The sequence below is a fragment of the Bos javanicus genome, chromosome 14 (genome assembly GCF_032452875.1).
Source record: "Bos javanicus breed banteng chromosome 14, ARS-OSU_banteng_1.0, whole genome shotgun sequence".
In the NCBI taxonomy this organism is placed as follows: Eukaryota; Metazoa; Chordata; class Mammalia; order Artiodactyla; family Bovidae; genus Bos; species Bos javanicus.
In genome coordinates this window covers 35,608,743-36,746,192 of record NC_083881.1, presented here as the reverse complement: position 1 = coordinate 36,746,192, position 1,137,450 = coordinate 35,608,743, and the positions used below count along the sequence as shown (strand labels likewise).

General features: G+C 40.7%; 6 protein-coding genes, 3 long non-coding RNA genes, 1 other non-coding gene and 1 pseudogene across 14 annotated transcripts in view; 4 read left to right on the top strand and 7 right to left on the bottom strand.

The window, feature by feature from the left end:
* Nucleotides 1-1,888: 1,888 nt before the first annotated feature.
* Nucleotides 1,889-2,438, bottom strand: LOC133260531 (cytochrome c). Its single transcript, XM_061438983.1, has one exon. The coding sequence runs from the start codon at nt 2,370-2,372 to the stop codon at nt 2,055-2,057; it is 318 nt and encodes a 105-aa protein (XP_061294967.1). The 5' UTR covers nt 2,373-2,438; the 3' UTR covers nt 1,889-2,054.
* A 101,733-nt stretch (nt 2,439-104,171) lies between these two features.
* Nucleotides 104,172-141,940, top strand: SBSPON (somatomedin B and thrombospondin type 1 domain containing). Of its 4 annotated transcripts, XR_009740848.1 has the most exons (6): nt 104,182-104,865; nt 116,984-117,178; nt 128,945-129,035; nt 130,678-130,854; nt 135,192-135,965; nt 141,705-141,940. XR_009740848.1 is itself a non-coding variant. In XM_061438980.1 (5 exons), exons 1-4 carry the CDS (start codon nt 104,328-104,330, stop codon nt 130,849-130,851), a joined length of 1,032 nt encoding a protein of 343 aa, XP_061294964.1. In that variant the 5' UTR covers nt 104,172-104,327; the 3' UTR covers nt 130,852-130,854; nt 135,192-135,366. The 4 variants fall into 4 exon arrangements, 3 of the variants coding, with proteins under 3 accessions (XP_061294964.1, XP_061294966.1, XP_061294963.1); XM_061438980.1 differs by lacking the exon at nt 141,705-141,940 and having other exon boundaries at nt 104,172-104,865; nt 116,984-117,212; nt 135,192-135,366; XM_061438979.1 differs by having other exon boundaries at nt 135,192-141,940.
* Nucleotides 141,941-145,987: 4,047 nt separating this feature from the next.
* TERF1 (telomeric repeat binding factor 1) lies at nt 145,988-189,512 on the bottom strand. 2 transcript variants are annotated; one of them, XM_061438977.1, is made up of 10 exons: nt 189,146-189,512; nt 181,979-182,074; nt 175,259-175,380; nt 170,776-170,862; nt 167,243-167,392; nt 166,250-166,362; nt 163,132-163,191; nt 161,587-161,678; nt 155,608-155,714; nt 145,988-147,560 (listed from the first exon to the last, which is right to left on the bottom strand). In XM_061438977.1, exons 1-10 carry the CDS (start codon nt 189,450-189,452, stop codon nt 147,384-147,386), a joined length of 1,311 nt encoding a protein of 436 aa, XP_061294961.1. In that variant the 5' UTR covers nt 189,453-189,512; the 3' UTR covers nt 145,988-147,383. The 2 variants fall into 2 exon arrangements, with proteins under 2 accessions (XP_061294961.1, XP_061294962.1); XM_061438978.1 differs by lacking the exon at nt 163,132-163,191.
* Nucleotides 189,513-197,249: 7,737 nt separating this feature from the next.
* On the bottom strand, nt 197,250-197,357 carry LOC133260854 (U6 spliceosomal RNA). The gene has a single exon (XR_009740995.1). It is a non-coding gene; the product is annotated as a U6 spliceosomal RNA (small nuclear RNA).
* A 26,247-nt stretch (nt 197,358-223,604) lies between these two features.
* Nucleotides 223,605-697,851, bottom strand: KCNB2 (potassium voltage-gated channel subfamily B member 2). The gene is made up of 3 exons (XM_061438976.1): nt 697,569-697,851; nt 666,618-667,288; nt 223,605-238,102 (listed from the first exon to the last, which is right to left on the bottom strand). The coding sequence occupies exons 2-3, from the start codon at nt 667,194-667,196 to the stop codon at nt 235,946-235,948; spliced, it is 2,736 nt and encodes a 911-aa protein (XP_061294960.1). The 5' UTR covers nt 667,197-667,288; nt 697,569-697,851; the 3' UTR covers nt 223,605-235,945.
* On the top strand, nt 695,688-748,079 carry LOC133260177 (WAS/WASL-interacting protein family member 3-like). The gene is made up of 7 exons (XM_061438369.1): nt 695,688-695,727; nt 697,125-697,256; nt 697,847-698,312; nt 699,012-699,084; nt 703,799-703,903; nt 744,855-745,096; nt 745,433-748,079. The coding sequence occupies exons 1-6, from the start codon at nt 695,688-695,690 to the stop codon at nt 744,855-744,857; spliced, it is 819 nt and encodes a 272-aa protein (XP_061294353.1). The 3' UTR covers nt 744,858-745,096; nt 745,433-748,079.
* Nucleotides 748,080-785,425: 37,346 nt separating this feature from the next.
* On the top strand, nt 785,426-787,193 carry LOC133260526 (uncharacterized). The gene is made up of 2 exons (XR_009740847.1): nt 785,426-786,279; nt 787,033-787,193. It is a non-coding gene; the product is annotated as an uncharacterized LOC133260526 (long non-coding RNA).
* A 136,894-nt stretch (nt 787,194-924,087) lies between these two features.
* On the top strand, nt 924,088-979,606 carry TRPA1 (transient receptor potential cation channel subfamily A member 1). Its single transcript, XM_061438975.1, has 27 exons — nt 924,088-924,515; nt 929,915-930,074; nt 932,751-932,926; nt 943,675-943,782; nt 947,517-947,625; nt 947,814-947,959; nt 948,417-948,553; nt 951,250-951,298; nt 954,035-954,134; nt 954,776-954,876; nt 956,408-956,577; nt 956,664-956,828; nt 959,246-959,360; nt 960,613-960,779; nt 963,565-963,658; nt 965,570-965,629; nt 966,156-966,254; nt 967,949-968,019; nt 968,600-968,762; nt 969,899-969,988; nt 971,743-971,912; nt 972,467-972,596; nt 973,246-973,428; nt 975,315-975,383; nt 975,722-975,835; nt 977,808-977,908; nt 978,740-979,606. Exons 1-27 carry the CDS (start codon nt 924,408-924,410, stop codon nt 978,942-978,944), a joined length of 3,360 nt encoding a protein of 1,119 aa, XP_061294959.1. The 5' UTR covers nt 924,088-924,407; the 3' UTR covers nt 978,945-979,606.
* Nucleotides 939,945-941,636, bottom strand: LOC133260524 (ADP-ribosylation factor 4-like; annotated as a pseudogene).
* A 92,204-nt stretch (nt 979,607-1,071,810) lies between the features above and the next one.
* On the bottom strand, nt 1,071,811-1,077,888 carry LOC133260523 (uncharacterized). The gene is made up of 2 exons (XR_009740845.1): nt 1,076,330-1,077,888; nt 1,071,811-1,073,066 (listed from the first exon to the last, which is right to left on the bottom strand). It is a non-coding gene; the product is annotated as an uncharacterized LOC133260523 (long non-coding RNA).
* Nucleotides 1,077,889-1,130,477: 52,589 nt separating this feature from the next.
* The window catches only part of LOC133260522 (uncharacterized), a 15,916-nt gene continuing 8,943 nt past the window's right edge, over nt 1,130,478-1,137,450 (bottom strand). Inside the window, exon 4 of the long non-coding RNA XR_009740844.1 lies at nt 1,130,478-1,130,734. This is a non-coding gene — a long non-coding RNA (uncharacterized LOC133260522). The remainder of the gene's footprint in view (nt 1,130,735-1,137,450) is intronic.

Sequence of the window (1,137,450 nt, the reverse complement as noted above, 5' to 3'; positions counted from 1 at the left end):
TGGCAAGATGACCATTTTCCCCACTCAGTTACATGTATAAAATTGCAGTCCATGTAATGGCCATTTAAAAACCTTTCAGGATGTCTTCTTTTAAAGAAACTGAACAGTCATTTGCATTTAATAAAACTGTAATAATTTTTAAGGAGTCTATTAAAAGGATAATTCCCTTGTACATTTAAAACATAATAGTGTATAAAGTTTGGTTCCCCTGCATTCTCTCAGAACACACTGATAATTTAAAAACACTGACAACTAAAGTTTGCCTTTTATCAAGCAAGAGTTCAAGGTGTGCAGCCTGAAAGCTCAAGTGCCCTCGTGTGCTTTGCTTCTGCACTGGGTCAGCTCTGCCTCATGCTCCCAGCTAAAAATACCTCACTCCTGGCCAACCCTAGAATGGCTGGGGATGTTAACTACTTAGAGGCAAAGATTTTTTTTTCCTATGATTTTGCATTTTTCATTATTACTCACATATATATGTATATGTGTGTATATATATATATATATATATAAAGATGATAACAGCCAACACTTTTGAGCGCCTGCTCTGGGCCAGGGCCCTGCATTAAGTACAGTATATGCTTTATCTCACTCGATATTTACAAGTCACTTTTTTCAAAAAAATACATTTTATTAAAGTATGGTTGACTGACAGTGTTGTGCTAATTTCTATTTTTCAGCAAAGTGACTCAGTTATACATATATATGTTAGTTGCTCAGTCATGTCGAACTCTATGTGACCACATGGACTGTAGCCTGCCAGGCTCCTCTGTCCATGGGATTCTCCAGGCAAGAATACTGAAGTGGGTAGTCATTCCCTTTTCCAGGGGATCTTCCCCACCCAGGGATTGAACCTGGGTCTCCTGTTCTGCAGGTAGATACTTTACCAGCTAAGCCACCAGGGAAGCCCCATGCGTATATACATATATAGATTCTTTTTCATATTATTTTCTATCATGGTTTATTATAGGATATTGAATATAGTTCCCTGTGCTAAACAGTAAACCTTTTTTTTAATCCATTCTGTATATAATGGTCTGCATCTACTAATCCAAATCTCCCAGTACTTCCCTTCCCTTTGACAACCGCAGGTCTGTTCTCTATGCCTGTGAATCTGTTTCTCTTTCACACATAAGTTCATTTGTGTCAGGTTTTATTTTTATTTATTTTTTTTTTCTGTGACTTTGTTTTTTAATTCTGAAGCCTTATATCAGACAGTTTACAAATTTGAGCTAATGATATAGCCCCTCTAATCCTGCTGAGTTGGCAAAAGCATGATTACCAACCACCATATACAAGTAGTTCTACAGTTGCATTTCTGAATTCCTGTTTAAGACAACCTTGAATTATAACTTAGTTTGACTTTGTGAAGAATTAACAAGAAAAGTTTGTTAACATATCTTGTCACAGGGAATTTAAAAAGCATCTGATCTTAAAGATCATCTACAGAATGTGAGGTGCTAAATAAATACACTTTATTTGATACTATACATAAACCACACTAAAATGCCTTTCATTAAAAGGCTAAATTTTAGATAGAGAATTTTAATTAAATTGGCATAGTTTATAAAACCAAAAAGATAAAGTGGACTTTGTCAGTGTATTTTCAATCCTTGCCTTAACAGGCTAATGAACACAACTTGAAACACATGTGACTCCTCCTCTGTTTATGAGACAGTGAAGGCACCTTCTCAGTATTTAAATATATTAATATAACCAGTTATAGAAATCTAAATATAAAACCAATCTCTTATAGGTTTTGAGGAGCAATGCACCATCTCCCTAAAAAGTTTAATATTCCTTATTCAAGTTCAATCATCTCTTTAGAATGGGAAAAATGATAGTACTTGTTGAACCGGAATTACTATCAAAATTAAAAAAGCTGACCATATTCGTTTAACCACAAACCAATCTTATTTAAATCAGGACTGTCCAAAAGAATTATTCCATCAGCCGTTCATGATCTGAATTCTAGTATATGAGTCAATTTAAATATGGTACACATAAAAAGTCATGAGACACTTCTGATTCATAATAAATAAGGCAGTGGCCAACTATTACTCATTGGTAGCTTTTTTGAGATAAGCTATCAAGTCTTCCCTCTCTCCCTTCTTCTTAATGCCAGCAAAGATCATCTTTGTTCCAGGGATGTACTTCTTGGGATTCTCCAAGTACTCCATCAGCGTCTCCTCTCCCCAGGTGATACCTTTGTTCTTATTGGCATCTGTGTAAGAGAATCCAGGAGCCTGACCTGTCTTTCGTCCAAACAGACCATGGAGGTTTGGCCCAGTCTTGTGCTTGCCTCCCTTTTCCACAGTATGGCACTGGGCACACTTCTGAACAAAAATCTTCTTGCCCTTCTCAACATCACCCATTTTTAAATCGTTCTTTCTCTGTGCGCGACCGAGAAGTTCCCGCTCACAAGCCGAACGTCCCGCTTTCTGTGTGTCAGGTTTTAGATCCTACATAAAAGTGATATGTAATACTTGTCTTTATCTGACGCACTTCAGTTAGTAGGACAATCTCTAGGTCCATCCATGTTGCTGTAAATGGCATTATTTCCTTTTTTTGTATGACCGGTATTCCATTGCATATATGTACGTGTGTGTGCATATATAAAGAAAGGCAATGCCAAAGAATGCTCAAACTACTGCACAATTGCACTCATCTCACACGCTAGTAAATTAATGCTCAAAATTCCAAGCCAGGTTTCAATAGTACGTGAACCGTGAAATTCCAGATGTTCAAGCTGGGTTTAGAAAAGGCTGAGGAAGCAGAGATCAAATTGCCAACATCTGCTGGATCATTGAAAAAGCAAGAGCGTTCCAGAAAAACATCTATTTCTGCTTTATATGCCAAAGCCTTTGACTGTGTGGACCACAACAAACTCTGGAAAATTCTGAAAGAGATGGGAATACCAGACCACCTGATCTGCCTCCTGAGAAATCTGTATGCAGGTCAGGAAGCAACAGTTAGAACTGGACATGGAACAACAGACTGGTTCCCAATAGGAAAAGGAGTACGTCAAGGCTGTATATTGTCACCCTGCTTATTTAACTTATATGTAGAGTACATCATGAGAAATGCTGGGCTGGAAGAAGCACAGCTGGAATCAAGATTGCTGGGAGAAATATCAATAACCTCAGATATGCTGCTGACACAAACCTTATGGCAGAAAGCGAAGAACTAAAGAATCTCTTGATGAAAGTGAAAGAGGAGAGTGAAAAAGTTGGCTTAAAGCTCAACATTCAGAAAACGAAGATCATGGCATCCAGTCCCATCACTTCATGGCAAATAGATGGGGAAAGAGTGGAAACAGTGGCTGACTATTTTTTTGGGTTCCAAAATCACTGCAGATGGTGACTGTAGCTGTGAAATTAAAAGACACTCCTCAGAAGAAAAGTTATGACCAACCTAGACAGCGTATTAAAAAGCAGAGACATTACTTTGCCAACAAAGGTCCATCTGTTAAAGCTACGATTTTTCCAGTAGTCACGTATGGATGTGAAAGCTGGACCATAAAGAAAGCTGAGTGCCGAAGAATTGATGCTTTTGAACTGTGGTGTCGGAGAAGACTTTTGAGAGTCCCTTGAACAGCAAGGAGATCCAACCAGTCCATCCTAAAGGAAATCAGTCCCGAAGACTCATTGGAAGGACTGATGTTGAAGCTGAAACTCCAATACTTTGGCCACCTGATGCGAAGAACTGACTCATTGGGAACGACTGATGCTGGGAAAGATTGAAGGCTGGGGGAGAAGGGGATGGCAGAGGATGAGATGGTTGGATGGCATCACCAACTCAGTGGACATGAGTTTGAGTAAACTCTGGGAGTTGGCGATGGACAGGGAGGCGTGGTGTGCTACAGTCCATAGCGTCGCAAAGAGTCAGACATGACTGAGCGACTGAACTGAACTGAAGTGAACTGATTTATATATACATATACACCACATCCTCTTTATCCATTCATCTGTCAATGGGCATTTAGATTACTTCCATTATCTGGCGTGAATAATGCTGCTCTGAACATTGAAGTGCATGTATCTTTTTGAATTAGTTTTGTCTAGATACATATGCCCAGAAGTGGGATAGCTGGATTGTATGGCAACTCTATTTTTAGTTTTTTGAGGCACCTCCATACTGTTCTCCACCGTGGCTACCCCAATTTACATTCTCACCAACAGTGTTGTCTCCAACAGGTGAGTTGACTCTCCAACAGGTGAGTCTCCACACTCTTTCCAGTATTTATTATTTAGATTTTTAAAATCACTCTTGTTAGGTACTTTTATCAGCTTCATTTTAAGGATGAGGAAATGGATATTTGACTACTGTTTACAAGGTTACACTGCTGTTAGATCTTGAAGCTGGGATTTGCATCCAAAAGGATCTGCCTCTAAACTAAGCCAATATACCAGGCTCTCTCTTAGCCAATGTGGCTACACTCCAGGCTCTCTCTGATCATGCGCTGAGTATTCTGCTGGATTCTGCCTATAGCAAATCTGTTTTTGCAAAACTTTAGCGATTCAATCAAATCACATACTTAGCCACTTTGTAGCAATTTACAATAAAATTAAGAATTTTTTTTTCCTCCTGAATCCCTTTTTGCAAATCAACTTTAGTGTGTGGGAGGGATCCCCTCGGGAGGACACAGCTCTTAAGACTCCAGCCTGCAGAGTCTTGTGGAACAAAATTCTGCCTCTTTCAGCAGCTTGGGGCCAGTGTTGGCATTAGCATGGTGTTTTTAATGGCAAAGGTTGAGGCATCATTCTCCAAGGCTGCCACCTGCTCGCATGTCTCAGTGGGTGTTATCTGTCTTGTTCTGAGGGACTTTTAGAGAAGAAGATTCTTGGACAGCTTCCTCAGAAGTTATTCCAGAACTTTAGACTCTTAAGAGTCCTTTGGACTGCAAAGATATCAAACTGATCAATCCTAAAGGAAATCGACCTTGAATATTCACTACAAGGACTGATGCTGAAACTGGAGCTCCAGTAGTTTGGCCACCTGATGTGAAGAGTTGACTTATTGGAAAAGTTCCTGATGTTGGGAAAGATTGAGGGCAAGAGGAGAAAGGGGAAACAGAAGATGAGATGGTTAGATAGCCTTACCGACTCAATGAACATGAATTTGAGCAAACTCCAGGAGATAGTGGAGAACAGAGGAGCGTAGCGTGTTGCAGTCTATGGGGTGGCAAAAAGTCAGGCTAGACTTAGCTACTAAACAAAGCAAAGTGAACAAGAATTATCAAAGTCAAGACAAATAGAAAAACATAAGATAGAACGACAAGAAGAACATCCAGACTATCACACCAGAGAGGACTTGTGATGATATCCCTGATATCTACAGAGAAGAGAAAAATGAGAATTGTCACTTGGTATTTCTCTTGTTGCCCCCGCAGTAGGGGGCACCCCGTGGTTTAGTTGCAATACAATTGAGCTCCTTTGAGCTCTTGGGAGATTGAGAGGAGGCGAATGCATTGCACAGAAAGTATCTAGGCCGGAAGTGAATGATCCCAGTGTCGGGGATAAGAGCAGCCCTCTACTGCCCTGGAGAGAGAATACTGCCCACAACGGAGGTGGGGACCTGGGCCCACTGGACTGAGAAATTCAGCAGCCGCTCCAGCAGCATCACAATTCTCCTTCCCACCAAGGAGCATGGGAAGCTAGAGATCTGCAGGACACACTGAAGAGCAAGACGGCCTTCTGCTCAGCACATAGGAGACTAATCAAGAGCAATCAGAGCCCAAGAAAGCTGTAGTGACCACCGCAGCCTAAGGGTGGAGGGAGGCCCAGCTGGACCATGCTCCTCCCTTCTCCATGCAGATGTTGGTGAGGGAGGCTACCAGATGGGCAGGAGCAAATTAAATTTTAAAATTTCTCTAAATAGTTTCTTTTCCTTGTTATCCAAGTAAAACACAATGATTGCAAAGGAAAGAGTGAAGGAGGGAAGAAAAGGCAGGAAGAAAGAAGGAAGGAACGTAAGGAGTGGGGGGAAGGAAGGAAGACAGGAAGGCAGAAAAAAAAAGAAGGAAAGAAAAAAGGGGGTTGCCCCTGGGGGAAGCTGGATTGAAGGACATATGAGCCATATTGGCACCATTTTTTACAACTCCTGAATCTATAATCATTTCCAAATAAAAATGAAGAAGGAAATCCCATAATTCTACCCCACAGAAATCACCACCATTACTACTGCAGCATACGTCTTTGGTTACCTGTGCCTGTAAAATTTGTTATAATGAAACAAAGCATGATAAACTGAATGAGAGCTACTTACAGAGTAGGAGTTAAGTCACTTAGCAAATGTTTTGACTCTTTATAAAGTTTCCACTTTTCCTCCATGTAAAATGACATCTAGCTCTGAATTGAGAGGACCCCACCTGACATTAAAGACTGTTGCTTCAAATGGACAAAACCTCCATAAGCAGCCCGCTTAGGCAATTCTGCCTTAAAATGTGAATTTCTCTCTGGGTATCCTATCCTTCTCAGTTTCCCCCAGAAAATATTGCTTTGAGGCTGGGAAAACTTCCCATTTAGGGAGGAAACAGTACTTATACAAAAGCACCTAGTATAGCCAGTGAAGAATGACATAGCAAGAATAACAGGATTATAGAAAGAGATTTAAAAGAAACCCATCTCCTTAAAACAGAAGATAAAAAAGAAGATGTGGTGAGGGGTGTGTGGAATAGGCCTAAAAGAAGCCGAGATTATGTGCCACCTTAACATCTGAAACCAGAGGGCCTTGACTGGCCTCACCACAAGTTCCTCCCCATTCTGCTCCATGAATAAAGTGCCTTAGCCAAGCCATCCTCCAGGGAACCAGCCACAGTGCCTGCTTATCCCAGGGTACTGGGCTTCCATTCCCTGGGCGCCCATAGAATTATTCAAACAAGTCAATCACATCCTCCCTTGGGAACCAGGCAGGCACCCCATCCTCTTGATTCTACAAAACCTGCCTCCACAGCCCCTGCTAATTCATTCTATTCCCAAGTGTGACTCACGGAGGGGTTCTGTGTGACGGAGTCCTCTTCCCCTGGGCTGTGAGTATAGGTGACTAATTAGGCCCTGCCCATCTCCTCTGTCCAGTGTTGCTATAGAGTGTTTGGCTCTCCCCCAAACCCTACGGCGGACCGGATCCTTCACCAACGGGTCAAAGAACCAGGGATCAAATCAGGGTGGGGTCTCCATCAGCTGTGGGAGTCTGACCCATCCAAAGAGTTTCATGGCCTTGGGCAACATGCTCCGTTTATCTGTGTGTGTCCCAATCATAAACCAGAAGCTGTTGGAGATTGTTGCATCACTTCTGTTTGCTTGATTTACTAACATTTCCTCCCTTTGTAGAGGAAATATCAACAAATCCAGGGTTTGCCTTTCAGGGGCGGCTCGGCCAGGGTGGGGAGAGCCTCTGCGGCAGCCTGCTGGCTGTGTGGGAGGCGGGGGTGGGAACCTCTAAGGGACAGCAGAGTAGCTAGCTGGGCTGCAGAGCTGGAAGTGACACATGAATACATCAGGGCCACAGGAGGAAGGCCGCTCATTATCCCTGAGTGTTCCTACTTTCTCATTAGTGAGGTTTTTCCACATTAAATGTGTAAAAGGGCATGATCACAGGCGTGCTTTGGAGTTCTAGGCATAGCTGAGTAATTCAGAACAGGCGTTTTCTATCCGAAGGGGCAAATAAAAGGAAAGGCTAGGAAAACAAGCTGCTGGGATTATCTTTCCTTCAAGAACCAAAGGAATGAGAGTAAATAACTTCACTAAAGAAGAAAATGTCCTCAGCTATGTTTGGGGATCATTAGTCTCATCCATCCTTTCAAAGACCTTCGTGTGTTTTTTTTTGTGGGGGCGGAGTGTCTCCCTTTGATCGTTTACAATAACCCTACAAAGTGTGCGTGCCCAGTCGCTCAGTCGTGTCCGACTCTTTGTGACCCCATGGACTGTATCGTCTGCCAGGCTCCTCTGTCCATGGAGTTTTCTAGGCAAGAATACTGGAGTGGGTTGCCATTTCCTTCTCCAGGGGATCTTCCCGACCCAGGGATCAAGCTTGTATCTCCTGCGTCTCCTGTACTGGCAGGCAGATTCTTCACCGCAGTGCCACCTGGGAAGACAAAAACATTTTCCTGACTGGGAACTGAACCCAGGCCATGGTGGTGAGAGCACCGAATTCTAACCATTGGACTACAAGGTGGAGCAGCAACTTAATATTTGTTGAGGACAGTAGGAAGCAGCACAGACATAGTTCCTCTCAGATACCAGATAAGTTAACAGTATAAGCATAAGTAGAACTCCAGTTCCCTGCCACCATCCTACTACAAGGAATGCATGTGGTGCAGATTCCTTTGTAGACAGTGCCAATCACCACTGCGTCAGCGCCAGCAGGAAGAGATGTCATTGGGAAACGAGGAAGGCTGGTCCTCAGGCAGGGTCTCACGGACTGGTAGTGCCTTGGGGTCCCATGGGCCAAGAGATTCAGATGTGCAGTTTCAAAAACTGTTCAGGCCAAGGAGCGTACCTCCTGCTCACCGAACTTACAAAGACTGACACATCAACCAGATTTCCAACTGGTTAGTTCACGAGCTGATCCACGGCTGCCAAGTGATGTGGAAGTGTTTGTCATTTGTCCAGTTTTAAGATGCATTTCCCTCCTCGTGCTTTAACATTTCGGACACAGGTTTCATTCTACAAGCGCTGTCAGCCGACAGCAGCTCCAACATAGTTGCTGTTGCCTGCAAGGAGATGAATTTGGTTATTATTTCTTGTAATGTGCCTGGAAAACTGCAGCCATTCATACTTCAGCCAGCAAACCAGTGAGGACCTCTTAGGAGAAGGAATATGAGTCACGATTCTTTTGTTATTATTGTCATTTTGGGTTTTTCCCCTTTCTTTTTAAAATTTATTTTTTATTTTATTTTTTTGAGTCATTCTACTGACATCTATCTGGTAAGATCTAGAAAGCACTGGAACCAAAACCCTCCAAATTGGTGTTGACAGCTTGAGAAAATTGGAAGAAAATCTGAGTGGATTTCTTAGTAGAACACATTTTTTTTCTTTCTCATAACATTTTATTTTGAAATTTTTTAAACTTATGAAAAAGTTTTAAAAATTATTTGGTGAATACACAGATACTTTTCCCCCAGATTTTCTCATTGATATAATTTAGAGACATTTGCCTTGCCTCTCTATCTGTTTTGGGGGGTGTTTAATTGCTTGCTGGATCATTTTGAAAGCATGTATCTTTTAGGAACAAGGACATTCCTCTAGATAACCATATACTATTACCATATTCAAGAAATTTAACACTGATATCTTAATATTATCCGATATACAGCCCATGTTCACATTTCCAGTGGAACAAATAGGTTTATCAGTTTTATTCTCTTTTAAGAAATGCTATGTCACCTACATTGTTGAAAGGTAGAGGATGACTGTGTAGGAAATACCAGAGACATCAAAGACTTTGAATCTAAAAAGGATTCAGAGAATTAGACAGCAAATACAAAGAAGTCTTAGGAGGACATTTTGGCCATGTTATTTCCCTTCCATTTTTCTTCTCATGGATGCATAAGACTTGATGTATAGTAAAATCTGTGTCTTAGTAAGTCAGAAATCCTCTAAGTGATTACACACTGAAGTAATATGAAAGTGTCACATTCTAGTGTAATTGGCAGAATTGTTTTTTCTTTGTGGTAAAGCCCTGATGCTGAGAAAGATTGAAGGCAGGAGGAGAAGGGGATGACAGAGAATGAGATGGTGGGATGTCATCACTGACTCAATGGACATGAGTTTGAGCAAGCTCGGGGAGATAGTGAAGGACAGGGAAGCCTGGCGTGCTGCAGTCCATGGGGTCGCAGAGTCGGACTTGACTGAGAGACTAAGCAACAACAACAAAAAGAGGATGTAGCAGACAGCCTCTCAACTGTCTCCCCCCAACTCCACCACCCCTGGCCATAAAGACATGAGTACCTAGCCTGGGCTGAGCCAATGGGAGAATTCTAGGTTCTTGCATCCTGACCCAACTGGGGTTATTCAAAATCCTCCTCCAAAAATCAGTCATGTTCTCAAGGTGATGGAAGAGAGAAGCTCTGCAAATAGAAGCTCTTTCAAAGGGGTTTGTTATTTTTGAATTATGTATCTGGAGAGGCCAGTATGATTTGACTTTGCCGAGAGAGAGAGGGTGCTATTTCTTCAAAATAAAGGCAAGGATGGAGAGACAGAAGGAAACGGGTAGAGATGAGAAACAGGAAAAGAGAAGTCTGGTGGTGCTGGATCCTCTGTTCCTGAAGGGCCTCTGTCCCTGGTTTCTATAGAAACTCTTCCTTTGATATTATGAGGTAGATCCCACCCCTCTTTAAAAATCTGGCTTTAGTTGGTTTCTGCCACTTGCATCCAAAAGCCTCTTGACTAATGCAGCCATGGTATCCACTCTCCGAGCTAAACAACGGTCTCCGTGCACTGTCAGGGACACTCAGCAGTGCCTTTTGTTTGCTTACAACTCTGTAGTTTCCCTCTAACAGTTTTTGCCCACAAAGTATATTTATTTTTAAACAACTGAAAAGACAAACAGAAACTTTGCTCCTAGCCGGTATTCTTTTTATTTCACCACTGCTGAAATTTACACTGGTGCCTTCATTTACACACACAGAGGCCACATACACGTACTCACACAGCACACAGATACAACATGTTACTAGGTCTAGATCACAGGTTTCAAGCTCAAATAATTAACAGGGGTGAAGCGTGTAATGTCAAATGAATGAGGAGAGGCAGATGGACAGTCTGGTAATACAAGGGGCGGTGGAAAGGCAGCAGCAAACTGAAAGGAGGGTGCCCTGTCTAAAGGCAGCTAAATTCAAAAGAGAACAGCAGCAGCAGCAGCACGCAGGTCAGAGTAACCAAGCCTGTGATTCGGGCTGCAGGCCGCCTTCTTGCAACTCCCATCCTACACTGTGATTACTTACCTCCCTCTCTTAGAGGACATTTGGTCATAAAGAACAGAGTTTCACTCAAGATAGCTCGTATAAGTGGCCATTGCTTAGAAGAGTAGAGCAGATAACTGATTGGACACAAGATCCAAATTATTACCCAGCCTCATGGGAACAGGAGTGGGCACTGTCTTGTGCCAGGGTTTTTCTCTGTTTCTGATTACTGTCTGCATAGGGTCTTCAAAGCCTCGAGGGAGAGTTGACTGGCTGCTGGTCAACGGACCAGACATCCATCCCTTGTCTGATAGGCGTATGTTGGAAAGGAGGTCATGTACAATCTTGGGCACCTAAGCTCTGTCTTCAGCAGAGGCTCCGGATGGGGGTTAAGCTGGGGCTGGGCTGGGGCAGGCGGTTAAACCTCATACAGTGGCTTTGTCGCTTCAAGCATCAACTCCAAAATAAGTTCAGATTCAGGGCATTTGCTAACTTTGCATATTTTCTTAAAACTTTTTTCCAATCTGATAGAACATGTGGGACTCTTTAAAAAAATTTTTTGGGGCCATGCCTTGTAGCATGTGGAATCTTATTTCCCCAACCAGGGATCGAATCTATGCCTCCTGGATTGGAAGTACAGAATCTTAACCCCTGGACCACCAGGGAAGTCCCCATGTGGGACTTTTAATAGGGAGTATGCATGTATACGTACCGTCTGTTAGTCATCAGTGAACACTCTTCTGGACTTACGCTGGGTCAGCTCTTACAGCCTCTTTTCTCTGTCCCCTTGGTGATCATACATCTCTCTTCTGCTTATCCCCACAATAGTCCTGCCTCATATTCTGCACAGATTAGTATAAAATGTCTAGTTTCTTCTACCTTAGGACAAACCTGAATATCATCTCTTAATTAATCTTTTCAAAGAGCCACTGCAATTATATCAGTCTTCTCCTGGGCATGTACTATGGTTCCCTACTGGTTTTTGGTCCTAGAAAAGTGAATTAACATTTCTGGATCTTGTACTTTATTATAAAATGGTACAATAATAGCAGTCTAGTAGAGCTATGGTCAGGACTACAGACAATGCCCATATGCCCGGGGCGGTGCTTGGCAGAGTACAGGTGTTCAATCAACGTTCGTTCATACTTCACATTTTGGTTCCCTTTCCTGAGTCCACATCATTTCCACAAAGACCTCAAGCTCCTTTAGAACATTCTCTTGCTTTCTTCCCCTTTATTACCTACAGCCTCGGAGCCTCTAGATGGAACAATCTGGCCCCTGGTACACACTCAATGAGGCTCAGGCAATGAAGCTAAAAAGTGAAAAATGAAAGTGTTAGTCACTCAGTTGTGTCCAACTTTTGCAACCCCAAGGACTGTGGCCTACCAGGCTCTTCCAAAATGTGGCGAGACCAGTTATTAGAAGTGGAAGGGAGTGGGGCCCTGTGGCCAGGAAGCAGGTCACTGTCGTGTTTGGTCCAACCCAATGCCAGGGGCGGGGTGGGGGGCGAGGGAGAAGCCTATCGTTTCTGAGCCTGCAGGTTGACTCCTAGGCTCTAGTAACATGCCCTCTGGTTTCCTGACCCTGCTCAAGGTCACACACACGTGTGACACCTTCCGTAGACTCATCACCCCAGGATGAGGACTTTGGACTCTTGTACCTCAACCCGGGTTTGATCCTTGCGTTGAGAAGATCCCCTGGAGAAGGAATGGCCACCCACTCCAGTTTTCTTGCCTGGATAATTCCATGGACAGAAAGAGTGGGACATGACTGAGCTACTGACATACGCACTTCTCCTCCCAAGACAGGACGAGGAAACTGCATGGTGGAAGATGAAAGAGCAGTCAGTGTAAACTGCCGACAAGTCTGAGTTTGCATCGACAAATTGCCACTGTGGCCCCCTGGATACCTGGTGTATTCAATGTCCTTCCTGGGTTACTCACTTGACTTCAAGGGCACTGTTGTAGGGACACCATGGAAATAAGGACAAAGGAACCTCTGCCACAGGGCCCAGGCTTCTGGACACCACAAAGAGCTGGGGCTCACCCAGGATGGATGTGGTTTGGGAATGGAAAGGTCTGGGTTACTCTGGTGCCCTGCTAGTGGTATGAGTACCCCTTACCATGCCCAGATTGTTCTGTCTTCGTCTTTTCAAATAGTTTTTTCAACTTCTGCTCCTTCCTTCACTGTTCAAGCCTTTTTTATGTCTCCTGTTTCAACTCCTCAGATAAGAGGATTTGAGTAATTTACAAGGTCATTTTCATTCCTGAAGGCAGTTTTGCCCCAAACCACATCACAGGTGGCCCCTAGGTCCTGAAAGGGTTACCCCAGATCTAGTGCCCACCTGATCCAATAAGCTGTGGCCAGGGTGGAGGGGTCCCAGGCAGCACGAAGGCACCCATGGGGACCACAGAGAGGGAGTGGGTTTGTGACTCAGGACTCCCTATTTCTACCCTCATCCCACAAAAGACGTCAAGAAATAGTCAATACTTACGGAAAGTTGACTTCCCTGGTGGCTCAGATGGTAAAAGCGTCTGCCTACAAAGAGGGAGACCCAGGTTTGATCCCTGGGTTGGGAAGATCCCCTGGAGAAGGAAATGGCAACACGCTCCAGTAGTCTTACCTGGAAAATCCCATGGACGGAGGATTTTACTGCTTCCCCCTTTCAATTCAAGCTCCACAGTACTGCTAAAATGCTCTTTGTATATGCAGATTAAACCCCATCAAGAAAAAAAAAACCTTGCATTGGTTTTCTATTACCTTCAAGCTGAAATCTTAACTCCTTGACATGGCATTCAAGAGCCTTATGATCTACTTACAACCTTTCTCACTGGTCACATCTTGAGACCACTTGCATTCTCCACTCCCCACAGTACACACCTACACACACACACGCCATGCATATAAACATCTTCTACGCTGCTGCTGCTGCTGCTAAGTCGCTTCAGTCATGTCCGACTCTGTGCGACCCCATAGACAGAAGCCTACCAGGCTCCCCCATCCCTGCGATTTTCCAGGCAAGAACACTGGAGTGGGTTGCCATTGCCTTCTCTATGTCCAAATTTTGCAGGCCCCTGAATATATGGTATCCTTCCATGTCTGGAGGCCTTTCTAGAATCCTTTGCCTTCTGTCTCTCTGGTTTAACTCCTATTCACACTTTGGGATTCAAGTTTCTCTCTCTTTTATAAAATAATTTTCTTTATTTATCTATTTATTTGGCTGCCTTGGGTCTTAGCTGCAGCACAAGGAATCTTGGTTTTATTATTGGGGGCCTTTTGTTGCAGTGCAGGGACTCCCTAGATGTGGCCTGTGGGCTCTGGAGCATGCAGGCTCAGTAGCTGGAGCACATGGGGTTAGCTGCCTTGTGACATGTGGGAGCTTAATTCCCCGATGAGGAATCAAACCCGCGTCCCCTGCATTGCAAGGTGGATTCTTAACCATTGGACCATCAGGCAAGTCCCAGGGTTTAAGTCTCTTAACAAAATTTTCCCCTATGGTTCAGAGTTGACTGGGACGCCTTCTGTCGTGGACCCATAGCCTATGACCTCACCTGGAAAAACTCACCATACTTCTTTGTAACCATTGATGTACTTGTTATATTCTCTACTGAATTACAGATTCACGGGGGTCAGGAGCTATATTTTATTCACCATGATATCTTCCCATTTTGTGGGAGATCAAAGTTTTTTTGAATGAATGAATTGCCTCCAAAATAGGTTCCTGTCGCAAAAGCAATGACATGAAATTGAGAACAAAATCTTTGGAGTCTTGAGTCCCATCTCTTCCAGTCTCTAGCTGAGGGGCCTTGACCTCTGCGGGTCCTGCATTGCTTGTTGGGTAGAGTGAAGGGTTAGGGGTTGGGGGTGTGGCCTGAAGTCCTAGTCTCTGGGCTCTAGATTTCCAAGGACCTGTGTCCATGTAGGGCCAACCACAGAGCCTAAACAGACCTTCCTGGCTCAGGGCAGCTAGTCACCAGAGATAGGACAAGACGTTACTCCTTCCTCTCAGTATGAACGACATCGCCCAGTACTGTTTCTCTTTGGCATTTTTATGAAATAGTGCCTTGACTCAGTTTGTTTTCTGTAGTTGGCCTTTAAAAAGGACAAGCTTTGAACTTGGCAACTAGCAAAAAGGGAAAGAAATGGGACTCTGTCTACCCATCTATACTTTATCATTGTACCATGACTCTCACTACTGATTCCCTTTTCTTTTAAACTTTTCTTTTGAAATATTTTTAGATTTTTTTCCACTTGATTTGGAATTTTTCTGGGCCCAGTAGTGTCCCAAGGGCTTTCTTCTTTTTCATGATCGTATAAAATTTCTGAAGGACCATGAAATAAATGGATCGCCCAAAGCGCATGTGCTCTAGACAAGGAGCAGTTAAAGCCACCCGTTGCCACGTCTGTTACCCAGAAAATGTTGAACTGAAGCCCAAGCAAGTGATTTCAGTTAGTTGTTGACTTCAAACCCATTGTCTTTCAAGTTTAATATTGGTCCGCCCGGTCACAGTGGCCAACAGCATTGAAGAGAAAATGAAGACGAGGTGGATTACTGGCCTCCAGTGCCCCTTAAAGGCAAACGTTGCCTTTGATTTGTGTTTTTATGTGGCTATTCTCTGCCATTACGGTGTTCAATACCCCTTGCCCTGCTTGCCAGAGCTGAGTTATTGGTGGGGGAGTGTTCACTCCCCTTCTGAGGATAAGCTTTTAATCACCTACAAAGAGCAGTTGGCTGCCTCTAAAAACACTTCAATAAAGTGGGATTCAGCCGTCGGCCGGCTCAGCCCTTGTCGGCCCCAGGCTGCCTTGTGCCAAGATGCATCGAAGCCAGAAACGAAGGTCAAAAAGTTACTAAGGGTTGGCACGTTTTGCTGGCTGGCTTGTTTGGTAGATCCTTATTAAAACATAGGTGAAGGTTGGCCGGCTTCTTTATCGCTTTTATAAATACTGTCCTGTCCATTTTCATTCCTTTCTTCTCTGCCCACTTCTGCCGAGATGGTTGTGACGGGGGATGGACGAGCTGAATGCATCGGTACAGCTGTCAGCTTAGAACAGGGATTCCGGGCGTCCCACACGATTAGTGCTGATGGTGCACATCAAGGGGGTGGTGTTATGAGATCACCTGATGGTGCACATCAAGGGGGTGGTGGTATGAGATCACCTGGAAGCTGGCCAGATGGACCAGAACAGTTCTGCCTAAACCCTTCCCTGGAATCCCGCGCTTCTGCAGGGTTCCGAACAGCGGCTAAACTCTGCGTCCACTAGATGGCGCAGTGATACTGGGCTCGCGCATCCGGGCGAGTCTCTGGGTCTCCTACCGTAGTGTTCCGGGCTTGATCTCAAAGTTGGAGATCAGTTATGGCAGGGAGCTGGGGACAAACTTCCTGAAGTTCTATATCTTGGATCTATTTTTTCATATACCCATTGTGAAAACTGTGTGGATTTCGTAAAACTCTGGACAATAATTGATGATGAAAGTGTAAGTCACTCAGTCCTGTCCAACTCTTTGCACTCCCATGGACTATACAGTCTATGGAATTCTCTAGACCAGAATACTGGAGTGGGTAGCCGTTCCCTTCTCCAGGGGATCTTCCCAACCCAGGGATCAAACCCAGATCTCCCACATTGCAGGCGGATTCTTTACCAGCTGACCCACTGGGGTAGCCTCTTCCTTCTCCAGCAGATCTTCCCTACCAGGAATCCAGCTGGGGTCTCCTGCATTGTAGGCAAATTCTTTACCATCTGAGCTACCAGGGAAGCTCTAATTAATGATGAGGAATCATAATACCTAAAACCCTTGATTGTGTAGGAGAAATGCCATATAAACGGGATTTAGCCATCTCTGATACTTAGAAAATGCATTCTAATAGTTTTGGGGGAAATATGTGGCTTAACTAACTCTTGTGTTATCCCAGGTAGTAAGTGCTTTATTGGCATTCATTCTGTTAATCTTTATAATAATTTATGTGTGTGCGCGCGTGTGTGTGTGTGTGCTCCGTAATTTTGGACTCTTTGTGACCCCATGGACTGTAGCCTGCCAGGTTCCTCTGTCCAAGGAATTTTCCAGACAAGAATACTGGAGCTGGTCGCCATCTCCTACTCCAAGAAATCTTCCTGACCTGGGGATCAAATGCAAATCCCTTTGTGTCTCCTGCCTTGGTAGGTGGATTCTTTACCACTGCACCACCGGGAAGCCTATAATAACTTTATGAGGGAAGTGCTATTAACATACTCATTTTACAGACAGGAACATTGAGGCACAGAGAGGTTATGTTACTTGTGTAAAGTCACAGAGCTAATAAGTGATGAAGCTGAGACCCAAACCTTGAGAGTTTCAGCTCCAAAGTTCATGCTCTAAGAGACTAGACTTCACAAAAGAGAATTCTAGGGAGCTCCGCCAAATAAGCTTTTATGCTCTCTCATGAAGGAAAAAGCTTAGGTTCTAAGCACCTTCCTCCCTATATCTTCTCTTTAACATTACTGCCCTCAGACATCAATGCTATGCGTCAGTGTATCTGTATTTTCATGTTCTGATTCTACAGCCAATGTTATTTATTGTCCTTACACAAATTGTGCTGCAATAGCATAATTTTTTGGCTTTCTATTTGGAACGTTGCTTTAAAAAAATTTTACTGATTTTCATTCTGACTTTCAGTTTCAGACAGGAAAATTAACATGCAAAGTCATTTCTCCACAAAAGGATGCTTAGGGAATTTACTCCTTTATTCATGCCTCCATTTATTCTGTGATGTTGACAGAACATGTGCAGTGTGCTTGGCCTGAGTTTAGAGCAATAACTCAGGCAAGTTTGCCGCCTCCACAGCACTCAGAGTTTGATATGGGGAACATTAACAGAGCTTCGAACAGTTAAGGGTGGGGGGCTGCCTAAGTCTTTGGGGCAGTGGGTCAGCCTTCACAGAGGACAGGACACTTGTGTGGAGGCATAAAGGAATAGCAGGAATCCTCTAGGTAAAAACACAGCATCCCTAGGGAGAAAGAACATGTCCCCAATGCTTAGACACTGGAAGAGATGAGCCTGATAAATTCCCAGAGTCTGGTCACCAAAGCTCCCCATGAATCAGTCAAAGATGGAACTTTATTCTCTAGCCAATGGAAAGCCACAGTGAGCTCTCCAGGAAGGAAATGATACCATTAGATTTGTGTTTTGGGCAGAAGACTCTGGTCTGAAGGATGGACTACAGGTTAGAAAGACAGCAGCCACAGGACTTGATAATGAAATGAATGCAGGGGCTAAGGGAGAGGAAAGCATTCAACAAGAGGATAAGTGGGTGGGACTCCCATGGTGGTCCAGTGGTTAAGAATCCACCTGCCAATGCGGGGGACACATGTTTGATCCTTGGTCTGGGAAGATTCCATATGCCACGGGGTAACTAAGCCTGTGAGCCACAACTATTGAAGCCCGTGTGCTTCCCTCACCCTGCAATGAAGACCCAGCACAGCCTAAAGAAATAAATGAAAAAAAAATTAAAAAAAAAAAAAGAGGACAGTGGGTGAATGGGGTGCCATTAATCAATATGGAAACTGAAGGGCAAGAAGCACATGCTCAAGAGGATACCTAAGTTTCATTTCAAATGTATTGCAGTTGAAGTGGACCGTGAAGTGTCTCTAAGGATCTGCACCCTGTGGGGAAAGTCAGGGATGGAATGGTAGAATTTGGAATTATCTGCACTTTGGTGGGGGTTTCCCAGGTGGCACTCGTGGTAAAGAACCCGCCTGCCAATGCAGGTTAGACCTAAGAGACACGGGTTTGATCCTTGGGTTGGGAAGATCCCCCGGAGGAGGGTATGGCAACCCACTGCAGTGCTCTTGCCTAGAGAATCCCATGGACAGAGGAGCCTGGTGGACTGCAGTCCATAGGGTCACAAAGAGTCGGACACGACTGAAGCAACTTAGCACGTAGCACGCACAGTGGTGGAGGCTGAAACCGGGGGTGGGGGGTAGGAACTGTGGGGGGATGGATGTCCATTACAGCGTCTGATAAAAAGTATGAACCATTTCATTCAGTTTCCCAGTGTTTAAGTATTTAATATCTCATAGATCTCTCTGTATTTTTTTTTTTCCACCTCTCATCACAACGGCTCCAGGAGGTAATGAGAGAATGGAGCAGAGTACGATGTCTCCAGGATTTCTTTGGGCTTGCCTTTCTTTCCACACAAAGCCTGTGCACATTGCACATTCCAAGATATATCAAAATCTGGTGCGGAGGGAGAAGACACTGAGCTTTCAATCACATCATTTACAGACAACACTCCACCTCCAGCCCCTGAGTGAGACTCCAGCTTTTTGAGAAACTGGAAAGAACATGCTTCATTGGCAGGTGAAGAAAGGGAGGGAGCTGGAGCCGGCTTCAGGCTTGTTTTATTTTAAAACTGCATAAATGTTTAAAATGTTATGTGTAAACTTGCTTTCAGGCCACTTTTCGCGGTAAGCAGCCTTGACAGTTAACCGTTAGGCTTCTCTGGGATGCCGGAAACGTGTTCTTTTGGAGAGCACAGCAGAAAGTTGCTTGCTAGTTGCACGAGGGGCAAGGCTGGTGGGTTTGCCATCTGCTCTCATCTTTGGAAAATGGAGGAATTGAAGGCAGCCGAAGAATTGATGCTTCTGAACTGTGCTGTTGGAGAAGACTCTTGAGAGTCCCTTGGACTGCAAGGAGATCCAACCAGTCCATTCTGAAGGAGATCAGCCCTGGGATTTCTTTGGAAGGAATGATGCTAAAGCTGAAACTCCAGTACTTTGGCCACCTCATGAGAAGAGCTGACTCATTGGAAAAGACTCTGATGCTGGGAGGGATTGGGGGCAGGAGGAGAAGGGGACAACAGAGGATGAAAGAGCTGGATGGCATCACTGACTCGATGGGCCTGAGTCTCAGTGAACTCCTGGAGTTGGTGATGGACAGGGAGGCCTGGCATGCTGCGATTCATGGGGTCGCAAAGAGTCAGACACGACTGAGTGACTGATCTGATCTGATCTGATCTGTGCTAGCTTGTGGGAGAAATTAAACAGGAGATACTTTATTCCCCCAGCCTCAGAGGTTTTGTCATGGTTGTTGTTGTTTAGTAGCTAAGTTGTGCCTGACTCTTTGCAACCCCATGGACTGCAGCCTGCCAAGGCTCCTCTGTCTATGGAATTTCCTAGACAAGAATACTGGAGTGGGTTGCCATTTCCTTCTCCAGGGGATCTTCCCATCCCAGGGACTGAACCCATGTCCCATGCATTGGCAGTCAGATTCTTCTCCACTGAGCCACCAGGGAAGCCCAAATCCAGTGACTTACAAACATTGACTTCTCCATCATATACTACAGAATGGACACAGCTCTGTGCTAAGCTGTGGACTCACTATGGGTTGACTTCTAGAATCTTCCTGTTTTGGGACCCGGGTTGCAGGAGCAACTCCCAACTGCAACATGCTGTCTTGTGGCAGAGATAAGAAACACGAGAGCCAAGCCATGCACTCTCCCTCCAGTCCACTCCTCGGAAATGGTGTGCATCGGGCCCCACTTGAATTTTATTGGACAAAGCAAGTCACATGGCCAAACCCAAAGGGTTGGGTCATAAGAAAAGAAGAGGTGAATGCTTGTGCAAAGTAATGATAGCTGCCAGAGGTAATCATTCTTTCACCAAATATTTACTGAGTGCCACCATTGTGCTGGAAATTGATCTGTGGAAATAGATCTGCTCCCTGCCCTCATGGAGATTACAATCTCACTTGGGACACAAATGATGAGACCAGAAATTACAATAAAGGTAGAGCCCAGTCCCAGATTTCAGACCCCTCACAAGGGAGTGGAGGCTGCAGAGAACACAGGGTGACAGCCAGAGGATGAATTACTCCAGAGTGTCATCTCTAATAAGGCCTAAACCATATTTCTCCCTGGATGGGGTAGGGAGAGGTTGAGAGATTCTGTTCTTGAAAATTCAATTCAGGTCTGAGACCTCATAAGGCCTTCTTTGCTGAGATAGTGTCAGGTAACCTGTCAGGTTACCTGCCTTGACATCCTTTGTCCCACCTGCCACCTGTAAACCCAGCCCCACCTCCCTTCCCAATCTGGCCAGGTCCTGAGTCAGAAAGCACTTAAATAGATCCAGCTTTGTATTTGGGTGCTGAGGATCAAGTTGTTGTTCAGTCGCTCAGTTGTGTCTGACTCTTTGCGACCCCGTGGACTGCAGCATGCCAGGCTTCCCTGTCCTTCACAATCTCCGGGAGTTTGTTCATACTCATTTCCTTTGACTCGGTGATGCCATCCAGTCATCTCATCCTCTGTCGCCCCCTTCTCCTGCCCTCAGTCTTTCCCAGTATCAGGCTCTTTGCATCAGGTTGCCAAAGGATTGGAGCTTCAGCTCCAGCATCAGTCCTTCCAATGAATATTCAGGGTTGATTTCCTTTGGGATTGACTGGTTTGATTGCCATGTTCCTAAGCTTTTTCTATAACCTTCCAGATTCATCCATACCATCATGCCCATACTTCTCTGACCCAACAACCCAAGACTCCAGCCCAGTGATTCCCTTCATACCTGTTGGGTCCTGAGTCCCAGGGTTCATAAACACCATCATTCCCTCAACACCTTCACAGAGGCTGTCTCTCTGAAGACTCTTTCCTGTGGGTGCCACTTCTGCAGGACTGGGAGACTGGGAAATGTTCTCCTTACTCCCCAGTGTGGCTTCCTGTACTCTGGTGTGGCACCTTATGCTCCTTTGAAATGAGAGATTCTTGATTGTACACATGTATATGGCCCCACCAGGGTCTAGGGAAGACCCTAGCAGAGACTGACTGCTACTTTTCTTCATATTCACTGCTTAGTGTGACCAAAATGTTGTGCAAGGGACTTCATTGGTGGTCCAGTTTAAGAATCCACCTGTCAACGCAGGGGACACGGGTTTGATCCCTGGTCCAGGAAGATTCCACATGCCACGGAACAACTAAGTCTATGCACCACAGCCACTGAGTCCCTGTGCTCCAGAGCCTGGAACCACATCAAGAGACGCCACCAAGATGAGAAGTCCGTGCACTGTGACTAGAGAGTAGCTCCTGCGCACCGTGGCTAGAGAAAGCCCATGCGCAGCAATGAAAACCCAGCACAGCCAAAAATAAAAATAAATTAATACATTTAAAAATACTATGCAAGTATCAAGAAGTGGGTTCGTGCACACAGGTGAAGACCCAGCGAGGGGATAGTTTTGAAATCTGGTAGTTCATGTGTTTCCATCAATGACTGGTTCAAATTTACCTTTCATATGAGTTCTTGGCATCAAGAACAATAAGCCTGAGTGTTGGGAATCCAAGGTCACAGGTGAATATAAATATATTCTAGAGAAATTACACAGGTCTAGTTAAGCTGAAATTAAGCCCGCCAAGTGGGGAAGTAGCTCAAGCACCCTTCTGCAAAGCTTTACTAAGATTTATTTGGAAAGTTATGGTCTCTCCTGAAATGAATCCACAGATTGCCTTGCTCTGATTACAAGAAGAACATTGAGGTCTTTATGAACAGTCATCGTTGGATTCCTGCCCTCCTTAAGGAGATTAATTAGGTAAATTTCATTACGGTAACACCAACTTTCTTGGAAAGAAACCATCCAACTTTAGAATGACTCTGAGTTTATATCTGGAAACTAAGCAATGTTAATGTTTACAGTTGAGAATGTGAAACATTAGGTTTTAATAGATGTTGATGTCATTCTTGGCATCCTGCGATGATATAAACTACTCTGCGAAGAGGTAACACATTGTTAAATGTAACCAAAATGCAAAGAAAGAAGTTGAAATGTACACACACAAGGTTCAATTCTGCCTCCCACTTTCCCACCCTGCAGCTGCCATCTGAGCTGAACCAGAAATTGGCAGTTGGCACGCTCCATCTATCACAGATGTGTAGATAGAGAGATGAAGGAATCTCTCCCATTCGGTTTAGTGATTTGCTACTCTGGTATTTTTAAACAGGGCCAAAATGGCCAAGGAAAGAGAAATCAGTTTTAGTCCTGGTTCTGCCACTTACTTGTTGCATGACCTAGGACTGTGGTCCCTGTCCCTTGGCAGTTTCCCCATGCCCAAAGTGAGAAGTCTAGAATCCCTGGCCTCCAATGACCAGCATAGTACTCTGTTTCAAAGATCAACCTTCTGCCACTTGTGTAGGTTGCTGTATACCAATTTTTGACCACCCCCCTTAAACCCTAAGGGAATCTGTGAACTTAGGGGCTGACCTTAAACCCTGAAGTGGGCCCTTGTGTCCTTGAACTTGCCTCATGACAGCCAGGGGTTGGGACATTTCTGAGATGGCCTCAGACACAGACTGTATACAAACTTACTCGACCTCCCACCTCCCTCTGCCCTAAGTACAGTTTCCAAGGGGTGCGTGCCAAGTCACTTCAGTCATGTCCAACTCTGTGACCCTATGGGCTGCAGCCTGCCAGGCTCCTCTGTCTGTGGGATTCTCCAGGAAAGAATACTGGAGTGAGTTGCCACTTCCTCCTCTGGGGGATCTTCCTGACCCAGGGATCGAACCTGCATCTCTTACATCTCCTACATTGGCAGGCAGGTTCTTTACCACTAGCACTGGCAAGGCAAGCAGGGTGAGCTTCTTACACGTAATTGCTAAAGGAAGTTCAAATGTGCTCAGAAAATGAAATTTTGGGACACAGCACAGAATTTCTTCCTTAGAACTGGAGAGAGGGTCGTCTCTATGATTTTTGTTAGTGTCCTTAAAATCATTCCACATAACAGCCTCCCATAAGTAGGCTACTTTGGTAGGAGTTTGCAGGAGTGGCGGCTGCATGGCACAGGAGCGGCCAGAGGATATACCCCACGTCCAAGGTCAGGAGCAGCGGCTACACTTTCCTGGAGCAGTCGTGAAGAGATACCCCACGTCCAAGGTAAGAGAAACCCAAGTAAGATGGTAGGCGCTGAGAGAGGGCATCAGAGGGCAGACAGACTGAAATCACAATCACAGAAAACTAGCCAATCTGATCACATGGACCACGGCTTTGTCTAACTTAATGAAACTAAGCCATGCCGTGTGGGGCCACCCAAGACGGAGGGGTCATGGTGGAGAGTTCGGACAGAATGTGGTCCACTGGAGAAGGGAATGGCAAACCACTTCAATACTCTTGCCTTGAGAACCCCATGAATAGTGTGAAAATGCAAAAAGATAGGACACTGAAGGATGAACTCCCCAAGTCCAAGGTGCCCAATATGCTACTGGAGGTCAGTGGAGAAATAACCCCAGAAAGAATGAAGGGATGGAGCCAAAGCAAATAGAATACCCAGTTGTGGATGTGACTGGTGATAGAAGCAAGGTCCAATGCTGTAAAGAGGAATATTGCATAGGATGCTGGAATGTTAGGTCCCTGAATTAAGGCAAATTGGAAGTGGTCAAACAGGAGATGGCAAGAGTGAATGTCGACATTCTAGGAATCAGAGAACTAAAATGGACTGGAATGGGTGAATTTAACTCAGATGACCATTATATCTACTACTATGAGCAGGAATCCCTTAGAAGAAATAGAGTAGCCATCATGGTCAACAAGAGAGTCCAAAATGCAGTACTTGGATGCAGTTTCAAAAATGACAAAATGATCTCTGTTCATTTCCAAGACAAACCATTCAATATCACAGTAATCCAAGTCTATGCCCCGACCAGTAATGCTGAAGAAGCTGAAGTTGAATGGTTCTATGTAGACCTACAAGACCTTTTAGAACTAACACCCCAAAAAAGATGTCCTTTTCATTATAGGGGACTGAAATGCAAAAGTAGGAAGTCAAGAAACACCTGGAGTAACAGGCAGGTTTGGCCTTAGAGTACAGAATGAAGCAAGGCAAAGGCTAACAGAGTTTTGCCAAGAGAACGCACTTGTCTTGGAAAACACCCTCTTCTAACAACATAAGAGAAGACTCTACACATGGACATCACCAGATGGCCAAGACCAAAATCAGATTGATTATATTCTTTGCAGCCAAAGATGGAGAAGCTCTATGCAGTCAGCAAAATAAGACCGGGAGCTGACTGTGGCTCAGATCATGAACTCCTTATTGCCAAATCTAGACTTAAATTGAAGAAAGTGGGGAAAACCACTAGACCATTCAGGTATGACCTAAATCAAATTCCTTATGAGTATACAGTGAAAGTGAGAAATAGATTTAAGGGACTAGATCTGATAGACAGAGTGCCTGATGAACTATGGAATGAGGTTTGTGACATTGTACAGAAGACAGGAATCAAGACCATCCTCAAGAAAAAGAAATGCAAAAAAGTGAAATGGCTGTCTGAGGAGGCCTTACAAATAGCTGTGAAAAGAAGAGAAGCAAAAAGCAAAGGAGAAAAGGAAAGATATACCCATTTGAATGCAGAGTTCCAAAGAATAGCAAGGAGAGATAAGACAGCCTTCCTCAGTGATCAATGCAAAGAAATAGAGGAAAACAATAGAATGGGAAAGACTAGAGATCTCTGCAAGAAAATTAGAGATACCAAGGGAACATTTCATGCAAAGATGGGCTCAATAAAGGACAGAAATGGTATGGACCTAACAGAAGCAGAAGATATTAAGAGGTGGCAAGAATACACAGAAGAACTGTACAAAAAAGAGCTTCACAACCCAGATAATCACAGTGGTGTGATCACTCACCTAAAGCCAGACATCCTGGAATGTGAAGTCAAGTGGGCCTTAGGAAGCATCACTACGAACAAAACTAGTAAAGGGGATAGAACTCCAGTTGAGCTCAAGTTCAAATCCTAAAAGATGATGCTGTGAAAGTGCTGCACTCAATATGTCAGCAAATTGGGAAAACTCAGCAGTGGCCACAGGACTGGAAAAGGTTAGTTTTCATTCCAATCCCAAAGAAAGGCAATGCCAAAGAATGCTCAAACTACTGCACAATTGCACTTATCTCACACGCTAGTAAAGAAAAGCTCAAAATTCTCCAAGCCAGGCTTCAGCAATACATGAACCATGAACTTCCAGATGTTCAAGCTGGTTTTAAAAAAGGCAGAGGAACCAGAGATCAAATTGCCAACATCCGCTGGATCATCGAAAAAGCAAGAAAGTTCCAGAAAAACATCTGCTTTATTGACTATGCCAAAGCCTTTGACTGTGTGGATCACAATAAACTGTGGAAAATTCTAAAAGAGATGGGAATACCAGACCACCTGACCTGCCTCTTGAGAAATCTGTATGTAGGTCAGGAAACACAGTTAGAACTGGACATGGAACAACAGATTGGTTCCCAATAGGAAAAGGAGTACGTCAAGGCTGTATATTGTCACCCTGCTTATTTAACTTCTATGCAGAGTACATCATGAGAAACACTGGGCTGGAAGAAGAACAAGCTGGAATCAAGATTGCCGGGAGAAATATCAATCACCTCAGATATGCAGATGACACCACCCTTATGGCAGAATGTGAAGAAGAACTAAAAAGCCTCTTGATGAAAGTGAAAGTGGAGACTGAAAAAGTTGCCTAAAGCTCAACATTCAGAAAACAGAAGATCATGGCATCTGGTCCCATCACTTCATGGGAAATAGATGGGGAAACAGTGGAAACAGTGTCAGACTTTATTCTTGGGGGCTCCAAAATCACTGCAGATGGTGATTGCAGCCATGAAATTAAAAAACGCTTACTCCTTGGAAGAAAAGTTATGACCAACCTAGACAGCATATTCAAAAGCAGAGACATTACTTTGCCAACAAAGGTGTGTCTCGTCAAGGTTATGGTTTTTCCAGCGGTCATGTATGAATGTGAGAGTTGGACTATAAAAAAAGCTGAGTGCCGAAGAATTGATGCTTTTGAACTGTGGTGTTGGAGAAGACTCTTGAGAGTCCCTTGGACTGCAAGGAGATCCAACCAGTCCATCTTAAAGGAGATCAGTCCTGGGTGTTCATTGGAAGATCTGTTGTTGAAGCTGAAACTCCAATACTTAGGCCACCTGATGTGAAGAGCTAACTCATTTGAAAAGACCCTGATGTTGGGAAAGATTGAGGGCAGGAGGAGAAGGGGACGACAGAGGATGAGATGGTTGGATGGCATCACCGACTCAATGGACATGGGTTTGGGTGGACTCTGGAAGTTGGTGATGGACGGGGAGGCCTGGCGTGCTTGGTTTATGGGCTTGCAAAGAGTCAGACACGACTGAGTGACTGAACTGAACTGAACTGTCAGTTTCTAGCTTGACTTGATTTTCCCTCAATTTGATTGTCTAGGGGAGCACTAGGGCCTGGTCAACCTTTTTGTAATGACCTGGTACTAAACTTGACCCCCTCATTCCCCAAGTTATAGGATGTATTTCTGAGGTCCTTCCTACATTATCTCTTATCTGTAATGCTGTGCACAACCAAAGCCCCCAAAACAGATTTGCTGAGGCCTGGAGAGTCCAAAGGGACCCACATACCAGGAGAGGGTCAGTCCTCCCAAGAAAGAAGGAATGTTGAGAATTTTTGCACTGACTGCACACACCCTCAAGATACCGTATTCTGTTCTGGATTCCACGAATTTAGAGCGATAGGAAAAAACAACACAAAAGTTCAGAGGTGAGCCGTGTGGTGATGAATAGATTGGAAAGTGTTACTTTATGTGTGAAGATGGCAAAAGTGGGTGCGTTCACTTTGGGGAGAGATAGTGGAGGAGGAGGATTGGGGGTCACCTTCAAGCACATAAGGATTATTTTATAAAGACCAGAGGACATTTGCTGTTCACAGAGGAAGAAACAGGAGAGGAAGACACGCGTTCAGGCCTGGGTGGATTCAGCTGAGGGGAGGAAGGCTAGTCTTAGTGGTCAAGACTGAGATGAGACCAAGAAGGCTGTCACATGCCCTCGTCTGGGAGCCTCTTGCTCATTAAGCTGAATTCTCTGACAGCAGCAGAGGGACTAGATGAGACATACACTCACCCCAGTAACTCTGCTTTTTCACCAAAGGACAACTAAAACCCGCCTACAGGCTTTCCAGGTGGCGCAGCGGTAAAGAATCCGCCTGCCAATGCAGGAGACACAAGAGATGAGGGTTCGAGCTCCGGGTCTGGAAGATCCCCTGGAGAAGGAAATGGCAACCCACACCAGGATTCTTGCCTGGAAAATCCCACAAACAGAGGAGCCTGGAGGGCTACCGTCCATGGGGTCGCAGAGAGTCGAATACCACTGAGCGAAGAGGCACGAGTGAGCACAGACTTACAGAAAACAGTACTGTGTGAAAGCAAGAGCATGAGAAGAAAAAGAAATGTTTTAACTGTCAGCTCCAGGAATTTTGAGTATGAGAGCTGGGGATAGGGCGGGGGTCTCAGAACCTGTAAACACCCAGTTTTGCTTCCCTCAGGTAGTTCTGAAACCACTGATAAGAGTGAGCTGATTGTTATCTCAAGCTTCCAGGATTTTAGGATCCTATCACTGCTTTGGAAAGAGAATGTTTGTCTATAAACTCTAAAGGAACGACTTCTTCTGTTCCATAGGATGCTTGGAAAATGAGAACAGACAAGACTTTTCAAGGTCAAAGGTCTGAGCCAACAGTGAGAGTTGATTTGGCTGTGAGTTGCCTGATTTGTGGGCTTCCCAGGTGACTCAGATGGTAAAGATTTTGCCTGCAATGCAGGAGACCTGAGTTCGAGCCCTGGGTCAGGAAGATCCCCTGGAGAAGGGAATGGCAACCCATTCCAGCATGGAGAGAGAAGCCTGGTAGGCTACAGACAGAGGAGCCTGGTGGGCTACAGTCTGTGGGGTCACAAAGAATTGGGCGCAACTGAGCGACTAACACTTTCACTTGCCTGACTTGCAGTATGGCTAACTAGTTTCTGTGTCTGCATGTAATAATAGCTGATGCCACTCTGAGTTGTGTTTCTTGGCACTCTTGTGTCCTTAGTCACACAGCGATGGGTGGTGGGGTGGGCAATGGCTGGAGGACTCCTTCATCTGTGTTCCTGACCCCCATCATCGCTAAGGACTGTGTCACTGCAGACCAGCCACCCAACTTTGAGACTTCCGTTTTCCCTTCCTGTAAGATGAAGCCATTACAATAGACCTAGAGTAGACCAAAACTAGAAACATGCGTGGGCCCTAAATGTCAGGCAATTTGTGATTAAATGTCCTATCGTTACCCTCCAAATGCTACTTGAACTCGTATTCATATTTATTGACATTACATTAAAATGAATACAAATATTTCTTTATATTAACTCACTTCTACTTATATAAATCTATTTAAAAGGTAACTGTGTATCTTACCATACAAGGACAGCTACCCCACTTGCCATAAATAGAAAGTAAATACAATGAAAACAAAACTAAGGTATTAAATTCTAGCTGGTAATGGCTGCTTGTCAAAGACTGAGCCCGAGGCTTGCCCTTATTAAAAAGGGAGATTAGAAAGTGTTAGAAAAATCTTAAAGATATATGAGTCCCAAACTAATACTTTCTCTTTAACAGAATCATGAGGGTTGAAAGAAACTTGACTTGGGTAAGAAAACTTTCTATTTTGATATAATTTCAAACTTTCCCCCAAAGGTGTAAGAATAGTATAAAAAACTCCAGTACAGTTTTTATCCGCATTTACCAATTTTGAACATTGACCACATTTGCTTTATCATTTACACTTCTCTATATACATTTATAATGTTTTTTTTTTTCTGAATCACTGAATAGGTGCATGTACATACCCTTTGTACTTCAGTATGTATTTCCTAAGAATAAGGATATTCTCTGTTATAACCACAGGGAAATAATCATATGCAGAAAATCTAATATGGCTGCAACATTTTGTCAATTGATCCAATAATAACATTTATAGCATTTTTTCCCCCAGTATAATAGGCACTAGTTCAGATCACATTGTGCATTTAGTGGTCATTTCTCTTCAACCTTCTTTAATCTGAAACAGTTCCTCAGCCTTTTCTTTGCATTTCATTCTTGAAGAATGCAAGCTAGTCACTTAATAGATTGATCCTCAGTTGTCTGATGGTTCCTCTCATAAGATATGGAAAAGATGGGCATACTTTTTTTTTGTTGGAGTGTAGTTGATTTGCAATGTTGTATTAGTTCCTACATACAGCAAAGTGAATCAGCCACACATATACATATATCCTCTCCTTTTTGGATTTTCTCTCCATTTAGGTCATCACAGAGCACTGAGTAGAGTTCCCTGTGCTCTAGTCAGTTCTCATAGTGATCTGTTTTATACGTAGAAGGGAATGGCAATCCACTCCAGTATTCTTGCCTGGAGAATCCCATGGACAGAGGAGCCTGGCGGGCTATAGTCCATGGAATCGCAGAGTCGGACATGACTGAGTGACTTACACACACACAGTGTATATATGCCAATCCCAATCGCCCAATCCATCCCTCCCCCGAAGATGGGCATAATTCTGATTCTGAGCTATTTAATGCCATGTCCATGTTCTTATGATATAGTGTCTTTTATCCCAGCAAGAACCACCCACACCGACAGTGAGACTGAAAGAGATCATGTCCACTGTTCCTTTTCGGACCTTTTCGTTTATATTTCTGAAGAAAGCCAGATGCTGGTTTTAAGCAAGTCACATTATCTATAATGAATCACATCATCTGCAGTATTTCATGTTGTTTCTGGTGCTACCAGATGTTGAATAGACAGCCAAGAATCGAAAGAGAAGTTCTTCATCCCTTTCTCTGTCTCTGACAAGGGTTGGTAATGCCTTTTATTTGAGAGCCAGGCATGACTGGGGGAGAGAGAGTAAAGAGAGGGCAGGATGCATGAATTATATGCAGAGTGGATGATGGCAGCAGTAATTCCTGCTCAGTGTGAGCTCCATTGTGAACCAAAATGGGAAATAAATAATGGGAGAGAAATGGCCCCTGGTGAGGAGCTATTTGGATCAGAATATAAGTCTTCACAAGCACTTATGGAAGCAGGCAACAGGTGGTAGCCAAGGAGTATGATTCAAGTCTGCTGCCTCCTCTGCTATATGAATTACCTAATATGTAGAATCAGAAAACCAACTCAAACTAGCATCAGTTCAGTTCAGTTCAGTTCAGTCGCTCAGTCGTGTCTGACTCTTTGCGACCCCATGAATCGCAGCACGCCAGGCCTCCCTGTCCATCACCAACTCCTGGAGTTCACTCAGACTCACGTCCATTGAGTCAGTGATACCATCCAGCCATCTCATCCTCTGTCATCCCCTTCTCCTCCTGCCCCCAATCCCTCCCAGCATCAGAGTCTTTTCTAATGAGTCAACTCTTCGCATGAGGTGGCCAAAGTACTGGAGTTTATAAAAATAATTTATCAGCTCACTGATTAGGCTTCAGGAATGGCTAGATCCAGGAGCTCAAATGATATCATAGGGAGTGTCTGTCAGTTCTGCTTTTTTCTATATTAGTTTCCTCCTCCATATGGATAGAAAACTGCCCCCAACTAACTTGCATATGAGTCCTCCAAAGTGGACTCTACCCTTTGCTGTCCACCTGAAACTATCACAACATTGTTAATCAGCCATACTTCAATACAAAGTAAAAAGCTAATAAAACAAAACAAAGTGGACTCTTAATGACCTGGATTGAGTCAAAAGCCCATTGTTGAGCCCATTATTGTATTTAAGAAAATGGGATATTCTAACTGGCCCAGGTTGTCCCATATACCTTACATTCACCAAGGAATCAAGGCATATGATTGAGAATGCTACTAAGTGTCAAAGAGGCAGTTCACCCAAGGAAAGGATGTTATTCAAGGAAAAAAAAAAAGAATGGATGTTCACTACAAAGTTGGGATGTACTACAGAGGATGAGTTAGTGAGCTCTCCCATGTTGTATGATGAAGAGTTGGTACAGTGTATTAGCTAAGAACCAGGCTTTGGGTCTGAACCCTTACTAAGTGCTATGGCCATAGGCAAGTTCTCTCTGAAGCCTGGTTTCTTCATCTGTAAAATGGAGAAAATACTTTACCAGATGATCAGAGTTCTTAGTTGCAAACAAGTATTCCTTGACTTAGTTCAAGCAGATAGAGATTTATTAAGAGACAGTAGATGAGCACATATATACAATGGAATATTAGCCGAAAAAGGAACAAAATTGTGCCATTAACACATGTCTAGAGTCTGTCATACAGAGAGAAGTAAATCAGAAAGAGAAAAACAAATACCGTATGTTAATGCATGTATGTGGAGTCTAGAAAAATGGTACAGACAAACTTATTCACAAAGCAGAAACAGAGACACAAGCATAGAGAACAAATATATGGACACCACGGTGAGAAAGAAGGGATAGGATGAGTTGGGAGATTGGGATTATCAATTTTAAAATAAGCTTTGTGAGTAATAATATAAAAAGATAGTAGATGGCTCATAGGATGTCAGAGGATCTAGAGAAATGGGCTCTGGGAGTACATTTCTGGGAATGTCTCCCAGAATGATTCTCTCTCGTGGACTTGATCGAGGCATTTCTGCTTCCATCCCACCATTCGAGGTGCAGTGGTGTGGAGGTTCTGTCTACCCCAGAAACATCATGCCTCCACTGGCAACTTTGCTGGCCAAGCAGAAGCCTCTTTGCCACACCGGTTTCTCTGCTCAGTTCACTCCTGAACCCAACTCTCTCAGGGGTGTGTCTGATCCCTGAAACTGTGTTGACATACAGGGTGGCTCTATGGTACGTGACCGGGGTGGGTCCATGCACAGGGCTTCTTTCTCAGCAGGGGCTCATGCTTGATTTAATGGTCTGCTGCTGCTGCTGTCTTGAGATTCTGAGTGATCTTATCTTTGAACTTGGCTTTGTGTGCGAAGTCTGATGGAGCGGTACAACAGTTGGGTGTGCAGAGAAGTGCTGGGCAGCAGTATATCAACATGTGGGCTCAGGTGTGAGGGACATGTGTGCCCTGAGAGGTTGGCTTGGATGCCCAGTGCCCTGGCCCAGTCTAGGGCACCGTGAAGTTCTCAGGTGGCAGGCGGGCAGGGCTTGGGTCCGAATCGGAGGTGGTGAATGCACCAGTGACAGCGAAACAAGGAGCAACTGTGGTGGTGGTGGCCACTGCCCAGGAGAAGGAAAGGGTTCCACGTGGGGCCAGGCAGGGGCTGGGTGCAAAGCAAGGTGGTGTGTGTCTTCTTGCAGCATCTGTACAGATAATAACACAGTGAATTGAATTGAATCTAGATTCTCCAGCCTTAAAACCAGGATGGGAACTGCTAGCACTTAGTAAGTTGTTACGAAATAAAAGCCACTGGACTTCCCTGGTGGGCCAGTGGTTGAGAATTCACCTGCCAACGCAAGAGACATGGGTTCAATCCCTGGTCCGAGAAGATCTCATATGCCACTGGGCAACTAGGTGCATGTGCCCCAACTACCGAGCCCCCGTGCCCCCGAGCCTGTGCTCCCCAATAGGAGAAGCCACTGCAATGAGAAGCCCTGTGCACCACAACAAGCCCTGCGCAGCAACAAGGACCCAGCACAACCAAGAATAACTAATGAAACAAATAAAAATTAAAAAAATATAAAAGCCACGCACATGTCAACATATACATGTAGACATTGCAATAAAGCATATTAGGAAACAATCGGAATTCTTCAAAGAATTTAGAATCTCTGATTTTTAAAAATGCTGCAGCATCACAAAGTCAATGGCGACAGGGTTAGAGAGGAAAATAAAAATTTTTAAGATTGTCATGTTTGATGGAAAAGAACATTCATTTCATGTAAAAGAACATTCTTTTCAGGCTCCTCCTCACAGAGGAGCCTGGCGGGCTATAGTCCATAGGGTTGCAAAGAGTTGGACATGACTGAGTGAGCATGCATGCATGCATTGAGGATGAACCAGTTATTAACAAGGAAGATAATTTTTATGATTCACTTTTCTTTGTATATGAAGACACTGTGAGGGAATGTATAAACAGGTGTGTTTTGAATTATGCACAAATCCTGGGACCGCTTTTGGCTTCCTGTATGATCTCAACAAGTGATAGGAATTGTCAAAGGAAACATCAATATGTCATTGTATAAATTTGCATTTAAAATTAAATTCAGACTTACACAAAACTGGTTTGTAAGAGGAGTTAAATCTTTTTTATAAAATTTATTTTGTAAGAACCAGGTCTAGATGTACTAAAATTGGGATTCCAAATAATTTATCAAAAAATATATCCCAGTGTTGTCAGAAACTATAAACTACTCTTGCTCTGTGCTCAGTCATGTCTGACTCAGTGACATTTTGGACTGTAGCCTACCAGGCTCCTCTCTCCATGGGATTTTTCAGGCAAGAATACTGGAGTGGGTTGCCATTTTCTACTCCAGGGGCTCATCCCAACCCAGGGATTGAACCTGTGTCTTCTGTCTTGGCAGGCAAATTCTTTACCACTGAGTAAACAAAATTATTCTTAGCAACTCTAATAACAGTGGCATCAGAAAAGTCCTCAAAATTAAAAATTATGAAAAGCTACTTGTAATCTTAGCATTTGCTAAGAGCAGCTGACTTCATTTTGATTATATTGATTGAAAGCATGTTAAAAACATAAAATTTGAGAAGCTAATAAGTGAATTTTTAGAAAAACAAGTTAGAAAAGTCTTAAGATCAGTCAAGATACTACATTAATAAAGTATTTTCCTTGTAATATTTAAAATTAAGGCACATTTTTGCAATTTATAAATTTATATTCTTATTAATATATCACTATTTACCCCACGGTATGTTTTATGAGTAATAAAATATTTTTAAAGAAAACAGATTATATTTTGGTGCTTTTAACTTTACCTTTTACTCCTACTTTTTAATAAAGGACCCCACATTTTCAAATCTTACCAGGCCCCACAGGCTATGTAGTTGGCTCTGGTTATATGCCTATAACTTAGCTGTGAGTGAAGTTGGCAAGTAGAGTTTGGGGAGGTGGTTCCTATAAATATGTTGAGAAGGGCTTCCCAGGTGGCACAGTGGTAAGGAATCTGCCTGCCAATGCAGAAGACCTGGGTTCGATCCCTGGGTCAGGAAGATCCCCTGGAGGAGGAAGTGGCAACCCGCTCCAGTGTTCTAGAGAACTACTGAAGTATTCTGGGAAATCCCATGGACAGAGGAGCCTGGCGGGCTATAGTCCATAGTGTTGTAAAGAGCTGGACATGACTGAGTGAGCATGCATGCGATGCATTGAGGAAGACTTCATAAAGCAAGAAACCATCTAGTCAGAAATGACACATTATCAGCAATCCCATCTTATTTATTTTCTCTCTTGGTTTGGGTGGCCCCAGAAAAGCCTAAAAGAGGATTAGATCACAGCATTAATCCTGCCATTCAAAGCAGGCTCAGCAAATCCCAAAGGCCAGGGTGGCGCATTAAACTGAAACTGGCTGTCTTCTAGCTGTGTAAGGAGTGGTTTCCCTAACTACGCATGGCCCCCTGGCTCCAACTCAGTTTTCTCCATGCCTCTGGGCACCTGCATGCCTCCCAGAAGCTATTTTTGTTCACTGATGCTTTCCTAATGCTGCTTAATGCACAGAATGGATGAACAGAAAATATTTACCTTTCTCAAAGGTAACTTCTTGATCTAAAAGGGTTAGTCATTTAGTCTGGCGCCATTTGTATGTTCATCGAATGACTAAGTAATCCTAGAATTCTCCACAAATACCCTGAGGAAGAGGAACAAGTTGTTCTAGATTGAGGACTGAACTTGAACCTGTAAATCAGAAAGCTCCTCTCTGAGACTTGGCCAAGATACACTCGCTGTCAGTGTGTGGGTCTGGCTTTTCTACGCCCCAAAGGACACCATGAATACATACATGTGTGGATGGCCAGTTTCCTAAGATTAACCTCCTTGTGTCTCATTCCTGCCCACAGATGGAGCACCAAGCTCCCTGGGAAAGCCTGGTGGCTACAAAAGGAAGACTGACTGGTCTTGCCCCCATGGAAGGAGGCCACTGCGGCCCCATTTGTTAGTGTTTTAGAGATGGCTGAGACCAGTTGCTCCAGTTTAGAGAGGAGAATCCTCGTTGGTTGGAGGTAAGAGTTGGGGGTCACCTGAGTCCGGGGCTCATCTACACCTTCCCCCACACTGCTTTCCCCCTGTCAACACCAAGAAAATAGCAGTCCAAGGGTAAGTATCAGTGGGCTTAGAGCATCCGTTCATCCTGCTCTGTGGTGACTTCTTAGCCTGAAGCTTTCACAGCAGGGAATGTAAAGAAGGAAAGCTCAAGACCTGAATATAGCTACTTAGATTTACAACAGGATTGTTTTGGGGAGGTGGAACTGGGGTAGCTGTCAGAAACTTGCTTCAGGCTAAGATTGGGAAAGGAAGAAAGTGAATATGTATGCTATCTTTACATACGAAGGGGGAAAGCCATCTGACTTTGGCATCCCAAGAAATCTGTGTAGGTGTATGTGTTAATGTGTGAGTGTGTGCATATGTGTAGTGTACATACAGTTTGAGTGGCAGTTGTGGGATCACACTACTGGAAGAAGCCCCAACGCCACCACTTACTAGTTGAGCCCTCTGAGCAAATCAAGTCCTGCCGTCTTTCTAGGCTTCAGATTCCTTAGTTGTAAAGTGGGAGAATTCTAGAAGCTCTGTCATGGGGACATTGTGAAGATTAAATGAGATTATCTGTGCAAAGCACTTGGAGCCATGCCTGGCTGTTGGTAAGTGCCCCATGGAGGTGTGCTGTTATTTCATCAGACAGAAGCTGTGACCCATCCTTCTCCAGCTGTTGGTTTTCCGGGATGCCTGCCCACCAGCTATGATGCCTCGCTGTGCACAGAGCTAACACCCTCCCCTCTGGATTGCATGCCAGCACTTTTGCACTTGAAAAGGACCAGCCCACCTAATAGGTTTCTTCCTTCATGGGGCGATACCTGGTTCCCCCACCCCCACCTCAAATGTGCCCCTGAAAAGGGTTGACAGGGTCAGATGTCCACCAACCACAGCTTCTCCTCTCACCCCTAAATGAAAAATATAGTCTCCTTCCCTCAATAAAGACTCTTAAAATTTTTTTTTATTTTATTGCAGTATAGTTGATAAATGCCTTCCCAGGTGGCTCAGGGGTAAAGAATTCGCCAAATGCAGAAGAGACTCATGTTCGATCCTTTAGTCAGGAAGACCTCCTGGAAGAGGAAATGGCAACTCACTCCAGTATTTTTGCCTGGAAAATTCCATGGACAAAGGAGCCTGGCAGGCTGTAGTCCATGGGGGTGCAGAGAGTTGGACGCAACTGAATGTGCATGCACGCACGTAGTTGGTAAATAAGGACTTGTGTCTGAATTTTCCTATGAAATAAATGACTTCTTAGGGCTTATTCCTTATAGTAGATTTTTTAAAATAAAAAGTGCCTTTTGTACAACTAGAACAAGATCACTTCATTGAATAGAAGGTTTTTTATCTATCCATAGTGTACAGCAAGCAATCTTGTCCCTTGATTCTTCTTTTTAATCACTTTATCAGCCTCCTGAATTTCCTGGCCTTTGTGCTCTGGAATTGTAGCTACTGAAATGTGTTGACGAATCCAGGCTGCAATGAACTGACTGGGCACCCAGAGTCCAACCCTTCTGAGGCTCCAGGTGGAGGGGGAACAGCAGAGGGCCAGAAGACCTGGGGGTCTATGGCTTCAGGGAAGATTCTAGCCTAAGGCAAGAGTTGACCTAATCACTAAAACAGGAAACCCTGAAGGGGCAAAAGCCCACATTGAAAGATAGGAGAGAACTATACATGTATAAGGGCTTCCCTGGTGGTGCTAGTGGTAAAGAACTGGCCTGCCAATGCAGGAGATGTATGAGACACAAGTTCAGGCCCTTCCCTGGGTCAGGAAGAGCCCTTGGAGGAGGGCATAGCAACCCATTCCAGTATTCTTGCCTGGAGCATCCCATAGACAGAGGAGCCTGGCGGGCTATATGGTCCATAGGGCTGCAGAGTAAAGCGACTTAGCATGTTTATATATATATATGCTGCTGCTGCTGCTGCTGAGTCGCTGCTTCAGTCGTGTCAGACTGTGTGACCCCATAGACGGCAGCCCACCAGGCTCCCTGTCCCTGGGATTCTCCAGGCAAGAACACTGGAGTGGGTTGCCATTTCCTTCTCCAATGCATGAAAGTGAAAAGTGAAGTGAAGTCGCTCAGTCGTGTCCGACCCTCAGCGATCCCATGGACTGCAGCCTCTAGGCTCCTCTGTCCATGGGATTTTCTAGGCAAGAGTACTGGAGTGGGGTGCCATTGCCTTCTCTGAAATAATTGTTATTGAGGTTTTTTTTTTTTTAATGATAAAACACATGCCATATTGAAAATACAAATAGTACCAAGGTAGTCATGGTAAACATCTTGCTGAGAGCCCTCCTCTATTCGCTATGTCTGTGTTGGCCTGTTTACCCTACAAAATTTGAATCACGAGTCTATATCCTGTCTTTTTTTTTTTTTTTTAAATAGCATTTATTGTAAGCACTTAAAAATGTCATTATAAAATATATGGAAAGCTGTTTAGGGGCTGTCCACTAGTCTGTTTTTGTTGGAAATTTAGGTTGTTTCCTATTTTCTGTCATTATAAATAGCTCTGCAAGGAAAGTTTTTGTACATAAATCTATGTCTGCCTCTCTGATTATTTCCTTAGGGAAGATTCCTGGAAGGGGAATTACTCAGAACTCTGGCCTCATAAATAAGAGAATTATGAAAAAGGGAAGGGGAAAATTCAATAAATTAAATGAATTGGGTTGCTTGACTCATTCTAACTGAGAAAATAAGAAACACCTGACCTCCTCTGGGGCTGAACTCATGGTCGCAGACATTACTCAGGGAAGTCGTGAGGCGTGGCAGAAAGAGGACCAATTAGGAGCCAACTCTGGGCCCACTTTGCTTCTCTTCACAGCCAGGAGCTCTGCAGCAGCCTCTGACGTGTTCTGCTTCCAGTTTTTCGTGTCAAGTGGGGACAGAATAACTGCCCTGCCTACTCTCCAAGAGGTCGTGAAGGGTCGCTGATGGAATCTATGTGAAGGGTTCCGCTAGGTGGGGGCGTGCTGCTTCTTCTGTGAAGTTGGTTTCAACTTTCCAAGGCTAGGCAGTAAAGAATCTCCCTCCAACCCAGGAGATGTGGGTTTGATCCCTGGGTCGGGAAGACCCCTCGGAGAAGGAAATGGCTACCCACTCCAGTATTCTTGCCTGGAGAATTCTGTGGACAGAAGAGCCTGGCGGGCTATAGTCTATGGGGTTGCAGAGTTGGAAACACCTGGGTAACCAACACTTTCTATTTCACTTTTACTTTCCAAGGATAAGTCAGTAACCTTTAACGCTTTCTCCAGGCTCTTTACTATTAATAGCATATGTAATGTTGAATTACAGTGATATGTTTGTACTTCTGTTCCTCCAGCTGAGTCTGAGTCTTACTCAGATTTTCCCCCCACTGGTGCTCAGCAGAGTGTGAGGCATGCAGGAGGTGCCCAATTTATGTTGACTAAAAGAAATTGTAAAGTGCTAAATGAATGCTATATCATCCATCAGCATTTATTAAACACCAATGATCTGTCTGAACTCAAGGTTCTCATGTGACAGTGTGGGTGTGCATGCGTGTTCGCTCCATCATGTCCAACTCTTTGCAACCCTATAGACTGTAGCCCACAAGGCTCCTCTGTCCATGGAATTTTCCAGGCAAGAATACTGAAGTGGGTAGCCATTTCCTTCTCCAGGGGATCTTCCTGACCCAGGAATCGAACAAGTGTCTCTTGTGTCTCCTGCATTGACAGGTGGGTTCTTTACCAGCTGAGCCACCAGGGAAGTCCCCACATGATGGTAAAACAAACATTTTAAAATTTCACGTACATTCACTAAGTGCCCAATTGTTGATGCAGCTGTGAAGTGCTGCAGGAGCCATAGCTGAGGTGGTGCTGCTCAGGAAGGCATTCTTGGACCAGACCTGGGTTTCTGAGACATATTGGTCTTAGGTGAGGGGAGAATAAAAAGATGTTATCCCAGAAAGTGGGACTGTGTGAGCGAAGGTGGTCCAGTGCAGTGTCCTAAAATGGAGTCTGGTGTACAGTAGGGGACCTTCCCAGGTGTTGCTAGTGGTAAAGAACCCGCCTGCCAATGCAGGAGACATAAGAAATGTGGATTCCATCCCTGTGTCGGGAAGATCCCCTGGAAGAGGGCATGGCAACCCAGTGTTCTTGCCTGAAGGATCCCATGGACAGAGTAGGCTGTGGGCTACAGTTCATGGAGTTGCAGAGTCAGACACAACTGAGCATGCACACACTCATGGAGCAGGGACCCCAGGAACACTTACTGAGTAAGTGAGTAAAGAAGACAGCTCAGCATTTTGAGAACAAGATGGCCAAATGTGCTTTTCAAAGGGACCATCTATATCATCAGTGCAAAATTAAGATGTCACCAGCAAATATTCCTGGAATGTCTAATCATCTCACCTGTTTCCCAGTACAGGTACGAGTGCTGTTTAGTTAGTTTTCCTCCATGCTGTGTGTAAAGTCACCTTGGATCTTCAGCAGATCAGTGAGAAGGGATAGCTGCTCTGTCAGATCAGCTTCCATGAGGAAGTGACCTGCAACCCTGAAGGGCCCTTCTGCTTAGCCCACTGTTCCCTCAGAGAGATTTTAAAAAGTCACTCTGTCCATTCTGTTCTGACTGATATGGTCCAAATCCTCGATGTAGAAGTCATATTGCTGGCCAAAGACCAAGAATCAGGGGTTGTAAGGCATTATCACAAAATCATCAGTAAATAGCCCAGTAATCACATCAGATCATATATTTTGCCTTTCAGCCTCTTATTTTAGGTAAGATATTCAAACTATCTGGAAAAACTGGGTCAAAGAGTGACATTTTTGAGTTAAAATTAGATTCAGCTGGAAAGCAGACAACCCCTCCCCACCCCCAAAAGAAGTTAAACAAGATAGTAGTCTGGCTTTCTCATATATAAGGTCGTCCAGGGTTTGTGGGTTGATCACATTGTCACCAGACAATACAAATTCTTTTCTACAATATCTTCTTCCTTCCCTTGGCTATGGCCTACTTCTTTATGTCCAGGATGCCTGTGCAATTTCAGCCATCTCAGCCACTTTCCAAACAGTGAAATGGAAGAAGGGAAGGGAGCAGGTGCAGTTTCTTCGTATTATAGAACCTCAGAGAAATTCCACAGCACACTCCTGCTTATGTCTCAGTCAGTTCAGTTCAGTTCAGTCACTCAGTTGTGTCTGACTCTTTGCGACCCCAAGGACTGCAGCATGCTAGGCCTCCCTGTCCATCACCAACTCCCAGAGTTCACTCAAACTCATGTCCATTGAATTGGTGACGCCATCCAACCATCTCATCCTCTGTTGTCCCCTTCTCCTCTTGCCTTCAATCTTTCCCAGCATTAGGGGCTTTTCCAGTGAGTCAACTCTTCGCATGAGGTGGCCAAAGTACTGGAGTTTCAGCTTTGGCATCAGTCCTTCCAATGAATATTCAGGACTGATTTCCTTTAAGATGGACTGGTTGGATCTCCTTGCTATCCAAGGGACTCTCAAGAGTCTTCTCCAACACCACAGTTCAAAAGCATCAATTCTTTGGCACTCAGCTTTCTTTATAGTCCAACTCTCACATCCATACATGACTAATGGAAAAACCATAGCTTTGACTAGACGGACCTTTGTTAGTAATGACTCTGCTTTTTAATATGTTGTCTAGGTTGGTCATAACTTTTCTTCCAAGGAGTAAGTGTCTTTTAATTTCACGGCTGCAGTCACCATCTGCAGTGATTTTGGAGCCCCCAAAAATAAAGTCTGACACTGTTTCCACTGTTTCCCCATCTATTTGCCATGAAGTGATGGGACCAGATGCCACGATCTTAGTTTTCTGAATGTTAAGTTTTAAGCCAACTTTTTCACTCTCCACTTTCACTTTCATCAAGAAGCTTTTTAGTTTCTCTTCACTTTCTGCCATAAGGGTGGTGTCATCTGCATATCTGAGGTTATTGATATTTCTCCTGGCAATCTTGATTCCAGCTTGTGCTTCTTCCAATCCAGCGTTTCTCATGATGTACTCTGCATGTAAGTTAAATAAGCAGGGTGACAATATACAGCCTTGACGTACTCCTTTTCCTATTTGGAACCAGTCTGTTGTTCCATGTCCAGTTCTAACTGTTGCTTCCTGACCTGCATACAGATTTCTCAAGGTCAGGTGGTCTGGTATTCCCATCTCTTTCAGAATTTTCCACAGTTTATTGTGATCCACACAGTCAAAGGCTTTGGCATAGTCAATAAAGCAGAAATAGATGTTTTTTTGGAACTCTCTTGCTTTTTCCATGATCCAACGGATGTTGGCAATTTGATCTCTGGTTCCTCTGACTTTTCTAAAACCAGCTTGAACATCTGGAAGTTCACGATTCATGTATTGCTGAAGCCTTGCCTGGAGAAATATCAATGACCTCAGATACGCAGATGACACCACCCTTATGGCAGAAAGTGAAGAGGAACTAAAAAGCCGCTTGATGAAAGTAAAAGAGGAGAGTGAAAAATGCTGGCTTAGACCTCAACATTCAGAAAACTAAGATCATGGCATCTGGTCCCATCACTTCATAGGAAATAGATGGGGAAACAGTGGAAACAGTGTCAGACTTTATTTTGGGGGCTCCAAAATCATTGCAGATGGTGACTGCAGCCATGAAATTAAAAGATGCTTACTCCTTGGAAGGAAAGTTATGACCAACCTAGATAGCATATTCAAAAGCAGAGACATTGCTTTACCAACAAAGGTCTGTCTAGTCAAGGCTATGGTTTTTCCAGTGGTCATGCATGGATGTGAGAGTTGGACTATGAAGAAAGCTGAGCGCCGAAGAATTGACGCTTTTGAACTGTGATGTTGGAGAAGACTCTTGAGAGTCCCTTGGACTGCAAGGAGATCCAAACATTCCATCCTAAAGGAGATCAATCCTGGGTGTTCATTGGAAGGACTGATGCTGAAGCTGGAACTCCAATACTTTGGCCACCTCATGCAAAGAGTTGACTCATTGGAAAAGACCCTGATGCTGGCAGGGATTGTGGGCAGGAGGAGCAGGGGATGACAGGATGAGATGGCTGGATGGCATCACCGACTCAATGGACATGAGTTTGGGTAAACTCCGGGAGTTGGTGATGGACAGGGAGGCCTGGCATGCTGCAGTTCATGGGATCACAAAGAGTAGGACACGACTGAGCGACTGAACTGAAATGAGAAGTTTATGGCCCTAGTGTCTTGTGCATTAGCCTGCATATGTAAAAAATATATAAAATACATTTATGTTTATTTAGTTAGGGTGCTAATATTTGAATAGGTACCTTTTGTTTAGAAAATTTAACAATTATTTATAATTGTCATAGTTATATTTTTCAGATTCAATGATTTTAGCCTTATTTGTTGTGAAATATAGCACACACATAGGAAAAATGTATAAAGTATAATGTAATTTATTTTTTGAGTTTTTTTTAAAATGTGGATCATTTTTAAAGTCTTCATTGAATTTATTTCAATATTGCTTCTGTTTTATGTTTTGGTTTTTTGGCCACGAGGCACGTGGGATCTTAATTCCCCAACGAGGGATGGAACCCACATCTCCCGCATTGGAAAGTGAAGTTTTAACCACTGGACCACCAGGGAAGTCCAACTTATTTTTTAAATAAAGTTTTTGAGTGCTTCTACATCATTATTTTGGAGAAGGCAATGGCAACCCACTCCAGTACTCTTGCCTGGAAAATCCCATGGGCAGAGGAGCCTGGTGGGCTGCAGTCCATGGGGTTGCTAAGAGTCGGACACAGCTGAGCGACTTCACTTTCACTTTTCACTTTCATGCATTGGAGAAGGAAATGGCAACCCACTCCACTTGACTTTCTCAATATTTCTGTGAGGACAGAAAGGGAGCCATCTGTATTGTTACCCACGTTTGTTAAGATAGAAGCTAGGACAGATCATTTTCCCAAGTTCAAAGCCAGTGGTGGGTGGAGGACTTGAGCCCATGTTCTGTCCCCAGAGCCCATGATGGTCTGATTCACATTTTGCATTTATCTGATTTAGCATTTATCCAATGCTGCCTCTGTCAGAGGCTGTAGAGATCCTGTGAAATTTGGCAGAGACAGAAAGAGGTTGAGTATAAAGTTCTGAAAAATGATTGGTAAGTAAAAATGAACTGAAAGGAGTGGTAGCTGCTGTAGGTGTTTAAACATAAGCGATCCGGAGAGCTTGGAGTAAATGCGGCATGAATTACCCTTCGGGATAAACAGTGTCTAGTGGAAGGGACGTGAGAAACCACTCTCATAGATTTAAGATTTTACTATAAATGAAATAAAGAGGGGGGAAAAAAGGACACATCCTTGGCAACCGTTCCTCCTTGCCACTATTTTTGGTTCCCCGTCCGAAGAAAGTTCTCAAGATTTCCTTGTAAGGACAAAAGAAAAAAAATCACGGTGTGACCCCCCTGACCTGAGCAGAAACAACCATGAGTGAATATTCTCTTCTCCAGCAGTTGGAAAGAATTGGTTGCAGACTGGAAAATCTTCCCACCCACCCACAAAGGGCATAAACTGACAAAATCGCTTCAACAATCTCGAAACGTGGTCTCTTGGAATCATCATGCTCTCCATTTCAGATATGGAAAGCCCCCCAGGGTTTGCAGAAAGGGAGCACCCTAAGACGGAGGCTGCCTTTTCTTCCTTAAGTAGACATCGGATCTGAGCCCTTAGGAGAGATGTTTGATTATATGTATTTCTCATAAATGCTTTCATTTGTGGAATGTCTTCTAGTTGGTGGAAAGAAACGATAAGGAGAATGTCTTGCTCCCATGTACTTGGAGCTGGGTTCTATTGTGTGAACAAGTTGCTGAGCAATAGAAATAAAGAGTAATTCTTCTCCCACAAAGGAATGTTCAGTGAACCCAGCTTATTTATTTATTAAACACACACTTAAATAATGTTTATCAGAGTGCCAGCTGAGCACTGGACAAATACTAACTCATTTCATGCTCCTAACAACCCTTCGAGGGAGCTTTTGTTTTACTGGTGAGGAAACTGAGGCACACAAAGCTTAATCAACTGGTCCAAGGTCATAGAACTTGTCAGTGGGCACAGGGCTATGCCCTGGAACCCATGAATGCTCCCATCTTTCTGTTTATTGAAGTCCAAGAAAAACATCTATTTGAAGATAGAAGAACTTGGGAGCAAAATTTATTGTAAGATGTTTATCAAATCCAGTGCCCTGTATTGTGGTTGTTTGGTTGCTTGGTCATGTCCGACAGCAGCTCCATGGATTGCAGCAAGCCAGGCTTCCCTGTCCTTCACATCTCCTGGAACTTGTTCAAACTCATGTCCATTGAGTCGGTGATGCCATCCAACCATCTCGTCCTCTATTGTCCCCTTCTCCTCTTGCCTTCAATCTTTTCCAGCATCAGGATCTTTTCCAATGAGTTGGCTCTTCATATCAGGTGGCCAAAGTATTGGAGCTTCAGCTTTAGCATCAGTCCTTCCAGTGAATATTCGGGATTGATTTCAGTTAGGATGGACTGGTTTGATCTCCTTGCTGTCCAAGAGACTCTCAAGAGTCTTTTCCAACATCACAGTTCAAAAGCATCAATTCTTTGGCGCTCATCTTTCTTTGTAATCCAACTCTCACATCCATATATGAGTACTGGAAAAACCATAGCTTTAATTATACGGATCTTTGTTGGCAAAGTAATGTCCCTGGTTTTTCTTATGCTGTCTAGGTTTGTCATAGCTTTTCTGCCAAGGAGCAAGCATCTTTTAATTTTATGGCTGCAGTCACCATCTGAAGTGATTTCGGAGCCCAGGAAAATAAAGACTGTCACTGTTTCCATTGTTTCCCTATTTGCATGAGGAAACAATTTTTTTTTTTTTTTACCATTGAGCCATGAAGGGAAGCCCCAGAAGTTCTCTGAACCCCTTCAATTAAAGTTTTTATGGAGGCTTCATCACTAAAAAGGTTTTCACCAATAACAGGAGGTTTTCACTGAAAAGAAAACTCCATTTCTCTCTCTCTTGCTACTGCTTCCATTGCCCAACATGGGTTTTTTCCCCACATTGATCATAAGGCAAGTGTGGGGGAAGCACAGATCTTCTGTGACCTCTCTAGGTGCCCCATTCTCCAAGTCATCATCAACTCAAAAGTTCTCTTTGTTTTGTCCTTTAGTCATTAAATCCTATTCGACTCTTTGTGACCCATGGACTGTAGCCTGCCAGGCTCCTCTGTCCATGGGATTTCCCAGGCAAGAATCATGGAGTGGGTTGCCATTTCCTTCTCCAGGGGTTCTTCCCTACCCAAGGACTGAATCCTCATCTCATGTATTGGCAGGCAGATTTTTTTTTTTTTTTACCACTGAGCCATCAGGGAAGCCCCAGAAGTACTCTGAACCCCTTCAGTTAAGGTTTTTATGGAGGCTTCATTACATAGGTGTGATTGATTAAATCATTGGCCATTGGTGATTAACTCAGGTTCCAGCAGCTTCCACCCCCGCCCCCCCACTCTTTCTGGAGATGGGGTCAGGAGAGGAGGGGCATGCTGAAAATTCCAGCCCTCTAAGGAAACCAGCCTTCTACCTATCTCCTCTATCCTTAGGGGCTGTCCAAAAGTCAGGTCATTAATATAAACACTGGTGTGGTGGTAAGGGACTTATGAATATCAAAAGGTGCTCCTTCCACCATATTGCTCTGGATCTGTTTTGGGAGCCAGGGATGAAGAACAAAATATAGTCTTCTTATTTGATCACAATATTACCATGGCAGAGTATTCAATTCGGAGAAGGCAATGGCACCCCACTCCAGTACTCTTGCCTGGAAAATCCCATGGGCGGAGGAGCCTGGTGGGCTGCAGTCCATGGGGTCGCTAAGAGTCGGACACGACTGAACGACTTCACTTCACTTTTCACTTTCATGCATTGGAGAAGGAAATGGCAACCCACTCCAGTGTTCTTGCCTGGAGAATCCCAGGGATGGGGGAGCCTGGTGGGCTGCCATCTATGGGGTCACACAGAGTCGGACACGACTGAAGTGACTTAGCAGTAGAGTATTCAATTAGTGGTTTTGGGAAGGAAGGAAGAGAGGGAAAGAAAGTAGAGAGGAGGGAGGGCAGGCAGGTGGCAGCATCTTTAGACACCAGGAAGAGAGCACTGGTTTGAGCATTATCTCAAAAAAAGAAAAGATGATGCTACTGAAGGGAAGTCGCTCAGTCGTGTCCAACTCTTAGCGACCCCATAGACTACAGCCTACCAGGCTTCTCTATCCATGGGATTTTCCAGGCAAGAGTACTGGAGTGGGGTGCCATTGCCTTCTCCACTGAAGATGAAGCTATATCTAATCCTCTTTCCTCATCTCTTTCATGAGGATTATCACAGCTAACTTGCATTTGTTTGTCTGATATAAAGAAAGAAAGTGAAGTCACTCAGTCATGTCCGACTCTTTGCGACCCCATGGGCTGTAGCCTACCAGGTTTCTGCGTCCATGGGATTTTCCAGGCAAGAGTACTGGAGTGGGTTGCCATTTCCTTCTCCAGGAGATCTTCCTGACCCAGAGATTGAACCTGGGTCTCCTGCATTGTAGGCAGATGCTTAACCATTTGAGCCACCAGGGAAGTCCTTGTTTGATATAAATATATATCAAATCAGATAATACCTGTGGTGTAAGTACTTTATAAAAAAGCAGACTGATATGTACATGAAGCTTTGTTGAAATTATTATGACCAGACCAGCTCACTTGTTTTTGTTTTCAATTTTTCCTTATGCCACCCTTCATTTGACTTTGGGTTAAAAAAGAAGACTCAAGAAAAAAAAAATCCTCATATTCTCCAGAAGTCATTAAAACTAGCTACTAATCTTTTTCCCTTTGGCTGAACATTCCAAATATGACACCACTTCCCCAAATGCAAAACATTCATTATTTTAATGATACTTTTATACAGGAAACACTTTCTGAATGGCATTCATCCAAAATCTTAAAGTACACTAATCTTCAAGGCTTGAAAGTGTTTTACTGGCTTGCAAACTCTTAAACTTTCTGTTTATCATGAAAATAAGGATGACACATGTATGATTATCTGCTATCTCCAATGGAAGAGTGTTATCCACATGAAGCTTTAGTTCTCACTTAATCACAGACACATCCCCTTTGAGGTGTCACCTGTCTCTACCTGGGAGGGTTTCAACTACAGACTTTAGGGGCACATCTGAGGAAGTCTAGGACCAGAGGAGGGACTGTCTGGATCTCTGAAAGAATATAAGCTTTCTATGGAGTCTAGGCTCAAAGTCAAATGTAACTTTTGAGCTTATCTCTTTTCGTGTGTTTCACCCACATTTCTCTCTGTCCTCTCAGTGTGGATAATTGAGATTTAGCCACATTTTAAATTCCTCCTTCCCTGTTCATTCCAACCAGAATTCCACCCCTACAATTTCAGTGAAACGGCTCTTAGTTGTCCAAGTCACTAGACATATTTTAGAACCTGGGCAAACAATCAGGCCTTGACTTTGAAGATGTTGTTGACCCTGGATTAGAGACATGGGTAAACAAGCAGTGGAAGACACAGTAAGGGCTTTGGCAGGTGTTTGGGAACAGAGTGGACATCAACTGACCCGTCTGCGGTGGTTGAGATGGGTGGGCAAGTTCTCTCGACATTTTCCATTCTTTTGGTTTCTAGAATAATGCCCCTTGGTTTCTGTCTCTCTGATTACTGTGTCAGTCTCTTTACAGTTCTGCTTCCTCTATTCATCCCCTACATGTTGGTATTACTCAGGTGTCCAGACCAAGTCTCCTGTTCTTGTTTCTTGGGCTTTCTTAGGACAATCTTATCCATAGTTCTGGCTTCTGCCCCAATAAGTTGGTGACATCCACATTTCTGTTTTCCATTGTGTATCTCTCTTTTTGGCTCCAGATTTACTTGACTGTGTGTTCACCTGGGTCTCCCACAGGCATCTCAAACCCAACACATCCCAATCTGAACCCATCATCACAAACCTTCTTCTCTCCTCTGTTGCCTATTTCAGTGAATGGCACCACCATCCACCGCTCCCAGTTACAAACCCAGGAGTCATCCTTGACTCACACAATCACCAGGTCCCATTGGTCCTGCCTCCTTACTGCCAGGTGAGCTGTGCTACATGCCTATCACACTGTCCACAGAATCAGAGTCCTGCTCCATACAGCCTTCTGGGACTGGCACTCAGGTGTCTCCTTCACCTGTTTCCCCGATAACTGGGCCTCACCTGGTGACACTTCTTGGTGAGAAGCATTTCCATTTTGAATGGTAATGTGATTAGATAGGCAATGGCGGCCTGCTCTTGTGGGAGGGGAGTGGCTCCTATTCTCTGGCGCTGTAATCTTTCTCTGATATCTGTTCTTAAATGCCCCGTTATTAGCAGCCAAGTCATAAAATGGAAAAATAAATCTTAATCTCTTCCTTAAGAGGAACGAGGAAAGTATTATTGAAATGGAAAACATGATAGACGAATAGCTTCAGATTGTTTCCGATGTTTGGGAAATTCTGACCAGGGCAGAGTAGAGGATATTTGTATCATTTTTTTACATTTAAAAAAGTTTAAAAATAAACAACGACTGTAAGATTTTGAAAGAAATTTCTTTGCAGAGACCAGAAAGACTGGGCCTCCTGTAGTGTTATTTAGAAACTTGAATCCATGAAGCCAGTGTGTGGTTGAAAACAGGGAAACTATGTTTGCAAAGATATGACTTCTCATCGTGTTTGGATCTGAGTTAGTTATAGGACTTTTTCATTGTTATGCATTGCAAAACTGGCATAGAGAAAAACTAGACCTGGGGGTTGAATAATTTTCTGTAGTGAACAAATAATTCCACACAATTTATATAATGATGAATCAGATGAACAGTTAATTTACCATTTACGTGAGCAAATTCTGGGCCCTAAAACAAACGTATTCTATAGATTAAATAAACAATTCCCTGTTTTACATGCTTTGAAATTTAAGTTTACATTCCAGAAATATTGTATTTAATGTTTAGGACCATCCTAGGTGGAAAAACCCTTGAAGAACTTATGAATATTTTAGGAAACTTGTTTCTTCTTAGGAAACATAGTAGTGGTCCTAGCTCATACCATTCAAATGTAAAATAAACATAAATAAGAAACTCCTTGTTTCTTCTGAGGAAACATAGCAATGTGTCATGGTGCTTGTCATTTTTCCTCTGTCTGATTTCTTTGTTCTTTAAACTGCTGAGATTACAGGAATGAACAGTTGTTCAGACCACCTGTCTATTAATGACTAGTACTTGACACAATAGGATTTTGCCCGCAAGACATCCAGTTGATGCTAACCTATAATTTCTTCCCATTTTAGACAAGACAGAATCAAAGTGTTTATGTCTCTATTTTATCATCACTGTATTTAATCAGTTGTTGTATTTGAAAGTTATATCTTTTCCCACTACAAAAATGATCCTTCCTCCCTTTGTTTCTTCCTTTTTTCTTCCATTTCTCCCTCCTGCCCTCCCTTCATTCCTTCTTTCTGTCTTCAACAACTATTATCTGAGCCCCTAATCTGTCATACAATGGATGTTGGAGATGAAAGAATAGTTCAGACATAGATTCTCACAGAGGAGGCTAGTGTAGTGGAGAAAGCAGATGTGCAGAAAAAGTCATAAAAGAAGTAAGTGCAGTGATCAAGACACATACAAGGAACACAGACAAAAGCCAAAATAAAGGGTAGTTGTGACTGCTCTGGTGGTCTGGTGGTCAAGAATCTGCCTTCCAGTGTAGGGTCTGAGGGTTCAGTCTCTGATCAGGGAACTAAGATCCCACATGTCGTGGGGGCAACTAACCCCCCGCACCACAACAAAGAGCCCACATGTCACAACAAAGACCAGACACAGTCAAATAAAGTAATTAATTAATTGATTGATTAATTAAAAAATAAAGGAAAGTTGAGGATCCATCAGGAACTGCCTCCCAGCAATGAGAACCTGAGCAGGTAAAGGAGGTTTGTGTGTAGGAGAGAAAAGTGCTCCAGGCTTTCTGGTTAGCGAGCCTGGGACAAGCAAAGAACAGAAATCTGAAGTCATAGAGTAAGGTCAGAGAAGAAAACCAGGTCATCATATCTAGAGTGTGAATTGTGAGGCAGGAAAGAAACAAACAAAGTTAGAAAATTGTTCAGGTGCCAGATTGTGGAGACATATTAAAGAGCTTGGATTTGATTCAATCAGAGTAGGATAGACTTGTGGGATCTGAAGACTGAAGACAGAAAACAATGAAGAGATGATCACATTGGTTCAGGAAAGGTAAAAAAATGTGAGGTCCCAAACTAGGGTGGTGAGGAGGGAAAAGAGCCCAGAAATATTTAGAAAGTAAAATTGGCAAATGTAAATGATTGTTGGACACTAGGGAGAGGAAGTCCACGGGTGGAATCTAACTGCTAGGTTTCTAGTTTGTGTGCTACCAGCTAAGGCAGGGGGCGGGCGGAGGCAGATACGCTGGTTTAGAAGAAAGCATAGTGAGCTGTATTTTGGAAATGTTGAGCTCGAAATGTCAGTGGGGTATGAGGTAGATGTGTCCAAAGGTGGTTGGGTATATAAGCCTGGAGCTTGAGAGAAAGATCTGAAGATTTAGACTTTTGAGTGATTGGCGTGTATGTAGTATTTAACATCCAAAAATATAATAAAATCATCAGTGACTGCTCTGGGAAAGTATGGAGGATAAGAGAAGCAGTTGGATAAGGGAGAGACCTTAGAAACAGCAACATCTGAAGAATTGCTAGAGCAAAAGAATGGCCACAAAGAGGACAGGAAGTAATGGTCAGAGGAGCATGAAAACAACTGAAGGAGACATCATCATAGACAGTACCGGAGGGAAATGTCTCAAGGAGAATGAGAACAAGACTCTACAATGGAGGGATTTCCCTGGTGGTCCAGTGGTTAAGAATCCACCTTGCAAGTCAGGGGACTCCGGTTTGATCCCTGGCTAGGGAACTAAAATCCCACATACCTCAGAGCAACAAAGCCAGTGCCTAAACTAGAGAGCCCATGGGACACAAAAAAAGATCCGGCAACTAAGACCTGAGGCAGCCAAAGAAATAAATATTTTTTAAAATGTAAATGGACTAAATTAAAAAAAAACTATACAATAGAGGAGAGGCCCATAAGGTTTTGACAGTTGGAACTTCATTGGAGAAAGAGGGAGAGAGTTCAAGAAGGGGATGAGGAGAGAGGTGGGAGAGAGGTTTAAGAGGGAAGAGACATATGTACACCTATGGCTGATTCACGTTGATGTATGGCAGAAACCATCACAACATTGTAAAGTAACTATCCTCCAATTAAAAATAAAATAAAAAACTGTAAAGAAATTAAAAAAGAAGAGTAGGGGAAGCAGAAGTCACACTAATATGCCTTGCGGGGGGAAACAGGAGCTGACACTTAGAATCATATTCACTGATTGTAGAAAGTTTGGATGAGAAAGAGAAGAGAGAGAGATGTGATAGTAATCAGAGGGGAGTTGAGAGAGATATTTGAAGAACTGGAGCTGACACTTAGAATCATATTCACTGATTGTAGAAAGTTTGGATGAGAAAGAGAAGAGAGAGAGATGTGATAGTAATCAGAGGGGAGTTGAGAGAGATATTTGAAGAACTGGAGCTGACACTTAGAATCATATTCACTGATTGTAGAAAGTTTGGATGAGAAAGAGAAGAGAGAGAGATGTGATAGTAATCAGAGGGGAGTTGAGAGAGATGTTTGAAGAACTGGTGTGGTGGAAATGAAATTTTGAGAGAGCTGCTTTGTAGAGAGAGTAGAATGTTGCAACTTAAGATTTCTGCTATGAAAACAGTTCTAGGTGATAGTAAGATTCATGGTGTGGCCCTAGGAATATATCGATCATTAAAGTTAAAGACATCATTAAAGTGAAAAAGTATAGGACTGTCTAAGCAAGGACATTGTATCTGTAATGTACATACAAGTGTCCCAGGTTCGTGAGAGAATCTGAATGTAATAGGAATCTGTGAACCAGACTCCGAAGACTTTAATGATGGTAATTGCATATCTTAATCAGGTGATGTGTTTCTAGGGACTGCTGCGAGTTCTTTGTATATATTTAAACCCTGTGGGACTGGTGTTGGGGAGAGGAAAGGCTTCTCTGAGCAATTCGCACTTGAGCTGTGTCCTCAATAAAGACCAGAAATCAGTCACAGGACCATCCCAGGGAATAGTAGAGGGAGCAGCAAGTTTAAGAACTTTAAGGTGAAAATCATCTTGATATGTGTAAGAGACACAAATGAAACCAGTGGATGAATGAGATAAGACTGGAAAGGTAGGAAGGGGCCAAGTCAAGTCGCCCTCCTGGGTTATGACAAGGCAGGGTTGGATATTATTCTGGTGACAGAGGAAATCCATGGAGCATTGTGAGCAAGGGAATGACTGCTGCTGCTGCTACTGCTGCTAAGTTGCTTCAGTCGTGTCCGACTCTGTGCGACCCCATAGACAGAAGCCCACCGGGCTCCCCCGTCCCTGGGATTCTCCAGGCAAGAACACTGGAGTGGGTTGCCATTTCCTTCTCCAATGTATGAAAGTGAAAAGTGAAAGTGAAGTTGCTCAGTCGTGTCCGACTCCTAGCAACCCCATGGACTGCAGCCTACCAGGCTCCTTGGTCCATGGGATTTTCCAGGCAAGAGTACTGGAGTGGGGTGCCATCGCCTTCTCCGGAATGACTGCTAGGAGTCATTTATCAATGGATTCCTCGAGCTCCTGTCTGTTCGAGGTCTTCTGAGCCAAGGCATTTACAGCCATTGTTTGTATAAGGAGATCTTCCAGGATAGCAAAGCTTAGAGATTTTCCTTCTTTTCTCTGGAGACATCCCAGAGTAATAAAGATAATGCTCTTTCCTTTTGCTTCCTGGAGGAGTTTGGCTTACATTCCAAGATAATGAGTAATCTCTCTCTTTAAGAGGAGGATGGGCAGGTTACTAACAGCCCCATATAAAATCAGGTTTTCCTGACTTCAGAGTTCCTCTCTTCTGATACACCCTGCTGCATGTGCAGGTATTGTCTGCCTTGTCATGTTGAAGAACCAAAGCAAGATATAGCTCTGGCTACTGCTCCTGCTGTGAGTAAGAAATGATCTTTTTCTCTGAATCAGAGATACAGTGATCTCATGTCTTCTGTTGGTATAAGTTGATAAACCTGTGATGTGGTAGGCTAACTTGTTAGCTCTCAAGTGGGGCAAAATCTCAGACCCTCCACAGTGTCTGATTTATCAAGGACCTAATCCAATTTGCATTGGGAAAGGATTTTATAATATCAAAAGGAGACGGAGAGTTAGAGAGCTGAGATGCTTTGCCTGAGATAAGGTAGACCAAGGTTTTCAATGGGACTTCGAACAAGAGAAAGTTTTGTAGGTGCTTTTTTAGTGCTTTTCAGAAGAAACCATCTTGGCTACTCTGAGTTTCTCTTCTGAACCCCCAGGTATGTCATCATATAGTTCCTGTTCACAGATTATTCATACCAATCTTCTGAAAGAGGGCTATGTTCTCAAAAGGTGATTCAAGTAGACTCAAAGAAATAGAAAGAAAACGTAGGGTTACCAAAGGGAAAAAGGAGGAGAGGATAAATTAGGTATTTGGGACTAATATATGTTCTGTGCTCAGTCGCTCAGTTCTGTCCAGCTCTTTGTGACCCCATGGACTGTAGGCTTCCAGGCTTCTTTCCAAGGGATTTTGCAGGCAAGGATACTAGAGTGGGTTGCCATTTTCTTTCCCAGGGGGTCTTCCCAACCTAGTCTCTTGCGTCTCCTGCATGGGCAGGCAAATTCTTTACCACGTAGCACCACCTGGAAAGCAACATATACACACTACTATGTATAAAATAGATTAAGAGCAACCACTGCATGGGAAATAGATGGGGAAACAGTGGCAACAGTGTCAGACTTTATTTTGGGGGGCTCCAAAATCACTGCAGATGGTGACTGCAGCCATGAAATTAAAAGACGCTTACTCCTTGGAAGGAAAGTTATGACCAACCTAGATAGCATATTCAAAAGCAGAGACATTACTTTGCCAACAAAGGTCTGTCTAGTCAAGGCTATGGTTTTTCCAGTGGTCATGTATGGATGTGAGAGTTGGACTGTGAAGAAGGCTGAGCGCCAAAGAATTGATGCTTTTGAACTGTGGTGTTGGAGAAGACTCTTGAGAGTCCCTTGGACTGCAAGGAGATCCAACCAGTCCATTGTGAAGGAGATCAGCCCTGGGATTTCTTTGGAAGGAATGATGCTAAAGCTGAAACTCCAGTACTTTGGCCACCTCATGTGAAGAGTTGACTCATTGGAAAAGACTCTGATGCTGGGAGGGATTGGGGGCAGGAGGAGAAAGGGACGACAGAGGATGAGATGGCTGGTTGACATCACTGACTCGATGGGCGTGAGTCTGGATGAACTCTGGGAGCTGGTGATGGACAGGAAGGCCTGGCGTGCTGCGATTCATGGGGTCGCAAAGAGTCGGACACGACTGATCGACTGAACTGAACTGACAGGGAACTATATTCAATATCTTTAATAACCCATAATGGGAAAAATCTGACAAAGAACACACACACATATATATATATATATATGCACATATATATGTGTATATTTAACTGCATCACTTTTCCGTACATGTGAAATGAACACAGAATTATAAATTCTATTTTAAAAATTCATATTAAAAAAGAAAAAAAAAACTTTACTGGGTTTCCCTGGTGGCTCAGTGGTAAAGAATCTACCTGTCAATGCAGGAGACATGGGTTTGATCCTTGATCCGGGAAGATCCCACATGCTGGGGAGCAACTGAGCCTCTGTGTCACAACTATTGAGACTGTGCTCTGGAGCCTAGGAGTCGCAACTACTGAAGCTCATGAGCCTAGAGCCTGTGATCTGCAACAGGAGAAACCACAGCAATGAGAAGCCCTCGCACTGCAACTAAAATGAATGTGCTTACTCGTTGAGTCATGTCTGACTCTTTGCGACCCCATGGACTGTAGCCCTCCAGGCTCCTCTGTCCCTGGAGATTCTCCAGGCAAGAATACTGGAGCGGTTGCCATGCCTTCCTCCAGGGGATCTTCCAACCCAGGGATCAAACCAAGGTCTCCTGTATTGCAGACAGATTCTTTACCAGCTGAGCCACAAGGGAAGCCCAAGAATACTGGAGTGGGTAGCCTATCCCTTCTCCAGTGGATCTTCCCAACCCAGGAATCAAACTGGGGTCTCCTGCATTGTAGGTGGATTTTCTTTTTTTTACCAGCTGAGCTACCCAGGAAGTCCCGGCACTTCATCGTTGGACTGAACAATGAAGACCCAGCACAGCCAAAAATAAATAAATAAATTTATTAAAAAAAAACAACAACAAACAAAACTTTGCTGATTAAAGGTTTAAAAAAAACAAAAAGGAATTTGAAAAACAGCCCAATGGAAGGCACACACAGAAAGTCAGGAAGTTCCGCCATGGACTTTATGGAAAACAAGGTGAATAGACTAGTTCTAGGATTCTTTTTGAAAACAAGAGGATGCCTGATGGATTTCTGTTTGAACTGAGTTTACTGAGAAAAGGAGTTCCTGTAAAACCGTCCTCACATTGTGTGAAACCAGCATCTGAAGATGCAGCGAAACCTTGCTGCTCTTCTCTCTGTCCGGGACCGGATGCCTCCAGCCCACTCATGGCAGAACTGCCTCCCTCCGGATGCAAGGCTCAGCTGGTGTGGGAGACTGTGTTCGTTTCATGTCACCTGGAAAGAGAGCAGTCAGACAAAGGAGACTCTCTGGAGACCTCTTTTTCTGTCTTTGTTTTGACTATGCATGTTGAACACAAAGCAAGTGACACCTTTGACAAAACTTAATATTTCCAGGTCCTACTGAACATCTGCTCTTGAGTAAAGAGCACTATTTGGATCCAAAACCAAACCAAAACCAAACAACAATCCGAATTAAGGAAGGGAATCTTGTACCTTCTTTTGCAGGGTCCTTTCCCCTCTTATTGATCTCTAAATTCTCCTGTAGTCTCAGGGTTTACAGTTGGTATTTCTATCATGGATTCACATCTTCAAAGGAATTTATTACTTTCAAATTTGTTCTGCATTATGCTGCCCCTCACTGCATTGGTGTGCCCTGTTTCAGAAATGGGGAAACTCCTAAGAACTGATCCTTTGGATAAATTACAGTATTCTCTGGGTGGCCATCAAGGCAACGGATCTCAACCTTTTTTATTGAACATCTTACCAGTTATTGGGTGAAACAACCTTTTTTTTTAAATTTTTAAATTAATTTATTTATTTTAATTGGAGGCTAATTACTTTACAATATTGTAGTGGTTTTTGCCATACATTGACATGAATCAGCCATAGATGTACATGTGTTCTCCATCCTGAACCCCTCCTCCCACCACCCTCCCCATCCCATCCCTCAGGGTCATCCCAAGGCATCAGCCCTGAGCACCCTGTCTCACCTGGACTGGTGATCTGTTTCACATATGGTAAAATACATGTTTCAAGGCTATTCTCTCAAATCATTCCACCCTTGCCTTCTCCCACAGAGTCCACAAGACTGTTCTTTACATCTGTGTCTCTTTTGCTGTCTCACATATAGGGTCATAATTGCCATCTTTCTAAATTCTACATACATGCGTTAGTATACTGTATTGGTGTTTTTTTTTTTTTTCTGACTTACCTCACTTTGTATAATAGGTTCCAGTTTCATCCACCTCATTAGAACTGATTCAAATGCATTCTTTTTAATAGCTGAGTAATATTCCATTGTGTATATATACCACAGCTTTCTTATCTATTCATCTGCCGATGGACATCTAGGTTGCTTCCATGTCCTGGCTGTTGTAATCTGGGCTTTCCTGGTGGCTCAGTGGTAAAGAATCTGCCTGCCATTACAGGAGACACTGGTTCGATCCCTAGGTCATGTAGATCCCCTGGAAAAGGAAATGGCAACCCACTCTAGTGTTCTTACCTGGAGAATCCCATGGGCAGAGGAGGCTGGTGGGCTACAGTCCAGAGGTTGAAAAGAGTCGGACATGACTTAGCAACTAAATAACAAAACAAATATCTATAAGCCACTGCATCTGTGGGAATTTGTTGTAGCAGTGTTAGAAAACAAATATGCTTTATATGCATCAGAACACCTGACAGGCTGATTAAACTCCAGATTGTTGGAGCTCGTTGCCCAAAGCTTCTGACTCAGTAGGTCCTGATTGATTGAGGCCTGAGAATTTCAATTTCTAATAAGTTTATAATAAGCAGATGCTGATACTGGTGGACACTTTGACAATGTCTGCTTTATCTCACTGAAGCCCTAAACTGCAGCAGGTTATTCAGCTTTGAAAATGTTCCATTTTATTTATTCATACCCTTTAGTTTGAGGAATTCAAGAGTGAAAAGAGGACTTGAATGACTGGGGATCATGAAGCAGTGTTCACACTAAGCATGCACACAAGTTTGTAAAAGTCAGTTTCACTCCCTGTGGCATGAGTCTCAGGATAAGTCTGTATCAGAGAGATCAGTAGTGGCCTGTGCAAGAATGAAACTAGATAACTCAACTAGAAAAAAACCCAACAACCCAACTGAACAATGGGCAGAAGACCTAAATGTCTTCTTTAAAGAAAATATACAAAAAAAAAAAAAAGAAAATATACAGATGATCAGTAGGCACAAGAAAAGATGCTGCTGCTCCTGCTGCTAAGTTGCTTCAGTCGTGTCCGACTCTGTGCGACCCCATAGACGGCAGCCCACCAGGCTTCCCCGTCCCTGGGATTCTCCAGGCAAGAACACTGGAGTGGGTTGCCATTTCCTTCTCCAATGCATGAAAGTGAAAAGTGAAAGGGAAGTCGCTCAGTTGTGTCTGACTCCTAGCGACCCCATGGACTGCAGCCTACCAGGCTCCTCCGTCCATGGAATTTTCTAGGCAAAAGTACTGGAGTGGGGTGCAGAAAAGATGCTAAGCATCTCTAATTATCAGAGAAAGGCAAATCAAAACTACAATGAGGTACTGCCTCACACTGATCAGAATGGCCATCATGAAAATGTCTACAAATAACAAATCCTGGAGAAGGTGTGGAGAAAGGGGAACCTTCCTACACTGTTGGTGGGAATGTAAGTTGGTGCAGTACCTATGAAGAACAGTATGGAGGTTCTTCAGGAAACTAAAAATAGAATTACCATATGACCCAGCAATCCCACTCCTGGGCATATATCTAGACAAAACTACAATTTAAAAAGACACATGCACCCTTATGTTCATAGCAGCACAATTCACAATAGCCAAGACACGAAAACAACCTATGTGTCCACTGACAGGTGAATAGATACAGATGTGGCACATATATGCAATAGAATACTACTCAGTGGCAAGAAACAAAATAATGCCATTTGAAGCAACATGGAAGCAACTAGAGATTATCATACTAACTGAAGTAAGTTAGAAAGAGAAAGACAAATACCGTATGATATCACTTAAATGTGGAATCTAAAATACGGCACAAATGCATCTACCTATGAAACAGAAACAGACTCACAGATACATAGACAACAGACTCGTGGTCGCCAAGCGGGAGGGAGGGTGGGGTAGGGATGGACTGGGAGTCTGAGGTCAGTGGATGCAACTGTTATGTATAGACTGGATAAAAACAAAGTCCTACTGTGTAGCAATATCCTGGGATAAATTATAATAGAAAAGAATTTTTAAAAGAATGTATGTATGTATATAATGGAGTCACTTTGCTATACTGCAGAAATTAGCACCTGTAAAGATGGGCTCGATAAAGAACAGAAATGTTATGGACCTAACAGAAGCAGAAGATATTGAGAAGAGGTGGCAAGAATACACAGAAGAACTATACAAAAAAGAACTTCACGACCCAGATAATCATGATGGTGTGATCACTCACCCAGAGCCAGACATCCTGGAATGTGAAGTCAAGTGGGCCTTAGAAAGCATCACTATGAACAAAGCTAGTGGAGGTGATGGAATCCCAGTTGAGCTATTTCAAATCCTGAAAGATGATGCTGTGAACGTGCTGCACTCAATATGTCAGCAAATTGGGAAAACTCAGCAGTGGCCACAGGACTGGAAAAGGTCAGTTTTCATTCCAATCCCAAAGAAAGGCAATGCCAAAGAATGCTCAAACTACTGCACAATTGCACTCACCTCACACGCTAGTAAAGTAATGCTCAAAATTCTCCAAGCCAGGCTTCAGCAATATGTGAACCGTGAACTTCCAGATGTTCAAGCTGGTTTTAGAAAAGGCAGAGGAACCAGAGATCAAATTGCCAACATCCGCTGGATCATAGAAAAAGCAAGAAAGTTCTAGAAAAACATCTATTTCTGCTTTATTGACTATGCCAAAGCCTTTGACTGTGTGGATCACAATAAACTGTGGAAAATTGTGAAAGAGACGGGAATACCAGACCACCTAACCTGCCTCTTGAGAAATCTGTATGCAGGTCAGGAAGCAACAGTTAGAACTGGACATGGAACAACAGACTGGTTCCAAATACGAAAAGGAGTACGTCAAGGCTGCATATTGTCACCCTGCTCATTTAACTTGTATGCAGAGTACACCATGAGAAACACCGGGCTGAAAGAAGCACAAGCTGGAATCAAGCTTGCCGGGAGAAATATCAATAACCTCAGATATGCAGATGACACCACCCTTATGGCAGAAAGTGAAGAGGAACTAAAGAGCCTCTTGATGAAAGTGAAAGTGGAGAGTGAAAAAGTGGGATTAAAGCTCAACATTCAGAAAACGAAGATCATGGCATCTGGCCCCATCACTTCATGGCAAATAGATGGGGAAAGAGTGGAAACAGTGTCAGACTTTATATTTTTGGGCTCCAAAATCACTGCAGATGGTGACTGCAGCCATGAAATTAAAAGACGCTTACTCCTTGGAAGGAAAGTTATGACCAACCTAAATAGCATATTCAAAAGCAGAGACATTACTTTGCCAACAAAGGTCCACCTAGTCAAGGCTATGGTCTTTCTAGTGGTCATGCATGGATGTGAGAGTTGGACTGTGAAGAAGGCTGAGCACCGAAGAATTGATGCTTTTGAACTGTGGTGTTGGAGAAGACTCTTGTGAGTCCTTTGGACTGCAAGGAGGTCCAATCAGTCCATTCTGAAGGAGATCAGTCCTAGATGTTCTTTGGAAGGACTGATGCTAAAGCTGAAACTCCAGTACTTTGACCACCTCATGTGAAGAGTTGACTCATTGGAAAAGACTCTGATGCTGGGAGGGATTGGGGGCAGGAGGAGAAAGGGACGACAGAGGATGAGATGGCTGGATGGCATCACTGACTCGATGGACATGAGTTTGAGTAGACTCCGGGAGTTGATGATGGACAGGGAGGCCTGGTGTGCTGTGATTCATAGGGTCACAAAGAGTTGGACACGACTGAGCAGCTGAACTGAACTGAACTGAAATCAACTATACTTCAATAAAAATTAAATTTAAAAAAGAACATAATTAAGGGTAACCACATTGGGCTGCGTCATATTCTTTGTGGTACGGAGCTGGATTCCACAACCTAATCACTCAGCATGGCCTTAATCCCCAGCATGGATGGAGCCCAGAGAGTCCAGAATGACAACATTGATCTTGATTTTCACCTGAGCTCAGGTCTCACTGTTTTCTCAGGTTTCACTACATGTCTGCTATTGCACAAATTCTTCAGCTTTTTTCATTCTCAGTGGACCTTTTAAAGCTCAAAAATATTAATAGTTCTATATGGTGAATGGAGTCTCCAAACCAAAGCCAGGTTGGTTGACAAGGGTGACTGAAGAGGCTTCTTATGGTCACTGGGCATCCTTACCTCACATTGAGAGCAGGAGCTTGGCAAGAATGGACAACTGTACTCTGAGTTATTTTTCAAAAGCATATTCACATCTTTTATCTCATCCTGTCACAAACATTTGGAGAAGGAAATGGCAACCCACTCCAGTGTTCTTGCCTGGAGAATCCCAGGGACGGGCGAGCCTGGTGGGCTGCCGTCTCTGGGGTTGCACAGAGTCGGACACGACTGAAGCGACTTAGCAGCAGCAGCAGCAGTCACAAACATTAATGACAAAAGTCAGTAAGGGAATACAGGCTTCCTGATCTTTAGCCCCATGTTCTGTACTGCTTATGCTGCTGTGACATTTTATCTCTGCCTCTAGATCAATGTCCAAAATGCTGTTGTATCTATAGTAAAGACAGAGCTAGAGAGAAAGAGAGAGAGAGGCAAAGAAAGAGAGAGAGAAAAGGATACACACTACACACACAGAAAGAAAGAGGGAGACAGAGACAGAGAGAAGGAAAGAAAGAGAAATAGAGACCGAGAGAGGGAGAGACAAATAGAAAAAGAAGGGGGAAGAGGAAGGGAGAAAACAAAAGGAGTAAAAGAGGAGAAGAAAACAGAAAAGAGAAAGAAAGTAGAAAAGAAATAGATAGTGAAACTCCTCAACAATTTAGAAACATAACTCTGTGTCTGTGAATGGGATTACAGGCATCCTTCAGCATCCATGGGGGACTGGATTCAGGACATTGCTCACTTCCACCCACACCCCGTACCCCCTAACCTCCCACCCCTGCTGTCTGTCCCTGCAAATACCCAAATCTATGGATGCTCCAGCCTCTGATAAACATACACACAAAAGCCTGGTACAGCTGGCCCTGCAAGCTCACCTCCTCCGCTCCCTGGTTGGCAGGATCTGAGACAGCATGTTGGCAGCTTACCTGTGGTGTCTGCAGGCTGTACTGAGTCAGGCTGGAGGAAGGATGAGGCTAGGAAATGACCCGGACACACTGACCATCCCTGGGTTCTCAGGAGTCCCATAAAGTCCCCGAGATCACTCTCAGATAAGGTCAGAGGGAAGCAGGAGAGAACAAAAGTTGGGAAAACAACCCTCCCCAATCTTTTTCAATGTTGTCTTAACTATTATAAGATTAAGGTCAAGAAATCTTTCCACAGGGAGTGTGGATCAATGTAACACTACTTGAATGGTGGAATGACATTTTTCAGAGCGTAAAATAAGACCAATTCTGAAGGCTTGCTGTAACAGGTCAGTTTGGCCAGGCTTGGGGACTGGGAGGAGCGAAGGTGGGGAGGATGGCGAAGTGGGAATTACTATCTCATGCTACAGGTTGCCCTGATTTGTTTTGACTCAGCATTTAGAACCATCTCACTTTTTGTTTGACCCTTGTCTATACCACTCCTGTTCTCTGTGCCCACAAACTTGCCTCTTGAGGTCCCTAGGCCCCTGGCACAGCAGCTGGTGCATTGCAGGTTCTCAGTAGGTGAGGGGTTGTGTAGAAGGCAAAGAGATTCTGCTCCTAGGAAGGGCTAATGCCAAGGGTGCTTGCCCCTCATTTGGTGGAATGTGGGAGTCATGGGTAAAACGGATAGATAGACGACATGACTTTGGGTGCCTCAAAACTCTGGACTTCTGTATTTCTTGTGTACTTAGAAAACTTCAACAATACCAGTATCTGCACTGGAGAAACATTTATTAAATATATATACTGGGGCTTCACTGGTGGCCCAGTGGTTGGGATTCCACCTTCCAATGCAGGGGATGAAGCTTTGATTCCTGGTCAGGGAACTGGGGTCCCTTATGCCATGGGGCACCTAAGCCTGTGCTCTGCAACTACCTAGCCTCTGTGCTCTAGAGTCCCTGCTCTCAGCAAGAGAAGCCTGAGTGCCACACAAAGACCCAGGGCAACCAAAATTTTAAAAATAAATTAAAAAAAACAAATAGAAATAATAAAACCTTTTAAAAAAGATTTATAGTAAATTTCTTTGTTAGAGGCTTATAAATAGCATTATTATTTGTCTTGAACATAAGGTTCCAATTTTCTATTTTCCTCTTTACTTAGTTAGATATCATAAATCCTAATGACTCTTACTACTGTCATATCTCACTTTGCAACATTGAAAGGGCACATTTTTAGAGTTCCGAAAGAAAGTTAGATTCCTCAAATGGAATGTATACAGCAAAACATCAATTGCCTCTACCCAAGGCTTCCCTGGTGGCTCAGATGGTAAAGAAAGTGAAAGTGAAAATCACTCAGTCGTCTGTCCGACTCTGAGGACTGTAGTCCATGGAATTCTCTAGGCCAGAATACTGGAGTGGGTAACCTTTCCCTTCTCCAGGGGATCTTCCCAATCCAGGGATTGAACTCAGATCTCCCACATTGCAGGCAGATTCTTTACCAGCTGAGCCACAAGGGAAAACCAAGAATACTGGAGTGGGTAGCCTATCCCTTCTCCAGCGGATCTTCCCGACCAAGGAATGGAACCAGGGTCTCCTGCATTGCAGGTGGATTCTCTCGGTTGGTAAAGAATGCGCCTGCAATGCAGGAGACCTGGTTCCATCCCTGGGCTGGGAAGATCCTCTGGAGAAGGGAATGGCAACCCACTTTAGTCTTCTTGCTTGGAGAATCCCCATGGACAGAGGAGCCTGGCGAGCTACAGTCTGTAGGGTCACAAAGAGTCAGACATGACTGAGCCACTAACACTTTCACTTTCAAGATGTATATTATAAAGTATCAAAAGTTGTTTTTTCCAAACTTTCCACAATATCATCTATCAATTCATAAGCTCTGGGAGAGCATATAAAGCTTAAATGCTTCCTGCGGTGATAGTGTTTGGTTGTAAGCAAAGGAAGGAAAAATAGCTGGAAGTTCTACAGAGAAAAGAGAGATGAAAAGGGGAAAATAATACCACTGTGAAATAAAAAGAAAATGAAAATATTTGACTTTGATCAACTATCAATGCTTTGTGGAAAACAAAAATCCAAAAACCCAGTGTTACCAATTTTGCAAGATTTGCCAGCTTCTGTGTTCTTCTTTTTTTTTTTTTGGCTGTGCTAGGTCTTCATAGTTTCGAGAGCTTTTCATAGCTTGGAGAGCTTTTCTCTGGTTGCGGGGGGTGGGGCTACTCTCTAGTCGCGGTGCACGGGCTTCTCCTCGCCACGGCTTCTCTTGCTGTGGAGCACAGGCTCTAGGGTATGAGGGCGTCAGTAGTTGCGGCTCCTGGGCTCTAGGGCACAGGCTTAATAGTATGGCACATGGGCTTAGTTGCTCCCCAGCGTGTGGGATCTTCCTGGATCAGGGTTTGAACGTGTGTCTCCTGCATTAGCAGGCAGATTCTTTACCACTGAGCCACCAGGGAAGCCCCAGCTTCTCTGTTCTTGAGGAAGAGAGTGAGGGACTTGCTAAGAAGAATATAGCATACTTGCAGAAACTGATTTCACACTAAAGCAAAAGCCACCCAGACTTGTGCAGGAATTTCTATATCTATCACATTTCCTGGAGGCTGGGACCTGTTCAGAAATATTTACATGTGTTTCAGAAAAGAGCTTTAAAGAAATAACATTTCAAGTAAGAAGTTACATAAACTCAAGCTTCAGCTAATTTTTCAAAACCTACTTTCAGCCATACTATTCAGCCATACTAAGGATGATGGCAAAATAACAACACTTATCTTCTTGGGCTTCAAAACCACTGCAGACAGTGATTGCAGCCATGAAATTAAGACGCTCCTTGGAAGAAAAGCTGTGACAAACCTAGACAGTGCATTAAAAAGCAGAGACATCACTTTGCTGACAAAGGTCCATATAGTGGACCATAGGTCCAGTAGGTCCAATAGTCAAAGCTACTGCTTTCCCAATAGTCACGTACGGATCTGAGAGTTGGACCATAAAGAGGGATGAATGCCAAAGAACTGATGTTTTAGAACCGTGGTGCTGGAGAAGAGTCTTGAGAGTCCCTTAGATAGCAAAGAGATCAAACCAGTCAATCCTAAAGGAGATCAATCCTGAATATTCATTGGAAGGACTGATGCTGAAGATGAAGCTCCAAAACTTTAGCCACCTGATGAGAAGAGCCAACTTATTGGAAAAGACCCTGATGCTGGGAAAGATTGAGGGCAGGAGAAGGAGGCAACAGAGGATGAGATGGTTGGATAGCATTATTGACTAAATGGACATGAATTTGAGCAAAGTCTGGGAGATAGTGAAGGACAGGAAAGCCTGGTGTGCTGCAGTCCATGGGGTCACAGAGTCGGACATGACTGAGCAACTGAGCAGGCACTCACGCTAAATAATTTAGGGATAAAATAGCCTTTAAAATACTTCAACTGGTTTTTCTGTGGGCATAATATTGATAACTTCCCTTCACAGTTGCTTCAGTTCAAACTCAGTTTTCCTAACAGTATGTTTGAATGCTGATGGCAGTTTTCTAGTGGAGAGGAGAAAACTGATGATTTGGGGTCGGGGGAGGGATAATTTCTGGAGAAATGTCCCTGAGGGACAAGAAGGTGTGTGACTAATCCAGGGCTATCGACTCAGGGGGACCCTTGGACCCAGGTCAGTCTACAAAGTGTTTGTTGACAAGATAAGTGCAGAAGTTGAAAGTATACATTCTGAAATAGCAATTTGACAGAGTAATTTGATGCCCACTGACTCTAGTAATTTTTAAATGAGGCTTATAAAAAAGATGGGTTTTCTGTTGCTTATAACTGATGTAATATTTCTTACTTTGCCATCACCGTTTCTGGGCTTCTTAACCCAAGTCTTAGATGAGTTATATCTAAGACAACCATTGTTGAACGAGGGAATTGCCCACAAATATACACATGAATATATTCATGCATGTATCATACATGTGTCACACACATCTGAAGATAGCTCTCATCAGATGCCTGTAGTGGTCTATGACCCACGAAAGGCTGAAGCAGCCTTGCCCCGGATTGCCTTGGACGAATCCTCTATACTCTCCTTTGACTTGCCTGTGTGGATACTTTCTTTCCCAGATTTCCAAGTCTTAAACTTAAATGCCAGTTCCCAGTCCTACATATTTGTGTGGCCCCATCACTGATAGTCATTTAAGCATAATGTCTTGGTTGTTCCCTCCTCACTCTGCCAAAAAGGAGCTTTGAGGCTGAATATTACAAGGAAACCAAGTTTCCCCCATGATGGCCAAGCTCCCTCCCACCCACGGTGGGGGAGGGGGCACTGGGAGAGCCCTTCTAAATCCTCAGGCTCTCACCCATCTTGGTCCTTGGGACACAATTCTTTTTGGCTTGGCTGCTCACCACACGATTCACTGTTTAAACAAATTCCAGAAAGCACATCAATTATTACTAATGAATTCCAAATCAAATCATCCAGAACTACAAAGGGCCGCCAGATGTTTAGGGCAAGGAGTAAAGAGCGGGTGGGAGGCGTGGGGAGAGAGAGAATTCTTTCCCACCGCTCTATTAACTTGGATCTGAAAGCTATAATTTATCAGGCACCTGACATACAGAAGGATCACACACATTTTAAAATATTTCTTGGAGATTGTCCAAACATTAATTTTATTGTGGAATATTGCTTTGTATTGACGCTATGTCTAGCAAAAACTTTTCAGACCTCTTTTTGCATTTAGGTCTGATTTTATCCTTATAGTGTCTGAGTGAAGAAGCAATGGTATGACAAGTTCTTGTTTTTCCAGATGACCAAATTACAGCAAAGGTTTTGGGGGGTTTGTTTTATAGTAGGATTTTGTTTAGAGACCAGATGTTCTGAGAATAAGACACTGCCATTTCCAAACAACCAGTGAGCTAATTGACATGAAAACTTTGCAAAGTATAAAGTTGCTAGGACTCACATGAAAGGCTCCCAACAGGTTTCAAGGTGTGTATCTGAATGAGATATAACCAGAAATAGGAGTCAGCTCTGCAGTGGTGAGTCTCAGGTTCAAAGTCGGAAAGTGGGATGGCCATGGGCAGTTGAATGTCCCTGAGGTTGGGGCCCCTGACAGGGGAAGAGGGACCAGAGGCTCTTTAAACACTAGGATGCCATCAGCAAAGACATGGGAAGGCTTTTCCCTGGTGTACCTAGGGTCAGCTGGCCAGCAGTAAAGCGCTCCTGAGCTGATTCCTCTCTGAGCAGTTTAATTTCCTCCAGAAGCTTCTTCCATCATCAGGCTGATGTCAAGATTTTCAGTGGCATCTTTGGGTCTAAAACAAAACCCTTCAAATGGCTATAATCAGTCTCCTGCAAAATATGGATGACTTTTGAGGTGGTTAATGGACTTCAGAGTGAGAAAGAGGGAATCATGGTGTGTGAGACCAAGAAGGGAGGTTTTTCCAGGTGAAGGACCTGGTACGCAGAGAGGATCAGAGATTCACCAAGGACCTACACTTTCTTTCTGGATGTTGAAGGTGATTGTCGGTTTATGAATTGCTTTCTTCTGCTTTAGTTTCATTTTTATGCTCATTCAAAATACTTTTACCTCCAGTGGGTTTTGTGGGCTTCCCTGGCAGCTCATATGGTAAAGAATCTACCTGCAGTGCAGCAGACCTGGGTTTGATCCCTGGGTCGGGAAGATCCCCTGGAGAAGGGAATGGCTACCCACTCCAGTATACTTGCCTGGAGTATCCCATGGACAGAGAAGCCTGGCAGGGCTATAGTCCATAGGGTTGCAAAGAGTCGGACAGAACTGAACAACTGACAATTTCACTTTTAGTGGGTATTACGTATTTAAAACTTGTGGTCTCAAATCTTGGAATGAATAAGAATTAAGTTTTGGTTTTTGCCTTTTCTGCTACGTATTAGTTCAAATAACCAAATTTTCTTTAAAGGTAGATTTCTTTCTTCCTCATCTTCCCCTTCCTCCTGCTCCTCCTCCTCCTCTTCTCTTTACAATAACACATGTTAACTCTCTCAAGAAGTGTTCATAGTTATAGCCTCGTGGAGAGAAAAGTCATAGTGGCTGCGCTTTGGTTTCTGCTGAAAGAACTGCTGAATAAGGCTGGGTTTTTGTTTGCAAGTGCATTTCATGCCGCATTCCATCTCGACAATACATTTGATTTATCAACTCTAAAAATAAGACACGCTTTAGAGAAAAGATGTGGGCTTGGTCAGGGTGAAAGTAACAAGATAAACAATCTCTTGCAATTACTAACATTCCAAAATCATTTTCCACGGTGACCATCAAGCCAAGAGCTACCAAAACCATTTTCTTTCATTTGCACTGTACATATCAATGCAAAACAAAAAAGAAAAGAAAAACCCTACTTATTGAGTCAAGGATGTATTTGTTTGTTTTTTAATTCCAAGATCAACTTTCTAATCATCCATTTCTTTTAGAAACAATGGAATGATCATATAGTTAGAACAACACCTTGCTTCTTTCTCTTCCTTCTCTCCTCTTCTTGACTAGGTTTTATTTTTATTTGTTAATTTTTAAAAGTTTTTGGCTACACTGTGTGACTTGCAGAATCTTAGTTCCCCAGCCAAGGATCGAACATAGGCCCTCCATACTGAAAGTGCAAAGTCCTAACCACTGGACCACCAGGGAATTCCCTTGACTGGATTTTAAATTAATTTTTACTTTAAAATAATACATAAACATGTTCATTAAAAATTTTAAGTTTTTAAGACAAGGATCATATGATATTTCTTATTTGCGGAATCTAAAAAAACACACAAATGAACTTATTTACAAAACTGAAATAGACCCACAGACATAGAAAATAAACTCATGGTTGCTAAAGGGGAAAAGGCAATTAAAATAAATTAGGAGGTTGATATTAACATATACACACTACTGTCTATAAAATAGATAACCAACAAGGGCCTACCATATAGCACAGGGGATAATACTCAGTACCTTATAATAATCTATAATGGAAGAGAGTATAAAATATATATATATATTTATATGTATATGTATAACTGAATCACTTTGCTGTGTACCTGAAACTAATTCTACATTGTAAATTAACTATATTTCAATAAAAATTGTAAAATAAATGTTTACTTAAAGCTGAAAAAATGTAAAAAAATTTTTACAGTGCTTAACATGTAGATTATTATTTTGAATTTTAAAAATAGAAGCATATCAAAGGGCAGAGAAAATTGTCTCTCCATCAAGTTCTTTTCTGACAAATATCACGACTCTCTTCATCTGTTGGTGCAAGTCACCAAGTACCATGCCTGAAGTAACCGAAACCTGATGTTTTGGCAGAGTGATGGCTTTGAAGAACTGTGCCAACCCTTTTGAGAAACAGAAGTGCTGAGTGGAAGCCCCCACCAGACCTTCTGAATCATCAAAACCTTGTGTTGAGGCTGACTTTCCAACAGAGTAGTCATTCAACAAACACTTACTGGGTGTCAACCCATGTGCCAGGAGTTGAATTTCAAAGGCGAGGGAGATGTGGTCCCTGTCTTACAGGATTCTGCAGTCTCGGGCTCTTCCTCTGTGAAAGTGAACTGCGAGTTCCTAACCAGCTAGGCTGCTGCTGGAATTAAATGAGAGATGTGTCAAGATTGGCAACCAGCACATGATACTCAAAATGGGTAGCTATTTTTTGTGGTCATTATTCAGTCACTCTCTGGCCTCCAGATGACAGCCCAACACCCTGACATCTGGGGCTCAGAGTGGATTCCTGAGTTCAGTGTGTATATACATGTGTGTGAGTGTGTGTGCGTGCATGCATGTGGAGCATTGGGAAGAAAAAGACACGTCAGTCTCTTCCAGAGATTCTCTGTCTTGGCCCTGTTGGCATTTTAGACTGGATGAACCTTTGCTGGGGCGTCCTAAGCATTGGAGGGTGTTTAGCAGCATCCCCATCCTCTACCGATTAGACTCCAATGCCCCCCACCCATCAATAGTTCCCATCAGAACTATTCCCAGACATAGCCAAGTGTCCTCTGGGAGGGGCAGAACCCACCCTGAAGTTGAGAACCACTGCTCTACCCAGTGGTCTTTAACCCCTCTTGTTGCCAATCAAATACATCACAGAGAAGGGGATGATAATTAACCTGTGTCGATTACTGTTGCATTGAAGCTTTCCAACATGTGCTGACTCAAACAGAGACCTGCTTCAAAGGACAGACCTTGTCAAGGTTCTGAAGGCTTTCACTCACACTCTTAGCAGCACAATGCTCTTGACTTTTTGAGTCCAAAATGCTGCTCCGGAATATCTCACTCTCCAGGCTTCCTGACCGGGCACACCTCTCTTTTCCTGCTCACAAGTCCGCTTTTTTCTCTGCATTTGTGCACGTGACATTGTGACTCTCTCGTCAAGCTCCCTTTCTCATTTTTCCTAAGCAGACACACTCTTGACCTCTCCCTGGTTCCTCAGGATGTCTCTGTTCTCACCCCCACCACGGCTGGAAGAGCCTCCCACATCCTTCCTGCCTGATCACCCCTGTCTCTTCCTTACAGATCCTTTTCCAGACCATACTCCGCAGGGACGGCTTTCCTAACTCTCTGTCTAGCAATATCTCTTCCCTCCAGCAACTTTCCCATGGATCATATCTATCCACCTGTTGATGAAACAGGCTCTGAAAAGAGCATCATTTGACATGCCTAATGGAATAACAGGTGATTAAAAGACGAGGAAACTTTCACTTCTCTCTGCCCTTTTTCCTGAGTTGTATTTGCTTGGGTAGTTGTGAATTTCACAGTTGTCTCTAACACGTATCTTGGTCAAACATCCACTTGTTCTAGGCCCACTGATACTTCAAAAATGAAAGTCTATATGCTAGGTGGCTGGCTGTTTACAAAGTCCAGTTAATATCAGGCGTGAACCACAGACTCAAACTCCAGAGCAATTTGCTCTCAATCTGTTCCTTGCCAGTTTTACTCTCTGCTTTGCTCCAAAGTTGAGAGTTGTTTTCCCAACTCCTTTCTATTTCCTGGCATTTAGTTCTCCAGTTTGTGACAGTTTCTTATAGACTTCAATTCTTGCTAAAAAGTTACAAGCAATTTTAATGAGAGGAAAAAACTTAAAAGAAAGGGATAGGGAGGAAGTAAAGGCATGGAAGTGGGTGGGGGAAAGACAGCTTTGGGATGAAAAAGGTGTATCTCATGCTGATGACTCACTCATATTAAAACGTATTAAAGTTTTTAGGTTTATTAATACATTTCATTGAGCCAATAATATCCTCAAAGGCTACTTAGCATACTTTTGGGAAGAAGTTTGTGCACATCCTGTGCTTAATGAATCTAGTTACAAAAAACTTTTCTCTGTGTAATTGGATTGACTTTTTGACATTTTCTTCTGTGTTAAGTATAGAACAGATTGATGAGCTTTCTTTTTTTTTTTTTTTTAAATCCCTGGTGAGCAAATTTGGTGCCCTGGTTTTCTTTAGGTTACACCTGATGACTTTTTATTTTTTTCTCAATTTATTTATTGTTACTTGAAGGATAATTATTGTGTTGATTTCTGCCATACGTCAACATGGATCAGTCATAGGTATACATGTCCCCTCTTCCTTGAGCCTCCCTCCCACCCCATCCCACCCCTCTATGTTATCACAGAGTCCCGGTTTGAGCTCCCCAAGTCAAACAGCAAATTCGCACTGACTGTCTGTTTTACAAATGGTGGTGTGTATGTTTCCATGCTGCTCTCTCCGTCCACCCCGCCCTCTCCGTCCTGGCCCGTGCCCTGGGCCCACAAGTCTGTTGCTATGTGTTTGTCTCTACTGCTGCCCTGTAAACAGATTCATTAGTACCATCTTTCTACTGATGACCTTTGAAATATTTGTTCATCTATTTGGCTGTGCTGGGTCTTAGTGTGGCATGTGGGATCTATTAATAGTTCACTGACTAGAGATGGTACCTGGGCCACCAGCATTGGGAGCACAGAGACTTAGCCCCTGACCACCAGGGAAGTCCCTACACCCAGTGACTTTTTTACGAGGCATTCAGCAGGTTCACCTATTTTCCCGATGACAGTGGCATGAACAGTCATAGTTCTTTCCATGGAGTAGCTGGTTTTAGTCCTCCTAAAGCTGCACCCCTATTCTTCTTCTCTATCGCTAATCCCATTCATTACCGAAAATTCTCCGTTTTTCACTAAAATTTGTCCATTTTACCTGCAGGGGTGCTTATTTTTGCCCACACCTATTTTTGTAGATAAAATTTAAAGGCTCTCACATGCTGGCTACTGTCTTGAGAAAGTTTAGCTCTGTACAAAGTAGTTCATCTTCCTGTCCTCATAACCTTCAAAAATTCTGGAGTAAAAACCAACCTAGAAACCACCTTTTAGAAACAGGGCAAAAATTTGAGCTGAGGATTGACTCAGTCTAACATTGTCCCTCTCCTGATGCCTGTCATCTGAATTGGGTTTAAATCCCAGCTTCACCACTTTCTAGCTAGAGGATCTGAAGCAAAGTCACTTAATGCCTTTTAAACCTTGGTTTTCTCCTCTATGAAATGTATTGCATTGAATTTTTATGATGATTAGATGAGTTAATAAAGGTTGTTGTTGTTTAGTTGCTATGTTGTGTCTGACTCTGCAACCCCATGGACTATAGCCTGCCAGGCTCCTCTGTCCATGGAATTTCCCAGGCAAGAATACTAGAGTGGGTTGCCATTTCCTCCTGCAGGGGATCTTCCTGATGCAGGGACTGAAAACTCGTGTCTCTTGCATTGGCAGATGGATTCTTTACCACTCAGCCACCAAGGAAGCCTGTTAATAAAGGTAAAAGCACTTAAAACAGTGTCTAGCACATAGGAAACACACAGGGGGCTTCCCTGGTGGCTCAGATGGTTAAGAATATGCCTGAAATGCAGGAGACCTGGGTTCAGTCCCTGGGTTGGGAAGATCCCCTGGAGAAGGAAATGGCAACCCATTCCAGTATTCTTGCCTGGGAAATCCCATGGACAGAGGAGCTTCAGATCAGATCAGATCAGTCGCTCAGGTCGTGTCCAACTCTTTGCGACCCCATGAATCACAGCACTTGGTGGGCTATAATTCATGGGGTCGCAAAGAGTCGGACCATTTGAGCAACTAACACACACACACACATAGCACATAGTCAGTACTCAATAAATGTGAGCTTGGTTCTTCTATGGGATTGGGATCAGAGGATGGCATCTCTTAGGATAGGGTCAAGGTGAGAGATAGAGTCAACATGCTGACCCTCACTGCTCTCCCCAAATTAGAAAATACCAACCGGGAATAGTTTTGTGAAGCAATAAACATCACTATTTTCTCTTTTTTTTTGGCCACACCATGTGGCATGTGGGATCTTAGTTCCCTGACCAGGAATTGAACTTGCACCCTCTGCACTGGAAACCCAGAATCTTAACCACTGGATTGCCAGGGAAATCCCCAACACCACTTTTAAAAAGTGAATTACAAACAGTACCATTAAAATATGGGCAAACAACTTGAAGGCATTTTCTCAAAGAAGGTATACAATCAACCCTTGAAAAACATGGGTTTGAAAACATGCATCTACTTATAGATGGATTTTTTCAAAAAAATATATGCCTATTATAGTACTACATGACCTGAGGTTGGTTGAATCTGCATATGCAAAATCTCAGGGTCAATGGTACAAATGGCCAATCTACACACACAAAGACATTCAGAATTATTAGTCATCAGGGAAAGGCAAGTCACAACCACAGTGAGACATCACTTCACATTCACAAGGATGGCTAGGACCAAACCAAAACAAAGAAGCAAACGAAAACCAACACTGACAAAAAGGGAAATAGCAAGTATCAGTGAGGCTGTGAAGGAATTGAGACATGATGGGACTGTAAAATGGTGCAGCTCCTGTGAAAGACGTTTTGGCAATTCCTCAACAAATTAGTGAAGGCAATGGCACCCCACTCCAGTACTCTTGCCTGGAGAATCCCATGGATGGAGGAGCCTGGTAGGCTGCAGTCCATGGGGTCGCTAAGAGTCAGACATGGCTGAAACAACTTAGCAGCAACAAGTTAGTGTAAAATTACCATGTGATTCTATAATTCCACTCCCAAGGTATAAACCCTATTGAAAATAGGCATTCAAACAAATACATATGTACGTGTGTGTTCACAGCAGTGTTACTCACAATGGCCCAAACAGCCTAAATGTCCATCAACAGATGAATAGGCAAACAAAATACAGTATCCCCATACAATGGAATATTATTCAATCATTAAAAAAGAATGAACTATGCATACATACTTTTATACAACCTGGATGAACCATGAAAATACTATGATACAGAAAAGAAACTAGACCCCTAAAAGTCTCACATAGTATGATTCCATTTATATGAAATATTCAGAATAGGTAAATCCATTGAGACAGAACGCAGGTTGGTAGTGGCCAGGAGCTAGAGGTAGGAAGATTTAGGAGTAACTGCTTAATAGGTACAGGGTTTCCTTTTGGGATTATGAAAATGTTTTGGAACTAGATAGAAGTGATGGTCTCACAATATCTTGACTGTACTAAATACCACTACAGTCTAGCTTTTATTATCCCCATTACAACCTCAAATATTCTGGTGGTAACTAAGTGTTGTTCTTTCTCTTCATCATCTGTCCAGCTGTATAAAACCGAATTGCACTGAGTCTTGTGTTGAGTTAGCCAACAATTCAGTTGGCTGAATTGTTTGTGTTAAAGTGGTTGATTTTATGTTATGTGATTTTCACCTAAATTTTAAAAAACTGGAGTGAGTTACTCACTTGCCAGTGAGGGTGATTTTTATAGGGGACTTAATACTTCATTGAGATGGAAGACGTATTTTCTAATGTATTTTAGTCAACATTAGAAAAGTTTGCAGAAATATTTTCTTTAAAAAGCGAAAATCCAAAACAAAACCGGTAGTAAACTGTGGACTCTAAGTGGCTTCGCTATTCTCTCTGCCATGGCACAGCAGTGTGTGCCTCCCTTGCTGTGAGAGCGGTCCTAGCACTGAAATCTTCCAACGTGTTCTTATGGTACACATTGTAATACACACATTGAGTGCTCTAATCCAGAAGGGAAACTAACTAGTGGGGAGAATTTGGTTGTGCATTTGTGAGGATAGGGCTTTCCACTCATTTCCCACTCATTTCATGATGCCCTACTGGAATAGAACTGATTTCAGAACAACCATTAGCATCAGTAGATGAAAGGATGAAGAAGACATGGCACCTGTATACAATGGACCATTAATTAGCCATGAAAAGAAACCAAGTTGTGTCACCTGAAGAGATGTGGATGGACCGAAAGTCTGTCAAACAGAATGCAGTAAGTCAGAAAGAGAAAAACAAATATCGTATATTAACGTGTATATATGGAATCTATAAAAATGGTACAGGTGAACCTATTTGCAGGTCAGGAGTAGAGATGCAGATGCAGAGAACGGATATGTGGGTGTGAGGAGGGAAGGGGGTGGGTTGGGAGACTGGGATTAACATATATACGCACTATCATGCAGAAAATAGCTAGTGGGAACCTGCCATATAGCACAGGGAGCTCAGCTTGGGGCTTCGTGATGACCTAAGTGGGTGGGATGGGGATGGAGTGGGAGGGAGGTCCAAGAGGGAGGGGATATATGTTTATATATAGCTGATTTACTTTGTTGTACAGGAGAAACTAACACAACATTGTAAGCCAACTATATCCCAATTAAAAAAAAAAACACAAAACAATTGTTAGCTAATCCAAATGCCCCCTTTGACTGCCAACATAGAACCTATGAAAGTTCAGTAAGATCTGTGGTTTTAACCACCTAAAGCCTCCCAGTGTCCACAGGCCACACCGTATTTTCCACTATGTCCCACCTCCAATTCATGTGTTGCTTCAGCTTAGCTGTCCTTGTTCACATTGAGACTTGCACTTTCCTATCTCCTATCCTGATGTTCAAGCTGGTTTTAGATAAGGCAGAGGAACCAGAGATCAAATTGCCAACATCCGCTGGATCATGGAAAAAGCAAGAGAATTCCAGAAAAACATCTATTTCTGCTTTATTGACTATGCCAAAGCCTTTGACTGTGTGGATCACAATAAACTGTGGAAAATTCTGAAAGAGATGGGAATACCAGACCACCTGATCTGCCTCTTGAGAAATTTGTATGCAGGTCAGGAAGCGACAGTTAGAACTGGACATGGAACAACAGACTGATTCCAAATAGGAAAAGGAGTACGTCAAGGCTGTATATTGTCACCCTGTTTATTTAAATTATATGCAGAGTACATCATGAGAAACACTGGGCTGGAAGAAGCACAAGCTGGAATCAAGCTTGCCGGGAGAAATATCAATAACCTCAGATATGCAGATGACACCACCCTTATGGCAGAAAGTGAAGAGGAACTCAAAAGCCTCTTGATGAAAGTGAAAGTGGAGAGTGAAAAAGTTGGCTTAAAGCTCAACATTCAGAAAACGAAGATCATGGCATCTGGTCCCATCACTTCATGGGAAATAGATGGGGAAACAGTGGAAACAGTGTCAGACTTTATTTTTCTGGGCTCCAAAATCACTGCAGATGGTGACTGCAGCCATGAAATTAAAAGACGCTTACTCCTTGGAAGGAAAGTTATGACCAACCTAGATAGCATATTCAAAAGCAGAGACGTTACTTTGCCAACAAAGGTTTGTCTAGTCAAGGCTATGGTTTTTCCTGTGGTCATGTATGGATGTGAGAGTTGGACTGTGAAGAAGGCTGAGCGCCAAAGAATTGATGCTTTTGAATTGTGGTGTTGGAGAAGACTCTTGAGAGTCCCTTGGACTGCAAGGAGATCCAACCAGTCCATTGTGAAGGAGATCAGCCCTGGGATTTCTTTGGAAGGAATGATGCTAAAGCTGAAACTCCAGTACTTTGGCCACCTCCTGCAAAGAGCTGACTCATTGGAAAAGACTCTGATGCTGGGAGGGATTGGGGGCAGGAGGAGAAGGGGACGACAGAGGATGAGATGGTTGGATGGCATCACTGACTCGATGAACATGAGTCTGAGTGAACCCTGGGAGTTGGTGATGGACAGGGAGGCCTGGCGTGCTGCAATCCATGGGGTCGCAAAGAGTCAGACACAACTGAGCGACTGATCTGATCTGATCTTTGGTTATTGTCCAGATTTTATGACTGCACTAAAGCCCAAATACTCCAGTGGTGACTAAATGTTCTTTTCTTTATTATTTGTCCAGCTCAATGGAACCAAATTACACTGAGTCTGGCTTTGATGCTAGTTGACTGGATCCTTTCCAGGTGATAATTATTGAAGAATTTGTCTTACTATTCGATATTAATTACTCTGTGTGGGCTTCAGTGGAAAAAATAGTCCAGAGATGGAATGTGACATTGGAAACAGGCCCAAATCCTGAATATTCTTCCCACCAGACCAGGGTGTGCTGAGCTTTTTAACCCTGGGAGGAATGATGGAACGCTCACGGGTGCCTTTAGAAGACTTAAGAACCTAAAGAAAAAAATGGGAAGAGCAAACGAAGAAGGACCAAAGACAGTGGATGGGTGTGGAGGGCACAGGAAGGCAGTGACTCTTGGAACATCACATGAGCAATAAATGGTCACTTTACACGTATTTGCTGTTAGGAGGCATAATGGTTAACTGAACTTGGGGATCAGAACATTACGGGTTATAACTGAAGCCCTACTAGATACTTGCCTAAAGGCAGGTTATCTAACCCCTTAGATCCCTAGTTTTCTCATATGTAGGATGAGGATAAAATTGACAATAGTGTATTTAAAAAACTTTTTTGGCTGCACCCCATAGTATGTGGGCTCTTAGTTCCCCAACCACGGATTGAAGTCATACCCCTCGAATTGAAAGGTGGAGCCTTAACCACTGAACTGCTGGGGAAGTCCCTAGCATATCTTTATTATGACGAATCTTTCAGCGAATGTATGGAGGATCTCACCACACGGTAGGTAATCAATAACTGATGCTGTTTGTGCAGCCATTTACCTTTTTTCTCCCGCTGACCTTGCTGAGGTACTTAAGATGACCTCTTTAATTTTGAGCTATTAATACTGAGCTAAGCAAGTATTCTTTTTCGCATATTATTTATTTTTGGTTGCTCTGTGTCTTTGTTGTTACCCACTGGCTTTCTCTAGTTGCGGTGGGTGGGGGCTGCTCTTCATTACAGGCCATGGGCTTATTGCAGTGGCTTCTCTTGTGAAGCGTGGGCTCCAGGCCCCCTAACTTCAGAAGCTGCAGTACCAAGGCTCAGTAGCTGAGGTTCCTGGGCTCTAGAACGCAGGCTCAGCAGTTGCGGCACATGGGCTTCGTTGTTCTGCAGCATGTGAAATCTTCCTGGAAGAGGGATGGAACCCGTGTCCCCTGCATTGGCAGCTGGATTCTTATCCACTGGACCACCAGGGGAATCCTGTGCAAGTATTCTTAAAACAAATGTTTGTTTTTGTTGTGCTGATTCTTTTTTGGTTTTGGACTAAACTCAGTCTGAGTTCTAAGATGCTTGTCTGGAAAAGAGGGAAGGGATGAAACTGAACCGGAGAGTCACTGTGGAGCCAAGAGGCCACACAGGAGACTGGACAGCAGACAGGTGTCCCAGAAGGTGCCATGGAGGAGAAGCAAGAGGTAACAGGATGGAGAAGTGGGAGGAATGTTGGAGCCTGAAAGATCCCCTGGCAGTGGTCTTCGGGCTGGAACCTGGTAATAGAAAAAGTCATTTTTTCCTCCGTGTGTTTCTTCCCTGTGTGTCTTCTTTCTTGCTCACACAGGGCATTTCATTTCTGACACTTTGGTCACCAAATGTGTGGAGGGTTTTCTCCACAACAAGAAGGCCACCAGGTGAGTGTCTCACAATTTAATCAATTCTGACACTGTCTGCCCAGAGATGGCATCAGATTCCACAGGGTGAGGGTTCAGTCCTACAAGATTATCTGTCCCATCCCCCACCACACACACACACACACACTTCAGATGCCAGTTGAAAGCCAAAGTTGTCATCTGGGCTTCTGACACCCAGCTGTAGATTGGAGGTTCTAACAATCCCCTCCTTGGGTTTGATTACTTTGCTAGAGCAGCTCACAGAATCCAGAAAAAGAGTTTACTTGACTCTTACCAGTTTATTATCAAAGAATATGATAAAGGATATAGGTGAACACACAGATGGAGGAGGTACATGTGGCAAGCTAGGAGGGAAGTGTGTGTGCAGCATCTGTGTTCTGTCTGGGTACCACTCTCCCAGCTCTAAAACCTGTTCACCAACCCAGAAACTTCCTTGAACCTGTGCTTTGGGGATTTTATGGAGGCGTCATCACAGAGGCATGATCAATCGTCAGCTTTATCTGCAGCCCTTCTCCTTTCTCAAGAGAAGGGGGAGCGGAGCGGCACTCCTCCCACCCAGGAAACGACAAGAGTTTCAGGGGCTCTGTGCCAGGAACTGGGGGCAGAGACAAATGTACATTTTTCCATTATTTCATAAACACATTACCCTGGAATATACAAAGTCTTTCCAAGAGGCTCACAGATATCTCTTTAAAAAATATTTATTTTGGCTGTGTGGGGTCTTAGTTGTGGCATGTGAGTTCTTTTAGTTGGCACTCAAACCCTTAGTTGCAGCATGTGTGACCCAGTTCCCTGACCAGGGATAAAACCCGGGACCCTTGCATTGGGAGTACGGAGTCTTAGCCCTTAGACCATTAGGGAAGTCCCGCAAATAGCTAAAGCTATCAAATTCAGTCGTCAACTTCTTCATATGTCTTTGCCTAGCAAGGGACCTGTAGGCCAGAAGATGCTCAGGCTACCTCCACATTTATAACTGTCCTTCATCCATCCAAAGTAAAGATATCATCCATCTCTAACCTAGCAACACTGTGCTGTCCTGAGTCTGACAACCTCTAGAATACCTAACAAAGGACCTTTTGATGTATCGTATTGGCAATCATGGACTTCCCAGGTGGATCAGTGGTCAAGAATTCATTTGCCAATGCAGGAGACACAGGTTCGATCCCTGGGTCAGGAATTTCCGCTGGAGAAAGAAATGGCAACCCACTCCAGTGTTCTTGCCTGGGAAATCCCATGGACAGAGGAACCTGGCAGGCTACAGTCCATGGGGTTGCAAAAGAGTCAAACATGACCTAGCGACTAAAGAACAATGATTGGCAATGATGTGCAGAAAGTGAGTGATTCTAACAATCAAGGGACACACATTTTTCCAACTCAGATGGTTTCCAAATACTTACTTTCAATAAAATTGAAAGATGACCTTTTTCAGTTGTAAGCTGATTACAGAAGACTCTAAAGGAGTTCAAAGAGTTGAGGGACTTTGCTATAACAAAGTATCTTTCATTTTCATATACTTATTTATATGAACATTTTCCCAGTTCTCACATAAAAACAAGAATAAAATGTATACCAAGCCCATCTCATTATAGCAATATGGCTACATGAATGAATTTTTAAAACCCCCAGCTAAGTCATTATTAAGTGATATATTTAGGCTGCCTTAATTTATAGGCAACCCACTCTGGTTCTCCTTAGCTCTTTCACACAGCTCAGTTGAGTTAATTAAAGGAAGAGTTCTGCTTTTTCAGTGGAAAGATGTTATGTAAGTGGTCTCTTGAACAGTCAGAACTCAGTTAATTACAAACACAAAATAGTTCAACTTTCTTACCTAATTGTTGCCTTTAAAAATACTCTGTCAAATCCCCTACCCTCACAGATTTTGGGTCATCTTGAGTTTTTAAAAAGTTGGATCAGGTTCAGTCCAAAATGAAGCCTCATATCCAAATTGGCTTTGTTCTGTGCTACTCCACGAAAGTTTCTCTTTCCCATTGAATAATTCACTAAGAAACATACACTTCACAGCTTCTTCCAACCTCAGATGAGGCCATGGGTACGCTGATGCACTGGTTTTCAAAATGTTTGTTTATGCACCACCCTCCACCAAAGGATGTTTTAAACTTGAGGTAAACCCTCATGAGGGTTTATCTGTAAACCCTCATGTGTGTGTGTGTGTTAGTCACTCAGTCTTGTTCGACTCTTTGTGACCCTATGGACTGTAGCCCACCAGGCTCCTCTGTCCATGAAATTCTCCAGGCAGAGATACTGGAGTGGGTTGCATTTCTTTCTCCATTAAGCCCTCATGGTTCAAGATAATTTGACTTCTAAAATTTTTTCTCAGTGATATAATTTGTTGTAACTGATACAATTTCTATTGTAGTATAAATATTGGTACTCAAACATACACTATTGTATTACTCTCTTATATATATTCATTGAACTATGAATACCATAGTTATTTTATAACCACTGTCATTCATTAGTAAAACATGGAAAAACCCTTCTCTCATTGTGGGAAAGTTTGCAATGTTCCTTTGCTTCCGTGAACTTGTATTTCCATTCCACTTCTCCCATAGAATTTTATCTTATTATCTTGTTATGCTTGAAAGTTTAGGAACCACCCTATCACAATGTTTTATAATAAAAATATGTGTATAAACTTAAATGTCTAGGTCTCTTATGTCTCTAAGACTGTAAGTGTTTAACTTTTATTCGACAGTGAGTTTTCAAATATTATAAGGATTGATCAAAATGACATACACATGTTAAAATATTTAAATAAATAATGTTGTTAAACATAAAACATACAATTTTATTGGAAATATATTTTGTTTTTTCTCCTACTCCCCTAGCCCTATATTGCCCCACCCCCATCATCGATGACCACTGGTGTTTTCTTCACATCTGGAGTCTGCTTTTTTTTGTTATATTCACTAATTTGCTGTAATTTTTTAGATTTCACATATAAGTGATATCATACAGTATTTGTCTTTGTCTGACTGGTTTTACTCAGCATAATGCCCTCCAAATCCCTCCATGGTGTTGTAAATGGCAAAATTCCATTCTTTTATATATTCCCAGGGGGCACTAGTGGTAAAGAACCCGCCTACCAATGCAGGAGACATGAGACTCAGGTTTGATCCATGGGTCAGGAGGAGGGCATGGCAACCCACTCCTGCATCCTCCACTCATGGCATCAAACTCAGGTTTGATCCTCCCCTGGAGGAGGGCATGGCAACCCACTCCAGTATTCTTGCCTGGAGAATCCCATGGACAGAGGAGCCTGGCAGGCTACATTCCATGGGGTCACAAAAAGTTGGACATGACTGAAGCAAATCCATTCGTCTGATGAACACTTAGGTTGGTTTCCTATCTTGGCTATTATAAATAATACTGCTATGAACATTAGGGTTCATGTATCTTTTTGAATTAGTGTTTTTTTTTTTCTTTTAGATTCCTGGGAGTGCAACAGCTGGGTCTTATAGAGGTTCTAATTTAGTTTTTTGAGAGCCCTCTGTAAGATTTTCCACGGTGGCTGCATCAATTTACATTCCTACCAATAGTGTACAGGGGTTCCCTTTTCTCCACGTCTTCACCAATATTTATTAGCTGTATTCTTTTTGATAAGTCATTCTGACAGGTGTGAGGTGATTTCTCATTGTGGTTTTTGATTTACATTTCCTTGATGTGACGTTGAGCATCTTTTCATGTGCCTGTTGGCCATCTGCATTTCCTCTTTCGAAAAAAACATGAAACACACAATTTTATTGGAAATATGTTTTAGAGAGCTTCCAGCTTCTTTCCCAGCACCATCCTGACCATGATGATCTGCAGACAGTGAAGCAAATTTCAGGAAAAGAGCTTCTTTCTCTCTAAGAACAGAGCTGAGTAGTGGTGGGCATGAAAAATTGTGCCCAGTCATGTTCCAGGAGCTACCTTCTTCCGTGGGTCACTGAACTTCTTTTAATTTCTGTTTCCCATCTTTGTAAACTGAAGGTAATACAATACATGCCCTGTTTCCTGCTCAGGATTGTAGAAAGTTTCACCCAAGATAATGTAGAAATGCCTTGTATGCAAACAAAACACAATTGCTAATGACTGTTATTAGTAAAGGAAAGAAATGCCCTTCTCTGAAATGTTGGCCTCTGAGGCCTGGAATTTAAATTGCAGTTTTGATCACTATAATGCTCACTTAAGCTTGACCTGTTTGAAGCTTATCAGTATACAAGATATTAAAATAAATTAATTTTTCTAAAGAAAATGACAAGAGACCTTTAGAGATCTTTGAAATAATCTTTAAAATTAAAAGGATTCCTGTAAGCAGAAGAAAAAAAAAAAGGATCAGGAAGCCTGGTGAGCTGCAGTCCACGGAGTCACAAAGAGCTGGTCACAATGTAGCAACTGAACAACAACAAAAAGCCAAAATGACTCAGGGTTCATGCTAGCGAGAAGCTGGCTCTGGGTTAGCCCCCAGCTAGGCCCTGGGATCCAGAAAAGCCAGCCACCCACTCCTCAATCAGGAATGAACTGTGAGTCACAGACTCAACACCCTGTGTGCACACAGCCCCGCAGCTTCTGGTTTTAAGGACCTTTCATCCGAGGCTCTTGGATGTGAGAGAAAGAGAGGGACCTCTAAAGAGTAAACAGACAAGGAAATAAGCAAGTGAGGGGGAAAAAAGGAAAAGAAAAATACAGACAAGCAGCATGTTTGAAGTCTCCCATCTTGATTCCATCAGTGAAATCCCCCAGAGAACCTACAAAGTGAGCGGGCGGGCTGGGAGAGGAGGTGGAGGTGAGGTGGGGCCGGCACTCTGCTGACAGATCCCCCATCTCAGCTCCGCTTTGAAGTTGACCTGAACGATCCTTTCATCGGGTTCTCAATATCGCCATGGCTATAATTTAAACTTGAAACAGGAACAAAGTGTTTGTACTATTGAGTAAATCCTCTGCTCCAAGAGCAGCTTCTCCGGTGCACATGGCTTCTCTCTGCTCTTCTTGGGGGTGCATTTTGCCTCCACGCTTCCCACACACATCTCGAGGAAGCTTCACTCTGTAGAGCAAGTGGACACATACGTCACGATTGAGCGTGGCTTACAAACAGTGAATGATTAATAATAAATTTCTGAAGTTTTTCTTCCTCCTCCCTCCTTTCTTTCTTCCTTCCTTTTTTTTCTTGCCTCTCTTCCTTTTTTTCTTAGAAGAACATTGTTTTCAGTCTTTTGTTTTCTTTCCATACTAGCACAATTCTATTACAAATGTAATGCTCATTACAAAATATTAGGAAAAATACAAACAAGCAAACATAAAAAGATCAAAACAAAACCATAGACTACCTCATGCTAAAGTAATCTCAATTAACATTCTGGTGAAAATTCTTCCAGGCCATCCATCTCCCTGTGTCTCTGTGTGTGTGTCTGTCTGTATGTGTGTGTGCTAAGTTGCTTCAGTCGTGTCTGACTCTTTTTGACCCCACGGACTGTAGACCGCCAGGCTCCTCTGTCTGTGGGATTTTCCAGGCAAGAATATTGGAGTGGGTTGCCATGCCCTCCTCCAGGGGATCTTCCTGACTCAGGGATTGAACCCATGTCTTTTACATCTCCTACATTGACAGGGGGATTCACTACTAACTCCAGCTGGGAAGCCCTTGTATGTGTGTATTCACCTACTGATGATTACTTGACTAGAAATGAAGTTTCTTGGGGCTGATAACTTTTCTTCCCCTCATTTTGAGCCTTTAAAATATTTTTATTTATTTATTTTGCTGCCCTGGGTCTTAGTTGTTGCAGGATTTTTATTTGTGGTGTTCAGGATTGTGGCCTGTGGGACCTTTAGCTAACTCTTGGACCCCATAATACAACATGATTTTCAGATTAAAGGATCTGAATAGATGTGGAAGTCAGAGCTTCCTGAACAGGTTTTGTCTGATCTCATCTATGTGGTATGATTTAAAAGTGTGAAGTAAGGGAGCCCCCAGTGAGGCCATCATGAATAGCCTCCTCCCTAGCCCTCTCTGGTCCCTACACTTTCCAAGAGCCTGTCATTTTTGTGCTACAGGAATCCTGGGAAGATTCTCAAAGAGAAATATGCCTGCTTACAGATAGTACACCAAACTCTTATCAGGCTTTTAGTAACCATCAGTTTCTGGGAGGAGAGGAAGGCTTTGATCAAGGTCTGGGTTGGGGTGGAAGAAGTGAGGAAGAAAAGAGAGTTAAGGGAGGGGAAGGTTAGGGAAGAGGCTGAGTCTAGAGGCCTCCTCCAGTGTGATGGATGTTCCAACAGGAAGGAAACACACAAACATGTGCATGCATGCACACACATGCACACACACGGGACATTGGAAGGAAGGATTAGTATAAAGATCCAATATTATTAGAACTATGGGGAAATAGCTCAGTTGGTAAAGAATCCGTGTGCAATGCAGGAGACCCTGGTTCGATTTCTGGGTCAGGAAGATCTTCTGGAGAAGAGATAGGTTACTCATTCCAGTATTCTTGGGCTTCCCTTATTGCTCATCTGGTAAAGAATCTGCCTGCAATGTAGGAGACCTGGGTTCGATCCCTGGGTTGGGGAGATCCCCTGGAGAAGGGAAAGGCTACCCACTTCAATATTCTGGCCTGGAGAATTCCATGGACTGTATAGTCCATGGGGTCACAAAGAGTCGGACACGACTGAGTGACTTTCACTTTCACTTTCATGGGGAAATGAAATGAAATATAGTAGGTCTTGAGCAGATGGAAATTCAAGAACAGAGGTCCCTGTGTTTCTTCTGCCTCTCTTGTTCCTCTACCCCTCAAGCAATGTCTTCTAATCACTCACTTGGCATTTGGCCCCAGACGGCCTCAGGTCCTAACATCATGACCACCCTAGTCTGGTACCCACTACCACTGACAGCTATTTCTGTGTCTCTCGATTCACATTCCACAGGGTGGTGGCTCTGAAATCTGACCGCTGAAATCATTTGAGGCTTTGTAAACATAGATTCCTGGAGGTCTGTGCCAGGCACTCACTCAGCCTCTCTGAGGAGAGAATAGGAGACTCACCGCTCTGACTGTCAGAACTGCTGATGGTTGCCCTGGGGTCAAGTGTCCATCCAAGGACACTGAACTGCGGCCAGGGTAGGTGGGCTTCAGGATGAATGTGGGGCCATTTCAGGGTTGAGATCAAGGAAAACAATAACACTTCTTTGTGACTCTGCGCCTTCCGATCCATCCTCTACTTGCCACTGGGAGTTTGTTTTTTTTTAATTTATCCATCAGGTCATGCTCACAATCCTTCAGTGGATTTTCTATCTTTTTAAGATAAGGATCAAAATCCTTAATATGGCTCACATAGACAGAGAGGTGAGGGTGGAACAGAAACAAAAACACACAGGAAATGCTAACTGCAAAACTGCATATCTTGTGACCTAGATTCTGGCTTGGATTCTGCATAATCTTGTCAGTCCTATAACTTCTCTGGCCTTAGTTTTCTCACTGTAAGAGGGTGTGGTTGGATAAGATACTCTAACTTTCAACTTCAACATTTTGATAGTTTTTGAGTCTGCACCACTGTTTGGGGGATAAGAAACCATTCTAGGGTTGGAGATAGGATTTGGTTGAGAGAGTAACATGGGTTGTGAATACTTTCACATCATATTAACTGGGGAAAAGTAACAGTGAGAAGTCAGTGGTAATGGAATACTCTGTTTACTAGATACTGACCAAGTCAAAGACACAAACAAAACAAGCATATTCTTTCTGGCTTTGAGGACACTGTCAAATGACGAAGGTGAGCAATTGGGATTCTGAGACTGTTTTTGCAAAAGACTCACTCTAAAGCCTGCTTACAAGTGTGTCCAGGTTTTAGCTCCGACAGTACATGGTAAATGCTGAAACAATTTAGTTCCAAACAAACTGAAGAATTGCTACAGGAGGAAATGATGTGAAACTAACTACCAAGAGAAAATTAAAAGTCTCTAAGGATGACTGGTCACATTGCCACTCGTAATAGTCATCTGTAGAGTAGATGAAATAGTATGTCAACAATTCATTGGTTGAATGATTATAATGACTCTTGTAAGCTGATGAAGAGTCTTGAGTTGCAATTTTTTAAGCAACTTCAGAAGTACTTCATTCATTTCCACTGGTCAATATCCATATCCCTGAGGTCAAAGATGGCATCCATCACTTTAACATACTTGGGCCTTCAATAAATTCCAACAAATCCATAGCAGTAGATGGAGGCCAGTGGTTGGATGGAAGATGCTCAAAGACTCTTTCATCTGATATCCCACTTCCCAATCTTACATCTGCTTTTGAGATTGCCCCCAGTGGTTCCCCAGTTTTGAGTAATGCCCTTTTCTTCTGGAGGCCAGCCTTTCTCTCTCATCATTCAACCTGCTGTGAAGTTTTACCTTCATCATGAATGCTGAACTTGAGACTTCCCTGGTAGTCCAGCGGCTAAGACACTGCACTCCCAGTGTAGGGGGCCTGGGTTCAATTTCTGGTCAGAGAACTGGATCTCGCATACTACAGCGACTAAGAGTTCCCATGCTGCAACTAAAATCCCGTGTGCTGCAACCAAGACCTGGAACATCCAAATAAATAAATATTCTTTTAAAAAAAAGAATGAGGTCCTTTACTAGATAGGTTGGAGATGATGCCTTCTGATTCTTAACGTTTAATTGGTGGCGCTAGTGGTGAAGACCTTTCCTGCCAGTGCAGGGGATGTAAGAGATGCAGGTTCAATCCCTAGATTGGGAAGATTCCCCTGGAAGAGAGCATGGCAACCCACTCCAATGTTCTTGCCTGGAGAACCCCATGGACAGAGGAGCCGGGTGGGCTACAGTCCATGGGGTTGCAAAAAGTTGAACAGGACTGAAGGGACTGAGCACGCGTGCACATGCCATCTTCTGTGCTGCCACAGCATCTTATAAACACTATGACTACAAGGCTTAGAGTATGTTATGCCCATCTGCTCCTCTCGATCTCATGTTTCTTTAGAGCAGACATCATGACCACCTGTGTTTGTATTTCCCACACCTGCCACAGTGCACGCTTCGTGCTAAGTCACTTCAGTCGTCTCCGACTCTCGGCGACCCTGTCAGGCTGCTCTGTCCACAGGGTTTTCCAAGCAAACATACTGGAGTGGGTTGCCATTTCCTCCTCCAGGGTATCTTCCCAACCCAGGGATCAAACCCACATCTCTTACATCTCCTGCACTGGCAGACAGGTTCTTTTCCACTCCTGTGGTAGGAAACCCTACCACAGTGGCCAGCGCACAAATACTTAGAGAAGGAGAACTGTATCAACAATGGAGCCAGTAGGGGGCGGTGGAGAGGAGGAGTTACCATCTCAAACGGACTTTTATACCAACTTATTTTATAACAGTTAAAATGCTACACGCTGACGATGAAAATAGAGCAGAATACAATATCGTCCAAACACAAGTGATTCAAACAGAAACACTCTGTTTTGGAAATATTTATTTTGAATGTTGGTGCTCGGAAAAGAGAACAAACTGGTTTAAATAAATGAGAGTGAGGAAGTTAGGAGGTTCTGGACAGAGATCCTGAGTGTTCTAGGGAGTCGCTCAGACCTCCCCCCAGGTCAGGCTTCTTTTCCCTAGACATGCCCATTCTTTTTAATATAAACATATCTTACATTTTAATGCTTAATGCATTTTATTTTATTTATTTGTTTTTGTTTATTTATTTTAGGCCTCACCCCGAGCCATGTTCTCCAACCTGGGATCTAGCCTGTACCCCCTGCACTAGGAATGCAGGGTCTTAACCTCTGGACTTGCCCAATCTTATGTGTTTCCATTGTATAAGGTAATTTTCAGATTGACAAGGCAGGTAGAAGGAAGAACAGGAGAAAATGAGAGTTTAAAAAAATGCCTGAAGGAATCTGAGCAAGTTGGAAGGAAAGAGGAGTGAAGCTGCTATGGGTTGAATTATGTCCCTACCTCTACCCCCAAGTTCATGCACTGAAGTCCTAGTCCCCAGAACCTCAGCACGTGCCCTTATTTGGAAATAAGGTCATTGCAGATATAATTAGTTAAGTCGAAGTCATGAGGGGGGGCCCCGAGCCAATATGACTGGTGTCCTTATAAAAAGCAGAAATTTGGACACAGAGACCCACCAACAAGAAAAACATCACGTGACTATGGAGACGACCATCCACAAGCCAAGGACAGAGGCCTGGCACAGATCTTTCCCTCACAGACTCAGAAGGAACCAACCCACTGACACCTTGATTTCTGGCTTCTGGCCCCCAGAACTGTGAGAGATGATAGATGATAAATTTCTGTTGTTCAAGCCACCCAGTTTGTGGTATTTTGTTACGGGAAACCCTAGAAAATTAATCTAGAGATGAAAGAGAATGTATGTATACACATAAAAGAATGATTTCTTGGGAGGGAATGAACAGAATGGTGAACTGTGAAATACAGAGGCAGAGAAGGACCACTGCGGAAAGTCAGGTCTGATGAAGAAAAGGAAACATTTCCTGGAGCTAGCCAGCAGATGGTGCTGTTGATCGGAACAGCTCGCAGGGGTGGGAAGAGAAATCCTGTCTTTACTATCTGTTGGACTTTTGCAAGTGGAGTAGCCCAGACCCGTAATTGCTGGACATGCAGACTGCTGCCAAGCTGTGTCCAGCATCTTCTGTGATTCTTGGAAGGCTGTGAGCAAAGAATTGTGGGAAATATTTCTGACGGCTGTAATTTAGACGGGCTGCACAGAGTGGTATGTATGCATGGAATTTAAACTTTTGCTGCATCTGACAAAAATGCAAACTCCTAGAGGCTTTGAGACAGTGGCTGTGCTATTCTCTTTGCACAGAATCTAACACAAAATTAGAAGATGGTTGTTCGTGGTGGTAATGCTTTTATCCTTTTGAGTTTACTAAAAAGATCATTTTTCCTTAAAAAATTACATTTTTAAGTCAATAGTATTTACATCTACTTAAATCTCTGAGGCATGCTCTCCAGTTTACTTCTTAGAATATTAACAGCTAACACTTTAATATAAAATTTATATATATGAGGACTTCCCTGGTGGCTCAGTGGTTAAGATTCTGGGCTTCCAGTGCAAAGGGTATGGGTTCCATCCCTAGTCAGGGAGCTAAGATCCCACATGCTGTGTGGCATAACCAAAAATGATAATAAATAGATAAAAGTTATTTATATGAAGAATCCCACAGTGACCAAGTAATAACAATAAGTGCTTACCAAGCTCTTTCACCCAAGAGCTCTGTTATCAAGGTAGATCTTATGGTTCCTGAGACTCATGGAGTTTAAGTACATGTAGGGAGTAGCAAAACAAAAGACCCAGTTCTTCCAACTCCGAATTCAATATTCTGTTGATCTTTAATTAAATATTTAAGAATTTTAGGAACTGCTGGAAATACAAATCAAAACCACAATGGGATATGACACTTGTCAGAATGGTTGTTATCAAGAGGAAAGAAGTGTGGGTGAGCATGAGGAGGAATGATGCCCTTGTCCACTGTTGGTGGGGATGTAAATTGGTGTAGCCACTATGGAAAGCAGTATGGAGGTTTCTTAAAACTAGAACAGCCATATAGTCCAGCAATTCTACTTCTGGGTATTTATCCAGAGGAAATGGAAAGATTAGGAAACATATCTGTAGCTCCATGTTCATTGCAGCTTTATTTACAATACCCAAGACAGGGAGTCTTCCTAGGTGTCCGTCGATGGATGAATGAATAAAGAATCGTGCAGTCATGCTAAGTCACTTGAGTTGTGTCTGACTTTTTGTGATCCTATGGACCAGGGCCTGCCAGGCTCCTCTGTCAGTGGGTTTCTCCAGGCAAGAATACTGGAGTGGATTGCCATACCCTCCTCCAGGGGATCTTCCCGACCCAGAAATCGAACCTGTGTCTCTTATGTCTCCTGCATTGGCAGGTGGGTTCTTTACCACTAGGGCCACCTGGGAAGCCCGGATAAAGAATATGTAGTATATATTATATACACAGTGGAATACTACTCAGACATGAAAAAGAGGAAATGCCTGCCATTTGCAACAGCTTGGGTGGACCCTGAGGGCATTATGCTAAGTGAAATAAATCAGACAGAGAAAGGCAAATACTATATAATCTCACTTATACGTAGCTTCCATGATGGATCAGACGGTAAAGGATTCGCCTGCCATGCAGAAGACCTGGGCTCAATCCCTGGGTCTTAAAGATCCCCTGGAGAAGGAACTGGCTACCCACTCCAGTATTCTTTCATGGCAAATTCCATGGGCTGAAGAGCCTGGTGGGCAGTTCATGGTGTCACAAACAGTCGGACAGGACTGAATGACGAAGCACTCACAGACTTCCCTATAGTCCAGCGGTTAAGAATCCGTCTTCCAATGTGGGAGACACAGGTTCTATCCCTGGATGGGAACTAAAATCCCACAAGCCTCAGGGCAACTAAGCCCATGCGCTCTGGATCCTTTATGCTACAACTAAGACCTGATGCAGCCAAATAGATAATTCTTTTTTTTTTAAAGAAACTGAGCTCATCACTACAGATGATGGTTGCCAAAGGTGGAGGGTGGGAGGTGGGCAAAATGAGTAAAGGTAGGCAAAAGGTATAAATTTCCAGATATAAAATAAATAAGCCATGTAAATAAGGCATAGAATGTACTGAATTGTGACTATAATTAGTAATACCATATGTACATTTGAAACTTGCTAAGGGAGTAAATCTTAAAAGATCTCATCACAGGAAAAAAATTATAACTAAAAAAAAAAAGAGAGAGAATTTAAAGAACTGATAATTGAAAATAATACCATAGGGTTCAATGTCTTCAGTTACCTCATAGTCTAAGTATGCACCCTCCGTCAAGATATTTATCATAAAGAACCTATGAAATTGTAATAGAAACCCTGTGTTGATTATATAATTAGTTCTCTGAGTAGAAAAAAATGTAGACTCTTGAAATTGCACAAAACATGTTTGAACGTCTCAAGTTTGGGCAAGTTCTTTAACACCAACAATCTTCAGTTTCTTTAACTGTCAAAAATAAGTAGTAATACTTTCTTCATAAGAGTCAATAAACTAAAATACAATTAAGTATGTAATATGGTGTGGAGACAGGGATCAAGACCAGCCCCATGGAAAAGAAATGCAAAAAAGCAAAATAGCTGTCTGGGGAGGCCTTACAAATAGCTGTGAAAAGAAGAGAAGCGAAAAGCAAAGGAGAAAAGGAAAGATATAAACATCTGAATGCGGAGTTCCAAAGAATAGCAAGAAGAGATAAGAAAGCCTTCCTCAGTGATCAATGCAAAGAAATAGGGGAAAACAACAGAATGGGAAAGACTAGAGATCTCTTCAAGAAAATTAGAGATACCAAGGGAACATTTCATGCAAAGATGGGCTCAATAAAGGACAGAAATGGTATGGACCTAACAGAAGCAGAAGATATTAAGAAGACGTGGCAAGAATACACAGAAGAACTGTACAAAAAAGATCTTCATGACCCAGATAATCACGATGGTGTGATCACTGACCTAGAGCCAGACATCCTGGAATGGGAAGTTAAGTGGGCCTTAGAAAGCGTCACTACGAACAAAGCTAGTGGAGGTGATGGAATTCCAGTTGAGCTATTTCAAATCCTGAAAGATGATGCTGTGAAAGTGCTACACTCAATATGCCAGCAAATTTGGAAAACTCAGCAGTGGCCACAGGACTAGAAAAGGTCGGTTTTCATTCCAATCCCAAAGAAAGGCAATGCCAAAGAATGCTTAACCTACTGCACAATTGCACTCATCTCACACGCTAGTAAAGTAATGCTCAAAATTCTCCAAGCCAGGCTTCAGCAATACGTGAACCGTGAACTTCCTGATGTTCAAGCTGGTTTTAGATAAGGCAGAGGAACCAGAGATCAAACTGCCAACATCCGCTGGATCATGGAAAGAGCAAGAGAGTTCCAGAAAAACATCTATTTCTGCTTTATTGACTATGCCAAAGCCTTTGACTGTGTGAATCACAAGAAACTGTGGAAAATTCTGAAAGAGATGGGAATACCAGACCACCTGACCTGCCTCTTGAGAAATCTGTATGCAGGTCAGGAAGCAACAGTTAGAACTGGACATGGAACAACAGACTGGTTCCAAGGGAAAAGGAGTATGTCAAGGCTGTATATTGTCACCCTGCTTATTTAACTTGTATGCAGAGTACCTCATGAGAAATGCTGGGCTGGAAGAAGCACAAGCTGGAATCAAGCTTGCTGGGAGAAATATCAATAACCTCAGATATGCAGATGACACCACCCTTATGGCAGAAAGTGAAGAGGAACTCAAAAGCCTCTTGATGAAAGTGAAAGTGGAGAGTGAAAAAGTTGGCTTAAAGCTCAACATTCAGAAAACGAAGATCATGGCATCTGGTCCCATCACTTCATGGGAAATAGATGGGGAAACAGTGGCAACAGTGTCAGACTTTATTTTGGGGGCTCCAAAATCACTGCAGATGGTGACTGCAGCCATGAAATTAACAGACGCTTACTCCTTGGAAGGAAAGTTATGACCAACCTAGATAGCATATTCAAAAGCAGAGACATTACTTTGCCAACAAAGGTGTGTCTAGTCAAGGCTATGGTTTTTCCTGTGGTCATGTATGGATGTGAGAGTTGGACTGTGAAGAAGGCTGAGCGCCAAAGAATTGGTGCTTCTGAACTGTGGTGTTGGAGAAGACTCTTGAGAGTCCCTTGGACTGCAAGGAGATCCAACCAGTCCATTGTGAAGGAGATCAGCCCTGGGATTTCTTTGGAAGGAATGATGCTAAAGCTGAAACTCCAGTACTTGGGCCACCTCATGCGAAGAGTTGACTCATTGGAAAAGACTCTGATGCTGGGAGGGATTGGGGGCAGGAGGAGAAGGGGACGACAGAGGATGAGACGGCTGGATGGCATCACTTTCTCGATGGACATGAGATTGAGTGAACTCCGGGAGCTGGTGATGGACAGGGAGGCCTGGCGTGCTGTGATTCATGGGGTCGCAAAGAGTCAGACACGACTGAGCGACTGAACTCATGGTGTGGTGGGCTTCCCAGGTGGCGCTAGTGGTAAAGAACCTGCCTGCCAATGCAGGAGCCATATGAGAAGTGGGTTTGATCCCTGGGTCTGGAAGACTCCCTGGAGGAGGAAATGGCAACCCACTTCAGTATTCTGGCCCGAAGAATCCCATGGACAGAGGAGCCTAGCGGGCTACAGTCCATAGGGTCTCAAAGAGTGGGAAATGACTGAAGTGACTTAGCACACATGCACACGTAGTTGGTAGAACCAAGTAGGCCTTAGTAAATGGTAGTTCCTTTATTCTCTGTAAAGAAGTGAGTATCTGGAGGACTAGCGTACAAAGAACATGTTTTCTCTGTAGCAAATTTCTAGGATCAAGGTCAAAGTCATAATACGCAGCATGGACTGCCTCACACCCACACAGGCCTCCAGACATGCCAGTGAGCACACTGGTTTCCCACTTGTCTCAGAACAAGTGGAGTAGGAACATTCCTCTCCCTTGAATGGAGCACATTTCTCTCTGGCTTATCGGACAGGAACTTCTGGGGACTTTGTGCTTTTGCTGACTTAGTGGGAGTTGCACACATAGAAAGAAAAAACAATCCACTATAAAAATCCCCACTGTGGCTCAGAGAAGGTAATTTTACCGTAAAAGGAGTAAATTACTTGACTTCTTTAATGTTATCCAGATGATTTTCTCCTTTTCATTTTTTTAAGCTTTGCTTATAATTCCACACTATTTCCTCGCAGCTCGGGCCCAACTTGGGCACAAGCCAGAGCTTCAACCCTTGCCCTAAACAAGCAGTGCCGAGCAGAAGTGTTCTGGCTGTGCCTTTTAGATTTCAGAATCCCATTTTACATGAACCTGTTTCATGTGGAGGAATGCTATGTAGTTCCCAAAGTGTTTAAGGTATAGTAATTCATAAACTGTAGAGCTGGAGGTACTGAGGGAGTCAGACAGACATTTTCTGTAAATACTCAGCTAGTACACATTTCCGGGCTTCCCAGGTGGTGCTAGCGGTAAAGAACCCGCCTGCCAATGCAAGAGACAGGAAGGATCTGGGTTCAATCCCTGGGTGGGGAAGATCCCCTAGAGAAGGAAACAGCTACCCACTCCAGTATTCTTGTCTGGAGAATCCCACGTACAGAGAAGCCTGGAGGGCTACGGTCCGTAGGGCCTCAAAGAGTCTGACACAACTGAAGCGACTTAGTGGACACGCCATAAATATTTCAGGCTTTGCAAGTAGTACAGTTTCTATCGTCTGCAACTGCTCTGCCCTTGAAAGTGAAAAAAGCTATAAACAATGGGTGTGGTCATGTTCCAGTAAAATTTTTAGGGACACTGAAGAGTGAGATTCATTTGCTTTTCACATGATACCAAAAAATCTCTACAAACATTTTTCCTTCAGTTCACAAGCTGTACAAAAATTGACATAATTTGTCTAGCCCTGAACTAGACGATTATAGTTCACAGAATCAGTGTTGGATCCATGGAAGATTTTAGAGTTTCTAAAAACCCTTCATTTGATAGCTGAGATTCTGGAACACAGAGAAATAGTTTCCTCAAAGTCATATGTTAGAGATTTATGGGCCAAAATTCCTATTATGGGCCATAATTCCCATCTCCTGATTCCTAAATCAGATTTTTTTTTTTTTTTTTTGACTGTACCTTGTGGCATGTGGGATCTTAGTTGCCCAGCCAGGGATCAAACCCGTGTTGCTTGCGTTGGAAAGCAGAGTCTTAACCTTTGGACCTCTGGAGAAGACCCTAAATCAGATTTTTTAAAGTATTTTAAAAATCTTATTTCATTTTTTAATATTTGACTGCACTGTGAGGCATGCAGGATCTTAGTTCCTTGACCAAGGATCGAACCCATGCCCCCTGCAGCGGAAGCTTGGAGTCTTAACCACTGGACCACCAGGGAAGTCCCTAGATTAGATTTTTCAAAACCATGTCATTCTACAATAATCTTCATGACTCATACACACTCATGCAAGCATCTGCAATGAATCCATAATTAGTCTGTGGACATAAAAGTCTGTCTCCAAATAAGCCCTTCTGATTTCAACTTGGAGAGTCCTGGACTCTGCAAAAGGACTTCTTTAACTGTGTTACTTGCAGCCTAGTATTAGGGGTAAGGAAAGCATACGAGACCTCTCTGTCATGACTTATATCTCTACTTAAGTTGAATATTAGTATTTTTGAGCTAAAAGGGTCAGTGGAGATTTTCTTGGCTCACACCTTCAAATTATTTAATAGAAATCAAGGACCAGATAGCCTAAATGAACTACCCAAGGTCATTCAGTGACAAGATTTAGAAGCCAGGTCTTTGGATTCCCAGTAAGGAGCTGTTGCAATTGTACCTTATAGTCTGACAGCTTGTGAATATGAAATTGTTTATGAAAAGCAATTTTATTGCTTATAATTAAAGCATGTCTTGTGTTAATGTTCAGAGAACATGTATAATAATCATTGATCACCAAACTATTCTTATATATCAGGAACTAAACTAGACATTATATAATCCTTTCCTTCTTTATCTCTTTATTTCATTTGGCAGATCAGGAAGCTGAGACTTAAAGTGTTTACAACTGTCTATTCCATATTATGTAGCCAGTAAGTGACAGAACGACAGTTCAAATTCACTTTTCTTTTAAAACCTGAACTCTTCACTTTCCAGGTCACCTCTTGTGTGCTCTTGTTTTAAGCCACAATTTCTTGTTTTAAGAAATTGCAACAAACTGGTATAAATTATAAGGGGGATTTATTGGGGCATGGAATTACAAGATGAAAATGTGACTTCAAATGTCATTAAGTCAGAGCCCTATAAGCCCTGGCTTTGTCTTCCCTGGCTTGTTGACTAAGATCTCAGGTGGCTTCACATAGGTCACATCTGTCCTCAGGCATATCCAGTGAGGTGAAACTAAATCATCTATGGGCCAAACAAGCATCCTGATCCTGAGGCTCTGATTGCACAATCCCACACCTGGATCATAGGTTGAGGATGGAATTAACCTTAGAACTCATCACTAGCACTCCAGGTGAGGTTAAGCCACCCAAAATGAATTGCTGTCACATAAGAGAGGGAAGAGGTACTCCCTCTGGAAGGGGAAATCTGGGGGCTGTTAAAAAAGAAGTGAAGAATGAATATTTTATAGGCAACCAGTGAATTTACCACCTTCATAGCCACTGTACATTTATTTAGTCGATGAATACACAAAAGATCAAAGATACAAAATTGGCAAAAGATAAAAAATTGGTCAAAGATACAAAATTGGCATCATAAACCTTGACAATGGTAACATTCACTGATTTCTATAAGGTGGTAGGGGAGGAACTGCTCAACGTCCATGAAGCACACCAATCTTTAGCAAGCATCTTTGGATTCTTGCCTGCACTTTAGGCATTATTGAACAAATAGGTATCAGCCGATTAAGTCATACCTCCCAGGTATGTGAGGTTTTTCTGGGGACTAAGTCTGCACTTTGCAGAGAGACAGAAAGGAAATAGTAGTGACCCAATTCAATCTCCCCTTGCTTGCCCAGCTCCCCTGTCAGTCATCTCAGACACTCCCATCACCTCTTTTTAGAATAGCCCTCATCACAACATGCTGTGATGAACTGTTATAAGTCTACTCTTTCCATGAGACCTCAGTCTCCTTAGGGAAGGACCAGTTTTACCTATCTTTGTCCATCAGCCCGGAGTAACATCTCACCCACAGGAAGGGAATGACTGCACAGATAGAATGACTGCAGTGCTAGCCACGAAGGAAGGCTCGACTCGAGCCCTGGAGTGCTGGGGAGGTCACTTAGCTCCTCTGAGCCTGCTGCGCTGCGTGTGCGCTCAGTGGTGTCTAACTCTTTGGAACCCCATGGACTGTAGGCCTCTGGTCCATGGAATTTCCAGGCAAGAACACTGTAGTGGGCTGCCATTTCCTACTCCCAGGTATCTTCCCGACCCAGGGGTCAATCCCGTGTCTCCTGTGTCTCCTGCCTTGGCAGGCAGATTCTTTTCTACTGCTCCACCTGGGAAGCCTCCCCTCTGAGTCTCCTCTCCAACACAATGAGAAAATTGCCAATACCTGCCCCATGGGGTTTCCTGCAAAGTACATTATAAAACGTAAAGTGTGATGAAAGTGCTGTTTCTTAAGATTTTTCATTAATTCTCAGATGCATGTTTTCACGTTTACCAACTCAGAAACTGAGATCCATTCTTGCTGTGTACTGAATGCATATGTTTCCCCTGTATTCATACTTTGAAATCTATGGATTTCCCTGGTGGTCCAGTGGCTAAGACTCTGTGCTCCCAGGGCATGAGGCCTGGGTTCCATCCTTGGTCAGGGAACATAACCGAAAGTTCACATGCTGCAACTAAAAATCCTGCATACCACAGAAAAAATTGAAGACCCAAGTGCCACAGCTAAGACTTGGGGGTAGTCAAATAAATAAACAAGTAAAAATTAAAGTATTTTTTAAAAAAGAAAAGAAATCTAATGCCCAAAGCAATGGTATTAGGAAGCAGGGCCTTTGGGAAGTTATAGGTCCTTGGGAGGGAGATAAGTGCCCTCATGAAAGAGACCCCAGAGATCCTAGTCCTTTGCCATGTGAGGTTACAGCTAGAAGGCACTAGCTATGAACTAAAAAGCAGGCTCTCACCATACACTGATCTTGGGCCCACAGACAGGTGAGGGATAAATTTTTGTGGTTTATAAGCCACCTGAAAAGAAAGTGAATGTGAAAATCACTCAGTCGTGTCCGACTCTTTGCAACCCCATGGACTATAGAGTTCATGGAATTCTCCAGGTCAGAATACTGGAGTGTGTAGCCTTTCCCTTCTTCAGGGGATCTTCCCAACCCAGGGATTGAACCCAGGTATCCCAGATTGCAGGTGGATTTTTTTTACCAGCTGAGCCACAAGGGAAGCCCAAGAATACTGGAGTGGGTAGCCTATCCTTTCTCCAGGGGATCTTGCCGACTCAGGAATCAAACCAGGGTCTCCTGCATTGCAGGTGATTCTTTACGAAGTAAACTATCAAGGGCCACAACAGTTGATGGTAAGCCACCTAGCTGATGGTATTTTGTATGGCAGCTTGAATATACTGAGACAATACTGCAATCCACGAATAAGTATGCACAATATTTTAATCAACAGTGTTTTGTCTTATATATTATATCTTAGTAGTATAACATAAAATAATGGTGAATCTTACAATTAACTATGTCTGACTGTCAATAAATTATGGGTTTTCCTGGTGACCCAGATGGTAAGGAATCTGCCTGCAGTGCAGGAGACCAGGTTTGATCCCTGGGTCAGGAAGTTCCAGTATTCTTACCTGGGAAGTCCCATGCGCAGAGGAGCCTGGTGAGCTACGGTCCATGGGGTCACAAAAGTCAGAGACAACTGAGCAGCTAACACTTTTACTTTCAGATATCCATGCACTATGTTGCCTCTGACAATGCCCCCAAACCTGCCTAAGAACCAACTATTCTATTTCATGTGGAATCTAAAAAAAAAACCAAACAAACAAAGGACTTCCCTGGTGACAGTGAGTAGGAATCCTCCCACCAATACAGGGGATGTGGGTTTGATCCCTGGTCCAGGAGGATTCAACGTGCTGCAGAGCAGCTAAGCTCCTGAGTCATGATTACTGAGCCTGAGCTCTAGAGCCCAAGAGCCGCAATGACTGAAGCCCTTGGGCCTAGAGCCTGTGCTCCCCAGCAAGAGAAGCTTCTGCAATGAGCCCACACATCAGAAGGAAGAGTAGCCCCCACTCACTACAACTAGAGAAAGCCCACACACAGCAACGAAGACCATTATGACCAAACATAAATAATTTTAAAGAGAAAATAAATAAACATAACTAAATAGAAACAGACATAGATTACAGAGAACAAACAGATGATTGCTAGAGGCAAGAGGGCTTTGGGGAGGATAATGAAATGGTGAGGGAAATTAAGAAGTGCAAGCTTTCAGTTATAAAATAAATGAGTCATGGATGTGAAATGTACCATGTGGAGAATACAGTCAATAATTGTGTGATAGCATTGTAGGGTGACAGATGACAACTAGACTTATGATGGTGATGATTTTGAGATGTATAGAAATGCTGAACCATTGTGTTGAATACCAGGAGCTAACATAGTGTTTCAGTCAATTATAAGTCAAAAAAATATATAAAAAACAGATGAAACTATTTGCAAAGCAGAAATAGAGACACAGATTCAGAGAACAAACATATGGACACCAAGAGGGGAAAGTGGGGTTGGGATAAACTGGGAGATTGGGATTGACATCTATACACTGCTTTGTATAAAATGGGCTTCCCTGGTGGCTCAGACGATGAAGAATCACTTGGAGTGCGGGAGACCTGGAATAGGTAACTAACGAGAGCCTACTGTACAGTCCAGGGGAAAACAAATTCATAAAAAAAGAGATCAGACTTGTGGCTACTGGAGGCAGGGGATGAGGTGGGGTGGGAAATTGACAGGCAAAAGCTACAAACTTCCAGTTATAAGACAAATAAGTACTCAGGATGTAATGTACAGTATGATAAAGGTAATTAACACTGCTCTCCATTACATATTAAAGAGAGTAAACACCTTGAGTCCTCATCACAAGGAAAATTTTTTGTTCTATTTTGTACATGTTGCATCTATATGAGATGATGGATGTTCATGAAACCTGTTATGATACATGTGATGATGTATGTGGTCAAATCGTTATATTGTACACCTTAAACTTATCCACTGCTCTATCTCAATTGTTGTTTAGTCGTTAAGTTGTATTTGACTCCTTTTTGACCCCACGGACTGTAGCCCACCAGACTCATCTGTCCATGGGATTTCTCAAGCAAGAATACTGGAGTGGGTTGCCATTTCTTCCTCCAGAGGATCTTCCTGACTCAGGGATTAAACCCCTATCTCCTGCATTGTCAGGCAGATTCTTTACCACTGCACTACCAGGAAAGCCCTGTATGTCAACTATATCTCAGTAAAACTGGAAGGAAGAAAAAAAGAATCAATTCTTCTGTTTATCAACCTCAAGAGATTGCCTCCACAGCCCTCAGAGCATCCTGGACGCCTTTTATGACTCCCTGCCCATCCATCTGACATATATCCAAACCTTTCTGGAAATTATTCGTATGTTCATTTCCACACATTTAGTGCAGCACTCAGTCTTACTTGTCCCTCTGTTCCGTTACCCTCTCACCATCACCACTACCAAGCTTTAAGTAATGGGAAGAACTCTGCAATATTTTGGAAATATTTAGTTTTGTCACTAATTAGCTAGATGTCTAATCTCTGTCATCTGTGGTACAGGGGTACCAACATTTCCCTCACAGTTGTGCAAGGTTGGATGAGATCGTATATGTGGACGTCCTTTAAAATGACTGCCTTCTGAAATCCAGTGAACAGAAAGGCCTCCCTCCCCCTCTGTAATTTTACCAGTCTTGGGCAACGTCCAAAAACAACACTTTAGAAGAAAGTGTCTTTTAAGGTGAGTTTCGTGAATTCCTATACTCGCCGCACATTCACTGGGGTGATTTCTGTTCTCCTAAGATCTACAGGACATGGAAAACAAAGTGGTTGATTGTTGCAATCGACTGTACCCAGTTTCCAGTAAGAATGTGAACTCCACAGCTTTAAATGTCAGTGTCCCCTCGACTCTGCCTTCCGGCAAGAACTGCTTCCCTTGCAGGGGCCGGCTGGAGAATCTTATCTTGATGGTTTCAAGGGAGTACAAGATATAACTTGAAACTGTGAGTTTTCTTTCAAAGTCACCTACCACAGACAAGCTCCTTTTTATGTTTGGTAATAGGAAGTAATCATTTCCATCCAGCTCTATGGACAGAGGAGCCTGGTGGGCTGCTGTCCTTGGGGCCACAAAGAGTTGGCTGAATGCACACACACACAGTACTCAACTGACCAGTGGTTGGTTGAATCTGTGGATGCAGAATCCGTGGATACTGGGGTGGGGCGACTGTACTGTGCCATTGTACTGAAGACACTCGAACACCTGTGGATTTTGATATCTGCGGGAGAAAAGAGGGGGCGGTGTCAGTCATGGAACCAATTCCCTCACCACCGGCAGAAAGAGGGATGGCTATATTTGCAGTATCTTCTTTTTAACTTTGTGCTTCCCCCTACTTTGTGTGTTAGTTTCTCAGTCGTGTCCGACTCTTTGCGATCCCACTAACTGTAGCCCCCCAGGCTTCTCTGTCTATGGAATTCTCCAGACAAGAATACTAGAGTCGATTGCCATTCTCCTTCTCCAGAGGATCTTCCTGACCCAGGTATGGAACCCTGGTCTCCTGCATCGCAGGCAGATTCTTTACTGTGTGAAGAAGTCCTTCCCCCTACTTTGCACACAATTAAAACAGGAGTTTGTCTCTTACTTGGTTTTAGACTTTAAATGACGAAGTGGGAGCGGGGTGGGCATTAGGACACGATCTAATTGATATCTAATGACCACTTTGTTCTCAATTTACTCACATCACCTCATTTCTATAGACAACACACAGCAATCTTAAAAGTTAGTATTCTTTATTTGAGATGAGAACACTGGAGGCGAACTGTCCAAGATTATAGAGTCAGAACTGGACCCAATCTTTCTGAACAGACTCCCAACTTCCTGTTTTTGATTTTAGATTTTGGGTTTTGTCTGGTTATAAGGAAAAAGGGATGATAAAAAGTATTTGAGGAAGCATTGGGCATTGTATTTTTAATTCTCTTAAACCGGAGGTCATCTTCTTTTACTTTCTGTATCTGAAAATGAACTTGTCAGTGGAGCATTTATGTTTTCCTGGAACAAGTCCAGATTCTTAAGACATTACAGAACAAGTCTCTAGCTAAAGGCATTCCATAAAGCAGACAGCCTTAGGGAAGACGTGGGAGATAAATTACATGAATGAGTTAGTATGAAGATGCTAATAAAACGTACACACACAGGTAAAAGCAAAGGGTATAATTTGCTGACAAAGTTATTTAATATCAACTACCAAGAACTAAAAATATTAAAAAGTAAATCTTTTTAAATTAAATTGCAAAAAGAGAGACTTACCTAAAGAGGAAAATAAGATTATTTCCAAGCCTGAGATTTATTAGTGTAAATAATCACAAAGAAATGATTTCTTTTTTATTTTAGAGTGTGTTTTCTTTGGACAGTGGGGGAAAATTGCTTTGTACCCTTGTCAAACTTCATCTGTGATTTCAGTTTATAAGATACAATTCTTATAAAAGATTCAATCTTTTTCATGTCACAGCTTTTTTGCTTAATTTTTTATGTGTGATTATTGTATTGTTTATTTTCATAGCCAAGTGTTTTTTTTTCCTTTTGCTACTTTTCTAGTCTCTGAAGAGTAACAGGAATTCTTTGAGAAGTCTTCATATGAGAAAGGAAAAAAAAAATTCTGAGGTTAATTAGATTTCTCAGATACAACTATATGGTCTCAGTTTCTTACAAAAAACCATGAATAGTTTAAATGTTTAAAAACATAAAAGAAAATGAAACTTCCAGAACTATTTGGTTAACAAAAGGAATACAGAAAATATATTTGGAGAAAAAGGTGGAAGAAAATGTCTATACGAAGTTAGGATGGCGCTTGATTAAAGCGGAAATTAATTCTACAGTACCATCAAGCAGAATTTCTTTGGGGAAATCTGCTTTAACAGAAAGCCAGGCACCGTTGGTAGTCTATGTATCATTAATTGATTCTTCGGTGAAACAAAGTGGCATTTTCCTGGGGCAGGAAAAACCCATTAGAAAATGCTGCAGAAAGAAAGGACGTTTCTTCAGTCTTATCTCTCGATTCAGTGGCCTGGGGAGGTTGCGGAGGGGAACTGGGTGTCCTGGGAAAAGTACATCGTGGCTTTCTGGGCTAAGTCTGGGCGAGCCGTGCGACTGAGCCCGGTTCGTGCCCATCGAGTGCGATACGGCTCCTGGCTTCGGAGTCAAGCTGCCGACTGGCTAACCTGTCCCCAGAAGTCAGGAAGCAGAGTTTGGAGCCAGGAGATGTGGCCGCCCTGGCGGGGCGGCTGGCGGGCCCGGTCGCTCCCTGAGATCCCAGAGCACCTGCTTTTCCGCTGCCTCCCGGCCTTCCCCGCGGGCCGGGCCATGGGCGCCGTGGGCAGGGGCCCGGGGTTCCGAGCGTCGATCGCGGGCGCCGGGGGCGCAGGCGCCCTCCCCGCCGGTCCCCGCCCGGCTCCCGACGGGCGCGCCGCCAGGGCCGGGGTGGGGCGAGGGCCGGCGCGGGGCAGGGCCGGGCCGGGCTGCTCCGGGGCTGGCGCTCTCCGAGGAACCCCGGCACTTGCCCCGAAGGTGTGCAGAGTGCGCGCCATGAGGACGCTGTGGATGGCGCTGTGCGTGCTGGCGCGGCTGTGGCCCGGGGCCCTGGCCGGCTGCGCGGACGCCGGGCGCTGCTGCCCCGGCCGGGACCCCGCCTGCTTCGCCAGCGGCTGGAGGCAGGACCGGGTCTACGGGACGTGCTTCTGCGACCAAGCCTGCCGCCTCACCGGGGACTGCTGCTTCGACTATGCCAGGGCGTGCCCAGGTGGGTGGCAGGCTCGAGGGTGGGCAGCTGGCAGTTCGCCCACAGCAGAGGGACGCAGGTTCCACACTGGGGACCGCAATGCCGGAGCCAGGCTTTCCTGGGCTCATCTATTCCACCCTAGACGCCTCCTCACCCCAACCCGCCCCCCACCCGCCACCTGCCCCATTCAGGTCCACCCAACTCTATGCTAGGGTCCTCCAGCCCCTTGCATCCAGGTCCACCCAGCTCTCTTTGTCCTAGGGTTCTCAGCCCCCTCTCTCTAGGTGCTCCCCAGACTCTCCATCCTAGGGTCCCCCTGCCCCCTCCATCCAGGGATCTCCAGTCTTCTGGACATACAGTTCCAAAGCACCCCTTCCCACCACGGCCTGGCCATAGGGACTAGAGCCCGTGTTCTGGAAGGGCACAGGCCATCTCTGTCTAGTGAAGCCCTCCACTTGGGAGCTCCAGGCCTGGTCCGGCCACCTTCTGCCTGGAGACATGGCGCTGACAGGTGCCAGGGGAACGCCCCAGGCCAGTTTCCACAGGAGTGCTTTCTTTTAACCCTTAGCTTTCAATCAAGAGGGGGTGAAAGGAGGAACGTGGCGCCAAGGCCTGGCTCTGGGAGAGTGCTTTCTTCTGGAGAAGGAGTTCCTGGAGTGCCACAGTTGTCCTCACCTGCACTCTGGCCCGTTGCACAGCCTCTTCCTCCTATGAGGTGTTCCATATATTCTTTAAATTCAGTTGTATCCATATAACATGACTAAGGGTTTTATCTCAGGGTTCCTAGTATGTTTCATTCTTGCTGGTTTTCCTTTAGGTTCAGTCTTTTTAATCTTTAAACCTCACACAGTATGGGCTCCTGGTATAGATGTGATAAATGCCAACTTAATTAAAAGGTAAAGGAAGACGTGGTGAGAGTAGTCCTGAAGAACAAGGCATACTTGAGAAGAAGCCAGGTCTGGAAAGAAAAGTAGCCCTGCTCCCTGATAATCACAACACCCCCAAAGCCACACATGCATTAGGGCTTGACCTCAAGGATCCTGGTGTGGTGGGAGCCTCAGCATGTTCCTGGAAAAGGAACCTGCAGGGCTATTATTCCCCAGGTACCTGGATGCCTGGTAGAGAGTAGCACCCTTTCTGCCTCTTTTTAGTCAGGGAGAGGCCACGGGCCCATGGCAGGATGGTCAACCAGGCCCGCTGCTGAAAGAACACAGTTGAAAAAACATGAAGTTTTTTTTTTTTTAAATCTTGATTGAAAGCTAATGATACATCTGAGAATATTGATTTTTTTTTTTTTTTTTTTTTGATAAGCTGCTTTCCTGCTTCTGCACCAAAGCCAGGGCACTTTACTACCCAAGTAAGGTGAAGAGTCAATTACTTAGGAAATGCAGTAGCCTCTGGCCAGGTGCCCCTGCTCCTCACAGCATCCCTCCCAAACTCCTGTTTGTCTCGGTTCCCTGGATCACTTGAGCGAAGCCTGCCCACTATGGCAGTCTCTCTCTCCAAATCTTTTTTCTCTCTTGAGCATTCTACCTACATTTTAAAGGGAAATACAGAATTCCTGCAGTTCAGTCTGTGGTAAACACAGTGATACAAAAACCATGAAGACACAGTTTCTGCCCTCCTGAGTCCAGCAGGGAAACACACATACAAAACCGTCTGCCACATGCTCAGTGGCAAAACAGTGGATCTGGGAGGCCAGAGAGGAAAAGCTCAGGAGACCGGAGGAATTCAAGGACGGCTCCTCAGAGGAAGTAATGGGCAAGCCTAGTCACAGAGAATAAGCGAGAAGCCTCTAGAAGGAGGATGGGGGTTCTAGGAGGAAAGCATCCATGGCTGTTCAGTGTTACCTGTGGGCAGCAGCCTTTTGTGCCAGTGCTAGGCCAGGCCCTGACAGTCACCTGATGAACAGGACAGACAGTGAACACAGCTAGATAGGTGAGTGTCAGGAGGAGAACTGGCCTTTTCATGAGCCCTAACAATGCTGTGAGGAATTCCAGAATCCTCCAAGTCTCTATTTGGTCAAAAATAAATCCCTCCTTTTTAGTCCAGGAAGCAGAAATACTAAAACAAAGGCCTGTCATTTCAAAGTGAGGATTTTTGGGGAAGGTGATAGCAGAAGAGAGAAGACTTTACCATCTCCCAGAGAACTCAGAAAAAAATCCTGGGCTCTTTGTGCTTAGGGAGGGCTGGGGCGGCGGACGAAGAAACCCAAACCAGAAAAGGGAATGGGGCCTGATAGGATTTTTAAAGGAGTATTTTCAGGAACCTTAAATGCCCTTCCCAAGGGAGTTAGCAGAGGCTCTCCCAGGCCTAGGCAGAAACAGGCTTGGGATGGAAAAGGCTCCTCCGTGATAGATTCTCTGCATCTGGAGTTTTGGGGACAAGGCAGCAAGAAAATAGAGACAACCAGGGACTTCCCTGGTGGTCCAGTGGCTAAGACTCCTCCTTCCCAGTGCTGGGGACCTGGGTTCCATTCCTAGTTTGGGAACTAGATCTCGGAGAATCCTGCAAATACAACCTGGCACGGCCAAATAAATAAATTAATTAAACTGTTTTTTAAAAGAAGAAAGAAAATAGAGACAGTTGGAAGGCAGCCACTCTGTGAGCCTGAGCCTTCTCAGGCCTCCACGCTGAGGGAGAGTGAGGGGCAAGACGGAGCTGAGCTGCTTGGCTTCCTTGGCCCTGGACCAGCATCACAACCATGCTGTGTGTTTGGGGAGAAGGTGAGGTGGGCTGGTATTGGTGTTTCCCAGCTGTAGGAGCTGGGGCTTTCAGAGGGCTTTCCCATCACAAAGTTAACACTAGTGGGGAACAGAATGAGTCAGAACCCATGACTACCTGCTTTCAAGCTGCCATCAGCCCCATCTGTCTGTGCCAACTCATAGCTGTGATTTACTCCTGGATAAATCAAGGTGCAGCAGCTCAAAGCTCCCAGTGACTCGGTGTACAAAGAACCGCTCTGCCTCTGAGAATCTTGTTTGCTTCTTACCTAAGGATGCATTACCTGCCAATGCTGCTGGAAGCAGTTTTGTCTGAAATGACATTACATGTGAATGAAAAAGGTAACTGTGTCAATGGAACTTACCTCTAGCCCTTCTGATTTTTTCATCTTGATAAATGCATTATTGTTATTATTTTTTTGATGTGGCTAAGAGATGAAGTACTGGAAATTTTTTTCTAAATAGAAAGTTATTTTTTTACTCAGTAAAAATAAGTGACTAAACTTTCAGGATTTCCCTGGCAGCACAGAGGTTAAGCCTCTATGCTACCAATCCAGGAGGTGCAGGTTTGATCCCTGGGCAGGGGACTAAGATCCCACATGCCCCACAGCACAGCCAAGAAAACACACACACAGACACACAGACACACAGACACACACACAAACCCAGAATGACTAAGCTTTCCAACAAAAAACAAGTTCTGAAACTAATCATCTCAGAAAATCTCATTAGGGTGATGGCATGGGTTTCAACACCCATAATGTATGTTCATAACTACCCCACACCCCCAAATGATAGAAAATTCACCATTGGCTGAGCCTGAGCAGATATGGGAAAAGGCCAAGGAGGAGCCAGATCCAAGTTACCCTGCCCTGAAAGAACTTCCTGGAAGATTTGCTTATCAGGCTCCTAACGCCCAGGCTCCAGCTCATCAGCTGTGTTCACAGAATCTGCCTTCTAAGACCATAGAAGCAGTAAGTTGCACTAGATCTTGGATGAGCAACTTAGGGAAGAGTAATCATAAACTCAAGTGAAGCAGGACAAAGAAACGAGTAGCCTATATGGGCCAGTCTCTTCTGCCAGATTGATGGGGAATCTCGGAAACCAACTAGGGCTTCCCGGGTGGTGCTAGTGGTAAAGAACCTGCCTGCCAGTGTAAGGAGATGTAAGAGACCAGGTTCTATCCCTGGGTCTGAAAGATCCCCTGGAGGAGGAAATGGCAACCCACTCCAGTATTCTTGCCTGGAGAATCCCATGGACAGAGGAACCTAGCGGGCTACAGTCTGTGGGGTCACAGAGAGTCAGATACAACTAAAATGTCTTAGCACACAGCACTAGGAAATCAAGTGGCCAAAATCTGCTGACATCTTAACTGGAGGGAGCAGGGGCACCATGCTGGAAAATACAGGCTCCCAAACTCACCCCCCAAAAAGGACGGCACAGTCCACGATGATTTAAAAAGTCAAGACTTCACTGGAGCCGTCATGGCCTGAGAGACAGTGTGTGGCTTCCCCTGCCTTTGTCCCTGCGGAAATAACGAGCAGGGACTGGCGCCAGAATTTGACATGATTTGGCTGCAGCCCTGGGTGTGCAGTCCAGGAGGGGAAAGTCATCCATGCTTACCCAGCACTTACTCTGTGCCAGGCCCTCCTCTCTAAGCAGCCTCACAGCTCTCAATTTACTTAGGTCTCACAACCCACCAAGGCATTCTCCATTTTGACCTCATTCTACGAATGAGCTAAACAAGCGCAGAAAGGTCAAGCAGTTTGTCCAAAGTCACACAGCTAAAAAGTGATGAAGTGACATTTGAACTCAGGGGCTCTGGATCCAGAGCCCACAGGTTTAAACATTAGGTTTTCACTGCCTCAGGGAAATGAGGCTTTATGGGAAGCTGTGGACTTTGCAGAGCAGGCACCATATAAATACTGGTAGAGTGAGTCTTTTTTTTCTCCATCAATTGTGTGCCTCTCGAGGGCAAGAAAATGTGCCCTGCTCCTCTTTGAAATCCCCTAAGAGTTATTGCGGAGCTTCCCAGGTGGCACTAGAGGTAAAGAACTTGCCTGCCAACGCAGGATACATAAGAGACAGCGGGTTCAATCCCTGGTTCGGGAAGATCCCCTAGAGTAGAGCATGGCAACCCACTCCAGTATTCTTGCCTGGAGAATCCCATAGACAGAGGGGTTTGGCAGGTTATACTCCTAAGGTCACAGAGTCAGACATGACTGAAGCAACTGAGCATGCACACACTCAAGAGCTTTTGCAATGTTGCTAACAAACGATTGTCCAAAAAAAATGGGACCGACCACTCAGTGCCTCTGAGGCATATCCACATGTCCTTTTAAAAAATGATAGTTTCCTTATATGTTTGTTGCAGAAAATGCACAAAAGGAGAACAGAACTCACCTTAGAAACTTATTACCTAGAAAAGTATCGTTATATTTTTTATTTTTATCCCCTTCCTCCCCACCCCAGGTTTGCACGGGGTGCAAAAAAACAACCCTGTTTTTCAAAGGTGACAGTTCATTTCACTGTCCTGCTAGCATTTCATAAACTTGTCCAGTTAATATCTCAAAAGAAAAAACAAAACAAAACCAACCTATCAGGGACCAATAACGTGGTTTCTGCAAGAGGAAACAAATACTTGATCATTTTATTTATGCTTTTGAGGGGCTCCGTAGGCACTTGGGCAATTTTTATGGTCTTGTTTGACTTTCAGAGAAGTTGTGACAAGTTTCCTGGGAAAGGGGCACATATGCAGAAGGAGAGAGAAAAAGGCAGATGACGCAAATTTAAAATTGTGTCACCCAGGGGCTTCCCTGGCAGTCAGTAGTTAAGACTTCATCTTCCAATGCAGGGGGTGTGGGTTCGGTCCCTGGTCAGGGAGCTAAGATTCCCACATGCTTTGCAGCCAAAAAACTGAAACATAAAACGGAAGTACTATTGTAACAAATTCAATAAAGACTTTAAAAGTGGTCCACATAAAAGAAAAAGATCTTTAAAAAAATAAATAAAATTGTGTCACCCTGAGGAATGTGTGTGTGTGTGTAAGGGACTGTTTTATTTTTCCTTCATAGACTTTTTTTTTTTCTTTCAGTTTTTGGCTGTGCTGTACAGCTTGTGGGATTTTAGTTCTCCATCCAGGGATCAAACCCAGATCCTCGGCAGTGAGGGTATGGAGTCCTAACCACAACCACCAGGGAATTCCCTTCCATAGACTGTCGAGAAACAGAAGCCAAGCATCAATGCTGCTGCTGTGCATAAAGTGCAAAAAGAATATTTCCTTAGAAATGGTTAGGGCTAAGAACTGATTGGAACTTTAAAAAGTGAGGGAGAAAGTGCTTGATCGTGGGTGGCCTTCACCTTTTAGGTGGCAAAGAGCCAGGCAGGCAGGGCCAGATTACAGAGAGGAAAGTTTGAGTGTCTGATTAACCAAGGAGAGACTATAGGAAGATAACCAGGCCTTACATTAAGAAGAAATAATCCAGATTGTATTCATGAAATGAAGGAGCTTGCCCTTCAGCTCAGTTTGCTGCTGCTGCTGCTGCTGCTGCTGTGTGTGTGTGTGTGTGTGTGCGCGCGTGTGTGTGTATTTGGCATCATCAAGGAAAAGCATTAGAAAAAAAATTTTTTAGATTACCCTTTGATACCTACAGGACTTCCCTGGTGGCTCAGATGGTAAAGAATCTGTCTGCAGAGCAGCAGACCTGGGTTCAATCCTTGGGTGGGGAAGATCCCTGCAGAAGGGAATGGCAACCCAATCCAGTATTCTTGCCTAGAGAATCCTATGGACAGAGGAGCCTGGCAGGCTACAGTCCATGGGGTCGCAAAGAGTCGGACACAGCTGAGCGACTAACACTTGATACCTACAATTGAAAATAGTGTGTGTAATTCTGGTTTCCACCTCTATCTGGACTGGGAATGGGCCTGGGGAAAGTTGAGTGGGAAATCTGGGAGGGAAAGTGTCTATAGAAAGATGGGTCCAAAAGCTGCGGGGCAGGGGTCTACTGGAACAGTAAGTCCATGAGTGGCTCAGACGAGATACACACAGGGGTTTTCCCACCGTATTCTGAAATTCTTGAGTGAGGGAAATCAGGCTCAAATAAAAGGAAATACCACCTCACCCCACAGATATTAATGCTGAAAAAGCTTGTCACTTTCAAGATGTGGTAATGCCAGGAGATATAAATGGATTAAGAAGGACTTGATGGACTGTGGTTGCTGGGAGAAACTGGACTCTACGTAACCTTAAGGAGCAGAGAAGCAGTGCTCCTTCCAGGGGCACTCTTTGGGGCCACCATTGCCAGGAGATCCCAGGCAACTCTGGCCCAGGTTAGGAATTTCTTCTGTGTTTGGCTCTGCGAGTTTCTGACTTTGTTCTTCCTCCGGCTTTCCTTCACACCCTGGAGCCTCTGTCAGTCCTTTGGCTTCTTATTGGGTTGGGCAAAAAGTTCATTACAGAAAAACCCAAATGAACTTTTAACCCAACCCAATACTTATGATGTGAGCAGGCCAGAGTCTGTTTCAATGTAGAATTTAATTTAGAAAGGAGGAGGACCTGGTCTAATGCCATTTCATTCATCCATCTGACAATTTATGGAGCACCTGCCATCTGCCAAGTGCTAGGGATGAAATACAAAATGAACAATAAACAAAATAAATACATATGTATTCTGAATTATGGGCTTCCCTGGTGGCTCAGAAGGTAGAGTCTACCTATAATGCAGGAGACCCAGGTTCAATCCCTGGGTCAGGAAGATCCCCTAGAGAAGAGAATGGCAACCCACTCCAGTATTCTTGCCTGGAAAAGTCCCATGGACTGAGGAGCCTGGCAAGCTACAGTCTATGGGGTTGCAAAGAGTCAGACACAACTGAGCGACTTCATTTGGTTGGTATTCTGAATTATGGAGATGCTAGAAGGCAGGAAACACTGAGGTCTGAGAGGAAATAATTTTGTGGGGTGTGTGTATGTGTGTGTGTGATAAGCCGGTCAGGGAAGGTCTCCCTGGAAAGGAAATAGTTCAGCTGGGACCTCAAAGATGAGCCGAACCCAGCCATGCCCAGTGTGGGAGGAACATTCCAGCAGAGGGAACACACAGCCAAAGGTCCTGAAAAAGCATGAGTGGGTGTGGCAGGGGCAAAGGGGCCACCGTGGGCAGAGCTTGGAAAGAGGTGTTGGGGAGTGGGGGCTGGCTCCCAGTGGGAGTGGCAGGCAGGCACAGGCAGGTCACCCAGGACTTGGTGGGCCACTTAGGGAGTTTGAATTCTATTCCAAATTCAATGGCAAAACCTTGGAAGGAGTTTTAAAAGCCATTAAGAGAGAGAGAGAGAGAGTAGTGGTACATCTTTTGAAGTAATTTTACTTGGATCCCACTTGTGTTCAGTCACTCAGTGACTGAACTCTTTGCGATCCCATGGACTGTAGCCCGCCTGGTTCTTTTGTCCATGGGATTTTCCAGGCAAGAATACTGGAGTCAGTTCCCATTTCCTTCTCCAGGGAATCTTTCTGATCCAGGGATCAAACCCTCATCTCTTGAGTTTCCTGCATTGGCAGGCAGATTCTTTACCGCTGAGCCACCCAGGAAGCCCAATTTTACTTTGATATGACTGGGTATTCCCCTTAGAACATGGGGAAATATCCCCTACTCTTGTGTGAAGATTCATTACTGAACTGTTTAACTTACTTTTTTGCTCTTGGCTGTTCTCCCTGTGGCTATGGTGGGGACGTCTGATAACCAGAAGGCTCCAGAGGGAGGGACATGAGCTGGCATGTATGGGGAAAGGCTTGACGGTTCCTTCCATTCCGGATCTGTCCACTTGCCACTCCCCAGTGACCCCAGAGCCAGAGGCATTCACTGCACCCAAAGTAGAAGCTTAGACATCCCCTTCCTACCTCTGTTCTCTTCCATGTCTGATTCTGTCTCCGTTTCCCATTCCCTTATACGTCCTGGGATCACCTCCCAAGTAAATTGCTCTCAGTCAGATCCATGTCTGAGGGTCCACTTCTGGGGAAACTCACCTGAATGTTATGTGGAGTTGAAACAAAGGAGAAGAAAAAGGCTTGCAGTGCTTCTAGGCACCCATTCAATCTAGGCTGCTTTCCTCTAAAAAGGGTAGGTGGTTCCATTAAATTCAAACAAAGACCTGGGGAAGCTGCAGTGAGCTTGGAATCAGGAGCTCTTTCTGCTGGCTAGGTGAGAGTCTGCCGGCCCCCAGTGACAGCCAGTGAAATGTGAAGGATAAGAAAATCATGTGAAGAAAGACTGTTTTGTTATGCTGTATACAGATGTGAGTTAGGTGAGCTTTAGTGGGAAGGTAACAAGACTACTAATGGAAGAGTTCAAAAGGAAATCTGTGTCAAGTAGCTGAGATATATGACTTGTGGTAATAAATCTGTCAGAAGTTTCTGTTCTCCCAACCTCCGTGACCAAAGATTGCTTATGATCTGTGACAAATTGCAATCCAAAGAATCAAAAGTTCACAAGTTAATCAAGATGAGAATCTTTTGTGCAGAACAGGAATAAATACTTCAGACTCATCTTCCAACTCAAAATATTTTGTGGAACACCTGTCTACTGGTGAAACTCTACATGAACTTTTTTCACTTTGTTTGACAATGAAGACCCCAAGATGTTCTTGTTCGGGGCCCAGAACTTTCTGATTCTCCTTATGAGGCTGTTAAAATCATAGATTGGGTTTCTCAGGTAGCGCTAGTGGTAAAGAACGCTGCCTGCCAATGCAAGAGACTTAAGAAACGTGGGTCCAATGCCTGGGTTGGGAACATGCCCTGGAAGAGGGCATGGCAACCCACTCCAGTATTCCTGCCTGGAGAATCCCATGGACAGAGGAGCCTGGCGGTAGGGTCACAAAGAGTTGGACATGACGGAAGCCACTTAGCACATACATACAAAGTCATAGATTAGGAAGAAAGGGCATAGCATTTTGCCAAGGACAAATATTAACCAATAGGAACAACAATTGATTCAATCATTCTGTGATTTGAGGACTTTACCTATGATTCCCAAATAAATAAAGATTTATGAGACAAGACATAAGTGTTGAAGAAATACTGGGAGACTAAATTCATCCTCCCATGTCAACTGTTACCCTATGGATAATGTATTGTTGTCGTTATTCAGTCGCACAATAGTGTCCTACTCTGCGACCCCATGGACTGCACCACCCCAGGCTTCCCTGTCTTTCGCCATCTCCCAGACCTTTGCTCAAACTCATGTCCATTGAGTCGGTGATGGATAGGGTATAACCAAGGCCATATAACTAAGTTTTGGGTTAAAGCCATGGCAAAATTGAATTTTATACTGCCTTCAAATGTTTAATTTTTGAAACAAGTGTATATTTTTAAAGTGTATTATTAAGTGTAGTTCAAGCATAGGACTAACTAAACTCAGGGATGAAGAGATTTGGGGGAAGAAAAAGAGTTATTAAAGGAATTAAGGACAGGAGGTGTCCTTCTCAACCAGCTCCTAACCTGAAATCTCCTTAAATGCCTTCTGGTTCTATGGGCCAATTGAATCACAGGGCTGTGAAAATAAAAAGGGAAGGTTAACAAGAGATAATGAGCAGGAAGTGACCTGTTATTGATTTTCCAAAGGATGTGCGCATGGCAGATATTAGAAATGAACTCTGGTGTGGCTCATTCTTGCTTCCTTAGATTGTTGACATGTGATACCTATAGGATTTTTGTCTGTTTTGTTTTTAGGTTCACAGGATTTTATTTTATTTATTTGCCACATTGCAAGGCATGTATGATCTTAGTTCCCTGACCAAGGATCAAATCCGGAGCCCCTGCAGTGGAAGCACAGAGTCTTAACCACTGGACCACCAGGGAAGTCCTACCTATAAGTTTTTAGATGATTAATAAAAGCAGTTTTACAGCAGTTTGACACTCTTTAGTTACTGACCGAAGTTTATGATGTATGTTACCCTTTTCATGTCATGGGTAGTGCTACCGAATGATGTAGCTTCCAGACACCACGAACCCTAAACTAGAGTGTGCCGAAAGGCAAAATGCGTTTTCAAGTACAAATTGTCAGAAGTCCCATCAGATTTCAAAGAAGTTTGGGTGTTTTCTTGGTGAAGACTTTGAAAACTTGAATGTATGAGGGTGATTGGAAAAAGTGGGTCATGTTTTTGTGGGAAAGGAATTTTGGCATCCAGTTCAGGGTACATCTTCTGTTTCTTTGTTTTTCTCTTTTCTTATATCCAATTTCAGGTCTTCAAGTAATTCAACTTGAAAACTCAGTACAGTCCTTTTAAAAGACTTATTAGGATTTTAAATGAAAAAGTTAAATATGCAACCACATTGATTTTTACAGTCATGGGCAGAGAACCAAATTCATCCCCTGACTCTGCCCCCAAGCCTGACCATGGGTATTCTTACCCTCTGTGGGCCCTGGTTGCTGATCTCTAAATGTCACCTCGTATAGTGTATGAGTCCCTGAGCCATGGAAGGTGAGAATAGAGCACCAGGAGAACCCTACTGGATAGGGGTCATTGGTGTGGCCCTATGCCATGTCTTAAGGAGGCACATTTCCTGATAAGAATTGACCTGGGTAAGTGATGGGATGGTGGGAGAAGTGATTGGTGGGAGAAACACCTGTTTTGTTTTTTTTTTTTTCCTGGCTTCACTGGGTCTTTGTTGCCGCACATTGGCTTTTTCTAGTCTCAGGGAGCAGGGGCTATCTCTGGTGCGGGGTCTCCTCGTTCTGATGGCTTCTGTTGTTACTGAGCAGGGTTCTAGGGCCACTAGGCTTCAGTAGTTGCCAGCTTGGGCTTAGCTGCTCTGCAGTCTGTGGAATTTTCCCAGACCAGGGATGGAACCTGTGACCCCTCCATTGACAGATTCTTAACCACCAGCCCACCAGGGAAGTCCCACCTTTTCTTTTTTAGAATTTATTTCCTTTATGTTTTCTACAATGAATGTGTATTACTGCTATTGTTTAGTCGCTACGTTGTGTCCCACTCTTTGCGACCCCGTGGGCTGCCGCGCACCAGACTTCCCTGTCCTCCAACAATGAGTGTGTATTACTGTTGCCCTAAAAATATTCTGGACAGAGGAGGATAAAGTTACAATCAAAGGAAAACAAGGGCAAAGAGCTGATCTAACACTGGACTGTAAGAGGAAGTACCCTGAAGGCATCAGTCTCTTACTCGGGTGGGTCCTGGCTCAGACCCACCTTCATGATCCGGGAACATCCGCCCGTCTCTAAGGGATACCCATTTATCAGTTCACCATCAGGGCGGGTAGCGTCAGTGTCAACCTTGTGCGTTCCTCCTGATCCACCGCCGGTCCCGGCACGATGTATGCACAGCCTGAACTTGACTGTGTGTCTTGGCGGGAACGGCCTGGCAGGCGCTGGCTGTGCTCAGGTGTGCGTCCCCATCGTGCTGTTTTTCAGCTCGCCCGTGCATCGTTGGGGAGTGGAGCCCCTGGAGCGGTTGTGCCAACCAGTGTCGGCCCACGGCGCGCGTGCGGAGGCGCGCGGTGCAGCAGGAGCCTCAGAACGGCGGCGAGCCCTGCCCGGCCCTGGAGGAGAGAGCCGGCTGCCTGGAGTACGCGACGCCGCAGGGCGAGGACTGCGGGCATGCCTTCGGTACCGCGCTTTCCTTAATTGCTGTCCCTGGGTGGTGAGCATCCAATGCAGGCACTGCAGGGAGCGGGGTGGGCCAGGCTGCGCAGAGGAGATAGGAAGCTCAGGAAGTGTTAGATAATGCCTTTATCCATCAGTTGCACTAAAGCCCTCCCCAACACCCGAGCCAGCCCTTCCCATTTATAGCTTGTAGGTGGGCCCCTCCCGCGCTGCAGGCGCCAGCTGTAAGGGACCGTACACTGTGGTGTTCAGCAAACTCTATCAAGCTGACCACAAAGGACTTAAGGTAGGATGAGGCTATTTCACACAGGATAAGATGCGTCCAGTAAGGATAACTGGATTTCACCTTTCACCGCCATCCCTGTTTAATCAGGGACACTCGCATACCTGTGAAAATAATAGAAAAATTAGAAATTCCTGTTGTTGGTGTTTAGTTGCTCAGTCGCGTCTGACTCTTTGTGACCACATGGACTGTAGCCCCTCAGACTCCCCTGTCCATGGGATCCTCCAGGCAAGAATACTGCAGTAGGTTGTCATGCTCTCCTCCAGGGGATCTTCCCGAGCCAGGGATGGAACCTGTATCTCCTGCATTGCCCTCGAATTCTTTACCACTGAGCCACCTGGGAAGCTCAACAAATTCCTAAAGCATGATAAAATGATTCTCTTAAAAAACCTGTTTCTCCTCCCAGACCAACTGGGTTGGGGCTGATGTGATGAGATTTTTGATTTGGGAAGATTGTTTTGCTTGTGGGCTGGCCCAGGAGACCCAGAGTCAGCTCCTTCATGAGTTGGGAGCCATGGGAAACTCACAAAGAAATTAACAAAAAGGCCAAAACCGGTGTGTTGATAGGGGTTGAATCTGATAGAGCAAAACACTGACTTCTCAGGGTAGCAGAGATCATGTTTTTTTCATAGGAACCTGGAAAATTCCACGTCAGCGTGATCCTCCGAGTTGTTTTGCTCCTTTGTTCTTTCCACACACAAGTGTTTCTTCAGAGTCTCCTGGATGTCAGGCACTGGGCTGGGTGCCAATCACAGTGGGGAGAAAAGTTGCTGTGAAACCTGCTGTCAGGTAGATCACAGTCTAGCGGGAGGGGAAGATGCTAAGCAGATCATCCTAGGAAACTAGTCCCAGAGAATTACCACTGCAATGATAATTCAGTGGTAAATCCAACGGGGTATGGAACAAGGGCTTGCCTATTGGCTCAGTGGGTAAAGAATCTGCCTGTAATTCAGGAGACACAGGACATGCGGGTTCGATCCCTGGATCGGTAAGATATCCTGGAGGAGGAAAATGGCAACCCACTCCAGTATTCTTGCCTGGAGAATCCCGTGGACAGAGGAGCCTGGCAGGCTATAGTCCATGGCGTCACAAAGATTTGGATGCGACTGAGTGACTAAGCACTGCAAGCATAGGATATCATGTATGGAACAAGGGAGAGGTGTAGTGACTTGTGAGTGTGTATTGCAAATACAGTCTGAGCCAACAAGGAGGTCCCATGTGTGTTATAAATAGATTCCTTGGTGGAGGAGGGGATCCACAGAGGCTAGGAGGGGAGGGACTTCCCTGAGGATATGATGAGGCTAAAAAATGCAGAACCATCCAGGTAGAGGGAACAGCATGGTGAGCCAGACACTCAGGTTGGGGGGTGGGGGTTGAGGATCTGGGGACCAGTTTAGGAAAAACTCATGACCCCAAGAGGCAGTAGTAACACACAATGACCTTACAGGCTGTGTGAGAGAGGATGTTCAAAGGTTGCACTATGGCGATCACCATCCAGAGGGGGAACAGAAGAGTCTGCCAGGAGCTCGTGCATCCAGTTGATATCAACTAAGTAGCATGGTTTGGAGTCCCTGGGTGAAAGGGCTTCATAGGGCAGGTGTCATGGTGGCTTGGGGTCTTGCAACCATAAAGATTTACCTAATCAATGGCCAGCAGACGTTGGGTATATTTCACAGGATATGTAAAATTAGGATCTAAATGGCTAAAAGTCTGCTTGTTTGGCTATTTTAAAAACAATCGAATGCACAAAAATTTTAGTTTAGTGCCAGTAGGGTTTTGTCTCATTTTGTTTATTTTTGGCTGTGCTCAGGCTTCTCTAGTTGCAGAGAGTGGGGGCTACGCTTGTTGTGGAGCGCGGGCCCTAGGGTGCAGGCTCAGTGCTTGTGGCACATAGGCTTAGTTGCTCTGTGGCATGTGGGATCTTCCCGGACTGGGGATCAAACCCATGTTCCCTGCACTGGCAGCTGGATCCATTAGAAAAAACAATGGCACCACTTAGTTACAGGGATAGGCTGCTAGAATGTATTCCTGCAGCACAGGCTGACCCTTCAGTGTGGCACCAGGGTGCTCAGCCCCCTTCCCAGTTCTGGGTCTCTTCATAGCAGGATGATAATGCATAACCTTCCATCCTTTTGTATTGTCCTCAGTTTCCTTCATCAGGGTCTTATAGTTCTCAGAGTACAAGTCTTTCACTTCCTTGATTCAATTTATTCTTAGGCATTATGTCCTTTTTGAGGCAATTGTAAATTACATTGTTATGTTAATTCCTCTTTCTCATAGTTTGTTACTAGCCACAGTGTATTTTTGAGTATTGAATTTTTGGGTTGTACTGGGTCTCCGTTGCTCTGTGGGCTTTTTTTCTAGTTATCTCAAGCAGGGGCTGCTCTAGTTGTGATTTGTGAGCTTCTCGTTGTGGTAGCTTCTCTTGTTGCCAAGCATGGGCTCTAGGGCTCGTGGGCTTCAGGAGTTGCATCATGTGGGCTCAGTAGTTCTGGCTCGCAGGCTCTGGAGCACAGGCTCAACAGTTGTGGCACACAGGCTTAGTTGCCCCACACCATGTAGGATGTTCTCAGATCAGGGGAACCTGTGTCTTCTGCATTGGCAGGCAGGTTCTCTACCACTGAGCTACCAGGGAAGTTCCTGTGTATTGATTTTGTATCTTAAAACTTTATTGAATTCATTAGTTCAAACAGTTTTTTTTTTTTTTTTTTGGTGGAGTCTTCAAGGTTCTCTATGTATTAATAGTATCATGTCATTTGCAAATAGTATCAGTGTTATTACTTCCTTTTCGACTTGAATTTATTTTAAAAAATTTTTTCTTGACTCATTGCTGGGACTATGACTTCTAATACTTTGTTGAATAAAAGTGGCAAGAGTGGGCATCCTTGTCTTACTCTTCTCTTAGAAGAAAAGTTTTCAGCTTTTCACTGTTGAGTGTGTTAGCTGTGGGCTTGTCATAAAGAAAGAAAAGAAAAGTGGCTCAGTTGTGTCTGACTCTTTGCGACCCCGTGGACTGTAACCTACAAGGCTCCTCCGTCCATGGGATTCTCCAGGCAGGAATACTGGAGTGGGTTGCCATTTCCTTCTCCAGGGGATCTTCCCGACCCAAGGATTGAACCCTGGTCTCCCGCATTGCAGGCAGACACTTTAACCTCTGAACCACCAGGGAAGCCCTTATGGCCTTTATATGTTGAGGTACATTCCTACTGTATCCAATTTGTTGATATCAACATCATAAATGGATTTTGAATTTTGTCAAATGTTTTTGCACATCTATTGAGATGATCATATGATTTTTATCCTTCATTTTGTGAATGTCTCACATTGGTTGATTTGCAGAATCAATGAAACCATCCTTGCACCCCTGGAATAAATCCCGCTTGATCATGGTATATGATTTTTTACTGTATAATTACATTCAGTTTGTTAGTGTTTTGCTGATGCTTTTTGTGTCTGTGCTCATCAAGGATATCGGCCTGTAATTTTCTTTTTTTGTAGTGTACTTGTCAGGTTTTGGTATCAGGGTAATGCAGGCTTCATAAAATTTGTTTGTAAAATTTTCCTCCTCTTTGATTTTTAGGAAACGTTTGAGAAGGATATTAAATATTTTTTTTTATGTTTTGTGGAATTTTCCAGTAAAGCCATCTAGGCCTGGGCTTTTGTTTTTTGGGAGTTTTGTGTTTTCATTATTGTTTCAATTTCCCTATTAGAAGTCAGCCTATTCAGATTTTCTGTTTCTTCATAATTCAGTCTTGTATGAATTTATTTGTCTAATTTGTTGATGTATAGTTATCTGTAATAGTGTCTTATGATCCTTTATATTTCTGTGGTATTAGTTGTAACTTCTCCTTTTTCATTTCTAATTTAACCTGTTGGAATCGCCTCTTTCTTTCTTGGTGAGTCTAGCTAAAGTTTGTCTATTTGGTCTGTCTTTTCAGAAAACCAGCCCTTCATCTCATGGGTATATTCTACTAATTTTTAAGTCTGTGTTTATTTTCACTCTGATCTTTATTATTTCAGGAAGCAGTGAAATAATATTTTAATCCTCTTGGAACAAGGACTTGATAAACTGTGAAACAGCCTACCAAAATGCAGAAAACACTAAAATTAAGTGAGTCACAGGAAAACACCTTTTAGAGAAAAACACGAGTGGTGTTGTATTATTGTTGTTCAGTCGCTGAGTTGTGTCTGACTCTTTTCGATCCCATGAACTGCAGCACGCTAAGGCTTCCCTGTCCTTCACAGCATCCCAGAGCTTGCTTAAACTCAAGTCCATCGGGTTGGAGATGTCATCCACCATCTCATCCTCTGTCACCTCCTTCTCCTGCCCTCAGTCTTTCCTAGCATCAGGGTCTCTTTCAGTGAGTTGATTCTTTGCATCAGGTGGTCAAAATACTGAAGCTTCAGATTGGTCCTTCCAATGAACATTCTGGGTTGATTTCCTTTAGGATTGTGTTAGCTTTTGTCAATACCTCAGAAAGCTGGAGGCAGTACATTACCACAAACTTAGTGACTTAAACAACACAAATGTATCATCGCACAGTTCTGTAGTCAGAAGTCAGACACAGGTCTTACTGAACTTAAACCAAGGTTGTCAACAGGGCTGAATTCCTCTCTGATTGCTCTGACAGAGAATCAGTTTCTTTGCATTTTCCATCGTATCAGAGGCTTCCTTTTCTCATGGTCCCCTTCCTCCACCTTCCCAGCCAGATCATAGCATCTTTCTGTGCCTGTCTTCAGTCATAACATCCTCCTCTAACTCTTCGAAGGACCATTGTGCTTACATTCAAGCCATCTGGATAATCCAGAATAATCACCCTATTTTAAGTTCAATCGAGTAACATCTTTAATTTCTCTTTGCCATGTAACATAACATATTCACAGCTTCTGGGGATTTGGACATGGACATCTTTTTTTTTCTAATTTTATTTTATTTTTAAACTTTACATAATTGTATTAGTTTTGCCAAATATCAAAATGAATCCGCCACAGGTATACATGTGTTCCCCATCCCGAACCCTCCTCCCTCCTCCCTCCCCATACCATCCCTCTGGGCCATCCCAGTGCACCAGCCCCAAGCATCCAGCATCGTGCATCGAACCTGGACTGGCAACTCGTTTCCTACATGATATTTTACATGTTTCATTGCCATTCTCCCAAATCTTCCCACCCTCTCCCTCTCCCACAGAGTCCATAAGACTGTTCTATACATCAGTGTCTCTTTTGCTGTCTCATACACTGGGTTATTGTTACCATCTTTCTAAATTCCATATATATGCGTTAGTATACTGTATTTATGTTTTTCCTTCTGGCTTACTTCACTCTGTATAATAGGCTCCAGTTTCATCCACCTCATTAGAACTGATTCAAATGTATTCTTTTTAATGGCTGATTAATACTCCATTGTGTATATGTACCACAGCTTTCTTATCCATTCATCTGCTGATGGACATCTAGGTTGCTTCCATGGACATGGACATCTTGAGGGAGGCATTATTTTGCCTGTGATGGACAGGGAGGCCTGGGGTGCTACGGTTCATGGGGTCGCAAAGAGTCAGACACGACTGAGCGACTGAACTGAACTGAAGTGAACTGAACTGATGGATATAGAACAATGTCATCTCTCTGGGTTTACACATGAGGACATTGGAGCTCAGTGAGGTAACAGCATGACAGGTGATCTCATTGCCCTAAATCTTGTGAGTTCCGTCCCTTAATAGTGTTTTGCTTTTAAGCATTATCATTAGTTGTTATGATTATAATTATATTGAAAATTAATATTGATAATGTAAATCAATGAATTTACAATATCAATATGAATGTTCAATTGATATTAATATATTATTATAATATGAATGTTAATAATATAGAAATGTTAATACTATATAAATGTTAATAATATTGATATATTATTATTATATTGGGTTGGCCAAAAAGTTCATTCAGGTTTTCCCATGATATCCAACAGAAAAACCTAAACAAACTTTTTGGCCAATCCAATATTTTAAAATCACAATTACAGAGTCTGATAACTAAGTAGAAATATAAAGGCCATGCAAGGCCAGTGAATAAAATACAATTATGAAGACACTCTAATTAATGATCAAGTAGCCATTGGTGGCTCAGCAACAAAGAATCTGCCTGCCAAGGCAGGAGACAGAAGTTCGATCTCTGGGTTGGGAGGATTCCCTGGAGAAGGAAATGGCAACCCACTCCAGTATTCTTGCTTGGGAAATCCCATGGGCAGAAGAGTCTGGTGGGCTGCAGTCCATGGGGTTGCAAAAGCAGTGAACACAACTTAGTGACTAAACTCACACACAGCCTTTGCCCTCTTCCAGTTTCATTTAATGTGTATCATGAGTATATTTTTTATCATAAAAGCAAATCCAGAAGCATATATTATGTGTTTGTTGCCCATACTGACTATTGTTCATATGGGTTTTCCTTCTGCAAGATCACTGTGCACTATTATGAACCGTATGATTCTAGGCTGGCGTTATTTGTCAAATTTTCATTCCATTCTCTTCAACACCATATCTACAGACTAGTGGTTCTAAGTCTGCTTTTGTGACACCCCGTTGTGTCAGAGGGCTTTATGAAATTCTCAAAGCAAATGTAATTTACTTTCACATTCAAAGTAAGTACATGTGGGGCCACTCTTTTAGAAGTGGAAGTTGCCCTAAAAGCGAACAATGGTAGGTTGATGGGATGCCAGAAAAGTTGGCAAATAGTCTGTTAACAAAGAATCTATTACATTGAATATTGTTGCCAGGAAGGGGAGAGGCAGGAGAATGGGCATTTATTGAAAGCTTTTGTCCTGAGGCACCAGCTATGTGCTGCCACACAGAAGCAGAAGGGAGACTGGAGGCAAAAATAATTTCTAAATTACCTACTGCTCTTAGTGAAAAATTAAATTTGTGGGGAATGTTAAAAAATGGAGCTAGCTCAGAGTCCTCTGGTTCTTGGCTTGTTTACTTTAGATTCGTGCCAAAGGGAAGGACACCTCCTTAGTAGAATGTGCCATCCAACCAAGCTTGGGCTGGAGGGGCCAGGACACAGAGGAGACAAGGTCCAGGGTTCCTGCTCAATTCTATGATTGGTCTTAACCACAGAGACTCAACACTGAGTTTGAATTGTTCAATTGTTCAGTTGCTAAGTCATGTCCCACTCTTTGCAACCCCATGGACTGCTATACACCAGACTCCTCTGTCCTCCACTATCTCCTGGAGTTTGCTGAAATTTGTGTCCAGTAAGTCAGTGATGCTATCTGACTGTCTTATGCTCTTCTGCCTCCTTCTCCTCCTGCCCTCAATCTTTCCCAGCATCAGGGTCTTTTCTAATGAGTCAGTTCTTCGCATCAGGTGGCCAAAGTATTAGAGCTTCAGCTTCAGCATCAGTCCTTGCAATGAATATTCAGGACTGATTTCCTTTAGGATGGACTGGTTTGATCTCTCTGCAGTCCAAGGGACTCTCAAGAGCCTTCTCCAGCACCGCAGTTCAAAAACATCAATTCTTTGGCGCTCGGCCTTCTTTATGGTCCAACTCTCACATCCGTACATGACTACTGGAAAAATCATAGCTTTGACTATATGGACCTTTGTCTACAAAGTGATGTCTCTGCTTTTGGATAGTAGGTCTTAAAAAATAGACTTGATTGTCTGTACTGGGGTGCCTGCTTGGTCATTTACTATTTATTTTCCCTTAACTTCCATGAGCCTGTTTTCTGATGAGAAAACCTCTGTCTAGACAGAGCTTTGGTGAAGATCGGTGATGTAGACTAGGAAAGCACTTTGCAAATATACAAGGTGCCCTCGTGCCCCAGGCCGTCCCCCACCCCTGAGCCACACCTCCTGCCCATCCCCCAGCCTGAGGGGGCTCCGAGTGTCAGGGCTAACCTTTCCCCCCTTTCCTTTCTCCGCTCTCACTTCACAAAGGGACAAAAAGGGAAAACGGAACCAAATTTAAGCAATTTATCAGTAATACGCTGCCGTATTGAAACATTAATATTAATAAACTAGTGAAACTTTGTCAGCTGTGTTGTAATAGAGTCAGACTGCCACACTTTTGAGCTTTGAACATGTTTCTTATGCTCTCTGGACCACAGTTTCCTCATCTGTGAAAGGGAAATAATTGGTCCTATCTCAAAGAATGGTTGTGAAAATTAAATGATTAAAGAGATGGGAATACCAGACCACCTGACCTGCCTCTTGAGAAATCTGTATGCAGGTCAGGAAGCAACAGAACTGGACATGGAACAACAAGACTGGTTCCAAATCGGGAAAGGAGTACGTCAAGGCTGTATATTATTACCCTGCTTATTTAACTTATATGCAGAGTACATCATGAGAAACACTGGGCTGGATGAAACACAAGCTGGAATCAAGATTGCCAGGACAAATATCAATAGCCTCAGATATGCGGATGACACCACCCTTATGGTAGAAAGCGAAGAAGAACTAAAGAGCTCCTTGATAAAAGTGAAAGAGGATAGAGAAAAAGTTGGCTTAAAACTTAACATTCAGAAAACGAAGATGATGGCATCTGGTCCCATCACTTCATGGCAAATAGATGGGGAAACAATGGAAACAGTGAGAGACTTTATTTGGGGGGGCTCCAAAATCACTGCAGATGGTGACCGCAGCCATGAAATTAAAAGACTCTTGCTCCTTGGAAGAAAAGTTATGACCAACCTAGACAGCATGTTAAAAAGCAGAGACATTACTTTGCCAAAAAAAGTCCATCTAGTCAAAGCTATGGTTTTTCCAGTAGTCATGTACGGATGTGAGAGTTTGACTATAAAGAAAGCTGATCACCAAAGAACTGATGCTTTTGAACTGTGGTGTTGGAGAAGAGAGTCTTGAGAGTCCCTTGGACTGCAAGGAGATCCAACGAATCCGTCCTAAAGGAAATCAGTCCTGAATATTCATTGGAAGGACTGATGCTGAAGCTGAAGCTCCAATACTTTGGCCACCTGATGTGAAGAACTGACTTATTGGAAAAGACCCTGATGCTGGGAAAGATTGAAGGTGAGAGGAGAAGGGAATGACAGAGGATGAGATGGTTGGATGGCATCACTGACTCAGTGGACATGAGTTTGAGTTGACTCTAGGAGTTGGTGATGGATGGGTGATGGACAGCCTGGCGAGCTGCAGTCCGTGGGTTTGCAAAGAGTTGGACACGACTGAGCGACTGAACTGAACTGAACTGAATGCATGAAAAACACTTACTCAGAAGTGCATCACTGGTAGCTGTTAGTTTTATTATCTCAGAACTTTTTCTTCGGATTTCATATGAGAAACTGTAGTCCTACACTTACCCTCTACTTCCTAACCAAGCGTTTTTTCCCTTGAGCTATATATTAAGTGCATTGCCTTTGAACTTTTGTAATAATATGCGCAATACAAACTAGGAGCTCAGGTAAATGTTTTGAACTAAAGAAACATATTCTGAAAATGTTATAGTTTGACTGGTAGGATGCTATAAGGATTTAGCAGTAAGTGTATTCTTTACTTAGTGAATAAGTCCATATGTGTGTCAAAAGAACAGAAATGAAAACAGTCCATAAGAAAATGAAAACCCTTTCGATGTTTGTTTCTGATAATTAGGTCTAAGAGAAACAGAAGGATCCTGACGTACATGCATTCACTTCTCCTTTTTGATTCTGTCCGTGAATGTTGGAAGTTCCAAAGCTACGGTCACATTTAGAAAGAATGACATGTTCTCTTCGGAAAACAAACATGCTATCACAGCAAGAAAGAGCCACTCAGCTGGGTGTCTAGAGCTTACACAAGATGTGGGTAGTGTTCAGACAAGAGATTAGATGCCCAGACACATGGGACACGAATGTGCCTACAACTCTTAGGACCAAGTGGCTATGCCTGTCTTATGTTTCCATGTAATAGAAAAATGACGTCTCATTCAGAAAATCTAAAGAATTCAGGCTGCCACCTCGTGGCTGGAAGGAACTTAGCAAGATGAACATATAGGCTTGAAGCATCTGTTTTGCTGCTGGTTCCCCCATGCCCTTGTGCTCTTGTTGATGACTTGGGCATCTCACAAGCCAATCTCAGTTGGTATCTCTTCTTCCCAGAATGGTCCAATTTCTGAAATAAGAGGTCAGAAGGATAGTAGAGCTTTCTCAGCTGCAAGATTCAGTATAGGAACAGAAGACCTCAGGGAAATAGGACCTGTGAAACTCATGGCAGTTTCATGACTTCATTTATTCATTCATTCATCGACCCATTCATTCCTTGAACACATATTTGTTGAGCATGTGAATATGTGAGGGCTACCATGATGTTCAAGGCAAAACCCTGTCTTCCTTGAATTGACAGCAGGATGGAATCAAGAGATCGTCCCCAGGGGCTACACAGAGCAACAGATGCCCCCACCCCAGACTTAGAGATGAAATAGGAGGAAGGCAAAATAGGAGGGAAGAGGTGGAAGGAAAGGGTTTCTGGCTGTTTTTTTTTTTTTTCCTCTGACCCAGAGTATCAGAAGTGAGGGTGTTGGGGCGGACGGTGAGGAGGAGAGACCCTTCGAGACCTTCCTTCCCTGAAGTTGGAGTGGGGACAGCACCGTGCTGGCCAGCACCTGATGGTCACACCCTGGGCTGTGTTGTTGGTGGCGAAGCTTCCAGGCTGTGGTTATCAGAAAACCTGGGAGCATTCACTCTTCCTTCCTTTGCTGTTCCTGTTTTTCCCATTCTCATTTAGAAAGGTTGCCTTTTTCTTTTTTTCTCCTTCTACTCCACTTTCTCTCTTGTCTTCTTCCTCTCGCCTTTGTTCCTTTTCTCTCTCTTGCCTTATTCTTTCTACTTTTCACTTTTCTTCTCTGTTTCTCTTCTTTTCATAAAAAAACAAATCTCCCTTTCTCTATTACCTTACTTTTTCCCTTGGTTCCCCCTACCCCACCCATCTTTTTATTATTCCCTCTGCTTGCTGCCCCCACGCCTCCCCTCACCCCCTGGCCCCTACCCGCCACTTTCCTTTGTACATGGTGAGATCACTGCAGACAAGCGTGCCCCTCCCTGCCCAACTGTGCTGCATGAGGCTTTATGGAATTTGGTTCTGGGGTCTCTGGCTTCACCTCCTTCACTCCTTGGTGGTGTCCCATAGATTTAGGGGTAGAGGGATTTATTTATTTTTTTAACACCCCAAACATTTTGTATTGGGGTATAGCCTGTAAACAATGTTATAGTTTCAGGTGGACAATAAAGGGACTCAGCCATACATATACACGAATCCATTCTCCCCCAAACTCCCTGTCCCATCCAGGTTGGCACACAACATTGAGCAGAGTTCCCTGTGCTCTATGGTAGGTCCTTGTTGGTTATCCATTTTCTATATAGCCATGTGTCCATGACCTTCCCTAAGTCCTTAACTGTCTAGGACTGAAGGGCTTTGGATGGGTTTGAAACCAAGTTTGGGAACAGTTGCTCTGGAGACTTCAAGCTGCACGTGTTCAAGGTCATTCTCCTTTTCCAGTCCCTGCCTTTATAACTACCTCTGCGTTCAACAAGGAGCGAACAAGACAGGCGGCCTCCCCACACTGGACCACAAGCACAGAGGACGCTGGGTAATTTGGTATTATTTGTTTTTCTCATGTTTTTTCCAGTCGGATGGTCAAGTCAGCTCACGAAGGTAACTTGTTGGGATGGAATTTCTTCTGGTATTGTTCATGTACTTCGAACAAATAAAATGTGACTCTTTATCCCAGAGCTGGGAAATACTTGCCCCTTCCCTGTTTTATTTTGGTGGAAGGGGCTAGAAATATTTTGTCTCTGATCCCTAAGAAGAAACATGCTGTATAGAAATGAGATGGTATATTTTGCCATTCACACTAAGGATGCTCAGCTTATAGTCTTTATGGAACCGTGGACTCCAGCACCACCTCTGTTTGTGAATTTGAACATGGCCCCCATCTGAGGTCTGAGCCTTTCTGTCAAGACCTAATGGCTCAGAAGGAACCTCCGTGCTCATTAGAAGCCCACTCTTCTGCTGTTAGAATAGGGACACCAGACGGCTGCATGTTCAAATCCCCACACCACCTCTTACTGCGCCTCAATTTTTCCTTCTTATAAAATGAGAATATTGATTCCTACCGCGTGGGGTTGCTGTGAGAATTTAATGAGCAAATATCCTTGAAAAAATGTCAGGGTTAAGCTGTCTGAAGCCGACTGAAGCTGCATCATAGATTTCCTACGTTAGTACCTTAAGGTACCAAATAAACTTTACCTACCATCGTTAAAGATCTTCTTTGAAACAGTCTCTCTAAACACTTCCCATCTAACTTATTACAATTCGTAATTATATGGATTAAAACACAAGAGCCCATTTTAATGTAGTTAGAACCTAAAATGCCGTGCTGTTTTGTTTCCCTGAAGAATTGTAAAATTGTGTTGCTTTTAAGTACAAAACTCTGAAATATTCATCCATGTCTGAATGCACCCCTGGGGCCTTCAGGGTCTAGTCACATAATATAATGCTAGATTTTCCACAGCTCAGTGTAAGGTGACTCTAGTCTGTTACAGAAAACTGTGTCTCAGCTTCCCGTGTCCTTTCATCTGTGATGTCCAGTATAACTCTGATGCTTGACTCTGAGTCAGAACTCACCTCATTGCCCCAGATTATGTAGGTGAGCCGGGAGAGCGGGTATAGGGAAGGTCCCGGGAATGGTGGTGAGGTGCTGGCCTGGACATCCGGGACCAGCCTTCCTGGGGCTCACATGTTCTCAGACTCAAGCAAGTTCTTGTTCGATTTCTGTAATTCATTAAAATCTCCGCAAAGTTATCAAGGGCAGTTTTCCTACTGAAATGTGTTTTGAGACATAATTTCACGGTCAAACTAGATAGGACACGAGATAAAATTTGTGCAGTATGGTGTTGACCAAATAATTCAACCATGGATTGAAAAACAGCAAAAAGGTTCAGTTGTCAGATGTCAAGAGTTCAGCGAGTGAGAAGCTTGACCAGGCCTTCTGTGACCCGTGACAAGGCAACACCCTACCTTCCCCGGGCTGTCAGGCATCCTCAGGGGGTTCCAGCCTTCCTAAGACTTTCTACAACATCAGGGCACTTCTTGTTGTTGTTCTTGTTGACCAAAAAGTTCATTTGGATATTTTCATAAAGTGGTATGGGAACATGCGAATGAACTTTTAGGCCCATCCAATCATTACAATTACAGCAAGTGAAATTGCTCTTTTTTTGTTGTTGTTCTAGATACTGTATGGAGTTCAAGACAGAGTCACTGACTCACCACTGTGCCCTGGAAAATCGCCCCCTGACCCGATGGATGCAATATCTCCGAGAGGGCTACACAGTGTGTGTGGACTGTCAGCCTCCAGCTATGAACTCTGTGAGCCTTCGTTGTTCTGGCGATGGCTTGGACTCTGACGGGTAAGGCAGAGAAACTGGTTGGAGGATTTCTCTTGGCCCTCATTTGGGGAGACATGTCCTTTTCATGTCATGCACAGCAGACCAGTATTCGATTTGGGGAGTCACAACAGTGGGGAGAAACTTCCATTTGGCCGTTCCAGAGTCCAGGACCCAGTTCACACTCTAGGACTTAGAGGTTCTGTACCAGAGAGGTGTGGGTGAATTTGGATATTAGGGCTCAGACCAAGGTCTCAAGGGACCGTCAGAGACCTGCCTCCAAAGCAGCCATAGACGCTATGCAAACAGATGAGCTTACCTTTGTTCTAGTAATACTGTATTAATGGACACTAAAACTTCAATTTTATAGAATTTGTATGTATCATGAAATAATCTATGAATTGCTTTCAGTTCTTTAAAAACATAAAAATCATTATTTTTATTTCTATTTTTTAAAAGTCGAGGTAGAGTTGATTTACAATATTATATTAGGTTCAGGTGTGAAAGTGAAGTGAGGTAAAAGTCGGTCAGTCGTGTCCAACTCTTTGCAACCCCATGGATTTATACAGTCCATGGAATTCTCCAGGTCAGAATAGTAGGGTAGCCTTTTCCTTCTCCAGGGGATCTTCCCAACCCAGGGGTTGAACCCAGGTCTCCCTAATTGCAGGCAGATTCTTTACCAGCTGAGCCACAGGTTCAGGTGTACAACATAGCAATTGAAAAATTTTATAGCTTATACTCCATTTATGGTTATTATAAAATATTGGCTGTGTTCTCTGTGCTGTATTCTTGTGGCTTGTTTATTGTATACAGAGTAGTTTGTGCCTCTTAACCCCCAACCCTAGCTGTCCCTTGCCCTTCCGCCTCCCCACTGGTAACCACTAGTTTGTTCTCTGTATCTGTGAGTCTGTTTCTTTGTTATTTTCACTAGTGTGTTTTGATTTGCAGAATCCACATACAAATGATAATACACAGTATTTGGCTTTCACTATCTGACTTATTTCACCAAGCATAATCCCCTGCCGATCCACCCATGTTGCTGCAACTGGCAGGATTTCATTTCCTTTATGTCTGAGTATACCACATATTCTTTATTCATTCAACCATTGGTAAACACTTCTATGCTTTCATGTCTTGGCTATTGTAAGTAATGCCGCTATGAACACTGGGGTGCCTGTATGTTTTTGAATCACTCTTTTCATTTTCTTTGGATATATGTATATATACAGGAGTAGAATTTCTGGATCACGTGTAGTAATCATTCTTAACCTGTAGACTACACAAGGGGTGGGTGGGCTGGATTCGGCCCATGGGTCGCAGTTTGCTGAACCCTGTCCAGATGATTCATACCCACAGCAAAATTTCAGAACCACTGCTCAGTGAGGCAGTCACAGTCATGACTAAGATAGTATTGGTGGGCCTAGTTTTGCAGGATCATAAACTCTTTTGATGTTCTAAGCACTCCATTTTAATATGGGGTGGGGTGGGATTTCCTCACACAACATGAAGCAATTCATGGGACACCAGGTTGGCATCCAACAATTTAACTTAATTCTGACACTTAATTCTAACTTAATATCAGTCCTACCAGACTGCTCCCTCCTGCCACCCCCTTCAAATACCAGTTTCCAGCTCAGGCTGTGTTACCTGTTAACCTGTGCTTCTGACTGACTGGCTATACATCAGAGATTCCGTGATCTCTTCCTCAGGTCTGATTAATTTGCTAGAGGGGCTCACAGAACTCAGAGACACATTGACTGACTAGATGACCGTGCATGTGTGTGTGCTACGTCACTTCAGTTGTGTCTGACTCTCTGAAACCCTGTGGACGGTAACTGACCGGGCTCTTCTGTCCATGGGATGCTCCAGGCAAGAATATTGCTGAAGTGGGTTGCCATGCCCTCCTCCAGGGGGTCTTCCCGACCCAGGGTTCAAACTCGTGTCTCTTATGTCCCCTGCATTGGCACGCCAGTTCTCTATCACTAGTGCCGCCTGATTAGATGACCAGTTTATTGTAAAAGGATATAATTCAGTAACAGCCCAATGCAAGACAGGGAAGAAGTATGGGGAGGGGTGTCATTCTCCCCACCTCTCCATGTGTTCACTTACTTAGACACCCTCTAAACCCTGTCCTTTTGGCTTTCCTGAATGGCTCACTATGGAGGGTCATTGATTGAGTCATTGGCTACTGACTGATTCAACTTCCAGCCCTTCTCCCATCCCTGGACCTTGGGGTTGGGGGTGTGGAGCCATGAATTCCAACCTGCTAACCACCTGGTTAATTCTCTTGGCAACCAACTCCCAACTTCAGGTGCTTCCAAAAATCTGCCTACTCACATAAAAAGATGCCTTTATCACTCTCAACATGTAAGAAATTCCAATGGCTTTGGGGACTGTCAGTTAGAAACTGGACAAAAACCAAATACACATGAGAAATATAGTTTAGTCGCCTGGATGGCCAAATATGTTTCTTGTAAATTATAATATTGCATAAATCTACAGAAATCTAGATTGTCCAAAAGAATTGACCCTTGAAAACATCTTACCTTTCTAAAAACCCATTCTAGTCCTGTACTTATCTACCAGTTAAATCCAGTAACATTATTCATAACTAAGAGACAGGTAGAATTGGTGATGTATGGTTTATGGCTTTTAAAAATGTCAGATGGAATTGGTAAAAATATAGATTAGAAAGAAAAATGTGGACCTTTCCAGTTAATCATTATTCCCAGGGCATATTTTAGTATTTAATAACTTGAACTTATGTTTATTAGTCTCTTGTGTCCAACAGCCTCTATATCGAGTATGCACACTAAGAGTGAAGTGGGTAAAGAATTCACATGAAACAGAAACTTAATATGTAGACTTAATATTTTCCTGACTACCTCATCCATATTTTGACTTTAAAATGAATATTATAATTTAATATGTACCCATAAAGCACCTTCAACCCTGGCTGAAGTTCCAGTGACTTAAAAAATAATAATTTCAATAATAAGGGCTTTTTTCTTTTCTCTGCTCACATTTTTCATTATGGGATCAAAGAGTTGGAAAGGATTACAAGGAATCATTTGGTTCAGTCCCCTCTAATTTAAATGTACACAAAACAGTACCCAGCAATCCCACTACTGGGCATATACCCAGAGAAAACCATAGTTCAGAAAAACACATCACTCCAACATTCATCGCAGCACTATGTAAATAGGCAGGACATGGAGACAACCCAAATGACCATCAACAGAGGAAAGGACAGAGATGCGTTACATGCATACAGTGGAATATTACTCAGCCAGAAAAAGGAAGGAAATTTGGTCATTTGTAGAGATGTGGGTGGACCTAGGGACTGACTGTCATACAGAGTGAAGTCAGAAAGAGAAAAACAAATATCATGTATTAATGCCTATATGTCGGATTTAGAAAAATGGCATAGATGATCTTATTTGTAAAACAGAAATAGAGACACAGACATAGGGAACAAACATCTGGATGCCAGTGTGGGAAACCGTGGGAGATGGGATGAATTGGGGAGATATACACTATTGATACTATGTATAAAATAGGTAACTAATGAGAACCTATTGCATAGTTCAGGGAAACCTACCCAGTGCTCAATGGTGACCTAAATGGGAAGGAAATCCAAAAAAGAGCCAATATATGCATACGTGGAGAAGGCAATGGCACCCCACTCCAGTACTCTTGCCTGGAAAATCCCATGGACGGAGGAGCCTGGTGGGCTGCAGTCCATGGGGTCGCTAAGAGTCAGACACGACTGAGCGACTTCACTTGCACTTTTCACTTCCATGCATTGGAGAAGGAAATGGCAACCCAGTCCAGTGTTCTTGCCTGGAGAATCCCAGGGACGGGGGAGCCTGGTGGGCTGTCATCTCTGGGGTCGCACAGAGTCGGACATGACTGAAGCGACTTAGCAGCAGCAGCAGCAGCAGCTGATTCACTTTGCTGTACAGTAGAAACTAACACAACTCTGTAAAGCAACTATACTCCAGTAAAAATATACTAAAAAACCGTACACAAAACAGAAAGTCATTTTCCTTTATGCAACACTTCATATACTCAGAGCAACTGAGAGTCACGAATGCAGTGACCTCAAACTACAGTTCTCAATGTGCAGGGTAGGGAGAGGTCCTCAAATAAGGATTAAATGGTAACTTGTTTTGACAGAACCCCAAGAAAAGAAACAGTTGTGTTGTGATGATGTTTGTTTTTTAATTTCAATTTGTAATGCACTTAAATACTTCAAGTGTTAACCTTTTTTTTAAAAAAAAAACTTAATTTATAATTCTGTAAATTAGAATCATCTTTGGTTTGCTTTAGTAACTCACATTTTCAAAATATCATTTCAGAAATCAGACCCTCCATTGGCAAGCAATTGGCAATCCTCGATGTCAAGGAACTTGGAAAAAAGTTCGGCGGGTAGAACAGTGTTCTTGTCCAGCTGTTCACAGTTTCATTTTTATATAGATCTTGATATAAATATTTTAAAATGTGTTTGTAAACATGCTAAATACTACCAAGTCATATTCGATGCTGCATAATCCTTTGAAAACTCTTTGGCCTAAAGTTCCTAAATGTATGTCTTTTCCACATTCTGAAGCAGAGAAAGGAAATTCAGGGGGCCAGTTCTTAAGAAACACAGTGCCTTTATTTTTATTTTTTACTATGTTGAGGACCCAGTCTAAAGTCTCCTGTAGTTTTCTGACCTTGGCCTGTCACTTGGAGTCTCCTCATTGAACAGGTAGTCCTCTGGACACAGAGTAAGTCTGTTTGCACTAAAATGACTACATTTTATTGGTCCACTTACTGGTAAGTTGTCATTTAAGGGTACTCATGCTTTGAATCTTGGGTTCTTTCTTTCTGTTCTGTAATCTCTTAAAAACTTCTTGCCTTAAAAAATGTCTACAGATATATGTACACTCACGTGTGCATTTCCCATATATTATTCCACAAATTCTGCAATAATAATTTCAAGCAAATTTGTCACAAGTAATTTCCCACAGGACAAATTGTTTGAGATTTAGTAAGCAAAACCAACAGCTCTACTAAATATACCTTTTTTTTTTTAATAGAAGAAATTTTCTTCTGTTAACTGAAAAGCGTCAATCAAATGTTCATTCTAGGTCAGTACAATTCCTTTAAATGTTTTAATTTCCATGAAGTGAAATTTTGGCAACGATAAGTGAAACAATTGCTTTAATTATGAACATTCTACCATCATTAGCATTGAAAATTATTTCCAAGGCATAAAGCCTGAAATTGACTACAATAATTTTGGAGTCCAACTTCAAGTTTAATTGAGGTAAACTTATTACTTTTTTTCCCCCCTATAGCACAGGTTTTCTTTTGTCTGGAGTAGAAGGTAGAGGCATAGATTATGGAAGGCATAGATTTATTACAGATGATATGATCCCCATCCCCACCCCAACTCTACAAACACAGAAGTATTAGTTTCCTTATTGTATGATTGGAAAATCAATGAACCAGAGACAAAAGGCCTTGTTGAAGAATCTGGACTGACAGAGCCAAATCTTAGCTTCTCATTCAGAATTTAGCTTCGATGAAGAGTCTAATGTTGCCAAAGACTGTTCTGTAAAAGCAAAGCCCTTTTTATTTCTGAAGCAAATTTTAAACTCAGAATATTTTCTTCAGAGAACTGAATCTGGAGATTTAAACTACAGGTAAACCTCAGAGATAGTTGAGTTTGGTTCTAGACCATCGCAATGAAGTGAGCCACAAAATAGTTTTGGTTTCCCGGTGCATAAAAAAGTACATTTACACCATATGTTTGCAGTCTATTGTGTGCAATAGCATTATGTCTAAAAAAAAGTACATAGCTTAATTAAAAAATACTTTATTGCCCAAAACTACTAACCATCATGTGAGTCTTTAGTGAGTAGTAATAGCAAAGATCACTGATCACAGGTCACCTGGACAAATATAATAATAATGGTGAAAAAGTTTGAAATATGCTAATAATCACCAAAATGTAACACAGACACACAAAGTGAGCAAATGATATTGGAAAAATGGCACCAAGAGATTTACTCAATCTAGGGTTGCCACAAACCTTCAGTTTGTAAAAAAAAAAAAAAAAGGTAATATCTGCAAAGCACTATAAAATGAGGTGTGCCTGTATATGAAATTCCTTTGATTTCATATGTATAAAATATGATTTACTAAAATACCTATTTCTTGGCACTTATCATGTAATGAATGATATAATGACAATAGCAAGTTTAATAGGGATGGAAAAGTTCCCAATATTTAATGCTGAGAGTAGCAATATTTCTGAGAATGTATTTGTTTAAATGTCAGGACAGTTTTGGGGTAAACTAAATTCTTCATAAATTAACAATAAAAATTTGAGTCTCATCAGAGTTAGAAACTTCAACTATCAGCTCAGTATTAACATTTCAAGACCATTTCTAACATTTGTAAAACAAAACTTTTTAAGGCATACCTGGGCAATTTTCAATGTTACTTAAAATTTTATACCAGTAAATAAACTTTCTGTTCACATTTTGAAAAACTCTTGACTTGTTTGGCTAGAAAATACCCAAGTTTTCTGGACAAGTCAGAGAATAAACAAAAAATTTCACAAAAGCCAAAAGAAAACATTTTAGAATTGATAGGCATATGTATGATGACTAACAGCAATAAAGCTATGATGTATTTATGGTTCCAATATGCTATAACATTCAGGATATTTGAGTTGTATAAAATCAATTTTTCAAATTACATATTTAGCTGTCACTACATGACCATTAATTACTTTCATATTGAAGCATATTTTTGTTATTTCTATTCTTATGAAGAATTTCAAGGGCTGGAAGACATAACTACTAAATAGTGATCTTGAAAAGCTTGTTATTACTTCTAGCGAAGCCCACGGAAACAGTACAAAACTGAAACAAACTGCAACATGTGGTCTAAATGATGAATGAAGAACCCCTAATTTTTTATTTTCAGAGATAAAGATCAAGGAATTTAAGACTTCTTTGGTATTCCTTTTTAATGAGTACGTTAGAGTTGGAGTCCTTTCCAATGACACTCTACAATGATTTACAGGCTCTAGCACTACTTAATTGGAGAAGGCAATGGCACCCCACTCTAGTACTCTTGCCTGGAAAATCCCATGGATGGAGGAGCCTGGTGGGCTGCAGTCCATGGGGTCGCTAGAAGTCGAAAGCGACTGAGCGACTTCACTTTCACTTTTCACTTTCCTGCATTGGAGAAGGAAATGGCAACCCAGTCCAGTGTTCTTGCCTGGAGAATCCCAGGGACGCGGGAGCCTGGTGGGCTGCCGTCTATGGGGTCGCACAGAGTCGGACACAACTGAAGCAACTTAGCAGCAGTAGTAGCAGCAGCAGCACTACTTAATAGGCTGCTTTTCAAAAGTGCATGAGAAAAGTAATTTGAACAAAAGTAGATATACCCACTCAGGAAAGCAGGGGAAAGGAATTAAAGATGGTGATCATTTAGTAGAGAAAAGCTGGGGGAGGGGAAATGAGAAGAGAAAAGAAAAGAGTAGAAAAAGGAGCAAGGTGAACTATAATCTCATTGTTCTTTTTGTAGGGTCTTTCTCGGAATTTAAAAAAGTTCTTTCTTTATTTTTGTGTGTGCTGGCTTTGTTTCTGTGCCAGCTTTCTCTGGTTGCAGGGCGCGGGTTTCTCACTGCAGTGGCTTCTCTTGTGGAGCACAGGCTCTGGCGTGGGCGGGCTCTGTAGTTGTGGCGCACGGACTTAGTTGCCCTGCAGCCTGTGGGATCTTAGTTCCCAGACCAGGGATCAAACTCATGTCCCCTGAATTGGCAGGCCTATTCTTAACCACTGGACTACCAGGGAGTTCCCTTTCTTGGGATGTTTTTATCTGAGAATGTTGAAATTATGCATACATAGCAATAGCAATAACTTAAATTGTTTAGTTCTACTCTGGCATAAAAATTGTAATTACCATTTCTTCTAGGAATACACCAAAATGATGTAATATAAAACTAGTTCTGCCCTCTAAGACTATTCTGGTGAAGGTTTGTACAAATAAGTGTAAGATGGTTTAGAAAACCTGAATATTCTGATGAATATGTGGAAAGGGAAGTGAAACTTCTGGGTCAAGGTGACAGATGGATAAACATGTTTATCTTCTTCCTCAACTCCCATTGAGATTATAGGATTCATGGAAAAGTCTGTAACAGAGAGTCTATAACACAGATGAGAAGGCAGGGATGGAATCAGCTCATAGATTTTGAAGAAACTTTTTGAAGATTGAAAGGACATAGGATTCTATGGATGGATAAACCAGAATAGAGGGACCATACCTCAGATGGTAAAGCGTCTGTCTACAATGTGAGACCTGGGTTCGATCCCTGGGTTGGGAAGATTCCCTGGAGAAGGAAATGGCAACCCACTCCAGTACTCTTGCCTTGAAAATCCCATGGATGGAGGAGCTTGGGGCAGGCTACTATCCATGGGGTCGAAAAGAATTGGGCACGACTGAGTGACTTCACTTTCACTTTCACCCTTTAAAACATGTAGAAAAGAAGATGGAGGTAGAGCCATTCTTCTTGGGGTGTGGCAGTCCTACCAAGTACAAACAAAATGGATTTTAAAACTCCCCACCCCTAGAGACAAACTTGTGGAATTTAAAATCAAGGATAAAGAAAAGACTATAAAATCTTTCAAAGAAAGAAAAGCAAATTACCTACAAAGGAACAAGAATTCCCATGAGAAACAGCAGTCTTCTCATCAGCATCAGTGGATACTTGAAGTCTAATAGAATAAAGCCCCCAAGTTCTGAAGGACAATAATTTTGAAACTAGAATTTCCGTATCATTCAAGGCACTGATTAAAGTGTGATGGCAAAGATTCAGCCTTTCAAAGGTGTAGAGATTCAGAAGCCTTATGAAATGGTCCTCAACAGGGTGTTTTTTTCTTTCTGACTTTTTATTTTGTATTGGAGTACAGCTGATTAGCAAACAATGCTGTGGTAGTTTCAGGTGAACAGTGAAGGGACTCAGCCATGCATGTAATGTATCCATTCTCCCCCAAACTCCCCTCCCGTTCAGGCTGCCACATATCATTAAGCAGACTTCCCTGTGCGCTACAGTAGGTCCTTGTTAGTTATCCATTTTAAATATAGCAGTGTGTACATGTCGATCCCAAACACTAGGATACTCTTCTCAATTAAACATGGCGGGTTGACAATATATTTACCTCCTTTACCTCCAGATTCCCAATAAAATTACAGTTAAAGGATTTTTTTTTTTTTTTAAAGACAAAGAGTATACTGATAAGGAGATTGAGAGGGAAGAAGCTGAAAAGAGGTGGCTGTAAAGTTTCAGGACCAGTGAAGCAGAAGAAAGGAGAGTCAGATGCCTAGAAGAGGGAATTTCAGAAAGCAAGGTCCTCTCCAGTGTCCCTGGAATGTAGTCTTAGCCTCTAGACCACCAGGGAAGTCCTGGGGGACCCATTTTACAATGCCATTTCCCTTGCCACCCTCGCCCAGACTGAAATGGAGTATAATTAAACAGGGACGCCGAAAGACTGTCTTCTTAGAGGAAGACTGATCTGGAAACAAATCTCAAACTCTCCCCTTCTCCCCAAGGAATTGTGGGAACACTGCTTTAGGTCTAAGAGGTTGTCACCAGTCAGCTGTCCTGTGGATCTGCAGCCCAAATTCTCATCACCAGGCTGGGCTTTAGAAATCTCACACTGCTAATTCAGTTTCAAAGTGGTTCTAACCGACCAAAAAAAAAAAAAAAGAGAGAGAGAGAATTAAGAGAAGTTCCCAGATTTGGAATTAACTGCCTATCAGAACAAAGTCCAGCATAATTCAGAGGAAGAAAACAAAATCTAGACCTCAAAGTCATCGGTCAGCAAACTACAACCTGCAGGCGAAATCTCCTATAGTTTCTGTAAATGTAATTTACTTGGAACACAGTCAGGCCCATTTATTTGCATGTTTATGTCTATGGACCATTTCAAGCAGAGTTGACAGAAACCCAGTGGCCCACAGGCCTAAAATATTTCATCTGGCCCTTTACAGAAAGCTTGCTTACCCTGGCTTAGATCATTGACATTTAATGTAATTACTCGTGTGGCTGCATTCAGGAGCACCATTTGTTTTTTTGTTAGTCCTTGTGGTTTTGTTGGTTTCTGCTTCTTGTTCCCCCTTCTCCCTGCTTTTGCTTTCTTAGGGATTATTTAAATAATTTTTACTATTTCAATTTATATATTAGTTATATATGTGTATTTTTAAAATGGTTGCTCTAGGGGTTACAATATCATACCTAATATTTTATAATAAAGGTAGCAGTTAATATTATTCCTCTTTAAACATTTATTCAGCTACATTGGGTCTTAGTTGTGGCATGTGAACTCTTAGCTTTAGCATTTGGGACCTGACAAGGGATTAAACCTGGGCCTTCTGCATTGGAAGGGCAGTCTTAGCCACTGCACAACCAGGAAGTCCCTAGTATTATTCATAATATTACATTTCATGTAAATTGGAAAAGCCTTGCGGGCATAAACTGGAAACTCAGAGAATGAATCTAAAAATTGACAATGGGCAGACCTTACATGACAACACTGAGCCATAACCTCTGTGGCAATCAGTTTAGAAAGGGAAAGGGAAAGGGAAGTCGCTCAGTTGTGTCCAACTCTTAGCGACCCCATGGACTGCAGCCTACCAGGCACCTCCGTCCATGGAATTTTCCAGGCAAGAGTACTGGAGTGGGGTGCCATTGCCTTCTCCAATCAGTTTAGAAAGAGGAACTGAATTCCCAAAACTATCTACCCAGAATGGGCAGGACTCAGTTGATGACTATCAACATCCCATTTTTTTGTCCCTACTTTCAACTTAAGAGCAGAGAAGGCCAAGTATGATCCCCAAAACAATCATATAAGATGCCTGTTGCTAGCTGGCCAGTCTCCAGCTTCCTCATGCCAACAAGCTCCAATCAGAGCATGCCTGAAGCCTTAGTTTTTTACTACAAAGCTTTCTCACTATAAACATCTGCCTGCATCTCTGCCAAACACAAGTCATGGTGGCTGGCTTCCTTAATATAGCAAGCTCTGAATAAACAGCCTATTTGTTTTCATTTTTGAGTGGTTTTATTTATTTCCACAACTCAAATATTTGTGATATAAGGAGGAAGCACAAGCTGGAATCAAGATTGCCGGGAGAAATATCAATAACCTCAGATATGCAGATGACACCACCCTTATGGCAGAAGGTGAAGAGGAACTAAAAAGCCTCTTGATGAAAGTGAAAGAAGAGGGTGAAAAAGTTGGCTTAAAACTCAACATTCAGAAAATGAAGATCATGGCATCTGGTCCCATCACTTCATGGCAAACTGATGAGGAAACAGTGGAAACAGTGGCTGACTTTATTTTTGGGGCTCCAAAATCACTGCAGATGGTGATTGCAGCCATGAAAAGACGCTTACTTCTTGGAAGGAAAGTTATGACCAACCTAGACAGCATATTAAAAAGCAGAGACATTACTTTGTCAACAAAGGTCTGTCTAGTCAAGGCTATGGTTTTCCCAGTGGTCATGTATGGATGTGAGAGTTGGACTGTGAAGAAAGCTGAGCGCCAAAGAATTGATGCTTTTGAACTGTGGTGTTGGAGAAGACTCTTGAGAGTCCCTTGGACTGCAGGGAGATCCAACCAGTCCATCCTAAAGGAGATCAGTCCTGGTTGTTCATTGGTAGGACTGATGGTGAAGCTGAAACTCCAGTATTTTGGCCACCTGATGCGAAGAGCTGACTCATTTGAAAAGACCCCGATGATGAGAAAGATTGAGGGCAGGAGGAGAAGGGGACGACAGAGGATGAGGTGGTTGGATGGCATCACTGACTCAATGGACATGGGTTTGGGTGGACTCCGGGAGATGGTGATGGACAGGGAGGCCTGGCGTGCTGCAGTTCATGGGGTCACAAAGTCAGACACAACTGAGTGACTGAACTGAACTTAATTATATAACCTTACTTTGTAGAAATGCAAATGAACAAGTATGGCTATATACAACATGAATATGTTGAGTAGGGGTTAAAAAAGACAAAGAATACAGAGTAGTTCATTTCCTTAAATCAAAAAGAAAAACAGGACTTCCCTGGTGATCCAGCAGTTAAGAATCTACCTGGCTATGCAGGGGACATGGGGTCAATCCCTGGTCTGGGAAGATCCCACATGCATGGGGGAACTAAGCCCATGTATAAGCCCATGTGCCTAAGCCCATGCTCCACAACAAAAGAAGCCACCACAATGAGAAGCTTGTGCTCTGCAACTAGAGGGTAGCCCTGCTCACACTCACAGCAACTAGAGAAAGCCCGCAGGCAGCAAGGGAAGACCCAGAGAAATAAAAAATAAACAAAATTAATTAATCAATTAAAGAAAAAAACCAGATACTCTGCCAGCCTTTGCAGCTTGGCTCTGAGTTGGGTAACTCATTCAACACTGAACCAGGCCACCTATAACTAAGTCTGCCTTAGCCTCCATCTCTGGCACTTATGAAGCCTAAAGATCACACAGCATAGAGGCCTAGGGTACTCGCAGGTCTTTCCTGAGACTGTGTCTAGTCCTGGGCACAGGGGCTTGGTCTTCTGGATTCCCTGGTTTTCTCAAGACTTTCAAAGCCTTTACCTACCACATACCTTAAATTTCATGCAGCCATATTAAAAGATGCTTGTTCCTTGGAAGAAAAGCTATGACCAACCTAGACAGCATATTAAAAAGCAGAGACATTACTTTCCCAACAAAGGTCGGTCTAGTCAAAGCTATGGTTTTTCCAGTAGTCATGTATGGATGTGAGAGTTGGACTCTATAAAGAAAGCTGAGCGCCGAAGAATTGATGGCTTTTGAACTGTGGTGTTGGAGAGACTCTTGAGTCCCTTGGACTGCAAGGAGATCCAACCAGTCCATCCTAAAGGAAATCAGTCCTGAATATTCATTGGAAGGACTGATGCTGAAATTGAAGCTCCAATACTTTGGTCACCTGATGGAAAGAGCTGATTCATTGGAAAAGACCCTGATGCTGGGAAAGATTGAAGGCAGAAGAAGGGTATGGCAGAGGATGAGATGATTGGATGACATCACCAACTCGATGGACGAGTTTGAGCAAGCTCCAGGAGTTGGTGATGGACAGGTGCCAGGGTCCAGCCCCGGTGGGGTCAGGGGTTTCAAAGGGGAGATGGCTTCGGCGATCAGGAAACAACAGCTTATTTAAATGTTAATTAAAGATATAAAGAGTGGTTAAATAAGGATAGCTCAGTGAGGAAATTCAGTGGAGACAAGAGGCTGAAATAAGGATAGCTCAGTGAGGAAATTCAGTGGAAAAAAGAGGCTGAATAATTCAGCCAGAAGGTGAGAGAAAGAACGACATGGGGGGACCAAGCTTCGGTGAACAAGGCCTGCACTTTATTTTCCAAAGTAGTTTTTATACCTTAAGTTATGCATAGAGGATAATGGGGGAAGGGGTAGAGTCATGCAGTAAGCCAGGCTTTCTTCCTGCAAACTTATCATATGCAAAAGTTTAGGTGATTTGCATCATCTTCTGGCCCTGAGGCCTGTTAACATTTTAAGACCCTTCAGAAAACTTATTTTTCTCTAAAGGTGATTAGTCAGGCACCACCCTCCAAAAGCATTAGATAAAGTTGCATTCCTACAGGGCAAAGGTGGGCTCTAACAAGAAAAAGAATTAACTCAAGGGTCCAAGGTTACAAACATTAAAGCTACCACTTACACCAATTATATTAATCAATACACTGCCAGGGACACAGCAGGTAAGGGATATGGAGACGTAGCAGCAAACCTTGGCCCAACAAGTGAAAAACCCTTCACCAATACAATTTCTAATCAATCTTTTAACTGCTCAAAGGAATCTGTATTTAGACAGTTTAGAACATCTCATGCCTCTCACAGTTGGGAGGCTCTGAGCAATCACATGTGGCCGGAAAAACCTATTCAGGCAGAGGCTAGAGGAATCCCAAAGGAGTTTGTAGGTTGAAACACTGTCACACCCAGGAATTATTAACTGGAGCTGTAAGTTAACTTTTTTTTTTTTTTCAGAGAGAGGTAGTGGGGGACAGCCCCCCGTAAAGTCAGAGGTGTAGGTGAGAGCACAAAGCAGAAAGTAGGCAGACTCTGGTTTTGGGGGTGGATGCTCGAGAATTTCCAGGGGGACTCCTGAGGCTTGATCCCGCCTTTGCGTATGCCGAGCCTCCTTCCTCATGACCTTTGCCACGGGCGGAGCTCCTGCCCCCCGCAGACAGGGAAGCCTGGCACGTTGCAGTTCACAGGGTCGCAGTTGGACACTACTGAGCAACTGAACTGACTTTCCTCTCCAGGCTCTTCAATCTGTCTGCTCTCTCTGACCCCAGGCAGATGTAGGCACCACTTTTAAAGCCCATGAGTTCATAAGGGGCAAAACAAAGGCAAATCTCTGAACCCTCAGGGAACTGCCAGACATGGAAACACCCCACCACAATTCTGAGCACAAGGTCTGTGTTGGCCTCTCCCCCATCATCAAACTACACCCCGACAACACATATCACTGGTCCCCTCAAGCAGGCTAAGGAAAACCACCAGAATGCTCTACAATTTAGCAGCCTCTTTTTTCCATTAAGCACCCCCCATTTATTAGATTCGTTTCAAAAAGTTGATTCTAATATTTTTTTTTTGCCAGCTTAATATTTGCTTCAGAAAAAGGAAGGCTCTCTGGAACTCCCCACTTTGTCACTCTCTATGTAACCTTTTTAATGATTGTTTTAGAAATGAAGGGCAGATTAGTGGTTGCCAAGGGTTGGAGGAATGATGTAGGAGAGATGACTGCCAACAGAAGGGATCCTCATGGTGTTGGAGTATCTTGCCTGTTGTAGATACATGCACCCACACAAGTGATAAGTAGTTTGGAATTACATACACCGTACACATGTGGTACAAGACTGGGAAAATCCGGGTAAAACTGAAGATTTATATCAATAATCTGATGGTGACTTACTGTGGTTTAACTGACACTGGGGGAAGCTGGAGCAGGTGTACAAGGACCTATTATTTCTTACAACTGTATGTGAGTCTAGATGTCTGAATAAATTTCAGTTTAAAAATTCAAAATATTCAGATAAAAATGAGGAAGCATTTAGGAATACAATAACCCAATTTATTTCACTTTTCTATGGGTCCACAAGTTATATAATAAAAATCTATGCTTACGTAAATCTATAACAGTTCTTTAATTAAAAATAAAATTCTAAGTAAGAAAGCACCACATTATAGCATAATTCATAGTGATTTTTTTTAGTGGCACATGAAATAACCGAGCATCTTACAGCTCCTGGCAGTTTAGATTTGATGATTTAGGGTGTCTGGAAAGAGGCTGACAAACTGGTCTATTTTGGCTCATAAATAAAAGCCATCAGCTTTGGCACTGATCATCAAAATGTCTGCAGTAAACACGATGACGGTAACCAGTACTGTAGCAGGACAGATAGAACCAGGAAACATTATCCACGTTTTAATTTATTATACATATAAGACAACAAACTCAGGAACAATGAGAAAGTAATGTATAAAACTTTAATAAGAAAAACAAATGACAAAATACTTACTTAATTTTGGTACAAATACTTAAGCATTTTCACATACTTGTTAATAAAACATACATAACTCAAAATGCTAAATAATTCTAGTTTTTGACAAATTCTCTAAAGACCATGTTGGTAAAAACTCAAAAGTTGTCCAATAAGGTGTGCAGGATCTTGTTTATCTACTATTTATCATAGACATTAAAATTATTATGTTTAAAGCCAATTTAAACATTTACAGAATGCCATTTAGGCCCGATATTTATCTAATTAAATGAAAATATCGGAGAAACTTATATTTATGGCACCAGGTTATAAAGAAGCTTTATTTAAACTATCTCTGTCAAAGTTTTAACACCAGAACCAAAGTCAAATGTACCTAAATGAAACATAAGCTATTCTTGGTAGTAGCATAAACTTTGTCCTATGGGTATTACATTTTCAAGTTTTTTCCTTTATATGAAACTACTTAAAAGGAAAATTTAAGTATATCTCATAGATTACTTTGTACATTTATCATTCTATAAGCTAATGTGTTAGCAATTAACGGATTAAGGTCATAAATCATTACGCCTTATGTCAAAGGCCTCTTATTCACTGATTTAGAAACTTCACTCTTATATGTGTCACAGAGTTGAAGTCAGCCCACACATATACAGCAGGTTAACAGCAATATATTTTTCCTCTAATCAGGCTTTCACTTTTTTATTGGAATAGGGTTTGGAGGTAGGAGGATTGAAAGCACTAGGGTTCAAAAAAATTTACTTTTTTTATCAAAGGAAAAAGATTCTTAAAGAATACAATGATGGTAATGCTCTTACAGCACAAATTCTCATATTGAGTAACTGTGCCACAGAAAAAATGTTGTAATGCTTTAAACAGAATTTTGACCAACTTTCAAACAACATGCAGTGATTAGAGTGTTAAACTGTCATCTCATCAAGCTCTGCAAACACTCTCAGTCTTCACTGTCCGAACAGATCAGTTTTAGCTTCTTCATAGTCCTCCATCTGTCTTTCAACATGACGCTTGTCCGGTTGTTGAATTCATAATGTGATAGTATTTTAGACCAATTTCCCTCTCCATATTTCCTCACACCAGATCTCAGATTCTTGTCTTCTTCCCAAAGCCATGCCTTTTGATGAAAAGTAGGACAGTTAATCACAGAACCAGTTCTTGACAAACAGCATTAGTTTCAGGTGGACAACATAATGATGCAGTATCATACATATTGTGAAATGATCATCACAGTAAGTCTAGCTAACCTCTGTCAAAAGTGGATAAAAAGTAGAACAGTTATTCACAGAAACAATTCTTTAACATATCTAAATACAAATTTTTAAAAAACCAATATGTTACAATTTCTTAATGGTGGAAGAGATTCCGTGAACATATCTTAGATTTCTGTAAGAACTTGTGGTGATATTATCAAGGGTCCTGACTACATTATGCATGACACACTATGGCTCTTCACAATAAACTGTGGAAAATTCTGAAAGAGATGGGAATACCAGACCACCTGATCTGCCTCTTGAGAAATTTGTATGCAGGTCAGGAAGCGACAGTTAGAACTGGACATGGAACAACAGACTGATTCCAAATAGGAAAAGGAGTACGTCAAGGCTGTATATTGTCACCCTGCTTATTTAATTTATGTGCAGAGTACATCATGAAAAATGCTGGGCTGGAAGAAGCACAAGCTGGAATTAAGATTGCCAGGAGAAGTATCAATAACCTCAGATATGCAGATGACACCACCCTTATGGCAGAAAGTGAAGAGGAACTCAAAAGCCTCTTGATGAAAGTGAAAAAGTGAAAAAGTTGGCTTAAAGCTCAACATTCAGAAAACGAAGATCATGGCATCCGGTCCCATCACTTCATGGGAAATAGATGGGGAAACAGTAGAAACAGTGTCAGACTTTATTTTTGGGGCTCCAAAATCACTGCAGATGGTGACTGCAGCCATGAAATTAAAAGACACTTACTCCTTGGAAGGAAAGTTATGACCAACCTAGACAGCATATTCAAAAGCAGAGACATTACTTTGCCAACAAAGGTTCGTCTAGTCAAGGCTATGGTTTTTCCTGTGGTCATGTATGGATGTGAGAGTTGGAGTGTGAAGAAGGCTGAGCGCCGAAGAATTGATGCTTTTGAACTGTGGTGTTGGAGAAGACTCTTGAGAGTCTCTTGGACTGAAAGGAGATTGAACCAGTCCATTCTAAAGGAGATCAGCCCTGGGATTTCTTTGGAAGGAATGATGCTAAAGCTGAAACTCCAGTACTTTGGCCACCTCATGAGAAGAGTTGACTCATTGGAAAAGACTCTGATGCTGGGAGGGATTGGGGGCAAGAGGAGAAGGGGACGACAGAGGATGAGATGGCTGGATGGCATCACTGACTCGATGGACATGAGTCTGAGTGAACTCCGGGAGTTGGTGATGGACAGGGAGGCCTGGCGTGCTGTGATGCATGGGGTCGCAAAGAGTCGGACATGACTGAGCGACTGATCTGATCTGATCTGATCTGACTATGGCTCTGCTGCCCCAAATCAGACAGCTATAAGGTTTGAGAACTAAATACAAACCCAATTTGTCTGACTTAAGCCCATAATGTCTCTTAAAATTCTATAGCTGTTAATAAAATTAAATAATTTTATTTAATAAAATTAAATAATTTTATTAAATAAAATTAAATAATTTAAATAAAATAAAAATTTATTAAAGTTAATTAAAATAAAATTTAATAAAATAAAATAATTTAATAAAATAAAATAAAATTCTACAGCTGTTAACAGGTTAGAGATGTGTCCCTCACCCTCTTCCTCTCTCTCATGTGTGCTCAGTCATGTCCAACTTTTTGCGACCCCATGGACTGCAGCCGGCCAGGCTCCTCTGCCCATGGAATTCTCCAGGCAAGAATACTGGAGTATTTCTTCTTCCAGTATTCTTTCTTCCTCCAGGGGATCTTTCCAACCCAGGGACTGAACCCGAGTCTCCCGTGTCTACAGTACCGGCAGGTGAGTTCTTTACCGCTAGTGCCCACCTGGGAAGCCTTAGAGATGTGTAGAATTCATATAATACCAAATAGAACTTATGAATATTTAATTCTTCCCTAATGAACTCAGTGAAAACCCTGTTCTATGTTGGGCAAGGTAGACACACACATAAAACTAAAATCTTCTCACTTTCTCCAACAGACTTCTGAGAACTCAACTAACACAAACTAATTAAAGATACATTATTTTGTTTTTGGAGAAAATGATTAAAAAATTTTAAAAATCAAATTCTGTATTATACATAGAAAAAATTACTGATACCTGGCATTTGCTAGAGGTGACCAACTAACTATTCCTTCTGCTGACATGCTGAGAAGCAATACGTAGGGTCATCTGAATGATTATTTACTGTTTCTGAACTACGAATGCTTTCCCCAGCTGACTCACATTTGGTTTAAAAATTCATCCATCATCAGTCATGAAAGGGCAAATACTGAATGATTTCACTTACGTGAGATATCTACAGTAGTCAGATTCCCAGAAACAGAAAGTAGAATGACGGTTGCTGGGAACAGGGGGAAGGGAAATAGGGGCTGTCTAATAAGTACCGTGTTTCAATTTCGCAAGATGAAAAAGCTCTGGAGGCTGCTGTACGACAGTGTGAACGCATTTAATGCCAGTGAATCATACACTTAAAAAACAATTAAGGTGACATATTTTATGCTATGTTTTACTACAAATACATTTTTAAAATCAATAACGGTCTTGAGTAGACAATTCTCCAAAAAAGATATATAAATAGCCAATAAGCACTTGAAAGCATGCTCGATGTCACTTAATCATTAAGGAAAAGCAAATCCAAAACCCTAGAAGATATAGCCTCAAACCCATTAGGAGGTACACCATGAAACAAACAACCGAACACAGAAAATAACACGTGCTGGTGAGGATGTGGAGAAACTGGGACTCTTATGTGCTGTTGGTGGGAATGAAAACTTGTGTGACTGCAAGGGAAAACAGTGTGGTGGTTCCTCAAAAATTAAAAGCATCATGTGACCCAACAACTCTACCTGTGAGTAGAATTCTATATTCTTTTGTATACAGCCAAAAGAACTGAATGCAGAGACTTGAAATTTGCACACTCCTGTTGACAGCCGTATTACACATAACAGACAAAAAGTGGTATATAAATACAATATCATCAGCCTTAAAAAAGGAAGATTCTGACACATACTACAAGGGAAATGATCTTGTCCTCAAAGTAAATGAGGACATTATGCTAAGTGCAGGAAGTCAAATACAAAAGAAAAAATACTGTAGATTTCCACTTATATGAGGTACCTACAAGAGTCAAATTGAGAGAAAGTAGAAAGTTGGTTGCCAGATGCTTGTGGGGGCGGGGTGAATGAGACATTACTGTTTAATGGTTACAGAGTTTCAGTTTTGTAAGATAAAAAGAGCTCTGTGGATGAATGGTGGTAATGGTAGCACAGGAGGTGTTTAATGACACTGAACTATACACTTTAACATGGCTAAGATGGCAATTGAATATTCATTGGAATATTGGACTGATGCCAAAGCTTCAAAACTTTGGCCACTTGATGCGAGGAGCTGACTCATTTGGAAAAGACCTTGATGCTGGGAAAGACTGAAGGCAAGAGGAGAAGGGGACGACAGAGGATGAGATGGTTGGATGGCATCACTGACTCAATGGACATGGTTTGCGCAAACTCCGGGAGATAGTGAAGGCCAGGAAGACTGGTGTGCTGCAGTGCACGGGGTCACAAAGAGCTGGACATGACTTAATGACTGAACAATAACAAGATGACAATTTAAAAAAAGAGGAAAAAAAAAAAAAAAGAATCCAGCTCAACTGTCTGACACACCAAAAAGAAACTCAAGGTGCTTGTAGACAAACATGAGGTCAAAATTATCTTGTGTACAACTCAGTGCCATAAAACTGGCAGTGATTATCATGCCAGACTTCCTACAGAAGTCTGAGCTGTCGCCTATCAGCAATGGTGCTGCCTACAAGTGTAAGACTACTCACCCTCTAGACAAAGACCAACATCTGTCCTGTGACCTGTCCTGTCAAGCCAGCCCACTTCCCTCACCAGTCACCACTCCTAAAAGCCTCACCACACTGCTCATTACTAACTGACACAAAACCAAAGGAGATATAAATTCCGCACGTGTGCAGTAAGGCGTTTAAAGGGGAGAGGAACGTACTTATTGATTAATCTCTGGGTTCACGTAAATCTTCTGAGAATGTGATGAAGGCTATGGATCCATTTTGCAGACAAGTGAAGATACATAAAATTTTACATGATATTTCAGGAGCCATTTAGAATCCCCTTAAGAAAACCTATCAATTCTATGGTCCTTCAAGTTAAAAATTTTTGTTGTATAAGAAGCTGCCACACATTTATTCTGTTTTAAAAAGTAGCTTTTGATTTATGCAAATCTCATATAGATAGCTGGAGAAGGCAATGGCAACCCACTCCAGTACTCTTGCCTGGAGAATCCCAAGGACAGAGGAGCCTAGTGGGCTGCCGTCTATGGGGTAGCACAGAATCGGACACGACTGAAACGACTTAGCAGCAGCAGCAGCAGCATATACATAGCACTGTTTCCTTGTTTTAATCTCAGTAATATTTAATACAGAGCACAGATGATATCTGATAAAATACAAAAGCCTGTTTCTCTGAAGAAATAACGTTCTCTGCTTGAATACTAGGTTCCTGAGTGCAACCAAAGTTTAAATGGTATTTCCAGTAGATCATATACAGCAAGGGTTAGGCAGGCTACTGACCCCTGTACAGCACCGGAGCTAAACAATGGTTTTTACATTTTAAAAAGTTGTTTTCAATAAAAAGAAGAATACGTGACAGAAACTGTATATGGCTCACTGCTTTATACAAAGTTTGTCAACCTCTGATCTAGAAGTTATAATTTTGTCAGTAAAAGTTAATTGAAAACCACAATGTTTAACATTAAACATTTAATTTTTTTTTCTTCTATTGAAAACGAGCAACTATAACTTGATATATTATTGTTACTTCATGATTATGGCTTATATTGTTTGATCTGAATGCTTTTTTATACAGTCCTTGCTTAATTTCATCTATGATTTAAAGAGGAAAAAGTCTTAAAAAACACCATATGGAATATATCAGTAATCATATAGCAAACAGAAACTATACTCTTCCATCCCTGGTTGGGGAACTAGGATCATGCAAGCCACACAGCGTAGCCAAAAACAAAAACAGAAGTTTAGAAAACTTAAAGAGGTCAACCTCTATTGTTCATAGATGGAACTGAATAAGTGACACAATGGACTTATCAGTGTTAAGATTAGAAAGAAAATATAAGGATAGCACAATTTTATAAGTCTACTTTTTTGCTTAAAACTCTTTCATTTCTTTATTTTGTACAGGTGACCTATTATACTAGATTCTCTTCATAATGACACCTGGTTAACTTAGAGTTTAAGATAATGTATTTCAGGACAAAAGCAACAACTGTGCCCTTGGTACTATTCTCTTTTTGTCTTTTGCTTTTCTTGAGAAAAATAAAATTAAATCCAGCCATGCCCATAACTCAAGATATAGACAACATGGGACAAATTAAAATGCACCAATCTTTTCTTTCCTTAAGGCTAAAAAGTTATACAAAAGTTATATTTTTAAATTGCGTATCATTTTTAATGCCTTTTAGGAAAAAAACCCAATGCTTTAAAAATGGTATCATTTATTTACACCAACAGAGTCCTTGGATCTAGTGCTATGTCAGCAAATGGCACAGGCATTTTGCACTTTCTTATCTGTTGAAATGTATACATTCTAGCCTAGTTTGGTCTATTTTTAAAGCCTGATTTGGTGTAAATAATCAAGTCAAAAATGGAAACTTTGAAATATGTAATGAACAACTATCTTCCACTGGTCCATGTAAATAATTTCAAAAGCATCTATTTTATCTGATAAATAACAAGTCTATACTTTGGAGAAGGGATTGTTTCTTACAAGGCCACTAGGCAAGCTATAGGCTTGCTCTACCATATTCTCCAGTGATGACCTGATGACTCAAAGGTCTGCTCCTACCTACCCCCTTTATTTCTCTCAGATGAGAGAAAGCCAGAGCTAAAGTGGTGACCTCTCTCCCCCATGACACAAAACCTTCAGATTGGCTTTGTTCAGGAATATGGAGATCTCAGACCATAATGCTGAGGAAGCTGCCAGAGGCTCAACTTTTCTAGAAACTGAGAACCAGAGTAGTCCCCAAACAGAAAGAAAGCTTGTGTGTGTCTCTGAGAATAGAACCTACCAGTTTTCTGCCCGTTTCCTTTCTGCCTCAGAGGAAAGATATGGGAGGCAAAAATAATCATATAAAATACTAATTTTAAAAAAGCAGCTGGATTTAGAGACTTGATTTCTAGTCTTCATTATAAAGCACATATTCTTGTGGGTTCACAACTGAGTATTATGTATTGGCACCATCCAACGCAGGACATTTTTTCCTAAGGGCCAACTGGATTTTTCCCCCTAAACAAAGCTTTTATACTGAGCAGATGCTGTGTCACGATTGTGGTGGTGCAGTTTTGATATCCTCTAAAGTTTATGGGTTCATAAAACAGGAAAGAGTAAACCATCAGTCTGAAAGCACAGTCCATTCCTCCCACCGTCTGCAGTAACGTGTGGATGTTACTTTAAACAGTGTGCCCTTGTGCTGCTCAAGTCCAGCTGGTCTACCACCCCAGGGTCCATATTTAAACATCAACTGATTGAGAGAAGGGGCTTTGGAAGAGCTTTATGAACTGAAATATCCTTCCAGTTCATCATTCAGATTCCTCAACAGGAGTTGGGAATAACATTCTTTTCATCTTTCCTATCTTTTTTCTCTTACTGTGAAAAATAATAGTCGACCTCAAGACACAGACTGAACGCACTGCCTGCTGAGACAGGACTGTGGGTTTGTTTCCTGGTCATACCTGCATGTTGGTGCTCAATGTAGCGTAGACATGTTTTAAAATAAAACAGATGATGTATATTAAACAGTGATATCATTTATAATTTAAAAATACTGTATAATAATTCCCATTACATACCATCCATGGGGAAAAAGTCTTTATTGTTGAAAGCCATTTACTTTTCTTCTGAATAAATTTACAAAGGAAGGCCTCTTTTTAAATTGTGATAAGGCAGGCAAATATGTCTTTGTTTGTTTAACATACAAATACAGGAGAAAGAAACTGTCCAAGACTACTGCAGTCAAAATTTTTAAAGAATCCAAATCTCAATACAAAATAAAATAAAATCGGTCACTCATCTAACAAGTTATCCCACCAAAATGCCAACAGTAGAAAGCTAAAAATAAAACCAGACACAGAATTTTGGGCATAATAGTGATAGACAATATCACCTGTATTTAATTGTGCAGTTGATATCCCACATGTTGTTTCAAATATAAAAAAAAGAGAAACTGTTTTCTTGATGTATATCTCTAAGTAACACCTATAATTCCATTTAGAACTGTTACCAGAAGAACCAAAGGGAAAGATAAATATATAAGGTAGAGACTTTTGGATTTTAGACCAACCTGGAGAGTCCAGGACTTGATCCTACCCCAGCATATCAACAATGAACCATTTGCAAATAGCTTATCAAAAAAGAAAATCATCTTAAATAATTTACTCATCTTACTGTAAACAACTAGAAAACCAGATAAAATACAGTAAACAATGATTTCAGCAACTAGAGATAGCACAGGACTATAATCACTGTGAGAAAAAACAAATGAGTGAACCCTAAAACTGACTCAGCTTTCTGAATAGAAAAATTCTATATCAAATGGTATCTCCTTTTTTAAAGCACACAAAAATCTTAAACTGAACCTATGTTAGAAAGATATGAAAATAAGTTTATCATGTGGATTTAAGTTTTACCCTACATCTGATGAACAGACTGTAGGATGGATAATTCTAAATAAATGTCATTAATACCCAAGATTATCTTTAAAACGTGAGTGAACTCTGAACAGGCATTTTGATCAACTTATCTAAGGTGGCAAAGAGGAAACATTTTATCCTCAAGATTTTTTTAGAGTTGAACAGAAATAATGTGAAATAATCACAATTACTCCTTATGACTTTAATATACATTAAGCATTATTAAATTAAAATAAACAAGTACCTGTTTTTTCCTAGACCGATGCTTTTCAGGAGTTACAGGCTGACTTTTTAAAATACGTGTTCTCTTCCTTTCAGTGGCTCGTCTACTGTTCTTTTTCTTTCTTCCACCTAAAAGCAGAAACACTGTCATCAAAAACTGTCCCACATTAAAAGAATTATATTTTTAAAGGTTATCATGAAATTCCTATTTATTTTATAGCTATTTAAAAAAACCTGTTTAATCTTTTTCCTTTGAATCTGGAAGCAGTATGGTATAAATGCAAAAATCAGCCTTTGAAAATCAGGGGGCATGTGTTTCCTTTCCAACAAGGGCTTGGCAGAATCGCTCCTGCAGAGGGTGGCAAGAAGGGGCACTCTGCCATCAATGAGATGGTGATCAGAGATGACACCATCAACATCCACAAATATCAATGGAGTAGGTTTCAAGAAGCACCTGTGGGGGCTTCCCTGGTAGTCCAGTGGTTGAGAATTTATGTGCCAATGCAGGAGACACAGTGTTCAATTCTTGCTCCGGGAGGACCCCATATGCTGTGGGCAGCTAAGCCCAGGTGCCCAGAGCCCAGGCTCTGCAATCAGAGAAGCCACAGCAGTGAGAAGCCCACACACCATAACGAGAGTTGCCCTGAAGCCTGCACACAGTAGCAAAGATGCAGTGCAGCCAAAAAGAAAGAAAGAAGTCCCTCTGGCACTCAAAGAGATCTGGAAATACGCCACGAAGGAGATGAGAACTCCGTATGCATGCACTGACCGTGGGCTCAACAAAGCTGCCTGGGCCAAAAAAATAAGGAATGTCTCATACTGCATCTAGCTGTGTGCGGTTGTCTCAGAAAATGTAATGAGGATTCATCAAAGAAGACTTATATATTCTTTATCTATTTAACTACCACCACTTTAAAAAAATCTAGATAATGTGAATGAGGACTAACTGCTGATTGTCAAAGTTACAGAGCTTCAAAAAAAAAAAAAAAAGAATGAAAAAAAAATCAGAGGGGATGTGCTTTGCATCTTGACTCTTTCATGCCTTTGAACAAGCCATTTCACCTCCCAATGCCTGTCTTTTCATCATCTGCAAAAAAAAGGAATATTTACCTTATAGGATCATTGTAGTTTCTTAAAATAATGTTTAAGGAATATCTGACACAGTATAAGAAATAAATCTTTCTCTCTTATTTACAGTTTAGTAAGATAAATGTATATGCAACTGAAAAGAAATAGAATGGTCATTATTGAAAGAAAATTGTATATATATAGTTGATCCTTGAATGATGCGGTTTTCAACTACATAGGTTCACTTATACAGATTTTAAAAAATAAATATAGTATCTGTTTTCATTTTACAAATCTTTTTAAATGTGCAGAAAAGTTTATGTTCGATTATATATGACAATATGTGGAATCAAAAGAACTAGGGTTTGAGTTCTGATTTTATGCCACCTGTTTCAGCTGCCTACCCTCAGATAAGTCACTTATCAATCCCTTTGTTTCTGAGGCAGAGAGAGCAGTATGTGTTGACTGCAAAGAGTTGGAGCCCCTCATCCCTACTGTACTGTACAGAAACCTAAAAGAATCTACACATAGAATTTAAAAAGGGTTTAGCAAGATGGTTCCATACAAGATCAATAAACAAAACTCAACAGTATTTCTGTACATTAGCCAACAGTTAAAATATTTAAATAATCAAAAGATAATATTTACAATAGTAATGAAATATAAAACATGCTTAGGGATAAATCTAGCAAAAGTAGTCAACATCTACATGCAGTAAATTATAAAGTTTTACTATATTTGTAAGTGTGTATACACACAAATACATGCTGTAAGAAAAATATACATAAGACAATCTAAATAGAGAAATGCTTTTGTGCATAGGAAGACAATATAAATGTGTCAGCTCTCTCCAAAATTATCTATCACAATGTAATTTCAAATAAAATTTCAATAGGGTTCTTTGTAGAACTTAACAAGATTATTCTAAAATTATGTCTTAGGAGAGGTAATTAATCATAAGCTCTGAGCATTCCTGTAGTTCTTGCTAAGACTTTACTAAACAGTTTCTGCAGTTAGTCAGGTACCTAAATAGGTCACCAGAACCACAGGCTGACCACCATGTAACTACTCTCTCCTGGAGAAGGGAACTGGATTATTTGCTACAATGTTTTGCTTGTTGCTTACTCAAAAAGTACCCTTGGGCCCAAGTTCCTCTTTGCAGTACAACCTACAGCCTGTGCAGCATCTACCTGGGTGCATTACGCTGTCTTTGGGACCTGGCGAGGGAAACCAGCACAACTGTGCTGTTGCCATACACAATCTGCTGTACTGTAGCAAACTGTCCTGTTCCGACCCATTAAGTCTCGTTGTACACTTTCTGGCACCTATGGAGTGGTAGCAGCTTCACTGCTTGCAATCTTTTATGAAGTTTCCTCCCGCCCCCGACAATATGGAAGACCAAAACAGCAGCAATACTTAAGATGTTCCTAAAGAATAAGAGGATGATGAAGGAAATTACTCTGTCACATACTGAGTTATTTCTAAACTACAGTAATACAGATGATATGGTATCACTGCAGCAGGAGACCATATGTGTTGTAAGGCTAATGGAAACCACGCCAGTTATGAACAGAGATTTTCATATTGTGAATTGTTCAAACAGGTGCTAGAGGACTAAAAAGGCAAAAATAAATTAACAGATTAACAATGAAGAGAAATTCATAATCATAGCTGGAGACTTCAATACTTCTTTCTCTCAGTAATTAGTAGAACAAGAAGACAAAAAATAAGCATGCATATAGAACATCTGAAAAGCACTATGAATCAATTTGACCTAATCGACATTTATAACACTGTATACTCAACGACAGCAGAATTCACATTCTTAAGTGTATATATATCAACAGTCACCAAGGTAAGACCATATTCTAGGCCATAAAGCTAGTTTTAAAAAAGAAAAAGAAATCCTACAAATTATACCCTCAGGCTGGAACAGAATTAACTGTAAATCATTAATAGAAAAATACCTAGAATATCTTTAAATATTTGAAAATTTAACAAACAGCTTCTTAATAGTCCAGATGATCAAAGAGAAAAGTCTCAAGGGAAATAAAAAATACATTTTGATGAAAATAAAAATATAACATATAGGGATGAAACTAAGGCAGTAAGTAATAAAAGGAGAATTTATAGCATTAAATGCACAGTTTAGAAAAACTGGGCACCTATGAAGAAAAAGCCGCTCATATACAAAGGGAGGCGAGTCAGGTTGATATCAAGACTGTCCACAGCAACACTCATCAAGTTAGAAAATAGAGAAACAAAATCTGTAAAGTTGTGAGGAAAAGTATTTCCAAAGAATACTATAGTCAAATCTTTTTTTTTTTTTTTGCTAATATCACCCATTACAGCTAAAATCAATCAGTAGTCTAAAGTTTATATTTACTGTTATAGAGGCAATCTGACCCAAGCTATCAAAGCATTTTTTATTATTTATTCTTTATTTTGAAGGAATCATAGTTTACTGATATATTTCTTATGAGATAGCATTTATGTGAACTTCATTGAATCCTTCAGTTTCACCTCTTAAAAATTAAATGTAAATATACTTTTAAGTACATATATAACCTCATCACTTTTAACTAAATTTTTATTTGCTTCGATTCTATCTGACCCTTGAGGCAGTTTATCTATCTCAGCATTTAAGGACATGGGCTCTAAAAAGTCAGAAATGTTATTGTGGCTCTGGTTCTGTTCATGATCTATAATATATGACCAAGGGCTTTCTACACTTAACCTCTTTTTGTCTTGGCTTTCTCACCTGTAAAACGGGGGTGATTAAAAAACAAATGCACTGATTCAGATTGTTTTGAGGATTAAGTGAGTTTATGAGTAAAAAGCTTCTAATTCAAATATTAATCATTTCACCGAATACTGGTGAAAATTTTTTGCATAGAACTTAAGTGATGCAAGAGATGCAGCAGATGTGGGTTTGATCCATGGGTCAGGAAGATCCCCCAGAGGAGGAAATGGCAATCCACTCCAGTATTCTTCCCTGAAAACCTTCATGGATAGTGGGGTCATGAAGGGTTGGACATGACTGGGACTAAGCATGTGCATGCACGCACACACACACATGTATATATTATATATTACTAACAGCTAACAAAAAGTTAAGAAATGTACTAAAACTCACAGGAGCGCCTGTTTAATATCCACAGTCACTGCCAAACCACTCTACAAAGAGATTACAGTCTTCATCAGTCTAATTACTGATCAACTACAGTGTAGAAAGGTGTATGCTTCCATTTCTCTGAACTTTGTATTATGAAATTAAAAGTCCAGGAAAAACCCTCCAATTATTTTAGTTTAGAATTAGGACTCCAGTGCTCACTTTGGCACCAAATACACTAAAATTAAAGTTTTGATTCCTAGTCATTTGGCAGCACATACAGTAAAATTAAAATTTTGATTCCTAGTCATTCCTAGGAACTTCACCAACATGAAGCAAGTATTTCTTTGCCCTATCATTGGCCATCTGCTATGAATAAATTTATTCAATTAATATTTACTGCTTATATTATAGCACAGGGAGCTCTACTCAGTACTCTGCAATGGCCTATATAGGAAAACAATCTAATACAGAGTGTATACATGTATCTGTAAAACAGATTCAACTTGCTGTACACCTGAAACTAACACAACATTGTAAATCAATTATGCATCAATAAAAATTTTTTTAAAGTTTTACCACAGGTCTACCATATACCTGGCATCAAGGTGGTACATCTATAATTTTTATATTGATCATTAAGTATTCAGATTTGAGGCAAAAAGATTTTAAAATCTTTGCATTAGAACACAATAGGTTCAATAAACATTTTTTGAATGAATGCATATCAAGGAGGAATTTACAATCAAATTGTAATTGAAAATAATTATGGACTGCTTTTAAGATTTTTTTGGTTACAGTTGTTTTTTTAATCTAGCAATGTTTTTTATAAGGATAATAAACTCTAAATGCAATGAGGAGAGTAGTTAGATTCTATATATAGCCATCCTCATAATAGTCATGGATTCTGGTATTTGAAAATTCACCTACCTGTTGAAAGCTGTAAATCAAAAATCAAAACTTGCAGTGCTTTTGTGGACATGCACAGAGTGGCAAAATACTGAGTCATGTTCCCAGCTGAGGTTACATGAGGTGAAGCTCTGTCTTCCTATTTCAGTTCCCACACTAGAAATAATTCTTTTTACAGTCTATTTAGTGCTGTATTTTTGGGCTTTCAGGAGGTAATTTTGCTGTTTAAAATGGTTCCCAAGTGTATTGTGGAAATGCTATCTAGGGTTCCTAAGTGCAAGAAGGCTATGTATGATGTTCCTTATAGAAAAAAGTATGTGTGTTAGATAAACATCATTTAGGCATGAGTGACAGGGCTGTTGGCCGTGGATTCAGTGTTAATGAATCAATGGTGGTGGTGGTTTAGTTGTTAAGTCGTGTCTGACTCTTGCGACCCTGACTCTTGCAGGCTAATGGACTGTAGCCTGCCAGGCTCCTCTGCCCATGGGATTCTCCAGGCAAGAATACTGGAGTGGGTTGTCATTTCCTTCCCCAGTAATGAGTCAGTAATATATAATAAACAAGGTGTCTTTCAACAAAAACACATAGAACAAAGTTATATTTTGAACAGTTGACCAAAACGTTGTCACCAGAGACTCAAAAGAACCTAACGCTGTACTCCTCTATAAGTGTTTAGTATTCACTAAGTGTTCAGGATGACTTTACAGAATATTACCATAAATAACAAGCACCAACTCTAACTTTCTAAATTAAGCACCACCTCTAATTAACTCTATGAACCCAAGGGATTTAATCCCTTTGTGTTTTCCTTTTCTGAAGTATGTCTGCGTGTTGAGGTGTTAGGTCAAGGGTTGGACTGCTCTCAAGGAAGTATCAATTATCCACTCCTAAACCTGTAATAAGTGTACTTACTTTGAGGAGTTTCCACTCTTTCCTCTTTCTTATTAAAATCTTGTTGTTGGTTTCCATGTTTCAACTTAGATAAGAAGAGATTTCTGTGAGACCTAAATCAAACACAAAAGCTCGTGATTTGTTCTGCAAAGACTAGAAAGGCTATGGGAAAAGGTAGAGGATTTGTCTCCATCTCTATCTAGGACCTGCTTCTACTTTGGCCTGTTTCCTTTGGTGTTCCCCTTGCTCAGTACCCCATCTTAACCTTTGGTCTCTTTAAGCTTTTTGTTGTCAAGACTTTCTGCTCTCCCATCATTTATTTTCTCCACTTCATTTATTCAGAAATCAAGATCCTTCTGGCCTTTCAATTGGAGAAATTTCAAAATTCTTTTACACATGATGGTAGATATCATGATTATAGATTCTGAAAAAGGGCTTTTTGGAAAGGTAAGATGGTTTGGAAATATAGGAAGGGGCAGAAATTTTGGACAATTCTGCAAAGTTTGTATTATTATAATTTATAAAGGGGCAAACTAAAATAAGAGGGGGAAAAAGTTCACTTAAGCTTAGGCAGCTCTTTTATTATCACCTAAAATTTACATCTTTACCCCTGTAAATGCTAATGCAACCACAAATGTGTTCCCTCCCTTCTCAAACTTTCTGTGTGCTCTGGAATGCCAGTCTCAACTTCTATGCCTTGTCTAAAGTTTAGCTCTCCCCTGGGTACACCATTTCTCTGTTTGTGGCCTTGAGTAGAGATTAGCTTCATCTTCCACATTCCATGAATCAGAGGGTTTCGCAGGTGGGTCTCTATACTTCCTGTTTCCTAATGTCACTTTCAGGATCCTGTTTCCATAGAAACCTCAGCCTTTGAGGATTCATGCCATTGAGGCATATTGCCATTTACTGTTTTCCATAATCATTTGTTATCCTTCCAAAGCACTTCCCATCATTCACAGATCTTTTTCTAACTGCTGCCATTACCATGAATTATTTCCATGTTTACATGAATAAACCAAATAACATCCTTGCCCCTTAATTCCTCATCTCCAGTGACCTCCTCCACACCAAATCAGCCACCCGCTTCCAAGGTTCCACTTAGCATCCCAACTGCTCTATACTTGGCAATCACTCATGTAGACTTTCTGCTCTGAGTATGCTACACTGTCTGTTAACAAAATTTCTAGCAGATTAAAGAGTTTTTAAAATAATTTCTTAAAATCAGGATTTGGGACATTATCAGAAATGTAACCTCCATCCCTTTCCTGCCCTAGCATCATGCCCTTGTTTCTGACAGATTCAAGTTTACTAGTTATCTGCTTTAAATTCAAGGACTCCCTGCTTGTGTGCTCCTTGCAGAAACAATGTGAAACAACCCAGGATCTGAAGAGGCAGGTCTCCACAGTTTGCCATTTCAAGGGTCTTAATATCTGTTGAGGTCTTAATACCTTTGTGACATTCTTCAAATCATAGCGTTTGCATGCAGCTATTATAATCTACATAAGTTTGCATGAATTGCTTCAAAGATTTGAAAAGCAGAGAAGAAAAACGTCAAATTTACTTCACCTCAATAAGGATACTGTACCCCATGAGGATTCAGTTACCGCAGACTGTCTGTCACTAACACTTTAAAAGAAGAAAACATTTGTAAGAATGCAAACATAAGAAATTGTTCATAAGGATAGTACTTTCCACACAGTCAAGTCAAATTTCAATTTATAAAAAGCATCTCTGGAAAGAAACTCTGGTAAAATTAGGACCTTTACGTAGTCCACTACAACATGGCTTGTTTTTGCCCAGATGTGCTTTTCAGAGACACCAAATCAATGTCTTTCCCAAACGTAAGTTCAGCAGAGGTGATGCTATAACTGAACATTCACAATGTCACTCTTTCAGAAACCCTCTCAAGGGTCTTTATTACTATGAATTTCTTATCCTACCTAACAGTCTCCAACTGAACTTTTTATAAAATTCTTCTCCTTTGCTATAGTTAAAATTAGCTCCAACAAACACAGCAGGATCATTTACAGCTTCATGCCTTCATCTGGAACTGTTCCTCTCTACTGAAAGGAAATCATTTCCTCTCCCACCCACCAGTAAACCATCCTCTGAGCCCAGCTCCATGCTCACACTTTCTAGAAGCAGATCATCAACTCCTTCAGCATTTAAGTCTATCAGTGAACTTTAACAACAAATTATGTAATGTCTACTACTGTTTTTGTTTCAAGTTTATAATTCTTATTGCCTCAAACAGTTTATAAGCTTTGCCAGAAGAAAATATTTTTTTCATCTAGTACCGACAGCATAAGCATTTCATCTTTCCTAGCATCTGTCTGACTTCAAAATCACACTTTTGATCCTACCCTTGTTTTACTTGCATCTTATTGATTCTTGCTTTGAAACTGGTGAATTTGATTCCCAGGATGGTTTTAATATTTGCTTGATTCCTAATCTTTACTCTGTATCTAGTTTTTGGTTTTTCTCCTGGTGTCCAGTACCCTACAAGATTTAACGTATGTCTGGTAATGAACTAGGCATCAAGGATTCAAAGCTATTTAAGAACTTTCAAAGAATTCTCCATCTAGAGAGAAATCTACAGGTAAACAGGTATGTTACTATCCAAGATAAGCCCTCCTAAAGAGGTATAACTTGGTGCTATGGAATACAGGAAGTAACAACTGCTCAGAGCTCAGCTAGATTTCTTAAAGGTGATCTTTCAGCTAGACTTTGAAGGGCAAACAAAAGCAAACAAAAGAGGATAGAAAAGATGGAAATTTAAAACTGAAGCAAGAGTCAAGGCATGAAAGAGCTTGTAATATTTGAAAACCAGGGAGAAGTTGTGTTGTTACAAAGTGTCATGTATGTGGGCAGGGAGGGGTTAATGCTTAGGGATAAGGTGTATATGGAAACAAACAAACAAACAAAACCCAGAAAGGGTCTATGTAAGGCTTTGTAACCCATGCCATAAAATCTAACCCATTTATAAGGAAACAGAAAGCTAAGAGAGGTTATTAAGCTGGGAAGTGAGTTAAATGGATTTATTTTAATGGAAAGCTAACTCTGGAAGTCATGTCAAGGATGGATTTTTGTGGCACAAAGCTAAGTAATAATCTAGGCTATGAACAATAAGAATGGATTAGAGAAGCATTTCTAAGATGGAATTTATAACACTTGGAGAGATAACTGAATGTGTGAGGGGAAGGAGGAGAGTCAGGGTACAGACAGACAAGAACTGTTTTACAGTGACTGAACTGCGTACCAGAAGGGCATCTGAAATAAGTGGTAGCACTATATTAAGACAGTATATAGGAAACATTCATTATCTGCAAGAATCATGGTAAGTTCTAATTTTATTTTACTTTAAAGCAGTACTATAGAGGGCAAGAAGTCCGGGCCACAGAATTTACTGGGTCTTAGTATTACTAAACTTTGATTTCCTAAACAAAATGAAATAACCAAGCCAATAAAAGTGAAATCCCTACTTCTCAAAATGGGTCTTAGAAAAAAGTCAATGAGAAACAAGACTTCAATGGAGCAGTGAGGAGTAGATCACGTTTTGACAGGCAGGGACAAGAAGAACTGTAAGACTGACGTCAGTCCTGAGGTGTGACCAATGTCACATCCAGCCAGTTCAGACTCCAACTCCCACCTCTAAATCAGTAGTTAAGATGGGGCTTACAGCACTTAAGCCATGGTCCTGAGAAGAGAGTGATACTACATCCACTGCCAAATACATCCATACAGAAACCACAACGATTTGACTATTTGGCCTTGGTTTAAGGGTGGATGAAGAGAAGGAATGGACCACAGGTTCAATATAAAAGATCTTTATAATGGTAGATTTTATTGTCTTCAATAGAGTTAGTTTCTAAAGCCAAAGCAAAAGATAAAAGTCAATTCTGCAAAAATTACCCTTGAAAATCCCTAAAGAAGAAATAATTTTAGAAACTGAATTCTTTGCTCTCAATATGTAGGAATGACACAGCCTGCTTCCTTCCAACACTGGAGCAAATCAGTGTCTGCACTTGTTCACCAGATGAAGAGTTAGCCTGCCCTTAGACAAAATGAAGGGCTTCCCTGGCAGCTCAGTGGTAAAGAATCTGCTTGCCAATGCAGAAGACGCAGGAGAGGCGGGTTCGACCCCTGAGATGGGAAGATCCCCTGGAGGAGGGCATGGCAACCCACTCCAGTATTCTTGCCTGGGAATCCCATGGACAGAGGAGCCTGGTGGGCTACAGTATACAGGGTGGCAAAGAGTTGGACACCACTGAAGCGACTGAGCACGCATCATGCACAGAGAAGATGAACAATATTTTAACATATCAGAATAACCCTCAGTGCCACAGTCACATGAGGGCATGCAGGATTTGAGAACTAAGGGACACAGATGATTCAGGCTTCCAGCCTCAATATTGTTCTGGAGCTCATGTTCATCATTCCCAGTAAATGATATCACACTATCTACACAGTACTGTTTTCTCTCTACTCTTGCTTAGCATTTGCAACAGAATTTGCATAAGCCATGATGTAACTCTACAGTACTTCCAAATATACAAATGTTAGTCATCAGTAAGGCAATACACCTACTGCTTAAAAATTATTTTTGTTAACAACAGCTCACTACCATCACTTTTACATAGATATTACATTCATAAGACAAAAATGTACTAATGAATTTACAAACCTTTTTCCTGTATCCAAATTAGTTTCAGTTGCCAATTCAACATCTTTACCATTAGGTTTATCTTCAGAATATGTTGTTCTTGCTCTTTTAGTTTCCACTACTTTTGCTGCTGCCTTAAAAAAATGGGGATGTGGGAGAGGAAGGAATGCAATAAGCCATTAAAAACAAGTAGCATTAAATCAAGCCTTCTAGTTATTTGATAGTCATAACAAAAGTTATCTCTTCACAGACCAATAAAGGGCAGTGTATTGTTTCCCCAAGTACCTGCGACATGACAGTCAGCCACCTGCTTGGTTTATAAGCATTATGGAGAAGGGCTTTCCTTGTAAATGTACTTGATACACACAACGTGCTAAAGAATATTTTTTTCCCCCTTTGAGTGTGCTGGGTCTTAGTTGAGGCATGTGGGATCTTTAGTTGTGGCCTGTGGGATCTAGTTCCCTGACCAGGGATTGAACCCTGGTCCCCCTACTTTGGGAGCGCAGAGCCTTGGCCACTGGATCACCAGGGAAGTCCCTATAGACAATTTTAAGATAAAACGTTACTTAAACATATATATATATATATATATATAAAACATATTAAAACTGTCTGGGGCTAGGACAGGATAAAATGTGATTAAAAAGAAAATTTCTGTAGTAGCCCTTCTTCAGTCCAACTTGACTTTTCCCAAAAATATGCTAAAATTTTCTTTTAAATTTAATTAAATTAAAACTATTTCTTTTTTACTTATTTCTCATTTCATTTTGCTAAGTTTCCCCTCAACTTTTTATTGTGAAAAATTTCCTCAAGCCTTACTTTGAAAAGTTGAAAATACTACATAGATCAGAAATAAACTTTCTTTTAGATGCACTAACTGTAACATTTCACCACACTATTCTATAAAATCACTAAGTAAAATTCTGATTAGTTTTTAAGGATTTCTATTTCAAGTATTCTCCTTTATTTTAACAATGTAAGTCTATGTTTAGAGCTTCTCTGAAATACGCATACCTTCATTAGAAACGTTGATGATTTTTCATTCAGGACACAATTCACATAACTCTTAATTTTCTCCATCATGTGGTTGTAGCTGAAGTGTTGAAAAAAGGAATGAAATGTATCTTTCTGAGAGATTATCGTAAGCAATTTCCTTTTAAAAGGCTAAAGAAAACAGAAGAAACATAAATCACAAATAAGATACTAGAAATTCTGTCATATTGTTTAACTGAAAAAAGTCACTAAGCCAAAACCCAAGATTTTACAAAATCTCCCATTTTAAATGCCCACCTATATATTTTTGACAAAAAAATTCTTATTTTACACATATATAAATATAAACCTAAATATCTATGATCAAGTTTAAGAAATAAAACATTATCTATTTAACTGAAGTCTTATTATCATAATCTGATGGCACTCCTTGTCCTTCCTGGCCTTCTTTTCAAGGTAAGCAGTATCCTGAATTTAGAACTTAGCATATCCATGCATTCCTTTACACTTGTACTACATATCTACGCACCCATAAACAATGTATAGTATTGTTTAGCACGGTTTTAACTTTATACAAATGGTGTTATACTATGTGTATTCTTCTGAAACTTTCTTTATTCTGCTCAACTCTGTTTATGATATTTATCCACACTGACTTGACACAGAATTACTAGTTACTTTCACTATTAAACCCTGGAGAAGGAAATGGCAACCCACTCCAGTACTCTTGCCTGGAGAATCCCATGGATGGAGGAGCCTGGTAGGCTGCAGTCCATGGGGTTGCACAGAGTTGGACATGACTGGGCGACTTCACTTTCACTTTTTTCACTGTTAAATAGTAGTCCATTGATCAAAAATATCATCTATTCATCTTTCCTTCCAGCCTGTGTAAGTATTTAGGCTATTTTCTATAATCCACAATTCGATTAAACATTTTTATACATGTCTTCTTGTGAACAGTACAATTTTTTCTTAGTTCTTTCAATGCTGATTGCATAATTAAGCTATAAAGCTTAAAAAAAAATTACTTCTCAAGCTCTATCTCAGAGCAATTTTCACAGTTGGGCCTGAATTTTTTTTTGGTTTTTATTTTTTAAGTAAAGCTTCATGACTTTAAAAGCATATAGTGAAAGTAAGAACAGTTACTCTAGGGTATTTATCTAGAAGTGGAATTGCTAGAATGCATGCTTATTGATTTTGCTAAAATACTCACTGAAGCTGAAGTACCAATTTATAGTCCTGAGAGGAAGGTATAGCAGTACTATAATTTCTCCACATTTTGAGCCAACTGTTGGTGTTCTAAGACATTTTAATCATTGCCACTCTGAGGTGTAGAAAATATTATTTCAAAATATTACTTGGTGCGTGCGTGGTGCGTGTTTTAAGTTGCTACAGCTGTATCTGACTGTTTGCAACTCTGTGGACTGTAGCCCACCAGGCTCCTCTGTCCATGGGATTCTCCAGGCAAGAACATTGTAGTGGGTTGCCATGCCCTGCTCCAGCGGATTTTCCCGACCCAGGGACAGAACTGTGTCTCCTGCGGCTCCTGCATTTCAGGTGTATTCTTTACTGCTAAGCCACTAGGCAGCCCATATTACTTGGTACTGCTCTGATAACAAGTATTAGTGAGGTCAGCATTTTCTCTTTATGTTTACTGGCCATAAAATTTCCTCTTCTGTGAAGTACAAGCAGAGTGGATAGTCACCTCACAGTGCTAAGTTTTTAGTCACCTAAACCTAGGTTTTTAGTCACCTAAACTGACTTAGGTGAGTTTTTAGTCACCTCACAGTGCTAAGGCAAAAAAATTAGGGCAAGGAACCCAATTAACATCAGGTTTTCAGCTGAAATCTCTGGAGGAGTACATCCTAGGAACAAGGGCAAATTAGAGATAGAATGAGCCTTACTAAAAGCTCTGTTTCTCGATGAATTAAAGTGATTCCCCTCTCCCCCATACCAGTATGTGAAAAGGTACTCAGCTTCATTAATCATCAAAGAAACAGAAATTAAAACCCAATAAGGTAGCACTATCTCACTGCCAGAATGACTAAATACTTGCCAGAGTGACTACAATGAAAACCACAGACATTGTCTGTGAAGCAACTGGAACTCTTTCACACTGCTGAAAGAACTGATATTGCTACTTTGGAAGACTGTTTCACCGTATCTACTAAAACTGAATATGTGCATATATTTATAACCTAACAAATCTATTCCTAGGTATTATCCAATAGAAACACATATAGTTGTTGTACAAAAGACATGTAAAGGAATCTAACAGCCAAAACCTGGAAATAACTCAAATGTCCATCAACAATACAATGGATAAACTGTAGTATATTTCTACAATGGAGCAATGAGAATAAACAAACAATTGTTATAAGCAATGCTGTGGATCTTTCTGACAAACAGAAACCTGCTATATGATTATATTATATAAAGTTGAGAAATAAGTAAAGCTAATCTTGGATGTTACATGTTAGGAGAGTGGTTACCCTTGAGAAGGTGGGAAGGACAGTGACTAGAGTGTGCTGGTGATGTTCTATTTCTTGATCTAAGAGGTCATCACACAAAGTGTGCTCCTTTTGTGAAAATACATCTACTTATGCTATAAGTATTCTACTAAAGGTATGCCACTGTTCAATTAAAAGTTTACTAAAAACTGTATAAAACTATGCTTACTTCTTTGATAAACTTAATTGACTCCCACACCACTTTGTTTTTAATACTTAAAAATTAACTTCTATTGACCTTGATATTACACATACACAGAAAGACTAGTGATCACCTAAGAAACCATTAGAAAAACAGGCAAGTTATAATGCATTCTTCCACACCTGTGCTGCTCAATATGGCAGCCACTAGTCATGCAGTCCTTGAAATGTGTGAGCCCTGAATTTAGACTTAAGTGTAAAAGTCTAATTACACCTCTAAAAAGTCTAAAAACACCTCAGATTTCAAAGACTTCGTACAGCTGTTGCTCAGTATTGGTAGGGAATTGGCCCCAGAACTCCCCTCTGATACCAAAATCTAAGGATGCTCAAGTCTTCTATATAAAATGGTGCAGTATTTGCATATATCCTACACACATCCTTCGGTAAACTTTAAAAATATCTAGATAACCTATAACACCTAACCCAATGTAAATGCTAGGTAAATAGTTACCAGAGTGTGGCAAACTCAAGTTTTTCTTTTTGAAACATTTTGGAATTTTCCCCCCAAATATTTTCCATCTGCAGTTGGTTGAATCCCTAGATATGGAAACCAGGATACAGAGGGCTGACTGTCCAAAAAAGGGAGTGCAAAATATCTCACCAATGCGTTTTCACATGGATTGCTAAAAAAAATTAGCTTTACTTGTTTCTTCTTACTTTTTTAATGTGGCCACTAGAAAATTTAAAAATCACATCCATCACTGGCATTACTTTTCTATTGAACTAGACTTTTCTTTTAAACTATACTGTTTAAAAGAGAAAGCATTTCTTTTCCCTCCCAATGTTTTTTCAATTTTTCTTATTCCAAATAAACAGCTCTAAAATCCTAATGTAAATAATTACCGTGTAAGAATTTGGGTCACCAAATACTCTTTCAAAGACTTCTTCTGCTTCCTTAAAATTGCCATTTTCCATGCAAACGGCTATAGCCTAAAAATCAGAATACAGACAAATCAGACAAATACATATCTTGGATTGCTTTTTAAAATATCTAATTGCTGTTTAATATTAAAATAACTCAGGTAAGGTTTAAACTACTTCATCTAAAATATTCTTACACAGATTAACAATTCTGATTTGATAAATGATATATAATAGCTTTTCAAAGATGAAATAACTGTGGTCCAAAAAGACATGAAAATTTTTGACTAGCCTCTTCTATTTAATTAATAAATTCAGAGCTACATTATATATATTGAGGACTCACCAAAATAATAATTTTAAACAAAAGGGAAATAAGACAGGAGGCAGATGGATGGTATTTGAGATGATTAGGAGAGAGATATATATATAGGTATATAAAATTTGCCATTTAGGAGCCTAGGAAAATCACTAATAGAAATGCAGGAAGCCAGATGCTTTTGAGTAAGCATTTTATAAACAGGCCTTTTTTATTTCCCCCAATTGATTAAAAAAAAGAAAACAAAACTATTTCGTATTCAGGTAAAGTCAGCAAAAACAAGACCAAGAGCTGACTGTGGCTCAGATCATGAACTCATTATTGCAAAATTCAGACTTAAATTGAAGAAGGTAGGGAAAACCACTAGACCATTCAGGTATAGACCATTCAGGTATGACCTAAATCAAATCCCTTATGATTATACAGTGAAAGTGACAAATAGATTTAAGTGGATTATATCTGATAAATGGAGTGCCTGAAGAACTATGAACAGAGGTTCATGCAACTGTAGAGGAGGCAGTGATCAAAACCATCCCCAAGAAAAAGAAATGCAAAAAGGCAAAATGGTTGTCTGAGGAGGCCTTACAAATAGCTGAGAAAAGAGAAGCAAAGGCAAAGAAGAAAAGGAAAGATATACCCATTTGAACACAGGGTTCCAAAGAACAGCAAAGAGAGATAAGAAAGCCTTCCTACGTGATCAATGCAAAGAAATAGAGGAAAACAACAAAATGGGAAAGACTAGAGATCTCTTCAAGAAAATCAGAGATACCAAGGGAACATTTCATGCAAAGATGGGCTCAATAAAGGACAGAAACAGTACGGACCTAACAGAAGCAGAAGATATTAAGAAGATGTAGAAAGGAAACTCAGAAGGACTATACGAAAAAGATCTTCATGGCCCAGATAACCATGATGGTGTGACCACTTACCTAGAGCCAGACATCCTGGAATGTGAAGTCAAGTGGGCCTTAGGAAGCATCACTACAAACAAAGGCAGTGGAGGTGATGGAATTCCAGCTGAGCTATTTCAAATCCTAAAAGATGATGCTGTGAAAGTGCTGCACTCCATATGGCAGTCAATTTGGAAAACTCAGCAGTGGCCAAAAGACTGGAAAAGGTCAGTTTTCATTCCAATCTCAAAGAAAGGCAATGCCAAAGAATGCTCAAACTATCACACAATTTGCATTCATCTCACACACTAGCAAAATAACGCTCAAAATTTTCCAACTTAGGCTTCAACAGTACATGAACCGTGAACTTCCAGATATTCAAGCTGGATTCAGAAAAGGCAGAGGAACCAGAGATCAAATTGCCAATATTGGCTAGATCATAGAAAAAGCAATAGAATTCCAGAAAAATGTCTACTCCTGTTATATTGACTACTTCTGAGAAAGCCTTTGACTGTGTGGATCACAACAAACTGGAAAATTATTCAAGAGATGGGAATACCAGACCACCTGACCTGCCTCCTGAGAAATCTGTATGCAGGTCAAGAAGCAACAGTTAGATCTGGACATGGAACAAAGGACTGGTTCCAAATTGGGAAAGGGGTATGACAAGGGTATATATTGTCACCCTGCTTATTTAACTTATATGCAGAGTACATCATGAGAAATGTTGGGTTGGATGAAGCACAAGCTGGAATCAAGGTTGCTGGGAAAAATATCAATACCTCAGATGCAGACAACACCACCCTTATGGCAGAAAGCAAAGAGGAACTAAAGAGCCTCTTTAGTTGAAAGTGATGAAAGTGAAAGAGGAAAGTGAAAAAGCTGGCTTAAAACTCAACATTCAAAAAACTAAAACCATGGCATCTGGTCCCATCACTTCAAGGCAAACAGATGGGGAAACAACGGAAACAGCAACAGACTTTATTTTCTTGGGCTCCAAAATCACTGTAGATGGTGATTGCAGCCATGAAATTAAAAGATGCTTGCTCCTTGGAAGAAAAGCTATGACCAACCTAGACAGAATATTAAAAAGCAGAGATGTTACTTTGCCAACAAAGATCTGTCTAGTCAAAGCTATTGTTTTTCCAGTCATTATGTATAGATGTGAGAGGTGGACCATCAAGGAAGCTGAGGCCGAAGAACTGATGCTTTTGAACTGTGGTGTTGGAGAAGACTCTTGAGAGTCCCTTGGCCACAAGATCAAACCAGTACATCCTAAAGGAAATCAATCCTGAATATTCATTGGAAGGACTGATGCTCAAGCTGAAGCTCCAGTACTTTGGCCATCTGATGTGAAGAACTCATCTGAAAACACCCTGATGCTCGGAACGATTGAAGGAAGGAGGAGAAGGGGACAAAAGAGGATGAGATGGTTGGATGGCATCACCGACTCGATGGACATGAGTTTAAGCAAGCTCCGGGAGTTGGTGATGGACAGGGAAGTCTGGCATGCTGCAGTTCATGGGGTCGCAGTCGGACACGACTGGAGCAACAGAACTGAACTGATAGCCGATTAACAAACAATGTTGTGATAGTTTCAGGTGAACAGAAAAGGGACTCAGCTAGACTTACATGTATTCATTCTTCCCCAACACCCCTCCCATCCAGGCTGCCACATAACATTGAGCAGAGTTCCATCTGTTATACAGCAGCACCTTGGTGGTTATCCATTTTAAATATAGCAGTGTATAAACCGGCCTTTTTGATACCATATGTGGTTATAGGACCACCACTACCATCTGGATAGGCTTGTAAATTTGGGCAAACCTCTTGGGTCTTGGTTTCTTAAAATGGGGAAAATTATAGTATCTATTTCATAGGGTAGTTGTGAAAATTAAAGAGTTACATATGAAAGTACTTATAAAGACAGCTGAGTGCCTAAGAATTGATGCTTTTTAATTGTGGTGTTGGAGACTCTTGAGAGTCTCTTAGACTGCAAGGAGATCAAACCAGTCTATCCAAAAGGAAATCAGCCTTGAATATTCATTGGAAGGACTGACGCTAAAGCTGAAACTCCAATACTTTGGCCACCTGATGCAAAGAACTAACTCATGTGAAAAGACCCTGACACTGGGAAAGACTGATGGCAGGAGGAGAAGGTGACTGCAGGAGGGGAAAGGGACGACATAGGATGAGATGGTTGGATGGCATCACTGACTCGGACATGAGTTTGAGCACGCTCCGGGAGCTGGTGACGGACAGGGAAGCCTGTGGGCTGCAGTCCATGGGGTCAAAAAAAGCGACTGAAGTGACTGACTGATCAAAGTACTTAGAACAATATCTTCAAATAGTAAGCAATATATTATTACATTGTTGCTATGTATTTCATGGTAACCTGCTCAACTTTATACTAGTATATTTAACAAAGGCTGCTTCCCCTAGACCTCCCAAAGTTTGGGATAATGATAGATCCCTTTGGCCTGAGTTGAAATTCTTAAAAGCAGCAGTCATGTTTTTGCCCATTTTCTTCAGGCTTAATTCTACTTGACAGTCACCACACGATCAATGATTAATTCTTGAGAACGTGGGACACCACCTGGATTTTAGTTTAACTGTGAAAATCTTGAGAACGTGCTTTGCCTGTAAGCAAAACATATTTTCCCTTCTGTCTTTGGATGACTTTCTTTAGTTTCTCACTCTTCAAAAGGCCACTTGTAAAATTCTCTGTATCTATATAGTTAACATTTTACATTCTCTCTTTTTAATTTTACATTCTCTTAATCACAAAAATCCATTTCATTTTCTATCATTTGATAACCTTGAGTGGGAGAGCACAAACCACTGTTTTTTAGGTTTAGTGATCTTTAAATAGATCTGATGGACTGTAGCCTGCCAGCCTCCTCTGACCATGGAATTTTCCAGGTAAGAACACTGGAATGGGATACCATTTCCTACTCCAGGGGATCTTTCCAACCCAGGGATCAAACCCATGTCTCTTGCATCTCCTGCACTGGCAGGTGGATTCTTTACCACTCACGTCACCTGGAAAGCCCCTGTTTTCCAAAGTGGGGGCAATATGCACTTAGGTAACAAACATTAACTCCAGTTCTTAGAGCTCATGTCAAATTTCTAAAGAGAATAATTATATTGAATTTTACTAAAGGTTCATTGTCCAACAGTAGCTCTTAGTTTCTTTAAATGTCATGCTTTTATTTTCTAGGAAAATAATAATTATAAACATAAAGAATACTCATACCTGAATTTTAATTAAATTCTCTATTTCTTCATGAAGCTTGTCATGCTCCTTTTCAATTGAAGCCCAAATCATCAGGGCTGATTCCAAGGGTGTAATTCGTTCATCACTTTCAAACTGTGCATCTTTTAAACCAAAATAAAAACAAGTACCTTAGAAAACTATGAAGAACTTAACTTTGTTAATTTTTTATAAATTACTTTCTTTAAATATTGACTGATTGTATTCTATTTGCCAGGCACTGCTCTTATATATGCTTGTTTAGGAAAGATTTTTCAAATTAATTTCCTCATTACAATCAACTTAAAATAGAAAATGCCAGACAAGTTCATAAAACATTTGAAGCTTTTCTCTGCTAAAATATTTAAGGACTAGTTCTTGGTGGTTCAGTAGTTGGGAATCTGCCTTCCAATGCAGGGGACTCAGGTTTGACCCCTGGTTTAGCACCTGGGATCCCGTGTGTTGTGGGGCAGCTAAGCCCACACACCACAAGTATTGGGCCCGCACTGAAACTAGAGAAAGCCCACACACCGCAACAAGAGAAGCCTGTGCACCACAACAAAGACCCAGAGCAGCCAGTATGTATACATATGCATCGATTTTAAGAGCTGAAAAAAACATAAGGTACCTTTACATAAGGTATCACAGTAACAGAATTCTTAAATGGTTTATAAGTCTAACTGCAGTGTAACAAACCTCAAATAGAAATCTGATCTTAGCATATACTAATTGAAATCCTTATTATATATTTTGTGGATATTTGAAACAGGCATTCAGGTTATCTCTCTACCAACATTCTTCCAGTTATCAAGGCTTAAAAATCTAAGGAGTCATTGTTTTACTCCTGTTTCTCATCACCGTATCTGTTGCAATATATTATACAGTGGTTTTAAAAACTTCAGAGTTTATTCCAGACTCTATCATTTATCATCTTTGGGGTGCTGAAAAGCTATTTCACCTCTCTAAGTCTCAGTTTTCTCACCTATAAAATGCCACAATTGTAAATACTATGTGAATATTTAATGAGATAATATTTGTACTGCTGTTAAACTTTCTTAAAACAGAATTTTGATCAGGTTATCCTCATGAAACACTCACTGTGGCTGATAACTTAACAAATTACACACAAACTTCTCATTTCGAAATTCTGAACCTTCACCACGTGTGCACTAATCTATTCACTCAGTATATATTACGGCTCATTTCAATACTCATCTTTCCTAAGAAGTCTTTCTTGATTGACATTATCCAACCCTTCTTGCTAATCTACCTTCCTTCTTATAAATGTGACATACAGAAAAACTGTATGTATGTTAGATCTTAACTTAAAAGACTTTACAGTGTAGAAAAACAAGTATTGTATATTAACACATATATATACAATCTACAACAACGGTACTGAAGGGCAGGAACAGAGACTCAGATATAGAGATATGGACACAGCAGGGGAAGGAGAGGGTGGGACAAACTGAGAGCAGCACTGAAATATACACAGTGCCATGTATAAAACAGATAAGATAATGGGAAGTTGCTATATAGTGCAGAGAGCTCAGTCTGGTGCTTTGTGACAACCTAGAGGGGTGGGATAGGGTGGGAGGTGGGAGGGGAGGTCCAAGAGGGAGGAGACTATGGCTGATTCACGTTGTTGCGTGGCAAAAACCAACACAACATTGTAAAGCAATTAGGCCTCAATTAGAAATCAATAAATCAAAAAGAAAAATGATAAAAAAACTTTACAGTGTAGACTTTCACTTTCAGGTAGGATGCATGAAAGTGAATGCACCAGGGCAACACTCTCACCATCACCAGAAAAAAAAAATGGGGACAAACTGCAAAATCATGTTGTTGAAGACAGGAGACAGCTGTGCAAGCTCTGAGAACTAGGTGGAATACATCCTAGAAAGAGATTCCTTCTCAGGTGAGCAGATGATTCACAGCTCTTTTCCTCCCTGGGCTACTTTGCTGAAAAGGCTGAAGATCCAGTGTGCTCCAGGCAGGGAGGCTTTACTGGGGTAAGAGAAAGAAGAGCTTCTGGTGGTTTCCTTGGGGCTAGCACGGTGGACTGGAAAAGTAGAAGAACTGAAAACACATGGCTAGCATTTCCCCACAAAGCTTTTGCTGAGTTCTGGGGCAGTGCAGGAAGCTGGGGTGGAAAAGTACGGAAAACTTTCAGTTGCACAGATCTTAAGATAAAGTCCCATGAGAGGGTGGAGCCTGCCATAAACAAAAGTTTCCCCTTTAAGACATTTGCCATATTTTAAAACCAGGTGGAGCAGGTGACTATAAAGTTAATAAGGCAGCCACTGCTGCTGCTGCTGCTGCTAAGCCACTTCAGTCATGCCCGACTCTGGGAGATCCCATAGACGGCAGCCCACCAGGCTCCCCCGTCCCTGGGATTCTCCAGGCAAGAACACTGGAGTGGGTTGCCATTTCCTTCTCCAATGCATGAAAGTGAAGAGTGAAAGTGAAGTCACTCAATTGTGTCCGACTCTTAGCGACCCCATGGACTGCAGCCTACCAGACTCCTCCATCCATGGGATTTTCCAGGCAAGAGTACTGGAGTAGGGTGCCATCGCCTTCTCCGAAGGCAGCCATTAGCTATATGTAATTACTGGACAGTTAAAGCATTGTTAATCCAAATTGAGATGTACTTTGACTATGAAATACAAACCAGACTTCAAAGACGTACTGCAAAAAAATTAAATAAAATAAAGGTGGTAAAATATCTCGTTTTATATCAATCATACGTTGACGTATATTTTAGAAATACTGGGTTAAATAAGACATTGTTAAAATTCTACTTATTTCTACTTTACTTAATATAGCTATTAGAAAAGTTTTGATTATATATGAGGCATACTTTGGGCTTCCCAGGTGGCACTAGTGGTAAAAGAACCAACCTGCCAATGCAGGAGATGTAAGAGACTCCGGTTTGACCCCAAGGTGGGAAAGAACCCTTGGAGAAGGGCATGGCAACCCACTCTAGTATTCTTGCCTGGATAATCCCATGGACAGAGGAACCTGGCGGGCTACAGTTCATAGGGTTGCAAAGAGTCAGACATGACTGAGTCGACTTAACTTGCATGCACATGGCCTACTTTATATTTCTATTAGGCAGTGCTGCTATACAACAACCACTAAAAAAATAAGCAAAAGGGTTATATATAGCTGAAAATCCAATATAAATTAAAATGAAATTTTAAATGCTGCCTGACTTATTTGAAATATACTGATTCTTGTTCACTAACCCCGGCCTATTATATCTAAGACGTGCTCTGGGGAACTTCAAGATTAAACCATGGAGTCACACACAAAATAGGAAATTTTTTGACCCTTTTTTGATATCTTAAAGACATTAGTCGTTTAGACTATGGTAACTGTGTGGTGACTCTTACTACTGCCACACATTACTAGCAACTATCATATTTGTAACCTCTTGTTGAGCTTGATTTCAGCACTTATTCAATAAGGGAATATGATTTAAACTATAATATCTCTTTCTCTTGTCCTCATAGTTTATTTTAGATTATAATGGCCAAGCCTGGCTCAGTTTATCAGTAATGGCTAATATTTACAGCACAGTCATTCTGACGCTACACAAGCCAGAACTGGATTAGTGAGAGTCCTGAAAGTGGTACTAACAGGCTGGGATCTCCTGTAACACAACATGTTCATAAGTAAACAGCTTCATGTAATACTGTCTACCACTACAGACTGTTGGGAAAGCCTTTTGTAAATTGCAAACCCCAATATAAATATGCAATTATCTGCATCAGAAGGTCCTTTAAATGACCATGCTGTAAATATTAGCCATTAGTGATAAATCGAACCAGGCTTGGTCATTACAGTCCAAAATAATCTATGAAGACAAAGGAAAGAGATATTATAGCTTAAATCATATTACCTTATTAAAATGCTGAAGTCAAAATCAAATGCTCAGTCGTGTCCAACTCTTTGCAACTCCATGGGCTGTAGCCTACCAGGCTCCTCTGTCCATGGGATTTTCCAGGCAATAGTCCTGGACTGGATTGCTGTTTCCTTCTCCAGGGGATCTTCCCAACCCAGGGATCGAACCTAGGTTTCCCGCATTGTAGACAGACGATTTACCATCTGAGCCACCAGGGAAGTCCAAAATCAAATAAGAGGCTTCAAATATGCTTGTTGCCAATAACGACAGTAGTAAGAGACACTAAAAAGTTACCATAGTCTAACTGAGTGATTATGCACTCAACTCCTTATTACAAAATTCAGACTTAAATTGAAGGTAGGGAAAACCACTAGACCATTCAGGTATGACCTAAATCAAATCCCTTACGATTATACAGTGGAAGTGACAAATAGATTCAAGTGAATTCTATCTGATAAATGGAGTGCCTGAAGAACAGAGGTTCATGCAACTGTAGAGGAGGCAGTGATCAAAACCATCCCCAAGAAAAAGAAATGCAAAAAGGCAAAATGGTTGTCTGAGGAGGCCTTACAAATAGTTGAGAAAAGAAGAGAAGCGAAAGGCAAAGAAGAAAAGGAAAGATATACCCATTTGAACGCAGGATTCCAAAGAATAGCAAAGAGAGATAAGAAAGCCTTCCTACATGATCAATGCAAAGAAATGGAGGAAAACAACAGAATGGGAAAGACTAGAGATCTCTTCAAGAAAAATTAGAGATACCAAGGGAACATTTCATGCAAAGATGGGCACAATTAAAGATAGAAACAGTACAGACCTAACAGAAGCAGAAGATATTAAGAAGAGGTGACAAGAATACACAGAAGAACTATACAAAGAAGATCTTCATGACCCAGATAACTACAATGGTGTGATCACTCACCTAGAGCCAGACATCCTGGAATGTGAAGTCAAGTGGGCCTTAGGAAGCATCACTACAAACAAAGGCAGTGGAGGTGATGGAATTCCAGCTGAGCTATTTCAAATCCTAAAAGATGATGCTGTGAAAGTGCTGCACTCCATATGGCAGTGAATTTGGAAAACTCAGCAGTGGCCAAAGGACTGGAAAAGGTCAGTTTTCATTCCAATCCCAAAGAAAGGCAATGCCAAAGAATGCTCAAACTATCGCACAACTGTACTCATCTCACTCGCTAGCAAAGTGATGCTCAAAATTCTCCAAGCTAGGCTTCAACAGTACATGAACCATGAACTTCCAGATGTTCAAGCTGGATTTAGAATAGGCAAAGGAACCAGAGATCAAATTGCCAACACCAGCTGGATCATCAAAAAAGCAAGAGAGCTCAGAAAAACATCTACTTCTGCTTTATGGACTACACCAAAGCCTTTGACTGTGTGATACAACTATGGAAAATTTTGCAAGAGATGGGAATACCAGACAGCCTGACCTGCCTCCTGAAAAACTGTATGCAGGTCAAGAAGCAACAGTTAGAACTGGACATGGAACAACAGATTGGTTCCAAATAGGAAAAGGAGTACGTCAAGGCTGTATATTGTCACTCTGCTTATTTAACTTATATGCAGAGTACATCATGAGAAAGGCTGGGCTGGATGAAGCACGAGCTGGAATCAAGATTTCTGGGAGAAATATCAATAACCTCAGATATGCAGATGACAACACTCTTATGGCAGAGAGCAAAGAACTAAAGAGCCTCTTGTCCGTCTAGTCAAAGCTATGGTTTTTCCAGTAGTCATGTATGGACGTGAGTTGGACTACAAAGAAAGCTGAGCACCAAAGAATTGATGCTTTTGAACTGTGGTGTTGGAGAAGACTCTTGAGAGTCCCTCGGACACAAGGAGATTAAACCAGTCCATCCTAAAGGAAATCAACCCTGAATATTCATTAGAAGGACTGATGCTGAAGCTGAAAAACTCCAATACTTTGGCTACCTGATTGGGAAGAACTGACTCACTGGAAAAGGCCCTGATGTTGAAAGACTGAAGGAAAAGGAGGAGAAGGGGAAGACAAAGGATGAGATGGTTGGATGGCATCACCAACTCAATGGACATGAGTTTGAGCAAGCTCCGGGAGTTGGCAATGGACAGGGAAGCCTGGTCTGCTGCTGTCCATGGGGTTGCAAAGAGTCAGACATGACTGAGTGATTGAACTGAAATGAACTGAATGTTATCTTTAAAACAGAGTATATGGAGCATGGTTTCCTACCAGCAGCATCAGAATCATCTGGGAACTTATTGGAAATGTAATTCATCCTACCAAATCAGAAATTCATAATGGGGAAGGAGCTACATCATTCTGTTTCTTAACAAGTTCGCTAATTATTCTGAAGTAAGCAAAAATTTGAGAATTGTTGCTCCAAAAAGATAGGGATATTTCCTTTACTAGCTTTAAATATGCTTGTATATAGATGTACAGGCCAAATACAAGTGGGAAAACTCTCAAAAAAAACCCGATAGCTCCCATCTCTTTCTGGAGAAGGCAATGGAAACCCACTGCCAGTACTCTTGCCTGGAAAATCCCATGGATGGAGGAGCCTGGTAGGCCTGCAGTCTATGGGGTCGCTAAGAGTCGACTAGGCGACTTCACTTTCACACATTGGAGAAGGCAATGGCAACCCACTCCAGTGTTCCTGCCTGGAGAATCCCAGGGACAGAGAAGCCTGGTGGGCTGCCGTCTATGGGGTCGCACAGAGTCGGACACAACGGAAGCAACTTAGCAGCAGCAGCAGCATCTCTTTCTTCTCATCATCACACCTTCAGACATAGACTGAAATATGTTCCATATAAGATAAAAACATACTTACCAAGGGTTTTTCCAGCTTCAATTCTTGTCAAAAATTGACATACGTATATAGTTCTCAGTTGATAAGCTGTTAGACTGGACAGTCCATGAATAATAGCTGAAAGTGAATAAAGTAAATTTTATTAAAACATTAAAACAAAACTCCAAACTTGGCCCTGCAGTACCTCTGTGTGGTTTGCTGAGCAATAAATTAACAAACGTCACCCAAAGATTATCATAAATTTAGAACTGTATGCTTTATTCCCAATTTTTAAGAAATCAGAACAAAAGTGAGTAACAATGAACACTTTACCTTCAAAATAAAACTGATGTTTCATACACAGAATAATAAATCTTTAAAACTACGTACTTTCACAGGTACCACTCTGTACTAATGAAAAGGGAGATTTAGATCCAAACTGTAAAATATGCAAATCATTAGATGGAAACTTATTTTCTACCTTAAGATGCCTAACGTAATAGGAAATATATTACTCTCAAGGTTTCAGTTGAATGAGAGTCTCTTTAGTTTACAAAACTTTATTCTAAAACATGTATTTATATTAACCTCCCCAATATGTGAACACCCACCCAGTGTTATGCTAGGTAATGAGTACCTACAATGATGAGTAAACCATAATCCTGGTTTTCAGTGAGTTTACTATGTACAATGAAAGACAAAGATTAAATTAACTAGTCCTGCAGCTGCTAAGCAGATGAAACAAATATTTATTTTCATTGATTTCCTCAATTTTAATATGCCATAGCCTTACGCTATACTGGAGATTATCTGTACCAAATATAGTCATAAAACAACAGGATTCAAAAAGAGAACAAAACTTATATAAAATTTAAACACAACTTATTCAATATTTACAGAATATCTACTGTTGGCCAATGGTAGGGACTCATGACTGAACGATAGACAGCCCCCTAGGAAGGTTTTAGTCTGAAAAGACACAAATTAAACAAAAATGTAGGCAGGTGACTAATTAAAATTTTAATGTCATAAAGGGTAAGTATGGTATAGGAGCAAAACAGAAGAAAAGCCCAATCTATTCTAGAGAAGAATTGCTCTTTGTATCTATTAGGCATAAAACAAAACAGTGAAAATCTACTCAAGTTGAAGCCAGCTATCTGTTTTTTCCATACCTGTAATCAAATACTACTGACAGAAAGACACCAGAGGATCTAATGGCCAACAACAATAACAACTATATTTAAGCAATTACTAAAATACCAGGCACCTACTTTAAGCCCTGAGCAGTGGTTTTCAACTGGGGGTGTTGTGACTCTGTCCCCTAAGGGACACTTTGCAATGTCCAGAGACATTTCTGATTGTCACATTGAGACATTCTGATTGAGTGGGAGGGGGCTGCTACTGCACCTACCGGTTGAGGTCGGGGATCCTACAACGCACCAGTGACCTCCACCCTGTCCCCTCTTCACCCTCAAGCACACACAGAATAAAGAATTATGTGGTACAAAATGTCAACATGCTGAGCTGGAGAAACCTTGCTTTACAAATACCAGTTCATCTGCTTCTCTGAACAGCTCTATGAGGTAGACACCATTATCACTACCATTTTACAGATGTGGAAACTGGTGGTATCAAGTCCCTGCTTCAAGGCTTGTGATGTTAAATAAGCAGAGCCAGGAATCAAACTCAGACAATTTACAAGGATTCCCTGGTGGTCCAGTGGTTAGGACTCTGTGCTTCCACTGCAAGGGGCACAAATTCCACCCCTGGTCAGGGAATCAGGGAACTAAGATCCCACAAGCTGTGCAGCCAAAAACACAGACATACACACTCACAAAAACAAACAAAAAACCACAGACAACTAACGATGGAGCCCAAGCTCTTAATCACAATCCTACACTGCCTCCCCCGATGGAGACAAGTTAGGAGTATCAGTCTGGAAAAGGCATTATCTGACACAAGTGAGGTGGGAGAACAATTCTGAATTTGAATGAAAAAGCTAAGAATTTCTAGTAAGCATCTAGAGTTGCATATGTTTACATTCTTGAAAAGTGTAGTAAATGTAATTCTATAAGAGATAAAATGGAGCCTGTCAGTCAAAAATGGCATACAGAGACAATGTTAACTTCACAGTTTGTGTATCTGTCATTGATTCAGCGATGCAACTTGGAAAAGAGTTTACTCTTTCTGGATTTTGGTGCCTTTGAGAGTTGGACTGTGAAGAAAGCTGAGCACCGAAGAATTGATGCTTTTGAACTGTGGTGTTGGAGAAGACTCTTGAAGAGTCCCTTGGACTGCAAGGAGATCCAGCCAGTCCATTCTGAAGGAGATCAGCCCTGGGATTTCTTTGGAAGCAATGATGCTAAAGCTGAAACTCCAGTACTTTGGCCACCTCAGGCAAAGAGTTGACTCATTGGAAAAGACTCTGATGCTGGGCGGGATTGGGGGCAGGAGGAGAAGGGGACGACAGAGGATGAGATGGCTGGATGGCATCACTGACTGGATGGACGTGAGTCTGAGTGAACTCCAGGAGTTGGTGATGGACAGGGAGGCCTGGCGTGCTGCGATTCATGGGGTTGCAAAGAGTCGGACACGACTTAACGACTGAACTGAACTGAACCTTAAAATAATGGAGGTGACCTAGATTATTCCTTGGGTCTTGGGCGAGAACCTTAAAAGGTCTTTGTTTTTTGTTTAAATGACTTCTTTTTTTTTAGAATGGTTTTAAATTTACAAAATGTTGGGAAGATAATAGAGTGGTGCATGCAAGGTTGCTTCAGTCGTGTGCAACTCTTTGTGCCCCATGGATTGTAGCCCACCAGGCTCCTCTGTCCATGAGCTTCTCCAGACAAGAATACTGGAGTGGGTTGCCATGTCCTCCTCCAGGGGATCTTCCCGCCCAGGGATCAAACCCGTGTCTCTTACATCTCCTGCACTGGCAGATGGGTTCTTTACCACTAGTGCCACCTGGGAAGCCCCAAGATAGTAGAGAGGTCCCATATAATACTCTCCATCCAGTTTACCCTGTCATTAGCATCTTACATTAGCATTGTTACATTAATTAACCAATATCGATACATTATTATCTAAAGTCCACCTTTACTCAGATTTCTTTAGTTTTTACTTAATATCCGTTTTCTGCTGCAGGTTCCCATCCAGGGTTCAGTTCAGTTCAGTCACTGAGTTGTGTCCAGCTCTTTGCGACCACATGGACTACAGCACGCCAGGCCTCCCTGTCTGTTACCAACTCCCGGAGTTTACTCAAACTCATGCCCACTGAGTCGGTGATGCCATCCAACCATCTTATCATCTGTCGTTCCCTTCTCCTCCCACCTTCAATCTTTCCCAGAATCAGGGTTTTTTCAAATGAGTCAATTCTTCACATCAGGTGGTCAAAGTATTGGAGTTTCAGCTTCAGCATCAGTCATTCCAATGAATATTCAGGACTGATTTCCTTTAGGATGGACTGGTTGGATCTCCTTGTGTCCAAGAGACTCTCAAGAGTCTTCTCCAACATCACAGTTCAAAAGCATCAATTCTTCGGTACTCAGCTTTTGTCACAGTCCAACTCTCACATCCATACATAACTACTCATACCATAGCTTTGACTAGACGGACCTTTGTTGGCAAAGTAATGTCTCTGCTTTTTAATATGTTGTCTAGGCTGGTCATAGCTTTTCTTCCAAGGAGCAAGCATCATTTAACTTCATGGCTGCAGTCACCATCTGCAACGATTTTGGAGCCCCCCAAAATAAAGCCTCTCACTGTTTTCATTGTTTCCCCATCTATTTGCCATGAAGTGATGGGACCAGATGCCATGATCTTAGTTTTCTGAATGTTGAGTTTTGAGCCAACTTTTTTACTCTCCTCTTTCACTTTCATTAAGAGGCTCTTTAGTTCTTCTTTGCTTTGTGCCATAAGGGTGGTGTCATCTGCATATCTTTATTGATATTTCTCCTGGCAATCTTGACTCCAGCTTGTGCTTCATCCAGTCCAGCATTTCTCATGGTGTACTCTGCATATAAGTTAAATAAGCAGGGTGACAATATACCTCCTTGATGTATTCCTTTCCTGATTTGGAACCAGTCTGTTGTTCCATGTCTGGTTCTAACTGTTGCTTCTTGACCTGCATACAGATTTCTTAGGAGGCAGGTCAGGTGGTCTGGTATTCCCATCTCTTTTAGAATTTTCCACAGTTTGTTGAGATCCACACAGTCAAAGAGTACCACGTTACATTTAGTCATCATGTCACTTTGGGCATCTCCTGGTTATAACAGTTTCTCAGTCTTTCCTTGGTTTTGACGACCTTGGGGGTTTTGAGGTATTTTGTAAACTGCATCTCTCTATTAGGATTTGTCTGATATTTTTCTCATGACTAGACTAGGGTTATGGGGTTTGGAGAGGAAGATTACAGTGGCAGAGTACCACTTTCATCACATTATATCAAGTGTACATGCTACCAACTATCACTGTTGATGCTGACCTTGAGTACCTGGGTGAGGCAGTATTTGTCAGTTTTCTCTACTCTCTTCCCCTTTCTATACTGTGCTCTATATAGCCCACATTTTAGGAGTGCGGACTTACACTCCACCTCCTTGAGAACAGAGTAGAAACATGAATTACCTGGAATTCTTCTGCATTGGACATCTGTCTCTTCTCCCACTTTATTTATCCCAGCATTTATTTACATCAGTGTGGACTTTATGGATGTTTTAAAATAATTTGGGTTATAATCCAAAACTCCAGTTGACCCTTTAACAATGAGGGGGTTAGAGACACTGACGCTCCAAGCAGTTGAAAATTCCAGTGTCGATCCTCTGAATGCATGGTTTAACCAACCAGATTGTGTAGTAGTGCAGTATTTACTACTGAGAAAAAAAAACTGGCTTGTAAGCAGACAGGTGCAGTTCAAATCTGTGTTGTTTAAGGGTCAACCGTATTTTCATTTTCTTGCTTATGTCTGCCAGGGCTATTGGGAACTCTTGCAGTTGGCTCCTGTGCCCCTTTGTGCTGCCATAACTGTGGAGCTTTGTTTCTTTGGGGGTTTTGTTTTGCTTTTAGTACTGCCCTACTTTTGTCACAAGATGCTCCAGGTTCAAGTTGTATATTTCCTGTCCCTGTCCTGGAATCAGGCCATTTCTATGGAAAATGGTATTGGAAACCAATACCTGAATGCACTGGAAGGACTGATGTTGAAGCTGAAGCTCCAAAACTTTGGCCAACTGATGAGAAGAACTGAATCACTGGAAAAGACTGATGCTGGGAAAGATTGAAGGCAGGAGAAGGGGATGAAAGAGGATGAGATGGTTGGATAGCATCCTGACTCAATGGACATGAGTGAACAAACTCCAGAAGACAGTGAAGGACAGAGGAGCCTGGTGTGCTGCAAAGAGTCGGACACCACTGAGCAACTGAACTGAACTGAACCCTGTCTCTAGTGTTATCTGTGATATAGGGGAAAGGTTGTTGGACTGGAAGATAAGGCAGGTGTCTGGACCAACCCTCTTAACCTATCAATGCTTTAGGTTGTTTAGATCACTTCTCCATAAACTGAGATTTTACTCACCTCACTCATGGGATAACTGTGAAGCTAAAATGTGTCAACATGGTTTTCTGAAATATTTAATTTTCTATTAAATTCTATCTTGGGGTTGTGGTCTGCTGCAATAAGCTGAGAGCCAACTCCAATAAATATTAATACCAGAGTATCTTTCAGTTATCATTCAAAAAGCCAGCTAGCCTTCTGTAGGCATCAATATCTTTGCCCATCATTCACAGGCTTTCTTGCATAGGTGGTAGACTTCATTGTCAGTTACTTTCATTGTGAAGCCTATACTGAGCAGCAGGCTCAATGAGGGCTTCCCTTGTGGCTCAGCTGGTAAAGTATCCGCCGGCAATGCGGGAGACCTAGGTTCGATCCCTGGGTTGGGAAGATCCCCTGGAAAAGGGAAAGGCTACCCACTCCAGTATTCTGGCCTGGAGAATTTCATGAACTGTATAGACAATGGGGTCGCAAAGAGTCAGACACGACAGAGCGACTTGCACACACACAGGGTCAATGAGGTTTAAACAGCTCATAGAGTAATACAAAACAAGGTCTCAGTGACTTGCTAAAAGAAAAAAAAAACTTTTACAGGAGTACCTCAGAAAAAAGCAAGAAATGCAAGCACCCGGGAGAAATATCAATAACCTCAGATATGCAGATGACACCACCCTTATGGCAGAAAGTGAAGAGGAACTCAAAAGCCTCTTGATGAAAGTGAAAGAGGAGAGTAAAAAAGTTGGCATAAAGCTCAACATTCAGAAAATGAAGATCATGGCATCTGGTCCCATCACTTCATGGGAAATAGATGGGGAAACAGTGGAAACAGTGTCCGACTTTATTTTGGGGGGCTCCAAAATCACTGCAGATGGTGACTGCAGCCATGAAATTAAAAGACGCTTACTCCTTGAAGGAAAGTTATGACCAACCTAGACAGCATATTGAAAAGCAGAGATATTACTTTGTCAACAAAGATCCCTTTAGTCAAGGTTATGGTTTTTCCAGTGGTCGTGTATGGATGTGAGAGTTGGACTGTGAAGAAAGCTGAGCGCCGAAGAATTGATGCTTTTGAACTGTGGTGTTGGAGAAGACTCTTGAGAGTCCCTTGGACTACAAGGAGATCCAACCAGTCCATTCTGAAGGAGATCAGCCCTGGGATTTCTTTGGAAGCAATGATGCTAAAGCTGAAACTCCAGTACTTTGGCCACCTCAGGCGAAGAGTTGACTCATTGGAAAAGACTCTGATGCTGGGAGGGATTGGGGGCAGGAGAAAGGGACGACAGAGGATGAGATGGCTGGATGGCATCACTGACTCGATGGACATGAGTTTGAGTGAACTCCGGAGTTGTTGATGGACAGGGAGGCCTGGCATGCTGCCATTCATGGGGTCGCAAAGAGTCGGACACGACTGAGGGACTGAACTGAACTGAATCCTTTTATCAACTCAACGGGTTATTCTCATTTTACCAACTAGTAAAATTTATGAATCTGAGAAAAACTGAGGAGCCCATGAGAGGCGGAGGCGGGATTCAAACCAACGATTGACTTCGCGCCCGGGGCCCTCAGCAAGCAGCCAGATCCCCGACCCCTGAGGTACAGCGCTGCAAACCAGGCCTCAGTCGCCCACCGCGGTTCCCGCTCCCGGCCCGGGCGCGCCCAGCACTCACCCTCGGCGCTGTCGCGAGTGCGATGGAAGTCGTCGGAGCGGCCGTCACGGAAAGCCCGGCAAAGCGAAACGCAGAGGAAATCGAGCATCCAGCCGGCAGCTACCGCCTCTGCCTCAGCCATCAGGCCCGCTTCCTCCTCCTCCTCAGGGACCCCCGGCTGTACCTGGCAGTCGAGCAGTTCTTGGCATTCAAACTGCTCCTGATCATCTGTCACCGTGTCCGCCACCCGCTCCCCCGGGGAACCTGCATCCTCCCCGTCCGCACGCCCTCGCGGGCTCTGAGCCGCAGAGGCGGTATCCTCCGCCATGTTAAACAGCTCGCGCAGCTTCTGGCCTTTCCGGCGCAGAGCGACTACTGGCTCGCGCCGCACGGGGCGAGCCCACGGCGGGAGGCCTCTTCCGCCTGAGAGAAAACACCAATCACACACCGCCGGGATGGGCGAGCGGCTCGAGCCTGGCTTCGGATTGGCCGAGACCTGCTCCAGCCTCTGCATGTTGAATTCACCCGCCACCCTGCAGCGCCGCTTTGTTGGTAAAGTAGACGAGTTCAGGCTAGACCCGGAGAGGACTGGAGGTGGTTTTGTTCAGTGGCTCAGTCGTGTCCGACTCTTTGCGACCCCATGGATTGCAGCACCCCCGGCTTCCCTGTCCTTTACCATCTCTCGGAGCTTGCTCAAACTCCTGTCTGTTGAGTCAGCGATGCCACCCAACTGTCTCGTCCTCTGTTGTCAGTCTGCCTTTAGTCTTTCCCAGCATCGGGGTCTTTTCCATTTTAACTAACCGTATTGTTCTAGAGGATGTTGCATTTTAGCACAAGAATAGAATAGTTCCCCAACCTCCAGGTGGGGGAGGTGTTTTAACTAGAAAAAACATTTTTAACTTTTCCAGTTAAAATGGAAAAACATTTTACCCGTTTGTGCTTCAAAAGAGATAGATAATTAAAATGTCACTATTTTTCGAGCATAAGACTTAAAATCCTAGTGTACTCTTAACAGTTACTATGCAATCAGGAAGCAAAACTCTTTCAACAGACAGATTCGTGCTTTTCCAATCTTAAGGAGCGCCAGAATCAGTCCCGAGGCTTGTTGGGCATCACACCTATAATTTTTGTCCTGTAGGTTTGGATTGGGATCCTTGAATCTGCAAGTCCTTTGTTCGCAGGTGAGTGATACTAAGGCTGCCAGTTTGGGGACCAAATTTTGAAATTATTGCTCTAGAAAGAGTAGGTTATTATGGAAAAGAATTTCAGTCAGGACCTGAAATAGATGATAAAAATTCAGCTTGTACAACAGAAAAGTGAAAGTGTTAGTAGCCTCTGACTCTTTGCAACCCTGTGGACTGTAGCCTCCCAGACTCCTCTGTCTATGGGATTCTCCAGGAAAGAATACTGGAGTGGGTTGCCATTCCCTTCTCTAGGGTATCTTCCCAACCCCAGGATCCAACCCAGGTCTCCCACATTGCAGGCAGATTCTTTACTGTCTGAGCCACCAGGGAAGCCCCGTGGCTTCCTGTATTCACAACAATAAGTGAATACTTATTTTGAATTTTCAAACTTACCTTGGAGCACAAGAGGGGACTGAGGGGAGAGGAGCCTGGTTATGTTCTATTTTTCTATGTAGGTGACAGTTGCATCAGTGGTCACTTTATGAACATTCATGGAACATGATATATGCACTTTTCAGTATGTGAGTTATAATCGAATAAAAAGCTTCCTTTAAAACCCTGTTTATAACATATCCAGTGTTGTCAAACCCTTTATATTTTAATTTTTCACATTTATTATTGCCTTAAGACTGAAATGTTGAGTCATCAAAGGACTATATTGCAGCCCTTAAGAATGCCTAAGTTGGGGACTTTCCTGGTGATGCAGTGGCTAAGACTCTGTGCTGCTAATGCAGGGGACCTGGTTGGAACCCTGGCACAATGATCATTGAAGATCCTGCCCACTGCAGCTAAGACCTGGCACGTTTGTGTGTGTTAAGTCACTTCAATTGTGTCCAACTTTTTGTGACCCTATGGACCATAGCCTCCTAAGTTCTTCTGTCCATGGGATTCTCCAGGCAAGAATACTGGAGTGGGTTGTCATTTCCTTCTCTGGGGGATCTTCCTGATCCAGGAATTGAACCCATGTCTCTTATGTCTCCTGCATTGGCAGGCTGGTTCTTTATCACTGGCACACCTAGACCTGGCACAGCTAAATAAATAAATATGTTTAAAAAAAAAAAAGAATACCTAGGTTGGGATTCCCTTACCATATATACCTATTAGCTGTGTGACCTTGGATTAACTATGCCTCGGTTTTCTCTCTGTTTACTGGTATACTAGTAATACCATCATTGCAGCCTCCTTGGAAAGATTAAAGGAATTGATAAATGTAAAGACGTTAAAAGGAAACCAGGTACTAGGTAAGGGCTCAGTAACATTAGCTGGAAAAGCAGGACATTTGTGCTACTCAGAAAAAGAGTAGTGAGTCAGAAGGAATTGTTCCTTCAGACTCCAGTAGTCCCATGAAAAGTAAGTCCTATTTATAAACAATATAGAGGACTAGGCCTAAGGAAATAAAAGATGAGGTATAAAGAAAATGACCCTAGATGAGGGTCAGATTTCCACTCCACTTTGAGGCAGTGGACACAATGTAACATTACTGGTAAAGAAGCTTCTTACTCATAAAGAGTTCTTCCCTTTGCAGAATTTGTAAATTAGTAAGGACTGAAGGAATGTGCAGCCATGAAATTAAAAGACGCTTACTTCTTGGAAGGAAAGTCATGACCAACCTAGATAGCATATTCAAAAGCAGAGACATTACTTTGCCAACAAAGGTTCGTCTAGTCAAGGCTATGGTTTTTCCTGTGGTCATGTATGGATGTGAGAGTTGGACTGTGAAGAAGGCTGAGTGCCGAAGAATTGATTCTTTTGAACTGTGGTGTTGGAGAAGACTCTTGAGAGTCCCTTGGACTGCAAGGAGATCCAACCAGTCCATTCTGAAGGAGATCAGCCCTGGGATTTCTTTGGAAGCAATGATGCTAAAGCTGAAACTCCAGTACTTTGGCCACCTCATGTGAAGAGTTGACTCATTGGAAAAGACTCTGATGCTGGGAGGGATTGGGGGCAGGAGGAGAAGGGGACGACAGAGGATGAGATGGCTGGATGGCATCACTGACTCGATGGACGTTGAGTCTGAGAGAACTCCGGGAGTTGGTGATGGACAGGGAGGCCTGGCGTGCTGCGATTCAAGAGTCGGACACGACTGAGCGAGTGATCTGATCTGATCTGATCTGAAGGAATGTGTGGAACTAAAATGAAGCAGATTTCAGGATTGGAAACATGTTAGACAATTCTAATCCTAGGCTCCCCTAATGGTTCAGATGGTAAAGAATCTGCCTGCAATTCGGAAGACCTGGATTGGATCCCTGGGTTGGGAAGATACCCTGGAGAAGGGAATGGCAACCCACTCCAGTATTCTTGCCTGGAGAATTCCATGGACAGAGGAGCCTGGCAGGCTACAGTTCATGGGGTCACAAAGAGTCGAACATGACTGAGTGACTAACACAATCCTTTAGAGCTTTGAAAATATTTATTAGATCTTGGTGGCCCCTTGAGATTTTTTAGACTGGTATTTCATGTATTATAAGATTAGTATATGACTGTCAGACAATAGGCATCAATGTTGTACTGTCGCACCCTGTAAGGGCATGCAGTTTGTTAAATGCTGAAGTCCAGGCTGACTCTCTGTGATCACATAATTTTGTTGCTTTATTTAAAAAAAAAAAAAAAAAAGTCTTCTGGTGTATGTATTTAACGAGTTGCCAGTTAGCCAGTATTTTTAATAAAATACATCTGCCCAAAGTGAAAGCGATAAGAACATTGTATAGGAGTATAAGGATATGTCTACAAACAGCTGGGGACCCAGAGGAAGAATGCTGTTTCTATTTCCTCCTGGAAATGAGCCAACTCTGTATGATGCAAGGTATCCCGGTGATGTTTTCTACCCCTGAATAAAAAATAAGGGGAAATCTCTTGACAGCACAGCACTAAGAAATACAGTCTATGGACAGTCTCTACTTATTAAAGCCTCTGCTAAATTTTTTCAACGTTCTTTTTAAAAAACAATTTTTTTTTGGTCTTGCTTCACGGCATGTGGAATTTTAGTTTCCTGACCAGGATAGAACCCACACCCCCTGCATTGGAAGCAAGGACTCTTAACCAATGGACTGCTGGGGAAGTCCCAAGTCTCTAATTATTTAAGTGAATGAGCCTGATATGAAATTTTCAATTTTCTAGGAGCTTCATTTAAAAAAGAAAAAGCTGAAATTCATTTTAATATCATAGTTTATTTAACCCAAAATATCAGGGCTTCCCTGGTGACTCAGTGGTAAAGAACCTGCCTGCCAATGCAAGAGACTCAGGTTGGATCCCTGGGTTGAGAAGATCCCCTGGAGAAGGAAATGACAACTCACTCCAGTATTCTTGCCTGGCAATTCACATGGAAAGAGGGAGCCTGGAGGGTTATAGTTCATGGGGTCACAAAAGAGTCAGATACAACTTAGTGACTGAACAACAAAAATATCAACAACCCAAAATATCATTTCAACCTGTAATCAATATAAAAATGATTGAGATATTTTACATTGTTTAAATGTCTTTGGAATACAGCATCTATTTTACATTTATAAACATCTGTTTGGAGTTGTCATGTTTCACGTGCTCAAATAGCCAAATATGGCTAGTGGCTATAACTGTAGGACAATTCAATACAGTACAGGTAGAAATTCAGGCTCTGGAGTCAGAGATTTTTATTTGAATTCTTTCTCCACAACTTTCTAAAGCACAATTAGGGAAATTTCTGGTTTTTAAAAAAGTATCAGTTTTTTACCCCCATGGACTTCTCAGAGCTACATACTAATCTATACACTAATATGGATTATGAATTTCTAAGAAAAACATAGCATAAAATATATGCTCTAATTTATCATTACACTCTTTTTTTCACATGACAACCTATATAATTATTGTACCAATAAATACAGTTTAATGCTGTAAACTACTATACCAATATATACAGATACCAGCTATTAAGATGATTCCATGATCTCTAAGGGGAATTCCCTGGTGGCTCAATGGTAAAGAACTCTCCTGCAATGCAGATGCCACTGCAGATGTGGGTTCTATACCTGGGTCAGGAAGATCCCCCTGAGGAGGGCATGGCAACCCACTCCAGTATCCTTGCCTGGAGAATCCCATGGAGAGAGGAGCCTGGTGGGCTACAGTCCATAGGATCGGAAAGAGTTAGATGCATGTGCATGTGGACTTGATCTCTAAGGGTTACAGTAAACTCAGTATCACTTGATCCAGTGGATCATACCCTCTTCCTGGATACATTTTCTTTATTTCACTTATAGGATCCATCCTTTTTAAATTTTCCTCACATCTCACTAGTCACTTCTCTTCAGTTTTTAAACTTCTGGATACTCACAATGATTTTCCAGTTGATCTTCTCTCCTCCCATTGTTTAAAATTGTCAACGGGAATTCCCTGGTGGTCCAGTAGTTAGCACTTTGCACTCTCAGAGCGGAGGGCCTGGGTTCAATCCCTAGTTGGGGAACTAAAATTCCACAAGCTGCACGTGGCAGAGCCAAAAAAACTAAAAAATGAAATAAAATAAAATTGTCAAGATCCTGTTGAGGGACTTCCATGGTTTTCCAGGGGTTAAGAATTTGCCTGCCAATGCAGGGAACACGGGTTCGGGAAGAGCCCACATGCCTCAGAGTGGGCTAAGTGCCTCAGAGCCCTAAGCCTGCTGCTGCTGCTGCTGCTAAGTCATTTCAGTCGTGTCCAACTCTGTGCGACCCCATAGATGGCAGCCCACCAGGCTCCCCGTCCCTGGGATTCTCCAGGCAAGAACACTGGAATGGGTTGCCATTTCCTTCTCCAATGCATGAAAGTGAAAAGTGAAAGTGAAGTCGCTCAGTCGTGTCTGACTCTTCGTGACCCCATGGACTGCAGCCCACCAGGTTCCTCCGTCCATGGGATTTTCCAGGCAAGAGTACTGCAGTGGGGTGCTGTTGCCTTCTCCAGCTAAGCCTAATGTGCCACAACTACTGAGCCCATGTGCAGCAATGCTATCCTGAAGCCCACGCAGCTAGAGCTTGTGCTCTGCAACAAGAGAATCCACACAGTGCAAGCAGAGAGCGCCCCGCTTTCAGAAACTAGAGAAAGTGAGAGAGTAACAGGCAGGAAGGCCAAAGGTCCCCAAGCGGCAGGAGAAAATAAACTGCAAGTGGCAGATGTTTTTCCCCTACTCTACACAAAATTAAAAGAGCCTTCTTTTGATTCTATGTTGATGACACCTGGTTCTGCCTTGAGCTAACCAATGCATTTTTCTTACGTTAATGAAACTGTGTATTTGCTTTGGAATTTGCCTTTCTTCAAAATGGTTCTGCCTAAGATTAATTTTTTCTTTTCTTAAACCTTGGGCTGATAATGGCTCAACAAACCAGTATTCCTCTCAATTGTTTTATGGCCAGGGGGATGACACACCTCATGCCATCCTGTCTCAAAAGTGTATATTGTGGGAGAGGGGCCCTGTGAGATGGCTAAACTCCCTCTAGCCTTGAGCTGTCTCTCTTATCTGATTAATAGCTTTCTAACAAACATAATGGGTTTCCCTGTGGCCCCAGTGGTAAAGAATCTGCCTGCAATGCAGGAGAACAGGGTTTGATCCCTGGGTTGGGAAGATCCCCTGGAAAAGGAAATTGCAACCCATTCCAGTATTCTTGCCTAGAGAATTCGATGGGCAGGGGAGCTTGGTGGGCTACAGTCTGTGGGGTTGCAGAGAGTCGGACAGGACTGAGTGACTAACCCAAGCAACAGACATAAAACACCTTGCTAAAAACTAGCAAAGGGGCACTCTTTCTGTTCCCTTCTGATGTCTATGTCAGAAGCTTTCCCTATCTCTATTACACTTTAAAACAACTTTGCTACACAAAAAGCTCCAAGTACCCCGGATCAAAATTCTTTCCGCTGAAGGTCACGAATCCTGGCTTAACACATGACTGGAAGCAGCAACCTTTCAAAAGGCTGCACAGCAGTGAAGACTGCTGCTCTTCCTCGTGGTGCACAGGCCCTAGGATGCCAGGGCTTCGGTAGTTGCAACCCTCGGGCTCAACAGCGTGGACTCAGTAGCTGTGCTTTGGGGCACTTAAGTGGCAGGCGGATTCTTAACCACTGGACCACCAGGGAAGTCCCATAAAATCTTTTTAAAAAGAAAAAATTCAGAGTATAACGGACCTTCTGTGTGTGCTAAGTTGCTTCAGTCATGTCTGACTCTTTGCGACCTCATGGGCTATAGCCACCAGGGTCCTCTGTCCATGGGATTCTCCAGGCAATAATACTGGAGTGGGCAGCCATGCCTTCCTCCAGGGGACCTTCCTGATCCCTAAGGGATCCCCTAAGGCTCCTGCATTGCAGGCAGATTCTTTACCGCTTAGCCACCGGGTGAGCCCACAACTGGACCTTAGTACTAAATAAAGATTTGACCAGCATTGCCTTTCCAAATTAACCAATTATTTGACTAAGCAGACTGAATTGACTACTTTTTGTCAGCCCTGGTGATACCTATACTCTTTCCATAGAGGTCACTATGTAACAAATTCTTTGATTAAAAAAATATATATATATAGTATAATTCCTCCCTTGCAAAGATTTTCAATTAAAAAAAAAAAACAACTGAAATTCTTACTAGCTCCCTTGTAATCCAAGTAGGCAGAGGAGCCAAGCATGAGATGGGATGAGGGCCAGAGATCCAAGAAGCTGGTGTGAAAGCTACTGCACAAATACAAGTAACATTCATGCATGTGGCTTAGTGTGTTTGCTCTTTTGGTTTCAGGAATTTCTTCCGATTTCAAAAATCTAAGATTCCACTCCTTGCTCCCCACAGAGCGCTGATGTGATACCTGCTCGGACTAAACCCATATGAATCAGGAAGCTTACAGTAGGGCACCACTCAGTTGGAGGATGGTGTCTTCTTCTGAGTCTGTCTTTCATGGCCTTTCTTTTGAGTAGGAGAGCCTGGACTTCTTTCTGTGACAGCTTTTTTAATTTTTTTTTTTAATATGGAACACTTCACAAATTTGCATGTCATCCTTGTGCAGGGGCCATGCTAATCTCTGTATTGTTCCAATTTTAGGATATGTGCTGCCAAATGAATTGAGCATGACAGCTATATTTTTTTAAAAAGCAATAGTATGGGAATTTCCTGGTAACCCAGGGCTTAGGGCTCTGTGCTTTCACTGCCGAGGCCCGGGTTCAATCTTTAGTCAGGGAACTGCTGCTAAGTCGCTTCAGTCGTGTCTGACTCTGTGCGACCCCATAGATGGCAGCCCACCAGTCTCCCCCATCCCTGGGATTCTCCAGGCAAGAACACTGGAGTGGGTTGCCATTTCCTTCTCCAATGCATGAAAGTGAAAAGTGAAAGTGAAGTCGCTCAGTCGTGTCTGACTCCTAGCGACCCCATGGACTGCAGCCCACCAGGCCCCTCTGTCCGTGGGATTTTCCAGGCAAGAGTACTGGAGTGGGTTGCCATTGCCTTCTTCGAGTCAGGGAACTAAAATCCTGCAAACCACACAGCAAAAAAGTAAATAAGTAAAATAAGCAAAAGCAAACACTTTCAGGCCTCTGGAAGCCCAAACCCAGAACAGCACAGCATCCGTTCTTCCATGCTTAGTTGGTCAAATGGAGCCATAAAGCCATTGCAGATTCAGTGGTGGACAAGTAGGCTTCACTTCTTGATTGGAGGAGGAATATGCCTGCATCAGGATGAGATGAACTGTTGAAGGCTAGCCTTGTGAACAGGGCTTCCCAGGTGATGCTAGTGGTAAAGAACCTGGCTGCTGATGTAGGAAACGTAAGAGATGAGGGTTCAATCCCTGGGTTGGGAAGATCCCCTGGAGGCAGGCATGTCAATCCACTCTGGTATTCTTGCCTGGAGAATTCCATGGACAGAGGAGCCTGGTGGGCTAAGGTCCTAGGGTAGAAAAGGGTCAGACATGACTGGAGCAAATTAGCACACACCCACACATTCTTGTGAACCACATACCAGAGTGTCTGACTGAATGTGGAAAAATCAGACACTGGAGTCAAAGGGTTAGTCTAGGGTGGTTACCCAAGCAGAGCTGTATCTAACAGCCAAAATGACTCAACATGAGAGAGGGCACCTAATACGTGTTATTGTTCAGTCATTCAGTCATCACCATGGACTGCAACACACCAGGCTTCCCTGTTCTTCACCATCGTCCTGAGTTTGCTCAAACTCATGTCCATTGAGTTGCTGATGCCATCCAACCATCTCATCCTCTGTCATCCCCTTCTTCTCCCGCCTTCAATCTTTCCCAGCATCAGGATCTTTTCTAATGAGCCAACTCTTCAAATCAGGTGGCCAAAGTATTGGAGCTCAGCTTCAACGTCGGTCCTTCCAATGAATATTCAGGGTTGATTTCCTTAAGGATTGTCCTGTTTGATCTCCTTGCAGTCCAAAGGACTTAAGAGTCTTCTCCAGCACCACAATTCAAAAGCATCAATTCCTCGGCTCTTAGCCTTCTTTATAGTCCAGCTCTCACATCCATACATGACTATTGAAAAACCCATAACTTTGACTATTCATTTGTTCTAGCTACATTTCAAATCCTTAGAAGCCACCTGTGGCTGTGCTGTGCCGTGCTCAGTTGCTTCAGTCATGTCTGGCTGTTTGCAACCCCATGGACTGTAGCCCACCAGGCTCTTCTGTCCACAGGATTCTCCAGGCAAGAATACTGGAGTGGGTTGCTGTGCCAGAATACAAATGTTTCTGTCAAGTAGAAAATCAAGTAGAAGGAGACAACATAAGAACAACAGTTGAGAGTAGGTAGACTGTTCTGCATATGGCATTTTCCTGTTAGCTGGCTGTGAGATGGTCAAATAGGAACTTCTACAACCTCTGTAGCTGGGAGGAATGTTTAGCTTTTACACAACAAGCACCGTGGAGGCCCATGTGTCTTCCCCAAAGGTCTTTCATCCTGACCAGACTAATGGAGAATCAATCCTCCCACTAAAAGGATGAGATCATAAAATACCCCTTTCATTACCACAACCTGGGCAGAACCCAGAAGCAGATGGCCAGACAATATGGAAGCTCTAATTAGGGAGAGAAAACTGCAGGACCTCCAAAATAGAAGGAGACATCTTCCCTTGGTAGTAACTAAGCAGTTGTAGGCATTTTGCAGAGCATTTTGGAAGAAAATAAAGGCTTATTTTTGTCTGAGTGTGCTATACAAGGTCCTGGTGAAATTCTACTGCTCCAAGTGCTTTTTTTTTAAAACCATACATTCTACAGGGAAGTATTTTTGGTTTTGATTTTTAAAGGCTTTGAAGAACTTCTGCTATTCCTAACCCTGGAAGGACTGAAAGTGAAAAACATTTCGATTTTATGCACTTAATGTTCTGTGGTCCATGCAGACTCTCTTGACAACCTCTAGTAGTATTATGACAGTAGCAAAGGTAATAATAATAAGCAGCTGGTATTTAAGAGAGACATTTAGCTTTTGTAAATGGATGTTCACATTTATTATTTATTTTTATCTTAGTTTGTCTCCTTGGTGGAGCTGGGTTTCCCATAGCTCATGCAACTCTAGATATGCTATAAGTATCAGAAACTGAAACAGGAAGTTCCCTAATGGTCCAGTGGTTAAGACTTGTGCTTTCACTGACAAGGGCCAGGGTTCAATCCCTGATTGGGGAACTCAGATCCTGCAAGCCATGGTTAGCCAAAAACAACAAAAAAAGAGAAACTGTGCAAAAGGAAATGATGGCATCTTTGTGTGTATTTCCTTTTAATTATTTGGGCATTTTATTATTCTCTTCTCCAGTTTGAAAGTTCACTATTTTTAGTGAAAAGCAAAAAACATCACATTTGGAAGGCAAAATTTAATTAGAACCTAAAAATGCCAGTTTTGTTCTTCTATTGAGAGTCATTATTTCAGTAGTTCCTGTATGTGTTCCCATTAACACACAAAATGAAAAGTTGTGTGTTATGGGTTTAATTAGGCTTACTATTTAAACTGTGTGTTCAGAGATTATTAAGGTTTATTTAAAGCTAATGAGTACAGTGGTCTTTAATAGTTGACTCAGGGAAGGAGAGAAAGGGTTGAGGGAGCACATTCCTAACTCCCCCACTTTGGAGAGCTGCTGTGGAGCGCGGCTATAAAGACCCCCTACCCCTGAACTGGGACTGCCCTAGTGGTCTGGTGGTTAGGACGCCTTACTCCCAAGGCAGGGGGCATGGGTTCAGTCCCTGGCTGGGGAAGATCCCGTATGCCCAGTGGCCTGGCCAAAAAAAAAAAAAAAAACACAAATCCCCACCGGTTCCCAGATTGCAGATCAGGACTGTGTGGGGCCTAAAGCTGTTACTCCTTCAGGGACTCAGAAGGGGTCTTGTAATGAGATGCTCTGAAGCTAATGCTGTACAGTTTTTTTTAAAAAACTATGTTAAGTAGTTTTTATGTTAAGTTTTTATGTTTTAATGTTAAGTAGTTTTTAAGTATGTTAAGTAGTTTTGAAGTATGGAGAAGACAATGGCAACCCACTCCAGTACTCTTGCCTTGAAAATCCCATGGACGGAGGAGTCTGGTAGGCTGCAGTCCATGGGGTCGCTCGGGCATGACTGAGCGACTTCACTTTCACTTTTCACTTTCATGCATTGGAGAAGGAAATGGCAACCCACTCCAGTATTCTTGCCTGGAGAATCCCAGGGACAGAGGAGCCTAGTGGTGTGCTGTCTATGGGGTCTCGCAGAGTCGGACACGACTGAAGCGTCTTAGCAGTAGCAGCAGTAAGTATGTTTAGTCTATTCCCAAACATGGTACAAATATGGATTTCTTTATTTTCTATTGGAAAAACACCAGTTGACCAGTTAATCTGCAGCCTTAACTAATCTCCTAGGTGATAGCACTAAAGATTTTTCTTCAAAAAAATAAGGAAACATTTGAGAGGTATCAACCCACAAAAATGTTACAAAAGAAAATAATACTGTTAAGGTTGTGATAAAAGTGATATCAAGTGACTCAGTTTTGTTTTTGTATCCGACAACAACCGTTGTATCCAACTCTTTTGCGACTCCCTGGACTTTAGATCGCCAGGCTCCTCTGTCCATGGGATTTCCAGGCAAGAATACTGGAGTGGGTGCCATTTCCTTCTCCACTCTGTACAGTTTCATAAGTAGTGGGTCCTGCTGGGGCTGGAAGAGTGATGAGGGCTGGGCTCCACTGAGCAAGACAGGTGAGTGGGAAGAAAGACTGCTGATGATAGATGGGAGCCAGTCTTCCAGAAAGATTGCTTTCCAAAACAAAAATGAATACTCTGCTTTTATTTTTCCAATTTTTAGTCACAGCAATTCGAAAATAGCAACAATTATAGGGCACATTTCATGCCTGGACAGAAAACTTGAACAAAGTGAAAAATGGTCTCTGGGTCTTTCTGATACTTGAATATTTTCTGCCTATTATTTTGCTCTTTTTAAAAAATAAACCTAAATTGTAGTGAAATAGTATCAACTGAAATTTGACTCTGTTTTGGGCATTTTTTTTTGTCACAAGTTTAAAAGGAAAGAAATTACAAATTTGAGATGAGGTAGAGTAAAAAATTACACAGCAGCACTCAATCTGGTTGTCTTTTCCCTGCCTGAACCCAGCAGGGAAATTTCAGAAGCCTCAACACAGCTAAAGACTTTGGAGAAGAGAGTAGGTTGCTGTTCAGGAAAGCAGTGACTCCTCATGCCGCTGTGTTGAGCGGGTTACAAGACAGCAGCTGAAGACAATGGTGTAAATGGCAAGAAGAAAACATTTGTTAGCTCTCATTTATTCTCTGACTCTTAGCCTGAATGTCTCATCCTCTAGAGACCTTCCCAGGAACTGCTGAGTGCTTATCCTCTAATCTCCCGTGCTCAAATTTTTCTTAGGCTACTCAATGACTTGCTCATTTAACCTTTAAGTCCAAAAGGATAAGGAGTATGCTTTAAGGCTTCCCACCAACCCTGCTTTGCTTTTTAACACCCTCCCCCCCCACCCTCAGTTGCTAACTGGTTTATGATAGACTTTTAAAAATTATATGGAGGCATTATCATTTACATAAAATAAGATGCACTCATTTTAAGGCACTTCTATGGATTTTTGATAAAGGTGTATGCCTATGCAACCAATAATTGCCTTTTTCTTTCAACACTTTAAATGTTTCACTTCATTTTCTTCTTGCACATGTGATTTGTGATGTAATTTTTATCTGTGATTTTTATCCTTGTTCCTCTAGAGGTAAGGTGCTTTTTATTCTGAGAGATGTTGCTTGCTTAGTTATGGCCAACACTTTTACTAATATAACAGTATCAGACACTTCATGTATGAATTCTGTAATGCTCACACAGCCCTGTGAGGCTGGGTCTTTTATTACATTTACAGAAAAGGCAACAGAGAGGTTAAGCAATTTGCCCAAAGTCACACAGGTGTAATGGTCAGAGGCAGGTCTTGGACTAGACACTCTGAATCCAGTGTCTACCCTCTAAATCAATACACTCCAGTATCTGTGGCTTAGAGATAGGCTCCGAGGAACAAAGCCAGATAAAAGAAAGACTTTTCTAGCGTTTATAGAGCGATAATAACAAGCAAATTTTCTGTGGAGTCGTTGCTATTGTTCTCAGAAATCACAGATGTGTAAAAGAGAATTTAGAGATCACCCAGGCCAACGCTTTCATTTTTACAAAGGAACTGAGACCCAGAAAAACCAAATGCTAGAGTCAAATGTGGCAAGAACAAGTTGTTTTTTTTTTTTTTTAAATACTCTGAAGTCGCAGATAAAATGAGTTTTAATTTAAAGATACAAAGTTAAATAAAAGAAGAAATTTCTTAATAGAGCAGTTAAGCACTGGAGCAAAGAAAATTATGGACGCTCTTCAATTTCCCTAATGACTGAAGAGGTGTTTGCCTAAAACAGAGGCGATAAACCTGGGACAGGTAGCCATCTGTTGTTTTCTCTGTCCAGTTTCCATTCACTCTTCCCTTAGCAATGACATCCTGGTTTTCCTCAGGGAAACACTGCCCTCCCACCCTCTCTGTCCACGTCCATACTTGGGTGGGGATGATCTTTCCCAACCTGGCCAACCAAGGCTGGGCCAGTCAGCTTTGCATTCCCTTGGGTGCAGTGATTGTTCAGCATTGGACAGAGCATACAGGCAAGGAGATTCATGTCTGGGAATATTAGGGAGGCATACGTTCTCATTCAAGTTTCTGAGAGAACACTTTTGTTGGGAAGAAACTGCTTGAGAATGGAGCCAACATAGAGAAAGCAGAGGTGACAAAGGGTATCATTTGAGCCGCTGGATCCAGCCCTGCCTAAGACAGAAATCCCTGCATTTTTGGATTCTTGAGTCCATATGATTGTAGTCATCGGGAACGTTCATCTGGTGCTTCTTAAGTGTCAGGCAATGCTATAAGCGCTGTAGGTGAATTATCTCATTTAGTTCTCACAACAGCCCTATTAAACTGTTATTATTTCCATTCTATAGAGGTGACAGCTGTGGTATGGAAGGGTTAAATCAGTTGCGTAAGGTACAAAGATAATAAATGGTGAACAGGAATTTGAATTCAGGCCATCCAACTCTTAGACTCAAATTTTTAATCATCTACATTTTCATCAGAGTCTAAAAAACAGCTCTGGAGACTCCCATGGTGGTCTAGTGGTTATGAGTCTGTGCTTCCACTGCAGGGCCTGTTGATTTGATCCCTGGTCAGGGAACTAAGATCCTGCATGTAGCTCAATGTGGCCAAAAATAAATAAAATTAAGTAAAATAAAATAAAAAAAACCCAGCTCTGATTCAAAAAAAGACTAAAACCCACTACCATACCCTTTTAATGTACAGGAAATAAATTGTTCCAGATCTCTTCTATGATGATAGCTGCAATTCTATATTGCATTGCTTTCATAGTTTGCAAAAAAAAAACACAAAAAAACAACAACATGAGAGCTGACTTCATTTTTAAATCTTTGCATCCTGGTTCATCAGAACAAAGAGAGTGGTTCAAACTTGCTAAAGCAATCTTTTCCTTCACAAATGTAAATCAGCCTGATTTTTCTATTGATGATTAAGCCACTAATAATACTTTGGGTTTTAGACTTGCTTGGCCCATTTAAAATTCTTGTATCCTCTGAGTCCCCTCGCTGTTCACTTGAAACTATCACAACATTGTTAACTGGCTGTGCTGTGCTTAGTCGCTCAGTCGTGTCCCATAGACATGACTCCATGTTTGGCTCACCAGGCTCCTCTGTCAGTGGGGATTCTGCAGGCAAGAATACTGGAGTGGGTTGCCACGACCTCCTCCAGGGAATCTTCCCAACCCAGGGATCAAACCCAGGTCTCCCGCATTGCAGGTGGATTCTTTACCATCTAAGCCACCAAGGAAGTCTACGAATACTAGACTGGGTAACCTATCCCTTCTCCAGGGGATCTTCCCGACCCAGGAAACTGGGGTCTCCTGCATTGCAAGCAAATTCTTTACCAGCTGAGCTACCAGGAAAGCCCTGTTAATGGGGTATACCCCAATATAAAATAAAAAGTTTAAAGTTTGGAAAAAATAAAAAAAAATATTGCAGCCTCATTGTTAATCAACTATACTCCAGAGTAAAAGAAAAGTTTTTTTTTTTTTAAATTGCAGCCTGAAAGGCAGTGTAGACCATTTCTCAGAACTAAAGGAATTCCCTCTAGTGCAAATCCCTTATTTCCTGGGTCGCTGCTTCCATCTTTATTGGTCTTTCTCAGGGTGGCTCATTCATAAAACAGTTACATTTATGAAGTCTCCGAAATGGGCTTCTGTTCTCACAAAGAGGAAATGGTTCTTTGGAGAATAATGGCTGATTACCTGTTCAGCGAGAGCAAAGTTTTCCATTTGCACAAAGAAGAATTTTTAGCCTGTTTTAATGAAATTTCTTTCAGTGCTTCAATGTCTAGGAATTTCCCAGGGTAATTTCAAGTAAACGTAAGAGAAAATTCAAGGGCCTGGAAAATGTTTGAGAAGTGGTTTTGGAGGCACATTTGGAAGCAGAATGTTCTCAGTTCAGAGTCAGCACTGCAGGGCATAGAATCCATTGCCTTACCTTCCCCTGCTCCTCAGTCCTTTTTACCTTATAAATATTTCCCGTTAAACTCTGACCCTGACACAGAGATAAGAGCAAGGTGGGCTGTGATCAGGGTTAAAGAAAAGGAAGGAAGATGAGCCCAGATGCAGCACCCCTATCTCCATGTCGTGCATATCTCTGTTTAGATTATCTGTTACTCTCTTGTATCCAGCTGCAGCCTTTGCCATGTTGACTTAAAAAAAATTTTTGCACCGTGTGAGAATTGAGAGTTAAGTTTTATTTGGGGGCAAAATGAGAACCGCAACCTGGGAAACAGCCCTTCGGGTAGCTCTGAGAGCTACCTATTCCAGAAAGGCAGAGGGGAAGGTCAGCATATATGTGATTTTGGTGCAGGGGAAATACATGCAACCAGGCACCTATTTTTCCAGATGATTTTTCTAGTCTCATGAAGTTTTCTGCTAGTCACAAGAAACAGTTGTCACCATGAAGGATTTTCATGCTTTTCTAGATATGCAGAGATACAAGAATTGGACTCATAAAATCAGCCCCTGAAAATATCTATCAGAAAACCTGTCCTGTCAGTTCCCCCGCCCCTGCCCCCTGGGACAGAGTACCTCATTTCTGCTCTCTACCCTGAACTCCTTCAGGGGGTGTTGAAAGTCAGCATCTGCAGCAGCACATGATTTAATCCTTATAGATGGCAAGGGCCCATGGCAAGTGCCAATTTGTAGACACCCACTTTACTGAAACTTTTTCAACTTTTTTTTTTAAAGTTTCAAGTGAAAAAAATTCAAATTGCGCAAAAAATTTACAGCAAAAAGTACTACATCTCCTCCCTCATCCAGCTCTCAATGCTCCAGACTCTTTCCCAGAGGCAACTCTGGTTACCATTTCCCTTTTTAGTTAGGAACTTGTTTTTGAAGTGGTGATCTAGGGACTTCCCTGGTGGTCCAGTGGTTAAGAATCCACCTTCCTGTGCAGGGGATGCAGTTTCAATTGCTGGTCAGGGGACTAAGATGCCACATGCCTCAGGGCAGCTAAGCCCACGTGCATCTCTACTAGAGAGCCCACAGGCTGCGAGTAAGATCTGACACAGTAAAAAATAAAATAAATACTTTTTTTTTTTTTAAAAGAAGTACTGCTGCTACTGCTAAGTCGCTTCAACCGTGTCCGACTCTGTGCGACCCCATAGACGGCAGCCCACCAGGCTCCTCTGTTCCTGGGATTCTCCAGGCAAGAACACTGGAGTGGGTTGCCATTTCCTTCTCCAATGCATGAAAGTGAAAAGTGAAAGTGAAGTCGTTCAGTTGTGCCTGACTCTTAGCGGCCCCATGGACTGCAGCCTACCAGGCTCCTCCGTCCATGGGGTTTTCCAGGCAAGAGTACTGGAGTGGGGTGCCATTGCCTTCTCTGAAATAAGTACTAACTACCTTAAATTTACTTACTTACTTTTTTTTTTTTAAACAGCTTTATGCAATTTATTCTCTGTACTGGGATTAGTGTAACCACCTGGATATTCATGGTGCAGGGGAGGAAAGACTTTCTCTCTACCCTCCTAGATTTGATAGCTGGATCTATGAAACAAACTGACAATGGGCAAATTGATGGGAGAAAATGTCTACAAATTTATTTTTATTTTTTTAGGCTGAGCCCTGTGGCATGTGAGGTCTTCGTTCCCCAACCAGAGACTGGATCCATGCCTCCTGCATTGGGAACACGGAGTCTTAACCACCGGACTACCAGGTAAGTCCCTACAAATTTATTAATTTTTAGTATTACATGCACAGGGACATCACATGAAAAATGAAAAAGTGAATATCCAAAAAAAAAAAAAAAATCCAGGAGATTTGAGAGCTTATATAACATTTTAACTGGGGAAGATGAGAGATGTTGGCCTTTTAGTGGAGAATAAGTGAGTTTTAGTGATGATGAATGAATGAGTGCCAAGAAAGATAGATGGGAGGTATAACAGTTTATGACAAAGTTTGTCTGGGTGTGGTATCAATTTCTAGTCTCCTCCCCATGAGAAGAGTCCAGTCTCCCCCGGTTGGTGAAAGAGGGGATGGGAGGATGGGGAAAAATTGTTGGTAGGGGTCATATGACAATTGAGTTCCTTTTGGAGGATCTGTCTTTAGGCAGATAGGAGAGTTCAGAGAAAGCCTTTCCCTACATTTGCTATTCTTTAACTACTTTCAGCTCAAAATAAGTCAATACATCAGTGTATTTGGGGTGGCAAGTCCTAAATTCCTTCAAAGGACATTTAGGTCTCTTCAGTGTTGCTCTTCTAAACTAGGCTACAGTGGGATTTCCCTAGTGAGCCAGTGGTTAAGACTCTGTGCTTCCACTGCAGGGGGTGCTGGTTCAATCACTGATTGGGGAATTAAGATCTCACGTGCTGTGCTGTGTTGCCAAAATTAAAAAAATTAAAAAAAAAACCCTAAAATAAACTAGGCTGCAGTGAACTTCATACACATATATTTTTGCTCATATGGGAACATTTCTTTAAGATCAATTCCTAAAGTATGCATCCCTAGGCAAATCAAATTTTCATCTTTTAATAGATATTGCTAAGTTTTCCTTCAAATAATTAAAAAAGTTGTTTATTTTTGGCTGCACTAGGTCTTCCTTGCTGTGCTCGAGCTTTCTCTAGTTGCAGTAAGTGGGGGCTACTCTTCTTTACTGTGCGTGGGCCTCTCATAGCGGTGGCTTCTCTTGTGGTGGAGCATAGGCTCTGGGTTCATCAGCTTTAGTAGCCGTGACTCATGGGCTTAGTTGCCTTGCAGCATGTGGGATCTTAATTCCTGGACCAGGGATTGAACCCAGGTCCCCTGCATTGGCAGGCAGATTCCTAACTACTAGACCATCAGGGATGTCCCTCCTCCATATAATTTATATGAATTGATACTCCTACAGTGTATAAGAATGTCATTTTTTTATGTTCTAAATATGAGGAGATACAAGAATTAGGCTTATAAGATTTGCTCCTGAAATTATCTATTTGAAGACTTGTTTTGCCAGTTTTTCCCAGAGCACAGAGTGCCTTATTTTTGCTCTCCATCCTGAACACCTTTTTGGAGAGGTGCTGAAGGTCAGCAGCTGCAACAGCACATGATTTAATCCTGGTAGAGGTAGATGGCATGTGTGAAGCTTACTGAAATGAATTAGAAATACCCCAGAATAATAGGATAGTTAATTCTTAATTAACCAGCAACTAACCCTAACCCTAAGTTCAGTTCAGTTGCTCAGTCGTGTCTGATTTTTTTCGATCCCATGGACTGCAGCACACCAGACTTCCCTGTCCATTACTAGCTCCCAGAGCTTGCTCAGACTCCTGACCGTTGAGTCGGTGATGCCATCCAACCATCTTATCATCTGTTGTCCCCTTCTCCTTCTGCCTTTAATCTTTCCCAGCATCAGGATTAGTTTCTAAGGAGTCAGTTCTAAGGAGTCATGTAATCTTTTTGAGTAGTTATTTGGTATGTCAATCATAAAGGAGATCAATGCTGAATATTCTTTGGAAAGACTGATGCTGAAGCTGAGACTCCAATACTTTGGCCACCTTATGTGAAGAGCAGACTCATTGGAAAAAACCTTGATGCTGGGAAAGATTGAAGACAGGAGGAGAAGGGGATGGCAGAGGATGAGATGGTTGGATGGCATCACCGACTTGATGGACATAAGTTTGAGCAAGTTCCAGGAGATGGTATAGGACAGAGAAGCCTGGCTTGCTGCAGTCCATGGGGTCCCTAAGAGTCAGACACGACTGAGTGACTGGACGACAACAACAACAACAGTTTGTGTGTGTGTGTGTGTGCTCAGTCATGTCTGACTATGAGATCCCATGAACTGTAGCCCACCAGGCTCCTCTGTCCATGGAATTCTCCAGGCAAGAATACTGGATTGGGTCACCATTCCCTTCTCCAGGGGATCTTCCAAATAAGACAACAGGCCCAAAACAGAGCTGCTTATACTACACCCCACATCACCAAGCTGAAATTTGATTACAGTTTCGACTCCTCCAGAAATGGAATCTTAAACCATGTCCATTAGAAATCACCTGATCAGCACTAGTTAGGTCATCTGCCTTATAGATGTCCCCTGTTGTCCCCAAAATGAAAATAACTTGCAATCACCAACCCATTTTTTGAACTTAATGTAACTGCCTTGTTCCCATTCCCTTCTGCGTATGAAAGTTTTTAATTTTGGACAGCTCCTCTGAGCTCCTTACTATCTGCTAGACTGGATGCTGTCTGATTCAAAGGGATCTTTGCTCAAATAAACTCTTAGAGTTTTCAAGATGCTTTTTAAACTTTTAACAAGAGGAACATTATTTAAACTTTACCAAAGAAAGCAATTCTAACAGACTCATTCTGTGTCATCATTCTGAAAGGGACGAGTAAAGGTCACTCTAAAACATGCCACTTTGTTGTGTGAATTATTTTTAGCTGAAGGCAGCAAACTCAGGAAACACTTTTACTTCTCCCTTAACTACGTAAAAGAATATAGATGGGGACCTGGCCCAGACATTATTATTATTATTATTGTGGCCTCGCAGCTGGTGGGATCTTAGTTCCTGGACCTGGGATCAAACCCAGGCCCCTGGCACTGAGAGCACCAGGTCCTAACCACTGGACCATCGGGGAATTTCTTATTACTGGAAAATGACTCTTTATTAGAAATTCTTATCTGCATGGCAAGGGAGACATCTAATTACCAAACATCTATTTTTCTTATTGGCCTGTGAATTACCTTCCTCACACTTGAAACCCTGGCTCCCACCCCACTCCTTAGTTCAGGATAATATGCAAGCTTCAACTCCCTGACTGTCTTTGAGGTCTCCTATTTTTTATGGGGCTCCCAAGTGTACAAAGTTCCATTTTTTTCTTATATTAATCTATCTTATGTCAGTTAAATTACTAGACCAGCCAAAGAAGGGTGGAAGGAAAATTTTTTTCCACCCTAGTAGTTCTGACTCTTACTTCTTATTGGTTGTTAGTCTAGGTAAGTTGTTCCCCGCCACTTCCCTGGTGGCTCAGTGGTAAAGAATCTGCCTGCAATGCAGAAGATATGAATTTGATCCCTGAGTCAGGAAGATCCAGGGATGAGATGGAACTGGCAACCCACCCCAGTATTCTTGCCTGGGAAATCCCATGGACAGAGGAGCCTGGTGGGCTACGGTTCATGGGGTCGCAAAGAGTTGGACACAACTTAGTGGCTAAACAACAAGAAGTTGTTCTCAACTGTCTGGCAACATTTTTTTTTCCATTAAAAAAAAGCAAATTGGCTTTATTCATTGACTCAAGAAGGAGGCAGCATCCCATTTAGCAAGCAGAATGGCATTCAGAGGCATTGCACAAGATGATGGTAGGTATTTATAGGTAGAAAACTGCATGGGTCACAAAGGTTGTTAGCAAAAGAAAAGAAAGGATTGCTTCAGGATAGGTCATCTTCTTTTGTGGGGTGGGGCAGGGGGCAGAGAATGGCAGGAGTTTTATTATTTCCTGACTAGAATCAGGAAATGCCAGTGGTTTAAAATTCCACTCCTGGGAGAGGTGGAAACTGCAGTTAGATTGGGTATTAAGTCTAGGTGGGGCTTACCACAAATGACTCCATTGTGAATTTGTGTATTTCTTTTTAACAATTCACCCCCTTTTTTTTTTTTCTTTTGCAATTCTTTTTTTATTTGGAAACAAAATATTTATGTTTTCCTTGTGTCCTCAAATCTACTTAGTCAAAAATCTGCCTCCACTATATCCTTCCAAGTGTCTACTCACTGACCACATGTCTACTTTGGGTAGGGACAATGACAACAATAGCTAACATTTACATAGCATTTGCCAGGTGCTATTCTTTTTTTTTTTACATACACATGGAAATTTATTTTAATTATGTAAAACATTATATAGTAGCAGACTCATTCACTTAAATATAAACTTTTTTGATTTCACAGTCATAAGTCAAGTCAACAATTCACCCCTTTTGATCAAACTCTCAACCTGAGAGATGTGATAAAAATGTAGGCCTTGGTGTCACCCTCAGCCACCACTTGGTAGGCTCCGTAGTCCTCTCAGCTTCTTTGGTCTTTGATGTGGTGTCCATTGGTTGTGGCTTTTTGCTTAACCCTTGTGATGGTCACAGGTTATGGTTCCAGTTCACAGTCTCTAAGTCTCTAAGTCATTCTCTTTGTTCCCTTTTTGAGCTTCCTGTAGCAGGGTGATCGTTTGTCTGGTGGTTAGGGGCTTTGAAGAAGCATTTAAAGCTTTTGAGAGAATAACACATCAGGGGGATTTATTATCATAACTATAAGCAGGATAATTCCCAAGGTTTGAAGTATACTTCAGAGTCACACTCTCGAAGTCTCAAACCAATCAAACAAGTCAAAGAAAGACCTTGTTGAGAGAGCCACTTTCTTCTTCTTTTTTGCCTCACAGCTTGCAGGATCTTAATTCCCCCACAAGAGACTGAACCTGTGCCCTCTGCATTGGAAGCATGAAGTCTTAACCACTGGACCACCAGGGTAGTCCTCCTGGCAACATTGTAAATTATTTCCATTGGGGAGTGCTACTGGTATCTAGTATTTGAGGGTGAGGATGCTATTAAACATCCTGTAATCACAGGATACCCCGCGACAACAAAGAATAGCTCCACTAAGATGAGAGTTGAGAATGCAAACGGATGATAAACACCTGTTTAGATAGAGAAAAATAGGCTTGAATGGCTCCCAAACCAGAACTGAAGTGAAAGATGCTTTTTTTTTCTTTTTTAAATATATTTCTTTTTTATTTATTTTATTTATTTATTTGTCTGCACTGGGTCTTAGCTGTGGCATGTGGGATCTAGTTTCCTGACCAGGGATCAAACCTGGGCCCCCTGCATTGGAGTGCGGAGTCTCAGCCACTGGACCACCAGGGAGTCCTAAAGATGTTTATTTCTGAGTTCAATACATTCTGCTTTGCTTCTTTTCTTCTCTAAATTTTGGGCAGAAATGCTCCCTTCATTTTAAGACTCTAATTTGTTCAAAATTAACCTAGGGTATTAGCCAACTGTGGGATCCAGGTCTGCTGACATGCATACCTTTACTTCTCTCTTTTAAAAACAACCAGAAAATAATTATTATATTTTGGCTGCACAGTGTGGCTTGTGGAATCTTAGTGCCCCGACCAGGAATTGAACCCTGCACCCTGAGCAGTGAAAGTGCAGAGTCCTCTTCCCTGGATGGCCAAGGAATTCCCAAGAACCAGATTTTTATTGCTCCTTCACTTAAATCTTACTCTTCTTCCCTGCCTTATGATCCAGAGCAGTTAATAACTTTAAAGGATGTCTGCATCCACTCTATTTAATCTAGTGGGTGGAATAATTTTGAGGGGGAAACAATAGCTAATTTCCATTTTCATATTGCATCACAAAATGACGCACCTCCCGGTGTCTGTTACAATGATCCTGACCAAGTCATATCTACCTTGTCTGTTAAAATGATCCTGACCAAGTCATATCTACCTTCAACACTAACGCCTCAAAAGTAAAATTGCTGTTTTGTACATAACCTCATGCCTCATAAAAAAGATACTGTTATATCTATTTCAAGATTTTCTTCAATTTTCAGTTCTTACATGAGGAAAGAGTTGTTTGGTGACACCTGCCTAAGTTTTATTCTAGCTGTCCATTCTATATAATTTTCAATATTATGTTTTGACTTTTATTAATCATTTTTCCCATGTGTGTATGTGTATGTGTGGCATCATTAGACATGCTTAAACTATGCTAATTGGGCACTTTGGGCTTAGTCGCTCAGTCGTGTCTGACTCTTTGTGACCCTGTGGACCGTAGCCCACCAGGCTCCTCTGTCCATGGGGATTCTCCAGGCAAGAATACTGGAGTGGGTTGCCGTGCCCTCCTTCAGGGGATCTTCCCAACCCAGGGATCAAACCCAGGTCTACCGCAGTGTAGGTGGATTCCTCACCGTCTGAAGCACCAGGGAAGCCCGTTTTAGCTTAGTAACACTAAAACGTTTTGCTTATGAGCTTGTTGATGGCAGGGGCTGTGAATCTCAGAGGCTGTTTTATCACGAAGTTCCTGAAGCTAAAACCTTAGGGTGCCTCATAGTTATAGTTATTTCTTCTGAGCCTCATGTTCACCTCCAGGGACTTGGGGAGGAAGAAGCCCTAGCCACACACAGAAGTCATGACCTGCTGCTTTTGACTGGAAACTTTGGAAGCAAGAATACTATTTGAATAATTTAGATAAGAAATGAGGGTCTGAATAGGACCCAAAAAGACTCAAAGGAATGAAAACAATACATGGTAATTTAGAATTGCTTTTCATATGCATTGTGTGCTATTGTTTCCACTTGGCTTTGTATTACATGAAAGGAAAAAAGTTCACACTAGCTTAAATTGTAAAAGGAACTTACTGGGTCAAAAGAATTGATGCTTTGGAACTTTGGTGTTAGAGAAGACTCTTGAGAGTCCCTTGGACTGCAAGGAGATCAAACCAGTCGCTCCTAAAGGAAACCAGTCCCCAATATTCATTGGAATAACTGATGCTGAAGCCGAAGCGCCAATATGTTGGTCACCTGATTCGAAGGGCCAACTCATTAGAAAAGACCCTGATGCTGGGAAAGACTGAAGGCAGGAGGAGAAGGGGATGACAAAGGACAAGATGGTTGGATGGCATCACTAACTCAATGGACATGAGTTTGAACAAGCTCCAGGAGGTGGTGAAGGACAGGGAAACCTGGTGTGCTGCCACCCATGGGATCACAGAGTCGGGCACGACTGAGCGACTGAACACCAAAGTTGGTTCAGAATGTGAAAACTCCAGGGCCAGTAATAACATCAAGTGTGGCCTATTTCATAACTCAGGCCATGTGATGACCACAGCCCACAATCTCTTCATCCCTCTATTCTGCCATCAGTGGGGCCTTCATCCCTCATCACTTCCCTGAACGCTAACCACTCTAGACTCCTCTGCATCACTAAATTAGAGCTGCCTCAGTTTCAGGCTTCTTGCATAACTTTGTGTTTCTCTTTAGGAAAAATCATAGGAAAAAAAATTACATACAAAGAAGCCTACGTTTTAGGTTGCAAAAGGAAATCACAACAAACTACAAATGTTAAAAGCTGACAAATATCAGATTATTACAGAATCAGCATCATACTTTATTATTAGTTGACTGGCTGATATATATGTCTAGAATATCTTCTTTCTACATGTTAGGCTACATAATCTTTGAACAGAACTCCCCAGGTGGTGCAGTGGTAAAGAATCTGCCTGCCACTGCAGGAGACCCAAGAGACCTGGGTTCAATCCCTGGGGTGGGAAGATCCTCTGGAGTAGGAAATGGCAACCCACTCTAGTATTCTTGTCTGGAAAATTCCATGGACAGAGGAGCCTGGCGGGCTACAGTCCATGGGGTTGCAAAGAGTTGGACATGACTGAGCACACAATCTTTGAACATCTCTTCAAATGATGATTTTGTAATATTTTCTGTAGAGAATATAGAAGTTAATTCAATCTTTCACCTATTAGAGTTGATTTTTAAATTTTATTATTACTTCCAGCTTATAAAAAATTTTCCCCCTACTGTTTCACAACTTGTTTTTGGAACTATCCCTTTTGCAAATTCCTCCATAGTTTCTTGCTTAGGTGAAGTATGAATATTTGCTGTTTCCAGAACACACCAAACACTTTTGTATCATTAATCACAGTGTTCCTCAAACTGAGTGTATTATTCTCCTTTCTTGGCTTTTTCAGAAGCTTGTTAGCATGTAAGTTGCTTCCTTTTTGAAGCCTTCTGAGATTTCCTTACCTAATTTCTATGTCTCCTGCCGTGTCACTGCACTCTGCCTCCACTTCTCTCTCAGTATTTACTTTACTTTGTCTTTTTTTCTGTTGTTGTTGTTGTTTTAAATTTTTTGGCTGTGTAGTGAGGCATTTGGGATCTTAGTTCCCTGACAAGGGATTGAATCTGCACCCCCGCAGTGAAAGTGCAGAGTCTTAACCATGGTAATGCCAAGGAAGTTGCTCCTTCTTTTACAGATGACAATTTACAGGATATCTCATAAAAGGGTATAGGCTCTTTTGGGGCAGATGCTGTGTCAGTTTCTTCTATGCTTTCCCCACAAAACCTGGCATAGTCCAAGGATCCCAGCTTGGCATGACTCATTTAGTGAGTCCTTATAGGTATTTTCTAAAAAGAGGTGCCTAGCTACCACCCACTTTGACAGTCTTAGGTTCTGAACCATTAATCTTGACTTCCTTAAGATTACTGGTGCTCTCATCTTTATAGGATATCAACTTTTCCTTCCCCCCTTTTCCATTCTTATCTTGCTCTTTGGATGAAGGCACTTTTCATTCAATAAATGTTTATTGAGCCCCTTCCAGGTATTGGAACTGATGCCGAATACATACCTGGCCTCTGTGTACAGGTATCTAACCAAATCTCAGAGACAGATTTTTGGGTGTAGTAGAAAAAAAATGGCTTTATTGGTTTGCCAGGCAAAGGGGGACAGCGGCCTCCTACCCCTCAAAACTGTGTGTCCCAACCTGGGAGGATTTGGTGAAGTGTTTTATGGCAGTTGTTCCAGGGCAGGGTTGCTGATAAAAATTAGAGTGTGTGCAGGGCCTGCACGCTTTTAATCTGGTCCCAGGTGGTCTCCTCTGGAATGAAGATTGCTGTGATTAAGGCTCAGTCATGTCCAACTCTTTGTGACCCCCATGGACTATAGCCTGTGGGCTCCTCTGTCTGTGGGATTCTCCAGGCAAGACTATTGCAGTGGGCTGCCATGCTCTCCTTCAGTGGATCTTCCCAACCCATCTCTGTGGTGTCTCCTGCAGTGGAGACAGATTCTTTACCACTAGCACCACCTGGGAAGCCCAAAGAATGCTAATATCTTCCATTTGTTGGGGCTTTAGCTCTGTTAAGAGCTCAAAGATATTGTTATGTATATCCCTTGAGGGAGAACCAGGGCTTACCTGGTGGCTCAGATGGTAAAGAATCTGCCTGCAAGGAAAAAGACTCTGGTTTGATCCCTGGGTCGGGAAGATCCCCTGGGGAAGGGCATGGCAACCCACTCCAGTATTCTCACCTGGATAATTCCATGGACAGAAGAGCCTTGTGGGCTACAGTCCACAGAGTCGCAAAGAGTTGGACATGACTGAGTGACTAACCCTTTCCTTTCCTGTATCCCTGATTAGTAACTGTTCAAATCTGCCCTTTGGATGTTAGGGAAGGTTATGGGGACTGGAGTCTATTCTCTACAAGAAATGGGAGGCACTGAGAAGCTTCTGTGCCCAGGAACCGCATAATGTCCTGCTTGGTTTCACAACTAGAGATGAGCAAGCAGTTTAATCTTTGCCTGCATGAAGTGCTTATTCTGGTTGGGGTCGGGTGGTAGGAGTGGGAAAAACAAACAACAAACAAGTGAACAAATAAATACATGAGAACATTTCAGAGTGTGATAAGTTCTAAGGAAAATAAGCCAGGAAGATGTGATACAGAACAATGTGGTTAGTGGTCAAGAGCTAAGTAGTGGGGAAGGCTTGACATCAATAGGTACTTATCTTCTCTACTAAGGTCACTAGAGTTATCTGGGGTGATGCCCTTCCTGACTCCCCAGATCCCATGTCCCATTCTTGGCACTGCCCCTGATGATGTGAACAACAGACATGGGGCCAAGAAAGGCTTGTACTCTTGAAGTGGAAGCATCCATTTAATGTAGTCAGTGCTCTGCTGGGAGCTGGGCAAGGTCTCTGAGGAGCCGCAGTGCTTAGGACTCATGATATGCTAGACTTTCTCTTCTGGGTGATTTTTTCCAAATGCCATGCAAAAGGAAAAGGAAAGAAACAAAGACTGAAAATTCTGTCAGTGAAAAGATGGGAGACTCCATATCTTTTTTTCCTTCTATAGCTCTTGATTTGATAATGATCTTAATAATTTGTAAATTGCTATTCCAGCTTCTTAGTTCTCCTGTGCCCATTTTTTTTTCTTCTGTTTCAGCTGGCATGTGCTTTCTCTTTCTCTAAGTTAATCAATGGAATATGGAATTCTAATTTATTTGGGAAGAGGTATGTCAGTCTTACTCTGAGTGATGGTGGAGATGGGGACAAAGAGCCTAATAGGTGGGACTTTGCCTTATAGTCAAGGATTTAAGAACAGATAAGTCCAGGTGGTTCTATGTAACAGCACATAAACACTGGGAATGACATTATCTAAAGATGAGAAATAAGAATGGGATTTTCCTACTTAAAGCTCTAGCTTCTTTGGGAAATGGCTTTATAGTAAGCATTACAAGGACATTTCTTGCTGAAATCAGGTGCAACATAAATGGTATTTTCCTGAATTATAATTAGGAATAATTTTGAATTCCTATAATGGAAAAATGTTGTCTAATATTATTCATAGTTTTTCTTTTTTTAAAAAGAACACTGGAATTTCAAAATCAACTGGTTTCTGCAAGTAATAAATGTTCATGAAATTACACTCATCCTAAAATAAGGCATTTTGCCACAAACTAATTGATCCGTACACATTACAGTGAGTCATCTGTGTGAGTTTCCAGGACTTTACCTTTGCAACCATGTGTAGCTCTTGCATTGAGGTATTTTTGACAGTCATTCTCCAAACAAGATTTGTGCTTCAGCACAAGTAGATGTGTGATTAATAGAAGTTTAAAAATATGTTTTTGCAAATTGCTTGCCGCCCCTCCCCCCTTTGCCAATTTGTCACCTGTGCTAAGTGGATACGGAGACAATTTAATGAATACAATTTACCACAGACTTGAGCAAAAAAATAAATTTGATTCTGGAGCACCACAAATTACAGAATCTCGGAAATGAAAAGAACACTGAAAGGTCATCTGGTTTGTCCTTCTTCATTCAGACAGGTTTGCACTTCTCATTATAGCCTCGCAAGAATCTATCCTAATTCCAAAGACATCCTGGGAAGCCGATTTCACCAGCTCTCTCGTTATCGCTAATGTGAAGCATCCATCACTTGTAGAAAATTCGTCTGAAGGACATCTAATTTCCTCACATTGGAGTTTATTCACATTTCCTTTAAATGAGTCTTCAGTGATGACCACATAAAATTTCTGTTAACCAACTGCTCTAGGGAAACGAAATTGCGGAGGTAGTGCTTATAAAGCTCTCAGAACAGGGTGTGGCATGTAATAAGCTCTCTTGACACGTTGCTACCTGCTAGGTCATTTCAGTCGTTGTCAGATTCTTTGCAACCCTGTGGACTGTAGCCCACCAGACTCCTCGGTCCATGGGATTCTCCAGGCAAGAATTCTTGAGTGGGTTGCCATGCCCTCCTCCAGGGTATTTACCCAACCCAGGGATAGAACCCATGTCTCTTACGTCTCCTGCATTGGGAAGCAGGTTCTTTACCACCAGCAGCACCTGGGAAGCCCTCCGGACACATTAGTTGCCAGGATAACAATTATCATGATCATCACTAGAGAAGGAGAGGTCAGAGTCCCTGTCTGGTATAAAGGAACATGAAGTCGTTTTGGGATTATCTGTTTTGCCTGCCTGGTAGTAGTTGACTTAGCTATTGTATCCTGGCTCACTAGAAAGGAGTGTGTAATTAATTGTTGACATAGGAGCGGGCAGGGGGCTGGAAGGAATGGCTACACTTGTGCCAGCTGTTTGCCACTCCCTGATGATGTCTACAAGTTCTTTGGGGGCAGGGAGCCCATCTTATTAGTCTTGAGTTCTTGGTACTTAGCATAATGCCTAGCACAGAAAGACACAGTATGTAATAAACACTTACACATTAACTATGATAAAGATCACTCAACAGAATTTTTATGCTATCATGTGAGTATGATTGGGCTTTCCAGGTAGCCCTAGTGGTAAAGAATCCATCTGCCAATGCAGGAGACATAAGAGACTAGGGTTCAATCCTTGGATCAGGAAGATTCCCTGGAGAAGGAAATGGCACCCCACGCCAGGATTCTTGCCTATAGATTCCCATGGACAGAGGAGTCAGGCAGGCTGTATATAGTCCATTGAGTCGCAAACAGCCGGACACAACTGAAGCAACTGAGCACAAGTGAGTATTATTCCTGTATTCCAGTATGGTGTTATAACTAAAAAAATTGTTTTTCTTGTATGTACTGCTGTTTCTCAGGTCAGACCTATTTCTGTTTTTGTTGTTTTGTTTGTGTTACTTTGGCAGCACTGCCAGGTATCTTAGTTCCCCAGCCAGGGATCAAACCTGTGTCCCTTGCAATGCAAGCCCAGGGTCTTAAGCCCTTAAGCCCAGGGAAGTCCGGAGGCCTCTTTCTTTCTTTTTATTTTAATTTTTTACTAAAGCATAGTTGATTTACAATGTGCTAGTTTCAGATAGGTGTATAGCAAAGTGCTTCAGTTATACATATATGTAGATCTATTCTTTTTGTGTGTGTCCATTCTTTTCCAGATTCTTTCCTCATATTTTTTAGCCCTCTTTTATCCTCCACCCCCCCACTTTTTTTTTTTTTTTTACTTTGGCCAGAGTGGGCATGGTGACTGTGCTCTGAAGGTTATCTGTGAGTTACAGAGACCAGAATTAAACCTTGTGTCTTGATACATCCTTGAGCCTTGTGATGAATTCTGTGTCAAGCTCTGTGCCCATGCTTCCTGGTGGCAGGCTGGTTTCATTTGTATGTGAAGCATGATGAAGTTCAAAGTCAGGGAAGGTTTTACAGGGTTTCAGCCAATGGAATCAGAGGCTTTCACACAAAATTTTGCCCTGATTATGGTTGTTGCCCACTTTGCAAATAGAGCTCTAAAGTTCTTGCCATGGAGCTTCATCATCTTATAAAACCATCAGAGGAGCCATACAGGTTGAGAAATGAAAATACTGGCGCTCAGTTTTGGCTCTGGCACCCTCTCTGCTATTCGGCACCAGCCTGATTCACATTGTTAACCCATCTGTTTTCATGAGGTTCAATATGGGAAGGATGGAGAAGGAAGGAAAATCTTTTTTCATTTGCTCAGAGGAGATGCCAGACTACTATGTCTCTTCCCATCTCCATCATTTTTGTGGCCCAGATCGTGCACTGTAGGGTTCATTTTTCTAAGGCTGAGGGTGGAGGCTAAATGGGATCCACTGGAGCAGAGAGAAGGGACCAGACCAAAATGGTGAGAGTTTAGGCTTCAACCAGGTCAACAAGGGGGAGGAAATGAAGGTTGCATCTGTACCATTTCTTGTGAGAGAGATGGAATTCTAGGGATGGGTGACTCTACCCTTGCTTCTCTCTTAGTCTGTGTTTCCTGAACTTTCTGAGAAGTGCGTGTGTGCTAAGTCATTTCCATTGTGTGTGACTCTATGCAAACCTAGTCCTCCAGGCTCCTCTGTCCATGGGATTCTCCAGGCAAGGATGCCAGAATGGGTTGTCATGTCCTCCAGTAGAATTTGGAAATGGAGTGTGGTGGACAAGATTGAGAAGCTCACATGGGAGAGGATTTGTATTTCCTTCCTTGGCTATATGGCCCTTACCCAGTGCCCACCCTCTGGGTGACCAGAGAAGCCAAAGGACATTTTAACTGGAAGGGCCACTCCTGCATGATACAGTTAAGCCTGGAAAGAGTGTGGGTACAGTAGACTTTGGTGGTCGTTCCTTCCTGATCCACAGTTTGGACCTTGAACTTCAACCCAGAGGGAAGGGCTCTTGCAGATTGATTGGTGAACATCTTGCTCCTGGTTGAATTCTCAGAATCCAGCACTGAGTTTCTCTACATCGCCTGCCCCAACCTCTTATGCCCAGAAAAATGCACCTTTTATGTACTTCCTCTGTTAACCCTGGAGGAGGGCATGGCAACCCTCTCCAGTATTCTTGCCTGGAGAATCTCCATGGACAGAGGAGCCTGGTGGGCTACAGTCCATGGGTTGCAAAAAGTTAGACATGACTGAAGCTACTTAGCTCAAACACCTCTTTTAAATGAAATGACGACCAGGAGGGGGCCCTCTTGCTTTAGGAAGATGGTGGTGATATTTGAGCTACGAGGAACACAGGGAGGAAAGTTTCATGGAGTCCAAGGCCAGTCGGTTCTCCTTGTCACTCTTCACCCCTCTATCTTCAGGACAGGGGTTGGGTGTAGAGACCAGGCACTCGGCAGCTATAGCTGTATTGGGTCACAAATACGATGGCAACATTTTATTTAATATTAATAGCCATCTCTTACTAATTTAACTCAAGAAAGTGTCCTTGACTTTAAGAGAAGGGAAATGCTGTTGTAGAGAGTTCAATCTCTCACGAAGTATCATCCTCAAAACTTTTAGACTATTAAGGAAAGGTCTTTCAGGTAAAGACTGTAATGCATGTCCCCAGGGGTCTATTAACAAAATGAGGAAATTTTCTTTGATGGAAAGGCAGCATAGCAAAGCAAGAGGTTTTTTTTGTTGTCATGGTTTGTTTAGCCGCTAAGTCCTGTCTGACTCTTTTGTGACCCCATGGACTATGGTCCTCCAGACTCCTCTGTTTATGCGATTTCCCCAGGGAAGAATGTTGGAGTGGGTTGCCATTTACTTCTCCAGGAGATCTTCCTGATCCAGGGATCGAACTCTTGTCTCCTGCATTGGCAGGCAGATACTTTTCTGTTGGGCCACCAGATTAATGCATGTCCCCATGCTCTATTAGCAAACAAAACGAGGAAATTTTCTTTGATGGAAAGGCAGCATAGCAAAACAAGAGCTGACATTGACCTTGTTAGGTAGTTAGAATAGGAAAAAGGAGTCCAAAATGGTGGTGGCTAAAAGACAAAGGGAAAAGCCCACAAAAATAGAACAAAGGAAGGTCTGAGGACCGGAGTGAGGACCTCAGGCAAAATAAACAGCACTCCTGGCTAGTCCAATTTACATAGGGCAGGCCCAGGGGGAGGAGAAAAAAACATAAAACGAGGAGCCAAAATTGGGCTGGGGACCTCTCTTCTCGTGTCTTTTGGGTCTGCATGCCCTCATGCCTTAAGGATATATTTTCCTTTACTTTCTAAATAAAACTGAGCTGTAACACGGAGCTGTAAACCCTGGTCCATCAGAGGGCTGTAACGCTGGTCTGTCTGTTGCTTCACATTTTTGTTGCAACAAGACAGAACTGAGGAAATTACACACTCCCCTGACAACCTCAATGGTCAGACATCCAAATTCTGTAGCCGAGTTGCCTGGGTTCATGTCCTGGCTTTACTAGCTGTGTGACCTTCGGCAAGCTACTTAACTTCTCTGTGCCTCAGTTTCCTCTTATGTAAAATGAGGATGTTAATAGAACTAGTATTGTGAGATTTAAATAAATATATATACAGGACTGGACACATGGTAAGTGCTGTAAGTGAGGGACAGGGAGGCCTGCCATGCTTCAGTCCATGGGATCACAGAGTTAGACACGACTTAGCAACTGAAAAACAACAAGTGCTATATGAGAGTTTATTAAATAAATAAACCTCTCTCCTTACTATCTGTTCACCTCTTACGTTGGAGAGTCTGACTCTACTGGTAGTCTAATCATTTCTCTCCCTGGCCAGGAAAGATGGGCTTCCTTGGTAGCTCAGCTGGTAAAGAATCCACCTGCAATGTGGGAGACCTGGGTTCAATCCCTGGGTTGGGAAGATCCCCTGAAGGAGGGCATAGGCAACCCACTCCAGTATTCTTGCCTGGAGAATCCTTATGGACAGAAGAGCCTGGTGGGCTATAGTCCATGGGGTTGCAAAGAGTCAGACATGACTGAAGTGACTAAGCACAGCACAGCAGCCAGAAGGACTGGCTGTACAATCTGTGGGGCCTAAAACAAAATGAATATACTGGGTTCCTTACTGAAAAATTATTCAGAACTTCAAGATGGTGGCAGCAGGGCATTAAATTGAGTGCCAGGCTCTTCTGAATATCCATACTTCCGTGTGACTGCTTGAGTCACACACCCACAGAGCTGATTCTGGGGTCAGAAATCAAGGCTTGACTTACCCAACAAGGACTGACCAGATTGGCTTTAGGAATGGCAGTGGGATACTGTCTCAAAATTCTGTGATGGTCTTACCCTAGTATTTTGCAAGGTCGTGTGCATTGAATTTTTTTTTTTTAATATAAAGCAAGTGATGCATTTGTAGGCTGTCTAAAAGGATTCATTTGAGAAGAATACTTTAAATGGTAATGGATCCAACTTTTACTTTTTTGCCAGGCTTTGCAGTTTTATCCCTCACTTCCTCCAAAGAGCTCCCTGCCTCAACAGTCAGTAATGAGGTGTTGAGAAACCATGGATTGTTGGGTGGCAGGCGTGGATGCCATGCTCAATGTGAAGTGGCTTCATGCAGAGAACTGAAATGACACAGATGATTCATTTACACATTTATTTTCTATCTTGCTTATTCTACCAGACTGGAATGGAGAACAATGCCAGCAATTTTATAGACATTTTGACATAAGGTAAACAAGTATTTTGACGTTGAACAATTGTACAGACTACTACATGCATATAAGGATGCCGATTGGTGCAGAAATATTGAGTTGATTAGCAAAACTACTGATACAAAAATCACATTTTCTTTTTATGGAGTTAAAGTGCAGAAGATATGGGAACATTGATACAAACACCATTAAATGGGAGAGAAAGGCATTGTATTAATGGTGCAGGATGGACAGCTGCACAAACACAAGTATGCGAAACCGTTTCCTCTTTACAAAACTGAAATAAAAACATCTTGTTTGCAAATAGGATGAAATAAAGCATGTTGAGGCAGATGAATGAGACTAGACAAAACTTACCACTTATGCATACATAAGCTCTGGCTTCTGTTGAGAGTTTGTATTAAAAACATTTCAACATAGTATGAGATGAAATGCTAACCCTATTATGTGTGTAAACCAGACAGGATAACCCAACTGAGAAATCTTCAAAAATAAAATACTTGATTGTGCTTCTTTTCCCCTGCAGCGTTCAGAGCATTCATAGATAGTATGAAAACCCTCTAAAACATTAAAGTTAATAAAAGATAGTGATGCTTCATGTGACAGTCCCTATAAATCTAATACCATATGTAGCTTGGAAATATGAAATTGTATTACTTAATGTATATGGTAATTTTAAGAACTATTATTTAACTTTGAATTTCTGACACTATATTCCTTAGGTTTTAAAAATTGTTATGAGTGTTTTTTAATCTGGGAGATGTTAGGAACTCAATAGACATTATTAAAATCTCTACAGCTTGAGACAAATAGAATCAGGTTGTTTATCAACCTATTTTACAGGGAAATCACCCACAATCATTCCCAGGAAGGCTTTTTATGTGCATTAATTACTGATACTTTTATAGCTTCACTGTAAGTTTTCATAAAATTACTTTGTGAATATTCACAGAATTGTCCTGAGTTTAACCAGAAGATAATTCTAACATTAAACATTGAATTAATGAGTTTGGGGAGTTAGACACATTGTTTTTAATAGTTTATAACTCTAGTTAACCAAAAATGCATAATATATGACTCTGGTTAACCCAAAACCCAGTAAATTCAGGCTCTACCTCCTGATCCTAAAAGCACTCATGTCCACATGCACACAGACCAACATGACTGCCTTCGCAAAAGCCAATCAACTTTTCAAAAAATGTACACTATAAACTTCAGTTTCCTCCATTTAACTCACTTGGAGATTTGCCTTTCTCTTTTAGTTTTTCTTTTTTTCTTTCCTCCTCTCTCTCCCTCCCTTTCCTTACCTCCCCTTCCTCCTTCCTACCCCCCACATCCCTCCCAAAATGTTAGCCTTTGAAAGTCTATATATGTTTATTTTATATATATCTGACTTTAGCTTTTGAAGACTAAAAAGAAAATAACATATACTTGACACTGGACATCACCAGATGGTGTCATTTCTGAGGAATGTCTACTTTGACTAGTGAGAAGAGCTAATGTCAAACAGGTAAGCCTTCACCACACTATTCTTTCATTTTACACATAATAGTGGTGAAAGAAACCATTTAAGGCAGGTCTACATTGGCAATGGGAAATAAATTAAGCAGTTAACTGGAAATATCAGCAGCTAATGCTCTTTAGTTCATTAACAGACAACACTTTTAAAACTGAATTACTCGACATATTTAGACTATGTAGATATGATGTAGAGATTTGTATTACAAGCCTGAAAAGACACTTAAAAAATACAACTTCAGTGTTTTGTAGTAGAGAATGCACGGATCAAAATGATTCAAACAGTGAGCTGTTCCACTAAAGGTGTTATTGCACTGCCTCAGACCTTTTTTTGGCTAGATATTGAGTAAGCTGTTTATAGTTACTTTTGTACCGTGGTCTATGTATGTGATGCCATAACGTAGTGTATTGACATGGTAAGATGAGACAGTCATACTGGCAGCTTTAAAAAGCAGTAGACATAAACAGTCAACACTGAGTTTTTACATAAGCTACATAGAGGCAGGTAATAAATACATTTAGTGAGCTGGTTGGGCAGCATAATGCTTTATCTGAATATTATTCAATAAGCTAGGAACTTGATTTTTTTAGAAAACAGGTAGGAATACAGTATTTGTTAAGCTATAACTAAATAGTAATAAAAGCTAAGCTGTCATGCAGTTATGCTTTAGAACATGGGTTTTTTTTTTTAAAGCATCATAATATGTTGATTGAAACCCCGAACTAAGTAATGTGTTACACTAAAGCTTTTGTAAAATTACTAGGCAAAGAAACAAAAACAAAACAAAAAAACCCAAATAAACAAAATTTGCTAAAATCAAAGTATTATTTTCCATTTACCAATGACACATACTGGATACTCGGAAAGCGAAATTTTACATATCTTGGAAATTCTTTTGCAGAGTCAATAGAAGATTGATCCAAAGTAAGTCTGTCTTTAATGCAATGTTCAAGTTAGTTGCACTCCCCTGGTTGCACAGTGACTGCCCTGATTTGGCTAGAGCAGTTACATTTAGTCAGTGTAAGGACTAGGTGTGCAGCGTTATTTGTAGTCCTTGGTCATCATCACTTACAGGAAATAGGGGCTCAAGTTAAATTTTTGTAACTTGAAATTATAAATAAATTGAAAGAGAAAACAAGCCTCCTTCTCTGTTACCTTTCTTGGTCAATAAGGTTTCAATATAAAAGAATAAATAAATGATGACAGTCTATACTTCTTTTATTTTAAAACCAAAATTTAATTAAGAATATTTGAATTCCGAAGGCTTTTGCTTTCATTTTGGTTTAATCTGGTAAATAGCCAATTATGGTAAAGCTGGAATAAAATTCAGTTATGAATTACTTTATGAAATACATCCTTAGGTTTGCAAGTGTTTAAAGCATAAAAATGGAGTGATACATTGATATTCATATAATGACTAATCATGTTTAATTCTGTGGTAATAAGGATGATGTAAAAGGCTTCAAATATATAGTATCTCTAAAGTCTTAGTAATTGTAGGAAGCTGATATATCTCTAGAAAAAATTGACATTTGTCTACTGAATATTAAAAATCTAAGGCTGCTAGGTAAAAAAATTTGCATTACGTAAGTTTTCATAGCATGTTATTTGTCCAAAAAATGTCAATCTCTCTTTAAAGCCACATGAAATGGTTTCATATATAATATATGTATACATATATATATATATATAATATATAGCAAATAAAATGCTGTCTATTTTATGGTAACAGTGAGTAAATACTTACATTTACACTCATACACACATGTAAAATTTTGACTGTTTAGGAAGACACCGAAGAATTTTAGAAGACTAATTAACACACAAATGTGAGTTGAATGCTTTCTTTTGAAACACTCAAATAAAATTCCTCCTATTTGTCTTCAGGTATTGTGCTTGGTGCTTTACTATATACTACCTCATTTAATTTATAATAGTCTTTAAAAAAACATTTATAGTAAGATGAGAAATACTAATTTCAAATGACCACCTAAAGATATTTTTATATAAAAAACTTAAATTCTAATCCAAATATGACTTATTTTTCATTGGATGTACAGTAAAGCACTATTTTTCAGTATGGCCTTCTGTCCATATCTAATATCCCCTGTTAAATTTTTTTTTTAAGTTGCCATTATGATTTTGGCTCAAGAACCATATTGAAACTACCATACCAATATCAATTTTCCCTGATGAAAATGTTTGTTAGCACTGAAAATAATGAAAAGGATAATACTGGTATTTCCTTTTTGTATACTTCCCTGAAAACACACACTAATTGGTTACACACAAAATTTTAGTGGAAGTTTGCATTTAGGATGGTATCTTGTGATAAGTTAGTGAATGGGGCACCATTTCTCTCATCAACCTAGAGGTTCAAGAAATTAATAGAGGCTTTAACAATTATTGTTCTTTTGTTAATAGTAGGAGAAAACATTGTGTCATTGCTTTGTTGATCAAATCATATTATGACATGGTGTAGAGAGTTCTTTTGTCCTCAGGCTTCTCTAAGATTAGTGACCTTGACTTTGGGCTCCAAGTTGCTACTGCCCCTGGTTCATTTGGTCCTGCCCTTGACTTGACCCTGAAGACCCGTGTAACCAGGCAGATCCGAGGGAAGGATTGCTAGTGATAACTGCAGAGAAGAGAGGAATGAAGAATCTGGATGATCTGATATGAGATTTGATCAAAAACATGTGTTTCAGAATCAGGAAGATGAAACTTGAAAGGAAGGTGGAAGGGAGTGAGAAGATCAAGTCACTGCCACAGATGGTTTCCACTCTACATCCAGGGCACAGAACTAATATTAGTAAATTGCCCAATAACCTTCCCCTTTCAGCTCTTCCTCCCACTTCCCTCACTCCTTCAAACAAAACAAAGCAAGCAAGCGGAACCATAAGCAACAATATGAAACAGAAAAGCTTTTGGATTGAAAGCAAGGTGTTAAGAGCAGACATAGTCATTATGCAGTTAAATGAAAGGTTTTATTAAAAATGCTTCAGTGTGCTAATGGTACCTTATATTTACTTAATATACCTTTTTACACATTCAGTGTTGAATTTTTAATGTTTAATATGCTGCTTTAAAACTGTATAAGTTTAAATTTGGCTATTGGACAAACCCGGTGTTTTATAAATTGCAGGGTTTTTTTTTCTTTCTTTGGCTTTGAAACAAATAGGAAGATTTTGTAAATTTTTTAGTGAGATTTTCATAATATATACACATTTGTTACTTCTGGTGATAATATTTTTGTTGGATAAGTAATTTGGGTACTATTAGAACATATTACCTTCTGTGTATCTGTTTGCTTTCCAAAACTCCTCCCCATTTCAAGGAAACATTATGTGACTATAATCTGGAGATTAAAACCACAGCCTAATCCATATGCTGCAAATAAGAATATTAGGAGCATCTTGGTTTAAAGAAAATGGCAGAAATCTGGCTGTAATTCAATTTCTGGCCAGTACCCACAGATACGGCTTGGAAGTTTAGAAGCACTTGTGTTTTTGCCAGGGTAATTCAGGGGTACTTCAGGTTCTACCTTTAAGTAGAATGGAGACTGTGGATTTGTCTTTACAGATTTGTGATTCTTAAAAAAGGCTCCACTTTGAGTGCTCTTCTGTCTTTTCACTAATGGCAGAAAGGTCAATGTAGCATTTACTAATGTGTATTCAGAGTGCAGACTAGGACACTTCTAAACATTTAGTTAAACTTGTGACTCGTTTTAAATTTGGAAACAGCAGGTAGAACCACTTTGAAAGTGCTGTGCAGAGGGTGGCAACTATTTTCTCAGATATTTTAGAATAAGAAAAAGAAAACAGAGAAATGATCGCTGGAAAAAAAAATAACTTGGTTGTGATTTTGACTCTACGCACAGGTAATGGAAGGTGGAAAATGGTCCAGAACTTTCTTTCAAGTCCTCCTTACCCCATCCTTTCTTGGCAAATGAATTCCACTTTCTTTCAAACTGACCACTAGAGGGCACTCAACACAGACTGAAAAAGCAGGACAAGCCGGCTCCTGACATCCTTTGGGAAATCTGTGTATTTACTGTCTGTTACCAGTATTCTGTGTCTATTTCCCTGAGTCTTAATTTTGAAAGTCTATATTGCTTGGTATTCAATCTAAAGTCTTTTTAGGTTGAAATGGAGCAAAAATAACACAAAGAAAACCTATTCAGCTATATCACTTGCCAGCTTGCCCACGATGGAAGGGAGATAAGCTACATTGCTAGATTGGCATTAAGCTTTCCTTACCAGCAGGTGGTGATGGGTTCTCCCACAGCATACAGGCTAGGATTTAAACAAAATCAAACAGAACAGTTAAGGGGTATAAAAACAATGATTTTTCAACATTGTTTTTTTTGCCAGAATCTTATATCTTTTGGCTGAAGTGGGTAATATCTACACTAAAATACATTATCACTAACTTTCAGACAGCTACTATAGTTTTAAGCATGGATGTTTAGAAAGCTTATGTGGTGGTCATTCAGATTCTAGACTAAGGAATGAAAATAAATAACAAATCTGAGAAAAAATAAAAGTGGATTACAGAAATTCTCAGACAACAAACTCAAACATATTGCCATACTATTTCCAGCTCAAGCTATGGAATTAGATTTCACTTGGGAACATAGTCTCTTTAAATATGAAATCTCTGCTAGAGTGTGAAACTGAGGGAATGAGCTGTGCATAAATTAACTTCTGGTATAAGGTAGACAGTAAATGTTTGTTTAATGAAGTATTTTACCCCAGAAATACGGAAATATCTGTTAGATAATAAGAACTAATTTCTTCAGGAGAGAGATTAAAGCTGGAATTATCTCAATCGCAAATTTCATGTTAATAAGCAGTTTCAATTACATACAAGAATTACATACACACACACACATACATGTACCAAATATAAATTTCTTGGCTTAAAAACACATTTAGTTTACCTACCTATTTCTCAGTCCTTCTTCTTTTTGGAGGGTATTTGTATCTTTTGCTGGCCTTGGATTATCTCACTACTAAAGACAATTCCCCACCTTCCTTTCTTTGTATGTATATTTATAGTTTAAAACTCTTTTAGACTTAATAAGGAAGAGATTATGCATTAATGGCAATGGTAAACAGGTTTATGAAATTAAGTCAGGCTATTTTAAAAAGTCAAGTAGAAGCAATGGTAATTGACATCACTAAAGAATAGCATTATATTACAATAAGTGCTAACTTTGATAATATAGAATGTTCACCAAGATTTTGGAATTGAGACCTTTCCCCTTTCTTATTAGGGATGGGCCTTCGAGTGTTTCCAATTTTTACTTAGATTTTGTAGTCTCTTCTTTCTTTTTTAGTTCTGTTTTGGTGAGGGCAGTTGAAGTGGGAAAACACCCAATAGATTTTCAAATTCACATGGACCTAAGTGAATAAATCCCTTGAGTCAAGCTACACCATTTTTGATTACTGAATTTTAAACACTTTCCATTTAGAAATTCAGAGGACTAAATACAGAATATTGATAGACTGCTAAAATGTTGCCTATAGTCAAGGGGAAGTAAGAAAAAAACATTAAGATGCTTAGTTTTTAACCAAATAACCATCAACAAACTGTTAAAATATAAAATTTGCTACAGACTTTTTCACTGGTATTAAATTTTGCTCTACTTATTAGTGATAGACTATTATTAGCTACTTTGACAAGTAATATATCTAAGAATTATTTTTCAGTTTACAGGTAATAGGGAAAGACAACTCATAGCTTTACTCGATCAGATTAACAATTTGTTACCTCAAATGTAAATTTAAACTGTCATTCAGAAATAATTATGCATCAGACTTCCATTCATACGATCCATTTATTTCTTAGGAAAACAGTTCTTTGGAAAAAAACATTTCACTTGGTCTTGTCACATACTTCCCTGGTTTGATAACTGAATGATTTTTCCATATTTAGAAGAGATACTTTCCAGTAACCCAAAGGATCCTCAGCCTGGTTTTATTATTAATGTTATGTACTTTTTGACCACGCCACATGGTATGAAGGATCTTAGTTCCCTGACATGGCATTGAACCCATGCCTGTTGCAGTGGAAGTGCAAGAAGCTTGGAATCCTAAGCACTGGGTGCCAGGGAAGTCCCCTCAGTCTGGTTTTAAATGAGTAGTAAGTCCATGAGGCTGGGGGCTGTACCCAGCACCAAGCACCAAGCACAATGCCTTCTATAGAATATAGGAGTGCTCACCTCATGTTTACTGAATGAATGAATAGTGAAATGCCAATCAAATTCTATTAGACAATACTTTTGAACTTAGATTCAGTCATTCTAAAGTTCTTTATTTTTTTCTAGAAAATCAGTGACTTCCTTCAGTCTTTGCCTAATGTGTATATCATGAGTAATAAATCCTTCTCTTTAATACAGAGATGTGTCTCTTATGACCAGAATTCCAAAAGGGCAAATGTATGTGCTAAAGACAATCAATGTCATTTATCTCAAGTCATTGGCATTTGGCATGATCCTCTGCTGCTTTAAACAAGTTGTGTGACAATAAATACACCTCTGTTTTTATTTTCATTATTTTGAATATTAATAGAGAAAAAACACTCCTTAACTCAACAGACTTTCCTGTAGTTCACTGGAACACTGGACGTGAAACCACAGGATGTGAATGAGGTCTCGTTCTACTCTTCATCAAGTTCAAGTGTGAATCTGAAGAAGATTCATAACTTCCCTGGTCTTCTATTGATAAATAACACCTGATTCAGAAGGCTGTTCTGAGGATTGCTGCTAAGTCACTTCAGTTGTGTCCGACTCTGTGCGACCCCATAGACGGCAGCCCACCAGGCTCCCCTGTCCCTGGGACTCTCCAGGCAAGAACACTGGAGTGGGTTGCCATTTCCTTCTCCAATGCATGAAAGTGAAAAGTGAAAGTGAAGTCACTCAGTCGTGTCCGTCTCTTAGCGACCCCAGGGACTGCAGCCTACCAGGCTCCTCTGCCCGTGGGATTTTCCAGGCAAGAGTACTGGAGTGGAGGATTAAACATGACCAAAAACTCTAAAATATTCTACATACTTTTTTCTTTACAAATTTCAAGAGAAAATAGTTGAGTTGTTGACTTTCCTCATGTCTACACGACTAAGACGCTTTTGACAAGAAATTAATGGGAACAGACACTTGGCACATCCTCATCTTGTTACCAAATCCAGCTCATATCAGGATAGTGCTAGATCTAAATGCCTGCTTCAGAGCTGTTGGCTGTGCCCCAGTGAAGAAATTTCTAGTGGAAATGTTTAGAAACTAATTAAATGAACTCTAGGGAGTCTGGGTGTCACTCTTGCATTTGTGATCCAGCCCAAGATGTATATCCATGTACCCATTTCTATCCTCTTATGATCGATCTCAAGCTTTGAGTTAAAACAATCTTGTGGCAATTTACACCCATTAGGATAGTCAGCAGAACTGAATTAACCATACCTGGGACTGTGTTATTTTGAGTTCTTTCAAATAGCCTTTCCTCATTGATGTTTGTCCCTGGTCACTGAGCTAGGTGATAATGAATGGGCTCTCCCAGCAGCGGAAACCTCCAGGGTCCCTCAGGGAGTCAGTCTGTGTCCCTGCCACTTAAACAGTGCTTCTCAAACTGGGGGTGTATTTTCCAGGGAATACAAAAAGAGGTATATAAAGTTAAATGAGTATCCATTTCAGTAGTTGGTGAGTACTGTAAGAAAAAATATCAATTCTTTTATATTGAAACATATGCTATGAAGTAAAATGCAGCATTTTCATGACTTTTTAACATAAAACATAAGACTTTGCAAGATCTCTGTGCTTGGCAAATACGTTCATCCTCTACATTAGAGGCAGTTAGTTCACTGAAAAGGTTTAGGACGCAGTGCACAAGAGCATTCTAGGAACCCCTGGTGCTTTCTTTCGAAACAACAAAGTAAAAAAAAAAATTTTTTTTTTTTTGAGGAATGTTTTATTTTATTTTTTTCCTAGCTGAAGACGTTTGGCTCAGAGGGACTAAGAAGAATCGAAGGTTAAATTTACCACAGGAGGTTTTTCAAAATTCTTTAAAACTTAAAAAAATATATTAACAGAAAAAAGTTTTTAGGGAGAAATCTTTTGGGGGAAATGTCTAGAATTCCTTATCTAGGAAAGATTTTTAATATTAAGCATTCTGGAGCAGGATTCTCAGGTAGAAGGCCTAATGGACACAAGACAGGTTGGCATTAGTAAACTATCAGATAAATTTTAAAAAATGAAATTCATCAATACAGAAACATCAGAAAATAACTGCTTCATGAGACTATGTAAAGAAAATAATTTTCATGACTTATTTGCTATTCATCTAACAGCAGATATATCTGTTTACTTGAAAAACTATATATAGAAAATTCAGACACTCTAGTTTTACAAAAACTGAGCAATATGTAGTTTTAGACACTGAAATAAGTATGACTAATGTAAATATCAATGATTAATGACTATACACTCTTAAAAGTTGTGTTTTGAAACAAACATAAAAACCATTAGGAAATTCTAGTAAGAACAATGAAAAAAATGCTTAAAATTATTTTTAGCAGTACATGGATTTCAACTAAGATCCAACCTGGTTTTCTTATCTAAAGATATAATGACCAGATTTTGTTAATAAAGACATGTTATTCCTTAAAGCCTTAAGTTCGATTCTAAATTTTTGGGTTGTCTTTTTCTGATTTTTTTTTTTCTTTAAAATATAGAGTAAAATTTGGAATGTTTTTCCTTAAACAAAAAATTGTGCTTTAAATGTGGCCCAGAATTTTCCTGTTTCCCTGAACTATACACCCACACCCACCCAAACATCCATACACACATACAAAATATATAATTCGGAGGCAAAACTTGGACATTCCTGAGAGCTCAAGGGATCACATTAATTTGAACTCTTAAGGTAACTTAGAAATAATTTGTCTTAGTTTTTATTGGAGTAAAACTGAGGCTAAGAGAGGTTTTCAAGATTCACCCAGGATTGCCCCGCAGGTAGTTACATTTCTGGAGCTAGAGCTTTGATTTCCTGTAAGGCAAAGTGGATCCAAATGAGCTGGCTTCTAGCACAGTCTGAACCAACAAGACAGCCACCAGCAAATATCCTGTATTTGTGTTGATACGACACTCAGGCATGTCCAGCTCTTTGCGAGCCCACGGATGGTAGCCGGCTAGGCTACTCTGTCCACGGAATTTTCCAGGCAAAAAAACTGGAGTGAATTGCCATTTCCACATCCAGGGGATCTTCCTGACCCAGGGATCGACCCGCGTCTCTTGCGTCTCAGGCACTGGCAGGCGAATTCTTTACCACTAGCGCCATCTGAACTGAACTGAGCGCCGACTACCGTAACACCTGTGCATTTCGCGGCTCTCAGTAAAAATGGTGGAAATATTGCTTTCAATCCTCCACCACTTGGGGGCGCTAGAAACGTGAGGGTGTGTTTATAGGTGTTGCAATTACAGGATGGTGCCGCTGGAGTTTGCAGCTCTCCTCACCTGGCAGTGTTCCCTCCTCACACTGGGAAATACTGAAAGACCCATTATCAGGGCAGCGTTCTTTCCATGTACCTCATTTCCAGACCCACCTCTATGTGGTCGGGGTGGGTGGGGTGGCAGTCTGACTTAAATAGCTCTGCTTTTAGTGTGCTAAAAGTCACTTTTTAGAATTCCCTTTTTGGCATATGTACATTCTATCTTTAGGTTTTTAGATAGAAAAGGTTATGTTGGATACAAGTGGAAAGTAGTCATCTTTAGGTGGCCAATATATAGTTTTTTGTTTTTGTTTTTTTAAAGAACTGATTTACAGAAGTGAAGTGCAATTAAAAAAAAATTTAGTTGTGTAATATCACCTTTTAAGTATGTTCAGATTTTTAAAAAAATGCATTTCTGTACAGGCTGTGACATGATACATACTTTCCCCCACAATATTAGGGATATGTAATTGACCGGCAAAATTTCAAGCCTCAATTTCAAGTTTTTGGATATCTGGTCATTATATCTTGCCTATTTTCATGATTTATAAATAAAACCACAAATGCCACAACTAAGCAGAAGCAAAAAAGAAAAATGCACCCTGTGAGTCATATCATCAGTCAATAAAAATACTGTATTCCTTTAAACAAATGTACTTATAAGAGCTTTATAACCCAAAGCAAGATATGTGAGATGGTTTAAGAAGAGGTTGCAGTTTTGCAACAAGAAGTCTGTACAGCTCCTCCAGGCAGTAGCAGTGAAGGAAGTGCCTGTGTCTCAGAAACTTGTTTCCGTCTGTTCTTGACACTTGTGCATCCTAAGCCCCATTATTTACAAAGTTATGCATTTTGCAAGCTCAAAGCACCTTTGCGCCTCGCAATTATGAACGCATGCAATGACATTTCATCCTTTCATGTGCAAATTCTAAAATTCATCATAACAGAAAAGCTCACAGTCGAAACTCTGCGATTTGAAATGAAAGGATCAAAAATGTCAGACATGGCAGAATACGGTTCCTAATAGAGCTCTCTTTATTTGTTCACTGTTCTTCATTTTTGTTTGTTACAAAAATGGAGTCTTGATTCTTTATTTAAACAGTACTGAAACTAAACTGTTCATGCCATGCAAAAATAACATTTTATGCACTTTTTTGGGGAGGGAGGGGCTTCCCACGTTTTAGTTCACAGGCCTTATTAACCGCATTTTTAAGAAACAAGTTTTTTTGTTTTTTGTTTTTGTTTGTTTTAGTGTTATTATTGCTTTTGTAACTAGTCACATGCTGGTTTCACGTGTGGGGCAGTAACCTGTGTCTCCCGGGTTGGAATGAATTTCTGGGGCAAACAAATGGTTTTCCATCTTGCACCCTTCTTGACTGTTGTCCTTTTTCACTTCTGCTACACCATGGTAAATGTCTTGTCTACAGTTGTGACTTGTGTCCTGGGCAGAGGAAGAGCCCACACAGGCCTCTTCTCTTAAAGGGTCTCTTCCATCACTAGGCTTATCTGTCAAGCAGTTTGGGCTGGAGTCTGCCTGCTTGTCCGGCCTCCTGGTCCCCTGGAGCTCTAAGAAGTCATCATCTTCCCCCGTGTCGATTTCCGTGAAGCTCCTCCTCTCTCTGGCGGAGAAAGTAAAGAGTTTCTGCTTGGGAAACCGAGGCGTCAGCCCTTTGGAGGGTCCTTGACAATGAACCTCAGCACCCAGCAAGGGTCTATCTCCCTGGGAGGGGGTTTCTTCTAAGAGAATGGTGCTGATTAGCTGGGGTGCGGTGAGTGGAAAGTCCGCCGCGGTGACCGGCAGCGGCCTGGCTGTGCTGGGCGGGGTTGGCGGGGCCCCGCCTCTGCTGTCCTTGAAGTTGACCTTGAGCGATCTGGACTTGAGCGGGTTGCTGCCTTTCAGCGAGCTCTTGGGGCTCTCGGAGGCACAGTCCGTCGGCAGAGGGCCGTGGGGCCCACCTTGGGGCCCGCCAGCGGCGTCGAGGTTCACAGTTATGTCGATCGGAGCATATTCTGGGGTGGCCTCCCTGACCGTGGGCCCCTTCTCCCTGATTAGGGCTAAGAAGGGGGGAGCCCTGGCTCTTTGGTGCTCTTCTAACCCGGCCAGGTCGGGTGGGAACTTCATCTGCAGGTGGGACGCAGAGGGCGGCGGCAGGGGCGACCTCTCAGTCTCCGTGAAGTCGGTGGCGCAGCTGGTGAAGCTGTCGATACTGGATGTGCTCTTCATGTCCACGACGCCCTCGGTCTGTGCCACCGCCAGCTGCTCCTGCGGGCAGACCACCTCCTCCATCTCTATCTCTTCCTCGTAGGTGGACGGCCTCTCGGCCTGCTCCTGGCCATCGGGGTTCGGGTGAGAGTGAGGCTGCGTCTTGGTGATTTCATTGTACAGCATCTCCAGCTTCTGGGCGCTCAGATGCTGCGGGCTGGAGGAAGAAGTGTTGTTAAGCTGTTCATGGGAGTCTTTCTGGCTGACCTCCTGGTACTTATTCTCGTAAGACTTGTTGGAGCTGGTTTCCGACAGAGCCTTCCTGGCCCACTTCCACCGGCTTGGAGAGAGGTGATTGTCATCCGTGGAGCCCTTGGTGTTGGCCGACTCTCCCGTCTTCTCCACGGCCACGTCTATCAGCTCCATACTTCGAGCAAAGGCGTCCTTTAAGTTCATAGACACGATGCTTCCGTTCCTCTTGGCACGCTCCAGAGCCTCTCTCCTCTTAATGGCTTTCTCCTGGCGTTTCTGCTCTTTGTAAAACTCAGAAAAATTGTTCACAATGATTGGGATGGGAAGGGCGATCACCAGAACCCCTGCGATACAGCAGAGACCTCCCACAATCTTCCCTAATAACGTTTTTGGGTAGATATCTCCATAACCGACAGTCGTCATGGTGATGGTGGCCCACCAAAAGGAAGCCGGGATACTGGTGAACTTGGTGGCATCCTCGTCCTTCTCGGCAAAAAATACCAGGCTGGAGAATATCATTATCCCCATGGCCAGAAACAAGATCAGCAAGCCCAGTTCATTGTAACTCCGCCTGAGGGTGAAGCCCAGGGACTGCAGGCCCGTGGAGTGCCGGGCGAGTTTCAGGATCCGGAGGATCCGCATGATCCGGAAGATCTGGACCACGCGGCGAACATTCTGGAACTGCAGCACACTCTTGTTGGACTCCGTGAGGAAGATGGTGACATAATAGGGCAAGATGGCCAGCAAGTCGATAACGTTCAGTGGGCCTTTGAAGAACTTCCATTTGTTGGGTGAGGACAGGAACCGTAAAAGGTACTCCATGGTAAACCAGGCGATACACACGGCCTCCACGTGAGCCAACTGGGGGTTGTCATTGGGCTGTCCGAATTCATCCATCTCCTGCAGCTCCGGCAGCGTGTTGAGAGACAGTGCGATGGTGGAGAGGACGATGAACAAGATGGACACGATAGCCAAGATCTGGAAAAGAAAAGAAAGGCAAGTCAGTAGGGCCTCTTAGTTGCTTAGGCACAGCCAGGAGACTTAGGGGTTCACTGTTTTTTAAATGATATGCCTTGTTCAAAGGTATTCCAAGAAGGTAACTTTACAAACACATTCACTTCTTATGAGTTCATTTCACTTAAAAGCCTAATATGGATAAAATAGGCAACTAATGGGAACCTACTGTGTAGCACAGGGAGCTCTATTCAGTGCTCTGTGGTGACCTAAATGGGAAAAAAAAATCCAAAAAAGAGGTGATATACATATATATACACACACACACACACACACATAAATAGCTGATTCACTTTGCTGTACAGCAGAAACTAACCTAACACTGTAAAACAACAATACTCTAATTAAAATTATATATATATATATATATAATAGATATATATATATATAATAAACCTAATGTAACATACCTTTAAATGCTATGGTCTAATCCATTTGAAAAAAATCCACCCCCCTACCTTGCCCATTGTTCCTAGACCCCTCTGAAAGAGTTTTCGGGGAACAATCATCTCCCCTCTCTTGTGTGTGTGCATATGTGCTCAGATGTGTCCTACTCTTTGTAACCCCATGGACTGTAGCCTACCAGGCTCCTCTGGAGCAGTTTGCCATACCCTCCCCCAGGGGATCTTCCCAACCCAGGGATGGAACCTATGTCTTTTGCATCTCCTGCACTGGCAGGTGGATTCTTTACCACCTGAGCCACCAGGGAAGTCCTCCCCTCTCAGCTATTTGTAATTTTTCTCTCTGAACCACCCAGTGTATGTTTCTTTATGTAAATTGCCATACCTGCTATAGAAGCGAGAAAAAAGTCATGACTGCCAGAAGTTTTATTCTAAAGAGCCAGACACAACTGAGCGAATAACACTTTCACACTTTCCAGTGGTTAAGACTCTACCTCCACCTGCAGTGGGTGCAGGTCAATCCCTGGTTGGGGAGTTAAGATCCTACATGCCTCGAGGTGTGACCAAAAAAAAAGAAAAGGAAAAAGGGATAAGTGACTGGTCACTGATCAGTCAGTGATCACAGACCTATATGTAGAGAGATAACAAGGCCTTGGTACAGCGATGCTTCCATGGAACAAATGTGATCTGTCCGGCAAGCACTGAAGACAGAATCAAGTCAAGGAGCCTCCATCCTGGTCCATGTGGCCTTCTGGCCAGACTCATGAAGGAGAAGAAGATTATGACCTAACTTCATTCAGTTGAGAAAGGTTTCATAAAGAAGAAACTGATGATTGTCCAAGGTGATCTCGGTTCAGGGCAGAGGAATAGCAGAGTGATGTCAGCCATGGAAGGAAAGAGGAAGCACTCAATAAGAAGTAAGAAGAGGGACTTCCCCAGCAATCCAGTGGTGACTCAGACAATAAAGAATCTGCCTGAAATACAGGATACCCAGGTTCAGTCCCTGGGTTGGGAAGATACTCTGGGAAAGGGAATGGCTACCCACTCCAGTATTCTTGCCTGGAGATCCCATGGACAGAGAAGTCTGGCCAGCTACAGTCCACAGGGTCGCAGAGTTAGATGTGACTGAGCATACATGCATACAATATTAATGTATTAAGAAAATATACAAAACTATTATTTAACGTTTGAAGGATTAGTAAATTTTATGCTTAAAAATAAAGATGAGAGAGAGGGCCTCCCTGGTGGTCCAGTGTCTAAGACTCTGAGCTCTCAATGCAGGGGACCTGGGTTCAATCTCTAGTCAGGGAACTAGACATCACATCCTGCAACTAAGAGTTCACATGCTGCAAGTCAAGATCGCACCACAACTAACAGATAATGCATGCCTGGAAAATGATGGAAGATCCCGCCTACTAAGACCCAGTGCAAGAAAACAAAGCAAAAGGCTACAGTCTATGAGGTCGCAAAGAGTCAGATACAGCTGAGTGAATAACACTTTCACATTCTGCAGTGGTTAAGACTCCACCTTCCATTGGGTGCAGGTTCAACCCCTGGTTAGGGAGTTAAGATCCTACATGCCTTTCGGTGTGGGGAGAAAAAAAAAAGGAAAAAGAGGATCAGTGACTGAATTTTGGTCAGTCATTCTGACCTCTGAGCTTGATTTTATTGTTTACTATGTGACTTTGGGCAAATGACAGCCTCTCTGTGTCTCAGTTTACAAATCTGTCTAATGAAGACGGCACTTACAGTTATCTCATGGCTTTGTGAAGATCGTGGCACACATACGTCGCTAAGTAAATAAATGTAGCTCTGAGAAAAATACCCTGACACTGTTTAATTTAGACATTCAGTGTTCAGTAAACAATGATTAAGTATCTTGAGGTGACACAGCTCAGTAAACATGAGTCTGTGGAAAAAATGAACTATAACTGACATTAGAATTTGTGAACTTCTCTCCTCTTTATCTTTCCAAGTTTCTCTACTTTTGGCTCCTTATTCTGGCTCTTTTCTTTGCTTGTGCCTCATTTATACCTTTCATTGTTTTTTCTTCCTGTTTTTTTCCAACTCCCACCTTTCCTCTTATATCATTATAAAGGAAAACCATAGTGTTTCCAGAATGCACTATAGATATTAAGTTAAGATTTACGGTTTCTTAACTTAGAGAACAGCACTTAATTACTAGTGTTTTATATGTTTTTTCTTAAACAAAACTACTTTTTACCTGAATATACTTCAGGAGTTCCTTTAAACATGAGAATCAATGAATGGCATTGGTATAAAGGCTTGCTTCATCTACGCTGAGAAACTTTGAAGGCTAAAGTTAGAAACACCCTCAAGAAGGTTTAAATAAACCCATGGATAATGGATTCAGGCTTCCCAGGTGGCTCAGTGACAAAGAATTTGCTTGCCAATGCAGGAGAAGTAAGAGCTGTGGGTTCGATCTCTGGGTTAGGAGGATCCCCTGGAGGAGGAAATGGCAACCTTCTTGCCTGGGAAATCCCATGGACAGAGGACCCTGGTGGACTATAGTCCATGGGGTTGCGAAGAGTTGAAAAAGATGGAGCCACTGACCACACATGGGCACAGTGGATACTGAGGGTTTATTAAGGACAAGTCAGGAATGCTCACCCTGAAGCTCTACCCTCAGAGGCTAGTGGAAAGGGGATATTTACAATATTCCATTACATAAATATTCTTGGGAAGCATTGGTCAGATTGCATCTACTTTTATGTTCTTACCATAAGGAACTAGGTCCTTTTCTATTTCTAGAAGGTCATACTGTTGCTAATATACCTTTGAGCATTTTAAAATACTGAGATTGCTACCATCATTCTTGCACTGTAACCCACAGTCCAGATTTTTGATTTCTTCTTATCTGCTTACCTGCCCATTTCGATGCATTTTATTTAGGTTTATCACCTCCAAGAGCAAGAAAAAATAGAAATACAAATGAAACCATTTTCCTGTCTTTCAACCTTTTAGACAAAGAACAAAGCAGGTCAACATGAACCTTCAATTTTTCTTGACTCCACAATCCAAGCTAGATCATAGGTCAGTTTACTTTGCTATCTGACTTGGGAAATAATGGACATTGTATAATTCTAATACAGTCTAATGGTCTAGTTGATGGCAACTGAATGAATATAGCTACTTTTCTGCTGCTGCTAAGTCGCTTCAGTCGTGTCCGACTCTGTGCGACCCCACAGACAGCAGCCCACCAGGCTCCCCCATCCCTGGGATTCTCCAGACAAGAACACTGGAGTGGGTTGCCATTTCCTTCTCCAATGCATGAAAGTGAAAAGTGAAAGTGAAGTTGCTCAGTCATGTCTGGCTTTTCGCAACCCCATGGACTACAGCCTACCAGGCTCCTCCGTCCATGGGATTTTCCAGGCAAGAGTACTGGAGTGGGGTGCCATCGCCTTCTCCGGTAGCTACTTTTAGCACCTGAGAATTTAGCATGTACACAACATAATTTGGAGTACATTCTTTTTTAATATTTATTTATTTGGCTGCACTGGGTTTTGACTGCACTGGGTTTTGACTGCCTGTGGGCTCTTTAGTTGTGGCATATAGGATATAGTTTCCTGACCAGGGATTGAACCCAGGCCCCCTGCTTTGGTAGCATTGAGTCTTAGTTGCTGGACCACCAGGGAAGTGCCATGGAGTACATTCTTGAAGAAAAGGGATTACTAAAGGAAAAAAAATTCTGATACTCAAGCCCTTAACAATTCCACATTCATGTTAAAGAAACCATAAGGTATTGAAGTGCATGATTTTTCTGTCTCTTGTTCAAATTTAATCTGTCAAAGCCCATTTGCTTTCAATGTAAAAGAATGGCTTATTTTAAATATCTCGTGAAACTTGGAGTTCTCCCAGAAAGACAGCATCTTAGACAAATTATTCAGTATGTACCAAAGATGATGTGTGATGCAACAAGCCAAATGCAAGGTTATTGTCTTAGGATAGAGGTGTTTTTTTTTTTTTTTGAACACAATAAATAGAACAAACATGCAATTTTGCTCTAAGCTACAGGATACATGTCTAAACATGGATATTTACTTTAGTACAGCAAACCCTAATGACATTTAGGTATTGCTTCATTTATCATAACCGTGCACAAGTTAGGTTTTTAACCATGTTACCTCTAATAACCAGTCTCTAGAGCTGGCTATTTTGGCCCCAGCAAGTAGACTTATGTTTGTACATGGTAAAGGAAGCGGAAATTCCAAACAATTACCTATGTGATATCAGTCAACTCCCTTGGAATTTGGAGTACGTAATTTCCAAGTTTCCTTTCACCTCTAACATTTGGCAATTTTTTCTAAACTAAAATATTTTACTAATTCCATTCACATCTGCAAACCAAAGCAAAGGATAGTTACAGTTGATTCCATCATTTTGGTTGAACTGCCAAAATATAATTTTGTTGCTTATAAAATAAAAAAAATTCAAATGAGAAGGCTTTTTAAACCATCCCACTGTGTAGGTTCCAAGCATTTAGTTCCCGGGAATAGACATGCTTTCCAGAAAACACTTTTCTTCCCTTTTGCATTGCCTGAATAATGATTTAATTCTTCCTTAGACACAGATATTCAGAGGATCACATGGAGTTAAGAACAGGGCTCCCAGCACTGGTGTTACTGAGTCCCCAAAGTTGGTTGCATTGATTTCTGTTTGTGTAAGGTAGTGCGAGATTTGCCTCTATTTACCAACTAGTTTTTTTTTTTTTTTTAATAACTTTATTGGAGTGTACTCAGATGGTAAAAAAAATCTGCCTACAATGCAGGAAACCTGGTTGGATCCCTGGGTCAGGAAGATCCCCTGGAGAAGAGAATGACTACCTACTCCAGTATCTATCACAATATTGTTAACTGGCTATGTGCTGTACTGTGCTCAGTCACTCAGTTGTGTCTCTTTTGTGACCCCATGGACTGTAGCCCACCAGGCTCCTCTGCCCATGGAGTTTTCCAAGTAAGAATACTGGAGTGGATTGCCATTTCCTCCTCCAGGGGAACTTCCCAACCCAGGGATTGAGCCCGTGTCTCCTGAGTCTCTTGCATTGCAGGCAGATTCTTTACCACTGAGTCACCTAGGAAGCCTAATTAACTTTGATAGTTAATTTACAATGTTGTGTTAGCTTCAGGCATGCAGTAAAGTGAATCAGTTTTATATATATATATATATATATGTATTCACTCGTTTTTAGATTCTTTTCCAGTATAGGTCATTACAGAGTATTGGGCATAGTTCCTTGTACTATACAGTAGGTTCTTATTAGTTATATATTTTATATATAATAGTGTGTATATATCAATCTCAATTTATCCCCTCCCCCACTTTTCCCCTTGTTAACTGTAAGGTGTTTTTTTTTTTTTTTTACCAACTTGTTGATTTCATATCCTTTGAAGTTAGCAGATGTTTCCTGGTGGAAAGAATATAGGACAAGGAATTAAATCACACACATGGCTCTACTTCTACTGGCCATGCAGACAAGCCAGTTTCTTCTCCAGACTCAGCACCCTCAATCTGCAAAATGAGGTCCTTCCTATTTGCCCCTCGCCTGCCTCAGAGGGTGGTTAAGGACCAGACTAGATCACGCACAGGAAGCAGCTATAAAATGTAAAGTACTATACTAAAGAAATGCTGGAGATGTGTCTAGAAGAAGCTGTTGGTCAGCATTGGGAGGGAATGATGAACATAGCTGTTTGCCCCCTACTTAAATAGAATTTCAGACATAGTTCGTATTTGAAACACTTACAAGCACATTCTTTTACCTAACCAGTGGTTTGCATGTCAAATCCAGATGCCTGGGTTTTCCTGAGAACTGAATGATCTAGTCTGCCAATACTTAAGTGCTGGAATGAGGTTGGGTGAGTGGGTGCATGAAACGGGTAAAGTTGGTCAAAGGGTATGAACTTCTAATCATAAATTAATAGATAATCAACAAGGATCTGCTGTAAAGCACAAGGAACTCTACTGAACATTCTGTAATAACCTATATGGGAAAAGAATCTGAAAAAGAATGGATATACACAAGTGTATTACTGAATCTGTTGCACACCTTAAACTAACACAACATTGCAAATCAACTACGACTCCAATATAAAATAAAAATTAACTAAAAAAATAAAATAAATTAAGTCCTGGGGATATACAGCATGGTGACTATAGTTAGTAATACTGTGCCGAATATTTGAAAGTTTTGAAGACAGTAAATCTTAAAAGTCGCATCACAGGAAAAATGAGATGATGATGTTATATGAGATGATGGATGTTAGCTCAGCTCTTTGTAGTCATCATTTCACAATACAGGCATATATCAATTCATTATGTTGTACAACTAAAACTAATATACTATTGTATGTCAATTATATCTCAGTTAAAAAAAAGAGATGGACTGAGGTTGCTTGGGGTGAAAACTTGACTTGTTTTGAGTCTTAAAATACACAGACTATTTTCAAGCTCCAGCAAGTGATAATCTGCTTTGTAGTCACCAACTTGCAATACTTCCTTCAAATGCATGGGAACTGGGGTACCTTGCCCTGAGGTCAGTGCAGGTACTTTCTCTCTTTCATCTCCCCCAAACTCTCCTTCCTTCTTTGACAAATGTGTGAGGAGAGGTGAAAGTGAATGAGTTGTAGCTCTTCTGCTTTATCTTCTTAGTGGAAACAGACGAACAAACACAACAACAACAGAAACCTTATCAGCAGTAGAAAACAGCATGGGAAAATGTGATGATAAGAATTTTCAGGAGAGGACTTCTCTGGTGGTCCCAGTGGTTAGGACTCCATGCTTTTAATGCAGGACAGGGGCAGGTTCGAACCCTGGCTGGGGAAGCAGGATTTCACATGCTACAGAGCATGGCCAAAAAATTAAAAAAAAAAAAAAAGAATTTTCAGGAGAACATCAACTTAAGTTGTCAGGAAGAAGGTCTGTGATGAGCATTATTAGAAACATGAAACATTTTCTATTTTCAGAAAAAGGGCAAAGCACAGTGACATTTCTGAGCCTATAAGCCAAAGACCAAACCATTTGTTGAGGGAAGAAGTGAGAAGTAGGTAAAAATATCATGACTTTCATCTACCTATCTTCTATTTTGAGCTGTTCTCAGAAGCAAACCAGAAAAAAAAAAAAATCCTGTGATTTGCACCGAAGGAAGAGCCATCCAGGACTATTGCTGTTCTAACATTTCATATTCTTTGAAACTGTGGTGCTCTCCTCGAAGGCTGGGGGCCCTTGGTTGATGCTCAGCTTTTTCTTCTCCCAAATATCCCCTTTCCTTCCTGGGACAACAGAGATTCTGTGCTTAGGTGCTCTCTGGTAATGAATCCTCTGTGGGCTAGCACCACATGACTCATGCAAAGGATGAACATCCCCGAAAGGCTCAGTTGATTTTGAATTATTTTGGACTCATGGATAACGTGAAGCCAGGAATTCAATCCTTTCCCATTTATGGACTGTTGAATGAGGGGTTTGAAGAGAGTCATCCACATAGAAGTTGATGTCAGCCAGAAGCCTGTGCGATGCTTTTCATCTGGGGTGGGTGGTCAGTGAGAAGCAATTCAGTTCTGCATAGTATCAAAATTTTTTTAAATTCTCTAATATAAAACCAATTTTTTTTTTGAGGAAGAGTTTTTGGGCATCTTATGATGAAAGACACTGTTTTAACATTTTCTTGGTATCTCCTGAAATATGCCACATTTCCCTACCCATGATATATTTCCTATTTTAAAAGATTAGGTTTTAGGAAGCAATTCATTAGGTAGAAGGCTGGTGGAAGGAACTTTAATCTTATTCACAGTAACTCTGAAAGAAAGGAGCAACAGTGAGATGGAGACACCTTTAATCTTACACCCACTCCAGTGAGTAGACAACCTCTTTGTAGGTAATTTGTTCTTACAAAGCCTTCAGGGGCCAGGAAGTAAACATGAAGATGAGCCAGGCTGAGCTCCCTGTGTTATACAGCAACTTCCCGTTAGCTATCTATTTTACATGTGGTAATGTGTATATTTCAGGGCTACTCTCTCAGTTCGTTCCACCCTCACCTGCCTTCGCTGTGTCTACAAGTCTGTTCTCTATGTTGGACAGAGTTTTGATCTGTTAACACCCATAAAGCCTTACAACCTTCTTAAACAATCATTTGACAGTTTCACAGAAGATAGTTTTGCTTCTCAAACGGGGTTTTTGGATTACAGAATGGAATAACTACCTATTTTCTTTCTATAGAATTGCTTGCAGTGCCTAACACAGAGCAAATACTTTGAAAATCTATTTTAAATTAATGAATAACCAAAAAAAGAAGAGAGAAGTCCATAGAACTGGAGGAAAGGAGACTATATCTTGAAGAAGCCAAATGTTTTCTCATCACCAAAGAGGAATAAGATAGGTTCTTAGTCATTTTCTCTTGCTTCCACATGGTCCAAAGTCAGCCTAAAAGCTTTAACCAACAATAGAATTTTTTAACACCAGAAATCCATATTACCAATAGCTCATTTTGTGATAACAGACCAACTGTACAACTTCAGCAACATAATCTTTTCCTAGGTAAGCTCTGTAATTTTATTAATCCTTTCTTTTTCATTATGCTGAGCAGATTACTTTTTTTTTACCTTATTCTTTGAGAAGCCTGATTTTGACTATATATTAGCTTTGGGCTTCACCTTCATAGAAGGGTACGTTTTCTTAAAGAAAAGTGTTGTGTTCATTCTATGTCACATTTTTTTTTTCCTGAGAATTTCTTGGAACCTCAGTTAATCCAAACAGTGAATAAAGTGATAGTTCCATGTATAGATATGGGTGGATTCAGGTTTATGGGATAAATGTGAAGCCACTGAGAAGAATTAATAATGTAGGTTATATATTAAAAAGTACATACATACAACTATACTTCAATAAAAGAATATCAAAGAATAAGAAAAAAATATACATATATATCACTGTCCCAGGTAACTCAAAATCAGAGAAAAGTCGCAAAAACTTCATAAAAGTGTAAACTTAACAAATATTGCAGATTCCATTTAATACTTATTTACAAGTATATTTTGTTAAAATACTGCATCTATATAAATATCTTACGTGTGTGAAGACCTGAAACAAGACAATGAAAAGAAGTTTCCTTCCCTTTTCTCCTTCTTACCAGTTTTCTAGTTCTTTGGAAAGACAATTCATGAAAACCGAGGGAAGGAAAAAACAGATTTTAAACACCTAGGATGTTTTGAACACTAGAGTATTTACAGTTCCATCCAGATATAATAACATTCTTCCCTTTCCTGTTGGAAAAGTGTTTTCCTTGGTTCTCAGAACAAGTCTAATCAAAACTCTTCTTTTTGTGAAAGATGGGTAGAAGTTTCCATACAGAAAGGGGGTTATAGGGCACAACGGGCTGAGAGGACAGGGTAGGTGAAGCCTTAAAGCCCAGAATTAATTAATTTTGTATGAGTGGGGCATCCATAGGGGTCCATGGTGATTTCAGGGCTGCTGCATATAAGAGTGAAGGCCATGCACAGAGGGCACCAATAGAGAGAGAAGAATGTGAAAGACAGGGGCTTCCCTGGCGGTCCAGGGGCTCAGACTCTGTGCTCCCCGTGCAGGGGGCCAGCTTCCATCCCTGGTCAGGGAACTAGATGCCACATGCCACAAATGAGGCCTGGCACAGCCAAATGAATAAATTAATATTTAAAAAAGTAAAAACGAATGTGAACGATGTCTCTGTCATTTGTTCAGGAAACAACCTTCACAAGCTGGCAGCCCTGGTCCCAGGGCCCCAGGGAGGCTGTGAGATTGGATGCAGGTGGGACACTTCTGGGAAGTCAGGCAGTGGGCAAATTCTGAAGGGTGCTAGATGTGCCAGTGGAGAGTTTGGTGGGTTTCCTTTTGAAGACCAGTTTTCCTCAAAATGTGGTCCCTGAACCAGCACATCAACATTATGTGGTAACTTGTGAGGAACACCGATCCTCAGGCCTCACTCCACACTTGTGCTGTGCTGTGCTTAGTCACTCAGTCGTGTCCAAATTTGTGCGACCCCGTGGACTGTAGCCCACCAGCCTCTTCTTGTCCATGGGGATTATCCAGACAAGAATACTGGAGTGGGTTGCCATGCCCTCCTCCAGGGGATCTTCCCAACTCATGGATCCGAACCTAGGTCTCCCAAATTGCAGGCGGATTCTTTACTGTCTGAGGCACTAGGGAAGCCCCTGCTGAATCAGAAGCTCTGGAGAGAGGCCCAGCATCTGTTTTCACAAGCCCTCTGGGTGACTCTGATGCTCCTAAAGCACGAGGCCACTGCTGTAAGGAGGAAAAGCCATAGACACTAAGCAAGGGAAGGAATGCTCAGCTTGCGTTTAGGAAGAGCATAAACTAGGATGTGTGGGACAGATTGGTGTAGTGTTGCAAATGAAGATAACTGAAGTTTCTGTTGCAAGGGTGGCAGTATTTACAGTTGACCCTCCACATCCATGGGTCCTGCATCCCCGTATAGGGAAGGCCGGTAGTACTACATCATTTTATGTAAGGGACTGGAGTATCCATGGTTTCTGGAATCCAGGGGTGTCCTGGAACCAATGCCCTGCAGATGGTGAGGGACCACTGTATAAATAAAATCACAGCCTTACTTGCTGTGGAGTTGGAGACTCTAGGACTCTGCCATGTTATGACTAAGTTTATCAAGAAGACTGAGTAGCCTTGACAAATCTCCATTATTTTATCTTATAAGGTAAAAACTCTGAGTGATCCATGACTTAATCATCCTAAGTCTTTGAAAATGATATATCCTCATCTCAAAAAATTATAGGGACTTTCCTGGTGGTCCAGTGGCTAAGACTTTGAGTTCCCAATGCAGGGGTTCTAGGTTTAATCCCTGGTCAGGGAACTAGATCCTGAGTGCTGCAACAAAGACCTGGCACAGACAAATAAATAAATAAAAATAAATATTAAACAAATTCTAGTAGTTGCAGTGGTAAAGAATCCATCTGCTAACGCAGGTGACACAAGAGACGTGGGTTGGGAAGATGATCTGGAGCAGGAAATGGCTACGCACTCCAATATTCTTGCCTGGAAAATTCCATGGTCAGAGGACCCTGGTGGGCTACCATCCATGATCCTGCAAAGAGTCAGACATGACTGAGCATGCACATAACGAATAAGAACTTCAAGTTTCAAAATAGAAACAGGTAAATTTCTCCCTGAGAGTGAGACCACAGTTTCTTGCTACCTGAAAATATTATGAAACACACACTCTATTGTTTGCCAGAACTATTTTCTTTTGTAAAATTTTACCCTAAGTATACATTCTGAAATCACACAGGGCAAAGACTAGTTTAAGAATCCATTTATGCTAGCTGGTCCATGAAAGCATGCTCATTTGTTGAATTACTTCTCACCCACTCCAACTTCCAATTTCTGCAAGGAAGTCTCCTACACTTCCAGAATTAAAGTGCCATTAAAAACTGGCTGTGTTCCTCTGACACCTAGTCGGCCTCATCAGCTCATCAATCACCATTAACAGGGAATGGCAAGGATTTATTTCCACCATTATCCGTATATATAAAGACTGTGTCCCAGCAGCTTCAAAGAAAGAAAACAACGAAAGAAGTAATGCAATCATTATTTTTCCTTTTAATGAAGCTCCGCAGTACACCTCTTCTAAAAAGTACTTTTGGGGTCAACATCATTAAGACTACATTATGGATTGCCAGAAAATAGGGAAATGCTGAAATGAAGCTGCCTGCCAAGGTAAAGTTGAGATGGGAGATAAACCCAGCTGTGCCTGCAGAAACATGCATGGTTCACCTTCTACCTGCTGCTGTGGGCAGGCTTTGCTGTCCCAGGGCCACTGGGCTTCAGCAGTTCATGGAGGCTTCTGTTACATGGATGACAGGTGTTCATGTCAAGAAGCCAAGCATCACAAACAAGGGCCTTTAATGGACCTTGTTTGACTTCTTTTGACAGCAACCATGATTTGATTGGGCTCGAGCTCTTCTGGACTTCTTAGGGAATAAGGAGATGTTTATTGGGCAAAGAGGTCCTGCTGTTTATAGCTGTCTGAGGTGAACACTTTCTACAATCACAAAGACTTACTCTGATCTGCACTGAGTTGTTCCTGGGTTCTATCAGGAAGGCTACTTAAGACTTTGTCAATCAAAATGTGGTCCTGGAACTAGCGACATCACCTGGAGATTATTGGAAATGCAGAATCTCAGGCTCCATCCCGATGGCTCACTGAATCCGAATCTATTTTCACAAGATTTCCAAGTGATTCAATGCACATTGAAATTTGAGAAGCTCTGATCTCAGACACAAATACATACAATACTTATTTTAATTAAAATACATATATATGTTTAGTTTATTAAAAAAATCGGCTTAGGAGGCTCTTCTGTAGATTTTTAACCAGTGGATCTCAGTTTTGGAAACAGGGGTGAGTTGTTTGACCTTGCAAAGATTTTCAACCCTGTTCAGAGGTTCTAGGGTGGGTGGATGTAGTTAGCTAGAAAAAGCCTTAAGGATGATGCAGAAGTGGCCTCTAATCCTGCCTAGACATCCTCTTTCAGTCTTCAGTTGGCAGTCATTACTTTATCTCTTTATTTTAAAATCATTTCTTTATTATGCTCTTGACTGCTCTGGATCTTCAGTGCTAAGTGCGGGCTTTTTCTACTTCCAGCAAGTTGGGGCTACTCTTTGTTGCAGAGGATGGGCTTCTCATTGCTGTGGCTTCTCTTGTTGCAGAGCATGGGCTCTTAAGTGTGCAGGCTTTGTAGTTGTGGCTCACTGGCTTAGTTGCTTTGAGGCATATGGGACCATGGATTGAACGAGTGTTCCCTGAATTGACAGGCGGATTCTTAACTATGGGACCACCAGAGAAGTTCCAGTCGTTATTTTAAATACTTTCATGTGCTTGGCAGTAGAAAGAACACTGGATGAGAAGTCAGATGACCTGACCTTTCTCCTAGGCCTGCATTATTAAATTAACTGCATGACCTGAGTCAAGACATGGAAGCTCAGTTTCATTAGGTATCAGTTCAGTTCAGTTGCTCAGTCCTGTCCAACTCTTTTCGACCCCATGGACTGCAGCACGCCAGGCCTCCCAGTTCCTCACCAATTCCCGGAGTTTACTCAAACTCATGTCCATCACGCATGTCAGTGATGCCATCTAACCATCTCATCCTCTGTCGTCCCACCTTCAATCTTTCCCAGCGTCAGGGTCTTTTTAAATGAGTCAGCTTTTTGCATCAGGTGGCCAAAGTATTGGAGTTTCAGCTTCCAATGAACACTCAGGACTGATCTCCTTTAGGATGGACTGGTTGGATCTCCTTGCAGTTCTTTATGTATAGACTGGGATTAATCATGACAAGTTCATTAACATGACTAGGGTATAGTGATGATGAAATGACATAATTCATGGCAGTATTTTGGCAGTTCTATAGAAATGCCAATATTTGTATGATCCAAGTACCTTTAAAAACATGGATTCTAGGGTTTGGGGCAGAATTATAAATGAGTACATAGTGTTAGTGGAGAAGGCAATGGCACCCTACTCCAGTACTCTTGCCTGGAAAATCCCATGGATGGAGGAGCCTGGAAGGCTGCAGTCCAGGGGGTCTCGAAGAGTCAGACATGACTGAGAAACTTCACTTTCATGCATTGGAGAAGGAAATGGCAACTCACTCCAGTGTTCTTGCCTGGAGAATCCCAGGGATGGGGAGCCTGGTGGGCTGCCATCTGTGGGGTCGCACAGAGTCGGACACGACTGAAGCGACTTAGCAGCAGCACATAGTGTTAGAGGCGGAAGAACTGTATTCTTACCATTTCTTGTTTGAAGTTAGCACTTTATTCTTTCCTATGAAATTGCCATTTAGTTTGAGTATGTGGATGTTGCTGACTGGTAGGTATGGTTTAGTCCTTTGAGAAAGTCAGCCTACTGAATTGAATAGTATGCCCCCAAATTCATGTGGGCTTCCCTGGTGGCTCAGTGGTAAAGAATCCACCTGCCAATACAGGAGATAAACGTTCAATCCCTGGGTTGGGAAGATCCCCTGGAGAAGGAAGTGGCAACCCACTTTAGTATTCTTGCCTGGGAAATCCCATGGACAGAGGAGCCTGGCAGGATGCAGTCCACGGGGTCGCAAAAGAGTCGGACACGACTGAGCGACTAAACAGTACCAACAAATTCATGTACACCCAGAACCTCAGAAAATATTTGGGAATAGTCTTTGCAAATGTGATTAGTTAAGATGAGGTCGTATTTGACTAGTGCTAAGTGCTAAGTCACTTCAATCGTGTCCAACTCTGTGCAACCCCATAGACGGCAGCCCACCAGGCTCCCCCATCCCTGGGATTCTCCAGGCAAGAACACTGGAGTGGGCTGCCATTTCCTTCTCCAATGCAGGAAAGTGAGAAGTGAAAGTGAAGTTGCTCAGTGGTGTCTGACTCAGCGACCCCATGGACTGCAGCCTACCAGGCTCCTCCATCCATGGGATTTTCCAGGCAAGAGTACTGGAGTGGGTTGCCATTGCCTTCTCCGCATATTTGACTAGGGTGGATCCTAAATCCAACAACTGTCCTTATAAGAAATCCAGAGAGACACATGCATGGAGGGAAGATGGCCAGGTAACAGTGGAGGCAGAGATTGGAGTTTTGCAGCTGTGAGGCAACGCATTTCAAGGACTGAGGGCAAACATCAAAAGCTAGGGAGAAGCGAGGGAGGATTTCTCTTTAAGAGTTTTTAGACACTTTGATTTCAGCCTTCTAGCCTCCAGAACTGTGAGACAATAAATGTCTATGTTTTAGGTCACCCAGTTTGTGGGGTTTTGTTACAGAAGCCTTGGGAAATTAATACAATTCAGTTGTATTGTTCAATTAAAGGGTCCAGTATTTAATGAGAGGCAGTGCTCAGAACACTCAAGAAGCCATTACATGTATTCCCTTAAATAGTGAATTTCATGTTATTTGCAAAGGAGAGGGAAGTCATAGGGGTTTGGAACCCTAGTCAACAGGAAGAACAGTTCCTAATTGAGAAAAACTAAGTTGTATTTACTGTTGGAAATAAATAGCTATGATTTGTTAAGTAGGTAATTAACACCTGCATTCTAAATAGCAGCCCAGTACAAGTTAGAACATGTGGGTCTGGAAGCTGCAAAATTCACTCAAACCGGCGAGATGTAGGAAAAAGATAAATAAGGATATTCTACAGAATACCATATTAGAATGGTCAAGTTAGCAACAAATTAAAAAACCCAGTTGATGTTAGGAAATTTTAGGTGGATGGTAACTAGCACTGTGCTGGTGATCACTTTTTGGCATATAAAAACACCAAATTATAATGCTGTACAGCTCAAACATTAAAATAAAGAATGATGAGGATTATTTAATCACTAGTCACATTGCCCTTAGCACTAATTTATACTTTTCTTTTATGTGATATAGTATGTACATTATATATTATATACATATTACATCTGTACATACATTAGGAGAAGGGGTGACAGAGGATGAGATGGTTGGATGGCATCACCGACTCAGTGGACATGAATTTGAGCAAATCACTTCAATACCTGGGGAGACAGTGAAGGACAGGGAAGCCTGGCGTGCTGTAGTCCGTGAGGTCACAGAGAGTCAAATACGACTTAGGGACTGAACACCAAAATGTATTACATATGCCCCTGATCCAATGCTTTATGTCTCAAATTCTAGTAAAATATAAAAGTTTTTTTTGGGTGTTTTTGTACAAGTTATGTATACTAATACACTTTCCTTCTGTGATCATTAGCACCAACACTCCCCAAATTATGATAATATAGAGAAAAAGTAGCCTTAAAAAAAAACAAACTCTTCAGTTCTGTAGTTAAAATTCAGTGCATAAAAAAGACAGCATTGGTTGTTAGTTTTTGGAGAAATTTGCTATAAAGGAAATAAGAGAAATGGATCTGTAGCTATAAATGAAGGTGGAGCAACAACAAAAAGCCTGATAAATACTTTTAAAAAATGTATTGGAGTATAGTTGATTTATAGTGTTGTGTTAGTTTCTGATATACAGCGCAGTGTATCAGTTAGACATATATATACCCACTCTTTTGTAGATTCTTTTCCCATATAGGGCATTACAGAGTATCAAGTAAGTTCCCTAGGTAAAAAGTCCCATTTTAAATACTTCCTCTAGTGGTGGTTTGGAGAAGGCAATGGCACCCCACTCCAGTACTCTTGCCTGGAGAATCCCTTGGGCAGAGGAGCCTGGTAGGCTGCAGTCCGTGGGGTCACTAAGAGTCGGACACAACTGAGTGACTTCACTTTCACTTTTCACTTTCTTGCATTGGAGAAGGAAATGGCAACCCACTCCAGTGTTCTTGCCTGGAGAATCCCAGGGATGGGGGAGCCTGGTGGGCTGCCGTCTATGGGGTCACACAGAGTCGGACACGACTGAAGCGACTTAGCAGCAGCAGAAGCAGCTAGTGGTGGTTTATAAGTTAAGTGTGGTGGGAAGTTTTCATGCTATACCATGTATAGCATGTACCCCTGTCTCTGTTATTCAAGCCTCTAGTAAGCATGTCCTACCAGACCAGGGTGGCAGCTAACTCTGAACAGCTCCCTAGAATGGCGTTTTTCAAACTGTGAGTCCCAGCCCTTTTATGGGTCAGAAGTTCTGAGAGTCAGAATCTGCATTAAGAAAAGTATAATAGTTGGGAATTCTCAGGTTGTCTAATGGTTAAGACTCCACACTTCCACTGCTGGGGGAATGGGTTCAATCCCTGGTCAGAGAACTAAGAACCCAAAGGGCCACCAAAAATAAAGAAAATATCAGGAAGGGTAAATAATGTTTTGTAAAGTGTTGATTTGTATGTGTGCATGTGTATGTGTGTGCACTGGGTCAGAATTCCTACCCTCGAGCGACCATAACAATTGCATGCACCTGCATGCATGCTCAGTCGTGTCTGACTCTTTGCGACCCCATGGACTGTAACTCACAGGCTCCTCCGTCCATGAGGTTTTTCAGGCAAGAATACTGGAGTGGGTTGCCATTTCCTCCTCCAGGGGATCTTCCCAACCCAGCGACCGAATCGTTGTCTCTTGTGTCTCCTGGGTTGGCAGGTGGATTCTTTACCACTGGCGCCACCTGGGAAGTTAATAACAATAGTAATAGTTATTATTAAATCATATTTGTTATTTTATTCTGATGATCCATATAAAGGTAACATTATCCTCATATTTCCTAAGCTGAGCTTTGGATAATTTCTGTCAATGAGAGAGAAGGCAGGTCACCTTCCATGTTCCCCCCACCCCAAATACAGATCTTTTAATTCTTCTACATGACTTTGACAACTTAGATATTTGTGTATAGCTTCTGTGTTATTTTTGTATTGATCCTTTCTTAGTCCTGACATTTAGATTTCTGACCTTTTATTTATTACTGTTACTCTTTGGGGTTTGAATGGATTCAAGTGATTTATTTCATAATATTTCCTAGAATGTAAGTTGGGGTGATCAATTTTTATTGATCACTAGCAAATCTATTTAGCAAATCTTTGTTATAAGATTTATATGGTTATAAATCTTTGTTATAAGGAATTGCCATAGATTGAATTATGCCTGGGCATTACTGCCAGTTTAGGACATTTTTATTAATCTCTTAATTAAACAATTCAAGATTTAACAGAAGTTAATATTATTGATAGACCATTGATTCATATTGGTTTCTACATACTATGTGGGTTTTTCAATTATGTGATCTGACTCAAAACAAAAGACCCAATTTTTGATTAGGTAAGTGTTTATTTGACACATTTACACATTTAAATAAACTAAATGTTTATTTAGTTATATATGACTTAAATAGTTAATTTTAAACAATTGATTCCATCAATTTAAACTACAACCTTAGCTTATAGGTCACATTTTGGACTCAAATCAGCTATGAGGCATCTACTCTCCAGGTAATAGACCTGAAAAGGTCATGATTAGAGCTTAAATATATATAGCACCTAGTAGGTAATTATTTAATGGTGGCCAAATTGCATGTGTTCCAAAGATAGTTTTTAACAGATGAAGATTTAAGTTTATAGTGATTCCTGGTTAGCAAGGCAAAATTCAATCAATAAAGTATTTAGTCTATGTATAAAAATACACTGATTTTATCATGAAAAATGCCCAGATAAGTTTCATATATAGCCTAAACATTCTCATGATTGAATTTCTTCCTTTTAGGTAGAAGTTTATCAGTTTTTTACCTACACATGGACACTGTCACAGCCTCTGGCCATGCCTTTTTTCTTGTAGCCTGTAAAATATGCACCAGATGCAAAGTGGGGTGGAAAGACAAGTGTGAAAGCTAACACATCCCATTCTTTCTTTTTTAAAAAACTTTTTGGTTTGTATTGGGGTAAAGCTGATTAGGTGGCTCAGTGATAGAGAACCCACCTGCCAATGAAAGAGATATAGGAGATGTAGGTTCAATCCCTGGGTCAGGAAGATCTCCTGGAGGAGGAAATGGCAACCTACTCCAGTATGATTGCCTGGGAAATTCCATGGACAGAGGAGCCTGGTGGGCTACAGTCCATGGGGTCGCAAAAAGACACAACTGAGTGACTGAGCACAGCACAGCACATAGCCAGTTCACAATATTGTGATAGCTTCAGGTGAACAGTGAAGGGACTCAGTCATACATATACAGGTATCCATTCTCCCCCAAAACTCCTCCCCCAATCCAGGCTGCCACATAGCACTGAGCAGAGTTTCATGTGCTCTCTAGTAGGTCCTTGTTGGTTATCTGTTTTAAAGGTAGCCGTGTGTACGTGACAATCCCAAACTCCCTAAATTATCCCTCCCCTCATTCTTCCCCCTGACAACCATAAGCTTCTTCTCTAAGTCTGTGAGTCTGTTTCTGTGTTGTAAGTTCATTTGTATCATTTCTTTGTAGATTCCACATATAAGAGATGTCATACAATATTTTTCCTCTGTTCTTACTAATGATAGGAAGGAATATCTCTTCAGAAATCTATGTGTGTTGAATTAGGGCCCAATTTAAAGGCTACATCTTTTTAATAAAAGTCTTTCTTGATCTCCATTGTGATAATCACTTCCTGCTTTGGTTTTCAAAATGGGATTCCTGAAAGAAGATGACTTAGTGGACAGGGCTATGGGAACCCCATCCCCAGGACAATTGGGTGGAGCTGTCCTCCCCTGTAGTGCTGAAGATGCATAAGTATGTGAAGACGTGAGCATTTTTGATAGAAGTACTTGAATTCTATGGTGGAACATATACACACATACAGATGCATGCATTTATATACACAAGCAGGTGTATTTCTCCTTTGGAGATGATGATAAATATTGTTAGCTGTGTTTGAGGATATGTGTGACCAAAAGCCCTTTCCACACTATTTCAGTTCAGTTCAGTCACTCCGTCGTGTCCGACTCTTCGCGACCCCATGAATCGCAGCAAGCCAGGCCTCCCTGTCCATCACCAACTCCCAGAGTTCACCCAAACTCATGTCCATCGAGTCAGTGATGCCATCCAGCCATCTCATCCTCTGTCATCCCCTTCTCCTCCTGCCCCCAATCCCTCCCAGCATCAGAGTCTTTTCCAGTGAGTCAACTCTTCGCATGAGGTGGCCAAAGTACTGGAGTTTCAGCCTCAGCATCAGTCCTTCCAATGAACACTTAGGACTGGTCTCCTTTAGGATGGACTGGTTGGATCTCTTTGCAGTCCAAGGGACTTGCAAGAGTCTTCTCCAGCACCACAGTTCAAAAGCATCAGTTCTTCGGTGCTCAGCTTTCTTCACAGTCCAACTCTCACATGCATACATAACCACTGGAAAAACCATAGCCTTGGCTAGATGGACCTTTGTTGGCAAAGTAATATCTCTGCTTTTCAATATGCTATCTAGGTTGGTCATAACTTTCCTTCCAAGGAGTGTCTTTTAATTTCATGGCTGCAATCACCATTTGCAGTGACTTTGGAGCCCCCAAAAATAAAGTTTGACACTGTTTCCACTGTTTCCCCATCTATTTCCCATGAAGTGATGGGACCAGATGCCATGATCCACACTATTAACTTACAAATAAAAGGCTATGTCATTTGTGGCCACAGTTGTTGTTTGTAGAGTTGGTTATGGAGGACAGCTTTGTCTTTTAGGCTTCTAGGCCTCCTAATTGTTAGGCCAATTTTGTATATGCCAAGAAAGCAATACTGGACCTCTCAAAACAGGCAGAGAGCATGACTAAACATATTATACTAAAGTAGCACATCAAGCTGCAAACTAATGTTAGTCGCTCAGTTGTGTCTGACTCTTTGCAACCCCATGGACTGTAGCCCACCAGGTTCCTCTGTCCATGGGCTTTTTCAGGCAAGAATACTGGAATGGGTAGCCATTCCCTTCTCCAGGGGATCTTCCCAATCCAGGGTTCGAACATGGGTCTACCTGAATTGTAGGTAGATTCTTTACCATCTGAGCCACCATAGGTTCTAATGAGCCCAGGTTATCATCAACCATCTATTACATTAAATGGCCTCTAGGAGGCTGAATGGAGAAGGAAATGGCAATCCACTCTGGTATTCTTGCCTGGAGAATCTCAGGGACAGAGGAGCCTGGTGGGCTGCCGTCTATGGGGTCACACAGAGTCGGACACGACTGAAGCGACTTAGCAGCAGCAGCAGCAGCAGCAGGAGGCTGAAAGTTTTGGGCAGCAGGAGACATGGAATCATCAGTTTTCTCACCATATCAGAGTACTTTTTATGGCTTTGGATCATTTAGATAAACATGATAAAATATACAAAATTCATTTTGCCATATTATTTACACATTGGTTTAGAATTCCCTAAAAAGCATTTTCTAGGATTTGGTCCAGGTCTGAGTAGTCAACCCAAACAAGGCCCACTGAATATGTGTGTAATTCTCATCAAATTTTTATTTGTGTGTATGCTTAGTTGCTCACTCATGCCCAACTCTTTGTGGCCCCATGAATTACAGCCTGCCAGTCTCCTCTGCCCATGGAATTTTCCAGGCAAGAATACTGGAATGGGTTGCCATTTCCTCCTCCAGGGTATCTTCCCAAGCCAGGAGTCAAGCCCATATCTCTTGCGTCTCCTGTATTGGCAGGCTGATTCTTTACCACTAGCACCATCTGAATATTTATGCAAATTTAAATCCTACAAATGCCACCTGTGGCCCTTAGAGTTTCTAAGTCTTATTCCCTAAGACATTAAACTGAAGGAAACAAATTCTAAGCTTTCTATATAAATGAGTCAACATAGTGATAATAATAAGAAAAACCCTATGGTGTCATTCCCACAGCCCCATCCTCTCATGGCATAAATAGTAGGTGTTTGCTTCTGCAAGTCTAAGCAGACAAGAGAACAAAGCACAGGCAGATGATGACCTAGCACTGCTGCAACCGACACAACTTTTAATGCTGCTTGGTCTATTTGCTTTAAAGTTTTCATCCTAATGATACGGTTGGGAGATTGTCAGGTACCACACATTTGGCAGACACACAAAGAGCACCAAAATTCACAATCAGAATAGGCTGAAAAGAACTAATTTGCTCTCTGCAAAATCACAACTGCTGCCAAGTCGCTTCAGTCGTGTCCGACTCTGTGCAACCCCATAGACGGCAGCCCACCAGGCTCCCCCATCCCTGGGATTCTCCAGGCAAGAACACTGGAGTGGGTTGCCATTTCCTTCTCCAATGCAGGAAAGTGAAAAGTGAAAGTGAAGTCGCTCAGTCGTGTCTGACTCTTCGAGACCCCATGGACTGCAGCCTACCAGGCTCTTCCATCCATGGGATTTTCCAGGCAAGAGTGCTGGAGTGGGTTGCCATTGCCTTCTCCGCTAACACTATGTACTCATTTACAATTCTGCCCCAAACTCTAGAATCCATGTTTTTAAAGATATTTGGATCATACAAATATTGGCATTTCTATAGAACTTTATAACTGCCAAAATACTGTGATGCATTATGTCATTCATCATCACTATACCCTAGTCATGTTAATGAACTTGTCATGATTAATCCCAGTCTATACATAATGAACTGCAAGGAGATCCAACCAGTCCATTCTGAAGGAGATCAGCCCTGGGATTTCTTTGGAAGGAATGATGCTAAAGCTGAAACTCTAGTACTTTGGCCACCTCATGTGAAGAGTTAACTCATTGGAAAAGACTCTGATGCTGGGAGGGATTGAGGGCAGGAGGAGAAGGAAACGACAGAGGATGAGATGGCTGGATGGCATCACCGACTCAATGCATGTGAGTTTGAGTGAACTCGGGGAGTTGGTGATGGACAGGGAGGCCTGGTGTGCTGCAATTCACAGGGTCGCGAAGAGTTGGATACGACTGAGTGACTGAACTGAACTGATAAGCCTGATATAACTGGAGGAAAACGTTTCGGTACAATGAACCATCATTCTTTTAAAAATTTGCTGCTTATGCAATACAGTATGTTCATGCTGGCTATTTATGCTGTTTATTGTAGTGTGTATGTTAATCCCATGCCTCTGCCCCATTTCCTCTTTGGTAACCATAGGTTTGTTTTTGATATCTGTAAGTCTGTTTCATTTTTAAAAAATTAGATTCCAGATATGAATGATATCATATGATATTTGTCTTTCTCTGACTTACTTCACTTAGTATGATAATCTCTAGGTTCATCCATGTTTTTGTAAATGACATTATTTGTTCATTTTTATGACTAAGTAATATTCCATTGTATATATGTACCACATCTTCTTTATCCATTCTTCTGATGGACATTTAAGTTGCTTCCATGTCTTGGCTATTGTAAATAGTGCTGCAATGAACATCAGGGTGCAATATGTATTTTCTGATTATGGTTTTCTACAGATATATGCCCAGGAGTGGGATTGCCAGATCATATGGCAGTTCTATTTTTAGTTTTTAAGAACTTTTAAGAACTATTTTTAGTTTTTAGAACCATACTGTTCTCCACAGTGGCTGTACCAATTTACATTCCCACCAACAGTGTCGGAGGGTTCCCTTTTCTCCACACCCTCTCTAGCATTTACTGTTTGTAGATATTTTTGATGATGGCCATTCTGACCAGTATGAGGTGATACCTACTTCAGTATTCTGTGATAACCTATGTGAGAAGAGAATCTGAAAAATAACAAATATATGTATATGTATAACTGAATCACTTGCTGTACACTTGAAACTAATACAAGATTGTAAAGCAACTATAATCCAATAAAATTTTAAAACATAAAAATTAAAAAATGACTGCTTAAATAAATGGTATATAATATCATTTTTCTTTCCTCATCTCAACCCCATTGGCAGAATAAAAATTCTGCTTGAACTAAAATGAAAACATTTGGCTTTATTCATTTGGCACAACATTGCCAATTCAGGACATTTTAAATAGAGTTGATTTATGGACTAGGGCTCAGGCTTTTAACTTTGGAATTTAGTCTTTATTTTCAATAAAATGACCATATGCTCATTTAAGGACAGTATGAATAAATTCCTTCTCATTTATATTATCTGTTTTTTGGCTTTCTTTTTTATGTGAACATTATAATAAAAGTGATATCTCATATATTAATGACTGCCGTTAGCCAACTGATTATAGTATTCTCTTTCATTTCACTGAAAGTATATTTGGTGCTAAATTCAACTTCTTTTTTTTTTTTTTAATGGAAGAGGAAGAATGGCTTTATTTCTTTGCCAGGCAAAGAGGGAAAAGTTGGCTAGCACTTCAAGAGTTGTGCCCCCTAAATTCAATCTTTTGATTCTTGGTTTCTCTTAGCCATAGACGGGTGTATCTCATTTTGATTTATTCACTGTCTAAACAGTTATATCATTTTTCAAGTTTAGTACTCACTGAAAAGTCTCACAAGGAAATGTTTTTTCTCTTAATAATTTACTGCTCTTTATGTCTAGAAACTTCCTTTATAACTAACAATTTTTATATTAAACTAACTTACAAAAGCACTTGAAAGTAAAGATGATTACAAATCAACCCTTAATATTAAACAAATTAATATAATTTCTTATACTATTATTAAACAAATTAGTATTAACTTAATATTAAACAAATTAGTATAGGGTTTCAGGGGCTTCACATAAATCTTGTGGATTTTCTCCATGGATTTCCTGATTCTAAAATAGTCGAATGAGACATGAGACCAGTTTCCAACCTCCTAGGTGATATTTCTACCTACATACCCATTGGTCCCTCTAGCCTTGGAGACAGTTGGAAAAGGAAATTCAAGATGTCACCCTCTGCCCCAAATTAAAGTTTTCCCCCCAGGATGTCTATGTCTAGATCTATGTTTACGTATAACCCTTCTCCCTAAAGCGCCACATCCAAGTGCCTAAATTCTCTTTTTTTCAGATTTATTGAATTTAATGAAAACTATTTCTCAGAACAAACATCATTTCTTAAATCTAATTTTATGTTTGTTTCTGTATCCCTTGTCTCTTGAATTGGGAATGTATGCATACTTTCTGTGCATGAACTATTCACATTTGAAAACAATAGTTACATGATCTGCTATTACTGATAACTGCACATATCAAATATTAATCAGGTAAATCATGTTAGGAAGGCATCTTTTTATTTTTAAATTATTATTATTATTTACAACAATTTCAGAATTGGAGCATAACTGCTTTACAATGTTGTGTTAGTTTCTGCCACACAGCAACATGAATCAGTCATAACTATATGTATATATAGCCCCTCCTTCTGGAGCCTCCCTCTCACTGCCTCCCCGTTCCTCTAGGTCATCACAGAGTACCAGGTTGGGCTCCCTGTGTTATACAGAAACTTCCCATAAGCTGTCTATTGTACAGATGGTAGTATATATATATCAATGCTACATTCTCAGTTCATCCCACCCTGTCTTTCTCCTGCTGTGTGCACAAGTCCATTCTCTACACCTATGTCTCCATTCCTTCCCTGCAAATAGGCTCATCAGTACCATTTTTCTAGATTCTCTATATATGCATTAATATATTTGTTTTCCAAGTCCCTAAAATCTCTTTGTGTGTTGGTGCTAAGCCACTTCAGACATGTCCGATTCTTTGTAACCCTATGGACTATAGCCCACCAGGCTCCTCTGTCCATGGGATTCTCCAGGCAAGAATGCTACAGTGGGTTGCCATTTCCTTCTCCAGGGTATCTTTCTGACCTAGGAAATGAGCCCATGTCTTTTATGTCTCCTGCACTGGCAGACAGGTTCTTTACCACTGGCACCACCTGGGAAGCTAAAATCTACTCATTAATCGTTTAAGATATTTTTTCCCCAATCCATCTCTTCCCCCACATCCTCTGTTAATTCAGCTCCCCAACTTTTCATTTCTAAACAACTGCATGAACCTTCTAATTGTTCCAATTACCTCCTGTCTTGCCCATTTACTTTCCAGGGATGAGACGGATGTGGGAGAAGAGGGAATTCAAGGGGTGGAGGATGTCTTTGTTGCCCTTGTCTGTCTCACTCTTCCAGTGGCTTCCAGCTACTATCGCAGAGATTCACAATTTGTCTCGTCTCTTCCTCGGGATTAAAACTCTTCAAGGGTCAGGACAGATCTGATAAGAGACTTGTTTTCTTCAGAACTCCAAACACAATGCTCACACTTGGTACTTAAATAAAACTTAACTGGTAGTATTCATGAATTTATTTTAATATTCAGTGAATTGGGAGATGGGAAGGACGTACATGCACTATTGACACTCTGCATAGAATAGATAACTAGTGAGAACCTACTGTATAGCACAGAGATTCTACTTAGTGCTCTGTGGTAACCTAAAGGGGAAGGGAATCCAAAAAAGAGGTGATATATATGTATATATATACATCAGCTATATATAGCTGATTCACTTTGCTGTACAGTAGAAACTAACACGACATTGTAAAGCAACTATACTCCAATAAAAATTTTAAAAATTCAGTGGTATATCTCAGTATTCAGTTATATTCTCAATGCCAATCTACAGATCTCTCATGAAACTGTTTTACATTCTTTCATCCCACCCCATAGATGAAGCTATCTTGTTTGGATCACTGGATGCCTTAATGACTTTTGTATTATTCGACTGCACTCTTTGGAAGACACATTCTCTTACTTTGACTGCACATCGAAACTAAAACCAAAGAAACTATTGCATCCCAACAACCCAATTGAGGACAATTTCTTCTAGAGTCATCAAGACTTTTCAATTATACATGGTATGGCTAGGAAGTTTAGAAAGTCTAATCGGAATCCAAAGTGTTTTAACGAAGGAAACCAAAGCCAAGAGGTGAATTTGCCATCTCCCTACAAAGTTTTCTCCTCTCCTAAGTGTCATTTTCCATCATCGATTTCCTCATCTCTCCTTTCCTAACTCTTTCTCCCAGAAGAAACTTAGAAAAGTACAATTTTCAATGTACAATTCCAGCCTCAGCCAGCCGACATGGTATAGGAGAGAATTTAAACTATTACATATTCATGACGTTTTTGATGGGAAGAGTGTCATCTCTGGGGACTCAAAGTAACGTCTGAGTATCCCAGAAGAGACAAGAATGTCTGATCTGATTACACCAGGTCTGACTCCTGGGAGCTGCAAGCTGGAAGGGAAGCACCTGTCTAGGGCCAGGCTGAGGCATCTAGAGTGCTGAGCGTCTTTTTTTTTTTTTTTTTAATTTATCTTTTTATTGAAGAATAATTGCTTTACAGAATTTTGTTGTTTTCTGTCAAACCTCAACATGAATCAGCCATAGGTATACATATAACGCCTCCCTTTTGAACCTCCGACCCCATCCCACCCTTCTATTGTACATGATACAAACTGTTTGAGTTTCCTGAGCTATACAGCAAATTCCCATTGGCTATCTATTTTACATATGGTAATGTAAGTTTCCATGTTACTCTTTCCATACATCTCACCCTCTCTTCCCCTCTCCCCATGTCCATGAGTTTATTCTCTATGTCTGTTTCTCCATTGCTACCCTGTAAATAAATTCTTCAGTACCATTTTTCTAGATCCCATATATATGCATTAGAATATGATGTTAATCTTTCTCTTTATGACTCACTTCACTCTATATAATAGAGCATCTTGGTTCCTGAATGCTTTGTGGGAGAATCCTCTCTCTTACCTCTCTTTGGGATGCCAGTGTTCATTCAAGGTCTTAAAAAAAATTATTTATTAAATGTATATGTTCAGTTGTTCTGTTGTGTCCGACTCTTTGTGAGCCTGTAGACTGTACCTTGCCAGTCTTCTCTGCCCATGTGATTTTTTCAGGCAAGAATTCTGGAGTGGGTTGCCATTTTCTTCTCCAGGGGATCTTCCTGACTCAGGAATCGAACCTGGGTCTCCTGCATTGGAGGTAGATTATCAACTGAGCTACTCTGCATATGTATCTAGGCTTCCCCGATGGCTCAAGTGGTAAAGAATTTGCCTGCAATGCAATGGCGACCCACTCCAGTACTCTTGCCTGGAGAATCCCATGGATGGAGGAGCCTGGTAGGCTGCAGTCCGTGGGGTCACTGAGTCGGACATGACTGAGCGACTTCACTTTCACTTTTCACTTTCATGCACTGGAGAAGGAAATGGCAACCCACTCCAGTGTTCTTGCCTGGAGAATCCCATGGATGGGGGAGCCTGGTGGGCTGCCGTCTATGGGGTTGCGCAGAGTCGGACACGACTGAAGTGACTTAGCAGCAGCAGCAGGAGACGCTGGAAACTCAGGTTTGATCCCTGGGTGGGGATGATCCTTAGGAAAAGGAAATGGCAACTGACTCCAGTTTTCTTGCCTGGAGAATCCCATGGACAGAGGAGCCTGGCGGGCTACAGTCCATGGGGTTCCAAAGAGTCAGACACGACTGAGCACACATGCACAGACATACATGTATATCTATTCTGTTTCAAATTCTTTTCCTATTTAAGTTATCACAGAATGCTGAGCAGAGTTCCCCTTCCTAGTAGGCTAGTTGGTGATCTATTTTAATATAGCAGTGTGTGCATGTCAATCCCAAATTCCTCAGTTGAGATCTTCTGACTTGAAATGTTAGTGTGAAAGCCCAGAGGGGCCATGCACCCAGGCTGGCGTTTGTACCCAAACAGAACTAATTGATGCAAGATCTTAAGATGTAGCTTGGTATTCCTGGAAGACAGAATGGATATCCTGTGCTTGAGTTGTTATATAAATAGATGGAGACTTCTGTTTTTTTTTTTTACCTTAAAAATGTAATATCTGAAGGGGAGATTCTGTATCTTACTATTACACTGTCCATATCCAATGTATTTCAAATAATGGTGAGAATCTCTGTCATTCTTTAAATAACGGATAAAAATCTATGCAGTGAGGCTCATTCTCACCAGTAGGTGTCTCTATTCCATCATGTTCTCCCCCACACTTGCCCAGGTTTCTCCTGGAAATGCAGACGTTACATAAAAGACACCTATCTATGCTTTAGAAATCGTACACTTTAAAGAGAAGATAAAAAGTGACTTCTCTTTTTACTTATACTCACTTTAACTCTGAATTTGGCCTTGTTTGGCAGCTCTGGTTGCCGATAAAGTTGGAGGGAGTTTTAGAGATGAACCTTTCTTCACTCCTTGGTACTTAAATTAGCTTTGTAGCTAGGCTTTATCTCACTTGAATCAGTGATGCATTTCTGAGAAAAATAGCAATAACTTAAGTTTTTAGGTATGTGAGACTGCTCAAAAGGTCAGATTCTTTCTCTTAAACATTTATTCCCTTGCTTATAAAATAAAACCCTGGGTTTAGTGTCCTTATCTCAGACGTTAATTATTTTTTTCTGGGGAGATTGAGGGCAGGAGAAGGGGGAGACAGATGATGAGATGGTTGGATGGCATCACTGACTCAATGGACATGAGTCTGAGCAAATTCCAGGAGACAGTGAAGGACAGGGAAGCCTGGAGTGCTGCAGTCCATAGGGTTGCTAAGAGTTGGAAACAACTTAGCGACTGAACAACAACAATTTTTTAAAAATATTTATTTATTGGCTGTGATAGGTCTTTGTTGCTGTACATGGGCTTTTTCTAGTTGCAGTGAGCAGGGGTTACTCTCTTGCAGTGTGTAGGCTTCTCATTTCGGTGGCTTCTTTGTTGCAGAGCACAGGCTCTAGGGCATGTAGGCTTTAGTAGTTGGGGCATGTGGGCTTAATTGCTTCGTGGCATGTGGGATCTTCCCAGACCAGGGATCAAACTGGCGTCCCCTGCATTGCAAGGTGGATTCTTAACCACTGAGCCACCAGGGAAATCCTCAGGTGTTTATTACTGAGAGATGGGCAACAAGACACTTAAATATGTAACTTCTGGCTCCAGGCTATCTGGGTCCAATTCCTACCCGTGCTTATTACTGGGCTGATCTTCCTTGAGCTATTCATTCATTTTGTACCTCAGTTTCCTCACACATAAAAAGGGGACAATGATAACACTAGCACTACATGATTAAGTTGCTATAGAGGATAAGCATCATGTCTAAAGTTGTTAGAACACTATGTGGCACGTGATAGGTTGTATCGGATATATACATGTTTTTAAAACACAGGATATGAAAAGTAAAAAATAAAAATACATTTATATGAAAAATAAAAGCTAGTTCTCGCTTTCAAGTGAGTTAATAAGTAAGGTTACTGTAGGGCATATGCCTGCCTTCTTTGTGACTTCTCAAAGCCTATGGATGTTGGAGTAATTAAACTGTAAATATTGTGGAGGTTTTCCCTGAACTTAGTTGTTTTGACTACCTCACGTATTTTCATACAAGTTAAGAGCCACAAGCCATCGTCCATGCACTACAACCCACGATGATCTTGTCCCCGAGAAGCTGGGTTTAATGCCTTGAGTTGTTATAAACACAGCTTGAAAAGTAGGGAAAGGGAACTAAACTAAGGGACTAAATCAATGGGAAAATGACCCACCCTGAAGATGCACAACAATTTTCATGAACTAGCACAGCAGCCATCCTGATGCTTCAGGCAAACATTGATGGGGACATAAATTAGATGGAGTTGTTGTTTTTCAATTGCTCAGTCAAGTCTGAATCTTTGCAGCCCCATGGACTACAGCACGCCAGGCTTCCCTGTCCTTCACCGTCTCCCGGAGTTTGCTCAAACTCATGTCCATTGAGTTGGTGATGCCATCCAACCATCTCATCCTCTGTTGCCCTCTTCTCCTCCTGCTCTCAATCTTTCCCAGCATCAGGGTCTTTCCCAGTGAGTGGGCTCTTCACATCAGGTGGCCAAATTATTGTAGCTTAGCTTCAATGTCAGTCCTCCCAATGAATATTCGGGGTTAATTTCCTTTAGGATTGACTGGTTTGGTCTCCTTGCTGTCCAAGGGACTCTCAAGAGTCTTCTTCAGCACCATGTTTAAAAGTGAAAACTCAGCATTTATATGCATCAGCTCATACCAGTGTCTCAAACGTATTTGAAAGGGGGCACAATGATCATCCTTAGTTTACAGAAGGGAAGAAGGAAAGGCCAAATGCTGAAGAGCCAAGCACAGAGCTAAAAACCTGACATATGTTAATTCACATCATCCTCCTTCCTACACTGCCAGCTGATTCCGTGGTCCTCGTTATACAGAGTGGGAAATGGAGGCACAGGGTGATTAAGTGAATTGCCCATAGCTAGTATGTGGCAGAGGCAGGACTTGAATCTAGGCAGCCTGGCTCTACAGACTGTCCTGGTAGAGAAGGCATTAGTGCACTGGTGTTCAAACTTGACATTGTACAGTGGGAATCACTTGTTGCAAGTCAGCCCTATTGGGATGATGCTGAAAACTAGGGATGGTGGGGACTGACTGGAAAACCCTGGCGAAGAAGCAATGCTGGCTAATGAGAAGGAATCTGACTCTGGTTTGATCACTGATGCTTGTCTAAAAACAAATCATTTGGTGCCTCCATCCCCTTGATTGTTAAGTGCTATTTCTTGGTGAAAGACTGAATGGTGTTTGCCTGTGTGAGTGTGTGTGTGCGCGTATGTGTGTGCTTGTGTGTGCCTCTCTGTGTGTGTGCATGTGTTTGGAGGGATTAAAGCTTGTTTGGTTTGAGGCTAAAGGCCCCATACAGTGTTCACACAAGGATAAGTACATTCTGAGTGCCACTCAGAAATCTGTATGTTCTCTCTGTCAGCGTTGCTAGGAAAACAAGGCTGGTCTCGAATCCATAAAGGTCATGGAGAAGACCCTGAAATGAAGTGTAGAGACGTAGGCTCTTGTCAGAGCTCCTGCTCAACAAAGACCTTATCTTGGGAAAGGTCTCAATGGGAAGATGAATTCTCCACGTGACTATGCGGGCAATGCAGAGAATTGCTACAGAGGCTATAGAGAGTTTAATTCCTTTTCAAAAAAGCCTTGAGAACAGAATAAACACATTATGCTTGGCTGGTGTATTCAAGAGGCCTGCTCTATAGGAAAAGACTTTTAGAATGATTCTTTCCCCTTTCCTTTGCCAGTGCCTGTCAACGCACGATAAAAAACTAGAATGAGGGGGTCCACATACCAGCCCTGAAGGTCTTTTTTGTTACACTGAAGCAGATCATTGACGCAAAATCAAGTTTCTATAGTCAGAAAACATTTTTAACTTTCTCCTGTGCCCTTCCCTTGGACTGTTTTTTTTTTTTTTTTGCGGGGGGGAGGGAGTCCAAAAAAGTGTTTTCATAGTAAATGGTAATCCCTATCTACCAACTCCTCTCAGTCTGCTATAATCTTGCTTTGTCCCTGCCCCGATCCCTGGGTCAGGAGGAGGACATAGAAACCCTCTCCAGTATTCTTGCCTGGAGAATCCCATGGACAGAGGAACCTGGCGGGCCATAGTCCACCAGGTCACAAAGAGTTGGACATGACTGAAGCCACTGAGCGTGCACACACACATTCTTTCTGGAGCTCTTGTCTCAGGGGTCACTGATCCTACTTGTCCCAGAATTCAACATCACTTTACAGCCCTTACATTTCTCGACCCATTGATAGGACTTTACTGACACTCTTCTGGAAACTTCTTTCCTTGGCTTCCATGATGTTTTGGCACTCCCTTCATTTTCTTTTTATGCCTCCCCTCCTACCCCTGGCTACTTCCCAGTCTCCACTGTGTATGCCCTTTATGTATTCCTTCCATACTGATGTTCTGTTAGACATTCCTCTTTTTCTTCATCTTTTTTTCCCAGTGGTTCCCGATCCCACCTACACACTGGTGGTGCTCAAGTCTACATTTCCAGGTGGATGTCCTACTCCACTACCACTGCCAGGAGGGATTCATTGTGGGTAAGTGCTACCACCCACCACTAAAGATTGATCGAGGCTAAGCATTATCTCATTTATTTCTCCCAACATCCTTTGAGGTAGGTAATATCATTATCCTAGTTAATGATGAAGAAATAGGTTTAGTAGTGTCATGTCCAGGCTCACACAGCTCATAAGGGACTTGAACTGAGGTCTCCTCTGACTCAAAAGCCCAGGTTGCTATGAACTGTGCCAACACAGGAACGATGATCAACCACAGCAATCACAAAGACCACGGAAAATTTCTGCTGAGTCCCAGATCTGTTGACCCAACTGACAACTGAGCACTGCCCCTGGCTTTTTACCCAACACACCTCAAACCAAATTCACCATTTCTCCTCTGTCAACTAAATATTCTTCTTGTGCTTGCTCTGTACAGTGAAAAGCCCCACTGTCCCACAGTGATGCCAGCATCCAAGACACCGCCTCTATTCTCCCCTTGTCACCCGAAGCTTGACAAATTGACCTCTTAAATATCTCTCATACCTGTTCATCACTCCCCATCCATCCCTTCTGCTGCTCCCAGAGCACGGGCCCCCATCATCTGGCCCAGATGAATGCCTCCGCTTTGGGACTGTCTTTTCTCCCTATGCCCTGTTCCTACTGAGTGTGTGGGCCTCCCTGGAATCAATCAACTTTCCAAAATGCGAAGCCCATCTCCCATCACCCTCCCCATAGAGCTCAATTCCTGATGTGGATTACGAGGCCCTGTGTGATCTTGCCCTCTCTCAGTTCTACAGACCGTCCATCACTTCCCACTCCTTTGTCTCCTCAATCACGTGCTTCCCCCTCCCATGCTCTAGAGTCCCTCTTGCTTCCTCTCCCATGTTCGTTCTTGCTTCTGAGTCTGGGCACCTGCCAGTCCCTTCACCTGGTATGTTCTCCTCCTCCACCGATGAACTCTTGACTTCAGTTGGCTCCCAGATTAGACCACACGCCCTCTGGGACCCCATGTTCCTTAAGACCAGGATGGCTGCTGCTCCATGTGCCCACAACCCTCTGTGCCTTTCCTATCAGTATACTCACTGCCCTGAGCTGCACACACTCATTGGCTGTTTTGTGCATCAGTCCCGAAGCTGTGCACTTTCAGTGGCCACATCCACACCCATCTTCCTAATCCTTCTACCCCCATTTCTGATACATGGCCTGTGCTTTATAAATCTCAGTTGACTGACTGCATGACACAACCCAGAGTTTCAACCTTCTTGAGACTGCCTGGGAAATGGCCAGGAAGAAGCATAGCAAACTGGCATCCTGCTGATACAGTCATGTGTGTTAGCCCAAATTTGGATCAGTCCGTGGCTCAAGGCTATTTCTGCTGCACGGGTCCCCTGAATCAGATGATTTTTACCAGCCAGGCCCTCCTCTCCCTATAGAAGGGGCCCATCCTCTGGTGGGTATTCCTACAAAGGTTATTAATCTCTTAAGAAAGCAGAGGGCTGTCTGGATTCTGTGACTCAGTCCCTCCACTCTGTTGTTCTGCAGCTGTTGCCTTTGTATAAACTTCATCCTGGAATGTGAAGTCAAGTGGGCCTTAGAAAGCATCACTATGAACAAAGCTAGTGGAGGTGATGGAATTACAGTGGAGCTATTTCAAATCCTGAAAGATGATGCTGTGAAAGTGCTGTACTCAATATGCCAGCAAATTTGGAATACTCAGCAGTGGCCACAGGACTGGAAAAGGTCAGTTTTCATTCCAATCCCAAAGAAAGGCAATGCCAAAGAATGCTCAAACTACCACACAATTGCACTCACCTCACACGCTAGTAAAGTAATGCTCAAAATTCTCCAAGCCAGGCTTCAGCAATACTTGAACCGCGAACTTCAAGATGTTCAAGCTAGTTTTAGAAAAGGCAGAGGAACCAGAGATCAAATTGCCAACATCTGCTGGATCATCAAAAAAGCAAGAGAGTTCCAGAAAAACATCTATTTCTGCTTTATTGACTATGCCAAAGCCTTTGACTGTGTGGATCACAATAAGCTATGGACAATTCTGAAAGAGATGGGAATACCAGACCACCTGACCTGCCTCTTGAGAAACCTGTATGCAGGTCAGGAGACAACAGTTAGAACTGGACATGGAACAACAGACTGGTTCCAAATAGGAAAAGGAGTACGTCAAGGCTGTATATTGTCACCCTGTTTATTTAAATTCTATGCAGAGTACATCATGAGAAACGCTGGGCTGGAAGAAGCACAAGCTGGAATCAAGATTGCCGGGAGAAATATCAATAACCTCAGATATGCAGATGACACCACCCTTATGGCAGAAATTGAAGAGGAACTCAAAAGCCTCTTGATGCAAGTGAAAGTGGAGAGTGAAAAAGTTGGCTTAAAGCTCAACATTCAGAAAACTAAGATCATGGCATCTGGTCCCATCACTTCATGGAAAATAGATGGGGAAACAGTGGAAACAGTGTCAGACTTTATTTTTCTGGGCTCCAAAATCACTGCAGATGGTGACTGCAGCCATGAAATTAAAAGACGCTTACTCCTTGAAAGGAAAGTTATGACCAACCTAGATAGCATATTGAAAAGCAGAGACATTACTTTGCCAACAAAGGTCCGTCTAGTCAAGGCTATGGTCTTTCCTGTGGTCATGTATGGATGTGAGACTTGGACTGTGAAGAAAGCTGAGCACCGAAGAATTGATGCTTTTGAACTTGGACTACAAGGAGATCCAACCAGTCCATTCTGAAGGAGATCAGCCCTGGGTGTTCTTTGGAGGGAATGATGCTAAAGCTGAAACTCCAGTACTTTGGCCACCTCATGCGAAGAGTTGACTCATTGGAAAAGACTGATGCTGGGAGGGATGGGGGCAGGAGGAAAAGGGGACGACAGAGGATGAGATGGCTGGATGGCATCACTGACTTGATGGACGTGAGTTTGAGTGAACTCCGGGAGTTGGTGATGGACAGGGAGGCCTGACGTGCTGCGATTCATGGGGTTGTAAATAGTCGGACACAACTGAGCGACTGAACTGAACTGAAACCTCATTATCCATGACCTGGACACCTCCCTGCTCTTCCTGCTCTGAACCACCCCCCTTTCCCAGGCTGCCTTCCGTCCTGCCACCTTGGGAGACTCCTGAAACACTAACCTGGTCGTTGTTGTTTTGATATTTTGTTGGCTTCTCACTGGCTACAAGATAATGTTGAAACACCTTAGCAAAGCTGTTTATAATTAAAAACATTTTTTTTGACTGTGCTGCACAGCGTGTGGGATCTTAGTTCCCCAGCCAGCTTAAACCCCCCCCCCCCGCCCCCCAACATTGGAAGCATGGAGTCTTAACCACTGGACCGCCAGGGTAGTACCAAAAGCTGTTTATAATTTTGCCCCAAACCCTACTTTTCCACATTGAGCAATGCTTAATTCCCCATAGTACGCTATGAGCTCTTGGAGGAAAGAAAGTATGCTTCATTCATTAATCCATCTATGCATCATCTACCAAGCAGTTCACTAATTGATGGAATGTTGCCATGTGCTAGGCTCTGGATAAACTAATGAGCAAAATCAGGCATGGTTCCTGTTCTCCATTTGGGGAGACAAACATTATTAAAATAACCAATGGATCAGCTTCGGTTCAGTTCAGTCGCTCAGTAGTGTCTAACTCTTTGTGACCCCATGAACCGCAGCATGCTGGGCCTCCCTGTCTATCACCAACCCCAAGAGTCCACCCAAACCCATGTCCATTGAGTTGGTGATGCCATCCAACCATCTCACCCTCTGTCGTCCCCTTCTCCTGTTGCCCTCAATCTTTCCCAGCATCAGGGTCTTTTCAACTGAGTCAGCTCTTCCCATCAGGTGGCCAAAGTATTGGAGTTTCAGCTTCAACATCAGTCCTTCCAATGAACACCCAGGACTGATCTCCTTTAGGATGGACTGCTTGGATCTGCTTGCAGTCCAAGGGACTCTCAAGAGTCTTCTCCAACACCACAGTTCAAAAGCATCAATTCTTCGGCACTCAGCTTTCTTTATAGTCCAACTCTCACATCCATACATGACCACTGGAAAAACCATAGCCTTGACTAGACGGACCTTTGTTGGCAAAGTAATGTCTCTGCTTTTTAATATGCTGTCTAGGTTGGTCATAACTTTCCTTCCAAGGAGTAAGCATCTTTTAATTTCAGGGCTGCAGTCACCATCTGCAGTGATTTTGGAGCCCCAAAAATAAAGTCTGACACTGTTTCCCCATCTATTTCCCATGAAGTGATGGGACCAGATGCCATGAACTTCATTTTCTGAATGTTGAGCTTTAAGCCAACTTTTTCACTCTTCTCTTTCACTTTCATCAAGAGGCTCTTTAGTTCCTCTGCACTTTCTGCCATAAGGGTGGTGTCATCTGCATATCTGAAGTTATTAATATTTCTTCCGGCAATCTTGATTCCAGCTTGTGTTTCCTCCAGCCCAGCGTTTGTCATGATGTACTCGAGGCTGAGGTTCTCTACAACAAAGACTGACCTAGACTGTGAGTGAAGGCTACTACCCTGAAGAAGTGATGGAACACATAAAGGATAAGAAGGAGTTAGGTAGGAGTAGAATGAAAGGTTTATATTCTTTCACTGTTCAAAGCTCTCCTTCAGTGCATGGCAGAGGAGAGATGCTCAAGAAATATTTGTTACATGAATTAGGAATGGTGGGAAAAAACATTCACAGAAAAGTCAGTTTAGACCAGGAAGTGTCAGCAGAAGAGATGAAAACAGTCTCATTTCAAGGGGAGAATGACAGTTTCTGTAGACAGCTGTACAAGTACTAGCGTCTCAGGAGGCTGGGGAAAAAATGATTCTCTACCTCTATTCAAATAGCAAGGAAAAAATGAATTGGAAGTTAAATGTTAGAAGTGATTAATTCCAGAGGTAAACCTTTATCACATCACATTCAGTGGATACTTAGGCTAAATTTTTAAAAAAGTCTTTATTGAATTTGCTATAACATTGCCTTTGTTGTTTATATTCCTTTTTTTTTTTTATTGCTGTGAGGCATGTGAGATCTTAGCTCCCCAATCAGGGATCAAACTCGCATCCTCTGCGTTGGAAGGTGAGGTCTTAACCACTGGACCACCAGGGAAGTCCCCCAAAGCTAATTTTTAAATTTGTCCATTGGGTTCACAGTCAGTAGGGAGTTCTACCCTGGGCTACTCCTGAATCTAAATGACTAAATATACTGACATCTAGACAGAGGGGGCTCCTTGGTGGCTCAGATGGTAAAAATCAAACCTGGGTTTGATCCCTGGGTCGGGAAGATCCCAGGAGAAGGGAATGGCTACCCACTCCAGTATTCTTTTATTTTCCCCAAACTTATTTATTTTTATTTGAAGGAAAATTGCTTAAAATATTGTGTTGGCCTCTGCCATACATCAACATGAGTCAGCCATAGCTATACTTGCCTGGAGAATTCTGTTTACAGAGGCTACAGTCCTTGGGGTCGCAAAAGTTGGACACGACTGAGTGACTAACACACAGGCAGAGGGGCACAGATGCTTTCAGGACCTACCTCTGGCATAGTCTGACTCTGAAACTTTTAAATACAGCTTTGATTTCTTATTTGCAAATATTTTTTTTTTTGCCTGTGTTCAGAGGTATCAAAATGAGTCCCTGTATTCCTCTAGGTCAAATTCTGCTTTTAAGTTTGCATGAAGCCTCTAGGCAGAGACTTCAAGCAGGGTCTGCTCTGTTGAGCGTACTTGGATTGACTTTATCTGCTGAATCCATCTTCCACTTTGCATAAAGCACAATTTTCTCTTAAAAAACAGAATTTTCACTGGTTTATGAGTACTCTAGCTTGGATGTATTTATTGAAGATACTTCATGATTGGTTAATTCTTTGTAAATAAAAGTAGCAAGGAACACATACTTATCAGTGTGTGCCTATTTCTACTTGCAAGCAAACAAACATTGATTTGCCTCTCTGCTATTAATGGAAGCGTTCTTATGGTGGTACTGATTGTACCACATCTCAGGTTATAATATCAGGAGACACATCTTTGTAATCACAGACACCCACAGTCATAATTGCCCGATGTTTCCTTCAAGGACAGGTAATCTGAGGTCACAACTGGTAGTTCTGATGGCAAAAGTGTGATATTTATAATGGAAAACTTAACATTAATTAGAAAGCAATCAAATGACAAGGCAGTCTTTGCTGTCGGGAAAGATATATTTTAAAAAGTCAAAACGTTGTGAGTCACTCTCTTACAATGCAATTCTCTATTTTGGCTCCACCTCGTTAATTTGCAAACCAACTTCTACTCTAAGAGAGGAAATGATTTTCTGTAAAAATCCCCAAAGCGGCTTTCTTTCACTATGTCGTTTGAGTTCTACCGGGTATCTTTTAAAACTCTTTCGAAACTCCTGAATATTTTAGTTGTAAAGAAACTGAGACAAATACTTCTTCTAAATTATCAATTATCATGTTTAATTTTATCTAATCTTAGGATTAGTGGAGATGATCCAAATCTTTTCCTGGAAATGTTTTAGATACTAGCTAGAGCCGTAAGAGCTATAGGGGAATAAAAAGCAAAGAATTCATTGGCTTTTTAAAATAGGAATCTTAGGTTAAAAACTATAAAAGCCTTAAGAAATGAAGGCATCAGAAAATGAATATTCTCTAGTGGAGAAGAAAGAGCAAAAGGCATAATGCCAGGTTCTCACTTTGCTTTGTATTTTTTCCTCCCCTAAAGCTTCTTTAAATAGAGTGAACAGTTTTACTTATATGCAGAAACGAAGCTGAAGATATTCATATGAAGGTACAAATGGCAGCACCAGGGCTGCTTGACAACTTCACAAAAGCATCAAGGGAAAGAAGAGAGAAAATTGAATAGTGGCTTGCTTCTGCTGATGGAGAAAAAGGTCTCGTTAAGGATGAATTCTGGGGATTTGATCCTGAACTGTCCCTACTCTGGGCAGTGGTCCTGAGGGATTCTACACCCTGGATTTGCATCTCAAATAACTTCTGTGAATTCCTGGTGGCCTGGTGGGTGAGCACAGCTTTCTTCATGAGTTCTGGACTGAGTTGAATAATCAATCTTTCCAAAGTTCTTGGTGGCTTCTGGGTTCAAGTGAGATTGCTGCAACAGACTTCAGGCATCTGACTAAAGACCCCTCTGTGAGAAGCAAGCCTGCCTCATACCCAAAGCAGTTGAAATGCTCTATTTTCTGATGACCAATCAGTGGCATTACAACACCTGTGCTTTCAGGAAATCAGAAGCAAAGACTCACAGCAGAGGTCTGTGGTCACCTGCTGTGAGCGGTCCCACTGCTCTGCAGAGGTGTCATCTGTCTTCTTTTGCTAAGAGGATTCTTTCTTATAAAAATTTCCCACATCATTAAAATTCACTTAACTTTCTAATCTGCTTATAGTTTTGTGTTGTGTTTTCAGTTCTGTCTGACTCTTTGCGACCCCATGGACTGTAGCCCACCAGACTCCTCTGTCCATGGAATTCTCCAGACAAGAATACTGGAGTAGGTTGCCATTCCCTTCTCCAGATCTTCCTGACCCAGGGATTGAATTCAGGGCTTCAGCATTGCAAGCTGATTCTTTACTGTCTGAGTCAGCAAGGAAGCTTATTATTTTAGCATATAAATGTTTCCTTAATGTCCTGAGTTTTGTCTCTATATTTTGAAATTATACATCCAATATATATTTTTCAGTCACATCTGAATGGCTAAAGTGAAGTGGAGTACTGCAAGATTCTGTTCATTGGGAACCTTCTAGGTGGTCAGCCTGGACGGAGAGAAAGGAGAAGAGAGATCCCTCCATAAGGCTTGAAGAGTGCATTTCATCAGTCTGCAATGAGTTTAAAAAATATTCCACTATCTCCCTTTCAGAAGCCAAGCTTAACTTGGAAAAGTTTTTGAGAAACTTCTAAAGACATGGGTTCTTAGACCATTTAAATAAAGCATTTGATGGAGCAGGAGTCAGGAACTCATTGAAAGTGAGGTTGATACTTGGCAGGTGGTTTTATGGTTAAAAAACAATCCTGTGTGACTCTCCAGATCTTGTGGAAGAGTTCAGTTATAGTTGCCGCCTACCCATCTATCCACCCATCCATCTGTCCAAGGTTTATCTCTATACACGGTACAGGGAATACAAAAGTGAATAGTACAGGTTCCTGTCCTCTAGATGTTCTATTCTGGTGAGAGGAGAAGGAAGAAAAGGAGGAGAGAAGAAAGTATAGGGTAAGAGATGAAGGAGGCATTTGCACAAAGGATTATCATACAGTGCAATACATTTTCAAGTATAAGTTCATATAAAGTACTATGGGAGCACCAATAAAGGCTTTTTTTCCTAAACACCAAAGCTACTTACAGGCACCCAGCTAAGCTAATTTAATTTGTATTACATATACACTATTGATAGAATGTATAAAATAGATAACTAATGAGAACATAGCACAGGGAACCCTACTTAATGCACTGTGGCAACCTAAATGGGAAAGAAGACCAAAAGGGAGGGGAAATATGCACATATACAGCTGATTCACTTTGTTGTACAGGAGAAACTAATGTAACATTGTAAAGAAACTATACTCCAATAAAAATTAACTTAAAAGAAGACCATCAAAAAAATTGTATCTTAGTTCCTTTCTCTTGTCTAATTGTTAAAGAACTTTGAAATGTCCAAGATCAAAAAATGCGGAGAGATTAATATTATACAGAATGTGGACAAGTCACTTTAGTTAACTGAATTGCAGAGACTAAAATTCTCTGTGTATTCTTAAAAATAAGCATTGTAGTTGTTCATCTTAGTAATGCTATACTTACCTGTAAGCACATCAATATTGAATAAAAATAATTGGCAATAAAGCTAACTTCTGTATACAAAAGCAAATAATTTAGATAAAAACACAAAGAGCTGAAAATGGAAAAAATATTGTATAAAGATAAGAAATGAAAAATGGGAATATTTCAATTATTCTCTACTTCTCAACACCTTTAAAAAATAACCCAGGGATCTATTTTTTATTTATACTACTCATATAGGATTTAGCCTGCTTTGGACTATGGTTATTTGCTTATATTTACCCATGGTTTTATCTCCACTATTAGGTAATTATCTCAAGGGCAAAGATCTGTGTCTTCTTCATCCAAGTGCTGCATAAAGTAAGTTTTTGTTGTATTTTATGTGTATATATAAATATAAAGAAATATATATTTCATTCTTCAACCCAAAATAGGTAGAAATGGAAACATATGTTATTTAATATGTTAGGATCTTGATCCTGATCGAGATTGCAGGATCTGTCTTCTTAGATGTCAAGCTTCCATGGGGAAAATCATCTTTTCAGAGATAACCTTTGATTTAGGGTCATGGAATACTTGAGCGGTGTTTCTAGCATTTTGAAGCTCATTCTGTGGCAAGAAACTGGCATCATTTCCCTTAAATAGTTTCAAAATGTCAATTCAAGCATTTCAATATTTGCCTTCAAAACAATTTGAAACCAAAATAATTTCAGACTAGATATATGAATAAAACTAGAATTTTTACTTCCTGGCTTCCTTCAACTTCCAAAATCACAGACATCTGAATTTTAGAGTGAGAAATGAATGAAGAGATTACCCAATGAAGAAAACAGAGCCTTGCCAAAGGTCACGGATCACTAGCAATGACACTGCACCTTGCAAAACTCTGATTTCCCGATGTCTCCTTTGTACATCTTTCTACTATATATTTCTTCACATATGGAGAAAAATAGAACGCAGGAAAGAAATATCCTATTTCCCTTACTAGTCAGTTATCAGTGAAAAAAAACACAAAACAAATCAGTAATAGTATCCCAAATACTGATGGTATCAATAGATATCACGAATAGCCCTAAATTGTATTATTTCCTAAAAGCAGATATGTCTGTTCTACAACAGCTGGGTTTTTCATTCATTTAACAATTAGCTTATGACCTCTTAGGAAATAGGCTCTATCAGAGTGAAATAATAGTAGACATCTCTTTCAGTAAGCAAATAATTTGGTCAGCTCCAAATCTATCCCAGGGGACTCCAATGTCCCTTCTGATAACTTTGCCTCTAAGCTTCTCAATCTTTTTAAACTTCATTTCCCTTCCAATTCAGTTGTCAACTCCCATGGCCCAAAAAGGACCTTGCTCTCATCTAGCACTGCTCTGTATCTGAAATCTCACACTCTAAAATTATACATTCTGATAGCTTCTTGTCCAGCTAGAGTTTTCTTTTTTATTCTTTATATGTTTTCATTTTTTAAGCATTGCTTTTATGTATGTGTGTGTTTTTATTTAGCTTATTTATTTGGCCACACCACACAGCATGCGGGATCTTAGTTCCCCAGCCAGGGACAGAAACTGTGTCACCTACAGAGGAGTCCTAACCCCTGCATCACCAGGGAAGTCCCTAGCTTCTTCTCTTCCCACAACACCTGTCTTTGACTCTTCATCCATGGACTTATGTCCTTCATTAGACCCTTCTTAGCTTCATTTCCTTCATCCAGCTTAGAATCCATTCTTTTGACAATACCTTCAATGCCCTGTCTATTCCACTCCAACCCCGACACAGAGTAAGTCAACCACTTGCACGTCTAAAGTCCTGTACTTGGTCCATGAAACATTGCTGAGGAAATCTGCTCTACTATTCGCTGACTGATGCTAGGAGAAACTCAAAGACCAGAGTTTAGGCTGAGCCTTCAAAACTGTTGATTAGTTCTGCCCTACCTTGTTGCTCAGCTTCAGTATTCAGACACTTCCCTTCTCTTCTCCAGACACCAATTCCACACTGAACCTCTGTCTCGATTTGCTGATGACTCTGTTTTCAGTTACAATTTCAATAGAAAACAGAAATACTAGACTGGAAGTATCTCAAATTACTACCCTGCTTCTCCAACATAACATCATCTGCACTCGATTTTCACTGCTGATGGGAATGCAAAATGGGAGAACCTCTATAAAATGGAATACAGCAGCATCCAGCTTTGAATCAGCAAATCTACTTCAAGGAATCTATTTGAAAGATAAAATGGCAAAAACACAAAGTGACTTATGCACAAAGCTATTAATTTTAACACTGTTTGTAATAACAAAAGACTGGAAAGAGCCCAAATGTTCTTTAGTAGTTTAAACCAAGGAATATATACAATGGAGCACTGTGCAGCTGTAAAAAAGAAATGGGAACTATGATGGAGTGATCTACAGTGTCCATTCAGTAAAAAAAAAGTGTAGATGAGAGTTACCATATGCTATTTTTTGTTTAAAAAGGTGGTGAGGAATTGATACATGAATGGATAAAGAAGATATGGTATTATACATATACACAAATGGAATATTAGCCATAAAAAGAATGAAATAATGCCATTTACAACAGCATGGATGTAACTAGAGAGGATCATACTGAAGTAAGTCAGAAAGAGAAATACAAATACCACATGATTTTGTATGTGGAATCTAAAATATGACGCAAATGAACCGATCTGTGAAACAAAAACACAATCATGGACATAGAGAACAGATTGGTAGTTGCCAAAGGGAAGGGGGGTTGAAGAAGAGATGAAGTGGGAGTTTGGGGTTAGCAGATGTAAGCTTTTATATATAGAATGAATAAACAACAAGGTGCTACTGACAGAGAACTATATTTGATATCTTATGATAAATCATAATGAAAAAGAATGTATAAAAGTGGTGAGGATGGGACTCTACGAACATATTTGCTTATATTTTCAGAAAGGACAATGTGTGGCTGTCTGACTCTTATGTATTGACTACTGCCCAGATGTCCCCAGGGCAGAGATCAGTCTCTGTTTTTGAAACGCTGCTACTGTTTCTTGCCAACCACTGCTACAATGCACTGAGATGGTCATTCATCTTGGATAGTCTGCTGCATCCTCCTCTCTGCATCACCAGAGTCATCCTCCGTAGCAGGCATCTGTGCCTCTCCCACCAGATTCCAGGTCTCTATTCTCACTTGGCAGGCTCTCTGGATTCCCACAACCCTCTCTGACCTACTGCTTCCAGACTTGTTTTTTAGTCGCTAAATCGTGTCTGAATCTTTGAGACTCCCATGGACTGCAGCCTGCCAGTCTCCTCTGTCCATGGGATTTTCCAGGCAAGAATTCTGGAGTGGGTTGCCATTTCCTTCTCCAGGGGACCTTTCCAGCCCAGGGCTTGAACCTGCATCTCCTGCAATGACAGGTAGATTCTTAATTGCTGAGCCACCAGGGAAGCCCGCTTCCAGACTAGAGTGATGCAAAGGAGCAAAACAATGAAATAAATAAATGATGGTTTCAAAACCAATGTAGAGGCATTCAGGACTATGTTAAAGTTACCACTTAAAAATGAAATCTGGGACTTCTTTGGTGGTCCAGTGGTTAGGACTATGCTTCCACTGCAGTGGGCATAGGTTTGATGTCTGGTCAGGGAACTAAGATTTTGCCCACCTGCTGTATGGCCATAAAATTAAAAACCAAAAAAAAAAAAAAAAAAACCAAAAGAATCTATGCTTTGTTGTTTCTGTATTTAAGCACAAAAGTCCTTAGCTAAAGCAATTGCCCTTTAGTTAGGCAAATCACTTTCCTGGAGCAAAAAAGATAAAGTAAGCTGACAGGCTCTTGCTTGGAGAGGTCTGTAAATTAAAGAGAGTCTAGAATAAACGTATCAGAAGTCAAGCTCATTGCTATATAAGAGGAAAAAAACCCTTAGAATTCTATTGCCTTTGCATAGTTTTGGGTCTATAGTTAATATTCAGGAGATAATCATTAAATATTGGTAGAATTTAAATAGTTCTTGTAAAGTTGCTTGAAATGTAATGTTTATGAGCCCATGAAGCAAAAACCTTTGATAATAAATGTCTAGGAAGCTTGGCAAAATTGGAAAGGAATGTGAAAGAGCGAGGGAAACTTCTGGCTTGGTTTGATAAGAGTCCTGGCTTCATTTCAACACATTTGGTGAGTAGAGTTTAAGCTAATGTTGCTTTGGCCTCTGTAATGCAGTCCAGAAAATAACTATTTATTCTAGACAAAACAAGTGGTCAGCTTTTCAATGTCAATGGTATTTTTTGCCTATAGTTGTAATCAGTCAGACACCTCAGTAATTACAAAGAATCTTCCTCAATTCCTTCCAGAGATGTTCGTCAGTCCTTGTTAGACATGCAAATCCTCTTGAATTCCTTAGAGAAATAAATCCCCATTTAAGAAGACAGAATTTGAAGTATGAAACGGGAGACAGATAAGACAGTTCCCAGAGTCCAAAGGCTGCTTTTAAAAAAGCCAAGTGATCCTTAAAAATCTAGAGCTATCAGAGGTGACTGCTTTTGAAGTGCACTGGCTTTCTAATTGCCCAAGGCACCTCAATCTTTCATCTGGAGTCTGGTACAGTCTCCTCCAAGACACATGGAGTCCTTCCATGTATGAGAATAGGGTGCACCCAAGAAGTCAAAATGATAAATAAAGAACGCAGTCTCAGGCTGAGAATTTCTTTTACTAATGGGATTTTATATAGAGTTCCCATATTTTGGCTTCATTTGAAACAGCCATTTTTCCTCCCCAAATGATAATGCTTTCAGCGGGTGGAGATCAGGACAACCCAAATGAGAGGGAGTACTAGAGACAGGAGCTTTTGAATTAATGAATTTGGGACAAGTAGACAATCAATGTGAGTAATTAGGATCAAGCCCCCAGCTTTGGTTGTGCATGCATGGCTTGCAGTGCCAGTCAAGGAGCTAATTTTAAATGATTAGCCACCACTGTCTTTTAAATAGGTTCTTGAATAAAGCACTTAATCTTGATCTATGATTACACATGCAAAACAAGGCAAGGGGATTCGAATATTCTGTGAATGATTCAAGCAGAAGATGATTTGTACTTCAAAGATCTTGATGGGGTGAATGATGTTTTTTTTTAATATTGGATGTTCAGATAATTTCTGAGATTGTCTACTAACTTGTTAAACTAGATAAGTTAGCATATGGAGTTCTTAATTATCCAGTTTTATTATTATTACATCAAACAGTCACATGAACTAGGTAATTTTCTCTCTTCACTTGATTTTGCATTGTTTTATTAGCTTTCCATTATCTATGGAATGAAGTTTAACAAAAGTTTTGAAGGCGAATTGTATTCTAGGTATAAGAAATGGTATAAAATTAATAAGGTATGGTCTCTGTCACAGCAGAGAGCCACAGATAGGAAAAATCAAGGCAATTTCCTATATTGTAACGACTTAATGAAAACGTTCAGCCTGGAATTGTCTGGAATTTAGATAATGCACTGCTGCTGCTGCTGCTAAGTCGCTTCAGTCGTGTCCGACTCTGTGCGACCCCATAGACGGCAGCCCACCAGGCTCCCCCGTCCCTGGGATTCTCCAGGCAAGAACACTGGACTGGGTTGCCATTTCCTTCTCCAATGCAAGAAAGTGAAAAGTGAAAGTGAAGTCGCTCAGTCGTGTCGACTCTTATCAACCTCACGGACTGCAGCCTACCAGGCTCCTCCGTCCATGGGATTCTCCAGGCAAGAGTACTGGAGTGGGGTGCCATCGCCTTCTCCAAGATAATGCACTAACCCTACTTAAATTTGTGCATTCACAGGCACAACCATAGTCTGTATTTCCCATAAGAGGGTCCAGAATAGCAATAAAAAATGATTTAAAATGCCAATTAGGGATAAATAGATATTAACAATTAAAGGGAAAAGAAATTTTTGGTCTTGAGTTCTTTATCAGGCTGACAATCTGAGTTTCTCTAAGTGACTCATGTATTGACTTTTTCTTTTTAGAGAGAGATTAGGTCTAGAAGAACCCTCAATTAAGATACTGTGTCAAAAATCAGTCATTTTGAAAATGTATTGCAAGAAAGAGAATTTCTGACTCTTTAATACAGTGCTTGCTTTTGAAATATTCTCTGGATCATTGACATTAGCATATTTGATCTCATAATTTAGGGCTCAGCAGTCTGATACTTTGTGGCTGACAACATCAGATATATCAGGATGATTTTTGTATATTTACAGACACACATACCCGCACAAATGTAGAAGTGCAGAAGTCTCATACACAAGGATGGAGAGCCATACATAATTATGAATCTGAAAAGGCTACTTAGCTCACTGTCTGGGCTATAATTACAGTGCTTCATTGACTTAATTTATGGAATATCATTTAGTGTCAGCTTTGTGAAAGATAATGTACTTGAAGGTGGGGTGGACACAGAAGTGAAAGATATTCATTGTATCTGTCCTGAGGGAGGAGAAAATTTAGTGACAGCTGCTGAACCTGCAGCAATTCCCATAGGAAGAACTTGGGTGATGGCATTGTTCACAAACAGGCTTATGTAATAGACAATCAGAGACGGTGTCGACTTTCTGGAAGATGGACTGGCTGAAACTTGTCATCAGAGTCAAGCTTATTAAATATCAATATCCACTTAAGAGGGTTTCCTGAGCTAACAGTCTCTTAGTCTGGAACATTCAGCAAAACAAGCTCTGCCAGAGTCTAGATGATGCTTCATCATAACTCCTCTCAGAGACCCAAGGAAGTTTACAGAAACTTAACTTGGAAACTTGAAAAAAAAAGTTGAAGGATATTATGACCTGCTCATTTGATGAGCTGTAAATGACAACTTAAATGGTTATGAAATAGAAACTTAAGATTAGGAACAAAATCTATCCCCTAATCAGCAACTGTATGAATTAGCCCAAATATTTTAAAATGTATCCAGAAATCATTCAAAAACACTCTGTACCCTGTTCTAATACGGGCAGGCTGCTGGTCATGGGTGTTGGCCCAAACAACATTAAAAGCTTTGTTTTGTCTTACCTTCTGTGAAAGGTTTTCTGTCATAGGTTTTCAAGACAAAGATTCACTTCCTCTATGCAACACTTAGTCTGTGACTCTTATTTGTCTCTTTCATCTTCACCCCTTGTGCTTCTTAACTTACTCTACAACATGAAGCTTTATTCCACTGTGTTCATTCTCTACTGCAGCTTTAACAATTCATTATGTGCTATGCTCAGTCACTCAGTTGCAAGGACTGTAGCCTGCCAGGCTCCTCTGTCCATGGAATCTCCTAGGCAAGCATACTGGAGCAGTTGCCATTTCCTACTCCATGGGATCTTCCTGACCCAGGGAATGAACACATGTCTTTGTGTCTCCTGCACTGGCAGGTGAGTTCTTTAACACTGTATCACCTGGGAAGCCCCACAATTTACTACCAACTTAAAAGACACACATTGATATCTGACAGTTCTGTCATTCAAAAGTTAGACACAGGTGTGACTGGATTTAAATCAAAGTGATGGGTATTGACAGGGGGTGGTCCTTTTTAGGAGGGACACTAAGGGGAAATCTATTTCCTTGTTCTATGCAGCTTCTCAAGGCCACTGGTCCTCCTTGGGGACCAATGGCTCCCTTTTCCATCCTCAAAACTAGCAACATTGCGTTTCCCTACATCTTTCTTCTATTATCACATCTTTCTATGACTTTCTTTTGACTTCTTCTACTTTTAAGGACCCTGTGATTACATGGGCCTACTTGGATAATCCAGGATAATCTCCCTATTTTAAGATCAGCTGATTAGCAACGTTAATTCCATTTGCAACACAACAACACAAGAGAAGACTCTACACATGGACATCACCAGATGGCAAACACTGAAATCATATTGATCATATTCTTTGCAGCCAAAGATGAAGAAGCTCTATACAGTCAGCAAAAACAAGATCGGGAACTGACTGTGGCTCAGATCATGAACTCCTTATTGCCAAATTCAGACTTAAATTGAAGAAAGTAGGGAAAACCACTAGACATTCAAGTATGACCTATATCAAATCTCTTATGATTATACAGTGGAAGTGAGAAATAGATTTAAGGGACTAGATCTGATAGACAGAGTGCCTGACAAACTATGGATGGAGGTTCGTGACATTGTACAGGAGACAGGGATCAAGACCATCCCCAAGAAAAAGAAATGCCAAAAAGCAAAATGGCTGTCTGGGAAGGACTTACAAATAGCTGTGAGAAGAAGAGAAGTGAAAAGCAAAGGAGAAAAGGAAAGATATAACCATTTGAATGCAGGGTTCCAAAGAATAGCAAGGAGAGATAAGAAAGCCTTCCTCAGTGATCAGTGCAAAGAAATAGGGGAAAACAATAGAATGGGAAAGACTAGAGATCTCTTCAAGAAAATCAGAGATACAAAGGGAACACTTCATGCAAAGATGCGCTCACTAAAGGGAACAGAAATGGTATGGAACTAACAGAAACAGACGATATTAAGAAGAGGTGGCAAGAATACACAGAACTGTACAAAAAAGATCTTCATGACACAGATAATCACAATGGTGTGATCACTCATCTAGAGCCAGACATCCTGGAAAGTGAAGTCAAGTGAGCCTTAGGAAGCATCACTATGAACAAAGCTAGTGGAAGTGATGAAATTCCAGCTGAGCTATTTCAAATCCTAAAAGATGATGCTGTGAAAGTGCTGCACTCAATATGCCAGCAAATTGGGAAAACTCAGCAGTGGCCACAGGACTGGAAAATATCAGTTTTCATTCCAATCCCAAAGAAAGGCAATGCGAAAGAATGCTCAAACTACCACACAATTGTGCTCATTTCACATGCTAGTAAAGTAATGCTCAAAATTCTCCAAGCCAGGCTTCAGCAATACGTGAACCGTGAACTTCCAGATGTTTGAGCTGGATTTAGAAAAGGTAGAGGAACCAGAGATCAAACTGCCAACATCCGCTGGATCATTGAAAAAGCAAGAGAGTTCCAGAAAAACATCTACTTCTGCTTTATTGACTATGCCAAAGCATTTGACTGTGTGGATCGAGATAAACTGTGGAAAATTCTGAAAGAGATGGGAATACCTGACCACCTGACCTGCGTCTTGAGAAATCTGTATGCAGGTCAGATTAGAACTGGACATGGAACAACAGACTGGTTCCAAATTGGGAAAGGAGTACATCAAGGCTGTATATTGTCACCCTGCTTATTTAACTTACATGCAGAGTACATCATGAGAAATGCTAGATTGGATGAAGCACAAGCTGGAATCAATATTACCAGGACAAATATCAATAACCTCAAATATGCAGATGACACCACCCTTATGGGAGAAAGTGAAGAACTAAAGAGCCTCTTAATGAAAATGAAAGAGAAGAGTGAAAAAGTTGGCTTAAAGCTCACCATTCAGAAAACTAAGATCATGGTATCCGGTCCCATCATTTCATGGCAAATAGATGGGGAAACAGTGGAAACAGTGTCAGACTTTATTTTTTGGGGCTCCAAAATCACTGCAGATGGTGACTGCAGCCATGAAATTAAAAGATGCTTACTCCTTGGAAGGAAAGTTATGACCAACCTAGACAGCATGTTAAAAAGCAGAGACATTACTTTGCTAACAAAGGTCCGTCTAGTCAAGGCTATGGTTTTTCCAGTGGTCATGTATGGATGTGAGAGTTGGACTATAAAGAAAGCTGAGTGCCGAAGAACAGATGCTTTTGAACTGTGGTGTTGGAAAAGACTCTTGAGAGTCCTTCAGACTGCAAGGAGATCCAGCCAGTCCATCCTAAATGAGATCAGTCCTGAGTATTCATTGGAAGGACTGATGTTGAAGCTGAAACTCCAATACTTTGGCCACCTGATGGGAAGAGCTGACTCATTTGAAAAGACCCTGATGCTGGGAAAGATTGAAGGTGGGAGGAGAAGAGGATGACAGAGGATGAGATAGTTGTATGGTATCACTGACTCAACGGACATGAGTTTGAGTAAACTCCAGGAGTTGATGATGGAAAGGGAGGCCTGGTGTGCTGTGGCGTATGGGGTCACAAAGAGTTGGACATGACTGAGTGACTGAACTGAACTGAACTGACAACATGTTGACGTATTTGGGGGATTAGGATACAGATGTCTTTGGCGGGCCTTTAGTATGCCTATCACATTATAGAAGGCTAGCCTAGAGGGCCACAGCCATAGGGTTGCAATGAGTTGGACATAACTTAGTCACTAAACAGCAACAACAATGGCTGTAATTCCTTGTGCTATAAAATATACCATTGTTACTTATCTATTTTGTACATAGGAGTTTGTATCTCTTAACCCCATAAACGTCTCTTGCCCCTCCCCATTCCCTCTTCCCTCTGGTAACCACTACAAACTATTTGTAAGTTTCTATAACAATAGACACCTGGATCCAAAAAAAAAAAAGAAAGCGGCTAGACTTTTTGGTATTGGGTAGCGACTGAGCGACTTCGCTTTCAATTTTCACTTTCATGCATTGGAGAAGGAAATGACAACCCACTCCAGTGTTCTTGCCTGGAGAATCCCAGGGACAGGGGAGCCTGGTGGGCTGCCGTCTATGGGTTCGCACAGAGTCAGACACGACTGAAGCGACTTAGCAGCAGCAGCAGCCAAAACCTAGGGCTTCCCAGTTGGCTCAGTGAGTAAAGAATCCTCCTCCAATGCAGGAAACACAGGAGACATGGATTCGATTCCTGGGTCAGGAAGATCCCCTGGAGGAGGGCATGGCAACCCACTCCAGTATTCTTGCCTGGAGAATCCCATAGACAGAGGGACCTGGTGGGCTATAGTCCATAGTGTCGTAAAGAGTCGGATGCGACTGACGTGACTGAGCACACATGCATGCACGCAGACATAACCTAAACCTTTTTTCCTATGTTATCTGCTAGGTGACCAGAAAAAAAGGTGAGATGATAATATGACACTTGCTTTAATATTACTTGTTTCAATTAATTTTGGTAAGCAGTATACATAAGGATTGAATAAGGTGGTACATATATAAAAAACACTTCGCGCAGCTCAATTAGTCTTATTATTTTGTGAAAGGTATTATGATTAAATTTTAGTTCTGAATTGTGTTTACTAATATTGTGGGCTTTATATGTTAAAATAGGTAGAAGTCCTAGAAGTGCAGGTTGTTTTTCAGTCCTTAAGTCATGTTCTCATGGACCATAGCACATCAGGCTCTTCTGTCCTCAACTATCTCCCAGGTCAGTTCAGTTCAGTTCAGTTGCTCAGTTGTGTCCGACTCTTTGTGACCCCATGCACTGCAGCACACCAGGCCTCCCATTCCATCACCAACTCCTGGAGTTTACTCAAACTCACGTTCATAGAGTCGGTGATGCCATCCAACCATCTCATCCTCTGTCTTCCCCTTCTTCTTCCTCCCTCAATCTTTCCCAGCATCAGGGTCTTTTCAAATGAGTCAGTTCTTTGCATCAGGTGGCCAAAGTATTGGAGTTTCAGCTTCAGCATCAGTCCTTCCAACAAATATTCAGAAGTGATCTCCTTTAGGATGGACTGTTGGATCTCCTTGCAGTCCAAGGGACTCTCAAGAGTCTTCTCTAACACCACAGTTCAAAAGCATCAGTTCTTTGGCGCTCAGCTTTCTTTATAGTCCAACTCTCATATCCACATATTACTACTGGAAAAACCAAAGCTTTGACTAGATGTATCTTTGTTGGCAAAGTAATGTCTCTGCTTTTTAATATGTTCTAGGTTGGTCATAGCTTTTCTTCCAAGGAGCAAGCATCTTTTAATTTCATGGCAGAAGTCTCCATTTGCAGTGATTTTGGAGCCCCAAAAAATAAAGTCTGACACTGTTTCTATCGTTTCCCCATCTATTTGCCACGAAGTGATGGGATCAGATACCACAATCTTAGTTAGCTGAATGGTGAGCTTTAAGCCAACTTTTTCACTCTCCTCTTTCATTTTCATCAAGAGGCTCTTTAGTTCTTCACTTTCTGCCATAAGGGTGGTGTCCTCTGCATATCTGAGGTTACTGATATTTCTCCCAGCAATCTTGATTCCAGCTTGTGCTTCTTCCAGCCCAGCATTTCTCATGATGTACTCTGCATATAAGTTAAATAAGCAGGGTCACAATATGCAGCTTTGATGTACTCCTTTTCCTATTTGGAACCAGTCTGGTGTTCCATGTCCAGTTCTAACTGTTGCTTCTTGACCTGCATACAGATTTCTCAAGAGGCAGGTCAGGTGGTCTGGTATTCCCATCTCTTGAAGAATTTTCCACAGTTTATCATGATCCACACAGTCAAAGGCTTTGGCATAGTCAATAAAGCAGAAATAGATGATTTTCTGGAACAATCTTGCTTTTTTGATGATCCAATGGATATTGGCAATTTGATCTCTGGTTCTTCTCCCTTTTCTAAATCCAGCTTGAACATCTGGAAGTTCACGGTTCACGTATTGCTGAAGCCTGTCTTGGAGAATTATGAGCATTACTTTGCTAGTGTGTGAGATGAGTGCAATTGTGCAGTAGTTTGAGCATTCTGTCTCCCAGAGTTCACTCAAAACCATGTCCATTGAACTGGTGACCCTATCTAACTATCTCATCCTCTGCTAACTCCTCCTTTTGCCTTCAATCTTTTCCAGAATCAGGATCTTTTCCAGTGAATTGGCTTTCACATCAAGTGGCCAAGAATTGGATTTTAGTTTCAGTGCCAGTCCTTGCAATGAATATTCAGGGTTGATTTCCTTTAGAATTGACTAGTTGGATCTCCATACTGTCCAAGGGACTCTCAAGAGTCTTCTCCAGCACCACAGTTATTAATTCACAGGATTAATTCTTTGATGCTTAGCCTTCTTTATGGTCCAACTCTCATATCCATACATGACTAATGGAAAAACCATAGCTTTGATTATACAGACCTTTGTTGGCAAAGTGATATCTCTGCTTTTTGACTTGCTGTCTAGGTTGGTCATAGCTTTCCTTCCAAGGAGCCAGTGTCATTTAATTTCATGGCTTCAGTCACTGTCTGCAGTGATTTTGGAGCCCAGGAAAATAAAATTTGTCACTACTTCCACTTTTTTCCCCTTGTATTTGCCATGAAGTGATGGGACCAGTTGCCATGATCTTAGTTTTTTTAACGTTGAGTTTCAAGTCAGCTTTCTTTCTCTCTCTCTCTTTTTTTTTCAGAAAAAGTGAAAAAGAAGTGCAGGTAAAGTGTCTAAAATTAGGAAATGCACAAAATCACACAATAATGCACTCAAAAGAGTTGAAAAGAACAAATCAAAGATATATTTTCTGCCCCATGCTGGAATGGAAAATAAATTTAGCATAATAGGATTTGGGACATGAAATGTGTTTATCATGCCCAGATACAGAACTGATGAGTGTGAATTTTTTTTAATAAGCAGAATAAATGTCAGGACAGATAAATCTGTCACAAAAGCAAACAGAATCTCTTCATAAATAGAAAATCACACGGAGACACGGCCATCCTGTTTTTTGTCAACTTGCATAAACCTCCTTTCTTTCGTCTGTCCTCGGATCGAAATCGCCCACATCCATCATCCTGAGGTCAAACCAGATTTTCTGGTTGTGCAGGAGTCCAAGACAAAACTTATTAATGATTCCCGGGGGTTGATCAGCTGGCAGTGCAAAGCTCATAGTTCCAGAAGTGAAACGTTATCATGGCCGTTTCCTTAAGCATATTGGTGCCTTTAAAGATTATTTTGCATACTTGTTTGAACAGAAGTTTAATTTAATTTACAACCTAATGGCTTTGTGTCCAGAACTATCAGACGGTAGACAAATCTTCACAGGCAACAACTTTCACAGAGGATTTGGAAAAAAATTAAATAAGATGAGAATGAGATATAGAATTAGAATACAAGGGGGCACAGGAGAGGGAAAAGGGGAGAGGCTGTGGAGTCTTGTGGTGGTGGTTTAGTCGCTCAGTCATATCCAACAAAATGCAATCCCATGGGCTGCAGCCCACCAGGCTCCTCCATCCATGGGATTGCCCAGGCAAGAATACTGGAGTTGGTTGCCCTTTCCTTCTCCAGGGGCTTTTCCCGACACAGGGATTGAACCCGAGTCTCCTGCATTGACAGACGAGTCTTTACTTAGTGAGCCACCAGGGAAGCCTGAGGAGTCTTGTACTCTCGTTCAAATTCTGTCTCAGTCACTTTTCAGTGACATAAACCTTAGACAAGCTATGCGACCTTTTGGAACCTCAGTTTCCTCATGTAATAAACCAGGAACGATCTGCCAACTTTTCAGGCTATTGGGTGTTCAGTGAGGTTATTTATGTGAATCACATGATGTGTTCTGGGTACCTAGTATGTGGTCCCAGATTACCTGAGAAGATTCAATTTCCTGTGGGGAATGGGGGAAGAAAGAAAGGAAAGGATCAAGTAGGCTTAGATATTTGTGGCAAGGCCTTTTAATTTGCTGAAGAGGTGATTTTAACTTTTTACGTTATATTATGGCATAGCCAATTAACAGTGTTGTGATAGTTTCAGGTGGACAGCAAAGGGACTCGGCTATACATATACATGTATCCATTCTTCCCTAAACTCTGCTCCCATCCAGGCTACCATGTAACATTGAACCGAGTTCCATGTGCTATAAGTAAGTCCTTGTTGGTTATCCATTTTAAACATAGCAGTGTGTACATGTCCATCCCAAACTCCGTAACTATCCTGTCCCCAGCAGCTGTAAGTTTTTTCTCTAAGTCTGTGAGTGTGTTTCTACTTTATAAGTAAATTCATTTGTATCATTTAAGATTCCATATATAAGGGATGTCATACAATATTTCTCCTTCTCTGTGACGAAGTTCTTTTTGACTTTCCATGGGTGGTGGTGACCCTGCTGGAAGCTTCTCGCTCCTGCTGTCACTCTTGTTGATATGGGGCCCTGTCCCATGGTCATCGCTCCAAGAAGCCCCTTCCATACACACTTGGACATTGTTCTCTCTTCTTTCCAACTAGGGAAGAGCAGAGACTGTCCAGCATCCCAGGAATCATGTGGTGAGAGCCCCATAGTGGGAAAATATTGATTCTGAATACTCTCCAGTGGGAGAGTTTAGGATGCACAGTCTAAACAGAACTTAGGGGACAACTGCAGATTTCCTCTCTTACAGGTATTTTCAAGGGAAACTCACAGTGGAGTGGAACAAAGCTGAGGGTGGGGAAATGATGGCTTTGGCTTTATCCCCATTTCCAGCCCACCTCTTCTTTCAAGCTTTCTGGCCTCTTAGACCAGACACCACACCTTCACATCCAGGTCCCAGGCTCCCTAGTTCTTCCCTTTCCACTTGGAGCCAATTAAAACTCCCACAGGATCAGCCACCCATTATAAGGATGGCATTTGACTAAATTATTCACACTAAGGAATAATGGTTGATAGTGAATGTGATGTTAATTCCTGAGTGGATCTGATTTTTTAAAAGGAAAACATCCCTAAGTACTTTTGGCTTGCACATCCCTTCAGATGAGGCTGAAATGTCACCTCCTCTGTCTGGACCATGACCAGCTTTAGTTAAATCTCAGAAAATGTTCCACAATGCAAAGATTTATGAACCATGAATGAATGGTTAGTGAAATCATGCATTCAACTAGTCATTTATTCATCAAAGTGCTTGTCTGCACTTTAGGCATTGTATGGAAGTGCTAAAGTGGATCTGTAAAACCCCAGTTTACCTGAAATTTTAGCCTTGTTTTCTTTTTATAAACTATTTTTATTATTTATTTAGCTGCACTGGGTCTTAGTTGCTGCACACAGGATCTTTCATTGTGGCATGAGGGCTTAGCTGCCCTTCAATGTGTGGGATCTTAGTTCCCTGACCAGGGATTGAACCTGTGTCCCCTGCATTGGAAGACAGACTCTTAACCACTGGACTACCAGGGAGGTCCCAGCTTTGTTTTTCTTGATGCACATCTTAAAAAATTTTTTTTTCTTTTTTTGGTTGTGCCACATGGTAAAAAAATTTTTGGTTGTGCCACATGGCATGTGGGATCTTAGTTCTCTGACCAGGAGTTGAACCTGCAACCCCTGCATTGGAAGCACAGAGTCTTAACTACTAGACTGTCAGGGAAGTCCCTCCTGATGCACATCTTGCAAAGGAGATGGGTCATCTACAATCTAAGCTGGGTACCTGACATTTCTGAGAATTTTCCCCTATGAACTCTGTCCATGAATAATTCTATTAGCATATCCTTTTGCTATTAATTTTCCTCATTTTCAACTCTTACTACATGAGCATGTATGACAATTTTAAAGACAGCAATGGAACTTTATTTAGGATCTTGACAGTGCCCCTGTTCCCATCCTGCACATGTACAACTACCCTGCAGTTGCTGTTCCTTAAATCTGCTTCTGACATTGCTGCATCATGACGAATCTGCCCACAATCTTCACGGCCCAAGAAAACAAAACTTATTTTACATTAAAAATACACAAGCAGCATGATTTTATAACCAGTAAGATATTTGCATCAGTGCTGGAAACTGGAGTTCCATTTCATCTATGTAAGATACTCTAGCCTGACATGATCAGAATTAAGGTAGGTGATAATACTGGCCATTCCTCCTGTGCAGCCATGTATCATATGGCTTCAGTCTTCCTTACACAACTGTTTTGGCCCTGAGGACAATGGGGTTTCAGCCAAGAGTCTCATGGTGGGAAAGCTATGCTTGGGAATCCTGAGAATTCTTCAGTGTAATCCAATCTTAAAATGCATGTAATGAGTCGCTGCTGTTGAAAGTTAATTTTCTGCCAACAGACTGCAATCTACACTAAAGAGACTAAACTTAAATACACAGAAACAGGGCTACCTCCAGCATTGGTGTCGATAATTATTTATGAGCAAAGCAGTGGAAGCAGTGAAATGTAATGGAAAGAACATGGACTTTGAAGCCAGAGGCTGTTCCTTCCATTCTTACTATCTGATATTGGCCCTGTGTAACTTCTCTAGGCCTCAGTGATATCATCTGGAAAATGGGGGTAGTGGTGAGGATTAAATAAAATAATGTGTATCAAATTATTCAAATTTCATGCACATCCATATTTCCTGCCCATGTCTGGGGCTGTGATTCCTGTGATGTCTAGTGGGAACAGGTGTGGTAGGTGCTTATCAGGGTGTGATAGAACAGGGGAGGATACCCAAGGTTCATAGGTATGAGGAGCATTAGATTGGTGGCCTGAGACTTACTGGTTCTGAGTTCTGTCTCTTTGCTGCCACACTCTATACATTCCTCTATGAAAGCACAATCATGTTTGTTATGATTGCCAGTGTTTTTGCTTCCTCAATAGACTTGAAGCTCCTTCATTGTCTTGCTTTTTCATCTCTGTAGTCCCAGTGTCTGGCACTGTTGGGGAGAATGATTGAAATAACTTAGGTTTTTGTATTTGGGTAGATTAGCCATCTGTGGTTATTTGCTGAGGATGTTCTAGAACAGTAGAAGCTGAATCTGACCCTTTGAGAGATGCTTAGAGAACTTGTTCTCCAACCCTGTCCTTTCCTCCCCTTTCCAAGCCTAATGAACAATGAAGATGAAAAATAATAGGATTTGTTTGGGTGTTGAGTTTTGCATTTATCACTTCATTTTATTTATTGTTCATATGTTTTTATTTATTTCTTTTTGATTATGGAGATGTCTGTTTTCCTCTCTTTTCCTTGAGAGAGGCTATGGTGAGAATGCACATTTAAATTGCTTTTTTATTTTTCGGTGTCCTGTGATACTATATAGCCTGGCGGGCTACAGTCCATGGGGTCACAAGAGTCGGGCACGACTTAGTGACTAAACTACCACATGATACTATGTTTTTAGACATGGCGAGTGTGTCTTTTTACTTGGATAATGAGAATCTCTCCATTTAGGGATGCTGGGAGTCATCACATAGAAGAGCTGTGAAGGATTTTCAAACGTGAAATATGATACAGTACTGGTGCTATGGCACTAATCTTCTCCCTCCCCCCTGATGAGCACGTGGTGCTTCCTGTCAGATGCTGGGGAAGTCCTACAGAGCGAATACTCCTTATTGTGCTGTGCAGCTCTCAGAAGTAATCCAGAGCATTTCCCTCAGGTTACAGATCCTGAGTAGATTTTCCAAGTCCCAGAGTTAGTGTTATACAAACTGCAATTTGTGAATCCCAAATTTCATAAGAGCAGTAGCAGCAGCAGATGGAGAAAATACATTTCTAATTCATTTAAAACCTGCTCCAAGAAATGAGTTCTCCCTGTACTCTTCACACTGTTATTTTTCTATATGTCTCTTCTATGCCTTCTAAATAAAATAATTATGAAGGAGACTAGCTTATGCTTCCCTCTGCTGAGAGGCAGCAGCAGTTTATGTTCTGTGGTCTTACTGGGGAAACATAATAGGAGTCTCTATTACTGAGGAACAAGGAGTTTAATTTTGTTGTTTTGCAAATCTGAGGCACAAGGGATAGCAAGTAGCTAGGTATAATTTACCACCATATTTCTTACTTTAAAATGTATAGCTGTGTCAAAAGTAATAGTCAGTTTGGGTCAAAGGCTTAAGGAATGACTTCAGCCTTGGTCCTCCATTAATTTTACATATAAAGCAAAGTTTTAGAAGCTTCTTAAAAAATCCCACCTTGTATAATCATGACTGTGATTATAGGTAAGTTAAAAAATTGACTGACTGGAAATCATTCAAGAAATCTTTATTAGGACAAGAAGTAAAAGTGTTAGTTACTCAATCACGTCAAAATCTTTGTGACCCATGGACTGTAGCCCACAAGGCTCCTCTGTGGCTGGAATTCTCCAGGTAAAAATACTGGAGTGGGTTGCTGTGGCCTCCTCCAGGGGATCTTCCTGACCCAGGGATGGAACCCAGGTCTCCTGCACTGCAGGCAGATTCTTTACCATCTGAGCCACCATCGTTAGGAGATGGTCATGTACAAAACACCTGATTAAAGTGTAAAGGCTCTTTTCCAAAATAGCTTAAAACCTGGGAAATGAGATAGACTTTATTTGTTGGGTGAATCTTCCAAAGAGAGCCCTTCAGGGTGAGGAAGACTTGTGACGAGCTGGTTCTCTCCCTCCAGTCTATATCTGCTTCCTTCTGTGGAGAGAAGAAGTCCAAGGCCCTGGCCGAGGTCTGGGTTTCAGAGTTGGACTTCATTGAGTGAGAGGAGTTGGGGCCAGGATTGGGTTGGGTACTGTCTGTGGGCAGAAGTAAAATAAGATCCAAGAGGCACGACTGGTTAAGTTAGAGAATAAAGCATTTAGGAAAGTAGAGCTTGAGATATCTCTGGAGTGACACTTTACTCTGGAAAGACACCTTGAGCTCTGCCTATGTGCAGGGGGCGTGGTACATCCACTCATCCAGTTCAGACAGAGTTTCTTGATCGGAAGCCCTCCTCCTGTTCTTGGCTAGACATTGGGTCCATCTTTTGATATGCTCAACAAGGGTAACTGTTTGAAACTGGACTATCCAAGAAAGTCAGGAATTAGGTCAGACCTGCGCAAAAAGACTAAATTTATTGTCATTTGGTAACATTTTCTCTACTAAACTTATAATGTCATTTGATAAGTTTTTCTCTACTAAACTTAGATGTCATTTGGTAAAATTCTATGTGTTTTTAACAATATTTTCCACCTCTTAGTTCTTAGAGGACTGTTCACTAAGTAGTCAAGATCTATCATGAGCCTGACCAACTTTCAGATATACAAAACTGTGTAAGATGTAATAGTAGGTTGTATTGTTTCAGGCAAGCAGGTCATTCTGGGGTGGAACGGGGTATTTGCTAATGCTGTGGCGTCCTTCTAAGGTCCACAGTCAGGTTCTCAGCTCCCTCACTTGGTGGCTCAGAAAACAGTTATAGATAGGAGATTCTCATGAGGCTGGCTTAGGGCATCCTTCATAATCCCCTTTCACTAATACAGATCAACCAGAAGGTGTCCTTTGTCCTGGAGAGCTTGCCTGTGGAAGCAAAACGCTTTTGGCATGGGATAGATTCTCCTCCTAAGCAGATCTAGCTGGTGGAACATGTGCCATTCCTGGAAAATGAGTGTCCAGCGTCTGTTTTGTGTGACCTTGGTTAAGCCATGAGATTATTCTTTTGTCTCTCTTCAGTGCCACTGGATAGCTATTGATTAATATTTACTGAATGTTCACAATGTGCCGGCTGCCACTGTGATGAAAGCTGATTATCTGTTGAAATTGCTGCTATTTTGTTTGGCTGACAGAGTTTGGGCTATTCGAAACTTTCTGAGGCAGTTGGGAAGGTCATTGCCAGGGGAAGTGCTAAGGGCAATTACCTCACAGCAGTGGGGCAGCTCTGGGCTTTGTGGGGATAAGCCAAATGAGCTCAGAGTGCAGGAAGCCCTGCTCCGTTCCAGAAGGAACCTGCTTTGGGAAAAGGATCACTTTCTGAGCAAAGAAAAATAGCTAATGAGGATTTATGCTTCCCAGAGAGATGCATGCTTTATGTCCAACTCCTTGGGGGAGACACACGGTCTAGGAAAGAAAGAGGAGATTTTTTGAGGTAGAACTTTTGGCTGAGAGCCAGAAGGTTGTCACAGGAATGCTGTGCCTGGTTCCCACCCACTTTCTGTTTTATTTACTCTTCTTTGTGGTATCTGAGAAAGAGACAGATAGACTAAAAACAGCCTTTAGGATAATAGAAAAGTGATGAGATTTCTGAGGTGCAACAAGTCCCCAGATTCTACAAAGTGATAATGCACACTGGGGAGAGGGGTGGGGTTTAGGAGGGCAGGGCACAAAGATTAGGAGCAAGGGAGACGCTCGCAGGGCTTCCTAGGTGGTGCAATGGTAGAGAATCTAACTGCCAATGCAGGAAATACGGGTTTGATCCCTTGATTGGGAAGAGCCCCTTCCTGATCAAGAAAATAGCATGGCAACCCACTCCAGTATTCTTGCCTGGAAAATCCCATGAACAGAGGAGCCTGATGGGACACAGTCCAAAGAGTCACAAAGAGTCAGACACAACTGAAGAGACTGAGGATGTGCACACGAAAAAGCTCACAGGCTGCCTTTGTAGATAAGCACAAAAACATACAAATAAATACCTTAAAAGGAATATGTTTTTCTTTTAAAAAGCTTAAACAATATTTTAAGATACATGAAATTTAGCAATTAAAATGATTTCTGATATAGGGAAAGAGAATTTATGAGATATGAAGGTAGGGAAGCATAAAAAGTTTTTTTTTTTTAATTCTTCTAAAACAGCCCTAGGTTTGGGAGATGGGTTTTGATGGTACTCCAAGTTGCAACATTGATGTCTTTAGTCAGAATTAGAAAAATACCACGGAAAATAGATTAAAATGCCAGGAGACAATCTTTCTGGCAGCACAGTCTACCTAAAATCATGCATATTTAGAAATAACCCTACTTACCATCTCAGAATTCAATTAAAATTTCAAAATTATAGCAGAAGAAATTACTATTCAGAGTTGAGCTTTGTGATAATATGTGTAAATGAAAAAGTAAAGAAAAAAAAACAGGAGAAAGAGAATATGGAAGAGATGGGAATGGAGGAACAGAAATTGTAATAGAAAAGTATTTAAATTATAATGAGGATGTAACTACTGACACAGTATAAATAAAAAAATAAAGTAGTATGATGTACATTTTAATGCCAGTAATATTGAATACTAAGATAAAATGGATAATTTCCTATAAAACAATGAAATGCCAAAATGACTCAAGGAGAAGTTGAGAGTCTGAATACACCAACCACCATTTAAAAACTTAAATCAGTAAACAGAAGCTTAACTTTGCCCAAAACACACAAAGCCAGAATGGTTTTACATGTGATGCTTAACAAATCTTTAAGGAACAAATAATCTGTTTATTACAGAAACCATTTTAAAGAATCAGAAAAGACAAAGCTACCCAACTCATTTGGCTAACAAATAAAAGTGAAAAGAAAATACAGGGAAATTATAGACTAATCCCACTAATGAATATGAATGTAAAATTCTTAAAATATTAGCAAATTAGTTCAGTGGTATGACTAAGGAGAATTTAGTCAAGGAATGCAAGCATATAAAGACTTAAACATAAGACACAACATCATAAAACTCCTAGGAGAGACTATAGGCAAAACATTCTCTGACATAAATCATAAAAATGTTTCCCCAGTCAGTCTCCCAAGGCAATAGAAATAAAAACAAAAATAAACTAATGAGACATAAACAGACTTACAAGCTTTTGCACGGTAAAGAAAACCATAAACAAAAGGAAAAGACAACTTATGGACTGGGGGAAAGTATTTGCAAATGATGCAACCAATAAGAACTTAACTTCCAAAACAACAAAAAAGCAGATTTCCCAGTTGGAAAATAGGCAGAAGACATAAATAGACATTTCTCCAAAGAAGACATTATGTGTGTCAGTTGCTCAGTTGTGTCACTGGTGTGGGTTGCCATTCCCTTCTCCGGGGGATCTTCATGACCCAAGGATCATGCCTGGGTTTCCTGCATTGCAGGTAGACTCTTTACTGTCTGAGCCACCAGGGAAGTGAGGTCAAAGAGGAGATATAGATGGCCAATAAAGACATACAGATGGCACAGGAGAAGATGATCAACATCATTAATTTTATTAGAAAAGTGAAAATCAAAACTACAATGAGGTACCACTTCACACTGGTCAGAATGGCCATCATTAAAAAGTCTACAAATAACAATGCTAGAAAAGGTGTGGAGAAAAGGGAACCTTCCTACCCTATTAGTGCAAACATAAGTTGGCACAGCCGCTACGGAGAACAGTATGGAGGTGCCTCAGAAAACTAAAACTAAAGTTGCCATATGATCCAAGAATCCCACTCCTCGGTATATATCTGGACAAAACTATAATTCAGAAAGATACATGCACCCCAGTGTTCATAGCTACACTATTCACTATAGCCAAGACCTGAAAGAACCTAAAAGTCCTTTGACAGATGAATGGATAAAGAAGAGGTGTCATATATATATAGATACACACACACACACACACACACACACACACAGGAATACTACTCAGCCATAAAAAGAACAAAATAATGCTATTTGCAAGAACGTGTATGCAACTAGAGATGATCACACCAAGTGAAGTAAGTCAGAAGGAGAAAGACAAATACCATATGATATCACTTATATGTGGAATCTACAATAAGACACAAAGGACCTCCCTGGCAGTTCAATAGTTAAGACTTCATGATCCCTGGTTGGGGAGCTAAGATCCCACATGCCTCATGGCCAAAAAACTAAAACATAAAACAGAAGCAATACTGTAACTAATTCAATATAGAACAAAATATGACACAAATCAACCTGTCTGTTAAACAAAAATAAACTCACAGACAGAGCAGACTTGTGGTTGCCAAGGAGGAGGGTGAGAAGGATGGGTAGACTGGGAGTTTGGAGTTAGTAGATTCAAACTATTACACATAGAATGGATAAAGAATAAAGTCCTACTGTATAGCACAGGGAACTATTCAGTCTCTTGGGATAAATCATAATGGAAAATAATATAAAAAGAATGTACAAATATGTGTGGCTGAGTCATTTTGTTGTGCAGTGGAAATTATCATAGCATTGTAAACCAACTATATCTCAATAAAATTAAAAAAGGGACCATGGAACTGAGGGCCTCAAAGCTTTAAAAAAGGAATGCAAACATAGTTAATATCTAATTAGTTAATATTTAATATCTATTCATGAAATATTAATGAAATATAATAAACATTATATGTCATGAAACATGATCATATGAGTAGACACTGCAAAAAATTTGATAGCATTTGATACTCATTTAGGATTAAGGATTATTACTAAACTACAAATAAAGAGAAACTTTAAAAATATCTCTTTAAAACAACATTCTAAGTTAATCTATAGCAATGCAATGACAGTCAAAATCCTAGTAGAGATTCTCATGATATACTGCAAGTTGATCTTAAAATTCTCACAGAAGAGCAAAAGATTAAGAAGAGTTATGGGATGAAATATACAGCATAAGGGATATGGCCAATGATATTGTAACAACTTTTATGAGAACAGATGGCTATTAGACTTATTATGGTGATCATTTTACAATGTATTTAAATGCTGAATCACTCCACTGTACACCTGAAACTAACATAATGTTGTATGTCCACGATTATTTCCATAAAAGAAAAAGAAGAACTAAGGTAAGTTTGAAGTACAAAAAATAGTTGGAGTTGCCATTGTTATGAAGCCTTCCTTGGTAACTAAGGCATGTGATGGTAATATGGGGTAGATTGAAAAGTACCAGTGAAACAGCATAGAGAGCCCAGAAACAGCCCCAAATATACATAAAAATACTAATGAGAACATACCGTATAGCACAAGAAACTCTACTTAATACACTGTGGCAACCTGAGTGGGGAGAAGTCCAAAAGGGAGGGGATGGCTGATTCATTTTGTTGTACAGTAGAAACTAATACAACATTGTAAAGCAACTATGCTCCAATAAAAATTAATTAAAATACGTATATGATAGAGATGATATTTCAATCTGTGGAAAAAATAAAATCTTTAATAAAAGTGGAAAATTAATAGATTCCTGTTTCCTAATAAACACAAATTCCAGAGGGATCAAGGATTTAAATGTAAGGAGAAAAAACTTTAAAACTTTTAGAAAGGAACACAAGAAAATGTTACTCTCAGTGTAGGGAAATATTTCCTAAATAAGACAACGGAAGCATAAGCCATAAAGAAAAATATGAATAAACTGAACTACCTTAAAATCCAAAACCTCTGACAACTTTAAGATTCTTAATCATGGGAGACAACTCTAGACTCTTATCAACCCAGAGAAGAAGTTGAGAGGAATCTACATAACAAATTTTACTAAAATAATACTTCCCTTCCATTATTTTCCTTCACACTCTTACTTTTCCACAGTTTCTTCTCCCTAAAAACCTAAACCACTTTTCCTTTGTCTGGTCACTTCTCTACAAATTCACTGTTCTTTATTAAGACATTACAAAGACTCAAATTTCTAACCACCCCTCTCTAAATTTTTCCTTCATGCATGTGGGCTGCATGTGTTAATAAAGTTTTTTTTCTTATTAATTCCAAACAAAGGACTTCCTATTATGAAAAAAAAACAAACAAACACCACCACCAAGAGAATAGAGGCATAGAACCTTCAAAAATTTGTTACTGGAATTAGAAAGCAGGTCTACTAGCCAATACAAAGAAGGCAACCTGATAGGGAAAAAGTATAGAATCAGTGAAAAGGCAATTCACAGTATGGGAAATTCCCATGGTTCCTAAATACATTAGAAGATGCTCGACTGCTGTAGTAATCTGAAAAAAAAAAAAAAATGTACACACTCACAAGATGTCATTTCATCCTCAGATTGGCCCAAAGTAAGTCTTGATGATGCCACGTAGGGGAAAGAAAGAGGAAAGGAAGTCCTCTTACATGACTGCTTAAGAGCTAGACAACACAGGCATTTAGGAGAAGGATTTGGCGAGACTATAAAGGTGAGGAAGTGCTGCCTTGTGACTCACAATTGTATGTGCGGGAAGACAGCTACAGGAACACTCACTGCAGCACTGTTGGTAATGACAGTGAGTTGGGAACAATTCATAAGTCCATCAAGAAGAGATTAAAATCAATCCTGCCATATCTTCCAGTGGAACCCTACACAGCACTTAAAAAGGAACCTGTATGCAATGGTTAAATCTAAACAGGGTTACTTTAAATAACAGAGAGAAAGATAATCTAGGCATCTGGTAACCTCTGGGAGGTAGGAGAGGAGAGTGACCACAGTGGGACGCCTGTACTACTTTATTCCTTAGGAAAAAACAATCTGGAGGTGGCTAGCTTTGTGTAGGTTTCAAATGTTTTAAGTCAGAAAGAGAAAAACAATAATAGTATACTAAATCGTATATATGCAACCTGAAAAATGTCACTGATGAGCCTATTTGCAGGGAAGGAATGGAGACACAGACTTGTGTCTTAGAGAATGGACAGAGAAGGGGGATGAATTGAGAAGCACTGACATGCATACACTGTGCTGTCCTCAGTCACTAGACTCTGTCTGACACTTTGCGACCCCATGGGCCGCTAGGTCCCTCTGTCCGCTGGGATTTTCCTGGCAAGAATACAGGAGTGGGTTGCCATTTGCTCCTCCAGGGGATCTTCCCAGTCTAGCCATCAAACCCGAGTCTCTGGTGTCTCCTGCATTGGCAAGCAGATTCTTGACCACTGAGCCACCTGGGAAGCCCAGACATATATACACTACCATGTGTAAAACAGATAGCTACTGGGAAGCTGGATATATGACACAGGGAACTCAGCTTGGTGGTCTCAGATGATGACCTAGAGGGGTGGGATTGGAGGGGGAAGAAGGATCAAGAAGGAGCGGATATACATATAGTTATAAGTGATTCTTGATGTTGTACAGCAGAGATCAACACAACATTGTAAAGCAATTACCCTCCAATTAAAAAAAAATTCTGGGAAGTGGGTAGGTTATGCTGTTCTTTGTTCTTTTTTATAGATCTGAAATAATAATAAAAACAAAAGCAAAGGAACAATAACCAACAAGTTGCTTTTATACAATTAAAGGGCAAGGGCAGAATTTCTTGGGAGGTCCAGTGATTAAGACTCTGCGCTTCCACTGTCAGGGTCTTGGCTGGATCCCCGGTCAGGGAACTAAGATTCCACATGCCATATGACCTAAATAAATGAATGAATAACTAAATAAGTGGAAGGGAGAGCAAGGGGCAGTGAGTAAACTGAGAGGCTTATAGCATCCTTTTCGTACTGTTCATGGGGTTCTCATTTGAATGCAGAGTTCCAAAGAATAGCAAGGAGAGATAAGAAAGCCTTACTCAGTGATCAATGCAAAGAAATAGAGGAAAACAATGGAATGGCAAAGACGAGAGATCTCTTCAAGAAAATTAGTGATACCAAGGGAACATTTCATGCAAAGATGAGCACAATAAAGGACAGAAGTGGTATGGAACTAACAGAAGCAGAAGATATTAAGAAGAGATGCAAGAATACACAGAATTATACAAAAAAGATCTTCATGACCCAGATACCCATGATGGTGTGATCACTCACCTAGAGCCAGACATCCTGGAATATGAAGTCAAGTGGCCTTAGGAAGCATCACTATGAACAAAGCTAGTGGAGGTGATGGAATTCTAGTTGAACTATTTAAAATCCTAAAAGATGGTGCTGTTAGAGTGTTGCACTCTATATGCCAGCAAATTTGGAAAACTCAGCAATGGCCACAGGACTGGAAAAGGTCAGTTTTCATTCCAATCCCAAAGAAAGGCAATGCCAAAGAATGTTCATACTACCACACAATTGCACTCATCTCACACGCTAGCAAAGTAATGCTCAAAATTCTCCAAGCCAGGCTTCAACAGTATGTGAATCGTGAACTTCCAGATGTTCAAGCTGGATTTAGAAGCTAGAGATCAAATTGCCAACATCTGTTGGATCATTGAAAAAGCAAGAGAGTTCCAGAAAAACAACTACTTCTGCTTTATTGACTATGCCAAAGCCTTTGAATTACAACAAACTGTGGAAAATTCTTCAAGAGATGGGAATACCAGACCACCTGACCTGCCTCCTGAGAAATCTTTCTGCAGGTCAAGAAGCAACAGTTAGAACTGGACACGGGACAACAGACTGGTTCCAAATAGGAAAAGGAGTACATCAAGTTTGTATATTGTCGCTCTGCTTATTTAACTTATATTTCACATCATATGAAATGGTGGGCTGGATGACCACAAGCTGGAATCAAGATTGCTGGGAGAAATATCAATAACCTCAGACATGCAGATGACACCACCCTTATGGCAGAAAGTGAAGAACTAAAGAGCCTCTTGATTAAAGTGAAAGAGGAGAGTGAAAAAGTTGGCTTATAACTCAACATTCAGAAAACTAAGATCATGGTATCTGGTCCCATCACTTCATGGCAAATAGATGGGGAAATAATGGAAACAGTGACAGACTTTTTATTTTTGGGACTCCAGAATCACTGCAGATGGTGACTACAGCCTTGAAACTAAAAAGCTCTTGCTCCTTGGAAGAAAAGCTATAACCAAACTAGACAGCATGTTAAAAAGCAGAGACATTACTTTGCCAACAAAGGTCTGTCTAGTCAAAGCTATGGTTTTCCCAATAGTCATGTATGGATGTGAGAGTTGGACTATAAAGAAAGCTGAGCGCCAAAGAATTGATGCTTTTGAACTGTGGTGTTAGAGAAGACTCTTGAGAGTCCCTTGGACTGCAAAGAGATCAAACCAGTCAATCCCAAAGGAAATCAGTCCTGAGTATTCACTGGAAGGACTGATGCTGAAGCTGAAACTCCAGAACTTTGGCCACCTGATGCGAAAAACTGACTCATTTGAAAACACCCTGATGCTGGGAAAGATTGAAGGCAGGAGGAGAAGGGGACGACAGAGGATGAGATGCTTGGATGGCATCACCGACTTGAGGGACATTAGTTTGAGCAACCTTCAGGAGTTGATGATGGACAGGGAATCCTGGCATGCTGCAGTCCACGGGGGTCGCAAAGTCAGACACAACAGAGTGACTAAACTGAAGAGCATCCTTGCAGCCAGATCAGTGAGGATATAAAGTGTCTGCATCCAGATGGTACTCAGCAGGATATTCCCAAGGGAGGCTGGAGCCCGGGAGATGCCCAAAGGAAGACTGACAGCAAGAGGAATCTGCCTGTTAAACTGCCATTAGATCCTTGCTGGTGGCTGGCACCCCATTTAATTGCTATGTATTGTCACCATGCGGTGGTTTAATTTTCTTCTCAGTGCATTCCTTTTTTTTTTTTTTTCAAAACCTGATGTTCTGAGATAAGGAAACACTGGTGATTTGATCATGTATTGATGTGAGAGTTGGACTATAAAGAAAGCCGAGAGCTGAAGAATTGATGCTTTTGAACTGTGGTGCTGGAGAAGACTCTTGAGAGTCTCTTGGAGTGCAGGGAGATCAAACCAGTCAATCCTAAAGGAAATCAGTGTTGAATATTCATTGGAAGGACTGATACAGAAGCTGAAACTCCAATACTTTGGTTCCAAATCAAACATGTTCTCAGCCATGTTCTCAGGCTCTCACATACCAGCCCTGATAGGGAACCCAGTTTCACATCAGGCTGTAAAAAGCGGTTGGAGATGGGAATGCCTTCCAGGCCCAGGTGAGTCATAACCAGGAGTGAATCAGGAGAGAGGCCTGGGGAAGAGGAAGACCGTGGGGAGTAGGGGGGATGGTGGGGAGCAGAGACAGTGTCTAAAGGCTGTGGTTACAAATTTAGCTGACTGCTGACACAGGAAATGAGGGTGTCTTCAGATTCGCCAATTCAAAGGAAGCCAGAAATACGGATTTTTAAAAAGTGACATTTCCTGATTTTTAAATATTCCAAGATCAAACCAGTCAATCCTAAAGGAAATCTAGGACAGGGAAGCCTGGCGTGCTGCAGTCGATGGGGTTGCAAAGAGTCAGACATAACTGAACAATGAAATGTTCCAAGTAATTCACACATTTCTTAAAATACTGTGTAGGACAAGACAACAACAACAAAACATAAACAAGCTGCTCCCTGGGGCTCTCTGCCAGCAGACCATCTTGTTTGGAATCCAGAGAATGCACTGGGTCCTGCTCATTACTGCCCCCTGTGGCAGAGGACCCCTGAGTGCAGGACAGTGATGAACACATGCACACAAGCATCCACGCACACTTGGTCCTTGAGAAGTGATACAGTTAAGATGGGCCGAGTCAGCTTTGGGTAATCCAAACAGGACCATGAAATGAGTTGGGATGGTTACCTAGAGATGACCCAAGTTCTCCCTTGGCAGTAAGTCCCTCCTCATCCCCTCACTCACTTTCATTCCATGGGGGACCCCTGAAGGCATGTGAACTTTTATAACAGCTTATTGAAAACGGAGAACCCGAGGGCCAGAGAGATAAAGGTGACAGGTACATGGGCGAAATCATCGCCTGCTGTGGAGGAAGCTGACGAGGGCGCTGTTGGGCACACGTGTGGCTCAGGTTCTAAAGGACACCCGAGTGCCTTACTACATTTTTTTTGTTTTCTTTTAAGAAGAGAATACTGCTGCAGCATTAGAAGAAGAAATTCAGAATTGTTATGGAACTGCTCTCATTTGCAGCTATAAAAAGGAATGTACATTTCCCCAGCCTACTGAAATGATAACTCTGGGTTTTATTTTTGGAAAAAGTACTTTTCATCTTGTAAAAAATTAATGGCCTTTGAGTGACAGGGAAGCTCCAAGTGGTTTTCATTGGCTCTTCTTCGGATGCAGCAGAAGGTGGAGGTAAAGACCAGTGCCTCCCCTCGCTCGGAGGGTGGACTGGGGTCAGAGAAAATGTTCCACTCCATCTTCTGGGTGCTTGTGCTTAACAAACACGGGTTTTTTTCTCAGAACCTCTCTGAGCTGGGGGCAGAGCAGAGGTAACCGGAGTTCTGCATAATACTGCTAATGTTAACAATTAATTTCAATTTTTTGTTTTTGGCTGAGGCACATGGCGTGTGGGATCTTAGTTCCCATAGCAGGGATCAAACCCAGCCCCCTGCATTGGAAACTCGGAATCTTAACCACTGGACCACTTTTCCTTCTGAGATTTGAAACAAGCAGAGATTTCTTTCCATTTGAAGCTAATATAAAATAATCACACATCTGATCATGAACAGAAGACTCAGAATGGGGCTTCTTGGATTTGACTGTGCATGGAAATCATTTGGGGATCTTGCTAAAAGTACAGATTCTGATTCTGTGTGCATGGGTGGGTGGGTCTGAGATGCTGCAGAACTATGAAGCCTCCAGGTGATGCTGATGTTCCTGGTCCATTGGGTGAACTTTGAGGAGCAAGAGTCAGAGCTAAGAGAGGGTGGATGGGAGGCAGAAGACGCAGCATCCTTTTTGTTTTTTGTTTTCTTTCCCCCTCGGAGGATGGGCCTCTCTTATCCTTGCCTGGGAAGATAATCTGTCATCTGAGCCTTGTGGCAGGAGGTCCCTAGCTGGGTTGTGGTTGATGATACAGCAAGGGCCCAGGAGGAGCCGCGTGTTCCTCTGCGGAAAACTGCAGTGCCATCTACATTGTTTTCTGAAGGGGCAGCTAGGGAGGAGGTGAGCCTAAGATCAGAGGTTCTCCCTAGAAAGAAGCTCCATGGGCTCACGAAAGCACCAGCTGTGTGTTTGCTGGGAGGTTGTTATGGGTTGGGTAAGTGAGAGACAGGAGGAAAATTCTGCTCATCTGTTCCAAAATTTTGCCTCATTGCAGACTGAGTGGAGTGGAATGAGGCCCACGGTGCCAGGCCTTTTGGCCCAAGGCCCTGGCACACAGACGGTGTCCCTGTCAGGCCTGCCCCCTCCTATATCTGATTCGGAGGTGATGAGGGTCTTTGGGCCCCAAACAACCGCGACAGATGCTGTTTGGTTCTAGAAGCTGAATAAGAGCCTCATCCACGATGTAAACATTTCACCTGCTCGGCTGGTCTTGTTGTGGCTCTGTTGTTTAGTTGGTTAGTTGTGACCAACTCTTTTCAACCCTATGTGCTATAGTCCACCAGGCTCTTCCGTCCGTGGGATTTCCCAGGTAAGAGTACTGGAGTGGGCTGTTGTTGCTGTTCAGTCGCTCAGTCGTGTCTGATTCTTTGCAACCCCATGGACTGCAGCATGCCAGGCTTCCCCATCCTTCACCATCTCCTAGAGTGGGTAGCCATTCCCTTCTCCAGGGGATCTCCCTGACCCAGGGATCAAACCTGGGTCTCCTGCATTGCAGGTGGATTCTTTACCATCTGAGCCACGAGGGAAGCCCTGTCATGGCTCTACCTCTGAACAACTTTCTTCCTCCAGGTCTAGGCATCCACCTTGCCATGTTTGAGCTGACAGTCTATGTACTTATTTACTTTTGGCTCTGCTGGATCGTCACTGCCGCACGCGGCCTTACCCTAGTTGCAGTGTGCGGGCTTCTCACTGGTGGCCTCTCCTGTGAAACACAGATTCTAGGATGCTCGGGCTTCAGTAGTTGTGGCACATGGGCTTAGTTGCTCTGAGGCTAGAGGCATCTTCCTGGACCAGGAATTGAACCCATGTCCCCTGCATTTGCAGGTGGGTTCTTATCCACTGCAGCACCAGGGAAATCCTGAGATGATAAACTTTTGATGGGTCGGGGCTGGGGTGCACTCCCAAGGCTGGCCTTGCCTGCAATTCAGGCATGGTGGGAGGGGAGAAGCTTTAGATACAGACTTGGGTGGAACCCGTACTTGCCAATAGTCTATCAGGATGTCCCAGTGGGGGAGTTTCACTCAGGGCCACCTCAGACAGGCTGAACTTCTGTTCATCAGTGGTTGGAACAGAATGGAGCCTTGTGCTTCATTTGAAGATATCTTCAACAACTGTGCAATGTCTCCAGCTAGTCTTGCTCACTTTGGGCCAAGTCACATTACCTAAATGTAATGGGGTAATTGGGGCCGTGCTGAAGACTTTTTTTTTTTAAATGAGAATTATGCAAATTACACAAACTAAGGGGGAAAAAAATTAAAGACAATGTTTAACAGACAAAAGAGCAAATAACCTGAATTCATTTGTAAATTGAAGATATGACTGAACACGTGCAGGCCAGTCCACACTTGCCCACTGATGCTTCTTCTGGAAATAAGGAAAAGGCTATATGCACTAGTTCTAGCTCATGGAATACCAAATTGGTCAAAACTGCAGGCAACATATTATCTATCAGAAAACAGGAGTTTCAGGAGACTTTCTTGGTGGTACAGGCTTCCCTGGTGGCTCAGATGGTAAAGAATCTGCCTGCAATGAAGGAGACCCAGGTTCAATTCCTGGGTTGGGAAGATCCCCTGGAGAAGGAAATGGCAACCTGCTCCAGGGTGGCGGTCCCTTGTATTTGTGTCTCTTGGTCACAAATAAATGAAGCAGCCCCAATCTGCACGGCATATGGCTCGCCCACCTATGGAGGGAGAGGAAATGTCTACACTGGAGTGCTGGCCATTCTGGATCATTTTCAAGTGAGGATTTTAATGAATGAGGGTTTCGAAGATAAAGGTTGTTACTGAGACCCCTCGAGTGGCATGGTAGGATGTGGAAGTAACTGGAGGGCTCTAGGAAGAGGATAAAACTTGATCTGTGTTAAGCCAAGTATGGGTATTAGCCAGTTCAGGACACACAGCTGAGCTTATGTGATCCACTCAGCCAAAGAACTCTTACTGAGCTCCTACCATGTATCTGGGGAGGTGCTGGGAATTCGAAAAGGACATGCAGACACAGTCTATATGTGGAGACATGACCCTTTAAAAAGATGCAGAAGAGAGCTGGCCCACGTGTAGAAAAGTAAAAGCTGTGGTCAGTGCTAAGCTAACCCTTTTGCATATTTTTGAAGATTCTATGCCAAGACATCCTTTGCTCCTTGATAGTTGAATTGCTTTATGCGAATAAGATAAGGTTAGATCCAAGTTGAAGACCACATTTTGACTCTACATTATATTTTTCATGGCAAGATAAAAGTTTCTGCTTTGAAAAGCTGTTCTGTTCCATGTAGAATGTCTTGCTATGATTAACTATTATATACCACTCAGGACAATTTACAAGTGACAGTCATTTTCAGGGCAGAAATAAGAGTCAGAAACCTCCACAAATTATAAGTGAAATCGAAAGACTTGCATTCAGTTTTTTTTTTCCCCCAAATGAAAGCTGATTAACATCCAAATACCAATCAAGGGACTCTCCCGCCACACACTCGATAACCACACCACATTAGCACTGATGGAGGAAAGGATAAAACTGTAAATGATGTACATCAAAGAAAGCCAGTGAAAGAGATCTACCTTTGAAAGGCTGATGGGGGGGGGGCAGTGTTTGAAATGGGGGCTTTCTGACAGAGCTATTTGCTGGAGAAAGATGGTCAGTGTCCTTTCTGCTGAGAACGTCAGTCAATTATCATCACAGCTGCACGGCAGAGATGCCAATTTATTCTCAGATGCTGTCAAAGGAGCAATTTTCACAAAATGCACCAACTACTAATTCTCCAAAGACTCTCTCCTGTAACAGGCAAGTGGTCACAGCTTCAAAGATTCAACAGGCTGTGTGATACTGACAAGCCGACGTGAGCATTCTTTACACTTGAGCACGTTGTTTTTGAACACTGAAGGGCCATTCTCCAAAGCTGGGAGAAGAGCATGCAGGACTGGTTCCATCACTGAGAAACTCCAATATTTGGTCCTGATTCTTCTCCAAGGTCCAGTGGACCTGTATGATGATTCAGTCAATCCAAGAATCATGAGAGGAATTCTCAAGTCTGATTTGATTAAGATACCATATAAATTTCAACTATTCTATTGTATCTCCCTGGTTGGGCTTCTTGGTGGCTAAGTGGTAGAGAATCTGCCTGCCAATGTAGGAGACAGGGTTTGATCCCTGGGTTGCGAAAATCCTCTAGGGAAGAAAATGGCAACTCACTCCAGTATGCTTGCCTGGGAAGTCCCATGGACAGAGGAGACTGGTGGGCTACAGTCCAGGGGGTGGTAAAGAGTCAGACAAGATTTAGTGATTGAACAACAACATTGTATCTCTCATGATACAAAAGTATCATTTTCTCAACATCTGCTAGCTGTATGGTTAACAATAGATATTTAAAATAAAATAATTGGGAAACATTCATTAATTTACTCATTCAAGTAATATTTATTGAAAGCCCTTAATTTGAGAGTCTTACACAAAGAGCAAAAGAAGAACTTTGTGGGGGAAGAATGGAATTAAGAGTATTTCAGCATGAATAGAGATTAAGATTGGCTATAAGAGCAAGTGATTGGCTAAGTTCAATTCAGTTTTTAAGCATTTGCTGACTGTCTATTGTATACAAACACTGGGATAGAAAATGTGGAAGATATAAAAATACAAGGAATGTGTACATACCAGAAGCCTTCAATCTAAGACACTTACATATTGGTGAAAGTTATATTTCAGGACTATTAGTTACAATCTCCTCATATAAAGTATTTGTTATTTTGTCTTGAGCTGCCTTTGCAATGCTTTTCACCATTAAGTACACCGGTGGAGAAGTCAGTGGAATGTTGAAAGCGTTGTGAGGCATTCATTCAAGAAACAGCTACCAAATAGTTTTTGCGTGCCAGGCACTGGCCACTTCCCTCTACATAATTTTCAGCTTCTTCGGTAATAACAATAATTACTGTATGTAATGCTGTTAACTATGATAAACATGCTTCTACATCCATTATCTTATTTGTTCTTTCAGCAATCTGGTGAGGTTGGCTGGGAGGATATGATTACAGATGATGAAACTAAGACTCAGAAAGGTTAAGTGTTTGGCTCAAGGTCGCACAGCCAATGCATTAAAAAACAAAACAAAACCAGAACTAGAAGCTACCTCTTTGGACTCCATGGACGTGTTTTCCTATATCCCACTTGCTGATATAGTATCACACACTATTAATAGCTACATTTACTTAGCGGTTTAAAACAGGTGGTAGGCAAAGTATGTTGTATATGTCTCCTTTAAATTCTCATAATTGCAGTTTATGAGGAAGCTGAGACTCAGGAAAATTAATTTTCAGAAAATCATGCAGCTTAGGGGTGGAAGAAATGACACAAGCTATCACCTTACACTTTCCCATTCTGTCTTACCTTGTTTTCTTTAGAGAAAAGATAGTATGAATAAAGGCCAAATTCAAGATCCTGATGCTGGGAAAGATGGAGGGCAGGAGGAGAAGGGGACGACAGAGGATGAGATGGTTGGATGGTATCATCAATGCAATGGATATGAGTTTGAGCAAACTCTGGGAGATAGTGATGGACAGGGAAGCCTGGCGTGCTGCAGTCCATGGGGTAGCAAGGAGTTGGACATGACTTCCTGACTGAACAACACGTTCTCCTGCACTCGGTTGCCTTGTCCTCCAGGCACAGTGCCCACTGTGCCCAGGACTATGACATTTCTCAGTTCAGTTCAGCCACTCAGTCGTGTCCAACTCTTTGCGACCCCATGAACTGCAGCTAGAGACCCATTAAATGTTTTTTTTTTTTTTTTGGCCATACCACGTGGCTGCAGGATCTTAGTTCCCTGACTAGGGACTGAACCCAGTTACACAGCAGTGACAGCTCCAAGTCCTAACCACTGGACCACCAGGGAACGTCCAATGTTTTCATTTTAAATTCACTGAAAGTCATGGACTTCCCTGGTGGTCCAGTGGTAAAGAATATGCCAACCAATGCAGGGGACACAGGTTTGATCCCTTGTCCGGGAAGATTTCACATGCCTTGGAGCAACTAAGCCCGTGTGCCACAACTACTGAGCCCATGTGCCTAGAGCCCTGTGCTCTGCAACAAGAGAAGCCACTGCAGTGAGAAGCCTGCGCACCTTAAGAGAGTAGCCACCAATCGATGAAACTGGAGAAAGCCTGTGCACAGCAATAAAGACCCAGTCAAAAATGAATAAATTTATTAAAAAATACATAAATCCAGTTAAAACCAGAAGAACAAATGAATATCACAACTAATTTATAATCCTTGCCTGAATTATATTCTAATGCAGCCATAAAATATAATTTAAAACATGTTTTTAACAGAGGAAGTGGTCCCCAAAAGCAAATGTGCCCAGGGCCCATGAAAGTCAAAATATAGCCCTGGCACATCCCTGGTGGTCCAGTGGTTAAGGCTCCATACTCCAGTGCTGGGGGCCTGGGTTTGATCCGTGGTCAGGGAACTAGATAGATCCCACATGCTGTAACTAAAGATCCTGAGTGCCATAACTAAGACTTGGTGAGGAGTGAAAGTGTTAGTTGTTCAGTCGTGTCTGACTCTTTGCAACCCCATGGACTGTAGCCCACCAGGCTCCTCTGTCGGTGGAATTCTCCAGGCAAGAATACTGGAGTGGGTTACCATTCTCTCTTTCAGAGGATCTTCCTGACCCAGGGATGGAATCTGGGTCTCCTGTATTGCATGCAGATTCTTTACCAACTGAGCCACCAGGGAAGACCAATAAGTCTCTTAATAACAGAGTCCTTATTAGAACTGGGAAACCTGAATATGTAATAATTAAACTGAAAAATGAGAATAAAACCAAAACCAACCTCCATTGGCTTGTAGATTACTATTTCATTGATTAATGATGTGGACATCTGCCATGTTCATTTAAAAGGACTGGACAGAATCTTGCCTGTGAATCCTGATGTCACCCTTATGATGTAAAAGATGGAAAGAAGGTACCAGCCAAGTAATGTTGGACTATACCTAGAGCTAGGGCCCACTGCTCCTCTGCACCAATCTAGAAATTAACAGTGGTGATATCACCTTCACCTGACAAAACACAAAAAGAGGCTCTGAAAAGGGAATGCTGTCACCCGATGGATGGTGTGTTCAAGGCACACCGTACCTATTGAGGGCTGATATCTTACTTTTAATGTCAGTGGATTTATTGAATTCACCTTACTGAAACCCCAACAAGAAAAACAAAAAAAAGTGTCCCACCTCAGTAGTTAGATTCATGAGAAATGTGGCCTTTTTGGCAGCATGTGGGATCTTAGTTTGCCAGTCACATAGCAAACCCATGTTCCTGGCACTGGAAGCATGGAGTCCTAACCACTGGACCACCAGGGAAGTCCCTAAATATCTCTTTTTAGATAACAGACTCACTTGACTAATTTAAGTTTAAATAAGAGTCATTATTTATTATCAGGAAGAAATTCTGTGGCCTTATGGCAGAAAGTGAAGAACTAAAGAGCCTCTTGATGAAAATGAAAGAGGAGAGTGAAAAAGTTGGCTTAAAGCTCAACATTCAGAAAATGAAGATCATGGCATCTGGTCCCATCACTTCATGGCAAATAGATGGGGAAACTGTCAACTTTATTTTTCTGGGCTCCAAAATCACTGCAGATGGTGATTGCAGCCATGAAATTAAAAGACGCTTGCTCCTTGGAAGGAAAGTTATGATCAACCTAGACAGCATATTAAAAAGCAGAGATATTACTTTGCCAACAAAGGTCCGTCTAGTCAAGGCTACGGTTTTTCCAGTAGTCATGTATGGATGTGAGAGTTGGACTATAAAGAAAGCTGAGCACAGAAGAATTGATGCTTTAGAACTGGGTGTTGGAGAAGACTCTTGAGAGTCCCTTGGACTGCAAGGAGATCCAACCAGTCCATCCTAAAGGAGATCAGTCCTGGGTGTTCACTGGAAGGACTGATGTTTAAGCTGAAACTCCAATATTTTGGCCATCTGATGCGAAGACCTAACTCATTTGAAAAGACCCTGATGTTGGGAAAGGAGGATAAGGGCACGACAGAGGATGAGATGGTTAGATGGCATCACCGACTCAATGGACATGAGTTTGGGTAAACTCCGGGAGTTGGTGATGGACAGGGAGGCCTGGCGTGCTGCGGTTCATGGGGTCGCAAAGAGTCAGACACGATTGAGTGACTGAACTGAACTGAACAGCTTTAAGACCTGCTCACCAAGTACTTACCACCCAGAACAAAGCTAAGAACAGTTTTCTATAAACTGAGTAAACATTCATATCTGGAGCTACCTGGCATCTCATATGAAGCCATATGCTGCACAACATGGTATTCAGTGGTAGATTCATCAGGTGTTATTGTGTAGATAGAATGACATCTAAAAAATAGAGGATAATGAAGAAGCTTATAAACTGGTGAACAATTGATTGAAAGATCTCCAAGTCATGGACTAACGCATTCATTCTTCTACTCATTCATTCATTCATCACTATTTAGTAAGCTCTTACTCTATGCTAGTCAGGGTGCCAGACATAGTCTGGGATGTATAAATTCCTTGGAATTCAGAGCTGAAAAACAGAGTATTCATCCACAAGGAATACATCTTTTGTGAGAGTGTGCAATGCAGGTATAGGGAGGAGGTGATAAGAGCACAGAAAAATGCACCAAGCATACAGTGTGGGGTTAAGAAGAGGACACCTGACCTGGATCAATTTCAAAGCCTGCAATTGATTTAATTGGGAACCCCACCCTTAAAAAATAATACTTTCCCACCTGCTTTAAACCATTAAAAAATAATAGAGATGAGAATTTTGCTTCTCTTTTAAATAATAATTCATAGAGTGGAAGGTGTCAGTAGAGGCAGTCATGGTTGCTAGTAGGAAACATACTTTCCTCTCTGAATGTCCCTGCAAATGGATCCTGAGAGGTTCAAGAATGTTATCTGGATAAAAGTATATTCCAAATAACTTATTCTGTGTGAAATGTGCTCAAACAGAGCAACTGTAATGATCAGAATATTCTGAGTCTTCCTTTCAAGCTTTTAACTCTCCAAGGCAAGTAACTCTGATCTGGAAAATGTGATAACTTCAGGATCCTGTGTATGGCTATACAGCACTTGATATGCCATAGTGTTCAGTAGAAACTGAAACTGGGTAATTGAAATTGAAGTAGAAATATGTCTGTGCAAATACACTTAAAGGTGAACTTCCCATCTTTGAAGCTTGGCTCTTTTGAGTTTTTTTACAGGAGAGTCTACTGAACGTGGAGCTCTTCAGTGCTTGGATTGGATGATAATTTTGTTTGCCAGTAGAATGCTCTTGGTCATTAATGGATGTGGTAATGATGGCTTGTCAAGTCACGCACGAGAAGAGAGATGTGAATGTATTCTAGGAGCCACGTGGTACAAGTTTCACAATGAGAATTTTTTTTTTTAAGTCATAATGCTCAACACACTCAGATTTAATTTGTTGGCCTTTTCCATTACTGACCACTCTTGGCAGTCCTCATTTTCACCATCTGAATGTAAATGTCAATTCTGTAAATCTGGTTCTGGTCGAAACTGATCATTAATTGAACCAATGTTTATTGAGTGACACAATGGGACAGGTCTTGTGCCAGGAGCTAAAGATCTGATGATAAACAAAACATCATGACCCCTGCCTTCATGGATATGACAGTATAGGGTGAGGGGAAGATGATAACATACAAACTTACAAACAAACAAGTTGAGCACTATTAGGAAATGGGGACAAAGTAAAGTTAGAGAAGACGGGAGGGGGAAGAAGGCTACAAAGGGTGATTAGGGGGACTTCCCTGGTGGTCGAGTGGTTAAGGATCTGCCTTCCAATGCAGGGGACACTGGTTCCTTCCCTGGTGGGAGAACTAAGATTGCACGTGCCCTGGGGCAACTAGGCCCACAGGCGGCAACTACTAAGCCATTGTGCTGCAGCAAGAGAAGCCCCTGTGCCACAACTAGAGAAAAGCTGCACGCCCCGTGAAGAGCCCTCACACCACAGTGAAGGCCCTGTGCAGCCATCAGGTACTGCTCGATAAGGAGGTCACCTCAGAGGAGACCCGAGGATAAGTCAGAGCTGAAGAGCAAGAAGACAAGTATTCCACACAGAAGCGTAAAAGGAGTCTAGTGTGTTGTTAACTATGATGTCAACAGCTTTTAAGAAGGAAAGCCTTTTATAACTTGGGGAATTTTTTATAAATAATTTAAATAATATAAGCAACTTAAAGAGGGGAGAAGACTAACATTTTCTAAGCAATTTTTACACATCAAGGACTATTCTAAGGGATTTAATAATGATAATTATCACAATCATCAAGATCATTATGATTACTTATTATTATATGAAATAATAGTTATTAATTTAGTGAGTGAAAAGCAGGAGACATGGGTTCAATCCCTGTGTTGGGAAGATCCCCTGGTGAAGGGCATGGCAACCCATTCCAGTATTCTTGCCTGGAAAATCCCATGGACAGAGGAGCCTGGTGGGCTACAGTCCATGGGGTTGCAAAGAGCCACGCGTGACTAAGCGACTACACACAGCACAGTACACAGCACATGCCCTGCGCTATCGGTACTTGATGCTTTCCAATTGTGCTACTGAAGAAGACTCTTGAGAGTTCTTTGGACTGCAAGGAAATTAAATCAGTCAATCCTAAAAGAAATCAACCCTGACTATTCATTGGAAGGACTGATGCTGAAGCTGAAACTCCAATACTTTGGCCACCTGATGTGAAGAGTTGACTAATTGGAAAAGACCCTGATGCTGGGAAAGATTGAAGGTAAAAGGAGAAGGGGGCAGCCGAGGATGAGATGGTTAGATAGTATCACCAACTTAATGGACATGAATTTGAGCAAACTCTGGGAGATAGTGAAGGACAGGGAAACCTGGCATACTGCAGTCTATGGGGCTGCAAAGAGTCGGACACGACTTAGTGACTGAACAACAACAGGTACTCGGTATATATTTTCTCACAAAATCTATGCAATAAAATATGCCCTTGACATTCAAAGGAGAATTCCAGTCTTTCTGAAAGAGGCTTGAGAAGAATCACACACACACTCACACACACACACAAAATGTTAGTTTCTCAGTTGTGTCTGACTCTTTGTGACACCCCATGGACTGTAGCTCACCAGGTTCCTCTGTCCATGGAATTCTCCAGGTAAGACTACTGGAATGAGTTGCCATTTCCTACTCCAGGGGATGTTCCTGACCCAGGAATCGAATCCAGGTCTCTTGTGTCTCCTGCTTTGGCAGGCAGAATCTTTACCACTGTGCCACCTGGGAAGCTATATGTATACATATATGCCCTCCCTCTTGAGCCTCCCCCCTGCCACATCCCACCCCTCTAGGTCATCACAGGGCACTGGGCTGCGCTCCCTGTGCTATTTAGTAGCTTCCCACTAACTATCTATTTTACACATAGCAGTGTGTATATGTCAATCGTACTCTCCCAGTTCATCCTACTCCCTCCCCCGCCATGCCCACATGTACCTTCTCCATGACTGCACCCCTATTCCCGCCCTGCAAATAGGTTCATGTGAACCGTATTTCTAAATTCCACATATACGTATTAATATATACTATTTTTCTCTTTCTGACTTCACTTTGTATAAAAGACTCTAGGTCCATCTGCATCACTACAAATGACCCAATTTCATTTGTTATTATGATTGAGTAATATTGCATTGTATATATGTACCATCTCTTCTTTATACATTCTTCTGGTAATGGACAAATATTTAGGTTGCTTCCATGTCATGGCTATTGTAAATAGTGCTGCAATGAACATTGGGATGCATGTAACTTTTCAAATTAGAGTTTTCATCCCTTCCAGATATATGCCCAGGAGTGGGATTACTGGGTCATATGGTAGTTCTATTTTTAGTTTTTTAGGGAAACTCCATACTGTTCTCTATAGCGGCTGTATCAATTTACATTCCCACCAACAGTGTGAGAAGGTTCCCTTTTCTTCCCACCCTTTCCAGAATTTATTGTTTGTAGATTTTTTGATGATGACCATTCTGCCCAGTGCCTCCCACATTTCTGAGTGGAGGTGACATAAGCTGAGATGGTTTTATGGCTCTAACTCTGCCAAAAGCAAGATGAAATGAGTGGTCCTCAGAGGTGAGCCAAGGGCGGGCTCTAATAATTCTGGGAAGAGACTCTGAAGGCCTTTGCCAGGAAAGTGGCCAGGGTAGAGCAGTGAAGGCAAGAGTGGCCACGTAGGAGAGCTCAGCCAGGCTGCAGGTTTGGGGAGAGGATGAGTTCAGTATTAGAGATTTTGATTTGAAGTGTCAGCAGGACACACACGTTTCTTAAGTATTCAATGCTGGTTCTGATTCCTTCTCACACCTATTTCATTAAACCGAACAGAATCCCCTCAGAGAGACTTAATTAAAGAAGGCTGCTCTAAGAGAACCTGGCCAGCGGCAATTCCTATTCCTTCACAAATGCTCTTAAAGAAACATCAGATGGTTAATCAAGCTGGGCAATGAGAGAAGTGCTGGGAAAGGCTCCACATCACATGCTATATCAAGAATCCTATCACAGTTATATTCTGCGGTTGGGTTAATTTCCATATCTGTATTGGCAAATTACATGTCAGGACACATCTGCATTCACTGAAAGCAACAGAAACCTTCTCTACCTCTACCCTGGGATCATTAGCTCAGAGCTCACGCTCCTCTGACAAGTGCACACTGTAGGTAATAAACACTCTGGTTGACCATAATGGAAGTGGCATAAATTATTTATACCTCTTCAACTCGAGAAGGTGTCCACTGAAAGAACTCACATAGAGCTTTCGCTTTTTTTTTTTTCCCTGTATTTTCTTTAATGAACCAGGAGAGAGAGAAATTTTTTCAGAATACATAGCCCACTTTAAAGACATAAAAGATGGATTTTATAACAAAATACCAGCTTCATTAGCACATGTTTCTCTTGATAAGCAGCATGAGAGGGCTGACACTGGTCCTCTGGGAGGACAGCAGTAGACACTGGCCTCCTCAACTTGATGAAGAGAACCAATCCATTTAGTGACTTCTGTATTATTTAGACTCTGATTCTACAATCTTAACCAACACCCTACATTTCTGCACAGGAGCTACACTTGATTGGAATCGGGATCAGGGATCAGTTGGGGCAACTGGGAGGCATGCTGTAATCGGGTTTTAGAAAACGGTGATTTTTCCTTACTCGGCCATCTGGTTGAGTGTGCAAAAAGTGGATATGTGCTTTTGAAGTATAGTTCATAAAATGCCAACACTTAGAGTATATATTTTTAAATTTTATTGAAGTATATTTGATTTACAATATTGTGTTTAATTTCTGCCGTACTGTGAAGGGACTCAGTTATACACATATATACTCTTTTACATTATAGTTTATTATAAGACATTGAATATAGTTCCCTGTGTTATACAGTAGGATCTTGTTTATCCACTCCGTCTGCTAATCCCAGAGGCTTAGCATCCCAACTCTCAGAACATGGACTGCTGTTGATGATATGATGGTGAGTACCCAGGTGGGATGACAGCTTAAAGGATGCTATGCTAATAGGGAAGCTGATACAAAAGCCTAATTTTTTTTGGATGTATTAACTGATTTGAGTTTTTGCATAATACTCTGATATGAATTATGAAATCCATTAAAATATACAAAAACCTAATAAAAATTCTACTACTTCAGAATTTATTATCATTTTGACAGGACCAAGCTGGGTTGGCTTATTTTTGCTTGGTAAAACACTTTCTTAATAGTGTAAAATGAATAGTGCAAACCAGATTGCAGAGGGAATGTTTAAAATACTTAAAGGACAAATTGTTTTCAGCACTGACAAGCCCTGTAGGAGTGCTGTTTACATAGAAACAAATGACATGCTGCTCATAAACCATTAGAATTTGTTAATTAAATCAGATCTTCCCTACCAGGCAACACTGAATTGGCCTAATTTGAGTTATTATATGTTTTTTTTTTTCCCCAAGTTAATTTTTATTCGCACTTCCTAACATTCTACTGTAATTAAAAAGAAAACTATTTGGAAGAATTCAAAAAAACACTATCTTTGTGACTCTGGGTGGGTGTCTTAATTGCTCTGAAACTTTGTTCTCTCTTAGGTCAAGTGAGGCTTACATACTAACCTTCATAGGTTATTGGGAAGGGAAGATACTACAGTTATAAGTAAAGCTACTAAAACTACCAGGCCTCTCTGGTGGCTCAGTGGTAAAGAATTCGCCTGCCAGTGCAGGAAATACAGGTTCGATCCTTGGGTTGGGAAGATTCCCTGGAGAAGAAAACAACAACCCACTCCAGTATTCTTGCCTGGGAAATCCCATTGACAGAGGAGCCTGGTGGGCTACAGTCCATGGAGTCACAAAAGAATTGTACAGGACTTAGCGATTCAACAGCAACAACAATTAGAACCGCCATGGCCACTACAAGCACATAATGAGAGACCATTTGTGTCTCCATCTAGATAGTCTTTGTGTTTCAGAGGTGAAATTCCACTCAACTGAATATAACACAGTCTCATAAACTGGAGAGAAAGTAAGCAGGGATCATGATCTGCCACAAAAAAGAGTGAAATTCTGCCATTTGCATGAGCATGGATGGACTTGGACGGTATTATGCATAGTGGAATAAGTCAGACCAAGTAAGACAAACACTGTCTGATATCACCTAAGTGTGGAGTCTAAAAAATGAAACAAACTAGTGAATATAAAAAGAAAGAAACTCACAGAACAAACTAGTGGTTACCAGTGGGGAGTGAGGGGAGAAGATTTAGAGGTACAAATTATTATGCATAAAACAAATAAACTACATGGATATGTCTGAGGAGTGTAATCTTCTCGGTTCTGTCTCCTCTCAACAAAAATTTGAAGTGACGGACATTAAAGCCCTCGGCATGTCACAGCTCTCAGACAGACCGTGTTACACCTCTAGGCTCTCGGACAGACCATGTTATAGCTCTCGGGTCTCGGACAGATCAGTGTTACAGCTCAGTTTTATTTTCTCAGTTTTATTTAGAAAATAAAAGGAAAATACATCCTTGAGGCATGCCAGGAGTGCTGTTTGTTCTACCTGAGGTCCTCACTCCAGTCCTCGGACCTTCCTTTGTTCCATTTTCGTGGGCTTTTCCCTTCCTTGTCTTTTGCTAAGTCACTTCAGTCGTGTCTGACTCTTCGTGACCCCATGGACTGCAGCCCACCAGGCTCCTCTGTCCATGGGATTTTCCAGGCAAGAGTACTGGAGTTGGGTGCCATTGCCTTCTCCGTCCTTGTCTTTTAGCCACTGCCATTCTGGACTCCTTTTTCCTATTCTAACTACCTAACAGATATATTATACATGGGGAATATAGCCAACATTTTATAATAACCTTGGAGTTGTTATAAGTGGAGTATAACCCTTAGAATTGTGAATCAATATTCTGTACACCTGAAACTTATATAATGTTGTAAATCAACTAAACTGCAATAAACAGAATGGTGATTTAATTATAACAATATTAAAAATAACAACTTTCATTTACCGAGTACTAGCTTTTTGGGAATCCTCATTTTATTGATGAGAAAACTGTGGAAACTCCTGTCTTTACAACTAACTGCTAAATCTAGTGGCCTAGACTTAGAAAAGGAAAAGATTCTCAGTAAAAACAGCATCTTAAAAATCACCAACTCTCTTGATGAAAGTATTCTGGAATATTTCATGCTTTAAACATTTAACAGAAATTAAAATCTTTAGAGGTATTAAGTTTTGTGTAAATATATTAATAAAGAAATGGACTATACACTTAAAGGCCACTTTTAACTAATGGCCACAGCTGGCAAAAATACAGGCAAGTTTATGACTTTCATATTAACATCTCTGTTTACACTTGAAAACTAATGATTTGTTTAATTAAATAAATTCAATTTGGCTTGTCTCTGAACTTGAAGAAGCTGAAAATGGTGGCCATTTCACAAAGTTTTTCAAATTTCTAGTGTTTCTCAATGAAATAAAAACCAAACCAAACATTTTAACTTGGTAACAACTCTGAGAAGGACAGTCTCTGGCCACAGAAGATATAAACAATATTCTTTACAGAGCATTCATGGCACATTGGGACTTTCTCAATGGTTCAGTGGGTAAAGAATCTACCTGCTTATGCAGGAAACACAGGAGACATGGGTTTGATTCCTGGATCAGGAAGATCACCTGGAGGAGGAAAAATGGCAACCTGCTCCAATATCCTTGCCTGAGAAACCCCATGGACAGTGGGGTCGCAAAGAGTTGGACACGACTCAGCGACTAACACACACCACACACATACACATACACGTGTATATGTGTAGCAGATTCATTTTGCTGTACAGCAGAAACTAACACAAGACTGTAAATCAACTATACTCCAGTAAAAATTAATTAAAAAATGAACTAACATGCATTTAATTGGAAAAAACTTAAAACCCAAGTTTTAAAGTATATAACAGACACTAATTACTGGATTAAAGCAGGGAAGGCATTTCTGGAAAGAAGGATAGCATAAGCAAAAAGCTTAGAGAAAACAGCCATCATTAAATCAGGAAAACAAAACCAGTCTGGAGCCCTCTTGAGCTTTTTGGCACATCTATTTCATAAAGCTGATAGTACAGACAGTAAGCCATTTTCCTGATTTGGTAGAGAAGGGAACTGCTAAGCAACCGTATCCTTCCTGTCCTTCCAGAAGGAGAGTATTGGCATGGACACCAGATGACCCCAGAATCTACAAAGAATTCTATTTGCAGATTTTTGTCTGGACTCTGCTTACACAATTCTAGCCTGGGTGCCATGGATCACATGGCTCCAGGGACCATGCTATCTGGCAGTAGAATTATGCTTGATGTTTGTGCAAGAAAGCAGAGCTTGCATCTGCTCAGGGGACACAATCCAGGCTCAGATATTTGCACAAACAGGCAATTTAGTCCCTAAATTTTGGCATTGGAGTAGGTTTTTTTTTTTTCCTTCCAAAGTTGAACATGGATCCCAGACTCTGTATTTCTCTTTCTATGTAATTAATTATTTCTCTAACCAGAGAATAACTAATTACTTAGTCTAACCAGACTAATCTAGAACAGGCTATAACCGGCTGGCTTTGCATGCCCAGTGGGCTTGTCTCTAGGTTTGTTTCTTTGTTTCTGTGGGGGGATCTTAGTTCCCCAACCATGGAGTGGACCCTGGCCCTCAGCAGTAGAACCTTGGAGTCCTAACTATTGGCCCAGCAGGGAAGTCCCTAGGTTTGGTTTTGAAGGAGGTGACATTTGTTTCTGGTCCTCATTCTTCCTTTTGTGTCTCTCTTATACTTACTGGTTGACCTGGGCTGCCAGGCACTTTTCCTGCTGTGTCCTCCATTTCCTAACCCTCCTCCTCCTCATCTTGCTCTGCAAGGACACCCTGTCTTCTAGACCCTGGGCACCAACAATAGTGCGACCCTCATTTCCATCAGCCTACCTGCAAAGTCTCCCTAAATGAACATAAAACTAGATTCAAAACAGTGTTCTTTCTGTATAAGCTTCAAGAAGCATTACTGAGGGTCCCATCCCCCAACCAAACTTCCACTCTTTTTTTTTTTCCCCAAATTTCCACTCTTAAAACCATTATAGGGAGAAGTTCTGCAGCTTCCAATGACCAATAAAGTATCATCAAAAAGGAGATGCCTCAGTAGATTTCTGGGCTTCCCTGGTGGCTCAGATGGTAAAGAATCTGCCTGTAATGTGGGACATCTGGTTTGGATCCCTTGGTTGGGAAGATCCCCTGAAGGGAATGGCAACCTGCTCCAGCATTCTTGCCTGGAGAATCCCATGGATAGAGGAGCCTGGTGGGTGACAGTCCATGGTATCACAGAGTCGGACACGACTGAGTGATTAACACTTTTACTTTCACTAGATCCTTAGAATAAGGAACTGAATCAGTTAATTCATGTCAATAATCACATAGTAAACACTCCCTGAGCAGCTCTGGAGGAAGTGTGGTCCAGGAATTAAGAAGGCAGGCTTTGAAACCAGTCTGTTTGGGTTTAAACGTCATCTCTGAGACTAACCAGTGGTGTGATCTTGAGCAAGCTAATAGCCACCTGTGGACCCACAGGCTGAATGTAGGATAAAGGAGTTAATAGGTGTAACATACTCACACATAGTAAATGCTCAATAAGTGCTTGTTAAAATAATATCTTAATTCAAATTACAGATGGAGCAAATAAGGTAAATTTCCCATATTTTGACAGGAGATCTCTGTGGTATGTGGCCTTTTGGTACCCTGAAGATTACTGCATTCAGTGGCTGCATCCTTCCCAGCGTCTGCTTAAGGGAACTTAAATTTTTTTTTTAATTTTACTTTTCACTGAATTATAATTGACTTAAAATGTTATGTTAGTTTCTGGTGCAGCAAACTGAATCAGTTGTACGTGTGTATATATATATGTGTGTATATATATATATATATACATACACACACACATATATATTCTTTATACATGTTCTTCTTCAAATTCTTTCCCATTATTGTTTATTACAGGATACTGAATGTAGTTCCCTGTGCTATACAGTAAGACCTTGCTTATCCATTCTGTATATAATAGTTTGCATCTACTAATCCCAAACTTCCAATCCTCTGTCCCGCACCTCCCCTCCCCTTGGCAACCACAGGTCTGTTTTCTATGTCTGTGAGTCTGTTTCTGTTTCATAGATAAGTTCATCTGTGTCATATTCTAGATTCTACCTATAAATGATATCACGTAATACTTGTCTTTGCCTGGCTTACTTCACTTAGTAGGATAATCTCTAGGTCCATCCATGTTGCCACAAATGGCATTACTTCCTTCTTTTTTAATGGTTGAGTACTATTCCATTGTATATATGTACCACATCCTCTTTAGCATTCTTCTGTTGATGGACATTGCTTCCATGTCTTGGCTATTGTGAATAGTGCTTCAGTGAACACTAGGGTGCACGTATCTTTTCAAAGTAGAGTTTTTCCAAATATATGCCCAGAACTGGGATTGCTGGATCATATGGTAGCTCTATTTTTAGTTTTTTCAGGAAACTCCATACTGTTTTCCATAGCGGCTGCACCAATTTACATTCCCACCAACAGTGTAGGAGGAAGTGAACTTATTTTTTTTAACCGTTTAACCCAGTACACACACACCCACACGTTGATTTCATGACCCCTTTTTCAGTTGTGTGCCTGAGTGCTAAGTCGCCTCTGTCGTGTCTGACTCTTTGCAACCCTGCAGACTGTAGCCTGCCAGGCTCCTCTGTCCATGGGGATTTTCCAGGCAAGAATAATGGAATGGGTCACCATGCCCTCCTCCAGGGGATCTTCCCGACCCAGGGACTGAACCTGCATCTCTTGTCTTGTGCATTGGCAGGTGGATTCTTTACCACTAGTGCCACCTGGGAAGCCCAGCTGGGACCTGCAATTTGAAAACAGCAGCTGAGAGGGCAGCTCTGTACAGGTGAATGCATTCAGTCCAGTCAATTTCCTCAAGCCTGAGTCATACAGATAATGGCTTCTCCCAGGACAATTGATAAGCCAGTTCCGTAACAATCTTTTCCTAATATACATTTAAAGTCATTCACAGAAAGAGAAGGGACCTTAGAGAGTCTGGTGTTACAGAAAATGTATGGAATGGGGTAGGGGGAAGACCTGACATGTGTGCTCTGTTCTACTTTCTTCAGTATCATGCTGCTGTGGCTAAGTCGCGTCAGTCATGTCCGACTCTGTGCAACCCCATAGACGGCAGCCCACCAGGCTTCCCCGTCTCTGGGATTCTCCAGGCAAGAACACTGGAGTGGGGTGCCATTTCCTTCTCCAATGCATGAAAGTGAAAAGTGAAAGCGAAGTTGCTCAGTCGTGTCCGACTCTTCGAGACCCCATGGACTGTAGCCTACCAGGCTCCTCCGTCCATGGGATTTTCCAGGCAAGAGTACTGGAGTGGGGTGCCATTGCCTTCTCCCCAGCATCATGAATGGATATGAATTAGTCCCTTAATGTCAAAGTCTGCATTTTCCCATTTGTGAAATGAGGTGCTTAGGTTCTTTCCAGTTTCTAACACTTAACTTCACAAACTTTAGGGATCAAAATTCAAATTTAATGAAACTATATAAGTAAAGTGTTTTGGTTTTCTTTTTTTAAAATTTCCAAGCTCTGACTTGGAACACTTTCTCATCAATTATTTAAGCTTTTTGGATTTGGGCACAAGTGAATTAATTATTTTGCTGGTGTGAACTTGGTCATTTGCCAGGTAAATGGGAAACCTTTCCTTCCAGGGTCATATTATTTCATCCTTCAAGAAGACACATCATGCTTTTGAAAAAGATACTTATCTCTTCTTGTGAATTAAGAAGAGGGCAAGGGACTTTGCCTTTTAATTTCCTTAATACCTTAGGGGTAGGTATTTTAAGCAACGTCTTTTAAAATATATTTCTTCAGACACCAGCAAAGGTGCTTGCTCCAGGTAAATGGAATGACAATGTTATGGAGGCAAGTATGAGCATTACAGTCCAAAGAGTCAGTTCTTTATTTAAAGGACTCTGGCCATTATTTGTCATTTAGGTGGTATTACTTTTAAAACCCAGCAGAGATATATGTAGAATCTTAAAAAAAAAGGGGTACAGATGAACTTATTTACAAAACAGAAAAATGTTCAGAGATGTAGAAAACAAACTTATGGTTACTGGGACTAAAAAGGGTATGGATAAACTGGGAGATTGGGATTGATATATACACATTACTATGTGTAAAACAGATAACTAATAAAGACCTACTATATAGCACAGGGAACTCTACTCGATACTCTATAATGGCTTATATGGAAAAAAATCTAAAATAGAGTGGATATATGTATATGTAGAACTGGACATGGAACAACAGACTGGTTCCAAATAGGAAAAGGAGTACGTCAAAGCTGTATATTGTGACCCTGCTTATTTAACTTATATGCAGAGTACATCATGAGAAACGCTGGGCTGGAAGAAGCACAAGCTAGAATCAAGATTGCCAGGAGAAATATCAATAACCTCAGATATGCAGATGACACCACCCTTATGGCAGAAAGTGAAGAGGAACTAAAAAGCCTCTTGATGAGAGTGAAATAGGAGAGTGAAAAAGTTGGCTTAAAGCTCAACATTCAGAAAACGAAGATCACGGCATCTGGTCCCATCACTTCATGGCAAATAGATGGGGAAACAGTGGAAACAGTGTCAGACTTTATTTTTGGGGGGCTCCAAAATCACTGCAGATGGTGATTGCAGCCATGAAATTAAAAGACACTTACTCCTTGGAAGGAAAGTTATGACCAACCTAGACAACATATTGAAAGGCAGAGACATTACTTTGCCAACAAAGGTCCGTCTAGTCAAGGCTATGGTTTTTCCAGTGGTCATGTATGGATGTGAGAGTTGGACTGTGAAGAAAGCTGAGCAATGAAGAATTAATGCTTTTGAACTGTGGTGTTGGAGAAGACTCTTGAGAGTCCCTTGGACTGCAAGGAGATCCAACCAGTCCATTCTAAAGGAGATCAGCCCTGGGTGTTCTTTGGAAGGAATGATGCTAAAGCTGAAACTCCAGTACTTTGGCCACCTCATGCGAAGAGTTGACTCATTGGAAAAGACTCTGATGCTGGGAGGGATTGGGGGCAGGAGGAGAAGGGGACGACACAGGATGAGATGGCTGGATGGCATCATTGACTCGATGGACATGGGTTTGAGTGAATTCCAGGAGGTGGTGATGAACAGGGAGGCCTGGCATGCTGCGATTCATGGGGTCCAAAGAGTGGGACACGACTGAGTGACTGAACTGAATTGAACTGAACTAGTAACTGATTTGCTTTGTTGCACACCTGAAACTAACACAACAGTGTAAATCAAATATACTCCAATAAAAATGAAAACACCCTAAAAACAAATCAACCCCCTAAAAAAGCTCAGAAGAGAAATAGATTAAAAAAGAGAATCAATATAAATGGCTGATAAGCCCATGAAAAGATGTTCAACCTCATTAGCCATCAGGGAAATGCAAATCAAAACCATGAGAAACCACTTCACCTAACCAAGATGGCTAGTATCAAGAAGACAGACAATAAGAAGTATTGGTGAGGACATGGAGACATTGGATTCTTCAAACACTGGGAATGGAAATGTAAAATGGTGCAGCCTTACTGGAAAAGAGCCTGACAGTTCCTGGAAAGGGTAAACATGGAGTTATCATATGACCCAGCAATTCCTCTTCTAGGTATTTACTTAATAAAAATTAAAATATATGTACACAAAAGGTCATTACAGCATTATTCTCAATAAACAAAAGGTAAAGAAAATGAAAGTCACTCATTCGTGTCCAACTCTTTGCGACCCATGGAATTCTCCAGGCCAGAATACTAGAGTGGGTAGCCTATCCCTTCTCCAGCGGATCTTCCAGACCAAGTAATTGAAATGGGGTGTCCTGCATAGCAGGCAGATTCTTTATCAACTGAGCTATCAGGGAAACTCAAAGCCAAAATGTAGAAATAACCCAAATGTCCATTAGTTGATGAATACATAAATAAAATGTGATAGATCTATACAATGGAATATTATTTGTTAATAATAAGAACTAAAGTACTGATACATGCTACATTATGACTGAATTCTGAAACCATTATGCTATGTGAAAGAAGCCAGGTACAAAAGGCTGTATACTGTATGATTCCATTTGTATGAAATGTCCAGAATTGGCAAATCTATAGAGACAGAAAGTAGATTAGCGGTTGTGTAGGGCTGTCAAGGGAGATGGAGAAATTGGAGGGTGATGGCTAAGCGATATAGAGTTTCTCTTACAGGTAATGAAAATGCTCTAAAATTGATTGTGATGATGAATGCACAACTCTTTGACTATACTGACAAACACCGAATTGTACCTTTTAAATGGGTGAACCGTATGGAATGTGAATTATATCTCAATAAAGGTATTATTTGAAAAAGTCATCAAGGACTTCGTTGATGGCCAAATGGTAAGGTCTCTGTGTTCTCAATTCAGGGGGCAACGGTTTGATCTTCGGAAGGGGAACTAGAATCCCACATCTCATGTGGCGCAGTGAAAAAAAAAAGTCACCAAAACATTGAACACTTACAAGAAAAGAGTGCTTCCTGGTGTCCCCCACTAGCACTTTCCATTTTGCTTGCTATCCCTTGATGAGTCTTGAATCTTAACTTCTTTTGATGCTTCTTCCTCTACAAGATGGCAATAACCATAACAAACCACTCTACCATCTTTCTTCCTTATAGGGAACTAGGGAGACCAAACTCTTTTGTGTCCTGGATTCACACTGAGATTCTTTTTTTTTCCTTAGGAGACTCATGCTTTAAAAATTGGAGGTATTATCATGAAAACCAAAGATTTTAGGGTCCATCTAAGAGGACATTTTGCAGGAATAATCATTCAGCATTTGTGTAATCCTATATCTGTGATGGGGAAAAACAAGATTAAAGGCTCCATTCTTGAAGCCAAGAGTAATTTACATGAGATAAAGGGTGCAGAAAACAGAGAACATTATTGCCCTTGGAGAACTTGCCTTTATTCAGGGAAAGTGACCAGGGAGAGGAGGAGCTTACAGAAGTGTAAGACAATATGCGCTCACAGGAGGAGCAGAAACCACAATAAAAGCCAGATTCCCAGGAGGTGCCCTAGAAGTCACTTTGCAAGGCCACTGGTAATCTTAGTAGGTCCCAGTGAGGACGCCTTAGAGAAATACTGTGACAACTATCTTGAAACCTCATATACTGCCCACCTTGTTTCCAGATCTTTTCCAGATAAGCTTCATTGTACAAAAGGGCTGTGAGGACAGTGTTAAGCTCTGGAGAAAAGCAAGTTTGTGCGGCCAGTTTAGCTCTGCAAAGTGAGAATATTCCCACTCATGTCTGTACCCTCACACTTTAAAAATGCAGGTATGGAAAATTATTTAATGACCTCAGTAAAAAAAAAAAAAAAAAAGGCTCATTGCATATCATAAAGTTACTCTCTGATCCAAGCATTCTTTTTTTTTTCCTGGAAAAAGAACTCTTCTTGTTATAAAATTAGTGTAGTGCTTTTCTTAATGGACTTGATTATGGTCTTCTTTTAAGATGTATCTTAAAATTATAATATACATCTCATAAAATATTATTGGGATGGTGCAATTTAATTTGCTGACTCTTTTAAACATATTTTAAGACATATTCTTATTTTTAAAAATGGGAAATAGGTGATTTAGAAATGTAAGAATCAACATGTGGATTTGTGTCACCATTCTTTCTGCCAGTTCAAAGCATTATTTGTATGTTATCTTATGATTTGTTATGCATGTAGAAAGGTAATGGAACTAGTAAAACCTTCAGTTTTAACACTGAGGCCAAGCAAAAGGTTTAACAACTTTTCCAATACAACTTTAAATGTCAGAGACTGAACTCCATTTTAACTCTAAAGGTTACTCTTTAAAGATAGGCTAAGATTACCTTTTCTGATGGGCCGGGTGGAAAGACAGATCTGAGTTTGTAGCTTGACAGATCTGAGTTTACATCCTTTGTATACCGCTTATTAACATATAACCTTGGGCAAGTTACAAAACCACTCTGAGTTTCAGTTTCTTTATTGCAAAATACCCTGTTGGGAGAATTAAATAAGATAATATACTCACAGGGCCTGAAAAATCCTGTTTTTCAGTGAATGTATCTGCCTTCCAAAGTTACTGCACTTTAATAATTGGGTTAAACCCAGTCTTGTTTTTCCACTGTGATTAATGAAATCCCATAATTAAAAAAAAAAATTCTTCATTCTTCTTTTCTCTTTCATCTATTTACTGCCTGTCCTCTTGCTCTGTGTTTTCTGTTTCACCCACCCACCTCCATCTCCAGGCAGACATCTGACCACGCCTTCCCCAGTTTCAATCATGTTAACTGATTGCCACCAACCATCTCTGCTGCTGCTGCTGCTCCTAAGTCGCTTCAGTCATGTCCGACTCTGTGCGACCCCATGGATGGCAGCCCACCAGGCTCCCCCGTCCCAGGGACTCTCCAGGCAAGAACACTGGAGTGGGTTGCCATTTCCTTCTCCAATGCATGAAAGTGAAAAGTGAAAGTGAAGTCGCTCAGTCGTGTCCGACTCTTAGCGACCCCATTGACTGCAGCCTACCAGACCCCTCCATCCATGGGATTTTCCAGGCAAGAGTACTGGAGTGGGGTGCCATTGCCTTCTCCGAAACCATCTCTAGCATCTGTCATTTTAACATTTTTGTCTCTTTGTGAGCTCAGCTCTGGCCTCCTCTTCCAGTTGCACTAACCACCAACCTACCCTTTATATTCTACCCTCCACTTGTAACAAACTTCTTCCAGTTCCTAGAAAGACTGGAAGCTTCCAGAAGCCAAGACCACCACGTGTGAGTCACTCGGTCGTGTCTGACTCTTTGGGATCCCATGGACGGTAGCCTGCCAGGCTACTCTGTCCATGGTATTCTTCAGGCAAGAATACTGGAGTGGGTAGCCATTCCCTTTTCCAGGGAATCTTCCCAACCTATGGAGCACCATATGATCTCTTAAATTTGAGTCTTCTGCAAACTCTTGCCTTTCCCTGGACTATTCTGCCCCTTTCTACTCAACTGCCCAGCTCCCACTCATCCTGCAGTTCTCATCTTAATAACCTCTCTTCTGTATGAGTTCTCTGACTCCCTGGATCAGGTTCCATCCTGTAACTAAAAGCTTTCTAACATTTCACTGTGTATATCACAGACTGGTTAAGCGTCTGACTTCCCCCAAAGGCTGTATGCTCCTCCAGGGCAGGTATTGTAGAGTCCCAGGGCCCAGCACAAGATCTGCACATAATAAGTGCTCAATAAATATTTACTGAACAAATGAGTAAAAGAATGAATGAAAAAAGGTTCTATTTCTCAATAAACACATGTCAGTCCTTGAACTAGAAGCAAAGGATAAGTAGGCATGTTAAAGAAAATCAATGTCTTTCTATTCATGTTGTTTACTTCTGTGTTTCCGTGTATATCTCTGGTTGGGGAAGGGAAGCAGGCTCCTCCGTTGAATCTCAGTCACTCTGTGATAGTAACAAATTGATCAAGCGAGATAAGCTGTAAAGCTGATTCTGGGAACAAGGGAAGAAATGGTATTACTAGCAAAATGTTCCAGTTGTTGGCTTCTCCCCGAAATAGGAATATTCCCTTTCAGAATTTAAAAAAATCATTGCATTGTACATTGCTCTGTAACCGCATCCAGCTGTCTCATGTCTCCTGCAGTTTCAGAACCAAAAAAAGTGATTTATGAAGCATAGAGGAAATCCTGATTTTTTTCCCAGAGATAATAATCCTTAAGCTATCACCAGATATTATGTAGAAACTGATGGAAAATTTTGTCCCATCAGCACAGAAAGTCAAATCAGATAATTCAAACCTCTGAATTCTCAGACAGTTAACTCCTTCAAGCTTTTTTCAGTGAGATCTATGTCAGCTCTGTTAACTTGTTCTCAGGGGTTTTTGGTTGTTGTTACTGGCCTTACCTGGATGTTTTCTAGACCTACACTGCCCAATGTAATGGCCACTAGCATCGTGTGGCTACTGAGGACTTCAAATGTGATGAGTCCAAATTGAGATATGCTGTGAATTTTAAGTACACACTAGATTTCAGACACTTAGCAAAAAGAATAGAAAATATTAATAATTTTTATATTGTTTACACATTGGAAGTGAGAATATATTGAATATATTGGGCTAAAGAAAATATACTGTTAATGTTAATTTCATTGGTTTATTTTTTTACTTTTTTCATGATGTGGCTTCTAGAAACTTGAAAATGTGGCTTGTGTTATTATGTTTCCATTTGACAGTGTGGGTCTAGATTCCTGGACAGTTGATGCAATGGTCTGGAGAGCGAACTGACTCACTGTCTGCTTAATGTTAGTTGCTCAGTCACTTAGTTGTGTCCAGTGACTAGTTATGCTTGTCCCTAGAGATACAAAGACAGAATGGATCATGGATTTGCTTTTGTGGAACTTCACATCTAACCTAGGAGGGAGTTATGGATATCTAACTGTATAATTTTAAACATCATGGAAAATTCAACAAAGAATATGGAAGGATGATATTGGGACACAGAATAGTGGCAGATAACTGGTGTGGGATGGGCAATGAAAGGCTAAGAAAGGCTTCCTTGGGGAGGGGTTGTCTGACCTGAGTGTTGATGAAGAGGAAGGGCCAGAAGATGGAAACATCATGGACTGTGCCAACTCCGAAGACAACTTTGGTGAAACCAAAAGCAGTCTGGAGTTGTAGCAACGTAATGATGCAGGCAGAAATGAATCATGGAGGTGGAGAGACAGTCCAGTCCTGAAGAGCTCTGTATGCAAAACCAAACTACAATGTCGGGCATTATTATCTAGGTCTTTCTACTCTGCCATCTTCTCTCTTGTCTGCCATATTATGAAGGAGAATATATTTTAGTCTTAACAAATGTAGCTGTATGATGAAGTTCTAACTGCTTTTAGTTGCCTTGGTGTTGCATTAGAGCAATTCAAGATGGACTAAGGGTGACCTCTGAAAGGCACTAGAGGCACCTGTGAAAGGCATTGCTCTAGAGGGATGAGTTCAATGGAGCTGAGAGGTACCGGTGAGTCCCTACTGGGAAGGCCTCCTGCACCTAAAGGGCACAGCCCCTTGCATGCAGAGGACACAAAATACATTTTCATTGGTTTAAGATGACTCCTAGTTGAATGACTTTCTTCCCTTTTTAAATTCTGCTCTGGGTTTTGAAGGGTTATTGCTCTTAGACTTAATGCTCGCCATCATCTCAGGCCCTCGAGCCTTACCTGAGGACCTTGTTCCGTCCTGCCACAGTGGCTTTGCACATGCTCATCTTGTGAAGCACTTCTTTTCTCTACTTTCCTATGTTTCCTCCAGTATCAGCTTAATGATTCCCTCTTTGGGAAGCTTCCTCCAGGCTTTTCACAGTGCCAGTCACAATTACAGAGACTCATCCTCTGGTTCAGTTGGTCTCACTGTCTACACTGCAGAGGTGAAGAAGGTGGGATTTTTTTTCTTTTTTGGCTGCACCACACGGCATGTGGATGTTAGTTCCCTGACCAGGGATTGAACCCATCCTTCTGCAGTAGAAGCTCAGTCTTAACCACTGGACCACCAGGTAAGTCCCAGGTGGGCATTCCTTATGTTTCTGAACACCAGGTTTTTAAAACACTGCTTGGCATCTGGATAAACATGAAGCTAAGGAATGAATTCTAAATCTTTAAGGCACTGCAAAAATCTGAAAAAGTGCTGGTCTGAGGTGAGCCTTCATAAAGCAGCACAGTCCTTAGGCTAAAAATGAACATCAAAAGTTAAATTTTAAATAGCTTTTTTGTAACATTTAAAAAATATAATGGATGTCTGAATATTATCTGAGTTGCATTTGCTTACTGTGCATGGAGGAATTTTATTTTTCCTTTTTAGGAAAAATGCATAATATTCCAAAGGTGGTTTGATTCAGCTATAGTAATGACATATTATCTTTCCTGATTAAGGCTGACAGTTCAGGAAGCAATTAGATGCTGTGACTAGCTAAATAAATAATAAATATCCCATAAGTAAGTAAAAAATCTTTTAAGAATTGCAGCAAAATAGCCCTAAATGTTTCTAAGTTAACTGGGAGGAAATATTTTAGACTTACGGATGAGTTGTCAATTTGTTTTTTGCTTACACTAATCAGAGAATGATATCCCATAGTAGGGAGGGTGAGATAACAAAGCAGAATATAGCAGAAGTACCCATCTAGTTGCATGGAAAAACACCACTTAAAAATTTAAAATAAATAGAACTTGAAAACAACTGGGAAATTTTCCATTCAAGTCAGGCTTATGAGAAGGTGCAGAAAAGGGTTTTTCACCTTTGATGCACTCAAAAGGGGTGTATATAGCACAACTTGGGAGAGTGCGAAGTGTCAATCCCAGAGAATTAAAAAAATCAGCTTATTATCATTAGTTTTAATAATAACATTGCATAGAGCAATAGCTAACATTTTTTTATTTGTTTAACAAATTAATTATTTGTTTAATTCTTTCAAAGATACAAAGCACTTTCATAAAATGTGATCTTATCATTGAATTTGAAGAGCTGCTTCACTGGAAAAGACCATGATGCTGGGAAAGATTGAAGGCAAAAGGAGGAGGGGCAGCAGAGGATAAAATGGTTAAGTATCACTGACTCAAAGAACATGAATCTGAGCAAACACTGGGAAAGAGTATAGGACAGGAAAGCCTGGCATGCTGCAGTCCATGGAGTTACAGAGTCAGGCACAGCTTAGCCACTGAAAAACAACATGACTAAATTCTCACATTCCTATTAGTCAGCTATTACTTCCATTTTACAGATAAGGAAAATGAGGCTCAGAGGTTAGGTGGAATCTTAGGGCAGGTTCCCTAGAGGTGAGCCTGAGAGAGGGGTTCTTGTTCAGTAATGTTCTGGAAGTGCACTTGCAGGAGAAGGGTTTTGAGGAAAGCAGGACAGAGCAAGGGAAAAAAGTTATGTGAGCACATGGTCCTAGCAGGTGACAGCTTCAGCCTGACCCACAGGGAGCTCTGGAGTCTGTTGCATCCTAGAATTGGTCCCACCTTTAGGAAGGGAGGTGACCTTTTCTACCCCCATGCAAGCTGCCCTGAGTGAAGAAAGGGCAGGATCGTAACTCCCTGGGCAAGTCAGCTCCTCTTGGACTTTTGTGAACAGGGAGCAGCTCTGCTCTGCTAGCAGCCAGCACTCAGAGCAGTTGAGCATGGATGTACCGACTCAGTAAAGGGGATCTGGTTGAGGAATAAACAGTGTCTATTATAAGCAGGTTGCCGAAGATAACTCAGATAATAAGTATCAACTCTGCTTTGTTGGATCCAAACCTGCTGATTCCAAATTTAGTGTTCGTTTCAGTAGAATTGAATAGAAAACAATGATTTCACATTACTGGAAAAAAAAAATAGAGGCTTATTGCTATATGCAGAAGTGGATTTATTAACCATATATTAGTGAAAACACTCTCCAAACAGTCAAATAGCCAGTGTTTTTGATGTTATTGGCTACATGTGTTAATGAGAAAGCATTAAAATCATAGATTCATTTTCTGAATTTTATGTATGTGAAATCCTGAAGTAAATAATCCATATTCATCTAAAAACTGACCTGATACAAGTCTTGACTGTATAAATCACAAATGGCCAAACTTCTAAAACCACAAGTGACTAAATAGTTTGTTAATACTTTCTCCCTGTTGTTGGGCATTCATTTATAGAATACTTTTGCATAGAGAAATAAGATTGAAAAATTAACCATCAAATTCTGTTGGCGCTTCTCCACTATCTGCGCTGGGAATGATTATACTGAATCTATTCAGTTGTAGACTTTCCACTGTAGAATATGGCTATTGATTGCTTTTGCATCCCACATAAATATTTAATAATATGCTCTGCTATAAATCTAAGATTAATGTAATAGAGCTATAGGGTCTGCAATATTTCAACTGTGGTTTGTATCATAGCAGCATGAGAGTAAGCAAAGCAATAAATACAATGGAACATGTAATACTGCTGACAAATAACATAAATCTCTTTTTTGATCAGTAGAAAAGTCGTAGAAATGGTCACGAAAAGCATGATGTGACAATGAAAAGAAGATATATCATCTTCCTTTGTTCTAAAAGTCATGTCTGGGAAGAAAATCTCCTTCAAAGGTATTTTAAAAACTGTTTAAGTTATATCTGTAAGAACTGGCAGCCTTTTTAATGAGTGCACATTAGTTAATAGTATTTTTAAGCATCATTAAGGGAATCTCAACCAAAACTTAAGATATGGCTCTTTCATTTAATTTTTAAGGAGCAGAAAGTTTTTTTGAGAGTAAGATTTTAAGATCCATGGTAAGCATTAAGCTTTGGTGACAGAATTAATACCTTTTCTCATGATTTTCCTGACAAGATTTCAATAATGAAGAAATTCTCTGAGAGTAAAAATCATTGGAATAAATTTCATATTAACTTACATTATCTAAAGCAACACTGTCCAAATGAAATATACTGTGAGCCACTGGCATAATCTTAAATTTTCTAGTAGGCACATTAAAAAGATGAAAAAGAAACAGGTGAAATCAATTTCAATAATATATTTTTTTAACCCAATACTTCTAAAATGGGCTTCCCAGGTGGCGCTAGTGGTAAAGAACCCGCCTGACAATGCAGGAGACACAAGAGACACAGGTTCAATCCCTGGGTTGGGAAGATCTCCTGGAGGAGGAAATGCCAACCCATTCCAGGATTCTTGCCTGGAGAATCCCCATGGACAGAGGAGCCTGGTGGGCTACAGTCCATAGGGTCACAAAGAGTGAGACATGACTGAAGTGACTTAGCATACTTCTAAAACAGGAGTCTCTATAGTTGACTTTTGGAGACATTCTACCTTCTTCCATAGAAAGGATCAGTATGTTTGTGTGTTTTATAAGCTTTGCTGCATTAACTTTAGGGTCTAGTAAGAAAATCAAGTTTGGTGATCATCAGCTCTTTTTATGGGATGTACTTTAAAGTCTGTGTCTGAGAGCCATGAGTTTGGTATTGCCATGACCATGGGAGTTATTCATTGTAGACATATATTGGAGGATAATGAGAGGAGTTGTATGGCATACAGAATAGAATTAGACATTGCCACAAAAACTGGATTGCCAATCAAAGGACAATCACAAAGACAGTACAAGATCAAATGACTGTAAAAGAAGGAATCTTTAAGATTGATACTCATACAGAAGTCCTATGTTATAATTACACAAATACATACACACATACACACACATGTATACACAAAATGGGAAGTGATTTGAATAATTAGCCTTTCTCAATTTATGCCATGTATTAATTTTCTGCATCTCATTCATACAGGGTTATCAAACTATTCCATTAAAATTTCTTCTCTGGCACTCATACATTAACTGGAGTTTGAGATTTACAGGAATTGTGTGAAGAGTACTGTACATCATAAAAGTCTCCATCAAATAATTTCTTTTTATAAAGCAGAATCTGAGTTTTGTATCAGAAATTACTCAACTGGCTCCTCTGGGTACAGAGGATTTTGTGATTTATTAAATCAAAATGTCCAAAACAGTCTTAATATGTACAGTCTTTAGATTACGCAAAATTAGATCAATACACAACCATATCTGATAATTTGCTAGCATCATATTTAACATTCACTTAATGAACATTTGTCTGGTGTCACAAGGGCTTCCCTGGTGGCTCAGATGGTAAAGAATCTGTCTGCAATACAGGAGACCTGGGTTCGATCCCTGGGTTGGGAAGATCCCCTGGAGAAGGGAATGGCTACCCACTCCAGTATTCTTGCTTGGAGAATTCCATGGACAGAGAAGCCTGATGGGCTACAGTCCATGGGGTCACAAAGAGTTGGACGTAACTGAGCGACTGACACTTCACTAGGTGTCACAACAGTACCGCTGGGGTATGGAGTCAGACTAGGATGGTCCTTGTCCTCAGATCATAGGATTCTGTTTGATGAAGTGCTAGATGCTGTAGACTACTAGACGTCACTGAACCTCGGACAGCAGGGCTTTACTTCTGCACACAGCATCGTTGGACACCAACCTGCAGATTCCAAGCCTCAGTCTTTTCCTTTAAAAGCACATATATTTTAAAAATTGAAGTACAGTTGGTTTACACTGTTTCAGGTATAAATCAAAGTGATTCAGCTATATATACATATATATAAAATCTATTGTTTTTCAGATACTTTTCCATTATAGGTTATTACAAGATATTGACTATAGTTCCCCATGCTATACAGTAAGTGCTTCTGTTTATGTATTATATACATAGCAGTGTATATCTTTTAATTCCAAACTTCTAATTTATCTCTGCCCACCTTTTCTCCTTTGGTAACCATAAGTGTGTTTTCTATGTCTGTGTTTTGTAAATAAGTACATTTGTATCTTTTATTTTTAAGATTTCACATATAAATAATATATTTTTGTTTTTCTCTGTTTGAATTACTTCATTTAGTATAATCCCTAGGTCCATCCATGTTGGTGCAAATGGCATTATTTCATTCTTTTTTAGGGCTGAGTAATATTTCATTGTAGATATGTACCACATCTTCTTTATCTATTCATCTATTGATGGAAATTTAGGTTGCTTCCATGTCTTGGCTATTGTAAATAGTGCTGCTCTGAACATTGGGTGCATGTAACTTTTCAAATTAGAGTTTTTGTTTCTTGCAGATATATTCCCGGGAGTGGGGTTGCTGGATTGTATGATAACTCAATTTTTAGTGTTTGAGGAAACTCCACACTGTTTTCCATAGCAGCTGCACCAATTTACATTCCCACCAATAGTGTAGGAGGGTTCCCTTTCCTCCACATTCTCTCCAGCATTTATTTTTTGTAGTGAAGTCTCAATTTTTTTTTTTTTTTAAGATTGCCTCCCAGGCCTCATGTTGCATGATGGTGGTAATAGAAAAACAAAGATGTCTTGTGCTATTGAAGAACTATTGACAAATGGATACCAGGAGAGCTTCTGTTTTTAAAAAGCGATTTTGGCTAGCTCTTCTCCAAAGCAATAAAGAGATTTAAGTTTCTCACTCTAAATGTCTATAAATTTTTAATAACAAGAGGATTTTAAAAAGTAAGCACAGCGCTGGTTTATATGATCTATTTTAAATGATGATTGACAGGCAGAGAGCTCATATTCGAGAAAAATGGATTTTATAGTCATATAATATTTGTGCTTAGAATTATAAAGAAGGTTAAGAGAAATATCCCAAAGAAACTGAAAAGAATTGTGATTTACATAGTATAAAATAAAGAATTACAAGGCTGGTGAGGGAAAACCCTCTTTTTTTGAGGCTAAGAAAAAGAATAGTTAACAATTAGCTGGGCCTTAAATAATGTGTGTGCATATGTGTGTTTTATGGGTATATATTAAATAAAGTCAAAGATGATGAAAACACTGAAAGATAAAAAATAATATTAGACACAAAAGTAAAAAAAAGTATAATGCCTTTAAAGTATTAGGCTTTTAATTTCAAATTTTTTAGATATTTTTAATGAAAACATTTTCAACTCCTTGAGATTAGAAATGGGGTTCTTTTTCAATACTTTAGCTCCAGGATTTATTTTTAACTTAAAAAAATTTTTTAATTGTTTTTTGCCTCACCATGCAGCTTGTGGGATCTTAGTTCCCAGATCAGGGACTGAACCTGGGCCCATGGCATTAAGAGTGTGGAGTACTAGCCACTGAAGCCCAGGGGAATTCCCCAGTGGCCCCAGTGTTTAATACAGTGGCCAACTCAGTAAGTTTTCAATAAATAATTGTTAAATGAATAAGTAGATGGATCAACTAACAAATTATTTGAATAATAAACTTTAAGAGAAAGTAAATGAAAATGGCATTATTTAGAGTGATTTTGTGTCTTGCTTTGTTTTAGGTACTTTACATAGTAAGTCACAGATCGGTCCTTTAAGGCAGTGCTACTTACAGTGTGGCTCATGGACCATGCCCAGATGCAAATTGCTTTAATCTGTGACAAGATAATTTCAATATTGAAGTTGAAGGTAGGCACTGAGAATTTTTAAATAGCAATTTCCCACTGTCCAAACAGCTAAGAGCATGATCTTTATCCTAATTTATCATTTATTTATTTTTAACAAAAGTATTGGTCCATAACAAACTAGAAACTACAAAGAAAGGAAAGAAGAAAATAAATCAGAAACTGGTCCTTCAGCAGGGAGTTTGAAAAGCCCTGCTTTGAAGTATGTGCTATAGTCTCCGCTTGACCGATAAGGAAACTGAGGTTGGTAAGTCAGGTAGCCAGTAAGAGCTGAGATTGTTGGGATCAAGGGCTCCAATCTCCTTCCTATCTGGAAAACAGACAAATCTCCTATGTAGGGCTTGATTTTATGACCTATTTTTATTGATAAAATGAAGATAGAAAGCATCTGGTTATTTTTCTATATTTCAAATGTAAATTGAGCCTTGCTTGTGTAAATAACAGTCTCCCCAGCAGCAGCAATGTTTAGGATTCATGCCAGAAACAATGTAACACAGCGAGAAACACACACATGAAATCAATGGAAAGGGAGACAGGGTAAGCAACATGGCAGGGCTGGCTTGTGATATATAATGAGTATTGGGTCTTTCCTGGCAGTTAAGACTCCACCTTCCAAAGTGCACGATGCGGGTTTGATCCCTGCTTGGGGAACTAAGTTCCCACATACCATGGGGTGTGGCCAAAAATTAAAAAAAAAAAAAAAAGTGAATCAGTGTTAAGGGAGAGGGAATCTAATTTACTTCCCACAGGGACCTCTGTTCTGCCCTAGCTCTTCTGCTTCAGCAAATATCAAGGAGGGTCAGTCTATTTATAGTGAGTTGGGGAACTGAGCCCACTAGCTAGGCTTCTTGGGGAAAACATTCATCTACTGAGTCCCTCAATCAGCCATTTGCCTAGACTATCCAAGGTTCTTGTGGCAAACATGTTTGCTGTTTGTCCCTTATTTGGATGATCACTTTTATTTTGCGTTTCCTTCAGTTTGAGCATAGTGAAATTCTAGGGACTTCTGAGGAAACCAGAGACTCCTAGGTTGGTAGCATCAGGTAAGTCTTTCAATTGAAATTAAAATTTCATAGTTTACATATTTAAAATATCTCCTACCCTTGACTGGGTTGTATAAATGCAAAAGGAAATACAAAATCTTGGTGGGAGAATACTGAATTTATGAACATGTTAATATATATCTAGGAAACAAAACCGCTAAAAAGGCAATTAAAGACTGGAAACTGTAAAGCAACTTGTTTGCAGAAGCACCGCACAGGCTTAGCGATGAGACTGAAAGATGCCTGCAAGGTTGGCATCCTGGGAGGTCCCATGTTCAAGCACAGGCCGAAAGGCCGCTTGGGGGCGATGTTGTAAAGGGTGAGTTGCTGCTCTGAGAAAGACACAAACAGGTCAGGAGTCTCTTGATGGTGAGAATAGGGCAGGTATAGGGTGGTCTTGCGATTGATCACCGAGAGGCCATTTAGCAGTAAAGATGTCTCTGGTTTCAAAAGTACCACGTATGAACAATTCTAAATACATCAATTGGATAAATCTGGGTTAACACTCCTTTCCATAGAATTAGAAGCCACCATGTTCCTACTTTGAACTGTAGTGCCCAGGCTGGATATTTTACTGAGGTCCACCATGAATATGAAGCATGGGAGAGAATGGTTGATAATGTTTTGGGCAGTGAAAGTAGAATAAAGTGATTAACAATAACAGAGTAGCTTTCAGATTCCTTGGCATAAGGGTAGCCATGTGTGAAATGGACACCCTAATTTGTAAAATTTCTAAAAAACAATGAAAATTCCCAGAAGAAAGAGTTAACTTAGGTTGACATTACTACTTGCAACAAGCATTTATCTGCTGCTGGGCCACAATAACAGGTGTGCCATCCCTTTTGCAAAATATCGCCATCTTTGAATTTTTTCCCCAAAGAAAGCAGCTTTTCCACAATCTTAGTTATTTCATTTATGATAAGGGAAAATGGGCTTGTTTTTTAAAAAATTAATTTTTGTCTGAGTATAGTTGTTTCACAGTCTTGTGTTATGGGCTTGTTTTATTTTTTTTTAAGATTTTTTTTTTTTGATAGAAAACAACAAAATTCTATAAAGCAATTATCCTTCCATAAAAAATAAATTAAAACAAACACTTATTTTAAATTGGAGGATAATTGCTTTACAATATTGTGCTGCTTTCTGTCATACATCAACATGAATCAGTCATAGGTATACATATAGCCCCTCACTCTGAAACCTCCCTCCCACTTCCTACCCCATTCCAACCCTCTGGGTTGTCACAGAGCACTGGGTTTGAGCTCCCTGTGTTATACAGCAAATTCTCACAGCTGTTTTACATGTGGCAATGTATATGTTTCCAGCTACTCTCTCCATTCATCCACCCTCTTCTTCTTCCACTGTGTTACGTATATACAATGGAATATTACTCAGCCGTAAAAACAATGCATGTGAATCAGTTCTAATGAGGTGGATGAACCTAGAACCTATTATACAGAGTGAAGTAAGTCAGAAAGAGAAAAACAAATATTGTATATAATGCATATATATGGAATCTAGAAAGATGGTACTTTTGAACTTATTTGCAGGGCAGCAATGGAGATGCAGACATATTAAAAAAATTTTTTTGATGTGGACTATTTTTAATATCTTTATTGAATTTATTATGATATTGTTCCTGTGTTTTGGTTTTTTGGCTCTGAGGCATGTCCTTAGCTCCCTGAGCAGGTATTGAACTCACACCCCCTGCATTGGAAGGTGAAGTCTTAATCACTGGACCACTAGGAAAGTCCCTGGGTTTGTTTTAAAATAGATTTATTTGCAAACTGTAGCCAGTTTAATAAAAGCAAAAATTATAGCTGCGATGTGACAATTCTCAGTAGTTTCTCCATGTGAATTTTTTTGAATACGAGTTTCTGTTACTTCTTTTACAGGTACTTGGCAAATTCAAGAGAAGACAAACAATGGCATGAGAATGGAAGTGAAATCGATCTGGTGTTGACATTTTAACTCAAAATCTAGAGAATTCTTTGAGCAAAATATCATCGTTGAAAATTTTGCTGCCATACTCCAAAATGAATGAAGGATAGGATGTTACATATGAATTGTTATGAAGACCCAAAGAAGAAGCCAGCCAGCTTGAGACTGACATATACTAGAAAAGCCTAGCAGGGATCCTTGTATACTTGCAGCTGTTTATATTTGCGGTTTATACAGTGCCTTTGGGGATATAGTGACTATTGGTAGGGTTGTTGAAGGGATAACTGAGTGTGGGAATGAAGAAGTATTTTCTAAAAATGAATTTGCAAAGGTCAGGCAGGGGGTAGTGCTTGATCTGATTTATCAAGTTTGACTGTCTACACTAACTTCATTATCAGCTACTTTTGAAATTTCAGCTTGAGTTGATGCATGACATGTATTAATACTTCCTAGTTGTGATCTGTACTTTCTAGGTTGCATATACCTCCAAGGTCTTCGGAAGTCACACATCTGGGAACTCTTTGCATGGAAAACATTAGAATAAGTACAGGTGCTTATTTTGAAGAGCTCTGAGTACATGCGAAGAACTGACTCATTGGTAAAGATCCTGATGCTGGGAAAGATTGAGGGCAGGAGGAAAAGGGGGAAACAGAGGATGAGATGGTTAGACAGCAACACTGACTCAACAGACATGAGTTTGAGCAAACTCCGGGAGATAGTGGAGGACAGAGGAGCTGCTGTGCTGCAGTCCATGGGGTCGCAAAGAGCCGGACATGACTTAGCAACTGAACAAACATAAGAAAAAAGCACAGTCAAGTCTAGTTCCCATAAACTCTCAGTGCCAACTGTCAGAGAAAGAGGCTATTAGTTTATAGGTTATCCTGCCAGAGTTGTAATAAAGAAAACATGATTCTCAGAACTCTTTGTCATGGGCACCATCCATCTTTCTTTCAGCATCTTAGTTTATGCCTAGAATTTTACCATTTTTTTCCTATTGCTTCCTCCTTCCCGACAAGGCAAAGTGACCATAACCTATGAAACCATACCTGGTTTTAGTTTAACCAGATGGTGAGGTATACTACTTCTTCCTATAATAAAATACCTTTTTTCTAAATTAAAACATCTGAAAACCCCATTGTACTTGGCATTAATGTCATGTCTCAGCAGTGCCCTTGTTATCTGAAATATTTTGAACAAAGTGGGTTTGACTAGTGTTTGCCTGATTAGCTTCTGCCCCGCATGCGTGCTTCACTCACTTAATCTTTCCCCCTAGTAAGGCAGGACCTCGGAGCTACTCTTGAAAGGTACAATTGTTCTTGGAACATGAGGAATGAGCCTCACTAGAGGAACAGTCACTTGAGAACTCAAGGACTAGCACGGTCCCCTTTGTCCTGCCAATTTTCCATTCAGCACTGGCACAATTTGGAAAGATCAATCGCCCTATTTTCAGGGCTCGATGCAGAGTGACAGAAACAAGAAGGTGATGCTATATATATTTCTAGCATGACTCCCTAAATTATATGCAAAGATGATGATTAATTTTTTCCACAATAGTCATAGTAATTATTTCCCTGGAAGGTCCCTGGGGGTACCTCACCTCATTTCCTTTATAGAAAGGCCCGACTAGTTGGCTGCATCCTTCATATCCACCAGTATTCTGGGTATGCAGCTCACTCCACACTTCCTGGCCAAACAGTGGACTGAAGAAGCCTCAGGAAAGTCACAGCTCATTGGAAGGCTGCACCAGGACTGTCTTGGAATGTGTATTTGAGGACTCCCAGCAAGGAATTTTGGTCTGGTTCTGTTCAACATCAAAGATCTATTAAGTTGTGAGTGCCTCTTATGCATGCATGCATGATAAGTCGCTTCAGTCATGATCTGACTCTTTGTGACCCTATGGACAGTAGCTCTTCAGGCTCCTCTGTCCTTGGGATTTTTCAGGCAAGAATACTGGAGTGGGTTGTCGTGCCCTTCTCCAGGGATCTTCCCAACCTAGGGATCGAACCCATGTCTCTTCTGTCTCCTGCATTGCAGATGGGTTCTTTACCACTAGCGCCACCTGGGAAGTTCCCCTCAGTTAGGCCCAATAATGAGCCCTTTAGAACAGGGTCTCCCAGGAGGTCAAATCAAGGCAGGCCTGATCCAAATACATGTCCTACCTACTTCATCACAAGTTGTTTTCCCTTACAAATTGCTTTTCTCTTCCACTAGTAATGTTTCTCCAAACATTTCTCTAATCAAAATTCGACAGTCATCTCACAGTATGTAATCTATAGGGTCAGATGTCTCTTCTTCCCATATTTCTTTTTTTATAATTCAATTTATTTTCCATATTTCCTTATCATTCTCATGAGTTATTTTTACCACTTAGAGACCTGATAGAAGGTGGAACTCAAGGATGTTAAGAGATCAATGCAAACTTTAACATTTAACACATGTGGTTCCTGTACAGGTTAAAAGATTCTAACATAGCCTGATAAATAAATAGATAATTAGAAACAATTAGTTTATATGGAAAATTGAATGACTCACAAAGCCACAAATGTGTCTTTCTCAGTTAAATATCACTTAAAAAACTCGTATGCACCCCAATGTTCATAGCAGCATTGTTTACAATTGCCAAAATATGGAAATAATCAAAGTGTCCATCAGGAGATGAATGGATAAAGAAAGAAAATGTGACATATATATGTATACTTTTGTATCTTCTCTGTTTCACGTCCCCTTTTTCCAAATCCAAACTACCCTGGTTAGATCTTCATATTTGACTTCATTTCTTCCCCCAAAAGAAAAGTGCATTCTGATCTAATTTTCTTCAGCTTTCCACTTCTATTCTTCAATCTTTTATATCATATCATACTTACTCTTTTTTTGATCTCTCCTATTCTAGTTAGAAACAGTCTCTTCTCCTTTCCTAAACCAACAATTCCTTCCATGCTCTTGATTCTTGTTTTCCCAGATCCTTCTAAAACTTTACCATTATTTATTTATCTTTGGGCTTCCCTGATGGCTCAGCTGGTAAGAATCCACCTGCAATGTGGGAGACCTGGGTTTGATCCCTGGGTGGGACGATACTCTGGAGAAGGGAATGGTTACCTACTCCAGTATTCTGGCCTGGAGAATTCCATGAACTGCATAGTCCATGGGGTTGGAAAGAGTCGGACACTACTGAGTGACGTTCACTTTCATTTATCTTTAGGATAATCGATATTTCTCCTTCCACTAACTTCTCCTTTACCTACTTCTGGGAAACAATTCTCCAAGGGTCTCTGGAGTTTCTCCACGTCTGTGAGCAGACGCATGACTCCCTTTGTTCTGGACCATTTCCCCCAAAGATTTCTGGATAGCAAATAGCCTTGGGAGATAGAGACAATATGTCCCTTCAAAGCAAAGGGTAAGTTTGCTTACCATTCATTATGAAAGATTTTGGATCCTTAGAACTAGGGTTCATCTCCTGTAATACAATCCAGGTGTTACCTAGTCTTCTCATGCCACCCGGAAAGAAATGGGCCTAGGGGAACAAGTACAAGAAAATGCTGATGCTCTGGCCACTGCTACTGCTGTGAGTGATAAAGTTCTTTGACTCCTGGCGAGTATGCTGCTCATGTTGTAAGAGTGTAAGGGCAACATCATACAACAGTGACTCAGAACCTGAGGATCTGGTTTGTCATGTGCCTCAGTCAGCACGGCTACTAAGAGGCTATGGAACATCCCCCATATGATGTATTATTAAAGCAGAAGAAGACTAACATCTATTTAAAATTGATGCTTATTTTATGGCATTGATATATAAGGAGAGCAAAACAGAAACTGCTTGAATTCAAACCCAAATGGTTCAAGATTTGAGCTAAAACTTGAGCAAGTTGGGGATTTTAACTGAAGTTGCAGAATATCTCGATCTCCACTCCTTTCCAAATGAATATTAAACTCTCAGGCCCTGAGTTTCATTATTCAAATTTTTGTTGCTTTCTTTCACCCAGTGTCACAAAGATGTTACAGATGTTGCCTGGGTGAGGTTAATATGGCATCTGAAGCGTGAGCTCAGAGACCAGGTGCTGATTCTTAGCTGTGGTGTGACCCATGGGAGGACACAGGCATGTATGCCTACCTGCCAATGGGGCGATGTCTGCTCGAGTCATAGGACTCACAAGTATTCTCAAGGCAGGAATACTGGAGTGAGTTGCTATTTCCTTCTCCAGGGGATCTTCCTGACCCAGGGATTGAACCCATACCTCTTGCATCTCCTGCATGGGCAGGTGGATTCTTTACTACTAGCTCCCAAGCAGATATTAAACTGTAAGTCACTATGTACCCAGATTTAGGAGAATAAATGAAACATGGAAGAAATTACTTCTGGAATGAGAGGAATGGATAGTAATGACAATTTAAATAGTTCTTACACGGGCAAGAGGTTGGTTGGCCCGTTCTATTTAGTAGATAATGTCCCGTGCTCAGTTGTTCAGTCGTGTCTGACTCTTTGCAACCCTTATGGATTACAGCCCACCAGAGTCCTCTGTCCATGGGATTTCCCAGGAAAGAATACTGGAGTGGGGTGCCATTGCCTTCTCCAGGGGTCTTCCCAACCCAGGGCTCGAACCTTCATCTCCTGCATTGGCAGGCAGATTCTTTACCACTAAGCCACCTGGGAAGCCCTAGATAATGTCCCCAGGACCCTTTTTTTCCATTGTGAATTTTCAGTAGGATGGGTTTTGAATAGCCCTGTGTAATTCTCTTTGGATACATGCATCTTGATGAGCAGCTGTGGGAGAGCATCTTTCCACACATGGGGACAAATTATGTTTTTGGTTACCTTCTGAGCAGGAAAACAAGGATTTCTGTCTTTTTATCCCTCCCTTTCTTTTTGGAAAATATCTATGAAGACAATTTTCAGCTGTAAGAATTTCTACTGTTATAGCAGCATGAGGAGGAGTACGTCACAGGAAGCCAAGAAGACTCTGCTGAAGTGGGTTGTGTTCCACTAAAAGCATAAGACATAGTGAAGCGAAGAGGTATGATCCTGAAAAACACTGGATAGTTTCAGTTGAAAAATAGTAACAATTTTTGATGACCAATTATGGAATAACTAGTTTTTGTTGCTGTTGCTTTTGGCAACACTTTTCCCACTCCCCATCTCTCCTCCTCTTCCTACTACCATTTACCCCTATAAAGAATAAGAATTCCTGACACAATTTCTCACTTTCTGTCACTCAGAATTCACATAAGAATGTACACCTACATCAAAGATTACAAAAGGCCAGGCACATATAAAGAATCATGTGGATGTTTTAATTTCAAACAGATACATTATTATTATTATCATTTAAATCATTTAGCTGCGCTGTGGGGCATGTGGGATCTTAGTTTCCTGATCATGGATAGAACTTGCATCTTCTGTATTGGAAGTGTGGAATCTTAACCACTGGACCACCAGAAAAATCACCAAAGCCTGGAAAAAAGTTACAGAGCTAAAGAGAACAATATATTTACAGCTAATATTGGACCTGTGCACGGTGGAAGAAATGTGCAATTAACAAGCACTGAACCTGTGTTGTAGTTCTGACCCATCCTTGAGTACTCATGTGACCTGAGGCAAGTTGCCTTACTTCTGTAATGCTTACATTCCCCATCTGTGAAGTGGTAAAAATGGTATCTTCCTTATAGAGTTGTGGTGAGAATTTAGGAGAAGACATTTTTAAAAAAAATAAATTTCTTCAAAGAATTGTTCCAGTGTTAATCCCCTCATTATTATTCACTTTGTTTCTCCTTTCCACAGGGGCTGTCTTAGCACTGCAGCAAAGAACACAACCCTGGCAATATGAGTAGGTTTCTATTCATTATGAAGATTTCAATGGGATCCACTCTATGCACCAATTAATAATAAAGTCATTTCTGTAGTCTAGGCTGATTTTCCAAAATAATGTGGAGAACTGAGTAGTTTACTGAATTTGGTTAAATATTAACATATCTGGTGAGCATCTCTCTGTGCATAAATAATGTAAGACTGTCTTCAGTAACAATAATTCAGGCCTCCAACATCTTTAAAAGTTGGTGGAATACTTCTGGGAAGTATTATCCAACATAAATGTCTGATTCAACTGTTCACTTTTCAACAGATATAAGTTAGTCTTTGGGGGTAGATATTCAGAATTTTCCTGGGTAGAGCCATGATCAAGCAAAGGAAATTACAATGAATCATGAGAGACCTGGAGGGGCCTTGGAGTTAGTGTCAAAAAGAGAAGAGTAACTCTTGAGAGTCCCTTGGACTGCAAGGAGATCCAACCAGTCCATTCTAAAGGAAATCAGCCCTGGGATTTCTTTGAAGGGAATGATGCTGAAGCTGAAACTCCAGTACTTTGGCCACCTCATGCGAAGAGTTGACTCATTGGAAAAGACTCTGATGCTGGGAGGGATTGGGGGCAGGAGGAGAAGGGGACGACAGAGAACGAGATGGCTGGATGGCATCACCAACTTGATGGACGTGAGTTTGAGTGAACTCTGGGAGTTGGTGATGGACAGGGAGGCCTAGCATGCTGCAATTCATGGGGTCGCAAAGAATCAGACACGACTGAGCGACTGAACTGAACTGAACATTAACCTGGAGATAATGACCGTGTGCAGGTATAGCCCTCATGCATTTATGTTTAATAATATTATGGTGATCTGAATAAGGCAAAAATAACAGCAGCCACAAAATCAAAAGATGCTTGCTCCTTGGAAGGAAAGCTATGACAGAGCTAGACAGCATATCAAAAAGCAGAGACATCACTTTGCCAACAAAGGTCCGTATAGTGAAACTATGGTTTTTTCAATAGTCATGTACGGATGTGAGAGTTGGATCATAAAGAAGGCTGAGAGCCAAAGAATTCATGCTTTCTAATTATGGTGCTGGAAAAGACTCTTGAAAGTCCCTTGGACAGCAAGGAGATCAAACCAGTCAATCCCAAAGGAAATCAACCCTGAATATTCACTGGAAGGACTGTTGCTGAAGTGAAAGCTCTAATACTTTGACCACCTGATGCAAAGAGTCTACTCCTTGGAAAAGACCCTGATACTGAGAAAGACTGAGGGCAAGAGGAGAAAGGGGTGATAGAAGATGTGATGGTTGGATGGCATCATCAACTCAACGGACATGTTTTTGAGCAAGCTCCAGGAGATGTTGAAGGACAGGGAAGCCTGGCGTGCTGCAATTCATGGGGGTCAAAAATTGGTGGACATGACTTAGCAGCTGAACAACAACAACAAATACAAGGAGTTATTTTCAAACTATCTAAAATGTTAAGCTTTCTCTCAGTGCTACAAAAGCAGAGCCACCGACACTATTGCTAGTTCAGGTTTTCCTTTGGGACTTTTGCTTAACTACTACTAGGGCTTTCTAGGTTTAAAGTATTAAAGAACGGGTGAATATAGCATCCTCATCCTTAGAGGATTTGGAAAATGAATTATCTCAGCTTGGCTTGGAAACTATAGAATAGAATATATTTTTAGCATAATAAACCTTTTCAATCCTTCCAAAAAAAAAAAAAAAATAGATCCATAGAAAGAGCAAACAGATGGAAGCCCATGTGCTGTTCTGTAACATGTCCAGGGTTTTAAGATTGGATAAACACTGAAACCCTGCAGGCGCAAATCTGTCCTTTCTCAAATGAAATCCTATGAGATGAGGAGAGCTGCTCTAATCAACTACACACATTAGAAAAAAATCCAGGAACTCCTTCCAACTTCTCTGCTCGGGCCGTAAGATAAATAGCCTTGGAGCGTGGACCTTAATCCATTTCTCACTGTTGAAAAATATGCATATGTACTTCTAGGATACTTATTATTGCAACAATCCAAGCACTCAGGTTATTAGATCAAATAGAAAACTGCACTGAAATATTGTAAAAACTAGGTTATTTCCCATATGTTCACATTGTGTAATTTAACAAGACACTATAATAGTTTAAGGCCAGGAATACAATTTGATTACATTTTTTCAACCGTCAGTATTTGAGTTGAGTCCACATGAGAAAATTGCTTAGAAATGAACTTGTGTTTTTTGACCTTGTTCTCCCCTCACATATTTCATATTACTCCTTGTGTCAACCTTTTTCTTTTTCTATGTGGCTGTAATTAAGAAGATATTGTGTTGAAGAAAGAATAATATTTGAATGCCACAGACATAATGGGAACTTTCCTAGGGAAGAAATGAGGCTTTTCTGAGACTTGTACCTACAACTTTTGGTACCAAAACCTATTTATAAATATCAAGGAGGCATTCACAAAGGTTTGCTGAATGACTAAGTGAATGAATAAAAAGTTGGCAGTTAAGATCTCTTTACAACTCTCGGGAGCTGGTGTAGCAATTAAGAGAGGCATTTTTCTCATTTGGTAGCATTGAAACATACACATAACCATATGTAAAATAGATAACCAGCGGGAATTTGCTGTATGACTCAGGGATCTCAAACTGGGGCTCATGACAACCTAGAGGAGGGGATGGGATGAGAGGCGGGAGAGAGGTTCAAAAGGGAGGGGACCTATGTCTACCTACGGCTGATTTCATGCTAATGTAGGGCAGAAACCAACACAACATTGTGAAGCAATTATCCTCCAATTAAAAATAAATTAAAAAGAGAGGGGTTTTTCTCATTTGTCCTTAATTTACTCACTTCTTTTAAAGTCATGCTTATGGAAATGTTTGACTGGAATTTTTCATCAAGGCAGGTTTAAACAAGGTTTATGATGTATTTTTTAAAAATATATTTATTTATTTGGCTGCACCAGGTCTTAGTTGTGGCACATGAAATCTTTTAGTTGTGGCATGTAGTATCATTTTTTTTTTCAGTTGTGGAATGTGGGTCTAGTTCCCTGATGAGGGATCTAACTTGGGCCCCTTACATTGGGAGCATAGAGTCTTAGCCACTGGAGCACCAGGGAAGTCCCCTATCATGTATTTTAAAGGATAAATTTGGTTTCCTGGATTAAAAAAATCCGACAATGATCAATACTTGTTTAAATGCTTTAGAATTGTTAGTTACTATTGGGATAATAATTTATTCACTTAATCACCACATACATTCATTTGCCAGATGCAGGGGTTTCAAGGATGAACGTGTCACATCCTTTCCATTGAGCAGCTCAGAGACAGTGGGAGAATGGAGGGAGGGACACATATGTGGACAACTGCACAGGGTAGAGTTCCGAGGTGGGAGAAACCCAGGGTGCTGTGAAACAATGCCACTCAGCCTGGGTTAGGTATGAGAAGCAGGCAGGCTTCCACAGACTTGAAGGGTACAATTACTACACATGCAGGCCAGGAGTGGGCAGTTGAGAGGGCACAGAGGAGTTACATAGTACAACATGACTGGCCTGGAGGACTTAGGTCTGGAAAAGAGGACCAGGGCTGAGACAGAGGGTGGGAAGAGGGAGGAGATGAGGCCAGACAGGTAAGCAGAGGTTAGAGCCAGAGATGATCTTCAGGGTGAGCTTCAAATCAACTGTAACTCTGCCACATCTGAGAGGTTCACTTTCATTAGTAAGGAAGAAATAATAACTGAGTGATGATTGCACATAGCCTGAGAAGGTAGACATTCCAAGTATAACCTAGTTGAAAGTGCCTTGAATTCACTAGGAAAAAGAAGAAAGACCTGGGATTATGAATGTTATTAGGTCAGCTCACACACTGATTATTTAATGGATTCCTGCTGCTGCTGCAGCTGCTAAGTCACTTCAGTCGTGTCTGACTCTGTGTGACCCCATAGACGGCAGCCCACCAGGCTCCCCCATCCCTGGGATTCTCCAGGCAAGAATACTGGAGTGGGTTGCCACTTCCTTCTCCAATGCATGAAAGTGAAAAGTGAGAATGAAATCACTCAGTCATGTCCAACTCTTAGCGACCCCATGGACTGCAGCCCACCAGGCTCCTCTGTCCATGGGATTTTCCAGGCAAGAGTACTGGAATGAGGTGCCTAAGTCACTTCAATTGTGTCTGACTCTGTGTGACCCGATGGACTGTAGCCTGCCAGGCTCCTTTGTCCATAACATTCTCCAGGCAAGAAAACTGGAGTGGGTTGCCATTTCCTCCTTCAGGGGATATTCCTGACCCAGGGATCGAACCTGTGTCTCTTAAGTCTACTGCATTGGCAAGTGGATTGTTTACCCCTAGCGCCACCTGGGAAGCCATTTAGTGGATTAACTGTGGAAGGAAGTCTCAGTGTGAAGCTGACTTCCCAAGATACATCCAAGTTACTTCTCCCCTTCTCCTTTTCCTCCTGAGCAAAAGATGCAAGCTAAATTTACTAATTTCGCCTTCACCTGCCATAATAAGGTCAATCTTCCCCTGCTAAGTCAGATGCTATACTTAAAAATCAAACTTATTCTTGAATTTTCTAATGTTACAGATATGCCAGCCAGTTTTTTTTTCATAACAGTGGCAACTCCTCAGTGATGATAATAGCAAAGATATGTTCAATGCTGTTTGATTCTTTCTCTGCAACATTCAGATATAAAACAAACACAGCAGAGAAGGAAAAAGCAAAAGTAACAGAAAGATTCTATGTAGCTATTACTGTTGCATAGATTTAGCTACCGTAAATGGCATAGAAATGGTGTAAAGGGAATAGGCAGCGACATATGTGGAAATTTTAGCTGAGAGCACTTTGGGTTTTAATTTAGTGTTCAAAACTATTGAGTAGTTAGATAAAAAAATTGATTCCTTTCAAAACATGGGCTTTTTACCCTGCAATGTCATTTCTCAGTAGGGAAAAGACTTGAGTCATTTACTTCACTCCCCCACCCCCCTTCAGTCTTCTATTTCCTTTAAAAAGAAAAATCTCTAAAGATAGAGAGATTTACCATCCTTGGTAACCTAGATACACATTCTCAGGATATATATAAATTCATCTCTCATGCTACAATTTAAACTTATTTTCTTTTATTCTTTCCTCAGTGAAGTAAGGGAACATCTGTCTGCAACCCTTGTCATATGTTTGAAAACTATTCTTATCACCCCTCAGTCTTCTCTTCTCCAAGTGAAATACTCCTCAAGCCTTATCTTATTGTTCATAGATGTCAAAATTTTTTACTCTGTTTTTGCTTTTGTTAGAGTGGGAAACTCCAACATGTAGACCTTCTGCTGTAGTTGGATTTAAGCTCCATGGAATCCAACTGGGAAAGAGTCAATAATTTGCAGTTGAAACTTCTGCTATTCCTACTGTGCATTTGTTAGAATTAGACTCTTACTGACTCAGTGTTGATTGGAGTACCAGTGTGATAAATACTCGATACAAAGTAAATATAAGAAAAATCTGCATATGATATTTGGATTAGAATATTAGAATCTGGATTCTAAAGAAAATACACAAAGCTAGAACTCACAGCAAATCAGAACCTTGAAAAGAGAGTTAGATACCTCACAGCCACATATACAAAAATTAACTTGAAGTGGATCAAGACATAAAAGTAAGAGCTAAAACTATAAAACCAATAGGAGAAAACAGAGGAGGAGCTTTGTGACACTGAATTCAGCAACGGATTCTTGGCTTGGATATGACACCAAAAACTTTGGCGGCAGAAAAAAAAAATAAGCTGTATTACTTCAAAATTAAAAACTTCTGTGAAACAAAGGGCATTGTTAACAGAATGAAAAGACAGTATATGGGGGAGAAAATATTTTCAAAAATAATACATCTGATAAGGCATTGATATCCTGAATGTATAAAGAACTCCTATAATTCAACAACAAGAAAAATCCAATTAAAATGGGCAGAGGATTTGAATGAACACTTCTACAAACAATATGTAAAAATGGTCAATGCACATGAAAACATCACTAGTCATTAAGGAAATGTGAATCAAAACCACATATGAGATACCACTTTACACTCATGATGGTGGCTACCACAAAAAAAAAAAAAAGCAGAAAATAGGTATTGGGAAGGATCTGAAGAAATTGAAATGCTATCCATTACTGACAGGAATGTGAAATGATATAACCACTGTGGAAAATGGCATGGTGATTTATGAAAAAATTAAAAACAGAATTACCATATAATCCAGCAATTATCCTTCTGAGTATAGACCCCAAGAAAGTGAAGGCAGGGACTTATACAGATATTTGTATGTTCATGTTCATAGAAGCACTATTCGCAATAACCAAGAAGTAGGAGCAACCCAAATGTCCACTGATGGATGAATGGATAAAGAAAAAGTGGCACACAGATACAATGGAATATTATTCAGCCATAAAAGAGGAAGTTTTGACACTTGCTACAATATGCAGAGTACATTATGAGAAACGCTGGGTTGGAAGAAACACAAGCTGGAATCAAGATTGCTGGGAGAAATATCAATAACCTCAGATATGCAGATGACACCACCCTTACGGCAGAAAGTGAAGAGGAACTAAAAAGCCTCTTGATGAGAGTGAAAGAGGAGAGTGAAAAAGTTGGCTTAAAGCTCAACATTCAGAAAACTAAGATCATGGCATCTGGTCCCATCACTTCATGGGAAATAGATGGGGAAACAGTGGAAACAGTGTCAGACTTTATTTTTCTGGGCTCCAAAATCACTGCAGATGGTGGTTGCAGCCATGAAATTAAAAGATGCTTACTCCTTGGAAGGAAAGTTATCACCAACCTAGACAGCATATTGAAAAGCAGAGACATTACTTTGCCAACAAAAGTCCATCTAGTCAAGGCTATGGTTTTTCCAGTGGTCATGTATGGATGTGAGACTTGGACTGTGAAGAAGGCTGAGTGCCGAAGAATTGATGCTTTTGAACTGTGGTGTTGGAGAAGACTCTTGAGAGTCCCTTGGACTGCAAGGAGATCCAACCAGTCCATTCTAAAGGAGATCAGTCCTGGCTGTTCTTTGGAAGGAATCATGCTAAAGCTGAAACTCCAGTACTTTGGCCACCTCATGAGAAGAGCTGACTCATTGGAAAAGTCTCTGATGCTGGGAGGGATTGGGGGCAGGAGGAGAAGGGGACGACGGAGGATGAGATGGCTGGATGGCATCACCGACTCGATGGACATGAGTCTGAGTGAACTCCGGGAGTTGGTGATGGACAGGGAGGCCTGGCGTGCTGCGATTCATGGGGTCGCAAAGAGTCAGACACAACTGAGCAACTGAACTGAATTGAACTGAACAATATGGATAAAAGTTGAAGGCATTTTGCCAAGTGAAATAAGTCAGTCACAAAAGGCCAACAATTGTATGGTTCCACTTATATGAGGTTCCTAGAGTAACCAAATTCAGAGATACAGGAAGCAGATGGTGGCTGCCAGGAGTTGTGGGGAGGCAGGAATGAGGAGTTAGGGTCTAGTGCATAAAGAGTTTGAGTTGGAGAAGATGAAAAGTTCTGGAGACACATGGTGGCGATGTGTCTGCACAGCATTGTGAATATACCCAGCACCACAGACCTGCACATCTAACGACAGTTAAAATGGTAAATTGCATGTTATGTATATCTCACTGAGGGAGCTTCCCGGGTGGCTCAGTGGTAAAGAATCCGCCTGCAATGCAGGAGATACATGTTCAACCCCTGGATTAGGAAGATCCCCTGGAGGAGGGCATGGCAACCCACTCCAGTATTCTTGCCTGGGAAATTCCACGGACAGAGGAGCCTGGCAGGTTACAGAACATGGGTCATAAATAGTCTGATACAACTGAAGCAACCAAGCATGCATCACACATATCTTATCAGGACAACAACAACAAAAAATCAGAGTGTAGAAGGGAGAGAGAGAGAGAACTTTGAGGAGGCTCTCTAGACCCCAGTCTTTCCTGGTACCCACCCACCTTCCCCCAGCCAGGGGGCTGCCAGCTTTTGCACTGAAGGTCTAGTGGGGGGCAGACACTGTGGGACATAGCTACAACTAAGACACCATGAACCAGCACATCTGGAGACAGACTCACTGCTTTGGTCTCAGGACTGTAGAACTGCTGCTTTGCGATGACTGCGTGCGTGCCAAGTTGCTTCAGTCGTTTGAGATAAGTACTTGCAGAGTTTGGGGGACAAGGGACATAAGTGTCTATGGTCCAAGCAGGAGAGAGGGTTGCTGGATTTTCTTAGATTCCACCCACCAGGACTGTCTTGGGGGTAACAGGACCCCAGCAGTGATGGTCTGCATGTACAACACAGGGTGACGGTCGGGGGTCTAGGAAGTGACTATTGGGCCACTTTGGGAGGTCAGGGAGTAGGGCAGGAGAATCCAGTGGGGTGCTCCAGAGCGTCATGGACACACAATGTGAGAGAGTCACAGAATTCAAAGGGACAGCAGGAGATTAGAAAGAGCATTGCCTTTTCCGCTGACAATTCAGTTTTATTTTATTTACATTTGAGAGCATAATAGCTTTACAGTATTGTCTTAGTTTCTGCTGTACAACACAGTGAATCAGCTATATGTTTACATATATCCCCTCCCCCCACGCCAGTGGTGCTAGTGGTAAAGAATCCACCTGCCAATGCAAGAGACGGAAGAGATGTGAGCTCGATCCCTGGGTCAGCAAGATCCCCTAGAATAGGAAATGGCAACCTGCTCCAGCATTCTTGCTGGAAAATTCCATGGACAGAGGAGTCTGGTGGGCTACCGTCCATGGGGTCACAGAGAGTTGGACACAACTGAGGGACTGAGCACAGACATCTCCCTCTTGGATGTCCCACTTTCCCCCTCCACCCCTCTGGGTCGTCACAGAGAATTGAGCTGAGCTCCCTATGCTATACAGCCGCTTTCCACCAACTATCTGTTTTACACATGGTAGTGTATGTATGTATGTGAACCGTGAACTTCCAGGTGTTCAAGCTGGATTTGGAAAAGGCAAAGGAACCAGAGATCAAATTGCCAACATCCGTTGGATCATTGAAAAAAGTAAGAGAATTTCAGAGCCACATCTACTTCTGCTTTATTGACTATGCCAAAGCCTTTGACTGTGTGGACCACAACAAACTGTGGAAAATTCTGAAAGAGATGGGAACACCAGACCACCTGACCTGCCTCCTGAGAAATCTGTATGCAGGTCAAGAAGCAACAGTTGGAACTGGACATGGAACAACAGACTGGTTCCAAATCGGGAAAGGAGTACATCAAGGCTGTATATTGTCACCCTGCTTATTTAACTTATATGCAGAGTACATCATGAGAAATGCTGGACTGGATGAAGTATAAGCTGGAATCAAGATTACCAGGACAAACATCAATAACGTCAGATATGCAGATGACACCATCTGCAGGGAGCAAAGAACTAAAGAGCCTCTTGATGAAAATGAAAGAGGAGAGTGAAAAAGTTGGCTTAAAGCTCAACATTCAGAAAACTAAGATCATGGCATCTGGTCCCATCGCTTCATGGCAAATAGATGGGGAAACAATGGAAACAGTGACAGACTATTTTTTTGGGCTCCAAAATCACTGCAGATGGTGATTGCAGCCATGAAATTAAAAGACGCTTACTCCTTGGAAGAAAAATTATGACCAAACTAGACAGCGTATTAAAAAGCAGAGACATTACTTTGCCAACAAAGGTCTGTCTAGTCAAGGCTTTGTTTTTTCCAGTAATCATGTATGGATGTGAGAGTTGGACTATAAAGAAAGCTGAACACTGAAGAACAGATGCTTTTGAACTGTGGTGTTGGAGAAGACCCTGAGAGTCCCTTGGACAGCAAGGAGATCTAACCAGCATATCCTAAAGGAAATCAGTCCTGAATATTCATTGGAAGGACTGATGCTGAAGCTGAAACTCCAATACTTTGGCCACCTGATGTGAAGAACTGATTCATTTGAAAAGACCCTGATGCTGGGAAAGATTGAAGGCAGAAGGAGATGGGGAAGACAGAGGATGAGATGCTTGGATGGCATCACCAACTTGATGGACATGAATTTGAGTAAGCTCCTGGAGTTGGTGATGGACAGGAAAGCCTGGTGTACTGCAGTCCATGGGGTCACAAAGAGTTGGACTTGACTGAGCGACTGAACTGAACTGAGCATATATATGTTAATCCTAATCTGCCAATTCATCCCATCCTCCCCTTCCCCCACTGAGTCTACAAGTCCATTATTCATGTCTATGTCTCTGTTTATAGCTGTCTTTTGATCGTCTACCACCACCAGCTACAAGAGGGGGCTCCATCGAGTCTTTGAAGGACTGGTGCAGGCTTCTTGGAAAACCCCTAGAAGTGAAGAGTGAGGCCACTGGTCCCCAGGGCGACGTCTGGGTTGAGGTCTGGTCTTATGTGTGTGTTCCCTGTGTCACCTGTGATCATGGACTTAGTTTCTTTGAACCTCAATTTCTTCATTTCTAAAATGGAACTAATTATATTATTTACCACCTTGATGGTTTTTAGAATTAAGTGAGACAATGAAAGTAAGTGCTGAATTTGTTGTTTAGTCGCTAAATCGTATCCGACTCCCCAACCCCATGGACTGCAGCATGCCAGGTTTCCCTGTCCTTCATCATCTCCTGGAAGTTGCTCAAACTCACGTCCATTGAATTAGGATGCCATCTAAATAGCTTATCCCTCTGTTACCCTCTTCTCCTCCTGCCTTCAATCTTTCTCAGCATCAGGATATTTTTCCAATGAGTTGACTCTTCATACCAGGTAGCAAAGTACTGGAGCTTCAGCTTTAGCATCAGTCCTTCCAATGAATATTCAGGGTTGATATCCTTTGGGATTGACTGGTTTTATCTCCTTGCTGTCCAAGAGACTCTCAAGAGTTGTCTGAATAAATGTGAGCTATAAGGACTATCATGAGCATAAAAAATTACAGGTGTGGGCCTCTAGAGACTTTAGTTTCCAACAAAGAGTATTAAGACTCTTTTATCTGAAAACCTGGAAAGTGGCATTCGACAAGGAGCTTGGAAGCAAAGTATGATAAGCATCTAAGCCCCAAGTCCACTGAACTCAGATCAGCCTTGACTAGGGCAGGGGACGTCCTTTGTTGGGCCTGTGTGGGGGATGGGGGCTGTGCAGAGATTTCAGGAGCCATGGAGAACCTGCTTCTCTTTGGCTGGATTTGCTTCATAAAGCCTTTTCCATGGCAACAGGGAAACACTTGCAAAGAACTGCAGCTGACACTGTGAAAAATATCTCCTCTCTCAAGGTACTCGAAATTGCACAGCATGACTCACGATGGCTTTCTCTTTTGGGCTATCTGCTGGATCATAAATGTTGAGCAAACAGAGGGTATAAAAGTGGTTCCTAAGTTACAGAGATGCCTTATGAGGGAGACAACATGTTCACAAAAGTGGAGAAGGATTTGCAAAATGACTGGTTTAGGATATGAGGGAGTGCTTAAGTGAACAAACATCCCCCACCTGCTTTTTAAAACTTTTATCTTACATTTGGGGTACAGTTGACTTAGTTTAGGTGTGCACTCCAGAATTCTTACCTGGAGAATCCTATGGAGAGAGGAGCCTGGCAGGCTACGGCCCCCAGGGCGGCAAAGAGTTGGACACAACCGAAACAGCTTAGCACCACACTGAAGTATACAGCCTGTAGCGCAGAATTCGAAAACACTGCCTCGAACTTATTCTCTGTTCTTTCACATCTGTGTCTTGTCTTTGCAACTAGACTGTCACATCGTTCAATACATAGACACCAAGCAGCACTTGGCACATATGTGGTACTGGCCTTCTCCACCAAAGAACTTACCAGAAGAGAAGAAACATAAGACAAGTTAAGGACAATGCACAATGAACCAGCAAACAATACAGACTATGACAAGCGTCATAAAGGAAAAGGTATCCGTTTGTTAATGAGAAAGGGCAGCAGCTACAGGAGCACACGGCTATTCCCTGAAGAAAGGCCCTTTACAATGACCTGGAAGTCACCAGAGAGTTTCAAGAAGGATGGTGACAAGATCAGATTGGCAAGTGGATTGGCATGGAGCAAAAATGATATCAAGATACTGGTGGGCAGGCAGGTGCAGTAGCTGAGGATGAGATGTCAGTAGGGGAACAGGGGATGAAGACGCGGGAAAGATGGTGTGTGTGAGATACATTCAGGTGCTGAAAACTACCTTAGGCACTGAACTCGGTAATTGATTTAGGTTGGGGGAGGGGCTAAGGAAGAAGCAAGAGGAAAGGATGGCCTGTGCTTTCCTTTCTCTTTATTGATTTTTCTTCCTTTCTCTTTTGTTGTAAAGAAACATCAGTGACTGCTTACAGAGGCAAGTTTAATGGGACTACATTTTATTAATCATAGTCTAGTTTTTCCAATTCCATACATGCTCAGGATGCGTGTCTGTGTGTGTTTTAACCAACTAATCAGTTAGTGGAGTGTAGAAACTTCCTTGGGGTGAGATTGCCAACTTCAAATTCTTCAATAAATTTTGATATTTCACTTTTGTGTAAAATGTTAACAGTTGTATTGCATAGTTATTGATATCTCTATAGTACAAACAGGTTCAGAGCAGTTAAGTGTCATCCAAGGTCATCTAGCTACAAGGCGTCGGAGCCAGAACTTGAACTTAGGTCTTTATACCTGAATTTGTTGTCTCTTCATCCCCCTTCCAGTGGGTACAGGTCTTTTTCAGTCATGTGCTAGAATACAGAGTAGTAACCAGACTAATCATTAGTCATATTGATAATAACTGAAGAAGTGAAGTGAAGTCGCTCAATCGTGTCCGACTCTTTGCGACCCGGTGGATTGTAGTCTACCAGGCTCCTCCCTCCATGGGATTCTCCAGGCAAGAGTACTGGAGTGGATTGCCATTCCCTTCTCCAGGGGATCTTCCCGACCCAGGGATCGAACCCGTGTCTCCTGCATTCCAGGCAGACGCTTTAACCTCTGAGCCACCAGGGAAGCCCCTTGATAATAACTACTGCACCTTTATTTAAGACTATTAAAGAATAGATCAGGGGATTTTACAAGTAAACTCAACAATCCTTACAACATCCCTCATGAGTACATGGGGCCACGATGATAGTTCTTGGTACTGGATGAGAATGTGAGTGGGAGGGTTCAATGTATATTCATAGTTAAAGGCAAGTCATAACAGGACAAAGTCACTAACTTCTTTGTTTTGTCTATTTGAGAATATTGTTTTTTGAGAAATGAAATTTGAGGAAGAAAATATAATCCAAATTCAATAGAATTTTAATTTAAATCTCTAAGAAAAGGATGCTTGAACATCCTAAAAAATACTATAATAAAATCTTAGTAGATGACAGTTCTTTTCAAGGAGATTAGAAAAAAAAATATATTTGACTTGTATGAAAAGGATGAATAAGAATGGAAACATGCCCTGGACTTTGTAGCAGGAGCGTCTCAAAGGAAGCAGATAATGTTGAGAAGAAACTAGCAAAACCAATGAACTTTAGGAAAATGGGATGGTTCTGTCTGAATAAGTCAGAATGAGTAAAATGGAAAGTTATTATAAACCGATCTGATAGAGGGACTCAAAAACGGGGGTAATAAATTTAGAGAGGACAAGCTGAACAGTTTAGAAAACTTCAAGAGGTAAAGAAAATAATTAATTTGAGGGGAAAGAATTAGAAGTAGAAATAATCAGAAATTCACTATGATGCTATCTTACAAAGGAAGAGAACTGAAAAGTTCAGACTACCACAGAGCAAAATAAGTCACAGCTTAGATAACAGGCAAGCATTTCTAGATGCAGTTCTGCAAAAGAGAGACAGACAAAGGCAACGTAACCACTTGCAAATCATGCCTTATTTTGAGTCTGAAATTGAAAATCCTGCCTTGAATATGTTTGAGGAGCCCACCTTGGAAATCCCACATATTTAGAGAAGTTCACTGTGCGAATTAATTGGAATGGAGTTCATGGAATAAATATACTATTTAGGGAAATGGAAAAGTTGACTTGTGAAGCTGTTTATTCAAAAGATATTTATTTATCACAAAATTACTTGTATTAAAACAGAAAGGAGAGGAGCTGTGAATAAAAGGATTATAAAGATTTAATTAATGAAATGTGAGGAATGAGAGAACATTACAGAACAAATACAGTGTCTCTTGGTACATGATAGGTGTACCAAGGAGTGTACGAGGAGGGAAAGAAGAGGAAGAATTTATGTTAGGCTACTAAAGGGAAATGTATAGCCTGAAGCCCAGCACCAGATTAAGAAAGCAAAGCGTTTCTAAAATATCATCATAAGGTATATTCACTCAGTATCAATTAACTGAAAAACTTACATCGTAATTACCTAAACGATTTCCCCGCCCACCTGGCCCAGCACTATGTTAGCTCATATTACTGTGTCCTAAAAATAGCGATGTGTGAAGGAGGTATGAGTCTGCACTTCCCAGGTGAGCCCAGGAAGTTAAAGTGAGGTTTTCAAAGTCAAAGAGCAAGTCAGGAGTGGAACTAGCATTGCATTCGTTTTATTTGCTGCCCAACTGTATAATTATTCCAAATCAAATTCACTCCTAAGGAACAAAGAATATTGGACTTGATATGAGTCCTAATGCATTTTAGGAGGAGCAAGAGTTTGACTGTCAGAAAAAAAATCTTGACATTACTGAAGAAGTTATATAATATTTTTGTTCCATTCTGTGGTGGTAGGCCATGATATTAAATTTCTTTTTATTTTTGTTAGAGAATAATACATTCACATTGCTTACAAAGAGAATGGCTGAAAGAATTTTTCCCATTTTGAGTTAGAATGATGGCACATTTTTAAAAAACTTTCTATTTTATATGGGAGTATAGCCAATTAACAATGTTGTGATGGTTTCAGGTGGACAGCAAAGAGACTTGGCCATACATGTACATGTATCCATTCTCCCCCAACACGCTTCCCATCCAGGCTGCCACATAACATTGAGCAGAGTTCCCTGTGCTATACAGTAGGACCTTGCCAGTTATACATTTTAAATATAGCAATGTGTAAATGTTGGTGTCAAACTCCCTAACTACTCCTTCCCTCCATTCTTCACCCCGGCAACCATGTTCATTCTCTAAATCTGCAAGTGTGTTTCTATTTTATAGATAATTCATTTGTATTATTTTTTTTCTAGATTCCAAAGATGTCATATTATATTTCTCCTTCTCTGTCTGACCTATTTCACTTAGTATGATAATCTCTAGATCCACCCATGTTTCTCCAAATGGCATTATTTCATTCCTTTTAACGGCTAAGTAATTTTCCATTGTATATACATACCGTATCTTGTTTATCAGAGTGGCAGCACATTTTAAGAATGAAACTCAAAGGCTATGAATCTGGCATTAAATTATGGGCCATTAACTCTATTGGGTAAAGCTATATATCATATCCATCCTTCTATACATTTCTTCATTTGTAAAATGACAATACTGTTAATCAATCCCTCCTCTTCAACTCAAATTTAGCCTGTTTGATGACAGAGGAGGCATTATGAAGATGTTTATGAAACATTTCATTGGCATAAAATTTAATATATGAATTATTTTTTACTTAATTAGATTTAAAAACAGAGAATGTGCATAAAAACATGTGCAGCAGTACTGCAATGAGAAAATGGACAGATTTCTATAAGGAGAGAACTGCAAGTCATTATAATCATCTTCATGTTTTTAATTTGTCACTGAGGAATCCCCAGTTAAACTGATTGGTGCTGTTTCTAACAATAAATACAGCAGGAAGGTCGACAAGTTGGGGAGAAGGTTTGGTAAGTCACCCATTAGGCCTAAGAGAAACAGTTCTTTGGGCTTTTGTTGGGAAAGTCACTGAAAGAAATGTTCATACCATAGATGTTGACTGACTATTGAAGTCCAATCAGAAAAGGTGAAAAGCAAAGGACATACAAATATGACCATCAGAGAAGTTAAGAAATGATGACATTTCACTTTTTGTAAGAGCAGAAACTCTTCACACCAAAATCTAAGAGATTATTGACTCAACAGTTGGATTATTCTGTTTCCTCCAAAAGCATTATAGAAAAATCAATGACTATTTGGGATGTTCTGGAAGGCAATGGCACCCCACTCTATACTCTTGCCTGGAAAATCCCATGGACAGAGGAGCCTGGTAGGCTGCAGTCTATGGGGTCACTAAGAGTCAGACATGACTGAAAGACTTCACTTTCATTTTTCACTTTCATGCATTGGAGAAGGAAATGGCAACCCACTCCAGTGTTCTTGCCTGGAGAATCCCAGGGATGGGGGAGCCTGGTGGGCTGCCATCTATGGGGTCACACAGAGTCGGACACGACTGAAGTGACTTAGCAGCAGCAGCAGCAGCCATGTCATTTAAAGATGTCAGTTACTGTAGACATTGCTTGTTCTTCAGTTTCTCCAGACTAAGCCTTGAATGAATGCACCTGCTGAGTGAGGTGGAGCGCTGGGGAAAAAGAGGACAAGGCTATTTTAAGTACCACTTGTCAGAGCCCTAACCAAAGTTTTGCCCAATGAATCACAAGTTGCTCCTTCAGAAATATAAAACCACTGAGAACTTGTCATAAGCAGAAATTCTTTTGTTCATTCAAAACCCTTTTCAAGGCTTCTCCATGGACAGTGCTTCTCCTTCCCTTTGGACGATTATTTTTCTATAGGTTGCATCCTCTTTTAGGATCCAACACACTAGAATGTATGACAGTTGGGTTTAAGAATTCTCCAACTCTGTACACCAGTCAGAATGGCCATCATAGAAAACTCTACAAACAAATGCTGGAGAGGGTGTGCAGAAAAGGGAACCTTCTTACGCATTTGGTGGGAATGTAAACTGGGACAGCCACTATGGAGAACAACATGGAGGTTCCTTAAAAAAACAAAAATAGAGATACCATATGACTCAGCAATCCCACTCCTGGGCATATACTCAGAGAAAACCATAATTCAAAAAGACATGCTCCCCAATGTTCATAGCAGCACTATTTACAATAGCCAGGACATGGAAGCAACCTAAATGTCCACTGACATAGAAATGGATGAAGAAGATATGGTACATATATACCAGTGGTCCCCGACCATTTTGGCAGCAGGGGATGATTTCATGGAAGACAATTTTTCCATAGATTAAGGGTAAAGGGGGTGGCTTGGGGATGATTCATGAACATTGTATCTATTGTGCACTTTATTTCTAATCTAATGCCATGATTGATCTGACAGGAGGTACCAGTCCATGACCCAGAGGCTGGGGACTCCTGATATATAAAAGGAGTTTATTTTTTTTTTTTTTACTCAGCCATAAAAAGAATGGAATAATGCCACATGAAGCAACAAGGATGGAACTACAGACTGCTAAACTGAGTGAAGTAAGTCAGACAGAAAGACAAATATCATATGATATCACTTATGTGTGGAATCTAAAAAAATGGTATAAATGAGCTTATTCACAAAACAGAGTCACAGATGTAGAAAGCAAACTTACAGTTGCCAAGGGGGAAGAGAGGGATAGATTGGGACTGAGATATAAACACTACTATATATAAAATAGATAACTAATAAGGACCCACTGTATAGAACACGGAGCTCTACTCAATACTCCGTAATGATCTATATGGGAAAAGAATCTAAAAGAGAATGGATATATGTATATGTGTAATTGATTCATTCTGCTGTATGGTAGAAACTAACACAACATTGGAAATCAACTGTACTCCAACAAAATATTTTTAAAAAGAATTCTCCAACTCTAGATATTTGCAGAATTCATTGACCTCTTTGCTGCAGCCATGAAAGGAGGTGGGGGGGGTGGGGGGTGGGCAGGTGGTAGAAAAGCCCTTCTCAGACATACAAAGACCTGGACTTTCTCTATGCGAAATCAATAGTCCCAGAGGGCCACTATTGATCTGGTTTGTTTTCCATAGGGAAAGGAGCCAGCAATGTATTTAATTTCACTTCTCCTTTAGCAGAGGTTTCAAAATTAAAGATGCTTCTAGAATCTGTAATGGAAGAATTCCATTAATAAGGAGCAAGAGTTGTGGGTTTAGGGTGAACTTGGTAGGGTATTCCTTAAGGAAAAGACATTATTCACAAGTTCGGAGCATGAAACTATCAAAATGTTCAACACATCTATACAATCTGATTAAACCATTTCAGAGGCATATTTCCATTTAATTCGTCTGCTGCCAGGCTACTTGAGAAAAATGCTGTATTTTGTGCATATTTTGGACGAACTGCTTCAAAACCTTGACAATATGTTTAGTTTGCATAAATCAGGCAAAACATATTTTGTTTTGTTCAGCATGCTCTGAACTTTCACAGTTATTTCATTATCTGTTCAGATGGTCCCCCAGCCTTGCTTCAACTGAAAGGGAAATTGTAAATGTTGTTAAAATAAAACCCGGCTGATGCATTGGCAGCTGTGCAATTTGCAAAGACCCGGGTTCAGGGATCTAGCTTAAATCTAAGAAGCTTATCTTCACTAACTTCTCACGGTGATGAGCATTACTATTCATCACATTTTGCAGAAGTCTGTCCAATCTTTCCTCTTTAAGGAATCTATTTTCATTTTAGAAGAATCCATCTTATCCCATCTTCCCTTCTGGGTCTCAAGTATTGCTGATCCTAAGTTTTTTCCTCTGTATAAAATATCCTACAATTTGTCTTTATGGTGATATACTTTCAAGTCACTTAATTGTGACAACTTTTTCTTTTCTGTTTTCTCTTATTATTATCTTTTACCATTAATTAAAGAAAACTGTATTCAAGGATTTTTTTTTCTTTTATATCATGTCAATTTCTCTGTATCTTTGTTTAGTTCTTTTTTTTTTAAATTTTATTTTATTTTTAAACTTTACATAATTGTATTAGTTTTGCCAAATATCAAAATGAATCCGCCACAGGTATACACGTGCTCCCCATCCTGAACCTCCTCCCTCCTCCCTCCCCACACCATCCCTCTGGGTCGTCCCAGTGCACCAGCCCCAAGCATCCAGTATCATGCATCGAACCTGGACTGGCATCTCGTTTCATACATGATATTTTACATGTTTCAATGCCATTCTCCCAAATCTTCCCACCCTCTCCCTCTCCCACAGAGTCCATAAGACAGTTCTATACATCAGTGTCTCTTTTGCTGTCTCGTACACAGGGTTATTGTTACCATCTTTCTAAATTCCATATATATGTGTTAGTATACTGTATTGGTGTTTTTCCTTTTGGCTCACTTCACTCTGTATGATAGGCTCCAGTTTCATCTACCTCATTAGAACTGATTCAAATGTATTCTTTTTAATGGCTGAGTAATACTCCATTGTGTATATGTACCACAGCTTTCTTATCCATTCATCTGCTGATGGACATCTGGGTTGCTTCCATGTCCTGGCTATTATAAACAGTGCTGCGATGAACATGGGGGTACACGTGTCTCTTTCAATTCTGGTTTCCTCGGTGTGTATGCCCAGCAGTGGGATTGCTGGATCATAAGGCAGTTCTATTTCCAGTTTTTTAAGGAATCTCCACACTGTTCTCCATAGTGGCTGTACTAGTTTGCATTCCCACCAACAGTGTAAGAGGGTTCCCTTTTCTCCACACCCTCTCCAGCATGTATTGCTTGTAGACTTTTGGATCGCAGCCATTCTGACTGGTGTGAAATGGTACCTCATAGTGGTTTTGATTTGCATTTCTCTGATAATGAGTGATGTTGAGCATCTTTTCATGTGTTTGTTAGCCATCTGTATGTCTTCTTTGGAGAAATGTCTATTTAGTTCTTTGGCCCATTTTTTGATTGGGTCATTTATTTTTCTGGAATTGAGCTGTAGGAGTTGCTTGTATATTTTTGAGATTAGTTGTTTGTCAGTTGCTTCATTTGCTATTATTTTCTCCCATTCTGAAGGCTGTCTTTTCACCTTGCTAATAGTTTCCTTTGATGTGCAGAAGCTTTTAAGGTTAATTAGGTCCCATTTGTTTATTTTTGCTTTTATTTCCAATATTCTGGGAGGTGGGTCATAGAGGATCCTGCTGTGATGTATGTCAGAGAGTGTTTTGCCTATGTTCTCCTCTAGGAGTTTTATAGTTTCTGGTCTTACGTTTAGATCTTTAATCCATTTTGAGTTTATTTTTGTGTATGGTGTTAGAAAGTGTTCTAGTTTCATTCTTTTACAAGTGGTTAACCAGATTTCCCAGCACCCCTTGTTAAAGAGATTGTCTTTAATCCATTGTATATTCTTGCCTCCTTTGTCAAAGATAAGGTGTCCATATGTGCGTGGATTTATCTCTGGGCTTTCTATTTTGTTCCATTGATCTATATTTCTGTCTTTGTGCCAGTACCATACTGTCTTGATAACTGTGGCTTTGTAGTAGAGCCTGAAGTCAGGTAGGTTGATTTCTCCAGTTCCATTCTTCTTTCTCAAGATCACTTTGGCTATTCAAGGTTTTTTGTATTTCCATACAAATTGTGAAATTATTTGTTCTAGCTCTGTGAAGAATACTGTTGGTAGCTTGATAGGGATTGCATTGAATCTATAAATTGCTTTGGGTAGTAGTTCTGACAAACTTTTAATATTAAGCTTTCAAATCCAGGGTCTGCTCTTGGGGTTTGCTCTCAGAGTTTTAGGAAATCCTTCATGCCTTTTCCTGACCTTGCCCAAGGACAGAGTTGGCTTCATTCTCTCTCCTGTTCTGTGGAATCCTTCAGGCAAAATTTTCCGTTTGGACAAGAAATCTGGAATACTGGAACTAGACCTTAACATGTTCCCTTTTATTTTAAAACATAAGATATGAAAGATAAGATTTGGGGATTAGTCAGTAAAAAACAAAGTGTTAACTTAGAGTGGGTCCCTGTTCGTTTGCTTGTTCATTCAGAGTGTTCAACCAATATTTATTGAGTAGCTCAGGTGCTGTGATAAGTGATGGGGAACAGCGGTCAAAGGTCCCTGCTTTCTCCGAGTAAACGGTCTAGGAGGCATAAAAACAAACAAAAGACTGGTAAGTGCTACTAAAGGAGAAAGTGCATGTTATATTATAGTTAACACTTTATCTTTAAGAATGAATAGGATGGAATAAAACCTAATTTTCCTATCCTTTTAGCTCTTATGTCTGAATACATTCTGGGGCTAGTTTGCACTAAAAAATTAAAATATTCATTAGAAACCTTTTCAGATCATTCCAACTCCTCTGCTTCTCTCTCTCATTTCCATTTTCTTCCCTCCCCATATAAAAAGGAGGATGTGTACAGTATTTGCTTTAATGGCTAGCGTTGCTTGTCACTCTTACCTGGGGAAATTTTGTGAAAGGGCAGGGATCATGCTGGAACAGACATGCTACAGTTTAAACTGTACATTTTTTGCAACTCCCCCTGTCATGATCTTTAACTTACCAGGAATTCTCCAGTCTCTATAAATACAGTGTTTCCTTTTTCTGCTCTGCTTAAGTCCTCTTTATCTATTATTGACTTTTTGATTGACTTCTTTAATTTTTCAGTAATTACTCCAGTTCAACCCACTGTTTTCTCTGTAATTCACAAACTATTCTTTGGCTCATTACCTTGCATTATGTATGTGGAACAATTATTATTCCACACCCTTAGAGATGTCATTTATTAGAACTATGATTATATTATGTCGATTTCTCTGTATCTTTCTTTAGTTCTGAAAAACTTTTAATATTAAGCTTTCAAGTCTGGGGTCTGCTCTCAGGGTTTTCGGAAATCCTTCATGCCCTTTTTGTTGAATAAAGCTGCAACATTACAACTGGAAAACATTTTTAAGTTTAAAAAGTGCATTATGACTTTGTTAGAACTTTGCCCAGTATTGATTGGAATCAAAATTGACCTCACTAGGTTGATTTTATCCTCTGAATGAATGAAATCTTTGACTACTTAAAAACTTTCTCTTCCTTTTATTTATTTTTTTAAAAAGAGAGTCTTATCATCCAAATTAGCCAAAGCTTTACTAAGCACTGTAACTTTCCTGTGTGGTTTGCACAGAATGTCTAAAATGATAATATTAGGAATTAGCAAGTATTGATGAAGATATTGGGCCTCCCTGGTGGCTCAGACTAGAGCAAATGGAACTCTGTCTGCTGCTGGGGGAAGTGTAAATGAGCATATCCACTTTGGAAAACCTGTTGGCAGTACCTGTAAAGGTGAACATCTGCCTATTCTATGGCTTAGTAATCCCACTCCTAGGTATATATCCAATAGGAGGATAATGAAAAATCATGGACAAGAATGCTTACAGCAGAATGAGAATTTATAATAGCTCCAAACTGAAAACTACCCATGTAAGAAGAGATAAATAAATTGTATTGTATTCATACAATGTAATACTATACTACCATGAGAACTGAATGAACATATGTCAACATGACTGAAATTCACAAACATAATATTGAACAAAATAAACCAAATACAAAAAAGAGCATATACTATACAATTTTATTTACATGACCGTAAAAACTGGTCAGTCAGGAGAGTATTCATTGGAGGATGGTTGAAGGGCCGATGGTTACATGAGTGTGTTTAATTCATGAAAATTAACCAAGTGTTCATTCTCTCTGTGTGTGTTTTTCTGTATAATCCTATTACATTTACAAGGAGAGTGAAAGAATGGGAAATAGGGAGCATAAGGTGAGAGAAAATGAAAGAATGGAAGAGAGAGAGGCAGACAAACACTGGTGAAGAAACAAGATAATTTTTTTTTTAAAAAGAGACCTTCCCTGGTTGTCCAGTGGTTAAGAAGCTGCCTGCCAAAGCAGGGTACATGGGTTCGATCACTGGTCTGGGAAGGTTCCACATGCCATGAGGCAGCTAAGCCTGTGTGCCACAGCTTCTGAAGCCCCATCGCCTAGAGCCTGTGCTCTGCAACAAGAGAAGCCACTGTATTGAGAAGCCCAAGCACTCCAATGAAGAGTAGCCCTGGCTTGCCGCAACTAGACAAAGTCCATGTAGAGCAAGAAGATCCAGTGTAGTAAAAAACAAACAAATAAAAAAAATAAATAAATGAAAAATAAAAACAAAAAGCCAAATACCTTATAAAAAAAAATAAACAAGATGCTTCAAATGTGTTTGGGACACTGGGATGAGCTGATGCATATAAATGCTCAATGTGCTAGAGAAGACTCTTGACAGTCCCTTGGATTGCAAGGAGATCAAAACAGTCAATCCCAAAGGAAATCAACCCTGAATATTCATTAGAAGGACTGACACTGAAGCTGAAGCTCCAGTACTTTGGCCACCTAAGGCGAAGAGCTGACTCAGTGGGAAAGACCCTGATGCTAGGAAAGAGTGAAGGCAGGAGGAGAAGGGGGCAAGAGAGATGTGATGGTTGGATGGCATCACCAACTCAACGGACATAAGTTTGAGCAAACTCCAGGAGATGGTGAAGGACAGGGAAGCCTGGTGTGCTGCCAGCCCATGGGGTTGCAAAGAGTCAGACATGACTGAGTGAATGAACGACAACAATCTATTCACTGCCTTATGGGTAGAAACCCAGGCAAATAAGTAAATTTGACAGTGTTTACTGTTGACAGCCCTTTCTTTCCCTTTTGGGATCACCTCATTATTCTCACTCTCATGGAGATAGGGATCTTATAATCTTCACTGTTTCTTTCTCTGTAATAAATTACCATCTGGAACAGATGTGCATCAATTGTTTCTTTCCAAGTGTAAACAAAAAAGATGTTTCATCTCTCCCAAGAGCAGGCACGTTTTAAGACTTCATGTGAATCATTTATACGTACACATGTATCCACTCATTTTTATATTCTTTTTCCAAATAGGCCATTACAGAGTACTGAGTAGAGTTCCCTGTGCGATACAGGAGGTTCTTATTACTTATCTATTATATATACAGTAGTGTGTACATGTCAGTCTCAATCTTCCAAATTATCCCTCCCCCCTTACACCCCTGGTAACCATGTTTATTTCTACATTTGTAACTCTATAACTGACTCACTTTGCTGTATATCTGAATACAACACTGTAAATCAACTGTATTCCAATAAAAATAAAATCATAAGCATTGGCTGAGCATAGTTCATTGTTTCCTTTAAGAAAACGTTCTTTTACGATTCCATATATATGTATTAATATATGATATTTGTTTTTCTCTGACTTACTTCACTCTATAATAGGCTCTAGGTTCTAGAAAGATAATACTGATGAAGCTATTTGCAGGGCAGCAAAAGAGACACAGACATAAAGAGCAGACTTGTGGACACAGTGGGGGAAGAAGAGGATGGGATGAATTGAGAGAGGAGCATTGAAACATATATATTATCATATGTAAAACAGATAGTCAGTGAGAATTTGCTGTATTATGCACTGAGATCAAATCTGATCTCTGTGACAACCTAGAGGGGTGGGATGGGGTAGGAGATGGGAGGGAGGTTCAAGAGGGAAAAGACATGTATACCTATGACTGATTCATGTTGATGTATGGCAGAAACCAACAAAATATTGTAAAGCAATTATCCTTCAATTAAAAATAAGTAAAAAAGAAACCATTCTTTATGCTTTTACGATAGAAACCTATAACTCCATTTTGTACTGATTATTTTCATGCTTATCATGTCCATTAAACCATGAATTCCTTGAAGGCCAGGATGATCACTCATTCACCTCTTTATCATTCACTACCAGTAGCGAAGCAATCCATCAAGCCCGCTGGGAATTTTACCATATCATTAAAGATCATCTAGTTCCCATGCAATATATACTTCTCCAAAACATAGAAAAATAAAGAACGCTTCCAAATTCTTTACATGATGTCTGTAAAACCAGCAGACTCAAATATGGCAAGCACTGCACAAAAAAGAAAAGTAGAGCTTAATAGAACTTATGCCTAGAAATATAAAAATCCTCTACCAAATTGGAGCAATTAGAATATGGTAGTGGTTACAGGGTCGGACACGACTGAAGTGACTTAGCAGCAGCAGCAGTGGTTTAGTCGCTAAGTTGTGTCTGACTATTGTGGCTCCATGGACTGTAGCCTGCCAGGCTCCTCTATCCCTGGGATTCTCTAGGCAAGAATACTGGAGTGGGTTGCCATTTCTTTCTACATGGGATCTTCCCAACCCAGGAATTGAACCCGGGTCTCCTGCTTTGCAGGCAGATTCTGGCAATACATTAATATAGTAAAATGTCATGACTCAGTAGAGGTTAGTCAGGAAATACAGAAAGATTGGTATTAGGAAATGTATTAATACCATTTATCATATTTACAGACTTAAGGAAAACATGATTATTTCCATAAGTCCAGAAAAGGTAATTCTCTAAATTCAGAAACTATTTTTTCATTAAAAAATTAAAGTAAGAATTGATAGCTACTTTTTTGACATAAAAATGTATCTCTATATCTTTATCCAGCCATCCATTTATCCATCATCCATATCAGCCAAAAACTGGTATCAAAATTAATGGAAAAACATAAACAGCATCCCTGCTAACATTACAGATTAGACAAATACCCACTATTACTACTGTTATTTAACAAAATTAGACAAGGAAAAGAAATTAGAAATAAAAACTTGAAAGAAGGAGATAAATCTAATACTACATTTATGTAAGAGTCTTTATCTAGAAAACCCAAGAGACTCAACAGAAAAAACATTACACACAATGAGAGAATTCAGTAAGCAGTAACATCAATGAATAGAAATCAACAGTCTTTGTATTTAAATACAAGTTAGAAGATACAATGAAAGAAAAGATCCCATTTAGAATAATACTCCCAAAGACAATACTTAATGAGAAATGTGGGAAGTTATATGAAATTTAAGACATTTCTGAAGGACACAAAATAAAAGTTAATAGATGTAAAAACATCTCATACACTTGGGATCAGCATACATGGCAACAGAAAGCTGTCATTCCTCCTAATTGAATTTATGAAATTAACATAATCCTAATAAAAAATATCAATCAGTTTAAAGAAATGAAACTAGCTGATTCTAAAACGTATATGGAAAAGAAAATAACCAAGGAGATCCATGAACATTTTAAGAAAGAAGAGAGAGAAAATGGGACTAACCCTACCAGATGTTAAAACAACCTATGATGCCTTCATAATTGAATCAGTGTGATATAAGCACCTGAATAGATAGACCAATGGAAGATTAAAAAAATCAATCCCATCACTTATAGGTCTTTATATATGACAAATGTCTCATTATTAGGATAAAGGGTCATCCATATGGAAACAAAGATCTGGATCCACTTGTCACAGGATGAATTCTAGATGGACCAAGAATTTAAAAGACAAAATATCTTTATAAACTTGGAGGGGAAAGTCAATTTAAATTCGGACTCAAAATCGGGAAGGTTAAAAAAAAACACAAAAAAGAAAACAGATGGATGTTTCTTCCTTACCTGGCATTGTATGTACTTGTTTCAGATAAGTGAAGGTTATTTCCTTAAGTAAGATGTTAGTTGAAAAAGAAATGGTTGAAAAGATAGGATAATAGAGGACATAAATATAATTTGGACAGATCTCTTTTCATGAGATGATGATTGTTCATCATTTCTCTTTGCTTTTGACAATTACAACAGCTATACAACAAACTGGACCATAATTTACATACCACAGGTTATGTAGCTGATTCTCTGCCTTTATGACTGATTCCATCACATTTTAAATACTTAAGAATATCTACCCAGAGACATGTCAGCTTTAGATGGGGATGTTTAAAGAGGGCACCCATGCTTTCTCTCTTCCAAGCAGGAAAACTGCTTGATATGAGGTTCCAAAACTCTGAAAGATAATACCTCTTTTTTTATAGATGTCTTTCTAATAAATGCAAAAACATGTGAATTACTGCATTAGAGGATACTCTTCAAAAACTTGGGAATAGATGATGTATTAATCAGTTTGTTCCCCTCTAATAGCTACATTATAAAATGAACACACAACTGGTCCTATTCAGGGATATTCAGGCATGTCACCTTAAAGACTGCGTGTGCTTAGTCGCTCAGTCATGTCTGACTCTTGCGACCCCATAGACTGTAGCCTGCCAAGCTCCTCTGTCCATGGGATTCTCCAGGCAAGAATACTGGAGTAGGTTGCCATTTCCTTCTCCAGGGGATCTTCCTGACTCGGGAATCAAATCTGGGTCTCCTGCATTGCAGACAGACTCTACCAACTGAGCTTTGAGGGAAGGCCTCTGCACCACTATCTTAAAGACAAGTGGTGCAAAGTGCAAAGATGAGACTAGACCACAGCTGGTGGAAGGTACTTATTTAACTAAACACAGAAGGAACTGACATGTCCATCAGAGAGAAGTTGGTCAACAGTGGACATATAGACAAAGAAGGGCAGAAAGATAAGGTCTTCACCATAGAGGAGTCTGCAGGATTCCTTTCCCTCTGATGGTGACCATGCATCCTGGCCAGAGACAGTTCAGGTTTATGGCTCTTGCTGCTCTTGCTCAGTCATGTCCAACTCTTGACAACCCCATTGACTGTAACATGCCAGGTTTCCCTATTCTTCACTATCTCCTGGGGTTTGTTCAAACCTGTGGCTCTTGTTTTGGTGAATTATTCACAGCACCTCCTTTCATTCTCAGAATAAAATGGATGATAAGTTACAAGGGCATCCTATCCCTAAGCCTTCATCCTTCTCAGTCTCACCTGTTTCCTCACCTCTGTTTCCTTGGTACTGAACCTTCTCTGATAAGTCTCTTCAGACTGTGATGATCTGCTTTGATCTCTGATTGGCATCTTCACAAGATATTCCTTCTCCCCACAAAGCATCTCAGGTGTAAATAAGGTGCCCATATTCACCTCAATTTCAGTTCAGTCGCTCAGTCATGTCCGACTCTTTGCAACCCCATGGACTATAGCACACCAGGCTTCCCTGTCCATCTCCAACTACTGGAGCTTACTCAAACTCATGTCCATCGAGTCAATGATGCCATCCAACCATCTCATCTTCTGTTGTTCCCTTCTCCTCCTGCCTTCAATCTTTCCCAGTATCAGGGTCTTTCCCAATGAATCAGTTCTTCACATCAGGTGGCAAAGTATTGGAATTTCAGCTTCAGCATCAGCCCTTCCAATGAATATTCAGGACTGATTTCCTTTACGATGGACTGGTTGGATCTCCTTGCAGTCCAAGGGACTCTCAAGAATCTTCTCCAACACCACAGTTCAAAAGCATCAATCAGTTCTTCGGTACTCAGCATTCTTTATAGTCTGAATCTCACATCCATACATGACTACTGGAAAAACCAAAGCTTTGACTAGATGGACCTTTGTTGGCAAAGTAATATCTCTGCTTTTTAATATGCTGTCTAGGTTGGTCATAGCTTTTCTTCCAAGGAGCAAGTGTCTTTTAATTTCATGGCTGCAGTCACCATCTGCAGTAATTTTGGAGCCCAAGAAAATAAAGTCTCTCATTGTTTCCATTGTTTCCTCATCTATTTGCCATGAAGTGATGGGACCAGATGTCATGATCTTAGTTTTCTGAATGTTGAGTTATAGGCCAACTTTTCCCACTCTCCTCTTTCATTTTCATCAAGAGGCTCTTTAGTTCTTCTTCACTTTCTGCCATAAGAGTGGTGACATCTGCATATCTGAGGTTACTGATATTTCTTCCTGTAATCTTGATTCCAGCTTGTGCTTCATCCAGCCCAGCATTTCACATGATATACTCTGCATATAAGTTAAATAAGCAGGGTGACAATATACAGCCTTGATGTACTCCTTTCCAGGTTTGGAACCAGTTCATTGTTGCATGTCCGGTTCTAACTGTTGCTTCTTGACCTGCATACAGATTCTCAGGAGGCAGGTCAGGTGGTCTGGTATTCCCATCTCGTGAAGAATTGTCCACAGTGTGTTGTGATCCACACAGTCAAAGGCTTTTGCATAGTCAAAAAAGCAGAAGTAGGTTTTTTTCTGGAACTCTCTTCCTTTTTCCATGATTCAACAGATGTTGGCAATTTGATCTCTAGTTCATCTGCCTTTTCTAAATCCAGCTTGAACATCTGGAAGTTCATGGTTCACGTATTGTTGAAGCCTGGCTTGGAGAATTTTGAGCATTACTTTGCTATCATGTGAGATGAGTGCAGTTGTGTGGTAGTTTGAACATTCTTTGGCATTGCCTTACCTAGAAGCTAGGCTCTCCGGGAGCTTGACTCTATAGGTAAAAACCATCCAAGTAGGAGTCAGGGTGAGAACGATATTAAGCCAAGGGAATTTTAGTGTTTTTGTCCCATTGACAACAATTAAAATAGTGATATAACTGTAGTCATAGTAATGGATGCCAAGATATGCTTGACAGCAAAAGATATAATGGGCTTCCCTGATGGCTCAGATGGTAAAGAATCCGTCTACAATGCAGGAGACCAGGGTTCAATCCCTGAGTTGGGAAGATCCCGTGAAGAAGGGCATGGCTACCAACTCCAGTATTCTTGCCTGGAGGATTCCGTGGACAGAGGAGCCTGGCAGGCTGACCCCAGCCTGGCAGCATGGGGTCACAAAGAGTTGGACACGACTGAGAGACTAACAAAAAGTATAAAGAAAAATAATAAAAAACAGAGGCCAATATCTTTGGAAAAGTAATTAGCCAATTCTTTCTTTCCTGTTTGCTCCTTTTTGTGAGCAAAAAAACAGACCAGAGCTACCATATGATCCTGCAACCCCACTCCTAGGCATATATGTGGAGAAAATCACAACTCAAAAATATACATGCACCTGAATATTCATTGCGGTATTATTTACAATAGCCGAGACATGGAAGCAGCCTAAATACCCACCAACAGATGAATGTACAAAGATGATGTGGAGCATATACGGAGTATAACCCAGCCATAAAAAATGGAGTGTAACACACAGTGGAGTATAGCTCAGTCATAGAGAAGGAACAACAGTGCCATTTGAAGCAACAGGGATAGACGTAGAGAATATCATCCTAAGTGGACTAAGCCAGACAGACAAATACATGACATCGTTTATATGTTGAGTCTAAACAAATAAAAATGATATAAATGAACTCACATCCAGAACAGAAATAGACCCACAGATGTATGGTTACCAAAGGGACATAGCAGGGAGGGATAAATTAAAACTTTGGGATTAACATATACCCACTGCTCTCATAGGGCTTCCCGGGTAGCTCAGATGGTAAAGAATCTGCCTGCAGTGCAGAAGACCCGGTTTTCATCCTTGGGTCAGGAAGATCTCCTGGAGAAGGGAATGGCTACCCACTTCAGTATTCTTGCTTGGAGAATCCCACGGACAGAACAGCCTGGCGGGGTATAGTCCATGGAGTCACAAAGAGTTGAACACGATGGAATGACTAACACTTTCACACTTTCACTACTATAGATAACCAATAAGGACCTACTATATAGCACAAAGAACTGTATTCAATATTTTGTTATAATCTATAAGGAAAAATAATCTGAAAAAGGATATACATGTGTGTGTGTATGTGTGTGTGTGTGTATATATATATATATAAAGAATCTAAAAAAGAATATATGTATGTGTGTGTATATATATATATTTAAAGAATCTGAAAAAGAATATACATGTGTATATATATACATAAAAAAGAACATGTATATATATGTATAACAATCATTTGCTGTCCACCTGAAACTAACACAACATTGTAAATCACTTTGAATTTAAAAATGTTTATTATTGTAGGCCACAAATGCATTATGATTATTTATTATGAAGCATTACTGTGGCAATAGATAACTGAAAAAAAGTCATTCCTATATAGTGGTATTTCTTTTAAAAGAAAGATTACACTGTAAGAATGGCATCTGTTTCTAAATTTTTTTTTGTTGCTCTTATTTTTTAAAATTTTTATTTATTTATTTACTTTACAATATTGTATTGGTTTGCTATACATTGACATGAATCCGCCGTGGGTGTACATGTGTTCCCCACCCTGAACCCCGCCCCTACCTCCCTCCCCTAAGGTGGAAGGTGTGATGTCAGCCATCAGTTGGCCCCAAATATACTGGAGAATCTGGAGTATTTGCAGTCTTTTGGAAGAGGTGTCCTTGTATACTGATTATCCTTGTCAGAGAAGTGACAGAGGACATAGTTGGGGGCAATATTCATACTATGAAATCATTTTGAAAAAAGTATTTCTCTAATAAAATTGAAAGGAGAAGTCTTTCTCTGTCTCAGAGACCAATGTCCCAGAGCTCATCAACCTTCCTTGCTTTGAATTCTCCAGAGTCATGGTAGCTTGCTGCATGGAGCTGCCAGGGAGAGGAGCTCCAAGTTCAATGCTCTCTTTTTGTTCATTTCAATTTTAACTTCATTATAATCTGTAAAGGTCACATATACCTTTGGGTGAAAATAAGATTTATAGGGGGAAGGACAATTAAATTTTATATATTAGAGGAGAAATTGGTTTAGGGATATTGCTTAACATGTTTGCCCTAGACTTATGGTTGCCGGAGGGTGGGGGGAGGGATGAATTAGGAGCTTGGGGTTAGCAGATGCAAACTACTATATACAGAGATGGGTATAGTGTATAGCATGGGCTTCCCAGGTGGCGCAGGGGTAAAGAATTCGCCTACCAGTGCAGGAGATGCAAGAGACCTGGATTCAATCCCTGGGTCAGGAAGATCCCCTGGAGGAAGAAATGGCAACCCAGTCCAGTATTCTTGCCTGGAAAATCCCATGGGCAGAGAAGCCTGGTGGGCTACAGTCCACTGGGGTCACAAAGAGTCAGACACAACTGAGTGTGTGCACACACACACTCACTGTATGGCACAGGGAACTATATTCAGCATCCTTTAATAAGCCTTAATGAAACAGAAAAAAAAAGTTTGTCTTGGGAAACAGAAAGAGTATTTGATGTTTGGACTTTATCTCCACATGGACCAGAGTGGACCATCCCCAACCATCATGCAGAGAGGAGCATTTCAATGAAAATACTAGCTCATAATTTACGAGATGTAAAGGCTGCTTTTTTGATTGCTTGAAATGACTAATGTGTCACAGAAGTCTTGAACACAAAAACTACTTCATGCAGTATTTGTTCAAGAAATATCCACTGAGCGCTCTGCTTTAGCCAGATGCTGTGCTAGAATAGCAATCTTTCATGATCCTGTCCTCAAGCATTGTATAGTCTAATGTGGAAGATAGGCATTAATAGAGTAATGAACCAAATAGATATAAAATTATAATTGTGTGAACAGTGAAAGAGTCCCCACCTTTGAGACGTTCTGAGTAGCACCCTCTGCAAGGTTAGTATTTCAAGGCCACCGGACTTGGTGCTATGAGTGTATAAAATGAGATGTGATGCAAATTTAGGTTGCAGAAAATTCCCTCAGGTCAAAACTCTGGGCCTGGAGGATAAGTAGGCATAATGGAGGTGAAGTGCTGTCTTGAGGGTGGGGTGGGGCAATACATCAAGTACATGGTATCTCTGTTTATTCTCCCATTAAATGATCTAATCCTCAATGGTATTAAACCATTTCTCCCAAACACACTAAAAGTGTGTTGTGATTAACATTTTCTAACTGCAAGCATCCTCCAGAACATTTTTCCAGTTCACAAACAAAGCATATGAATTCTGGATCATGTTCAATGCTAGTGTGCGGACTAGATTACAATGACTCTTCTTAGAAATGAAGACTCTACTTAACAGTTTTCATTCAAACACTGAACTGCTTATTACACACCAGGTATGATACCAGGTGTCTCCCTCCAGACATTCTCCCATATATTTTATTTATTTTTAATTGAAATACAGTTGATTTACAAAGTTTCAGGTGTACAGAAAAATGATTCAGTTACATGTATATATATATAAAATTGGGTTGGCCAAAAAGTTAGTTCAAGTTTTCTATAAGACCTTATAGAATTCTTTTTTCAGATTCTTTTCCATTACAGGTTATACACGACATTGAATACAGTTTCTTGTGCTATACAGTAAATTCTTCTTGTCTATTTATTTCATACATAATAAATAGTGTGTATCTGTTAAACCCAAATTCCCAGTTTATTCCTCCACCACCCCTTTCCCTTTTGGGAGCCATAAGTCTGTTTTCTATGTCTATGAGTCTATTTCTATTTTCTAAAATAGTTCATTGGTATCATTTTTTTAGATTCCACATATAAATGATATTATATGATATTTGTCTTAGTCCATTTACTTTGTGTGATAATCTCTAGCTCTATCCATGTTGCTGCTGCTGCTGCTGCTGCTAAGTCACTTCAGTCGTGTCCTCCTCCACTGCATGAAAGTGAAAAGTGAAAGTGAAGTTTCACAGTCGTGTCTGACTCTTAGCGACCCCACGGACTGCAGCCCACCAGGCTCCTCCATCCATGGGATTTTCCAGGCAAGAGTACTGGAGTGGGGTGCCATTGCCTTCTCCGCCATGTTGCTGCAGATGGCATTATTTCATTCTTTTTATGGCTAAGTAATATTCCATTATATATATAGGTGGCGCTAGTGGTAAAGAACCCACCTGCCAATTCAGGAGACATAAGACATGTGGGTTCAACCCTTGGATTGGGAAGATCCCCTGGAGTAGGAAATGGCAACCCACTCCAGTATTCTTGCCTGGAGAATCCCATGGACAGAAGAGCCTGGAAGGCTACAGTCCATGGAGTTCCAAAGAGTCAGACAAGGCTGAAGTGATTTAGCATACATATCTATCTATCTATATATCCCCTAAATGGATCACAGCCTTGTTGTGGTGAAGGAGCTTGCATAACTCAATGAAACTATGAGCCATATTGTGCAGGGCCACCCAAGATATACCACATCCTCTTTACACATTCATCTGTTGATGGACATTTAGGTTGCTTCCCTGTCTTGCCTAATGTGAATAGTGCTGCTATGAACACTGGGGTGCATGTATGGTTTTGAATTAGAATTTTCATCTTTTCTGGAACAATGCTCAGGAGTGGGATTGCTGGATCAGGTGATAGTTCTATTTTTGGTTTTTTGAGTTCTATACTGTATGGAAAACACTTTCATACTGTTTTCCATAGTGGCTGCATCAATTTACATTCCCACCAACAGTGTAGGAGCATACCAGTTGTTGTTTAAATTTATGATACTGCTGCTGCTGCTAAGTCGCTTCAGTCGTGTCCGACTCTGTGCGACCCCATAGACGGCAGCCCACCAGACTCCCCCGTCCCTGGGATTCTCCAGGCAAGAACACTGGAGTGGGGTGCCATTTCCTTCTCCATATGATACTACTGTATATGAAGTAGATAACTAATAAGGACCTACTGTATAGTACAGGGAACTTTATTCAATATTCTGTAATGATCTGTATGGGAAAAGAATCTAAAAAAGAGTGCATAACTGATTCACTTGGCTATACAGCAAAGCCTAACACAACATTGTAAGTCAATCATACTCCAATAAAAATTAATTAAAAAGAACACCTAAAAGAAAGATTCAAATATAAACAGAGAAAATAAATTAATAAAACTATGACATGAAACATCATTTGGCAGTTCAAACATCTGTTGTCATCTGAAGATTTTTATTTAGGAGCATTCATTCAGTTCAGTTCATTTCAGTTGCTCAGTCGTGTCCGACTCTTTGCGACCCCATGAACCATAGCACGCCAGGCCTCCCTGTCCATCACCAACTCCCAGAGTTCACTCAAACTCATGTCCATCAAGTCGGTGATGCCATCCAGCCATCTCATCCTCTGTCGTCCTCTTAGGAACATTATGAAATGTCAAAAATATTATGAAATAATTACTACATAGATTTAGATGCTTCTGATCAATGTACGTATTCTGACATATGTCAGTGACATGCAGGGAACTGCAGACAGAATTCATTCAATTTCATGGTTTTGGAGCTCATATTAGAAGACTATGTTTGAGAGCAGAAGTGATCCCCGGTGTGTAAGAGGTAGTGAGGTCAAATTGAAGGCTGTATGTAACCAGATTCAGAAACACTGCCACCCGAAGTCTCTTGGCTTGTGTGTAACTGGCACTGAAACTCTTGAAAAGGTTACTGCTGTTTAGTCACTAAGTTTTGTCTGACTCTTTGGGACCCCATGGACTGTAGCCTGCCAAGCTGCTCTGTCCATTGGGTTTCCCAGGCACGTGGGTGGCCATTTCCTTCTCCAGGGGGTATTCCTGCCCCAGGGATCGAACCCGTGTCTATTGCTTGGCAGGTTGATTCTGTACCACTGAGCCACCCGGGAGGCCCACTGACAAGGTGAGCACCAGGAATTGCCCAGGTTGGATGTTTTAGTGATTTTTCAGTTCTTTTAATAGCATTTCTGCTTTACTAACTGGGTTTGCCTTTCTGTTTCCTTCGCTCTGGTTTCATATTTCTCCCGAAGTCCCTTACTAACTCAATAGAGGATTTAGAAAAAAACTCACTTTCTTTGGGTTTATTTTTTCCTTGGTTTTTTCTTTCATTTACTTTTTTCCTGAAGAACTATGTGACCCAAACTGAGACATACATTCATTCTCATCTCACATTAATATGGTACAGAAGTGGCTGCCTTTCCCCTGCCTGGATGCAGTCGAGATGTGGTGTTTTTTGATTTGTGCTGCTAAGCAGTTTCCCGGGACCCAGTGGGCAAGTCAAACACCAATATCTGTGTGAGCCACAAAAGGCAGACCTCACCTTCGTGATGCTGTGAGTAGAATCCCAAGGAAGGTTAGTCTGATGTGTGCAAAGGAAGATGGAAGGAGGAAGAACAGAGTTGCTCTCAGAACCAAGCAGAATGTCTAGAAGTGGAAAGGTGCCTGGAGACGCTGTGCATAATGTCTCGATTAGTAAGAGGCATAATAGTAACTCACATCTGCCAGGTATGTCAAGTTTACAAGGGCCTACTCACTGAGGAGTATATTCTGTGATTCTCACAACAACCTTGGATTCCAGGAAACAGCTCACTTGCATTGGCTGGCACATTGTATATGGATCATATACTTCATCTCAAAAGCTCTTTGGGGACCAGGCATGTTTTGAGATATAGGACAGAACAACACTGTCTGTGTGCTGTAAAACCATAGCTTCCCAAAACAGCTATAAATCTTCTACTGATTGTTGCTACTGCTGCTAAGTCGCTTCAGTTGTGTTCGACTCTGTGCAACCCCATAGACGGCAGCCCACCAGGCTCTCCCATCCCTGGGATTCTCCAGGAAAGAACACTGGAGTGGGTTGCCATTTCCTTCTACTGATTGTTAGTGGGTGCATATTTAGGCCTGGTGGTTGTGTTAAAAATCTCAATTATTCTTCTTCTTAGGGAGATCTTTGATGGTGGACTGCACTCTCAGAAACGTCTCTTCCTTTTTCCTTTGTGGCAGACTCTTCATTCTGGTTGTGATGAAAATGTATGGGGTGGTGGGGGAGGGGAGAAGACAGGAAACCACGTGATCACTCTCTCTAGACCTTTGAGTCTACTTCTGCTCTTTGTTCTGTGCTTCCTCAGTTATTTCCTTCAGGGTACTTCTAACAATCCGGGATTACTTTGCTAATTTCTTTGTTGTCTGTCTCCCTCATTACAATATGCACTTCATAAGTGTAGAGACCTATGCACACCACGTCCGAGGCGAGTGCCTGATACAGGTCTGTACTCGGCTTTCAAGAAATGCCAGCTGAATGAATGATTGAAATCATCCTACATTTCTCTATTAAGGGTTTCCTTCTGCTATATCTTCGATTAAAACACTTGTCACTTTTCATTAGTTGGGGGCCTGAAATGGAGTAAAACCACAGAGTTCACATAGTCGAACTCCACCATTTAACAAATGAAGAAATTGAACTGCACAAGTTGTGGTTCTTTCCCAAGGTCAGAGCCAGGACTAGAGCCAGGTCATGTTTCCTCATCCATCTCAGTGCCCTTCCCACCTCACCCTGGCTGCTCATAGAGAAACAGGGCTTCCACAGAGAAGGACCATGTTTATAAAAGGTTCCAACGATCAGTCCTCTTTGCACAAAGTTTACCCCTGCAGGGCTCCTCACAAGCACTGAAGAGAAAAGTGAAAGTGAAAGTCGCTCAGTCGTGTCCAACTTTTTGCAACCCCATGGACTATATAGTTCATGGAATTCTCTAGGCCAGAATACTGGAGTGGGAAGCCTTTCCCTTCTCCAGGGGATCTTCCCAACACAGGGATGGAACCCAGGTCTCCCGCATTGCAGGTGGATTCTTTACCAGCTGAAAGCCACAAGGGAAGCCCAAGAATACTGGAGTGGGTAGTCTATCCTTTCTCCAGCAGATCTTCCTGTGAACAGGGGTCTCCTGTATTGCAGACAGATTCTTCACCAACTGAGCTGACTGAAAAAGAAGCATGCTATAAACTGGTTTGTAAATTCCAAGACATGATGATGTGGGTAGGGTCCCATGCCTTGAAAGCAAGTACCAACATTTTGATTGGTTACATTATCTAAAGAACCAGACTGAAAATGGATTTGAGGTTGAGAGAAGCATGAATCATCCTGGTAAAACTATGGATTAAAAGGCTAATTTAGAACATCACTGAGTCAACAGATTGGGCTAACCATACACACACACACACACACACACGTGCTCAGTTGTATCTGACTCTTTGGAACCCTTTGGACTCTAGCCTGCTAGGCTCCTCTGTCCATGAGCTTCTCTAGGCAAGAATACTAGAGTAGGCTGCTATTTCCTTCTCCAGGGGAATCTTCCCAACCTAGAGATCAAATTGGCATCTCCTATGTCTCCTGCATTGCAGGCCAATTCTTTACCTGCTGAGCCACTGGGGAAGCTATATATGTGTGTATATATACACACATATATATAGACACACATACACATATATATGCATGCATGTATATATATATATATATATATATATATATATATATATGTATGGAGAAGGCAATGGCACCCCACTCCAGTACTCTTGCCTGGAAAATCCCATGGATGGAGGAGCCTGGTAGGCTGCAGTCCATGGGGTCGCTAAGAGTCGGGCACGACTGAGCAACTTCACTTTCACCTTTTGCTTTCATGCGTTGGAGAAGGAAATGGCAACCCACTCCACTGTTCTTGCCTGGAGAATCCCAGGGACAGGGGAGCCTGGTGGCCTGCCGTCTATGGGGTCGCACAGAGTCGGACACGACTGAAGTCACTTAGCATATAGCATATATATATATGTATATATCTGACTCTTTCCCAAGATCTTTATTTGCAGCAGGAATAGCTCAACAACACAGCTGTATGCAGGAACACAGATTCGCACTTTAAGATAATGTTCTTAAATTCCATCTTGTCATTTCCTTAGGGGCCCCACACCCCAACATGTCACCTTTGGAAAGCAAGGACAACAATAATCTCTTTCTCATGGTTGTCTGATTTCACAGATGCTAGCTCTGTGACTAGAAACATGGCCAAAGGGGGAATGTTTACCTCTGCAGAGGGAGGACAGAGATCTGGAGAGGACATCTCCTTCTTAATATATGTGATCTGCTGAACTTTATTTTTCCACTTTGCTATTGTAAATCGTCTGGCTTGTGATCCTAACAATTACAATACGTAACAATGACTGAGCAGCTACAATGTGGGAAGCACTGATATGAGTGCTTCATAGATACTACCCCACGTGAACCCCACAATTATCTTTGTGGTGTGAGGGTCCACCTTCGCCTGTGAAGAAGCTTAACTTGCAAGTGGTAGAACTGGGATATGAACTTGGGCAGTTTGGCACCAGTGCCCACCAACCAAGTCACTGTCATGTCTCCTCTTTAATGATTTGAAGCGATATTCTCATTGTAACATTTACGCTAAGGACTAAAGACCACTACTCTGTGAAACCTTGGGATCCAGTACTTTCTTTTTTCTTTCTGTTTTTTTGGGGAGGAGGAAGCCAGTACTTTCTTTTCAACACTTCCCCTTGATCAGATCCTTAGTTGTCCCTCCCAAGCCACAGCTCCAGCTCTGAGAAGCAAGGACACTGTTTTGCATCTTGGTATCACCAGTTGTCAGCACAGAAGCTGACAAGCACAGATAACAGATGTTCACATAGTCTTTGTTCACTGGGTGAAAGAATTTTCCTAATCGATTGCCTTTCATTTTGTTAATAATACAGAAAAACCTTACAAGTCATCTTCAAATGTTATGGCTTAATTAGTAGTTAATTTAGCTAAACCTCTGGAGAGGGGGGTGCTGTGGACAGCAAGGAAGTAGAAAGGAGCCATATTATTGATTAAAACCTTTGATGTGAGTACAATAAGATACTAATACCAATCTTCATCTGCAGAAGAATCAATTTTATTTTATTTTTGCTGTCCCCAGGCACTTACATCTTCCCCACTGTGATCCTATTTTTCAAGTGACCATTGACAATTTCTATATCGTGGTGATACTTTTTAACTCAAAACTGTCTCAATTTCCTCTTTGTTTACTATGGAGAACAGTATGGAGGTTCCTTAAAAAACTAAAAATAAAACCCCATTTGACACAGAAATCCCACTATCGGGCATATACCCTGAGAAAACCATAATTCAAAAAACACATGTACCCCAATGTTCAGAGCAGCACTATTTACAATAGCCAGGACATGAAGCAACCCAGCTGTCCATCAACAGATGAATGGATAAAGAAGATGTGGCATACAATACATATACAATGGAATATTACTCAGCCATAAAAGGGAATGAAACTGTCATTTGTAGTGATGAGGATGAACCTAGAGTCTGTAATACAGAGTGAAGTAAGTCAGAACGAGACAAACAAGCATCATATATTAATACATATATAGGGAATCTAGAAAAATGGTATGGATGAGCCTATTTTGTAGGGCAGGAATAGAGACGCAGACATAGTGAATGGACTTGTGGACACGGGGAAGGGGAGGGTGGAACAGGTTGAAAGAGCAGCTTTGACATATATATATACTTGTATGTGTAAAACAGACAGCTGATGGGACATTACTCTACCGCATAGGGAGCTCTGCTTGGTGCTCTATGATGACCTACAGGGATGCAATGGGGAGGTGGGAGGGAGGTTCTAGAGGGAGGGGATATATGTACACAAATGGCTGATTTACGTTGTTGTACAGCAGAAATTAACACAACGTGGTAAAGCAACTACACTCCAATTAGAAAAAAAAAGCTTAGACTTTTTAAAAAGTATCAATTTTCCAGGTTCTGTATTCCATCACAGTAGTGAGTAAAGAGGATAATATGCAGTTGCATGCAGGCTTTACAAAGAAAAACAATAAAGGAAAGGAAGAAAGCAGGTATATTGGTTCTTGTTGGCTGTTGTGCTGAACCACTGGGCAAGGCCCCTAAAACATTTCTCTTGCCTCCCTACAATCTCTCTCCACTTCAATATACAGCATGCCTGCATGCTAAGTCATTTCAGTTGTGTCCAACTCTTTGTGGCCCTATGGACTGTAGTCCGCCAGGCTCCTCTGTCCATGGGATCTCCACTCCCATACTGGAGTGGGTTGCCATGCCCTCCTCTAGGGGATCTTCCAGACTCAGGTTGTGTCTCTTACATCTCCTGCATTGGAAGGTGGGTTCTTTACCACCTGAAAATGAAAGTGAAAGTCACTCAGTTGTGTCTGACTCTGTGACCATGTGAACTATACAGTCCATAGAAATTCTCCAGGCCAGAATACTGGAGTGGGTAGCCTTTCCCTTCTTCAGGGGATCTTCCCAACCCAGGGATCAAAGCCAGGTCTCTGCATTGCAGGCAGATTCTTTACCAACCGAGCTGTTTACCACTTGGGAAGCCCCAAGTATTTGTGCTGCTGTTCTGCTATCAGAAACATGATCACAACAGTATTTCTCTATCTTAAGTCCTTTGATAGCTCCCCAAGGCTTGGGAATGAGTGTAACTTCATATATGGCCCCACTCCCTAGTCATCACAACTAGACTCAACTTCCTTTCCAGACCCTACCCACCCTACTATGTCCTCTCATATCCCCTCACCCTTGTCATACTGAATCACTGTTTTATTGTTGTTGTTATTTTTTTTGAGAGGGGGAACAAGCCACTCTCACATGCCTTTGCATAGAGTTATCTCTTGAAAATGTCTTCCTGTTGACACACACATCCTTCTCCTCCCTGAATGGAAAGGTAAAGCTACTGCTCAAGGTCAGGCCCACTCATCACCTCCTCCATGCTTTTTCTGCTCCGCCAACCCCATCATCACAGCAGCCTGGTTGGAGAGCAGCTTGTAACTCCTCATTTATGCTTCCTGCTTCTCTCTGCCTTTGCCAGACATGCTCACTATGTCCCAGTACTGGGCTGTCATTCACATTTCTCTCAGAGTTGTGTCCACCTGACCTTACATCAAAACTATCTCGGAAACACTCAATACCGGTGTCACTGTCCACAGGCACCAACATTTTCTCCTTGTCCTCCAGACCTGTGAAGTCACAGGATTACAGAGAGGAGGCAGTATTATTATGTCCCATCTGTAGAGCATGATGGGCTTCCTAGGTGGGTGCTAGTGGTAAAGAATCTGCCTGCCAATGCAGGAGATGCAAGAATGTAGGTTCGATCCTTGGGTTGTGAAGATCCCCTGGAGGAGGGCATGGCAACTCATTCCAGTATTCTTGCCTGGAGAACCCCATGGACAGAGGAGCCTGGTAGGCTACACTCCGTGGGGTCCTAAAGAGTCAGACACGACTGAGCAACAATAACAACAACAGCTGTCAGCAGGCCATGACCACATTTTCCCAGTGGATATCAATTTTCAGTGGAAGATATTTCAGACGTTCTACTGCATTCATCAAAAGAGCAAAGGAAACCATTTTTCTGATGTGAAAAAGAGAAGGAAGCTGCTTACATGTCTACTAATTAGGTCATCGTTACTTACCCTGAGCCTGAACGCTAACCAGAAGTGAAAACCATAATGGATGGCAGAGATTGTTAGTCTCCATTAGGGGTGTCAAACATGGCATTTGACAACAGCACTGGCAATAATGTGGGTCCCTAAGAGGATGACCGAATTCATTAACACATTGATGTCAGACTTCAGAGTAGCTTTTAGCTGCAGAGTTTCAATCTTTGTCATCCCCAGGCAGATATAAACAAACAAGTGATCGAAGGGAGAAGGGCTACAGAGACCGTTGTTATACACATAAATGACCCAACCAACTTTCTCTAAGTTGATTACAAAAGAAAATGAACATCTGTTCTTAATACATTGCAGTATGTATTTAATTAAAACCAACATGATCTCAGCAGAGCAGAAGGAAGATCACTGATACTTTGGAGTGTATGTCAACCCAGACACAACACTTACAGAGACAAGGATTTTTCTCTGCACATGTGACTTTGCAGACCAGAGGTGATGCTCTGTGTTATTCTAAGAGCAGGGACTCTATGAGTGTAACCATTGCTATCAATAATTAATGCCACACATCTATGCATTTAGGGATTATTTGTCATCTCAAAGTCTTTGCAAATTGCCTTATTTGCCCCTCTAGGATGGAAAACACTGCATCAATTACTGAAAAATATTCAGCTCTGTGGTAGAGCATCACAGCTGTCTGATACCAAATAACAGCACAACACAACGATTGAAGAGAAATGTAGTCAAATTCTGGAACCAATTAAAACTATGGGGATAAATGAGGTAGGAGGAATGTAATTAGCCAAATTGAGATCCAGGCAGGCTAACAGGACTAATAATAGCCTCATCTTTTACAGAGATTTAATAAGGAAATAAGTTGCTTAATTTTTCCTTCAAATGTTAAGTTTTTCCCTCCGTAGAGTCTGGAGGAAGTGGCTTAAATGACTCTGCATTTGTTTTAGCAAATGTGTTAGATGGGAAATGAGGCCATTTTGCTGCTTTTTTGTTCAGTCTCATAGCCGTCAATGGCTCCATCTGGAAAACTTCCACTCCTGCTCCAAGGCTGATTACAAGCCACTTTTTCTTAGATACATTCTCTGATGTGCCTAGATACATAATCTTCTTGGAGGCTTTACTGCCTTTATCCTACACCTACAGGTGCCCTCATTATATTATGTAATGAGCCCTGGTGGCTCAGGCAGTAAAGAATCCGCCTGCAATGTGGAAGACCCAGGTTCGATCCCTGGGTCAGGAAGATCCCTTGAATAAGGGAGTGGCAACCAATTCCAGTATTCTTGCCTGGAAAATTCCATGGACAGAGGAGCCTGGCAGGCTATAGTCCAGGTGTTTGCAAAGAATTGGACACAACTGAGCAACTTTCACTACTGAGGTGGTGGGAAATCTGTCTTCCTCACTTAGACCTAAGAGCAGGTGCCATGTTATTTATTTTTAGATATCCAGTGCCTCAATCCATGCTTAATAAATATATTTTGAAATCACGAAATGCTCCAGAAAAAAATTAGGGGTGCTGAAAAATATTTAGAAACAAAATGATCTACACAAATAATGGTATCCCTTTGCTTCCATGCAAACATGAAGAACAGACTTAGGTTCACTGTGAGGAAGGGAGAGGGTGGGATGACTTGAGAGAGTAGTATTGAAACATATACATTACCATATATAAAATACATAGCTGGTGGGAATTTGCTGTATGATGCTGAGAACCCAAAGCAGGTGTTCTATAACAACCTAGAGGTGTGGGATAGGGAGGAAGTTTAAGAAGAAAGGGGGCATATGTACACCTATGGCTGATTCATGTTGATGTATGGCAGAAACCATCACAATATTGTAAAGTAATTATCTGCCAATTAAAAATAAAATAAAAATTTTAAAAAGATTGTAGACATTACATTATATGTATTTTACCACAATACATATAAAATTTATATTAAAAAAAAACATATCCGAGGGGGAAATGGGGAGAGGGATAAATTGGGAGATTGGGATTGACATATACACACAGTGTTGTTGTATTAGTAGCTCAGTCGTGTCCGACTCTTTGTGACCCCATGGACTGTAGCCCACCAGGCTCCCCTGTCCATGGAATTCTCCAGGCAAGAATACTGGAGTGGGTTGCCATGCCTTCCTCCAGGGGAATCTTCCCAACTCACAGATGGAACCTAGGTCTCCTGCATTGCAGGCAGATTCCTTACCATCTGAGCCACCAGGGAAACCCCATATACACACTGCTATATATAAAATAGATGACTAACAAGGACCTCCTATATAGCACAGGGACTCTACTCAATGCCCTGTAATGACCTATCTGGGAAAAGAAACTAAAAAAGAGTGGATATATGTATATCCATTCACTTTGTTATACAGCAGAAAGTAACACAGCATTGTAAAGCAATTACATACTCCAAAAATTTTTTTTAAAAGTAAGGTGTTGTATTATTCAACCTTTAAAATTTAGGTCTAAAACCTAAACTATAGTTGGTACAACATCCATCTTCCCAAGGGAGCTCACCAAAATCGGGTTCAGGGGAGATCAGTGAATATATTCTATTCTTTTTACAGACAGATAAAAGGGACACTGCTGTCAATAAAGATACCTTAGGTTTTTAGGATAACCATCTAAAAAGGGGGGTCTGAGATGACCCAGTGTGCTACATAACACATCTATTTCAGTCCAGTAACGGCATCGTTGAAACACAGGGCTCTAGAAGGACTTGGTAATGGTCCCATCCTCTCTAGGTCTAAGAGGGATTTATCAATAGCTTGCATTGTTTCCCCTAAGAGGAAATGTAAGATTTAAGTCAGGATTTTCCCCTTTCATCTTTTGAGCCACTGGTGAATCGTCTCACACAGGAAACAGAAAGAATGTAATGTGAGGAAAACAATATGAAGAGCTTCTTGTACCAACCTCAGATGGAATAAAAGTTTCCTTCTTTCAGGAAGACTCTGAACCTGCAGGGAAGTTTGAACTCTTGGATGGCATCCTTATTATTGGAAGCCAAACACCAGAATATTAGGAGCCATTTTTATCATCAGTAAAAGCAACATCACTCTGTGAAGTGTCACTTCAGAAGGAGAGTCGAAAATTCTGTTATGATAATAAACACAACGGCAGCCAATGGCATCCTTGGAGGGCGGGTTAGGGGACAAAAGTATCTATGAAAAGGGAGTAGAGGTTGTGTCACTGGCAAAACTTACTCACTGACTCCCAACACACAAATTTGGCTTCCTGGGTGGCGCCAGTGGTAAAGAATGCGCCTGCCAATGCAGGAGACGTAGAGACATGGAATTGATCCTGGGGTTGGGACCATCCCCTGGAGAAGGAAATGGCAACTCAGTTCAGCATCCTTGCCTGGGAAATCCCATAGACAGAGGAGCCTGGTGAGCTACAGTCCATGGGGTTGCAGGAGTTGGACATGACATAGAGACTAAACCACCAACAGAAGGTAATGGACCGTCTATGGAGTTCTAAGATAAAATCATATTTTCTCAAATATGGAGACTTAGGGAGCTAGAGACACTGACTCAAGTGGGCTACTGGCCTCACCGGGGATTCTTTACAAACATTCATAGGAATAAACAAGCTATCTCAGGAATATTTAATTCAAATTTATTTAATAATCAAAAATTATGGACATGTAGTGTCCCGTAATTAAAGACAATGCCATAAACACTCATGAATTATAGCTGAGTAAAATGAAGAAGTGTAGCAAGTTGTATTTTCCACTGAATACATTTTTTTTGAAGGAGGAATACTGTTATATTCTAATGACATGATGCTTCTTCCAACCTGGGTTTCTAAGGGCTTTTTTCCCTACTGTCTTCTTCAACCTATGAAGATATTATGAAAAGCAAAACAATGAACATTTATGCACATACACACATACACCTCAAAGTATTTCATGGACACTTGGGTAAAAGCCCGATTCTCCATCTAAACATAGATAGTTCTGATCATTTCAGTCCCATGCTCAAAAACTCTCCAAATCTAAGGCTTACAGATGAAACTCAAACTTACTAACTTGATTTTCACACTGGGCCAGCCCCAACCAGCCAGCCAGATGGCTCTTATTCTCCCTTTGCACCAATGCACGAGGCAAACCCTTAGCCCTTTTTGTATGCCACAGTGAGGTCTTCTGGTTTCTGGAAGTGCTAAAGAAATTTATTTTATCAATATTTTGAAAGCAAACATATGAAAGGCTAAGGAAATTTATTTCATCAGTGTTTTGAAAGTAAATAATTTTTATTTAAATATTACTATGTTTTGTGAAGTTCTGAAGACCAAACATGTATTGGAGAATACTAATAATGTGGTTAGGGGCAGTGTGTTTTGGTTGAAAAGAGTCAAGTCCTTTCCAAATATTTATCTATTGTTTAGTTTTTTAGACTGGAGGTCAGAAGGAAAGTATTATTATTTTGCTGTATAGTTAAGACATTTAGCTATATCAAATACCTTGATTTGCTCAAGGTGTCAGCACTAGACTTATATTGAGGAAAAAGTTATTCTCCAGTACATTTCATCTGACTTTCTGAATTATGCAAAACAAGTGTGGTGATATGACCAAAGGTCATCCACAAGAGTTGAGAAGATGGTAATGGGCCATTCTCTCACTGTCTTCACACAAGGTATGTGTAGCTGGAGTGTCTGCAGTTTTGAACTAAGGCCTTTAATTAAGAAAGCTGTGCCATGAGATTCCCATTTTGACACAATAATTGAACCCAGCTGAGGTGGTGCATGTTGAAGAGATGGTCTTAGAGAAGAACCACTCAGGAGACTTCAAGAAGAGAGATAGTAAGAGATTCTCTTTACTTATATGTCACTTCCTTGACGCACCAGATAGTCATGTGGGAATATGCTCATCCTGAGCCTCATCCCCTAAAAGTCCATTCCTTATAGGAATCTGGCCAACCATCTGTATCAATCCACTAGAAATCTACCACGCTGAACTGCATGGCGTAGCATCCTTGTTACTCAGCTCAGTTCAGTTCAGTTGCTCAGTCATGTCCGACTCTTTGTGACCCCATGAATCGCAGCAAGCCAGGCCTCCCTGTCCATCACCATCTCCCGGAGTTCACTCAAACTCACATCCATCGACTCAGTGATGCCATCCAGCCATCTCATCCTCTGTAGGGCAGGTCATATTGTACCAGTGGGGCTGGATGAAGTTGGGAACTAGAAATGGAAAAGAAACCAGTAGGTTTGTGTGTGTGTGTGTGTGTGTGGTGGGCTGGAAGGTGGAGATGGGCCTGGCATGAGGGGGAGTGGGCTTCCATTATCCCACCAAAAAGAAATTCACCATTTATTAACATCTTTGACTATCACAATTCCCAATTGGCAGAGTTAGGTTTTATCCTCAGCTACTTTTAGGTTGGAAAAGACCCTGATGCTAGGAAAAACTAAAGGTAAAAGGAGAAGAGGCAGCAGAGGATGAGATAGTTATTTAGCACTACTGACTCAACAGACACAAGTCTGAGCAAACTCTGGGAGATAGTGAAGGACAGAAGAGCCTGGTGTGCTGCAGTCCATGGGGTCACAAAGACACAACTTAGCGACTGAACATCAACAAAGTTTTAGGTTTCCAGGAGTAGAATGACAGAATAATTAAAGGAAAAGACCACATTTACAAGCACTTATTGAACAAGTCTATAAGGAAGGCATTGCTCTCAGTGCTACGGTATATGTGATAAAAAAAAAAATACGTGAAGAATCTGTCTTGAGGAAAAGCTTCAGTTCCAGTGGGTGTGTCAGAGCATTCATACTTAGGTCCCTGAAGAACTGCATGTTGGTTTCAGGTTACTATTGAAAGACAGAGTTTTGGGGTGACATACTATCTTTGTAAGCTGGTCTTAAGCCCCAGTGAAGGAACTTCCCATGGGTATCACACATTGGGGTTAAGCCTGCAGAATTCCAGACCTAGGGCTATTTTCTTCAAACCTATAAAATTGCAAAAGATATAGGTTGTCTCTCAGGATCAGGGACAGACAGAATTGTTGTAGGTTTTCCAAACTTGATTCATCATATAGCATTCTGATAAAAAATAATTTGAAAGAAAGGACTCATTGTATGCATGTTAAGAAGGGAAAAGATGGGCAAAGAAGGGCAAAGAATATTGCAGATGACAATTGGTGCCAGGAAGGCGTTCAGAAAATGGTTTGAGATAGATACAAAACTTTAAAAGTCTTGACCATAAGAAACAATTAAGAAAACAAGCAAAAGACAACAAAAGCCCTCTTTTAGCTCTTTGTCCACCTCTTTCTCCCCGACTTTCCAAAAGACTATCATGGGGTACATCCCAGTAGCATTACAGACAAGCCCTTGGGAGTTGTCATGGACTAGCCACGGCTGCCAAAATCATCATCTAGTTCAGGCCACATTATTGTGGGCGATGTGGGTAATTGGTTTCACAGAGCCATGCTTTGTCAGCAAAGGATTACCCCAGATGAATGAGAACACGTTCTAAACCTGGCAGGTGTTGGAGGTAAAATCCCACAAGCCTCATCTCACAGTATTAAGCTACTCCTCTTTGTAGCACATTTTCTTGGTGATAGAAATTAAAAATATAAGTAGAATAAATTGATCAAATTAGAGAAGTTAAAAGTTGAACTTCTTAGTCTAGGCAAGCACCACTGCACAGGCTTCCTCTGAGCACACAGAGCCTGGAGGGATCTAACTCCACCACAAATGGGATCACTTTTTGTTTTTGAATTGCACTCATAGCTTTGCTGTGGCTGCTAAGTTGCTTCAGTTGTGTCCAACTCTTTGTAACCCCATGGACTGTAGGCCTCTAGGCTCCTCTGTGCATGGAGTTCTCCAGGCAAGAATACTGGAGTGGGTTGCCATCCCTTCCTCTAGGGGATCTTCCCGACCCAGGGATTGAACCTGCATCTCTTATGTCTCCTGCATTGGCAGACAGCTTCTTTACCATTAGCGCCACCTGAGAAGCCAACACTCACGGCTTTAGGGGTAATTTATTGTCAGTGTTTTGTTAGTAAAGCATGGAACTAGAAGTTCCAGTTTCTGAGATGATAAAATAGAAATATTCATATCACTGTATAGGTACTTTTTCAGAAGTCTTAGTGGAGACTGCATTGATAGATCCTTCAAACATCTTTTTTTTTTTTTTAATTAATTAATTTAGTTGGCTGCTCGAGGCTTCCCTGAGTAGTGCAGTGGCAGAAGAATTCGCCTGCCAATGCAGAAGACACATTGGTTGGGAAGACACTCTGGGTTGGGAAGATCCCCTTGGAGAAGGAAATGGCAACCCACTCCAGTATTCTTGCCTGGGAAATCCCATGGACAGAAGAGCCTGGTGGGCTACAGTCCATGGGGTCGCAAAGAGTCAGACACGACTGAGCAACAGAGCACAGATCTTAGTTGCAGCATGTGGGATCTTATAACTGAAGCATGTGGGATCTAGCTCCCTGACTTGGGATCGAACCCTGGGGCCCCCTGTATTGGGAGGAGGAGTCTTAGCTACTGGACCACTGGGGAAGTTCCCAAACATCTTTTAAGACGCTCTGAATAATACTTTCAAATTCAGGTAAATAAGGATTTTCCTTTAGAGATGACAAATGTCATTGCTGGCATCACCTGAATTATGAAAGGAGGAGCATAAAGGATCTGAAGTTATTGTCTTATCTCATACCTCATATATCATATCATGTCATCTTTACTAACCTACAGAGGTCATGGTGTGCACAATTTGTAGCTTATAGAGACTTTCACATATCTGATCCCAATTGACCACTGCTGCTGCTAAGTTGCTTCAGTCGTGTCCGACTCTGTGCGACCCCATAGACGGCAGCCCACCAGGCTCCCCCGTCCCTGGGATTCTCCAGGCAAGAGTACTGGAGTGGGGTGCCATTTCTGGATTCATGTAAAAACAGCTGCAAGAATATCCAGCAAACTTTCTGTTCAGTTGCTGCTGCTGCTGCTAAGTCGCTTCAGTCTTGTTCGACTCTGTGCGACCCCATAGATGGCAGCCCACCAGGCTCGTCAGTCCCTGGGATTCTCCAGGCAAGAATACTGGAGTGGGTTGCCATTTCCTTCTCCAATGCATGCATGCATGCTAAGTCGCTTCAGTCATGTCCAACTCTATGTGACCGTATGGACAGCAGCCCACCAGGCTCCTCTGTCCACAGGATTCTCCAGGCAAGAATACTGGAGTGGGTTGCCATTTCCTTCTCCATTCTGCTCATTAATTTTCAGATAAATAATAACTTTTCTGGAAACTTGCCAAGTGCAACTGGAATTCCCTATGTGAGTCATAGGCACACAGAAGCATACTTTCCAGTTGGTGGTAAGTGATAAGTAGCGATAAGAATTTGGTGACAGACTAAAGTTCTCATTTAATTACTTTAGCCACAGTAAGATCTAAAATATCCTTGTTTGGCTTATTTATTCTGTGCAACAGATTAAAAACTATTTTCCTGATATTCATTTCCAGAAGAGTTTGATAGAATATCTTGATTTTGTAATTTTTAGTAAGTTGAGGGCAGGAGGAGAAGGGGACGACAGAGGATGAAATGGTTAGATGGCATCACCGACTCAATGGACATGAGTTTGGGTGAACTCCAGGAGTTGGTGATGGACAGAGAGGCCTGGTGTGCTGCGGTTCATGGGGTTGCAAAAAGTCGGACACAACTGAATGAGGGAACTGAACTGAACTGAGAGTAAATCTGATTAGACTGAATAGGTACATAAATCCCAACCTAATTATGCCCTGCAAGTTTACAAATTCTCACACTGAACCAGTGAGAAGCTGAAAATCATCATTACTTCAAAATTTGACACGAATCAGTATTTTGAAACTGTCCTAAAGTCCCAGGAATAGTGATGAAATAACACATTTGTTTTCTATTCTTTTGGAAAGTTACCAAATTTCTAGCTGTACAATTAACATCAGCCAGCTGTTTGCTTCAGTAAACAGGAGAAAATGTACTTAGCTCTCTATCCATTTAAATCAAAGATCATCTTTTTCATTTTGCTCTTCTGTATTTGTGATGAAAACCCAGGAACATGTAAGACATGTTAGATATTGGTTGTAAAGAGCAAACCTGAATCTGTAATAGTTCAAACACAGATGATCCCAATGGCTACAAACAGGTGGTCACCCCATGACAAACAAACCTGAACAAATATTTCCCTCGGTAAATATTTCCTGGTGATATAAAAGATCATGGGTCATAAATGTGATGCTCAATGTAAGGCATGCCAGATGGAGCCTTCAAAGGGCGACTCTTATGATCTATTTATGACTGCAAGAAGGGAGCTTTACTTCTGTGGTCTACTTTTTCCTGGGTGTTCAATGCTATAGTGCAAGTTGAACAACAGCTTCTGAGGGCTACTTATACATCTTTCCGTCATTGTGAACAAAAGACTCACCTTTTTACATACACTTTAAAATTACAGGAGCTAATTTGGTTACTGATGCATCATTCTAAGCATCTGTGAGCGAGACTCTTGCTCACTTGATGTAAGAAGAGGGACAGAAATATGCTGCTCCTAGCAATGCAGACACATAGAGAACAGACTTATGGACACGGTGGTGGAGGGGAGGAAGGAGAGGGTGGGATGGATGGAGAGAGTAACATGGAAACATACATTATCATATGTAAGATAGAGAGCCAATGGGTATTTATGGTATGACTCAGGGAACAGGGGCTCTGGGCTCTGTAACAACCTAGAGGGGTGGGATGGGGAGGGAGGTGGGAGGACGGATCAAGAGGGAGGGGATATATGTGTACGTACGATTGATTTATGCTGATGTTTGGCAGAAGCCAACACAATTCTGTAAAGGAACTATCCTTCAATTAAAAAAAATAAGTAAATTAAAAAAAGGAAAATGCTGTTTCTTTATCATGAACATGAATAATGGTAGCCTGAACGTTTTTTGACTCTGTTTAGCATGTGCTTAGAGTCATCTTCAGGGATTCTGCACTATGTTAATTTTTTACAGTTGACCTTAATATGGAACACTCTAGGACATTTGAGGGATGAAATTCTAGTTCTAATTTTTTGGTTTATTTTTGGAAATGAAGATCTCTGATGACTAAAGTCAAGGTAACCATAATCTGTGTCTGATTTTTTGTAGTCATTAAAACAGCTGGCCCTTTTTAATTTTGAACAAATTAAAGTTGCTTTTAAATATCTTACAGGACTTCCCTGGTGGTCCAGTGGTTAAGAATTGCCTTCCAGTGAAGGAGATGTGGGTTCGATCCCTGGGCAGGGAAGTAAGATCCCACATGCCCTGGGCCAATGAAGACCCAGGGCAGACAACACACACACACATACACACACACACAAGAAAACAAACAATATAAAACTTAATGTTCCACTCACATTATACAATCTTCAGTAGATATCTCAAACTAGCAATAGAAAACAATCAGATAATTTATTTGATAGTTCTTTTTATGAATTTGTATGTCTATTTCCAAAGTAGGTCGTTTGATTAAATTTCTAGCTTCCCCTATAACTACTGTTTCTTACATATCAACTCTCTTAGGTACCACTGAATTTTTAAAGAAAAAGGGAAGTCGAAAGTCTGCAAAATTTACTGAGTCACTGTCTACTTTGGAATGTATTCACTTAGTACTTTAGAAAGAAATGTGGATCCATATGCTTTTTTCTGTGTTGTTATCAGAATTCTAAATCTTAGTTATATTGTAACGATGTTGCATTTTGCACACCACACATACACATCCCTTTAAAATCTTCACCTATATATTTTCAGTCTAGATCTATTTTTCAAAAAGATCCAGTCCACTTACTCACTTACTCAGATCCAGTGAGGCTGATTCCATACCCTTTGCCTATACCACATCAAGCCTGACCATTTCTCCCTAGCTGGTCCAGAATAGGACAAACCACCACCATCTCTAGTCTGAAATGCTGCAATTGCCTCTTAAATGATTTCCCTCCTTTTGATCTTGTTGCATCTACCCCAATCCGTTTTCCTGAGTGATGCCACCTCCTTGCTTAAGCCTATTCAGGTAGTTACTTCTCATTACATGTAAAATAAAATTCCATACCTGGCTGTTAAAGCCTTGCTTGAAAGTGAAAGTGTTGGTCACTCAGTCATGTCTGACTCTTTGTGACACCATGGACTGTAGCCCGCCAGGCTCCTCTGTCCATGGGATTCTCCAGGCAAGAATACTGGAGTGGGTTCCATTCCCTTCTCCAGGGGATCTTCCCGACCCAGGAAAGGAACCCGGGTCTTGCGCACTGCAGGCAAATTCTTTACAGTCTGAGCAGCCCCCAGGGAAGCCAAAAGCCTTGCTTAGTAGGTCTCATTCTTTTCTGCACATGAGAAACATGTGGAGAAAACTCATGCTGAAACCCCTGAGATTTTTACTCCATGGATCTGGGGTGGGCCTAGGCTTGTTGTTGTCTGTTTTGTTTGTCTGCCCCAGAATGAGGAGTCAGGGTTGAAAATATTTCCTATATGACTGGTCATCTGCCCATCTCTATGCCCATGTGTCCTCTGGTTCTTGCTTTCTTTCTTGATATTTTAGCTCCAGTGGCCTCAGCCATACTAAGACCATTTCTGCCTGGAGACTCACTCTCTCCCCAGATTTGCATAAGCCTGGCTCCTCTTGTCATTCAGTTCTTAGCTCCACTGTCACCTCCTCAGAGATGGCTCCTCTAACCACTAACTCCCAGGTAACCACTTGCTGGATTCTAGCACACTCTGTTTTTCTGTCATAGCCCTAGTTGCTTCTAGTCTGATTGTTCCTTCACTTCTGCTGATCCCTTAAGATTGTAAGTTTGACAAAAAATACTTAAAATATGATAGATTGCCAACAAATAGTTGATAAGTGAACAAATCAATGTGGTGTCAGTAAGTATGAGAACATATGAAAGAATATTTGAAACTTTTCTGGAAAATCTGGGGCATTTTTGTTGATTTGCTGAATTTTTAACTTTAAAACTGCATCGGCAGTTTCTGGTTGGAAGCATCATTCTTTGGTTTGAGGAGCGGAGAAAAAAGAGGTTCTTTTGTTTCCTCAGTGTTCTAACTGCTTAAATTTTATGGTATTTAATCAGCCAGGATCAAAAACACCCTGGGACCTATAGTTTTATTGATAAGGGTTATTGACCCATCACCAGGCTGTTTTCCATCATCTGGCTGATGATATACAGAAGATCAAGGCAGGTCATTTAACTGAGGATTCTTGTCTGTCTTGTAAACAAATGATTTAGTTCTGAGTCTATCATGGGGTGATCACATGGTGGAACTCAGGGATTTTTAACTGTGGCTGCACATTAGAACCTTCTGGGGAATTAAAAATGTGTACATATTCTTGGATTCTACAAGAGGATAATTAAAATAGAAGTTCTGATTATAAGGCACTGGCATTTTTAAGTTTGTTTTTTTTTTTTTCCTGAGGCTTCCTCAAGTGATTCACTATGCAGGCAGGTTTAATAGACAATGACAGTCAACAAAATTTGGCCTGGGGCAACAATGAAAGCTTATTAAATATGCTAATACAGGTAGAACATATCTCCAACAAGAGAAATTCTTTGCCGACAACCGGGATGTTAACTTTTTACCTTGAGACACATTGATTTTTCACTTCATTGTCTTACTTTACAAAGTCACGAATGCTATTAGTGGGCATTTTTTTTTTTTTTGAGGAAAAATATTTTTAAAGGGCTGATTAAGCTGGAGAAATGCAGAACATGCAATGTCTTGAGAGGGACAGAGGGGTTTTGTTAGCTCAACTATCTGGCAGCAAGAAGGCGGCCTGGGGCAATGCAGAGACTAGGCTTCAGGCAAAAGTTGAGTTTGACACTGCAGTTTACCAGCTCTGTGACCCTGGATTAGTTACTGGGCTTTTCTTAGCCTCATTAATTTTTGCTGCAAAAAACAAACAATAACACTTCCTCATTGGATTGTTACAGTAAACATGGGTAAATATGGATAGTGTATTAAAGGGCCAGGCATGCCTGGTGATTTTTTTCTTTCTCTCTCTGAATTGCAGGTATGCCCACTGATTGTTGTTTAGTTGCTAAGTCCTGTGTGACCCTTTTGCAACCCCAAGGACTATAGCCTGCCAGGCTCCTCTGTCAATGGGATTTCCCAGGCAAGAATATTGAAGTGTGTTGCCATGTCCTTCTCCAAGGAATCTTCCCAACCCAGGGATCCAACCCACATTTCCTGCACTGCAGGTGGATTCTTTACCACTGAGCTGTACCCACAGACAAAAGAAGCATTTAAATGTGGACTGTTACTGATTGATTTTTGCCAGGACAAATTTCACTTTTAGGCCTAAAAGGTGTTATCTCATCTTACCCTAGGTCTTTTCTCATCCTCACTTTGCAGGTGAGTGTGGATCACCCTGGTGCCTCCTACATAGGTAAACAAGCCAGGAAACTTAGAAGTGAAAGACCCATGAATGTGTGCTCTCAAATGATTATCAGTCAGCATTTCATGAAGAAGAGAGGTGTCTGTTCAGTGTGACTGGCTAAACGGGGCCCTGTCAACCCACTGAGGCTGGCTTTCTCATCCTGCCCATGGTCTTCCTCGAAGGAGTGAGTGAAGCCTGGATGGAGGCGCTTTTCACAGCTCATCAGCATCCCACAGGGGGTCAATGTGAAGATGAATGCGCTGTGTGCAAATGTTCACCCCTGTTTCTTTGAACTCTCCTGTCTGAAGCTTAGAAAAAGGGGTCTCTGTTACCGAACCAAACTTGGGTCCGCTTACCCATGCACAGCAAAGCCAATCTACTGACACCAGGTTGTGGTGAAGGAAAGGGTAGCATCTACTCCTCGTCAAGCAAGGAGTTCAAGGCAGCTCGTGCTCAAAACTCCCGAACTCCTTGCTGAGTTTCACAAAGCATTTTTATTTATTTATTATTTTAAATTGAGATACAGTGGATTTACAATGTTCTCATAATTACTGAAGCAAACCATTTTTTTAATGATTAAAAAAAGATTTTTTTTTTGAGGGGGGAGCTGCATGGCATGCAGGATCTTAGCTCCCCAACCAGGGATTAAGCCCATACTCCCTACATTGGAAGTGCAAAGTCTGAACCACTAGGCCACCAGGGAGGTCCCTGCAGCAAAGCATTGTTAAAGACAAGGTGAGGGAGGGGAGTCTCAGGGTGTGTGATAAGATCATGCACAATTCTGACTGATTGATGATGAAGTAAGAAGGTGGTGTCCTAGAGGTTAACATTATCAATCTTTACGCTCCAGTGGGTCTGCTGCTGCTGCTGCTGCTAAGTCTTGGGGTCATCAAATAGTTGATGTCTTCCATTTGGTGGGGGTTTTAGCATCGCTAAAACAACTCAGGAAATGTGTATCAGATGCTGTTATTTAGGTACTTCAGAGAGGGATTACTCTTGCCTGGAAAATCCCATGGACGGAGGGGCCTGGTGGGCTGCAGTCCATGGGGTCTCGAAGAGTCGGACACGACTGAGCTTTTGACTTCACTTTCACTTTTCACTTTCATGCATTGGAGAAGGAAATGGCAACCCACTCCAGTGTTCTTGCCTGGAGAATCCCAGGGACGGGGGAGCCTAGTGGGTTGCCGTCTATGGGGTCGCACAGAGTTAGACACAACTGAAGCGATTTAGCAGCAGCAGCAGCAGCAGAGAGGGATTAAAGCCCAGGATATAAGGGAGGGGGTCTGTCCTAGGAAGCTCTGTAGGATCCTGCTCAGTTACATAATCGTCTCTAACATCTTGCCTCATATTAGCTATCCTGAACATTTCAGTCAAATCTTGGTGATTTCTCCCTCTCAATGTCCCAAACATGCAAACCTTCGGGAGGAATCATTTGGTTACTCTTCTTCTACCTGGTCATTGTGTATTCATGGAAATGCTCAAGTAGGATGTGTTCTTGTTCAGATCATTAACAGACTAATAAGACATTTGCATTGACATTGATAGAAAAAGCATAATAAAAGCAGACTGAACCTGATACTCTTTAGGAGAGATATTTTTATAAATGCTTTTATATTAGCTGGACATAAAGTAAGCATAGGAAAATCTTATATATGAATTTTAAGTGCAAACAGATTTTGTGTATCACTAGCAAATGAAGCAAAACTTAAAAAGGAATGTCTGTATGGTGTTTTTCAAAGGCCTTTAAAGTTAAGATTCTGTTTGATCCTTAACAGTTAGGATATTATTAAAAACATTAAATGTAATGGGGAAGACCCAGCAGAGCTCCCTTGATTCTGCCTCCCTGATGGCTACTGTCACAGAACCATCCTTCCCCCAGCACCCAGGTTCTTGAAAACATACTTGTTGCCTGAGGTTTTCATTCCTTCACTTCCATGACCCACTTCAATTTGGCATTTGTCCTCACATTCTATTGAAGCCACTGCAGCAGTGTCACCAGTGACCTCCTAATCATCAATTTCAATGGATATTTAAGAGATCCTCCTTACTTAACCTCTGTGGCACTGAATCCCATTACCCCCTCGAATTCTCTTGGCTTCCAGAATGCGCCTCTCTCCTGGTTCTCCAGCCTTCTTGACCTCCCCAGGGTCTTCATCTACTCTGTGTTCCTCTGAGAGCTGATCTGGGTGGATTATCTTTCCTTGAGTTGGTCCCCTGGGGCCTTCATTTTCTGCCTTGAATTGAACTGTCACCTACGGATGTGATGGTAGCTCTACATGCCCTCTTTCCAGCCCTGATGTCTTCCTTGGAGCTCCTGAATCCATTTCTGTTTGTCTACAGGTGACACTCACTTAGCTGTCCCATCAGCAACTCAAAGAAAATCATTCTAAAGGGAACCCCACCATTCCCCCTGAACCCAAGCCTCCTCCTGTTTTCCCTCCCTTGCTTCAGAGCACAGAACTGCACTCCATTCTCTGAGCTAGAAACCTGTGAGTCAGTGTTTTCACTTGACTTCTATCTGATTAGCTACAAACTACTGTCAAGACTGGGCTTCCCAAGTGGTTCAGAGGTAAAGAATCTGCTTGTCAATACAAGAGATGCCAGAGACATGGGTTCTATCCCTGGGAAGGGAAGATCCCCTGGAGGAGGAAATGGCAACCTACTCAACTACTCTTCCTAGGAGAATCCCAGGGACAGAGGAGCCTGGCAGGCTATAGTCCATGGGGTCATAAAGAGTCAGGCATGACTGAGCGACTGAGCACGCACACACACTGACAAGACTGTTTCTTGAATCTACTTGCAGTAGTAGGCTGGTCTTCATTTCTCTAAATGCTGCAACTCTCTGATACACTATCCTCCATAGCCCAGCTATCTTGATCTATCAAAATACAAAGCATATCTCATTTTGTATTACCTTCTGCTCAAGAATCTTCAGGGTCCTTTGGGATAAAGCATGACTTCTGTAGGTCTTTGAGCATTGGTTCTCACACTGATCTCACAAAGGGCCATGCCCTGATACATGTCTGACTCTCCATGCCTAAAGAAGCTGTATTTCTTTATGTCTCTCAGCCTTGCTACATTCTTGCTTCCTCCTCCTCCAATTGGACAATTTCGTTTATTCTAAAAGATCCAGCTCAGGAATAATCTCTTCTATTAAGTATTTCCCTGGCTCAGAGGGACTTAGATCCTCTTTTGCGCTCCAGAGCAAAGAGGTAGCATGGACTGTGCTTATGAAAATGCCCCTTAGGACTTCCCTGGTGACCCAGTGGTTAAGAATCCACCTGCCAATGCAAGGAACATGGGTTTGATCCCTGGGCTTGGTCTGGGAAGATTCTGCATGTTGCAGGGCAACTAAGCTCATCTACCACAACTACTGAGCCTGAGCCTGCTCTGCAACGAGAAGCCACCACAGTGAGAAGCCTGCACACTGCAACTGGAGAGCAGCCTCTGCTCACTGCAGCTAGAGAAAGCCCAGAGCAGCCAAATAAATAAATAGTTTTTAAAAAAGAAAATTAAATGCCCTCTGAAATTAGACACAAGTGAGTTCTTCTATGAGCTCAAATACTTCACAACTCTGAGCCATTGGACCAGACACCTAATCTCTCTAAACCTATAAAATGTTGCCAGTAAGTCCTTAACTCAGTATTTTTATAAATATCAGATGAGATGATGAATATAAAACAGTTGGCATGGAAACTGGAATATCATAGTAAGCACCCAATAAATGATATTTATTATTACATTTTCTTTCTTTCTTTTTTTTTTTAGGGATCTCTTGGGGGAAGTTTATTAAAAAGCAAAAATCATTCAACAAATAATACTGGGACAGCTAAAGATATATTTATTATTACATTTTCACAGCAGTTAATCTTACAAAAAACAACTGTGTACTGTTTCTGATTTATTATATTACTTACTTACCTGTTTGCCTTTTCCAAAGGTCTCCGAGCTACTGTAACGTTATGCTCTAAGAACTATATGCTCTGATCTCTTAGTGTTTGTCAACAGAAGGTAATCAATGATTTTTTTCCCTTCCAGTTTTATTGAGGTATAATTGATAAACAGCACTGTATAAATTTAAGGTATACAGCCTAATAATTTGACTTACAGATATCATGAAATGATGACCACACTAAGTTTAGTGAACATCCACCATCTCATATGGATAAAAAATTAAAGAAACAGAGAAACTTTTTCCCTGTGATGAGGACACTTAGGATTTCCTCTCTTAACTTTCATATATGGTATGACATTCTGCAATGTTAATTGTATTTATCAGGTTGTACATTACCTTCCTAGTTCTTACTTATCTTACAAGATAATTTTGTACTTTCTGACTGCCTTTTTAGTGAATGAATAGAAGAACAAATGAATGTAAAATTAAGGAGAACAAGTCTGATTTTGCTTGATATTTATTATATCAAGAAAGCTCAGACTAGCTATTGAGCAACATTATATTAGCCTTTGATAGATCCTCTGAAGCAAGTAGATGAGGAGGTCATTTGTAATTTGACCTTATATGTGGATCTAGAGAAAAAAGAAATTAGCACTTGGAAGTTTCATACAGTGGATCAGTTGACTTAGGTATGGAACTAAGATTTTCTCCCGAATCTACATCACTATGAACTGAATCATTTTCTCTTTTTGGGTTCAACCTACATGTTGCATCCCAAAGCTACTTCTAAGTTCCAATCATTATAACTAGAGTACAAATACACCTGATATTATCAACTGAATTGTGTGCCCTCAATTTATATGTTAAATCCCTAAGCCCCCAATGTGATATTATTTGGAAAGAGCATAATTAAGGTTAAATCAGGTCATAAGGCTGGGGCCCTAATCCCATAAGATTGATGTCCTCATAAGAAAGGGAAGAACACCAGAGCTCTCTCTGTCTCTTTGCACATACAGAGAAAATGCCGGGTGAGGACACAGTTAGGCACCACCTGTAAGCTGAGGAGAGGTCTCAACAGAAGCCAGCCCTGCTGACACCTTGTTATTGGGCTTCCAGCCTCCAGAACCATGAGGAAATAAATGTCCATTGTTTAGGTCACCCAGTGTGTGGTATTTTGTCATGGCAGCCTGAGCTGCCATGACAAAGTTACAAGTTTGCTATAATAATAAAGACATAAACTGATATTGTTTTTTAAGGGTTAAATGTACTACCATACATGAACCCTATGCCAAGTTCTTAATATGCATTATTTATTAAATTCTTTTGACAAATTTAAGAAGTGGATACTAGTTCATTATCATCATTTTACAAATGAGGGAATGGAAGATCAGAATAGTTAAGCAACTTGCCCAAAGATGCAGACAAGAGGCCTCAGTTCTGGAATTCAGGATGCCTGTCTTCAGAGTCTAGGTGTTCAACTACCACATTATACAAGGAAAACAAATTATCTGACATGAGCAAGAACAGTAGTTAGTGGTTAATAAAAAAATTAAAGTAAGAAAATTAGTAAGAAAAAGAATATTGATATGAAACTTAAAATGCTGCTTTAATGTAAAATGCATAAATGCATATGCATAATGTCTGTGTGTGCTCTAGAGAGGTTGGATGGGGAGGAAGGTGGGAGGGGGCTTCAAGAGGGAAGGGCCATATGTATACCTACTGCCAATTCATGTTGATGTATGGCAAAAACCATCACAATATTGTAAAGTAATTATTCTCTAATTCAAAAAAATATTAAAAAATGCACATTCATTTGCCAATATTTTACTGGGCGGGGAGGAAGAGACGACAAGGTGATGATCATTTCTTTGATATGGACTCTTAGTATTCTGCGCTATCTTTCTTCCATAGACCATACTCTGAAGTGCATCGTTAACAATCTCATTTTCATCCTTTCCAAGTGGAGTGAAAGACCCATGCTAAGCAATTGATATGCCGATCTCTCTCAATTTTTATATTCCTCCTCTTTCCAATCTTTTAAAGCTGCCATTGTGCTCTGCTCAGTCACTCAGTCGTGTCCGACTCTTTGCGATCCCACAGAGTGTAGCTGGCCAGGCTCCTCTGTCCATGGGATTTTGCAGGCGAGAATACTTGCACGGGTTGCCATCTCCTCCTCCAGGGGATCTTCACAGGGATTGAACCTGTGTCTTCTGCAACTTCTGCACTAGCAGGCGGATTCCTTACCAATGAGCCCCTGGAGAATACCATCCACACCTCATTCAAAAATACTCACTTTAGTGTTCATAAAAGTAACAACCCATTTTCACTGTACTTGTATTTTACAGGTTTATATACTGTTGAACTGAGTCCCATAAACACAGTAATTTCAAATGGCATAAACAGGTTGGGAAGCAAATACAACAGACTCTTAGTAATGGAACCAGGGGTTTTGAGGGTGGAGGAGGTGAGTAGGTATCTTCTTAGCCCTGAGTGGTCAGTATCTCTGGGACCAGTCAGTCTATGTTAGAAGAGAACTGAAAGCTTGATTAATCTGGCTATATGGTTAAAGGGAGTAGATTAAGAGGGCTTCTGCTGGAGTGATATACATTCCCCCACACCTCTGACATGTTTGAAAAATGGTATCATATTTATTTAAGCTTCATAAGATAGATTTTGGGCTTCCCTGTTGGTTCAGACAGTAAAGAATCTGCCTGCAATGCAGGAGACCTGGGTTCGATCCCTGTGTTGGGAAGATCCCCTGGAGAAGGGAATGGCAATCCACTCCAGTATTCTTGCCTGGAGAATTCCATGGATAGAGCTACAGCCCATGGCGTTGCAAAGAGTTGGACACGACCAAGTGTCTAACTCCCCTCCCCATGCTAGATTTTAATCTCAGTGTTTTTTTGGAGTGCCTTTCTGTTCTTGGGCAAAGCACCTATCATTTCATGGTTTACTTCTCGGATCAGCGAAAGTAAGAGTCATTTTTTATTTTATTTTTGGCTGCGCTGCATCTTCGTTGCTGCACGTGGGCTTTCTCTAGTTGTGGCCAGAGGGCTTCTCTTACTGTGGAGAACGAGCTCCAGAGCATGGGCTCAGTAGTTGTAGGGCACAGACTTAGTTGTTCTGAGGCACATGGGATCTTTCTGGACCAGGGATTGAACCCATGTCCCCTGCACTGGCAGGAGATTTTACACTGGGCCAACAGGGAAATCCAAGACTCATTTTCTAACTAAAATTAGAGGCAAAAACAATGAGTCCTTCATCAGTTTGTTTATAGTCAGCAAATAATTAGTGTGGAACGTGCTAGCATTCAGCTAGAAAGTATAAGCTTTAATCAATGATGTCCTATCACCTTCACTTGTGAATTTATATAAAACATGATATTCCTGAGCCTTTGGAGATGTGCTCACGGTGAAGAAAAATGGGAAAAGTGATGCCTGTTCTTCTTTAAGAGCCTTTTTTCAAATGATTGAATGTTATTCTCTCCTATTTTTATTCCATTTCCTTAAAGATGGTTTTTATTTTAGGATAGACATCATTAGTTTTAGATGCTCAGAATGAAGCAAATCTAGGCCTTCAGAAGATATCCTTAAGTTATTCTGGCCCTGAGGAAGCCCATCTGAATTGTCTGATTACATTAAACAGTCAGCCCAATGAATCCAACAGAGGAAGAGTGGAGAACGATGCACTCGGTGATAATTCACAGCTTCTGAACTGAGCTATGGCTGAGTTTACCCACGGAAAATCTGCCGTTCCAGAAAACCTCATGTGGCAGGCAGTCTAGTCTCACACACAGAGCTTTAGGACTGTTGTTTGAAGACTGATTACACAGGCAAGTGGGGAGAGGGTATTTTCTTCAGGAGTAAGGTGTTAGGGACGTTCTTAAATGAGGGTATTCTTTTTCAGAGGGTATTCTTTTTCAGAGGGTCCCAGTCACTGAACAACTTTCCAGAAGCTATGTATTGTATATTAGCCATTCTAAAATTGTATCTAATCATAGATTTGTTATGCAATGCCTTAGGGATTACAAGCACTCATGAGCAAAATGATTTTTTAAACTCTAAATAATTATTAGTAATGAAATGTATAAGTAATTATTAGTAATGAAATAGATATCTATGTGCATATATATGAATGGCTTCCATCTGTATAGCAAACAATTTGTACTGGTAAGTGTCACACTCTGTGTATCATCAGAGATGACTGTATATATTTTAAAAGATATGGCTATGTCAAATCAGACTGTAATAATTGTTTTTGTGTTTATAATCGTTTAACATGAAAATCACTCATATAACTTTTGATTTTGTAAGTAGATAAACATGAGCATACTAATTGCAAAGATCTGAATAACGCCTCCTGGCTTTTTTTGTTTGTTTTCAGGGTTTTTTTCCTCCTTCACATTTAATTATGAACAACTCTAATTCTGCAGAAAACTAGTGACCTTTTTGTGTCTGCAAGCCCCATTTTCATATAGAAATACTTATGAATTTAAAAATGGCATTGCCCTTTTCAATATGCTGGTTGTGGGGAAAGGTTTCATTAGATTTAAACCTCATTTTGTGTCTCCTCTGGCACTTAATGACATGGCTGACACACAGTAGGTGCTCAATAGTTATATCTTCCACATTAAGTTCCATGAGCTGTTGAAATCATTATCAGAGGAAAACAGGTTATGGAGACAAAGTTTCTTTACCTGAGGAGACAATATACCAGAAATTTTGGATATGGACCAGCAAACAAATGATTGATTATTCACGGCAGGTGTCTACAATCACACAAAACAGAATGTTAGGAAAATACCTGATGAAATGCTACTGTCCTTCCTTAGGGCATAAAACTTCTTTCAATAAAACATGGTGAAACCCGAGCCAATGTTTTTTTCTGGTTTTATCTGAATTGTTAACTGGATTAATGGTATTTTCTTCCCTGAAGATGGAGAAAAAGGGGCACCGGATATTTTATTATTTCCTTAGTGCCTTTCATCACCCCCAGGATGGACTTGACAGTCCTAGGCAACAGCAAAAAATGACTAACACAAATTTAGGCAGTTCTCAATTATTCAGAAGCTCATTATCCAGTATGTGGGCTGTTTATAATTCTTTTTTTTCCGCCTCCCTTTCTCCCACGTATTTTTGTTAGGAAGCGAAATGTAAGGAAATTAAATGCTTATCAATATAGTTCCTCACTGGTTAGCCGCTTTGATAAAATATTCAGGGTAATTAATTTCTACAATAAGGTTTGGAGATTATGGATTTAAATTATCCCTAGAAATCCTCAGGTTATTTTTAAAATTGTTGCAGCAAGTCACATTTCCCTTATGTTGAAAGCAGTTTAAATGGAGTGACATTGGATTGTAGAGGTTTTTTGTTTTTTGTTTTTTGTTTTTAAACTCTGAAGGCCTAACTAAATAATTGTAAGTAATAAAATATGGACTAAAATACTGATGGTTTCCATCCATAGAACTCACAATGTATTTTGATGACACAGTCAAACATAGTCAGATGTTTAAGATTCTTATCTCCTTCAGCAGACCTGAACTGAGCATGTGCTTAGTGGCATGCTCTGGGCTAGAAACTTAAGATGAATTAAACAGTCCCTTCCCTGCAGTAGATCTTGGTCTTCTGAAACTCTCTGGCATCCGAATCAATAATTATAAACTAATGTGGTGACTACAGTGGTGGAGACTACAGGGACCATATGGAATGCTTAGCATTGGTTGCATAACCCAGCCTAAGGAGGTAGGGTTGGCTTTCAAAATGGCAGGCAGCTGGACTTATTTTAAAGGATGTTAGAACTCATGGGAGGGCTTCCCAGGTGGCACTAGTGGTAAAGAACTCACCTGCCAAGGCAAGAGACATAAGAGACGTGGGTTTGATCCCTGGGTCAGGAAGATCCTCTGGAGGAGGACATGGCAACTCACTCCAGTATTCTTGCCTGGAGAATTCCATGGACAGAAAAGTCTAGTGGGCTATAGTCCATGGGGTCACAAAGAGTTGGACACAATTGACACAACTTAGCACCCAGTATGCATAGAACTCACTGGAAGGAATGATGCTGAAGATGAAGCTCCAATACTTTGGCCACCTGATGGGACGAGCTGACTCACTGGGAAAGATCCTGATGCTGGGAAAGACTGAGGGAAGGAGGAGAATGCAGCAACAGAGGATGAGATGGATGACATCACCGACTCAACAGACATGAGTCTGAGGAAACTCTGGGAGATAGTGGAGGACAGAGGAGACTGGTGTGCTGCAGATCATGGGGTTGCAAAGAGTTGAACACAACTTTGCAACTGAACAACAATAAGAGGGAAAGGACAGCATTTAGCAAGGCCATGGAATCAGAAATACTGTGGTATATTCATAGAAACATGAATTTGTTTCTACTCATGGTGTGACTGGAAGCAAGTTTTATAACAATCTTGGACCATAACTTCTCATTTGGCCAAACTGCTATGTGTATGACATACAGCAGTGAACAAGAGGTAGGTCTTTGCTCTTAGGAGCTCACATCTATAACTTCTGATACTGTGAAGAAAACAAACAAGATGAATGGGACAGAGGGCTAGGGGATGTGGCATGGGCAGGCATCTTTAGATAGTGGAACAGCAAGAGCCTCTTTGAGGAGGTGACATTGAACCATGATGATCAAGGATTTCCTTGGACAACTTTGGAAAGAGAATTCCCAGCAGAGAGACCATCCGTCACAGAGGTTTTGAGGTAGGAGTAAACCTGAACAAGCCAGGACCTGAGAGATGAGCGATTTGTCTGAAGAACAGTAAGAAGAGGAGAGATGAGTTTGGAGAGTGAGCCCAAGGTCAGTCTTGCAGCCTAGGGTAAGAGGCTGGATTTCTTAGGAAATCACTGTTAGGAGGGCAGGAGTTTACGGCCTAAAATGGTCACAGTGGTTGCTGTGTGGGACATAAATGATGGGGGAGGGGTGGAAAGCAGAAGTTAAGATTTCTTGTAAGAGACTAGAAATGAGGTAACTTGATTATTTTGTAATATGGGAGCAAATGGATCTCTTTAAAATGTTTGTAAAGTGCTTAGAACTGTCACAGGAAAGAGTTCGGTAAGACATGACATCAGACGTATCTATATTGTAGATACACACATCAGATGGTGTTGCAGAAGGTAAATGTTAAGGCTTCTTACGACTCTAATTAGCTCTGAATCCATGACCATTCTTATGCACAGTAAAAACATTCTCTTTCTTGTGCTGTAATGAAAACAACTGCTTAAAAGATTCTTAAACTTAAAGTAAGGTCAAATGTAAAGCAGAAAAATTAATGAAAGACCCAGAGGGAAAAAAACTTAAATGAACACCCCAATACTCTCTTCAAAATCTTTTGCCATGGTCAACAGAAAATTGTCAATATAAAATTGAACTTCAACTTGAATTTCACTCCCAGCCAGCAAGATGAATATTGAGAAAATTACTTGAGTGAAGTGGGTCTTACTCAGGAGTTATCCAGAAAAAGTGGATGAGAAGAGCCACTTAGGATGGGTGACTAAAAAGGATGGCCATAATAGCATGGGGTCATATTAATAACAAAGCACTTCTGGCCTGGGGTCTTTGCAGAGTTTGCGTGTGTACTCAGTCGCTCAGTTGTGTCCAACTCTTTGCAACCCCATGGACTGTAGAGGTTTAGATAACCAAAATGAAACAACAAGGCAATTCCTTGTACACTGTCTCATCTTTAATCAATTCTGAGTAATTAAATTGATAGCCCTGGAATTCTTAGTAACATGAGGAGTTGACACACGGAACTGACATACATAATCAAGAACTTCTTCACATCTTATACCAATGTGCTGTTTAGAAAGGGTAGACTTTTCTAATGTGATTTAAACACAATGATAATCAATAAGAAACTTTAGTCTGAAAAGAGAATTAAAAAAAAGTTGAAGTCTAGTTAATTTACAATGTCATGATAGTTTGAAGTGTATAGCAAAGTGATTCAGCTATACATATATATGTATATATTCTTTTTAGATTCTTTCCATTATAGGTTATTATAAAATACTGACTATAATTTCTTGTGCTATACAGTAGGTCCTTGCTTTTTAATCTGTTTTATATATAGTAGTGTGTATATGTTATTCCCCAACTCCTAATTTATCTCCTCCCCATCCCGCCTGCTATCCCTGTTGGCCACCATAAGTTTGTTTTCTATGTCTGTGAGTCTATTTCTGTTTCACAATTAAGTTCACTTGTATCAATTTTTTAGATTCCACATATGTGCTATCATATGATATTTGTCTTTCTCTGTCTGACTTACTTCACTTAGTATGATAGTCTCTAGGTCCATCCATGTTGTGTAAATAGCATTATTTTATTCCTTTTTATGGCTGAGTAATATTCCATCACACACACACACACACACACACACACACACACACACTCCCTCTCGTCTGTTTTATCCATTCACCTGTTGATGGACATTTAGGTTGCTTCAATGTCTTCAATGTCCTATTGTAAACAGTGCTTCTATGAACATTGGGGTGCATATATCTTTTCAAATTAGAGTGTTCTTCAGATATATGCCTAGGAATGAGATTATAGGATCACATGGTAACTCCATTTTTACTTTTTAAGGAATGCCCACACTGTTCTCCACAGTGATGGTACCACTTTATATTCTTACCAACAGTGTAGGAGGGCTTCCTTTTCTTCACACCCTCTCCAGTATTTATTATCTGTAGATTTTTAAATAATGGCCATTCTGACTGGTGTCAGGTGGGACCTCGTTGTAGTTTTGACTGGAAAGAATTTCTTAATGTCTTGAAACAATTAAATCAGACACTGAAACAGGTTTAAAACCTGGTCCCAAGTTTGGGAAGCTCTTTGGTCTTGAATGCTTCATATCTACACATCTCTTTCTACTTGAGAATGCTAACATTTTTCAGTAGCTAAGTGATGTCTGTTGTCATTTTATAAAAGAAATAGGTGAAAATAATGCAAAGTGAGATGGGAAACATACTTTAACCCTATAATGAAATGATGTCAGCATCAGGATCTTACAGATATATTGATCTTTATTTGTCAGTTACCTCCTATTCTCAGTTCTCTCTGAGCACAGAGACGGTTGGATGTTGTAGAATAAAGTCACAGTGTCTGGGCTGAGAGGTGAACACAGGGTATTTGGCTTCTGGCTCTGAATTTCAACCACTAGATTCCACTTACAGCTTTGGACACTATTAAATAACATTCCAGATGGAGGGACTCTGATTTATAGTGACACAGCAGCTTTATCTATAGTAACTGCTCAGAATAAATGGGTGGGTCCCTTCTCGCTCTCAAGTATCATGCATAGTAATTGGAGGAAGGGCACTAGATAAATCTCAATAATATTCTCAGACTAAACTCATAATCCTGAAAAGTAGTGGAGGATATTGAAATACTGGGTCCCTGGGAAGCGGCAGTCCATTTTTATACAGCTCTCATATATTCAATTTTGTGCTGAGCCGAGAAGGAACTATTTGGTTTGACTCACCCTCTATATCATTCAGTCAGTGCTGTTTTACATGTTCTGATCTGGCACCTTTTCTTCATTTATCTGTCATTTTATATTCTGAAATCGTCATGCTGCTTTTAAAAAGAAGAGCTCTACAGCCAGATGGTAAAATTTTTCTAAGATCCATAAAATTCATTGAGGACTGTCAAATCAAATCTATGGACTGAATTCTGGGAAAGAGTAAATGAAAATGAATGGGATCACAATTGGAGCACCACGTCAAGTGTATTTTGAAACCTTCTTTTTCTTGTCCCTGTTGGGGACAAGAGCTCAGGCACCAGGCACTTTGCAGCTGGAGAGACTCTGAAATAAAGATGTCAGCTTTCACCACCTATTCACCCCAAGAAATGGTAACATTCTATGTTCAAGCTGTCCTGTGTGCAGATCTGTGCATGGCTGGAATTTTAGCCTTTGTTCCTGTAGTCAGCATTGAAAAGCAAAAGTGTTAGTCACTCAGTTGCGTCTAATTCTTTGCAACCCCATGGTCTGCAGCCTGCCGGGCTCCTCTGTCCATGGGATTCTGCAAGCAAGAATTCTGGGCTGGGTAGACATTTCCTTCTCCGTGGAGTCTTCCCAACCCAGGGATCGAACACAGGTCTCCTGGATTGCAGGCAGCAGACATTACTTTGCCAACAAAGGTTCGTCTAGTCAAGGCTATGGTTTTTCCTGTGGTCATGTATGGATTTGAGAGTTGGACTGTGAAGAAGGCTGAGCCCCAAAGAATTGATGCTTTTGAACTGTGGTGTTGGAGAAGACTCTTGAGAGTCCCTTGGACTGCAAGGAGATCCAATCAGTCCATTCTGAAGGAGATCAGCCCTGGGATTTCTTTGGAAGGAATGATGCTAAAGCTGAAACTCCAGTACTTTGGCCACCTGATGTGAAGAGTTGACTCATTGGAAAAGACTCTGATGCTGGGAGGGATTAGGGGCAGGAGGAGAAGGGGACGACAGAGGATGAGATGGCTGGATGGCATCACCGACTCAATGGACATGAGTTTGGGTGAACTCTGGGAGTTGGTGATGGACAGGGAGGCCTGGCGTGCTGTGATTCATGGGGTCGCAAAGAGTCGGACACGACTGAGTGACTGATCTGATCTGATCTGATCTTTACTGTCTGAGCCACCAGACAGTAGGAACAACAGTAGGAAGCCTGTTGTCAGCACTAGGGGGCGTTGAAAACATTATCTTTCAAATAGAGATCACTGCTTTCCTTTAGGGGCTTCCCAGGTGGCGCTAGTGGTAAAGAACCCCACTTGCCAATGCAGGAGACGTAAGAGACATGGGTTCGCTCTCCGGGCTGGGCAGATCCCCTGGAGGAGGGCATGGCAATCCACTCCAGTATTCTTGCCTGGAAAATCCCATGGACAGAGTAGCCTGGTGGGCTACAGTCCATAGTGTTGCACAGAGCTGGACATGGCTGAAGCAACTCAGCACACATGCCTTCCTTTAACAGAGGACTGTGGAATAGAGGAGTGATGCTACTGCACTATCCTTTGCTTTGCAGGCTGAGAATAAAGCCCACCTTTCTCTTCTCGAGCCTCCTGTGTGCCAAAGCCTTTACTGGCTTCCACTTGGAAAGCAATAAGCCAGGCTGTGACAGAGCCACAAGCCAAGTGAGTGTTGGAGATTTTCCAGCAGTTTGTGTACTTGCTGACTGGGGCAGAGGGAAACACCATGAAGCTCAGTGATCCAACTACTTATAATTGGCTGTTGGGTACTACCTGGCTCCTTACCATCACCTGCTCTGCAGGTAGCACTGGCAGCTATGCTTAAAAGGGAAGATGTCAGCCAAACTCTACGCTTGGCTTTCTGAGTGACCCAGTAGGAAATAAGGCTACAAAGTTGGGTTGGGATTCTAAAAGCTTACTTTGTTATTTTGAACTATACTGAATCCAAATGATTTCTAGAGAAAGGAGAGGCTGAATCTAGCCACCACTGAATTTCCCCCAAACCAAAGGGATGTGCATGCTCACCCTCCTTCAAGAGTGGTGAAGTAACATAGTTGAACCTAAAAGACTGGTAGGAAGCCAGAGGCCAAATAGAAATTAGTTTCTTTTCATAAATCTTCATTTTCCAGGACTGTAAAAACAATAATACCTCTGTGTGAAAACTCATTTTTGCTTTCATAGTTAGAGAACTAAGCCATATAACTGTTGGCTAGAAAGGAGACAGTAATAATTATAAATATCACACAGTGAGCGATGGTACGGTTATCATACGGCCCACCCACAACAGCTATTAACTCTCCCAGATGCTATTTTAGACAATACATTTTTAGTCTAATGTTAGTTTATAAGTACAAAGCATGGAAACAGTAGCACTTCTGATATTCTGTGCTAAAGAAAAGAAAATGGGTGGGGGGAAAGCCCCACTTTATTTAAGATGTCTGAAATAAAGGGATTTTTAACGTAGGAGAAGACTTAAAATGAACATTATTGGCGTTATCTTCGGAAGAAGTAGCAAATTACAGGCTCAATAACAAATCAATGGATATATAAACTCCAAAAAGACTGTACCAGCCAACTGTTTGGAAGGGCTGCATGTATATTTTTTTTGTCTTAAAATCAAGCAAAAGGTCATATATCAATATCTCAGGATATTGAATATAGTTGCTTGTGCTACATAGTAGGACCTTGTTGTTTATCCATTCAATATGTAATAGCTTACAGACTAGCTCCTCTTTTTTCTACTGTGACTACTGAACCTGAATATGAAGAAAAAAGCAGGTATTTTAAGCACGCATGCTTGCATACATGCTGTGTGTGTGCACACACACATATACAACATTTTAAAAAGTATTTCTAATACAACCATATGGTGTATTCATTTACCACTTTTTAAAAATCTGGGATTCTAGAAAGTCTTCAACAAAAACATGGTGGCAAGAATTAACTGGGATTATATATATATATATATATATTTTTTTTTAATAGAAGCAGTGTTTATTAGAAGCAGAATACGTGTGGAAGAAGCACATGGGCAAACTTGGAGTGAGTTGGGCGCTACAATGGGGCGGCTTAGGTTGCTTAGATGGGAACAGTTTTCTGCGTTATCTCTGGCCAATCATCTTGAAGTGTCTATGGCAATGTTTTTTATAAGACCAATTTTATATACTGAGGATCAGGGCGCACTAAACGTGAATTACTTTTCTAAGAAGAAACATTGACTGCATGGGCCACCGACTTCCTGCCCCAGGGGGCTGCCCTACATGACTTAGCCTGCTGAGTCACCACAGCTCAAACCTCTCATAATCTCCATCATTTCCAATTCCAAAGAGGGTCAAGAGATAATCATCCCCCGCCACACGCCCCCTCAATCTAAGAGCTTCAGCCTCTCATTTGCCAAGGGCCACATTAAACGGGTTCAGAAAATGACTTAGTAGCACTTTGCAAATATGCAAGGCTCAAATGACAACAAATAGGATATTATGCAGCAGTCTGTTGAGCTTAATGTTTATGTAGCACTAACTATTTTGCCCCTAGGCACTTGATTCATTGGTACAACAGTGTACTACAAACAGAGGGAGAGAGGAGATGCTACTTGAATTAACTAATAATGCTCTGATGTGATAAAGATTTCATTAAATGTAGGAATTTGTCTTCTTTTTAAGATGATTTCTACATTTCCTATGAATTTTCTGGGGTCATTTAAAGCATACACAGATTTAGATCAAATGTAACCAAGCAGGTATCCTTTCTCAGGATAGAAAGAAAGTGAAAGTGAAGTTGCTCAGTTGTGTCCGACTGTTTGTGACCCCATGGACTGTAGCCTACCAGGTTCCTTTGTCCATGGGATTTCCCAGGCAAGAATACTGGAGTGGCTTGTCATTTCCTTCTCCAGGAGATGTTCCCAACCCAGGGATTGAACCCAGGTCCCCCACATTGTAGGCAGACGCTTTACCGTCTGAGCCACCAGGGAAGTCCTCTCAGGACAGAGACCTCCCCAATATCCTCTGCTTTCACTCCTCTCTAAAGTCACAGATGCTAAAACCACCACCAAATGGAAGAAATTAGCTACTTGATGACCACGAGCATGGAACCCCCAGACCTACTGGCATCTAAGCTATTCAGTTGCTAAGTCGTGTCCGATTTTTTGTGACGCCATGGACTGTAGCACAACAGTCTCTTCTGTTCCTGGGGTTTCCCCATTGGAGTGGGTTGCCATTTCCTCTTCCAGGGGATCTTCCTGGGCCAGGGATCAAACTTGCATCTTTTGCATTGGCAGGTGGATTCTTTACCACTAAGCTACCAGGGAAGTCCTAACCCCTGTTACCTCACCATCAACCAATCAGAAAACTGTGCACGAGCTGACCATATGCCCTGTGACCTCCTCCCTCATCTGGACTTTAAAAATACTTTGCTGAGGGACTTCTCTGGTGTTCTAGTGGCTAAGACTCCACGCTCTCAATTGGGTTTGATCCCTAGTCAGGAAACTAGATTGTACATACGGCAACTCAGAATTTGCATGATGCAACTGAAGACTGAAAATCCTGAGTGCTGCAACAAAGACCTGGCAAAGTCAAATAAATAAATAAATACTTTTCAAAAATGAAAAAAAAAATGCTTTGTTGAAATCCGTCACGGAGTTAGAGTCTTTTGAGCACTAGCGTCCCTAGACTCCTTGCTGGGTACCCTGCAATAAATGTGGCAGTTTTCCTTCACTACCACCCTGTGTCAATAGCTTGGTTAGTTACTGCTCGAGGGTGAGCACACCCAAGTTTTGCTTGGTAACACAAACAACAAATCATAGAGTCATAGAATGTTAAAGCTGGAAGAAACCCCAGAAGCCATTCAACTCCCTCTCATTATCCAGCTGAAGATGTAAAGCTCAGGTCCAAGGTCGCTCAGGGGGCTGGGAAGATGGCAGAGGGCCCTCCCACCCTAATGAGCTTTCCTCTGCAGTCTTTAACCACGGCCACAATCTGGATGTGATTTACAGAGCTGGATTACTGCATGTTGATTTCTGAACTGTAGGTCACCATCGTCACCCCAGGACCCATCCTCGGCCACAATAGAGTCATCTCCCTCAGGCTCAGCCCCCAAGTCCTCACCCTGCAGATATCTGGACAGGATCCCATTAGCAGCAATCAGAGAAACACAAATAAGGTGCTGTGAACTAGGAATCTTACATTGAAAGAGCCAAAAACATTCACCAGTGGAGTTGATAACATCCTCTTGAGATTCCAATGCCCACACAAGCCAAACATATGTAAATAAGGACTGGAGGATGAAAAAAGGGCCAAAACATAGGAAATAATTAAATGGTTTTTAAAAGAAGGGCACAGCCTGGGATTCTGTAGTGTAAAATGAGGGTACCTAGCTGTTCTCACCTACAGGTCATTTTTGAAAAGCTCATTCATACACTTGCCCTCCCTGCTAGCCCCCCACACCGATTTGTTAATAAAAGGCTGGGGGGAGGAAGGAGGGAAGGGGGCAAGTGGTTTTTAGCTTTTGCTCCAAGGCTGAGGGGCGTTGCCATTGGATTGTTTACTGTGAGTCACATAGTAGAGTCACGCATCTGTGTTTTTTAAATATCTATTTACTTAAAGGGAGAATAAAGAACATGCGTTTAAAAATACATGCATATGTCTCGTGACTGAAGTGAGAGCCACAGTTCCTGTTAGGTCAAACTGTTCCTATTCTGAAGGAATCCCTCGAGCCTTCTCAGTATGGGAGGCTCTAACAGAGGTCAAAAACTGGCAGCCTGGGGCCACAATCTGGCTTTATTCTTTATGCACAGTACTTTTAAACATTGGAATTTGAGTGCCTTTTGACACTGCCTACATTCCCCATTCTCTTCGGGGGCCCACCACCACCTCCGTTTGCTGACTGGGGCCAGTCTCTGGAGGACAGTTTCAGGGAGGAAAGGGAGGCTGTGAGAGGCCCAGTCCAGGCAGGGAAGAGCTGACCATCTTCCGGGTCCCTGCTCTGCCCCACGGGGACAGAAGTCAAGGAAGGCAAGTGAAGAGCCCCCTACGACCTGGAGCTTGTAATCTTGGGCTCAAGACAGGAAGTGAGGTGTGATCCCTACCTTGGTGTCAGCATTAGCGATGAGCTGGCATCTCTGGTTTCTTGACATCTCACCCATGTGGTGCTCTCAGCTGCTTAAATGATTCTGTGTGGCCAACTGTTAATGGGCTGCTGCTCTCTTTTCAGTGCAAACCAGGTTTGGGTTGCTGTCTGCCTCTAGAGCCCCTCAGAGAGGGGATTTCCTGAGTTACAGTCATGAAGAATTTCAACGGGTCTGTATATAGGAGGCACTGGAGTGAATTAATAGTAGACTTGTTATTAATATCTCACATTATTATATTTGTAGTTTGGTTTTGCCCTCACTGCCAAGTATAACTCCAGGGAAATATAAATTTAGACTAGGGCATGAGAATGTTCTTATGTATATGTTTAATGCTATGCTATGCTATGCTAAGTCACTTCAGTCGTGTCCGACTCTGTGTGACCCCATAGACGGCAGCCATCAGGCTCCCCCATCCCTGGGATTCTCCAGGCAAGAACACTGGAGTGTGTTGCCATTTCCTTCTCCAATGCATAGCCTTTTTATTGTGATATAATTGATGTATATCATATTAGTTTCAGATGCACAATAGAATGAGTCTATATTTGTATATATTGTGAAATGATGGCCATAATAAGTCTAGTTAACACCTATCAACATACATAGTTACAATATTTTTTTCTTGTGATGAGAACTTTTTAAGATTTACCCTCTTAGCAACTCTCAAATATGCAATACAGTATTATTAGTTTTAGTCACAATGCTGTCTGTATACATTAATGATTTATATATATATATAACTATAATGATAGAAGATGAAATGATTGTGAAAAAAAGAGCTAAAAGTAAGACTGCAGAAATAGTTCATAAATAACTCCTTTGGTTTACCTACAAGAAAAATGGTCAGAATGGTACAATCATGATGAGTGCAGTCTTTGTAGTCAGACTGCCTGGGCTAAAATGCTGACCCACTGTACCTGTGACTAATCTCAGGCAAGTTATTTTTCATGCCTCAGTTTCCTTACCTATCAAATGGGGATAGTAACAGTAACAATCTCATATGGTTATAAAGGATTTCATGAGAAATGCTGTAAAAGCCCTTTGCATGATAGTGTACAATAAGCCCTTGGTAATTTTAAAATTATTGCTATTATTGCTAATGCTAATATTTAGTATAAGTAAAGACTTGCATACTTAGCAATGGCTGGATATATTTTTGATAGTCATGTGTATATGCATGCTAAGTCACTTTAGTCTTTTTTGACTCTTTGTGACCCCACGGACCATAGTCTGCCAGGCTCCTCTGTTCATGGGATTCTCCAGGCAAGAATAACAGAGTGGGTCGCCATTCCCTTCTCCATGGGATTTTCTTCCAACCCAGGAAGATCTCTTACGTTTTCTGCATTTCACTTTGACTTGATAGTCATGATAGGATGTTAACGTCCTAGAGGCCAAGGACGTCGCTATACATCCAACAGTGCACAGAACAGCTCCCACGACAAAGGATCAACAGTGGTCCAAAAGGTCATAGTGCCAAGGCTGAGAACCCCTGACTTAACTCACCTATAGGTGCAACCTGCCCTAGATTTGGGCAGGTTGCTAAGTATGCAAGTCATTACTTATACTAATGCTGGTTCAGTCAGGGTGCTCTAGCCAGTACCTTAGTGACATAAATCTTGCAACTTAATGTGCTCAGTCCTTGAACTCTAGGGCCTGGCCCTTGCCTCTCTTTCTTATCCCATGTCCTTGAGTTCCTCTGATTTCCTGACTGATGTTCTGCCTGGAGTCTTCACTTTTGTCTGAGTCCTTCAGGGACTGAAATCCTGATTCTGTATTCTAGTCCTCTGGGTTCAATTTTGTAGCTTGTCATAGGGTCTTCCTGATGCCAACTACTTATCTGTTTCATTTTCTGCTCCTGGGCCTTCCTGAAGACTGTAACGATTGGATAAACATGCTCACCTCTCAGATTTCAGGGCCTGGACTTTCTCTTTATTATATTCTATCAAATGGTTCGCTCTGTAGGCTCTTAAAACCATAGTTCTGACTTTTGCCAGCAAAGTGATGTCTCTGCTTTTTAATAAACTACCTAGGTTTTCATAGCTTTCCTTCCAAGGGGCAAGCATCTTTTCATTTCATGGCTACGGTCACTGTCCACTCTTGAAACACCCAGACTTTTGAACATAGCTAGACTTCGCTCACACCAAATCTTCCAACCACACTCTCCTTGCCTTTGCACTAATCCTGCCCCTAACTCTAACCCCTAGGTCTTTCTGGTCTCTGTCCTTGCCTGGCCTGTCCTAGCAGCCCCTCACTGAGACCTGACCATCAGAGAACATAAATTCCCCATCTCACACTCATCCTTCAACAATACAAAAACATTAGGCTGACCTCCCCATAATTCATACTTATCAGATAGTAGTTTACATTTAGATAATCCAGGGAAAAATCAGCTCCTTTAAAAGTCACTTAATAAAATACAATCTTGAAGGTTGATGGGGTGAAAAGCAGGACTCTAGAGCTCAACAACAACAATAAAAAAATATAAAGAGAGGAAATCACTTTCATGTGCAGGCAGGTAAATTAAATATTTAAGAACATACCACAGCAAAACTGGATGTTTTTCAAATGAACAGTTCTGTGAAAAGAGGCTTAGGTAACTACTGGTGTTAACTGCTGGAAAGGTTAATTACATATCCTCTTCCCCCTTTTTATCATCATAACTCTTTAGTGATGCATGCTTTCCTTAATTATACAGCCTTGTCCATTTCCTGTGTAGTAATTGCAGTCTCAGATGACTTTTCTGGAGAAACCACCAGACTTCAGCTGAAGCCGGTTCTGGTTATGTCCCAGCCAGTAACTGGGAGCCTTTTCCTTCAACAAGGCACAAATGGGCTTAAACACATGTAGCTGAGTTCCCGTCACAAAGGAATGTTTTTAAAATATCATTTGGATGGGTTTAAAAAGAGTACAATTTCTTCAGAAGTTAATGCATATTGTTTAAAGAGAACACGCGTCACTGTGTGGTTTGGCCAAGGACTGAGTTCAGAAGCTTTTACGCACGCTGAATACACATGATCCTTTTCAGTGGACTGCCTCTGTATTGATTCCTGAAGTGAAACAAGAAATCTCTCTAGCCCTTGTAATGATAACAGAGATCACTGATTGAGCTCTTAATTTGTATGGGCCAGCATAGCCTTTTCCACGGATTATCCCATGTAATCCCCACAATGGCTTTATGAGGTAGGTGCTATTATTATCCAGATTTTACAGATCAAAGATCTAAGGCTTCAGAAAGTAACTTGCCCAATATCATACAACTGGTGAGTGACAGCAGACACGGGGTTTACATTCAGTCAAATGACTCGGCTCCAGTATGCAACTGCTTTGCTATTTCCCTTCCCATTGATTTGAAGATTTTATTTATTTCTCATGACATTTAGTAACATTTTCTTGCTCTGTTTAATAAGTAACAGCACTTAGACTTCCCTCCTTTAACAGCAAAGTTAACACAATCACAAACATATATATATATATATATATGTATACACATACAAAGGTCCGGCTAGTCAAGGCTATGGTTTTTCCTGTGGTCATGTATGGATGTGAGAGTTGGACTGTGAAGAAGGCTGAGCACTGAAGAATTGATGCTTTTGAACTGTGGTGTTGGAGAAGACTCTTGAGAGTCCCTTGGACTGCAAGGAGATCCAACCAGTCCATTCTGAAGGAGATCAGCCCTGGGATTTCTTTGGAAGGAATGATGCTAAAGCTGAAACTCCAGTACTTTGGCCACCTCATGCGAAGAGTTGACTCACTGGAAAAGACTGTGATGCTGGGAGGGATTGGGGGCAGGAGGAGAAGGGGAGGACAGAGGATGAGATGGCTGGATGGCATCACTGACTCAATGGATGTGAGTCTGAGTGAACTCCGGGAGTTGGTGATGGACAGGGAGGCCTGGCGTGCTGCAATTCATGGGGCTGCAAAGAGTCGGACACGACTGAGCGACTGAACTGAACTGAACTGACACACATACATCTATATCAGTTCAGTTCAGTTCAGTCGCTCAGTGAGATGGGAATACCAGACCACCTGACCTGCCTCTTGAGAAACCTGTATGCAGGTCAGGAAGCAACAGTTAGAACTGGACATGGAACAACAGACTGGTTCCAAATAGGAAAAGGAGTACATCCAATATTTTTTTGACTCTGTGTATAAGTGATATAATATGATATTTGTCTTTCTCTGTCTGGCTTACTTCACTTAGTATAATCTCTAGGTCCATCCATGTTGCTGAAATGACGATTTTCTTTTGTTGTGGCTGAGTAATATTCTGATATATATATATATATATATACACACACACCATATCTTCTTTATCCATTCATCTGTCAATAGATATTTATGTTGCTTTCACGTCTTGGCTATTATAAATAGTTGCTGCTATGAACATTGGGTTGCACTTATCTTTTCAAATTAAGAATTTTCATCTTTTCTAGATACATGCCCAAAAGTGGAACTGCTGGATCATATGGTAATTCTACTTTTACTTTTAGGGAACCTCCACACTGTTCTCCATAGTGACTGCACCAATATATATTCTCATTCTCAATAGTACATGAGGGTTCCCTTTTCTTCACGTTCTCATTAACACTTAAATCAACTGGATCACAATCTTGGTAATCAGAAACCAGAAATCTGTGCTCTTAATGCTATTTGAGTGATTCTAACTGGGATCCGAGGCTGAGAGTCACTGCTATGGGGCAGTTTCTTGGTATGTCCCAGGAAGCTTGTCCATCATGCTGGGCCTCTTATTCAAAAGTCTGGGACAGGTCCCACTCATCATTCACAAGCATGCCAAGATATTCCAATGTATGTGGTCCTTAGACCATATTTCAAGAAGCAGCTTTAAGAATGAAGGAGGAAAACATCTGCCTCAACTTATACCATAAATTGGAACTTTAAAATGCTTCTTACAAGGTGAGGTTCCATATCAGCAATGATCAGCTTCACCTTGGAATGTGTTAGATTTTTAAATTTGGGGGTCCCACCCCAGGTCTAAAGGAAATCAACCCTGGATATTCACTGGAAGAACTGATGCTGAAGCTCCAATATTTTGGCCACTTGATGCAAAGAACTGACTCATTGGAAAAGACCCTGCTGCTAGGAAAGAATGAATGCTAAAGGAGAAAGGGATGACAGAGGATGAAATGGTTGGATGGCATCACTGACTCAATGGACATGAGTCTAAGCAAACTCTTGGAGATTGTGAAGGACAGGGAAGCCTGGTGTGCTGCAGTCCACGGGGTCACAAAGACTCAGACATGACTGAGCGACTGAACAGCAACAACAACTGCTGATCTAGAGAATTACCAACTCTGAAAATGCGGCCCAGCAATCTATGTCAACAAACCCGCCAAGGTGATATACTCTCAAGATTGAGAGCCACTAAGATAAAGTGCAGCCTTAATCACACATGCATTTAAAATATACTAATTAGTATGATTGATTATATAATAATCAGCTTGTCTGTGCTCATCTCAACTCTACAGATAGATACTCAAGGTTATCTTGAAATGAACTATTTTCCATTAAGCTATTCTGACCCTCAGAAAGACTAATGACATACACGCACAGCTGGAACAACGATATCTTTGAGGCAGAAGGAGGTTAAAGTTGAACAAGATTTGGATATGACTATTCTCACCTTGGGCTTCCCAGGTGGTACAAGTGGTAAAGAACCCGCCTGTCAATGCAGGAGAAGTAAGAGACTCGAGTTCGATCCCTGGGCTGGGCAGATCCCCTGGAGGAGGGCATGGCAAGCCATTCCAGTATTCTTGCCTAGAGAATTCCATAGTCAGAGGAGCCTAGTGGGTTACAGTCCATAGGGTCTGAAAGAGTTGGACACGACTGAAGTAACTTAGCATGCACTCATCCTCACACTGGTTAGAAAGGAAATACCTTCTTTAACTATATATGAGCATAAAACAGATTGACTGAAATCAACAGAGAACTTGCCATTATAGCTGATTAATAAAGTGTGTCAGAGAGTACAAAGGTGATGAAACTCATGGCAAATTTATCAGCACAGCACACAAATGGAAATCAGATAATTCCATCTGAAGGCTTCACAAGCTCAGGTACTTTTCCCCGCAATTATCACACAATGGAACACAACTGTCAACCAACGATCCCTGGTAACAGTCCCTCTGACAGCAGAGGTTGCGCAGCCTGTCAGGGACAATAACCAGTGGAGGTTTGAGCCACCATTTCCCACAGTGTAAACAACACTGGCTGGTGACTAGACATATACTTCCCCTCAATTTACAGAGTTATGTGAGTCTCTTTCTGCTTTATAGATTCTTGGATATTCCCTAATTGGGAACTGTTGGGTTTATAAACTTTGCCAGCTAAATTGTGCTAAAGGAAAAATGTCTTCCCCTTTGGGGTATTTGCCATAGTTAGTTCAGATTCTGTGTTAGGGGAGGGGCCGCCACCCTGGCATTCCCCGATAGGGAATTTTTCATAGCATATCTTCAGTTCAGTTCCGTTCAGTCGCTCAATCGTGTCCGACTCTTTGTGACCCCATGAATCGCATCACGCCAGGCCTCCCTGTTCATCACCAACTCCCACCACAAACTCACGTCCATCGAGTCAGTGATGCCATCCAACCATCTCATCCTCTGTCGTCCCCTTTTCCTCCTGCCCCCAATCCCTCCCAGCATCAGAGTCTTTTCCAATGAGTCAACTCTTCGCATGAGGTGGCCAAAGTACTGGAGTTTCAGCTTTAGCATCATTCTTAGAGAGGGACTTTCCCAGAATAGATACTAACTCTATTTTATTATTCTGTCCAGCAGGAAAGCACCAAAAGCAAACTAAGTGGTTAGTGTTCACTTTCCCCTTGATAAGTTTCCAAAAGTACTTTCCTAATATATGCTACGGGCTTCCCAGGTGACTCCATGGGAATGAATCTGTCTGTCAATGTAGGAGACTCAGGATACTCAAGTTTGAGCCCTGGGTGGGGAAGATCCCTTGGGTTGGGAGGAGGGAATGGCAGCCCAATCCAGTATTCTTGCCTGGAAAAATCCTATGGACAGAGGAGCCTGGAAGGCTACAGCCCATGAGGTTGTAAAGAGTCGGACACAACTGAGCAACTGAGCATGTGAGCATAATATATGCTACATAAAGAGCAAACAGAACTGAGTAGAAGTACTCTGTGATTCCTACTGTGTATTTTCTCAACCTGGAAGAAACATAGGCAATTTACAACTATACACAATGGTCCAAACCAGTAGGTGTCCTGCCTCCATCATCAACAGTCCAACAGATAATTCAGAACTCAGGGACAGCACTACTGAGAACTGGAGGCAAAGTGGACAGGATCGCCTCTTTCCCAGCACTGTCTTCCCACACCCCACACTGCTTTGTTGAAATAGATCATTTCTGAGGTTGGTACAGGCTGTTAGCAGTAGAGATATTAGAATATGATTTCCTTCTTTTGAAACAACATTTTATTCTAAAATCAATGCCATGACTTTCATAGCTAATGGATTTTGTTGGTATGCATTCATCTGCTGCAGAGAAAAATCATTGCTTAAATCAGCTGGCCCCAAGTAGGATTGACTAAAGCAAGGAAGATGGTATTCTTGTCAAAGCTACCTCATACTCCAATTGACATATTGTATTCTAGTGCTGACAGCTAAAGGCTAGAGTTCTGATTAATCCATTTTCCTCTCATTATAAACACAATCTCTTCCCTGAAGGTTCCGGTGATCACTCTACCAAGTGTGGAACCTTGGCAGAGCAATGCTTATCCTTTGGTGGCCACTGTGTATACAAGAGAGAAAGAGCTAGTTTTGTTTTCCAAATCTCCTTGGGTATTGTTGAAAGAAGCTCATTTGTAAATGCATATGTTTTAACAAGCTCAAGGCTGTATTTTGTCTCTCTTGTCTGTGGAAAAAGGCAATGGTGGAGGGGAAACAGGTATGCAGTTCATCCAAAGCATGACAGATACTTGCTGGGGAATCGTTTCCAAGTCTTACACTGGGGCAGCACCCAACACACGGCCTGCAGGACTGGGCACAGAGGAGGGGTGGGGCTGGGCCGTGGGAGTCAGAAATTATAGATTGACCCTGCTCCTGATTATCTCAGGCTGAACTATCAAGATCACTTGGAAGCTTGTTCTCCAGGCTGCTATGGTTTAAAGTCATGACTATTTTTAAGATGCTAAGGAAGTGGCAACCCATTCCAGTATGGTTGCCTGGGAAATCCCATGGATAGAGGAGCCTGGTGGGCTACAGTCCATAGAGTTGCAGAGTCAGACAAGACTTAGCAACTAAACAACAACAACAAGGTTTCACAACGGTTGAAAGCATCCCAAGTTACCCAGTGGCCAGTTTGATATTCAGCCACTAAATACAGCTGGGAAGAAGGGAAGGGGTGATGATAGTGCCCACTAAGAATTGGCTTCAAGTGTGTAACACAAGGACTAGAGTTAACAATACTGTAATGTATATTTGAAAGTTGCCAAGAGAATAGATGTTAAAGATTCTCATTACAAGAAAAAAATAGTTTAACAAGATACAGTGATGATGTTGACTAGTCTTATTGTGGTAATCACTTCACTATTTAGATATAGAGCAAATCATTATGTTGTATATCTTAAGCTTATACAATGCTTGTTAGTCACTCAGTTGTATCTGACTTTACCTGACCCCATGGACTGTAGCCCTTCCAGGGTCCTCTGTCCATGGAATTCCCCAGGTAAGAATACTGGAATGGGTTGCCATTCCCTTCTCCAGGGGATCTTCCTGACATGTGAATTATACTTCAATAAAACTGGGAAAAAATCTCTTCCTGTTTATGGGGGAAAAAAAACAAAAACAAAACAACTGGCTGAGTACAACAGGGAGGTGATGAGTTCTACATTTATTTCTCAAACCTGATAAAGATATATAATCGAATTCATAATCTGAGAGTAGAAAGAATTTGGGAAATCACTAATCTCCCCAATTCAGGACTTAGGTACCACTGTGATATGCACTCTAGTTGAGGCCAACTCTGCACAGCTCAAAGTAAAGCATTGCCAACACCAAGTGAATCTGGGGAGGAAAATATGAGACTGTATTCTATACGATCTGTTTTCCTGAGGTCTGTGAGCTCAAGACCTGCTGTACATTGTGAGTTACTGACCTGACTTATCCTAATATCATAGTTTTCAAACTTCAGCATGCAGCAGAATCAGCTGGAAAGCTTGGTAAAACACAGGTTTCTGGGTTTCTGATCCTGATCATGAGTTTTTGATACAATAGGTCTGGGATGGGGCCTGAGATCTTGGGCAAAGGAATGTCTCACTTGTTCTAACTGAAGAATGTGGGTTTCAGTACAAGTCTCCATCTTCTAAGTTGTTTGAATTTTTACTCATGAAAAGGAAAGAGAGAAATATCTTTTCACAAACTCTTTTGAGTCAGTTGCTTTCATACCTCATTCAGTGCTCACAACAACCTGACAGACATCACTGTCCCCTTCTTAGTTAGGAGGATAGAGGCAGAGAGGGGTCAGTGCATTTGCTTAAGTCCTGGAAGGTCTTGAGTGCTTAGGCTCAAATTCTTGGTTGGTTGGTTTGGCTCCAAACCTGGAGACCTTCCATGGCTTCCAGACCTCTCCTTACACCAGCTTGTTTTTATCTTTGTAAAGGGGATCTTATAAACCCCCAGGGAAGAAAAAAAAGCAAGACTAGGCAAGGCATGCATCTTAGTTGACTATGTGGACTACTGATTCATTAGCTTTAGGCAGAGGCTATCTAAATTGCTGACGCTCCACCCCAGCCATGCTGAATTTCTTTGTTTCTGCCTGCCACATGGGTAACCTTATCTGATTTCTGATGACTCTGACCCGGACCTTGACTCTGATCTGGTCTTGTTCAGATATCTATCCAGTCATCACCCCTGGTCTTTGAACAACCAACTTATCTTGAAAAGACTGCTTATGAATCTTCTCTGAAATACCATTGCCTGATGTGCTACCTGCCTATGATGTTGCCACTTAGAATTGGGGCAAAGTCCCTTCACATTTTCCCTATCTTAAGGAACACTGAATTGCTCACTTCTTTTTTCTTTTTAAACTGCACTGGGTCTTAGTTCATCACGTGGGATCTTTCATCGCCACGTGTGAATTCTTAGTTGTGTTATGTGAGATCTAATTTCCTGACCAGGGATTGAACCTGGGTTCTCTGCACTGGGAGCATGGAGTCGGGAGCATGGAGTCTTAGCCACTGGACCACCAGAGAAGTCCCTTGCTCACTTTATTTTAAAAAGTATTTATTTATTTATACATCATATTTGACTGTGCTGGGTTTTCATTGCTGCTTGGTCTTTTTCTCTAGTTGCAGTGAGCAGGGGCTACTCTCTAGTCGCAGAGCACAGGTTTTTCATTGTGGTGGCTTCTCTCATTGCTGATCACAGGCTCTAGGGCGTGAGGGCTTCAGTAGTCGTGGCTCCGGGGCTCGAGAGTACAGGCTCAACAGTTGTGGGGAATGGACTTTGTTGCTCTGCAGCCTGTGGGATCTTTCTGGACCAGAGATCGAACCTGTGTTTACTGCATTGGCAGGCGGGTTCTTTACCATGGAGCCACCAGGGAAGCCCCCTTGCTCACTTTTAATAAGCAATGTGAATCCTAGCTTTCCAGATCAGCTGTGTTGTAGTTTGGCTAATTTCATTCCACACAAAGACAGAAATGCATGTTCTGTCCAAAGCCCTGAACACCGTGGTTGCATAATTTTAGGCGGCTGTGGTAGGAGAGAGAAGGCAGCAGAGTTAGATCAGAGAACCCAATTTAAATTCTCAAGACCCTCTATTAATATTTATTGAGTGTCTGCAGGAGGCATGCTCCTTTGCAGGATGCTTCCCAGATTATCCAGGTTTTTTTCCCCATAAATTCTCATTAATACATGTAGGTCTTAATTTCCAATAAAAATATAGGGAGGTGGTATTCTTTACTCCTCAGGGTGAGTTTCATTTCCATATTTTATAATGCAATATAACATCGTAAAATACAATAAACGAGCCAAGAATGAAAAGTTTTCTATTAAAATTAAGAAGATTCATATCCTTCCTTCTATCCTGCCAACTCTTTTACTCACCAAAATAAACGAAACTTTTTTTTTTAAGACGAGAGGGAAAGCAACTTTCTACTTTGCTCCTCACTCTCTCCCTCTCCTGGACACAACATAACACTTTTCATTTGTTCAGACTAAGTTCATTAAACAAAGGGGCGAGAGCCCTAAAAGTTCTTCTCGGAAGATATTGCTGTGACTTTATCCTCATTTTCCAGCTGCCCTTTAATTATCTGGCAGAGCTAGGGCCTGTAATAAGATAAACCAGATAAATAGCATTTGGCATATTTTAAATAAATGTCAACCCAGGTTAGTTTGGGAAATTCTGCTTTCTCCTCCATGCATGGAATGCCCATGGGAAATAACCAATGTTCTTCCTTCAAAAAATATGGAACTGTGGGCCCTGAGTTTCCAATGACTGCCAACTCAATCACTATTTAATCACTGTGAAAAGATTATACCTTTGGAACTCCAGCTGTGACTCTGTCTACCTGATAACCTGCTGCAACCATGAGAAGAGAAAGTAAAACATCCTCCTTTTGAGAGAAAGATGGAAACTGAGAGGCCTGGGTAGTGAAAACAGAGCAAGATGATCTTCTTGAGTGGAAAGAACCAGGAAACTTTACTCTTAGAAAGTAGGAAAGTGCCATCTAAAAGCAGGCTGGCATTAATTTTCATAATGATGAGTCATTCATTAGCTCTGTGATTATATAGCTGTATTTAGATCTCTGTTTAGAAACACTGCTTTCGAACTTGGTTGGCTCATTCTTTTTCCAGACTCCTTGACTGCCTGGGCTTTGAACTGCTGCCACACCTGCTCAGCACAACTGACTTCACAGTGTTGTCTGTTTGCTCCTATACCTGGGCTGCCAAGCACAAATGGAGACAATAGCCCAAGCACGAGAGCTGACACTGCTACAAATGTCTAGCCTCTGTGTCGACTGGACCACTATTATTATTTTTTTTTTTTTAGATTTTTTTGACCATTTTTAAAGTCTTTATTGAATTTGTTACAATATTGCTTCTGTTTCATGTTTTGGCCTCAAGGCATGTGGGATCTTAGCTCCTCAACCAGGAATCAAACCCTCACCTCCTGCATTGGAAGTCTTAACCACTGGACCACCAGAGAGGTCACTGGTCTCCTCTTTTATTTCTCCTTCATCTGTTTCCTATTCTATCCTCCTCTGTGGACATTCCAAAAGTTTACTATTCTCCTCTAGCCTCCTTACCAAACTCCTGCTCCCTTTTGCTCAGTAGATACCGCAAGTCCTGCTTTGTTCGGAGCATGGGGAAGGAGTGCTTCTGCTGTGGGCAGTCTCCCAACTTTGTGACTGATCCAGATGATGGCTGAGAAAGCCTCGGCTCCCAGGACTTTCCTTGCTGTATCTTTGATTTTTCCCTCTGTACCATGTACATCCCACAGGACAGCTGACCTTGGCTTGACTTCACTGGTAACCTTTGAACATGAAGACTGCTCTCAGTTTTCTTGACTTTGAAGCTTTACCCTTCTTGGGTAAAGCCACTCACACTCACTCTGTGGCTCCTTCTGTTCCCTGTAGGCTCATTTGTCCTCTGAAGCATTAACTCCCACTGCACCAACCCTGCCTCCTACAAGGAAAAGGTCAAAGGAAAATGTTTTTATTCCATACCCTTCCTTCCTTAGAGAAATTGTCCTTGTTTCTCTAGGCTCACAAAAAAATTAAACAAAACAAAGGTGTCCCATTGGCTTGAAGTTCTACCATCTCTAGGTACCATTCCGTCTCTACCAGCCAGGATCCTCGATTATGCATTTCCTTCTTGGAGTTTCAATCTCTTCCTTGGTACTGATTCCTTCCTTGTAGCTTATAAACATGGGCTTCCCAGGTGGAGCTAGCAGTAAAGACTTTACCTGTCAATGTAGGAGACAAGAGACTCGGGTTGGATCCCTGGGTTAGGAAGATCCTCTGGAGAAGGGGATGGCAACCCACTCTAGTATTCTTGCCTGGAGAATCCCATGGAAAGAGGAGCCTGATAGGATACAATCTGTGGAGTCGCAAAGAGTCGGATACGACTGAGCATGCATACACGCAGCTCACACACACACACACACACACGGTTCTTTCCAGGCATTCTTCTCCAGCCACCACTGAGCAGCTTTCTCCCCATTCACAGGCAGTTTTTCAGAAGAGCATCTATACTTGTGGCCTTACTTCTATCTTCAACCTCACTGCGGTTAGGCTCCCACTGCCAACTGCTCTGCTAAAACAGTCTGACCTAAGTCATACTTGATCTCCATGTGGCCAAAGTCAATAAACACGAGACGTGATCTGGCATTATCATCTGACCTGCTCGTTAATTCTCTTCCTGGAAGTGTCTGCTCCTTTGTGTTTTGTGACACTTTCTCCTTCCACCCTTGCGATTCCTCAGTCTGCTTTGCTGGCCCCTTCTCCTCTGCCCCACCTGTGCTTGCCAGAGCCCTGCTCTCCCCATGCCACCTGCTCTCTCAAGACAATCTCCTTGACCCTCAAGACTTAAGGTATCATTTCATGCCAATGATTCCCAAACGTTATCTCTAGTCCACCTCTCTCCTGAGCATCTGACACTGCCACCTGGATAGTTCTAAAAGCACCTGACATTTAACACATCCAAAACCAAAATCAGATTTTTGCCTCTTCTTCCCTTCTTCATACTGATTTTTTAAAACTTTATTTTTATTTAGTTTTAAATTTTATTTTTAATTGGAGGATATCTGCTTGACAATACAGTGTAGGTTTCTGCTGTACATCAATGTGAATCAGCTATAAGTATACATGTATCCCCTCTCTCTTGAGCCTCCTTCCACTACCTCCATCCCTCTAGGTTGTCACAGAGTGCCGAGTTGAGGTTCCTGTGTTATATGGCAGCTTCTCACTAGCTAGCTATTTTACCTAGAACCTGGACCTTATCTAGGTTCCTTCCTATTTTAACTCCCTATCAATTTCCCCAGGCTCCATTGATTTCACCTTTCACGACTGCTTGAGACTGCCTCACCTCTCGGTCCCTGACTGCTCGGATCCTCTCTTACCTGACCTACTGCAGTATCCTTTAACTTAGCTACAGAAGGGTCAGAGGTCATTGCTAGAATGTCACAGCTTCCTGTACTTTGCTTCCCATTAAATCAGTGGGTTTCAACTTTGGCCAAATATTGGAATCAAACATTTCAAATCAAAGGAAACTTTGAAAAATACTGATGCTGGGATCTTATCCCCAAGCTTCTACTGTAATTAGTTTGGGGAAAGTATAGGTATTGAAATTTTAAAAACTCCCCAAGTGATTCAAATCTTGTTGAACTTTGAAGTCTAGGTTGTGAGCTATGGCTGTTGACCACTGTTCACGTAACTGTGGACCGTCTGTGCATATCGGCTCTGTGATATAAACCCCCAGCTTATATGCATGTAGAATACTGGTGTAGGATGTCACACAGGCAATACTCAGGGTGGAGGGTAACTGGGGGTGGGACAGAATGGTCCAGAAAGGGAGAAGGCCACAACAGCAGGAAGTGAGGGGGAGCCATTGACCTTGCCAACTGACTGGCCTGTGCAGGGTCAAAGATACTTACTTCCTACAAGGCTGCTACCTGCTTCAGCGCCTGACCCTGACTGCACAGCCCAGGGAACACCTCTGGCCCACAGTGGGCTGGGCCTTTTCTTAGCACAAAAGCTTTACTCTGCCCACTTCTGGGCAGGGTCCACTGTGAGAAGATCCAGAATTTTCTGGCAATCCGGACTTCTGGACAGGTTTCCTCAGCTGGTCTCTGCAGGATGGAGATGCCGCCCATTCCATACTCCTCCCCAACTCTCATACTGCAGACATGGAGATGTTGTGGTAAGTAAAGCACTAGGCTTGGTAGATGAACCATTTGCCTTTTAACTGAGAAGGCAGCAACAGTGGGAAGTGAGGGGGAGAATGGAAACTTTCTCATGGCTCAAGAAAGCCAGAACATTTGCTTTATAAAACAAGCATCCATCTCCCATACAAAATGACAACAAAGACCTCTAACTCACATAACCAGGTATTTTAGATTGAACCATGCTCCCTAAAAAAGTATCTGTTGAGATCCTAACACCCGCTGTCTTAGAATGTTACCTTGTTTGGAAATAGGGTCTTTAAGGTGGTCACCAAGTTGAAACAAGGTCATTAGAGAGGGTAGTAATCCAGTGTGACTGGTGTCCTTACAAAAAAGAGGAACCTTGGACACTGAGTCAGACCCACACAAAGGGAAAGGTCTCTGAAGACATACACAGAGAAGGCCATGTGAGGATGGAGAATTGCAGTGACGCCTCTATAGGCCAAGGAATGCCAAAGATTGCCAGCAAACCATCAGAAGCGAGAAGCAGCAAGGGAGGATTCTTCTACAGCTTTCAGAGGGAGCATGGTCCTGCTGATACCTTAGTTTTGATCTGCTAGCTTCCAAAACTGTGAAAAAAATACACTTCTGTTGTTTTAGGTCACAAGAGTACATGAATGCTAAGTTGCTTCAGTCATGTCCAACTCTTTGCAACCCTCTCTGGACTGTAGTCAACCAGGCTCCTCTGTCCATGGGATTCTCCAGACAAGAATACTGAGTGGGTTGCCATGTCCTTCTGCAGGGGATCTTCCGCATCCAGGGATCGAACCTGCATCTCCTGTGACTCCTTCATTGCAGGCAGATTCTTTACTACAGAGCCAGCGGGGAAGCCCCTTTAGGTCACATAGTTTATGGTATTTTGTTTCGGCTGCCCTAGGAAACTAATAGAGCAGGTAATCACTCCAGCATCAGAGAAGCAGGTTCTCTGAGATAAATTCTAGCCCAGGAACCTTCTGGATCAGGGTGTACTGCTTGGTGATCTGAACCTCTCCTGCTTCTTTCCTCCACTGGCTATTCTCTGCAGACTCAGTTCCCTTCCTACCGCTACATGTGGTCTCTTCAGAACTTTTGGGGTCAAAATCTGTAGAAGCAGGTCCAAAGGCTTACTCACTCTCCTTGCAGACAAGGCTGTTGTTGTTATTCAGTAGCTAAGTCCTGTCTGACTCTGTGACTCCATGGACTGCAGCATGCCATGTCTCCCTGTCGTTCACTATCTCCCAGAGATTGCTCAAACTCACATCCATTGAGTCAGTGATGCCATTCAATCCTCTCGTCCTCTGTCGCCCCTTTCTCGTCCTGCCTTCCATCTTTTCCAGCATCAGGGTCTTTCCTAATAAGAGACAGGGCTACTGCTTTATAAATGATTCTTGCTACCATCTAATGCTTGGCAAAATGGCACTAGCTCTCACATATATGATTACTTTTAATTGTCACATTAACTCCATACCATAGGTAAGTTTTCTCCACTTTAGGATCCAGAAGCTGAGGTTCAGAAGCATTAACTTTGCCAAGGTATACAGCTACTCAGGGCAGGCCTTGGAGTCAAGCCCAATCCCAGCTGGCCTCCAAGAGCTGGCCAGCTTCTCCCCAGCCAGCTCCCTCCCCAGCATGGTGACTTTTCAGGCTCTTGATGGCACAGACCTCGCTTCAGAAAATAGCAGCAAGGACTCTGTGGGCATCTCCCTGCTAAGTAATCAGTGACAATGGCCTTTTAAATACAGGCTTTGTGTTCAATCTGGGGACTTCTTACAGCTGTTCTACTTGATGAATGAGACATGATCCCTCTCTGGGTTATAAACCACTTAACAGAGGGTTTAATCAATGACCAACGAACCTCTCTTAACTGTAGTTATGATGGTAGGCCTGAGGACCCAAGCTCTCTCCGGTCTGTGTGTGTGTGCTCAGTCACTCAGTTGTGTTCGACTCTTTGAGACGCAATGGACTGTAGCCCACTAGGCTCCTATGTCCGTGGGATTTCCCATGCAATACTGGAGAGGCTTGTCATTTCCTACTCCATGGGATCTTCCTGACCTAGGGATCAAACCCATGTCTCTTGCCTCTCCTGCATTGGCTGGCAGGTTCCTTACCTCTGTGCCACCTGGAAAGCCTTCTCTCCAGTCCACCTCTTTTTAAATTGAGTATTTTCATTTGCTGTTGCATTTTAAGATTTCTCTGTGTATTCTGAATACGAGTCCTTTGCCAGGTTTGATGATCTGCAGATATTTTCTCCCAGGAGAAAGTGTCTCCTGTCCTCCATGGGACTATAATCTCACAGGAGGAGACAGAAATGCCACCCTGACACCAGCACTGGCGCTGGGGACCCTAGCCTGGTCAACCTGGGGTTACTGTTCCTTCTTTTGCTTCATTGAGACCCTGTGACTATGTGCCTTCTAAGCCATAATAACAAAAACTCCCAAGAGATAACCACAGTTCACCAAGAAAATACCCAAATACACATTTTATTTCTTTATTATTTTTAATATAAAATAGATAACCAAAACAGACATTTAAGATGTTAATTCTTTGTCCAGACCAGTCTGTAATTAGTCTAGATATTAATATTTGCTTGGATAGTTCAAACAATATGGATAAGCTTATATGCAAAGTTGTTTTCTCAAAGAACAGTGACAATAGTCATCTGTTCATTCCTCTATTTTTAAAAATTGATTTTTTTGACCACCCTGTATGACATGTGGGATCCCAGTTACACAAGCACTGATTGAACCCCTGCCCCCTGCAGTGGAAGCTCGGGGTCCCAACCGCTGGACCAGCAGGGCAGTTGCTCTTTGCTTATTTTACACAACACCTGCCTTTGAATCCACAGGCAGTCATACATTTTCCACACCAACACTGAACTGAGGAAACCATTATACAACCATGTGCAGGTGAGACTGGATTCAAAATTCAGGGCAGACACCTGTAAAAAAACCTCAGGGAGTCTTTTTCATAGAGGCTCAGCTCAATGGATTAAAAAACTTCAAAAAAGTAGTAAACCACCAATAAATGGCTATATTTTTAGAGACTCATTATCTGAGTAATTACCTCATGTAAACCATGCTAGTATAAAGTCAGATACTTTTTAGCTTATATTTGAATGCTGAGAAATATTCTTTAAGGCTCTGACCACAAAAGAAGACTCCTCCATGACGTAACTGACATCCATTGAGAGGTCTCAGCCTCTTCTGCAAGAAAGATGTCCTTGCTTGACCACAATAAGACTTTGCCCTTTGCTTCTTCTAGAGCAAAATGGGGGCTCAGGCTTTCCTGCAGCACCACTCTCTATAAAAGCCCATTCTTTCATAGTGATGGGTTGGTTCTCTAGAGTGTTTCTCTTTGTTTTAAATTCAGAACAGGAAAATGAGATTTGTTTTGTGGCCCAGTTTGATGAGTTTTCACACGTGTATGTAGTCGGTCCTCTGTATCCTCAAGTTCTGCCTCTGTGGATTCAACCTGCTCTGGGTCAAAAATATTTGGGGAAAAAAATTCCAGAAAGCTCCAAAAGGTGAAACTTAAATTTGCTTCATGTTGGCAATGATTTACATAATGTTTTCATTGTATTTACAAATATTTACATGGAATTTACATTGTATTAGGTATTATAAGTAATCTAGAGATGATTTAAAGTAAATGGGAGGGTGAGTGAAGGTTATGTACAATTACCACACTTATTTAAGGGACTTGAGCATCTTCAGATTTGGGTATCTGAGAGGGTCCTAGAACCAGTCCCCCATGGATACCAAGGCATGACTGTATTCATGTAACTACCACTATAATCCAGATACAGAACACCTCCACCATCCCTCAATACTACATTTTGTAGACACACCATCCCCTAATCTGGTAAAACTGATCTGATCTCCATCACTGTGGTTCTGTATTTTACTGAATGTCATATAAATAGACTTATGCAGTAACATAACTTCCAAATAGCTTTCCAGGCAGGCAAAACCATTTCTAACTTCTACCAGCAGTTTATGAGCGTTCTAGTTGTTCTGCCTCTTCGTCAGCATTTGGTATTGTCAGGATTGTTCATTTCAGCCATTCTAGCAGGTGTCCAGTAGTATCTAATTATGGTTTTAATGTGTATTTTCCCTAATGAACAAACTTATGAGGCATCTATTCACGTGCTTATCTGCTATTCATATTCCCTCTTTGGTGAAATGTCTACTCAATTTTTTTTGGCCTTTTCTGTTGCTTTTTAATGTAACAAACAAAAAAAAACAACTTTACTTTTTAGAACATTTAGATGAACAGAAAAATTACAGTGACAGTAGAGTTCCCAAACATCTTAAACTCAATTTCTCTTATTATTCACGTCTTCTACTAGTGTGGGACATTTGCTACAATAAATGAAGCAATGTTGATACATTATTATCAACTAGAGTCCAGTTTATTCAGGTTTCCTTAATTTCTATCTAATGTCCTTTTCCTGTTCCAGGATCACATTTGTCATCATACCTTTAGCTTCCTCTTGGCTGTGACAATTTCTCAGACTTTCCTTGCTTTTGATGACCTTGATAATTCTAAAGAGCGCTGCTCAGGCGTTTTGGAGAACACCTCTCCATCGGGGATTGTTGCATGCTTTTCTTATAATTAGGCTGAGGCTATGGTTTTGTGGGAGGAAGAGCACAGAAGAAAAATGCTCTTCTCACTGCATGGTATCAAGGGTGCCTATTAGCGACCTGACTTATCACGTTGATGTTGACCTAGATCACCTGGTGGGGTATGTTTGTCAGGTTTCTCTACTGCACAACGGCTCCTTTCCCCTCTTTTCTATACTGCAAGCTTTGAGAGGAAGTCACCGTGTGTAGCCCATACCTAGGCAGTAGGCTTGAAATTCTTGACAAGATTCCTAATCTTTTAGTTGATTCATTGATAACACGGTAAGGAAATGTTAGCATTTATGTATAGGGATGTTGGGGAGATTATTAATAAATAAGATAATGTATATTATAGAGTGCTTAGCACAGGGTGGTTCATTTTCTCCCCCGGAAGATAAATGAGCTGTATGACTGGGGTGAGCCTAGCTTCCAGGGGAAGTGGGTGATGGGTTCAGGGGTCTTTATTATTTACTTATATTATGCTTTTATAAGTACATATAAAAGTATGTATGTCAAGTACATATGCCTTTTTGAGTGTGTCAAACATACATATTAGAAAAATCTTTTAAGCTATATTATGGTTTTGCCAACAAAGGTCTGTCTAGTCAAGGCTATGGTTTTTCCAGTAGTCATGTATGAATGTGAGAGTTGGACTACAAAGAAAGCTGAGCACCGAAGAATTGATGTTTTTGAACTATGGTGTTGGAGAAGACTCCTGAGAGTCCCTTGGACTGCAAGGAGACCCAACCAGTCCATCCTAAAGGAAATCAGTCCTGAATATTCATTGGAAGGACTGAAGTTGCAGCTGAAACTCCAATATTTTGGCCACCTGATGTGAAGAACCAACTCATTGAAAAAGACCCTGATGCTGGGAAAGATTGAAGGCGGGAGGAGAAGGGGATAAGATGGTTGGATGGCATTACCGACTCAATGGACATGAGTTTGAGTAAACTCCAGGAACTGGCAATGAACAGGGAGGCCTGGCGTGCTGCAGTCCATCGGGTAGCAAAGAGTTGGACACACCTGAGCGACTGAACTGAACTGACTGATATTATGGTTTGGGGGTCTAAAATGTTACCTTCCTGTCTGAATAGTTCTAGGCAACAAAAAACGGGTTGGATTCTAAGTATTTATACTTAAAAACAGTTGCTGACTCATTTCCTGGGCTGGGGGATGATACTATATATAGAGAGAGAGCCCATAAAAATACAGTGACCTATTTCTTACTATAAAACACACTTATTCACCAACTAAAAATAACTCATACCACAACATTCCAGAGAAAATCACAGATTAGACTAGAATCTATGAGTGGATCTGGAAAGCGTCCTGGATTATTGTAGGTGCAAGAGTACTAAGTATTAATATAACATATGTATCAGAATGGGCTTCCCTGGTAGCTCAGCTGGTAAAGAATCTGCCTGGAATGCAGGAGACCACGGTTCAATTCCTGGGTCAGTAAGATCGCCCGGAGATGGGATAGGCTACCCACTCCAGTATTCTTGGGCCTCCCTGGTGACTCAGACAGTAAAGAATCCTCCTGCAATGCGGGAGACCTGGCTTCGATCCCTGGGTTGGGAAGATCCCCTGGAGGAGGGCATGGCAACCCACTCCAGTATTCTTGCTTGGAGAGTCCCCATGAACAGAGAAGCCTGGCAGGCTACAGTCCACGTGGTCACAAAGAGTCGGACATGACTGAGTGACTAAGCACAGCACACGCTGCACAGCATGTATCAGAATAAGCCATTATAATAAAACATTGTGTTTTATGTTTTTTTCTCCCAATTTGTAAAATAAACCAAAGTTAAATTTGGTATGCTGTATTATCTGGTAGGATTGGAAAAAATATATATTTATTTATTTCTTGTTTACTTATTTATTTCAGTCTATTCACTCTCCCCCCAAGATGAGTCTCCTCAAAGGTCTGCAGGTCTTTGAAACAAAAAACAGCTTGAAGTTCACCATGCCATAATAAAATATTATAATCCTAATCAATAATAGTCTGGTCTTCTAGTGGATATGGTACACAATTATCCAGCACAAAGAATGATTGTAAGCATCTGTTGAAGCTTCTTTGATAGAATAATGCTGAGGTATATAGAATCAACTTAGTGGCCACACTTACTTCAGAATCTTTCTTAATTCAAAAAACCCCACCATTTAACATTTTATAAGACTTGATGAGACTTAAACACCCGAGGAAATAAATGTCTAGAATGTTAAAAAAAATACGGCCATACACATTCATTTTAAATTGAGAAAATTGATGTGCACTTCTAATCAGTATTGTAGTTCTCATGTTCTTGTTTACTCCTTCCTTGCCTTTTTTTGATCTTACTATCTGTGAGTCCCACCCTGTCCTCAACTTTTCATTGTAATTTCACACTTGACCGAAGAACAGGGGATCTGAACAAAGCTGCTGATATGTAAATAACAGCTTTGAAGATGGAAGTACCAAATTGTTCCTAAACAGAAGAAAAACTGCAGTTGCTTTGGTTGAATGTCTCAGTATATAATTTCAACTGTTTTCTAAAATAAAGAGTATATCATCTAGGTTTGTGCTTAGTACTGAGCATGAGAACATTCTAGTAGGCTGACAATCATTCTGATTATTTCCTTTGCTTTTAGGAATAATCTTTATATTCTTCCAAAATTGTGTGGATTTTTTTGTTTTAATTGTGGTTCTTAAGTCTTTGGATTTGCAAATTCTAAGGACTTATGAATCAGAACCTAAGTAATCTCTAATCCAGGAAATAAATTTGATTCTTTTACAAAACAGGAAGGCAGATATGTAAATAATCAACTAATGCTCTTTAGAGAATCAATCCATTTACACTGCAGAATTTAAGATGACTAATTCCATGTCTTTGGTCAATAATATTGGTTGCCACTTTCTATTATGGGACACTGAGTGTACTCAAAAGGTCTCAGAGTTTTGCTATCAAAAAATAGTTCAAGGCAGAGCAATATTAGCAAACGTTGTGGGCTGGTTAGACATGCAGAGCTTCAGGCCCCTCCCTACTTAATCAGAATCTGCATTTTAACAAGATTTTCCAGGTGACCAGAATTGCCAAATTTAGCAAATAAAAAGACCAAATGCTCAGGTAAACTAGAGTTTCAGGTAAACAATGATTTTTTTTTTTTTTTAGGACAAGTATGTCTCAAATATTATAAGGGGTCATACTTATGTAAAAAAATTATTTATTGTTTATCTGAAATTAAAATTTAAGTTGATATCCTGTATTTTATCCAGCAATCCAATAGGTGACTTGTATAAATGTTAACTGACCTGAACTGATAAATGTTAAAGCTTGAGAAATAGAGTAAGATCAGTTTTTTCCTCCCTAAAGATATTTAAATATTTGGGTTAGTTCTAGGACTTTATATAATTACATGACTTATATCAAAGCTAAACAAAAGAATTTTAAAAATGATCTTGATGGTAAAGGGCCTATGACTAAGAGACCTCTTCCTAACCCTATGTAATAACCACATTTTCTACTTTCTGTATTTGATGTGTTGACATTAAGGCTTTGCTGACCCTGGAAGAGTGCCCCTCCCAGGGATAGCACATTCTTAGAGATAGCAAACAAATCTCAGAGGAGTGTACCTTTCATATGCAAACTAACCAATCCAGAGAGTATTCCCCGACACCTCCATTTCTCAGATTTACACTCTGGGTCACTATTCTGCTCTAATCCTCCCAGGGCCAGATGCTGAACAACCACGGACAGCCCCCACACCCAAGTACCTGCTGAAAAGAATCAAACTATCCAGTCTAAGCCTGTTAACCCGGCCTCATTCAGTCCTTCCAGTGGAATTGACAATACAGATTCTTGCCTTTATTTCCTCCACTCCCTTTGACACCTAACTGACTGGTGCTTCCCCATGTGGCCCTGCGTGGTATGCATGCCTCCTGTTTCTTGGGATCTGTAAGTATAAAAAGCTTCTTCCTTCATGACAATCACGTTCATGTCTATGTGTCCTATCACACCTGATTTAAACAAACTCCAGGTCCCCATCCAGAACACCCCACTAGGGACTTCCCTGGTGGTTCAGTGGTTAAGACTCTGCCTTGCAATGCAGAGGATGCAGGTTTGAGCCCTAGTTGGGGAACTAGGATCCCACATGTCATGGAGCAACTGCCCAAGCACCGCAGCTACTGAACCTGTACCCTCTGAAGCCTGTGTGCCACACACAGAGTTTACGTGACACAGCGAAAGATCCTGCATGACACAACTAAGACCCACTGACGCAGCAAAACAACAACAGCAACCAAAACCACCACCAACAAAACACCCCACTAACCCTTTAAGATGATGTCACATTTCCCCGGAATTGTGATCAAATAAACCTTTACTTGGAATGGCCTGGAATGATGTGGAGGGGTATTACACTGAAGTACCAAGATAATAACATTTAGGTAGGAGAAAATTCAGTTTTCTGGACAGTTAGTCTACACAATGCTTGGAAACATTTGGGTGATTCAATTCTGTGACTTTCCATCTAGAACTCAGCTGTCATGTGGCCATCATTTTCCACAGAGTTCTTCAGGTCAGGGCAGGCCAAGCAATCAGAGAAAGATATATTGCAGTGACTTTAGAGAGTGGTGTAGTCATTTAGAAGCTACACCTCACAGCTGTCACCCAAGTTGGGAAATGGGCGAGGGAGTTTCTTTGCACTGCTCAAGGTCATCTGGAACACTGGTACATAAGGGCACACATCTCCCAATCCATTATGCAATAAGACATGAACTTCTTTCCATCATCTTTCCATTGAGTCACCCAGGTTTTGTTGTCATTGTTGTTGTTGTTGTTTTTTTTTTTGGTGCTTTTTGCTAGTACACAAAGCAAATTTCAAAAAGTTGACTTTAGACTCCAATTCTAAATGTTAAGGACACAGAGGTTCTATTTATGACCACTTTCAACTGGACAAAAGGATAATCTAGGGTTGCCTTTATCTCATTGTTTTTCATAATATTTATGTCATTTGCACAGTGTAACATTTGCTAGGCATAAGCAAATATCCAACTTGCACTCAGAAGAGGACAGAATAGAATCATGGTCCTTGTCAGCTAGGAAGGAAGCACATAGAAATTCTGTGTGGGAAAAAAAAGTGTGAAGCCGAGAGATGGGCAACGTGAATCTATAATATCTTTATAATGACGCCTTAAATTCCATGGCTCTAGTCCGCTAAAATTTCAAGCAATGGGTACTGTTTCTTCCTTACTCAAGCAACTGTACTGAATTGTACTCAGGACTGGTATAGAGAATGGGAAACTGATTGCAAATCTAACTTGAGGAGTTCTACTGTATAATAAAAAATTTGAGTGGACCTTGTGTCTAGTTCTTGGGAGGGAGCCTCTAAGCCCCTAGAATTTCCAGTGTGATTGGAATGTCTTCCCGGTTGTCATGGTGGGCCCCTCAGGCCATACCTGAGAGTTTGTGCTAATGAGGTGACTCAGGACAGGTCACAGCAGAAGGACCATCTCTAAGGACCATCCTGCGAGGGTAGAAGCTTTGAGCCACATGATATTGATTCATCCCTGGAGAGGACTCGGGGCTGGAAATTAACTGCAACCTCCCAGCCAGTAATTCAATCAATCATAGCTACTTCCAAAACTCCAAATAACTTTGAACACTGAAGCTTGGGTGAGCTTCCCGGATTGGTAATTCTCTACATATTGTCACACATCAATATGCTAACTGGCTAATGCATCCCTGAGGATAACAGAAGTTTCATGGTTGGAATCCTGCCAGACTTCGGCCCTATGTGTCTCTTCTAATTTGTATCCTTCTGTTATCGTAAAACTATTATCATAAGAACAGTGCTTCCAGTGAGTTCTGTGGGTCTTTTTGGTGAATTTTTGAAGGGGTAGTGTGAAAGCTTGAATTTGTAGCCAGTTGATCAGAATCAAGGATGACCCTGGGGACCCCCAAACTTGTGGCTGGTGTCAGTCTGTGGAGGACTGTACCCTTAACCTCTGGGCATCTAGGAATATAGATGCCTTCAAATATTCATATTCATCTTCTCCTTCATTTCTTCTCTTCTAATTAACACTACACATATGTTTAGGACAGACAACTCCTTACTCTTGTTGTTCAGTTGCTAAGTCATGTCTGACTCTTTTCAACCACATGGACTGCAGCATGCCAGGCTCCTAAGTCCTCCACTATCCCCATGAGCTTGCTCAAATTCATGTCCATTGAGTTGGTGATGCTACCTAACCAACTCATCCTCTGCTGCCCCCTTCTCCTTTTGTCTTCAATCTTTCCCAGCATCAGAGTCTTTTCCAATGAGGTGGCTCTTTGCATGAAGTGGCTAAAGCATTGGAGCTTCAGCTTTAGCATCAGTCCTTCCAATGAATATTCAGGGTTGACTGTCTTTAGGATTGACTGGCTTGATCTCCGTGCAGACCAAGGGATCCTCAAGAGTCTTCTCCAGTCTTACCCTTATTGTATATTTATTTTATTAATGCAATTTCATGCATGCTCACTTCACTCTGATTTTGCCAAAGATTAGCTTAGTTTCTTTGCCTGGGTAGGCTGGGTTCTTGGCACAAGATCTCTCTAGATGGGGGAGGAGAATGGATCACAGTATGTATATTTAATCTAGAAGGTGAAAGACAAGCTGTGATAGTAAAGTGCTGCCTTCTTTTCACCTGTGTTCCATCTCCTCACACACAGTCAAACAGGACCATGCAGCTGGGTCATGTTGGCAGGAGCTGCAGCAGAGCAGGGACAAATAAATAGGATCAAGTGGATCAGCCTACGGGGCTACTGCAAATAGAATAAAATCCAACCACCTCTCAAGGCCAAGGGGAACTTAGGCTCTGGCTCACCTCCACGACTTCCTATCATTGTGCATTAGGCTCCTTTCCTTCCCCTCAACCACTCTGAGTTTGCTTTTGCTTCAGGCCCCTGGCACTCATTTTCTCTCTACAGTGCTCTTTCCCTGCAACTCATATGGTGGCTCCTCCTCAGCATGTACATTTCAGCTCCAAGGTCACTTCCTCCCTGGTCATACTTGATAAAGCACTACCCACCCCCTCCCTAGCCCCACACTGGAGCTCCTCCCCAGCCCATTATTTGGTTAACTGTTTCTGTAGCATTTATTGCTACAGATGCTGAGGAGGTATTGATGTGGTTACAATCTTGTTTCCTGTTTCTATGCCTCCCACATACACCACCATAACATAAATGACAGGGACTTTGCTTTGTGTTGTTTACACCAGATCCTTGGCTCACAGAAGAGTAAGCAGCAGCTATCAGCGAACAGAGCATTCACCAGGTGCTTTCACTGTGGGGGGTGGAGTGAGACCTACAGGACAGGTCCAAGATTCATTTCCTCCCTTGAGGAACTGTGGAAACTGAGTCACATGTATAAATGAAATGGAGAGCTCCAATCATTTCTGTGGTTGCTTCTGTTCTCTAAATGTTGTTCAGGGTTGTACCCTTGGCCTTATCTGTCTTCCTGCTTCACAAATCTAGCCTTTCGCAGACTTCAAATAGTATCCCTATGCAGCTGATTCCTAAACAGTTCCCAACAATCTTAGCAAAATATCATAGGCCTTTCCCCGCCTCCCTCCCTCCCTCTTTCTCTTCCTTTTGTTTATTTATTTTTTAAAAATTAACATTGTCTCCCAGGAAGTATAAATTAGAGGCCAAAAAAAGAATATAAAAACTGATAAGGAAATTGAACAAAAACATGTACTGGAGAATAAGAAGGAAAATAAGATTCAGAGCTTCAAAATTTACTAAACTTATAAAATGAAATATAAGGCCATATTAACTCATGGAAAAAAACATAGTAAAATTATTTTTTTTATATTATTCTTAGCACACAGCTTTATCAAGACTTAACAGAAGTGATTGATATGTTTTAAAGTATAGCTGGATTTGTATAATAATAAGTAAAACTTTGAGGAATATGATAGCATGTATACAAAATATCATAATTGAGCTGTAGTATTAAAGGCAGAATAAATATCAACGGTTAGTTGCCTGTCTCAGAGGAAAAAAGTAGAGAAAGCAAAGAACTTAAAAATGAATTAAAATTTATCCAATTTAGAATCAAATAAAAATGCCATAGGCCCGGCACCAAGGAATATTCTTGGATTGGAATTTGTTCAATACCCTAAATTTAACCAGCTGCAATTCCTCTTTAAGTGCCATCCAATACAACTTTTTGAAATAGAGGGTGAGCATTTAAAGAGAAATTGGTATGAAACAAAATCTCCCTGGAATATCTATTCTTTAAGACAAACAGATGCAGTCTTTTTCATTATGCTCAATGTATGTTATAGAAGGCACAGGTCCTAGTTAGGAATGACATAAAAATGCACAATCATTGTTTCATCCTAGACCATAACTGCCTAGCTGCTTTCTTGATAGCTCAGCTGGTAAAGAATCCATCTGCAATGTGGGAGACCTGGGTTCAATCCCTGGGTTGGGAAGATCCCCTGGAGAAGGGAAAGGCTGCCTACTCCATTATTCCGACTTAGAGAATTCCATGGACTGTATAGTCCATGGGATTGCAAAGAGTTGGACACGACTGAGCGACTTTCGGAGAAGGCAATGGCACCCCACTCCAGTACTCTTGCCTGGAAAATCCCATGGATGGAGGAGCCTGGTAGGCTGCAGTCCATGGGGTCACTAAGAGTCAGACATTACTGAGCGATTTCACTTTCACTTTTCACTTTCATGCATTGGAGAAGGAAGTGGAAACCCACTCCAGTGTTCTTGCCTGGAGAATCCCAGGGATGGGGGAGCCTGGTGGGCTGCCGTCTCTGGGGTCGCACAGAGTTGGACACGACTGAAGTGACTTAGCAGAGTGACTTTCACTTCATAACTGCCTAGAATATTGCCACATTTATAACTCGTGGTGGACAGGCAACTTCATTTTTAAAAAAATTTATTTATTTTTAATTGGAGGATAATTGCTTTACAATATTGTGTTGCTTTCTGCCATACATTCATGTGAATCAGCCATAGGTACACATATGTCCCCTCCTTCTTGGACCTCCCTCCCACCTCCCACCCGGTCTCAACACTCTACCTTGGACAGGTAACTTTAGTATCATCCAGATGCCCCTTGCTGGGAAGGGGGGTGGTGAGCCAGTCAGAGAGGCGAAAGGCCAGCTTACCTTTGCCCCTGGCTCTGGAATGTGGTAGGGAAGGGTAGAATGTGCCAGAGGGCCTGGCGTGCTGCAGTCCATGGGGTCGCAAAGAGTCAGACATGACTGGGTGACTGAACAACAACAACAACAAGGGTAGGAAGTGTCATCCATGACAAATAAAAACCCCCAGGCTGCACCAACCATGGGTACAAAGTCTTTATTCCTTATGGTGTTAGGAATACTAAACAGAGATAATCTCTAACCTAGCCAAAACATTTCTCAAGTGTGAGAGTAAAACACATTTTCATAAAAAGACTGTGAGAAAGATCATTACAGACTTGTACTTGAAAGAATTACTAAAGAATATATATCAAAAAAAGAAAACTGGAAGAAGAAATGGAATTCAAGGATCACCAGTGACAAACCATTATGTATAAAGTAAATAAGCAGCAAAAATACATTATACAGCACAGAGAAATTTAGCCATCATTTTGTAAAACTATTTTATTTTTTTATTAAAAAGTTATTTTATTTTATATACGAATATAGTTGATAAACAATGTTGTGTTAGTTTCAGGTACACAGCAAAGTGTAACTTTAAATAGAATACAATCTGTATAAATATTGAATCACTATGTTGTACACCTGAAACTAAAAGAATATTGCAAATCAATTATAATTATACTTCGATAAAAAAGATCAATTGTGAACAAATGTTTTTTTTAAACTGTGGCACAATCTGTAGAAGCCTTAATTGAAGCCACAATCACAATGCAAGAAGGTAAAAACAGGGTAGCAAAAATAAGCACAGTTTTAAATAATAGCATAGACAAGAAAGTCACTGATTCTGTCAATGGAGTTAAGAAAGAGGTGACTTTTGAAATGAGGATCAAAGGATAAGCAGGGATCATCCTTTGATGATGAACAGGCAAGAGGAAGAAGGAACTTTTCAAAGGCAAAGTTCCTAAGTCATGATGGCACGTGGCCATTGTTCTAAAATATGCAGAGTAGCCCATGAACCAGGTGCTCCCTAGGAAGCTGCAGAAAAAAGGCTGGAAAATCTGGTCTTGTTCCTCTCAAACCGATGTCATCAGAGGCAGCTTGTGCAAAATGCAAGATTACAACTCTTAGGAAGACAGAGAAGACATATGAAGTTTAAACATCATATTAGAAATAATAACACCAAATTTCATCATTAGGGAGCTTTATTTCCAAGATTATTTTAAATAGTCATTTTATTATTTTCAAAAGATCTCTGTTCTTTTTTTTTCCTCTAGATCCCTTGGGGGTTTATTATCCCTGGGACTCTATTTAAGAGGATGGAAAATTTCTCATTTATTGAGGTGATTTTTTTTTTCCATTTTCATAATCAAAAGGAAATTGCGAGTTTTTCGGCTCACAGTTGGAAAATGGACCTGAAAAGTGAACATGCCTTGGGAAGAGAAAAATACATCAATTCAAACCAGTAAGAGATGGAAGACATCAATCAAAATATCTAGAATAAAGTTATAATATGGAGGATGTGATAACCCATTGAGTAATTAAGAATTCATTTTCTTCTTATTGCAAATGCTACCTGTTGAGATTCAAAACCATTTAGTCACATAAATTCCAAAATGCTTTACTTTTTGATTGGTTCTAGCTTGTGAACTGTGGTGTTGGAGAAGACTCTTGAGAGTCCCTTGGACTGCAAGGAGATCCAACCAGTCCATTCTGAAGGAGATCAGCCCTGGGATTTCTTTGGAAGGAATGATGCTAAAGCTGAAACTCCAGTACTTTGGCCACCTCATGCGAAGAGTTGACTCATTGGAAAAGACCCTGATGCTGGGAGGGATTGGGGGCAGGAGGAGAAGGGGAGGACAGAGGATGAGATGGCTGGATGGCATCACTGACTTGATGGACGTGAGTCTGAGTGAACTCCGGGAGTTGGTGATGGACAGGGAGGCCTGGCGTGCTGTGATTCATGGGGTCGCAAAGAGTCGGACACGACTGAGGGACTGAACTGAACTGAACTGATTGATCTATACAGGATCATCTGAGGATTAAATTAGGTGTTTAGGATTTAAAGATACCCCGAAAGATTTTCTTTAGCCGTAATTCTGATTGAAGCACTCAGAGGAGAATGCATGCAAGGCTGTCCAAGTATATTGTAAAGAAAGTCAAGTTTGTGCTTCTCCATCTGAGCCTTGGACCATCCTTCACGGTCCTCTCATATCTTCCTCCTGAGAACTTGCTCTTTGAGAAAGATTTTATGAACATTATTCATATTAGGTCAGAATAATTACTAAGGCTTAACGGGGTGTCTTTCCCTGCCATATTTACTTTGTATTAGGGGACACTGGTCTCAATTTCTTAATGAAGAATCTGAGGCATTAGCTAGTGTGTTGAAAGGTGAATCTTGATCCGGGACATTCCAACAGCCCTAGCATTCAACACATAGGTCCTTGCGTGTAGCTCCTAGCTATAAATCTGGTTCTGAGCCTGTTTCAGAAAATGACATCCTATCAAATTGTGCCATGTACAATACTATGTGCCAAATGGATATCCAACAAGAAAATAATGAGTGATTGATTGATTGATCTTCCTTTTATCTTTAGAACAAAATCCAAATTCCATACCAGTTTAAGGGAACCCATTTAATTTGGTCCATGATTATTTCTCCAGCCTAATTTTCTGGTACTTTATTATCTGAACCCAAAGCTGCAGTCCTAGTCAATCATAGGCAATTTTCCAGGTTTATCATCTTTATTTTTTTTTTGCACCTTCAGGCCACTTTCTCTGCTTGAAATGCATTTCCTACTGTCTTTTGCTTAATTCCTACGGGAAGGGAGGAGGGAGGAGGGTTCAGGATGGGGAACACGTGTATACCTGTGGTGGATTCATGTTGATATATGGCAAAACCAATACAATATTGTAAAGTTAAAAAATAAAATAAAATAAATTACAAAAAAAAGTCTCCTCCTCTGGGAAGTCTTCCCTCATCCTAAAAGATTTTTGCGCCCCTCCGTTTCGTTTCCCTTGTATCTCTGTCTTTAACCATATAATAGCAATTTCTCATTGTACTGAAATCTCTTATATATTGGCTTAGTTGCTTCTCTGGTGGCTCAGACGGTAAAGCGTCTGTCTGCAATACAGGATACCCGGGTTCGATCCCTGGGTTGTGAAGATCCCCTGGAGAAGGAAATGGCAGCCCACTCCAGTATTCTTGCCTGGAAAATCCCACGGACGGCGGAGCCTGGTAGGGGTCACAAAGAGTTGGACACGACTGAGCGACTTCACTTCACTTCTTATTATTTTACTTTTTAAAGTAAGGATGAGGATCTGAATTTTATTAACATTTGTGTCTCTACTGCTTAATGTGAAACCTAGGCATACAATAGGAGTTCACTAAATATTTGTTGAATTCCCTTGTGAGGGTGGAGGCAGATGGCAGGTGGATTTTCTTCAAAAGGATAGAAAGATGTGACTCCAAGAAAAGAAATTATAGATCCCAATAGAGTGGAGTAATTATGGGACAATGCCTGTGACACCATTCAAGAGATAGGTGAAATAAACCTATCAACTAAATCTTCCATTATGTCCTAAAGCTAGGACCTATTGCTTCATATTTGAAGTAAACAGAAAAGTGGATCTTTTAACCCTAATAAGTGGCATAGTTGGAATATGTAAATAATTTCTAAACTATTAAAATGGGAGATGATTATCCATAAAGAATACTTCAAAGTTGAAGTGAAGTCGCTCAGTCATGTCCAGCTGTTTGTGACCCCATTCTCCAGGCCAGAATACTAGAGTGGGTAGACTTTCCCTTCTCAAGGGGATCTTCCCAACCCAAGGATTGAACCCAGGACTCCCACTCTGCAGGTGGATTCTTTACCAGCTGAGCCACAAGGGAAGCCCAAGAATACTGAAGTGGGTAGCCTATCCCTTCTCCAGGGGATCATCCCCATCCAGGAATCGAACCAGGGGCTCCTGCATTGCAGGCGGATTCTTTACCAACTGAGCTATCAGGGAAGCCCAAGTTATACTCCTTCTAAATGTGATGTCTGGATGAAAAGCACTGCCTACATCATCACGTTCTTTGGCGCCTCTGTTGAAAAAACACTCTCAGGCTAGAAAAGTGATGTAAATTTACATGATAAAACTATTTTTAATTTAATTCTTAGTTCTGCTTGCTGTTCTTTTGCCAGGAAGTCTCAGACTTGACTCCCTTTGCCCTGTTACTGAGTTGCAAAATGATGCCAAAGCAACCAATTAATTTATATCTCCATATGTTGGTTGTGTTCTGATCACAGTAGGGCACTGAAGGGTGAGCTGGTAATGGTTCCGTTTTTTCCCAGAGACTGGGGGAGGGCAGGCAGGGTTTCTCGTGAGTCAATGGCCCGGGGCTGGCTCTGAAATGGAGAAGTGAACCCTGGGGAGAGCTGAGGAGGAGGAAACAGACTTGGGGCTGGCAGGTGCTATCTTAGAAGACAGCTTAGACAGCTGACCTTATTTAAGCATCAGGAAGCAATCTACAAGTCATTTCCAGTAGAATGAGCAATCAACTGAGGATCTGACTATCAACTCCCAGAAGGACTTCCTGCCTAGAGTCATAGTTCAGGGCGAGCTGCACAGGTCGGTACACACTTTTCATAAATAACAGAAAGAGAGACATTTGTAGTTTGGACACCATAGGTAATTATTTCCTCTACAATGAGGACTCTTAACCTTGTTTTGAGGGGTCATAAAGCTTCTGAGAAGTTGATGTATATCAAAGATTACATTCTGGGGAAAGCACATGATTCCCCACACATACAGAGCATTGGATACCCGGTGACCCCTTGTCAGAGAGCCCCTCAACCTGAGAACTCTTTTAAGGAAACTATAAGACTGTATTTGTTAAAAGTTTGTCAATTTGAGTAAAGGGAAATATTCTTGGCATAAAGTCTGAAAATTCTTGATTCCAAACATGTGGTACAAGTCTAAAGTGAGTAAAGGGCTGCCGTGTTGAAAATCAGCAAAGTCCCTCCCCTCACTCAGAGTTTTTAGTTGCATCTGCAGAGATGCTTCTATAATAAATTACAGCAGAAACGTCATCAAAAGTGAGGATTCTGAAAAACAAATGCTCTGAGACTTAATGCCTTCTAAAAGTCTGAGATTTATATATTCTTCTGAGGAAGGGAATCCAGACTATTGTCTATTCTCGAACACACAGCAGGACAGTTCTCCACACCTGTCATTCCATACTCACCTCCATTTCTGTGTGTAACTGCCAGGTTCAGTTCAGTTCAGTTCAGTCACTCAGTCGTGTCTGACTCTTTTCGACCCCATGAATTGCAGCACGCCAGGCCTCCCTGTCCATCACCAACTCCCGGAGTGCACTCCAACTCACGTCCATCCAGTTGGTGATGCCATCCAGCCATCTCATCCTCTGTCGTCCCCTTTTCCTCCTGCCCCCAATCCCTCCCAGCATCAGAGTCTTTTCCAATGAGTCAACTCTTCCCAACTGCCAGGTAGTACTAATTAATTTAGTAATCCTCTCAGCAATCCTATTGCTGAGAACCTGATTTACTCATAACTAAGGTCATGATGCCTTTCATGCTGTCAGGAAGTTGGTAATTATAGTAGTGGAAATGAAATATTGACTCAGGCTATCTCCTGGAAGACATCACAGAAAGGATCTACATTCTCTTTAAATATGCTATTGAGAACATTTGTCATTAGCTAATTTGCATTAATGAACACTGGCTAAGTAGGCATGTTTACAAGCTGTGAAGGTGTAACCTCATCTCACAATAACTCTGAATTGAAGCCAAGATTTTAAGCAGAATAGGCAATTGATTTTGCCCATAAGGAGCACTCATTACTTAATATAGTTGGCAGATTCCATATGTTATCAATTACAATTAATAGTCCTTATTTGGAATGCAAGCACATTGTTGTTTAGCTCAGAAGTTATTTGCAAACTCAACTACAACCCAAACTTATGTAAGGAATCAGCTGCAGGTATCACTTTGGGTAGCTGCCAAGTTGTGTCTGACTCTTTGTGACCCCATAGACTGTAGGCTGCCAGGTTCCTCTGTCCTCGGAATTTCCCAGGCAGGAATACTGGAGTGGGTTGCCATTTCCTACTCCAGGGGATTTTCCTGACCCAGGGATTGAACCCACATCTCCTGCACTGGCAGGTACATTCTTTTACTGCTGAGACACCAGGGAAGCCACAGGTATTATTAGATTTTTGCATAAAAGTCTTGTTTTTGTTCAGTTACTAAGTCGTGTCCGGCTCTTTGCAACCCCATGGACTGCAGCACTCCAGGCTTCCCTGTCCCTAACTATCTCCCAGAGTTTGCCCAAGTTCATGTCCACTGAATTGGTGATGCTATCAAACCATCTCATCCTCTGCCACCCTCTTCAAAGCTGCCTTTCCCAGCTTCAGAGTCTTTTCCAATGAGTTGGAAATTCACATCAGGTGGCTAAATTCTATGATGCTTAAATATCTGAAGAAAAATATTTGTTACTTATTATAAAGTATATTTTAAATAACCATTTTTTATGTTTAGTCACACAAACACAAACAACCACAATGAAAAAAACAAAGAATAATAATGACTGCATTTCAAATATTACACAGTTCTGAAATTGGGTTAGTATGTATTACACACATGTAAATATAAGAATAGAGATGGGTTTTTATAATATATCATATGGAGTTAGGGTCTATTGCAGTAGAGTTCTCCCAAAGAAATCTCTGACAATCAGAGTATGTTAATTCGACTCATTTGTGTGTGTGTTTTATTTTAAAATCATTCCTCTATTTTTTGAGATATGATTGACATGCATCACTATTTAAGTTTCAAATGTGCTTCATAATGGTTTAACTAAAATATATTGTGAAATGATTACCACAATAACTTTTGTTAACATCCATCAACTCATATAGATACAATAAAAAGAAAAGGACAAAAAAATTTTTTTCTCCTTGAAATGAGAACTCTTAGGATCTATTCTCTTAACAACTTTCCTACATATCATATGTAGTATTAACTATGGTTATCATATTGTATGTTACATCCCTAGTACTTTTTAATCTTGTAACTGCCAGTTCATACCTTTTGACCACCTTCCTCCAGTTCCCCTTCCCTGTATCATCACCTCCGTCAAATACAAATCTTATCTCTTTTTCCTTGGGTTTTGCTTTTTTTTTCCAGATTCCAAATATAAGGGAGATCATACAGTATCTGTCTTTTTCTGTACGACTTATTTTATTCAGAATAATGTCTTCAAGGTCCATTCACGTTGCCACAAATGGCAGGATTTTCTCATTATTTTTATGCTGAAATATATATCTTTATCTATATATATGTATATGGAACAACATTTTATCCATCCATTTGTTGATGGACATTTAGGATGTTTCTGTGTCTTGGTGATTGTAAAAATGCTGCTATTAACATGGGAATGCAAATCTCTTTTCAAGTTAGTGTTTTTGTTTCCTTTCGATATATTCCCAGAATTGGAATTTCTGGACCATACATTAGTTCTACTTTTAATGTTTTGAAAATCCTCCACACTGTTTTCCATAGTGGCTGTACCAATACATCAGCATTTGCTATCTTTTATCTTCTTGATGATGGCTTGAGGTGACATCTCATTGTGGTTTTGATTTGCATTTTCCTATAATGAGTTACATGAGCATTTTTTTATGTATCTGTTGGTCATGCATATATCTTCTTTGAAAAATGTCTCCTCAGGTCCTTTGCCCATTTATTATTTGGATTAATTGTATGTTTGTTTTGCTACTGAGTTGTATGCATTCTTTACATATTTTGAGTATTAAACCCTTATCAGATGTATGGTTCACAAAATTTTTTTCCCATTCTGTAAGCTACCTTTTCACTTTGCTGATTATTTTGCTGTGTAGAAGCTTCTTTGAGGAATCTCAGTTGTTTATTTTTAATTTTCTTGTTTATGCTTTAAGTGTTAACCCCCCAAAATCATTGCCAAGACACATGTCAAGGAGCTTTCATCCTATGTTTTCTTCCAGGATCTTCATGGTTTCTGGTCTTACATTTAAGTCTTTAATCCATTTCAAGTTAATTTTTGTGAAAAAAGAAGTACCATTTCATTTTTTTTTTACATGTGGATATCTAATTTTCCCCACCATTTATTGAAGAGACTGCCTTTTCTCTATTTAGTATTACTGGCTCACTTGTCAAATATTGATTGCCCATATCTGCTAAGGTTTATTTCTGGGATCTTGATTCTGTTCCATTGATCTATTTGTCTATTGTTATAATTTGACTATCATATTTACCTCCATTTCAAATTTCAGTCATAAACTCTAAGTTAACTTAGAATATATTTTCCCTATAGTTTTTTGATTAGACACTTTAGAAGAGGGGATCAAAAGAGTGGACTTAAAGGTAGAGGATGGTAGGAAATGCTTCTGAAAACCAAACTCCCTTTTGTTTTTTCCAAGTAGTCATTTTGTCAGAAAAAATTGTAAGGAGATCCATGGTTCAGTAAAGAATGAACGCTCACATTTGTCACGACTCCTTAATAAAAAATTAGTCATTTTATGTTTCAACATAATGAAATTTATCTTGTTGAATTTTGTCAATGAGAACTCTTGGGACGGAGCCAAGGTAGCAGACAAATCTTCAGGGGTCCATCATAAATATGGAATAATATAATACTCGTTTACAACCTTATTGCAGGACATTTTGAGGCCAGATGTATGTCAGGATTCAGAAATTTTTTTCTTAACAATGGAAAGGCAAAAGGGTGCATATACTGAATACCGCATAACACTGCCAGCAGGAAATCCAAATCAGTAGAATTTCTGCAGAGAAATGTTTCAGTATTCACACTAAATTGTGTAATTATGCAGTAAGGAAAGGCTGTCAATTCAGGCCAAATATAATTGTCAAGGGAGTTTATGTGTAAACCTTGGGAAATCGTTCAGTCTTTAGTGTTTTGGAGATTTTGGAATTGCAGATTAAGGACTGTGGTCCTGTGTGGACATCGGGAAATTATGTCTCTAGCATCTATATTCTGTAAGCAGGAGCAATAATCAAACAACTTGTCTATATACTTGCAGTCTGATTACCTGGGAAGCTCTAATTTCTGTGAAATTTGAACTTTAGTCATTCCTGTTCAGTTTTTGTAATCTATTTTGATGGCATCCATTAAGAACAATCTCACTGGCATCTGGGCAAACAAGGAGATTAGGGATTGGCAATCTAGTTTGTTAAATGACTAGCATTCACATCATGCATATCCTATGCATATTCCTGGGCAAACAGTGAGATTACTGGTCCCAGAAGACAGTCCAGGGTTGCTCTTTTCCTTAGTAAACTAAAGAAATGAAATATATTAGTCCAGTGTTCATCAGCCCCTGGAGCCATCATTAAGAATATAAAGATTAGCCTCCTTGAAGGAGAAATGGGCCTCAATCTCTGAGTTTTTTCCCAAGTACCTGGATGACTCTGATACACAATAAAGTCTGAGAATCACTGATGTTGACATTGGATCATAGAAAAAGCAAGAGAATTTCAGAAAAACATCTACTTCTTCTTTTTTGACTACACCAAAGCCTTTGACTGTATGGATCACAACATTGTGGAAAATTCTTCAAGAGATGAGAATACCAGACCACCTGACCTACCTCCTGAGAAATCTGTATGCAGGTCAAGAAGTAACAGTTAGAACTGGACATGGAACAATGGACTGGTTCTAAATTGGGAAAAGAATAGGTCGAGACTGTACATTGTCACCCTGCTTATTTAACTTATATGCAGAGTACATCATGTGAAATGCCAGGCTCGATGAAGCACAAGTTGGAATCAAGATTGCTGGAAGAAATATCAATAACCTCAGATATGCAGATGACACCGTCCTTATAGCAGAAAGTGAAAAGGAAATAAAGAGCCTTTTGATGAAAGTGAAAGAGGAGAGTGAAAAGCTGGCTTAAAACTCAACATTCAAAGAAAGAAGATCATGGTATCCCATCCCTCCACTTCAGGGAAAATAGATGGAGAAACAGTGGAAACAGTGACTTCTTGGGCTCCCAAATCACTGCAGGTGATGACTGCAGCCATGAAATTAAAAAATGCTTGCTCCTTAGAAGAAAAGCCATGACCAACCTAGATGCATATTAAAAAGCAGAGACGTTACTTTGCCAACAAAGGTCCATGTAGTCAAAGCTATGGTTTTTCCAGTAGTCATGTATGGATGTGAGAGTTGGACCATAAAGAAGGCTGAGGACCAAAGAATTGATGCTTTTGAACTATGGTGTTAGAGAAGATTCTTGAGAGTCCCTTGGACTGCAAGGAGATCAGGCCAGTTAATCCTAAAGGAAATCAGTCTTGAATATTCTTTGGAAGGACTGATGTTGAAGCTGAAACTCCAATACTTTGGCCACGTGACATGAAAAACAGACTCATTAGAAAACACCCTGATGGTGGGAGAGATTGAAGACAGAAGGAGAAGGGGACAACGAAGGATGAGATGGTTGGATGGCATCACCGACTGGATGGACATGAGTTTGAGCAAGCTCTGGGAGTTGATGATGGACAGGGAAGCCCGGTGTGCTGCAGTCTATGTTGTCACAAAGAGTCGGACATGACTGAGTGACTGAACTGAACTGATGTCAACAGTATCTTGTTACCTTACAGTCTCACCTTTCTAATGTATTGGAGACCTTCACCCAGGCTGAGAATCAAGGCTTATGTTGAGATTCTTAAGGGAAATGGGAAACTATTGTCCCTTTCTGTAAGATACACAATGACCTTCATGAGTAAAATAATCAGTCTTACCGGGAAATGATATGATTCCAATGGCTTATAATCAAATTACATGTGAGAGCCCCAATATTATCTATAACAAAGCAAAAGAAATAATCAAAAAGTCACTTCCTGGTGACCAATTCTTATTTGTACAAATTCAAATTATTGTGATAGAAAATGGAATCGCACCCCTGGATGCTGTTTAAAATTGTAAAGATTGCCTGGATTGGGGAGTCTGCGATTTAAATAGCCAGGGCGGTAGAAAGTGACTATAATTTGACTATGAATCATGGTGATGTTCACAGGAAGACTGTGACAAAAAGACAAAAGGGCCTTGCTGTCCATAATAAACCACTGAATTGCCTTCAGATAAACGCATCTTGTCTTTTGAGTGGAAGCCACCTATCAAATTTCCCCCGCAGCCTGCTTTGATCATAGTAATGAAAATGCACTTTGTACAGCACGAGCTGCCTAATTCATTAGCACAAGCCTGCAGTGGACCACCTGCCTGGCTCCAGGGGAGAGAATAAGGGCGAAAATAAAAAGTTCGTATTTTTCTAAAATGGCTGACCTTTATCTGAAACCATTGAAAATCTTCCTCTACTGTGAGATGCTGTATGCACCAGTCAGCCAGATAGCCCCCTAGAGCACACCCCAGCACACTGGCACTGATTTTCTCTTTAAAGAGGTCATCATCTCAGTCTGGATGCTTGGTCCTGAAGCCTCAGAGGAGAGGGCAATGAGTCTCATTCAGCTCTCTTCTTCCAGGGACACATGGGGACATATGCATTGCCATTGTGCTATGGATTCCATGGTTCAACAGTCATCATCACATCCAGGCTCTTAAAAATAACTTTCCAGTATGGCCAACAGGTAGGGAATGTTCAAACAATTCTTCAAAAAGGTACTTTCAAAGCACCAAATGATGCAGATGTCCTACTTTTGCATCAGACAGTCTAACTTCATATAAAAGCTCTTTGAAAGCAGGGACTCTAGTTGAACCAGTGGGATAACAATGGGAAAATGTTTTGAAATGGTCAAAATCAAGGTTTCATCATAAGAACAGAGAGCATAGGCCGCGTTGATGTACTGATGTGAGCTCATTTTCTCACTGAAGCTGCCCTGCACAGAGGGTGTCTGTGCTGCCAATCTAAAGCCCTTTTGAAACGGTAATGCTGTGTTTGCTGTCTTGATGGATAAAATACCTTTATGCTGAATCTCTGCTTGGGTTGATGGTGAGATTATTTCTACATCTTAAAGGGGTAGCTAATTCCTAACCTAAATGTTGTCTATTCCAGATTGCACATAATAAATACTCCCGTAAGCAATCTTCCAGATCAGTTCAGCAGCCTGGGAAAAGATGGAGGAAGGGTTGCCTTTAAGAAAAACCAGAAACTATAAAAAGAGCTGGATCAAAAAAAAAAAAAAGTAGACTCTCAATAGCACACCCACTGAGGTTGGGCTGACAAAAATAGCCACTTGCACAGATATAGTTCCCTTCAATGTCAGGCTTCCCTCTCCAACCACCCTGACTCCCTCCCTCCTCCAGCTCCTTAAAGGATTTCTATGGTGCATTCAGGGCTCCTAGCAAGCACCTTAGAGTCATCAGCACCAAATGCAGGGCTGTATCGGAAGTTATAGCTGAGGTTGCTGGCTCAGAACATTCCTCCTTCTTCTCTTCCTCCTCTCCTCTGGTTCCTCATCCTTCCCTCTCCCTTCTCCTCCTCTTTCTCCTTCTCTTCCTCACTGTTCCAACAGCTGCCTTCCTGGGAAGGCACGACTTTTTCAAATATAATTTTTATTTGTTTATTTGGCTGTGCTGGGTCTTCATCGCTGTGCAGGCTTTTCTCTAGTTGTGGTGAGCAGAGGCTACTCTCGAGTTACCCTGTGCAGGCTTCTCACTGAAGTGGCTTCTCTTGTTGCGGAGTTCAGGCTCTAAGGTGTGTGTGCTCAGTAGTGGTAGTGTCTGGGCTTAGTTGCTCTGTGGCATGTGGGATCTTCCCGGACCACGGATCGAACCTGTATCTCCTGCACTTGCAGGTAGGTTCTTCACCACTGAGCCGCCAGGGAAGTCAAGAGATGACTTTTTAGTGCTAACATTTAGAATATGTGTGCAAGGTGCCAAGCACTGAACCAAATACTTTGATACACAACTTCTTGAGTCCTTCCACAGCCCATGAGGAAATCGCAGCTCAGGTAAATAACTGGTTCAAGGACACACACTTAATTAGAGGTCGAGCAGATTCTGATAGTGAGACATAGAGCCCTGTTTTCGGCCATTATGCTGTGCTGCCTGTTTGGTCAAGAACGGAAAACTCATGACACATCCAGGTTAGTGCCCTCTTGGGGGGAGGCGGGGGCGGGATTGCCAATTAGTCCTACAGCTTGCTCTCCACCTCAAACCAAAACCAAAATTCTTGAGTCTAGCTGACTTGTGTTTAAAAAAGATAATGTAGGTGAAGATTAAAGAAATAAACAAATGCAGTTTTGCTAAAACTTGGAATACACCATTAGGTACATGTCTTACAGGTGATGAATGGAGTTTTAGCTCTTGGTATAACATCTGTCCATGCTAAATGACCATGACCCTAATATTTGCCAAGCCTCCCTTCTTTCTTGTCTTCCTTTTCTCTCATCACTTTCTCTCTGTTTTCCCCTCCCTATTTTCTCCCCTACAGATTCATTTATTTATTCATGCATTTATCTGTTCTATTATCAATTCAGTGCTTTCAACATACCAGGTTCAGAACTGGGGGCTGGAGATACAAAGATACAATGATGGTCCTCAAAGTACTTAGCTGGGGAGACAGAGAAGTCACCATAACAGTGCAGGCTGGTACCTCTTGTGACGCGACATCACATCAAGAACTGTCCAAGTTCCTAGGATGGGTAGTCAGCCCAGCCATAGGCAGTACAAAATGCTCTTTCATGGCTTATTTTTAAAAGCATGCCTATGTTTAATATTAATCTCAGGTATAGCTGAGAAAACAGGCAACAGAAGAAAGTCATTCTTATATAAACTATTCCTTTCCTCAAGTCCACAGAATCCCCACCAGTAGCTTCAATATCACACTCATTGTAAATATGGGCCTGGTGAGAGGTTCTAAGTACTATGTTAGCCAATCAGTCCTTGTGGTCAAAAATTTTTTGAAAAAAAATCTGTCTCTCTAGTAGGCATCTCAGTTCTACTAGTCATACTTCCTTGTAATGTCTAAACATCCAAAGGATAGAAAGTGAACAGCACAATGTTGCCAAGTACTTCTTAGAAGCCTGTAGTCTGTCTCCCAGCAGTGCAATCAGGACAGAGTGAAGACTGGCTGTATGACCACAGCTTGGGACACAAAGCAAGCTCTGCCTCACTTTCCCTTGGGAACTCTGGAGTCTGAGCTGATAGACCAAGAAACTACAGTGTTCATGCTAGCCAAAAACCTGACCCTGACACATAGTAAACTGACCTAGAAGAGACAACTATGGGATCATTTAAAGAAGCAGCTCCCAACAGAATAAAAGAAAACATCTTCCATGGGAAATGAACAAAACACCCTGTACCATATAGAACCAGCTTCATGAGCGTGGCTCCAGTGACTCCCAATCAATGTATCCTCTTGGCATCTGAAAGAGAAGAATCAGCAGGGAACTGAAATCCAACTGTGTGAAAATGTCTTCCTTTCTGCAAAGATAATTAGCAAAATTCACAGGCACTATCAGATGCCATGTGACTTCAGCAGAGGCTGTCTTTGGATAACCGGCTCCTAGTAACCAAATTGGCCCCAGACTGACAGGATTGTCATGGCAGGGATCCAGCTTACTGGGCATGATATCAACTCTGATTTTAGAATCAGAGTTTCTAAAATCAATGATCTGTTCAAACACAGAACACTTTCTATGAGAAGTTCTGTTGATCTTCTATTAAATATCTATCGATTTGTGATGTGTTTTTCTCCTTCGCTCCTTTCTCACAGCTGTCCTGAGAGAAGGAGACCTTATCTCCCCACATTGCCAGAGAGACAAGAGAGGCTGAGGAAGGTTAAATGATGTGTTCACACCAAAAATTGAGCACTGCCCTGCATTTGTGAGGAAACACCGACTGCCTCACATTCTTGAGCAAGTGGCCTTGCTCTAATCAGTTCCTAAACTGGTACCTTTTATAGGAAGTGTCTCTCTTCTTGTTTGTGAAATATTTTTACAAACACAGTAATACTTGGTTAATGGGCAAACTCTCTTGGCAGATCCCTCCATGTTTAACTTACAATGATGACTGATGTTCAAAATGAGGATTATAAGATTCTGTAATGCCTTTTGAATCATTAAAAAAGAAAATTAAATTCTGCCAAATAAGGATTTTTGTCTGCAGTGTATTTTATTGTATGCTACTCTTAAGTGAACAATTTATCATTGACATATATATAGGCTTTCTAGGTGGCACAGTTGATAAAGGATCTGCCTATCAATGCAAGAGATGCAAGATGTGGGTTTGATCCCTAGGTTGGAAAGATCCCCTGGAGTAGCAAATGGCAACCCACTCCAGTATCCTTGCTTGGAAAATTCCATGGACAGAGGAGCCTAGCGGGCTACAGTCCATGGGGTCACAAAGAGTTGAACACAACTGAGCATGCGCATGCACACACACACACACACACACACACATGTGCGTATAGGATGACTTTTTTTTTTTTTTGCAAAGGAGACATCTCATTTTCTTAAAATAAAGGACAATACATATATAATGTAAGATGCTTTCCTCTGACATTCTCTTTCTTTCCTGCTTATCCATCCTTCCAGCCAATTTATTCTTACAGGTCTAGTCTTTTTAGTGTGGGTTCCTCACCACTGTACCAGAATTATCAAAAAAAATCTACATCTCACTTCAGTGAGAAAAAAATCCACGTCTCACATCTGCTTTCTAGTGGTGATTAGAATGGCACAGGACAGAAGGGGTTGGGGATGGGGGAGGTTTCCAGTCAGTGAAGGTGGCTGAGGAAACTTGGCTTCCTGGTCAGGAAAGTTACCTCTGGCATCACTGTTTTTATAAAAGAGAACATCCTCTCTTGGTAGGAAATTTCCAAATCATTTATAGTCCAAAGCAATTTGTTTTGGTGAGAGTTAGCTGCAAAATTTCTTGATAGTAAACTTTCAAGAAATTGGCTAAGTTGTCTGGTCTTCAGAAGTTTCAACCTTGAGTTTGATTATATCTTTAATTCTAATGTTTTTTTAAAAAGATATGCTACATTTTTTCTCTTATGCATATTGTGTTTTACATATATGATTTAACTTTGTCATTTTCTCTTTTGAGATTCAGTGTTGAAAGTAAAAATATCAGATATAGAGCTCATTGCTTTTTCCCTTCAAGTTTCACTGTTTCATGGGAAGGGAAAATCTGAAAAAGGGACATTGATTGTGAAGAAATCAGACAAATGAATTAGTCTGTGAGTTATTGCCTTATTATACACTCAGTAAGACTTTGCTGGATTAAAAAAAGGGCAACCACAAGAGGTAAAATTTAATCAATCATTAAGATAAGCATTATACACTGTGTTCTTTCTTAATATACTTTTAGTATTCAATTGACATTTCCCTTGAAATTAATACAAATTAATCTAGATTTCATCAAAGGCTATTTTAGACATCCAATTTTGGTGTTTTGAAATAAGTTTGGAACTGTAATCACTGCTTAAAAATAAGGACAGTTGGAAGGAGAAATGTGTCAAAAGCAAACCCATGAGCGTGCTTTGGGGTCTAGCCAGCTCTGAAGAAGCTCAACTCCTCCCTTACTGTCCAGGAGAATCTGAAAATTCTGCTACTAATGTATAGCCCTGGGCCTCTGGCTGGAGCAGACAGAATTGGGGGCCTCTCTTATGTGGGGATGATGTCTAGGGGCATCAAAAAGGAATCCTAGATTAAATAATGTCAGTAAAAACAACAGTAACTCCAGAACTAGCAACATTTCTCTCCACTTGGTTACTAAAGATTGCAATGACCATATTAAAAGTTTATTCTTGGCCCCTCATGAAAATCCAAATATTCGTAGGAGCAGCTGAATATTAACAGCTATTTTTGAAGGTCATGAACATTTTTCTTCCTGAGAAACTTTCCAAAAAGGGAGGAGGTGTTTGAGAATATCCTGATATCAAGTAAAACTTCATAGGACTATCCTTCACTGCAAATGCATCTTTCTCAGTGGAAAGAAACACAAAGAGTACCCATGGCTGAACAGGAAAAGGCCTCCTTGTTAGTTTTCATTTGAGTCAGTTTGTTAACCTTCAGGTTCTTTGTCTAGAATCCTGGAGCTGACGCCCCAAGTAACATTTTCAAATTGCAAACAGAAAATAGACTACTGGAATGATATTCACCTAAAATTCTTTGAGGAATAACATCAAGTATAAACAGACAGTTTGCTCTTCTTTCTGCCATGCTGCCCTCTCTTTCTTGCAAACTACTCATGATACTTCGAGGTTCTGCTTGCTGCTGCTGCTGCTAAGTTGCTTCAGTCATATCTGACTCTGTGTGACCCCATAGACAGCAGCCCACCAGGCTCCTCTGTCCCTGGGAGTCTCCAGGCAAGAATACTGGAGTGGGTTGCCATTTTCTTCTCCAAGGCTCTACTTAATGAATGTTACTTTTTTTCCTATAAATTCTCATGTACTATTTCCCCTGCCCTTTGAAGTGAAGTGAAAGTTGCTCAGTTGTGTCCAACTCTTTGCGACCCCATGAACTATACAGTCCATGGAATTCTCCAGGCCAGAATACCAAAGTGTGTAGCCTTTCCCTTCTCCAGGGGATCTTCCCAACACAGGGATTGAACCTGGGTCTCCTGCATTGCAGGCAGATTCTTTACCAACTGAGCTATCTATCAGGAAGTCCTCCCCTTTACCTCACAGCAAAACAAACAAACATTAATTAGGGTGTTAACTAAAGAAATGGCAATCCATTCCAGTACTCTTGCCTGGAAAATCCCGTGAATGGAGGAGCCTGGTAGGCTATAGTCCATAAGCGCCTTCTCTAAGGTATAATTACTTTTTTAATAGTGCTCTTTTATATCTCCAGGACAGCATGCATCACATTATACATCATATCATAGGTATTTTTCTACCTCTGGTGGTCCCACTGGACTCTGGAGACCTCCAGGGCTATCGCCCACTTTGTATTCTCAAGTACAGTGCTTGAAATACAATGCGTATAGGTGTTCATTGAGGGTTTGTTCAATAAAGTGTTTGTCGTTCTCTAAGCTACTCCTGAATGATTGTTCACTCATCTAGCTCTTAAAACACAGCACATTATTAATATAGCAGGGAATTAGATAAAGAAAACAAGACCAGAAAATATTGGCAGTACTAATAGGAATAGGGGGCAATGCAATTTATGACATTTCTTTCTTTCACTTTATATTTTACCACACTGTGAGGTATACGGGATCTTAGTTCCCTGACCAGAGATGGAACCCATGCCTCCTGCATTGGGAGTGAAGAGTCTTAACTACTGAACCACTAGAAGTCCCTATGATATTTCTTGATCAGGCTTTCCATGAAGAATAACTGAGTATCACACTGCCAGGCTAAATGAAAGCATTCTAGATTGTATAGATTTTTGACCTGGATATTTAGTCAACCATCCATCCATCCCAATTTAAAAAGTGAGCAGAAATGTCAGGAGAACAGAGTCAGACTGAGTTAGACTGAGAATAAGGTACAACAAAGACACTTCCAGAAGCTCTGGAATTGAAGAGAAGGGTTAACCTCCATTCTCTTGCATGATTTCTCAGCTACAATGTGGTCAGGTAAAGGGACATTTATAGCTGTCCCAAGAAAGAGACTGTGTTCTGTCTCCTGCAGTTCTGAACTGGTTTTCATGCTTACCAAAATAGTTTAGTTTTCCTTGAATTTGGGGGTAAATAATCTTGGTATTCAAATAAAGTTTAGAAATGGAAAGATGGTATTGCTAAGATTATTATTATGTACACTTGATAAGATTGTTATAAAATAGCTACATAAAGAATTATATTGATTCCTTCTTATATAATAGTTCCAGCCCCTCTTCAAAGTTCTGTTGTATGTTTTTCAATAGTGGCCTATGACCTCATGCTTCTTCTTCCTTGTAACGTAGTCTGTTATGGATTTGTGAGCCACCAGGCTTTTCACACTAAGTCTTTGTAATCCAGTCATTTCTCCAAGCTTACGGTCACCCTGAATAGCTTCTGACAATGTATGAGGGCAAGGATAAGTGTTCCATAGAAGGCTGCAACCTCAACCTAGGTAACGAGATATAGCTGTGCCAATACTTCCAGTAAGATGCCAGGATATAAGGACCTCAACCATGCGAAGGGCTGGAGGTCACCCAACAAATCAAGAGACTGGTAGCTTTTAAATGTAAGCTATAAAAATGCTTCCCTTTTATGAGTGCAGCACAGTTATACGGATGTACTATTGTAATGAGCTATATGGCAAAAAGAAGACACAGAAGGGGAGCAAAAGTCTTGGTTAATGAGCTGACTGTCCCAGCCAAAGGGAGATAAGGCACATACTCCTGTTTCTGAGTTTGCAGTGTAACTGCCAAAATATTTAATAGCCAGACAAAATTTCAAATTGTGCACAGATGGAGGAAATGGGTGAGTGCACTAGGGATTTAAAATTGGTCTAAAAGGAGGTGTAGAGAAGTCAAGCCATACCTTTGAAATAACTCATTTTCTGTTTCAAACATTCCTCTTCATTTTGTTTCATTTTCTAAAGGTCTCTTTAGCTCATTAAAACATCTTTCTCCTTCTACTTGTTAAAGATTTCCTGGTTCTTTTTAGCTTACTAGTTTTTTTTCATCCAATGAGCAAAAATATCAGAAAAATTGGCAAGTGAAATAGTGATGAGATAAAAAGTAGGAAGAGAGGAAACAGAGCATTTCCTCTGGGCGGGGTTCCTGATGCTACTGGAGCTTTGGACTTTGTCTCTTGGTACAGTAAGAGGCTGTTGGATACAGTTGGGTGCTCTCAGCCTTCATGGGGAAAGACTCCCAGGTCTGAGAAACTGTCTCTTGGACTGCCTCTTCATTTTCAGTGTCCTTCCCCAGGTGGGTGTGAGTTCACTAACGAACAACCTCAAAAGCAAAACAGCAACAAAAAAATCTGCTAAACTTGTGTTTCTAACTTCAAAAGTAAAATATATTCAAAACCCAGAACTTATAAAATATGGAAAAGCTCAAAGAAAAACTGATGAAAAGTAATCTTGTAATTCAATCATTCAGAGATAACTATTTATTCATATTTTGGTGCCTGACTTGTATTTTTCAAAAATTGATACATATTGTTTATGTAGGTGACTGTATTGGTTTTAAAAATACAGTGCTATATGTAATACTGTTTTTAGCCTGCTTTTTTTCACTTAAATGCAATGGAAATATTCCCATACATGTCTTTTACAGACTGACTATGATGCCACAATAATCGACATATGGATTTAGCATCTTTTATTTAACCAATGTTCTACTCTTGGATATTGTTTTAGTCTGTGGGGGGCAGTCATAACAAAATACAGCAGAGACTGTGTGGCCTCAACAACAGAAATTGATTTATTTATTTTCTCACAGTTCTTGGAGCTGAAAGTTTGAGATCAGGGTGCCAGTATGGCAGATTTCTGATGAGAACTCTCATTCTGAATTGTTGATGGGCATCTTCTCATTGCATCCTCTTGGCAGGAAGGGACAGACAGAAAACATGGTCTCTGGTGTCTTCTTAAAAGGTCACTAATCCTTTCATGAGGGCCCTACCCTCTTGACTTCATCGAAATCTAACTATCTCCCAGAGGTCCCACCTCCAAATACCATTGCCTTTGGAATTAGGACTTCAACATACGAACCTGGGGGAGGCACAATTCAATCTATTGCTGGTGTTTAACCTGTTTTCAGTTTGTCTACTATAATCATGTTGGATAAACATCCTTAGATACATCTCTCTATGAAGAGAAAAATCTCTTTCTTTGGCATAAATTCATAGAATAACTGGATGAAAGGGTATGGGCTGTGAGGTTTTTTTCTCTGATTAATTTATGATAACCAAATTATATCCTCAGTTCATTCAAATTGAATGAACTCAGTTTACAAACAATTATTGGGTTGGCCAGAAAGTGATGTTATGGAAAAACCTGAATTAACTTTTTGGCCAATCCAATACTGACTGTGAGTTACTGTAAGTACCAAAAACATTAGATAACTCTTTCTCCCAATGAGTTGATAATCTGGACCCAAGGACGATGAATGGAGGCGGGTCAGGTAAACTAATAAGGAGAGTTGAAACACTCTTATTTTCCTTCTCCTCTACAGAGCCAGTTCATCTCAGCAGGATGCAGAGCTTATTAATTTGTTATACATACTGTCAATCTGCCTCTACAAAGTCTATGATGTCCTATCGGCAGAAAAGAGAGTCCACTTCCCTAAGTGTCTGTTCAGTTTTGAAGATTTATTGGACTGATTTAACTTTCAATTGCTCCCTTTGTGCTTCTTCTCTAAAACTGTTAGTAATCAATTTTCTGGCTCAGTGCCTATAACTCTTCCAAATGACAACAGACATAACTTTCTTTAGATAGAGAAAGATGACAAAATATATGCATTCACCACAAATACCCTGTTCTGAGGCACCAGAAAGAAGTAAAATTTTAAAATATTTACTATCTCTTGCCTATAGTTTAATTTTGGAATAATCCCATGAGAGGAAAAACCACTAATGCTACCAAAAGTTTAATTTTCTTATCTAAAATATATGATATGGTTTGTTTTAATGGAGAAGGGGAAGGGTTGATCTTCTAAAGATGTTAGGTGAAACTGAATCTTAAACAATTTTGTGGAAGTGATTTTGACATCTCCAGTGTTATGAAAAGAATAAAAGTAACATTTGTTTGGTGTTAATGCTCTCAACTCTAAACCATTTCTCTAAATAATACATATTTTTATTTATTTATAAATACATTTATAAATAAATTTATTTATTTATAAATAAATAATAAACATTTTCTTTCAGAATGATAACCCGTGACTTCTTAATAAAGAGAAGAGAAAGTAATATATTTATTCTGTATTAGGTATCATGCCAGATTCTTTCAATTATGTTATCTCAGGAAATTGCTTTTATTTCTTACAACTGCCTTATATGGTAGGGTTATCAACTTTAGCAAAAAAAAAAAATTGGAAGCCTAATTAATTGGAATTTTAGATACACAACAAATAAAAATTTTAGTATATCTCATGTGATATTTGGGATTAACTTCTGCTAAAAATTGTTACTCTTCTGAAATTCAAATTTAACTTGGCATCTTCTGTTTTATTTGGCAGTCATAGATAGGTACAGTGATTCACATTTTACTTTCCATACTGTGAAAATGAAATGACAGGGAAAGAAACCAAATAAAGTCACCACTGTTTGTCTCAAAAGATCTGGACTCTCACAAATTAAGGCATTAGTTCTTCAACCTTTAGTTTCAAAATCTTATGGTATATTTGGCTTGCTTTTTTTATCTCCACTTTAAGTTTGTCCAAAATGATACATTCACTGTTTTTCATTTCTAAGCCAAGGCACACATTAAATGGAGAAATAGCTATACAAATGGCATTGAAATATTAATTCGCTTAAAGATCGATTTTTCTGGCCATAACCACTCACTCATATTTAATTTACAGAACTGCGGGTACACAATAAAAATACAAAGCGGACAGTGACACATGATATCCTCAAGTAAGATTATGAAACACTGTCATCATACTATGACAAGAAAGCAGAGCAAATAGAAGGGCAAGAGGCTAACTGGGAAGAGAAAAGGTGAAGCTCTAACTCTTAAGGGAAGAGTTAAATAAAGGAATGAAGAAAGAAATATTAATTCCCAGGCACAAGATGCAAACATCACCAGCAGGTAGACGATGAGGATTTACTTTAATCTGCCCAAGTGAATGGATCCAATGAGTGATCATGGGATTAAACTTGCACATGGGGGACTGTCTGACAAGACCCAGCCAAGCCTTTTAGCCTCTTTATATAACTGCCAGGGAGAGAAAACTGGTTTGGAATATTCCATGACCAAATGTCCTTGGATGGGCTTGAGCCATCCTACCATTCCTTGGTTCTCAAGAATGCTTGTTCAACTGACTCTGGATTGGAAGACATGATCATGACCCTGAGCCTTTTGCATTTTGAGCCACTGGATTATGAGAAAGAGGAAGAAATTGCATCTAGTATCTGAGGCTTAGTTCATGCTGGGGGCCTAACAGTTTAGGCAGAGGAGGGCCTGACACTTGAAAGCAGAGTCAGAGGCCAAAGGGAAGGTAGAGCCCATGGGTTTGCCAGGCATTGGATTCTAGGGCTTTGTGGAAGCTGTGCTGTGGGCCATGGCTTCCTGATGATCCGAGCATGAACATGGCTTGAACAGGAAACAACTGCCAATTCAATGATCCCCACATGCTGCAACTTTGACAAGTACTACAGAAAAGAGACATGCTGAAAAATGAGTAGTTAGCCAAGCGAAAAGGGTAGGAAGAGGGACTTCCTTGTTGGCCCAGTGGTGAAGACTTTGGCCTCCTACTTCAGGGTGCACAGGTTGGATCCTTGGTCAGGGAGCTAGATCCCACATTCTGCAACTAAAAGTCCTGCATGCTGGCTGAGTGCTGCTACTAAGACCTGGCACAGCCAAATAAATAAATAAATAAAAGGTAGGAAAAGAATTCTGAGCAGAAGGCACAGTCCCAGAAAGGCTTGACCTAGGAGGGCACCACACATTCCAGGGCTGGAAGCGGGGCCCCTAGCTGATGCAGAGGGCACAGCAGGAGAGGAAGGCAGACAGCTGGTCTTGCAGGCCCTGCGGGGATTTGCCTTAGCTGTAGGGGCAATGAGAAGCTCGTCAGGTATTTAGAAAAGAGGGCACACAGGATCAGATTGACAATTTGGAAGCTCACTCTGCCTGCAAGGTGGCAAGAAGACTGGAAGAAGGGGCCCATGAATGCAGGAGGTAAGGCTGCTAGGGTGGCAGGCTGTGAGGGTAGCTTGAATTTCAGGTGATGGTGGGGAAGTGCTTTCAGATTTGGGGAGCAGTGAGGAGGCAAATCAACAGACCTGATGATAGATTCCTCAGTGATCAATGCAAAGAAATAGAGGAAAACAACAGAATGGGAAAGACTAGAGATCTCTTCAAGAAAATTAGAGATACCAAGGGAACATTTCATGCAAAGATGGGCTCGATAAAGGACAGAAAAGATATGGACCTAACAGAAGCAGAAGATATCAAGAAGAGGTGGCAAGAATACACAGAAGAACTGTACAAAAAAGATCTTCATGTCCCAGATAATCATGATGGTGTGATCACTGACCTAGAGCCAGACATCCTGGAATGTGAAGTCAAGTGGGCCTTAGAAAACATCACTACGAACAAAGCTAGTGGAGGTGATGGAATTCCAGTTGAGCTATTTCAAATCCTGAAAGATGATGCTGTGAAAGTGCTGCACTCAATATGCCAGCAAATTTGGAAAACTCAGCAGTGGCCACAGGACTGGAAAAGGTCAGTTTTCACTCCGATCCCAAAGAAAGGCAATGTCAAAGAATGCTCAAACTACTGCACAATTGCACTCATCTCACACGCTAGTAAAGTAATGCTCAAAATTCTCCAAGCCAGGCTTCAGCAACACGTGAACTGTGAACTTCCTGATGTTCAAGCTGGTTTTAGAAAAGGCAGAGGAACCAGAGATCAAATTGCCAACATCCGCTGGATCATGGAAAAAGCAAGAGAGTTCCAGAAAAACATCTATTTCTGCTTTACTGACTATGCCAAAGCCTTTGACTGTGTGGATCACAATAAACTGTGGAAAATTCTGAAAGAGATGGGAATATCAGACCACCTGACCTGCCTCTTGAGAAATTTGTATGCAGGTCAGGAAGCAACAGTTAGAACTGAACATGGAACAACAGACTGGTTCCAAATAGGAAAAGGAGTACGTCAAGGCTGTATATTGTCACCCTGCTTATTTAACTTACATGCAGAGTACATCATGAGAAATGCTGGACTGGAAGAAACACAAGCTGGAATCAAGATTGCCGGGAGAAATATCAGTAACCTCAGATATGCAGGTGATACCATCCTTATGGCAGAAAGTGAAGAGGAACTAAAAAGCCTCTTGATGAAAGTGAAAGAGGAGAGTGGAAAAGTTGGCTTAAAGCTCAGCATTCAGAAAACAAAGATTATGGCATCGGTCCCATCACTTCATGGGAAATAGATGGGGAAACAGTGGAAACAGTGTCAGGCTTTATTTTTCTGGGCTCCAAAATCACTGCAGATGGTGACTGTAACCATGAAATTAAAAGACGCTTACTCCTTGGAAGGAAAGTTATGACCAACCTAGATAACATATTCAAAAGCAGAGACATTACTTTGCCAACAAAGGTTCGTCTAGTCAAGGCTATGGTTTTTCCTGTGGTCATGTATGAATGTGAGAGTTGGACTGTGAAGAAGGCTGAGTGCCGAAGAATTGATGCTTTTGAACTGTGGTGTTGGAGAAGACTCTTGAGAGTCCCTTGGACTGCAAGGAGATCCAACCAGTCCATTCTGAAGGAGATCAGCCCTGGGATTTCTTTGGAAGGAATGATGCTAAAGCTGAAACTCCAGTACTTTGGCCACCTCATGCGAAGAGTTGACTCATTGGAAAAGACCCTGATGCTGGGAGGGATTGGGAGCAGGAGGAGAAGGGGAGGACAGAGGATGAGATGGCTGGATGGCATCACTGACTCGATGGATGTGAGTCTGAGTGAACTCCGGGAGTTGGTGATGGAGAGGGAGGCCTGGTGTGCTGCGATTCATGGGGTTGCAAAGAGTCGGACACGACTGAGTGACTAAACTGAACTGAACTGATGATAGATTCCAGAGATTCAGTAAGGAAGCCAAGGAGGGTCCTGGAATATCCTTCTTGCTTCACTGTGAAGACCAGGATGTTGGTCACTAAGAGGCAAAGTCCAGAAATAGAGCAGGAAAAGGGATGAGAGTGCATTGGTTTCAGAAAGACTGCATTTGGGCAGTCCAGAAGGTTCTCTCTAGTAGGAGGATGTCTATATGGATTTGGAGCTCAGAGAAGGACCACAGAAATCATTGGTTCAAGTATCTATGGCCTGAGGTGCCTCAGAGGGTGCATGCATACTTGTTGCACAGGGTGGGAGCCAGCAGGGCAGAAGGCTTTAGGCCGAGGACCCATTCAGCCTCGATTCTACACATGTGGGCTCAGTGTCTCCACCTGTTAGATAAGAATGATGACGCAGGGTGGAGCTTGGGTTCCCATTCCATGACTTCATACATACAAAGTCTACTTCATAAACTGTAGAGTCCTACACCAATACTGAATGGCTTTTGCTAACCATTGAGCCAGTGTTGCCCTCCTGTTCCTTTGCTTCTGATAGTCTTCCTATCTGCTATCTTATTCTTACCTTCTTTCCGGTAGTAGGGACATAATAATATTGAGGGCCTATTAACTGACAGATCTCATGTTAGATAGTGGGAATATGGCTGGAAGAAAAGATGCTTACCCTCCTGACACTTCTATTTTCAAGGAGAAAAAACCACATCAAACTCATTCTCACAATATAACTCATTGCAAGAGTTCATCAGCAAAGACAGCAACCCCCAGATAATGTAGTGTAACCTAGGCTTGAGAGAGATCTATGAAGAAATGCTAAAACAAGGCACAGAAATAGCAGCATACACACAAGAGGCAGCCTGAACCAGGAATGGGATAAAAAATGTAAAGCTGACAGTCCTCCTCTTTTGGGAATTTCAGTCTGTCTCTAATGCAGGCATAGCCTCACTTGGAGATAATGACCAAGTCCAAATCTAAGCTGCGCTGTTTATTTGAGACTAACTTCACCTCTGTCTTTTCCTTTTGCAAAAGGCCCCACTCACCTAGTTGTACCATCTCTAGATGTCAGGAATTAATATAAATAGAAGAAAAATTCTTCAGCAAATTTATAATATAAATACTTGGAAAGTTATGAGACATTTATAACATAAAGTATTTAGATTACCTGATGATATATACATAGTATCTAGGGTAGACCATATACTACTGAGATTGAGTATCTAGAAACCAAGGCGATGCTCCTGTTGAATGTCTGAATCCAACCTCAGATCAAGCATATGCCATCATTGTACTGGGCCCTGGGGATATCAAGACACATAGTCCCATGATTGAGTAGGGGAGGGAGGCAGTGCAAATAAGTATAGTGCAGTGTGATGAAGTCTACAGGAGAGATAAGAGGGTAATGAGAACACAGTGGGGGAAACCATTAAATATGACCATGAGAGATTCTATGTAAAGGTAGAAGAGTTTTGGAAGGAGATTAACTTGGCCATGATGTGTTTTTGGAAGGAATATTTGAAGATGTGTTTAAAGAAGTCAGGAAAAACTTTAGTGGAAATGTTCTGATACAAATTAAGAGAAACAATTATTAGATGAAGAATTATAGCAAGATGGCAAGGGTTAAGAATCCAGAGAAGTTTTCTCCACAACAGATGAGAGAAAAGGAAGAAGGAGAAAAATCAACCACACATGACAACCACCTCCTGCCCTCTGACCCCTCCAAGCTCAGTCTTGGCAGCAAAGGTGTCTCCTTCCTAACACCAAGGGCTTCCCCGGTGGCTCAGATGGTAAAGAAGCTGCCTGAAATGCAGGAGACCCATGTTCAATCCGTGGGTCTGGAAGATCTCCTGGAGAAGGGAATGGCAACCCACTCCAGTATTCTTGAATGGAGCATTCCATGGACAGAGGAGCCCGGTGGGCTATAGTCCATGGGGTCACAAAGAGTCAGACACGACTGAGTGACTAACACTTTCACTTTACCAGCACCAAGATATTGGTGTACCTTGAAAGAGCAGAAATGATTTGTATCTGGAGGTTCAAGAACTAAAACATCATCTCAGAAGAAAAAGGTAACATAAAACATACTTAAAAACAGAATATGTGGTTTAGGGTCCAGTTTCTCAAGGTCAGAACATTCAAGAAGATGAAATGGATGAGGAGCCCAACCTTAGTCACTCATGAGTTTGGACTCCCATCTTTCTTTAATTCCATTCTTTATCTTGAATGCTTCAGAGCCTCTGAATGTTGTCTTCAGAATGCAGAATGGAAGAATGGCCTTCTTTTCCACTATTTCCTTTAACTAATTTTTCCCTGTTATATTTTCTCATAAATTCAATTTTCCTAGGGTTTTCCTTTTGTCTTTTTTGGCTCATTACTTTTCAGTTAGAATTTGTTTTCTTTAGCCTCCTTTGTCTTCCTTCCTCCCTTCATTCCTTCCTTCCTTCCTTCCTTACTAAAATACTACAATTGCCAGCTGTCACCACCCACTCATGACATCCTCCTGGTATAATGTGACTGAGCAGAAGCAAGTGAGAAATGTGTTTAACTCTCAGGCCCCAAAGCCTCTTTCTACATTTCAACTACAATGAAATCTGTGGGAGGGCGTTTGTAATGACTTAGGTAGATAGAAAATTAAGGGATAATGCAGAATTTTTTTCCAAAGAAAATATATTTTGATAGGAAAACCCCAGCCACTCTATGAGCCAAACCTGTAAGTGTTTAATTGCTAAATAATTGTATTTAGTAAAAAAAAAATACAACAGCATATTTTCAGCAGAAGAGATCTGAGATGAGAGGAATGTTACCATCCTCTATATTTTAAAAGATTCATAAATTAGATGGTATTATGGTTGGCGTCACCAAGACAGTTTTGTTCCAGGGGACAGGAGAGCAAGGGCCATGCCTTCCTAGTGCTTCTACTGTTTCCACAAGGATGTCAGGAATTATTGGGAGTTGTGTTCTTCTTTATGGAAATGGGGTCACAAAGAGTTGGATATGACTGAGTGACTAACACTTTCACTTTACCAGCACCAAGATATTGGTGTACCTTGAAAGAGCAGAAATGACTTGTATCTGGAGGTTCAAGAACTAAAACATCATCTCAGAAGAAAAAGGTAACATAAAACATACTTAAAAACAGAATATGTGGTTTAGGGTCCAGTTTCTCAAGGTCAGAACATTCAAGAAGATGAAATGGATGAGGAGCCCAACCTTAGTCACTCATGAGTTTGGACTCCCATCTTTCTTTAATTCCATTCTATATCTTGAATGCTTCAGAGCCTCTGAATGTTGTCTGACTGACACCACCAGGTTTGCAGCAGGTAAAATCAAAAGAAGTCCAAAACAGTGATTATGGAGAATATTTCATTCCTTTCTTAATAATAGACATTATTCCAGGTGAAAGATACATCAGTCAAGAAACTAGACACAAATGTCTATCATACACTTTGGGTCTCATATTAGTATTATTGTCATAATCCTCCTAACATTTGAAGGCTTCAAGTCAACTGAAAGGCAGAAAAAAAAAAAAAAATGACTTCAACTTAAGACCTCATCAATTTACTCCCATCTCTGAATTTTTCTTTTTTTTTTATTTGTAAAAAAGAAAAAAAAACCCGCCATAATAATAATCACCTTATAGATTTGTTATCATAACAAATAATTTTCTGACCAAGTAGTTATGGAACTTTCAAACATTAAAGCACATAAACCATAGTGCAAGTAAAGCTTTGACCACCATCTGTGGCATATGAGAAGCATTCAATAAGTGAGAGCTATTGTTACATTATTGTTACAGAAGAAAACCACATTGTCCAACCCAAGGTCAGTGCAGGTCAAAGGACCAAATCCACGGAGGTGTTTGGCCTTCTGAGTTAAGCTGCCGCAATAAACGTTTTCCAAACAAAATGTATATTGCAGGAAAAAAGAGGGTAAGAACCCTGCCATTGCACTAGTAGGATTCAGGGAGTAAAAGACTACTACTCATTTTACTAGCAGGACTGTGAACATCACAGCTGATGTGGCACTTGGCATGTCTTTAAAAATCTGCTCTTCTCTTTTTCTCCTTCTTCCCCTTCCCCACCTTCCCCTTCTCCTTCTAGGTTGAACTTGCTTACGTGAGTCTACAGAATGAAACACAGATTATGAATTATTTACTTTCCCTTTTATGAATAGTAACCATCACTAAAGCAAATTAAAAGCATCACTGGGCACATATTTAGAATAATATGCGTAATACATAAATCAACACTCTTATTAGGACAGAAGTCAAGTTAATTAAATGAGCCCCTCATGCATCCAATGTTTGACCCTCACATATGCTCTTTCTTCCTCAGGACCACAGCAGGTCACCCTTTGTAGCCTGGCTAGCATCTAGTTGTCATTCAGGTTACATCATAAACACAATCTTCTCTAAAGGCCTCTTATGACTGCGAATAATTGAAGACGCTTCCCTCATATATGCACCTGTGCACCCTTTACCAGAGATCTCATGAAATGTTCCTGAAGTTGCTGGTTTATGTATCCGACTCTTCAGTACGAACGTATAGACCTTAAGTGGAGGCTGTGTGCCTGGACCTCACTAAGAGCCTGACACATGTAGGCCGTTTGGCAGTCATTAATGCTGTTCAAAAATATTCTCGGCTCTCTGCCTCCAGGGCTCATGGTAGGATGGCACCTCCTGGCTCACTGTGTGGTTGTGCTGGGCTGTGCAATATGCTCTGGCCAGTGAGTCGTGAATGGAAGTGACAGGTATCACTTCTGGGTCAGACCAGTCCACTGCCAGGGCGAGAGCCTATCCAGCACTCTTTCCCTCTGCCGTGGGGACCAGCAATGCCCAGACAGTGGCTGCTCCCCCCGTCTGGGTCTTGGAGGGAGGGAGATGGCTGACTGTGATGACCGTGTAGTGAGAGCAAAAAGCACATCCTTGTCCTTGTGGACTCCTGAGATTTTGGCATTGTTGTTATTAGAATAACTTAGCCCATCCTGATACATGAATTCCATGATACTGATGAATAAGAAGGAAAAGGGAACCCTCTAACACTGTTGTGGGAATGTAAATTGATTCAGCCACTATGGAGAACAGCATGAAGGTTCCTTAGAAAACTAAAAATAGAACTATCATATGACCCAGCAATCTTATTACTGGGCATACACCCAGAGAAAACAACCATAATACAAAAAGAGGCACGCACCCCCGATGCCCACTGCAACACTGTTTCCGATAGCCAGGATATTGAAGCAATCTAAATGTCCATCAGCAGAGGAATGCATAGAGGAGATGTGTGTGTGTATACATATATAATGGAATATTAGCTGTAAGAAGGAACAAAATTGAGTCATTTGTAGAGATGTGGATGGACTTAGAGACTGTCATACAAAGTAAAGTAAATCAGAAAGAGAAAAACAAATATTGTATATATGCGGAATCTAGAAAAATGGTATAGATGATCTTGAAAAGCAGAAGGAGAGACACAGACCTAAACAGCAAATGTATGGACACCAAGGGGGAAGGAGGATGTGCAGAAGGCACTGGGAGATTAGGATTGACATATGTGACATATGTACATTATTGATGCTATGTATAAACAGATAACTAATGAGCACCTACTGTATAGCTTGGGGTGACATAAATGGGAAGGAAATCCAAAAAAGAGTGGAGATATATATATATATATCTGGTTCACTTTGCTGTACAGTAGAAATTAATACAACATTGTAAAACAATTCTATATATAGTTGTCTAGTCAAGGCTATGGTTTTTCCCGTGGTCATGTATGGATGTGAGAGTTGGACTGTGAAGAAGGCTGAGAGCCGAAGAATTGATGTTTTTGAACTGTGGTGTTGGAGAAGACTCTTGAGAATCCCTTGGACTGCAAGGAGATCCAACCAGTCCATCCTGAAGGAGATCAGCCCTGGGATTTCTTTGGAAGGAATGATGCTAAAGCTGAAACTCCAGTACTTTGGCCACCTCATGCGAAGAGTTGATTCATTGGAAAAGACCCTGATGCTGGGAGGGATTGGGGGCAGGAGGAGAAGGGGAGGACAGAGGATGAGATGGCTGGATGGCATCACTGACTCGATGGACGTGAGTCTGAGTGAACTCCGGGATTTGGTGATGGACAGGGAGACCTGGCGTGCTGCGATTCATGGGGTCGCAAGGAGTTGGACACGACTGAGTGACTGATCTGATATATATATATATATATATATATATATATATATATATATATATAGAATAACACAGTGCCCATTTGCTTAAATAGACTTCAAAGGTCTTTGAATACATGACCTCTCTTTCAGGGAAGCCCATATATTTTTTTTTCTCGTTTTTTTTGGCTGTGCTGTGTGCGACTTGCAGGATCTCAGTTCCCCAAGCAGGGATGGAACCTGTGCGCCCTGCAGTGGAAGTGCAGAGTCCTAACCAATGAGAAGCCCATACTTTAAATTTAGTGTCTTCCTAAAATCTCTAGAGATGACCAGGAATACATCTGGATGTTTAACAATGCCTTGATTAGGAAATTCTTCCCTGCATCTAACCAGGGAGGTAACATATGGTGTGTTTTTGATAATACCGAAGGGTCCTCTGTGACTTCATGATGCTCTTGGCTCTCATTATCTGTGTCTTTAGAGAAATCATTTATCATTTCCAAATACTGGCTTCTTACTTGGGAGTCATTATGAAACCCAAAAGAGATAAATATATGAAACAAAGTAGACTTGCAAAGTATTAGCCATGTCTCATGGCATGTGATTTGAAGAGAATGAGAAGGCATAGGTGCCCCTAAATTGCCAACATTATCTTTGCACTGGTATCTAAGAGCCCTTTATGAAATTTAAGTAATTTTGGGATGGATTAAAATTAATTAATCACTGCCCTAAGATATCTGCCAGCTAAAGTGGTCCTGAGAACACTGGGACACAGGATGAAGGTGTCTGGAGGGTATGGATGTGTTTCAACAGACTCTCCGGACAGGTAAAGGCAGACTGAAGGCCAGCAACACTTAGGGGAGTAAGGACTTTCCAGGTATCATTGGTGGTAAAGAATCCTGCCAAAGGAGGAGAAGCAAGAGCCAGGTGTTCAACCCACTCCAGGACTCTTGCCTGGAAACTCCATGGCTGGAGAAGCCTGGTGGGCTACTGTTCATGGGGTCGCAAAGAGTCAGACATGACTGAGCACACACACACACATGCACATACACACACACAACACTTAGGAGTTGGGTAACTGACAGGGCAAGACATGGCGAAGTCAAAAATTCCATTTCATGGCTTCATCCAGGGTCAGGATAGCTGTTTCCTGTGGCTGAGAAATCACTGGGCTGTAAGAGGATCTCTGAGACCATTATGGGTAAAAAGTAACTTACTGAGCAGTTCCGCTGTCATCAAAAAAAGCCATACTTGACAAGACGGCTGAGAGACTGAAAGACTCTGATTCTTTATGTAAGTCGGTTAACCATTTCCGAACAATTGAAAAACTAGGGGATCTTCTTTTGACCTTTTTTTTTTGTTTGTTTTTTAACAGTTGAAGGGATAGAGACAGGCTAGGAAAATTTTTCTTTTTCACTTCATTCTCTCTCTCTCTCTGTTTTGTTTTGCTTTCAGTAGGGAAAAAAAATAGTATTCCTATTTCTGCTCTTGTAGACATTTAACCAGAGAGGTTAAACTCAAACCACTGGCTGCTTGCTGAAAATATGAGCAGTAAAGAGGCAGTAGATAAAGTCAGTACATGGAGATGGCAATGTTATCAAAAGGTAAACGATACGTCACTTTTTTCAGCACCTGCGATTTTTTATTAGCTGTTCCCTAACAACCTGGCAGGGTATATATATCCAAGTTACACGTCAGGCTACTGATGTCCGTGAGGTAGAAAGGCGATCCTGAAAGAGAGTTTGAGTTCTAAAATCTCTTATGTCACTGAGACTGCTGATAAAAATAGGGTAGGGATAAGAATAACCATATGCCAGATTCTCATTCTTTAAGTCAGACTTTCGGAAACACTTTGCTTCCATTTTTATGAAACACAGAGGCAGGAAGACATTACTGTGAAGTCCAAAGGTTGGAACCAGGAAAACCATTTGAGCCTATGTTTCTGATATAAATCTGCACTTGCTTCCCTGCAAATGAGAGGGAGGAAAGGGCAGACTCAGGAAGATCCTGAAATCAAAGCCTGAAGAAGTAATCACTCTTCCCACCCTTAAAGGGTAAAATGTCTGAATAATTAATACTGGTGGCAGAAAGCTTGCAGAGAGATTTGAGGTTTGTTCCAACCCTTGAAGTGAGAAGCATTAACTCTGTTAATGCACCAGGAGATGGCATTCCCCAAAATCAATGGCAACTTCCAGTTGATACTCGACTATTGATTCTTTATTGTACCAGGATAAGTCATTTTGGATGACCTCAGCAAATCATAACTGTAGACTTGCCTCTACTAACAATTAGCTGTTTCTTCTACAGCCACACTGTTGAAATAATGCACTTTCCAAAGAAAGATGAACTAAGCAGAATAGATAACCCAAATTCTACTTTTCATAAGAAGCCAAATTTCTTCCTACCATCAATGCTGGGAATCATTCATTTGCCCACCAGCCAAGGCCTACTCTCCAACTTTTCCCTGTTTACTCTGGGCCTTGGAAGGCTGACTTAAATGGACCACAGCAGTAGGCTCCCAAGCCCTCCTGCTTTCTTTGTAGACTGGCCACCTTTTGGGAGATGCCACACTGCCAGAAGAATAGCTGCAGTGAGCCGTGGAGTCACAGTGGTCTTGCTGCACCCCTCACTCAGGGACCCAGCTCCCATTGGACTCTCTCTCTATAGTCCTCTCTGTATCTGGGTTCTGGTTTCCTCAACTCTTCAGACTTTGGGGTGAGAACAGAGCCCAGTTATTCCCACTTCCTGGAGCTCCCCTCACCCTGTTTCACCTGAGTCTCTTTCCTACACTCTCCTCCAATCACCCTAATTTGAGTGTGCTGTTTGGTCTGTCTTTCTTGCTGGCTGAGAGCCTGACTGATAGTTTTATTTGAAAGTGAAAAAGTGTATTTTACAGGACATATCTTGATGATCTGGAAAACAGGAGAAAATTAACCCTGAACAGGAAAAACATTCAACTTTATTTGTGTCCTATCTTTCTTAGTAGAAGATGTGCCACTTTTAGTTTCTGAGCTCTGAATAACCTCTCTTTGGGGCGTGGGATTTTTGTGTGTGACGACTAATGTGCCTGGTGCAACTGGGCTCACAAGCGTGGGGTCAGGTTTTCTGATACTCTCTAGCTTGTACGGCCAACCCATCATGCCTTCTCTTGTTTTGTGAAGTGGAGCTAAAAAAAGCCCCCAAACCATGCAACCAAAACAAATGATAAGCAATGCTTGAAGATCAATGACCAGATAGCTAAAGGAAAAAAGAAGTATAGGGACAATTAGGAGGCTCTTTCAGAATATAAGGGCATCTACCAACCATTCTTGATCCCTCCTGGACTCCCAAGAAGAATTTAAATTGCAGCATGAGGAAGCTAAATTAGAGATTTTTAAAGAAGAGTCATTTTCTGTCTATAAAGGTTATTGTCTTTTAAAACATATAAGTGGGACAGTAAGGAAAGCTGTGAAATTACTTTCTTGGAATGTCTTTGAGAATTAGGTTCTTACCTCTCTGGGAGGGTTCTGTTCTGATTCTCTTGGAAGGCAAGGTTTGAGATTAAATGATCTATCAAGGTCCTATCTTAGCCCACAGACTACTAGTCAGAAAGCACCAAAGTTTATAAGACAATGACAGAAAGGGGTGCCAAGTTGGAATTAAACAAAGAAGCCCTAGAGTTGATCATGAAAAGCAGGTGGCACCTGTGGGAATGTGACTGAAAAGAGAACCAGACTGATGATGAGCAGCACACAGCCTAGACAAACACAGAATCATGAATAGAGATGGGAGCTGCAGGCAACACAATGGCAAAGCAAGACCACTTCTTGAAAAAATTTTGAGAATTATATGATTATGAATAACGAGACCCATTGTTATTTTAACAAACTTGGAGTCTAGTCATTATTCTCCTTCGAAAGGGGAGGGTTATGTAATGTAAAACCTAGACGCATATTTTTCATCATGCATGAGATGATGAAAATCCAGGTCATGTTTATTTTTCTAACTTGTTGAGTGATTATCACAGCATTCTGTATGGATAGAAACAACATGATCCAGGGGATGGTAGAAAAGTGAAAACAGAAACAAAAATAAAAACACTATGAATCCCTGTGCCTACTTGAAGATAAACCTGTCTCCATGAAACTAACTGGTAACTGACATCTCTGAGGAATTAAGTGGTAATCCTGATGCCTGATGAATTCACAGTCACCTTAAAGGAAGGGCATTATAGTCAATTTGAGTAACTTGTGGACTATACTTTTTTTGTTGTTTTTTACTTCTAAAAAAAATTGCGGTGAGTGGTTTAAACCAATACTTTGAGCCAAAAGCCTTGCACTTCCATCTACAGATCCATAACCATGTATCAATATTGCGCTAGCAGATCAGTGCCCACGTTATTTTTGATTGTGGAAACTCAGGACTTTAGCTGGCCAGAGAGAAGGACCAGAGTCCTCAGAAGATGCTTAGGCTCATTCTGATCAGACACAAGCTCATGGCGCAGCTCAGGCTGGCTGCCGATGAAAGGTCTCATCTATTCTCTTTCAGATGCTCCAGAAACATGAACAACACTGTATGTGACCTTTTCTCTAAACAGACTTTCTCAGACTGACCCCTTCTCTTCTTGTCTTTCCATTCCCAAGAGGCTCAGCATCCAAGAGCCAGTACCATGCCCTCTCAGTTTCCCGGCCAGCCCAGCTCTCTCAGTTTCCTACAGTTGATCTGCCCATATGTCTTTCAGTTTTGCTTTGGCCACAGAAGGTCCTCCTCTGGGAGTTTCTGTCTAACATCTGTCCCTACCCTAGCCACGCCTACCTACAGCTCTTCCCAACTGGGCTCTGGAGCTCTCGGGGTTGACTTTCTGGCTCAATTGTCTAGCCAAATCCCCAAAGCATATTTCAGTCAGAAACTGGATCCCAGTCTTCTCCCTCTGAGTTTTCATCTGAGCCTCTTGGCACTCTCATTTCTCTCACTGAGGATGCCTAGATACCATTATCTGCTCGCAAAAGTTCTGGAAGCAAACGTCTCACTTCCATGCTCCATATACCATACAAAGCAACTCCACTGTCTCTTAAGACCCCTCCTCTACATCTGTCTAGACCTTGTATTATTTACTGACATCCCTCCGTGCTCTGGCTTACCTGGCTTGATTGCTTCCCTCCACCCTCAAACTCAGTTTTAGTGGGTTCTTACTGACTACTGAGCCACCTACCACCACCATACTCACTGTTATGGCAGAGAAGAGAAATTACCCATCATGTTCATCTTTAAAGAAACCAAAATGACTTACAAGTAAGATTTGCTCCTTCACAGATACAGTGTCTCAGAGGTTCTTAGTCTTGGCTTCCCCTCTATCCATCAGTAAGACCTAGCTTAAATTCCTTCTAACACTGCATTTTACTCTATGTTTATATTCTATCAGAAAAACTAGATTGGACCAATTGTGGGAATTCTTTAATGGAGCTGGTCAGTGGGGGAAGGGTCTACCTATAGAATCTAGTGAGGAAGATCACGTTGTCTTCAGTTCAGTCCAGTTCAGTCGCTCAGTCATGTCCAACTCTTTGCGACCCCATGAATCGCAGCATGCCAGGCCTCCCTGTCCATCACCAACTCCCGGAGTTCATCCAGACCCATGTCCATTGAGTCAGTGATGCCATCCAGCCATCTCATCCTCTGTCGTCCCCTTCTCCTCCTGCCCCCAATCCCTCCCAGCATCAGAGTCTTTTCCAATGAGTCAACTCTTCGCATGAGGTGGCCAAAGTACTGGAGTTTCAGCTTCAGCATCATTCCCTCCAAAGAAATCCCAGGGCTGATCTCCTTCAGAATGGACTGGTTGGATCTCCTTGCAGTCCAAGGGACTCTCAAGAGTCTTCTCCAACACCACAGTTCAAAAGCATCAATTCTTTGGTGCTCAGCCTTCTTCACAGTCCAACTCTCACATCCATACATGACCACAGGAAAAACCATAGCCTTGACTAGATGGACCTTTGTTGGCAAAGTAATGTCTCTGCTTTTCAATATGCTATCTAGGTTGGTCATAACTTTCCTTCCAAGGAGTAAGTGTCTTTTAATTCCATGGCCGCAGTCACCATCTGCAGTGATTTTGGATCCCCCCAAAATAAAGTCTGACACTGTTTCCACTGTTTCCCCATCTATTTCCCATGAAGTGATGGGACCAGATGCCATGATCTTCGTTTTCTGAATGTTGAGCTTTAAGCCAACTTTTCCACTCTCCTCTTTCACTTTCATCAAGAGGCTTTTTAGTTCCTCTTCACTTTCTGCCATCTTAGACAACATTATAAGGCTGTGTGCAACAGGGAGGACCATCTAAAGAAACCGGTTCCAAGGATAATAAATCTAGTAGAACTATTTTACTGGCAAATAGCTCCAGCTTCAGTCCCATAGATGATTAAGTAAAGGAGAGATTGAGGAATTGAAAAAATATCTTAAAGGGATTCACTGGTATAGAAAGAAAGAGTCCTGCATTGATTTAAATTGCACTTGGACTTGTTACATCTCACAGCTTCACAGCTGGAGTCACCATTAGATTCCTCATCTTTAGAGAGATCACTCAAAGGAGCAACTGTTGATTGATTTTTCTTCAAGCCTACTCCATATTTTTGAGTGCTGGGTTAGAGAATCCTTCTAAAGACTGAAGTCATCTCAGAGATGCACTGCTTATCCTATCCATACTAAGTTCACGACTGTTTCGCTGTTTTACACACACACACACACACCCCCACACACAGACACACACCAGCTTTCTCTGATACTCCCACTCTGAGAGAGAGCTGTAATTTCTTTTGGATTAAAGATTCTTAGCAAATACTTTAGGGAAAATAATAGCACCTATTATTAGTTGCTTGAACTTGGGTAATTTACTTGCCTTTCTGACCTTGACTTTCCTCATCTATAAAATGGGGACATTCACAGAGCTCATTAAATGAGATAGTATTTTGCTAAAGTAGTCTACAGACAATGAAGAATGAGTCAAATGTGAGTAGTCATTTCCACTCCACTTTGGTGGTGCCCTACAACCTTTATATAAAAGGTTATTTGCTCAATAAATGTCATCGACTAAATGACTGATAAAGTAATTTGGACCTGAACTCTCTCAATTAACTCCAGTAACAGAGGTCTGTTTTCCATGGTCATTGACATTATCTAAGAATAGATTTTTTGAGCTGGCTAGTTTACATGTGGGATATGTCCTCTCTGGCAGCTGTGCATTGAGAATTCAAACCCAGATGTGTCTTTGGCCTCGTTCTGGAAATTTACCTACTATGTTTAAATTTTTAAGCACAGAATCAAAGGTAGTTGCTTCTTAGAGTGACATGAATAGGATGATGTTTGGAAGCGGTATCTACTCTCCATGAATAACAAGCTGTTCAATCCAGTGTTTCCTCCCTGAGAACAAACCATTTGCATGGGTGGGAGTTTGATGATGTCATACTTCTTGTTCCACAACTACCCACATAAACCATTTAACTACCTATTACAGTCTTTTTTTTTTTTTTTTTTTACTATTCTTTGTAGTGACTGGTGGAGTGTGGCCCAGCTTTCCCCCTACCCTTACCTCAGGACTGAAGCCCTCCTCATCTCAGAGGCTGGGAGTATTGGCAGCCAGTACAGGTTTCCCAGTTGGCTCAGTGGTAAAGAATCTGCCTGCAATGCAGGAGACCTGGGTTCGATCCCTGAAATGGAAAGATCCCCTGAAGTAGGAAATGGCACCTCACTCCAGTATTTTTACCTGGAAAATCCCATGGACAGGGAAGCCTGGTGGGCTACAGCCCATGAGGCTGCAAGAGTCAGACATGACCTAGCGACTAAACACCAACAAAACTCTCAGCTGAGATCCTTTCTAGGGATTGTTTAAGGTGGAAGAGAGTCATTTTGCCCAAGGTCACATCTCTTTCCAGAGGACAGCCTATCCCCAAGGAAGGATCACAGTAGAAAGGCCCACTCCTCTCATCCCAACTGTTGACAACCGTCAGAGTGATCTGCAGGATCAGCAGAGGCCATGGTGGTGACATCATAGTTCTACTTCTTCCTCTGCCCAGTCGTGCTCTCCATGATCCCCAAGGATCACTTTGTAATAAATCAGTGCTTGCAAATCAGCATCTCAGAGATGCTTCTCTGGAGCTGGACCTTCATACCCTCCCGTCTTCCAGGAGGGAGTGCTTCTAGTATTCTTACCCAAGACGATGGCCAAGCTCACTCCTTCCAATAGCACAGTAACCAAGGTTAGAACCTGTGGCATAAAATGTGCCTCTAGGACAAGAAAAGGCCTTTAATTCCCACACCCTTCTCTCACTGGTCTTACAATGAAGCATTTATTGATATTTGAGAAGAAAATGGCAACCCACTCCAGTATTCTTGCCTGGAGACTTTCATGGAGAGAGGAGCCTAGCGGGCTACAGTCCATGGGGTCACAAAGAGTCTGAGTGACCAATACTTTTATTGATATTTACATATGAGCTCTCAGTTGCTGCCTCAACAAGATGAGAAGCAAACCCAGAAGCTTTCTGGGTAGAACTGGGCCAGGAAAGTGGTTCCCTAATGCTCCTCAATGGCCCAGAGGTGAGGCCAGGCACCTGGGAGGAAAGACAGTCCAAAGGCGGGCAGCATGGCTCTGAGGAAGCATCACTGGAAACCTACAGCCCTGCTGGGCCCCTCACGCCATCCCCTAAACCTGGTGACCCGAATCCCTCCCAGGCCCTTTCCAAACCTCTTCTAAGGCATAAAACCAGCTCTGCCTCATCACCCTCATCCAGGGCTGTGTCCACCAGGCTGAAGGGGGTCCCATAAGAGAGCTCAACATTTAACAGCCCAGCTCACTATTTTTCTAGCAGATTCTTGGCAGAAGCAGGCTTTTAAATTAAACAAATGTCATGGTTCAGTTTCTTCACATCATTTCTTTCCCTCTAAGAGTGGTAGCCTGAGATAGCAAGGGCCTGAGAAGGTCAGCCCTCCCCTCCTCTCTGATGTTCAGGGAGCCTGTTTCTGAACGGCCACCAGAAAACAGGCATGCCCTATTTTCCAGACTCTGGGGGGAGAAAACACAGAATGAAAGAAAATCAGACTTCTGCCTGAGACAAATCTGCAACCAGGGCACATATAGACCGTGTTCCTAATTTTAGGACAGCAAGAATAAGAACAGGTATAGACTCTGCACGGCTGGCACAATGTGCTTGGTGTTATTTGAGGATGCACATTTCTGTCTGTGTTCAGGAATTCCTATCTGTCTTGGTCCCAGAGGGGAGTTCTCTGGAAGGGACAGGCTGAGAGTGGGGAAGAAGTCAAGTTCCTTGGAAATGACAGCAGTCCTGAGTGAGTTCTTCCACCCTCAAACAGGCGTGTTCAGGAAATTTGAATCCAGGAAAATCAACTGATGTTTGGGTTATGTGTGCCCACTAATGAGATCATGTTTTGATACAGCACAGGGGCGGGTTTCTGACCCCATTGCCAATAACAAAGGATGAAAGTTTGTCTAATGTTTTGCATTTTGCTAAGTATTTTGTACTCAGGATGATCGTTGTAGGAAGAAGTTAGAAAAAGGAGGAGGAAGTTGTGAAAAACCTACATAAAGGGATGTGCTGCGTGCTAAGTCGCTTCAGTCATGTCCAACTCTTTGTGACTCCATGGACTGTGGCCCACCAGGTTCCTCTGTCCATGGGATCCTCCAGGCAAGAATACTGGAGTGGGTTGCCATTTCCTTCACCAGGGCATCTTCCTGACCCAGGGATCCAGCCTACGTCTCCTGTGTCTCCTGCATTGCAGGTGGATTTTTACCACTAAGACACCAGGGATGGGTGTAATAGCAAGTGTCACAGCTCACGTTACATCTATACACAATCAACATGCTGTAGGATGCAGGGCAGTGAGGATGCTGGGGGCTGCTGTAACAAATACATAATTTGGTTACTAAATGATATCCATTGCTGTGAGCTTGTGTTTACTTTTATATTGCCAAGTTAATCTCTTATATAATGAATGTAAGGAAAATGGTTATAATATTTTTAATGTGCAAATAACAATGCTTATTCCACAATGAAGTTTATTTTTAATCTGAAATGTGTTAGAGTGGTGGTTCTCAGATCTTAACATGCATCAGAATCACCTGGAGAGCTTATACGAAAAAATATCACTGAGCTCCAATTCCCTAATTTCAAATTCAGTAGTTCAGGTCTGGGCCTGAGCATCTGCAACTTGAACAATTGCCAAGTGATGCTACTGCTGCTGGTCCAAGATCACACTTTGAAAACTATATAGTTTTAGAGAAGTTTATTTAAAGAACCTGTGGCACATACTTTCTTGTTTTTATTCAAATGCTGCTGCTGCTGCTAAGTCACTTCAGTCGTGTCCGACTCTGTGCGACCCCATAGACGGCAGCCCACCAGGCTCCCCCGTCCCTGGGATTCTCCAGGCAAGAACAGTGGAGTGGGTTGCCATTTCCTTCTCCAACGCATGAAAGTGAAAAGTGAAAGTGAAGTCTCTCTCTCGTGTCTGACCCTCCGTGACCCCATGGACTGCAGCCTTCCAGGCTCCTCTGTCCATGGGATTTTCCAGGCAAGAGTACTGGAGTGGGGTGCCATTGCCTTCTCTGATTCAAATGCTACTTCATGTTAAAAAAGTATGACTTTTTATGTTTTTATAGACTGAAGGTTTGAGTGCCCTTCAAATTCATATATTGAAAGCTAATGCCCAAAGTGACATTATTTGGAGCTGAGGCCTTCTGGAATTGATTAAGTCATGAGGGTGAAGTCTTCATGAACGGGATTAGTGCCCTTATAATAGAAACCCCAGAGAGCTCCTTCACCCCTCCTGCCATGTGAGATACAGTGAGAAGATGGGTATCTATGGGCCAGGTTTCAGGCACCCACAGATACTAACTCTTGATCTTGGGCTTTCCAGCCCCCAGAGTTGTAAGAAATAAATTTCTGTTGTTTATAAACTACTGACTTTATGATATTCTGTTAAGCAATCCAAGTGGATAAAGAGATATGTCACCAATTGCTCCTCAAATTATCTGTTTTGAGAGCTTGAATTTTCTGACTTTGGATTGGCATTAAGAGGGCCCTATTTCTAAGGGTTGATGACTTCCTGGGTAAAATTTTTGCTGAATAGTATGTAGAAGGTATTTAGCTGAAGAATCAGGTACTGAAAAGATGTAGAAAAATATCTAAGGTAAACATAAAAATAAATGATGATGATAGCTGACATCAGCTGAACACTATGATGTGAGCCTTTCCCAAGCCCTGTACAAGTATTACATCACTTAATATGCCCTGAAATTATAGGAAGTGGGTCCATCCCATTTTTTAAAACTAGAAAGCAGAGGACACATTTCACATACCATGAAAAGTGAAGTGTTTGGTTATTTATTTGATGTATGTATTTTGAGTATAGACTTTGAAACACCCCCCAAAATGCCAAAGGAGAACATAATAAACTTCAATAAGGTTGCCACCTTATGACGTTTACCTTGATTAAACAGTAATTTGCTCAGATCAAGAATTTTCAGTATTTTGTATGAATGACTGGGATTATTTAAAGTAGCATTCAAAGTTTACTGGGAAGATAACCCCATTATAGATGGACACAGAAAAGACTTAAAAACATGGTATATTTCTCCATCTATTAGTGTCCTCTTTGATTTCTTTCACCAGTGTTTTATAGTTTTCTATATATAGGTCTTTAGTTTCTTTAGGTAGATAAATTCCTAAGTATTTTATTCTTTCCGTTGCAATGGTGAATGGAATTGTTTCCTTAATTTCTCTTTCTGTTTTCTCATTATTAGTGTATAGGAATGCAAACTAGTACAGCCACTATGGAGAACAGTGTGGAGATTCCTTAAAAAACTGGAAATAGAACTGCCTTATGATCCAGCAACCCCACTGCTGGGCATACACACTGAGGAAACCAGGAGGGAAAGAGACACGTGTATCCCAATGTTCATCGCAGCACTGTTTATAATAGCCAGGACATGGAAGCAACCTAGATGTCCATCAGCAGATGAGTGGATAAGAAAGCTGTGGTACATATACACAATGGAGTATTACTCAGCCATTAAAAAGAATACATTTGAATCAGTTCTAATGAGGTGGATTAAACTGGAGCCTATTATACAGAGTGAAGTAAGCCAGAAGGAAAAACATAAATACAGTATACTAACGCATATATATGGGATTTAGAAAGAGGGTAACAATAACCCGGTGTACGAGACAGCAAAAGAGACACTGATGTATAGAACAGTCTTATGGACTCTGTGGGAGAGGGAGAGGGTGGGGAGATTTGGGAGAATGGCATTGAAACATGTATAATATCATGTATGAAACGAGTCGCCAGTCCAGGTTCGATGCACAATACTGGATGCTTGGGGCTGGTGCACTGGGACGACCCAGAGGGAGGGTATGGGGAGGGAGGAGGGAGGAGGGTTCGGGATGGGGAACACATGTATACCTGTGGCGGATTCATTTTGATATTTGGCAAAACTAATACAAATATGTAAAGTTTAAAAATAAAAATAAAAAAAGACTTAAAAAAACTTTCATTACACAAGGCCGCTGGTTTCACATGCTTTTCTCAGAGGGACTAATATACAGGAAAAATAAAACCTTTTCATCAGGAAAAATAAAACCTTTTCATCTAGAAAAGGTACTTGATGAAAAGAAAGGATTTTATCAAAATAACAAACTTATAGCATGTCTGTGGCTCATGAAGGTCCCTAAAGTTTAGCAGGGTGACTCAAACAGAAAATTGCTTCTCAAACAGGAAAACAGAATCTAAGACCAGATGGTTGTGCTTTTTTAGTTCCCAGTTTCCTCCTGGTGCTCTCTCTGTCCACAGCTCCTTCTGATATGTTCTTCCCATCCAAGTCCTCCTATCTCTACTTGAGGGTTCACGTCAGATACTTATTGTCCAAGTCAAGGAGCCTTAACCTGCAGCCTAGCACGTCCCCATCCCCAAATACACATACACACATATATACTTCACACACATACACACCTCACACACATACACACCTCACACATATCGCATACACACCTCACACACATACCCCCACACACATATCACATACACACCTCACACACACACACCACACACATACATACCTCACACACATATCACATACACACCTCACACACACACACCACACACATACATACCTCACACACATAGTCGCACACCACACACACATCACACACAAATACACACCCCCACACATACACACCCCACTCACAAACGCACGCCACACACACATCACATACATATACACACACACCACAGATACACACCTCACACACATACACACTCACACACACACACCACACACATATATACACCTCACACACATACACATACCACATATACATACACACCTCATGTACATCCACATGGCATACACACATATCACACACATAACACACATATATACACACCACATATACATACCACATATATACACATATACCACATACACACATACCACACATCACACAAATACACACATACATCCAGTGCTTCCATAAACTCTTTGAAATGATATGCTTAATGAGAGGTTTACTTTTCTTGAAAAAGATCCAAAACTCTTCTCAGGCTTCAAGAGATTCATGTTTTCTTTAATTCCCCAAACTGAAATCAAGTCTCCCCTCTGAATTATCCCATCACTTTAGACAACTCTCACATCACTTAGCATATGAGTTCAGGTGATTCCTGCTTTCTTTCTCTGCTAGATTATAAACCTCTTCAGGACAGGATACATATCTGATTCACCCCTGGGTTCTTGCCAAAGCACTTAGCACAGAGAAAGCCCTTAATAAATATTTACTGAAGGCAGGAAAGAATAAAGGAAGGAAAGCAGGGAGGGAACCTTCAAACACTATCGGATTTATTCCCGGTCCCCTGACAAGGTTACACCAAACCACCTCTGACAGATGACTCTGCAAGTGGCAGCTACTGAATCACTTTAGAAAAATCACTTTTTCAGTGTGGCTCACTGGCTACAGCCTAGGATCACGATTCAGTGACTCTCTTTTGCTCACTAATTTGATGTTTCATCTTATATAGCTAATACTTAATTTGCAAGAAGTCTTGGAGAAGACAAAACAGACAGAAAGTATTAACCAATTAGGACAAAGAAATTTGTTGGAATGGTGTGACTGTCTGTGTTACACAATGACCAAAGCTCTGGCAGGAATTCATTCAGGGATTATGGATATACTCGTGCGTCAAAAATCAGTTCTAGGAAATATATCAGATGAGCTAAATTACTCAAGAAAAGAAAAATTATACCAGAAAAAAAAGTGTTTGGTAATGCTCTTGTTGATTACTTTGCCTTTGTTGCCTAGGGGAGCTTTTTCCTCTGAACATAAACTCTTTGCATGGTTGACTTAAAGGAGACATTCAGTACTGGTTAAGAGGCTTCTTTTTTTTTATTTTAAATGCTTATTGGTTCGATGATTTGATTAACTTTTAAAATCTGTCATCTCTGGAAACACTTACCATGGCCTCATAATCACGTGCAGATGGGAAAATTCATCACTCTTTAAGGAAATACCATGCTCACTTGAATACTTGGTTCCTACTTTTTGAAGCACATATTTTATTGTATTGAAGTAAACTATTTCAGAGCTTCCCTGGTGGCTCAGGCAGTAAAGAATCTGCCTGCAATACAGGAGACTGGTTCGATCCCTGGGTCAAGAAGATGCCCTGGAAAAGGGAATGGCAACCCACCCCAGGATTCTTGCCTGGAGAATCCCAATGGACAGAAGAGCCAGGTGGGATACAGTCCATGGGGTCACAAAGAGTCAGACACGACTGAGTGACTAAGCACAACACAACACAAACTATTTTAGGGCTCACTGGTGGCTCAGACAGTACAGAATCTGCCTGCAATGCAAGAGACCTGGGTTTGATCCCTGGGTTGGGAAGATCCCCTGGAGAAGGGAATGGCAATCCACTCCAGTATTCTTGCCTGGAGAATCCCGTGGACAGTAGAGCCAGGTGCACTACAGTCTCGGGGGTTGCAAACAGTCGGACACTACTGAGTGTCTAACACTTTCACTTTTCAAACTAGTTCTAGAGGGTGAACTTTCCAGGTCAAAGAAACGTCATTAAATATTCTACTTTCATTGAAATCTGAATTTTTATTTCATTTCCTTCTCAGAAATGGAGGAAAGAAACAGTGGAGGCAGTAGAAGAGAAGTTGAAAGTTCTTTACAGCTAACAAACAACTTGCTTATGTTAAGTGCTTAATTTATGCCTAGAGATATGTTATTTCCTTAATAGTGATTGCATCATTTATTCCTCAAAAATTCTCTTTAAACAGGGGATATTACTAACCCATTTTATGGATGAGGAGATATGGGTTCATAAGGTTAACTGTTCAACTTTATATAGTTAAGTTGATGATTTAACTGGGTCAAAAATTCAGGTGTCACTGTTTTCAGGGGCAAAATATCACTTAAGAGCTTGAAACATAGTCAATAAGGTGAAAAAATGAAATGTTTATTTTGTTAAAAATGCTCATATTTTAACTTTTTAATGAGAAAAGTTGGAAACACAGATGCTATAAAGCTGTTCATTAAAAGTAGAGGCCATTACTACTTCTTGCTTGATCCAGAAAATGTAGGTAACATATTAAACTCAGTATTTTGTTTTATATTCAGTATTTATAAAGAAATACAAAAAACAATAATTAAAAAACAAACCAAACAAAAAAGAAATACATTTACCAATGGTTCATACCCATGAATTAGTATATAATTTTTCATATTTTGTTATAACTGACAAGATTTGAAATGACTTTATTTTTTAATGTCTGTGTAGAAGTCACCACCTTCTAGAACATTTTGATCTAATTTTTCCATACACATTAAAAAATGCTGTTATTTAAAAACTGCTGTTACATGATAGATTTATTTTTGGTCTTTAAAATGATTGCTTAAGGCAGCTTTCTCTTTAAAATGCAGGAATACATAAATGGAACAAATCCATACAATATATAATAAATCCTGATGATTTCTGAATGCTGCAGACGGCTTACAGTAGAGAAACAAAGGGAAACACACATCTTTATGAGTACACAGATGAGTGAACATGTTGCACATGCAAACTCGCTGATTTGACTCTAAAACTCAGGCTTCTTCCCAGCCACCTTATGCAAAGTAAAGGGCTTTGCATGCCTGCAAGAGGCTATTTTAAGACCTGACCTTTGTAGAACAAACAAAAATTAAATTAGCCCTCAAGTAGTTCCATATCCTTTAATAGTTCATAATGTAGTTATGCTACAATTATCCCTCTGTCTCTCCTAAGGATAATAGATGACACAAAAATGCACACATTTAATACTACATTTCTATTTTCTTTCCCTGTGTATCTATTATTTCATCCTCAGAATAAACATTTCATATTATGTATGGAATAATGGTCAATTTGAATGCAAGTTTGCCTGCTGTTCAACACAAGGGAAGCAGAATATTGAATTGTAAACCACAAGAGCACATCTGGGGGAAAATCCAGACCTAGGAGTTTGCTGATTTCTAGGTGAGCAGACTTGATGTTTTCTGTACGTAGGGGTGACAGAGACCAGGGGCGCTCTTGCTCTCTCCCCGCCACCCCCATCCTTTGTTTCTCTCTGCTTCTCCTTTCTCTCCTTTCTCTCCTTTCTGAGGACATCCAATCCAGATGGAAACCCTGCGACCATCGGTAGAAGTAAGCTTCCTCCATAAAGGTGACACTGGCTCAATTTTCTGTCATTCAGAGAATATTTCTGGAATATCATGAAACGCCTCTATACTTCTGAGCCTGGGCCCATTCCGAGGCAGGATGAGCGACATTTTTTGGTACAGGGAGCTGTTGCCTTTTTTAGAATGCAGAGCTGGCCCTCTCTCTGGCTGTGGGGTGGATGTGAAAGTTGACAGAGTAGGATTTGTGCTCCTCGTGTGACCTGGCCTCTCAGCAAGTCCCAGAGAACCTCGTCTAAGGGCACGGGAAGGACAAGGCTTGCCATAAGCAGGTGTGCTCTGAGACACGGCTACAGATGTGACTGATGGTAGTGCTTCTATGAAAGAACATCCGAGCACCCAAGGCGTGCGCTCCACTCTGAGCAGAGGACAGATAAGAAGAGTGCTGTGGGAGGCGCATCTTCCTGAGCCCCTGTCCACCGTCCCCCTGTAAATACAGATACACACACACACACACACAGACACCCCATCCACAGGCCTGGCTGATGATCAGCCAGTCACCAATGGAAGGAGGCAGAGAAAGAGGGACTCCACTGCTCTGCATTTGTTCAAATTAGAAAAGGCAGCTAATTATGGTGACCAAAAGACGGTTGTCAGGGAAAATGATATCATAATATTATGATAATCACAGTATTCTAGTTTTTCATTATCAGCAGCAAGTTGCATAATTTCACCATTAGCAAAGAGCCTTCAAACAAAATTCATGAGACACACATTACCAGCAAGCACTACCATTTGACTTAAGATTGATCAAAGAACTAGGCTTATCCTTACAATAACTTTAAAAAATTATTTATCTTTGATTGTGACACACAGACTTCTCTCTAGTTGTGGCATGTGGGCTCTGTAGTAGCAACAAGGGCTTAGTTGCCCTGGGGCATGTGGGATCTTAGTTCCCCAACCAGGGACTGAACTCGTGTCCCTCGAATTGGAAGATGAGTTCTTAACTATTGAACCACCAGGGAAGTCCCAAAGACTTAGGCTTGTTCTTAGTCCACTACTATTGAATAAAAACAATATAAAATGAGGAAAGACATCAGTATATTTTAAAATCCAAAGAATAATACCATATTTAGTACCAATAACTCCCAAATTAGGAAAAAAACAAGTATTATGAAACATAGTTTCAGAAATAAAACAGAAAGCTATTTTACATAATATGTGAGATTATGTAGATGGGATGGGATGAACAGGGAGCATTTTGATGGGTAAAGCCTAGAATTCAAGTCCCACATGTATCTTTATCCCAAAACACAATCCTTGGATGTTGGCACGATGTCATATGAAGACATTAGAACCCACTGGAGATGAAGACCTTTACCACTAAATCTTCCCAATAATGGCAAACCATATTGTTAGGTGGGAAAAATGCGGGGACCTGTCCATCTATCCCACAAGCCAGGTGCTGCTAGATTGGGATAATGTTTCTTAAACTACTCATGGTAAAGAATCTGCTTCCCCCAACCCAGTCCTTCACAGATTGATACTTCTGTCAAATACAATAGAAATCAATGAACAGAAAAGTGAATTTTAAAAACCAAAGATGTACAAAATACACACCCTCAATTTTATCATTAGATTCAGCAGGCATGTATAAACTGTTATAAAATGTTTACTTGCCATTTCTGCATTATCTCATCACAGACCACTGACAAAAAACTCACTTTACATAGCACCAAAATAGGAAGTTAGAGATCTTTGACCTCTGTATGTGGAAATATTAAAGGACAAGAAGGAAAAAGACAGTGATAGGAATAAAGTAGAACCAAGCATGGAAATACTAATGAGAAGATGATAACATCATGACATAATGTGTTGCCATGAAAGTTCCCTGAAGATTGGCTTTGAAGAATCAAGAAACTTCTAGGCTGTCTGTGAGAATCACTGGGCTTAAGAACTTTGAGGTTATCAAATGAAACCTCAGTGGGAAATAATATGAAAAAGAATATATAGAACTGGATCACTTTGCTGTACAGCAGAAATTAACACAACATTGTAAATCAACTGTGCGTGTGCCAAGTTGCTTCAGTCATGTCTGACTCTTTGTGACCCAGTGGACTGCCAGGCTCCTCTGACCATGGAATTCTCCAGGCAAGAATACTAGAATGGGCTGCCACGCCCTCCTCCAGGGATCTTCCCAACCCAGGGATCGAACCTGCATTGGCAGGTGGGTTCTTTACCACTAGCACCACGTGGGAAGCCCATAGTTTAATCAAAATAAAATAAAAAATGATTCCTGAGCTGCTGTATTTGCATTACAATGTAATTGCATTGCAATTAACCTGTGACATCTGTAGAAGTTGAATATTAATACAGCAAACAGATTAGCTCCTTAGGCAGGAGGAAAAACTACCAGTTACGTTCACTGGAACAGTTATAAGGCTTACTAACTGCTGAGATTCCAGCAGGTTGTCACCTGGAAGTTTCCCATTGTGCAGTAAAATGGCATTAGTTCAAGTAGGTAAGACTCTTCTTTTTAACTGCAACTTCAGCATTGGCTGTTACGAGAGGATTTAAGTCAACTGGTTACTTGTCCAAAGTGATAAAAGGTATTCTCAGAGCTAGGAGACTTCATTTTTATTCTGTGAGAAAGTTTGGTGCTCGGAGAAACACAGAGAAGTCTGCTGCCAGAGCTTGCTTTAGAGTCTTATAGGGAGCGACAGGCGCTGGGGAAGACAAAGCCTATTTTAAAAAAAATGTCAAGTTATATAAACACTTGATTCAAAAGGGAAACAGATTAAATGTCCCATAGCCTAGGGCAGTTGAACCAGCCCATCATATGAAAATGGGCACCAAGCCGACCTGATACTCGGTTCCATCGCCATAGCAGGTTCAGGGTCTGCCCTGGATGCTTCTAACAGGATACACACTCAGCTACCCTCAAGACTCCTTCTATGCATCCAGCTGTCCTTATTTTCAGGAGGATGGAACTGGAAGCCTTGGCAAATGTGAGAATTACCATTCCTCTCTGATTTTAAAATAGGAGGGAATCTGTGGGATCCTTCTTGGACCTTCTGCATTGAAAGACTCACCAGATACTTCTGGCTGCTTCATGGATTCTGAAGCAAATAATCAAAGTATTGTTTTATAGTTTGAATATAAGGTAGTATAGCTATGCTTCTGATGACACAATGAAATAAAGTGGTCACATACAATTTTTGTGGCAAAGTCCTACTTAAAGCTGATATTGGGTGCTTCTAAAGATGAAGGTCCTGGCCAACTAGGACTTGGTTGTTGTTTTTAAGAAGGTTCAAGTCTAGTGGGGATGATAGACAAACCAAGAATTAGAGAAAGTGCAAAGGGCTAGAATAGATGCAGGCATGTGTGGGGACCCTGTAAAAGGCAGAAAGATTTTTGTGGGAAATGAGAGTGCTTAGTTTTGGCTTTATTTCATTAAAGGAGGGATCTTCAGCTGGTCTATAGCCACTGAGATGATAGTTGATTTAACTGATGACAGTTGGTAACGACAGCGATTTGCTTCTTGGGAGAGGAGAAAACAATAATTATCAAATCATTTGGTTCCTAGCATTTGACAAATCCACTTCCAATGGATTCAAGATGAAAATCATGTCCATTTCCACATAGCAACCGTTCATAGGAACAAGACACTTGCAATAAAACTCTTCTCATGTTTCAAAGCTCAATGAATGTAGAAAATATGACAGGTTGACTTCAGGGAAGTCTCTCTTACAGTATCAAACTCTGACTGTATAGCTTTAAACTGTTAAGAATTTGAACATTTTTTCATGTCTAGAGCAAGTTTTAATGTAGATTTTTTAGGGGAATGAATAATTTCAGGAAAAAAGGTTTCAGTGTCACAAATAAAAGAAACTGGGAACCAGTCTGCTTCCCAAATATTAAATATATATATAACATAGGTAGGGATGCAAAGCATAGACCAGACTCACAATCAGAAGAATTTTTCTTGAATTCCAAAGCTCATGGGGTTTCCCTGGTAGATCAAATGGTAAACAATCTGCCTGCAATGTGGGAGACCCAGGTTCGATCCCTAGCTTGGGAAGATCCCCTGGAGAAGGAAATGGCAACCCACTCCAGTATTCTTGGCAGGAGAATTCCAAGGAAAGAGGAGCCTGGCGGGGCCCAGTCCATGGGGTCACAAATAGTCAGACATGACTGTGAGACTAATACACACACACACAAAGTTCATGTTATTTCCACAAAGAAACACAACCCAAATGTCCACCAATCAGTGAAATGATAAATCAAATGTCATATATTCATATTATGGAATGCTGTTTGGTAATAAAAAGGATTTAAGTACTTTGTCTACACAACAGGTTGTTGTTCAGTCGTTCAGTTACATCCAACTCTTTGTGACACCGTGAACTGCAGCATGCCAGGCTTCCCTGTCTTCACCATCTCCCGGAGCTTGCCCAAACTCATGTCCACTGAGTTGGTGATGCCATCCAATCATTTCATCTTCTGTCGTCCCCTTCTCCTACCTTCAATCTTTCCTAGCATCAGGGTCTTTTCTAATGAGTCAGTTCTTTGCATCAGGTGGCCAAAGTATTGGAGTTTCAGCTTCAGCATCAGTTCTTCCAATGAATGTTCAGGACTGATTTCCTTCAGGATCGACTGGTTTGATCTCCTTGCATTCCAAGGAACTCTCAAGAGTCTTCTCCAGCACCACAGTTCAGAAGCATCAATTCTTCGGCGCTCAGCTTTCTTTATTGTCCAACTCTCACATCCACACGTGACTACTGGAAAAACCATAACTTTGACTAGACAGACTTTTGTTGGCAAAGTAATGTCTCTGCTTTTTAATATGCTGTTTAATTTGGTCACAGCTTTTCTTCCAAGGAACAAGTGTCTTTCAGTTTCATGGCTGCAGTCACCATCTGCAGTGATTTTGGAGCCCAAGAAAATAAAGTCTGTCACTGTTTCCACCATTTCCCCATCTATTTGCCACAAAGTGATGGGACCAGATGCCATGATCTTCGTTTTTTGAATGTTGAGTTTTAAGCCAGCAATTGTGTGGTAGTTTGAGCATTCTTTGGCACTGCCTTTCTTTGGGATTGGAATGAAAACTGACCTTTTCCAGTCCTGTGGCCACTGCTGAGTTTTCCAAATTTGCTGCCACACTGAGTGCAGCATTTTCACAGCATTGTCTTATAGGATTTGAAATAGCTCAGCTGGAATTCCATTACCTCCACTAGCTTTGTTCACAGTGATGCTTCCTAAGGCCCACTTGACTTCGCATTCCAGAATATCTGGCTCTAGGTGAGTGATCACACCATCGTGGTTATCTGGGTCATTAAGGTCTTTTTTGTGTAGTTCTTCCATGTATTCTTGCCACCTCTTCTTAGTATCTTCTGCTTCTGTTAGGTTTATATGGTTTCTGTCCTTTATTGTGCCCGTCTTTGCATGAAATTAGTATCTCTAATTTTCTTGAAGAGATCTCTAGTCTTTCCCATTCTACTGCTTTCCTCTATTTCTTTGCATTGTTCATGTAGGAAGGATTTCTTATCTCTCCTTGCTATTCTTTGGAACTCTGCATTCAGATGGGTATATCTATCCTTTTCTCCTTTGGCTTTCACTTCCTCTTCTTCCCACAGCTATTTGTATGGCCTCCTCAGACAATCATTTTGCCTTTTTGCATTTCTTTTTCCTGGGGATGGCTTTGATCACTGCCTCTAGTACAATGTCACAAACCTCCGTCCATAGTTCTTCAGACACTCTATCAGATCTAATCCCTTGAATCTATTTGTTGTTTTCACTGTATAATTATAAGGGATTTGATTTAGGTCATATCTGAATAAAATCCCTTATGATACACAACAGGGTGGGGGCTCAAAAACCTTATGCTAAGCAAAAGAACTGCAACACAAAAAATCATATAAGTATTGACTGTATTTATGAAAATGTCCCCAAAAGGCAAATCTATAGAGACAGAAAGAAGATCCATGTTTGCCTATAACTGGGTGTGGGAATGCCAATGGACACAAGCTTTCTTTTGGGGGAAATGGAAATGTTCCTAAATTAGGGCACAGTAAATAGCATTCAACTCTGCAAACACACTAGAAATCATTGTCAGGTACACTTACAATAGGTGAATTTACGGTAGCAACTTTTACCTCAGTAACACAGCTGTCACTCAATACATATTTATTGATGAGCAGTTACATGAATGAAACAACTTTTAAACTATCTCTGTATATTTATCTGTCTATTGATCTATTTACCTAACTATATTAATTGAATATATCTATATCCACCTATACACTTATCTTGACTCAGTTTTCAGATTATTTATAAACATCAGATCAGATCAGATCAGTCGCTCAGTCGTGTCCGACTCTTTGCGACCCCATGAATCACAGCACGCCAGGCCTCCCTGTCCATCACCAACTCCCGGAGTTCACTCAGACTCACATCCATCGAGTCAGTGATGCCATCCAGCCATCTCATCCTGTAGTCCCCTTCTCCTCCTGCCCCCAATCCCGCCCAGCATCAGAGTCTTTTCCAATGAGTCAACTCTTCGCATGAGGTGGCCAAAGAACTGGAGTTTCAGCTTTAGCATCATTCCTTCCAAAGAAATCCCAGGGCTGATCTCCTTCAGAATGGACTGGCTGGATCTCCTTGCAGTCCAAGAGACTCTCAAGAGTCTTCCTCAATACCACAGTTCTAAAGCATCAACTCTTTGGTGCTCAGCCTTCTTCACAGTCCAACTCTCACATCCATACATGACCACAGGAAAAACCATAGCCTTGACTAGATGGAACTTTGTTGGCAAAGTAATGTCTCTGCTTTTGAATATGCTATCTAGGTTGGTCATAATTTTCCTTCCAAGGAGTAAGCGTCTTTTAATTTCATGGCTGCAGTCACCATCTACAGTGATTTTGGAGCACAGAAAAATAAAGTCTGACACTGTTTCCCCATCTATTTCCCATGAAGTGATGGGACCAGATGCCATGATCTTCGTTTTCTGAATGTTGAGCTTTAAGCCAACTTTTTCACTCTCCACTTTCACTTTCATCAAGAGGCTTTTTAGTTCCTCTTCACTTTCTGCCATAAGGGTGGTGTCATCTGCATATCTGAGGTTATTGATATTTCTCCCGGCAATCTTGATTCCAGCTTGTGCTTCTTCCAGTCCAGCGTATCTCATGATGTACTCTGCATATAAGTTAAATAAATGGGGTGACAATATACAGCCTTGATGTACTCCTTTTCCTATTTGGAACCAGTCTGTTATTCCATGTCCAGTTCTAACTGTTGCTTCCTGACCTGCATACACATTTCTTAAGAGGTAGATCAGGTGGTCTGGTATTCCCATCTCTTTCAGAATTTTCCACAGTTTATTGTGATCCACACATTCAAAGGCTTTGGCATAGTCAGTAAAGCAAAAATAGATGTTTTTCTGGAACTCTCTTGCTTTTTCGATGATCCAGCGGATGTTGGCAATTTGATCTCTGGTTCCTCTGCCTTTTCTAAAACCAGCTTGAACATCAGGAAGTTCACGGTTCACATATTGCTGAAGCCTGGCTTGGAGAATTTTGAGCATTACTTTACTAGCGTGTGAGATGAGTACAATTATGTGGTAGTTTGAGCATTCTTTGGCACTGCCTTTCTTTGGGATCGGAATGAAAACTGACCTTTTCCAGTCCTGTGGCCACTGCTGAGTTTTCCACATTTGCTGGCATATTGAGTGCAGCACTTTCACAGCATCATCTTTCATGATTTGGAATAGCTCAACTGGAATTCCATCACCTCCACTAGCTTTGTTCGTAGTGATGCTTTCTAAGGCCCACTTGACTTCACATTCCAGGATGTCTGGCTCTAGGTCAGTGACCACACCATCGTGATTATCTGGGTCATGGAGATCTTTTTTGTACAGTTCTTCTGTGTATTCTTGCCATCTCTTCTTAATATCTTCTGCTTCTGTTAGGTCCATACCATTTCTGTCCTTTATCAAGCCCATCTTTGCACGAAATGTTCCTTTGGTATCTCTGATTTTCTTGAAGAGATCTCTAGTCTTTTCCATTCTGTTGTTTTCCTCTATTGCTTTGCATTGATAGCTAAAGAAGGCTTTCTTATCCCTTCTTACTATTCTTTGGAACTCTGCATTCAGATGCTTATATCTTTCCTTTTCTCCTTTGCTTTTTGCTTCTCTTCTTTTCACAGCTATTTGTAAGGCCTCCCCAGACAGCCATTTTGCTTTTTTGCATTTCTTTTCCATGGGGATGGTCTTGATCCCTGTCTCCTGTACAATGTCACGAACCTCATTCCATAGTTCATCAGGCACTCTATCTATCAGATCTAGGCCCTTAAATCTATTTCTCACTTCCACTGTATAATCATAAGGGATTTGATTTAGGTCATACCTGAATGGTCTAGTGGTTTTCCCTACTTTCTTCAATTTAAGTCTGAATTTGGCAACATAATATAGCTCAAATTAAAGAATAAGTACATTACATTCCCACACTTCTTTTTTCATATGGCAATTATAATCTAAAGTAGTTAATTTATTTATTCAATATTTATTTAGATAGCCTAGCACTTTGCCAGGCACTGAAATGCTGAGTACAATGAGCCCTGGTCTCTGCCCTCAAGAAGCATATGGTATGGTGGGAGATAAGTAATGAACAACTAGAGTAAAATATGATGAATACTATGACAAAAGCATTTGGGCACTGAGGGAATGATGATGAATTCTCAACCAAGTCAATCCAAGAAGGAATTAATTACATAGTAATTAGCTGCTTGATAGCTCAAGAAGGACAGCCATTCCAGCAGAAGGAACCTCATGCAGGTAAGAAATAGCATCATGAACTTGGGGAAGTGTGTAGGTTCTGTGGGCTAAGGTGATGAGGGCACCCCTGGTACCAACAGGAAATAAGGCCAGAATGATGGACCAACATCAGTTCAAAAATGACCTACTGTGACCAGCTAAAGATCTTGGAAAGGGTCTTTGATTCTTTTAATCTGAAAGTTATAGAGCCCATGAGGAATTTCAAGCTGGTGGATGAAAATCAGATGAACATTTTAGAAAGATCATTACCATCTCATTGTGGAGGACAGATAGCATAAACCTTATGGAGGTGTTGTACATGCAGTGGTGTTCTCAGCTATCTTCTGGGGCTTTGTCTCCCAGGGTTCCAGACTTTGATTACAGTACCCAGGACTTCAGTGGCCGTATTTCCTCTCATGGACTCTAGTCTGCCCTGCCCTCTGTGGTCAAGACTTCTCCAGCTGCCCTGCACAAGAACCTCCTCTTTTCCCTTGACATCAACAAATCCAGCTCCCAACAACAGCTGCCCATCAGACACCTGGGGCAGATCAACTCTGAGTCCCTGGGCCTTGGTATGGGGTGGTATCATGCATCTTATCTTAAAACCTGGAAGGGTGGGATGGGATGGGAGGGAGGTTCAAGAGGGAGGGGACTTTGTATACCCAAGGCTGATTCATGTGGATGTGTGGCAGAAACCAACACAATATTGTAAAGCAATTGTCCTCCAATTAAAAATAAATATATAATAATAAAAGACATTCTACTAAAAGAACAAGGGCCATGTCTCCCTTTCCAAGACCATTACATCTTTCCAGAATGTGATACTGTAGAACCATCACTGCTTAAGGTCAAAGTGTAATTACTGAAACAAAATTTTAGTTGAAAAAAACCAACTAACTCTTTAACTCTCTGGAATGATATAGCTTGTGACCTTAGCTTTAATGGCATAATACTTCAAGATGATGGTTTATTTTTGTATTTTTACTGCTGCAATCTAATGGTCAATGAGTTCCATTGCTGGTGCCCCTACCCCACAGAGACACACACATGCCCTCCCACAAAGCAGCACACTGGCTGCAAATGACAAAGAATAAATCTCCTTGGACAGTGTTCTCATCATTCATTGCAGGAGAGAGATGACAAGTCAAGCTTGAAAACAGGGTAAGTATAATATACACACAAAATTAACTTATGTGAGGAAAATTTTCTGTTACTGTCACACAGGCTAAGATTTCCACTGGTTGATGGCAATAAAGCTGCAAGAAAAAAACACTAATATTGCTCTCCCTACATGCTCAAAAGATATGAGAATACCATAAAAACACTTACAATGATTGATCAGTTTTTAAAAATTATTTTGTGTTCAAGAACAGATTTTTTTAATTTATTTTTTTATTGAAGGATAATTGCTTTACAGAATCTTGTTTTCTGTCAAACCTCAACATGAATTAGCCATAAGGAAACAGTGTCAGACTTTATTTTTTGGGGCTCCAAAATCACTGAAGATGGTGACTGCAGCCAAGAAATTAAAAGACACTTACTTCTTCGAAGAAAAGTTATGACCAACCTAGATAGCATGCTGAAAAGCAGAGACTTTACTTTGCCAACAAAGGTCTGTCTAGTCAAGGCTATGGTTTTTCCAGTGGTCACGTATGGATGTGAGAGTTGGACTGTGAAGAAGGCTGAGCTCCAAAGAATTGATGCTTTTGAACTGTGGTGTTGGAGAAGACTCTTGAGAGTCCCTTGGACTGCAAGGAGATCCAACCAGTCCATCCTGAAGGAGATCAGCCCTGGGATTTCTTTGGAAGGAATGATGCTAAAACTGAAACTCCAGTACTTTGGCCACCTCATGTGAAGAGTCGACTCATTGGAAAAGACTCTGATGCTGGGAGGGATAGGGGGCAGGAGGAGAAGGGGACAACAGAGGATGAGATGGCTGGATGGCATCACTGACTCGATGGACGTGAGTCTCAGTGAACTCTGGGAGTTGGTGATGGACAGGGAGGCCTGGCGTGCTACGATTCAGGGTCGCAAAGAGTCGGAACGACTGAGCGACTGAACTGAACTGAACTGATATATACATTTCCTCCCTTTTGAACCCCCCTCCCATATCCTGCCCCATCCCACCCTTCTAGGTTGATACAGAGCCCCTGTTTGAGTTTCCTGAGCCATATAGCAAATTCCTGTTGGCTACCTATTTTATATATGGTAATGTAAGTTTCCATGTTACTCTTTCCATACATCTCACCCTCTCCCCTCCCCTTCCCATGTCCATAAGTCTATTCTCTATGTCTGCTTCTCCATTGCTGCCCTGTAAATAAATTCTTCAGTACCATTTTTCTAGATTCTGTATATATGTGATTTATCTTTCTCTTTCTGACTCACTTCACTGTGTATAATAGGTTCTAGGTTCTCATCAGAACTGACTCAAATATGTTCCTTTTTATGGATGAGTAATATTCCATTGTGTATATGTACCACAACTTCTTCAACCATTTATCTGTCGATGGACATCCAGGTTGCTTCCATGTTCTAGCTATTGTAAATAGTGCTGCAACAAACAACGGGATACATGTGTCTTTTTCAGTTTTGGTTTCCTCAGGGTATATGCCTAGGAGTGGGATTGCTGGGTTATATGGTGGTTTTATTCCTAGTTTTCTAAGGAATCTCATACCATCTTCCATAGTGGCTGTATCAATTTACATTCCCACCAACAGTGCAAGAGTGTTCTCTTTTTTCCACATCCTCTCCAGCATTTATTGTTTGTAGACTTTTTGATGACGGCCATTCTGACCGGTGTGAGGCGATATCACATTGTAGTTTTGATTTGCATTTCTCTAATAATGAGCAATGTTGAGCATATTTTCATGTGTTTGTTAGCCATCTGTATGTCTTCTTTGAAGAAATGTCTGTTTAGGTCTTTTTCCGACTTTTTGATCGGGTCGTTTGTTTTTGTGGCATTGAGTTGTATGAACTGCTTGTATATTTTGGAAATTAACCCTTTGTCAGTTGTTTCATTTGCTATTATTTTCTCCCATCCTGAGGGTTGTCTTTTCACCTTGCTTATAGTTTCCTTTATAGTGCAAAAGCTTTTAAGTTTAATCAGGTCCCACTTGTTTACTTTCTTATTTCCATTACTCTAGGAGGTGGGCCATAGAGGATCTTGCTTTGATTTATGTCAGAGAGTGTTATGCCTATGTTTTCCTCTAAGGGTTTTATAGTTTCTGGTCTTACATTTAGGTCTTTAATCCATTTTGAGTTTATCTTTGTGTGTGGTGTTAGGAAGTGTTCTAATTTCGTTCTTTTATATGTAGCTATCCAGTTTTCCCAGCACCATTTACTGAAGAGGCTGTCTTTGCCCCATTGTATATTCTTGCCTCCTTTGTCAAAAATAAGGTAACAAAAGGTGTATGGATTTACTTCTGGGATTTCTATCTTGTTCCATTGGTCTATATTTCTGTTTTTGTGCCAGTACCATACTGTCTTGATGGCTGTAGCTTTGTAGTATAATCTGAAGTCAGGAAGGTTGATTCCTCCAACTCCATTCTTCTTTCTCAAGACTGCTCTGGCTATTTGGGGTCTTTTGTGTTTCCATATAAATTGTGAAATTTTCTGTTCTAGTTCTGTGAAAAATGCCACTGGTAATTTGATAGGGATTGCATTAATCTGTAGATTGCATTTGGTAGTAGAGTCATTTTCACAATATTGATTCTTCCTACCCAGGAACATGGAATATCTCTCCATCTGTTTATGTCATCTTTGACTTCTTTCATCAATGTCTTATAATTTTCTGTGTACACTTTTTTGTCTCCTTAGGTAAGTTTACCCCTAGATATTTAATTCTTTTTGTTGCAATGGTGAATGGTATTGATTCTTTAATTTCTCTTTCTGATTTTTCATTGTTAGTATATAGAAAAGCAAGTGATTTCTGTGTATTGATTTTGTATCCTGCAACTTTGCTAAATTCACTGATTAGCTCTAGTAATTTTCTGATACTATCTTTGGGGTTTTCTATGTACAGTATCATATCATCTTTAAACAGTGACAGCTTTACTTCTTCTTTTCTGATCTGGATTCCTTTTATTTGTTTTTCTTCTCTGATTGCTGTAGCTAGGACTTCCAGAACTATGTTGAATAATAGTGGTGAAAGTGAAGACACCCTTGTCTTGTTCCTGCTCTTAGGGGAAATGCTTTCAGTTTTTCACCATTGAGAATAATGTTTGCTGTAGGCTTATCATATATGGCCTTTACTACATTGAGATCGGTTCCTTCTATGCACATTTTTTGAAGAGTTTTAATCATAAATGGGTGCTGAATTTTGTCAAAGGCTTTTTCTGCATCTATTGAGATTATCATATGGTTTTTATCTTTCAATTTGTTAAAATGGTGTATCACATTGATTTGTATATATTGAAGAATCCTTGTAATCCTGGAATAAACCCAACTTGATCATGGTGTATGAGCTTTTTGATGTGTTGCTGAATTCTTTTTGCTAAAATTTTGTTGATGATCTTTGCATCTATGAACAGATATTTCAATACATCACCATCAAAAACTATTAACATCAAAGAGAGACTTAGATTCTTTCATTTCAAAGTTAGGGAGACATCATCAGCTTCTTGTCAATGAGAGGGGATGCTCTTTATTATTCTCAGTAGCATCCCTAAGTGACTTCACACCAAGCATCCCAGGTAATTGAAGCTAGGAAGTGAGCATTCATGTGGATCAGACTCCCCAGGGAATTCTACAGGAATCTCCTAAACATCTCATCCTCATTATTCTATGTCACTGAACTTGGAAAAAGACCACAATTGTTCTGGAGAGCAAAGCAATTTTATGCTGGCTATTTAGGACACACACTTAATTTTAAGTATTGATCTAGGTAAACACGGTATAGGTTTAATCTCTGAGTTCTGTGCTTCAGGGTTCTGTCTTTAAAGAAAATCACTCTGGATATGTAATTCTACTACCATGGGGTGAACAATCATTTCAAGCCTTAGAAAATTACTTACCACACAGTGACGAGAAACAATTTCTTAGAGGTCATGACAGAACACTCAGTGATGTACTGTGTTTGGAGGTGAAGTTTGTTTTCAGATCGCTGACCATGCTAGAAAGATAACTTACTGACTGCTTTTTTAAATACCAGCTTACTGCCCTGTAGCTTTGCTTCTCCTTCTCTTTCAAGTTTCTGAGGCAGAAATCTCCAAAAGAGAAAGATCATACTCTGTCCACTTTGAGAAGCCCAGAGAGAGCTTGTCAAGACTAGTGTAAAGATGTTTGTGGAAGGGGCTACACTATGACAGACCCACACTACAAACTCCATCTAAGTCTTAGATCTTAAAAAGATAGATCATTTTTCTGACAAAGTAGTAAGTTGAGATCTTGACAAGGCAATAAATTGAAAAAATATGTGTTTTGAATTGTTCAGTCACTCAGTCGTGTCTGACTCTCTGTGATCCCATGGACTTCAGCACACCAGGTTTCCCTGTCCTTCATTGTCTCCGGAGTTTGCTCAAACTCATGTCCATTGAGTTAGTGATGCCATCCAATCATCTCATCCTCTGTCATCCCATTCTTCTCCTGCCCTCAATCTTTCCCAGCATCAGGGTCTTTTCCCATGAGTCGGCTCTTCACATCAGGTGGCCAAAGGATAGGAGCTTCTGCTTCAGCATCAGTCTTTCCAAGGAATATTCAGGGTTGATTTCCTTTAGGATGGACTGGTTTGATCTCTTTGCTGTCCCTGGGACTCTCAAGAGTCTTCTCCAGCACCATAATTGTGTTTTGAATAGGAAAAATATAATCTCATAGCGTTTCAAACCAAAAGGATTGACGTGAGGAGAACTCTCCCTCTTGTGTGCTGCTCTTCTGGCATCTTCAACTTTCTGTTTCCACAAATGAATCCAGGTGGCATACTCTCCAGCATTTGAACCTTCTCATATTGATATTCCCTCTGCTATCTCTTGCTGACCCTGTCTCAAGCCCTCTGCCTCTCACCTGCAGGACTCAGCTTGAACATCCTTTCTCCTGGGTTACCTTCCTCCACTCCTATATGTAGCTATATGCCCTCATGGCTCCTGGTACTTTGAATGTCAGAACTCTCACCATTCCTCATTTTTTAACACCAGGTGTCTGTCTTTCCCTATCAACCACAAGCTGGTCAATACAACATGTTGGTCAATACAACATGGTACCTCCATTTTCCATGGACAAGACATAGCAGATAGCAGGAGCTCAAATAAATATTTATTAATAAATTCATTTAAAACTTCCCCAGCTTTTATGGACAGGCACTTTGCATATACTGCTTTTAGAACTTAGAGTTTAAAAGAGAGAGACTGTCAGAAACACGGTGAGGAAAAACACAAAACAAACCACTGTAAAAACATGGGATGCTGGTTATGAGTGAGGTTTCCCCAACCTCAAGCCATTCTTCCCTGAGGTCTATACGTACCAACATGCTCTGTCACAGTCAGTGCTAAATCAGAAGTTTTTTTTTCTTATATCTAAGAATGGCATATTATGCATCGACTACAGCATGTTTCAGAACAGCAATAGAGACCTGTCATACAATGTTTCTTGCTTTTCTTGACCTTAGAGAATTTATCATTTTTTCATAGCCTGGAAATCTCCTAAATGTGTGTCGACATAAGTTATTTAAAGATGAAGGATTAAGAGTGTAAAAGAGTAAAGACTATGTTTATTCACAGCGCGGAAGCACAATAAAGGTGACATTTATATTATATTGGGTGCACCTCATAAAGTCGGGCTTCCCTAGTGGTTCAGATGGTATAGAATCGGCCTGCAGTATGGGAGTCCTAGGTTCGATCCCTGGGTTGGAAAGATCCCCTGGAGAAGGAAATGGCAACCCACTCCAGTATGCTTACCTGGAAAATGGCATGGACAGAAAAGCATGGTGGGCTACAGTCCATGGGGTTGCAGAGTCAGACATGACTGAACGACTAACACCACCACATAAAGTAAACTTGCATACATTTATGTGAATATCTCTGTATAGAAGTGCATGCCTCATACATATACTCAGTGACTTTCCAGATCAAACACTGAATAAACCTGTGTTGGTCCAGTTCTTAACAAATTCCAAGCTTTCTAGTGTGGGTTGATATTGGCTGTTGGTCACTGATCAAATATTCTTTTCAAATCTCACATGCTCAAGAGCTCCCCATGGTACCAGGATGTACTGTACTAGGAATGTGCTTTTTTTAGAGAAAAGGGATTATTTGAATCTCTACAGATTTATCAAACCTACTTGCAGTTTGAGGGTAGGGAGGTGTCAGGCAGGGACAGATGACATTCCTTCTTTTCTCTCACTCTCTCTTCTTCCTTCTGCCTCTTAAATACGAATTCCAAGGATTCTAACCTGCCTCTCTTTTCCTTTTCCACTCTGCCTGGGCCATCTTCTCTTCACCAAGGGCTTCATTACCACCTATACATACACTGAGTGAGTGAAAATCACTCAGTCATGTTTGACTCTTTTTGACCCCATGGACTGTAGCCCACCAGGCTCCTCTGTCCATAGGATTATCCAGGAAAGAATACTGGAGTGGATTCCCATTTCCTCCTCCTCCAGAGGATCTTCCTGACCCAGGGATTGAACCCATGTCTTCTGTGACTCCTGCCTTGGCTTGGAGATTCTTTACCATTTAGCCACCTGGGCTAAATCTCCAGCCAAGACCTCAGCTAGGTCTCTGAATCCTTTTACCCCACTGCCTCTGGGCTAGCACCATTGGGAAGTCCCAGGGAAATATCAAGTTAACACATCAAAAATGCAGCACCTTATTTTTTATTTCCTTTCTTAGTTGGTTCAAGCCAGAAACCCGAAAGCCTCTCAGAATTCTAATCCTCCTTTATGTCTCATGGTCAGCTAGTCAGCACATCCTTTATATTTTGAATCTAGAATTCTGTCTCCTTCTAACTCCACCAATGCTGCTCATAGGCAATGTTGCCATTCCTCTTCACTGATGACTTCGCTCTTCTCTCATCCAATCTGTCCACGGTCTCCACAGCCAAGGAATTATTCTAAAATAATTTTTTATGCTAATATCTTTCAATCTCTATCCATTGTTGACAAGATAAAGTACAGCCTCAAAAATACATAATAGAAAGCCCTTTATGATCCAACCTGTCCAACCCCATCTTCTGCTGCTTTCTAATATGTGAGTTCCTTCCTTCTTTCAAACCTTCCCTGCTCTGTACTCCCCCAGCCCCCTGTCCATACCTCCAATAATGTGGCCTTAAATTAAATGAGAAATGGCTCTCACGTGGCCCCTTCCACAGCAGGCATCTGCTCTCTTTGGCTGTGCAGAGTCTGTTCTCTCTTCTTTAGGCAGCAAAACTCTGGAGTTACTTGGGATCCACTGGAGGGCCTGTCTATCAAGGTGCTCCACCTTCCCTTCCCAAGGAGTAGACTCCTGACCTAAACCAGACCAATCAGAAGTTCTTCCCAGAATTTCCACTTATCCATTTCCAAATGGATAAGAAGTAGAGGCAATTCTCTTTGGTAGCAGTATCTTGGTGGGACAGTCCATTCTCTGCTCTAGATCCTGGGAGTTATCCTTGTCCCAGGCATTCCTAACATTTAGTTCTTATTTTGATCCTTTTTTTTTTTTTTTAGGGTGGGGTGTTTGCCCCACTCTCTCCCCAAACACACACACACACAAACCCAAACTGAAAAAGCTCTTGAAAATGGAGCTTTTTTTTCTTTCTATACTGGCATGGCACAGTGCCTAGAAATGAACAAACATATATGTAATTAATTAATGAATGTGTGCATACACAAATAATGAAAACCCTTGAGAGGGAGCTGGAAGAAAAACATGTCAAAGGTACTGACATTGTTTCATGGTGATAGCAGGGTACTTGAGCTATTGTGTCTCTTTACCTCCCTAATATTCACTTCATATTTCCTGACTACGGAGAAAAGAATAAGCGCTTTTGCATTGTTGTTAAGTTCAAATTCAAGTCCATTGAGTCGGTGATGCTATCTAACCATCTCATCCTCTGTCACTCCCTTCTCCTTTTGCCTTCAATCTTTCCCAGCACCAGGGTCTCTTCTAATGAGTAGGCTCTTCCCATCAGGTGGCCAAAGTATTGGAACTTCAGCTTCAGTGCCAGTCCTTCCAATGAAAATTCAAGGCTGATTTCCTTAAGGATTGACTGGTTTGATCCCCCTGCAGTCTAAGGAACTCTTAAGAGTCTTCTCTCTGGCATTATGTCAGGATAAATGCTGCTCTTGTGAGCATCCAACATATTATTTCACCAGCACTAGACCACATGATTCTTTTGATTCTCTTTCTACGTAACATGATACAAATACACAAACAAATATGGAAAAAGAATAACGTCTAATATTTAGATGTAACCTTATCTCAATGATGGTATTTATCAAATTTGCCCAAGTGACAATTAGAATTAAGCTCAAGTGCCAACGACTACTTGGATCACTGTGTTGAGAAAGATCCTGAGACTGAGTCAGATGACACAGTTTCTAGTTTCTGGGATTTACTAGAATCGACTTTAGAATTTACTGTGTGGACAGGATGAAATTAATACTGTAATTGGCATATTCTTTATAATTCTAGTCAGCAGTATTCCTAAATTCTAGAGGGCATGGTACAATAATTATATATATTATTATATAATATATTATACATGCTATTATATAAAATTTAGAACAATATAATATATTCTGTTGCCTTGATCTACAACCACCTAGTAACCAGTAAATCAGGTTGAATTTTTCAGGAGAATGCTAGCTGAGGCAGCCATACTCCAGAGGACATTTATCATGTCTGAACCCAATATTATATATTTAAGAAGCTAAGCCTTAGTTATTCACTAGAAGGGATTATGCTTCATATAAAAAATCATATCAGACAGGTTAATATTAACATGTTATCTGAGGAAAACGAAACATACAGGTCTAAAAAATAGGAAAATTGAAACCTTCTCATTACTGCTTATAAAGTCAAATGTCTTGGTTATCTGAGCAGAACTAAAGGTTGTAAATTCTTAACCCCCAGATGCAGATAGTTTTCAAAAGAGCGCTAATTGAAAGATCAGGTACCTGAAGTCATTACACTCTCATCTTGGTTTTCTCTTCAGTTAATAGGTTATCCTTTCACGTGGAGCAAGTAGACTACTTTCTACTCGGCTGAGCCCATCTGACGCTTTGGGAAAACATGCAACTGCAAACACACTCAATTGAGGCAGGCAGTAAATGCCATCTGGAAAAACCTCCCTTCTCAGCGAGCTGCTTATCTGACTTGCCAACGTGTGGGCTGGTATGTCCCTTTTAACAGGCTCAGAATGAATGAATGGCAGCAGGATAAGTGAGGATGAAAAATGAGCTGAAGGTGGACTTCACCTACAGTGACTGAATTCAGGTAGCCAGGACCTGCAGAATTGCAGAATCACTGGATACTCTCAGAAAGCAGAGATTGTAAACAGGAGACCATCTTGACCTCTAACAACCATAGCAGAAGCAGATCTAAGACCTGCCATCTGGACTGAAGAGCCAGGGGTGCAAGCATTCAACAAAGAGGCAGAGCAACAGGAGACCCAAGAACAGCAATTCTCCCCACTGTGCAAAGGAGACCATTGCACTGGACTTTTGCATCATAAACTTCCTATGCTTTAACCAGAAAGTCAAAGCTCCCAGAAACCTTAGCCTAACTGATCCATATCTACATATATTCAGTCTGAACCCAAGAATTCAGGGGCTATTTCCTTACAAGTAAAATGCAAAATAACAACAATAAAAGCCACTGGAAAGGGGATCCTCCTGTACTGTCAGTGGGAATGTAAATTGGTGTAGCTATTATGGAAAAATGATATGGTGATTACTTTAAAAAGTAAAAATAGAGTTATGATTAAGCAACCCCTCTTCTGGGCATATATCCAGAAAAGACAAAATCTCTAATCTGAAGTGACACATGTATCCCAATGCTCACAGCTACACCTTAGAATTGTATGCATGTGGTATACACATGCACACATACAATGGAATATTGCTGCTGCTGCTGCTGCTAAGTCACTTCAGTCGTGTCCGACTCTGTACGACCCTAGAGACGGCAGCCCACCAGGCTCCCCGTCCCTGGGATTCTCCAGGCAAGAACACAGGAATGGGTTGCCATTTCCTTCTCCAATGCACGAACGTGAAAAGTGAAAGTGAAGTCGCTCAGTCGTGTCCAACTCCTAGAGACCCCATGGACTGGAGCCTACCAGGCTCCTCTGTTCATGGGATTTGCCAGGCAAGAGTATTGGAGTGGGGCGCCATTGCCTTCTCCAAATAGAATATTACTCAGCCATAAAAAGAATGAAATCTATGCCATGTGCGGCAACATGGATGGACCTAGAAGTTATCATACTGAATTTAGTAAGTCAGATAAAGAAAGACAAATAACATATGATATCACTTATGTGGAATCTAAAAACACGATACAAATGAACTTGTTTACAAACAGAAATAGACTCACAGACATAGAAAGCAAACTTATGGAGACTCCCCTGGTGGTTTAATGGTTAAGACTCCAGGCTCCCAATCAGGGGGCAGAGGTTTGATCCCTGGTTCAGGAAACTGAGGTCCCACAAGGTAAGTGGTGTGGCCGAAAAAAGCCTCTTCTAATAATTCTCGTGGAAAGTGACTTTCAGGCTCAACATCTCCCCTATATCATCTCACTCTCCCCAGACAAAACTTATTTCATTTCCTGATTTCCCATTTCCTTCATTTCTATCCTCTAACCATTTCCAGGGTGGACTTATTTTTTACATTACGCTTAATATAAAACCAGTTATCAATTCTTCTTCACCTTTGCCAAGTCAGATCCTCTATTTCTTTTAGCTTCCAGTCTGGAGGCTGTTCCAGGAGGACAGAGGTGGGGTACAAGAGCAGAAATTGGTGCTTAGTATATTTAATCTTCACAATCTGCCTTTAAAAAATTATTTTATTGACATATAGTTGATTTACAATGCTGTGTTCATTTCTGCTGTACAAAAGTGATTCAGTTAAACATATGTGTGTGTGTGTTAGTCGCTCTGTGGTGTCTGACTCTTCACAGTTCCATGGAGTATAGCCCACCTGGCTCCTCTGTTCATGGGATTCTCCAGGCAAGAATACTGGAATGGGTTGACCTTTTCTTCTCTAGGCGATCTTCCTGACCCAGGGATCAAACTCAGATCTTCTGTACTGCAGGCAGATTCTTTACCATGTGAGCCACCAGGGAAGCTTTATATATGTATATTCTTTTTCATAGTATTTTCCATTATGGTTTATCACAGGATATTTAACACAGTTCCCTGTGCTATACAGTAGAACCTTATTGTCCACAAACCGCCTTTTGAGGCAGGCTCTATAATATGGAGGGAGTGAGGCTCTGAGAAGTTTTAGATTGTGTAGCAAGCCTCATCCAGGACACAGAACGTAAGCCACAGTTCAAACCCAGGTAGTGGGCTCCAGTCTCAGACTACACAATTCTGCCTCTAGCACTCCTGAGAGCCGAGGATGCCACCGCTAAACACTGCATTTATCTCATTAGCCATCAGTAAGGACCTTGTGAGCTCAGTCACATCCTCGCTTTACATAGGAGGTTTCACAGCCAGGAAGCAAGCTCAAAATCCACACTCTTTTCTACCCTGTAATGCCTCCTGCCTTACACCTGGACGGTGCGAGAACCTCAGCCCTGCTTCACCGGATGTTCTACTCCACAGTGTCCCAGGAAGGACCACCAAATTCAGGTTCATGTCACTTCCTGGATCAAAAGCTTCCAACTCCCCCTCCCTCTGCCCTGCTGCTTGATGGCTTTTATGTAACAAATTCCAATTTCATGGTTCTGGCATTCAAGGCTAGGTGAGAAAATAAGAGTGGCCCTGCTTCATTGTCTGACCCCTCTTTTTCTGATGTCACCTCCCCTGGCTCCCTCACCCTGAGGTTTTCCACCTCTTAACTTGATTGTCTTTACTCATGCTGTGGCCCTTTGTCTTAAGCTCTTCTAAGGCTTCATTCCTTAGACTATAGATGAGGGTAAGCCCCTAAATGTCTCAGAGCTGAAACTGTGTTATAGTGCTCTGAAAATTCCAGTAATGCAAATCTTACTAAGCATTTGATACTATTAAACTAAGTTTCATGCTAAGAAAGGGGTGACACCTTAGTGAAACTTGGGTATCATTTGAGCTTTCAGGATGTGAGTTGCATTATCGATCCTGGCATACTAGAACAGGATGAATAAAACAGGATCCATTACACAGTGATGCATCATTCCATTAGAGATGAGGATTGGATCAGACAGGAAGTTATCACCTGCCAACAACTGCCATATGATCAGAGAGCAGGCTTCCTAGGCAGTGGGGTTGGCTCAACAGCTGCCAATGTCATGTCTCACAGGGATGGTCAATTCTGCTGTTCACCAGAAATGGTGTAGTAAGTCCCAGATCAGGGATTTAAACTGATGCCAGGTCCCAGGGGCTACTCAAAGCCATAGGATTAAACTTGGTTCATCTTTGATTTAGTTTTGAAGATTCAGAGAAAAGTGTAATAATTGAACTGAAAGTATCTCCTAATATTTTATGTCAAAATATAAAAACTCCATCGACTTATTATAGAATAGTTCAGAAAATTACATAAATTTTAAAAATTACTTCTTTGGTTTATACAGCCAGACTCTTGGGAGTGTATGTTGCCATCCTTGGATATTAGAAGTATTTCACTGGAAAAGCTTGAGAAATATTGCTGCCATGTGCTAAGTATTATGGACCAAGACCAGTGAAATCTAGTTATCATGTGATGAAAGGCTCTTGCCAGACCAAAGAGCATGTCCTATTAATACATATGAAAAGAAAAATGTTTAGAATTGCTTTTATGTGAGTCCATGCACAAATAAGAACACTGTCCATGCTATTCTATAAAGCTGGATGTTGCTTTTACTGCCTTAACTTATTTAACTGAGGTTTCACAATGTACCTTGAATCTTCTATTAATAAAACATGATTTAGTTATCATATTTTGGAAGATGTGCCATCTAAATCCCTTTAAAACAAATCTGCCATGGAACAAGATTATAGCAGAATCAATTTGGGTCAGGATTATAGCTTAAGATTAAAAATCTAAAGCCAAAAAATCAACTGTACACTTAGCCTTTCAAAACCATTTACCATGTGATGAGCACTCATCTAGATATCAAGAAAACATAAAGAGAGAGAGCTTTTTCAGAGAGAATCACCATCAAAATCCACACAGGGACACATGGCAGGATCCTACGTGGATACGTCAGAGCACTGAGTGAAATACAGAAATACCAGGCTGTACTTGGCAATGTAACCTTACCAGGTAAATCCTTGACCATTCAATAATTCATTCAACATACACTTGCATGTCAGGATCTCTTAAATGGTCCATGATACAAAATAAAGTCCCTGACTCCAAGAAGCTTTGAGTGTTCTTTTATAGAACAGTCTTATGAACTCTGTGGGAGAGGGAGAGGGTGGGAAGATTTGGGAGAATGGCATTGAAACATGTAAAATATCATGTATGAAACGAGATGCCAGTCCAGGTTCGATGCACGATACTGGATGCTTGGGGCTGGTGCACTGGGACGACCCAGAGGGATGGTATGGGGAGGAAGGAGGGAGGAGGGTTCAGGATGGGGAACACATGTATACCTGTGGTGGATTCATTTTGATATTTGGCAAAACTAATACAATTATGTAAACTTTAAAAATAAAATAAATAAAAATAAAGTAAGATGGATAGACGGTGAAGGGTCAGGGTTTGGTCAGGGAAGTCTCTCCAGTTTGATGACACTTTTGCACTTGAAGGGAATGAGGAAGAATGTCATGTGACCAACAAGCGGAGGCATCAAAGGCAGAGGAAACTGTAAAGCCTTCAAGCAGGATCATGCACGGCAAGCTTGGGGGAAAAAATCAAAACACGACCCAAAGCAAGGCTGTGGTGGCTGGAATAGAATAAGTAAAGAGCAAATCACATGGAACCCAAGGGTCACGATAGGCACTTTGCATGGGACTGAGATGGAGCCCACTGGAGATGGTGACTTGATCTAGGCTTTGTGTTGAAAGGATTATCTAGGCAGCTGTGTGGAGGGTAGATTGTTGTTGTTGTTTAGTCACTCAGTTGTATCTGATTCTTTTGTGACCCCAAAGACTGTAGCCTTCCAGGCTCCTCTGTCTATGGAATTTCCCAGGCAAGAACACAGGAGTGGTTGTCATTTCCTACTCCAGAGGATCTTTCCAATCTAGGGATTAAACCCATGTCTCCTACATTGGCAGGTGGGTTCTTTACCACTGAGCCACTAGGGAAGCTGGAGGGTAGATTACAGGGCAATTATTAACACTGTATATCTTTAACTAGAATACTCCTGCAGTATTTATTTATATTTATTATCTCATGGTTCCAAAGACTGGAAGTCCAGGATTAAGATGGTGGCAGGACCACACACCTTCTGCTTGCTAGGGGAGGATCTGTTCCAGGCCTCTTTTCTAGCTTTTGCTAGTCCCTTGGCTAGTGGCAGCTCAAGTCCAGTCTTCACAGTACATTCTGCTTGTGTGTCTGGGTCCAAATTTTCCCTTTTTTTTTTACCAGGACACCAGCCACATTAGATGAGGGGCCCATCCTTATCCAGCATGACCTCACTTTAACCAATTACATCTGCAATGACTGATTCTATTTCCAAATGTGGGTACTAGGGTTAGGATCTCACTGTGTGAATTTTGGAAGGCTACAGGGCAACTCATAACAGGAGCCAATGCAAAGTGGAAAGACTGGTGTTTATAAGAGGAAGGAACGTGTGCGGATTCAGAAACAGAGACCAGGTGTGGATTCAGATACAGATGGAGGGTTAGAGGTGGCACCAGTCTGTGAAAATTCTCTTCTGATTGCTTCTATTGATATTTTCACAGTGAAATACATGGCAATGTCAACATTTGAAGATTCATCCCAGTTTTCCCAACAAACCTAAACCTCTGCTGAATACTCCCCAATCCAACTATAAGTGAGTTCTACTACATTTAAATGTGAATTCCATTATCAAAAAAAAAAAAAAAAAAGAGAGAGAGAGAGAATGGTGGTCCAAAGGTTAAGAATCCATCTTGCAATGTAGGAGACATGAGTTCAGTCCTTGGTCAGGGAACTAAAATTCCACATGCCATGGAGCAGCTAAGCCCATGGGCTGTAACTACTGAGCCTGAGTGCCAGAACTAGAGAGTCTGTGCCCAGCGACAAATGATCCCACGTGACACAACCAAGATTTCTCATGCCTCAACTAAGACCCGACACAGCCAAATAAATAAATATTAAAAGCAAAACAAAAGGTACACAATGTATACAATTCAACAAAGCTTTAACTGGAATTATAATTTAAGGAATTACGATTTAGTGTGACATGAAAAGGTTTTGAATGTTACCTCTAATAGTGGGTTAATGGATGTCTAAACATCAGATAATGGCAGGAGGTAATAGCAAGAATATAGGAAGCAGACAAAATATATCAGAAACAGATATCCTCCTCAAGTCATGAAAATAAACTGAAGTCTTCACAGGATGCTATGGGAGAGAAAAAATATTAACATGGATTTCAGTAATCCCAGAACAGAGGCATGACAATTTTACTATCCATAGCAGTTGAGGTGGATGCTCATTGCTCATTGGCCTCAATACTTTTATGACTTACATGAACTATTTTCAAGTTCTTTATGCTTAGCAATTACTGCACTTGAATTTGCACTGAAGACTCTGGCCAAAGAAATACTGTCATTTTTTCACAAGTTTCACCTTTAAATATTCTTGTCCCATGAATATGTGATAACTGGGCTGGGGAGGTGGAGGTAATAGATGATGTGAACAAAAACAGTGTAAGCAGTCTGCATGTTTGCTGTGTTATTGAAAACATCTCTGCTCTAAATGAATGTTTCCAATGTTACACTTTTCCAAGGTTTAATTCTTATCCAGTGCACTCACATAATTGCTACTAGCATTTGTGTGTGTGTCTTGAGTGTGTAACGAGGAACAATGGATTTCTTATACCAGTTAGAATGATCTCATTCCATAAATAAAAATAAGACTGCAGATGGCCTTATTTCTGCAATGAGTTCCCATTAATGTCAGTGAAAATGGTGGGAGTGGACCAACGGTAATATACGGCCAGCAATCACCTAGACTCCAGACACAGGAAAATGGAAACATCCATTATGTTGTCAGCCTGTTCATACCCAGGGGAATGGCACTGAATTTTTTTCTTATTGCATATTTTGTTCAATTTCCCTCAATATTGCTTTGAAACAAATTGAGCAAAGATTGTGCTCATTGCTTCCATCAGAAAACTCATAAACATAAAAGCTTTGATTAAAAAAAAAATTCTTGGCAAAGACACTTAAATACTTTTTATTAAGTTTTCCCCCAACGTACCTACATATACTACCTTGCTTAGTGTTAAAAGCAATCTTTTTTTTTTTTCTGTTAAATTTCATATTGTTCTCTTCCAAAATGCGCTGATTGGTATTTCAGTTCCCATTAGTCATTTCTGCATTTAGTTGTATGTAAGCAAAGGGAAAGACTAAAAGAACAAATAGAAATCAATTCCTCCAGCAAAGAGAAACCATAGCAGTTACTTTTGGGTTGTTTTAAGGAGCATATTTGATTTCCCAGACCCATATAATATTATCTTTTTTCCTTCCATAGAAGAGAAAAATCCTTATTTTTATTTGATGTGACCATATCCAATGTTCTATAATAGCAACAAAGGTACTTTTCTAAGTAGCCTTTGCACTACCAGCACAGTTTCATAGCTACATCCTTATAATTTCAACCTACAAAAATCCTTCTTTATGAGTCAGAAGTTAAGTTGTTTTAATTACCATTCAACACATGAATTAAATACTTAATATATACCAAATGCTAGGGCTACAAAGACAAATGGCATGTCTCCTATCACCAATAATTAAGTTAAAAACTTCACACTGATTTAATCAATAAAAAGAATTACAGGGGACTTCACTGGTGGTCCAGCGGTTAAGAATTCTCCTTTCAATGCAGGAGCGGCAGGTTCCATCCCTGCTCAGGAAACTAAGATCCCACATGTCTCATGGCCAAAAAACCAAAACAGAAAATAGAAGCAAAATTGGAACAAATTCAATAAAAAGACTTCAAAAACAGTCCACATCCAAAAAAAAAAAAAAAACCTTAAAAAAATAAAGAGAATTACAATCTTTACCATGATGGTATTTGGAAAGCTTCTTTTCATTTATACTGAACTTTTCTTTGATAAGTTAATGGGACTGATGAATGAAAAGTACTATATTTGTAAAGTATTATTGTACACTACCTTCTCAAGAGTGTAAAGTTACAAATGGGAACTAACTAGATTCAGAATACCATTATACTCTGTCAAAACCCAAGTAGACTTCGACATGTCCTTGACCTTTGATAGAACCTGTAACTTGAAATGTTGTTGACACAAGTGGTGTTTAGAAAACCAAATGAAAGAAAATCAGAAGGCTGAGTAGAAAAGAATGACACTTTTGATTTCTCTAATTCTTTTAAACAACCTATTGAGGTAGATTTTATCATCACCATTTATGGAAAAGAAAATTAAGGCTAAGAAAAGGTTAATTAACTTGCCCCACAGCCATAAGAGATGTGCTTGGAATCCGGACTCAAGCATCTGACTTTATAGCCTATGACCTTATCATTATGCTATCACATCTCTTTCTAGAGATGGGTAATCAAGTGGCTAAGGGAAAATGTCTGCAGGATGACCAGGGAATGAATTGCTGCACTAAGGCTAATGTTTTTTTTTTCTCTTTCATGTTTTCACTGTGGTAGAACATATCCAACATATAATTTCCTATTTTCACCATTTTAGGTGTTCAGTTCAGTGGGATTTAGTCCATTCACTTCGTTTTGCAATCACTGTCACCATCCATTACCAGAGCTTTTTCATCATCCTAAACTGAAACTCTGGACCCATTAAATAACTCCACATTCTCCCCTCTCTCAAGCCCCTGGTAACCACAGATCTATTTTTTGTTTATTTGAACTTGACTATTCTAAGTACCTCATTTAAGTGGAACTACCAGACCATTCTGAAGGAGATCAGCCCTGGGATTTCTTTGGAAGGAATGATGCTAAAGCTGAAACTCCAGTACTTTGGCCACCTCTTGCGAAGAGTTGACTCATTGGAAAAGACTCTGATGCTGGGAGGGATTGGGGGCAGGAGGAGAAGGGGATGACAGAGGATGAAATGGCTGGATGGCATCACTGACTCAATGGACGTGAGTCTGGGTGAACTCCGGGAGTTGGTGATGGACAGGGAGGCCTGGCGTGCTGCGATTCATGGGGTCGCAAAGAGTTGGACACAACTGAGCGACTGAACTGAACTGAACTGATCCAATATTTGTCCTTTTGTGTCTGTTTTTCTTTACTCTGCATAATGTTTCCAAAGTTTACCCATGTTGTAGCACACATCAGAATTAACTTTTTAGAGTTGGATAATACTCTATTATATGTATATACTACCTGTTACCTATTCATTTGTCAATGGATATGAATAATGCTACTATGAATTATGCTGCTATGAACAGTGGCATACACATACATGTTTGAGTCCCTGTTTTCAGTTCTTTTGCGTACATACTCAGAGGTTGAATGGCTGGGTCGAATGGTAGGGTTCTATGTTCAACTTTCTGAGGAAGGGCTATACTGTTTTCCACAAAGTTTGCACCTTTGTGCTTTCTATATTCCCACCAATAGCATTCATGTCTCCACATCCTTGTCAACACTTGTTACTTTCTATATTGCTTTCATTTTTAAATGAATTACTTTATTACAGACAGGACCTGAAAATAACAGAAAGTCAAAGGAAAAGTTGTTCACAATCCCATCCTGAAATCAAATCACTGAAAAATATGCATGATATCCACCACATATAAAATTCTATCCATGATGTTACTAGGAAAATCAAACATGTACACGGACAGAGCCTGGAAGATGACACTATTCAAAGAGGGTCTCAGGCTCAGGCCCAACCAACCTAATCTCCACCAAGTTTCAGTGACTTTTAAAGGTGATTCAGCTTAGATATTATAGAAGAAAGAGACCCAAAGCGCAAACCCCACCTAGTCTCCTTCTCCCTGGTGCCAGTCTACCCTGTGAAACATTTGCAGGTCTCTGTGGCAGGCAGATGTTCTGTTAAAACTGTGACATGGCCCCTTGAGGCTGACAGAAGGGAATGAATCCAGCCTATGCATTTGCCTCTGAACAAATGGTGATTCATCTGTGGTTGTTTGTACACATGTATGCTTCCACATTTCAATGATTTCTTCCTTCCTAGCCAACCTGCTAAATGCAACAATTAAACCAGCTTTGCATGCATTATTGCCAGGCTGGAGTCTAATCATGTCAAATGTAGGCTGCCAGCTTCTCCTGCTAAAAGCAAGAGGCACTGGGAAAAATGGAAATTGAACAATAGTCTGGTATACTCTCCACTCAGTCTTGGATGACCTTCAGCAGGAAAGCAGACAATGGAATCAAAAGAACATGTTTTCCTGTTAACACAGAGCAACACCAAACCCACAAGACATTACTGATTCATGCCCTGGGCCAGTCCCTGTCAACCATGGTATTTTTTTTTCTTTTTTGATAATGCTACTAACTTCTAAATTGCAATGTATTGACCACAATGTAATTATCAATATATTGATAATATACTAATTTTTAAACAGTAATGTATATATGATACAAGTTATAAGAATGTGAAGAAGTTTTTTATGGAAAAGATTTTAATGTATTGGTTGCTGCTGCTGCTGCTAAGTTGCTTCAGTTGTGTCTGACTCTGTGCGACCCCATAGACGGCAGCCCACCAGGCTCCCCCGTCCCTGGGATTCTCCAGGCAAGAACACTGGAGTGGGTTGCCATTTCCTTCTCCAATGCATGAAAGTGAAAAGTAAAGTGAAGTCTCTCAGTCGTGTCTGACTCTTCGCGACCCCATGGACTGCAGCCCATCAGGCTCCTCTGTCCATGGGACTTTCCAGGCAAGAGTACTGGAGCGGGGTGCCATTGCTTTCTCCATAGATGTATTGGTAATGTATTGGTAGATAATGCTAAAACATAGGTAGAAACCTTAAATCACAAACCAAAGACATGTTGGGCTTAAAACAGCAAAGCATGATCTTATTTGCAAAACAGAAATAGACTCAGATGTAGAGAAGAAATATATGGATACCAAAGGAGAAAGGGGGCATAGGAGGAATTGGGAGATTGGGATTGACATTATATACACTATTGATACTATGTATAAAATAGATAACAACTGAGAATATTCTGTATAGCACAGGGAACTCTACTGAATGCACTATGGTGACCTGAATGGGAAGGAAGTTCAAACGGAAGGGAACCTACATGGATGGCTGACTCATTTTGCTGTACAGTAGAAACTAACACAACACTGTAAAGCAACTATATGGCAGAGCCCAGCACAATATTGTAAAGCAATTATCCTCCAATAAAACTCTTTTTTAATTAATTAAAAAACAAACAAAAAAAACCCCAACAAAGCCCTCAATGAAAAATTGACTGCAGTATCCTGAATATGCTGGGGATGCATGCTCAAGTTCAAGTGCTGGACTGTACACTAAGTGCATATTTAGCCCATTAGCTACATAAGAAACTGCCAAATGGCTTTCCAAAGTGGCAGAAACGTACAAGGGACCTGGTTTTCCACTCCCTCACTAGGATCTGGTGTTTTTACCTTTAGCCATTCCAGATAGGCATATAGTGATATCTCTTTGTGGGTTTAATTTGCATTTGCCTAATGGCTGTTGATGTTGAATCTCATTTCATGTGCCTTTTCCTTTCATGTGCTTATAACTTTAGGGGAAATATCTGTCCATGTCTTTGGCCATTTTCTAATTTTTGTGTTTGTCATTTTACTGTTGAGTTTTGAAAATTCATTTTATACTAGAGATACTATTTCTTTGTAGATATATGGTTTGCAAATACATTCTCCTTGTCTGTAGCTTATCTTCTCATCTTTTAAACAAGGTCTTGGGGACTTTCCTGGTGGTCCAGTGGCTAAGACTTGCCTTCCAACGCAGGGGGTGTGGGTTTGATCCCTGACTGGGGAGCTATCCAACATGCCTCACAGCCAAGAAACAAAAACAACAACAACAAAAAGAAGCAATATTGTAACAAACTCAACAAAGACTTTAAAAATAGCTCACATCAAAAAAAAAATATTTTTCAAAAATATCAAGTTCTTTTGCAAAGCAAAATATTTACTTTTGTGTGGCTCAATTTATCAGCGTTTCCCTTTGGGTATCTTGCTTGGTGCCAGGTTTAACTCTTTACCTAGTACTAAACCCTGAAAAATTTCTCCTATTTTTCTATAAAAGTTTAAGAATTTTACATTAAGTTTGTGATCCATCTTGAACTAATTTTAAGGTATGAGGTTTAAGACAAAAAGGTGCATTTTTGTTTTTTTTATATATGGATGTCCAATTGCTAAAACATCATTTGTTGAAAAGGCTGTCCTTCCTTCAGTGAAATGATTTTGCACCTGTTTAAAAAAATCAGTTGAACATACTTGGGTCATTCTATTTGTGGTTTCTCTTATTCTGTTCCTCTGACCTATATCTCTCTCCTTCCACCAATGCCACACTGTATTGATTACTGTGATTATATAATAAGAATGTGAAGAATTTTTAAAGGTCATGGGATCCCCACTTTAAGCAGGAGACTTGCACTTAACACTGAGATTTACACTCCTAAAGTGCAGTGCAGTGAACCAGGAACTTGACGGCTTTGGAGACCTCAGAAATTATCGTCATTAAATAAAACAGAGCAAAAGACAACATAAGCTGATCTTTCACTAGGACATAAAATGAAACTATCTTGGGACTTTCCTGGTGGTCTGGTGGTTAAGAATCTGTGCTTCCAATGCAGGGGGTGTGGGTTCAAGACCTGGTTGAGAAACTAAGATTCCACATCCCACATGCCATGTGGTATGACCAAAAAAAAAAAAAAAAAAGTCCACTTGCTCTGTATCTTAAATGACAACTAAAAGAATAAATAAATAAATAAAACTATCTTATTTGATCAAAAATGCCCAAAACCTTATGGTACCCCTGGAATTGTCTCCCAAAGAACAATGTGTTATTGTCAAATTTTATTAAACCAGCCATAATTCAGGATGTGTTTGTGTGTTGATAATTGCTGGTGTGGAGAAAAGTGTATGTTAATTTTCTGCAACTGTACTGGAAATGGCTATGTTAATAAGTTTGAGGAAAAAGAGTTAGTTGGGTATTGTCTCTTTTATGGCTCTAAATAGAGAGATTCCATTATTTTTCTAAATCATTTAACTCAATTAAAAACAATAATACTGTAGCAAAATACTTTCCAGAATACCTTTGAATTTTCAACGATCTAGCTGCCCTTAGACATGTAAGCAAATAGGAAATCACCAGTGAGCCACTTGTCACTTTCTTGCCAAGGTACATATAAGAGTGAGGACCACCCTTGCTTTCACTGTAACAATTACTTATTGCAATTTGTAACAGTTATTTATTTAACTTCCTGAGCTTGCTAAAACTCATGTCCATTGAGTCAGTGATGCCATCCAACCATCTCATCCTCTGTCATCCCCTTCTCCTCCTACCTTCTATCTTTTCCAGCATCAGGGTCTTTTCCAATGAGTCAGCTCTTTGCATCAGGAGGCCAAAGTATTGGAGCTTCAGATTCAGCGTCAGCCCTTCCAGTGAATATACAGGACTGATTTCTTTTAGGATTGACAGTCCAAGGTCCTTGTAGTCCAAGGGACTCTCAAGAGTTCTCCAACACCACAGTTCAAAATCATCCTTCGGCTCTCAGCTTTCTTTATGGTCCAACTCTAACATCCATACATGTCTACTGGGAAAAACACAGCTTTGACCATAGGGACCTTTGTGGGGAAAGTAATGTTTCTCTTTTTCAAATGCTGTCTAGGTGCTAGTCTCTACTGTACAGCACAGTTAATCAGCTATACATATACATGTATCACTTCTCTTTTGATTTCCTTGCCATTCAGATCATCAGAGTACATTAAGTAGAGTTCCCTGTTCTATATTGCACAGGTGTATTCTTGTGATCATGGCAACAAGGAGAGGAAACAGAGACAGGAAGGAGTGTTTTCAAGCTTCTGCCTGTGACACAGCTGTTAACATGACATTGGTCAAGGCAAGTCCACATGGCTAAATTCAGAATCAAGAGGTAGTGAAATGTACTCTACAAGTTCAAAGGTAGGAACTGCAAGATCATATTGACAAAGAATCTGTATACAGAAAGGAGTGAAAGATGGAGACATGAATGTTAATAGTCCAGTACACTCACCTCCAATATTTAGGCTGTGATGGGATTTTTCTTATTACAGTTTCTGGCAAGGACCCCTTTTTAGTATGACCCCATTACAAGTCTCATAACAAGTATCTTGCCAGCCTATAACAACTCCAGAATAATAATAACTCAGTCCAGTGCCTAACACAGAGTAACTGTTCAATAAATTCTGGATGACTGAGTTAATCAAGAATGAAAGACTCTGCACGTTGCCATGTTAAATATATTGTAACAGGATTAATTAGCATAGGAAGAGTGTTCTGTGACTTTCTACATTTTTCTCTGTTGAGGTGACTGCATATAATGTATATAACAAATATTAAATCTGCATCTTTTTTGGGCAAAACTCAATGGTAAGAACTTGTGGAAGGTGAGTAATACCATTCTAGTGAAAAATCAATAGGCAAGATGAAAAATCAATCTCTCCACCCTGCCTAGAATTCTGCAGGGTGCATAAAATATCTTTCAAATAAGAATGATCCGTAAGATCGGCTTCCCTTATGGCTCAAACAGTAAAGAATCTGACTGCAATACAGGAGACCCGGGTTTGACCCCCAGGTCAGGAAGATCCCCTGGAGAAGGGAATGGCAACCCACTGCAGTATTCTTGCCTGGGAAATCCCACGGACAGAGGAGCCTGGGGTCACAAAGAGTCAGACACGACTGAAGGACTCACACTTTCACTTTCATAAGATTTCATTCAGCTCTGAAATTCCACAATTTCATTATTTTAGGTACAAAATAATGGAAGGCTGAATATAAGTACCAACACTAACAGATGAATTTAAAAGAAAGAGAGGTCACACACACTTGTGGTTAGAGAACAACGTTTTCAAGGGAAGGTATCATTTAAGTACTGCAAGACTTTAAAAACCAATGGCGGCCATGAAGGAGCAGAGTTAGGTGAGGGTGGGCATACTTAGGGCCAGGGAGTGATTCAATTTGTTTGGGACAAGGGTGAACATGGACAGATTGATAGGAGACAAACCCAGAAAGACAGGTTAGATCTATACTGCTTATGACCTTGAAGAGCAAGTTGAAGATTTTGTATTTATTTCTGTAGGTCTAATCTTTCTAGAGCATTTCTCCATGCTTTAAAAAGACCAGTCTGGATACAACTGCCTTATGTAGGGAGACAGGGTGGGTAGATAAGTCCGTGAGTTATTGAAATTGTCTAGGTGAGAAACAGTGATGATCTAAATTAGGAAAATGAGAGTGAAGAGGCTCTGAAAGAGAGAGAACTGTAAGAGAAGAAAAACCCAGTGTCCTGCCCATTAAATCTCTCTTATTTTTTTTAAATTAGGAAACCAGTCAAATTATATGCCAAATTTGTATATTCTACAGTAAATGTTAGTCCTCAAAATTTCCCCCAAATTTTCTATTGAAATCAGTTTATTCCACATTCTAGCTTTACCAACAACAGAGATCCTTGTCATAGTAATTAACCTTGACTGCATCACTACAGTAATGAGAAGCTCAAATTGACTTATCACTAAGAGCAGTGCCCAATCATTAGAAGTACTTCACCGGTCATTCATCTTTCAGCAGGCTGAACTGACCACCTGGCTGGCTGAGGGTAATCTAATCTTTTGATGACTAATGAAGTCTTCTAGACCATCAGCAAAGGGAGATGGAATCTAGGCTTTCAGTGCTGTTAGCAATTCACAGATTGTCATGCTCAGTCTTCTTATCTTATGAATGAGGAAGCCAGGGCTCAGTGAGCTGTGCTCAAGTGATCTGGCTAACCAGCAGTGACACTGAGCCCAGCTCTCTTCACCATGCTTTGAGCATCATGATGTTCTTTGTATGGTACTGTTAGCATGCAGGCTTCCCTCATAGCTCAGTCAGTGAAGAATCTTCCTGTAATGTGGGAGACCCAGGTTCGATCCCTGGGTCAGGAAGATCCCCTGGAGAAGGAAACGGCAACCCACTCCAGTATTCTTGCCTGAAGAATCCCATGGACAGAGAAGCCTGCCAGGCTACCTTCCATGGGGTTCGAAGAGTCGGACACGACTTAGTGACTAAACCACCACCACACCACCATTAGCATGCAGGCACATTTACGTCTGTTCACCTGACCAAGTCAATATTCTCAACCCTATGACCTTCAACTAGACTATAAAACATTAGAGACAGAGAGCTGCAGGTAGTATAGTAAAGCTGGTATGGGGTAGATTAGGTCAGGTTGCAAATATTGGCTGGTTCCTAATTCTCCAAGACTCTGAATGACAAGCCATGGGATCTGCCATCCTTTGAAACAGAAAATATGAAATCATGAAATAGCGGAAGGTTTATTTTTTTTTACAGCTCTGTGTTTCATTTTAAAGTACTACATTATCTTAAATTCTTGTTCAAAATTTGAATGAAGTACATGTCACATGATTTTTTTTTTACTATGAAAGAAAACATTTTCTGAAAACTGCCATAGACTTTTTTCAAGACTTCAAAACTGAGAGAAGTTTCTGTTTTTTCTAGTGACATTTCTAAAATTATACACATCACTGTGAATCAGAGTCTTTGGGATATATTTATCTCTTTCCTCTCTGTCAGATCTCCTTGAACTGAGAAAGTTATCTTTTTATTCAGTTATTTCTGTAACCATTATTAAATATTTTAGTTAAATTCAAAACAAAATGTTATATGTACTCTAAAATCTTACTAAGCTATGACATATTAATTCTACTGAACTCTCTGAAGAGCACTGATTCAAATAAAATGTAAATGTCATACATATGCAATTCACAAAGCAAAGGGAGGTATGATCTAAGAGCTCTAATGGACCTTGAGCTACGTTGTGGTTCCAGGAAGAAGTTACAAGGAATAAACTGCTTTCCTTCAAGGCTTGCCCTTCTACCTCACTCACAAAGTGAGTGCTTCACAAACACACACATGAAGAGCCTGCAAAAAAGTGGGAACTGCCTCACCAGCCAGGTCAGCCTGGTCAACCTGACAGGTTACTCATATGGCAGCCAGAATATCCTTCTATCTGACTCACAGATTAGATAATGAAAAGTGAAAGTGAAGTCGCCCAGTCGTGTCCGACTCTGCGACCCCATGGACTGTAACCTACCAGGCTCCTCAGTCCATGGAATTTTCCAGGCAAGAGTACTGGAGTGGGTTGCCATTTCCTTCTCCAGACAATGAAAACATTCGTCAAAATTACAAATAAAAACCAAGGATTCAAATGCATACATAAAAATAATAGCTCCCATCATTAAAAAAAATGTCTTCGGGGTAATAATCAGATCTCAGACAATGTACTGGGCAACACACACAGTCAGCATCCTTAGGGATCTTCTAATCTAGCTGAGGAGACAGACTATAAGCAAGTAAATAATCACACACAAACATAATCATCATTTGAGAGAAGTACTACAAAAGATTTAATGATGGTTCTATGATACAAAGTAATGAACGACTGGACCTGCTCAAGTATGGTGGTCAGGAAAGACCTCTCGGAGAGGTGACATTTAAAATAAGACCTAAAAGATGAGGAGGAAGTACCAAATGCAAAAGCCTAAGGAGCAAAAGGGCTTGTCCTATTCTAGAAATACAATATGATTAATGTCTAATAAGGGATTGACTCAGGAAGCCTGGATTGTTCAAACTCTTCAAAGTCCAAAGAAAAGTCTGGTCTTAGATCCGTTCTTGGCATATAACCTCTATGCCCTTGGGATGACCTGCCTGATAAGAGTGTCATTGTTTAGCTGGGGCTGTGGCCCCCAGATAGTTTGTGTAATTGATGGTGGGGTCCTTAGGCCATGTGGTATCAGTTTTGCCTCCAGAGAGACTAGAGGCTGAGTAACTAAGGTCTGTCACACAGGTGTTCCATGCTTATGCAACTGACCCTGGCTGCCCCAGTAAAAACCCTGGACACCAAAGCTAACTTGAGTTTCCTGGTTGGCAATATTTCACGTTGTCACATAAATATATCACTGCTAGGAGAATTAAGTGCTGTTTGATGCCACAAAGAGAGAACAACTGGAAATTCATGACTAGGTTTCCTAGAACCTGGTAGGCTGTACAGTCCATGGAGTCACATAGAGCTGGACATGACTGAGCCTAGCTAAAGGTTTGCCAATTTTGTTTATCTTTTCAAAGAGCTAGTTATTATTGTCATTGATATTTTTCTAATTTAGTCTCAATTTCATTTTTTTCTGCTCTAATCTTTGTTATTCCTTCTTTTTATAGATATTATGGGTTCGATTACAGACCACTATAATAAAGTGAATCACATGAATATTTGGTTTCCCAGTACATATAAAAGTTATGTTTACACTATTCTGTAGTGTCTTAAGTATAGATTATGTCTTAAAAAATGCATATACCTTAGTTAAAAAAATTTATTGCTAAAAAAGCTAACCAGCATCTGACAATGCAGGACGGCCACAAGCCATCAACTTGTAAAAAATGCAGTATCTGCAAAGCGCAACAAAGTCAAGTGCAACGAAATGAGGTGTGCCTATACTAATGGAGAAGCTTTTTTTATTTTTCTGGCTCCTTGAGGTGAAGTTAGGTTATTCACTTGAGACTTTTCTTGTTTCTTGAGATAGACTTTTATTACTACAAACATCCCTCTTGGAACTGCTTTTGCTACATCCCATAAATTTTGGTATGTTACATTCCCAATTTCATTTGTTTCAAGGTATTTTTTTGTTTGTTTGTTTTCCTTCTGATTTCTGCTTTTATCCACTGGTTGCTCAGATACTCCCATATTTTAGAGGAGCAAATCAAGACTTATTTGAACATTCAGATAACTTGCCATACATACCTCAGTTTCTCCCTCTCTCTATTTCTGTTTCTCTCAGACACACACACACACACACACACACACACACACACACACCGTTAAGTAGAAGAACAAGAATTCAAATATCTGGTTCCAAAATATAGTTCTCTGTTCTACTTCAATGTCATAGAAAGAAAGGAAACTAAAACTATAAAATAACAAAATAAACAACAAAGCAGGCAACGATTGAAGAAACGAAGATCAGAAAAAAATACACACAGAGCAGTTGTCAATGACATAAAAGTCTTTCCACTTCTTATTTGAAAGTCACAAAAAAACCCCATAATATTGTACACTGAATAAAATATGACACAATAAGATATTGCTCCCCTGACATTTCATTCAGAATTCAATCCTAGCTATTTTTTTTGAATCTATAAAATCAAGGTACTAGTATGAAAACTGCACTTGATAAAGAACTCAAATGGAGAAGGAAATGGCAGCCCACTCCAGAGAATTCCACGGACAGAGGATCCTGGAGGACTGTGGTCCATGGGGTCACAAAGAGCCAGACACAGCGGAACGACTAACATGCACTATGAACTCAAAAGTGCTGTACAGAGTGTTATCCATATTAGCCACGACTATTTTATTAAAGTTTGTATCTGTATAATAGCTTTTCTTTGTATTAAGTGTATTATTATTGTTACTTTTGTCATAGAGAAAAGAAAGTTGAAGATGTCCATGGGCAATTTAGAAAAAATAATCTTGAAAAAGAACATATCTTTCTGATTTTACTTAAAAAAAATAGAGATAGCAGTCATGGTAGTGAAGTAGTGGCAAAATATGACTGGAAAAGGATGAGGATGTTAAATTCTCTTCACGTGGACACAGTGAGCCATTTCCCTTCTCTCCAAGTGCACACAACCACTCTCCTTATTCACCGTGGTAACCAGTTTATTTTCACAGTATGGCATCTGGTTAGGAGGGGAAATTTTGACTGTGTTTAATGATTAGCTTGACAGTCTGTTTTGACTGGGGCTATAGGTTCTTTTTTAGTTGAATAAAACATAATCATCTGGATGGAACTAAATCTTTGCCTAGGACAAACTCAGTCCATAAAACCAAGAATGATTTAAGAATGAATTTACCTATGTTAGTTTCCATGATGGTAAATCTGATTGACTTCAATGGATACCTGTTGTGTATTTACTCTGTGCCAGGGCATCTAAAGTTCTGAGGATATAATAGTGAATAAGAGATTTCCCTTCAAATAAACTGATGATCTGCTACTACAATATTATCTGTGACACGGATTTTAAACAATTCCTATTCTGGAATTCCATAGATATATTTTCATAAATATGGTTCATACATTTACTTTAACTTTTTAAATGGTGACATGAAGGACAAGCAACAGGTATTTTACAGGCTTTCTCTGTTCTTCCAACCTTTTCTCCCTGAAAGTACCCATCTCAGTTCATGACAATTTCATCCTCCCTGTTGCTCCAGCTAAAAGCCTGGCGACATCCTTGTCTTCTGTCAGCCAAGCCCCACACCAGCATCTATCCGCATCTCTCCATCTCCCAGCAACTACTCTAGTTCCTCTTGTTTGGTTGTTCACAGCTGCCATATCAGGAATCTCCCTGATCCTTCCTATCTCCCTTGATCCAATCCTCAGCACAGCAACTCAAGCACAGCAACTTAAGTACATCTCAACTCAAGCACAAAGGTGGATCTGATCATGGCAATGTATCTCTTTGTCAATACCCTCTGGTGGCATCCCAGCTCATGTGCAGTGAATGTCAACCCTACAAGGTTCTTTCAAACTTGTTCTCCTGTATTCTCTCCACCCACCCACCCCCTGGCTTCCTCTTCGACCCTTTTCCTCTGTTCTTAGCACTTCTGCCTCCCTGACCCCTTTGATGCCTGCTGAACACTAAAGTCACTTCCTCGGGCTTTTGCCTTTGCCATTTCCCCTGCCCATGTTCACTAGCTTGCATCGACAGTCTTGCCTGATCACCCCACTTAAACTTGGCAATACCCCAACAAATTCACAACTGCTTCCCTGCATTATTTTTTCCATAGCAGTTATTGTTTTCTAACATACTATACTTTTCATATTCATTTTGCCTATTTCTCTCCACCAAAAAGCAGTACCAGGTGGACAGGAATTTTTGTTTTGCTTAGTGTTGTATTTTCAGGACCTAAAAGTGACTGCCATGTAGTAGGCACTCAATAAAGACTTGTTACGTGAATGAGTATTATAACGAGAGATGTTTCTATGTTTCAAGTCAGAAAGCATAGTCTAGGCTTTCAAATAACAGATCCTCCAGAGTGCTGTCTGTGCCATAAAAGATGATGGGATGCAAGCGGCATTTTATGTTGCCCCTTGGCAACAAGGTCATTAATCAAAGCAGAAATGATGGAGAGGGATAGAGCTATGAGTGGAAGAAGTGACAGGTGTTTGTAGATGCTGTCTCTGATATCCTTATGGCACTGCATCCTCAAACACAGAAACAATGAAGCCTGACTGACCTCCAATCCACCTCTAGCACAAAATGTGGGCAAGCTCCGCCTCAGACGAGACCACTTTACCTCTACCTGATCCCTGGCCTGGCCCTGCAGAGTCCCTAGAGGAAGCTTGCAGAGTAAGAGTCAGGAGGCAAAGCTGAAACAGGGTGGAATAAGAAGCTGAGAGAGCCAGCAAGCCTCATCCTTATCTCCTGGGAACTTACAGCTCTGAAAGCCCAGGTGAGTCACACGATGCCTGCAGTGAAAATGAATTCCCCTTTTAACAGTAACCTAAATCACAAAACCAGATCTTATCCCAAAGCTTAAATAACCCAACTTTCGCATTCAAAGAGAATTTCATTGAAAACAGGGCCCCATCGGAAGCACCATGGACAAGGCGTGTTTATTTATGCAAAGAAAATCATAAGGAAGCAATGACGTTGCATGCACAAATCGACAAACCGCAGCTGCTTTCCAGAAATAATCCTTTAAGACATTTAAGATCTTTGTTTATAAAATAAACAATAAAAGTATAGAAATATGAAAGCTATTATTTTATTGGTATGAAAGTCATTCTTTCTAACTGATCTACCTTCCATCTTTCTCTACTACAATCCTTTGTAAATGAATAACCATCTTAACTGCATTCACCTCTTATCATGTTTTGTTGTTGTTCAGTTGCTAAGTCATGCCTGACTCTACAACCCCATGGACTGTAGCACACCAGGACACCCTGTCCTTCACTATCTCCCAGAGTTTGCTCAAATTCACGTCCATAGCATTGGTAATGCTATCTAACCATCTTATCCTCTGCCACCCCTTCTACTTTTGCCTTCAATCTTTCCCAGCATCAGTGTCTTTTTCAATAAGTTGGCTCTTTGCATCAGGTGGCCAAAGTATAGGAGCTTCAGCTTCAGCATCAGTCCTTCCAATGAATATTTACCCTCTCAATACCTCCAGTGATTTTTTGTTATTTAAAACACTGGTTAAAATTTTATGTTTAAGCAATAGAATTCTTTCTTAAAAGTAAGTGCTGAGACTTCCCTGGTGGTCCAGAGGTTAAGACTTTGCCTTCCAGTGCAGGTGGAGAAGGCAGTGGCAAGCCACTCCAGTACTCTTGCCTGGAAAATCCCATGGACAGAGGAGCCTGGTAGGCTGCAGTTCATGGGGTCGCTACCAGTTGGACACGACTGAGAGACTTCACTTTCATGCACTGGAGAAGGAAATGGCAACCCACTCCAGTGTTCTTGCCTGGAGAATCCCAGGAACAGGGGAGCCTGGTGGGCTGCCGTCTATGGAGTCGCACAGAGTCGGACTCGACTGAAGTGACTTAGCAGCACGGGGTGTAGATTAGATCTCTGGTCAGGGAGCTAAGATTTCACATGCCTCATGGCAAAACAAAAAACAAAAAACCCACAAATAAACAAACATAAAACAGAAGCAGTGCTTAATAAATTCAATAAATACTTTAAAAATGGTCCACATAAAAAATTCTTAATAAAAAGATTTTTTAAGTTTTTAAAAAAAGAAACAACTAAGGACAAAACCTAAAATCGCACTCCTGTTTCTCAGTTTCCCACAGGAGAAGGCTGCAAGCTGTTTCTTAAACTGACTCAATTTCCCCTTTCAGCAGAAAATTTGCAACCCTCAGACTCCAATTTTTGATGACGTAAAAGGCTAATAAACACCTAGAAGTGGTTCAAGATTGATAAACTAATTTTATAAGACCAAATAGAAGCTTTAAAATAATTTTTATGATCTGAAAACACACTTTAAGAGAACAAAACTTCTCAAAATTTTCATGCCTAATTCTTAACATTCTAATGAGTAACTTCCATTGTCTGAAATTAGTTGCCCCAAAAAAGATACAACTAGATGTTTTAAAGTGAGTACGACTTGCTCTTGATGGTTAAATAGAATGCCTATCTAAAAGTTTTAGTGTCATGCTAAAATACAATGTAGATAAAAGCAAAAGTGCTCTTCTTTAATAAGGTGTGGTGGAAAAAGCTGAGAAACCAGCTGACTCATTCTTATAGCCACCCTTCATCCCCCAAGCCAACATCACACACACACATTTGCAAGCATTATGGCTCAGTGGAGCTGTTTGCAGAACCTTGGCCTGAAAAATTAAGTACTGTAGCTTTTTTTTTTTTTCATTCAGCTACCCAAGACCTTCCACAAAGGATGACCCCAAATTACCTTCCCATTATTCTCTATATCCAATATCTATCCCATGTTAAGCCAAAGCCGCCTACTTGGTGTTACTTGGAATGTTTTCTTGCTTTCATCATGCCATGCACGTCTCATATCATTAAAACTTAGATCAGAACCAAATACCTTCTAGCTTTGCGCCTCAGGCAGGTTATAAAGGCCTCTAAAGCCTTTGTGAATCTACCTGCATCTGAAGGAACTGAAAACAGAAGTGCCCGTCTTGTAATGTTATGAGCTAACCCTTCAGAAGCAGTCAGCAGCCCGCCTGGATGGCAGAAGACGGCGGTAAACGTTGACTATGATCCCGTGCTGGGGGTCAGCCCTTCACAGGGGAAGGCGCTCAGGTGGCGTGGAACTCCTGCCACTGCAGGGAGAGCTCTAGGATCATCAAAGACAATCTCTCTGAGTATCAGTGCCCTGAAGAATAATACCACACCAGACATTTCACCTGAGGCAGAAAAACACTGAAAATCGTAATTTCCTTACTCACAGTTGGGTTCATATTCTTAAACCGTGTGGACTTAAGAAAATCCCACTTATTTTTTCCTTGGTTTCTTAAAAGTATTTATTTATTTGGCTGCACTGGGTCTTAGTTGCGGCACACGGGGTCTTCCTTGCATCAGCGGGATCCTTCACTGTGGTGCACAACACATGTGGCTGCCCCTTGACATGTGGGATCTTTGTTCCCTGATCCAGGACAGAACTCACACCCTCTGCATTGCAAAGTGGATTCTTAAGCACTGGACAACCAAGGAAGTCCCTTTCCTTAGTTTTTAAGGGTGCAATCCAAGAGAAAAGAAGAAACCCTCCAGGAGCCCCCCTGCACCCTCCCTGTGCTGTGCAAAGCAGGCCTGACACAGATGAAGGAGGGCCTGCAAGCACCTTTCTGTTACTCCCATGGGCAGGCTGAAGACTTCAGAGACACAGAATAAAATGTCTATTCAGGAAAATCAGAAGCACTGGCCAGGTTGCTGGCCTGCAAATCCTCCCCAGCAAAGCTGCTCAAAATGACACAGAAAGGGCCCTAGTGTGTTACTGACCCCCTTGCATGCATGCGTGCATGCTAAGTCACTTCGGTCATGTCCAACTCTTTGTGACCCTATGAACTGTGGCCCATCAGGCTCCTCTGTCCATGGGATCCTCCAGGCAAGAATACTGGAGTGGGTTGCCATGCCTTCCTCCAGAGGATCTTCCTGATCCAGGGATCAAACCTGGGTCTCATGTCTCCAGCAGTGGCTGGCAGGTTCTTTACCACTAGCACCACCTGGAAGCCCTTGATACCCTTAGTTCTTGGGTAATCAGGTAGGTCTGGGGGATCTGGAGCCCTGGGCCATCCACCTCCTCCGGCAGCCTCCGTTCATGTTCCCCAGTATTCTGCGAAATGATCATCTCCATATTCTGTGAAGTGAGGATGCTGAGAGCTGTCTATCTTCTTTGCCTCCTTTGCTGAGGTGTGTGCTGGTTACTCTCCCCGGGGTTGGTTCTTGCAGGAATGTTTTTCAGTGTTAACTGCAGTCTGCTGTAGCCATGAGGGTCCTGGAGAATGAGGCAAGTCAGCAGTAGCCTTGGGGTCCTTGGAGGATCCACAGATGGTCTCGATGCTCTGAGTTGGCCCTGGAGATGCAGATCTGGGCAGAAGCAGTGCTGCCTGGGCCCTCAGACCAGGCCCTAAGTTCCACCCATTGCCATGGAATGACTGTATTAGACGGTCATGGTAGGTCTACTCTATGCAAAACAAAGAACTGGTTACTGGAGTCTCTGCCCTTCAGGAAGAAGGACATCAAATGCTTCTTAAATAATATTTATTTATTGGGTTTCCCTGGTGGCTCAGGAGTAAAGAATCCACCTGCCAATGCAGGAGACAGGAGTTCAGTCCCTGGTCTGGGAAGATCCCACATGCCTCAGAGCAGCTAAGCCTGTGTGCCACAACTATTGAGCCTGTGCTCTAGAGCCTGGAAGCCTCAACTACTGAACCTGGGTACTGCAACTACTGAAGCCCGTGTTCCTAGAGCACGTGCTCCACAGCGAGAAAAGCCACCATGATGAGACGTCCATGTGCCACAACTACAGAGTAGCTCCTGCTTTCTAAAACTAGAGAACAAACCCGTGCAGCAATGAAGACCTGGCACAGCCAAAAACAAATAAAGTTAAAAAAATTATTTGGCTGCATTGGATCTCAGTTGCAGCACTCAGGATCTTTTAGTTTTGGCATGAAGTATCTAGATCCTTGATTAGGGATTGAATCTGGGTCCCTTGCATTTGGGAGCACAGAGTCTTAGCCACTGGACCACCAGGAAAGTCTCAGACATCAAATTCTTGAGCAAGTGAGCCTCAGTGGAAAAAAAAAAGTGAAAGTATTAGTCGCTCAGTCATGTCCAACTCTTTTTGACCCCATGGACTGTAAGGAGAAGAGCTAAAAAAGTCCAGCTCTTTACTTGGGTTTACAATAGAGCCTTTTAGAAAAGGTCTTCAAGAAGAGGAATTTAAATATTTAGAAAAGCCAAACTGATGCCTGAGATGACTAGAATGATCCAATCTTTAGAAGGTGTATCAACACACATCCAATTTCAAGTAGCTGCCACTAAAACAGCCTTCAAAAGACATCAGAAAAATGAAGAACTTCATAGATCGCTAACAGATGCTTTGGATGAAAATTCTACCGCTTAAGGAAGCACAAGCTGCTTTCATAAGAGACTGAGAGATGAAAAAGAAGCACGAACAAACTTGTTCAACAGAACAAAATAGTAGAAAACTCTAAACTGCCCACAGGACAAATTAAAATGGCCAGAAACATCAAATGAAACCTCCAGATGACCTTTGGCTAAAGAGGAGAGACTGGAGTGCTCTTGATGAAGCAACACAAATAGTGGAAACTTGGAATTGGATATAATGAAAACATCCAGAAATGGAGACCTTGTAGAACAGGGATCAAAAGTGGTTTTGAAGGGTGTTCTCTGGTGGTCTAGTAGTTAAGAATCTGCCTGCCAATGCAGGGTTCGATCCCTGGTCCAGGAAGATCCTGCATGCCATTGAGCTACTGAGCCCATGCAGCACAACTACTGAGCCCAAGTGCTGCAACTCCTGAAGCCCGCATGCCCTACCTAGAGCCTGTGCACCACAAGAGAAGTGACCACAATGAGAAGCCCGTGTGCCACAATGAAGGGTAGCCCTCACTCTCCACATCTAGAGAAAGCCCGCTTGAAGCAATGAAGACCCAGTGTAGTCAAAATATATAAATAGATAAGTTTAAAAAATGGAAAAAAACAATTATTTGATTTTAAGAAAAGTAGTTTTGAGGAAACCAGTTGTATGGCTGGGTCAAATACATATTGATAAAAGAAAAAAGAAAGTAAATGTGCCTCTAATTAACTGAAGAAAATAAAATAATCAATGAACTTAAAGATCATATCAGAAGTCTCCAAATAGAGAAAGATTTCCTGCAGTTAGAAAAAACAAAAGGAAATGCAGAAAGTCCAGTAGAAACATTAGATCTTTTCTGAGCTGCATTTTTAAAAAATGGAATGAGTTTTCAGCAAATATTGAATTTAAAATTAACTTAACTCTTAAAAATAGAGGTGAATCTTTCCAAAGTTGATACAAGATGATCTGTGCATGTAAAGAGCTGGACATCTATAAAATACAAGCCAAAATTCTTTTAGCAAAGTTCGCATGAATCAGTAACTCTTATCAAATCCAGTTTATTTCTCATGAAAGAAAGTTATGGTGATAGTTTGAGAGTCCTGTTGGTTGAGAGAAAGTTCAATTAGCTTAAGAAGAGGAAAGGCATACATTAGACAATTTAATGTCTAAGAATAAAGATTGCCAGGAGAAATATCAATAACCTCAGATACACAGATGATGCCACCCTTATGGCAGAAAGCAAAGAAGAATTAAAGAGTCTTTTGATGCAAGTGAAAGAGGAGAGTGAAAAAGTTGGCTTAAAATTCAACATTCAGAAAACTAAGATCACAGCATCCAGTCCCACCGCTTCATGGCAAATAGATGGGGAAACGGTGGAAACAGTGACAGACTTTATTTTCTTGGGCTCCAAAATCACTGCAGATGGTGACTGCAGCCATGAAATTAGAAGACGCTTGCTCCTTGGAAGAAAAGTTATGACCAACCTAGACAGTATATTAAAAAGCAGAGACATTACTTTGCCGACAAAGGTCCGTCTAGTCAAAGCTATGGTTTTTCCAGTAGTCATGTACGGATGTGAGAGTTGGATGATAAAGAAAGCTGAGCACCAAAGAATTGATACTTTTGAACTGTGGTATTGGAGAAGACTCTTGAAAATCCCCTGGACTGCAAGGAGTTCAAATCAGTCAATCCTAAAGGAAATCAGTCCTGAATATTCATTGGAAGGATTGATGCTAAAGCTGAAACTCCAATACTTTGGTCACCTGATGCAAAGAACTGACTTATTGGAAAAGACCCTGATGCTGGGAGAGATTGAAGGCAGAAGGAGAAGAGGACAACAGAGGATGAGATCGTTGGATGGTATCACTGCTCGACGGACATGAGTTTGAGCAAGCTCCAGGAGTTGGTGATAGACAGGGAAGCCTGGCATGCTACAGTCCATGGGTTGCAAAGAGTCAGACATGACTGAGCGACTGAACTGAACTGAACTGAGACAATTTAAACATTTTGAAAGTATACTTCTGTCCTTGATGTTGGAAATGGGGCATTTGGCAGAAGCTTGCAAAGATCAACAAGGAATCCTCTGAATGACCAGATCACCAAGAAACAAAGGGCATCTAACAATGATACCAGGCACAGGAATTTAGGTCCAGCATTCTGGGTGGACCGGATGCCCCAACAGAACCAGCACTCCACGGGGAGAAGCCCTCCATGAGGTCATTTCTATCCTGATGCAGCAAGTCCTCAGTGAGACCGGAACTTCTCCTTTGGCTCCTTGTGCTGGCACTTGGTACCTTCTTTTGAGTCAACCTTCCAACCTAAATGGGAGCCATGGACTGGAGCACTGTTTCTCCATTTTGTGGCCCCATCAGTGGTCAGATGTTCCCCAGCATTCCCAGGAGGTAGTTGCTCAGAAAGGAATCCCCTTTTCTTCCTCTGTTCTTAGAAGTGAGGGCAAATTTCCCTAGGGATCGTCTGGGAATTTTCTCTCCAGAAAGGGACTTCCCTGGCCTGAAACATCCTCTATGGACATTAAGAAAAGTCACTGCACCAAGCTCTGGGTTTGGTCTTCCCTTCACACATCCTGAAAGCAGAAGAGAGCCACCTTCTGAGTGGATCCCATCATAATAACATTCTTTCTGAAGGTCCAGAACCTCGGCAAGATACTTTTTCCCCTAGAAACTAAAATAATTTAATGTTTTTGCTATTGTTTGTAGTGCCATTAAATGATTATGGCTCAAATGGAAGATTGATAAGATTTTAATTCTTAGAATAAAGTTGCATCACTGTAGATTATTGAAATGTGACTCTTGTAGGTTAACTACAGCTATGTAATTCCATCAATAAGTAGTATAATTACAGCATTTTTATTGCTGTTAATAAGTCCATTAAAACCATCCAAAAAACAAGACTTTATTTATTTCTCTTAATATAATTTTGAACTTTTTTCTCTTTTGGTTTTATTGCTATTATGTAATGATTATACAATAGTTCAAAAGGAAACTTGACAGGATGCCCATTCTTAGGAGAATGTCTTACAGATATACATTAGATAAATAATGTGAATAATAAAATAATAATAAATGTGAATCTTATTAATACACTTTTTTATCTTATTTGATTTTTAGAGTTTAATATTTTCATTAAAACTACTTAATAAACCTCTCCTGCTGACACAGAGACTGTTTTTCTTCTAAAGTAATTTTGAACTTCCCCTCATTTAGTTATACCACTGTAGTAATTATACAATTGCTCAGTACAAGTGAGACAGAATTCTTAGAATATTTTATAAATGTAGTTTAAAAGTGAAGTTCATGAGTAAATGCTTCATTTCTTTTTCTTTTAAATAATTTAAAAATAAAATTTCCAGTTGTTGCTGGTTAACAAGTTCTCTATAATATGAACTGTAGTAAGAGCTTTATATAAACAATCTTGCAAATAGAGGCATTTGAAACTCTATTCTGTATAACTGGGGCTGAATTTACTCAAATGACTACATTTAACTAAAAAGTTTTTGTTTAAAAAATCCCACTGCTGGGCATACACACTGAGGAAACCAGAATTGAAAGAGACACGTGTACCCCAATGTTCATTGCAGCATTGTTTATAATAGCCAGGACATGGAAGCAACCTAGATGTCCATCAGCAGATGAATGGATAAGAAAGCTATGGTACATATACACAATGGAGTATTACTCAGCCATTAAAAAGAATATATTTGAATCAGTTCTAATGAGGTGGATGAAACTGGAGCCTATTATACAGAGTGAAGTAAGCCAGAAACAAAAACACCAATACAGTATACTAACACATATATATGGAATTTAGAAAGATGGTAACAATAACCCTGTATATAAGACAGCAAAAGAGACACTGATGTATAGAACAATCTTTTGGACTCTGTGGGAGAGGCAGAGGGGGGGATGATTTGGGAGAATGGCATTGAAACATGTATAATATCATATATGAAACGAGTCGTCAGTCCAGGTTCGATGCACGATACTGGATGCTTGGGGCTGGTGCACTGGGACGACCCAGAGGGATGGTATGGGGAGGGAGGAGGGAGGAGGGTTCAGGATGGGGAACACATGTATACCTGTGGAGGATTCATTTTGATATATGGCAAAACCAATACAATATTGTAAAGTTAAAAAATAAAATAAAATGGTAATGCATTGTTGAAAAAAAAAAGTCTTATTCATCTTTATATATTCATAGGAAGGACTGATGCCGAAGCTGAAGCTCCAACACTTTGGCCATCTGATGCAAAGAGCAGACTCATTGGAAAAGACTGTGATGCTGGGAAAGATTGATGGCAGGAGGAGAAGGGGGTGACAGAGGATGAAATGGTTGGATGGCATCACTGACTCAATGGATATGAGTTTGAGCAAATGCCAGGAGATAGTGAAGGAAAGGAAGCCAGGCATGCTGCAGCCCATGGTGCTGCAGAGTCACCACTTAGTGACTGAACAACAACAAAATTCATCTTTAACATCTTATCTTTAGTGGTTTCCTTTCTGGGAATTTATTTTGGATCCTTTTCTGTAATTTCTTCCTGTAAACCCTCATAGTACTTTGCACTTCTTTAATTGTATACTATCTTGCTAAATGTTTGTCTAATTGATCACTAGCCCTATAGATTATAATTTAATTGGGTGTAGGGAGGGAATATGTTTCAATTTATGTATTAGAGAAGGAAATGGCAACCCACTCCAGTATTCTTGCCTGGAGAATCCCGTGGACAGAGGAGGTTGGCAGGCTATAGTCCATGGGGTCACAGAATCAGACATGACTAAGTGACTAACACACACACACACACATGTATTTTATACTGGTCCTTTGAACACAGGAGTATCAGAAGTGGTAAATAAGTGATTTATTAATTGGAATTAAAGTCACTTTAAGAAAATATGATAACATACAGAATAGTTTTCTAACACAATAAAATAGAGCTGATGCCAGTTATCACAGAGAGGATGGGGGTTCTATCCCACATGTGTGCTTACAGAAATGGACCATCAACTTTTCTGTCTCAGGAAGTATGACTCCTCCCCTAGAACATCCTCTGAATTTGAAGGTGAGCTGCTGGTCCTAAGTCGAACGCAGAGAGAAAGTAACCAGGTAATCAAGAAAATCTATGGGCTCTACTGGAAAAAGCTTCCACAGTACCTATGCTCCTTCTTGCCCAGGGGAGAATTATTTACAAACACAAAGGACTGTCTGCTTCTACTCCTTAATATGAAACTTCCTGCTAATACAATGTGAAGGCTTTAAGCCATAATGTTTAGAAAAAGTCCAAATTGTGAAGCTCTAAGGTTCTCATTAGAATGGTAACTTGACAATATTGCACATTTATCATATAATAAAACAACGTCAGAAAGTTTATCCAGATATCGAAAGACAATATATGTGTACAATTTGGATGAGTTAACATCATAATGAAAGCCTTCACTTTTGCACTTCTTGGCTTTTGTGTGTCATTATTATTATTTATGATTTGAATGCTGACAGCCAATTCAGCATTGCATAAGCCATAGAGTAAGCACGACTTCCACCTTGGGGCTTATTGAATGAATAGCACAGGCAAAATATCTCATATTTAAACTCTCCAGAGGTAGCTGACTCTCAAAGGCACAAGGAGCTTTGTCATTAAGACACTAGTCCCTTTTCTTTATCCTTCTTGACCATTTAGCTTAATTTGTGCCCCTCTTTGTTTGGAGAAGATCATTGAAACAATGAAAGAAGATGTTAATTTTCCTAAAAAAAGAGTTGGTTGGTTTGGTGTTTCAGTGTTGCACATTTGAAAGCAAATGGGTGAATAAATGAAAAAAAAAAAAAAGATCATGACTATGAGAATTAAATTAAAGCTCATTTCCCTCTGTACTTTGGCACATGCAGGAACTTATGTTTAAATGTCCCTTCCTCCCTGACCTTCAGCTCAAATCTCTACCACTGAGAAGTCTTCCTTGATCTCTTATAAGTCACACCTATTGAAATTGTTTATCTCCCACCTGACTGTGTATTCCCTGAGTGTGGGGAGAGTGTCTTATTGGCCAGGTGTCACCAGCATCTAGCACTGAGTGCTTGGCAACTATGTATAAACAAAAACAAGAAAGGGCTGAGTCCTTTCTACACAGCCAATAAAGATGTGGTACATATATACAGTAGAATATTACTCAACCACTAAAAGGAACAAAATAGGGTCATTTGTAGACATGAGGATACAACTAGAATCTGTCATACAGAATGAAGTAAGTCAGAAGGAGAAAAACAAATATTGCATATTGATGTATATACGTGGAATCTAGAAAAATGGTACAGATGAACTTATTTCCAAGTTGGAATAGCAATGCAGACATAGAGAGCAGATCTGTGGACACAGGGGGGCGGGGGAAGGGGGGACAAATTGGGAGATTGGGAGTAATACATATAAATGACCGTGTGTAAAATAGATAGCTAGGGAGAAGCTTGCATAGCACAGAAAGCCCAGTCCAAGGCACTATGATGACCTAGGGGATGGGATGGTGAGGGTGGTGGGAGGAAGGTCCAAGAAGGAGGGTATATATAAATATATATATATATATATATATATATATATATATATATATATATGCATATAGCTTATTCACTTCATTATACAGCAGAAACTAACACAGCATTGTAAGACAATTACATTCCAATTAAAAAACAAAGTGATATGACTAGTGAAATTTCTACCCTTCTATTCAAACTCTTAATCAGGATTATGAATACTTTCTATCCCCTTAAGTAATCTTACAAATCATTTACACACTAGCCTAATGACCAAAGAGCTTCCCTGATGGTTCAGTGGTAAAGAATCCACCTGCCAGTGCAGGAAATGTGAGTTCTATTCCTGGTCATGAAGATTCCCTGGAGGAGAAAATAGCAACCCACTCCAGTATTTTTCATTGAGAAATCCCAAGGACAGCAGAGCCTGTCAGGCTACAGCTCACGGGGTTGCAAAAGAGTCGGACAAGACTTAGAAGCTAAGTAACAATAACTATTGACTAAATGTATCAGGGTCAAACCATGCACTGTTTGATTGACCTTCCTTCCAATAAACCAATTGGTTTATTATTTGGAGACCTGGATTTGATCCCTGGGTTGGGAAGATCCCTTGGAGAAGGGAATGGCAACCCACTTAAGTATTCTTGCCTGGAGAGTCCCATGGACATAGGAGCCTGGTGGGCTACATACAGTTCACAGGGTTGCAAAGAGTTGGACATGACTGAGCAACTAACACATACATATTATTAGTTTAGAGGTACTCTGCTTACTTCAGGAATTTGTAATTTCGGAGAAGGCAATGGCAACCATTCCAGTATTCTTGCCTGGAGAATCCCAGGGACCGGGGAGCCTGGTGGGCTGCTGTCTATGGGGTCACACAGAGTCGGACACGACTGAAGCGACTTGGCAGCAGCAGCAGCAGGACATAGCTGTGTCTCTTCTTCACTCACTAATCCTGTCACACACCTTGAGTCTTTTCTAATTCAGTACTCAAGACTTTGCTTGATAGTAGTTTCTTCACTGTGTCCTTTGTTTTTCTCCTGAAACTCCTATTACATAGACTTTGAATTTCTCACCTTCTCCTCCCTATCTTTTCTGTCATAGTTTTCCCTGATTTATCTTTCTGTTCCATGTTCAGGGATAATTTCTCAAGTTAGTATTATTACTCACTAATTGTTCTTTTTCATATCCATTCTGATGTTTACTGCCTTTTTATTGACTTTTTAAAATTTATTTTTAATTGGAGGAAAATTGCTTTACAATGCTGTGTTAATTTCTGCCGTACAACAACATAAATCAGCCATAATTATACATATATCACCTCCCTCTTGAGCATCCCTCCTCTCCCCCATTGAGCATCCCTTCCCTCCCCCTATCCCTCCCCTCCCTCCATTTCACCACTCATCACAGAGTGCCAGGCTGGGCTCTCTGTGTTTTATAGCAACTTCTCACCAGCTATCTATTTTGCCCATGGTAGTGTATATATGTCTATGAACATTTCTTTATTAAAGCAAATGGCTGAAGAAACTGAAAATGAAGTTAATGATACAAAGACTCCAATTATTAACCATTTAATGTACACATGTACCTAATACCTTATCTTCCACCCCGTGGATGATCATTTGAGAGTCCATGAAAATATTTTAAGTCACTTCAGTGTTTAAATGGCACTTATTTTTATTTTGTATTGGGTTGTTGTTGTTCTTTAGTCGCTAAGTCATGTCTGACTCTTTGTGACCCCATGGACTGCAGCATGCCAGGCTTTCCTGCTCTTTACTGATTCCTGGAGTTTGCTCAAATTCATGTCCACTGAGTTGGTGATGCCATCTAACTGTCTCATCCTCTGCTGCCCTCTTCTCCTTTCAATTCAGTTCAGTTCAGTCACTTAGTCATGTCCAACTCTTTGTGACCCCATGAATCATAGCACGCCAGGCTTCCCTGTCCATCACCAACTCCTGGAGTTCATTTAAACTCATGTCCATCGAGTCAGTGATGCCATCCAACCATCTCATCCTCTGTCATCCCCTTCTCCTCCTGCCCCCAATCCCTCCCAGCATCAGGGTCTTTTCCAATGAGTCAGCTCTTCCCATCAGGTGGCCAAAGTACTGGAGTTTCAGCTTTAGCATCAGTCCTTCCAAAGAACACCCAGGACTGATCTCCTTTAGAATGGACTGGTTGGATGTCCTTGCAGTTCAAGGGACTCTCAAGAGTCTTCTTCAATACCACAGTTCAAAGGCATCAATTCTTTGGTGCTCAGCTTTCTTCACAGTCCAACTGTCACATCCATACATGACCATTGGAAAAACCATAGCCTTGACTAGACGGACCTTTGTTGGCAAAGTAATGTCTCTGCTTTTTAATATGTTAAGTATTGATTACTTATCTCAATTTGTGTCTTGTACTCTTCCAGAAGTTGTGGTTGGGTATCAGAAATATATAGTATTATTTATGCTATGAGGTAGTTGATAACCTTCAAATTTTACACCAAAATGTAAGATAACACTTATGATTTGGGCAGCCTAAGATATGCTTCATGATGGGTGAACATCCACAGAGACTGTTGGAAGTATTAAACAGCCCCAGGGAAGTATATGAATCTGTTGTCTTTTGGGAATGATGACATTTACCCTGGAACAGAACCAGAGAGAAATAATCTGGACTGAACGTTAGAGCCCAGTTAGAATTCTCGGTTTGACTCACTGTCTGGGTGACTTCATTTTATCTACCTATGAAATAGAGAGCATAATGCTGACCTAGTTGGGTAATTATGAAAATTAAACAAGATGGCACACCCTTCAAAGTAACCTGTGGTCTAAGAAGTACATTCTGTAATCTTGATAGTATTCCCCTTCCTCTTTTAACCACCCAAATTAGCTTTTATGAATGATTCTAAGTTAGAAACAGAAACAAAAGAACCCAGATATCTTCTTCTTTGGACTGTCAACATTAAGTCCAAATTAAACTTCTCTGCTTGGAAAGAACTCTTTAAAAGATAAATCAACAAATATACAGTATAAGCTGGACATATATGCCAGGTACATGTGGCTTTTTTTAGAGGGCCAGATAGTACAGATTTTAGGTTTTGTGGACCATACAGTCTCTGTAATGACTATTCATCTTTGCTGTTAGGTCATGAAAATGGTCATAGACAACATGGAAACATATAACTTTGATTGTGCTTCAATAAGACTTTATTAAAAAAAAAAAAAAAACAGATGACAGGCCAGATGTGGCTGGTAGAACAGTTTGTTGACTCCTGTCTTAAGTAATACTGAAATGGAGAAGACAAAGTCTGTGACTTATTGGAACTTATATTCTGGTCGGGACAATAATGAATCAACAGATAAAAACACCATAAAATGGCAGATGGTATTAAAGGGTCACAAAGCATACGAAAAGCAGAACAAGAGAATCAATAGTAATGGTGGAGGAGGGAAAGGCTATTTACATAGGGTAGTCAGAGAAACTCTCTGAAAAATGATTAAGAAGAAATGGGTAAAGTGAAGGAGCAATGCCACGTCTACATGTTGAAAAGAGATTCAAGGAAAAAATTGCAGATTCAAAAGCTGTGACATAGTATAACAGTTTGAATAGTGGCTCTCCAAAAGGTGGCTCAGTTGATAAAGAATCCATCTGCCAGTGCAGGAGACCTGGGTTCAATCTCTGGGTCAGGAAGAACTCTTGGAGAAGGAAATGGCAACCTACTCTAGTATTCTTGCCTGGGAAATTCCACGGACAGAGGAACCTGGCAGGTACAGTCCGTGGGGTCGCAAAGAATTGGACAACTGAGTAACGAAACCACCAAAATATATGTCCACCAATAACCTTGCAACATGACCTTACTTGGAATAAGGGTCTTTGCAGGTGAAAGTAACTAAGGAATCTTGAGATTGTCCTGGGTTAAGGTGGACCATAAATCCAATGACAAATCCTTAAAGAGAAGAAAAGGGGAAATAGTCACAGAGAGAAAAGGGGAAAAGGCTATGAGAAACAATCTACTCCAGTAGAGACTGGAGTTATGCAACTACATTCCAAGGGATGCCAGCATTCACCAGCAGTGAGGAGAGATGTAGGGAACAGATTTCCCCTTTACTGGGGAAGGAAGAAATCAAGAAAGCACAACTCTGCTACATCTTGATTTCTCTGCATAACTGTGAGAGGACACATTTCTCTTATTTTAAGCCCCTTCACAGTAATTTGTTAACGTGGCCCCAGGAAACTAATACAGATGGAAACACTCTTGATATGTTCCAGGAATAGCAAAACCAGTGTGGCTAGAGCCAAGAGGGCAGAGACAAAAGAGGTAATCAGGGTAGATATTCCCAGCTGGTCCTAGGGTTAAGAACCTGCTTGCCAATGTAGGAGACATGAGATTCAGGTTCCATCTCTGGGCCAGGGAGATCCCCCAGAGGAGGGCATGGCAACTCACTCCAGTATTCTTGCCTGAAGAATCGCACGGACAGAGGAGCCTGGTGGGCTACAGTTCAGTTCAGTTCAGTTGCTCAGTCGTGTCCAACTCTTTGCGACCCCATGGACTGCAGCATGCCAGGCTTCCCTGTCCATCACCAACTCCAGGAGCTTACTCAAATCCATGTCCATCGAGTCGGTGATGCCATCCAACCATCTCACCCTCTGTCGTCCCCTTCTCCTTCTGCCTTCAATCTTTCCCAGTATCAAGGTCTTTTCAAATGAGTCAGTTCTTTGCTTCAGGTGGCCAAAGTATTGGAGTTTCAGCTTCAGCATCAGTCCTTCCAACGAATACTCAAGACTGATTTCCTTTAGGATGGACTGGTTGGATCTCCTTGCAGTCCAAGGGACTCTCAAGAGTCTTCTCCAACACCACAGTTCAAAAACATCAATTCTTCAGTGCTCAGCTTTCTTTATAGTCCAACTCTCACATCCATACACGACTACTGGAAAAACCACAGCTTTGACTAGACAGACCTTTGTCGGCAAAGTAGACTCTGCTTTTTAATATGCTGTCTAGGTTGGTCATAACTTTTCTTCAAAGGAGCAAGCAGCTTTTAATTTCATAGCTGCGATCACCATCTGCAGTGATTTTGGAGTTCCCCAAAATAGTCTGTCACTGTTTCCATTGTTTTCCCATCTATTTGCCATGAAGTGATGGGACCAGATGCCATGATCTTAGTTTTCTGAATGTTGAGTTTTAAGCCAACTTTTTCACTCTCCTCTTTCACTTGCATCAAGAGGCTCTTTAGTTCTTCACTTTCTACCATAAGGGTGGTGTCATCAGCATATCTGAAGTTATTGATATTTCTCCTGGCATTCTTGATTCCAGCTTGTAATTCATCCAGTCCAGCATTTTGCATGATGTACTCTGCATATAAGTTAAATAAGCACGGTGACAACATACAGCATTGACCTACTCCTTTTCTGGTTTGGAACCAGTCTGTTGTTTCATGTCCAGATCTGTTTCTTCCTGACCTGCATACAGATTTCTCAGGAGGCAGATCAGATGATCTGGTATTCCTATCTCTTGAAGAATTTTCCACAGTTTGTTGTGATGCACACAGTCAAAGGCTTTGGCATAGTCAATAAAGCAGAAATAGATGTTTTCCTGGAAGTCTCTTGCTTTATTGATGATCCAACAGATGTTGGCAATTTGATCTTTGGTTCCTCTGCCTTTTATAAATCTAGCTTGAACATCTGGAAGTTCACAGTTCACATACTGTTGAAGTCTGGCTTGGAGAATTTTGAGCATGATATTGCTAGCATGTGAGATGAGTGCAATTGTGCAGTATTTTGAACATTCTGTGGCATTGCCTTTCTTTGGGATTGGAATGAAAACTGACCTTTTCCAGTCCTGTGGCCACTGCTGAGTTTTCCAAATTTGCTGGCATATTGAGTGCAGCACTTTAATAGCATCACCTCCAGTTCATAGGGTTGCAAAGACTCGGACATGACTGAAGCAACTTAGCATGCAAGCACATTGAAAATATTTAATGACTGACCTGACAAGGGCATCCACCAATCAGAACAGACTCCAGTTAATAAGTTCTGCCAGTACCAAGTGACATTTTCAGGCTGAGAAGACTGGAGAAAAGATTTGCAGTCTGTGCAAGGAAGTCTAAAGTTTATTTTGAAAGTGTGTGTGTGTATGTGCTCAGCCATATTTCTTTGTGACCCCATGGACTAGCCTGCCAGGCTCCTCTGTTCATGGGATTCTCCAGGCAAGAATACTGGAGTGGGTTGCCATTCTTACTTCAAGGGGTCTTCCTGGTCCAGAGATCGAACCCATGTCTCTTGCATCTCTTGCCTTAAATTGGAAGATTCTGAGCAGGGGAGGGACATGATTTGAAGTCTGACTTTAAAAGGATCATTCTAGACACTCTGTGAGGGACTTGACTGGTGGCTCAGTGGTAAAGAATCCACCTTACAATGCAGGGATTCAATCCTCATTCAGGAAACTAAGATCCCACATGCCACAGGGAGGCTAAGCCTGTGTGCCACAACTAGAGAAGCCTGTGCATGGCATTGAAGAGCCCATGCACCACGAGGAAGGCCCAGAAAAGCCCCTAGAACAGCCCCCAAAACATGCTCTGAAAAAATGACTGAAGCAGAAGGGCCAGAGATGAAGGGGGACAGACAGCTCTTGCAGGAGCCTGGTCATCAGGGGGTAACTGCCTGACTCAGGGCTACCACACAAGATTCTGCAGGCTTTGCACAGTACAGCCCATGGGTGCCATTCACAGTGTGAGCATCATAAACTTCTATGTGTACTATAGTAGCTTTTCAGCAGATAGGGGAAGATGTTTCTTGTTTGGAGAAAAAAAGGTACAGAATAGCAATTTTCCAAAAGATGGTTGTGTCTTGAGAAAGGGATGCCTTTCAAAAATTTGCACGAAGGCTACTGATACTTGGTCCCTGGGGTAGTGGTGAGAAGGTACTGAGGGCATGCATAGTCACTCGGTCGTGTCTAACTCTTTGCGACTCTTTTAGTCCACCAGGCTCCTCTGTCCATGGGATTCTTCAGGCAAGAATACTGGAATGTCGTGCCATTTTCCTTCTCCAGGGGATATTTTCAAGCCAGGGATTGAACCCCCGTGTCTTCTGTGTCTCCTGCTCTGCAGGTGGATTCTTTACTCCATGAGCCATTGGAGAAGCCCAAGAAGGTACTGAAAGAAGGTTAAAAGGTCGATTATGGAGGCAGAACTGGTGCAATTACTACCATTCAGAGTGAGAGACAGGAGAGTCAAGAATGTTTTATTACTTTTTTGATTTGAGTCACTGTGTGACATCATTTACTAAGATGGGGCAAATGGAATAATACCCATCTGGTGTGTCTGTGTGGAGTAGTGATGGATTCAAAGGTTACTTCTTTCCTATTGCCTTTGAGATACCTGCTAAACATCCAAATAGAGAGTCTGAGTAGAAAGTTGCCTATACTAAATAGGGGTTACTTTCTAATCAACTCTTTTCTAGCATTAATGTATCTTAAAATAATGTAATGAGTTGTCATTACATTTCCCTCTGTGTAAAGTTGATTGGATGGATCAGATGTGAATCCAACACCTAAATTAAAAATAAAAGTAATGTTCAAAAGGTGCTTGGAATTGAGTGTGATTATCTAGTAAAATTTATAGTGGATGAACCACATCTGGGCCTAGAGCCAAGTCACTGCTGTGCCTTTTATCACTGGTTTGTGTGGCTCAGGGCTGCCTTCATTGACTTCGGGCCTTAGAAAGTCTCTGTGGACATTAAAGTCAAGTAATCTCTAACAGTAGGCATTTAATGAGTTGTTTTAGCATTGGATGGTAAGTTCTTCAAATTCATAATTCCACTTCACACTGCCTTTTTAATCCAACACCATCTTCACTGAAATGCAACATTTGAAAGAATCTCCTAGAGAAAATTGCTTATTATTCCTTTGACCAAAGAGTCTCTCTGAAAAATTATTTACTTTGGAAATAATGACTTTAATCAACTGTAGGTCAAGTTGGATGTTAATAGAAAGAGGAACTTTTAAAAACAATTATTTTTGTAAAGCTTGTAGAAAATGCAACATGCTGCGTAATTGTATCATGGGTAAAATCCGAACCTGTTTCTACTGGAAGAAAAGCATTAGGTTCCTGCTTTGTCTTTTCCTCATCCCCTAGATTCTCCTCAGCGAAGTTTTCTCAATGAATGCAGAGCCCAGGAAAAGGCATTTTTCCAACACTTCCCACAGGCTTGTGACACGGTAATTCTAGGGTTTGGAAAATTAATGTCAGTTTTGACACCGATGCTATCTTGAAGTTCCCAAATGTATCAGTCTATTAAATAGGCTTTGGCTGCCATAGAGTAAATATAAAAGTGTCTCTGGGGAGATTGAGTCATTTTTACTGGTGGAGGGGGGTGGATCTCTACATCTATATCTTTATTTTTATGTTTTCATCAAAGCTTAGAGACACTGACAGATGAATTCTTTAGAAAGTATGATAAATGCTGGCTTTCCCCTTAAAAATAAGCAAGAAAATATACCCTATAAATCCTGAAACCTCTCTTTTTCAAGCAGACTGTCACAGATACGCCCACTCATCAGTGCGTTGACTAAGTTGGTGACAAGATCTTGGGATGCAGGATGTCCAGGTGGCATGAAGGGACTGGGTCTCTGTGCAGATTGTCAACATGAGTTTGAGCAAATTCTGTAATCTCTCTGAACCTCAGTTTCCTCATCAGCAAAATGGAGACTGTTGTAAAGATTAAATGAGAAAATGCACTTGAAATGCATTAACTCAAAGATAGAACTCTTTCCTGTCTCTTTTTGTTCTAAGTCAGAGAAAGTGAGCAGGAGTAGAACTCTTAATATTAGAAAAAGGCAGCCACTAAGTGGGAGCTGGAGGATAGAGCTGAGGCATCCAGCAGATTGAAGTCTCAGGTTTGGATTTGTAAAAAGTGTCGAAGGTGGCCCTGAAACCTGGAATTATCAGTTGAATGGACTTCTGAAAATAAAAGCAAGTATACAAAAGTGATTTATAGGCAGAGGAAATAAAACAGCTACAAGATATCAACTATCTCCTGCCCCATGAAAAATACATTTTATTTAAGGAATTAAATGCTATGTGACTATTTTGGGCTTCCCAGGTGGCACTAGTGGTAAAGAATCCACCTGCCAATGCAGGAGATGTAGGAGATGTGGGTTCGATCCCTGGGTTGGGAAGACCCCCTGGAGGAGGAAATGGCAACCCAGTCCAGCATTTTCGTTTAAAGATTTCTAGGTGTAGTTTTTCCTTTCCATGGATCTTTACTTTTTTATGATCCACCGCAACATGAAGTGGGTTAGAACACTCACCACTCTTATCTAGTCCTGCTTCCAGGCTCACTGCCTTCTCATTGCCAACTGACCAAGAACAGACTCACCACCATGGGAAGAACCACCTGTTTAGTGAGATGCAGGTGTCATTCCTTTGGTTGCAATGGAATGATCTGGCCCTGCTGGAGTCATTCCAGGTGGCTCTCTGAATCACTTGATTTGATATCATATTTGGAACAGTTCAGAATCCCCACAAGGAGGAAAAGATCACTGTGCTGAGTGGTCTGCTGAGATTCTAATGGGATCCAGTCCATGGCAGAGGCCTTGGAAGATTTTCCCAGCAGGCTGCTGCATGTCTTGTTTGACTCCACATCTCCATCACTAAACCTATTCCCACATATTTTGAGTATACTGAAGTCTACTCTTATTAATGATTAATGAGAAACACTACTTTTAAATGGCCCATACCTCATCTTCCAATTTCCCTCCTGCAAAGTGAAGTATATCAAATTCTGTAAGTGAACAGAGGTGGTATTCCCACATCCTTTGCAGAAATGTTTAGAATGAGACAAACAACAGACTGTCAGTGATAAATCACTTAAAAATAGAAATCCATACCCATAAATCCAGCACAGTATAGTACTGGAAACTGTTAATGAGAAGATGACAAAATAAGCACAATTTATCCCATTCTGTAAAATACAGAGGAATAATATAAAGCATATTCTTAGGCTATCAGATATGATGAAAATCTGTTCTTTTAAAAGTAGACCCCCCCAAAAAAAAGCTTTCACAGAACAACACAGCAGATATAGTTTTGTATTACACACATTTCTGTAAAGACAAGAAAAGTATACAGTACAAAATAATCCAAATTTAAAACACCTTGTACAATGTAAAGTCTCAAATCAAATCAAATTAGTAGCAAAAGTATTTCTTATGAAGTGAATGCCTATTATATAATATTTTCTGTTGGTTCTTAGATATTACTACTTGCTCTGATAAATAATGCAGTCTTCTATCTGCTTATAAAAGCTCTTTAGACAGGTGTCACTTCTGAATCAGCAATTTCTCATTCCTTTTCTGATATGCATTATTCCACATAGATTTCTCAAGATAGACTAAAAAAATCTTATGTCCTACTTAACGAGGAGAATTCTGGCTTGTGAACTAAAAGTAGATGGAAACTGAATATATTAAGGAACACCCATTCATTAACATTTTACTCCAACTATAATCTTCTATTATCTGAAAAAAATATATATATATATAACACGCACAGTGCAGCAGGAATCTATTGAAATTTCTAATGCATCTGATACAAAAGTATTATTGTGCAGTTTAAAAACTAAATCTTTTTACTTTAATCTTAAAGTAAACCACTGATACCTTCTGAAAACAAGCAACTGTCAGCAAGGTGTTTATCAAAGGACAGTTCAAATTTCACTATTGATTCTCATAGGTTATGTGACACTGAAGAACTAAAGCAAGGCTTAAAATCAATCTTTCTGTTGCTCTCTCTGAATCAGATACCGTATTCTTTTCTATGGAGACATAATATCTTTGGTACAGAGACCTAGCATTGTGAGAACTGAGAACTACAAAACCCCCTGGGCAGAAAGTACTGTGAGCTACAGAAACCCTTGGGCACGGACACTCCATTCAAACTCCTGCACTAAGACACTTGACCAAGCTTGAGTAGGGCTTCTCCCAGTCCAAGGTGGCATCCCTGGATGACTCAGACCCCTCGTGACTCCCTGCCTTGAAAAGCTCAAGGTTATCAAAAGGATTTACTGTTTCTTCTAGCAACAACCTGAGACTAAGCCCCTGACCTCCTTTTCTCAGAGTGCTTATTAAAAAGGACTTATAATTGTGAATCTTTCCTCTGTTTCTTTGAGATGCAGATGTACCTTCTACAACTCAAGAGCATCTTTCTTTCCATAACCTGGAGTCCTTTGAAATGTAATCCTTAGTATCGTGCATCGAACAATTATGTAAAGTTTAAAAATAAAATAAAAAATAAAAATAAAAAAAATTAAAAAAAGAAATGTAATCCTTAGGAAGTTTGGGAGAAGTAGGAGAATAGAATCTTTTCTTTTTTAAAAAATATTTATTTATTTGGCTGCACCGGATCTTAATCGCAGCATGTGGGATCTTTAGCTGTAGCATGTGGAATCAAGTTCCCTGACCAGGGATTGAATGTGGGTCCCCTGCATTGGGAGTGCAGAGTCTTAGCCACTGGACCATCAGAGAAGTCCCTGGGAGGACAGAATCCTAACTCTGACTCTCCTGGAGCTTTTCCCTTCATTGTCCCTTTAAAATGCCCACTTATCTCTGTGCATTTCCCAATTCTGAATGGAGTCGGCAGTTAGTGAATAAAATCTGTTTTCATCATTGTAACTCATGTCCAGCTTTGTCTGACAGCACCAAGTCCTTGCTTTTTCACTGAAATATATAATTTCATCGAAATGTCATTGAAGATATTTTTGGGTAAGGATCTAAAGAACTGTAAAGAATGTGTGTGCTTTTTTAAAGCAAAGTGAAGACTAGTGTGTTTGTTGATATTGAGTTGATTTTTAAATGTCTCTTAATTTCCTTGGTACTGAAAAAGTCATAACAAACTCGATGAGGGCGATTTTTTAAAAAGAGGGAAAGTAGAGTTACCAATGACCCAAACAGTTAAGAATCCAAATAGGAGGAATTCATCCAGAAATGGCAACACAGCCAGTAAAAGGAAGGCAGTTTCCTCATGTTCTTCTCCATCAGTAGACAGTGCTGGGCTGGGAGGCAGAGTTGGCGTTTGTAACAGAGTTTGCTTTGCCACTATAGGATTTTATTTTAAGACATGGGAGATTCTCTTCATGCTGCCAGTCCCTCATGTATCCTGCCAACCCCCTTGCTGCAAAAAAGCACGAGGCGAGTGTGTTTACAGCGATGCAGGGCAGGTCGGGGAATTCTGGGATCCATTTTTAGTTCTTCCTTGTATTTACTGAGTGATCTTAAGGTTACTCAACCTCCTTTTGTTTTGGAACTTCAGCCAAGAAAACAGAATCATTATATCTTTTCTTAGAAGATTTCAAATGCTTTCTTATAAAAATGTATTATTATTTTGTGTCTCTGTGATCTTTCTCAGAATCGAAGAGTCTCTATCAGGAATTGTTGAGAGCTGTGATAAATGGAAGAAGATGCCATTTTCCCAACTCTTGGACTAATTTTAAAAAGTTAGGAAAGGTATATTCCCCAAACCGTACATTATTAAATGGGTGTTTGGGCTTCCCTATTGGCTCTGGTTAGTAAAGAATCTGCTTGCAATGCAGGAGATCCAGGTTCAATCCCCGGGTTAGGAAGATCCCCTGGAGAAGGGAATGGCTACCCACTCCAGTATTCTTGCCTGGAGAATTCCATGGACAGAGGAGCCTGGCAGTCCATGAGGTCTCAAAGAGTTGGACACAACTGAGCAAATAATACTTTCACTTCCACTCCTTCCACCTTAACTGCCTAAAAGAATTTAGATGAACAGCCTGTTTCCAGAATAGGGCTACCATGGAGATATCTACAAAGAATATGTGCTAGGTGTAGTGGGAAACACTTTACCCCCACCATAGGATCTAGAGATCAGAGTCCTCTTTGTGTCCCATTGTCTCTGCTTGGTCCAGCAAACGTTTGTTTACCAAAAATTTGCTTTTCTATCTCAACTCTCTCCCTCCCCTGTGAACTCCCAAACCCCTATCCCCAACATGCTCCTTTGTCTTTAGTTGAAGACGGTATTTAAGGTTAGAGCTTCATTTATTCTGGGGAGTTACTCAATTTCCTGGGTTTCTCCCAGGTATACATGATATTAAACTTCTATTTGATTTTCTTCTGTTAATCTGTCTCATAGCAATTCAATTCTTGGACTGTCTTGAGTAGAAGACAATTTTTTCCTCCCCAACAGTAACCATCATTCTACTTTTTGTTTTTATGTATTTGCCTACTCAAGGTACCCCATCTGAGTGGAATGAGTCATATGATACTCACCCTTGTGTTGTGTGGCTTATTTCTCACTTAGCACAATGTCCTCAAGGTCCATCTATGTTGTAGCATGTGTCAAAATTTCTTCCTTTTAAGACTGAATACAAAATTTTTTTTAAGGCAGAAGTTTAAGTTTATTAATCACAGGTTTTATTATAACTACTCTCAAGTGTGAAAAATAAAGGGTGACTAACGAAAATTTAGACATCACCTCTTGTTGGCACTTTCACTGGATGTGCCAAAGGGTGGGAGTCTTGCCTGAATCTGAATCACCTGATTAGATGGAGTTCACTGGAGAAGGAGTAACAGATATAAGAAGATAAGAGCACCACCTGGAGAAGTCAAAAATTGCTTTTTGACCTAATTTTGGGGAAGTATAACCTCTATTTATACTTTGGAACAGACTGGTTCCAAATGGGGAAAGCAGTACGTCAAGGTTGTATATTGTCACCCTGCTTATTTAACTTATATGCAGAATATATCATGCAAAATGCCAGGTTGGATGAAGCCCAAGCTGGAATCAAGATTGCCGGGAGAAATATCAATAACCTCAGATATGCAGATTACACCACCCTTATGGCAGAAAGCAAAGAAGAACTAAAGAGCCTCTTGATGAAAGTGAAAGAGGAAAGTGAAAAGCTGGCTTAAAACTCAACATTCAGAAAACTAAGATCATGGCATCCAGTTTTCAGTTTCTTGAAAGAATTCAGTTCTGAGGGATTATCACTGTATTTCCCCATAAGAAGTAAGAATTTGAGGAAAAATATTTATCTCTTAACTAGATTTCTTGCAATATATGAATTATAAAATGTGAACTTCCAGATGTTCAAGCTGGTTTTAGAAAAGGCAGAGGAACCAGAGATCAAATTGTCAACATCTGCTGGATCATCGAAAAAGCAAGAGAGTTCCAGAAAAAAACATCTATTTCTGCTTTATTGACTATGCCAAAGCCTTTGACTGTGTGGATCACAATAAACTGTGGAAAATTCTGAAAGAGATGGGAATACCAGACCACCTGAACTGCCTCTTGAGAAACCTATATGCAGGTCAGGAAGCAACAGTTAGAACTGGACATGGAACAACAGACTGCTTCCAAATACGAAAAGGAGTACGTCAAGGTTGTATATTGTCACCCTACTTGTTTAACTTATATGCAGAGTACATCATGAGAAACACTGGGCTGGAAGAAGCACAAGCTTGAATCAAGATTGCCAGGAGAAATAACAATAACCTCAGATATGCAGATGACACCACCCTTATGGCAGAAAGTGAAGAGGAACTAAAAAGCCTCTTGATGAAAGTGAAGGAGGAGAGTGAAAAAGTTGGCTTAAAGCTCAACATTCAGAAAACGAAGATCATGGCATCTGGTCCCATCACTTCATGGCAAATAGATGGGGAAACAGTGGAAACAGTGTCAGACTTTATTTTTTTGGGCTCCAAAATCACTGCAGATGGTGATCACAGCCATGAAATTTCCTTGGAAGGAAAGTTATGACCAACCTAGATAGCATATTGAAAAGCAAAGACATTACGTTGCCAACAAAGGTCCGTCTAGTCAAGGCTATCAGAGAAGGCAATGGCATTCCACTCCAGTACTCTTGCCTGGAAAATCCCATGGACGGAGGAGCCTGGTAGGCTGCAGTCCATGGGGTCTCGAAGAGTTGGATACAACTTCACTTTCACTTTCATGCACTGGAGAAGGAAATGGCAACCCACTCCAGTGTTCTTGCCTGGAGAATCCCAGGGATGGTGGAGCCTGATGGGCTGCCATCTATGGGGTTGCACAGAGTTGGACACGACTGAAGTGACTTAGCAGCAGCAGCAGTCAAGGCTATGGTTTTTCCAGTAGTCATGTATGGATGTGAGAGTCGGACAGTGAAGAAAGCTGAGTGCCAAAGAATTGATGCTTTTGAACTGTGGTGTTGGAGAAGACTCTTGAGAGTCCTTTGGACTGCAAGAAGATCCAACCAGTCCATTCTGAAGGAGATCAGTCCTGGGTGTTCATTGGAAGGAATGATGCTAAAGCTGAAACTCCAGTACTTTGGCCACCTCTTGCAAAGAGTTGACTTATTGGAAAAGACGCTGATGCTGGGAGGGATTGGGGGCAGGAGGAGAAGGGGACAATAGAAGATGAGATGGCTGGATGGCATCACTGACTCAATGGACATGGGTTTGAGTGGACTCCGGGTGTTGGTGATGGACAGGGAGGCCTGGGGTGCTGCGATTCATGGGGTCACAAAGAGTCGGGAGCGACTGAACTGAACTGAAGCACTAAATATCAACCAAAAATTAAAACACATTCAAATAGCAATATTAATGTATATATATTATAATTATGTATATGTGTATTATTATGTATATATATTATTATATCTTCCTGACCCAGGGATTGATGTTGGGTCTCCTGCATTGCAGGTAGATTCTTTAAATAGCAATATTAATGTATATATATTATAATTATGTATATGTGTATTATTATGTATATATATTATTATATCTTCCTGACCCAGGGATTGATGTTGGGTCTCCTGCATTGCAGGTAGATTCTTTACCAGCTGAACTACCAGGGAAGCCTTTGTAATAAATTAAACATATATATTTGAGTATACAGTGCTTTTTGAATATTCTGATATATCTGTATCAGATTATGATAAATTTATAGATACCTAGAAAAATATATATCTAGAAAATTGATTCAGACCTCAGAAACACTCCCTAACTCAACCTGGTAGATCTTTTATCTCTTTTAAAATGAAGGTGAAAAATTCTGCTGTTAACTTTAATTAAAAACCTAAAAAAGAGAAAAAGATAACAATAATTGACATTCCATTGGCTGGTGGCCTAATGTACCAATTTGTAGTCTGTGAGACAGGATATATATTGAATACCAATGACAAGTTGGAAAGACCCATCGATGCTCTCTGTCATCTACTAATCAAGATGATTGTTGATGGATCAGTATCTAAAATTGATAAAGGCAGGAAACTGATATATCCATTTGCAGATTTATCTTCAAGTAGGTGTGGTTCAATTCATGAGTGCTTAAAGCTGGCGAGTGGAAGCATCAGAACACAGTCTGCTTCCTTTTAGAGATCACCAGGCAGTTTAGCTGCCAGAATGTAGAGCAGTCCTGAGTCCCATCTGAAGCTCCAGCTGAGCAGGCCACCCATAAGTTACCCTAAAATAGGAGCCCAGAAGTTTTGATATCACTAAGAGCCAAGCCAAGTGAATCAAAGTGAACTATATATAATACTTTCTCTGGGGATGCCTTCAGCAGTAGAGGAAGACGGCAGCTTTGTTACTAGGCTTTGCTAAGATAGAACCAATGTTGTGAGATATATATATATATAAAACCATGCATGTGATAGCAGAAAATGCACTACTGCTGTCTTGCAGTTGCTTCTATGAAGAGTCCAGGAGCTCCTTCAAATGGGACATATTTCAACCACAGGACATATAATCTATGAGAAGGCTTCTGTAAAGTGGCACGGGGCAGAGATCTGGAATATACACTCAGTATGTGCGTGCATGCTCAGTTGCTCAGTCATGTCAGACTCTTTGTGACCCTGTGGACTGTACCCTGCCAGGCTCCTCGGTCCATGGGATTCTCCAGGGAAGAATACTGGAGTGGGATGCCATGTGCTCCTCCAGGGGATCTTCCCCACCCAGGGATCAAACCCAGGTCTCCTGTATTACAGGTGGATTCTTTACTGCTGAGTCACTGGGGAAGTCCCATGTATTCAGCATATGAAATGTCAAGTGTTAGGGGATGAATTTCTGCCTCCGTGAGATGTGGTTCTTGTGTAGGAGACAAGCTCTAGGATTCTACATTATTGCACACTAGACTCAATCAGTACAGGTGTGGTACTGATTAGGCTCCGGGAATCTCAACATGATGCTGTAACTCAATTATATTGCATAGAGACCACAAATATAATTTTTCCAATTTCTAATAAGATGAGTCTGTAGGAAATCCTGGCACCATCAGCTTTTCTTTTTCAATGTATTTTTATTTATTTATTATTATTTTAAAAATTATTTATTTTGGCTGCACTGGTATTCGCTGCAGTACAGACTCAGTTGTTGCAGCACATGGGTTTGGTTGTGGCTTCTGGGATCTTAGTTCCCTGACCAGGGATTGAACCCTGACCCCCTGCATTGGGAGCACAGAGTCTTGGCCACTTGACCACCAGGGAAGTCCCACCATCTGCTTTTCTCCACTGCAATCTGGGGCATTCCTGTCTCAGTCCCTTTGGCTTGCCTAATAGGGGCACCAACAGGACTACTCCTGAGGTTGGGGTCAGCAGACCTGGATTTGAGTCTTGACTTTCACTTCTTTTGGTCAAGCCATTTAACTCCTCAAGTTATCAGTTTCTTTATTTGTAAAGCAAGACCTGATGAGATAATGTAAATAGACAGTTTAGGGAAAGGGTACCTGGCATGTAGAAAATTCTCAACAAATCTTGATTGAATTGTGAGCCAATACAGCTAGAGACCCAAACAAATGCTTGACACAAATTTAAATAGCATTTAATAGATGGCAATTACTATCTACTTTATATCCCAAGTACTGTGAGTAAGATTCTACTCAAAGGCCACATTTATGTTCTATAGACAAATGTATGCAGTTTCTAATATGACAGCTCCAATTTGGCAAAGCTTGTTCTAATGCTGTAGGAGCAATGATATCATTACGTTTGGGGTTTGGTGTGTGGCATCACCATATAACATTGCAAGATGAATAAATGTTTCATCCTTTGTTTCTTTCCCTTTTGTTGAAAAGACTTCAACCTGTACCATCAAGACTGGCCAAACTGTGACTAAATGGTGTAGGACAGAAATCAGCTAAGTAACCAGCTAATATTATCAAGCAGTATAATTCACAGCAAAGCAAAATAAAACCAAACAAAAAAAAAAAAAACAGAACAAAGCAAAGAGATATTTGTTATGCTTAGAGCAAAGAGAAAATTTTCCATCAGGTATAGTTTCCTTTGCTCATCCAGAAGTCCACTCGTCTTCAAAAAATCAGTACCCTATAGGAAGTGTCTAGCATCTTTACACTTTCACGTTAGGGGTTCATGGCATTAAAGAGTATTTTCCAGAAGAGAAAAACCTAGCAGTGATCAAACGTGACACAAATTCAGAAGGAAAAGATGAGTAAGCCTCAAAAACATGCACTGTATTCTTATCAAAAGGTAGACCAACACATCTTAGAGTGAATGGTCATGTTCAATTCCAGACAGTATTCATTTGAAGAGAAGGGGATGTGGGATTTTAAAAAACCAGGCTCTAATATGGTTGGTATGGTTACAGTACACATGGATATTTAAAGTTCTGGTATGAATTATTATTTTCAGGGCATGGAAACATTTGGTTCATGTACAGTGCAAAATCCACTTTCAAAGAACATGACATTTTACACACAAATTTAGATGGCTGATCAATATGTTATCATTATTTATTCACTGCACACACATTGCAACGAATGAAGGGCCATTCTTTCCCCAGATGTTCAACCAGTATAAACTACTGAACCTATAATGGTTAATTCCTTTGAGTAGTCCCAATTCAGCCAATTTCAAAATGCTGGGAACATGAGGGAAAAGTTTGTATTTAAACTTCTTTTCTGCATGTTTTTGCAGGGTTATTGTTTTCTCTGACTATGGTTGGTCTACTTACACGTTTTCTCGATAGGCCTCTGCTCAGAGCAAAAAGTTTTTCCATCAGATGTAGTTTCCTTTGCTCACACAGAAGTCCAGTCGTCTTCAAAACTTAGTTCCATATAGGAAGTGTCTAGTGTCTTTATACTTTCCCATTAGGGATTCATGGCATTACAGGGTGTTTTCCAGAAGAGTAAAACCTAGCAGTGATCAAAAGTGATACAAATTCAGAAGGAAAAGATGACTAAGCCTCAAAAACGTGCACTGTATTCTCATCAAAAGGCAGACCAACACATCTTAGCAGAGTGAATGGCCATGCTCCACACTGCAGAGGGAGGGATCTTCCTCCCCATGGAAGATGTGAGTCACACAAGCAGGTGGAGAGAAAAAAACCTCAGGATAAATACTAAATGGTATCAGTCTAGATTAGGGAGATTCAGGGATTGATATCACTCCAGTACTCTTGCCTGGAAAATCCCATGGATGGAGGAGCCTGGTAGGCTGCAGTCCATGAGGTCGCTGAATCGGACACGACTGAGCGACTTCACTTTCGCTTTTCCCTTTCATGCATTGGAGAAGGAAATGGCAACCCACTCCAGTGTTCTTGCCTGGAGAATCCCAGGGACAGGGGAGCCTGGTGGGCTGCCGTCTATGGGGTTGCACAGAATTGGACACAACTGCAGTGACTTAGCAGCAGCAGCAGCAGCAGCAGCAGCAGCAGCAGGGGTTGATATCCAGTAGTCACATATGAATGTGAGAGCTGGACCATAAAGAAGACTGAGTGCCAAAAAATTGATGCTTTCAAACTGTGGTGTTGGAGAAGACTTTAGAGTCCCTTGGACAGCAAGAAGATCAACCAGTCAATCCTAAAGGAAATCAACCCTAAATACTCATTGGAAGGACTGATGCTGAAGCTGAAGCTCCAATACTTTGGCCACCTCATGGGAACAGCTGACTCACTGGGAAAAAAACCCTGATGCTGGGAAAGACTGAGGGCAGGAGGAGAAGGGGATGACGGAGGATGAAATGGTTAGATGGCATCACTGATTCAATGGATATGAACCAGGAAATAGTGAGGGACAGAGAGGCCTGGTGGGCTGTAGTCCAAGGGGTCTACTTACAGGACTTGGCGACTGAACAAACAAACAAACACAGGGTCTAAAGTGTGCCATATTGTTACTTTTATCCTTGGATGACAAGGAAGTTGCTTGTTTCACACCTTAAATTATGTTCCAGGGGTTTCTAGCCCATCACATTCCTCCCCAATCAAACAGAAGATGCTCCATAAAGATTCTGTCCTTCCTATCCTTACTTCCGTTCTTCCCTTCTTTACCTCCAAAACTGAAGGTTCAAGATGTTCTGTTTACTGGCTCTGAGTGGAAAGGGTACCAGTACGGTACAGGAAACACAATGAAAACATGATCTTGAACCAGAAGACAGAACAGCCTCTTCAAAGCTGGCATATAGGGAAAGGAAAATAAAGTTCTGATAGGTTAGCTGAAATTTCGTTTCCTTTTCTTGGCAGGCTCAAAAGCCGTCTATCGGAAAGACAAAATAGCTATTTCTTGACAAGGCTGAAAGCTTTAAAATGTGCCTTTTTTTTTCTTCTGGTTTTAAGTTCTCTACATTCAGGCTTATTTCACATCTTATATTTTTTCAACAAAGTACTCCAAAATATGTCTCAACTCTATTGGCAAAAGTACTACACAAACTTATGCAAAAAAAAAAAAAAAATGTTCTCTGTGCAGAAAGGCTGTGAAGATTGCAGGATCAGCAGCAGGCTCTTATACTTTTACTTCGCTATTTTGATATATGATTTCACAAGACAAGTGCTGTCAAGTTCTCAAAACTGGTTAAGAAAATCCCTCTGCTACTGAGATAGGCTTTCAGGTGATGACAGATATTGTTGCGAGTCCCTCCCCGATACCCACTGAGCAGGTAAAAGATGCAGTGGACCTCAAAGCCCAGGTGTTAGGAACCAGGTCATACAAGCTATTGTAGGTTTCTTTCTCATGTGTATCAATGCCATTTCCCTTTACTAGACCAGAAGTTCTCTGAGTCACTGCTCACCCCACTGTTTCCTTTTCAGTGATGGGCTGTACCATCCAGAATAGTGTTGTCTACTAGAGATAGAAAGAGTCTTATATGTAATTTTAAGTGTTCTAATAGTCACACGTTTTAAAAACTTTTTACTTTGTGCTGAGGTATAACCTATTAACAATGCTGTGAAAGTTTCAGGTGAACCGTGAAGGGACTCAGTCATGTACATACATGGATCCATCCTCTCACAGACTTCCTTCCCATCCAGGCTTCCACATGACACTGAGCAGAGTTCCGTGTGCTGCACTGTGGGTCCTTTTTGGTTTTCCACTTTAAATACACCAGTGTGTACATGTCTGTCCCAAACTCCCTAATTCTCTCTTCCCTCCACCCCACCCCCACCAATCATAATTTGTTCTCTAAATCTGTGAATCTCTCTCTGTTTTGTCAGTTTACTTATATCATTTTTTTTAGATTCCACATACTTTTAAAGGTATAAAGAAATAAGTGGCATTAGTTATAATAATACATTTCATTTAACAATATATCCAAAATATCATCAGTTCAATATATAATTTAATATAAATTAATGAAATTACATTTTCCTTGTTTTACATACATTTTCTAAAATCTGGCTTTTACAATTATAGTGCATCTTCCTTCAGACTAGTCACGTTTCAGGCGTTCCATAGCCACATATATCCAGAGGTTATGATACTGCACAGTACAGAGCACTTTTCCTCTTTACTTACATAACTAAATCCTACTCAATTAAACTTCAATGATCATTCAAATCCTAGGTCTTAATGCAGTCCTGTGTTCACAGTATATGATGAATAAGTAGTTGACAATTCAGTGAGTAAGTATTTCTGTCTCATGGATGCATATGTCATAGCTTCATATGAAATATTTGGCGTTATATTTAGTACTTAGCACCAGTTCAGCTCTTCACTTGTTCCAGGCACTGCATTAAGTGTTTTTACAAGACATTATTTTATTAACCTTCATGACTAGCTTGTGAGGCCTGATTGTGCTCATTTTACAGATGAGGAAACTGAGTCATAGTTACATAGCTTGCCCAGAGTCCTCCTGTTAGTGAGAAGCACTGTCAAGACTCAAGATCAGGCAGCCTGATCACCAAATTCCAGTGCACACTCGCCATCACACTCTCTTGGTATACAGATGGCTCATCAGATCAGATCAGATCAGTCGCTCAGTCGTGTCCGACTCTTTGCGACCCCATGAATTGCAGCACGCCAGGCCTCCCTGTCCATCACCAACTCCCGGAATTCACTCAGACTCATGTCCATCGAGTCAGTGATGCCATCCAGCCATCTCATCCTCTGTCGTCCCCTTCTCCTCCTGCCCCCAATCCCTCCCAGCATCAGAGTCTTTTCCAATGAGTCAACTCTTTGCATGAGGTGGCCAAAGTACTGGAGTTTCAGCTTTAGCATCATTCCTTCCAAAGAAATCCCAGGGCTGATCTCCTTCAGAATGGACTGGTTGGATCTCCTTGCAGTCCAAGGGACTCTCAAGAGTCTTCTCCAACACCACAGTTCAAAAGCATCAATTCTTCGGCGCTCAGCCTTCTTCACAGTCCAACTCTCACATCCATACATGACCATAGGAAAAACCATAGCCTTGACTAGACGAACCTTTGTTGGCAAAGTAATGTCTCTGTTTAATACTCAATTTCACTGGTTTCTAATTTTACATGGTATACAAACAGAGGTTAAAATGACTTGATGCGGGTTTCCCTGGTGGCTCAATGATATAGACTCTGCTTGCCAATGCAGGAGACACAGGTTCAATCCCTGACCTAGGAAGATCCCTAGTTGCTGCAGAACAACTAAGCCAGTGCACCACAACTATTAAGCCTGTGCTCTAGAGCCCAGGAGCCACAATTACTGAGCCCACACACTGCAGCTATGAAGCCTGGACGCCCAAGAGCTCATGCTCTGCAACGAGAGAATCCACCATCAATGAGAGGCCCATGCACTGCAACTAAAGAGTAGCCCCCACTCTCTTTAACTAGAGAAAAGCCTGTGCAGCAGTGAAGGCCCAGCCCAGTCAAAAATATATAAATAAAATAAAATAAAATAAGTACTGGGAGCATTTGGGCTTCCCAGGTGGCACTAGTAGTAAAGAACTCACCTGCCAACGCAGAAGACTTAAGAGACATGGGTTTGATCCCTGTGTCAGGAAGATCTCCTGAAGAAGGAACTGGCAACCCACTCCAGTATTCTTGCCTGGAGAATCCCAATGGATACAGAAGCCTCGTGGGCTATAGTCCATGGGGTCACAAAGGACTTCAGTTGTGTCAGACACAACTGAAGCAACTTAGCACCAGCATTGGAAACATTAGCAATGAGAATAACTAAGCAAGGAGTCAAGACATAGCCTAGGACATCTAGAAAGTCCATTTCTTTTCCTGACATAAACGGATATAATCCATATCTCTTGAGTAGACAGTTAAGAATTAAATATGTGGGCTTGTTTGGACCTACCTAGGTAGTAAACAGAAAAATAAGTAAATTGGAAGATGTTTTAGAAATGGGGCTTTAAGGGATGTGAAGATGGAAGAATCAATATAGTGAAAATGAGTATACTACCCAAAGCAATTTATAGATTCAATGCAATCCCTATCAAGCTACCAACGGTATTCTTCACAGAGCTAGAACAAATAATTTCACAATTTGTATGGAAATACAAAAAACCTCGAATAGCCAAAGCTATCTTGAGAAAGAAGAATGGAACTGGAGGAATCAACCTACCTGACTTCAGGCTCTACTACAAAGCCACAGTCATCAAGACAGTATGGTACTGGCACAAAGACAGAAATACAGATCAATGGAACAAAACAGAAAGCCCAGAGATAAATCCACGCACATATGGACACCTTATCTTTGACAAAGAAGGCAAGAATATACAATGGATTAAAGACAATCTCTTTAACAAGTGGTGCTGGGAAAACTGGTCAACCACTTGTAAAAGAATTAAACTAGAACACTTTCTAACACCTTACACCAAAATAAACTCAAAATGGATTAAAGGTCTCAATGTAAGACCAGAAACTATAAAACTCCTAGAGGAGAACATAGGCAAAACACTCTCCGACATACATCACAGCAGGATCCTCTATGACCCACCTCCCAGAATATTGGAAATAAAAGCAAAAATAAACAAATGGGACCTAATTAAACTTAAAAGCTTCTGCACAACAAAGGAAACTATTAGCAAGGTGAAAAGACAGCCTACAGAATGGGAGAAAATAATAGCAAATGAAGCAACTGACAAACAACTAATCTCAAAAATATACAAGCAACTCCTACAGCTCAACTCCAGAAAAATAAATAACCCAATCAAAAAATGGGCCAAAGAACTAAACAGACATTTCTCCAAAGAAGACATACAGATGGCTAACAAACACATGAAAAGATGCTCAACATCACTCATTATCAGAGAAATGCAAATCAAAACCACTATGAGGTACCATTTCACGCCAGTCAGAATGGCTGCGATCCAAAAGTCTACAAGCAATAAATGCTGGAGAGGGTGTGGAGAAAAGGGAACCCTCTTACACTGTTGGTGGGAATGCAAACTAGTACAGCCACTATGGAGAACAGTGTGGAGATTCCTTAAAAAACTGGAAATAGAACTGCGTTATGATCCAGCAATCCCACTGCTGGGCCTACACACTGAGGAAACCAGAAGGGAAAGAGACACGTGTACCCCAATGTTCATCGCAGCACTGTTTTAATAGCCAGGACATGGAAGCAACCTAGATGTCCATCAGCAGATGAATGGATAAGAAAGCTGTGGTACATATACACAATGGAGTATTACTCAGCCATTAAAAAGAATACATTTGAATCAGTTCTAATGAGGTGGATGAAACTGGAGCCTATTATACAGAGTGAAGTAAGCCAGAAAGAAAAACACCAATACAGTATACTAACGCATATATGTGGAATTTAGAAAGATGGTAACAATAACCCTGTATACAAGACAGCAAAAGAGACACTGATGTATAGAACAGTCTTATGGACTCTGTGGGAGAGGGAGAGGGTGGGAAGATATGGGAAAATGACATTGAAACATGTATAATATCATGTATGAAATGAGTCGCCAGTCCAGGTTCGATGCACAATACTGGATGCTTGGGGCTGGTGCACTGGGATGACCCAAAGGGATGGTATGGGGAGGGAGGAGGGGGGAGGGTTCAGGATGGGGAACATATGTATACATGTGGCGGATTCATTTCAATATTTGACAAAACCAATACAATATTGTAAAGTTTAAAAATAAAATAAAATTAAAAAAAGAGAAAGAAATGCATCTTCCAGTAGGGAGCAATTAAGTCTATTATTACCAGCAGAACCATTACAATCAAAATAATCATCCCCAAATTAAACCATATGATGGGATGTTGATGTCTCAAATTTTAGTTAAATAAGAAAATTTTGTTAGATTGTAAAGGGAGAATTCAGGCAGTCTCATGAATGGCATGATTACTTACACAAGGTAGCTATTGTCTGATATCCTACACTTTTGCTTTCGTTTTAAAAATTCTTGTAATTCCCATTGTCTCTTTAATCTCCTCCCACACCCTTTACCCCATCCTGCCTCCCATCCACACTGCCTCTTCCGATAGGGGAACATCTATAAACAATCACTATGTAAGTTTCCAAGATTATAGCTGGGGAGGGCACCTAAAACCATCTTCTTTTGCTTTTATACCTTTTCTCTTTTTTTTAATTTAAATATTTTAATTGGAGGCTAATTACAATAATGTATTGGTTCTGCCACACATCTTTTCTGAAGACTGGTCTTGCCCTATTTGTAATATAAAACTGAATTAATTGATTCATTTGTAACAACATCATTTAAAAGACCTTGGATTTAGAAGATAAAGTTTTTCAGCAAAATCATAAAGACCATTGGTCTGTATTGAAGTCAATGATGACATAACATCAATGGTATACACACTGTAATTAGATTCCTTGTCCCTAACACATTTTTATCATGAGTTATTTTATGGGCTTTCTTCTATTTTTCAACTAGCATCTTATTTTATAGAGCTTAAAAATAGAACTTTTAATGAAGTTTTAATTAATGGCCCTCAGGATTAATGTTTTCAGTCCACTGAGTTGAGTACTATTACAGATATCCACTGAAAGTAACACTTTCTGAAAGGCCAGGATATGATTTTTTAAAGGACTTCACTGTGATAAGACAGGATTCGGGCTCTTCATTTCCATAATACATTCTGACACCAGGTCACTGACAATCAAAGTACAACTTAGCAAAACGGAGGACTGGCCCATGGGTAAGACTTTGCTGTTCATTTTCTCATTCTTCCCTGACTCGTTTGTTCCACAGCACATCTTTAGCTCTTCCTATGTGTCTGGCGCTGGAGACAGACTTGTTCCCACTATTGGAGAAGTCACTTTGTTGCAGGAGACAGGTATACAAAGAATAGTCAGTATCATGTGCGTGCGTGCTTAGTCGCTTCAATCCTGTCCGACTCTTAACTCCACGGGCTGCATCTCACCATTCTCCTCTATCCTCTATCTATGGGATTTTCCCAGCAAAAACACTGGAGTGGGTTGCCAAGCCCTCCTCCAGGGGATCTTCCCGACCCAGGGATAGAACCCGTATCTCCTACATCTCCTGCATTGCAGGCAGATTTTTTACCTCTGAGCCACCAGGGAAGCCCAGCCAGTATCATACTGGCAAGCAAATCCTAGAATTGAGGTTAATGATTGCCATTCATTGGACAAAGCACACATTTGTCTATTCCTCCACTCTAGCCTAACAGGCGCCCCTTTATCATGGATCAGGATTATCGCCATGCCGTTCTGCTGCTATAGTTCTAGACACACACAATGATACATTTGATCACCTGCTCTTGAAAAACTAATATAAAACAAAAACCATGACATACCCATGCACATTCAGGTCTGTCTTCTCTGTCATCAGCTCTCCTTCACTTGATATTGTGGCATCTGTCTACCCTTTTAGGGTTCCATTCTGCATTTCTATGTTTAGTCTAATTCTCTGTTACAGGAAAACTCTGAGTGGTTCTGAACCCTGAGTGGTTCTGAACCCTGGCTGTACTCTAGATTAACTTGGGGAACTTAAAAGTAGATTCATGCCAGGACCTCCCCCCGTGAAATTATGCTTCAAGTGGCCCATGCTGTGGTCCCAGCACTGACTTGCATTTTCTTTTCTTTCAGCTTTATTGAGATATAATTGACATACAGTTCTGTGTAAGTTTAAGATGTACAGTATAATGACTCGACTCACACTGTGAAATGATTATCATAGTAAATTTAGTTTCTGTTGTTCCCTTGGTGATTCTAGAAAACAGCCAGGACTCTCAAACTCTACTCAGTATGAAGCCTGATGAGCCAAACTTGGATGAAATCACAGACTTTCCTTCCTATCTCTGCATAACCTTGTATAGGCAAGAATTAGTGAGCAGAGTATCTGGGGGAGAGGCAGAGGGGAAGCCAAAGGAAAGAGGCTCTGTTTGTTCAATAATAACATAAGGCAACCCTCACAGAGGGAGGGGGAGAGATCTCAAACCAAAGAAAGAAAACATTAACTACTAAGAAGTTTTAAAATACATGACTATATGAGAGCCGGAAATGTTTTTCTGCCTGAAGGTTGAGGTGCCGGTCATCAGTAACCAATGGTGGACGTCTCATCAATAGATGTGGGGCCTGTTTCTTACATTTCTGGGCTTCCACTGTGAGTAGTAGAACCAACTGATGAACAATCACTTCTTGGTCAGATTCTGGAGTTGTGCAGCTCAAATTTCTTCTAAACAAAGATCAAGCTGGGGGAGGTCATGTTCCTCATCCCCAAAGACAGAGGACCCCAAAATTCTGGCTTCCTTTGTATCATGATGAATTTATTAATCATTAAATTATCTAGATTTTAAAGACCAGTTCCTATTTTCAGCTTTTGCTGTCACTGGAGGTAGAAAGAAGTTGCAGGAACTTCCCTGGCGGTCCAATGGTTAGGACTTGGCGTTTCCACTGCAGGGCGCCCAGGTTCAATCCCTGGTTGGGGAACTAAGATCCCAAAAGCCATGAGATGTGCCTCCCCCCCCCAAAAAAAAAAAGACGGAAAGAAAGAAAGGAGCTGTCTAGGTGATCATTTTGCACACAGGGCATGCCTAGAGCCAATAATGAGAATTCAAACATGATACAATGACCTACATAAGTTGGGTGATGAATTTAATACCATCTAGGACTGATGTTGAAGCTGAAACTCCAATACTTTGGCCACCTGATGCAGAGAGCTGACTCATTTGAAAAGACCCTGATGCTGGGAAAGATTGAGGGCAGGAGAAGAAGAGGACGACAGAGGATGAGATGGTTGGATGGCATCACCGACTCAATGGACATGGGTTTGGGTAAGCTCCAGGAGTTGGTGATGGACAGGGAGGCCTGGCGTGCTGCGGTTCATGGGGTCGCAAGGAGTCAGACAGGACTGAGCGACAGAACTGAACTGAACTGAAGGTTGACCTTGAAAGTACTTCCGTGGGGCATTTATCCTCTAAAGCCATGAATGGTGTTTTGATTTAGAGTTTTTCCATCTGAGGGTGGAAAATGATGTCATGTAGTAGGAAAAGTTCCAGGGTTTTTCAGAATAACCATGTGTCCAGCCTGGTCATCCAACCTCTCCAATAAAATTCCTTAAGCCATAAGATAGAAAAAATCGCATCAAAAGGCTTCTAAATTTCTTCCAGCTCTAAAAGGCTAGGAATTGATTGAAATTGGATTTTGAAGGAGTTTGGGGGAACTTCTGGCCTCTGTGTGTGTGTGTGTGTGTGTGTTCATTTAAGAGATAGAAATTAGACAATACTTCGGAGAGGGCAATGGCACCCTACTCCAGTACTCTTGCCTGGAAAATCCCATAGACAGAGGAGCCTGGTAGGCTGCAGTCCATGGGGTTGCGAAGAGTCGGACCCGACTGGGCGACTTCACTTTCACTTTCATGCATTGGAGAAGGAAATGGCAACCCACTCCAGTGTTCTTGCCTGGAGAATCCCAGGGACAGCAGAGCCTGGTGGGCTGCCGTCTATGGGGTTACACAGAGTTGGACATGACTGAAGCGACTTAGCATAGCATAGCATAAGATTTTAAGGCTGACTTGAAAATACTTGTGTTTGCCTTACACAAGCAAACTGCAGCATTAGAAATAGTCATTAAAAGAACTGAGCTTCTACAAGAGGATTTTCTGGGACTGGGAAGGAGATTGTGACATGGTTATTTTGGAGAGACGCCAACTTGTGAAGCTTGTGGCCAGGGCCCTTGGTGGAAATAGCTTCTAGGGATTAAATAGCAAAAGGCATAATTTCACAGAAGTTTATTAATATTTTGTAAGTTTCCATATACCTACAGGAGAAAAGTTTTGGGTATTTAGTTTTACTATAATGTGAAAGATAAAAACAGAAGGGAAAAAAAGACAAGATGATGAAAGAATAGGCTCTGACACATTTCAAATCTATAGGATATTAAACGATCCCTCATAGAATCTCGAATTGCTGCCACAGAAAAAGAGTGATAATTCCAACAATAACAAATGAGTTTAGGATTAATCTGTGCTAATTGCTTTCCACTCTTTTCTCCCTCAGTCTTCAGAACTACACAAGGTTGGCATTATTATTATTATCATCCCATTTTACAGATGAGAACACAAGCGCCCAAGTCTCAAGTCTGATTAGAAACAAGGAAACAGCTACTCATGACCCTTTAATCCTTTACCTTATTCCTCATTCTGTAGCTTGTTCACTTCTTTTTTAAATATCACCCCTCAATTATCTTCAAATCTGGTCTCTAGTTGGCTCTGCAACACTGAATCTATTTTGGCTCCTCACTGTTCTCATATGAGGTTGATGACAAGTATTTGGTGACTTGGAGGCTTAACAATCTTTTAGTTAAATGTTTATCAGTGCAATTCAACAATTAAATGGAATTTATAGGTAAAGGAGATGAGAGAAGAGGGACTTGGCAAGGTCTTCCAAAGTCTAGACATTTAAAAAGTGTGTGTGTGGTTAGTCATGTCTGATTCTTTGTGACCCCATGGACTATAGCCTGCCAGGCTCCTCTGTCCATGGAATTTTCCAAGCAAGAACACTGGAGTGGGTTACCATTCCCTGCTCCAGGGGATCTTCCTGACCCAGGGATTGAACCCATGTCTTTTGTATCTCCTGCATTGGCAGGTGGAGTCTTTATCACTGCACCACCTTGGAAGCCATATATGTATATAACTGAATCATTTTGTTGCACACCAGAAACTAACACAACACTGTAAATCAACTAAATTTCAATAAAGCAAAGGAAGAGAAAGGGAGGGAGAGACACAGAGAAAGGAGAGAATGACTGGAAGCTCAGCCATGGGCACTGGGGCACGTGTTTGCACATAAGTATCACTAACCACACCACACAAACCTCCTGCTTCTAGAGCCTTCTCTACTTCTTCCAGTCTCCCAGCCTTCATACATGCTCATGATCAGCTAACAGGGATCATCTGGTAGAAAAGAGTGACGTGACTGCATCCCTCTGGATGGATTGACAGCTCTAATTTCCCTACAAAATAGATATCTTCAGAAGGAGGAGGAAAAGCTTGCTGTTTACAAAAGCAATGAGCTAAGCTGTGAAATCCCTTAGTACAACTTGCCAAGGAAAACCAGATTAACTCTCTCCATGCATGTGTGCTAAGTGGCTTTAGTGGTGTCTGACTGTTGCGACCCCGTGGACTGTAGCTTGCTAGGCTCCTCTGTCCATGGGATTTTCCAGGCAAGAATATTGGAGTGGGTTGCCATGCCCTCCTCCAGGGGATCTTCCCAACCCAGGGATAGAACCTGTGTCTCCTGCATTGACAGGTGGATTCTTTACCACTAATGCCACCTGGGAAGTCCAACTCTCTCCATACAAGCCACTAAAAAATATAGAGTTTATTTACAGGAGGGCTATTCTTTGCAGTCTGGTTTAACCCAGTAATGTTATCAAACACTGGGTAACCCCAGGCCATACTGTATAGTAGACCATTGCATCCTCGCCTACCTTTGGTTACTGTTAGCAGAGACTGAGTCAAAGGCTTAGCATATCCATCACCTAGTAATGACAGTAGGAACACTGTAGCTCCAGAATTACTATCAATCATGTGAATCACCCCAAGAAGCATAACTTCTTCATATAAACCATGTGCTTGCTCAGCAAATGCACCTTCCAGGCAAGAGCATCAACCCTATTTCCCCTTCCAACTCAACGTTGCCCATGAGACCTCCCTGTAAGGGAAGTGATTTGGGAATTAGATGAGCTTGAGCAAGCTCTGGGAGTTGGTGATGGACAGGGAAGCCTGGCGTACTGCAGTCCATGGGGTTGCAAAGAGTCGGACATGACTAAGTGACTGAACCGAACTGAATTATGTCAAGCCTGAAAGACAGCAATTCAGCCTTAAGGCACGTCAGAGCTTATCAGTGGCAGAAATGGGTCAGTACCTGATTTTTCTGGATCCTTGGTCATTCTTCTTCTCTGACTGCTTTCCCTACTTTGAACAAAAATGAAGACCTGATCTTTCCTAAGATCATTTCAACTGTCATGACAAAGACTGCTCTGAGAGATCAAATCAGGACTTGACTTATAGAAGGGAGAACACTGCTGTAGTAAAGGGCACGATTTTTGTGTCACAGAAAACTTGGTTATAGCCTTTGCCTCTGCCTCTTGGTAACTATGGGACCTCAGGCAAGAGGAGTCCAGGCAACCTCTCTGGGGTGCAGATTTCCAACACACAGGGATCGGAACTTTCCCTACCATACTGTTGCTTGGCTGCAGTGAAGACGGATGAAGTAAAGTATACAAAGCATTCAGTAAATACTGCTGTCATGATTACAACCTGATTGAATCAAGTGAAAATGGATTAGACCACACTAGAGGAAAACTGCATCCCTGGACTTCTCTGGTGGCCCAGTGGATAAGAATCCACCTGCCAATGCACAGAACACAGGTTTGATCCCTGGCCCAAGAAGATCTATGTGCCACAACTACTGAGTCTGGGCTCTGGAGCTTGAGCGCTGCAACTACTGAAGTCCATATGCCTAGAGCCTGTGCTCTGCAATAAGAGAAGCCACAGCAATGAGAAGCCCAAGCACAGCAACTAGAGAGTAGCTCCTGCTTGCCGCCACTAAAGCCCAAATGCAGCAAACAAAGAACTAGCCTAGCCAAAAATAAATAACTAAATTAAATCTATTAAAGAAAAACCATATCCACTTATTATAGATACTTGTCTGCAAATAGGTTACTAATTTAGATTTTAAAAAGTTTGCTTACTCTCAGTTCACGTAATACCTTTTAGTAATCCTTATTTGCCATAATGAGTGAGACTTCAACCACCTCTTTTTGAGAGACAATCCCAGGATCTTCATAAATTATCCTTTTACCTTAACCCATCAGAGATAGGTACTATGTTCCCTGTTTTACAGAGAATACTGTGTGATAGGCCTGAATTTGTGCCAAGAGTCAGGATTCGAACCCATGTCTTCTGATCTCACTGCTGTTGTCTCAGGTTCTCTGAGTATCAGAAAACTTACAATAGGAGCTAAGCTTTGCTGAGCACATGTCTGTGCAGAGCACTGTCTTAATTAGATCTCCTCACAAAACACAATTATCTCTGATGGATTTCTACTGTTTCCATTTTATAGATGACAAAACTGAGGCAATAAGGAAATTAAGGATGTGTCTTCCAATAAACAGGGCTTTCTCAAACCCGTGTTTACCAGTCAATGATAAAGAATCTGCCTGCAATGTAGGAGATGCAGGTTCAATCCCTAGGCGGGGAAGATCCCCTGAAGAAGGGCACAGCAACCCACTCCAGTGTTCTTGTCTAGAGAATCCCTTGGACAGAGGAGCCTGGCAGGCTTCTACAGTCCATAGGGTCACAAAGAATCTCACACAACTGAAGCAACTCAGTATACACACACACATTCCCCATCAGCACAAATCATTAAAACACATTGCCTCATTCCTTAATTGTACCTAAATACTTTGAACAAATTATCTTCCTTATGCTAATCCCAAAGTGACACAACTAGTAGGCAGAAAGGGATTAGAAACCAGACTGTGTCTCTCTCAGATAACAGAGGCTATAGAGAACACACCGATTATACGATACTTTTGGTCAGAAGGGAGGCGGCTAGGAGTTGTTCTACTCTGAATGCTTTGTCCACACAAACTCATCTTTTCCCTTTGATAATTCATACCCCAAATTAAGTTTTAGCCCCTTTCTGTTGAGTTAAATATGGTAGTGTGTGTATGTGTGTAGATGCCTTTGCAGTGGACCTCCATCCTATAAAAGTAGCAAGAGGCAGACCTGATAATACTAGAGGTGAAGATATAAATCCAAAGACCAGGAGCATTTCCCACTGTCACCCAGTGAGAGAAAGGTGCTCTTCATTCAATTCTGGGCTCCATATTCCCAAGGATCACATGGACTCCCTCTGGGGCTTTTTCTGTCAATCAGGCAAACTCAGCTGAGTGACAGGCTGAAAAGTCACTGGGAACATAATTCTGTCCTTTTGATGATAACCACACCTAATCCTGATGACTCAGAAAATTACCTAAGTTGAATTATATTGCTTTAGAAGCACTCTCCGGAGAAGGCAATGGCACCCCACTCCAGTACTCTTGCCTGGAAAATCCTATGGATGGAGGAGCCTTGTAGGCTGCAGTCCATGAGGTCCCTAAGAGTCGGACACAACTGAGTGACTTCACTTTCACTTTTCATGCATTGGAGGAGGAAATGGCAACCCACTCCAGTGTTTCTGCCTGGAGAATCCCAGGGACGGGGGAGCCTGGTGGGCTGCCCTCTATGGGGTCGCACAGAGTCAGACACGACTGAAGCAACTTAGCAGCAGCAGCAGCAGAAGCACTCTCAAATCTTTCGATCATGAGAAGTGACAGATACATGCCTCTCGGCTGTTGCCTCTGCCTACTTTTAATCAGGATTTGCAGCTTACTGCCAAAGAGGAGAGGAAGCCTATTTGAGTGCACCTGTGGCAACAGACATGGACATGTGGTCACCACCCCAGGAATGCCCAGCCTCACACCAAGCCTCAGGCATCACAAATCATTCTGAAAGGATTAGGCTTCATCTGTAGGCTCGAATGTGAAGCTTGTGTCACCCATCCAGACCCGACCAGTGGGCATGGACACAAAAGCCATGATTTCAGATTCACACTGCCCACACCAGTTCCCAAATACAACAAAAGCTAGCATGTTTCTGGGCTTCCCTTTGAACTCCAGGTGGCTTTAAAGAGATGTAGAGAAGGGAGAGAAGGAAGAGAATATTATAGTCCAGCCCCAAACGTCTCCCTATTAACACAAATCATCAAAATGCGTCATCTCATTCTCCAATTGTACCTAAATGTTTTGAAAAAATGATCTTCTTTATGCTAATCCTGTCATCAGGACCCTATTTGGATCCAAATTTGAACTTGATGTGTTTTCTCATGAACTTATTATTCTCTTTAATTAGATTTGAGTTGATGAGAACTAATGGCTTTCTTCAAAGTTGTTCTTCCCTTGCTGAGGGAAGACAGCACAATTAAAATTATACTGAATCCCAATGCCAAGAAAGAAAAGTATAATATAATTGAGTTATTTGACTTTCCCTATAATGAAAACATGTGTTGTTGTTGTTCAGTCACTAAGACGTGTCCAGCTCTTTGTGACGCCATGGACTACAGCATGTCAGGCTCCTCTTTCTCCACTATCTCCTGGACTTTGCTCAAATTTAGGTCCACTGAATCAGTGATGCTATCAACCATCTCATCCTCTGTCATTCCCTTCTCCTTTTGCCTTCAATCTTCCCCAGCATCAGAGTCTTTGCCAATGAGTCAGATCTTCATATCAGGTGGTCAAAGTCTTGGAGCTTTAGCAACAGTCCTTCCAATGAATCTTCAGGGTTGATTTCTTTTAGCATTGACTGGTTTGATCTCCTTGCAGTCCAATACAAATATATTTAATCTAAAAATCACAATTAGTTAGCATAAGAGCTTTCTGTTTAGAAATAAATCCATCCCTTTTCTTCATAGTCTGAACTCCTACCACAAAGTGTGGCCTATGGACTTGCAGGGGTTAGGTAGCACTTGGGAGGTTGTTAGACATGTGGAGTCTCAGGTCACAGTGGAGGTGATGTTTAACAAAGTACTGCCATAGTGGGAGAGAGCCTGGGGTAGGGAATAATGAACACACCTTTGATCTCTAGCGGCTAATTTTGTCAACGGAATATTAAGCATGCCCATTAGCTGCGTTGATTCAGTTTTCTAATTAAATGCTTACTAATTAACTGCATGATTCTTCTCATAGTAACAGATTAGGCCAAATCACGATGTTATCATTGATGAATGAAAACATTCTCTCACAGCACAAGGTTGGCACCATCATACTTAATATCTGCCTCAGTGGTAGGGCTGTGTCATTCAGCGGTGGCCACCAGGGACTGTAAGTATATAGTTCATAGAATTAGCATCCTGAAGCAAGGGTCAGCAAAGTTCTCTGTAAATGGCACATGGCAATTATTGTAGGCTTTGTGGACTAAATGGTCTCTTTTCCAACTCCTTAGCTCTGCCGATGGAGTGCAAAGGCAGCCATAGACAATTTGCAAATGAATGTGTGCAGCTATGCTCCAATAAAACTTTACTGGCACTGAAAACTTGACTTTTATTTTCACATGTCATGAGATATTCTTTTTCTTTTGATTTTTTCAACACTTAAAAAATGTGAAGACCATTCTAGGCTTGGAGGCTATACAGAAATAGGCTGTGGGTTGGCTGACCTTATCCTGAAATTAAGGCTGTTCTCGCACAAAGGAGTTTAACTGACACAAGGCTGAGCACTGAGATGGATCAACAACTCCTTCAGGCCATTATGAATAATATGGAAGGCAACTCAGTAGGAATATCTTTTTTTTTCAAAAGGAATGAAATCTTTATTTCTCAGAACTCTAGTTTGACAAAAAACGTTTGTTCATGTATTGATATTAATGTCTGACAATTTAACAATTTTAATTACAATGCTGCAGTGGGCTGAATTATGTCCCTGCCACCCCCACCACAGATTGTTAGAGTCTTAACCCCCAGCATCTCAGACTGTGACCTTATTTGGAAACAGGGTCTTTACAGATGTAATCAAGTTAAGATGAGGTCACTGGGGTGGGTCCAAATTCACTATGAGCAGCATCCTTATCCAAAAGGGAAGTTGAACACAGACATGCGCACAGGAAGAATGCCATGTGAAGACGAAGGCAGAAAGGGAGGTGACATGGCAGAAGCCAAGGAACACCAAAGAAGGCCAGAAAACCATTAGCAACCAGGAGAGAGACATGGGACAGATTCTTCCCCACAACCCCAGAAGGAATCAGCCCCACTGACATCTTGAGCTAGAACTTCTAGCCTCCAGGACTGTGACCCAATAACTGTTCTACTCTTTAAGGTCGTGGTCCCTAACCTTTATGGCATCAGGGGCCAGTTTCATGGAAGACAGTTTTTCCATGGACTGGGGAATGGAGGATGATTTCTGGATGATTCAACTGCATTGCATTTTTTGTGTATTTTATTTCAATTATTATTATATCAGCTCCACTGCAGATCATCAGTCATTAGATCCCAGAGGGTGGGGACCCCTGGATTAAGGCACTCAGTTTGTAACACTTTGTTAAGGCATCCCAAGGAAACTGACACTAATGTCCTTATTCCTCTTAGACTTGGGACATAAAGGAGAGTCTCTAAGTATCCTCTGTCCCTTCATTTGCCAAAATAACTGCAGGTTGGTAGAAAGAATGATGCTAACAAATCTGATTACCAGTTTGCTCTGTGAGGAAGAACATTAATCTAAAGTCTGGCTTTTTTATTCATTATGTTAAAAAAATAAACATCAGTGAGGTCAAGTCAGTAGCTGGAAATGCGCATGCTACCTACACAGGTCTGCCAATAGAGTGGTAGCTTGATCAACTGCACTAAATGTAAAAATGAAATGTAAATTGTGCCAAAGGTATAAAAATGAAGAGTTCTAGATTTGGAGTGGACTGGAAGTAAAAAAGAACAAAAATTCTGTGGCTGATTAACTTCCTGACCTGTCACATCTCTCCATCTGTCTGTATTAATAATTATGTGAATCTTATTAAGTACTGTGGACAAGAAAAGAAGTCATTTGAAGATTAAACTCCTGTAACCATTACAACTAGCAGTGGTGATAAACACTGAACAAACGTTTGTGAAAAACGTTTGAAAAATCATGAAATCATCCCCAGAGGTACGGGGTGTGGGCATGTCTGTGGGGTCCTACCCAGCTCCTTTCAGCTGGGTAAGGTTTTCCTTACTCATCTAGTATTTATCATGGCTGAAACCATGCAGAAAAAAATAAAAAATACTCACACTGTTCCCTAATGTATCAACTGTGTTTTCAAAACAAGTGTATAGCAGAACTGACTAGACCTCGCTTTTTGACTCTATACAGAGTCTATACAGTTGACTCTTTCTACTGTTTCCATTATACAACATTCTATGAGGGTGGAAAAATATGATGAGATGTACAGAAAAATCCAAATTCAGACACTCTATAAAGTGTTTTTCATATGTTAGTTGTTATGCCCCACCCCCACTTGTCTTTGTTCCTTAGTGACCTCCTGCTCTACATCTCTATTGGGATCCTTTTAATTTTGTATTCTCTTCTGCATAAAACTCTGCTTTCATGAAAGAGTGAGCTAAACTGATTCTTACTAAAGTATACATGACTGATAAGGTTAAAGGACTAGGAACAATTTCACGGAGATCAAAGCTTCACAGTAAAGGAATTTAGAACGTACTTCTGGATATTCAGTTCAGTTCAGTCGCTCAGTCGTGTCCAAGTCTTTGTGACCCCATGAATCGCAGCACACCAGGCCTCCCTGTCCATCACCAACTCCCAGAGTTCACTCAGACTCACATCCATCGAGTCAGTGATGCCATCCAGCCATCTCATCCTCTGTCGTCCCCTTCTCCTCCTGCTCCCAATCCCTCCCAGCATCAGAGTCTTTTCCAATGAGTCAACTCTTTGCATGAGGTGGCCAAAGTACTGGAGTTTCAGCTTTAGCATCATTCCTTCCAAAGAAATCCTAGGGCTGATTTCCTTCAGAATGTACTGGTTGGATCTCCTTGCAGTCCAAGGGACTCTCAAGAGTCTCAAGGATGAGCTGTTGGAGGTAAAGTGGTCTTTCATACTTCACTGGTAGCACACAATGGTCATCTACTCAAAACAACAGGCCTCAGTGTCCACATTCATCCTGGCTGTGTGAGGAGTGCTGGGTCATCAGATGCACGTCTGTATCTCGGCTCCTCCTCAACTGGGTTGTTTGAAAGAGGAGTCCAATGTCCACCCCATCAACCCCAGACATCCTTCATAAAGTTGTACAAGGAACAATTGGAAGAATATGGTTTCTGGCCTCATGCTTATCATGTCAACCATAGGCAGCATATATGATGGCTGAGGGCTCCAGCTCTGAGATCAGACTGCCTGGATGAAAATCTGGACCCCACCACATCCTCTTTATTGTTATTTGGGTATGTCCCTGGGGCTCTCTGAGGTTCAGTTTCTTCATTCATACAATGGAGATAAGGAATACTAGACAATACAATGAAATAAATATCAAAATGCTAAGCACAGGGTCTCGACAGAGCCAGGGCTCAACTCTTGCTGTTCAGTTGCTAAGCTGTGTCCGACTCTTTGAGACTCCATGGACCACAGAGTGTCAGGCTTCCCTGTCCTTCACTATCTCCTGGAGCTAGTTCAGATTCATGTCCATTAATTCAGTGATGCTGTCTCATCTTCTTTTGTCCTCTTCTTCTGCCCTCAATCTTTCCCAGCATCAAGGTCTTCTCCAGTGAATTGGCTCTCTGCATCAAGTGGCCAAAGTATTGGAATTTCAGCTTCAGCATCAGTCCTTCCAATGAATATTCAGGGTTGATTTCCTTTAGGATTGACTGGCTTGATCTCCTTGGTGTCCAGTGAACTCTCAAGAGTCTTATCCAGCACCACAATTTAAAAGCATCAATTCTTTGGCCCTCAGCCTTCTTTGTGGTCCAACTCCCACATCCTTACATGACTACTGGAAAAATTATAACTTTGACTATATGGACCTTTAGCAGCAAAGTGATGCCTCTGCTTTTTAATAGGCTGACTAGGTTTGTCTTAGCTTTTATTCCAAGGAGCAAACTCCACATGTGTTAATAATAACCAGGAATTCAGTGTGATCTAGCTCTGTGCGTACCCTCTGGACACACAATACAAATATTAGCCATTTAGCTGCATGCAACACAATATACATGTAAGCTGCCCAAGTATATTCTGAATGTGATGGGTATATCTTATTTTAAAAGACACTTATATTTATTCCATAGAATGTGGCCTTAGTTTTGTGGTTTGCTGAATAAAGCACAGGCTCCTATTTCCCAAGAGACTAGCAGTACAAAACTGCTGGATGGATGACCCATGGTGGGATATGACCCGTGAGCTGGGCAGAATCAGGCTGCCCATAAAATCAGGTTACTTGTGTAGAGGTTCAAGCTGAGACCTTGTCCCCCCTTAGCTCTCCAGCCCAGACAGCAGAACTAATGTGCCTGCCAGATGAATAAATGTGACTTCAATGTTCCGAAGGTGCAGAATGATTCTAGGTGTTCCTTTAGACAGTAGTCTTTCTATAGAAATAGAATCTCCAGGCTAATTTTCAAATTGCTTTTTTATTCTGGTGACTTTAGGCAGTTCGGTCTTTAAGCTTTGAAGTACCTTGCTTTTGAAATGGCTCTGTATGCTGTGTGACCAAATTACCAGGCACTGCAGAGCTCTGATCCTGAAGCTGGAGTCTGCAGACAACTCCTTCTCTCTCCACAGCTGACCAAGCTGTCCTCATGGTCTTTCCTTAAATAGGATCATCTGGTAATTCAATGCTCGCATTTGTTCAGAATAAAATTTTTTTTTTCTCTCCTTTGGACCAAAAACAAAATCTTCAGATGTAAACTATCTGCCACATTAAAAATAAAGATTTTAAGCAAATTTGGGTTTTCTTTCTTATTTAGCTGAAGCTATTGAACTTTTGACTTTGAAATTATAATTCACATGAACTAAAGCTTCTAACATTCTAGAATGATTCAAATGCAAGCTCCCTGGGGCAAAGATTGTTTTGTCCATTCCTCCATTCCCAACACCTCAAATAGAATCCAGGATCCTGTAGGTGCTTGTGTTAGCTTTCTATGTGTGTGCGTGTGTTCTCAGTTGTGTCCAACTCTTTGCAATCCATGGACTGGAGCCCGCCAGGCTCCTCTGTTCATGGGATTATCCAGCAAGAATATTGGAGTAGGTTGCCATAACTTTCTCCAGGGAATCTTCCCGACCCAGGGATCGAAACTGTGCCTCTTGCGTGTCCTGCACTGGCAGATGATTCTTTACCACGGCACCACCTGGGAAGCCCCTAGCTTTCTGGTAACAAATTACCATGAACTTACTTAGTGACTCCAAACAGCAAACACTTATTATCTCCCAGGTTCTGTGGCTCAGCAGTCCAGATATAGCTTGACCAGACCCTTGGTTAGGGTCTCAAAAGGCTACAATAAAGATGTCAATCAGTGCCGAGGTCTCAACTAAGACTCAACTGGAAAAGGCTCTGGTTTTGTTGGCAGAATGAAAATTCTGCGATACTGGAAGCTGCAGTTTCTTACCAGCCATTGGTGGAAGCTTCCTTGGGTCTAGGAGCTGCCATGAGCCCCTTGCCATGTGGGCTCCCAACATAGGCAGTCCAGGTCTTCAAAGGCAGCAGGGAGAGAGAGAGAGAGAGACTCCAGCAAGATGGATGCTGCGATGTTAACAAAACCATCTTGTACATCTTTCATCCCATTGTATTGGTTTGAAGCAAGTTGCAGCCCCATCCACACTCCAGGGGACAGCATGACAGAGGATGTGAATGAACACCAGGAGGTGGGAGTCATGGGGAAACCCTAAGAGTCTGTGCATCCCAACTCTTAATATGCTGATCCAATGAATGAATGCCGAGCCAGCATCTCTAGTGAGCATCTAGCTAGTGTGATCAAATAAGCTTACACTTTGAATCCTTTATTTTGTAACCAGTAGATACGCAATTCATTCTTTAGTTAAAACACATCTTGAGCAACAATAATCTGTTAAAAATCCATCTCAGGCTTATAAAAAGAAAGTTTGGGGCAAGGTTGTAAATGTATCACAGAATCATAAGTTATGTTTTTTAGTTAAGAAAGTGTCTCCACAAGCACAAAGGGATAAAATGCTGTAGCCATCGAGGAAAAGGCCCCAAATGAGTGCTTCCTCTTTCAGGCTGTTCTCCCACATCTTCTGAGCACATGGATAACTGGAGAAGTTTTGCCTGAGAACTATCCAGCTCCATATGCTTTGAAGGAGAGGCTAGTACAGAAAGCAAAGCAGGCAATGGGCAGAATAAAGATACTGGGGAAATCAGTGTGTGCCTGCTAAGTCACTCAGTAGTGTCTAACTCTCTGCTACCCCATGGACTGTGCCCGCCAGGCTCCTCTGTCCATGGGGATTCTCCAGGCAAGAATACTAGAGTGGGTTGGCACACCCTCCTCCAGGGGATCTTCCCAACCCAGGGATCGAACCCGCATCTCTTGTCTCTGTATCGGCAGGCGGGTTCTTTCCCACTAGTGCCACCTGGTAAGGAGTATGCCTTTGTAATACAGTTCATGTTGAAATATTTTACTAACATGAATAGCATAGAAACTGGATAGATTTATATATGCTAAAGTGGAGAAAAGAGAAAAAAGGAGGAGGCATGGTTTTCAGTTCTATATCTATTAAGTGATTTATAGGATAAGCTGCTGACCAGCTTAACCACTCTACCTAATGAACACAGGCTTGTGAACTGATGATAAAAGCCCTGAAGCATCTGGCCATCTGTGAAAGGAAGGGGTGACCATGAGGGCACCAAGGGAACAGTGGCCAGATTGGACACGTTATGCAAATGGCAGCGTGCCTCTGGGGCCAGCTCTCGTGGGCGTGACCCTTCACACCTGAGACTCTGAGTTCCTGACTTCTCGTCTATCAAACAGGGAGAGAGAAAGACCTACCTCCAGGGGTTGTTGTGAGAATTAGTTACAGCAATGCACTTAGAATATAGCCAGGAAAATAAGTGCCAGCTCTAAGACTTAGTATTATCTGTCACAAAGACAGATTTAAACTTATTCAACTGATAATACCTTCTTTCAGAGAAACATGAAAAGTAGGGGGGAATGTGTAAATTTACTCTGATATCCTTAGAAGAAACCATATTAATCTCCTTAGAAGAAACACATATTACATATTAATACATATATATGGAATCTAGAAAAATGATACAAATGAACCTATTTGCAGGGCAGGAATAGAAATGAATATATAGAGAACAGATATGTGGATGAGAAGCAGGGCAGAGAGAAGGGTGGGATGAATCGGGAGATTGGAATTGACTCATATACACTGCTACTACTGCTACTGCTAAGTCACTTCAGTCGAGTCTGACTCTGTGCGATCCCATAGACGGCAGCCCCCCAGGCTCCCCCGTCCCTGGGATTCTCCAGGCAAGAATACTGAAGTGGGTTGCCATTGCCTTCTCCGACATATACATTACCACGTGCAAAATAGATAGCTAGTGGGAATCTGTAGTATAGCACAGGGAGCTCAGCTCAGTGCTCTGTGAATACCCAGATGGGTGGGATGGTGGGGTTGGGCGGGAGAGAGGTACAAGAGGGAGGGGGTATACATAAACTTATAGCTGATTTACTTTGTCATACAGCGGAAACTGGCACAACATTGTAAAGCAACTATACTCCGATTAAAATTAAACAAATATCCTTAGAAGAAACCACCATTACTAAGAGCTATTTCCTACCCGCTCTCCAAATCAAAAATGAACTGCAGCCTACATGTTGTGAAATGTTACAAATGAGTAATCTCTGTCATCTGGTCCAAGGTTCCTACATGCTGGTTGCCTCAGTCCTCATAACTTGTTCACAAGGTCATGACATGTCTCTTTCCCCTAACACTCTATCAACCTACCTTCCATTTGTAAAAGCATTTTTGGTGTTTCATTGTCCCCTGAGCTGAATCCAAATGATGTGGGTTCTCAAGCTCTCTATTAGGACAAACTGGTAACTCACTTCACAGCCTGCACTTTCCTGTCCTTCATCTCCACTTTCCCTGTTTCCGTAAATGATGCCTCAGTTCTCTTCCTCATCCCTTCTTCACTGTCTGCTTACTCAAGCCCATGGATGCCTACCATCCCCCACGTCTGCTGCTGCTGCTGCTGCTGCTAAGTCGCTTCAGTCGTGTCCGACTCTGTGCAACGCCATAGACGGCACCCACCAGGCTCCCCCATCCCTGGGATTCTCCAGGCAAGAACACTGGAGTGGGTTGCCATTGCCTTCTCCAATGCATGAAAGTGAAAAGTGAAAGTGAAGTCGCTCAGTCGTGTCCAACTCTTAGTGACTCCATGGACTGCAGCCTACCAGGCTCCTCCGTCCATGGGATTTTCCAGGCAAGAGTACTGGAGTGGGTTGCCATTGCCTTCTCCAATCCCTCAAGTCTAGTCCTCCTCAAAGATGGAGGTGAATCTGTACTCCTGGAGCCATGTCAACTCTGCAAGGCAAAAGATGAGAAAAGCCCCTCAACTGTGATGGGCATGTCTGTGATCTCAGTCAGTAGAAGCAATGTATTTACTTCTTCCAGCTTTGGGGATAACTGTTTCATCCGATCAATACAGCCAGAAAAAGTTAACCTCAACATTGATTGCCTCTGGTTGGCTGACTGGCAGAGAACTCTTGACAATAGAAATGAAGCAATGAGACAATGTCATAATTAACAAGCCAGTCAATGAAGATACACCCCAACCACCACCACCAAATCTCCACTTCCCTTCTTCTCACACTCTTCTGATTTTTGTAAAATCAGAACAGGGAAATTCAACCTCAGAGAGATTCAGGGTCTCACACAAGCCCATATGATGAGTTCAGGAAGGGCTGAAACAGATTCCAGGTCCCAGAAGTGCTGGGACCAGGGCTCTGAGAGTCATGCCACAGGACTCTCCAGGGTTCCTCCAACTCCAAGTATGATGCACTGAGCACCTCAATAGATAGAGGTCTGAGATGCACCCACCCCCTTCAGATCAAATTCCGCTACATGCAAATTACATGTGAGTTAACATTCCAATACAGAACAGAACAATTAAACATTAGGGTTCTCTTATCAGATTCTTTAGACGTTCTTATGGCATTAACTGCAAAAGTGAAAGTGTTAGTTGCTCAGTCGTGTCTGACTCTTTGCAATCCAATGGACTGTGGCTCTTCAGGCTCCTCTGTCCATGGGATTATCCAGGCAAAAATACTGGAGTGACCTACAGCTCAACTCCAGAAAAATAAATGACCCAATCAAAAAATGGGCCAAAGAACTAAATAGACATTTCTCCAAAGAAGACATACAGATGGCTAACAAACACATGAAAAGATGCTCAACATCACTCATTATCAGAGAAATGCAAGTCAAGACCACTATGAGGTACCATTTCACGCCAGTCAGAATGGCTGCGATCCAAAAGTCTACAAATAATAAATGTTGGAGAGGGTGTGGAGAAAAGGGAACCCTCTTACACTGTTGGTGGGAATGCAAACTAGTACAGCCACTATGGAGAACAATGTGGAGATTCCTTAAAAAACTGGAAATAGAACTGCCTTATGATCCAGCAATCCCACTGCTGGGCATACACACTGAGGAAACCAGAAGGGAAAGAGACACGTGTACCCCAATGTTCATCGCAGCACTGTTTATAATAGCCAGGACATGGAAGCAATCTAGATGTCCATCAGCAGATGAATGGATAAGAAAGCTGTGGTACATATACACAATGGAGTATTACTCAGCCATTAAAAAGAATTCATTTGAATCAGTTTTAATGAGGTGGATGAAACTGGAGCCTATCATACAGAGTGAAGTAAGCCAGAAGGAAAAACACCAATACAGTATACTAATGCATATACATGGAATTTAGAAAGATGATAACAATAACCCTGTGAACGAGACAGCAAAAGAGACACTGATGTATAGAACAGTCTTATGGACTCTGTGGGAGAGGGAGAGGGTGGGAAGATTTGGGAGAATGGCACTGAAACATGTAAAATATCATGTATGAAACGAGATGCCAGTCCAGGTTCGATGCACAATACTGGATGCTTGGGGCTAGTGCACTGGGATGACCCAGAGGGATGGTATGGGGAGGGAGGAGGGAGGAGGGTTCAGGATGGGGAGCACATGTATACCTGTGATGGATTAATTTTGATATTTGGCAAAACTAATACAATTATGTAAAGTTTAAAAAAAAAAAAAAAGAATACTGGAGTGAGTTGCATTCCCTTCTCCAGGGGATCTTCCCACCAGGGATCAAACCTGGGTCTCCCACATTGCAGGTAGATTCTTTACCACCAGGGAAGCCCAATACAGAACAGAACAATTAAACATTAGGGTTCTCTTATCAGAGTCTTATGGATTCTCATGGTGCTAAATGTAGATCAACTTTTCAAGAAAAGTTGGGTTTACTCATCACAGTAGGACTTATTCATCTAGATTATTCATATTCCTCTTCATTAGTATCTTAAGAATTTTTAAAATCTGTCTGAAGTGTTCTGATACATAAATTAGTCACTTTTGGAGGCTTGACACAAGAGGAAATGACTTTCATCCCCATTTCACTTTGCGTGTGTAGAAAGATGTTTATTCAATCACATGTCATCAAGGTAATATTTACTCTTAGATTTTCTAGCAGGTCAAGATTACTCACATTATTTCAACTGTGGTGTATAATGGTAGATTACATTAGTAACATGTCTGAATGTCTCTTAATATTTTAGACTGAAAAAGTGTTCCAACTGGCCTATATATTCTTGGATAATAATAAAAGACTGTCTAAATTCATATTCATAAGATGAATTACAGAGGTGGTGGGTTTTTCTTTTGAAATCATTTATAAAGCATTTTAAAAATGTTTATAATCCGTTGAAGCCAAGCAACGATTTTTATCCCTGTTTTGTAGACCAGAACAAAACCCTAAGAACTGTATAAGGCATGTTTCTATTCCTTTGTGCATCATTCCATGAAGATTGGAATAACAAGATGCATTTCATTTATTTATCAATTTATTCTATCACTTCACACAGGGATTGGCCCATTGTGGATATTCATTAAATATGAGCTAAGGAGAAATAATTTATTCAAATAGTTTAGAGATAATTTATTCAAACAGATTAGGGATAATGCAAATTAATGTTTTAAAAGGCAAACTTAACTATAAGTAATCAAATATAGCACATTAAATAACAACAAAGCAGGAAACATTGCCTGAGTATATATCTGGATTTACATGAGCACTCTCATCAGATGTGTGAATACAGCCTCCAACATTTAGACAACTTTTCAGTAAACTTGCAGAGTGTATATCCAAAGATGATTAGTTTAAGCTATGGATGTCAGCAGATCTTTATTTGATTTTGTAATTCATTGAAGACTGTAGTCTAAATTTTATTAAAACTGTGGTATTGATCCTGGATTATTTCTAGTTTATTATTTTAAAAACTCTGAGTGAAGGGTCAAGTAATATTGTTATTATGGTAAAACAAGACCAAAAAAAAAAAAAAAACCAAACAACAACCTTTGTGGGAAGCAACAGAGAGAGTCATTAGCTGATTCCACCTTTCTAGGTTTTAGAATAGAAAGATCTGGAAGCTGGGATGCGGGCTGTGTGAGGGGGACCAAGATGGGGATATGGAGTGGCCATACCCTCCAGGTATACCAGCAGGTGGCAGAAGTGCCTTGGTCGTTACTGAAAGGCTGGGTTTAAATGATTCTCAACAAATAAAAAATTCAGATCAGAAAGAGTTAAGAGATGTAGTTCTACTGAGATTCTTTGGAAAACTACATTTGCATAAATTTGCAGTCTTCTATCAATATAAAAAGGAGACTCATACGTCATATATACAGAATCACTCATGTTCATCATAATATATTTCTTATTCTAGAATATTCACATATAAAATGGTTAGATTTCTCAGAAAAACATAAGTCTCAGACAGACACAATCCAGATACCATGGGAATAGGAAGGAATGAGGAGTCATTGTGTAATGGGTATAGAGTTTCAGTTTTGCAAGACAAAAAGAATTCTGGAGATTGGTTGTATATTATGAATGTATTATACTAAATATTACTGCAATATATATACAAAGATAGTTAAAATAAAAAGACAAGGTCCTACTGTACAGCAAGGAAATCCCATGGACAGAGGAAACTGGAGGGCTACAGAATATTCAGTCGCAAAGAGTCAGACATGACTGAGTGACTGAGCACTATATACCAAAATAACTACATTCAGTAGTAATAAACTGTAATGGAAAAGAATCTGAAAAAGAATATATGTATGTATGTATAACTGAATCACTTTACCATACCCCTGAAACTAACATAACATTGTAAACCAACTATACTTCAATAAAAAATGGTTAAGATAGTAAGTTTTATGTTATGTGTTGCTGTTCAGTCACTCAGTGGGTCCAGCTCTTTGTGATCTCATGGACTGCAGCACGCCAGGCTTCCCTGTCCTTCACTATCTCCTGGAGTTTGCTCAAATTCATGACTGTTGAGTCAATGATGCCATTCAACCATCTCATCCGCTGTCACCCCCTTCTCTTCCTGCCCTAATTCTTTATGTTATGTGTATTTCAGCATAATTAAAATGAAAAAATCCAGATATTCACTTCTGCATTCAAGGACCTAACACATGATGCACTGAGTTAGTATATCTGAAACAAAATACTATAGGGCTGGACAACCTTGGACAGCAATTGCTTCCAAAAGAGATGCTTTGGTTAGAAAGGGACATTGGGATTTATCACAGACAAATCCAAGAGGGCACAGCAATGCCTCTCTCTACTGCACTTGTTCATTCATTTGAATTCCTTTATTTCCAGAGAGTTTAAGATCCATTCATTCCTTGTACTCAGCACTAATGATACTGTTGATATTGCAGAAGAGGGACTCAAGATCCAATCAGCACAGACAGTAAACCTGCATGTTTCTTTCCAGTTTCTGCTGGAGGGGTACTTACTGGTCAGGTCTCTGAGTGGAACATCTAAGCTACTTGTTAAATCTCCTCTTTAGTGAACTGTTTCCCCAGTAGAGTAGTTAGAAAACTTTATCTAAATCAGAACAGGCCAATAGAAAGACACGTAATTTAAAATTTCTATGTCACATTTCAATAATTTCAAGACTATAAGCAAGTGACATTAATTTGAATAGTACCTTTCATTTAAGACAATACACTGAAGATTTTATTTCAATATGCAATCAATATAAAAATTTTTGAACAAGGTTTTTCACGTTTCTCTTTTTATTTTTTGACCAAGGTTTCAAAATTCAATGTATACCTTCCATTTGTAGCACATCTTCAATTCAGACCATCTACATTTGAAGGGTTCAGTAGTGACCATATTGGACACCACAGCTATAAGTATCAACACATGCCACGAATGAATGTGTAAATCCTTTAAAACGTCACATCAACAGAATGACTCACTTTTATTGTTGCAGATTTGAAGGTTATTTTAATTGTTGCCTAAAACTAATAGTGTCTGTGTACCATGAAAATGTGGAACACAGGTTTTTGAAGGATAAGATTCAGATGAAATAAAACTTGAAGATAATAAAGGAATGTTTTAAATGACTCAATCCTTTCTCCAGTACTTTGTCTTAGTATCAATAGAAAAACCAAAAACATCGATTTTGGTTGAAATAATCTTTTATTAAAATCTAGTTTTTATCAGTGAGATAGATGTATGACAACACAGCAGTATTCCTATATTTAAGCTAATATTTAGGGTGAATTCCTTGATAAGAAAAGAGAAGAGCTTCTCCAATTCAAAGGGGTGTTTGTCATTGTTTAGTCTCTCAGTTGTGTGCAACTCTTTGTGACCCCCATGGACTGCAGCCTGCCAGACTCCTCTGTCCATGGGATTTTCCAGGCAAGAACACTGGAGTGGATTGCCATTTCCTCCTCCCGGGAATCTTCCCCATCCAGGGATCAAGCCCATGTCTCCTGCACTGGCAGGTGGGAAAGCTCTGATTTGAAGGGTATGAGAACCTCAAAAATTGTTGAGGGGCTGCTATTTGGTGTGATCTTGAATTGACTCCTCCCTTTCAAGGTCCTCCACTTGTGATGCTTTAGGCTCATTTTCTTATGCATGGTGTGCAGCTCTCCAGGCTGGGGAGATAACGTCAGTCTGTATCGCCATCTTGGCAGGTATTTTTAGCTTCTCTGTCACACAGATGCAGCCACACAAGGGGCTGTAGAGAAGCAGCCGTGTGTGGAGTGGCTGCAGGATGCAAGTCTCCCCGCATCACTGCTGCTCTTCCAGACTGTGAGCCCCAAAGCTGTGCTTCCACATATTTAGGTGTCTCGCCAAGGAGCCTGAGAAGCTTAGATCACACTGTGTGTTTTCTAAAAAAAAGGCTGTATTCCACACTTGCCAAAAATCACTCTATTTTTAATTGGTTGTTTATTTTTTTTGAGGGGTGTGGGGGAATTCAGTGTCTGGGAAAACCACTAGATGGATCATTTAGAAGTGAGAGGAAGGCATGAAACCCAGATGACTGAGACCAGTGGGATCAGCTTGGGCAACATCTGGGAGCTCTAGAAACTGGTCTGTGTCCTTTCTGTTTCCCACCTTGCCTCCAAGTTTCTCAGCTAGAAAACATCCTCATGTCACCTTCTGCCTGCAGCCTGGGAACCCTGCTTTGGACCAATTCTGTAGATATCATTTGGCTTTCCAAGCTTTCAGCAGGTAAAGAATCCACCTTCAATGCAGGAGATGCAAGTTCAATCCCTGGGTCAGGAAGATCCCCTGGAGAAGGAAACGGCAACCCACTCCAGTATTCTTGCCTAGGAAATCCCATGGACAGAGAAGCCTGGCAGGCTACAATCCACGGGGTCGCAAAGAGTCAGATATGAGTGAGCACACAAGCACAACAGTTTTTTTAAACCTTTTTTTCTCCCTTCCTAATCAAACCTTATCACAGAGCTCCACCCACTGCCAGACAAACTGATAGGTAATCTCATAAATCTTGTTCTAAGGCTCCAGCCTTTCCTAGATGGTAGTTTCTCCCCTGGTGTCAAAAGGAAACACCTGTAGCTCCAGTTCCCCAAACAGAGCTGGGTGATCACTGATGTATGTTTCAGATGGAAGAGGAAGGCAGCCAAGGGAACATCATTTTAGGAAGGCAGGGCTTTGGGGCCCAAATCAGGTTGTACTCATTCCTCCAACCATCCCTAGAGAGGCTCACAGGACTCTCATCTTAGAAGGGCAGGTTCAGTTCCCATGCCCGGTCATTACCATTTGGTCCTTCCTTAGCTTCCAAGGTGAGCATAAACCAGTGCATCTGAGAGTTATAGTCCAGTAGAATGGAAACACAGAAATGGACAATAAACCAGGACTTCCCTGGTGCTCCAGTGGTTAAGACTCCCTGCTTCTAATGCAGGGGGCACTGGCTTGATCCCTGGTTGGGGAACTAAGATCCCACAAGCCACATGGTGCAGCCCCATAATAAAATAAATAAATAAATAAAATGGACAGTAAACCATGGCTCTTCTCCATTAGTTGGCACTTTTACAATAGACCATTACTTTTTATTCAGTCACTATTTCACGAATTCGTCTGCAGAAATCACATTTAGAGCTGTAATCTGGCCCAGGGTGTGAAGACGTAGAACTTTGGGAGAGGAAGGAATTCTGGAAGCTCACAAAGGATGCCTGAGACCTGAGAAATTTATTTAAGCCCCTCCAAGCCTCCCCTACCTGGGCTTCCCAGATGGCTCAGTGGTAAAGAACCAGTCTGCCAATGCAGGAGATAAAGGAGACATGGGTTTGATCCCTGGCTGGGGAAGATGCCCTGGAGGAGGAAATGGCAACCTACTCCAGTATTCTTGCCTGGAAAATCCCATGGACAGAGGAGCCTGGCAGGCTACAATCCATGGGTCTCAAACAGTTGGACATGACTGAGCACGAACACATACAGACCTTAAAAGGAGTGATCTGGCTATATGTGCTAACCTAGAAAGATGCTTATCACCTAGAAGCCTCCTCCAGCGTTTCAGTGTAAGGCAAAGCATAGGAGGTACAGCTCTGAGGAAGTGGTGTCCTTCATACCAACCATGCCCAATACATTAAACAAATGTTCATTAGGCTTCCTTCTTGTGCCAGGTGGAGCTTTAAGAGCTGCATAGAGTTATAACCTAGACAGAGGGAATTCCTGTTCTCATAGCTTTACATTCTAGTGGGAAGTGGGAGAGAGTACATGAATAAAGAAATAGGAAAATTTCAGACAGTGCTACATGCCACAAAAATAAAACCAAATAATGTGATGGAAGAGAGATGGGATCTTTTACATGGTGGGATTAATTCTTAGTACAACACTGAGTATTTCAATAAAGACTTGAAAGGAAAAAAAAAAAGGCCTAAAAACTGGAATTTTACACGGAGGCATTCTGGAACATACCTGACTTTGGTGGTTAAATTCGATAAATTTTAGAGACAAAAAAGCCCAGTGCAAACCATTCTTCACCCTCAGGAGGTGTCAGATGACTCTTCCGTTGTTAGCTTCCACCCCTCATAAATATTCCACTTCTACCACCAGAATCCATCTTACCTTTAAAATGCCAGCTCTGTTTCCACTACATGTCTACTTTTATGGCTATTTCACATTTTCACTTGAAAGATCTGAATGGCCAGGAAATAGAAGATGACAACTCAGAGAGGTCCTACACTTAATTATCACAAAATCTGTAAATTGAAAAGGAATCCTTTAATACAACATTTAAAAAAAGAGAAAGGGTGACAGATTGGTCCACTGAGCACTTTAAAATATCTTAATCTTTTCAAATAGCTCAGAGAAGCTTTTAACCCTTGTCACTATGTAAATTTAGGTTTCAAGAACTAAGGATAATCATTGGGACAATCCGCACAGGGCAGCTGACATTCAAACAGCAATACATTATTTTCTATGTGACTGAGACTTAAATTATCTTCCGTCCACGGACTTTATAAACGTATTAAAGCAGATTATGATACTTGAAGCTGTGAACTGAAGGACTCTAGTGAGGATGAATCTGCTTATCTTTCCTCTTTAATCTGTTCTTTTTTTTCCCATTCACTTTTTAAGTTGCTCTGGATCTTCGTTGCTATGCTTGCTTTTCTCCAGCTGCAGGCAGCTGGGGCTACTCTTCACTGTGGTACATGGGCTTCTCATTGCAGTGGCTTTTCTGGTTGCAGAGCACAGGCTCTCGGCACATGGGCTTTAGTAGTGGCGGCTCCCGGGCTTTAGAGCAGAGGCTCAGTGATTGTGGCACACGGACTTAGTTGCTCCTCAGCATGTGGAGTTGTCTCAGACCAGGGATCGAACCCATGTCCGCTACATTGACAGGTGGATTCTTATCCACTGTGTCACCAGTGAAGTCCCATTTATTCACTTTTTTGAAAAGAGTATGCTTCATGTGGACCAAGAAAATTCAATTTATAAGTTAGAGTATCTTTTCTTTTTAAACCTTAGTAAATTTCTTGTAAACTTTCCAAGTTTTAGTGTATAATACAAGTAACCAGAGTTCACAGCCTACAATAAATACCTCTTTTCTACTTTATTATTTCTCAGTAACCCCCCCAAACATACCCAACCCTCAGTGGTTTGGTCTCTTATGGGGCAGAACTGCCTTTTTCAAAAAGTGACCAAAGAACCAGCTTATGCTAACCATCCCCTGCATGTTTGTGACCATGCAGATTCCAGGCTCTACCATGGGTCAAAAAAATTAGACTTGGGTCCTGAAATCTGTGTTAAACCAGCACCTTGCATGCGTGCTAAGTTGCTTCAGTCATGTCCAACTTTTTGCGACCCTATGGACTATAGCCTGCCAGGTTCCTCTATCCATGGGATTTTCCAGGCAAAAATACTGGAATGCATTGCCATGCCTTTCTCCAGGGGATCTTCCTGACCCAGGGATCGAACCTATGTCTCTTATGTCTCCTGCATTGGCAGGTGGGTTCTTCACCACTAGAACCACCTGGAAAACCCTGGAAAACCCAGCACCTTAGGTACTTTGCATGCAATTGAAAATCCAAATACTGGAGCATAAGATGAGTTTTGTTTTCTATCTTGAGCCTGGCATGTCCCTCAGTTTATGATTTCAGAGCCAGGAAAAGCAGGGTTTTTTAAAACACACACCCACAAAGACAGGACCACAGATTACCAAGTGCTTTCACATGCAGCACTCTATTTGATCCTCACAACCACCCTCAAAGGAGGCACAAGAGATCTTATGATTTTTGTTAAAAGATAAGAGAACTAAGGTTCAGAGGAAAAAATAAATGATATGCCCACAGCATATAATTTGTAAGAGGCAGACTGAGGGCTAGACTCCAGGTCTTCCACAGAGTCCTGTGCCTTCCCCACCCACTCCAAACATGAAGTTCAAGGGACAGCTCACAGCTAGTGCTATGTGGGAAGGGGTTATGTTCACAGTTGTGAACTGCTGCTGCTGCCCCAGCCATGCTGTCACCTGGCCATGAGAGCTTTTCAGGGACAACACAGAGTCCCTACTGCAGACTGAACTGTGTTCCTCCAAAATTCATCCAGTAAGGTACTAACCTCCAGTATTTGGAGATGGAGTCTGTGAGAAGTAATCAGGTTTAGATGGGATCATGAAGATGGGGTCCTCAGGATGAGATTAGTGCCCTTGTAAGAGGAGTGTTGGAGAAGACTCTTGAGAGTCCCTTGGCCTGCAAGGAGATCCAACCAGTCCATTCTAAAGGAGATCAGTCCTGGGTGTTCTTTGGAGGGACTGATGCTAAAGCTGAAACTCCAGTACTTTGACCACCTCATGCGAAGAGTTGACTCATTGGAAAAGACTCTGATGCTAGGAGGGATTGGGGGCAGGAGGAGAAGGGGACGACAGAGGATGAGATGGCTGGATGGCATCACCGACTTGATGAACGTGAGTCTGAGTGAACTCCGGGAGTTGGTGATGGACAGGGAGGCCTGGCGTGCTGTGATTCGTGGGGTCGCAAACAGTCGGACATGACTGAGCGACTGAACTGAACTGAACTGAGGAGGAGACATGACAGAGTTTGCTCTCTCATTCTCTCTACCATTTGAGGGCTCAGTGAGAAAGTGACATTTTTTTTGTTAGCCAGGAAGAGAGCTCTCACTAGATAGAATACAACCATGCTGGCACTCTGACCTCAGACTTCCAGCTTTCAGAACCCTAAGGAAATACATTTCTGTTGTTTAAGTTACACTGTCTACAAAATTTTGTTATGGCATCCCTAGCTGATTAAGACAGTCCTTGTTTCTTAGATATTTTTGGTACTTTAAAAGTATTTTGGCATTCAATCACCTAAAGGTCGTATGTTCCACTGTGTGGTCCTAAGTAATTATGATGTCTCTCCAGGTTTCCATGGAAACAGTATCTCTTCTGAACATTGCTGTCATGATGGAGTAGGGACAAGAAAGTATTCAAGAAGTGAAATAACTTGTTTCAGAAAGGACAGAACCTGTAGAAAATGGGCTTTGAGTATCTAGTCACAGGTGGCAGATTTAAAGTACCCCGAAGCAATTCTCTTTGTTTAAGTTATACAAGAGCATGCACCCCTATAAACACCCTTTCTCCAGAAAACAGGGCAAGAACTAATATCAAATAATTGCAACTATCATGTACCAGTATCTCTCCCATGCCTGATCCTGTATTTTACTGTGAGATGTTGTTTAGTTGTAAGAACAACATGGCCAGGTGGGGAATATTCATTTAATAACAAGAGAAATCAAGTTTCAAAGTTACAAACCTTGCCTGCATTTACAGAGCTATTCTTGCAGAACTAGACTCTGAATCTAAATTCTCTCTGAGCCTATCTTTAACATCATGCATTGGCCCTTCAGAACACCAACAAAAATTCTTCAATGGCAGGAGCTATAATGAAGAAATACATCAGAAATAAGTTTGAAGGTGGGTGGAGGAAACTGGTAGGCTACAGTCCATGGGGTTGCTCAGAGTCGGACACGACTAAGAGACTTCACTTTCACTTTTCACTTTCATGCATTGGAGAAGGAAATGGCAACCCACTCCAGTGTTCTTGCCTGGAGAATCCCAGGGATGGGGGAGCCTGGTGGGCTTCCCTCTATGGGGTCGCACAGAGTTGGACATGACTGAAGCGACTTAGCAGCAGCAGCAGCAGCCTTCCTATTTGGCATTTAATCAATCTCTAATAAAACTATTTTTATGCCATCAACAGTGCTGGGAAAAGAGGCTGTGATGGAATCAGAAACAAGAACTACTTAATGCACACTGTACATTACACACTCTTACAAGAACAAAACTAGTTTGGATCAATGGTGTGACTTGGTACATTTCCCTGCCTGTCCTACCAGGAAGACAGGCAGCATTTCTACAAGAGAATTTGTGCCAACTGACTAAAATTAGATCGTCCACATTTATGCTTTGAGTTGGTGTCATTATCTCAGTGGCAGTGTGGGAGTTTAAACCCATAATCTCTGTGTATTTAGAACGGATAAGACCTGATTTGCATAACTGCAAGAGCTCAAGAAACCACTTTACCACATTACTTCATTCTGGTGATGAATTTTCAACGTGGACCGTTCAGAATTCCTTGGGAGAGGAAAGGAACTCTACTAATTAAATGACTGATGTACCAACTGACAGCAACTAGCAAGTCCGGAATTGAATGACATTGGGTTACAATGTGATTCTATCAAATGTGTGGATATGGGTTTCAGGAATCCCAGAATGGCTAGGACAGCCCAAAGTGGGATGACGTTTCCTTCTGACAGCATGCTGACACTGAGGCAGTGCTTCTCATCAGTTGGGCACACTCCATAGATGGCCAGATCTTAATACAGAGCAAAGGGATTTTATTTTCACATTTTTTTCTCCTAAGTCAAATGCTGCAGAAACATAGGGCGAATGAGAAACATTTTTTATAACCACATTACACAAAGCATCATAATCTGTCAGTGACTCAACCACATATTGGATAACAGTGTGAAAGGTATTTAAAACTTTTTCTTGAGGAATATAAATTCATACTCATCATAGGCACAGTAGCAGAGTTCTTAGGAATTTGCAGAGGCCAAATGTGATAGCCCATTTTTTTTTTTTAGCCTGTTATGACTGAATTCAGCTGCAAGATAATTGCCTATTCATAATCCACTATTTTTACTTTAGGTTTCAGTTTATCTTTCTAAAGTCAGATTCACTCTGTCTGGTCATAGTGTAGAACACATTTTAATGTTACAGTGGGACAGAAACAAATTAGTCCATATGTAGCTATGGAGAAGTTCTTGACCCACTGTCATTTAGTTGCCTGTTATTCTATAATGCTGTGTGTGTGTGTGTGCACGTGTGCACACGTGTATGAATAAAATGACATTCACTTTATAGAGATACTATTTCCACAGGGAACCATATCTTCTAACAACACCATTATGTCTAATTTTCCAAAACAGTGTTAAAACACAGAGAATCTAACTCTGCAATCTACCTAAAAGAATATTCCAGCTTTTCTCACACTGCACTTTATTAAAAAAATATAATTCCTAGGTAAGTTAAAACTTAAAAACACCAAGGAGTTCTAAAGGACCAAAATAATTTTTGACTCGGGAAAAATCAATGATTTCATCCAGCAGTATTCAGACATCCATTCTACCTCCACAAAACCCAAGGCAACCGCTTCTATTTATCTTGTTCTAGACTTTGACCCTGACATCTGGCTGCCAGGCGCTGCCTGGTTCAATGTGTCGAGCTTCACTAAGAAGATTTGAATTAGAACTAGATTTTCAGAGGAGCATGTTTCAAACCCCTATAGTACATTCCATGAAATAATTTGCTTAAAAGAGATGGAAAACTTCAGGGAGGAAGAAATGGGAGCAAAATTTAATCAGTTGGAAATGACAAAGAACTGGACGTGATAATTTCTTCTAAAAATTCAGCAGCAAGTCTTCAACAAAGTTTTACTTCCCTGTATTTTCAAGATAATGTTGTCCACGTTTACATTTACCAAAAGGTCAGTAGAGTGAATCGTGAGTTATTCTTCACCCAGAACCCAGAATGGCTGAGTCCTTCAGTCTCAGAACAATAAGGAACTTTATATATGCTAGCAAATTAAGTTTGGACAGGCCAACAGTCAGGTTTTCTGTGTGAATACTTAGGGTTGCTGGAACACCTATGTACTGAGAAAAGTCACAGAATATATTGATGATGAGTTTTAAGTAAACCATAGGACTGATAATAACATTGCTTTGGGTATATGAGAGTTCCTGACATTCAGATAGTATCTTTTAAGTTTATATGCTCCATTTCATTTGAACTCAATAATAGGTGAGCTGGTGTTATTTTTTTCTACTTTAAATTATAGTTAAGTAAGTTTTTAAACATGTTACAGGCACATTTATTAATTAGTTTGCTAATTAATTAGTATCATTTAATCCTTATCACAATCCAATCGCCTCCATTTGCAAATGAAAAAAGAGCGGATTGGAAAAGATCAATGGATTTCTCAAAGTCTGGCAGTAATGGATTTCTCAAAGTCTGGCCACCTAGGATATTAAGTCCAACTGGAGTGAGCTGAGGCCTAATATTTTCTACTCTTGTACATAACAAGTACAAAGCAAAAAGTTAAAATTGAAAGAACCATACTATGATCTTCAGGTGTTGCAAAATGAAAGGTTCATTGCAATGAAAGCTGTCCCTTCCACTGTCACTTGTAAAGAGCCAGTTGCAAAGCAGAAGTCTACATAACCCGATTTCATCCATTCATGTTGCCAAATGGGTCATGTGTGATTCACAAGGCAAGGGAGCCCTTCTCATAACAGGATGTATAGATTATTAAAAGAGTATATATTGCACAAAATAAGTATTACCTATGACTAAATGTTGATAGACTCAGGTATGGGACTTCAATACGCCAGGGTCTCCAAAAGCCAAGAGTTGCAAGCTTGAAAGTGGTGAGCCCAACTCTAATCCCACGGTAGTGTTTGGAAACAGTGTATGTGTGTGTGTGTATGTGTGTGTGTGTGTGTGTGCATGCATCCTCAGTAGCTCAGTCCTGTCCTACTCTTTACGACCCGTGGACTGTAGCTCACAAGGCTCCTATGTCCATGGAATTTTCCAGGCAAGAATACTGGAGCAGGTTGCCATTTCTGACACCAGGGGTCTTCCCAACTCAGGGATCAAACCCACATCTTTTGTATTGGCAGGTGGCTTCTTTACCATTGTGCCACTTGGGAAGCCTTTGGAAACAAGAGTAACCCCATCCATGTTAAAAGATTTCCTTATGTTGGTTACCTCTGTAAGTGTATTGGCAAAATTAACACTGCCATCTATTTTGGAATAGCAGTCAAATCTGAAAATGATGTCTTAATAGCAAGCATATGCCTAATTGTCAGGAGCTTATAAGAAAATACTAATAACATTCTGAGAGTTGAAATATGGTCTCAGTTTTAGGATTTATAGCACATGCTTTCCCTTTATTCAGTGCTCCATTCTCCTTACAAATGACAGATACACGAATTTACAGTAATCTCAACATACACACCTTGATTCTTTGAGCAAATCTACTGTTAATCAGTACCAGTGACGAAAGCAATGTTCTAAAGGTGGTTGCTTAAATCCAAGGCAGTCTGTCATTACCAATTTGAGACAAAACCATTTTCCTTACAAATCTGATCTCACTGGATTTGGCCTAAGTCACCCAGTTATCCTGTCATGACCCAAGCTGTCAGTCTTATTCTTGTATGTTTTAAATTACCAAAATCCTGTGTTATGTAAACCATTTGTCTTATGAATATACCCAATCTAATTGTTGACTTGTCTTCATTTTCCTTTTGGAATGATTTTATTTTTAATTTAATGATGTCTTAATCCTTTACTTTCATTTTAAAAGGAGCTAATGATAGACTTACATCATATGATTTGTTCTGAGGACTGATGAGTTAATATACTTGCAAAGTGCTTAGAACCATGCCTTGTATACAGGAAGTGCTGTATAGTTTTTTTTTTGTTATTATTAATGTTATTATTAACTTTCCAACATCTGCTGGATCACAGAAAAAACAAGAGAATTACAGAAAAATATCTACTTCTGCTTCATTGACTACGCGAAAGCTTTTGACTGCATGGATCATGACAAACTGTGGAAAATTCTTAAAGATATGGGAATACCAGACCACCTTACCTGCCTCCTTCAAAACCTGTATGCAGGTCAAGAAGTAACAGTTAGAACAGATATGGAACAATGGATTGGTTCTAAATCGGCAAAGGAGTACTTCAAGATTATATTATCACCCTGTTTATTTAATTTATATGCAGAGTACATCATGTGAAATGCTAGGCTGGATGAAGCACAAGCTGGAATCAAGATTACAGGGAGAAATATCAATAACCGCAGATATGCAGATGACACCACTCTTAAGGCAGAAAGCAAAGAGGAAGTAAAGAGCCTTTTGATGAAAGTGAAAGAGGAGAGTGAAAAAGTTGGCTTAAAACTCAGCATTCAGAAAACGAACATCATGGCATCTGGTCCCATCACTTTATGGCAAATAGATGGGGAAACCATGGAAACAGTGACAGACTTTATTTTCTTGGGCTCTAAGATAACTGCAGATGGTGACGGAAGCCATGAAATTAAAAGACACTTCCTCTTTGGAAGAAAAGCTATGACCAACCTAGACAGCATATTAAAAAGCAGAGACATTACTTTGCCAACAAATATCTGTATAGTAAAAGCTACGATTTTTCCAGTAGTCATGTATGAATGTGAGAGTTGGACTATAAATAAAGCTGAGTGTGAAGAATTGATGCTTTTGAACTGTGGTGCTGGAGAAGACTCCTGAGAGTCCCTTGGGCTGCAAGGAGATCAAACCAGTCAAACCTAAAAGAAATCAGTCCTAAATAGTCTTTGGAAGGACTGATGCTGAAGCTCCAATACTTTGGCCACCTGATATAAAGAACTGACTCATTAGAAAGGACCCTGATGCTGGGAAAGATTGAAGGCAGGAGGAGAAGGGGATCGCAGAGGATAAGGTGGTTGGATGGCATCACCAACTCAATGGACATGAGCTTGAGCAAGCTCCGAGAGCCAGTGATGGACTGGTAAGCCTGGCATGCTGCAGTTCATGAGGTCTCAAGGAGTTGGACATGACTGAGCAACTGAACTGAACTGAATGTTACTATTAGGCTTCTCCAGTATCTCAGATGGTAAAGAATCTGCCTACAATGCAGGAGACCCTGGTTTGGTCCCTGGGTAGGGAAGATCTCCTGGAGGAGAGCATGGCTACCCACTCCAGTATCCTTGCCTGGAGAATTCCATGGACAGAGGAGTCTGGGGGGCTCCGGTCCATGGGGTAGCAAAGAGTTGGAGATGGAAGTGTTATTATTACCACAATTGCAATAAGAGATCACACCTCTGTTCTTTTGCTAGGTATGACTTGTTTTGAAAATTTCAGGAAGAGACAAATCAATTCATGTCTAGGCTTTTAAAAACAATGCTTGGTTAACACAAACAAGAAAAAATATGAAATGAATCTTCATAGCATCATCAATTAAATAGCTAAAAGTCAAGATTTTATATCAAACTTTGTTCATAGCTTAGAGTCCAGTTTGCCAGCACACCAGTTAGAAGATGAGATCTCACCAATTTAAGCAGGAAGACTGGACTGTTAAACCCTTGAAGCTGAGGTGATCATATTTCAGTACAGCATATACTGTTCAAGAGGTGATCTGAAGTGCTTTAAGAGGCATCTTCTCTTCTCTTCCCTCCAACAATTCCCTGCTCTGATTGCTTCCTCTTCATTGAGGTGTAGATTTTCCCCTGTTGTCTTATCGTAACTCTATGGATAGAAAGGTCACCAAATTCTTCTTTTTTTTTTTTAGGTATAATTAATTTATTGTATTTTAACAGAGCAAGAAAAATCTATTGTAGGTTTTTAGGCTCCTTTATATAAGAAAAAAGAAGCTGTCCAGGACTGCAACCTGTGGACCTATTCCATGTAAATTGCAGCCCCTGGATCACAGAGTTCTGGGTGAATGGTGCCCTGAATGTAATGAGGCAACACTGAATATGTCTAGATGACAATGTTTTATTCCATTGCAGACTTTAATGAAAAGTGATGGAGATAAATGCTCACTTGTGCATGATACTTGATGGTCTACAATATTTTACAGATTTTCCAAGAATTGCAAGTAAAATTATACTAAACTGAGCCTAACTGGCATTGTAGCATAAATATTAAATATTTCTTTCTTGCTCTTTTTTGCCTGATACCAGATTTTATAGTACAACTCTGATTTTATCTGTGTCTGGTGGCTCAGATGGCAAAGAATTTGCCTGCAATGCAGAAGACCTGGGTTCAGTCCCTGGGTTGGGAAGATCCCCTGGAGGAGGGCACGGCTGCCTAATCTAGTATTCTTGCCTGGAGAATTTCATGGACAGAGGAGCCTGGCAGGCTACAGTCCATGAGGTCGCAAAGGGTCGGACACAACTGAGCAACTAACACTTTCACTTTTCACTGTAGCTTATGTTCAAGCACAAGTAAAAAGGCTGAGGAAAACACATTAATAACATTTATTGTAGGTAAACTGTTGTACTTAGTGGGAAAAACAAAGAAGATTACAAACCCTGATGTTGACATCTATTATGCTACATGTTTTACTTGTTTTCGTTTATTGAAGTATAGTTGATTTGCAATATTGTGTTAGTTTTGTGTGTGCACCAAAGTGACAGTTATACATTGGGTTGGCCAACAAGGTCATTCAGATTTTTCCATAAGATGCAATGGAAAAACCCAACGAACTTTTTGGCCAACTCAATATATATGTATAAATATCTATTTGTTTTCAGATTCTTTCCCCTTATAGGTTATTATAAAATATTGGGTATAGTTCCCTGTGCTATAAGGCACATTATATATATAGTAGTGTGTTTACATTAATCCCAAACTCTTATGCTACATTTTTGAATTAGAAGGAATAAAGTTGTTTTTTTTTTTTTTTGTAGAGGGCAAATGTAACATAGTTTATAAAGAAACTTCTTGGAAAAATGTTAACTGAAATTTTATAAATCAAATTAACAAAAAATACTCTCAGAGAGTTTATTATTTTTCAGCATTACTTTTAAAAATGACTTTTAAAAGCAAATAATTATCACCTAATACCATGTTATCATATGTGTGTATGCACTTGTGAGTATGTGTGAGAGGGAGAGACAGTGTGTGTATGGGTGTGTGTAGGACTTATTTGGCCTAAAAACCATGGACCCAGCTTACAGCTTTGGTTCTTTCACCAACTAGCCATGTGATCCTGAATAACTTTTCTTAAATATTTTTGGATTCAGTTTCCTCATCTGTAAAATTAAAGGGGTTTTGAACCATAAACTCCAAGATTTCTCTTCATTCTAATAGTCCATGAAACAATTCACCTAACTTCCCACCACATCTCTCAAGCTTAAAGTTATACACCCACTGTAGAAAATTACTTATTTTATATAATTGCACCAAATATGAATGGCTACAGAAAATCAATTGTTTGTACATTTTGCTCCTCCTTATAACTATCCTCTGACAATCTCTGAATGACTGGCATCTTATGATAACTGTAAGTTCGATGGGCCAGGTCATGAAGCTCAAAGCAGGTTCCTGGCTTTGAGATAATTTATCTGCATAGTGGTGTTTAGTATCCAGCCCCTTGACTTGTGTCTCACCCTTTCATTTTCCAAACATGATCTCCTCTAATCTTCTGAGGGAACACACTCCAATTGTCATTTTCTGTTGGTCTCCTTTGCTGTCTTCTTTGATCCACTCAGCTTCTCAATGCTAGCAGTGCCCTCGGGGTATTTCGTGGGCTCCCTTCCTTCTGTCTACGCAGACATATTCCAGCTGCTAGGCTGATACCAGCAAGCATCTCTAACTCACATCCTCTGTTTCTCCATCTCCAGCTCCACTACTCTCATCCAAGGCCTGAGCATGGCTCACTTACCTATATCACAGTCTCCCAACATTCTCTCTGCTTCTCCTCTTGCCTTCCTAAAGTCTACTTTCCACCAGCAGCCAGAGTGATTTATTAAAAGTTTGAATCAGATCTCATCACATCCCTGCTTTAACACCATCTAATGTCTACCCGCTGCAGTCAAAACCAAGTCCAGTCAAGTCGTTGGCTGACTGCTCTGTGTTATCTGGTCTCCTCCCACTTCTCTGATCATTCTCATTTCCCCATCCAGGTCACCCTTGTCTCCACCAGGAATGGCTACCCCACTGAGCCTTCTTTTGACTTAAGACTTTGCAATCATACAATTTGCAAAACAGATTATTTCAGTTTATACTTCTTTGGTACTACTTGATCAATTTGTAAATTTACTTCAAGCCCTCTGCCTTTTTTCAATTGTTAGGTTAGCATTCCTCTTGTTATTCTGAAATACTAGGGATATGACATCTTTATAGTTTTTGTTGGAAAGCTAGTCTTAAAAATTATTATTTTTATATTCCTATAAAAATAAATTTGACTTAATTACTGCTTTATCTATAATTTTATGCTCAACTGCCATCATTTACAACTTTATTGAGACACATATCTTGACAGAGACAAGTTGAAAGTGGAGAAAAGATTCATTTGGAACATTTCTTTCCAATGAAATTGGTCTGCAAGTAAATTAATTTGTGTGACATAAGAGGCTTCCCCACAATCTTTTTGAAGCAGTTTTCAAAGTATTAAAAACACTCCACTTAATACACCTCTCATAGTGTACTCATATAACATCTAACTGGTGACAGACATTTCTTTCCTTAGTAACAACTTAGAAAGCTGTTCTAATAGGCCCACATGGCTCGCTTGAAGTAATTATTCCCTTTTTCTCCCATGAAAATTCTTTAAGGCCACGTGATAGTTAAAAGTCTTCATGTTTCAGATTTGTACTAGTGACACAAATGGGCCCAAAGAACAAAACCAAAAGCTGTCACCACCACAAAAGCCCGAATGATGTCTTGTGTGGAGCCCCAGTGCAGCTGAGACACCAGCCAGCTGCCTAGGAATGAGATGACCCTGTGGGCACTGCCATTACCATTACATCCCAGCTGTGCTGTGTCAGGCTTGCTAACAAGCACAGCAGCAATGCGATGGGGTGTTGCATTTCTTCCTGACATTCCCCCTAAGCGACTTTTTACAGCCTCCTATTAACCTCATCTCCCAGCCTTGCACTGCAAGTCCTTTCTTATTGCGAATTTGAGAGGCACACAGCACGGCGAACCCCACTTAGGCTGACTGGCTGTCTCCACAGTGACAGCACAACAGGAGCCAAATAAAATATTCTAAGCAAGGCTTGCTGCTAAAGTCATGAGAACAAGAGGAAACCAACTTGGCATCAATATGCAGTCACAGAACGCTTGTCAAGAATGTTGAAAACCATTTTCTCCTCCTTCACAGAACACAGGAAAAGGTGTGATTGATGGCTAGTTCATAAAATCATGAAAGATACACTCTTTTAAAAAATCATGTTCTTTCCTCAGCATTCTAATTCCTGATGGAAATGACTTTTGGAATTTAAGTGAAAGGACACAAAATTCAAAACTATAAAAATGATCTGGGGAAAAAAACAGAATTGCCAAAAATGTTCACTTAAACAGGTACCGAGGGATTAATTAATACATCTAATTGAAAGGCATTTCTCAGCAATTAAAGTATTCATGGTTCTTTGCTAGGTGATTTTGGGGAAAAGTATATAGCTTTCATTATTTGAGGACCTATTATATGCAAGACATATAGTAATTCTTATTCTTACAACAACCCAGCAAAATTGGTATCATTTGTCTCATTTTACAGATGAGGAGACTGAGGCTCAAAAATAACACAGAGGCTCTTAAATGTGTCTGCTAAGTCAATTCAGTTGTGTCTGACTCTTTGTGACCCTATGGACTGTAGCCCATCAGGCTCCTCTGTCCATGGGATTCTCCAGGCAAGAATACTGGAGTGGGTTGCCATGCCCTCCTGCAGGGGTCTTCCAAACCCAGGGATCAAACCTGCATCTCTTCTTTTGCATTTGCAGGTGGGTTCTTTACCACTGGGATACCACATCCTGAAGTTGAACTCAGGGCTTTTGTTTTTCTTGCCATTGACTCCTTCTGCCATATCACACTGTTTCTCAAAATAAGGTATAAAAGTCAAACAACTTGCTCTCTATCCTAGTGGAAGACATACACAGACACATTAAAAATAGATTGGAGACTACCTCTTGACTTAATTCACACAAAAACCCTATTAAAAATCATTATTAAGATCATCTTAAAGGTGAAGAAACTGAGGTAGAGAGAGAGAATTCATAACTTTCTCAAGGGCCTATAGGTATTCATATCCTAGGGCAGCTCTAACAAAGTATTGCAAACCAGGTGGCTTAAAACAACAAATATCTATTCTCTCCCAGTTCTGGAGGTTGTTAAGTCTAAAATCAAGGTGCCAGTGGGGCCAAATTCTAGAGGAGAATCTATTTCATGTCTTTCTCCTATCTTTTCCTATGCTGCTACAATCTTTGTGTAGATTGTGCTACAATTCTTGTGTAGACACATGACTCCAGTCTCTGCCCTTTGTGGTCACATGGGGCTCTCCCTACATCTTTTCACATCATCTTGCTTTCCTGTCTGTCTCTGTGTTTCCTCTTCTTATAAGGACACCAGTCATATTAAATGAAGGGCCACCTTACTCCAGAATGAACTTAGCTAATTACATCTGCAGTGATCCTATGTCTAAATAAGGTCACATTCTGAGGTTGCAAAAGGAGGTGAATTTCCAGAGGTCACTATTTAACCTAGTACAGCTAGTAAGTTGTGAAACCAGGAGTCCCTCTGGCTCAGACTCCATGCTTGTGAACACTGTGCTGTGACACCTCTCCAAAACATCAGAAATGACCATCAGCAAAGCATGACCCACTCCTGCATTGGTGGCATAAGCACATGTTATGAGACTGTGTGGCAGGTGACATGTGAATGGAACCTTGAAAGATGAATAAGACATCCACTTTCAGTAAATAGGTATGGAGGTAACGGATAATATCTAAGAGGAGGGACTTGCCTTATAGTCCAGTGGCTAAGACTCTGTGCTCCCGGTGCAGGGGACATGGGTTCTATCTCTGGTTGGGAGTCCGTCCCTCGATCCGACATGTCACAACTAAAGACCCTGCATGCCACAATGAAGATCAAAGATCCTGCATATCACAACTAAGACCCGGCACAGCCAAATAAATAAAGGAAAATATCTTAAAAACATTTGAGGAGAGAACTGCTAAGTAAGGTACATGATTGGGCAGGGGTATGTTGTGTTTGAGACAGCATGGCCAGAGCACACTGGGGCACAGTGAGTGGTACAGGGGTGGGGCAGTGTTGGGAAAGAAAGGGTGGATACTATGGTGGAAAAGAAGATTGAGAAAAAATGATGGAGGACCTCATGTATCAGGCTAAGGCATTTGGATTCTGCCTTATAGACCTCTTGGAGCCATTAATGAGAAGTGACACATCACATATATGCCTTAATACAGTATATCCCCTATATACGAAACTTCAAGTTGCTAACTTTTAAAGATGTGAACGTGCCCCTGTATGCCAACTGTTGTACTTTCCTGTTGTACTTTTCATGGTACTGTACTGTAAGATTAAAATGTTTAATCCTTTGTGTTTGTTCTTTATGTATTATTTGTGTAAAATGTTTTTTAAACCTATCACGGTACAGTACTATATAGCCAATTGTACTTGTTGGGTACCTGGGCTAATTTTGTTGGACTTAAAAACAAATTGGACTTATGAACACACTCTCAGAACAGAACTCATTTGTATGTAGGGGATTTACTATATAATTAGTTGGGAATACTATTTAGGAGGCTATATAGCGATGTTCAGAAGCTAAATTCCAGAGGTAAAACTCCAGAAGATAATGTATTTGGCTGAAGGGAATAAGAGAAGGCTGGAATATACATTCGGTTTACAGGGGATATGGCCTGATGGCCAACGACTAGTATGGCTTTCTTTGGCATGCTTAATCACAGAGGAAATGAAATCGATTAAACTATCTGTGGCAGATTCAAGATACCCATGAATTCTTTGATACACCTTCCATCTAGAGAAAGGTTTATGCTCCATCTAGAGAAAGACGTCTAGCTTCCATCTAGAGAAAGCCATGTTCATTCGTGCCTCCTTTCCTTGATGTTGGGTGAGCTCCACAATGTGCTGGGATTTCTGTGGCTAAGTCATTAGAAGCTTTGAAGTTCCCATCTGGGCTTCTTGGAAGGCTTACTCTGGTACACTGGAACTGCCATATAAAAAGTATGACAATACTACTGGAGAGATGATGTAGAAAAACTCAAAGATTACATGGAAAAGGAAGGGAGCCTGTATGATTCCAGCCTTCCAGCTGTTCCCATGTAGGCGCCAGGTTTGTGAGCAAAGACCAGTCACAGTTGCCAGCTGAATTTTACCAGCTGACCTCAGTTGATGCCGCCTGATATGATGAAGACCTGCCAAACCATGCCCTGCCAGCATTCCCAAACCATGAAGCTGTGAGTCAGAGTAAAATGGTTGTTGCTGAATACTACTGCTGTTTAGGATAGTTTGGAAAAGATAACTGGAACCCACCCATAAAATGGGATGGCATGATTCATTTAATCTCTCACACAGATGTTATGTACAGCTAAGTGAACAAATATGAAGACAGGTGACAGAAATCAAAATAATTTGAAATGTGCATTCATCCTCTGATTAAAATTCAGCAGGGCAGCAAATACTCTAATAGTGATTCAGTAGTGGATACCAGGGGAAAAAATTCTATTTATTGTGTTATGCAACTCAAAGGAGGGAAAAGAATGAAAACAAAATTCAGATCGCTTCCCCAAATTTAGTTGAGTACAATCACGACAGACCACTCAGTTACCAAGACTTAAATGCCAAGGTTCATTTTCTCTTAAATTGTTTTAAAAATGGCTGGAGCTGCCTAATATCAGTTATTAGTACAAAGAATAGAGCTTCTAAGCTAAATAGAACATTCTGCATTTTAGGAATGATAACAAAGCTTTTCCAGGGCTTCCACCCACACACACAGAATGAACAAAAATAGAGCCTGTCTGGAAAAGTACAAGCCTTCATCTACTGGCTTGTTGACCAAACTTCAGCTGCAATTCTGTGGACCTAAGCAAGTTAAAATAAACCCACAAATTTGGTGGTTCTTGTGGTAAAGAACCTGCCTGCTAATGCGGGAGATGTAAGAGACACGGGTTTGAATTTCTGGGTCAGGAAGATCCTCTGGATGAGGAAATGGCAGCCCACTCCAGTATTCTTGACTGGAGAATCCCATGGACAGAGGAGCCTGGTGGGATACAGCCCATGGGGTTGCAAAGAGTCAGACATGACTGAAGGGATTTAGCATGCATGTGGAGCTTCAGTTCATGACTCCTTTTCCTCATTAGGTGCCTACCAACATCATGTAGGATTGTTACCACTCTCAACAAATTGTTTCTGTGTTAGCATGTCCTATACCAAAGTAGATTTCAAGCTATCCAGGTCAAGAAACCAACATATTTCAGGAGTTAAGATTTGCCTTGTGAGGATAATAGTCATGTTTCCAGTATTTGGTAGCATGCCTGAGTATCTGCCTTTAAACATTTATCAGTGGAAGTTAAGTCATCAATTAAGTTATAAGAAGTCAAATTGCTATCTAGCAGTCAGTGTAGGGTTGAGTCTGCAACTCCATATGTAAGTGGTTACATGTTCAACCTAGAGAAGTTTAATTCATCACCTCAATATCACCACCAAAAAGAAGCTAAGAACATTTATAACCACCGCTTCCTACATTTGTTGAAAAGTCCATGCCTCTAATTATGCCTCCTTTTCCAAACCCACATGGCTCACAATCCTCCCCTTGCTCTAAATCATGAGAGGCAAATGCTAATTGATAGAGGTCTTATAATCATATTTTTTATACTCTCCACTGGAATATATATTAACAACTTATTTATCAAAGTTTTATCTTTAGGATCACTTCATGAAAAAGAATGCTGATTAAAGAGAATGCTTTGCTGGCAAATATAATCCTTTGCTGCCAATGTAATTGACACACATGGCGAAATTCAAGTACATCGATTCCTACTGAGAGATAAAATTATGATTAAGAGAATGTTAATGAAATGCTCTTAATTTGTCAACTAAAGCATATAAAGGATAATTAGTGATACGCTGATTCTCTTTCTTTTTATAGGTAGTAATACAATATTAAGACCAAAACACAGGATTTGTTGTAACTAGAATATATGATCTTTATTTCTTTTTTAGTGTTTATGACTTGGAGCCTACTGGCTGGCTCCAGTAGTTTTAAATTAATGATGAATTTTAGAACCTTGGTTTCATGACCTTAATATTCTCATGAGGTCAGAACAATCTTAACCATATCATTAGAGCTGATCCACCCAATACAGTTTTTCTAACAATGATTTGATGAAGAAAATAGTCTCTCTGTAAGGTTTAACTTTAAATAAGCTGGGACAGATTTAAAGAAAGACTACAAAGCCAATTTCTATTTGCAAGGATATTTTCATTGAGTAGTAGATTTTTGTTTTAAAAAAAAATTATGAAAATTTTTTATTGTGCCTTGATGACATATAGATGCCTTAGCTAAAACAAAACAAAAAGAAAAACCCAAACTGTAAGTCGATTCTACACTTGCACATTTTTCATGCAGTAGCTCGATATTGTTATTTATGAAAAGAAAGCATGCCAGCTTCAGACAACATAAAAATGGGAATAAGTTGGATGCATGGCAGCACTCCTGCAACACTGGGGCAGTAGTACAGGCAATATATCAGCAGAAAATCCTTAGGAGGTAAACCACATGCTGATTCAGGCATCACATTTTGATACCATGTATATGATATTTGGAAAATTCCAAAAATTAGGCATAGTAAATACCAATGGCAACAGCAGATGAGTTATTTAGCTCAACACAGAAAATATAATACAGTGGGTTGACCAAAAAGGTCATTCAGACTTTTCCCTATGATGGTATGTAAAAACCCGAATGACCTTTTTGGCCAACCCAATAAAAAGCTATATCATGAACCACTTTCTTATCTTTGCAGAATATATGCAGAACACAAAGCAAAATACCACTGAAAATTCTCTCTGAAATTAGGTAAATGTAAGTTATAAATAGAACGTAAGTTCTTGAAAATTCTGGGCTGTTAGCAATGACTGCACCTTCTTAATAGCAAAGATTAATATCTCTTGAATGCTTACAATGTGCCAAGCACCTAAAAGCAACTCATGCATAATATCTCATTTAAATTTCACAACACTTAAATGAGATGTTGAAATCATCTCATTTATTAGCTGCAGAGACAAAGGCTAGAGAGTAAAAGAACATGCTACATCTGTGGAAATTTGTCCCCAGAGCAATTCAATGACTTCTGGTCACAGAAGCTGTAAATGGCAGAGCCAGGATTGGAATTGGGCACCATAGTGTCAGATCCTTCTCTTAACAACCATGGTATACTCAACCTCTCTGTATTAGACAGAGTGCCTTACTACAAGGAAAGTCTGAGTAAGTCTCTAGGTAATCCATTTTTACTTGCTTTGTATCATTTACAAAAATCATTTATCCACCCTTAACTTCAGTATCTCAGTTGCAGATTGGGTATAACAGCCTCTACTTCACAGGGTCACTGTGAAGATGACACGAGCATATGTGTAAAGTAACTAAGACAGCACTTAGCACATAAAAGATGTCAAATAATTATTTTCAATTTTCCTTGTATTTATATTTAGTTTATTCCTTCAAGATGAATGGAACATCTACTTTGGGCAAATACTGTGCCAAATATTAGAGATTCAGTGATGAACAAGGTAAATGTGTTGCTTATTCTTGAGACTGAGTCAGCAAACATTTTCTATAAAAGCCCAGACAGTAATTTTTGCTTGTTTTGTAGGACATAAAAGTATCTATCTCAACTACTCAGTTGTGCCATTATAGTGTGAAAGGAGCACAGAAATAAGCATGGCTGAGTTCCAATACCATTTTGTTTACAGAAATAGGTGGAAGCTGGATTTGGTCCATGGGCCATCACTGGCCAAGCCCTGGTCAAGACCATTAAGTAAGCTGTTACCTTAGAATGTAAAGTGGGATACAGGATATGATGGGAACCCAACATGGCAGGCCACTTAACTCACTCTACGAGTATCAGAGACTTGGGTAAGAATTAAAACATGAGTAGAAATAGCAAGAAGGACTTTAGGAAGAAGAAATCAGAAGGTCCAGAGATAATGACCCATTTGAAGGTGATTATGTGAAGAAGTTCAAGGGCTAGGGCAGAGTGGGTAGAAATGATGGTGGGCAGGGCAGGCTAGGCCAGCACACAGGAGGCTCTATGAAGGAGTGCAGAGCTGATGCTAATGGGAAGAGGTTGATGTTTCACCTGGACAGTGAGAGAATCAGATTGCAATTACCTGTAAAATGGCAGCACCCTCAGGGACTGCTGAACTATGAATAAACGGTCCCAAGTGGCTGAATCTGTTGTCTTTGGATTCGTTTTTCAGTTTTTCTCTCTTCTGTTGCCAAGTGTTTGTCAACCATCACTTTCAACTAATATCAGTACACTGAGGAAATTTCTTCTAACCTAATTTGCTACTTCTAGTCTGCTATCATATTCAAAACTATTCAAATGTTTTAACTTTAAAAAATTTTAAAAATTAAATAAATTGACTGAACTTTCATATGTAATCAGGGCAGGGATGGAGGGCTTCTGGATTCTGTTACTGCAACCTGGGTTTCCTTAGTTGGAACTGCTGAGTCAAGCAAAAGTCCCACCATATTGAGAGCATCTAGCTTGCTGAAATCTGAATAGCTTTTCTACTGACACATTTATCTAGCAAGTTTGATCATTATCAAAAGAAAATTCTAGGCTATTCCACCAAAATAAAATATCTACTTTGTTTCCATAACCATCAGAATCTACCCAAGGTGTCACTTCGGGTATCTCACCAGCTGTATCTCCAAGACTATTCATGACAGACAAAAGCAGTTTAAAATATTTTCTGCCTGATTACATTTGTCAATTTGGAACAGAGAATATGGTGAACGCACATTTGAAAGATGGTGGGTAGTAGGGATAAGGGACCAAATTGTTTTGATTCTGGTGGTAGAGCTGGATTTTTAACTTTTCAGATTGAAAACATCATAAATTTTTAATAATAAAGAACCTGTTTTATCTTCTTATTTCCACTTCCAAATTCTTTGAAGGTTCTCATAAATATCAATGGAGCTGAGTCATAGGCAATATCAAGATGAGGCATAAAACTAGATTATAATTTCCTGCTAGATTCTAAATTCCTTGAAATTGAGGGTAATTTTATTCATCTTTCTATCCCCTACAGTATCTAGTATAATACCTTGTTCAATTAATTACTGTTGAGTAGAGATAAGTAAAACAACCTTCACTGAGACCTAGTGATTAACATAGAGCTTTTCTTTTCCTTTCAATCTGAAAAAATAAAAAGAAGAAGTTTCCATTTGCTTCCTGTGAGTCCAATAAACTGAGCAAAGCCATTTGGCAGACTGTGGCTCATTCAATATTTATGAAATTAACTATAACCTAGCAGATTCAATCATTTTAGATGCCCTAACAATGGTCTTCACAATTGATCACCACATAATCAATTCAACCATGGAAACCAATTATGGCTCCAGATCAAGAAGGGGTTATTGGAAATTCACTGAAACCCTGAAGTGGTCCCTAAGCCCCCTGGTTCTATATCTCACATCATCAAGACAAGAAAGTTGTCACAGTATAATCCTGACCTCACATCATTCTCAATTATTTTCCTGAAGTTGCCCAGGAATTAAAACAAAAATAGTAGAGGAAAGGAGAAGTGATCCATTCTTCACCTATCTTTTTTCCTGCTGAATTGAATTTTTAACATCTTTATCTTTAGTTACTAAGACCCCAGAGCCACTTTCTGTGGCCTGTTCCTTAGCCAAGAAGAAGATCTAATACATTGGTTCTTTCCTAGACCGAAACTAGTTTACACTGAGAACACAAAGAATTTAATGAAACTCTTCTCAGAAGTCAAAATACTTCTCTCTACATAGATATTTAGGGCTCAGTGTATCTTTTTAAATGTAAATATTATACAAACTTTAAAAGATGTCTACAAACAACCATGAATTCTAAATATAGTAGTTGTTATTTTCTAGTTTAAATTATAACCACCAACTATCAAGCATGCCAGATACTCAATGTAATCAAAGAAAACGTCTTTGTATGTTATTTTCTCTTTTGACAACTTTACCAAAAAAAAAAAAAAAAAAGCCTAAAATAAAAGTCTATACATTTCAAAGTAGCTCAGATTTTAAAATCCTTTATTTTTATTCCCTCAGATTCTCTTTACAGATGCTTATACCTGATACTTGCCCTTTTCTTCAGGGGTGCTACTGCTGCTAAGTCACTTCAGTCGTGTCCGACTCTGTGCGACCCCATGGACTGCAGCTTACCAGGCTTCTCCGTCCATGGGATTCTCCAGGCAAGAACACTGGAGTGGGCTGCCATTTCCTTCTCCAATGCATGAAAGTGGAAAGTGAAAGTGAAGTCGCTCAGTCGTGTCTGACTCTTAGCGACCCCATGGAATGCAGCCTACCAGGCTCCTCCATCCATGGGATTTTCCAGGCAACAGTACTGGAGTGGGGTGCCACTGCCTTCTCCCTCTTCCGGGGTACAAAACAAAAATAACCTGGATGGGTATTTTAGCCTTAGTATATCGGGTTATGTTAGGCTATGCTGCTATAACAAAAACAAGTGAAAAAAAAAAAACCACCAAAATCTCAGATGCTGAATACATAAAAGTCACTCATTTTCATCACATGGGATTAACATGGACCTTGAGGGGGTGTTCTACTTAACAGGGTCACAGAGAGACCCTGATTGATGTAAGACCCATTGCAATACACACGTCCATATTCATCAAGACAGGATGAAAAAGGAAATGTGCCAAGTGCATATTGTATCTCTGCCTGTCCAGAAGTGATACTCACTTCAGTATTCAAATTTCAATGGCCAATGCAAGTCATATAGCCATGCATCATTTGAAAGAAATATTTGTAAATATGCATAATGATTACCACAATTTTAGGTACACCAAGAATCTAGAAATGAACCATTTACACTATATATGTATATATATATATACATATAAGTTAAATATATATACACATTTTGCAATATTAGTGTTAGAGAAAAAAGCCTCAAAGCAAGTTTTCACTCTATTATTAGCTCCATTTTCTCTCTTTTAGAGGGAAGTAGAAAATCACAAAGTCATTCTTAACCCAAGTGTGCATTTTATAATTTCTTTATCATGAAACAAAAAGAGAAGATGAGTTTGGGGTAAAATTTACAAATCAGAAGGTTCCTATGTATCAGAGCATGAGCAGATGAATAATCCATTGAATCTTTCATTTTGGCTCACTACAACCTAAATATATCCAGTACTTGAGCAGATGGACACAGCATAATTCAATAATAATGTGAATCTCTAAAGCCAAAATGTAAATTTCTTATGCTTTAAGTTTTGAATGTATACTTTGATGTAGCTAAATATTCGTTTTAGAGATTATCTAGTTCTTAGTTACATAAGCTTATGTAAGATCATTCTCAGTGAAACTATTCTTATAATTCAAAAGGCTAACATTATAATAGGAAAAGCTTCACATAAAATAATAACCCAAAGAATTTTATTTCACCAAGTATCTACTGAATGTCTTCTAAGCCCTATGCTACTTGCAAGGGCTCCAAAGTTGAATGAAATATGACTCTGATCTTCATATTCTCAATACACTGAGAATCTGGTCTGATTGTCCTTCAGTGACTTTTTTCCATTGTGTGTAAAAATCCTATCTTCCTTGCATCCTCTCCTTAAAATCTTGTGAATTCAAGTCTATCCAAACAGAAAAATTTGAGGAGGAGGAGGAGGAATTGGATTGAGAAACAGAAATATAACTCCTAACTTTCCACTGATGACTAAACATATGACAGGATTCTGTGGTTTTGCCATTAGGATTTCTAGAATAATTTCTATTTCCATAGTCGGTGACATACTTAATTTCTATTACATTTCCAAGTAAGCTTTAAAAGAAGCTTCTTTTACAGCTCAGTCCCAGACTATCAATGTATTGTAAGTTGATGTTTGTAACTGTAAAGAAAACGTTGGCTTCAAACCCACTAATATGCTATTGGATGCCCTAAAGGATACAGATCAGTATCTGGCTATAGAAATCACTGCTTATGTGATTCACTGTATTTGAAGTTACCCAGAGCCTTCAATCGGAGAAGGCAACGGCAACCCACTCCAGTACTCTTGCCTGGAAAATCCCATGGACGGAGGAGCCTGGTAGGCTGCAGTCCATGGGGTCGCTAAGAGTCGGGCATGACTGAGCAATTTCACTTTCACTTTTCACTTTCATGCACTGGAGAAGGAAATGGCAACCCACTCCAGTATTCTTGCCTGGAAAATCCCAGGGACAGAGGAGCCTAATGGGCTGCCGTCTATGGGGTTGCACAGAGTCAGACACGACTGAAGCGACTTAGCAGCAGCAGCAGCAGCAGAGCCTTCAACGGAGAAGGCGATGGCACCCCACTCCAGTACTCTTGCCTGGAAAATCCCATGGATGGAGGAGCCTGGTAGGCTGCAGTCCATGGGGTCGCAAAGAGTCGGACACAACTGAGCGACTTCACCTTCACTTTTCACTTTCATGCATTGGAGAAGGAAATGGCAACCCACTCCAGTATTCTTGCCTGGAGAATCCCAGGGACAGGGGAGCCTGGTGGGCTGCCATCTATGGAGTCGCACAGAGTTGGACATGACTGAAGTGACTTAGCAGCAGCAGCATTGGGAAAGTAGACTTAGGAAGTACTATGATTAGAAGGGATAGTCAAAGATGTTAATTGCAAAGAGCTTACTGAACAAAAGGTGCTTCCAAGCAAAAAGGGCAAAAAGATATTTAAAAGTTGAATGAAAGTTTCATTTTTACCCTTCCCAAGATGTGATGCATATTTAAAAAGGCTTTCCTCTTCCTTTGCTGTATTTGTCCTTTGTCAAATATCATACTTTAAGTCAAAACCAAAGGTTTTAGCTACCATAATGAATAATAATAAAATAAAGAGCAGGGTTATGGACATGGTATGCTCAGCTGTGACTTTTAACTTTTGTTTTTGTTTTCACTTCAGTATACAGGTAGTTACAAATACATATCCTGTACACAGCCTGAGAAATAAAAGGAAGACAAAACCTCAGGGTTTTTTTTCTCAGTCCTTACACTCAAAGGAAATGGAAATGTGCCATTTCTAGGACTTGGGAGAATGCATTTACCTTGTGTTCGTAGCATACAGTTCACTTTCATTAAGCATTTTTAAAAAATAAAATGTTAGTGTTACCTCTTGCAAACTGAAAGAAAAATCTTACAAGGTATCAAAGGGCTCATTTGACCCAAATAAACCTCAGGTGTCACCTTATTCCAGTCCTTGCTACACTAAAGTCAAAGCTCATTATGCAGTGGTAGAAACGTATTCTGAAAGGGTTCATATTTCATGGACCATGTGGTGTATCTGTCATAGGACAGGCTGGTTACCATGGTGAAAAGTGAGCTTTTCTTTTAAAAGAAGTAACTTTGCCCTTTTGCTCACTGGTATTAGCTTCGTTCTGGTTCCAATGTTCTTTCAGAGATGAGAAATAAAAGATGAAAGCAGCAGGAAATGAGGAATAAGGGGAATCATCTCAGGAAGACACCTCCATTCTTGTATTGCTTTTGGATTTAGCGAAACTCAAACAAATTACAAAGTAGATAAAGGGGGTATATATATTTTACTTGTACCACATGGTACTTAAAAAGGAGATAATTCTGAAGTGATTAAATTACCTATGGTTAAAATGGCTATAAAATTTTGAAGAATATAATGAATGACTCTGGGTGCTTATGGCTCCAAATGGAATTTAATTCAGGGATCCTGAATTCTCTCACTCGCAACCTCTTCTGCAAAACATCATTTTCTGTGGCCTCATTTACTATATTGCAATGGAATTCATACATAATGTAACTAACCTACCTGCACACTCATTCTCTAAACGATTTATAAGAACAAAACTGTAATATAAAAGAGATAAAAGGAAACTAATTTATATTAAATAATTTGTGTTTCCATAATTATGACCAACCTAGATAGCATATTGAAAAGCAGAGACATTACTTTGCCAAAAAAGGTCCATCTAGTCAAAGCTATGGTTTTTCCAGTGGTCATGTATGGATGTGAGAGTTGGATTGTGAAGAAAACTGAGCACCGAAGAATTGATGCTTTTGAACTGTGGTGTTGGAGAAGATTCTTGAGAATCCCTTGGACTGCAAGGAGATCCAATCAGTCCATTCTGAAGGAGATCAGCCCTGGGATTTCTTTGGAAGGAATGATGCTAAAGCTGAAACTCCAGTACTTTGGCCACCTCATGCGAAGAGTTGACTCATTGGAAAAGACTCTGATGCTGGGAGGGATTGTGGGCAGGAGAAGAAGGGGATGACAGAGGATGAGATGGCTGGATGGCATCACCAACTCGATGGATGTGAGTCTGAGTGAACTCCGGGAGTTGGTGATGGACAGGAAGGCCTGGCATGCTACGATTCATGGGGTCACAAAGAGTTGGACACGACTGAGCGACTGAACTGAACTGAACTGAATATAAATGTTCAAGCAAGACAACTGGAATGAAACAGTAGCACACCTGCACTGAGTTGTATGGTCACCATGAATGTAGTGTCTGTAAGTAGGCCTAGTTAGCAACTCAAATACTATGAGCAGTGTTATTACCAATGATGAGATCTGCAGAGATGGTGAACATCTCCTGTAAAATTCAGAGCAAGAGAAAGAGCACAATCATCTTTAGATTTACACTTCAGTTGTGTTCCCCCAAAATTCACTGTTTATTGAAACTGGGATTAAAAATATGTCAACAGTTAGGTTCTATGTTCAGGTAATTAGATATGCTTTCCAACTCAATCATTTCTTCCTTATGAGGGACAGTTGGGTGCCTGGCAGAGGGCTGAGGATTCAGTCCTTACATACTAAGTGTCAACAGTGTCACGTCCTGAACACACGTTATCTCTGTAGGTAAAGGTGTCACCACCACCCCCACCAATGAGAACCACTGTTCTAACTTACATGTTAAACTGAAAGGAAAGTACTACATTGAAAAGTTAAATATACATATTTTAGAAATTTCTCCATACCACAAACTTTTTTAAAGTTTAGATATAATTGACATATTAACATTATCTTCAGGGTGTACAGCGTAATAATTGGATTTCACTGGTGCCTCAACCGGAATTTGTCTGCAATTCAGGAGACCGGGACAGGAGACCTGGGTTTGATCCCTGGGTTGGAAAGATCCACTGGAGAAGGGAATGGCAACCCACTTCAGTATTCTCACCTGGAGAATTCCATGGACAGAGGAGCCTGGCGGGCTACAGTCCATGGAGTCACAAACAGTCAGACACAACTGAGCAACTGAGCACTTACTAACCTCACTTACAAACCAACAGTGACCATCAAGTGTGAGGATTATACAGAGTGCCACAAGAAATTTAAGATGAAAAACCCTTACTTTCAGTGGTGATATAATCCAACTTTGTTAAAAGACAGAATAAAGACATTATAACATTGACATCATAAACAAAATAAATATTTTGTTTTGTAATTTATAAAAATTACCTTTACTAGGGCTTCCCTGGTAGCTCAGATGGTAAAAAAATCTGCCTGCAATGCAGGAGACCCTGGTTCAACCCCTGGGTTGGGAAGATCCCCTAGAGAAGGGAATGGCAACCCATTCCAGCATTCTTGCCTAGACAATTCCATGGACAGAGCAGCCTGGTGGGCTACAGTCCATGGGGTTGCTAAGAGTCGGGCACAACTGAGCGACATCACTTTCACTTTTCACTTTCATGCATTGGAGAAGGAAATGGCAACCCACTCCAGTATTCTTGCCTGGAGAATCCCAGGGACAGAGAAGCCTGGTGGGCTGCCGTCTCTGGGGTCACACAGAGTCGGACACGACTGAAGAGACTTAGCAGCAGCAGCAGCAGCAGCAGCCTTTAAGCAGAGTCAAGGAACCTTGAGTCCCTCCTCAAGTGCTATAGATATTCTGATCCATATCTTTTGAGCTACCTTGTAGATACCAAAACCCCAACCATGACATCAGCTGTTCTATCTTACACAGTTCTGAGAGCTGAACTCAAGGAAATGGGAACAACTGACCTTGGAACTGAAGAGTAGCTGTACTAAAAACAGTCAAGATGATGCCGATCAGACCAGTGCATGACCAATTTCAAGATGACTGTCAGACCTGAGTGTGCTGGGGTCTACACATAGCCCTGCAAATTTCACTGTGCACCCCTGATATTCCCCTTTAAAAGTTCTCACCCCCTGATCAGTAAGGGGGGAATTGGTTCTTTGGGACATGAGTCCACCTTCTCCCTAGGACTGCTGGCTTCCTGGTAAAGCTATCTTTCCTTTTACCCAATACTTGGCTCTCAGTATTGGATTCTTGAGCAACAAGCAGTCAAAACATTGACTCAAAGCAAACAGATACTTGCTGAGACAAAAATGACAAATAAACCTTCCAAGTGGATCAAAGTGGTTTATTTGCCATCATCCATGCCATACAGTCTGGGGATATAGCATGCCATACTCATACATTCAAGGGGTCACCTAACGCTGTTGCATTTCATAATAAACAGTGGGTGCTGGCTCTGGTTGCCTGCTCAGTTTAGCTGGACCACCTTTCCAGCATTTAGTACAATCTCCTTGTTGCTATGCTTTCTTCGTTTCCCCACACTGCTCCTTACTAGAGCAGTGTGCGCACTGAGTCAGTTCACACAATTAGACTATAGGTTCAGGGTCCAGCTTGGTCACTTATTAGCTATGTGACTTGGGGCATGCTTCTTAATTTGTCTGTGCTTCTGTTCCTTCACTTAGTAAAATGGTAAGAAAAATACACCAATCTCTTAGGCTTGTTGTGAAGACAAAGTGACTCAATCCATTCAGAGGTTAGAATAGTGCCTAGGGAGAATAAGAGCTCATTATAGTATTGGCTATTGTCATTGGTCCCAGGGTTCAAGTTAAAATGTGAATGATATTCAAGCGGCTCTTTTAAAGTGAAGAATCTCAAAGAGTCTCAGAAACCTCAGGCTGGAAGAAAACTTACAAATTTAAAATCATAAACTCTAAAGTGTGTTGTTAAGAAAATTTATGAGAAAGATAGAACGTTCAGGTTTGAAAGGACCATGTTTCATGGCACCAGTTCTGTTCTAATTCAACAACCAGGAAAATGGTTTTTCAGTAAATGTGTTCCACCAAAACAGTGCACATGGAGCAGAACATTAACTGTTTTCTTCAAATGGATGGCTGTTTGAACCCATTCTCTTTCTGGTTTTAAATGAATCATAATCTGAGATATTTTACAGCAAAACATTAAAATTCCCTAAAATTCAGTGAAGCATTAAAAGTCCCTAAAATTATTAAAAAGAGTAAATTATTATGCTTTGCAGAAAACCTAGTAGTGATAGTGACAAAATTGAGCTATATTTATTTTCAGGTATCTGTCATGTAAGGCAACAGTTCCCAATCTTTTGGCACCAGGGACCGATTTCATGGAAGACAAATTTTCCATGGACTGGGAATAGGGGGTGGTTTCGGGATTATTCAAACGCATTACATGTATTGTGCACTTTATTTCCATTATTATTACATCACTCCACCTCAGATCATTAGGCATTAGATTCTAGAGGTTGGGGACCCCTGTTGTAAGGGATACCATGAACACAACTAAAAGAAATAATTGCAAAAAAAAAAAAATAAATGAATCATGTGAATAAAGTCAAGTCTGGCTCATATATAGATGTTCGATACAAAGTAATCTTTAGCCTTATTCTTCTCACATAGTCAAGGTGTTGTAACAATTCTAACAAATACAAAGTAACTTTAAAACAAAGTTTCACTCTATTTTGGAGTTTACATTTTCCATATTTCTACTAAATGCTACAAAAGTATATATAGAGGTAGTACATTTCTTTTTTCCTTCCTTCTTTCCCAAAGCCACCATTCAAGAATACCTATCATGTTCTTATCACTAAAGTAGGAGCTGGAAACAATAAACTAAAAGGTTTACTCCTTGTCTTCAAAAAGTTCTCACTTTTGAGGCAAACAGGCTGGGACACACGGATTGGCATTTGGTGTGAAAAATGAGGTGAATCTAGCAAGCATGGTGCTAGAACCGGGCTGATGAGCTGGTTTCCAGGTTACAAAGTCAAGATTTGCTATTTCTTTGTTGTCCAGTGTGTACATACTGTGCAAATTCAGGGGGGTGGGGGTGGGGTGGGGGGAGAGAACTATTTCTTCATGACTATCATGCACTATTGAACTTTGTCAAATGGAGAATTTAAGATTTCATCTTTGCTTTCAACAGGTCATATCTGAATAAAGAACTCAAGGATGCTAACCTTAGGACTGAGGGCACCTGGAAATTTGAGAGGACAATATATGTAAACTATCCTTAGAGTCTCTGGCATTGGGTCAATCCTAAAGGAAATCAACCCTAATATTCACTGAAAGGACTGATGCTGAAGATGAAGCTCCAATAGTTTGGCCACCTGATGCGAACAGCCAACTCACTGGAAAAGACCCTAATGCTGGGAAAGACTGAGGGCAGGAGGAGAAGGGGACGACAGAGGATGAGATGGTTGTATATGGCATCACCAACTCGATGGACGTGAGTTTGAGCAAGCTCTTGGAGTTGGTGATGGACAGGGAAGCCTGGTGTGCTGCATTCCATGGGGTTGCAAAGAGTCAGACACAATTTAGCAACTAAATAACAGTAATCCTTAGAGTATAAAGATGGTACTTCGTCATGAATAGAAAATTAAATACATGTTCTCTGGATGGTATCTTAGTCCTAGGAATCCAGGATGCTTTTCATAAACATATTATGATCAGATTGTTGACTGTAGTTTTCTTTCTTTATTCAAGGATTATTTACACTGTCTTGATAGCACAGGTGATGGAGTCACTCAAAGCAGAACTGGAAGCTTGGAAATGCCCTGGTTTTGTTTCTTAACATCTCTCAGCTTCAGTTTTTTATCCTCAAAAGTAGGTATAAGAGCACCAAACTCACAGGATTGTGTGGCTGAAATCAGATAACACGGAAAGTATCATAGTGGACAATTAATGCTTGTCTCTTTCCTTGCTACCCATCTTTCTGCATGACCATGTCATCAGGTTCCTCACTTTGCTTAGTTCTTCCTACAAAGATTTTTTTTTTTAACTATGTGCAGAAATTACGGGACACTCAACAGATTTGTTTTTAAAATATCAATCAATGTATTTTATTGTCTTTTTGAAGATCTAGTTAAATTACCTCAGCGGAAAAGGCAATGGCACCCCACTCCAGTACTCTTGCCTGGAAAATCCCATGGACGGAGGAGCCTGGTGGGCTGCAGTCCATGGGGTTGCTAAGAGTTGGACATGACTGAGCGACTTCACTTTCAGTTTTCACTTTCCTGCATTGGAGAAGGAAATGGCAACCCACTCCAGTGTTCTTGCCTGGAGAATCCCAGGGACGGGGGAGCCTGGTGGGCTGCCATCTATGGAGTCACACAGAGTCGGACACGACTGAAGTGACTTAGCGGCAGTAGCAGCAAATTACCTCAGAGCTTCTGTATAAAAAGAGAACCCTAATATAGGTGCCACCTGGAACTCCCATCTTTAATCACTATAAAACAAAAACAAAAACAGCTACAAATGGAAACTACAATTGTCATTTCTCAGAGATAGTCTTTCAAAGTCTAACAGGACCACAGAAACGGGTTCTGCTTTTGTAAAACAGTCTGATGTACTTCCAAGCAGTTAATTTTGTAAAAACTTTTTCTTCTGCAGTAAGGAGGCAGGGATGCGAATGTTAGAGTTCATTCTGCTAAGCCTGAGGCATCAGGCAGTGTGGACATTTCTCATGCTCCACATGGAGAAACATCAGTATGTCACTTTTCAGGAATGCTGGTGGGTTAATAAAAGTCTACTCAGAGTGAGAGAGAACATAAGAATTAGCAATTAATTTTTGAAGAGATCTGACTAGATAGAAATGCCATACCCTTTAAAATGTTTCAGACTACTGCCTTTTCAAACTGTTGGTTTGAAAATATAGATTTGAAAAATATCAAATGACAAATTCAAACAAATGTCCCTGCCGTTATTTGGCAGAAATAAGGTATTTTCCAAACCTGCTCAGAAAAACCCAGTAGACATCTGTTATAATAAATCATATTCTTTCATAATTGTTAATATAGAAAATTTACTTTCTTCCAGTTCTTCACCATTGATGTCATTTGCATTTAAAGAAATCATTCAAAAACTAGGGATTTACTGGGCTTCCCTGGTGGCTCAGAAGGTAAAGCGTCTGCCTGCAATGCGGGAGACCTGGGTTTGATACCTGGGTTGGGAAGATCCCCTGGAGAAGTAAATGGCAATCCACTCCAGCACTCTTGCCTGGAAAATCCCATGGATGGAGGAGGCTGATAGGCTACAGTCCATGGGGTCGCAAAGAGTCGGACACAACTGAGCGACTTCACTTTCACTTTCACGGATCATACACTTAATGCTTTGAAACTGGAACACTAATTTGAGTATCAGAGAGAGAAAGAAATATGGACGAGAACTTTCAACTCTCACACAGCTTAAGATCTCCCTCAGAATATGAACACACATCCACAGATAACTCATTTAAGAAAAAAATAGAGAACTCCCCTGTGGTCCAGTGGTTAAGAATGTAGGAGACAGGGGCTCGATCCCTGGTCAAGGAATTAAGATCCCACAAGACTTGGAGCAGCTTCCCTCATTGTGCAGATGGTAAAGAACACACCTGCAATGCAGGAGACCTCGAGTTCGATCCCTGGATGGGGAAGATCCCCTGGAGAAGAGAATGGTTACCCACTCCAGTATTCTCACCTGGAAAATTCCATGAAAAATGTAGCCTGGCAGGCTAAGCCCATGGGGTCACAGAGAGTCAGATACACACACACACACACACACACATGCCATGGAGTAACCAAGTCAGTGTGCCTCAGCTACCGCACCTTTACACCACAACTAGAGAGTACGTGCTTGGCAATGAAAGATTCTGTGTAACTCAACGAAGATCCTGAGTGCAGCAATTAAGACGCAACACAGCCAAATAAATAAATAAGTATAAAAAAACCCAGATAACTCAATGCATGGAGATCTCTTAAAAGAAAACTTTATTGATTGAAATATGATGAGCAATTCCTAGGGAATTAGTTGCAACTTTTCTCCCTATTGCGAGAGAATTGTCTAAAGAGCTTGAAGGCATCTTTTGCCTACACTCTGTTACTGATGATAACAATCACAACAGATCCCCTTATTGAGTGCTCACTGTTCACCAGGTAGTCTGCAAAGCCATGTGACATGTCTTACATCAGTTAATCCCCAGTAAGACCTGTGAGCCAGGACTGTGACCCCCTCGTGTTCCTGATGAGGAACATTCAAGGCATGAGGCGCCCCCATGCACGAAGCCAACCAGTCCTCCAGCCCAGAGCCACAACTTGCAAGGTGACATTCCAGAGGCCCCTCATTACCACACGCTCCCTCTAATAACCTAGATCAGGGGTGCTCACCAAATTGGGCACCAGGAAAGGGGCAAAGGCTTTTGTATGTTCAACAGCTCCAAATTGAAGGTCTTGATGGTCATTTTTGTCAACAGCAAGTAACCACAAAGCAAACACCATTGTGTGCTCTGGGACTTGAGATGCTCTAAAGGTACGTAGGTGCATGCACGCTCAGTTGGGTCTGACTCTTTGCAACCCCATGGACTCCTCTGTCATGGTACCTGCCAGGCTCCTCTTTCCCAGGCAAGAATACAGCATTGGCTTTCCCAGGCAAGAATACTGGAGCAGGTTGCCATTTCCTCCTCCAGGGGACCTTCCCAACCCAGGGATCAAACTCGTGTATCTTATGTCTCTTGCATTGTCAGGCGGGTTCGTTACCACTAGGGCCACCTGGGAAGCCCTACAAGTAACAAAATGCCCATGAACTGCTTATTGCTTGCCTATATTTATTCTGTGTTTTAAGATTAGTAAGAGTATAACTATGTTCGTTCAGAGTTTAAGAGATTCTTTACAACGGCACCAGCTAACCATGCCTTTTTCATTAACCTGCCCAGTTAACAAAGATCACACAGATATTTGCTACGGCTTTCCCTAGAGACAGCCCATGCTCTTCAGAAGGTGGAGAGTGGCTTATAAGATTGTCAGTAGGTGGATCCTCATATGATAGTCTCAATCTGATCTAAATTAGATACATAAATAGATATTGATATAGATACAGACATTTTTACTTCTTATAAGTCATTACTATTTATAATTGTTGAAATATTTAAATATATATTTATGTACAGAAATATCAATATACATTATACTTGTTTATGGTAAAGCTAAGATAGGGGGAAAAAGCGTCTTCCATTTTGTTTGTTGTTCAGTCTCTCAGTTGTGTCTGACTGCGACCCCATGGACTGCAGCACGCCAGGCTTCCCTGACCTTCACCATCTCCTGGGGTTTGCTCAGACTCACGTGCATTGAGTCAATGATTCTATCCAACCATCTCATTTGAATCAAATTATCTCTGGGGGGCTGAAATGGGAGAAGGCCCTCAGGGATGTCAGCTCTGCGCCTCATTCCAGGCACTGAAGACAAATAAGGCCCAGGGTATTTCCTTGACTTTGGACTTCTCTGCTTTTGTGGAGGTTCTCCCCTGGTGGTTCAGACAGTAAAGAATTTGTCAGCAGTGCAGGAGATCCAGGTTTGATCCCTGGGTGGGGAAGATATTCTGGAGAAGGGAGTGGCAATCTACTCCTGTTTTCTTGACTGGAGAATTCCATGGACAGAGAAGCCTGGTGGGCTACAGTCTATGGGGTCGCAAAGAGTTGGACACAGCTGAGTGAATAACACTTTCACTTTCAAGTTTATTTGTGTCTGGATTTTTTTTCTTTTAATCTGTATTTGTCTATCTTCTCTGATCACTTAAAAAAAAAAAAAAAACCTTCCTTAGATGTCCCTTAAAAAGGTATATGGATTCCTCTGTGCCTGCTTTTATTTTTTTCCCAAATGTTTCTTTTTTTAAAAGATTTCTTTTGATGTGGATCATTTTTAAAGTCTTTATTTAATTTGTTACAATATTATTTCTGCTGTTTATGTTCTGGTTTTTTGACTGTGAGGTAGGCAGGATCTTAGCTCCCTGACCAAGGATTGAAACCACATCCCCTGCATCTGAAGGCAAAGTATTAACCACTGGATTGCCAGGGAAGTCCCAAAAGTTTTCCTTTTTTCAGGTATCACCAAACAAGTTAATTACTTAGAAGGAAGACTGAGGACACACCTACCTTTACTAGCATCCTTAGATTGGTTTATGCATGAAAGAAATTGCTTTTTTCCCTGAAATATTCTATTAACTGTTGAAACCTAAATTTCGACAATTTTTCTCCATAAAATAGAAGGTGGCTAGGACAAGCTTCCCTGGTGGTTCAGTGGTAAAGAACCCACCTGCCAATGTAAGAGATGCAGGTTCAATCCCTGGGTTGGGAAGATCCCTTGGAGAAGGAAATGGCAACCTACTCCAGTATTCTTGCTTAGGAAATCCCTTGGACAGAGGAGCCAAAAGAGTCAGACCTAACTTAATGAATAACAACAACAAAAAAGGACAAGGTACCCATAAACCCCAATATTAAGATAAAAGACACAGAATGTAAGTATTGTAGATGCTATTTTGTTGAATTAATAATATACTCCTTCATCCTATAACAGTTTGTCATCGAATATGACTCACTGTCTCTCCAGAATTATTACAAGAGTCTCCAGCTTCATCTTTCCCCCTTGCTAAAGTCCATTTTAGTACAGGAGCTAGAGTGGGCCTGTGATGCTGTGAGTCATATCACCATGGCTTGGAACTTGTCCCTGGTTCCCCTTCTCCCTCAGGGACAAGCCAAAAGTTGTACGATGAGCTGACAAAGCCCTCCAACATCTGGATGCCTTTTCTGTCTCTAACTCCAACTCCTCCAAGGCTCCACCAGGCTCCCCACACTGCAGCCTTCTTGCAGCCGACTAGGTTTCTCAATCTTGGCACTACTGACAATTGGGTAGATGGTTCTTTGTCAAGGGAGCTCTTTTGTGCATGGTAGGATACTCAGTAACATCAGGCTTCCTGGTGGCTCAGACTAAAGAATCTGCCTGCAATGCAAAAGACCAGGGTCTGATCCCTGGGTCAGGAAGATCCCCTGGAGAAGAAAATGGCTATCCATTCCAGTATTCTTGCCTGGAGAATTCCATGGACAGAGGAGCCTGGTGGACTATAGTCCATGGGATTGCAAAGAGTCAGACATAACTGAGCGACTAACACTTTCAGCAGCATCCCCATCCCCCTGTCCCCACCAGATGAGAGGAGCTGCTGCTGCTAAGTCGCTTCAGTCATGTCCAACTCTGTGCGACCCCATAGACTGCAGCCCACCAGGCTCTGCCATCCCTGGGATTCTCCAGGCAAGAACACTGGAGTGGGTTGACATTTCCTTCTCCAATGCATGAAAGGAGAACCCCTTCCCTAATGTGGAAAACCAGGAAAACCTCCTGACAGTACCAAACATTCCCTGAAGGACAAAATCACCCCAGACTGAGGATTGCTGCTGCTAGTATTGCTTCCACCGCTGACTGGAACCCCCTCCCCCAACATCCACAGGCACACTTCATTCCTTCAGAACTTTGCTCAAAAATAACCATTTCAGTGAAGCCTTTCCTAGAAACCTGATTTTAAATGAAACCACCAGGCCTGAGTCATTGCTTAACCTTATTTCTTTCTTTGTTATTGTTCAGTGGCTCAGTCGTGTCTGACTTTCTTGTGACTACATGGACTGTAGCCCACCAGGCTTTTCTGTCCACAGGATTCTCCAGGCAAGAATACTGGAATGGGTTGCCATTTCTTCTTCTAGGGGATCTTTCCGACCCATGGATCAAACCCACATTTCCTACACTGCAGGAAGATTCTTTACCACTGAGCCAGCATGGAAACCCATTTCTTGCTTTCTTGCATTATTTCTCCCCATGTCATTGATCACTTTTTATGGTTATACTGTTATTTGTTTATTTTGTTTATGATCCATCCCCTCACTCAAGAGTGTAAATTTCATGGTGGAGTCAGCGTGTGTCTGTTCTGTTAGAGGTTGGCTCCCAGCACTTAGAACAGAGCTTGGTGTTGCTCTGGAAATACTTGCTTAATAAAATTACAGTCATCAGAAGAAATGACCATACACACCTCCTCTCTTTCCTACCTGCAAAATCCAGATTTTACATAATTTTGTTTTTTTATGTGTTTTCCTATTTGTTTTTAACATTAAGAATGCTCAAAGCCTGTGACTCTCCTCCACCAACTATAATAAGCATTTGTGTCACGGTTATTTTATATGCTAATCACTCCAGTTTCTTCTATTTTTCTACTCATAGTTCCCCCCCCTTTTTTTTTTTTCTTTTATCTGTCTACCATCTATCTAGTCTATCTATTTTATCTTTGGGACTTCCTTGGTGGCTCAGTCAGTAAAGAATCCACTTGCCATGCAGGAGACCACATGCAGTACAGGGGTTTGATCCTTGGGTTGGGAAGATTCCCTGGAGAAGGAAATGGCAACTCACTCCAGTATTGTTTCCTAGAGAATCCCATGGACAGAGGAGCCTGGTGGGCTATAGTCCATCAGGTCACAAAAGAGTCAGACATGACTTAGTGACTAAACCACAACCAGGATAATATCTGTTCTATCTTCCTATTTAGTCTATCTTCCCATCTAGCTAAGGGATCAATTGATCTATCTACCTACAATCCATTCAGTCATTTGCTATCCTGTTACATTATTATAGCTCTGTAAGATATACTGAATAACTTAGGGGAAATGAGATGTGGTAATACATGTCCTTAATCAAGAAGGTGATTTTTAAAGCGGTAATCTCAATTTTTAAATCAGATATTTTGATTTTGAAAGAATTTTTATTATTTTATTTTAAATGTGCACATTAATAAACTAATGCTCTGCCAAAGGCCTGTCTCAATCTTAAACTCAGAAAATGGCACTCCTCTGAAAAAGAGCAATTAAAAACCATTTATTTTCCCAAAAACAAAAAAAACATTTATTTTCCATAAGTACCTGTGTTTTTCTAACCTCCCCCAAGTCATTATGGCATTTCTAAAAAAACTGGGGAGTTTTTGAGTTTCAGAATATCAATAACCTCAGATATGCAGATGACATCACCCTTATGGCAGAAAGTGAAGAGGAACTCAAAAGCCTCTTGATGAAAGTGAAAGTGGAGAGTGAAAAAGTTGGCTTAAAGCTCAACATTCAGAAAATGAAGATCATGGCATCCGGTCCCATCACTTCATGGGAAATAGATGGGGAAACAGTTGAAACAGTGTCAGACTTTATTTATTTGGGCTCCAAAGTCACTACAGATGGTGACTGCAGCCATGAAATTAAAAGACGCTTACTCCTTGGAAGGAAAGTTATGACTAACCTAGATAGCATATTCAAAAGCAGAGACATTACTTTGCCAACAAAGGTCTGTCTAGTCAAGGCTATGGTTTTTCCTGTGGTCATGTATGGATGTGAGAGTTGGACTGTGAAGAAGGCTGAACGCCGAAGAATTGGTGCTTTTGAACTGTGGTGTTGGAGAAGACTCTTGAGAGTCCCTTGGACTGCAAGGAGATCCAACCAGTCCATTCTGAAGGAGATCAGCCCTGGGATTTCTTTGGAAGGAATGATGCTAAAGCTGAAACTCCAGTACTTTGGCCACCTCATGCAAAGAGTTGACTCATTGGAAAAGACTCTGATGCTGGGAGGGATCAGGGGCAAGAGGAGAAGGGGACGACAGAGGATGAGATGGCTGGATGGCATCACTGACTCAATGGATGTGAGTCTGAGTGAATTCCGGGAGTTGGTGATGGACAGGGAGGTCTGGTGTGCTGCGATTCATGGGGTCGCAAAGAGTCGGACATGACTGAGTGACTGATCTGATCTGATGGAAAATTTGATGGCTGAGTCTACATTTATTTTGAGTCCAATTCTTCCTGAGCCAAATAATTATTTGCAATCAAATACATTACTGTTAATGCATCATAATGACAGGCCTTTAGGAGGTCAATGATCTGTGTGCAATGTCATACCCTACCAACAGATACTCAGATAAGAAATAGCAGCCAGTGAGCCCAACCGGAAAACACAGAGTGGTAGTCTGATCATTTCCCTCTCTCATAGCAGAGTCACTGTCTGGGAACAAGAATAGAGCTATTTTTAGCCACTCAACTTTCAGGCAATTATATTAATATTGGTGATTAACACGAAGGCAACCATCAGGGGAAGAGCAGTGAACACAAAGGCTACGCTGTAATCAAACTTCAGAATGGTCAGTGTATTCTTTTTATTTTCATCATTTCCATAATAGGACCCATTTCCTCAACATAGACCTTTTAAGATTTAAATTTTAATTTGTATTCCAGGTTCCATTTATCTCACATATCACTATTTGGATAAATCAATAAACATTAATTTAATTAGCTGCTTTTCAAGGGTTTGGTTTTAAAATTGAGATGAAAACAATTCCATCTACACGGATGTTGTATTCATAGTCTAATGAATTATTTGAAGTGCAACAGAAGAATACCCAATGTTTATGTAAAAACAATTCCTCCTGGTGATAGCTCAAGATGAATTCTTGTGAGTAATAATGGTAATAATAATGATAACTCTCAGATGTAATATGTTCTATTTTCATGGACCAGGGATTCAGCTAACTAGTTCATTTAATCTTCACAGTAACTGTATTAGGTACAGATTGGTATCATTTTCACTGTCCTTCTGGGAAGCTGAGCTGTGGCAAAGTCACCGAGTTGGCTAAGTGGCTGGGTCAGCGCTCCATCCCAAGGTCATCTTACTTCTCAGCCTGTGCTTCTCACCCCTGGGTCGTCTCACCTACCCAGCAGCTTCCCACCAGCCACTGATAGGTACAGGCCCAAATGCTACCCACCTGTGACCTTCTGTGGGGCTGTGGCCCCTCAGGTGGGTACTCAAGCCAGAGCAGTACATGGCCCTCCCTCACCCCTCCAACCCAGTTCCTCCTCCTGACAGCTTCCCTAATGTCCCATGCATGCACCAGGCACCCTAATCCCTTTCTTTCTGCCTTTATTTATACTTTCTCCCTCTTCTCCAAGTATCTTTCTGTCCTTCCTACTTAATCCTCTCTCATTTACAAAGCTTTCCCCACCTGTTAAAAAAGGACACGATTCGATCCTTTCTCTGAAATGCTAAATGCCATACAAAATGAAAGTTGACTCAAATTTATGGGAATTAAGAACATGCTCTGATCATTTTCTATCAAGTTTCTCTCCCTGAAAATTGCATGATCTCTTCAAATATGCCTTTTCCTCTGGGCAGTGCACAAATAAATAATGGCAGAACTGGAAACATACTTTAACTTGACAGTTTCCTTTTACAGGGGAATTGCAAGAATTAAATTATAATATGATGGGAGGGGAGTTTGGAGGAGAATGGATACATGTATATTATGGCTGAAGCCTTTTTCGGTTCACCAGAAACTATCACAACATTGTTTGTTAATTGGCTATGCCTCAATACAAGATAAAAAGTTTTTAAAAAACTCAAAAACTGAAATGTGATAAAGTCAAAGGATATAACAAATGAAAATAAATTTACTCTTAGCAGTTATCTCATTAAAATTCCTAGACATATATAAGGCTTAAAGTTTTCTGATATACAAACTCTTCAAACAATTATTTTATGAATTATTAAATTGAAACACATCAAAATTAATTCATAAAAGTAATAGGAATTTTAAAAAATCTTAAAAAATCAAATTATGAAATTCCATCAGTACAGTGACATATCAGAATAATATTTGAACATATCTGATGACCAAGGGGCATGTTGATAGCAAACAGTTTTGAGACAAAAAAAGAACACAATTTCTATTAAAAAAAAAAAACAAAAACCCAAGCTAGAAGTTTCCAGGAAATAACTTTTTGGGTTACAAATAAAAGGAAGTTCTTCCTTAAGGTGATATCACTATGATTCTTTTAGCTTTTGTAGTAAAAACAAAGATTCTCGATCTCCCTGTTCACATTATGCCATTAAGAATTTATTCTTTCAGACTCTCTTAATATTCCTTCCAAAGGACATCATATTGGAGATGTGTGCTGTGGCGTGCTAAGTCGCTTCAGTTGTGTCCAACTCTTCGTGATTCCATAGACTATAGCCCTCCAGGCTCCATTATCCAAGGGATTCTCCATGCAAGAATACTGGAGTGGGTTTCCATGCCCTTCTCCAGGGGATCTGCCTTAACTCAAATCTTGAAATTATCCACATTTGTGACTTTCTTGAGTAGTGGGATAACACGGCTTGGGCCCAAGGTCCTCCAAAGGGTGGATGATTGAACGTAAGGAAAGAACCTATCCATCTTCTAGAGGGCACGAAAGGACCACCCATCCCCTGGGGTACAGATCAAGCCCTCCTCCCCTGGTTCACACACAGGCTACCTTTTACCTATGATATGAGTTCCCAGAACCTGCAGTTCAGATGAAATGAGCGATCTCAGCAAAAGCAAGCCTTTGAAAGCTTGCCTTTCAGCAACACCTGATGCCTTTCTTTGCATAAACTCGGTGGCATACAGAACAGCCTGCATGCTACTCTAGATGGAGAATTTACACAAAGTAAAAATGGGAAACCCACATCTGTGGCTCTCAAAAACATAAAGCCATCTAAAATGGGTGAGATACTCAGCCTCCTTGAACTGCCTAAAACAAACTGAGCATTATTCAGGTCTCATCACTGGGCTGAGATAATCCACCTCTATCTATATTGGTTAATCTTCATAGAGAAACAGAAATACAATGAAACACTGGTCTTGTCACCATGTCTGCCCTCCACTGTCATTTGCAGGCAGGTACTGAGTGGCCACTGTGTTAGGTGTCAGGAGCTGAAGACAAAGCTTGGAGTTTGATCCCTCAAGTGTGACAACCTAGCTGAAGATGTGACAAGGCTCAGATAGAATCTCTAGATTACCAGTATAAAGAAAGAGTGAGGAGAAAACAGGAGGGAGAATCAGGTGGACATCATAGGAGAAGGTCATCTGAGCAGAGAAACAAGGAAGGAAAGAGATAGGGCAGAGGGCATTCCAGGTCAGGCAAGCAGTGGCAGCCACAGGAGTATGCCAGGTGTGTGCAGGTGTGGCTCTCGCCGGTGTACTCAGTGCAAATAAGTAACAAAGGTTTTCCTTTTGGATCGATGGACTGCTTGTTGAGTGCAGTAGACACTTGCCTAGACCAGTGCCCTGGCTTCAGGGAGGGTTGATGGTCTGGAATAATTGGAGTCCAGTGTATGAGGAGTGGTAAGGCATATGGCTGGATAGAAGGTTGGATAGGATGAAGCTTAAATGCAAAGCTAGGGAGTTTGAACTAGGCTGCAGGAAATGGGAAATCACTGAGGTTCAGAGTTCAGAAGTGACCCAATCAGTGGCACATATTTTAAAGGTAATTCTATTGGTTACATGGAGAATAGGCGAGAAGTAGTGAGGGAAATGACGTGAGAAAGTCCAGTCAGTGACACGGCCACCATCCAAGTACGAGACAATCAAGGCCTTGACCAGGCCAGTGGATCCAGCTATCTCAATGGAGTTAAAAAAAAAAGATAAATAAAAATGAAAAATTAAATGAAATTAAAAAAAGAAAAAGAATAGGATAAGTAAAGGCAAAAGAGCTTGCAGTAGGGGCAAAGTAAACATTTAGTGGAAAAAGGAAGGCTCCATGGTTGCGATCAGAGTTCAAGAGGTGGGAAAATGGTTGTCATTAGAGAAGAAGATTTGAAAGATAATTTCCTTCCTGTGCTAAGTTGCTCAAGATGAGGAATATTAAAGCTGGAACTGAATGACAGGTAGTCGTCCCCAGTGACACCCAAGGGGTACAGTAAGAAGATGATTTTTAGCCACAAACCAAAGTCTTCGATGACTCTTCAGCTGGGACAGGAACACTGGACGATGATGAGAAAGCACTGATAAACACAGCTGGACAGGAAGCGCCATGGGAAAGTCAGGCTTCCAACAGAACAGATACAAATCCCAATGCGCAACTTAGCGAGGGGCAATACTCACGGATTTGATATTTCTGAGTTGCAGCCCTCTTAACTGTATAACGGGATTGTTTCTTTCATGACATTGATATAAGGTAGAGGTAGGCAAATTATGGCCCACGAGCCAGATCCAGGCTGCTGTCAAGGTTTATTGGATCCCAGATAGGCCCATTTCTTTATGTGGGTCTGGCTCCTTTCACACTAGGAAGATCTAAGTAGCAGTGACAGAGACCATCAGAGGCCTCCTAAGCTGAAAACATTTACTACCTGGCCCTCAACAGAAAACATTTGCCGACCTCTGTTGTAAGGTCAACGTGAAACATCTCCCAATTCTATGTACGGCACACAGCAGACACCCAATATAAATTCTTTCCCTCCTGCCCTTTCAGGAAGGTCATCCTAATTACTGAAGGGACAAGAAAACGTGGCCTTCACATCATGACTCTGGACTTCAGGGAACAAGGTTTGTTTTTTAACAGGTTGTGAAGGAGGAGCTATTGTTAGAATAAAAAACAACTGGCTCAGGATAAGAGACAGAGTGAAAGTGTAGCAAGAACTCTGGTGATATTAGGAAGTGATAGCTAGATCTCACAGAAGACTTTGAAAACAAAAGTTGGTACAGCCTTGAAAAAGCATCTGTGACTGTGCGTGTGCTCAGTTGCTTCAGTCGTGTCTGACTTTTTGTGACCTTGTGGACCATCTGTCCATGGGATTCTCCAGGCAAGAATACTGGAGTGAGTTGCCGTGCCCTCCTTCAGAGGATCTTCCAAACCCAGGGATCGAACCTGCATCTCTTATGTCTCCTGCATTGGCAGGTGAGTTCTTTTATCGCCGGTGCCACCTGGAAAACCCATCTGTGACTGTATCAGGTATCAATTAACCACAGTCTCTTTCCCCAGAGTTAAATTTCTGTTTAAAACAGAGGCTTCATTTCATGGGCAGAGCTCATGGATTAAGAGAGGGAACCGGGTGGGTGAAGAATCAGTTTCTCTCAAACAAAGAGGAAAAGTACTATTAATATTTTGACATTGCTTTTAAAGAGTTGAAAAGAAAAAAATATCTACCTACTCTCAGGCTCTGATGCTTAGGATGAAGAAACATAGATGCCTGTTTATAAATTAAAGACAGAGACTCCCCTAGTGGACCAGTGGCTAAGTCTCTGAATTCCCAATGCAGGGGGCCCAGGTTCAATTCCCAGTCAGAGAACTAGATACCACATGCTGCAACTAAGAGTTCCCATGCTGCAACTAAGATCTGGCACAACCAAACAAATAAAATTAAATATTAAAAAAATTGTAAATTCCAGACAAAAATGAAGTCTGGATTTTTTCAGGATGCTCTCCCGTCTCTCATCTGGACTCTTCACTGTATTCAATTTCGCTGACATCTGGTAGCTGTCATCTCATGAAAAGATTGAGAGCCAGGCTAAAGACAAATGTGAAATCCATATGGAGTCAAATTAAATGGAAATCAATAGCTGTTCAAGAAAGTGTCACCCATCCAGATGGCTAATAAACACATGAAAAAAGGCTCAATATTGCTTATTATTAGAGAAATGCAAATCAAAACTACAATGAGGTATCACCTCACACTGGTCAGAACGGCCATCATTAAAAAAATCTACAAACAACAATGCTGGAGAGTGTGGAGTAAAGGGAATCCTCTTGCACTGTTAGTGGGAATGTAAATTGATACAGCCACTATGGAAAACAGTATGGAGATTTATTTAAAAACAAGGAACAAAACTACCATATGACCTAGCAATCCCAATACTGGGTGCATACCCAGAGAAAACCATTATTGAGAAATACACATGTATTCCAATGTCCATTGCAGTGCTATTTAAAGTAGTCAGGACATGGAAGCAACCTAGATGTCCATTGACGGATGAGTGGATAAGGAAACTGTGGTACATATATACTATGGAATACTATTTAACCATAAAAATGAACAAATTTGAGTCCGTTCTATGAGGTGGATGAACCTAGAGCCTGTTATACAAAGTGAAGTAAGTCAGAAAGAGAAAAACAAATATCGTATACTAATACATATAAATGGAATCTAGAAAAATGATACTGATGAACATATTTGCAGGGCAGGAATAGAGACTCAGACAGAGAACAGATGTGTGGGCACAGCAGAGGAAGGAGTGTGAACGAACTGAGAGAGTAGCATTGAAATATATACATCACCATGTGTGAAACAGATAGTTAACGGGAGTTGCTATGCAGCACAGGGAACTCAGTTTGGTGCTCTGTGAAGACCTAGAGGGGTAGGATGAGGTGCGAGGGACGTTCAAGAGAGGAGGGATATGTGTGTACCTATGGCTGATTCATGTTGATGTATGAAGGGAAACAATACAACCTTATAAAGCAATTATCCTCCAATTAAAAAAAGAAAGTGCTGCCCAAACAGGCCTTGATGAGGAAGACTCTGGAGGGAACCTGCAGGGCTGTGTGTGGAGCAAGCAGGGGAACAGGGTTTCTTTTGTATTCCCGTGGAAGCGCTGACCCAGGTGAATGAGCTAAGAAGCAGGTATGTAAGCAAAGAGGACAAGCAGAAGGTGAGCCTCCTCAGACAGACAGGAAATAAGAGCTGAAAGGAAGCAATAAAGACATTGCTTCCTTTGGGTTGAGCTGCAGTGAGAAAGGCATTTGGATATTTTTCAAAGTGCCCACTGGTGGCAACCTGGCACCTTGGAGAACTTTTTCTTAACTAAAATTACACTGTGAGGCCACAGCATCACAGTCAGGTCAGAATGTCTGATAAAACAGCACAGACTATCAGCTGATCTTCAGACTCAGTTTCAGATGTATGCCTCAAAGGGCAATGGGGTAGAAAAGTTCATCAGCACTTTGGCATTCGCCGGATAACTTAACAAACACAGGCACCTACAGAACACAAAGCAATTTTTTCCATTGTAACATTTTTTTTCCAATAGATAGGCATACCCAATATAATGTTATTAATCAAATAAGCCTATCAAATGGTTTGCTCTCCTTTAAGCTACTTCATGTATAATCTACATACAAAACTTTGGGGGAAAAAAATATAGGTGATTAGCACTTTGTAAACACGCCATGCAATTTAAAATATTTATAATGGCTCATGAGCAAGACTTTGAAAAATAAATACCAGTGCTTAAAACAGATCTTTGCTTTGAATTTTAATATTACTCATAATTCAATTACTTTACTTATATAATACAGTAATTTTCACACCTGCAGAACTCATTTACAAAATGTAATAAAATGTACTAGCTTTTGTACATAGCAAATATATAAGCACAAATTCATGTTCTCCTAGATTCTAGCCTACCATTTCATATTCCTTTCATTGCATATGTAGTTCATTGCATCTGTAGTATAGCAAATTATCACCTTTTTAAAAACAAGATTGCTTACCAGTATTTTTCTGCCTCTAAACTAAAAACTGCACTGAAATAGAACCCGATGCTTACCTTAAGGATATTATACAGGGTCTCTGCTAGTTTTCCACTGTATTAATGAAATACATCTAATTTATCACACTACAAATCTGCTACTATACTTCATAGACAGTGGTGTGATTTACTTTCCAATTCAACCAAATTCTGGCTGAAACAGCGTGTTTGGACACCAATGTATAAGTTAGATTGTTGTTTAGTTGCTAAGTCATGACTGACTCTTTGCAACCGCACAGACTATAGCCCGCCAGGCTCCTCTGTCCATGGGATTTCCCAGGCAAGAACACTGGAGGGGGTAGCCATTTCCTTCTCCAGGAGACCTTCCTGACCCAGGGATAGAACTTATCTCCTGTATGGCAGATGGGTTCCTTACCACTGAGCCATCAGAGAAACCCACAAGTTAGATAGTCCTATACAAAACGTTGCCAAAAACTTAGAGGTAACTCCAAGATGCAAACTAAAATACGAATTAAAAAAAAAAATGAATATGTGGAACACATTTGGCTGTGGATTTAATTTAGATGACACCAGATAAGATAACTGCACACCAACATCTAAAATCACACTCTACGTTTTATATTAACATTAAATAAAACAATGATCAGAAGGTTGGAGGTTCTTTCATTCATATGCAGATATCCTGAGGTTGACTGCAGTGAAGGATGCTCCAATCAAGCAACCCCATTCAGAGCTGCGCTGGGATTACTTGGCCGTCCTTGTCCTGCTGTGGCTTAGGCTTGAGGAGCTATTTAAAGTAGCATTCAACACTTGTGGTTATATCGAGAGTGACTCAACAAGACATAAGTAAAAGCATGAGATCCAGGGTGGCCATGACCTCTAGCATCCTGAAACAAAATCCTGGGATACTAATGAAAATACTTCTTCCCACTATTCTTGGACCATTAGAACACTTCCATGGACTTCATGCCCAATCAGATTAGCTTTATATTTAACTATAAACTTTATATTCTGAACAAGCTGTCTTAATTGGATGACAAAGCTGTACCTATCTTAAGTTACCAAACACAGGTTGAAGTTCACTGCATTTTTGTGCAGGTGGACTTTTATAATATATTCTAATGGAGAGGTAGCATTGTATTATATTGAGTTGACCAAAAAGTTCCTTTCAGTTTTTCCATAACATCGTTTGAAAAACCCAAATGAACTTTTCAGTCAACTCAGTATATGAGAAACACTCTCATACACACACACTCCAGAACTGACCTAGTTCAGGTGACACTATATGAAGGCTGCTGTTGCATGGTTCACCCACCCAAGACACAGAAACTTGACCACAAACATCAGTTGGAGTCATCTACTTGATAGCTGGTAATATCCAGAACTGTTTCATTTAAAGCTTTATAAAGACATTAAAGGGGATGTGGTACATATACACAATGGAGTATTACTCAGCCATTAAAAAGAATACATTTGAATCAGTTCTAATGAGGTGGATGAAACTGGAGCCTATTACACACAGTGAAGTAAGCCAGAAGGACAAACACCAATACAGTATACTAACGCATATATATGGAATTTAGAAAGATGGTAACGATAACCCTGTATACGAGACAGCAAAAGAGACACTGATGTATAGAACAGGCTTGTGGACTCTGTGGGAGAGGGAGAGGGTGGGAGGATTTGGGAGAATGGCATTGAAACATGTGGAATGTCATGTATGAAACGAGATGCCAGTCCAGGTTCAATGCATGATGCTGGATGCTTGCGGCTGGTGCACTGGGACTACCCAGAGGGATGGTATGGGGAGGGAGGAGGGAGGAGGGTTCAGGATGGGGAACACATGTATAATTTTTTTTTAAATTAAAATTGAATAAAAAACAAAACAAAACAAAACAAAAATAAAACTTAACCTCATAAAAACAAGATAGACTCGCTCCAACCAATGAATCATTGAAAAAAAATAAATAAATAAAGGGGATGACTTTAGAGGGGAAAAAATCCATTCATTTTCTGCATTAGCTAATGAGCTAACTTAAACACTGATGTATACACAGCTGCAAATGAATAATACATAGGTGCAGAGTCCGATAGCGCTCTGATGTTCACTTTCAGTGATTCCTGGAAAAGTTTTAGAAGGATGAGAACAAACACCTTCCTCCTCCCCCACTTTCCCATTGCCCATCACTGTAGTTCTCTGTTCCCAGCTGATCGATGTCAAACAGCTTTTTTCTAGATTGGTTATGTTTGTGTGTCAATTGACAGAACAATTGCTGAGAAGTCTCTGTCTCTTGAAATTCTTCAGAGTTCTCACTGTAAACTATAAAGCTATCATCAACTACAGCGTTACAGATATAGGAAGTACAGCTTGCCTCCAATGTCACATATTCCATGGAAAATGCTGGCAGCCGTGACCTGGGAACTCTTTTATCCTTCTCTGCTCCACTGCAGAGGTAGGAAAGGTTTTAACGACCACCCTGACTACTGGTGGACAAGAAAAATTTTCACTCTGACTGATGCCTTAAAAGCTCCTATCACTCTTATTATTTTTAAATAGGATATTTTAAATGAAGGATGTGTCCTGTATGAATCTCTATGACACCATAGGATCCCCACCCCCCCATAAAATATAGGAGCAGTTAATGACAGTTAGTATATATGACAACCAGAGGAAAAAAACAGATTGGGAGAAGGTAACAGTGCCTGGTGGCCAGCTAAACTCATTAAATCACTAGTTGCTACAGACAAACCTTACATTATACAGAATTCAGATTTATACCTCACACATTATAGATTATTGAATGTCATGGTACTCTGGGGGTTACGCTCAAATAGCATAAAACCATCAATGCTAAATCAACGTCAAAATTTAAAAACATTTATCATAATCTTTGGTTATTTCACAAATTGTACATTAGCAGCAAGGATTATTTTTCCCTATGTAATCATATTTTGATCAAAAGGAATTTTTATTTCAGTAATTTATCTAGAATCAACTTTGATAATTATTTTAAAAAAATTTTTCTTATCAATGTTCAATTCACATCTGTATACAGAATCTCTGTGTTAAGAATGGTTCTTACTTTGAGTCAGTAAACAAGTTTCTCTAAAGACAGATGGGTAAATTTTTCTAATCATGAACACAAAATTTTGTTTATGAATTTCAACTCTATTATTAAATTGTTAGACTGTCATTTAAAAATTAAAATTATCCAAAGCATTTTGCAAAATATGAAGCATTCTCTATTGTTACTGGGACAATTTGAAATATGGTTTTTGTAGTGCTATTTTTTGCTTTTAATTCTTTTTTGTTATTTTATTTGAACTCCAGGAGTATGTATTTCTCATGAACTGTCTCTTTTGTGGAACAAGGTGGAAGATTTGACCAGTTAAAATAAAGAAAGTGCCCAAAACTTTTTATTTTTGATGATTCAATTTATACAATATTTACTATAAATAAAAGTTCAATATTTCATATGCAATATTAATATTCAAATTGGCTACTTTGACATTCCATAATAAACAAGTATTAACAAGTTCTTTGGAAAGAGAGTATTTCATTTCATTCTATATGACAAATGTTTTTGTCAAATATGTCAGTGGCTAGAAAAAAGGGAAAGATCAGCGAAATTCAGAGCTCCAACGCAACTAACTGCTATATCTGTACCATATTCTTGATTAGTTGTTCAGTCATGTCCGACTCCTTATGACCCTATGGACTGTAGCCTGCCAGGCTCCTCTGTCCATGGAATTTTCCAGGCAGGAATACTGAAGTGGATTGCCATTTCCTTCTCCAGGGGATCTTCCAGACCCAGGGACTGAACCCACGTCTCATGCACTGGCAGGCATAGGCAGGCAGATTCTTTGCTGCTGAGGCACCAGGGGAGCCCGTGTCCGTACCATATCACAGCACTAAGGGATCGTTACCAGGGTGACCTGAATATCCTAACACACCAGGGGAAAAGTTAAATAGTAACAATATAAATACACATGGATGAGGCAGAGACTAACCATCTCCTGTGGAATAAAAGCAGTTACAAGATGGCAGTATCATACAATTAATTTGATGAAATTTTCAGGGCAAAGTTCCACTAAACCAAAGAGTGCTTAAAAAGCTAATAGGACGGGCAAGCTGTCCAACGTCAAGGCATATACATCATGGGAACTTTCTTATAAATTCTTATTTGGAAAGTGTTGGTTTAGCTTATTTTTTTTAAACGGGAGATAAAGCTCAGATAAGAATACTTAATCTAAAACATTATTCAAACCATTCTAGAGCCTTCCAAAGTGGAGAGTGTTAAATATTGTGACCATTCCTTCATAATACTTATGCTTACCTAAAGTAGTACATTTGTCACTTTATAAAGTCTCTCACTTGAAATAAAGAAAACAAATCTGTTAATAACCAAAGCAGTGTACGTGGATTTTTAAAACCAGAATATTTAAATACTACTGATGTTCTGAGATAACATTAGATAATGTAGAAAGAACTCTTTAGTTGTTTTTTGTTTTACTTTGAAAATGATAATTACTTATTGAGGTTTAAAAATCAAGCTTTAAAGGAATCTGAATGTCTTCTTTTAGTATTTAATGGAAACTAGTGATTTTTCAAGAGATGAAAATTAAGACTGCTCTCTTAAGACATAACCAAGAAGTAAAGAGGAAATGAAACATACACGATTTGTGGATAATTTCTTTTTAAAAAAATACTCTCGTGTAAGGTGATCACATGGCTTATTGTTCAAATTGGGACACTTTTTAAGAATGAAAGGAGATGTTATTAATAATTAGAGTAGGGCAAAAGTCTAACAACTTTAACTGGGGTATTCTCAGCAAAACCAGGACTTATGGCCCCCTCTGCTAAAAGCACCAGAGAAGGCAATGGCAACCCACTCCAGTGTTCTTGCCTGGAAAATCCCATGGGCAGAGGAGCCTGGTAGGCTGCAGTCCATGGGGTCGCAAAGAGTTGGAGAGACTTCATTTTCACTTTTCACTTTCATGCACTGGAGAAGGAAATGTCAACCTACTCCAGTGTTCTTGCTTGGAGAATCCCAGGGACGGGGGAGCCTGGTGGGCTGCCGTCCATGGGGTCCCACAGAGTCAGACACGACTGAAGCGACTTAGCAGCAGCAGCAGCAGCAGCAGCTGCTAAAAGCACATGGGATGTGAATTTTCTAGCAATTTCTTCTTTTTTCACCTTTCTCTTTCTGATCAAATGAGGCCAAGTGGACAAAGAGTGGTGTATTTTCAGGGCAGCTTTTTGGGAAAAGCAGAGATGCATGGATCTGGAACCAAACAATGGAGTAACTGAGCCATCTTCATCAAAGAGAGGAAGGTGGGAGGGATTTTCAGGAGGGAGGGGACATACGTACACCTATGGCTGATTCATGTTGATATCTGGCAGAAACCAACACAATATTGTAAAGCAATTATCCTCCAATTAAAAATAAATAATATTCTTTAAAAGCCCAATGTTGTTTTCTACCTTATCTGTTTTATTCTCTTATACCTAATTTCCTCCAGACTTTCAGCCTGTTAGTCTTCATGGATTATATATTTTAAAAAAGAAAAACTTATCTCCAATTGAATCATCCACAGACTGGCCAAGTTCTGTTAACTCCTTTGAGCACCTCCAAACCCTTGTGCCCTGTTATCAGAAAAATGCAAAAACCTAACCTGTGCAGCTGGAATGCAGAAAGGAAAGGCCAAGAAGCGAAATCAGCAAGCATTCAACACAGAAACAGCATGACCAGTGCACTAATTAGGCCACTGACGATTCAAGGCAAGAGCTACAGTACGCTCAATCCACAGAGGGGCCCAACGCAGGGAGACTTCTGTGTGTATTCACATGGCAGTGTTTATTTTGGGTCACCCATTTATGGTTTTGATGGTTACTGTTACTGTTAATCACTAAGAAAGTTATCAGAAAGCTAAACTGAGGGTTTTGTATGAGCAGTGTTGTTCACCTGACTATATATAGAGAGAGACATATATATGTGTATGTATATATGTGTGTGTGTGTGTATAGCAGAGAATTATGCATGTGTGTGTGTGTATATATATATGTATATATACACATGCATAACATGTGAAAGTTCTCTTCTTGGACTAAAAGAAAATAATTTATGGCTCTGTTTTCATACCTTTCTTTTTTCATTCAAAGCATGAGACTAACTGATCCACATACTATAAATAGAATCAGAATGTTAAATATTCTTTTCCTCCTGATGAATGCACAGGAGTTTTGTTTTATTTGGATTTATTTTCTTTTTACTATTTCTGTGACTTGAAAGGTCTACACTCTAATTCCATCAGAATAGACAGGGCGGTTATCATCGAAGGGCGACGAACAGGCACCGTTTCCTGGGAAACTCATAACTTTGGTCTCTGGCTCCTCAGAGAGCTGGAGGCCTGGTGACAGACTGCAGACATCTATCCTGGCCAACTTCCCTCTTGATCCAATGATAACCAAGGTTTTCAGACCCTTCCCATGCTTGCTGTAAGGACTCTGCTGCATCCCATCAGTGATGGTGGCCACGTGAATACCTTGGAGCTCATAAGCCAGAAGCAGGAAACACAGTCATTGCCTTCTTCCATTCGATGCATTCTCAGTGTCATTGCCAAGAGGAGAAAATTGGTTCTTGTGGGGAGGGGTGAAAAAATTCTTAGCTATTTCAATAGTTTGTAGCCCTTTAGTGTCGAACCTACCTGACAAAATCATATTCCTTCACATGTAGTAACTTTCTTTAGAGAGAATTTAAATTTAGCTTAATTTTTTCCTTAGGGGGTCATTACTGAAAAAGTTAATAATTCTTTACTCAATCATCATTTCCATTTTCCTGAGGATGAAAGAGAGACAGAGAGAGAGAAGGGGGGTTGGGGAAAGGGAGGAGGAGAAGAGAATGGGGAAAAGGCACCCCTTAAAAAAAGTGGCAGCTGAGGGGAAATGGGAAAACTGAAGAGAGAGAAGCAGATGATAAACAGTAGCCCCCAGTGACCCAGGATCCTGTCCAACAGGGCTGTTGGGTGGCTCTCTCTGTGCTGGCTCAGATGAACAGAAGTGGCAGAAGTGACAATGTCCTTATACTGTTCTTATTAAGACTGCTTACAGTCTGGTTTCCTGACCCGACCCCTGGGATCGACCTGTTGGCTGCCCTAACCACAGCTGGTCGGCTTAGAGTAGGTACTTGGCCTAAGCTGAACACTCCCCCTGAGATTTCAGACTTGGGACAAACTGAGGATTGAACTTGTCCCTGCCCTGGGAGTTGAAACTGGGATATTTCACATTCAGGAGCTACGGACACCATGCTGTTCTACTACTGCTATTGGCAGCACATTTCTTTTACTTACAACCAAAGACACCTAGTGTTTCTCTGGGGTCTCAGAGGGCAAAGAGTCCACCTGCAATGCAGGAGACCGGGGTTCAATCCCTGGGTCTGGAAGATAAGGGAATGGGAACCCATTCCAGCGTTCTTGCCTGGAGAATCCCATGGACAGAGGAGCCTGGCAGGCTACCATCCATGGGGTCGCAAAGAATGAGACATGACTGAGCCACAAACCCTTTCACTTTCACAGACACTTAACTCAGATAAGCAAGACTTAAGAAAGAAAAAGTAAGAAAAGAAAAAGTGTCTTTCACTACCATAACCAACCCAGGGGTAAGGGTAAGTTTCCTCATAACACGGGAAACAAGCAGGAAATGTACCACGGGAACCCTTGCCCATAACTCAGGGAGGTTCATTCTGGGAAGCTGCCTCACATCTTCTCCATGCCTGTGGCTTCTTAAGACTTCTCACCTTCCCTGGAATAACAGACCTGTACCAGACCTCTTGGCCCCCAAAGTTATCCTAGATCTCCCCACCATGCCCAGTAACAATCCGCCAGATGGAAAGCAGAATTTCACATGAGAAGGCTATAGAGCACTGTCTGCACACCACGTCCACTTCCTTGATGGGTTGAGGTTTGCCTCTTGGGCTCAGCCATTCCTAATTGGGTTTGTCTGAAGACCCACCGACTTCCTTTGCCCTTGACCTTCCTCAGATACCCTAGTGAGGGCGCTGTACTGTACTGAGTCTGCTGCTGCTGCTGCTGCTGCTGCGTCGCTTCAGTCGTGTCTGACTCTGTGCGACCCCATAGAAGGCAGCCCACCAGGCTCCCCGTCCCTGGGATTCTCTAGGCAAGAATACTGGAGTGGGTTGCCATTTCCTTCTCCAATGCATGAAAGTGAAAAGTCTAGTCCCCTCCAACTCTCAGATGGGCTGTGCATCTTCCTGGCCGTTTTTCATCCCAAAGGCTGATAAGCCTGCCAGCCATAGAACCATTTCCCCTAAATAAATGCTTTCAAACACCTCTCAGACCTGAGTCTCTGTAAGCAGTATTTAAAAGGGAATCACTACTGCAGTTCCTTTGGGAAGAGGCCAAAGAGAAAAATAAAATGTTTCCAATTCAGAAGCTGACTAAATTGCTCTGGGCTGGAAGAGGTACGGGATCACATCTAATTCCAAATCACTGCCCAGGAAACTGGCATCCAGTTAAGCCCATCTCTTCCCCTTGCATGTTCTTATGACAAGCATCCCAGAGCCTGCAATTCCATGTGGTGGTAACCCAGAGACTGGTCCCAACCACCCCCCCAGGCCCATTTGACTGGACCCCACATTCACAAATAGTCTCAAATGTAAACTTTATACATTATCTCAATGGGAGGGAAAATTTACAGCCACCAGAGACACAGGATAGACAAAGCCCATCACACAGACATAAACTCAGGTCCCGTTACTAGATGATACCATGCCCCCCAAAACACTTTGTTTTTCACAAAGTGTCTATTTTGGGAAAGTACAATTGTATTTCATGGTATTCTATAACTGTGTAAAAATGTTAATTTGTTAAATATAGACATTTTAAATGTATCATGCTTTTAAACTCTATTTGCCTTTTTTTTCACTTACTAATATACTAGAAAGTTCAATGAATAGAAATGACACCAAGAAGCATGTTCTATAAGAGCTGAATCATTACTGTCAGGGTCATACCCAGAGATGGTATGACAGATCAGTGGGCCTTGCAATAATTTTATATATCACAGAGGATACCCCTAGGACAGACTGAACAATTACTACATAATAGATTACTGAGTATTTATTCCATGTCAATGAATAGATATTTTAACTTACTATGGAATATTTGATAGAAAATGTCGAATTTTTCCTGCTATACTAGGGATTATATAATTTCATAACATTTATATTTTACTACAGAAATATTATAAAATACAGAAAAACCAAAGAGACAAAAACAAATATTTTCTAGGATATGAAATCCCTGTTTAATCTAAGAGAATATTTATTAAATTTTGGAGAGAAGGGAATGATTCTACATGTCCACTCTAATGTGTGTAGTGCACAGAGAACCATCTATAAACATTCAATTGAATAAGCAATAACTGATGGCAGCCCACTCCAGTATTCTTGCCTGGAGAATCCTATGGACAGAGGAGCTTGGTGGGCTATAGTCCATAGCGTCACAAAGAGTTGGACACGACTGAAGCGACTTTACACACACACACACACACACACACACACACACACACCCAATAACTGAAAAAGCAAGGTAAACAGATACTCTCCTCCAAAGTTATCTTACCTCTCAAACAAGTTAGAAAAAAACCACAGATTCCAAGCATTCCTGCATAAGAATTTCATAGCACAAGCAGGATCCTGATGTACCTATAACATAGTGAGAGCTAGAATACAATCCTACTGAAGCACTGACAAAATGAATTTTCCCCAAGTTATAAAAATACTATTCACCCATATTCACACACACATCACATTAACTCCCCTCACCAATAATTATTCTAGAAAAATAACAAGTTAAATGACTAGAAAAGAGTACAGGAAAGGTAGTTAGTGGTTTGTATAAGGCATCATTCAGAGCTGTTTCTAAAAGGCTCCAAACCTCAGACAAATGAACAATACTTTCACTTAACTACCATGCAATCAAATGTAAAGAATTTGTATAATATTTCCCCATTCAAACAGAGAAGGAAATGTACACATTTAAACAAACAAACACAAATCCTTCATGAAAATTCAGTAGAGAATCTACTTAGGCTAGCAGAGATTTGCTTAACTTGATTAATAATTTGGAACCATATTTATTATTTACAACTTCACAAAATCTTCCAAAACCAAAGTCCTTGGCTGCTGGGTATAGTTTTCAGGTAGATATCTGTGCAAACATAATCTGAAGCAGGTTTAAATACTCTGATGTAGAGGGGTGTGTATATGTGTTATATTATATACAACTATATACAATAGGCCATTATCAACAACACCTTCTTAGAGATCAAGACATGGCTTTGTGTCTAAAATTTAGAGATTAAACAAACTCTGTCATCTCAGGAATGAAATTACTGACATTATTGCATCCTTATCAGGAATTCTTCAGAAAAAATATGTACATACTTGAAATTTTTTCTATAACAATACTTAATTTTAGATGTGTGTTAATAATGTTATCAGCAAATAAATCAAATTGGCCTTTCAAATTTTCTTTGATTTAGCTGCTTATATTTGGCTAACTCCCTCTGGACCATCTGGTGGTACAATGATTTATTCCTCAATTGCCTAAAATCTTGAAAGAGTTCATTTGACACCCAAAATACTCCCCTAAACCCAGAATTTATCTTATTCAGGTTCAAAATTCACTCCATGTTTTTAGTAGTAACTCAAATGTGTAACTTAAAGGTTTGACATTGGAAGAGAAGTAACCTTTCTCAACCAAAGTCCACATCTCTCTCTCTCTTACAGATAAAACAAAAGGAAACAAATTATTCATAACTACAAAAGACCTAGTTGAAACCTTTCATTTGCCACAAAATGTGCATTTCCTCATCATGAACAGCAGAAATAACATTTCATTCCATTTAGTTCCACATCCTGGCCGGAAAGTAAAATGCCTTTATAAGTCAAAAGATGCAAAACTAGAAATATCAATCAGTGCAAGAAGCAGTTTTATGATAGTCTGCATCCAGTTGATAATTTATGTTATTTACATGCTGTAAACTATTATGGAGAATTGTAATTTTCAGTCAAAGGCACACAGAATCAATTACATTTCAATAATTTTTACTGTTTATAAGAAAAGACAACTGGAAAAAAAGACAGTAAGTAATCCAAAGAATTTATAGGATTATTCACTGTTTTCTCTACTCCATATTCCATTTTCATCTAATTGGCACAAAATGTCAATCCTATGCTTCTGCAGCTAAAGATGACTCTTTGGGCTTTTTACTTACAATTCATACTGAAATAAAGAACTAAATATATGCAATGAAAATCAGTTTCTGCTAACTCTCAAAGCTCCAAATAGAGTTAGATGAACACTGTCATGCAATTGAATTAAATGCTGAAATTAGTGGCCAAAATTTTTACTCTTAGATTGAGATGTATCCAAGATCAATGGAAAAATATGAATTGACCTTCCTTTTCAGCCAACACTTTATGATCTGAGATATGGGAACATCTCAATTGTGAACACAATTATACACCAACAAAAACAACACTGTTAGAGCAGACCTCACAGGAGGGGGACAGTCGATGCACGCTGACACTGATTCACCCCTTACACTGCCTCATAAGGCGGATCCTTCCTCAATGGGGGCCCCCAGCCCTGCTGGTCTACACTGGACCATGCTCTCCAGTCTCTCCTGCTCCTCCAGAGGACCAGGCCGGGAGGCACCTCCTCCACTTTCAATGACAGCACCGAACTTCATTCAGGATGGTGCCCAGGCCTATCTGCAAGACTCCACACCGGATGGATCTGAGTTCATGTTCTCCCCTCAGCCTTCAAGTCACCAACCCCAGACGGCATCTGGGTGGTCAGCAGTCTTCAACATCAAAGCACCTAGGCTGTTCCCAAGTAACAAAAAACACTTAGGAAAGAGTAATGCCACTGTATGCCTTATCAATAAGAATAACTCAATTTCACTCCATAAGATCTTGGAAAGGACGTCTCCCTGCACAGACACCCTATGCTACGTCTTACCCAAACATCTTAAACCACGAAAAGCATACTTTCTAGAATATAGGGACCGCCTTTTTGAACCATGCGTAAGAAAGTCACCCTCTTGCTTTTCATACCTTGGCAGCCACGGACGAGTTGGGCTTCTCCAGCAGGTCCCAGAGTTTCTTTCTCTTCTCAGGGCAGCAGGTGTTATCAAACTCTTCACCCTCGCGTTCCCGCATGGTCTCCGCCTCCCGCCGCAGTTCTTCGTTCATCTGCTCCTTCTTTTGATGATACCTGGCTTGGCAGCACGACTCTAAGTAGATCTCATCGATCCCCCAGTAATCAAGCTCTTGGCCGAAAGAGAGAGCGCACATTTCTTCCATCATGTGGAGTTTCCCTGTCCGGTAGAAATTTAAAATGGAAGTGAAGGCTCCTGGGTGCCGATCGAAGAAATATTCGTTCTCGTTCAGGTTGTAGTCATCGCACACCTCCAGGAGGCTCTCGTGCGTGTTGCAGTCCCGGAGCTTCCCCAGGCGGGTCCTGGGCAACCGGTCCAACGTTCTCCACAGGACCTCGTGGTTGAGGCCCCCTACGTTGATCTTCACCCTCCGGGAGCACGTTTTGCTCCTAATGATGTCCACTGGTTCCGGTGGAAGAGAAAGTGTCGACCTTGACGTCTTCCTGTTTAAGCCAGGGGGAACCTTCTCTGCCATTTTGGACTGCACAAAGGGTCCTCAAAAGGATGCGCCGCTGGAAGGTCAACTCAAGCTAGATCCCTCTGCGGCAGGCATTTCCACGGATGCACCTGGAAGAAAGCAACCATAAAGCCTCTGGTTACTTGCATTTTTCCTAAAGCATTTCCTGTTCTATGAGATCACTCCGCTGTTCGTGCACAACCCGGAGGTATAACAATAATTACTGTGTATTGATGGAGATGTCTATCTTTGCTAAAACTTAAAAGGCATAAGGAAGAAAAGACCACACAATGTACTATGCAGAAGAAGCTGTATTCAATTTTTTATACACCTATAGGCAGACAGCTCCCAAATTTGTCACTGGAGACCTCTTTCTCAAGCTTTGAACTATCCTTGTGCTGATCAACTCTTCCCAAATGAAACGCAGACACATCAAGCTAAACCCAGCACACCTCCAACCTTCCCCATCAGTTCATGTTCCTTCTCAGATGTGTGGTCCTCTGCACCCCCACACTGAGCTACCTACCCAAGCTAAAACTCTAAGAAATTCCCATCCATCTGTCCACATGCAAATAAGCACCAGGTCTTAACCAACTGAACATTGCTTAAGCCCTCTGCCTGTATTACCCAGTCCCCATTACTCCTGAACCATGCTGTTCAAACTTTCAGCATCTCTTGCCTACATTTCTTTGTTTAAAAAAATATTTTTATCATTATTTATTTATTTTGGCTGTGCTGGGACTTCATTTCTGTGTGGGCTTTGTTCTAGTTGCGGTGCAGGAGCTTCTCAGCGCAGTGGCTTCTCCTGTTGCAGTGCACAGGCTCTATGGTAGGTGGGCCTCAGTAGTTGCCGCTCCTGGGCTTTAGAGCACAGGCTTAATAGTTGAGGCACATGGGCTTAGTTGTCCCACGGCATGTGTAATCTTTCTGGAGCAAGGATGGAACTCCTGTCTCCTGCATTGGCAGGTGGATTCTTTACCGCTGAGCCACCAGGGAAGACCCCTTGCCTACATTTCTACAGTAGCATCTGAAACTATATCCTGAGCTCCGGTTTTGTCCACATTAAAAAAAAAATTCTCTGTATAGCTTCTAGAATGATCCGCTAAGAAACAAATCTGATTTAACCATGCTTTAATCCCTACAAACATCCAATGTAACTGGCAGTATAAAGTCCCCTGAGCCCTGGCAGATGTGACCTACCTCTCCACTCTCACCTCTCATTCCTCCTTCATCACTGTACTCCAGCAACCCCAGACTACACACACTATTCTGTTTCAAGCTCCTGGCCTTTGTTCATGCTGTGTCCTGGAAGGGCCTCCACCTTTCCCATTTCCTTTTGACTAACTTCAGCTTGCTCTTCAAGACTCAGTTCAGACATCACCTCCTCCAAAAAGTCTTCCATGATACATCTCCGCTAGGATCCTGAAACTCTGTGAGTGTCTATTCTGTTTCACCACACCACTGCAATCACACCTTTCCCAAGGATACTGGGAGCCCTGAAAGACAAAGACTATTTTCTCTGTTACATCTTTATCACTGAGCACAGTTCTTACATATTGTGAGGGTTTGATAAATGCTGAATAGTCAATTTTTTAATTGTTCTCCACAGGGTAGCTGACAAAAGACCTAGTAAGGCTAATGTATATGGCTGGAAAAATGCATAAGTGGAATTAATTGGATACTTGCCTAAAATGCATCTATATTTACATGTTATGTGTATATAAGTTTGTGTGTACATAGGATATGTCAGAATGTGTGTGTGTTTACATTCTTTGACCCACAGCTCTTTTCTCCTGTGGACTAATTCTTTAAAACATGACTGTTTTAGTAGTCCCTCTTATTGATCTATTCTTCTGATCTGCAGCAGTAAGCATCTTCTTATTTGATCTTTCTCTATAATGTTTTTGCAGAAAACCATGATGCTTCAAGCAATTCACCTCAAACACCACTTTTAATGTAAAACACCATGTTTCACACAGGCAGTAGCTTATACCAAAGGGAAAAGCTTTTAGATTTAAGAGGTCCTTATAATTAGAATTCTCTTTTAAGATACACACCAATTTTACCATGTCTTTGGTCTCTCCACTCCTATAAGTTAAATTTATTTCTCCACCTGGAAGCCAAGTATTCTCGCAAATGAAAATAAGTCAAATTTATGAAAAAATAGTGCTGGACACTGTAAGAAGTATTTCAAATATGGCCAATAAATATACTTGACATGGGAGTTTTTTCAGCTACATAGATACAGAAATATTTAAAGCATATACATATACATTCTCATTGCAGATGACAAAAATGCCTATTTTTACAATAAAGGGGAATTACAATAATTTGGGTAAGTATCAAATCCTCTAAGCCTCAATTTCTTAATCTAAAAAATGAGGATAATAGTATCTACTTTATAGGCAGTGTTTAGACAATTAAATGAGATACTTTATGTGAAGTGCCCATTACAGGGAAATATATCTGAATAGAATTAAAAAACTCACAATTCTCCTGTTTTTAAACTTATTTTATTATTATTATTATACAAATTGTAATACAAGTTACAAATAATTTAATACAAATTCCATGGAATTTTCCAGGCAAGAAGACTGGAGTGGGTTCCCAATTCCTCCTCCAGGGGATCTTTTCAACCCAGGGATCAAACCTGCATCTCCTGTGTCTCCTGCAATGGCAGGTGGGTTCTTTACCACTAGCACTACTTGGGAAGCCCTCACATTTCTCCCTTCTTACCTTCCAATCAACTACATGAAAACTATGATCAAAAGCTATACCAGTGTCTATTAAATAAATGCTAGTATTTAATTTTTTATGCATATGTTCAGTCTCCTCTAGTGGATTTTAAGCCTATAAGTCCAGGAATTCTTGGTCTTATATTTTCTCCACCGAGCCCTGTACCTACACACATAATGGGTACCTTATAGCACATATCTTTGATGCCACTGATGCTCATGTCCAACTTTTGTATTCAGATGATAATGGACTACACACTACACATCAAATAGCATGTGAGAGAGGGCAGAGTAATATTGTGTGTGTGTGTTCACTCAGTCATATCCGACTCTTTGCAACCCTATGGACTGTAGCCTGCCAGGCTCCTCTGTCCATGGGGATTTTCCAGGCAAGAATACTGGAGTGGGTTTCCATGCCCTCCTCCAGAAAGCAATATTAGGACTGGGCAAAATAAATGAAAATATTACAGATGGATAATTCAGTGGTGAATCTGAAGTGTCTGTTCTCCATCAAATAACTCAGTTTCAGGTACAATGACATCTCAGGTACTCATACAGATTATGTGACCAGTCCACGTGAATAATAAGCAGGAAAGCTAATCCATTTTTAATTTGGCAACAAATGAGCATTACAATGAATTCACTCTTTGTGAAGTAGGACTTTAATGTGAAGAAGAGAGATGGTCTTTGAACCAATTATGGTATCATACAAGAGGTTTTTCAGAAAGAGTGAGAGAAAACTCCAATGGTGTACAAACATCTCATGTTTACGGTCAAGGGTTTAGTGTGACTTCCTTTCTTCTAAAAGTCATTACTAAAAGCATAAATACTCTGTCACAGTCACTGGTAAGTCACCATTTTTCTTAAAAAAACTTCACACTCATGACTTACAGTGAATTTTCCTTTTTGTAGAGTATGTGTCAAGTGAAGAGAGGTCATAAGACTTAAATTTCAAAGTATCTTCTTTACTAATCAAGAACTTTCTGTTATAAGAAATCCAGCACTGATAACAAAACCCACAATAAAAGACAGCCTGAAATTCAATGCCCTTTCTTCAAAGCAGGGCTAGAGAAACTTAGCATGAGTGAATACAGTCTGTTGATCTTATTTCTTAAGACTTAAAGATGCTTTGTTCTGATTATTGTTAATGTGGTTAAATTTTTTTATTCTCCCTGGACAGAATGTTCTGCTTATGACTTGATAAAGAGTAGAGTGAAGTACGTCAGAAAGAGAAAAATAATTATCACATTTTAACACATATATGTGGAATCTAGAAAAATGGTACAGATGAACCTATTTGCAAAGGGAACAGCAACACAGACATAGTGAACAAAAGTATGGATGCCAAAGGGAAATGGAAGTGGATGAACTGGGAGATTGGGACTGATACAGACACACTACTAACACCATGTATAGAACAGATAACTAATCAGAAAACCTATGATGGAGCTCAGGGAGCTCTACTCAATGCTCTGTGGTGACCTAAATGGGAAGGAAATCCAAAACCAAGGGGATATATGTATATGTATAGCTGATTCACTTTGCTGCACAGCAGAAACGAACACGTTGTAAAGCAACTATGCTAAAGCTGAAGCTCCAATACTTTGACCACCTGATGCAAAGACTCACTGGAAAAGACCCTGATGCTGGCAAGACTGAAGGCCAAAGGAGACAGGGGTGGCTAAGGGTGAGGTGGTTAGATAGCATCCACTGACTCAACGGACATGAATTTGAGCAAACTCTGGGAGATAAGTGAAGGACACGAGAGCCTGTCCATGGGGTCACAAAGAGGTCTACATGACTTAGTGACTGAACAACAACAATTGTTGGTGGTTGTTTAGTCACTCAGTTGTGTCTGACTCTTTATGACCCCCATGGACTGTAGCCCACCAAGCTCCTCTGTCAATGGGATTTTCCAGGCAAGAATACTGGAGTGGGTTGCCATTTCCTTCTCCAGGGGATCTTCCCCATTCAGGGATCAAACCCCTGTCTACTGCACTGCAGGTGGATTCTTTACCACTGAGTCATAAGGGAAGCTGAAAGCAATTATACTCCAATAAAAAGAAATATTTTTTTAATTTACAGCAAAAAAAAGTAGAGGCTCAAATATAAGTTGAGGCTCAATATACAAGTTCTTGACCATTGCAGAATTGTGACTAGTGTTCAGAGAGTTAATCAGGCTTTCAGAAGAGTTGTAGGACACAAGTGGTCACATTTGTAAGCCTCTCATTCAGGTCAAGTGCAGAACCTAAGCCCTGCTCAACAGTCCCTTAGAAACTCTCTGAGCCTTTCTGTCTACCACCCCACCCCCCGCCCCCCGTCCTTCTCCCTGCTCTTTCTTCCTCTGTATTTTTCTTTCTCATTTTTCCAGCTCTATTTCCCCACCCACGGCTTATCTCCCTTTGGTTCCTCTCCCTCTCTTCTACCTAGTTCCCTAGATCTTTCTATCCTCACCATCTCTAACCAACCACAAAAGCAAAACTCCATCTTTTCAGACTTGTATATACTTCATGAAGTTTTCTACACCCTTAATAAGAAAACCCTGTGAGCTGAAAATACCATGTCTCTCTCCAGAAGAAGAGAAACACATCTAAATTGAATTGTTTTGTATGGAATGTTGTATGAGATCACAAAAGAGGCTCTGCTCTGAGGCTCATGACCCCTGGGTACAGTGGGGCTGTTCCCAGCATCCCCTTCACCTTTCTGGTTGGGCTTCAGGTTCTTCACACATCCAACCATGGCATTTCCATGCCTACTATTCTCTGATGTCCTATGACACTTGGTTGATTTTTTCCTCTTGTTATGATTCTGTGATTGTTATCACCCTTCCCCTCCAATCACCATCCTTACTTTAGATAGAAATAAAAGATAGAAATAAACATAATATAGTGCTTCAGAGTCCATGAAAACTTTTTCATGTCCAGTTTCTTAAGAAAAGTTGGCTTTCATATTTCATTTCAAGAACCCTTTAATATTTATCAAGGCTTGAAACAGACTACATTCAGAACATCATGAAAGTTTCATTCATTTTATTTAGTGTTTTTAACTTTCCATTTTAAATCTATGTTCTTTTCTGCCATATTAATTTTATTCCTAACAATGAATCTGTCCATTCCCCTTGGGTTAGACACTGTGTCTTGCCACTCTTGAGAGCTCACAAAATTTACGTTTTTAATTTTAGTAATTAAAGTGAACATGGTGCTATGTTTTCCCACATTTAGTTTTATAAGTGAAATGATGTCTGCCATAATAATTTTATCCCATGAGAATCAATCATGAAGTTCAATTTAATATATAAATTTAATATAAAATGTAATAATTCCTTGTTTAAACTGTGGAGATGTTATACAACAGTGTAGAATTTATATACACAAACAGCTGTAAACTGAACATGCATTTTTATGTCAAGGGCAGAATCTCAGTGAATCTTTTCTTGGGGTAGCTTGCTAGTTTATTTCACCTCGTTGGATCAATTGAAAGTCAAGCTTGCAACAATCAGTCGACCAGTGCAAATGTACTAAACATCTCTTCATTAGTCTGTTAGAGGAAAAAAGCAACTCTCGGAACAATAAACAACAACAAACATTCTCGTTTCTGAACAGCTGCACCAGGCTCCTACCAGCAGCATGGAATTAAGCTGCCACCCATTCAGCGCTAAAGCTGACAAAACACAACATGCTGATCATGGCATCGTAATTACAGCTTAAGACTCCAGGTCCGAGGCAGGGAATGGGGTGATTTTTTTTTTCACTGTAGTCTCAAAAATACTACCATTATGTCATATACTTGACACTTCCTTCGTGGAGCAAGGCAGGATAAGTCCCATGTGCGATTTTGCACAGATGAAAAGCAAATCTTTCTAAAAACCTAAGTGATGTTTAACATTTCATTTCTGTGTTGCTGGTACATGCTGAGTACACATTTGCAAACAAGCAGCGCTGAGACCTTTAAATCTAAATCACTCTGTGTATATATAGCTCTAAAGCGTTTTCTTAAATTTTTGTGTACGGTATTAAGCAGTAAATGCCTCTTTTTTGTAACAGCTATTTCTGTTTCAAAGAGACACACAAAGATTATTTGCAGTAGCTATCTGGATAGACAGGCACTATAGCTGAAAGGTAGTTGAAATTTAACCAGTACTTTAAAAAAAGTTAGTACACACTGAAATTTCAAAAGCACCTCCAGAATTCACTAAAGAAAAACAATACATTTATAAAAAGTTAAACTAGATTTATTTGAGAAAGACAGATCCATAGTATTTCAAAGCAATGTCTGGGAAACTTTCAGCTATCCTAAGAAATTGAACATACATGCTGAAGTACTTGAGAACTTGGCCAGAAATACTATTGAATTTATATTGTCTATTGTCTTTTAATATGTCAAGTTCTAGTAACATTGTCCTTGTCCTCAGAAAGGTGGAAATAGCATTTCACTTCTGCAGTCAAAGGCTGCTAATATCAATAAGTTCCTTGATTTTAGCACAAGTATTTACTCCTCAGTTTAAAAAAAATCCAAGACTTTTATCCTTGATATAACCCAGGCTTTTTTTAGATACACTCAAACCAAATCCTAAAAGCTTTGCTTTCAGTGGTCAAAGGAAGCATTGTGTTGCAGTAAGAAGGGGAAAAGACAAGACAATAAGTAGAATATGCAATATGAGCACCGTTCCATATCATCGATGTTTCCGGCTAGCCAAATTTATAAATAAGCTATTTTATTTAGACAGGTAATATGAATTTTCTTCATCAGAAGAGAGAACTATTTAAAGAATTAGCTCCTATATATACAGTTGCTATAATTAGAGAGTAAAACACTAGTTTTGCCTTTAGAAAAATGGCCTTTTATAAGACATAGCTCATAAAAAATCCTTCTCTACACTGAAAAATACAACACTAATGTTATAATGCATCTTAGACCTTCTATAAGCTACAAGGTATAGTAGTGGCTTGGAATGCTCAGTCTATTTCATGACCCACCAGAAAAGGCTCAAGCTTTTATCTGAGCATTCAGCCATTCAGCTGGTAGAAGACTGTCTATTATGACAGTAAAAGTGCCCTTTATGTGGGAGTCTAAGACATGTTCTTTTAAAAGTCTCCTTTTGCAGAAGTCTTCCCAAAGTTACAGTAGAGTGCAGGGGATAAATAAAGATGAAAGTTGATAAGAAAAGTAAAAAAGGCAACAAACAGAGAAACTATTGGTACCACTGAAAGGAATGGGAAATGAGGCTGGGCCACTCTGTAATATTCTGGTATAAATAATCACAACCTTCATTCACTACCTGGAGTTCTCTGTGGATGATACAACCTTCTATTTGGGTGATGGACTTCAATTTCATATTCCATCTTGGTGTGTGGCGTCAGTTAGATTTAGTCTCTATGAAACCAAGTTTTAAAATGTTCATGAAGCCTTGATAGGATTTGAACACCTTTCTTTAGGTTTCTTCCAATAAAATTAGATTTTAGATCATGCAATGTTTGGTCTGGAATGTTCAGCAGTAAGATTCTACACAAGGGATATTTCTCAATTGGGCTCTGTCTCATAGTAAAAATATACTTTTCAATTATATTCTGGTCCCTTACTTCTCCCCAACAAATACATGGTAAGCAATGGAGCTTTTATTAAAAGCTCCAACACTGAGTCTGATTTTAGGCTAGTCTCTATGACTTAAACATATACCCTATGCTTTAGATACCCCCATGTTTGGAAATTGGAATCACAGTATATTGGCAGAAGGGATCTTGGGGATGACCTGGTCCAATTTCCCTATTTACAGCTTTTAAAACTGAGATCCAATGAGTCACATGACTTGGCTGACCTCTCTCTGGTAGTGACTAAACTTGGACCAGAACCCAGATTTACAGACTTACGAAGATTTACTACATAAGTCTCTTTCCATTACAGCCCAGCTCATCATTCTTTGCTTTTCACCTTCTAGTGGAAGTTTTAAACAGTTTCTGTTTCTTTGTCTACTCCCCATATCAAAATACTGGATTCAAACAATACTAAAGTGAAGTGTGTTATCTCCTATACATTGCTTATTTCTTTAGAGTAATGACTATAGTCCGGCAACTTGACTGTGGGCTTCAGAAGATGGATGCATTTCACAGAATTGTTCTTTCCTTGGTTCTGCTTCCCTAGTGCCAATGTTTAGGATAACTACTTCCTTCCACTCACTTTGGACCCCTCCAGTTGGTTCTGAACACTGCGACCCAAACACTGGCAGGTCTGGACCATCCCTACTAGAAGATGTGTCCATGCTTGCCAGTCTCAGGATAGAAACAACAATACAAAACTGTAAGGTCTGACTTCTACTTATCTCTGCAGTTCAGTACCCTCTTCCCTCTCCCTCTATGTTCTAGCTTTCTGTTTTGGCCACACCTCAGGGCATGCAGGATCTTAGCTCCCTAGCCAGGGATCAAACCTGTACCCCCTGCAATGGAAGCATGGAGTTTTAACCACTAGACCACAAGGGAAGTCACTCTCTATTCTTTGATTTGATTTTTCTTTGATTTCTTTCTTTTTTTTTTTTTTTACAATTTTTAAAATAGATTTATTTATTTTAATTGGAATAATTGTTTTACAATATTGTGTTGGTTTCTTCCATACATCAACATGAATCAGCCATAGGTATACATATGTCCCTTCCTCTTGAACTTCCTTCCCACCTCCTGTCCCATCCCACCCATCTAGGTTGTCACAGAGCTCTGATTTGAGCTCCTTGCATCATACAGCAAATTCCCACTGGCTATCTAATTTTATATATGGAAATATATACATTTAAATTCATTCCACCCTCTCCTTCCCTCATTGTGTCCACAAATCTGTTCTCTATATCTGTGTCTCCATTGCTGCCTTGCAAATACGTTCATCAGTACCATATTTTACACATGCCATTCACCTTCTGCCCCAGGGAATTTGCACATCTATTTCCCCCCACTCTTCCTTTTCAGATTTTAACCCAAAAATCATATCTTAGTTGCTGTGCTGTGCTTAGTCACTTAGTCGTGTCTGACTCTTTTCAACCCCATGGATTGTAGCCCACCAGGCTCCTCTGTCCATGAGTATTCTCTAAGCAAGAATACTGGAGTGGGTTGCCATGCCCTCCTCCAGAGGATCTTCCCAACCCAGGGACTGAACCCAGGTTTCCCACACTGCACACTGCAGGCAGATTCTTTACCATCTGAGCCACCAGGGAAGCCCATATCCACCCAACTTCCTTGACCATACAGTCATCCTTCAATTTTAAGAACTTATATATAAGCATATACCTTTACCTGGAGCACTCAACAGAAGTTTTAAATCTGTCAGGAAGAGTATTTCAATCATTTGATTTATACCCATCCTCTCATCTCCACTGGACTAAGTTTCTTGAGGGCAGGGATCAAGTCTGATCTTATTCATCACTGTATCTCAGGTGCCTGGCATTCAGTAGACACACAATGAATACTATGTTATGTGAATGAAAAAGTCAGTGACTGCTTTATTTAACATTTATTTAACAATCCTTTTCTTCTTCCAGCTACTTCATATTATGTGCCACTTCCCAAATCCAATATGACTTTCTCATATGAAATGTTCTTTTCCACATTCTCCATCTGATAAACTCTCACTCTTTATTAAGTCAAGAATAAATATCTTTGGATTGCCCTGGAAGTCCAGTGGCTAAGATTCCAAGCTCCCAATGCAAGGGGCCGAAGTTTGATGCCTGGTCGGGGAACTATTAATAGATCCCACATGCTGCAAACAAGACCCGGCGCAGCCGAGTTAATTAATTAAATATTTTAAAAAAGAAATACTTGTTCAGGGAGAATCCATTGCTTCTGCCATAATGGGTTAGAAGTTCGTTCTATCTATTACAATGCTTTTCTCATTTTCTCTTTTCTCATTCCACTTAGAATTCTTTCTTGTTCATTCATTCAGCAAATATTCATGAGACTTTGCTTGAGGCACAATCTCTGACATCACAGAGTTTACATCCTAGTGGAGGTAGATAAACATGCTATAAACATACAGGAGCAATTAACTACAGAGCCAATAAAAGCTGCAAAAGAGAAGGTTTCACGTGAGCTTTAAGTGAAAATACCTTTTTGGGGCTGTGAGTTCTTAAAAGTGATGAACATCTCATCCATATCTGTATCTTTGAGATGTGAGTGCTTACCAAATGTTTGTGGACTATCCTAAAGAGTGAATGAGTGAGTGAATAATGAATTTCAAAGCACTGCTATCCTTTTTCTGGCCACATGTTTTGGCTAACATCATCCAATATCAGTTAATTATGGTGATTTACAATTTGTTTAGATGTTCCCCTGGCCCTTATTTGCTTATTTTAATAAGGCCTAGGCTCAAAATAAAGGATGGATTTTCTGGAACTATGTAGGGAACAAGCAAAAAACAAATAAGACTCTAATAATTACTGCTGCCCCAAAGTGGAATTTGCTGCCTCAAGGCACTCTTGGGCCTGTTAATGTCCAGGCAGACCCCAGGTGACCATCAGTTCTGCTGAGAAATGGACAAGATTGCCTCTTATTGCCAAGGTGCCTCCTATCCCTTAAATTTCATGGTACTGTGAGATTTCTGAGTAACCTCAAGAATTTCAACTGGACATTCCAACAAGAAAAAGTTCACTTGTCAGTTTTTTAAGTTTAAAATTTGGCAAAGATGAATTTTCAATTTCTCAGCTTATACTTACTCCTAGGAAAAATATTCAAGCCAGAAAAGACATTATAACAGAATTGTTAACCAATAAAAGGATGAAGAAAATAAAGTGTGTAAGTTAGTGAGTCTAAATTTTTTCTTCAAAAGATGAGCTTATACACTTCAATGATGAACTTTTCTCTTTCATATTGTCAATGAAGCCTGTAACAGTGGGTAAAGCTTAATCAGGGCTTCAGTGGTAAAGAATCAGCCTTCAATGCAGGAGACATGGGTTCAATCCCTGGATCGGGAAGATCTCTTAGAAATGGCAACCCACTCCTATACTCTTGCCTGGGAAGTCTCATGGACAGAGGGACCTGGTGGGCTACAGTCCATGGGGTCACATAAGACTCAGACACGACTTAGTGACTAATCAATGACAACAAAGAATAATCAAAGGACTTACTTCACTGTGTATAATAGGCTCTAGGAGTGAAGTAAGTCATAGAGAGAAAAATAAATAGTATATTTTAATGCTTATATATGGAATCTAGAAAGATGGTACTGACGAATCTATTTGCAGGGCGTCCATGGAGATGCAGACAGAAAACAGATTTATGGACACGGGAGGGTAGGGGAAGGAGACAGTGGGACAAATGGAGAGATATATTCACTTCATCTGTAAAATAGATAGCCAGTGGGAATTTGCTGTATGACTCAGGGAACTCAAACCAGGGCTCTGTGAGGGGTGGGGTGGGATGGGATGTGGGAGGTAGGTTCAAGAGGGAGGCAACATATGCATACCTATGACTGATTCATGTTGATGTATGGCAGAAACTAACACAGTATTGTAAAGCAATTGTCCTTCAATTAAAAATAAATATTTTTTTCTTTTTAAAAAATTTTTACTTTTATTTCTTAACTAATTTATTTTAATTGGAGGACAATTCAGTTCAGTTCAGTCACTCAGTTGTGTCCAACTCTTTGTGACCCCGTGGACTGCAGCACACAAGGCCTCCCTGTCTATCACCAACTCCCGGAGATTACTGAAACTCATGTCCACTGAGTCAGTGACGCCATCCAACCATCTCATCCTCTGTTGTCCCCTTCATTATTGAGATACTGTGATGGTTTTTGCCATACCGAAATTTAAAAAATAACAATAATCAAAGGAATGACTCTATAGGAATGGAAATACAAGCAGGCCAGTATTTGTGCTGGGAAAATAACTTAAGGTGAAAGGCAGAAACCTTTCCCAAGGTATTCAAATCACAATGTATAGGTGGCCACGTCTTCAGACTCAAAGCAGACGACTGCACAAATTAACCTTTGGATTCTCAGTGTGGCCACATCCATTGATACCCTTACTTCTTTTCCTCATGGTGCATATTCAAAATATTGTGTTCTCAATTCTAGCATTAACAAAAAAAAAACCAGCTTCTAACAAATCAATGGTACCCTTCATTAATGAATCCAATTTAAAACATCAGAATGTGTCACAAATAATTGTATGCTTGATTTACCCCCTCCCTTGTGCATTAAATAAAAAAGGGAAGAGGTTCATTGGACTATAAACATCCACGTCCGCATCCCTTATGAATAATGTTTTCCATCCGCCTTTGTCATCAGTGAGGATCATTAAACAGTATTTATTAAGCATCCATCTGTGTATGGCACTTTATAAATATTCCTCCCTGTGCCTCTGCCCCCTTTCTCAATCTACCATGTGTCTCTGTTGTAGAAAATGCTAGGGAGCTACAAGGATAATAAATAATTAATGGTAAGAATGTAAGCCAGATGGATGGGCTGACCTACTAGCATCTATGAATCTTAGGATGTTAAATTTACTGCTAATAATATAATTTAGCACAAATTGATAAGAAAATATCAAAGCATCTGATGCAGAAAAAATGAGCTCATTGTATTCCATCAACATTTTCTAAAACACACATGTGACAATTAGGGACCGCAGATGGACCGACGGAAGCCCTGAGATTATGTGACTTGTACCAGATGAAACAGTCTTGAAATAAATAATATGGAAAATAGTGTGGAAAAGTCAGAAAAATTACGGCTGCAACAGTATAACTGGGAGTGTAACCTGAGCGAATAGTGAAAATATTCAGAAATAAAGCAAAGTCATTGTTTTCACTAAAAGGAGTAGAGTGGTTAAGGATGGTGAAATTATGAATTTCCTCACCTTTTTCAGGTTTTCTTTAATGTTATTCTATTATTTTTTTCTTTAAGAAAAAAACTAGTTATACAGGTTTTAGAGATGGAGATATTTAAAACACTCTCTTTCACCTTTGCAAGCCTCAGGTAGTCAGGATAATAATAAAAGGGCAGGAGTGCATGATAAGTCACTTCAGTCATGTCGAACTCTTTGCGACCCTATGAACTGTAGCCGACCAGTCTCCTCTGACCATCGAATTAAAGGGAATGTCAGTGTAAAACCAGCTATTGCTACGGGTTTGAGATTTGCCATTTGAATTTTGTTTCAGCTTAAGTTCAAAATGTCCCTAAGAAAAAACTATTTCCTAGAAGGTAGGGATGTTCTTGGAGTTGTAGCTGAAGGACAGCCAAAGTTATGATCTCATTTGCTTTGTGACTTTGGTTAATAATTAGCATTTTTATCACCTACCGCATATTGAGGGATTATTACACACAGCCACTGTGCTATTCCACTTAATTCTCATGAGAATTCTCATTAATTCTCAATCCTCCTTGTGGGGAAGATTAGTATCTTTGATTTATAGATAAAGAAACTGAGGTTCCAAAATGTATGTACCTTGTTCAAGATGACCTAAACACTAAATGTTTGTTCCAGGATACCAGCCCAGCAATGTCTCAACTCAAAGCCCATGCTCTTAATCTTCTAAGATTCTGGGGGTTTTCCTTGAATGGCATGATTCTGAGTGCCTCAATTCAATGAATATATAGAAATATGAGACCAATACTGTGCAATATTTTTAGCACAATACAGAAGGAAAGAATGAACCTCAGATAATTTCTGTAACACTATGTCTATCTATTAGCTTAGATGTATAAAATATATTAAATGGAATAATTTCCTTGCGGATATGGTTGGGACGGCAATTATTTCCACAGTTATAAATTTTCACAAAACAACATAAATTTTAGTGGGTGGCTTTAAAAGTGATGCTATTCATCTCAGTACTGAGATCCACAGTCAAGATGGATGCTTTAAAATATTTTTTAAATGTTAAAAATATAAAATTCACAATATTTGAAAGGCCAATATTGGTAAGTTTAAATGATCTTTCCAGGGTCCACTCAGCATCAAGACTAGAGGCCAAGTCTCTTATTCCATGTTCTTTCCACTGGACCCTGACACCTTAGAGCTTCAGAAATAAATATACAATTAGAACGATGAAGAGAAAAAATGTGAAGCAGGAGACATCTAGCTATTTCACACCCAGTTAAATGTATAAATACTGATGAGTTGAACCTAATTATTAATGATTCCTGACTACAACATAAATCTGTAATTTCTACTATTCCAATAACAGTCAGAACAGGAGATCATTGCTTCAAGTAACACATACTGATTTAGATCCATGATTCCTTTCTCATACCCCTCCTTTCAAAACAATGTGTTCCTTGGCTATTAAGATATATACTGCATGCAGGGGGTACAAAATTGTGTAAAGGCACCCTTGTTCTCAAAAAACTCATTGGATCACTACAACTAAATTACAGAAATTTTGGATTTGTGCTTTTAGCATGTGGTTGTTATATGTGGTTGTTGTTGGTGGTTTAGTCACTAAGTTGTATCCAACCCTTAGACACCAAGGACTGTAGCCCATTAGGTTCCTATGTCCATGGGATCTCCCAGGCAAGAATACTGGAGTGAGTTGCCATTTCCTACTAGGATCTTCCTAACCCAGGGATTGAACCCATGTCTCTTGTATCTCCTGTTTACAGGCCCAGAAAATATTATGAACTATCTTAAACCTAATTAAGCCTTCCTACCTGATTTGAACATACTGATGTAAGGAAGAGAGAGGTGTGCAACACAAGCTAGTGATGAAGAAGTCTTAATTCATGAGGCTTTGTAGAATACAGTCTTCATTTATGAGACTGGTAGCCTTAGCCACCATTTGAAATTTAGAAAACTCTTTAAGATCTTAAATGAATTAATGAATATGATGAATGATTTAATTCATTCATTCAACAATATTTACTGCACACCTAATACATATCAAGCACTATGTTCCAAATGCCATAAAATGCCTGCAAGAAAATGGCTCCCTGGATTAAATATAAAGGCAAAAACTCTCAGTATAATGTTATACTTCAGCTGAATATATACATGAGTACAAACTATGTTTATTATGCTGGAAACCAAGTATTTTGCTGGGCCTGAATAAAACCAGAAGTTAAGTTTAAGAAGTAGCTTTTTAATAGCTTCTAAGCTTTCTATGTGCACTCATTTCTACAAAACCTAATGAAAATGCTCTCCTTAGATTTAGAAAAGACCAGGATTCCAAATTTAAAATGACATTTATCTCCAAAGTAAATTAATATTTAATGAAAGTCTGATTAATAATTGTGATTTTATGAACTGGAGACATTTAGCACAAAAGCCCCTAGACACATTTGTTCTATACAGACTAGGGAAAAGGGCTAACAGTGGATCATCTCTTTCCAAACGTTACTTTACTGTTATGTTTCAGACGTTTTCCTTCTAAACACCACTTGCTCCTTCTGGTATTAGCTTATTGGAAAGCTTTTCATTTGTGAAAAACAGGATAAGAATTCAAGAGATCTGGTCCCATGAGAACTCTCAAAGGATTAAGAAAGACTATAATGTTATCTAGGTGACAGCTGTGAAGAAGAAAAAAAAAAGAAAGAAAGAAAGAAACAGTTCAGTGTTCACCTTACATTTTTTTACATATTAAATACTGAAATTATTATATCTGTTAACACTCCAAAAATGTATCAACTGGCCTGTAAAGAGCTATCACCATTTCAGATACTTTTTTTTTTTTTTGCTAATGAACTGAACTGCTCTTTGTTAATGATCTGAACTGATAAAACAGATTTTGTAAATAAGCACAAAATAAAGAAATCAATATGTGAGAGTAAAGGAACTTGCTAAAAGACACAGTGTCACATCTGTCATTTTAGAGGTTAGAAAGGAAATAAGGACAGAGGAAAGAGAGAGAGGGAAAAGGCAAGGGAACAAAAAAAGAAAAAAAAATCCAAGTTGGAAAATGTTGGTGTGAGAAAGCATTTAAGGTCACATTACACTGGTACTTACAAAGATAACGTTCTACTTTTCTATAATATTTTCCATTTTGTCCAGTTCACATAGAGAAAGAAATGCCTTCAATAAGAACAATTCCTATGGATAGAAACAAGACACAAGAGATCCTTTGCTAGAATGTACTGGAAGAACTTCATCAGTGTCATAACAGGCACTGGACTCCAGACATGTTAATACATGGCTAACTGGAGGCCAACACTGGTTATATATGGATTATTTGTAGAATTTAAACCACATTGCTTTTGAAGCTTGGGGTTTCCTAAGCCGGGATCCAGCCCCAGCTCTAAAGTAATTCATGCTAATAATAATCTAGCTCAGCACTAGCACTGACTCATACGGTAACCAGCAGCTATAGATGACTATTTAAATTTAAAACTTAATTTCTCAGTCTTACAAGTCAATTTCAAGAGTCTGACAGCTTATGTGGCTAGTGGCTACTACTGGTGAGCACAAATATAGGATTTTTCCTATATATCACATCAAATTCTATTGGAGAACACTGGTCTAGCCAGACTTCTGTAAAGTTATGAGGCTAAGTATGTTCTGAAGTAGGGGTGAGAGACAAATTCTATTGAAGTTCCATGTTCTGCCTTGTCTGGATCTCATTCCACCAACTGTCTCCATCCTTAGCAGTGGCAAACCATGGACCTCTGTTTACAAACTCTCCTCTATCCCAGCTTCTAGGACCGCCTGACCCTTGTCAAGAAGAATGTGAACATTATGTGGGTGTAAAATAGCAAGATCAAACCAGTCAATCCTAAAGGAAATCAATCCTGAGGACTCACTGGAAGAACTAACGCTGAAGCTGAAGCTCCAATATTTTGGCCACCTGATGCAAACTGTCGACTATTGGAAAAGACCCTGATGCTGGGAATGATTGAAGGCAAAAAGTGAAGAGGGCAGCAGGGGATGAGATGGCTGGATAGCATCACCGATTCAATGGACATTAACTTCTGCAAACTCTGGGAAACAGTGAGGGACAGAGAGGCCTGCCATGCAGCAGTTCATGGGCTCGCAAAAAGTTGGACGAAACTTAGCAACTTAACAACAATGGGTGGCAGTTCATCACCAGGCAGACTTGCTCCCGTCCTGCTCTGCCCAACCCCGGCCCGCAGTTCTTAGTAACTGTGCTCTCGGTGCTGTTTGGTGACCTAGAACCTAACTCAGGGCCCAGTTCCATCCACCATTTGTGGCTCCACCATTGGATCAACAAATAAACAATGAGCATCAGCTATGCACCTGGAGGTGCGGAGGTATGACCAATAAAGTAGTGAAGAAGAAGGTCCCTGTCTTTATGGGAGTGATATTCTCACACAGGAAAATGACATTTGACAAGTAATTACCCACAGTTTAACAGCAGAATTGGGGTAAACGCTACAACAGAGAAAACAGCTAGAGACTGTCACACAGAGTAAAGTAAATCAGAAAGAGAAAAATATTGTATATTAATGCATATATGTGGAATCTAGAAAGATGGTACAGATGATCCTATTTACAAAGCAGAAATAGAGACACAGACATAGAGAACAAATGTATGGATACCAAGGGGGAGGGAAGGTGGAAGCAACTGCGAGATTGGGATTAACACATCTTCAGTTATATCTGACTCTTTTGCGACCCTATGGACTGTATAGCCTGCCAGGCTCCTCTGTCCATGGGATTCTCCAGGCAAGAATACTGGAGTGGGTTACCATGCCCTCCTCGAGGGGCTCTTCCCAATCCAGGGATCAAACACGAGTCTCTTATGTCTCCTGCATTGACAGGCGGGTTCTTTACCACTAGCGCCACCTGGGAAGCCCCAATACTATGTAAAAATGGATAACTAATAAGAACCTACTGTATAGCACAGGAAACTCTACTTAGTGCACTGTGGTGATCTGAATGGGAAGGAAGTCCAAAAGGGAGATGATACATGTGTACATGGGGATTTTCCTGGTGGCTCAGATGGTAAAGAAAATGCCTGCAATGCGGGAGACCTGGCTTCAATCCCTGGGTTGTGAAGATCCCCTGGAGAATGGAATGGCTACCCACTCTAGTATTCTTGCCATGAACAGAGTAGCCTGACTGGTTATAGTCCATAGGGTCACAAAGAATCAGACATGACTGACACTTTCACACATGTATATACACATGGGTGATTCATTTTTCTGTACAGTAGAAACACAACACTATAAAGCAAATATAGTCTGATAAAAATTTTTTTTAACTAAAAGTATGATTTTTTTAAGGGAAAATAGAAAACAGCTAGAAAAGAGAAGATTGAAGAAACATGCTATATTCTGGGACTCCAAGAAGATTTCTTTAAACAAGTGACTTCTGACCAGATATGAGAGACATGAGGAAGTGTTAAGAAACTGGAAGAAAGCATCTGAATAACTACCTGTGCAGGCCTCAGGGCAGGGAATCCCAGACACTTGAGGGGAACGAAAAGAAAACCAGAAATTATAGCAGCAAAGGAGGGGCGTGTGGGCCTGAGATGATAGTGGCAGGCAGGGGCAGACTGACCAGAGCCTGTTATGAACAACTTTATACTAGTGATGTTTTCAAAATGAAGGAGGAATATAGTAGCCCCCAAGTTAAACATTTAGGGCTTTACCCTAAGAAAAGCGGGAAATCATTTAAGGGTTTTAGATGGATGAGTGATATGATCAGATTTGCCTTTTATCAAAAAACCAAAGAACGAATGGATTGAAAGGATAAGAAGAGGCACTAAGAGTCCTGGTAGTAAGCTTTAGTTGAAGTTCAGAAAGAGATGTTGGTAATTTGATGATGGTACAGGAAATGGTCCTCCCCACTGTGTCTGAATCCCTGAGTTGATTACGTGACCATCACGTGGTTTTCCTAACACAGACCTACGTCTCAATTGGTCTAAACTCTTGCTAGCTACTTAAGACAGACTTCTTCCTAAACTTTAAAGCATTTGATCCTATGGCTGGGTCACTCTAATCCTGCCTGCCCTGCCTGCCCCTGTCTGTCTAAATCTCCAAATCTTCCCTGTTCCCAGAAGACCTCTCCCCTATGTGGTCAGGACTTCCCCCATTCCCCCAGCACTCCATCAGTCTAACTTCCTGCCTACCCGGTACAATCTGCCATGTCTCCATTCTCTCTAGATGCCATGTTTACCGACCTGGTTGATCTCCTTTTAGGATCCTCTTATTCTGACATACTGAGTGCTCACTGCTGGAAAACAAAAGGAGAGAGTGGGAAAAGAACCAAATATCAAGTACTGGAATCGGCAAAAAATAAACCCAGTGATTAGAATCAGAGAATCAAAGTATCTCTGGGTAATAATGGAGGCAGAATGGCCCAGCTCCCCTAGTTCAGCAAAACCACAGCCTACATGCCATTCCTCACTTCAGAAATGCCATCCTCACCCTTTCACCTTCAGGAATCTTGCCTCTGCCCATCACCTTTCCCTTCCAAATAGTTCATAAGGAAACACGGCACTTTGGAATGGATAGAGGGAAAATTTTATACAAAGAGATGTGAAGAAGAGTCTAGAGAAAGAGAAAGGCCTGGCAAATGGCTGGTATGTGGACCCCAAACAAATCTGGGCCAGTGAGCAAACCCCCATGATGAGAAATGGTAAATATGTTTCTAAGAGCAGTGGCATTTAACATTTGATTAGAATTAGTTTTTTGTTTATGGTATAATTACCATCCTTTATCCCAAAGCACAAAGAAAGGCAATGCCAAAGAATGCTCAAACTACCGCACAATTGCACTCATCTCACATGCTAGTAAAGTAATGCTCAAAATTCTCCAAGCCAGGCTTCAGCAATATGTGAACCGTGAACTTCCTGACGTTCAAGCTGGTTTTAGAAAAGGCAGAGGAACCAGAGATCAAATTGCCAACATCCACTGGATCATGGAAAAAGCAAGAGAGTTCCAGAAAAACATCTATTTCGGTTTTATTGACTATGCCAAAGCCTTTGACTGTGTGGATCACAATAAACTGTGGGAAATTCTTCAAGAGATGGGAATACCAGACCACTTGATCTGACTCTTGAGAAATTTGTATGCAGGTCAGGAAGCAACAGTTAGAAGTGGACATGGAACAACAGACTGGTTCCAAATAGGAAAAGGAGTTCGTCAAGGCTGTATATTGTCACCCTGTTTATTTAACTTCTATGCAGAGTACATCATGAGAAACGCTGGACTGGAAGAAACACAAGCTGGAATCAAGATTGCCGGGAGAAATATCAATAACCTCAGATATGCAGATGACACCACCCTTATGGCAGAAAGTGAAGAGGAACTCAAAAGCCTCTTGATGAAAGTGAAAGTGGAGAGTGAAAAAGTTGGCTTAAAGCTCAACATTCAGAAAACGAAGACCATGGCATCCCATGGGAGTCCCACCACTTCATGGGAAATAGATGGGGAAACAGTGGAAACAGTGTCAGACTTTATTTTTCTGGGCTTCAAAATCACTGCAGATGGTGACTGCAGCCATGAAATTAAAAGACGCTTACTCCTTGGAAGGAAACTGACCAACCTAGATAGCATATTCAAAAGCAGAGACATTACTTTGCCAACAAAGTTTCGTCTAGTCAAGGCTATGGTTTTTCCTGTGGTCATGTATGGATGTGAGAAGTTGGACTGTGAAGAAGGCTGAGGGCCGAAGAATTGATGCTTTTGAACTGTGGTGTTGGAGAAGACTCTTAAGAGTCCCTTGGACTGCAAGGAGATCCCACCAGTCCATTCTGAAGGAGATCAGCCCTGGGATTTCTTTGGAGGGAATGATGCTAAGGCTGAAACTCCAGTACTTTGGCCACCTCATGCGAAGAGCTGTCTCATTGGAAAAGACTCTGATGCTGGGAGGGATTGGGGGCAGGAGGAGAAGGGGACGACAGAGGATGAGATGGCTGGATGGCATCATTGACTCGATGGACGTGAGTCTCAGTGAACTCCGGGAGTTGGTGATGGACAGGGAGGTCTGGCTGCTGCAATTCATGGGGTCGCAAAGAGTCAGACACGACTGAGCAACTGATCTGATCTGATCCCAAAGCACTCAGCCAGAGTCTGTTATCTACAAGACCCTTATATTAACAATGTTTTAGAGCAGTGGTCCTCAACCTTTCAGCACCAGGAACCGGTTTCATGGAAGACGATTTTTACATGGAGCAGAGAGGGACGATTTTGGAAAGATTCAAGTATATTACATTTATTTTACACTTTATTTCTATTATTATTATATCAGTTCCACCTCAGATCACCAGGCATTAGATTCCAGAGGTTGGGGACCCCTGCTTTAGAGAATGAAGGAAAACTTGTGGTAGTTCTGGAAGTCAGGGTCAAGAGCCAAAGACAGGACAGGAGTAGATGGGGGAGATGCCATCCATAGCATGGATTAACTAGTGACTGAATGTAATTTAAATGCTTTATTCCCCTAATTTATTCTGGAGGAAGAAGACAACAGTAGGGAACAGCTGTCTACCTAAGCTTGGGTTTCAATTTTGTAAGAATGAGTTGTTACTACGACATTCCTATTAAGTCAGGGATAATAGTTCCCAGTCCCCTGCATCTAGGTGGGCCATGCATGTGACTGGTTGTCATCAGTGGAATACAAGAAGTGTTATGGTTGTCACAGTTGAGCCAGGCTGTCTAAGAAGTTGATGTCTTTTCAATGCATGCTCATTTTCACTCTCTCTCCATTTGACTGTTATGCAGGTGAGAAATAAACACACATTATGTTTAGCCACTAACAGTTTGGTTCATAACAGGAGCTAGCATCATCACAAATTATTGTGAAATGGACACCTTGAAGTGGGTGCTGCATAACAAAAATCTGATTATGTAGTATTGGCCATTGACAAGGAAACAGAGACCAGGACCTGGAACCCTGTTATGCCGTGGCAAAACTATGCTAACTTAGAGGCCAGAACTGTAGCTGTAGAGGATATGGTTGGAAAGAGCCAGAATGCTAGTTAGTATGTGATGGTTGCTCTTCACTGTCTATACCAAGGTATTACAAGATAATGGATGAGCTAATGAAAGAATTGGCTAGTTTGAGAACAGAAATAAGAGCAAATAACCAAATTTCAGAAGTATAAGACTACAAAGCTGAAACAATTCACTGCTTCAGGGACTCTAATGGTGAAGAATGACACTGAAAAAGGCTTTGAATAACACATGTCCGTTAACACTTCCCAGTTAGACAAAGAGAATCAGCCTTGCAGCAAAGATCTGATTAATGAAGTTACCTAAGCACCCACAGGTTTCCTTGGTGACTCAGAGAGTAAAGAATCTGCCTGCAATGCAGGAGACCAGGGTTCGATCCCTGGATGGGAAGATCCCCTGGAGGAGGAAATTGCAACCCACTCCAGTATTCTTGCCTGGAGAATTCCATGGACAGTGAAGCCTGGCAAGCTACAGTCCATGGGGTTGCAGAGCAAACACGACTGAGTGACTAACACACACATAAGGACCCAAGCCTGTTGCTTTAGATGACCCTAAAATAACCACGTGAGACAAAGTGGGGTTGAGACATGAACAAAGAAATGAGGCAAGTTCAAGAATTATAAATAGGAAAGAACTTACGTGGTAGTTAGTGGTGTAACTGACAGCAAATAGATATGAAAGCTATGAAGACTTTGAGGGAATTGTATTGTCAAAGAAATTAGGAGGCTAGTTCCTAGTGACAATAAAACAACCTCAAAACATCCAAACTTATACCAGTAAGAAATGGGCTAAGAAAGTATTGGCTTGGCCATAAAGTTCATTCTAGGCTATTACCTCTCCCTAAAGTGTTGTCCATCTGCCTCTTCTGAGCCCGGAGAGTGCTTACTCATCGCTTAAAAATTAGCTTAGATGTCATGTCAACTCTTAAGTCTTGTCTGACACTCCCATGTAAAAAATGAAACTCTCATAGTTATGATCAGATTAGTCAGCCTCACGTATTGTGGCTACTATTAGCTTGTTTCTAGAGCCTAGAAATACACAGGGTTGAATTTTTTCTGTTTATTTTGTTTATTATGTAGTCCTCCAAACTTAACTTCTTACTAAAAACTTAGTGAAGTCTGATTTTTCAAAATAGCTTAACTGTGCATTAGAATTGGAGTGGCTCCTGTCAATGGGAGAATATAGTTATCATCAGTGTTGCTAAATGGGATTAATACAATCTTTTGGGACAACTCTTCCAAACTGTTAAGTAGTTGGATGACAAAGCCCAGGAATGCAAGAAATTCAGTGTGGGTAGAAATTCGGTGTTCTCCATTATTTTACATTTTCATCAGACATTTACATAAATGAAAAACTTGCTTATTATTATTTGACTAGATTTTAACCTTGCTGAATACAAAATATTTTTCCATAGGAATGTTTTAATGATGTAACTACCACATTTAGAACTTTACCAGGATCTGCTCACCATTTTGAAAAGTCACATCATCCACTATAATGCTGCTCATATCAACTGATTCACTGATACAGGACACCCACATCTGTTTGCAATGATAGCTGTCACACTCAATGAAGATATTTACTTCATTTTTATCTCAAAATGCCGAATTTCCAAAAGTGTCACTAATATTCAGTTGGATATTTTCTCTGAAATCCAAATTTATGCACTTGTAAGTAGCAAGCATCTGACTGCTTTATGACACCTTTTAGTGCAGTATACCTAAGCATATACATATTGATAGACTTGAAATTTGCATAAGCTGCTTTCCTTTTATCTTTTCTATTACAGATAGAAATTTATATTGATTTTTAAGACGTTAAACATGTGTAGGTAGGTTATACGATCTGTAAATATCATTCCAGGAAAGTAAAAGGGGCATTACCAAATATCACTTGATATAAAGGGGACATTGGGTCTGATGGAGTAGAGAATCATGATCACATACATCTATGAATTCAAAGAAATCATGTATATATATATATGTATATATATTTTTTTTTTTTTTAACTCTGGGGATGCTCCTGTCAGGCAGCTACTCAACTGAACTGCCATTCTGCTCCACCAATAGCTTTTATGACATTTTGTTATGACTTATACGTCTACATGTGTAGGCTGTGAATGTTTGATGTCTTTTACTCATATTTATGTCCCCAACACCTAACTTAGGGCTTGACACAGAGAAGGGGCTCACTAGACACCTTAAAGACGAAATAACAAATGAAAATATTGAGAAGTATGCAGTCCTTGGCTCTCTGCATAGAACTCTGAATCAATTATTCAACATTTTGCCTATACCAATAGTATCAAGCATTCCTCATTCTGCCTAATGTTGAAGTCAGTTACATACAATTTTCTCAATTTTCTCTCCTTTTTGTGGGTCCAGTCAGTACTGTTTTACTCTGTATCCTAAAAGAACCCTGCACAGAAGCAGCAGTCAATAAATAATATTTAAATTTAATTATTCCCTGGGAATATCCCTATATATAATGGCTGTGTTTTCAGTACTAACAGTACTATACTTCAGGTATATTATTGATTAAATGGTATTTGTAGATTGGTCTGGAAACCAAAGCATCATCTAAAGTAGTGTTTCTATCAATGTATTACAAGTTCCAAAAAAACCCAAACTTTTAAGATCAACTTTTAAGCTCCAAGCCAATTGTAGGTTAGAGTTATCTATTCAGTGGGGCTGGGTGGGTCTATGAGACCTAACATCTATGAGAAAAATAAAAATGCCATTCAGTCATGACGATGTATCTAAATATTTGATTGTATGGCATCCTGCAGGCAATATTTAGCCATTTTATCTTCCAAATTTAATCCAGATGGTATTTTTCACATAAAAAGACACAGTGGATATTTAGAAAGAGATTTAAATGTTATAAAAACTTTTCTTGATGAAAATCTCATTAATTTATGATTTGATTTGTGCTTTCCTGGTTTTATTACAGTTATTTATCACTTAATAAAATAAATGCACTCTAGACAATATAGTAGAAAGCAAATCTATCAAGTGACTATATTCCAGTTTCTATCAATATATTGAGGGGACATTTTATGGAAGAAAAAGTGGGGACATAGAAAATTGTATTCAAAACTAACAATTTCTTTTCAATATATGAATATATAATTATAAAAAATAAACTAAAAATATTTACAATACTACACTCAAAATAATTCACTTAAAAAAACCTAAAACTAAAAATAAACTATCAGTAGAAATTGAACAGTCAGATTAACTGTCTCAGCCAGCGTTAGTCTCTATGGTCACTATAAGGGCAGTACTTCCTAATGTTTAAGCATTAATTCTGAGAAAATTCTACTCATCTTTTTAAAACCAGCCTCTAAATTACCTTCTTATTTCAAATTCATAATGAGAGTTTCGGATTTTTTTCCTATTTAAAATGAAGTCCCTACCTTTAGTCTTTTCCAAGCATCCTGTGTCATAATAACTACAGTATCCTTTAATGGGAGCATATAGCTCCATAATACGGAGAAGGCAATGGCACCCCACTCCAGTACTCTTGCGTGGAAAATCCCATGGATGGAGGAGCCTGGCAGGCTGCAGTCCATGGGGTCGCTAAGAGTCGGACACAACTGAACGACTTCACTTTCACTTTTCACTTTCATGCATTAGAGGAGGAAATGGCAACCCACTGCAGTATTCTTGCCTGGAGAATCCCAGGGACGGGGGAGCCTGGTGGGCTGCCATTTATGGGGTAGCACAGAGTCGGACACGACTGAAGCGACTTAGCAGCAGCAGCAGCAGCAGCAGCTCCAAATAAATCTAGGGCCTGCAAACATCTTTCCTCATTCTGCCAGTGATCACACTTCTTAATAAGTAATATCATAGTGGTTAAGTGAAGCCAGAATGCTTGGGTTCAAGCTTGACTGTATCATTGACTTCCTATGTGACTTTAAATCAGAAAAGTCTCTGTAATTTAACTTTTTGTCTATATAATAAAGCATATTAGTGATAGCTGGCTCATAGGGTGGTTGTGAGAATTAAAATATTTAGTATTTATAAAACACTTAAAAGTGGCTCAACTGTGTGTTATAAAGATAATAATGAAAATAAAATACTTTTATTGATGTAAATAAAATAATATAAATGTTATTTATATTTTATTTAAATATTTATATATATTAAATATATTAAAATTTTAATATATTTATATAAAATAATAATGCTTTAATTTCTATTTTAAATTTTTAATAAAAGTTATTATTATAATATTACTATTTTCAGTAATTCCCCAATGCATAGACTGAAACACATTTTCATGATCCTCTTCCTAAATCTGCCTTAATTAACTTATTAAGTGTGAAATCGTGAAATGTATCTCTGTATGAAACAGATCCCTGATTTTGAATTCTACCTACAATTCTTCAATTTTTTATTCAAGTTTTACTGTCTGTACTACAAAAAATCCTTGAGGAGAAGGGACTCTGTCTTCTATCTCTTTTGCGTTTATTATATTGTAATCTCCTTATACATACCTGAAAGTGTTAGTCACTCAGTCAAGTCCAACTCTTTGTGACCGCATGAACTGTAGCCCACCAGGCTCCTCTGTCCATGGAATTCTCCAGGCAAGAATACTGGAGTGGGTTGCCATTTCCTTCTCCAGGGGATCTTCCTGACCCAGGGATTGAACCCAAATCTCCCACATTGCAGGCAGACTCTTTACTGATTGAGCCACCAGGGAAGACCTAATACATGCATACCTAACGAATATTAAATAAATTAATGAATGAGTTAGTGACTGGATACATGGCATTAAGTCAGACAGCATAAATTGGTACGTTTATACCGACAGGAACAGGAAATTTCCCCTTAAAGATAACACAGTAGGATTCGGCTTACACAAGCCAAGGAGCCCTGAGTTTCACACTCTTGACCTTTTGCCAGACAACCTGGATTTTTGATGAAGAGTTAGTGGAAATATATATATTAGAATCTCAAGGAGGAAACAAGCAAACAACCAGACAGAATGGGCTACAGGTTCCAAGTACAAAGATACTTGTAGTAGATGACTAAACATTTTAAGGCTGTGCTGCTTTATAAAATACATCACTTCAGGAGGAATGAGGCCACGAACTCTTACCTCAAAAAATTCTTTGAACTTAAAAAATATCACATATAATGCATGTACACTCCCCACACCTCTGAAGCCCTTATGAAAATAATAAGCGTCAGAGTTTTATGTAAAATCCACTTGACAAATATAGGCAAATCTCAAATAATATTACATTCTGAAGTAAATGTAAAGTCTTATCTTTATATATTTATCTTAAAATGTTCATGAGGAGATGCCCTATCAACTTTTATGATACATACACACACAAATATATAGACACACATACATATACATATTACAAAAGTAAACAAAGTACTGATAAAAACTGGAAATCTACAAGATAATTCCATTCTGATCCAATGCATTTTTGCTTGATAAATTATAAGGAAGTAATCAGTTCCTTGAAATTGTCTATCTCTTAGAGAGACTAATTCCTAAGAAGTGTATGTGTGTATATATATATATATATATACACACATATATGCATATATATATACACATATATGCATATATATACACACACATACACTGGTCTCTTTGAACACCATTCCAAAATGCCGTATATAAATTCAAGAAAAAAATTTTCAACGCTTAAAGACTATTTTCCACAGATACACAGGCAGATATGTAAGAAACCTGGACGGATATGATATGCTCTTAAAGTTGCCAACACTGTGACTGAAAGCCTGCCTATCTTTTCATTTTATTTCTCTAGCAGACAGACTCACTTTCGTTACCATACTGGAAATGACAAGGACAAGTTCATGTTCACAGCTGCTCCAAGGCATCAGCAAGGAAAACTTAAAAGCCAAACAGAGAAGACCAGCCAAAGTAGTAATTTTCACTAATCTCATCTGAATATTCAGCAAACATGTATGCCTGGAAAACTCAACTGTGGGATTTGAAGACAAGTGAGACTGAAAATAGTTTCAACAGATGCATGGATTGATTCTATTTAGAAAAACACAGGAGAAAAAGAAAAGAAACACTAGAATTGTCAAAGGGGCAGGCAATGGAGTTGTTCTCTGGAAGTGGTGTGTGTATCTGTGTATGAGGGAGGTTGGGGAACACTAACATGGAGAGGGCAAGGTGAAGGTTAAAAGGAGGAAGAACACAAAGAGAACTGCCAAGAGATTCACTCCTTTCTCCAAGAGTCTGAGTTGTGCCAGAAAAGAAAAAGGAGTGCATTAGACACAACTGTATTTGTGATAAACAATTGGTCTGAACCTGACAGCATGAGGGAGGGGAGTAGAATGTTTACGTGGTGGAGGCTTGATCAATCTTTTAGGTGATGAGGTTACTTTTCATTCATTGGGGGAAAAGGTGTTGATACACCGTGTCTTCCAAATTCTCAGAAACCCTATGCAGCCACACAAGTAATCACGTATTTATGCCTTACATTAAGAACACCACCTCAGGTAGCAATTAAATGAATAGACACACCAAATGCATAGACATACCAAATTACTGAACTAAGTTCTGATTAATTTAAGAACCAAGAACTCTCTAGTCTAGATGTCTGTAGAGCTTGTTCACATATGACAAGTAAGCTTTGTACAACTTTATATTTACTGACACACACACCCCTCTAAAGAGTGAAATAAAGTAAAACTTCATTCTATACCTACATAAATTTTTAACTGTTACACTTTTTCAAAACCTTTCCTGTAAATTATTCAATACTGACAGACTTTAGAGTTTTGACTAGAATTTCTCTTTCTCTTGTTCTATGAAATGTGATTATCTCAATTGATGCTTTTTGATAAATAAACCAAGAGACCTCTGTCCCACACAATACTACACATTTAAAAACAACAATAAATCCTGGTTTTCCCTTTGAGCTGAGCTTTAAAATATCAGATCCCCCTCAAAATTCCAAACCCCATCAATGCAAACACAGAAATGTGAAATGCTATTTAAAATATTGACATTATTGCATAACTTGACTCGAAGGGATGCGGAACCTGCATGAAATGAACCCAAGGTCTCTCTGTGTATGCTAAATTTTTCAGTGTAATCTATTATTATAACACTTGTGCAGTTATAAATGATCCCTACATGGCATGTCTTTGCATACTGCACACTGCCAATTTTTATGAATGAATACACAAAAATGCTCATAATTCGAGAAAATGGATGGCAGCATACTATTTTGAAAATGGTCATTAAGCACTGGAAGCAAAGGATGAGACAAATGGTCAAGTGTCTTTTGGTGCCATGCAGGGCAGCTGTATTCCCGAGTTCCCTAGCAGAGTGTGTTGGAAACAGCCATGAAGCTCTTTCCTTAGAGACTCATTCTGTCTCTCAGAAACCGTGAGCTACAGAACGGAGACCTTGCGTCGCTCGGAGAACAGAATGTATGCACGTCCCTGTGTTCTGAGGACTGTTCATACATCAGAGACATCACACTCCCCGAATCCGGTCCCACAAGTGTGTGCATGTGAGTGTGGCATTTATCAACAAACGAACAGAAGGCAAGGAGAGCTCATCGCCTAGAAATAACATCTCCCATCCCTTCCCAGGCAGCCAGCTGGGAAGCTTTTCGGGGGCTAACACTTGAGCGCCTTCCCCACGGGGATGGAGCCTTGCATTTAATAACCCTCTAGGGCTAAGACAGCTTTGTGTGTAAGTCCACTCGGTGCCATATGGCAGTTTCCAATTCCTTTAGCAACTCAATTCTAGCTAGACTGCCCGCAATGATTCATTCTTAAAGGAAGACCCCTTGGGGCTCAGTAATGCCCCCTCCACTTACCTAGCTCCCACCGACCCCGCTCGGCAGGCGGCTCGGGCTCCACAAAGAGCTGTGGGATTCCCCGCTCCCTCCGGGGCTCCTCTCCCCGCGACGGTCCCCTTCGCCAATGATCTGTCGCTGGAAATCCCCCTCCCCTCCACGGAGAGGAGGGTCTCCCCGGCTGGCTGGAGCTCTTGCCTTTTTTTTTTTTTTCCACCCTCTCTTTACATGCCTGACTCTGGTTCACGATCTCTAGTAGGAAGGCTCAACGGAGAGGCGGCGGGAGGAAGGAAGCTAAGGCATCCTTAAAAAGAACAATAATCTTCAGAGATCTTCACCCCCTTCCCCATCGCGGGTCCCCATTCCCCTGCCGCCGCCGGCGGCGCCCAGACCAGAGAGGGCTGGGATAGAAAAGGAAAAAAAATCGAGCCGGGCTCAGCTCGCCGCGCGGAAGGAGCCGGGAAGGCGAGTGGCTCCAGCCGGGGGAGTTGTCGCTCGCTCGGGCTGCCCGCGGCGCGGCGGCCGGCGGGGGCGCAGGGCGGTGGGTGCTTGGTGGGTGTGTGTCTGTGGCGGAGCCGGGGAGAGGCTGGGCGCGGGAGGCGAGGCGGGGCGCTCGGGGGCGCCGGCTCGGGCGCGCACACCCGCCCGCGGCCACCCCGCCTCGCGCTCCGCCTCCTCCCGCGCTCCGCGCGCCCGCGGACTGGAGCGGCGGCCGCCGCCGCCGCCGCCTTCTCCTCCTCTTCCTGGGCGCCCGCAGCTCTCGAGGTTGGCGGCGGGCCCGGGTGGTTCGGTGCGGCTGGCGGGGTACCGCCGGGGACGCCCGGGCTTGGCCAGGCGGCGCGGGAGCGGTGCGCTCGAGCAGGGACAGCGCCGGGGTGTTCAGGGCGCGGCCCCGGGGCGCCGGCGGGAGGGCACCGCCCACACCTCGGCCGGCGCCTCCCACACCCCTCGCGCGCCCGCCGCTCCCGGCTGCCCCGGGCGGGCTCCACACCCACCTGCTTCCCTCGGCGGCTCCGGCTCCACTGAGCCGGAGGGTCCGCGGCCGCGCACGGGGCGGCGGGGAAAGCCCGGGGCGCCCCGGCCAGGATGCGCTTGGAGGCTTCGCGGGATTCCCTGGACCCCTCTGTTTTCGGCCGCGGAGTTATCCCCCGGCCCTCCCCACACACCCCTGACCCTGGCCCGCTGCTCGACCCCGGGGGACTGGGGAGAGGAGAGCCAGCTCCTGAGTGATGACCCGGAGTATCCCCAGGGAAGGAGCGCGCGGGTAACGAGGAGCGCAGAGAGGATCCGACTTTCCTCCGAGCTCCTCCAGCTCTATTTGGGGGCCGTCGCCAGCTCCATAATCCCCGCTTTCCCAGGTTTGAGGGAAAAGCCTGGTGGGTGGGAGCCGTAACTCTGACTACCCACAGGGGCGCTATTCATACCCTGACTTGCTTTCTCGTGCCCGCTCTCCCTGCCGTCTAGAGAACTGTGCCAAGTTCCTCCTTGGAGAGGCAGCCAGATGGACACCCAGAACTTTCCGTATCTTCGTGTCGAGGTAAAGACGGGATAACTTGAGTAACAACTTCACTGGGCTCTCTGGGTTCCCGACCCATGGGACCCTCAACAAGCACGGGGTAGAGACAGCCTCCTTAGTTACAGAGGCTTTCACAAAACAAAGTAGCTTGAAACACCCCTTTACCAAGAATGCAGGCCGTGACAGTGTATTTAGAGTTGGGACTCCTGAGTTTCTTTAGGCCAAGAAAGACGACTATTGAAGAAGGTCCGTGTTGATGTTTGGTAGAAACCAATTCAATACTGTAAAACAATTATCCTTCAATTAAAAAAAAATTTTTTTTAAAGGTCCAAATGTACCCAGGTTTAAAGGCAGTTCACTTAATCCTTGCTTCTCTCTTAGCCTTCATATACACTGTAATGCTCCATCATCTATCATTCTCTACTCTTTGACTTCCCACATGTCCACGGGCCTTACCTTAGGTGCTTTTTTCGACATGCCAGATGTTGGGCAGGATGTTTGTTATATAAATTGGCCTTCTGCATGCCATCACCCTAAGCCCAGGACCTATCCTGGCCCACTACTGTTCTCAGGGTTTCTCAAGTAGGAACCCTAGGAAGAGGAGATCCCCAGACCTTTATTCTCAGCCCTGACCTATTCCCAAGCTTCAGCCCCACATTTCCAGGGACCTGAAGGATGTCCATTCCCATACCTCCAATCTTTCCGGTCTCCTATACACACTTCCTACAGATTACTCTGCCCCAACCACAACCCTGACCATATCATTTCTCTGGTCACAAATGTTCCCTGGCTTCTGCATTCCCTACCAATCAGTGTCTGCACACTTATGTGCCATTTCACACCAAAGTTCCTCCTGGGATGTTCTCTCCCAGTCTCAAGTCCAAATCATTGCAGCATTTCAAAGCCCAAGTCAAACTTTGCCTCCTCTGTGATCCCTTCCTTATGAGGGACATAGCCCTAGGGCTTCCCAGGTGGCGCTAGTGGTAAGAACCTACCTGCCAATGTAGGAGACCTAAGAGAGGTGGGTTCCGTTCGTGGGTTGGGAAGATCCCCTGGAGGAGGAAATAGCAACCCACCCCAGTATCTTTGCTTGGAGAATCCCATGGACAGAGGAGCCTAGCGGGCTACAGTACATGGGGTTGCAAAGAGTCCGACATGACTGAAACGACATAGCATGCATACATGAGATAGCCTTATCTCTTTAAAGAAATAGCACCTTCTGCTTCTTACAGAGTATATGTGTTTCCTGTATACAAGTCTTACCATTTTAAATGTTTATTCAGGGTAGAGTCCATATCACTTTGTTTGCATTCTTTATGTATAACCCAAAGCCACACATATAAGAGATACCTATTCATCCAACAAATATTTATTTTTCAGTTTTTCTCAGGAACTCAGTAATTGTTAAATGAGTGAAATATGCAAAATCTTTTGCCCAGCAACACTGCTTGATTCAGTTTGAGGATGTGCCTAAATATAAGTGGTGTGATCTTTCATAAATTTTATAGATGATGAAAATCCCCTTACCTTACTAGCCCCACATTAATACCACTGATCACCTTCAATGAGAATTTAATTATTTGGCAAGTGTTTGTAAAAAAAAAAAAAATTTTTTTTTTCCCTTAAGTTTCCATTAGGGTTCAGAAATCTGAATCCATTTTCTTACTAAGCTGTCACTGATCAAGAGAACAAATTATCTACTGGGTGAAACACACTGCTGCTATCCCCATTAATGAGAAGTAGTACGCTTCCCATGTGGTGCTAGTGATAAAGAATCTGCCTACAATGCAGATTAGAGGAAAGAGACTGGGGTCCATCCCTGGGTCGGAAAGATCCCCTGGAGTAGGGCATGGTAACCCACTTCAGAATTCTTGCCTGGAGAATCCCTAATGAGAGAAGAGCCTAGTGGACTACAGTCCATTGGGTCACAAAGAGCTGGACAGGACTGAAGTAACTTAGCAGGATGCTAGAAGTAATTATTACCCATCATGCTCAAGTCTTATCTGTAACTATGCAATGACATGGGAAAACAAACTTTGGAAATAAAATCTAATTCCACATACAAAATTACTTGTAGTTCAAATGAATTACAGAGAACAACTCAGTATACAGATTTTTTAAAAATAGCTGACTCCTCAATATGCATAGCTTGAATTCTAGATGGCTGCAAAACCTCTTGTGTTGATCATCACCATGTGATTTCACTGCCTTAGTGTGTATCATTTTGTATTTTTGTAGTTACTCTCCAAAAAAAAAAAAAAGATGAAAAGGATCTAGCTGAAAAGTCAGACATGTTTTCACATTACTCCTTAAGTCAGGGGTCCCCAGCCTCCAGGGATCTAATGCCTGATGATCTGAGGCAGAGCTGATGTAATAATAATAGAAATAAAGTACACAATAAGTATAATTTGCTTGAATCATCCCCACACCATCCCTCCTAGACCCCCTCATCCCATCCTTCACTCTCTGTGTGTGGAAAAATTATCTTCCACAAAACTGATTCTTGGTGCTAAAAAAGGTTGGGGACTACTTCCGTAAACTATCTTATTTTAACCTTTATTGATATTTATGAAAATGTTCCTATTGCTTGTATTTCAATTTCTCACATTTATCATAAGATTTGATGAAATTGTATTAAAAGTAAAAGGGAGAAATATCTGTTTAAAATGTCAGACTGCTTTTCTCATAACACTTGGTGAAAAAAAACCACTTCAATTTAAGTTTAACCTGAAATACTCTTATGTGCTATCATTAGATCAATTTAGATGAAGAATGCATTGCCTCATAAATCTGTGCTGGTGATATTGGAATATTTATGTATATAACACAATATCAAGAAAAGTCGGGTTTTGGTATTTTTTGTTGAATACGGTATTTGAAAAATATTTAATCTGAATAACATCATTACTGACTACATTTTAACCTATCAAACTGAAATTTTCATTGGCAAGTTGACTTACAGAAAGAGTCTGTATAGATAAGAATAAAGGCTGAAGAATGAACATATTTTAAAATGTTAAAAGCAGAAAGGTAAGAATTTACAGGTTTTTGGAGACTAAATAATTAGAATTTGATTTAAATTTATTAGAGAATTTAAATGGAAATATGTTTATGACATGGGAGTAAAATCAAGGCAAAACAAAATCAAGTTTAAAAGAGACTTTAGGAATGATATAAACCCTACTGAAGGAAAAAATACACAAATACAAATGTAAATGTGTGTGTGTGTGTGCATGCATAAATTCTGGAAGGATGTGCATTAATAACTAAAAGAGCTGTCTTCAGAAGTTGAGAAGCATGTTTTGTTTTATTTGGTATAACACCTTTATACCAAAAGATAGGTGCAAATTTATTTTCTTTAAACATCAGCACCGTTATACACCAATATGTACATAGATCAGCACTGTACTTTTTAATGGGGAAAATACTGCTGTGGTGCTCCTTATCATACAAGAAAACCAACACTCAGGGGTGATTAGAATTTATCACATTCTTACATCTAAAGTGCCTTCTTTTTCATGGCAAACTAACAATGTTGGAAAACTGGTCAATTTAGAGTAACAGAATCCTAGCAGCCACTGAAATCCTACACTCACACATGACATAGAAGGCTTGAAAAATAAATGAACTGCTTATGTGTTCTTCATTGAGGAGCTACATACTTACTAGCTTACTGATTCTTTTGAATTTAGTTAACACAGATTTGACTGTCCTTTGAAGATTTAAAGTAAATGATAAGCTCCGATATGACTGTACTTGTTTTTTTTTTTTTTTTTTACAGTTCCTATAGTGAGCATGAACTTTTGGGAAAATGTTAAGTGCTTAAACACCACTTTTTTTTGCTATATAGTAGCTGGAACATAAGTACAGTGTTTGAATCCATCCTTGGAGCTACTTCTTAACGTCATTAGTATCTAAGCAACCTAGTTAGTTCTTAGCAATCCATGAAATTGAGGGTAAAGAATTTCTGGGGCCAGTTAACTGGAAATTGTAAAAATATGCCAGATAAAAAATATTTAATCATGTTTTTCCAGGACATGGTAGAACAGGGTCAGATTCCTGGCCGAATCTGAACCCATCTCTATTACATATTTGGGCTTCATTAACAACAGGTCAGTTTTACCAAGACATTGCAACATGTCAGGCATTACATTCTTTACAGGTATTGGCTAATTTAATCCTGATTATGCCTTTTGAGGTAGATACAATTATTATTATTATTTCAGTTACTGAAGAGAGTAAGTGAATCAGAGAAAATTTGCATTATTTGTCCAAGATCACATTGTCAAAATTAGAATTTGACCTAAAATAGTGTGATCTTAGGAGAAGGCAATGGCACCCCATTCCAGTACTCTTGCCTGGAAAATCCCATGGATGGCGGAGCCTGATAGGTTGCAGTCCATGGAGTCGCTAAGAGTCAGACAGGACTGAGCGACTTCACTTTTACTTTTCACTTTCACTTTTCACTTTCATGCATTGGAGAAGGAAATGGCAACCCACTCCAGTGTTCTTGCCTGGAGAATCCCAGGGACGGGGGAGCCTGGTGGGCTGCCGTCTATGGGGTCGCACAGAGTTGGACATGACTGAAGCGACTTAGCAGCAGCAGTGTGATCTTAAAATTCTAGGCTATTTCCCTTTATCTTACTCCACAATGATAACATCTTCCTTCCTGTTTCACAGGTTGTCTCAAGTTCATGTGGGAAATAGTATATCAGATATTATTGTTAATTTTTAGGATGAAAATCTGGTTAATATAAATGTAGACGTTGACAAGCACAATCTACAAAAAGGAGAGAAAAGGAAAAGAAATAACCTATTGGTGGTCCTCAAAGGGATGGAGGTAGGACATGCGTCTTTTGTTTTTCTAATAGACTGGTGCCGATTCAGCCCCACCACTCACTAGTTGTCTTCATGACATTTGTCTGAGATTTGATGTGCCAAGGTGGGGCACGTTTGGGATGAGTCATGTTGCCATGAACTAGGATGAAGGCTTTCAGGCTCGCGTAGAGGTTATCTGTGTGGATCATGATCCACACAGATGGACAGAACAGCTCCAGATTGTGAACTGGCACAGTGGATCAGAAAGCTTCTGGGGCTCTTAGAATAATCTGGGCTTTGGGTAAGTAGCCAATGGATAATCTCTTGTAGAAAAAATACAACCGATCACAAGTGAAAGAACCCTCTTAGCAAATACAAGGACACTATTCTTGGTCCCAGACTTTACATTATTATAAGCAAAAAGATAGATAGAATGATAGAACATGTCCCTTCTGGCTAAGTAAGGACTTTGTCTCTCAGAAGCCAAGATCACAGCCATGGCAAGCAGGGTTAAATCAGTTACTCACAGTCTTCTCGGAGAAATTTCTGAGTAGACCTAGGACTCTAACAAAGCAATTGGGTTTAAATTGTGGCCAATACTGTAACAGTGCTTTTGTTCCCTTCTGACAGTGAAGCCTGAGCTGACAGTAAATTCAACAGAGACATACTCCGCAAAGGGCCACTCTCAGACTGAGAGTCTGAGAAAAAGTAATGCTGCCATATTTCTTGGTCGTCCTTGTCATTAGCACTCTTGCACCTGTAAGACCTTTGCTGTACCATGTAGAAAATTCTGATCATGAGTGAGATCCACAGTCTGACAGTTATCATTTCTCACTGCTAATTCAGGTAGTGCTTCAGGGTTTTGTTCTGAGTAAAATAGATTATGGTAGTAAATGTAAAATCAAAAAATTTTTAAAGCACCCCAGCATTGTTAATTCAGTCAAATTACATCAAGAACTTAACATAAGTAATTATTGAAAAGCTTTTAGTGTTAAAGATGATAGATGTGAATAACTAGTCAAAACTGATCAACACGTATCGGAAGGCATACAAATTTAAAAATAAGCATATTTTACTTAAAATACACTACAGAAATAAAAGGATGATTTTCTTCAAGAATGCCAACCTTTGCTTAATCACTACTAACAAATTGTCAGTTTATGGAATTAAATATATATGCTCATTATGGCACTTAGTATTTTACTTTGTATAATATCATGTTATGTATTATATATATTATTTGAAGTTAAATACTGTCGATGTGCATCTTAGGTGTTTGGTTCTCTTTATTAGTCTAATCCTTTTTGACAGAAAACAACAGAATTATGTAAAGCACTTATCCTTCAATTAAAACCTAAATAAATTTTTTTAAAAATGAAGACTTCTTTCAACAAACACAGGCATGTATTTCTGAACACAAGAGCAAGTGATTTTGACTGGAATTTAAAATACATAAGTGAAAATGTTGAAAAGACTATTTTTTCCTCACCTCCCCACCCCTATTTATACTCTGTACTTGTGTGTGTGCTGAGTCATTTCAGTCGTGTCCAACTCTTTGTGACCCCATGGACTGTAGCCCACCAGGTTCCTCTGTCCATGGGATTCTCCAGGCAAGAACACTGAAGTGGGTTGCCACGCCCTCCTCCAGGGGATCTTCCCAACCCAGGGATTGAACCCATGTCCCTTAGGTCTCCTGCACTGGCAGGCGGATTCTTTACCACTAACACCACCTGGAAAGCCCTATTTGTCGTCTATGCAGAGCTAAAGCAGATCCAACCAGATTTTAGAGTCTGTCATAGTTAATGTTTGATTTAGCTAATTGCATTACCTATAGAGATAATCAGATATGGGAATGGAGAATTAAACATGGAAATTCAGCCTGTGAAATGAGTCTAATTATCATGAAAGCCGCCTACTTGGACTCTCTGCTCCTGCCATCACGGAAGTCCCCATACGGCCCCAGCAAGGATCAGTTCACATGGCAGTGTGTTGGGAGATGTTAGTGTCACTGAAGAAGCAAGTCTTCATGAGCTCTAACTCGACCGTGATTTTGACTGGAATTTAAAATACAGAAGTGAAAATGTTGAAAAGACTATTTTTCCCTCACCTCCCCACCCGTATTTGTACTCTGTACCTGTGTGTGTGCTGAGTCATTTCAGTCGTGTCGGCCCTTCTACCACGTAAGAAAGTGAATTCAATAGAAAATTAACTTCTCCTGAGAACAGCAACAAAAATTAAAACCACATCCCTCCCATGGCTCCTGCTAATTCGAGTAGGGGGGTGAACTTTTACCTGCAGAAATCAGTTTCTCTTCTTCCCTCTGTCACTACGTATGTTTACCTCCAAAACTAGCCCCTGATGTTAGCTGGGGTTGTCCATCACAGTACCAGGTGGGCTTAGCTAGTGGTAGTACACACAAAGTATGTCATTCTCCTATACTGCTTTGAATTCCTAAATGTAATAGTTACAACAACTGCATTTGATAACAATTGACACAAAAGAAATCTAGTATAAGCATCATCACCTTTTCTACTATGAATTGCATTAATTTAAAACACTTCTGGGAATTCCCTGGTGATCCACCAGTTAGGACTTCATGCTGCCACTGCAGGAGGCACAGGTTTGACCCCTGGTTGGAGAGCTAAGATCCTGCAAATTGGGGCCAAACAAAACAAAACAAAACAAAACACACACACACACACAGAAAAGCAAAATAGTAAAACATTTCTAATATCTATATTCCAATGAGAAATCTTTAAAGTTCAATATTTTGCACAAAGTTCATTTGGAAACTTGAAGGGCACTGTACAAAGGATGTCATAAAATTGGAGGAGACTGTTTTCATATGGGATTTCCCTGGTGGCTCAGACTATAAAGAATCCTCCTGTCATGCAGGAGACCTGGGTTCAGTCCCTGGGTTGGGAAGATTCCCCTGGAAAAGGGAATGGCTACCCACTCCAGTATTCTTGCCTCCATATGTATGTAAAATGAAATTTACCTGTTAAGAACTGCAAGCTCAAGAGAGTTTCTAGGAACAAGAATTTCAACACAGAGTCAGGTTTTCATCTTATACAATTTTCTGTATCGCCTATGGCAATTACCAATAGTTGTAGAACTGGAAAGTAGTGCAAAAATAAAAAAAAGAAACATTAACAAAAAAGCAGAGTGGGTAAATTGAATTTGTTAAATAGTGAATGCTGAGAAAGGAACACTTTCCTATCTCTTTACAAACTCTCCAGTTTTTCCTCAAAGCATGAGATTTGAGTGTCCTTAGATAGTATTATTGTTTGGTTTGCAGAGTTGGAAAATACTCCTGGGATCCCCATTTGAAAAATGTGGCTGTTGACATTTAAATGACTCTGTTATGATTTGACCTGGAAAATTATGGTCAGATTTGTACACTTTATTACCAGAAGAATGTGAGCAGATTAAAGGGAATTTATAAAAGACTAAATAAGTGATTAAAAATGAAAATAAGAGGGGAAACATTACAATTGTACTACCTGAGTGGAAAACAGAGATTTAGAAATCCTAGGTCTGAGGAGGTAGGATTGAGATTATGTTCTGTGTCACAAAATAAATACAACAAAATAATGAGATTAAAGATAACCAACATTCCTGTTTTTAAAACATCCATTTTACAAGATATTTAAAGTTATTGTAAAATATTATTCTTCTCAAAGTATTAAATACTTACAGTAAGCCCTTTAAAAAATAAGAAACTTATTTTTATTTATTTATTTGGCTGCTCCTGGTCTTAGTTGCAGCACATGGGATTTTTAGTTACTGCATGTGGGATGTAGTTCCCTGGCCATGGATCGAACCCAGTCCCTCGGAATTGGGAGCTTTGAATCTCAACCACTGGACCACCAGGGAAGCCCCAGTAAGCCCTGTTTTAAAACAAAACAAAGCAAACTACAATGACACTTAGACTTAAAGAATGTAACCTGCTACTGCTATTTTTGAAACAGATGACCAGCACAGACCTGTGTATAGCACAGGGAACTCTGCTTGATGTTATGTGGCAGATTGGATGAGATAGGAGTTTGGGGGAGAATGGATACATGCATATGTATGGCTGAGTTCCTTTGCTGTGTACCTGAAGTTATCACAATGTTGTTAATCGGCTATACTCCATATAAAATAAAACGTTTTAAAAAAGAATTTCACTTGCTCATAATAAAGAGCTACTTTTCTTACTCTCTCAAGAAAAAAGTATTTATCCTGAAAATACTTGCTTCTGTGAAAACCACCTAATAAATATGATACTTTATTTGATCATTTAAATAATAAGGCACATTATGTAATGTATCTTGGGGCCTCATTGTATATTGAAAATATATAGCTATATCATGTAATAAATATTAACATTATTAAATACTTAGACTACTTATTGTTTCATCCATAATTATGATTTAGAGAATTAAAATTCTAATAAGAATTATGTCTGAATGAAAACTTACTTGACAATGTCAGAGTAAGTAATTTCTATACAAAGCACTACATTTTCTCCTTAAGAAATTTATAGGTTTAGCCAAGTTTTTGGCATTCCTATTGATATTCCTTCCGTCTTTCCTTCCTATTACACTCTATGAACAATTTTATAACTATCACAGCTAGAGTGACAGATTTAGTAGGTAAAAAATATATAGTAATTTTTTCTGCAACTTAGGTTAGCCCTTAGAAAATGGCATGAAAATGATAAAATTAGGAAAGATAGAATCACTGCTAACCACATCTTCTCTCTGACATCCCTGCTTTTTTCTCTCTTGGTGGTCATCACTGCCTCTAGAACCTTCATCTAGATCCAGATGACTCCCAAAGTCATCTTTTCTAATCCTTGATAATTGCAATTAGTGTTACATTTCTGACTGCCTCTTGGAGGCTTCCAGTTGGATATTATGCCATTGGCTCAAGTAAATTTATCTGAAACAGTTCCTCCTCTTGATCCCCAGTCCTGCAGATTCCCTATATTCTTCCACTGTCCTGCATCAAAGCTTTTGCATGTATCTTTTTTTATTAATTGGGGTATAGTTGCTTTATGGGCTTCCCTGGTGGCACATTAGTAAAGAATCTGCCTGCCAATGCAGGAGATGAGGGTTCAGTCCTGGATTAGGAAGAACCCCTAGAGAAGGAAATGGCATCCCACTCCAGTATTCTTGCCTGGAAAATCCCATGTATGGAGGAGCCTGGTGGGCTACAGTCAAAGGAGTCACTAAAGAGTCAGACATCACTTATCAACTAAACAACAAAAACATAGTTTTTGTTTCATGTTTTGCTTCATAGTGTTGTGTTCATTTCTGTTGTACAAAGAAGTGAATCAACTACGTATATATGTGTATTCAGTGTGTATGACAGTCTCTAGGTCCATCCATATCACTACAAATGACCCAATTTCATTCCTTTTTATGGCAGATTAATACTCCACCCTATATATATATGCCGGAGAAGGCAATGGCACCCCACTCCAGTACTCTTGCCTGGAAAATCCCATGGACGGAGGAGCCTGGTGGGCTGCAGTCCATGGGGTCGCACAGAGTCAGACATGACTGAGTGACTTCACTTTCACTTTTCACTTTCGTGCATTGGAGAAGGAAGTGGCAATCCACTCCAGTGTTCTTGCCTGGAGAATCCCAGGGACGGGAGAGACTGGTGGGCCGCCGTCTATGGGGTCGCACAGAGTCGGACATGACTGAAGTGACTTAGCAGCAGCAGCAGCATATATATATGCCACATCTTCTCCATCCATTCATTTTTCAATGGACCCTTATGTTGGATCCATGTCTTGGCTATTGCAAATCATGCTACAATGAAACACCTCACACAAGTCAGAATGGCCATCATCAAAAAAGTCTACAAATAAGAGAACCCTCTTACACTGTTGGTGGGAATGCAAACTAGTACAGCCACTATGGAGAACAGTGTGGAGATTCCTTAAAAAACTGGAAATAGAACTGCCTTATGATCCAGCAATCCCACTGCTGGGCATACACACTGAGGAAACCAGAAGGGAAAGAGACACATGTACCCCAATGTTCATCGCAGCACTGTTTATAATAGCCAGGACATGGGAGCAACCTAGATGTCCATCAGCAGATGAATGGATAAGAAAGCAGTGGTACATATACACAATGGAGTATTACTCAGCAATTAAAAAGAATACACTTGAATCAGTTCTAATGAGGTAGATGAAACTGGAGCCTATTATACAGAGTGAAGTAAGCCAGAAAGAAAAACACCAATACAGTATACTAACGCATATATATGGAATTTAGAAAGATTGTAACAATAACCCTGTGTACGAGACAGCAAAAGAGACACTGATGTATAGAACAGTCTTATGGACTCTGTGGGAGAGGGAGAGGGTGGGAAGATTTGGGGGAATGGCATTGAAACATGTAAAATATCATGTATGAAACGAGTTGCCAGTCCAGGTTCGATGCACGATACTGGATGCTTGGGGCTAGTGCACTGGGATGACCCAGAGGGATGGTATGGGGAGGGAGAAGGGAGGAGGGTTCAGGATGGGGAACACATGTATACCTGTGGCGGATTCATTTTGATATTTGGCAAAACTAATACAATTATGTAAAGTTTAAAAATAAAATAAAATTTTAAAAAAAGTCTACAAATACTAAATGCTAGAGAGTGTGTGGAGAAAAGGGAACCCTCTTGCACTGTTGGTAGGAATGTAAATTGATACTGCCACTATGGAGAGCAGTATGGAGGTTCCTTAAAAAAAAAACAAAACCCTAAAAATAGAACTGCCAAATGACCCAGAAATCCCACTCCTGGGCATATAGCCTGAGAAAGTCATAATTCAAAAAGACCCCAGCAGGCTGGTGTTCATGGCAGGCATCTTAACTCATTGCTTTCTCCTTCCCAATTCAAGTCCTCCGACTTTTCTTTCATAAAGTCTCTTAACCCAGTGTCACATGCACACACGCACACACACCCACGCATGCACACACACAATGACTTCATAGTTTACCTCATTCCCACAATTCCCTCCAGTGTGGATGGTTCGATTCTCACTGTCACCTTCCCAAAACACGCCCATCATTCCATCTCACCTGGCTTTAAAAACAGTTCCCTTCTCTCAAATAAACCCTCAATCCCTTACCCTGAGGTTCAAACTTTTCTATGACTTGACTCCAGCCCATATTTCCACCCTCACTGCTCACTCATAGTCCTGTCCTCACAATCCCTCAAAGCAAGCTTGCAATCCCGAGCCTACACTTTGAACCGCACCACATTCTTATTTTGCAATACTCTCTCCTTCCTACTCCCTCAATCAGAATTCCAAAAATAATAATCATCACCTAACTAATAATCATAATCTCACTCCCTGAAGTTTTCCTTGACTCTTTTAGGCAGGAGAGGTTTTGTTCTCTCTTAACCTATATCACATATCTGGTACTCATTTATCTTAGAAAATGGTAGTGTTTAGCACTTAGAACAACATACTCTTTTCTGAAAAAACAATGACTGAGTGATAGTCACTGAGTCATGTCTGACTCTCTGCGACTCCATGGACTGTAGCCCATCAGACTCCTCTGTCCATGGAATTCTCCAGGCAAGAATAGTGGAGTAGGTAACCATTCTCTTCTCCAGGGGGGTCTTCCTGACCCAGCAATCGAACCTAGATCTCCTGCATTACAGGAAGATTCTTTATCATCTGGGCCACACTCTTTTCTACCATATATTATATTGAATGCCTAATATGTGTTAAATGCTATCTCACCATTGCTTTTTATAGAGCGCTGCAAAGGTCATCTGTTTCTCTGATTAGATGATCAGCGACTTGAGAGAAATTCGGTAAAGAAAAAATGAAAAAACCACATACTTTGAAATTACAATCATCTAGGAAGTTCAAAACAAACTCAAGATATCTCTGTGGGAGTGGGCGGGTTACTTAGCTTCTCTAAGCCTCAGGTCCCTTTTTTGTGAAAAAAAAGAAAAGGATATACCTGTCTTGAAAGCTTGTTTTAGAGGCTAATTAAACTTATATATGTAGAGATAACACCCACAGAAGGCACTGAGGATATGCGTGTTCTCCTTTCCCCATGAAAAGTGAAAGTGAAGTCGCTCAGTCGTGTCCGACTCTTTGCGACCCCATGGTCGGTAGACTACCAGGCTCCGTGGTCCATGGGATTTTCCAAGTAAGAATACTGGAGTGGGCTGCCATCTCCTTCTCCAGGGGATCTTCCCAACCCAGGGATTGAACCCGGGTCTCCTGCATTGCAGACAGACGCTTTACTGTCTGAGCCACTAGGGAAGCCTTTCCCCATATGTCCTCTAAAAATCCTACTCACAGTGGGGACTTGGTCAAAATTAATTGATCACAAAAAATTTGTAGCAATTTAAATGTTTAATATTTCTTAGGAAAAAATTTTTTTTTTCTCCCTAGAGCAAAAGCATACATGAGAGATTAGAGAATAATAGGGGTGACTATGTAGGTTGGTACAAGACAGAGGAAAACCTGAACTGTCAGGCCATGGGCTATTTTCCACGCTTAAACTGAAACAAGACATGCTGAAATATATTCACCCAAGAGTCATGTGAACTGTTATTCTCTTTTTAATTGGCCCTCATTGCAATATGTGGGAAATAGCTGGAAGGGAACACAGATAGGTGCTAGATATTTGTAAAAGCATGAATTCCCTTTCAGAAGACTAGGCTAATGTTCTGATATTGATAATGAATAGCTGTGCGACCCTAGGGAAATCCTTTACCTCTCTGAGCGTCTGTTTTCTCATATGTAAGATAGAATTAATAATTCCTTTCTCATGGAATGTCTTTGAGGCTTAAATGAGATTAAATATATAGTATATAATACATAAGATGTAATGTACTACATGTATATAAAATGTTAAAAATGACATATATGTTCTGTTTGATAGGTGATAGTATCATTACCATTAGATTTGATGAGATACACAACATGGTTTGTAACTCTCCACACACAAAAAATTAAGATTTCAGTGTATGTTTATGGGGGTTTCCCTGATGGCTCAGCAAGTAAAGAATCCACCTGCAATGCAGATGTGGGTTTGATCCCTGGGTTGGGAAGATCTCCTGGAGGAGAAAATAGCAATCCACTCCACTATTCTTGCCTGAGAAATCCCATAGACAAAGGAGCCTGGTGGGCTACAGTCCATGGGGTCGCAAAGAGTTGGACACAACTGAGCAACTGAGCATTATGTTTGTGGTGAAATGGATGTTTAATAGTAACGATGGAGTTGAATCCCATGTTAGAGAAGGGCTACAGCTACAAAGAAAACAACAAACCAAAGGCAGTGACCCCTAAGAGATGGGCTCATTCAACTGTTCTTTGTCCTTTTCTTCTTTTTCTGGTCTCAGTGCTGCCAGATTTCAAAAGAAGGCTGAAATTCTATAAAACAAAATAATGTAATTTGACTGTTTACTAAATATATAAGACAACATCGACTGCTGGAAAAAAGTAATAGCATTACATCAAGTTAAATTAAATCCAGTAGGCAGAAAATTCAATAGAATGTTGCAAAACAAAAGCATGCATTTTGCTTTGAGCTCTAAGGAGCAGCAAGGGAATGGTAGTACAGAAGTCCCCGTGTAGAAATGTTGCCTTGTGTTTCTGTATTCGGATGTGGGAAGAGTTGACAGTGGTACCTAGCCTGAGCAGCTAGGATGTTGGATGCAAAGGCGGTCAGGCCCCAAATCTTCTATGGCTTTAAGGGGCATAGATAATTCAATACAAATTTGTAAGTCAGCCATCTGAAATTACCTAAAAATTATAAACAGAATTAAGACACAAGCAATAATGTTTCTTGATATCATTTAGGGGACATTCATCACTGACTTTTTGGTTACAGAAAAGATTATGTTTCTTTGGTAACAATAAGTAACAGAAGAAGACTTGTAGACAGAAATAAGTTTATGAATGTCTGGATTGTACAGTTGATTATGTACATAGAATATTTAGCAGACAACTCAACTAAGGTAATATCACTAGCTTTCTTTTCACCTAAAATGAGCTCAGAGTATAAGGACATGAAGAAAGTTTACTTAAAAGTCTCACTTTTATTATATATTTTAATTATTTCTGGTTTGTATTTAAGCCTTCAGGCTTGGTAATCTTCCCATGTAAAGTAAGGAAATGAAAAATTGAAACACATACCACTTTTAATTAAAATTCTAGTATCAAAAGATATTGAGCAGTCTCCCTTGATAAAATCAGCCCCAACTGTGCTTTTGTGTTTACAGTTAGTGATTAGTTTCATGCTGTTTTTTATATTAGGATCTATAGTGTTCGGTTAGGGAGTAAGACTTCACTATTTCCAAGTTATAACATAGCATAAAAATAAACAAGCATCCACCTAGGATTCAAATTCCTTATTAGAATAAGTATAGAAGACCCTGTCTTGATAATTTGATTGGCATGGCCAATTAGTTGCAAAACTCTAAAGGTTGTAAGAATGAGTTATTTTTGCACACCATTACTAATCCTTAGATTTCTAAATAGATCAAGTGTCTATAATTTAAGTTTGAAGCTTTGTCTGTATTTGAAAATTTAAGGGAAAAGGCCCCATGGAATTTCTTAGGTCCTCAATTGTTGTTGTTTAATCACTAAGTTGTGTCCAACTCTTTTGTGACCCCATGGACTGTAGCCTGCCAAGCTCCTCTGCCATGGAATTTTCCAGGCAAGATTACTACAGTGGTTTACCATTTCCTTCTCACAGAGATCTTTCCTATCCAGGGATCAAACCTGCATCTCCTGCATTGGCAGGTGGATTCTTTACCACTGAGCCATTAGGGAAGCCCACATCCTCAGTCAGTGTGTCTTATTTCAAAAGCACATGCTAAATTGCTAAGAGCTTTCAAGAATCAGCTGTCAGTAGACTTTTCACTGGCAAAGAGACTTCAGCGTTCTAAGTAAAAATGATTTTCAACCTAGAATTCTATACTTGGCTAAACTATGAATAAAATCTAAGGGAAATTAAAGAGATTTTTAGACTTTCAAGGACTCAAAATACTTTCTTTTCATTTATTATTTAACATACAGTCTAAGTAACTTTATTTCTTCAATATTATTATAAGTTTTTTCAACTTCAAACTTTTTTGATTGAATTTCATTATTCAATATATGTACATATACATACATTGATGTACACATATGATGTAATACTGTACATCATACATCCATTAGATGTACAGTATTATTCAAGTATGGATGTGAGAGTTGGACTATAAAGAAAGCTAAGTGCCAAAAATGATGCTTTTGAACTGTCGTGTTGGAGAAGACTCTTGAGAGTCCCTTGGACTGCAAGGAGATCAAACCAGTCAATATTGAAGGGAATTAGTCCTGAATATTAATTGGAAAGACTGATGCTGAAGTTGAAACTCCAGTACTTTGGCCACCTGATGCAAAGAGCTGAGTCATTTGGAAAGACCCTGGTGCTGGGAAAGATTGAAGGCAGGAGGAGAAGGAGTCGACAGAGGATGAGATGGTTGGATGGCATCACCAACTTGATGGACATGAGTTTGAGCAAGCTCCAGGAGTTGGTGAAGGACAGGGAAGCCTGGTGTGCTGCAGTCCATGGGGTCGCAAAGAATTAGACATGACTGAGAGACTGAACTGAACTGATTATACAAGTTACAGGTATAGAACATAATGATTCACAATTTTCAAAGGTAATACTCCATCTATAGTTCTTATAGTTATTATAAAATATTGGCCATATTCCCTGCATTGCACAATATAACTTTGTAGTTTATTTTATACCTATTAGTTTGTACCTCTTAATCCCCTCCTCCTATATTGCCCCTACCCTCTTCCCTCTTGTTCTCAAAATGTATCTGTGTTGTAGCATATATTGAAATGTCTCTCCTTTTAATGGATGAATAATATGCCATTGTATGTATATTACTCATTTTGTTTATCTATTCATCTGTTAATCTATATTTAGTTTGTTTCTACCTCTTGGTTGCTGTGAATAATGCTGCTGTGAACACTGGTATACAAACATCTGTTCAAAGCCCTGCTTTCAGTTCTTTTTGGTAATACCCAGGAGTGAAATTCCTGGATCTATGGTCCATGGTAGCTCTATGTTTAATTTTTTTAAGGAGCTATCATACTGTTTTTCATAGCAGCTGCATTATTTTACATTACCACCCGTCTATGGGGTCACACAGAGTCGAACACGACTGAAGTGACTTAGCAGCAGCAGCAGCAATGCACAAAGAATTTCTCCAATCCTTGCCAATATGTGTTATTTTCTGGTTTGTTGTTGTGTGTTTGTTTACAGTGGTCATCCAAGTGGATGTGAAGTGGTATCACATTGAGGTTTTGATTTTCATTTCCCAATAATTAGTGATGTTGAGCATCTTCTCATGTGCTTACTAGCCATTTGTATATTTGCTTTAGAGAAATGTTGGTTCTTTGCCCATTTTTAATTGGGCTTTTTGTTGTTGAGTTGTAAGGGTTATTTATATATTCTGGATATTAATACCTTCTCAGATGATTTGTACATGTTTTCCCATTCTAGTCATTGCTTTTTCAATTCCTTGATAGTGTCCTTTGATGGCATAAAGCCTTTTATTTTGGTGAATTCTAATTTATTTTTTCTTTCATTGCCTATGTTTTTGGTGTCCTACCCAAGAAATCATTTCCAAGCTCAATGTGATGAAGCTTTCCCTGTATTTTTTCTTCTAAGAATTTTATAGTTCAGGCATTTGATCTATTTTGAGTTATTTTTTGCATGTGTGTAAGGTTCAGCTGAGTGCCGAAGAATTGATGCTTTTGAACTGTGATGTTGGAGAAGACTCTTGAGAGTCCCATAGACTGCAAGGAGATCCAGCCAGTCCATCCTAAGGGAGATCAGACCTGGGTGTTCATTGGAAGGACTGATGCTGAAGCTGAAACTCCAATACTTTGTCCGTCTCCTGCGAAGAGTTGGCTCATTGGAAAAGACCTTAATGCTGGGAGGGATTGGGGGCAGGAGGAGAAGGGGGGCAGAGGATGAGATGGCTGGATGGCATCACCAACTCAATGGACATGAGTTTGGGTAAAGTCTGGGAGTTGGTGATGGACAAGGAGGCCTGGCGTGCTGCGATTCATGGGGTCGCAAATAGTCAGATATGACTGTGACTGAACTGAACTGAACTGAAGGTTAAGGTTAAATTTCATTCTTTAAAATGTGGATATCCAGTGTTTCTAGAACCATTGATTGAAAAGACTGTCCTTTCTTCACTGAATGCTCTTGGCACCCTTGTTAAAAACCATTTGACCATATATGTAAAGGGGGAAGCTTTCTCTTCTTATTCCATTCGTCTTGATGTCTGTTCTTATTATGCTCATCAGTTCTTAAACAGTTACTTAAAGACATGTTCCAACTAAACTAAAAAAAAAAATAAATAAAGGACAAGATAAGCATTTAGGAGCCAGAAGTCCCTAATCAGAATAAAAATTGTGTACAATCCCCAAGTGGTAGTTATACTAAGACCTAAAGAGTAACCAGTACACATTTGAGCAAGAGGTCAGAGATTTTCCAATGCAGATCTTGGGGATAGAAAAAGAGTCAGTTGATTGTATAGAATTAGAGTGTTACCAGCTTGAGAATATAGTAAAGACAAGTGATATGGTAGGGCAGAGAAAGGAGGATCTATTTGAACTTAACTGCAGGAATGTTTTCTTTGAATGGCACAGCAGCAGTGATGTGACATGGGATCTAAGAGGAAGGAATGTAACCCAGTCCCACAACTGGATTCTACAGGAAACAGAATTTACATATTCATAACACTGTAAACTTTGAGTTGTAAAGCAGTACCCCCATACCCATTTACCTTGGCTAAAATGAGGCAAAAGATGACTAAAGACCTTTGAGCTTAGTTGGAGAACAGTGGGAAAACCACAGACAAGGAAACTGCTTACCGACCACCTCGTTGCACTGAACATCACACAGGTGCTTTGAGGGACTAAATGACCAATCAGTGAACTTTAGACATTAGTGACCAAAAAATCCACCACAGGTAGCAACACCCAGAACTTCCCAAATCTGCACAGTGACCTATCAAGACAGTCATGCCTGTGCAGAAGACCCTTGAAACTTCCCTTTACCCTTCCCCGATCTTTACTCAACTCCAACACCTTCCAGTCCCCTCTTTGGTGAGAAATACCCTACTCAAAAGCCAGTCAAGAAGACAGAGCTGAACTTTGCCTCCTGTCTCCTTGCTTGGCTGCCCCACGATAAAGCCCTTTCCCCCTGTTCTTTCCCTTGAGCAGAGGGCCTACTTGCTCAGATACAGTTGTTCACTAAAATTTCAATTTAAAAATTAACCCATAAATTATATATATATATATATATATATATATATATATATATACACACTACATGTAAAATAGATAACTAATAAGGACCTACTGTAAAGCACAGGGAACTCTACCCAATACTCTATGACCTAAATGGGAAAAAAATCTAAAAAAAGAGTGGATATATATATATATGTTCAACTCAGTCACCTTGCTGTAAAGAAAAAACTAATACAACATTGTAAATCAGCTATACTCCAAAAAAATTTTAAAAAACAAGCCATAAAGAGAGACTTAATTGTACTCCAAGAAAGAATGTAAAGTTTATCCACCTTGACAATATAAAAAGTAAAAAATTAGGAGATGGGGTTGGAGTTGAAGAGGTAGAAAGCCTGTGTAAGTGTCTTGATGTTTATAGGGAGGGGTCAAGAGGTGTTGGCTGTGGCTTTTGGACCAGCAGGTGGAGGTTTAACAAGCTGTTTAAAATTGCAGAGGTGGGTCTTCCCTGGTGCACCAGTGGTTAAGAATTTACCTTCCAATGCAGGGGGTGCGAGTTTGATCCCTAGTCTGGAAGCTAAGATCCCACCTGCCTCAAGGGAAAAAAACAAAAACAAAGAACAGAAACAAATTGTAACAAATTCAACAAAGACTTTAAAAATGGTCCCCGTCAAAAAAATTATAAAAAATAGAAATAAAATTGCAGAGATGTCTAATAGAAGAGTTATAAATAATGATAAAACATGGGGAGGTAAGGAAAAAAGGAAGGTGAAGTAGGGAGATGCAGAGGAGGCAAACCCTCATCTTTCAGTAGCAAGTCAGACGATACCATCGAAAAAGCTGTAAACACACACACTAATGAGCAAGTTAAAAGACTGTTGAGACATCCCAAAGGGGCTAGAAACAAGTATTTTTAAAGTTTTGCCTCTAAAGAGTGAACTAGTGGGTTGTAAAGATGGAGCAGCAAACTCTTATTTTCATTCTAAGCCCTTCTGTTTGATGATTTAACCACATGCATATCTTGCTTTGATAGTATAAAGTAAAATACAAAATACAATTCAACGTCCCAGGCAGTCCAGTGATTAAGACATCACCTTCTGGTACAGGGAATGCAGGTTCAATCCCTGGTCAGGGAGCTAAGATCCCACATGCCTCTTGGCAAAGAGTCAAAACATAAAACAAATAATATTGAAACAAATTCAATAAAGACTTTAAAAATGGTCCACATCAAAAAATCTTTAAAAAATGCAAAGCCAAATGAAAAGAAAATAGATCAGATTAAAATTCATAAATCAGAATAATTTGAAGTACTGATTTGATTACAAAATATCATTTAATTTACTAAAGATTCAGTGATGGGCATATTTAAGCAATGTGGGTGCCATCTGCATTTCATTGTTAGTCCTGACCTGCTTGATGAAGATGGTCTTCAAGCTGAAGCAATAGTAGTAGGCTATTAAAGATTCATCTTAAAGTGATGAAATTAAAATGTAAATCATTTGGTTAAATGAGTTTCTTAAAACATTCAGTTCATAAATAGCTTATTTGTAAAGGGAAGGCAATTAAAAATGCTGAGATTATGTCTGAGTCTATTATTATAGCAAAGTTTCACTGATCCAGAACCCAAGTATCTGACCCCTTAATCTATCATGGAAGACACACCAGAATCAGAGTATAAGTGATGAAATTATTTATTTATTTGACTGCATTAGGTCTTAGTTGCTGCTCTGCTTATTTGCCCTTCCACATGTGAGATCTTAGTTCCCCAACCAGGACCAAACCTGCGTCCCCTGCATTGGAAGGAGGATTCTCAACCACTGGACCACTAGAGAAAATTCTTTTTCACCCTTCGACAAAATTCTTAAGAGACCAAACCTCCATGTCTCAGTATTTTACCAAGACAGCTTCTCATCTCCCTTTAGTTAGATATATTCATAAATATTGATATTTATATAGACAAATAACCCTAAATTTGGAGAGAGGTTAGCTTTCCTGGTGGCTCAGACAGTAAAGAATCTGCCCGCAATGCAGGAGACCCAAGTTCAATCCCTGGGTCAGGAAAGATCCCCTAGTGAAGGTAATGGCTACCCACTCCGGTATTCCTGCCTGGAGAATTCCAAGGACAGAGGAGCCTTGCAGGCTACAATCCATGGGGTTTCAAAGAGTCATACACAACTGAGGGACTAATACTTTAACTTTAGCCAATGTCTACCTACAGAATATTTTTAAAAGTAGGCAGAAAAGGGAGTATAATAGGAGATATTTGACAGTATGAAGAATGACTACTAAAAACAAAGGAAGAGACATTAAAAAAAATAAGGCAGACACAAGAGCTTTAAAAAATAGCAATTAGAGGTGTTCAGTTTGCTGACAAATCATCCTTCACACCAAAAACCCCAAGGAGATGGTGCAGCTTCAACATTGCTGTGATCGCTACCTGTACGTTGACTCTCAAATCTAGATTTCTAACTTGGACCGGTCTTCTGTTCTCCAGACATGATTATTCAACTACCCACTGAATGTCTTCAGCTGGGTATGTCACAGGTCACTTGGATTTCCTCATCCTCATTCTATTCCCAAAGCTGCAACTCCTGATTTCCTATCTCAGTGGCAAAACTCCAGGGCACTGATCTGTATGGTTTAAACATGATTTCTTCTCTTTTAAACAGATTCTCAGCTGAGAGAAATGCCTTAAAAATACTCATTTGCAAGACCCAGTAGCTGAAGCATCACGTCCTGAGTTAAGACTTCCAGTCCTTCCTGGATCTCCAAAAGGTCTCCCTTATACTCTGTTATACAGACGTTTCTTGCTGTGCTTGTAACACAGCTTGTGCTTGCTGTGCACTTGAATCCCTCTACTAGACTGTAAGTTCCTCGAAGGTACAATCCGTATCTTAATTGCCATTGCCCATAGTCCCAGACCCCCACTATCTGCTCCATGAATGTTTACTGAGCATATCAGTGAGTTATATAGAAGATATCAAATTATTTTAACAAGAGCAAAAAATATTAACAAGAAATTCTCGAGTGGAGAAAATGCAAATATATAGTAAACATAGGAAATATGCTCAAACTTACAAGTTGTTAAGAAAATGCAAAAAACAAACAAAACCAACTGATAATCTGGAATGCCAAAGATGGAAAAGGTTGATAACTTCTAGTGTTGGCCAGGACACAAAGAACTGGCATTATTGTATACAGTTGGTAGAACTGAAAAATTTACAACTGTTATTGCAAGCAATGTAGTGTTAGTTATTAAAATGTAAAACATATACTTTTTATTTTTTTTTTTTTGCTTCCCTGATAGCTCAGTTGGTAAAGAAAAGTGAAAGTGAAAGTCACTCAGTTGTGTCCGACTCTTTGTGACCCTATGGACTGTAGCCCTCCAGGCTCCTCTGTCCATGGGATTCACCAGGCAAGAATATTGGAGTGGGTTGCCATTCCCTTCTTCAGGGGATCTTCCCGACCCAGAAATCAAACCTGGGTTGGTAAAGAATCCGCCTGCAATTCAGGAGACCCTGGTTCAATTCCTGGGTTGGGAGGATCCCCTGGAGAAGGGATAGGGTACCCACTCCAGTATTCTTGGGCTTCCCTTGTGACTCAGCTGTTAAGGAATCTGCCTGCAATGTGGGAGACCTGGGTTCATTCCTTGGGTTGGGAAGATCCCCTGGAGAAGGGAAAGGCTACCCACTCCAGTATTCTGCCCTGGAGAATTCCATGGACTATATAGACCATTGGGTCACAAAGAGTCGGATACAACTGAGCGACTTTCACTTTAACATACATTTTTTGATCCAGAAATCTCACTTCTGGGGATTTATCTGACAGAAATAAAAGTGCAGCAATTCATTATAGAATTTCTTCCAAACAAACAGCAAACAAACAAATAAAACCAAAGTTTAAAAAAAAAAAAAGAATGGAGAGGATAAAGATAAGAGATTTATCCTATTATAATCTTAATACAATCATGCCATATCTTTTATAGCACAAATTTAAATCTTTTGAGGACAAGAGCTACTTTATGTGACCTCTATAAATGCTTTTCACAGAAGAAATTCAAGTAATGTCTACCAACGAAGATCCAGTGTTTTATGAAGCTACTCCCATTCTGACAAGTGGCTTTAATTTACTCTTGTAAACAGATAAATGTGTTGTTTTAGCATAATCTCTACTCTGAAAAGATTTTATTGATAAACTTTGTGTGCATGCTCAGTTGCTAAAAAAAATAAATAAATAAAAATAAAACCACTCCTAGAAATCTAATCAATATGAACATCAGTAGAGAAAATTATGATACAGCCATGAAAATAAAGTGAAAGTCACTCAGGCATGTCTGACTCTTTGCGACCCCATGGACTATATAGTCCATGGAATTCTCCAGGCCAGAATACTGGAGTGGGTAGCCTTTCTCTTCTCCAGGGGATCTTCCCAATCCAGGGATTCAACCCAGGTCTCCCTCATTGCAGGCGGATTCTTTACCAGCTGAGCTACTGGGTAAGCCCATGATACATCCATACTGTGAAGAAAAACAAATCCATGTGTGGTTACTTAGAAAAAATTGTCCACAATATACTGAGTCAAATATTCAGTTTCAGAAAATATTTATATTATGATACAATTTTTAAAAATGCATGTATATATTCTTGCATAAGCAAAATAAATATATAGAAAGATAATATTGCCAGAAAAGAAGGATAGAATAATTTTGCTTTATATACTTCTGAGTTATTTGAATTGTTTTTATTTTAAAATGAGTAATTTTAATATATGGAAAAGTACAGAAACTAACAGACACCTGTCTACCCATCACTTAGGTATATCAAATGTCAATATTTTGACATATTTGCTCCCGCTCTCTTTTTACAAAAGGAATGAAGTGTCATAGATAGAGCTGAAGCCATTTCACCCACATCCCAGATCCCACTCTTCCTCCCACTCTCCCCAGAGGTAACCATTATCTTAATGTGGGATGGAATCTTTCCTATGCATGACTTTTTTCCCTTTGCCCATCCCCTGCCAGCTGTCTGTTTTTAATCAGTATATATGTTTCTATTAATCATGCTTTTGCCTTAGAGAGCTTCAATTCATCAGTGTTAGGATATCTGTGAATGATTTTATAATTTACTTGTGCAAAGATGCATTCATAAACAATCAAGGTCTCTTTTTGTGTGTATAAGTTAAAATAAATGGCAGCATTTTTTTCTGTCTTTGCCTGCTACTTGCTTTTTATATTCAGCATTCCTTTCCAGCATTATCCATATTGATGTAGTTAATTTATTTTAATTGCCTATAATGTTCTAGTATACAACCTTACCAACATTTATTTGTTCTGCCATTGATGGAGATGAGTGATGTCATGCATATTATTTATATCTTTCTTTTTAAGCATTTTTAATTAAAGTATAGCTAATTTACATAGTGGTGTTAGTTTCAGATATACAGCAAATGATTCAGTTATTTATATATATATTTACTTGGGGTTTCCCAGGTGACTCAGTGGTAAAGAATCTGCTTGCCAGTGCAGTACATGTGGGTTCGATTCCCGGGTCTGGGAGATCCCCTGGAGAAGGAAATGGCAACCCATTCCAGTCTTCTTGCCTGGGAAATCTCATACACAGAGGAGCCTGGCAGGCTACAGTATGGGGTCCCAAAAGAGTCAGACAGGGTCGAGGAAACTGAGGTGTATATATATATATTTTCAGATTCTTTTCCATTATAGATTATTACAAGATATTGAATGTAGTTCCCTGTGCTATACAGTAGGTCCTTGTTTATATATTTTATTTATAGTAGTGTGTATAGGTTAAGCTTAAACTCCCAGTTTATCCTACCCTTTTCTGCTTTGGTCACCACAAGTTTTGTGTCTATGAGTCTATACCTGTTTTATAAATAGCTTCATTTCTATCTCTTTTTAGATTCCACATAAAAGGGATATTGTGTGATATTTGTCTTCCTTTGTCTCCCTAATTTCACTTAATATGATAATCTCTGTATGTTCCAGGGTCCTCTCTAGGTTTGTAGCTAAAAGTGGAATTGAAGGACCATACAGCCTTTCTATTGGGTTGATCAACTTTTTTTTTTTTTAATTCCTCACCTTTTTATCCATCGACTGGCTTAGTGTTATAGATTCTTTTCTTATTGATTTAGTAATTATCCTTACATTTTTAACATGCAGGTTTGACTCTAAAAAACTAATAATAATCAAAAGATCTGACTTCATCTTGAACAATAGAAGCATCTTAGAATTCATGGACTTGACTTGCTGTGCTTCCTATCTTCCTGTCATGGCTGTGAAATATTTTAGCTTCATATTCTTTTAAAATATTTTAACTTCAAATTAGTCTTTGCTCTTGTTCTTACAGTTAATGTTTATTTAGATTTATCCAGATGTTTCCTAATGTCTTTGTTTTTCTGTGCTCCATATATATCCTAGTCCTTTCATGATCAATATACCTATTCCTACAATAGTGTGCTCATTTCATATGCTAGCAAGGTAATGCTCAAAATCCTTCAAGCTAGGCTTCAACAATACGTGAACCAAGAACTTTCAGATATGCAGCTGGATTTAGAAAAGGCAAAAGAACCAGAAATCAAATTGCCAACATAGAAAAAGCAAGGGAATTCCAGAAAAACATCTACTTCTGCTTCATTGACTATGCTAAAGCCTTTGACTGTGTGGATCACAACAAACTGTGAAAAATTCTTAAAGAGACAGGAATACCAGAACACCTTACCTGCCTCCTGAGAAACCTGTATGTAGATCAAGAAATAACAGTTAGAACTGGACATGAAACAACAGACTGGTTCAAAATTGGGAAAGGAATTCATCAAGGTTATATATTGTCACCCTTCTTATTTAACTTATGTGCAGAGTACATCATGTGAAATGCCAGGCTGGATGAATCACAAGCTGGAATCAAGACTGCTGGGAGAAATATCATCAACCTCAGATATGTAGATGATACCGAAGAGGAACTTAAAAGCCTCTTGATGAAGGTGAAAGAGGAGAGTCAAAAAGCTGACTTAAAACTCAACATTCAAAAAACTAAGATCATGACATCTGGTCTCATCACTTCATGGCAAATAGATGGGGGAAAAGTGGAAACAGTGACAGATTTCATTTTCTTGGGCTCCATAATCACGCCGTGATAGCTCAGTTGGTAAAACCTAATGACATCCGCAAACAATGCAGGAGACCTCGGTTCGATTCCTGGATCAGGAAGATTCCCTGGAGAAGGGATAGGCTACCCACTCCAGTATTCTTGGGTTTCCCTTGTGGCTTAGCTGGTAAAGAATCTGCTTGGAATGCGGGAGACTTGGGTCCAATCCCTGGATTGGGAAGATCCCTAGGAGAAGGGAAAGGCTACCCTCTCCAGTATTCTTGCCTGGAGAATTCCATGGACAGAGGAGCCTGGCAGGCTACAGTCCATGGGGTCACAAAAGAGTCACACACAACTGAATGACTAACACTTTCACTTTCTTTTTTTCCCCACTATATCTTTATCTCTCAGTTTTACAGAAATGCAGAAGCCAATAGCCCTACAATTCTGTCATGTTTTGCCTAATGACATTTTTATATTCTGTTGAAATAAGAGAGAGAGAATGAAAACAAAGAGCTCCAGTTCTGAAAAGATCAAACCAATAAGCCAGAAATGTATGTAATCGCCTAGCTACTCCTATGTATTGGTATTTACATGTATGTGTGTATATATATATATAATATAAATGCTGCTGCTGCTAAGTCACTTCAGTTGTGTCCGACTCTGTGCGACCCCATAGACGGCAGCCCACCAGGCTCCCCCGTCCCTGGGATTCTCCAAGCAAGAACACTGGAGTGGGTTGCCATTTCCTTCTCCAATGCATGAAAGTGAAAAGTGAAAGTGAACTCGCTCAGTCGTGTCCAACTCTTAGGGACCCCATGGACTGCAGCCTACCAGGCTCCTCCGTCCATGGGATTTTCCAGGCAAGAGTACTGGAGTGGGATGCCATTGCCTTCTCCGATTATTTTTATATATTAAAATTTATTTTATTTTTATATATTAAGTTATATATATTTATATCAATATTTATGTTTATATGATTGTGGTTCCTATGTGTATTTGTGTGAGGAGCATGAATATAAGGAAAGACCATTCATTCCCACACTCATTTTTCTAATACCATCCCAGGTGGCCCTAGTAGTAAAGAACCTGTCTGCCAGTGCAAGATAAGAGGTTCAATCCCCGGCATGACAACGCACTCCACTCTTCTTGCTTGGAGACTCCCATGGACAGAGGAGCTTGGCAGGCTATAGTCCATAGGGTCTCAAAGAGTTGGACATGACTGAGCAACTAACACTTGCACTTTTTTATGTGCTAGTTCATATCCTGCATTCTCTTGGGTCCTTTACATTATATACTGATGGGCTGTTTCTTTAAATAAGCTGAAGCCCACAATTTATTCAGATTTCCTTAGTTTTTACCTGATGTCCCTTTTCTGTTCCAGGAGTCCATCCTGGATGCTACATTACATTCAGATGTCAGGTTCCTCTGGGCTGGACATTTTCTCAGACTTCCTTTATTTTTGTTGATTTTGAAAATTTTGAAGAATACTGGTCATGCATTTAGTACAATGTACCACTGTTGGGATTTTTTCTGGTGTTTTTCTCATCATTAATGTGAGGTTATGAGTTTTGGAGAAGAATACAGAAAAAGAAATGAAAGAAGATCCACTTACAAAAAGCACCATTCTCATCACATACCATCAACATGATTTATCACAGTCAGTGTTAGCCTCGGGCACTTGACTGAGGGGGTGTTTGTAAATTCCTCCACTGCAAAGCTACTCTTATTTTACAGTTAATTTTTATTTGATTATAGTTGCTTTACAATATTGTGTTAGTTTCTACCATACAACAAAGTGAATCAGCTGTGTGTGTACATATGTCCCCTCTTTTTTGAATTTCCTTCCCATTTAGGTCACCACAGAGTACTGAGTAGAATTCCCTGTGCTATACAGTCGGTTCTCATTAGTTATCTATTTTATACCAGTGTCAGTAGTGTATATATTTGTCAATCCCAATCTCCCAATTCATCCCACCTCCCTCCCCTGTTTGTTCTCTGTGTCTGTGTTTCTATTTCTGTTTTGCAAATAAGATAATCGATACCATTTTTGCAAAGCTACTCTTTTCTCCTCTTTCCCCACTGCACTCTTTGGAAGGCAGTCGCTGTGCACTGCCCACACTTAAGGGATGAGGACTTATGCCTCACCTTCTTGAGGGTGTTGTAGTTGTAAAAATCACTGAAGTTCTTCTGCAGAGAGGATCTGTCTTTTCTCACTGTTTGTCTGTTTATCTATCATTCATGTCAGTATGGACTCATAGATACTTATTTTACATGTTAGGTTATAATCCAGTACTACCTTATTTTCTTGCTTAAATTATTACAGCTTTGGCCACTGGGAGCTGTTGCAATTGACTCCTGTGCCCTTGACATCCCCATTATTGGTGCCTTTTTGGCACTTTCTTTTTTTTTTTTAACTTTTTGTTGGAGTATAGTTTTTTACAATGTTGTATTGGTTTCTGAAAGTGAAAGTGTTAGTCTCAGTTGTGTCCAACTCTTTGTGACCCCATGGACTGTAGCCCACCAGGCTGCTCTGTCCATGGAATTCTCCAGGCAAGAGTGGGTTACCGTTTCCTTCTCCAGGGGATCCTCTCGACCCAGGGATTGAACCCAGGTCTCCTGCATTGCAGGCAGACTCTTTACTGACTGAGCCACCAGGGAAGACCTGTATTGGTTTTTGCTGTACAGCAAAGTAAATCAGCCACACATATACATATATCCCCTCTTCCTCGAGTTCCTTCCCATTTACGTCACCACAGAGCACTGAGTTCCCTGTGCTATACAGGAGGTTCTCATTAGTTATCTATTTTATACATAGTAGTGTATATATATCAATCCCAATCTCTGATCCATCCCACCATCCCCCTCCCCAGAACTTTCTTACTTTCTGGCACTATAAGATGATCCAGGCTCACCGTGTACATTTATTGTTCCAGTTCTATAATCAGGATTTCTCCAAGGCTCCTCAGTTCCTTTTATTGAAGAATGGTAGAGAAATGAAGATCTGAACGTTAGGTGTGCTCATTGCTGCTGGAGTGTTTATTTCTAGGGCTTCTCAGTTAACAGAGCCAGAAATTCCGTAGGTGCGGAGAAGGCGATGGCACCCCACTCCAGCACTCTTGCCTGGAAAATCCCATGGATGGAGGAGCCCGGTAGGCTGTAGTCCATGGGGTCACAAAGAGTCGGACATGACTGAGCAACTTCACTTTCACTTTTCACTTTCATGCACTGGAGAAGGAAATGGCAACCCACTCCAGTGTTCTTGCCTGGAGAATCCCAGGGACGGGGGAGCCTGGTGGGCTGCCATCTATGGGGTCAGAGTTGGACACGACTGAAGCGACTTAGCAGCAGCAGCAGCAGCATAATAACTTACCCTGTATATTTATTTGTATCTACAGGTCTATCTGTGTATACATCTGTATTTGTATTAAGCTAAGTAGGAGTTCACACTGATGCCTCCAATTCTAATCTATTATCACATAGATCATTCTAGTTTTCTCCCTTTGTTTGTCTGTAACGTTCCATTTCCAATGGAGAGAAACCTGGCTCCCACCTTCTGCCATCCATTTACTTAATTGTCTAATTCCAGGATCCATGTATAGTGGTTTCAGTTTATAGGCTTTTATTGAAGAAAGTTGAAGCCAATTATTTCATTCCTAAGTGCCATTATGGACTGCCCATAAGAACGGCAATAGGCATCTGTCTGCTATTATTAGTGCCATTTGGCGAGTGTTAGGAAAATTAAAATAATCCTCAAATATTTGTCTTACATGTAAATGGATTCTATTCGATTCTACAAACATTTGCAAAGAGCATCCCATATTATTGACAGGTACAGATGAAGGTGTCGGGCGTGGGGGGGGGGCGGTAATGAAGGGGAGCCTGATAGGTATTAAAATACTTGCCCAGCAAAAAGGAAGGACAGAAAACTTTACCTTGGGGAAGACAGAGAAGCTTTACAGAGCTGATATTTGACCTGAGCTTTGAATGCTCATGCTCAGTCGCTAAGTCGTGTCCGACTCTTTGCGACCCCATGGACTGTAGCCCGCCAGGCTCCTTTCTCCATGGCATTTCCCAGGCAAGAATATTGGAGTGAATTGCTATTTCCTCCTCCAGGGGATCTTCCTGACCCAGGGATTGAACCCACAATCTCCTGCATTAGCATGTGGATTCTTTACCACTAAGCCACCTTGGTGGCCTGGGCCTTAAATAAAAGCAGACACTGAAGAAATTCAAGAAAGACAGAGAGATGGAGAAAGGGGGAGATAAAGAGGATCCTGGGTCAAGGGAACAGTATGCACGAAGGCACAAAGGCATGACAGTGCACATTGTTCTTAAAAAATTCTCAGTATCCCATTTACGTTCTCCTAATAATATCCTATGGCTGCTTAGTGACATTATTTCCTGGTAAACCATAAATATGAATGATTAACGGAGGTTTATGCTTTGGAAACACAGTGACATTTATAACATCTGCACTATTTCCAGTGTGGGGCAAGCAGTGCAAAAGTGACTTACTAATAGCATCCTCTGAGAATTAGCTTTTTAAACAACAGACATGGAGATTATGCCTGAGGAAGCGATGGAATAATTAGGTTTGTGATCTCTTGGGTCTAATGGAACAAATCACTTCATTTTTTTTACTTGAAATTAGCCCAGTGATTAAACCATACTTTTAAAAATGTCGGAATATTATCCTACCCTTTCTGAGTGAAAGTTAAAGTGTTAGTCTTTCAGTCATATCTGACTCTTTCGTGACCCCACGGACTGTAGCCCACCAGGTTTCTCTGTCCATGAGATTCTCCAGGCAAGAATACTGTAGTGGGTTGCCATTCCCTTCTCTGGGTAATCTTTTCAACCCAGGGATCGTACCCAGGTCTCCTGCATTGCAGGCAGATTCTTAACCATCTGAGTCACAAGAGGAGTCCATATGACCTAAACACTGTATAATCTTCTCCAAGGTTATATGAAAATGGAAAATTAATTTTTTTAGGAGTTAAAAGGGCAATCATCAAAAATTTATTTATTGTATCTGTTTGGGTCTATCATACTTAGTAACTTGTTTTTGTCTTATTTTTATAAAAGTAACCTGAATCCCTATATAATGACATTATGCCCACATGTTCTTTCTCTTTGTGGTTATCATCACCATTTCCTATTTATCACTGTAATACCCATCAGCATTCTCAAATCAGAGCCATCTATTTTCAATACCTAGAATTCTTTACAACATCAACTTTAATCAAAAACGATCCTCTTAAAAATACCATCAATAATTTTAACTTCATTCCAAAATGTTGGGTTTAAACCTAGAAAATACAAAAACATGGAGCCTAAAGTTTTTAAATAGTATGAAAAGGCAAAATGATCGGATACTGAAAGAGGAACTCCCTAGATCAGTAGGTGCCCAATATTACTACTGGAGATCAGTGGAGAAATAACTCCAGAAAGAATGAAGGGATGGAGCCAAAGCAAAAACAATACCCAGTTGTGGATGTGACTGGTGATAGAAGCAAGGTCTGATGCTGTAAAGAGCAATACTGCATAGGAACCTGGAATGTCAGGTCCATGAATCAAGGCAAATTGGAAGTGGTCAAACAAGAGATGGCAAGAGTGAATGTCAACATTCTAGGAATTAGCTAACTGAAATGGACTGGAATGGGTGAATTTAACTCAGATGACCATTATATCTACTACTGCGGGCAGGAATCCCTCAGAAGAAATGGAGTAGCCATCATGGTCAACAAAAGAGTCCAAAATGCAGTACTTGGATGCAATCTCAAAAATGACAGAATGATCTCTGTTCGTTTCCAAGGCAAACCATTCAATATCACAGTAATCCAAGTCTATGCCCCAACCAGTAACGCTGAAGAAGCTGAAGTTGAACGGTTCTATGAAGACCTACAAGACCTTTTAGAACTAACACCCAAAAAAGATGTCCTTTTCATTATAGGGGACTGGAATGCAAAAGTAGGAAGTCAAGAAACACCTGGAGTAACAGGCAAATTTGGCCTTGGAATACGGAATGCAGCAGGGCAAAGACTAATAGAGTTTTGCCAAGAAAATGCACTGGTCATAGCAAACACCCTCTTCCAACAACACAAGAGACTCTATACATGGACATCACCAGACAGTCAACAGAGAAATCAGATTGATTATATTCTTTGCAGCCAAAATGGAGAAGCTCTATACAAGTCAGCAAAAACAAGACCAGGAGCTGACTGTGGCTCAGACCATGAACTCCTTATTGCCAAATTCGGACTTAAATTGAAGAAAGTAGGGAAAACCACTAGACCATTCAGGTATGACCTAAATCAAATCCCTTATGATTATACAGTGGAAATGAGAAATAGATTTAAAGGCCTAGATCTGATAGATAGAGTGCCTGATGAACTATGGAATGAGGTTCGTGACATTGTACAGGAGACAGGGATCAAGACCATCCCCATGGAAAAGAAATGCAAAAAAGCAAAATGGCTGTCTGGGGAGGCCTTACAAATAGCTGTGAAAAGAAGAGAAGCGAGAACCAAAGGAGCAAAGGAAAGATATAAGCATCTGAATGCAGAGTTCCAAAGAATAGCAAGAAGAGATAAGAAAGCCTTCTTCAGCAATCAATGCAAAGAAATAGAGGAAAACAACAGAATGGGAAAGACTAGAGATCTCTTCAAGAAAATTAGAGATACCAAGGGAATATTTCATGCAAAGATGGGCTCGATAAAGGACAGAAATGAGATGGACCTAACAGAAGCAGAAGATATGAAAAAGAGGTGGCAAGAATACACAGAAGAACCGTACAAAAAAGATCTTCATGTCCCAGATAATCATGATGGTGTATCACTGACCTAGAGCCAGACATCCTGGAATGTGAAGTCAAGTGGGCCTTAGAAAGCATCACTATGAACAAAGCTAGTGGAGGTGATGGAATTCCAGCTGAGCTATTTCAAATCCTGAAAGAGGATGCTGTGAAAGTGCTGCACTCAATATGCCAGCAAATTTGGAAAACTCAGCAGTGGCCACAGGACTGGAAAAGGTCAGTTTTCATTCCGATCCCAAAGAAAGGCAGTGCCAAAGAATGCTCAACCTACCACACAATTGCACTCATCTCACACGCTAGTAAAGTAATGCTCAAAATTCTCCAAGCCAGGCTTCAGCAATATGCGAACCGTGGACTTCCTGATGTTCAAGCTGGTTTTCAAAAAGGCAGAGGAACCAGAGATCAAATTGCCAACATCCACTGGATCATGGAAAAAGCAAGAGAGTTCCAGAAAAACATCTATTTCTGCTTTATTGACTATGCCAAAGCCTTTGACTGTGTGGATCGCAATAAACTGTGGGAAATTCTGAAAGAGATGGGAATACCAGACCACCTGACCTGCCTCTTGAGAAACTTGTATGCAGGTCAGGAAGCAACAGTTAGAACTGGACATGGAACAACAGACTGGTTTCAAATAGGAAAAGGAGTTCGTCAAGGCTGTATATTGTCACCCTGCTTATTTAACTTATATGCAGAGTACATCATGAGAAACGCTGGACTGGAAGAAACACAAGCTGGAATCAAGATTGCCAGGAGAAATATCAATAACCTCAGATATGCAGATGACACCACCCTTATGGCAGAAAGTGAAGAGGAACTAAAGAGCCTCTTGATGAAAGTGAAAGTGGAGAGTGAAAAAGTTGGCTTAAAGCTCAACATTCAGAAAACGAAGATCATGGCATCTGGTCCCATCACTTCATGGGAAATAGATGGGGAAACAGTGGAAACAGTGTCAGACTTTATTTTTGGGGCTCCAAAATCACTGCAGATGGTGACTGCAGCCATGAAATTAAAAAACGCTTGCTTACTCCTTGGAAGGAAAGTTATGACCAACCTAGATAGCATATTCAAAAGCAGAGACATTACTTTGCCAACAAAGGTCCATCTAGTCAAGGCTATGGTTTTTCCAGTGGTCATGTATGGATGTGAGAGTTGGACTGTGAAGAAGGCTGAGTGCCAAATAATTGATGCTTTTGAACTGTGGTGTTGGAAAAGATTCTTGAGAGTCCCTTGGACTGCAAGGAGATCCAACCAGTCCATTCTGAAGGAGATCAGCCCTGGGATTTCTTTGGAGGGAATGATGCTAAAGCTGAAACTCCAGTACTTTGGCCACCTCATGCGAAGAGTTGACTCATTGGAAAAGACTCTGGTGCTGGGAGGGATTGAGGGCAGGAGGAGAAGGGGACGACAGAGGATGAGATGGCTGGATGGCATCACTGACTCGATGGACGTGAGTCTGAGTGAACTCCGGGAGTTCACTCCGGTGAACAGGGAGGCCTGGCGTGCTGTGGTTCATGGGGTCGCAAAGAGTCGGACACGACTGAGCAACTGAACTGAACTGAAGCTAGAGTTAAAATTTTATCTGTTACATTAGAATAAAGAGAACTAACTCTAAAGCATAAAGGGATGAATTTAGAGCATGGAAAGTTCCCTTTACGAATAGAGCTTCAAGGTGAAAGGTACCTGCATGAATATATCAATTCATTGATGTTTGGGGATAATTTGTTAAAGCAGCAAATACTACCCTAACTAATCTACCAATTCTACTAATTCTACTAATGAAAGGATTAGTGAATGATTCAAAGTTAACTTCTTAGTCATATATGAGGTTTTTCAAGGAATTCATATAGGAGAGATGGGAGTGGGAAGGGATGGAGCAATTGTATATAGAAAATAGCATGAACAAAAGTGTAAGAATCTGAAAACATGATCATATAAAATATTTTCAGTCATTCAGTATGATATCATATAATATCACATGTTAATTATATATTACTTATATATGTATTTTTAGATGTATAATATAATGATTCAATTTTAGTATATGTTTCTTAATGATCATCACAATAAGCCTAGGTAATGTCTGTCTCCATATGTGTTACATACATAGCAGTGTTTTTTAAATATAACAGAAAAAATGGAAAAGAACTAAATATTATTCATAGGGAATAAATTGTGGTCTAGCCACATAATGAAATATTATCTAGCAGTTAAAAACCCCTGAGAAGTGCTTTCACTTGTGACAATAAGGATAGATTTAAAAAATAGGTTGAATGAAGAAAACTAAGTTGAAGAGAATTTTATTACAGTATGGTAGAATTTATTTAAAAATTTGAAAATAAAAAAATAATATAAATGTGTATATAACAAAATATAAAAGATTACATTGAAGAATATGTGACATTTTGATAGTGGCTGGCTCTGGGGAGAGAAGAAAATGGAACTGGGGAGGGAGAATTTAAAGTACTTCCATTTTATTTATAATATTTTTCTTTATAAGATGCAAAACCCCACAAAAATGAATTGGTCAGAGGTATATTACAATGCTAATAGGTAGTGACTGTGGAAGGTAACACTTTGGGCAGTATTTTTCCTAGTCTTCATATATTTTCTCCATTTTTCAAATATTCTAAAATGACCAAGTATTACTTTCATAATTATCCCTCTATTTTTTAAAGCCATTCATGTCATAGGAACAATCATGGCAACCTTCACTTTAGAAGAAAAGCTGGGTAGCAGTCAGAGGGGACATGAGGGAAGCCTTATCAGCTACATCTACTGTTCTTTCCTAGTCAGGTGAAAGCCAGTGGGCTTACAGAGAGATTGATAATTTATAACAGTAGGATGTTCTGACTTCAGCAATGCTTATGGTTCTCTCCTATTTTGTACTGAGTGCATGAATCCCTAGTGTTGTGTACATATTTAATATATGTGGTCTACTTTTAGCCGTGTTCAGAAAGAAAACTTTCTGGTACTCTTTCTTTTTTTTTTTAATTTTAACTTCTGAAGTACATTTACAGTTTTGGTACTCTTTCTAAATGTATTATGCCCTAATTTTTTCCTCCTCCTGAAAATCTTCTCACGCTCCCACACTTAGATCTCTTAAATCAACCTCTCTTTCTATTGCCTTCTTTCTCATTCATCATTTTTTGTCAAACCAATCAAGCCAAAAGGCAGCCTGTCACAATGAGAGGAATATGGAATTTGAAATGAAAAACAGTGGATCTACTTCTGATTACTTGCATGATATGGAGCACATGACCATCTTTCTGTGCCTCAGTTTATCTCTCAATTGGAGAAAGTATCACCTGGACCTCAGGTGAATGACTTTGCCAGAACAACCAGATCACAGCTGTCAATGTGATTTGTAAACTAAAAAAAGCCCAAGTCAAGGTTTACCAGCTTTCTCAAAATAAATGAGCAGCTCTAGGATATCCAGGATGGAGGAAGGGTATAGTCATGTCCTTGATAATCAATGAGCTGAACAGTTTGAGGTGTTCATTTCAGTTCAGTCAAAGTCGTGTCCGAGTCTTTGTGACCCCATGGGCTGCAGCACGCCAGGCCTCCCTGTCCATCACCAACTCCCGGAGTTTACTCAAACTCATGTCCATTGAGTTGGGGATGCCATCCACCCATCTAATCCTCTTTTGTCCCCTTCTCCTCTTGCCTTCAATCTTTCCCAGCACCAGGGTCTTTCCAAATGAGTCAGCTCTTCGCATCAGGTGGCCAAAGTATTGGAGTTTCAGCTTCAACATCAGTCCTTCCAATGAACATTCAGGACTGATTTCCTTTAGGATGGACTGGATGGATCTCCTTGCAGTCCAAGGGACTCTCAAGAGTCTTCTCCAACACTACAGTTCAAAAGCATCAGTTCTTCAATGACGTGTCTCTAAATGCAAATTACTAATTAATCTATGAGCTTGTACATGGGACACCCTGCTGTTCAGGGTGTCCTGACCACTCAAATCCATCAAGCAAGTCAGTGACCCCGGTACATTTTTTTTTAGCTTTACATTTTTCTGTTCTTGGACTGACTTCTTGACCCACATCCCATGAATTCAATTGCATACTGCCACAGTCCAAACCAAATAGAAATGTGCTAATATTAATAGTCATTCATTCGTTCAATTTTAAATTAATTTTTTTTCTCTTTTTTATTTTTACTTTTCACCAGTATGTACTACCTATTTACTCCTTTTTAATTTAATTTTTATAATTTATTTATTTATTTTAACTGGAGGGTAATTACTTTACAATATTGTGATGGTTTTGTGATTTAGGCACTTGTCCTTGTAGAAGAAGTGTGTTAGTCACTCAGTCGTGTCTGACTCTTTGCAACCCTATGGACTATAGCCCATCAGGCTCCTCTGTCCATGGAATTCTCCAGGCTAGACTACAGGAGTCGGTAGCCATCCCCTTCCCCAGGGGCTCTTCCTGACCCAGAGATAGAACCAGAATCTCCTCAATCGCAGGCAGATTCTTTACTGTCTGAGCCACCTTGTAGAAGGAAACAGGCAATAAACTCAACCAGTCAGGAAATTATATAAATTGTTAGAAAGTGATCTATACTATGTGATATGGGTGTCATAAGGCAGGGGGAAGGCTAGGGAATAAAAGGTAGGACTGCCTTTTGATAGGATGGTGTTGAGACCTGGAGAGGCTGCCTCAGGTCTTCAGCTACAGAAAGTGCATATTTGTTTTCTTTTGCTCCTGTAAAAAGTTACCCCAAACCTCCTGTAACAAGTTACCTCAAAACAGCACATGCTGTCTCAAGGTTTTTGTAGGTCAGAAGCCTTGGGTTGCTTGGCTGGTTCCTCTGCTTTAGGTCTCAAAGGGCCAAAATCTAGATATAGACAGGCTTGGACTCTTATCTGTGGGCTCTGGTGAAGAAGTCGCTTTTTGGCCACTCAAGTCTTTGGCAGAATTGGTTCCCTGCAGTTGTAGGACTGAAGTCCTCATTTCCTTGCTCGCTCTCAGCTGGAGTTCTCTCAGCTTCTAAAGGCAGCCTACATTCCTTTAACAGCACAGCAAGGCCTTCTCATGCTTTGAATTTCTCGGACAACGTCCTGCTACAGTTCTGCCCTTAGTGGGAGAAAGGTTGTTGCTTTTAAGGGTCCATATGGTTATACTGGTCTGTTATCCAGGATAATCTTCCTACCTTATGGTCTCTGACTTTAATTACATTGGTAAAAACCCCTTTTTTGCTATGCAGTGGAATAATTACAGGTCCTAGGGATAAGGTTGTGAGCATCTTTGCGAGGACATTATACCTCCCACAAAGTTTAAGGGCCCCAGCTGCTGCACCAAGGAAGGTCCATGCCTGGGACACATGAGATTCTCTGACAGCTGACTTTTGGCTTTGGGGCTTCCCAGGTGGTGCAATGGTTAAAAAAAAAAAAAAAATCTGCCTGCTAATGCAGGAGATGCAAGAGACACGGGTTCTATTCCGGGGTTGAGACGATCCCCTGGAGAAGAAAAAGGCAATGCACTCCAGTATTCTTGCCTGGGAAATCCCATGGACAGAGGAGCCTGGACAGAACTACAGCCTGGGCTGTAGTTCATGGGGTCACAAAGAATTGGACTGAAGCAACTTAGCAAGCACATTTAAGAGATATCATGTGATTTTTGATCCTCAGTTTCCTCTGTAAAATGAAACAAATGATATGGACATAACGAGCATTCACACACATGCACGACTTTGGCTTGAGGACTCCCTGAGGGTTTTTTGGAACCTTTCTTAAATAGTGCATGGCTTTCTAGGACTCTGTCACCCAACCTTCTTTTCCTCTCCCCTTCACTTGGGTCAGGCTTACATCAAAGGAATTTTCCCTAGTAAAGTCCATGCACACTGAATCCCATCTTGATGTCTGCCTCTTAGAAGACCTGAACTCACAGAAGTGGTACACCAGTGGAGACAGGCAGGTAGGAATGAACATCTGGGCTGGGCTCACCCACCACCCAGCAGCAGATGGAGAAGATGCTGTGCTGGTTGGTAGGAGGGACACCAAATTCCCTGACATGTGATATCATTTCCAATCCTAAATATTTCACTGGGGATGATCTAGAGATGAAAATGCTGTGGCAGGTGTAATATATGGGCATTGTAAAAAATCGGGGGAGCATTGCCTATAAAGACATCAGAATTAGTCAGTTACTGCTAAGCTGTGTTCACACTTTACAGAAGGAAAATGAAAAAATGGGGCTGTCAACAAGTATGACAGTCTTATGGCTTATAAAGAAGCTTTTATGTCCTATAGTGGCAGGGCAGACACAGGCTTAAGATCTAATTGTTAGAGTTGCAGGGATGTTTGAAATCAGTCAGTGCAAGTCTACTTTGCGAAGTCAAGGGATCCTGAAACATGGAATGGGGATGTCTTAATGGATGCCCCTGAGGATGTGGGCTATCTCTGCAAGCCCACACCCCTCCTCCCAGACTCTGTGGGCTTGCCTAGGTAGCCCACTCTTTCATCATAAAAACTAACCCCTCAGTTAGAAGGTGCTGCAAAAGCCTCTACCCCACAGACTGCACAGTCTCAGGCACCCCAACTTCCTTCCACCTCCCCTGGGGATCAGACTTACATCACAATCTGATGATTCTCTTAGCCTTTTCAAGATGTCTACCAAAATGTGTCTAAGAGGAGTTTCCCCTAATAAAATCCTTCCACATCTGACTTATTTTTCGTGTCTATTTCTTGGAAGATCCAGATAAACAGAGGTGGTCAAGGAGGGTCTCAGTGAAAAGGTGACGTTTGAGCCCAAGTCAGCAGGAGGTGGAGGCAGCTAGCCATGAGGGAAATAGGAAAAAAACATTCCAGGTGAGGAAACGGCAGCAGCAAAAGCCTTGATGTGAGCCCTCCCTGCTGTGCTCATAGAGACCGAGAAGGCCAGTGTAGCTGGAGAGGAGGCGATGGGGACCCATAGGAGAGGCAGCCTGGCACCTGGGCTTCCCAGATGGTGCTAGTGGTAAAGAATCTGCCTGCCAGTGCAAGAGATGCAAAGGATGCAGGTTCAGTTTCCGGGTTGGGAAGATCTCCTGCGGTAGGAAAGGGCAACCCACTCCAGTATTCTTGTCTAGAGAATTTCATGGACAGAGGAGCCTTGTGGGCTACAGTCCATGGGGTCCCACAGAGTCAGATATGACTGCATACAGCACACAGTATAGTAGAAGGCAAGCTCAGGGAAGTAGGCAATTGGGAGCCTTTTACTCTGAATGACAAGGAAAGAAATTGTGGGATTTTCAGCAAAGAAATTACATGGCATAGCTTAATTTTTTAAAAATCTTTTTAAAAATTGAAGTATAGTTAATTCACAATGTTATGTTAGTTTCAGGTGTATAGCAAAGTGATTCAGTTATCCATATATATATTACAGATGGTGAATATAATTCTGTGTGCTATACAGTAAGACCTTGTTAGTAGTGTGAATATGTTAATCCTAAACTCCTAATTTATCTCTTCCCCTCCACTCTCCCCTTTGGTAACCATAAGTTTGTTTTCTATGTCTGTGAGTCTATATCTGTTTCATAAATAAGTTCACTTATATCAGTTATTTTTTAGATTTGACATGTAAGTGATACCATATGATATTTGCCTTTTATGATAATCTTTAGGTCAGTCTGTGTTGCTGCAAATGGCATTATTTAATTTTTATAACTGAGTGGTAGTCCATTGTGTGTGTGTGTGTATATATACCACATCTTCTTTGTCCATTCACCTATTGATGGACATTTAGGTTGCTTCCATGTCTTGGCTGTTGTAAATAGTGCTGCTCAGAATATGGGCGTGCATGTATCTTTTCAAATCAGAGTTTTCTCTGGATATATGCCCAGGAGTGGGATTACAGGGCCATATGGTAACTATTTTTAGGTTTTTAAGGAACCTCCATACTGTACTCCATAGTGACTGCACCAGTTTATAGTCCCAACTACAGTGTAGGAGGGTTCCTTAAATTTATTTTTAAAAGGCTCTTTCCTACAGCTCTTTGAGAATTCAATTGCAGGAGACCAAAGGCAGAAGCAGAAATATCAGTTAGAATACTACTGGAAGATCCAGGTCAGGATGATGGAATCAGCCGAGGGTGGAAGCTACAGAAGTGATCAGAATGTGGAAGTATTCTGAAGAGAGTGACAACTGAATTTCTTGAAGGATTGGGTGTGTTCTGCAAGAGGAAAGATGGTGACAAGAATGCAGATGCCACTTGATGAAACTGGAGAAAGAGGAAATTGCTTGGGGAGATCAGGAGTTGGGACATGTTAAGTTTGAGACATTTATTTAGCACGTACATGGACATGTCAAATGGCTGTTGGATGTATGAGTCTGGTGTCCAGGAGACAAGTCTGGGCTGGAAGCATAAATTTGGGAGTAGTTGGCAGTAATATGGTATTTAAAGCCATGAAACTAAATGAGCTCACCAAAGAGTGATTGTGGATAGCAAAATCACGTAGTGGATAAAATCATGTACGAGCAAGAATTTGTGAAAGCGAAAAGTGTTAGTCACTTGGTCGTGCCTGACTCTTTTCGACCCTATGGACTGTAGCCTGCCAGGCTCCTCTGTCTTTTGGATTCTCCAGGCAAGAATACTGGAGTGGGTTGATATCACCTCCTCCACGGGATCTTTTCAACCCAGGGATTGAACTCGAGTCTCCCACATTGCAGGCAGATTATTTATCATCTGAGCCACCAGTGAATTTGTATTACTCATAAATATCTATGTTCAAAAAGCACCAGATCATCTGTATGATTTTTCTCTACAGCTGAAGTTCTATGATGCAAATTCTCAACCTGTTCACTGTATATCTCTGTTTAAGAAGCAATGTATTTTTTTACCTCCAACTTTCCTAAGTGATTAACAAAATTGAGAACTATAGTGAGCAAAAATGATTTTTATTTTCACAAATTATTCCACGTGTAGAACTGAAACCTAATGTTAGAGCTCAAGGCTAATTTGCTTATTAGGTTCATTTCTGTCTATATTTTATTCCTGAATTACATTCATCGTATTTTCCGTTTTCTTCTTTTTGGCTGCATTAAGACTAATAAAATCTATCTCCCTTATTATACATATTTAAAATTTGTGTTAACTGTTTAGAATCAGTCTTCACTGAATTCTCACAGGGAAATTTTCCCACATGTACTTCATAGAACAGTACAAAGGAAACTGTCTTATTTCCTCCATCAGTGGAGGAAAGATTTATTCAGTGAACATCCCCAGCCTGTTCTTCAGGGGAGCATTGGTACGGTATTGCAAGGGAGCTCTTCAGAATTCCGTCTCACTCATGTTCATTCAAATTCATTCATTTGAATGAACTAGTTCATTCAAAATACAGTAGATGACATCTCATTTTTACTTTATTTATTTGCCATGTCTCTTGGCTTTTGGGATCTTAGTTCCCTGACAAGGGATCAAACCCAGGCCCCTGGCAGTGCAAGCACGGACTACTGGGCCATCAGGGAACTCCCAGTAGATGATACCTTAGTGGAAGAGCCTTATAGACTCATGAATGTTTGGAGCTAAAAGGGATCACAGTGATCACTGACTCCCCCTCATCTTATAAATCAGTGGATCAAAGAAGAATCCATTTCCAAATATTGGCAATTCTTGCTTGTCTGTCTGCTTTCCCCATATATTAGGTTCCTAGGTCTGCTGGATAGGCTTCAACAACAAGAATTCATCTTCTCACCGTTCCAGAGGTCACACTCTATAAAATCAAAGTGTCCACAGGGCCACACTCCCACCAAACACTTGAGTGAGTGAGTGCTAGGTGACTTCAGTCATGTCTGATTCTTTTCGACCCTATGGATTGTAGCCTGCCAGGGTCCTCTGTCCATGGGATTCTCCAGGCAAGAATACTAGAGTGAGTTGCCATGCCCTCCTCCAGGGATCTTCCCGAACCAGGGATTGAACCTGCATCTCTTATGTGTCCTGCATTGGCAGGTGGGTTCTTTACCACTAGTGCCACCTGAGAAGCCCAAAAGGCTTGAGAAAAGTATCCTTCTCTGCACCTTCCAGCTTCGGGTGTCTCCCTGATTTGTCACAGCATCACTCCAGATTCTTCCTCTGTCTCCAGTCTCTTCCTCAGTGTTTCTGTGTCTCAGAACTCTCTCTCCTTTTTCTAATAAAGACACCAGTCATTGGATTTAGGGTGGACCTAAGTCTGGATCCCAAGATTTTTAACTTAGTTACTTAATTACATCTGCAAAGAATCTATTTCAAAATAGAGTCATATTCATAGGTACCAGGAGTTGGAATTTGGATATATCTTTTGATGAGGGGTATTGTTTAATCCATTACACCATCCTTCCTTCTTTCCTTTCCTTCTTTCTTCTGTTCAATTAACTTCTCCCACCAGTTAGATCATTTTATCCTTTCCTGCATCCCTTTAATTCCCATCTATTCCTGACTATTTGTTGTTGTCCAGTCACTCAGTCATGTCTGACTCTTTGTTGCCCCATGGACTGCAGCACACTAGGCTTCCCTGTCGATCACCAACTCCCAGAGCTTACTCAAACTCATGTCCATTGAGTCAGTGATGCCATCCAACCATCTCATCCTCTGTTGTCCCCTTCTCCTGCCTTCAATCTTTCCCAGAATTGGGGTCTTTTCTAATGAGTTGGCTCTTCTCATCAGGTGGTCAAACTATTGGAGCTTCAGCTTCAGCATCAGTCCTTCCAGTGAATATTCAGGGTTGATTTCCTTTAGTGCTGACTGGTTTGATCTCCTTGCTGTCCAAGGGACTCTCAAGAGTCTTCTCTGGCACCACAGTTTGAAAACATCAGTTCTTTGGTGTTCAGCCTTCTTTGTGATCCAGCTCTCACATTCATACATGACTACTGGAAAAATCATAGTCTTGACTATATGGACCTTTGTCAGCTCTTTAAGAAGGTCAGAATCCTTCTTTTTAAAAAAGGGCTTAGAACAGAAGGATTAGTTGGCTACCTCTACATTTGGCCCGGAGTAGCTATAGTTATAGTCCATTATCTCCCTCCATCTACTCTGTAATTTCTTTGTTTTTCACTCCGTAGGCCACTCTGGTTTAGTGGCCTACGTGGAAGAACAGGAACACTAATCCCTAAGGACTCTGAGCCTTTGGTTATCTTAACTTTACAGGCTGTGGTCCTGGCAGTTGTTATGATGCAAATGGAAGTACCAGGAGATGTTTTGGTGAATCTGCCATATTCCTCCCTGGTTCCACTACATAGCAGGGCCCTTAGCTTGTCAATTATCAGGGCTGATTATAACTGGTCAGCATAATGGCCTGCTGGTCTCCCAGCATGAGGATCTCAAAGAGAATGGTTATAATCCAGCTTTGGGTTCAGGGGACCAAAATGTGCCCCATCTCCATTGGAACAAGGGCTTCAGTGTCAGCCAGCTATTACCATAGAAGACACTGCTTCAGAGCTCAGTAGTCTCCAACCGTAAACATGTATTACACACAGAGATTTCTTGGAAAAACTCTGCTTCGGCTGCCTGTCTGCTGGATGGCTGGAGTGGTTCTGCTCTGTGTGTCTCTTTGTGGGTGTGACCTGGAGAGAGACAACTTCCATGTGCTCCAGTGGGACCCTTGGAGCTTTCAATTTTAGCAATGCCATAGTGTTTTGTAACTGCTTGTCTGAAACTGTCAGATTTGGAGGACAAGAATTTTGTTCTAGTTGGCTTTTTTTTTTTTTTTTTTGGTTGTTGTTTGTTTTCAGGGCTTGGAATATGTGTGAATGCATATTACATTACATTACATTGCACTTTAAGCTTTACTTTATCTTTGTAGATTTTTAATTCACATGTCCTCTCTCTGTTTCTTTCCCCAATGAGACATTTGTATTTTTCTTGCTGATTTTACAAGAACTCTTTATGTATGGGGATATTAAATCCCTTGCAGTAAACATCTCCCTTTAGAGATGATTAAAATGAAGGGTTGGGACTTCCCTAGTGGTCTAGTGGTTAAGAACCTGCCTTCCAATTCAGGAGACATGGGTTTGATCTCTGGTAAGGGGACTAAGATCCTGCATGCCATGGAGCAACTAAGCTGTCCTAGAAAAGATGCTTAACCTCTACCCTTCATTTTTATTCTAAATATTTTATTTACTTATTTGCCTGTCTCGGGTCTCAGCTGTGGCACACAGGGTCTTTGTTGCAGTGCTCGGGCTTCTCTCTAGTTGTGGAGTGAGGGCTCCATGACTACTGAGCTTGAGTGTTCTAGAGCCCTCACCCCACAACTAGAGAGAAGCCCGAGCGCTGCAACAAAGACCCTGTGTGCCACAGCTGAGACCCAAGACAGGCAAATAAATAAATAAAATACTTAGAATAAAAATGAAGGGTAGAGGTTAAGCATCTTCCCTAGGACAGCCAGTGAGAGTGAGCAGAAGGGTTTCCTGTGTTGATATAAACAACTCTCACTGTCACCAAAGAGACTTAACCGACTCCCCATCTCACTGTACACTTATGTCATAGTTGAACTCCAGATGATATTTTGATATCATTAAAGATGGGTGTGGGGAAGCGATATGAATAAAATTAACAAGTGATTTGGATTTGTGTAACTCTGGTATCAAGTTTCTTCCTAACTAGATTATGAAATCTTTGCAAGAAGAGAATATTTAGAAAATATTTCTTCTATCTCAGTATCTCCAGTGCAATCACACTGTCCGGTATGTAGCAAGAACTAGTTCAACATTATTTAAACATCAGTTAGTCAGTAGTCAGAATTTTGAAACAGTGGAGGACTTCAGATACTAGGCCCTGAAGAGTTTCCTAAACTGTCTTCTGTCTTTTGCAACAGTAACATCAAGAAGGGCTTCCCAGATGGCTCAGTGGTAAAGAATCTACTTGCTAATGCACGAAATGCAGGTTTGATACCTGGGTCAGGAAGATCCCCAGAGAAGAAAATGGCAACCCAGTCCAGTATTCTTGCCTTGGAAATCTCATGGACAGAGGAACCTGCCGAGCTACAGTCCCGAGGGTCGCAAAAGAATGGCACACGACTTAGTGACTAAACAACAACAACAACAATATCAGGAAAAGGTAATTCCACATTCAAAAATTTGAGAGGTCCAGCATACGCATTTTTCTAGAGTTATCATATTCATTAGCACCCTAAAGGCCCTGAAAAATTCTGCCATTAAGAAACATTTTACTCTGATTAATCTGGTGTGGAACACTCTTTCTCTTTTTCTTAATTAACAAAATGTTAATGTTATACTCAAGACTATTTGGGAAGAGTGATTCTGTTCTAATCACTAAATGCAATAGAATATTTAGTGAGCTAGTTCAACTTCTCCCAGCTGGTTGATAGCAGAGCTGGGGCTAAAATCAAGTCTCTGAACTTTTATTCCAATGTTTTTCTTTCCACTGTAACAGGCAGCAATTGTCGCTTAATGATAATTATGGGTGACAACAGTTGGAATGCCTCTGCTGCTAAGGGAAGGCGATTAAAGAGAAAAAAAGCATCATCAACACTTTATGGAAAACTTTTTAAAGTGATTATTCATATTGTATGTAAAAAATCTAGGAAAAAAGTGTTTTCATTAGTAATTCACTATTAATTAAAATGCATGTCATTCGAAGTAGTGTCAATTGATGGTGTATTAGAAAACTCTTTGCTATCTGGTGCATTGTGCCTGTTTATATCTCCTTAGTGGAATTTTAATAAATCATCATAAGGGTGACTTTAATGGCTTATTTGAAGAAAACAAAGAATATCTCTTTCAGAAAGTCAGAAGGAAAATTGGATGGTGGGTGTCTAAATCAAACATTAAAGCTAGTATTAGAGGTCTGTTAGAAAGAAATTTTCTATTCCCCAGCAGCTATTGAGGCATAAGCAAAGTGGAACAGAAGACCCAAATGAAGTCTTTCTATTGCTTAAAAAATTGAATCTTTACTGATTTGAAGAAAGCTAGCGGAGAAAGTTATTATTTATTGAGCATTTATTTTTATCAGATATAATGTGTTATTTCACTTTATCCTTATAATATTTGTGAATGATGAACCACATTATCACCCTCTTTCTACAGACAGAAAATTGAGGCATGGAGAGGTTAAGTAACTTTCTCTAGGAAGCATAATTAGGAAGTAATATGAGTGCCATTGGATCTCAAGCTTCAAGTTCTTTCATCATTCCTTATTACATAAACTATTATTAACTTTCAAAGAAAAGTGTTGAAACAATGACCTCAGTTCCAGGTAGGTGTTAGAGAATGTACTGGACATGTGGTTCATCAGTCTCATTCTGGGTCTTCGATGGAGGTGTCTGATGATGCCTCAGTTCAGTTCAGTTCAGTTCAGTCACTCAGTTGTGTCCGACTCTTTGCGACCCCATGAATCGCAGCACGCCAGGCCTCCCTGTCCATCCTGCAAAGTCTACATCTAGAGGATGAAGCTGAACCTCCTCTGGGATCCAAGCGCTTAGCCTTCAAGGAAGCAAACAAAGATAAACACAAATGAACACCACCAACCACAAAAAGGATTACTCAGAACAAGAAAGAAAACAATGAAAACTAGAAACAAAGTTGGTTAATTTTTTCATCTCAGCCTTTCTTGGTAAGTAGAGCATAAAGTTGTCATAAAATATCAGATCAGTCATTGAAAAGGAAATTTTTAAAAATTAGTATTGCTGTTTATGTACAGAATAATCAAATGCCCTTCTCAGCAAGTCCAGAAGTTTTTCTTCAGGAATGGCTCGGCAAGCCAGTGTGACTAATGATTGCATTTTGAAACAGACTAAGGCAGACACCTTACATGAATACTGGAAAAACCATAGCTTTGACTACACAGACCTTTGCTGGCAAAGTAATGTTTCTGCTTTTTAATATGCTATCTAGGTTGGTCATAGTTTTTCTTCCAAGGAGCAAGTGTCTTTTAATTTCATGGCTGCAGTCACCATCTGCAGTGATTTTGGAGCCCAGGAAAATAGTCTGTCACTGTTTCCATTGTTTCCCCATCTATTTGTCATTAAGTGATGGGACCAGATGCCATGATCTTTGTTTTTTGAATGTCGAGTTTTAAGCCAGCCCTTTCACTTTCCTCTTTCACTTTCATCAAGAGGCTCTTTAGTTCCTCTTTGCTTTCTGCCATAAGGGTGGTGTCATCTTCATATTTGAGGCTATTGATATTTCTCCCGGCAATCTTGATTCCAGCTGTGCTTCATCCAGCCTGGCATTTTGCATGATGTACTCTGCATTTAAGTTAAATAAGCAGGGTGACAATATACAGCCTTGACGTACTCCTTTCCCAATTTGGAACCAGTCTGTTGTTCCATGTCTGGTTGCAACTGTTGCCTCTTGACCTATATACAGTTTTCTTAGGAAGCAAGTCAGGCTGTCCGGTATTCCCATCTCTTAATGAGATGGGAATACCGGACAGTTTGTTGTGATCCACACAATCAGAGGCTTTGGCATAGTTAATAAAGCAGAAGTAGATGTTTTTCTGGAACTCTCTTTCTTTTTCAATAATCCAGTGACCTATGGTTTTTCTAGTAGTCATGTATGGATGTAAGAGTTGGACCATAAAGAAAGCTGAGTGCCAAAGAATTGATGCTTTTGATCTGTGGTGTTGGAGAACTCTCTTGAGAGTCCCTTGGACTGCAGGGAAATCAAACAAGTCAGTCGTAAAGGAAATCAGTCCTGAATATTCATTGGAAGGACTGATGCTAAAGCTGAAGCTGCAATACTTTGGCCACCTGACACGATGAACTGACTCATTGGAAAATACCCTGCTGCTGGGAAAGATTGAATGCAGGAGAAGGAGATGACAGAGGATGAGATGGTTGGATGGCATCACCAGCTCAATGGACATGAGTTTGAGCAAGCTCTGGAGTTGGTGATGGACAGGGAAGCCTGGCATGCTGCAGTCCATGGGGTCACAAAGAGTTGGACACAACTGGGTGACTGAACTGATGGCAGATACCTTAATGTCTGTATCTCTTTGGACTGCATCTTTGTGTATTCATAAGAAAAGGAGATGATTAGTGTTATGCCGAATATCTTCATTAAATACAGTTTTAATCTCTGATGTGGAATATCTGGACAATAATGAATGAAGATGCAATTTTCTGAAATTGTCTTCCTCTTTCCATCCACATAGATGACGGGCTAGCATGTGATCCTCAGTAATTCTTCCCCATCCTTCACTGACCTCTGTTCTTTATGCTCACTCAGTTATCTTAGTTCCATCTTAGCCTTTGACCTCTTGATCCATCTCTTACATATCAGAGTCTGAACCATCACTTCTTGTCCATTCTCTCTCCCATTTCTTTGTCCCTATTACATCAAAGCTAGTGGAGGTGATAGAATTCCAGTTGAGCTATTCCAAATCCTGAAAGATGATGCTGTGAAAGTGCTGCACTCAATATGCCAGCAAATTTGGAAAACTCAGCAGTGGCCACAGGACTGGAAAAGGTCAGTTTTCATTCCAGTCCCAAAGAAAGTCAGTGCCAAAGAATGCTCAAACTACCACACAATTGCACTCATCTCACACGCTAGTAAAGCAATGCTCAAAATTCTCCAAGCCAGGCTTCAGCAATATGTGAACCGTGAACTTCCTGACATTCAAGCTGGTTTTAGAAAAGGCAGAGGAACCAGAGATCAAATTGCCAACATCCGCTGGATCATGGAAAAAGCAAGAGAGTTCCAGTTGACTATGCCAAAGCCTTTAACTGTGTGGATCACAATAAACTGTGGAAAATTCTTCAAGAGATGGGAATACCAGACCACCTGATCTGCCTCTTGAGACATCTGTATGCAAGTCAGGTCAGGAAGCAACAGTTAGAACTGGACATGGAACAACAGACTGGTTCCAAATAGGAAAAGGAATACGTCAAGGCTGTATATTGTCACCCTGTTTATTTAACTTATATGCAGAGTACATCATGAGAAACGCTGGACTGGAAGAAACACAAGCTGGAATCAAGATTGCCAGGAGAAATATCAATAACCTCAGATATGCAGATGACACCACCCTTATGGCAGAAAGTGAAGAGGAACTCAAAAACCTCTTGATGAAAGTGAAAGTGGAGAGTGAAAAAGTTGGCTTAAAGCTCAACATTCAGAAAATGAAGATCATGGCATCCGGTCCCATCACTTCGTGGGAAATAGATGGGGAAACAGTGTCAGACTTTATTTTTCTGGGCTCCAAAATCACTGCAGATGGTGACTGCAGCCATGAAATTAAAAGACGCTTACTCCTTGGAAGGAAAGTTATGACCAACCTAGATAGCATATTCAAAAGCAGAGACATTACTTTGCCAACAAAGGTTCGTCTAGTCAAGGCTGTGGTTTTTCCAGTGGTCATGTATGGATGTGAGAGTTGGACTGTGAAGAAGGCTGAGCGCCGAAGAATTGATATTTTTGAACTGTGGTGTTGGAGAAGACTCTTGAGAGTCCCTTGGACTGCAAGGAGATCCAACCAGTCCATTCTAAAGGAGATCAGCCCTGGGATTTCTTTGGAAGGAATGATGCTAAAGCTGAAACTCCAGTACTTTGGCCACCTCATGCGAAGAGTTGACTCATTGGAAAAGACTGATGCTGGGAGGGATTGGGGGCAAGAGGAGAAGGGGACGACAGAGGATGAGATGGCTGGATGGCATCACTGACTCGATGGACATGAGTCTGAGTGAACTCCGGGAGTTGGTGATGGACAGGGAGGCCTGGTGTGCTGCGATTCATGGGGTCACAAAGAGTCAGACATGACTGAGCGACTGATCTGATCTGATCTGATTACATCTACTCAAACTGTCCTAATTATTTCAGACTGTCACTCTATTCTCCCTTCACTTTCTTCCCTCCTCAATCAATTTCATGTTTAGATGGATCTAAACTTCAATCAGCACCACCCTAGATTCCTCAAAACTTAACTTTCCTGCCTTCTTCTTCCACCTTTCCTCCTTCTCTGTCTTAGATTCTTCCCTCTCACACACACACCAACCTGTGTAACTCCCTGTCTACCTTCTCTTCTGTTTTTAGGCTTCTAGTTTCTGCAAAACAGAGACCACAAAACCATACTGATTAGGTACCCATTTGATGCTACCTGTGGAACACTGATTAATTTTATAGCTATATAAGACTGTTAATGTATAATCTTTCTCCCTTAGATATTTTATTATGGAAACATTCATGTGTATCTTCCTCGTGCTGACCACTCTCCTGTGCTCTCAGATGATGAAAACTAGCCTTGCAGACTGAGCTCTCCACCCTCAACCAATGAGTCTCAGTTCTTCACCTGTAAAATCTCTCAGTGGGCGTGTACTGTCTGCACAACCTTCAGCTGAATATATTTGTATAAAGTTCCTTAAAAAAAAACAACCATATGAACTACCATATGACCCAGCAATCCCACTCCTGGGCAGATACCCAGAGAAAAGCATAATTTAAAAAGACACATGCACCCCAGTGTTCATTGCAGCACTATTTACTATAGCCAGAACATGGAAGCAACCTAAATGTCCATCAACAGAGAATGGATAAAGAAGATGTGGTACATATGTACAATGAAATATTACTCAGTCATAAAAAGGAGCAAAATTGGGTCATTTGTAGAGATGTCAATGGACCTAGAGACTGTCAGATAGGGTAAAGTAAGTCAGAAAGAGAAAAACAAATATCATATGTTAATGCATATATGTGGAATCTAGAAAAATGCTATAGATGAAAGTGAAGTCACTCAGTCGTGTCCGACTCTTTGTGACTGTAGCCTACCAGGCTCCTCCATCCATGGAGTTTTCCAGGCAAGAGTACTGGAGTGGGTTGCCATTTCCTTCTCCAGGGGATCTTCCCGACCTAGGGATCGAACCCAGGTCTCCCACATTACAGGCAGACACTTTACCATCTGAGCCACCAGAAAAATCGTATAGATGATCTTATTTGCAAAGCAGAATTAAAGACACAGAATAGAGAACAAATGTATGGCTACCAAGGGGGAAAAGGCCAAATGTATGGATACCAAGGATGAACTGGGAGATTGTGATCGATATATATATACTATTGATACTATGTATAAAATAGATAACTAATGAGAACCTACTCTATAGCTCAGGGAACTCTATTCAGTGCTCTGTGGTGACCTAAATGGGAAGAAAATCCAAGAAAGAAGAGATATATGTATACATATAGCTGATTCACTTAGCTGTACAGAAATTAACATTATAAAGCAACTATACCCCAATAAAATTAATTTTAAAAAATATCTATGTAAAATGTGCTATGAACTCCATCTTGGCCTCCCTTTCAGCCATTATTTGATGCTTCATTGAACCATTTCTACATGTAATGCCTGACAAAGGGTGTACCACTGATAGTGAAACTCCTGCAATTGAGCAAAAAGGAAGAATCATGCTTCTTTTTTTTTTTAAGAAAGGTTTAAGTTTTTTGAGGTATAAGAAAATTGTATAAGTAGAATGTCTTTGATTTCAAATAACAGAAAATTCTGACTTACAGTGATTTAAATAATAAATAAAAATATATTACCTCACCTAATAAGAGGATAGGTTTCAGAGTTGATACAGTGGCTGAATATCATCAAGGCCCTACGTTTTGCATTTTTTTCTCTGCCTCCTCCCTGTGTTAGCTTTCTCTCAGGCTGTCTTGCCTTAGTGCTATAAGATGGCAGCAGTGATTGCAGAGATAATCAAGAGACAGCAGTGTTCAGAGACAGAAAGAGACTGTCTGTCCCTGGGCCTCCTTCTGTGTGTGTGCACGCTCAGGACTTCCCCGGTAGCTCAGCAGTTAAAAAAAGTAAAGTGCTTAGCTCTGTCCGACTCTTTGCAACCCCACGGACTATAGCTCGCCAGGCTCCTCTGAACATGGGATTCTCTAGGCAAGAATACTGGAGTGGGTTGCCATGCCCTCCTCCAGGGGATCGTCCCTACCCAGGGATTGAACCCACGTCTCCTATGTCTCCTGCTTTGTAGGCAGATTCCGGCCTTGCCTAGTGGTTCAGATGGTAAAGAATCAGCTTGCAGTGCAGGAGACCTGGGTTCAATCCCTGGGTTGGGACAATCCCCTGGAGAAGGGCATGGCATCCCACTCCAGTATTCTTGCCTGGAGAATCCCATGGACAGAGGATCCAGGCAGGCTACAGTCCATGGGGTAGCAAAAGGGCCTCCTTCTATCGGTGAGCAAAACCATCCCTAGAACCCTCAGTGGAATCACCATCACCCACCATGACTACCATGACTGGCTGTCAGTTACAATTTACCTTTGGAGTCAGAAGTAAGGAAAAGTTTGGACACCCAAGCAACTCCAAGGGTAAATCTTAATTAGCTCTAACTAAACTGTCCATGAGAGTCATGATCCATTATTACTGGTTCCAGTGTATGAGGGTCCTAGTTCTAGTGACTCTTCTTGCTACTTCTGTGCCCTTCGTTGGTGCACAGGAATCAAATTTGCTGCCACAAGACCTGAAAATACATTATGCCGTGTTCTGAGATCCTATCTGCTGGCAGCTAGGATCTATTTTTGTCCTTGTGGGTCTGACCCACCATGACATCATCCTGTTTGTGCTCTGTCCTAGTGGCCCTGTCTGTTGATATACACCATAGAGTCATTTCTCTCCCATTGCTCTCCTCCTTTCCTGGGAGAGATGCTCCGGCCTCCACTACTATCAGGTCCTACAAACCTCTCTGGACCTCGTGTGATCACTTCCCATCCTATACCCTTTCCTCTTCTCTCCCAGAGCCCAGGCCAAATGGCACAGAGGTTGACCAGTATCTAAACTCCTTTTCCTCTCATGTTATTCATTTTATTCTCATCCCTCCTACTTCAGGAATCTTTGTACAGTCTAATTGGTAAGAAGACACTCTGATTTATCGTGATTTTATTTGCACCAAATTCTTTCTGCACTTAGTCTTATTAAACTCAAATAGCACATGTGTTAAAAGAGAAGGAGCACTTAAGACTGTCAGAATCTTAGAAAGCTTCATGGAGAAAGTTTTTGAGAGGAGAGTTAAGAATGAGTAGGAATTTTCAGGAATATTGGGGTAGGAATTCAGAATATGGAGACAGTATGTCCAGGAAGAGGGTCTTCTATGAGCAGGCATAGAGTTGCATTAGAACATGAGGTAAAGTAACTAACACTGGTGGGAGATGAGGCCAAGCAGATAAGTAGAGGACTTGGGGGCAAGACTTTCATAAGGCATTTTCATCTTATCTTTTGATGAGACAAGGAGCCATTGAAACACTTAGCACTGAGGCCATAACATGGTTCATACTACACTATAAAAAGCTCTCTGGCACTGAACTGAAGGGATGAGTAGGGGTGGGTAAAATTTGAGACAGGGAGACCATGAGGAAGTTCTTGTTCTTCTGTAAGGGAAAACTGACACAGGCCCACAATATGTTAGTAGGAAGATGACAAACCTAGGTAGAATATTAAAAAAAAAACAGAGACATTACTTTGCCAACAAAGGTCCATATAGTCAAAGCTATGGTGCTCTCATAAAGCTATTGGAAAAGACCCTGATTCTGGGAAAGATTGAAAGCGGGAGGAGAAGGGGATGACAGAGGATAAGATGGTTGGATGGCATCATCAACGCGATGGACATGAGTTTGAGTAGGCTCCAGGAGTTGGTGATGGATAAGGAAGCCTGGCATGCTGCAGTCCATGGAGTTGCAAAGAGTTGGATACGACTAAGTGACTGAACTGAATTGATGGTTTTTCCAGTCATCATGTATGGATGTGAGAGTTGAACCATAAAGAACCCGGAATGCCAAAGAATTGATGCTTTTAAACTGTGATGTTGGAGAAGATTCTTGAGAGTCCCTTGGATAGCAAGGAGATCAAACATGTCAATCCTAAAGGAAATCAATCCTGAATATGCATGGAGGGACTGATGCTGTTAAAGGAAATCAATCCTGAATATGCATGGAGGGACTGATGCTGAGGCTCCAATACTTTGGCCACCTGATGTGAAGAGCCAACTCACTGGAAAAGACCCTGAGGCTGGGAAAGATTGAAGGCAGGAGAAGGGGATGACAGAGAATGAGATGGTTGGATGGCATCATTAACTCAATGGACATGAGTTTGAGCAAGCTCCAGGAGATGGTGAAGGACAGGGAAGCCTGGCATGCTGCAGTCCATGGGGTTGCAAAGAGTTGAACATGACTGATCAACAAAGGAAAATGGTGGTGGGATGGGTGGATATGAAAGGAAGAACTGATAGAAATTCATGATTGATTCAATGCAGAGTGAACGGAAAAGACAAATTTAGGGCAACTCCCAAGTCTCTGGCTTCAGTAAGGGGATGATGGTGGTATCATTATATAAGGTAATGAATGTAAGTTATAGGTATGCTTCTGGGGAAGATAAATCCCTTCTTGAACATGTTGCTTCAGAGAGTGTTCGAGTAGAGAAAATATCAACATTGGCCATATGGATCTGAGACAGGCAAGTCATTTGAGTTGCTATTAATTTGGAAGTCATAAACAGCAAGGTTATAATTAAAATCATGAACAGGCATAAGATTGTCCAGGGATAATATATAGGGTGAGGAAGGGAGGGGAGTAATGAGGAAGTTGGAGAGGAGAGGGGATCTTGAGAATACTTCCACGAAGAATGAGAAGGCTTCAGAGGATACTAATGGCAATCAAGGAGATGACCTGGAGATAGAGTAGACATGAAAAGTGAGGGTAGAACCAGATTTGAATGGTTCAGAAGTGAATTATTGCTGTGTCTGCAAGTTAAGCAGTCTTTCCTTTGAAATATCTAATTTTCTTTCTATCCCATCCAATGTACTTTTTGAAAAGTCTCATATTGTATTGCTTTATCCCCAGGAGTCTAATTTGTGTACTTCATGTTAGAAAAAGAGGGTTCACCTTGAGTAAAAAAAGAAAATCTCCAGGAACCCTAAATTCATATGTCCATATTTGCCATCTCATTTTTTTCCTCTTTCTGGTGAAACTGAAGTGCTGATTTGGTAGGGAAAATGATTTTCCCAACTTTCTTGTCTTAACAACTTTATGAATCTAAACTTTATAATTTTCAATGTGTTGTAGAAATGGAAGAAATTCCATGAATTTTGAAAAATATTTTCACATATAGGAGAAAATTTAGAATTATTTTCATTGCTCCTTTACATATTAGATAATCCTTAATGGTTCAATTGATGATTATAATTACATTTTAACAATAAAGTAAGTTAAAATAATACAGTGTACTTTCACTTTGATTTCATTTTCTTAAAAATAAAATACTCACAATAACATAGCCTATCTTTCCTGATTTGCCAGGCAAAGCAGAAATAAAATCATGCTGTCTGTGTATAAGGTAAAAATTAACTGTTGTGACACTTCATATTCGTATTCCTCTCTTATCTTCTACATTTTATAAAACTAAAGAGTACTAATTAAAGTTACTATACACTTGAGGAACTAAAAAGAGGAAGAGATCCTTCAATATAAATATTTGATCTAAGAGAATGAGAACAAGCTAGGACAGTATAGCATGTGGTTTAACTAAGTTTTATATAATGAATGAAAGAAACCGAACTAGTTAGCCATAATTTAGGGTAGCTATGACACTTTGAAATGTACAAGAGATGCATAATAAGCAGAGAACCATAAAATATTTGAATCTTTTCAAAATAACTTCTTTACTAATAACTGTATGATTTATAATGTTGTCTATGATGCAGACACAATCACTATTAATGTACCACAATGTTTTAAAATCTCAGAGTCATTACCCTCAAAAACCTTAGTTCTATAAATATTCCTGCCTCATTCATTTTGTCATACTGTGCAGCACTGAAATAATATAAAGTGACATTTACTATAAAAAGCATACCTCTATGTGTGTTACAACATATATGGCTATCATAAAATTCCAAGCACAAATAGAGACATCTCTGTGACATGTACCTATTTATTTCAGAAAAGGCCATTTGGGAGTTTTTAATGAGCCTAGTAACTTATCTAAACTTGTCAAGATTATTACAGGCTGCATGGAAGATAATTACACTGCAGATAATTTGTGCAACAAATATTTGCATTCAATCTACGAACAACTTTCCCAACCCTTGAAATAGTCATAAAAGGACGTGCTAAGTCACTTCAGTCGTGTCCAACTCTTTGTCTGTAGCCCACCAGACTCCTCTGTCCATGAAATTCTCTAGGCAAGAGAATTGGAGTAGGTTGCCATGCCCTCCTCCAGGGGATCTTCCTGACCCAGGGATTGAACCCGTGCCTTGTGTCTCCTGCATTGGCAGGAGGATTCTTTACCACTAGTGCCACCTGGGAAGTCCCTAACGCCACCTGGAAAGCTCATAAAAGGACACTAACCTGTAATTGGGCATCATCTTTTATATACAGAGAGAACAGAGATGAAATTATTTCTTCTCATCATTTGTAGGGTGTCTTTCAAGTGTTTTTAGAAAATGAAGTTAAAAATTCACTATGATAAGAAAAATAACATCAAAACAATCAACATAATAACAAGTTGTTCATTTGAAAATTAATAAAGTAGATAAACCTATGGTGATCTGGGAAGCCCTGGTGGCTCAGTGGTAAGGAATCTGCCTTCCAGTGCAGGAGATGCAGATTCGATCCAAACTCAGGAAGATCCATTGAGCGAGGGCATGGCAACCCCCTCTAGCATTCTTGCCTGGAAAATCCTATGGACAGGAAAACTTGGTGGGCTACACTCCATGGGGTTGCAAAGTGTCAAACACAGCTGAGTGCACACACACATACATCATGATCTGGAGAAGTAAGAAAAGACAAATGACATTGGAAATGACAAAGCATATGTAGTAGCTATGGATCCAGCAGAGTTTAAAAAACAGCTGAATGACATTAAAGAAGTTATTCCAATAATTTTGCAAAGATAAATGAAATTTATATGTTTCTAAGAAAAAAGTGACTTACCTAAAGAACTTCAAGAAGAGATAGAATCTGAAAATATATACAATCACTAAAGAAATTGAATTAATAGTTCAAATTCCTCTAATAAAGAAAACACTAGGTGTAGATGTTTTTATGGATAGGCACCAACATACACTCAAGAAAAAGATCATTTCATTGTTTATAAAGTTTTCTAAAACACAGAAAAGAAGGGAACACCCCCTGTGGTAGATTATGGTGGTGGTCTTCACTTTTCCTTCTCTCTCTAGAATAATACATCCCTGCTCTACCCGCTCTACTCATACTGCCCTTCTTCTGTATAGAGAGGAAGAGGGTTCTGATATCTCTTTCTCTTCTTTTAAGGACATCAGTCTTATTGAATTAGGATCCCACCCACATGACCTCATTTAACATTAATTAGTTTCTTAAAGGAGCTATCTCCAAACACACTTAACATTGGTTGTTAGAACTTCAACTCATGGATTTTGGGAGACACAATGCATTCCATAACAGTGAGAATAGAAATCCATGGGAACTCATCTTCTCTTGGTGGTGGTATGTGTGGCAAATTGTCTCAGCTATTTTAGAAAACATTTGACAGCACCCCAAAGATTGAAGTTGTACATTCCCTGTGGTCTAGCGATTCCACTCCTAAGAGTAAGAAATCCTTAAGATTGCTCTATTAAGCAAATAAAAGCACAAGACACCTAGTTAAATTAAATTCCAGAGATTTGACAAATAAATCTTGGTATATCCCAATTTTGCATGGGGCATACTTACATTCAAAAACTATTCAATTTTTTCTCCAAAATTCAAACTGAATTGGATGCTCTGTTTTATATTTGGCAACCCTAGAAACTCATGCATGTATGCTCCAGGAAGCATGTACAAGATTGCTCTTAGGAACGTTGTTTGTAACACAAAAACAAACAACCTGGAAATAACTCACACATTTATAAATTGTGAGGTATCAGACTCTAAATGTGGATAAGCTCTTTTTATATGTATCCTCTGGGGGGAATATCAGAAGCTCAATACTGAGAGGAAAAAAGCAAGTCACAGCAAAAATGTTCAGGAAGTAATCCCACCTGTGTGCTTAGCTGCTCATTGTGTCCGACTCTCTGCAGCCCCGTGGACTGTAGCCCACCAGGCAAGAATACTGGAGTGAGTTGCCATTTCCTTCTCAGGGGGATCTTCCCAACCCAGGGACTGAACCCACATCTCTTGAATCTCCTGCAATGGCAGGTGGATTCTGTACCACTAGCGCCACCTAATTTCACATTATGTAGCTTCAAAATGATGCAATAAAGAAACAGTATGTTTTCAAATATAAATGTGGGAAAACAATGCAGCAAAGTAAGAGAAAGAAGAACACAAAAGTCAGGGCGGGGATTACTTCTGAGGAGAAAGAATGGAGATGAGGTGGATGATGCATCGTTTCTTAAGCTGATTGCTGAGAATGTGAGTTTAGGGTTTGTTAGTGTAATCCCTTCCCCACCACTGCCAGCAAGCTCCCTAAGGGGGCATAGTCTTGTTCAGTGTATCCTCCTGACACCAAGCCCAATGCCTGATACAGAGTGAATTTGGTGGTTGATTGTTAACTTTCACATATAAATTCAAAATAAATTATAATAATTCTGAAAGGTTTCAGATTAGGTCATCTGTAACACTGCCGTGTTACAGTGTAACTGCAGCCATGAAATTAAAAAACGGTCCTTTGAAGGAAAGCTATGACAAACCTAGACAACATATTGAAAAGCAGAGACATCACTTTGCCAACAACGTTCTGTCTGGTCAAAGCAATGGTTTTTCCAGCAGTCATGTATGGATGTGAGAGTTGGACCATAAAGAAGGCTGAGCACCGAAGAATTGATGCTTTTGAAATGTGGTGTTGGAGAAAGACTCCTGAGAGTCCCTTGGACTGCAAGGAGATCCAACCAGTCAATCCTAATTGGGAATCAACCCTAAATATTCATTGGAAGGACTGTTGCTGAAGCTGAAGCTCCAATGCTTGGGCCACCTGGTATTAAGAGCCAACTCATTCAAAAAGACCCTGATGCTGGGAAAGATTGAAGGCAAAAGGAGAAGTGGGTACCAGAGGATGAGATGGTTAGATAGCATCACCGACTCAATGGACATGAATTTGAACAAACTCTGGGAGATGGTGGAGGACAGGGGAGCCTGATGTGCTGCACTCCATGGGGCCACAAAGAATTGGACACAACTTATCAACTAAACCACATCTGTAACAAGTCATTCACTAATTAGGCACTTTTTCTTACTATGAACCCTTGAGTGATAATGGCAGTTTTGAAAACATTCTCAGAGGCGTATAAGTAAACAGTGGAATTATATGGTGCTGGCTTGTTTAATCTTTTCTAGGATCATACCAGTCCCATCAGTGCTTGAAGGATTTTCTCCATGGTAACATTTCCTTGAATGCAAAAGCTTTGTGGACTTTGAAAGCACTCAATCAGGGATGCTATTCCTGCCAAATCCAAATCTTGATGAATTAGAACCTTGAACCAAAAGGAAATTGGTTATACCTCATGTTCTGTGTGTTAGAAAGAAGACACAGACTATGGCCTGTGGATCTCTGCACTTTAATTATTGCTGTAAAAGACTGGTACACAATATCTTCTCTAAGCAAGGAACAAAATACGACAAACATATGCTTTATTTTTGTATATCAGAACAGGAGGAGAGCCAGTTGACTCTTGTCCCTTCACTCTGCTAAAGGATACCATGCCTCCAACTTGCAGGAGAGCTTATAATTTATAAGGGTAAATGTTGGATATATTTCTAAGACTAATTGAAACCTTTGGGATTACCGAGACATGCAAACACTGATATGAGTACAGATAAACAGAGATGGAGTGCCCATAGTAAGCTATTGCTACAGCTTTAATGCCATGGATTAAAAATAGAACATCATTTGAGGTATTATAGACTATCCAGTAATAAAGGTAATTACTGATAGATACAAATATATGATTTTAGACACATTTAATTTAGAAAATATTTATTGAGTGCCTACTCTGTGTTGGGCAATGTTCTAGGCTCTATACAGTGCTCAAAACAAAGTTCTCAATCCTTGTGGAATTTAAATCTGAGGCGGGAGGCAAGACAGATAGTTCAGTTCAGTCACTCAATCGTATCTGACTCTTTGTGACCCCCATGGACTGCAGCACGCCAGGCGTCCCCGTCCTTCACCAGCTCTCAGTGCTTGCTCAGACTCATGTTTATTGAGTTGGTGATGCCATCCTTCTCATCCTCTGTCATCCCCTTCTCCTCCAGCCTTCAATCTTTCCCACATCAGCGTCTTTTCAAATGAGTCAGTTCTTCGCATGAGGTGGCCAAAGTTTTGGTGTTTCAGCTTCAGCATCAGTCCTTCCAATGAATATTCAGGACTGATTTTCTTTAGGATAGACTGGTTGGATCTCCTTGCTGTCCAAGGGACTCTCAAGAGTCTTCTCCAACACCACAGTTCAAAAGCATCAATCCTTCAGCACTCAGCTTCTTTATCGGAGAAGGCAATGGCACCCCACTCCAGTACTCTTGCCTGGAAAATCCCATGGACGCAGGAGCCTGGTAGGCTGCAGTCCATGGGGTCCCTAAGAGTCGGACACGACTGAGTGACTTCACTTTCACTTTTCACTTTCATGCATTGGAGAAGGCAATGGCAACCCACTCCAGTGTTCTTGCCTGGAGAATCCCAGGGATGGGGGAGCCTGGTGGGCTGCCGTCTGTGGGGTCGCACAGAGTTGGACATGACTGAAGCGACTTAGCAGCAGCAGCAGCAGCAGCTTTCTTTATAGTCCAACTCTCACATCCATACATAACTCCTGGAAAAACCATACCTTTGACTAGACGGATCTTTGTTGGGAAAGTAACGTCTCTGTTTTAAATATGCTGTCTAGGTTGAGTGAGTGAGTGAGTGAAGTCTCTCAGTCGAGTCCAACTCTTTGCGACCCCGTGGACTGTAGCCACAGCTACCATGCTCCTCCGTCTGTGGGGTTCTCCAGACAAGAATACCGGAGTGGGTTGCCATGAGGATAGCCAATATAGTATAAATTATAAGGTGATGATATTATAGCAAAAAAAAAAAAAAGAAGAGGAGGAGAGTGGGATAATGGTCTAATATTTTGGATAAATTAGTCAGGTTAAGTAAGTGTCATAGAAAACAAGAGTTAAGCAAAGAATGGTTAGAGGTGAGGGAGTTAGCTATGCAGATGTCTGAAAAAGCATTCTGAGCAGACTGGTGGCCCATGCATGTTTATTTTTCAGGGAACGGGAAGGAGGCCAGAATGACCAACATGGTAATTAGTTTATTGGTTAAGTTAATGCAATAAAATCTTAATGGCTTATCAGAACAGAAATCTAATATTTTACTCACATAAGTCTGCTTCATTCAGGAGCCCAGGTTGATGACAACTCTGTTATCTTCAACAGGTGACTTTCAAGGTAACCTTGGATGTTGATATCCAGCAGGTGGTAGAAGAGAATATGAAGAATTACAAAAAGAGTTTTATGGGCCAGGGTTAGGGTGACTAACTCCCCATTTGCCTGGGAATGCTGGGTTCCCCAGGATGTGGGAACAGGAGTACCTGGTAACTGTTGGCCAGACCTAGAAATGCCTTGTGGTAGGTACATGTCTTGGCCAGAAGTCAGTTGCACATTATGCAGGGAGACATGAGGTCCCATCACTCTCATCCCACCAATACCTCTCCCCCGAGAAGAATGATTCCCAAAAGCAATAACTATAATGTATGCCTTTAAAGATTTTTTTAATTGAAGTATAATTGACTTACAATACTACATCATCTTCAGATGTATGACATAGTGATTTGATATTTTTAAACATTACAAAATGATCACCATGATAAGCCTAGTTACCATCACCATACACAATTACAGTGTTCCTGACTATATTTCCTATGCTGTACATTGCATCCCCAGTGACTCGTTTATTTTATATAATATGTGTGTTTGCAGTGAGTGGAAAAGCAGTGATTGAAAAGGAAAGGATACTCTAATAACCACTTTAAAGACCTCTGCCTGCTATAGACTCCCAATGTCTTCTCCCTTTTCCCTTTTATATCATAATTTCCTATTATGGAACATTTGAAAGAGTACTTAAGCCAGTGTAAATATTGCTTTCTTATCATGGACTAAACTATAATTTCTTAATTTAAGTTCATGCCTTTGTGAATTTTTTCAATAGCGAGATCTAAGTGTTGGAAAACCCTGCCATCTGTTAACATCGACTACTGGTTTGAAAACAAAGTGAAGTAAGCCCTGTGAATATGTGTAAGTCAAGTTCCATAATAGAAGATTGAGTAGACATTAATTATCTCTCATATTCATGAGATACTAAAGATACCAACCAATAAGTATGAGACATTGTTCATTTCCTTAATAACCTTTTAAAAATGAGATGCTATAGAAAAAAACCATACTGATGGCAGTGTTAAATTCCAGCAGATAGAAAAAAAATATTTTTAAACAAAGGAGACTAGGACAAACCAGGCAGAAAAACCCAATAGAAGCAATAAAATAAAGAAAGCACTATGTAATTTTGAGATTAGAGACAGACCTAATTCCTACCAGGTTTCCCTAAAAGCTGGGTAACAATAATTAGTGAGGTCCAATTATACTTACCATCAGGTAAGTTTATGTTTTAGATCTGCTCTCTCTAAAAAAAAAAAAAAAGAGCTAAATTAGCAAATTTTTACCGCTGGATAAAGCACTGTGTGTTTATATACAGAGAACAATTCATATTCATTGCTCACATATTTATTCTTCATAAGAACATGGAGGTTCACCTCTTGAAAACTCCAACATTAGTGACTATTTCTTGTATGTGTCTGGAATTGCTAAAACTTCCTTCTGAGGCCTGAACCAAATATTTAATTAATTTCATATATTGGCAGCTTTGCAAGGACCTAATTAGTGTATTCTGATTTTATTCATAAATTATGAGGAGAATGACTTTCCTAATCTGATTAGTGGGCTCTGGCCTTGGTTTCAGGGTACATCTAATGAATATAAGAGTATATTTCCTTTTACTAGCATATCATCACTAGTGAATAAAGGAGTTAGGCTATATTCATGATGCTTATAACATTAATGAACTTCATATAAAACAAAATTTATTGGTGCCCATTAGTAAGCAGACACCGGAGAAGGCAATGGCACCCTACTCCAGCACTCTTGCCTGGAAAATCCCATGGGTGGAGGAGCCTGATGGGCTTCAGTCCATGGGGTCGCTAAGAGTCAGACATGACTGAGTGACTTCACTTTCACTTTTCACCTTCATGCATTGGAGAAGGAAATGGCAACCCACTCCAGTATTCTTGCCTTGAGAATCCCAGGGACGGGGGAGCCTGGTGGGCTGCCTTCTATGGGGTCGCACAGAGTCTGACATGACTGAAGCGACTTAGCAGCAGCAGCAGCAGCAGTAAGCAGACACAAATTTTAAACAGGAGTTAAAAAGACCAGGGAGGTGGGAGGTGGGTTCAGGATGAGGAACACATGTACATCCATGGCGGATTCATGTCAATGTATGGCAAAACCAATACAATAGTGTAAAGTAAATAAATAAATAAAACTGAGATTTTAAAAAAAAAGGAAAAAAAAAGAGCAACCTCAATTTCCTTATTTCTGACTTGAATGATATGAAAATGAGCATCCCTAGTGATGGATATCACTTATTTATTTTTAAAAGATTTATTTGTTTATTTATTTTATTTTTTGTTATGCTGACTCTGTTGCTGCCAGTGGGCTTTCTCTAGTTGCAGTGAGTGAGGGCTATTCTTCATTGAGGTGCACAGGTTTCTCACTGCAGTGGCTTCTCTTGTTGCAGAGCATGGGCTCTGGGTGTGTGGACTTCAGTGGTGCACAAGCTTAATTGCCCCATGGCACGTGGGATCCTCTTGGAGCAGGGATCGAACCCGTGTCCCCTGCATTGGCAAGCACATTCTTAACCACTCAACCACCAGGGAAGCCTAGATATCATTTAACTGATAAAAACTAAAGAAAGGATTTGCATTGCATTTCCTGTCAATTCTCAACTTGATACAAAACCCTCACAGCTGGGGCCATGGACTCTACCTTTGGAATCACTGGTCTTCAGACAGACTAACATCTTTAGACTCCTGACTGTAGGGCCTTTGAAGTCTCATTCACAGAAGAGATGATAATATTTGAGGCTTTCTGCTCCTATCCACTCTTGTTCTTTGTCTTCTGTGACTATATTTTAATTTTTCACTTTTTAAAATTTTCTAATTTTTTTAAATTGAAGTGTAATTACTCTATAGTGTTGCATCAGTTTCTGCTATATAACCAAATGAATCAGCTGTATGTATACATACATTCCCTCCCTCTTGGACCTCCCACCCACCCTACCCCAGTCCCACCCCTCTAGGTCTTCACAGAGCACTGAGCTGAGCTGCCTGTGCTATATAGCAGCTTCCCACTAGCTCTCTATTTTGCACCTGGAAGCCTGGTGGGCTGCCGTCTATGGGGTCGCACAGAGTCGGACACAACTGAAGCAACTTAGCAGCAGCAGCAGCAGTGTATGTATGTCATTCCATTCTCCTAATTCACCCCACCTCCTCTTCCCTCTCGTGTCCGCATGTCCATTCTCTATATCTCCATCTCTATTCTTGCCTTGAAAATAGGTACCATTTTTTTTAGATTCGGCATATATGTGTTATCTTTGGCTCTTTGCATTTGCACACTGCTGAGAGGAAGACAGGACCCTCCATCTATAATATTTTGGAAAAGGAAGTTTCTTTTTTCTATCTTTAGTAAGCTGTGCTTGGGCTGAAACCCCAAGTACTCCTCTAACTCCCAAGTTGCATTCGCTGAACTTCTTTTAATGATACTGTTCTGGTTTCAAGAAGTCTCAGGTTCAGCATCAGTCTTGGGAGATTGATCAAGACTAGCACAGCTGTGGAATCATGATGTCACTGACAGTATTTTCTTCCTGTCCTTGTTGGCTAGTGTAGTCATCCCTACCATTCTGGTCTCAAAGTCCATTTCCGATTTGTTCTAAGTGAGGCTCTCAGGTTTTTATGCAGTAAAGAATTATGATTTTAGAATATAAATGTATAAAGGATTCTATTTTAACAGCTTTGGTTATCATGTGGAGTAATAACAATAGTATGTGCTAAACTTACCATTTACTAAAGTCTTTGTGGTTTCATTTAAGTTCTCACAAGTAATATCATGGAGTAGAAATGATTATCCTTTGTATTTTACAAATACAGAGTTTTAGCAATTTTTTAAAACAGTACTGAAGTTGAATCTATTTGCATTATATGGGGGAGAGAGGATTCTCATTTAAAAGTCTTATTTTTATGAATTACATAGATTACCACTTCAATTTTCTTCTCTATTTTGATATTCTGAGCTACATCTCCATTTCAAAGGCAAAGTATACTAGGATTAAACAAATAGCCCTCCATATCCATATGTTTGACATCCTTAGATTCAACCAATTATAAATCAAAAATATTAAAAAAATTAATTTTAATTTTCCATGTACCAGCAAGTATTTACATAACATTTACAACTATTTATATAACATTTACACTGTATTAAGTATTATAAGCAATCTAGAGATGTCTTAAAGCAGGGGTCCCCTGCCTCCCAAGATCTAATGCCTGATGAACTGAGGTGGAACTGATGTAAAATAATAGGAATAAAGTACACAATAAATGTAATTAGCTTGCGTGCACATTGCATCGCTTCAGTCATGTCTGATTCTGTGCGACACTAAGGACTGCCAGACTCCTCTGTCTATGGGATTTTCAGGTAAGAATACTGGAGTGGGTTGCCATGCCCTTCTCTAGGGGATCTTCCCAACCCAGGGATCAAACTCGTGTCTCTTACATTTCCTGCTTTGGCAGGCTGGTTCTTTACCTCTAGTGCCACCTGGGAAGCTTAATGGGCTTAAAATATCCCAAATCATCCCCCCACCCCCAGCTTATGGAAGCATCGTTTTCCATGAAACTAATCCCTGGTGCCAAAAAGGTTGAGGACCACTGTGTTAAAGTATACAGGAGGATGTGTGTAGGTTCTACGCAAATATTTTACCATTTTATATAAGGTAGTTGAGCATCTATGGATTTGGGTATCCATGGTGGGGGCGTGGTTCCTGGAGCCAGTCCGCAATAGATACTGAGGGACAAAGGTATATGAACTGTGCCCAGATTGGATCCTGCAACAGAAAAAGAATATTAGTGGAAAAGCTGGTGAAATCAAGATAAAGTTTGGAGTTTAGTTAAAAACATGTACTGATATTGGTTTCTCAGTTTTGACAATTCCACCATGGTCATGTAAAATCTACCATTAGGGGAAACTAAGTGAAGAGTAGAAGGAAACTGTCTCTATGACCTTTGCAATTTTTCTATAAAAGTATTCCAAAATAAATTTATTATAAAATAGCAGAGTGGAGAGTTGAGACATTCTTCTCTGTCCAGTACACTTTGCCCTTTAGCAACAGTGATAAGGTCTTGAATTGCTGATACCCAGAGGGGGGCCTACTTCAAATCAATGTTTTTAGAAGTCCTATCATATTCAGAAAATGCTACACCTTATCCTTCTATTTTAATGCATAGGTTTTATTTGTTTGTTTGTTTTGTTTTTATTTGCTTTAACAAGGCTTTCAAGTAGGGGGACAAAGAGTAATGGAAAAGGAACTCCTCCCCATTCTTTAACATTCTGAATTGTAAATGATGGTACATTGGTAAATCCTGGTATTTAGTGAGCTATCAGTGGAGAGAAATATTTGCAAGCCTCTTCTTCTCCATAGGCTTCTCACAGAAAGTGTACCCTCCTCCAGTGTTTTGTCAAAACAAAACAGCAAACAGCTGACTCACTGGGAAAGACCCTGATGCTGGGAAAGATTGAGGGCAGAAGGAGAAGGGGGCGGCAGAGGATGAGATGGTTGGATAGCATCGCTGACTTAATGGACATGAGCTTGGGCAAACTCTGGAAGGTAGTGGAGGGCAGGGAAGCCTTGTGTGCTGCAGTCAGTGGGGTCACAAGAGTCGGACACAACTTAGTGACTGAACAACAACAGCATCCTTCTCCATGAAGCTCCCAAGGGACACACTTGCAATTGTTATGGTAGCAGGCAGGTCCCTTCCTTCCTAGGGGCTCCCGCTCAACACTGCCATTCAGAGCTCTCTGAGAAGCTGTGACTGAGTCTTATGGTCCAGGGGAAGTCTCTCCCCCTTTCCAAGGCCAAGCTCACATCAAGCCCAAGTGCAGGAAACTGAAGTAATGAGACCACTCAAGTGTGTGATGTTAGTGTATTTATATTTGTAACTGAAGATTCCCAAGTTTATCAATGAGTTCAGGTCAAACAAATCCTCATTTCAGATGGTGGGTGGGCACCTTGTAGGATTTGGTGAGATTTCCCCAGCATCTTGCTCATGCAGAACCTTCTGATCTAAGTCTCTTGGGGACCATCGGGCACTGAGCATCCTGGGAAAGTTGACTCTCCAACCACTTTGTGTGTGTGAGTAGCTCAGTCGTGTCTGACTCTTTGTGACCCCATGGACTGTAGCCCACCAGGCTCCTCTGTCCATGGGATTCTCTGGACAAGAATACTAGAGTGATTTGCCATTCCCTTCTCCAGGGGATCTTCCTGACCTTGGGATCAAACCCAGATCTCTCACACTGCAGGCAAATTCTTTACTGTCTGAGCCACTAGGGAAGCCCCCAGCCACTTTAGAGCAGGTTTAAAGAAAGAATATTGAAACCTGATGAATGTTTTCCCTTTGTCTATCCCTAATCTAAATGCCATGTTTCTACCTAATTCCTCCATGTCAAGGTGTTGGCTCATATACTGACATACTGACATGTTCCTGCCTTTATCAATTAGCAATTAAGCAGCATTTGCAAAGCAGCCAATTAAAGATTACATATTGTCAAAATGCCTAAAAGCCAGAAACCCAGCAGGCAGGAGTCATGCAAGCAATGCCCCTCTGAGTGATTATTCTTGTTCAAATCCTTCAAGTATTAAGACTTGTCAAGCTGCCTTGAAAATACTTATTCCTGGGTAGATACTGGTGGGGTTAATGCAATTGAGTTCATGAGGAATATTTTTTAAGAAGCAAAAGCATTTAACATATATATATAAACATGTCAGTTTCAAACAATACTGATAAATTTTCTTTCCCATAATTAAAAAAAGACCTAAATAGATCCTTAGAATAATCCAGATGAATTAGATACTTAAAAGTAGATATATTCTACCATTCTAAGATACAGCCTATTTACAAAAAAGCCATGAGTTTGACTGAACATACTGAGGTCAATTAAAGTTACATTGTCCCTCTTTTTTAATTTATAAATGCCTATGTTAAAAAAAAGAAAGAAAAATCAATGTGTTGTAGGTCTATATGTAACCTATTCCTTAGTCTCATGTTAGAGGTATGTTATAAGAATGAATATTTTACTTGGCTTCAAAATGTCTTATAAGAAAAATAATACTTAACTGATCAAGTCCTTACTCAAATGCTTGTGTTATGCATCATGACATCATATGCTTCTAAATTAATAATAATTCTCATTGTAGAAAAATAGAGCGAATTTATATTAGTCTTAGAAACTATTAATAGCATTGTAAATTTATGAGATGATTTTAACAGAAAAAAATTATAGAAGAATATAGTTATTTTAATTGTAATATTACTAACTGTAGGGTGAGAAAGGGAGGGCCCGTTGGGGTAGACTATGTTATTATAACTTGTTACTCACAATTTCTTGTTGATCATTTCTTTAGTCTCTGAGATGAAATGAGTTACTAATTAAATTGGTAAACTCACATATTGTATATGTTTAGAAATGTAATCACATGTTGTCTTAGAATTACATTAAACATTTTGGAATCACTGTTGGAAAAACAAACAAACAAACAAAGTTACATTCCCGTCTGTTATTTGATAGGTTTTAATAGTATGGTGGCTCAGTGGTACAGAATCCGTCTGCCAATGTAGGAGATGCAGGAGATGATGGTTCGATCCTTGGGTTGGGAAGATCCCCTGGAAGAAATGGCAACCCACTCCAGTGTTCTTGCCTGGAAAAGTCCCATGCAGAGAAGAGCCTGGCAGGCTAGTCCATAGGGTTTGAAAGAGTCATACATGACCGAGTGACTGACCACCCAGGCAATAGTATTAAACAGTAATGTGACCTGGGTAATCACCTGAATTTCAGTTTTCCTATTTATAAAATTTGAATGGTGACAGACACATGGCTCACTGGATAGTTTTGCCAATTTGCTACAAGGCTGGATGTTAGGAAATACTGACTTTTCCTCCTTGCCTGCTTCTTTACTTTTCTTCCCCATTCTTTCTGCCAGTTCCCACAAGTGTTGACTGCCCTGACTACAGGTGTGAGGAAAGGAATAAATTAGAAGTAAATAAATGTCTATTGGATTTAGTTTTTTCCAAAAGCATAAGCTCATAGAGAGTTTGAGGTTTTTACAAAGAGAAGAAGAAAGGAGTGTGCGGATAAGGAAAGCATCTGGAAAAACTTAGAGGAAGAAGGATTTCTCTAGGATCACACAGATACCCTGTGATTGTGAGAGGAACAGAGAGAGGTCTGTGGATTTTGAAAGCAGCCAGTGTTCATGCTTCTTCCTGGCAGGGCCCCCTGAGGCAGCAAAACCCCAGAGAAGAATGACTACTTGATAGTTTCAGGCCAATGAGACCCCAGGACACCTCAAAACAGTTCCTTGTGACCCAAAAGTAGCTGCAAAGCAGCTGAGTGTGTCCCGAGCTGTGAAGTCATGTGAATGGGAAGGATGTACATTTCAGCGGGAATCTGTGAAAATATATGATCAATGAGCAAAGTTTCCCCCATTCTGTGTCCTTGTTCTTTCTTTAACCTTGGAACAGTTTCACAGTTCTAGGCTTGGTAGGAGAGAAAGTCTTAGAATGACTGACATTAAGTTTCCTGCCAGCCGGAGGGATGGGCATTAAAATAAAATTTAAGTTAGATGATATTTATGATATTTATACCCACTCACATGTAAAACATTCAGTGTGACCTCAGGTATATGCTCAGTTAACACTACCTGTCATTATTTATCAACTTACATTGACAACTATAAAAAGGATAATGTAAAAAAAATCTAATTTTCTTGTATCTTTTTACCCTCCAGTGTGAGACTATAGAGGAAAAGGAAATGGCAACCCACTCCGGTATTCTTGCCTGGAGTATCCCGTGGACAGAGGAGCCTGGTGGGCTGCTGTCCATAGGATTGCAGAGTCGACACAACTGAAGTGACTTAGCATGCATGCATGCACTGGAGAAGGAAATGGCAATCCACTCCAGTATCTTGCCTGGAGAATCTCAGGGACAGGGGAGCCAGGGGGCTGCCGACTATGGGGTCGCACAGAGTCAGACACGACTGAAGTGACATACGAGCAGCAGCAGCAGCATGAGACCATAGTCTATAAGAGATGAATTTTCAAATACTGGTAGTATTTTCTCTGAACCTGAACTTGGAATTCATTTCCCATTACAGTACTTAACTAATGACCAAAATGATTGAGATAGCTTTTAAAGCACCGGAGGAGGGGAAGAAAGGGGTCAGTGGCCAAATAAGACTGTGTGGTCTGGGGACTTCCCTGATTGTGCAGTGGCTAAGACTCTGTGCTTCCAATGCAGGGGGCTGGGGTTCCATCTCTGCTCAGGGATCTAGATCCCACGTGCCTCAGCTGAGAGTTCACAGGCTGCAACTACAGATCTCCCATGTCACAACAAAGATGGAAGATCCCTTGTGCCTCAACTATGACCCAGTGCAGCCAAATAGATAAATATATTTTAATTTTTTTTTAAAAAGACTGTGCAGGCTGGAATCAGAATTTTACCCTTATTTAACTGGAGAAGGATGGAACCTTATTCCCTGATACTACATAGACATCCAAGGGCATTGAAACTGTTTTTGTTTTGCTTTTGGTGTTTAATTTAGCTTTGAGTGCTGGAAATCTGAGTAAATAATAAATTTGGGAGTAAACAATAACTTTGATGGGTTTGGTGGAAAAGCAATGAATTGAGATTTAATGGGATTTGGTTCTTGGCAATACGTTTTCTGCTCTATGACCTAGAGAGTGTGTGCAGGTGGTGGTGAGGGCAACAGATATGCCTTAAGTATCGAGCAAGTGACACCAGCTGCCTACCTCCAGGAGCAGCAGGTGCTGTCAACCCACTGCATCATTTGCATCGTTTGTAGATGTTGGGGTCACCAAGAAAGACACAACTCACACAGGCACTAGATGGAACAATGCTTGACTCATAGAGAAGAGACAGAGCAGGATTAGCTTCAGTGGTGAGTGTCAGTCCCCCATGGCCAGTGGGTCTCACCCTGCAGCTGACATAGGGAGATGGCTTATGCTGCAGCCAAAGGACCTTGCTCTTTTTCTGCAGGAAATAGAAACAGCAGGGGGTTGACCAGATGCCATCTGATGCACATGCTTAGGTAAAACAAAGAAATATATGTCAAGCCTGGAACAGGGGGAAACATTTCCAAGCAAAGAGATATGCCCAGAACAAGACATTAAGAGTTCTTTATCTCTTTGTAAGGACAAATTCTAGGCCAAGACACATTCTTCTGTGACCATGCCGAGGTCAAAAGTCCATGTGCACCTGACTACCTGTTCCAACATCTTGTTTCCAACAATGGCTGGTTTGTTTTTAACCCATTTTCAAGTAGTGTCTTGCCTGGTGCTATTTTTTTGCCTTCTCAATGTTTAGATTGAGAAGATTCTCAATCTTCTTAGGCTTGGAGATGTGTTTGGGGGGTATATATCAAGTTACAAAAATAACTTGGAGTTTGTATCCAGGCAGAGGAGAAATTATGGTTTTTCTATTTGAATTCTTCCAACATGTATCTGGTTCTATTAGTCTGGGCTAGGAACTCTCCCATGGGTACTGAGCAAAGAAAATTTGAGCAAAAGGTAGAGGAGATAGAGGTTGTCTTTGGATTTCTCCAGAGTTTATTGCAATGCCCAGTCCTAACCTCTAGGGACTCAGCGTCCTGAGGGTACCTTCAGTTGTTTTGGGTCCCATTAACACAGAGCTTCAGGTTTCCCAGGTGGCTCAGTGGTAAAGAATCCACCTGCCTCTGCAGGAGATGCAGGTTTGATACCTGAGCTGGGAAGATACCCTGAAGTAGGAAATGGCGGCCCACTCCAATATTCTTGCCTGGAAAATTCCATGGACAGAGGAGGCTGGCAGACTACTGTCCATGGGGTTGTAAAGAGTCAGACACTCACGAAGAGGCAGACACGACTGAATGACTGAGCACACACAACACAGAGCTTCATTGTAGACCCAAGGTGACCGACCATACATCTTGCTTACCTGAGACAGCCTTCATCTGCCTGTCTTACCTCCCAAATGTCAATGTCTCTTTTGTTCTTCAAAATGGCAATAAGCTAATTTGCTTAGCTGCTCATAATAAACACTTGTATTGCAGATTGTAGACATATGGCCTTTATAACAACAGATGAATGTGCCCCACAATTTAGGCTGTCTCAGTGAGGGGAGGTGCATTACTGTTCTTTAATGCCCCAGAACCCAGAGTTCCATATGTCCTGCTAAGAGTGCTACATTGAGAATACTGGAACCTCCAATCTAAAACTGTAACTCTGATAAGAAAACCTCAGTAATACAGAATGGGAACGAAACTGATGGACAAGTCAGAAGGTCAGATAAGGTGGAGCCTCCTGGAAAAGCCAAGGAACTACTCTCACCATCCTTGGTTGACCGAGAAGTTAAACCTAGGAAAGTAAAAGTCAAACTTTTTACCTTTAAGTCATAGAAATAAGGGGAGGAATGGCTTTCTCTTGATCTCTCTCAGTCTATCAAGATCTTAACTTTTTGTCACTCTGTTAGGCAGAGTTGAGTGAAACCAACAAGGACATTGACAACTATTAAAGATTTTCTTAGCCACATGGTGTGATCTTGGCCAATTGACTTAAGTCTCTGGATTTACTTTCTCACCTGTAGAACTGTAAGTGAACAAGACAAATGATGTCTTTGGATTATTTTAAAAATAGTTTTGAACTTGCAGACAGGCTGAGGGAGTTTGAGATCCACAGAAGTCCCTGACTATACTGAGAACTGCTAACTTAAACCATGAGATTGTGGAAAGGATTAAATGAGATAATATACTATAAGGATTTGGCACCATGCCTAGTCAATGATAAAATCCTCAAAATGTTAACTGTTGTTCAATTTAGTTACTGGGAGTCACAAAACCACTCATAACACTGAGGAGGAATTCTACCCTAATGATACTGGACATGATTATATTATAGCTCAGAAGGTGTCAGATCAGTGCATTTTCTACCATACTTTCTGCCTAAAGTGGCTTTCAAAATATGCAGATGTTGGATTTCTAAGACCATCATTTCATTTTTTTTAATAGTACTTATACCTTTATATTGTATCTTATAGAATAAAATTTATTTTTAATCTTAAACATAATTTTTATCTCATGGTGGGAAATTTAAAAATTATAAATGCAAAGAATAATAACACATTCAATCTCAACTATTGAAAGAAGCCATAGTGAACATTTTGATGGATTTTCCACTGGTCTTTTATTTTTGTCCAAGCATATTTAGTTTAGGGCTGTTTATGACATACAAATTAATTGTTTCCATAATTTCTATCTGAATTAGTAAGCTTTTAAAGCTAAAAATTTGTTTGGTTTTTACCATAGTCTTAACAATTATTCCAACTTCTGATTTCACAACTTATCAGGATGTCTTGCATTTATGTCTTAATTCAGCAGAAAGATGGAGAACCTTTCTCTCAGCCCCTCAGTTTCATGGATTCATTGCATAAGTAGCAACTAGCAAGTGAAAGGTAGTATATTAATAGCTGCCTCCAATGAAACATGACATATAGGACAGGTTATCAATAATAATAATAATAAATTATAGACTTTTTTTTGGCCATGCCAGGAACCACATGGAATCTTAGTTTCCCAACCGGGGAGCAAATCTATGACCCCTGCAGTGGAATCACAGAGTCCTAACCACTGGACTGCCAGGGAATTCCTAATTATAAACATTCTTGATTAAAATTTTTTGTTTAAACTTCTATATATTTAACAATATTCTCCTAAATATTTTAACAGTATATCTTATTTTAAAAACTTTTTTATTTATGTGCTTTTCTAGAAAGCTACTTATTGCTGTTACTATTTTACTAAAGATTTCTTAAACAACGATTTATTGTGCCCCCTGTGTGCTAAGTAAGGTGCTAGATCCTCGTAATACAGTGGTAAAGAAGGGAGCCATGGTGCCTTCAGGGAGTTTACAGCCCAGTGGGGGAGACAAAAACCAATCAAGTAAACATAGAAGCAAACAAAATGCAAATTGTATTGTTTCCAAAGATAAAAGAATAAAGATAAATACAAGGGTCACACAGAGAAAACTACTTTAGGTAGATGGGTTAGGGGTAGCCTGTCTATAGAGATAGCATTAAATTAAGAACAAAGTAATCAGTGGTATTGTGTCCAGTAAAAACTGGGAAAAGACCCTCCCAAGGGGAGGACAGCAATCTGCCTAAAGAAGCTGAGGTGAAAAGAGGCCAGGTACCCTGGGCCAAACCAGAGAGGGCCGTGCACTGGAAAGATGAGTGAGCCGGGCCTGATGGAACTTGGGTCTGGGCTGGACCGGTTAGGAATCAGATCATTGTAGGGCTTTTCAGGCTGATGGTTTTAAGGAAGAGAGGGATAGAATTTGGTATTTTGGCAAATATTCTTGAGTAGAGTTGTGCACAGGAGCTTTGACCTAGCCCAGACAGGGTGAAGCCAGAAGATATGGAAAGTGACTGAAGCCAAGCTGTGCTTCGAAGACAGGTGGACGAGCCTTAGCAATGGATCGGCTGCGGCTGTATGCAGTTGTGAGAGACAAGAACAGGACTTAAGTTTCCATTTTAAGTAACTGATGGAGGTGCCATTTATAGAATGAGAAAGACGAAAGGAGGAAGATGATTGCAGGAAAGGTTGAGAGGTCCATTTTTGGATATACTGTTCTCACACTCCTGATTCAAGGCCATTCCAGCTCCACACAGAGGCGGCCCTGCACAGGGTCCATGCTCCCATTGTGGTGATTGGAAAACGTGTTGCCAGGTAGTTGAACGCGGAATAAATCTGTGGTACAGTATTAATGGCTGGTGGCCAGTAAAATGTTAGGAGACATTTACTGTGTTAGGATTCTTTCTCTTTTGAGTGGCAGAAAACCAATTTAAACTCACGTAATCGATAAAGGGAATTTATTGCCTCATGTATCTGAAAAGTTCAGAGTGCCCCGGGCACAGCTAGTGTGGTTCTCACCAGATTCTCTTTGTCTCCCTGTTTCTCCCTCTGTCTCTCTGTTTCTCCCTCTGTCTCTATCTATCTTGGTCTCTTCCTCTCTTCCTTTTGTGTTGCTTTATTCTCAGGCTCTCTCTTTCTGAAGGAAAAGATGACCTCTAACTTCAGGTTCACACAGTCCTTATAGTTCACAATCTCAAAGGAAGTGGAAGAACCTCTGCCCTGGGAGGGCTCCCATGTCATGTGCTCCTGATTTCTAACTACCTCAGGAATGGAGTTACCTGGACCACGTGATCACTCCTGGGCAGGGCAGAGTTGCCTCCATTACAATCACAACAAAAAGGTTCTGCAAAGAAGAAAGTAATTGTGTTCCCAGAAGAAGAAATTCTGGGCAGGCTAAAAACTGGTCAAAAAACAATGATTGTTTCAGAATTGTTATTTGCTGGTCTTCTCTTCAGTCGTGTCCAACTCTGTGCGACCCCATAGATGGCAGCCCACCAGGCTCCCCTGTCCCTGGGATTCTCCAGGCAAGAACACTGGAGTGGGTTGCCATTTCCTTCTCCAATGCATGAAAGTGAAAAGTGAAAGTGAAGTCACTCAGTCGTGTCCAGAATTTGCACTGCCAGACCAGTTGCCTATCAAAACTGTGTATCTGTGAGTGCTCAATTGTGTCCAACACTTTGCGACTCCATGGACTATAGCCCGCCAGACTCCTCTGTCCATGGAGTTCTCCAGGCAAGAACACTGGAGTGAGAGGGTTGCCATTTCCTACTCCAGGGGATCTTCCTGACCCAGGGATGAAACCCACATCTCTTGTGTTTCCTGAATTGGCAGGCAGATTCTTTACCACTAGTGCCACCGGGAAAGATAGATCATGACAAATCCTCAATGTCTGTACATACAAAAATGCTTACATTCCTGTTTATAAGAGTAGAAGACATACATCCACTCTATCCAGAGATGATACCAAGTAGTCAAGCTATAAATTAAAAAAGGTGGTAGAAAAGGAACTCTAAACAAAATAATAGTCTCAGGATGTAGGGAGTGGGTTGAAAGTATAGATGAAATAAAAAGGTAGAAGGTTGATCATTGTTGAAGCTGGTTGGGTAATAAGTACATGAAGGTTTATTATACTCTCCCACTATGTCTGCATATGCTTGAATTTTTCCTTCATAAGAGGTAAATATTTTTAAATGGTGGCGACTGGCAGTGAGTGATGGCACAATGCATCATTTTTAAAATGACAACTGAAAATTATTGTTTTATGTTTCAAGATGTCATTCTTCTCAGACTCCTGAAATAGCATTATACTGTGTGCTTGGTATGGAAATCAGATGAGAATCTGTATTAAATCCATCCATCATACTTCATAATTAACCAATTACCTGAGACAAAGGATAAGGTTAAAAAATGCAAATAATATTATAATATTCTCAGCAAATTTCTCTAAAAGACAATAATATATGTTAGTTGTCATAATGGAAATGCCACACATTAGGCCTGTCTGCTTCTTGGCTATAATTTTGACCTAAGGATTCCAGGATTACAGTATATTAGAAAGGAGACAAAAGTTCAAGTGGAATGCATTACACTATTGTGTTTAATACATAGAGAACACCAGATATTTCCTTTAAAAAAAAAAAAAAAGGATAGATTATACTTTGGAGTTCCACCCATAAGGTAAAAGAGAGAAAAACAAAACCCAGTCTAGTAATTACTCGTCCCTAGAAATTCCTGTGTGGTTCTAGAGATGGACTTCCCAATGCTCCTTATTTCACTTAAGCTTTTTATCCCACTCCAACATATGAATGAACAATAGCTAGGTACAACAAAAAAAATTTTATAAATTTAATGGCTCTTGACCCTGGTTTATAGATTTGGGTAAATAAAATGTTTTTCTAAGGTGTCAACCAAGAATAATCTAAGCTTCTATCTGGCTTTACCTATCAACTTTATACCTGACATGTCTACATTTCTCTCTCTCTTTTTAAACTATATCCAGTGGTCAAACATGGGTACCCTGAGATGAGTTTATCATTTTTGTTATTTGAAAAGGATTTAGGACATAAGAGGTTTAATATTATACTTCAGTTTTATTAAGTGGTGCTGGGAAATCTGGTCAACCACTTGTAAAAGAATGAAACTAGAACACTTTCTAACACCATATACAAAAATAAACTCAAAATGGATTAAAGATCTCAACGTAAGACCAGAAACTATAAAACTCCTAGAGAAGAACATAGGCAAAACACTCTCTGACATACATCACAGCAGGATCCTCTATGACCCACCTCCCAGAATATTGGAAATAAAAACAAAAATAAACAAATGGGACCTAATTAAACTTAAAAGCTTCTGCACATCAAAGGAAACTATTAGCAAGGTGAAAAGACAGCCTTCAGAATGGGAGAAAATAATAGCAAATGAAGCAACCGACAAACAACTAATCTCAAAAATATACAAGCAACTCCTACAGCTCAACTCCATAAAAATAAATGACCCAATCAAAAAATGGGCCAAAGATCTAAATAGACATTTCTCCAAAGAAGACATACAGATGGCTAACAAACACATGAAAAGATGCTCAACATCACTCATTATCAGAGAAATGCAAATCAAAACCACTATGAGGTACCATTTCACACCAGTCAGAATGGCTGCGATCCAAAAGTCTACAAATAATAAATGCTGGAGAGGGTGTGGAGAAAAGGGAACCCTCTTACACTGTTGGTGGGAATGCAAACTAGTACAGCCACTATGGAGAACAGTGTGGAGATTCCTTAAGAAACTGGAAATAGAACTGCCTTATGATCCAGCAATCCCACTGCTGGGCATACACACTGAGGAAACCAGAAGGGAAAGAGACACGTGTACCCCAATGTTCATCGCAGCACTGTTTATAATAGCCAGGACATGGAAGCAACCTAGATGTCCATCAGCAGATGAATGGATAAGAAAGCTGTGGTACATATACACAATGGAGTATTACTCAGCCATTAAAAAGAATACATTTGAATCAGTTCTAATGAGGTGGATGAAACTGGAGCCTATTATACAGAGTGAAGTAAGCCAGAAGGAAAAACACCAATACAGTATACTAACGCATATATATGGAATTTAGAAAGATGGTAACAATAACCCTGTATACGAGACAGCAAAAGAGACACTGATATATAGAACAGGCTTATGGACTCTGTGGAAGAGGGAGAGGGTGGGAAGATTTGGGAGAATGGAGAGGCAGAGAAATATGCCAAGGAATCTCTGAAGGAAGAAGATGAATCAGATGATGATAACATGTAACATTTGTATATTAAATTTCTAATACAGTCCTATGTAACTGTTTAGCCCCTTGGATTATTACTTACCAATTTTCATTAAATTTTTGTCTTATAACGAAAAAAAAAAAAAAGAAAGATTTCCAAAAGAAAAAAAAAAAAAGAAGTAGCCTCTTTCAATTTTTCGCTTTGAATGCCATCTCACTAACTAGGCTATGGTACACAAATATGGGAGAAGGCAATGGCACCCCACTGCAGTACTCCTGCCTGGAAAATCCCATGGGCATGTGTGTGTTGTGTATGGTACCTTTTGACACACAGTGGTGTCAAAAAAGAGAATTAGGCACACACCCATACAGTAAAATGGTGCTCAGCATGTTATAGACATTTTGCCTCTTTTATCTGAACCATGTTTCCCCTCAGTGAATCCTTCTGTTGATATCTCTGACTTGCCTTACCTGTCCCACTGCTTGCATGAATGCAAGGAGAGAAGAAAATCAGGACATGTCCTCTGAGAGCAGCGTCTTGGCCAGATGGCATGCTCATCTTTAGTTCCGCCATATTGATTGCAAGCAGCACCTGAGGTGAAGAGGATCTGGGTCTTTTGTCATTTGCTGTCTGTTTCCATGGTCCTTTGTTTTTGCTTGGTAATTGATATGACTGGTATACCCAGAGGAACTTTTGAGCACTGGGCACAGATTTTCACATCCAAAAATAAACAAATAAAGAGGTTCCAGCCAATTTCACTGAGTGGGGATGCTCAGTACAGTCAAGTGGGATGTAGCCACACAACAAGCATGTGTTAAGTTGATAAATGTGCTCCTGCGTTGATGTATTTGCTTCTCTGCTACATTTGGCAGCAAATACAAACCCTTCCCAATTTAGCAATTTCAGTTCCTTCCATTAAACTATCCACGTTCATCTCTTTTGTTTTTCTGACCATCTGTGCACAGAGACTTCTATCATAAAATTCATAAACATTTTTGCTAAACTAATCAATTTGCCATAAATCAAAGAAGGAAATCCTTTCCAAAATCCCCCAAATATTGTAGAAAAAGGGTAAAATGCTTATTTTCTCTCTCTTTGGAGAGAGATTTAGATTAACAAATGATTTATATTTATATTTAGATTTAGATTAACAAATGAAACAAGATCACACATTTTTGGTTCATTATTGTTTCTGACCAATATTATAGACATATATAGCTTCTCCTTGAGTTCTTTAAAACATATTGAAGAAATTATGGCTCATTTTATTGCTTAAAGGGTTTGAAGTTTGTAATTGCACCAACTAACCAGTAGTCTAAGTCCCTAAAGCAAAATATTACACTCTATAGACATTCAAAGATAATTTGAATGAACAGATTAATAAATGAACATTTCATATTTCATTGAATTATAGCTATTTTTTAAAAAATGCCCAACACAGGCCCAATATATATTAGGCATCCAATGGATTTGAGGTAAAATTAATATGCATATATGAATAGCTAGATAAAGTAGATATAAATCAATGACTTTATTCATGAGTATATTGATTCAACAACTATTTGTTGAGAATTCACTGTTTCCCAAAAACAGTAGTAAAACTGAATAAAATAGAGATGTAGTCCCTGATCTTGCAGAATATTTATGCTCTGGGGATAACAGACATTAACCCAAGATTTGCATTTAGGATAGTGTGACTGGGGAAAGCACTTTGATAAAGAAGACATGTTGTATGAGACAGTATGTTGTTGTTTGTTGTTGAGTTGCTCACTTGTGTCCAACTCTGCGACACCATGGACTGTAGCCCACCAGACTCCTCTGTCCATGGAATTTCCCAGGCAAATTACTTCAGTGGGTTCCTATTTCCTTCTCCATGTAAGAGTATAACAAAGAGAAATTCTGACACTAGAGAAGCCATATTTAATCTGAATCCTAATGGATAAGCAAAATAGATATTTGGGAATAAGGTGTCACTGATGCACTATTCTTGACAAAATGTTTAGCCCAAATCTAATCTTAAGGAAGAAATCAGTTAGAGCTGGATTGTGTGAAGTTCTTCAAGCTAGAATGTTGATGGGGAAATTGTGAGCAATTGATGACTAAGATAAAATGGAGTTTCGCATTATAAGCACTTGTATTAGCTATCTGTTGCTGTGTAAAAAAAGTACCCAAACCTAGCAGCTTAAAACAATAGTAAATATTTATTATCCTGTACAATTGGGCTTCGCAGGTGACTCAGTGGTAAAGAACCTGCCTGCCAATGCAGGAGACATAAGAGACCAGAGTTTGACCTCTGGGTTGGGAAGGTCCCCTGGAGGAGGGCATGGCACCACTCCACTGTTCTTGCCTGGAAAATCCAATGGACCAAGGAGCCTGGCAGACTACAGTCCATTGCATCACAGAGTCAGACACGACTGAAGCGACTTAGTGCACATCCCATACAGTTACAAGAGTTAGGAATTCACGACCAGCCTAGATGTATGGTTTAGGCTTTAGTTTCTTTTTCTATGAGTTCATTTGTTTGTTTTTGAAGTATAATTGACCTTTAAGACTATGTTAGTTCTTATGACACAGCATAGTGATTTGTTATTTCCATATATTTCCAAATAATCACCATGATAAATCTATTTACAATCTATCACCATGTATTTACATAACTATTGACTATATTCCCTACACTCTACATTATGTCCTCATGACCCATTTATTTTATAACTTGAAGCTTGTACCTTTTAATCTCCCTCACCTAATTCTGTCTGACCCCCAACAACTTGTCCCTTCTTCTGGCAACCACCTGTTTGTTCTCTATCACTTTGTTTGTCTTTGTTCATTTGTTTTGTTTTGTTAAGAATCCACATGTAGGTGAAGTCATACAGGATTTTTATTTCTTTGTATGACATTTCACTCACCATAATACCCTCTAAGTCCATTATAATTACATCAAAAAGAACAAAATATCTAGGAATAAATCTAACTAAAGAGGTAAAAGGCCTGTACTCAGAAAACTATAAGACTCTGATGAAAGAAGCTGAAGATAACATGAACAGAAAGATATACCATGCTCATGGATTGGAAGAATTAATATTGTTGAAATGTCATACCTCCCAAAGGAATCTACACATTCAACACAGTTTCTTTCAAAATATTGATGGTATATTTTACAGAACTAGAACTAACAATTGCAAAATATGTATGAAAAACACCAAAGACTCCAAATAGCCAGACAATCTTGAAAAAGAAGAATGAAGCTGGAGGTAACATGCTCCCTGATTTCAAACTATAACACATATCCATGGTAATCAAAACAGTGTGACCCTGGCACAAAAACAGATACATAAATCAATGCAACAGGATAAAGAGCCCAGAAATGAAGCTGCACTTACATGGGCAATTAATCTACAACAAAGAAGGCAAGAATATACAGTGGGGAAGAGACAGCCCCTTCAATAGTGCTGGGAAAACAAGACTACTTTCTCACACATATACAAAAATAAAGTCAAAATGGCTTAAGGACTTAAATGTAAGACCTGAAACCATAAAAATTCTAGAAGAAAATGCTAGAAATTTAGAAAATTCTAGAAAATTAGAAGAAAATTAACTCTTTGGCATTAGGCTTGGAAATGCTTTTTTCAATAACAGGCAAGGGAAACAAAAGCAATAATAAACAGATGGGACTATATCAAACTAAAAAGCTTTTGCATAAGGAGGGAAACTATTAACAAAATGAAAAGGGGCCTACCAGATGGGAGAAGATGTTTGCAAATGATACATTCAATAGGGGTTAATATATGAAACATGCAAAGTGCTCATGGGGAATACATGTATACCTGTGGCAGATTCATTTCAATATTTGGCAAAACTAATACAATATTGTAAAGTTTAAAAATAAAATAAAATTAAAAACAAAAGCAAAAAAACCCCCAAGCAACTTGATTAAAAAATAGAAGATCTGAATAGACATTTTCCTAAAGAAGACACACAGATGGTCAATAGATACATTAAAAGATCTCAAAATCACAAATCATGAGGTAAAAGCAAATCAAAACCACAATGAGATATCATCTCACAACGTGTCAAAATGATTATTATCAAAAAGAAAATAACAAGTATTGGTGAGGGTGAGGAGGAAAGGGAACACTTGTGCACTGTTAGTAGGAATAAATAGGTGTAGACACTATGGAAAACAGTATGGAGAGTCCTCAAAAAATTAAAAATAGAACTGCCATCTGATCCAGAAATTCCACTCTTGAAATGTCTTTAGAAACCTGAAAACACTAATTTGAAAAGATATACACACCCCTATGTCCACTGAAGCATTATTTATAATAGCCAAGAGATGGAAGCCTCACAAGTGTCCATTGATAGATGAAGAGATAAGAAAATGTGATACACACACACACACAAATATTGCTCAGCCATAAAAAATTAAATCTTGTCATTCTGCGACTTGGTCTATTTAAAGATTGTTGGACTTCAAGAACTCCAGGGAAAGTAAGCCAATACCAACTCCACTGACAGGTTTTTCACATCAATAATACACTGTCGGGCTTCCTTGGTGGCTCAGATGGTAAAAAATCTGCCTGCAGTGCAGGAGACTCGGGTTCAATCCCTGGGTTGGGAAGATCCTCTGAAGAAGGAAATGGCAACCCACTCCAGTATTCTTGCCTGGAGAATTCCAGAGGAGCCTGGCTGGCTACAATCCATGGGTTCACAAAGAGTCAGACATGACTGAGTGACTAAGACACACAGAGAAGACTGCAAACTTAAAACAGTCAAGATTCAACTATCTTTAGAGAACATGTGTTTTTTTTAGCACTAGGCACAAACACAAAATTATATTTCTCCTATGTCACAGACTTTAATATTGAAATAATCATGTTAATGTGTAAAAAATACTTTTGAAATTATCAATTCTTATGTAGTTCTATGACCATCATCATAGAAAGGACACCTTAACATTTAGGCCTCTGTTAATTAGTTAGCTTCACCATGTTTAAAATGACTCATTGTAAAGGGTAGTGAAGCCAGTCATTTGTCACATGTATATTATAGGGGAATAAAATTTGTCCCCCCCAAATGTATCTCTTTGGCATACAAATTATTTCAAGCTGAAAACAATTAAGGGCCAAAAGGCTTGGGAATAACTTTTGACCTTTTCATAACTGCTTTCGAATTGTGGTGCTGGAGAAGACTCTTGATAATCCCTTGGACAACAAGGAGATCCATCCTAAAGGAAATCAATTCTGAATAGTCACTGGAAGGGCTGATGCTGAAGTCGAAGCTCTAATATTTTGGCTACCTGATGCGAAGAGCTGACTCATTAGAAAAGACCCTGATCCTGAGAAAGAGTGAAAGCAGGAGGAGAAGGGGGAAAGAGAGGATGAAATGGTTAGATAGCATCATCAACTCAATGGACATGAATTTGAGCAAGCTCTGGGAGATAGTAGAGGATAGAAGAGCCTGGCATGCTACAGTCCGTGGAGTCACAAGGAGTCGGACGTGACTTAGTGACTGGAAAACAAAACAATATTTGCCTAAAGGAATTTAGATAGAAGGCCTATTCCTTAAATATTACTAGAAGTATTGCTGGAGATGTCTGCAAAGAAGATGGGCTAAGTGTGATAGGGGAAACTGACAGGCCCTGAAGATCAGTCCTCTCTGTGTCCCCTTGTCTCTGAAGGGCCAGCAGATATGTGTTTATCAGACCTTTGCTTTTCCATCTCCATGTGAATGGCCTTCCTCCCCTTTGTAGTCCCAATCCCCTACCCCCAACATTCCCTTTGTCTTTAGTCAAAAGACGAAGGCTTTGGCCATTTTTGTGACCATTTTGCTCAGCTTTCCTGAGTCTTACCCACGTCTTGTTGTTGTTCAGTTCCTAAGTTGTGTCCAACTCTGCCACCCCATGAACTGCAGCACACCAGACTCCTCTGTCCTTTACTATCTCCCAGAGTTTGCTCAAACTCATGTCCCATGTCTACATGTTATGAAATTTTTGTTTGAGTTCCTCTTGTTCATGTCAATTCAACTCTCAGACCAGTCAGAAGAACCTAGAAGATTAAAGGAAAATTCCTTCCTCCCTGACCAAATCATGTACCTTAGTAAGTTTGAGGGGGGGGAAATGCCACATAGAATTAGATGTTCAAGATTTCCCTAATTATTACAGGGAGATACATTTCTCCTTGAGAAAGTCATCAGTTACTTTCCAACATTCTTTTTAAAATAATCCAAAGATCTCTTCTTCTTAGAGTCCCACATTGCTAAAAGCACTAGTTTCAACATCTCTCAGATTTTTCTAAGGTTCTTTGGAGGAAACCAGCAAGCATCCTTTGATATGAGTTGTTAAGATTTTCACCAGTCACAATATGCTATTATGACATTCAAAATTCAAAATATTTCCCAAAGGCAAAGAAAACTGGAGTGACAGGAGAAAATTAAGTCCAGTTAAAATACATATCATACATTATTAGAACAAGGGTACATTTTCCTCCTAAAACAATGAGCAATATTGTAACAATTCAGTAACTTTGGTCTCTTGAAAACCACTAATCAAACAGTAGCATTGCCCCAGTTCACTGCTTAAACACTGTGGTGCTCGAAGAAATTAATAATTGAATTCTCTTGGGATAGAAGAGCATTTCGAATAAAAGAATCGAGTTATAAGAATGGGAAATAAAAAATGATACTGATGAACCTATTTGCAGGGCAAGGATAGAGATGCAGACATAGAGAACAGATTTGTGGACACAGCGAGGGGGAAGGAGCAAGTGGGAAGAATTGAGAGAGTAGCTTTGAAACATACATTACCATATGTAAAATAGATAGCTAGTGGGAAGTTGCTGTATAACACAAGGAGCTCCCTGGTGCTCTGTGATGACCTAGAGGGGTGGGATGGGGTGAGGGAAGGGTTGGAGTGAGGTTCAAGAAGGAGGGGGCATATGTATACTTATGGCTGATTCACATCCTTGTTTGGCAGAAACCAATAACAACATCGTAAAACAATTATCCTCCAATTAATTTTCTTAATGTAAAATAAAAACAGAGATAGTTTTGGTGCCAACAATTTCCCCTGCACCTTGATGATTTTGTCTGTCTGCAAAACTGTTAAAATAACTAGAACCCAGTTTTCTAGACATCTGTCAGATAATGAATCTGAGAATGATTGAAATCTTGTAAGATGGCTGAACAATGAGTGTTTTTCAGAGGAATTTGTGCCATCCTACATTTGCCTGCTGTGGGGTTTTTCCTGCAACCCAAAGACCAGAGGGTGATTAGTAGAAAGCTTAAAGGAGTGTGTCTGCTTTCCTGGTATTTCCAGCAGTGGAAGCGCTGGGTGATTTTAGGGTTTTGGAAAATTTCTTCTCCTTTTGAAATGCTTCTGTTTAACATCACATAGTTATGAAGACAATCCCCCACTTCTAAGAATAGTTTCAATATCAAAGCTTTGATAACATCCAAAGCGGAAAAGCCCATCCCTGGGCTATGCTAAAGCTAAATGAAAGACCAGATCTAAACTTTGCTCACAGCATCACAAATGCCTTCATGATAAAGCGCTGTGATGTCACAATGGTGTGTGATACCACCGTACATATGAGACCAGAAGAGTGATTGGACTAAAAGGGAGAGACTTTGATTTATATAAAAACACTCTGGTGGTTATCACCAAGGATGGCAAATGAAATACAGAAAAAAGCAAGCGTGTGTTTTCTGTGAAATGTAAAGCTCTTTTGAATTTATGGTAGTGCTCTTTGAAAACTGCAAGAAATGGTAAGGGGGGATCTTTTTAAAATTTGTTATTGAAATATAGTGGGTTTACAATATTGTGTTAGTTTCAGATGTACAGCAAAGTGATTCAGGTATATGTGTATATGTATTTTCATATTGTTTTCTGTTCTGGGTTATTACTAGATATTGAGTATAGTTCCCTGTGCTATAAGCAAACCTTTGTTTTTAATCTATTTTATGTGCAGTAGTTTGTATCCGTTAACCCCATACTCCTAATTTGTCCCTTATTTACCTTCTTTTCCCCTTTGTTAACCATAGAATGGGGCTTCCCCGGTGGCTCAATGGTAAAGATGCAGGTTCAATCCCTGGGTTGGGAAGATCTCCTGGAGAAGGAAATGGCAACACACTCCAGTATTCTTGCCTGGGAAATCCCATGGACAGAGAAGCCTGGTGGGCTACAGTCCACGGAGTCATGAATTAGACACAACTTAGCAACTAAACCACTACCAACAACCATAGAATGTAATTCAACCCTGAAAAAAAAATGCTACTTGTAGTAATATGGATGGACCTAGAGAATATCATACTAAGTGAAGTAAGTCAGACAGAAAAAGACAAATATTGTATGATATCACCTGTATGTGGTATTTAAAAAATAATACAAAAGAGAAACGGACTCACAGACATAGAAATCAAACCTACAGTTAAATGGGGATCTTAAAAAAGTTAAATTGTAGCCAGTTTGAAATGACAATGCTATATATTTTATAAAATTATTTCCTTTCTTTTTTGTAGACTGCAACTCTATACAGAAAAGAAAAAGGCAAATGCACCTCACAGAGAACTGGGACACTGTGAATCATCTACTTTTGAATTCTTAAAATTGGAAATTAGAAACTTATGAAGGATTTGTAGCTATGCTTGGGAAATAGTGAATTTAAATCTATCTGTCCGTCTATGTGCTGTGCTTGGTCGTTCAGTCATGTCTGACTCTTTGAGGCCCCGCCCACTAGGTTCCTCTGCCCGTGGAATTTCCCAGGCAAGAATACTGGAGACGGAGGATCTTCCCGACTCAGGAATCTAACCTGCATCTTTTGCATCTCCTGCATTGGCAGGCAGATTCTTTACCACCAGTGCCACCTGGGAGGCATATTTTCTATGGCACTGTCCCATTAATTTATTTATTTGTATAGTCAGTCAGTCATTCTGGAATATTTTGAGCCTCTACTGTATGCCAGGTTCTATTGCTGTTCATGGATAATGCAAAAGTGGGCATGTTGGACATGATTTATGTATGCACAAAGTTTACATTCTGGTGAAGGAGCAAACAGCCCACTCTTAAAAAAACACACAGAGAAAACTGTGTATTAATAAGCGGTCTGAAGAAATTAATAGTTTGAGAAAGAAACTAAGAGAGGGTGACCTATTTTTGACAGAGGGGTCAGGGATAGCATAAGAGTCATATCAGATGAAACTGGAAGTGGAGGAACCATTCCAGAGATGGTGGGGAACCATTCCAGAGAATAGAGAGGGCCAGTGGTGATAAGGAGCAACAAGGTATGGACACCTCTGTGGTGCTTGCTGATTGGGTGATGTGAGGTCAACAGAGATTTATTGGTTTGCTTTAAGGGAGATATTAGAGTCTACAAGTGTGCTGATGAAAAATGACCTGATGGAAATTGACTGGTGAGGCAAGAGTGTGTGCTTTACCGAGGGAGCAGAGCCCTTCGGATAGTGAGGATGTGTGGCTGAGTGGCTGTCAGGGAATAGGACTTGATGGGAGGAGAACATCCACCGAGGAGGATGCAGAATGTGAGTTGTGAAGCTCTGGTGGAAGGAAGGGGAGGGGCTCTGTGTCTGATGGTTTCTCTTTGCTCAGTGAAATATGAGAGAAGATGCAGCTGTGAGAGAGAGTTGTGGGGTTGTGTGAAAGAAACGAGAGAGATGTGAAGTCACATGGAGCCTCCCAGACAAACACGACACTTTTGATGTGGTTACATCCCATCATTATAGGATGTTTAGCAAATTCCCTGGTGGCTCAGGTGGTAAAGAATCTACTTACAGTTCAGGAGACCCAGGTTTGATATCTGTGTCAAAAAGATCCCCTACATGGCAACCCATTCCAGTATTCTTGTCTGGAGAATCCCATGGACAGAGGAGCCTAGTGGGCTACAGTCCATGGGATCGCACAGAGGTGGACACAACTGAGCAACTAACACTTTCACACTAGCGAAATCCTTGACCTGTACCAGGTAGATACCAGCAAAACTTCCATTGAGTCATGGAAACAGAAGGTATCTCTAGACATTGACATATATACCCAGGAGGAAAAAACTGCCTGTTTGAGAATCACTGCCCTAAAGCTACCACCAAAAAAAGAAAGTATAACTAATAAGCCATGGAGAAGATGAAATGGTGTAAGAAATACTGGATTAGTTCAAAAGAAGGTTGGAAACAAAGGGAAAAAGGAACAAAGAATAGATGAAACAAATAGAAAATGACTGTGAAGAGGATGGATTTAAATCCAATTATAGTCATCATTATGCTAAATTTAGGTGGTCTAAACATCCTGATTAAAAGACAAAGATTATCAAATTGAATCTAAATGTAAGACTCAATTATATGTGTCTACAGGAAAATCCAATTTAAATAGACAGATGTAAATGTTAAAAGAGAAAAGACAGAAACTGTACATAGCATGGAAAAACTAATTATGAGAAAGCTGGAATAAATATGTTAATATGAGACAAACTGGACTTCAGAACACAGGATATAGCCAATATGCAGAGACACATTACAGTATATCAACTCATCAAGAAGACATAACAATCTTAATGTGTTTGTCCTTAGAGCTTCAAAAGGTATGAGCAGAAACTGATAGTTAAAAAGAAACAGTCAAATCAACAATTAACCTGGTGACTTCACAACTGATCTTTCAGCAAATGATGGAAAGAGAGGTTTAAAAAAATCAGCAAATATATGGAAAATCAAAACATCACTATCAATCAACTATACTTAATTGTCATTTGGAATAGTTGACTATTCTGCTACTCTCAACAGAAGACATGACATGATTACACTACCGGGTATAAAATAGAAAGCTAGTGGGAAGCTCTGTATAGCACAGGGAGCTCAGCTCAGTGCTCTCTGTTGCCCTAAAAGGGTGGGAATGAAGGTGGGGTGGGAGGGAGGTCCAAGAGTGAGGGGATATATGTGCACATATAGCGGATTCACTTGTTGTACAGCAAAAACTAGCACAACACTGTAAAGCAATTATATTCCAATTTTTAAAAATTGGCCTCTGAATTGAGATGTATGTAAGTGCAAAATATGTACAGAATTTTGAAGACAGAGTAAAAAAGAAGGGATGTAAAATATTGCACTAATTTTTAATATTGATTAATGTCAAGATGATAATGTTTGGATATATTTTGTTTAAATAAAATTTCCTATAACAATTTAAAAAATAAAATTAAAAAATAAAATGTGTATGGAACATTTACCAAATTTCTGGATCATGAAACAAATTTCAACAAATTAAAATGATTGAAATCACAAAAAATATGTTTTATGACCATAATAAGATTAAATTAGAACAGAAAGATACCTGGAAAAATTCCAAAATGTTTAAAAGTAAACACATTTCTAATAACCCAAGCATCAAATAAGAAACCAGAAGGTACTTAGAAGTTAGTTTGAACTGAAAGAAAATGAAATAGATCATATAAAATTTGTGAGATGCTACTAAAGCAGTGCCTAGAGGGAAATTTATGGCGTCACATGTTTATATCCTTTCTTTCCAGAGTGGGCTTCCCAGGTCCCCTAATGGTAAAAGAACCCACCTGCCAACGCAGAGACCTAAGAGACACGATTCAGTCCCTGGGTCGGGAAGACCCCCTGGAGGAAGAAATGGCAACCCACTCCAGTATTCTTGCCTGGAAAATCTCATGGACAGAGGCGCCTAGTGGGGTACAGTCCATAGCGTCACAGAGTCAGACATGACTGAAGCAACTTGGCATATCTCACAGCACAGATGTTTATATTAGAAAATAAAAATAAAAAATAACTTTTTATTTTATTGGAAAATAAAAAAGTTCTTAAATGAAGGAAAAAATATTCACCTTAAAAACTAGAAAAAGACGAAATTAAGCACAAAGCAAGAAGGAAGAAAATTAGCAGTGTTAGAGCAAAAATCAACAAAATGAAAAAGCAATAAACTAGTAAGTACAGAGGATGGAATGGTTGGATGGCATCACCAACTTGATGGACTTGAGTTTGAGCAAGCTCCAGGAGTCAGTGATGGACACGGAAGCTTGGCCTGCTATAGTCCATGGGATCTCAAAGAGTAAGGCATGGGCACCTGAAATGAACTGAATAAAGAAAAAGCAGTGAATTCAAAAGTTGGTTATTTTTAAAAGCACAACTCATTTGATAAAGATCTAGTCTGACTGATTAAGAAAAAGAGGGAGAAAAACAAATCACTGAATTAGGAACAAAAGGGGACCATCACTACAGATTTTATATACATCAAAGTCTAGCAAACAAATATTACAAGCAACTTTATGCCTATAAATTTGATAACTTGTTATGCAATGTGCAAAATCCTGGAAGGACACAAATTTCCAAAGCTCACCCAAGAAGTAACAGATAACCTGAATAGCATTATATCTACTGAAATAATTGAATTTGTAGTTAAAAATCTTCCCATAAAGAAAACTGCAGGCCCAGATGGCTTCACTGGTGAATTCTACCAAATGCTTAAGGAAGAAATAATACATATGCTACACAAACTCTTCCAGAAAATAGAACACAGATTTAAAAAAAAAAAAAAAAAAAGCCTTAACAAAATGCTAACAGACTGAATCCTGCTAGCTATAAAAAGGATAGTGCTTCATGAACAATTGGGGTTTATCCAAGGATTGTGAAGTTGTTTCAACATCCCCAGATCCATATAATTCACCATTTTAACTGACTATAAAAGCAAAACCATGTGCTCAGCTCAATAGATACAGAAAAATAATTTGACAAGATGCAACATGCATTCATCATCAAAGTTCTCACTAAACCAGAAACAGTAGGAAACTTCTGGAAGCTAATAAAATTTATCCATGAAAAGTGACAGCTAACATCAGACTTAATGGTGGAAGTCTGAATGCTTCTCCTCTCAGATAAGGAACAAGGCAAGGGCACCCATTCTCATCACTTCTATTCATATTTTTTGCAAGTCTTAGTCAGTGAAGTAAAACAAAAGAAAATAAATACAAGGATGTGTTCAGTTGCATCCAACTGTTTGCCAGGCTCTTCTGTCCATGGAATTTTCCAGGCAAGAATGCTTTTTATTCCAGGGAATCTTCCTGACCCAGGGATTGAACTTGTGTCTCTTGCATCTCCTGAATTGGCAGGCAGATACTTTACCACTAGCACCACCTGGGAAGAGGTAAAAATAAAAGGATACACACTGGAAATAAAGAAACATATGTCTTCATTTGCACATGATACGATCATCTATATAAATAATCCAAAGCATCTACAAAAGTGCCTCTGGAATTAATAAATGAGTTTAACAAATTCACAGGACAGAAGATAAATATGAAAATCAATTGTTTGCCTGTATTGTAGCAACAAGCAATTAAAAATTAAAGTTTAAAAATCTACACCATTTATAGTAGCATTAAGCCAGGAAGTATGTATAGAGAAACTTACCAATATATGTGTAAGACATAAAATATTAATAAAACAAATCTACTTAAGTAAAATCAAAGAAGTTCTAAATAATGGAGAAATATGCCATTTCACATGCCAGAAAACTTAAATTTGCTTAAATGTCAATTCTCCCCTAATTGATCTATAGGTTTACATATGCCATCAAAATCCCAATCAAAATACCAGCATATTCATTTCTAAAAATTGACAAACTTTCTATAAGATTTATTTACATGGAAAATCAAAAGACCTAAAGTAGCCAAATTTGGGTAAAAGATAAAGTTAAGGACCCTCCCATGACCTGATTTTGAAATTTACATTAAGCTACAATAATTAAGACAGACTGGAAAGATATATAAATCCATGAACCTGAATAGAGTTCAGAAATTAACTTACACATATACAGATGATGAACTTTCAACAAAGATATGGAGGTAATTCAACACGGGAAAGATAGTCTAACTAAAGAAGTGATTAATGATTTAAATGATTTGACTTGTGTCTTGAATCTCCTGCATTGGATAACTTGATATTCATATGCAGAATAATAAATTTTAACCCATGTTTCATGCCTTTAAAAAATACAACTCAAAATTTATCACTGTCATGGATGTATTCCACAAAGCCATGAGCCTTCTGTAAAAGAACATAGAAGAAAATCTCATGACCTAGAGTTACAAAGAAGTAAACTACAAAAAGTACAAACTATCCATGGCTTAGTGGTGAAGAATATGCCTACAATGCCAGCCAACGGAGGAGACACATGTTCAGTCCCTGGGTTGGGAGGGTCCCCTGGAAAAAGAAATGGCAACCCAATCCAATATTCTTGCCTGGGAAATCCCATGGACAGCGGAGTCTGATGGTAATGACAACCCTATATGGAAGACAGCAAGAGACACAGATGTAAAGAACAGACTTTGGGACTCTGGGAGAAGGTGAGGGTGGGATGATTTGTGAGAATAACATTGAAACATATATATAACCATATGTAAAACAGATGACCAGTTCAAGTTCGATGCAGGGCATTGAAGTTGAAGCAGGGAACTCAAAGCCGGTGCTCTGGGACAACCCAGAGGAATGGGGTGGGGAGGGAGGTGGGAGGGAGGTTCAGGATCGGGGAACACATGTGCACCCATGGCTGATTCCTGTCGATGCATGGCAAAAACCACCATAATGTTGTAAAGTAATTAGCCTCCAATTAAAATAAATTAGTTAATTTTAAAAATTACTGCTCTTTGAAAGACATTCTGAGGAGAGAGTAGGATTAGTTACAGACTAGGATAAGATAGATGTGTTTAATAAAGGACTTGTACATTTATATATTAGAATAATACTAGCCATAAAAAGAATGAACTGCACATAACGCAACAACACCTCAAAAGCATTCTGCCAAGTGAAAAAAGTCAGAACAAAATAATCCACTCTGTATGGTTCCATTTATATAACATTTTCTAAAAGAAAAAACTAAAAGGGGGAAAAATCAGATCAGTGCTTGCTGGGGCTGAGATTGGGGAAAGTACTGATTTGCAGAAAAACAAGAGGGAACTTTTGGGGGTGGTAGAAATAAGTGACAAAGTATTCCAAAGTGGTGATGGACACATGACAATACACTTTTGTCTAAACTCATCAATCATTTAAAGGGTGAAATTTACTGTACATAATTTATCCAGCAATAAACCTGACCATCTCATCTCAGAGACAGACAAAGAAATAAAAGAAACACGAGGTTTCTGTACTATTTACCACTCGAAGTGTAAGAAAAAAAGAAAAGAAATTTCGCTGTAACAATTTCAACAGGAAAAATAAAAAAAGGAAGCAGTAGCAGAAGTTAATTTCCTACCGAGGGTTTTCAACATGTCAGACACTGTGTTAAGCATTTTCCAAGCATGGTTTTCAATTAATTCCCACAAGAATATATAATAATAAATGAGGCAATATTATAGAACAGGAATGGTAATAGTATTTATGGGTTAAACATGAAGATTAAATTTAGCGGTATTTGTAAAGCACTTAGGAACTTCCTGGCATATAATCAGTGGTATGTAACTCTTGACAAACCTATATACAGGTCAGGAAGCAACAGTTAGAACTGAATATGGAACAACAGACTGGTTCCAAATAGGAAAAAGAGTATGTCAAGGCTGTATATTGTCACCCTGCTTATTTAACTTCTATGCAGAGTACATCATGAGAAACTCTGGACTGGAAGAAGCACAAGCTGGAATCAAGATTGCCAGGAGAAATATCAATAACCTCAGATATGCAGATGACACCACCCTTGTGGCAGGAAGTGAAGAGGAACTCAAAAGCCTCTTGATGAGAGTGAAAGAAGAGAGTGAAAAAGTTGACTTAAAGTTCAACATTCAGAAAACGAAGATCATGGCATCCAGTCCCATCAATTCACGGGAAATAGATGGGGAAACAGTGTCAAACTTTATTTTTGGGGCTCCAAAATCACTGCAGATGGTGACTGCAGCCATGAAATTAAAAGATGCTTACTCCTTGAAAGGAAAGTTATGACCAACCTAGACAGCATATTCAAAAGCAGAGACATTACTTTGTCAACAAAGGTCCGTCTAGTCAAGGCTATAGTTTTTTCAGTGGTCGTGTATGGATGTGAGAGTTGGACTGTGAAGAAAGCTGAACGCTGAAGAATTAATGCTTTTCAACTGTGGTGTTGGAGAAGACTTGAGAGTCCCTTGGACTGCAAGGAGATCCAACCAGTCCATTCTAAAGGAGATCAGTCTTGGATGTTCTTTGGAAGGAATGATGCTAAAGCTGAAACTCCAGTACTTTGGCCACTTCATGTGAAGAGTTGACTCATTGAAAAAGACTCTAATGCTGGGAGGGATTGGGTGGCAGGAGGAGAAGGGGACGACAGAGGATGAGATGGCTGGATGGCATCACCGACTCGATAGACATGAGTTTGAGTGAACTCTGGGAGTTGGTGATGGACAGGGAGGCCTGGCGTGCTGGGATTCATGGGGTCACAAGGAGTCGGACACGACTGAGCGACTGAACTGAACTGTGTGTTAAATAACTTAACATAATTGTATTATTGAGAACTCTGTGTGGGTGAGAATATTGTGACTTTGCCAGGTTGAGGGTCCTGCAGAAGCTTGATGGTGATGGTTTAATCAGTGAGTTGTGTTTGACTCTTTTTGACCCCTTGAACTGTAGCTCGCCAGGTTCCTCTGTCCATGGGATTTCCCAGGCAAGAAGACTGGAGTGGGTTGCCATTTCCTTCTCCAGGGGATCTTCCCAACCCAGGGATCAAACCCAGGTTTCCTGCTTGGCAGCCACCTGGAAAACACTGTTGAGCATGTCACTTAACTGTGTACATTTCCCTGTTGGCTTGTAATTATCAATAAGATACAACTTCAAATTCAAATACAAAATATCCAGGGGCTTTCACTTTTAGCCTCATTTCCTGCTGTGTTACAATCTCTTCTCTCTTCTATGATCCATGCTCTCTCCTGCCTTTCTAAGCTCATGTTCTACCTATTGGAAAAACAGACCCTCTGCATAGACATTGTTGTTCAGTTGCTCAGTCATGTCCAACTCTTTCCAACCCCATGGACTGCAGCTCGCCAGGCTTCCCTGTCCTTCACTATCTCTCAGAGTTTCTCAAACTCATGTGCATTGAGTCGGTGATGCCATACAACTGTTTCATCCTCTGTCATCCCCTTCTCCTCCTGCCTTCAATCTTTCCCAGAATCGGGGTCTTTTCTAATGAACTGGCTGTTTGCATCAGGTGGCCAAAATATTGGAGCACAGACATTGCTCTGCTTGAAATACATCTCTAATTTTGCTTCTTTGTGTTAGGAATGCTTTCAGCTGTAAAGTAACAGAGAACTTGACCCTTGACTACAGTGGTTTAAACAAATCAGGGTATATTTTTCTGCAAGACTTTAGTCATTCCATGGCAGGGCATTCCAGGCTCCTCTGGTGGTGATTTAACTAGAGGACTGGGGACAAAGGCTCCTTCCATCTCCCTGCTCCCTCCTCTGAGGCCGTTGGCTTTTGCCTCTGCTGTGTCTCCTTCCAAGCATTGTATCTGTATACCATGCAGACAGAGGAAGGGAAAAGCAAACAGTTGCCTTCTAATTATAAGGTGCTGTCTGCTTAACTCAGGAAGGGTTGCTTTTCCACACGTCTAGCAGACTCTTAAGAGTCCCTTGGACTGCAAGGAGATCCAGCCAGTCCATTCTGAAGGAGATCAGCCCTGGAATTTCTTTAGAAGGACTGATGCTAAAGCTGAAATTCCAGTACTTTGGCCACCTCATGCAAAGAGTTGACTTACTGGAAAAGACTCTGATGCTGGGAAGGATTGGGGGCAGGAGGAAAAGGGGATGACAGAGGATGAGATGACTGGATGGCATCACTGACTTGATGGACGTGAGTCTGAGTGAACTCCAGGAGTTGGTGATGGACAGAGAGGCCTGGTATGCTGTGATTCATGGGGTCGCAAAGAGTCAGACATGACTGAACTGAACTGAATGTGACAGATTGAACCCTCTGATGGCTAAAAGGACAGATAGTACTAGGACTGGTTTAAATCAATCCTGATATATCCCACGGAGACTGGGGGAGAGGTGATCTGTTCACCTCATTGATCAGGGATCCTTGTGAGGTTTTTGAAAACGTAAGTTTCTGTTTTTAGGGAAGAAGGGTTGTCTTAAATATGAATCTGCTGTACCCACCAAGCTCATTCATCCTTCATGGCCCACTTGAGATGACAACTTTTCCATGAAGTTGTCCTCATCTCGCCTCCAACGAAATGGGTCATTTTGCTATCTATACTCCTGGAGCACTTGATGTTTAGTTCAGCAGCAATATTTATCATAATGTCATGATGATATCTGTCTTCTGACTTATTTTTCTTTCCTGGACTTCATTCCCTTCAATTCTGTCTAAATCAGGTTTGCATCCGCAAGATCTAGACTCCTGGCTAGCTCAGAAAGTGACCTTTTACCTGTGTTGAATAACAAGTTGGACTCATGATCCTAGGAATCAGGAAGACACGATCATTCTCAATTATGTATAATAATAACTCAATACATGTAGCACTTCCTGTGTGCCAGACGCTCTCCAAAGGACTTTACATCCTGGAACAATCCCATAAGGTAGGAGGGACTTCAATTATCCTCAAGCTATGAATGAGAAACCTGGCACACAGAGACTTCAGGTGACTTGTTCATGGTCATACACTTAATAAGCCATGGAGCTAGTCCAGCTCCAGAGTTGATGAACCATGACGGCGTGATCTACAGAAATCTGTTTAACTTCCCAGAGCTTTTGCTTTATTCACAGTATATTTCTCACTGTGGGGAAGCAGGATAAAATCCATCAGGATCATCTAGACTGCATAGAAATCTTTATCTGCAGAAATATGGACTATCATAAAACCACAGACTTTTATAGTCATATAATCTAACTTTCTAACCCATGCAATCAATCACCCAACCAACTAACCAATACAGATTTATTGAGTGCTTACCAGATACCAGGCACTGAGAGTACAGTAATGAGCAAAATAAGCCTAGTGGAATAAAAGAGTATTAAAGAAAATTATTTGATAAATATATAACTGAAAATGATAAAAATAGTATGAAGGAAGCATTCATAATGCATTGAGTATAATGGTAGTTACTTATTTATTTATAATCTTTTTGGCAATGTGGCATGTTCCCCAACCAGGGATCAAACCCACACCCCCTGCATTGGTAGCATAGCTTCTTAACCACTGGATGACCAGGGAAGTCCTCAGTTCAGTTCAGTCGCTCAGTCGTGTCCAACTCTTTGCGACCCCATGAATTGCAGCATGCAAGGCCTCCCTGTCCATCACCAATTCCCGGAGTTCACTCAAACTCACGTCCATCGAGTCAGTGATGGCATCCAGCATTCTCATCCTCTGTCGTCCCCTTCTCCTCCTGCCACCCAATCCCTCCCAGCATCAGAGTCTTTTCCAATGAGTCAACTCTTCATATGGGGTGGCCAAAGTACTGGAGTTTCAGCTTTAGCATCAGTCCTTCCAAAGAACACCCAAGACTGATCTCCTTTAGAATGGACTGATTGGATCTTCTTGCAGTCCAAGGGACTCTCAAGTCTTCTCCAACACCACAGTTCAAAAGCATCAATTCTTCGGCATTCAGCTTTCTTCACAGTCCAACTCTCACATCCATACATGACCACTGGGAAAACCATAGCCTTGACTAGATGGACCTTTGTTGACAAAGTAATGTCTCTGCTTTTGAATATGCTATCTAGGTTGGTCATAACTTTCCTTCCAAGGAGTAAGCGTCTTTTAATTTCACGGCTGCAGTCACCATCTGCAGAGAGTTTGGAGCCCAAAAAAATGAAGTCTGACACTGTTTCCACTGTTTCCCCATCTATTTCCCATGAAGTGATGGGACCAGATGCCATGATCTTCATTTTTTGAATGTTGAGCTTTAAGCCAACTTTTTCACTCTCCACTTTCACTTTCATCAAGAGGCTTTTGAGTTCCTCTTCACTTCCTGCCATAAAGGTGGTGTCATCTGCATATCTGAGGTTATTGATATTTCTCCCAGCAATCTTGATTCCAGCTTGTGCTTCTTCCAGCCCAGCCTTAGGAGTTACTAATTTAGATGGATTTGTATTTTGAGCCACTCAGCCAATCATGAGGAAATACATATAACAGTAAGTGATTGAAAGCAAGTCTTGAACAATTATTTACGGATTATCTCAAATGACATTGCTACTTGAAAAATCAAAAAAAAAAAGGTAAAATGATTGAGGGATGATAAAATTTACTTATGAAGCTGTTTGCCTTGAGGCCTTGAAATGGCATTGTTGTTTTTCAGTTGCTAAGTTGTGTCCAACTCTTTGTGACACCATGGACTGAAGCACACCAGGCAGCCTTCCCTGTCCTTCACCATCTCACAGAGTTTGCTCAGACTCATGTCCATTGAGTCAGTAACACCATCCAGCCATCTCATCCTCTGTCATCCCCTTCTCCTCCTGTCTTCAGTCTTTCCCTACATCAGGGTCTGATGTTCAGCATCAGGTTCTGATGTTGCGATAGCATAAATCTTCCTTTTTAAGATAGCCTGTGCACCTGCCCTAGTGATCTTTTCCCCTCTCTACACCCAGCTTGTGGTTGACATTTCTCAGCAGTCTTGATGGTTATGGGACCATGACTGGAAGCATTCAAGATCTGGAGGAACTTCAATTCATCATTAGTCTACTTTAATGAAGTTTCTCCTAACATTTAGCTGCTTTATCCCCTGGTACTACTCTTGCTTTCTGAACTATATGAGACCAGCACTAATTAATGGCTCAAGGCCTCAATGAGAAGTTTAAGGATGGTACCCAGTGATGTAGGTGTGGATGGCAGAGCCCCTGCCTAGAGGACTCACATGATGGCCAGACTTGGGTGAATTTCCAGTCTAAGAAATAAACTCTTGGTCTTGCAGAACCAGACTATTTTTTGGAGTTCTAGAGTTCATCGGACTTGGGAATCCTGATTTAAATTTACTAAATAAGCACCCAAGAATCTGAAGTGTCTAACTAGAAATATAACTTATTAGCAGGTAATAAGAAATCTACTTGTCTAAATATAGCAGTCAGCTAGGTGAGGGTCATTTCTCCCAGTGAGAATATCTGGGAAGCCAAATTTTAACATGATAATGGGGAGTATAATGACAAAGCGAGAGGAGTGAGCTGATACTTTCCAATAAATACAATTGATACTGTCCTTTAAATATATCTTGAATCCATCTACTTTTCATCTTTCCTGCCTTCACTCCACTTCTGGATACATCATTTCTTTTCTGGACTCTACTGTGATGGCCCACTTACTGCCATATGAATTAAAGTGAACTCACTGAGACATAAATCTGATCATTAATGTTTTTGCTTGAAATTTTTGATTGGCATTCCATTCTTTTTATGACAATGTCCCAACTCCTTTACATGAGTGAAGCCCCTGAATGGTCCAGACTCTGCCAACAATCCAGCCTGCTCTCTTGATCATCCCTCACTAACACTGAACTAGTCAAGGACTTTTAGTTCCTTCTCGAGGGCTATAGATAGTATTCTGAGTCATATCCTGTGAGCTGTTTTGTAGATACTGAAACCGCTACAAGGTGGAAGAAGGGGTACATGACGACCAGGTTGTAGCCATGACATAAGCTGCCACAATTCTGAGAACTGGCCTTAAAGAAATGGAGACAAATCAACCTGGAACTGAAGATTAACTGTACCTAAAACAATCAAGATGATGTTGGTCAGATCACCACACGACCAGTTTCAAGGTAACTGTCAGAGCTCCCTATGCTGTTTTTGCACGTAGCACCCGCCCTCTGTCTATAAAAACTCTTGCCCACTTGTTAGTACTGGGGAGTCGGTCTTTAGACAGGAATCCACTCTCTTTCCCCTTCGTTGCCAGCATCAGAAACAAAGCAAACTCTTCTTTCCACCAACCTTGCCTCTTTATTGCCTTTAGAGCAGCGAGCAGCCAGACCCTACTTTTGGTTATAGGACCCTTCTCTATCATAGTGTCCTCATCCTCCTATTGTCCTGGGCCACTCCTACAGATCCTTTGAGAAGAAACTTAATCTTTATTTCCTCTGAAAAGCCATCCTGGACTCACTCTTACTCTCACTGAGTTTCTTCTGCTGTGTTTTCCCACAGCAACTCTTTTTTCCCTAGTTACATGCTGTTTTGACTTTTCCCCCCACTTGATTATATGGCTGATGAAGGCTAGGGTCATTAGTCTCTGAAGGTTCTGGAAAAGTGGAATACATGTCTAACTTCTTCACCTAGTACTTTGAGATTCAACTGATGCAAAATGACATTTTATTAAATAAATACATACATTCCAATATTCATTAGTATCAACTGATGATGAAGTGATTATATATTCTCATGTCTGCCAAGGAACTCGTGGTTCACTTCTCAATGTCTTTTCTGAACCCAATGCCAAAGTGTGACTCTTGGGTTATCCTTCATTAAAAGAAATCTCTTTATTTCCCCAAGATAAAATCTCTCATACATTATTTTAGATACTTAATTGGCAATAGTGAGTTTATTGACAGATTCTTACTCTCATTTCTGGAACAAGAAAAAATACTGTCTCCAGTGGCCATTTGGAGTATCATTTGTTGCTATTTATTTAGGACCCATTCTGTACTTTCAACATTAGGGGTCCTTTGCTGTTACCCTTGCCAGTGTGAAAAGCCAAGGCACTCATTGCTAGCATAATAGTAGCAGAGCTGATTCCTGTCATTCTGAGATAATGAGAACATTAATCGGAAAGAATAAGATCAAGCTAGGGAGGGAAAGATTGCCCTTTAGAAGGATACTGTTTCCGAATCTGGATCTTCACAGTTCATTCTCCTCTCTCTGTCCCAAATGGCTTTCCTTTTTGTTTTAAAAAAGAAAAGCAAAAAGTAAAGTAAAGTAAAGTTGAACAGTGAAAGAAAGTTATTGAATCTAACTGAAATTTTTTTTTATTCCTCAGGACTGGTCATGATAATTTCCCATGATACCTAGACATGATCCTCCATTTTGTTTGAAAATAGCAATTTTCATTTCCCTCTAGGGCTGTTCTTAAGTTTCAGGCAGAGGTACTTATTTATATTTGAAACTTTGAAAATCATTAAATGCTTACTAATAAATTTCTGAAAATACAGTATTCTAAAAAATAAATACACAGTTTCTGTATTAATCAGCCTTTGCTGAAGAGTCAAAGAATTTAAAACTTCAGCGACTCATAATTATACATTGATTTCTGGATCACATTATAGGGGATGAAGGCTGAAGGAGCAGTCCCTGTTTGGGACTTGCTGTTCTCATGGCAGAGGTCAGAAATGCAAAAGGTTGATCCAATGATGCAATTTCATCAGAGCATCTCCTGGGATAGAGAGCGTGCATGTCTATTCACATTTCACTGTGCCAAGTTGCTTCAGTTGTGTCCAGCTCTTTGTGACCCCAAGGGCTGTAGTCTGCCAGGTTCCTCTGTCCATGGGATTCTCTTGGCAAGAATACTGGAGTAGGTTGTCATGCCCACCTCCAGGGGATCTTCCTGACCCAGGGATCGAACCCATGTCTCTTATATCTCTTGCATTGGCAGGTGGATTCTTTACCACTAACGCCATCTGGGAAGCCACATTTTCACTGGCCAAAGCCAAGTCACATGGCTAAACCTAGAGTCAGGAGGCCAGGGAGGTATAACCATCTTACAGTTATGAACCAAGTGAATTATTATAAACAATAACATTACCACAATGGTGATATAAAAACACCACTTCTGCTAAAATTTTCATATTTAGGTAGGGCTAATTTATTACAACTTTTAATTTTCAGTTCATTTCAGTTGCTCAGTCATGTCCGACTCCTTGCAATCCCATAAATCGCAGCACACCAGGCCTCCCTGTCCATCACCAACTCCTGGAGTCTACCCAAACCCATGTCCATTGAGTTGGTGATGCCATCCAGCCATCTCATCCTCTGTCATCCCCTTCTCCTCCTGCCCTCAATCCTTCCCAGCATTAGGGTCTTTTCCTATGAGTCAACTCTTCACATGAGGTGGCCAAAGTATTGGAGTTTCAGCTTCAACATCAGTCCTTCCAATGAACACCCAGGACTGATATCCTTTAGGATGGACTGGTTGGATCTCCTTGCAGTCCAAGGGACTCTCAAGAGTCTTCTCCAACACCACAGTTCAAAAGCATCAATTCTTCAGCGCTCAGCTTTCTTCACCATCCAACTCTCACATCCATGCATGACTACTGGAAAAACCATAGCCTTGACTAGACGGACTTTTAATTTTAGTATCTACATAATTTTAAATTTCAAATATTTGCTCAAAAGAATACTTTTCATGAAAAGTATCTTTCATGGATGTATAATATTTTATGAAGGTAAGGAACCATAATTTCTCTATAATTTGGCCATTTAAGTTTCTTCCAATCTTTTGCTCCCATTATAATCACTAATGGTGTTATGAAAATCTTTGTCTGTAATTTTTTCCTGGACATAAAATCTTTTCTTTTGATTCGGTGCCCAGAAAAATAACAGACTTGAAGAATATGAATTTAGAGTTCATACATTAGAATTCTTAAGATAATTTGAAAAATTTCTGTCCAAAAAGGTGGTAACAATCCAGACAACCCCAGTGCCTAAAAGGGAGGGTGTGCTAAGTCAGAATAATATTTGGACCTCCTGACAGTTCTATTTCTCATGGTCAATTAATAAATGAGCATTCTGGTTTAAAAAAATGTAACAATTTGACTCCTATTTGCAGTGTATAAGAAGGCTTATTTACCAAATTCTTATCAGCAGTGATATTATTAATGATATCAAATGCTTCCAAAACTATTTTCTATGCCATTCAGGCTAGAATACTGGAGTGGGTTGCCATTATCCTCCTCCAGGGGATCTTCCCAACTCAGGAATTGAACCCAGGTCTCCTATGCTTCCTGCATTCCAGATGGATTCTTTATATGCTGAGTCATCAGAAAAGCCCCATGTATATTTTAGCATTCCTTTTATTTTCTGCATCTCTTTTCTCTATCTGAGCCTTTCTTTCTCCATGGGCCTGAAATGTCACTAAGGGCAGAACTCTGTTCTAAGAGTCCCAAGAGTATTGTCATCTTTTTGCTCTCTTTCCTATCAGATCTTGCTGCCTTTTTTCCTAAAATATGTTAGCCCTTTATATATAAAAATTAATCATCCTTTCTGGTATAACAATGCTTTCTTCCAATGTGCTGTTTGACTCTTCGTTTCTATTATGTTTTTAAGTTAGAGGTGTTTAGGTGTTTTATGTGGATAAAGACTTTCAATCTTTTGTAATTTCTCTTGTTACATCCACATGTAGACATTTCTTTTAAATGTTTGATGAATATTTGGTTCCATTTTTCTATATTCTTTAATTTTATGTCTAGTTCTTCAGTTTATTTAGAATTTTCTCTGTTGTAAGGAGTGAGATAAGAAACCAGTATTTCTCCACAATGGTTGATGAAGTTCTTCCTTTTAAGACACAAAAGCTCTCATGCATCTCTTATCAGAATTGATGGGGTTCTGAACGGAGTTACCTTCTAATGAGTAAAATTAAATGAACATTATGTATTTAATATTTTAAGCTACTTAAATTCTTAAAATATCTTATATGATTAAAGGTTAAATCACTAAAGATTGATTCACCTTTATTACTTTGGATTATCACAGACTATACTCCAAATCCATGTTCATGGTCTCATTTTTCTAGAAAAGCACAAAAAAACCTGGACAGATAAGCACAGATCTATTACTCCAAGTAGAAAAGCAACCCTTAGCAAGCTCCCTAATGTCAGTGTGTCAGGACAGCCAACTTCATGTCTGAAGAAACTATGTAGCTCAGAATGATGTAATCCAAGTCACTGGAATTTGAATTGCAAGGGTCATGACCAGATTGCACATAGTATTGTGGCTGGAATTTAATATGAGGTAATGACTGTTGTTGATTAAACATTGTCCCCAAGAGGCACTCTGGAGTCAGGGTGACCTCGATCCTTCAAGGATGACTTCACCCGGAGAAAAGAGACAGAAGGGCCTATGGAAGATGCTGCTCCAAAACCCTGCAATGAGCACCTCGTGGCTCAAATTATAGACTCTGGAAGAAGAAAAGCATTGCTCTCTGAGATCCCACTATAAAATCTGCTGTGTAATATCATGTCTATAGTTAACAATATTATCTTGTACATTTAAAAATGCATTAAGGGGGGTAGATCTCATATCAAGTGTTCTCATCACAATAAAAGCTAACAACAACAACAACAAAAAACAAAAAATGAAAAAAATCCAAAGGGGCAGAAGAAGACTTTTGGAGGTGATGGATATGTTTATCACCCAATCCGGGGTGGACATGTTTGTCAGAACTCATCATATGGTATACTTTAAACAACTGAAATACAGTGTTTTGTATTTCAATTATAACCTCAGTAAAGCTGTTAAACATAATCTCTGTCTTGGGGACAAGCTGTTGGGTACTTTCAGAGAAAAAGAGTCTATTCCAGGACTTTGAAATCAGGGGTTTGGACTCTGGTAAGAAAATTGAGCCACCGGATATGAAGATAAACACCATCTTAGCAAGTCTTTAGTTGCCCAGGACTAATCTGGAACAGTATATGTTGACCAAGGAGGGGCAGACCACAAGCATGGCGGGCTTAGGAGAGGCTTTGAACCATATGGCTTGGAAACTCTGCTCTAAGCTGATCATGGAAGCTCTTGAGTCTTACAAGTAAAACCATTTTAATTTTACAAGCCTGGAAATGTCATACTGTCCAGTAGGATTTATTTAGATTTGTCAATAAATACTCACTTAGAGCCTATTAATGGATGCTAGATGCAGGGGATACAACTGTGAACAAAATAGACATAATCCCCTCCCACCCCCACTATGTTGTTTACAGTGTAAGGGAGAAACAGGTGTTAGATGAGAAAGTATAAATAAGGACCTAACCCATCACAGGTAAGCAAAGTGGTCTTTATACCAGGGTATAGAGTTAATGCTAGCATGTCAGCTAGACAGTGAATGCCTGCCAAAGCTGCTGCAGGTGGTGTGTGCGTTTTTTTTAGATTCTTGAAAATGAAGATAACCTCAGCCTTATCCCTTTTTTTCTCAACTTGAGAAAATAATTAAGCCTTTAGTTTCATTAATTAAAAACAAGTTACTCTACCCAAGTTTCCTCAGTTTCCTGTCTGTGGTTAGCAGAATAATGATCTTCCAAAGATGGCCATGGCTTAGTCTCCAAAGTCTGTGACTATGTTACATTACACGGCAAGAGGGGATTAGCTTGCAGATGGAGTTACGGCTGTGAAGAATGACTTTAGGAAAATGATCCTGGATTTTTCAGGTGAGGTCAAGGTAATAACAAGTGTCCTTAAATGCGAAAGAAGGAGGCAGAGGAGGGTCAGAGTGACGTAATGTGAGAAAAACTCAACTGGTTGCTGAGGCTTTGAAAATGTAGGGAGGGGGCCATGAGCCAGGAATGTGAACACTTTTAGGAGTTGGAAAAAGCAAAGAAACATAGTTTCTCCTAAAGTTTCCAGGTAAATGCAGCCCTGCCATGCTATTAGCTCAAAGGGACTCAGACAAGACTTCTCAGCTCCATAACTATAAGGGAATAAATTTGTGTTATTTTCAGTTATTAAGCTTGTGACCATTTGTCATAGCATGCATAGAAAACTAAAACACCACTCTAATATTTTCATATACTCAAAGCTCCTTTTTCCAAAAAAGCTTCTTTTTCCTTTTCTAAAGCTCCCTTTTCTGTTCTTAGTTCAGAAGAACATGATTTCTTTTTCATCTTCAAGGTAATCTCTGCAACTGTAGACCATATTTTATTCACAATCTTCTCTTTTCTTCGACAGTAATTCCTGTAATATCCCACCTACTCAGCCTATATGGAAGCTTTCTTTCTCCTTCAAAAGCTGGTATGAAATCTTTATGAATTTCACTATTCCACTTTCTAATAACTTTTCTGGAAGCTTTTCCCATTGTCATCTAAATCATGGAAGAGAGAGCTAAGGAGCCTTATGCAGCACAAAATGAGCAGAAAGACTTGTCCATCTTCTGAGTGGAGGAATTATTAGTCATTTTTGTTCAGTTACTAATTTCAAAACTGAAACAATGGAAAGGTCAAAAGATCATATGCTTATTAAAGGAACTAGAATTAGAATGATGACTGGAGAAAACCAGGGAGACCCAACACCTGAATCTTGGCAAGACCTTTTGGCAAAGTCTTCACCATATCCCAGTGGCTCAGAAGGAGAAACACTGTCTTTAGATGATAGTTCAAGACTTGTTCTTGGCTGAACTCAGCCCTAAGGATGCTAATTAATGACTCAAGTCAAAGTGGTGAGCACTCTCCAGTTGGGATAGATTTGTGCAGAAGCTCCCCAGTGCCCCCTTGCCCCATCCCACTTCAACATCCTGTCATTTTAATTATCAGAAGGCTGCCACGTATTGGTAATGGAATCAAGGGAAGCCAACTGCCCAGTGGGGGCACTAAACCCATAGCAACATGATGCAGTTAGGGTGACGGTTTTGTAGTCTCACCATTATCCTCTACACTGTAAGGCCATTCAGTTCCAGGCTCTGTCCTAGAGGAGAGAGTTGTTAGAACACTGTGGCAGTCTCATTACAGGGTAGTCACCTCTGAAAAGGCCCCATACTTTGGACTTGTCAACAGAATTAGTGGAAGCTACCAAGATTTTTTTTTGCTTTCCTATCTGGATGTGTACTACAACCTAGGTTATCTACTAAATATTTTGGTCTTTCTTTTAAAAATATATCTCAGTAAGACTAAACACTTTTTCATCCCTCATCTAAAGCTGGTTAACTTTTCCTTTGCTCCTATAAAGGAAATTAAAAAAAAGTCTTTTGTGCTTTAACATTATATGAAACTAATGAAGATTCACTTTGAAAAACAATTGTGCCCCATCCCACTTATTCTTCAGCATGTTCTCAGGTCAACTCCTTCCAGCTAGTGTTGTCAGACTTATACCACCAAACTGGCAAACACCCCTTGTCAGCTCCTGAAGGTGGAGAGAGCCATGGGCTGGACACACAGCCCTGTGTGTAGCTCCAGGGGCAGAGTTGGGGTGGACAGATGGATGCTACATCAGGGCAAGTTGCAGCTGAATTTATAAGGGAAATTTTCTCAGCAAAATCACAGTCATGGAGAATGCTCCCTCATGAGTCTCTAAGCTCCCCCTTCCAGGAATTTTTCCAAATAGGCCAGTGCAAGAGAGACCAACAAGGCAAGGAGGGTCGGATTATAATTATATTATTTGCAACTCCACATCATTATGAATCTACATTATTCTCCTCTTCAAGTTTCCTGGGGCATCATCAATACATTTGTGTTATGTTACTTGAAACTAAAGACCCTCAGTACTATTCATCCTTTGAAGTTCAGAGGATATAATCCTCTAAAGTATCTAGAACAAATAAGTATAGAAACCTGATGAGTCACCTCAGAGATAACCCACTTGATGGATAAAGCTTTTGCTGATGAATTAAAAGTAGCTCCTAAATATCATCAAAGAAGTGGTCATTTAATTCAGATAAAATGAATGTAAACAAATTACACCTAATTATTAAACAATATGAATTGTTTTTCTTGTTTACTGAAATAGCATATGCTCACTGTCAAAGGAAATCATGCTTTACAAAATATATCAAATTAGCAAGTAAGTGTCTCATGTTCTCTTGGAGATAACCTGTTAACAACTTTGTGTATGTTTATTCAAATTTTTTCTATGCACATGCCAATATATCAAATTAATTAATTTCAAAATATTTCCATGACAGAGGAGTATTATATAACATCTTTTAAAAGAAGAAATCTGAGTCGTAATACTGCTTTTCTGAGGCTCTTTTCTTTGTGAATCAAAGAAAGATGTTATATAATATAATGTTATATATTAATCAAAGAAAGATGTTATATAATATAATATATACACAGTGTGTATGCTCAGCTGTGTCTGATTCTTTGCAACCCCATGTGCTATAGCCCACCAGGTTCCACTGTCCATGGAATTTTCCAGGCAAGAATACTGGAGTGGGTTATCATTTCCTACTCCAGGGGATCTTTCCAACCCAGGGATGGATTGGCAGGATGTAGGGAGAAGGCAATGTTTGGGAATTCTACTTCAATAACAATAAATTCTAAGCACCTATGAAATTGTTCTGATACAGTGACATGTAATTCATTAAAGGGAATACTCTGGATAATTAGATATATTATCAAATATGTGGGTGTGTATGTCAATCACTTAGTTGCTACAAAATGAGAACTTGCAGACATTGCTGCAAGAGATGTAATTTAATACAATCTTTTTGGAAAACCATTTGGCAATGTGCATTGAGTCTTGGGCTTCCCTGGTGGTTCAGATGGTAAAGAATCTGCCTGCAATGCAGGGGACCTGGGTTCGATCCCTGGGTTGGGAAGATTCTTCTGGAGAAGGAAATGGCTACCCACTCCAGAATTCTTGCCTGAGAAATCCCATGGACAGAGAAACCTGGAGGGCTACAGTCCCTGGGGTTGCAAAGAGTTGGACGTGACTGAGCGACTAACACTTTCGCTTCACTTTCATCAAGTCTCAAAACTAAGTTTGCACCCTCATATTTACCACTATTCAGTTCAGTTCAGTCGCTCAGTTGTGTCTGACTCTTTGCAAACCCATGAATCGCAGCACGCCAGGATTCCATTTTATGGGAGTAAGCCAATGTGAAGGCAAGAACCACTTTGCAAAAATATTTATTCAAGTATTACTTATGATACCAGAAAATTGGGAATGATGTAAACATTCATTATCCAACAAAGGTATGGTACAATTAAGTTGTGGTTTATTAATTTGAAGGGATATTAAACAGCCACTGAAGATGATGTTTGGGGAGCACTTAGAATCATGTAAGAGAGAGGTTCCTGGCATGCTGCATGCATCCATAGCATCGCAAAGAGTCCAACTCGACTTGGCGACTGAACAAGAGAGAGGTTCATGTTAGAGTACTTGGGAATTTTTTGAAAGGTAAGTTATACAACTTAATATTCAGGATGATCTCAATGACATATATATATATATTCACTTATTGGAATATAATTGCATTACAATGTTGTGTTAGTTTCTGCTGTGAAAAGTGAATTAGTTATATGTATACATATATCCCCTCCCTGTTGGACCTCCCTCCCACCCCACCCACCATCCCACCCCCTTAGGTCATCACAGAACACTGAGCTGAGCTCCCTGTGCTATACAGCAGGTTCCCACTCACTATCTGTTTTACACATGGCAATGTATATAGGTCAACGGTAAGTTTTATGTCTCAGTAGTAGCAACAATAGTAGCAGTAGGGGTAGGGCAGTAGTATAGTAAACTTCAGGGGCATTGTGCAGGGAACAGTAGTTCTCTTTCACTAACAAATGCTCCTCTACCCACACACAAGGACCCTCAGCACCCATGTTATCTTATCTGAGTGCTCCCTTCCCACAGCTGATTGCACAAAGGAGGGACTCTTGGCATGAGCTTGGGGAAAGTGATTGACCATTTCAGGAACCAAGGCTTGATTTTAATAAGTGGTAGAAAGAATAAGGTGTAGAGTTGGGACCTATGGGTGACCATATTTGACTGTCAGTATGCCAAAGCGATATCTGATTGGGAAAGATCCCTTGGAGGAAGACATGGCAACCCATTCCAGTATTCTTGCCTGGAGAATCCCATGAACAGTGGAGCCTGGTGGGCTATGGTCCATAGGGTTTCAAACAGTTGGACACGACTGGAGTGGCTCAGCATGCACACGTGCCAAAGCCAAGAAAACCAGGCTACAAAGAGAGAGGACAGAGCCTCTGTTTGCTAGGTTCCCACTTGCTTCTCAATTTCCAATGTCAGTCGCTATATGTTCTGCTAACCTTATTGTTCCCTGGATCATCCCTAGTACTCTACATAAATTCTTATTTTTGTTTAAATCGACTCTAAATGGGTTTCTGTCATTAATACCCAATAAATATGGGATAAACAAATACATATAGAAAACAGTAGCAAGAGATTTTCAGAATGCTCATGGTGGTGAGAAATGGCATATAATTTTATTTTCTTCTTTATGCTTTTCTGTATTTACAGTTCTCTAAAGGGAGCAATATAACTTCCATAATAAAAAATGATAAACAGCATTATAAGAGAAGGAAATATTTATTTATAAATAAATCTTTGGGTTTTCCCCTTATAATAGAAAGAGCTTCATTGCAAAATATGTTACTCAAATATTCTCAAATGTAACTATTTCCAGCAGTGAAAAAACAGCCCAGTATTATATGGTTGGTAGGGTTCTCATCACAGGTCCAGTGAGTCCTTAGGTTAACTGAACCCCAGATTCAGAGATAGTGTTTTGGTCTAGAGAGAGGTAAGATCACCTTTTCTGCCTATGATTGGTTCCTAAATGGGCTTGTGACCTGATGTGGGCCAATGAGGTTGAAGAAGAAGCTTCTAGGATTTTTTTTTTTTTTTGGTACTCTTTTTAAAGAACTTTAAGGGAAAAAAAGAGAAGGAAAGAAACAACCCTCTGACTCTTTGTGGGGGAAATTGTGTAGAAAAAAGACCCAGAGTAGTGCTACAATCTTATTCCAAGTCTGCATCTGAGTTCTAGAGAGAGGAAAAGTAAGAGAACTGCAGCCAAATGCAAATGAAGTTGCTTAGTTAATCTATCTTGAAGCCCAATTTACCTTTAGACCTCCAGTTAAGTGAGTCAATAAGCTCCACTGTGGCTTAACCAGTTTGGATCAAACCTTCTGGGTTTCAGAGCCAAAGCTTTCTAATGATATACCTATGAATTTAGATTTGTGAAAGTGGAAGTGTTAGTCGCTCAAACATGTCCAACTCTGCGACCCCATGGACTGTAGCCTGCCAGGCTTCTCTCTCCATGGAATTCTCCAGGCAACAATACTGGAGTGGGTTGCCATTCCCTTCTCCAGGGGATCTTCCCAACCCAGGGATCAAATCCAGGTCTCCTGCATTGCAAGCAGATTCTTTACTATTCAAAAAGTACTGTTATCAACTCACACAGTTATTAAGATCTAGTCCAGCACTTTTATTCGCCTCCATTTATCTCTAGCCCATTCTTTCTGTCCCTAAGTCAGTTTCTCTTATTTTCAGCGTATTTCAATATGGCTCAGTTTGTAAATAGCGCATGTGTGGAACCCAATCGAAGACATTTATTAAGTCCAAATCTGCTATTTCTTCTAGTTTTCTTTGACCACATATCTATATTTTGCTGATCTAGTTCTCATTGACCACATAGCTATATTTTGCTGACCCTTTACCGCCTTTCCCTCCCATCCACTTTCCCCCATCCTATCCCCAGCTGGCACCAAGAGGCAGTTATGCTTTTCTTTCATTAAGAACACTGCCACAACTCCAAGAAATCATATTGCCTACACTTTTTCTGGGCTTCCCAGGTGGTTCAGTGGTGAAGAATCCACCTGTCAACGCAGGAGCTGCAGAAGATGAAGGCTCGATCCCTGAGCTGTGAAGATCCCCTGAAGGGGAAATGGCAACCCACTCCAATATTCTTGCCTGGAAAATCCCACGATTAGAGGAGCCTGGCAGGCTACAGTCCATGGGGTCGCAAAGAGTTGGACACCACAAAAGTGACTGAGCACATACCCTCTAACTAGTGCCTCCAGCTTTCTCCTCTTTTGAAACTGAGCCCTAGGGTGCATCATTTTCTACCTTGAGTTGACCTCTTGAAGTCAGTTGAGAAGAAAAGTGGATATATATTGTAGTTATGTATTCTTGGTTTGTGTTGGTTTACTCTAAACAGCTTGTAAGGAAACAGGTAGAATTAAAATTAAACCAAAATTTTCATGGGTCATAGATTCCAGGGTGAAGTGGTATAATCAACATTAATGATGATGCTCCTGCAGAAAATTTAGCTGTGAGAGCCCTTAGGAGATCTGATTTTACTAAGTCCTAGTAAATCAGTCCCACTTATGTAAGACATATTTATTCAAGGGCTTTATATCTGTTCACCTGCTAATCAATTGAAAGGAGAAATATAAATCATAGAGAATGATTAACGTGACAGGCCATGGAAACTCAACACAGAAGCAAATTAGGAAAACTGTATCTTAGACCTCAACTCTCCCACTCCCTGCTACTGCTGCTAAGTCGCTTCAGTCATGTCCGACTCTGTGCAACCCCATAGACAGCCTCCTACCAGGCTCCCCCATCCCTGGGATTCTCCAGGCAAGAACACTGGAGTGGGTTGCCATTTCCTTCTCCAGTGCATGAAAGTGAAAAGTGAAAGTGAAGTTGCTCAGTCATGTCCGACTTTTAGTGACCCCATGGACTGCAGCCTACCAGGCTCCTGCGTCCATGGGATTTTCCAGGCAAGAGTACTGGAGTGGGATGCCATTGCCTTCTCCACTCCCACTCCCTAATACCATGCAAATAAGCGAGTTTGCACAATAGCAATTCATGTGATTTATAGATTTCCTGTAACCTTAGTATATATTTTAATGACACATGTACATAGTTTGAGTTCTCTCTGAGAAGATTCTACTTTATTTGTCCAAGTATTTCTGGCTTTTAAGTAATGGAGAGACAGGTGTCTAGTATAATACCTGGTATATCATAGGCATCGAGGAAAATTGAGTCAGTGAGTACCAGGGGATTGTGGTAATCACTGAATTAAAGCAGCAGATTAAAACAATTTCTAGCACTTGAGAAATTCCACAAAAATAAAGCTAATTTTGCAGAGCTGATTTGATGAGAATACAATCAGAGTCAGTCACACATGATAGAACCATTGACTTGATTAAGGAATACAAAAACCAGAATCTTACAGCTGAATGTCAGATAGAAAACTCTCAGCATTCACTGGTTACTACTCAGGGAGCAGAGGAATCAATGTCCTCAGTAGACCTAGAAAGAAGAAGCTGTAGTTAACTCTCAGACTCAAAAAGTTTTCTCCAGAGGGTGGAAATTTTCATTTTCTATTGCTTTGTAGGTGTGCTTTGAAAGGTGGGCTGAGATATTATTTAGCATCATTGGAATGTATTATGCAATTTGACCTTTGTCTCAAGTGAGGAAAGGTTTTAGAATACAGCTCTACACTATCATGTATATTCAAAGGTTTATATAATAAAGCACACATTGTATGGTAAATTTACCTTTCCCTCATACTTATTCTATTTGCCACTAACCAGGGTCTTTATTTGAGAGTTCTCAGGTGGCTCAGTGATAAAAGAATCCACCTGCCAATGCAGGAGATGCAGGAGATGCGGGTTTGATCCCTGGGTTGGGAGTTCCCCTGGAGTAGGGAATGGAAACCCACTCCAGTATTCTTGCTTGGAAATTTCCATGGACAGAAGAGCCTGGCAGGCTATAGTCTGTGGGGTCACAAAGAGTTGGACACGACTGAGCACACATGCAGGGACTTTAATAAAACTTCTGTTTCACTAAGACTAAAAAGGATAGATATTTTCGCCGTTAAACATTTGTTGAGAATTTCTTACATGCCAGGCATGGACCTTTTATAAACAGTTTTGATGGATGGGAAGACATCAGTGTTGGAGAATATGAGTAATATGCATAACAACCAGAATGGAATAGATCTATGGAATATAATCCTTGACATTGTGCAACTTTTAGTTGAAGACACCATGACAGCCAATCATACACAATTATAATCAAACAGAAATTTGTTTTATGTAAATATCATAAGAACGAGAATAATTATGTAGGGCTGACTTCATGGTATGCAAGCTGCACTCAGAAGAGCCTGAGATTGTTTCAAAGCTCTTTTGCTATTGCCTTAAAATTCATAACAATGATGGGAACAGAAGGCTTCTCATTTTGGTTTTTACACTGGACACCCACAAATTATAGAGCTAGTCCTGTTCTCAGATTGAATTCTGAGATTATATATTGGGTTGGCCAAAAGATTCATTTAGATTTTTCCATAAGATGTTACAGAAAACTGGAACAAACTATTTGGCCAACCCACTATGTACTATATTATCCCCTAAATAGACATGTTCTTTTTATCACAACTGTGATCTGGTTTATTCACTAAATTTTAGGATGAAGGCTGAGCATCAAAGAACTGATGCTTTTGAACTGCAGTGCTGGAGAAGATTCTTGAGAGTCCCTTGGACAGCAAGGAAAGAAAACCAGTCAATCCTAAAGGAAATCAATCCTGAATATTCATTGGAAGGACTGATGCTGAAACTGAACTCCAGCACTTTGGCCACCTGATGCACAGAGCCGACTCATTGGAAAAGACCCTGATGTTGGGAAAGATTAAGGGCAGGAGGAGAAGGGGACGACAGAGGATGAGATGGTTGGATGGCATCACCGATTCAATGGACATGAATTTGAGCAAACTCCAGGATATAGTGAAGGACAAGGAGGCCTGGTGTGCTGCAGTCCATGGGGTTGCAGAGTTGGAGACGACTCAACTGAACAGCAGCAAGCTTTAGGATTTACTTTCTTACTTGTGAGGTCTTCTTGTGACAAATTCATTCTCAATCTCTTATTCTCTTCTAGGACAATATTGTAAATCAACCCTACTTCAGTACAGGAAAGAAGTATGGAGAGGTAACCCTACTAAACCCGACAACACGAGTGACTGTGAACTGTGTTTGGGGTGGGGAGGCAGGGAGATGGTTCAGGTGGAGAAGCAGCATTGCAAATGCCTAGAGACTAGCCTATTCACTGCCCTGCAGACATACCCAGAAGTGGCCCCGCCTTGGTCACAGAATTTTTTCTGCATGAGGGGAAATGCCTGCAGTGAGACATGAATTCATCAGTTTGGTTTAATTACCAGGGAGTGAAACCATATGAGCTACCCAATTTATAAAATAAGCACACAGGACTTCCCTGGTGATCCAGTGACTAAGACTCTGTACTCCCAATGCCAGGGGCCTGGGCTCGATTTCTGGTCAGGGAACCAGATCTCACATGCTGCAACTAAGACCTGGCCAAACAAATACTTAAAAGAAATATGAACAAACAAACAGTAAATAGCTCACAATTCTGTAGGTAGAACCACCATTTGATCTGAAACATATTTGCTTTGTAATCCAAGTATTATCTGCCTCGGAAACCTCAAGTTCTTTAGAATTTGGGTTAACTTAATTTTACAGCTTTTAAATTTATTAATAGATGTTTCAAGTTCCATTACATATGTGGTGAGAAAGCCAGTGTCTTCTACCACCTTGTAAACATACCTGAATGCACACACGTGCACATATTTACAGATGCACCAAGGGGTGTCTTCCCCAGGAGGGCTTGGGATCACCTTTCTCCTGTCAATTCTTGCTTTAATTTTCTTTTTTCTGTTGAAGTCTTGAGTTTCTGCTCCTGTAGGTGGTCTCTTCTCTGGCCCAAGTTGACCATAGTGTGCATTATAGATCCTTTTACCTTGTGTTCCCTAAACAACCCCAAATATGAGGTTGCTTTATGTATTAAATAGCACTTTCATTGAAGGCTTGTGGGTTTCTGCAGCAGCCACATTGTAGGATGGCCCAAAACTACAAAGTGCATATTAATGGCATCTTTGTTCTTTAAAATCCTTTATCGAACTCACCACTGTTCATTTCCCGAGGCTGTCTTCCTCCCCAGGCCTTCTGCCTAATACTGGCTTGTCCCCCACTGCGACCCCAGTCCTCCTTATACATCAGTCGCACACCCTTCCCTTCAAGTGGCACTGGAAATTTCAAGTCTCTACTTGATTATGTGAAGAAATGTAAACCCATAGGCTGACTATATATTATACATCTAAGGATGATATAAGTATATCAAGAAGATTCACCCAAACAAATTTACATGGAACTCATCAAGAACTTGCCAAGATGTGAAATTTCACCCTTTCTATCTTTCCATCTCCTGTAGTTGTCTCTGTAAGTAAAATTGGGAAGTATAGCGGTTTATTCTCCCAGTGATAAAAGTCATACTCCCCTCACCAGAGAGCAGAAGGGATGTTAGTCCGGGTTTAAATAGGAGCTTGGCCCTCCTCTGGTTGGCTAACGCCACTGCTAACAGTGAACAGAACTGGGATTAGCTTGTTACACTGTAATTTTAGGGTTTGACATTTTTGTCAGTCAGTAACAGTGTAAGGCATTCCTAAAAATAATATTTAAGCACTTAAAAAAGGAGGCATATAGAGACAAACTTATATTCTGAGTAAAAAGTATAAATACAAGTTTTAAAATATATAGTCAGTCAGGAAGAGGACTTCCCTGGTGGCTCAGCTGGTAAACAAGTTGTCTACCAAGGCAGAAGATGCAAGAGAGGTGGTTTCAATCCCTGGGTTGGGAAGATGCCCTGGAGAATGAAATGGCAACATGCTCCAGTATTCTTGCCTGGAAAATTCCATGGACAGAGGAGCCCATGGGGTCACAAAGGGTCAGACACTACTGAGCACTCACATGTGCGCAAGGAGACAGAAAAATCTATTGTGATTCAGAAGAAACAGAGATGCAACGTTGATTAAAACTTGGATGTTAAGAATGAAAAGTTTACAAATAATAAATGCTGGATAGGGTGTGCAGAAAAGGAAATTCTCCTACACTGTTGGTGGGAATGTAAATTGGTACAGCCACTATGGAAAACAGTATGGAGTTTCCTAAAAAAACAAAACTAAACTAAAAATAGAGTTACTATATGATTCAGCAATCCCACTCCTGAGGCTATAACTGGGAAAAATTAAAATTCTTATTTAGAAAAGATACATGCACCCCAGTGTTCATAGCAGCACTATTTATAATAGCCAAGACATGGAAGCAACCTAAATGTTCACCAATAGACTATTGGATAAAGAAGATGTGGTTTAGTTCTTAGCTCAGTCGTGTCTGACTCTTGCGACCCCATGAATCACAGCACGCCAGGCCTCCCTGTCCATCACCAACTCCCGGAGTCCATCCAAACCCATATCCATTGTGTCAGTGATGCCATCCAACCATCTCATCCTCTGTTTTCCCCTTCTTCTCCTGCCTTCAATCTTTCCCAGCATCAGGATCTTTTCAAATGAGTCAGCTCTCTGCATCAGGTGGCCAAAGTATTAGAGTTTCAGCTTCAACATCAGTCCCTCCAACGAACACCCAGGACTGATGTCCTTTAGGATGGACTGATTGGATCTCCTTGCAGTACAAGGGACTCTCAAGAGTCTTCTCCAACACCACAGTACAAAAGCATCAATTCTTTGGCGCTCAGCTTTCTTCACAGTCCAACTCTCACATCCATACATGACCACTGGGAAAACCATAGCCTTGACTATACAGACCTTTGTTGGCAAAATAATGTCTCTGCTTTTTAATATGCTATCTAGGTTGGTCATAACTCTCCTTCCAAGGAGCAAGCATCTTTTAATTTCATGGCTGCAGTCACCATCTGCAGTGATTTTGGAGCCCAGAAAAATAAAGTCTGACACTGTTTCCACTGTTTCCCCATCTATTTGCCATGAAGTGATGGGACCGAATACCATAATCTTATTTTTCTGAATGCTGAGTTTTAAGCCAACTTTTTCACTCTCCTCTTTCACGTTCATCAAGAGGCTTTTTAGTTCCTCTTCACTTTCTGCCATAAGGGTGGTGTCATCTGCATATCTGAGGTTATTGATATTTCTCCCGGCAATCTTGATTCCAGCTTGTGCTTCTTCCAGCCCAGCATTTCTCATGATGTATTCTGCATATAAGTTAAATAAGCAGGGTGACAATATACAGCCTTGATGTACTCCTTTTCCTATTTGGAACCAGTCTATTGTTCCATGTCCAGTTCTAACTGGACATGTTGCTTCCTGACCTGCAAAGAAGTTTCTCTGGAGGCAGGTCAGGTGGTCTGGTTTTCCCATCTCTTTCAGAATTTTCTACATTTTATTGTGATTCACACAGTCAAAGACTCGGCATAGTCAATAAAGCAGAAATAGATGTTTTTTGGAACTCTCTTGCTTTTTTGATGATCCAGATGTGGAAGATATATACAATGGACTATTACTCAACCATAAAAAAGAATGAAATCATGTCATTTTCAGCAATGTGGATGGGCCTAGAGATTATCATAGTAAGTAAAGTAAGTCAGTCAGAGAAAGACAAATATTATATGATATCACTTATATGTAGACCCTAAAAAAATAGTACAAATGAGCTTATTTACAAAACAGAAACATAATCATAGACATAGAAAACAAACTTATGGTTACCAAAGGATAAAGAAGGAGGAGGGATAAATTGCAAGTATGGGATTAACAGGTACACACAACTGTATATAATATAGATAAACAACAAGGTTCTACTGTATAGCACAAGGAATGATATTCAAGATCTTGTAATAAACTATAATGGAAAAAGAATATATATATGTACATATATGTATAACTGAATCACTTTGCTGTACATCTGAAACTAATATTATAAATCATCATATTATAAATCAACTATATTTCAATTTAAAAAATTAAAAAAATAACAAAACACATTTGTAAAGTATAACTAGGCTAATGAAGTGGCTCCACACCTTGTATGTAATGACTGGATGCTTTTTTAGAGTTGAAACTATTCCATTTCAAAATTTATCTGTAATTAAGTTAATCGTGGCATGGCTATATGCATTGTAGATTTGGTAAACAATTTTGCACACAATATCATAGCATTTCTATTTCTGATTTACTTTTGTATGCAGAGGAAATGATCTGGTTTAAAATAATCTGTCAAGACACAGGGTCGTGTATGACTATCCCTGTCATGTGGTTATCACAGGAGTATAAGGACCTATTTGGGTAATTCTTTTGCCATGAGACCATGCGTGCCTGCAGCATGGGAACTGGACCAAACTGGTCTTTCTCCCTGACAGCTAGTACAGTTTCTAATACATAGATGTTCAGTAAAGTGTTTGTGTTAGTTAAACAAATAAATGACCAGTGTTTAAACGAAATCAAAATGAATCTAGTGGGAGTTTAGTGGAAGTCAGCCCAGTAAAAATCAGACATTTAGAAAGAAACTATTCAGTGAATGGGTTTGTACTGGTTTTAGGATAATTGTTATGTTAGTTTTATCTATCCTAATTTCATTCCGTTAAATGAGAGAAACCTGCCTGGCCCTTCTTATTATCGATACATTTTGATAAATGCAGAATGTCTGTATCACAAATTGGTAGAAAAGCCCCCAGAAATGTGATTATATGTATTTTTGATCCCTTAAAAATAATAGTAGTGTTTTTCTCCATTCTCTAAAGAGACACAGTGAATATTATCACCTAGCTCTTTGAGGGCCACAGAAGCTTAGAGCCTAAACTATGAAATTCTGCTCTGGTTCAGAGCGTGGAGCACTTTCTGGAGCATAGTTAAAGCAGGTTGGTTTCCTAGATGCCTGTCCCTTCACATGGACATATCTACATTCCGAACCTGCAATTATAGCATGGTATCATCACATCCTTCTATTCCAGAAAATGTTTCAACCAATGAAGACATGTTAACTTTATTTTGAAACAAGATGATTCCTATGAAAACGTCTGTCTTTTAACCTATAATGCTGGTATGTCACCTCAGGCTCCAGGAATTGGGTTGATGGTGGCCAGTCTTGGGAGATAATGAGGGTTGTGTATGAAGATGGGGCACTTACAGCAGACACAGGACTGGGTCAGGGTGGCCTCAGTAACTGCACTGCTGTGGAAATTTTGCATCAGCCCTACACGGGACAGCAGGCTTGGTCATTACCAGTCAGAGGAACTTTATGAAACGGGTTATCTTTCTTTAGGGATGAAACATGGTAGTTCAGAAAGTATTTATTTTCCTCTAAATATAGTCTGATTAAGAATATCAAACTTATTCTCATTAATGAAGGCAGGAAAATGCATGTTCTGATGGTTAGGACATTGACTGGACATAGATTGGACATAGACTTTCCAGATTCACAGTGTGGCTCAGTCTGCTGTCAACGTGGGACACGTTAGTGAACCTGTCTTTGCCTCAATTTTTCCATCTGTGAAATGGGATATCTTGATTGCAGTGTTTGGGATAGGATAAAATGAGACAATATTTGTATAGGTCTTAGCATGATGCCTGGCACTGTAGATAATAAACAAAATTATATATATAGGTAATATATATATATAAAATTGTTGGAGAAGGAAATGGCAACCCATTCCAGTATTCTTGCCTGCAGAATCTCAAGGACAGAGGAGCCTTGTAGGCCACAGTTCACGGGGTCACAAAGAGTCAGAAATGACTGAGCAGACTTCACTTCATATATAATTGTATATTATGTATATACAGTTTTGTGTATTTTATATATATATATATATATATATATATATATATATATATATATCGGAGAAGGCGATGGCACCCCACTCCAGTACTCTTGCCTGGAAAATCCCATGGATGGAGGAGCCTGATGGGCTGCAGTCCATGGGGTCACAAAGAGTTGGACATGACTGGGCGACTTCACTTTCACTTTTCACTTTCATGCATTGGAGAAGGAAATGGTAACCCACTCCAGTATTCTTGCCTAGAGAATCCCAGGGACGGGGGAGTCTGGTGGGCTACTGTCTTATGGGGTCGCACAGAGTCGGACACGACTGAAGCAACTTAGCAGCAGTGTATATATGTTCAATTAGACATGACTGAACGACTGAGCACAGTTGTGTCTAATTCTTTGCAACCCCATGGACTGTAGCCCACCAGGCTCCTCTGTCCCTGGAATTTTCCTGGAAAGTGTACTTGAGTGGGTTGCCATTTCCTACTCCAGGGGATCTCCCCAAGCCAGGGATCAAACCCACATCTCCTGTGTCTCCACACTGGCAGGTGGATTCTTTTACCACTGTGCCACATGGGAAGCCCATATATATAGCTAGAAAGATATATAAATAGATGAATGGATACAGATAAAGATATTTAGTTAAAATTTGATATGAAGCCTCTTAAATACCAATATGAAATTTATAAATCCCTTCAACATTAAAATAACCATATTTGATGCAACGTGATATTTCTCCATATAATATAACCAAATCAGGAAGCATCTCCAATGAAAGGTAAAGGAAGTCTGTAATTAAGATCTGTCCCTCCCCATTTACTAATTTTGTAAGGATTTGAGCAAGCCACTTAAGTCTTCTGATTTTCATTTCTTTTACCAGTTAAATGAGGATGATAGTGCCCATCTCACATTGTTGGTGTGGTTTAACTGAATGAAATGGTAAACCTGTAACTGCTGAGCACCTGTAATGGTTATTACAAGTATGTAATTGATGAATGTGCTTTTAACTGAATGCAAAAGAGGTAGATAAAAATATCATACACTCCTTTTAGCCTTCAAATTAATTTGTGGCAGCTTAGCAGACACGCCCCTGATGAGATTTACAGAGAGGAATATATTTACCTGGCGCAGAGAGGCAGTTTTTGATTTCTCATTCATAAATCTTCAGTGATCTCACTAGGGGCTTTCTGTTAGATAAATTTGTTAACTCATCCTACAAGTATCTCCTGACTACTATGTTTCAGGCACAGTTCTAGGAGCTGGAGATACACTAATGAAATATGACCTTCATGGAAGCCACACTCTATCTGGAGGAGAGGCAACAAGTTGCAAATAGAAGGAAAGTGAATTACATCGTCTTTAGAAGGTAGATATTTGTGGGAAAAAGAAAATAGAGAAACGAGGGGAAAAAAAAGAAAAAGGAGAGCACAATAAGAGGATAAGAAGGTGGGACAAAGTTTGTAATTTTAAGTGGTCAGTGAGAAGTTGAGATGTGGACAAAAACTTGAAGGAAGAGAGGGAGTCAAATAGTGGGATGTCTGGGACGGAAGTGTCCCTGGCAGAGGCAACAGCTACAGTGAAGGTCCTTAACTGCAGGACGGTGGGGGCATATCCTGAGATTTCCAGGCAAAGTCAAGGGGTTCAGAGAAGAGAGAGAGGTTGGTTGATTAATTATAGACATAATGAAGAACCAGATTCCCCAGGTACCTTACAAAGACTTTGACTTCTTTTCTGGTGAGGCAAGGTCCATTACAGGGTTTGGAGCACAGTCCTGGCCTGGTCTTACCTACATTTTAAAAGGATCACTCTGAATGCTGTGCTAAGAAGACTTTATAGGTGGATAAGATGCTGAAGCATCTCAATAGCTCAATGACAAAGAATCTACCCGCAATGCAGGAGATGCAGGTTCAATCCCTGGCTCAGGAAGATCCCCTGGAAGAGGGCATGGCAACCTACTCCAATATTCTTGCCTGGGAAATCCTATGGACAGAGGAACCTGGTGGGCTACAGTTTGTGGGGCCACAAAGAGTCAGACATGACTAAGCAACTGAGCACTGACTTGGCAAGCAGAAGAAACAGGGAGACTACTTAGGAGCTGTTGCTGTCACTCTGGTGGGAGGCCATGATGGCTTGGACAGGCTACCATGGAGGTGGCCATGGAGGTGGCGAGCAGGTCCAAGATCCTTCACCCTTCTCCAGAAGCCATGCCTCTAGGGTCCTGGATCTGCTCTTTTCTTTTTCATTTTAAAATTCTTTTTATAGTTATCATATTTATTTTTTATTTTTTGACCTTGCATGAGGCATGCAGGATCTTGGTTCCCTAACCAGGGATTTACCCCTGCATTGGAAGCATGGAGTCTTAACTGCTGGACTGCCAGAGAAGACTTTCTCTTCTTTTCTATCCAAACCCATTGCTCCAGCACTTCGCCCCTTACTTTGCAACATCAAATGCACACTCTCTGCTAGAGCATTCTCATTAGCGTACAAATACATTGTTCTTCTTCCAACTTAAACAAATGTCCCCTAGCCCCACTTCTTACCCAGCTCTTACTACATGTCCTTGCCTCTCTCTACAGTAAAACTTCTCAAAATATTTCCAACTGATCTTTTATAAACCAAGGCCGAAGAAATCTGTTGCTCCCATTCTGCCGCCCGTTTGCTCTTCCCATGGTCACCATTGTTTATCTGATGATTCATTGTCAGTCTTTCTCGAGCTTGACTGTCAGCTCTTGCTGAGTATTTTATTGTTAACTCGGTTAAGCTGGGAGCTCCCTTTCCTAAATTCTCACCTCTGTTTAGTTCCAGATGAAGAAGACAGTGGCTTGTCTCCTCAGGGAGCCATTGCTCTGAGATATGATAGACCAATGCACCTTGCTTTTCCTCTCCTCTACACTGCCTCAAGCTTGTCTTCTTTGCTGCTGGCCCTGCTGGCCAACAGAGACCCCAGACTTACCACCAGCTAGTGGCTGTGGACCCTACACAGGGGTTAACTACACAGGGGCCAGAGCTTCTCATAGACCGCTCCAGAACCTTCTCCTTCTTGGTCTTATGTTCGCTGCTGGGCCCACTTGAGGTCCATGGTCATGATTAATTCGGACAGAATTTGTCCCTATAATAGCAACACTAAACTGGAAACAGCATCTTTTCTCTGCAATATGTTGACTGAAAAAATGCACACAGCATGAGAGCTGTGAGTTAAGTTTTATGAGGGCTATTGCCCTAGAGACAGCATCTCAGATAGCTTTGAGGTACTAGCCCCAAAGAGATACAGGGGAAGATCAGTGTTATATAGGAGTTTAGTAAAGAGGGGTGTGTGCCGTCAAGCAGGCATTTTGCCCGAGCCTTGCTCTGGGTCACCAGCAGTAGATGTCACTGCTAATAATTTTAGTGCTTTTCTAGGTATGAGGAAATGCAAGAATTGGGCTCATAAAAGTCTTCTCCTAAAAAATTTAACTATCTGAAGGCCTGTTCTGCCAGTTTTTCCCAGAGCACAGTGCACCTCATTCCTGACCTCTACCCTGAACTCCTTTCAGGAGATGTAGTGACACACGTGGAGAAGGAAGTGGCAACCCACTCCAGTGTTCTTGCCTGGAGAATCTTAGGGACGGAGGAGCCTGGTGGGCTGCTGTCTGTGGGATCGCACAGAGTTGGATATGACTGAAGTGACTTAGCAGCAGCAGTGGCACATGATTTAATCCTTGGAGAGGCAGATGGCATGTGCCAAGTTTTTGTTGGCAGAGTCTAGGAAAGCCGGAGGTGAGTATGGGCTTAAGGGGAAGCTTTGCACCAATTCTTATAATTATCTATTTTAGGAAAATTATCCAGTATCCTCATTTCCAATTTTGAAATGTGTATGCCATCCCAGCCCTGGAGGAGGGCAATGGCAGCCCACTCCAGTACTCTTGCCTGGAGAATCCCATGGACAAAGGAGCCTGACAGGCAATGGTCCATGGGCTCACAAAGAGTCAGACATGACTGAGCGACTAAGCTCAGCACACACAAGCCATTCCAGATCTAGTGATCACTCAAATGCTGTGATATGAATTGGAGAGCTGTTTGGAGGTGGGGAACTCGTAGGAAATACTGACTCCTGTACTGGGTTAGTTCCCAGTCTGGAAGATTCTCCTGTGTGACTGCGGAGGTAGGGGATGGGGGGACATTTTTCAGACACTTCCCTAGGGATGCAAGCTGCTTGGGGAGGAATCATTGGATCCTTCGGTGGAGTTTTAGAACCTCCTTCAGACCATGGGGCTGATTTAGTGAGGAGTTTGTCAGCGCTGGAACGGGCCTCCCAGAGTGAGCAGAGTGGCTGAAAATGCTATACCAGCCCCTTAGTCACGTCAATTTTCTACATACCAGAAAACCTAGAGTGAGAAATCTGGTCTCAAGTCCTGCCTGTCTCCTGAAACACCATACCTGCTAACTACCTCCCCCAGTGTGAAGTAATAATTGTCCAAAGAAGCACTTTGCAAGTATCCAAGGACACCTCATCCATAAGCTGAGGGAACGTGAAAAGGAAAGGTCTAAAATTCCATTAAGAATCCCCTGAGTCACCCATCTTCCTCCCTTCTTTTAGTTCATGCTGTGCAACTTTAGCTCAGTGGGTTTTCTAAATTGTTCCGTTAATTTTGGCTGTTTCTAGATAGCCATATTCTAGGTGAATCATCAGGAAAATTGAGGATAACAGCAAATAGCACACTGCTCTACTGTGAACCACTTAACCAGCTCTTTAAAGAAAAGACAAGCAGGGTACTTCTTCACTACATGGATGTTTCTGGATAATACTGAATATGCATATGTGTGTATACATTCATACATGGAGTGTATGTGTGCTGTGATTATTGATGGAAAAACATAGTAACTTTGCTTTGTTTCATACTTAACTTTTCTGCATCCCTATATTTTCCTAGATGAGTACAAAGAACACATATATTTGACTGTTCAGTTATTACGCACTTCTTATGTTATTTTCTCTTCTTGATTTGACTCATCGCCGTTTTGATGCCAATAAGGAAGATCTGTGTATTGTCAAAGGGTAAACGTGATAAACAGCAGACAAGGAAGGGTTACTGTTTCAATCTATCCCAGGGTAAACAATGAGAATAAATATTGCCTTATTTGTTCATGATCTGAGGTATCAGCTTGCCACTATTCAGGAAATTTTATCGTTTTAGATTAAGAAATCTATTTTGTAACCTGTTATTAAGCCCCACATTATGATTACAAAGGATCGTATTTTTCTGTCCTCACTCCCACGTGGTTCTGCCTTTCATGCAATTTGAACAATAGACCCGCATTTTTATTTTCTAGAGAATTTAGAACCAGACTTCTACCAGGCAAAATGGCATTCACCCCAGGCTAGAGAGCATCGGAGTGATGAGCAGAGTGCACAAAAGATGTCCTGTTATCATCACCCAAAGGAATGTTTTAATTGGTCGCTCATCCTTTTCAGAAAGCCGAGTCATTCTCCAGTTAGCTGTAAGGTAGGTTCTTGCAATCAGATAGAAATCAAATACCAGACATCCTATTTTCTGTGTCTTTGTATCCCCTGCAATATCTTAGCAGTGGTTTTGGGAGAGATATAAATAAATGAATGGTTGGATAAGCCAATGGAATTAAACTTTTCAAACTGAGGTATGTAGACAGAGGGAAAATAACGTGAGAACGGAATGATCTGTAATAAAGGAGAGAGCAGGATTTCTCAGCCTCAGCAGTAATGATAATTTGGGGAGGAAAGTTTTGGTTTCTTTTTCAGAGGGAGGAAAGCGTGAGCTACACTGTGCATTGGAGGATGTTTGGTAGCATCCTTGACCTGTATGCACCAGATGCTGGTAGTGACTACCAGCTATGTCTCCAGTCATTGCCAAATGTCCTTTGGTGCCTAAGAAGAGAAGCAAGAGTGGTGTGTGGAGTAGGGCAAAATCACCTCTGGTTGAGAATCACTGAGCCAATTTCTTTTTAACCAGAAGAGCTGGGAATAATCAGAGTTCTTTTAATATACACGAGGCAGAATGTACATGAAGAGTCATGCTGAAAAGAATAACATTACTATTGAATTTTCATTTCAAATTTTTTAATGAATTACAGAATCCAGATTGTAAGAAAGTATACCAACTTCAATATGCTTTTTACAACTATTCTAATTCCAGTCAGGTAAATAAGATTTTTTTTTGAGTCGCTTTGTCATGACCGACTCTTTGTGACCCCAGGCACTATACAGCCCATGGAATTCTCCAGGCCAGGACACTGGAGTGGGTAGTCGTTCCCTTCTCCAGGGGATCATCCCAACACAAATTTGAAAAAGACCTGCAACAGGGCATTATGCAGGCATTTGTATGTGTATTTAGAATATTCTCGCTCTTCCTAGTGGCCATATAGTTAGAGAGAATGTGAATTCAGTGAGAGAAGAGAACAGTCCTGTCTTATATATGAGTGTAAACCCAACTGATAGAATAGTGCCAGGCATGAGAAAGGCAGTCACTTCAGTCGTGTTCCACTCTTTTGCGACCCCCATGGACTGTAGCCTGCCAGGATCCTCTGTCCATGGGACTCTCCAGGCAAGAATACTGGAGTGGGTTGCCATGCCCTCCTCCAGGGAATCCTTCCGACCCAGGGATCAAACCTATGTCTCCCATGTCTCTTTCACTGGCGAGACAGTTCTTTACCACTAGCACCACCTGGGAAGCCCAAGAAAGGCAAATAACAAATGTCAACTGAATGAATAAATGAAGGAAGGAAGGAAAGGAAAGTGGCTTCTCTTTTCCAGATTTATTACCAAGGATTCTGTTGTGTGTTGACTGAGTCCAGATATTAAGATTGAATCCATCTGTTGTTTTGAAGATTATTATAAGCTAAAATATGAGTTTTTGTTGGATTATAGCTTTCTGTCTATGTATGAAATGTATAAGGTTTCCAGTTCCTTCTGCAGGTGATTATTTATGTCATGATTACTCTAAGTAATTTTTCTTATAACTGAAGAAGCAAAAACACTTGAGTAACCCACCCTCTTCCCAGTGGTATTCTATGTCTGCCTGGTCAGTTAACTGGTTCCTAAATAACATGAATAAACTTGCTTATTTATTAAAACTTGTAATGCAATTTACAAACAACTCTTCTACAAGAATTTAAATTGAAAGAAATGAAGCAAGTTTAGAAATACACATATACAATGTTACATATGTAACATGGTTCCTGATAAATTGCTAGGTTGTGATATATGAAATTATTGGTGTTTGTAGATCAAAATGGTTAAACCTAACAGATAAAGAGATCACATACACAGGGAGAGAAGGAAGGAAAAAAACTTCCTTCAAAGAATAGATAACATAGCAAATGTCAGCAGAGAAGGGAGTTAAGGCCAAGTGTTCCTAGAAGACTTTCTGAGCATAATTTAATGAATTTTTCTCCAGAGAAGATCATTACTGCCTCTAAGGATGCCTAGATTTAAAATATATATTGAGGTAAATCTACTCTCCTTTCTTATCCAGTCTTCCCCCCTCCACCCACTGCCGATTTATACACTATTCAGTGTCTATTCACATTGTTCAGGGACTAACAACTAGAAATATTGGAGAGAAAGTTCACTGTATAATTCAGTCATAAGCTACTCTTTATTCCTTTTACTACACCCAAAATGATGTTTTGGTGACACATTTTGGCTTGGTTTGTTTTTCATTTTTGAGCTTTGGTAAAAACATGGGCATTCATCTGTCTTCAAAGAGAATGCCTTACAAACCATGTTTCTGTCTTTTAAAAGGCCTCCTGTCTTCTAAAAGAGTGCTTTCAGAAGTGCTGGGTACTAGTAAAATTAATTCTTTGGGTACATATTTAATACAGAAAATCTGTACATTGAAATTGATTATCTGCTTTTCTATATGGTTTTTTTTTTTTTTAATTTTCTGAGTATCAGGGATTTCCTCTCTACTTACATTTATATGTGCAGACCTAAAAAAGTCGACTACTAGGTGTTTCTCCAGCAAAGATGAGTTTATTTGGAATCAGTGTGGGTACGTGTGTGCTAAGTCGCTTCAGTCGTGTCCAACTCCTTGTGACCCCATGGACTGTAGCCTAGGAGGCTCCCCTGTCCATTCTCCAGGCAAGAATACTGGAGTGGGTTGCCATTTCCCTCTCCATTGGAATCAGCAGAGAATTGCAATTTTAGGCCTGCAACCACAGCTTACCATGTGCAAATTTCCCCCTCAAGACCCAGGTCTCCTGCATTGCAGGCGGATTCTTTACCAGCTGAGCCACAAGGGAAGTCCAAGAATACTGGAGTGGGTGGCCTATCCCGTCTCCAGCGGATCTTCCCAACCCAGGAATCCAACTGGGGTCTCCTGCATTGCAGGCGAATTCTTTACCAACTGAGCTATCAGGGAAGCCAAGAACTATCATATGATCCAGCAATTCCACTTCTGGGTATTTTTCTGAAGAAAACAAAAGCACAAATTCCAAGGGTTAGTGTGCACCCCTATGTTTATTGCAGCATTATTTACAGTTGCTAAGATATGGAAACAATCTAAGTGCCCATCAGTGGATGAGTGGATGAAGAAGGTGTGCCATCTATCTGGGTTACATTGCAGCAGCTCATCCTGGGACAATTTTAATTCTGAAAAAGACCCCATTTGCATCTGTGAGTAAATTGCTTCTCTAGATTGATCCAGAAGAACATCTTCTGGAACCATGGAGCTAAACTACAGTACCTACCACATGGGTAAAGCTATACTTGTTCTTGGAACACTAGCAAAAGTCAGAGGGAAGGTAGGAAGAAATTCTGATATCAGCCCTCTAGAAACTGGTGGCATACATTGTTTGAGGCTGGATATTGCCAAAAGATAGCAATATATATGCATTGTAGTGAGAGCTTATTACAGTTAGGATTCCAGAGAAATTTCCATGAGAAACCTCAGGCAAGGGAGACTTTGAGTTAGCATGCCATTGTCTCTGGACATAATATATCTTTTACAATTGGTGTCTTTCTTGGTAGGGGAAGGAAACCTATGGCAGAAGTGTCTGCACATGCTGTTATCTGCTTTATTTGCCAGAATATAATCCAGTATTGATCTTATATCAAATAGACAATCAAGCCAACTATGGAAGCCAGAAGCTACCAAAATTCCGTATCTCCTATAAGGACAAAGCCAAGAACTAGAGCATGATAAGACACTGGATGGTAGCTAGAACACACCACAGAGATAATAAAATGCTAGAAATGCTCTAGATAGTGGAGTACTGACTGAAGTTTTTGTGTCCTTTTTTGTTATCCACAGTCTGGGAACATTTGGTGCTCCATTGTCTTTGACTGATAATCAAAATGATACTTCTCTAAGTTTGTACATTGAGACCTGCATGAAAATCTACCTATGGCTGCATAGTCCCAAAGTCTGGTGCTTAAAAAACATTATTAATTTATTATTGTGTTCCATGGTTCTGGAGTTAATAGAGTTCAGCTGTGGTGGTGGTGGGGTGGGGGGGATGTTCCTCATCTGTGGTCTCCTATGCAGTTAGTTTGATGGTGACTGGTGACAGAGTTATTTGAAGACTGCCCTCACATATGTGGCCTCTGTGCTCAGATGGCTGAGACACCTGGAACTGGACAGGCGTGTGTCCCATACAGCCTCCAGAGTGGCTGGTTTGGGCTTCCTTACAGTATGGTGGTCTCAGGGTGATTGGATGTCTCAATGGCAGCTAACTTCTTCTGGAGTGAGAATTTCAAGAAAACTAGGTGGAATCTCCAGCTCAAAACTCCCACATTGTAACTTCTGCAGTACTCTTCTGATCAAAGCCACAGGCCAGCCTAATTCAAAGGGGTAGAATAAAAGACTCCATCTCTTGCTGGAAGAAAGGTATCCTCAGACAAGGAGGGGAGGAGCTGATGCAGCCATCTTGGAAGCAAGCTACCACATACCTGCATAAACTTCATACCTGCATTAATATTACCTGGGCAGGAGCTCTACATTTTAAACAAGTACCCCTAGAAATTCTTAAGTGCACTACATTTTGAGAATCAGTTTAGTTAATATTTGGTAGTGGTTGGAGCTCTTATTTAAAATTTTTACCATAAATTTAAAGAAAAGATGAGGAGATTCTATTTATAGGTTTGGAGCCAAAAGGCTGGTTCATCAAGTTGTATAGATGAACATTACCAAGGAGAAAGTGTAACCACTATTAAAATGATTGACTTCTGGGGCTCTTTACTATAAATTCACACTGATTAGAGTTCTAAAATAGGGCTCAAGTCCTCTTTATCAAGGTTTAGAAAGTGTAAGAAAGAAAAGAGTGTATTTTCAGGGGATAGCAGCACCTTACAGGAAGTTTATTCTCAGCTTTAGTGAGAGGTTTTCCAGTAGTTATGTATGGATGTGACAGTTGGACTATAAAGAAAGCTGAGCGCTGAAGAATTGATGTTTTTGAACTGTGGTGTTGGAGAAGACTCTTGAGAGTCCCTTGGACTGCAAGGAGATCCAACCAGTCTATCTTAAAGGAGATCAGTCCTGGGTGTTCATTGGAAGGACTGATGTTGAAGCTGAAACTCCAATACTTTGGCCACCTGATGTGAAGAGCTGACTCATTTGGAAAGACCCTGATGCTGGGAAAGATTGAAGGCGAGAGGAGAAGGGGACAAAAGAGGATTAGATGGTTGGATGGCATCACTGACTCGATGGACATGAGTTTGGGTAAACTCCAAGAGTTGGTGATAGACAGGGAGGCCTGGCATGCTGCGGTTCATGGGGTTGCAAGGTCAGACACGACTGAAAGACTGAACTGAACTTAGGGAGAGGATGTGATGTGAGTTGGGGAGTCCATTTACAGCTACAAGTTTGGGACAGGTTGACCTTGCACCTCCAGTCAGATTGTTTTCAAAAGAGGTGACCACTCTTTCTTGTCAACTACAGATCGGGGTCAGGTCACACATCTCGTCCAGAACTTAACAAGCAACAGTCTCTATGGGGCAATCGTAAAAGGGCACAAGAATCTAGAGACAGCCTTTAAGCCAATAGGAAGCACAGAAGCTCAAAGGAGTGACCAAGCATCTAGGTTCCACAAGTTCATCCCATGCCCATCATTGAATGAGGCTCCACACTATTCTTCCTTAACCCTACAAAGAGTGAGTATTACAGCCATCTCTGCGTGATGATAGGGAGAATGGAACACCAGCTTATTCACCATTGCTCAGTGTCCTGAGCCCCAGGTCCTTGAAAGAGAAATCTGACAATATTACAATTATATAAATTAGCCAATAAAAAAGTTAGCACATAAAAATTAATCTTTGTGTTTCAATACAATAAAGTGACTGTGTTCAACCAGGGCACAGAATGGAGCATCAGAGAACAAACCACTCATGAAATGAAATAACAAAAGAACCTGGCTTAGTGCTTCCATTATCTGGCAGGATCTTGATGGCCTGATCTGCACACTCTTGAAGATAAACAATTTAAAGCCATTTAAATTAGAATGTGAAATGAATTATAATGACCCATCCTTTTCTCCAAATGTTTTAATGTCCACAAAATTCTAACAAAGGAGATATCTCAGCTACTATAAACACAGAGTCTGTCTATGACGTTAGGAGCTATAATATATTATGACTTAAGATTATGATAAATTATAGAAGTTCCTCTCTAAGAAATACTGCAGAAATAAGTAATGTGAGTATGAAATACATGAAAGCAGAAATATTTTTTTATCCTCCTATTACTGTTAATATGGGCTTCCCAAGGGATGCTAGTGGTAAAGAATTCACCTACCAATGCAGGAGACATGAGACACAGGTTCGATCCCTGGGTTGGGAAGATCCCCTGGAAGAGGGCATGCAACTCACTCCAGTATTCTTGCCTGGGAAATCCCATGGCCAGAGGAGCCTGGTGGGCTACAGTCCATAGAGTCCTAAAGAGTTGGATAACACTTGGACACAACTGAGGTGACTTAGCACCCACGCACTGTTAATACATGACTGAAATGTGAATAACTTGAAATCAGGAAAAGATATATCAATCCTGCCTTGCAAGGTGACTTTCTATTGCTCCTAATACAATAAACAGTCTGTTTTTTCTTTTTTTTTCAAGAAAATTCCCTTGAGTATGGACTATGGCTGGGGAGTCAGTTCAGTTCAGTTGCTCAGTCATGTCCAACTCTTTGGAACCCAAGGACTGCAGCACACCAGGCTTCCCTGTCCATCACCAACCCCAGAGCTTACTCAAACAAATGTCCATCGAGTCAGTGATGCCATCAAACCACCTCATCCTGTTGTCCCCTTCTCCTCTCTCCTTCAATCTTTCCCAGCATCAGGGTCTTTTAAAAGGAGTCAGCTCTTCACATAAGGCGGCCAAAGTATTGGAGTTTCAGCTTCAGCATCAGTCCTTCCAATGGATATTCAGGATTGATTTCCTTCAGAATGGACTGGTTGGATTTCCTTGTAGTCCAAGGGACTCTCAAGAGTCTTCTCCAACACCACAGTTCAAAAGCATCAATTCTTTGGTGCTCAGCTTTCCTTATAGTCCAAATTTCACATCCATACATGACTACTGTAAAAACTGTATCTTTGACAAGATGGACTTTGTTGGCAAAGTAATGTCTCTGCTTTTTAACATGCTGTCTAGGTTGATCATAGCTTTCCTTCCAAGGAGCAAGCATCTTCCAATTTCATGGCTACAGTCACCATCTTCAGTAACTTTGGAGCCCCCCAAAATAAAGTCTGCCACTGTTTCCATTGTTTCCCCCTCTATTTGCCATGAACTGATGGGACCGGATGCCATGATCTTAGTTTTCTGAACGTTGAGGGTTTTTTTAATATAAATTTATTTATTTTAATTGGAGGCTAGTTACTTTACAATATTGTAATGGTTTTGCCATACACCAACATGAATCTGCCACAGGTGTACACGTGTTTCCCATCCTGAACCCCCCTTCCACCTCCCTCGCTATACCATCCCTCTGGGTCATCCCAGTGCACCAGCCCTAAGCGTCCTGTATCATGCATCGAACCTGGACTGGTGATTCATTTCACATATGATATTATACATGTTTCAATGCCATTCTCCCAAATCATCCCACCCTTGCCCTCTCCCACAGAGTCCAAAAGACTGTTCTATACATCTGTGTCTACTTTGCTGTCTCACATACAGGGTTATCATTACCATCTTTCTAAATTCCATATATTAGTATAAGTATAGTATTAGTATGGTATAGTATGCGTTAGTATACTGTATTGGTGTTTTTCTTTCTGGCTTACTTCACTCTGTATAATAGGCTCCAGTTTTATCCACCTCTTTAAAACTGATTCAAATGTATTCTTTTTAATGGCTGAGTAATACTCCATTGTGTATATGTACCACAGTTTTCTTATCCATTCATCTGCTGATGGACATCTAGGTTGCTTCCATGTCCTGGCTATTATAAACAGTGCTGAGATGAACATTGGGGTACACGTGTCTCTTTCAATTCTGAATGTTGAGTTTTAAGCCAACTTTTTTATTCTCCTCTTTCACTTTCATCAAGAGGCTCTTTAGTTCTTCTTCGCTTTCTGCCATAAGGGTGGTGTCATCAGCATATCTGATGATACTGCTATTTCTCCAGGCAATCTTGATTCCAGCTTGTGCTTCATGCAGTCTGGCATTTCACATGACGTACTCTGCATATAAAGTTAAATAAGCATGGTAACAATATACAGCCTTGACATACTCCTTTCCCAATTTGGAACGAGTCTGTTGTTCCATGTCCAGTTCTAACTGTTGCTTCCTGACCTACATACAAGTTTCTCAAGAGGCAGGTCAGGTGGTGGTATTCCCATCTCTTTTAAAATTTTCCAGTTTGTTTTAATCCACATAGTCAAAGGCTTTGGCATAGTCAATAAAGCGGAAGTAGATGTTTTTCTGGAACTCTCTTGCTTTTTTGATGACCCAACAGATGTTGGCAATTTGGTCTCTGATTCCTCTGCCTTTTTGAAATCCAGCTTGAACATCTGTAAGTTCACAATTCACATACCGTTGAAGCCTGGCTTGGAGAAGTTTTAGCATTAGTTTGCTAGCGTGTGAGTTGAGTGCAATTGTGTGGTAGTTTGAGCATTCTTTGGCATTGCCTTTCTTTGGGATTGGAATGAAAACTGACCTTTTCCAGTCCTGTGGCCACTGCTGAGTTTTCCAAATTTGCTGGCATATTGGCACTTTCACAGCATCATTTTTTAGGATTTGAAATAGCTCAACTGGAATTCCATCACCTCCAGTAGCTTTTTTCGTAGTGATGCTTCCTAAGGTCCACTTGACTTCACATTCCAAGATATCTGGCTCTAGGTGAGTGATCACACCATCATGATTATCTGGGTCATGACGCTCTTTTTTGTACAGTTCTTCTGTGTATTCTTGCCACCTCTTCTTCATATCTTCTGTTTCTGTTAGGTCCACCCCATTTCTGTCCTTTATTGAGCCCATCTTTGCATGAAATGTTCCCTTGGTATCTCTAATTTTCTTGAAGAGATCTCTAGTCTTTCTCATTCTATTGTTTTCCTCTATTTCTTTGCATTGATCACTAAGGAAGGCTTCCTTATCTCTCCTTGCTATTCTTTGGAACTCTGCATTCAGATGCTTATGTCTTTCCTTTTCTCCTTTGCTTTTCGCTTCTCTTCTTTTCACAGCTATTTGTAAGGCCTCCCCAGACAGCCATTTTGCTTTTTTGCATTTCTTTTCCATGGGGATGGTCTTGCTCCCTGTCTCCTGTACAATGTCACGAACATCTGTCCATAGTTCATCAGGCACTCTATCTATCAGATCTAGGCCCTTAAATCTATTTCTCACTTCCACTGTATAATCATAAGGGATTTGATTTAGGTCATACCTGAATGGTCTAGTGGTTTTTCCTACTTTCTTCAATTTAAGTCTGAATTTGGCAATAAGGAGTTCATGATCTGAGCCACAGTCAGTTCCCAGTCTTGTTTTTGCTGACTGTATAGAGCTTCTTTATCTTTGGCTGCAAAGAATATAATCAACCTGATTTCAGTGTTGACCATCTGGTGATGTCCATGTGTAGAGTCTGAGGAACCCAGGGTTCCTCAGGTGTAATTAGGATGGGAGCTTTTTAGGGACCCCAGGCACCTTCGGTCGCAATTGTCTTGAGAGTCTGATCCTGGGGCCTACACCTTGCAGGGCAGTCTCTTCTCGAGTATGGTCCTTTGCAGACCATAGGGCGGCCGGCTTAGATGCCTGAGGCAATCCCGCTTGAGATGCCCCTCCTTTCCACAGTAATAACAAATCCATCCATTTTCACCTGTGTCCCTCCGGGCATTTTTCCTCAGGCTGTTTCAGAGCAGATATAATAGCCATTGTTGGGACTTCAGTCTTTCCCTGGTCTTTTTTCTCTCTTTTTTTCCCCTTGTATTCTCTAACGTAATATACAGTCTGAGCCAGCTGCAACAGTTTTCTAAAGACTGATTTGGTCCAAATGTCTATTTTTGTAACTTAATGGCAGATACCTGGAGCCAACTGAGTGAGAAATCTATCCTTTAAGGTCATTCCTCCTTCTGGACTTTCAGGATCAACATCAGTAAACTTGCGGCGAGTCTCCCACAATCTATCTAGGAATTTATCAGGAGTTTCCTCCTCTCTGTTCTAAGTCAGCCAACTTAGCATAGTCTAAAGTCTTAGTATGCATTTGCTTGAGTCCTTCAAGAATACATCTGGCAAAGTGGTTCTGATCCCACCTTCTTTTAGCCATGTTATAGTCCCAGTCTGGCTCTGTTGTGTGAACTGCTTGGCTCCCAGTAGGGAGGAGGGCTATTTTGTGTTTCCTCTTTCCCCTTGTCTCACGCTCAAGCCATTCATCTCCAGAAGTACAAGCTTCCCCCAAAACTCATGTTTTTGAGTCAGGAGTCAGTGTCTGTCCCAAGATATGCATTACATCTCTTCAAGTAAGGTCATAAAGTAAAGTTGGTCCCATAAAGTCTTCTGTGTACTTTTTCGATTCTCTGGTCTCAACCACAACTGAGACTGTGAGAATTTCTACTGAGACTGAGGCAACCCCTTCTGGAAGGGTGCCCTGATTCTCAGCCTGTTCAGTTGGGAGCCCTGAATACAGGAGCAAAGTAAGGGAGCAGGAGGGAGCTGAAGATTTCACACCCAAATCTGCACCCTTAAGACACAAGTCTGGCATGTCTCACAGAGAGATAAAGAGCAACATATATGGTACTTCTACCCATTTCTCTTGTTTTCTACAGAACCGATCTAATTGTAAAACAGTATTACAATTGAGACCCTTCAACCAGCCAGTGTTCCCCATCTTCCAAAGAATACTGTGGCCATTCAGTATCACAGAAAAAGATAGGGCTTTTTTTTTTTTTTTTTTTTAACTCAGGGGATCAAACTTGTCCCAGTTTTTAAAATACATTTTAAAGGAGTGGTTCTGGAACTGCTAGCTCCCATCTGTAAGACAGAAAAATGCAGCATCCACAGCCATGGCTTCTTTCCATTGGAAGTGTCCTTCCCTGCTCTAGATGGGGGGGGGGGGGGGGGGTGTATAGACAGACTTTCCACCAACGCTTTCCTTCCCTGGTCAGACTTAGTCTGTCCTTTACAGACACAGGTGCAGTACTTGTCCCTTCTGGGTCTACCCCTGAGGTGGGGTGGAGATGCACCAGGGGTAGACCTGATGGCATCCCAGATTTATTTCGAGTTCCATACCACCAAGACCTTTTTTTCATTTCCCCTTTTCCTCTGACGCCTCTCGGGGTGGAACAGAGTAGCTTTCCAGGAATGTTTCCCAAGCTAGGACTCCTAGGGGAAGCATCCATCTTACGTGTGCTTGTGCACATTCCTGAGTACAGTCCTGACCACAGTCGAAATAGTGAGTCATAAAGGGATGCACAGCAACCAAGATGTCCTTCCTGAGTGTCCCCACGCCAGTATATGTGATAGCAAAAGAGGTGGTGGAGGGTCGGTCAGTGAGGATAAAGTGATTTTTGCCCTCAAGCTACTAGGACCAATCCTTCCAGTTCATTTCCACAGATTCCACAAAAGGAGTATCTAAGGAGTGGAGACAAAAGCCATCAGAGAGCCTTCTCTGGTCTGCTAAGAGCTAGTACTACCAAAAGAAGAAGCCCATTGCACTTCCAATCTGACCAGATCCTGCAATTCCCAATCTGTGTCCTCAAAAACGTCATGATCACCAGCAGTGCTTCTATCCACATAGATCAGAGGCACAGTCATGACAAAGACTCACTTTCAGGTCACTGGCCCCTGAGGCAGGCAACCAAGAAAGTGACCTCTAGCCTGAGAGACGTTCCTGGAGTTAGAGCTCCACCTCACTCCCAAACATGCTCTTGTAACTTTCAGCTCCTAGCAAGGCTAGGTGCTTCCACACATGGAGTCTAAGTAAAAGTACACAGTAATGGCATGAATCACAAGTCCCTTGAAAGCCTATGATCCAGCAGATTGGTTAGTAGTTCAAATTCTTCATGCAGTTACAAAATGGTCAAAGAGACCGGGAAAAGGTGACCGAGAAAGGAAAGTTCGGTCCACATGCTTTCCCCATCTCTGGCTGCTCCCCTCGCAGGGATGTTGGGTGTCTCTTGGCATTAGCAGGTCGATATAAACCCCCAACAAGGCTCCATTTTGGAGACTACCTTCAGTCATTATGAGGCGCCCCAAAACTGCAGAGTAGGGCTCATCACTTGCTTCGCACAGGGCGTGTCATTAATTTAAACAAGCACACTGTAGAGTTAGTAAATTAAAGCAGAAAATGTGTATACTGAGAAGGCAGAGAGGCCAGAGCTCTTGAATGTTCTCACCTTGTCCTGAAGATCCCAGATGAGCTCCCAAAGTGATAGCTTATGGTGAACAGTGTCGGATTCGTGATCTCCAAAGAAGATTTGACTTAGGGACCAGGGACCAGGCTTGATCACTCAAGAGCTTTTGTGTAGCAGTTTTACTGAAGTATTAAAAAGGGACAGAGAAAGCTTCTAACATAGACATCAGAAGGGGGATGGAGAGTGCCCTTAAAGGGTCCTTTTTTTTTTTAACCTTTACATTTATCCTTATTATTCTAAACTGTTTACTAATTCAACCTTGCTTAATCTTCAGGAAATCCCTGTAAGGTAAGTCAACATTATTAAACTGAGATACAGAAACATTAAATGATTTTCCCCAAGTTCTTGCATAGAAAACCAATGCTAAGAGGCAGACTTAAAAGAAAAAAGTTTCATCTAATGGACCATTTTCTCTCTGGACTTTGAGTTTTATAATAGACTTTATGTTTTATAATAGACTACCAAGAGTTTTGAAAGTTGATAATGACATTTTGAAGGTATCCTTGCCTTCTAAAAGAATAAAGTACTGAAAGATTGATGTGACTTCACATGGAAGCAATTATTTCTTCACAGAAGGGAAGTGACCAGAGAGTAGCATTTTATGGCCTAGGACAAATGCAATGTAGTCAGAGACAAGGGCACATAAAGGCATCTTTCTCCTTCAGTGATGATCTGCCATTTTCCAGAGGAAATTAAACAGCAAAAAATGGACTACAACATGGTCAGAAAGGTGTGCTGCTGTCATCTGAGACTCCAGAGACTTGAAGAAGAGGGGAAATGGAGTGCAGGGGAAGTGGTTTCTTAAGGCTCTGTTAGTTTTCTGTGTATGCATGCTCAGTCGCTGGGTCATGTCTGACTCTTTGTGACCCCATGGACTATAGCCTCCCAGGCTCCTCTGGGATTTCCCAGGCAAGAATACTGGAGTGGGTTGCCATTCCCTTTTCCGGGGGATCTTCCTGACCCAGGGATTGAACCTATGTCTCCTGCATTGTAGGCAGATTATTTACCACTGAGCCACCTGGGAAGCATGAAAAACATTAGTCTAGATCAGTAAATAGTTAATTTACCTCTAGGAAGCCTACCTTTTAAATGAACATGAATTTTTGAGTCTTATGAAAATGATTGTTAGTTGGAAAAAAATCCTTATCATTGGGTCTATTTTTGGTATAAAGGGAAGAAAGATGGTTGGGATTATTGGATACAGAAAGGATTTAGGAAGAAGAACTGAATAGATTTGCAATGGTGTTTTTTTCCTTTAATCTTGATGTAGTGGTATAACATGACTTATAATGGAACTGAAAATTGTATTTTTCTTGAAGTAAGTAAGAGAATTGCTTACTTTGTACATATACTCTGCTCCTTGCTTGGAAGTGTCAGGGTTATACTGAAAAGGACTCACATCATTAAAAGTTTTTTAAGAGCTGGAGTGGGGTCTGGTGATAGGAGTGAGGATGAAGAAATAATAACATTAATGTCAAAGAAAATCATTACTCGGAATTTCTTTGGCTGAGCTCTTGCTGGGAACCTACTCGATCGCTGAAAATAGATTAGACATGCTTAATTTGCTTTAGGTCAAAGTCTTCATTAAAATGAGAATTTGCTATTTATTTGCCTTGAGAATTGTGAAATTTTCAATTCAATAAGAAATAGTGATGGTGATGATCTTAAGATACATTGTGATCCATCCTAGAAAGTATAAATACTATTTTCAAAAGAGTAAACAAGCAATTTGGGAAAAGAACAAGATGTCACAGAACCAGGAATGGTACTAATGGTGCTGTTCTCACATTCTTACAGAATCTCTCATTCAAGCATCTAACAAATTAGATACAGGAGACAACTTGTTCTGAGGAATCAGCTCTATGTAGTAGAGAAATTACAAAGCTGCACTCAGTGTCTAGCAGCTTTGAGCTTAACCTTCAGCCACCTCATTTGTCTTCCTCTGTATTATCGTCATGTCATTACCATCTGCATCATCATCATTGTCGTCACCTCTGTGTAGAGAAATCTCTAAACTAACTCTCCTTTGTCACTAGAGTTTATCGTCCCATGATTTTTAACCCTTTTACCTTGTTTTCTCATTATGTATTTAAACATCAGAAATTACATTTTCTGTTCATTTGTTCATTCTAGCTACACAGGGAGAGGATGGGTGAAGCTGGATGTCTAAAAAAAATGTGTTGTAATTCAAATGTAGTGAAGACTAGAATCCCATAGGTAGTAGGACACAAGGATCAACTAGGTATTCTGGGGCCATTTATGCCAATGGATGGAATCAGCCATCTTTTTTATCTCCTCCTGAAAGTGGTCTGCTGGTTAGGTTAGAAGCATAGGAATTGGCTTTTCTCTGTGAGACTATATACTTTCTACTATTTGGAACACTTAGGACAGAATATTGCTATCTCCTGTTTCATTCATTGTCTGACTGATCTGTGAGTTTTTTGAGGACATCAACTATACTACTTCTTGTTTAATATTATATCTATAAAACTTAGGTCAATACCTCACACCAAGTTGTGGAGCTCAATTTTGTTTGCTTGTTGAATTAATGAATCCCTGGTGGCTCAGGCAGTAAAGAATCGGCAATGCAGGAGACCCGGGTGTGATCCCTGGGTTGGGAAGATCCTCTGGAGAAGGGGATGGTAATCCACTCCAGTATTTTTGCTTGGAGAATTCCATGGACAGAGGAGCCTTGTGGGCTACAATTCATGGGTTTGCAAAGAGTTGAACACAACTGAGTGACTAACCCTCGATACTTGATTATATAGTCACTGCTGCTGCTGCTGCTGCTGCTGCTGCTAAGTCACTTCAGTCGTGTCCGACTCTGTGCGACCCCATAGACGGCAGCCCACCAGGCTCTCCCGTCCCTGGGATTCTCCAGGCAAGAACACTGGAGTGGGTTGCCATTTCCTTCTCCAATGCATGAAAGTGAAAAGTGAAAGTGAACTCGCTCAGTCGTGTCCAACTCTTAGCGACCCCATGGACTGCAGCCTACCAGGCTCCTCCATCCATGGGGTTTTCCAGGCAAGAGTACTGGAGTGGGGTGCCATCGCCTTCTCCATGTACAAATCATAGTTAAGGTGTGTGCATGTGTGTGAGTGATCTTGAGTTTGGTGTTGGCCTTTGTAGTTCCATGTTACATCTAATATAAACATGGACCATGGTTCTAATTCATCCAAGTAAATTAATTGTGAGAATTATATTACAGCAAATGTTGCTTCCTGAGCAGAGTAGAATCAAGCTGTCAAAAGTGATCGGAAGTTTTAAATGATCCCTCCAGCTTTTAATTTTACATATACACCATTAAAGTAGTATGAGGCAATAAATGTGGCTTGCAATATTCTTGATTATCAGTGATGGTTTAATTTAAAAAGAGCAGATAGTAAATTGAAATACACTTCACTCCCCCCCAAATTTCAGTTAAATTGAATTGCAAAGTTCAAGTTTTATGTGAACAAAAAAGGCCACTGGAAAGGCCAATATAATTAAAATTCAATTAATATCTTACATATATTTTTGAGCCTACAACAAATTATCCATTGTATTTTGGCAATGAGTAAATTGCCATTTGTCATAGAATTAGCCATTTACTTTCTTCTCCAATTTCAAAATCGAGTAGCAGTCTGATTATATTCATTTCTTTCTTGGTTGAATTCATATGTGCATTTTTCATTCATAGTTCTTGTGAGATTCTCTGATTAATATTTATTTACTAAGCTTTTTGAAATATGAACTTTTATAGGTCAACTCCATTAGAGAAATAATTGGGTTCTTTGCCAACATCAGAATGTAATAAGTGATTGTAAATCAGCCTTTTGAACAAGGAGAAAATTAAGATAAAGTGTCTATTATGGAAAAGGGGGTTGAGTTTGTTTTTAGACTCCCCTCCCAGCAAGAAAAAAATTCCAAGACTTTGCTTTCAGTTCCTTTCGGGTCTTGAAAAGACCTTGGGGACTGATTTGATTTTACATCAACATGTAAAACCATGGTTAGGTTAGCGTGACAACATTTGGATTAATAATTCTTTTTTGAGTAAATTGAGCAATAAAATGCATTTATAATAAAAATGTATATATTGTTCACTCTATAATAATTATGTATGCTGTCTCATTTAATACTTACATTTAATCTGTGAGAGGTATATTACTTTTCCAATTTTTCAGATTAAGAAACTAAAGCTCAGAGATGTTAAGTAATTTGTCTATGGTCAGAACATAATTTTGCTGGCAAGCAATAAACATAAGAGCCATGAAGTTACATAGTTTGAGCAAACTCTGAGAGGTACTGAAGGACAGGGAAGCCTAGCACGCTGCAGTCCATGGGGTTGCAAAGAGTTGAACAAGACTTGGTGACTGAACAACGACAAATGAAGTTACATACTTTTCATCTGCTTATTGAATGCTATTTTCATTCAACAGCCTTGTTCTATGCACAGTTGTTCAAACTATGCAAGACTGGTTCCTAATGAAAACCTTGAAATACAATAATACAGTTGCCAACTCAATGTTGTTAGCTCAATTGTTTTAACACTAAACATTTATCCAATTATACCTTGCATTTCTTGATAGTAATTTCAAATTTTAATTATACTATCATATTGACTAAATTTGGGGTTATTTCCCCCTAAAATAAACATGTATGTGACTGTAAATCTGTGGACTTTGGGTGGAATATCTCCTTGGGGCCATCGCTCCGTATCAGATGGCCTTGCAAAAAAGGCCTGGTTGCTATAACTGAATTAGTCTCTCATTCAGACTAATGAGAGACTAATTTAAATGAATTAAATATGCTATCTGGTATCCATGTGATATAAATTAGAGCTGAGATTTATGAACATTAGAAGCATAAGAGAAATTCCTAACCATCAACCATTAAGGCATCTCCTGATACTGCCCAGCAATCCTTCCGAGTTTTCCTAGTCTGTGTGTTTCATTATTCTCCACTGTGACTATTAGAAAATTTCCCCTCTCATCCTAAACCTCTGTTCATAGCAACTCCTGCTAACTCTCAGCATCCTACTTTGCAGAGAAGATAGGAATATTAGATGGCATGGCAGGCAGACCATGGTATGATGGGCCCCAATGATCACCACCTCCTGCTGTTCACACACCACTGGGACTTGCATCTTCCAGGCAGGCTGTATTGCTTACTTGGCTATGCTATGCTATGCTAAGTCACTTCAGTCGTGTCCAACTCTGTGTGACCCCATAGACGGCAGCCACCAGGCTCCCCGTCCCTGAGATTCTCCAGGCAAGAACACTGGAGTGGGTTGCCATTTCCTTCTCCAATGCATGAAAGTGAAAAGTGAAAGTGAAGTCGCTCAGTCGTGTCCGACTCCTAGCGACCCCATGGACTGCAGCCCACCAGGCTCCTCCATGCATGGGACTCTCCAGGCAAGAGTAGTGGAGTGGGGTGCCATTGCCTTCTCTGGCTTACTTGGCTACCACACTTTAATGAATCAAATTGCCTCTGGTGGCAGAATTTCTAAACTGGCCCCTAAAAGATGTTGAGTTCAAATCCCCAGAACCTATGAATATAATCAGATATCACTCTCATTATTATGTCATGTTACATGGCACACTTGACTGTAAGATATCTGGGTGGGTCTAATCTAATTGGTTCAGTTTAGTCTCTCAGTTGTGTCCAACTCTTTGTGACCCCATGGACTACAGCATGCCAGGCTTCCCTGTGCATCACCAACTCCTGGAGCTTGCTCAAACTCATGTCTATTGAGTCAGTGATGCAATCCAACCGTCTCATCCTCTGTCTCATCCTCTCATCCTAATCTAATCACATCAGTCTTTAAAAACAATGATCTTCTTCTAGCTGATGGCAAAAGGGGAAGTTAAGAGAAACCTGAAGCATGAAAAGGATTCACCACTTCATTGCTGACTTTGTAGATGGAGGGGACTATGTGATGAGTAATCCAGGTGGCTTCTAGGAGCAAAGACCAGTCTCCAAGTGATGGCCCACAAGGGAACACAGACCTCAGTCCTACAGCCACAAAGAACTGGATTCTTCAAACAACCTGAATAATCTTGGAAGGGAGTTTTCCTCTGTCGAGTGGAAGTCAGTGTTAGCCTCTGGTCAACAGCTACAAACTGAGCCCTTCCACCCAATAGTCACTGGGGAACTAAACTCTACCAATGACCACATGTACCTGGAAACAGTTTCTTCCAAATCAGAGGTGTTTAAGGCAAATATAATAGTAAATTTAAGATGAAGAACAAGGCCTGCTTTTAGATGGGGTCTTAGGGAAGGACTGATCTGGTACCAAAATTAAGATGTCAGACCAGCCAGGATGAAAACAAAGAGATCACAAATGGAGTCAGAACTTGGAGGTAAGAGTTACTTTCTTGCATCTCAAGGAGTGACCTCAAGCCACAACAAAATCCTTACCAAGTGAGACAGAGATACTAAAGCCTTAAGGCCAATGCAGAGAAGTTGTTGAACATGGAAAGGCCTGGAATCTTCTGCCCTCCTATATGAAAAATGAAGGCCACTACTGATCTTCTTGATTGGCAGGTCACTTAAGGGAAGGTAATAATCAAATCTGTCTGTACAGTCTTGGGAAGAGACTGCAATCGCCTGACCTAGAATATAGTTGGAACACCAGGAAGACCCAAACACACACCAACAACCAGAAGATATTCCATTACTTCACCATTAAGTCATTTACACTGCAGTGGTTTTATCTCAATATATTCAATGAGAGTAAAGAAGATATGGTGGCTCAGGGGTAAAGAATCTGCCTGCAATGCAGGAGCCACAGGAGACGTGGGGTGGCTCCCTGGGTTGGGAAGATTCCCTGGAGGAGGACATGGCAACCCACTCCAGTATTCTTGCCTAGAGAATCCCAAGGACAGAGGAGCCAGGCGGGCTACAGTCCATAGGGTTGCAGAGTCAGACATGACTGAAGTGACTTAGCATGCACACATGCAAAGAAGATATGATATATAGGCCAGGTTTTGTCATCTAAATACTGATTCATTCTCATTGTTGCTCTTGAATTGTGAGTCTCACCTGTACCAAAACATAACTTTATGTACAAATAAACCACATTTAATTATTTGATGTGATGCTGGATGTACATGATCTTGTACATATGTTGTTGTTCAGTCGCTAAGTCATGTCTGACTCTTTGTGACCCCATGAACTGCAGCACACCAGGCTTCTCTGTCCTTCACTATCTCCCTGAGTTTGCTCAGACTTGTGTCCATTGGGTCAGCGATGCCATCCAACCATCTCATCCTCCTTCGCCTCCTTCTCCTCTTGCCCTCAATTTTTCACAGCATCAGGATCTCTTCCAATCAGTCAGCTCTTCACATCAGGTGGACAAAGTATTGCAGCTTCAGCTTTAGCATCAGTTCACTTCAGTTTCTCAGTCACGTCTGACTCTTTGCAAGCCCATGAACTGCAGCATGCCAGACCTCCTTGTCCATCACCAACTCCTGGAGTTTACTGAAACTCATGTCCATCGAGTCGGTGATGCCATCCAGCCATCTCATCCTCTGTCATCCCCTTCTCCTCCAGCCCCCAATCCCTCCCAGAATCAGGGTCTTTTCCAGTGAGTCAACTCTTCGCATGAGGTGGCCAAAGTACTGGAGTTTCAGCTTCAACATCAGTCCTTCCAATGAACACCCAGGACTGATTTCCTTTAGAATGGACTGGTTGGATCTCCTTGCAGTCCAAGGGACTCTCAAGAGTCTTCTCCAACACCACAGTTTAAAATGATCAATTCTTCAGCGCTCAGCTTTCTTTATAGTCCAACTCTCACATCCATACATGACCACTGGAAAAACCATAGCCTTGATTAAATGAATCTTTGTTGGCAAAGTAATGTCTCTGCTTTTTAATATGCTGCTTAGGTTGGTCATAACTTTCCTTCCAAAGAGTAAGTGTCTTTTAATTTCATTGCTGCAGTCACCATCTGCAGTGATTTTGGAGCCCAGAAAAATAAAGTCAGCCACTGTTTCCCCATCTATTTGCCATGAAGTGATGGGACCGATGCCATGATCTTAGTTTTCTGAATGTTGAGCTTTAAGCCAACTTTTTCACTCTCCTCTTTCACTTTCATCACTTCCAATGAATATTCAGGGTTGATTTCCTGTAGGTTTTACTGGTTTGATCTCCTTGCTCTCAGAGGGACTCTCAACAGTCTTCTTCAGCACCACAGTTCAAAAGAGTCAATTATTACACATTACAGAAAATTATCTCTTACTCTAATTTTGTCTCTCAAAACCAGAGGAAAAGAGGAAAACTAGAAGAAAAAGAGGAAGATTCCCTGGAGGAGGACACGGCAACCCACTCCAGTATTCTTGGCTAGAGAATCCAAGGATTCTCTAGTTTTTCCTCTCAAAACTAGAGGAAAAGAGTCTACTATTCCATACATGTGTCAAGAATAAACTAAATTTTACAAATCTGGAAGTATCCATTTAAAATCATATCAACCATGGCTCATATCCAAGCATCAACACTTTTCTAGCTAAGTGATCTTTGAAGTGTTATTTAATCCCTCAAATCTATTTTCTCCACAGGGAAATGAGATAATAATGTCTCCATAAGAGGATGGTTTATACAACCTGGAGGAGGGAATGTGTACAAATTGCTTCTCAGACAATCATAACCTAACAGAGACTAAACTAGGTCAGTTTTCCTTCCTACTTGTTCTAATAAGGACTTATATGGAGAGGGGAAGATCACTGAGGGGTTGAAAGAATGTTATTGGCAATGAAAATATGTTTTTCATTAAGGGGGATTCATATTTAAGGGGCTTCCCTGGTGGCTCAGATGGTAAAGAATCTGCCTACAATGGAGGAAACTCAGGTTTGATCCCTGGATCGGGAGGATCCCCTGGAGAAGGAATGGTACCCCTTCCAGTATCTTGCCTGGAGAATCCCATGGACAGAGGAGCCTGGTGGGTTACAGTCCATAGGGTGGAAAAGAGTTGGACACAACTAAGCAACTAACACTTAACACACATTTAAAGTCAAGTCTTGATATATCTATGGACCAATCTCCCTAAGGGATATATATCATAATGGTGCCCTAAGAAGTTCTAAAGGAAATCAGTCCTGAATATTCATTGGAAGGACTGATGCTGAAGCTGAAACTCCAATACTTTGGCCACCTGATGTGAAGAACCACCTCATTGGAAAAGACCCTGATGCTGGGAAAGATTGAAGGTGGGAGGAGAAGGGGATGACAGAGGATGAGATGGTTGGATGGCATCACCGACATGATGGACATGAGTTTGAGTAAACTCCAGGAGTTGATGATGGACAGGGAAGCCTGGCATGCTGCAGTCCATGGGTTGCAAAGAGTCAGACACGACTGAGTGACTGAACTGAACTGAAGTAGTCAGAACATTTTTGCTTGGGTGAGAATTCTAACTTATAGCTATTAAAACATAGCATTATTTTTACTGAAGTGTGTTAAGTATGTGAAAAATAATTGCCTGGATGTTATTTTTTAATTCTTGAAACAAAGGAAGAGGGATTCTGTTTAAATGTTAGTATTTGTGGAAATGCCTGTGACTCCCCTTTATTTTTAGCTCCTAGTAGCTGACAGTTCTAGCTCCGGGGGATGACTGTGCAAGTGTTTTCAGTATTTACCAAATAGGACTAAGTAAACAAAATTGTCTGACAGGAAATCGTATTCACAGAAATCAAGCCACTGAAATCTGCTGTGTGAGGAAATGGAAATGAATTAGAAAAGAAGACCATTGAACTCTACCTACTGTTCAGTTCCGCGTAAACCATGTCCATAAACCGTGAGAGTCCCTTGGACTGCAAGGAGATCAAACCAATCAATCCTAAAGGACATCAACTCTGAATACTCATTGGAAGGACTGTTGCTGAAGCTAAAGCTCCAATACTTTGGCCACTTGATGCAAAGAGCTGACTCATTGGAAAAGACCTGATGCTGGGAAAGATTGAGGGCAAAAGGAGAAGGTGGTGACAGAGGATGAGATGGTTAGATAGCATTACCAACTCAATGGACATGTATTTGAGCAAACTCTGGGAGACAGTGAAGGACAGGGAAGCCTGGCATGCTGCAGTCCATGGGGTTACATAGGGTCAGAGATGACTTAGTGACTAAAAAACAACAACAAATTGCATCAGAGGGAGTTGAGAGGCGACATCTCCTGTCTGCTGGCAGAAGTCCTGTGGGGATGATGCCTATCTGTGAGGGCTCTTCTGCAGAAAACTCCAGTGTCTCTTAGGCCCTATGCTTGTAAGTGACACTCTGCCATTTTCACCGTATCCTAGAGTTATGCATGTTAGCTTGAGTCTACGTGGGAGGGCACTGCACAAGGGTAGAGTACTGGGAGGCGAGGACCACCGGAAGCCGTCTCAGAGGCTGTCTCTGAGAACATCATTGCACAGTTTATAGATGAAGGTAGGACTATTGAAAAATAGGCGCAGGGCAAATGAATGTAAGAAGACGCAACAGGAGGGATCAACTTCCTCAATTTCATGAAAAGCATCTACAGAATTGATAAAGATGTAGTACACAGTGGATACTAGTCAGCCATAAAAAAACAAATAATGCCATTTGTAGCAATGTGGATGCAACTAAAGATTATCATACTAGGTGAAAGAAGCCTTGATGCCAGAGGAGAACCGAGGAAGGGTTAAAAACAGAGGGTCCCCAAGAAGGAGCACCTTCCACAAGCGCTCTTCTTAATGACCCTTTTGGGATGAAGGGCACCCTACTCCTGCAGCTTTAGACCAAGATTTAGAGGGACATAGGGAGGCAAAAACACATTCTGCATCTGGCCCAAACCTTCCTGTTATCTAAATAAGTTGCTAGATAATGTCTTTCATATACTTGAAAATCTCTGCTTTGCTTTTCTGTTTTTTTTTTTTAACTGAAGTATAGTTGATTTACAATGCTGTGTTAATTTCTGTTGTACAGCAGGCGATTCACTTATATGTATACATATATATTCTTTTATAGTATTCTTTTCCATTATGGTTTATCAAAAGATATTGAATATAGTTCCCTGTGCTATACAGTAGGACCTTGGTGTTCACCCATTCTATTTATACTAATTTGCATCTGCTAACCCTGAAGTTCCAATCCATCTCTCCCCCAGCCCTTCCCCTTTGGAAACCACATCTGTTCTCTGTCTGTGAGTGTGTTTTTGTTTCATAGAGGGTTCATTTCTGTCATGTTTTAGGTTTTACATGTAAGTAGTATCATATGGTATTTGTCTTTCTAGTTCTGACTTTTAGTACAATAATCTCTAGTTGCATCCATGTTGCTTCAAATGACATTATTTCATTCTTTTTTATGGCTAAATAGTATTTCATTGTGTGTGTGTAGAGGGGTGTGTATCTTCTTTATCGACAGAATCTCTGCTTTGAATCTCAATTTTCTTAGCCTCAATTTTAATAGAAGCTAAAAGAATTCTAATCCAGTATTTTCTCTGGGATAGTGGCGGGGGGCAGGGGTGCCATGGTTCTGATATTTTATGCTGCTGACCCATGAGTTTTAGGTGAGGTGAACAGCTTGCAAAACATCTCAATGGTTCTGCTTTTTAAAGACTTAAGAGACCTGTCTGTTATTAGAATATATTGTTCCGTTCTTTCTTCTCCCACAGCAGTTTGTATATGTGTGTATCTGTAAGTATTTCTAGAGGCTTCTAAAATTATTTGTTTACAAGTCTCCTCTCCATTAGAGTGTTAATTCCCTGAGGGCAAGAACCTGGTATTATCCATGCTTAAACTCTCAGCACCTAACAAATGACTGATACATGGCAAGTCTTCAATACTTACTTGTAGTGAATAAATAAATTCTGGCATTCCTTTACAACACTTGCAAGGATGGAAAGCCAGGAATGATTGGAAGGGAATTTTACATAATTTGCATATCCATATATAATTGAATATACATTGAGTTTGTTTTTGTTCAATAAATTTTTACTGAATATCCACAGGTACCAGCCAATGTTTTAGGTAAAGGGGACACACAGATGATTATGATATTACTCCTTCTTGAGAATAGTTCAAAATAAATTATTAATTTAACATTTTTTTCTGGATAAAAGAAGTGGCTTGACATGTCTTTGGAGCTGATTGTGTGTCTGTTGGCAGTTATTCCATTTGTGCATATGATGCCATTTGAAAGGGTTTTCTTGTTCTAATATAGAAACGACTATCAATATTACCAATAAAATATTAGACAAAAGGCAATGCGATTTTTAAAAAGCCATTCATTTCTCTGCACTATATAGTTTGGTGAAATTATATACTTTGTGTCATGACTAACTTAAGTAGAGTATTGCAGTTTAATAGTTATCTATTCATATATTTGATTTTTGCTTATCCCTTGATTAAATGGAACTTTCAAGAGTGCGTGTTGCTTGTCTCAAAAGGCCTCTGGTTATTGAACCATTGCTGCCATCTAGTGGGAGAATTTGGTGTTTTGAAAGGAAGACCATGCCTCCAAAAAATTAGTATTATGATCATAATCAAATTTTTATTACCATGAACCACCAAAATTTAAATCCTTTATAATACTGAATTACAATAAAATTAAGTCTTTTAAAACATTAACATTCTAACAAATCTTTATTGATATATACATATATTATCACTGTTTGGCATGTTTTATCTTTGCATTGTTGTGCTCATGATTATACAAAATATTTCTTTTCTATTCTTTGGCATTTACTACAGTTAGATGATTAAATTGTAATTCTATATGATTAATTTCACTCTTCCTTAACATTAATCAGATATTTTACGATGATAAAAGTTATCTTTCACATTTCATTATTCAATCTAACAAATCTTTCAAATTCCTTTTATGATGTTTCCTCTCTGAACTGTAAATGCAGAAGACACCCATCTGCTTGAGCTGATGGTTCCAATGAATCAACTCTTGGGAGGAGCACCGGTCACCATTGATCCCCACATTCAGGTGATGAAGCTTAGAGGGAGACCAGGACACGTGACAGGGCTGCATGCAGATCTTGGAAGTTATATGTTATATAGAAAACCAGTTCAAGGGTAATGGGAGTAGTTAAGAAACTTTTTAAAGAGGAGATAAAGATAAGTTATTGAGGGCTCAGCGGTAAAGAATCTGTCTATAATGCAGGAGCCGTAGGAGACATGGGTTCAATCCCTGACTCAGAAAGATTCCCTGGCAACATGCTCCACTATTCTTTTTTTTTTTTTTAACTTTACAATATTGTATTGGTTTCCAATGAACAGAGAAGCCTCGTGGGCTACAGTCCATAGGGTCACAAAGAGTCAGACATGACTGAAGTGACTTAGCATGCATGCAAAGATTTGTTTCTCTCAAATATTGTTAGAAAATAGTCAATCTACTATATCTTTTTCTGCAGGAGAGTCATGTGGATGAATTCACACACTGGCAAGTAAACTGTCAATCCCTCTGAATGAGATAAAAAATACTAATGTAAAAATACAGGTATCTAACCAGGAGAGCGAGGACACTACCTTTTCAGCAAACACACAAACAAAAGTCACCAAAATCTCTAGGCACAAAACAAGGAGAATTACTCAGAATAGTATCAATTTTGGCAGGCAAGTAAAATCCATATTGATGATTGATTGATTACCTTTTTATAAGACATTGACACGTGCAGTTCTTATGTAACTTAAGTAAAACGTAATTGTGATCATCAAAAATCATTATTGAGCACTTACTTTGTGCCAGCAAACACTGAGATGTGAAAAAGGCTGAGATTAGTCTCTATTATCAGAAGAAAATAGATATAAAGAGTGATGCCAAAGGAGAGTGGCAAAGGCAGAACAGAAAGAACTTTTAATTGACATTAACTTTGTCGGGCTTTTCTCTCTCTTTGAAATTCAGACTTACAATCAATAAAACTGTATAAATAAAATACAATGCAGCTGGAAGAAACCGAGTTATAATTTATTCTCTCATCTTCCAATAAACATCTAGTTAGTACAGAGAAAAGAATATGTATTAATATTTTAGAATCCTCTTAGGTATAAGAAAACAAAAAAAAATCCCACAAAATTGTTTCTTGTGTCAATTTCTCAATATTCTACAACTGAAACTCCTTTAAACATCATCAAAACTGTTTTGAAATGTTAAACATGCACACTATCTAGATATTTTTAGTGGGGAAAAATGACTTAAGTAATTCAAACATGAGAGAGAAATTTATTCTTTATTGAAACTAACTCATCAAAGCAAAACCAACTCATTTTTAGAAAATACAGTTCAAAGATGGAATGATAAACACTGTAATTGCAATGGCAACATGTGTAAAGAAAGGTATCCTCGGGGCTGACAGTGTTTACACTGAGAGTCTATCAAATGGGGATGCGTGACAGAAGGTACTTGGTTTGCAAAGTACTATTGAAATGCTATTCAGTTTAACTTGAGTGGATTGACCTTTGTTTCCACATGTGAATGGATGTAGTGAGCCAAGATTCATAGGATCCTTGAGGTACATGTCTTAACAGCAGGAGTAACTAGAATGAAAACATCTGTAATCATCCTCTGCGGATATTGACCAACCACTCCCTTATGAGATAGTCTGTTGACGTGCATAGTGTTTATCTCCGTGTCATTTACAGAAAAGAACTGTGAGCCTCTGTGTATGAGTCTTCTTTTCTCAGCTATTTGGAAGGCCCTCTCAGGCAACCATTTGCCTTCTTGCATTTCTTTTTCCTTGGCATGGTTTTGGTCACCACCTCCTGTATAATGTTATGAACCTCCATCCACAGATCTTCAGGGACTCTGTCTATCAGATCTAACCCCTTGAATCTGTTTGTCACCCCCACTGTATAATCATAAGGGATTTGATGTAGGTCATACCTGATGGTCTAGTGGTTTTAAGATGTGTTTAAGATACGTTTAAGATCAATAAGATGTGTTTGTTTTCATATATATACATTATACTTTTTTTCATTATATATATATATATATGTTATAAAAATAGCCTCACATGATGATCACGGAACTGCAGTCAGCATGTTGGTGTTCCAGGTGAGTCAAAAGTGAAGTTCCAGTCAAAGGCCAGCAGGCTCGAGATCAACAAAGAGCTGATGTTTAAGTTCAAGTTCGAATGCAGGGGAAAAAAAAAAAAAAACAGTGTCTCAGCTGAAAGACAATCAGCAATCAGGCAGGAAGAACTCCTGTTGTCTAGGAGAGAGTCAGCCTTTTTGTTCTGCATTAAACCTAAAAATTGCAGAGATAAAAATACGGAAGACATGATAAGGAAAAGATATGAACCAACACATTGATTTAATAAATGTTTCCTGAGACTCACTAAGTGCCAGTTCAGTTCAGTCGCTCAGTCGTGTCCGACTCTTTGCGACTCCATGAATTGCAGCATGCCAGGCCTCCTTGTCCATCCCCAACTCCCGGAGTTCACTTAAACTCATATCCATCGAGTCGGTGATGTCATCCAGCCATCTCATCCTCTGTCGTCCCCTTCTCCTCCTGCCCCCAATCCCTTCCAGAATCAGGGTCTTTTCCAATGAGTCAACTCTTCGCATGAGGTGGCCAAAGTACTGGAGTTTCAGCTTTAGCATCAGTCCTTCCAGTGAACACCCAGGACTGATCTCCTCCAGAATGGACTGGTTGGATCTCCTTGCAGTCCAAGGGACTTTCAAGAGTCTTCTCCAACACCACGGTTCAAAAGCATCAATTCTTCAGTGCTCAGCTTTCTTCACAGTCCAACTCTCACATCCATACATGACCACAGGAAAAACCATAGCCTTGACTAGACGGACCTTTGTTGGCAAAGTAATGTCTCTGCTTTTGAATATGCTATCTAGATTGGTCATAACTTTGCTTCCAAGGAGTAAGCATCTTTTAATTTTGTGGCTGCAATCACCATCTGCAGTGATTTTGGAGCCCAAATAAATAGTCTGACACTGTTTCCACTGTTCCTCCATCTATTTCCCATGAAGTGATGGGACCAGATGCCATGATCTTAGTTTTCTGAATGTTGAGCTTTAAGCCAACTTTTTCACTCTCCTTTTTCACTTTCATCAAGAGGCTTTTTAGTTCCTCTTGACTTTCTGCCATAAGGGTGGTGTCCTCTGCATATCTCAGGTTATCACTAAGTGCCAAGCACTCACTATTCTTGGTATAAGACAGAGGGCAGTGAACAAAGACAGATCTCTTGGCCTCATGGAGTTTATACCCAGTGACAGAAAGACGGTAAAAAATTAGAGTATATAGACAATATTATTTCAGAGAGAGCTAAGGGCTGGGAGGAAAAGTAAAGCTTACCAGTGACTGAAGGATAACATGTTAATCTCTCAGTCGTGTCCAACTCTGTGGCCTCATGGACTGTAGCTCACCGCTCCTCTGTCCATGGAATTCTCCAGGCAAGAATACTGGAGTGGGTAGCTATTCCCTTCTCCAGGGGATCCTCCTTTACCATCTGAACCACCGGGGAAGCCTCTGGGTAGGTACCCTAAGACAGGGTGGATGAGCAAATTCTAAAAAATCATGTCTATAACTTCAGCTTTACGTTTATAACTTCCTTTTCCTTACTACTCATTGGGTTATATTTGCATCCAGTTAACACTTCAGCTGGTTAGGATTACCTAAATACCCCAAACTTTCATTCTTAAAGGATCTAAGTGAAAGTGAAAGTGTTAGTCACTCAGTTGTGTCCGACTTTTTGCAACCCCGTGAACTGTAGCCCGCCAGGCTTCTCTGTTCATGGGATTCTCCAGGCAAAAATGCTGGAGTGGGTTGCCATTTCCTTCTCCAGGGGATCTTCCCGACCCAGGGATGGAACCCAGGTCTCCTGCACTGGAGGCAAATTCTTTACCATCTGAGCCACTAGGAAAGGATCTAAGTTCTCAATAATTTTACCTTAATTGAATTGCCACTGTCTTCTTTACTTGTCATGGATATATCAGAGGGTATCCCATAGAATCCTCTAGACTTCAGACACACCCCTCCCTTTCTGTCCTTATACAGCAACAAACAAATTTCATCGTGCTATTTGGGATCTATAACATTAGCTACCACAGCGATCTCATTTCTAAGTCTATGTGTGGTGTTTTTTGTTTGTTTTTATTGAATTTTTTTTTCTTTTACTTATCTGGCAGTGTGGGATCTCAGTTAAAGCAAGCAGGGTCTTTGATCTTCCTTGTGGCATGCAAACTCTCAGTTGTGGCATGTGGATTAGTTTCCTGACCAGGGTCGAACCTTGGCCCCCTGCATTGGAAACACAGAGTCTTAGACACTGGACCACCAGGGAAGTTCCTCTCTTCTTTGTTTGTTTGTTCTACAGAATGATAACACACAAATGACTAAGTGGCCCTCCCAGTTTCCAACTGGGAAATAATTGTTACATCCTCAGGGGATGTATCAGAGTTCAAAGCTATGAAGGTGGGAAGTAAAAATTTTGTGACTAAGTTATTAGGTATATTAGATAAACCCTTCCTGTTTTCATGCTTGGTCTTACTGTGGGAGGAAACAATCAAATGGTTGTTGCCAATTTTATGTACACACCACATCCTATTGGACACTGTGGAGAAACTGCAGAAAATTAGCTCTATAGCTGAGGTTTCAGTAGGCCAATTCTATCTCTGAGAGCTCAGTTGGTAAAGAATCTGCCTACAATGCAGGAGATCCTGGTTCGATTCCTGGGTCAGGAAGATCTGCTGGAGAAGGGATAGGCTACCCACGTAAGTATTCTTGGGTTTCCCTTGTGGCTCAGCTGGTAAAGAATCCACCTGCAATGTGGAAGACCTATGTTCGATTCCTGGGTTGGGAAGATCCCCTAAAGAAGGGAAAGGCTACCTACTCCAGTATTCTGGCCTGGCGAATTTCATGGACTATATAATCCATGGGGTCACAAGGAGTCAGACACCACTGAGAAACTTTCACTTTCATCTAGAATGGTAAGAGCAATAAAGAATTTGACTGTGGCATCATTGTGTCTCTTCTCTTTTCATAAAATGAGTTTCTTTGTTCTGAAGCCATGCTGTATGGAAAAACAGGACGGTAAGCATGGCACCATACATGAAGATGTTAGGACAAGTGTAGTGGGCAAAAATGCAAACCTCTATCCAGAATGAGCATCTAGTGAGGGCATGCAACTGTTCCCTGGAAGGTAGGAGGGATCCACAGTAATCAGCCTCCGGTGACGGTGGTATTTGTTTCTGCTACCAGCAAGCTGGGCAGCCAGTGATGCGGCATTCAGATCAGCTCTAGAGCGGAGGACCCCTGTTGTCCAGCTTCTGTGTTTTCTCTGTCTTTGACTTGTACTACTCAGTCAGTCAGTCGTGTCTGACTCTGTGACCCTTTGGGCTGTAGTCCACCAGGCGCCTCTGTCCATGGGATTTTTCAGGCAAGAATACTGGAGTGGGTTGCCATTTCCTCCTCCAGGGGAAATTCCTGACTCAGGGATCGAACCAGTCTCTCCTGCATCTCCTGCATTGTAGGCAGATTCTTTACCACTGCACCACTTGGGAAGCCCAGTAACTAATACTAACTGTTTAAGTCAAAACTTGTATTTTTTTAGGCCCCATCTTTCAGGCCCTCATCTGAGTGGTGTTACAAGGCTGTGGTATCCACTTCTGGTGGCTACTGGATGCTTCACACATTCATCTGTAAACCAGGCATGAGTTTTTTTTTTTTCTTTCTTAGTAGGCAAGATGGGGACTGTGATAAGTCAAGTGAGACATCTAGCTCACAAAACTCCAGGAGGTATCTACTCCTAGGATCATGTAAATACTGTCCTTTGTGAAAGGAAACAAGAAATACTTGCGTGTATTTACATTAGCAAAAGGAAACAGGAAGAATAAAAAGTAATGAGACTCGTTACCTACAGGGGAGGTGTTAATGGGATGGACTTGATGTAGAAGTAATGACCTTTTTGTGTAGTTTGACTTTTGAAGCCATATTAATGTTTTTCAGACTAAAAATAACAAAAGAAAAGCATCAAAGATGAAGGAGAGAATGAAAGTGTAATATAAACAAAAACTAATGTATCTAATTTTATTTCAGATGAATAACATAGCTGCCCAGAAGGAGGAAAATGCAATTTTGAACAGAAAACAGTTTTGTCTATAGATCCTTAAAGACAAGAGCTATTATGGTTATTAAAACAATATTAACCTGGTAGGTTTGTTTTCCCTATGGTGTGCATTAGTGGTATTGAAACTGCTTTTACTTTTTTCTGTGATTGAGCAAATAAGCAAATGCACTGATAAAAATGGACACCAGAATTCTCATTGTTGGAAAAGGGGGTTAAAATACAGAAAGGGAATTCAGCAACATATCAAAAAGCTCATACACTATGATCAAGTTGGGTTTATTCCAGGGATGCAAGGATTCTTCAATATATGCCAATCAATCAATGTGATACACCATATTAACAAATTGAAAGATAAAAACCATATGATAATCTCAATAGATGCAGAAAAAGCCTTTGACAAAATTCAGCACCCATCTATGATTAAAACTCTTGAAAAAATGTGCATAGAAGGAACCTATCTCAATGTAGTAAAGGCCATACATGATAATCCTACAGCAAACATTATTCTCAGTGCTGAAAAACTGAAAGCATTCCCCCTAAGAGCAGGAACAAGACAAGGGCGTCTTCACTTTTACCACTATTATTCAACACAGTTCTGGAAGTCCTAGCTACAGAAATCAGAGAAGAAAAAGAAATAAAAGGAATCCAGAGCAGAAAACAAGAAGTAAAGCTGTCACTGTTTGCAGATGATATGATACTTTACATAGAAAACCCTAAAGATAGTATCAAAAAATTACTAGAGCTAATCAGTGAATTTAGCAAAGTTGCAGGATACAAAATCAATACACAGAAATCACTTGCTTTTCTATATACTAACAATGAAAAGTCAGAAAGAGAAATTAAGGAATCAAACCCATTCACCATTGCAACAAAAGGAGTTAAATATCTAGGAATAAACTTACCTAAGGAGACAAAAGATCTATACACAGAAAATTATAAGACACTGATGAAAGAAATCAAAGATGACATAAACAGATGGAGAGATATTCCATGTTCCTAGGTAGAAAGAATCAATATTGTGGAAATGACTATACTACCAAATGCAATCTACAGATTTAATGCAATCCCCATCAAATTACCAATGGCATTTTTCACAGAACAAGAACAAAAAATTTCACAATTCCTGAATAGCCAAAGCAGTCTTGAGAAAGAAGAATGGAGTTAGAGGAATCAGCCTTCCTGACTTCAGATTATACAAAGCTACAGTCATCAAGACAGTATGGTACTGGCACAAAAACAGAAATACAGGCCAATGGAACAAGATAGAAAGCCCAGAAATAAACCCATGCACCTATGGGTACCTTATTTTTGACAAAGGAGGCAAGAATATACAATGGGGCAAAGACAGCCTCTTCAATAAATGGTACTGGGAAAACTGGACAGCTACATGCAAAAGAATGAAATTAGAACACTTCCTAATACCATACACAAAGATAAACTCAAAATGGATAGACCTAAATGTAAGACCAGAAACTATAAAACTCTTAGAAGAAAACACAGGCAGAACACTCAATGACATAAATCAAAGCAAGATCATCTATGACCCACCTCCTAGAGTAATGGAAATAAAAACAAAAGTAAACAAGTGGGACCTGATTAAACTTAAAAGCTTTTGCATTGTAAAGGAAACTATAAACAAGGTGAAAAGACAACTCTCAAACTGGGAGAAAATAATAGCAAGTGAAACAACTGACAAAGGATTGATTTCCAAAATATACAAGCAGCTCATACAACTCAATGCAAGACAAACAACCAACCCAATCAAAAATGGGAAAAAGACATAAACAGACATTTCTCCAAAGAAGACATACAGATGGCTAACAAACACGTGAAAGATGCTCAACATCACTCATTATTAGAGAAATGCAAATCAAAATTACAATGAATTATCACCTCCCACTGGTCAGAATGGCCCTCATCAAAATGTCTACAAACAATAAATGCTGGAGAGGGTGTGGAGAAAAGGGAACGCTCTTGCACTGTTGGTGGAAATGTAAATTGAAACAGCCACTATGGAAGATGGTATGGAGATTCCTTGAAAAACTAGGAATAAAACCACCATATGACCCTGCAATCCCACTCCTACGTGTATATATACCCTGAGGAAACCAAAATTGAAAGAGAAACATGTATCCCATTGTTCATTGTAGCACTATTAACAATAGCTAGAACATGGAAGCAACCTGGATGTCCATCGACAGATGAATGGATAAAGAAGTTGTGGTATATATACACAATGGAATATTGCTCAGCCATAAAAAGGAATGCATTGGAGTCAGTTCTAATGAGGTGGATGACCTAGAACCTATTGTACAGAGTGAAGTGAGTCAGAAAGAGAAAAATAAATACCATATTCTAATGTATATATTTGGAATCTAGAAAAATGATAGTGAAGAATTTATTTACAGAGCAACAATGGAGAAACAGACTTATGGACACGGAGAGAGGGGAGGAGAGGGTGAGATGTATGGAAAGAGTAACATGGAAACTTACATTACCATATGTAAGAGATAGCCAATGGGAATTTGCTGTATGGCTCAGGAAGCTCAAACAGGGGCTCTGTATCAACCTAGAGAGATGGGATGGGGACGGAGATGGGAGGGAGGTTCAAAGGGAGGGGATATATGTATACCTATGGCTGATTCACATTGAGGTTTGACAGAAAGCAGCAAGATTCTGTAAAGCAATTATTCTTCAATAAAAAATAAATAAAAATTTTAAAAATACAGAAAGGGAGGCAGCTAGAAGGAACTTTGTGGAATTGGTTTGGAATTTAGAGGTATCAGTATAAACTGGTGGTTATGGACAGAGACATAGAAATATATGTGTATATGCATAATTTATTTCTAGCTCTTTCTTCTGAGTTCTTGAAGCAAGATTCAAGAGAGATTGAGAGGTTGAGTGGTTCCAGTAGCAATGAGTGCACATAAAGCTCAGATCTTGGCAACTTAAAACAATTTGTCACTATAAAACACTATTAGAAAAGTCGTTGATTAAGGGACTGAAGCAGAGAAGGGACAAGAGGAGCTTGGAATTTCTCACTGGACCTGAAATTAAGGAAGATCTTAAAGAATGATGTGCGTGCATACTAAGCCACTTCAGTCACGTCTGACTCTTTGGGACCCCATGAACTGTAGCCCACAAGGCTCCTTTGTCCATGGGGATTCTCCGGGCGAGAGTACTGGAGTGGTGCGGGGAGCCGGTGGGAGGCACTCCGCCCATGGCAAAGGTCATGAGGAAGGAGGCTCGACATATGCAAAGGCAGGATCGAGCCTCAGGAGTCCCCCTGGAAATCCTCGAGCATCTACCCCCATAACCAGAGCCTGCCTACTCTACTACTTTGTGCTCTCACCTATACCTCTGACTTTATGGGGGGCTGTCCCCCACCACCTCTTTCAGAGAAGGAGTTAACTTAGAGCTCCAGTTAATAATAATTCCTGGGTGTGACAGGAGTGTTTCAAACTTACAAACTCCTCTGAAGGTTCTCTAGCCTGCCTGACAGGCTTGTCTGGCCACATGTGATTGCTCACAGCCTCCCAACTGTGAGAGGCACGAGATGCTTTAAACCTTCTAAACACAGGTTCTTTAGAGAAGTTAGAAAACTATTAGTATAAGTATAGTGGGCTGATTAGAAGTTGTATTGGTGAAGGGTTTTTCATTTGTTGAGCCAATGTTTACTGCTAAGTCTCCACATCCCCTGCCCTTATACACATTAATGAATATATAGAAGAAATAAGTATTAACCTTTGGTATAAATCACGTTAGACTTTAGGCTAAGTAAATTCTTTTCTTAACTAAAACCCACTACACCCTCACCCTATAGGAATGTAACTTTATTTGGGTGGCGTCTGTTTTAAGAATAATCACCCCTGGAGAAATAAGTGTTGACTGACCGCTGTCACAAGGAGAGGGTCATAAATTGTCAGCAGGCCCCCCTGGCCAGAAGATGATGTAACACCCCTAAGACCTCTGTATACATTTGTATGAAGCACCTGACTTTAATAAAAGTCAGGACTGCTGTCCCCACGTGATTTTTGTATAACACCTCAGTGTATAAAAACAGACTCTGGAAAATAAAGAATTGGGATCAATTCCTCGAAATACTGGTCTCCCCATGTTGTTCTCTCTCTCAAACTCTGGCTGAGTCTTCATCTGGAGCGCAGAGCCCACCATGCTTACTAATTATGCCTGGGCTTCTAAGATCTCACCGGGGAGGCCTCAGTGTCTCCTCTCCTTCAGGAGAACGGAAGGATGCCTGCAGCCTATGTAAGTGGTGCAAGCTTCTTGTCTTGAAGTTTTATTGGTTTCCTGTGTAAACCAAGCTACTCAGCCTCTTTTCTCCACTGAATTTTCCTACTGAGCTATCCTCATTCTAGTACTCTTTATATCTCTAATTAATATTTAATTAAAGCCAGTGTATTCACTGAGACCGTCCCCGCTTTGAACTCCCTGGATCAGCCGGGGCTGGACCCCGGCAGAGTGGGTTGCTATGCCCTCCTCCAGGGGATTTTCCCAACCCAGGGATCGAATGATGGGCACATGTCAAAAGTGCAGATGCCACCCTAACTGAGAAATCAAAGTTAACCTTCCCTGTAATGTCACACATCATGAGTCTCTTGTTAAAATGCCCTGAAAACAGTACAACTCTCTTCTGAACTTTCCTGGCAAATATGTATATTAGCATCAAATGATGAGGAAACATCAGCTAAAGCTCATATGGAGGAGGGATTCTACAAAATTATCAAGTCAAAGAAAGACTGGAACCATTGCAGATCAAAGAATATCATCTAAAGAGGCATGGTGACTGCATACAATGTGTGAGCTTTATATGTGTAGCTTTGTTTGCAGGTTTTGAGGCGCTAAAGAATTCAGCAACTTCTGTATTATTTTCAAATGAGCAGAAAACATAATAGGGGGTTGGTATCCCAGGGACCTATCTAGGTGCAAGGCTTGTTATATTTTGTCCTATATACAAAGCAGATCTGCCTTATGTACAAAGCTTTATGTACACCAAATTATATTTATTTTAATCAGATTAATCTCCAGACTATTTGCCTGTCTTATTTTTCATTCATCTCTAGGTTCTGTTACCTAAAAGGATATAATTTTCTTCCAATTTTATTTTATCTTCATCTCCAAGTATGTATCCTTCCCACTGCGATGTACAAAAACACAATTTTAGGTGTGAAGATTTTTTGATTAATAGTATATATGTGAAATCTTAGTTTCTACCTATGTGTGTGTGTGATCCTGCATATTCAGTCATGTCCGACTCTGCTACTCCCTGAACTGTATAGGCTCATCTGTCTATGGAATTCTCCAGCAAGGATACTGGAGTGGGTTGCCATTTCCTTCTCCAGAGGATCTTCCTGACCTCAGGATTGAACCCACGTCTCTTGCATCTCCTGCATTGGCAGATGGGTTCTTTACCAGCTGAGCCACCTAGGAAGCCCGTGTAGGGTTAAAAATGTAAACTGACCTTTTTGAAACAGATTTCAACTATGTGGATTTTAACAGTCTTTCTCACTAAACAGTATGAAGAAATCCTCTGTGTATGTCAATGTATGTCAGTGACACACAAAAATATGTTTAATAATTGAATCATTCCCCAAAAGGGTGGGTATTCTAACTAGAATGCTAAAAGCTTTGGCGGGTGATGGAAGTTTGAAGTAGAGCTTGGGACAGATGAATTGCTCTGCATTATAGCTGCCTGAGAATTGTGAGGAGGGAAACAAAATGCAAGGTCTGCTGGCATCCACCGGATGGGGAGGTGAGCTGCGATGCAGGATGCATCACAGCGTAAGAAGTAGGGGATTGGAAAGGGAGTGGTCCAAGAGGAAATTTAGGGCAACAGGTCTTGAGTGTGATTCATAAATCTCATAAAATGCTTAGGGTACTGGGAGCAGTGGTAGAAACTAAAGAAGAGGCGTAATTCCGTGACTGACACGGTGTGGAAATCATAAGGCTTTGTGGATGAGGGCACTGTAGACAACTGAGGTCCATAAGGGCACTTGGGCATCTTGTAATATGCAAAAGAACCCATCTGTGGATATGTTCCTTTATGGGTCTTGGTTTGTGGTGTGGGGGGTGGGGGTTCATGTTTTTCTGTAATATAATGACTGGTCAACAGTCATTTCCTGCCCTTTTTCTTTACTAAGCCATTTTTACAATGGGACAGTTTGATAAATTTGGTAAATATCTGAGGCTAGTTCACAGGCAAACAAAGTCATAAGTAGATGGGTAACAGTCTGTTCACTGGTTTTCTCTAAATAGATACAATGAGTCACATCTTCCCCTTGGTTTACCATCTGCTGTGATTTAGAAAGCAGCCCTCATTTAAACAAGACTTAATTTTTTTTTTTCTCTTTCTTTGATTATTCTTGCATGAGAGAAGGATTGGCCTGGGACTCACACTTTAATTTATTTCTTGTTGTACATGATAAACCCTTATTGTGCTATGTCAACCCTTGTCTTGCCACCCTGTACAAATCACTTAAAGGGGGCATCTATAGCAAGAGTACCACTGAACTGTCTCTACAGATGCAGCCATGAGGGTGAGCTCATTTGCTCAGCCATATCCGAGTCTTTGTGACCCCATGGGCAGTAGCCCGAGAGGCTCCTCTGTCCATGGGATTCTTCAGGCAAGAACACTGGACTGGGTTGCCATGCCCTTCTCCAGGGGATTTCCTGACCCAGGGATTGAGCCCAGGTCTCTTAGGTCTCGTGCACTGGCAATTCCTCTCTCCTAGGGAGTGTCTGTGATGCTCCCTCGCCATCACTATCTGGCAGAACTGATTTTACTGTTGATTGTCACAGCAGACACTTGAGATGAGCTACAGGTCACTTGGGATGATTTTGTAAAGAAATCTGTCATGACTGGGCAGTTGGGCAGAGAGGTTGGGACAATCTGAATATAGGAAAGTCCTATCCAGAGCTGCCATATAATTTTCTTCCATATAAGCTTACCCTCTATTTTCTATATGCTATGATGAGAGAACCAGTTCTTACAATTTGATCATGAGTTTCATTCAAAAGTTTTGTAAATGGACTTCCCTTGTGGTCCAGTGGGACTTCACACTTGCAATACAGGGGGCCTAGGTTCAATATGAGCACCGAGGAATTGAAGTTTTTGAACTGTGGTGTTGGAGAAGACTCCTGAGAGTCCCTTGGACTGCAAGGAGATCCAACCAGTCCATTCTAAAGGAGATCAGTCCTGAATATTCATTGGAAGGACTGATGCTGAAGCTGAAACTCCAATATTTGGCCACCTGATGCGAAGAACTGACTCATTGGAAAAGACTCTGATGGTGGGAAAGATTAAAGGCAGGAGGAGAAGGGGCTGACAGAGGATGAGATGGTTGGATGGCATCACTGACTCAATGGACATGAGTTTGAGCAAGCTCCAGGAGTTGGTGATGGACAGGGAAACCTGGCGTGCTGCAGTCCATGGGGTTGCAAAAAGTAGGACACGACTGAACAACTGAACTAAATGACTAGGTTCAATCCCTGATCTGGGAACTGGATCCCACATGCCGCAACTAAGGGATCATGTGCTACAACTAAAGATTCCCCATGACGCAGCAAAAATCAAGGATCCTGTGTGCCTTGACTAGGACCCGTTGCAGCCAAATAAATAAATATATATTTTTTAATTTCATAAAACTTTTGAGCATCTACTGGGTACAGTCATTGAATAAGATAAATTCCTTGCTTTTAAGCAGCTGAGTGAGCAAACCAACAATTGCAATTGCAAAGACAAAGATATACAAAGAGCCTGAGTAGGGTGATGTGTTCTAACCTGGGAATTAAAAACAGAAGTGTCTTAGAGGAAAGGGTGCCTGAGTTGTGCCTGAATAAGGAGGAAATAGTCAGGAAGTGGGATGTGTGTTTGGGGGTAGGAGTGGCAGACCAAGGTCCCAAGAGTGGGAACAATATGAATAAATCCTGAGAGGTTTGAAAGGAAATGCAGTAAGGTGTTCAGGGAGGAACAAGCATTGCAATCATGGCAGGACAAAGTGTGAGGCCAGAAGGAGAGGAGTCAGGGCTGGATAGTTAGTGGAGTGGGTCACGGAGCAATGCAAGAGGCTTAGCGTTGATCCTTAGGCAACTCGGGAGACACTGGAGAGTATAAAATGGAGAGCTGTCTTTTAAAAGACATGGTTATGTGGAGGAAGCGCTACAAGTGAACAAAATAAGGAAACCATTGAGAAGGTTGCTGCTGTGCGAGAGAGATCATGAAAGATTGAACAGGGCAGTAATTACAAAGATGGAGAGAAGGGAGTTGGGTTTGCAAATTGTCAGGAGCTAAAATTAATAGAACGTGGGGATTGATTACATTATGGAACAGAGTGAAGGAGCCCAGTACCTGCCGTGGTAACTGGTTGGCTGTAATACAGTCTATTTGAAGAGCCCACTTAGTGGAATATAAATTTAGCCTTGAGTACTTTATCAGAGCTCATCAAGTAGAGATATCCACTAGCCAGGGGTCCCTAATCACCAGGCTATGGACCGATCCTGGTTCATGACCTGTTAGGAACCAAGCCCTAGAGCAGGAGGTGAGCAATAGGCCAGAGAGGGAAACTTCATCTATATTTACAGCCACACCCTAATGTGCCTGAATCATTCTGAAACCATACCCCCTCCCACCACTGGTCTGTGGAAAAATTGTCTTCCATGAAACCAGTCCCTGGTGCCAAAAAGGCTGGAGACTATAGCACTAGGCAATCAGATTTGTGCTGAGTGGCATAGCCAGGTCAGGGATGCTGCTACAGATTAAAAAATCAACAGCAGAGAAATGGGAATTAAAGCCCAGGGAGAATGTGTAGAACACAGTGGTCAATGGTCAGAAGCAGCAAATGGATGGAATGACCAAACAGCAATAACAACAATAGAGAAAATCCATCAGTATAGACAAGTAGGAAGGCAGGGATTGGGGGATGATGGTGGTGAGCTTTAGAAAGAACCAGAGGGAATCCCGGGAATATATCTAGAGAAAACTCTAATTTGAAAAGACACATGCACCCTAGTGTTCACTGCAACACTATTTACAACAGCCAGGATATGGAAGTAACCTAAACATCCACATGCAGGCATGCCCAGTCACTTCAGTTGTATACGACTCTGCAACCCAATGGACTACAACCTGCCACAGGCTTCTCTGTCCATGGGATTCCCCAGGCCAGAACACTGGAGTGAGTCACCATGCCCTCCTCCAGGGGATCTTCCTGACCCAGGGATTGAACTTATGTCTCCTGAATTGGCAGGGAGGGTTCCTTACCACTAGTGACAGCTGGGAAGCCCAGATAAAGAATGCAGTATATTACAGTGAAATATTACTCAGCCATAAAAGAGAATGAAATGATGCCATATGCTGCAATAGGGATGGACCTAGAGAATGTCATACTAAGTAAGTCAGGAGAAAGACGAATACCAAATAATATCACTTATACGTGGAATCTAAAAGAAATGACACAAATGAATTATTTATAAAACAGAAATAGATTCACAGACATTGAAAAAAACTAAGGTTACCAAAGAAGAGTGGGGAGAATAAATTAGGAATTTGGGCTTAATATATACACACTACTATATACTGACTAGATAACCAACAAGGGCCTACTGTAATCACAGGGAACTATACTCAAAATTCTGTAATAACCTATAAAGGAAAAGAATTTGAAAAAGAATATATATCTATATATAACTGAATCAATGTGCTACATACCTGAAACTAACACAATATTGTAAATCAACTATACTTCAATTAAAAAAAAAGAATATTGTAAAAAAGTTTAACTCTGAGGCAGTCTTTTCTGACTAATTGAACTGAAGACAGTTGCTGCTGCTGCTAAGTCGCTTCAGTCATGTCCAGCTTTTTGCAACCCCATGGACTATAGCCCGCCAGGCTCTTAGTTTATGGGATTCTCTGGGCAAGAATACTGGACAGACTGCCATGAGCAAGCTTTAAACCTCAAAGTAACATTGGTCAGTTTGATGTCAGGAGAAAAGTTTTGATCATTTGATCAACTCACTTGTGCCATCTAGAACTGTATTCTCCAGGAGGGTAGCTACTACCATAAAAATTAATTCGTAGTAAATCAAATTAAAAATTGAGTCCCTCAGCAGCATCACACACTTACCCGGAGTGCTACCTACTAGTGGTATGAACAGCATCAACGCATTTAAAGTGCTCAAAGGCCACATGTTTTGGACAGAGTAGGTTCCCAGGTGGCTCAGTGGTAAAGAGCCAACCTGCCCATGCAGGAGACACAGGAGATGTGGGTTCGAGACCTGGGTCAGAAAGATCCCCTGTAGGAGGAAATGGCAACCCACTCCAGTATTCTTGCCAGGGGTAAGAATAATCCATGGGGTTACAAAGAATCAGACACGACTTAGGGAATGAGCCCGCAAGGTATAATAGTACCACAATGGTTGAAAGTTCCATTGGATGGTACTTACCTAGAAATGACTCCTTGGCCTGTTACTGCCCAAGGAAGGAGCCAGGTGCTAATCAAAATGCCATTCACTAGTAGAAAAACTGTAGATGTTACAGTGATTGTGTAGTCCTTTGTTCAAAATACAAAGCAATACAGTATTAGGATTAGAAACCTTTAAGATCGGAATTACATGGAACTAAATACAGTATTTAGCCATACTGAATAAGTGGATGTGAGTTCTTTTCCCTTCCGTGTTCCGATACAATAAACTCTAGATGCACTGCCATCACCTGGGGGTTAGGAAAAATGAACTAAGTCTAAGCGTTTGAAATTTTGCATTTACTTTCTCAAAAATTGCCCAATAAAACAGTAGATGCCTATTGTGTGTCAAGGCTACTTTGCTTTTAGAAAAAAAAAAAAATCACAATCTCTAATTCAAACAATGATCTAAACTGTTTAAATTTTCAAAATATAAAATAAGAGGTCAAGAGAGCCCCCAAATACTGTTCCACTGGTGGGGGGGGAACTAGTTCAAACATTTTAAATATGTTCTTAAATTTGTGCTTTTTTATAAATCATCCCTCGTATTGGAGAGCAGTAATGCTAGCTTCTACTGAGAAGCAAACAGTAACAACCAAAGTATTATAAGGAAATTAATATTTATTATGGTAATGGATTAGAGGAAAAGGTAAGAGTTCACTAAATAGCTTATTTGCTATTATATTGATACTATTTTTAATAATCAAACCATTACCCAGGAGATGCTGGCCAAGTAGGAGATGCTGGCCAAGTAGAAGTTGCTGGCCAGTCTGGATGACCGAAGCATGAGGCTGTGTGGTAAATAGTTACTGCCTGGTTAACAAACAGGGGACTCTAAAAGTCTAATTGTGTTTTTGTGAGTGTGTGCGTCTGACATTAAATTTTGAATCTTATTGCTCAGGAAGGACAGAAGGAAAACAAAAGGAAAAGGAAAAGCTTTGTTCTGAAGGTGTCCAGCAGGGGGCATCAGTGCTGCAGCTACAAGCATGCGTTCCATGACCCCAATTGAAAGAGGCTGGTTTATGATCAACCTTCATTAACCATTTCTCTTTCTGACACGAAGCAAGAAGCACAATCTAAATATCGATATCTTCAGGATAAATCTACTTTCATCCTGGGAATGACTGATTTTAAACATAACTTACAGAAAGCTTACATACAGCACCGGCTTCAAAGTCTTGAACGAATGTGGGGGGCGGGGCTAGAATAAGCACAGTCCAAACAGGAGATAAGACGATGGACCACTTTCCACTCTAGGAGAAGCCATCTGGGAAGAACAACTCTTTCCTTTTCAAACTCCCCTTTACTGTCAGTTCCATCTCCTCAGCATGTCAGAAGAGAAATACATCTCCATTCTAAAATACAAAATCCGCCCAACCTTTGTTCCCACCAGCCACCATCCAATTTACTCCTCTCTTTATAATCCCCAAACTTCTTGAAACCATGATCAGCACTTTCTCATCTTTCATTCACTCTTCAGCTCCCCTTAATCTGTTTCCCACCCTTGTGTCTTTCAAATAATCCTCCATGGAGCCCAAAGGGAAATTTGCCCAACTTCAAATCTCCTTGTGGTTAAACCTCTAGTCACTTAGGATAGAGTCCAGCTCCTAAGCAGAGAATTAGGGTTGCCTCCCTCGCTGACCTTCTCTCTCACTAGCAGTCCCCAACTGCATCAGTTCACAGCACACACCATGCCTTTTCTCATTTCTGTGCTTTTGTTCATACTCTCTTCTCTCCCTGGAATGCCTTAACATTCTCCTTTCCCAGATTTGTCTGAATTTCCCTACACATTATTAACATCAAGCTCAAATTCTTGGAGGAAATTTCCCTAACTGGAGGAATTTCCCTAATTCCCCCAGTCCTACATGAATAACTGAACTCAGATCCAAATTTCTTATAATCCCCTCTGTGTCTATCTGGGAATATATTTATTAGTGAATATGTTAATTATCTGTGTCTGTATTATAGTGTTTTGCTTATATGTCTGTCTTCCCTTTCAGACTGAGAATTGCTTTAAAGAGGAGGTTTGGGAGTTTAATGATTCACTGAAGACTCCAAACAAAAACAATATTACAGTAAAATACTTGGCCTTGTACACATTATTGAAAACTTTTTAAAAACATCTGCTGCTGCTGCTAAGTTGCTTCAGTCGTGTCCAACTCTGTGCGACCCCTAGACAGCAGCTCACCAGGCTCCCCCATCCCTGGGATTCTCCAGGCAAGAACACTGGAGTGGGTTGCCATTTCCTTCTCCAATGCATGAAGGTGAAAAGTGAAAGTGAAGTCGCTCAGTCGTGCCCGACTCTTAGTGGCCCCATGGACTGCAGCCCACCAGGCTCCTCCGTCCATGGGATTTTCCAGGCAAGAGTACCGGAGTAGGGTGCCATTGCTACCTATGTAAATACAGACATTTATGGTTATTTCCAAAAAACTACTGTAGTGGAAGAATCATGGAATTACTTAATCTAGGAGCCCATTATTTAGAAAGTAATGGAATATGGTTTGGGGGGAGAAAAAGCAGGCAAACTTTGGAAAATCTAATGGTGAAAAGATGGAAAAAAACAAAGAGAGCATGACAAATATGTAAATAAGGTCACTACTATGGTTACTACTATTACAAAATATCGTGCCCATTGGTATGCTAAAAAATTTGGAAATACAGTAAGATAAATATTTTCTGGAAAACTACCAAATTGCTTCAGTATGAAGTATTTAATATGAATGGACTAATAAGGATCAAATTTAAACATTTATCAAATTGCCTACATAAAATACTTTCAATTTTTACAAGTGAATTATTTAAATATTTCCTAGAAAATTTATGTGCCATTAAATTGTTTCGGAACATATGAAGTGGTAAAATTCACAATTCAGCCTAACAAAGCAAACATAACACTTATATCAAAACCCAATCCTTAGCCCTCAAACAAAACGGAAGATTCATTATCTGGAAAGTCATTAGTATTCAGTATCTCAAACTTGAAGAAAAAATTATACAAAATGTTCAACTTTATCATAAGGATATTTAATTAACTTAGATGACTATTTATAAGAAATTTTCTTTTAATAGAATAATGGTCCTTAAATATAATAAAGAGCTTCAAGTGTGGATTTTGATAAATTTATCATTTTTTCATTTTTAATGAAAGATCCAATGGTTTCAACTTTGTATCTTGAAAAGAGAATGTGGTAAAATGTTTTGAAATCCAAGTTGTCTACAATTATTTGGTGAACAACCCCATGTTACAGCTCACAGGATATTTATGCAGACAATTTTTATGCCAGGTTGCGGTTCTTCCACAATAGGTCTAGATGATTTCAAACTTTGTGATTCTTTCCCTGGAAGTTATGTCTATATAATTTTGGAACTAAGCAATATGTCTATAAAGTATCCTTAAAATTTTGGTGAATATTTTCCATACCATAAAAAGAAATTATATGAAATACTGATGGAACAGTTTGTTTAAAAATGATTTAAAGAATTAGAAATATGAATTTTCTCTTTGTCAGGAGTAATCCAATAGTAGTTATGTAGTTATGTTATCTTTGCAGCATGATGCTGTTAATAAACATGAACTGCTAAAATATCTTAACAAAACGTGATGGGCCACCCCTCAGCCTCTTATTGACCTTTGTTCTTAGAGTTTGAGAGTGGTAAGTAAGCATTCCTAGACGTGAGTCAGCCCCGTTGCCCCAAATTAAAGCTGATTAAGAAATAAAACAAACTCCTCCCTCCATGGGATTCTCTAGGCAAGAGTACTGGAGTGGGTTGCCATTTCCTTCTCCAGGGGATCTTCCTGACCCAGGGATCAAACCCGGGTCTCCCGAAATCCAGGCAGATGCTTTAACCGCTGAGCCACAGGAAGCCCTAAAACAAACTACTGGAGGTGAAAAACATCAGTTTACATATTGATGAAGCTAGATGGGAGATACAAGACCAGGGGAGGCTGCCAAATAATTTCCTTGCTGAGACTGACTTTCCCTTGGTGACTGTATTGCTCTCCTGCTGTGGGCAGAGCTAACCATGGTAAACAGACCTCAGGAAGAGCTGGAACTGCCTTGCCTAAAAGAGACCTGTGCCTGCTGTCCTTTTTCCCTAAGCTCACCAATGAGATCAGCTATTCTCTTTCCAAGTGAAAGAGTGAGTGAGGTACACCGCTAAACACTAGAGAAAAGGTGTAAGTTCCCAATTTGTAGAGAACGGTTGCTTCTACCAAGTATATTTTCAGTAAGGTCTTAGAGAAGACACCATTGATCATTAAATTATTTCATGTTTTAAGATTACATTTAATTTATAAGGTTAAACAACTACGGCTTAAGCAAGAAGGAAGCCAATGTTCCTTTTATTAAAAGACATCAGATACCGGTAGCACAATTACTTTAGCAGCTACATAATCATCCAAGGTCCAGCCTTCTTTCTGCTATTTGCTCTACCAATCCACTTCCTCATGGCACAGGAAGGATTCTAGAGCTCTGGCCATTATATCAAATCCACATTGAATATGGAAGGAAGAAAGAAATAAGAGAAGTGAAGAAGAGTGTGTTCTCTTATTCAGGAAATTTTTTCAGAATGACACATGACCAAATGATGCTTTTGTATTTGATTTCTTTGCCAAAACAGTGAATTACTGTCCCTGTTGCTAGGAAGTCAGGAAGGTTATTTATCTGTGCCCAGTTAATACTGGGGCCTTATTACAAAGCACCAAGGGGTGAATGTGTTTGGGAAGCAACAAGCAGAATTTGTCATGTTGATCAAGCAACATGGAAAAGAATCAGTTCAGTTCAGTTCAGTCACTCAGTCGCGTCCAACTCTTTGCAACCCCATGGACTGCAGCATGCCAGGCTTCCTTGTCCATCACCAACTCCCAGAGTTTACTCAAACTCATGTCCATTGAGTCAGTGATGCCATCCAACCATCTCATCCTCTGCCTCCCCTTCTCCTCCCACCTCAATCTTTCCCAGCATCAGGGTCTTTTCAAATGAGTTAGTTCTTTGCATCAGGTGGCCAGAGTGTTGGAGTTTCAGCTTCAGCATCAGTCCTTCCAATGAACACCCAGGACTGATCTCCTTTAGGATGGACTGGTTGGACCTCCTTGCACTCCAAGGGACTCTCAAGAGTCTTCTCCAACACCACTTTTCTTTTTTTTTTTTTTTTTTTTTTCTTCCAATTTTATTTTATTTTTAAACTTTACATAATTGTATTAGTTTTGCCAAATATCAAAATGAATCCGCCACAGGTATACATGTGTTCCTCCATCCCGAACCCTCCTCCCTCCTCCCTCCCCATACCATCCCTCTGGGCCGTCCCAGTGCACCAGCCCCAAGCATCCAGCATCATGCATTGAACCTGGACTGGCAACTCGTTTCCTACATGATACTTTACCTGTTTCATTGCCATTCTCCCACATCTTCCCACCCTCTCCCTCTCCCACAGAGTCCATAAGACTGTTCTATACATCAGTGTCTCTTTTGCTGTCTCCTACACCGGGTTATTGTTACCATCTTTCTAAATTCCATATATATGCGTTAGTATACTGTATTTATGTTTTTCCTTCTGGCTTACTTCACTCTGTATAATAGGCTCCAGTTTCATCCACCTCATTAGAACTGATTCAAATGTATTCTTTTTAATGGCTGAGTAATACTCCATTGTGTATATGTACCACAGCTTTCTTTATCCATTCATCTGCTGATGGACATCTAGGTTGCTTCCACGTCTTGGCTATTATAAACAGTGCTGCGATGAACATTGGGGTACACGTGTCTCTTTCCCTTCTGGTTTCCTCAGTGTGTATGCCCAGCAGTGGGGTTGCTGGATCATAAGGCAGTTCTATTTCCAGTTTTTTAAGGAATCTCCACACTGTTCTCCATAGTGGCTGTACTAGTTTGCATTCCCACCAACAGTGTAAGAGGGTTCCCTTTTCTCCACACCCTCTCCAGCATTTATTATTTGTAGACTTTTGGATCGCAGCCATTCTGACTGGTGTGAAATGGTACCTCATAGTGGTTTTGATTTGCATTTCTCTGATAATGAGTGATGTTGAGCATCTTTTCATGTGTTTGTTAGCCATCTGTATGTCTTTTTTGGAGAAATGTCTATTTAGTTCTTTGGCCCATTTTTTGATTGGGTCGTTTATTTTTCTGGAGTTGAGCTGAAGGAGTTGCTTGTATATTTTTGAGATTAGTTGTTTGTCGGTTGCTTCATTTGCTATTATTTTCTCCCATTCTGAAGGCTGTCTTTTCACCTTGCTAATAGTTTCCTTTGATGTGCAGAAGCTTTTAAGGTTAATTAGGTCCCATTTGTTTATTTTTGCTTTTATTTCCAATATTCTTGGAGGTGGGTCATAGAGGATCCTGCTGTGATGTATGTCGGAGAGTGTTTTGCCTATGTTCTCCTCTAGGAGTTTTATAGTTTCTGGTCTTACGTTGAGATCTTTAATCCATTTTGAGTTTATTTTTGTGTATGGTGTTAGAAAGTGGTCCAGTTTCATTCTTTTACAAGTGGTTGACCAGATTTCCCAGCACCACTTGTTAAAGAGATTGTCTTTAATCCATTGTATATTCTTGCCTCCTTTGTCGAAGATAAGGTGTCCATATGTGCGTGGATTTATCTCTGGGCTTTCTATTTTATTCCATTGATCAATATTTCTGTCTTTGTGCCAGTACCATACTGTCTTGATAACTGTGGCTTTGTAGTAGAGCCTGAAGTCAGGTAAGTTGATTCCTCCAGTTCCATTCTTCTTACTCAAGATCGCTTTGGCTATTCGAGGTTTTTTGTATTTCCATACAAATTGTGAAATTATTTGTTCTAGCTCTGTGAAGAATACTGTTGGTAGCTTGATAGGGATTGCGTTGAATCTATAAATTGCTTTGGGTAGTATACTCATTTTCACTATATTGATTCTTCCAATCCATGAACATGGTATATTTCTCCATCTATTAGTGTCCTCTTTGATTTCTTTCACCAGTGTTTTATAGTTTTCTATATATAGGTCTTTAGTTTCTTTAGGTAGATATATTCCTAAGTATTTTATTCTTTCCGTTGCAATGGTGAATGGAATTGTTTCCTTAATTTCTCTTTCTGTTTTCTCATTATTAGTGTATAGGAATGCAAGGGATTTCTGTGTGTTGATTTTATATCCTGCAACTTTACTGTAGTCATTGATTATTTCTAGTAATTTTCTGGTGGACTCTTTAGGGTTTTCTATGTAGAGGATCATGTCATCTGCAAATAGTGAGAGTTTTACTTCTTCTTTTCCAATTTGGATTCCTTTTATTTCTTTTTCTGCTCTGATTGCTGTGGCCAAAACTTCCAAAACTATGTTGAATAGTAATGGTGAAAGTGGGCACCCTTGTCTTGTTCCTGACTTTAGAGGAAATGCTTTCAATTTTTCACCATTGAGGATAATGTTTGCAGTGGGTTTGTCATATATAGCTTTTATTATGTTGAGGTATGTTCCTTCTATTCCTGCTTTCTGGAGAGTTTTTATCATAAATGGATGTTGAATTTTGTCAAAGGCTTTCTCTGCATCTATTGAGATAATCATATGGTTTTTATTTTTCAATTTGTTAATGTGGTGTATTACATTGATTGATTTGCGGATATTGAAGAATCCTTGCATCCCTGGGATAAAGCCCACTTGATCATGGTGTATGATCTTTTTAATGTGTTGTTGGATTCTGATTGCTAGAATTTTGTTAAGGATTTTTGCATCTATGTTCATCAGTGATATTGGCCTGTAGTTTTCTTTTTTTGTGGGATCTTTGTCAGGTTTTGGTATTAGGGTGATGGTGGCCTCATAGAATGAGTTTGGAAGTTTACCTTCCTCTGCAATTTTCTGGAAGAGTCTGAGCAGGATAGGTGTTAGCTCTTCTCTAAATTTTTGGTAGAATTCAGCTGTGAAGCCGTCTGGACCTGGGCTTTTGTTTGCTGGAAGATTTTTGATTACAGTTTCAATTTCCATGCTTGTGATGGGTCTGTTAAGATTTTCTATTTCTTCCTGGTCCAGTTTTGGAAAGTTGTACTTTTCTAAGAATTTGTCCATTTCTTCCACGTTGTCCATTTTATTGGCATATAATTGTTGATAGTAGTCTCTTATGATCCTTTGTATTTCTGTGTTGTCTGTTGTGATCTCTCCATTTTCGTTTCTAATTTTGTTGATTTGATTTTTCTCCCTTTGTTTCTTGATGAGTCTGGCTAATGGTTTGTCAATTTTATTTATCCTTTCAAAGAACCAGCTTTTGGTTTTGTTGATTTTTGCTATGGTCTCTTTTGTTTCTTTTGCATTTATTTCTGCTCTAATTTTTGAGATTTCTTTCCTTCTACTAACCCTGGGGTTCTTCATTTCTTCCTTTTCTAGTTGCTTTAGGTGTAGAGTTAGGTTATTTATTTGACTTTTTTCTTGTTTCTTGAGGTGTGCCTGTATTGCTATGAACTTTCCCCTTAGGACTGCTTTTACCGTGTCCCACAGGTTTTGGGTTGTTGTGTTTTCATTTTCATTCGTTTCTATGCAAATTTTGATTTCTTTTTTGATTTCTTCTGTGATTTGTTGGTTATTCAGCAGCGTGTTGTTCAGCCTCCATATGTTGGAATTTTTAATAGTTTTTCTCCTGTAATTGAGATCTAATCTTACTGCATTGTGGTCAGAAAAAATGCTTGGAATGATTTCTATTTTTTTGAATTTACCAAGGCTAGCTTTATGGCCCAGGATGTGATCTATCCTGGAGAAGGTTCCATGTGCGCTTGAGAAAAAGGTGAAATTCATTGTTTTGGGATGAAATGACCTATAGATATCAATTAGGTCTAACTGGTCTATTGTATCGTTTAAAGTTTGTGTTTCCTTGTTAATTTTCTGTTTAGTTGACCTATCCATAGGTGTAAGTGGGGTATTAAAGTCTCCCACTATTATTGTGTTATTGTTAATTTCTCCTTTCATACTTGTTAGCATTTGTCTTACGTACTGTGGTGCTCCCGTGTTGGGTGCATATATGTTTATAATTGTTATATCTTCTTCTTGGATTGATCCTTTGATCATTATGTAGTGACCTTCTTTGTCTCTTTTCACCACCTTTGTTTTAAAGTCTATTTTATCTGATATGAGTATTGCTACTCCTGCTTTCTTTTGGTCCCTATTTGCATGGAAAATCTTTTTCCAGCCCTTCACTTTCAGTCTGTATGTGTCCCCTGTTTTGAGGTGGGTCTCTTGTAGACAACATATGTAGGGGTCTTGTTTTTGTATCCATTCAGCCAGTCTTTGTCTTTTGGTTGGGGCATTCAACCCATTTACATTTAAGGTAATTACTGATAAGTATGTTCCCGTTGCCATTTACTTTATTGTTTTGGGTTCGAGTTTATACACCGTTTTTGTGTTTCCTGTCTAGAGAATATCCTTTAGTATTTGTTGGAGAGCTGGTTTGGTGGTGCAGAATTCTCTCAGCTTTTGCTTGTCTGAAAAGCTTTTGATTTCTCCTTCATACTTGAATGAGATCCTTGCTGGGTACAATAATCTGGGCTGTAGGTTATTTTCTTTCATCATTTTAAGTATGTCTTGCCATTCCCTCCTGGCTTGAAGAGTTTCTATTGAAAGATCAGCTGTTATCCTTATGGGAATTCCCTTGTGTGTTATTTGTTGTTTTTCCCTTGCTGCTTTTAATATTTGTTCTTTGTGTTTGATCTTTGTTAATTTGATTAATATGTGTCTTGGGGTGTTTCTCCTTGGGTTTATCCTGTTTGGTACTCTCTGGGTTTCTTGGACTTGGGTGATTATTTCCTTCCCCATTTTAGGGAAGTTTTCCACTATTATCTCCTCAAGTATTTTCTCATGGTCTTTCTTTTTGTCTTCTTCTTCTGGAACCCCTATGATTCGAATGTTGTAGCGTTTAATATTGTCCTGGAGGTCTCTGAGATTGTCCTCATTTCTTTTAATTCGTTTTTCTTTTATCCTCTCTGATTCATTTATTTCTACCATTCTGTCTTCTAATTCACTAATCCTGTCTTCTGCCTCTGTTATTCTACTATTTGTTGCCTCCAGAGTGTTTTTAATTTCACTTATTGCATTATTCATTATATATTGACTCTTTTTTATTTCTTCTAGGTCCTTGTTAAACCTTTCTTGCATCTTCTCAATCCTTGTCTCCAGGCTATTTATCTGTGATTCCATTTTAGTTTCAAGATTTTGGATCAATTTCACTATCATTATTCGGAATTCTTTATCAGGTAGATTCCCTATCTCTTCCTCTTTTGTTTGGTTTGGTGGGCATTTATCCTGTTCCTTTATCTGCTGAGTATTCCTCTGTCTCTTCATCTTGTTTAAATTGCTGAGTTTGGGGTGTCCTTTCTGTATTCTGGCAGTTTGTGGAGTTCTCTTTATTATGGCGTTTCCTCACTGTGTGTGGGTTTGTACAGGTGGCTTGTCAAGGTTTCCTGGTTAGGGAAGCTTGTGTCGGTGTTCTGGTGGGTGGAGCTGTATTTCTTCTCTCTGGAGTGCAATGAAATGTCCAGCAATGAGTTATGAGATGTCTATAGTTTTGGGGTGACTTTGGGCAGCCTGTATCTTGAAGCTCAGGACTGTGTTCCTTTGTTGCTGGAGAATTTGCTTGGTATGTCTTGCCCTGGAACTTATTGGCCCTTGTGTGGTGCTTGGTTTCAGTGTCGGTATGGAGGCATTTGATGAGCTCCTGTCAATGAATATTCCTTGGAGTCAGGAGTTCCCTGGAGTCAGGGTTTGGACTTAAGTCTCCTGCTTCTGATTATCGGTCTTATTTTTACAGTAGTTTCAAAACTTCTCCTTCTATACAGCACCATTGATAAAACATCTACATTAAAGATGATAAGTTTCTCTACAGTGAGGGTCACTCAGAGAGGTTCACAGGGTTACATGGAGAAGAGAAGAGGGAGGAGGGAGTTAGAGGTGACCCAAATAAGATGAGGTGAATCAATAGTGGAGAGAGTGGGCTAGCCAGTAGTCACTTCCTTATGTGCACTCCACAACTGGACCACTCAGAGATGTTCACGGGGTTATACAGAGAAGAGAAGAAGGAGGAAGGTAACAGAGGTGGCCAGAAGGATAAAAGGGGGGAATGAAAAGGAGGGAGACAGATCCAGCCAGTAATCAGTTCCCTAAGTGTTCTCCACCGTCTGGAACACACAGAAATTCACAGAGTTGGGTAGAGTAGAGAGGGGTTAGGGAGGAGACACAGGCGACCTGGTGGAGAAAAAGGAGGGTCCAAAGGGAGAGAGAGCAGTCAAGCCAGTAATCTCACTCCCTAGTGAAAAATGGGTCCTGAAGATTGGGTCCTTAAAGGTACAAAATTGGTAACAAATACATAAAAGCAAAAATTAAAAATCTAGAGTAGAGTTTGGAATTTCAAAAATACGATGTTAAAGAAAAGAAGAAGGAAAAGAAAGAGAAAAAGAACGAACAAACAAAAACAAACAAGGTCGCGAAAATTATAAAGAAAGTACAGGTACAAAATTGATAACTAATACCAGATAGCGAAAATTAAAAATCTAGAGTATAGTTTGGAATTTCAAAAATACGATGTTAAAGAAAAGAAGAAGGAAAAGAAAGAGAGAAAAAATGAACAAACAAAAACAAACAAGGTCGCGAAAATTATAAAGAAAGTACAGGTACAAAATTGATAACTAATACCAGAAAGCAAAAATTAAAAATCTAGAGTAGAGTTTGGAATTTCAAAAATACAATGTTAAAAAAAAAAAAAAAAGAAGAAAAATAAAGAGAGAAAACAAACAAACAAATACGAACAATGTCACAAAAATTATAAAGAAAATACAGGTACAAAATTGATATCAAATACCAAAAAGCATAAATTGAAAATCTAGAGTAAAGTTTGGAATTTCAGATATACAATGTTATATAAAAGAAGAAGAGAAAGAAACAGAGAAGAAGAAGAAGAAAAAAAAATCACAGAAATTATATAAAAAAAAACTATAGGTACAAAATTGATAACATATACCAAAAAGCGAAAATTAAAAATCTAGAGTAGAGTTTGGAATTTCAAAAATACAATGTTAAAGAAAAGAAGAAAAAAACAAAAACCAACAACAACAACAAAAAAAAACAACAAGGTCAAAAAATTATAAAATATATATATATGAAGTTTGCTGAAGAAGAAAAAAATAGGGTCTTTTTTTTTTTTTTGCAAAGTAATAGGTTATAAAAGTGAAAATTAAAGGAACAATAGAGGACTTAAAATTTTTGTTTTTTTTTAAATTAAAAAAAAAAAAAAGAAAGAATGATCGTAAAAATAATAAAAATATATCTAGGACTTTTTTGTTTCTTTTTTTTTGTGGGTGTTGTGGGTTCAGTTCATTTTTGGCTAGTTCCTTGGTCAGATTTATATTTCTCAAGATCTATAGGCCCCTTCCTATGTAGTCCGTAGTAACCACAGGGTTTTGATCTATTGCCTGTAGCTTCCAAGGCGTTTCCCTCTGTTATATCTTCTTCTGTTTGCTAGTCTCTTCAGTATCTGGTTTCCGCCCTGACTCAAAGGGCACGGTGGAGGACACTTTTTTTTTTTTTTTTTTAGGCTTACTTGTTCAGTCGCGCTGTGGGGAGGGAGTGAGGGTGCAAACAAACACCACTGGCGTGGGCTCGCAGTGCCTCAGCCACCCTGGGTCTGCCCCCGCTCACGGCGCGTGCAGCCCCCCTGTCCACACTGCCCGGACTCCAGGTTGTTCCGCCGGGAACAATCCGAGGCTGGCCCTGGGCTGCATGCACCTCCCAGGTCCAAGCCGCCCAGGTTCAGGCACTCGGGTAGTCCTCAGAGGCGCAGACTCAGCCGGGCCTGCGCCCTGTACTCTTCCCAGGTCCGAGCGCCAATTTGCTCTTCCCAGGCGAGCGCCAATGCTGCGACTTATCGCCTCCCCGCCACTCGGTTATCTGGATGTAAAACCGGCGCACCTTCTCAGGCAGATGTTGACCGTCCAGACCCCCAAGAAGTTTTAGTTAGCAAAGAAGCCTGCTTACAATTTTATAGATAATGTCTCTCTGGGGCTGCGATTGCCCCCTTCCGGCTCTGGCTGCCTGTCACCGGAGGGGGAAGATCTGCAGCCGGCTATCTCTGTTCAGTCCTTTGTTCCGTGCGCGGGCCTGGCGGTCTTAGGTTAGGGCTGGCTTTTCGCGTGGTAGGTATCCCACAGTCTGGTTTGCTAGCCCAAATTATTTCGCTCAGATAGCGCTCAGGGTATTCAGGCCAGATTCTTACTCTCAGCGATGCAGCCCACGCCGCGCCTCCCTGCCCAGCCCCGATTCGCTAATGGCGGATGCAGGCGTCTGCGCTGCTTCTCTGCTGGGGGAGTTACCGTAGGGCTCGCAATCTGCGAGTTTTAAATTGTTTATTTATTTTTTCTCCCTGTTATGTTGCCCTCTGTGCTTCCAAAGCTCGGCACAGATTCGGCAGTGAGAAGGTTTCCTGATGTTTGGAAACTTCTCTCTTTTTAAGATTCCCTTCCCGGGACGGAACTCCGTCCCTCCCTCTTTTGTCTCTTTTTTTGTTTGTTTTTAATATTTTTTCCTACCTCCTTTTGAAGAGTTGGGTTGCTTTTCTGGGTGCCTGATGTCCTCTGCCGGCATTCAGAAGTTGTTTTGTGGAATTTACTCGACGTTTAAATGCTCTTTTGATGAATTTGTGGGGGAGAAAGTGTTCTCCCCGTCCTACTCCTCCGCCATCTTGGCTCCTCCCTCTCCAACACCACTTTTCAAAAGCATCAATTCTTCAGTGCTCAGCTTGCTTTATGTGAAAAAATAATGGCAGCTAATTTCCTCCGCTGAAAAGTTTTTAATCAAATTCTCTAATGTATTTATTTATCTGCTTATTTTTGGCTGTTCTAGATCTTGATGGCCCTGTGCAGGCTTTCTCTAGTTGTGGCAAGTGGGAGCTACTCATTGTTGCAGTGTGTGGACTTCTCATTGGAGTGACTCCTCTTGTTGCAGAGCAAGGCTCCAGGGCACATAGGCTTGGTAGTTGTGGCACAGGAGCTTAGTGGCTCCCTAGGCATGTGGGATCTTTCCAGACCAGGGGTCAAACTCATGTCCCCTGCATTGACAGGTGGATTCTTAACCACTGGACCAGAGGGGAAGTCCCTCAAATCTTTTTAAATTAAGTTTTTACTTTGTTTTAAGTGCCAACAAAGGTCCATCTAGTCAAGGCTATGGTTTTTCCAGTGGTCATGTATGGATGTGAGAGTTGGACTGTGAAGAAAGCTGAGCACCGAAGAATTGATGCTTTTGAACTGTGGTGCTGGAGAATACTCTTGAGAGTCCCTTGGACTGCAAGGAAATCCAACCAGGAGATCAGCTCTGGGTGTTCTTTGGAAGGAATGATGCTAAAGCTGAAACTCCAATACTTTGGCCACCTCATGCAAAGAGTTGACTCATTGGAAAAGACTCTGATGCTGGGAGGGATTGGGGGCAGGTGGAGAAGGGGATGACAGAGGATGGATGGCATCACTGACTTGATGGACGTGAGTCTGAGTGAACTCCAGGAGTTGGTGATGGACAGGGAGTCCTGGCGTGCTGTGATTCATAGGGTTGCAAAGAGTCGGACACGACTGAGCAACTGAACTGAACTGAATAGCATATAGTTACATGATAGTTTCAAGTTGTCAATCAAGCTCTTTGTAAAACCAAAATTCCATGAACAGGGGAGCCTGGCACGCTGCAGTCCATGGGGTTGCAAAGCATCGGACATGACTGAATGAGTGAGCACACACACACAAACATTTTATTCACATGATATTTGTGCCAGTTTCTCAAGTCAAAGAGGAAGAGAAAGTGAAACAACAGTTTATATTTCAGTAATGGAAAAGCAATCAGACCCACATAAGTATGGCAGCTTCTTTCTTTATACTTAGCAACAAGTGTCCCTTTTTAGGATCACTATGCATTTCAACTGTATATGCCAGATCAAGATCAAACCCTTGAACCTGAGCCAGTCCAGGCTCCTATAGGGTTAAATTCAGGTTCTACCCAATCCTAGGAAACCAGTTCTAACTAACCACCCTATGGATGGAAAGAGAAGAATCCTAGAGGTTAATATGCTGAAATCCCCAAGTTCTTCCTATCTCCATAGTGACTTAGAGCTTCATATTCTTATTTAGATTGGACACATTCACGCTCAGCAGACAGCCTGGGACTAAGCTGGTGTGCACTCAAAATCCAGTGAACTCCAGGAATCTCTGAGCCTCTACAGAGGCAAGCAAGGAACACTTTTTCCAGATGTTGCCCCCTTCCGTTCAGTCAAAGTACACATTGCAATTCTCTGCTTGGGTGGCTGAACAATGCCATTCCTGACAAGGGGGTGCCATTTGTTTTATTCCTCTGCAAACACAACATTCTTGCTCCCACAGGAATCCCACCTGGAACAGTAAATTTCAATATCCTTGACTACAGTCTAGTTGCTTCTGCCATCTACCATTACGAGACACCTTTGTTTACTTGCCATTCCAGGTAACTAATTAAATAACAGCTTCGATTGGCAGCAGATGAACTCAGACTTTCCAGTAAATATCAACTCCCATGAATTCTGGAAAAGGAAAGAGAACACAGGAAGCTTTCATTTCTCTATGTGGTATCTGCCCGGTGTGCAAGTCAGTGGTCGTAATGATCCCTAAGCACTCTAAGTGCTGATCATTCTTGTTTTTCCATGACTCGGTCTTTTGCTCATTAAACCCAGCAGTAAATATGACTTGGATTTAAGAAATCTGGATAACAATCCCTGTGCTTCTACCAACTAGTGATGTACTTTGTGCAAGTTTCTAAATTTACTTGTCTGTTTCATTTTCTAAAAAAATCCAAAAGTTGGAATAGATAGCTTCTCATCTCATTTTCAATTCAAAAATTCTGACTTGAACTTTTTGAAATTCGTTCCTTGGATGATGTCTAAGAGAAATGTATTTCAACATTTTCACATTTAAAAGAGGCGATCTGCTTGAAAGGAAACAGATGTAGGTGCAACATGGATTTCATTAATCCTATTTGTAAATCTCCATTAAGTAAGAGCTGTAACTTGTTGATTTCCAAAGTAGGAAAGAATTTTTCATAATTCAGGTTGAAATATTGTATCCTCAAAGGAAATTTTGGCAAAAGATCTGTTAAGCACACAGCTGATGAAATGTGATCATGTAGCCAATGGCTTTCTTAATTTTGTAAATCTTAATGCTCTCACTGCTACAGCACTAAACACGGTTATTAGAGGCAAAAAGGAAAATACATCTGTTGAGAAAGAACAAGTATTTTTTCCAAGGGTAAATAAAATCTGATAAACTTGGAATAAGGTTAGAAAGAAATTGAATTGTGCAACAACATCACCCCATGAACTCTTTCTTGGATGAGTATGTCTGCTGCTGCTAAGTTGCGTCAGTCGTGTCCGACTCTGTGCGACCCCATAGATGGCAGCCCACCAGGCCCCTCTGTCCCTGGGATTCTCCAGGCAAGAACACTGGAGTGGGTTGCCATTTCCTTCTCCAATGCATGAAAGTGAAAAGTGAAAGGGAAGTCGCTCAGTTGTGTCCAACTCTTAGCCCACCAGGCTCCTCCGTCCATGGGATTCTCCAGGCAAGAGTACTGGAGTCGGGTGCCATTGCCTTCTCCATGAGTATGTCTACAGAACCACAAACCAGAGGCCCAGCAGAGCAGTATACAGTAGTTTCTTTCACAGGGAGTAGGAATAAAAATGTGAAAGTGAACTTTATGAGAGATATTATAGGTCTAAGTGGATTGAATATTGCAAAGTTGATATGGATGGGTCAGATAGTTCTGCTTTCTGCTTGTGGGTATCAAGTGCTGAAAGTGAAAGCAAAGTCACTCAGTTGTGTCCGACACTTTGCAACCCCATGGACTGTAGCCTACCATGTTCCTCCATCCATGGGATTTTCCAGGCAAGAGTACTGGAGTGGGTTGCCATTTCCTTCTCAGGAGCATCGTCCCAACCCAGGGATTGAACCCAGGTCTCCCACTTTGTAGGCAGATGCTTTACCATTTGAGCCACCAGGGAAGATGAAGGAAAGAAAGTGAAGTCACTCAGTTGTGTCCGACTCTTTGCAACCCCATGGACTGTAGCCTACCAGGCTTCTCCGTCTTGGAATTGTCCATGCAAGAATACTGGAGTGGGTTGCCATTTCCTTCTCCAGGAGATCTTCCTGACCCAGGGATTGAACCTGGGTCTCTCACATTGTAGGCAGATGCTTTACCGTCTGAACCACTAGGGAAATCCAAGTGCTAGTTCTACCCAAATGTGGTACACGGGCACCAAGGATGCAGAAATATCATCATTCTTAGTGATGAAGTATCCTTAGTAACAAACTGAGAAGTGTTAGGCTGGATGTGTAGGTTAGGGGAGCAGAACCCTGACCACAGGGGAACCTCCAGGGAAACTAAACACCATGATAGTGGGAATGGAGGGATGAGAAGACAGATGAAGCCGAGAGGGAGTACACAGGGCGGCTTAGGGCACTGCCTGATTTGCATCCACTTGCACTAGAAGACAATGGCAACCCACTCCAGTACTCTTGCCTGGAAAATCCCATGGATGGAGGAGCCTGGTGGGCTGCAGTCCATGGGGTCGCTAAGAGTCAGACACGACTGAGCGACTTCACTTTCACTTTTCACTTTCATGCATTGGAGAAGGACATGGCAACCCACTCCAGTGTTCTTGCCTGGAGAATCCCAGTGACGGGGGAGCCTGGTGGGCTGCCGTCTATGGGGTCGCACAGAGTCGGACACAACTGAAGCGACTTAGCAGCAGCAGCAGCAGCACTAGAATTAACTGTAGCCCCTGCTAAGCATGATGGGGAGGAGATGAAAGTGCAATTGAAACTCTGCTATGTTTGGGAAAAAACACTACTAGGAGAATGAATATAAACAGAGAGATTCTTTTTTTTTTAAATTGAACTCTAGTTGATTTATATAAGGTGTTAACTTCAGGTATATGGCAAATTGATTCAGTTATATATTTATATCTATATATCTTTTTTTCTGATTCTTTTCCATTATAGGTTATTACAAGATAGTGAATATAGTTCTCTGTGCTACCCAGTAGGCCCTTGTTGTTTATCAATTATATAATGGTATACATATCTGTTACAAAATACACATTTTTAAAACATTTTTTTAATGTGGGCCATTTTAAAACTCTTCACTGAATTTGTTATAATATTGCTTCTGATGTTTGTGTTCTGGTTTTTTGGCCATGAGCCACTTGGGATCTTAGCTCCCTGACCAGGGATCAAACCTGCACACCCTGCATTGGAAAGCGAAGTCTTAACCACTGGACTGTTAGGGAAGTTTCCATAGACTCTTTATTGAGAGGCAATTAATGATACAGTATTATACTTCAGGCGCTGTGGTTCCTCCCCTAATATTCTCCCCAACCCTTACCAAGGTGCATTTCTTAGGACTCAGTCTTAGGCTCTCTGCTTTCATTCCTCCTGGCCCACTACCAAGAGCTCTTTTCATTTACATAATTTCATCTGATTCCCCGCTCCCGAGAGAGGGCTCTCATCTTGCTTTCTCTTCAGTTCCCTGGGGACAGGTACTTCTTTCCTGGTTAATTTCACCCATGTGCCACTCTATTTAATACCCTGTAAACATTTTTGGGGCTCCAAAATCACTGAAGATGGTGATTGCAGCCATGAAATTAAAAGACGCTTATTCATTGGAAGGAAAGTTATGACCAAACTAGATAGCATGTTAAAAAGCAGAGACATTACTTTGCCAACAAAAGTCCATCTAGTCAAGGCTATGGTTTTTCCGGTGGTCATGTATGGATGTGAGAGTTGGACTGTGAAGAAAGCTGAGAGCCGAAGAATTGATGCTTTTGAACTGTGGTGTTGGAGAAGACTCTTGAGTGTCCCTTGGATTGCAAGGAGATCCAACCAGTCCATTCTAAAGGAGATCAATCCTGGGTGTTCATTGGAAGGACTGATGCTAAAGCTGAAACTCCAATACTTTGGCCACCTCATGCGAAGAGTTGACTCATTGGAAAAAAACTCTGATGCTGGGAGGGATTGGGGGCAGGAGGAGAAGGGGATGACAGAGGATGAGATGGCTGGATGGCATCACCAACTCGATGGATATGAGTTTGAGTGAACTACGTGAGTTGGTGATGGACAGGGAGGCCTGGCGTGCTGCGATTTGCTGCGATTCTTGGGGTCGCAAAGAGTCGGACGTTACTGAGCAACTGAACCCAACTGAAACATTCTATTATGGTCTTGAAATGTCTACTTCTTTGTAAATGTTCTCAGTATTTTTCATTAGGGTGCCTTATGTAGTTCAACAAGACTGAACTGTTTGAGATTGGAGACAGTATTCTTAGGAAAGCCTGACATAAGAGCTGGATTCAGAGAAAAAGTGATCATGTAAGTTAAAGTGCACTCGTTATTGTTGATTCGTAGGATGGTGCCTTGCCTACGGACAACTGAGATGTTTGGAAACCTCAAATTTCTGGGGACACAACTAACAGACACAAAATAAGCTGAGAAAAAGTACTGAGAGAATCTAAGAAACCCAAATAAGTGTCACAGCATCCAAACACCAGTACTCATGAATATTTCACCTGTGGTGTTTAGTCCCGTTTCTGCTTATTTGCAGAGGAATCAAAGAAGTGTGAGTGCCTGGTTTCTATAGGAGATTAAAAGAAGCAAAATAGTTAAAGTATGTACAAGGCAAGAATAGGTTAATAAGGATATATGCAAAGATACAACGTCTAGGGAAAAGGCAGAAAAAAATGAGATTCGTCCATGTCCTGGCCATTGTAAATAGTGCTGCAATGAACGCTAGGCTATATGCATCTTTTGGAATTCTGGGTTTCTCTGGGTTTATGCCCAGGAGTGGGATTGCTGGGTCATATGGTAGTTCTGTTTTTAGTTTTTTAAGGAACCTCCATACTGTCCTCCATAGTGGCTGTACCAATTTACATTCACACCAACAGTATAGGAGGGTTCCCTTTTCTCCACACCCTCTCCAGCATTTACTGTTTGTAGATTATTTTTTGATGATGGCCATTCTGACTGGTGTGAGGTGATACCTCATTATAGTTTTGATTTTACTTTCTCTAAAGAATTATGATATTGAGCATCTTTTCATGTGCTTTTTAGCCATCTGTATGTCTTTGGATAAATATCTGTTAGATCTTCTGCCCGTTTTTTAATTGGATGATTTGTGTTTTGATCTTGAGCAGCATGAGCTGTTTGTATATTTTGGAGATTAATCCCATGTTGGTCGATTCATTTGTAAATATTTTCTCCCATTCTGAGGGTTGTCTTTTTGTTTGGCTTATAGTTTCGTTTGCTGTGCAAAAGTTTTTAAGTTTAATTAGATCCCATTGTTGTTGTTGTTGTTTTCTTTGGTTTTATTTTCACTACTCTAGGAGGTGGCTCGGAGAAGGCAATGGCACCCCACTCCAGTACTCTAGCCTGGAAAGTCCCATGGATGGAGGAGCCTGGAAGGATGCAGTCCATGGGGTTGCTGAGGGTCGGACACGACTGAGCATCTTAACTTTCACTTTTCACTTGCATGCATTGGAGAAGGAAATGGCAACCCACTCCAGTGTTCTTGCCTGGAGAATCCCAGGGACGGGGAGCCTGGTGGGCTGCTGTCTATGGAGTCACACAGAGTCGGACACGACTGAAGTGACTTAGCAGCAGCAGCAGCAGGAGGTGGCTCAAAAAGGGTCCTTCTGTGATTTATGTCAAACAGTGTTCTGCCTATGTTTTCCTCTAAACATTTTATAGTGTCTGGCCTTACATTTAGGTTATGGAAGAAAACTACATGTTCATCAACAGAGGAGTGGATAAAGAAGATGTGGTACATATATACAATGGAATATTACTCAGCCATTAAAAAGAACAAAATAATGCTATTTGCAGCAACATGGATGCAACTAGAAATTGTCATACTGAATGAAGTAAATCAGAGAAAGATGAATATCATATAGTATTACTTATATGTGGAGGCTTAAAAAAGGGTACAAGTGAATTTATTTATAAAACAGAAGTAGTCACAGATGTGGAAAACAAAGTTGCGGTTACCAGGGAATAAGCAGGGGGAGGGATAAATTGGGAGATTGGGATTGACATTACACACTGCTAGATATAAAATAGATAAACAATAAGAACCTGCTGTACAGCCCAGGGAACTCTGCTCAGTACTCTGTAGTGGCCTATATGAAAAAAGAGGGGGGGGAGAAAAAGAGTGGCTCTACATATATGTTGGCTTCCCAAGTAGTTTAGTGGTAAACAATCCAATCCACCTGCCAATGTAGGAGACACTGGTTGGATCCCTGGGTCAAGAAGATCCCTAGAGAGGGAAAAGGCAACCCATTCCAGTATTCTTGCCTAGAGAATTTCATGGACAGAGGAGCCAGGTGGGCTATAGTCCATGGGGCTACAAAGAGTCGGATATGACTAAGTGACTAAAAACAATAACAAGAAATACGTATATGTGTAACTGATTCACTTAGCTGTATACCTGAAACTAACACGACGTTGTAAATCAGCTATATTCCAATAAAGATTGTTTAAAAAACCAGACTCTCATGTGAGATTCCAAAAGAAAAATTTGGGGCAATTTTAGTGACTTTTAAGTGTAGGGACAAATCGTCATATTTTTTGACAGAGTCTATGGTAATGGCAATAACAAAATCAGAACAAGACTTTTTTTTTATACAGATGAACATATTTTCAACAGAAGTTAAAGACAAATAGCTTTTAAAGTAAGTTGCTAAATACAGACTTTAGTCAGGAAAAAAATTATATCCAAAGGTTATTTATTGATAAATAACCTTTTTAAACTTTTTTTTTGTTTGTTTTTTGGAGTATAGCTGATCAACAATGTTGTGACGGTTTCAAGTGCACAGCAGAGCAACTCAGCCATATATATACATGTATCCATTCTCCCCCAAACTCCCCTTCCATCTAGGCTGCCACATACGTTGAGCAGAGTTCATAAGCTATAGAGCAGGTCCTTGCTGGTTTTCCATTTTAAATATAGCAGTGTGTATATGTTCATTCCAAATTCCCTAACTATCCCTTTTCCCCCACCCTTCCCTTCTGGTAACCCTAAGTTAATTCTCTAAGTCTGTTTGTCTGTTTCTGTTTTGTAAATAAGTTCATTTATATCATTTCTTTTTCAATTCTGCTTATAAGAGATGGCTCAGATGGTAAAGCGTCTGCCTGCAATGCGGGAGACCCAGGTTCGATTCCTGGGTCAGGAAGATCCCCTGGAGAAGGAAATGACAATCCACTCCAGCACTCTTGCCTGGAAAATCCCATGGACGGAGGAGCCTGATAGGCTACAGTCCATGGGGTCGCAAAGTGTCGGACACGACTGAGCGACTTCACTTTCTTTTCACTTTGTAAGAGATATCATAACATCTTACAGAAAAACCCAAACGAACGTTTTGGCCAACCCAATAATTACGTAGTTACGATGAGTAGGATGGGTCCCTAATTCAATGACTGGTGTCCTTATCAAAAGGGGAAGTTGGGACCCGGAGACAGATGCATGCAGGGAGAACACCATGTGACAAGGGAAGCAGAGATGGGGACAAGGCTTCTATCAACCAAGGAACACCAAAGATTGCAGGCAAACCACCAGGAACCATGACAGAGACCTGAGGCAGATTCTCCATCACAACCTTCAGAGGGAACCAACCCTGCTGAACACTTCATCTTGGACTACTAACCTCCAGAACTGTGAGGCAATACATTTCTGCTGTTTAGGTCACACGGTTTGTGGTACTTTGCTATGGTAGCCCTAGCAAACTACTAGAACCATTGAGCCAGTTCCTTAGGAAGAATTAAAATTCATTACCAGGCTTCCCTGGTGGTTCAGACAGTAAAGAATCTGCCTACAATGTGGGAGATCTGGATCCAATCCCTGGGTCGGGAAGAGCCCCTGGAAAAGGGAATAACAACCTATTCCAGTGTTTTTGTCTGGAGAATCCCGTGGACAGAGGAGCTGGTGGGCTCAAGTCCATTGGGTCACGAAGAGTCGGACACAACTGAGTGACTGACTAACACTGGAACACTGCTGTACTGAACTTACAATGATTGTATTCCTAGAACAGGATAGGTGGAGAGAAGGAAAAAGAGTAGGTAATTAGGCTTTCATTAATTTTTATTGTTTTATTTCTACACACGTATGCCTACCTGTCTACCTAATCTCCTTCTATAATGTAGATAACTGCATAGAAAACTGTCCATCAATCTTATTCCATGAATGGGATCAGTCACTCTCAATGCTTCTTGCTGTTGCTGTAGTATGTTCTAAGCACTATTAAAGATATTCATTTTCAAGATTCTGTGGGCCAGGGGGTTGGTCAATTAAATGGTGTGTCTCATGGAGAGACATTTTAACTACATTCCCGCTGGGGGTGCCACAAATCAGATCCAGGAAATTAAACAACTGTCTCTTGAGCAACTATTATGTACAGGGCTCACTGTGAGGCATTTGGGGACAATACATATATTAATAATTAACTACTGAGCTGGACATTAAGGGGACACATACATCATATTTGAAGCTTTTCTTTAATAATATGCTGAATGGAAAAAAAGACCCTGAATCACAGAGCCAAGTCATGGGCTGCCTCCTTTGAATTTATGATGGGTTTTATACCTCCAGGTTTTGGCAGACCCAACCACAGCAGTTCTGTCCTCCTCCTCCCCATATAGAGGTCCATTCCCTGGGGTCCCTACTTCCTGCCAGTGAAGCCCTATCCCCTGGAAACATAATGATAATAAAGTTAATTTATTATTGTACAATTAAAATAACTCATTTACGTATACCTCTTCCATTGATGGAGGGCCAGGGTATCTTCCCAACCCAGGTATCAAACCTGCATCTCCTGTGTCTCCTGCATTGGCAGGTGGATTCTTCAACCACTGAGCCACCTGGGAACTTGCCTCCATATACATGTGGAAGAATATTTATTCATTTATTTAGGGATAGTTTTATTATGAAATAGTCATTTTCCTACTTGTTTTCTTCTATTTTTTCAGTGACTTTCTGGAAGATGTTTTATGAAACACTTTAGAAGTCATAGCTACTCTTCTGGGTTCAAGAGGCACCCGGGTGATAAAAACTTCCCATACGTGATATTTGATCTTGCCAGATAAAAGGGCTTCTTTTTATGCTCCAAAACAGCCCTCTATTTCAACAGCATCATTTAACTCCAGTTAGAAGGGGCTTCTGGACTTAAATGCTAATGAAACTATGGCAGGAAATAATTTGCTTTATTAATGCAAAGAGATGTCAAATGCAATTATAGAAGTAGAGAGCAAAAATTATTAAGATTTTGATGGAAAGATTATTCAATCTGAATCTGTTCATTAGAATCCACTGTTTTGTTATTAAATGGGTTTGCATAGAATGTTTTCAAAGTAATGAGAGACCCTTATATGAATGTGTCTGGATCAAGCCATGGGGGAAGCTCTTGATATATGTTATTCCTCAGTTATTCAGCATGATGAAATGACTTCTCTATTCAATAAATGGCATGATATATGAAGATGAATGATAACTGGAAGTCAAAACAAAACATTTAATTCAGATTTTATAAAGATCCTTAGTTACACTGTTTAAAATATAAATTTGTGTGTTAGTTGCTCAGTCATGTCCATCTCTACGTGACCCCATGGATTGTAGCCCACTAGGCTACCCTCTGTCCGTGGGCTTCTCCAGGCAAGAATACTGGAGTGGGTTGCCATTTCCTTCTCAGAGGATCTTCCCAACCCAGGGATCAAACCTAGGTCTCCGGCATTGCAGGCAGATCTTTTATTCTTTACCATCTGAGCCCCAAAGAAACCTCAAATATAAACTTATCTCCTCCAATAAGACAGTCATAAATTCTGGATCCTAAAAATACATTATTAACTTCTACCCCCCAAACCCTTTTATTCTCATTGCTCTCCAATATAACCTAATTTGTGTGACTGAACGTCTCGATGACATGCCTTTCTAACTAAAAATTGATAGAAATTTTATCTTAGAAAAGCTTAAATGGAAATTTCTGTAAAGAGTTGGACCTGAGATCAAAGTGGACTGAGAGAACATTTTTTCTAATGGGCTTCATTTCAGGAACTCAGCTGATAGCTGATTCCCTGGTAACGGGTGCCACTCCCAGAGGAAAAGTGTGCAAATGATCTGAACCCAAGAAAGCAGGGTATGCTGTTGGAAAGCTAATGAGTTTTAAAAGCCTCATCTCCATCTAGTGAGAACCCTGATGGGCAGCATTAAGCCTCTGGAAAATGAATAGTGCTCTCTGAGAGCACAGTTTTAATATTATTAACCTTCTTATAGTGAATTGAAGTTTCTTGTTCAGAGAAGTGCTGAGGAAAACCTCAACCCCGTTGACCTGTTGAACTGTAATAATGTAGATACTTGAGAGTGGTGGGGAGCAGTAGGCGAAGAGCTTCAGTAATTGGAAACTGATGCAGCAGTGAAGGGAATGGCAACCCACTCCAGTATTCTTACCTGGAGAATCCCGTAGACAGATGAGCCTGGGGGTACAGTCCACGGGATCACAAAAGAGTTGAATACAACTTAGCAAGTAAACAACAACAGCAGCAAAATGTAAAGGGTTCTCCTAACAGAGTTCAACATCATTGATAAAGGAGAGGAGATTGCCCAAGGTCCTCAGAAGTTAATCGACAAATCCCGGCTAATGGAGCTCACTGTCAGCCACTATTGGTACATCGTGTCATTTGAGGCAAACCCAAACTTCTAAGACACTAGAAGCAGAAGTCCCTTCTTGATATATTCAATCCTGTTCCAATGCTTTAGGAGAAAAAATATTAACTTTCATAAGAAGCATTCCCAGAAGGATTCTGTAATCATGTAAGATGAAGACATCCTTATCCAAATGACCTTTGTAGTTTGAACAAGCCAGAACACTGAGAGTCTCTGGATACGACGATAGGGTCACAGGTGCAGACCTGGCCTCCAGCTTCCTGCTTTTTTAAACCCATCCCAAGAGAACATCTCTTGACTCCTAGAGTGCCTTCTAATCCTGTTGTTGTTGTTGTTTAGTAGCTAAATTGTGTCCAACTTCTTTGGGACCCCATGGACTGTAGCCTGCCAGACTCCTCTGCCCATGGGACTTTCCCAGCAAGAATTCTGGAGTGGTCTGCCATGCTTTTCTCCAGGAGATCTTCCCAACCCAGGGGTTGAACCTATGTCTCTGGCGTCTCCTGCATTAGCAGGTGGATTCTTTACCACTGAGCCACCTGGGAATCCCAAACAACACCTCCAAAAGAGTGTAAAAACAACCCATAGAGTGGGGGAAGATATATACCTGGAAAAAAAAAAAACTTTATACCAGAACATACAAAGAGCTCTTATCAATCAATAAGAAAAACATAGACATACAAAAATATTTATAAAATATTTTAACATATACATCACAAAAAGAGGATATCCAAATAAGCAATAAACATATAATAAGACCCTCAACTGCATTGTTTTTAAGGAATTGCAAATTCAACCACAATATATCACAATATTCCCATCAGAAATAAAAAGTGAAGAAAGACAGAAAATATCAAGTGTTGGCAAAAATGTGGATAAAGTGGAATACTTAGACAATGCAGGTGTGAATATCAGTTGGTATAATCCCTTTGGTAGGCCATCTAGGGCTATCTGTTATAAATGAACGATACACATCCTATAGCCCAATCCTTCTCAACAACAACAAATACAATCAACAACAAAAATATGAATATACGTTCCTCAGAGGACTTGGCATAGAACTATCACAGTGGCACTAGTTTGTAACAGTAAAAAACCTGAAAATTTCAAATGTCACTCAATAGTAGAATGGATTAGTAAATGTTGGTATGCTCACACATTGGAATGTATTTGTACAGCCATGAGAATGAGTGATTTACAACTACTTAAAAAATTCCAAATTAATTCCCAAATATTGAAAAATCCTCCTAATATTGAATTAAAAACCAAGGTACATAGAAGTGTTCCATTTATATAAATTACGTAAATTAGCAAAGATACGATGTGAGAAGCCAGGATGGTGATCACCCTTGGGAGAGTGGGCATGGGGAGAGGTGTTCCAATAGTAAAAAGGGACCCAAGTGGGGTCTCCTGAGGTTCTGGTAATATTGTGTTTTTCCCTTTGGATGCCAGTTTCTCAAGTGTGTTCAAGTCAAGGAAAATGAGATTTCCCTTACCAAGTTTTTTAAGAGTAGACCAAACAGTATAATGAACCATCATGTATCCATGTAATCATACTCAGCTACAATGATCAGTTTATGATTAATTTTGTTTCAAAGATACTCCTACTTCCCACTTCCCATATTGCTTTGAAGCTAATTCCAGACATTATATCATTTATTTCATCTGTAAATATTTTAGTTAGTATCTCTAAATCACATGACTCTTTTAAAAACAGAGCTGAAATGCTGGAGAGGATGTGGAGAAAAGAGAACCCTCTTACACTGTTGGTGGGAATGCAAACTAGTACAGCCACTATGGAGAACAGTGTGGAGATTCCTTAAAAAACTGGAAATAGAACTGCCATATGACCCAGCAATCCCACTGCTGGGCATACACACCGAGGAAACCAGAATTGAAAGAGACAAGTGTACCCCAATGTTCATCGCAGCACTGTTTATAATAGCCAGGACATGGAAGCAACCTAGATGTCCATCAGCAGATGAATGGATAAGAAAGCTGTGGTACATATACACAATGGAGTATTACTCAGCTATTAAAAAGAATACATTCGAATCAGTTCTAATGAGGTGGATGAAACTGGAGCTGATTATACAGAGTGAAGTAATCCAGAAAGAAAAACACCAATACAGTATACTAACACATATATATGAAATTTAGAAAGATGGTAACAATAACCCTGTATGTGAGACAGCAAAAGAGACACAGATGTATAGAACAGTCTTTTGGACTCTGTGGGAGCAGGGGGGGGATGATTTGGGATGAATGGCATTGAAACATGTATAATATCATATAAGAAATGAATCACCAGTCCAGGTTCAATGCAGGATACAGGAAGCTTGGGGCTGGTGCACAGGGATGACCCAGAGGGATGGTATGGGGAGGAAGGTGGGAGAGGGGTTCAGGATTGGGAACACGTGTACACCTGTGGCAGATTCATGTTGATGTATGGAAAAGCCAATACAATATTGTAAAGTAATTAGCCTCTAATAAAATAAATAAATTTAAATTAAAAAAATAAATAAAAACAGAGTTATGGTAACATTATCATACTGAAAAATTGGCAATAATTCCTTGATATTATAAAAAAAATCAGCATTCAAGTTTTCAAACAGGGCATATACACAATTCGTTTTAGAGCTAGAGAAGTTCATCCTACTTGAAATTCACTCTTCTTGAATGAAGTCCATTTCAAATGGGATCTGATTCTCACATTGTTTTCCTGATTTTTTTTTTTTTCCATCTATTAGTTCAACCCTACCATCATCTATGGGGCTTTCCAGGTGATGCTAGTGGTAAAGAACTCGCCTGCCAATGTAGGAGGCATAAAAGACACGGGTTTGATCCCTGGTCCAGGAAGATCCCCTGGAGAAGAGAATGCAATCCACTCCAATATTCTTGCCTGGAGAATGCCATGGACAGAGCCTGGTGGGCTACAGTCCACAGGGTCACAAAGAGTCAGACATGACTGAAGTGACTTAGCATGCATGCACCATCATCTATATATCTAAAAGCAAGCTTAGTTGTTACTAATGGTTTGTTTGATGAATAAATGACAATGTTTCCTGAATATTAGATACACAAACCCACACACACATAAATACACATATTCAAACTCTATGTTAAAAATATCCCCCTTTCCTATGGGTCTGTATGATAGACTTTTATAGTTTTGTTCTTCCAATTTTATTTTATTTTTAAACTTTACATAATTGTATTAGTTTTGCCAAATATCAAAATGAATCCGCCACAGGTATACATGTGTTCCCCATCCCGAACCCTCCTCCCTCCTCCCTCCCCATACCATCCCTCTGGGTCGTCCCAGTGCACCAGCCCCAAGCATCCAGCATCATGCATCGAAACTGGACTGGCAACTCGTTTCCTACATGATATTTTACATGTTTCATTGCCATTCTCCCACATCTTCCCACCCTCTCCCTCTCCCACAGAGTCCATAAGACTGTTCTATACATCAGTGTCTCTTTTGCTGTCTCGTACACCGGGTTATTGTTATCATCTTTCTAAATTCCATATATATGCGTTAGTATACTGTATTTATGTTTTTCCTTCTGGCTTACTTCACTCTGTATAATAGGCTCCAGTTTCATCCACCTCATTAGAACTGATTCAAATGTATTCTTTTTAATGGCTGAGTAATACTCCATTGTGTATATGTACCACAGCTTTCTTTATCCATTCATCTGCTGATGGACATCTAGGTTGCTTCCACGTCTTGGCTATTATAAACAGTGCTGCGATGAACATTGGGGTACACGTGTCTCTTTCCCTTCTGGTTTCCTCAGTGTGTATGCCCAGCAGTGGGGTTGCTGGATCATAAGGCAGTTCTATTTCCAGTTTTTTAAGGAATCTCCACACTGTTCTCCATAGTGGCTGTACTAGTTTGCATTCCCACCAACAGTGTAAGAGGGTTCCCTTTTCTCCACACCCTCTCCAGCATTTATTATTTGTAGACTTTTGGATCGCAGCCATTCTGACTGGTGTGAAATGGTACCTCATAGTGGTTTTGATTTGCATTTCTCTGATAATGAGTGATGTTGAGCATCTTTTCATGTGTTTGTTAGCCAACTGTATGTCTTTTTTGGAGAAATGTCTATTTAGTTCTTTGGCCCATTTTTTGATTGGGTCATTTATTTTTCTGGAGTTGAGCTGTAGGAGTTGCTTGTATATTTTTGAGATTAGTTGTTTGTCGGTTGCTTCATTTGCTATTATTTTCTCCCATTCTGAAGGCTGTCTTTTCACCTTGCTAATAGTTTCCTTTGATGTGCAGAAGCTTTTAAGGTTAATTAGGTCCCATTTGTTTATTTTTGCTTTTATTTCTAATATTCTGGGAGGTGGGTCATAGAGGATCCTGCTGTGATGTATGTCAGAGAGTGTTTTGCCTATGTTCTCCTCTAGGAGTTTTATAGTTTCTGGTCTTACGTTGAGATCTTTAATCCATTTTGAGTTTATTTTTGTATATGGTGTTAGAAAGTGGTCCAGTTTCATTCTTTTACAAGTGGTTGACCAGATTTCCCAGCACCACTTGTTAAAGAGATTGTCTTTAATCCATTGTATATTCTTGCCTCCTTTGTCGAAGATAAGGTGTCCATATGTGCGTGGATTTATCTCTGGGCTTTCTATTTTATTCCATTGATCAATATTTCTGTCTTTGTGCCAGTACCATACTGTCTTGATAACTGTGGCTTTGTAGTAGAGCCTGAAGTCAGGTAAGTTGATTCCTCCAGTTCCATTCTTCTTTCTCAAGATCGCTTTGGCTATTCGAGGTTTTTTGTATTTCCATACAAATTGTGAAATTATTTGTTCTAGCTCTGTGAAGAATACTGTTGGTAGCTTGATAGGGATTGCGTTGAATCTATAAATTGCTTTGGGTAGTATACTCATTTTCACTATATTGATTCTTCCAATCCATGAACATGGTATATTTCTCCATCTATTAGTGTCCTCTTTGATTTCTTTCACCAGTGTTTTATAGTTTTCTATATATAGGTCTTTAGTTTCTTTAGGTAGATATATTCCTAAGTATTTTATTCTTTCCGTTGCAATGGTGAATGGAATTGTTTCCTTAATTTCTCTTTCTGTTTTCTCATTATTAGTGTATAGGAATGCAAGGGATTTCTGTGTGTTGATTTTATATCCTGCAACTTTACTGTAGTCATTGATTATTTCTAGTAATTTTCTGGTGGACTCTTTAGGGTTTTCTATGTAGAGGATCATGTCATCTGCAAATAGTGAGAGTTTTACTTCTTCTTTTCCAATTTGGATTCCTTTTATTTCTTTTTCTGCTCTGATTGCTGTGGCCAAAACTTCCAAAACTATGTTGAATAGTAATGGTGAAAGTGGGCACCCTTGTCTTGTTCCTGACTTTAGAGGAAATGCTTTCAATTTTTCACCATTGAGGATAATGTTTGCAGTGGGTTTGTCATATATAGCTTTTATTATGTTGAGGTATGTTCCTTCTATTCCTGCTTTCTGGAGAGTTTTTATCATAAATGGATGTTGAATTTTGTCAAAGGCTTTCTCTGCATCTATTGAGATAATCATATGGTTTTTATTTTTCAATTTGTTAATGTGGTGTATTACATTGATTGATTTGCGGATATTGAAGAATCCTTGCATCCCTGGGATAAAGCCCACTTGATCATGGTGTATGATCTTTTTAATGTGTTGTTGGATTCTGATTGCTAGAATTTTGTTAAGGATTTTTGCATCTATGTTCATCAGTGATATTGGCCTGTAGTTTTCTTTTTTTGTGGGATCTTTGTCAGGTTTTGGTATTAGGGTGATGGTGGCCTCATAGAATGAGTTTGGAAGTTTACCTTCCTCTGCAATTTTCTGGAAGAGTTTGAGCAGGATAGGTGTTAGCTCTTCTCTAAATTTTTGGTAGAATTCAGCTGTGAAGCCGTCTGGACCTGGGCTTTTGTTTGCTGGAAGATTTTTGATTACAGTTTCAATTTCCATGCTTGTGATGGGTCTGTTAAGATTTTCTATTTCTTCCTGATCCAGTTTTGGAAAGTTGTACTTTTCTAAGAATTTGTCCATTTCTTCCACGTTGTCCATTTTATTGGCATATAATTGTTGATAGTAGTCTCTTATGATCCTTTGTATTTCTATGTTGTCTGTTGTGATCTCTCCATTTTCGTTTCTAATTTTGTTGATTTGATTTTTCTCCCTTTGTTTCTTGATGAGTCTGGCTAATGGTTTGTCAATTTTATTTATCCTTTCAAAGAACCAGCTTTTGGTTTTGTTGATTTTTGCTATGGTCTCTTTTGTTTCTTTTGCATTTATTTCTGCTCTAATTTTTAAGATTTCTTTCCTTCTACTAACCCTGGGGTTCTTCATTTCTTCCTTTTCTAGTTGCTTTAGGTGTAGAGTTAGGTTATTTATTTGACTTTTTTCTTGTTTCTTGAGGTGTGCCTGTATTGCTATGAACTTTCCCCTTAGGACTGCTTTTACCGTGTCCCACAGGTTTTGGGCTGTTGTGTTTTCATTTTCATTCGTTTCTATGCAAATTTTGATTTCTTTTTTGATTTCTTCTGTGATTTGTTGGTTATTCAGCAGCGTGTTGTTCAGCCTCCATATGTTGGAATTTTTAATAGTTTTTCTCCTGTAATTGAGATCTAATCTTACTGCATTGTGGTCAGAAAAAATGCTTGGAATGATTTCTATTTTTTTGAATTTACCAAGGCTAGCTTTATGGCCCAGGATGTGATCTATCCTGGAGAAGGTTCCATGTGCGCTTGAGAAAAAGGTGAAATTCATTGTTTTGGGATGAAATGACCTATAGATATCAATTAGGTCTAACTGGTCTATTGTATCGTTTAAAGTTTGTGTTTCCTTGTTAATTTTCTGTTTAGTTGATCTATCCATAGGTGTAAGTGGGGTATTAAAGTCTCCCACTATTATTGTGTTATTGTTAATTTCTCCTTTCATACTTGTTAGCATTTGTCTTACGTACTGTGGTGCTCCCGTGTTGGGTGCATATATGTTTATAATTGTTATATCTTCTTCTTGGATTGATCCTTTGATCATTATGTAGTGACCTTCTTTGTCTCTTTTCACCGCCTTTGTTTTAAAGTCTATTTTATCTGATATGAGTATTGCTACTCCTGCTTTCTTTTGGTCCCTATTTGCATGGAAAATCTTTTTCCAGCCCTTCACTTTCAGTCTGTATGTGTCCCCTGTTTTGAGGTGGGTCTCTTGTAGACAACATATGTAGGGGTCTTGTTTTTGTATCCATTCAGCCAGTCTTTGTCTTTTGGTTGGGGCATTCAACCCATTCACATTTAAGGTAATTACTGATAAGTATGTTCCCGTTGCCATTTACTTTATTGTTTTGGGTTCGAGTTTATACACCGTTTTTGTGTTTCCTGTCTAGAGAATATCCTTTAGTATTTGTTGGAGAGCTGGTTTGGTGGTGCAGAATTCTCTCAGCTTTTGCTTGTCTGAAAAGCTTTTGATTTCTCCTTCATACTTGAATGAGATCCTTGCTGGGTACAATAATCTGGGCTGTAGGTTATTTTCTTTCATCATTTTAAGTATGTCTTGCCATTCCCTCCTGGCTTGAAGAGTTTCTATTGAAAGATCAGCTGTTATCCTTATGGGGATTCCCTTGTGTGTTATTTGTTGTTTTTCCCTTGCTGCTTTTAATATTTGTTCTTTGTGTTTGATCTTTGTTAATTTGATTAATATGTGTCTTGGGGTGTTTCTCCTTGGGTTTATCCTGTTTGGGACTCTCTGGGTTTCTTGGACTTGGGTGATTATTTCCTTCCCCATTTTAGGGAAGTTTTCCACTATTATCTCCTCAAGTATTTTCTCATGGTCTTTCTTTTTGTCTTCTTCTTCTGGAACCCCTATGATTCGAATGTTGTAGCGTTTAATATTGTCCTGGAGGTCTCTGAGATTGTCCTCATTTCTTTTAATTCGTTTTTCTTTTATCCTCTCTGATTCATTTATTTCTACCATTCTATCTTCTAATTCACTAATCCTGTCTTCTGCCTCTGTTATTCTACTATTTGTTGCCTCTAGAGTGTTTTTAATTTCACTTATTGCATTATTCATTATATATTGACTCTTTTTTATTTCTTCTAGGTCCTTGTTAAACCTTTCTTGCATCTTCTCAATCCTTGTCTCCAGGCTATTTATCTGTGATTCCATTTTAGTTTCAAGATTTTGGATCAATTTCACTATCATTATTCGGAATTCTTTATCAGGTAGATTCCCTATCTCTTCCTCTTTTGTTTGGTTTGGTGGGCATTTATCCTGTTCCTTTATCTGCTGAGTATTCCTCTGTCTCTTCATCTTGTTTAAATTGCTGAGTTTGGGGTGTCCTTTCTGTATTCTGGCAGTTTGTGGAGTTCTCTTTATTATGGCGTTTCCTCACTGTGTGTGGGTTTGTACAGGTGGCTTGTCAAGGTTTCCTCGTTAGGGAAGCTTGTGTCGGTGTTCTGGTGGGTGGAGCTGTATTTCTTCTCTCTGGAGTGCAATGAAATGTCCAGTAATGAGTTATGAGATGTCTATAGTTTTGGGGTGACTTTGGGCAGCCTGTATCTTGAAGCTCAGGACTGTGTTCCTTTGTTGCTGGAGAATTTGCTTGGTATGTCTTGCCCTGGAACTTACTGGCCCTTGTGTGGTGCTTGGTTTCAGTGTCGGTATGGAGGCATTTGATGAGCTCCTGTCAATGAATGTTCCTTGGAGTCAGGAGTTCCCTGGAGTCAGGGTTTGGACTTAAGTCTCCTGCTTCCGATTATCGGTCTTATTTTTACAGTAGTTTCAAAACTTCTCCTTCTATACAGCACCATTGATAAAACATCTACATTAAAAATGATAAGTTTCTCTACAGTGAGGGTCACTCAGAGAGGTTCACAGGGTTACATGGAGAAGAGAAGAGGGAGGAGGGAGTTAGAGGTGACCCAAATGAGATGAGGTGAATCAATAGTGGAGAGAGTGGGCTAGCCAGTAGTCACTTCCTTATGTGCACTCCACAACTGGACCACTCAGAGATGTTCACGGGGTTATACAGAGAAGAGAAGAAGGAGGAAGGTAACAGAGGTGGCCAGAAGGATAAAAGGGGGAATGAAAAGGAGGGAGACAGATCCAGCCAGTAATCAGTTCCCTAAGTGTTCTCCACCGTCTGGAACACACAGAAATTCACAGAGTTGGGTAGAGTAGAGAGGGGTTAGGGAGGAGACACAGGCGACCTGGTGGAGAAAAAGGAGGGTCCAAAGGGAGAGAGAGCAGTCAAGCCAGTAATCTCACTCCCTAGTGAAAAATGGGTCCTGAAGATTGGGTCCTTAAAGGTACAAAATTGGTAACAAATACGTAAAAGCAAAAATTAAAAATCTAGAGTAGAGTTTGGAATTTCAAAAATACGATGTTAAAGAAAAGAAGAAGGAAAAGAAAGAGAGAAAGAACGAACAAACAAAAACAAACAAGGTCGTGAAAATTATAAAGAAAGTACAGGTACAAAATTGATAACTAATACCAGAGAGCGAAAATTAAAAATCTAGAGTAGAGTTTGGAATTTCAAAAATACGATGTTAAAGAAAAGAAGAAGGAAAAGAAAGAGAGAAAAAATGAACAAACAAAAACAAACAAGGTCGCGAAAATTATAAAGAAAGTACAGGTACAAAATTGATAACTAATACCAGAAAGCAAAAATTAAAAATCTAGAGTAGAGTTTGGAATTTCAAAAATACAATGTTAAAAAAAAAAAGAAGAAGAAGAAAAATAAAGAGAGAAAACAAACAAACAAATACGAACAATGTCACAAAAATTATAAAGAAAATACAGGTACAAAATTGATATCAAATACCAAAAAGCATAAATTGAAAATCTAGAGTAAAGTTTGGAATTTCAGATATACAATGTTATATAAAAGAAGAAGAGAAAGAAACAGAGAAGAAGAAGAAAAAAAAAAAATCACAGAAATTATATAAAAAAAAACTATAGGTACAAAATTGATAACATATACCAAAAAGCGAAAATTAAAAATCTAGAGTAGAGTTTGGAATTTCAAAAATACAATGTTGAAGAAAAGAAGAAAAAAACAAAAACCAACAACAACAAAAAAAAACAACAAGGTCAAAAAATTATAGAATATATATATATGAAGTTTGCTGAAGAAGAAAAAAATAGGGTCTTTTTTTTTTTTTTTTGCAGAGTAATAGGTTATAAAAGTGAAAATTAAAGGAACAATAGGGGACTTAAAATTTTTTTTTTTTTAATTAAAAAAAAAAAAGAAAGAATGATCGTAAAAATAATAAAAATATATCTAGGACTTTTTTGTTTCTTTTTTTGTGGGTGTTGTGGGTTCAGTTCATTTTTGGCTAGTTCCTTGGTCAGATTTATATTTCTCAAGATCTATAGGCCCCTTCCTATGTAGTCCGTAGTAACCACAGGGTTTTGATCTATTGCCTGTAGCTTCCAAGGCGTTTCCCTCTGTTATATCTTCTTCTGTTTGCTAGTCTCTTCAGTATCTGGTTTCCGCCCTGACTCAAAGGGCACGGTGGAGGACACTTTTTTTTTTTTTTTTAGGCTTACTTGTTCAGTCGCGCTGTGGGGAGGGAGGGAGGGAGGGTGCAAACAAATAACACTGGCGTGGGCTTGCAGTGCCTCAGCCACCCTGGGTCTGCCCCCGCTCACGGCGCGTGTAGCCTCCCTGTCCACACTGCTCGGACTCTAGGTTGTTCCGCCGGGAACAATCCGAGGCTGGCCCTGGGCTGCATGCACCTCCCAGGTCCAAGCCGCTCAGGTTCAGGCACTCGGGTAGTCCTCAGAGGCGCAGACTCAGTTGGGCCTGCGTTTTGTACTCTTCCCAGGTCCGAGCGCCAATTTGCTCTTCCCAGGCGAGCGCCAATGCTGCGACTTATCGCCTCCCCGCCACTCGGTTATCTGGATGTAAAACCGGCGCACCTTCTCAGGCAGATGTTGACCGTCCAGACCCCCAAGAAGTTTTAGTTAGCAAAGAAGCCTGCTTACAATTTTATAGATAATGTCTCTCTGGGGCTGCGATTGCCCCCTTCCGGCTCTGGCTGCCTGTCACCGGAGGGGGAAGATCTGCAGCCGGCTATCTCTGTTCAGTCCTTTGTTCCGTGCGCGGGCCTGGCGGTCTTAGGTTAGGGCTGGCTTTTCGCGTGGTAGGTATCCCACAGTCTGGTTTGCTAGCCCAAATTATTTCGCTCAGATAGCGCTCAGGGTATTCAGGCCAGATTCTTACTCTCAGCGATGCAGCCCACGCCGCGCCTCCCTGCCCAGCCCCGATTCACTAATGGCGGATGCAGGCGTCTGCGCTGCTTCTCTGCTGGGGGAGTTACTGTAGGGCTCGCAATCTGCGAGTTTTAAATTGTTTATCTATTTTTTCTCCCTGTTATGTTGCCCTCTGTGCTTCCAAAGCTCGGCACAGATTCGGCAGTGAGAAGGTTTCCTGATGTTTGGAAACTTCTCTCTTTTTAAGATTCCCTTCCCGGGACGGAACTCCGTCCCTCCCTCTTTTGTCTCTTTTTTTTTTGTTTTTAATATTTTTTCCTACCTCCTTTCGAAGAGTTGGGTTGCTTTTCTGGGTGCCTGATGTCCTCTGCCGGCATTCAGAAGTTGTTTTGTGGAATTTACTCGACGTTTAAATGCTCTTTTGATGAATTTGTGGGGGAGAAAGTGTTCTCCCCGTCCTACTCCTCCGCCATCTTGGCTCCTCCCCTATAGTTTTGTTAACTATCTTTTACAATATTCTGTTTTTCAGAATGATGCATGTGAGCAAATAAATTAGAAGAAATTGCTTTTTAAAAATCAATATTTGAACTTACAATTAGAAGAGGGTTCAGAAGATAATCAAGGCAGAAGATGAAAATTTTGCTTTCTGTAGAAAATTATAGGGCTTCCCTGGTGGCTCAGATGGTAAAGAATCTGCTTGCAAGTTAGCTTTGTGGATTCAAGTGACATATACTAATACATGGGACATGTTTATTGCTGTGCTTTGGACATTTGTATAAAGGAATTATGGTGGTTCTTGAGTACAGGATGTTTACACCAAATATACTCTCCTTAATGATGGCAAAAGGTATTTATATTACCATGACCTGTATTTACTCCACAGGTCTTGATATTGGGAGCTCTGAGTCATCAATAAGGAAGCTGGTCTAAGCCCTGGAAATACAGTGATGCTTTGCTAGATAATGTTTCCATGAGTAAACTTTTGTGGTGACAAAAGCAGAAGAGTGCTTTGGCAGAGTTGTCAATACGGACTCTTCCCTCATTGTAATTGGCCCCGGCAAAAAATAAGTAGGGCGTGGAAGAAACTCCAGCCGGTTGATTTTATTCTTGACAATATGGGTGAGTTCTCCTGTCCCAAATAAAAAATGAAGTCAAAATTTGGGAGCTAATCTCTTTTAAAATTTTAATTCTTCTTCTTCCAGCACCCAAGACGCATCTTCTAAATTTGTGTCATTTTTAATACGGGGGGATGATAACGATAAGGGCTTTTTGATGCTGTTCTTTTGTTTTTAGAATGAGTTACTAGTATTCTTCCTGTGTCTTTAGTGAGAAATTGGGAGATGCTATGTATTGGGAGATGTGATACTATGATTTATTATATATATATGTATATTATATATGTATATTTGGTCTTTGTCCTCTTTTCTGGCAGAGAGCTCCTAAAACCATTGGAATTCCCTACATGTTGAGACCCACAGAGGTATCTTTTGTATTGTTAATGTGGTTTTGGGGAAGTGGGTAGGTAACTTAAGGATGGGGGATGGTGTTCATTGGAGACAACCACATTATTAGAGCGTTAAAACTTTCAGTTCCACCCACTGACCCTTAGGAAGAGGAGGGGAGGTCAAGTTCAATGACCAGTAGCCAGTGATTTCATCAATCATACTTATGTGATGGAGTTTCCATTAAAACCCCAAAGGAGAGGGTTTGGAGTACTTCCATACTGGTGTACACATGAAGATCTGTGGAGAATCTAGAGAGCGCAGAGAAGCTTCATGCCCTTTCCCCATAACCTTGGCTTTGCCTGTCTTCATCCAGATGTTCCTGACTTATATCCTTTGATAATAAACTGGTCATCCAGTAAGTAAATTTTTTCTCTGAGTTCTGTGAGCCACTCTAACAAATTAATTGAACCCAAGGAGGAGGTAGTAAGAACCTCTGATTTATAGCCAGATGGAAGGACAGGTAACAAGCTGGACTTGTAACTGTCATCTGAAGTCCAACAAGAGGGTCGTTGGGACCTCCAATCTGTAGCCAGTGGGTCAGAAGCACCAGTGACAGCCCAGGCTTGCTACTGGCATCTGAAATGGGGGTGGAGGGGTACTGTGGGACTGAGTGCCCAGCCCGTGGAGTCTCGTGCTACTCCCGGTAGATTGACTTGTAGGGCACCCCAGTGGTGTCTGGAGAGCTGTTTGTTAGTGTTCAGAAACCTCTTCTGCCAAACATTGATACTGGATCCAAGAATCTAAAGAGAAGTACTGTTTTTAACTGCAAGGGAAAAGGTCTTTATTGTTATACTAACAAAAAGTACAGAGTAGACCAATTTCAAAGTTGCTTCAGTAGCTCAATGATCATGTCACAGACACAGATTCTGTTCATCCTTTGGTACTATTCATGTCCCAAGCTAACAAAAGGAGGTAGGCAGAAAGAAAAGGGCCTTTCATATGGTCCTTCTTCAAACAAAGAGTAAAGTTATTCTCAGAAGCCCACCACCCCCAGCCAACCTTCTCATGTCTCAAGTTCTAGTTGTTCATACCCAAACCAATCACTGGCAAAGTAGAACAGGATTATCTGTTCAGTTCAGTTCAGTTCAGTCACTCAGTCGTGTCCGACTCTTTGTGACCCCATGGATTGCAGCATGTCAAGTTTCCCTGTCCGTCACCAACTCCCGGAGCTTGCTCAAACTCATGTCCATCGAGTTGGTGATGCCATCCAACCATCTCATCCTCTGTTGTCCCCTTGTCCTCCTGCCTTCAATCTTTCCCAGCATCAGGGGATTTTCTAATGAGTCAGTTCTTCGTATCAAGGTGGCCAGAGTATTAGAGTTTCAGCTTCAGCATCAGTCTTTCCAAAGAATAGTCATAATTAGACCTATTATGGTTTAGTCTCTGGGGCTTATCAAACAAAACTCAGTATTATCAAAGAAGAAGATGGAATGGAATGTCCTGGGTTGCATCATGGTTTTCTTCAATGCACCATTTTGAACAAAGTCCTCACACGAGGTCTCCAACCTTGCATGTGTCAACATATGTTATACACCAGATGTAGAACAACAAAAACCAACATGAAAAGAAAGAAAACCAAAAACAACTTTTTTATTAAAACTTTTCATGCACAGACACAACAGTATACTTTATTTGTCTATCTATTTTATGGAAGGTTTATGAGCCATGTCACTTTAGTAAACTTGTTCTAGGTCAAGCATGAGTTGAGAGGTAGATAATATTTGAGCAGACATTTTCAATCCTACAGCACTACAAAGAATGGATAGGAAGGAGTACTAATAGATGAACGCAATTTCATTACTATCATAAAAAAATAATTAAAATATTTACCTCTGATGATATTTCATCTTCAGACACCAAGTCACCAAGAAGTTTCCTGGACATCAAAACAACACTGTAAAAATGTATCAAAGAACTCAAAAGATAGCCCGAAAATCCACTGAAAGAAGGAAAAATCAACAAGTGGAGTTGGAGATTTTATCTTGGTTACTGTTCCGGAACAAACACATCTGAGCTTATCTTCTCCCCAGATATGTATTTCATTTGCTAAGATAGCTTTTCTGATGTTTAAAATTTTTTCATGTGTCTAGACAGCCTTGTGGCTAGGCAGCAACCCTGTGAAATAGTGATGAGGCAACTTTACAGATAAGCAGGCAACATTTGGTAATATAAACACCTGCTCTATTAATCCTAATGGAAGATTAACATCTGCACAGAAAGAAAATTAGTAGTTCAAACAGGGAGCATCAACGTCGGAGGTATGCAGTGCATCCTTGGTGCCAGATTGGCCAGCATTTTGTGGGACTGCAGTCCAAAGGGGAGCAGAGTTTTGCTTGTTGGAACAGATGGATGGAACTGGATCAGATTATTCCCATGAAGGTGACTGAAATTCTCATTAAACAATGCTCTCTCAAGAGGAAAAAAAAAAAAACAACACATAAATCTAGAAACTCAGGGTGCAAGAGAGAAAGTGAAAGGAAGATAGTACTGGGAAGCAATTGGGGGATAAGAAGAGATGAACAGGGCCGCCATTTGAGGTTCTACTGCCCCCAGTCAGACTCATGATCCCCTGCCTGTTGCGTGCATGCATAGTCAGTTGCTCCAGTTGTGTCTGACTTTTTGCAAATCTATGGACTGCAGCCCGCCAGGTTCCTTTGTCCTTGGGATTCTCCAGGCAAGAATACTTGTTTGGATTGCCATTTCCTTCCTCAAGGGCTCTTCTGACCCAGGGATCGAACCCAGGTCTCCTGCACTGCAGGTGGTCTACTGCATTGCAGGCAGATTCTTTACTGCCTGAGCCACCAAGGAAGCCCTCTGATGTATACAGTAGGAACTTGCTGTTCATCTATTAAGTGATTTATAAGGAAAGAGGGTAATGATGTTCACCTTGACTCTCATTTTGATCTTTATTAGAGATTAACTGGTTATCTCCCTTGGGTCTGTGCTTGAAACCTCCCAACGAGGACGGTACACAATTTGTCCAATATTAACCCTAACTTGGATTGATTCTGTGCCTTCCCAAGCAAGAACGTAATTTTACTTTGTTTCATTTTCTTAAACCACAACACAGGAAATTTATATCTGGAAGGATTGACTCTTGGGGAAGCAATTTGGGAAGTTTTTATTGAGCTGAGTCAAGATGAATCAGACTACGCAATTTCAGTGTTTACAGCTGAAAATAACAATTGCATGATTAGCGGGATGAAAGGAGGTGGTGAGGCAACTTGTTGATGCGTGGAGATTATTAAATGTTGGAGTTGGCAGTAAGGATGCCAAGGAATATCTATCCCTGCGTGCATGCATGCTAAGTTGCTTCAGCTGTATCTCATTCTTTGAGACCATATGGACTCCTCTCTCGCCAGTCTCCTCCATCCATGGGATTCTCTGGACAAGAATACTGGAGTGGGTTGCCATGCCCTCCTCCTGGGGATCTTCCCTACCCAGGGATAGAACCTGTGTCCCTTACATCTCCTCCTTTGAGAGGCAGGTTCTTTACCACTAGCGCCACCTGGGAAGCCCATCTCTGTCCCTAACAGTCCTTAAAAGTCATATATTGGATTGGCCAGAAAGTTTGTTTGTTTTTTTCCATAACATCTTATGGACTTTGGGAAAGGCAGTCTCCCGTTCTATGCCTAAGCTTTCTCATTTGTAAAATGGGAAAAAATTAAGGACCTATTTTCATAAGCAGTCATGAGAATTCAATGACATAATAAATCTAAAGTACTGAAATGAGATAATAAGTATGAAATCTGGCTCATTGTGATCATCAATAAATGTTAGCCATCCATCTAGTGTAGACCATCTGGTAATTGTGATAAATAACTTGTGACTCTGGAATAAAAAGCATAAGGTATTGCTTCCCTTTTGTTAGAGTGATTCAATTAAAAATATTATAGTCATTTCCCTCAATGGTTTATCTTATTCCCAAGAACCTCAATAAAGCACCTTTGACTTTAGAAGAGTCCAGAGGAGTTCAAGATTAAATGTTTCTCCATCTGAAAGGTTCATAATGGTCTGCCTTGTATTGAACTCCTAATGCTTTCTCCTATTACTAAAAGGATCATCAGCATAATAAATAAGCATTTTTGTAATGCTGCTCATAAAACGCAGATTAGGCTGCACAGAATTGTGTAGTTTGAGAACATTTTCTCATACACTGTCTAATTTGCTTTCAACAGAATGCTAGTGGGGCTGGCTTTACTTCTGTTCATAAGAAGTCAGAAAATCAGAGAAATTACCAACCGAGGATTACGGAATTGCCAGATGGCATGCTGGGACTCAGACTTTGGTTTTCTTACTTCAACTTCCATGTCATTGCATGACCTTTGATCTCCTGGCCTGGAAAAGCCTGGATTAATAGAGCATGTGGGGGATCTTCTATGGGTGGATGGCATTTTGGCCATGAGTTTGCTTATTTCCTACTGGGGCCATAGACCAACCTTTGTAATGTTCTGTATATGGTCTCAAAGAGTCAGACATGACTTAGTGACTGAACAACAACAACTATATTGGTCTATAGTTGTTTTAATTTCTAAAATGAAATTACTATATTCATTTCATCCCTGGAAAGTCCACAGAAAAACAACACCAAAACAACTAAATGTGAAAAACAGTTACTTCTTTTCTTCCCCTCTGTAATTGTTGTTCAATCTCTAAGTCATGTCTGACTTTGTGACCCCATGGACTGCAGCATGCCAAGCTTCTTTGTCCTTAACTATCTCCCACAGGTTGCTCAAATTCATGTCCATTGCATCAGTGATGCCATCTAACCATCTCATTCTCTGTCATCCTCTTCTTCTTTTGCCATCAATCTTTCCCAGCATCAGGGTCTTTTCTAATGAGTGGATGTCTCGCATCAGGTGGCCAAAGTATTGAAGTTTAAACTTCAGCATCAGTCTTTTCAGTGAACATTCAGGATTGATTTCCTTTAGGATTGACTGGCTTGATCTTCTTGCAGTCCAAGGGATTCTCAAGAGTCTTCTCCAACACCACAATTTGAAAGCATCAATTTTTCATTGCTCAAACTTCCTTATGGTCCAACTCTCACATCCATACATGCTGCTGCTGCTGCTGCTGCTAAGTCACTTCAGTCGTGTCCAACTCTGTGCGACCCCATAGACGGCAGCCCACCGGGCTCCCCGTCCCTGGGATTCTCCAGTCAAGAACACTGGAGTGGGTTGCCATTTCCTTCTCCAATGAATGAAAGTGAAAAGTGAAAGTGAAGTCGCTCAATCATGTCCAACTCTTCGAGACCCCATGGAGTGGGTTGCTATTTCCTTCTCCAATGGATAAAAGTGAAAAGTGAAAGTGAAGTCACTCAGTTGTGTCCAACTCTTAGTGACCCCATGGACTGCAGCCTACCAGGCTCCTCCGTCCATGGGATTTTCCAGGCAAGAGTACTGGAGTGGGGTGCCATTCTCTTCTCCACATCCATACATGACTACTGGAAAAACCATAGCATTAACTACACAGATATGCTCTCAGGGTTTAATGAAACCTTTTATTCTAAGGAGCAAGCATCTTAATTTCATAGCTGCAGTTATCACCTGCAGTGATTTTGGAGCTCAAGAAAATAAAATTTGTCACTGCCACTTTTCCTCCTTCTATTTGCCATGAAATGATGGGACCGGAAGCAACAATCTTAGTTTTCTGAATGTCGAGTTTTAAACCAACTTTTTTCACTCTCTTCTTTCACCCTCATCAAAAGGCTCTTTAGTTTCTCTTTGCTTTCTGCTATCAAAATGGTATCATCTGCATACCTGAGGTTGTTGATATTTCTCCAGGCAATTTTGCTTTCAGCTTGTGATTTATCCAGGCCAGGATTTCATATGATGTATTCTGCATATAAGTTAAATAAACAGGGTGACAATATACACACAGCCTTGTCTTACTCTTTTCTCAAATTGGAACCATTGTTGTTCCATGTCTGGTTCTACCTGTTGCTTCTTGACCTGTATACAGGTTTCTCAGGAGACAGGTAAGGCGGTCTGGTATTCCCATCTCTTTAAGAATGTTCTATAGTTTGTTATGATCCACACAGTCAAAGGCTTTAGCGTAGTCAGTGAAACAGAAGTAGATATACTTCTGGAATTTCCTTGCTTCTCTAGATCCAACAGATGTGGCAATTTGATCTCTGGTTCCTCTGCCTTTTCTAAATCCAGCTTGAACATCTGGAAGTTCTTGGTTCATGTAGTGCTGAAGCAAAGTTTGAAGGATTTTGAGCATAACCTTGCTAACCTGTGAAAGAAGTGCAATTGTGTGGTAGTTTGAACATTCTTTGGCATTGCCCTTATTTGGGATTGGAATGAAAACTGACATTTTCCAGTCCTGTGGCCACTGCTGAGTTTTCCAGATTTGCTGACATATTAATGCAGCACTTTAAAAGCATCATCTTACAATTTTTAGCTCAGTTGGAATTCCATCACTTCTACTAGCTTTGTTCATAGTAATGCTTCCAAAGGCCCACCTGATTTCAGATTCCAGGAGTCTGGCTCTAGGTGAGTGACCACACCATCATGATTATCCTGGTCATTAAGACCTTTTTAAAAAATATTTCTTCTGTGTATTCTTGTCATCTCTTCTTAATCTCTGTTAAGTCCTTACTGTTTCTGTCCTTTATTGTGCCCATCCTTGCATGAAATGTTCCCTTGATATCTCCAATTTTCTTGAGGAGATCTCAGCTCCTTAGGATATCTTAATATACTACCTAGTATATAATTTCTGCTCAAAAAAATGTTTCTAAGTTAATAATTGACTGACAATGAAAATGCATTAGAAACAGAAAACAAAGGACATATCAGATGGACCATCTCCAATCAAGTTGTCATATTTGATGTACAAAGCTAGTGTAACTTAAAAGATATTACAGCTTTCACAAAGTATCTTGTTAATTACTTTCTTAAGAAATTTATTTTTCTTAAAATAATGGCAGACTCAAATATATGCTTATGGCATGAGGCATTTGTCATATTCTATTTTGGATAATTTTCTCTTGAACAACTCAGTTTTGTCCCCATTTTACTGGTATATAGCACATTTTATATGTGAATGACAATGTTGCAAACTTTTATATACTTTTCTTGGTGATCCATCTTTTATTCACTAGAAGGATGGTGATTAGTTTCCCACAGAAGCTAAACAACTCTCCTGAGGGTACCACTTGTAACTAGTTTGATTTGTGATATTACATTATAAGAGTAAGTGAGATAAACTTTAAGCAATAATAAATCAGGTGACTCCTTTTCAGTAGCCAGTAATCAAATTTCAAAGCTCAAAGTATGAAAACTTTGTGTTCACTCATCATTTATATAAGGTAGTCTAATAAAAAGACACAATATTGACTCCTAGAATGAACCACCCCTTGTGTAATTATATATGATTATAAAAGCGGGTGCAACCTACGGACTCTGTGAGAAAAGGAACAGCTCTTTACCTGGGTAACATCAGGTACAAGACGCCAATTTCCATGAATAAAGGTAAGCATGATTTTTATTCACTATCTTATAACTTTAAGATTTTTAAATGTCCTAACATTTCAGATGTTAGGTGAGTCAAGTTTTCTGATATAAGAAATTAACATAATGATAATACTAAGTAATACTTCAAAGGCTAGTTTGTGTTTCAACTCTAAGGAATGTAAGTTCTCATTTTATATTTGATGTTGCTGCTGCTAAGTCACTTCGGTCGTGTCCGACTCCGTGCAACCCCATAGACAGCATCTGACCTAGTTCCCATCATGAATTGGATGAAATAAAAACTTCATTTTTACATATAATTTTATTCAAATTGTTTGAGCTATGGTTGTCCAGAATTACTGAGAAGCTTAATTAAGACTTGGAAATCTAAAAAGTTTTTCTCTTTACAGACTGGGAAATTGAATGTATTCTTAAAACAATAAAACAATAATATTTCTATATACTGAAAATACATTGAACTACAGATATTATTTGTGTTAACAGCTTAAGATAAATTCAATAAGACATTTTCATATATTAATTTAAAATATCCTTGTGCTTAAAAGGTTCCATATACAATCAAGTTATTAAGGTAAATAGCAGAGGTGCCTTCTATTGTACTTTTACTGCCCCAGTCAACAATGACCTTGGTATAAATGAATTAAGTGTATAGCAGGTAAAGTTGTACCACAGAGGCTTTTCATAATCATCAGGGATCTTCAACTGTACTTTCAAATCCTATAGAGTAACACTGCTAACATGAGAAATGTACCATTATCTCCTTCATGGGAAGACATCATGGAAACGTATTTTAAATTTTGACTGTTGCTTCAGGTTAAATAGTTAGAAATAAAAATTCAGAACATGAAGATTAACCCACCATCTGATTAAGCTTTATAGAATACAATTTATAGGAATAGAATACAAGTAAAATAAATTTATATATCTTACTTTATTCTAAAATTTGAATTACTATTTGCCATGACACAATTGACTCTTAGCAAGGTTTTCTTGGTCTGGGGGCCAATTAATTAGCTTTTTAAAAATATCTCACCTTTGAAATAACCTTATCAGATTTGCATTTTTATTAATTGCACTAATAATCTCTCAGACCACAGTTGCCAAGGGCCCTGGTATGGGGCTGGTTTGGATAATCTGTGTCTATCCTTTGGTCTTCTGGGAGATAGAGAGGGAAAAATCTGCTTCAGGCGGCTTCTCTGTATCAAAGCTCATGGACAGTCTCTGATTCCTGATAGAAAAGAGTACTTCCCAGGTGTCCACAGTAATATGTGTACGGTGTGTGCGTGTCCGTGTGTCTCTGTGCTTGGGCATGTACGTGTGGCTCAGACAGTAAACAATCTGCCCACGATGCGGGAGGCCTGGGTGTGATCCCTGGGTAGGGAAGATCCCCTGGAGAAAGGAATAGCAACTACTCCAGTATTCTTGCCTGGAGAATTCTACGGACAGATGAGCCTGGCGAGCTATAGTCCATGGGGTCGCAAAGACTGAGACACGACTGAGCGACTAACACACACACATATGTGTATAACATCTATATATCTGTGTTAAGCAGAATTTTCCATTTGGGACTTTGCTGTCACCAAACTAATGACATGGCCTAGTGAGAAGTAGAATTTATTAAATATTACTTTCTCCCCTTCCTCCCAAACTCAACCCTTTTCTAATGTAACTTAATCATTTCAAGATGCACTATACAAAAAAAAAAGTACATTTCCACACAAGTTGGCAGACACAGGATAAAATTTTTTAAATTACAGAGAAAATAAGAGAAAGTGATTGAATTAAGATAGTTGTCTGAGACACATCTACTTTCTTTCCCATCTGAAAATGTGAAATAATAATTCTTTTTTAATAAAGAGAAAATCCAAATGAAAGCAGAAAAAAAAATGCATGCAACCAACAGTTTAGAGATGTTAAAGGATTCTGGAAAGGTGGGAGGTCAAAACTACGTCATGAAATTTTATAGAGCTAATAGAAAACTCAGTGATCATTCCGACGGTCATAAACTTGGAAGAGTGGTAGCTTTCAAACAGTAGAGAAATTTCTCTTTCTTGATGAAAAAAGAGATAGAAGAGGAGAGAGAAACAGCTTTGATGACATTCAGTCCCAGATCAATCTGTCTTACACTAGTACATTACATTAACACAGACTTTTTATTCTATGAGCCAGTCAATTCTACTAATGGTTAAGCCAGTTTTGGTTGTGTTTTTCTATTATCTGCCATGAAAAGATACCTAATGTTGTAGATACAAAAGAAGAGAATGAATAAAATGGAAGACAGTTTCTCAGAGCAAAGAAAATCATTAGATTAGAAGTACCACAGAGTTCAGAACAAGGCAAAATAGAAATGCCTCACTGAGTTACATATTGGTGAAATTTCATAACACTTAGAATAAGAGGAAAATCCTAAAACATTCCAGAGAGAAAAATAAAACAAATTACCAAGAAATGAATGATAAACAGATTGATATAAGATACTTTACCTGTAAAAATGAATGATGAAAGAGAAAAATAAACTCTTCAAATTTCTCAGAGAAAATGACTTTGAAATAGTTTTATGTCTATTAAAACTATCATCCAATCAGTTCAGTTCAGTCACTCAGTCGTGTCTGAATCTTTGTGACCCCATGAACCACAGCACGCCAGGCCTCCCTGTCCATCACCAACTCCCGGAGTTCACTCAAACTCACGTCCATCGAGTCAGTGATGCCATCCAGCCATCTCATCCTCTGTCATCCCCTTCTCCTCCTGCCTCCTCCTGCCCTCAATCTTTCCCAGCATCAGGGTCTTTTCAAATGAGTCAGCTCTCTGCATCAGGTGGCTGAAGTATTGGAGTTATCATCCAATAGGAAGCCAAAATAAGGAAAGTTTTAGACATGTAGGGCCTAGAATTTCTTACCACCAATTTCTCTTCAACAAATGTTTCTTCTTTAGAAGAATCACTTATATACGGAATCCAGGAAAAATTCATATGACTCTAAGAAAAGGAATGATAAGGATTGTGAGAAACAGTAATATAAAAATAATGATACAATTTACAATTATCTAAATACTTTTATAAAGCTTAATTTTTACATCTGAAACTAAAACCCTGGATATATTAATATGGGTTATGGGGATAGTCAGCAAGAGAGAAATGTAAGCTGTTGTATTGTAAATGGGAAGATATAGACAAGCATTAACTTTTGAGATTGACAAAAATGTTAAGTGAGGAATAACAACAAAATATTTTGATTATTTCCCATCAGAGATAATGGAGGTCAATGTAATAACATTTAAAGTGCTTAAAAAATCTTGAGTAAAAGTTATACATCTAGCAAAATTATCCATTAATAATTTTTTTCAAGCAGAACAGCCTTACAAGAAATTCTAAAGGAAGTTCTTCAGATTGAAAGGAAATGATACCAGATTATTGTGCAAGTCTACTGGAAGAAATGAAGAGCAGTGAATATGGTAAATATTATAACACTTTTATTTTGAATTATATAACATACATAGATATAGTATATATCCATAAATGCATTACAAATAACAATAATAGAATAAAGATGGGAGAGGAAATGGAGGTGTATTGGAACAAAGTTGATATAGTTTACTGGAATTAAATAAGTACTAACCTGAAGTAGACAGTGATAAGCTGAACATTGTAATCACTACACAAAGAAAATAACTTATTAAAAAATCTACCAAAGAATAAGAATAGTTTGCTGAAAGAATTGTTGAACACAAAAGAAGTCAGTAAAAGAGGAATAGGGTAGAAGAGAAAGATATGAGACATAGAAAACAAATATCAAAACAGCAGTACCACAGAAACAATTACAGTTAATTTCAAGGGTTAAATATAGTAATTAAAAGACAGAGACTGGAATTGGATAAAAGAGCAAGATTTAACTTGACACAATGTATTAGAAACACTTTAAAGATACATAAAGGATACAAAAAGGTCTACCATGTAAACAATAAATATAGGTGATCCGGAATAGCTATCTCAGACAAAATAGACTTTAACACAAAAAATATTACTAAAGACAAAGAAAGAAATTTCATAATAATAAAAGGGGAAATGTAACAGAATAGCAATAATTAAAAATATGCATACATTTAAGAACACACAGCTACCCAAAAAGAAGTAAATCCTGAACAAAACTGAAAGAATAAATCAACAATTAACAGTTAGAACTGTGGGCTTCCCAGGTGGTACAGTGGTAAAGGATCTGCTTGCCAATGCAGGAGACGTGGGTTCAATCCCTGGGTTGGGAAGATCCCCTGGAGGAGAAAATGGGAACCCACTCCAGTATTCTTGCCTGGAAAATTCCATGCACAGAGGAGACTGGTGGGCTACAGCCCATAGGGTTGCAAAGACTCGGACATCACTGAGCACGCAGGCACACACACAGTTATAACTGGAGATTTTATTATTCTTCTCTCAGCAACTGATAGAAGAATAGACAAAAAGTCACTAAGAATATGGAAGACATGAACACTGCTATAAACCAAATGGACTTTAAAACATGCAAAAACATTACCAAGAGAAAGAGAAAATGCATTCTTTTGAAGTATACATGAAACAGTTTCTAGGAGAGACCACATGACATCCACAAAACAAGTCTCAGTGACTTCACATTTGAATTTAGATGCACTGAAATCATATAAAGTATTTCTCTGACCACAACCAGATTGCCAAAAACAACAGAAAGAAATCTGGGAAAACCCCAAATACTTGGAAATTAAACACACATTTTCAAAAAATAACTTGTGAATTAAAGAAGAAGCCACAAATGTAAACACAACAAATCATGAGATTTATTGGATGCAACTAAAACACTGTTTAGAAACTATCTCGTAGCTTTATTTTTTTTTTTTTACATTTCACATCCATATAATTTATTAATTGGATGACTCCTTACTATTTTTTTTAAAGCTGTTCTCTATGATAATACCATTGTTTTAGATACATAGTACAATTTGTCTACTGCTTAGAATAGTTTTCCATTTATTTCATAACAAAATGGAAATCAATTGATGTTATCTTTAGATTCCACTACATTATGAAGCTATTACCATCAATATATTTTATCTACTGACCATGAGATACAAGAAGTTAGTCTCCTAAAGTAATATCTCCTTCAGAAAAATAATGAAAATAGTAGGAAAGCCCTATCATGAATTGCTTGCTTACAAATACAGGATGTCACTGACTAGAGGATATTCCATGATTGAGTCAGGATTTTAAATATTTGATGGTAGTAGCTCCTTAAGAATTTAATAATGATTGTGAGTTCTCCTTTCCAAATTCCAAGTTTTGCGATTTTTCCAACTTCCCTGAGGCTATCATTCATAAGTATTAAACAGTATTAAAAAGGTTAACAATATCTGTTTTAAGAACTTTAAATGCTTATATTCAGTTCAGTTCAGTTCAGTTGCTCAGTCGTGTCCAACTCTTTGCGACCCCATGAATCACAGCACGCCAGGCCTCCCTATTCATCACCAACTCCCGGAGTTTACTCAAACTCATGTCCATTGAGTCGGTGATGCCATCCAACCATCTCATCCTCTGCCGTTCCCTTCTCCTCCCACCTTCAATCTTTCCCAGCATCAGGGTCTTTTCTAAGGAGTCAGTTCTTCGCATCAGGTGACCAAAGTATTGGAGTTTCAGCTTCAGCATCAGTCCTTCCAATGAATATTCAGGACTGATTTCCTTTAAGATTGACTGGTTTGATCTCCTTGCATTCCAAGGGACTCTCAAGAGTGTTCTCCAACATCACAGTTCAAAAGCATCAATTCCTCAGTGCTCAGCTTTCTTTATAGTCCAACTCTCACATCCATACATGACTACTGGAAAAACCATAGCTTTGGCTAGACAGACCTTCGTCTAGTAATGTCTCTGCTTGTTAATATGCTGTCTAGCTTGGTAATAGCTTTTCTTCCAAGGAGAAAGCATCTTTTAATTTCATGGTGACAGTTACCATCCACAGTGATTTTGGAACCCCCCAAAATAAAGTCCGTCACTGTTTCCATTGTTTCCCCATCTATTTGCCATGAAGTGATGGGGCCAGTTAGGACTGGACATGGAACAACAGACTGGTTCCAAATTGGGAAAGGAGTACATCAAGGCTATATATTGTCACCCTGCTTATTGAACTTATATGTAGAGTACGTCATGTGAAATGCTGGGCCAGATGAAGCACAAGCTGGAATCAAGATTGCTGGGAGAAATATCAATAACCTCAGATGTGCAGATGACACCACCTTTATGGCAGAAAGTGAAGAAGAAGTAAAGAGCCTCTTGATGAAAGTGAAAGAGGAGAGTGAAAATGTTGGCTTAAAGCTCAACATTCAGGAAACTAATATCATGGCATCTGGTCCCATCACTTCATGGCAAATAGATGCTGAAACAATAGAAACAGTGACAGATTTTATTTGGGGGGGCTCCAAAATCACTGTGGATGGTGACTGCAGCCATGAAATTAAAAGACGCTTGCTCCTTGGAAGAAAAGCTATGACCAACCTAGACAGCATATTAAAAAGCAGAGACATTACTTTGCCAACAAAGGTCCGTCTAATTAAAGCTATGGTTTTTCCAGTAGACATGTATGGATGTGAAAGTTGGACTATAAAAAAGCTGAGTGCTGAAGAATTGATGCTTTTGAACTGTGGTATTGGAGAAGACTTTTAAAAAAAATTTTATTTATTTTTTATTGAAGGATAATTGCTTTATAGAATTTTGCTGTTTTCTGTCAAACCTCAATATGAATCAGCCATAGGTATACATGGAGAAGACTCTTGAGAGTCCCTTGGACTGCAAGGAGATCCAACCAGTCTATCCTAAAGGAAATCAGTGCTGAATATACATTGGAAGGACTGATAGTGAAGCTGCAACTCCAATACTTTGGCCACCTTATGATGCGCAGGACTGATTCATTTGAATAGACCCTGATGCTGGGAAAGATTGAAGGCAGGAGGAGAAGAAGCTGACAGAGGATGAGATGGTTGGATGGCATCACCGATTCAATGGATATGAGTTTGAGTAAACTCTGGGAGGTGGTGATGTACAGGGAGGCCTGGTGTGCTGCAGCCCATAAGGTCCTAAAGAGTTGGACATGACTGAGTGACTGAACTGAATTGAACTGATGGGACCATATGCCATGATCTTAGTTTTCTGAATGTTGTGCTTTAAGCCAACTTTTTCACTATCCTCTTTCACTTTCATCAAGAGGCTCTTTAGTTCTTCACTTTCTGCCATAAAGGTGGCATCATCTGCATATCTGAGGTTATTGATATTTCTCCTGGAAATCTTGATTCCAGCTTGTGCTTCATCCATTCTAGCATTTCTCATGATGTACTCTGCATATAAGTTAAATAAGCAGGGTGACAGTATACAGCCTTGATGTACTCCTTTCCCAATTTGGAACCAGTCTGTTGTTCCATGTCCAGTTCTAATTGTTGCTTCTTGATCTACATACAGATTTCTCAGGAGGCCAGTAAGGTGGTCGGGTATTTCCATCTCTTTTAGAATTTTCCACAGTTTGTTGTGATCCACATAGTCAAAGGCTTTGGCCTAGTCAATAAAGCAGATGTTTTTCTGGAACTCTCGCTTTTTTGATGTTCCAACAGATGTTGGCAATTTGATCTCTTGTTCCTCTGCTGTTTCTAAATTCAGCTTGAACATCTGGAAGTTCACAGTTCACATACTGTTGAAGCCTGGCTTGGAGAATTTTGAGCGTTACTTTGCTGGTATGTGAGATGAGTGCAATTGTGCGGTAGTTGGAGCATTCTTTGGCATTGCCTAGAAGGCGATGGTACCCCACTCCAGTACTCTTGCCTAGAAAACCCCATGGATGGAGGAACCTGGTAGGCTGTAGTCCTTAGGGTCGCTAAGAGTCGGACACGACTGAGTGACTACACTTTGACTTTTCACTTTCCTGCATTGGAGAAGGAAATGGCAACCCACTCCAGTGTTTTTGCCTGGAGAATCCCAGGGACAGGGGAGCCTGGTGGGCTGCCGTCTATGGGGTCGCACAGAGTCGGACACGACTGAAGTGACTTAGCAGCAACTACCTACCCTTAAATGCTCTCCAATGTAGCCTGCAGAGTAAGCAGTCAACAAACCTTTATTCAGTGCCTGCTCTCTGTCAGGTCTTGGGTCCACAGGGCTCTTATGTTAGGCTCTGGAGATTACAGGTGACTATGACAATCCAGAGTGTTTAAAAGAGCATGAGTGCTCAGTCATGTCTGACTTTTTGGGACCCTATGCCTGCCAGGCTCCTCTGTCCATGGAATTTTCCAGGCAAGAATACTGGAGCAGGTTGCCATCCCCTATTCTGGGGGATCTTCTGAACCCAGGGATCGAACTCCTGTCTCTTGTGTCTCCTGTACTGGCAGGCAGATTCTTTACCACTGTGCCACCTAAGAAGCTCCCCAACTGCCAAAAGAGTGTCAGTTAAATTTAAGACTGTGCAGAGTAATTAGCTTTGGAAGGAAGTTTTTTCTTTCTAAACTTGTGCCAGAAACATAGTGGCAACATGTGGCAAACATACTTTCATTGGCTATATTATTTGTAGGTAGATGTAAAACTAGCCTCTCTCACAGAGAGTAGACACCTTCCACTCCACAATTACACCAGCTCTGTTGATTAATAAACTCAGCACTGGCCCATGAAGATAAGCCTGTTCAAACAGTGCAGAGGGTAAACAAGTGGATACTAGTCATCATGATTTCTTGTATAATCTAACAGTCATTTTATTAGCCCGGCTGAAACACCAGTCCCTGAGGGGATTAGTATTGTTATGCACAGGAAATGGGGCCAGAGGTTCAAAGTGACTTCTAATCCCTCAACCCACTGCTAGGATTTAATCACTCCTCTTTTCTTCCCTAGTAGCTCAGCTGGTAAAAAAATCTGCCTGCAATGCAGGAGACCGGGTTCGATCCCTGGGTTGGAAAGATCCCCTAGAGAAGGAAATGGCCACCCACTCCAGTACTCTAGCCTGGAGAATTCCATGGACAGAGGAGCCTGGCAGGCTACAGTCCATGGGATCACAAAGAATCAGACACGACTGTGAGACCAACTTTCACTTTCTTTTCTTTTGGAAAGATAAGTTTTTCTAAAAACCTCTCCAGCTCAAAGAGCCTTCTACAATGATGCAGCACAGGAAGCTGAAGCCTGGTGACTTTTAGCTGGGAAAACAAATAAACCTATTCATTTATTTTTGAAATTTGGGTTTGCCAAATGGTATATGAGATCTTAGTACCCCCACCAGTGATCAAACACAGGGCCCTTGCATTGGAAGCCCGGAGTCTTAACCACCGGACTGACAGGGAAGTCTCACAACAAACTTTTTTTTCACTGTGTTGAAATAGGATTTATTTGAAACAGTTTTTTGTTAAAACAAAACAAAATGTTAAGTTTGGCTTTCAGCACATATCCAGGTCACTGTAATGGCCTTTAGAAATATTAAAATCTTAAACATCAATGAACACTCCAAGTCCTCCTTAAACATTATATGACAAGTTTCACAGTCTAGTACTCTTGAAGGCAAAGTTGTGTCAGATCTCACAATCTTGACATTTTGTGGTGTTTATCATTTAAGAGATAAATGAAACCTTCCCCCCAAACCTGCTGTAAACATCATCATTACCTCAAAACTGTATGTAGTACTATGTGCCAGGAAGAGAGAGAATACAGAGGTCTGTCAATTCTGCATTGCATAGAAATAAAACTCCACTAAAAGCCTTTCATTAAAAAATGTAACAACTTTCTGCTTTGGTTTGCAAGAAGCCAGGACTGATCTCAAAATTGAAAGCCTTAGAACACAATGCCTCTAATTCCAGGGTATTCTTTTGATTTACACCCATTTTACAAGAGTTGACTGTCCCACTTTAAGAATGGTCTGAGTATTGCGATTTTCTTTTTTAAATAAATATATAAATTAAAAAATATTTAAATAATAGAAAAATAAACATCTTCCCAGTGTACCCAGCCACTCTCTTGTCATTCTCTCCCCCGTCCGTCCCGCTGCTCGCCCCTTCCTTTCTCTCTGATTGCAGGACAGGACTGGGGCTCTCAGGGTTTTTATTATGAGTCTAGATTCGGTGGAGACACTCTGATCTGACACCTAGACTCAAGGGTGCGCTGCTGCAGCCGGTTCCGCTTACCGCCCGGGGACACACATGGCGCGGCCTCCCCCTGGCCGCGCGTGGACACGATGGCGCGTCCCCACCCCTCCACGCGCCCCTCCTGCTTCCTGCCCTACAAGTAGCCCGAGCCGGGCAACTCTGGCCAGAAGTCCTCCCGGCCTCACGCAGAGCAAACCTCCTTTCTCCCGGGGACCGCCGTGTGCGGAAGAGCTCTGAGCTCCGGCGCGGACTCCAGCGGCGCCCGCGCCGCTAGCGCCCAGGCCGCGCCCGGCGCCGGCTCACGGCGACTGTCTCGCCCTAGGTGCCCGCGCCCGCGGGGAGCAGCTGCCGCAGGTGGCGTTCGGGGCATGGTCAATGAGGCGAAGCCTGAGGAAGATGCTGCGCCCCGGGGAGAAGAAGGAGCCCCGGGACTTCGTTTGCCTGGGAGTGGAGGACCACAAGGACAACAGCAATGACTTCAAGGTACCCGGGCGGGCGCGCTCGCAAGTCCGGGCGCGGGTCGGCTCTTCCTAACTTTACCCTCCTCGACTCGAAGTTTCCTAGCGGGCAGCCCCGGGATGGGAGGACCCGGCCAGGTGAGGGCTGTCTGCTTGGGGTGTGCGTGCGGTCCAGGATGGACCTCGGGAAGTGGGGAACTCGGGGAGCCGCGTTCTTAAAAGGCGCCCGCCAGCAGGTGCCGGCTTTGTCCTTCCTGTTTGCTTGTTTGTTCACCCTGCTCTTGCTTGTGGTGGGCAGCTGCAGCGTGAGGAGATCTACCCCCAAAGTACCGCTAGCATTTGGCCGCAACTGCCTGGTGCCAAAATCGGAACCAGTTTTGGAGTGCGTGCTGTTCTCCGTTTTACAGATTTTATTTAGAACCAAACAACTAGATGGCTGAATCTGGCGGTCGGAGAGCTAGCTGCTCAATAGGAGTTTGGGGTTCTAGAAGCATGCTTGTCTTGCGGAGGGAAATGGAAGCAGAACCTAACAGTGAGGTGTTGCAGGGATTGGAGGACGGGTGGGCAGACTCCTCCAGGGGCTGGGGCAGTCAGTCGGAAGGGACTTTGAGGGAGGAGACCCTTCGAAGCTAGGTAGGTGGTCTTCCGGAGGTCCCAAGGACTAGGATGGGGCTTCTGTTTCTTTTGCGGATTCCAAAGTCGCTTTGACCAAAAGGCTGCACCAGCTCAGGTTGCTGCTGGCTGATGGTGCTAACTGAGGGCGGAGGCTATCGGATGCTCAGAAAACTCATCGCTGGATGCCTCACGTTGTCAGTAGGAGGAAACATCTCTTTTTAAACATTAAAAGAATTAAAAGCTCTCTCCAACGCCACCACAAATGTCTTTGCATGGTGAAACCATTTACACCTGGATTTGCTCATGGAATATATTTTGGAATACTTTCAAAATTAGCTGCTGGAGATGTATCTCATTCTTCTTAGCAGCTTTATAATATTCCCTTGTATGAATGTGTTATGCTTTACCAGACCAGCACGTGTGTGTTTGTTTTGTTGTGCTATTACACACGTGATTGAGTGTCTGTGGGTGTAGATATGGCTTCCTCTGTCTACAGTACCTTAATGAGTATGTTAAAGGCCTAGTAGGATCTAAAGTCACCTATGGGCTTAATTTTGGTAGAAATTGCCAAGTTGCCCTCTAAATAGGTTAGGTGAATGACAGTGTTTTTAATTCTGCATGTGAGTCAGGCATGCATAGAAAATTACATAAAACCACACACCAGGCCTCCCAAGGTGCATCCAGATTAAATCCAGATTAAATACTTTTCCTCCTCCTTAATATTAGTATAATAACTATGGTCTTTTAGCTTAATACAAAGAACTGAAGTTATAAGTGAATGTCAAACACTAGGATAGCATCTTTGGAATTAACATTAAGGGACTGGAAAAAAATTTTTAATTTTGAAAATCGCACCAAATGTACTTTCTTTACTTATCAATGTGGTCTCTGTTTTCTGGAGATAATCAGTGAAGGAATTTTGCAATACAGTGTCTCAAACTTACTTTCTTTGTGTTTTTATTTGTCTTTGTTTAGTTTTCTTGCCTAAATCCAGCAGAAGCATTTATGTTATCTAAGGCTTTTGAAAACCACAGTCAAGCTTGTAGATTGAGGGATTTATACATTTTATTTTGTTACCTGACTTTAAATCATCCTGTAGAAATCTCAGCAGTGAGAATAATTACAAACGAATACATGTAGCACTCTGGAGAGTTCTGAACTCTAAGGATTTCCTCATTAAGAAGACATGGTGTACAATATTTTCTCCAGCATGCACACACATCTCAGGAATCCTGACAAAATCGAAGTATGGCAGAAAACTTACAAGATTAGAAATGTGGAATATGAATCATCTGACTGATGCTTTTAATCTTTTCCAATGACTTTCTTTCAAGGGAGTTAATACTTTAGCATTGGGCCTTAATTTCTCATTGTTATGGGCTTCCCTGATGGCTTAGACAGTAATGAATCCACCTGCAATACAGGAGACCTGGGTTCAATCCTTGAGTCGGGAAGATCCCTTGGAGGAGGAAATGGCTAACTACTCAGTATTCTCGCCTGGAGAATTCCATGGACAGAGGAGCCTGTCAGGCTACAGTTCATGGGGGGATTGCATAGAGTTGGGCACGACTGAGTGACTAACACTTACCTTACTTAATTCTCATAGTTATAATCTCCCATTTGTTAAAATCTCTCATTGTAATAATTTCCTTCCTTTTTGCCCCATACTGCTTATATGTATTTCATTAAAACCACCTAAAACAGGTGTATTTGATACCTCCAGTTTAAAGAACTCAGAATTAGCTTCTTTAAACGTAATAGGAGAACTAACCAATCAATCCTAAAGGAAATCAACCCTGAATATTCATTAAAATATTGAATAATCATTGGTGCTAACGCTGAAGCTCCAATACTCTGGCCACCTGATGTGAAGAGCCAACTCATTGGAAAAGATCCTGATGCTGGGAAAGATTGAGGGCAGGAGAAGAAGGGGGAGGCAGAGGATAAGATGGTTAAGAGAGTGTCACCTACTCAATGGACATGAATTTGAGCAAACTCTGAGAGACGGTGAAGGACAGGGAAGCCTGGCGTGCTGTAGGCCATGGGGTCGCAAAGAGTCAGACACAACTTAGCGACTGAACAACAACAACAAACGTGGTCTAGTCTGTTACATCCTGTATCTAGTCATAGAGTTCAGAACCGGAAAGAATGTGAAGTGACCTGTGACAGCAGAAAACTCTATTGACTGAATGTGTAATAACTTGTCTAGATGACATCCTTGACTTTCAGTACTTTCTTTAAAGAAATCTCTTGGAAGCCTAGGTAACATGCCGTGAACTAAATTCAGACAGCACATCTGATGAGCTTGTATAAAATATTTAGATGCTTTGTTATCATTGTGAACTCAGCAGTACCTCATGAGCCTCTGAACCCAGGCCTGGCTGTCAAAGAGTGTGTAATTGGGTTTGTGTTGACTGCACATCACTGAGTAGACCTGTAAATTGCTCTTTTTGACACTGTGGGGTAGACGATAGAATTCTTTTATTATTACTGGAAGAACGTATCAATTTCAAGTGCTATAATACTTCCTAATGGAGTCAGGTAAACTTCCTTTGATGGGGTGAGACATTGAAAAAGAGCCTACTTCTGTGAAGAGCTCATTTTAAATCTATTACTGAATATATATAAATTTGGAAATTTCATACCTTGTGAGAATGAATCAAAAGCAGAATATCAACACCTCGAAATTTCACAAGGAAGAGATATACTGTCATCCATGATAAGTCATCTTTAGTGCAGTTATAATAAAGAATATAAAGAGCATGAAGAAAACAAATCTTAGAGAAAATTTAGATATTCTAGAAAGTTCTTTCTCCTCCCTGACGTCAGTGGACATTAATGTCTGTTTGGAATCATACTTTTCCAGGCCAGTGACAACTGCCAACTATGCCCAAAACTTATGGAACTTGTCCTGCAAAGTTTGTTTTTTGATCTGGAAACTTTATCACACAGTTTCTCTATCACAACTTCAATCTCCACTGTATGTTGGATTTTTGGCATTCATCAGTCAGACAAAATCTGTATTCCATGTACCTTCCATTCAAATTCTAACTTCGTTCCTTACTGTGTGCCTTTGGGTAAACAATGTAACCTCTCAGTGTCTTGATCTTTGGTGGTAAGTAAGTACACAGACAGTAGAAACAGTGAGAGACTTTAATTTTGGGGGGCTCCAAAATCCCTGCAGATGGTGACTGCAGCCATGAAATTAAAAGACACTTGCTCCTTGGAAGAAAAGCCACAACAAACCTAGACAGCATATTAAAAAGCAGAGATACTACTTTGCCAACAAAGGTCCATCTAGTCAAAGCTATGGTTTCTCCAGTAGTCATGTATGGATGTGAGAGTTGGACTATAAAGAAAGCTGAGTGCCAAAGAATTGATGCTTTTGAACTGTGGTGTTGGAGAAGATTCTTGAGAGTCCCTTGGACTGCAAGATCAGACCAGTCCATCCTAAAGGAAATCAGTCCTGAATATTGATTGGAAGGGCTGATGCTGAGGCTGAAGCTCAAGTTCTTTGGTCACCTGATGTGAAAAACTGACTCTGACTGGAAAAGAGTATTGGAAAAGACTCTGATGCTGGGAAAGATTGAAGGCAGGAGGAGAAGGGGATGACAGAGGATGAGATGGTTGGATGGCATCACCAACTTGATGGACATGAGTTTGAGCAAGCTCTGGGTGTTGGTGATGGACAGGGAAGCCTGGAATGCTGCAGTCCATGGGGTCGCAAAGAGTCGGACATGGTTGAGCAACTGAACTGAACTGAACTAAACTAAATGCTAGCCCTTCCTGCCTGCAGAGAACCATGAGGCACTGCACCTGACCTGACTTGGCCTGGTTCAGAATCCAAGTCATCAAAAGAGGGGGGATAGTTCATTCCCAGAGGAGAGTGGGCAGCTGTTCAAGATAACTGACCAAGAGACTTACATCACCATCCTTCAGTATGATTCTATCTCCATTGCTTGGGAACACATTGTATGGGAATTGACTATCAGCAGGAAGGCCAAAGAAAGGACAGTAATTTAGCTTCTACTCTTACTCCTTCCATTCACGAAAATCTTTTTTCATCAACCAGAATCCCTTGTGCTGTGGTTTCAGTACATTTTTCACCTAGAAGAGACAATGCCTCTATGTTTTCACTCTACTTATTTTCTTCTCAGCTCGCATCTATTACATTTACTTCCAAACTCTTCTCAAGGCCTTTATTTCTACAGCATATACAGGTTTGGCATCAGAAAATCAAATTATTTATTTAATGTGCTTATCAATGTAAAAGCATTTGCAGACCTGGGTTCGATCCTTGGGTCAGGAAGATCTCCTGGAGAAGGGAATGGCTACCCACTCCAGTGTTCGTGCCTGGAGAATTCCATGGATAGAGGGGGTCAGCGGACTACAGTCCAGGGGGCCTCAAAGAGTCACACATGACTGAGTGACTAACACTTTCACTTTCTTTCTATATGTCTAAGAATCGGCCAGGCAATTAAGGAGACACAGGTTCGATTCCTAGGTTCAGAAGATCTCCTGGAGTAGGAAATGGCTACCCACTCCAGTATTCTTGCCTGGAAAAACCCATGGACAGAGGAGCCTGGCGGGCTACAGTCCGTAGGGTCACAACGAGTCAAACACAACTGAGCATGTATGCTCTGGGGCATGCTCTATATGTCTAAACATTTTGTGTTCTTCAGAAAAAAAAATTATTTACTTTATCATAAGCACAAGAACTAGCTTGGATGATAATCCTTTGTCAATGAACTTATTATACTAAGTTTTATATATGCTTATTTAAGGTAACAATTTTGTATATACTTCTAGGTGGTGTTCGAGGGAAACAAATGCGGTTTACAAAACTTTGTGAAGAAACAAAAGAGATTTAAAAAATATGATGATGTGAATGCCTCACCTTTGCACCATGCTGCAGAAGAAGGTCAAGTGGAGCTGATGGAGATGATTGTCAATGAATCCTCCTGTGAAGGTAACAGAACTTTACAGCTAGTGCCATGTATTTCATCATCTCATTAGACTCATTTGGAAAGAGTGGAATGAAGTGATTCTGGAGGGTTGATTAGTTCCAGATTATAAAGGGTCTGAATGTCTCACTCAGGAATGTGGTCTTTCCTCCAGCCAGTGCCCTTCAATCTTTTCCACAGAAATACTGCAGAGGACGGTGCAAGGATCTGGGGCAGCCCACTGCCAGTGCAGATTTTCTTTGCAATTGCATGATAGATCATAAAAGTTCATGTGTATTTCATGTATTCTTATATACTGTTTCCACTGAGGTCATCACATACTTAAATTGCTTGCTTCCTGTGTGCGCATGCTAAGTCACTTCAGTTGTGTCTGTCTCTTTGGGACCCTGTGGACTATAGCCCACCAGGCTCCTCTGTCCATGGGATTCTCCAGGCGAGAATAGTAGAATGGCTAGCCATTTCCTTCTCCAGGGGATTTTCCCGACCCAGGGATCGAACGCGAATCTCTTATGTCTCCTGCATTGGCAGGTGGGTTCTTTACCTCTAGTGCCACCCTTATCGTGTCAATAAAATTGACACCCCAAGAAGATGTCACATCCTCCCCAGCCTTGTGCCCCCAGCCTTCTCTGAGAAACTCAGCTGTAGTTGATAAGGAAGCAGGATGACACAGAGATTTAAGCAGTGAGGTGGTGTAATAAGACCATTATTATTTAATGTAAGATGAAGGTCAGTTAAAAAGCTATTTTAGTAGTAAAGAGAAGTTGAGCATCCACTAGGGTTTTGAGACTGGAATAAGGAGAAAGGGAGAGATTCAGGGGCTATTTCACATGTAGAGTGGAAAGTGCTTGATAAAGATTGAATGCAAGGAGTAAGTGATGAAAAGGTGTACTGATGTTGACATTCTTAATTTAGGAATTAGATTAATAGTCTAGCCATCTGGAAAAGAAGGTTTATAAGAAAACAGAAGAAAAGTGAATGTGAGGAAATAATTTAAATATGGTCATACTGAGTTTAAAAGGCCCAGGGGACATCCACTTGAAAATTTCTAGTAGACTTGTAGCCTAATACCTTGTATCTAGTAGACCAAAAATATAGAAGGAAAGGGTCACACTACAGGGCCAGTATTGCATAGGAAGTAGCTCAAATTGTGTAAATGAATGAAAATCCTTTAGAAGACCATAGAATTGCCATTGAAGGTGGCTAAGGGTAAAACACCAATGCTCAGGGTCAGAGGGCAGAGGAAAAGCCAGAAAAACAATGGTGAAGACAGTGATGCATGAGATTGATGGCACATGAGCCAAGGGAGAGATTAGTTAGAAGGATCAGGTACCACAGAGAGATCATATAGAAAGGAGACACAATAACCTTGACATTAGAAGGCCTCCTGACCTCTGTAAAAGTGATTTATGAAAAGCAATGGTGGTAAAAGCCAAATTCAAGTTATTTAATTGATGAGTTGGAGTTTGTAAGTTTTGGCCATGGTTTCATGAGGTTTGGTGCTAAATGAAATGCTGAGTGTGGTGCTTTGTCTTGATCAGACAGAATGGTCAAGGGATGTGTGTGAGTATGTGCGAGAGAGAGAGACAGAGAGAATGTGTGTGTGTGTGTGTGTGTGTGTGTGTGTGGTTGAGAATGAGGCACTGGAGTGACTGAGAGAAGATAGTGGGGAGATAAATGTTAAAAAGGAGAGAAATGAGAAATATGGCTGCAGCATGATTCCAGGCATTGTAGGTGGTCCTTAAGTCATATTTATGAATGAGCTCTTTTCCCTTCTCTTCAGACATAAAAATATACTACCACCAATTAAAATGGTTGATAAAGCAGACGGTAGTGTCTATTTTAGAGCAGATATAAAGTAAATCCTGTAGTGTCAAAGGGCATGCTAATCACAGGGTAAATAATACAATGATATATTGTAGAAGTATGTCAAAATCATGTATGACATCAAGGTGCACAAGCTCTAATTCTAGTCTTGTGTTTGTTAGTGGTGCATCTTTTTTCTCACTAACATTTTTTTGAACCATTGCTAAAGGCCAAACACCCCATTAAGATCTTTAAGGACATGATTTGATATTCTTCTCCTAAGAATATTGCAAGGTGTACCTATCTGTTACACTCCTTTCTCTTCCTCCCTCCCCTCTTTCCTTCCTTCCACCAAATTTGAATATGAGAAAACTGAGATTCAAAGAGCTAAGTCAGCTTACAGAGCTCTTACTGGCTGCATAATGTTGGCAAGATTTTGAACCTCTCTAGTCCTCATCTTTCTGAAAAATGGTCATGGCCCCTTGTGAGCTATTAGAGGGTTGGATGATATAATGGTTGCGTGGAACTTAGAGTTGCCTGGTGTAGAGTTGTTACTTTTATATAAGCTCAATGCTTTGCAACAAATCCCCCAATTCATAGCACAGATAAAAGCATGTAGCAATAGGAAGACCTATTTCCTATGGATCCTACAGATTGACAGCTAACTCATTTGACAAAGTCAGTGCCATCACTGACATGCAGCCCCAAAGGTGTCTGTTAGATGTTTTTGAGAACTGAAGCTATCTTTTTATTTCTCCTAAAGAAGGTGAAGCCTCTACCATGGGACTGAGCACTGAGCTTTGCAGTAAATAGGCATGCAGTAGGTGCCGAGTACAGTCCAAGCAACGTCTCACCTGTATTTTGCTGTCTTTTTCTAGTACTGAATGTGATGGATGATTATGGAAATACCCCACTGCACTGGGCCGCAGGAAAAAACCAGGTGGAAAGTGTTAAGTTTCTTCTTCGCAAAGGAGCCAACCCAAACCTCCGAAACTGCAGCATGATGGCCCCACTGCATGTGGCTGTGCAGGGCGGGTACAATGACGTGATGAAGGTGAGCTTGCTGGTGGTCCCCAGGCTGAGCAACGTAGCGTGGGCCGGGCCTCAGGTCCAGCTATGTCTGCTTCGTCCAAAAGGCCAACCTCGGCTGCCAGGGCCAACAACATGTGATGATTTTAAAGTTGGCTTTTCTTCTGACCAAAACCATCTCCATAGTGATCGTGATGATGATGACGTGAAGAATAATAAGCACCATCTTATTTTCTTGATTAGTTCTTATGTATCAGCTACCAGCCTTTTTCTGTGTTTAGGAGCCTTCTGTGTTTTTGGTTTTTAAATCTCCATTTTAAAAAATCTATAAAATAAGACCATTATTATCCCCATTTCATAGCTGAGGAAACTGAGGAAGAGAGTGAATTAAATAACGTGCTTAGTTAGTGCGTAAGAGTTAGGAGGCGAAAGCAAGAGTTAGGAAATTTGTCTTCATTTTTATGTTTCTCAAGTCAGGGTTTTACTGCTTTTACCTGGCTGATCGAATGCTTCAAAAAAAGGAGGTGACCAGTGCCTCCATGAAGAGAGGAAATATAATTAGGATTTATTGTTTTTGTGAGAGTCAGTGACAGGCCTTAGTGGATGGCATGTCTTAACAGAAGACATAATCATAATATGGGGAAATTTCTTAGTATTTTTTTAAGTGAGTGAATTGGGTCAAATAGAGGAAGCCTTGAGAAACGCAGTTTACAAATGAATTATATTCTAGAAATTCATTTCTGAGGTAGGTAATTTGGACCTTGCAGTAAATTTTCCTTTAGGAAAAACGTTGCGAAGGATGACATGGCTGTTGTGTCACAGTTCTGGCTGCTATCACAGAAAACCACAGACCCAGTGGCGTGAACAACAGCTGTCTCTCACAGCTGTGGAGGCTGGGTTGTCCGAGATTGAGGCAGTGGTGGATTTGGTATCTGGTAAGGGCCTGATTCCTGGTTCATAGGCGGCCTTTGTCTCTCTGTGTCTTCATGTTGAGGAAGGAATGAGAGCTTTCTGGGCTTTCGTTTATAAGAGTGCTAATCCCACTCGTGAGGGTTCTGCCTTCATGACCTAGTTCAGTTCAGTTGCTTAGTCGTGTCCGACTCTTTGCAGCACAATGGACTGCAGCACACCAGGCTTCCCTGTCCTTCACCAACTCCTGGAGCTTGCTCAAACTCATGTCCAGTGAGTGGGTGATGACATCCAACCATCGCATCCTCTGTCGGCCCCTTCTCTTCCTGCCCTCAGTCTTTCCCAGCATCAGGGGCTTTTCAAAGGAGTCAGTTCTTCCATTAGATGGCCAAAGTTTTGAAGTTTCAGCTTCAGCATCAGTCCTTTCAATGAATTTTCAGGACTGATTTTCTTTAGGATGGACTGGCTGGATCTCCTTGCAGTCCAAGGGACTCTAAAGAGTGTTCTCCAAGACCGCAGTTCAAAAGCGTCAATTCTTCGGCACTCATCATCTTTCTTTATAGTACAACTCTCACATCCATACATGACTACTGGAAAAACCATAGCTTTGACTAAACAGACTTGTTGGCAAAGTAATGTCTCTGCTTTTTAATATACTGTCTAGGTTGGTCATAGCTTTTCTTCCAAGGAGCATGCATCTTTTAATTTCATGGCTGTAGTCACCATCTGCAGTAATTTTTGGAGCCCCCAAAAATAAAGTCTCTCACTCTTTCCCCATCTTTTTGCCATGAAGTGATGGGACCGGATGCCATGATCTTAGTTTTCTGAATGTTGAGTTTTAAGCCAGCTTTTTCACTCTCCTCTTTCACTTTCATCAAGAGGCTCTTTAGTTCTTCTTTGCTTTCTGCCATAAGGGGTCATCTGCATATTTGAGGTTATTGATATTTCTCCCAGCAATCTTAATTCCAGCTTGTGTTTCATCCAGCCCAGCATTTTGCATGACGTACTTTGCATATAAGTTACATAAGCAGGGTTACAATATACAGCCTTGACTTACTCCTTTCCTGATTAGGAGCCAATCTGTTGTTCCATGTCCAGTTATAACTGTTGCTTCCTGATCTGCATGCAGATTTCTCAGGAGGCAGGTCAGCTGGTCTGGTATTCCCATCTCTTTAAGAATTTTCCATGGTTTGTTGTGATCTACACAGTCAAAGGCTTTGGCATAGTCAATAAAGCAGAAGTAGATATTTTTCTGGAACTCTCTTGCTTTTTCAGTGATCCAACGGATGTTGGCAATTTGATCTCTGGTTCCTCTGCCTTTTTTAAATCCAGCTTGAACATCTGGAAGTTCACGGTTCAGGTACTGTTGAAGCCTGGCTTGGAGAATTTTGAGCATTACTTTGCTAGCGTGTGAGATGAGTGCAATTGTGTGGTAGTTTGAGCATTCTTTGGCATTGCCTTTCTTTGGGATTGGAATGAAAACTGACTTTTTCTGGTCCTGTGGCCACTGCTGAGTTTTCCAAATTTTCTGGCATATTGAGTGCAGCATTTTCACGGCAACATCTTTAAGGATTTGAAAGAGCTCAGCTGGAATTCCATCATCTCCACTAGCTTTGTTCTTAGTGATGCTTCCTAAGGCCCACATGACTTCACTTTCCAGGATGTCCGGCTCTAGGTGGGTGATCACACCATCGTGGTTATCTGGGTCAGGAAGATCTTTTTTGTATTGTCCTTCTGTGTATTCTTGCCACCTCTTCTTAATATCTTCTGCTTCTTTCAGATCCATACCATTTTGGTCTTTTATTGTGCCCATCTTTGCATGAAATGTTCCCTTAGTATCTCTAATTTTCTTGAAGAGATCTCTAGTCTTTCCCATTCTATTGTTTTCTTCTATATCTTTGCATTGATCACTGAGGAAGGCTTTCTTATCTCTCCTTGCTATTCTTCAGAACTCTGCATTCAGATGGGTATATCTTTCCTTTTCTCCTTTGCTTTTTGCTTCTCTTCTTTTCTCAGCTATTTGTAAGGCCTCCTGAGACAGCTATTTTGCCTTTTGCATTTCTTTTTCTTTGGGATGGTCTTGATCACTGGCTACTGTACAATGTCACTAAACTCTGTGCATAGTTCTTCAGGCACTCTGTCTATCAGATCTAATCCCTTGAATCTATGTGTCACTTCTACTATATAATTGTAAGGGATTTGATTTAGGTCATACCTGAATGGTCTAGTGGTTTCCTCTACTTTCTTCAGTTTAAGTCTGAATTTTGCAATAAAGAGTTCATGATCTGAGTCACAGTCAGCTCCCAGTCTTGTTTTTGCTGATTGTATAGAGCTTCTCCATCTTTGGCTACAAAGAATATAATCAATCTGATTTTGGTGTTGACCATCTGGTGATGTCCATGTGTAGAGTCTTGTCTCATGTTGTTGGAAGAGGGTGTTTGCTATGACCAGTACATTTTCTTGGCAAAACTCTGTTAGCCTTTGCCCTGCTTCATTTTGTACTCCAAGGCCTAATTTGCCTGTTACTCCAGGTATCCCTTGACTTCCTACTTTTGCATTCCAGCCCCCTATAATGAAAAGGACATCTCTTTTGGTGTTAGTTCTAGGAGGTCTTATAGGTTTTCATAGAACCATTCAACCTCAGCTTCTTCAGCATTACTGGTTGGGGCATAGACTTGGATTACTGTGATATTGAATGGTTTGCCTTGGAAAGGAACAGAGATCAATCTGTCATTTTTAAGACTGCACCCAAAAACTACATTTCTTCTCTTGACTTATGAGGCTACTCCATTTCTTCTAAGGGATTCTTGCCAACAGTACTAGATATAATGGTCTTCTGAATTAAATTCATCCATTTCAGTCCATTTTAGTTCACTGATTACTAAAATGTCGATGTTCATTCTTACCATCTCCTCTTTGACCATTTCCAATTTGCCTTGATTCATGGACCTAACATTCCAGGTTCCTATGCAATGTTTTTTTTTATAGCATCAGACTTTACTTCCATCACTGGTCACATCCACAACTGTGTGTTGTTTTTGTTTTGGCTCCATCTCTTCATTCTTTCTGCAGTTATTTCTCCACTCTTCTCCAGTAGCATATTGGGCACCTACTGACCTGGGGAGTTCATCTTTCAGTATCATATCTTTTTGCCTTTTCATACTGTTCACGGGGTTCTCAAGGCAAGAATACTGAAGTGGTCTGTCATTCCCTTCTCCAGTGGACCACATTTTGTCAGAACTCTCCACCACGACCTGTCTGTCTTGGGTTGCCCTACGGCGTGGTTCATAGTTTCATTGAATTAGACAAGGCTGTGGTCCATGTGATCAGTTGGATTCATTTTCTGTGGTTGTGGTTTTCATTCTATCTGCCCTCTGAGGGATAAGGACAAGAGGCTTATGGAAGTTTCCTGATGGGAGAGACTGACTGTGGGGGGAAACTGGGTCTTGTTCTGATGGGCGGGGCCATGCTCAGTAAATCTTTAATCCAATTTTCTGTTGATGGGCGGGGCTGTGTTCCCTCCCTGTTGTTTGACCTGAGAGCAAACTATGGTGGAGGTAATGAAAACAATGGTGACCTCCTTCAAAAGGTCCCGTGCATGCTCTGCCACACTCAGTGCACCATCCCTGCAGCAAGCCACCACTGACGCACACCTCTGCCAGAGACTCCTGGCCACTCAGAGGCAAGTCTGGGTCAGTCTCTTGTGAGGTCACTGCTCCTTTCTCCTGGGTCCTGGTGTGCAGAAGGTTTTGTCTGTGCCCTCCAAGAGTCTGTTTCCCCAGTCCTGTGTAAGCTGTGGCGGCTCTATGGTAGGGTTAATGGCAACCTCTTCCAAGAGGACTTATGCAATACCCAGATCTGTTGCACCCAGAGCCCCTACTCTGGTGGCAAGGCACTGCTGACCCATACCTCTGCAGAAGACACTCAGACACTCAGAGGCAAGTATGGCTCAGTCTCTGTGGGGTCTCCTGGTGTACACAAGGTTTTGTTTGAGCCCTCCGAGTGTCTCTGGTAGGTATGGGGTTTGATTCTAAACAGAATTTCACCCCTCCTACCATCTTGCTGAGGCTTCTCCTTTGCCCTTGGACGTGTGGAATCTTTTTTTGGTGGGATCCAACTTTCTCCTGTCAATGGTTGTTCAGCAGTCAGTTGTAATTTTGGAGTTCTCACAGGAGAAGATGAGCGCATGTCCTTCTACTCCATTTTGTAGACCTACTGCTAAGTCGCTTCAGTTGTGTCCGACTCTGTGTGACCCCATAGACGGCAGCCCACCAGGCTCCCCGTCCCTGGGATTCTCCAGGCAAGAACACTGGAGTGGGCTGCCATTTCCTTCTCCGATGCATGAAAGTGAAAAGTGAAAGGGAAGTCGCTCAGTCATGTCTGACTCTTAGCGACCCCACGGATTGCAGCCTACCAGGCTCCTCCGTCCATGGGATTTTCCAGGCAAGAGTACTGGAGTGGGGTGCCATTGCCTTCTCCGTTGTAGACCTAAGCACTTCCCAAATGCCCCTCCTCTTAATACCACACTGGGGATTAGGATTTTGATATATGAATTTTGAGGGACAAAAACATTCAGTTTATCACACCACATCCAAACCTACTTAGCCTATAATATACCAACAATACCTCAGGGGTGTCCATGAATTCCATGCTTCCTTAGTTCAGACCCCTTCCTCTCAGGCCCCTGAGTTCTTGGCTCCCGTAAGCCAGGCAGAGAGGATGTGAGAGGAGCCCCCTCTCCACTCTCCCCTTGTGCCCTGTATGTAGCCTTGCCATAATCCTTAGCACAGGGTACAGCAATCAAATGTTCACATGCTCATTTCCCGCTCTGACTGCTTATATTGGAAGAAGACACTGTGTGTGACTAATGGAACATCTCCAGTCCTCAGCATTGCTGCTAAATGATGGCTTTTGAATGAATAAATTAGTAACTAGGTGTCCTGGCTGAAGGGCAAGGGGAGAGTTTAAGTATCTGTGCCTAAGAAGACAAGTCAGAACAGCCCCTTGCAGAGGTTATTGGAGAGGCCTTTGGCAATAGGCTGTCAGTTTCTGTCGATGTCTGCGTTATTCATGAGCCTGATGCTACTTCTGTATCATCTGTGCTGGGCCACCAGTGAGTGCGGACCCCTCCCCCCGAGAGATGCCACGTTTCCCCAATGAACTCTTGTGCTTCCTCTGAAGGCTCTTTTCAAGAACAAATGCCCATTGACTTAATTAATGTCACCTCTGAAAGTGTGATTTGGGAACTCAAAGGCAGGTTACAGTTGAAAGCTACTGTTAACTAGAAATCAAATCTTCAGGCTAACAAATACAGAAGGATAGGTATCACAATGAAATAGAAGAAAGTCTAGAAATAAACCCATAACTGATTTACAAACTAGATGGTGGGTATAACAGATTTTCCTTTGTGACACCAGAACAAGGAAAAAAAAATAGGGTTGTAAGGGAACTGAAATTAGTTGTCTCTCCTTTGCTTAGTCTTACCAACCATCACTTCATCAAAAGATGTTTTCAAGCCCTTTTGCTTCACCAGAGAAGAAGGAGAAGGAATTTAGGAGGGTCTCTCTGTGTGCTTGCATCCTCAGGGCCTGCCTGTCCCATTTATACCACCTACAGTCCACCAGGTTCCCTCTGTCCATGGAATTCTTCAGGCAAGAACACTGGAGTAGGTTGTCATTCCCCTCTCCAGGGGATCTTCCTGACCCAGGGGATTGTACCCGGGTCTCCTGCATTGCAGGCAGATTATTTACCTTGTGAGCCACAGGGAAGCCCTATTTATAACACCAGCTTTTGCCAATTTCAGTCTCCATTATCCAGCCTTCCCCCAAACCTTCCACAGCTGCCTTGTGGTTGTAAAGTAAACAACTGTTACCCATGTGTGACCTTGTGTGACCTCAAGTTCTTACACACATACCACTGGTGTGCATAGTGTTTCCTGGGGCACATTGGACCGGGGTTGGGGGCTGGCCTTGCTTCTCGGTAGCCTGCAGGTCTTAGTTCTTGGCTTAACCCCAAAGGATACAGTTGGACCTCCCATGAGGCTTCCTGGATTCTCATCACAGGGATCTCTGGAGGTCTCACCTGCCAGCCTCCAGACTTGTCTGGTCATGACTGAGCTTGAACTAGACACACAGTTTATTGTTTTTTTTTTTAATTTTTTTTTATCATTTTATTAGGAATAATTCCAAATGGGTTATGAAGAAAACTTATTCATTGAGTTTGATGAGTTTTCCAAAAACTCTTAATGAAGATATGTTCACCAATAAACAATAAAACATCAGCAGAACTATCATATACTGGGCAAAGAGTCAGGCTGATACCAAAAGCAACATGAAACATAAAAAAGATACAATATAAAGGAAGACAGTCTGCTGAGGATTAAAAATCATCTCCATATGCACTCTTTGCATCTAGCACAGAACTAATTATCAAATCCAAACCACACCAAAGTAAGCTTGGCTGATGGAAGCCAGGAGTCAATAAAAATGGAGGGAGAAATTGAAGTTCCTCAGTGCAAGATCTGAATAGTGTTTTAGAGCATTTCCCTGGCTGGTACAAGCAGTAGTAAAAAATCTTTTTGGGAAGGGGGGAAAATACAAATGGAATGCTACAATTTTTAAAATCAGCAGACTGTCCCAGGAATGATAAAGGTATCATTAAAGTAGCAGGGGGTAACTTTAAAACATTATTCCTTGTGGGCTCAAAAAAAAAAAAAACATTCAAAATGGATTTATTTAAAAGGTGTCACATTAGCTACCTCCAGGCATTTAGGCTTAAGGGAAGTAAGAGGACACTTTTTTTCCCCCAAGTTAAGGAGAATCTCTTTAAAACCAAGCATATTGCTAAATGGCAACATTATACTTGGTAAACAATAATTGGCAACAAAATAAGTTTAAACGCAATAATATTCTGCCCAAACCAGTCCCAGATACTGTTTAATAACCAAGATGCAAACTAATTTTGTTGTAACAAGCCTAGACCAATTCTATCAAACATGTCCTTGGTTAGATATCCAGCTTCATTTAACGTTTTGAAAGCTCATTTGACAGCCAGTCAAGTCCCTCATACAGACCGGTTCCTTGTGTAGCTCAAGTGGCTTGAACATACCATGTTCTGTTAAGAAGGGACTGAAGACTAATTTATCTGTCATTTCACTAATGGCCATAGCATTCGGCAAGTCCTGTTTGTTCGCAAAAAGCAGCAACACTGCATCTCGCAACTCATCTTCCTGAAGCATTTTCTGCAGCTCTTCTGCTCCTTCCTGAATGCTTTCACGATCATTGCTATCTACCACAAAAATAAGACCCTGGGTATTTTCAAAGTAATGTCTCCAGAGAGGCCTAATTTTATCTTGACCACCAATATCCCATACTTTGAAACAAATGTTCTTATATTCTACTGTTTCCACATTAAAACCAATGGTAGGAATGGTGGTGACTATCTCCCCTAACTTCAGTTTATACAGAATGGTCGTCTTGCCAGCAGCATCCAACCCAACCATCAAAATGCGCATCTGCTGCTTGCCAAAGAGGCGGGAGAAGAGGGAGGAGATGGTGAGGGGCATGGCGGTAGTGACACTTGGAATGGGCAGGAGCAAAAGGGGTTTGGGGCGTCCCCGGACCTTCTCCTTTTACGCTCCCAGAAAACTCAGCGAGCAAAGAGCTGCTGAGGAAGAAAGACGGCTGCGGGGACGGTTCGCTAGCCGGCGTGTCCGAAGAAGCTCCCGGCCAGCGGGGTGAGGGCCTGCTCCGCGACTGGCGGGGCAGCTCCGGCTCCGGCGTTAAATCTTCGGCTGTGCCACGTCACGAGGCAGCCGCGGCGACTACTGCAGCGGCCCGGCCCCTCCAACGCGGACAGATTCGCGTCACCGCCGCCCCATCCCCTGCGCTTCCGGCGCTTCCCCACACACAGTTTAGTTGCACTCTCTGGGCCCCCTGCCACCTACACTTTAACACAGCTTTAGGAAAGACTGTGCTAGTGGCAGTGAGAAGAAACACCCTAATAGAGGCTCCAAATCTAGGAGCTGTGATTCTAAGAGGGCAGAGATAAAAAAAAAAAAAAAACCCAAAAAAACCTCTCCTTGTGGACTTGGGTAGATTACTTCACATGCGAATCAATCCAGACTTTGTTAAGAACAGAAGGCGATGCCTCAGGTCCATTGACTGAACTGTGTGTTCTTATTTTCCTTCATCCATAATCGTCCTGTGTGTTCTTATGGCCTAAAATTCCAGTGTGATTTTCCTTTATGAGAAGAGCTGATTAGTAAGCCTGATTCATCTGCTGACGTATCAGGACACATTCTATTAACTAGCAGCTCTGTGTGTCTTCTTTTGTAAGTCAGAGTTTTTAGGAAACAGCTTGTTTAATAAATTCTTTCTTAGTTGTGAGCACATGATATAATTTTATCAGAGTCTTGCTGCAAAAGAAAAGGTCTTTAGCAGGCTAATTCAGAGATTTCTCTTTTGAGGGAGACATTTATGTAAGAAAAATTTTGTTAGAAGAAAACTAGTTCAAGATCAATAGATTCTTAGCCAATAATCAGCTGTGAGTCAGCCAGATGAAGGGGTAACAGGTCTTCAATTAAATCCCATTAGAAAAATTGCTTAACCATTTTAGCAGGAATTCTCATTTCTTATGTCGGAGAAAGAGTTTCTGGTTCCAGACTAAGTTTGAACCGATTGAGTTAAGCTATATCTCTGTTACATGAGACTCTCTTCTTTCCTGGAAGGAATGGGGTTTTAATGGACATTTCCCAGAATACTTGCAATCTGGGTCAAAGAAAAATGTCCAGATGGGAAAAGGAAACAGTTCCCTCCCATGTTCGCTTCCCACTCCCTTTCTCTCTTCTCTCTCTCCTTCTCCTTTCTTACATTCCTCCCTTATCACCACCCACACATTCTCAATTTATTTTTTGGCTCCATCAATTTATTTTTGGTAGATATTAGTTAATCTCATATATTAAAATCACATATCTGGAATCTAGAAAAATAGTACAGATGATACTATTTGCAAAGCAGAAATAGAGATGCAGATGGAGAAAACAAAGGTATGGATACCAAAGGGGGGAGTGAAAAGTGAAAGTGAAGTCGCTCAGTTGTGTCCGACTCTGTGACGCCATGGACTGTAGGCTACCAGGCTCCTTGGTCCATGGCATTTTCCAGGGAAGAATACTGGAGTGGGTTGCCATTTCCTTCTCCAGGAGATCTTCCCGACCCAGGGATTGAACCCAGGTCTCCTGCATTGCAGGCGAATACTTTACCGTCTGAGCCACCAGGGAAGTCCAAGGAGGGGAAGAGGGTAAGATAAATTGGGAAACTGGGATTGACATATATACACTATTATGTATAAAATAGATAACTAATGAGAGCCTGCTGTATAGCACAGGGAACTCTACTTACTGCTCTGTGGACACCTAAATGGGAAGGAAAGCCAAGGGAGAGGGGATATATGTGTATAGCTGATTCACTTTGCTGTACAGCAGAAACTAACAGAATGTTATAAATAAAGCAACTATACTCCAGTAAAAATTATATACATATATATAGCTTACTTAATACAAGTGAAAAATATTTAGTGAGCAATGTTAACTAGTATTTACGATTTTTAGTCTATTTTCAATTCTACAACTCCATGTTGGCTTAATTTATGAGCTATAGAAATTGCCATTATTTCATCTATATGAGAAATTTTTGTAGTACCCACTAGGTACAAGGTTTTATGTCAGATTCCACGGGAGAGTGATGGAAAAGATGAATAAGGACATGGTTCCTGGTACTGAAAGCTTAACACCCAGTGGAAGACAAATACCCTATTTGAAAACCTGCAGGTTGACTTTTGACTGACTATTCCCTCTTTTAAATGTAGGTCTTGATTGAGCACAGCAGTACTGATGTTAATCTGGAAGGAGAAAATGGAAACACAGCTCTGATAATCACATGTTTCACAGACAACAGTGAAGCCATGCAGCTTTTGGTTTGTATTTTATTTATATTTTTTCCTGTTTTCTTTATCCTTTAGTACAACATGAATTTTTGTTCTTTAAAACAGCTTTCAGGGACTTCCCCGGTGGTTCAGTGGTTAAGACCCCATGTTTCCAATGCAGGGGACACAGGTTCGATCCCTGGCCAGGGAACTAAGGTCCCACGTGCCATGTGGTGTGGCCAAAAAATAAAAAATAAACAAAACTATTTTCAGTTTCTCTTTTAGCAAAATATAAAATGTAGAAAGTGTGTCAGAAAAAAAATAGTTCTATGAGTTTGAGTACATGTTCACACCCCTTAGAGCTTCCTTGATGGCTCAGCACATAAAGAATCTGGCTGCAATGCAGGTCACTAGGGTTCAATCCCTGGGTCAGGAAGATCCCCTGGAGGAGAGCAACGCAAGCCACTCCGATATTCTTGCCTGGAGAATCCCATGGACAGAGGAGCCTGGTGGACTGTAGTCCTTGGGGTCACAAAGAGTCGGACACAAGTGAAGCAACTGAGCACACCTCTTAAATCTTAAGAGTCTGAAATTTCTTCTGGAAGACAAATAGGAAAGCATTACAGAAAACGTGAGATGACTGAAGTGAAAAGAAAATATCGACAAGAAAAATTAATGTGAAACTGGTAGTCAGACCTAGAATGAAAGTGAATGTGAAAGTCATTCAATCACATCGGACTCTTTGTGATCCCATGGACTACTGGGGTGGGTAGCCTTTCCCTTCTCCAGGGGATCTTCCCAACCCAGGGATCAAACCCAGGTCTCCTGCATTGTGGGCAGATTGTTTACCAGCTGAGCCACCAGGGGAGCCCAAGAATACTGGAGTGAGTCACCTATCCCTTGTCCAAGAGTACTTCCTGACCCAGGAATCAAACTGGGGTCTCCTGCATTGCAGGCAGATTCTCTACCAGATGAGCTATCAGGAAAGCCCAGAATACAAAAGACAAAGCATAATGGCCTGTATGTGCATAACGGTGAATCATACTTGGGACTCTGAGCTTCTGAATCATCAAAGGAAAGATGAAGATTGTTATTTGCAAAATTATTGTTGGGGCCTGAAATAAAAGCCAGGAGAAACAGCCCCATATCTGTTTCCAACATGAGAAGAAACAGCTGCCATAGGTTCTCAGAAAGGGACCCTTGCATGATATAATGACTGAGCTCCTCAGCCATAGCCCAACAAGAAGAGCCAGCCTTCTCTCCGGTGAGATTTCTCGGGATGATCCAGTCCGACTCTTCAGGTGTCTGTCGCCATGGCTGAGTCCTGGTCCACGGAGTGCCCCTTCTGAGTGTGGTATTAGAATTTCATCAAAGAGCTTTCTTTTAAATATTCCTCAATCACTTGTACATTATTCAGGCCAGATTTTCTATTTTTAGCACTTGATTTTCCCTCTCCACCACCTCCAGGGAGTAAATAAAATGAAATAAAATAATTTCAGACTATCTGTGGGATATTTCAAATTACAAATACCTTCTAACATATTTACTAAATATACTTGGATGAAAATATATATTCTTATAAGCTGTCATGATTGGACCAAAAAAAGAATTTTAAAAGATTTAACTTTTTTTGGTCCAATCATGACAGTTTATACTGGGAAATTCCATGGACAGAGGAGCCTGGTGGGCTAGTCCATGGGGTCACAAGAGTCGGACACAACTTAGCAACTAAACCAACAACCAGCCAACCACAATGGAAAAACCTCAAGCAAAAATCAATAAAATTAGAAATAGCAAAAGGATTTAATTGAATATGAAAGAGAATTTTTAAATGGCAAAAGATCAGTATGCAATCCTATCCTAAAAATTTAGAAATGATTTTTAATGGATAAATGTGCTGTGCTTAGTTGCTCAGTCGTGTCCGACTCTTTGTGACCCCATGGACTATACATAGCCAGCCAGGCTTCCCAGTCCATGGGATTCTCCAGGCAAGAGTACCATTTTCTACTCCAGGGGATCTTCCCAACCCACGGATTGAACCAGGTCTCCTGCATTGCAGGCAGTTATACTCTTTACCATCTGAGCCACCAGGGAAGCCCAATGGATAAAAAACTGAAAGTAATTAAAGTGTTAAAATTGACTACAAAATTAAATATCTGTGAGGAAAGTATTTAGGAAAAAAAAGCATTGCTAATACTTTGTTAAAGCTCTGGAACCAGCTAATATATGCTTTTATAGATTTTATAGTTTCTTTCAAACTTGCAAAGAAGTTTCTGTTTCAGGTAATCTTCCTGTAGCACAAGAAAAGAGTGACATTGTGCAGATTAGTTTTATAAAGTAGACATAATAACTCCAAAACCTGAGAGCTCCCCCCAAAGAAAAACATAGATCAATTTCACATAGATGCAGTCTTAAAAATACTAGCAATTAATTCATCAAAATAATGAAAAGTACCATGTAATACCACATTGGCCTTATCCAGGGACTGAATGGAGAGTTCAGTATTAGATTAGATTATAATCCCTTGATTGACCTGAGCTAACAAAGCATATGATTATATTGATCTGTTTATCTTTAAATGGATATAAAATTATCTGTATTTTCACAGATTTATAAGAAAAAGACAGTGCTCCATAGAAAACTGGCAAGGGGCACATAAAGTTTATTTAATTTCTCTAGTAATCAAAGAGGAAGATATTAAAACAATGAGTTTTTTTTTAAATCTCTTAAATTGAAAGGACAAAAATTCCTTATTGATTGAAAATGTAATGAGTGTTAGAAAATGTAATGAGTTGGGGAATTTCATTCACTGTTGGCACAAATGTATTTTGACTCATCAATACCAATTCTTGGAATACATCTCAGGGAGATAATTAAAGATATCACTAATATTAACATCAGTGTTATGTATAGCAGAGAAAACTGAGAAAAAGTTGAAATTCAGTAATAGGGATTCATTGTATGAAGTTTTATGTACCCCCAAATGGAATATGTATTTAATAAAATCATGTAATTTAAGAATATTAAATAAAATACTTTTTAAAATGATGTGATCACATAGTATACATGTAAATATTACTTATGCAAAGAAGACAAAATATTGTCTTCTAAAATGTAAAACAACAGTGTCCCTAGAAAGCAAGATGATACGTGTATTTGCTTCTTCACACTTTTTTGCTTTTTCAAAATCTCTCATTTTGTGGTAAGAGGTACTTAAAACTGAAATCCAGTGTTCTATAGAAAATGGTGATTGAGAATGGTTGACTTAGAGGTGAAGGTAATATACCATTCTGTTCATTTTAACAACTTTTTAGTAGAGAACATTCATTAGTGAAAATGTCTGATTTTCATGATTTAATACAAGTGCTGGTCTAATCATTTATTAATTGCACAAATGACAGGAAAATGATCTGGGAAATATTATCACTTTATTTGTATAAGGAAATGAGAATGGGTATAGGAGCAATCGTGATAATGTTTTTTAAAATCTCTTTAATTTCACTAAAAAATGTGTTGACTTTGGTGGAAGATCAAGTTGAAATTTTTGTGAAATGTTGTTACTTTGTCATTAGAAAATTTAAAGTGTCTCTAGTTCAGAATGTTAGCCTAGTTCCAAAATTACCTTTTTGTCCAGGTTTCATACCATACAAAGCTTTTCTATGTAAATAATTTTACATAGGCACAGAGTAGCGAAAAGTTATGGGAGAGGCATATAAATCCTTGTCCATCCTTGTGATGGGTTTAATCTTTGTCATTTATTTCTTTTGTTCTTTCTTTTGTTCCAGTTAAATAAAGGGGCTAAGCCATGTAAATCAAATAAATGGGGGTGCTTCCCTATTCACCAGGCAGCATTTTCGGGTGCCAAAAAATGCATGGAAATAATATTAAAGTTTGGTGAGTAGAAGCTTTCCTCCATTATATACTATAAAGAAGCCTATTTTGGTGGATGCTATTGAGAAATATTTAATATGATTTATACCTGGGCTTTTATGTAAGTCTAAAAGTCGTTTCTTCTTTTTTTAAAAAAATACCTTTTATTTATTTATAGTATTTATTCTCTTGAATTTTATTTCCTCCTAAAGGTGAGGAACATGGGTATAGCAGACTGTCTCACATTAACTTTGTGAACAGTGGGAAAGCCAGCCCTCTCCACATGGCAGTTCAAAGTGGGGACTTGGACATGATTAAAATGTGCCTGGACAATGGTGCGCAGCTGGACCTGCTGGAGGTAACTGTTCAGATTCCACCTGTAGAATTGTTCATGTTCTATTTGCCAAAGTGCCCTGCAGCTCTTTCACAGTTAATTTAGATAGATGTTACTTCCTGCTATTCATGCAAAAGCAGAACAAGAGATTCTCTCAAATTTTAATCTATCTAAAGAATTTTGAAAGCTACCAAAGACAATTGCAAACACAGATACAGATACAGTAGAGATAAAGACACTGATGATAGAAGCTAAGTACAGTCAGAGCTGTCAAGAACTGTCACCTTGCAAGGAAATACAGTTGCTAGCTATGACTTTTATATTGAGGCTTCTCAGTAGGTGAAACTGATTACTCTTTGCCATCTTAAATTCCATACTCCTTGATTTTGTTGGACTAGGAAGAAAAAAACAACTGAATTTAGGTTTGATCCTTAAATTGGGACGGAATATTGATTGATGCTGGTATCAAAACTCTTTACAGAAAGGGAAGTGCACAGCCCTTCATTTTGCTGCCACCCAGGGAGCCACTGAGATTGTTAAGCTGATGGTATCTTCCTATTCTGGCAACAGCGATATTGTTAATGAGGTGGATGGAAATCACGAGACACTGCTTCACAGGCAAGTTTCCCTCCTATCATTCTGAGTACAGATTTTTTGTCTTTATGTATTTAATTAAGAAGACAAGACAAAGTTACTGCTTATGGTAGCAGAGACTCCATAGTTCAAAAGAAAAGAGCAGAGATAACAAAGATCCTGTGGTTCAACTGCAATCTCTATGTTCCTCTGGAATCAAAAATACAAAGTTGAACAGATTTTCATAGGATAAACTCTCCAGTGGAATATTCTGGATCAGTTCTTTGTCCAGTGGCTATAGGCTCGATTCACTTCCTATATGCTCAGGAGGTCAACATACACAGCTTTTCAAAACCTTTCTAACCTGTTTCAGGTCCTCACGTGTGTGTTATCTTCATTCTCAGGGGGGATAATGGAACAGATACATATGAGTGGTCCACTTTTCCCACCCGATTTCCCTTTCCACGTAGTCCCACAATTACATGTAAAAGTTCTCAAAACATATATGTACTTAGTCTTAAGGAATGATAGCCAAGCTCCAAAGAAGATAAATACTTCTGTTGAGTTTAACAGAAATACACATCAGATAAAAGCATCTGAAATTATAGGCTTACTAGCTGCTAAGACAGGAAACAGGCAGTGTAGACTGAGTGTTCAGTTCCTTGAGAAGACAAAAACTGGCTGTTCCCTATGTGAGTTAAAGAAATGGCTGGGAAGGGGCTTTGCTGTCTCTCTGTCTCTATCTCTTACCATCTCTGTCTCTGTCTATCTGTCTGTCTGTCTCTCTCTATCACACACACACACAACACTCATGGAGGCAGAGCTAGAAGCTTGGAATGGCAGAAGAAGAACTGAGATAGTCTCAATAAGTAACTGAACCAAGAAATCTACACTATCCCACAGTGAAAAAGAAACTCTAGCTACCAATATAAGATCTGGTTCTAAACTGGGGAGATGGAGGCGTGAGTGTACACATTAGCAAAACCACTAGCCATAATAGGCTACACATGAACAGAAGGAACTCCAAGGAACTTCCATGCAGGATGAGTTTGCAAACTAAAATTTCATAGCATAAAGGAAATTCATAAGATTATGACAATCAAATCGACAAAAGGCTAATTTACTTCCAAAGGAAAAGAAATAACAGGGCAATTTATAAATAATTTCATAATAAAGGTATTTAAAACTTTCAGAAATTTAAAAGAAGGAATGGTCAGTTATGTAAAGTAAATGTATTAAGAGAAGGCATTATGGAAAACAAATTGGCATTTATGAATCAAAGATTGATGATGTGAAAAAGATGCAGTTGGAAACCCTAGACAGGAAAAAAAAACCAAATATTGAAATAAAACAAAAACTCAGTAGACGGATTAACCTCTAGACCAGATATTTTTCAAACTACTACACGTTAGAATCCTGTGAGGAATTTATAAAATCCCAACATTAATTCATACTCAGATTACATCAGAATTGCTAATGACTCTCAGGAATTTTTAAAAACCCTTTGTGATGCCAATGTTTAGCCAATTCAGAAACCTAGTGATCTGAGTTTAGTTAAAATGTGTACATTTACCCTAGAGCTTTAATATACAAATATGCACAAGAAGGAGTTATTTTAGGATAACAGACCCATCTACCTGACCAAAAAATATACTTAGCCTGGTGACTAGCTGGACGCTTTCAACCTGAGTTGGCTGAAGATTTCTTGGACTGGTTCAGTCCAATTCTGATGAACCTAATGCTGATCTATGATCCTGGAATGTCCTTTTAATAGCCAGTGACATTGGAGTTCATCTTGAGCTTCAAAGGAAAGTTTGTTCCTTGATCTACAGCTTCTTTTGCTACTGTAGTGCAAAGATCTCAGTGGTGTGCAGGCCACACTTGGAGCACCAGAGCACTAGACTGAGAAGATACAGAACAAATCGAATGGGGCCTTAAATTAACATTATTTGACTCTTAAAATTACTCAATATATCTAATAACATTTAGAATGTAACCTCTTGTGAATTTTGAATGAAAATTGGCAAGCTGATACTAAGACTTATATACACAGAACGTTAAGAATAGAGGAGATGATCTTGAGTAGGAACAAAGAAATAAGATTTGCATTAGGAAACAGACTTTTAAATCATTGGTATTAACATTTGTTATGGTGATGCTTTAATATAGATTAAAAATCTGTATTTGATGTATTAATTAACATTATCCTTATGGCTGCTTGTGAGATGATACCAAGTGACTTCAATTACATCCATCGGGTTTTTTTTGGCTTCCTAAAGCTTTAGGAACGCTAACACTGCCTTGTTAACTTTTGCCAACAAAGGGGCATTGTGAACCCTGCAGGTAAATCTTAGCTGTACCTTGTATGCAATTGTTGCTATTTCTCATGGTCACAGTGGTAATAGCCAGTTTTTTGGCCTTTATTTTAAACTCTTAGGACAGATTTTACTCTTCACTTCAGAACATGTTCATGATGGTTTTTTTACAAGGAGAAAATAGGTTTGCAGAAAGATGAGGAAGAAAATCTTGTGATGTATTTTATCTTTCTCTATTACTCCTACTTGAAAAGTTACCCTAATCAGAATCCAATTGTAGATTTTGAAAGGTTATTAACTCTCTAGCCTTTTATCATGTTATTCAATGATCCTTTAAACTCACTTTCTGAATATATTGAATAGTAGCTTTATTGTGTATATTTATATCAATAGTTCCTTAATATGCTTATAATTCTCTTTTTGCAGAGCCTCATTATTTGATCACCATGAACTAGCTGACTACTTAATTTCAGTGGTAACTATTTCTTTGACAGATTTATTTTTTATTACTATTTACGGTTGAAAAATCATATAATTACATACCATGGATCTTCAAAATTCAATCAAACTTTTCAAATTGGGGTATACTTGCTTCACAATATTGTGTTAGTTTCTGCTGTACGATTAAGTGAATCAGCTATGCGTATACACACATCCTCCTCCTCTTGGTTCCCATTCCCCCATCCCATCCATCTAGGTCACCACAGAGCACCAAGCTGAGGTTCCTGTGCTGTTTTACACATGGTAGTATATATGTCTATCCCATTCTCTCAGTTCATCCACCCTTTCCTACCCCTGTGTCCAGACATCTGTTCTCTACATCTTCATTCCTGCCTGCAAATAGGTTCATCTGTACCATTGCTCTATAATCCACACATATGCATTAATATACAATAGTTGTTTTTCTCTTTGATTTCTTGCCTACAAGCAAAAGAGTTTACAAAAAGATGATTGATACATTTGCAAAACATTTTGAAAATTTTTTCTATGTCTTTAATTTTGTATCTCTGAGATGAGGGATGTACACTAAGCTTACTGTGATAATCACTACATGATATCTGTAAGTCCAATTATTATGCCACACACCTTAAACTTATTCAGTGCTATATGTCAGTTATGAAAATGAAGGTTTTAGTCACTCAGTCGTGTCCAACTCTCTGTGACCCCATAAGCCCACCAGTCTCCTCTGTCCATGGAATTTTCCAGGCAAGAATACTGGAGTGGGTTGCCATTCTCTTTTCCAGGAGATATTCCCGACCCAGGGGTCAAACCTGGGCCTCCTGCATTGCAGGAAAATTCTTTACTGTCTGAACCACCTTGGAAGAACTGATGCTAAAGCTGAAGCTCCAATACTTGGCCACCTTATGTGAAGAGCCAACTCATTGGAAAAGACCCTGATGCTGGGAAAGATTGAAGGCAAAAGGAGAAGAGGGTGGTGGAGGATGAAATGGTTAGATAGCATCATTGATTCAATGGACATGAATTTGAGCAAGCTCTGGGAAGTAGTGGAGAACAGAGTAGCCTGGAGTGCTGCAGTCCATGGGGTCACCAAGAGTTGGCCATGACTTAGCGACTGAACAACAACATGTCAATTATATTTCAATAAAACTAGAAGAAAAAAAGATACTTGATACATTCACAAATAGGGTATATTGTATATGAATGCATAATGGCCAAACCTCATTGCCAGGAAGCTAGAAGTACCAGAGTGTACTTTTGATGCCCATATCAATGCATTTTTTGTGGGGAGTTGATAGGTTCATGGCAAGGAATGCTCTCCTGTGACCCAGTCCTGGGAAAGGGTCAGGCTTGTTGACTCTGTCAACCCCTCTTCAGTACAAGTGGCTTGCAGGTGGAGGCGGGACAGAAAGCAAGTGTGCCCTTCACCTCCCATTATAATCTTCTGCCCCTGCTGCCTCCGTGCCAGCTTTCAAACAATGAAAACATGAAGAACTAAAAATACTGTCCAAGGTTTGTTACAAGTGAAAGCACAAGACCTTTTTCACTCAGTCAGCTTTTGGGTTCAATTTTAGTAAGCCCTTTCTACAGATGAGTCTATGATGTATTTATTTAAGCCCCATCATATCAGTAATGAATGGAGTCTGGCTTGGAGTATTTAACCTGTGCTTGTTGTCAATAGCAACTATTGAAATTGTGGTATTTACATAGGAGAATCCCTGGAAGACTCATTATAGCCCAGAGTTTTGTTATTCACAGTTTCCTGCAAATATAGCCCTCTCTTCTGTAAGAGGATGGCAGGACCTCTCTGATCACTATCAGGCTGCCCTTGTCATCTGTATTCAGTGGGTCCCAAAAGAACAGAATCCTAGCCCCAGTCGGAGTTTAAGCTATTTTTATTACCCTGTGCAAAAGATAGAATTCTTTCCATGAACTTTTAAAAAGTTTTTGTTTCTTGTCATATCAAATATTATAACCATAATATGTAATGGTAAGTACCAACTTATTCCCTTGAAATATATATATATGAGATGTGATTTCTTAAATGCAAACATTTTTTAACATTTGACTAAGATTTTACTTTAGGATTTGAATGATTACAATTCAGTTATTTCAGTTCATCTGTTTCAGATGAAGTAGAGTTTTTAAAAAGAGAACAGTTTTTTTTTTCATGAGTTATAATTAACATGTACTATTATGTGAATTTCAGGTGTAGAGCATGATTCAGTATTTGTATACAATGAAAAGTGACCACCACAGCAAGTCCAGCTACCATCTGTCACCATGAAAGTTACAAAAATTTTTTTTCCTTATGATGAGAGCTCCCAGGATCCACTATTTTGGCGATAGAAGTGAATGATTTCTTGTGAATGCTTTTAAAATGACAAATGAAATAAACTTAGATTTTTTTTAACCACAGATATTTAACAATCTTCTCTTACAGTGGGAACTAAACTAGTGATATAGGTCAACATTTTATGATTTTGGCAGAAAGATAGATCTACTGCCAGATGTCAGTCAAAAGATTAACATGTGGGAAAGACTTCAGTTGTTGAAGTTAGAGAATAATGCCTTGATTTTCTCTATGATTCATGCAACACGAATTACAGGGAAATGTCAAGCAGTCATGTGCTTGAGTGCTAGCTGTATTTTGGACATTCTGTCCCAATGAATGAACACTAAGTTACAGACTGTAGTGTGAGCTGTTTTGTCTGTTCATAGGCTCTTTGTTGAATGACTTGTTTTATTTTAGGGAGCAGATATTGATATCACCGATTCTGAAGGACGGTCTCCACTTCTATTAGCAACTGCTTCTGCATCCTGGAATACTGTAAATTTGCTCCTCTCTAAAGGTACTAAGAGGGGCTGAACCAGGCCTTTAGAACTGTTACTCGGTTGGTTAAACACTCAGTGTCCATTTACTGTGTGCCAGGCTGTGTGTGGGCCAGGTGCTGTGAACACAAATGGGATACTTCCCATATCTAGAATAATTCTCAGCCCAGTAGGGCATAATACTTGGAAAGATAACTTCAGAACAAGAATTGATAACCTTTGTAAGGGGATGACTACATCCCAGGCATGTCACTAAACACTTTATCTGCATCCTCTCAGTGAACCAATCCACCTGATGTAGGTGCTATAACTGTTCCCATTTTAGATACTAACCCAGTCTGATAATGAAGAAAAGAGATACCTTCACCTCTTCTCCCTTGATCTCTAATCTCTCTATAATTCTATTTTATGTGTTAAAAGATGAGACCTCATATATTAAATAATGTAATAAATCACACATTCTCTACCCCTTGTACACACACATGCACACTGCAAGATAAACACATTTAAACCATGTTTAGTTTTCTTACCTAAATAAAGTTCTCTAACTTAAACACTGGCAAAGTTTTAAGTCAGTCTTTTATTTTCTTACATTGAAAATCCACCATAGGCTATGCTTTAAATAAATGAGTAGGAGTTGTATTTATATTGTGCTTTTTAGGTGCCCGTGTGGACATAAAAGATAATCTTGGACGTAATTTTTTGCATTTGACTGTTCAACAGCCTTATGGATTAAAAAATTTGCATCCTGAGTTTTTGCAGGTAATACATATGTGTGGATTTCCATAAAATGAGTTGGGTTCAATAGAGGGTAAAGTGATTTCATTTATTATGATTTTTATTCCTTTGAAGGCTGAGTCTGGAATTTAAATTTTATTTTTAAAGAAAGATGTCATATTTGAATATTTACAACATAGTAGAAGGCAATGGCAGCCCACTCCAGTACTCTTGCCTGGAAAATCCCATGGATGGAGGAGCCTGGTGGGCTGCAGTCCATAGGGTCGCTAAGAGTCGGGCACGACTGAGCGAGTTCACTTTCACTTTTCACTTTCCTGCATTGGAGAAGGAAATGGCAACCCACTCCAGTGTTCTTGCCTGGAGAATCCCAGGGACGGCGGAGGCTGGTGGGCTGCCGTCTATGGGGTTGCACAAAGTTGGACACAACTGAAGCGACTTAGCAGCAGCAGCAGCAGTGATAATTATGATAATGATAATAATAAATTACATTGGGACTGTTTTCTAAGTTATGGAGAGTTTCCATATATCCTTATCTATAATAGAATGCCTTTCCTTCGCTCTTGGATCATTATGAATTGTGTATCAATTGAGAAGTCAAGTACATGAGTGAATTAGCAGCACTTCCTAATCAATGAAGAAAAACTACTCAGCATGCTTGTTGACAAATTGAAAACATTATCTCTATATTTATATTCACCAACTAATACTTACTGAGTGACTATTAGGTACATTTGAAGTGCATCATACTTTTTTAATAGATTCTAATATAGTCTGTGTCTTAAAGAGTCAAATATATTTGAATATCTAAAATATAAAATGTTTATGGATTGATTTAAGCTGCTCATTTGCCATTTGATTTTTATTTAAAAGATGAAGTGATGTTAATTTCATTTAATTTTATTCATTTTTTTAAAGTGACACTAATTTAACAGTTTTGCTAATTTTGACTAACAGAGCACATTAATATTAAGCTGTTAAGTATTATTGGGCTGGGCATGGGGGGTGAAATGAAGGGAGAGATGAGAAGGTTGGTTTATGGTCAAATACAATTTGGAAAATGCTGGGTTTAAAATATTAAATACATTTCCTATTCTTAGGATTTCTCAGCGCCTTTAATACAGTAATACACATTATAGGGAGACAGAGCACACATCTTCATCTGCATTTATTTTACTCTAGTATCCTTGTGTGTGTTTTTAGTTGTTCAGTTGTGTCCGACTCTTTGCAACCCCATGGACTGTAGCCTGCCAGACTCCTCTGTCCATGGGATTTCCCAGGCAAGAATACTGGAGTGGGTTGCCATTTCCTTCTCCAGGGGATCTTCCCGACCCAGGGATCGAACTCACATATCTTGCATCTCCTGCATTGGCAGGCAGGTTCTTTACCCCTAGCATCAGCTGGGAAGTCCCTAGTATATAACCCTTAAGGTTATTTATACTTTCCACTCAGGTGTATATATTGGTCCTTGTTAGAAAATACTATCCTATAAAATAGGTTGAAAAACTCTGTTAGCATCATCACGGAGTTATATTCAGAATATCCATCTTTCCCATAGATGCAACATATAAAAGAGCTGGTGATGGACGAGGACAATGATGGGTGCACCCCTCTGCACTATGCATGTCGACAGGGGGTCCCTGTCTCTGTAAACAACCTCCTCAACTTTAATGTGTCCATTCATTCCAAAAGCAAAGATAAGAAGTCACCCCTGCATTTTGCAGCCAGGTAAGGGTCACTTTAAGCGACATACAAGCATGTCCTCTTTCTGTTAAATATTTGCTTTGAAAATATCAAACTTTTTTTCTTTCAAGTTATGGGCGTATTAATACCTGTCAGAGGCTCCTGCAAGACATAAGTGACACAAGGCTTTTGAATGAAGGTGACCTGCACGGAATGACTCCTCTCCACCTGGCTGCAAAGAATGGGCATGATAAAGTTGTTCAGCTACTTCTGAAAAAGGGCGCATTATTTCTCAGGTGAGGATATAAGATTGCAATATTTACATCTTCTTTGTAACTGGCTAGACATTGTCAGGCTTTTTTTATATTTTATTTTTGATTATAATATCTCCCTTTCAATCACACTAAGTACTTTTACCCATTTCACTTAATCCTCAAAACATAACATGCTTTATTAAATATTGAAAGGGAAGTCAGTATTATTTCCAACTGAAAACACTGAGGTTCATAGAGCTGAAGGCCTTGTTCAGAGTCACAGAATAAGTGGCTTTGTGTAATTTCCAGAATCTTTGAGATATCCCTTCTCCTATATACCTTCATCATGCTATCAGCTGTTTTGGCAGATACAAGGCAGTGTGTTTTTACAGACACACACACACATGCTATACAAATCAAAGACTCTACATCTCATTCAGTATGATGACTGATGGACATGAAGAACTTCCTTTAAGCTGCAACATGAGACATAAAAATTTCCTGAATTTCACTACAAAAGAAATCTAACACATGAAACAAAACCAAGTTAAAATGTGCTGTGCTTAGTTGCTCAGTTATGTCTGACTCCTTGTGACCCCATGGGCTGTAGACCGCCAGGCTCCTCTGTCCATGGGGATTCTCCAGGCAAGAGTACTGGAATGGGTTGCCATGCCCTCCTCCAGGGGATCATCCCAACTCAGGGATTGAACCCAGGTCTCTTGCATTGCAGGTGGACTCTTTACTGTCTGAGCCACTGGAAGCCCAAGTTAAAATAATTAAGTACAATAAAAAGTGGCATCATTAAATGACATCTTTGTAAAAATAAAAGGAAAACCCAGAAGCGTTTCATAGATGTATGATGGGCTAATTTCTAATTGCACCAACATGGTAGCAGAGAGTTTATTAGGCTAATGTTAAAAAACACATCTCTTTATCAGAGTACCAACCCCAGCACAGCAATGATGCAGCCGTGAAATGAATGTTCTGCTTAGCTCCTTCCTGCTTCCAAATGAACACCAGGCAACAGACTTGCAAAGGGGACCCTAGGTGAACCCAGAAGACAAGAGCTCTTGCATAACTATGTCATAACTGTAATAGCGAGGTGTCTCTTGCACCTAATATGGTTACTCACTGGCCCTGAAATTAAATTGTATCAGTATCTCACACATTTTTTTCTATGTCTAATTTGGAAAAAAGGCAAGTGTTCACTGTATTCATATCTTGAATTTCTGAGAGAAAAGACAGACATTTTCCTAAAGGATCAAGTAAGAATTTTTGAGAGTATGAGAGGAACAATCTCTTTAGACCTGAACTTTTAGAAAAAAATAAGTGGCAATAAGCTAAGCATCTTCTATCCATGTTTTGTATAATGATATTATTATTATAATGATCATCATTATTATTATTAGCCATGAATGGTAACCACAAGGACTAATAACACCATCATGGAAAATTTTTGATACAATATTCAGTGAAAGAATAAAGCAATATTGAAAATAGTGTGTATAAGTACATTACAGCCTTAAAGAAAATATGTATGACACAGACATGCTAACTCCAGTTTCACTCACCCGAAGTGTTTGATAATGTGTTTATAGACTTTATTTATTTTCTTTTATAATTTTATTGAGATTATAATTGACACTGTGTAAGCTTAAGGGGTAAAACACATGTATCATGAAAGGGTTACCACAGTAAGTTCAGCGAACACCCTTAATCTCATACAGATACCAAAAAATGGAAAAAGAAAAAAAAAGAAAAAAATTTTTCTTTGTGATCAGAACTCTTAGGGTTTACTCTGTTAATGTTCATTTATAACATACAGCAGTTTTAATTATATTTATTCATGTCATACACCACATCCCTAGTATTTATCTTATAACTGAGAGTTTGCAACTTTTACCCATGGATTGCAGCCCACCAGGCTCTACTGTCCATGGAAATCTCCAGGCAAGAATACTGGAGTGTGTAGCCATTACCTTCTCCAAAGGATCTTTCCGACCCAGGGATCGAACCTGGGTCTCCTGAATTGCAGGCAGATTCTTAATCATCTGAGCCACCAATTAAGCTTGAAATTAACTCATGTTTAATTAACCAGGCAATACATATTTGGGCTTCCCAGGTGGCTCAGATGCTAAAGAATCCACCTGCCAATGCAGGAGATGTGGGTTTGATCCTTGAGTTGGGAAGATCCCCTGGAAAAGGAAATGGCAATTCACTCCAGTATTCTTGCCTGAAAAATCCCGTGGACAGAAGAGCCTGGTGGGCTCCAGTCCATGGGGTTGCAGAGTCTGACACAACTTAGCAACACAATAACAACAATACATAATTACTTGCTAGAACTCAAATATCTCAGGTATGGTTTGTTTTCTCTGATCATCAGACCCACTTTCAATTGGGAGGTGTCCTTCCCCTTTTCATCTGTAAGGTAAATGCACACGTTTTCTCTTCTTTAACAGTGACCACAATGGCTGGACTGCTTTGCATCATGCTTCCTTGGGCGGGTATACTCAGACCATGAAGGTTATTCTTGACACTAACTTGAAATGCACAGATCGGCTAGATGAAGAAGGGGTATGTACTGTGTTCCTCATACCTACCCCAAATCTTGGCATAGAGGAACCTTCCAACATTGCCAGAAACCTTCTTTTCCCTTCTTGGGTTCCTATATTGGGAACCTATATTGGGTTCCTCACTAATAGTCTGCATAATAAGGGATAGTTAGGGAGTCTGGAATGGACATGTATACTTGGAGTACAGCTGATGAACAGCTGTACTTTTATTTTGGAGTACAGCTGATGAACAATGTTGTGATGGCTTCAAGTGGAGAGCAAAGGGACTCAGCCATACATATCCATGTATTCATTCTCTCCCAAACTCCCTTGCCATCCAGGCTGTCACATAACACTGAGCAGAGTTTCCTGGTAGGTCCTTGTTAGGTCCTTGTTAGTTATCCATTTTAAAGATAGCAGTGTGTACATGTCCATCCCAGACTCCCTAACTATCCCTTATTATGCAGACTGTTAGTGAGGAAAGAGTCAAAGGGGAACAGAATAAGGAGACAGCCCCAAGGGGTGGATGTATGTTGAGGACAGCTGGTGAGTCTCTCAGAGGCCTGTTACAGGCCCACGTGAATTGATGATAAAATTTTCACCCAAGGGAAATGAAGAGAACAGGGGTAAGTTTTCCCTAAAACTAAGCATATTTGATTTGAAAGACTGTCCTTCAGTCCACTATAATGTCCTTCATTCTTTTTTGGAGAATGAGTATTGAAATGTACGTTCTTTCACGAAATGACAGAGCCTAGAGGACTATCATTGCTTTTTAAAATGCCTTTTTGTGGCAAAACTAGAGACTGGCAACCTTTTATCAACCTGTGATTTTTTAAAAATTTACTTTATTTTTGGCTGTGCTAGACCTTTGAAAGAGCATGGATTTTTCCCTCTAGCTGTGGCAAGCGGGGGCTACTCTGCAGTTGTGGTGCACAGGTTTCTTCTCCTTGTGGTGGCTTCTCTTGTGGAGCACAGGCTCTAGGTGCGTGGTTTCCGTAGTGGTGGCACAGGCTCAGCAGTTACGATGCAGGAGCTTTGTTGCTCCACGGCACGTAGGATTTTCCCCTATCAGGCATCAAACCCAGGTCTCCTGCATTGGCAGGTAGATTCCTTACCGCTGAGCCACTGGGGGAGCCCCAAATTTTAACTCTTTGTCATTAAATAGTTTTGTTAATAATATCTTAAGCAATTCAACAGTGAAACAAAGCTGTAAAATAGCCAAAGGATGAGTAGCCTTTGTCACTGGATTGTCCGGGTTCTGTTTTCTCTGAAAGAACACCGCGCTTCACTTTGCGGCGAGGGAGGGCCATGCCAAAGCCGTCTCCATGCTCCTGAGCTACGATGCTGATGTGGTCCTGAACAAGCAGCAGGCCTCCTTCCTGCATGTTGCAATCCACAATAAGAGAAAGGAGGTGGTCCTCACGACCATCAGGAGCAAAAGGTACGCTGCCGTCCTGCCCTCAAGTGTCTAGTGTCCTCTGGCACTGGGGATAATCCTAGAGGAAGCAGGAGGAGAAAAAGAATCAAAGTTTCAGCTGTCGATCACCATTTTTATTTATTTTTCCTTTTTTTAATTGAGGTTTAGTTGATGTGCAATATATTATGTAAGTTCCAGGTGTATAACACAGTGATTCACAATTTTTAAAGGTTATATTCCATTTATAGTTTTCTAAAATATTGCCTATAATCCATGTTATACATTATATCCTTGTGGCTTATGTGTTGGATACATAGTAGTTTGTACCTCCAATCCCCTACTCTTATTTTGTTCTTCCCCTCTTCCTTCTCCCTCCTGGTAACCACTGGTTTATTCTCTATATCCACGAGTCTCTCTTTTTTAAAATATTCACTAATTTGTTTTATTTTTAGTTCACATATAAGTGATACCATAAAGCATTTGTCTTTCTGACTTATTTCTCTTACCATAATACCCTCCCAAGTCCATATGTGTTGTTATAAATGGCAACATTTCATTCTTTCTTACAGCTGAGTAATATTCCATTACATCTATCTATCTATATGTATATATATATACACACACACATATATATACCACATCTTTATCCATTCATCTGTTGATGGACACAGGTTGCTTCCATACCTTGGCAACTGTAAATAATGCTGCTTTGAACACGGTGGTACATGTATATTTTTGAGTTAGTGTTTTTATTTTTCCTTAGGATTATATATCCTGTATACCTATATACCCAGGAGTGGACTTACTTCATCATATGGTAGTTCTAGTTTTATCTTTCTGAAGCACCCCCATAGTGACTGTACCAATTAACATTCCTACCAACAATGTATGAGGGTTCCCTCTTCTCCACATCCTCGCCACCATTTGTTATATGTGTTCTTGTTGACAATAGCCATTCTGACAGGTGTGAGCTGATATCTCATTGTGGTTTGAATTTGCATTTCTCTGATGATTAGCAGCATCTTTCCATGTGCCCGGTGGCTATCTATTTGTCTTCTTTGGGAAAATGTCTATAGAGGTCTTCTGTCCATTTTTTAAAATCAGGTTGTTTGTTTTTTGATGTTGAATTATATGAGCTGCATCGTATCATTTGAAAATCTTTTCTTCCATTCAGTAGGTCGTCTTTTTGTCAATGATGTCCTTTGCTGTGCAAACACTTTTAAGTTTCATTAGGTCCTATTTATTTTTGCTTTTATTTCCCTTGCCTTAGAGACAGATGCAAAAGTCAACATTTTAAAATGTCAGTTGTTTCCCTAAAGTTTTTAATGAACTCTTTGAGTGACCACAGACACCCAAAGAGTTGCTTAAACTCTCTGGTCTTCAGTTTCCATTTCTAAGTGATGGGAGCACAGACCCACTTCACAGCACTCTTGTGAGGCTCCCAGGGGTCAGGTGTCTGTAGTCTGTGGCACCATGGTCATTCTCAGGCTAACTCTGCCCTGACTCACCTGAACTTGCCTGAAGCTCTCCTGCCCAATGGAAACCCCCAAACTGGATGTTGGTGAAAATATTCTCCAAGGTAAATCCCTATTGTTACCAGTGCCAGGAAATGAAATTTCCTTTAGCCCATGATTTTGTGTGGCTGTGGGTTTTTTTAAACTGTACTCTAAGGAGTTTTAATGATGAAGTTGGAGGGTAGTTTGTCCCATGTCTCAAACATAATCTGTTCTATGTATTAGTCATCACAGATTGATTCTCACCAAGGCCCAGTGTCCCCCAGTAGTGGACTCAGAGATGAGCAATCTCATATTCATAGCAGACCAAGCCTGTGTTTGGAGCATGGGAAGTCTCCAGGTCCCCTGGCCCATTTCCTTAGAAGCACTCATCAGTGCAACCTGGAGTTTTCTATTGATGGTACAGATATCCTAGATAGACTTTACTGATAGGGTTAACAGAAAATATGTCTGGGTAGCTTTTAGAACTAGCCTCCTATTACAAAGATAGGATCTTGGAGATAAATGGGCTCTTTTTTACCTCCTGTTATAGATTTCTTTCATTCTTAGTATCATAAACATCTCCTTATCCTGTCCAACCAGATGGCAGTAAAGAAAGATGCAAATCTGCAATGTTCTCACAGAGCCCGTGGTTATTAATGTACTTAATACATGTTGTTCTTGTTTAGTTGTGCAGTCATGTCCTGCTCTTTTGCAACCCAATGAACTGTAGCCCACCAGGCTCCTCTGTCCACGTGATTTCCCAGGCAACAATACTGGAATGGATTGCCATTCCCTTCTCCAGGGGATCTTCCCAACACAGGGACCGAACCCACTGTCTCCCGCTTGGCAGGCAGATTCTTTACCACTGAGCCACCTGGGAAGCCCTGACACATGTTACTTTGTAGTTTAATTCAATACATGATGTGTGCCTGGGTTAAAGGTAAAGTGTCATGCTCCCAGTACTATGTTGCTGTTGTATGTTTGTGAATGTGGGTATCTCCATACAGCATGACCAGCTTTGAAAGTAATGCCCCTTCATGACTTCAGGAGGAATCAAGGTCAAAACCTACCTTCTTGAAAAGGCATTTAGATAAAGAGTCAGAACAGTGATTATAACAGCCATCCTTGAATTTGCACACATTTCTAATTTCCATGAATGAACAAGGACTCTATTGGATTGATTTCAGTTCACATATTGATTCCATTGGAACCAATCAGTTTCTCCTAAACATAATAATCTTGAATTTCAACTGGTAGTTCTGTTGTTGCACACAACAGAAAGTTTAAGAATTGTGTTTATTATTTTTTTACAGATGGGGAGAATGTTTCAAGGTTTTTAATCATTGTTCTCCTACCAATAGATGTCCAGTTATAGAACTGGTAGAATACCTCCCTGAATGCATGAAAGTAAGTTCTAAAAACAAAAATCCTTTGGGTATATGCTTGGCGTGTAATAAAATGTGAAGATTTATTGTTGTAATTACAACCTAAACATAGCAATTTCCATCTTTAAAGTTAAGCGTCTAGTTTTATATAGGCTACAAGGGAATCTAGCCAACAAATTTGAGAAGGACCTACTTGGATTAAAAAATCCTGTTAGTGGTTATATGCAATGTAGGAAAATATGTTAAACATATTTTTTTTTATTCAAACAATCCAAGTCTAGAGCAGAGAGCACTAGTGGAGGTTGCCAGCTGAATAAAGCCTCTAGATGTGGGGGTTTGGGGGCATGCATGTGGTTGTTTCAAATTTGCATCTATTAGTTGCAAACATGATTTCAGATTTTGTCACTCAGTAATTCCAGTTGTTTGGATCTGTCCTAATGAATAATCAGATGTATAGAAAGATTTATATGCAATGATGCTTCCTGCAGCATTATGAATAATAAAAAGTTATAAATATTCACATATGGAAAACATAGAAATTATTCCAAAATGCTAATAGGAATTACAGTTGTGATTATGATTTGGTTTTTCTTTTCTTCTTCATGTTACTATATATTTTCTAGTTCATTTTATATAATGACTTGGTATTATTTTCGTATTATGAATTTTTTTTTTAGCTAGGGGGAATTAAAAGTCTTTTAGTTTAGCCTCACATCACATATTTGTATAATAAACACAATCCTTCCCCCATGACCCTCCCCTTCCTCTGGTAGCCCAGCCTTCAGTTTGCCTACGCTGGTTATTACAAAGCTTTCAAACTGTAATAGCCAGGCCTGTGTCTGGTTCTTCCTTGCACAGCACAATTGACTGGACTTGTCTTTCTTTTTCATGATGTCTGTTATGACTCCTAGTACTGATGCTGGGTCATGATCAACAGAGACTGCCTCAAAATTTTTAAGTTGCCTTGGTGCTTGAGACCAGCCACGACAGGCATGCCCTCCCAGTGGGGCCTGAGTTCCTGTGTCTCCCCTTCAGGGTGCTATCTAACCCTCTACCGTTGTGTCCTGCAGGTGGGGTCGACCAGATGTCCCAGGAACTCCAAGGGACCCACTAATGGGGTCACCTGGGGCCTTGTGTCCACATCTGGTTTCAGGAGGGCAGACTGACTGGGCAGAATTTCTTTCTCAGGATCATGATTTGGGGCCACCAGAAAGGTCCCAGCACACAGATTTGGGGTTACTCAAATTGTTTATGTAGTAGACAGGAACCCCCACAAAATATCTGTCCCTACACTTCCCAGGGGAGGATCTAACGTTTAACTCTTAAGTGATTTCTCCCTTAATTGAGCATCTCGAGGGCCTCCAACTGTTTGTCATTATAATATTCGTGGCCTAACATCCTGTCCACACCACTTTGCATGTGAACTTTGTCAGTGTTGCTCAGTAAGCCAGGTACAGAAGCAAGCACAATATTCCAGGATCAGGTGATATAGAAGAAGCAAACTAGACTATGGGAAGAACTCAGGACTCAGCTGGAAGGTCTCGGTTAGAGACAATTAAGTTATCACTAGAAGTTGCTAAGCAAAGGAATCCTCAATCATCCACATATTTTCTAGGAACCCAGAAAGACATCAAGTTTTAGGCAAAGCAAATGGAATATTTCTTACCTAAAATTTAGTAAATGCAGTTTCATTCTCAGGTGCGTATTTTTCTATATCACTTGGTGTTGCTGAGGCATGCAGTGGTACGTGTTAATACTTCATGTTTTAGACTTTGTTCCTGAATGACTTAGATCATAGTGTACAAGACGTTGAGGTACAAGAAGCAAAGGAAGGGGAAGGTAATATCGTGGGTATTATTTTAGAAATGGGACCAAATTCCGTCTTGGATCTAGTCTCCTGCCCAATAGCTTTGCCAGTCTTTTTCTCTCAAAGGTACTTTTAGATTTTTGCGTGATGCCTTCCACAGAAGACAAGTCCTCCCAAGACTACCATGTAAGTTTATTTTGTCATAATAACTTGAAATGCATTCTAACTCTTTAAGGAATAGTAAAAATAATGTTACTAGAACTCCAGAATCTCAAAAGATGGTAATTGTCTTCATTTCTCATATTATTATATTATCTACTTATGAGATAATTTTTCCCTTGGATCTTCAGTTTTCTCTCATGATTTAATTGTTTCTAATAGTTTTATTTAGCCTTATTATTTATATCTTTATATTTTCTTGTGTAATATTGCCTGAAGAATGAAATTCTAAAAGAGCTAAGTGGTCTTTCTATAAGGCATTTTTCCCCACAACTAGAGAGTTATTAGAAAGGAATCAAATACCCTGTTGGCACATTTATTTTTTGAAATGAATACAGAATAGCTTATTTACTTTTCTTCAGGTTAAATGGCTCAACTTTATTTGAATCACTTAATTTTCAGCAAATTGATAGGGTTGCATATTTAATGTGTTAAGAAGGACTTCGGGGGCCTATGCTAGACTGCAATTTTTAAAAATTGTTATCTTCTACAGATCGAGTATAATTTCACATATCTTCAGTGTCCATTAGAATTCACCAAAAAAGGAACACCTGTACCGGACATCGTATATGAGCCTCTTTTAACTCTCAATGTAAGTCCACTATTTTCCTTATTCAGGTAGTTTCTACATGAATTCTGTAATGTTTTGGTATGATAGTTCCAGGAAGGAGTCTGGAGAGAATTCCAGATTTATAGTTTGATCTCTGTGTATGCCATGCAGCCTAACTCTTTATTTGTTAGTAAAGAAAGCAATCATACAAAATGATTTGTAATTTGGTGCCCTTAAAGTTCCACACTGTTGATCACCTTAGTCCTAATGGTCATGCTAGACCTGCCCAACCCAGAATCCAATAAACCATAAACAATACAGGCTGACCATCAGCATCTGCTCCTACCTCCATCCACTTCAATGCAGACATACGTATATGAGTTTCCAACAGTGTAAAAACCCCAGGAAAATGCAGGGGGTGACAGTTTACAGTCATCGACTCCAAATTCAGCTAACCACTGGCCTCCAGGGTAAACGCAAACCTCTCAGCAGCTCTTATATCCTTCTGGAAGAGTGAACCCAATCTGAAACCCAGAACCAACCCAGGCACTAATCACACAGTTTGGACCCAAATTTCCCAAGAGACTGGATCCAAACCAGTTTTTATTCCAAAGAGAGCTTTTACATTTCTTGTAAGTGAGGTCATGAAAGCCATGCAAACAATCTGCTTCAGGATAAACCAGGAGTTTCAAACTCAAATAACTGCAGAGGAAAACAGGTATCAGATGAGTGGGTTTCTGGTCTAAAAGGACAGCAGCTACTAGTTTCAACAGATTTTAGCCACGTGGAGCAGCAGACTTGTGGTGTAAATATTGGCAACACAAAAGCTTGTGTGCATGTGAAAGAAAACATTTGAAGGCTGGATGGCAAATGATGGTGTAGGATCCAGATCTGTTCTCTCTAATATAGTAACTGAGCCACATGTGACTGCTTAAATGAAAATTAATGAAAATTAAAATCAAGTTAAAAATTCATTACTTCATTTGCAGTAGCCATGTTTCAGGCCCTCAGAAGCCTATGTGGTTTGTAGTTCTTTTGCTCAACAGCACAGATATAGAAATTTTCATCACTGCAGAAAGTTCCATTGGACAGCACTGTTCTAGATCAATTAAGAACTTTCATTTACCTTAAAGTTCATTTCCCTATGTGGAAGGCTTTGATACAGACCATGGTACCAGCCATCACCTAATGTGAAATCTAAAAGGCTGGCTGATGGGAATTCCTGGCTGTCCAGTGGTTAAGACTCCCCCTTCCAAGGCAGGGAGGTGCCGGTTCACCGGTTCAATCCCTGGTCGGGGAGGTAAGATCCCACATGCCTCATGGCCAAAAAAAGCAAAACATAAAAAATAAACAATATTGTAACAAATTCAATAAAGATTTCAAAAATTGTCCACATCAGAAAAAAAATCTTTAAAAGGCTTACTGAGGACTTGGAGTGTGAAGGAAGAAGAGACATGTGGATTTTATGCCCATAAGACTGGTGATGACAACTGACTTTCACATCTGTTCTATGCAAATAATTTTAGCATCTGTATAAAATGGTTCTCTCTAGCTTGTGTTTTTTTTTAAAGAAATATATTCTTGATATAATTTTTGATTTTTCAAAGTTTCTAAAATAAGCAAGTGTTGTTTTGATAAAATCAAAATAAAGTTATAAAGCCAGCAAACAAAAAGCTGAGTTTATACTCAAGAGTTTAATGTGATTGTATTTTTATTGATCTTTCCTTATTTCTCAGGCAATGGTGCAACATAACCGCATAGAGCTTCTCAACCACCCTGTGTGTAAAGAATACTTACTTATGAAATGGTGGGTATTAAGTAGTGTTTCTTTTGAATGTTGCTCTCATTAAATTTATTTAAAATCTTGCAAAACAAAAAGTAAACTGACCCAGTAATATTTGATTATAAAAAAATCTTCTAAATAATTTTTAATGGTATCTGAATACTTTATTACTTCTAATGTTTTATACTTTAAAAAGAAATATGTCAAAGGCAAATTTTGGTATTAAAAATGTTGATATTAATTTATCTTTGGCATTAAATGAAATATTGGGGGGATCATTATATAAAACACAAAGGAGCATTCCTGGGCTCTGCAGTTTAGCAGACAATGAAGTAACAAGAGTATTCCTGGGAAGAGCATTCAACTTGGAGTCAGAGCTAAAGTTCCTTCCATTAATTGGTGAGAGGTTTAAAGTAAGTCATAATTTCCTAGGAAGTCGTGATTCCTTTTCTGGAAATGAAAAAGGCGAATTCCAAAATCTTTCAAGTTCAATGAACTTATCAAATACATTTCCAGAAGAGACTATAACTCCTGTTTCTGCAGGTATCTTAACTGAATATTTGTGGTTGAAACTACTCAGTTGTGGTTTGCTTATGTTTTGTAGGTTGGCTTATGGGTTTAGAGCCCATGTTTTGAACCTAGGATCTTACTGTCTTGGTCTGTTTCCCATGACCTTTCTTGTTGTCAGTATCAGACCAGGTATGGCTTTCAACTCAACTGGAATCATCAATGAAACTAGTGACCATTCAGAAATTTTAGACACCAAGGTATCTTCAATTGGTTTTTATATTCCAACTTTTTAAAACAAGAGATTTTCAGAACTGTGGGCATTTTTTCTTTAGAAAACACTTTAACCTCATAATAAATCTGAACTATCAAGACTTTGTTTAATACAAAGAGCTTATAGAATTCATATATGTAGCAACTTCTAAAACCCTTTGTAGAATGAGAGGGAATATAAATAAATAGATCAATAAATGAGCTTATCAACTAACAAAAGGAATTGACATGTATGAGAGCCAGTGTACCTCACATGTATAAGGTGACATGTACCTGACTTAGATGGGTGCTGAAGTATAAAAATTTAAAATAGGATATACAAGGAAGAGGGCTTCCCTGGTAGCTCAGCTGATAAAGAATCTGCCTGCAATGCAGGAGACCCTGGTTAGATTTCTGGGTCAGGACAATCCCCTGGAGAAGGGATAGGCTACCCACCTCAGTATTCAAGGACTTCCCTGGAGGATCAGATGGTAAAGAATCTGCCTTCAATGCGGGAGACCTGGGTTTGATCCCTGGGTTGGGAAGATCCCCTGGAGGAAGGCATGGCAACCCACTCCAGTATTCTGGCTTGGAGAATCCCCATGGACAGAGGAGCCTGGCAGGGTACAGTCCATGGGGTCGCAGAGAGTCGGACATGACTGAACAACTAAGTATATACAAGGAAGCAGATTTCTAGCTGCCAAGGATACTGGGGAGGGGGAAATGATGTTTAGAAGGGACAGGATTTCCATTTGGAGATAATGAAACAGGCATGGAACTAGGTAATAGCTGTATAACATTGCGAATGTACTTCATGCCACAGAATTGTATGTTTTAAAAGGTAACTCTATATGTAAAATGTAACATTTTTGAAATGTAAATTTTATGTTATATGTATTTTACCACAGTTAAAGAATATTATATAGATCCTTTAGAATTCAATTGGCAACCTCTATTAATAAAGACATTATGAAATGACTGTGTTGTCTTTATATTGGCATCACAGGAGTTTTCTGTTTAAAGCAAAAATGGACAGTACCTAGAAATAAAAGCAGATAAAAACAAATGTTTAATAGTGAAAATGATGAAGAAAAGTGTTGTTTTCTTTGATATCCTTTATAACTGTTTATCTTTTTTGTTTCAGAATTCCTTTGCTATAAATTTCTGTATGATTTTAGTTTTGCTATCAAGTATATTAGGTTACTGCAAAGAAGTGGCCCAAATTTTCCAACAGGTACATGATATGTTTTATATCTTTACAGTAGCAAATATTTTAATATGCAAAATATAGATTAATTGCTAAACAATTATTGAAACAATTTACGTCAGAATAAAATCACATAGCTGGATGAATGTATAAATCAGAAATACCAAGTATAAACTCTTAAAAATGTAGAAATTACATGATTTCAGATAAGGCTCCTGCATTGGATGGTGCCTATTTGATTTATCTGAAGCAAGTGGTTCCAGTTTTATTAGTACGTATGTGTCTACCCAGCTTCGATGAACTTTTGGAAGACTTTTCTGTTTTCTCTGAGATATATTTCATATTTTGCTAACACACAGATTTTTTCAATTTGATAATTTTAAGTGTCACTGTTTACAGAGATAATTTAGGTGTAACTGTTTATTTGGCTTAAGACTCCATTTCAAATGGATCTTTGAATTCCTTTCCTAATAGGAATGCTTTACTTTATTAGATAAAATTTCAAGTTACAATGAAATTGGGGAACGTTTCTATTGCATAATTTTTACAGGTGTCTCAGTGGTAAAGAATCCTCCTGCCAATCCAGGAGACTCAGGTTTGATCCCTGGGTAGGGAAGATCCCCTGGAGAAGGAAATGGCAACCCACTCCAGTATCCTTACCTGAGAAATCCCATGGACAGAGGAGCCTGACCTGCTACAGTCTGTGGAGTCACAAAGAGTCAGACATGACTTAGCAACTAGACAACAATGACAACAAGGTCTTTTTAAATAGGTGAACACACATTCAGATCAGACCCAAGGTTTATGTAAATTATGTGTAGGTCTTTGATGAAGTTGATAAATGGCATCAATCATTTATCTCTCAGGGTAGAGGCTTTAAGTCTCTCATTATTCATTTTTTGGTATAATTTTGTGTTTTTTATAAGTCATATAGCTTTTATACAACGCCTCATTTTCTGAAAGAATTTACTATATTACATGATATAAGCACAAGGATATTTGCATTAAAGAATGTTAGTAGTAATAACAGTGCTTTGCATTTGTCTGATATTATACATCACAAGTACACACACACACACACACACACACTTCCACTAAATTGTCACAACTCTGAGAGTTAAGACTGTGTTGTTCCACTGTTCCTTAAATGATTTAGGGCATATTATTTAATATCTCTTGTCATTTTTATTTTTTAAAGATGAGAATTACAAATGATAGTTTATATTGAACTGTAAAGTTGTATGATTTTTTTATTAGTTTTGGTCTCCACAGTTCCTTATTGATATGTAAATTATCTACCCTATAGGAAATCTGATGCTCAAAACATGAAATATTTAAGAATAGATGACACCAAATCATTATGGTAATTAAGTCTTAGCACCCCAAACGTCCTTAGAAGCAGCTTTAGTTCATTTTCCTGAGAAATCCATGTGCATGTCCTTATATAGACAGAAAGGAGTTACTAAAACAACTTGCACCCCCCAGGAGTTTCCTTAAGATGCAGTGAACTTTATGAGTAAAGCCTCAAAACTTATAGAATTGCTTAGGCTCCCAAAATGCCAGGTCAGCAGGAGAGGCTGGGGCACCTCTAATACTGATCTGTACCCAAGACTCTGAGTTAAGTCCGGGATGGCAAGAGCTGGTGGCCCCTTGGTCATAAACTTCTCACCAGCTGTAATGCTGGAAAAATGTTGTTACTGGTTACATATATATATAACCATCCATAAGTTGCCAGGTCTCAGGCTCTACGTGTGGTAATTCTTTATTCTTTGCAACCCCAGAAAAGGAATTACTTTTTGGATAAGGACAACGCAGCCGAATGGATCATCTACACAACCAGCATCATATTTGTGTCACCCTTGTTCATCAGGATACCAGCATACGTGCAGTGGCAGTGTGGAGCAGTTGCTATTTTCCTCTATTGGATGAACTTCTTACTGTATCTTCAGAGGTAAAACCAGCTTGAATGACTTCTACATCCTTTGTTGTTGTAGTTGTGTAGTCACTAAATCACGTCCGACTCTTTGCAACCCCATGACCTGTAGCCCGCCAGGCTCCTCTGTCCACAGGAATTCCCAGGCAAGAATACTGAGTGGGTTGTCATTTCCTTCCCCAGGGCATCTTCCCGACTCAGGGATAAAACCCATGTCTCTTGCGTCTCCTGCATTAGCAGGCGAATTCTTTACCACTTCACCACCTGGGAAGCCCGTAAGCAATTGGTAGCATTGATACTGGGAAGCTGTGAATAATTTTCAGTGGCCAAGTGGTAAAACAATTCAAGATAAACGTTAGGAAGAAGTGAAAACAAAAGAAACAGAGCAGTTTGACAGTTTGAAAATAAAAGGCTTGACTCTTCACAAGTTCTCGTGTCCCTGTGTGAAAGTAGATGGCCTCAATGATCTCATCTATGAACCTTAGTACCTGGTGCCTCATTAACTATTGACACTGAATGAAATTCAGTTTCAGCACAAAAGTGAATAAATGTAATTTTCAAAACGTCCCTAGATTTGAAAAGTGTGGAATTTTTATCGTGATGTTGGAGGTGATCATGAAAACTCTGTTGAAATCGACAATTGTGTTTGTCTTCCTTCTCGTGGCTTTTGGACTCTGCTTTTATGTGCTCCTGAATATCCAGGTGAGGTATTTGCATGAGTCGTTGATTTTGTTGCTGTGAATACTGGGAATACATATTTATACTTAAATCTTAATGGTGTACAAAATTCATAATAACCTCACAATATTTGAATATTTTTTATCTGATATAATAGCATTCACATGGTTTTTATCACAGGGAAAAGTAAATGACTTTTTCCATTGTCAGGAAGTTTATGTGTAGTGCATGATGATTTGTTACATGTGCAGAAAAGATCTTTCTGATGACTTTTGTTGTTGCTGTTGTTGTTTAGTCACATCCGACTCTTTCGTGACAATATCAACTGTAGCCCACCAGGCTCTTCTGTCTATGGGATTTCCCAGGCAAGATTACTGGGGTGGGCTGCCATTTCCTCCTCCAGGGGATCTTCCCAACCCAGGGAATGAAGCTGTGTCTCCTGCTTGGCAGGCAGATTCTTTACCACTGAGCCACCAAGGAAGCCCTTTTGATGACTTTACCACCAGTTTGTTAGTATTAATAGTTCTTATTACTGTATTTCAGTAGCATATTCTTATGACTATTTTTTTTAAAAGTATTTTAAATGTGATTTCTATCATTTTACTCTCTAGGGAACATTTTTTTTCATTATATACAATTTGAATTTCATTTTCCCCTTACTATCTTTTCCCAGGATGCTTTCAGCTCTCCATTCCTTTCTATAATCCAGACCTTCAGCATGATGCTAGGAGACATCAATTATCACGATGCCTTCCTAGAGCCATATTTGAAGAATGAACTGGAGTATCCACTTCTCTCCTTTGTACACCTTATCATATTCACCATGTTCGTCCCAATTGTCCTCATGAATTTACTTGTAAGTAATTTATCCTATTGTTTGCTGTCAGTAGATCACTTGGGACATTTGAGAATGATAATGCTTCGTAGCCTCTTTTGTCTCCTTTCACGAAGGGAGAAGAGGAACTGCTATAAAATTAAATCATTCAACATTCATTAGTACCTGGGGCGAGCCAGGCAGTGTGAGGTTAGGAGATGCTAAGATGCATCTATTTGGCAAATATTTACCAAGAATCTACAAAAATGCCAGACACTGATCCAGGCCCAACAGCGGTGAACAAAACAGACCAATACCCAGCCCTGACGTGACTATAAACTTGTCATGAGGATGAGTAGTAAACAAATAAATGTGTAGCCTGACATCACCCCTAAATGCCATGAAGAAGTACAAAGTATCGACAGAGTAATAAGGTAATGATGAATGGTGAGTGCTGCTTTGCAGTTGGGCTGAGGGTCAGAGGTTAGGCAGAGACCTTCATGGAGTGGAAGATTAAGACCTCATCTCTGCCCTAGAATTTCTCATTGACCCTCTAGAGATTCAAGCAGGGAAGAGTCGCTCATGCAGAGGGCATCGGCAGCATTCAGCTGCCACGTCTGAGCCAGTCAGAGCCTGGATGACCTCAGCAGACACAGGTGTTCTCTTCCACAGAGAGTGTGCTCCAGCCACAGGCATCTTGGTTGATGCAGACAGAAATACATCCCAATTCAGGGTCCATGGGGAGCCTTCACTGGCAAAATTGTTACTGAATGTGTGGCTGTCCATAGAAATAAATATTTATAGATAAATTAAATGGACAAGCACACATTCAGTACATTTTGTCTGAATCTGACTATACAGCAGAGACTGTGCTAGGCTGTGTTGATGGAAAAAAATAAATAATAATACAGACTACTCAATGTTTTGATTCATGCTGTTGTTGAGTCACTAGGTCATGTCTGAGTCTTGCAGTCCCATGGACTGTTCTAAGCACTGGGCATACGGTGGTGTCCTGGGCAGACAGAGTCCTTCTCTCATGGAGTTCACTTGACTCTGAGCTCCTTGAGAGCACGGACTGGTTTTTTCTCTCTGGCTACCACCTGTAGAAGGCTGATTTGGCATAGACAGGTACGAAGTTCCTAACAAGTGATGAGAGAGTGAGTGAATGTAGCTGATTTAATTCAGGTTCAGTAGAACTGAGCTGACAGCTTACCTCACTTAATTCTACCTAGCCTTGGATTTCTAGAGGGAGATTTTATCAGAGCCTCACCTACCTTTAAAGTGTACCTTTTCGTCCCCAAATATATGGAAGATATAAATTCCTTCCATTCCCTCAGTTTAATGTTTTAGCTTTTCCATGATGTCAGGTCACTCTTGTTTCCCTCAAGTGCTCAACTCCTGGAGTTTGCAACCATTTTGTATGGCTACACCAATCCCAGGCTTCCCTTGTGGCTCAGCTGGTAAAGAACCCGCCTGCAATGTGGGAGACCTGGGTTTCTATCCCTGGGTTGGGAAGATCCCCCGGAGAAGGGAAAGGCTACCCACTCCAGTATTCTGGCCTGGAGAATTCCATGGACTATATGTAGTCCATGGGGTCTCAAAGAGTCGGACACGGCTGAGCGACTTTCACTTCACCCCTGTCTTGTCCAAAAGTAACATATTTTTATTTTAAGTTACGATGAAGTGCAGGTTAATCTGTGCCCTCACTTTTCATGAGAACACGTATGACTACTGGACCCACTGATGTGACCACCACTGTTGCAAAGGTCTACAGGCCCTTGCAGGCTTCTGTACGGCATGTAAGCACAGTGTCTTGAGGCCCTGCTAGTAAATTTCAAGCCCACTCTGACTGTAGTCAAAGGGACAACACACAGACTTTTAGATGAGTCATTAAACCAATAGTGATTCGCTGCCCTGTTGTCCTTCAGATTGGTTTGGCAGTTGGTGACATTGCTGAGGTCCAGAAACATGCACTGTTGAAGAGAATTGCCATGCAGGTAAGTGTTCTATTCCATTATGACTTACTGAACTCACTAATGACTTCCCAATAATTCATGGATAAACACTGCTGATTTCTGAGAACACAGTTATTTAATACAGGCATTGTCTGAGCCCTGAGAGGTCCCCCACCCTGCCAGTTCTTTGTGTCAGTGGAGCATTCCTGCTCTGGTCTGAGAGTCAGTAATCATGACAAAGATTTCCCCCAACAACCTCAGCAGAGAAACTGGGTAATTGCCTGAGCCTCTTTCTATGTTGGCATTTGGCCAACCAGGTAGTTAGAGGCTGGACCAAGAACGTCAGTGATTCTTGTCAATAAATCCCAAACGTACTTTAGGTGGAACTTCACACCAGCTTGGAGAAGAAGCTGCCACTCTGGTTCCTACACAAAGTTGATCAGAAATCCATCATCGTGTATCCCAACAGACCCAGATACAGCAGAGGGATATTAGTAAGTACATGTGACAAATACTGTCACCAATCACATGATATTGACATTCATTCTTTGTGTTATCCCTAAGGGTGCCTGTTTATGGGCAAAGTTCCCGTCTTCCAAGTGGCTCATCCATAGCCTCCATGTTAAATACGTACCACATCCCCCCAGTGAGAGCAGAGGGTGGGTGGACCAGTGTAGGTATACTTCATTTCTTCTTCCTAGTCACATGTGACTTACATATGTGTGCAGATATGTGTGTACATATATAGAATACATGTGTATATATACACAGCTACTTACACACACAGGGAGAGTGTGCTATTGCTATTGCTAAGTCACTTCAGTCGTGTCCGACTCTGTGTGACCCCATAGATGGCAGCCCACCAGGCTCCCCTGTCCCTGGGATTCTCCAGGCAAGAACACTGGAGTGGGTTGCCATTTCCTTCTCCAGTGCATGAAAGTGAAAAGTGAAAGGGAAGTCACTCAGTCGTGTCCGACCCTCAGTGACCCCATGGACTGCAGCCTTCCAGGCTCCTCCATCCATGGGATTTTCCAGGCAAGAGTACTGGAGTGGGGTGCCATTGCCTTCTCCACAGGGAGAGTGTACATTACAGAAAATATACAAAGTATCAAAGACTGGACAAGGCTATTGCATTATAATGGAAAAGGAACTTATACTAACAGTCAGAAGTACTGGATTCTAATTCTTTCTGAGTTCTTCATAGGTTGAGTTTCCATTATGTAGTTATAAATGATAAGGTCAATCTCAGCATGGGCTTAGGCTTTATTCTGCACTACATTATTTTTGTTTGATTTCTCTCATAAATGTGGTTGCCATCACCACTGAAACACAGAAAGCTCAGCAGCTAATTCTCTGGCCTGGAGCTCATTGAGTTCCAGGCTCCTGTAGCCAACGGTCTATATGACATCTTCTCTGGTGTATCTCCAAGGTACCTCAAATACTGCTGTTCAGAACAAACTCATGCAAAGCACACTTACGATCTCTACTCCTCTTGTTTCACCTCCTCCCAACATCCCCTACAGGGAGAGGGTGAAACCATCCCATCTTTTCCCAGACCTTCATGTTTCACTGGATGTCAGCACCATTCATTTGCCTGTGAGAGATGTCGTCCATCTCCTTTCCCTTTCTCACCTTCACAACCCAATCGATCGCACATTTGGTCCACCTGACTTCCCATGTGGCCTGTGCAAGTGGCCATCTTCTCGGCCATCTTCTCTTGCCTGGATGGCTACAATTACCTCATTTCTGGTCCTTTCACACCTGCCCTTGACCCTTTGCGGTGCACTGATGGTTTAAAAGACATTAAAAAGCTAACACAATATTGTAAAGCAATTATCCTCCAATTAAAAATACATAAATTTAAAAAATATGTATAAAAAGCAAAAAATCCTATGATAAACCATTATGGAAAAGAATAGTTAAAAAATGTGTATGTAAGTATAATCAAATCACTTTGCTGTACAGCAGGAATTAACAACATTGTAAATCAACTACATTTCAAGAAAAATAAATAAGAAAAAAGACACTAAATTAAAAAAAAAACCTGTATTTCAGAAATTTCCCCATGTGACATTAAGTTGTGTTGGATAATGGTGCAGAGCAGTTTGAGAGAAATAACAACCAATCATGTGTGGAATTCCGCTATTTGTGTTGGATGTTTTTAATGAGAAAATATAATATGGTTCAGTCACACCTTTTCCTAAACAATCCCCTATTCCAGTTTATTCCACCTTCTATATTAACTATACATCTTATACATCCCTCAGTTACATGTGTGACTTCATTTTATGGCTGTGTATATTTGTCTACTTCTCTCAAGAGGCTGTGAGCTCCTTGAGGGCCATGATTGTGTCTCTGAATATTTGTGCTTGCATGCCCAGCTTGTAGCTGACTGATGGCACCTGTTCAGGAACTAGTTCTTGAATGGAGTTCTACCTGAATAACTGTTAATCTCTTATCCCATAGCGTGGTGTATTTCATTATATCTTTTGCCCCCATGAAACAAGACAAGAAATACCAAATGTTGATACATCTTTAGAAACAGAAATAATGAAACAAAAGTACCGGTATGTATTTTTCCTTTTATCTATATTAAAAAAATTTAACACTCTTAATGATGAATAGTAAAAGTCTATATTGTCTAATTGTGTTTATCTATATTGTCATGCTTTAATTGATGATGTGGCTAGTATACTGAGAATTTTGAGACTGTTTCTTTTTAGACCCAACAACTGACTTGCTGCTACTGACAGGTCATTTTGCCCAACAGTATCCTAAACTGCATTCTTCATCAGCTGTCTGAATTCTTACATCAAAACTCTATAAGCTTTGAGGATCCCTGGAGAAACTATGCAGTGTTCAGTGGTGAAGCCTGAGGGCTTCAGGGCTAATTTACCTGCTTTCAAAGACCTATTCAACTGTTTTCTAACTACACGATCCTAGGCAAGGTGTTTAACCTTCCTGTGCAACTAACTGTGTTTTAATCTTTAAAATGGGGATGAAAATTAAACTTCGGAGAACCACTTAAACTTTTAAAATATGTATTCATTAAGAGGATCATGACTACTGAAAGTGAAGTGATAGTCACTCAGTCGAGTCCAACTCTTTTCTACCTTATGGGCTGTAGCCTGCCAGGCTCCTCTTCCCATGGGATTTCTGTCCATATTTTTTCCAGGCAAGAATACTGGAGTGGAGTGCATTTTCCTTCTCCAGGGGATCTTCCCAACCCAGGGACTGAACCCAGGTCTCCTGCAGTGCAGGCAGATTCTTAACCATCTGAGCCACCAGGGAAGCCCTTGGTACAGTTAATCTGATCTAGAACCCAGTACGAAGGTTTTCTGTACTCAAGGACTGGAAGGATAATTGAAAATTAACCCATGAAATGTATTTCCTTTCAGGCTGAAGGATCTCAGTTCTCTTCTGGAAAAACAGCATGAGCTTATTAAACTCATCATTCAGAAGATGGAAATCATCTCTGAGACAGAGGATGAAGATTACCACAGTTCTTTTCAAGACAGGTTTAAGAAACAGCAGTTAGAACAAAGGAATAGCAAATGGAATTGTGTATTGAGGGCGGTAAAGGCAAAAACACACAGCCCTTAAGTATTAGTTGTCCAACTGCGCAATGGATTCCTGATGGTCAGATGGGGGGTTATGTGACTTACTGGGTCTACATTCCAATTTGACAAGAGTGAAGAAAAAGCAGAAATATGATTCTGATTTCACTATATGTGAAATCATGGTTCCTGTATTCTATATAAAAGGTAGACTCTCTGTTTCTCTTCATATTTTCTGCCAGTCACTATGTACAGGGATTATCCTTGCTAATAAGTTCAGGTTGGACTTTACCTCGAATTATCTGAGTGGGTAGAAAGCTCATTTACTAGAACACACATTGTAATGATAAGGAGTAATATGTGTAATAACTATTAAGCTAGAATACAAATGTCAATACTGGATCCCTGCTTAATAATTTACAGTAGGGAAATGCATTAGACAATGAAGTATTGAATTAGATCCTACCACTTGGTATTAAAACGCTGTGTTGAAAAACTCTGTGCATGGACCCCTGTGTGCTGTGTTCCCACCAGAATAAATTCCCCACCTTCAGGCTGTTCCTAACACACCTGATGTCACGTTGAGATGAGGCCCCAATTAATAGACCTTCTGTTATACATGAATTTTACTATATGTAGCGTCTGTTATTTCTGTATATTTTGTTTGCTGCTGATGACAATAAATGTAAAAGCTATATAGTCACCCCAGGGATTATTGTGTAAGCCTTCTATTGTTAATACATTTATTTTTGAGATTTGCAAAAACACCTCCATCATCTATGTCCTTTTTCTTCTGATGTCCAGTACAAAGTGTGATCAACGCCTCATCATTGATCTTTCAAAGTCCTTCTCTTGTTTCATTTTCCTCTTCGCCTCAAGTCTCATGGTACTCCCTGCCCAGGAAACACCCTCTTTAATGAACGTCTTTGACCGGGTATGCATTTTTGTGTTGTGTTGAACAGTGTTAAGTTTGGGGTGTGTTTTTACTTACATAGGTGATTTGCTATGCCCTCTTTCTTACTTCTTATTCTTACTTCTTGTTCTCTTGCTTACTTCTTTCCATTGGACATTATGTCTGCAGGACATAACTGAGTTGCCCCCTGTCCAGTGAGTAAGAACTCCGACAGCTGCTCACTGTCATGGTGTACACCCCATAGAGGACTCATCTCTGCTCCAGAGATGGACACAGTGGTGTCCTCCCTCTTCCTCCATCACACACATTCCCAGACACTGTCATACAAACAGGTCGAGTGCTGAGAGACAATATATATTATGAAAAAAACAGACATAGAGAATAGACTTGTGAACACAGCAGGGGAAGGAGAGGTTGAGACGAAATGAGAGAGTAGAATTGAAACACATACATTACCATATGTAAAACAGATAGCTAATGGGAAGAGCACCAAAGAACTGATTCTTTCAAACTGGTGCTGGAGAAGACTCTTGAGAGTCCCTTAGACAGCAAGGAGATCAAACTAGTCAATCCTAAAGGAAATCAACCGTGAATATTCATTGGAAGGACTGATGCTAAAGCTCCAATACTTTGTCCACCTGATGCAATGTGCCAACTCATTGGAAAAGACCCTGATGATGGGGAAGATTGAGGGCAGGAAGATAAGGGGGCAACAGAGAGTGTGATTGTTGGATGGCATCACTGACTCAATGGACATGAGTTTGAGCAAACTCAGGGAGATAGTGAAGGACAGGGAAGCCTGGTGTGCTGCAGTCCATGGGGTCATAAAGAGTTGAACATGACTGAACAACAACAACAATGGGGAGAAGCTGTATAATACAGGGAGCTCAAGCTGGTGCTCTGTGACAACCTAGAGGGGTGGGATGGGGTGGGGGGTGAGAGGGAGGTTCAAGAGGGAGGGGACATATGTATACTTATGACTGATTCACATTGTTGTACGCCAGAAACCAACATAACATTGTAAAGCAGTTATTCTCCAATTAAAACAAAACAAAACAAAACACTTCATGGTTTCCCATCTCCATACCTCTTACTATCGCTCTTCCACCCAGAATGTCCTCTGCCTCCTCTCTCCGGCTTTTTTCCACTTCAGTTTAAATGGCTCCTCCACCTAGAAGTCTTTCCTAATGCCCCAAGATGGTGCTCCCTGCTTCCTTTGAACTGGAGACTTGATTTCTCCTTTGCCACTTCTGTCTGTTGCACTGACCACTAAGGGGTAGACTCTTGAGGTCAGTGATTGACTATCATGAATAGTCTCAAGCAATCTAAAGAATTCCATCCTGTTTCTTTTTTCTTTTTATCCTGTGTAGTTTCTGGCACAGGGCCTTGAGTAATGGATAATAACAGATGCTCAATGAAAAATCAGGGAAAATAATAAACAGTATAAGCCTGAGAGATACTGTAAGAAAACTGGTCCAGCCTGCCTCTGAAAAGCAGTTTAGTGCCCCTATTCTGTTGACTCTTGTCCTAGAGAAGTTGAATGATTTTCCTCTAACTGGTGGAAGAAACACTGAAACACCACTTTTCTGCCTTTTTTTCACTGTGTCAATCTGCATTAATCTTGTATTAATACTTCCCCGGTAGCTCAGCTGGTAAAGAATCCACCTGCAATGCAGGAGACCCCAGTTCAATTCCTGAGTCAGGGAGATCCCCTGAAGAAGGGATAGGCTACCCACTTCAGTATTCTTGGGCTTCCCTGGTGGCTCAGATGGTAAAGAATCCACCTGCAATGTGGGAGACGTGGGTTTGATCCCCGGGTTGGGAAGATCCCCTGGAGGAGGGCCTGGCAACCCACTCCAGTTTTCTGGCCTGGAGAATCTCCATGGACAGAGGAGCCTGGTGGGCTACAATCCATGGGGTCGCAAGGAATTAGACATGACTGAGCGACTAGGCACACATATTGAGGAAGAAAGCTCTAGGAAGAGAAAATTACAACTTCAGTTGTTGTTCAGCTGTTTTTAAAAATTGGTAGAGAAGGGAAGGAGGAGAGGGGTGATTATGGCTCCTGAAAAGGAAGGACAGTATGTCAGTACCAGCAAAACCTGAAGGGAGGGTCTCACCAGCACTTTCTACACAAGCTGCAAGAATCTAATTGTGAAGCAATACTGAAGCTCAGGAATCTGTGAGAATAACAACCAACTCTGCTACAGCCCCTCAGACAGTTGTTCTCGAACTCGAATTCTTCATCAGGACCTTCTGTGGACGTGGTCCAGGGACAAAGCAGGATCCTCAGTTTAATCCCCATTAAGGACTTTGAAAAAAAAAGGAACATATGGGAGACAAATCAAGTAGCTACAAATTGACTCAGTAAAGGCCAACACTGTCCAGCTCAGTCAAGAGTCACATTCTGTACAGACACAAAGCTTTGATTCTGAAGAGGCCAAAGTTGTCTGACGAAACCATAGTAGAGACAAGCCCGAAGTGGGGTTGAAAAGTGCAGACATCTTTGCTTTCAGAACACCTCAGGCAGACACAAGAGCTTTTGTGCTGTGTGCTCAGTCGCTTCAGTCCTGTCCAACTCTTCTTCGACCTTATGGACCACAGCCCGCCAGGCTCCTCTGTCCATGGGATTCTTCAGGCAAGAATACTTCAGTGGGTTGCCGTGCTCTCCTCCAGGGGATCTTCACGACCCAGGGATCAAACCCACATCTCTTATGTTCACAACCAGATAAACTAGCAAGTCCCAAATTTACTGTGATGTGGGGTGGTGTCCTCAGCCACTGAGATACAGATTAGGTCCTCGGAAGGAAGGAAACCAGCAAGCCCAACGGCAGTCTTCAGCTAGGGACTCAAAGTCTCTTCCACCCCAGCAGAGACAGTTGGTCATCAGACAGCCTGATGGCCTGGAGGGTTTTGCCTCAAATGCTGAGTATGTCACAGAAACCAGGGAGGTCCCCAGAACTACAATACTGAACTGCCTGTAAAAACGCCTGCAATTCCCACCATGCAATGTCACTTTGAAAACCTTACCAAATATAAATCTGCAAAATATATGTAATCTTCCAAATTTAACTAAGATGAGAAATGCATTAATCCAAATTGTCCCTCTACTCAGAGGAGTGGAACCCCAGTTCTGCAGCAGGTACAGTGCTGCCTAGAGTCTAATGGTCAATGTTGTCCTTCCTTCTTAGTCTTGAGGAATGAAGGGGCCCTTTTTCATTCAAATCACTGTAGTCTTACCACTCAGCACACAAGCCCTGTCTGCACATTTTACCTTCCTACCATTGCTGTGCTGCCTTGAAATGGATTTGACCCAAGCTGATAAGGGACACTGCCAAAAAATGGGAGAAAATCAGGGATTTTGGAAGTTTCCATAAACTGATGAAGGACAATCCACAGAACTTTGAAACATGGACTATGTTAATTTCATAATATGAAGTGTAGAAGTGTACCACCTATGTGACCAGTCTAATTTTTCAAAATGCTACATTTTAAAAGTAGTTTCCTTTTAAAGAGTTTTTAAGGCAGTATTTTTTTTTTAACTCTGAAGAAAAGCCAGTGAGAGAAAAAGCTAAATTCTGTGAAAATATTTTTGACGTATGTTTGATACTAACATTTTAAATCCTAGGGTTTCCCGGGTGGTGCAGTGGTAAAGAATCTGCCTACCAAAGCAGTAAATGAAAGAGACAAGGGTTCGGTCTCTGGGTTGGGAAGATCCCCTGGAGAAGGAAATGGCAACTCACTTCAGTAGTCTTGCCTGGAAAATTCCATGGACAGAGGAGCCTGGCAGGCTACAGTCCATGGGGTCACAAAGAGTCGGACACGACTGAGGCACACGAGAGAGAGAGAGAGAGAGAGAGAGAGAGGTTTACGATAAGAAACATCAAAATGTGGCAAGTTCCTTGCTATAAATATAATACCCAGGGCTTCATTGCTGTTCTTTGCACATGGAGATTCAGCAAGAGAAGTTATCTGTGAAAAGCTGAAGTTTTTCCCCAAGACTGGTACACAACTATCGAAATCCACTTTGAAATAGAATAAAACAGGGCCAAAAAAGTGTGAAGTTGTTTGAGAGATTATTTTTTAGCTTTTAAGGTTGTTTATAATTTGAAAAGCAAGTAACTAAAGCAAACAATGCGGGGAAGGCCTATGTGGTTGGGCGCAGCTCTACCGCTTGGGTAAAATGTTTCCTAAGATTCAGTTCCTTACCTGCTGGGACAGGATGAATGAGGAAACTCAATATGGGTGTTTTTATTAAATCATCCATTTAAAAGTGGCATTAGCAAAAATAAGGACAATTTTAAATGTTTTTGGTTATTGTTAATATTTTCTTTTTAAAAAAATATTTAAGGAAACTATTATCATAGAAAAATATTACATACACAGAGTAAGACTTCCCTGGTGGCTCAGGCAGTAAAGAATCCACCTGTAATGCAGGAAATGTGGGTTTGATCCCTAGGTTGAAAAGATCCCCTGGAGTAGAGCATGGTAACCCACTCCAGTATTCTTGCTTGGAGTATCCCAGGGACAGAGGAGCCTGGTGGGCTACAGAGCATAGGGTCTCAAAGAATCAGACACAACTGAATTGTGACAGCATGCACACATACAGAGAGTATCAGAAGAAGTAATTGGCTGCAGAATTTAAGCTCACATGGATATATATACATGTCTTCATATTTTGAAAAATGACATTCTATGACCTATTCACAAGTGAATATATTGAGTTACTACTGAAGATAATTTCTGAAATGTAAAATCAGATTTAAATAGTACATTTCAAATGATACAGATCAAATGGGTAGATAGCAAACTATGACCACAGTGGGGCTCTCGTGCTCATATACAGAATTCTATGTGTGTAACTTGAAACTTTTTATTGAGATGTGAATCAGATGCTTTTGAATTAAACAAAGAAAGTATCACTGATAAAAAAAAAAATAACTACTTAGTCATTTAGCAGCTATCATACCCTTCAAAGAAAATGATTTAAAGCAACACAAACAAAAATACACTTCCAGCTTAACCTGACCATGTAAATATTCTAGAGTCAGCCCCAGACAGGGGCTTCAACCCTGCACAGCTAATGACACTTGTGACCCACAGAAATCCCAGCTGGAATTAGCCTGTCTGCACTGCACTTTAAAAACAAGTCAGAAAAAGGCAAACTTTCTGTTCTTCTGGTGCCGTGTGTATATATTTTGGCTATTTCAGGATATAAGGTAATGGAAAAAAAGCACCTTTTGTTTCATTTTTCACCATAATGAGGAGTACATTTGACGTGTATGACAATTTCACTAGATAAGACAGGAACAATAAAACACAGGGTCGAAACACAAAGAAAAGAATGCTTTCTGAGGTCCTATTGGGCACACGTAGTTGTTTTATGATGTTTTAAAACTCATTTTTAACTGATCATGCCTAAGTGTGTTCCACACTTTGGAAAAAGGGACATTTATGAATTCGCACTTATCAACAAATGTTTCAAGAGATCAAGAACAGCATAACATGTACATTACATGTATGTATACAACACAGGACATAGATGTTTATGGGAAAATGACGAACCTCTTTGTAAATTTCCATTGTACAGATTTCAAAGACCGAGCCAGTGCAATATAACTATAGATTATATCAATATCTTCTGTATTGATCACTGTCAGCTCTGGTAACTATAAAAAAGGTCAAATCATTTGCATTTCACAGCTAATCACTCATTATTTTAGCAAAGAGTTGATTCTACTCAAAGTTAAAGATAGTGCGTCATTTGTGACTAAAGTGTCACATTTGAAACTAAAGAAATATAGGTTAGCTTATTTTTCAAAAATTTTTGAGTAACTACAAACATAATTTAAACAGAATAAATATATATCAATGCACTAAAATAGAGAAGAAAATAAGCAAAAACAAACAATATAACCAAAGCATTAAAAAAAAAAAAAGGAAAACATTGAGGCCCACAAAAAATCCAAAGTCATAAACAACAGAAAAATAATAAAACTTATCAATTCTGACAACAAATACAAACATTAGTAAAAGCAAAAATACTCTCCATTGGGTTAAGAAATTTAATTAACTAGAGAATAATCTAAACCAGCATTATAGAAAGATGAGCAAAGGTAAATGTGAAAAGGTAAGCAACAGCAGTGACGAAATGAACTTAACACAAAGAATTCAATGGGAAAATTTGAAATTAGAAAAATATATTGCTTTACACTGATAAAAGTTTTGATCTATTAGGAAGTCATGAGTTACTAACCTTTTTGTTTCAAGTAAGTTATCAAAATGTGTCAAGCTATACCTGGTAGTCATGAATCATTGATAGAAATACTGCGGGAGAATCTTATCACACCTCCATTAGCTTAATCCTAGCTCTACGTTTATGAATTGTGTGACCCACAAAGGTTATTAAAACATAGTTGCCGAGGAACCACCAGAGAAGAGTCTGCTAGGCTGTGGCAGAGAGTAGCAGCTGCTGGGGTAACGCAGGTGCCAAAATTGGGTTCCCAGACTAGAAGAGGACTTGGTCAGAAAGGTGGGTCTTTGGAGACAGGAGGGTTTAGGAAGCCTTTAGACTCTTGATTATATTTTTAGTATTACTTCCTCATCTGACCCAAGGTTAACCTCTTTTGATCCCAGCCCACTTTTTCCCCCTTCCAATTTCTGACATTAAAATCCCATTTTCCCTAATAAATCAGAGTTTTAAAAGTTTAAAATAGTAAAGAGTTTATAACCCTTGGAATTTGAGTTTGTGAGTAGAGAGAGAAAATAATAACTAAATCTGAACCATTACTGGGTCTGGCTTTCTTCCTCTTTTACCTGATTTTTATTGACAAAAATGAAGCTGTTTTAATCCATGTGCCAACTGAGAAGATACTGATTCCTCCCTGTGTCCCTTCCCCAATTAATCTACTATCTAAACTTTAGTTGAATGAGACCTGCCCTATTCATGCTACTAAAATTTAGTCTTGCCCTCTGCTCCCTCCAGATCTTGCTCTTCCTATGGGTTTGTCTCATGTTCCCTGGAGCATGCGTGCTTAGTCATTTCAGTCATGTCCGACTCCTTCCAAACCTATGCACTGTAGCCCGTCAGGCTCCTCAGTCCACGGGATTTTCCAGGCAAAAATACTGGAATGGATTGCCATGCCTTTCTCCAACTCAGGGATCGAACCCACATCTCCTGCATTGTAGGTGGATTATTTATCAATTGAGTCACCAGGGAACCCCCCCATATCCCCTCATCTGCCCACCCCAAACAGGATACTTGTTTCAACAGTTGGTTCTCATGGTGAATAGCATATGTTCCAGGGGTGTCATCTACTCTTTCACTGAGATGCTAGACAACTCTTGATTCTGGAATGTTCTACTGCCTTGCTGTTAAAAGCATGGCCTGTTGGACCAGCAGCGTGGGCATCCTCCGGGAGCTTGTTAAAAATGCAGTCTCAGGCCCCAACCTAGACCCACTGAGTCAGAATCTGCATTTTAACAAGGTCCCTGGTGATTCAGCGGCTTCTCTGATAGCTCAGTTGGTAAAGAAGCTGGCTGCAATGCAGGAGACCCCGGTTTGATTCCTGGGTCAGGAAGATCTGCTGGAGAAGGGATATGCTACCCACTCCAGTATTCTTGGCCTTCTCTGTGGCTGAGCTGGTAAAGAATCTGCCTGCAATGCGGGAGACCTTGGTTTGACCCCTGAGTTGGGAAGATCCCCTGGAGAAGGGAAAGGCTACCCACTCTAGGATTCTGGTCTAGAGAAGCACTGCTCTGGTGATTGTTTCACACTATTATTATTGCATACATGATTTTAAAAACCTACATTCAAATACAGGAAATGCTCATATTTAACCACCCCCACTCCAGTTTCACAATGCATACGGACTTAGTAAAGGCTCTGATAAAACCTGTAGTGAACAAACCAATATATTTTGTTTTTATAACATAATAAGTTTGATATTTACTACCCACAGATCCCCTGTCACATGGTAACTATTAATATCCTTCAAAATTCACAATCTATGGGACATATTTTGGGAAATGCTGAGCTAATGGACATAATGTGATGAAAGAAAGCAAAGCAGCAATCAGACACTTCTTTGGATTTCTGTTTCCTTACCCATGCATTGGGGTTAAATCTTGATTTATTGACAGCTAAGAAAAAGATGAAATAGATGTGAAAGCCCTTTGAAAATTTAATTCATTTATTCATTTAGAGAATATTTATGAGCGCTTTCTTTGTTGGTAGGTGTGGGGGCTACAGCAATGAGAGAAGCAGACACAGTTCCTACTTCCATGGAGCCAAAAATCAATTTCAAGTGAATTAAGGATTAAGATCTAAAGACCACAAATGTATGTAATGATTCCCCTGAGGTAATCAACTTCTAAAGGAATCCTATAAGTGTTAGTTTAACTCAAAATTATTTATTTACTTAGCAGAATGCCTTCTCAAACCCACGGGGAATAGGAGTACCTACTGGCTAGTAATAATAATAATGTGAGCATTTATATAGAACTTACTAATAGGTAGTTTTTAATCAAAGTCATGCTGGCCAGCTAGCCTCTGATGTACAATATTTGCCAGTTTCCATGGTGTAAATATTCTCCCCAAGGCCAATTACTGCAAGCTACTAATATGACATCACCTAATATGGGGATGGGAAGATTTGTAGATTCAGAAAAGATGTGAGCCAGTACAAACAGCACATCATGGCATGAACCATTCTAAGTAGTTCACATAAATCATAACCACTTGGGAAGAAAATAACTACTATCTTTCCCCCATTTTACAGATGGGGAAATTGAGGTATGGAATGATTACAAAATGTTTTCTAAGATCATGTGACAAGTGAAAGAGAGCTGGGATTTGAATCCAGGGACATATAACTTTAGAAGTCCTACCTTTAGACAATATAGCCAGTGCTTAGTGGAAAGTTCTGATGTATAAAAATTCCTTCAGTTAGTGTCAGTCAACTCCATCTCATTCATTCATGTATTCATTCTACCAGGAGGAGTCAATGATGGGAAATATAATACTTTGACTGAAATGCTGATAGCTGATAGCTGCTCCACCGAAATGAGAGTATTCTATGTGGGAACTAAAATAAACTAACATTTGGATGTGGCTAACACAGGCGATGGCACCCCACTCCAGTACTCTTGCCTGGAAAATACCATGGATGGAGGAGCCTGGTACGCTGCAGTCCATGGGGTCGTGAAGAGTCAGACACAAGTGAAGCGGCTTAGCAGCAGCAGCAACACACTCCTGGTGATACAGTACTTGCACTTTCATGGGACAGTCACCAGATTCCTTTGGTTTGGCATGCCAGATAAACTGAGATTTGTCCAAAATTGTTCTTTGGTAACTGCTAAGAGATTATGATAGATGTTCAAGTGGGCATGCAGATCATGTTGTTCCTATTATCTGAATGGTAAGGCTATTGTCCTGGTTATTTTATATAGACTTTGGTTAGGATAGCGTATTAGTTTGCTAAGGCTGCCATAACAAAGTACCACAAACTGGTGGTTCAACAAGAGAAAATTATTCTCTAACAATTCTGGAGACTAGAAGTCCAAGATCAAGGCATCAGCAGAGTTAGCTCTCTCAGGGCTATGAGAGAGGATCTTCTCCATGCATTTCACCTAGTTTCTGATGACTGGCATTCTTTGGCTTGTAAAAGCATCACCCAGATCTGTGTCTTCATTTTCACATGGGATTCTCCCTCTGTACATGTCTGTGTCCAAATTTCTCCTTTTTGTAAGAACATCAGTCATTTTGGATTAAAGCCCACCTTATGACCTCATCGTAAGTACATCTGAATGACTCTGTTTCCAAATAAGGTCACATTCTGAGGCACTGGGGGTTAGAACTTCAACATATGGATTTCACAGGGGATACAATTCACCTCGTAACAGATCTGCTTACAAAAGCAAAACTCAAAATAACATACCTATAAATGAAAAGTTTAAAGTTAAAATGATATAAACCAATGGTTGATTTCTCTGTGTCATCATAAAGGCTAGAGGTAAGGAGTACAGGGCTAACATAGCCACCTTGCTCCATAGAATCCTTTGCACATCATCCAAGCACGTGCCCTGTCTTCAAGGTCCAAAATGTTGGCACGACAGGTTCTAGACTGTGGATTGCAGGAGGGAACAGGAAAAAGGACTGCAGCAATGGTCTCTTAAAGAAGATTCCTAGGATCTATATGTATTATACCACATATATACTATTATATTTGGATTTAGCAAAATGACTACATTTTGCTTTGAGAGAAGTTGAGAAATACAGTTCTTATTCCATGCAGCTGTGTGCTATTCTTTGAAAGAATGGATTAATGGATGTCAGCAGTCAACCAGCAATCTCTACCACAAATTAGAAGAGAAAAATCACAAAATCCTAACACCTGTTTGAAGAAGGCAGCTCCTTAAAGTGTCGAGCCATTTCTAATGCTAGGTACCTCACCTGGGGAAGATATGAAAGTTAAAACAGAGCATTCCCCAGGAGGCTATCGTTGTTTAGTCACTGACTCTTTTGTGACCCAATGGACTATGTACATGGGATTTTTCCAGGCAAGAATACTGGAGTGGGTTGCCGTTTCCTTCTCCAGGGGATCTTCACAACCCAGAGATCAAATTCTTGTCTCCTGCATTACAGGTGGATTCTTTACCACTGAGCCACTGGGAGGCTGTCTTAGTTAAAAGGCAGAGACAACTTGGCTTAATCAGGATTTTGAAATGGTACAACGCTCTGCAAGAGATTAGGTGTTAAACAGAAAAGCAGTCTTGAGAAAATACATTAGAAACTAGTTAATATCATATCCCAGGAAAGGCCTTCTTTTTCTTCCTGGATGTCTATGGGGGAATGGGATAATAGCTGAAAGCCCATGGTGAGCAGCACAATTTTCTGGAAACCAAATTTATTTAGCTTTAAATTCTATGTGTTTATTTCTCTTTTTACTCAGGAATTTACTATGGTTTATTTTCAATCATTCCATTCCTGTTTCAACTGTGAGCCAGTTATTGAGTCAAGGGATTTTGCTCACATTAGGTCAGACTGTCTAAATGATGGAGAGAAGCCTACCTAGGGCCCTATGGTAACTGCTGCGTCGCTTTAGTCGTGTCCAACTCTGTGTGACCCCATAGACGGCAGCCCACCAGGCTTCCCGTCCCTGGGATTCTCCAGGCAAGAACACAGGAGTGGGTTGCCATTTCCTTCTGCAATGCATGAAAGTGAAAAGTGAAAGTGAAGTTGCTCAGTCGTGTCCGACTCGGTGTGACCCCATGGACTGCAGCCTACCAGGCTCCTCCGTCCATGGGATTTTCTAGGCAAAAGTACTGGAGTGGGGTGCCATTGCTGTCTCCTGCCCTATGGTAAAGGTAGCGGCAATTTTTCTGACTGCAGGTGTGATATGGCGTGGCCCATCACCACGTCCTATCCTACCAGTAGAACTTTCTTTAGAAAGAACTTGGGAAGTTTGGAGTGCGTGTTTTAATAAAGAAGGCTTGGGACTCCCCTGGTAATCCAGTGGTTAAGACTCTATGCTTCCAGTGCAGAGGGTATGGGTTTAATCCATGGTTGGGGGACTAAGATTCCACATGCTTTGTGGCCAAAAAATGAAAAACACAAAAAAAGGCTACTTTATCTTACTCTGAGTTAATTACAGCCTAGTGCATCCACTCCCAGAGTTTTCTCTCTCCTTTTCTCCTCTAAGCTAACGTGGAGGGACTTAGACCACCGATTCTCTGCTCATCTCCCAAGTTCAGTACCTGCTGGTCCATGGCCACCAATATGATGAACCAAAAAAGAACTAGTTAGTAACTGTCTTCCTGCTCTCATAACCTCAGGAATCAACAGCAAGGGGAAAAAAAAGAGAGAGAGAGAGATTTGCAAAATTCCTGAAAATTTGACCCTGGGCTCTCACACTGGTATAGAAAGGTCTAATCACAACTAGTGACTGAGCACAGTGAGCACGATAAGTTACTAGCTCTTGAACTAATGGATGGACATTACAGAAAAGAGTTACTCCGGATTTGAGAAGCTGTATCAAAATCAGTTAGTCTCAAGTGGCTACAGCCAAAACAGCTTTTTGAATATGTCAAAAGAATGAAGAATAGCTTAACGGAGCCATAAAAGACGCTTTCCAGTAGTCATTTACGGATGTGAGAGTTGGACAAAGAAGGCTGAGCATCAAAGAATGGATGCTTTCCAACTGTGGTGCTGGAGAAGAATCTTGAGAGTCCCTTCAACAGCAAGAAGATCAAACCAGTCAATCCTAAAGGAAATCAACCCTGAATATTCACTGGAAGGACTCATGCTGAACTGAAGCTCTAATACTTTGGCCATCTGTTGTGAAGAGCCAATTCACTGGAAAATACTCTGATGCTGGGAAAGACTGAGGGCAGGAGGAGAAGGGGCGACAGTGGATGAGATGGTTAGATAACATCACTGAATCAATGGACATGAGTCTGAGCAAACTCCAGGAGATAGTGAAGGACAGGGAAGCCTGGCATGCTGCAGTCCACGGGGTTGCAAAAAGTCAGACACGACTTAGAGACTGAACAACAACAAAAAGAGGCTTCTGATGAAAATCTCCGTCTTCAGAAATAATAAATCTGCTTTACTAAAAGGAAACAGGGAAGGAGAGAGTGAATGAACTAAGTGACTAGAACAAGGGATTTTCCTGTTCTAACACATCTTCTGTTCACAATATATTAATAAAATGTTTCCACCAACACTGTTTCTCTTCCTAGCCCTATATCCTCAGCACAGAAATTAACTCAACTTTCAGATAACCTTACTTCTGAAGATTCAGGAACACAACAATCATTTTTATCTCTTAAAAATGTGATTTTGAATCTACTTCAGTTTGATTTCTATTTAGGGATTATACAAATTACTCAAAAGGAAGGTTGATAGAATTCTGATTCTTAAGATAGTGTTTTATGAATACAGATGATTTAAATTTGTATATTGTGAGTGAATTATCCTCTTTTTACTCTAACTAATCAAATTTTTATATTTTGTCGATTTTGTTATTTAAACGATTTCACTAAAACAACTATAATAGGAATTTTACTGAATGACTGGAGATAGTTTGAAATAAACTGGGGGAATTCAAACAAACTGTGAAATGAAAATATCTCCTCCATATCAATAAATAAGAAATGTCACAGCCATCAGCCATTTCTGGCCTCCAAATGAGAATGAGGGCTCCCAAATGTACAATCCAGAAGATGCCACCAATCCCCACAGTGATTACTGAGGAGCTGGGGTGGGGGGCGAGGAGCGGGGAGATTCAAGAAGCTGCCTTATCTACCACTCTTAAGGTGGACAAGGAAACGGGGTTGGCCCCAGAGAGCTGAGGTGCATGCGAAAGGAATGAATTCAGCGAGCCCAGAGGCTCTCATCTTCCTGTACACAGAAAGCTAAATTCCTCGATACCTTACCTCTGAGGTCCAGACTGCCTGCTGCCTTTGTTGCAAACTTGTTCATAGCCTGACTCTCCACCCCCGCACCCCACCCTGCCCCACCCCCACCGCTGCCTCCTTGGAGCAGTTTTCTCAGAGCTAGTGAGACACTGTCTCCATACCCGAAACAGTCCCACCAAATAAAGCAACTCTCCACTCTCAGGTTGTGACTTTTAGTCGACAAATGTAACTGAAGATATTGGAAGTAAAGGCCATTTCTGTTTATGCCCAGATACATGTTTACTAAGGTCATAAGACAAATGTGAAAGCAAATTGATGTTTACTTAAATAACTTTTAGTCAGTTTAAAAAATATATTTCAGAGCGTTTGTAACTCAAGTATTTAACATAAAGTTAAAAGGCTTCTCTTGATTTGGAGTTTTTTGTTTTTTTTTTTTCTTCAAAAATGGAGCACTTTTCTTAGTCAAATTTCCAATTTATTTGTGAGTTACAGACTTTCTCTTTCTGCTAAGAATGTTCTGCCCAGCAATTAATGCATCTGGTCCTATGAGATTATGGCATCTGAAGGAAAAGTCCATGGTCAGAGGCTGGAGCCAATGATGGAGGTCCAGGGAAGATGAACAGAAAATAAACAGAGCCTCTGAGGAGCAGGGCTTGCCTGGCTGGGGGCAGGGGAAAAACACAGGAGTTTTCACACACACAGACATCACAGCACAAGACTACATGTTCAGGAGAGAGAATCTGCATGCTCACTTTAACCTGATACAGCTGGGAAAGGAATTTAGAAATATAGTATAAAAAAAATTCATCTGCTCAGCACTAGATGGCAGTGAATGATAGTACTTAATAGGATTTGGGGGTCATTAATGACACTACTTGGAGAAGGAAATGGCAACCCACTCCAGTGTTCTTGCCTGGAGAATCCCAGGGACAGAGGAGCCTGGTGGGCTGCCATCTATGGGGTCGCACAGAGTCGGACACGACTGATGTGACTTAGCAGTAGCAGCAATGACACTATGAACCTATTTGGACTGTCTTGAGTCTTGACCTAGAACAATAATAACAACAACAAAAATCACCTGATCACTCTTGCCTTGTTTCCTGTTCTAGCTATAATGCAAATGATGTATGAAAGACATTATTTTTTCCTTCTCCAATGGCAGCTATAGTTCTGTCTCAATCTTCTTTACAACACTCAGTTTCTCTATTCTTCATTTCGGTGCTGTCGTGTGTTGTAATCTTTTACATTTATATCCTTTACTGTAAATATATTCTTTTTTCTTTCAAAAGAGTGTTTATATATAAAGTCTTTAGAAACAGCGGACTGTTCATTCCTTTATTTGACTGTTGTTATCCATTCCTGCTACTGCTGCTGCTATTAAGTCGCTTCAGTCATGTCCGACTGTGTGCGACCCCATAGATGGCAGTCCACCAGGCTCCTCTGTCCATGGGATTCTCCAGGCAAAAGAACACTGGAGTGGGTTGCCATTTTCTCCTCCAGTGCATGAAAGTGAAAAGTCAAAGTGAAGTTGCTCAGTCGTGTCCAACTCCTAGTGACCCCATGGACTGCAGCCCACCAGGCTCCTCCGTCCATGGGATTTTCCAGGCAAGAGTACTGGAGTGGGGTGCCATTGCCTTCTCCATATCCATTCCTAGTCAAGTGCTTTAAATGCCTTGCACTTGGAGAACTTTTAATAAGCACTGCATCTTTTAAATACACTCTGTATTAGGTTTTGTTTTGCCATATGAGAAACAAGCCTGAGGTATGTTTTCTACTTGTTAGTCTTCTTCCCTCTAAGTATATAATTTTCCTAAAGGAAAAAATTGTGTTATATTTTTATATCCTCAGGAAATAGAACATTAGCATCTTTGACCATCAGAGCTGAAAAAGACCTTAGTATTAATAGTCACTTGGTCCAATTCCATCCGTTTTTAGAGGAAGCAACTAAGGATCAGAGTAGGTAAGTAATTTGCCTGAGGTCACCAAGCAGCCCTTTAGTGAGGGCGCTGGAAACAGAACCAAGGTATGTTGGCCTATAGAGCTTCTTCGTTAGCCCTTTATAAGCTCCCAGGCTAGAGGTGCTGAGTGGGAAAAGTAGGTTCTCTCCAGGCTGGGGGCCGGGTTTGGGGGAAACATCCTGCCTCTGGTTTTAGCCAGTTTCCGCCAGCTTCCGAGGTTTTGAAGCCCAGGGATATGGCACCAAGTCCCACGCAGGCTCTGCAGAACAGGAAGACGGGTAGGATACAAGGACAACTTTTCTTTAAGCCACTGAAGCAATCCCCAAGGGGTGAGTGCAGGTCCCCGCTTCTGGGAGGAAAGAGGCGTCCCGCATCCTAAACTTAAAAGAGAAGAGAAATTTGAAGCTTCACACACCCCAGCCTGTCACCGTCCACATCCAGGGGCGACAGTGGCTGCGTAGGTGGCCTCTTGGGTGGCCTGGGAGACAGCGCTGGGGGAACAAGCGTCCTGTGCCCACGTCCTCCGCCCACCAGCACTGTGCCTTGGTCGCATGCCACCTTTGATCCTGCTGGGCGCACTACCTCAGGGTGGGGATGGGTGCCCTGCCACACCTGGCTCATCCCAGCTGCCCCCACCCCAGGGTGGCGCAGGCAGGAATGCCCCCACTGTCAGCGGGGCAGGACCGTCAGTCCGACTCCCCTGACTCTAGGAGACAGCTCATAGGAGCAGAGTTGTAGGACTCTAAGCCAGTGGGCCTGTGGGTGGTAGGGGGCCTGCGCTTATGGGAGAGAGTGCTAGGCTTAGGGAGCCCTTGATCCGGGAGAGACCTGACCTGTTCTACTTCCACAATTATTTCCTTCCAGCCCCAGCTCATCTCGGGCTTACAAGAAGATACACTTCCTCTCTGAAACTGGGAACCACGATGCTTTGTTGCTCAAACAAAAATAATTTTTAAAAATGTTAAAAAACAAAACTTTTCTGAGCTTAAGCAATCTGTAAGATTTTTCCAGTATACAGTAAGTGCAGACAAATACTGTTTGACATGAGATTCCTAGAAGAGTCAAAATCACAGTGTGAGAAGGTACATTGGTAGATGGGGGAGGAGCATCTACCAATGGGGAGTTAGTGCTTAATGGGGACAGAGTTTCAGTTTAGGAAGGTGAAAAATTGGGGAGATAGATGATGGTGAGAGTTGTACAACAATGTGAATGCATTTAGTGCCACTTAACTCTACAGTTAAATATGGTTTAAAATAAAAAAAGAAATCTGCAGTATTTAAGGAACTGGTGCCTTTGTGGGAACTTCTTTTACCCTCACATCCTTCACCAATAACATTAGCCCATGAGTATTTGTAGGGCATCTGCTGGTCCTCAGGACTGTGCTAGGCATGGAGGCTAGGATGGTGAATAAAACATATGTTTTTTCTTCTTTCCTGGAGTTTAGAAGTTTAGAAGAAAAGACAGACTTGTGGGGGCAGAGGGGGTAGGTGGGGAACAGTTCCATGATCGAATGCTTCCAAGGGCGATGGCTTACAGTAGTGTGCTGAAACCTCTGGTACTGGCTCCCCATACCCACCCCAGGCAGTTGTCAAATCTTCAGGAATTTTGTCAGCCCCATGTTAATCACAGGGCTGTCAGCCATGCTTGCAATCTACTAAGGTGAAGTACTCAGACCACTGAAATCAGCAACTGTCGCAAAGCAGCCCTCCCCCCAGAGACCCTGCTGTTAACCTTCACCTGCACATCATTGGAGAGAAGGGTTATGTCTTTTGGGGAGGATACCTACCTGCTGCTGAACAGGATTCTGTGAGTGTATCCAATTACCAGCTGGGCAGGGAGAGCTGGAAAGGGGGCCAATGTATTTGACAAGGGTGCTGTCGCCACTGGTGTGTGGTGTTTCCTCCTTTCCATTAGTAATCCAGTGCAGGGAGGAGTATTTCCAGGGCCACCTGTGTCAATAAGGTGGCCAGGCAGTGGTGATGGGGCACCCACAGGTGCCCCAGCATCAGTTTTGAGTAGAAACATTTGGATTATGGAGGTTCATTGGGTCCAAGTTACTGCCCCAAAGTGCTCTCCCAAACTTATTTTTAGTTTTTTGGGGGCTTGTTTTTCTTTTACATTATTTATTTGGCTGTGCTAGGTCTTAGTCACAGCAGGCGGGATCTTTAGTTGAAGCATGTGGGGGTCTAGTTCTCTGATCAGGGATCGAACCTGGGTCCCCTGCACTGGAAGTACCAGAGTCCTAGCCACTGGACCACTAGGAAAGTCCCTTTTGCAAATTTTAGACATACCTAAGCCTTCCACCATTAGGGTTTTGCCTGATCTACCTACCTTCTGTTCTATTCCTAACTTCATATGTTCTTTAAACTCACTTGCTTTATCTATGTAAAGAAATATTAAAGGAAACTTCAAACACTATTAATAAAATCAATAGTTTGTAATAAATAGAAAATGATCATAAAGATAAATGCAATGAAAACAGAATAATGGTATTAAATTTAAGGTCAGCTCAGAGTGAACATCAGTAGGTGTACAAGATATGTTAGTACCACTTGGCAACATTTCTAGAGATCATCAGTATAATTGAAATCACATTAAAAGGAAATAACTTTATCAGTGTGATTGGACACTATTTAATGTCGTAGCCAAATACCATGTAACCATCTTGTTATCATGATGCCATCATCAGCATCCTGACCTTTACTGAGCACTTCACAAGTGCCAGCCGCCGTTCTAAGTAACTACTGATTTTCTGTAGTAATTGGATGTTAATGGAGTTTTTCTTTGTTCAGCTTGTGCCAGTTCTGTGGCCATACTATTGGGCTGGCCCAAATTTTCACTCAAGTTTTTCCATACCATCTTAGGGGAAAACCCGAAGGAACTCTGTGGTTAACTCAATACTTTGGTCTTTTCTACTCATGCCTCAACTGACTTTAGTTCTACAGAGCCTGAAGGCAAACACAACTTACTATTGTGATAATTATCTTCTAATGAGCACATAAATCCTTCTATTTAACTGATAGATATGACTTTAAAACACATCTTCATCTTATTATCCTATTACTGTTATGAATATGACAAAAATTTCCCCAGAAATAAAAATAAAATTAAGCTTTCTTGACTGACTATTCATTCATTCAACAGATATTTATTGAATGCCTATTACACAGGCCAACACATGGATACAGAGGATGAATTTCTCTGGCTGATGGGCCAACCCGAGGTCCTGAAGACATTGTCTCTCCCAGAATGTGGACACGGTAAATAATATCATCAGTTATGTGAAAGAGTTTGCTTAAGAGCAGAAGGAGGGTAGAATCTGAAGTTCATGCTTGAGAGACTAGACTTCCAAAAGGAAAAGATAAAAAGATTAAGAAAAAAAGAAGAGCTGTTTGGTGATTGTAGATCATAATCCTGTATCATATATTTGAATGCTGCTAAAGACTAGATTGTGTGTGTGTGTGTGTGTGTGTGTATTGTTGGGCAGTTTTATTTTAAATTTAATTTTAATTTTTGAATAGCTAATACATTCACGTTTCAAAAACCAAAAGACCTAAAAATGTACCTAGTGAAAAGTTCTCCCTCTGTCTCTTTCCCTCATCTATCAATCTAAGTAAGAGAGTAGATCTTAAATGTTCTCAACACAAAAAAACATGGTAACTATGGGACAGGATGGAGGTGGTGGCTAATACTGTGGTGATAATCATGTGGCATTTTATAAATGTATCAAATCAACCGAAATGGGAAGGAAATACAAAAAAGAGGGGATATATGTATACGCATGGCTGATTCATTCTGCTGTACAGCAGAAACTAACACAGCTTTGTAAAGCAACTGTGTGTGCTCCGTTGTTCAGTCATGGCCAACTCTTTGTGACCTCACGGACTGTAGAGCCCACCAGGCTCCTCTGTCCATGGAATTTTCCAGGCAAGAATATTGGAGTCGGTTGCCATTTCCTTCTCCAGCAAAGTAATTATACTCTGATTAAAAAAAAATCAATTAAAAATAAATAAAAACATTATATACCTTAAACCTGACACAATGTAATGTGTCAATTATATTTCAGTAAGGCTAGGAAAAGAAAGGAGAAGGCAATGGCACCCCACTCCAGTACTTTTGCCTGGAAAATCCCATGGACGGAGGAGCCTGGTGGGCTGCAGTCCATGGGGTCGCCAGGAGTTGGACATGACTGAGCAACTTCACTTTCACTTTTCACTTTCATTCATTGGAGAAGGAAATGGCAACCCACTCCAATGTTCTTGCCTGGAGAATCCCAGGGACGGGGGTGCCTGGTGGGCTGCCATCTATGGGGTCGCACAGAGTCGGACACAACTGAAGCGACTTAGCAGCAGCAGCAGGAAAAGAAAAGAAGCCCACTTTTTTCTTGTCCGATATCTGATAGCACAGAGGAAAGGCAGAATCTGCCAGTGACTCACTGGGCAGACAGAGGTTACTCATCATCTACACTCTGAGGTCCAGCCCTGCCTTCCTGTGCAACTCAGTGGTGGGTCACGGGGCAGGGGCTAGTCTGAGGACAAAGCACACTTAGCCTTCCTCAGAGCCAGAAAGAAGAAACTGGCAGTGAAGATGGTGTAATAAACAGGGACCCCCAAGGGAGCCCCAGACCAGACCCAGTATCCACTGGAACCCCAAATACCACCGCTAAATGAATTGGCTACAATAATGATGATTTCATGCACTCCTTAAAATAATTACTTTATCCAATTCAAGATCTCTTCAAGTGTTTTCCTGACATCAATCACCAGCACAGGCAAAATCTCAGATGGTCCATGTTTTACTTTATACTTGCTTCCTCTATCCCCTGCCCTAGCTAGCCTTCTTGGTGAGCATATAACTTTTCCTTTGTAATTTTATAAACTGAAAAATTAATAGTATGGGTTCTATTTTTCCATTCTTTCCCTTCTCTGTACAAACAAGCTCACTTCCCCCAATATTTTTTAATGAAATATTCCATCTAGACCAATCCACACCTTGGTTGTCTTCCTTTGCCTACAGTCTCACTTACTGGGGTTCCCTGGTAGCTCAGATGGTAAAGATTCTGCCTGCAAGGCAGTAGGCCCGGGTTCAATCCCTGCGTCAGAAAGATTCCCTGGAGGAGGAAACAGTAACCCACTCCAATATACTTGCTACGACAATCCCATGGACAAAGGAGCCTAGCAGGCTACAGTCCATGAGGCCTCAAAAAAGTCAGACATGACTGAGCACACATGTACTCTAATTACAGGGCTTCTTTGGTGGCTCAGTGGCAAAGAATCTGCCTGCCAAGGCAGGAGATGTGGGTTTGATTCCTGGGTCTGGAAGATCCCCTGGAGGAGGGCATGGCAACCCACTCCAGTATTCTTGCCTGGAGAATCCCATGGACAGAGGAGCCTGGCAGGCTATAGCCCATGGGGTCACAAAGGGTCAGACGTGACTTGACAACTAAACAACAAGTCTCCTGTATATGAACCTTCAAGTTGTGAGCTTTCAGATTCAAACGTGTGTTCCATCAGCGTCAGGTATGAGTGACAGGCACTTGCCCTCCGTCTCCTATTGCTGACGGTCCTTCAGCTCTCCCGTACCCCACCGCATCTCCCTCCTCCTCTTCTTGCTTGTTCACTCGATGCCAGTCCCTGAGTGCCAGCTGTTGTACTGTACTACTGTACTTTTCAAAGTACTGTTCTGTAAGACTAAAAATGCTTTCTTTAGTTTTTGCTATTTTTATGTATTATTTGTGTGAAAAGTATTATAAACCTATTATAGTACAGTTCTACAATATGTAGCTGATTGTGTTAGTTGCGTACCTAGACTAACTTTGTTGGACGTGTGAACAAACTGGACTTACGAACACGCTTTTAGAATGGAACTCATTCATATGTAGGGGTTACTGTATAGCAGGGGTTCCCAACCTCTGGGATTTAATGCCAGATGATTTGAGGCAGAGCTGATGTAATAATAATAATAATAAAGTGCACAATAAAAGTAAATGTGCTTGAATCGTCCCAAAACCACCCCCACACCCCCAGTCCATGAAAAAATTATCTTCCACGAAACTGGTCCCTGGTGCCAAAAAGGTCAGGGACCGCTGCTGTATAGGATTATAGCCGTGGTACTCAATGGGGGGCAGAGAATGGGAGACAGGGACATCTTGGGTGTCACAACTGGGCTGGGAGAAGGCTACTTGCATATAATGAGTATGTCACTCAGTGTCCCACAATATATAAGACAGATCCCACAACAAAGAACCAAAGAACAGAGACCCTGAATTCAATAGCCCAAGGTTGACAAACACTGGATTAGAGGAGGACACTATAGGACACTATAAAAGTCTATGATACCCTACGAGAGTCAGACACGACTGAGCGACTTCACTTTCCCTTCTCACTTTCATGCATTGGAGAAGGAAATGGCAACCCACTCCAGCGTTCTTGCCTGGAGAATCCCAGGGACGAGGAGGAGGGGGAGCCTTGTGGGCTGCCATCTATGGGGTCGCATACAGTCAGACATGACTGAAGCGACTTAGCAGCAGCAGCAGCAGCAGCAGCACGAGAGTTAAAAGTGAGTCAGAACAGAAACAGAAACTAAGAAGGGTCATCACTGAACTGTTCTTTAGAATTTCCAGAAGCTCTGGCCTATTTATCTCCCATCTCTGTGCACGGGCTCATGTGTGCTCAGTCACTCAGTTGGGTCTGACTCTTTGTGACCCCATGGACCAAAGCCTGCCAGGCTCCTCTGTCAAAGGGATTCTCCAGGCCAGAAGTGGGTTGCCATTTCCTTCTCTAGGGGCTCATGTGTAGTTCTAGTTATAAGATTATAAGACACTCTCAAAATGTGTTCTAGCTACCCATGTGGATATCCCTCGATGCTAGGTCAATTTCTCATTAAGAGACTTTTGCTAATTCTTAAACTACCTCCTTACTTTGCATTTCTGTAAGTCCACTCAGCACCACATCTGGAAATAGAAAGATTAGTTAGCATTGCATCTGAAAATAGGAAGATTAGTCAGAAACCAAAAATGAGCATTTCTTAGGTACTTGCTTTGAAGGCAGAGGGCATAGTCACTAATTAGAGGGCATAGTCACTAATCGCAGTTGCATTCTGAAAGGCATTATAGCAAGAAGAAGGGCAGCGATGTAGGGGCCCCTAACCGGTTAATAATAACAAAGGCATTGAGGACAGGCAAAGCTCGAGCCTCCCTGGACAGCTCAGGAGATGGATATTTCTTTCAATTTAACTAAACTTAGGTATGATGGAATAAACTGCACTTTGTGAAGTTGGGGCTGCAGAGAATTGTCCTATTTGTTTTTGAAATCAAATCACTGTCAACTTCATGTTTATTTCAGACGTTACTAGGTAATCAGCAGGCCATGAACAGCAGGAGAAGAGAGCTGGCCTTGCCATAAGGTAACAGTTGCCCATGTGCTACAGGAGGAAAAGGTGTTACATTATAAAGGAAAGAAATTACAATGTATGCAGCTGCTCTCCTAGGGCTTTTGGAAGAAATATGTAAATAGAGCAATGGAGCATAAACATAATGCGGAAATGGGCAGGTCTAAAACCTGGAGGAGTTAAACACCACTTGTTTAAAAAAACAGAGATGGTCCTTGGAACTTCAGCTCTCAGAGGTGCAAACGGCTTATGTCTGATTCCAGTCCGTGGTAGCAAGACCCTTCTTTACCTTGAATAAACAGGAAATTACAACCAAAGAACACACCATAAGACAGAGTAATGTGATCTGTATCACTCTAAGCACCGAACTGCAGTGCTCCTGGATTTATACATAAACACTTCAGAGCTGTAATGTAAAAGACTAAGTCTGTTTATCTCTGCATTGTGTACTTGGGAATTAAGAAAAAATGAAGGAAAAAAACCTACTGTAATAGTAAAAGCCCCGAATGCAATGTTTAGAATACAAAATTCCTTTCCTTAGAAAATGTGTGGAACTACATTGCAAGAACTTTTAAAAATAGCACATAGAACGGAATGTTCTTCCAGAGATGAAAAATTAAGTATACCATGTCCTTCCCCATCACCTGTGGCTTGGTAATGTCCTGTCAAGCAACCCGATTTAAACTGAAGGGAAGAACCTTCTCTAAGGCTCTCCACACCTGAATTTTGTCAAAGATTCAGTTTTTGCCCCTCATGAAGAATTTGCCTTGATTCAGCAATGGGCTCATCAGATGCCTGCCCCACTCTTCTGTTCTGAGCCTTTGTTCTGGAAGCTGCAGAATGCTCATTGGAGAATGCCTGGGGCACTGTTCTTCAGGGGTCCCTGACACTTCAGAAGCAAAAGTTGGAAGTGATGTCAAAGATATCCTGAGATTGGCTCAGGGCTGAGCAGACAGGAAGTAACTAGGACAGCAGCCCCTCCCTAAGCTTCTGATTCTAGGTCTGTGTTGTATCTTTCCCTCATGAAAATGACTATGGTTCCAGACATCTGTTCAACTGGGCTTGCCTCCCCACATCAGTCTGCCCGGTTCTCTCCAATCGAACCCATTTGCACGTGGAAACCAAGCCCTAAGGATATGTGATCTAAAGGAAAGGATGAAAGCTAATCCACATGTGCTCATTATTCTGGACGCCTCAGAGAGCTGGCCCAAGTTCCCCCAAATGGATCCTTCAAAGCAGCCTGATTATCACTTAGTGAGTGTACACCTTGTACAAAGAAAGTACGTTGCCGTTATAAAAGCACAAACAGCATTAAGACCAATTAAAGTATAATTTTAAAAAACCCATTGGTACTGATGAACCTGTTGTCAGGGTAGGGCTTCCCTGGTGGCTCAGCTGGTAAAGAATCCAACTGCAATGCAGGAGACATGGGTACAATCCCTGGGTTGGGAAGATCCCCTGGAGAAGGGAACAGCTACCCTCTCCAGTATTCTGGCCTGGAGAATTCCATTGACTCTATAGTCCACTGGGTCACAAAGAGTTGGACACGACTGAGCGACTTTCACTTTCACTACTTTCAGTTGAGGTGCAGATGTAGAGAACAAAAACAGACTTGTAGACAATGGGTGGGGGAAGAAGGGAGGAATGAACTGAGAGAGTAGCACTGACATATACATACATTATCACGTGTAAAGTAGAGAGCTGGTAGGAAGTGCCTTTAAAGCACAGGGAGCTCCGCCTGGTGTTCTGTGATGACCTAGAGGGATGGAAGAGCTGGGAGGGAGACTCAAGAGGGAGGGATATTTGTATACATATGGCTAATTCATGACGTTGTACAGCAGAAACTAATGCAACATTATAAATCAAGTATATTCCAGCTTTTTAAAAAAAGGTGAAAAAAAACCCAACCCTATGTCATTCTGTGTTTGCATATAGCTATTCCATTAACTATCAGTCCAACTGCAGGCTATTATTTATGTGATTTCATGTGACTCAGTTACTTCTTCAGTAAGAGGGAGGAAAATAACACCTTCTAGTAGTCCCACCCTTAGGGATCCAGCAGCTGGAGCATGGCCTAGGAACTTGCATTTCTGGAAAGCTCTTCACGCAATTCTGATGAATAGCTAGACACAAGAACCACTGGTTGATAATTCCAAGAAAATAAGACTACTATCTCAGGAAAATAAAAGACATTTATGTATTTAATTTTTGGCCCCACCACTCAGCATGCAGGATTTTACTTCCCAGACCAGGGGTCAAACCCTGGGAATGGGAACGTGCCCCCTTCAGTAGAAGCGTGGAGTCAACCACTGGACTGCCAGGGAAATCCCAGCGACGTTTATATTTGATGCTAACCTAAACCAGGCATTAGCCTGGGAGAATACTATTCTAGTTCATGACAGATTTAAAGTTAGCATGTATAATTTTATAGACTGAGATTAAGAGTGGGGCAGGGAGGCAGAAAGCAGCCAGTTATTTGGCTGCTGGCAGGATATTCTCAGCTAATTTGTATAAAATATTCAGGACAGTTCTGGGTACACAGTAAATGCTCAAAAGATGTTAACAATGATTTTCAGTGTTGAAGAGAAACTGCATTGCTTAATTTAGGAAAAATTTAAGTAGTCTTTAAAGAGGTGCTCTTTAAAAAGGTGATCAACCTTCACTTGAGCAAAATATCTTTTAGAGATTACATACAAGGATCCATGCACATTAAAACTTTATCTAACATGTTAACTGCTTACATTTTCCCACCAAGCAACTTTGGAGAGCTCTCTTTTTGCTCTAACTTTTACATTTTGCATTTTAAAACTGATATCGATAGTCCTTTTATCCTTCTGAAAAACACACACCAAAAACTATCTGGAAAGGACATAGGTTGTCATTTAAAGAAACTGGAGCTGGAAAAATTCTTTAGTCATCACTGGGACAAATGTTAGGATATTTTGAAATGTGTACCAACCAAATACTCATATCTATAATAAAATTCCAAAAACTTTTCCTGCCTTGTATGTGTTTATAGTACAAGATGTATTAAAACAGGCATGACGGTTTGAAGATATAAGATGTTCATTTCATTACTTCATGTCCCTGAGCATCCTTATCCTTCCTTCATAAGCCTTTTGCACCTTTCTGGCAACATCTCTTCTTCCTGTTCTTAGTTAAGACAGGGTGATACTTCTTAGCAGATACAAAATGACTAAGTGATTTTAGTAATGTCAATTATGTGCTAGGTCCTTAACGCAAGACCACTTTGTGATCCTGCTTAATTCTTTTAACCCTTTCTTCTCACCAAGGTGTTCCATAGCTGGAGCACCAGCCACTATTAAAACATGATTATAAATCATGGGTTATTTGCCCACTGACCCTTCTTACCACACACACACACACACACACACACAAGTTCAGGCCTCACTTAGACAGCATCTCTGCTCTTGATGAATCTTTATGGAACCTTATCTTATATTTTTAACAGCAAAGCTCAGGCTCTGTTTTACTGAAGCTGTTTATATATCTAATCAGAGTGGATCAGGAAATGTGGTTGACAGCATAGGGCTGCCTGAGAAACATAATATTTGCTGGCCGGCTTTAAGGCCACCTTTCAGCTTGAAGGCGTGATCAATGGAGTGTGTCTGAGGCTCTGTTTAGATTAAGGGAAATAACGCACTGGTGGCCACATTCATCCCAAGCAAATCGTTTTCCCTCACTCGGACTGTAGTGAAAAGCTTTCCAATAAAGTGATGACAGGATTAAATACAAGCAACTTCTCCTGTGTCCCTCATGTGGTTACTGGCTGCAGGCTGAAAGGAATGGGGGTTCTAGTTTGATTGGGAGAATGGCCCGGCAAAAGAGATGGCCCCCATACTCTGCCCGCCACTACCTAGCTGTGTGGCTGAGGGCAAATTATTGGATGTGTCTGAGACTTTGTTTCATCATTTGTACAATAGAGATTATTAGTCAGGGTTCTCCAGAGAACTCTCTCTTTTTCTTTCCATATATATAATGCAATATATCTATAGATATAATATCTATCCATTTATTTATACAGAGATTTATTTTAAGGAACTGGTGCATGGATTGTGGGGGTTGATGAGTGGGAAATTTGCAAGGCAGGCCTGGGGCTCAGGGAAGACTGATTCTGCAGCCTGAGTCTAAAAGCAGTCTGGAGGCAGAATTCCCTCTTTCTTGGGTGGAATTTAGTCATTTTTTAAGGCCTTCAACTGATTAGAAGAGCTCACTCACATTACAGAAGGTAAACTGCGTTACTCAAAGTCGATGGATTTAAGTGTTAATCTCAACTAAAACATACCTTCACAGTGACATCTCAACTGGTGCTTGGCCAAAAACTGGGTACCATGGCTGAGCTAGCTGACACATAAAATTAACCATCACAGGGGATCATAATAATCTCTGCTCAGAGAGCTTTGGGGAAAATAAATGTTAATGCCTAAAAGACACTTTGCATAGGACTTAGTAACAGACTGTGTCCCACAATGTTAAGGCAGATTCGATTCATCGTTTAAGACCAAGTTTTAAAACATTAAAAAGGACATGAATGAGTTACCATTGGGTAGATTCAACAGGACCACGTGACAGCATCTGCTTCCTTCTCAGTCTACTGATGAGCCTCCCAGTAATAAGTTTTGGAGTCTCTGGACATTGAGGGGTGACACATTTGTAGCAAAGGCATGTTTCTAGACTCATTGCGTTTTTAAAAACTTACCTTCTGCTCTTGAAAAACAATAAAGAAACTTTGTGAGTACAGACAGATTTTTTGTGGGTGTTTTCATATCCTGTGGCCCCCATAATTTTGAACATGGAGGCATAAGTTAAGGGTTTATTTCACACTGACTTCCCCAGTGCTCGCCTAGAGTTGGAAAAGGGCATTTAAGAATGTGGCTTCCACATACATCTTTCTCTCCGTGGTATGAAATATGGCCTCAAAGAAAACTCCGTTGTTTCCATTTCAAGGTCCTTTTGTGAGCAGAGAAACTGGGCAGTTACTGGTGGAATGCTACCTTTCCAAGATTTATGAGGAGTCGTGGAGGGCTCCGTAAACTCGGAAGGTAGCTTTTGTATCCTGCGGCACTCAAGACTGATTTAATTTCATGTCAGTTCTGGAACAGCAACCACAATATGAGCTGCAAGTTTATAAATTGCTCCTTGGAGCAGCTGACCTTGCAGGTGGGGGAGTCAAATGGAGTGGAAAAGTAGAGGAAGCCAGCAGATGGAGAATGTTGGTATACCGAGTGGGCGGATCCATTTCACCAAAACAAGAGTTCTCTTCTGCCCCCCCATTCTCACCCCAAACCCCTTGTTTCCTTGAGTTTGTCTCCTGCCTAAAATACTCATTTTTTTCCCCCAGAAGATGTCAGATGGGTGAATGAGGAAGAAACTGGATTATGGTGCCATGATATAGGGTCTTCTGGATTTTCAAGATGATTTCATGAAAATTCTGCTCCTGAGCTACTCAGAATAAGCAATCTAAAGCCTAATTTATATCTCCTCTCACAATAGAATCCATGATGGGGAGGTTAAACTGATTGCCACTAAGCTAATACTCAGAAGCACTGGATTCTTAACAGGAGCTCGAAATGTGGTTTGGATTCATAGCATCGATTAAGCCAGGCCTTAAAGAGAGCGAGCAACACACAATGTTATTGGGAGGAAGGCACACACAGCAGGATAAATCTCCCCCAAATCAATTAGTCCCATCACAGTGGAGAGCTGTTTAAGTGAGGGGCAGCAGCCCCTGTTTCCTGTCGTCACTTGGAATTATACTGGATGAAGCGTTTGTGGACAATACGAGGACAGACTCACCTTGGGGACAGGATGATCACAGTAGTTTGAGAGGTACTTCCATGCCTTCAGAATGTATATCTTCAGTTAATTCTAAAAGTAAAAAATAATACATTTCTTAGAATAGACATGTCATCTAAAATGCAGCTATGTCAGTAACCCAGACTAGTTAAGAAGTCATCCCTGTTCTCAGGCAGCTTAGTCCAGTGGGGGGAGGCAGTAATTAAAAATAAGTTATACTACAGTATGCTGTGTGCCATAAAATATACATTTGTTGGAATCCAAAGTGTCAGTCAGGGAAGGCTTCACGGAGGTGGTGGCATTTGCGATGAATCCTGACTGGTGGCTGGCTTTCTGGTTTTTGCTTTTTGTTTTTTTCAGCTAAGCGGAATAAAAATAGAGCCAGGAAGAAAAAGTCAGGGACTTTTGAAACGGCCGGAAATATTTCGAGAAAGGTGAGAACCTAGTGTGTCTGAAGCAACAGACATGTGCTCAGTGACTCAGGAGATGAGGGAGAGAGAGCTTAGGCGCAGCCTTCTAACAGCCTAGGAGAGGAAACATGGGCCTCTGAAACTCCGGGAAATGGCTATAAGGCAGAGAAGGACAGGCTGGAGGAGGTATTAGTGGTAAGTGGAGTGTGGGGGCTGTAAGGGAGAGAGGAGGCTAAGGGTACACGAATTTCTAGCTAGGAAGGCTAGATGGGAGTTTGCTCTACTGATTGCTAAGGTAACACGGATGGGAAGGATCAGCAGCGTCAGGTGACAAATGCTGTGGCAATCTGAATGGGAGACAGATGGGGGTGGGGAGGGTGAAGTTCCCCAAATTCATTTAAAATCTCCTTTCAAATGAATGACAACTGTGCCAGTTCAAGAAGTCACTCCAACAACATGGAAATGAGTGTCAAACTCCACAAGCTGAGTTCATTTTGAAAGAGAAACTTGATAATGGTTATGTACTATTTTCCATAATTGGCATTTACATTACAAAATAAGTTTCAGTCTTGCATAGAAAGTAAGCTCCTCTTCAAATAAACTTTAAAATAGACAATTTCATTTTGGTCTGATGAAGACTTATTTTATTTGACAAGGACTTGAGAAAGGATCAATCTGTTCAAAGTTAAGATAGCACACAACAGTCATCTAAGGAATTCTTTATAAGAGGTACTACAATTTTTTTCTGGAATATTTTTCCTTTGTCAGAGCTAATGCATCATATATGCAGTAAATTACTTCTTTCAAAGTGAAATTCCATCTAGATCAAGTTACACTCATTCTGTGTATGCACACATCTACCTGTGCAAACACCCAGACATTACCACAACCAATACCTGATAAATGTCAGCATCATAAACCTTACTGTCACTAATTTTACATAGCAAGAGGCAAATTTCATGTAAAATAACTTTCATTTGGCTTTTCATTTTTGGTTATATTTTAGTAACATTTCTATTGTGAGCATCTCATTTTCAAAGTGGGGAGAAAAGATAAAATACTATTAAATACATAGAACCACAAATGAACCAAAGCTAACTTAATGTGGTTGATATGAACAAACTTCAGTTAAATGAATTTATTTGTGCGAACTATGCAACAAATAACCCCACTGAAGGGTAATACTTAGAAAAATATACTAAACAATTTGGAGTTTATTTTTGTGTGCAGTGTGAATCTGGGACCTAATTTTATTTTTTCCATCATAACCAATTCCCCTGAATTTTTAACTTATAGATTATATTTCTTAATTTATAATGCACTATCCCAACTAATTGTTAATGTGCTAACTTGCTTTAATAGTGTCTAATGTTAACTCATTTTTGCATTCCTATGCTGAACTGGTTCTGATATATTTTTCTAGCATATTGGTGAGTTCAATATGCAAATATTATATTTGGAATTTCTTCTATATTCAAAACTAAGACTTTAATTAAAATTTTATTGATTCATCAATTACTTAGAAGGTTCTTCATAACACAAAAGAATTTGGAGGATATCTTGATTAATTGTTGCTAACTTAATCACATTTTACTCAGAACAGTCTCTGCTGCTGCTACTGCTGCTGCTAAGTTGCTTCAATCATGGCTGACTCTGTGCGACCCCATAGACGGCAGCCCACCAGGCTCCCCCGTCCCTGGGATTCTCCAGGGAAGAACACTAGAGTGGGTTGCCATTTCCTTCTCCAATGCATGAAAGTGAAGTCGCTCAGTCGTGTCCAACTCTTACCGAACCCATGGACTGCAGCCTACCAGGCTCCTCCATCCATGGGATTTTCCAGGCAAGAGTACTGGAGTGGGGTGCCATTGCCTTCTCCAGAGACTCTCTCCATGTACAAAAATTGTTTGATATTTGTTGAGATTCACTTTGTGCTTTAGTATGTGAAATATTTTTGTTAATGGTGCACTTGCCCCAACACAACATTTTACTAAAAGAGATTTGTATGGATATGTATGTATTTGCACAAAAGTAAACAATGCATATGCATACTTTTATGAGGTCTCAAGCCTTAGCATTATTTCTACACCCAGGCTCTATGATACTAATTGTTGAAAAATTCTAAAAATATACTGTATGTGTGTGCGTGCTCAGTTGTGTCTGACTCATTGCAACCCCATGGACTGTAGCCCATGAGGCTCCTCTGTCCATGGGATTTCCCAGGCAAGATTACTGGAGCAGGTTGCCATTTCCTACTACAGGGGATCTTCCTGACCCAGGGATTGAACCTGCGTCTCCTGCATTGGCAGGTGGATTCTTCTGCCATTGAGCCACCAGGGAAGCCCCCAAATATACTGCTGCTGCTGCTGCTGCTAAGTTGCTTCAGTCGTGTCCAACTCTGTGCGACCCCATAGACGGCAGCCCACCAGGCTCCCCCGTCCCTGGGATTCTCCAGGCAAGAACACTGGAGTGGGTTGCCATTTCCTTCTCTAATGCATGAAAGTGAAAAGTGAAAGTGAAGTTGGTCAGTCGTGACCAACTCTTAGCGACCCTATGGACTACAGCCTACCAGGCTCCACCATCCATGGGATTTTCCAGGCAAGAGTACTGGAGTGGGGTGCCATTGCCTTCTCTGCAAGATATACTACTTCTGTCTAAATGCTCAGGTCCCAACATTGAGAGTGCAATGAGTTAAGACAATGGCACAAACTGAAGAAAATACAATTACCTAAGAGAGAAAAATGACTGACACAAATACTTCACCTAACACTGACCAGAGACCTAAGATTTGGTGTAGGTATGTTGGAATCTACTGTCAGGTTCTAGGGATTTTCAATATTTCTATGTTTTTCTTACTCAAAAACACATGCAACAAGCACCTTAATTTCTATTATCTTTATTTCATTAGTCAGAAAACAACTGCTCATTATATTTAATAATAATAACAGCATATCAAAATTCTGTTGCTAAGCCATCTAAATATTGGGTTGGCCAAAAAGTTCATTTGGGTTTTTAAGATGTTATGGAAAACGCAAATGAACTTTTTGGCCAACCTAATAACATTTTATCAGTAAGCTATTTTTCTTATTTCTTTTAAAAAGTGCTTTTGAATGAGTGGACATTAGAAATTAGCCAAAATCGAATCGAATCTACTACAGAAAAAGAAACGGCTAGCAAACTGACAGTTTCATCAGCAAACACACACCAGCTGTCAGTAATGTTCAGTGTCAGCTGGTGTGTGGAGAAATGGTTGTGCTTTCTCCGTGTTGTCAAGAGGGGATGCTATATATCCTTCAGTGAAGGCTTTTTAATTACTTTCAGCTATCCTGTGTCCACTCTGGTCTTTTTGTGTGCTCTGTATCTCGGCCTGCCTTTAAGGGGAGCTCCCCATCGTGTGTGGGTTGGCAGCAGCTCCCGGGAGGCTGTCTGGTGCAGAGGTCAAGGGCAGACCACTCTGCGTTTGATCCTTGCCTGCCATTGACTCTACCCTCTTAGGGAAGATGCGTAACTTCCCTGACACTCAGTTGTACCGGTTACTGACATCTGTGTGTACAAGCCCTTGGAGCACCCTTCCAGTTGCCAGATGGGAGACTGCCTGATTCACAAATCATTAAGTAAAGACAATTAGATCTTTCTTTTGGTTGCATTTTGTTACATTTGTTACAATGAGAGCTACCTGAAGTCAGTTTTGAGTTGAAACTTGGAAAAGCAAGGGAAGGAGTGGGTTCAGGAAACTGACATTGAGTGCATCCCTCCTGTGTGCGGCTGCTCTCAGGTGCTTCATGCACGTCCTCTCATTTTAACCCCCCTTCACCCCCACCCCAAACATTCCAGAGCGATAGAGGCTTGATGGATCTCAGGTCCCACACAAGGGATTGAATCCCGGGCCCACAGCAGTGAAAGCGCTGAGTCCTAACCACTGGACTGCCAGGAAATTCCCAAGGATGCCTTTTTTATAGATGTCATTCCCAGTGTTACATAATATTTACATAGCAGAACCAAGATTTAAACTGAGATCTGTCTGAAATTCGAATCTATGCTTTTAACCACTAGTTGACACTGCTCCCCAGGGTTCCAGGAATAGTGAGAGAAAGCCCTGAAGATGAGAGAGAACTAAGAGAACAGGGAGACCTGTGTAAGGGGGAAGGCTGAGGTCCAGGCAGTCTTGACGGCTAGATAATTGGCCCAACCACCTAATTCACCACAGAACCTCGATTCCAGACAGCAGGTCAGCAGTGGGGGAGGAACCGTTTCCAGGGGCTTCTGGGAATAAATAAAATCAGCAATAAAAAAAGTCCTTTACCAAAGAGTCATGGGATTATCTAAAGTGGCCTGCTTTCCTTCTAAGAAAGAATCAGAGGGATGTGGAGAAGGAAATGGCAACCCACTCCAGAATTCTTGCCTGGAGAATCCCAGGGACGGGGGAGCTGCCGTCTATGGGGTCACACAGAGTCTGACACGACTGAAGTGACTTAGCAGCAGCAGCAGCATCACTTAAAAAAGCAATCTAATCTCAGAAAGAATAGCTGGTCATTAGGAAATAATATTAGTCTCAAAAGAGATTTAGACCATTGCTTACATGCAAAATATTTGGGATCAAATGATTTGATATACTTGAAACATATGAAGCAGAAACTATTCACAATTTGAATTTATTCAGTATTTGGAATCCCTCTCACAGATCTGCTTTCTACTCAAGAACAAGGATGAACACCCAAAGGGCAAAAACAGGGTTTCAATCATTATTACATCAATATCACACATTCTAACAAGAAACAAATACATTTTTAAAAACTTCAGTTTTTATTCACCAAGAAATATACTAGATTTATGTATTCAGTTCAGTTCAGTTCAGTCGCTCAGTTGTGTCCAACTCTTTGCGACCCCATGAATCGCAGCACGCCAGGCCTCCTTGTCCATCACCAACTCCCGGAGTTCACCCAGACTCACATCCATCGAGTCAGTGATGCCATCCAGCCATCTCATCCTCTGTCGTCCCCTTCTCCTCCTGCCCCCAATCCCTCCCAGCATCAGAGTCGTTTCCAATGAGTCAACTCTTCGCATGAGGTGGCCAAAGTACTGGAGTTTCAGCTTTAGCATCATTCCTTCCAAAGAAATCCCAGGGCTAATCTCCTTCAGAATGGACTGGTTGGATCTCCTTGCAGGCCAAGGGACTCTCAAGAGTCTTCTCCAACACCACAGTTCAAAAGCATCAATTCTTCGGCGCTCAGCCTTCTTCACAGTCCAACTCTCACATCCATACATGACCACAGGAAAAACCATAGCCTTGACTAGACAAATCTTTGTTGGCAAAGTAATGTCTCTGCTTTTGAATATGCTCTCTAGGTTGGTCATAACTTTCCTTCCAAGGAGTAAGTGTCTTTTAATTTCATGGCTGCAGTCACCATCCGCAGTGATTTTGGAGCCCAAAAAAATAAAGTCTGACACTGTTTCCACTGTTTCCCCACATATTTCCCATGAAGTGATGGGACCGGATGCCATGATCTTCGTTTTCTGAATGTTGAGCTTTAAGCCAACTTTTTCACCCTCCACTTTCACTATCATCAAGAGGCTTTTTAGTTCCTCTTTACTTTCTGCCATAAGGGTGGTGTCATCTGCATATCTGAGGTTATTGATATTTCTCCCGGCAATCTTGATTCCAGCTTGTGTTTCTTCCAGTCCAGCGTTTCTCATGATGTACTCTGCACAGAAGTTAAATAACCAGGGTGACAATATACAGCCTTGACGTACTCCTTTTCCTATTTGGAACCAGTCTGTTGTTCCATGTCCAGTTCTAACTGTTGCCTCCTGACCTGCATACAAATTTCTCAAGAGGCAGATCAGGTGGTCTGGTATTCCCATCTCTTTCAGAATTTTCCACAGTTTATTGTGATCCACACAGTCAAAGGCTTTGGCATAGTCAATAAAGCAGAAATAGATGTTTTTCTGGAACTCTCTTGCTTTTTCCATGATCCAGCGGATGTTGGCAATTTGATCTCTGGTTCCTCTGCCTTTTCTAAAACTAGCTTGAACATCAGGAAGTTCACGGTTCACATATTGCTGAAGCCTGGCTTGGAGAATTTTGAGCTAAATTACTTTACTAGTGTGTGAGATGAGTGCAATTGTGCGGTAGTTTGAGCATTCTTTGGCATTGCCTTTCTTTGGGATTGGAATGAAAACTGACCTTTTCCAGTCCTGTGGGCACTGCTGAGTTTTCCAAATGTGCTGGCATATTGAGTGCAGCACTTTCACAGCATCATCTTTCAGGATTTGAAATAGCTCAACTGGAATTCCATCACCTCCACTAGCTTTGTTCGTAGTGATGCTTCCTAAGGCCCACTTGACTTCACATTCCAGGATGTCTGGCTCTAGGTCAGTGATCACACCATCATGATTATCTGGGTCGTGAAGATCTTTTTTGTACAGTTCTGTGTATTCTTGCCATCTCTTCTTAATATATTCTGCTTCTGTTAGGTCCATACCATTTCTGTCCTTTATCAAGCCCATCTTTGCATGAAATGTTCCCTTGGTATCTCTAATTTTCTTGAAGAGATCTCTAGTCTTTCCCATTCTGTTGTTTTCCTCTATTTCTTTGCATTGATCACTGAAGAAGGCTTTCTTATCTCTTGCTATTCTTTGGAACTCTGCATTCAGATGCTTATATCTTTGCTTTGCTCCTTTGCTTTTCGCTTCTCTTCTTTTCACAGCTATTTGTAAGGCCTCTCCAGACAGCCATTTTGCTTTTTTGCATTTCTTTTCCACGGGGATGGTCTTGATCCCTGTCTCCTGTACAATGTCGCGAACCTCATTCCATAGTTCATCAGGCACTCCATCTATCAGATCTAGGCCCTTAAATCTATTTCTCACTTCCACTGTATAATCATAAGGGATATGATTTAGGTCATACCTGAATGGTCTAGTGGTTTTCCCTACTTTCTTCAATTTAAGTCTGAATTTGGCAATAAGGAGTTCATGATCTGAGCCACAGTCAGCTCCTGGTCTTGTTTTTGCTGACTCTATGTAGTTTCTCCATCTTTGGCTGCAAAGAATATAATCAATCTGATTTCGGTGTTGACCATCTGGTGATGTCCACGTGTAGAGTCTTCTCTTGTGTTGTTGGAAGATGGTGTTTGTTATGATCAGTGCATTTTCTTGGCAAAACTCTATTAGTCTTTGCCCTGCTTCATTCCATATTCCAAGGCCAAATTTGCCTGTTACTCCAGGTGTTTCTTGACTTCCTACTTTTGCATCCCAGTCCCCTATAATGAAAAGGATATATTTTTTGGGTGTTAGTTCTAAAAGGTCTTGTAAGTCTTTATAGAACTGTTCAACTTCAGCTTCTTCAGCGTTCCTGGTTGGGGCATAGACTTGGATTACTGTGATATTGAATGGTTTGTCTTGGAAACGAACAGAGATCATTCTGTTGTTTTTGAGATTGCCTCCAAGTACTGCATTTCGGACTCTTTTGTTGACCATAATGGCTATTCCATTTCTTCTGAGGGATTCCTGCCCACAGTAGTAGATATAATGGTCATCTGAGTTAAATTCACCCATTCCAGTCCATTTGAGTTCGCTGATTCCTAGAATGTCGACATTCACTCTTGCCATCTCTTGTTTGACCACTTCCAAGTTGCCTTGATTCATGGACCTGACATTCCAGGTTCCTATGCAATATTGCTCTTTACAGCATCGGACCTTGCTTCTATCACCAGTCACATCCACAGCTGGGTACTGTTTTTGCTTTGGCTCCATCCCTTCATTCTTTCTGGAGTTATTTCTCCACTGATCTCCAGTAGCATATTGGGCACCTACTGACCTGGGGAGTTTCTCTTTCAGTATCCTATCATTTTGCCTTTTCATACTGTTCATGGGGTTCTCAAGGAAAGCATACTGAAGTGGTTTGCCATTCCCTTCTCCAGTGGACCACATTCTGTCCGATCTCTCTACCTTGACCCGCCCATCTTGGGTTGCGCCTTGGGCATGGCTTAGTTTCTTTGAGTTAGACAAGGCTGTGGTCCTAGTGTGATTAGATTGACTAGTTTTCTGTGAGTATGGTTTCAGTGTGTCTGCCCTCTTGCAACACCTACCGTCTTACTTGGGTTTCTCTTACCTTGGGCGTGGGGTATTTCTTCACAGCTACTCCAGCAAAGTGCAGCCACTACTCCTTACCTTGGACGAGGGGTATCTCCTCACCACCGCCCTTCCTGACCTTTAACGTGGGATAGCTCCTCTAGGCCTTCCGGCGCCCGCGCAGCCACGGCTCCTTGGACATGGGGTTGGTCCTCCCGGCTGATGCCCCTGGCCTCCAGCGTGGGGTTGCTCCTCCCAGTCGCCACCCCTGACCTCGGACGCGGGGTAGCTCCTCTCGTTGCTGCCCCTGACCTCCGACGTGGGGTAGCTCCTCTCGGACGCCGGTGAACGTATTAAAGATCCAGAAGTTCTAAAACATCTCTCATTTTATGGGAACTCTTTTGATGTCTGCATTGTCATCTGGGCATCCTAGTTCTGGTGCTACCAGTTACTGGAAAAGTGTGATACGTAGTACTAGCAATGACATGAAATAGACAAATCGAGAAGATCAGCTATAGGCAAACAACTAGTGAGTCTGGATACCTGTAACCTGCAAATAAAAGAAACACAACTTCATAACAAAAAAAGAAAATTCAGTAACTATTAAAAAAAAAAGACTCATTTGCTGGAACAAAGTATTAAAATTCATAATTAATCTGCTGTCTTAGTCAATGTTAAAGAGAAAACCACAAGCCCCAAAGGACATCACTTGTGCTAAAGCCCTTGGTACCAAAGCTAGCCTTAATTACTGACTTAACTGCAGTTTTGACCTTCTCCAGAAAAGCAATCTTAATCGACTAGTCTGGAATTTTCTGGTCAAACCAGTAAGGTAATCTATCAGGTGGGCCCTCTCCAACTCCCTCAAGAAAAAGAGGTACCTGCAGGAAAAAAACCTCAAAGTTTCTTCCCCTTCAAAAGAAAGTGTTCTTGATTAAAAATAATCCTTTCTTTTATTTGGCTAGTAATTCCCTTGCCCATCCTACTTCTGGTAAAAGTCTTTCATTTTGTACAGCCCCTTGGAGCACCCTTCCAGTTGCTAGACAGGATGCTGCCTGGTTCACAAATCACTGGGTAAAGACAACTGGATCTTTCTGTTGATTGAACTCTGTTTTATTTTTCACATATTTATATGGTAGCAGTGGTGGGACTGAAGGGAGTTTCCATGGCACTTGGGGACAACCCCCAGATACACAGACATGGAGCCCAGAGAACACTTTGAGTTTACTGTTTTTCCCACCATTTCCTAGGGCCATTGTTAAGTTTCTCTGCTCTTTGTGTATTCAAGCTCCCAAGCTAATTGGCTTTCCTTTACAGGGCAGGTCAGCTTGAGGTGGTCGAGGATTCAGTCTGGAGCCTGACTGAGCTGGCAGACTCAGTTCTGCCCAGAGCTAAGCTCCTCGTCTTTCAGACCACAATTCCCAGGATGCAGTAATATCTTCTGGTTATTGCCAATAGTGGAAAACCCCAGCCCTTGATTCTGTTCCCAAATTCCACATTGGGAACTGTGGATGGTTTAGGCTGCAATTCCCCATTTGTTTGGGATCCTCCCCCAGATTCCACATAGGGAACTGTTAAAAGGCCAGGATGCAGTAACATCTCAAGGTTACTACAGACATACCAAGGGGCACATGTCTGTCCTGTTTTGCATAGAAACTTATTTATGTCCTGAGAGCTTGGCTCTGTAGCCATGAGGTTGGGGGCTCCAAAGTATGGTCAAATAGAAATGTGAGTTGCACCCCATTTGCACTTAGACATGACTGGATAGAAACACGGGTTAAACTCTATTCATGGCCAAGAACCAACCAAACTGATACCAGCCCTAAGGGGAATTACAACAATCTTGGGAACATTCTAAATAGATAAAATCATTTAAAAAGTGCACTTTAAAAGCAAAGGCTATGAAAAAGTCTACAAAAGATTTCTAAAGTGCAAAGTAGCTTCAGTGAAAGATTCATTGCAAAGAGCTAATAAAAAATTAAACATACAAGTGATACCTTAAAAAAAAGAGAGGCCACTGACATGACTCCTACTGCCTCGCGTTCTTTCCTTTTTCACCTGAGAACTCATTTGTGTTTTACTAACTGTGTCTGAACTGCTTTTTCACTCTGAAGAGACTATTTAGACCGTTACCACTTATAATAAAACTACCCAGGTTACAAATGAACCTCCTCCCACTGAAACAGGAAGAAAGGGGGGCAGGGCACAACCTTTGAGAGAATGGCATGGCCTGAGGACACAACATAAGCTGAAGAGGGGTCCAAGACGGTGGACAGGTCAACTTCCACCAGACCCTGAGCCTCAGTGTACATTTATCGTAAAGCATCAGCAAGCTAAATGACACACCATAGGCACCATGACAGTTTCAAGGCCGACCATCAAAAACCAAAAAGTGGATGGTGGTTCAATTTCTGGAAGTATCTGCCCCTTCCCCAAATAGTTGGAATAATCCTCCTATTCACTGGCCTATGAAATTACCCAGCCCATAAAAGCTGACCACACCACATTTTGAGGCTGACCTCACCTTTTGTGATGGCACATGTTGGTGGTGAAACCGTGTAGGACCCTGTGGGGCCCCTGGGCATAGAAATCTCTCTGTTCACCCTACCACCCAGGTTCCTGTTTGCAGGGAAGAGTCCAGCCTCTGTGACCTTCTCTGATTTCCAAAGGGCAGTTGCTCTTTGGTTACTCATCAAGGGAGGAGCAGCCAAGAAACCACCTGAGGCAGGATTAAAGGAACCGAGAAGCTCCTCAAGAAGACTTCCTGAGACCAGATTAGAGGAGTGGAGGCCCTGCACACATCCTAATCTTGTCAGCACCCTCACCCTTGAACTACTATAAAACTCCTCATCAAATCCTCCAGGTAGGGACACAGTTTTCAAGGGCAGGAGCCCGCTGTGTTCCCCTCTGTCTGGCAAAGCAATAAAGCTATTATATTCCACTTCTCCCAAAGCTCTGTCTCAGAGACTCAGTCAGCACTGGTGCCCTGAGGATGAGTTTTTGGCTTCAGAAGCAAAAGGTTGATATTCCGGATTGGTGGCCAGAAAGGGTTCACAGAATAGCAACTGATCTTTTACAAGCCATTATCAAAAAACACAAAATAAGATGGCGTGCCACAAGCCTGCCTGAAGCAATGACTGTGGCTGAGCATTTTGAAAGGATCCCAGAGCAGGATTGAAAACAGGAAGCTGCAAATTTAATAGCTTTACAGCTACAACAGCTCCAGGGCCAGAGACCTAAAACCACATCTAGGCTTTCCCCGTTATACACTCTGAGAGGTCCATTATGAAAACACTGGCCCAGAAATTGATGTCTCAATTATCAACAGGGGCACAGGAACAGAGATTATCTTCAAAGGCCCTGTACAAATTCTTCAGCATCAACTTCAGTGTCCCTGCATGGGCCCCTTCCAAAGTTTATAGGATTCTAAGGGATTTCCTGGTAAAAAAACAAAACCAAAATCAAAACTATGTTATTCCCATAAACAACCAAGGGTAAACTAAAATGAAAATTAATGAGTTCATTCAACATTGCCAATAATATTTATTATTTGTTCTGGCTAAAATCGGGAGAAGGCAATGGTACCCCACTCCAGTACTCTTGCCTGGAAAATCCCATGGATGGAGGAGCCTGGTAGGCTGCAGCCCATGGGGTTGCTAAGAGTTGGACATGACTGAGCGACTTCACTTTCACTTTTCACTTTCATGCATTGGAGAAGGAAGTGGCAACCCACTCCAGTGTTCTTGCCTGGAGAATCCCAGGGACGGGGGAGCCTGGTGGGCTGCCATCTACGGGGTTGCAGAGTCGGACACGACTGAAGTGACTTGGCTGCAGCAGCAGCAGCTGGCTAAAATCTGACAAGATATTTGAAATGATCTAATAACTTTAAGATCAGAAAAACTGGCAAAAAAATGACTCCTCATTGCCAGAATTTTGCCATTTTGATGTAACATGTAACATTGACAATAGTCTTCTCCTGAGTCAGAGAAATTAAGATGGGTAAACAGAGGCTGTTGAGAAGCCTGAGATGGCTTCTTGGGTTCTTCCAGGCTGCCTGGAAAACCCCATTTTTATTTTTCTTTTTGAATTCCTTTACTTACCTGGGCTTCCCAGGTAGCACTAGTGGTAAAGAACCAGCCTGCCAATGCAGGAGACATAAGAGATACAGTTTCAATTCCTGTGTTGGGAAGATCCCCTGGAGAAGGAAATGTCAACCCACTCCAGTATTCTTGTTCAGAGAATCCCATGAACAGAGGAGCCTGGCAGGCTACAGTCCATAGGGTCGCAAAGAGTTGGTCATGACTGAAGTGACTCAGCATGGCAACACTCACTTACCTAGTGCACTTTTTTTTAAAGTGCAAAAAAAAAAAAGCTATTTTTGTCCCTAGAGAGAGGACTCAGACCTCTCCCTTTGGACACTTGAATACTTGCAGCTGAACTTCATTCAACTGCCACTGAGTGTGGGCTATCAATATGCTCCTGGAATTGTATGTATGCTTTCTGCAGGAGTAAAGCATTCCCTTGCTTCAAGGTTGATGCCCTTAGCATGGCAAAGAAACTGTTAGAGAGCCTGTTCCTCATGGATCGAGGCAATCCCTTCACTGGGCAAACCATGTGAGTCTTAACAAAAACCTCACCAACTTCTTGGGATTCTCAGGGCCTACATCACCCTTGGTCATTAGGCAAGTCTGAGAAAACTAGTGGATAAATTGAATTCAAGCAGAACAAGAATGAATAGCACGGGACTAAATGAACTGATGAGGATGACTATAATCTTTTTGACTTTGTGTTGCTGGTTCTTAAAATTATTTTACATATGTAAAGAAATCTTTTCTCTTAAGCTGTCGACATTTTGGTAAGATATATCTTTGTGAATAATGATGAAACCTTTACTTTTTGTCCCTACTTGATCCTTCCAGAACTCAGAAACTCTCAGCGAGCATTCTTGTTTTCATACTCATTGTTGAACAAATTAGTTTTCCCATGTAGGGGAAAAAAATGGGGAGTATTGTAAAAAGAAAAATTGTTTTCACTTTTGTAGAAACTAGATTCTAGTCTTATTATCTTTGAGGTTTTTTATATCAGTAAACTGGACTGGATCCTGCATTCTTCTAGTTTCCTCAAATATTTGGCCATGACTCTCCAATTAACATTCCCAATTGTCTCCTACCCTTTGGATCTGGAATCACTTAGAACAAGGATTGCCTTTAAGTCTCCTTGGAAGGGACTGTGCCAGGTCCCCCTCACTACGCAGGGGGCAATCCAGCTTCAGAGATTTGAGTCTTGGGTACACATCTCACAGCGTACAAAGGCTCCACATGACACCTGGTCTTGTACGAACACTGGAGACTTCCTGATCAAACTGACAGACAGGAGAAGTCTAGCTCATATCAATACTGAATGTTTACATCAAAGGCAATATCAAGGTTTTGTTCTTTAACTAAGAACCCTTTTTTTTTTTCCCATTACTCTGCCATTGACCTAGAAAGATAACACAGGCCTCTATCTCTATCTCTCTCAGGCCACTGCTAAGGGAAAGGGTGGATGGGAATTACCTCTAGAGTTTAGGATGACTCTATTTCAGCCTAGGAGAAAGTCTACAACTGACTCCTGGCTTAAATGAGTAAACACAGTGATTCCTGTGAACAAATTCATTCCCTGAATAGGAGTAGATACAAATAGGAATATGATCAGAAACCTCTCCTTAATTCTTACAGACATTGCAGATTCTATGGCTAAGGTATTACTTGTCCAGCAAAGATCCTCAGACTCTGGCCATGGTTGTTCTTGATAATAGGATAGATCTTAAATATCTTTTTGAGTACTTGCATGATAAAATCTTTGCCTGTTCCTTCCTCCCCCAAAGATGTCTTGGTCCAAAAATAATCCTTTCTTTCATTTTGCTAATAGCTTCCTCCCTTCTTTCTATAAAAACTTTCCATTTTGTACAACCCCTCACAGCACTCTTCTGTTTGCTAGATAGGCTTCCCTGGGGGCTCAGTGGTAAAGAATCGGCCTGCCAATGCAGAAGATTCGAGTTCAATCCCTGAATTGGGAAAATCCCCTGGAGAAGGAAATGGCAACCCACTCCAGTATTCTTGCCTGGGAAATCTCATGGACAGAGGAGGCTGGTGGCTGGTGGGCTACAGTCCATGGGGTCAAAAAGAGTTGGACACAACTTAGCGATTAAACAACAACAATGCTGTCTGATTCATGAATTGCTGAACAAAGCAACTAGGTCTTCAAATTTACTTGGTTGAATTTTATATTTTTTATACCCTCATGACATCATCTGAGCATAATTACCTTCCAAAGGCCACACTTCCAAACACCATCACCTTGGGGGTTAGGGTTTAACCCATGAATTTTGTGCAGACATCAACATCAGTCCGTGACGCCTGCCAACTGTTAACTTCAGAGGTCTTAACCTTCAAAAACCCAGCAAGATTGGTTTCTGATTTCAACAAACTCTCTGATTGTTGGTTGCTTAACATTTAAGGTTCCTAGGTATACTGAATTTTCACTTAATTCCTGCTCTTCTTTTTAATTTTTTAAGTTTACTCCTTCTTAATTAACTGTCTTAATTAATTGCCTAATTAATTAACTCCTTAATTAATTGCCTTACTGTGGTCTCTTCACCCATGAGAAACTGTCATTTACCTAAACCATCTACTACCTCCAGCATGCAAAATTAAGAATCATTCTCTTTTAATAAATGAAAATCCATTATTAGCTATACTTAGACTTCCTTTACATGTGGAACTATAACACAAAACATTTTAAGGTAAATTTCAACATTTTTAATTAAACCTAGGTTTCTCAATGCAAGCCCCTTAAAGTGTTGAGCTGCCATCTTGAGGTTTCAGCTGTTTTCCATGAGGAGTCCTCAACCTTTTCTTGGTGAAGAAGTGCTCCCAACTGACCCTCTGTGTTATGGATCAGAGCAGTGGAGGAGGCTGTGGAGGTGTGACAAGGCCAGAACAGTGGGTGCAGAGTCTTGGCTGCCAACTTGAAAGTCTCTCAGGTGAGGCTCGAGGATTGCCACCTGTTTGTTGGGGTTCCAGCTATAGATGTTTGTGTTCCCTCAATCATATGTTGAAATCCTAATCCCCAGTAGTATTTGTAGGTGGGACCTTTGGGAGGTACCAGGCCATGAGGGTGGAGCCTTCATGAATGGGATTAGTGCCCTTGTAAAAGAGATCCCAGAGAGATCTCTCACCCCTTCCACCATGTGAGGACTCAGTGAGAAGCCAGCCCTCTAAGAACAGGAAAAGGGCACACCACAGATACCACATCTGCTGGGTGCTTGAGTCTCGGACTTTCCAGCCTCCAAAACCATGAGAAATAACATTTATTTATGTCACCCAGTTTACGGTTTTTGTTACAGCAGCCTGAATGGACTAAGACATAATATTGGTACTGGGAGGTTGGGGTGGTCCTGTAACTAACACCTACAAGTGTGGAAGCAGCATAGACCTGGGTAATGAGTAGAGGCTGGAGGCATTTTGAGGTGCATTCAGGAAAAACCCTACACTGCCATGAATGGACCACTAAGGGAAAGTTGGTGAAAATTCAAGAGAGAAGAGGAGAGCTGTAGAGAAAGCCCCGGTGTTCTTAGAGCAAACCCAGTCCTGAACAGATTTTCTGGTAGGCATATGTACACTGAGAGCCCAGAAATAAAAGAGGAAGGCTGTAGAGAATCTTAGAGAATACCTAAGTAATCTTAACAGATTTTTGGTAGGTGTACGGACAGTGAAGATCACTGTGATGGGGTCCAGGTGGAAACGAGGGATGCATTACTGGACAATGGAGGAAAGGCCATCCTCATTATAAAGTGGCAAAGAACGTGGCTGAATTATGCCTGTGTTCTCGTATTCTGTAGAAGGTGGAAGCTGTGAGTGATGAAATTGGATATTTGGCTGAGGAAATTTCTAGGCCCTGTGTTGAAGGTATGGGTTGGCTTCTGCTAACTGCTTTCAGTAAAGTGAGAGAAGAGAGAAATGGCTCAAAGATGGAATTGTTAATGGGAAGAGAAGGGGAATTTAAAATTTTGAAAAAATTCTCAGTCTGTTTGTGTATTAAAAATCAGAAAGCCTATTTGGGAGAGAACATGAAACATGTGGTCAAATGTACTCAGGGTAGCATAAAGGATAGAGCAGGCCAGAAGTCCAGGGCTATTCATCAAGGCAATGAGGATGCTAGTCAGACACCTACACAAAAGGCAGGACCTAGCAGGACAATGAGAGAATGGCCCTGAGAGCATTTCAGGGAGCATCAGGGTCACCCCTTTCAGCACAGGCCAGAGTGCCAGGGTCTGTGAAGTGGAACAATTTCAAAGGAGCCACTGCTGCCCACTGTGCCACACAGCCTCACATCATAGTCTCTGCTTCCCACATGTCCCCATGTCCTGGGCAGCCCTTGAAGCATGTCGTGGGCCCCTGTGAAGATAGCCATAAAGCTGTGAGGACACAGGTCCTTCCACCGAGATTTCCAAGGATGGAGCTTCTGAGCCCCCAAGACCCAGGCCGAGGGTGACCTTGGGGGCAGGACCTAGTGGAACCATGTGGGCTGAGCTGCGTCACAACTCCAGACTGGCAGAGACAGTTCCAGTCCTGCAGAGCTGCAGTGTGGGCTGTGCCCAACAGAGCCCAGGGGGCCCGACCCCTTCCAGTGTGTCTGTAAAGTGGAAACTCAGTCCCAGGGACAGGAGGGAAGAGCTGTCAAAGATTATTCTTGAGCCTTAACATTCTGGACTTGTTGTGGGGGATCTGTTACTCTTTTCTTTTTTCCTCTTTTTCTCTTTGCAGGTGGGAATGTCTATGTGTGTCTGTCACACCATTGTATTTTGGAAGTATATAACTTGTTTGATTTCACAGGTTCACACGGGAGAGGAATTTTCCTTATGATGAGTCATTCTTGAGTCTCACCCATATCTGATTCAGATGATATTTAGATGGGACTGGCCCAGACCATAAAGAATCTGCCTGCAATACAGGAGACCTGGGTTTGATCACTGGATTGGGAGGATCCTCTGGAGAAGGGAATAGCTACCCTCTCCAGTATTTTTGCCTGGAGAATCCCATGGACAGAGGACCTGGTGGGCTATAGTCCATGGGGACACAAAAGAGTTGGATACAACTGAGCGACTAGTATTTTCACTTTTTTTTCCTCTTTGGACTTAGACTTTTGAATTGGCATGTGAGAAGAGCATGAATTTGGGGGAACCAGAGTGGGATGCAAGAAATCTACTGTTTCTGTCCCTCTCCTCAATTAATATGTTGAAATCCTAATCCCCAACATGAGAGTATTAGGAGATGGGGCCTTTTGGAGGTGATTAAGTCATAAGGGGGGTCCTCATGAATGTGATTCATGCCCTTATAAAAGAGACCCCAGAAAGAGCCTTCTTGCCTCTACTGTGTTGTGAGGTTACAGCAAGAAGATCTTGTATGAGAAAGTGGACTCACACCGGACGGAACTGGTTGGTACCATTTTGGACTTCCGGCCTCCAAAATGTGAGAAATGACTAAATGTCTCTTGTTTATAAGCCACCTAATCTATGGTAGTTTGCTGTAGCAGCCTGAAAGGACGAAGACAACACCCAATAAGCATGTCAGGCTCTTATGTGTCTTCAATATTCCAAGAGAAAAGTCCACAGCATTTGTCCACAGAATGATTAAATATAAGGAAGGGAATGAAAAAGCATGTATACTGGGGAAACACGGAGGAGATGGAGATCAACCCTGATCTCTTCAGTAATTCTGAATGTTCCCACTCTTTCTTATGCATTAACAGTCTCTTACTCTTCCAGGACACATCTGTTTTTCAGGCAAAGCTTCAGTTCACATGTACAGAAAGACATTTGTGTACACAGATGAGATAAGGGCCCCAAAACCTCCAACATCCACATGTGCCCAGGTGTCAAGGTTTTAATGGAGAGTCACTGAAGAGCACACTTAAAATGTCACATTTCATACAATTTTCCCCCATCCAAAGACATTAAAAACTTGGCTGGATTTATTTGCAGAAGTGAAATTACTCTCAAAGAGACTTAGCTCACCTTTCCATGGCAACCACAACAAATTTGGAATTTCAAGGATATGAAACTGCAGATTGCCTTTCAAAAAAATATCCTATTAAGGCTGAAGGAGGCCTCAGAAACCAGGACATTCTCATAAACGTTAGTTTTGCACAGGTTGAGCCTCCAAATTTGGTTTGGTATCAAACCCTGTGGGTTCAGAGCAGAAAGAGGTTTTCACGTAGCTCTGAGTAATGCCTCTTTCGGACCAAGTGGGAAAAGCTGTCAGAAGTCCCATCGAAGGGTATTTCACATCCTGTGTTTGCTATAAATCTGGAAGTATAGAGACAGGGTGAGGGGCCTTCATCAGAGGATTTGGTTCTCCTAGACTCTCACTCATAGGACAATCCTATCATCCTTGTCACATCTCATTTGGAAAAATCTCTTTGTAGACACAGTGGGTTCACAATCACCTATAAAACAAAATCATGGTGCAATAAACTCTGCCAGTGCCCTTCATGTGTCAGCACGACTGCTCAGACGTCATTAACACAATCAAATCCATCCCCACACCTTAGGTCACTGCTTGGGTTTCCCCTGCTAATGCATTCCTGCAGTGCCTGCCTTTCATGTTGACTTTGCTCAGAATAAAAACGACTGGGTATCCCCACTCTGTATATTCTGAAAAGAAAAAGAATCAATTAGACCAACTGTATTTCCATCAAGGGGGCTACTGCTGTTCCCCAAACAGCTTAAGCTGTCTTCTCATAGTTTATGATGTCAGCAGGATCTCCCGACTGAAATACAGCCTTGAAATCTCACCCCACCTCCCTTCTCTAGCCCTCTGTCTGCAGTATATATTATTCTTGTAGTTTTCAGAGACAGCTGTGTGAATTAATGAACTGATGTGAGAATCAGAGTTGGCCTGGAGCCCCATTTAAAAGTCATGTCGATGACCTCATAAAAACAGCAAAGAATGCTTCCAGCTTGCTTGTAAAATAAATCCATTTCTTAATAACTTGGAATGCCCACCTAATTCAGCACATATTTTAACTCCAAATGATTATTTCATAAGAGAATGAAAATTTCCCATGAAAAAGACATTAAGCCAACCCAGGCAGCTATAAACTTTAATTGATATTTCACAGTATGTACTGGTTTGCCCTCTGGGGAGTGTAGAATATCCTTCTTGCACCTGCATTTTAACGCCAGAGTTATAGTATTTCAACCATTAAACATTTTTCATTAAAGCACTTCATATAGAATTAGTCTAATCTGATTTTAACAAAAGTATTCTATATTTAGTTTTTCACACTGTATTAGTCCAAACCGTTAGAACTAGAAAGGCTGGGCTTTTGTTCACTGGAGGGAGCAAAAGGGTGGTCTGCACCCCCTTACTTCAAAGATGGCCCTTGCTGTGTCTGCTGTCCTTTGAAACAAACACAGCACTTCTAAGCTGAGTCACTCCCGGGCCAATCTCAGGTTCTAGAGAAATGGAGACACAGGGTCGTAGAGCATAACTGGTCTGCAGGGTCTTCTCCTTTCCTTGTGAAGAGTCATAAAACCTCAGCGAGTGGCTCCTGGGAAGCCGGGAAGGAGGCAGAATATTTTTGCTAGGTTAAAATGGAGAAAATGTGCAAACATTTGCATCTTACAGTTGGAATTTTATAGCTGTTATCTTGCCGGCAATCTTGAGTGAACAGCTGCAGGATTTTAGGACGTGTGATTTGAACAACAAGGAAAGGGGCCTTTTGAAAGGCTGCAAGTTAGAATCAGACAGGAGCAGTATAGGGGCTGGCTTGGAATCAGAGGCTAAGCAACATTTCAGGAGGATGAGTTACTTCGAAGAACTACTTTTTTTCCCTGAAAGGCTAAACTCTATTTTCTATCACTCAGAATATTAATTCCTCAGGATTGAGAACTCCTAAAGTATCAATAAATAGACTCAGCCCTTTTTTGAGCAATAGTTCTACTTTGTTTTCAAATGAACAAATCAAATGTTTTTTTCGGACTTAGTATCTCTGGGTTTGCTTAATATTACTTCTCTTATTGATATTTCAGTGTGGTGTGCAATCAAGTTTAACATGCTGTATGACAGGAGGGGAAGCAGACAACAGAGGGCGAGATGGTTGGATGGCATCACTGACTCAATGGACATGAGTTTGAGCAAATTCTGGGAGATGGTGAAGGACAGGGAATCCTGGTGTGCTGCAGTCCATGGGGTCACAAAGAGTCGGACACGACTGAGCATCTGAACAACAACAAAATGACAGTTTATAGGTAACTCTGCCAGACACTGCTCTGCTTGACTGTAGCAAAAATGATCCAAGTGTACTAAACAGACATCAGCTACAGCTACTTGCTTGTATTATAAACAGAAACCTCAGTGATAAAAAGTTTCTCATTGGGTTTAATCAAATATTAAATCTTTAAACTCAGTTCCGATGAAATGTACATGCAACAGAAACCCCCAGGACGCTCTTCTTGGTTTGGTAAGTGTGACGTGTGAGGGGAAAGCAGGCAAACATGCCCACATTTGACCTACAACGTGGCAAGTTCATACTGACCAGTCCGTCTGTTCTACAGCCTCTGCCACTGTCCTCTGAAGTGGGGACCAACCACAAAGGTGAGCTCCCGGGGAGAAGGGAGGCAGTACAGAGTAAAAGCTGAAAGGAAGGGCCCATCACAGGAGTCCTAGGTTAATTGAGGCAGGGAACCAAAGGCCACCAAAGTGGGAGACCTCTTGCCCACCCAGTAGGGAAATTCAATCTTATTTTACTTTGAAGAAGTAGTCTGGGACTTCCCCGCTGGTCCTCCAGTGGCTAAGACTCCAAACTCCCAGTGCAGGAGGCCTGGGTTCCATCCTGTTTAGGTAACTAGATTCCACATGCTGCAACTAAGATCCAGTGCAGCCAAATGAATAATTAAAAAGAAAGAAAGAAAGAAAGAGTCTGCATGCTGTTGTCAACAAAATATTCCTGTATCATTGCTGTGAACCATTGTAACACGTTCTGGAAAATGACTTCCTGTCCGCACCGTCTCTGGCAGGGTGAGTGTGGCTACCTGGGTGGGTGTGGCTATGAAGGCCCCTGGCTTGCCTCAAAGGAGCACAAGGTCAGGAAAGAAATACTAAAACTCTGATCTTGGCTGGGAGAGATGATCCAAGCCAGAGAACCCTCATCTGGCAAATGGACTAATAAGGCTTTGTCCTGTAGTGACATTTATGTGACAATAAGCAAGGAAACACCTGGTGTAGAGTAGACACTCCAGGAGTATTTTATTAGTTACATTATCATCAGTGGCTGCAGCGGTAGGAATGAAAGTCAAGTCCAAGCCTGTGAGTCAAACCAAGTGGCTGAATGGGCAGATGAGTGGCAGTGTACGTGAGCTGCACTCCTGTGAGTTATGTATTTCAAGCAGGAGGAAGTGCTGCTGTGTTCCTGGAATTAACAACTTCAGCCTGCGGATGGGGCTTCCCAGGTGGATCTAGTGGTAAAGAACCCTCCTGTCAATGCAAGAGACATAAGATAGGAGGGTTTGACCCCTGGGTCAGGAGGATCCCCCGGAGGAGGGCATGGCAACCCTCTCCAGTATTCTTGCCTGGAGAATCCCATGGACAGAGGAGCCTGGCAGTCTACAGTCCATGGGATCACGAGCCAGACATGCACGCACACAGCCTGCTGATAAGAACTAAGAGACTCAGTACCTCTTATTCTAAGTATAAAGAGTTCCAAGGCAGAGGTGCAAGAGGGCAGACAAAACCACTTTTCAGGCCTTTGCTCATGGGTGCTTCTTAACATCCTGTTGATCAAAGCAAGTCACTGGGTAAACCCAAATATAAGGGGTGGTTAAAAAAAATACTTTGTGTTAGGTGATCTTGTAGTGTAAGACTATAGAGACAGATGAATAATTAAGGATATTAATGCAATCTGGGGGCTTCCCTGGTGGCTCAGACGGTTAAGAATCTGCCTGCAATTTGGAAGACCTGGGTTCAATCCCTGGGTTGGGAAGATCCCCTGGAGGAAGGCATGGCAACCCATTCCAGCACTCTTGCCTGGAGAATCTCCATGAACAGAGGAGCCTGGTGGGTTACAGTCCATGGGGTTGCAAAGAGTTGGACATGACTGAGTGACTAAGCACAGCACACACTAAGCAATCCACTAAAAAATAGTAGCTGAGATTTGAAAAAGATAGGTGAGGGTAAATAGGAAATTAAAATGCATCCCCTATTTCAGCATCCACAGAAAACTATGATTAATAATAATGTCATTACAGTATTATTCCCAGAGATACAAAAAAATTATTTTATTTTTTCAAACTTGAGAGCAAACAAAAAATACAGTTATGAAGGTTAAGAAAATCTCATCAAACTGAATTAGAAACATTTTTCTGTATCAATAAATATTCTTAAACAATTTGTTTTTGCTGTCTATATGTTACCTCACCATAGAGATGGGCTGTATTTTATTAATCATTCCACTGTTGTTTAACATTTAGTTTGTGTATACTATTTTCTTAACAAGTAGGTGTCTAAAATAAAAATGATAAAAATGACACTTCCTTACCCCGAGAAGCATGTGGGAATATGCCAAATGGGCAGGTTGTACAGCAGACAGGAACTGAAAATCCAGGTTTGAAAATAAATTATAATAAACTTCTTTGGATATATTCTCAGGAAATCTGTTTCTTCGTCATAAGAGGAATTTGCTATCTTTTAAGTTGTAGTAAAATTTATTTTGGATATAAAGAAACAACAAAAAATTGTGGTGATCAACATATATCAACCTAATTTTGTAGCATTTTGCTTTAAGTGTATTGCCCTCCTAAGCAATAGAAAAGTACTAAAAGCCACAAATTTTAATGCCTGGATGATGTTTCCAAGTGGTTTTCTAATGGCTATGCCATCAAATCAGGGGAAATTTTATGCTATTAGTAGTCAGGGCTTTCCAGGTGGCTCAGTGGTACAGAATCCACCGCCAGTGCAGGAGAGGTGGGTTTGATCCCTGGGTCGAGGACATCCTCTGAATTAGAAATGGCAACCTACTCCACTACTCTGGCCTAGGAAACCCCATGGATAGAGAAGCCTGGTGGGCTACAGTCCATGGGGTCTCAAAAGAGTCAGACACAACTTGGCAACTACAACAAACAACAATAGATAGTTGGTCAGTTATTTTAAATGGTTATGGAGTTTTCCTTTATCAAAAATAGTTACGGACCTACGAACCCATAAAGCCACTTTTAAAAAATTGAGATATAAATGCCATATTAGTTTTAGGTGTACCACATAATGATTTTGATATATGTATATATCATGACACGCGTGTGTGCATGCTCAGTTGCATCCGACTCTGCCACCCCATGGACAGTAGCCTGCCAGGCTCCTCTGTCCAAGGAATTTTCCAGGCAAGACTATTGGAGTGGGTTGCCATTTCCTCCTCCATGGGATCTTCTCCACCCAGGGGTTGAACCTGCGTGTCTTGCTCCTCTTGCATTGGCTGGTGGATTCTTTACCACCTGAGAAAGCCCATATATCATGACATGATCACCACAATAATCTAGGTAACATCCAATAGATACCTCTATTGTTAGTAGAATATTGTCTTTCAAAATTTGAGTACATCCTGGGAGGAGAACAGTTTAGAGCAGTTTTCAGTCATTTACAAGTTAATGTGATTGTCAGGTCATTTTGAAATAGTTAATATTGAAAAGGGGGAAAATGCATTAAAACCTAAGAATTTACTGAAAGGAGATGAAAGTCTGTCTTGGAACTAATTACTGACTAGTATTCTTCATTGAAAGTGAAAGTCGCTCAGTCGTGTCCAACTCTGTGACCCCATGGACATGGGATTCTCCAGGCCAGAATACTAGAGTAGGTAGCCATTCCCTTCTACAAGAGATCTTCCCAACCCAGGAATCACACCCAGGTCTCCCGCACTGTGGATTCTTTACCAACTGAGCCACCAGGGAAGCCTGATAATAACACTGAGGCTGATTAAAAAATGAGCACATGGAAGCCAATCCCTGTAATGGGTGCTTTTATGGGTTCTGCTTTTTTATTCTTAAGAATTGTGTGCACATAATTATTCACTCCGGCCACTAGATGGTGCTTTTGTGCACAGTAGCTCTTGGCTTTGCAACCTTTCCTCCTTCCCTCCCAAGAAGTGACTTAGAAGTTCAAGTACATCTCTACGTTAACTAATTAGCCTTTCATTAACAAACATTTTAACTTTAATTATGTATAAAAGTGATAAAATACTTTATGTCAAATATTCTAAATCAGAAAAAAATTTAAATAAGCAATTTACCCATATCTTCTCTGTATAATAATATAGGATAAAAATTCTTTCCAAACAAAAAGGTGCATTTAACTTCTGATTCTCCAAACTGATCTGCTTAAAACAGTACAATTCATCTAGAAGAACAATTTAGGAAGGGTCTTGGCTGAAATTAATGTATTGAAAGTTTAGTTCTTTAGATGTAAATAAAGAGTTGTGGGTAACCACCTCACAACACAACTTCTTGACTGAAAATCTGACTGATTTACTTCTTTTTGCACCTAAGTTTTGCGTCTAATTCTCTGAAGAAAACTTGGGTTAGTGTTAAGCATCCCCCGAGTGAGGATTTTGCTGTTCTCATAAGTTCCACCTCCTCTGCCCCTTCTTTTCAAGAACATCGACACACAAGCTTTAATTGGAAACTGAAACCGCTGTTAGGCAGTCAGTAGAATGAATGGAAAGCATAGTCATTTCCTAGCAGTGTTGACATTCAACTGTAACATTATCATGACGGTTCATGTAGCATTCTTCACATGGATGCTTTCCAAGAATATACAAATTAGATGAGGTTAGTGACAAAAATAACATGCCAAACACCTTGAAGCTCGGTAAAGGCTTTGATCATTCACTAATTAACTAATAAGACACCTCTTCAGTAGAAAGATTACTGAAATAATAGCCTAAATTAGCAAAAATTGACAGGACAAAGAGACTAGCTCTGTGGTTCTCCTAAGATTCTCTACTCTATCCTTTTCCTTTATGCTGAAAAAAAAATCTCTGTGGTATCTCTGCTGAGTTTATCCTCAAATTCTTAGAATCTTCCATCTGATTCCAATAATGTATATCAAGACATCTGTTAATTCATGATGGTTCTTTTTACTCAGAAACCCATGAAACAGGAAAAACTAGGTAACATCAACCAGAAGAAATTCTCTGAAGAGTGCAAGGGTTTTGTGAGGGAAAGTCAAAAGTATAATTGGTAATGTTGTTGTGCAGTCGCTCAGTCGTGTCCCACTCTTTGCCGCCTCTTGGACTGCAGCACGTCAGACTCCTCTGTCCTCCACTGTCTCCAAGAGTTTGCTCAAATTCATGTCCATTGAGTCAGTGATACTATCTAACCATCTCATCCTCTGTCACCCACTTCTTCTCCTGCCATCAGTCTTTCCCAGCATCAGGGTCTTTTCCAATGAGTCGGCTCTTCTCATCAGGCAGTCAAAGTATTGGAGCTTCAGCTTCAGCATCAGTCCTTCCAGTGAATATTCAGGGTTGATTTTCTTTAGGATTGACTGGTTTCATCGCCTTGCTCTCCAAGGGACTCTCAAGGGTCTTCTCCAGCACCACAAAATATCGGTAATATGATACAACCAATCAGATTTAGCACAAATAAGCTGCTATGAACAGATACAATAAGCACAGCTGATGAGTCAGAGTATGGAGAGGACAGGGAGGGTCTGACACCACACTTATCTGCAGACATCAGCTCCCCATGAGCAAAGCTTTATCACTCACCTTGCGCTGACATAACCATAATTTACACTCCCTCCTCTCTCAACATAGAGTAAAACCAGTGGCCATGTACCTACTTGTAATCCAGCTAAGAAGGGGAAAATAAGGAGAAAAGACTTCCTGATTCCCCAATGGAATACTTACATCTTTATAGCAATATATATGTCCACAAACAAGTAACTGTTGCTGTATGACTACAAAACCAGTACTGCTTTACCTTGGGTATGGGGTATTTGGGCATCTTACTGGATTTCTGGGGGGTTTTGTATCTTATTTGACTGGAAGCTCCTGGTTGACAAAGGAGGTAACCCTTTTCTATATAACTTTGCATTTATTTGATAAACATATGCTCAGTCACTCCTTGCCAAATGAACACCAAAAAAACAAAACAAAAAAAACCTCACTGCTGCTGTTAGCACGTTCATCAGTGAGCAATCGGTCACACATGATTGCCTCAGCTAGAGAAAGAGGAAAACGTTGCTGTTTTTTTTTTTTTTTTTTTAATTCTCTCACTGGGGTCCTGATATCCCTCCAGGTTTTCATTCTAATCCGATGGATGGAAGCTGAAATAGATGAGCAGAAGCCATATAACATTTCTTCCAATCATGGAATCCTATGAAAATTAATTTTTTACAATAATGAGATACTGATATCAGGAGCTCATTAGCATTGTATTTATAATATGGCATCGATCTTACTGATTTATATATTTTATATTTGATTTATATATTTTATAAATATATGAAATATTTATGTATTTGATATTGCTGTACACAAGCTTCTTCCAGTTGCAGTGAGCAGCGGCTACTCTCTAGTTGCAGTGCTCAGGCTTCTCACTGTAGTGGCTTCTCTCGTGGCAGACCACAGGCTCTAGGTGTGTGAGCTCAGTATTTGTGTGCATGGGCCTAGTTGCTCAGATCCGTGTCCCCTGCATTGGCAGGCAGATTCTCATCCATTGTACCACCAGGGAAATCCCAATAGTATTCTTGAATGAATAAAATCAACAGACAGTATTTACAAGTATGTTTGCATTATTTAAAAAGAAAATGTCATGAAAAAAAAGCTAAAATATCCATCAACCTAGTTTATTAGGTGAAATACAAGATTAATTCAGCACGGCAGGGAAGGAAGAGGAGGGCAACAGATCCCTTAAGGGTTTTGCCATCATCAAGTTCTATGAAGTATTTCATGTGCTTAGGACAGGACAGAACATATTACTTTGATGTAATTTCCTCCATGATCTATCAGTGAAAAGTAAACCTAACCTCCATGCTCTATGGGCATACGCTTCATTTAAAACCATATCTCTATCTACATTACTTGGTAATTTGTTTTTCTTTCTAATATTCATTATACCTGCAGAAACCAAAAGTGATCTCATTGCCCAAAGGATAATATTTTTACTACTTTTGATCATTTCTAATAATGATAAGAAAAATAGTTGCACAGTTACCTATGTACATGAAAGTATATATCTTAAAATATTTATTCTATATAAGTGGCAATATTCAGTAAAGGCAGAACTATAATTTGCATTTTGATTTAAAAAAAATTGAAGCTGTTGATCTGAACTTCCTCAAAATCATTCCAGCCCTCTCTCCCCAGAGCCCTGAGTTTCTGCTTACACCCATCAACTTCCACTCCCCGGGGAGGGTTCCACCTTCTCACGGTAGATTCTATTCCTTCCTTCTTTCTCCTGCCCCATCAGTTATCTCCCCTCTTAGATGTACCTTCAACCACCTCCTTCTCACATTTTTCCTGTCTCAGATGAACAATATCAAGTTTTTCTAAAATAACAACCATTCTTCTTAAACCGACATCCCTCTCTAGGTACAAATCCATCTATTTCTTCATTCTTATGGTCAAAGTTCTGAAAACAAATGGAATTTGTTGTCATGTCTTTATCTGCCACTTACTCTGTCAACTGCCCTAGACTTCGACTCAACATCACTGTGCTGAAATCATTCACATCAAGGCCACCATCGACCTGCTAAATCACAAATTAATTCAACTCTTTTCAGTTCTCATCTTGACCCTGTTGACAGTTCTTGAACTTTCACATTCCTTGGCTTTATAGTCATCATACTATTGGCGCTCACACTTCTCAGGCCACTGCTTAAACACACACACACACGTGCAGTGTTCTTTTCTACTTAAAAGGAGAGAATTGTCTTTTCAAGTATAGAACAATGTAAAGTATAATTTAACAAACTCACAACTCAGAATCAATATCTATTAACACTGTGTGATATTTGCTATCAGATTCATTTTTCCCCCTAATTATACCTTAAGAAAAGTAAATAAGTAATAATAATCCTATATTATCCTTTAAAAACAAAAATAAACTATTGCATTTCAGGTAAAGCAAAAGCTCCTTTAATCCATCACCCATATTCAATCATATTTCCTTCTCTGCCCTCCTTCTCAGCCATTATCATGAAATCAGTGTACAGCCTTCCAGTTCATTAAAAATTTTTACTTACACACATGTCATATGTTATTTGGTTCTATGTTTTTTAAATTTAGATAGATGATCACATGCTAAAATTTTCATTTTGGGGAGGGTGACATTATTTTAAGGTCAGTTTATGCTGCTATAGAAAAATCAAATTCATACCATTTAATTATGTTAGTATGTTACGTTAGTACATGTATTCAAATAACTCTACATCATTTGACATATTCAATTTCTTAAAAATGAGTGGATTGTTTCTGATTCTTTGCTCCTACAAAGAAGGCTGTAATGAATCTCAGCCAGTGCCTCTTACTCACACATGAGGCACTTTCTCGGCTCTATACACCTGGAAGTATAGCATTCATTCCCAGGTCTTCTCAAGTGCTGCTTCATTTAGATGTATGGCTCACTCTACTTCCAAAGTTATCTTTCTGTAAGACTTAACCTTGTGACTTTCCTGCTTGAAATCTTCAACTGGCTCCTCCTTCACCAGGAAATAAATTGCAGTCTTCAGGGACTTACACAAGGTCCCTCCTTATCTGGCCTCTGCCCACCTCTCCAGGTTCATCTCCCACCCCCTCACCCTATCCTCTCTAGTTCTGCTGAACTGCTTTGAGTTTTCTGTTTCAGAACTATTTTTCTCAGCGGGACACCTTGGTCTCTCATTTCCTTGTATTTGCACACACTGTGTCCTATGTTTAGAATACCTGTCCCCGTGTAATCTTGGCCTGCTAGCTCTTTCTCATGCTTCAGAATTCAACTCAGATGCCATCCCCTTCAGCAAGCCCATTCTTTCTCTCCTTTTAAGATGATCTGGATATTCACAATACAACTTGTCTCTTCTAAAAAGTAACTGCCAAGTCAACAGTTGCCTGGCATGTTCATACATTAAAGAACCTACAAAGCTTTCTGCCCACGATCATACCTGAATGCCCTGAAATAAACCCTATGGTCATTGTCCCTCTTTCATGGAGAACACTGGGATTGGAAGTAGACCACATACAACTGCTATTTGGGGTCAATATAAAGAGAGGTGGGTGCTCATCATCCACTCAATGGACATAAGTTTGAGCAAACTCCAGCAGATAGTGAAGGACAGGGAAGCTTGGTGTGCTGCAGTCCATGGGGTTTCAAAGAGCTGGATACGACTGAGCGACTGATACAAGATATACCACACTGTTTCAGGAGAACAGAGGTCCACCTTCTTCTCTGTGAAGTGACTGCTCTCTCTTCTACCCTGTCTTTTCTCACATGTGCAAGAATGAGTTTTCAAGACACGACTCAAGCATTCCTTTTCTCAGTGGGGCTGCAATTACCACTGCAACATGTGTGCCCTGTTTCACACAATCTCCATGAACAAAGAACCCCCAGACACTCACTTGGGCTAAAATGATTTCACAGCTTATGGACTGCACTAGGTCTTCCTTAGGCAAGATGCAGATGTGAGCTGCGGTCATAACTGATCCATTCCTCCACAGATAAAGCACATTTCACACACAATCCAGAAAAATGATCATTTGAAATATGGGAACAGGAGTAGAGTCTTGATCCTCTGTGAAGGTAATCAAGTTAAACTGCCCCCTAAGGATTGCATTTCCAAAGCCTGCAATGAGGAAGTTCTTAACGTGGGGTAAAGGAAGAAAGGAAAAATGTTTGGTTAATATTCACAGGGAGAGAAACTTACATATTAGGTAAGTAAATAAGCTTCCTTACCCATTACTACTCTCAACAAGAAACTTCAGTGAGTGCCTACTATGTGGTAGGCACTATTTTAGGCACAACCCAGACAGAAATCAGGGGCTTCGAGGAGGACAGGCGATCACAGTCTAGAGAAGGAAACAAGTCAGCAGTCAGATAATGAAATCAAGTGTGACACATGCTCGGACACTAACACCCAAATGCTAAGAAAGTAGAAACTGTTGAGTTGGCCAAAAAGTTCATTTGAGTTTTTCCATAAAACTCCATGTTATGGAAAAACCCGAATGGACTTTTTGGCCAACTCAATAAAACAAAAAAAAACGCTCTGAACTGAGACTCTAGGGCCTGAGGCATGGCCACAAAGAGGAAAACGCACCATTTAATGTTCAAGGTGGCACAGGGGACACTGAGCAGCCCAGGAAGGCAACTTGTCCTCGGTAGCAGGCTCCTGTGTGCAAGAATCTGAGAGACACAGTGGCCTGGCGGGGGCTTGGAAACTGCGCCTGTCCATGTCCACTGGCCCCCCAGGGATGCATCTTCTTGGCCAGAGCACAGCGCTGCACAAAATGCTACCCTGGTGACAGCTACCACCAGTGCTCACCGAGGGCCAGAGTGCAAGGCAAAGTCTCCATTTCCAACCTATTCTTCAAAATCAGTTCATAGGTCAAGTTCACTAGCTGAGGAGCCCAAGAAACCAAACGAAAATCAACAAAGTGTGCAAATACGCTAATAAATACTTTGTAATTATACAGAATGCTATATATAGTTATACGATAGTTATTTAGGTTTTTTTCCCTGTTGTCAAAGTCTTGTTCAGGGTTCTTCTGAACTGACCATTCAACCACCAAATAAATAGCTATATGATCTTTGCATTGCCCAGCTGAAAATGTCTTTTGGCTTTGAGTATTTAGAATAAGATCTTTGTTGAATGCTAGATATGCAAAGCCACTCACTAAGATTTTTCATATTTCAAAGGCATTTTATTTTCAGTACATTTGGAATAATCAAGGATTAAGGAGATTTGGGACTGTGAGACATTCAATGATTAATCTTAATCTAACACACATTTCACACCCCTTCTATCCTATCCCTGGGAGCATACAAACATAATAGAGGAAAAATCTCCATCCTTAAGTTGCCCAGGCTGATGAAGAGACAGGCTCATTAATCAATAGATTCAAAGGAATGAGAAACGCTTCAGTGGAAAGCAGGGTATATGGGAAGAGAAAAAGGGAAGAAGTTAGCTCTGTCTGGAAGTGAAGGTGAAGGAGGGTACATGGGACTCTCCACGTGCATTGGTTGACAGGAGGACAAAAGAACAGAGCACAGGTGTGAAGTATGGAAACCAAGGGCCTCACCTCACAGCACAAGAGGAAATGCTTGGAGGCAGGAACTGACACAGGAGAGAGACAGGAGAAAATGTTGCAGATGCACGTGCATGCCATGAGTGAAGGGTCTTACATGTCATGTTCAAAAATATAAACTTTATCTCACAGACAATCATATTCCATTGAAACGTTTTAAGATATGTATACATGGGCATATTTATATTTTTAAAGAAACAAATGGATGCCGACGGGGTTAGGTGCTCAAAGTGTCATTATATGGAGGCAAGGGGGATCAATGAGCAGGTATTGTTATAGTTCAGACAGAAAGGGTGGTGGTGAGGCTACCACATATTAGAATGAGCTTAATGGGGAGTAATAAAGTAATTTCATAAAAGGAAAGACTTCCTCTTTGTAGAATATTGTGTGACCACATCCACAGATCTACATAAAATGGTAATATGACTTTCCATGTGTGTTTCTAGCATGTTCTATGCATTTTTGTAGGTTATATGTATTTCTACAATTAATTATTGCTGGGGAATATTAATGCTGAAATTAGACTGAAATATTAGACATCCTTATTCTCTGCTTTGATGTTGTGTTACAACATCGGGTTTTTGGATCAGGCTCAAATAGGTCACTGGCAGAAACCTCAACTTCTAAGGCTATGATAATGGAAGAGAAATTCTAGAGTGGCAGCTTCTCTGGCCTTGACTGCAGTAGCTGGTGGCTAAGAGGTGGTATAAGAAGGGAAGGACTCTGAGATGCTGTTTGGGTAGAACAGACCAGGTAGATACCACTTATCAACTATCAGGAGAAACTGTTATTTGAAAATTCTACCATCATGTGTAAGAGTCAAAAAGTAGTCATAATATTTTTATCATAGTACTCCCTGCAAAAGCTTTATTACTTTATTAAATACTCTTCTTTCCTTACTACCAAATTCCATTTGAGATCTCTAGAGTGTACCTTCCCAATTTTGTCACAGCATAGTTCTTTCCAACTCTAAAACAGTTAACTCACTGATTTTAAATACTAGCTACAGCTTATTTTGTATTGTGTCAAATCCTGTCAAATCACCTTCTGATGATGGTCGGAAATGTTTTGTTTGCAAAAGCTGCTCTCCTCCTGGGAAGAAGGGATCGATCAACTTTAGGCCAAGCTCCAGCTCAACCTTGTGACTCTGCATGCACTGTGAGATTTTTCTGGAAGGAAGAGCATCTGCCAGTGTGATAACTCCTCCTTAAAGGGGTTCAGATGTTCAAGATGGATTTCGAAAAGGCAGAGGAACCAGAGATCAAATTGCCAACATCCCCTGTATCATGGAAAAAGAAAGACAGTTCCAGAAAAACATCTACTTCTGCTTTATTGACTAGCCAAAGCCTTTGACTATGTGGATCACAACAAACTGTGTAAAATTCTTCAAGAGATGTGAATACCAGACCACCTTACCTGCCTCCTGAGAAATCTGTATGCAGGTCAAGAAGCAACAGTTAGAACTGGACATGGAACATTGGAATGGTTCCCAATTGGGAAAGGAGTACTTCAAGGCTGTATATTGTCACCCTGCCTATTTAACTTATATGTAGACTACATTACGCTAACTGCCAGGCTGGATGAAGCACAAGCTGGAATCAAGATTGTCAAGAGAAATATTGATAACCTCAGATATGCAGATGATACCACCCTTATGGCAGAAAATGAAGAACTAAAGAACGTCTTGTTGAAAGTAAAAGAGGAGAGTGATAAAGCTGGCTTAAAACTCAATATTCAAAAAACTAAGATCATGGCATCTGGTCCCATCACTTAATGACAAATAGATGGGGAAACAGTGGAAACAGTGACAGACTTTATTTTTTGGGGCTCCAAAATCACTGCAGATGGTGGCTGCAGCCATGAAATTAAAAGATGCTTGCCTCTTGGAAGAAAAGCTATGACCAACCTAGACAGCATATTAAAAAGCAGAGACATTACTTTGCTGACAAAGGTTCATCTAGTCAAAGCTATGGTTTTTCCAGTAGTCATGTATGGATGTGAGAGTTGAACTATAAAGAAAGATGAGCGCCAAAGAATTGATGCTTTTGAACTGTGGTGTTGGAGAAGACTCTTGAGAGTCCCTTGGACTGAAAGGAGATCCAACCAGTCCATCCTAAAGGAAATCAGTCCTGAATATTCATTGGAAGAACTGATGCTGAAGCTAAAACTCCAATACTTTGGCTACCTGATGCAAAGAACTGACTCACTGGAAAAGACCCTGATGCTGTGAAAGATTGAAGGCAGGAGTAGAAGGGGCCAACAGAGGATGAGATGGTTGGATGGCATCACTGGCTCAGTGGATATGAGTTTGAGCAAGCTCTGGGCATTAGTGATGGACAGGGAAGCCTGGTGTGCTGCAGTCCATGGGTACACAAAGAGTCAGACATGACTGAGCGACTGAACTGAACTGAAATAACTGTTAGTTGCAGGTATGACTTCACAGGGGGCCTCGTGGGGCCAAACGTTTCTTAGATGGCTACACTGCAACTCCTAAGAAAATCTGAGTCACCCACAACCTGTCGCTCGATTACACATCTATTTGCTTACTATCTGACTCCCTCATTTGAATGAGAATTCCATGAGCAAAGATGTTCTGATTTGTTCTCTGCTTGAACAGTGCCTTCCAATGAGTAAGACATTCACTCAATAGTCTCAAAATGTGAATTCCCTGTTTCAATCTGAGGAAAGTAGAACTTGATACATGTTCTTTAAATCAAAATGACAGAGTCCTTCAGCCACAGAAAGTTATACCACCCAGGGAAGAGTGGGTGATGGATACCAGGAGGCATTTGAGTGGAGATGTGGGTTCGTGTCCAGTCTGAGAGCCAGGAGAAGGGATGGGATGGAGCAGAGCTGGGCTGGGCAGGCAGGGCAGGGAGGAGATCTGAGATCTCAGGAACCCAATGCCATGCTAGTGCCATGGTCTGGGCACTGGAGTAAAGGAAAAGTCCATAGATTACCATCGGAGTTCACTTCATTCCCTGGGTATGAACAGAAGGAGGAAGTTATCAAAGAACTTAGCGATATGATCGTTAATATGTACATGTATTATTGGGTTGGCCAAAAGGTTCCTTTGGGTTTTTTGGTAAGATTTTATGGAAAAACCTTTTGGCCAACCCAGTGTATGTTAGCACTGTTGCTGCTGCCACTGCTAAGTTGCTTCAGTCGTGTCCAACTCTGTGCGACCCCATAGACGGCAGCCTACCAGGCTCCCCCATCCCTAGGATTCTCCAGGCAAGAACACTGGAGTGGGTTGCCATTTCCTTCTCCAATTCATGAAAGTTAAAAGTGAAAGTGAAGTTACTTAGTCGAGTCTGACTCTTAGTGACCCCATGGACTGCAGCCTACCAGGCTCCTCCGTCCACGGGATTTTCCAGGCAAGAGTACTGGAGCAGGTTGTCATTGCCTTCTCAGGGATGTTAGCACTACTCTCAAGCATTTCACACAGATTGACTCATTTAATCTGCATGCCAACAGCTAATTTAAAGAGAGGTTAACTCCTCAAGGTTAGTCAGCGACAGGCAGAGCTCAGCTCTGGACCTGGGGCGCCTGGCCCCAGCTGCTGCTCATCATGATGAGGTAGGTCTCAGGAAGGTGATGGTGGCTCTCCACAGAATCCAAGTAGAGCACCTGAATCAGGTAAGATGTTGATGGTAATTTACATCAACACTGTCTCAATAATGAGAGGTGATTGAGAAAACAATGATTTGACATGTACAATGAAGATAAAATTTCCCTAAAGTCCTCATTCAAAGTCTCAGGGCTGTGACTGCCCTTGTTGGGTTTCTGCCCCTTTTGGAACAAGACACACAGAAGCAATGACATCTGGTGTTTGGGATGCCTACCTGGGCTGGGGCGTGCCTTTGATGAACACATGAGCACCCACAATGTAACAGGGAGAGGGGACACACAGATGAATCAGACAGCCCAGACTTCAAGATGCTTTGGCACAGAGAGGTGGAAGGACATTCCTGTGCCCCCCCCCCCACAGACTTGGCAATAGAAAAGCAAGCACATTCACAAACATGTCACTTCATTTCTAAGAGGCTCTCATAGCAGCAAAAATAGGGGGGGAAAGTTTAATCAGAAACAAGAGTCTACCAAAACCTGCCGGAAGGGCTTTCTTCTATCTCAAATGTACATGAGACCACACACAGAGAGACACACACACCATCTACATGTACAAAAACCACTGCCTAAAATACATTTTATCCTGAGAAAGGGTAGATTTACAAATCAGACTGTTGTTCAGTCACTTAGTCGTGTCTGACTCTTTGCAACCCCACGGACTATAGCCCACCAGGTTCCTCTGTTCCTGGATTTCCCAGTCAAGAATACTGGAGTGGGTTGCCATTTCCTTCTCCAGGGGATCTTGCCGATCAAGGGACGGGACCAGAGTGTCCTGCATTGGCAGGTGGGTTCTTTACTACTGAGTCACCAAGAAAGTCCCCAAACCAAGGGATCGAACCAGAGTGTCCTGCATTGCCAGGTGGGTTCTTTACCACTGAGTCACCAAGAAAGTCCCAAAATACCTAGTGACATATACAAAGAAGATTTCTTTTTCTAGAAAACAAAAAATAGAAAAAAAAAAAAGAAAGAGTTAAACGTTAAAGCCTGCTAATATAGACTGGCTATTTTTTCCTACTGGGCACTGCTCAGAATTCCTTGCCGGCTGGATGTGTGTGTGTGTGTGTGGTGTGTGTGTGTGTGTGTGTGAAAACCCATACTATTTCTCAGGGTTGTCGCTGCAGCAGACATTTTTCTCAACATCGTGGGCTGCTCACCCCACGTGGTCCCGGGCACCTGCAGGATCAGTCAGTTTGCACAAGCAGCTTCCCAAGCAAATGACGTAGCTCTGCTTCTGTTGTTCCCAAAGACCAACATCTGTCCGAGCTCAGCATATGCATCCACGTATTAAAGTGCTCAGTGTTCTAAGGCCCTGCACTTAATTTTCCCTTGGGTAAACAGAGCCAATAATGGATAAATACTGAGGGATCAAATATCCTTAAACTATTGGAGAGAGCTGTGAGTGCAGTCTTTCAGCCACATCTGAAGTGAGGGGAAAAAAAAAGCAAAAAAAAAAAGTATGACAGAGGCTCTCCAAATTAGGAGTGAAGAACTTGGAATGGAGTTGATTCCACTGGCCATGGACTGTCTTAGGAGGCATCCTGTGAATGGTGGTGGGAGAGGAGCATTTGGGAGTTCTATGGTTAAGTGAGTGTGTTTGCTTAGTCGCTTCAGTCATGTCTGATTCTTTGCAACCCCATGGACTCTAGCATGCCAGGCTCCTCTGTCCATGGAATTCTCCAGGCAAGAATAATGGAATGGGTGCCATGCCCTCCTTCAAGGCATCTTCCTGACCCAGGGATCAAACCCACGTCTCCTGCAGCTCCTGCATAGCAGGTGGATTCTTTACCACTGAGCCACCTGGGAAGCCCATGGTTAAGTGTAATTGAACATGAACTATGGCATGATCCAAGCAAAAGTGAGATCTTTACTCTCTTCAGAAAAGAAGAGCAAAGGGTCTTTTGGTTGCCACCCTCCAGGCTGAGTTGAGCCCACACTCCCTGTAACCGTACACTGAACCGTCCATAGTGGCCTACTAATTGCTTTTCAAGGCAAGTCCCTGTAGGAAGGTGAACTTTGGATAGGCTGACAGTCTTGGCCTTTGAGCTCCTCAGGGAAAACACATAGTTTGAGTGTATCTTTCAAGTACAAACTTCTAAGGAGGAACATTTCAGCCTCTCAGGAATGCTGGTTTAATACAGGGGCATGATGTATTTCATCATTTCTATGTAATCTTTTCTTTTAAGAAAAATGCTCTGACCTTTGAGATAAGTTGGCCACAAAAGATGACCCTATCTAAACTTTATCACCATGTGTAGTAGCCATACTATTATTTTGTGATTTGCTTTAAAAAAAAAAAAAAGTATCATTAAACATTTCAGATTAGAGAGTTCCTATTTGTTACTTCAAAAAATTAGAGCTCTTTTCTTATTACTTTTTACAACAAAGTATACAAATCAGTCTTCCCACAGACTGACACTCATCTCGTGTGTCCATGCTAAGTAGCTTCAGTCATGTTTGAGTCTTTGCGACCCTATGGTCTGTAGCATGCCAGGTTCCTCTGTCCAGGGATTTTCCAGGCAAGAATACTGGAGTGGGTTGCCATTTCCTCCTCCAGAGGATCTTCCCAACCCAGGGATCAAACCCGCATCACCTGTAGCTCTTGTATTGCAGGCAGATTTTTTATTGCTAAGCCACCGGAGAAGCCCAACATTCATCATAGCCATATTTATCTATCTTATCTAAACCACTGGTACTACTACTTTTGAATTATCCATATGCATAAGATGCATAAGATGTAACACCTCATAAGATGTTAAATTTAAAAAGTGAAAATTAAAAAAAAGATTAAATATATGGCTGATGGTTATGTTGGTAAATGGTCAAAAGAAAACAGAAAAAGAAGTACCAAGTGAGATGCTCTTTGGAGCCAGACTGATGCTACCCACAGAAGAACTACAAAAGGTTTCCACTGGATCTCTCTCTGCCTCCAAAATTGCTGCTGTATATAGGCAGCCCCCTTACCCCCAACCTGTGCCCTTTCAGTAGAAGCTGAGGCCTCTGCTGTGATTCAGTCTTGCCAGAAAAGCACCTGGATAACCCTTGAAGTGGAAAAGGCTAAATATCACCAGTATGTGAGTAAGAGAAGTAAGGCAGCATTCAAAGGATTTGACTGAACAAGGACTTGGGGTCTCAGCCATCCCCTTTCTAAGAGTGCTGTTAGCACAATCCAAAAGAAAATGGGAAACATGGAGAGCAGCGCCTAAGAACTACATCATATTTATTTTCCAATGGGTTAAAGAATGTTTAAACCATGAGAAATCAGTGAGGGAATAACAACACCTAGATCCTATAAATAATAAATGATCTGGATATATAATCAACTGTGTTAAAACCGCATTAATAAAATCACCAATAACTGAGAAGGCAGAGACAGTGAAAAATAAATAAAATCATTGTCACTCGCAAAAGCTCTTTATTCTCATGGCTTGTGTTTTTGCAAATGAGTCCTTGCCATTGACGTAGTGAAGAAAAACAAACAGACAAGCGTGCAAGCTTAAGAGGCAGCAGTAATCTGGCTCCATGTTTAAGCTCACTTGACAAAATTTCTCTTTCTTTAATTGAATGGCTCCATGTATTTTTTTATTTCCTTCCTAAAAATTTTCTTTCTGTGCTTCCATGTTTTTCAGAACAGAACCAGAGATCGTCTATTTTAGTAAACATTATCTCATATAATATTCACAGTCTAAAAGTTGAGTATTATTATTTTAGAATAAACAAAGCTCACGAGGAAGGCAAGGAAAAGTGCCTGCAGATCTAGAGGTATCTGAACCCTAAATCAAGATTCTTAACACATTCTGCCTTGCCTTCTGAAGAAGTGGGAGTCCTGCCTTTTCACCACCAAAGATCTCTTTTGAATTTTGTTATTTCTCTCCCACTGAACCCAAGTTTCAATAACATTTTAACCATCAAACTTATTATAAAAATTAACAACTAACTCTCCATTTGTAGTCATTGGAGACATTTTTAAAAATAAGAGTGGGACTTCCCTGGAGGTCCAGTGGTTAGGACTCCATGCTTTCAGTGCAGTGGGGCATGGGTTCCATCCCTGGACAGGGAACTAGATCCCACATGCTGTGCAGCACAGCCAAAAGAGTAAAAATATAAAATAAAAATAACAGCATCTGACTAATGTGAGATAATATTAAGCTGAATTTAATTTCAGTCAAAGGGTTTCCAAAAAGATATTCATCTATTCAGCTCTTTTTGTTTTTAAATGTTTAATATCTATGAATAGGGATTTGGAAATCTTAAAAAAAAAGAACCATCCTGTGGGCCTCTGGGGCCCACTGAACTAGCTTGCTTTGGAAGACACCAGATTCTGTGTGTTTTTAAATAACAGAAGCAGGAGCTATGATTGTGCTGTCCGTGAGAAAGCATTACCTCGAGTCCGAAATCCTCTCATAGACCACTCTAAATCCCTGCCACTCCAATGTAAACCCATTTCCTCTCCAGTCTCAGGAGAGATGGGAACAGCTGCTGGGCGTCTGTTAACTCGCCCTTTGTGATCCGGGGCTGGACCGTCTTTATGGTCCGTGTACCACATTGTGAGACACGCTGGACAAATTCCTGACAAACTGAAGGCTTGTTACCCCAACTCTCATTTTCTCACCGTATTCTCCAGGTTCTCTTTTTGTTGTGCAAGTAGGAATTTCGATTCTGGGGATTGGAACACAAAAAGCTCCAAGCTTGAGAAGTATCTCACAGATTGGCTTGTCTTCTTCCTGTAGCACCAGGCTGGAGGAGAATGCAAATCTGATATCATGATAACTGAGACTAATATCTGTTGCTGCTATTCCAATAGCATTTAGTTCTTCTGGAAATTCTTGCCTCGAGTCACAGTCCTGTTACCAGCTGGGGTCAAAACACACCAGATGAAGGATTCATATTTCCATCTAATTCATTACACTGATGGCTTTTATGAAGCATCTGGAAGTGGGCATATGAGGAGGATTCATAGAGAATTCATTTGGAAGGGTGACAAAACTATTTTCTGTTGATCATTCAGATCCTGCACAATCATTAAATGACATTTTCAGTTCCCATCGATTCCATTTGTAATGTGCCACTAACAAATAAATATATACATAAACATGTAATCCCACTCTTACACAATAGTATTGATTTGACCCACTTCTCTATACCCATAATAACCCCAAATTCAAATCCAGACAAAATCTCTCGCTGTTGCCTTAGATTTCCAAGTTTCAAGCATCAAATAATAGTGGAACAATACTGAGTATAAATTTCAGCCTTTTATGCAGCTACTTAACAGAATCATCTTCTCAACTCTATTTGCTATCTTATTGAGGAAAGCAGATTGGAACAAAACAGGTACTCCCAAAATGCCTAGATTCTAATTTCTAGGAAAAAAGAAATCAATCACCCAGAGATAACATCAGAGGTATTATCTTCAGTCATCCCAGTTTCTCTTAAAATGAAATTTTCAATAAGAGCTGTATGCACTCAAGGGCAGCTGATAAGCAGTTGTTCTTCAAAAAGGTTTTATAACAAAAGCTTTTTTCCACAAAAGTTGTTCTTCAAAAAGCTACCCTTCTTCCACAACTTTAAATTTTGATGACATTTTCAAATCTTTTTTTTTTTCACCACTTATTATTTCCCTTTGGCTTCTGAGCCTCCAAAAAAGCTTTCTATAGTTGTTCTCTTTCAATTATTAGACTATTGACTGAACGAGATCTACTGAACACAAAAGCTAAAGGCTGGCTTTCTACTGAAAAAAAAAAAAAAAGTTTTCCTAAGGATCTAGATTCAGAATGAAAATCCAGTGAATTCAACTTTCTGAATTTTCTAAACCACCTACAAACTTTCCCAAACATTTTAAGGGGACAAGTCACATGTCTGTATATATTTCTAATTCCACGTAGTCACAAAAGTTAAGTTTATACTTTCTGTTTTCATTGAAAATTAACCACCTCACTTCTGCTGCCAGGTAAAATAAAACAAAGATAACTACCTTGGTGCATATGTGACTTTATGATGCTTCAGTGGGATAAGTCTCAGGGATGGGGGTACTTGAACTACTGGATTGAATGGCAGCTCCCCAAATATATATCTATGTCACATCTGTGAAACCTGAGAATGTTAATTTACTTGTAAAAAGCATCTGTGCAGATGTAATTAAAAGGAAGCCATCCTGGATTATCTGGGTAGGCCTTAAATCCAATGAAAAGTATCCTTAACAAGAGACACAAAGGAGAGACACATGGACAGAAGAGGAAGAGGCTGTGTGAAGACAGAGGCAGAGGCTGGAATGATGTGGCCCTAAGCCAAGCTCATGGCGACTAGTGAGGCAGAGATGGGAATGATGTGGCCCTAAGCCAAGCTCATGGCGACTAGTGAGGCAGAGATGGGAATGATGTGGCCACAAGCCAAGAAGCACTTGGAGCTCACAGAAGTTGGTAGGAAGAGACAAAAAACTGAATCTCCCCAGAACGTCAGAGGAAATTCATCCATGCTAACACTTGATTTTGTATTTCTGGTCTCCAGAGCTATGAGAGAATACATTTCTGTTGTTTTTAGTCACCAAGTTTGTGGTAACTTGTTATAGCATTCAAAGGATGCTAATAAAGTGATTTTTAAGAACTGACCATCCTAATAATCAAATTTCACTGGGCAGCCAAATCTACACAAATCGACCACCCATAAATCAGTGATGAGCATGACTGAAAATAAAAGATTTGACTGAGTTTAGTCATTCTTCAATGGAGAAGGCAAGGGCACCCCACTCCAGTACTCTTGCCTGGAAAATCCCATGGACGGAGGACCCTAGTGGGCTGTAGTCCATGGGGTCGCTGAGGGTCGGACACGACTGAGCAACTTCCCTTTCACTTTTCACATTCATTGGAGAAGGAAATGGCAACCCACCCCAGGGTTCTTGCCTGGAGAATCCCAGGTACAGGGGACCCTGGTAGGAGGCCGTCTATGGGGTTGCACAGAGTCGGACATGACTGAAGTGACTTAGCAGCAGCAGCAGCAGCAGTCATTCTTCAAACAAGTATTTATGTAACTCCTATGTGCCAGGTACAGGGATCAAGTTGTGAGTAAAAACAGACATGGGCTTCCCAGGTGGCTCAGTGGTAAAAACAAAAAAAAAAATCCACCTGACAATGCAGGAGATGCAGGAGATGTGGCATCAATCCCTGGTCCAGGAAGATCCCCTGGAGGAGGAAACAGCAACCCACTCCAGTATTGCCAGAGAATCCCATGAGCAGAGGAGCCTGGCAGTCCATGGGGTCACAAAGAGTCAGACGCGACTGAGTGACGGAACAACAACAAAGACACAGTCTCTGCCCTCCAGGGTTTTACAGGCCAGTGGGGAGACAGACATCGAGTACATAACTACTAATCAGACTGGAGAGTACGTCTAAGGAAACCCTCATTGCTGGCTCTGTCATCACTGCAGTGTTTATTACCCGCTTGTAGGGTGACTGCATATGTGTTACTACCACCTGCGCACCATTTCAACTGGTATCTTTACCAGTTTTGAGCAACTGGCTTCCACCAAATAAGGGCTCAAGTTTCCTGAAAACATAGTCTTGACTCGCTGTCTCCAAACTCTCCCCCCACGGCCGGCTGCCCCAGCTCTACTGTGCCACGCCTTTGTAGAGACTGCTCTGAGGCAAGAGGCACTTGTTTAGAGACAGCACAATGTCAAGAAGGGAGCGCAAGCTCGGATTTGGGTTCACACCCAAGCTCCACCACTTATGGCATTCCTGTGATTGAGGCATAGTACTTCACTTCATGGAATGTGTCTTCTCTCCAGTGATTTTTTTTTCAGGTTATATGAATTTAGGGATATCACACATACAAGGTAGGGTTCCCAGTCCTTAGCAGTAACAGAGTGAGTCATAATGCTTGTCTCACTTGCCACGTCTGTACCGAGGGTGCAGATCAAAGTGGATCCCTCCGTCCTTCAGGTCCCCAGGGAGCCCTCCCTTTGGCCTCCTCTGTTCTTATTCGTCTGTCTCCTGCCCAGTTTTTCTCGGTCACTTTTAGGGGAATCTTTTCCTTCTCTACACACTTCCAACATTTGGTTCTCCAGGATTGCAGCCTTGTGCTCACCTTTTCCTCCTTCCTCCATACATTCCCCTAGACTATTTGATCAAGTCTGTGGTTTTAAATATGTTATATATGTGGTATATGTGTATATATTGCACATATATACATGTATATTTATATTTTAGATATACATATACACATACATATTTATATAGGCTCACATATGTTATATATTGATTATATATATATAAGCCACATAAATATACTGATATGTATAAAATAAATGAGGATGAATATGGGCATATATATATACACACACACACATATCCCACATCTTTAACCTGAATGGGAAAATCCATATGTATTCATTCGTCTCCTAGATATTTCCACTGATATATCTCACTAGCAGTTCAAACTCAACATGTCCAAAAGCTAAACTCTCGGCCTTCTCCAAAACCTGTTCCCCTTTTTTTGACTACATGAAGGAATATGTCACCTTCAGCCTTCCATCTAGTCACCCATGATGAGACCCTGAGGACTATTCTACAACCTCTGTCTTCACATCACATCTAGCGATTGAGTCCTATTCCTAAGTCTTTTTGAAATGCATCTTACCTCCTTCTCCCTGCCCCTGTCTCTATTCAAACTCCCAATATTTCCTCACATGGACCCCTGGAATGACCTCCCAAGGCCCGTCCCTGCTCCTAGCCTCTTCCTATACCCCCATCTCAAATCTATCATCCCCCCGTCCACCTCCAACACGGCCACCAGGGTCATCTTTCATATATGCAAGTATAATCACGTAAGTTACCCTCATTCCCAGCTGAAATCCCCTTAGGCTTACTTACCCTCATCACAAAAGCTGCACCTGTTATCCAAGTGTCCCAGGCACTTGTCATAGTCTCTTTCTCATCTCTCTATGGTCCTCTGTGTCTCTGCACTCTTCAGCTTTACTGAACTGATTTCAGCCCCTGGATGTGCCGTTTTCCAAGGCCTCCATGTCTCTGCTCATGCCACGCCTTCTGCTAGAACTCCTCTTCTCCCTCCCCTTCTGTCTCATGTCAAGCCTTCCCTTGCACCAAGGTTACACCCCCCATCTATGCCTGACCATTTCTGAGCAGTCTCAGTACTCTCTCTGCCCTTCCTTTGGTCTAGACTGAATCACACGTCCTTTCGTCTTCCACAGTTTCCAGCACTGTCACTATTTTCTCGCTTTCCTACCAGATAGACGATACCATCTGGTCAACAACTGCGAGTTATCAGTCCTGCAGCCGAACAGCAGGTGAGGCACCTCCTGGGGGGCACCCATTGCCTCTGGGGAGTGGCCTCTGCAGTATTTCCGGTCCTGGGAGTGCCAGCTTGTCCCAGGGATCAGTGGACCACCACAAACTCTGCAATTACACAGTGGTTCAGCAGAGCCAAAATCCTCAGGGGCAACCTCCTAGATGTCCCCAACCTATGTTTCAGGGTATCATGTTTTCTTTCTTATTTTAGTTTTTTAAGCTGTTTATTTAAACTGTTTTTTCCTTTAATTTGTATTTATTTATTTACTTTTGTATTTTGGCCATGCTGTGTGGCATATGGGATGGTTTCCCCAACCAGTGATGGAACCCAGGCTTCCCATCTTTAAGTGCTGAATCCTAACCACCAGGCCATCAGGGAACTCCCATCTGGGTACCAGGTTTTCTTAACCAACACTCCCCTTAACACGGCAAACTGGCTTAGCAGAGTGTTCAAACAGCTTCTGGTCTTCTGTGACTCTATTAGATCATTCTGCTGCTCAGTGGCCTTTGCTCTTCAAGCACAGGAAAGAAGGACCTTTCTTAAGATTTGCTTGTTAATGGTCCTTCATTTCTCATCCCCCCACAGAGGGGCACCTATAACAACTTAGCAGTAACTAGCCAATTCCACTGTCTTTGTAGATATTCTCAAAAATACCCAAAGTATCGCATCTATAAACACTCTATTTCATCTGGACTTCTGTCCGTCTCTCCAACTGTGAAATCTGAAGCAAGGGACTATCCGTACCCTACACACCACTCACAGTGGCATTCTCTTCACTGCTGTGTACTGACAGACCCAAATCTCCATATGACCCTAGTTTTAATAGGCCACTCTCAGGACTAATTCTATTAATTTAGGGCCTCTGAGGAGCAGATGTCAAAATGAGATTAGATGTGCAAGAGGTTTATTGAAGGAAACATCTGCAAGGGAAACAGCTGAAGGAGGTCAGGAGAGTTTGGATGACAAAGCAGGCGTGTCCCCTGTGAAGGAGAAAGGAGAGAAGGAAGGAAGAACGGTTGGGTGAGAAGAGTCACAGGCTGCAGAGCAGTTCTGAAGGGTTCAGCTAAGCCAATGGGAAGTCCTTGAGCCAAAGTCACCATCTGGTAGGAATGGACATTTCTATCTGTGCCACATTCAAAACTGGAGCCGATTATACAGAGTGAAGTTAAGCCAGAAAGAAAAACACCAATACAGTATACTAATGCATATATATGGAATTTAGAAAGATGGTAACAATAACCCTGTATGGGAGACAGCAAAAGAGACACAGATGTTTAGAACAGTCTTTTGGACTCTGTGGGAGAGGGAGGGTGGGGATGATTTGGGATAATGGCATTGAAACATGTATAATATCATATAAGAAACGAATCGCCAGTCCAGGTTCGATGCAGGATCCAGGATGCTTGGGGCTGGTGCACTGGGATGACCCAGAGGGATGGTATGGGGAGGGAGGTGAGAGGGGGTTCAGGATTGGGAACACGTGTGCACCCGTGGTGGATTCATGTTGATGTATGGCAAAACCAATACAATATTGTAAAGTAATTAGCCTCTAATTAAAATAAATAAATTTAAATTAAAAAAAAAAAAAACAATCACTGGATGAGAGCAGCTTATGGGAAGTATGGCACCAGTGGGAACAAGGTGGTAGGTTCAAAGCTTAGCACCCGGAGTCATCCATCAAGCACTTCCCCTAGCCCAGATGTGAATGATGTATTTTCACAGTCACCACATTCATCCAGTTGTCAAATGACTGGCTTTAATGTAAAACGTAAACAGGCAGTCCTTTCTTTGCATTTGTTCCAAAATGCATGAATTTCAGTTACCATGATTTAGCCAAGTAACAACAGTCCTCCAACAACATGACTCAACTTTCAGTTACCATGTTATATTAACTGTGAGTAAACTGCATGAAGGACAAACTTTGCTGCTACCACTTTAGTCCATAAACTATTACTGAAGTAACAGACGCGCACAGTAATCGATGTTCAATCACATTTCTTGGTGATCAGTCACTGTACCAGTTATAAAGTTCATGCACAGGTAGCAAACATGCATTTGGGTTGTCTCCTCGTCTCCTAGTGACAATCCGATATGATATTACAGAAATGGATAATCAGAAGAGGGAACTGACTAACAAATATGAAAGTGAAACCAAAAAAATCAAGAAGTGACAATGCTGGAGTGGAAGTTTGATTTGAATGTAAATGGAATTATAGAAGAAATAGCTGTCATGGAAATGTTGATACTGCCACTGTTTGAGACTCTAGATATGCAGCTGGAAGAACACAGTGAAGATGGAGTTACTGACATACACAAGGAAAGTTGTGATAAAAAGGATGAAGATATCCCAGAAGAACCATGATGCCATTAAAAATCTTCATGATAAAAGGACTTCCAGAGATATTTCACAACACTGAAAGTACAAAGAAAAATGTCATACGTTGATCCAAACAACTTTCTAAGTAATGATTCACCACAGCATAGGAAAAATGCTCACTCAGTGTGGTAAGTTACATGACAAGAAAGTGGAAAGCATTGTTCAAAACAATCTTGATAAGTTTTTGCAAAGATATAACTTTAATTTTCAATGTTTCAAATGTTTTAAATTACAGTGTACTAAAGAAATTTTAGTTTTACTCTATTTTTATTTCCCTATTGAATTTAAAACTAACAGAAAGTATTTCATGTTTGATTAAAAAAACAAAACTTAAAGGTCACACAAAAAACCATAATTTTTCCCCCACTGGTTATTAACACTGTTTTGTATAGTTTTAGCTCACACAGTCATTTTTTACAGTCCCAGACAAAGCAGGGATTGCTCATATACTTCATGGATTTGAGTATGTTTGCTTTTTCTTGCTGATTAAGTAACAGTCACAAATGATCTGAATAATTAGGCAATACAAAATAAGTAATAATAAGTACAAAAATTAATATAATTTTCATCAGCCTAATTACATACTATTTATCCAAATGTCAAATTCAGTCAGTTCAATCGCTCAGTTGTCTGACCCTTTGCAACCCTGCGGACTGCAGTACACCAGGCTTCCCTGTCCATCACCAACTCCTGAAGCTTGCTCATGTCCATCAAGTCAGTGATACCATACAATCATCTCGTCGTCTGTCATCCCCTTCTCCTCCTGCCTTCAATCTTTCCCAGCATCAGGGTCTTTTCCAATGACTCAGTTCTCTGCATCAGGTGGCCAAAGTATTGGAGCTTCAGCATCAATCCTTCCAATGAATATTCAGGACTGATTTCCTTTAGGATGGCCTGGTTGGATCTCCTTGCAGTCCAAGGGACTCTCAAGAGTCTCCTCCAACACCACAGTTCAAAAGCATCAATTCTTTGGCATTCACCTTTCTTTTTGGTCCAACTCTCACATCCATACATGACTACTGGAAAAACTGTAGCTTTGACTAGACAGATCTTCGTCAGCAAAGTAATGTCTCTGCTTTTTAATATGCTGTCTAAGTTTGTCATAGCTTTTCTTCTGAGGGGCAACCATCTTTTAATTTCATGGCTTCAAATTACAGCATATGAACTTCAACAATCTATCTAGCTACTGTGGAATTCTGAAGATTCAATAAGAACACTGAGGGCATTCCTAGTATTTATCTTAGCTACTAAATGCAAAGATACTCTCTCAGTTAGTAAATAAGGTCAAGCAGCATGTAAAAAGAACTTGTACCTCCGAGGTACAAGTTAGAACTTCTTTCACATCTTGTTACTGTCAAGATGGTAAAGACATTGCTAGCTCCTTCCCAGAATCAAGCCTGGAGAAATTATCAAAGCCAAGGAGAAACATGGATTCCAGGACTAGCAATATCAGAAACAACCACAAGGAAAAAGAGCATGGTAACCTCCTGCTGAACCTGCAGGCTGTCTTAAACAGATGCGTGTGGGGGAGCCTCCCATGGCAATCTGGGGCAGAAGGGAGCTTAGCGTGGTAGTGAAAGGAGAAGCTGGAGGAAATCATTTCATTTGCTCCTTCTTCACTCCATATTGGCTTGGTACAATCCTTGCAATCCATTCCCTAGAAATGAGCAAAACAGCCCACGCTCACGCATACTAGTGTCCTTTGATACCAGGGAGGTTCAAAAGCCCTGTGTGTGCAGCTAATGACAGTGGTAGTGGTACTGATTGAATATCTACCCTTGGACAGTCAGTTATCCAACCCCTTTCCATCCAAACTTGCATGGCTCTCAGAAACTAATAGATCAAGTGAAGAAAAGTTAAGCAGAGATGCCAACGATATGAGCAATATAATTAAGAAACTCAAGCTGTTCAGTTCAGTTGCTCAGTCGTGTCCAACTCTTTGCGACCCCATGAATCACAGCACGCCAGGCTTCCCTGTCCATCACCAACTCCTGGAGTTCACTCAGACTCATGTCCATCAAATTGGTGATGCCATCCAGTCATCTCATCCTCTGTCGTCCCCTTCTCCTCCTGCCCCCAATCCCTCCCAGCATCAGAGTCTTTTCCAATGAGTCAACTCTTCACATGAGGTGGCCAAAGTACTGGAGTTTCAGCTTTAGCATCATTCCTTCCAAAAAAATCCCAGGGCTGATCTCCTTCAGAATGGACTGGTTGGATCTCCTTGCAGTCCAAGGGACTCTCAAGAGTCTTCTCCAACACCACAGTTCAAAAGCATCAATTCTTCGGCGCTCAGCCTTCTTCACAGTCCAACTCTCACATCCATACATGACCACTGGAAAAACCATAGCCTTGACTAGACGGACCTTTGTAGGCAAAGTAATGTCTCTGCTTTTCAATACGCTATCTAGGTTGGTCATAACTTTTCTTCCAAGGAGTAAGCGTCTTTTAATTTCATGGCTGCAGTCACCATCTTCAGTGATTTTGAAGCCCAAAAAGATAAAGTCTGACACTGTTTCCACTGTTTGCCCATCTACTTCCCATGAAGTGATGGGACCAGATGCCATGATCTTCGTTTTCTGAATGTTGAGCTTTAAGCCAACTTTTTCACTCTCCTCTTTCACTTTCATCAAGAGGCTTTTTAGTTCCTCTTCACTTTCTGCCATAAGGGTGGTGTCATCTGCATATCTGAGGTTATTGATATTTCTCCCGGCAATCTTGATTCCAGCTTGTGCTTCTTGCAGCCCAGCATTTCTCATGATGTACTCTGCATAGAAGTTCAATAAACAGGGTGACAATATACAGCCTTGACGTACTCCTTTTCCTATTTGGAACCAGTCTGTTGTTCCATGTCCAGTTCTAACTGTTGCTTCCTGACCTGCATACAGGTTTCTCAAGAGGCAGGTCAGGTGGTCTGGTATTCCCATCTCTTTCAGAATTTTCCACAGTTTGTGATCCACACAGTCAAGCTGTTAATAACAGGTAAAACTCAATACCAAATGTAGAATACATATGCAATATTTACAAAAGCAAACCATGCATTAGCTGCATAATGAACTCTAAATTTCAGCCTAAAAAATCGTAAATACTAAGTCATGTAATTTTCTCTCTTTCTTATAATCCAGTAAAATTATATTAGAAATAAAATAATAGGTTAAATGTTTTTAATTTACAAACTAAACATATTTCTAGATAACTACTGCAATAAAATGGAAATCACATAGGAAATTAACACTACAAAAAGATAAGCCTTCATCAGTATTGATTAGCTTTTCACGTAATTTAAGACTGATAAAAAAAAAAAAGTGGAATAAATTCCAAAACTGACCCAAAATGAATTCTTAATTCCTTGGGATATATCAGACCCCTAAATATTTTATCGAATGGGTTGAAAATGCTTAAGACCATGGCAAACAGTCTCCTTTTAGTGGTCATGATACCTGAACGTTGCATCTTCTTACCAATCTACTTTGAAAAAGATGAGACCAAGTTTGTAAAATTACATTGTAATCTAGGTTCCCACAAGAACTTTTAGGACCTTCCCCTTTCTTGAGGATTTTTCACAGAAATTCCTAATTCTTGATGATTAAATATTCCAAATAAGCCACTGTCCTGCCACTTTATATTACATTAACAGCATGTGAAAACAAATTTTATAAAAATCCACAACAAAAATGTATGTCATGCTTAGAATTTGGTCAAATGCTAAACTCACAAGGACATTTTTACTCTTTGTAGAGAGAATGAAGAAGACAGAAAAAGGATGACAAGAACATTTAGAAAGTCATAAAAGGAGAATAGAAAAAGGAATAAAATGAGGGATGGAAGGTGACCTACAAAAAGAATTCATACCCTGGAGATAGAAGAAGCCCTAAGACAAGAAGGCCAAAACAATATTACACAGAGAATGCTAGGTGAGAGGTGAGCAATATCATCTAATTCCTAAATCCTGTTTTTTAAACAAATGCTAAAAGAAATGCTAATTAGTGCAAACCCCTGTTAGACCTGGGTTTATTCATTTGTCCTCTTTACCTTTCTCTCTTCTTACCTTTCTCTCCCTCCTTCCCTCCATCTCCTTGGACGTGGGTTTATCAGAAACACTTACAGCTTCCCATGGCAGAGATTTAGCTTCAAGACCTAGTTTAAAACTGTGCACTTGCCTCTGTCTGCCACAAGTCCAAAAATAGGGAGTTTATTGTCTTTAGTTCTCATTTGAGACTTTGGCTTCCTGACACTGAGCCTCTGGTACAACTTAATAGGTTACCAAACCAGGAAAATGGGAGGTCTTAGTTTCACTGATATCATTAAAAGGAAAGCAAATGCTGGTGTTACATATGTATAAATTCTTGAAAAGGCAGTCCGTAAGCTAATTTTGTGACAGCCACATACAAGTATGAACCAAGATGGGGTGCAATTTCCTTCTCAAATGAGTGCCTGCTGAGATGCATAAATCATCCATATTTTAGTTTGACTGAATATGTACATTTTTACCAAAGGCTGATAGGAATAAGAGAAACAGCTCAACTAGCTTCTGAAATGAAAAATTAAATCCAGTGTTTATCCTCTTAATGTGTTATAGACTGTACATTGGACCCAAAGACCACTAGACTTTCTAAGCCTTGTTAGAGTCATTTCTATTTTCAACTCGTGGAGCCTCTATAAATGTAACTATAGGTGCTACACCATAACTATGACACCTTCTTGGTAGCTTGAAAGAGTTGGGGCTTTTTTGTAATACTGAACCACCAGGAAGTGATTCAGGACAGAACTGTGAGAATAAAGTGATGTAATGATATTTTAAAATATTCTTAGACCAGTGATTTCTGCCATTCTCATCCCACCCATCCGAAAAGCACTTGGGGATAGCTAGCTACTCCTTCAGGATTATTTGACCCTTTAAAAGGGATGTGAGAGAAAAGTCTTTTTACCAATTTAACAAAATTATGTGTTGACGATGGTTATTTGTGACTACCTATATATACCATGGGCTTCCCTTGTGGTTCAGCTGGTAAAGAATCTGCCTGCAATGTGGGAGACCTGAGTTCAATTCCTGGGTTGGGAAGATACCCTGGAGAAGGGAAAGGCTACCCTCTCCAGTATTCTGGCCTGGAGAATTCCATGGACTGTGTAGTCCATGGGGTCGCAAAGAGTTGGATACGACTGAATGACTTTCACTTTGATATACACCATATTCTGGGCAGTCTTAGTTGGTCAAGGAAAGCAAATGATCTCTAATATTGCCTCTAGAGTGACCTAAAACTCCAAACACAAACAACCACACTCTCTATTTTGGAAAAGAGGAGGTATATTTTCTCCCACCTCCCTCCTTTCTTAAATGAAGCTGATAGAGGGGCAGGTAGATATGTGATGTGTATTTACAATTTCAGTACCTAAGACAAGACAGGAGGTATACCTTGAGTTATTTCTCAAAAGACCAAGGCATCTGGGTCACTCTGAAACACATCCACCCTGAGCATAAGAGAACTGGAATACGGAACCATTCCGGGTTCTGACGGTGAGCACAGTGCACAGCTACGCAGAGTCCCTCTTAGTTCTGCCTCATCCACTGGGTGCACGCTAAGTCGCTTCAGTCATGTCTGACTCTGTGTGACACTATGGACTGTCTCCCCCCAGGCTCCTCAGTCCATGGAATTCTCCAGGCAAGAATAATGGAGTGGGTTGTCATGCCCTCCTCCAGGGGATCTTCCCGTCTCAGGGATTGAACCCACGTCTCTTACATCTCCTGCCTTGGCAGGCGGGTTCTTTACCACTAGCGCCACCTGGGAAGCCCCATCCACTACGGCAGCCACATAAATCAGTACCCCAGAACAGTTCACACTTGGTAAAAACCGTCCACTTTCCTCTCTGGATGCTATAGTGCAAGAAAAACGAACACACTTAGGAGCTGGTTCTTGTTACCATAAATTAGATACTGTCTGCTCAATGAAAAGGTGCCATTGTCAAAAAGCGTTGCATGCTATTTTAAAATGAAAAATTGTATTGCTCTCTAAAAAAGAAAAACATACAAATTCACCCTACTTGAGGATACTAAATGTCCCAAATTACTGTTCACGCCAAATACATTTCCTCCCCACGTGCATCAGGATGTGGTCAGTCTAATATTGATAGTTGTACATTCAGTGATTGTGAAAACAGTCTTTACACTTTTTTATGGGGGCCCATGAGAGGCCATGTCCTCCGCACAGTACACAGGACACAATTCACTGTCTCATTAATTCAATTCTTTTGATCCAATTTGGAAGACCATACGTGAAATTTACGGTCCCCTCTCCAACTCTACTGTGACTCACTTTCAGAACTGTGCTCATTCTGCCGTGGCTTACCTTCAGCTTCTTTCAGTTGACCTTTCTCTGACTCCCTCATTACACTGGAGTCATAAGTTGTCTTTCCCTTATGATAGCTTATTACTTGTTCCCCATTTTCGCAAGCCATTAAGACTGTTATTTTCTTAATCGCTCATCAAAGCACTTGAGCCTGAAATATTCACATATATTTGGCATGTAAGGAAACCCCAGCAAATCACCCCTGGAACAAGTTACGGTCAGTCTGCTGTGAAGTTTTATATTCTCAGTTGCCAGCATTGCCCCGTGATCTGAAAAGAAAGTCTCTAACACTTGGTGGGCTACAGTCCATGGGGTCACAAAGAGTTGGACATGACTTAGCAACTAAACAACATTACCACCAAAGATTTCAAAGCTAGGTCTTATATGATTAAATGTCAAGGCATTTCTCATCAAGGCCGAATCTAGGAAGAATAGAAGTTTATTCTTGCTTGGGAAAACTACAGGGAAAGTTTGACAGAAGAAGCCAAACTGATCTGGGGGCAGTTCCTCCTCCAAGCACAGTTGCAGGTCCTCTCATTGAAACATGTGAAAGGCTGTAAACTGAACATTTTTTATTAAAAATTATTAGTCTAATACTTTAATTGCCCAACCCTTGACTATGAGAATTGTCTCATTTAATTCCTTCAATAGAACAACACAATCTAAAACAGACTTCTGAATTTAAGGAGCTCAAATTCTCATCAATGAAAGACAAGCAACCCAAAGAATTTAGGGTTCTTAGCTTTGGGGTCTGAAACCAGCTACTTGCCTTGGTGTGTGCACAGTGGTGGAGACAGACCTAATTTAATGGAACCAGTGAACAGATTCCGCCTGCGTGGTGTGAAAGGGATGGGTTTTCAGATAAAGCTTCTCAGAGCGGAAATCAGTAGAAGGGACACCTGGCCTGACTCCCAGCCACGCATTAGTTAGAAACTAGAGAAAGAACCACTTTTAAAACCACTAATGAGCCCCAGGTGAAAACACTGTTAACTAGAAAGCTCCTTTTTGCAAAATTTCCAGTGTTTTGATTGATGAGCAAGTTGTTTAGGATTCCTAATTTTCCATTACATTAAAACAGAACCTTTGTTTTCCCGACTAACACTTTTGTCTTCGGCTACCACATATGCCTGTAGTCAGTCGTAGAAAAGGCCAGCTTCCCCATTTTTGGAATCACTTGGAGAGACAGATATTCTTATGAGTCTGCAAAGTGTTTATGATCCAAAAGAGTAAAATGGAGACCACTTGGGGGTTTAAAGTGGCCAATGAATAAGCACATAGTCTTGCATTTTCTTCCATCTGCGACGCTGTCACATTTGACAAGATTTAGAATCTCCCAATACTTCCAGAGAAATTGCTTGTTTGCATTTGTAGTTAAAATGTGTGAATGTGCAGTTACTCTCAAGTCTCCGGTGCTGAGGACCACTGCCTCTAAGGAAAAAGGACCAAAGTGAAATTTCTTGTTTAGCATTGTTCATTCAGCAAATATTTATCAGGCCCATTATAATATGATCTACCAAGAAGAGAGAAAAGTATATGTGGGAATTCAGTCACACACCATGTTTTTATTAAGAGCCAAGTTTTGTAGATATATGGTAGTGTTTTAAGATTTGTTTTTAGTCTGACCATTATCTATTCAAAAAATTATTTACTGTACAGCCACCATGGACACTAGGCAACATGGCAATGAATAAGATAAATATGGTTAATGCATTCATGGAATCAGAGTCTAGTGATGCTGATAAACACTAAACAAAGAAAAATACAGATGGAAACTGCTAGAACTATGATTGAATAAGCCATAAAGGAAATAAGTGTCCAGGGTACAGTGGAGTAGGGTCTATAACAGAGGGACCTAATATTGACCAGAAAATCATGGAGGACCTCCTTGAGAAAGTAATGCTAAGCTATAACCTGAAAGATAAACAGAAATTAGCCAGGTGAAGAGAGAAGCAAAAAGAACCTTACACAGAGCAGAAAAGGACCGGAGGGGAAGCAAACTTCTGGATCAGAGAAAAAGACAGGAATTGCTGTGATGGTTTACGTTTCCTTACCTTTGTAACTAAAGGCACTGAATGTGTTATAAACACAAAGCTAACACAAGTCATCATTCTGATCATCAAGGACTGATTAGCTGTGTCAAGAAATGGTTTCTTTAGGAGCTACAGAGATGCAGAAAGTTGCTGCCCCCGAAATAAATGGTCCCATGTAATTATGCTTGAGGCCTTGTTTTTAGTAGCATTCTTCTTATTGTAATTTTTATCTTATAATTTTATGTGGTTTGGAAATCTAGATAATACAAATAATTTTGTGATTCTTTCTAAAAGAAAATAAACATTAAAACAATCAGACTCTGAGTAAGAGCATGAGTCATAAATAAAATAGAGAATCTTCAGGTCATGAACTAGATTACACCTATCTTGATGTTTAAAGATCTTTCTATGTCCAGGTCTGTGTGAGTTCTTAAGCTATACCAGTCCTGGCAAGTCTAAGTTTCTTGTAAAAGGAACACTGGGGGATATGCCCCTGTCTGTAAACTGAGCCCTAGAAATAACTAATGTCACTGTGTCTGCATCTCATTCTCCCCCATTCTTTCAATTCCCTTGGCTACTGAACCTAATGACACTTTCATTACAGCAGGAATGATGACATTAAAGACAACCGGGGCTGGGAAGGTCAAATAACCATGGAAGACAGATACTTTCCTAAAAGGTAACCATCACTCCAGCCAGTGGCTGCCAAGTTACCAAAGGACTCAGTTAGGCATTAATATACTACCAGTATGTTTTATTTTTCTAAGAAGTCTGGAATTCTGATTTTTTACATGAAGTTCTCATTTAGAAGTGCTATCGACTAATCCAAATAATTTTTTAAATATGGAAGGCAAATAGAATACATCTGTGAACAGGAATGCCTTCATTCTGAAATCTCTGCTCGAATTGCTGCTTCATGTATAATCTCTGCCTTCCTCATTTCCTCTTCTCAGCCTGACCCAGAAACCAGGTTCTCTCAGACCCAGGCTTCCCTCCAAGCAGTGCTGTGCTGGTAAACGTTTAACAATCAGCTCTCTCTCATGTAAATCCCTGCACAATTTCAAGCTACCAAAGTGACATCTCTGAGTTCAGAGTTAGTAAGAGACATCCAGTGCCAGCACATCATATAGATATGATACATGTTAAGAAGTACAAGAGCATAGAGAAGAGCAAACCAATTGGGAAGTGAGGACTTTGAGTTTGTTACCTTTGGGTTTTTTCCTCTGTTTTTTGGTGTGTTTTTTAAAACTTTTAATTTTGGACTGTATAGCCAATTGACCAGCAATATTGTGACAATTTCAGGTGAACAGTGAAGGGACTTAGCCATATATATACATGGATCTCTTCTCCCCCAAACCGCCATCCCATCCAGGCTGCCACATAACATGGAGCAAAGCTCCCTGTGCTCTACTGTAGGTCTTGTTGGTTATCCATTTCAAACATAGCAATGTGTACATGTCCATCCCAAAATTCCTAACTATCCCTCCCCACCATCCTTCCCACCCCACGCTCCCCCCAACCTCCCGCATCCATGATTTCACTTTCTAAGTCTGTGAGTCTCTTTCTGTTTTGTTACCTCTTTTTAATGTAATTTATTTAATTGGAAGTTTATATAACTTAATTTTTAATAATGACTATATTTAACAATTGGCTTGCAAAACTCGTGAAGCTCTCAGCTCCCTTAAGCTTCTGCATGCCATCTTCTGCACACAGGTGCTACTAAAATATGCTCCAGTTTACGCTCACCAGCCACCTATGGCTTCAGACCTCTCCTTCCATTGGTTGACTGGGCAGGCAGCCCCATCGTGCCTTTAGCCCTCTCTCTGGACCAGCCCTTGGGGTCCCTTTTGGGCATCATCCAATTAAAAATGAGAATGACTGAACTCTAGAAAAGAAGATTTTACTGAAGCTAAAATGTAATATTTCAAACAACTCTTTTAAGCCATTTTTATGCATTCACTTGGGTGGGTAGTCACAGTGGTATGCTAAAGAGACACAAAACCACAGACTAACTATAGCACTTCTGCCCGGAGTTACTAAGTTAGTTGGTGTTACTAAGTACCTTTTAAAAAAAAAATTCAAAGTTTCTGTCATATATAGATGAAAGTAAAATTAGGAGAAATTTGCTTTCTCACATCTGCCAATCTTGAGGGTTTGGGGGATGCAGGAGTGAAACTGAATGAGACAAACCAGGAGAGCTTTCATTTCTGTGCAAGTTTGTGACTTAAAACTGATCATTTCAAGCATAAACCCAGTAAAGCCAAGATCAATATCAGATCTCTCATGTAGATAGAAGAACATAGGAAGACAATAATGCGCCAAGCTCATGATATAGTGAAGATTAAATGAATGAGGATTTGTAGGGCTGTTAGAACATTACCTAGCCTAGATTCTGCATGCTTGCTATTTCTAGCAGTTTCACATACTTCACCTCTTCCATATTCTCCCCCTTTTTAATTTAGTGGAAAAAACCCAACCTCCTAAAAAAGCATCAGTCTGGTAGAGGCTGCAAAGGTGGAAAGGAAGGGAAAGGAAACACAATAGTCAGCAGTCTCCTTCAGGAGGCAAACGTCAAAGATTGGTGATGCTCACAAGTCTGTGTGTGGGCACCAGACTGCCTGTAGCATCAGCGCTCCAGCTGGTGGTGCAAGGGATCACAGGAAAGAACAAGGAGCCCACACTCAGAGCACACTGCATATGTTCACAAGTGGTACCAAGGAGGCTGCCATGTCAGTGCAGGAGCTGTGACACAAGAGACAAGCTGCTGAACTGAGAGGAGGGAATATGACTATCACAGCCTGGCAGGATTTACTAAATAATAAAATCACTTCTCTGGGGATCAGTAGTTTAATTTTGTTTGTTTCTGATTTTACACAAAACTGGCTTTTTCCACATCAATTCAACTTATTGCTACAAGTATACCTAATGGACTATTCATAAACATCTGGGTTACTCTTATTTGACTTATTTAGACACATCATTTTAAAATTATATTTTTATTTGCTAACGTGGATTGATATTTAAAAGGAAGGACATGTTAACTTCAAAAAACACAAGATAATAAGGGAACTTAAAACCACATTTAATTATCCTTCTGACTTTTATGGTATTGTTTCTAAGACTCAATATAACTATCTTGACAGTGAGAAAAATTAGAATGTCATAAACCCAATCAGTCAATCAGAATTAGGCATTAGCCTTCTTACAAATATTGGGTGTACACAAAATTTTTTAAATATGGGTTTTATTTTATAGATATGCAATGAATTCATTGCCATTTAAAAAACTGCCACAACAATTTGAATAGTCAGAAGCATTATATTAAATACAGTAGAGAGAATTTTTTAGCTAGGAGCATGACAATGGAAAGCACAATCAAAATTAAAGCAAATAAGGAAAATGAGATGAGGATGCCATGATGGCATAACTGAGACAATACTTCTCCTCCCACTGTAAACAATGACCTTTTTAAAAATGGACAAGCTATCTAAGACAAATGATTTTTAAAACTTGATATCAGCACAGGACTGTCATTTCTGAAAGAAAGTAAGCAAGTGAATTCAACTCTAATCACTTAGGCATTCAGTCTGAGATACTTTTTGGTTCACGGTTCAGGGAGGAGGTTCATGCTTCCCTGGTGGCTCAGATGGTAAAACGTCTGTCTGCAATGCTGGAGACCAGGGTTCGATCCCTGGGTTGGGAAGATGCCCTGGAGAAGGAAATGGCAACCCACTCCAGTACTCTTGCCTGGAAAGTCCCATGGACAGAGGAGCCTGGTGGGCTACAGTCGCAAAGAGTCAGACATGACTGAGCTACTTTACTTACTTACTCAGGGAGGAGGACTCACAAAGGGGTACCAAAGAGTCTCACTGAGATTATGAGACAGAGATTAGAGTTCATGAGGCTGAATCAACTGGTATTTTAGCATCAGAGTTTGGGAGAAAAGGACACTTCATAGAAAAAAGTTCTAGAATTCTTCATCTCATTCATCTAGCCTCATTGGCTGACAACCAATGTACACACACGCAGGGTGAAATTCCGTGAAACTGGATAAAGAGCAATAAGAAGTCACAAGCTAAACAATTCCCAAAGCCCACATAGGGCTTAGAGGTGTTCATATTTCTTACTCATCTGTTTAAGAACCCTTGATAACCACTCAGAATATTTAATAAAGACTCCAGAAGGGCCATACCCCAGAGTAAAGGCTCCTCTAAACTTTTACTAATAAAGATTCAAAACAAGCCTCAGAAGAATCAAGTGGATCCATGTCACTTAACTGCATGCATGCCTGTTCATTTTCAGGTACAAATACTAATTATCTAAATCTTTACCAGCCTACACATGATGCTCGAGTTTCAAAAGATTACTATGAGATGGAAAATAAGGAAGGAAAAAAAAAAGAAAGTTTGACTACCCTGGCAATCCATCCCTATGTATTATCGAGAAGAATTAAAATGTTATGGTCGCAAAAAAGTCTGTACACGACATTTACAGCAATTTTACTCATAAATTGCTGAAAACTGAAAGCCTAGATGGTCTTCAAATTATGGATAACTAGAATAGGATTCAACACTAAAAAGGAATGAACTACTGAATCACATAATGACACTGATGAAATATCAATGTATTTTTCTAAGTGAAATAAGCCAGTTCACAAATGCTTTTATTGCATTATTCCATTTATTGTTGTTGTTCAGTGGCTAAGTTGTGTCCTACTCTTTGTGACCCCATGAACTGCAGCACACCAGGTTTCCCTGCCCTTCACTATCTCCCAGAGTTTGCTCAAACTGTAGTCCTCTGTAGTCCCTTTTTTCTCTTGCCCTCAACCTGAACCAGCATCAGGGTCTTTCTCAAAGAGTTGATTCTTCACATCAGGTAGTCAAAGTATTAGAGCTTCAGCTTCAGCATCAGTCCTTACAATGAATATTCAGGGTTCATTTCCTTTAGGACTGACTGGCTGCATCTCCTTGCTGTCCAAAGAACTCTCAATGGGAGCACCACAATACGAAAGCATCAATTCTTCAGTGCTCAGCTTTCTTTATGGCCCAGCTCTCACATGTGTTATGTACACGACTACTGGAAAAACCATAGCTTTGACTAAACGGACCTTTGTTGGCGAAGTGATGTTTCTGCTTCTAATACTGTCTGCATTTGTCACAGCTTTTCTTCCAAGGAGCAAGAGTCTTTTAATTTTGTGGCTGCAGTCACCATCCACAGTGATTTTGGAGCCCAAGAAAATAAAATCTGTCACTGCTTCCAGTTTTCCCCCTTCTATTTGCAAAGAAGTGATGGGACCAGATGCCATGATCTTAGTTTTTTGAATGTTGAGTTTTAAGTCAGCTTTTTCACTCTCCTCTTCACCCTCATCAAGAGGTTCTTTAGTTCCTCTTCACTTCCTGTCGTTATGGTGGTGATATATTCATATCTGAGGTTGTTGATATTTCTCCTGAGAATCTTGATTCCAGCTTCTGATTCATCCAGCTGGGTATTTCACATGATGTATGCTGCATATTGGGAGAAGGCAATGGCACCCCACTCCAGTACTCTTGCCTGGAAAATCCCATGGATGGAGGAGCCTGGTGGGCTGCAGTCCATGGGGTTGCTAAGAGTCGGACACGACTGAGCGATTTCACTCTCACTTTTCACTTTCATGCACTGGAGAAGGAAATGGCAACCCACTCTGGTGTTCTTGCCTGGAGAATCCCAGAGACGGGGGAGCCTGGTGGGCTGCCGTCTATGGGGTCGCACAGAGTCGGACACGACTGAAGTGACTTAGCAGTATGCTGAATATAAGTTAAATAAGCAAGGTGACAATATACAGCCTTGACATACTCCTTTTCCAATTTGGAACCAGCCCATTGTTCCATGTCCGGTTCTAACTGTTGCTTCTTGACCTGCATATAGGTTTCTCAGGAGGCAGATAAGGTGCTGTGGTATTCCCATCTCTTTAAGAATTTTCCAGTTTGTTGTGATCCACACAGCCAAAGGCTTTAGCGTAGTCAATGAAGCAGAAGTAGATATTTTTCTAGAATTCCCTTGCTTTTTCAGTGATTCAATGGATATTGGCAATTTGATCTCTGGTTCCTCTGCCTTTTCTAAATCTAGCTTGTACATCTAAAAGTTCTCAGTTCATGTACTGTTGAAGTCTAACTTGAAGGATTTTCAGCATTATCTTGCCAGCATGTGAGATGAGCACAATTATATGGTAGTTTTTGAACATTTTTTGTCATTGCCCTTCTTTGGGACTGGAATGAAAACTGACATGTTCCAGTCTTGCAGCCATTGCTGAGTGTTTTAAGTTTGCTGGCATGCTGAGTGCAACACTTTGACAGCATCACCTTTTAGGATTTGAAATAGCTCAGCTGGAATTCCATCACCTCTGCTAGCTTTGTTTTTATTAACACTTCCTAAGGCCCAGCTGACTTCACACTCCAGGATGTCTGGCTCTAATTGAGTGACCTCATGAGCATGGTTATCTGGGTGATTAAGAAAGGATAGAACTAAAATAAACTGTTGTAAGGTTTTCTGGGGCTTCCAGGGTGGTGCTAGTGGTGAGGAACCCACCTGCCAATGCAGGAGACATAAGAGATGTGGGTGGGATCCCTGGGTTGGGAAGATTCCCTGGAGGAGGGCATGGCAACCCACTCCAGTATTCTTGCCTGCAGAATCTCATAAACAGAGAAGGCTAGCAGGCTACAGTCCATGGAGTCGAAAAGAGTCAGACACGACTGAAGCGACTTAGCACATGTGCAAGGTTTGTAAGTGAAATGTTATAAAATTATTTAAAGATAGAGTGAGTGAGTGAAGTTGCTCAGTCGTGTCCAACTCTTTGCGACCCCATGGACTATACAGTCCATGGATTCTCCAGGTCAGAATAATGGAGTGGGTAGCCTTTCTCTTCTCCAGGGGATGTTCCCAACCCAGGGATCAAGCCAAGGTCTCCTGTATTGCAGGCAGATTCTTTACCAGCTGAGCCACCAAGGAAGCCCAGAAGATAGAGTAGCAACATTAAATAAAAATTTTGAACAGATAGAGCAAGTAATAGTGAGAAAAATAAAGTACAAAAACATTTAACCAATGCAAAATAAAACAAGAACAAGGAAACAAATAAAATGGGAAAAACCAGAAAACATTTAAACTGAATCACATATGTAATTAATTAATCACATAGGCAATTAATAAAAAAAACAATTAAAAATCAGAAATGATCAAACTAGATTTAAAAAGTCCCCACTATATGTTGTCTATCAGCAACAAACATTAAATATAAAGACACATGTAATTTAAAAGTAAAAGGATTCAAAATGATATGTTATAAAATGCAAAATGTAAGAGAACTGAGGTGGCAATTTTTACATAAGACAAATTAGACTATGAACATAAATATTACATGGGATATATAGGATACATCATAATGTTTTTAATATATCAAAAGATGTAACAATACAGATTTAATGAATTCCCATCAAAATCCCAGTAACTTTTATTGTAGATACAGGCAAGAGTATTCTAAAATTTATATGGAAAGGTAAAGAACTAGAATAGCTAAAATTATTTTGAAAAAGAAAATTAAATGGGAGGAATTAGTCTACTCAAATTCAAGACTTATTATATAGCTACAGTAATCAAGACAGTGTGGTACCAGTGGAGGGAAAGACACATAGATGAATGGACAAGAACAAGGAGTCCAGAAATATTACCCGTGTAGACACGTCCATTTATTTTCTATCATGGTTAAATATATACATATATATAACATAAAAGCATTAATTATATTCACAATGCTGTATAACCACCACCACTATCTATTTCTAAAACTTTTCCATCACACACGGAGAAAATTTAACCATTAAGCAATAACCCATTTACCTTTCCTTGAAGACCTCTGATCAACTTTTTGTTTCTATGGGTTTTCCCACTCTAGATAATTCATACAAGTGGAGTCACAATGTTTATCCTTCCTGTGTGGTTTATTTCATGCAGCACAATGTTTTCAAGGTTCATCCATCTTGTAGCATGTATCAGAACTTCATTCCTTTCTATGGCTGAATAATACTTCATTGTACACATATACATTGATCCTTGAACAAAGGAGAGCATAGGCATGCCCACCCTCCATACAGTTAAGAATCCGCCTATAACTTTAAGTCAACTGTCCTAATATACCCAGTGCCTCCATATTCGTGGTTATATACCTGTAGATTCAGCCAACTGTAGTATTTACTAGTGAAAAAAAAAATCCACTGATATGTGGATCCTTGAAGTTCAAACTGGTGGTGTTCAAGAGCCAAATATACTACATTTTGTTTAGCAATTCATCTGCTGATGAACACTTGAGTTGCTTCTACTTTTTGTCTATCGTTAGTAATGCTACAATAAACATTTGCATATCTGTTTCAGTCCATGTTCAAATATGTATATACTTGTAAGGGTTTTTAAGCATGTTGTTGTTGTTCAGTCGCTAAGTCATGTCTGACTCTTTACGATCCCATGGACAACAGCATGCCAGGTTCAGTTCAGTTCAGTTCAGTCACTCAGTCATGTTCGACTCTTTGCAACCCCATGAATCGCAGCACGCCAGGCCTCCCTGTCCATCACCAACTCCCGGAGTTCACTCAAACTCATGTCCATCGAGTCAGTGATGCCATCCAGCCATCTCATCCTCTGTTGTCCCCTTCTCCTCCTGCCCCCAATCCCTCCCAGCATCAGAGAGTCTTTTCCAATGAGTCAACACTTCGCATGAGGTGGCCAAAGTACTGGAGTTTCAGCTTTAGCATCATTCCCTCCAAAGAAATCCCAGGGCTGATCTCCTTCAGAATGGACTGGCTGGATCTCCTTGCAGTCCAAGGGTTACCCAGTCCTTCACCATCTCCCGGAGTTTTAAATGTTAAGGTTTAAAAAAAAAAAAAAAAAAAAACTGGTTCAAATACACAAGAGTGGCAAATAACCCAAAAGAGAACTAGGCAAAAGAGAAAAATAATTGCACACTTCTTTTCACAAAAGAGTAAAAATTAATGGCAAATAAACATGGCAAAAGGGCTCAGCGTTACTAGTAATCAGATAAATGAAAAACAAGAAAATAAGATACCCACACACATCTGCACATGCTTTTTTCTACTTGGAAGACTCACTGTGTCATATACTGCAGACACATACTTCTGACTGGCTGTATCTTTTTCCTGGTTTCCCTCTATCCTCTGAAAGGACCTAAAAGCAATGACACTCTCATAGCAATCAGCACATCTAGTACAAAGATCTTAGTTTCTAAATCCCTTTCTCTACTAAAAGGAGCCAGCACTTCTTGTAAAAATGGCTGAATCTAGGCCTGGGGAAGGAAAAGTACAAGATGAACCTAGTGCATCTTGTGTAAAATATTAGTAGGGAAGTGTTCAAAGAATGACAGGATATGTCAGTGGGTCACAGGAAACAACATAAGGGACTTCCCCATGGTCAATATGTAACAATTTGAGCATCAAAATGAATAATAAAAATAATACATTATTACTGACTTTACAAAGGAGACAATGTGTTGATATATGGCAGAAACCAATAAAATATTGTAAAGCAATTATCCTCCAATTAAAAACAAATAAATTTAAAAAATAAAACAAAAAGAAAGGAAGAGAGTAAAAAGAAAAGCACATTCTCAGGAGACAGAAAATTCCCTACAAGTGTTTTACATGCTAATTAACAACATTTTTCTGTACTCTCCACCCCCTGTGGATAGCAGGTCCCTTTCCTTTTCTATGTAAACAATTGTAGAGCAGAAGGTACACTCTGGGGAGTTACATGACATTCAGTATATTTCACTGTTTCCAACGAAGAAAATCAAAGGTTCACAAGATGAGTCCAGGTAGCACTCTACACTTACAATACCTTTACGTCAGTTCAGTCAGTTCAGTCACTCAGTCGTGTCCGACTCTGAGACCCTATAAATCGAAGCACGCCAGGCCTCCCTGTACATCACCAACTCCCGGAGTTCACTCAGACTCGTCCATCGAGTCAGTGATGCCATCCAGCCATCTCATCCTCTGTCATCCCCTTCTCCTCCTGCCCCCAATCCCTCCCAGCATCAGAGTCTTTTCCAATGAGTCAACTCTTCGCATGAGGTGGCCAAAGTACTGGAGTTTCAGCTTTAGCATCATTCCTTCCAAAGAAATGCCAGGGCTGATCTCCTTCAGAATGGACTAGTTGGATCTCCTTGCAGTCCAAGGGACTCTCAAGAGTCTTCTCCAACACCACAGTTGAAAAGCATCAATTCTTCTGCGCTCAGCTTTCTTCACAGTCCAAATCTCACATCCATACATGACCACTGGGAAAACCACAGCCTTGACTAGACAGACCTTTGTTGGCAAAGTAATGTCTCTGCTTTTCAATATGCTGTCTAGGTTGGTCATAACTTTCCTTCCAAGGAGTAAGCGTTTTTTAATTTCAAGGCTGCAGTCACCATCTGCAGTGATTTTGGAGCCCCCAAAAATGAAGTCAGCTACTGTTTCCACTGTTTGCCCATCTATTTCCCATGAAGTGATGGGACCAGATGCCATGATCTTCGTTTTCTGAATGTTGAACTTTAAGCCAACTTTTTCACTCTCCACTTTCACTTTCATCAGGAGGCTTTTTAGTTCCTCTTCACTTTCTGCCACAAGGGTGGTGTCATCTGCATATCTGAGGTTATTGATATTTCCAGTTACTGGAAACAATGTGGCTCACGGAGTCAAGTAAATCGCAAAGATGGAGTTACAGATAAAGTGTTTCACCACTTCATTCATTGTTTTGAGAAATATGTTCTATGGAGCCTTAGGGAAGGTGTACTAACAATAGTCAGGTATGCTTGGTCCATTCTCACCCCACAGCAGAAAGAGCAAAGCCAAGGACGAGGCAATTTGCCTCATGGACCTGGGCAAGTTCAAAATTCAAAGGTCATGCTCTATTTCTGCACTGATTTACTCTGTAGTCAACTAATACTTGGGTGATACTAGTTTTCTCATCTGTTTTACACTTCACAGGATAAAACATGGAGATCTACGATATAGACAGAAAGAAAGTTAAATCAGAATCTAAGTGCATGGAGAGAATTTTGCTTTTGATCTCACTAACACTTTCAGACTTCTACCCGGGATTTGCATGGGGCTGTTTGAATCTTGAGCCTGGGTTATTTGCAATATATGAAACCCTGTGAGTGAGCAGTGAAGTTTACATTTGCAACGAGATCTTCCTCTGAAAGGATTGAGGCTGAACTACTATTTAACTTTCCATGTTTGGAAAAGGAACTGAAATAAGCACTTAAATTCCTTTCCCCCCATTTTTGTAATATGAGTCCAGCTTCAGGAAAGCACTCCTCTTTCCCCACACAAAGAAAATTTTTATGTTCCTATCTGGCGTAGAGCTATCTAATGACCAAAGAAAATCCCAAGATCTCTTTTCCTGGAAAAGCCCTTCGTTTTAATGGAACAGTCAGCCTGTCAGGGAGAACACAGCAAACTTAATTGGCGGCCTTGGAGCAGATGGTTTCTGGGGTCCATTCATGCACCTGATGTGGCTGAAAAAGTTATTGAAAGGACAACATGTGGTTTTCAAATTGTGGGGAACTGAATAGTATGGGAACTCCACTCTTCTAACTTTCGATGTCATTTGGCATTTGACAAACTGTTATTTCTCAGATTTATTCTGTGAATAAAGACATCCCAGAGTGGAACTGAAGGCATTCTTTATGATACCTGTTCTGGACACTCAGTTTCTCAATAAATTCTCAAACGACTCTCAACTTTATTATTTTTTTTTTTTAAAAAGCTAGGACTTCCCCAGTTTGTGCTGTTTAATATCAATATTCTAAAGTGTAATGCTTTGTGTTCAGCCAAGTGCTTTTGTATTTACTATCCATTCATTTACTCATTTAACAAATACTGTGCATCTCCAAAACACAAGATGCTGCAGGGAATACAAAATTACTGACCTAATCTTTTTGCTATGGAGCTTAAAATCCAGAAAAGGTGTAACAGCACCATTTAATTTATTAGTGAAACACAGACTGGGATAATAAGAGAAGTATTAAGTGCCTTGAGAATGCAAAGGAGGGGGAGATCCCCTAGATTTGGAGCAACAGTTGAAAGCTTTGTAGGGGAGAGGGCACTTTCTCTGAAGGCTAAGGAGGATTTCACAGGTGAAGCTGTAGGATGGTGAGATGGCAACAGCAAAAGCAATGATATCCAGACAGAAACATGTGGACAAGTACACTGACAGTCAGTCTAATCAAAATGGTACTGTTGCTGACTATGGCAATCTACTGCTGCTCAAATTAAATTATTTGGACCCCAGCACTCCAATAATTTTTAATTGTTAATGGTTTCATGCTATTCCTATGATAATCCCTCAAAATGAATAAAACAATGAATAATATGGTACAGTACATCAATATTTAATGAATACGAACTATATTTGGAATGGAACAAGAACATTACCATTTATGTTACCTTTTCACAGAGTCAAACTTCAAATAGATAAATGTTGCTTTGAATGAATGGTCCATGGACTTTCCTGGTGGTTCAGCTGGTAAAGAATCCACCTGCAATGCAGGATACCTGGGTTCAATCCCTGTGTTGAGAAGATCCCCTGGAGAAGGGAATGGCTACCCACTCCAGTATTCTGGCCTGGAGAATTCTATGGACTGTAGGGTCGCAAAGAGTCAGACACAACTGAGCAACTTCTGCTTCACTTCACTTCCATGACATTAGAACTTAAGTATTTTAAATTAATGCCCACTAGATTTTCCAGGCTTTTATTTCCTAATCTGCAAAGCAGGGGTCACTTGATCCAAATAACTCCTTCCAGCTGTATGATTCTCCAAACACACCTTAATCAATAGCACCCAGCTATACATTATCAGTTGCATTCTACATATTGTCCAAATGCAATCAGTTCTCAAACATCAATAACTTTACAAGAGCATTATTTTTTAAGTTAAGAGACAAGAAAGTGGTGCCCAGATACAGAAATGTCAAAAATAACCATCTGGAGATTGTGCTGAGAAAACCCATCAGACCACTTGCGCTCTGGCCTGAGAGCCAAACACATCAAGGAGGAGAGGAAACAGATGTGGTGGAGGGGGAAGTGCTCTGACTGGGAATAGGAAATGCACTCTGTTCTCAGCTCTGCTGGACTAGCTGTGGGACCCTGGATAAGTCCTTTCAGCTCTCTGGGCCCCAGGCTCCCTGGCTATAGAGAAATTGATCCAAGGAAGACCTTTGATCCAACTGAGTGCTGTGAAAATCTATGATTCAAAATGAGACATATGATTCAACATCTTGGTGCCAGATCACAGCAACAATGCTCAGCTTCCCAGGTGGCTCAGTGGTAAAGAATCCGCCTGCCAATCCAAGAGCCACAGGAGATATGGGTTCATCCTGGGTTGGGAAGATCCCCTGAAGGAGGACATGTCAACCCACTCAGGTATGCTTGCCTGGGAAATCCCATGGACAGGGGAGCTTGGCAGACTACGGTCCATGAGGTCACAAAGAGTCAGACACAACTGAGCAACTGAACACACCACCAAAAGCATGTATATCATTATTTTATACTGGCACTTTATACCATCCAGGAAGCCTTTCTTACCATCCCTTCTGTTCCAGCCCAGTTTTCCACTTTTATGGCTTAGTCTTCTGATGAAAACTAATTGTTCCCAGTAGTGTAAATGTTCCTGCTTATCTCCTAAGCCCTTCCAACAGGGTTTCTGAAGCTTGTGGGTTACCTATGTCTCCTGCTCCACTCAGTTATGTGGGAAACAAGATGATCTTGATGCTTCCTATTGCTAAAAATGGCATGCATTCAGTCCAGACTTCCAAGTTATAACCCAAGAAGATAAGCAGAAAAATAATTGAAACTCACAACAGCTGCAGTCCCTGCTAGGTCCTTAAATTTCTAGTAATTCATTACTAAGGGGGGAACTTTGCAAACGTGAGCCTTTCATTTGTTTGTGAAGGTCATGAAATGAGCACAAAAAAATGAAAGGTTATGACAGTTAACAGAACATATATATTTATGAAGCAATTATTAGTAGAAGGATGTTCTACTTGGCATTATGGTAACTTTTATCCTTACTTCACATGAATTATATCACTGGGTGAAAAGAAAAGGAGTCCAAAATTAAATTCCTGTTTGTCAAGAAAGTTTAGCTTCATTTTTAGCTAAAATAGCTACAGAGTGAACTTCATATGGACATTATTTTTCGCTAAGCAGTCTGTGTGTGTGTCTGTATAATTTTGCTTATCTCATTCATTCATTCATTGTTCTAAGGTACCCAGTTTATAACTGGTTCAGAGCCTCAGGTAAGAGTACAGTCACTCAATAGACACAGTAATAGATACTGAAGGTAAATAACAGTCTCCTTCTACCTGTAAATTTACTCTTTAATTTTGTAAGATATTTTAATAAACATTCCTCTCATCTTGCCTCCCCACAAACATGCTTTTTAAAAGAATTTTACAAGTTTGTTATTATCATGTCAATTTCTTGTGTAAAAACTGAAAAAACTTGTATATTCTTTCCCACTTCATTTATTTGTTGGTTAAAATGGCTATGGGCTTTCTGCGTGGCTCAGTGGTAAAGAATCCACCTGCCAATTCAGAAGGAGCCTCAGGAGACTTGGGTTTGATCCCTGGTTTGGGAAGATCTCCCAGAGGAGGAAATGACAACCCACTTCAGTATTCTTGCCTGGAGAATCCCATGGTCAGAGGAGCCTGGTGGGCTACAGTCCACAGGATTGCAGAAGAGTCAGACACCACTTAGCAACTGAGCACGCACATAAAACAGCTACAGGACACACTCTGGAGTGAATTTTTAAGGCAAAGGAAGATATATATAATCTGGTGAATATGTAATATTTTCAGAGCTAAAGAAGAAACAGAAAATAAAAAGCTTGTGAAATGAATAGAAAGGAAGGCATAAAGTATGTTCCAGAAATGCTCTAGATTGGGCTGAGGCTGGTGGACAGCAGGGCCCAGGCTTTTGAAGGCTAAGAAGGAGGACAATTGCATGACTGCATGGTGGAGATTTAGTCAAAGCGGTTAGTGAGAGTGTGGAGGGCTCACAGTGACAGCCACTAGCAGTTTCAAAGTCCTCCAGGAGAGACATGTGGATGTTGAGATGAGTGGGGGTGAGTGTGGAAGGCAGATGGAAGGTTTGTTGTTCAGTGCTACATGGTAAGAGAAGCCAGCATTCCTGAGCCTTAAACTGCATTAATTCCTGGGAAACAGCTCCTATTACTAGGTTTTTAATCAATAAAAATATCTTAAAACTAAAGCATATTATGATACCACTCTAATGGCAGAAGGTGAAGAGGAACTAAAGAGTCTCTTAAAGAGGGTGAAAGAGGAGAGTGAAAAAGCTGGCTTAAAACTCAACATTCAAAAAACTAAGATCATGGCATTCGGTCCCATCACTTCATGGCAAATGGATGGGGAAAAAGTGGAAACAGTGGCAGATTTTATTTTGGGGGGCTCCAAAACACTGCCATCAGTGACTGCAGTCATGAAATTAAAAGACACTTACTCCTTGGAAGAAAAGCTATGACAAACCTAGACAGTGTATTAAAAAGCAGAGACATCACTTTGCCAACAAAGGTCCATACAGTCAAAGTTATGATTTTCCAGTAGTCATGTATGGATATGAGAGTTGGGCCATAAGAAGGTTGAGCACCAAAGAATTGTGAAGGTTCTTAAGAGTCCCTTGGATAGTAAGGGTATCAAACCTAAAGGAAATCAACCCTGAATATTCATTGGAAGGACTGATGCTGAAGCTGAAGCTCCAATACTTTAGCCACCTAATGGGAAGAGCCAACTCACTGGAAAAGACCTTGATGCTGGGAAAAACTGAGGCAAGAAGAGAAGGGGCAACAGAGGAAGAGATGTTTGGATGGCATCACTGACTCAATGGACATGACTTGGAGCAAACTCCAGGAGACAGACAGTGAAGGGCATGGAAGCCTGGAATGCTGCAATTCATGGGGTCAGACAGGACTTAGTGGCTGAACAACAGCAAAGCATAAGCAATTAAGTCACCTTCTCAACATCTCAAAGCTAGTTTGTGCCTGAGTCAGTGCTCACCCTCATGTCTCCTCCAGTTCCAGAGTAGGGACACAGACTTGGCTTCTTCTCTGGTACCCTCCCTCAGTGCTGTTCTTCTGAGGCCCTGATTCTACTGGAAACTTATCACAAGAATAAGAGTTCTTTGTTACCCATGCAACGCTCCCACAAAGTGCTGTAAACCTCTCCAGGAACTTCACATCTGATTGAATCATTACCCAATGCATGTGATAACATACAGGGTCTTTGGTATCCTATGAATGCTGGCATCCTCCTACTTAGCTTACATTTGCCTTATATTTTGTTAATGTGGCCGGCAAGTCCTTTCCCAACAGACTGCATTTTGGTGTCTAAACAGAAGGGGAAAGACTTTGAATTTAGCTTATATTCTTTCTTTCTTTCCTTCCCCCTCCCCACCTTTCTTTCTTTCTTCCTTCCTTCTTTTTCTAAATGGTTCTATCCCCAGTACTAGCACCTGGAAATAAAACAGCATCTAATCCAATGAGTATAAATATTGTGTATGTGTATGTGTGTGTGTATGTGTGTGTTTGGGGGGGTTGAGAGGGAGAGAAATGTGTGAACTAATATGATATGAACTTTAAATTTTTTGATTTATTATGAATTACTCCAGACATAAACCTGCATTAATAGTAATACAATAAGTGACCCTATACTCATTTCTCATCTGAGGAAATAAAATCTTTCAAATACAGTTGAATTCCTCTAATGTTCCACTCCTAAATAAAGAAATATTTACTTTGTGATTAATTAACTAGAAAGTATAGTATCTGCTTCCATTTCTTTTTCAAATTGACATTTTAAATTTCATTTTAAATTAACTTTTGAAAAATTTACTTCCATTAGTAATGAAAGATTCTGTCATCTTCTGTGACCCAATTCTTTGTGTATTTAGATGTCTTTCTGCCACTTCACACTGAAATCACCAAAACCAGAAATAACCAACTTCCCCACCAAACTGCCTTCCTCTCTGGGTTTCCCCACTCTGCAAGAAGCATCATGATTTTCTCAGGTCACCCAGGTCTGATGTGTGGATCATGTAGGATTCTTTCCTTCGCAGGGCCCCCTAAGCCTGATCAGTCTTCAGATGCTTCTGGTTTCTCTGTTTTTTCCCCCTCTGTGTTGGTTCCCTGTTTCTCATCTCCTCAACCACACTCTAGCCTGGCAGTCCTCAAACTGTCATCCAGGGACCCATGAGTGTCCCTAAGACTCTTTCAGAGTGTCCTGGGGTCAACCGATTTTCATGATAATTTTAGAGTGTTATTTGCCTTTTTCACTGTCTCTCACAAGCATGAGTGGACTTTTCTTGCAACATTGCAACAAACTGAACACATGGCAACAGACTATATGACATTCCAGCTGGATCCTATTAAGCCAGGCAGTAAAGAAATTTGCAAAAGGGTAAAAGTCATTTTTCTCATTGTTTCTTATTTCAAAACCAAAGTTATTTTTTCATGAAAATGCTTGTATGTTAATACATAATGGGTTTATTATTTTAAAATAATTTAATATATATTTTAAAATTTATCTGTATTAACTTCAAATCTGATAAACATTGATAGATAAACACACACAAAAGGACCTTGGGGTCCTCCATCAATTTTAAGTGTATCAATGATCCCAAGACCAAAACTTGGAGAACTGCTTCTACACTACTCCAGGTCTTCACTGCCGTATTTCTGTCACTTGTGCACACTGTTCTCAGTGATTTCCCAGCCTCCAGTCCTTCCCTTTTCTGTTTGCCTATACATGACTGCTGATTTCACCTTCTTAAGAAAATATTTTCTGCAGTACTATTTCCCTGCTCAGAATCCATTAATGTAGTCATCTTTAATTTCTAAAACTTTTTCAACTTTATCAGTTCTCTACTTTTATCCACCACAACTTCTCTTGCAAAACCATTCACTTGAGTCATCTACTGGTCAGCCCAACTGCACTGACCCCAGAGTATACCGATACTCTCATTCACCTCCCAACCTTTTTTTCAGATTGTTCTGTCTCCCAGTCCATCCCTGGACTCAGCACATCTCCTCTGCCCAGACTGAGTCAGCTCAGAGAACTGCAGAGTCAACAGCATGTGCTGTATAGTCTGGTTTGAATTCCAGTTACCTCTGAACTGTGTGATATGGACCATTTACCTTCTGGAATTATAAAACAGAAAATAGAGCACAGTAGTACCTACTTCAAAGGGCTGCTGCAAAGATTACACCAGGCCATGTTTAATAATCGTAGGTATTCAGTAAGTGGTAGGCAAAATTGTTACCTCACTCCTACCTAGGATTTCAGCTATTCCATGAAGGCTTCTCAGTCTTTTCATCCAACACTGTTCTCTCTCTCTTCTACTCCACTTACTGGCCCAGAAGGTTCTAGCCCACACATCCCAAATGAGATAGGAAGTGGCCATGAGGTCTCTCTCCTTTCTCCTCTTCTCCTCTCCTCTCTTTTTCTCTTTCCTCTCCTTTCCTCCCGACCCTTTCATTCTCTCTTCCCTCTCTTCCTCTCCCTTTCTCTCTCCACACGTGTATCTGTTTTCTTAGAACTCCCCAGTGCTATCACACCTGATTCAATAAATTCAATGTGTGTGTCACTGCTCCTTTGCTTTCCATAAAATGATACACATAAGCCAATTCTCAGCTGAATTGGAAACATAAAATGCATTTGATCTATAACCTTTCATTCATCCTGCCCTTTGCAGAACAGCTAGACCAAGTCTTCCTCTAGGATAATAAATCCATTCATTTGAAAAAGGAAACTCAAACAGGAAACACTTTATATAGAGAGGCAGATCTGATGATAGAATCATCCAAACTACACAAAAATGAGGCCAAAGGTTGGCTGATTCTGGCTACAAATCACTCCTACTGTGAAATGACTTCTAGCCACCCCCAACTTCTTAAAAGTGTGGTGGAAATTTATAAGCTTCAGAATCTTCAGTTAGGGCTCTGTCAGTAAGGGATGCATGTGGATTGTTATAGGCTAAAGCCTCCACCTTGGAGTCCAGACTTGTCCTGATCAGCTCTGAGGTCAGAGGTGGCTGCTTCATAACTGAGTTGGTCCTTTGACCTCTGGAGATCAGCTATGGTCTGCTAAATGGACCACAGTTGTCAAGGGATCAAATTATATATAAATACACACACACATATATAATATATATAATACATAATTATATATAATTTGATCTCTTAACAACCATGATCCATATATAATAATATATGTTATAATATATTATATAATATGTATCATTTAATATATATATTATATATATAATTTTATATAAAATATATATTATATATAATTTGATCCCTTAAGAACCATGGTCCATTTGGAGACCATAATGCTAATCTCCAGAGGTCAAAGGATCAACTCACAGTCATGGAGCAGCCATCCATTTTATGGGTTTCTCTGGCTTCCCTTGTGGCTCATACAATAGAGAATCCACCTGCAGTGTTGGAGACTTGGGTTCAAACCCTGGGCTGGGAAGATCCCCTGAAGAAGGGAACGTCTACCCACTTCAGTATTCTTGCCTGAAGAATTCAAGGGACAGAGGAGCCTGGTGGTCTACAGTCCATGGGGTAGCAAAGAGTCGAACACAACTGAGTGACTTTCATTGGTGGCTCAGATGGTAAAGAATGTGCCTACAATGTAGGAGACCTATGTTTGATCCCAAGATCCCCCAGAGAAGGGAATGGCTACCCACTCCAGTATTGTTTGACTGGAGAATTCCATGGACAGAGGGGCCTGGAAGGCTACAGCCCATGGGATGGCAAAGAGTCAGACACAATTAAGCTTAACTAACAGTATATTTCATAAGATTGGTGTGTAATGCCGAAAGCCACCTAACACTTGAAACTTCAGAAGTTAAAATTCTTAAAGGTTTGTATATATCAGTCTTGAAAGGCTTCAATATTTTAAAAAATATATTCACAAATGACCTAAAAAATAGAGATTTGTCTTAAAAGCAAAACTATAGAATACAACCGCTTATTATGTCACAAGGCCATTATAATATTGTAGAAGGCAGGTACCAGAGCCTTTGTAATATATAGTATATTAACGATTAAGAAAAATAGCATTTTCCTAAAAGTTCTTTCTTAGAGAGTGCCACAAAGCCTTTACTTAAAGAGGAAACAAAGTCCGTATTCAGGAAATGCTTTGATACAACATTTTGGATCACATCAACCTTTTTGCTATTTTGGAGAGGCTAGCCACAAGGGATAGAGTAGCCAAGGGTTTGAACTCTAGTTTGCCTCATGTTGGTGACATTGCTTGACTGACATCTAGTTCCCAAAGGCAGTGATGCCAACAGCTCCAACAGCTATAGCCCGTTAACTAGGACTGGTGATTAGCTATCTGCTGCTCTGTAACAAATTACCTGAAATGCGATGGCTTCAAACAACAGTAAATATTTCTTTCTCTCACAGTGCTGTGGGTCAGAAATTCAGGCCAGCACAGCCGACTAACCTCAGACGCAGAGAACCTTAGGGGTTGGCACTCAAGATGTTAGGTGGTGCTGCAGTCATCTGAAGGTGTGACTGGGGACAGAGGGCCTGCTTCCAAGGTAGCTCTGCCCTGTGGCTACTAAGCTGGTGATGGTTGTCAGCAGGGGAATGCAGTTCTTCTCCATAGAGGTTCCTAGTGTATCCTCCACCCGTGGCAGCTGGTTTCCCTTTGAGTGCACAGTCTCAGAGACCAATGGGAAACTTCAATGTCCTCTATAACCTCGTCTCATGAGTCACACACTGTCACATCTGCCAAACTCTACCAGTCAGACAAAGAAGCCCTAATTTCAGGTGAAAGGACAGAGCACAGAACATGAATACCTGGATGGAGACTGGCTACCCAGGGCAGGCTGCGGGAATTTGAATCTGTATCCCAGAGCAGCTCTAAACCATGACTGAAATGTCTCCTTGGCTGGTTCTCCGACACTCTGAGAGACTGAGTGATTATTAAATACCTTCTAATCAAATCTCTTTTCTTTTCTGCTCAGTTAACCAGAATTGGTTTCAGGGGCTTGCAATTTAAAACGACCTGATATATTTTGAGAAGAAAGAAACACATCTCTACCTGACTATCCTGGAAAGCAACCTAGTATCTGTTTGTAACATGGAAGGTCTTGTTATGTAAGATTAGAATACACTCTTGTTCTGAACTGGGTTACAGCCTTGTCTCACGGTGATTCACCTTTCGCTGCAGAGCTGCCAGCCTGGGCTTTAGGTGGAGTTGTAGGTACCTTTATGAACAAGTTTTCACAAGTTATGATTTAGGTCTCGAAAAAGTTTCACTCAAAATAACTATATTAGCAAAATTATTTGGCTTTTCAGATTATTTTTTCAGTTTAAAACTCTCATGACAAATGAGATTGGGAAAAGCATTATAGTTTAGCTTGTGTGCGTGCTAAGTCACTTTAATCGTGTCCGATTCTTTGCGACCCTATGGACTGTAGCCCTCCAGGCTCCTCTGTCCATAGGATTTCCCAGGCAAGAATACTGGAGTGGGTTGCCATTCCCTTATCCAGGGTATCTTCCTGATCCAGGGATCAAACCCACATCTCTTATGTCTCCTGCATTAGCAGGTGGGTTCTTTACCCCTAGCTCCACCTGGGAAGCACATATTTTAGCATAGGCATACATTAAAAAGAAAAAAAAAAAAAAAGCACATAGAATCACTTTGCAAACAGTTCAGCATTATCTACCATACAGTCCCTTGGACTGCAAGATCAAACCAGTCAATCCCACAGGAAATCAACTCTGAATACTCACTGGAAGGACTGATGCTGAAGCTGAAGCTACAATACTTTGGCCACCTGATGTGAAGGGCCGACTCATTGGAAAAGCCCCTGATGCTGGGAAAGATTGAGGGCAACAGGAGAAGGGGGCAAGAGAGGATGAGATGGTTGGATGGCATCACCATCTCAATAGATATGAGTTTGAATGAACTTTGGGAGATAGTGAAGGACAGGGAAGCCTGGCGTGCTGCAGTCCCTGGGGTCATGAAGAGTTGGACATGACTTAGTGACTGAACAACCACAACTGAACATATACATGCTCTCTCTATATATATAACACACCAACTCTATGGTTTGGTTTATGCCTAAAAGATACGCATGTATGCTGCTGCTGCTGCTCAGTCGCTTCAGTCGTGTCCGACTCTGTGTGACCCCATAGATGGAAGCCCACCAGATTCCCCCGTCCCTGGGATTCTCCAGGCAAGAACACTGGAGTGGGTTGCCATTTCCTTCTCCAATGCATGAAAGTGAAAAGTGAAAGGGAAGTCGCTCAGTCGTGTCCGACTCTTCGTGACCCCATGGACTGCAGCCTACCAGGCTCCTCGATCCATGGGATTTTCCAGGCAAGAGTACTGGAATGGGGTGCCATTGCCTTCTCCTATGCATGTATGTATTCACTAGAAGATGTGTACAACCATGTTCCCACCAGCTCTACTCAGTATCCAGACAGAAAAAAACGTACTTATTGAATAATTCCATTTATACAAGATATTAAGAGGCAAGATAAGCATATGATATCAAAAGTTAGAGCAATAATTACCCTAAAAGATAGGAAATGATATCGATTAGCAGAGAACAAGAGATGGGCTCCTGGGAGAATGCTGTGGTTATGATCTAGTTCTCAATTCTAGTGCTGGTTACCAGGGTATACTCAGTTTCTTCAAGCTGCACATTTACAAACCGTATATATTTATACATACATTTTCCTTCAGAGAAAATACGTGTTTTACTTTAAAAAGCATATTATTTTAAAAAGTAATTATGCTTTTTGTCCGACTCTTTGCGACCCCGTGGACTGTAGCCTGCCAGGTTCCTCTGTCCATGGGATTCTCTAGGCAAGAATACTGGAGTGGGTTGCCATTTCCTTCTCCAGGGGAAAAAGCATAATAGGCACATTAATTTGCTATTTCTTATCTTTTTATCTTCTGTGGCTTTGCTTTTAAAAACCATAAAATAAGGATATTCTTTCTTATAACTTTAATTTGTAAAAAATTCATTTACCAAGATAAACAAGTTTATTGCTTTCACTGTGGCAGTAACTAAATGTGCTTATTTACAAATGCATTTGTATGTGAAAAGCTTCCTCTTAGGGGCAAGGAAGGGAAAACTTTTTAAGGTTTTCAAAAAAGGAGAGGTTGATTTTTCTCTGTTATACTTTAGAATCCATTGCTTTTTAAACTTGGCAAAGAACTAGTCCAGGTGGAATTTGCTGGGACAACCCGAGTAAGTGATGATGGAGTTGGAGTGAATGTTTGGACTTCAAGTACTATATATAACCATGACCAATGTGTTTAAACCAACTCCAGCTCCACCAAGTGACACCCGTGATGCGCGTCCCCTTGGATGAAAGTTGTGGCTAACTTGTTTACTCGACTGAATTTCCTGACCTGTATTTTAACATGAGCCTTGATGGGAAAAAATGTTCCTTCCGAAAACATTTTATCGGAAATCCTGGAGAAAAAAACCCTAAAGGATGGTTTGATTCTTTTGTGACACCATAACTGGCTTTCAGCACTGAAACTTATCGCTTCCTCAAAAATTTACGAACAAACCTAGAGATGTTCATCAATCACAAGCAGAATCTTTTGTGACAAAAGAGATCTTTGACTCTGGGAAGAATTCAAATTGCTCTTTATGAATCTATATTTTTTATTTTCAGAAAGCATGCATGGACCTTCCTAAAACAATAGCTACCTATCGTTAACCATCAAGACCGCACAGGGAACCATGATACAATCACATTCTGGGAATCACAGCGGCTAAAAAGAATGTGGGACTTCCCTGGTGGCTCAGTGGTAAAGAACCAACCTGCCAATGAAAGACGCAGGTTCAATTCCTGGGTTGGGAAGATCCTCTGGAGAAGAGAATGGCAACCCTCTCCGGTCTTCTTGCCTGGGAAATCCCTTGGACAGAGGAGCCTGGTGGGCTACAGTCCATGGGGTTGCAAAGAGTTGGACACGACTTAGCAACTGGACAACACAACTTCTTGGGCTAGACCTAGTAAAAGGGATCTGGTGTAAAGAAATGCCTCTTTCCTTGCTCTCTTAGCCCCCAAGTGTTTTAATTTTAATCTTTCACTTATAGCCACTTTTATTTTGAATTACATGCATGAATTCTGAGGGCACATTTGATAAGTTTTGACAAGTATGTGTATCTGTGTAATGCAAACCTCCATCAAAAGACAGAACATTGTCACCAGCACAGAAAACTCTCTCTTGCTCCCCTTCAGTTAACAACCACCCTCATTCCCCCCACCCTCCAGGTAACAGTGTTCAGATTTACTTTCTCCATAGAATAGTTTAGATTGTTCTAAAACTTCCACAAGTGTTTTATATTAAGTGCTACAAAAGTCTAAAATCCAACATCTGAATGATATGTTCCCATTTAATCAGTAATTCACTGATCTACTAAAATGTTGTGTAAAAAAGCATTTTTCTCTGGCATCCTGGGAATAATTCCAGAGGTCCATTCAGTCATTTCCTAGGTTACTTGTACATACCTCTGACACAATTTTCTTTCTGTCCCTAGAATCCAGCCAATTTCCCAGCAAATAGTAGGTTCTTAATAAATGTTTGATGGGTGCATGCACAAATGAGTAACATATGACCCTCAGGGGTAAGTGGTGTCAGAGTCCTTGACAGAGTTATAAGCTGATACTATTGAATAGAGTGGGCCTGATGAAGAAGACAAACCCAGTTTTTAGTATGGGGTTATTCTATGGCATCACCTGGACTGCCTTTAGAGCCCCTTGACTGCAAAGAGATCAAACCAATCAATCCCACAGGAAATCAACACTGAATATTCACTGGAAGGACTGATGCTTGAAACTGAAGCTCCAATACTTTGGCCACCTGATGCTAAGAGCCAACTTACTGGAAAAGACTAAGGCTAGGAAAAACTGAAGGCAGGAGAAGCGGGTGACAGATGATGAGATGGTTGGATAGCATCACCGACTCAGTGGACATGAATTTGAGCAAACCTCTGGGAGACAGTGGAGGATAGAAGAAAGTGGTGTGCTGCAGTCCATGGGGTCGCACGGAGTCGGACACAACTCAGTGACTGAATGACAGCAACAGCGTATCATCTTCCAGGCATGCTGCCTAATCCCAGTTCTACACAAGAAGGTCTGTATCTCTAAATTCAGTTCAGTTCAGTTCAGTCGCTCAGTTGTGTCCAGCTCTTTGCGACCCCACAAATCGAAGCATGCCAGGCCTCCCTGTCCATCACCATCTCCTGGAGTTCACTCAAACTCATGTCCATTGAGTCGGTGATGCCATCCAGCCATCTCATCCTCTGTCATCCCCTTCTCCTCCTGCCCTGAATCCCTCCCAGCATCAGGGTTTTTTCCAATGAGTCAACTCTTTGCATGAGGTGGCCAAAGTACTGGAGTTTCAGCTTTAGCATCATTCCTTCCAAAGAACACCTAGGGCTGATCTCCTTTAGAATGGACTGGTTGGATCTCCTTGCAGTAACTGTAAATTAGGAAGCAGCTGAATTTTTTTTAAAAAATGAGATATTACTGGAGGACATATCTTGAAGTGGCAATACAGCTAAAGAGCTGTGGTGGGCTTCTGTTTTAAACTAGGATATGTTTAGAATACTCTTTAAAAACGCAGACGAAGTACAGAACGACTCAGCCATTTGTGACATGTCACCATTCCAAGAGCTCACAGAGGCAGCCTCTGATAAGCCTTTGTCAGTTTTCTTAAATATCAAACCAGGGTAACAATATGAGTTCCCCCTCAGCGTTCTCAGGAGGCATAGCTAATAACATCCCTGGGAAGCACTGTGCAGATATAAAAGCCACATGCATAGAGTGAGCTTCAGAAAATCATTTCATGGATGTGAAAAAATATTATGTTTGAAATGTGAAGAGTTCTGAAGATTTATTTGACTTTCAGGGAGAAAGACAGAAAAAATACAGAAGACACTTCCAATCCGTTTTAACTTTCAAACCTTACTCAGGTTCCAACCCCTACTTCATTGCCCTTCACAACACCCCACAGAAGGGAGAACTCAATTGCTAAGCCCCTGCCAAATGTGACACAGGAAAGAACCATTACTGTTAAGCTTAACGGAAAAACCTTTGCAGATTTCAGGCCTCCATTTGAAGGGCACCTGTTTTATTTTGTTTTCATCACACTTAGTAAAACATAAAATTCAGTGGATCCCACCCCTTTTCTAAAGGTTCAGATCAGCCAACTTTATCCCCACACTTCTGCTTGAAAATAGAGCCACAAAGCTCATACGATTAGACATACTTCAGAATGTTTCTTACCCTTTTTGAATATGGGTGGGGGTGGGATGAAGACAGGAGACACACATGTCAGAAGAAAAGATTGCCTTGCGGTAAATACACTAGGGCTTTAACCCTAAAATAAATTAAGAATAACAGATATGATTATTGCTTTCAAAATCCATGATGCCATCTCATTGAAAACAATCCAGAAACATGTAAGAGAAAACATAATCGAGCATATTTTTTTGAACACGTGTTCCAACCTTTCCACAATTTTTCTCTTTCTCATTCTTACAGATTTCATTCTCTTTCTCCTCTAAACCAAATATCCCCCACTGACCTCATCTTAAAAGATCTACTAGCTTCAGTAGTACTAAGGACACACTACCCAAACTGCAGGAATGGAAATAAACCTTATTGTGGGTGAATCATCAATTTATCAAATTTTTGGAAAAATAGTTCAGAAAAAATTGACAGTGGGTAAAAGACTCTGACGCTGGGAGGGATTGGGGGCAGGAAGAGAAGGGGGCGACAGAGGATGAGATGGCTGGATGGCATCACTGACTCGATGGACATGAGTCTTAGTGAACTCCGGGAGTTGGTGATGGACAGGGAGGCCTGGCATGCTGCAATTCATGGGGTCGCAAAGAATCGGACATGACTGAGCGACTGAACTGAACTGAAGGTCACTAATGGATAATGTGCCATTGCATTTGTCGCTTATCCACGCAAGTGATGTCTTGTTAATTCCTCCAGGTGGTGTCACAGAATGTTGTCAAGAGGTTCTGCTGCCTCCCGGAGCTGACCCAGATATCTCCGAAACTTAGGACTACAACATGTACTGCAAAGTTTGAATAAAGAGAAAACACAAAAGATACATAGCAAGTTTCAAAAAAATATCTTACTGTGGCCTCAACAAATCGAGGTTGATTTCTCTCATATCTTACGGATTCTGTAGACTGGCAAAAGCTAGTGTTAGTTCAGCAGCCTAACAATGTCAGGGACAGTGATTCTGAAGTCCTGTCTCTCCTTTATAAGATAGCTGCCCCCAGCTTAGGGCTTCCGTGGTGGCTCAGACAGTGAAGAATCTGCCTGCAGTGCAGGAGACCCAGGTTCTATCCCTGGGTCAGGAAGATCCCCTGGAGAAAGGAATGGCTACCCACTCCAGTATTCTTGCCTGGAGAATTCCGTGGACAAGAGGCACCTGGCAGGCTATAGTCCATGGTGTCGAAAAGAATTGGAAATGACTGAACAATGAATACTTTCACTTTCTGGTAACACATCCCCACCTAAGACAGAAAGAAGGGAAGAAAGGGGAAGGAGCAAAGAAGCCACATCAGTCTTTTTTAGTAGGAGAGCAGAAGTTTTTCCAGAATCCCACTCCCCACCCCACTCCCTACCCCAACTCCCCACCCCACAGCAGTTTTATGCTTCTGCCTCATGTCTGCTCCAGGCTGCAGGGGAGATTGTGACAATAGCATTTAGCTCTCCCAGCTGCTCTAGCAGAAGCAGGCAATGGGGAATGCACGCTGGGTTAACCAACTTGTGGTCTGTCCATGTATGAACTGTAAGTGAGAAGATAATCATGGTTTGCATTACCCTTTCACCTTGGCTGTCCTCACTGGGGCTTATTACTTTTCCCCTCCAGGAGGGTGAGATCTTGAGGGCACTGGGTCCTGTGTTCAGCTCCCCAGATGCTGGGACCTCGCTCTGTGCACTGAATCTTGAGAGCAGATACGAATTCTTGGAATTCCTTGTGTCCTCAGCATCTGACACCAAGTCCCTGGTTGAGTACCTCCCATCTTTTTGTATGATGCAAGACCCCTAGGCACCTAAAACATTTAGTCTTTTCTTCACCTGAGGCACAGGTGCCATTAAAACCTCTCTAGAGGGATATGAATTCCATTACTTGTTTTACTGTGGCCAACTTTTTCCTCTTTTCCCTGCCTGCTTTGCCAGAGTACCTGCGCTCATTAGGACCACCAGGGCAGGGGATGGGGGAAGACTTGGAACTGGTTCTAAGGAGTCAGTTAATTTATGCAAAAAATTATCAAACATATACATGTGGAGGAAAGGCAAAAGCTAACTCATCTTCTTCACAATTGCCTGCTCAGTTCATTAAGTAGAATTTATCCATGCTCATCATTAGCTGATTGGTCTGTCTGTGGGTTCTTTTATCAGCTTTTCAGCCTGTACTGGCTGTCTCCTCAGTAGACTGAAGAATCACTCCTTCCCATAATTATTTAAAAATATTTCTAACATACCTATTTGGGAAACGGTTTACTCAATGCAGCAGCTAAAACAGCCATGAAAATAGCAGATGTCCCATTGTTATTGTAACACTAAGGAAGCAGTTTGGTCAATACCAAAATTATCACCTGGATTTGCCTGGCCTCGGGAATCAGCAAAAATATTCCCCCTGCCTAGGTTTCGTCACACGTGAAGCTCCAGCATGAGAAATTTCTGCAAGTTCTTCCTCCTGGCTGTACCATGGCATTTGGGGAGGTATTTAGGGAGGGATGGCAGAGAAAATCACCAGAACTCCAGTGTCTTTATCTCAACCTCGTTATTCAGAGCACAGGGCCTGGTTTGGCACAGGACGATAGGTGGCTGCTGTTTAGTCGCTAAACTATGTCTGACTCTTTTGTGACCCCAGGGACTATAGCCCGTCAGGCTCCTCTGTCCATGGGATTCTCCAGGAAAGAATACTAGAGTAAATTGCCATTTCCTTCTCCAGAGGATCTTCCCAATCCAGGGATCGAACCCAAATCTCCTGTATTGATGCGGGATTCTTTACCACCGTGCCATAATGACCAAGGTCCCAACGCCTTCAGATACCTACTTTCCCTGCCTAGTGACACCTCAGAGCAGACCCTTAGGCTTCAGTCTGGTTCAGCAGGCCTCCAGCAGCCAGGAAACATCACCATTCCTGATCTGAGAAGACCCACTAAGAGACTCTCAGGGTTCTGCTGGACTTTTGTGATGATGCATTAAGAGTACTTTGCAAAAACATAGAGCCCTTTGTAAATGTCAGATATGTGTCTGGCATGGTGCTTAGTGAATGAATGATGAATGAATGCTATTATTTAAATATTAATCCATATTAGGCCTAAGAATGCATATAAATTAAAATATATTGGGTTTTTTTTTTTTCAGTCTTTAGGTTCACATTTAAATAAAGCTATTTCTTTAAAACATGAATACGACTGAGCACACATGCACAATTGCCAAACTGCCAACAGAGCCAGGACTAAAAATCGCCGTCTTACTTACTTCCTACCAGCCTCACTCCTTCTTTCTTGGACCTTAGTTACCTCTCTGTATAATGGAATATCGTTACTGAAATGCTATAAAATATCATTTGTCAGGCAGCAGAAAGGCCCACCTAACATCAGAATACATCTCTCTTTTTAAGCGGGATTAGGAAAACTTCTCCCAAGCAGCCCTTCTCAAACCCTGTAGAGGCTCCACCCTTTGGAGGCCCTGATGATTCCAGGGCACAGGATCCATCTTCACCACTTTCCTTTCTCTGCCTTCCCTCCTCCAACCAGTTTTGTTTGTGAACGTGTATGATGTTGGCAAGTGGCCAGAGAATTTGCCATAAATAAATTTGCTCCCTCTCCAAGTAGGTAAATGACTGCTTGGCCTCACTAACTTGCTTCAGCATAACTGAGGGCTGGGGATGCTACAAGCTTCTGAAGGGTTGTGTGTATGGAAATTTAGAAAATCCTACATTCCTGAGCCTTCCACATGCTGGCTAGAGGCACAGAAGACAAGTTCCTGTGCCCCGAATTTACCACTAGTGAGTGCTAGGTTCACCAGAATTGTATCTCAAGGATTTCAAAGTCAAGTGAAAGAAATAGATCAATCTCTTCCCATCATTCTTCATTGAGGATAGTGGGAAAATCGAGAAAGTATAGTTTTGTCCAAGTTTTAAGTAGAAACAGCAGAAACACAAGACCAGAAATCCCTTCAATGTGTTGTACACTTGAGCTCTCAAAGATCCAAAAGCCACATGTTTCATTTGCTTACAGGTATGATTCATGCTAACATTCCTGTTGCTTCATTAAAGTCCAAAGTAGATTTTTCACAACTATGCATGTATGCTTTCCATAGCTGACTACTGATCTGGACAGTATGAGTCCCCCAAAGATCAATCTGCAATCTGATTTGATTCCAGCTCACTGTTCAGGATATACAGTTAACACACAGGAGGTATTTTTCTTTTTCCTAAAAGCACCCTTATATTAAAATGCCTAGAAACGGAAACTTCTGATTTCTTCTGAACGTGTAATTTTTATTGAGAGACTGAATAGGTTCACTTTAATTTGGATTATCTGTGTGAGCTTTAAAACTGGGTTCCTGTTCAATTTACTTTTCTTAAAAACATGGAATGCAGTAAACCAGAAAATGGGAAAATTTGACAGCATCCAGTGTTAACAAATCTATACAACAAAGGGAACATGCAGGCTGCTCCTGGGAGAGTAACTTAGTGCAAATGACTGGAAATCAATTTGGCACTGTCTAATAACACTGAGAGTGTGCATAATATGCCACCCAGCAATTCCATTCCTGGTGTGAGTGCAATGTTTTAAAAATTGCTGGTTGACTGATTGTGAAGCATTAGTAGCTCAAGAAATCAATACAAATCTGCGACCATAGGCAGAATTTTTTAAAATGGAATGGAATAGAATAGAAAATATCAAAAGGCATCCCTTGTAATCCTTTGTTTTGTGAGTGATATAAATTCCAAAACCAATTTGTATCTTCTGGAGGTCATGGTCAGAAAAGCTAATAAAATACAATTCTGGAGAAACTTGTATTTCAGCTCAGTTTTATAACAGAAAAACAGGCTTCATAAATTATTTTACATTTACATGCTTACATCCACTAAGAGTAGGTCCAATTGCAATTGGAATGGATAAAAATATCTGTGGGACATTATTACAAGTGAACACTATAGAGCAGGAAACATGAATAACTAGAGCTCAGACTGATGCTGAAGCTGAAGCTCCAACACTCTGACCAGCTGATGTGAAGAGCCAACTCTTTGGAAAAGACTCTGATGCTGGAAAAGATTGAAGGCAGGAGGAGAAGAGGATGAGATGGTTAGATGGCATCACTGAAGCAACGGACAAGAAATTGAGCAAACTCTGGGAGATAGTTATGGACAGGGAAGCTTGGCATGCTGCAATTCATGGGATCACAAAGAGTTGGACACAACTTAGCAACTGAGCAACAACAGGCATCAACATGATGAAATGTTAAACCTAACACTGAGAAAAAAAGCAAATCACAGAGGAACACACACAGTAAATTTCATTTATATATGCCTCAGCAGTATGCAAAACTTAAAAATATTTACTGTTTATGTTACATTTATATATAATAAAATCATTATGAAAGACAGAAGAATGATAAATACAAACTTTAGGCTCCACCCACCTCCAGGAGGGACGCAGAGGAAGGGCTCTAGAGGGTACATGAAGATTGCAAAGGCATTAGGAACATTCTGTTTCTTAAACTCATTGCCAGGAATGTGGCTATTTATTTTACTATTCTCTAAAGAGTGTATATGGGCTTCCTAGGTGGCTCAGTAGTGAAGAATCCATCTGCCAATGCAAGGAGGCACAGGAGATATGGGTTTGATCCTTGGATCAGGAAGACCCCATGGAGGAGGAAACGGCAACCCACTCTAGTCTTCTTGACTGGGAAATCCCTGAACAGAGGATCCTGGCAGGCTATAGTCCATAGGGTTGCAAAGAATTGGACACAATTGAGCAACTGAACATGTATGCAGATAGTGTATATATAGCTATTTATATTCTTTTATAGAGATGATGTATGTCATAATAAAAAATATGGGTTGTGGTGTATACTTCTAGAATCTATCATCATGTTTTAGGTTTCACATTGCTCATCTCAAAAATGTCATAAATGAATTTCTTGATATAAATTAAAATAATACTTTTATCTATTAACTATGTAATTCAAGTATTACTTTCACCTTTAATTTATGACTTGATAACTTGAGAAGATTTCATTGCTTTTAGAGCTAAATGAAATACAATATTCAGTGAGGTCGCAACATTCCATATAGGAATCCATTCTTTGGCTTCAGTAGCTGTGATAAACACACTGAACTACATCTATAACACATGAAGAAGTTCTTTACAAGTTTATTGTATGCTCCCTTCATTGGTGTTGCTCCTAACCACCGATAAGCATGGGACAGGCAGACAGGTCCCCTTGAAAGTGAAAGTGGCTCAGTCATGTCTGACTCTTTGCAACCCCCTTGGTATTCTCCAGGCCAGGATACTGGAGTGGGTAGCCTTTCCCTTCTCCAGGGGATCTTCCCAATCCAGGGATCGAACCCAGGTCTCCTGCAAGTGATGCAATTCCTACCAGCATAGTCAAATTCATACTTTTAAAACTAAAATTTAAAAGGAGTTTTACTACTTACAACTTACAACTCTGGCTGATATCATTTGCTTGTATTAAATGTAAATTATTTTCACTATTCACAGTAGAATATTGAACATATTTCAGTGTCTACTCTTAGTGACATAAAAACATAGAAGCATCACAGAATGTGGAATAGTGCACCAGTTTTGCAACTGGATGAAACTCAGTGTGTTTTAAGAAAAACTAAAAGAAAGAACAATAATCATAAAAAAATATCTGAGCTTCATCTTGTAAGTGAAGAACCAATACAATGTATCACATTGCAACCTCTTCCCCAGTCCCGACCATTTAGTTCCAGCACAATCACCATCACTTATTCAGTGCAGACAAGGATATAGTTACACCAATCTAAGATGATCAGACTGTGTTAGAACACAGGGTCTATTTTCTAGCTATTTAGAATAGGTAAATACAAAAGTAGTGAAAATTCAGAAAAGATATTCAGTGGTGATCTGTTTGGATGAATGTAGAACCAAAATTCAGCAAATAGCTGTTCAGTTTGGATTGTAATCTGTCCAAACGCTATTTGCTTCTTAAGACCTTACTCAAATTCTTTATCCTCTGAAAACCTTTCCTGATCTCGTCTTCCCATCTGCACTCAGGTAAATATAATAGTTCTCCCTCTGAATCTGCATGAGTTTTCTTTTACACTTAGCACTATTCCACATTATGTAATACTTTTATGTTTCTATATTACTAAGAATGGACACTGAAATATATGTTAAATATTCTACTATGAAATGCTCAGTTGCTTCAGTCAGGTCTGACTCTTTGTGACCCCATGGACCATAGCCTGCCAGGCTTCTCTGTCCATGGGATTTTCCTGGCAAGAATACTAGAGTCCGTTGCCATTTCCTTCTCCAGGGGATCTTCCCAATCCAGGGATCGAACCTGAGTCTCCTGCATCTCGTGCACTGCAGATGGATTCTTTACTGCTAAACCACCAGGGAAACCCCTACTATGAATAATTAGTGAAGATAATTTACATTAAAAAAAAAGAAAATGATATCAGCCAGCATTCTAAGTTGTAAGTAACAGATAACTGGCTAAATGAAGCAAAGGTTAATTTTGTGAGGGGAAAAAAAAAACACAAACATTGAAAGTCTCCTGATGCTGCTAAGTCGCTTCAGTCGTGTCCGACCCTGTGCAACCCCACAGACAGCAGCCCACCAGGCTCCCCGTCCCTGGGATTCTCAAGGTAAGAACACTGGACTGGGTTGCCATTTCCTTCTCCAATGCATGAAAGTGAAAAGTGAAAGTGAAGTCACTCACATCATGTCTGACTCTTAGGGACCCCATGGACTGTAGGCTACCAGGCTCCTCCATCCATGGGATTTTCCAGCAAGAGTACTGGAGTGGGGTGCCACTGCCTTCTCCTGAAAGTCTCCTAGAAGGGTGTTTGAAGAAACAAGCTTGAGAGTAGATTGGGAATGGGTACCAAAAAGGAGAAGCCACAGCAGGAAGAGTGGCCAGCACCCCACCCTACAGTAAAAGATCCCTTCTTCCCCTCCATGCACACAGCTCACCACATACAAAAGGCAGGAACACAAATACCCATGGAGTGAAGTAGGAACCTACCTGAAAATGCCCTCATGGTAAAATACGGCACACAACGAGACAGGCGTGATTCTCAGGAAGAAAAGAAGTTTGGGGGAAAGAGAGAGGGAGAGAAGGAAGGGGAAGAGAGAGGGAGAGAGAAATATCAGAAAGGTAAAAATAAAAAATAAAGGAAATATAGAATGCTGACTGGGACTTAGAGAAATTGAACCACACATGCACTATTGATGGAATACAAGATGGTACAGCCACTCTGGAAAACAATTTGGGGGTTCTGTTGTTGTTGTTCAGTCGCCCAGTCAGGTCTGACTCTGCGACCCCAGGACTGCAGCACGCCAGGCCTCCCTGTCCCTCACTACTTCCCAGAGTTTGCCCAAGTTCACATTCATTGCATCAGTGATGCCATCCAGCCATCTCATCTCTGATGCCCTCTTCTCCTACTGCCTTCAATCCTTCCCAGCACCAGGGACTTTTCCAATGAGTCGTCTGTTCACATCAGATGACCAAAATACTGGAGCTTCAGCTTCAGCATCAGTCCTTCCAGTGAATATTCAGGGTTGATCTCCCTTAAGATTGACTGGTTTGATCTCCTGGCTGCCTGAGGGACTTTTAGGAGTCTTCTCCAGCACCACAGCTCAAAAGCATCATTCCTTTGGCATTCTGCCTTCCTTATGGTCCAGCTCTTACAACTGTATGTGACCACTGGGAAGACCATAGCCTTTAGCCTTGAATATACAGTCCTTTGTCAGCAGAGTAGTGTCTCTGCTTTTCAACATGCTGTCTAGGTTTGCCATTGCTTTCCTGCCAAGAAGCAACCATCTTCTGACTTCATGCCTGCAGTCACCATCCGCAGTGATTTTGGAGCCTAAGAAGAGAGTTTCTTATAAAACTTAACATGCAATTACCATATGATCCAACATTTGCACTCTTGATTATTTATTCTAGAGAAAATGAAATTTACGGTCACCTAAAAATCTGAACACAAATTTTCATAGTAGCTTTATTCATAACAGCCCCCAAATGGAATCAGCCCATATGTCCTTCATCAGGTGAATGATTAAAGAAAGTGGAGTGTAGAATGCCAAGCAAGTGGAGTGTAGATATGCCATTGCGTGGAATACAATAAAAGCAATAAAAGGAATGAACAATTAATATATGCAAAAACTTGGATGAATCTTCAGGGAGTAACACGGAGTTAAAACAGCCAATCCCAAAAGATTATGTACTACATGATTCCATTTTTGTAACATTTTTGAAATGACAACATCTTAGAAATGAAAGACAGATAAATGGTTGCCAGAGGTTAGGTAAGGCTGCCAAAGGATGTGGTAAGAAGTGGGCAAGGGAGGGAATGACATGAACTTGCTTATAAAAGGGCTCAGAAGGGACCCATGTGGTATTGGAACTGTTCAGTATTTTGATTGTGGTGGTAGATCCACAAACCTACATGGGTGATAAATTTTAAGTAATCTTAATACACACAGAAATGAGTGTGTATTATTTCCAAGTAAAACTGAAAAAAATCTAAATAAAATCAGCGGACTCTATCAACGTCAATTTCTTGGTTTTGATGTTATACTATAGTTTTACTAAAGGTTCCAGTGGCGCTAGTAGTAAAGAACCTGCCTACCGATGCAGGATACATAAGAGATGTGGCTTCAGTCCCTGGGTTGGGAAGGTCCCCTGGGGGAGAGCATGGCAACCCACTCCAGTATTCTTGCCTGGAGAATCCCATGGACAGAGAAGCCTGGAGGGCTAGGGCCCACAGGGTTGCAAAGAGTCAGACATGACTGAAGCGACTTAGCACACGCACAGAACTAGAGGAAAATGAGCACCATGTAAGGGATCTCTATTGTTTCTTGTTACCACATGCGAATTAAAAGTATCTTAATAGAAATTCCAGCTTAATGCACACACACAATATACACCTTTATTAAACACCAAGTAGGTAGTAAAAATTCTTCTCCCTGTTAGAAGGGAGAAAGCTAGCAACTGAAGGATAGTAATAGTGTAATGAAAAGTGAAAGTGAAAGTCGCTCAGTCACGTCCAACTCTTCACAACCCCATGGAATTTACGGTCCATGGAATTTGCAGGCTAGAATACTACAGTGGGTAGCCGTTCCCTTCTCCAGGGGATCTTCCTGACCCAGGAATCGAACCGGGGTCTCCTGCATTGCAGGCAGATTCTTGACCAACTGAGCTATCAGGAAAGCCAGTAATAGTGTAATAGTTTAGTATAAATAATAGCATAGGAAAAGGAACAGATGAATTACTAATTTCCAAAGAGTATGAAAAGTGACAGTTACAAGCTTGTGTCACAGACTACAGAAGTTGGAGGGCCTGCAACAAGCTAGGAAGAATCATAGAAAGTTTGACATCTCAGACAGGCTGCAAAACGAGACAGCAAAAGAGACACTGATGTATAGATCAGTCCTATGGACTCTGTGGGAGAGGGAGAGGGTGGGGAGATTTGGGAGAATTGCATTTTGAAACATGTATAATATCATGTATGAAACAAGTCGCCAGTCCAGGTTCGATGCATGATACTGGATGCTTAGGGCTGGTGCACTGGGACGACACAGAGGGAGGGTATGGGGAGGGAGGAGGGAGGAGGGTTCAGGATGGGGAACACAGGTATACCTGTGGCGGATTCATTTCGATATTTGGCAAAACTAATACAATATTGTAAAGTTTAAAAATAAAATAAAATTAAAAAAAAAAAACCTGAAGCTAACTGGATGGTTGGAGAAAGAACAGGGCACCGCAGGGAGTAATATGTGGAAAAGCAGGAAGCACAAAAGACATGGAATGTTTAAGGAATGGGTCTGAGTGTCCCTGAAGCTTCAGGTGGAAACACAGGAGTCCCAACCATGAAGAGAATTGTATTCTGTCCCGAAAAGCTGTCAATGGGTCCTGGGGGCAACCTGGAGCCAACCAAGACAGTGGACTGGCTGTGTCACCTTAGCTAAGTGTCATGACCTGAGGGAGATCTCATCTAAGACTTGCTGCCTCATCTGTAAAATAGGGATGACACTGTCGTGAAGATTAAGCTGTTGTTCAGTCGCTCAGTTGTGTCTGACTCTTTTGCAACCCCTTGGACTGTAGCCCACGAGGATCCTCTGTCTATGGGATTTCCCAGGCAAGAATACTGGAGTGGGTAGCCATTCCCTCCTTCAGGGGATCTTCCCCATCCCGGGATTGAACCCGTTTCTCCTGCATTGACAGGCAGATGCTTTACCACTGAGTCACCTGGGAAGCTTTACGTAGATAAACGTAATCATGTTATTATATATTATGTTATTAATTAAGTAGACATACACCTAAAGAATTTAACACTGTACTCAATAAATATTAACTTAGAGTAGGGAGAAGAGGAGGAGTAAGAATAGTCACCATGCTGAGACCTGCAGGAACCTGGAAGACCACAGGTGAGGTGGTGATGCTGGGTTGAAAGGAGGGCTGCAGAGCACACAGGGGTTACAGTGCTGGATCCCCCGAGAGCCAGAAGGAGCGAGGGGAATGATCTTGTGGAGAGAAGCATGAGGTGTCATCAAGGAAGGAAAACTAGAACGCACTAACTGCCTACCATGTACTTTATATTAGCTCGTTTATTCTTCACAACAGCTCTACTAGGACAGGTATTATAATTCCACCATGTAAAAGAGGAAACTGAGACTCAGAGATAAAATTCCCCAAAATTATATAGGTAGTAAGTGAAAATACTGAGATTCAAAACCTGGTCTTACTGTACAATGTCCATGCTTTTCCTGCTACACCAGTTAAATCATTTCCAAGTCTTAGGGAATGGCCCATAAAAACCATTCGCCATCAGTAATAAGTAATTCTATACAACAAATAATTCTCTATGACTAATAGGGTTTTTATGGCTCTCAGCTCCCCATTCCCCCAAATCACTCTATTAGAAAAAGAAAAGGAAAAAAAAGTCAACAGGAAAGGAACACGTAATTGATTATGATTATAGCTGGCATTCTAGATGCAGAGAAGATAAATGATTATCCAAGTTGAAGCTGAATCTTTGATAGCACCTTATACTGTCATCCAATAACAATTACCCCTCAGCCCTCACCTTTCTCCAGTTAAAATCCCTTAATGGTTTAAACATAATCTCCCAACCTACACACCAAATTAAAACACAAAGATCCAGGAATCTGAAGGAGGAAATTCATCAGTAGTGAGGGAATAATGGTGGTCAGCTCCTTGGCTTCTACCCTAGCTGGGTTTAAACTTTTCATTCCTTAAGTTAATTCACTATTTAGAACCCAGGTAACAAATCTACTCGATAGGCCAAAAACAAAAGTTCCAACAGTGATTCTCTTTAACCACTTTCTACTACAACAAACAATAAAATCTGTGATTTGTGATTTATCTATTCTGCTTGTTTCTGAACTGCAGAGATATATGTTCAAGATATCTTATTCTCCTTGATACTCTATGTGTATCATATGTACAGTACACATGCTGCTGCTGCTGCTAAGTCACTTCAGTCGTGTCCGACTCTGTGCAACCCCATGGACGGCAGCCCACCAGGCTTCCCTGTCCCTGGGATTCTCCAGGCAAGAACACTGGAGTGAGTTGCCATTTCCTTCTCCAATGCATGCAAGTGAAAAGTGAAAGTGAAGTCGCTCAGTCGTGTCCCGTGTCCAACTCTTCACGACCCCATGGACTGCAGCCTACCAGGCTCCTCCATCCATGGGATTTTCCAGGCAAGAGTATTGGAGTGGGTTGCCATTATACTGTCTAATACAGCAAGACGCAATTTTTTCATGAGTTATAATAGCCTAAATGATACAATATCTTTTTCCTAAAAGTACTATTTAGCACTTGTTTAAAATTATATGCATGAAACATAGTTTTACTTTGCCATCTATTAGACAATGTAAGAAATCTTGGGCAGTGTAAAAAGGTAGGGAATTTAAATCCATTTTTGATCATTGTGTCATATATCCTTTCTTTACTGAAAACAGTGTTTTTCAACCCTGGTTGTATTAGAATCACCTAACATCTTTTAAAATAAATCCTTATATCTGGACATCTCTTCCCTTCTCTGGCTCCCCCAGCCCCTGCCTTAAGGTGACTATCTGGGGTGGAGATCACAAATTAAAGCTCTCTCCATGTGATAGCTCAGTTGGTAAAGAATCCACCTGCAATGCAGGAAACCCTAGTTCAATTGCTGGGTTGGGAAGATCCCCTGGAGAAGGGAAAGGCTACCCACTCCAGTATTCTGGCCTGGAGAATTCCATGGACTGTATAGTCCATGGGGTTGCAAAAAGTCAGACACAACTGAATGACTTTCACTTTTCCATGTGATTCTAATGTGCAGGCAGGTTGAAAATCACTACACCAGACTCTCCAAAAAGTGACTTTGTCAGCTTTATTTACCATACATCTCTGTTGATCACTGTTCAGACAAGTGATAAAAACTGAGTAAGACATACTGTTGCTCTCAAGGGACTTATCATATAGAGCTCTGTTGTCCAATATGAGAGTCTCCAGCCACATGTGGCTATTCAAATTTATGTTTGAATTAAAGTTGAATTAATTAAAATTTACCCCCTCAGTCATACTAGCCACATTTCAAGTGCTCAACAGCCACATGTGACTAGTGGCTACCATACTGAATAGTAGATTTATAACAGTTCCATTGCTATAAAAATGGGCTTCCCCTGTGGTTCAGCTGGTAAAGAATCCATCTGTAATACGGGAGACCTGGGTTCAATCCCTAGGTTGGGAAGATCCTCTGGAGAAGGGAAAGGTTACCCACTCCAGTCAGTATTCTGTCCTGGAGAATTCCATGGACTGTATAGTCCATGGGGTTGAAAAGACTTGGACACAACTGAGTGACTTTCTTTCGCTATAAAAAACTTTAATTGGGTAATACAAACCTAGATATTGTATCATTAGAAGAAACAAAAAAATAGATATTAATTAAACAATTGTGGGATGGACAGAACTACTTGTATATTAAGCATGCTCTATACTGCACCAAAATTATCTTCACTATCTTTTATATTTTATATAAAGGTAGTATGTTAAACTCTTTTGCACCAGAATTATTTTGTCACTCTATTATTTTTATATAAATGACTATGGCTATGCTAGGGACTTCCCCGGTGGCTTAGCAGTAAAGAACCTGCCTGCAATGCAGGAGATACAGGAGATGGTGGGTTCGATCCCTGGGTCAGGAAGATCTCCTGAAGGAGGAAAGGGCAACCCACTCCAGTATTCTTGCTTGAAAAATCCCATGGACAGAAGAGCCTGGTGGGCTATAGTCCATGGGATTGCAAAGAGTTGGACACGACTGAAGCAACAGAGCATGTGGCTATGCTAGTTTGTATGTTTCTTTGCCTAGATCAAAGCACTGTCAAATTGCCTCACATATACCAAAACTTTACTACATGCCTTTAAAAAACATTTTAAGTAATTTTAGATACACAGAAGAATTGCAAAGATAATACAGAATGTTCTTGTATACTCTTTACGCAGCTTTCTCACAGGTTAATGCTTACATAACTATAGTTTATCAAGACTTTTCACCAGGCTTTTCCCATGAAAGACTCTTTCCTGTTCCAGGATCCAATCCAATGCACCAGGTTGTATTTATTTGTTATTTCTCCTATCTGTGACTGTTTTAGTTTTTCCTTTTTATTTTTTGTTTTGTTTTTCCATGACCTTGACACTTTGGAAAAGTGCTGGTCAGATATTTTTGTAGACTGATTCTCTGTCTGTTTGATGTTCTCTCATTAGATAGGGAATACAGATTTGAGGAAAGAACATCACAGAGTCAAGTACCCTTCTCATATAACAAATTACTATATCAGCCTGAATTACTACTGGCTAATAAGGTTAGTGCAGTTAACTTGATTGTTTAGTTTTTGTTAACTGCATGTTTTTCCTCTGTAAAATTCATTTCCCCCCTTTGTATACTTCATTCATTAGAAAGCAAGTTACTAAATCTGTATCTGACCCAAGAGGAGGGGGACTAAACTCCACCTCCTGGAAAGGCATCAGGAAACTGCGGAAACACGTTAAGACCACAGTGCTGCTAAGTCGCTTCAGTCGTGTCCGACCCTGTGCGACCCCATAGATGGCAGCTCACCAGGCTCCCCCGTCCCTGGGATTCTCCAGGCAAGAACACTGGAGTGGGTTGCCATTTCCTTCTCTAATGCATGAAAGTGAAAAGTGAAAGTGAAGTCGCTCAGTCGTGTCTGACTCTTAGCGACCCCATGGACTGCAGCCTACCAGGCTCCTCCACCCATGGGATTTTCTAGGCAAGAGTACTGGAGTGGGGTGCCATTGCCTCTGATCCACAGATGAATGTCAATGTTAGCGGGCAGAACTTTACAAAGAAACAGGATATTTACATAGCCTTGGTGTATATTTCCTATGACATCTATTAATCACTATTGTGGTCTTAGTGATTAATAAATGTCATAGGAAATATACACCAAGGCTATGTAAATATCCTGTTTCTCTGTAAAGTTCTGCCCATTAACGTTGACATTCATCTGTGGATCATGCCCTGTTACCATTATTACTAAGATGATCGGATGGTAACTTTCTATTTCCCTCATCCTTTCTACATTTATTATTTGGAATTATTCTCTAAGGAAGTAAGGAAGGTAAGTCTGTTTTCCTCTTTTTGTTTACTTATTCAATAATTATATCAGTACAAACTCAAGAGATACTGATTTTATATCTTAGCTTATAATCCAATACCATTCATTTTGTTGTTCAAATTTGTTCCAGGTTTACTTATTGGAAGCTCTTATAGATTAGCTTTGGGCTTCCCCTATGGCTCAGGGGTAAAGAAACCTTCTGCAGTGCAGGAACCAAGGGAGATACAGCTTCGATCTCTGGCTTGGGAAGATCCCCTGGAAGAGCGCGTGGCAGCTGACTTGAGTATCCTTGCCTGAAGAATAAACAGTGAGGGGAGAAGGCATATTTTCCTTATTCTTGGTCTTGGAAAAAAGATACAAACTCTTACCATTCAACGTAACATAGGCAGTAGGTCTAGTTTTGTTTTGGGCTTTTTTTTTTGTTTTTGGCAGGGGTTGTTGTCTTTTGCTTTTTTTGGTAGATGCCCTTTACTAGGTTAGGAAACTCCTTTATATTCCTAGTTTACTAAATGTTTTTATTGAGAAAGAATGTAGAAATTTGTTAAATTCTTTTTTTACACCATATATTGAAATGACCATTTGGTGTTCCTCATACAACCTATGAATGCATCAAATTATATTAATTGGTTATAAAATGTGAAACTACCCTTGTATTTCTGGGATAAACCTAACTTGGTCATGATAGACTATGTTTTTTATCCAATGATGAATGCAACTTGATCATATTTTATTGAGGAATTTTGTTCTATGGTCATATAAGATATTGTTCTTCTTTCTTTGGCTTTAGTACTGGAATAATAACGGTCTTTTAAATTCACGGCTGCAGTCACCACCTGCAGTGATTTTGGAGCCCCCAAAAAATCACTCCAAAATCATTGCAGATGGTGACTGCAGCCATGACATTACAACATGTTCACTCCTTGAAAGGAAAGCTATGACCAACCTCAGTCAGTTCAGTTCAGTTCAGTCACTCAGTCGTGTCCAACTCTTTGCGACCCCATGAATCGCAGCACACCAGGCCTCCCTGTCCATCACCAACTCCCAGAGTTCACTCAAACTCATATCCATTGAGTCAGTGATGCCATCCAGCCATCTCATCCTCTGTCGTCCCCTTCTCCTCCTGCTCCCAATCCCTCCCAGCATCAGAGTCTTTTCCAATAAGTCAACTCTTCACATGAGGTGGCCAAAGTATTGGAGTTTCAGCTTTAGCATCAGTCCTTCCAAAGAAATCCCAGGGCTGATCTCCTTTAGAATGGACTGGTTGGATCTCCTTGCAGTCCAAGGCACTCTCAAGAGTCTTCTCCAACACCACAGTTCAAAAGCATCAATTCTTCGGCACTCAGCTTTCTTCACAGTCCAACTCATACATGACCACTGGGAAAACAATAGCCTTGACTAGACAGACCTTTCTTGGCAAAGTAATGTCTCTGCTTTTGAATATGCTATCTAGGTTGGTCATAACTTTCCTTCCAAGGGGCAAGCATCTCTTAATTTCCAGGCTGCAATCACCATCTGCAGTGATTTTGGAGCTGCAAAAAATAAAGTCTGACACTGTTTCCACTGTTTCCCCATCTATTTCCCATGAAGTGATGGGACCAGATGCCATGATCTTAGTTTTATGAACGATAGACAGCATGTTAAAAAGCAGAGACATTACTTTACCAACAAAGGTCCCTCCAGTCAAAGCTATGGTTTTTCCCGTAGTCACATATAGATGTGAGAGTTGGACTATACAGAAAGCTGAGCACTGAAGAATTGATGCTTTTGAACTGTGGTGTTAGAGAAAACTCTTGAGAGTCCCTTGGACTGCAAGGAGATCCAATCAGTCCATCCTAAAGGAAATCAGTCCTGAATATTCTTTGGAAGGTGATGCTGAAACTGAAACTCCAATACTTTGGCTGCCTGATGCGAAGAGCTGACTCACTGAAAAAGACCCTGATGTTGGGAAAGACTGAAGGCAGGAGGAGAAGGGGATGACAGAGGATGAGATGGTTGGATGGCATCACCAACTCAACAGATATGAGCTTGAGTAGACTCTGGAAGTTGGTGATGGACAGGGAGGCCTGGCATGCTGTAGTCCATGGGGTCACAGAGAGTCGGACATGACTAAGCGGCTGAACTGAACTGAATGCTGGCCTTGTAGAATGAATTATTAAGTGAGCCCTGTCTATTTTCTGGAAGAAAATTTGAGGAACTGTCATTATTTATTCATTATTATTAAAATACCTGGGAGCCTGATCTGTGGCTGTATAATAAGACTATGTTTAGCTTTGTAAGAAACTGCCAAGCCGTCTCTTGAAGTACCTGTATCATTTTATATTTCCGCAAACAATGAGAGTTCTTGTTGTTACTCACCCGTGCCAACAATTAGTATTATCAGATTTTTAAAAACATTTTACCCATTGGAATACACATGTAATGGCATCTTGTTTTAATGTGAAATTCCCCAATGACAAATGATGTTGAGCATGTTTTCATATGCTTATTTGCATTTGTGTTTTTTCTTCAGTGATGTTTCTGTTAAAATAATTTGCCTGGCTTCTTTGTTTTTCTCTTGTTGAGAGTTCAAAATATTTTTTTAAAATTTGCCTCAAGATTGCCTTTTGGATTCATGGGTTATTTAAAAATGTATTAATTTCCAAATATTTGGAAATTTTCCAGCTTTCTCTTATTAATTTATAATATAATTCTATAATGACCTGAGGACATAGTTGGTACCATGTCTGTTCTTTTAAATTTGTTAAAGTTCATTTGTGATCCAGAATATAGTTTATGTTAGTGAACGTTCCATGGGCACTTAAGAAGAATGTGTATTCTGAAGTTCTTTGGTGGAGTGATAAATGCCAACCATGTCAAGTTGATTGATAACATTGCTTAGATCATTTATGTCGCTACTGATTTTTTTTTTTTTCCCAACTGTTCTATCAGCAACTATAAAGGAGGGTTGGAGTCACCGTGATAATTGCAGATGTGTCTGTCTGTCCTCTCAGCTTTCTGCCTCCTGTATTCTGAAGCTCTCCTCTTAGGTATGTATACCTTTAGGACTGTTAGGTCCATTTGCAGAACTTACCACTTTATCATTATGTAATGTTCTACTTATTTCTGACAATATTCTTTTTCTGAAGTCTACTTTGACTGAATTTAACATAGTTTAGTCCAGCTTTGGCTTTTTTATGGAGGAGTCAGGACACAGTAATTGGTACAGGTATCTTCTGCTTTATACACTCCCCTTTTCTGAAAGACCTCCATTAGTACCTGTTTTAGCTAAGCAAAAAAAATTTGAAGAGGGTTTTTGCTCTTACAAAAACAGACAAAAATCAAAATGGAAGAGGAAAGAGATGAGAGGCAAGATAGGGGTAGCAGACTGTGTGTGTGCTTAGTCACTCAGTCATGTCCGACTCTTTGGGGACCCATGGACTGTAGCCCACAGGCTCCTCTACCCATGGGGATTCTTCAGGCAAGACTACTGGAATAGGTTGTCATGCCCTCTTCCAGGGGATCTTCCCAACCCAGGAACAGAACCCACGTCTTCTGCATTGCAAGCGGATTCTTTACTGTCTGAACCACTAGGGAAGCCCATGAATAATGGAGTGGGTAGCCTATCCTTTCTCCAAGGGATCTTCCCAACCTAGGAACTGAACCGGGGTCTCCTGCATTGCAGGTGAATTCTTTACCCGCTGAGCTATCAGGGAAGCCCTGGTAGGAAGCAGATTAGGAGATACAAACAACTATGCATAAAATAAACAAGCAACAAGGCTATATAGCAGAGTACAGGGAAGTACAGCCATTATTTTGTAATAACTTACAAAGGGAGTATTGTCTATAAAAAATATTGAATCACTATGTTGTACATCCAAAACTAACACAATAGGGCAAACCAACTACAATAAACAATACGTAGTGTTCAGTATTATTCTGCGGCGTGGAGGTAGGGCACCCCTGGCAGCCAGTGGCACCACCAAACTTCTTCCCTAGGAAGCACATTCAGCATCCCAGCATGAAGCCACCGTTGCTTTGAACCGTATGAGCATCTGTGCTTTACCTTGATTTATTTTTTGCATCTGTTAGCAAGATGTGTCTTAAGATAAATGCTTCTTTGCTTTAAGGCATTTTTGCTTAGGAAAGGTTTCATAGGAACACTTTACTTGTGGATAGTTGGGGGACCTGTATATGCTTTTATTTTAACCTATCTATGTCTTTATATTTGAAGTGAGTCTCCTACAGACAACATAAAACTGAGTCTTCTTTCTAAATCCAATCTAACAATCTGCCTTTTACTGATGCATTTAGACATTTAAAGTGATTATCATTATGGTTGGCTTAAAATCTACTATCTTGCTAGCCATTTTCTTTTTTATTTTTTAACTTTACAATATTGTATTGGTTTTGCCATATATCAACATGAATCCGCCACAGGTATACACGTGTTCCCCATCCTGAACCCTCCTCCTTTCTCCCTCCCCGTACCATCCCTCTGGGTTGTCCCAGTGCACCAGCCCCAAGCATCCAGTATCGTGCATCAAACCTGCCATTTTCTATTTGTTCAATTTGGCCCTTGCTGCTTTTTTGTTCACTTTCTGCCTTTTCTGAATGACTAAACATTTTAAGCATATCAAAAAAACAGAGACATCATCTTACTGACAAAGTTCTACATAGTCAAAGCTATGGTTTTTCCAGAAGTCATATATGGATGTGAGAGTTGGATCATAAAGAAGGCTGAGTGCCAAAGAACTCATGCTCTCGAATTGCAGTATTGGAGAAGACTCTAAAGAGTCCCTTGGACAACAAGGAGATCAAACCCACCAATCCTAAAGGAAACCAACCTTGAATATTCATTGGACGGACTGATGCTAAAGCTGAAGCTCCAATACTTTGGCCACCTGATGCAAAGAGCCGACTCACTGGGGAAAAAACCCTGATGCTGGGAAAGACTGAAGGCAGAAGAAGGTGACGACAGAGATGGTTGGATGGCATCACCGACTCAAAGGACATGAGTTTGAGCAAACTCCAGGAAATGGGGAACACAGGGCAGTCTGGTGTGCTGCAGTCCATGGGGTTGCAAAGTCAGACAGGACTGAGCGACTGAACAGCAAAGCGTTTCAATTATCTATTTTATCTCGTACAATTATTTACTATTTATGCCTCTTTTTTCAATGACTAATAATCAATTTATTAAAATAGTTGATTTAAGCAACACAATGGTGATTTCCCCTACTCTCGGCTCAATAATAATAAAAGTAATTTGCTTAGCTCTCTCAAAAGGATTGTCCAAGTGGATGAGTCACTTAAGAATCTTCTGGAAATGCTGGCAAGTCTTAGAACCTTCACTACAAAGAGTTTTTCTCATACTGATTGTCAGTCCTGGTAGACATCTGAACCAGCCCTTCCACTTTAAGGTTCTTTTCCTTTGAGCCTCTCATCAAGTCAGCACACATCTTCCCCAAGGATTTTATATGGCGGACAGTTAGGGTAAATCTTCAGTGAACCACCACTTCTGGGTCCACAAGTGTCATTCCAGGAGCATTAAAATCCGTGGCTGCCATGTGGCAGCAGCATAACTTCCTGACTGACTTCCTTCCTCAGCAAGAAGGAACCATGGAGAGTCAGTGTCTTCCTCATAGAGGCTTGCTGCCTTTTTTAATATTTAACTTTGTAATGGTTAATGAGTTTTCCTTCAAATAATATTATACCACTTCATATGCAACGTGACAGTACATTCCCAAGTCCTTCCATTCCTTGTGCCACGGTTGCCATACATTTCATTTTATGGAATAAATACATTGCTACAAGTTTTGCTTTAAATAGTTAGCTTTTAGAACAAGTACAAATTAACAAAATATTCCATTTTAGCTTCATTCTTTATTCTCTGTATAAATCCAAGTTGCTGGTATCATATTTCTTCTACTTGAGAAACGTCAACACTTCTTGCAGAGTAGATCTGTGGTAATGATTTACATCAATTTTTGTTTATCTGAGAAAGGCTTTGCTTCTACTTCCAATTTTTACAAATCATTATTTATTTATGACTGTGCTGGGTCTTCATTGCTGTGTGTGGGCCCTCTCTAGTTGCGGCAGTCAGGGTCTACTCTTGACTTTGATGCACAGGCTTCTCACTGCAGTGGCTTCTCTTGTGGAGCACAGCATCCAGAGCAGTTTCAGTACGGGCTTAGCTGCTCTGCAGCATATGGGATCTTCCCGGACCAGGGCTTGAACACATGTCCCATATATAGGCAAGTGGATTCTTAAGCACCGGACCACCAGAGAGGTCCCCTGCTTCATAATTGAAAGATATTTTTTACTAGATATGTCAGATTTTTTTCCTTTTAAGAACTTTACAGACATCGTTCTATTGCCTTCTTATTTATATGATTTTTAATGAGAAGTCTGCTGTAATTCTCTTCCTTGTTCATCAATGTAACATCATTTTTCCCTCAGTCTGCCTTCAAGGTTTTTTCCTATGTCTTCAGCTTTCAGGATTTAGAGCATGATGTTCACAGGTGTTGGGTTTTTTAAAAATTCTTACTCATATTTCTTCAAATACTTTTTCTGCTCTCTACTCTTTTTGTTCTCCTGAAAGTTAAAGTAAGTGAAAGTGTTAATCACTCAATAGTATCAGATTCTTTGTGACCCCATGAACTGTAGCCTGCCAAGCTCCTCTGTCCATGGGATTCTCCAGGCAAGAATATTGGAATGGGTAGCTATTCCCTTCTCCAGGGGATCTTCCCAACCTGTGATCGAACCCAGGTCTCTCACATTGTGGACAGATTCTTTACCATCTGAGCTCCTGGAGTTTCAATTATGGGTAATTTCTATTGACCTAGCTCCATTTTCAAGTTCATTGGCTCTTTTTCCAGCTATCTTAAATCTACTGGCAAAATCACTGAAAGCATTCTTCATCTCTGCTACTGAACCATTCTTTTCTAGGATTTTCATTTTTATAGTTTCCATGTCTCTGCTCAAAGCATCTACTCAGCCAGGTATGTTGTCTCCCTTTTCAATTACAGCCTTTACCATATTAACCATAACTACTTTAAATCCCTATTGGATAGGTCCAACATATGGGTCATATCTGAGTCTGGCTTTATTGACTCCTTTGTCATTTTAAACTGTGTTTTTTCTTCCCTCTTTGTATGCCTAAATTTTTTTTGTTTAAAGTTGGATGTATTGTACAAGACAAAATAAATATCGGGATATATGATTGTTATACTTCGAGATGGGCACACATTTCCCCCTGTTGGGCTGTTAGTATAGGGCTTCATGCCCATCAAGTCAGGAATTGGGCTGGGTTTGAGGCCTGCTTCCTGCTTGGCTCTGGGTCTTCTACTTGGCTAAGTTTTTTTTTTTTTTTTTTCTTCTTTGTGCAAAAGACAGATTCTGTCTCCTGCAGCTCTCCCAGTTGTATTCCACTCTTAATTTTATTTGAGAATAACAGGGGGAGTGGTGAAAGGAGATGTTCTTATTAAGCCTCAGATTTAGGCAAGCATTATGAACCTGGATCTCAGGTCTGTGACATTCTTAAGTATTCCTGTTCCTTCTCCAGGGGTAATACTGGGTCTACATGGTCTCAGCTATCCCCCAGATGGCTTAGTCCATATCCTCGTTTCCCTTTCCCTGTATAGTAAGGCTTTTGTTCCTCTTAGATGATATAGAAGGTGAATCTGGCAGTGTTGGCAGTGGCTTCTGTTCCCTCCCCTGTTCCAGCCATATCACAGGGGAAGTTTGCCTAGGCCTCTCCTCAATCTGCCCTGGGAGTTCCTAGAGGAAAATTCTTCTGTGACTGTGACCCCATACACACACGAATGTCTGCAGCTCCAGGGGCTTCACCCTCCCACCCAGGCTTTTTTTTTTTTTTTTTTTTTTTGTTAGAGACTTTTTTTTTTTTTACAATATCACCTTTAAAATCACAACAAAGTTTAAGTATCTCAAACCACTATTTCAAATAGCATAGGGAAAAAAAGACTGTTCCAGCCACTTCTTTTTTTTCCCCTCATACATTTGTAGTTTTTATTTATATTTTATTTTTTAAAATATAAATTTATTTATTTTAATTGGAGGCTCATTACAGTATTGTATTGGTTTTCCCATACACTGACATGAATCCACTACAGGTGTGCATGTGTTCCCAATCCTGAACCCCACTACCACCTCCCTCCCCATACATCCCTCTGGGTCATCCCAGCGCACCAGCCCCGAGCATCCTGTATCATGCATCGAAACTGGACTGGCGATTAGTTTCACATACGATATTATACATGTTTCAATGCCATTCTCCCAAATCATCCCACCCTCGCCCTCTCCCACAGAGTCCAAAAGAGTGTTCTATACATGTGTCTCTTTTGCTGTCTTGCATACAGGGTTATTGCTACCATCTTTAGAAATTCATTAAAAACTTCTAGCTGAATCTTCTTATGAATCTGGCAACATCTTTCTTTGCAAGCACTTGTCTCTCCCCATATTTCAGGGTAGTTGTTCACCCTGAAATCTCAATTCTTTCACAGGTTCAAATATCATTAATTTCCACTTGTCAGGTTTTTTTTTTCCCTTGTTGTTTGTGTAGAAGTGATAGTCTTTTCAGCACTCTTAATTTCCAAATGAAGAAAGAAGTCTTTTCTACAAAGAGGCAATCTGACCCATCCCACATATTGCTCATATGACAGTGAATAGACAAAGGGCCTACAAGTGTTTAAAAGAAAAAAACCTAGTTTCCAGTTCCTGCCGTGTAATTAATTAGCCAGGAGTGTGACTTCAAACAAGAAAAATGGACTGATGAGACTTATTAGACTCATCACTCCAAAAGGATCAAGTGGTATAACTATGTGAAAGTGATCTGAAAAGGATTTTAAAAAGACATGGGATAAATGCAAAGTATGAGCTTATATTTTATTCTTTAGTTGAAGGCTGTATGATAAAAATAAAAAAGGGGTTTTATATCTGGCCACATAAAGATTTAGATCAATCCAGTCACATTTAATGAGCCCCTACTACATGCCAAATTCTGTCCTAGTCATTTCTCTATCTGGGGAATGAAAAAGACACAATCTGCACCCTTAAGGAGTTTTTAGTCCAATGAAGAAGACAAATTATGTTTAATTTGACTCAACCATTTAATTATAAATATCTGAAACTAACATCTGTCCATTCTTAGAAGAAAATTGAGTAACAATATACACATGTGAAAATAATTTTTTTATAATTAAATTAGTCCAGAATTAGTATACTGTTTTAAATTAGGGAAAAAATGACAACTGATTTTCTCTCCAAATATCACCCTGATTAAAACTTCATTAAGTATATGAGAATTCTTCTTAAAACTAAAGAAATATTTTACTCTTTAAACAATTAATTTGTAATTCAGATATTACAGTAGCATGCTTTAAAGAGTTAAAATTTGTCATCACCAGGAAAATTACACTAATAACTTTATTTTTAAACAGAAATAACATTTGTATGTATTGCTTAGGTAGTTTCTTAAATGATTTACTCTTTTTTCCATTAGGTCATTTATAATTAAGGGGTTCCTAAGCTGAACAGTTAGATGCAAAAACATGTGTTCAAAGTTGAGACAGAAATGGCAAATGGCCACATTCTTAAGATCATGTAATTGAATGAATTAGGGAATTCAATACCTCAGCAGATGACAAGTTCAAGGATGACCCTGTTTTAGCAAAAGCTAAGTTGGAACACATGAAACCATCTGATTTTGAGTTTTCATGTGAATCATTTTGGAGCACAAGGATTAATGAATGTATGAGAATGTGTGCTTGGATTAGAATGCATTCCTACAGAATGAGAATAAGAAATATGAGAAATATTAAACAGAAACAAATACAGCATTGTTAATTTCTTACGATGTGACTTCAGAAGTGGGTTACTTTCCCACAATGCACCTGCATGCAACAGACAACTGTAAACAGTATATGATTCTGTTCAGAGCCTGTTCACAAGCCACCATCAACTTGGCTCAGTCCTCTTTACACACTACTAGGTTTGTCTTCTGGAACTAATAAGATTAAAAATTCAAATCTGCTTATGCTCTGGGCTAAACAGTAGAATTATCTAAAGACAGATATATATCAGTATCTATACATATACTGATACATAAAATTATGAATTGGAGGGCATGTTTTGAGAGCATTTCTGATTGTCAAAAATGTTTGAAAGTAAATCAACTGTATAATTTAAAACTCAGTTGGTATATGGAAGAATTCTGTCTTCCATTCATGTGAATTATTTCATCAAACATAACAAAAGGGACTTCCTTGGTGGTACAGTGGTTAAGACTCCTAGCTTCCAATGCAGGGGGTGCAAGTTCGATCCCTGGTTGGGGAACTAAGATCCCACATGCCACGTAGTGCAGCCAAAAAAGTTAAAATAAGATAAAATAATAGAGAATGAGCTAAATAGTTAATATAGTTCATTCAGACCTTGCTCTGTTTATAACAAAGGCAAGTCAAAGGCCTGTGAGAATTGTGAACTTCTCAACAGTTCAGGGTCAATATGAACAAGGGTACCAGCTGTTCCATTAGATAATGTCTTGGATAAAGTCACTCTTGAATGAAAATTTTCACACTTTGTAATAATAAGGCATCACTACTGAAATGAAAAAATTAAAAAAAAGATGATGACAAATATCTGAGATAGTCCAGAAATGAATTCTTTTCCATGACCAAATTTATTTTCTAAGCCAAGAAAGAAATAATTAGCATTTTGCCAAACTCTATGCTTTCGTGGTGGTTTAGAAATTAATAATACAGTATGAGTACAATGAGAACACATATTCAAAGTGAGAAAGCAGTTTACTGTGATCTTACTTCCCACTTTCAAGAGAAATAAAAATGAATGAACAGCTACTTTTAACTTTCAGAACTACTGAACAATAACTCGAAAAATTAGGACATGCAATGTACAAATGATGCTGGAATTGTTTTTTATTCCTTCTCCTAAAAGTGTCATTCTTTCATCTTCCAAATACCAGATGGCTTGTGGGATCTTAGTTCCCCAACCAAGGATTGAACCCAGGCCTCAGCAGTGAAAGCACTGAGTCCTAACCATTGGACCACCAGAGAATTACTTTGATAAACTTATGATGGTAGCTGCTCTTGAGGTTGTAATGAAATTTAAAGAAAATACTTTATTTGTGCTGCCAAAATATGTTTACCAGTCGAAATGTTTAGCTATATAAATGAGAAGTTGCTTTTAGATTTCATTTTTATATTGAAAGTTTTCTTTTTAGATAGCACAAAATCACAGAACAGTTTGCTAAATTTTCTTCGTCCAAGCCATAATGATTTCTGGGAATTGAGCAGCAGTGTTGAAGATTTGCTTAATAGTAAATCATGTTCTTTATTGCAACTGTGGCTTTACAATGATTTGAGTTATGCCGGGATTCTGTTCTAGACAATTTGAAATCAAACAGGAGAATGTTAATTTCTTACAACCAAGACATCTCATACCACAATATGATACGCATGGCTGCTATACAGTAATAGCCGAGCAACATTTTTTAAGCTGAGAGCAGTTAGTGTTCTTTTTCAAGGCAGATGTTTTCCAGATTTGCTATTGTCACTCATTAAGAAAGTAAGAAGTCTGTGAGTTATGATAATGTGAGGTATGATATTGTGCATAAAATCTCATCCATAAAACACCACAGATTTTTCTCAGCTAATTCTTTCCTCTGCTTGCTTTAATTGGTTCAGTGTGACTATTGGTTTCCATTAGTCCAGAAATACTTACTTTGTCTGTGGGATAAAATGTAACCAAACAGAAAATAGGTAGGCGGTGAATATGCTGATAAAATGGAAAGAGGGTAGATATTTTAGTTAGCAGGACTTATATATTCAAAAATTATGCTGTTTTAAAGTAATTGTGAAAAAAATGATTTTGGGTATTTAATTTGGGGAACAATGTGCATACTTTGGAGGAATTCAAAGCAATGTACAAATATTATCCAATGAACTTTTCCATGTAAGATAATAGAGGAGATTTTACCGTGGCTATAGTTTACTGGAGTAAACACAGTTCACATAGTGACAATGAAGCCCTAAGTGAAACACAACAATGAAAAAAGCAAAGGCTGGGATTTTTTTTTTTTTTACTCCTATAAATTGAGTTTAATGCCTAAATTATCAGAAAAATACTGTGGTGATAATACCAAAAAGAGACTATAATTTTCAATCTAACATATACTTTCTTAAAGCTATCTCCTTACCTAGAGTGATCTTAAAATGTGAAATAGGGTAGATGAGATATGTAATGTCTTGGTTAAATAACTACTGTTGACCTGATTGACATTACCATCAATTTAAAAAGTGTACTTATCATCTTTATTTCATTTCTTCTAAATGTTTGAATAGAAATATCTTCATTTAAAAAGTTGAGATTTTTAATAACTACTATTAAAAATATATATCTTTTTAAAAAGTTGATTGTCTCTATAGGGGTCATTAGTGGTGAGAGAGGTTTCTGTTTTCCCACAGAAGTGGCTCATGGTATCTGTGCGGGGCTCCCAGCTGGCCTGCTCCTCAGAACTGAATTTGCAAACCCACATTCCAGATTGCCTCAGTACTGCAACATGAGATGCCTTAAAGAAGTAAAAACACAAATAGCTTAAGAGACGATCAGTGGAAATACAATGATGGCTTTTTCACAAAACTTCAAACAAGAAGCCTTTAACAGGGACTACTTTTCTCAAACAACTCAAAAATGATGGCCAGATCCATATACTACTCATGACACTTGAACAATTTTATGCAAAGCACTGAACAAAATATTAAGCCTTCTAGTACAGAAGATTCATAATTCAGTAATGACACCCCCTGCACATAACTTACAGAAGTAGCACTTAGGAATTCATATACCAAATACAAACTCACAGACTCGGCTATGGGTGTAACTATATTGGCTCCAAGTTTAGCAATTCCAAGTATGAGTATTATGCGTGCCTCTTCTCTTTTCCCATTATACTAAAACCATAAAATTTATTTCCATCCAGGCAGCCAGCATGCAGACCCAATTTATTATGATTATAATGACACAAGAGGAGGGAGGACAATGGATCAAGAGGAAGGGACTTCACAAATGCAGAACAACCTCTCCACACTGATGTCAATACCAAGGGAATTCTGAGGCCAACTGGGTATCCCAGATGTCATGGATGAGATTTCTACACAGATGAACTGTTGAGCTCTCAACTAGATTTTCTAATGCCCTTCAATGATACTGCTTGGCTAAACTGTACTCAGCCCTGATCTGAATCAAGTTTGTGGCAAGGGCTTGAGAATCCCATGTTGAAAGGGTGCAGTCCTGCAGAAAGATGCTGGACTTACTACCTTTTGATGACACTGTTTCTCTATAAAATAAATGATTCTGGCCTCAGGTAGATTAACTTTGTTGGTGCTGTGCCAAGTCTCATCAGTCATGTCTAACTCTTTACAACCCTATGGACTGAAGCCCCCCAGGCTCTTCTGTCCATAGGGTTCTCCAGGCAAGAATACTGCTGTGGGTTGCCAGTTCCTTCTCCAGGGGGATCTTTCCAACCCAGGGATCAAACCCATGTCTCTCATGTCTCCTGCATTGGCAGGCAGGTTCTTTACCATTAGTGCCACCTGGGAAGCCCAATTTTATTGATAACAACCTCCAATTAGGTAGACTCTGGAACCAAGAGGCAGCTGGAGTTCATGAATTAGTTTCTGACCACCCAGAATGCCTCCACACAGTGAAAGGTAACAGATGGAGACAAAATCTCAGCACATTTAACAACCGGTCACAACTGAAAGACTTCTGGCTGTTGTTTAGTTGCTAAGTCATGTCTGACTCTTTGCGACCCTATGGACTGTAGCCCACCAGGCTCCTCTGTCCGTGGGATTTTCCAGGCAAGAATAGTGGAATGGGTTCTCATTTCCTTCTCTAGGAGATCTTCCCAAACCAGGGATAAAACCTGCATCTTTTGCATTGGCAGGCATTGACAGCGAATTCTTTATGGCTGAGCCAGCAAGGGAGAAACTCTACTCTTAGCCAAATGAGAATTTCTATCATCAAAAGATAAATTTCTGTAAAGCAATCCAACTACAACTCACTGAGTAACTACTGTGAATCTGGCTTTGTCTTAGGGTACATGTGTGCTAAGTTACGTCAGTCATGTTTGACTCTTTGGGACCCTTTGGACTGTAGCCCACCAAGCTCCTCTGTCCATGGGATTCTCCAGGCAAGAATATTGGAGTGGACTGACATGCTCTCCTCCAGGAGATCTTCCCAACCCAGGGATCAAACCTGAGTCCCTGATGTTCCCTGCATTGGCAGGTGGGTTCTTTACCACTAGTGCCACTTGGAAGCCCGTACTGGAATACATCACACAAGTTATTTCACTTGATTTTCAAAAGTCTTTGAGAAAGAATATATTACCCCCTATTTTACAAATTGAGGCTAAGTAGGGTGAATTTAACTCAGATGACCATTGTATCTATTACTGTGGACAGGAATCCCTTAGAAGAAATGGAGTAGCCATCAAGGTCAACAAAAGAGTCCGAAATGCAGTACTTCAATGCAATCTCAAAAACGACAGAATGATCTCTGTTCGTTTCCAAGGCAAACCATTCAATATTACAGTAATCCAAGTCTATGCCCCAACCAGTAACACTGAAGAAGCTGAAGTTGAACAGTTCTATGAAGACCTACAGGACCTTTTAGAACTAACACCCAAAAAAGATGTCCTTTTCATTATAGGGGACTGGAATGCAAAAGTAGGAAGTCAAGAAACACCTGGAGTAACAGGCAAATTTGGCCTTGGAGTAAGGAATGAAGCAGGGCAAAGGCTAATAGAGTTTTGCCAAGAGAATGCACTGGTCACAGCAAACACCCTCTTCCAACAACACAAGAGAAGACTCTACACATGGACATCTTCAGATGGTCAACACCGAAATCAGATTGATTATATTCTTTGCAGCCAAAGATGGAGAAGCTCTATACAGTCAGCAAAAACAAGACTGGGAACTGACTGTGGCTCAGATCATGAGCTCCTTATTTCCAAATTCAGACTTAAATTGAAGAAAGTGGGGGAAACCACTAGACCATTCAGGTATGACCTAAATCAAATCCCTTATTATTATACAGTGGAAGTGAGAAGTAGATTTAAGGGACGAGATCTGATAGACAGACTGCCTGATGAACTATGGAATGAGGTTCGCGACATTGTACAGGAGACAGGGATCAAGACCATCCTCATGGAAAATAAATGCAAAAAAGCAAAATGGCTGTCTGGGGAGGCCTTACAAATAACTGTGAAAAGAAGAGAAGCGAAAAGCAAAGGAGAAAAGACAAGATATAAGCATCTGAATGCAGAGTTCCAAAGAATAGCAAAGAGAGATAAGAAAGCCTTCCTCAGTGATCAGTGCAAAGAAATAGAGGAAAACAACAGAATGGCAAAGACTAGAGATCTCTTCAAGAAAATTAGAGATACCAAGAGAACATTTCATGCAAAGATGGGCTCAATAAAGGACAGAAATGGTATGGACCTAACAGAAGCAGAAGATATTCAGAAGAGGTGGCAAGAATACACAGAAGAACTGTACAAAAAAGATCCTCATGACCAAGATAATCACGATGTTGTGATCACTCAACTAGAGCCAGACATCCTGGAATGTGAAGTCAAGTGGGCCTTAGAAAGCATCACTACAAACAAAGCTAGTGGAGGTGATAGAATTCCGGTTGAGCTATTTCAAATACTGAAAGATGATGCTGTGAAAGTGCTGCACTCAATATGCCAGCACATTTGGAAAACTCAGCAGTGGCCACAGGACTGGAAAAGGTCAGTTTTCATTCCAATCCCAAAAAAAGGCAATGCCAAAGAATGCTCAAACTACCGCACAATTGCACTCATCTCACACATTAATAAAGTAATGCTCAAAATTCTCCAAGCCAGGCTTCAGGAATACGTGAACCGTGAACTTCCAGATGTTCAAGGTGGTTTTAGAAAAGGCAGAGGAACCAGAGATCAAATTGCCAACATCCACTGGATCATGGAAAAAGCAAGAGAGTTCTAGAAAAACATCTATTTCTGCTTTATTGACTAAGCCAAAGCCTTTGACTGTGTGGATCACAATAAACTGTGGAAAATTCTGAAAGAGATGGGAATACCAGACCACCTGACCTGCCTCTTGAGAAACCTATATGAAGGTCAGGAAGCAACAATTAGAACTGGACATGGAACAACAGACTGGTTCCAAATAGGAAAAGGAGTATGTCAAGGCTGTATATTGTCACCCTGCTTATTTAACTTATATGCAGAGTACGTCATGAGAAACGCTGGGCTGGAAGAAGCACAAGCTGGAATCAAGATTGCTGGGAGAAATATCAATAACCTCAGATATGCAGATGACACCACCCTTATGGCAGAAAGTGAAGAGGAACTCAAAAGCCTCTTGATGAAAGTGAAAGAGGAGAGTGAAAAGGTTGGCTTAAAGTTCAACATTCAGAAAATGAAGATCATGGCATCTAGTCCCATCACTTCATGGGAAATAGGTGGGGAAACAGTGGAAACAGTGTCAGACTTTATTTTTTGGGCTCCAAAATCACTGCAGATGGTGACTGCAGCCATGAAATTAAAAGACACTTACTCCTTGGAAGGAAAGTTATGACCAACCTAGACAGCATATTAAAAAGTAGAGATATTACTTTGCCAACAAAGGTCCGTCTAGTCAAGGTTATGGTTTTTCCAGTGGTCATGTATGGATGTGAGATTTGGACTGTGAAGAAAGCTGAGCACCGAAGAATTGATGCTTTGAACTGTGGTGCTGGAGAAGACTCTTGCGAGTCCCTTGGACTGCAAGGAGGTCCAACCAGTCCATCCTAAAGGAGACCAATCCTGGGTGTTCATTGGAAGGACTGATGCTGAGGCTGAAACTCCAGTACTTTGGCCACCTCATGGGAAGAGTTGACTCATTGGAAAAGACCCTGATGCTGGGAGGGATAGGGGGCAGGAGAAGAAGGGGACAACAGAGGATGAGATGGCTGGATGGCATCACCGACTCAATGGACATGAGTCTGGGTAAACACTGGGCGTTGGTGATGGACAGGGAGGCCTGGCGTGCTGCGATTCATGGGGTCGCAAAGAGTCAGCACGACTGAGTGACTGAACTGAACTGACTGATGTACAGGATCATGTCATCTGCAAACAGTGATAGTTTTACTTCTTTTCCAATCTGGATTCCTTTTATTTCATTTTCTCCTCTGATTGCTGTGGCCAAAACTTCCAAAATTATGTTGAATAGTAGTGGTGAGAGTGGGCACCCTTGTCTTGTTCCTGACTTTAGGGGAAATCCTTTCAATTTTTCACCATTGAGGATAATGTTTGCTGTGGGTTTATCATATATGGCTTTTATTATGTTGATATATGTTCCTTCTATGCCTGCTTTCTGGAGGGTTTTTATCATAAATGGATGTTGAATTTTGTCAAAGGCTTTCTCTGCATCTATTGAGATAATCATATGGTTTTTATCTTTCAATTTGTTAATGTGGTGTATCACATTGATTGATTTGCGGATATTGAAGAATCCTTGCATCCCTGGGATAAAGCCCACTTAGTCATGGTGTATGATCTTTTTAATGTGTTGTTGGATTCTGATTGCTAGAATTTTGTTAAGGATTTTTGCATCTATGTTGATCAGTGATATTGGCCTGTAGTTTTCTTTTTTTGTGGCATCGTCTGGTTTTGGTATTAGGGTGATGGTGGCCTCATAGAATGAGTTTGGCAGTTTACCTTCCTCTGCAATTTTCTGGAAGAGTTTGAGTAGGATAGGTGTTAGCTCTTCTCTAAATTTTTGGTAGAATTCATCTGTGAAGTCATCTGGTTCTGGGCTTTTGAATGTTGGAAGATTTTTGATTGCAGTTTCAATTTCCATGCTTGTGATGGATCTGTTAAGATTTTCTATTTCTTCCTGGTTCAGTTTTGGAAAGTTGTACTTTTCTAAGAATTTGTCCATTTCTTCCAAGTTGTCCATTTTATTGGCATATAGTTGCTGATAGTAGTCTCTTATGATCCTTCATATTTCTGTGTTGTCTGTTGTGATCTCTCCATTTTCATTTCTAATTCTGTTGATTTGATTCTTCTCCCTTTTTTTCTTGATGAGTATGGGTAATGGTTTGCCTTATTTATTTATCTTTTCAAAGAACCAGCTTTTAGTTTTGTTGATTTTTGCTATAGTCTCCTTTGTTTCTCTTTCATTTATTTCTGCCCTATATTTATGATTTATTTCCTTCTACTAATCCTGGGGTTCTTCATTTCTTCTTTTTCTAGTTGCTTTAGGTGTAAAGTTAGGTTATTTATTTTATTTTTCTCTTGTTTCTGGAGGTAAGCTTGTATTGCTATGAAACTTCCCCTTAGCACTGTTTTTACTGAATCCCATAGGTTTTGGGTTGTCATGTTTTCATTTTCATTTGTTTCTATGCATATTTTGATTTCTTTTTTATTTCTTATGTGATTTGTTGGTTATTCAGAAGCGTGTTGTTTAGCCTCCATATGTTTGTATTTTTAATAGTTTTTTTTCCCTGTAGTTGACATCTAATCTTACTGCATTGTGATCAGAAAACATGCTTGAAATGATTTCAATTTTTTTTTTAATTTACCAAGGCTAGATTTATGTCCCAGGATGTGATCTAACCTGGAGAATGTTCCGTATGCACTTGAGAAAAAGGTGAAATTCATTGTGTTGGGGTGAAATGTCCTATAGATATCAATTAGGTCTAACTATTACATTGCATCATTTAAAATTTGTGTTTCCTTGCTAATTTTCTGTTTGGTTGATCTATCCACAGATGTTAGTAGGGTATTAAAGTCTCCCACTATTATTGTGTTACTGACAGCCTTCAGAATGGAAGAAAGTAATAGCAAATGAAGCAACTGACAAAGAATTAATCTCTAAAATATATAAGCAGCTCATGCAGCTCAATTCCAGAAAAATAAATGACCCAATCAAAAAATGGACCAAAGAACTAAACAGACATTTCTCCAAAGAAGACATACAGATGGCTAACAAACACAGGAAAAGATGTTCAACATCACTCATTATTAGAGAAATGCAAATCAAAACCACAGTGAGGTACCATCTCATGCCAGTCAGAATGGCTGCTATCAAAAAGTCTACAAACAACAAATGCTGGAGAGGGTGTGGAGAAAAGGGAATCCTCTTACAGTGTTGGTGGAAATGCAAGCTAGTACAGCCACTATGGAGAATAGTATGGAGATTCCTTTAAAAACTGAATATAGAACTGCCACATGACCCAGCAATCCCACTGCTGGGCAAACACACCAAGGAAACCAGAACTGAAAGAGACACATGTACTCCAATGTTCATCGCAGCATTGTTTACAGTAGCTAGGACATGGAACCAATCTAGATGTCCATTGGCAGATGAATGGATAAAGAAAGCTGTGGTACATATACACAATGGAATATTACTCAGCTGTTAAAAAAAAACACATTTGAGTCAGTTCTAATGAGGTGGATGAAACTGGAGCCTATTATACAAAGTGAAGTAAGTCAGAAAGAAAAACACCAATACAGTATATTAACATATATATATATGGAATTTAGAAAGATGGTAATGATGACCCTATGTAAGATAGCAAAAGAAACACAGACATAAAGAACAGACTTTTGGATTCTGTGGGAGAAGGTGAGGATGGGGTGATTTGAGAAAATAGCATTGAACCATGTATATTACCATATGTGAAATAGATTGCCAGTCCAGGTTCGATGTATGAGACAGGGCACTCAGGGCCGGTGCACTGGGACAACCCTGAGGGATGGGATGGAGAGGGAGGTGGGAGATGGGTTGAGGATGGGGGACACACATACACCCATGGCTGATTCATGTCAGTGTATGGCAAAAACCACTACAATATTGTAATTAGCCTCCAATTAAAATAAATAAATAAATTTACCAAAAAAAAAAAAGAGTCAGACATGACTGAAGTGACTTAGCATGCACACTCCTGTTTGAAGGACTTCCTAGATGGGGCTAGCGGTAAAGAACCTGCCTGCCAGTAGACATAAATGACATGGGTTCAATCCCTGGATCAGGAAGATCCCCTAGAGGAAATGGCAAACCACCCTAGTATTCTTGCATGGAGAATCCCCATGGACAGAGGAGCCTGGCAGTTATAGTCCACAGGGTTGCAAAGAGTTGGACATGGCTGAAGCAACTTGGAACACAACACACACATACACTTCTGTTTGAGAACACACTCCCAAACTCCCCTACTTGTCTCTGGCTGCCCAGGGGCACCACCCAAGTCCTACCCTCCCTGGTGAGCGTTCTGTTCTCTAGACCTAATCTTTCTGAAGACTAGAAAACTGACATCAACTAATTGAGCCAGTCACCCACCTGCCCTTGGCCCCTTCTCCCTACAAAACGAGGGGACTGTTAAATATCCTCTAATGTACCTTACGGAGAAAGCAATGGTACCCCACTCCAGTACTCTTGCCTGGAAAATCCCATGGACGCAGGAGCCTGGTAGGCTGCAGCCCATGGGGTCGCTAAGAGTCAGACACGACAGAGCGACTTCACTTTCAGTTTTCACTTTCATGCATTGGAGAAGGAAATGGCAACCCACTCCAGTGTTCTTGCCTGGAGAATCCCAGGGACGGGGGAGCCTGGTGGGCTGCCGTCTATGGGGTCGAATTGAGTTGGACACGACCGAAGAGACTTAGCAGCAGCAGCAGCAATGTACCTTAATAAACAAGTTCCTCAGACTTTTCACTTATAGGCAAATCCTATAAAGGCAAACCCTGATCCCTCTGTATGCCTCACCACCGTGACTGCGCGACAGGAGGGGACTCTTGCCCTCCTTCACAAATCCACAAACTTCCAGTCACTTCCTCCCTCTAGAGTGATGAAGTCAACACTCCCCCCCCTTACTTGTTCTTCTCCTCAGGAAGGAGGAGTGCTCATCTGTTTGAGGAGCCTGTTTCCCTGCTTGAGGAGATGGCAGGTCACTACTCATTGGTGGCAGGATGTCTAGCTCTCTTTGACCACGTGGGCTCGGGCAGTAGAAGCCCCCTCCTCCTCTGGGGTGAGCCAGCGCTTCCTACCTCTGAGCACTGACCACTGTGGGAGGACCCGCACCACCATTGTGTGTGTGGACTGCTTGCCATTCTGTGTCCCAGCTCCTCTCATCCTCCAGAAGCATCCTTGAATTGGCAGTGAGTGGACTGGACTGCTGCCCAGTCAATTCGGCTCTCTTGGCCAATACAAAGGTTTTTATTTGAGGTGGGAGGCAGGGGACACAATTTTAGCCTCAGGTCTAAGCCACATTCTCCAATTCCAATTTCCCGAGCCCCAAATTTTGTTTGCTACAGCTCTAACAGGATGGCACTCTGAAGCCCTATTTGGCTGGTTCTTCTCTCTCGAGGTGAGAACCTGGCAGGGAGGAGAGGTAATCTTGAGCTCTTATCTGCCTCTAACAGTCATTTCCAAACTACTTTCACACACATTCTTATCATTTCATTCTCAAAACTACCTCATAAGGCCGCCAGGCAGGGGTTATTTGTTTTAATTTCCAGCCAAGAAAATGGAGATTTAGAAAACTCAAGTGACTCATCCATGGTCTAGTTAGTTAGTGGTGGATGGGGACTAAGTTCATTCATCAGACAATGAGACTAGACTCTCCAAACCAGAGGCAAATGAACTTGCTGCTGCTGCTAAGTCACTTCAGTCGTGTCCAACTCTGTGCAACCCCATAGACGGCAGCCCACCAGGCTCCCCCATCCCTGGGATTCTCCAGGAAAGAACACTGGAGTGGGTTGCCATTTCTTTCTTCAATGCATGAAAGTGAAAAGTGAAACTGAAGTCACTTAGTCGTGTCCGACTCTTAGCGACCCCATGGACTGCAGCCCACCAGGGTCCTCCATCTATGGGATTTTCCAGGCAAGAGTACTGGAGTGGGGTGTCACTGCCTTCTCCGAATGAACATTGTACAGCTTCAGAATTCTACACCAACTTTCTACCAGGAGAATAATTCACCCAGCAGTTACTACCTGTCCCTTGAACTGCTCTGGCAAGGAACTGTTACACACCCTTAAAAGTTCTAATCTTTACAGAGCATACAGGGTGTAAGTGAAAAAAATATCATGCAAACACCAATGCATCATAACGTCAGGGGCATGATTTAATTTCTAAGCTGATGGGACGGGGGACCATGCAAATCACACAAAAAAACACATTGCAGATGTTTTATCTACGTAGATCTGAGTGAATATTATGGAACTGGATGCCCTGATGAAGTTGCATTACTGGGTTGCTTCTGTTGTTTTGAAGGACCGTATTGGTCAGGATATTGGATACCACTAGAGATAATGCGAGCCTTAAAGCCTGTCAAATCGAGGCAGGCTGTGCACCTGCATCCAGCCGTCCACCGCCACAGCCGTCCTGGCAGCTGCCAGCGTTCCCACCCTCCCCCACAGGACTGGGAGTACCCAGCCCCGGGCAGACCTTGCAAGCTTATGTACAAAGAGGAAACAAGGTGACACGCAGAAAACTGGAAAATCTTGGCAATCTCATCACTTCTGAGGCTAAACCAGCAAATTCTGAACTCTACCCAGTAAATTCATGAAATATTTTTGAATATGATACCAGGCACGTACTGGATGTAGAGGTGGAAACTTTCAAGAGGAGAATTGCCCCCACGATCCCCAAATCTCTAATTAGGATCTAAGTGTATCTCTGGATGTTGAGCAGGACCAGAAAAAACAGATGACCGTGCCCTAGTATGCCTTGTCTCAGGAAGTGGTATGAGCTTAAAAAATTATTTGCACTTAACATTCCTTGATTTTATAGGCAGTTTTCCTGTTTCACTTCGTGTGTATGATGTGTTTGTGTGTCTGTGAGAAAGCAGAGGGAGCACTGAATATTTTGTGTGGCATATAGATCACTTTGTTCTGTGTTTCTGGATAAAGCAAGAGAAGTAACGAAGTCAATTTCATAGTTTACACCCAAGATATGGAAGGAATAGGAAAATTCTGGAATTCTGGGAGAATGAGAGCAACAAACTTAATCATATGCCTAGTCCATAGTAAGTTCTCACCATCTCCTTGCTGAGGGAGTGAACTTATTTACCTGGGTTCATTACAGAATTTACTGACTGAATATATGCTAAAATGACTACTGTTGCTTATTAGCAACAGGCAACTTGTGCTTATATGTGCAAGTATTATTAAGGAGATAAGAAAAAAAGAAAGAAACTAAACACCTATTGTTTCTTTTTATTCACCTCGGAACAGTCTTACAAAAGTACTACATAATATTAACTTGTTGTCATCAATGATACAAATAGTTAAGGGCACCCATTCTTTTAAGTAGCTTTCCTTCTTGAATGTGCAGGGAAAGTTTTTACAACACAGCAGTTCTTACATCAGACTCTCTCAGTGGAATGATTCAGTCCTCACCCTGGGAAGTCTAATCACAGGAAAGCTATTATGGAAGATGGAGAGGCAAAAACACAAATGCACAGGAGTGTGGTTTACAGGAACGATGTGGTAGACCAGCAATGTGAAAACAGTCTTGCTGAATACAAGCTGCTCCTTGATTCCTCTGATTCTTGCACCAAGAGAAGTTCAAGAAAAGACTGAAAGCAAATTCCTCAACATATGTGAGACCTCTTAACATTCTCCTTCCTACACATGAACAGGATAACTGGCACTTCATGTACTGCCTTTCTAATTGGATCTCAAGATATATATAATCTATTGATACATCACAATTCAGTGGGCCAGGGAAATGATGTCAGCAAAAATGGCAGATCAAGGAACTACAGAAATTCTCTCTTCATTTTCTCCATTAAAGCAACTAGAAAACTCACAAACAATTGTCAGGTTAAGTATTTTAAGAATTCTAGAAATTGATCAAAAGATCCCAGAAATCTGGGTAGTGGTTTTTCAAGGCAAACTGCTTAATCTTAGTAAGAACAATGTGCTTCGAGGCATTTTCATTTGCCCTGTGCTCACTGCTCCTCTCTAGCTCCACAGTAGCCTTGAAAACTGACAGCTCACAATCACAGTAAAACTCAGCTGACTTGGATACATATACACTACCATATGTAAAATAGTCAGTGGGAATTTGCTGTATGCCTCAGGGAACTCAAATCGGGCTTCTGTGACAACCTAGAGGAGTGGGATGGTGTGGGAGGTGGGAGATTCAAGAAGGGGATATATATATACCTATGGCTGATTCATTGAGTCAACTCTTCGCATGAGGTGGCCAAAGTACTGGAGTTTCAGCTTTAGCATCATTCCCTCCAAAGAAATCCCAGGGCTGATCTCCTTCAGAGTGGACTGGTTGGATCTCCTTGCAGTCCAAGAGACTCTCAAGAGTCTTCTCCAACACCATAGTTCAAAGCATCAATTCTTCGGCGCTCAGCCTTCTTCACAGTCCAACTCTCACATCCATACATGACCACAGGAAAAACCATAGCCTTGACTAGATGAACCTTTGTTGGCAAAGTAATGTCTCTGCTTTTGAATATGCTATCTAGGTTGGTCATAACTTTCCTTCCAAGGTGTAAGCGTCTTTTAATTTCATGGTTGCAGTCACCATCTGTAGTGATTTTGGAGCCCAGAAAAATAAAGTCTGATGCTGTTTCCACTGTTTCCCCATCTATTTCCCATGAAGTGATGGGACCGGATGCCATGATCTTCGTTTTCTGAATGTTGAGCTTTAAGCCAACTTTTTCACTCTCCACTTTCACTTTCATCAAGAGGCTTTTGAGTTCCTCTTCACTTTCTGCCATAAGGGTGGTGTCATCTGCATATCTGAGGTTATTGATATTTCTCCAGGCAATCTTGATTCCAGCTTGTGTTTCTTCCAGTCCAGCGTTTCTCATGATGTACTCTGCATATAAGTTAAATAAACAGGGTGACTACGATTCATGGGGTCGCAAAGAGTCGGACACGACTGAGGGACTGATCTGATCTGATCTGATGGCTGATTCATATGGATATATGGCAAAAAAACAACACAATATTGTAAAACAATTATCCTTCAGTTAAAAATAAATAATTAAAAAAAAAATCAGCAGACTGGCAGCTGCTGGAGGGAGAAGAATGAGGTGGGGCTCTGTTAACTTTCATTCCAAGAGAACTGTCGTTATCTGACCTGTTAGTTCCCTAGAAGACCCCACTTGAAGTGATGCCTTTATTTGACCTCACTCAGCTCAACCAGTGCAAAAAGTCTCTCCTCCAGGTGCATTCTTCAAAAATTACAGGCAGCTGCTCAACTCTGAAGCTGCCTAAGGTGGTGAATAAAGCTTGGGGAAAATAATAGGCTAACCAAAAATGTTAAAAGGAAAAGCTTGGGAAGGAGAATCTTTGTGGGCTTTGAAAAGCTCTGCCATGCTTCTGGGAATTAAGAAAGCCACAAACACAAGTAGCTCTGTGCACATTCCCAGAGCCGTGTACATGCTTAAGAAAGACCTGAATTTAGGGCCTAAATTCTGGATGATCTGGAGGTTCTGTGCAAATAGGAAGAGAAGGTTAAGGCAGAACCTGTCTGATTAAGGGCTGAAGGTTTGAAGCTGTACTTCAAAACACACAGAGAGCCCCTCAGCAAAGACGGGGAAATGTTTTGGTTCTAGGTATGTAAGGAAATCCCTATCTAATCAGCAGACCACTATGATAATCAAGTGGAAACCAAGTAGAAACACAAAAAAGAATGCCGGCTTCATGGGATTGCTGCAGAAAAGTTACTAAACAAACAAAACCAAAAATAAACAATAGAAAACCCTGGGGAGGAAGAAACTCTGATTTCCAGAATTGCCACATTACATTAAATGTCTGATTATCTTAAAAAAATCACGAGGCATGCAAAGAAACAATAAAGCATGGTCCATACATGGAAGGATATTTGTATTAGGGTTCTCCAGAGAAACAAAACCCAACAGGATACATACAACAGAAGATTTATTATAGGAATTGGCTCACAGGATTATGGAAGCTGAGAAGTCCCACACTTGCCCTGTACAAGCTGGAGAACCAGGAAACTAGGTAGTGTAATTCAGTCTGTCTCAAGGTCCAAGCTTCCCTCGTGGCTCAGATGGTAAAAGCATCTGTTTGCAATGCGGGAGACCTGGGTTTGATCCCTGGGTGGGGAAGATCCTCTGGAGAAGGAAATGGCAACCCACTCCAGTACTCTTGCCTGGAAAATTCCATGGATGGAGGAGCCTGGTGGGCTACAGTCCATGGGGTAGCAAAGAGTCGGACACGACTGAGCGACTTCACTTTCACTTTCACTTTCAAGGTCCAAGAACCAGGATGGCTGATGTCCAAGGGCAAGGAGAAGATGGATATCTCAACTCAAGAAGAAAGAGTGAACTTACCCTTCCTCCACCTTTTTGTTCTAATCAGACCCTTCAAAGGATTGGATAATGTCCATCTACATTAGTGAGGACCATCACATTTAGGTAGTCTACTGATTTAAGTATCAGTCTCTTCTGGAGAGACCCAAACGGATGCATCCAGAAACACTGTTCTCCCAGCTATCTAGGAGATAGCTTAGCCCAAGCTGACATGTAAAATTATTCACCACCCCTGTAAATGCCTATACTAACAAAAAAAAGACTTCAAATCAATAACCTAAACTTCCGCATTTAGGAAACCAGAAGAAGAAAGAGTAAAGTAAACCAAATGCAAGCAGAAGGAAGAAAACAATGCTTACTGTGGAAATATAAAATATGAAAATAAAGAATAATCAACAAAACCAAAAGTTGGCTCTTTGAAAAGATCAGTGAAATCAAAACTTTAGTTAGACTGACTGAAAAGAAGAGACTGGACTCAAGTGACTAAAATCAAGAATTAAAGACAGGACACTATTACTGACTTTACAAAAATTAATGGGCTTCCCGGGTGGTGCAGTCGTAAAGAATCTGCCTGCCAAGACAGGAGATGCAAGAGATGTGGGTTCAATTCCTGGGTCAGGAAGATCCCCTGGAGGAGGAACTGGCAACTCACTCCAGTATTCTTGCCTGGAGAATCCCATGGACAGAGGAGCCTGGCGGGCTACAGTTCATGAGGTCGCAAAGAGTTGGTCAGACACAGCTGTGCACAAGTGTGCGTGTGCACACACACACACACACACATACAGTTACAAAAATAAAAAGGATTATAAGGAAATACTAAAAACGACTGTAAGCCATCAAATTAGATAACCTAAATTATATGTACACAAAGACACAAACTACAAAAACAGATTCAAGAAGAAATAAAATTTCTGAATAGACATGTGACAAGAGATTAAATTAGTAATCACAAAATTACCCACAAAAAAAGCCTGTAAATTCTTCTCAACATTTAAAGAACATTCACACACTCTTTCAAAAAGCAGAAGTGGAGGGAACACTTCCTAACTTGTTCTGTGATGCCAGTATTACCCTGATACCAAGAACATAAAGATGTACCAAGAAAACAAAATCTGTATTTCACTGATATAGACACAGATATCCTGTTACAAGACAAATATCTTGTCTCTTGAGAAACCAAGAGTTGGACCATAAGGAAGGCTTAGTGCCAAAGAATTGATGCTTCTGAATTGTGGTGCTGAGGAAGACTCTTGAGAGCCCCTTGGACTTTAAGGAGATAAAACCAGTCAATCCTAAAGGAAATCAACCCTGGATATTCACTGGAAGGGCTGATGCTAAAGCTGAAGCTCCAATACTTTGGCCACCTGAGGCTAGGAGCCAACTCATAGGAAAAAGACTCTGATGCAGGGAAAGACTGAAGGCAAAAGGAGAAGGGGGCAGCAGAGGATAAGATGGTTAGACAGCATCACCAACTCAACAGACATGAATCTGAGCAAAGTCCGGAAGACAGTGAAGGACAAGGAAGACTGGCATGCTGCAGTCTATGGGGTCATGAAGAGTCAGACAAGACTAGTGACTGAACAACAGCAACAAATAAAATACTAGCAAACCAAACCCAGCATTATATAAAAAGGAATTACATGTGATGATCAATTAGGATTTAATCCAGGAATGTAAAGTTGGTAGTTCAACATCCAAAAGCCAATTATTTCACCATATCAATTGAATAAATACAAAAAAGTCACTCACATGATTATCTCAATAGATGCATAAAAAGCGTTTTGCAAAATCCAATCCCCTTCATGGTAAAATATAGATGCCCATCAGCAGATGAATGGATAAAGAAAGCTGTGGTACATATACACAATGGAGTATTACTCAGCCATTAAAAAGAATACATTTGAATCAGTTCTAATGAGATGGATGAAACTGGAATCTATTATACAGAGTGAAGTAAGCCAGAAAAAAAACACCAATACAGTATACTAACGCATATATATGGAATTTAGAAAGATGGAAACAATAACCCTGTGTACGAGACAGCAAAAGAGACACCGATGTATAGATCAGTCTTATGGACTCTGTGGGAGAGGGAGAGGGTGGGGAGATTTGGGAAAATAGCATTGAAACATGTATAATATCATGTATGAAACGAGTCGCCAGTCCAGGTTCGATGCACGGTACTGGATGCTTGGGGCTGGTGCACTGGGATGACCCAGAGGGAGGGGAGGGGAGGGAGGAGGGTGGAGGGTTCAGGATGGGGAACGCGGGTATACCTGTGGCGGATTCATTTCGATATTTGGCAAAACTAATATAATATTGTAAAGTTTAAAAATAAAATAAAATTTAAAAAAAAATTTGGGGATAGAATGATACATCCTCAATATGAAAAATGCATCTATAAAAAATCCACAACAAAGATCATACTTCTTGATGAAAGAATGAATGCTTTTCCCCTAAGATCAAGAATAAGAGAAGGATTTACACTGTTACTTCTTGTTTTCAACATTTTAACAAGGACAATTAGACCAAAAAGAAAATGCAAGAAAGCAAGAGAGAGGGAACGATGCAGGAAGGTGGGATGAGGGGGTAGAAGAAGAAAGAAAGAGGCATCCAAATTGGAAAGAAACAAGTAAAACTATCTCTACTTGAAGATGACAAACTTACATACAGAAAATCCTCAGCAATCTACTATAAAAGCACTGAAACTAATAAAAGAGTACAGGAAGGTTGCAGGGTACAAGAATAATGTGCGAAAATAGATTGTATTTATACACACTAGTAATGAACAGTCCAAAATGGAAATTAAGAAAACAATTCCATTTATTGTATACAATGGAATATTATTCAGACATAAAAAGGAATGAAACTGGGTCATTTGTAGAGATGTGCGTGGACCTAGAGACTGTCAAACAGCATGAAGTGAGTCAGAAAGAGAAAAACAAATATTGGAAAATAACACATATACATGGAATCTAGAAAAACGATATAGATGACCTTATCTGCAAGGCAGAAATACAGACACAAAGGTAGGAAACAAATGCATGGATAACAAGAGGGAAAGGAGTTGGGTAGGAGGAACGAGGAGACTAGGACTGACCCAGATACAGTGCGCTCCTGACAGGATCTATAGAACAGACAAGTGATGGGACCACATGCATGGTACAGGGAGCTTTACTTAAGCTCTGTGGTGACCTGAATTGGAAGGAAGTCCAAAAAGGAAGGGGATATATGTCTATGTATGGCTGATTCATTTTTCTCTGCAGTAGAAGCCAGCACAATATTTTAAAGCAACTACACTCCAAGAAAAAGTAATTAATAAAAAAATAAAATAAAAATATTTAGGACTAAATTTAACAAATGAAGTATAAAAGCTATACTCTGAAAACTACAAAGCACTGTTGAAAGATAGTAACAAATATCTAAACGAATGAATATCCTATGTTAATGGGTCAGAAGCTTTAAAACGAAGATGGCAATACTCTTCCCCAGTTAGTCTACAGGCTCAACGCCATTCCTATCAAAATTCCAGCTGGCTGTTTGAAAAGCCGACAGACTGATCATAAAATTCAGGTGGAAATTCAAGGGAGGCAGAATAACCAGAACAATCTTGAAAAACATCCCCAATTTCAAAACTTACTAGAAAGATAGCCTTGTGTGCTGCAGTCCATGGGGTCGCAGAGTCAGACATGACTGAGCAACTGATTAGAAAGATGCAGTAATCAAGACTTTACGGTACTGGAATAAAAGTAGACATATAGATTAGTGGACAGAATTGAGGGTCCATAAATATTGCCTTATTTGGTAAGAAATATTATTCTCATATTCCTCAATTCATTTTGGTCAAGGAGACCTTGACCAAATCTAAGTAGGAAAGAACAATCTTTTCAACAAATGGTGCTGGGAAAAGTAGATATTCACAGGCAAAAAAAAAGAAAAGAATTTGGATCTCTACCTCATACCATACACAAAAAGTAACTACAAATCAACCACAGAGACAGATATAAACGCTGAAACTATAAAACTCTTATAAGAAAACAGAGGTAAATCTCTGTGACCATAGATTATACAGTGGTTTCTTAGACCTGACACCCAAAGCCTAAGCAATCAAAGAAAAAAAATAGACTTTGTCAAAATAAAAATTCTGTGCTTTAAAGGATACTACCAAATGAAAAGACAAACCCACAGGATGGAAGAACATATTTGCAAATCATATTATTTGATTAGGTTCTAGTAATCCTAATCTTTATTATAAATAAAGAATAGTTACAATTCAACCACAAAAAGACAAATAATCCAATTTAAAAATGGACAAATGGACATTTCTTCACAAAAGATATACAGATGGCCAACAAGCACATAAAAAGATGTTGAACATCGTTCGTCATCAGGAAAATGCAAATCAAAACCAAAATGACACATCACTTTACACTCACTGGAATGACTATAATCAGAAAAAAGCACAATAAAGAGTGTTGGTGAGGATGCAAAGAAATTGGAACCTTTCTACTTTGCTTCTGGAAATGTAAAATGGTACAGCCACTTTGGAAAACAACCTAATTCTCAAAAAGTTAAACAAAGTTACCATACAACCAGGCATTTCCACCGCTAGATGTATACCCAAGAGGCTTGGAAACATGTTCACACAAACCTTGTACACAAATATTCATAGCATCATTATTCATAATAGCCAAAAAGTGGATACAACCCAAATGCCATCAATTGATGATTGGATAAACAAAATTTGGTATATATACACAATGGAATATTATCCATCCGTGTAAAATGAAGAACTAATATATGTTAAAATACGGATCAACCTTGAAACATATTATACTTAGTGAAATAAACTAAGATGGAAAGGTCTATAGTTTACTATACAGATGGCTTATAGATGTAATTAGATGATTCCATTTATGTAATAATGTCCAGAATAGACAAATACACAGAGACTGAGAGATTAGCGGTTTCCGGGAGTTGTGGAAGGGAAGTTTCCAGGAGGTGAAGAGTGACTGCTAAATGTTGCGGGGTTTCAGTTTGGGATGATAAAAATGTTTGGGAAATACATAATGGAAATGATTGCACAATGTTGTGAATATACTAAAAACCACTGAACTACATATTTGGAAAGGGTGAATTTTTATGGTACGAGATTTATATTTCTATTAGAGAAAGAGACTCAGTCGTTACATCCAACCAAACAATGTAAAGAAAACTTTGTAATTAAATTCACCATCTTTCAACCAAGTAGCAT

Coding starts and splice junctions, on each gene's coding strand:
- LOC133260531 (XM_061438983.1), bottom strand. CDS start 2,372: ATGGGTGATGTTGAGAAGGGCAAGAAGATTTTTGTTCAGAAGTGTGCC.
- LOC133260177 (XM_061438369.1), top strand. CDS start 695,688: ATGTATGCCTGGAAAACTCAACTGTGGGATTTGAAGACAA. Junction 697,257..697,846: donor GGTCCCACAAGTGTGTGCAT/GTGAGTGTGGCA, acceptor AAGGAAGCTAAG/GCATCCTTAAAAAGAACAAT. Junction 698,313..699,011: donor GGGCGCCCGCAGCTCTCGAG/GTTGGCGGCGGG, acceptor CCTGCCGTCTAG/AGAACTGTGCCAAGTTCCTC.
- TERF1 (XM_061438977.1), bottom strand. CDS start 189,452: ATGGCGGAGGATACCGCCTCTGCGGCTCAGAGCCCGCGAGGGCGTGCG. Junction 182,075..189,145: donor CACTCGCGACAGCGCCGAGG/GTGAGTGCTGGG, acceptor ATTCACTTTCAG/CTATTATTCATGGACTGTCC. Junction 161,679..163,131: donor GGTACAGTATCCTTATTGAG/GTGAAGTAAATT, acceptor TGTTTGATTTAG/GTCTCACAGAAATCTCTTCT.
- KCNB2 (XM_061438976.1), bottom strand. CDS start 667,196: ATGGCAGAGAAGGTTCCCCCTGGCTTAAACAGGAAGACGTCAAGGTCG. Junction 238,103..666,617: donor ACTCGTCCGTGGCTGCCAAG/GTATGAAAAGCA, acceptor TTTCTTTTCCAG/ATCTTGGCTATCGTGTCCAT.
- SBSPON (XM_061438979.1), top strand. CDS start 104,328: ATGTGGCCGCCCTGGCGGGGCGGCTGGCGGGCCCGGTCGCTCCCTGAG. Junction 117,179..128,944: donor GGACTGCGGGCATGCCTTCG/GTACCGCGCTTT, acceptor CTCCTTTTCCAG/TCCCTGCCTTTATAACTACC. Junction 130,855..135,191: donor GATGGCTTGGACTCTGACGG/GTAAGGCAGAGA, acceptor ATATCATTTCAG/AAATCAGACCCTCCATTGGC.
- TRPA1 (XM_061438975.1), top strand. CDS start 924,408: ATGAGGCGAAGCCTGAGGAAGATGCTGCGCCCCGGGGAGAAGAAGGAG. Junction 943,783..947,516: donor GTGAAGCCATGCAGCTTTTG/GTTTGTATTTTA, acceptor CTTTTGTTCCAG/TTAAATAAAGGGGCTAAGCC. Junction 971,913..972,466: donor TTCTTACTGTATCTTCAGAG/GTAAAACCAGCT, acceptor AAACGTCCCTAG/ATTTGAAAAGTGTGGAATTT.